The sequence below is a fragment of the Phodopus roborovskii genome, unplaced genomic scaffold (assembly GCF_943737965.1).
Source record: "Phodopus roborovskii unplaced genomic scaffold, PHOROB, whole genome shotgun sequence".
Lineage (NCBI taxonomy): Eukaryota > Metazoa > Chordata > Mammalia > Rodentia > Cricetidae > Phodopus > Phodopus roborovskii.
Genome location: NW_026126418.1, coordinates 9,170,940 through 10,324,372, shown reverse-complemented (window position 1 = coordinate 10,324,372; position 1,153,433 = coordinate 9,170,940). Strand labels below are relative to the sequence as shown.

At 35.8% G+C, this 1,153,433-nt stretch overlaps 1 protein-coding gene, 1 long non-coding RNA gene and 2 pseudogenes across 2 annotated transcripts; 3 read left to right on the top strand and 1 right to left on the bottom strand.

Annotated features, from left to right (window-relative positions):
* Positions 1-155,354: 155,354 nt before the first annotated feature.
* Lrrc4c (leucine rich repeat containing 4C) lies at positions 155,355-157,497 on the top strand. The gene has a single exon (XM_051184114.1). The coding sequence runs from the start codon at positions 155,411-155,413 to the stop codon at positions 157,331-157,333; it is 1,923 nt and encodes a 640-aa protein (XP_051040071.1). The 5' UTR covers positions 155,355-155,410; the 3' UTR covers positions 157,334-157,497.
* Positions 157,498-453,140: 295,643 nt separating this feature from the next.
* Positions 453,141-938,278, top strand: LOC127222204 (uncharacterized). Its single transcript, XR_007834530.1, has 3 exons — positions 453,141-453,194; positions 831,649-831,731; positions 938,242-938,278. It is a non-coding gene; the product is annotated as an uncharacterized LOC127222204 (long non-coding RNA).
* On the bottom strand, positions 673,305-673,970 carry LOC127222203 (40S ribosomal protein S8-like; annotated as a pseudogene).
* A 119,514-nt stretch (positions 938,279-1,057,792) lies between the features above and the next one.
* Positions 1,057,793-1,059,219, top strand: LOC127222202 (tubulin alpha chain-like; annotated as a pseudogene).
* The last annotated feature ends 94,214 nt before the right edge of the window (positions 1,059,220-1,153,433 follow it).

Here is a 1,153,433-nt window from a genome sequence, read left to right as displayed (position 1 = left end):
TTCCTGCTGGTAAGTGGCGCTGTCATGGGGAATTCGAAGAAGATTCAGAAATCCTGGCTGTAGTCTGTAAGGCTGCTTTGTCCAGCTGTTTTGAATGTAGGATCACCTTGTACTCTGTTTCAGGCAGTCTGGCTTGATAAAACCACATTAGTCTGGAAGGAATTCACATCTTTTCATTTTCTGTGGAAACAAAAATAGAAATCCTTTTCCCCAGTAATTTGTCCTTCAACTTAAATTTTGGAGTCAAAGCATTTTTTTTTAATTTAATTTATTATTTTACATGTCGATCGCAGTTCCCTCTCCCTCCCTCCCACCTTCCCTCCCATTTACCCTCTTTGCCCTCTCACATGCACTCTAAACACCCGCCCCTCCTATCCCCCACCCCAATTCCATATGTAGGGGAATGCCATCCAGTTGGGGTCATGTAGATCTGACAGGTCATGTGATGTAGGGACTAGGGCTTCTCTCCTGTCTCTAGATTAAGGCAGTTATCGCTCCATGGGGGATGTGTTCACAAAGTCCTTTTGTGCACCAGGGATACATTCTGGCTCCACTGTCTGAGGTCCCTTAGACTACTCAGTCCTTCTGGCTGAGACCTATATTCAGGGGGGCCTGAGTCAGTCCCATGCTGGCTTCCCAGCTATCAGTCTAGTGGCCGTTAGCTCCTCCTTGTTCAGGTAAGCTGTCTCTATGTGTTTCTGCCACCTGGTCTTGTCCTCTCTGTGAGTATCTTTAGGTTGATGATTTAGGTTTCTTCTGTAGATAATGAGGAGGATAGGCCAAGAACTTAAGTATGAATGATGCTTTTTCAAAATCTTTTTATTTAGCTAGCTACAAGACCTTCAAGTGTGTACCAGCCTAAGGATCAAACAGCCCATTGACATTCATAAGGCAGGCTCTTCTCTTTGCAGTGTAGGAGAGACTGGATTGATCAGAGAGGCCAAAGGGCTTGCACAAAGTTGCCTCATTAAGAGCATAAGATTGAACTATCTTCCTGTTTGTCTCAATACCCTTGTGACTGGTTATTATTATATAAGAAACAATAATTATCATATTTAAAAACTATCTTTCAGAAATCATATAGTTTCAGATGCATTTCACATATATCAAAGTGTTCAACATTGATGGGAGATGTCATTTTGTATAGGTTTCTCATACTGGTTAATGAATAAAGCACTTTTGGCCAATAGGAAAGGAAGATAGGAGGGGCTAGGAGACAAGAAGGAAATAGGAAGTAGGAAGGAGGAGTCAGGAGGGAGAGCCAAGATGAAGAGTCGGGAGAAAGCAGTATGCCGGCCGGCTCCCCTGTAAGAGAAATACATAGATCAGCAGAAATGGGTTAATACTTAAGACAGAGCTAGCTGATAAGAAACAAGTACCTGGCCAATAGCATTGTATCAAATACAGAGTCTCTGTATATTATTTGGGGCTGGCAGCTTGGCGGCAGGACAACACCTGGCGGCGAGCTGAAAAACCGTACTCCTTACACAACATTGTCCTTTTCTTTTGCTAAATTATTAGACACAGTGCAACCACTAGCAAATACCCAAAATTACAAGGGCATTTGGTAATAAAGTGTTGACTTCAAACTTGTGAGTCAAAATAAACCATTTTCTATGTAAGTTTATTATCTTTGGGATTTCACTACAGTAATAGAAAGCAACTAACACAAATACTAGTGAGTAACGAATGAAAAGATCCATCCAAATGTACTCATACACATAATATTAAACTTGTTTTGGTGGTGTGAAAAATAAATAGTTTTATAATCACAACTAAGAATAATATGTGATGACTGTGATACAATTTTTCAACAATCTATGAATTCATGTCTCTGTTGCCTGGACAATATAAAATATAGAGCAAGATCAAAGACACATGAAATTAAATAAGAATTGTTCAAGGTTTCCAGTTCTGTCTTTTCACTTTGTGCCTCCCATCCTATTGGCAAATTTTCAATGCTGTATTCAGACAGCAGTGCTTTATCACAAAGAACAAGAGATCATTTTTGTTATCGCTGTGGTGTGTATTGGGTTTCCTACCACTTCCATTGTATAGTCAAAGCCCAGAAACATATTATTTTGTGGGCCTTGTACTCTCTTGTCCAGTAACAGACTGGGATGTTTGAACACAGGAATAAAAGTATAAATTCTCTATGTTCTATCAAAGTCAGTTTTTAAACACACATTTACACATGATTAGTATTACTGCATTTCATCAACCATATCAACAGTTTATTGATAATAAAAATCTGAAAAATGGAGATTTTCTCTGGCACCAACTGGTATTTGTTGGCATTTCAATTTAGTACTGAAAACCCAACCAAGACCAAAGTGTCATGTGCAAAAATAGAATAAGGATCAGAACTCTCAGTGTCAGAATTTTGACATTGGCCTTCCTTTGTCATTGCTACAGGTATTTACAATGACACCAGGGAAACCAATGAAATGAGATCTGTTTTATTTATGCCATTGTTTGCACTCTCTTATAGTCATACTAGAGAATCTTAAACTCTTGGTCATGACTTTAATTTCTTTATACAGAAACAGCCTGGGATATATGAACACAGAAATAAATCAATAAATTGAAAACCTGTTTAAACCACAGTTTTGAAAACAAAAGTAGAAGATTTCTGCATCTAAGAGATCTAATTTGGAATTGCTCCCATCCATATAATTCATAACAGATTTATGTGAAATCTGTTGTTAATTTCAATGCTTTCCTCACCAGTATCATAGGTATAAGAAGCACTTCACTCGGGCATCATATGTATCTTCTCACATACTCCATTGATATGAGAGGAGAGTTTAAGGTTTACTTCTCAAAAAATAAGTATTGATGTTTTGTGTAGTTATATGGTTGCCACAAAATAGCTTTTGCAAAGCAAATTATTTAGAAGAATAAACATGATGTCAACATGTATTTTAATATGTGGATCACATTAACCTTTTGATTTCTTTGCTCTTCTCACATTTTCTGCATTGCAGTTCTATAGGATTTTTTCTCTTTTGGGTATTAAAGGTCAGAGAAACAAGTAAATCAATTTTAGGACTACATTCAAAAGCTGGGCCTTTATATCTTCGCCATCCTCTCTGTTTCTGTGCTCCACATAGAAACCCCAAATGAAAGCAAAATTTAACAAATATTCTTAGAAAGAGATTCTTATTGTTTGCCTTCTTTTGAAAACTAAAATCAATACTTGACCTTTCTATACTCCTTTCAAGACAAAATATATTCTGTCAGTGTTGACTCAGAGCTGTGGAATCTGTGTTAAGATTCACTTGTCTTGTGAACTCTCCCTTCTTTGGGGAACATATGTGAGTGTTAGGCATATATATGTATATATTTGTATATATATATATATATATATATATATATACATGTTTATTAGATGCACATGTGTACACAGAGAGGAATATTAGGTAAACATATATGTGTGTGCTATGTGAATATTATCTTGTTTATATGTATGTAAATGTTATAGTAGATGTATGTGTATAAATACATTTTTAAGTGTGTATATATTTATACACCTTGCATTAGGAATTGAGTTCATCTTGGTCAAAAGTATCACACTTCCATAAATATGAATACAGCTCCACAGTTTGTACAGTGCCTTCGTTTGTACCATGATGATATAAAATACATATTTAAGGATAGGTAAGTACTAAGAAAATAATCATAAATATTTCCTTAGAATTGAAAGAAAACAAATTTGTACAGTTAGTTTAGACATGGGCCCAGATTCCAAATGCCTCTTAACACAAAATTCTAAGGAGGAACTTCTGCAGTGTACAATTAAGGAGCAGATAATCAGTTGAACCTGGGTCTTTGCTGTGTTACAACACAATAACTACAGTGAACATAGCAGGAAATGACATGCTTGTCAGTGTACTCTAAGGAACACAATCCATATAAGGCTTGAAGTCAGTTCCCAAATTAGAGTAACTTTTTAGATCCAAGGAGTTTCTTTAATATAACATGAGGGGGGAAAGACACATTATTGGAAAATTAGAAGGTGAAAAAAAGTGTTTTTGGGCTCATTTCTTATCTTAGATATGTAGGTATCTTGACCTCTGAATTAACTATTACACAAAGTCAATTCCTTTTCAGATATTTTTATTTCCATTGGAACAAATCTCTGGGCTGTAGAGTTAGGAAAGGAAGATTGGGGCCTGTGGATGTTTGGAAATATCTCTGAAGCTTTTTATTTATTGTGCCTGGTGCATACAAGAGTGGGTGCAAAGGAATCAACTGTCTTTGGGACATCTTCAGTTAGTAACAGAGGATAATCAAGGTGTAAGGAATACGGTTTTTCCTCCCGCCGCCTGGTTGGGTCCTGCTGCCATGCCAGCCCCAATTAACATACAGAGACTCTGTATTTGATATAATCCTGTTGGCCAGTTACTAGTTTCTTATCGGCTAGCTCTGTCTTAATTATTAACCCATTTCTATGTATTTTCACATGTTCTTTCCTAGAGCGGAGGAATAGCAGTTCTCTTCTCTCCAGGCTCTCCATCCTGACTCCTCCTTACTACTTCCTCTTTCCTCTTTGTCTCCTAGTCCCTCCTATCTTGCTTTCCTATTGGCCAACAGTGCTTTATTCATTAATCAGTATGAGAAACATATATACATAATGACATCTCCCATCATCAAGGCTCAAATTTGCCTCATCTACTGAGCAGTTAAATGACAACATGCAATTTCTTAATTGTCTTCTTATTTAATCACTTCCTTGTTACAGGACAGACTACTATTTTGCTCATAGTATTATAATGAAAAGAATAGTCCATATGTCTAAAACTGAAATGATGTCACCAATAAAAAGTATGCATTGACATCATAGCCTTCTATAATTTTCAAGACCAGTGTCCATTTGGTTGTGAGTGACCTCCTTTCTGAGTGATTAGGAGGAGTTGATTTCATAGGAAAAAAGGACTTTTCATGGACTTAAAACTGCCTAAACATGAAAAGACAAATCTGAATTGCTTTTAGAAATTTAATTAAAGTTTCAACGTGGGAAATAAAGAAAAGCTTGCAGGACCAATTCAGTTCCAAGGTGAGAAAAAGTCTTTCATCCCAAGTTGGCATGAAGATCTCAGTGGTTCTAGTTTTCTTTTTTTTTTTTTTTTTTTTTTTTTTTTTTTTTGCGTATAGTATCCAAAGTTTCTTTGTGATTTCCATCTTTTTTTTTTTTTTTTTTTTTTTTTGCATATAGAGTATTTTTTATTTAATTTTATATAACAAAGTCCAATTAAATGAAAACAAACATTTATACACAATATTTGGGAATTTGGGCGTCGTTCTTTCCAAACTACTTCCTGCTGGTAAGGGGCGCTGTCTTGGGGGATTCGAAGAAGATTCAGATATCCTAGCTGTAGTCTGTAGGGCTGTTTTGTCCAGCTGTTTGGAATGTAGGATCAGCATGTACTCTGTTTCAGGCGGTCTGGTGTGATCAAACCACATTAGTCTGGAAGGAATCCACATCTTTTCATTTTCTGTGGAAACAAAAATAGAAATACTTTTCCCCAGTAACTTGTTCTTCAACTTAAATTTTGGAGTCAAAGCGTTTTTTTTTTTTTTTTTATTATTATTATTTTACATGTCGATCCCAGTTCCCTCTCCCTCCCTCCCTCCTTCCCTCCCTTTTGCCCTCTCTACCCTCTCCCATGCACTCTAAACACCCTCCCCTCCCAACCCCCCACCACAATACAATATGTAGGGGAATGCCATCCAGTTGGGGTCATGTAGATCTGACAGGTCCTGTGAAGTAGGGACTAGGGCTTCTCTCCTATCTCTAGAATAAGGCAGTTATCCCTCCATGGGGGATATGTTTGCAAAGTCCTTTTGTGCACCAGGGATACATCCTGGCTCCACTGTCTGAGGTCTCTTAGACTGCTCAGACCTTCTGGCTGAGACCCATATTCAGGGGGGTCCGAGTCAGACCGCTGTTGGCTTCCCAGCTATCAGTCTAGTGGCCCTTAGCTCCTCCTTGTTCAGGTAAGCTGTCTCTATGTACTTCTACCGCATGGTCTTGTCCTCTCCATCTGCTTCTGGGTTCTAGTTTGACTCAGTGTTTATGTATGGGTGTTTGCTCCTGTTTTCAACAGGCATTAGTTGAGGACTCCATGGAGAAGTTAGTTGTTGATCTCACTCTCCGGGAAGGGCATTTATGATAGCCTTTCCACGGAAGCTGAGATTGTTAGTTGGGAGCAGTCTTGTAGTTCCCTCGACCTTTCTTTGTGTTCAACTTTATCTTCAAACCAATATTGGCTCCCTCTTTTATGTTCTCTCTCTCTGTCTCTGTCTCTCTCTCTCTTTCCTATTTTCCATTCCTAACCAGGCTCAATCCTCCTAGTCACACATGCCTTCCTCTCCTCCCTCTCATTTTCTTCTACTTCTCTCTCCATTAGCTGTCCTCCCCCACTATACCTGAGGTCTGGGGGACTTGTCCCTTCCCAGTTCTGTGAGGGACTTTATATGAATCTCTTAGAATACAACTTGTATCCTATTTCCTCTGGTGATGTGAATTATAGGCTGGTGATCATTTGATCTAGGTCTAAAATCCATATATGAGTGAGTACATACTGTGTTCCTCTTTTTGTGACTGGGTTACCTCATTCAGGATGGTTTCTTCAAGTGCCATCCACTTGCCTGCGAATTTCAAGATACCATTATTTTTTTCTGCAGAGTAGTATTCCATTGTGTAGATGTGCCACATCTTCATTAACCATTCTTCAATTGAAGGGCATCTAGGTTGCTTCCAGGTTCTTGCTATTACAAATAGTGCTGCTATGAACATAGTTGAACAGATGTCTTTGTTGCATTGATGTGAATCCTTTGGGTATATGCCTAAGAGGGGGATTGCCGGGTCCTGTGGTAAACTAATTCCCATTTTCCTGAGGAACCGCCATACTGATCTCCAAAGTGGCTGTATGAGTTTGCACTCCCACCAGCAGTGGAGGAGTGTTCCACTTTCTCCACATCCTCTCCAACATAAGTCATCACTGGTGTTTCTAATTTTAGCCATTCTGGCAGGGGTAAGATGGTATCTCAAAGTTGTTTTGATTTGCATTTCCCTGATAGCTAAGGATGTGGAGCATTTTCTTAAGTGTCTTTCAGCCTTTTTTGATTTCCTCCATTGAGAATTCTTTCTTCAGTTCTGTACCCCATTTTTTAATAGGGTTATTTGGTGTTTTGTTGACTAGTTTCTTGAGTTCTTTGTATATTTTGGAGATCAGCCCTTTGTCGGATATAGGATTAGTGAAAATCTTTTCCCAGTCAGTGGGCTGCCGTTTGGTCTTGTCAACTGTGTCCTTTGCCTTACAGAAGCTTCTAAGTTTGAAGAGGTCCCATTTATTAATTGTTTCTTTCAGTGTCTGTGCCCCTGGAGTTATGTTCAAGAAGCGGTCTCCTATACCAATTTGTTCAAGGGTACCTCCTACTTTCTCTTCTAAGAGGTTCAATGTGGCTGGATTGATGTTGAGGTCTTTGATCCATTTGGACTTGAGTTTTGTGCATGGCGACAGACATGGGTCTATCTGCAGTCTTCTACACACCCTCATCCAATTGTGCCAGCACCATTTGTTGAAGATGCTGTCTTTGCCCCATTGTATCATTTTAGCTGTTTTGTCGAAAATCAGGTGTTCATAGGTGCATGGATTAATATCAGGATTTTCAATTCGATTCCATTGGTCTACCTGTCTATTTTTATGCCAATACCAGGCTGTTTTCAGAACTATAGCTCTGTAGTAGAGCTTAAAGTCAGGAATGGTGATGCCTCCTGATGTTCTTTTATTGTATAGGGTTGTTTTGGCTATCCTGGGTCTTTTGTTTTTCCATATAAAGTTAATTATTATCCTTTCAAGGTCGGTGAAGAATTGTGGTGGGATTTTAATGGGGATTGCATTGAATCTGTAGATTGCTTTTGGTAAGATTGCCATTTTTACTATGTTTATCCTACCTATCCAAGAGCATGGGAGGTCTTTCCATTTTCTGGTATCTTCTTTAATTTCTTTCTTTAGAGTCACAAAGTTCTTATTATATAGATCTTTTACTTGTTTGGTAAGCGTTACACCAAGATACTTTATGTTGCTTGTGGCTATTGTAAAGGGTGATGTTTCTCTGATTTCTTTCTCTGCCTCTTTGTCGTCTGAAAAAAATAGGGCTACTGATTTTTTTGAGTTTATCTTGTATCCTGCTAGTTTGCTGAAGGTGTTTATCAGCTGTAGGAGTTCCCTGGTAGAGTTTATTGGGTCGCTTATGTAAACTATCATATCATCTGCAAATAGAGACAGTTTGACTTCTTCCTTTCCAATTTGGATGCCCTTGATCTCCTTTTGTTGTCTTATAGCATTAGCTAGAACTTCTAGTACGATATTGAAGAGATATGGAGAGAGAGGACAGCCTTGTCTTGTTCCTGATTTTAGAGGAATTGGCTTAAGTTTCTCTCCATTCAGTTTGATGTTGGCAGTTGGTTTGCTGTATATTGCTCTTATTATGTTTAGGTATGTTCCTGTTATCCCTGACCTCTCTAATACCTTTATCATGAAAGGGTGTTGAATTTTATCGAAGGCTTTTTCTGCATCTAGGGAGATAATCATATGGTTTTTCTTTTTCAGTTTGTTTATATGGTGGATCACGTTGATAGATTTTCGTATGTTAAACCATCCCTGCAATCCAGGTATGAAGCCTACTTGATCATGGTGGATGATTTCTCTGATGTATTTTTGAATTCGGTTTGCCATTATTTTATTGAGTATTTTTGCATCGATGTTCATCAGGGATATTGGTCTGTAGTTTTCTTTCTTAGTTGTGTCTTTGTGAGGTTTGGGTACCAAAGTTATTGTGGCCTCATAAAAAGAGTTTGGCAATAAACCTTCTGTTTCTATCTTGTGGAACACTTTGAGGAGTAGTGGTATTAGTTCTTCCTTGAATGTCTGGTAGAATTCTGCACTGAATCCATCTGGCCCTGGACTTTTTTTCGTTGGAAGGCTTTCGATGACTGCTTCTATTTCATTTCGGGTTATAGGTCTATTTAAGTTGTTTGTCTGTTCTTGATTTAATTTTGGTAAGTGATAGTTATCCAGAAACTTGTCCATTTCCTTTGAATTTTCAATTTTTGTGGAATACAGATTTTCGAAGTATGACCTGAAAATTGTCTGGATTTCCTCTGTGTCTGTTGTTATGTTCCCCATTTCATTTCTGATTTTGTTAATTTGCATGTTCTGTCTCTGCTTTTTCGTTAATTTGGATAAAGGTTTATCAATCTTGTTGATTTTCTCAAAAAACCAACTCTTTGTTGCATTGATTTTTTGTATTGTTTTCCTGGTTTCTATTTTGTTGATTTCAGCCCTCAAGTTGATTATTTCCTGGCGTCTGCTCCTGCGGGGTGAATTCGCTTCTCTCTGTTCTAAGGTTTTCAGTTGCGCTGTTAATTCATTTATGTGACTATCCTCTGTTTTCTTCATATGGGCACTTAGTGCAATGAACTTCCCTCGTAGCACTGCTTTCAAGGTGTCCCATAAGTTCGGGTATGTTGTATCCTCATTCTCGTTGAATATTAGAAAGTCTTTAATTTCTTTCTTTATTTCTTCTTTGACCCAGGAGTGGTGCAATTGCACATTGTTCAGTTTCCATGAGTTTGCAGGTTTTCTGCTATTTGTATTGTTGTTGAATTCCAATTTTAAAGCATGGTGGTCCGATAAGATACAGGGGACTATTTCTATTCTCTTGTATCTGTTGAGGTTTGTTATGTCTCCTAGTATGTGGTCGATTTTAGAGAAGGTTCCATGTGGAGCAGAGAAGAAGGTATATTCTTTTGTCTTTGGATGGAATGTTCTATAGATGTCTGTTAGCCCCAGTTGAGACATAACTTCTGTTAATTCTTTTGTTTCTTTGTTGAGTTTCTGATTTGTGGTCCTGTCTAGTGTTGAGAGTGGTGTATTGAAGTCTCCCACTATAAGTGTGTGAGGTTTTATATGAGCTTTGAGTTTTAGTAGTGTTTCTTTTACGAATGTGGGTGGCTTTGTATTAGGGGCATAGATGTTCAGAATTGAGACTTTGTGTTGATGGATTTCTCCTGAGATGAATATGAAATGACCATCTTCATCTCTTTTGACTAGTTTTGGTTTGAAGTCTAGCTTGTTAGATATTAGGATAGCTACGCCTGCTTGCTTCTTATTTCCATTTGATTGGAAAATCTTTTCCCAACCCTTTACCCTGAGGTAATGTCTATCTTTGGAGCTAAGATGTGTTTCTTGTATGCAGCAGAAGGATGGATTCTGTCTTCGTATCCATTCTGTTAATCTGTGTCTTTTTATAGGTGAGTTAAGACCATTAATGTTGAGGGTGAGTAAGGACCATTGATTGTTGATGGTTGTTTGATTTAGGTTTGTTGTTGGCAGTGGTATTGTGAATATATTTGTTCTGCTTCACCCTAGGTTTCTGGTGTAGTTGGATTATCTGTTGCCTACATTTTTGTGGGCGTAGTTACCTTCCTTGGGTTGGAATTTTCCTTCCAATACTTTCTGTAGGGCTGGATTTGTAGATACATATTGGGAAAATCTGGTTTTGTCATTGAATATCTTGTTCTCTCCATCTATATTGACTGAGAGTTTTGCTGGATATAGTAGCCTAGGCTGGCATCCGTGTTCTCTTAATACTTTTAGAACATCTATCCAGGACCTTCTGGCCTTGAGGGTTTCCATGGAGAAGTCAGGTGTAATTTTGATAGGTCTGCCTTTATATGTTACCTGTCCTTTTTCCTTCGCTGCTCTTAATATTTTTTCTTTATTCTGTATGCTAGGTGTTTTGATTATTATATGTCGAGGGGTCTTTTTTCTTTGGTCCAGCCTATTTGGGGTTCGGTATGCTTCTTGTACTTTCATGGGCATGTCCTTCTTCAGATTTGGAAAGTTTTCCTCGATGATTTTGTTGAATATGTTTTCAGCACCTTTGAGCTGGGCTTCCTCACCTTCCTCTATGCCTATTATTCTTAGGTTTGGCCTTTTCATGGTGTCCCACATTTCCTGGATATTGTGTGTTAAGGATTTGTTGGATTTATGGTTTTCTTTGGTCGATGAATCTATTTCTTCTAGTTTATCTTCTGCGCCTGAGATTCTCTCTTCCATCTCTTGAATTCTATTGGTTATGCTTGTGTCCGTGGTTTCCGATTTTTTGCCCAGCTTTTCAATTTCCAGCTTTCCTTCCATTTGTGTTGCCTTTATTTTCTCAATTTCGGTTTTCAAATCTTGAACCGTTTCCTTCACCTGGTTAATTGTTTTTTCTTGGCTTTCTGTACTTTCCTTAAGGAATTTGTTCATTTCTTCCACTTTTTTGTTTGTTTTTTCCTCTATTTCTTTAAGGGATTTTCTCATATCTTCTTTGAGGGCCTCTATCATTTTTATGATGGTGATTTTTAAGTCATACCCTTCTGCTTCCTCTGCTTTGTTGTTGTGTTCCATTCTAGTTGGTGTAGATTCCCTAGATTCTGGTGGTGTCATGTTTGTCTTTCTGTTGTTAGGTGTTCTCTTGTATTGCCTTCTTCCCATAGTTTCTTCCTGTAGGTGTTGGTGGTGTCTCTTCCCTCTCTCTATGGTCCTTCCCAGATGGGCTTATGTGGATCAAAGATTCAATGTCTGTATCTCTGTGTGGTCCAAGCTCTCTAGGAGGCTTCTCTCTGGCCAATAGCCGGGAGAAGAGGACGAGGGCTGGACTGGAACTTGAGAAGGTTTTGCAGGGTAGTGGGATCTCACTGGAAACTGGCGCTCTCCAGCTGAGACCTCGTTCTTTGGCAGGGCCCGGATTTGGGGGTCAAGGATCTTGCCTGCAGGAACTCCAAGTGGACCTCTGGCCAATAGCCGGCAGAAGAGGACGAGGGCTGGGCTGGAACTTGAGAAGGTTTTGCAGGGTAGTGGGATCTCACTGGAAACTGGCGCTCTCCAGCTGAGACCTCGTTCTTTTGCAGGGGCCCGGATTTGGGGGTCCGGTTCTAGTTTTCAATCCAAATAAATGGTGAGCTGGTGTACAGAAGTCTGCAAGGTCAGACTACTTTAACTTCTTTGTGTGTGTGTATGGTTAATTTGAAAGAGATGAATAACTTGTCAGGAATAAAGAAAAAAAATACTTCCTGAGATTCTTTGTTTAATTAACTCCTTTGATTGTAAAAATCTCAAAGCAAGTATCATATTTTCTTAAATGGATCTTGAGGGAAACAAAGATATTCACAGAAATTTTTTTAAATGTCTTTATGAATGCAACTTATCATTTAAATGTTGTTGATTCTATATATGTGCATATTGATGTGACTCATATATATATATATATAGTTCATATGTACATATATAATTGTTTATGGTATTAGTGCAAATACAGTATACATACTATAACATATATGTACCAATATAGAAAAAACAATATTTGATTTCATTCATACTCAGTCATACTTTTTGAAACTCACTATGAAGCCATGCTGGTTTTGAATTTATGATCTTCACTCATTGGCCTTCTGAGTGCTGGAATTATCATCATGGACCACTACTGTTGGCTCATCCAACAATGTTTCTGGTCATTTTATTTGATTCTATGATACAATATAGCAGTTATCTGATTTTGTATTTCAGCGAAGAGTGGGGATGAGAGTAATTCAGCTTCAGTTTCAACTACTGCATTATTGAGCTTGATGGCACTAGGCTAATGGGATCATTGGTTGCATTATTGTCATCTTAAGCATAGGTTCTTAGCTGAGGGCAACTATAAACTCTCTATTCTGGGGACATTGTTACAGCTGAGAGATACATCCATTTCATAATCAAAAAGGAGTTGCCACTGTTGTTGGGTGGTGGGAAACCAGGACTCCTGCTAAACATCTTATGGTACAGGATACAACAGCAAAACAAACTTATCCCTAATCTATAGCCGTGAAAGTCATCAACGTAGAGTTTGAAAAGCCTAGTCTATGGAGTGAGAAATGTGTAATCTGCTGATATACATGGATGAAGTTAAAATGAGGGAATAAGTCAAAGAAGGACACACTTGGAGCTGAAAATGGTAATGTAAGCTGTGAGACAAAGCACACTTCAGCCTGCCCACAGTGAGCCGAGTTTATCAGACCAACTGCAAAGACATTGTGAATCTGAGCAGAGGTGCCAAATAATATTTAGGAAACCCACTGTGCCACAAAGCTTTCCCTGCAGTTGCCATGAATGTGAGCTTTAACTCAACCCTGATTAACATGATATACATGGAAGGCTTTCCTTAAGTGACTTTTACTTTACAGGTATAAAATCTCCTAAGATGGCAGACATGAATTCTTTTTGTTTGTCAACTAATGCATCATAGGTAGTGCCGGAGAAGCAAAATAATTAAGCAATCAACAGCAAACACTTCCTCTTGGATTAATTATATTCTTTACTGTTTTTCTCAAGATTTTCCACTCACCATAGTTGTTGTTTCTGGCATGTTTAGTTTGTGTGTTATATGTGTCTACGATGTCTGAATGTCCCTGATTTCATCCATAATAAATGGAATTGTTCTGTATTAGGAAACACAGAAGACATGCTAAGAGAAAGGACAAATTGATTGCAGAAATGTTTAATAGCCTTATAAGAGAAGAAACTTTATTGATAACTGACTCAGGATAAAAAACAACACTGCACACAGATGTTATTAACCTATATCCATTCTCTCAGTCAGTGTTCTGCTACTGTGAATGACATCACAAACACTGAAACGTTTTGAAATTATTTTTCAATTAAGTTAAAGTCAATCTTATTTTAAATACCAATCCCAGTTCCCTCTCCCTCCTCCCATTTGCCCTCATCCCTATCCACCCATCCCACTGCACCCTTATCCCCTTCTCAGGGAGGGTGAGTTATCAAAGTCTGTCACATCATAAGACAGAAGCAGGCTCCCTGGATATGGGTGTCAGTTGGGGGCTCGGGCAGTCTATAAGGCCTCTAGCAGTGGAACCAGTATTCATCTCTAGTGCACGAATGGGCTTTGAAACCCATTCCCTATATTAGAATGCTCTCTCAGCCTAGATACATAGGGGAGGATCTAGGTCCTGCCCATAGAAACTCGTATGAAGGAAAACATTTAATTGGGGGTTGCTTACAGTTCCAGAGGTTTAGTTCATATTCAGCATAGCAGGAAGCATGGTGGCACACAGGTAGACATGATGATGGAAAGGCAGCTGAGAGGTCTACATCTGGATTTGTAGGCAATAGGAAGAGTGAATCACTGGGCCTGGTCAGCATCTGAAACCCCCAGTGCCACAGTTCCTCCAACAAGGCCACACCTACTGTAACAAGGCCACAGGTCCTATTCCCTGTCAAATAGTGCCACTCCCCAATGACCCTCATTTACATATATAACCAATATCGTCCCTTCCTGTTTAAACTACCACATCCATATTGCTTTCAAATTTTATGACTGATATTAGTTTGAATGTTTCTGTCAACCTGTTGGTTGTTTGCTGTAAATTATTACCACAACACACTTGTGTGCACATATTATTTGGGGTCAGAGGCATGGAAAAAGCACACTATTTAATATTAAAAGTATGCATTAGCTTATGTTGTAAAAACTGGTTACATAGGAAATTTAAGACAAGTAAAATTGGTTCCATTGTTCTCTTAAAAGAAGGTTGAATTTAAACTTGCTGAGTAAACAGTAGGATGGTAGGTTACATACACAGCCTTAAAAGATCTCAAAGTGCATGATTAACTTTGCTGTGAGATCTGCCAAAGGTTCAGTCTTTCAGAAGTTAAGAAATATTTTCATAGAAATGTATTACTATAGCTTTCTTCTGGAAAGATGAAGCTTTCCTGGCTCTGTCTTCAGTTGCCTGATAGTTCTCTGTGATTTCAAGTCTCACATTCTTCCATTGTTTTCCAGAATCAAGGTATAGGAAAGGTCTTTAAACAGGTAGAACAATTACAAAATTTGTAAGACCTCAAACCTAGACATAGGATCAAAATATCAAGTGTGCAAAGGTTTCACTGATGAGAAAACAAAATCAAAAGCAAAGAGAGAGTATACATCAGCACCTCTGGAAATCCCACTGATGCACCTAAGAGGACTCAGTATGGTGCCTAGGAACCAAACATTGAGAGATACTCTTTATGTGGTTTTTAGAAAATGACAGATTGCTCTCATTTTACTTCTATATACTTTTTCACTGAATGAATATAATTATATACAAATCACTGAGTTCCCTGGCATATTTAACTTACAGACTGTCACATAGTAGGTACTCAGAATTAGTTCAATTTACAGTTCATCAAATATTGTAGTTGGTTGTTAGCATGAATGTTTGTTTTTCTTTGGCTGTATATTAGATACCTGCAATCTGTTTGCCTTCTTATTTATTTTAACTGGCATACAGTATGTTTATCTATGACATATAGTATTATAATTTGACATGTATATTCAAATGTATTGTAGGGATCAAATCAAGATGATATTAGATATTCCTGAATATTAACATTTCAGTGTGCTAAGAATCTTTCCACTAGCTTTCCACTAGTTCTTTTAAATTGAGTAAAAAAAAAAATATTGTTGGGACAGAATCTCTCTTTGTAGATCAACCTGGCCTAGAACTCACTATGTCACACAGGCTATCCTGGGACTCATGGAAATCCTCCTGTCTCATCCTTCACTTATCAGTGTTTCCCACCATGAGCCTGTAAATACCAAGGGCAAGGGGTGCATAGATCAGGCAACCAGTGCTTTTGTAGATACTGTGTAAAAATTCTGCCCTGCTATCTATCTGAGAAGACACTGAGAAGGATATTTCTATGACAGAAAATGCTGAGGTTGGTAGGTTGGAAACACAATAGTGTGGTAGACTTTCAAATGTGTAATGAGTGAGGTACATTTACAAGATATGCTAGAGAGATCTTTTGAAATGAGTATATAATGCCAGGGGTGCAATTTTAAAAGATCTATGTGTAATATGTAAATTAATTAAAGTGGGATAAGTAAGGACCTAGAAAATCAGAGTGCATAAGGTTGAAAGGAATCCATTTAGAATGGAGAAAAATTCAGCATCATGAATTTTTAAATGACTACCAAAAGCTCCACTGGCTACCAAAAGCTTCACCAGTGGAAAAAGATCTCTCCTCTCCCAATGAGCACTAGCCCTTACATCCCGCTGCTGTTATGTTTGAATAGGTTCAGATTTGTGAGAAATCACATCTAATCAGTAAAGACATTGTGATTTTTTGTGAGCATAATTTTTCTTTTATTTAAAAAATATTTTTTTTATTTTACATATCAATGCCAGTTCCCCTTCTGTTCCCTTGCCCCCACCTCCCACCCATCCTATGTCCCATCCACTCCTCAGAGAGGGTAAGTCCTCATACCATGTTAAGGCAGGACCAAGCCTCTCCCTGATATATCAAGTCTTATTAATGGATTCCACCATAGGAATGAGCTCCAAAAAGGCAGTTCATGTGAGAATAATTATTAAAGTTTCTATGAATCGGTATCTCACCCATGTTTACCTTCATTTCTAATGGTAATGCTTTAATTTATATTATATTGAGAAAGAAGTTTATCATATTGGTGCTACTTGCTTGAGGAGTGGATGGGAAGAGGGTGGGGATATGGTGGGAGGAGTAGGAGGAAGAGAGGGAGGGGGTATTGGAATTAGTATGTAAAACAAAATTGTTTTAAAAATAATAAAAATAAATACAAAACTGAAAAAAATAAAAATGTTAATTTTTACTTACAGATTTTTATGGAAACAATGATTTGAATTGTTAAAACAGAATTTTTTAAAAAGATTAGTAGATAAGTTTTGTTGTCATTTAGTGAAGGTATATTTCCTTGTAGCATAAGCAGTAAGGGTGAGGGAAAGCACATGCCTTGGTGGATTTTGTCAAACACAGAAGAAGGAATCTATCACACAGGTGGTCTCAATTTAAGCATCTAAATGAAACCCCAGTGCTACCCTGTTCCATACCCCTTGTTTACTACCAAAATGAAGTAGTAAGTCAAAAGTCAACAGAGTTAATTGAAAACAAAATAATTTTCATTATGTGAATATCTTGAAAAAGTAAAGATCAAAACTATTTTTTCCATGTACACTGATAAAAGTGAAAAGTATTTAATAATCCATGTTATATATACAAGAATGTGAGTTAGCATGTATTAGTAACTTTCAAATCTTAAAATTGAATTTTTAATACTGGCAGTAATTAATAAATAATACCAGTACACTCATTAATAAGGACAACCGGGCCTCGGCACATTGGTAATTGTAATATTTTATTGAGTATTAAAACAACCTTATGAAAGAGACTATTGTTTACATTCAATAGCTGAGGAAAATAATACTGACAATAATATTTTGGTTTAATGCATGCTATTGAAGATGGTGATGACATAAATTTTGCAGTTCTTCAAACTTACAAGTTTTTGAACTTGAACTATATTGACAGGGGATAGACAACAAGAGAAAATTATCACAGTGCACTGAGTTTTGTGATATTTGGTGGGTAAAGTGCTTCTTAATGGTAAAGGCACAAAAGTAGGTGAAGAGAAGAAAGCATAAAGAGAATAGATTTTGTTATTATTATTGTGGAAGATATACTACAAAACCTTTAAGTATGAGGAAAAGAAGACCTGCATAGATTTGTATCTCAGACCAGTATGGTGTCTCTGATGAATGGTATATTTTGATTTTGGTTATAAATAGTCTGTGGAATTTTAGGTATTTTGTTTTTTCATTCCTTTAATTTTTACTTTTTGTTTCTCCTAAAAGTTGAAGATCATGGGTTTCTAATATAGCTTAGACAAAGTATATTTGTGCATATATAACATGGTAACTTATGCAAATGATAGATTAGAAAACAAGGCATCCTCCACTTAAAATGTATAGTCACACTGTTCAGAGAAGGCAACTGAATTTGACGTGGGTAAGAATTAGGGAGAACTATAATAGAAGATACATGCCTTCAGTAGTTTTAGGATCTCCCAAGATTATTAAAGAGCTGATAAATTTTTATTCTCATATTGATGCAGTTGATGAATCAACATTGTTACAAAAATAGTTCATAAAGTAGATGCAAATGAAGAATGAACAGTTCAAATGCTGGGTGTCCATTTAGGAACCTATTGGCACTGCCATGCTACTTTTACTTTTATGTTCATTATCTAGTGGAGGGAAAATGTCTATGTATAGTACATTACCAATATAGGTACAGTGGAATGGGCCTATGTTTAGCACTATTTGCATACTAATAATGAATGCTTTGAATACTTTCCAGTCAAATTCTTCTTCATGGTCAGATATATAATGTCAGTACTAGAGCTTTCCCTTTTCAAGAACTTCATGCATTAATTGCTGCAATATGTTTAGCACTTAAATATTGTAATTGCTTTTAAAAACAAATTTCCATTTATGAGCCTCTGCAATATAATCCACTAACAAATTTCTAGCCACTCAACTTCTGTTAGTAAAATCCCCAGTTCTTTTCACATGATGTGTGCAAATTTAATAACTGGTTAATAGATAAAAGTTTTCTGTGTGTCTAGAAAATAATTAAATTAGCAGTTGTTAAATTTTCTTACTTTCCCATAGTGTTAATGATTAACACATTCTGCCAATTACGGTAGCTATTTATGTGCTTAGTACCTCCTCATATATATTTTTAAATCATTTATTGCAAATAGCAATATTACTTAAACAACTTAGAAAATGGTACCAAAGAACAGCATGTACTTAACAGATATTAAATGAATACTTGTCAAATGGAGATTTCATTAACCAGAAATGTGTACATACAATATGTGTATCATGAACACAATACAGAATGAGAAGTTGGAAACCATCCAGCTAAATGACCAGATGAGTCATGAAGTCCAAATTTTGTCCCTCTGTGACCAGCATGCTCAAATTCTTTTCTCCTTGAAGAAACTGGTTTTCTCAGAAATAATAGAAGCTGTTTCAAATTGAAGAATTTTTTTTTTTTGTTGTGGTTGTTATTTTCAAGTTCAAGGAGAGTTTTTGATGTGTGGCAAACCGAATGAAGTGTTTTCTTAGGCAATAATGGATATTTAAAGTGTGTTTGTTTAAGATGCTTTACAAAGAAGTGTCTTAGTACTAAAACAATTCAAAAATATTGATGTAGATACAGTGTTGAAGTTCATCTTTTAAACACATGCCACTTAGAAGTTCATCTTGCTGACTTTATATTACCTTGCAAGAAATAAGCAGTGTTCCATTGTTTCAAAACCTACATTCAACCAAATTGACATTATTTTCTTAAAAATGGGGAGGCAATGTTAACTAATTGTAAAGGCACAACACAGTGTGAAGGTTTGTAGACAAAATGAAATGTTTTCAATGGGCAGTTTCAAAAATTCTATTTTCACAATTTAATGATTCATTTTCCTGCTTTTCCATTCCATTTTGTTTTAAAGAGAACCATACTAAAAACAGTTTTCTTTTTTCTTTCTTTCTTTTTGGATCTGCAGAGGTCCCTTGACCCTTGACTCTTTATTTTATTTTATTTTGTTATTATTTTACATACCGATCCCAGTTCCCCCTCCCTTCCTCCCTCCTTCCCTCTCTCTTTCCCTCTCTCTCACCCTCCCATACCCTCTGGCCACCCTCCCCTCCCATCCCTCCCTCCAATCCACATGTAGGGTGATGCCCTCCAGGAGGGGTCATCTAAATTGGTCAAGTCATTTGGAGTAGGGACTAGAACTTCTCTCCTGTCTCTAGGTTAAGGGAGTATCCCTCCATGGGGATGTGCCCCCAAGGTCCTTTTGTGCACCAGGAATACAACCTGGTTCCACTGTCCAAAGTCCCTTAGACTGCTCAGGCCTTGTAGCTGAGACCCGTGCTCAGGAGGTCTGAGTCAGTTCCATGCTGGATTCCCAGCTACCAGTCTGGGGTCCCATTAGCTCCTCCTTGTTTAGGTTTAGGTTAGCTGTCTCTATGTCCAAAGTTTTCAATGTTTGATTGGATAATGTAGATTTGACTTATTTTGCCAGGTTTTTTGATAGACAAGATGTCAGAGAATTCGTTCTCGTTTTGATTTTTCTACTGGAATGAAAGTATTGCAATTGATTGGTACTTTTATTTTAATATTATATATCCTTTTAATCTTATGGTGTTTCTGTATTTTGAATAAATGTAAATGTATGCAATGTATGCAGGAAATAGTGGAAGTCAGTAGAGGAATGAGATGCCTTGGAACTAGAGGTACAAGCAGTTGATAGCCACCATGCAGACACTGGGAACTGAATATAGGTAATCTGCAAGAGTGGTTAGTAGTCCTAAACACCAAGCCATCTCTCCAGTACATGTTTATATGTCCTATTAGAAAAAAAAAATCTAATGTACTGTCTTACCACCTATAATGGTAATTTAGAAATAATTCAACACCAGTGGTAAGTCTTAGATGTCAAAATAATATTTGTTAAAAGCTCTAGTTAATTTTCTTTGTTACTTCCTGGTGCCAGGCACAGGGCTAAATCCTTTAAGTATAATATCCAACTCATTTTATATCAATGCAGTGTGTAAGGGGACCTTCATTGTAAGAGTGGAAGATAAACACTTTTCCCAAGGTTATTTTCATATGTTAAGGATTCTATGAACTGATAGTAAAATAAGAAAGAAAATCAAAGAAAGTCTTTTGGGATGGTGATTGCCACTTGTAATCCTAGCACTCACATGCAGAAGCAGTGGGATATCTGAGGTTTGAGCTGTGTCTACAAAACAATTGCTGTCTAAAACAATAGTAAGCTTAGGAAATTACATAGATTTCTTATATATTTGAAGTTAGCATGTGTTATAAAACACACACACACATACACACACACACACACATATAAAATGGTTTATTTACTTTCATTATCCACTCATTTATTTGTGCTACTATATATTTATTATCAATAGCATTCTCATTGTTCTAGAGTTTAAAGCTTAACAAGTTTTTAGATGTCCTCCAGTTTCCCATCAACTTCCAGTATTAATAACTTTCAGCCGCATCCTTAAAAACTGGCCACAGATCCATCTTAATAAGTCTTTAGCAGTGAGAAGTAGTCACTTCAGAGAGGGATCTCAGATGTTTAGTTCCTGTAGATGTTATTTAAGTATAACTCAGATTTCCCGTAATAAATTCCTGAAGCTGGTGATAGAATTACTTGCTCTTTTTTTTTTTTTTAAAGATAATGTTGTCATGAAGTTGAATACAACACCCCTCAAAAATTCTCCACAAAAAATAAAATGATGATAATAATAATAAGAAATGGCATATGTCAACTCTTTTTATAATAGTGATAACATAATTGTCTATATTAGTTTTCTATAGACATTTAACTACTAACCGAATGAAGAGTTTTAGCTTCCTTTGTGTATGTCATAAACTAAATCCAATAAGTTAAACATTGGTTTGATGATTGTCGTGATCAATGGAGACAGGGTAGCATCCAGATTTGCAAACATAAAGCCTGAGTTATTTTCTATTGAGTTGTTGTATTCCCCTCCCCCTGCAAAAAAAAAAAAAAAAAAGAAAGAAAAAAGGAAATGAAAAATGAAAAAAGAAAAGAAAAACTAAACCATTACTTGACTTTTTTGTTTCTTGATAGAAAATATTGATGGTAAAAGGTGGAACTTTTTTTTCTCCTGAAGTAGAAGACATTTTCAAGATTCTATATAATAGTAGAATAAGGATAAAAGATGTGTAAATGCATATAAAGCATAAAAATGGTAATGACAGAGTCTACAGGACTTAATTCATCATATCTGTATTATGCAAACTGACTCTTAGTTTATTAACATAATGAAATTGTAATACGAGAGAAAAGATTTCACAAAAGGCCAGCCAAAGCCAGACAGCTGATTAATACATGAAAACATGTACAGCTCCCTGGAGCCTAGAGTTCTTTTTAACTTAAATTTTGAGTGACTTGTCAAGGCAGGAAGTTTTCCAGAAGGAAATGATTGTTTGTCTGGGGTTAGGTTAAGGGTTAGACTCCCAGGGCTCCAGTGAACTTGAAGAAATCACTGAGGCAAAGCCCAGACAGGCACAGACACTAGATGCTGGTAAGGGTGAGATTTACCACCATTCTGCTCTGACTACAGAGTAGCTCCTCTTAGGCACTGTAGGCTGGCAGACATCTGTCTTAAATTTGTTTATCTTTTATAGCTATCTATAACCTCCATGATTCCAAAATATTAAACTTAGACTAAAGTGTCAAGAGCAAGATGATTTAAGTGTCACTTAACAGCTTTTCCTGTTTTTGTTTTTACTTATTTTTTTTTAAATGGGATAGGGACAATCTAGGTTGTGGTTTCTTATTGTTCACAATAATAGTCTTTGGAGGTATACAGGGAACTTACATCATCCAGACCAACAACCTCATTTTGCAGGTCTTTAAACTGAGACTGAAAGAGAAAGAAATTACCCAAGCTTACTCAGGTAGTGAGTGCTAGAACACATTGGAAACATTGAAAACTAAGTCCTAAGACCTCATGGCCTTTGTTTACGAATGGATGAAATAAAGATTGGTGATAGGTTTGAAAAACACTGCTACAAGTCATTTTTGTTCTAATATTCTTCTTTTGGGAAGTTCAAAATGTACACATTTATTCCTTGTACAGTGACAAAGTGTCTTAAAACAAAAATAACAACAAAAATAAATCATAGTTTTGCCCAAGCTGCAGTGGTGTACCAATCTGATGAGGACCAAATTTCTAAATGTCCAGCTTTCTTTTCAGTTATTTATTTCAAAATATGACTTTGGCCTGTATTAAACATTTGAAAATGCATTCGACTTTTGAGCATGGCTTACAGTTTACCACATGCCACCCTGACACTATAAATACCTTTGTACAATGTCACTGTGATTTTTAACATCAGTGCCTCTGTTGCTTTGTTCATACCTGAGAAAGTTCAGATCGCTTGAGTGAGTAGAGCCACCAAAGCATTTATGCTGTAAAGGATGGCAAACACCAGTGGAATCAAGTATGAATTTGATTTTCTTTCTTTCAATTTAATTTTTCCAGCACACACCATTTAAGCAAACTAATGGCAGTACTATATAATGGTGACTCTACCCACTGGTTCTTGTCCTTGAGGTAAGCTGGGTAATATGAGAAGATCCCACAAGAAGATAAAATGGGGATCTGAAGAGATAACTCAGTGGTTAAGTGCACTGACTGCTCTTCTAGAGTTCCTGAGTTCAATTCCCAGCAACCACATTAAGGCTAATAACAATCCATTATTGGACCTCCTGCCCTCTTTGTGCTTGCAGGCATACATGCAGACAGAACACTGTATACATAATAAGTAAATAAATAAACAAATAAATATTTAAAAGAAAAGACAATAATAAACTGATAAAAAACAGATACTATACTTGATCTTAGCCAAAAGAAGTAGACATATACAGCTAAGCACTGAGATGAACTCCTAGAATCCAGTTGTAGAGAAAGAGGAAGGATGAACAAAGGTGTCAAGAACATGTTGGAGAAACACATAGAAACAGCTGACTTGACCGAGGCCAAGCACATGTATAGTAGTCATAAAACTGGGGAACCATCATCAGACCGAACCAAGACTTCTGAATGCGGGTGTCTGTTAGGAGGCCTGGCCAGTCTATGGGGTCTCTGACAGTGGAACCAGTATTTATCTTTAGTATACAAATAGACTTTGAGAGCCAATTCCTCATGGAGGGCTACTCTTCCAGCCTAGATACATGGGCCTAGGCACTTCCCCAAATGATATGACAGACTTTGATGATCCCCCATAGAAAATCTCACCCTCCCTAGGAAGTATATGGGGGATAGGACCAGGGTGGGGGTTGGTGGGGGCATGGGAGGATGGGAAGGAGAGGGAACTGGGATTTATATGTAAAATAAGATTGTTTCTAAGTAATAATAATAATAAAAAGATAAAATGGGATTTTTTTAACTTATTGACCCCATATCTAAAATTCACTGACACTTAGGGTAGAACGTTGATTAATTGTTGGGAAAGCATTCTGTATATTCAAATTTTTGAATATCTGGGAGTCTCATTTATTTATTGCATACAATTACATCTATAAAATTTGCTCCAATTATATCCATAAGGATCTCAAAAATCCATGAAAACTACTGTTTTTTTAACTACATACTAAAACCTATATATTAGTTCATTAAAAAGATAAAGAAGGGCAGATAAGGAAGAAATTTCAGAAGGACATACTTAATTTTTTTCTAATAAAATTATGGCTGGGAGCAAAAAAGACTGCCAGGAAGCAAATGAAATATGGTGCTAGAATAACCAATGCCCATGCTTCTTAAAAGGCTATCTCCCTATGAGTTACTTGGGGATATTTTTAAAATGCAAATTCTAATTCAAGATGTTTTTATGAGTTCTGAGACTCTTTATTTCTTTTATAACTCATGGGTAATACAATGCTACTGGACTCTGGCACTTTGTGTAGCAAGGTAGTCTGCTTTCAGGCTAAGGTCTATTACCAAGGGTCAAATCTGTCTCTTCCCAAGAAAGAGTCATTTATTTGTCAGAGTTTATATATCACGTGAATGCCATCCAGCCTGGCTAACACACATGTTGCAATACCATTAAGGAACCTTCTACACTTTCTGCTTTTATTAGAAAGTGATGTGAAAGCAGTCTGCTTCTAATGCTCAGCTGGATTTTCTGGATGATAGATAGAGGGAAAGTAGGGTTTTATGTGCAATGGAATTAGGAATAAACAAGATCTACAGAGACTACACATTGCTAAGGCAGTTGAATTGCTTTTTGGTCCTTTACAAGGTCTTATCTAATGGGACATCTATTAGATAAGGCAATGAAAAAAGCTAAGTGCTACCTTAAGAAGTGTGAACTGTTGTTGGTAACCTAAATGCCTTCCTTTCCCTTGACATATTGCCCATTTATGTTAGGTTAGATCATTCACTTTGCTAAAATAAATATGAACAGGAAGGAAATGTTTGGAATTTCCACTGAATTTCAAACTTTAAATCAAATTTATCAAACATGTTTTGGTTACTAGGATACAAAGTATGGTACTTGGCATTGGGTGTGATATAATGACCCAAATAGTAAGTTCCAACCATTCTAAGTCTGCTTACTAAAGAAAACAGACAGGAAAACTACCACTAAACATAAGAAAGCTTGACATCTAAACTTGCTAGATTGAATGCTTATGTATCTGAAAGAAATTAGAATCAGTACTGCCAAGAATTTGAGAAAACTTTTTGAAGAAAGAATTTAAGCTGGGTATGGTGGTGCGTGTCTTTAATTCCAGCACTTGGGATGCAGAGGCAGGCCAATCTCTGTGAGTTCAAGGCTAACCTGGTGTACAGATTGTCAGGAGAGGCTTCAAAGTTATACAGAGAAACCCTGTCTCAAAAAACAACAGGAAAAGAAATTTGAACATGCACATTTTTTTCTTTACATTTTGTGTTAGTTCTTTGTTAATTTCTTCCCATGAGCTTTGATTATAATAACCACTCTTCCTCCCCTCTCAGGTTTATTTCCTCCTTCCCCACACAATAACTTTGTCTTCCCTGCCCCCAATTATCAAGTACAGTTTGTGCTGCCCATAAATTTTTCTTTCACTGGAGTGTAGTCAACTGGAGTGTAATCAATGGCTAATAAAGAGGGTTAACCATTATCAAATCCAAAGACAAGTTTGAGCCAAAAGCAGAAAATGAAAGAAATTCAAAATTTAAGAGGATTAAGGACTGGGAAGATGCTGGGAAAGAGTGGCTATAGCAGGGCCCAGGGTACATTATTTGTTCTTACCAAATAGTGAGAGTGATGACTTAGTTATGTTGGTAAACACAGAATGATCTGGAAGTGCAGCTTCACATCCTTTATCATACACCTTCTTGAATCACTTTCCTCAAGAATAAGGAAAAACACAAATTGTGTGCTGCTTTATAAATTTTGGATTCTGTTGAGTTCCACCGAGTCCAGCTCAATGTACTGTGTTACTAAATTTGTTTTCAATCCACCCAAATGAATTAAAATCAAGGGAAATAGTTTTGAGTCTGATTCTATTTCTTTTTCTTGGAGTCACCTGACTTGTGCCTATTCAAAGTTCACCTTGCCTCCTCTGAGCTTCTCTTGCCATTGCTGACATCTGTAATTGTTTTCCTTCTCACTTGGACTTCAGTTGTAAGAGATAGGGATTATTTTGACTTTTGTCAGATAATGGTATCAATCTCCAATGGCAGACAATAACCAATCTTAAAGGACATTGGTAGCCATAGTAATGATCATTTAGCATCTATTTCCTTTGTTTCCCAGTATAAACAACAAAAACAAAAAAAGAAAAACCATAAGCCATTCGAAATAAACATGGAAAAGTTACAAAAGAAAGGCATTAGGATAATAGAAAGGAAGTTAGGAAACAAAACCAGCATCATTTGAGTAGAACATTTGTCATATACCCAGTAGTTTACTATAATGTATGTATGTGTATATATATATATATATATGTATATATATATATATATATATATATATATGGCTACTTAATTTGTACAATGTCCTTATGTTAAGATTTACACTGACCCTTCATCATGTGTGGGACAGTAAGAGAGTTAAAAGTCAAAGACTTGAATCATACAGTCATACCTAGCAGAGTAGATGTAGGAATCTAGATCTTCATCTGCTTGCCCAACTACCAGCTGTTGTTGAAACACCATTCCTCCTTTTAACTTTGATGATGTTAAGATTATTAATTTACATAAAAAAAAGCTTAAGAAGAGTGGGCACTGAATGAAGATACTCCACTTCCAAACACACTACCCACTTTACTGTCTTTGTAACTAGTAAACATATCCTACTTTACAGGGCCATAATCCATTCCTGTGAATATAACCTGTCCATTTCTTAACCCATAATACGGAATTGTGCTGGGAACTTCCCCAAGCTGGTTAGTTGATTCATGTATAATCTATACATGCTTAATGTGCAGACTTTTCCTTTTTTCCCCCTCAATGCAGAATTTCTTTGTGCAGATCTGGCTACTGCTGGAATTTGCTCTGTAACCTAGGCTGGCCTTGAACTCACAGATATCTGCCCTGAGTGATGGGATTAAAGGACTGTGTAGTGTGCCACCACCACCTGGCTAACTTTCCTTTTTAAACCGTATCTAATATTACTAGCAAATGGTGTTTTGGGTTTTGGACAATTGCTTTTTAAACTGCATGATATGATGAAGCACTTACTAACTACATAAAACTCTAACTATATTAGGAATGTCAGAACTCTGTTGCCATGACAAATCAATCCTAAAATAATTCAAGCAACACAAGTTAAATTTTATACAAAAATTGAGTGACTTCTTACTCTCCAAGTCACAACCCTCTGGAGGCAATTGTCAGAGGCCAGTCACATATATGATCCATGTAGTTTCTAGATCCTTGTTATTCCATGAACAAAAGGAGCAGAGTCTGGAGGACTTTTCTCAATCACACTTTCCATGTTCCTCACTGATGTTCACCTTTCATTTCTCAGTGCATCTTTTCTGCTTTTCATTTTCAAGCAGTTTTTTAAAATTTATTTAACACATTTTTTAAACACTCATATAGTACCAAATTTGTGCCATGCACCACTCTTTTTTTAAATCTGTTTATTTCATTTTACATTTCAACCACAGTTCTCCCTCCTCCCACCCACCCCACTCTTCCACCCCCTATCTCTCCACCCCCCCACACCCATGCCACCTCCCAGAAAGCTTGAAGAGGAATTTGGAGAGGGAAGGTGCTGGCTGGGGAGTGTAGTTTCTGGGTCATGAAATAATTAACAGAGACTCTTGGATGCCACTGAAGAATCACATGTTCTTTGGAGAATAAAGATTAGGTTTTAAAAAGTTATCTCCTTCTATGGGAACGATTCAGTCATATGAGGAAAATAGTAATTACAGGGGAGTATTCAGGGCCATATTACAATTTGGCAAGACCTAGAGCTCCTGACTCCAGCAGCTGCTGTTCTCTTTGGAGAGTTCCGTTTTCATATAAAATAATTAACTTGAGATTTAAAAATGCCTATGTTCACTTATACTCATGTTGGCTGCTTTGTCTTTTTAAATAGAGGTCAAATGTGTTTTAAAAATCAAACCTAGGTCTTTGTTTTCTTAAAGACAGTGGCTTTGTGGCAGCTGTTTTGTTATAGAATGAAAAGAATTTTCCTTGACCACTGTGCCCATGAGGCATGAAGGGCAGAATGAAGCTGCACACTCTGGTAGCATCTTTTTCACTTGGTACTTGTTCTTTATGATGTTTCAACATTTCTGACTGGCATGGGGAAATATTGAGGCAGGGTTTTGGCCTGAGATATAGAAAAAAAAAAAGAAAAAGAAAAAAAGAAAGCACAAGCTATTGGAGAGATTTATATTTTGAGGACAAATAAGAATTAAAAATAATGAAACCATTCCTATTTATCCATTCTTCAGAGAATATACAGATACATAGAACATGTTTGAGATTACAAGCTGGCTAAAAGAAGTAAATGTGTTCTTCCCTTGTTTAAAACATGTGTTTCTGACAATAATTTTTACCAGAAAATAGTTGGCAAAGAGATACACAAATGATGAGACTCATGCCATCTTTTAAGGAATGGATAAACAAAAAGTAGTTTTAAAAGGGTTTTCTTGGGAAAATATTTCTTACCATGTTTTGTTTATAATGATAAGGTTTTCTATCCATAGACACAAATTGGGTGTTTCTTCTCAACAGCTTGTCACTGTGTGTTAATTTTCAACTTCCACTAAGCCTTAGGTTGTGTTCATATAATGGATTCATTAAGTATTTAGACATATGACACCGCTCAATGATACATCTTTAGTGAATCTGAAGAAGTGTGGCATCTTCTGGAAACTTACAAAGTGTACATGTAAAAGAGAAAATTATGCAAGTGTTCTTATCAATAATGATGCAATTGTGGACACTGCAACATAAGGTATTTTCATTTAGTAATTACCCTAAATGATGTTACAGGCACATTTCCTTGGATCTGGTGAAACTGACACATAAGACTTTGGTAAGTTAGTGTCTCCATTGTCTTAGAGATATGTGAAGCAAATTTCCTGTGTCATATGACTATCAGCTTTTTCTGACCCACTGAAATTTACCCAGCTCAGGATCTGCTACAAGATATTTCCATTATTTAGCCAGAATATGCAAGATCAAAGTACCACAAAATAAAACCATTCTGGTCTATACAGTGTAAGTGGAATAAAGGGAAACTGGGAGTGACCACTGAGTGTTCAGTTTGTGTGCAGACATACTCACTGTAAGAATCTACCACTAAAACTAATATTTGAAGACTTATATACAAGTATGCCTCTCTATCCAGAGGGTATTCAGGGCTACCATGGCTAAGAAGGGGGACATTAATGGCATCCTTTGTATATGGATGTATATAATGTTAAACATCTGATGTTGCACAAAGGCAACCCAAGGAGTGTGTATTCCCTGCAAATTCTCAATATTCTGTGATTCTGGTCTTATAAAAGATTGTCTGTTTCTGGACAGATGAACTCTTGTACAATTAAAAAACATGATTTTTTAATCTATGGATTAGGGGCTCATTCTTCTGATTCTAACCCTTGACTTTGCATGCTGACTTCTGTCTTCATTTTAACCAATTTAAATGGCAAATCATCTTAGAGTTTTGTTTTTCTTAACATGGATGCATGCAAAGCTACTATCACAGTCCCAGCATTCTTAGAAGAAAACTAATTTTTATCCAAAGGAAATGAAAAAAGTTTGGTTAAAACATGCTAACACAGGCTTGGGTAACTTCAAAGACAGTTCTTAGTAAGAGAATTAAAAAGAGCTATGGTGGGGGGTGGAGGTGGCCATGCACACCTTTAGTCCCAGTGCTCTGGAGACAGAGGTAAATGTTCTCCATGAGTTCAAAGCCAGCCTGGTCTACAGAGTGAGTTCTGATACAGTCATAGCTACATAGAGAGACCCTATCATGAAAAACAAACAAGCAAACAAACAAACAAATGAACAACAACAACATAAAGCTATTTTCTTTGCAAGCAGCATTGGTTTGTGGTAAGTGTGCTAGGGTTCTCTGTGCCTCCATTTCTTCATCTAACAGATGAAAGTAGTAAGCAGTAATTTCCAGAGATTTGTGAATATCAAATAGGAATAAAAGTAAAGACATTAGAACACTGTTAATCACTTAGAAGCAGATATGTGAGCCCTTGCTATTACTTAATGCAACGAGGTAGAGTATACCATGTAACATATTGTCTTCACTAATGAAGGTTATGCTTTGAATTCATCTTTAACTTAGTAATCATTTAATCAGAATGTCATTGTACAGAATAGTATATGAAAACATCTTCTATGTATTTTCTGAACTTCTTTTTTTACACTATTTTGAATTTACCTGACTTGTTTCCTGTGCAACAAAATCAGCTTCCTAGTAATTCCATTTGCCTTTTAAAAATATCTATATTTGATTAGGTAACCAACAATATTTAAATCAGTCACATTATATACTGGAATCTCTAAAGAATACTTGTAAATAAGATGAGATCACCATCTGTAGCATGAAAAATAAAAATCCCAAAGAAAGATATTAGGGTTCAATTTTCAAGCGGTAGATCAGAAAAGCAAGGAAGCCAAGCCACTAGCTCTTGCCTCTACATCAGGCTGGAAGGGCTGATCCCACCTCCACAAGGTCTAACAAAGCCTCAGCATGGCTAGAGAGAATCAATGCCTTCCTATTCTCAAAGTGGTTGGGGAATGAATGCCAGCTCTGAGACCCTGTTCCTGTTTTACATACCTATCCTGAGTCCTGTGATTATAGGTGTGAGCTCTATTACTCTTTTAGAGGGATTCAATCTCATTTAGCCTTAGCTGGCCTTGAACTCAGAGAGATATGTCTGCCTTTATCTCCCAGTCCTGGGATGTAAGTTGTGTACCACTACTACCTGACTTCTATGGCTGCTTTTCTATTTTGATCTTCAGTGACTTTAATAAATCATAAAGAACACATCACTATAATTCCCCCTTTTTTGTCTAATACAAAAAAAGAAAGCTACAACTAATGTAAGAAAAACTATATACAGTAATACATTAAGTATATACAATATATACAGGCAATAAGTACATTAACAATGCCTAGTCAATTTACATTTGGCAAAATCAGGGCAAATATCTAGTTCATTTACATTTGATGCAATATTTCATTAGTTACTTTATCTTGGTGAGTCCAAAGTCTTGGACCTTATTTACTTTGTATTCTAATTTGCATGATCAAATTATCTTTTAATATCTCTCACCCTTTTAACATTTTTTGTTTGTTTGTTTGTTTGTGGAGACAGGGTTTCTCTGTATTGCTTTGGAACCTTTCTGACCTGTTCTGGAACTTGCTCTGCAGACCAGGTTGGCCGCAAACTCACAGAGATCCACATGCCTCTGCCGCCCAAGTGCTGGGATAAAAGTCATGTTCCTCCAAGGCCCACTTTACATTCCTTTAGTGAGTTTATTTTCTGAGTTAGTAAGCATTAAAAACTATAACTGCACCACCTAGCCTTTAACGACCTCAGAGACCTGAGAAAGAATGAATATTAACTGAGAAAGCAGGATATGTAGACAAGTGACTTCTAAAAAATGTGAAAAATGACAGAAACAGTTGGTTGACTGAACAGTCACCTAAGGTTCCTCTGTGACATTGGGGCATCCATCTTTGGCCTATTTGCCTATCATCTCTGATAGACTTTTCTGTGAAATCAGATTTTCTAAAGGACTGTCCTACCTGGTTTTGGCAAGGTTTTGCATTCACTCTCTTTTGTATCCTGTTTGTCTAATTTTGATGGCATACTCTCAGCAGTCAAGACAAGAGCGCTTTCTTGCCAAGTGACTAACATTTGTCACAAAGAAAGTAAACACATGGGTTTCTTTGATGGCCATCATCTTCTCTGAAGTAGATTGGTGCTACCAGGAGCATGTCTCATTGTCATAAAAAAAATGTATGTTAGAAAAACCTCTTAAATTCCATATTCTATAGATCTCTGAAGTATTTGAAAATGACTTTTCTTTCTAAAATATATCTGTTTGACTTTGAAAACATAGCATATGTGACTACAGTTCAATAGTAATAGGTGACTAATTACCAACCTGCTTTTCCTTACTACCCTATATATTGGTGATAATAACTTTCAAGTAATAGAAATTTACATTGAATTGATAAAAATGAATAGGTGCAATACCTTGTATAATATTAGAAACAATATGTGTGATGTGTTTTAACAAATTACTTTCAAATTTGTATCAATATACAATATTTGTTTACACTATACAAAAATCCAATTCAATGTACTTCCTTTTTTAATGCTAGTTCAATAATCTTCCTTTTTGTCCTATCATATCTATATCATCCTGATTTTCAGAGTAGATTCAATAATGTACCCTTTTTATATCCTATCATATCTATATCCCTTTTTTCCTCAAGACAAAATCCTTGAATCTAATGTTCTTTCCTCAACTTTCTTCCTGACAACAATATTTTGTAACCAATCCTCCTAAACAATGACAAATATCCATAACCCAATGAGTGACCAAAAACTATCTACCACACCTCTTGGGAATGTGGGCATCATCATGTTGTTAAATTTATTTACTGATATCTGGGGGGGGGGTGACAACATTTTTAGGGAATCCTGATAAGAAAACTTGGGGGTTAACTGTCAAGATGTACTGTTTTTGTCTATTCTAAGAATAAGGTGAAAGTGCAGGGCTTGTCTCAAGTCCTGGCTAGACTACCTCATGAAGCTGGATCATCTCAGCTAGCCATATTGAAATTATTCTGAGCAATGTCTGTGAGGCTGGATCATCTCGAAATTTTTCTGAGAAGTTTGAAGTCCAAAGTCGATCTTTAGTTGGTATTGTTCAGCTTAATGATGTTATCATTGTCCTGGTGAAATTGTTGTTGTGGGGTTCCATTTTTCTGTTTGTTATTTTTGTTTTTTGATACAGAGTTTCTCTGTGTGAATAATACTGACTGTCTTGAAACTTAGTTTGTAGACCAGGCTGTCCACAAACTCAAAGATCCACCTGTCTCTGCCTCCCAAGTGATAAGATTAAAGGTGTGGGTGACTTCATTCCAGCTTGTATTCAGTCTACTTTTGGAGACTTCAGATATTGCAATAGGTTATTTATAAATTATCAGAGTATTGCTTTTCTTGGTAATTTTTCCAGGTAGTTGTACCTTCCTCTCCGGATGCTTACTTTTCAAAAGGTCTTTAAATTCCTCAAGATGTTTGTTTATATTTTCCTGAAAAAACAAAAACAAAACCCTTCCTGAATCCTAATTTAGAGGAGGTTACTAATCTAATTTTTATCAATTTGCATTTATGATTTCTTTTTAAATTTTTGTTTTATATGCTCAATCTCTTCTATATCACCACAATATATCACCAGAACCATTGCTTTGGGCATTCTTTTTATTTTTTCAGAAGTGAACAATGAAGATATAATGGCCAATAAGGTAGCATTTCATCAAATCCTTTTCTAATGTGGATTGTGAAATTGGACTTCCAAAGCAGAGAGCTTGTATAGCAACCTGAAAACTGAAAACAAAGGACAAATAGCTAACATTAGATGTAAATGTCCTGGTCTGGAAAAAGGAGGCATTCCTTAAACGGTTTCTTGAATGCGGTTTGTCTAAGCACCAAGAGAAAACGTCCACATTGATAATAGAAGAGACTGGGGAACTTGAGACTCAATCATTTAGTGTTTTCTACTTTATATAATATAACCCAGAATTTGTTCAAATGTTAATGGCAAGGCACGAGTTTAAACTTCTTAATGGTATACTAGATTCTCAGATAATGAATTTCCTAGAAATGGAGATATAGATATTGTTTAACTTCAACACTAATGAGACAAATTGGGAGGGAAGGAGGGAGAAAGAAAAATGTATTTAATTATATATTACATTTTTTAAAATCTATATTAGCACAATACCTAAACCTTAAATTTCTATCAATAAATCAAAACCCATACCAAAAAAAAAAAAAAAAAAAAAAAAAAAAAGGAATCAGTTGAAAGTGTACTTCTGACAGATGTAACCAGAGCCTGAGAAACAAAACCCACATTTCTTGTGAGAGCAAGATATTTAGTACATGAACAAGATGTGTACCAACTTTCTTGGCTTAAAAAAATACTAGTCTCCCATGTTCTTTCCCATATGCTTGTTTAATACAGTAGATGAGTAATAAACACTGAATGCAAAAGACTGAAATTATAAATATAGAGAAGAATTAAAATAAAATTTTACTTGAATTGTATATTAAAACAATAATTTCATTTCTAAACAGATAAATTTTTCCCACTGTATTTAGCATGAACATATTCCAAGTTGATAGTTCTTAAATTGCACATAGCATGAAATTTCTTCATCCACAAAGCTTGGTGCATATTAATTGGTTTTCTTGATACTTCCTACAGGGAAAGGTGAATTCAAGTAGAGATGATCATCCATTTCATTCTTTTTGTGTTATCAAAAAAAAAAAAAAAAAAAGAACAAATATATTGACACATCGGGACAATTTAAGCACTATTTTTTTTCTTAAATATGTAAATATGGGGGCTGGAGAGATGGTCCAGTTGCTAAGAAAGATTAGTATTCCTTGAGTTTAGTTCCCAGAAGCTATGGGTGGGGGGGGGGGGGTTAGGCAGCTCACAGATGCCTGTAACTGGAGTTCCAGGAAATCTTATGCCATCCTCTGTACCACATGGTTATCTGCACTCACCGGTACACACCCACACATAAACAATGCACATAATTAAAAACAATACAAATCTTAAAATCTGGAACAAGAAAGTTTATTTGTGAGAAATCTCCTACGTCTTTGCATCCATGTGTAAAATGAACTGTATAAAAACTAAACCTCTCTGTAAATATACCTGTAGCCAGGCTGTAATACACTAAATGTTACATTTAGGAAATAGAAGATTTCATTTTAAACAACCATATCTGTTTTATGAAACTATTTTAAAGTTTGTGATACCTAAACTATTTCTAAAGTTAGTATTAACTGATTTTATATAATGTTATTAATAATTAATAATTTGTTAAAGTACAAAGTTGATTTTAGAATTTGTCGTTTTAATCATTTAATAAATTGAAGTATGCATATATTATTTAGGTATAGTGTTCATATCTCATGTTACATACATTATTTATTTTAAACATTTAAAATATCTAAAGATATTAGATAGACAAATATCATTATGTGCACATTCATATGTACATGGTGTACTAACTTTTAATCATCCCAACAATCATGGCTTCTAGTGACTTCAATATGCTTTTGAATTGCTTGGGTTTGCATTTTATTTTTATCACTACTGTACCCAGAAACTGCTGGTGATCAGAAGGTGAATGCTAGATCTACAGATATGACTTGTGTGAGTTAATTCTTTCCTGATGTTCACATTCTGCCCCAACCATTGACTCCATCAAATCCTTTACTCGTCATTTAACAAGTATTTCTTCGATCTCTTTTTTTCTGCACCAGCTAGACACTATAGCCTGCTCTCCAGAACTTATCATTTGCTCAGGCAAACACATTAAGGTAAATCATTGCCATGAAAACCCATCAGCAGTGTGCAGGACAGGGTGGCCTTGGGAGTGAGCAGGTAGACAGTCTTTGGGATGACTTGCTGTTTGTCATTGATGTCATGTCTGTCTATTGTTAAATGAAACAGAGAACAGTAGGAATGCCAGAGATTAAATTCACAGTAGCATTTATTTCTGTTGATCTGTATCTCCTCTACATCCTTGTCTTCATCTACTACTTCCATGCTAGGGAAGACATTCAAAGGATTATGGATCATTGCTATTACCTCCTCTTATCCAAAATCCTATTTCCATCTGATATTTTATCAATCTGTATGTAGAGGTTTCATAGATATATCAGACTCATTTGGCTAAAATAACGTCATTGCCTACCTTCTTTCAAAAAACAAAAACAAAACAAAACAAAACAAAACAAAAAACAGTTTTTTCTATGCTCTTAATATTTGTCGAGTGTAAATTGCTGTAGCTAAAGTCTGGGGTCTTAAGCTACTCTTTGGGATCTGAACTCTAATGTAATTGGTCTTCAAATCCTTTTTATCTCCTTCCAATTTTGCCTTTCCCTCTCCTGGGTAACAGATTGACACACTATCTCTGTGCCCCACTTTTAGGAGGGTAAGAAATCAGTTTTCAAGTTGCTAGGCAGTAGCAGTTGAAAAGAAAGCCCAGAAAATTAAGTTTGTATCTTGTTTGGGAAACACTTTTGCTGTAATTTCTCCTTTTCAGTGAGTAAAGAATGTTTCTCTTAAACATAGAATAATCATTTAAAATTCTATTGATTTGTAAAATTCAAAAGCATCTCACATAGGACTCCCCAGTGATATATTTGCTGAATTTCCGTTTGCTACCACCGTTCATTGGTATTTATTCTTCTGGAGGGAATTCAAGCTATGAATATGAATTCTTTTCAAACATCTAACTGCTCAGAGTGCAGATGGGAGAGGATGTTGTGCCACATATGAGTGGAAAAGTACACAATTCATGAAAAGAAATCATCAACATAGCAGTCATGACAATATACATGTTGACCTCAATCATCTTTCTTGAAATATCCTTAATTCATAGTGTAGAAATATTTGAGCACAGTAATTCTTCAGGAAGTGCATATTTTGCCTCTGGGAGAACATAATATGTGCACGAGTGTGCCTGAGTGCATGTGTATGTGCGTAAGTGTGTGTGTGTGTGTGTGTGTGTGTGTGTGTGTGTGTGTGTGTGTGCATGTGTGTTAATTCTTTGGGGGGGATTACTGTAAAGCAGGCTATATTGTCTATGCGGCAAGAAATAACAGTCAATAAAAACTGAGTTTCATTCTAGCTGCACCAGTAGTGCATAACCAATCCTTTCCCACTACATTTGCATCAGGAATATATGAGTTATATGTATGTTTTCTTAACAGTGGCCATTGCTAGGATACATACAATAAAAATTAAATATTTCTTGCTCATTTTTAATTGATCTTTTAAGAACTTCCTATTCAATTAATTTACACATAGTTGATTTTATTGTTTGGCATCTAACCTGTGGAGTAATTTATATATGTAAAGGGTAATTCTTTATCAGATATATAATTGCCAAAAACCTGCAAAGATGTCTCCCATGCTGTCTGCTACCGTTTCAGTGATGGTGATTGCAGAGAAGCAACTTCTTCATTTATGAAAACCTGTTTGTCAATTTTCACAATTATTATCTGAGCTATTATGGTCCTTTTCAAAAATTCATGTTTATACTTATATCTTGACGTCCTTGCCTCTGTTTTTTTTTTTTTTTTTGGACTTCAGAACTTCAAGTTTTAGACTGACACCTTTGATACATTTCTACCTGTGTGTGTTTATATATGTAGTGAGAATTATGCTATGTAAAACACAGATTGTCTGAAGATCAAAGTGCAGAGCTAAGCCACTACTTAGCCATAGACACCAGGCAATGATGGCAACACCTTTAATTCTAGCACTGGGGAAACAGAAGTAGGATGATCTCTGTAAGTTCAAGGCCATCCAGGCCTGCATGGGGTAGATCCAGTCTAAAAGAGAAACAGTGTCAGGCAGTGGTGGCTCACATCTTTAATTCCAGTCCTTGAGAGTCACATGCTTTTAATTCCAGCAGTAGGGAGGTGGAGACAGGAGTAATATGGCTGGTTGGAGAGAGGATTATAAGGAGGGAAGGATGGATGCAGTCTGAGGAGCAGACAGTCTGAAGATGCAGTCAGAGGAGGCAGCCTGAGGGCAGGATCACCCCTTTGGTCTGAGCATTGGTAGAGGTAAGAACTTTGGTGGTTGGCTGCTCACCTCTCTGATTCCTCAGCTTTTGCCCCTTGACAGCTGATTCCTAGTTTTTATATGGCAAAAGGGAGTTCATTCTACATATGTGTGCCTGTGCAGGGTGATAAAGTTCTAGTTCAACTCTTATACACGTGAGAATCTTAAATACTGTGAAAATAACTTAATTTCCTAAAATATGTAGCTTGAATTCATTTTAGTGTAGGTTGAAAAGAAAGTGTGAATGTGTTTGGAATGTGGGAATTTAAAGGGATATAGGGCAATGGCTCTAGAAAAGGGCTGTAAGAAGAGGTGGCATAGATTAAGACAATTATTCTTTGAATATATAGGAAAAGTCAGTTAAATTTTCTTTTAACTTTATGCAAAGGGATTATGATGTTCTGTGCTTCCAAGTTACTTGTTTTCCCTTCCCCCCCCCTTTTTTTTAAATTAAAACTTCTTACATGTCTCAACATTTGATGATTTTTTTCGGGGGGGCCTGTACATCCTGAAATGGTCAAATACCATATTCCTGTTAACAAACAGAAGTGCCATCAAAATACGTGTACTTATTAGAGTTCAACTAAAATTAGATTTTCTGAGCAAATAGATATTGTGCAGCCATCCAAAACATATCACTTCCCAGAATGCTAAGGGCTAGTACTATTTTCTTGTTCCTTTATCAATAGGTTATCATATTTTCAAAATGAGAGCAGGAAGAACTGAGCCCATGGGAAATATTGAGATGTACAAACATAAACCCCTCAGAGTGCATACCAGAGCCCAGTGTCTGAGGGCAGGACTGATGAACACCATTACACAGCAAAGGACCATTGCTAGCCCCTACTTATAATTCATGGTGAGGCAGTTAGGAAAATATGACTGCTCGTTGTTATGCTGCATCTATTCTACTTTCTGTAAGCTGGATGAATGTGGGGTTGTTTGTATAGCATAATAGCTTTCAGTATAGAAGTACAGAGGAAGTTTACTACCTGTTTTTCCCTTCCCCTGGGAGGGATTTGTTTCACTTTGAAGTAGGATTCTTATAAAGAGCCCGCTAGTCTGTTCACCGTGCAGTTTCCTTGAAATGAAGTCTAAACTATAGTCTATTTTACTTTGCCAATTTATCTAAAAGCCACCGAAACATGGGCACAAATTGTTACCAGGAGCTTAGGTTTGTAAATCTGCCACCTCCTTTTTCTGTGTTTCAAAGGAATTAACAAGCAGGAATGGATATATTTATAGTCTAGTCCAACTGGGCATAAAAAGAAGCCTAAAATTCTTCCCAAAGTACCAGTGTACTGAGTATGTCTGACAGTTTACAGACAGCACAGAGACAGTGTAACAAGTATGGTTTTTCTGCCTGCCGCCGCCCGGTCTTGTCCTGCCACTGCGCCAGCCCCAAATAACACACAGAGACTCTGTATTTGATACAATGCTATTGGCCAGGTACTAGTTTCTTATTGGCTAGCTCTGCCTTAGTTATTAACCCATTTGTGTTAATCTATGTATGTCCACGCGTTCTTCTTACCGGGAGCCTGCAGCCGCATACTGCTCTCTCCAGACTCTCCATCTTGACTCCTCCTTACTACTTCCTATTTCCTCCTTGTCTCCTAGTCCCTCCTATCTTCCTTTCCTATTGGCCAACAGTGCTTTATTATTAACCAGTATGAGAAACATATACAGAATGACATCTCCCATCATCTCCTCTTTTCTGTCTAAAATAACATGAAGGGTTTTAACCTTAACATAGCAAAATATATCACATAACAGTTATCAAATAATCACAGTTAACACTATTTAGTCCATTAACATTTAGCAAGATTTGAAGAAAATATTCCATCATCTATCCTATCTTTGTGTGTCTAAAGTAACTTATCTTTAATACTAAGGAAAACTATAACTATAACTATCTGTCTTTAACTCCTTCAAAGACCACAGAAGGATAATATATAAGCTCTAGAAATGACAGAGACATCTTGCCTTTTCAGTCACCCGAAGTTCTTCTGTAATCTTCCATCTTCAGCCCATAGGCCATAGTATGTCTGACAGACTCTCCAGTAAAGCAGAAAACTTTAAACTGTCTTCTTTATTGGCAGTTTGTCAGTCACTTTTTTCCGTGTCCTGCATACTGTCTCGAAGACTCTTCCATGAAGCAGGATCTCTGTAGCAATGTCCATCTTGAATCAGGAGTCACTTTCCTGTGGGTCCTGCATGTCCAGTTTATACATCACAAAGTCAAACAGTCCAGACAAGAGCAGTATCTTGTCCAAATGGCTAGTCTTGCCATATTGGAAGCAAACGTCATAATGCATTTCTTCGATGTCCATCTTCCTTTCTGGTGCAGGTGGTATTGCCAAGAGCAATTATGTCTCTCTGTCACAAAAACCCTAAACCACTTTAAATGCCATATTCTGTAGGTCTTTGAAAGGTTTGAAGAATTCCTATCCATCTCAAATACATCTCTGTGTATCTTGAAAAACCTAACTAACTTAACTCTAAGCTTTGACTATCATAGGTAATTATCTATAATCTGTACTACATTATATTTCTATATAAACACAATACCTAAACAAGAGGAGAAATACACATCTCACAAAATTGACATTAAATTGTATCAATAAATGAAAATCGATTCCAAAACAAAGTAATCATATCAATACCATAATTCCCTTTTTACCTTTAAAAATAATTGGCTGTGATCATTACCCATTTATAACCAAGTCCATTTACATGAAAACAAACATTTATAAACAATGTTTGGGAATTTGGGTGTCGTTCTTTCCAAACTACTTCCTGCTGACACTGTTGTTGCTCCTGCTGGAGTTCAATCTCGCCTCAGCTAATGGCCTGTTGGGCATAGAATTGCCCCCACCTTGACCACTGATTTGGACATGCAGTCCTATGTGCTTGCAGGAGACAAATATAGAAGACTGCTTGACCTTGCCAAGTCAGGGTAAGACAGCCATTCTATTTCCCTGCTGTTGTTGTGGTCTGTCAAGTTCTCTTGGCCTTAGCCAAATCTGGGTGTACCAACGTCGCTGTGAGACCTAGGGTGACTGTTCAGGTGGCTTGCTGTTTCTGTCCTTGCTGCACCGTTTTGGAAGTTGTCCATCCGCATTTCCTGTCTACTCTAGTATTGTTATTTTCCTTCTCAGGTCTTGATGAGGTTGAAGATTAAACTATCACAACTATTATTCTCTCTTCCTAGTTAGATATATTAGGTACTAGACTTACGTTTTCCAGCTTAGGACAACTCTATTGTAAACTCCATTATGCCCTCACCCTAGGACTAGATATGTAGGTCATTTTGTTCTCGATTTTCCTTTTCTTAGAGCACACTTGTTATTCACTGTTTTGTATATAGTTTTGTATTAAGCCTAAATCTTTTCTTTAGACTAAAAGGGGAATTGTAGTGAGGTAGTCCTTCTGTAGCACTGACCACGCCCATTGGGGGGGTGGAGCGATGGGCGGAGGTGACCTGAGGAAGGAGGTCGGAGGGGGCCAGGAAGGCGCTCTCTTTCTGGCGTGACTCGGACAGGAGAGGATCGGGTTGAATTTCCTGGTGTTCATCTGTCTAGGTTGTAAGTTATTTCTCCCTGAATAAACATCTATTCGGCCTATTTGTTTATCCTGACCCTTATTTACCGCAATAAGACAGGCATGAGACTATAGGCAGATTTAGATCTAAGACGTTAACCTTTCTTGGGGACAAAGGAACCTGGTTCCAGCCTGCCTCTTTTTTGTTGCTCCAGTCTAGTCTGTCCTCACTGCACCATTTGGATGTTGCCCATCTGCACTTCCTGCCTACCCTAGTATTGTTTTTTCCTTCTCACATCTTTGATGAGATTGAAGATTAAACTATTCACAACTATTATTCTCTCTTTCTAGTTAGACATATTAGGTACTAAACCTGAGCTTTCCAGCTCAGGCAAATCTATTGTAAACCCTGTTATGCCTTCACCCTAGGACTAGACATGTAGGTCTTAAGTTTGTATGTTCTCGATTTTCCTTTTCTTAGAGCACACTTGTTATTCACTGTTTTGTATATAGTTTTGTATCAAGCCTAAATCTTTTCTTTAGATTAAAAGGGGAATTGTAATGAGATATTCACTTTGTCCATACCTGTGGCACAGACCACGCCAATTGGGGGTGGAGACAGGGACGGATGATAGCTGGGGGAACTAAGTCTGAGGAAAGGGCTCCAGGAAGTCTCTTGCTTGCAGCATGGGGACCCATCCGGAGGCATCCTTGAGACAAGGAAACTGCTGTTGTTCATCTGTTTATGTTGTAAGTTATTTCTCACTGAATAAACATCTATTCTGCCTGTTTCTCCTGATCCTTATTAAACCTCAATAATTTATCCCATTCTCAGTTTGATGTTTGGCAGAGTATTTTGTTCCTAAGTCCATTTCCCTAATAGGTGTAATATGGAAACTCACTGTATCTTTTCTTTGGTGGTGTCAGCTTCAGCTACAGACTTTTGTGAGCCTGTTAAACATTACTTTTCCAAGCATCATTAAAAGATTCTTTCCTGGCCTCATGTTGGTGGTGCAAACCTTTAATCCCATCACTTGGGAGGTGGCAGCAGGTGGATCTCTGTGAATTTCAGACAAGCCTGGTCTGAAGAGCTAATTCCAGGATAGGCTCCAAAACAAAACAGAGAAAACCTGTCTAAAACACACACACACACACACACACACACACACACACACACACACAACACACAAAGGTTCTTTCCTGGCAGCTGAAGGAGGATCACAAGTATCTCTCTGTAACATTTCCTCTCTTTCTAGAACATTAGCATGTGCTCATATTTACTACATGGGAATCAAATGCCAGTAGATTTAACCCCACTGGAAAACTATGGTAATTTAGAAGTAGAAAATGTTGAATGTCCTACAGAGACTTTCAGATAATGGTTCCTTGAAATTGGCTAGTAAGTCTGTATTTAGAAGTGATGATTTAGAGAGATGATGAAAGAATGTTGGAGTAGAAAGAAGGAGTCAGAAATTCCTAATTTGGGATTTCTAACTATTAGCTCATCACTTCTCCCAGATTGCTTTTCTTCTGTAAGACAGTAATCATATACCTAGCAATCAGACTACTATTAGATTGTGTTCGTTAACTCAGTGCTTGACCTATGGGAAGGAATGGGCCCCTGCTCAATAGTGGATCTAGTCCCTTTTGCAATAAATCTAAAAGACACATCATTTTTGAGCCACATTCTGTTTTAGGTATTGGTTTTTTTTTTTTAATTTTTAGGTAATGTTGATTAAGACTCTGGGGCATTCCATGGTGCTTTCTTTTTATTTTCTCCACGTATTCCTTCCATTTTTAATACCTACTGTTTCTGAATTTAAATAACCACACCTCCATGGTCTCCACAAGGGATAGTTAACTCAAGAATGTAGAAGAGTGTTCCTGAATTTAAATGAGAAACCTTTATCAAGGGAAGTCTACATCTTTCTTCTCCCTTTCATGCCTCTCCTTCAGAAAACAAGCAAGCACCCACTGTGGCTTTTAGATTTTTGAATAAGGTGGTTGCATTAATATGTTTTGCTGGTTGTCAGTAATCAATTTGATTTATTTCTAAATTTAAAAAGAAGCTGCCATTGAAAGAAGATGAAAGTGAGATGCACATAGAATGAAAGCTATCATCACTGTAATCTTAAACAGAGCATCACCTACTTATGTAGAAAGAGAGAAATAATTATAGGACAACGTTTACTCAGGGCTCACCAGCCTTGGGGAAGAACAAAACCTATCAATTCTTTAAAGTCTCATTCTTTTTCCACCACCACCTGTGTGTGTGTGTGTGTGTGTGTGTGTGTGTGTGTGTGTGTGTGTGTGTGTGGATGTGTCTGTGTCTGTGTCTGTGTCAGTATAGAGACTTGAATGCAGGTACCCATAGATGCCAGAGGCAATGGAAATTCTGGAGCTAGAGTTATAGGTATTTGTGAGTCATCTACCTGAAATGGGTTCTGAGAATAGAATTCAGTGTGTATTCTTGACTGCTGGGCCATCATACCAGTCTCACTTTTATCAATTGTTATATTACCTTCACATGCCAAAGGCTCCCAAGATAATATTTAAATACCACAACTGTCCCTTGTAATTTCCTGCTCAATTTATATGTTGAGTACCCTAAGCTAGATTCTGGGTGATTTATGCTCAAAAGTTCATATTATGTGACAATAATACACATACAAATGTTACAAATGACAGTAGGTAACAGCCATTGAACCTCACTTTTCAATGATGAGACTTAATAAATACAAGATTGTCATACAAACCGAGGACCACCACATCCCCAGATTTAAATAAATTACTCATCAGCTGAAGACATTCAATAATTACTTAAATGTAAAGTTCACATCTGTGCATATACATATGTAATTATTAATTGAATCCATTTCTAATCCTGGAAGGGAAATGAAATAATCCCTTCTATACTACTACCCCTTAAAAACAGTTTCAGAATGAAGTCTCTGAGAACATAGAGTTTATAAGATCTAGATGATAAACTACAATGAGGAATTTTTGTCAGACTACATGCTTTATGTACCATAAAAAGGGACTCCAGATAGAGTTTCTATGTGTAACCTATGGAAACTGAATTGGCACTCAGGGGAAGATGGTTTATAACTAAACTCAAAGTACTTTCATGATGAAGCAGTATTATTTCTGTTGCATTAAAGTTCATAAATAACTTTTATATCTTCAGATAAGGAGAAAATGTGGATGGTAATCAACTTATTCTAATGAATAGTTACTATTAATTACTAGAAGTACTCTACTTCAGTTGGTGAGGCACCCAACGCCTTCCAGTACTGGGTGGAGTTGGATGGCTAACATGGTGGTTGTCTGGAGTTATTGAAAACTGTAGAGAGAGTTTTTGATAGACAGCATGCCACAGAAAGAACCCAGGGAGAATTTGTTGGCTTGATGGTAATATAGTTTCAAACTGCTGTTGTTAGGCTAGGCTGGGTGCTTGAATTATAAGGGAATGTGGTCATGTGATCAACTCCGATGGCTAGAGCTTGAGGATGCCAGCTCCTTTCATTTGCTTGCTACATTATTTCCATCAAATCACTACTATTTTTGAATAGTTTTTGTATTCTTTTACACAGTTTAATAATCTTTACAACTGTGCATTGGGGGAGAATCATCTGTGATACTTTTGGAAGACATCAACTACCAATGGCTCATGTAGATGCTATAGTAAATTATTAGATCTATAAGTATAGCTTATATATGGCTAAGATTTTATCAAACAAAATACACATACATACAAAAAATCATCATTCATATAGAAATTATGAATTTAACCCTTTTATTGGGGTAGCTTCAATTGTCTGAGTAAGTCGTGCTTCTTTTTTTACACATGCAACTTATAAAGATTCTTTTTAACCATAATTTTTATTAGAGCTATTTATTTTACAGCATCTCTATTCTGAGTCAATAACAATGTCTTATGAAGCATGTTCTTGGGGCCATTGTGGTAACTATACTATTTTGAAGGATCTATTGGACCTCCAATGTCCCAGTGAGAGTCTTCTAACCGGAGAAAATGTTTTTTTGAAAAATAGTACTTAGATATTTCCATTTCCCAATTCTATGGGAGTAAAGATTGTGAATGAATAGGAATAAAAATTCTTATTTTGAAGTCCCTCACAGAAGGAGAAAGGGACAAGATCTCCTGAGCATATTGGGAGTGGGGGGGGGTCAGTAAATGGAGAGTGAGCTAGGAGAAAGAGAGGGGAGGAGAGGAAAGCACATGGGACTCGGAAGTTTGAGCCAGGGGAAGACTAGATGAGAGAGAGAGAGAGAGAAGAGACCATAAAAGAGGGAGCCATTATAAGTCTGAAGTGAAAACTGAATCTAGAGAAATATCCAGACACCTACGAGACTGACCCCAACTAACAATTTGAGCAACAGTGGAAAGGTTACCATAAATGCTCTTCCCTGATAATGAAATCAAGAACTAACTCATCCACCATCATAGAACCCTCATCTAGTAGCTGATGGAAACAGAAGCAGACACCCACAACTAAACACTGAGCTGAACTGGAATCCAGATGCAGAGAGGAAGGACAAGACCAGGCTACAGAAACCCACAGAGACAGCTGACCTGAACAAAGAGGAGCTAATGGGCCCCCAGACTGATAGCTGGGAATCCAGCATTGAACTCACTCATATCCCCCTGAACATGGGTCTCAGTTAGAAGGCCTGGGCAATCTAAGGGACCTGAGACAGTGGAACCAGAATGTATCCCTGGTGCACAAAAGGACTTTGGGAGCATATACTCCATGGAAGGATACCTCCTTAACCTAGAGACAGGTGGGAAGGCCTAGTCCTTACTCCAAATGACTTGACAGATTTAGATGACTCCTCCTGGAAGGCATCACCCTACATGTGGAGTGGCGAGGGAGGGGAGGGTGGTCAGGAGGCATGGGAGGGTAGGAGAGAGGGGGAAAGAAAAGAGGGAGGGAAGGAGAGAAGGAGAGAAGGAGGAAGAAAGGGAGGGAGGAAGAGTGGGAAAAAGGGAGGCAGAGGGAACTGAGATTGATATGTAAAATAAAAATACAAAATTAAAAAAGTCTTATTTTGTTAATTATAAACTTCATCCACAATACTTTGTTAATATGCTTAATGTGCAACATTTTTCATTTAAAATAATGATACAGAGTAGTTTTAAGGATGCTTTCCATATAACTCAGCTTCAAGGTTTTAGGATCACAGAACTGGAGAGTCAGTTATATTACTGAGCAGCACTAATGATTCTAAGCATGTAATAATGACCTTGTCATGTTCAAGTAACTGATTTGGGGTGGAGTCATTTCTTGGAATGTTTCCCAAAAGATATAATGCTAAAAGGTAGGATTAAAAGAGTGGGATTAGTCTCCAAAATATATATGTATGATGGATGGATAGATGGATGAATGGATGGGTGGATGGATGGGTGGGTGTTTCTAGCTGATGTTCTAGGACAATTTTATCTGCCACATCAGTGTTAGAAAACAATAAAGCATTAATTTCCTGGAAGTCCCTGAAATTACAGATGAGTGAACATAATAAAGAACAAAACAGACTATACACATTAGAATAAAGACTTAAGACAGTGAGAACCACTGTTGGTGAAGGAAGTTGTCTTGGGGATTAAAGCGACTACATGCAGGTAAAACACTTTTCACAAAAGTGTTTCTAGTTTAACCACATCCTGGGAATTATGAGGCCATGTTTATCATTTTAATTATGTGTAAGCTTTCAGAAAATTATAGATGCTTTTCTTCTCACACACAGCAATGGGAAGACTTGAATTAAGAACATTATTTTTCTCAAACAAAAAAGCACAGTTTTCGAGTGTCTTGTATTGTTTTTGTAGTATACAGCATCTATTCACTTGCATTTAGTATGAGAACTTTAAATTATGGAAGTATGTAAGCTGAAAAAATATGATAAATGGTGAAAGAACTGAATTTATGGATATACATAGATTCAAGGTTATTAAATGAAGTTCAAGTTTTGCTAGAAAGATTATGGAATAAGATGAAAGATATGAATATCAAATATAAATGCATAAATATCCATATCCATATATATATATATATACATATGTGAGTAATAAGTTTTTCAATATAAATATAGCATACATACATACCCACATCAAAAGAGGCATTCAGGTCTCACTCCTCTCTAGCTCTATATAGTAATATATAGTATGTATTTGTATGAAAATATTTAAAATATGTATGCTCTTAATAATAATAATAATAATAATAAATAATTATTATAATATATAATGTAATATAATAATATATTAATAAATAATAATAAATACAAAAAATGTACGTAGCATCTATATGTATATAAACACATATTGCTTCATTACATTATATAATGAACATGTTAATGCATGTGCAAGATATTGACTATTTCATATCCTATACTGAATGAAAAGCCATTTTATTTTTAAAGTCATCCCCTGGGAACTAGCAGAAGCTCAATTACTTGAGCAATATACAGCTAAATTAGATAAGAACATTTCTAACTTCACAATGATACCACTGTAAAAATTACATGTATAGACATACATATCACTCCGAGGAATTTTTTAATTCTTACAAAGTACATATCCCAATGTATTGAAACAAAAGTTTTCATCTAAGTAAAATACTTTGAAATAAAAGCCACCATAAAAATTAATCTGCTAGTAGGTGCTGAACTGCTATAGAATTTAATATAGAAACTGAAGACTATAGTAGGATGAGAAGCATGTAGTTATTTAAGAATAATTAGTTCAGCAAAGGTGTACATGAATGGAAGGTGATTGGAAGGAGGAAAAGAATTAATTTCCCAAAAGGCAATGCAGATAAAATTGTGGTTGGCATATTTTGTCCTGCAGACACACCTTGTCTGTTCCCTCGGGTTATAAATTTTGAATAAGCATGCACTTGAATGATTGTCCAGTGTCACAAACGACAAAGGCACCTTTCAGACACTCCACACTCTGCAAGTATTCTGAGCTCAGTCCTGGCTGGCTCCTTCTTATACAATTCTAAAAAGCAAGAGCAAGAAACATTTCACAGAATTCCAAAGAGAAGTTTTAGGTTATACAGGTGTCCTATCCAGTATCCCAGAAATCTTTTATGAGTCAATGGAAGAGATAGGCATGATGTGGGATAGGACCATCCAACCTACTTGATGCTTTTGTCATAGGCTTCTTGTTCTTTTCCCATACAGATTTATGTCAACTTTTTTCTTTTTCTCATTTATAAAGTTTATTTCCTTTCCTTTTGTTCAAACCAATTAAAGCCTCTTTAACTATTTTAATAACAAAAATGTGATTATACTTTCAATACATGAACCAAGGCTCACTGAAATCAATGAAACCATCATGACTTCTTGCTTGCAAGCATATTACAGTGTGGATTGGTTATGCTGACACTCAGGGTCTACTAGCCCTTCAGGGACCACATTTCAAAACTATTGGAATATTTCTTATTTCCTTCTCTGTATTTCCTACTTTTTACTATAAGTAAATATCTTTGTTCCAACCAGACTAGTGATGTCTAATGGCTCCTGAATCTCTATTTAAGCTTGGCTACATTAAAGCTGTGTTCAAAGTTTCTTCTACCTCCACAGCTATACCTCTTCTTGGCTGTTTATGTAATCAACCTACTAAAAATCTACCATTATCTTCTAAACTTAGATATTGGTCTGTGCCACTAAGTGAAATCATGTGTACTTTGAGCCTGCATATCAATTTTCCAGTATCTTCATTCAGACCCATTCTGCTACTCTGTGAATGCTCATTGATCTACTTGAAGATTATATGACAGATTTTAACATGAGTATATGGGTCAATTCTTATTGAATGTACAGAAATTTTGTTTCTTTGAAATCTATTTATTTTATTCTAGTGAAAACTATTTTCTGAAGCAATTAGAGTGGATGTAGACAAAAGAAAGTGAAAAATAAGCTTTGTACACCCATGTATGGATTGTGCTGTAGTCGTTATGTTTGTAATGTAGGCTCCGTGTCATGGAAATGTATGATATAAAGTAAATTCTTGACAACCAGTACCACCTCTTATTAAACATTTAATAATAGTATAGTAACAATAATTTAATATACACATTTGTCAAGGCATATACAATTGTCCTGTATTTTATTTAATACAGAAAAATGTGGACTGGACTATCAAGATCATGCCTTTTAAGTTAATTGATGAAATCCTGTCATTATGGTTGCTCAAATCTTGACACTAAACTTGGAGTCACTGCTTGTAAATCATTTTCCAATGTGGTATCAGTTTTACATCTTTTTATGACAAATAAATAAGTTATATAATATATTTACAGAACACCTGGAACATAAAATATTCTAGTCAAACTTAAATGTATAAGAAGCTAGCATCACACCTAGGTAAATAAGTATCTATGGATTGAATGGACTGAAAGTGGTGTCTGATTCCAAGACTAACTGGTGCTCTTAACAATTCTTTCTCGTAATGTGAAGTACTATATAAGTAACAATAAGCATGATACACAGGCTACAGGACCTCTATCTTGAAAGCTATCTAGTGTACTCTTCATTAAGATGAATTAGTTTTGATTCCCTGTATAATTAAAATTTGTCTGTTAGAAAAGTACAAATCAATTGGGTATGCTGGTGTGGGCATGGAATCCAGAACTTAGAAACCTGGGGCAGAAAAGTGAGAGTTTGTGTCTAACATGGACTTAATTACCAGTACAAGAAACAAAGAAAAACATAGATCAGTATGGGTCAAGAACCCTAGAAGAATATTTCAGATAAAGTAAAAATAATCATGTGAATGCCAGTCATTAATATATTAGTTAGGGCTAGAGTTAAAAGTGAGAAATGCAAAGGATATTAAGAGTGTTTGAAAAGTGGTGATGGCAGGCTAATAAAGAGTAAAATAATTGCCATTAAGAATAGGAAGGGTCCTGGCAGTACTCACAATGCCTTTAATCCCAGCATTCAGGAGGCCAGCCTGGTCTACAAAGTAAATTCTAGGACATATTCTAAAATTACATGGAGAAACACTCTTTCAAAAAAGCAGAAAACGAAAGAATGGAAGGAGCCTGGTAGTAGTCACACATGCCTTTAGTCACAACACTCAGGAGTCAGAGGCAGGTTGATCACTGTAAATTCAGGGATAGCCTTGTCTACCAAGCAAGTTACAGGACAGCCAATACTACACACAGAGAAGCTTTGTTTCAAAAAAGGAAAAAATAATACAAGGAAGGATGCAATCAGAAAGAGACATGATCTATATGATAGCCAAGAATCTACTTCAAAATATACTTAAAATCAAGATTAAACATTTCTAGAACATAAAGGTGTTCTGGCATTGAGACAAAGAATGCTTCATTTAAATCATTATTCATTCTGTGCACTTATTAAATTATGCTCTGACCCAATATGTACATAACCCTATGTCAGCAAAAATGTTTCTATTGACTTAAGTGTAACAATAGATTGGGAAGAACTCTCATATACACTACAGTTTTAGTAAACACCACACTTTGATAATGTTCACAAGGATCATCATATTTGATTATGTGCATGTGTAAACTTTTTCATGTCTGGAATTCTACATTGTTCATAGTAAAACAAAGTAATATTTAAGTAAACTTTCAAGCTTCAAACATTAAAAAAAATATAGTAGCTATGGATCTAATTTTTTTCTTGGAAACTGTTACTGTGAATCTTTTATCCATGTCAAATGACCCTGTGAAGTACTGGCAATTAGTTTGTATTTCAGGGGCAATCTGTAGCCCCTACAAAGTCACCTAGGGAAGATACTAATCACTCACATTTAGATCCATATCTTATTTTTTTAATTTAAATTAAAAGCAATCTTATTTTATATATCAATTCCAGTTACCTCTCCCTCCCATTCTCTCATGCCCCTCACTGACCCCCATCCCATCCCTCTTCTGCTCAAAAGAAATGGTGAGGCCTTCTTCCTGGAATCATCAAAGATTGTCACATCATTTGGGGCAGGGCTTAGGCTCTCCACTGTGTCTCAAGGCTGAGAGAGTATCTTCCTATGGGGAATGGGCTCCAAATGATCATTCATCCATTAGGTATAAATGCTGTTCCATTACCAGGGCCCCCATAGACTGCCCAGGCCTCCTAATAGACACCCACATGCAGGGTACCTAGTTCCATTCCATGCTGGTTTCTAAGCTGTCAGTCTGGGGTCCATGAGCTCCCCCTTGTTCAGGTCAGCTGTTAGTGTGGATTTCCCCAGCATGGTCTTGACCATGCTTTGCTTATCATTCTTCCACTCTGCAAGTGGATTCCAGGAGTTTAGCTCAGTGTTTAGCTGTGAATCTCTGCTTTGGTTTCCATCAGCTACTGGATAAAGGTGTGATATAAGGTAGCAATCAATTTCATTATACAGGAAGGACATTTAAGATAGCCTCTTCCCTATAGGTTAAATTCTTATGTGGGGTCATCCTAGCATATCTCTGTACATTTCCCTAGTATCAGATTTCTCTCTAAAGCTATAGTAGCTCCCTCTGTTAAGGTATCTCTTTTTTTTCCCTCAACTCAATCTTTCTGGTTCCTCATGTCTCCACCCTCCCCACACACACTTAATCCCCTTCTCTTTCTCCTAAGTCTCTCTCCCCTCCCCTAGTGGTCCCTGTTTGCTCAGGAGATCCTGTCCCTTTCCCCTTCTCAGAGAAACCATGTATGTCTCTCTTAGGGTCCTGCTTGTTTCCTATCTTCCCAAGAGGTATGGATTGTAGCCTGGTAATCCCTTGCTCTATGTGTAATATCTATATGTGAATGAATACATACCATGTTTGTCTTTTTGTGACTGGGTTAACTCACTCAGGATGATTTCTTCTAGTTCCACCTATTTGCTTGAAAATGTCAAGATCCCAGAATTATTTTCCACTAATACCCCATTGTGTAAATGTAAATTTTCTCCATCCTTTCATTCTTCAGTTGAGGGGCATCTAGGTTGCTTCCAGGTTCTGGCTATTACAAATAATGCTGCTATGAACATAGTTGAGTAGATGTCATTATATGAATGCGAATCTTTTGGGTATATATCTAAGAGTGGAATTGCTGGATGTTGTGGTAGACTGATTCTCACTTTCCTGAGGAACTGCCAATCAGATTTCCAAAGAGGCTGTATAAGCTTGCACTCCCACCAGCAGTGGAGGAGTGTTCCCCTCTCTCCACATCCTCTCCAGCATAAACTATTATTGTTGTTTTTGATTTTGGCCATTCTGACAGGTACAAGATGATATCTCGAGCTGTTTTGATTTGTATTTCCCAAATGGCTAAGGATGTTGTGTACTTTCTTAAGTGTCTTTCAGACATTTTGGATCCTCTATTGAAAATTCTCTAGTTAATTCTGTACCCCACTTTCTAATTGGATTGTTTGGTGTTTGTGTGATGACCTTCTTTACGTATTTTGGAAATCAGCCCTCTCTCAGATGTGGGGTTAGTGAAGATATTTTCCCATTCTGTAGGTTGCTGTTTTATTTTGTTTTGTTTTGTTGACTGTGTCCTTTGCCTTACAGAAACTCCCTGGTTTCAGGAGGTCCTATTTGTTAATTGTAAATCTCAGTGTCTGTGCTACTGATAGTATGTTAGGAAGCAGTCTCCTTTACCAATTCATTCCAGGGTACCTCCCACTTTCTCTTCTAAGAGGTTCAGTGTGGCTAGATTTATGTTGAGGTGTTTGATCCATTTGGACTTATGTTTTGTGCCTAGCAATAGATATGGATCTATCTGCCATCTTCCACATGTCTGCATCCAGTTACGCCAGCAATATTTGTTGAAGATGCTTTCTTTTTTTTCCATTGTATAATTTTAGCTTCTTTGTTAAAAATCAGGTGTTGTTAAGTGTGTGGGTTAATATCCGGGTTTTTATTTCAATTCAATTGATCTACCTGTCTATTTTTGTGCCAATATCAAGCAAGCTGTTTTCAGAACCATAACTCTATAATAGAGCTTGAAGCCAGGGATGGTGATGCCTTCAGCAGTTCCTTTATTGTACAAGAAGGTTTGGCTATACTGGATCTTTTGCTTTTCCATATAAAGTTAAGTTGAGTATTGTTCTTTCAAAGTCAATGAAGAAGTGTGCTGGGCTTTTGATGGGGATTGCATTGAATCTGTAGGTTTGCTTTTGGCAAGATGGCCATTTTTACTATGTTGATTCTACTTATACTAGAACATGGGAGATTTTTTTACTTTCTGGTAGGTACTTAATTTCTTTCTTTAAAGACTCAAAGTTCTTGTTATATAGGTCTTTCACTTGTTTGGTTAGCATTACCCTAAGATATTTTATGTTGTTTGTGGCTATTGTAAACAGTGATGTTTCTCTGGTTTCTTTCTCAGCCCCTTTGCTGTCTGTATACAGTAGGGCTACTGATTTTTCTTTTCTTTTTTTTTTTTTTTGAGTTAATCTTGTATCCTGCCACTTTGTTGAGGGTGTTTATCAGCTGTAGGAGTTCCCTGGTAGTTTTTTGGGTCACTTATGCAAACTATCATATTACCTGCAAATAGTGAAAGTTTGACTTTTCCTTCTTCTTCCTTTCCAATTTGTATTCCCTTGATCTCCTTTTTTTGTCTCATTGCTTTAGCTAGAAATTCAAGTACAATATTGAAAAGATATGGAGAGAGAGGGCAGCCTTGTCTTGTTCCTGATTTTAGAGGAATCGTGTTGAGTTTCTCTTCTTTTAGTTTGATGTTGGCTCTTGGCTTGCTGTCTAAATAAAATGATTAGGAATAAAAACAATCTTGAAATTGCAAGTACATATAAAATCTAAAAGTGAGAGTTGTTTATATGAATGTACAATTAGAGACATTACCTGGAGACTTTATCTAGCAGCCAACAATAATAGGCTGGGTTCAGACAGCCATCTATACAAATCTATAATAGTCTGGGTTCAGTAAACCAGTTCAATTCTGAAATCTTTGTGATAATTAAGTATTTCTGACAGGCATCAGAGTTGATAGTCTTCTCTTACTTGGACATTGAGACATTTCTGGTGGTCTCACTCAAACTAAGAGGATGAATAATTACAGAAAGAACAATTTTAAAAGTTTTCCTATCCTAAGGGATTTGACCAATTACAACCAACAAATAAACTTCTGTGGTGACTTTACATTTTGAAACTCACAGACTGGAGGAGTAGAGTGTGTGTGTGTGTGTGTGTGTGTGTGTGTGTGTGTATCTAAAGGAATAATAGTGTTAATATATATTCTCATTCATGGGGTCTTTATTGAATATATAATACATGTGTGGTCAAGAATTGCTATGAGTACTGGGAACAAGGAAAGAAGTAAAAGAGATAAAATCCCTTACCATTGCAGAGCTTACCATGTGGTATAGACATAAATGAGTTACTCAAAGACATCTGAAACATAACAAACAAATGAAAAATAAATAAATAAATAGAAATACTCCCCTGGATAAATATGTAAACCAGAAAACACACAAACAACATATAAGCTACAAGCACTTATGTCCCATTGAAATTCTTGTGGAGACAGAAACTTTCTTCATCTCTTATACACAAACCACTGATTATAGGTAGCTATAAAATATTAGATTTAAGCAAAGTAGGACTGAGAACTGAATTTCAGATATTTTATAATTTTAGTTAATATAAATTGCCACATGAGACCAATATATACCCTTTTGGAGAGTGAGCTATAAGTGTGCAAATATTCCCAGGGAAAAGTGACATACACCTCAAATATTAGTGCTTATGAGGTTGAGGGAGGAGAATCAGAAGTTTAGGACTTGCCTTGTGAGATCCTGGCCATCAAGCCTCTCCCAAAAAGAATGCAGACATCTATTTTCAGGAAAAATCAAGCAGGAGCACAGGAACAGTTACAGTTATAAGCAGATTATCAAACAAAGATATTGGCTCTGAAGAAAACTGGAATGGAGGCCAGTATAGATGCAATTGTGTGTGGATAAGATAGAGGAGGTCAAATCCATGGTGGGGAGTTTGCACTAAAATTTAAAATATTATATATTCATTCTCAACCTTAAGTTTTATTAACAATTCATTAGAGCCTCCCAGCTCCCTCAAGTCATTGTAGATGTATACTTTAGCTGGGGGGACTTCTTTTTTTTTATTTAAATTTGCAACAAGCTTGTTTTACATGTCAACCCCAGTTCCCTCACCCTCCCCTCCTATTCTGTTCCCCTACCAATATTCATCCCATCCCCTTCTGCTCCCCAGGGAGGGTGAGGCCTTCCATGGGGGGATCTTCAAAGGCTGTCATATTTTTTGAACCAGGGCCTGTGCCCTCCCCCATCTGTTTAGGCTGAGCTAGAGTATCCCTTTAATTTCATTTTATATTCTAACCAATAATCTTTCCTTGAACTCCTCCTCCCCTTACATCCCCAACACCCATCCCCCATCCATTCCTCCCAACAGGCCAATTTAATGTGCCAGACTTTGTCAACTGCCCATGGGTGTCTATACAATTTTAATTTTTACCCTATTCGAAATGTCTGTGACCCCATTCTGCTATAGGCCCATCCATACCATAGCAAAGTTGTTGTTTTCCTGTCTTGAGAGCGAGCTCATCTCTAAAATTGAAATGTCATGAAAACATGTTTAGAAGAAAGCCTATTTTCACAGTCTGACAATTCTGTAAAACTAATGAGAAGTATAGGTCATAGAGCAGAGGAGAAAGGAAGCTAAATACTTTCAATAAAACACATTAGTGTATAAGACTATACAAGGTGGTAATGAAATTTCAAGTATTCAGAGTTACCTTGAATTGTATTTCACTGAAACAATATTGTCAGCCTTTAAGACTTCTCAACATACATAGATATTTCCTTTTTATATTAGTGTATTAGTGTAGATTTTAAATCTATCTTTGCCTTACTTTATAAAAGGAATCAGATAGCTTTGTAAGAATAATTACAATGCCCTCCTTTCAAAGTTCATTTTTAATTAAGAAAATGTTAAAAGAAAAATAAAACAAAAGAAAAGAAAAGAAAAAGAAAAAGAAAAGTTTAAGCAAGGCTAGGTTAATTAATTTTTTTTTTTGTGACAATTGCCTACTCTTAATATGCTTTCTTTAGTTCCATAGTTGGGGCACTGGGGAATTGGGGAAATTCCTTTTGTAAAGAGCAGTGAAGAAATAAACAAGATGATCCTGACATCATTTGAAGGTCTGTGTACAGAATTCCAAAATGTGTGCAATTGCTTCTCTTTTATTGAGTAGCAATCTATAAATAAATGCATGAATAAACAAAACAGTAAAAACTGACTGCTAATATTATCACTCTCTGTCTATAATACATGCTATGCTTACATTGTTCTATTTAATTTAATTCACAAAGTACCTAGCAATATTCATTTTCAAGGTAAAGAAACTAACAAATGATGTAAATTTGCTCTAACAGATATACATACTTATAATACCAACAAGATTCAATTTACAGCCTTTTCAACTATAAAATTTGCTTCTCCTTCAGCACTGATGTGCCTTAATTTGGTACACCTTACAAGCATGAGAACATGAATTTGTTCCCCAGCATCAATGTAAAACCAACAGGTGTATTGGTGCAAAATTCTAATCCCATCACTGAGGATGGGGAAATAGGCTGATACCTGGAGCTCATTTTGAAGTCCCTCCTAATCTACAGTGTGATGTGTTGTTGGTCAAGGAGACACTGTATTTCATTAAAAAATATGGGTAGATATCAAGAAATGACAGGAGATGTGTATGCACACACATAAGCACACACACATTTCTTCTAATATATACCCTCTTTTTTAATTATAATATACTAATATCTGGAACATAGTAGTTTTATACCTTGGCTTTGCCATTTACAATTTTTATTTGTTATCTTGATGTTGAATTTCTTAATTATGCTGACACTTAGTTTTCTTGTGCATAACATTGATTTACTAATTATGTTGTCTATAAAATGTGGATGAAACTCATTGCACTACCGTTGTATTACTTGGAAAAGTCTCTATAAAATGTACAGGAAGGTAAGTGTCTAGGACAAAGTAGGCACTTAACATGTTTTGTCTATTAATATTTTATTCAACTTCCTTTACATGTATGGGTATAATGGAAATCTTTTGTTAATTTTTAAACTTGTTAAAGAATTTTTAAAGCTTTCTGCTTCTGTCTTTCCAACCACATATTCTTTAGTTTTCACCTTATAATTTACAGATTATATGCAACCAGATACAATTACTAATGAACTCATTGGAAAATTGATTAACATCCTAATGACTTCCTTCCCAAGAACTAAAGACTATCCTGGACTTGCTCACATTTTCTCTAGTTGTGGCTGTCTGCCCACAATCAGTGTTTTCCACAGAGATTGGCCCTGGCATCTCATGGGCTGCTATTCTTTGTGGGTTGGCATGTCTTCTTGTTTCTCTGTGACTTATCTGTGAACTCTATCCCTCATTATAAGCTGTCAAATATTGACAAATATGCTGATGATGGCATTTACATTTATTTTAACTTTTTGTTTAGTAACTAGAGAAATAAATGTGTTTTTGTTTGTTTGTTTGTTTTGTGCTTGGTTTTGCCTGCTTTCCCCGTTTCTGGAAATCTCTTGCATTTTTTTTTTCTTGCAGTGATCTGTACTTTCTGAGCTATTTTGTCCTTCATCATGTCATTTTAGAAAAGACCTAGCCTGCTCTGATAAAATGATTCATTTGGTTCCAAGAAAACCTTATCTGTCTCATATAAGAAACTGTCCTGTAAGAAAAAAAATTAAAATTCTAGATGGTACCACTGTGAGCCAACTGTGAGGTCAAGGCCTGATTCACCGAAGGAGGAAAATTAAGAAGACAGTAAAGGAGATTGATATTTAGGGGATGTTGGAATCTTTTTTGACTAGATGGCTAGAAGATAAACGAGGGACCACTTAAGTGCTGAGGAGACGAAGAACTGCCATAAACATAGCCAAATTCTATTTTGCATTTCCAATAACAGATAAAACAGTAAAATTAGCCTGGATTACAGGAGTATTTTCAGCATGTGATCCCATGTTTAAGTCATGCTACAAATCTGTAGCTTTAGGAGTTATGCAATCAAATAGAATAAAATAAAGCTGGTGATGTGCTCAGTGAAATGTCATTCTCCTAGAGTTTTTGAGGTCTGGGTTCTGTCTCTAACATTCAAGAATTTAATGAAGTAATTAATCAAGTAAATACACACATACACATGAAATAAGTGCAAGAAGAAAAGATAGGAGATGAGAAGTGCATCTGTTTGAAAGACATACATGGAATTTTACCCAATGTTCTGGGTCACAAGAAGGACACCCCTCGATGATACATACAATCCATGCTTGCATAGTAATCTTTTTAAATGGAGAAATTCCCTTTTCATTTTTCCTCTTTTGCTCCATGTGATCACAGAAACAAAAAAGAAAAGAGCAATCTCATTACCAGTTTTGAACAAAGAAAGCCATGTTTCTCAACTCAGATCTTTTTTTTTTTTCCCCTTGGTTTTCTTGAATACCCTGCAAATTTCTTTCCCAGCTCTTTGGCCTCTAGGCCTGCCAAAGTGCCCCTGTTTCTCTGGCTCTCTTTAGGCTTTTTGCCTTCCTAGCAGTCCTTAATTCTCCTCTTTGTTTCCCTGTCCAGCCAGTCCTGAAACTGGTCTTTCCCAGCCTGCCTTTGTGTTCTTATTCCAGGGGAAAAGTTCCATGGGCTCTCAAGTGTTTATGCAGTCACAGCCACAGCCACTGGCAAGGCTTTTATTTATTTCTTGGACCCAGCAGGCGTTTCCTGCTTCGTTTTATGTGTCAGAATCTGAGTTAATTGGACTAATCAATCTAGGAATTTTTCTGAAGTTGTTTGACTATCTTAGCTCCAAGAGCTAGTCATTGCAGCTAATTGGTGACACCCCCAGGGGTTGAAATTAGTTTCACTAAGCATGTTTTGTGAGGTCATTTCACTCACTGGGGGAAAAAAACACCAACCCTTCCATCTGCCATTTACAAGGTTTCTGGGAAATGTATTTTTAAAACTGCTAAGATAGTGGATGTGGAAAAGCTTGGTTTAGGAAGAGGGATACACGAGCAAGTTTGGAGATTATAAGGTAAAATTCACTGAAAAATGCACAGAGACTCCATTGTGTACAGAGTTGAGCACTCATTATCTCTACCTGAAGTTCTCTTTTCATCTGGAAAGCACAGGCAATACTTATGAACCATGGAAATAAAGAATTTTAATTAAAAATCGATTGTGAATGAGATTGTTTAATTATTCTCAAAATCGGGCTGCCGGTAAGAAGTTCACACAAAATGAGTAACAGAGGAAACATCACCAACACTAAATGGAGTATTTATAGAGGGAAATAAGTTAAGCATTTGACAGTGAGTGATGCATTGATCTTATGGGTTAATGTTAATTATGCAGTGTTACCCAGGGCCAAGAGTCATCCTACTGCAGAGTTTGTGCAGGAAATCTCTGTTCGGTACCCACAACAATGCAAATACAAAACATGGGCTGTCTAGCTTATCCACTACCTCTTCATTCATTTTATTTAATTCAGAAAAAAATAAAAGAGTTAAAAGGCTAGAATAAAAGCACCAGACTGAAGAATTTAAATAACAGAAAATTGTAATCTCAAAATCCTGCAAAAGAGAATTCTTCGATAAGGATGTGTCTAGTGGTCTGATTTGGGGAAGGCATCTTTCTGGCATGTACAGGACTGTCCTCTCATAGTGCCATCATAAATAGAATAAGTTCTCACATGACTCTCATAAGGCTCATCTTTCTTGGGTGACTTAACTTACCTCAGGGATTTTCATAAAGGCTTTCTCTTTCTCACAGACAGTCACGTTGTACTTTATGTCTTTGACATGAATTTTGTATGGAGACAATGTAGCCTCCAGCATGAGATAAGAGATGTCTGAATTTAAATATATTTCCACTTTTTCTTGTTTACTAACTGTAGGATTAAATTTCCTTGCTCACTATTTTCTGACATCTTTTGATTGAATAAATTGCTAAATGCTGTCTGAGCTCTTTCTCTCCAGTTTTCAATTTTCTATTCTATTGGTTACTATGTGGATAATAGCAATAACTATGAAACATGCAGTTTAGGACAGAATTTGGAAGGTATTGATATAAATCACCATAGGAATTAGTCAGAATGAAGGGAACACTACTAATATTTGCATTTCTGACTGTGGTATCTTGAGATGAGAAATACTAGTACAGCTCTTTGACTTGACATGACTTCTGATGAAAATAGACAGATGTTGTCAGTCATTGTATCCACATAAAGTCCCTTTACTTTGCTCACTAGGAAGTGGATTCTATAACTGGAGGAAATACGCATGTGATCATTTATATATATTACATAACAGAAGGATGATTCTTGGCTCCCTAACTCCATCTGCATTCTAGAGTCTAACAATTCCCAACCACATGTCACTATCACAATGATGACTCCTGTTTCTAGTAATTCCTAGTGCCCTTGAATTAACCAATATGTCATTCATTTTTGCCTTACTCAAGAAAGAAAAACTATAAAAAGGCATAATCTCAAATAATTTATAGTTATAAAAACAGATTTTTTGAAGCACTGTTGTTATAGAAACCTCCTTGCTATGCTCTTCTATGTGGTGGTTTATGCTACTGTTTAATGAGATCATGTAAAACAGTTGCTCTGATCTATATTTAGGTGTTAACCATTATCATCCATTCAGGTTCCATCAGTAGGGTTAATGCAAAATAATACAGGTGTATCCTGTTTCCTCGAGACTTAGCCTGTATACTAGTATTTCAATCCCAGATATTCTACACTTAGAAACATTTCTAGTTTTCTTTCTTGAGAAAAGTTCTATTTGGGTAGATCTTCCTACTGACTACTCCCCACATTATTTTTTTTTCTTCACAGCCATTTTGGAGCACCACAAAACACGATGGATGCCTCACTCAGTAAATGAAGTCTGAAACCTCCTTGCTTGATTTCCAATCATAATTCCTCCATCACTAACTGATCTTAGAGCTTTGAGAAATTTATTTAGTATTCCTGAACTTTAGTTTTTTCATTTGAAAAATGAACACACTATTAATATCCATCTCTTAGATTACATGCTATTAGATATATGAGGAGTTTTATAGAATGTTATTCCCAGAGATTATAGCTAGGGAAGTAGATTACCTACTTCTTACCTGTTTACTAATAAATATGAAATCTCTCATTTTTACAGATTGAGAGAGATATTCCAGTTCAATTATGATCCACAAGTATTTACATTTGAGGTAGGAGACTTAAAACACACACACATTGTTTTTCTGTAATTCATTTATTTTACTGTGTTCTTCCATTTACTATGCCTAGAACTTTAAAAGTTGTGTCCTTTTATAAACCATAAAAGGTTTGACAATAGCATGTCATTGCTTAGAGTGCTTTGCTCCTAAATCTACAACAGGAAACAACTAGTTGGCTTTCAGAGCTATTGTGCTTAATTAATATTTATGTAGGATTTAGTGAAATCATGAAAATTAGCAGATGTCTTTATCTAAAAAGGTGGTGCATATGTTAACTGTGGCATTAAAAACAGTAACACAGTAATAACACTTCTTTGTATCAGAGTCATTTCCAAGTCTAGTGAGTAATCAGGGTTTTCACATTTATGCCCAAGTCTTGGAGAGAAATAATTGGCAAATAAACTTGATTGTCAATGTATTATAAGATATTCATGTGAAATATGAACTTTAGTTTTATTTCAAGAACTAAAATATAATAACAGTAAGTGTCTTAGTTACTATTCTTTTGGTGTGATAAGACATCTTTATAAAGGAAACTTATAGAAGAGTTTATCAGGCCCTGTAGTTTCAGAGAGTGAGTCCATGGCCATCATGGTAGGGATCATGCACACCTCCTCCAACAAGGCCGCTTCTCAACAAGGCAACACCTCTCTATCCTTTGCAAATGGTTTTACCAAACTGGGGCTGCTACAAGCCACAACACCACACAGTAATTTTACAGCCTTCCTATCAAGAGACATCTCAGAAGAATTGAGAGTTCTTCTGGTAGACAAAACCAATACAAAAGTTTTCTTTGACATTATAGTTTTGCAATAGGTTGGCTCTTTCCTGTTGTAGATTCTTCCTGTAGCTTATTCATTTCCCAGATGTTCAAATAAATGAGGTTATGGAGGCCATTATTATTTAAACCATCACAGGGATAATGCCACAAAAGTTCTACCCTGTCCACAGGGAAACTCAGAACCATACAGCACTGACTGAATGGCTTTCTATAATTGCTGAGGATGCAGAGTTCTTGTTTTAACATTATAGCAGACAGCATTCACATCTTCCTTATTGAAATCCACAGTATAAAACTTTTAAAGCTGGGGGAAAAAAAAAGAAAAAAGAAAAACGAAATCCATAGTAGCTGAATCTCTGCCCATCTTGTCTATGTTCCAGGAAACAGTAAGTAAAATAGGGTCTAAAGAGATTTCCATCAGCACCTCTAATTTAAATTCACTTATTCTTTACTATTTCATTGCTGGATCTATATAGAACATTTTTTCATCTTATCTTTGGTCATATAACTTTACCTCCTGGGTGTAAGAATTCTTAAAATTTACTTTTTTTTTTCTTTTTTTCTTTTTTACTCAAGGCACATTCTATTCCCTAAACTAAAACTAAATGGCACATTCTATTCCCTAAACTAAAACTAAATAGTCAGTTAAAAAAGGAAAAACATTAATTTAAATAGATAAAACCACAAGTTTAAAATTGTTAATTTAGAAGCTGTTATGGTGATATTTTTTCTCGATATTAAATTGTTACATTTGTTTCCTGTGAAATACTTTTCCACATTCCTTAGAATCAGTATACAATTAGTGATGGGATGGGACTAAATATTAAAAAGAAATCATAAATATATAGACGAAAATCTTACTCTTTCTTCAGCTACTCAACATTTTAGGGCTTGTTTTCTATATACCAGATACTAATTCAAGTGTTTAAAATGAAGTGAAAAGGATTTGGGCCTTAGATATTTGATGGGACAAAAGAGATAATAAGTTTGTGGCATAATTCAGACTGAGGTAAATAAAGCACAATTAGATGCTGTGCTGGAAGGTGTGGAGTGATATTTATGCAAATGCCCGGAAGAATGTACATTAAGAGGCTTATGTTTTGTGGCTCAAGAGGGTCACCAAGGCAAAGGGAGCTGGAAGTGACTGATAGGTGAGATTTTTCAGGTGTCAGAGCCAAGTTTAGGGTGAGAGTGAGATGACTTCAACACTCCTTACACTGCAATTGCCCAAGCAGAGCAGAAAGCAAAGACTACTGATTTTTCCTTTTTTTCCTCATTAAAATTAATTTTTATGAATTAAATTTTATGAAATTGAAAATAGGATTTTTTTTGTCTTTTTTTCTTATTTTACACATGATGCTAGTTCCCTCTACCTCCCTCTCTCTGAGTTTACTTTTACTTCTGATTTTTCTCTTCTCCACTTCTGTTGTTGAGGCATTGCTTCTGTACAGCTGAGTTCATTAGGTCTAGAAAATAATATAGAAATATGGAATGTTTCCTGTGCTTGAAGTATTTACTCTCCATAAACATTGGGTCAACTCAGAGTCCTCAACTTTGTGCCTTTGTATTGAAGGAAACTTCATTTGTTTCTAAATGCATTTTCTTCTATATAATGGAATATTTTCATAAAAAAAATTAGCCTTAGAACTATAGCTGAACTGTTTTGTATATTTGCCTTCCTTCAATACGTTAAGAAAATTTAAGAATTCCCATTGCATCTTCAACCTCGTAATACATCTTCCTGATGTGGCCAATATATTTCTGTTTAGCACACCTCTCCTCTTCTGCCTGACAAAGTGATATTATTCCAGTATGGCATTTCCTTCATGAAGATTTCCCTAGCTTTTTCTCAGAGTTAATTACTTCTGTCCATGTTCAGCCTCTGTACTTTTGTCATCCCAGGCATCACTGTGTATTGTTAGGATTTTATGCTTCCACTTTTATTTCCCACTAGAATAGAAGTTCCATAGTTGTCAAAAGCAAAGCTTATTTGTTCTTGAAACTCTGGTTCCTAGCAAATGACCTGGCACACAGTCAGTTTGAAAATATTTTGTTTTTGATGAAAAAATACTCCATTAAAAACAAGGCTAATACTCACAGCATGAAGTAAATAGAAAATGCACAAATTGTGTTTTGATTATGTAATCTTCTCAAAATCGTTATTTAAAGGGACTTTTTTTTGTCTTTAACTCAAGTTATCATCAAATATATGTTTACATGGTCTAATTATATAACATGGTGTATGCTTCTTGTATTTTAAAATATTTTGCAGAGAACCTTATATTCCTGTGCCCTTCTTAAATTGAAATCATTTAGATTTTATTTATTTTCTAAAGGACAGTAGCACAAGCTGGCATAAAAACAGCTATCTTCAGCAAACTATAAGCCCTAGACTAACATTTCTTTATTAATAAGTATATGTATTTATTAAACCAAAAATCATCACTGGATTTTGGACTTCCTAGGGATATAGAATATAGCTTTGTCATCTTTGCATCTCCTGAGCAGACTGCTGGCACGAGGATTCACAATTCCTTTTCTGAAATCCTTAGGGATGGTGATGTGGTAATAAATGTTTAAAGGACTCTCTCTCTCTCTCTCTCTCTCTCTCTCTCTCTCTCTCTCTCTCTCGGTTCTCTCTCTCTCTCTCTCTCTCTCTTTCTCTCTCTCTCTCACACACACACAAATTGACAGTTACATTTAACTACCTCTCATGTGAATAACATTTTTATCTATTAAAGACATAAGCAAATGATGCCAAGCCATCATTATAGATCTTTCACAGAGTTCTAAAAGAGTGAAGACTTGATCTTGAGAAACCAAAGTTCCATATTAAGACCCACTTTCAGAAATGTCAGGTTTTCAACAAAAATGGACTTGCAGACATCAGCCCTAACTAAATGTCCAAATGCATCCTAATTATGCATGCATTCAATGATAAGGAGGTAAGTCCTATCTTAGTGTGCACTGAAAAGTCATTTAATCTCCCTGGAAAAAAAGCAATAAACATTAATTCCATCCTTGGTTTTATATGGCAGTGAGAATAATTTCTTAATTAATCTCTGCTTTATATGTTTGAACATATTTATTGAAATATACCATGATTTATTAAGAAAACAATAGCAAGGCATTATTCTGGGCATCATGGCCTAATTAGATAAATAGCTTTGCTGTTATAGAGAGGGCAGAAAGTGCAGTCATTACGTAGTAAAGATATTTTCAAGCCATATTTCTTAGGAACCATTTGAGTAAAATGGTACCAGGCATGGAATTAAAAGGATAGCAATCGAATGATTGACTCTAATGGGATATAGGAGAGAGAAGTATAGATGGTACACATAATGGAAATTTATTAAAAGGAAAAGGAACTTATGCTGTCATTTCTGTGACTTCATCCGTGTGTGTTTCTAAGTTCACTGTAATACACTTGTTATTGGTATTATTTTATGGTTGGAAATCTTATAAACCCTATTTAATTAAACAAATTATCTGATTACATGAGTAACTGGTGATTCCTCAGATAGAGAAACTTCTAGAACCTAAAATGAGGAAGTTTGAAGTAACAAGTGAAAGGAGGACAGTTTATAGTTTATTCAAGTGTCATGAACACACCACCAGCCACATAGGTAGATACATTTGCTTTGCTTGTTTTTTTCTTTCTTTTTTTTTTTTTTTTGGATAATGTCAGAATTTATTTTGTAAAAATACATTCACAAGGAAGGGCAACTTCAACAGCAGCATTTCTGAGTGTACCTGTAGGAAAATCTGTAGGGGCATAGTTTTGATTAATGAGTAATGTGGGAAGGACAACACACTGTGGGTACAGCGACTCATGGGAAAATGGTCCTGAGTAGCCTAAGAAAGCAGGCTAAAAAGCCATGAAGAGCAAACCTTCACGGTCTCTGCTTCAGCTCCTTCCTTTAGGTTCCTGCTTGATTGAACTCCTGTCTAGTTAATGACTGTGACCTGGGAATTATAAAATGGGAATCATAAAATGAATTAGAAAATTTCCCCCTTTACATTTTTGATCAATGTTTCATGACTGCAGTAGAAAGCCAACCAGGTCAGTAATCTTAGCCTAAAAAAAACATAGGTTCATTAAGACTATCCTAATCACAAACATTCACTCTCAAACCATGTATTATGCATTGCACAATAAATATATCCAAACATGCATTTATGTGTGTCAACTACAGAGCTGCTAAAAAGAACAAAAGGGCTAAATAATTTGAAAGGAGCCTGAGAAGCTAGCCTTGTGAAACCAATAGGGTTTCATAGAAGGTTCTACACTGATTTAAAAAAAAAAAACCCCTGACTACAGGGACCAAGCTACTGTTTTCAGTCAGGACTTTGTAAGGCACAGGTTTTACAAGAAACTGCTAGAGTTGAGTTCAACTGTGGAGGTGAAAAGTTGGACCAGATCCAGAGGAAGGAATGGACCAATGAAGTCTAGATAGGCCAATAGGAAGAAAAGCAGACCATAGTGGAGTAAATCACATTAGCAGTAATTTCTAAGCCCAGATGAAGCCTAGGAAACACTAAAGATGCCTGTGCCTATCAGTCCTTAGTGCATATACCACATGGTCAGATTATATATTGGTAGTAACTCCTCACCATGTTGGTGTCCACCTTTTTATGAGGAAGGGAATGACTCTCCTCCCTTAGCTTGTTGTTCCCCCACAGTCCTAGTACATCCCATAAATTATCAAAAACTTTAGTAGTTTAAATTCTAAAATTTTTGCTCAAGGATCAAAACAATGGAACTACAAGTAAGTGAAGGAACTTAAATGTGAGGAGAATAGGAATTGATTCACACGCAATTGTTCCTCTGCATGTTTTTCTCATTCTTTTTCTCTGTCTCTCTTGCTGTTCCCTGTTTCTCTTGTTCTCTGTTTCTGTCTCTGCCCACCTCTTGGGGTACAGGTATATATACATTTGCAACAGTAATTCTTTACAATATGAGGTTTGAGTTTCTCGGGGTCTGTCAGGTAGATAAGATTTACACACAGAGAAATAAACTAAAACTGCTAGGAGAAACTTTTAGCATCAATTTCTTAGGGCTGTAGGTCAAACAGAGGGACTAAGTTTAATTGCACAGGAAACAAAACCAGTTGTCTTCCAGTTCACTGGCTTCAGTGGCAGCACAGGACTTCAGGAAAATTTACTTCTCCACAAGGATGAGCACATTGGATGGTTACCTTAGTCTTTACCTTCTGGGGGGAAACAGGAGAGAACAGTAAATCTCTGAGCTAAACTCTTGAGTTAATACAACTAGAGTTTAGTGCATGGTTAGTTTAGAATATCACTTCTCTATCTGCCAGCTTTTGCCTAGGCCCTAAACACTGACCAAATGCTTGTCAATAAAGGTAACTGCAGTAAGGCAGATCTCTGCAATTACAATGGACAGGGATGTAATCAGTAAACTAGGACCTGTAAATTAAGAACAGGTACACACATAGCTAGGGAGTATAATCAGTAAAACTCCAAATACATGGAAAAAATTTGTTCCCAGTAAATGATCAGATAGTGTAAACAGTGGGAAGTAAATCCCAAGTTTGTTACAGAAAGGAGTAAGCTACAGGAAGAATCATCAGCAATAAAAAACCAAGTCATTCACAAGATTATAAAGCCAAGTATAGCTTTGTACTGGTTTCACCCATCAGGAGGATCCTTAATTCTTTTGAGTTAATTCATGATAGATGGCTGTATAAATACTGTGTGATCTTGCAGCTTGCAGCAATAAATTTGTAGGCTGGTACTCTTTCTACTCTTAGAAATACTTTGTCAATTTTGTCTGAACAGGTGGTACTGGCTAGATGTTACTGTGTATAGATCCATCTAAGTACACAATCATCCCCCATCCCCCAAATAGAGTGAAAAGGTGATCATGAAATGATTCCCCTAAGAAAAGGCACAGTGTGAAAAAGTTTTATACTATATGGAGTAACACAGAGCAGGACACAACTTGATCTCACATCACAATTTGATCACAGTCTAAAAAAGGATTTGGATTTGTCAGCTGCTGTCCTTTTCGCTCTGCCCTTAAATGAATGTATAGTATTTTTTTTTCCTTCATCAAAGAACTTTACTATCTTTGCCTTGGGCCATTGAAACTTCATGAACGATGCTTTTATGTATGAGGTTAAGAAAACATTACCGAAAGGTGATGGTATTTGCAATTCATTCTTGTGACTTCTGATCTGTGTGTGACATTTCGACTTGTCATGCCTTAACTTTTTATTTTCCTGATGTGGCAGAAAACCCCTTCAACTGCCTCTTCCAGCTCTGGAAGTAATTTATATTCAGCCACCTCTTTAGAAATTTCATTTTATAGACAACCTCAGCCTCACCTTAACTTGAACAGAAGTTCTCTTTGGATAGTTAAAGGAAGTATAAAGAACTAGACCTGGTCTATGTAGACTCAAATGGAATAAAAATGCTCACTGAAATTTTTCTGTCAGATTAAATTGGATTCCATGTGTTTGGAAGATTGGAATTGATTATGGATGCAGTGGTTATGTGACCAAGTGGATGTTGGCACCCATAATCCTCAGAGAGTTTCAAGCATCTGTGACAAGCATAAATCAAAGTAAAAATATTGCAGTAAACAGGCAAGGTATTTTTATTCAAGATTATTTCTGTAAGAAACAGAAGCTACCACTAAATCTAAAACTTCTTCCACAGAAGAAGCAAGAAGAGAGATTTTCTAAGGTTGGGATTAACTCATAAAACATTTGTGACAAATATTTTGAGGAAGACTTTGTCTGTTTTTACTACTTGCCTGTATCCCAAGGCAACTTTCTCCTACCATGAAGACAGATGACTGAATGATGTAGAGAAGGTTACTTGGGGGAAGTTCAGTTCCCACCGTTACACAGAAACTATGCAATATGGGGCTTTCCCTTGGCAGGGGTACATTTTAGAGAGAAGACTCCCGTGTCTTTTAAAAGTATTATGAAATTGGCAAGAGGGTTTTAAAAAGTTTCACATGCCAGAAGAGCAGATGAAGGATTTTTAATTAAGCAGTTTCTAAAATAAATATTTTAAGTAAAGGAAATTTAAGGAATCAGAAATAAGAGTCTTGTGTAAGTTGCAAATAAGCTGATGTACAGGGAAACATGCAGCCTTGATGACTAGCTCATGGTGCTGTCTCTAGAAACCACAGGTGAGAGGACTGGAGAGAAAAGTAGCAATTTGGCCCTTGTTCCAATCTGAGATTTTCTTTTTGAAAATAATCAAGTAGGAATTTAACTTGAGTAAAAATTAATATTCAGAATGTAGAGGTAGTTTACGAAGAATTCAGCCTACTTTGTTGAGTGACATCCTGTCACATTTCCACCGAATGTGGAATGAAATGCCATCATAAATTGTGTTGAAGCTTCTACTGAAGTCCAATTCAGCATGAGCAGAGTTCCCCTTCCTAACATGCTGGCTCATTATATTTCCCCCTTCATCATGACTTCCTTGTGGCTTTCCTCTAGGACTTTTTCTATTTTTTAATGTAAAATATTCCAATTTCATGTCTTTGCCATTCTGTTAATCAGCCATAGGTAGATATATCTGGCAATGTCATTAATAAAAGTAACCTTGTACTCTTTTTTTTTTACTTTTTTTATTTCATTTTACATTCCAACCATAGTTCTGTCTCCTACTCCTCACCCCCTCACCCTTCACTCTCCACGTCTCCTTCCTGCAGCCCACCCTGAGTTCACTCCTTAGGGGTAAGCAGGTCCCATGAAGAGTCAACATAATGTAGCACATTGGTAAACTTGTACATCTAATAACAAACTCTGTCATACTGGGAAAACCCAGGCATTATTGAGTTGTTTAATCTCCATAAATTATCTCACCTTTGCCTGAACATGAATAAAAGAAGGGAAAGTGCCCTACACTGTTAATAGTCTCCTTGGAAAGAGCATTAATGGAACATTTATTCCATTCTGAAAGCCCTTTTCAGATATTGTTTGGAGCTCTCATTTTTATTATATGGTGTGGTTTCTTATTCTATAATAATACTAATGGACTTTCCACTACAAAATTCATATACATACCATTTTAGAATGGGTGCATTTGAAAATGAGTTTACTCCAGTCTTTTAAGGGAGCTACAAATAATAATGTTCTGTGGCAGAGAGATGACAGAATTTGTCAATCGATGCTGTGTAAGGCTTCCTAATCCAGTTGGAAATTTCAAATATTACAGTGGCTAAGATTTCCCTAGAGCATTCACTAAGGAATCAGTGTATATAAATGGCATTATTTGTGAGAGCGATTTGTAAATAAAAAAGGACAAATTTAGATTTTATACGGTAAGTAACAAGTTATACAATAGGAATTTGTCTTTAAAAAAAAAAAAAAAAAAAAAGAGAGAGGTAACTGAGCTATCTCCCATGTTCTGCCTTAGGGGCTTCCAGGCTTCAGGAATAATCTAGAAAGGCAGTGAATTTCCCTATTCCCTTCCTCATTAAATGACCATACACTGACTATTGCCCTTAATGGAATCATCCCCTCTCCCCAGCTCCACAGCCCTGTTTGCTATGTTTACATTGCACTAATGCTGGTCCCATCCCTGGATATGAGACTTGATCATAATGCAAGAACTGGAATGATTCATCATAAACTGTTGCCACTGAAGCTTGAAGTGATCTCTTCCCTCTTGGAAAAATGGAACCCCTTTACTTTTAGAATTTTCTATGTCTACATTCTTTCCATTCTCACACATCTATTTTGACATAGTGAAATGAGACACAGGAAGGTTTTGTTACTTGTACAATGTAGGACAATTTGTTGGAAGAGAGTCATAACCCAGAAGTCTTCTCCCTGCCTAGCTTCCTGTTTAACTGGCTCCGTTTCATTGTATTCAAGCAGTGTTCTTAGGGTTAGGGGATAAGACATTGACTTGAGTGGTGGTACATATGAATCAGCTATCTTTGTACAAACTGCCTCCTTAGGAGCACTTCCCTGGGCCAGGCCACTCTGGAGACCACCCCTCATATTGTTTCCAGAGGAAGACAAGACAAGTATTACTTCTGTCTTTCATACACAGGACAACAGGAGTAGCAAAGCCTCCTGCTATTCATGTAGCTCTGAGTGTAAGAACTTGTATTTTTAGCAGAAGTCTTTCTGACTTGAACATCACATTCTTTAGCTAATAGTCTCTGCTTGCATGGCCTCATCTTCATTTGAACTTCTATTATATTCAAACGGAAGGGAGAGATGAAATGATGTAGAGACCTGAGGACTGTGTGAAGTTGCTTTTGATGCTGGGTGACTTTCTCTCCCTCTTTTTGCTCCCCCCACCCCCATCAATCTTTCTTCACTTCCTATACAACCATGCTGAACAAGCACCCATGTTACAACCATCACTTTCTATAGAGTTTCATTTCCTCCATCACTCATTATTAATGCATATTTCAGTTATCTTTCACCTGGACATTTAAGAGCTTTGTAGAGTTTTTTGGGTCTGTCTTATATTTGCAAGTCTATGAGCACAGGTGTTGTTGTTCAATAAGAGACCTGAGTTCATGGTTAACAAGCAACACAAAAATCCTCTAGAGCTTTGAAATAAAAACAACGGGAGTCCTCAGTTCTTCTGGTGGATAGAAAGATTTTCTTACTTTAATACTGGTACCCTGAAAAATATTGTAGTTCTGTTCTAATCCCACCTCCTCTTCTGCAAGAAAAAAAATAATAATACAGTCGCTCTAAAAAATATTGTGACAGAATCAGAATGAGAAAAATTGGAGTGACAAGCAGAATTCACACAATGGTATGTTGAAATAACTCTATTTGGGAAGTGGAAATATAAAGTATGATAAGCATTTCCTGGAGACATGTTAAAAGTCCAAGGTTGAGTCTAGAACTCTCTGTCTTTGCGTCTATCTCTGTCTCTGTCTTTCTTGCTCTCTCCACTCTTCATCTCTCTATTTCTATGCATACACATTAGATTTGAAAGGCAAAACTATGAAAATTTGGACAAAGAGGTCAAAAAGAAAATTCAACCATCAGCTAGGCAGATTCCAGGAATCTTAGGATATAGTTTCATGATTATCAATTTGTCAAAAACTGTTCTCAAATCTAAAATTTTAAGCTTGTAAATGATAAACATCCTAAACAGACAAAATAACAAGATATATCAAATATATGATTTAAGTAGTATTTTACATGACACAAGAATCTTCAAAAATGAAGGTCAAAGATCCAAGTTCAATTACATCTTATGCTTAACTTTGGGAAATATTTGACAATGAATGATATGTAATAATATGACTGTGATAAAGCAAATGTATAAATTCTAGTGCTAAAAAACGGGATAACTAATCAAAATCTATCTGCTGACATCATCTCAGCATCTCCATGTAACTTTCTTTTTTCCCAAGAGTGTGGTTGGATACCTATCACAGGAGGTAGAGAAGATGTGTAAAAAGTCTTCTTCTGTTCTTGGGTTGTGTGTTGGGTACTATGTTCTCTGCTTGAACAAGTTTATACTAGTTGTGATTGACACAATCCTCATAAACACTGGGTACTAAGTTCATGGATAGGTTTCATCATTATTAGGTGTGTGGCCTTGGGCCATTGGCTCTCCAGATTTTTTTTCCATATTTAATTAACATTATTTTACCTGGCCTCTAAGAGGTTTAAATTCTCTTAAACCTTTAAGAGTATATCTCTGGAGTCACCTGGAATATTTTGAGAGGCTGATTCTCATATTTTACAGGTTTCTTATGTTTTCTAAAAGAGACTTTCTCACAATGAAAATTGGTAACAGATTAGAAAACGCATCATATGTTCCAGCTGTCTTAAAAGGATTTTGCAAAATTAAATTCTAGAGACTTACAAGGATGACCCTACCTAAGAATCTGAGCAACAGTGGAAAGAGTACCTTAAATGCCGTTCTCTGATAATGAGATTGATGACTAACTTATATGCCATCCTAGAACCTTCACCTAGCAGCTTTTGGAAACAGAGGTAGACACCCACAGCTAAACACTGAACTGAACTCCTGGAAACCAGTTGGAGAGGGAAGAGTGATGAGCAAATGGGTCAAGACCAGGCTACAGAAATCCACAGAGACAGCCTACCTGAACAAGGGGGAGCTCATGGACCCCCAGACTGATAGCTGTGTAACCAGCATAGGACTGAAACAGATTCTCTGAATGTAGTGTTAGTTGGGAGGACTAGGAAGTATGTGGAGCCTCTGGTAGTGGATCAGTATTTATCCCTAGTATACAAAGGGACTTTGGGAGCCCATTCCACATAGAGGGACACTCCCTTAACTTAGAGACAAGAGGAAGGGCCTAGACCCTACTCCAAAAGTCTTGACAGATTTTGATGATTCCTCTTGGAAAGCATCACCCTTCCTGTGGAGTGGGTAAGGAATGGATAGGAGGGGTGGTCAGGGCCATGGGAGGATGGGAGGGAGTGGGAACTGGGATCAATATGTAAAATAATAATAATAATAATAATAATAATAAAAACATCAAATTTTATCTTACTAAGTAAAGTATTCACTTCATTGGATGTTTAAAAAAATCAAATTATTTTAAATTAAGGAAGAAAGGGAATATCCTTTGAATCTGAATCTTTGGTATTATTTCTCAGCTCAAAACTTTGTGAATAAGTTTTTCAAGAAGGCTAACATCTTTATTGTTAATAATGTTCAGCAGGCCTTGATATCTTCACAGTCATCTTTCCTCAATATTCACAGGAGAAATCATGCTTTCTGCTCAACTTATCTCTCTCCCTATGTTTCTGTCCTTCTAACATGCCAGCCACAAACCCATTCAGGGATCTCTGTACTTTACTTTCTATAGCTTATATAATCCCCCATCTCCTTGTAGGGACAATCTGTGAAGAAAGTAATGCTGTCTATTGTTTGGTTTTGTAATCCATGCTCTATGACTATGTCTGTGTCTGACTTTGTGCTCTAACTCTTAGATACCCATTAAGTGTAGTTTGACACTGTTTCCAAGCACCAACCAGCATCCATTTAGAAACTTTGCTGAATAAGCAGGTGGGAAGGATGTAAATACATGCAGAATTATTCAGATTTCAGATTCTGAAAGGCTTACAGCCATGCATGGGTGCCTATGCTAAATAAGAGATGGCATTAATCTTAGTCTATAATGGAAATTTAAAGCTGAGTTTTATTTGAGCTTCAAAATGAACTACCTTTAAGCTTCTCACAGAAATACATGAAAAAAAGTAAAAGTATTACATTGTATAGTGCATCTTCATATGTAGATTGCGGGTCTTTTGCATTGATGAAATACTTGTAGAGAGTATTTCTTATAAATTCTTAGTCAAGTAAAGAAAGTAATTGAGTAGTTGAGCTAAGAGATGCACTGATTCAAATATGGAGTGGAGTTGTGGTGTATCTATGCTTAAGAGATGCACTGATTCAAATATGGAATGGAGTTGTGGTGTATCTATGCCATAAATAGACGGGTATAAAATTATAAGACAGAATCTTGCTTGGCCCCTTTCCTGTACCCATGCATATAAGCCATATCTGTGTAATATTCATCTATGTATTTCTCAGCAACTGTTTCTCCATGTGTCCAAAAGGATACCGAATTTAGTGAAAAATCAATGCAAAATTTAGATATACACTCTTCTTCCCTCCCTGTCTTCTTCTTGTTCTGACTTATTTAAAAAAGTGACGATGTACAAAGTCCTTAATCAAATCCCATCTCTACTGTTGCTTGTCCTCTAACATAGAAACTTCTCAAGGCTACTCATTTATCCTACTTTATTCAGAGTGCTGTTAGATAATTGTATATTTTTCAATTAATGTGATTTCTATAAGAACAGTGATTATTCTAATCTAGCCAACTATTTTAATTTAAAATAATAATTCTATTTAGCATAAACGAGTTTGTTCATTCATGTTAGCTTAATGAAAAGAGAATTTATTGACTGGTAGGTATGAAGGAATAATTAGATGGATATGATGTACTATATAAGATACAGAAAAAGACACATTATCAAAAACAAGTATGGGCCTCCAGAAATTTATGATATGATTATGGAAATAAAATATTGTTTCTTAATATGTTCTAATGGTTCTAAGATTTCAAGATTCCATGAAGGGAAAGGATTAGTGGTGTTGGTAATGTTAGAAAGATGAAATGAGGTCAGATTTATAGGTTGTGTTGTTAAGAATACAAGACTTTCATAATTTGCTTAGAAAGGGGAGTGTGCCTGTATGTGAATATCAATGTAAATGTATGCATGAGTGAACATGAGCATGTGTGTGTGTGTGTGTGTGTGTGTGTGTGTGTGTGTGTGTGTGTGTGCTGAGTGAAGAATGTGATGCTCAGAATTGGCAGAGCAATATGATCATATAAAATCTTGGTGACCCCTAAATTATCAGTTCAAAGTAGATTCAGCTCATATAAAACACCAAGTTTAAAGTGAATTAGGGGCTCTCACCTCAGTAGTTACAAGAAAGCTTTAGTTATTTTTTAACAAAAGAGGAACACCCATGAATGTATGGTCACTGAGAAAAAGTAGCATCAACAATTAGCAAGCAAATGTTCTAGGTCTATCTATCTATATGTCTGTCTGTCTATTTATTTATTTTGCTAATTTGACTCAAGCTAGGGTCATCTGGGAAGAAGGAACTTTAGTTCAGAAAATGCTTATAACAGACTGGCCTACAAACAAGACTCTGGAGCATTTTCTTTGTTAGTGATTGAGACAGGAGATTCCAGCCCATTATGAGTTGCCTAGACTTTAGTTAATAATGTCTGAGAGATATAAGCTAAATAAACCACCACTCCTGGAAGTTTCTTTCATCATCATCTTCCAATAGCAAAACAAACTAGAATATCAAGTGAAGTACATATTTGAATTTACCTATGAATTTATGTGACAGTTATTACTCAGATTAATTCCAACTTTCCCACAAGTTATAGAAACTAATAAGTGAAGGAATTAATCTTTAGAGTACCATAATTTTCTGGTGGTCAATCTCAAATGTTAAAATTAAGAAAATTCAAAGAATTCCAGGATAAATTATCCTAATTTTTTCAACCAGAAACAAACAAGTACACTAACCCTAAGACTAGTGTTTCAAAGTGAGGCTAAATTTATAAAAGAATACCTGGTTCTGCATGGATTAGTTTAATTATTTATTGTTATGTTTATTTTTATCTTACTATTTGAGAGCAAAAAGGAGTATAATTTAAGCCTTTTATGCACTAGTAATTTGTAATTATTTTTTGTTCGTTTTAAATTTGAGATAAAGTCTCATGTATCGGTGGCTAGTCTTGAACTCACTATGTATTTAATACAACGTTATTGATGTTTAATAAGGATCAGGAGAAACAAATAGGCAAAATAGATGTTTATTCAGGGAGAAATAACTCACAATATAGACAGATAAACACCAGCAGGCATCCTGGTCCCAAGGATGCCTCCAGATGTGCTCCTGTCCCCTTACTGCAAGCAAGAAAGAGCCCCCCCTAGTCCCCTCCTCAGTCTTGGTTCCCCCAGGTCATGTCAGGCCCTGTCTTCACCCCCAATGGGCATGGTCTATGCCACAGGTGGGGACAAGGTGAATATCTCACTACACAACCTTTCACTTCTAATCATTCTGGTTCTACCTCTTAATTGCTGGGATTATAGGTATGTATCCACAGTACTAGTTGATCTGGGAAGGGAACCCATGCTATATGTGCACTCTGCCAACTGAGGTACATCACCAGACCTTTAACAATGTTTTACTCTTCTATGAGGATACAGTTTAATGCAAAGAAAATGACCCAAAGGACAGCCTAACAGTCCATTATTTGTCATCACAATGCTCTTCTCACTAGGGGTCCTGAGTAAATCATGGATTTAACTTATTTTGAGTAATTGATATTTCACATGTAATTAAAAGAATAATAATTAGGTTTATGTGAATATAGAAACAAAATGATTGACATTTTAATATGGTAGCAATAGTATTTACCACATCATGGCCAATTACTAGGCTTAGAGATCTAACTCATTATCTCAGTTAAGATACTTGAGTAGCATTTTAAATTTTCACATCCCTTTATTGTAAGTTTCCCACTCTGTGAAAATTGTGGGTGGTTTATTTCCTATCCATTGTGATTCCTTAGGTATCTGTGCATATTAACCTATATTTTAATGTGGTGTATGTGAGAGAACTTGTTTGTCTGTACACATACGTGTGTGTGTGTGTGTGTGTGTGTGTGTGTGTGTGTGTGTGTGTGATGTAGGAATGGGAAATTAATACCAGAAAACAAGTAGCTCATACTCCAGGAATAAAATCTTCACCAGACTTGTATAACACAATAAGTTTCTCTTCTTCTTCTTCTTCTCCTCCTCCTCCTCCTCCTTCTCCTTCTTCTCCTCCTCCTTCTCCTTCTCTTCCTTCTCCTTCTCCTCCCTCCTCCTCCTTCTCCTTCTTCTTGCTGCAAATGGTAAAATCTGGTATTCTCTCTTAGTTAATGTCCTTTGTGACAGGTTTAATAAACACTTCAGAATTAGTTTGTTTCCTGGGGAAATGTTTGTTGTTTTGTGTGCCTGGATTTTCATCTTATACTGTCATGTTTCTGTTCATCTTCTACTCAACTCCATTATTTCAATGACATAGCCTTTGTGACGTTTTCCTACCAATGTCTTAACTTCCTCACATGTTCCATCTTTATCCACAAGAAGATACAAGTGGCTGAGAGACACAATTTACTTTATAGTTCATGTTAAACTTACTGGATTCAAAGATAAATACATTGCCTTCTGAGAAGCTTTTCGATTCTTTCAGCTTTGGGAAACTCAGAAAAAGTGCCTTTAAAAACTAACATATAAATTCATCAGGGTATAGATTTCTGCTAAAGTGTATCTGGAATTCCATTAGTCGTGATTTTTGACAAACTGATTTATATCGCAAAGGCTTCCTGTTTCCTAATTGTCAGCCAGTTGTTTGTCTCTTACGCATATAGTAAGAAATAATACCTCTCTTTCTCTCTCTCTTTCTCTCTCTCACCATATGTGTGTGATACTCTTTGCTGGATGTCAAGAAAATCTTGTGTTGGAATTTCACATGGAATATGATATAGACATATATATATACATACATACATACATACATACATACATACATATATATATATATATATCTGACACCTTTCAGGTTAGACATCTCATGATCTCATGCCCCTATAATACTACTATAATCCTCATTCAAATATGAATGGTTTCATAGATTTATATAACTCAATTGAATTTTAGTACAAAAATATTTAATAACTTTGGGGAACATGCTATGATTGGCAAATGGGTTTCTTCCTGAATGACAGTTATGACTGACAAAATGCCATGATGTGAGGAACATTTTCACTTGTATCTGGATCACTGGAAAAGAATGATATACTCAATTAGTGATGGTTTTGATATGATAGGAAATGGAATTTGGGGAGTCCTACTTGAGATTATATATATGTATCTTATTAAGTAAAAGCAAGACAAACTGAGGATAGAGCATTGCAGTCGTCCTAGAGTGAGATGAACGTAAGCAAATGGAAATGTGAAAGAGCATATTTGTTTTGAAAGGTGGTTTGGGATGTGAGAGAGAAGAATGAAGGGAGGATATTGGTGTACTTCTATCAACCTGAGCCTGGTGTTGATGAGATGTAATCTGCACCTCCTCATGGTAACTGAAGTTCAAATTTAAGTTCCCATCATTCTAGGGCCATGTTCTCAACTATGTGTTGCCTCATCTGTGGTGTGTAGGAGGTACTCATAATTCTGGGTGTGCATGTATCATACTCAGCAGTAGTCGACAGTAGTAGTTGTTGCTATTTGCTGCTGGGTTTTTTTTTTCCATTTCAGCAAACAAAATGAGTGCATTCTGACAGAAAGAAAGAGCTTTTGAATCAGTAAACACAATAAGCTGCCTTTGATGTAAGCCTCCTGCTTGAGAAGCCTGAAGCTCTTGCAGGGTAGGGAAGGGGTTGGAAGTGGCTTTTGAATATGCTTTAGGAAAAATATGTGGCTTCACTATTCTTACCCTCATTTCCCCCTCCAATTCACCCATGTTCCCAGATTAAAGTCAGAGTGCTTACCTATTTGCATACTCAAGGAATTCTTATTTTCAAAACTGCATTTTCCAGGAAAAAGCTTTCATGTTTTAATGAATTCATTAGAATTTACCATTCTCCACCCTGACTCCAAAAATTGTCTTATATCAAAACTGATGTTCAAATATATCTAAGGGACAAGTTGACTTTTTGATTTCATGGTTTAATTGGTGAAACTGACAAATACATGTGTGTTGAATCAAAGAAATCTAGAATTCATAAGTGCACCTGTTTGACAGTGGAGCCCTGTGGCAGACTGGACTGCTGATGACATAAGAACATAATTTGTCCTTCAGTCTATGATCACCATATCTGGTAGATTCTCAACAGCTTCTGAACAAACACCAAAACCCAATGCAGTAATTTTTGTATGATACTTCTGGAACTGGCACCCCAAAATTCATTTGCCTTTTCTTTAAACTCCCAGGCTTGTCAATATTTTATTATTGCTTTGTCTTTCCTTTATTAAATGATTTTTTTGGCTCGCAAAACCCCAAAGCTGATTTTTCTTATGAAGATGATAGGTGAGCCTTTGGCTTGGCTTCATTGTTGATGGAAGTGAAGGTTCCATTTATAATAGCCTGCTCTTTGGAAATGTCACTGCTTCCCATTCTTTTCTTTGCAAAGTTTGTACTAGGAAACTGTCAGAAGCTCCCATATAAAACAATGGCCAGCTCTCATAAAATGACAATGTTAACAATGTAATGTATTTTAAACTGTGTTTCTGTTTTAAAGGTTAACCTATAATTGCTCAGTTTTGGGGCAATGTGCATTATTTGATTATAAAAGTATTTTTTGCTGTGCACATACTCCAAGTCCCATCACAGTCAAAGAGTCATGTCCCTCACACTGTTCAACTATCAGAAAGCATCCTGTGTAAATAAGATAAAACTTAAACAACAGATTCCCTTTGTTTTCCTCACCACTTGATGATGTTGTAACTTGGCCTTTGAGACAGCTTCTGTAGCTATTGTTTGAATCTGCCTCATAAGAAGGAGCTACTATGTGACTTGTAAAGTTCACTGCTAATTATGCTTCTACATCCTTTCACTTTTTTCACAGAAAGGTTTGAAAGTATGTTGTGCTATCTGTTTCTTACACTTGATAGAACGGGGACCCATTGGGATAGGAAGGTGTCAAACTGAATAGCACTTTGAATATAGGTCTCTGTGAGTGTAAAAACCATGCCGATATATTCTGCTTTCTGTTCCTAGGAATCTCTCTGAGGCAAAGAACCAAAGTGATACAATGCTATACATTAGTAGGCTAAATACCAGGATATTTCAATCAGTTGAATTATAAGAAGAAATGATCATGAAGAAATAACCTAATAAAAATAAAGACCTTTTAAAGACACCATGGATTAAAAGGAAGAGAAACAGATACTTTTAAAATGTTTTTTAATCTTTAGGAAATCACAACAGAAATGAAAAGAAACAAGATCATGAGTCAAGTTACATTTTCAGGTGACTGACCTAAATTTTAGACCTAGAGCAGGTTCATAAAGGCCTGGCCCAGATTCAAAAGGAAACAGCAGACAGCTCGCCTTCATTGACACTCAGTCATACCTGCCCATTACACAATAAATTTTCTGTGATGCAAGAGCATTTAAGAAATTGAGTGAAAGCCTTCATGACTGTTACACTAAATTTATTGCTGGAATTTGTTCCCTGGGGAATGTACCAATAAACTGAATATCAAAGTCTTGCCAAGTGCACATTCAAAAAGCTTCCATGCCAATTTGCATCCTTTTCATTCTTGTCATCAAGGTCTACTCTGAAACCCCTTCCCAGAAATCAGTATCACAATTTGCCCATGGCATTGGAGGTAGATGGGTTTCCCTGCCTATTTTTTGTAGCATGAGAAAGAAATACTACTTACTTCAGCACCAAATCAGTATAGAGCTAAACATGCTTTGCTATAAAGGTTATCTGTTGCTAGTGATTTTGCTTATATCTTTCTTTTAAAACCCTAAAAAATGATCCTCATATATGTTTTTATAAGTAGAAACATTTCATGCAGTAAAATGGTACACTTGGTACAGTAAGATACTTGTGAATCCAGTTTTTTTTAAAGTTTGCTTTGCTTTTTAAACTGCTTATTATATGAGCTCTCTGGACAAGTATTCTGAATTTTAATGAAAAATACCACTACTTTATAACAATATATGAGTAGTCACTGGAGTATGGAGAAAACTATAGAACAAATCTTTTGTAAACATAATTTAGAAAGATCTCTTAGGATCATAGGGGAACCCAACATCTCAATCTGTTCTTCCTAACTAAAGCCTTTGCATGTAGAAACAAATTGGAGGTAATGTTGAGGAAATGATATGGATTTTTTTCTGATAAGGCATACATCTTTATTATGAGTCATAGATCAAGTTGTCACGTTAAGCTTTATAATATGCCTTTTTGTGTCTTTGTTCAGTGTTATGAGCACTTTCCTGTCACAGCTGCATCAGCCCCAAATAACACACAAAGACATTATATTAGATATAATGCTATTGGCCTATTACAAGCATTTCTTATTGGCTAGCTCTGTTTTAAATATTAACCTATTTCTATTAATCTAAGTGTTTCCATGTGGTCTTACCTTAACAGAGAGAGGATTTGGACCTCCTCTCTCAAGTCCTTATATCTTGACTCTTCCTACTACATCTCCCAGAATCTGTCTTGTGTCTTACCTCTGTCTATCTTGCCTTCCTATTTGCCAACAGTGCTATATTTCATTAACAAATAAGAGGAACATATATACAGAATGACATGTCCCATCAGTTCAAGTCCCGCTCACTTCAAGAAGTTACTGAATTACTTATTTGATGTTAGGCAATAGACAACTCTGTGATCGAAATACCTGAAAGAAAGATCTCTGAATGTCACCCTTATCTGGCTCCACTCCTTCTTCCCAGGCTTGCCACCAATGATCTGTTTTGAATTCCCATCAATCCTCTTCAGTCCCCTCTGCCTTTCCCCACTAAGGGCTGATTTCCAGAATGAGACCATGAGTGCTGTGTCTTTACAGGGTATTGATTGTAAAAGTCCCTCATCTATGAAAGCCATTTAGACTCTACTCCACAGAGGGATGGAGGATATGATCTTCCACTTAGAAAGTGTCAATGTGATACAAGGCAGGCAAAGCAAGCATCCTCTGTACATATTAGAGAGAGCTGAGTGATTAATCTCTAGTCATATGTGGATGAACACCATTTGGTACCAGGGACTGGGACGTTCATTTTCAAGAGGAAAAACAGAGGCAGGCTGTGGACAAGGGATGATGGAGAGAAAAGCCAGCATTTCCTTTTTAGTGATAATTCAAATGATGGAACTAGCCTTATGAGTGCTATCAACCCAGACATTTGTAATGAGAGCAGATCCAATAGAAATGCATGAGTTAAAATTTGTATCTAAGTGCATTGATTCATTGCATTCATATATATATATATGTGTGTGTGTGTGTGTGTGTGTGTGTGTGTGTGTGTTCTCCTGAAAGGCATTGTACCTTGAAGTACTGTTGTCTTCAGCTGGGAGTGCCTCCATTGTCCTGGAGCACTGATAAGAGTTCAGATATAATTTTGCACTTGGCACAAAGACAGTCACCAAAAGCAAAAGAAAAGTCAGGGATCAGACTTCTTTAGGCATCACTCAGCACTGCTAAGTGGCTCCATTTTATTTTACTTTTTTTCCCCCCAGACAAAATGATATGATCTGTTTCAGTCCCAGGCACTCACAGCCCACTTTTCTTAGTTATTCTGCTTGGCAGGGGCCTGTTATGGCCTGACTGAAATGTGTCATGTGCAGTTACTATTTCAACCCACCCCCTGCCCCTGGCATAGCCCTGTCCAGCCACTGAGAGCATCACTCACAAAATGCTTCCTGACAGTGGGGCTCAACCACACAGACAGAGCAAGTGGAGTGGTACAAGGGGAAGATGATTTGCTTAGAGGGAAGATAAATGTATCCACCAGTAACTTTCTTTTATTGGACCTCAATCAGCAGAAATGAGACAGACATGGTATTTTAGGCAACCTACCTTTTACTGGCAACAATGTCTATCAGTGGTGTGCTCATTATATAATCTAGTATACACTTGATAGAATTTGAGGGACTTTTTATTCTTCACAGAACAAAAATTATATGGTTCATTTTTTTGCAAGATGAGAACTTGAAGATGAAAAAACTCAGAATTGGGCATCATGGCACCAATACAACCACAGTCAGTGTATTTCCAGTTCCAAACACCTCCAGCTACACAAGAGACTTTAAGATACAACTTTGTAGGTTTTTTTTCTTTTTTCTTTTTCTTTCTTTTTTTTTTTTTTCTTGGCTCAACAACACCATCCAATTCAGCGAGACTTAGTCAAAGAATATGGGAGGGGAAACAAATACCTTAATGATATCCAGATATCCAGTTTCCATTCATCCAGTACATGGGGGACAGCAGGCTTAAATTTGTAAAGGAAGACAAGAGAAATTCCTAGACTGTATGTGGGGAATATCCCACACTAGATACTCAGAAATAAACACAGGATTAAGCTTTTGACACAAATTAAGTCCCTCCTATGATAATAAATCCAGATTTTTGCCATTGTTTCTTAGTTGATTTATTTATACATTTATTCAAATATGTACTAGCTCATTCCATTAATTTTGATTGAACATACTATCTTGGCAAGAACTTAAGGTCAGTTGTGAGACTATATTACTAAACTTGAATCAGTCTGACATTGCCTTCCTTAAGATTCTTTATTATTATTGCTGTTGTTGTTATTATTTGAGAATTTCTTACAAGAATATGGTATTTTGATAAAAATCTACACCCATCCTCTCCTTTCCAGCTCTCACAGGAACCTCACTATCACTTTCCCCTCTTAATTGCCTGTGCTGTTTTTAAACGCTCTGAGTCTTTTTAGCACTGCCAGTTTTTACTTGGATGCATGGTCATTTACTGGAACATAGACAACCTATCAGGGGCCGCATCTGAAGAAAAATGACTTTTATCTCCCACAGCTGCCATCTGTTGCCAATAGCTCCTCAGCTCCAGGTGGGGACTTTTTGGTCTCCCCATCCATAGTGGTATTTTGTTTGGCTTGATCTTTTCAGTGAAGTTTTGGTTGCTATGAGTTAATGTTTGAATTGTCCCTGCAAAGCACTGCTGCACACAGTGTCTCTACTACCTCTTTTTAAGTTCTCTTCTTCTGTGATCCATGTACCTTTCTGAGGGCTATGCGTGTGATATAGATGTTCCTTTAGAGGTGAGACTCTATAGCATCGTATTGTGGGTCTCAGAAATATTTAAGCATTAAATGTTGCAAATACAAATTTTCAGGTGAAGAATAAGAGCTAAACTAATCATGGGTATGAAATAACCAAACACACGAATAATCCACTGGGTAAAATAGTGATCACAAGAAATAACCACAAAATGTAAGTATATTGAGATAGACACCATTTGGAAGTACTGAAAGAGAGGGTAGAAATACTTGCTGCTACAATGACAATAAAGGACTAAGTTGTGATAATGTGTGGGAGACTCTGAAAGTGTACAGACAGGGAAGCAAACCATAAAGAGATAAGAATGAAAACCCAATTCAGATTGACTTGTTTAACCCATATCAAGACTTCAGTAGGAAGTTTGATCTCAGGCAGTTTATTCCCAACAAATTTAAATACAGTATAATTTGGATACCTATTTAATACAAGTTATAGGGCACAAGGAAGTGTAATTACACTGAAATTTCACTCAGGATATAAGTAATTTCTCCCAAAATGGATAGGTTCTAGAGATAGATAGGCTGCATGTACTAGCTTAAGTGCCTACGGATAGCTATGGCCTAGTTTTAGTCATATAGATATAGTAGATGTCATATGGGTAATTAGCCACCTCTGGTCCTGGTTGTGAGGGCTTGGGGAGACCCTGGCTATAAAAGCATCCTTTAGAGTACTAGCCAATTCCTGTCCTCATTATAGAAACTTGATATGACCTGGCTCAACAGATAACATATCATCATGTTATTAATCACTTTCAATTTTCAGGTTTCTGAATGGAAGTACAGTTGTTTGTTTGTTTGTTTTTCAGCTTTCCCATTGGAAAGAAAATCCTGCATGCTTAACATTCCAGGTTTCTCAGAAGATCTGTGGGCCCAAGGACCATTGTGCTGTGCTTCCAACCAACCATAATGAGCTCTTGCAAGAAGTTGGAAGGAACAGGAGTGCTCTGGGCTATGGGATGTTGCTCAGAGATGTGATTCTACTGCTTCTCTTGCTGTGTTTATCTAGACTTAGGCTGTAGAGTTTGGTGTTAATTACCTTGTAAAGACAGTCACCAAGGCAAGTTTCACCTCTCCATGTTCCTTGCCTGTCTAAGAAGCAAGGAGAAAAAAGTCTGTAAGCTGTACCCTGACAATGATGTCAGTATGAAATGGAAGACTAGCTCTGTGTTTGCAAATTTGTAGAAAAACAACACATATTATTTTGCTTTCTTACACTGCTCACACTCAGTGGTTTCTTTCGTAACAGTCTACATTCCTAAATAAATTATAATGAGGAAAACTTTCTGGAGGTAGTAACATTGTTAGAAGAGGTCAAATTGTACACTGTTGATTGGTTCTCAGTAAAGGGTGCAGTTGGAAGTAGTAAGAGTGACAAGGGTTTTGTTTGCTTAAAGTTAGAATTGGTTAACATGAACCTAAGAATTTGGCTAACCTCTGGACATGGAACATTATGTTCTGTATTCCAGTCTTTCTCTGTGTTTGGGAGGGTAATAAGACCTAGGTTTTTCTCTCATACTTGTGGAGAGATCGTGTATTGGGACAGCACATTTCCCTAAGCATATCTTTAACTTCCTTCTTGAACTTCACTGATCACTTTGTCCCTCCCAAATATTTCTACACCAGTATCCTTGAATTTTTCATTATCAATATCAAGATGCAAACTGATAAGAAATCATGGCCCACTATCTTCTGGTAAGGTTTTACACATGTCATGAAACTTGCCTACATCTGATTTTTCATGCCTTATTTAAATGTTACTGTGTGAAATAGTCTCTCCTAGGATTTGTGATAGGGACAACTGTAGACTGGAACCCAGTCTGTGAGTACAACCTGTCTTAGCAGGTTTCCTGTGGAAATACCTGACTCATCTTGTCTCGAAGGGGGCTTCCCTTCCTTCTAATTGCAGACCCTTGAAAAAACAAAACAAAACAAAACAAAAACCCTCACATGTCTTCTCTTCTATTTCCAATACATAGAAGAAATAGGTCCAAGTGGTACAGGGGGGATGTTGTGAAACTCTGAAATCTGCCAAAATCAACTTCTTTAAAAGACTAGATTAAAATTTCATTAACTCCATTAAGTGTAACTGGAGAGCAAATTATACCCTTAGAATGCACATAAACGTATTAGTGTTTTTGTGACTCTTAGGTCTCTACAGACAGCTGTTGCTATTTAATCCTCTCTTTTTACCCTATTATCTATTGTTTCTTCCAAGTTGCAATACAGTTATTAATCACAAATTCTTCCTGATTCTGTTTTCTTCTTCCTCCCTCCTCAGAAGAGACAGCTCACTTTTGAAAATTATATTGTATAAATTTGTATAAATTATTTGTATAAAACTAGGCACAGTTAAATATCAATATTCTTTTCCTAAAGAGACATTCAAACATTTCACTAACTAGTCTCCAGCATCCTTCTTTATGTCTCTATCCAATTTGTATCCTCTCCACTCACATGTCACATTTCCCTACTGTGTTTATGTCAGTCATCTCCCACTGTCAGGATACTGTTTAATTGGATGACTGCCATGAACATGGGCTATGATATACTGTCATAAAAAAGAGAAAAAAATTCTAGATGTATAGCTTATAATCTGACTTTTCTCATCTCAACTTCCTACCCGTTTGTGAGTTATTATGTATAAGTGATTCCATTTCTATGGTAATGCTGGGGATAAACTTTATTTATAATCAAATACCAATATTTTTATATTGATAACTGGCATGACCAATTCTGGCTACATTTATTATGGTATGGACTCTCACGGAATAGGAGGACAGAAGATGAGGGTCTGTGTAGCATCTCCAAGTCAGGTTGGCTTTTGCTGAGATTCACTTTTCCAAATTGCAACTCAGGACATAGTACTTTAGTCTTAAAACAGATTTTTGTCTCTATTAATCTCAACCTTTCAATGAACAATAGCAACAACAAGCTGCATCAAGTTTCAGATAGGTTTTTTAATGAGATCATTATCCAGGCTTGATAGTGCTTAGAAGCCACTTTCCAGGCCATAAACTGCAGTGGAGAACTGAACATCTGCAGAGAACATACATGAATGGTGGTAATCATATAAAAAACTGACTGACACTATTCTCCTACCTCCCACACCAAGGGACAAGTCGTGTAAAGTGACAGAGTGCCAAAAACAGCATTTGTGTTTGTAAGCTCAGCTGTTTGGTGTACTTCTGAGGATGTGAGAAAAGAAAAATAAATAAAATAAGCATTTGAATTTTTCTCCAGACAGGACTCCATAATGATTTGAATATTGAAAATTATAAAATCATTAAAAGTACTAACATGCAAAAAATGTCTAATTTATCTTCTTATGGTAGGAAGCAAGTCAGATAGCTATTGCAATCTAACAAAATGTTGGTACATGGTAAATTTAAGAATCTTTGATTAAATTTATTCTGTTCTAGCCCTGGTGTGGATATTTTTGCTTTTACCAGTAACTAATTTACAAAGCACAATTGAAAAATCTTTTAATTGTAGCTTAGTATAAAGCTACCATTTTTATTATAACACAGACATTATGAGCTAAGGTACTGAACTCCAGCCCCTGACAATTCTCATCTGCTGAGCTATCTACTTGCTTAGCATTCTTCCTTACCTATCCATGACCCAGTTTTCTTCTTTTGTGAAATGAGAATAATAATAGTATCTCCTCCTACCACTGTTGCAAAATTAAAAGATCTGATATATATGTGTATATATATATATATATGATAGAAATCATATATATATATATTTATAAATTATATATATATACAATATATATATATATTGTATATATATATACAATATATATATATATATATTATATATATATATATATATATATATATTGTAGAAACGTGAAAGGCAAATTTGCAATACACCCATATCCGAACTCCTGGCCTCTTTTTGCAGTCTTCGGTAACCGGCATGTGGTCATGGGCAGAACCCTAAGTACCCAGGTGCTCACTGCAGAGACACCACTCCAAGCCCTGGCCTACTATGTAGGTGTCTGGCCCCCTGTGCCTGTGACTTCTCACCTGGACAGTTTCAGCCAGCAAGGTGCTCCACCCAAGGTTGCTTGAGTCACTTGAAGATGACCCAGGAAAGCCTACTTGGAGGCCAGTTGTGGGACTTGACCCCTCCTCAGGGCCATGAAGAACGGCCAAACTGTCGTATGGCACCCAGAACCTTTTTGGGTCTTCCATGAATAGAACTTTCAGCAGAAAGACACAGACAATTGGGTGAGGGCTGGATTGGGAAAAGGGAGGGAATCCTAGTCCCAGTTCCTCATCCAGCCACTTACTGTGTAGCATCAGTCACAACTTCTCTGGTCCCCATCCCTCCTGTGGAAAGTGTGAAGCTGAGAAAGTATGTCTCACTTGCAGCTCAAGAAAGGGGTGCTATGAAAACTCTGATAGACACTAAGTAATGGCCTCAGGCTCTGTTCCCTGTCTTAAGCCCCTTCCCATATCAGCGTACAGGGCGGGGCAAGTGGTGTGGCTCTGCCTCGGTGCTCATTCTCTCCTTATCTAGCTCAGGAGTTACTGGTCTGTGGCTGGCACCATGAGTGGCCCTCTGGCTATTCTCAGTGGCACTATAGTCCCCCACCCGAAGGCAGCTCTTCCTCTCCCCTCCATCACTTTTCATCCTGGGCTTCAGGCCTGAAGCAGTCCCCTGGCAGGGCTCAAGGCAGTAGACTGGGGTGAGTCCTGCAGAGCCCTGCTCTCTCCACAGTGTGCCAGGCCCGCCTGGGGAGGTGCACCAAAGACCTAGGACTTTCTTGGTATCCAGTTCCACCCCAATTATCTTTTTATCACTTCAGGCTGAGAAAGAGAAAATTTAGTTCTTTCCAGCGCTTGACCTACTCCAAAGTGTTTTGGGCACAAAGGACAGTATACTTAGCCCACAGAGCCCTGGTGTGTGGTGTCCTGAGTTTAGAGACCTCAACTCTTGTGGCAGTAATGATGGTTAAAAGTAGAAAGTGATAAATCTCAGTTGAGAATTGTGGCTGTAGATTTTTGTGTACTCAGAGCAAAAAATTTTTATTTCCTTCTTACTTCTGCATCTTTGCTCTCTTTCTCCAGTTCCTCTCTCCACCTCCTTTCCATTCTTCGTTGTTTCTTTCATTTTGGGCCCTTTCACAAACTTATTCCCTGTTCTATGAATCAAAAGATTAGGGAATTTGCTCTGGGCCTCCTTGCTCTTTTCTTGTCTCAGCTCTTCTCTACTTTGTTCCTTGGCGTGTGGATGTCTGTGCCCATATAGATGGCCTTACTGATGATAGCCATCTAGACATTACTATGGATGATAGACATGCAAATCAGACATTATTAACATCCCATTGAAGAGTGTATCATATAAGAAAACAATATAAGACATGTACATGCATCTGAAAGTTAAAAGTAGAAAGTGATAAATCTCAGTTGAGAATTGTGGCTGTAGATTTTTGTGTATTCAGAAAAAAAAAATTATTTCCTTCTTACTCCTTCTTACTACAAGTTACTCCAAAGAACTCTGATGAAAATGAAAAAAACAAAACAAAACAAAACAAAAACCATATTGCTATATTAGGAAAAGATTGAAAATATTCTTGTAATCATGCTATTTGTTCATTGTGATTTATGAATTTCCTATTCTGTGAAGTCACCACTAAACTAATTGGTGGTATTCTGTTGACTAATAGGGAACTCTTTTCTTTACTCACCTTCCCATCCCTCTTCCTCTTGCCTCTCTTCTGCAGTCTTTTCCTTGCTTCCTCTTTTCATCCTTCTGCAACATCTCACTGCTCTGCCTCATTGTTTCTTTGCTTTTCTTTTTTATCCTCTTTCTTCTTCATTCTGTTATCTTTTACACTCACATTGCCCTCAGCATACCAAATATCGCATCTTATTTGTTGTAATAATTGTTACCTTGCTGACTCTATTTTCAACAGAGGAAATGGTTAAGGGAAGTTTGATGACTTTCGTAAGGCTTCATGGGGATGATACCAAGAGCAGATCTCAAACTTTGACTCATCTATTAGATATCAGCTTCTGCATATGCACTCAGTTATATTTCCATCACCAGTAGGATTCTCAGTGAGCTTTCAGTGCTGTTTGTGGTCAGAATCATAGACAAATACTGCCTGTCTGATCCTGGTCCTAAAGGTCTAAAAGTATAATCAGTGGAGACTTTATGGTAAATCCAATAAAACATGGCAGATTTAATTTCTACTGAAAGTGTACAGAATTATGTGTACATATGCTAAAACAAACACAGGGACACACGGGCACACGTGTACTCTCTCTCTCTCTTTCTCTCTCTCTCTCTCTCTCTCTCTCTCTCACACACACACACACACACACACATACACACATCTTCAAATACTGCACTGCAGTCCTAAATTTCAGCAAGAAAAATCCATTGCAAAAGTACACATTTTGCTCATCAGAGGTGTAATGATAGACAGGGAAAGGGCTAGATATAGGTAAATATGAAAAGGAAAGCAACAGGGATGAGACAGAATCAAAGGCTGGCTTTAGTCCAACAGGAAATCATTCCAGAAATGTGCTCCATCATGTCATTCCCCAGGTCTACTGAACTGGCTTATGACACACACAAAAACAGACTTCTGATTATGCTTCCAGAATCCCTCCCACTCAACATATGCCCCTCTTACTACAGCCCAGTTGATCTCAAGAGGGAATAGATGTGTAGAAGGATTTGAAATTCTGCATGCATGCTTCCAAACTAAATGTGGAAATTACTTAGCCCATCCTCAATTGCTTTTTACTGACCTATTTTTTCAAATTAAAGGAAAACATATTTCTATCAATTTTGGATATTCATTTTGTAATAGATAACTTTTAATGGGAAAAATAGCAACATCAGAAATCATGTCTTAGTAGATTTCAAGCCAGATTTTAACTGTTGTGTTTTAAAAATAATGAGCTCCTTACTTTAATCAACTTTTAAATACTTTAAATTTTCCAGATTTTAGGTAATTGACAGTGGATGGGTACACTTATCTACTTAATTAGTTATGGTTCATTTCCGGGTGTCATGCCTAAAGAAAACATGTCACATTATTGAGCTGAGTGTGATCCACCCCTCCTCTGCACCGTGTGTCTCTCTGCCTGTGTACAAGTCCCTCCTCTTATCTGGAATTTATCTATACACACAGGCAGGCAGAGAAAGAGACAGATACAGACCAAGAGTTTCTCAACTCTGTTGCTAGCCAGATATGATTAAAAATATCAATGCAGTCTTCTCAATTCAACGCTGATCTCTAATTATAACATCTTCAAATTATGAGTTTTATGTTCTTGCTTCACCTAGGGATGACTTGTTTTAGAGTTCTGTCTGCTAAAGGTATAATATATTCTCTCCATGATCATTTAACTGACATTTTCAGGTCACCTGCTGGATGCTTAGGTCCTGATACGTGTGCCTGTGGCCCTGCCCTTGAGAACTCCTCAGTCTCTAGGGAGAGGTAGGCAAACAGGCCAGTGCTTAAGATGCACAGTGATGAGCTGCAAACAAAGGAGGCCAACATATTGTTAGAACATTTTCTTCCAGGTCACCCATGGCATTGGATATTTTATGAGAAACGTTCAAGTTAATAGATGCTAAGCCCTGTGTGGTGGTTATTATTAGTGTTGCTTTACTTATAGGAAAACTAAACCCTAATAAAATTGTTTTTGTTTTATTATTATTTCTTATTTTACATATCTAGCCCAGTTCCCTCTCCCTCCCTCTCATGCCCCCCCCCGGTATCCCTCCCATCCCACCCTCACCCTCCACTGCACAGGGAGGATGAGGCCTTCCTGGAGGGATCATCAAAATCTCTGGAGTCATTTGGAGTAGAGTCTAGAACCTCACCTCTGACTCTAGGCTAAGGGAGTATCCCTCCATGGGGAATGTGCTCCCAAAGTCCTTTCGTGCACCTGGGATACATCCTGGTTCCAGTGTCAGAGGTCACTTAGACTGCCCAGGCCTTCTAACTCTGGAACCTTACAATCTTACTTGGAATTTTCACTCTTAGAATCATAAATGGCTCATGTAGTTAAAAAACTAAGAGTTGCCCCCATATAACCTTTATTCAAGCAGGTTCACATTATAGTTGAACAAAGTTTTATAAAGCACCAACTGTGAATCAGGATCAATTTCAGATATGATATTTGGATGACAATGTACGGATTTCTATGCCTGTAAAGTCAGGGGAAACTGGCAGAGTGAAAGAGAGTAAGCAAAATTGCAAAGTAGAGTATGGTGAAAGAAGAAAGTGGAGATGGAAGGATGAACAGAAGTTTGGAGAAAAATCATGTGATATTTGAAATAATTTGTTTGGGGACAGACTCCTGAGAAAGAGACTTTTGAAAAAAAAAAAAAAAAGCCAGGGAGATAGGAGGATGTGAGGACCATAGATACCTGGAAGAAGATTATGTAGCAGAATAGTCAGAGCCATGTGATGATAATTCACCATACCAGGGCTTCCCTTGCAATTAAGACAGAAATAGTGAGGGAGATAAATCAGGAAAGTAAATGAAGGAAGCAGGAATTGAGGATGGATAAAGCATACCTGACCAGAGGAAGTACTGAAGGTTTTTATTTCAATGAGATGCACAGCCTTTAGGGCCTGGAAAAGATAAGACTCTCACTTGACTTATATTTTGTTATTCTTGTTGAGAAAAGGTTGTGGAAAGGGAGAATTCACCTCTTTAACCTGACTTCCTATCCCCTAACCCATTTAATCCTTCCTATGTCATTATTATTTTTACCCCCTTTATATCACTCTATTCTATGTCCCCTACCTTTAAGTATCTGCTACTTTCAAATAAGAAACTTATTTGATAACATGTTTTCCCAGCTTCCTCCAAAGGATGTTCTGATTGTGATGCCCACTGACCTGGGTTGAGGAATGCTTTATCTACATAGAAGGATTGAGCAACAACTGGCTAGATTTTCAGAGAAAAGTCACTCTGGTTTCTCCTATTTATCAGGAATTCTAGGAATTCAGATAAATATCACTGCCATGAAGAACAGCCTTCAGCCACTTAAGGATTGGGGGATCCATGGAGTCAGTTAACCAATCGCTTGACTTGATTTTTTTACATGTTTTTTACAGTAAAATTTTTTACAGTGAAAATTTACAGTAAATTTTTTACAGTAAAATTTAATTCTCTGGGGACAGTGTGGGGGCACAAACCTAAACTTAATGGGGCCAGTGAAAAAATAAAACAAATACACACACTTTAATGGTCTCTCCATCATATTCTCTCTCTTCTTTATTGCTTTTCTTACTTGGATCCATATGTATCCCTTCTGCCTTTCTTTTGATGTCTTCCTTCTAACTTTTTCCTGATGTCTTCCTTCTACATCTTTCCTTATATATCTTTCCTGATGTTTTCCTTTCCTTGTCTTTATTTTTTCTCTTACAGCTTACATAACCCAGCAAAATCATTCCAGCAATATAAAAATTACAATGAAGTTCCATTCTATTTTTCAAGTGAATGAATGATTACAATGAATACAGCATGTTTTTTTTCATATCCCTTCCATGATTAAATGGTTTAAATATTACAGGTAAAAACAAACAAACAAAAAACCATGTTGTCCCAAGAACCCATATACATTTATAACCAAGCAACTTGTTATAGACTAATAAAGTATAATAAAGCAAGGTATTTCTCTCAGCCACTTCATTTGTTGGCAGACTGCTTTTGGCATTTACAAAGGACCAGTCATTATATTATTAATCTTATAAGAAATCTTAGAAGAATCACAAATCTAAATTCTTACATAAAAAATAATCAGTCATTTCTACTTTAAATACTCAGGGTACATACCCATTTGTCAACAGTTTCTATACCAGGAAGCTAGGAGAGAAAGGGACACAGGCTTTAATTATTACCTTTGTTTGCTAACCCTATTTGAAACCCCATCCTCAGGGTGTTAAATGTGGCCCTCCCGGGAATTCACCTCAGTCCAGATTCTGCCCCTAAAAAGCCCAAGATTGGAGGCTCTACCCCTGGAGAGCATTGAAAGCCCCCACCTCTGGATTAATCTCATGGTTCCTGGTTATCTGTTCCCTTGAGGCCACCCAAGAATGCTTTGCTTAGATTAAATCTGAATTTATTAATTCAGTCTGAATGGCTTATTGCATCACCAGCAGTGGGTTTCCATTAACTGGGATTTTTAAACATAACATCTAGTGCTAAAACCTGGGACTCATCCTAACAAGAAAGACATGTCATCCAGCAGTGGTCATCTTACAGATGTTCTTGGTCCTTGACATCAATGAGTCTGGAGTCTCTAGCTCTGCTATTAAATGTTTGCCTTTAAATTTTTTTCCAAGATTTTTTTTTACTTCTAGTCCATTATCAAAAACATCTTAACCTAAACATAAATCATATTTAAAGCTTTTCTTTAGCTGTAATATACACTGAAACCTGTGAACATTGCTTCTACATTAAGATTAAAAGAACTTGATTTAATTTAGCTTCCAGGACACAACTTTTTGTTTGTTTTAATCTTGAACCTAACCCACAGTCTATATGGCTCATAAAGAGAAACTAGCTGCATGACATTTCCTTGTTTTTATTTTTTTATCCTCTGCAAACCCTGCTTTAACAGGGGAGGGACAACACCATGTCTTGCTTTTACATATATTGATTTTCCCACTAAGCTAACCTCTATCATAATCCCTCACTATAGTTACTAAAACCTTCAATCATTGAAATCCTATTTAAACTAACACTATTATTGTATAAAAACATTGCTTTAGGTAAACATTGAAATTTAGGAGGAAATCATTTTCCTAATAATTCACAAGTAAAAATGCCCAGTGGAAGGGATATTTTCATGAGACAACCACACTGCATTAAAAACAGTGAGAATCTCCTCACATCCATTCTCACCATGCCAGATGTCAGAGAAAAATAATAGGAGCAAACATGTAAAGGCAGAGCAGTAGCAAGAGACATTTGGGGGCAGAAGCCCTTGGAGCTTTGCCTATTGGAAATTTCCCCATCATAGCTTTGCTTCTTGGTGGGCCAATTTACTTAAGTACAAGGCCACCTGCAGGAAAGGAAGCAAAACGTCTAATTTGACTGCAGACTTTGAAATAACTTAGTTAATCTAGACAACTTTCTTTCCATTGGGCTTAAGTTGGGGTCACTAAGTCTCTTATGGAAAAGAAAATATCAGATAAGCCTAACACAAACCTGTTCTGCAATCACTACTGTGTGATATTTGGAAACTATTACATTGAAATTGCTTTGGTTAAAACTGGCAGAGCTAGATGTATTCATGCATATTTTTCCTGACCACAATCTTGATCATCAATCTGTCTGTCTTGTGTCCATGTAAATACTGCAGAAGGTTATAATGGAAGCAAAGGATATTTAAGTTTGAAAGGGGAAGATGTAGTAGCCACTGTATTACACAGTAAATCTGTGCCTTTAATTAAAACATTTGATCTCTCTACTTTGAAGTGGACATAATACCTATAATTATTTGACTTGTCCTCTGGGAGGAAACCGTGAGATAACAAGTAGGAAAAATTTTTTATAGACCTTAATGCAATAAAAGATTCTATCTGTGTTGCCTTGACTCTCCTGACTTATGTAGTTTCCTTTGCCTTTATATAATGAATTTCCACGTGCTTAAATTCTATTGTGATGCTATCGTTATAGTGTAAGAAGAAGATTTAAACACACACATAACATGTATGTATGTATGTGTGTGTGTCTACATGTCTGCTCTTGTAAGCAAATACAATTAGTGTTATAATATATATGTATATATGTCTTTTTTTGTGGATACTCCAATAATCCTGTTCCATGTAGAAAACACACACACACACACACACACACACACATATTTGCACACACACTTAGCATTAAGAGAATACTTCCTCAGATTCGTAGCCTTTCAATGTACTTCAGTGAAAAGTTTTTTAGTAGGAATCTCTCCTATAACATAAGGACTTTAAGATAAGTCAGTTTCATTGGAGTTCAACAGCTCAGTGGATGTGGCTTCTACTGTAAAATTGTCTCTATATCTTTATTTTCATTTACTTCAAAAAACTCCAGTTCAGGGCTCAGGGTCAACAAAAGAAAACTAAAACTATTTTACATTATATATCTGAATTATGTGTGAAGCAATTAATATAAAGTTTGCATCTCCTACATATCACCAGGTGTTAATCTTTTCAATAGATTTTTGTCTAAGTGTACTCTAAAATAATAGTAAGACAATGTAAGAACAAAAATATGCAATACTTCTTTCTTTCTTTTTCTTTTTGCCTACTTCCAGGAACAGGCTAACACCATGCAGGAAGCATCATTTAACAACCTCATAAAACTTTTAGGAGAGATGCTGTTTTTGTTGTTGTTGTTGTTTTGTTTTGTTTTTCCTACTTGAACAAAGGGAGGTTAAGGAACAAATATAAATGGTGAGTGGATGCAATGTTATACTTCCTGTCCCCTTCTTGTCTCCTAACTTAAGGTAGAAGTACATTTTCCTCACCCAGTAAAACAATGCATCTCCTCCAACCTTCCCATAAGACACTATTTGTGAATGGAGGCAGGAAACTTCTGACAATTACTTCCCACAAACCTCTTCTTACCACCAAAATAAATCACAAATTTCATCATGCCTTTAGAATGGACACATTCAGACCACAACATTGTAGATAAGAACACTTTCTCAAGGTGAAGTGTCTTAACTAGACACTACCAAATACCAGAGCTCCTGGGGCTAGTGGGGAAACAAACATTCAGGCCAATTCTGTGATATATGGTGGTATAGAAAATGACTGTGGTAAAATGGTGGAACTACTGGTGACCTAGGCTGATTTACATGGTGACAAATACTGAGATACTTCTGCTGATGAGATTCTATTAGATTAGACGGAGCATGATTGGATCCCAAGGTCATTTCATTGCAGCATATATTTCACTCATGTAAGAAACTGTCTCCTAGCTCTCATTTCAGTTCTAGGAAGTAAATTCCATGCTTGCAAATATCTCATTCTTTTGTGTTATGTACATGCTATGGAATCAATAGCATATGAATATTTTATGTTGCCAAGGCTTTGGCATTTAGTGTGTTAGACACAAGGGAAACCCTTTGCATGCCTTGCCTCATATAATTAGAAAGTCTTTCTCACAGCATTTTTCTATCTACACAAATCCCTACATGTTTCCAGTTATTCCCAGCACTTTGCATGTATTTAGAATTTGTGCTTCCTTCTTAAGCTGTAATAGCTTAACTGTTTTGAAACACAAATTTAATGCTGGCCTTCTAAGTGGTTTTCTTTCACATGTTATTAATATCAATATATAGAAAAGACAAGCATGAAAGCTATAGGAACCAGTTTGATTAAGTTTGATCATCTAGTAAACAGCATAAATATTAATTTTATATTAGTCTTTGGATGACTTTAGATGAGAATTTTAATGACTTAAAATATGCTATTCTCTTAAGTGTAATGTATCATTAGCTGATTTGAAGATTCTAAGTTTGATATTGTTTTAATTTAAATTTGAAACAAGCTTGTTTTAAATGTCAATCCCAGTTCCCACATACTCCTGTCCTCCCCTGTTCCCTCCACCAACCCCATCCCATCTCCTTTCTGCTCCCCAGGGAGCAGACTTCCATTGGGAGTCTTCAAAGTCTGTCATACCATTAGGAGCAGGGCCTAGACCCTCCCCCATGTGTCTAGGTTGAGGGAGTATCCCTCTATGTGGAATGGACTCCCAAAGTCCATTTCTATACTAGGGATAAATACTGATCCATTGCCAGAGGCCCCATAGACTGCCCAGTTCTCCTATCTAACACCCACATTCAGGGGGTCTGGGTCTGTCCTATGCTGGTTTCTCAGCGCCAGACTGGAGTCCATGAGCTCCTCCTTGTTCATGTCAGCATTTTCAGTGTGTTTCTCCAGCCTGGTCTTGACCCCTTTGCTCATCACTTCTCACTCTCTGAAACTGGATTCCAGGAGTTCCACTAAGAGTTTAGGTGTGCATGGGTGTCTGCTTCTGCTTCTGCTTCCATCAGTTACTAAATGAAGGCTCTAGGATGGCATATATGGTAGTCATCAATCTCATTAACAGGGAAGGGCATTTAAGTAGCATCACCACTATTGCTTAGATTGTTGGTTGGAGTCATCCTTGTAGATCTCTGGATATTTCCCTAGTGCCAGATCTCCAGTTAAACTTATAATGGCTCCCTATATTATGGTATCTTTTTTCTTGCTGATTTGAAGATTCTAAGGCACCCCTCTGTACACCATTTTGGAACCTATGAGTTTACCTCAACATACATTCTCTGGATAATATGAGCCTTGATTGATTATCTCATTGCCTATACAATATTTTGCCTCAAGCAGGAAAATGCACTCTATTAGCATCTGAACAGCACTGAGAAATCCTGCAAGAGTCCACATGGAAAGGCACAAGGTCCCCCTGCCCCTACTCCAAAGTGTGTCAACACAGTAATCTCTCCAGTTTATAAGTATTTCACACCAAGAAAATACTGCAACTACATTTGTTTTCATTATGTTGAATAATAAGGAGAAATCTCCAGAGGAAGACAGAGAACACTGTATTTGGTAGACAATTACTTTCTTTTCTCGTGCATTTCCAGTTGTTTATAACATCACCACAGACTGCTGTGGTTTCTCCCAGAACCTGTTAACCATTGGAAACCTTAATGTATGCCTTTGTTGGGCCCAAACACATTTGTAGCATATGTTCCCTGCTTTCACTTTTTCTCCTCTGCGCTTTTCATTTCCTCTCTGGCTATTTCTGTTTTTCTCCTCTTTTTCCTCTCTTAATCTAGCTTCATGATGAGACGCTAATTCACTGCAATGAGTAGCTTACTTTCCCTGAAGATGTAATTTAGAGGGCTTGATTTAAAATAGGCACTGCAGATGTTTTCACTGAGTGAGTTCTTTAAAGCATCTCCTTGGGTAAGCAAGGTCCTCTGCCTTTGTGTTTTCCATGGTCACATAGTTAGCATCCAAATTAATGTGCAGTGATGACTGCCCTGCAACAAAGCAGGGACTGTGGGATGACTCATTGCATAAAATGCTTTTACATTCCTCTTGCAATTTGTATGTGTGTACTGGGTTTCAAAAAGATATTCACAGATATTCATAGACTAAAGCCCACTCACACAAACAGCCCCTTATGCAGTACTCTTGCACTATTAATACCCACAGCCCAAATGGGACTCTGTGTTTAATGATTCTGCAAATTCAAGCTTTATTTTTAACTCTATGCATTGTATTTTAAAAAGCCATTACCATTGTTTTCTGTACACGAAAAATTAAACGTGTCTCATAACTAAAACTCTAACACTAGCTTGTGTCTGTTAAAGGGAAGGACAATTAGAAAGTGTCCAAATTAATATTGTGACAATTCAGAAGCAACTGATGCTTTTCCAGAGTTGGCTGCAAAGCAAATACCCTGTGTTTATCATCTGTACTTGGTGCTTGTTAGAAATGGTGTGATATGTGAAGTTTCTAAGTGATGCTGCATTTTATATCTTTTTTTTATATAAAAGTGGGTTATGAGATTTGATGAGAGGTTATAGTAGAGAATCCATGGTACATAACAGATTATAATTATTTGCAGGAGAAGCATAAAAGGACACAATCCGCAAACATATGCTATACTTTTCCAAACAGAAAAATAGCCTACTGAGCAGGCTGTAGAAAGCCAACTCACTATCATACTAACAGTACACATCAGTACGCTATCAGTACACATATACTGTTGAAATTTTTATGCATAATAGATTGTTATTCCTTAAAAATAGACATATATGTTAAGCTTGGTGGATAATTAACTTGTTTCAGTTTATCTCAATGCTTATAGACTTATTTTCTCACTAACGTCAGAATATTTTGCATAATTTTTGAGTGTTTGACTGTGTGTGTGTGTACATGCATGTATGAGTGTGTATTCATGTGAGTTGTGTTGTAGTTCAGAAAGCAGATGAATGTGTATTGTTGACAAGCATAATGTCATCTTAAAGACCCCATTGCCACAATGCCTATGGGAATGGCAAGATCCTAAGTAAAACTCAGGGAAATGACAAACCTTTGCCTTGTTCCAATTATGGATATTGAAGTTGTGTACAGAAATTATTAACCATAGCTTCTTCCACCAGATGATCCTAGCCTGACACTGTTCCTTTACAGACTCCCACTAACAGGGTTAGCTAGTCTGACTTCTTGATCAACTGAGTATTTTAATAAACTCATTTCCTCATTAAGCTTATACACTGAATATGCTACTTTTCCAGACTGCTGGCATCTCCACTAGAGTGCACAGACCACCAAATACCAGCCTCTTTACATGTGTCTGTACTTTGTTCATCTCCTGTCACATGAGTCAGGTCCATCCCAAAGTGATGCAGGTCTCAATCCTGGAATTGGAACACCATAAAGTCTGGCTAACACTAAGGAACTTCTTTACGATGGAGCTATATCCCTAGTACCTGAATAAATGTTTACTTTTGGTTACCCTCATGGCATAGTATTTCTTCTTAATAGGAAGGGTTGTTGATGCTGTGACTGGCAAGTGAATTAGTTTACAAGGTCTACAAATAATTTCAGTAGAGTCTGATGAGGAGATAACATGCCCTAAAAAAGAAAGTCTCAGTGTTATATTTTCTTAAAGCCTTGCTTGACTGTGTGTGTGTGTGTGTGTGTGTGTGTGTGTGTGTGCGTGTGTGCGTGTGTATATATATATATATATACATGTATGTATGTGTGTATGTATATATATATGTGTATGTGTATATGTATACATGAATGTATTTGAATTCATATAAGGTCACATTCCTGCTTCTTTATAGGTACTATGTATTAAATTGCTCAGTTATCGAGTTGTTGCATAAAAGTCAAGGTTAAAAATTTCTCATGCACTAATTGAAAGGGAAAACTAGAAGTTAAGAGTGAGACTCAGGGTGATCCTGCACATGCCCTTATAAGCAGTAATCTGAAGGAGGTGGGTTTTAATTAAAATGAAACCTCTGTGTCATAGCATCACTGATTTGATTTTGCCTACTCTCTCTGCTCAGAAATTATGGATTAGAAAGATGTAATTAACAGAATATTAAAGATTCTCCTTCATTCTTAGTTATGTAAAGGGTTCCCTCCTTCATTCTTTACCCAGAACTGACTTCTTGCTGATATGGATCCTTTTAAGTTGTGTTTTCACACCGCATGAGTCAGTGGCATTAATTAGTGAAGCAGGGCTATGATTATTAACTCTGATATGAGGTTTCCACCCAAACCTGACCTTTCTCAAAGCACAAGCTTCTGCCAGATTTGATGTCAAGGAGCTCCGGTGCTCTGTACCATCAGTTCTAACCAGCCTAAAGAAATATGCTTGCTAATGGACCGATGATAGTTTTGAGGAACGTACATTTTGTTGGTTGTGACCAATCCACACAGATGTGATGCGTGCTCATCAGCTTCAAGCATCAGGAGATGTAGATCCAAACTGGAGTGTCATTTTAGAAATAGCTTGAAGCTATGTCTAGTATTTCAGTTGATGTGCCTCTCATCTTGAAATCATTTCACTGTTTGGCAAATAAATCTAATTTAAGTTGAGCCTCAAAAAAAGTGCAGTTAGGAAAGGTCTGTAGTTGCAAGTCTGTAATCCAATGTACTCAGAAAAATGAGGCAAAAATCACATGTTCAAAGGCTGTCTGGACAAATTAGCAAGATTCTATCTAAAAAGACAGTAAACAAAAGGGCTGAAAAGTTTGTGCTCTAATGCTTGCATACTCTGCCTAGGACCCCAGGTTCAATACCTAGTGTTATAAAAAATGTTCATAGTCGTCCTCCAGTTATCTGCTTGTCAATATTACTATTGATTTTGTATGCCAGTTTCTGAAAATACAGCAAAAATATTGGCATCCTGGATCTTCTAAATTTGCTGAGTCTTACTATTTACTACTACATAAATACACACTTACATTTCTGTATACATGTAGCAGTAGATTAGGTAGGTCACAGAATACTTTTATCTGAGGTTTTTTTTCTTTATTATTATTTTTCTTATTTTACATATTGATCCCAGTTCCCTTTCCCTCCCATTCTTCCATGCCCCTGACCTCCCCTCCCATCCCATTCCCCACTCACTCCACAGGGAGGGATCATCAAAATCTGTCAAATCAAGTCATTTGTAGCAGGGCTCAGGCCCTCCCTCCTGTCTCTAGGCTAAGGGAGTATCCCTCCATGGGGAATGTGCTCCAAAAGTCCTTTCATGCACCAGAGATACATCCTGGTTCCACTGTTAGAGGTCCCTTAGACTGCCTAGGCCTTCTAATTAAGACCCATGTTCAAGGGTCCTGGGTCAGTCCAATGCTCATTTCCCAGCATTCAGTATGGGTGTCCACAAGCTCCCACTTGGTCAGCTGTCTCTGTGGGTTTCTGTAGTCTTGTCTTGACCCCCTTGCTTATCACTCTTCCCTTTCTGTTAATGGATTCCAGGAGTTGGGCTCAGAGTTTAGTTGTGGGTGTCTGCTTCTGTTTCCATCAGCTACTAGATGAAGCTCTAGGATGTCATATAAGTTAGTTTTCAATCTCATTATCAGGGAAGGACATTTAAGGTTTTTAATGGATTACTTATACTGCTTTATTTTCTTTTGCTATCAACACTATGTGAATTTCCCTTTATCCATATAATGGCCTAATTATTCAAGAACAAGGAAGACTAAAATCTTGGGATGAGTGATTATATATTATCATAATATAGAATCAAATAATTAGTACTGGAAGTTAGGAAGTATAGAGAGATTTGTGGTTGAGTAATAGCTACTGATATATATTATAGATATGAAAAGTAATTATGAGCATTCTATGGCACCATGAGTTTTACAACTTCCATGTTATTAATGAAGAGAACACCTTGAATGTTATCATCACAAAGAAATGATAGTGATGAAGATGAATAGATGAGGATGCCCATGATACTAATTTGGCCACTGTGTGTGTGCATGTGTGCATGTACATATGTGAGATATAGCATTATACATGTAAATAATGTGTATAAATATGCACAATATATACATTATATATACAAATTATTTACATATGTTATCTTATATGCCACAGACATGTGGAATAAATTTCAATTTAGTATTTTAATGTTTTGCAAATATTTCACCTTTCAAAACCCCCTCTTCAAGCACTGTGTGGTCCTGATATAATTTTTTCAAGGAACCCTGGAGTATCTTCTACTTGAAAGTGAAATATATTTCAACCACATATATTTTATTTTCGGTTTTGCTGTTGTTTGGTTTTGTTTACAATCTTATCTTTACCCCCTTTGGGAAAGTACGTTGAAAATGTGAGAGTTTGAAACTACACATCCAAACCTCAACAAAATATCTTTTTTTCCTATAGTGATATGACTTGGCTTGCCCTCAATGTGAAATATTAATCCATCCTCTAGTCACACCATTATCTCATCTACCCTGCTTTTTTCTACACATCTCTAGAGCTTTGTGTTATAAAATATCCTCAGTGATTTCCATAGGTAAAATTTCCAAACGTAGACAATTGAGAATTACCGTGTGCACTGGCTTTGGCTGGTGGCCTCTATTCTTCAGTTTCTGTACTAGTGACTAAGTTTTACATTGACATATTTACCCAAACATAAAATCACATGTTTGCAAACATCTAAGATGAAGTTAATTAAATCAAGGGGTATAAATATAGCTATTAATTATTATCTCCATTACATTATTTTGGGGATATACAAATGAACAATATTTTCCATTCCTTGTCTTTGCTGATACACAGTGTTACCACTTGCTACATCTGCTAGAATGTTTCTGAGCAAAACAGTTTAAAAAGAATCTTTACACTTGTAAAAATCTCTTTCCTGGAAGATTCTTGCTTTCCTCATTATGGAAACAATTTGGAGAATTCCAGGCCATATAATATATGGAGAGCCTTAGTTCTTCTGGAACATGACTCTTAGTGACCCATGTTTGGTATTACTCATGCATAAACACTAAGGATGCTTTATAGCAGTCTGGGATTTGTCAGTTGAAATGTTTGTTTGTTCACTTGTTTGTATCATTCAGCTAATAGTGGGATTAAGCCTGGTTGTTGGCTCAGAGTGGTAATTTAGGGACAGTCTTTAGAAATTATATCATGAGACCCATGTGCCCCTAATATTGATCTTTTCTATATATAATCTTTAATAAAATGCATTATATGTATTATATATGAAATCACACGATGGTATTTAGCATATAATGTACCTTGATATTTTCTATATTTTCATTTTAGTTAAGGAAGCAGATGATTTGTAAGTTGGATCATTAATTAAATAGCAGTTGTACTAATAATTTGAAAATAATTTTCTCACAGAGGCACAGTGCTAAAAGTTTTCTGTATCATGTTCATTTCCATTATCCTACATGATAATTTCAGCTGACTGCCACTATGCTTTAAAAACATAATTGCTATATGGTAACCTAAGAGGAAAAGCATGGTTTAAGTTTCTCTGATAAATCAGAAAATGAATACACAATTAACCACTATCTGCAGTGATATTCTCATGATTGCCAGGCATTTTAGAACACTCCTGTAATCCCAGCATTTAGGAAGCTGACGGAAAAGGATTTTGAGTTGAAGGCTGGTCTGGATAAGAGTCACAGACCCTTTTGCAAATTAAAACTAAAGACAGATTAATAAATTTATTTATGAAGATCCCCCCAAAAGAGAGAAACACACACACACACACACACACACAAAAAAAAAAAAACAAAAACAAAAACAAAAATAAATAAAACAAAATCTCAAACCAAGACATACAATTCTGCCAATTCTTTTTACTTTCAATGTTCTCTTCTGGTAACAGCTCATTTTCTACCCATTGTTTGATTTTGTTACTGTGGTAAAATACAATGACCAAAGGCAACTTAAGGAGGAGACTTTATTTTGGCTTACAGTTCTATACGATAAAATCCATAATGGCAGAGACAGCATGGCAACTGGCAGGAGCAGGAAGCTGGGTGATTATATATTTTCCTCACTCAGGAAGCAGAGTTAATGAGGAGGAAGAAGAAGCAGGGTGAGGCTCTAAATCCTCAAAGGCTGCTCCTGTGACATACCTCTCCACCAACATCCAACTACCTAAAGGTGTCATAACTTTCCCAAATATGACTACAAACTGGGGGGCCAAGTGTTCAAGTCCATGAGCCTAGGGAAGAGTTTTCTGATTCAAACCACCACACAAAAGTACAATGTCTTGACTTGTTAAGCCTGTAGAGGTCATCTTGTTTAGATTTGGGTTGCTTGTTTGACTTACAAAAATCATATGAAGCTGGCTTCTTTTGTTCACATTCTATTTGTGAAACTCATCCATATTGCCACAAGCCTGTAGGTAGATCATGTTCCTTGTCACATATCATTCTAGTATGTGTACGTACTGAAGTTCTTATGCTCAATTTCTTGAGACCTTGGAGTTCTAGTTGTGACCTAGTGTTTCATACTCAGACATAATATATTATTGTGGTGAGCATGTGTGCACAATTTTAGTGGCTGTAGATGACCAGGAATGCGATGGATGATTTCTGAGTAGGAGTGGGTTCAGCTTATTTAAAGAGATATAAACAGACTCATAAAATGGCATTATTTTTTAAATAGCCCATTAGCAATAGGATAGTTTTCATTCTTAAGGTATAATTCATTTTAATTCGGGAAAATCAATTCTTAGAACTGAATCATCCTAACAAATTCACAGAATTGAAACTGATATTAGATAGTAGAGACAAAAATCAAAGTTTTTACTTGTTTCTTTTCTTTCTATCTTTTGCCAATACTAATTAAAATATCTAAAGAAGTTTCTTTTTCATCTTCTATAGCTCTTCCATAGACACAGCCACATACATATAAATATCTTATGGCACAGAAACAATGTGTGTTTATTGCTACTATCATAGAACTGCATTTAAAATAAAAAAAAACACATATTCACTAATGCAACCAAATACAATGGGATAACTCCAGGTAAATACTCATATACTTACACATAGCAGAATAGATAGATAAATAGATAGAGAGATAGATAGAAGATACATAGATATATATGGATAGATGATAGATAAATAGATCCAGATCTGTAAGCACACTTTAGACACACACTCCACATATACACATACTATGCAACACACACATACACACACACACACTGCAGGCTTTGAGACACCCAAAGACAGAAAAGTACGTACACAGACAGACATATTTCAAGATAAACATGCCAGTACAGTGATATACTTAGATTATTTTCACAGTTTCTATACATTCTTTTGTACTTTCATCAAAATAATAAGTTTTTATTTATATATCTATATAAACCATGGTTTATCCATAATCACTCTGTAGTATCGTTTGCATGGGAATGTTTTTATTTTTATTATTTTAAGACTCCTGGGCTAGAGAGTTGTCTCAGTGGTTCAAAGCACTGCTGCTCTTCAAGAGTAACTAGGTTTGAGACCCAGCATCCACATGGTGCCCACAAATGTCATAATTCCAGTTTCAGGAATCAGATGCCATCTTCTGGCCTTCTGTGTACCAAAAATGCAAATGGTAAACAAGTACATGTGCAAACAAAACACTTAAATACATAAAATAAATAACAAATATATTCTTCCCCTAAAAGGTAATTATCTCCATTGTGAAAATGTGATATAAGTTTAATTACAAGACTGACATTAATGTGTAGATATTTAAGCAGCATCCATTGTTCATAGTGGGTCCACTCAGCTCAGGAAAATAAATGTTTTATTATATTTTTTCCAGTATCTCCTTCCTACTTAAGATCCTTTAATGTCAATGACCTATAAAATTATTGTGAAAAGATATTGTGTCACAAATTGAAATGCAGGCCATACTGTATTTTTACATAATGTTCTTTAGGTTTATTATTTATTTATTTATTTATTTATTTATTTATTTATTTATGTTGTGGTTTTGAGTGCTCAGCCCAGCATGACATGTATGCTAGACCCGTGCTTTACCTCTTACCTATACCAGCCTTTTTCCCCTTTCAAAATCAAGGCAGTATCTTATTAGCTTGAGCAAGCCAGCCTTGATTTCACTTTATAGGCCAGCCAGCCTTGATGTGATCCTCTTGCCTCAGTCTCCGGAGTAACTGGCATTACATGCCCAAGTCACCAGGCCCACCTTAATCTTTTTGTTCTTAGTTTTCTATTCTGCCTTACAAAGAAGTATATGATTATTAGACAAAGTTTAGCTAGCTAAGTGTTCTTAAGGTTTCAAAAGCCTGTAGTCATAGAGTGTACTGGATTTGAGGTAGATGTCCCATTCTTGGGTAAACCTGTTGGATATTGGCAGAATTGTTACTATGCCTGTGAGTGAAGTCCTAACATTCCTGTTGCTACTTAAGGACCCATATTATAAATTCCAGAGCTCACTTAAAGCTTCTTGTCTCATAAACTCCAAAAGCTTCCTTCAGGCAATCCAATTTGAGAATCATTTGGACGATTCATTTCATAAGGCCATGGATAAGGCATCCCACCATATGGAATGGGCTTCAAAAAGCCAGCTCATGCACTAGGGATAGATCCTGATCTTACTTCTAGGGGTCCCACAAACAGACCAGGTTACAAGACTTTTGCCTACATGCAGAGGGCCTCGTGTGGTCCCATACAGACTCCCCAGGTAATTGTAGTCCTTAGCTCCCACAAGTTCAGGTCAACTTAATGGTGGGGAAGGGTCTGGTCCTGCCTCAACTGAAAGTGCTAGGCTTTGTTGACTTCCCATGGGAGGCCTTACCTTTTCTGAGAAATGGATGGGGATGGGTTAGGGGGAGTTGGAAGGGAAGGGAGGGGAGGGAGGGAGACCTGTGCTTGGTGTGTTAAAATGAGTAAAATAAATAAAAACAAAAGGCCATCTATAGATTGCACTGTCTAGTAACAGAAGTAGCTGTGCCTGTAAACTCTCACCAACATAATGTCCAAACTTAGGTGATCAAGAATGACACCAACAAACATGCCATACTCGATGAGGTAAAGCTTACAAGGTTCCAACACTACACAAATAACTATAGGGAACTCAATTAATTTGAGAGTAAGAGAAATGGTCCTCCCCAGGGAAGAGCATGTCAATTGTCAGCCCCAAAATTATACACACAAGTAACATTATATGGCCTCAATAAATATATTAAGTATGTGTAGATTTATACAAATACACATCTGCATGCAGTAATAATTAATGAGAAGAAAGAGTCCAAGAATTTGGAGATGAGTGGGAAGGAATGAATATATCAGAGGGTGTGGAAGGGGAAAATGGAAAGGAAACACTGTAATGAAGCTACAATCTCAAATGTTAAAATGTAATTAAATTATAATCAGCAAAAATGATGATGTACAAAGTCATCTAATTGCAGGTGTGACCACCCATCATTTTTGTTATACAATATAGCTCAATTAAAGTAGGGAATAATCTACACCCTTGTCATGGGTTAAAAGCAATTCCTAAATTCTATTCATATTTTTGAGTAAAAAGGGAATATACTAGAATATGGCTTGGGTCGACTTCAATTTTTTTTCTTTTTTCTTTTTCTTTTGCATATTGATCCAAGTTCCCTCTCCCTCCCTCTTCCCCTCTCTCCCACCCTCCCATGGCCCCTCCCACCGTCCACTCCACATGTAGGGTGATGCCTTCCAGGAGGGGTCATCTAAATCTGTCAAGTCATTTGGAGTAGGGACTAGGCCTTCTCTCCTCTCTCTAGGTTAAGGAATTATCCCTCTTTCAGGAATGTATTCCCAAAGTCCTTTTGTGCACCAATGATATATTCTGGTTCCACGGTCTGAAGTCCCTTAGACTGCCCAGTCCTTCTAGCTGAGATGCATATTCAGGGGGTCTGAGTCAGTCACATGCTGGATTCCCAGCTATCAGGCAGGCAGGGGGTCCATTAGCTCCTCCTTGTTCAGGTCAGCTGTCTCAATGTGTTTCTGTAGCCTGGTCTTGTCCTCCATCTCTGTATCTGGATTCCAGTTCAGATCAGTGTTTAGTTGTGGGTGTCTGCTTCTGTTTCCATCAGCCACTAGATACAGGCTCTATGATGGTGGGTAAGTTAGTTGTCTATCACATTCTCAGGGAAGGGCATTTATGGTAGCCTTTCTACTGTTGCTCAAATTGTTAGTTGGGGTCAGGCTTGTAGGTCTCTGGACATTTCTCTAGATTCAGTTTTCTCTTCAAACCTATAATGGCTCCCTCTTTTATGCTCACTCTCTCTCTTACTATCACTCTCTCTCTCTTTTCTCCCCTCTATTCCTACCCTGACTCAATCTTCCTAGTCCTATGTGCTTTTCTTTCCTCCCCATCTCTTTCTCCTAGTTCCCTCTCCACTCACTGCCCCCCTACTCCCAATATGCTCCGAAGAACTTTTCCCTTTCCCCTTCTGTGAGGGACCTTATGAATCTCTTAGGATCCTCCTTGTATCCTAGTTTCTCTAGCAGTGTGAATTATAGGCTGGCAATCCTTTGTTCTATGTCTAAAATCCACATATCAGTGAGTACATACTATATTCCTCTTTTTGTGACTGGGTTACCTCATTCAGAGTTTCTTTTTACCATACTTTTCTTGTAATTACTTTTGTGTGGTACTAAGAAGTATAGTTCTTGAAAAATATTATGTTCAATTTCTGCTCACAGAATAGATTGATAAAAGTAGCTTACAGCCTTAACATATGTCACATTGCTTCAGAATATACATAGATTCATACATATGCACTTTTTAAAATTTCCTATCTTACTGGAGAACTGTTGTTAAGTACAGTACAATCTAAGAACTGGATAAATTTTCACTATAAAATATCTTTACAATGAAGATACTTTACAACCTAGGTTCCTTAAGATGTTGACTGTTGGCACACTCTTTCCACAAAAGGTTAAGATTGTGGTACCTTCCTTTGAAATAATGTGAACTTTTTCTAAGTCCTCTCAATGACACTCAATCCTCACTAAATTCAAAGCCTTCAAGAAAATGTGAAATGATTGTTTTCTCTGGGCTCTATTACAAAATTTTTTGGAAGGCCACTTGAAATTTTAATAGGCATAGACGTTTTTAGACATGTTGTGATGGGTAGTGTAAGAATAAGATTCACTGCTTTCTGGGTTAGATGGTAGCTTAAGGGGGCCACTATGAACTTTCTTTCCTTACCTTCATCTCTTTGCTTTCTTTTATTTACCTTCTTGTTTTTCTTTTGACTGCTTGACAAATGATACTCCATTCCTAATAAAGGTGAGGCATAATGTGGTCATTTCCCTTTAACAAAACTATGAAAGAAAACAAAAAAGCAAAAGGGAAAGTTAGTGGATGGGATGTGATTAGAGGAATAATGAAGGTTATAGATGAGGTGACATAGCAAAGGAGAGCATTGCAGATAGAAAGGCTAAGAGGACCTTGTGAGTCAATACTATGTCATGAAAATGTCCATAGTCTAAAGCTTCTCAAGACTTTCTTCCTGAAATTAGTACTTAGAAGCACAAGGTTTTTGAATATGGATGCCCTGAACAGAAAAGCTTTCTTTGGTATGTGCTAAGCATGCTGGCTCTAATGGAGTAACTTAATCTTGTTAAGTCACCATTCCCTTTGTACTAAAATGGATATATACAGCATACTTAAAGAGTTTGTTACAGTAATTGGTCCTATTGATAAATAAAAATGAAAAGTAAAAGTAGACAACCCTTGGGGGTTTTACATATTAAAACCTTAGAAGAAAAGGTATGTGACTGGCTCTTTGTGGCCTTCTTGTCCTAATGGAGCAAGGCAAATGTTACATAAACAAAATAACGACAGAGCAGTCTGCTAAACTCTAGGATCATTGCAAGAACACTCAGGATTCCAGGGAAGTCAGAGATAATCAAATAGTTGCTTGCTCTCTCCCTTACTCAGGGTCTAGAGAAAGACATATGTTTAATCTATTGAATCTCTGTTTCTTGTTCTAATTCTGCATCAGAAATAGTAGAATCCATTTTGCCTTAACCTTTCTACCAAAGGGAAATAATGGCCAAAGAAAAGGTGATCAGTTTATAGTTGTGGTGTTTTTAAATTAATGAAGCTCAAGCTGGCCAAGTCCCTGGAGAGAAGATAATAAAACCGGGACCAGAAACAATGTCTTATATTATTGCAATAGTCAGTCTTCAGCATTTTTTCCCTGGTATAAGTCTTCCAGGCAAAGAAAAAAGATGGTAACAAGGAGGAAGTTAACTCATCATAAAGATGTGTGCCATTCATTGCCATTTTTACACTCATTCATGAATATTTAATATATTTAGCTCTTGGCCAAACTGGAGTATTCTTGATCTCAAAGGACATGATAGGGTAAAGGAAAAATATCACATAATTTTCTGCTTCTGTTTTTCCATGATTTTAGGATTGAGCAACCATGACAAAGAAAGGGAGGAAACCCTACTATATCTTGATCACTTCTGTATTCTTTTGTACCTCTGGGCAGACTGTAGATTTTAAATATAAAGTAATATTTTAAATCAATTTCACTTGGAATATAGGATTTAGAACAGATTTAGGTCCTGATTTTTGTGGAAAACTTGAACAATTACTAATTGTATTTATTTATTGATGATGTTTCTAATTTAGGTTTCCTTATGCTCCCAGTTTTCACAGGTCACTTAGAGCCTATGCTGAAGACATTAAATTGAAATAGATAAACTGGCTGTTTTTCTTCTTTTCACTCACTCAGATCAGCTGACTATAATTTATCATGTAGAAAGGAAATTTCAGTTGAAAAAAATTCCTATGAAAACATTGAAGAAAGAAAAATCCAGGGCACAGAGGAAATACAACATCATATTGTCACTCTGTGGTAAAGCCATACCACATTCCTTTGTGCTTTACTATTTTATTAAAACTTTGCTGAATGCTATTAATGAGTTAAAGTGAGAAAAATGCTTTATATGTCTTGTTTTCCACCAAAAATACTAGTATTTTCTATTGTGTCTCTGCCTATTTGTGTATTATATGATGACAGGTACCATCAATCCGAATGTTGGAAACCAACACCTGACAATAGTAAGTGACTGAAACATAATGATAGAGGACTTATGAATAGGATTAGCACATTAACATCTGGAAGCAGCTGATTAGGGCACGTTCTGCCATTTCATTTTTGCTCAGTGCTGATACAGAACAGGTGCTGTTTCAAAACAAAAAACAGACCCTCACCAGACTGGATATATTGCCATGAACGTGGACTTCCTAGATTCAAGAACCATGGGAAACAAATGCCAAGGATTTCTAAATTACCCAATCTTAGGAATGTTTTTAGAGCAGAACAAAGTGACTAAGTTGTTCCTCTTTCAAATTCACACCCACACAGACATAACAGTTTTATCTTATTGTCCTAGATTCTTCGAATTGTTCAGCACAGAATTATATACTTTCTCAAAATTTATCATAGGATTTATTGCCTCTAATTTTCAAATAACTCCCCAATGTTTTCCTCTTTTATGGCCAGGAGCTCTTTCAGGAAAAACAAAGCAAGATACTTTAAAATATTTTAAATTGGGGGGTTATTTGTTGCTGAATATAAAATTTCTTATATGCTTCATTTTGAAAGCTCAGTTCTCAAGTTGATGCTTTAATTAACTGCCATGGCTCCCATCAGCCAGCTTTAATGAAATGTAGAATGTAGCCAGAGAAAAGTGAAATTATTTGAGATGGGATTCTTGTCTATATTTTAATTACTGTGTTGAAATATCAAAATCTGCTAATACTATTATAATAAGAAAATTGTACTTTTGTGTCCCACTTAATAATTTTTCTTAGGCCAAATTTTACTTCTTTTCTTATTTGAAAATTTCCTGTAAATATGCAATATGAAGCTATATATTCAAATTAGATTCAATTGAACACTTTTTAACTCACATTAATATTAAAATAAGTGTCTTCCCCAGTAAAGACCTAGGGGCTGATACTGGGTATGGCTGTATTTTGATTTTCTAGACACATCTATCCTATTCCTTTCATTGTCCATTCTTATTTATGACTCTCCTTTGATGGCTCATGCTGCAAGGACACAAGTGAGAGCTAAGAAGAACCATTTTTCCCTATTTCTGTCTTGAGTTGAGACCATTGTCACAATCTTGGTGACATGATTGTATTATGGTGACTTTCATGTGTTCACTGTTGACCTACCCCCCCCCCAAATTTGAATCTCACATGGATTACCCCTGAATGATAGTGACAGTCTCCTCCTCAACATGTTACAGATCTCTTCCTCAGTTTGCCAGAATATAAAACAATTTTCTGACTTCCTCTAGTGTGCTGTTTACTCCTGCAGTCAGCTTTTCTGTACAGGATCCATAGCGTCTTCCAGGTTTGCCTGGCTTTCTGGTATGTGTGATAAGCATTTGATATCTGTTCTTGAGCTCTTTCAGCAGAGAATTAAACAACCCTTTCCTGTGTCATCTCTCTCTTCTGAACCTTGCTTTTAGTCTTGAGAAGAAAGACAATATTTTCTTTACAGTAAGTAGCAACTCACACAAAAACCATTATTTAGCTATCTGACTATCTAATATATAAAGAGCACACTTGCACCATCACCTACATTTGTGGGTGGATTCCTTATATAACTGCCTATAATTCTATTAATCCCTCCTTGATACACCTATGTCTCTGTTGCATATAAAATCTCATGAGAAAGAACTTATGACTATCTGCATTATAAATGTGTAAACCCTCTAAAAAGTATGATTTACTAGATTTCATTTCCTTTGCTGAGATGCATTTTAACATTCTGATATTCATAAATGACAGACATATAGTTTGGGTAGCAATTTTAAGAATATATTTAGAATAGTTCTTACTTTTCACCATTGCATTGAGGAAATGTTTGACTAACAGATGTTAACCATTTTTTTCAAAGTTCAGGAAAGAAGACAGTGAAGAAGTTATACAATGGCCCTACATGTACAAAGCTTACTTACTCTGAAAGGAAAAGTAGAATATTCAAAAGAGGACAAAGATAAGCAATGTTATTTCAGAGAAAAAAATGTCAGAGTATACAAATGAGTTGGGAGAATGGTAAGGAATTTCTGAAGCTTTGTGAGAGCTGATATTTGTATGGAAGCAGTTCAGATTAAGAATGATTAAATCTACAATGTTGAATTATATGTATATATACACACACATACACACATTTTATTCTATATAAACACATCTGGAGAACTATCAAATTCTGCAATGAAAGTTTGTATATTTATATATTTGAGTCATCCTCTTCCTTTGGTAGTTAGGAAGAAACTACCCCCTCTTTTGGAGAAGGGTTCCTGCTCCCTTCCAGTAGGGTTCATTTTCACTGGGTTCCACACGGTTGGTCCATAATAGGCTATTTGTGACCTTGTAACAGGGTTCTTATTACATTTGTTGACTATTCTTAGTTTCTAGTAATGAGATCACTATGAGTTCGCTTTGAGTATCACATCTTAATCACTTGATTTCTGCAGACCTTTCCTTTCTCCAAATAAACTCTTCAAAATGCCTGTGATTTTGTGCTCATTGACCTGGAAATGGCTTCTCTGACTCCAGTCTGAAAATTCTCTCAATATCTGATACTGTGGTCCTGATCAGTATTACCAAAGCATTAATGACAAAGACTCTTAGACTTTTCCTGGTGTAAAAAAATAATAATAATCAGAAACCAAATTTGTGCCAGCACTAGGATTTTCTCCTTGGTGAAGAGGTATAGACTTTACTCTTTTACAGCTTATCACAACAAAGAACCATCAAAGCCCCACCGTCTGCTTACTGCTTTGGCATCATCAAATCTTTGTGTGTTCAAAAGGATGTAAGTAACAACTATGAATAAAATAGTCTAGTAAATTAAGAGATTGGTGTTCTTTTCTGGAGAAGTTTAAAGTTATCTTTTACTTTTACTCAGAATTGGCTCAGTATGGGTCTCATCATGAATATAAAAGTTCTCCTTTAAACAAATTTAAGTTTAAAACTAAATGCCAGTTTAAAACTTTACAAAATAGTGCTATGGTAAAGTACTTGGTAGACAACATTACCATCAGATTTCTGACTGAAGCACACATGTAAAACTGTAAACCCAGTGGTAAGGGGTAGAGAAATGGGGAGACAGGTAGGTCCTCTGTGCTGGCTGACCATTTCTAGCCAAAATAATAATGTCTGGGTCTCCAAAGTATAAAACAAAACTAGATAACAAAAATGAAACAACAACAACACCACACACACAGAGAGAGAGAGAGAGAGAGAGAGAGAGAGAGAGAGAGAGAGAGAGAGAGAGAAGGAGGGGGGAGAAAGAGAGAGAGCTTCCATTGAATATAATATAGGAAGGTACTTGAAGTCAACTTCTGTTCTCCATTACACAAACACATCAACTAATCCAACCCTATACCCTGTCCTCACATGTACACACATACATGCATAAACTGTGAGCATGTGTGCACAGACATAATTTGAAAGCAATATAATGTATTTGGATATACTCATGGATATTTGGTTTATTATATGTATATATAATATTTATATAGTCACCCATTGACAAACTGCATTAAAAATCATCTGTTTCCAAATATAATCCTGTGGCAGAAAGCACAGCCCTTTCCTTCCCCTTTTCATATTTTCTTCATTCTCAAGATCACATTTTATTGGTATATTAAAATTTATTTGCTTCTATGTGACAAAAGAACAGATGACTAACCAATTGACAAGCTGAACACATAGCTTTTGGCAAACATAATTTATGATGTTGAAATCATTCTGCAATATTGATCTTACTTCTGGTGAGTTTGACAGGCTTTTAGCAGCAAAAAACAAAATCTTTGTGATTCTCTGATATATCAGTAGATACAATGCATAGGGGAAGGAGTTAATGTGAGAAAATTATGGCAGCCATGTCCTGTTACTTTTTTTTTCTCCCCCCAAGTTTAATGATATACCATACTCTTCCAGCTGTAATTGGTCATAATAGGTGACTCAATAAGAAAATGTGTCTTCCATGAAGAGGACCTCACCACACATGAACCATCCCCACATTGTTGAGACTTATCTTCACCTTCAGTAAGCTACTTCAGAACACTTCAAGATTTATTTTTTCTATCAAAATTGAAAACTAACCATGGAGGAAAATTATACTTGACTGGAAATCATTTCACAAATACATATCTATGAGAAATGGTGTTATTTTGATTAGATAAATTACTTATCCAGAAGAGATCCTTAAAGTAGAAGCCAGTGAGAAGATAGTTCTTCAAAGGTTTAGTATGGGGTATACACCCACCTCTGGGTCAGTAATTGTTGAAAAATTAGTCTCTTAAAATGGTTAGCTCTGTTTCCAGAGGGATTTCAGTTGCTTTTTAGCAAAAAGAAGTGCAGAAATTGCTGACAGTGCAGAAGTATTAACCTGTGCTCATACTGAGATGCCTCAGAGATCTTCAATTAAAGGGGGAGGGGGATTGAACACACACACACACACACACACACACAAATATATATATATATATATATATATATATATGACATTGCATATATATATATATATATATATATATGACATTGCATAAGACAAACTTTTGGGGAAAAGTCAGACATGGCATAAGTAGCTGTAGGGATTAGGATAGGAGCCAAGACAAAACAGGATATTTTCAAAGGTTTGATAATGGCTAGGGAGGTAGAGGTAATCCCTTGATAAAAATAGTTTTGCAGATATGAGGGATAAGGCAGTGTTGGTTGGAGAGCAGATGATATTTAGACAGCTGCATTGATAAGTGACAGATGGCAATTTTTTTGGTTTCTCTTTTCACTACCCCCACATGTAATCCTTTAGCAAATCTTCTCAACTCTACCACCCAAAGAAAGTCTCAAATTTCTCCCTCTTTATACTCCTATCATTGCCACCAAAACATGCTGTCTTTACAATGGATTATTGATCATTTAATCTGTTCTTACATATTCTTCAAAGGTCTGAACAAAAGTCTATCGTTTTCTAATGTAAATTGCTCTAAAGTCTTCCCACTGCAATATAGAATGCAAATAAATTTTCTTTACTAGCCTCAAGACCTAGTTGTTTATCATGGGCCAAATGCTGACCTTGAGAATGTCCATGTTACTTGTAGTTTTAACCTTGTTTGAAAAAGAAAGCTTTTTTTTTAATGAAACATAACTCTACTATAGGTATATGGTTATTGTTGTTGCTGCAGGTAGTTCCTGGATAGGATGCAAAGTGTTATATGAGATACAGAGCAAAAGAAATTAAGGGGGATGGGCAGCTGGTAGCTGTCTTTATAAGCTGAGAAACAGTGGAAGCATCAAGAGTTCTATATTTGCTTAATACCTATTATACAAATGAAATTTATGTAATTTAATATCTCTCCATTCATCTATATATGTATTATAATTATGACATTTAAGGACAACACACTTATAGAATCTTTAATCCTACAAGTTAACTGTTCTGTCATCTTGGAATATCTTTCCCTCAGATCATTTGATGTCTGAATTTCTTCTGTCATTCTTGCAAGTAAGTCATCTGATCCCCTTTGTTGATCTCTCCAAATAAGTCAAATTAAAGTTTTCTTTTTGTTATTAACTCTTTCATCAATCTTTTATTTCCATATCAGTGTACTTGTCTCTGAGTGACATTATTGAATACTTCTGTTTACTGTTTGTCTAGTCTCCTTAAAAGTTAAGTTTCATGATGTGAGATGGCACTTCTATCAAAGTCACTGTAAAATTCCTAGTGCCTTGGGTGGCCTTTGGCTGTTAATCATGAAAATTAGGAAAGTAGTCAATATTTGACACTAGAACTAGAAATTTAAGGAGCAAAGGAGTACCTAGCTATTGAATGTTCAGAATAATAAGTACAACAACCATAATAAAGAATATCTAAACTGGTGGAGAAGGAACTAAAAAATCCTTTAATATATTATACATACACATGGAGATCTTGTCTTGAAATTAGATTGGACACTTTTACTAAAGTGTCTTGGTATATAGAACATAAACTTTTAGAATACAAGATTGACATTGAATCTGAAGCATTGATGAAGGGAACTGAAAAAGTGGGTGAGTTTAGACAAAGAGTAAGCATTTGTCTTGGCTTAGGAGGTGTCAGTCAGAATCTACCAGTAACATCTCTCACTTGAATTGGCAAAGAGAATACTTAGATTTCTGATAATTTAGACATAGCCATTTTCTAATATATTCTATCAAGGGGACTTAAACATTTTTAACTGGGTCAAGTTTGAGTAGCTTAAAGTTTGAAAATGGTCTCTAAAGTTAATCCTTTGTGCTCTCAGTAGCATTGTCTCTATGGAGTGCTACTCTGGCATGAAACATCCACCTCATATATAAGTCATATATAGCTTACATTCCCTAATGATGGTATTATGAAACATTGTGTTTTCTGTGCGTCTTATCAGATGCTTAAGAAATGTTATGACATTGTCCTAGTTTGGCTCAGATATTAAGGATTATGTACCATCTGAGGTGAAGAAATATTATCACAGAATAACATTATTCATGGGGGCAGTGGGTGAAAAACTAGAAGCCATCTGAGTTTGTTAGAACTAGAAATCTCTTGAATTTTCCACAGGTTAGAGAGGATTCCAGTGAAGCACTCCTGGGTACTCTTTGACTCTTTTATGACATTAGCTTAATGATAAAAGCCAGAGACACTGAGAAATATGATCGTGAGGCTCAAAGCCAGTTGAGAGTTCCCTAAGAGATGCTTTTCTGTTGTCCCCTTTTACAGGGCAACCTGTGTCAATGAAGAGGTTTTAATATTTTTCATCCCGGCTCACTTTCCCCTAGGTTCTCTGTTTTTATTGTTCAGTGATTTGAAAAGGAAACATTTTCAGGTCAGGAAAAAGGTTCACTGAGTGTTTGTGCCAGTGGACCTAAATGTGAAAATATTGCTTATAATTCACGGCAGCATACTTTATGTCATTTATCTTCACTTGTGTGAGGATCCAGATAAGTCACTCATGACTATGCTAGTTCTGATCCATCCTTCATCACTACACTCATGAAGATAAATGCCACAGCTCTCATGTGTCCTTTCAGAGTAGAAATTCCAATTAATTAAAGCAGAGATCAGACTGATGATATTATTTAAAAGTCAAGAACATTCTGTATGTACCACCTCCTATGCTAATATACCTTGGTCTGGTTCAGAATTATCTGCTATAAAAATTAATGTGTAGTATTGTTAATTCGTACACATATACATACCTCTTAAGTTCAACTGAAAATACCATTTTTCAAATAAATGCAAAGCACACAGTTATGCAGTATCAATGAATGTGTTAATTAATGGTAGATAGTCTTGCTTATCATGGTGACCAGAGGCAAAAGGAAAGGAATACAGAGGAAATAAATAATGAGCAAGTGTTTAAAAGTCTTTGTCTGAACAAGTCCCATGTGAAAGGATGAATGTCACATTTGAGGTGTGACATTAGAGAAACATTATGGATCACTTGTCTTTATGAAACAATTAGGTGTGGCACCAGTGGGTTGTAATGTTATTGTGAGGCAAATGGTTCTTTCTATGCTGTGCAATTGAGGACCAAACTTATAAGGCAACTAAGCAATAAGACATCTTTATCATTAAATTGATGAATTGATTGAGTCTAGAAAATACAAGATTTTCCCATGTTTATCAGCACATTGCTTGTTTATTACATTGGTTGCTACTCAGAAGTAACAAGAATATGAAAGTGTTTTCCACTAATCTGAATAAATATTGCTACTATAATAGTTTATCATTGAAATTTATGGTTGCATCATGATTAATAATAAAGAAGGCTATGAAGTTGAAAACAAGCAAAGAGGTAATATGTGGGAAGTTTTGGAGTCAAAAAAGTGAAAGGGATCAAAGATATAATGATATTGAATCTCAAGAATAATAATTACTTTGTAGTCAGTGATTTGTACAGCATATGGGATGAAATTAACTGCCTGTCATGAATGAGTGTATAGTTGGCCAAGGAAAAGAGATTTGGGAGCAGGCAATCAGTGGCTCTGTAAATGTAATTTTCACTTTTTTTTCTACACTGGAGATAATAGTACTTTGATTTTTAGAAGCACAAACGTATATGTACATAATCCTTATAGAAAATTGGGATGAAAATTGCAATGCATCCTTTTCTTTTTAAAACAGTTCAGGTTGAAATGCCATGTAAGAGTAAATAAGGGGGAGAGAATACAGAGACACAGTAATGGCTAGGTGCAAGACAGTATGGGTAGGGAAGAGAATGTGAGATTTAGCAGATCCTTGAATTTAAAGAGAACATTAGCTCAAGTGGTTGCACCAGTGACATAGAATTATTTCATTGTTACATAGTCTTATGAAGGAAAGTCAGGGAGAGAGAATGCTAATGTAAGACTACATGTGGCTGGGAAGGAAGAGGGTAGGAGGTAAGGAAAAAAGATATAGAGATAATGCAGAATACATGTAGTATTATTGGCCACTAGAAGGTTACTTATTTTACCTTGAATACCTAACACAATAAAAATACAATAAATATTAACTTTGATAGGATTATACCTCTGTTTGGAGAAAAAAAGGTGAAAGGGGTGAAGATAGGAACAAAGAGCAGGCTACAGAACATCACAGTTACTCAAAGGAATAAGAAATGGGTCTGCAGATAGCTATATAGAAGTGTTTAAAATCTTTATATGTAGGGATATCATCATATAGATGTTAGACATTAGATTAAAAATAAACATGACAAAAGCCAAAGGTAAGAAGTATGACACCCAGAAGAGGTTATAAGTGTGACTTTGGCCTAAGTTACTAAGATAATAAATGATTGCAATATAGTGCATTATGCATATTGTGTTACATAAATGAATGTTTTATTGCTACTATTAAAATATTTTCAAAGAGAAAATTGTGTAAGAATACAGTTTTACAGTTTGAACATTAATTGGGATATTTTGAAGTAATGGGCTTACAAAAGTGTTTATATATAAGTTTTTGAAAGCTAGTTAAAATTTTAGATTTTTAAGTGGATTGTAGATGCATTGAAAAGCTACTGTAGGATTGCTTAGTTTGTGAATATAGATCAAGAATAGGTCAGGTAGCCTAGCACTGAAACGCTCCAGTGTTCATTAGTCTATGGCATTTGTGGTAGTCATAGAGCAGAATGACCACCATGAGAGAAAGAAAAGGGAAAGAATGCCTTTCTGAGAGGCAAGTACATGTGATTTTTAAAAAGCACACAGTGGTATTTGTAATATCAAATGCTACTGGATTTTGATTAATATAAATTGAGAATTGGTTACTTGATTCAGCAATAAATATAGCCTCTAGCCTCTTCCCTTTCATCCTTTTGTATTACCTTCATACCATTCTTGCTATTTCCTGTGCTTTTACATAGATATGTATTATTAGTACCATGACCATCAACTGGTAGCTATTGCTTCATATGTCTTATGGATGTTTAGCCAATATTTTATACAATATCGAGATTTGATAGTAGTTTTTTATAAAGCTGAGTTTACATGTATTTAAGGTGAATAACACAAAATTCACATCCTAGCACTAAGATCTCTGTTATTTAAACTCTATTTACTGAATTATAATATTGATAAGTAGTAGTGTATTACTTTGTAAAAGGTGTTCACCTTTATTATCTTTTCTAAATGAAGCCATTACACACAATAAAATGTCTAGCTTTGAAACGTATTCCATGAGCTATCTGGTTATTTTGCCTATTAATGCTTCCTTCTCTGAACTAGCCAAAGTTGTTTTCTACTCATTGCTTGAATATTTAAATATACCATCCATGATTTTTCTATCTCATGCAGCTATCAATAAAATACTTGGTGATGTCAATATCCATTCCAGTACCTGATCTTGATTTCTAGTTGTGTGACTCCCCATCTACCATTGTTTGTGTTTCATGTCAGTACAATTTGCCTGTACCACATACATTTCTAAACTTGAGATAACTTACTTTAGTTGTTGGGATTAAAGAGTATTTATTTTATTTCAATGATATTCAGGAAATACAAATCCTGTTGTGTAGTGTCTCATTGTTCCACACACTGTGTGCATCTCAATCTTAGAGTTTAATTTCCAGCTTAGATCTATAATAGTTCTTTAAAGGAAAATACATGCAATTTTTTCTTAAGTTTTGGATATAGAACCAAAAAAAGTTTCCAAATGAAATATAGCAGATGCTTATGTCAAACTCTTAACATGCCATTTGGCATTAATAAATGAATGCTGTTTAACTGTAAACTGCCCATTTATTTTTAGGCATTGCCTGTTTTGATCTATGAGGTGGTTATGATTAGGACACTAGATGCAAAGGAACATGTGACTTGCCTAAATTCACAAATCTAATAAGTAAAAACCAAGTGTGGACTGTAGATCTGACTCTACATTCATGTTTTTATTTTCATTAAAAAGTGCATCTTTCTAAATGACCAGTGTTTAAAATAGCTGCCTTGGCTTTCTGCCCAGAGTTGTATAAAAATACAGTGGTGATTCAATAAATATTGTCACCAGTGGTATATATGTTGTTGGTCAAGGCAGAATAGGAAATGTGCTGTATTGTTCTTGTATTGTTCTAATGGATACGGTTTACTTTTTTGTTTGTTTGTTTGTTTGTTTTTTAGGTTGGCAAACACGTTGCCTATTGACGGCATAGAGACCTCAATGGAGAACAAGGTAGGTGATGATTCATGCTAAATGTTTCCCACAATTTGTTGAACACTGCAACAGCAGCTAACATGAAGGGGCTCATTATATGCTGTCAAATCTGATAACAGTAATGACAGACATTCCTTGCTAGAGCAATTTTAGGAAGTTTAGCCATTACAAAAGAGAACTGAATTTAAAAAAAAAAAAAAAAAGACACCACAAAAGCAGAAAAGACCTGTGTAGTGAGTCCTATTTGCTTATTCTATGAAGGCTTCCCTCTGTCAAGTTTAAACAGGCTTCATGGTACCCAATTCAACTCCAGAGGTAACTGACCTTAAGATTCAATTGTCCTATGAAGTCTTCTTCCTTCAGTATATTATACAGAATAAATAAATTATATAGGTCTTGGTTTCATGTTCACATTTGCTCATGTAGCTCCCCTCTAAGAACATCCTCGAACCCCACCTTACCTCCTCTGAACAGTCTGAAGAGCCCCCCTCTCTCACTCTCTCACCCCTTTCTCTCTCTCTCTCTCTCTCTCTCTCTCTCTCACACACACACACACACACACACACACACTCCTTTACACTCTTCCTTGACACAGCAGCCACAGTCAATAATTCTACTTATAGAGGCATGAGGAAGGGAGGCAGGAGGCAATACACTGCCTCTTTCTTTATGACTATGCATCCCTATGTCACACTAAATTGTAATCTCCTTGAAGGTGGGCACTTAGTTCAGTTCCCATACAGTTATGGAGGACTAGTCTAATAAGTGCATACTTGGGAATAGGCACACAATTAAAGCAGGGGAGAGCAAATAATATTCCTATCTTCTCTGTCCCTTAGCACAGGGACTGCACAGTGTAGGTAGAAAATGACATGTTTGCTTAGTGAAAGAAGGGAGATATGAATAAATCCATCAATCAGATGGTTCTCTCTGGCCAAATTAAAGACAAGACAGAAAGATCCTGATGACTTTCAATCATTTTTTCCCCTCAGGCCACCAAGCATAATGCCCTAAAAATGTTTGTTTATTTTGCAAGGCAAAAGCTGATCTGAAGCTATTTTATTTATTTTTATATTCAAATGCCTATAAAACAGAATGGCACTGGAGACCTATTCATAGCTCACAAATGATCTATGGGGTAATAATGTGCTGGCTTTCCCAGCTGTGCTGCACTTTGGTACTATCTTGGGTTTAATTGAAAATATGCTGTGACCTTGGCTTTGTTCACTGGGCATAGGGGGCTATAATTTGCACGAAGCCACTGTTTTCAAAGAATGTCATTTGGTTAATTTGGGGTTCGCCTGAGGGAAATAATGTGTGAAGTCCTATAAATATGAGGTGTCTTTTATTCACATAGCATTAACATGAACTTAACAATATTTTTAAAGTTTGAATTTTATTTTGCAAAATACCCATTTGTTGAATCCTAAATGTTATCAGTATGATAATAGCATTGTCCTTAATGGTCACATGTTTCATTATAATTAAATAAATAGCTTGTATATTGTATTTCAAAAATGTCTATACTATACTCCTAACTTACGGGGTTTCCATAGAAACTGTGGGCAGCAAATTTAACTGATATTTATTGGGCTTGGGTCAATATGGAACATTGAAATCTATGTTTTCCTCTTTGGTATTGTGTATGCAAGTCTTCTTTGCTTTATTAAACCCTTTTAAAACTTCATTTTCCCTGTCTACTTCTCCTTATCCTCCTGTCCCACACCCATCCTCTCCCACATCCTTCCTTTCCCCCCTTTTTCTGTTCTCCTCTACCACTTATTAGCATTGAGGAAGTAATTTTGTCCTGGTTAGATTTAACAAATGCAATAATACTAAAATGGACACTGATACTTAAGTGTAATTGTGTTATTAGCTGGAAATGCTTTTCTTCAAAACTAAAAAGAATTGAGGGTGAAGTTTACCAATGTAACACATGCTGGCAGGAAGGGACCTTTGACTGCTGATTGAAAGTTTGTGGTGGATGGGTCTTCTCCAGCACTGACTGTTCCATAATTTATTCAAGAAAGATGGAAATGTCTGCTTACCTTCAACTTTCAGAATGGAGCAGAAACACACGTTGCTCATATTCCAAGAGAGTAGAGTAGTTGATCTGGGAAAGAAAAGTAAAACAAAACAAACACCCAACTATTTTGGATATTTTTGTCTAAATTGTTTTATATGAAGCTTCAAACAGAGGCAATGAAGCTGTTGGCTCAAGTTTGAATCCCACTTAGACTGATTATAATGCCTTAGATAAATGTGAAAATATGCCAGCTTGTTTCACAGTAACAGCATGAACAAAACTAAACAGTAGGATTTTATTCAGGTTAAAGATGATAACACAGATATGACTTGTGACACTGGCCTGTCATTCTAGCTACTCAGGAGGCTAAGACGAGATGGTCTCAAGTTCAAGGTCTATATTATCTATATGTAGTGTGAGTTCAAGGCCAGTCTGGAAAACTCATTGACACCTTATCTCAAAACAAAAAGTATAAAAATAGGGAGTAAGGGGCGGCAATCTAATTAAATGGTAGGTTCCAGAGTCTGAATTAACTATCAGCTGAGAGAAAAGAAAAAAGAAGACCAGTGAACTCAGCAGTAAATCATTGTTGTGCTTCTCCTAGCTAAATAAACAAGTTGTAAACGGAGTAGTGTTTTATGGACAGTTTACATAGCAATTTGTATGCTCAGTACATAAACAGCACGTTACAGCAGTTCAGGGTGAAGATTTGGACAGACATGGGAGCAATCTCTACTTACTACTAGGGATCAATAACAGACTTGGGATATTTAATTTCATATCCATATGGAAGGATCATGACTCTTATTTATTGGAACTGTTTTCAGGAATAGGCAACTGTTTGTCTAAGCTGTTTCATTTCTATCACAGTGTGCACTATGAGCTTTAAGATCTATCACTCTCCCTTTCCCCATTTTCCTATTACCTTTCCCTTTTAATAAGGATGAAATCAAAGAAAAAGAAAAAGAAAAAAATCATTTTCCAAATTCAAGTTAATATTTATAGTTTAAAATAATCTCACAACTTACAATTAAATAAACATGAAAGCAATGGCAGAAAACAATAACAACAAAAAACTATTGAGTAGGCTACAAAATGAAGGTCCAGAGTTGAAAAAAATAATGTCCCAGTATCTGAAGTGAGAAAGCTGAATTTATCCTGTTCCATAAGGTCTATTTTAAAAGTAAGAGTCTCAAATTCATTATTCCTAATTTCTATCTTCTCTTCTAAGAAATTAGGATTAAACTCCTATGATAGGACTTAGAACTCATCTTTCTGGTGAAGGCAAAATGAAGAACCATTGTGGGACGGTTGGCAAAGAAGAAAGGAGAGGGAAAGTCTGTTTATCTATCTCTCAGAGCTGAGTCTAGATCCTTCTTTATAATCCAAGAAATGTACAAATGAAGCCACAGAGTGGACTGGCTGTTGATTCTGCATACCAATATTTGTGTCTCTGCTTGCTTAAGAACAGTGAGAAGGAAATATATTCTTCTTCCTTCTTCTTTTCTTTCTTTCTTCTTCTTTTTTTTTAAGAGGCAAGCAATTTAATTATCATCATACATGATTCTGGATAACTGGAGATTAGGAAGAACTGCTGTAATGAAAGAAAAATGAAATTTGTCTAGGATCAAGTTTGATGTGACATGACTTTTGGTAAGAATTGTTGCTTGTAGACTATCCCTCAAGACATTCATCCCTAGGTACACAGAAGTATATGAGACTAACCAGGACAAACAATGTCTTAAGATATCTTTTTTGTTGACCATTGGCATTCCTTTTACTGCTGTGTGCCTGAAACTTGCCTCATTAAGATACTCCTTCTGTATTATATTTAGGAGAATTGTCTTAAACCATAGTCTCCATATTCTGGATGATAGTTTAGTTAAAGACAGATACTCGGATACCTAAAACAACACATAGCCAGGAGTTCCACTCAATGCAATGTAAGCATTTTTCACCAGTAATAGTTTCCTGGTAGCCCCTCTTTCTTGGAACACTTTCAGTTAGGATTCTTTACGTGTATGAATTGACCCATGATTCTACTACAAGCATTATGAGGAAGGTTTAACTTCTTTTTTAATTATTAGGTAAAAACAATTATAACTATAAATTTACAATTTGTTATCCATGAGTTAAATGCAGTGATTTGATTGGCTCCATCTAGTTGATCAGTCCACACAGTTTTGGTTGTTTAAGTGTGAGAACCTCTTAAAACTGATCTCTCTAACTGCCTTGACTTGCAAGACTTCCACCTAGAATCCAAAGATCCAAAAAAGGTTATAGGGAGGGCAAGAGATGTTGGAATTGACCACAAGACAAAATTCTGATTAAGTGGCCAATTTTATTTTTCTACCCAGAGCTTATATAGTCATCAGAGCAAGGAAGTAGAAAGGGGGAACAGGGACATAAGAGAATGGATGGGGACCAGGTGTTCTTGCAGGCAGAATATAGAAAAATCACAAAGAATGGATGCTGGCAGGTTGGAAAGATCAGAAGTTATGAGAACAAGAAACATAATGCATAATGGGACTAGTGGTTATATGCTAGGCTGATCTTGCTAAATAGGGTTAGTTACTAAATCATTAAATCTTTGTGATATAACTGAAGGCTCTAAATGTACAGGCAAGAAAAACAGCCGTAGTTCAGCCAAGGTTTGATCCATAACAAATCATAGACCCAGCCTCAGTTCCCAACATCTAACTACACCAGATGACATGCACACATAGTTGGAGAAAACTTTAGAAGTACACACTGTAGATAAAGAAGTACAGTCAATGGCTGTTGAGGGAGGAAGAAACAATTATCCCCAGGGTCTCCAGGGACAAAGCATCTCATAGGTTATAGAGTTCCACGTGATGGAGTGATTAGACCTAAACACTTAAGCAGGTAGATAATACTTATTGGACTAAATAGGTTTATGTGTGTATGTGTGTGTGTGTGTGTGTGTGTGTGTGTGTGTGTGTGTGAAAATAATGATCACAGAAGAAAACATAGGGATTGATGGAGGAAATGGGAAGAATTGGAGGGCAGAAATACAGAGGTAAATAGAATCTAAATATACTTTATTCATGTATAAATTTCTCAAAAGTATGAAAAATTTAGGAACTACAGAAGAAACATGGAAAATACAGAAATAATTGTGGCAATGTTTTAATAGTATTTTACATAGAATTGCAAAAGGTGGGCCAAATTTTACACAAAAACAGTTATTTTCCAAGTATGACATTAGGATTTTGCATGTGTCTTCATGTCTGTTTTATTTCTGGTTCCATGGTATTTGCCTCTTTGAAAGTGGGAATATGGAATTCAGAACAAACAGCTACACCATCTTTACTTTCATTTTGTGGAGATTTTTACTTACTTTTCAGTAACCTTCATCTTTCTACTCTGCACTTTCTGAATGGTAGGTAAAGTATGAGTACATTATTTTCACCCAATATCTGCAAAATCCATAGTCATCTCTGCCTTGTGCTTTATAAGAGGTTTCTTTTCTTTTTCTGTTACTTGTGTATATGCAGTTTATTGTGAATACATTCTTGTCCTCCATTATTTTATTCTCCTCCCACTGCTTTTGACCCATTTATTCCTTCCAACCAGACAGTTCTACTTCTAACCCCTTCTCATTTTCTCTCTCTTATGTGTGTACATCCATGAGTATATAGACATGTTTATGTGCATATCTGAGTGTGTGTGTGCGTTTGTACTTTTCAAGTCCTGTGCTATTGTGCATCTATAATTGCTGTTGCTATGTCATATCTAAAGGATAGCATTTTATAATGATCCTTCCCACCCTCTGGCTCTTTTTAAAACTGAGTCATTCTTTCTAAAATGAATACTTCAGAGAACAAAGACAGATGGTGGGGAGAGAAACCAAGAAGGGATTTTATCTAAAGTAAGAAAAGTAGGTTAACTGCTGATGATTTAGAGAGTAGCATACTCTGGCCTCCTTATTCTTTCTTCTTTCTAGATGCCAAAGGGTACTTGGCTATTTAATGCTTTTCATGGACATGTCTAACAGTTTTTCATGGCATTTTTACTTCAAAATGTACATTAGAGGAACAATGAGTACAGGAAAAATACAGGGTGTTTTTACTTTACAAGGTACTGTGTTAACAGAAACTCATTAATAGTAGAAGTGACTCCTTAGCTTGCAAGGTTCCATGGTAACTTGAGAGCAAATACAAGGCTATGCAGAGGGGGAACTCAGCTACAATATGCACAACCTGAGGCTAATATGACACGGGGAGAAAGTAGGGCTGCCTGAAAAACAATAAATACAAATCCAGTTTTCAGATGCCTGAATTTGCTGAATGATTCCCTGTTTTGTGGTCATTAGAGTGAAACAAAGGCATCACTGATTCCAGTCATTTCCATTATCTGACTTGTCATCACCAAGGTTTCCTCATTATGCAATGTTAACAGGGTTGAGGTTAGTTGAAACCAGTTTCCAGTTCCAATTAGGAGGCCATCACTGCTATCTGCATTCTGATTAAATGTGTTGCCTAGAAATCACAGAAAGAGTCTATTCTATTTCCTCCCCTTGCTTAGAGCTCATAAACAGAGACTCAATTAAAGAGTTTCCTTATCAGGTTTCCATGGGACATTTTACTGAATTTATTAAAGTCCAAAGTCATTCTGAACTGGAAGACTTGTGTCTTACAAATTCACTAAGAGTCTGAACTAGATACCCTGGACTTTCTCCTCCTGTGTTTTAAACAATGAAGTACACAGATGTCAGAACATCAAATAACATGGAATCATGATTTCTTGAGAAATAGACAAATCAATCTACAAAGTGAAAGTTCCAAATTAGATATCAGAAAATCATAACATTATATCAGCTCTCTTTTAGGATCATGGAACCTAGACTAGACCCACTTTGTTTCCTATACCCAACACTTATGTTGCCTCCTTCCTTTGCCCTAAATATATTCTCCTCAGTTTCCTATCCTCTGACACAAAGACAAACATGTTCCTTTATTTCCATCTATATAGAAAATGCTACATTGTGTGTGCTTTTTCACCTTTTGGTATTATTTCACTCCCCTTATTTTATATCCCATCACATGTCACTAAATATTAATGACATCAGCTCACACCATATTCTGATTTATGTTCATATTTATTTTTATGCAGTCTCTGCTCAACTCTTATTTATTTTCAAACTTAAAATTTACTACAAATTTTTTTCCTTTCTTACTAGTAGTGCAGTGTAATGCTGTTCAAACTTTTCTAGAGTTTTAATTCCTTGGATAGTCACTTATCAATTGTAGTATGCTATAAAAACCTGGACAGGAGATATGTGTGCTTAAATGGCAGTAGGTGAGTACTTTGCCTGGCTCCCAGTAGGTGCTCAACTACATTACAGAAGGGCAATGTGCTTGTCTCTTCCTTGGAATGCTATGCTTTTTCTCATTAAAATCAAGATACACTACCATATCTCAAGTCTGCATGGCCTTCCTGACTTCACAATGATGCTAGTTTTCTCTTAATAATAGTTATCTACTGAGGATACACTGACTCATTGAGTATAGGACATAACATTGGTTTATAACTCAATATTTTATGCTAGGCTTGTTTTAGTATTCTGCTTCAAATGATCAATGAGGGAGACTTACGGAATTGCAGGAATTCCCTCTAGGTATTGTGTTGTTAAGCATGCTTAGACTTAATATGAACAGAGCTGAAGGGAAATTTCGAATTTTCCTTCCCAAAACACTACCATAAAATGAATTCTAGACATCTTTAATGATTTTTGCTAGGGGGTATATATTTGGATACTATCTAGGAAATTAAGCTGTGTACTCTTCAATAATGAACAAGGAAGTAAGCACTCAGTAAATGTTGAAAGGTGCTTTTACAATCTGAATGACTCTGTATGCTATTTATTCTGTTCAGATTGCCTCACATGGAAATTTAAATCGCATTACTCATTACAAAAATCCATATGCCTTTTGGGTGCTATTGTTAGTTTGTTTGTTTTTTAGCCTATGGAGGCAATGATGACCTTGGCACAAGGCATTTCCTAAGGATTAATGAGCAGTTGTGGGTTAATGACTATCAATTCCTCTCAGCTAGTCATCAATCCAAAGTAAGCATAGACAACAAAGCCATTAAATGAATCACCAACTTTCTCAAATCAGATTTTTCTCTGTCTGACTTGTTCCTAATGAACGTATTAGACTTTTCTAAGTGTGTTACTAACCTAGACAAGGATAGAAAAGTAATACACACACACACACACACACACACACACACACACACACACACACAGTGGGGAGGGAGGGAGGGAGGAAGAAAGAGAGAGAGAGAGAGAGAGAGAGATGTATAAATAAATCAGTCTCTTGGGTGAAAATATATATCATACATCAAAGTACATATACACATGCAAATACATGCTTGCACATAAAATAATGGCAACAAAAAATATAAGAATATTTAGTATCTGTAACATGAAAAAAAAAGACTCAGAGACAGATATTAAAGTTCAAACTTCAAGTTGAAAATTAGAAAAGCAAAGTAGCAGGCCACTAGCTTTTACCACTTACTCAGACTGAATGGGCTGATCCTGCTGCCTCTCCTCAGTGTGGCTGGAGAATACGGAGATTGAATTTCTTCCTATCCTTGGTGTGGCTGGATAGTGCATGCCTCCTATCCTCAATGTGGCTGGAGAATGAATACATTGATACTGAAACCTATCTCCTGTTTTATATACCTCCCTACTGCTGGGATTAAAGGCATGTGATCCCTGGTGCTGATATATTGTGTGAGTTGTTTCTCTTTAGAACTGGATCAGTCTTGTATAGATATTGGTAGCCTTGGACTCATAGAGATCTGTCTGCCTCTTAATCCTTACTGCTAGGGTTAAAGGAATATACCACCAACTCCTAGTTTCTGACTGCAGGGATTAAAGGTGTGTGCTTGGCCCTTATGGCTTGTGGCTGACTTTGCTTTCTGAATCCTCAGGCAAATTTTAATAAATCATAAATTATATATCACCACAGTGTCTCAGGGACAGCACGAGAGAATCACAAAGAGAAACATAACTATACTTTAGCAAGTGTGATATATGTTTACTCAGTTTGTCCTTTTTCTGTTATCATTAACTACCTTCAATTTAAAAGTGCAAAGGGATTCATTTCATGTTCAGGGAGAATAAAATCTGTGTCCATCATCTGAATTTCATCCTTTGTTCAACATCCTATTTGGGAGCATTTTTTTTTTTGATAGATAGAAACTGGGGTTTTAGTTACATAGGTTATGAAATACCACTTTTTAAATGATTCTTATCACATTATTTTTCTTCAGTGACATTAAGAACCCTAATATTTTCTTATTTGTCATCAGTTATGGTCATGACCAATAGCCATAAAGGTAAATAAATGTTAATCCAATTGTGAATGAAAATATTCCTTTAGTGCTAAACTATACTAATATGAAGGAAAGTTCTGGAAGAGATGCAGTTACATTTCTCCTTTGTTGAAGATTCTCCTCTATCTTATTTTGTCTTCCTGAAGTTTTATTCTTTTATGTCCTTAAAGGTGTGACACAGAATAACAAACTGGCTGGAGTATTGGTGTTTAATTTATAAGGCAAATATGTGTGACACTATGGCAGTCTACATCTCAAGACCTATTCTTAGAGGTATTTTTCCTGAAAAGGTGTTGAATAACTAGATTTAATCTTTTCCTCTCACTCACAGGAGTCTACAGCTCATCCCACAACAACAGTAAACATCTGTACAAACATATAAAATATCCCAACCTACTAAATTTATTGCTAGATCTTACATAGATCCTGTCATACTGCAGTCTAGGAGATTTATATGCATAGATCTCACTTATTTCTGAGCAATAGGGTTCTCTAATGATGCAATGATAAAATTGATAATTTCTTTGTGAAATACTCATATAATGGCATTTGAACAAAATGTCACATATAATTTCAAAAGGTTCACAAATGGTTTGGAACTTAGTAGTGAATTTCTTGGGAACTCATGGATTGTTCCATAGTTTTTCATTAAAAAAAAGAAAAACCCAAATACTCAATGCAGTTCACAAACAGAAATCATATTATGAGGACTCAATAGAATGGTTCACTTTAACATTAGATTAATAAATCAATAATCCAATAGGCTTCTATACAAAGATTTAAGCAATCAGAAATAAACCAAGAATTAAAACAATGAGAACAACAATTTTTTAATTACCTTTCTAATATTCCTCTGTATTAACTCATTTATCATCACAATAGTACAGGACAAAAATCAAGACAAACAAACATATGGGAGTTTCACAGATAGACATTGAACACATTTGCATCTCTGAATTATACATTTGTTTTCTATTTGTATTTCCTTAATTGTTTAAATAACTGAAAATTGATAACAACCAACTTTTATCTGAGATCATGTCTTCCTTTTTCATCCACTTCATACATGTACATTGTGTTGTGGTTTTGCTGTGGCAGTGGCTGTAAGGCATGAACTACAAGCTCAACAAAACCGGTAGTTTATTAGGGAGTTTATTAGGTCAAGGGCAGAGGTTGGAGGAAAACTGATTTTGTTCCATCTGGAGAAGTGAAGGGGCTGAAGTGGGGAGGGGTGGAGCTTGCTTAAAAGAGAAAGTTTGCTCATGTACACAGAGCCTTACCCATCCATGCACCCCACACAAAGCATATCAGTATAGTGACATGTAGCTGCAGGTCCCTTGAGCTGGCTAATTATCTGCCTGAAAGTCTATGGGCACATCCTGCTGTTTGACAGAGGATGGCATCCGCATAATGCCAGCATATTAACACATTGAATTTACATTATGGCTTCAGCTCACTAGGTAGAAAATTTAAGATACAGTGCATCTCAGGGTCTCAAGTGCATAGGTCTCAAGTTGAATCAGGTATTTTATTGGCCACTCCCATAGTTTTGCATCACTGTTATTACTCCAGCATATCTTTCAGGAAAACATATTTTAAGTCAAATGCTTTATGTCTAGGTTGATGTCCAAGCCCCAAAGCTAGGAGTGTTTTAAGTCTGGTTTAGAAAATGCCTGGCTCAGTCTATCTCACACCATTCTTGCCACCCAAAACATGATTTCTCCTGTTCTCCTTCCCATCTGATTCCAACCCACCCACAAAATTTATTCTGTCTCCCCTTCCACCTTAGAAAGGCTTTTAAATTTCATGAGTTTCCATTTTTAATTGTTGTTCTTTGTGCCTGTGTTATTGCTATTGGTGTCCTGTTCAGGAAGCTGTATCCTATGCCAACATGCTTAAGGCTCTTGTATCTGGACTTATGTTGAGGTCTTTGATCTACTTGAACTTAAGTTTTGTTCAGAGTCATAGCTATGGATTAATGTTCATTCTTCCACATGCTAACAACCAGTAAACCAGCAAAATTTGTTGAAGAGGCTTTCTTTTTTTCTGTTGTCTATTTCTGGCTTTATAAAAAATTACTTATACATAGGTTTGTAGTTTTACCTCTGTGTATTCTCTCTGGCTCTTAGGAACCTATTCTTTATGACGGGATGCCTTGTTCAACCTTGATACAGTGGAGAGCAGCTAGGTCCTAGCTCAACTTGATATACCATGGTATGTTGATTTCCATAGGAGACCTTACCCAATCTGAATGGAGATGGAGGAAGAGTGTATAGGGGTTAGAAAAGTTGGGGTAGGAGGAATAGAAGGAGAGCAGGTAGAGTAAACTGTAGTTGGGATGTAAAATAAATTAGAAAAATGATGAATATGTAAAAAAGAAAATACTAAAAATAATAAATAATATCTGTCTTTTATTAAAAAGGATAATTGACATTTTATCTTTGTAGAGTTTTTCTTTTATGGGTATGAAGTTTCCTCCCCTATTTCTTTGATAATTTCTGGGTTGAAGTTTATTTTGTGAGCATTGTTGGAATGGATGTACAAGCTTGTTTCTTAGGTCCCTTTGGTTGGAAAATGTTTTTATGCCCTTATACTCTGAGGCAATCTTGTCCATCTTTGTTGTTGAGGAGTGTTTCTTGTATATAGCAGAAAGGTCACATCCATTTTGTTAGTCTGAATCCTTTTATTGAGGAATTGAACTCATTGACATTGAGAGATATTAAAGACAGAAGATTGTTAATTCCTAGTTGTTGATGATGGTAGTCATTGTACTCTGTGTATGTGTGTGTGTGTGTGTGTGTGTGTGTGTGTGTGTGTGTGTTTGTCTATGCTTCCCTTATTTTGGTTTTGTTGATGTGAGATTATTCATGAGTATAGTTGAACTCCTCAGGTTGGAATTTTTCCTGCAAATAACTTCTGTACTTCTGAAGGACTGGATTTGTTATAGATATTGTTTAAATTTGACTTTATCATGGGATATCTTGTTTTGTTTATCTATGGTTATTGTACATTTTGCTAGGTCTGTGATGTCTTAGAGTCAACAGAACATCTTTCCAGACTTTTAGAGTGTACACAGAGAAGCTGGGTATAATTCTAGTAGCTATGCCTTTAAGTGTTACTTGGCCTGCTTTTTTTTTTTTTTTTTTTTTTTTTCAGCTTTTAATTTTCTTTCTTTGTTCTATGTGTTTAGTGTTTTGATTCTAATGTGGTGATGGGACTTTATTTTCTGACCCAATCTATTTTGTGTTCTGTTAGCTTCCTGAACCTTCATACACATGCCCTTTTTTAGGTAAGAAAAATTTTCTTTTATGATGTTGTTAAAAATATTTTCTGGGCGTTAGAGATTGGATTCTTCTGCTTTTCTATTCCTGTTATTCTTCAGTTTGATCTCTTCATAGCCTCCCAGATATCCTGGAAGTTTTTTGTCAGGAAATTTTTTTGACAATATTTTCTTTGATAGATGTATCTATTTTTTTGATTGTGTCTTCAATGCTGAAGATTCTCACTTCCATCTCTAGCATTCTGATGGTGATATTTGCATCAGTAGTTGGTGTTTGCTTACCTAGATTTTGCATTTCTACAATTCACTCAGTTTGTGTTTTCTTTATTATGTCTATTTCCATTTTCAGATATTGCACATTTTTTTTTGTTTGTTTCATTCAACTGTTTTCTTTTCCTTTTTTTCTTGGCTTTTCATGACAGTTTTAAGGGATTTATTAATATATTTCATTATTTTGATTGTCTTTCCTTGATTTTTGTCAGGGATTTATTAACTTTTTTTTCTTTACGAATCTCAATCATTTTTACAAAGTTTGTTTTAAGGTAGTTTTCTTGTGTTTCAGGTCTGTGAGAAAATTCAGATCTTGATGTAGTAGGATAACTCTGCTCTGGTGGTGATATATTGTCATGACTGTTGTTGAATTCTTACAATGGCATCTAGGCATCTGGATTTGGGATAAATTATACTTGTAGGTGCTCATGTCTGAGTTTGTCTCTGTTTGATGGGTATTTTTGCTAGCTTGTTTGTTTTTGTTTTGTTTTGTTTTTTCCTTGGTTTTTGTTCCTTTCTGGTCTTTTGGTAGAGTGGCCTGTGATTGCGTAGAAGTGCTCTACCTGACTTGGAGGCTGGAGTTCTGACTATTTACATGGCCTCTATTCCAGCCTGTGGTTCTCAGCCAGATTATGGGACAGGATAGGGTGATGGGGACAATTCTGGGGCAGGGCAGTATCCATGCAGTTCTGGTAGATGGCCTGCCCTCTATCCCAGTATTGTGCCTCCACTGATGTTGGGGGCTGGGATATGGTGACAAGGAAGGGAAGGACACTTGGGGATGGGCTGGGCAATTAACAAAGAGGGTATAGCATTTGGGCAACCAGCTTACCTGGAAATCTTAAGGACAGCATGGCCTCTCTTAGAGCAAAGGCATTTCACCATGAATATGGGCTTGGATATGGTAACTACTAGAAGGGCTTTAGCTGGTAGACTCAGAGGGCACTGAGGGAGTGTTCGTGGTCTGCTGGTGGGTGTCTCACCTAGGGTTCTCTTTGCCAGCTTGGCCTTGGCCTCTGGTGTAGTCAAGGTATATCGTTTACAATCACCCATGTAAATGTTTATTTTCTAATTCATTTCTTCATAGTCTTCATTTATGTTTTTTAGTTTCTCTTGGAGGAGTGGTAAGAAGTAATCATTCAGTCTATTCTTTGCCATTTTCACTAGTGAAAGAAATAGCGTGTACCATTTTGATACACATAAGTTTTCTTAATAGCCTTTATTAATCAATTATTATAAACACTCTATCCACAAGACTTCTAAAAAGTGTTAAAGTATGATACATACTCAATAATTCAATTTAAAAAATATTTACTGGATGCTTAGGTAGAATCCAGTTCTATTTTTTAAGAAGCCTGTGAATAAATAGGATAACCACCTTGAAAAACATAGGCATTAATAAATAGATTAAATAAGTTTAATCTTGGATTTACTGACAATTAAAGGAAAGGTAGATTAGTGAGACTAATGAGGGTATAGAAATAGTTATTGTAAATTGCTTCTGGTTAGGCATAATTTAATGGAATTATCAGAGTGAGGAATACAAAGCCAAAAGAAGAAAAAAAAGATCTGAAGAGAAAAAGTAGGAGGGTATGTTTAGAGTGAAAAAACATAGTGATACTGATATTGTGTTGTGTTTCTCACAGACAAATAAGGAACAATAACTTGATAAGCAGTATTGAGAGTGTTTAGCAATTATTGGGAGGCATTGTAGTTTTCACTACTGGGATTGCTACTGGCATCTACTGGGTTTGTGCAGTAAAGGACTAAGGAAATACTTCTCAGGTAGGCCTATCTGTACACTGGTTGCCCAGTTCCTCATCTGATGATTCTTTAGGTTACTTTGAGCAAAAACATTACTGTGGAGAAATATGAAACGAAAGACATAGAACAAAGGAGTACCACCCTATAATCTGCATAACCAGAGAAACTAGGAAACAACGAGGACCCTGGGAGTGATATACATGGTCCCAGAAGAAGGGGAAAGGGGAAGAACTTCTGAGCAAATTGGGAGCATAGGGAAGAAAGGGGAGGGTGGAAAAAGATAAGGGCAGAGGAGGAAGGGGGGAGAACAATAGGGATCAGAAATATTGAGCCAGGAGAAGAATAGAGGAGAGCAAGAACAGAAATACCATAATAGCGGGAGCCAGTATAGGTTCAAAGAGAAATCTGGCACTAGGGAAATGTCCAGAGATCCATACAGATGACCCCAACTAAGAAACTAGTCAGTAGTGGAGAAGCTACCTTTGGTGACCTTCCCTTGTAATGAGATTGATGACTACCTTAATTGCCATCCTAGAGCCTTTGTCCAGTCACTGATGAAAGCAGAAGAAGGCACCCACAGCTAAGAACTGAGACCTAAGCCTGGAATCCAGTTGTAGAGAAGGAGGAGGGATGAGCAAAGATGTGAAAACCATGCTGGAGAAACCCACAGAAATAGCTGAGCTGATGAGCTGACCTAATGAGAGCAAAAGGACCCCAGTCATAAAGCTGGGAAACCAGCATTGGACCAAAACAAGCCATGGGAATGTGGATGCCAGTTAGGAGGCCTGGGCAGTCTATGGGACTCTGACAGTGGAACCAGTATTTATCAGTATTTATTGCTAGTGCCCAAATGAACTTTGGTAGCTCATTTCCTATGGAGGGATACTATTTCAGCCCAGATACACAGAGGAGAGCCTAGGCCCTCCCCAAAATGATGTGACAGATTTTGATAACCCCCCATGGAAGGCCTTATTATCCTTGGGGAGTAGGTGGGGGTTAGGTTGGTGGGGTTTGGTGGTGGGCATGAGAGGATGAGAGGAAGAGGGAATGGGAGATTGATATGTAAAATAAGATTGTTTCTAAATTACAAAAGAAAAGAACATTTTTTTTGGGGGGGGAGGAGAAACATGCATTACTGATCTGGTGTCCTGTGAACCTGAAGAAAAACAGGAAGGATAGATAGAGTGAAGCCTTGAGGCCCAAATGTTGTTATAGTATAAACACAAAGGATGATGCTCACACATTATACCAAGCAGAACTGCGCTGAAAGCTAGAGTGTTCTGACTGCATAACCGAAAGAATTAAGCATGAAGAAGTATGTAGAATATGATGCACTAAGATGCCCCTCCTTGCTTTGGCTAAGCATTTTGCTAAACAAATAGTTGTTATAAAATACAAACAAACATCTTAAATCCTTCCCTATAATTTGAGAAATAATCCAGTCATCTATATTTTACATTTTCATAAATAATCAATCTCACAAAGTGGATATGGTCAAAAGGATTCACACACACCCAGAAACTTTGCGCCAGGTATATTTATTCTCATTGCATAATAGGAAAGTATGCAAACGGAAAGCAAAAACAAATTAATTTTGTGTTTAGCTTTGCTCAGAGGTGACTGATGTAGGTATGTTTTGAGATTGGGATGAATTTTGCTTTTTCTCACTAAGATAAAGTTGGAGATGTGACTGCCTTCTTAGCCTGTTCATCTATTCTAATGCTTTGGATTGTGATAGTAGCTCACAAAAATCATTCTCATTCATGGATTTTAAGAAAAACAGTCCTAAAGGCTTCATGAAGCACATTAGTTGATGATTAAACAGGGCATGTTCTTTGAAGGTCATTTGCAGAAGCCCGGACTTACTGGTTATATTTCTTATCCTTAGAAAAAAGTTTAAAACCAAAGAAAAGAACAATGGCTCGAGCTAGTGCAGTGAGTGTCACTCCCCAGTTCTGAAATGTAGGCAGCTGTCTTGTGAAGCAAACCACAGAAATGATCAGCTTAATATAAGTAGGAATTTTTGAGACAGCCATGTTATTTTAGGCACAAACAGCAGAGGGCATTGTTTGGTCAAACATCAAATAGGGCTGCTAAGGATAATAACAAATAAAAGGGGGAAAAGGAAATTTTTTACTTTCTCCACCCACAAAGCATGCAAGAAATAGCAAGAACACAGTGTATTTAAGACTCCTATGAAAGTAACTGAAAACCAGATAATCAACAAAGAAATGAATCAATTTTCTGCTGTAAGAATGGGACTTAACTGAGTGCTAAGAATCTGTCAGTAAGTTTCACATTACCAAGGTTTCCCAGATACAGTGGGTTTACAGTCTTAAGTGTCTTCAACTTGCCTCTGTCAGCTGACCCATTCATTCCTGCATATGTACCTGCTTTAACAAATATTAGATCAGTATAATTTCAGGGAAATATTACTGAGTTAAGTAATTATTATCTATTGTGAAAAATTAACATTTTACTGAGGTGTGACAGACAGTAAGAGAAAACACTTGTGTATTCAGGAACATAGCAAATAACGATACCGTGAGGAAATTGAATTATGTTAAGTTAATGTTTTTATGGTGGAGTGACTAAGCATCGTAACCTGGAAGGTCTTTCTGAGTAGGTAAAATTAAAAGTAAATCCTAGATGACACTATCAATATACAAATCAATGGTTGCATATTATGAGCAGAGGGAACCCTACTGCAAAGGTAAAGGAACACACCCAGTTGAACCATTTGAGCCAGAAGAAAGGTCAATGAAATTGAAGATATGTAGAGGATTCAGCTAAACCAAAAGGTTCAAAGAACATGAATTAGAAACTATGTCTGTTTGCATTGTTTTCCAAAAATACAGAGCCAAAATAAGAACTTCACCTGATAAATGAGACAGACATATTTATACCTCTAAATTCCACTAAATGTTTCATGATTAATTAGATATGATAGGACAGTTATGAAAAGGGAAACTGGATAAAATATTTTAAGAGGTCTAAGTTAGAATTTGAAAATACACAGATAAAAGAAATACTATGTTATGTTTAGGGGCACTATTGGGAAAACAGGGTCAGGTGGTGTGTAAATAAAGAAAAAGGATCAGTAAAGGAAAAGTATATTTTTGTCTTGAGTGACCAGCACTGATGGATAGGCATAGGCTGGTTTCTGTGTATGCTATGCAGTTTAATTCATATAATCCTCATATAGTCTAATCATTTGGTTTTGTCATGTCCACCTAGGAAAATGTAGCTCTCAGAAGGCCCTTTTAGTAAAGATTGAATGAATAACAGTGACCTAATCCTTCAACAGAAGTAATTTCACCCTATATCTAACTTTTGTAACACTGAATCCTACTGAGAGAAAATAGAACTTCTTCATATACTTTAATACTTCTCCAGGTTGCAAAAGAACAGAAGCTAAAAGCATGTTTACCTCTACTTTCACACAAATCCCATGTAAATGTGAACAGCAGAGATGATTTGTCTGTGACTTCAGGATGAAAATTTCTGCACTAGCACGGTCCTCCTTTCATGGAATTCATAATTCATGCCTTTGAGAGTTTTACTAGTGTGAGGTAATTTGAAACTTTAGAACTCAGTAGTCAGGTAACAAAATTGCACCTTAGCCCCATACAACTCTAAAGTATCATGTGGTGTATTGATTACTTTTTTTCATCAATCATTCTTTTCTCTTCAATTTCTTTTCACCACAAAGGCAGGAGATTTCTAAAGCGAGTTCTCATAATCTCCCTCCTCGCTTAAGAGTCTCAAGGTGTTTCTTAAATATATTTATTGAAGCTAATCTGAACAATTATGTCAACTGTGCAATAACCCTCAATGGACAAAGTTGCCCATTCAAATTTAACCCTGCAACACTGGACTCCTTCACTTTCACTGGAAGCTTTCTTACTTTTTATTTTCCATATTATGAGTAATCTCATTTTACCTTCTCCACCACTACACTGACTCAGTAGTAATCTCTATTTCCTTAAGGATTCAATTAAAAATTAAATCCTTTTTCTGAAAATTATATGATTTGTCATACCTACACCTACTTAAATATTTCCTACATCAAATTTCAATAATACACAGATTCATATGTGCCCAATTTTATGCTCTATATGTGAATTGATAATTTACATTGTAGCTGTAACAAAATGCAAAATCTCAGAAGGCCTGGCTGATTTAGAGATTCTAGGTTTTTTTTTTGTTTTTTGTTTTTTTTTTTTTTTTTTTTTTTTTTTAGTAATCATCATTTTATGCCATAGATCATAGCACTGTGCTGGATGCTATCATATGGATTTTCTTCTTTTTTAAAACACAGTATTTTCTTTATACTTCATTTAACCATATTCTAATGTCACTTCTAATAATTAGACATATATTCGAAAGTAGGGGATAGATATTTTTTCACAAAACATGCTTTCTAAAATCTAAAGATCATTTTAGAAACATTTGCAAAGACACTGTGCTTAACCAAGAAGCTATCTGTTAACAGGTCAAGTGCCTGGGTTGTAGCCATTTAAACAACATAGTGTTTGCATTACATTTACATATAGGGTCAACCTGGGGCATATTTTTATATAATAAGATTCTTGAAATTCTATAGGTCTGTGTACCTCTGCACACAGTAGAGGGGAAGCTCAACACCCTTACAAAGCTGGATTTAACATTAGTAGAAAAGGAGAATGATACTAGGAAATACAGATAAAACAAGTTTGTTTTGAAACTGTGAGCTCCTTTTGGTAAGAGTGTGATTTAATTTGTACATTTTTCTCTTCTAACATGTTTTCAATACAAAGAGAGATTGAGAAATGACTTTTCAGGAGAAACTCATCTTGTTATGGTGGAAATAAACTTAAGTAATTTTTTTTTACAACCGATTCAGGGTAACAGGTTACTTTTCTGAGGAAGATTCAAGATTATAATATTCTCAGAAATTTGATATTTTCAACTTCTTTAGTCTTTTCTTTGGTATTATACTTAGGTATGAGTTTCAGAGAGGAGTGGAAGTGGAGAGAGAGAGAGAGAGAGAGAGAGAGAGAGAGAGAGAGAGAGAGAGAGAGAGAGGAAAAAGATATATCAGAATAGATTAATAGATTTAGTTACACTTAACATGAAGCAGGGAACACTTAACTCAAAAAACAAACAAACAAACCAAAAAATGCTCCATAGTCAAGTATCCCTGATTTGATAATATTAAAATAATGTCCTCAGGAAGAATTGTTGTAACCTGATATTTTTCTCTAGCCAGCCAGTTCCTGAATAACCATATAAAGGCTTAATGTTAATTACAAACTGGCCTATTAGCTTAGGCTTAATATTAACTAGCTCTTACAATCAAATTAACACATTTCTATTAGTCTATATTGTACTATGAGGGGGCTGACTTGTTAACTCACATGCTGCTTCCCTGTGGGTTTCTGGCACCTGCACTGACTCCACCTTCTCTCCATATCTCTGCTTGGATTTCTCACTTGGTTTTATTTTGCGTGGCTCTTGGCCAAATCAGCTTCTTTATTAACATATTCATAGCATAAAGAAAAACATCTCACATCAAATATTTGCTATGTTAATTAATTCAGCAGTTTATTACAACATCAAGAAGTAAATTCTTGGCAATTTTTACGTCTTTTCATTTTTGGTATATCAGCTTCAAACTTCAGGCTGGCTTCCCTTATGAATAGGGTGGCTGCTGATCCAGGTGTCTTATCTTCTCAGAATATTCCATAAAAGAATATAGAATTAGATATCCCGCCCCATTCCCCCATTTTGGTTATTTATGAGAGGAAATATTTCATAATCTACTAAACTGACAATATCCTGAATCCCCCAGCTAAATATGGACCCATATCCAGAATTAATTAGTCTTTAAGAACAGAAGTCATTATGCCAATGTTTACTTAGTTAAGGAGCTAACAGTTTACTGTCTATATGTTGGCCTGCCATTTCTTTCCTGTGGGCACTGCAAGTTAGAAATATTTTGGAATTATTAACTGTTGTGTTGAGGCATGAGGAACACTATTTTGAAAGTTTTGACAATTACATTAAAAATCTCTTCCCATAAATAGTTAGACTGGAACACAATTATACACACTGGTTAACATGCAGTCCATGAGTGCTACAGTGGCAGATTTCAGTGGCTAAAATATTTCCTGTGTGGCCATTTTCAGAAAAGTTTGCATAGCCCAAGCTTAAACATTAATCCAATCACCTCTAAACACAGGATTATTCATTGTGGGGATTCTATACAATTCAATTACCCTTAAAAAAGAGTAAAGCATTAGAGTTCTGTGTAGAAAACATGTAGGTATAATGGCTTTTATTTAGTTGATGTTCAATTACAATGTTAAAAAAATGCATGCAATTTATATGGCAATAGTACTCTTAAAATAGCTCTGCTCAAACTACTAAAACATCTGAGTTCACTCCTTACTATGATGAAAGTGAAAAGCACCTCAAAACCATTGGACAATGTCAGTGAGTATAGTGATAAAGATGTGTTCATATTTTCATGTTTTGTTAAAATTGGAAAATAAACTTGAGGATGATTTTTTAGTGGGACCATAATTGGCACTAACACAAAGCAATAAAAGAGGAGGAGCATAACAAGGTGTTGTGACAAAGTATATTAATCTCAGAGTACAGACCTCTTTGGAAGCATTTTAGGAAAAAGTTAATGCATCTGGGCTAGGATAATACTCTATAGAGTATTTCCCTAGCATTCAAGAAGTCTTGAGTTCTGTCAGTGTCTCATAAACCTGGCATTTTGTGCTCACTTGCAATGTCAGGACTATAGAGGCAAAGGCAGGAGGATCAGAACTTGTAGGTACCAAGGTAGTTAAGAATTAGAGATTAAGAGAGGTAAAATTTAGAAAGGTAAGGATTAGAGAATTTTAAATCAGCCTGGGCTAAAAGAGATGGTCTCAACTAACCAATAAATGACAACAACAACAACAAAACAACAAAAACCCAAAACAAACAAACAAAAAAGAATTACTGGAATCTCTTATGAGACACAATGAATACATTTGTTCTGATAGGATAGTTCCAGAAGTGGAACAAGCTGCTAAGAAGACAGTGAATGAGCATTGAGAGATACACTCCTAGCTAGGTATACTGATAAATAATAAGCTGTTGGGCATTAGATTGTCCATTTTGTCTAATAATACAAGTAGATTCTGCCTAGCCTGTGAACTATCTAGCAACAGCTTTCAAGCCTTTATAACAGTATTGTATATTAGTTCTTTCTTGTGGAGGTTGGTTATTCCCATAACACTATTCCACCACTGAGTATACCTTTCTAGGGTAGTTGTTCCTGTGGCTCATAGGGTTCATAGCTTGTTGAGACTGATGATTACTTTTTTTTTTCCTTTGAATAACACCTGGCAACACTGAGAGCTATCAAGTAAGAATGAAGTTTCTAATTCAAGACCTGTTTAATTCCCCCATGTTTATGACTTAATTGTAAGATATCTTAAGGAGTACAGGGTTATCATAAATTTTCAGGACAGAAACAAAAGAAATGACAGAGAATTTAATGTTTGATGATCAATGGGACCCCATTGGCAAACAAATCCAAAGTAAATAACCCATTCCTGGTTCTAGAGTTTAGATTTGTCAATCTCTGCTGTCTGATAAGGGCATTCTGCTCTGTTAAATAGCAAGTCAATCTAATTTAAAATAATTTAAAAGTTTACTTTAAAAATACTTTAAAGTGTGGAAGTATATATCTGAGGAAGTTACTACACCAGAAGTTTCCATATGACCTTTTCAAGAAACTATAGTTCTACTTACCCATTGTTATACTCTACCCTATCCTCCCATCCCCACTCTTTTATTCTTCTTTATCATTATATCCTATAATTCTATCTCCCCTCTCTTGATGTACTCTATCTGTGACCTCTTAATAGTTTATTGATATAGATGAGTGTTCAAAATGAAATGTATATACCTAAAGATCCACAGCTAGCATCCAAAGATGAAAGAAATATCAGAATTTTACTTTCTGAGTCTGGGTTACCTCACATAATTTTTCCAAATATACTCATTACAGTGAATTTCATAATTTTATTTTTAACAACTCAATAATACTGCATATTTGAATGTAACATTTTCCAGCACCCATTCATAAGTTGATGGGCTTCCAAATTGTTTCCACTTCATAGTTATTGTAGTCACTGCAGCAATAAACATGAATGAATAAACAAGTATCTCAATAAGAAAATATAGATTTCTTTGGGTATATGTTCAAGCTGTACCTTTGGGTATAGCTTTGTCATGTGGAAGATCTATTCTATCTTTTGGTGAACCTACACACTCATTTCCAGAGTGGTTACACCAATTTACACTCCTGCAATCACTGAATAAACATTCTCTTTTCTCCAGATTCATGCCAGTATATGCTAACTTTAAAAAAAATACCTTATACATTCTGAATGGGTAAGGTAAAATCTCAAAGCAGTTTTGATTTTCATTCCCTTGATGGCTAAATAAGTTTGTTTTAAATATACATTTATTAGTAATTTTCATTTTATTTTTTGGAGAACTCTCTGTTTAGTTCCTTGCCCCAGTTTCTAATGGGCTTTTATTCTTGTGGTCAGTTTTTTTTTTTTTCATACTTTATACATTCTTGATACCACCATTCTTTTAGAAGTATAACTGGTGAATATTTTTCCCATAGTGTAGCCTTCCTCTTCATTCAAATGATGCTGTCCTTTGCTCTATAGAAGAATTTTAGTTTTTCATGGCCCCACATAGTATGTACGGTTCTTTATTGGAGCAGAACTTAAACAATTAATGTCTATATACCAAAAAAGGAGTTATTAGAGTCTCTTAAAGGTTGTGGCCCAGCTAGTCCAACAATGGCTGTCTATCCACAGAAAGTCCAATAAACCAGCAATTGTTTAGTCCATCGGTTGGATATCACAGCTGATCTTCAGTATATATCAGCAGAATCTTGAAGAAGTAAGTTCAAATGCCAGTTAAGGAATGGGTTTGCCAGTGAAAGTGAGGACAAGCAGGCAAAACTCAAATGCTTTTTTCGTTCAATTCTTTTATATAGGCTGCCAGCACAATGTATTACCCAGAGTAAAGGTGGGTTTCCCACCTCAAATGATTTAATTAAAAAAAATTTCACATGGATATACCTTGCCACTTAACTTGGATTTTAGTTAATTTAGTTAATATCATGTTGTAAATTTGACAATATATATAGCCATCACATCCCACTTTGCAATTATTGGTTTTAATCGATGTACTACCAAGATCTTATATAGAAAATCTTTTTACATGTCTATGAATTCAATCATAATTCCTGTTCTTTCCTCTATCATTCTGAAATCAAATAGTTTATTTTAGGTCCTTGATCCACCTGGAATTTAGTTTTGTACAGGATGAGAGGAACTTCTCTTAATATATAGCGATTAGCAATCTACACCAATTAAATGTCTAGAGAATATGAGATTATGGAGTGTTTAGCTCTAAATAAGACATCAACATCTCACCTACCTTTCCAAGGTTTAGACATCATCATGAAAGAGGGCCAGAAATACTGTTAGTGTAACAAGTGTTGGAAATAGGGTTTCCACTCTTTCTAATCATGTATACCATGAAATAGGGTTTCCCTGTCACAGCAATCCAGTTACACAGATGAGCTCACGGTAATTTTAAGAGCATGGAGAAGGCCTGCATATGCTCAGTCAGACAAAATTCTATCATGGATGAGAGAGATGAACAGGAAGTCTTAATCTTATCTGAGGAGTTCTAAGCAATTGATTGCTGTAATGAGACAGAATTAGCTTTCTTTAAAGGTGTGACTCCCATTTGTTTGACCATGAACTATGAAGTTCCCATACTCCAGAGAATTTGGGAAGCAAAATTTGGACAGAATGGGTTAAAAAAAAAGAAGTCACAATTTTAGGGGGTATATTAGGATTATCTACAGGAATACACACACACACACACACACACACACACATATTACCCAATAATCCAGTGTTTGTTCTGTCCTTAAGGTTAGATATCTTATTCTAGTCTTCAGTATAGGTAAGAATCCAGAAGAAGTTTTCTCTAAAGCCAGTGTTAAGGAATGGTCTTGCTAGGGAGAATGAGCAAGCAGGCAAAGAAAGAAAACTTTCTTCTTCCATGTCTTTTATATAGGCTATAAGGAAAGGTGTAGCCCAGATTAGACATGAATCCACCTCAAAATCTGGATTAGAAATGAGTCTTCTCCATCCACATGACTGAATTAAGAATGAAAAATTCCTCACATGTGTGGTTTAGTAAATTTTTGATGTAGTTAAATTGACAAAAATAGCCATCAACGGTTGGGGTGGAGGCAGGGAAGTGGGAGTTAATATGACAAAAAAATATTATATGAAATTCTCAATCAATTAAAATATAATTTGAAACACACAAAATAAACCAGATATGTCCTGTTGGTATAGAGTTTTTCTCTCTTCCCCTATGTGTTTTGTGTGTGTGTGTGTGTGTGTGTGTGTGTGTGTGTGTGCGCGCGCGCGCGCGCATGCGCGTGCACGCATATTGTGTGTGCCTTGGGGAGATGCAAGGGTTACTTTTGAGATTATCATGATCAAGATTCCTTTTGGGTAAGGAGTTTTGGTGCTCTGTGTTTGTTGAGAATCATCAAGGGTATATGTAGATAATTGGTATTTTTGAGGAACTGGATTCATTTATCTACCTCCACCTTTTAAATTCATTCCACTGTCTATCCTCAGCCTATGTGAACCTCACTAAGAGACTATGAAACAATGCATTCCCTTTTATCCCACTTTTCTAATTGCACTAGGTTATCAGAACATGAAATGCACAGGAAGGGAAAAAGGCTTATTAACAAAGTCAAGATATCCTTCAAGACATAACTAAAAGTAGTGTAGTTTAATTCAAAACCCCCAGAAATCCATTTGTAAGGAAGTGCTGTGAGATGGAATTGTAATGAATAGTGCATAGCTTAAATTGATTTCCCTTTGAAGTGATAAAATGATTTTTTAAAAGCGATGTTGAAGTTTTGCTTTTGATGCAAAATAAAATAACTCAGATTTTAAAGTAGAAAATGTTTTGTTGACAGTAGTTTATTTAATTCAATATTTTTTTCATTGGATTACAAGTTAGCTTTGAACAAGTATAATTCATAAATCATTACTAATGATTGATTCATCAGAAACTTTATTAATTGTAATAATATAATGACCTTGAAGAGAACCATGAATAGAAACTACAGTTCATCCTTGGAAAAGAGAAATAAGAGTGTTATATAACCTAGAATTAATAAAAGTATTCATATGCCCATGTTTTAATATATATTCATGATCCTGTCAGCTAATCTTTATGATAATACTGATCAGGAGATATTTAAACATATATTGAAAATTTGGAAAATAGATGGGTCTGATAATCATTGTGTTAAACAAAAAAGCTAGACAAGTGTCACATGTTTTCTTATATTTAAAAAAATCTAAATTGAAAAGAAGTTTCATGAAGACAAAAAGTGTATATTTAAGGAATAAACAGATCATCTTTACCACTTAATTTTTAAGATGTGTTGAAGGCATATTCTATATTACTTACCATGCAGTAGCATGTATTATATGACAGTCTTACCAAATAACTTTGGAGTAAACAGAAGTGCTACCTTTCACAAAAAGTACAAATAAAAAGTTGAAATAACTTTCTCAGTTTCAATGGCACAGAGATTCACATATGGCTATGAAATCTCTTCTCCATTGAGACTTACTGTATAGAAAATTTGATAATGACAGAATAAGGATTTACTGTCTTTACATCTGTAGCATTTACACTAACCTACACTTCTCCAGCACCTAGGATTTTGTAGGGAGTGTCATGGTATGTAGGATGGAAGAAAGGAGAGGGGGGAAATGCCTTGATACGCCAACCTTATAAAAATATTAATTAGTTTATAAATAAATGACTTTGCAATAAAACCATTTTTGCTCAATAACCTTAAAGAAGTGTACATTGTGGAAAAGGAATTAACTTATAAAACTGTCCATAGTCAAGATTGCTGCAAGTTACAATGCTTCCTACTGAGAATATAAATGAACAGGATTTACAATATTTATTTAAATCAGTTCTTCAAGAATTTCATATACCTCTTTCATCATATTTACTCTCCTTTCCCCAACTCTTCCCAGACCCAAATCCTCCTTTCTTCTTCACCTAATTTTGTGTCCTCTCCTATCAAGCAATTGTGTTATGGATGTGTGACCTTCCATTGGTATGCAGTAGAATTACCAGGGTCTAAACTCAGAGAAAACTCACTCTTCCTCTCCAGCAGGTGGGGGACTTCATGCTCAATTTCTTTCTTCAGGATTTGATTTTGTCTAACTTTGGCTTGCACAGTTCTTGTACATTCTGTCACAATCAACTTATATTCACGTGTGTAGCTACTTTTTGATGGTGAGAAGACACTGTTTCTATTTACTCATGCACTACCTATAGCTCTTACATTCTTTACTCCTTATGTTCAACAATGACCCCTGACCCCTTGCAAGGGAGATTCAGTGCAGATGTTCCATTTAGGCTGGGAATTCTCCAGTATCTTATTTTCTTTATCTTGTCCACTTCTGGATCTCTGTGTTGATCATCTACTGCAAACACAGCTTCTCTGATGAGAGGTGAGAGATGCCTTATTCTATGGCCAGTGTTAAGTCTGTAGTAGTTGGTTCAATATTATGTCAATTTAGCAGAATAAAAGGGGTAGGTTTTCTATCTATGGTATATGATCTGTCTAGCCATATATTCTTGTGCATTGTTGTGATATGTATGTTGTGGGACAGACTTATACTTAATTAGAAAGTGGTTACTCATTCCCATGGCCTTTATACCACAAGTCCACCAACTGGATTGTTCATGAGGAGGAAGGTACTTGAAGGCTTTGTTTAAATTTATAAAAAGAGATAAAGATAGCTTGACTGAGAGTGCTTCATGGTTTGTTTTTATGACAAATTCCTCTACAGAAGCTGTTTGGGGAGCAAAACTTGTTTTATCTCCCTCAATATGGAGGATACCCTTCTATAAACAACATTAGAAAAGATCTTGTCTATGTTTGCAAGAACCTAAGGACACTTTCTAAATTTCTGTGTCTGAGGCATGGTCTATTTTCTGCAGCAGACACCCACTTCCCAGGGTCCCATAACCTCTCCAAACAGTGACAATATATATAAGCCAAATATATGAGTCTGTGTTGAACATTTCCCATGGAGAGATTATCATCTTTATGTAACATCAGTAAGCACTTGTCTTCATATAGATGAGGCAATGAGAACCATCTTATCTATTCTCCAGCTTCACTAAGAAGTCAGACCCTGTTTGAATGGAAAGGTTTTTTGCTTGTTCTTGTAGAGGGCAACAGGTCAAGAGATGTATGCAAATAAAAAGGGAATTTTTACTTATGGTTTCTAAAGGAGAAGAAGGAATATTTCTAGGGACAACTGGAGTCTGTCATGAGACAGAAAGCATGAGTCAAAAATATGGGCATGGTTTAAAAGTAGATAATTTTAGTCTTTTGTGAAGATTATGTGTCAAGGGTTATCTTCTGATGCTTGTTACCAGCTCTTGAAGTGAGCAAGGCAAAAGTGTGGTGGTTTAAGTGTTCATAAGGGTCCTACCACCATACCTTAGTCAGTGTTTCATTAGTTTGTGATATACCCAAGAAAACATCTAATGGTGATAGATTGTTTTTTATTTTAAAAAATTATCTTTTATTTTCCATGCCACCCCCAGTACCCCATCCCTCCCATTCTCCTCTTTCCTTTGCCTCCCAGAATTCCCACCCCCATCCACTCCTCAGAGGGAGTACGGCCTTCCTTGGGAAGTCAACAAAGTTTGGCATAACAAGTTGAGGCAGGACCAAGTCCCTCCCTCCTGTATCAAGGCTGGGCAAGGTATTCCACCATAGAGAGTAGGCTCCATAATGACAGGTCATGCCCCTGAGATAGGTCCTGATGCCACCTCCAGTCCCTGTAACCAATAAAGTCGCATGACTGTTACCCATATGTAAAGGGTCTAGTTCAGGTCTAGATATGTTATTTTGAATTATCCTTTAGGTCATGGCTTTGGCTTCATTACTGTGATGCTGTGATGAGGCAGGACACCATGCCTGCTGGATTCTAAGGAGCTAAATTTTATCAAAGTCCCTGTGCATCAAACTATCAAGACAGAACAGAAAAAGGCACAATTACTATACTTGAATATATCACCAGATATATACAATGATCCCTAGTAAGATGTAACATATAGTCTAGACAGCATTGTATTTAGTGCTCAACTATGAAAGTCAATGTCAGCAATGTGCACACAGGAGGCTGTCAGATGTGACTCCTCTCCTTCCTGGGTCTACAAAGTTAAAACAACAGGAAACAAAAAAACAAACAAACTCAGAACAAGTATCTTGTCTCAGGTGGTATAAAAATTCAACTTAACTTCAGCTGTCCCAAGGAAGAAACTAAAGCAGTATACTTGAGTATTCTAGGAAATGAAACATGAACTCAGTACATTATGTTAAGTTTATCTGTCATGAAAGGGAGGGTAGACAAAACCACTACTTAAAATGAAAGTAGTCTAGACTTTTTGCCATGACAATTGTTGAGAGGAGGTCCCCTTTCAGCATGAGTGCTTAATGGGCTAATGACAGTTGTGGTTGTTAGGAGCACATTTGTAGTTGGAAAGGCCTTTTTTTCTGCCTTGTGTGTCCTATGATAACTTGGCTTGCAGCATATGCTAATTTACACAGTGTCATCTCACTGCCAAAGACAGTGGTGAAGTCAGCCTTTCTTCCCATCCTCCTATGGTGAGCAAGGACCTGACAGCTGGGAATCTGGACTTCCCTTTGGTCCTTCCTCATTTCCAAGGCTCAAATGGGGACAATATATTAACCAAATGGTTTTTCTGCTTTGACTTTCTTTTTTTTTAATTTTTAAAATTTTTTATTCTTTTATTATTTTTTCTTATTTTTACATATCTATTCCAGTTCCCTCTTCCTTCCTTCCTCTCTTGCCTGTCGAGCCCCTCTCATCCCATTTCCCACCAACTCCACAGGGATGGTAATGCCTTTCAGGAGTGATAATCAAACTCTGTCAAGTCATTTGGAGTAGGGTCTAGGTCCTCCCTCCTGCCTCTAGGCTAAGGGAGTATCCCTCCATGGGGAATGAGCTCCCAAAGTCTTTTCTTGCAGCAGAGATACATCCTGGTTCCACTGTCAGAGGACCTGTAGACTTCCAAGGCCTTTTAACTGAGACCTATTTTCAAGGGTTCTGAATTGGTTCAATGTCAGTTTCCCAGCTATCAGTCTGGGGTCCATTAACTCCCCCTTGTTCAAGTCAACTGTCTCTGTAGGTTTCTGTAGCCTGGTCTTGACCCCTTTTCTTAATCACTCTTCCCTCTCTGCAACTGGATTCCAGGAGTTCAGCTCAGTGTTTAGTTGTGGATGTCTGCTTCTGTTCCCATCAGCTACTACATGGAGGTTCTAGGATGTCATATAAGTTAGTTATCAATCTTATTGCAAATACTCTTAGAAGTTACAGCTTGGATTAACATAATGCAAAAAAGGAAACATACAAAATTATTTTATTTCTCTAAATGTACAAAAATCCATAAAAATAAAGACACAAGTAATAATCTTGTTACACCCATTTGGTTTTTTATTTTTATTTTTATCTTTATTTTACTGTAAATTAAACTTGGTATTTATGAAAGTGACTTAGCAGTGGACCATTTCACTGCAGGCATCAACAAACTACATTATACTGAGATACATATATGAATCTCTATGGAAACTCATGTTCATATATACATTTCCTAGTTAGTCCATCCTCATAGAATGCACAGATTAAGTTCTCATTGCTGATAGCTGAGGCTCCTTCCAGGGAAAGATATTTTAAGTAAATTATTTGTGAAACATATTTCGTGTGAACCTTTGTTCTTCACTAGTATGTTATAAGATGTTTCTGCTTTGGGACCGATCTGATAAACTCTGAGTTCTGATTGTGCACTTTGACCATATGAATGTGTTAAACATTTGAAAATATAATAGGGATTGCTATGGGCATGCACCATGTACACTTGTAAACCGGAGAACCTGCATTTCTATTTTTGATTAAGGACTACCTGTCACCAATTATGAAAATGAAAAGATGTGATTCCTTCCAGACTAATGTGGTTTGATCAAGCCAGACCACCTGAAACAGAGTACCAGCTGATCCTACATTCAAAACAGCTGGACAAAGCAGCCTATCAGACTACAGCCAGGATTTCTGAATCTTCTTCGAATCCCCCATGACAGCGCCCCTTATCAGCAGGAAGTAGTTTGGAAAGAACAATGCCCAAATTCACAAATATTGTCTATAAATGTTTGTTTTCATTTAAATGGACTTGGTTATATAAAATAAAAGAAACGAAAATTAAAAAAATTCTTAATAATTTTTAACAAGGCATCACACAACTTCGCTTTTTCTAGACACCTGAAATTAGTCTTTCCTGTATAACATTATTTATGAATTCTATAGCCCATGGTATGTTAGAGGAAGAATTTCATAAACATGCTTCTTCTTAATAATTTTGCATGGGAAGTTTAAGTTGACTGGGTATAGCGCCTGAATCTTATTTTCTGTATATTTCTCACCTGAGATGGCACTGAAGAAAAGGATGAAATCCATGACATACACCTTCATTCATTTGGCTTCTACCCAATTGGCAGTTGTTAAGCACTATATTGGGTCCCTTTGTCTCAATGTTCACTTTCTCTATGATTAAATATCTTATTGTATGCAAATGGTGAATAATGCTAATGTGGGCTTCATAAGTATTTTTCTGTGAATATTGGCAATGTAGCCTACCAAGAGCTATTAAATTTGTTTACCACAAAACTATTAAATTAATTAAAGAATTTAAAGATAAAGAACTTAAAACATGACCATGTTGTGAAAATTGAGTGTTATAAACATTGTTATTATCACTGTTTCTCTTTTTGCTGTTGCACAGTCAGACATGTTGCTTAGAATTGGAAATATAAAGATTAGGAATGCAAATAATTAAGCTTAATATTAATTTTACCACTAATGGACTTAACTCATACATATTTCAGTAGTAGTTCTCTGGGAAGATATGTGAAAAAGTAATACTTTTTTTGTTTCCATTGTTTTTCAGACTGTTTGAACTCCAGAAGGACCAACACCAGATAAATTATGAATGTTGAACAAGATGACCTTACATCCACAGCAGATAATGATAGGTCCTAGGTTTAACAGGGCCCTATTTGACCCCCTGCTTGTGGTGCTGTTGGCTCTTCAACTCCTTGTGGTGGCTGGTCTGGTTCGAGCTCAAACCTGCCCTTCGGTGTGCTCCTGCAGCAATCAGTTCAGCAAGGTGATTTGTGTTCGAAAAAACCTTCGTGAGGTCCCTGATGGCATCTCCACCAACACAAGGCTGCTGAACCTTCATGAGAACCAAATCCAGATCATCAAAGTGAACAGCTTCAAGCACTTAAGGCACTTGGAAATCCTCCAGTTGAGCAGGAATCACATTCGAACCATCGAAATTGGGGCGTTCAATGGTCTGGCGAACCTCAACACTCTGGAACTCTTTGACAATCGTCTTACCACCATCCCAAATGGAGCCTTTGTGTACTTGTCTAAACTGAAGGAGCTCTGGTTGCGCAACAACCCCATTGAAAGCATCCCTTCCTATGCTTTTAACAGAATCCCGTCTTTGCGTCGCCTAGACTTGGGGGAATTGAAAAGGCTTTCATACATCTCAGAAGGTGCCTTTGAAGGTCTGTCTAACTTGAGGTATTTGAACCTTGCCATGTGCAACCTCCGCGAAATCCCTAACCTCACGCCACTCATCAAACTGGACGAGCTGGATCTTTCTGGGAACCATTTATCTGCAATCAGGCCTGGCTCTTTTCAGGGGTTGATGCACCTTCAGAAACTGTGGATGATACAGTCTCAGATTCAAGTGATTGAACGCAATGCCTTTGATAACCTCCAGTCACTAGTGGAGATCAACCTGGCACACAACAATCTAACATTATTGCCTCATGATCTCTTCACACCCTTGCATCATCTAGAGAGGATACACCTTCACCACAACCCATGGAATTGTAACTGTGATATCCTGTGGCTCAGTTGGTGGATAAGAGACATGGCCCCCTCAAACACAGCTTGTTGTGCCAGGTGTAACACTCCCCCCAATCTGAAAGGGAGGTACATCGGAGAGCTGGACCAGAATTACTTCACATGCTATGCTCCAGTGATTGTGGAGCCCCCTGCAGACCTCAATGTCACTGAAGGCATGGCAGCTGAGCTGAAATGTCGGGCATCTACATCCCTGACTTCTGTGTCTTGGATTACTCCAAATGGAACAGTCATGACCCACGGGGCATACAAAGTGCGGATAGCTGTGCTCAGCGATGGCACGTTAAATTTCACAAATGTCACTGTGCAAGACACAGGCATGTATACATGTATGGTGAGTAATTCTGTTGGCAACACGACTGCTTCTGCCACCTTGAATGTTACTGCGGCAACCACTACTCCTTTCTCCTACTTTTCAACTGTAACAGTAGAGACTATGGAACCTTCTCAGGATGAGGCACGAACCACAGATAACAATGTGGGCCCAACCCCAGTGATCGACTGGGAGACCACCAATGTGACCACATCTCTTATGCCACAGAGCACAAGGTCGACAGAGAAAACATTCACCATCCCAGTAACTGACATTAACAGTGGAATCCCAGGAATTGATGAGGTCATGAAAACAACCAAAATCATTATTGGGTGTTTTGTGGCCATCACACTAATGGCTGCTGTGATGCTGGTCATTTTCTACAAGATGAGGAAACAGCACCATCGGCAAAACCACCATGCTCCAACAAGGACTGTTGAAATCATTAACGTGGATGATGAGCTCACTGGGGACACCCCCATGGAAAGCCACCTGCCCATGCCTGCCATTGAGCATGAGCACCTAAACCATTATAACTCTTACAAATCTCCCTTCAACCACACAACAACAGTAAACACAATAAATTCAATACACAGTTCAGTGCATGAACCGTTATTGATCCGAATGAACTCTAAAGACAATGTACAAGAGACTCAAATATAAAACATTTACAGTTACAGAAAACAATCAGAAAAAGACATTTTATTAAAACATGACACAAATGACTGGGCTAAATCTACTGTTTCAAAAAAGTGTCTTTACAAAAAAACAAAAAAGAAAAGAAATTTATTTATTAAAAATTCTATTGTGATCTAAAGCAGACAAAATTATGTGTATTCCTCAGAACCTGTTTTTGCTGCACTTACTATTTTCCCACAACTCCTCCCTCCCGTCCCTGATTGCCATATTTTTCATAGATCTCAATTCCCTAAAGAACTGGTCTAGGAAATTTTGTAAGAATTCTGTTACACTTTGAGATTTTTATGGTGAATTCTAGTGGTGAGATCCAGTCTATTTTGTCTCTTTCTCTCTCTAATTTTTCATTATTTTCTGTTTTTCTTCATGCCCTTCTGCAGTAGTCCATTGGGGAATGCAATATTAGAAATAGATTTTTAAGAAAGAATGAGGAAAATTGCAAGATCTTATATTTTTCATGTAATGACCTGTTCTGTATTTATGAGGAGGACATTCTGTGGAGAAAGAAAAAAAAAAAGTAAGCAACAACAGATTAATTTACATATGAACATCTACAAAACCCATGACTTAAAAAAAAAAAAAAAAAGAAAAGAAGAAAAAAACCTCTAGAACCAGAATTTGTAGTTCAAAAACTTAAAATAAGATTATAAATAAAATATTGTTGGTTTTTCTGTACCTGGACATAGCTCATTTGTAGTCTGGCTCAAATATGAGAAACTTGAAGGTAATGAGACTTCTTATTTTCTAAGACAGTTAATACTATAGTACTCTCTAGTTGAAGCATCATTTTCTACATGTCTCTGCTGCTTTAATTGTCTTAAGTTGCCTATCAGTATTCAAGGGAGCTATGATGCTATGTGGTTCTTTCCTTCTGAAAAGGATGGTCCCTTGTAAAATTTCAGATGAAAAGATATAAATTTATGAACAAAATTTATTTCAAGTAGGAAGAAAATGCTACTATGATATATTTGCTTCTTTTCTAATGAAAGTCCAATAGACCAGATGAAATATTACAAGTATTAAGCATACTAAATATCCCACTGTTGAAAAAATAATTTCAGGTTCTAAGTATTAGAAAATTTATTTCAACTCAATGAAAATTATCAAGAACTAAAATGGACTAAATGGTCACTTGGGAAATGTGAGTACACAAGACCTAGTTCCTGCCCTTGTATCATTTCCAAGGATTATTTTCAGTATATTATTATGCACTAGCATGAAATTTTGGTTTTTCAGTTGAAGACAGTGTCCTGGGATCACAAAAATCTCAAAATATCTAATTATTATTATTACAGAGACTTCTTGGATTCATGGTTTCTCATATTTTTATGGTAGAGATAACTTTTTCCTTTAGAATGCAGATTCCCAGGAACTAGGAGATATGAAAAGGGAATCTTGGGTATCCTGGAAACATGGGTTCATACAAAGGCTGAAGCAATGGTAATTTACTAAGACTTCACTTAAAGGAGCTGTGGAAATTTGGTTAAGAGACATACACTGACTTCCAAGAAGAAAAAGGAAAAAACCACTGGCTGTAAATGTCACCATGTTCTTGATATTTTAATGCACTATGTATACAACCATTATCTTTATGTCTGTGGAGCAATATAAAGATAGGCTGGCAGACAGAGAAACATACATGCATGTGCATGAGCTCACAAACACACACACACACATACACACACACACATACACACACACACACACACACACACACACACACACACAACTTTTTGTTACCTGCCTTGAATCTTGCCCTCTCCACCAAAGTGAGAAGACAAGGATTCACTAAATGGAAGAAAACACATCTCCTAATGGATGAACAACTTGAATACTCACATTTAGCTCTACAGTTCTATAGTCTGGAGCTCATGTCAGGTTTTATGGTCTCCAGGTGTGAAAAACCAATCATTTCTAGCAACATAGGTTAGAAAAATGGAGGAAGGAGTAACAAATGGATGCAAATACATAAAAGTCTTTCTTCTATTCTACAGTCACACACTCTTAGGACTTTTTCTTCTGTATCTCATTTCCCTTGGGTATAAACATCATTCACATTTGCATTAACTGTTCAGTAGACATAGGGAAAGGGAAAGTATGTATTCATTGTCATTTGTTCATTTACCATGTATTGAACATATTTAATACTTTATTTTCCAAGAGCAGATAAAAGTCTGTGGCATGACAAGTAGGAGCATATGCATACATACAGAGATGCACACTCACACACATACATACACATCTGGAGTGTCAAACTATGTCTGGTATGGAGAAGAGTGATACTAATGAGTAGGGAAATGGGTCTTGCCTTCACCACTTGACAACTATTCCTGGTTGATGCTTACAAACTTCTGTCTGCTGACCCATGTTCATTTTAAGCTTATGTATGTTATAAAGTTAGACCTAAAATGTTCTGACTGTATGGGGTGGTTAAATAGTTATATTATACTAAATACAATGAAATCCAGGTTTGCACTAACAAAAGCTTGAGAACAAAATGTAAGCTAGGTGATATACACAACCAGAGTATTACAGTAGCTGAGAATAACATGTTTCAGAAATAAAACATATTGGTTGAAGATTTAAATTAATGACATTAAGTTATATAGCAAATTCAAACTTGTTTCTCAACCAGTCCTTTCTAATGTGTATGTGTGTGAGTGTGTATTACATATATATATATATATATATATATATATATATATGCATATGTAGTATATGTATATATGAAACTGAAACTGAATCAAGATCTTTTCTGGAAAATTTTATGGATATTTGCTCATTATTTTACTAATGACTTGGTTTGTTAGAGACATATCCTGATTTACCTGAGGAGATAAATTCTTTATGATCATTTACATATCCTTGCAGCCAAATTCTATATATACTCATATTTGCATCCTACAAAAAGGCAACTAACTGAATCGCAGATTCTGAAATCATACGTACATACAAACACACACACACACACACACCACTTAGGAATACCCAAGTTAAGTAAACATGGCAATCTGTGTGTGTCTGTGTATGTTGTGGATGCATATCATGCACATACATTTCTGAAAAGATTATTAACTTTTTTTTCTACTTGTGAACCAAATATTCAAATTCTTCACCACTAGTGTAGATACACTTGCCTTGATAAAATGTTAGAAGAATTTGGATATTGCAAACACTTACACTGTGGTATAGCTTTAATAATTTTCACTAATGTCTGAAATATTCCAGAATAGCTATTATTTCTAATGCTTTACGTAGGTCAATGGATTTGGAAAGAGTTTGAGTAATTTTTAAGGAAGAAAAAAAAAGCTACTCCATGATAATTTTAATTCCTATGATCAGAGAATCAAAGATCTTGGTGGTATTTAATATCTGTAAACTATGATATTATGAATAAAGATATGCCAGGAAAGGACAAAGATGGGTTACTACATTGGTCAGTGAAAAGAAATAAAACATTTTAATAACATGACTTAATGAAATATGAGAGACACATTAAATGATGGCTTTAGAGTAAACAGCCATTCCAGAATATGTATTAACCAAAGTAGAAAAAACGTACACATTCTCTACCTTCTCTCAACATAATCTTCATGGTATTTAGATAAATGAAAGTCTTAGATTAATGTCTTCAAACACAGAACTCTAAAGCAGTGCAATTTTAAAAAAATGCATTTAGTTACAGCTCTCTTCATGCTACATTTTTTAAAAAAGGAACTTGAAGTTAATTCTCTAATTCAATATCACTAACAACATATGAATGCGTAAGATATGAATCATATTATTCTATTAAGCAATTGTTTCTCTTAAAATATAGTATCACAGAGTCTAATCTTGAAAAAAACACATCTTCCTCTCACGCAATATGCAATTCATTATTTTATTTCTGCAGAGCAGCTACTGTTGCCAAAAAATATTCAGAAAGCTTACCTTCTGAAAGCTGATCTTGATAAGGTAAAAACTAGGATTGCTTAAAGGTCTCTGTAGGATATGAAGCATTTGTGACACTGTTGTTTTCCAATATTCTACCAAGATAAAGATTGAGATACATCTAGCAGTAAGAGAGACAAAAGACATTTTCTAAAACTAATATAGCATCCTTGTCAATCAGGACCTAAATACAGATAATGATATGTGTGTGTGTGTGTGTGTGTGTGTGTGTGTGTGTGTGTGTGTGTGTGTATATATATATATATATATATATATATATATATTAGTTGTATAGTTAAATTTTGTAACAAGTGTTCAGCAATAGTAAATGACAGAACTGTTCAATTTTCTTTTGCATTAAGGAAATAAAAATGAGAATTTTTTTTTTTTTTTTTTTTTTGCCAGAGAGACTATAAGTGAAGCTATTATTTTTGTTTGTTTTTTTTTCAAGACAGCTTTGGAGGCTGTCTTGGAACTAGCTCTTGTTGACCAGGCTGGTCTTCAACTCACAGAGATCCACCTGCCTCTGCCTGCCAAGTGCTGGGATTAAAGCTGCCCAGCTTAAGTGAATCTATTTTGATGAAAGTTCATTTTATTGAAAAAAAATCCCATTGATAAAATTTATTGGCCACACTGTCCTCTATACAAAATATCATAGGCAAAACTTTGGAAATTTAGATTGCAAACATCTTCTTTATTGATATTTTCTCTAGTTTATTTTTTCCTGATAATTAATATTTCATTTGTAACCCATGTAAGAAAATTCAGAATTTTACCTTTGCAAATACTGTCAACTCTGACTTTAGTTGCACAAGTAATATGTTAATTTTCTTTGTACTTGGTAGAGGAATGTCATGTTATTTTTTTAAGAGAAGTCAGTCTCAGATGAGAAAGTGAAACTCATTCTGATGTATGACATTAAATACCAAAAATGTTCTAGAACATCCACTTAATACAACCTTACCTTAGTTATCATAATGGGAACTTGGGTATATACCAAAAAGAACTTAGAATTCTTAGTATATCTCCTTATTTAACTAGCCCTTGATAATCCACTTTTTAAAAACAGTTAAAACATCATCAAATGTTTTCCAAATATATCTGCCAGCTTTGTACTTGGATAGTGCTCAGTGAGAAATATAAATTAAGGGAGATAACAAAAACAACAACAACAAAAAAAGAGAGAAATATAGAAGAAATAAAAGCCTAGATGACACACATTAAAGTACACATAAAGTAATTACTATATACTTTTGGACTACAGTTGTAAAAATTTTTTAAATAAATAAATTTTAATGCTGGGGACATATGGGGATTTTTGGTAATGGAATCATTATGAAAATTTTATCTTAATGAAACTTGCAAAAAACCTTCATGGCAAATGTCGAAATGGACTTTCAGATACTATTGCTATTTCCAGTTTTAAAAAGTAAGCTCTACAAAAGAAGAAGGAAGGGAGTAATAAAATATCACATTCTGTAAGACGTCAAGGCTACTAACTCAAGTTTAAAATGCTTCTCAGTTTTAGTGGATTCTTCCAGAATGAACTTCAGTTAATCTGAGCCAAAACATATCAAGTCCCTATGCATTTGCATCTGAAAAATCCTAGTCTTGCAAACAAACCACTCTAAACAAATTAATGGCAGCATTTATATACTCCACTGCAATTTTGTTTTTCAATTCATAATCTTTCCAATTGGAACATACTTTTTATCCAAGGTTTTGATTTTCCAGCAGTATTTCTCATTTTCCAGACACAGTATCAAGTCAGAGCCATTTTCATTACTCAACATTTAATAACATGGTGTTCAATTCAATGCTAAAGAGCCCAGGGACGTGAGTATATTATTTGCCAGGGTTGGGTGGGTTTGTGTTCAGTACAAAGGATGATGTACAATAGCTGTTCTTTTGGTTTTAGTTTATTTTATTTTAAGTACATAGTAAATAAAAATAAAAGAATAAATAGCCAGTAATGGGTAGACAGTAGCAGATAGGTACCTCTAGTACATCCAACCAAATACTAAAAACATCAGACAGGTAGGTTCAGAATTCTCTATTGAAGTACCTGGATTCCAATCCAGAGAGTCTCAGAAACAGAAAAATAGAGTCGTGAATTTCCTCTGGTGATATCTCCAAGTAAAAAGTAAAATAACTACAGAAAGGTAACATCAAGGAATTAGTCACTTGAAGTGCACAGCGATCAGCAAGAATTCCTGATTTACAGGATATTCTTAAATCTTCCCAAGAATGAGCTTCCAGCTTCTCTTATCCAATATAGGCTGTTGCTGTTGTTTATTTTTGTGTTTAGTTGTCCTGAGGATAAACAATAGTGACCTCTTTTGATATGGTTCACCTTCTAATTCTTCTTGAGGACAAAGTGTTGTTAATACCCTTACATGCTTGATGTTTTGCTTTCTCCTTTTCAGAGTTAGGAGATGGGTTCAGGAAGAACTTTGACACAAACACATCTGAAGCTGGGCGACTACTGATGCCACTTTCCAAGTCAGATCTTGGTGATTTCAAATATCACATGACATATACATATTTCTACATTACAGAGATGACTGTACTAGAGCTACTTCCTCCTAATTGCTTCTCTTAATCTTCCTTTAATTATTTCTAGATAGAGAAAAATGCGTACCAAGATGGTTGGCTCAGGAAAGATAGAGCGTGTATAAAATTATACTTCAGGAACAAGCTTCATTTGGAGAGAGGATCCTGGACTATGGGAGGCATGATTGGGTGTAAAGTAGGAAAGGATTATTAAGGGACAATGCATTAAATCAGAAACAATATGGGATTGGGACACTAAAGGGAATGTGAAAGGCTTACCATTAAAAACTGGAGATGAATTTCATTAGAAATCTAGCAAGAGTGTGATTCCCACCATTGGCAGGATGATAAAAAGAAAAATATTATATCTAAGCAAAAGAAAAATATTATATCCTTTCAGGGGTTGTCATGAGATTTCACACTATGCCATTTACTCTGGGACAGCATAGGTGGCAAGAAACACAGAGGAGTCAGGTACTTGGTAGAATCAGATGCTGGAGGCTCTGAGGCCATGGTATATCACAGCCCCTTAACTCTTAGTGTCCCAGAGAGATGGGGGGGGGGTTGGGACATGATCGCTATATTGATGCTTGACCTAGTTCCTTTAGATGTGGGATCTTATAGTTTAGCATGATTGGTATCTTAAAAATGTGGCCCCATAATCTAAAAAAGAGCTAACATTGTTAACACTATTAAAGAGTACTTCCAAGAAGATAGGCAATTTTCATAATTTAAAAAAAAATCTTTACAAATTAAAGAGTAGAATATTTGAAGATTTAAAGTATTGCATATCTTACAAGAGACAGATGCTGATAATCCAAGATAATGAAGTAAAAGTCTTTTTTTTAATTTGCCTGCAGTTTTATTTTATTGACATTAGAACAAAACTACTACTAAATTCAACTACACATAACTTGTGAAACTAGTTTGTAATTATTTTAAACCTATTTTAGTAATCGCAGTAAGAAGTAATGATAGAGTTTAAAAAATAAAATATCAACAATTAGACCAATGTTAGAAATAATATAGGGTCTCAGAAATTAAAGTGGAAGAGAACCTATATTTTAATATCCTGCAGATATAGTTCAATCTGGAAAGTGTATAACAGCCTTCACCAATATAAAACAGGATGTGGTACTTACTGTCTTTACGACCAGTAATAGGATATAAAGGCAGAAGGAACATGAATATTATGTCATCCTTGGTTACACAGGAAGTATAGGCTGGCTGGGCCTATATAAGACACTGCCTCAAAATTAAAAAACAGTGAGTTTGTGTTTTATCGAATAGGAATTGCTTTCATTTTTTTATTCCTTTAAACTTGAAAAAGTGAGAGCCAAGCCTTTTAAATTTAACTGTCAACATTTTCCTCAGTACTACATTTCCTGGTATGAAACATTAGTGATGAATTGAAGTCATAAACATATAATATTGAAAGAATGACAGGTTGGTCCAATAGTACATGAATCTAGCACAAGCTATTTACAGATTAAAGTAGGAGGATTATGAGATCAAGTTCAGTTCTGTAATTTTTAGTGTGACCTTGTACTTAAATATAGAATAAGTACTATATAATCTGAATGTTATTTAAAAACAAAATGTGAAATAGAAAGAAAAGTACAAAAAAGGAAAGTTTTATTTATATTATAATAAATTCATTTATATACATATACTTGTGAATACAATACAATTACTGGTACAGTTAATTTAGTAACAGACATAATTTGAGGTCTTGATGGACACACAGAATCAAGAAGCAAGTTATGTCCTTGGCAGCAGGGTAACCAGGTAATATCAATAGACCTGTAGTTTTCTGGTTTTATCATTGAAAATTCTGCTCCCAGAATCTCTTCAGCACCTTCCTTTCGATAATGGTCACTGTAATACTCTAATTTGTATAATATGGTGACTCACTGATTATAGAGATGCAATAGAATATTAACCAATGGGTTCACACCAATTGTTTTTACTAAAATTCTTAATTTATTTTTAGTTAATGTGTGTGTGTGTGTGTGTTGTGTTGTGTTGTGTAGGGATAACTTTGTGTATTTGCTAGAGAGACAGTAGAGAGACATAAAGAGTGTCTGGTTGCTTGGAGTTGGGAATTATAGGTGGCTATGAGAAGGCCAACATGGGTAATGGGAAATGAACTAGTGTTGTGTAATAGCCAGCTGCAAGTGCTCTTTACTGCTGACCTACATCCAGCCTCAAACACTCATTTCTTTCTCGAGTTAAGTCTTGGCATGGCCAAAGGCTAGAAAGATCAAAATCTCTAGGGTTGTGTTTTGACACCACTATGTAGTTTGGTCAATGTATACTATTCACAGCATACCCTCCAGGAAGATATGAGGTCTAAGATTGCCAATAATCATATTATTATAGCCACATGTACTGACTGTAGTCTTGCAAGTCCTTTAAGGTAGATACTGTTACTTCCTGTTTAGAGAAGAGGGGTTAAAAGTGCTCTCCCAACAACCAAAATTAGAAAGAAAATCCAGGGCAAAAGGAAAGAACTAGAACTTCCAGATGGTGACTACAAGCCTTGTTTTAGAAATGGCATTTATTATTCAGAACAGAAAATTGTGAAAACTCTTCTCAGAATAATTCATCTCTTTGGTTCTATGAGATCATATTCTCCTGGGAAACAGGCATCCCTGTTGAGACGTATTTTTGATACTTTATGTTGGTTTAATTCTTGTTCATGTTTACTGCTGAAGTTGGTTAAGTCAAAACCTTTTGGTGGGTTAATGGGTGTTTGAAATTTTTTCACATAAAGTTTCATTGAATTTCACAAAATAACTTCAAATGCAAGACATTATAGTGTGACTACCATTCAGAGTTGAAAATAAATCAATCATCAACACTATTTTTGAAACAATTATTCAGTTTCAGGCACTTTATTTTTAGAGCTACATTGTGATTCACTTTTATATTCTAATCAAATGTCGTTGATGGATATCTATAAATAACACATTAGCAGAAAGATCATATTTCAGTGCCTTTTCTTAAAAAAAATTCTACCTTACAAACCTCGATAAATCTGGAACATTTTTAATATAAACTTTACATGATGTCAATAAAATTTTCAATCAATTCTTCTCAGAATACAACACACTACCCAAAGTGGTCTGAAGTATAAATCTTTACCCTTTAAGTTGTACAACTTGTAGTTGACTTGCCTAAACACATGCTTGTGGCATGTTCCTTTTAGCCAAAGGCTTAATTATATAATTCAGGGATTCATATAAACAATATTGAATACAAAATACTTAATTAACTGAAACAACTACTTTTGACTAGTCAAAGCCTTTATGTATCATTAGTAGTTGGTTTTTACATTAGTACATTTTACTTTGACAAATAATTTACATTTAAAATATTATGATAAAATAGTAAGTGTGAAAATTAGCTGATTACTATAAACTAGCATTGAAATACACATAAATACAAGAGTGATAGAATTGGAATACACCTAGTTACAGAATTTGTCATGTAGAACTCGTAGCTAATTTTAAATGTTTACACCAAGGGTGTATCTTTTCATTTAAAGTATATTTAGTCACCTACTTCTGAATCCCTGATTCACTGTTTCATTCCAACAATTAATAAAATACTTGAAAATAAAATCAATAAGGTTACAGTCTTTGCCTACAGAAAACTTACAAATGTTATTTGTTAAACTGAATGCAAGAGGCAGTTGTACATGCTATGTATAAAGAAAAGCTCAAAAACACTGGGCTGTGTAACTCATATAAAGAATAAGAGTTGATTCTAACATGAGAAGACAGCTGGTTTCTACCATCACAGGTGAAATGCAGTTAGCATGGTGTAGGGGTACATGAGCATGTTGTATACTCAAAAAGTACAGAAAAATTAGAGGGGGAAACAAATACAGTACCATATACATTATAACACAACAGAGGTCTTGACTTTGTTTTATTGTTTTTATCAAATCATGCAAATTGGAGATTGCTAAAGACAAGGCTAAGACAATTATTGCAATCCATGATTGTAGACTTTATGGACTCCAGTTTATAACTCACAGTAGTGGATTTGCGCTTAGACAGGGTACTTGCACCTAGAAAAAATACTTTTAAGCAGGAGTATATCATAAAGAAACTTATTTATCAGTGTTTCTGTATGATAGGAGCCAGTGGTAGAAATTTAGTTAGGATATGTTAAAGGTAGAAATCTAAACAATCAAAACAAAACAAAAAATATGAAAAGAAAGTACATTTTTATGATGCCACTAAAGCCTACACCAATTTAGTTACATAACAGTTAAGTTCACCCCAGGGGCCATGATCCCCTGACATGGCTTTTGAGCAGGGAACATTGTGGAAAGGGGCCAGAAAGACTGTGGGAGCTGGAAGATAGGTAGGAGGGCTGTGAAATTCCACCTTCTGGAAAATATAATGTTAATGCAATAATGAACTTGCAAGAAATGTAGATGACTATACTGAACAGAAAAGTATGAAAGAAGGCCTCACAATACACTTACTTACTGCTGAAATATTTCCTATGAAGAGATTCATAGAATTCTCCTATAAAGAAGGCATTTGCCAATGTCTTTAGTTGTGTAGGTACTGCTGAACACAGAAGAGTCCAAAGGATACTCACTATTGAGTGATCAGAGAGATGGTTCTAGTTAAGCCACACACATCATGAATCTTGAAAAGGGATGAAAATAGAAGGTGGATTGATATGTGAGAGACAAGGCAGGTAGGGAGAACAATATGAATGCATTATGTAAATGTATGCAACAGTCTAACTTAAAGTTAATAAATACTCAGAATGGTCTGAAAACAAGTTAGAACTCTATTGTGAAAACTGTAATCAAAACATTTAAAATAAGAAATACAATAAAGAAAAGAAATAGATGGAGCTAGGTTCTGTGCTTTCATTGCATGGACAATCAGAGCAGAGGGATTCCTGCTTCTCTTATTTACTACACAGAAGAGATACAGGACTCTTGCTGAGTGATAAGTTCTTCCAGGGAGAACCAAGAGTCGATGGTGACTTCTTCCCTGGATTATCCGTATATGGAGTTTGAACAGTGATAGGAAATCTCAGCAGAGCTGTCTGATAAGAAAATTTTCTGATCAAGAAGTGTTAATTTTCTAGCCCATATTGTAAAATTTGTAAAGGAAACTGGTAATTTGCTGAAGTACTAAGCATGCCATACAAGAATCCAGTAAAAAAAAAAAAAAAAAAAAAAGGCAGAACTGTGAGAAATAAAAACAGTTGGTAGATGTGAAGACAAAGAGAAAATCCATCGATGTTAATTGTATTAAAAACAGTTGTGTCTCCAAAGGAAGCACTGTTATGCACTGGATATATCATTTTATTGTAATTATTAATATAATTTTTAAAAGTCAGAGTTATATGGGGTTATAACTATAAAATGGTACAGGCTAAAATGGGGAAAGTCCGAGGACACAGTTAGTCTTTTAATCATGGCTATGATAATTACTTTAATATGAAATTGTAAAGTAGGTATTAGAGAATGCAATATAAGGGACTTGGTTCTAAATAGAGGTAGGTACTTTATTTCAGGGGAATTTGAGAGATTAGTACTAACTAATGCTCATTAGCCAAATAAATCAGAAGAACGGTCTTCTATAATACTATTTCTTAGGTTTCTTGAAGAAATATCTCACTTTAAATAGGAAGCCAACAAAGTAAATATACCAGCAATGTAAACTGAAGTTTTATTAGGGTTACTCAGAGAGGTGTAGGTTATGGATTACTTAGAAGAGACATGAGAGCTACAAACCTGGAACTCACTGAACAATTTGCAAGCAGCTAAACAGATTGGAGAGTATCTCTACCTTGTCTGAGCCACTGCTAGGAAGGTCATCTTGCTTAAGAGTATCCTTCAGCAGTCTTAACTACATGTATATGCTTGGCATGGGCAGGAGTTAGTGTTTCTGGTCAGTTTCAGTAGCTTACTGAAGAGTTTGAGTTGTTGGCTTTTTGGTTCTAATGAAATTCCCTGAATGATGGAATGATTCACCTCTTCTTAAAATACACTGCTTTCACTAGCTTCTCTCCCCCATCATAAAATACTTTCTCAGAGTAAATTGTAACACAAAAAGGTAGTGCTGTCAATCAAAAGAAGTTATGCTCTTTTTAAGCAAAATAAGCAGTTATGTAAAAAAGTCAACACATAGTAGCAAAAATTCACATGAAACCTATTACTCTTTTGTAGTAAAACGAAAATTAGTTACATTACCATGAATTCTAACGTAATTAGACTTGAAGATATAACAGAAATTATTTGGACTTTGAAGATAAAATCTAATCTATTTTAATAAAGTACATACAATATATATATAATTAATATACAATATAAAATATATACTAATTTTTATTATATCATACATATATGTTCAATGAGACATAAAGATATTTTTCTGAGGAGAGCTGGGTGTTCCCCATATCCTGACAAGTTTAGTAACCACAATGGTTTGAAAGAATGCATACCAAAAGTTTCCTAAATGGCTAATTAATTGTCTTCAGTATTTCATTCCTCCCTTGATATATAATATATTAAAATTTTCATTTGTTTGAAGAACAATAAAACAAGAAATTCAAAAAAACAAGAAGTCCATTACAGAACTGAAATTACATTATCATGACTTCAATAACTAATTAATCAATATCATATTGGCTTGGAAGAACGAGTCTAAGCACCTTTGCAAAGAAAACAAACAAGAAATACAATGAATGGGAAAAAAACTAAGATTTTCAACTTGTGATTAGAATGTAAAAGAATTTAGGGATCATACTACAGCATCAACACATAATGAGTAAAACATCTGGAAAATCAGAATACAGAAAACCATATTGCCCTGACTACCAACATGTAGACTAACATGGAAACTCTGTACCTCTATTTCATTATGTCATGACGACCTGCCACTTACTGCTTAGCTGTATCATACTCATTATAATTCAAAATCTAGTGGCCTTTTAACATATGTTGGAACTGTTTCTGAGAGAAACAATATTAAATTCTTAATTAAATGACAAAGATTCATAGCATATTTTTACACAAAATATTTTTAAATAATATCAGCTAATAATGATATAGAAATTACACTTATAACAAATAATGCATTATTATAATATCAATAACTGGTTGCTAACAGAGCCTTGCATATGCTATGTTTGAGTACAAGACTTAGCAGATATTTTTAAATCACACATACACATATGCATATTTTCACATATAACCTAGGAACTTCATAGTTTGGTTATCTCGTAAGAAAACATGCAACCATAAACTACTTCAAATCATCAAAACTTGGGAGTGAATAATTTCAATTTGACCAAGAAAATAAAGGTGAGAATTGACACAGTGTAAATAAAGAGAAAATGCCACACAATACATCTTTCAAAACAAAGCCTCTATTTCTTTTATTATTTTTAAATAATTTTTATATAAATGGAAAAAATCTAATTCTACATACCAATCCAAGTTCCCTCTCCCTCCTGTCCTCCAACTACTCCGAACAACCCCTGATCACACCACCCATTAAACCTGAGGGAAGGCGAGGCCTCCCTCCAAATTTGTCACATCATTTGGGCCAGGCCCTAGGCCCTCCCCTGTGTTTCTAGGCTGAGAGTGCATCCCTCCAAACAGAATGGGTTCCCAAAGACCATTTGTGCACTAGATATAAATACTGGTTCCATTTCCAAAGGCCCCATAGACTGTCCAAGCCTTCCAACTGATACCCACATTTAGGGGCCTGGTTCAGTCCTATGCTGGTTCCCCAGATGTCAGCCTAGAGTCCCTGAGCTCCCAGTTATTCAGGTCAACTGTTTCTGTTGGTTTTCCCAGCATGGTCTTGACCCCTTTGGTCATCACTCCTCCTTCTCTATAACTGGATTCCAGGAGTTTGGCTCAGTTCTTAGCTGTGAGTCTCTGCTTCTGTTTGTATTAGCTATTAGATGAAGACTCTATGATGGCATTTAAGGTAGTCATCAGTCTTATTATAGGGGAAGGGAATTTAAAGTAGACTCTCCACTATTGCTTAGATTCTTAGTTGGGGTCATTCTTGTGGATCCTGGGATATTTCCCTAGTACCAGATTTCTTTTTAAGGCCATAATGGCTCCCTTTATTATTGTATACTTTTTCCTTGCTGTCCTTCTCTGCTTCTCCTCCAACCTGACACTCTTAATCCCCCATATTCTCCTCTTCCCTCCTCCAGCCCCTCCTCATTTCCCTACCTCCCTATCCCCCCATGCTTCCAATTTACTCAGGAGGTCTTGTTGTTTTCCCTTTTTCCAGGGGACCATATATGTCTCTCTTCCATTCCTACTTGTTTCTTACTTCGAAATCCATTCCCTTTCTTCATTTTTAATTTGTCAACTCTTAACAAATATAAAATATTGAAACTGTAGCACTATAAGAGTTTAAAAATATAGTGTCTTCTAATACATTGTCTTTCCTTTTAACTTTCCCTGTGGAAAAGTTATTTACAAGTATGCTGTTTGTATGCTTACGGCAACAGTGAATGAGAGAATATTTGGATAGAGTTGGGGGCTAGAAATGAGGGACAGGAAAGTTAGAGGAGTAAAGTGGGCTACAGGAAAGAAACCAAAGGAAGTAGAATGGCATATGTGTACAGGAATGTCATAGTCCAATCTGTTAATTTTCATGCTAACTTAAAAAATTAAATCACACTGCCTTGGTCATTTGGTAAATCAATTTCTAAGCAAGCAATTTGACTTCAGTTGTATCTCCAGAACCTATGTAAAGCATTCCATGTATGATGGTGTGTGCTGATAATCCCAGATCTGGCAAAGCAGACAGACAGAATCCTGGGGAGTTGCAGGAAAAATACCATTGCTTCCTTCTTGAGTTTCAGGCTATCTAGAGATCCTCTCCTGGTGATGAGGTTATTGAAACCTAAAGATAAACACCTGAAATTTTCCTTTGTCCTTCATATGCAAACATATATAAAACTGTACCTAAACATGCATGTGAATCCCCATATACTGGAACAAACACACATAGACGCACACACACACACACACACACACACACACACACACACACTACATACATTTGTAAAAATTTGTGAAAATAAGCAAGAACTGAGGACATGACAATAATATTTTAAAATTATTTAATTGCACTCAATTCCATAAAAGATACATAGTTCACAAAATATTCTGACAATAAACTCCTTTTCTGTCTTAGAAAATGTATTTCAGAGTTATGAAGCCATATCAATAACCTAAAACAGAGACCTTGGGATAATAGCACTTGAGGAATCCATTAGGCATATAAAAGAATTAATCTGCAGGAAATAGAGCTGGTAACTCTTGGAAAGTTAAAGTCCAATTCTCTTCTCAGCTCCATGTTTCTAATCACTTACTAATCAGAGCTGATATCACATAGGTGCCTGAGACATCAGAACTTGGCTTCTATCATATTGCTGACAAGCAGTATGGATTTGTGGTGACTTTTGTTTTGTTTTGTTTTTGTTTTTCAAGATAGGGTTTCTTTGTATGGTTTTAAAATCTGTACTGGAACTAGCTCTGTAGACCAGGCTAGCCTTGAGCTCACAGAGATCCCACCTGCCTATGCCTTCCTAGTGCTGGGACTAAAGGCATGTGCCACCAATGTACGGCTTGCGGCAACTTTTGAAGTGTCAATTATTATGATGTAATCAGAATTCTATCTCTATTTTGGTTTCTTATACAGTGTGAGGGTCATGACGAGTGAAAAATTTGATTCAGCACACGCAAAATGAAATCACATATAAGAATACAAGGAGTTTATAGTAAAATATCTTATTACTTACCCAAAACATTGCAATAACACTAAAGAATATAAGAGAAAAATCTTGCAAAAATATATCTGTATTTGTTTCTTTTCCTTCAAACTCATGGAAGGTATTTCTCCTAGTTATATTCATCATTATCCTAGTTTTTTAAAAAAGTTAAAATTTCCCAAGAGCAGAATTCCAATTTTAAAATTTTCTATTGAATCAGAAATTTCAAAATTATAATGTACACCAACTGGTGATTTCTATGATGTATAGTTTGTAGTTACCTTGAATATTTTTTTTTCATTACATCAAGAAAATTAACTAGAATGTCATGAGAATGAAAATAGAATGCTTTCCCAATAAGACATTCTTTTGTAAGGAAAACAATAAAGATGATTTTCTTAAAAATGATCCCTCTCTCGAAACTCTCTTACCATCTTAAGGTACATATTTGTATCTATAATATACTTCAGGTAAATGCAATTTCCCAAAAAAAGATTTATGGTATTGCTGTGACTTTCTTTCAGTCCAAAGTATTAGGAAATATAGTCAGGCCTTTGGAAAATAAGACAGGTGTTCAACCAACCATGACAATCTGAATGGCTTGATTACTTCTCTGTGGTAGATCATTTGTTTTATTGTCTGTAATAACACAATTGCACTGTGTTCTACTTCCATCTATATTCACATCAAGGAAAAGATAAAAGAATAAATTAGGCCACTTTCAAGCACATTTTGATAATAGCACCAGAAGATTTGAAAGTTTGCTGCCCAGTTGAAATGTACTCAAAATTCACTGACTAATATTGAATATATTTCAGAGTCTGACTTGATGTACTTCTTATTTTCCATGTATATTCCAAGTGCTTTTTGAACAGGTTCCATGCCTCCATTTGGAAAAATGAGCATTAAGAAAAATTTTTGAATGCTTAATAACCTAAGATAAGAAAAGTCATTTTTCCATATAACTTTCTACCCCTTGACTTCTTTCTCATTTTAAAGCTCCAAATCAACCATTGCTTACACTAACTCTCAATTACAGGCAACAAGTGAGATTTCTCTAAACTAATGATATTCGAATTTTATATTTATTTCAGAGACTCTAGTTACTATGCCAACCTACACACACACACACACACACACACACACACACACACACACACATCCCAATATACTTATAATTTAATATACATTATAATGAAACTAATCCAGTATAAATACATTAATAAGTATATATGGGTCCTATTATGTTGAAATATTAACCCAATACTGTGTGAGTAGGAGGCAAGAATGAAGTTTCTGACAGAGGTCAAAGTGAATTTAACATAGAAAAGCAATGGGTGAAAACTTATGCTGCGTTTCTGCAAATGATTTGGGATATTCTTCCTTTACAAAGACAATATCTCTCTAAAATATAACTTTATAGTAATACAGGTAATCCATGTACAACTTGACATATGATTTCAAACTACAGATTCTTGTCAATAATTTAATAAATAAAATGGATATGGGCATAAAATACTAGTATGCAACATAGTGAATAATGACTAACTATGTGCCTCCATTGTACAAGTTAAGTGATTATCAAAATCTTTTGAGGCTAGAAGAAGTTAGCACATTTCAAACTTGGATATATGTGACTTATGATGCTGTAATAAAATTGTGAGTTTGCGTTAGTGTTATGCTTAATCAAGCAGTTATATGTCTTTTCAGGTATAAAGGATACATACTTCACTGAAGGCAGAGAATTGAATTTTGTGAATAGATAGTCAAAGACTACTCTTACTGTTTATCTTTTATGGGACAGAAGGAAATAAATAAAGTGTGACACAATAAGGAGTTTCAGCTCCAGATGTGACAATATGGTACAATCTTTGTAATTCAATTTTCAGATGTTTTTCAAAGTGAACATAGAACACAGTGTCCCTATAGTATCTGAAGCTGATCTCAGTCTAGAAGATGAAAACAAAAACTCCAAGACCTTCATTGTCTTACAGTTATAAAGGAATGGATTGCAAGACTTCAACACTTTGTTCTTTCTTTTTCCTTTGTTCAACTCAATCTTTATTTACTTTCAAAATATGTTTCCTCAAAATATATTCCTCAATTAATGTCGACATCTTTACCATAGTAGTTTTGTCTCTAATCTTTCTTACTTCATTACTTTCCATTTTTTTAAAAGAATCTTTCTTTCTTTCTTTTTTTTTTTTTTTTGCAATTCTTCTTTTATTAAATACTTCTTCACCACAGTTTCCCCCCAAGTCACTTTTCCCAGCATCTCCTCCTGCAACTTCTTTCTCCTCCAGATCCATTCTTCCTCTGTTTCCCTTTAGAAAAGAGTAGTCCTCCCAGTGATAGCCACCAAACTCAGCATAACAAGACACAATATTACTAGGCACATCCAAGATGGGAGAGGCAACCCAATAGGAAGAAAAGGATCCCAAGAATAGACAAGAGAGTCTGAAACAACCCTACTCCCACTGTTAGGAATCCCACAAAAAAACACCAACATATTTACAAAGGAGCTACCACAGACCCATGCAGCCACCATGATTACCACTTCAAAGCCCCAATGAGCCCTGCTTACTTGATTCTTGGGTGGTGTTCTTATGGTCTCCTTGAAGCCTCTGGCTCCTTCAATCCTTCCTGCTCCTCTTCTGTGGGGTTCCTTGAGCTCAAGGATGAGGTACCTGTGGTAGATCTACAATTTGGCCTCTCTCTGCTTAATTTTTGGCTATGGGTATCTACATCTGCTCCCATCAAAAGAAGTCAAAAGAATTCTCTAATTATGTTGGAGATAGGCATCAGTCTAGGAGTTTAGCAAAATATTATTAGGAATCATTTTATTGATTTCTTTCGAAGCCTAGTTCTGTAGACTATCCAGTTGTGGATTTTTCCTTTCTTTAAAAAAAATTAATTACATTTATTTATTTATTTTGTGCATGTATACACACAAAACACAGTGCATGTAGACATCAGCCCTTTTTTGTACCTATGAATTCAGATCATGAGACTTGGCAGTAGAATATCTAATACAACACAAATATATGTAAAAATTATTTTCCTCATTAAATATCTGCCCCAGCTATCTAACAATACTCTCCATATAACTAGTTGGCTAAAGTTGTGGCTAATATTATTTTTCATTTTTTGTTGAAGTAGTAGAAATTTCACAAAGTAATTAAACCACAGCACTGCAATGCGATGCTAAAAAGTCCCACCTGTGGACATGGGGTAGATGCTCAAGTCTTACCTCTGATATTAGGGAAGGAGCAGGTCAGACTCAGATAACCATTGTTTCTTCACTTACATTACAAACATAATAACCCAATCCATCATGGAATGTTTGAGGGGATTTGTGTGATATAATACACATGATGTATAGAGTTGTGATATGACAAAGTTACAAATAATTTATTTCTGATTAACTGTCAGTTTTAGAAAAGAGAAAATTCCCATGCTGCTTTCTCTCAATATGGACTTTTCCTCCATTATACTAAACTAAGAAAGCTTCTAGCAAAATCTCACAAAAGTCAAGTGGACAAAGCTCTTTGGAACTTATTTCAGGTGTTTTCTTGATGTAAGTTGAATGCCAATGGGTATGAAGTTATCTTCCTGTTTAAAATTACATTGAAACCAATAATAAAAATTTAGAAGTATGTGGCTGCAACATTGCAAAGTGATATTTTTCAGATTCAATTAACAAGGGAGGGCTTAGGTTAGAGCCCTCTCAAGGAGTAAGCGTGCAGATCTACCAACGAAACAATGAGCAGTTGAATTCCACATGCTCATGCTTGCCGAGAAAAGCAAGATATACAGTGCTAAAGTAATAGACTCTTCTGAATCTTACTATGAGAGTTTGTGCTTAACACAACCTTTGCACAGAGAGAATGTCTGTGCCTATTCCTGTTCCTCAAATGTCTGTCAGCATTCTTATCCTCAAATTATGACTTATACTCAATATTGTGCTGTGTGTGTTATTGACGTAATGCAATTGTGAAAATTCTTTCCCACATTATATTCATTATTAAATAAGTAATAGCTATGCAAATGAAATTAGATGATATGATGAGCTGACAGCTGAGTTTTAAATGGAGAGGCAATGCAGATTACAAAATGATGAATGCATGAATAAATGATTAAATGAATGGATAAAATAAGTATATCAGAAAGGTTCTGCTAACTCACTCCAAGCACTGAATATCTGACAAAAGATGACTATTTGCATACTTTATTAGTATCATTAAAAGAGAAACTTATGGTAAACCTATCCCCCCATCCCATATTTTGTTAATGCTCTCATAAATACAAAAAAATATATTTTTTCTTTCATGTTAGGTATGTATTTATATAAATCTCAATTATGCCTTTTTACTATTAAAGCCTTAAATACTTACTATATATAACTGTTTAAAAAGTATTTTTGAATTACCATTTTCATAATAACCACTAAGAAAGCTGGGCTAGGTGTGGTTCATGTGTTTTTATTTAGTCAGCACTCAGCTCTGTGCTTTGCTTAATCAGTTATTAATGACCTCATTATTAAAGAAGTAAATATATGAATATATCCCATACTCATTCCACATGTACCAATGTTTAGAAGAGAAAACATTTATTATTACACACTTATCTGTGTGGGCATAAGGATAATATTTAGAACGTACAAAGGAATTTTATTAGTTGAACAAAATGGTTGTAGTAGATTTTTTGCTAAAGTCGATGGTCTCATTGGCCATGAAAGTAGGATACCAGCAAAACAGTTTTTCTTTTCAAAAAATAAACAAAGAAAAACAGAAATAATCACAGAAGACTGTAACTGGGCATAATGCTCAGGTCAAAGAATCATGGGATGACCAGCCCAAATGAATATCTCAATATAATGGCTCCTGCTTGTATACCTCTAGGGGGATCTGAGAAGAGGGAACAGAAAGATTCTAAGGCCCAGAAGGCCAGGAAGTATGTTGTGAAGCAATCTTTCCTAGTATTAACTACATTAACAAGACTTGGACAATGGCAACCTCAATAGATCTGCTAATGTGGAAGAGGGTGGAAGGATTTCACAGAGTTCTTCCCCTAGACAAAAAACATCAGGGAGATGATGACTGATTGGAGAGGAAGAATTAGACTCTTCCAGGGATGTTGTTGCTTACTGGTTATCTACTAAAATTTTCAGCTCTGAAACCATAGGTAAACTCAGAGACAACAAAAATGGACTCTATAGGTTTTATGTATACATTTGTGCACTCTTATACATATATAAAAGGTACTAATCAAAGAGAATTCACAATTTATTTGTGAATGGTGCAGTTATGGAAACAGTTGGAGGGCAGAAACTGGGAAGGATTGGCGGGAGGAAAAGGAAGAAGAAAACTGATATACTTCTATTTAAATTAAAAATGCATAAGAGTTTAGAAATAATTAAAAATTTCTCAGTCACATTCTTAATTATATTAGCATCATGAATTAGTTTTAGTATGTGCATTTAAATATTTTTAATTGACTGAATTAGTTCTATGAAACTTCAGAAACACATAAGATATGAAACTATTTTTTCTATTGTTCCTAGAGGAATGATGTCCTCTATTTTGTGATGGATAAAATAACTGTATTAACTCTATAAGCCGGTGTCACATGAGTAATGGTGTTAAGGGTGTTGAGGCAAAGTTAATGCTTTACCTCAGAAGGAGTTTACCTGACAGTATTTGTGTTTTGCCAGTCCTTTCTTTTCCTCCTGAAAGATTTCAGGTGGGAAAATTGCATATCTAATTATGCTAATGAGCACACCAGGAGGTTTTTCCAGCTTAACTCTCTGTCTCGTCAATATGCACAGTGTGAGAAGATGGCTGCTTAATATGTTCTTGGATTAGAAATGCTTTATGACAATGTGAAGTACTTTCAAATTTTTTTGTATAAGTAGAACGGAGTCGATTTATTAACATGTGCATGCCCTTCATTTCTATTTATATCTATCAGCCTCTATTTGCATATTTCTTTCTCATTTTAATGAGCAAAAATTTCCTTTTACTTTCTTATCTTACTTCCTATATATTTTTAATGTGAATCATGTCAAGTCTTTTTTAAATTGGTAGATTCATCATAAATGATTATAATCTGTTTATGAATTTGATTTTGAGATAAAAATGCATTACACAATGATTATTCTTCCCTAATTCAATCAATATTTCTTCTTGTATAGATGCTTCCCTGACAATTTTCATGAGACTTGAGGCAAAAATACTAATGAAGGTCACAATGCCATGCATCTAACTAGTTCAAAGTTGGGAATTAGGCTAGCATAGCATATTAAAAAGCACATCTTACATTCCTACCTACATACACAGATATCCTTCACTTTCTAGCCAGGAATGTGGTTAAAATTGAATTTTCTCTGGTCCCCAGCAAGTGATTTCTCACCTTCTCCTTAACATTCCCTAATTACATGAGCTGTGTAAGTACCCACCAATAAAAACCGTACTCACTCTGCCTTGTTAACCTCGGGCAACCTACTTACAAGCCATAGTCTGGCTTAGATTGTTTCAAGGATGTTTAGATAGAAACAAACAAACAAAACAAAACAAAACAAAACAATCAAAAGAAACCCACCTAATTGGGCCATGGATAGACAGTAGTTGATGGAGTACTTGCCTCACAACCATACAGCCCTAGATTAGATTCCTAGCACTGCAATGAAGCAGGTGTCACATGTCTGTAATCCTATTGATCAGAGGTAGAATCAGAAGGATCAGGAGTCAAGACTATATAGATTAGAGTTGTAAAGAATTCCTCAAAAGGAACTGTGTCCATAAAAATTGATTTGAAGAGGTTAGAATTTTCTAAGTCTAGAGCCAGATGATCTTAGAGAGTCCTTTGAACCTTTGTCACTTATTGCTACTTGTATGTATTGGCTAATGTCCTGGTGACCACTTGGAAAATGCTTTTGGAACATGCAAACTCCTAGTTTACAACCAACCTAATGGATTGAAGAGGCTTTCAGATAGTGTTTGAAGCTTATAACAAAGTCTTCCCATTGTGCACATATTTTGCTGGCTCTGCCTACCTCCCAGTGTATTTGAAAAGTGTGTTATGTTGTGACTTTTTTTTTTTTTTTTTTGTCTTGTTACTATAAGTAGTGAATGAAATTGCTACCTCATTAGGAGATGGTATTTGGAAAAACCTAGAGCCATAATCTTCTGTACTCAGCTCTAGAATACATTATCTCTATTATTCTCTTGAGATGAAAGCTTTACTTTCAACAACATAGGTCAACATGGACACAAGACTATCTTAAAAAAAATAAAAATGAAAAGAAAATCTTAGTATTAGACCACATCTAAGCTGTGGCTACAGTTTCCAGTAAGCATGGCTTTAATACACTGTTAAATCACAATGTGGGAAGGGAAGATTAGAACACGGAGAAGGCTGAATCCTTACAACTGTGGCATATATACAGGGACAATAATGGAAGGGACATAGAAAGTGAAGTCAACAGAAGACTCAAAATCTCAAATTCTTATTAATCTGGAGACCCTGAAAAAATTACCTGAACTTCCTAATCTTTCATTCCTTTATCTGAGGACTCTCCTTTAAGATGTGGGACCTAAGTCAAATATTAACTGTAAACAATTAGTACAGTATTTGATATCCGTGCACAAACTTTGTAATGTTACATTTTGTTTTGCTCCCTTGTCTTAAATATTGACTATGTAATAATTACTAAACTACTTAAAAATGAACAAGATGGCACAAGGTATAAGGAAAATACACACAATCTTGTTTTCCTCTTTTTTTTTTTTTATTTAAATTTGAAGCAAGGCTGTTTTACTTGTCAATCCCAGTTCCCTCACCCTTCCATCCTTCCCTATGGCCTCCACCAAACCCCAGCCCATCCCATTTCTGCTGCCTAGGGAAGGTGAGGCCTTCCACAGCGAGTCTCCAAAGTCTGTCATAGGCCCTCCTTCATGCCTGCCTAGGACATTCCCCACGTATCTAGGTTGAGAAAGTGTCCTTCTTTGTGGGATGGACTCCCAAAGTCCATTTGTATAAAAGGGAATAAATATTGCTCCATTACTACAAGCCCCATAGATTTCCCAGTCCTCCTAACTAACAACCACATTCAGGGATGCTGGGTCATTAAAAAGTGGGGTACAGAACTAAATAGAGAATCTTCAATGGAGGAATCTAAAATAGCTGAAAGACACTTAAGAAAGTGCTCAACACCCTTAGCAATCTGGGAAATACAAATCAAAACCATTCTGAGTACTTGTCAGAATGGCTAAAATCAAAAACATCAAAGACAGTTTATTTTGTGGAGAAAGGGGCACACTCCTCCACTGCTGGTGGGAATGCAAACTTTTACAGCCACTTTGAAAATCAATATGGCAGTTCCTCAGGAAAATGGGAATTAGTCTACCTCAAGGTTTAGTAATTTAACTCTTAGGCATATACCCAAAAGATTCACATTCATACAACAAGGACTGTTCATCTATGTTCATAGCAGCATTATTTTTAATAGCCAGAACCTGGAAGCAACCTAGATGCCCCTCAACTGAAGAATGGATAAAGAAGATGTGCTACATTTACACAATGGAATCTTCAAATTCACAGGTAAATAGATGGAATTAAAAGAAACTATCCTGAGTGAGGTAACCTAGTCACAAAAAGACAAACATGGTATGCACTCACTCATATATGGTTTAAACATAGAACAAAGGATTACCAGGTTATAGTTCACACTGCCAGAAAAGCCAGGAAATATGGAGGACAACTAAAAGAGACACACATGGTCTCCCTGAGAAGGGCAAAGGGACAAGATCTCCTGAGAAAATTGGAAACATGGAGGGAGAGGAGAGGGAGTTAGGAGAAAGAGAAGGGGAGAAGAGGCGGGGAGAAGTGAGCATGAGGGAACAGGAAAATTGAGACATGGAAATAATAGAGGAGAACAAGAAAAGAAATACCACATTAGAGGGAGCCATTATAGATTTAAGGAGAAATCTGGCACTAGGAAAATGCCCAGAGATCTACAAGGATGAAACTAACTAATAATCTAAGCAATTGGAGAGGCTACCTTTAATACCCTTCCATGTTTATGAGATTTATGACAACCTTATATGCCATTCAAGAGCTTTCATCGGATAACTGATGGAAGCAGATACCCACAGCTAAACACTAGCCATACTCTTGGAATACAGTTACAGAGAGGGAGGAGTGATGAGCAAAGGTGTAAAGATCAAGCTGGAGAAACCCACAGAATCAGCTGACCTGTACAAGGGGGAGCTCATGTACCCCAGTCTTAAAAACACAGTGTAAATAATTTTTGAAAAATGTAAAAACATACAGGCAAGTGCTTGAAATATGCTGTGCTGAGTACTCCACACAAGTGACATTAAATTAATTCTACAAATTAATTGCATTTGTAGTCATATTTCAGCAAGTGAAGAAACTGTGGTGCATAGATAGCTATGTAAATCAAAGTAGTACATTTAAAAGGTGATCTGAGTACTAAATCCAAATTCTATGCTTCTAACCATCCATGACCTCCGAAAGTGTAACAAATCAGATTGTCATAAAAACAACTAGTAACAAATCATAGGAGAAGTAAATATTACATTTATTGTATGAAAACCTAGTTATCTATCCTTGTAATGATAATAGTTACATATTGAATGGATTTTGGAAACTTAAATTAATTCCTTTCTTAATTAAATTCCCTCCCTGATTCATATCATGGGTCAAAACTGTTAGGAATTACCACTACATAACTTTAACTTTGTAAGCAAAAATGATTCAATTATAAACAAAAAACTCATTAAGAGGTTAAATTGGGCACTAAAATTTCACAGTGAACTCTAATAATTGTACCTTAAGAGACACTTCTCAAAATTAAGGAATTAAGGTTTTCAGAATTCATGCTGAACAAAATTATTTTTTCTGTCTGCCTGGGCCAGGAATCTGAACTTGAACAAGTGTGTTCTTTTCTTTTTTTTTTTTTTTTTTTTTTTTTTTTTTTTTGCTTTGTTATTGTTGTTTTTTTTTTTTTTTTAACGTGTTCTTAAGTGTGGTTCTTGGGTGTGATTTAATAAACTCAGATAAGAAATGCTTGTTTTTAAATTGCTTCATATTTGGTAGCTAAGATTGAACACCTGGAAGGAAAAATGTTTATCATTTCAAAGAGAAGATCTTGGTGGATATGACTCTAAAACCAAAAAAGTTGCCTAGATACATTCAGCAATTCAGTATATCAAGGATTAATTCACAAGTTTATTGTATATCAGATACTCTGCTTAAAAGATGGATGGATGTGTCATGAAGCTCAAGAGAAGTACGGATGAAGAACTAAAGATTACAATTCAACTTAATAACATTCAATAGAACATGTTGCCTGAATGCACAGAAGGCTGTCCATATGTTTTACAAGAAGTCAGGGTATACTGTGTGACAAATGAAAAGCTCTAAGGAGAAGAATCTTAGTACAAAGAAATAGCAATGGCCACCTATATTTAGGAAATATTGCAGGTATATTTATTATAAGCTTTAATGACTTCGACTTAGCCTGGCTTTGGCTGGTACATACCTTCTTCTACCTGGCACAATATCCCCAGTCTGATTCAGTCTTGCTGAATCAGAAAGCTGCTTTAGTTATTAGGATGGTGTGACTGGAAAGTTCTTGATTTTTCTGATGTCCATGTGTATAAGCACTGGCATTTGACTGGCTTTATCTGCTTGCTTCCTCACTATTGGATCAGTTGATACCTACTTTAGATTGGTATCTAGCTGAGTTGGAGCATGTTTGATCTTGGGATAAGAATCCAATAATTAATAAATACCCCATGGAGACTTTTTAGTTTTTATCTAGGTGGAAAAAAATCTCTTTTATCATCAGAGTTATTTGATGTAGGTGACCCTCTATTCTTTTGATGTGCCAAATGCTTAGAATGGAAGACACTTTCAACAAACTAACAATTTCAGCATAAAGCCTTTGAGAATGAAAAGAAATAAATGAATTTTATCTGAGGGACAACTATACAGACATGTAAATTGATTCTCTAGTTCCTTCCAACTGTTATACTCTCACATTGCTTAATCAGCAAGAGTTGGCTAATGAAACATTGATTTGAGATGTATTTCCTTTAGTCATTTCCCTCCATTATCTTATGGCTCAATTCTACACCTTTTATGATGGCTAATAAAATGCTGATGGCCTTGACTCGTGATGGAATTATATATCAATAAATCTACCATACACTGAAAGTCTCCTTAATAGAAAATGCATTCAGTACTTCTATGCTATAAAATTCCATCGTTTAGTAACACAGTGTCTGGAAGTTGCAAGTTGTGGCTGCTATCTGGGATTACAAAGTACATCATATGCTTCGTTGATTAAAAGATGAAAATTCATAATTTTAAGTGTATTTTGTGTTGAAATTACAGCACTTTAACAGAGTCTTAAAGTAAAAAAGAAATGATCATTACCATCCCCACCAGTCAAATCCTGTAAACCATGGGCCAGTTAAAATCACCTTTTAATTTTATACCAATATTTTACAAATGTATTCACAAGGAAAAACACTAATAAGTATGTGATATGGAATAGAGACTACATATATGGAAATAATGCCAGTGGAAATAGGGACATATTCATGGTTCCATACTATAACCTGAATCAGCCCTAGGAATTACCTTCAATTTTTAGGATTCATGACTCATGCAAAACTAAAGCCTTAGCTTTAATATCAAACAAAAGAGCAGAGTAAACAGGTTCTGAAGTACAGCTGAAGTTTTTTTTCTTTTTTAAACATTATTATTTATTAATTTTTTGGAATTTTGCATCATGGACCCCTGTAAGAAGTATGGGTTTTTCCGCCTGCCGCCTGTCTTGTCCTGCCGCCGCGCCAGCCCCAAATAATGCACAGAGACTCTGTATTAAATATAATCCTGTTGGCCAGGTACTACTTTTTTATCGGCTAGCTCTATCTTAATTATTAACCCATTTGTGTTAATCTATGTATTTCCACGTGGCCTTCTTACCCGGAGCCGGCTGCTGCATACTGCTCTCTCCAGACTCTCCATCTTGACTCCTCCTTACTACTTCCTATTTCCTCCTTGTCTCCTAGTCCCTCCTATATTTCTTTTCTATTGGCCAACAGTGCTTTATTATTAACCAGTATGAGAAACATATATACATAATGGCATCTCCCATCATACCCCAATCCCACTCATCTCTCAGTCTTTCCATATCCACACTTCAGCCCTGCAGCAACACCCCTCAATGAACCTCCCTCCAAATTAATTAAAAACAAAACAAACAAAAAACATTTTGCTCTTCTGTCTTCTCTGCCTCTCTAGCAGAAGTGTATAACCCAATATATCATTTTTTTTCCAATCTGCCCTACATGCAAATGTTCATTGCAATGAGGCACTGGTCTGGTTCAAGGCCTCTGGTCTCTGCCACTCCATCATGACAGGTCCCTTTCAGGGACTTCTCTGGGATATCCTTATCTGAATCATGGAGATCCTGCATATATTATTTCTCAGGACCAGTTCCTTTACACAACAACAAGTCATAGATGGTGTACACATTTTGGTGGGCTAACCCAAGGTCCAAGATATGAGTCTGGGTGGCAGTTAAGCTGGTCAATTCCAGCTCCTTGGATACTTCTCTTCAGTCAACTCTTCTATGCCCATGCTATCTGGGCCAGTTCTCCCTGGGGTAGAGCTGTCTCTTCTTAGTAGGGGTAGGCATCCCATGAGAGGCAGGACCAGCTCTTCTGCTAAGGTGTCCAGCCAGGAGCAGGGCCAGCTATCCCATGCCTAGTGAAGGATGCAGCTGTTGGATTTCAACTGCCTTGCTTACAATAGACTTTTGTAGTAACAAGGGCCATGGACACCAACATAAATCCTAGCTATTTCAGGACCCAGACATGGCCTCAGCAAAACCTGTGGTTCATACATCACCATGGCCCCAGTGCAGCATAGGTTACCCAGATCAGTATGGCTCCAAAGTAGCATGGCCCTCAGATACCCACATGGCCTCAGGTGTTTGGCCAAACCCCAGGTATTTGCAAGGATATCAACACAGACACTGGCTGCCATAGGCTTATGGACTCAAGCATGTCTCTGTATCACAGTGTGGATTTGGATGTCACCACAGCTGGAGATTTTAAAGTGTGTGGAATATTCTTCTATATTGTATGAGTATATGTAGCTGTGACTGACTTGATAAAGAAGCTGACTGATCAATATCTGAAGAAGATAAGGATAGGAGGGAGAGCCAAACTGACCTGGAAGGAAGAAGGGCATAGTCTGGAGTCACAAACAGACACAGAGGGAAGCAAGATGGGCATGCCATACTGAGAAAAAATACCAGGCCACATGACAAAACAAACAAAAGAAATGTGTGTTAATTTAAAATGTAAGAGTTAGGTAGTAACATACCTGAGCTATTGTACAAACATTTGTAATTAAAAATTAAGTCTGTGTGTGAGTTATTTGAGAACAGGCAGGCAGGAAAGAATAGTATCCTACAGAGGTGTTACTAAAGATTATATGCACAAGATTTAAGAGCTTGTAGGTACTTATGAAGGAATAGGACACAACCCCAGTGCATGGATGAATATAGTCTTTCCTAAGATAGAATCTGACTTTGTTATATTTACAGGGGTCATATATAAGATTGTGGTGTGTTCAGAAGGTGTCATCATAAATGGTTGCAAAAAACATGAGATAAAGTGTTGTTTTTCAGATAAAAAAGGATTTTAATTAAGAAATTAAAGAGCTCAGTCGCAGACTGACCTTCAGTGGAGGGGCATCTAAGTTACTTCCAGGTTCTTGCTATAAAAATAATGCCACAATGAACATAATTGAGCACATGATTGTTGCATGGATGTGGATCATTTCGATATATGCCTAAGAGGGGGATTGCCAGGTCCTGTGGTAAACTGATTCCCATTTTCCTGAGGAAATGCCATACTGATCTCCAAAATGGCTGTATGAGTTTGCACTCCCACCAGCAGTGGAGGAGTGTTCTCCTTTTTCCATATCCTCTCCAGCATGAGTTGTCATTGGTATTTCTAATTTTAGCCATTCTGGCAGGAGTAAGATGGTATCTCAAAGAAGTTTTGATTTGCATTTCCCTGATAGGTTAGGGTGTTGAGCACTTTCTTAAGTGACTTTCAGCCTTTTTGAATTCCTCTACTGAGAATTCTTTCTTCAGGCCTGTACCCCATTTTTTAAATATGGTTATTTGGTGTTTTGTTGACAAGTTTCTTGAGTTCTTTGTATATTTTGGACATCAGCCCTTTGTCAGATATAGGATTGGTGAAAATCTTTTCCCAGTCTGTGGGCTGCTGTTTGGTCTTGTCAACTGTGTCCATTTCCTTACAGAAGCTTGTAAGTTTGAAGAGGTCCCATTTATTAATTGTTGCTCTCAGTGTCTGTGCCCCTGGAGTTATGTTGAAGAAGTGATCTCCTATACCAATTTGTTCAAGGGTACCTCCTACTTTCTCTTCTAAGATATTCAGTGTGGCTGGATTGATGGTAAGGTGTTTCATCTATTTGGACTTGAGTTTTGTGCATGGCAACAGACATGGTTCTATCTGTGGTCTTCTACACACCAACATCCAATTGTGCCAGCACCATTTGTTGAAGATGCTGTCCTCTCCCCATTGTATCCTTTGTCGAAAATCAGGTGTTAATAGAGGTGTAGTTTAATATCAGGATTTTCAATTCGATTCCATTGGTCTACCTGTCTATTTTTGTGCAAATACCAGGATGTTTTAGAACTATAGCTCTGTAGTAGAGCTTAAAGTCAAGGATGGTGATTCCTCCTGAAGTTCTTTTATTGTATATGGTTGTTTTGGCTATCCTGGGTCTTTTGTTTTTCCATACAAAGTTGATTATTATCCTTTCAAGGTCAGTGAAAAATTGTGGTGAGATTTTAATGGGGACTACATTGAATCTTCAGATTGCTTTTGGCAAGATTGCGATTTTTACTATGTTTATCCTACCTATACAAGAGCATGGAAGATCTTTCCATTTTCTGGTATCTTCTTTAATTTCTTTCTTTAGAGCCATAAAGTTCTTATTATATAGGTCTTTCACCTGTTTGGTAAGTGTTAGCCCATGATAGTTTATGTTGTTTGGGGCTATTGTAAAAGGGGATGTTTCTCTGATTGCTTTCTCAGCCTCTTTGTTGTCTGAATGAAGTAGGGCTACTGATTTTTTTTTTTTTTTGAGTTTACGTTGTATCCTGCTAGTTTGCTGAAGGTGTTTATCAGCTGTAGGAGTTCCCTAGTAGAATTTATTGGGTCGCTTATGTAAACTATCATATAATCTGCAAATAGAGACAGTTTGAATCCTTCCATTCCTAATTGGATCCCCTTGATCTCCTTTTGTTTTCTTTAGCTTTAACTAGAATTTCAAATACGATATTGAAAGATATGGAGAGAGAGGGCAGACTTTTCTTGTTCCTGATTTTAGAGGAATCGCCTTAAGTTTCTCTCTATTCAGTTTGATGTTGGCTATTGTTTTGCTGTGTATTGCTCTAATTATGTTTAGGTAAGTTCCTGTTATCCCTGATCTCTCTAAGACCTTTAGCATGAAAGGGTGTTGAATTTGTCAAAGGCTTTTTCAGCATATTTGGAGATGATTACATGATTTTTCTTTTTCAGTTTGTTTATATGGTGGATCACGTTGATAGATTTTCCTTTGTTAAACCATCCCTGCATTCCAGGGATGAAGCTGACCTGGGCATGGTGGATGATTTCTCTGATGTATTCTTGAATTTGGTTTGCCAGTATTTTATTGAATATTTTTGCATCAATGTTCAACAGGGATATTGGTCTATAGTTTTCTTTCTTAGTTGTGTTGTTGTGAGGCTTGGGTACCAAGGTTATTGTGGCCTCATAAAAAGAGTTTGGCAATGAGCCTTCTGTTTCTATTGTGTGGAAAAATTTGAGGAGTATTGGTATTAGTTCTTCCAAGAATGCTGGTAGATTTCTGCACTGACACCATTTGGCCCTGGGCTTTTTTTTGGTTGGAAGGCTTTCGATGACTGCTTCCATTTCATTGCAGGTTATAGGTCAATTTAAGTTGTTTATCTGTTCTTGATTTAATTTTGGTAAGTGATAGTTATCCAGAAATTTGTCCATTTCCTTTGAATTTTCAATTTCTGTGGAATAAATATTTTCTAGGTATGAATTGAAAATTATCTGTATTTCTTCTGTGTCCATTGTTATGTTCCCCTTTTTCTTTCAGATTTTGTTAATTTGCACGTTCTCTCTCTGCTATTTCAATAGTTCGGTTATAGGTTTGTCTACCTTGTTGATTTTCTCAAAAAAAAAAAAAAAACTCTTTGTTGTATTGACTTTTTGTATTGTTTTCCTGGTTCCTATTTTGTTGATTTCAGCCCTCAAGTTGATTATTTCCTGGTGTCTACTCCTCCGGGTTTAGTTTGCTTCTCTCTGTTCTAAGGCTTTCAGTTGTGTTGTTAAATCTGTTAAGTGACTATCCTCTGTTTTCTTCATATGGGCACTTAGTGCAATGAAAATCCCTTGTAACACTGCTTTCAAGGTGTCCCATTAGTTTGGGTATATTGTGTCCTCATTGTTGAATATTAGAAAGTCCTCAATTTCTTTCTTTGTTTCTTCTTTCACCCAGGTGTGGTGCAATTGCACATTGTTCAGTTACCATGAGTTTTCAGGTTTTCTGCGATTTGTTTTGTTGTTGAATTCCAATTTTAAAGCGTGGCGGTCTCAAAAGATATAGGGGCTTATTCCAATTCTGTTGTATCTGTTGATGTTTGTTATGCCACCTATTATGTGCTCAATTTTAGTGAAGATTCCATGTGGAGCAGAGAAGAAGGTATATTCTTTTGTGTTTGGATGGAATGTTCTATAGATGTCTGTTAAATCCAGTTGAGACTTAACTTCTGTTAGTTCTTTTTTCTTTTTTGAGTTTCTGGTTGGTGGTCATGTCTAGAGTGTTGTGTTGAAGTCTCCCACTGTAAGTGTGTGATGTTTTATGTGAGCTTTGAGTTTTAGTAGTATTTCTTTACGATTGTGGGTGCCTTTGTATTTGGGGCATAGATGTTCAGAACTAAGACTTTGTGTTCATGGTTTTCTCCTGCGATGCATACGAAATGACCGTCTTCATCTCTTTTGATTAATTTTGGTTTGAAATCTAAATTGTTAGATATTAGGATAGCCACACCTGCTTGCTTCTTGGTTCCATTTTATTGGTACTATGAATATATTTGCCCTGCTTTTCCCTTGGTTTCTGGTGTAGTTAGATTATCTGTTGCCTCTATTTTTGTGGGCATATTTCCTTGGGTTGGAGTTTTCCTTCTAATACTTTCTGTAGGGCTGGATTTGTATATATGTATTGGGAAAATATGGTTTTGTCATTAAATATCTTGTTTTCTCCATCTATAGTGATTGAGCATTTTGCTGGGTATAGTAGCCTGGACTTGCATCGTGGACTCTTAGTACTTGTAGAACATCTATTCAGGACCTTCTGGCCTTGAGGGTTTCCATGGAGAAGTCCAGTGTAATTTTGATAGGTCTGCCTTTATATGTTACCTTCCATTTTTCCTTCCCTGCTCTTAATATTCTGTCTTTATTATGTATACCAGGTGTTTTGATTATTATATGTTGAGGGGTCTTTTTTCTTTGGTCCAGCCTATTTGGTGTTCATTATGCTTCTTTTACTTTCATGGGCATGTCCTTCTTCAGATTTGGAAAGTTTTCCTCGCTGATTTTGTTGAATGTGTTTTCGGCACCTTTGAGCTGGGCTTCCTCACCTTCCTCTATGCCTATTATTCTTAGGTTTGGCCTTTTCATGGTGTCCCACATTTCCTGGATGTTTTGTGTTAAGGATTTGTTGGATTTATGATTTTTTTTTTTTTTTTTGGTTGATGAATCTATTTCCTCTAGTTTATCTTCCATGCCTGAGATTCTGTCTTCCATCTCTTTAATTCTGTTGTTTATGCTTGTGTCTGTAGTTCCCATCTTTTGCGCAGTTTTTCTCTTTCCACCATTTCTTTGGTTTGTGTTGCGTTATTTATTCTATTTCAGTTTTCAAGTCTTTAACCATTTCCTTCTCCTATCTAGTTTCCCCCCGCCCTTGGCTTTCTGTAATTTCTTTACTTTCCTTAAGAAAATTGTTTATTTCTTCCACTTTTTCATTTGTTTTTTTCTTCCATTTCTTTAAGGGATTTTCTCACATCTTCTTTGAGGGCCTCCATCATTTTTATGACTATAATTTTTAAGTCATTCCCTTCTGCTTCATCTGTTTTGTTGTTGTGTTCTGGTCTAGTTGGTGTAGATTCCCTAGATTCTTGTGGTGTCATGCTTGTGTTTCTGTTGTTAGGTGTTTTCCTGTTTTGCCGTCTTCCCATAGCTTCTTCCAGTAGGTGTTGGTGGGTTCTCTCCCTCTCTCTATGGAATGTCTCTGGTGTGCTTATGTGGCTCAGATGTTCGATATCTGTAGCTCTGTGTGGTCTAAGCTCTCTAGGAGGTCTCTCCACAGGCAGGAGCCCAGGGATGGTGGTCAATGATCTGGATCCAGCAGAAGACTGGCGATGGTGGTCAAAGATCCCGAAGGCTGGGTCTGTAGATGTTCCTTGTGCCTATAGTCAGATCTAGCTTGGGCCTGACACTGTCAAGATGAGGCCTCTTTATCAGAGGCCCTGCTATGGGTGTCAAGGATCTTGCTGGCAGGAACTCAGAATTGTTCAGCAGGGACAGGCAGATCTCTGGGAGGGCCCAGGTCTCCAGTAGAGGACCAAAGATCAGGGTAGAGACTAGGCAGGTAGAATTTTTTGGTGGTCCCCCTGGATAAGTAGGTCTCCTATGTTCAGAGGTGCTCCCAGAAGTTCCCTGAAGTTGTCTGGACTGTTGGCTCCACCCTCTGTGCTCAACCAGAGTGGTGGGACAGTGGGCAAGGTATGGCACAGGGTAGGGGGAGGGCAGGCTCTCAGTGGGGGATGGGTGGGGTGTATCAGAGCTCCAAGAGTGCTCTGGATGGGGAAAAGACACAGGAGCAGGGGGATCCTGGGCCAACCCAGGGAGTTCCCAGGGAGTGTGTAGGGGAGAGGCCCAGAATTGGTCCCAGACTCACTTGTAGCCAAGGCCTGGTGGTACAGGACAAAGGCTGGGGTGATTCTCAGCATGTTTCTGCACCCATAGGCCGATATCACTGGGACCTGGTACTCTCCATCTGAGGCCTCTTTAGCAAAGGCCCTGCTATGGGGGTCAAGGTTCCTGCTTGCAGGAACTCAGTGTGGTCTAGCAGAGATAGGCGAATCTCTGGGAGGTGCCCGGGACTCAAGCAGAGGATAAGCGGTGGGGGGGGGAGTAAGAGACCAAGCAGTGTGAAATTACAGGTGGCACCACATGGATAGCCAGGTGTCCTGCATTCTGAGCCACACCCAGAATGCCCCGAAGTACTATGGCAATAAGTTTTAAGTAGTTCCCTTCTCCTTCATCTGCTTTGTTGTGTTCCGGTCTAGTTGTTGTAGATTCCCTAGATTCTGGTAGTGTCATGCTTGTCTTTGTGATGTTAGCTGTTTTCTTGTATTGCCGTCTTCCCATAGCTTCTTCTAGTAGGTGTTGGTGTGGTCTCTCCCTCACTCTATGGTACTTCCCCAGTGGGCTTAGGTGAGTCAGAGGTTCAATGACTGTAGCTCTGAGTGGTCCAAGCTCTCTAGGAGGTCTCTCCACAGGTAGGGACTTGGCGATGGGGGTCAGCGATCTGGTTCCAGAGGAAGACTGGTGATAGGGGTCAAAGATCCCAAATGCTGGGGCTCAGGATGTTCCTTGTGCCTATAGGGGGAATCTAGCTGGGACCTGGCACTCTCAAGCTGAGGCCTCTTTAGCAGAGGCTATGTGATGGGGGTCAAGGATCCTGCTGGTAGGAGCTCAGAGTAGTTCAGCAGAGATAGGCAGATCTCTGGGAGGGGCCTGGGATTCCAGTAGAGGACCAGAGGTGGGGGTCAGAGACCAGGCAGGTGGAAATCACGGTTGGTCCCACGTGGATAGGGAGGTCTCATATATTCAGAGCCACTCTCGGAGGTTCCCCCCCCAAGGTGTCTCACATAGCTATCTTTTATATCAGAGAAAGAAAACTAGAAAGTAAGACAAATTAGGTGGAAGTCATAATCTTATATTTTCCTGGTTTGGCATGTAAGAATCATATTACCATTCTCTTTGTTAAATGTCAAGTTCACATTTAAAAAAAAATATTTTTTTCACATCATGATGTATAGTATCAGATTTTCTCAGAGGCCCCTACTGGAAAAGCTATATTTAAAAATAATTAAGTATGATTAAGAAACTTAAAAGTTGATGTACCTAGAATATAGATGGTAGGAAAGTGAAGACTGAAGGTGAGAATGTAGTGCAAATGGGTTTAGAAATGATTCAAACATGTCCATACAGAATCTCAAGAGTAAAAGTCTAAATGAGGAATGGCATTGTTGTATCTCGGTCTTAGTAAGGTCAATTATAATGTGCCTACAGGATGAGTTTTTTCAAGGCTGCTGTGATAATCAACAGAGATAGGATGATTATCTTTGGGAGCAACCAAGTGGAAATATGAAGAAATGGGTGGAAGGAATTCATTATTATATCATTTAAGTCAGTAAAGACAATACTGGAAATGTATGTTAGAAGTGATAGAAAATGAAAAATTAATGATGAAGCTTAAATGGTTACTTGGAGAGCTCACTGCAATATAGTTCTATCCACTGACTTGAAGAACAAAGAACTAAGTTTGGACATTAAAGAGGTTGTGATTCGTACAGAATCTTGAACCACAGAGACTTCAAACTAAAGTCAGCAGCTAAGCTTAGAAGGGAAAATGAGTGGCCCATCAAACTCTTAATCACAGTTTTAAGAAACAGAGCCACTCCTAGAAACAGTAGAGAAGGTGTCTCAAAAAATGAAAAAAATAAAAGTAAAATAGAGTAATAATAAAGCCACGTAAAGATGCTATTGTGTTATCTCTGCATTGTTTGACTGCTGAGAAAATAACAACTGATAAAGGAAATGCTGCTGCATTAATTCAATTTATATATTTTAAAAATGCTTTGACTCCAACATTTAAGTTCAAGGACAAGTTACTGGGGAAAAGGATTTCTATTTTTGTTTCCACAGAAAATGAAAAGCTGTGGATTCCTTTCAGACTAATGTGGTTTGATCAAGCCAGGCCCCCTGAAACAGAATCGCTGGTGATCTGACATTCAAAACAGCTTGGACAAAGCAGCCTTGCAGACTACAACCAGGATTTCTGCATCTTCTTAGGATTCCCCCATGACAGCGCCCTTTACCAGCAGTAAGTAGTTTGGAAAGAATGATGTCCAAATTCCCAAATATTGTTTAAAATGTTTGTTTTCATTTAAATGGACTTAGTTATAAGTGGTTAATGATCACAACCAATATCTTTTTAAAAGTAAAAAAGGGATTATGATATAGATGTGAATACTTTGTTTTGGAATGCATTTTCATTTATTGATACAATTTAAGGTCAATTTTATGATATGTATATTTCTCCTCTTGTTTAGGTATTGTGTTTATATAGCTCATTTACAAATGTAATGTATAATGTAGTACAGATTATAGATAATTACCGCTGATAGTCAAAGCTTAGAGTTAAGTAAGTTAGGTTTTTCAACATACACAGCGATGTATTTGAGATAGATAGGCATTCTTCAAACCTTTCAAAGACCTACAGAATATGGCATTTAAAATGGTTTAGGGTTTTCTTGACAGTGAGACATAATTGCTCCTGGCAACACCACCTGCGTCAGAAAGGAAGATGGACATTGAAGAAACTCGTTATGGAGTTTACTTCCAATATGGCAAGTCTAGCCATTTGGACAAGATACTGCTCTTGTCTGGACTGTTTGATTTTGACTATATAAACTAGACATGCAGGACCCACAGAAAAGTGATTGCTGATTCAAGATGGACATTGCTACAGAGTTCCTGCTTTATGGAAGAGTCTTCCAGACAGTCTGCAGGACACAGAGGAAAGTGACTGACAAACTGCCAATACAGGAAGACAGTTTAAAGTTTCCTGCTTTGCTGAAGAGTCTGCCAGACACACTATGGCCTATGGGCTGAAGATGGAAGATTACAAAAGAACTTCAGGTGACCAAGCAGTGAGTTGTCTCTGTCATTTCTAGAGTTTATATATTATCCTTCTATGGTCTTTGAAGGAGTTGAAGACAAATAGTTATGTTTATAATTTTCCTTAGTTAGGATTAAAGATAAGTTACTTAGACTTTAGACACACAAAGATAGAATAGATGTTGGAATATTTTCTTCAAATCTTGCTAAATGTTAATGGACTAAATATTGTTAACTGTGATTCTTACTTGATAACTGTTGTGTAATATATTTTGCTAAGTTAAGGTTAAAACCCTTCTTTTTATTTAGACAGAAAAGAGGAGATGATGGGAGATGCCATTATGTATATATGTTTCTCATACTGGTTAATGAATAAAGCACTGTTGGCCAATAGGAAAGCAAGATAGGAGGGACTAGGAGACAAGGAGGAAGAGGAAGTAGTAAGGAGGAGCCAAAATGGAGAGTCAGGAAAAAGCAGTATGCCTGCCGGCTCCCCGGTAAGAGAAATACATAGATCAGCAGAAATAGGTTAATAATTAAGGCAGAGCTAGCCGATAAGAAACAAGTAACTGGGCCAACAGGATTATATCAAATACAGAGTCTCTGTGCATTATTTGGGGCTGGCGCAGTGGTGGGACAAGACCAGCAGTGGCAGGTGGAAAAACCTGTCCTCGTTACACAGAGCCCCTAGAATAACGAGGTTCCAGGGAAACACAAACAGACTCATGTACAAATGGGGAGAACAATGATACATTGAAGCAAAGACTGAATTTGCTATCATTGTGTTTACTTATGTAGGCAGAATACAAATTGAAATATGTGTATCTATACTTATATATGGCATAGGAAAAGAGCAACAGAACTATGAGGGTAGAGGACAATAGATGGTAAGAACAGGGGAGAAAGAAAAAGAATCACTGGTTTCATTGCTGTGAGAAATCTAGATTTACACACACACACACACACACACACACACACACAGTTTCCTCCAAGATTAAAACAGTCTGTCCTGCAGGGAATCTCCTTGTGCTGTAAGGTAAACAACTTAAAAACTCAAAAAAAAAAATCCATGAAGTCCCTGAAATTGACCATATGCACTAGGCCACTAATTCACAGAGGAAGCAATAAAGTTGCTAAGAATCACTCTCAGACAAGCCCAGTTGTAAAAGAGACACTGAGACCAGAGCAGTTGCTTGGAAGAAGCAAAAATCAGCAGAGCTGCCCACAAAAGGCTCAGACCAACTGAGGACACAATCCAGCCTATTAAGCTTTCTGCAGACTGCTTCATGTGTTCCAGGTTTGCAGATTTTGTGAGCTGTGACTTCTGGTGGGGTGCCTGTGTTGATGCACCTGGCTTTGAGTCATTTCTGCTACTGTATGTAACTACTCTATATCCATAGTGCTGTAAATAACACCAATAAAACTCATTGGTTCATTAAGTTAGAGTTTTGTGGTATCCATAGTTTTGTTTGTTGTGGGCTCCCTATCTGGGATGGGTGGACATGTGTTTGTGCCTCCCCAGGAAAATTTTTGTCACACAAGAACACATGCAGAAAGCAGAAGCACAAACAGAAGCAGAAGGACAATTTGAAGGGAAGAACAAAACCAAAAGTTGAGAAGGTATGTGAGAGAACAATGAATGGGTGAATAAGAGAAAAAAATTATAATAAAACCCACTATTTTGTATGCTAACTAAAACAATTGAATAAAATGTTCTCAAAACAAATAAGCAGTAGAAATTGTATGAGCAGCATTAAGGAGGCCATGAAGTACCAGGTAATGGTATTCTTTCATATAAACTCCTTTATTTACAGTCTTTTTTAAGAATATAAGAAACATTTGTGAATGCATGTGCATATGTGTGTAAGTGTGATCTGCTTGTAGTGTCAGCTGTGATAATCTCTGTAATATTCACATAGAGAACTGGAAGTTAAACTTTCAATCAGGAATAAATATTAGACTCTACGTGATTACTGAACATGTAAACAAAAGACTGGACAAATCTGCTTTTACTTGACCTAGACTGAGCATTGTATATGATGATGCTTTTGTTGCTTTGGACAGACCAAGTCATCCTTCTCTTCTTTTGCTGTTTGAATTCTTTTCTTAAGTTGCTCATAGTAATTTGGAGGCTGTGGAATCTTTAGTAAGTAGGGCCAAGCTGATTGGAATAGATCTTTAGGTGACACTTGACCTGTACTGTTATAGCTATGCACACAAACAGTAAAACCTACTATTTGTTTCATTTATGTGATAAATGACAGCTGTAATAGCAGGACCTATTAATTGTCAAAAATGTAACAGATAACTATCTGATTATAGTAGCTACCAATACTTTAATATTATATATTCACCATTACTCCACACTTGAAGCTATTAATATGTATATAGTTATGTTACTAAATGTGTAAAAAAATAAACATACTTTTACATTACACATTTGCTTTTGATCTTTAACTAATTTCTAATACACTTGGCATCTTTTGTAACACTTAAATATTTTTAAAAGCATATGCATATAGAAACATTATGCAAGTTTCATATATTTCAAGGTGAGGTTGAAATAACAGAGAAAGCCTAAGTTTAAATAACTAGAAACCACCATGTATAGCAAAAGTTTAGTCATATCTTTGTTTTTAGTTCTGAAATTAGTTTATTTCTACATGCATATAATGAGTCTCTAATATCTATTGTATACTATGAATGATGCCAAAGAAGCATGCAAATCTGGGAAGGTCATAATATTTGTCCTAATGGGGAATAGAGTAGGAGTATGACATACTAACAAAGTATTAAGCACATTCTGCCTAAGCAGGATGCGATAAATATTTTAATGAAAATAGGAATATGTTAACATAAAGTCTATAGAGATTGATACCTTAGGTTTTCTTACGTAGGAAAGAGCACATTCCAAACAGAGGTGCTGTTAGGAAGAGCTAATGCAATTTGCCTAGTTAGATCTCTAGATTCAGTTATACATGGTAGATATAGGAAAGATAGTTCTTGGAGACCTTGAATGAAAAGACAAGAAATTAATCCTTAATCTGGTCTAAATTGAAGAACTGGGAAGTGTGTGAGCAGGTTATTGTCAGAGTTATAATTTAGGAAGATTAATCGGGTTGCAAAATGGTGCCTTGGAGAGAAGAAGGCAACAGAGCAGTGAAAGGCTATTACAATGACAAAGTAGAAATGCTCCAGAGGCTTCTATTAGGGTAATTCAAGCAAGAATGAGCAAAATAGAAGAGGGCTTAAGATGAAAAGTGAAGTTTGGATAAGACATTAAAAAAGAAAGGGGCACAGAGAGGAAATAAATTTGTGTGACTGGTGCCACTGGCAGACACCTTAAGGAAAGGGTGACAAGTTCTATTTCAGTATGATAGGTTTGTCCTATTGATGAACTTTAGCTGAGATCAGTAGCTACCTCTAACAGTCAGTGATTTGGTATGCAGAACTGTGTGTATGAAAAGCAAGTAAATTCAAGAATGAGAGATAGAAAGTCCTGCTGAGTGTGCATGGTATTAATATGTAGTCCCCTTTCAAATTATGTGTGATTCAGCATTTGAAATCAAATCAAACATTTTAGGTAATACAGATGCTTTCAATTTGCTAGGAGTTCTAGTTACAGCTTTGGGGGTAACTTCACAGCTTGGATTTGGTTTAATAAGTACCAAAGTTTCCTTATTTGAAAGTATTCTTAATGGAAAACTTGAAAGTTGGGCAATTTTCCAGTCCAATTTGCTAACCCAAAAGTTGTGATCTGCTTTCTAAATTTAGGTGCTCAACCTAGCAAACAGGAATAGATATACTGCCCGTTAATCTTCATACTCAACTCAGCTGTTCTTTCTTCCTTAGAGCAAAATGATTTAAGGAAGTAATATGAAGGAAATGAACTAACATGATATAAAAAATGGTGCATAACTTAGAACCTTAACTAAGTTCAGAGTTGCTGCTGATTACTTTCCTATCTCATTCTTTATTTGCAAATGCCACTGCCTCATGGCTACTGAGTTCTTATTATATTATTGCATCATTAATCATTATGGGAATCCCAGCAGAGCTCCAGGATAAATACAAGCATGCTTTATCTTTCACTAGTGTCTTGCAAAGTCTCTCCTTTCATTCATTATCATTTTGAAGCTTGCTTTAAATAGCACTCATTTATGAAGGATTTGCAAAATGCTTTATAGTCATTGGAGTGAAAATCTCTAGGAAAAAAATCAGAAATATTTAAAACTACATTGGAATGTAACATAAAATTTTATATATGTATACATTTATGTGTGTGCTATCTTACATTATATATATTTGAATGGGAAAACTGTAAGAGGTTAAATAAAATTACATATGTGCTTAACAAATCAGTAAAGTACAATATCCCATGGAGAAGTTAATATTAAATATTACTTATTTTTCATGTCTTATGAAATCAAGTCTCTATCATTTTGACCTGAATTAAAGTAAATGATGTGGAGCCATTTAGTTAAGAAATATTAACCAGATCATGCTATTTACTTAGCACAACATTATATAAAAATGATGTATTGACAAATGAATAGGCAGAGCCTATTTGCACCAAAAGATAATGAGTACTAAACTTAAGATGAAATAAATATGGCTGGGAGATATTTTAGTGCATAAAGTGTTTGCATAACAACATGAGGACATTAGGTCAATTCTCAACAACTACATAAAAAGCTAGATATCATGATGGTGCTAGTCACCACAGCACTAGTGAGGAGAAAAGAGAATCCACAGGATTTGCTAACCAGAGTCTATCCTGAGGTCCTTGTGAGAAATTCTCTTTCAAAAACTGTATAAATGTCTGTCCAGTACTGTGAAACAGCCTGAAATTGATCTCTGGCTTCCACACAAAAATCTGCATATGTGTGCAAACACACACATCACCAATTAATGTGTTTGCACATGTACACACATATACATACAGAAGAAATAACAGATAACAAGAGATTTTGATGCCAGAGTGGTAGTCAAAGTAGAGTGAGCTAAAAGATATCATTCATTTAGTGGACATGAAAAGGAAATCTTAGATGGATTAATGAGACTAAGTCTCACTGAGACCAGATTTTACAGGATAAGAAAACAATGTATTGGCTTCATAGATAAAGATGGTAAATGGAACAATACTAGGGAAAGTTTCAATTTGCCATAAATTATACCATCCATAGACAGTCTCTGTGCACACAAATTTATTTCCATTCACTTAAACATTTTGATTGAAGACTTTCTTTTATACTAGAAAAAGAATTAGTGAACTATATCCATTTTCTGTGTGGTAAGTGATACTTATCCAGGAATTTGTTCATTTCCTTTGAATTTTCAATTTTTGTGGAATACAGGCTTTTAAAGTATGACCTGAAAATTGTCTGGGATTTCCACTGTGTTCGTTATTATGTCCCCCTTTTCATTTCTGATTTTGTTGAATTGCATGTTCTTTCTCTGCTTTTTCATTAGTTTGGATAAAGGTTTGTCTATCTTGTTGATTTTCTCAAATAACCAACTCTTCGTTGCATTGAGTTTTTGATTGTTTTCCTGGTTTCTATTTTGTTGATTTCAGCCCTCAAGTTGATTATTTCCTGGCATCTACTCCTCCTGGGTGAGTTTGCTTCTCTTTGTTCTAAGGCTTTCAATTGTCCTGTTAATTCTCTTATGTGACTATCCTCTGTTTTCTTCATATGGGCACTTAGTGTAATGAATTTCCCTCTTAGTACTGCTTTCAAGGTGTCCCATGAGTTCAGGTATGTTGTGTTCTCATTGTCGTTGAATATTAGAAAGTCCTTAATTTCTTTCTTTGTTTCTTCTTTGACCCAGGAGTGGTGCACATTGTTCAGTTTCCATGTGTTTGCAGGTTTTCTACAATTTGTGTTGTTGTTGAATTCCAATTTTAAAGCGTGGTGGTCTGATAAGATAAGAGGACTATTCCAATTGTCTTGTATCTGTTGAGGTTTGTTATGCCACCTAGTTTGTGATGGATTTTAGAGAAGGTTCCATGTGGAGCAGAGAAGAAGGTATATTCTTTTGTGTTTGGATGGAATGTTCTATAGATGTCTGTTAAACCCAGTTGAGACATAACTTCTGTTCTTTTTTTCTTTGTTAAGTTTCTGGTTGGTGGTCATGTCTAGTGGTGAGAGTGTTGTGTTGAAGTCTCCCACTGTAAGTGTGTGATGTTTTATGTGAGCTTTGAGTTTTAGTAGTATTTCTTACGAATGTGGGTGCCTTTGTATTTGGGGCATAGATGTTCAGAACTGAGACTTCGTGTTCATGGATTTCTCCTGTGATGCATATGAAATGACTGTCTTCATCTCTTTTGATTAATCTTGGTTTGAAATCTAAATTGTTAGATATTAGGATAGCCACACCTGCTTGCTTCTTGGTTCCATTTCATTGGAAGATCTATTCCCAACCCAACCCTTTACCCTGAGGTAGTATCTGTCTTTGAAGCTTAGATGTGTTTCTTGTATGCACCAGAAGGATAGATTCTGTCTTTGTATCTATTCTGTTAGCCTGTGTCTTTTTATACATGAGTTAAAATCATTAATGTTGAGAGTGAGTAAGGACCATGAATTCTTCATGCTTGTTTGTTTTAGATTTGTTGTTGGCAGTGGTATTGTGAATATATTTGTCCTGCTTTTCCCTTGGTTTCTGGTGTAGTTATATTATCTGTTGCCTCCATTTTTGTGGGCATATTTAACTTCCTTGGGTTGGAGTTTTCCTTCTAATACTTTCTGTAGGGCTGGATTTGTATATACGTATTGGGAAAATATGGTTTTGTCATTAAATATCTTGTTTTCTCCATCTATAGTGATTGAGCATTTTGCTGGGTATAGTAGCCTGGGCTTGCATCGTGGACTCTTAGTACTTGTAGAACATCTATCCAGGACCTTCTGGCCTTGAGGGTTTCCATGGAGAAGTCCAGTGTAATTTTGATAGGTCTGCCTTTATATGTTACCTGTCATTTTTTCCTTCGCTGCTCTTAATATTCTGTCTTTATTCTGTATACCAGGTGTTTTGATTATTATATGTTGAGGGGTCTTTTTTCTTTGGTCCAGCCTATTTTGGGTTCGGTATGCTTCTTGTACTTTCATGGGTATGTCCTTCTTCAGATTTGGAAAATTTTCCTCGCTGATTTTGTTGAATGTGTTTTCGGCACCTTTGAGCTGGGCTTCCTCACCTTCCTCTATGCCTATTACTCTTAGTTTGGCCTTTTCATGGTGTCCCACATTTCCTGGATGTTTTGTGTTAAGGATTTGTTGGATTTATGATTTTTTTTTTTTTTTTTTTTTTTTTTTTTTTTTTTGGTTGATGAATCTATTTCCTCTAGTTTATCTTCCGTGCTTGAGATTCTGTCTTCCATCTCTTTAATTCTTTTGTTTATGCTTGTGTCTGTAGTTCCTGATCTTTTGCGCAGTTTTTCTCTTTCCACCATTCCTTCGGTTTGTTTCCCTTTATTTTCTCTATTTCAGTTTTGAACTGTTTACTTTTCCTGCTTAGTTTTTTTTTTTTTCTTGGCTTTCTGTAATTTCTTTACTTTCCTTAAGAAAATTGTTCATTTCTTCCACTTTTTTGTTTGTTTTTTCTTTCATTTCTTTAAGGAATTTTCTCACATCTTCTATAAGGGCCTCTATCATTTTTATTACGTTAATTTTTAAGTCATTCCCTTCTGCCTCACCTGCTCTGTTGTTCTGTTCTATTCTATTTGGTGTAGATTCCCTAGAATCTGGTAGTGTTATGCCTGGGTTTCTGTTATTAGGTGTTTTGCTGTATTGCCGTCTTCCCATAGCTTCTTCCAGTAGGTGTTGTTGGGGTCTCTCCCTCTCTCCATGGTATGTCTCCGGTGAGCTTATGTGGGTCAGAGGTTCGACACTTGTAGCTCTTTGTGTTCCAGAAGTCTCTCCAACCTGGGGATGGGGTCAGTGATCAGGCTCTAACAGTAGACTGGTGATGGGGGTCAAAGATCCCAAAGGCCGGGACTCTAGATGTTCCTTTTGCCTATAGACAGATCTAGCCTGGGCCTGGTATTCTCCAGATGAGTCTTCTTAAGCAGAGGCCCTGCTATGGGTGTCAAGGGAGGATGGTAGTGGGGGTCAGAGACCAAGCAGGTGGAAATTACAGGTGGTCCCACATGGATAGGTAGGTCTTCTGTGTTCAGAACTGCTCTGAGAAGTTGCCCAAGTTGTCTAGACTGTTGGCTCCATCCTCTGTCCCAGGGCTCAACCAGAGCAGTGGGGCAGTGTGTAGGGTAGGGCACAGAGTAGGGGGAGGACAGGCTCGTAGTGGGGGGGGTAGGTGGGAGCTAATCAGAGCTCTAAGAGTGCTCTGGATGGGGGATAGTACACAGGAGCAGGGGGATCGGGGGCCAACCCAGGGAGTTCCTGGGGGAGGGTGTAGGGGAGAGGCAGACCAAATTGGTCCTAGACTCAACTCTAGCCAAGGGCTGGGCTGATACTCAGGATGTTTCTGCACAGATAGGTGTATCTCACTTGGTCCTGGCACTCTCCAGCTGAGGCCTCTTTAGCAGAGGCCCTGCTTTGAGGGTCAAAGATACTGCAGACAGGACCTCAGAGTGGTCCAGTGGAGATAGGTGGATCTCTGGGAGGGGCCCGGGACTCCAGGAGAGGACCAGTGGGGTAGAGACCAGGCATGTGGAAATTACCAGTCTCTCGTGGATAGGCATGACTCCTGTGTTCAGAGCTGTTCCCAGAAGTTCCAGGAAGTTGTCTGGACTGTTGGCTCCACCCTCTGTTCCAGTGCTCAACCAGAGCTGTGGGACAGTGGGCAGGCTATGGCACAGGGTAAGGAGAGGGCAGGCTCGTGGTGGGGATGGATGGGAGCTTATTATAGCTGCAAAAGTGCTCTGGATTGGGATAGGACACAGGAGCAGGGGGATCCGGGGCCAACCCAGGGCATTCCAGGGGATGGTGTAGGGGAGAGACTGCTCGAATTGGGCCCAGACTCACCTCTCCAAGCGATACTCATAAGTTCATGTTCATTTTTAAATTTATCTGTTTTATATTTTAATCTTATCTATTAAGGCCAAATTAACATGGTATAATCTACTTTTTTGTGGTTTAGAGAGGAAAACAAAAGGGATGGCTTTCTAATCAGGTAATCTTTTACTATCTATGCATTCCTTGGCACTCAAATAAATCTTTAGCAGTGCTATAGGATATATTATTAGAAATAATTTGTAGTGACTGTATTTCATAAATTCTACCCAGAAATTAAGTAAGGGAGTTCAAATATTAGCCTCAAAGAAGAAGAAAAAGAAGTATGTCTAGTCTATTTTGAATGTTAACATTTACTTTGAAAAGAGTGAGCACTATTGATGATGACAGAGGATACAGTTTGCTCACCATCTCCATAGCCATGTTTTCCATGTTTCAGTTTAAACAAAAAAGATGTCCTATCCAAGTAAACAGCCCTATATGAAGTCCATATTAGGCATTATGCAATGTACTTAGATGCATTCATGTAACTATGGTCTGTCTCATTGAATGTAAACAAATATTCCAGGAGAAATTTTCAAGTCATATGCTTGACAAAAAATAATTACCGCCTCATGTTTTTGACTTTAGAACAAACTTCAAGTATTCGTAGAGAGAACTTTAATCCCACAATTTCCCCCCATGTTATATATCAACAGGGCAAGGCAGAATGATGAGATATGCATTAATATATCACATTTGAATGAGATATGTAGTATGAAAACACAGATCTCTGCTATATTTAGCATTGTGTATTGGGGTCTTTTGTTTCAGGATTCCAAACGATATGCTTTTACATCAGAGGCCAGTAAATCCCCACGGGGACTATTAGTTTTCTTGCAAGTGTTTTTCAATTTCATATTATATTCAGATACTTTACATCTGGAGAGAAGCCAGTCCGTGAATGAAAAACTGGGAAACAGAACAAAACAACAAAGAGCTCCTATCAAGTGTGAAGTTCTTCATTGATGAGTAGCTTTGTAGAAGCAGAGACCTTTGAAACACCTTTTATTTAAAAGCTTTGTGAATATTCCTCATTTTAAACAGTTTTCTGATTAGTTTCAAAATATATTTGTAATATAAAAGCTACTAATATGTTGGTGTCATAAACAGAACAGAAGAAAAAATTTTCGGTTTGGAGGATATTTGTATTCATTCCTCAACACAATCAAGAATGAATGGACAAGTGGATTGTAAATTACTGAACTCCACAGGAAAGGAATTACACAAAACAGTTTTTCTTTCTTCTTCCTTCCTCCCTCCCTCCCTCCACCTTCCTTCCTTTCATGCTTCCTTCCTCCTTTCTTCTTTCTTCTTCCTTCCTTTCATCCTTTAGTTTTTTAATTTGTTCTTTTTTCTTTTAAATAGTCACCATTGTTAAAATTACTACTGTGGTTTAAGAGAAAGAACCAGGTTTTGCTACAAGACTCATTTTATCACATTCTCATCTTTAGGGTGAGTGGTGTCACCCTGGTATCAATGTTTCCTGATTTCTGTAATTAGATTATGAAAAAGAGATTTCTGTTTATATTTGTGATAAGAATGTGTCATATACTACATATATTGAAGTTCTATATACACCACATACAGACAGAACAGAGTGGCTTCTATTAAATATGTTTACTTTTATATGATAAAAATAATAATGATATATTTTATTTTATGTTATATACATGCCTGCATATGAATATGTGCACTGTTTTTTCAGGAGCCTGCAGAGGCCAGAAAGGTGCATCAGACGGTAGTGGGTCACTAAGGAGGTGCTGGAAAGAGCTAAGGTATTAAGTACCTTTAACCACTGATCCTTCTTGCCAGCCTCTCATTTTCTTTTTAATAGTGAGGCTTTTCAGCACTAGACAGCTGGATGAAGAAGGATTGTGATTTGAAGGCTGTGTTGTGCTATACAATGACATCTGATTTCAACACAAATGGTATTTTTATGTGAATTTTTAAAAGTTCTTTAGTCACTAAAATCTGTTTGGCCATACATCTGATTTATTCAGATTATCGTAGAATAAATTCAGATTCCCAGGTCTCAACAACATAACTTTTGATTTAGTAGATTTGGCTTAGTTCTGATAAATTTATTATTTTTCCTTGTTCAAACTCTGAGTTTGCTGAGGTTAATACTCCATCTAGAATTAGGTGGCTCTTGTTTCATTAGTCATGTCAGAGTATAAAAATTTAGACAATATTCAATATACTAATTAAATTATAACAGTATTTTTTATTTTATAAATAAAAAGTTATTTTGTAATTGCATTTGTAATTTACAAATACCAAGATATAAAAATAATTTGTTCTTTATTTTACTTTTCTATCATTCATAGAAATCTAAGAGTTACCTATAGGCCTTCTTACATGGCCCACATATCATAGCCTGTGTACCCCATCATTTTTAAACTAGGTGTCTTGGAGAGTTGTATCACTTCACATAATTCATAGTAATAACTATACATACTGCTGATGTGGAATTATGCTTTTGTTCATTGTAAAGATTTGTCATTCATGTTGGTTTAATGAAACACTGATTGGCCATTAACCAGGCAGGAAATATAGGTGGGACTACAAGACCAAGACAATTCTGGGAAGAGGAAAGGTAGAGATGGGGGTCACCAGCCAGATGCAGAAGAAGTAAGATGAGAATGCCATACTGAGAAAAGTTACCATGCCAAATAGGTAACATAAATAAGAATTATGAATTAATTTATTTTATAAGATTTTGTTAGTAATAAGCCTGATAAATATACCAAACAGTTTGTAATTAATATAAGTATCTGTGTGTTTATTTGGGACTAAAGGATTATGGGACTGGGCAGGATAGAAACGTCTGCCAATATACTGAATGTTATAAAACACATTTTTTTTGGACTTTGATGATCACCATTTGAGGTGATTTATTCATTGGTGTAGCTTATAAGCTACAAGTCTTCAAGTGTATTGTGTTTTCAAATACATGTAGTATTAGATGTGGATATAAACAAACGAAAAGAAACAGGCCAATTTAAGAACTTTCAGTATCTTCCATTTTTCTAATACAAATACAAATACTAATACAAATCCTGGACTTTTAGGGAACTTACTTTGATATTTACCACTCTTAATAATAATAAAAAATCCATGTAGATTTATAATACTCAAGAAAAGCTTGTGTGACTTGGAAATATGAAGCACAGTGGGGATCTTTCTGTATCTACCCCATAAAGCTTTATAGGGTACCTATGCTGGCTATACCATAACACATCAATTTTAGGGTTTCTTTGGGATTTTCAGAGAAAGCCAATCTTTTGAAAGACTTACAAAACAGAAAAAAAAATGAAAACTTTGATACCATAAGCTGTTTTCTTTTTGCTTTGTGCCTAACACAAAGTGACTAAAGGAAGGAAACTTTATTTTGCTGGAGGATATACACCAGCATGGAAGAGAATGGTGGCTGGGGCATGAGGTAGCTTTCCACACTGCATCTACAGTTAGGAAGCAGAAAAAGATTGTTCTTATTTACAGTTCTTCATTTTAACAATTCAGACCTTTATCCCATGGTTTAGTGCTAGCTATATTGGGAGTATTCCTTCCCTGTCTAGATGTGCCCTGATGTCCATGGACATTCTAAATCTTGTCAAGTTGACAATATTAATCATGACAAGGGGCTAATTTAGAATATGAGATTGAATACAGGATGAGAGGCATCTTATTCTTCAGAAATTAAATGCAAAGGCAAGGATCACTGAAAGATTTGCCCTGCTACATGCAAAAATATAGACCTCATAGGAACACAGCTATTACATCTCAGTAAAACAGGCAATAAGAATCTAAATATTGCACTCTAAATTACTATGATATTTTATACTAACCTTATCTAAGGAGACAATTTAATTGATGGGAGATGTCCTCCTGAATGCTGTAAATATATGTTTCTTTTATTGGTTGATGAATAAAGCTTTTTCAGCCAATCAACAAGCAAGATGTAGCCAGGTAGGAAGGACAGGCAGGTTACCAGACTAGGACAATTATGGCAAGAGGTGGTGAGTCATGAGGGACACATGCCATGTAGCTGCAAGAAAGCAATATGCTTGGGCATCACTGGTAAGTAAAGACCAAGTGGAAATGCAGACATTAATAGAATTGGGTTAATAATTAAGAGAGAGGTAACCAATAAGAAGCCTGAACCATTGAACAAACAGCTTATAATTAATATAAGCCTCTGTGTGTTTATTTGGGATTTAATGACCATAGAATCAGGCAGGACAGAAATTTCTGTCTACATTTAGTTGGTAGTGTAGAACTTCCCAGGATTTGCCTATAGCTTTTCTTAATCAGCTGTAGCTAGAAAAAAAAATACAATACAAAGTATATAATGTTTAAGGAGTCTGAGATATCAAGGACTTTGGCAGCCTCTGTATCTTCCAATACACACTCTCCCCATGGTCCTTTACTCTACTACTTACTGTTTAAAGCAGTGTTGCCCTTGCCAACCAATCTGTGTCTGTAAGCTATGCTGACTTGCCTTTCAGTTTTTCATTCTGCAGCATCTTAGCCTAGCAGTCCTTGTCTGCACTTGTCAGTATGAATTCCTTTTTTCTCCTTGTCTATTAACTCCAAGTCATGTAACCCTTTTAAGAAGGTGTACCTACATAGAACATGAAGTTGATAGTCTTTTGCTCCATTTTGTAATTTACTTTCTTTTAATTAAATTTTGTTTTTAATTATTTGTACATGTGTGTATCTATGTGCAGATTTTCTCATGTGAGTACAGTGCTTTTGGGGGCCATAAAAGGGTGTTGGATCCCCTGAAGCTAGAGTTGTAGTAGATTGTGAGCTACGCAATGTGTGTGCTGGGAACCAAAGCTGGGTACTCTGCAAGATCAGACTGAGCTCTTAGTTATGGAGCCATCTCTCCAGCTCCTGTCCTGTATTTTAGAAGCAGTCTGAAGTTGAGGTCCTCATCAGCTTCCATTTTGTGCTTCTTTCTGCCATCTTTATTTTGATCAAATAGGTGCCATTTTTTTTGCCTTTTGTTTTGCTTGCTTTATTTAAGCTAAATGTAAGTATTTTTATGAAAAATATTAATGAATATATCTGCCTAAAGTAAAGTTTAAATCCAAATTTATCCTCTATATAACCTCTTCTCAAATACCCACATTGTAAGTATCTGTTTGAAGGTCATTTTATACTTATACTGAATTAAAATCGTGAAAAAAGTCATCACCACCTACTATAATAAGATAAAAAAGAAAATCCTCATTTTAATGAGTTCCCTGAGTCTAAAGAAATTTAGACTAACCTTAAAAAACAAATTTAGGAAGCATATCCATTATTGAGCTACTGGTAATATTTTTTATCTGGATATTACACACATCTAACCTACCTAACCCTAAATTTAATCTTTTTATCCTATGTAGTATAGGTATAATATGACACTAAATGAGCCCATGGATGAAATTAAATGGACCATAAAGAAGACCTATAAGTTCTATATTCTTCTTGTCTAATAGCTTGTAGTGTTGGATGAGTTCTATTAGTCATCTTCAATTATTCAATAAGTACACTGAAATATTTTATAGTGTGTATGTTTGTGTGTCCAGTTTTCAAGGTAAAAATAAATTGAATGATTGAATTGTAAATGAAAGACATTATGAAAAAATAATTAAAATATTCTGTGTAGAAATGTATTCCCAAATCACCTCTGGATAACACAACAGGTATTTCTACAACAAGTGTCTTTACAGTTTCAAACTCAGAACTAATATTTATAATAGCCTTTGTGACAGTTTGAGAAATGTAACCAATGGGCTTCATTATTTGAACATGTGACCCTCATCTGATGGCCATGTTTGGGGGAAAGTTATGGAACTTTCAGGGGTACATCATTTCTAGAGGAAGTAATTCACTGGGGTGAACATTGTTGGTTCACAGCCTTGAACTGAATCTTCCTCTTCTCCTCTGCCTCCTGTATTTGGATTAAAATGTAATCAGAAAGCTCCCTGCCCCTGTCACTGTGAATGTCTTGTCATGATGGGCTCCATTTCTCCAAAATAAACTATTTTTTTTCTGAGACAGGGTTTCTCTGTATTGTTTTGGGGCCTGTTCTGGAACTAGCTTTGTAGACCAGGGTGGCCTCGAACTCACTGAGATCCACCCACATTTGTCTCCCCAGTGCTGGGATTAAAGGCATGCACCATCAATGGCAGGACAAAATAAACTCTTTATTTCATATTTTTGTCAGAATGTTTAATCACAATAATGGATGGTGAAGGTGATGGGTGTTCCTTTCAGGCTATACCTCAGATACTCTAAGCAATCTTTCTTGTGCTTTCATAAAAATATGATCAGTCCCTTGTGTCAGCTTTACATACTCATCTGATCTGATATGCTGTGAGTCAGATTACAAACAGAGGGATCTTCTTTGGACAGATATCTATATAACCTTGAAATGTTTGCAGAATCAAGCTTATTCCCTCATGTAGATGAGATCATGGTGTGAAAACACTATCAGGACTTACAAAGAGAAAAAGGGAAATGTCCCTAGATCAATGTGTTTGTCTGAGTAAAAATGGACCCTGTAGACTCATAGTGTGTCATAATAGGAGGTGTGGCTTTTTTGGAGGAAATATGTCACTGCGGGTTGAGCTTTGAGCTTTAAGAAGTTCAAGACAGGCCTAGTGGCTTAGTGACTCTAACTGCTGCCTTTGTATTTGGATGTAGAACTCTCAGCTTACCCTCCATGATCATGCATGCCTGGAAAGCACCATATGTCCCACAATGTTGATTATGGACTAAAACCCTAACTGTAAGCCATCTCCAATTATATGTTTTCTGTTATAAGAGTCATGGTATCCACTAAGAACAATAAAAGCCTAAGTAAGACCAAAAAAAAAAAAAAAAGGTAAAAAACGTAACATCAGAAAGTCTGTCTAGCTACATTATGTTTTTTTCTTACTGTTTTATGTTATTTAGTATATTTTACCATTTTTAAAACTTATAAAAATATATCTCAACTAAAATTAAAACTTTCCCTTCCCTCCTCTTCTCTCAATACCCCACGTTCATACCCCTCTAAGACTCACTCCTTATTCATATCTCTTCATAAAAGCGCGAGGACTCCCAGAGATATCAACTAAACAAAGAATAACAATCTACACTAAGACTAGGAATAAACCCTCATATTAAGGCTGAAGAATGCAACCAAGTAGGAGGAAAATATAATGACAGCATGTAAAAGATTCAGAAAAATAACTCTGCACTCCCACTTTTATCAGTCCTACAAGGACACCAAGATAACAACCATAACATATATGCAGGGCACCTAGCAGAGACCTGTGCAACCTTCTTGAGCCCCTATGAGCCCCGCTTAATTGATTCTATTGGTCATGTAGTCCTAGAGCACATGACCCCTCTAGCACCTACAATCTTACCTCCTGTCTTAGTCAGGGTTTACTATTGCCGTGAAAATACACCGTGACCACATCAGCTCTCATAAAGAAAATACTTAATTGAGGGTGACTCATTACAGTTTCAGGGTTCAGTCCATTATGATAATGAAGAGGATCATAGCAGTGAAGAGGCAGATGTGACATTGGAGCTGAGAGTGCTGGATCTTGTAGGTAACAGGAAGTTGACTGACTCACACTGAGGGAAGCTTGAACAAAAGAGATCTCAAAGCCTACCCCCATAGTAACACACTTCCTCCTGCAAGGCCATGGCTCCTAATAGTGCCACTCTGTTGGGAGTAATTTTCTTCAAAGTACCACATTCCACTCATTGGTCCCAAGAGACTTATATCCATATTATAATGTAAAAAGTGAATTCAGTCTAACTTCAAAAATTCCGATCTTCTATCACAGTCAAAACAATTTTTAAAATTCCAAAGTTTCTTCTGAGGCACACAGAGATCTCTTAACTGCAATCCCCCATGTAAAAATTAAAATAAAAAAGTAAATCACATACTTCAAATATATAGTGGTACAGGAAATACATTACCATTCCAAAACACAGGCAAGGGGGCATAATGAGAAAATGATGTACCAAAGCTAGAAGGAAAACCAGCTGGGCAAATTTAAACTACTGTATCTCCATGTCTGGTGATTTTTTTTCCACATTACCAATTGAGCTTTGTTGACTACAACACACTTTCTTTTAATCTGGTTCCACTCCCTAGTAGCAGAACCCTTTGCCAGGTGTCCCACAACTCTGGTATCTCTACCATCTTTGGTTATCCGAGTAAATAAAGGCTGAAACTTCAGAACTTCACACAATGGGTTCTCTACTAAGCCTCCATTCAGGGACAACCCCGTAACATGCCTGATCTCAGTGCTTCTTCTTATGCATGGAAGCAGCTTCTATAACCTATATCTTCTATCACTAACTCTAAACGCAGAACCAAATGGCCAAGATGAGATGCTGAATTCTACTATTTCCTGGGGCTGGAACATGGGCCCTTGTTTAATTACACCACAACAAGCTTTGTTTTCCTTTACTGCCTAAGCTTGACTGTTATTGAACTTAAACTTGAAACCAGGCTGGCCTCAAACTCAGAGGTCTACCAGCTCTTCCTTCCCAGTGCTTTAAACTTTCCTTTAATTCCTTTACCCATCTTCAAAACTTAGATGGGTGGGATCTTGCCCTGAGGGAACCACTCCCTTTACCCCATTTCTTAATAGATTTGTCTCCTTGAACAAAGAATTTAGCTCTGTTCTGCTTTCTAGTCCTCTTTTTATCACCAAATCATATATCATTATTAGAGTTACCACTAATATCCACATGACAGAGTCTATGCTAAGCTATTTTTCAGATTTTTTTTCTGCCAACAAAATTAACTCAAAACTCTTTATTTTAGTCTCAGATAGACTCTTTAGACAAGGAAAAAAATGCAGCCACTTCCATCCTTCACCAAAATATCATAAGAATGATATCTAGGCAACATGCTAACATTCCTCTCTGAAACTTCTTGAGTGAGCTATGGACAGTTTAAATAACTATTAGCACCACTGTCTTCTACGTTCCTACTAATATGGCCCATGAAGAAGTACATAAAGTGTTCTGCTGCTTTCATAAGTCAAAGAACCAAAGTCCAAATTCCTCCAAACAAAAACATGGTCAGGCCTATCATAGGAATACCCCAATCCCTGGTATCAACTATTGTCTTAGAGCTTACTATTGCTGTGAAGAGACACCACAACCACAGAAACTCATAAAGAAAACTTTTAATTGAGGGTGTGTTGCTTACATTTTCAGAGGTTTAGTCCATTATGATAATGAAGGGGGTCATGACAGCTATCAGGCAGATATGGTGCTGGAGCTAAGAGTGGCACATCTTGAAGGCAACCCAAAGTTTGCTGTCACACTGAGAAATGCTTTCTACTTATAGATTACCTCACTTAAGATGACTTTTATTTGTAGTTCTATCCATTTGTTAAAAAATTTAATGATGTCATTTTTAAAAAAATTAACAGTGGAGTAATGCTCCATTGTGTAAATATATTGCATTTTCTTAATCTGTTCTTAACTTGAGGCCCATCTAGGTTGTTATTGCTTCTGAATAGTATGAATAAGGTGACTATAAATGTATTTGAGCAAGTGTCCTTTTGGTAAGATGGATCATCCTTTGGGTATATGCTCAAGAGAAGTGTAGTTGTGTTTTGAGTTAGATAAATCACCAATTTTCTGAGAAACCAATAGTGATTTCTAATGTGGCTATACAAGTTTGCACCTATACCAGCAACAAAGGAGTGTTCCCTTGCTCTTCATACTCCCCATCATGACCTATATCAATCACGTTATTGATCTTAGCCATTCTGAAAGATAAAAGATTGATTCACAAAGTCGTTTTGATTTCCATTTCCCTGAAGTTTATCTCACACATTTGAGACTCTGCTATTGAAAATTCTTAATTTAGAGTTGTACACAATTTTTAAATTAAATTACTTTGTTGATATTCTTAATATATTTGAGTTCTTCATATGTTTTAGATGTTAGGCATCTATTGGATGTGGACTTGTTGAAAATGGGGGCTTCCATTTTCTTCTACTCTCAGTGTCCTTTGCCTCAAAGAAGCTTGTAGTTTCATGATCTCCCATTTATTAATTTTTGATCTCAGTGCCTGAGCTACTGGTTTTCTTTACAGGAAGTTGTCTCCTGTGCCAATAATAGCCATTATGATATTCCAACCAAGCAAAGATTCAACAATGAAAGAGATTTACAGTCAAATTTCCCTTATGAACATAGACATAAAAATACTCAATAAAGTATTTGCAAACAACATCCTAGGAAATATGAAAAATATCATCCACCAATATCAAGTAGGCTTTCTCCCAGAGATTCAGGGATGGTTCAACATGTGAAAATCAGTCCATGTAATCACCATATAAAGAAACCAAAAGAAAGAAAAATATGATCCTTACATTAGATGCTTTCACAAAATCCAGTATCTCTTCATTATAAAAATTTTGGAAAGTTTAAGAATACAAGGGACATACCTAATGTAACAAATGCAATTTTAAATTTACAATAAGCCTATGATCAACATCGAATTATATGAAGAAAAACTCAAAGCCATTCCACTGAAGTCAGAAACAATAAAAAAGCTTCCCACTCACTCAAGAACTATTCAATATAGTACTAGAAATTGTAGCTGGAACAATAAGAAAACTGAAGGAGATTAAGGTGGTACAAATTAGAAAGGAATAATTCAAAGTACTATTATTTGCTGATGATATGATAGTATACTTCAGCTATCCCCAAAATTGACCACAGTTCTCCTACAGATTATAAACTCCTTTAGTGAAGTGGTTACATATAAGGGAAATAAAAACAAAAAAAAATTAGTATCCTCTATACAACAATGACAAATGGTCCAAGAAAAAAATCAGGAAAAAAAAACTCCTTCATAATAGCCACAAATAATATAAAATTTCTTGGGGTACCAGTAACCAAGCAAGTGAAAGATTTGTGTGACAAAAACTAAGTTTTTGAAGGAAGAAATTGAGGAAGATATCAGAAGATGGAAAGCTCTCACACTTTCATGAATTGGTAGAATAACACAGTAAAAATGGCCATCTTACCATGCAACATTCATCAAAATTACAACACAATCCTTTACAGATCTTGAAAGGACAGTATTCAACTTCATGTGAGAAAAACAAAAAACTCAGAATACTTAAAACTGCCAACTGCCCTGTATAATAAAAGAACCTCCAGAGGTATCATTATCCCTTATTTCAAGCTATACTACACAGAGCTGTAGTAATAAAAACCACATGATATTAGCAAAAAAAAAAAAAAAAAAAAAAAAAAAAAAGAACAGGTTGCTCAATGCAATATAAATTCTGATGAAATATCCAGAAATAAATAATAGGAAAAAAGCATCTTCAGCAAATGACGCTAGTCTAACTGTATGTCTGCATATAGAAAAATGCAAATTGAACCATATATATCACCCTGCATATAACTCAAGTTCAATTATATCAAAGACCTCAGCATAAAACCAGATATACTGAACTTGACAGAAGAGAAAATGAGAAATATCCTTGAATTCTAGTTTATTTAAAAGGCCCAGATTAATCCTCCACAAGGGTTCCAGGAGGATATGTGTGTGACGAAGAATAGAAATAAGCAGAAATAATCTTTAATTTTAAATATCTCCTCTCACATTATTCCTCTGTCTTTTTTGTTTGTTTTTTTTTTTTTGTTTTCATTTTTAAGTTAATTGATAGCTTTCTAGCTTAGTTGCTTGACTTTGTGATATCACCTGGGATGCAAAGATGCAACTAAACATTAGAAATGAGTGGTTTTATAAACATTGGAAATGGGGTTGAACAAAGCTGAGACTTTGAGACTTCAGAGAGTAAGAAAGAAACATTGGGAAAACAATTCCTTACAATTGTGTTTATGGATGTCATGTATTTGGAGGTACTCAGAGGATACATGCAATACAATGGTTTGGTATAAGAGAGCTACTAAAAGTAAAAACTAAATTTGTGAATTGTATGAAATATTTGTGTCAGGTATAGGTCTGGATTATTTGATTTTATTTTTAAATTTCAGCCATGTTTGAATATTTTTTTCTTACTAATAATTAATTTTGTTTGCTTGAGATGGACCTAGGTGAGATAAACATGTATTTTATTTTACATTTTGTTCAATTCATATTTATAAAAAAACTTTATTTTTAAGCTCAAGTAAGTAATGCTTTCTTTTTACCATCCAGAATGATACTATTTAATATATATCACATCAGTGACTAGAAAATATGTATGCTGTAGATAGCATGTTATATTTGTTAAAGAGAGGGAGTCTATCATATGTATTTATTTGTGTCACATTTTATAATGGTGATACTCAAAAGCGAAGGCAGTATATTGGGTCCTTGGTGCTTCATGAACATGGAGTGGATAAAAGTGCATGTAACTCACCATAGATCAGTCTCAAAATATAATAGCAATTTTCCTGGAATGATCTTCCCCATAATAGAATAAAACTTAAATTAATTTGTGATCTATGTTGATCTTTTTAAAGGTGACACACTGGAAGGTTATACATCTAATTCTTGGTTTTGGAAAAAATGATGTTTTCTTCAAAATATTGGAAAAGTAGTCAATCTATAAGAAATATTTCAGGAAATTTTGACAAGTATTTTCAAACTAGTACATGTTTGAGTGGGTTCCACATGGTACCCAGCAGCCAAGGCCTGTATTATTTTCACAATAACCATGAAACAAGTCTTCCTCAATATTTCCAAGAACATAGGCTATATATTCTAAACTATAAAGACTATAAATTCAAGGCCTAAAATTTCCAAAAATAACCCAAACTGTATATGTCAACAAATATTGATGCTAAAAGATTATGCACATTTTATTAATTATGTTCCATTAATTATGTAAATTGATATTAGTTTACATTGAAAACAGTGGACTTTCAGAAGAGTAAATATTTTGTGTTCCACTCTAATCTTTTTTTTGGTCAAGATGTTAGAATTTATAAGCTCTTCTAAGCCTGAATGAAAAGGTAAAAATGTTTCATTTTTCTGGCTACTATTCTTATAATTTCAATGACAAGAACATACTCCATAGACAACTTTTAGACTCTTAAAGTTGATTATTATGGTCTGTATACCATCATGCCATTTACAACTCAAGTAGAGCCAGTGACTTTGAAAGGTAGAATAAAGCATCTCACTGTTCTTTTTCATCTTACTCTCCTCTGAAACCTGAAAGAGTTTCTCGCCCTAAGATCCTCTCTAGAAACATTGAGCACAAAAGTACAGACTTTTTTCTTTTCCTAGTAAGGTTTGTATTGAATACGAAATATGGGTTTTGAATTCTAAATTCATTATGCCCAGCAACAACTATATAATACTCAGCTCCTGAATAAATTACATGTGGTTACAATACTGAGGCAAACGCTTTTGTGTGACAAATATGGAAGCCATGGTAAATACCCCAAGCATAATGACTCAAGCTTCCAATGAAATATTTAGCACCTTCTGTGCACAAACACCACATTGTGTTTAGTGCAGGTTGCCGAGTAAGCTTCATGAGGATCAGAAGTTGGACAGCATCAATCCACGTGAAGATTCACACAAGCTATTTGAGACTATAATCTGTTGTTTATCAGCAGGGAGGTAGTCAAGGTTGAGTTGGATGGATCTGAGACAGCTTGTGGAGGTGGTCTACTAGGGGAGCATATGCACAGACCCACTAAAACTGTGAGGGTTCTGCTTTTTATGATAGACTTCAAGATATTTACCAGAATAATTCATAGAAACTTTCTTTTCCTCACTTACTTCATTCAATCAAGATTATATCCTTTCAGTTTACTGTCATATATATATATATATTTGTAATTTATAATGTGAGCAAAGCATTGGCAGGCATGAAATTTAGGAGACACTTACAATGTTGTTTTTAATCTTTCCCTTTCATATACTTATAAATAGCATGGTAAACTGTGAACCCTTTTTTTATTCCTTTAAAAATGCTGATATCCCAAGGGCTTAATCAGTTTCAAAGCTTTTGCAGGGAGCTGCATTACTTGGGCTTTTTTCTTTCTTTCTTTCTTTTTTCTTTTTTTGAAATGAATACAGTTATTAAAATAGCAATGATTGTAGCTACTTGGTGGATTGGCTCTAAAATTGGTACAGCCTGGGAGCTTGTTTCTAAAATTCACATGTATATAAATGTGTCCAAAAAAAAAAAAAAAAAAAAAAAAAAAAAAGAAAGAAAGAAAAGAAAAAGATGTCAATACATTGCAGTTTGCTTGGAAAGCTGCCCACTTCATTCAGTCTTCAAGCTGCCTTGGCTTAGGTGGATCATTCTCAAACACACACATTACCAAACAAAAACAAAAATTTAATGGTTTGCTTTTGTGTAATGTCAGTAAAAATAATGAAATTCTCAAAAAGTAACATCATGTCTCAAGATTTAGGGGAGACAGTTCTAACATGATACTTCTTCGTGGCTCTAAACATGTGCCACTTTAGGAAGAATTTCAAGTTCTTTTGAGTAGAGATTGCTTTCTTGCACTGCAACTGCTGTTTTTCCCCCCACAGAAAGCCAAGGAATGGTATCTTAAGAATAGTTTTATTATTTCCAACACTTCCTACACACTAGGACAAAAATACGATTAGAAGAGTTCCAAACTCTAGTCTCATCCCTCTCCAATTGGCTAGAGCTACAGAAGCAAAAATGGGCACGTGGAAGAGTCTGCACAGCCTTTTCTGGTGGGTAAGCCTACCTCAAGCAGTCTGTCTTGGCAACAGGGGTCTTCATCTTAAGAGTGCACATCTCCACAGCTCCCTGCCTGTCCTCAGCACACAGAGTGAGGGCTTTACCTCTCATTCTGCTTAATCGTTTTGTTGTCATTTCCTTCTTGCTGTTTGTTCTTCCTCTCCCCATGTCTCAGTCTACATTTTTACTTTTGGTCACTGTTTATGCCTTATTGCTTCCAAAAGGCAGGTTCTCTCTTTTTTCAAATTTACTGAGCTCTTGGTTGTATTATCAATTTCTTCATTTTCTCCTAACCTGATTTATTAAGTCCATATTCTTATTTATTCATATTTATTCATATTATTCATATTTATTAAGTCCATAATCAAAATCATATTGGAAAACATATTATCTTCTTGGCTAACATATTCAAAACAGGAATGTATCTCTTCATGGTATGTGGTAATATACTGTACTTCCAATTCATTGTTTGCATTCAGTGGGCATTCATTAATACCACAAGCATGCCATTATAAGCAGATACTTGGTTTTGTGAAACAAATTACGGAGTATGCACCATGCACTCTTAACAGCTATCATTTTGTAATAATGCTTGCTTTCCACTTATGTATCCTTCTGGCTTATGACAAAGTTCCCTTTGACTTGCAGTATACTTTTAGTATTTGAAATTGGTAGTTATAATTCTTTTATGTGTATTTCAAAATTTATTTTATCTTGACAAATGCTTTTTAAATTTTATACATCACCTAATTAATCTGGTTATATTTCTAAAACAAAGTACATTCTTTTTTTTTGTGTGTGTATAAATGTTTGTTTTCATTTAATTGTACTTTGTTATATAAAATTAAATAAAATAATAATAAAAATAACATTGAAAAATAAAAAAATAAATAAAATGTTATTAAGTAATAAACTCATCAAAGAATCATGATACAATTAGGAAACATTAGAAAGGGTAATGGGGAAAAAATCATTTTCAGAGTCCAGTTTAGAGAACCTGAGTTAAGTGTCTGAGATTCATGGTGGAGGGAATAGGTCCTAAATGTTGTCTTCTGGTCTACAAATACACACACTCACACACACACAAACAAACACAAACACACCCTGTGGTGGTGTGAATATACCCAACAAACTGAAAAAGTTGAGTGTTGCTTAGTAAAATTTAATGCCACTGTGCACCAGAAATACTCCTTGTTGGTGAAAAGAATCAATAGTAGGAAAGAGAATATCCCATCCCAAAATTATGGTACATGACAGACAAAATGCAAACATGTTTTCCCTTTTCCCCTGGTAAATAATTCGAAAAGAATTCCCTTAGGGCAAGGTTTCAAGATTTGGAAGACAATTAGGACACATGGGGTATTTTTTTAAATCATTTTGAGGGATAAATAAAAACATATAACAAAGTACATTCTTGAGTTGCACCTTTGTATAGTGAGATTTTATGACTGGTATCATCTCTGAATTTAAGCTTTATATCAGTGATCAGTTATAAAAAATATTCTTTGTCTAAGATCTATTCTTAGAGCATATCTGAACAGACTGCAAACCAAACAGCACTACCTTTTATTGGACCAGGTTCTGGTTTTATGTGCGAGATGTGATACTGCATGTGTCAGTAATGAAGAAAGCATCCACGAGTTACTAATCATATACAACCCATATAAAGAATAAAGACTGCATAAACATTACTGATGGAAGATCAAGTCTACTTAGCATTCAGCCTATGACATGGGATTTCAAAACAGGCACTCACAAGAATAATACATGGGGAGGGAGTAAGATCTGATATTGGTAAAGCAAACGATCATCACTCCCCAGTTATTTTTTGGTTAAAACAGAACCATGCAGGGAAAAGACAGATCCATTTATATTTGCAATGCCTATGGAGGAGGGATCTTTAAGGAAGAAGTGACCGTTCACCAAACATTCATCATAGAATAAGAAGAGCTGAAATTTCCAATGCTTGGCTTATTGTCTTGAAAGTAACTGTTGGTTCCCTTTGTTAGAAAATGGATTGTAACAGAATAAGGCTTTGAAGCTGGAAAACATAAAATGAACATATAGTAATAATGTGATGAAAAATGTCTGATAAATACTCCATGCTGGTCATAATGTCCTTTTCCCTCTGATCTTGAGGTGACATCATTAAAACAGCAAAATTCCCTAAAATTTCTGGGAATATATTTATTAATGTTAGTATATATAAAAATAAAGGACTCAGAATTGGAAAGGTTAATTGTATTGAATGAAATAGGCAATGGTTGCTTTACTTTTATTTTATTTTTCTAACAAGAAACCCTAACTTCCAAGCCTAATCATTTCATGCCAAACCTTTTGGAGAATTTGATACATATAAAGTCAAGAGGATGGGCTCTGGCCTATATTCTTCATGTGTAAAACTGAAAGGCATCTGCATATGCTCAACAGAAAAAAAATCCATTATGTAGTGCTGATATTTTAATGCTTAGTCAAAAAAAAAAACATAAGAAAATAATGATAACACTCCTCAAACCTAATATCTTGTATTTTTACATGTGTATTACAAAGGAATACATGAATTGACCTGCTGGTACTATTTAGAGTAATAGTTTTTAGAAGAGATTATGAATCTTAGGCAGTGGAACACCTAACTAGTATCACCAAGATGGCACTGTTATTAAAATATTCCTTTAGTTTTTTCTAAATCTTACTCCATATTGCTAGTTTTCTCAGTGTTAAGACAATAGACTCACTCTCCTAGGAGAAAGAGAAGAGGAGGAGAGGAAAGCAAGTGGGACTAGGAAGATTGATTCAGGGCAGGAATAGACTACAGGAAAAAAAAAAAAGAGAGAGACAGAGAGAGATACCATAAAAGTTGGAGCCATTATAGGTTTCAAGAGAAAATTGACTCTAGAAAAATGTTGAGAAACCTACAAGACTGACTTCAACTAATAATCTGAGCAACCAACCGTGGAAAGGCTACAATAATGCCCTTCCCTGATAATGAGATCAATGACTAACTTATCCACCATCATAGAGCCCTCATCTAGTAGCTGATGGAAACAGAAGCAAACACCCACAGCTAAACACTGAGTTGAACTGGAATCCAAATGCGGAGAGGGAGGGCAAGACCAGGCTACAGAAACCCAGAGCCAGTTGACCTGAACAAGTAGGAACTAATGGACCTCCAGACTGATAGCTGGGAAACCAGCCTTGAGCCGATTCAGACCCCATGAACATGGGTCTCAGTTAGAAGGCCTGGGAAGTCTAAGGGACCTCGGACAGTGGAACCAGGATGTATCCCTTGAGTACAAAAGAACTTTGGGAGAACATGCCCCATGGAGGGATACTCCCTTAACCTTGAGGCAGGAGAGAGGGCCTAGTCCCTACTCCAAGTGACTTGACAGATTTAGATTACCCCTCCAGGAAGGCATCCCTCTTCAAGTGGAATTTGAATCTGGGGGGATGGGATGGGAAGGTGATCGGGAGGGGGTGCATGGGAGGGTGTAATAGAGGGAGGGAGGGACAGAGAAGAAACTGGGATCGATATGTAGAATAAGACTAAAAAAAAAAAAAAAAAAAAAAAACTAAAGGAACAAATTCACCTTTATATTTTACAAGCTAAATGTCAAATGCATTGAAAAAAAAAAAAATAGACTCAAGCTCTAAGAAATGGAATGTTTCTCTGAAGTTAGAAATCAGTGTGCTTTTGTTATTTTGTTCGAAGAGAGGCATTTCACAGATCATCCTATTGCTTTATTATTTTTCCTTTTTTGGAGAATTTAGTCAAAGGACTGGCTTTATTGACACCAACTTTACTTCAGAGTAAGACCACTGACAGTCTGTGGTAGGAGAAAAACAAGAACAGTGCATGAAAACTAAGGAATCAGTTCAGGCCTCAGGATAAGCAGAGCCATCCTGCCTGGCCTGAGTGACACAATAGAGTCATATGAATGCAGCACTTCTGTATGCATATTTTTCACTTTGGACGTGAACAGAAGGCCTGCTCAGGATGTGTTTGCATAGACGACTTGGAAAGTACCCTTCAGAGGGTCAAGATAATGTTTTATTGTCCCATAGACCATGAGCTTTGCACATGCTCTTTGTAGAAATGATTCTTTTTTATATTCACCTTTTACTCTACAACCCAGAAAATAGATAGATTATCATTTAATTCCAGAAATGTATGCTTGATAAGGAAATAATAACATTCTCAACCACTATGTCATCAGTGGTTTAGGGATCAGTAGCATGTGAGTAAGCTCTGACTCAACGCACAGAGAAAAGACTATAGAGGTAGACATCAATAGGAGAAATGAAATGACTGTAATATTGATAATCTGTGTTGTTTTAAAATATCATTATCTTATAATTAAGAGACTCAACAACAAAGCAAGCTGAAATACTGAGGAAGACAGATGAAAGACATTTGAACAAAGATAGCCTTTAATAATGCCATTGAGGTAATAGACTAGACCACACGAGGTCTAATTTGTCTTCCCATCCAGTGAAATAAAACATATCCATAGTGCTGAGACCATTCTGAATCAGGTTTTGATTTATGCTGTTGAATACAACCCTATTAAGGGAAGGTTTCAATAAGTTAACAATGGGATCCCCTGCAATAAGATATTTACACCCTTATGTCAGTGCCTGGGCATAATACAGTGTCTTCTCAGGGATGCATCCTTCTCTGTCTTGTGTGTGTGTGTGTGTGTGTGTGTGTGTGTGTGTGTGTGTGTGTGTGATTTATTTTCTACATATCTCATTCTAGGTTTCTTTGTAACATGAAGGCATTTGGAGTATTAGGTGAGACATTTTTAAGCATTATTCCTAAAGGATTTACTCGTTATATATTGCCCCAAATTCAGCCACTTATGACCAATATAATTATAAGAGTGGCAGAAAACAGGATTCTTCTGAATGTCCAGGCATAAAATGGATGAGCACATGCCCTTTGTTCTGGAATCCATAGATGGCAACCACAATGACTGATGTTGAATTCCACTCCTTTTCTCTTCAAGATTTCCCTGACCAATTGATACCACCCACATTAGAATTAGATAGTATGCTTGATTCAAGGTGCTAATATTAATGTTAGCACCACATAGAAGTTTCAAAACACCTTTACAGTGAATTTTAACTGCTATTGGACAAAGTATTTGGGGACCTTGTCTGAACCAAATAAGCCTAGAATATGAACATCACAAATGTTAATGCTTAAGACTGACTGAAAATGTGAAACATTTCAACCATCACAGTGTATAATAGCCATATGACCTTCCTACTGTCAGGTAGATATACCCTGTACTATAAGAGAGCTATGCTTTGATAATTTCAGGTCTATTCCTCAGCCAGGTCTGCAACTCCACAGATCTGGAAACTTAGCGTTTAGTTTTGTACCCCCCCTGCTGTGCTTGTGTGCTTGTGTGTGTGTGTGTGTGTGTGTGTGTGTGTGTGTGTGTGTGTGTGTGTATGTGGTGACAAGATAGAGAGGAAGAGGCAGAGGAAGAGGGAAAAGGAGAATGAGAATGGATGTGGTGTGTGTGTGTGTGTGTGTGTGTGTGTGTGTGTGTGTGTGTGTCTTCTTCAATTGAACTCCACCTCTGACACAGAATTACTCATTGTACTTGGCTGACAAGCTCCTGTAATCCTGCAGAGCCAGGGATGCTCCTGCCCCTACATCCCTAGTGTTGCTTTTACCGGTGACTGTCACTCTGCTGGGCTTTTCCATGGATGTTGGGGATTAAGCACTTCAAAAATCAGGGTATCTTCTCATGAGAACTTAGCAGGGGCATTTTAATAACCAAACATCTCTGCTAGGAGACTAATTAGACAAAACCAGGGAGACCTGCTTGCAAACTCCTCTTGCTTAATGAAAGTCAATGCCAGAGACTAAGAACAGATAGGAGACTCAGTCAAGGTAAAGGAGGTAAAGTAGACTGGAAAATTATCTTAGCCCCAGCAGCCAGGAATCTGTGTCCCACATCCCTTCACACCTGTTTTCAATGAGGCTCTGTGCCCATTCTCATATCTTCACCATTTCCTCTCTTTCATAATTCCCAGTGATTAAATACCAGTAGCTTTTCTTGGATCCTATCCTTATGTCAACTTTCCTAATTTCAAAACATTTTCACAGTACAATATGGTTTCCCAGTTTGTACCCTTAAATTCTTTTTCCTGTGTGGGTATTATAGAAATACACATATGCTGTAATTTTATGTAAAAGCTGCACATGATGAAGGAGCAATTGCTGTGCAGATATGGGGAAATTTAAAATAGATCATTTGAATGCATAAAAAATTTAAATGTTTACATATAATTATTATGCAAGGTCTGAAAATTTGCTTAGTCAATTTTTTTTCAATAAATGGTTTAGAAGACTTGGTTTATTTTTCTTATAAATATGCTCCCTGCTAAATATCAAGACTCAAGACACTTTTCATTTCATTAGTATTTCTTTTCTGTATTAAAAATTGTTCTGAAAGTTTAGAACAAAACACCCAAGAACATAAGGCATAATCAGTTTAATCTCAGCATTAAAAAAAAGTAAAATAAAAGGTACCATTGTCTAAGAGACTTGGAAAGAATTTAATTCTGGACAATTTCAGCTTTCTGTTGTTAAAACAGGCTAATTGTATATTTAGATAATAATTACAAGAAATAATTATATATTCTTTTGTATTTTGTTATGATACCTAATTATGGATATTGCCTGTGTTATCCCATGAACACTGTAACTCTTCAGTTTATAAGTCCATCAGTGATGCAATCATCTGGTATAGTCATCAGTTTTCAACATTAAACATGCAAATATTTTTTTAAATGTCAGTTGTAAGATACTAGTATTTTATTTTTCCTTTTATTGAAAATAGTTTTTCCTTATATACTATATCCTGATTATAGTTTCCCTTCCCTGTACTCCTTCTAGTTTCTCAAAAATATCCCCTCTCATTCAGATGTATAGATATATTCCCTTTCTATCTCCCATTAGAAAATAAATAGGGTTAGCTTGGAGTTTTTGAGGGACTTCCAACAATGGGAGTGTGAGTATTTCTGCCTCTTTTGCCAGCTCTTTTGCCTACTGGGTTGCCTTATCCAGCCTTGATATGGGGCTTGTCTAGTCTTAGTGTATCTTGTTATACCATATTTGGTTGATGTCCAATGGAGGCCTGTTCTCTTCTAAAGGGATAAAGAACAGTGGATATAGATATAGTGAGATGGTAGGTGGTAGGAGGTGTGCAGACTAGGAGGAGTAGAGAGGGAAGGGAAGCTGCAGTCAGGATGCATTTTATAAAATAAGAATAAATTAAAAAAATGAAAAGGGCAAAAACAGGGATTACTATGGAATACTAATAAGATAAAACAAAATAAAAATATAAAATATAAAAGTAATAAACTCTCACTCAGGAAATTCATAAAAACTTTAAACTGTAATCTATATTATATAAGAAGAGGACTGGTACAGATGCCTCCAGGCCCTGTCCATGCTACATCAGTCTATGGGGTTCACATGAGCTTTGACATGTTTAAAGAGGACTTTGTTCTCTTTGATCCCTCCCTCATCTCTGACTCTTATATTCCTTTTGCCTTGTCTTATTCAGAAATGCCTGATCCCTGAGGATTTATGTATCTGATAAGGACATCCCATTTGTGGCTCAGTGTCTCAAGGTATCTCATTCTGCATGACATCTTGTTGTGAGTCTCTGTATTTATTTCCATCTGCTTCATCATCTCTGATGATCGGTAGGCAAGGGGCTCTTCTGCTTCCTAGGGCTGAGTTGCTGAGGAGTCCCAGGGAATGCTTTCTGAAGTCTGGGTCTGAAATAAAGCAATAAACTGGGGGAGGGAGCTTAAAAGCAGAAGACCTTTGTTTTCTCTTGAGGATGGGGTAGGGGAGGGTCCTCAGGAAGTGTTCTGCTGCAGAGCTAGGACAGGGGATTGGAATTGAGGTTGAGAGGGAATAGGTGAGGATTGTATAAAATTTTCATACAAAAATATATTTTGTTTATATCTGATCTTTGATGGTATAGTGTCACATACTACAAATGATTTTAAGTCATTATTTCAGTTCAGTCCAACTGATTTCAACTAATGGTTTGGAAACTATATTGCTTTCAAAAGATGTTTATTGCAGTTAAATAAGGATCAGGATAAACAAATAGGCCAAACTGATGTTTATTCAGGGAGAAATAACTTACAAACTAGACAGATTAACACCAGCAGGCTTCACTGGATGCTCTCCTCTCTGCGACCCACCTTCTTCCACAGGTCACTTCCGCCCCTGGCTCCACCCCCAATGGGCGTGGCCAGTGCCACAGAAGGACACAATGTGAATATCCCACTACAGATGTTATGCTTTTGTTATTGGTGAATTGATTTCAGAAAGGCTCAGCTCTCAGTATCATCTTGGAAATCTAACTTTTCAATTATTTCATCAAGATATAGAGATACCACCCTCAATGTTGAGATTCTTAACAGAATGTGGAAGAAATGAAAGGATTTTTTTAAGGCTTGCTTGAGAGGTCCTGTTTACTGCTGCTGTCTCTCATAAAATGTTGTCCACACCCTCCCATGATAATAAACTTGGGCTTCATTGTAAGATGATAAGAAATTCAGTAAACACTCTCTTTACTTTTTTCAACAAATTGACTGTAGACTTCCACATTTCAACTTTATCCAACCCAGGAAATGGTCCATATGACATGTGGTTATAGACTCTTTTAAGAACTGCCCAGATAGACTACAGACTGAGCAAAACTAAATATTTCCTATTATAATCTACTGAACTTTCTGTGTCAACAGGATTGGTAAGATTACAGCAGCAATACATAGTATATGTAACTTCCTACCTACTCATGACTATCAGATATTTTAAATGGTAACTTCAGACAAAAAAAAATCTTATTTTCCAAAGTCCCAAATGCATAGTAGTCAAATTTATGCAAATCTGTGACTAATTATTTGAGGTATGGAGAAAAATATACCAGTGGGTTAAAGGGTATATAGTGAAAATTCTTTAATATAAAACCCTTAAAGACAAATCTTAGACAATACATAATCTACAAAGGAGAAATTACCTGTCACTGATCTACAAAGTATAAATACAATTCACCATATTAATACTTTGCTCACTTTTTAGTATGTTACATGGATAATATAGAGACATACATATGAAAATATATATACTCTATGTTACCTTTGCTAAAATTTCAGTTTATTGTCCTTTGGAGAATAACTTTGGTTTTGGAAAACATCCTGACACTTTCTCCAAAATTTCATTTGGAGAAAAGAGCCTTTGAAGACTATTTTCTTTGGATGTGGTTGGATAGTAGCAAACAGTATAAAGAGGAACTGAGACAAGTCTTTTCTTCTGAATTTTTGTATTGTAAGAATGCAGAATAATGTAGCACCAAATGTGAACACAAGATGTGTTAGTGTCTGTACTCAGGAATGTAACTAAAATAGTGTCTGCTGTTTATTAATAGCATGCCAGCTGTGCTTAAAACAGCAAGCTAGAGGTATCAGTGCATAATCTTGCTTTTGTCAGGATGTCTATTTATACCTATCTGTTGCTTTTGCACTAGGGAATAAAGATTACACCATGTCTAGCTACGTGAGGGAAGACTGTATATAGGTAAACTAATGAATAAATAAAATGGCTCAGAAAATGAAGCTCTGGACATTTGGCATTATAAACCAGAGAATGTTTAGTGACCCCAATATTCAGAAAAGAGTTCTAAAGGAATTATTAAGGAAAAAGTAGAATATGTGAGAAATTGGACTTTTAAAGCAATGTTCCTGAGAAATAAGACTTTTCTTTATGACTTAAATACACAATGAGAGGCTTTATCCTGTCGTGTGTGTGTGTGTGTGTGTATTTGACAACTATCCTTGTGTTCCTAGACTACTCATTATAGAACAGTGAGAGCACTTCACACTGGGCAATAAATAACTATTGTTTACAGTAGATGGTATATCTTCAGGGTGGGGAAACAATGAATTTATGAATTTCTTCAGTCTTGTACTGTATTGTCAATCCCTTATATAGACCTTGATTCACAAGGAGCTGTGCACACAATATGTTTTTTAATTAAAGGCAGGACTTTAAGTTCATAAATAGTAGTGAGCCTGAACCTGAAGATACAATGACACAATAAGGAGAAATGAAGATAAACTAATGGTTAATGAGTTTCTGGGAACTGAAGTTTAAGTAAGTTTGAAACCATGTTAATGAAGAATGAAAATATAAAGCAATAGCATTTAGGAAATACAGAGAGATGCTTTGATACAGTCAGTTACTGCAGTTAGACATGCATGATCCAAAGCTAAGATGTTGTTCAGAGAGAGAGAGAGAGAGAAACAAAACAAAACAAAACAAACAGACCTACTTATCTTCAAGACTGAAGATATTCCAGGAATCCCCCCAGTAGAAGGAGAGAAGTGGCTCCTGCACAGTGTTCTATCACACATATATTGTGGCATCTAGAGAACAACAAGCCTACTTACTTAAGTAAATAAATAAATAAATAAATAAATATTTGGCAACAGAAATGGTTACTGCTTCTAGCCATAACACATACTTCTAATTCTAATACTAAAGAGGTAAATGCAAAGGTGAGAGGTTCAAAGTTTTCCATCATTATACTGTTTGAGGGTGTCCTAGTCTACATACTGTGACAATTACACAAAGCAAAAACAGCAAGAGACAGAAAAGAAGGAAGGAGAGAAAGAAACAATAAAGGAAGTCAGAGGACTAACCATACAGAAATTAGAATATAGATGGCAAAAATGATTCACATAGTATACAGGTTAAGTAGAATACATTCATATAAATACATGTATTCACATCTTTATATCCAATTAAAGGTTTCTTCACATACTGTACAGGTTAAATAGAATTCATCCATTGCATTACATATATTTGCATCCATATATCCAATTAAACATTTCTTCACTTAATTTTAAGCAAAGTTACTTTAGTATCAGTCATTGACACCATATATTCTTGATCAGTATTTAAAGTAGGATGATCATTTCAGTTCCTTAGTTTTGTACAAGAGATTATGGAGTTAACTGATTTTAAGATATTTAAACTTTTTATTTTACTTATTTATTTATTTTTTACATATTGATCCCAGTTCCCTCTCCCTCCCTTCCTCCCTTTTCCAGTCCTTCTTTTCCTCTCTTCTCCCCTCACATACATCTAACCACCACCACCCCACACACACACATGTAGGGTGAAGCCATCCAGGAGGGATCATCTAAATCTGTCAAGTCATTTGAAGTAAGGACTATGACTTCTCTCCTGTCTCTATGTTAAGGGAGTATCCCTTCAAGATGATAATTATTCATTAGAAGCATAGCTACTTACATAGTCCTGAAATTTCTTCCAGTCATTCCAATGAAAATGATTCTTTTAAACAATATTCTTTTGGTTACCTGAGACACCAGTAATCTCACAACTAAAGATTATAATACAGACAAGGTATTGGTGGTGTGTACCTTTAATACCAGCACTTTGGAGGTAGAAGATTTTTGTGAGTTCAAGGGCTTCCTAGTCTAGAGCTAGTTTCAGAACAGCTAGGGCTGTTACACAGAGAAACTCTGTCTCAAAATACACACAAGCAAAAATAATATAGTACAGTAAGGTCATGAGTTCAATTCCAGTCAGGACTATATAAAAACAAACAAGCAAGATTCCATTTTTTTTTCAGCTGAGTACTCCACTGTGTAAATGTACCACATTTTCTCAATCCATTCTTCAGTTGAGTGGCATCTAGGTTGCATCCAGGTTCTGGATATCACAAATAATGCTGCCATGAACATAGTTGAACAGATGTCTTTGTGGTATGAATGTGCATCCTTTGGGTATAAGAATGGAATTTCTGGATCTTGAGATAGACTGGTTACCATTTTCCTGAGAAACTACCATACTGATTTCCAAAGTGGCTGTACAAGTCTGTACTCCCACCAGCAATGGAGGAGCTTTCTCCTTTCTCAAACAATCTCTTCAACATAAACTGTCTTTGGTGTTTTTCATTTTAGCCATTATGAGGGGTATAAAATGGTATCTTAAAGTTGTTCTAATTTCCATTTCCCTGATGGCTAAGGATGTGGACCACTTTCTTAAGTGTCTTTCAGTCATTTTAGATTCCTCTATTGAGAATTCTCTTTTCAGTACTGTAAACTACTTTTTTAATTGAATTGCTTGGTGTTTTGGTGACTAGCTTCTTGAGTTATTTGTATATTTTAGAAACCAACCCCCTGTCAGATATAGGGTAGGTGAAGAACTTTTCCCGTTCTGTGGGCTACTGTTTTGTCTTGTTGACTGTGTATTTTGCCTTACAGAAGCTTCTAAGTTTTAGGAAGTCCCATTTATTAATTGTTGATCTCAGTGTCTGTGCTACTGTTATTATTTTCAGGAATCAATTTGTGTCACAGACTGGGGTTTGTGGGGAAGCAATTGGAACCAGCCAATCAGCCCTGTGTTCATTACTGAGTCAGGGAGTGGGGATGAAGGAAAGGCTATTTATCAATAATGAAAGGAAGAGACATAAAATGATGTCAGAAGGGCAGATTCAGTCCTTACTGAATGGGCACAGTTTATTTCATACACCAACTTAAGTAATCAACCAAAGGCAGGGACAATGGCAGAAGACTTCTATTATTATGTAAAATGGGCAAATAGCAATTACTTCCACTATTCCTAAGGACACTCCATAAATGCAAGTATTCTCTGTCTTCAGGGTAAATGTAAACCAGTCTGGGCCCAATTCTATCCTTACTTAGATAGGAGACATTTACCATTAAGGCCAGACATCCTGTAGCCTTTAAGCTAATGTCTTAAGGACAATAGGAGTGATTTGAGCTCTCTGAACTCTTAGTGAGATGGAATGTATTCCCTTATACAGGTCCAGACAATTCCCCCTTCATATATATATATATATATATATATATATATATATATATATATAATTTTTTTTCTTATTTTACAAAACTTATCCCAGTTCCTTCTCCCTCCCATGCCCCCAGAACCCCACTCACCTTCCCCCATCACCACCCCCACTTATGCCTCCCCCACTCCACAGGGAAGTTGATGCCTTCCAGGAGGGACCATCAAAATCTGTCAAGTCATTTGGAGTAGGGTCTAGGCCCTCTCTCCTGCCTCTAGGCTAAGGGAGTATCCCTCCATGGGGAATGTGCTCCCAAAGGCCTGTCATGCACCAGGGATACATCCTGGTTTCACTATCAGAGGTCCCTTAGACTGCCAAGGCCTTCTACAATTCACCCTTCTTAACATTTGCTCTTGTTGCCTCACTGGCAATAGGACTTAAGTGTGTATGTTCTTACAGTTTTCTCCTAGAGCATACTTGATGTTTGCTATCTTTGTATATAGTCTTATATCAAGCCTAAATCTTTTCTGTAGACTAAAAAGGGGAATTGTAGTGAGATATCCACCCTGTTCACACCTGTTGCACTGATCAGGCCCACTAGGAGTGGGCACAGGTATGGACATGACAGGGAAGACTAGGTCTGGGGTCCTGGACCCAAGCTCTCTTTCTTGCTTCCTGTTCAGGTTGTGGGGAGCATCAAGGTGGTATCCATGGAGCAGGAACCTGTGGTGGTCATCTGTTTCATGTGTAAGTAAATTTTCCCCCAAATAAACCTCACAATCTATACTGAGCCCCAGTGAATCTTATTTCCCATACTTTAAATTCATTCAAGGGTACCTCCCACTTTCTCATCTAAGATGTTCAGTGTGGCTGGATTTATGTTGAAGTCCTTGATCTATTTGGACTTACGTTCTGTGCATGGTGATAAAGTTGGATCTATCTGCAATCTTCTACATACATGTCTGCATCCAGTTATGCCAGCAACATTTATTGAAGTTGTTTTCTTTTTTCCATTGTATAGTTATAACTTATTTGTCAAAAATCAGGTGTTCATAACAATGTGGATTAATATCACTGTCTTCAATTCAATTCCCTTTGTCTACCTGTCTGGTTTTGTGCCAGTACTAAGATGTTTTCATTACTATAGCTCTATAGTAGAACTTGAAGTCAGGGATGGTGAAGCTTCCAGAAGTTCCTTCATTGTAAAAGGTTGTTTTGGCTATCCTGGATTTCTGTTTTTCCATAAAATGTTAAGTATTGTCCTTTCAAGGTCTGTGAAGAATTGTGCTTGGATTTTATGGAATCTTGAAATATGCAGGCAAATGGATGGTACCCCAGTCACAGAAAGACAAAGATTGTATATGGACATTAGACATAGAGCAAAGGTTTACCAGACTATAATCTACACCTCTAGACAAGCTAGGATACAGGGAGAACTGTAAGACACTACATGGTCCCCCAGTGAAGGGAAAAGGGACAAGAGCCCCTGAGAAAATTAGAAGCATGTGGTGAGGGTGGATGGAGGGAGGAGAAAAAGGAGGAAAACATTTGGGATCAGGAAGATTGAATTGGCAGATGAATAGAGGATAGCAAAACAAGAGACCCATCAATATAGGGAGCCATTACAGGTTTAAAGAGAACTCTGGCACTAGGGAATTATACAGAGATCCACAAGGATGATCCAACTAGCAATCTGAGCAATAGTGGAGAGCCTACCTTAAGTGTTCTTCCCCTATAATGAGAATGATGACTACCTTAAATGCAATCCTAGAGCCTTTATCCAGTAGCTGATGGAAGCAGAAGCAGAGTCCCACATCTAAGCACTGAGCTGAACTCCTGGAACCCAATTGTAGAGAGAGAGAAGTGACAAAGGGGTCAAGACCATGCTGGGAAAGCCCATAGAAACAGCTGACCTGACACAGGTGGGAACTCATGGATCCCATTCTGACAGCTGGGGAACCATCATAGCACTAAACCAGGACACCTGAACATGAATGTCAGCTAGGAGGACAGAATAGCCTATGGGGCCTCTGGCAGGGAAACCAAAATGTATCCCTAGTGCAGGAACTGACTTAAGGAGCTCACTATCAATGGAAGGACAGCTTATAGGAACTTGCTAAGATTCTAACAGCAATCACAGGACCTAAATGGAGCTACATTTATAGTGCATTTATAGTATAACTTTCAGTTTATATTTTATGGGACACATGAATGTGTGAACAAGTGGGTTGTAATGAGAAAAGTAAAAAGAGCCCAACCAAGCAAAGAGATCCCTGACTCTAGGCCTCTAGGTTATGGGACAGGAAGTCACAAGCAGCTCCCACAAGAAGAGAAGAGTTTGAGGTCATCACCAACTGTGTAAACATCACTCCCCACCTCCCTGAACTGCTAGTCATAAATCCCCCAGATCCCAGGATATCCTTAAGAAACAGTGAACTAGATAACCTCTCCCAGACTCCAGGTTGTGTTAATCAACCCTGCCGGAACAGAGGACAGTTAAGGCACCTTGGTTAAATACCCTTTGTCTCTCAATTACCTTGTATGGAAACTTTGTAACCTTGTGCACTATGAAATCTCTGTAACCATGGAAACTCTGGGATTTGTGGCCTTCAACCTTCTGGTCTTTCCCTTTAAAAGCTTCACTTTATGGCTGGTTAGCATCTCATTCCTCTGCCATGGAGTGAGATCCAAGCTTGCCAGCTTGAGCAATAAAGAGAAACCTTTGCATTTGCATCTGAATTGTCTGGCTCCTTGGGTTGGTCTAGGGCTCTTGGAACCTGGCACATCAGGGATATCAGGCTCTTTTGACAGCTCTTGAAGTTTCTTATTTTTTTCTGTGTCTTGCCCAGCTTTATCCGATTATATTTTATTTCATTATGTTTTGTTGTTACATCTTTGAAGCCTGTTCTTTTCTAACAAGAAACAAAGGAATGGGAGAGGCGGTGGGGGTAACTGGGAGCAGTAGTAGAGGAAAGAGAAATGTACTCAGACTATATTGTATGAGAAAAGAATTTATGGTTAATGAATTATGGTTAATAAATAATGGTTTATTTAAAAGAGGATTTAAAAGAAAATAAGTGGATATCAATGTTAATGTAAGCAGTATTTACATTTTATAGCCTAAGTAACTAATGTAAGTATCTTGCAACACAAGAATATATAAATAAAATATGGTATGATTAACAAATGAATGTTTTTTCTTTCAGCCATAAAGAAAAGCAAAGTTGATACCTGGAGGAAAAGATGAATACAACTGGAGAAAATCATGGTAATTGAATTATACAGTCAAGGAAGGACAAGTCTTGTTTTTTTTCTTCTTCTCATTTGTGGCCCCTCTGTTTTATACAGATAATGTAATCATAGGTACTTATGTGATTCATAAGTAGAGTCTACACAATCTAGTGGAAGAATGAGGCCTAACTATAGGAAGAAGGGGATAAAGAAGTGGGTATTTGGTTATTATGGGAAACATGTTCAATGTAGCGCATATTCTTGTATGAGAATATCCTTACATAACATAGTAGAACAAACAATGACTATATGCTAAGAAATTTTAGAAGAATAACTATGGGTTAATTTCTGACAATTTTCTCTTTTCTATATTTATTTGCAATATAAGTTTTTCTAATTCCAGTTCAGATTCCCTCTCCTCCTCCTTCTCTCCCCAACTTCCCACACCCAACCCCCATCCAATCTTCTTAGAGGATAAGGTTTCCCATAAGGACTCAAGAAGTCAGGCACATCTCCTTGAGGCAGGACAAAGTCCCTCCCTCCTATATCTAGGCTAAGCAAGGCATCCCTCCAAAGAGGATGCGATTTAAAAGGCCAGTTCAAACACTAAAAGTGTAAGGGAGAAGTTAGGGCCTTGAAGCCTAGGGACAGTGTCACATATTGATCACTTCAGTGGTTTAGGAAAACATACAGTTCGCTATTGAATTGAAGGAAAGGAACAAACTTGACATATTCAAATTCCAAAACAATATAAAATCATATAATCAAGAGCTTTCCTGTAGTTGAATTGATTGGGGTAGATCTTACCAATGAGATTCCATCTTCTTTCAAAAAATGGGGGATGCATTTCAAAAGCACATATGTTAAGTAATTTCTAGTGACTCAGGCATTCCGATAACCAAAAAAAGAGATAAGTAACTGAAAAAATGTGAATTATTTGTACAAAATTTATACACATTAAATAAGTTAATATCTATATGAAATCCTTGGGACCTCCTAAAATTGAGAAGCTTCTGTTAGCAAAGGACACAGTCAAAAGGATCATCACTAAACCCACATCTGACTGAGTGGTAATTTCCAGAATATACAAAGTACTCAAGAAGCTAGTCTCCAAAATACCAAAAATTCTATTTAACCCATTAATTTAAACAAGTATTACTGAGAAAATAATCATATAAAGCTTCAGGAATGTTACAAGAATGTTTATATCAGTGTTAGAATAACAAATAATATGCTAAATGTTCACTAATAAGAAATTAGATGAACATATTAGCAGTGCACATCAATGACAATAAAGACCTTCCATGACTCTACACATATTAGCATTGAAGCATATGACTAATGCTTTGTTGAAAATAGGGTGCTTAGAAACTACTTTTTTATACATAGAATTAATAAAATAGGATGCCAAGAGAATGATAAAAAACAGTATGAAATAATCACTTTTTGGCTGTGCACCACAGTCTCCCTCTCTATGTGTTCTCCCTTCTAGTCATAATTATTCAGCTGGAATGAGTGATATTCAGTGATGTGATGTGATTGATTGATTTATGTATTTATTTCTTTTTGATTTTGTTTTAGAGCATGTCTCTGAATGTGGGTATATGCACATGAGTGGAAGTTCAGGAAAAGATGAGAGTAATGTGTCAAATCTCCTGGAGTTGGGGTTATAGTCTGTTGTGAACTCCATGATATGAGGGCTGTTTTCCAAATTCTGGTTCCCTGAAAATGTTGTTCATGTTCTTAACCTGTGAACCATTTCTCTAATCCCGGATGTTAAGATTTTCTTATCTGAAAAACGATATACAAAACTGATTATTTCAGATGTCCAACCAAAGCTCCTTTTAGATCAACAACAAATATGCCTCCTTGCGTATCATTAACTTGTGAAAGCAAGCAGTAGAGATCATGATTTTTGAGTAGTATAAAGTTGAATTAGGATATAAGCTTAAAATGTAATGCATTGTTGAGTGTAGAGAGGTATTTAATAGGAGGAGTCTGTCCTTCAAATGATTAATGAGAAGCCAGCTAGCAACTAAAACATAAAAACAGACTGGGACTCATGAATCAGCTCCCAAGAACTGTGAATCCATTGGCACAGACTTGCTTCTTTTATCCATTATCAGCTCAATACACTCTTAGGCCAATTTCACGGAGATAAAAGGCTGAATATCTTATTAGCAGCTCTCTTGAGCTTTGTGGCCAAATCTTTTTTGATTTGAGCTTAATTACCTTGAAAGAGGTGTATCAGTTTTATGAGGTTTCAAATAAAAAAGAAGATTTTGGTAGCCCCTTGTGTGAAATATTCTATAGATTAAATTCTAAACAATTGTCACTGCTCCAGCTTTTGTAGGAGACAAGTGGTTCATTATGTGGAAATAGTATTTCTAGGAACCAAATTAGTTACACATAATATTAAAGCAAAAATAAAGTCCTAATTAATGAAATACTAGAAGATATCTACCATGATATGTGACTCTTCCACTACTTAAATTTTTCTTATGTTAAAAAAAAAATCATTCTTTTTATTACAAACGTTCATGATTTTAACTAGTTCAGTGAACACCTTAAGGTTTAAAAACGTCAGAGCATCTTACTTCAATGTGATAATTGATCACAATATTTAAATATTTTTAGGACCCTGAGACCCTATTGTTTTTATAATCACTGATACCCACAGTTCATCAAATTATTTCTTTATTTATTATTTTACATGTCGATCCCAATTCCCTCTCCCTCCCTCCCTCCCTCCCTCTTACCCTCTCTGTCCCCTCACATGCACCCTGACCAACCTCCCCTCCCATCCCTCTACCCCAATTCCACATGTAGGGCAATGACATCCAGGTGGGATCATGTAGATCTGTCAAGTCATTTGAAGTAGGGACTAAGACTTCTCTCCTGTCTCTAGGTTAAGACAGTATCCCTCCATGGGGGGATGTGTCCGCAAGGTCCTTTTGCACACCAGGAATACATCCTGGTTCCACTGTATGAGGTCCCTTAGACAGATCAGTCCTTCTGGCTGAGACCCACATTCAGGGGGTCCTGAGTCAGTCCCATGCAAACGGTTCATCAAATTTAATAGCTAAAACATGTGTGGTATTTATTTGTGAGTTACTGTGGGGTGATGAGTATGCTGCCCATGGGAGATGTCAGGCTGGGTTACTGCTTCCTTAATGACACCTTGTCCTTCATAAAAAGCATTTTCATTTTCTGTCTATTCATTGTAGAAGTACCAACTAAATCTGATTGTTATGTTTATATAGATGTCTGTAAGATATTAAGCAGTTTCATTTCCTTAAAATCATAGAAGTGATTTGGCAGAGAGAATTGCACATTTATGATCCTAATCAAAAGAATATTTAGTAATACTGCCCAAACAGCATCTCTGTTGGCTTTCAGGATATACAAAACAGATCACCCAGACTCAAAACTGAGTCCTGGATTAAGCTTATAACGTGAAGCAAAAGTGAGCTCCTTTGCTTATGAAATCTTCAGTCAAGCCATTTTAGAAAATAAAGTGATCAATTTTAGCTCTGCTATATTGCTGGAGTCAAGACAGAGGCTATCTTGTTAAGAACCAATAGTGGGGAATTTTAATCTTCACTAACATCTTTGGTCTTAGTCTGTTTTGGTCCTTTGTAACCACTTTGTATTTTCTTGAGGTGACTTAAAAATTACGTGACCACATTATAAAATCTGGTACTTTGTGGTGTGTGTTTTTTGTCTATAGTACTTTAGAACATATATATATATATATATATATATATATATATACACATTACAAAGAAAACATTATATCTACTATCCTTAAAAATGAAAAGAATAATTAAAAAATACTGGACACCTATTTATAACCTAGGTTCAGTGAAATTGAGTTTACTTAAATGTTCTTCAAATCTGCATGGCTATGCATCAACACAAACATAGTACCTTACAATTTTGTCATGCTGTTATTTAACATAACTCCATCTAACAGCTTCTTCATAACTAAAATGAGGGATGCTGATTTTTAATTTTATATTCATTAAAGTAACATAGAAATGAATCATCAGTCTGTTCTTTTTAATAATGTTGAAAGTAAACTGTGGTTCTGAAAAACACTCAGGTATTCATACAATTTTCAAAATTCTATTTAAATTTTTAGGTGATATAAATACTTATTTAATAAATCCAGATAGAGTGCTGACTGCAGACAAAAGAGATAATCTACTGAATTCTGTCTTGGAAACCCAATGGGAAGATTGGAGTTACATGCAGGGCCAGGAATGATTCAAAATCACCTACTACACACACACACACACACACACACACACACACAGACACACACACACACACACACACACACACACACACACAAACACACACACAAAATGCCCTATCATTGTGGGTGTCTTAGTTACATGTCCAGAAGTAACTTGGAGAAGAAAGGGTTTACTTCATTCACATTTTTATTTAATAGTTTGTTGTCAAAAACAGTGAGACAGTGTCATAGTTAGGAATTGTGTTGCTGTGAAGAAACACCATGACCACAGCAACTGTCATAAATGAAAACATTTGATTGGGCTGATTCACAGTTTCCTTCCATTGTCATCATTGCAGAGAGCATAGCAGAATGCATACAATCATTATGCTGGAATACCAGCTGAGTCCTATATTTGCAGGTAACAGCAGGTTTACTGAGTGATTGGTTGGTATCCTGAGCATAGGAAACTTCAAAGCCTTCACCACACAGTAACACACTTCCTCCAACTAGACCACACCCACTCCAAGAAAGCCATACTTACTAATAGTGACACTCCATATGAGATTATTCATTAAAACTACCACAGGCAAGAACTCAAGAAGGGTGGGAACCTAGAAGCAGGAGCTAATGCAAAGACCATGGTGCTACATACTGGCTTGCTTTACATGGTGCATGCTCAGCTTGGTTTTTAAAGAATCAAAAAACACTAGTCCAGTGATAACACTACCCACAATGGGCTTGGCCCATCAATCACTAATAAAATTCCCTGAAGTCTTGCCTAGACCCAGATCTCTGTCTCTCTGTCTTTGTCTCTCTCCTTGTATGTATTTGTCTATATCTCTCTCTAATTAAATAATTAAATTTATTTGTTTTACATCCCAACTGAAAATTTCCCACCCTCCTTTCTTCTCATTTTCTCCTCCATCTCCTCTCTCCCCCACCCTCAATTCATTCCTCCCCAGTTTCAGTTCAGAAAAAGGACTGGCATCCCATGGTTATCAATAAAACATGTCATATCAAGATGCATTAGGACTAAATACTTTCCCTTCTATAAGATTCCAGCCACATCTTATGGAGGCATAATCCCAACTGAGACTCAGTCATCTCTAGCAGTTTAGCTTATGTCAAATTTATATAAAACTAGCCATCACAGTGGATATCTGTTTTTCACTAGAATTCTGGGCTCAACTTCAAGCAGCTCCAGTGAAGAGAATATCCTGGTTTGTAACCTTAGGGAAGGGTCCCTTTTATATTATAACTTTCTGAAATTCCCAGACAAGATTAGTAAAGTTGATTGACTTCTATAGTCAGATGAGTTTCCTTTCTCCTTCCAGGATAGAATGTTTCAATTTAGATGAAATATTTAAAGAACAGTAAACAGTGGTGTGAAAAGCTTGTGTGCAATATGTCTCTAACTACATAGGAATTAAGGAGAGATGTTGGAATGGAGTGAAGTATGTCTCAAATATAAAGCCTTCTTCAAGTTATCAAAATATTATTGCTGGAATACAAATTCTTAAAAGTTATTTTTATCATTCAAATAGCATTAACTTAGTAACAATTTAGGTGAGAAAAATACTCTATCAAGAAAAATAAACTTTACAGATACAGAAAAAACATGAAACATCTCAGAAACACCAAGACCAAGTATGACCCTATCAAAGCCACATTACAAAACTCTTTGCACAAGTAGGAAGTAGGGAGCTAATTAGAACTGAGGGTATAGACACTCTCATTCATAGTAAGTGGCTTTGAAAAAAATGTACATGATACAGGAATGAAAATGACAGAGAACACATGACATAAAAATCATCTAGGCATGTTTGAGGGATGCTTTGGACTGATTAAAGGATATGAAAGGCACAAAAATGACTTAGAGAATTAAGAAAGTTCATGTAAGCTTAGATTTTAAAATTTATGTAATAATTAAACTGGAGAGCTGATGAAGCTAATTTTCTGAGTTAATGATAAGAATCATATTCTAAAGATTCAGTCAATTTCTGTGTGGAATTGGTTCAAGAGAAAGACAAGAAGAGAGGCTACGGTTAAAAAGCTGCTAGTTAGAAGACTGATCTCACTAAGCAAATGTGTTGCTGATGCCCCGGATGTGATTCATCAAGAATAGCATTGTTTATGCTACAGCACCAACCCCCAATCCATATCAAGTATAAGAATATATGTAGCAAATGTATCACCTTAGTACCATCTTAGTTAAAATTCAAAGTCATTCTCATTTCTCATTGAAATCCTGGTCGCTGGTACCTTAGTGTCTTAGTGACCGTCTCAAACCATGCCTTGCTCTTGCACATAGCTCTGCACATACCAGTTAAAGTGCCTGGGAAACGTAACCCTAGCCAGGCTGCACTTCTTATTTCATGGAAAGCAAAGTTCAAATGCCTGTAAAAAATAGTCGGAGCATCACATGTATACAATAAAAGTAGTGCTCCCTTTCTTGTCGTGTAACTCCCTTTACTTCATAGTCTCCAACTATGCGTCCTTCCTGCTCATCCTCAGACAGAAGTGTTCCCACCTCAGTGTCTTTCTCTTAACTTGGATATTTCCCCAGTCTGGGTCTTTCGTCCCCTGATAAGGCTAGAACATTTAATCTCAGCTTGACTGATCCTACTTAAAATTGGAAGTAGTCCCGGTTTCCACTCCTCATTCAATGTAACTTCCTTAACATTTTTTTGTGCCAATAAATTCTGTTGTACATGTATGTTGTAGACAGATAGTGTACTCATTTTATACATCAGAACATTTTTTTTTTGCACACAGCAAGTATTTTATAAAAATAAGATAAATAAGTTGGGTGAAATGTAACTTCAATGCTCATAACATTAATGATGAAGCCATTCTTCTATTGTATACCTTTATGAAATATGAGATTTGAATGGTTCATATTTGCATTTTAATTTTAAATAAACTAACTTAGCATGCAAAATAATATGACATTTATATACCTATGTGTCACTGTGTTCTTTCACATGACCAATGCTTCCCTATGTCCTGTCCTCTTTCTTCGCTTAGGTAATCTCAATTTATTGTTTTCTATGACACTCACTTCCCCCATACCTTAAGATTTTTCCTTTTTCTATCATCATTCTTTCTAATTTCCTGATTTATACACACATACACAAAATATACATATACACATAATTTTAAAACTAGGTACATATGGGCATACAATATTCATGTTTGTGCACACATATACATACATACAAATCTATGTTCAAAAAATGATGTTTGTCTTATGAGTCTGATTAACCTCCTGATTTCCAGGTCCATGAATTTTTACATGAATTTCACAATTACCTTTTCTATCTCTCTGTATAAAATGACATCATTTACATGCATCATAATTTCTTATTTATTCTTTTGCTAATGAACAATGAGGCATGTATAACATACCAGTTATCATGGACTATAGCACAAAAGAAATGGTAGGACAAGTTTCTCTTTGGTGTGTTGACATAGAGCACATTCAGATATATACCCAAGAGTGGTGGAGTCATATAGTATTTCTATTTTCCTGTTTGAGATAAATTTGTGTTGATTTTTGCCCTGGCTAATTCAGCTTGTATCCTCCACTAGAAATGTATGAGGCAATCTCTTTTCCTATACCCTTGCTTGCATTTGTTGTCATTTGTTTTATTGATGGCAGCCATTCTGACTTGGAAATTTTTGAGATGAAATCTCAAAGCATATTTTTTTCTTTCTTTCTTTCTTCCTTTTGTCCTTCCTTCCTTTTTTCATCATTTCTCCCTTCCTTCCTTCTTACCTTTCTTTCTTTTTTTGATAGATAAGGATATTGAGCACTTTATTCAAGTATGTGCTGGCCATTTGCTTTTTTCTTTTAAGAATATTTAATTTAGTTAGTTACAACCAATTATTGATTAGATTACTTGTATTTTATCTGTTCAATTTTGATTAGTGTTTTTATTTTCTAATGATAATTTTGCCTGGCTTCTTTATTCTCATTTTTTCCTATTCTATATATTGCTTTATCATTCTGTATTATTTTCTTTGCTGTACAGAAGCTTTTTATAGTCATGTAGCCCAGTATTTTAATTCTTGGGACCATTGACTATACTGCTGAGTCTGTTTCAGAGATTCCCTTGCCTATTTTGAAGGTCCTAAGGTGTCAGAGGTCTTCGTTGGAGTATTTATAGTACTGACATATGGAATATTTGTCTTCTTCCTTTCTATTTATTTGTGCCCCTTTTGTCTCTTTCTCTTGTCTTATGGCTCTAGGTAAATCTTTGAGTAGTGCATGAAAAACACCAACTTCAACATAATGTAGTCTAGTTTTGCTATAGATTATTATCATAGAATATGCACATACCAATCTTACCTGTGATTTTATGTTAATGTTTTTATTTAGTTCTCTCTGTGTGTCTGTTCTTCTAAACATCTCTAAAAATGCTGCTGATTTCAATCAATTTGTAAAAGAACAGCAGGAACAAGACAGAGAATATGATGAATCAACTATTCTATGGATCACCTTTAAGACAATACCTCTCAGGAAATAAAGGCTTCCAGCCCAATTTCCTGTAATAGAAACCAGTTTTCCCCTGAATGAAATTCTCCTCATTTGAGAATGGGAGAAGACAGCCAATTTTAATAGATATTGTTCCTCCATGACTCTACAGTGTTTGCAGATTGCTTAGGAAATATGAATTTCAGGTTGAAGAAAGTCATTAGCAATAGAGGTATTTAGAAGACGTAAAAGGGTAAAATGTACATTTAGCATAAAAAGGCAATCTCTTTACTCATAGCTCTGGGGTTATCAGGATGTCATTAGCAGCTCTTCACTGCATAAATGTTTTCAAACAAAATAAGCTAAATGAGCAGCAAGGTGAATGCACTTCATTTCCAAACCCTTACTTAGTGTTGCTTGAAAATTGCAAGGGAAGAAATGGGCCCATTTCAATTCTTCCAAACATGGTAGACCCAAAATCTTCCATCTGCATCAAATCAAATTGTGTTCGTACACAATTTAGATTTCATAGTATTTGGATCAAATACTTTTTTTGTTTTTAGAATCCTGTAGTTTAACACATGTTGGCATATGTTTCTATTTTGCTTTTTTCCCTGGCACTGGCAACCTTGTGAATTTTAGTTTGGTGAATTTTAGTTCCCTGAAGAGATGAGCTGTTATTCCAGGAAGAAGACAGAGATTTGATAAGAAGTTATATAGGAAGCAAAAACTATTAACCTTCATTATGTCAAGGGAATGAGATGTTTCTCATAAAGCTATCACATCACAATGCCTATTTACTAAGAACCTATCAGATGCAGACTATCAGTGAGGTCTTAGAATATGGTTCAAATGCTGTATTTGTAATTTTCTTAATTTCTTGGAGAGAACTGCTCTTCACCTACAGCCTTGTCACTACTGACAAATAAATGAATAAACAAATGAATAATTTCTCTTTTACATATTATATTGAGTATATATACTTGAATATCTATTTCATAATATAGCCATTATTTTCTCTAAATGAAAATTTATAATGCATGCAAAGTATATTCTAGTTTATTTAGGTAATAACCAACTTGTGATTTCCAAAACACAAGTTGTAGAGCCTATATAAATATACATAATGTATTAAAGCATTTTTGTAGTGTTATTTAGTTTCATAATTTTGAAGTTTTGTTAATATAAAATATAATTCTGGAGCTGGGCATTGGTGGCCCATGCCTTTAGACCCAGAACTCAGGAGGCAAAAGCAGGCAGATCTGTATGAATTCCAGTTATAGGACAACCTACAACAATACCGAGAAACCCTGTCTTAAAACACCCTCACAAATATATATATATATATATATATATATATATATATATATTTCATATGCATACAGAGATATATGTGTATGTATATATGAATATATATATTATATATTTCTTGGTATAGCAATAAATATTGTTGCATTAAGTTTAATATTTTGCTGAGGATTTCAGATGTACAACATCTATAACAACTGTTAACATGATATTTTCCTTTTTTTGTTTTACATTTTTTTCTTAGTTTACTTATCAATTCCAGTTCCCTCTTGTCCTATCCTCTAATGTCCCCACTGCCTGTGCCATTCCCCATCCACTCCACAGGGAGGATGAGGCCCTCCAGGAGAGATCATCAAAATCTGGCAAGTCATTTGGGGTAGGGCCTAGGCCTTCACTCATATCCTAGAGCCCTCATCTAGTAGCTGGTGGAAACAGAAGCAGACAATTGTTAACATGTTTTACAGACTTATATTGACATGGAAACAACTTTTACTGCTACTGTTAATTTTAAATGTTTATCCTGACTTACTTTTAAAGAATTAATGGGTCTCAGTTAAAAGTCCTGGGAAGTCTAAGGAACCTCTGACAGTGGAACCAGGATGTATCCCTGGTGCAGCAAAGGAGTTTCAGAGAATATTCCCCAAGGAGGGATACTCCCTTAGCCTAGAGACAGGAGGGAGGACCTAGTCCCTACAACAAATGACTTGACATATTTAGATGACACTTCCTGGAAGGCATCACCCTACATGTGGAGTATGGGGAGATGGGAGTGCAAGGTGGTCAGGGGGCATGAGAGGGTGGGAGAGAGGGAAAGAGGGTGGGAGAGAGGGAAAGAGGGAGGAAGAAAGGGAGAGATGGAGGGAGAGGGAGAGAGGGAACTGGGATCAATATGTAAAATAAAAATAAAAAATATAAAACTAAAAAAAATTAATGTGGAAAAATAATTAACTTATTTATATTCTATGATATTTTATTCATGCTATTTTTTTCATTTTTATTTTCAACATGTAATCACAGAGGTTCATAAACAATACAAAGAATGCTTTGTGAGAGCACAGAGTACCACTTTGCCTGAGTCCACTGAGGCATTTTGGCTCTGTGTGTTTTATAATCTGAGTGGGTAGGGGGTGTGGGGTCAAGCTCATAATCACACCCTTACACAGATTTTTGAAGTAAGATTATGCAGATTCTGGTGGGTGCTTTGACTTTATCTTTTGAGACTTTTATAGGAGTCCAATCAAGACTATGTAAATTTATACTATACATGTTCAAGAAATCGTCAGTTATTCCTTGAATTAGTTATTTTAATAAATGTAAATACTTCATGTATCTTGCAGGATAGCTTTAGAGTCTTCACATCATTTTTATACTATTGTGAAATGTTTGTGTGATTAATTAGTGAGATTATCATATGATTTTTCTCTTTCAGTTTGTTTATATTGTGGATTACATTGATAGACTTTTGTATGTTGAACTATCCCTGCATCCCTGGGATGAAGCCTACTTGGTCTTGGTGGATGATTTCTCTGATGTTTTTCCGGATATAGTAGCCTGGGCTGGCATTGGTGGACCCTTAGTATTTGCAGAACATCTATACAGGACCTTCTGACTTTCAGAGTTTCTATGGAGAAATCAGGTGTAATTTTGATAGGCCTACCTTTATATGTCACTTGGCCTTTTTCCTTCATTGCTCTTAATATTCTTTCTTTATTCTGTATGTTCGGTGTTTCGATTATTATGTGGTGAGGGGACTTTTTTCCCCCAGTCTATTTGTTGTTCGGTATGCTTCTTTTACTTGCACAGGTATGCCCTTCTTCTGGTTGGGAAAGTTTTCTTCATTGATTTCGATGGATATGTTTTCTGCATCTTTGAGCTGGGCTTCTTTGCCTTCTTCTATGCCTATTATTCTTTGGTTTGGTCTTTTCACAGTGTCCCTCATTTCCTGGGTGTTTTGTGTTAAGGATTTGTTGGATTTAATAGTTTCTTTGGTCGATGAATCTATTTCCTCTAGTTTATCTTCAGTGCTTGAGATTCTCTTTTCGATATCTTGTATTCTGTTGATTATGCTTGCATCTGTAGTTTTTGATCATTTACCCATTTTTTTTTTTATTTCCAGCATTCCCTCAGTTTGTGTTTTCTTTATTCGCTCTATTTCAGTTTTCAGGTCTTTAACTGTTTGAATTGTTTCCTTCATTGTTTGATTGTTTATTCTTGGCCTCCCTTACCTTTTTAAAGAGATTTGTTCGTTTCTTGCATTTTTTGTTTGCCTTTTCCTCTATTTCTTTTCTTCTTCTTTCATTTCTTTAAAGGATTCTCTCATATCATCTTTGAGGGCCTCTATCATTTTCATGAACTTATTTTTTGCTCATTCTTTTCTGCTTCATCTGATTTGGTGTGTTCAGGTCTAGTGGGTGTAGAGTCCCTATCTAGACTCTGATGGTGTCATACTGGTCATTCTATTGTTATTTTCTTGTACTACTGTCTTTCTATTACTTCTTCCAGTGGGTACAGGTAGGGATCTCATTCTCTCTACCCTCCTCTCCTAGTGGGTGTAGGTTGGTCAGGACTTTGATGTTAGTAACCCTGGATGGTCCAAGCTCTCTTATAGGTTTCTTTAGCAGAGGCCACAGCAGAGCCAAGGATGTGGGGAAGTCTGGTTCTGGATGGTGTCAAGGAGAAGGCAGACAAAGGGGCCCAAAGATCAGATGAGGACAGGCTCTGGATGGTCCTGAGTGGAGGGGTGTGTCCAGTATGCCCAGAGCAGACCTAGGAATTCCCAAGTATATAGTGGGAGTGTTGGATCTGAACTCTGGCCAAACACTCCCCTGAAACAGTGGGCCCAGCAGGGCCAAGAATGAGGGAGGTCAGGCTCCAGATGGTGTACCATGCCAGTGTGAGACCACACAGGCCAATGGCATAGGGGGGGTCTAGATGCAGAGTCAACCAGGAAGTCTGAAGGTAAGGATGTGGTGAAGATTCAGCTTAGGCTATTCCCAGACTCACCTCAAACAGAAGGAAGGGGAGGAGGCCCAAGGATCGGGTGAGGGAAGGAATTTTTATTTTATTAAACGATTTTTGAATGTCATAAATTATCTTTTACATCCACAAGTCACTATTTGATTCTAGAGTATTATACATTTTGACAAATTATATAATGCATATTTTTCTTCTTTTTATTTTCTGCAATGGATATTGTAAGTTAGGCTTTAGGAGTATATATGAATTGTAATATAAAATGGGGAAATTTTCATCTCCTTTGTAGGTCATATGAATTATTTTTTTTCTTACCTGTTGGGGAAAATTTGACTTGCTTATAAAATCATTTGATTCCAAACTTTTTGGCAGTAATTCTTTAAAAACTTATTTATTATCTGTGAAGTTTGCTTGTTTACTTATAGCAAAAAGCCAGGATACAGGTGTACACAGCGTTATGTATGTATGTACATCTGAAAGACAGCAGATGGATGGTTCAGAAGGGGAGGTAAAGCTGGGATGATATTTTCATAACCAGGAGGACACAGATGGACAAAAAGACAAGGAAGACAATTTCATGAAAAGAGTTTAATGGATAGAACCTTGGGCATATATAGAAGCACATCGCTTATTGGCTCTTATCTACTTTGAATTTCCTTCCAAAGCTATCAGATGCATTTATTGTCCCACATAACATATGGGAAAAGGGTACTTCAAGACAGCGGGACTTCAGAACATCAATAGTATGTGAAAAAAAGAAAAGAAAGAAAAAACAAAAAGAAAAGAAAGGAAAGAAATATACGCTTCATTCTACCTATTTCCCAAATGACTGTGTTTTTCTAGTTTAATTAGTTGGTATTATAAACATGAAGTTTAAAAGAAAACAGCACATGGTCAAGAGAACTGAAAATGCAGCTTATTTTGTTGGTTCCTATCCTACTTCTTGTTGAAAATAATTTTGACTGGTATAGGTGTAAAAGCTCTCTTAATAACAATGCAGCAATTGTTAGAAATTCAGTAATACTTTCAATTCTCTACTCAAAATCTGTGTTCCAGCAACACCATTCTCAATATACACTTAAATATTCTAATGAACACATGGCCACAGCTTAATTATATTTTCTTTGTTGTTGGTTTCTTTGGTTGTTTTGTTTTTGTTTTTAGAGACAGGGGTTTTCTAGAATTCACTTTGTACAACAGGCTGATCTTGAACTCAGAGATCCAGTTTTCTCTGCCTCCCAAATGCTGGGATTAGAGTTGTGTTCCACCTACATTCAGCTAACTACATTTTCTTGTTCTGATGCTACTGGTCTCAGATTTCCTGGGGAATATACTTTAGACAAGTGTCAATTGTAAATTGTTTCTGACCTTGGAAAGTGTAAACTGTCAACCATTCTAGGCACCTTCCTCAGGACCTGGCATCTAGCTGTCAGTTTGAATTATGATAGATGGAAACATTGGTTCCTTTTTTTCACAATGAATAAGATCATAAATGCCTAACTTTGATACTGATCTTTGACAATTAGCTAACAAACTTTAACATATCACAGTAACTCTGGGTTACGTTTTTGATCACAAGTTTTTGCTTATTTCCATGATGCGTTTTTTGTTGAAGTGAGGACAATTTAATTCTGTGACTGAATTTTAGCACTTGTTTGAGAAGTTACATACAAAGAATATATCTTAGGCAAACCTGCAGCTGGTGAATCATATGAAATTGAAGCTAGTGCATCATATAAAACCCCATACCATGACCTTCAAGATCATTTAAATGAATCTTTAAGTTGGAAATTTATACCAAAATATTCCTCAAAGACAATTAAGTTCTTTGAGTCATTGGATTGAGTATCCTCTGAATATGGTGAAATCATAATGACTCTTCATTGCTAACCTATCTGTATAACTTATTGCTACTTTAAAAATGCTTTGAGAAAACCTTGCTACATACAACAAAGTGACCTTATTGATGTAAGTTTGTAGACATCAAGAAGTTAATTACAATTTTTATTGGTTGAAGTAAAACTGAAGTCATAATTCTAAGTAGCCATTCATATCTAACATAAAAAAGCATTGGGGAAAAAAAAGAGGCAGTACTATGGGTTGAATCTCAAGCTGTCCAGAATTAGGGAAATATCCTAACTTAACACTGTTAAAAAATACCTTAGACCACTGGGTTACAGGTTTAAAGACATATCTGTCATTAGGAAAATGTTCATGGATCCATAAGGATGACCCAAACTAAGAATCTAAACAACGGTGGAGAAGCTACCTTAAATACCCTTCCTTTATAATGAGTGTGATTAATACCTTAAATATCACCATAGAGCTTTCATCCAGTAGCTGATGGGAACAGAAGCAGAGATTCACAGCCAAGCACTGAGACAAACTCCTGGATCCAGTTGTAGAGAGGGAAGAGTGATAAACAAAGGGGTCAAGCCCATGCTGTGAAAACCCAAAGAAACAGCTGACTGGAGCAAATAGAAGTTCACAGAACCCAGTCTGACAGCTGGGAAACCAGCATAGGACTAGACCAGGCCCCCTGAATGTGTCAGTTGGGAGGCCTTGGATAATTGAACTAGTATTTATCCATACCTACTGAATGAATGGGCTTTGGAAGCCCATTCCTATGGAGGGGTTCTCTCTCAACCTAGATAAACTGGGAAGGACCTAGGTCCTTCCCCAAATGATATGTCAGACTTTATTGATACCTCATGGGAGGCCTCAACCTCCCTGGGGGGGTAGGAAAAGGGTTGGTAGGGGGCATGGGAGGATGTGAGGCAGAGGGAAACTGGATTAGTATGTAAAATGAGATTGTTTTTAATTTAAATAAAATTTTATTTTAAAAAAGAATATAAAAACACATGTTTAATGTGTAAAGACTTATTCATAAACAAATGATTAACACTTTTTCAACTAGCTAAAAATAAAAATGGTGCACTTACCAAATTAAAAGAAAATATGTGGGTAGAACTCATCCTATCAGATATGACAAATGTGTTTGTGTGTAGGCCATAGAATAATTTGGGTGTTGTTTGGGTGTCATCCACTTTGAACATAAATCAGGAGACACATAATGGTTTCTGCATATTTCCAGTTACAAATAGCATTATTTTTCTGATTCAAAATTTTTGTGTTTGTTCACAAAAAAAAAAAAAATCAAATTTAAAATACCCTCTGGTGTCCCTTTTTTTGTGGGTTTTGGATAGATAGCCAATTGTATTGCTGAGGTTTCAATGGCCATGATCTCCTCTGGGGATACTTGAACCTATAGAAAAGGGAGGGGTGTCAGTGCTCTCTTGGACTAGGGCTGTCTTGCTGGGGCCACAGCTAGGTGAATTTCCTGGACCTTCCCAACTGCCTTTGGGAACTAGAGTAGCTGCAGCTCAGCAGTAGCATTGTAGCCTTGGTCTTTACTGTGAGTGTGCTTTCTTGATTGACATCTTAATAAATCTGACTTAGTCACAGAGTTCCCTCTCTCATTATCCCTTTCCTTTTATCTTTGTGATATTTTAAAGAACTATTCCACCACTTCCAATAGTAAACAGTCATCTCATGTACTTCAGAAGAAGCTATTTCATGAGAACAATATGTCTTTCTGTCTTGCATTGCACACACAAGAGAAGAACATGAGATATTATTATTATTATTATTATTATTATTATTATTATTATTATTATTATTTTAGGAAACACCAAGTCTTTGGTTTCCTAAAATTACAAAACCAGGTAAATAAGTTTATGTCTTGCTTGAGTAAAGGCATGTCCTTAGTAATTTTTTCCTTTTCCTCTCAATCATGTTGTCATTTCTTTTTAAATGTAGTCTATGTTAGATTGTTTCTTCATACTAGTAGCTACAATTGGAAGTACATTCCCTGCCAATAAATATTCAGTTACATGTAACTGAGATGCTAATATGCATGCCCTAGTATACACCCAAAATCAGTGGTTATCAACCTTCATAATGCAAGGGCTCATTAGTACAGTTCCTCATGATGTGGTGACTCCACAAACATAAGGCTATTTTCATTGCTACTTTATAACTGTGATCTTGGATTTTGTGGTGAAAATAAATGTGTTCTATGATGGTTTTAGGTAATCACTGTGAAAGGGTTCTTTGACCCTGAAGGAGTCATGCCCCCAGGTTGAAAATCATTGCTCTAAATAGATTTCAATATGCAAATCTCATTTTATTCTGTTTCTATGTCCTTGCCTCAGGCCTTCACTCTGTCTCATGAAGTTCACTTGTTACTGTAATTAAGAGCAGGCAAATTGCTTGCACAGCTTAGTCTGATTTGGCATGAATTCTACCCTGGAAACTTGGAAGCTTCTGTTCCTTGTTGCTGTCACCATTTAAAGTAGTCATCTGGTCCATAGCAGCTGGGACATTGCTGGCTGCCATAAGCGTTTGAGTACCTGAGTTCCTGAAGTTGTTTTGTGTTTCATAGAATGTTTATTTTTCTAAAGGCAAGCTCCAGTCCAGGTAAACATAAATGATGTTTCTTTTGTTGGCCTACATAGTGCCTTGTTATCTGTCACTATGTGTTTTCTTTCAGTTCCTAACAATAGTTTAAAATTGAACAATAAATTTTGACTTGAGAACTCACATATTTAAAGCCCAATCCAGATAAGTCAGTTTAAAATTAGAGTTTAAAACATTGAGGAATTTGTTTAGGGATGCTGCAAGTACTATGTTCTATTGTAGAATGTCTGATGAAATTTCATTATAGTCACCAGAATATTTACTTATCCACGGTGAGGTCATTAAAGACATCATTATGTATTCTTGTTCTTTAATAGGTATAGTTTTAGGGATATTGATTATGGTTTGCGCTAATGTCCTTTGTCTGAATATTTTTTAAAACCTGAACTCAAAACAATGACAGGGGTGCAATATGGGAGAATTTTATGATCAACACCTGTCCCCATATTTCTATGATAAGTTCTCCTTCCCTTTATTAGATTATGACTGTATTTACATAGAATTCCTAAAGTGACACATCAAAATGATGTGTTATAATTTTAATTGGAAATCTTCCCATCAGGCTATTGTAGACAAGAATTGTTCACTAGTTGATGGCATTAATTTTAGCAATACCTTGGACTTCAACTTTTATTGGATGGAGTGTAGATAGTAGAAAAAGGTCACAGAGAGCATGTCATGTCCTTAGATGCCCCCTTGTCATGGCTGACCTCTTCTATTCCCCCTACCACTTTTTAGGTCACCAGGAAGTAAACAGTTGTCTGTAAGGAGTAAGGTTTTTCCGCCCGCTGCTGCTGGTCTTGTCCCCCCGCCGCGCCAGCCCCAAATAACGCACTGAGATTCTGGATTTGGTATAATTCTGTTAGCCAGGTATTGGTTTCTTATCAGCTAGCTCTATCTTAATTATTAACCCATTTCTATGTATTTCCACGTGGTCTTACCAAGAGCAGAGGAATGGTGGTTCTGTTCTCTACAGACTCTCCATCTTGACACTCCTTACTACTTTCTCTTTCCTCCGTGTCTCCTACTCCCTCCTATCTAGCTTTCCTATTGGCCAACAGTGCTTTATTCATTAACCAATATGAGAACCATAAACAGAATGACATCTCCCATCATCTCCTCTTTTCTTTCTAAATAAAAAGAAGGGTTTTATCTTAACATAGCAAAATATATAACACAACAGTTATCAAGTAAGTATCACAGTTAACAATATTAAGTCCATTAACATTTAGCATGATTTGAGAAAATATTCCATCATCTGTCCTATCTTTGTGAGTCTAAAGTCTTATATGTAACTTATCTTTAAGCCTAAGGAAAACTATAATCATAACTATCTGTCTTAAACTCCATCAAAGACCACAGAAGGATAATATATAAACTCTAGAAATGAGAGAGACATCTTGCCTTTTCAGTCACCTGAAGTTCTTCTGTAATCTTCCATCTTCATCCCATAGGCCATAGTGTGTCTGGCAGAATCCTCAGCAAAGCAGGAAACTTTAAACTGTCTTCTTGTATTGGCAGTTTGTCAGTCACTCTTCTCTGTGTCCTGCAGAATGTCTGGCAGACTATTCCATGAAGCAGGAACTCTGTAGCAATGTCCATCTTGAATCAGCAATCACTTTTCTGTGGGTCCTGCATGTCCAGTTCATACAGCATAAAATCAAACAGTCCAGACAAGAGCAGTATCTTGTCCAAATGGCTAGTCTTGCCATATTGGAAGCAAACTCTATAATGAGTTTCTTCAATATCCATCTTCCTTTCTGACGCAGGTGGTGTTGCCAGGAACAATTATCTCTCATTGTCAAGAAAAACCCTAAACCATTTTAAATGCCATATTCTGTAGGTCTTTGAAAGGTTTGAAAAATGCCTATCTATCTCAAATATATCTCTGTATATCTAGAAAACCTACCTCACCTAGCTATAAGTTTTGACTATTATAGGTAACTATCTAAAATCTGTACTAAATTATACATTACATTTCTAAATGAGCTATATAAACACAATACCTAAACAAGAGGAGAAATATACATATCACAAAATTGACCTTAAATTTTATCAATAAATGAAAATCCATTCCAAAACAAAGTATTCATATCTATCCCATAATTCCCTTTTTACCTTTAAAAAGAATTGGCTATGATCATTAACCATTTATAACCAAGTCCACTTAAATGAAAACAAACACTTATAGACAATATTTGGGAATTTGGGCATCGTTCTTTCCAAACTACTTCCTGCTGATAGTGGGCACTGTCATGTGGATCCTAAGAAGATGCAGAAATCCTAGCTGTAGTCTGCAAGGATGCTTTGTCCACCTTTTTTGAATGTAGGATCACCTGGTGCTCAAACCACATTAGTCTGGAAGGAATCCACAGCTTTTTATTTTCTGTGGAAACAAAAATAGAAACCCTTTTCCCCAACTTGTCCTTGAACTTAAATCTTGGAGTCAAAGCATTTTTAAAATATATAAATTGAATTAATTCAGCAGCATTTGTTTTAACAGTTGTTTCCTCAGCAGTCAAACAATACAAAGACAATATAATGCCATACAGTATACAGATTCTCTCTGAGCTTTTCATTTTTACAGGGCTTTCTTCTATTTTTTTCATTTTTTGAGACAGGGTTTCACTGTGTAACTCTTATCTGTCCTGGAATTCACTCTGCATACCAGGTTTGCTTGGAATCACAGAGATCTGCTTGCCTCTGTCTCCCGAGTGCTGGGATTAAAGGCGTGTGCTACCACACCCAGCTGTTCTCTGTCTTTTTAAAACGATTTTATTTTTTTTCTCTCCCAAGCCTACATATATTTTTTAAAACACACTGTAAACCTTTAGAGGTTTTTCTTAATATGAATCTGTCTTTACTGTAAATCTTTATCTTTTTCTGGCCACGAATCTTTTATCTGATAAACAACAACATTGCTAAAATGAAAGTCATAGTTGTTCCTGCCTGGTTTACCAAAGATGGTGGCGGCTATTTTACCGCCAGCAATGAGAGCTGTGGTTTACGGTCAGCAAGCAGCAGGTTGCCGGCTTGGATATGTGGTCACTGCCATTGCCAGCTCTGATACACACCAATAAATTGTTAGCAGTGCTTCTTAAAAGCCGAGCGGTTTTTTTGCCGCTTATGCTGAGTCAGGAAACCTCTCTTAAAGGAGCCGCGCAATCTGCTTGCAATCTGCTTGCAATCTCCTTGTCCCTCTCAAGTCAGAGTCCAACTGAGAAAAATGCTGTTACCAAGAAACCTTGCTTGTCTCTGTTCTTTTGTTTCTAAAACCCTTTTTTAAGCTTTTGTTAAATTTTAAGTGGAAGTTCTTATTAGCCACATGGGTGCCATTTGTAACGAGTAGGATTTTCCTCCCACAGCTTGGCCTGGTCCAGCCGCCGCACCAGCCCCAAATAACACACAGAGACTCTGTATATGATATAATTTTGTTAGCCAGGTACTAGTTTCTTATCAGCTAGCTCTATCTTAATTATTAACCCATTTCTATGTATTTCCACGTGGTTTTACTGAGAGCGGAGGAATGGTGGTTCTGTTCTCTCCAGACTCTCCATCTTGAACCTCCTTACTACTTCCTCTTTCCTCCTTATCTCCTAGTCCCTCCTATCTAGCTTTCCTATTGGCCAACAGTGCTTTAGTCATTAACCAATATGAGAAACATATACAGAATGACATCTCCCATCAGTTGTCTACCTCCTTCCTGCAACCATAATCTCATCTTGTGCCAGAGACTCAAAGTAGTGATCCATACTTAACTGAAATTGTAAAACTATGAGTTTAGATGATTTTTTTTTCTCTTCAAGTCACTTGGCTTTTGTGTCACAATAGCAAAATAACATTAATGGTAATATTTGAGGAGGTCATTAGAATAAGTTCCAATATAGTCCATTTGATTCTGTGAGTAGAGGGGATTAGGAAGTAGACACACAGAATGAAGACCATGAGTATAAACTGGGAATAAGCCTCTTGCAAACTAATGAGAGAAGCCCCAGAAGAAACAAACATTGCTGTCATATTGAACTTTGGTGTTCATACTCCAGTATAGTAAATGAATATTTTCTTTAGCTCCTTTTTATGACATCAATAGAACATGACTCTACACTTTTGTAGCTTATCTGTCTTTAGGATAATGTGTCTAAGCCTTCATCCTTAATGTCATTCCTGGGTAAAAATAAGAAAACTGTGTGTGTGTATGTACATTTTATAAGATTTTTAAGACATATACTGAAGGTATATTAAATTTTGTACTATTATTTGGTTAGATATTTTAATTTGGTTGCTTTGTGTCTGGAAGCTACAGTAAGTCTAAGCACAATACCTAAAGAGCAACAGCAGGGTCTTCAGCAGCACATGCCAGACACTTCCAGGTTTGAGATCCATACCTTCTGCTTCATCACTTTGAAGGTATAGTCTACTTAAGGCAAGGCTTTCTGATAGGTTCTGACACAAAACCAGATTGGTGTGCCTGATTACAATGGAGAATACATTTCAAAAGCTAAAATGTAACTTTGTAATACAGATGTAAAGTCTTAGTAAAGTGTCCTCCATGTCAAACTATCTCTCATCTCTGCTTGCTTTATATTTTAAATGCGTTTGTAGTTAGTTCAAAACAATTTAACATTTTATACTATTTGGGTTGATATTGCCCTTTATTTATTTACAAATTATTATTTCGACTTGTTTAAATTTTTGTTATGGTTTTCCTCTGACAACACCTTATTGAAAAATGTATGCTTTGTAATTGTTTTTTCATTGTAGGATGAAATATTAGAAATTGTTCTTTCATTCAAATTTGGCATGTCTGATTATTACAAATAATGCTGCTCTGAACATAGTTAAACAGATGTCTCTGAGATATGAATGTGCATCCTTTGGGTGTATGTGTCTAAAAATGGAATTGCTGGATCTTGGGGTAGACTGATTCCTATTTTCCTGAGTAACAACCATACTGATTTCCAAAGTGGCTGTATAAGTTTGCCATCAGTGGAGGAGTGTTAACCTTTCTCCACTCCTCTCCAGCATAGACTGTCATAGGTGTTTTTGATTTTAGCCATTCTGACAGGTGTAAGATGCTATCTCAGAGTTGTTTGGATTTTCATTTCCCTGTTGGCTAAGGATGTGAACCTGGAAACAACCTAGATGCAAATGTGGTGTATATATTCAATGTAGTACTACTCAGTGGAAAACAAAAACAAAAACAAAAAGAAAACAAAACAAAATACAATGAAATCTTGAAAATTGCAGGCAAGTGAATGGAAATAAAAGAAGTCATCCAGAGTGAGATAACCCAGATACAGAAAAACAAAACAAAGCATGGTGTGTACTCACTCATAAATGGATATTAGACATAGAATAAAGGATAACCAGTGGACAATCCACAACCCCAGAGAAGTTAGGAAAAGAGGAGGACATTAAGAGAGACATACATGGACCCTTGAGAAGGGGAAAAATTTAAGAGCTCCTAAGTAAATGAAAAGCAAGGGGGAAAGAGTAGAGAGGTAGGAGAAAGGGGGGTAGAAAGGGGGAGGGAGGAGAACATGAGACATCAGAAAGATGGAGTTGGGGGAAGAACAGAAAAGAGGAGCAATGAAAGAGAGGAAGCCATTATGGGTTTAACGAGAAATCTGGCACTAGAGAAATCTCCAGGGATCCATAAGGATGACCCCAACTAAGACTATAAACAATAGTGGAGAGGCTATCTTAAAAAAAACCCTTCACCTGTAATGAGATTGATGACTACCTTAAATGCCATCATAGAGCCTGCAAAAAGTAGCTGATTGAAGCAGAAGCACAGACTCACAGCTAAGCACTGAGTCATACTCATGGAATCCAGTTGTACAAAGGGAGGAGTGATGAGCAAAGGGGGGGGGAATACTATGCTGGGGAAACCCACAGAAACAACTGACCTAAGCAAGTAAGAGCTCAGTGACCCCAGTCTGACAGCAGGGTAACCAGCGTAAGATCAAACCTGAAAGTGGGTGTCAATTGGGGGTCCTGGGAATTCTATGGGGCCTCTGGCAGTGGTATAAGTATTTATTTATGCCCAGGGCATGAATGGGATTAGGGAGCCCTTTCCTTATGGAGGGATACTCTCTCAGCCTAGATACATGGGGCAGACCTAAGTCCTGCCCCAAATTATGTGACAGACATTGGTGATCACTTCCCTGAGGAGTGGATGGGAGCATGATGGGCAGTTTGTGAGGAGATGGGAGGACAGGAGGGAGAGGGAACTAGGATTAGTACGTAAAATAAGATTGCCTTTAATTTAAATAAAAATAATTTTAAAATATAAAAATTTGGTATTTTATTAACTGTAATTAATCTTTTTTAACATAATAATGTATTTACTTAGAAACAACCAAACAGCAAACAGCTGCATTTTTGTTGTTTTTTTGTTTTGTTTTGTTTTGTTTTGTTTTTGTTTTTGTTGTTTTGCAATTACAGAGGGGGATTCAGTTAACAAAACAGCAATTATCCTTCTATAAGCTTCATCAGAGACAATGGAAGATAAAACAAAACAGCAAAACAAAATAAAACTCAAATATATATATATATATATATATATATATATATATATATATAGAGAGAGAGAGAGAGAGAGAGAGAGAGAGAAAATTTCCATGCCAATTTTCAACCCCCAGACTCTAGCAGGCAAAGTTAATGGCTATTGATAACACCAGCAGGATAGAGCTATATGGAGATATATTCGATAATGTGCTAATTATAAAAAATATCACTGTACAATTTAAAAACATCTTACACAGCCTTATATTTCAAAACTTTCCTTTAAAATAGTGGGCTGTGTACAGGGACATTAAATGCTTTATAGAAAAAAAAAAACTGCACTAGAACCAACTTATTCCTCTTCATCTTCCTTTCCTTCCTTCATTTCCTCATCCCTCTCATCACCTTTCTCTTAATTCTTTTTCTTGCTCTTTTCAGGCTTCACACCTGCCTTGTTTGCTACATTGTGTTTCCCTCTAGCTCTGTGGGCAGCAATATTCTCTTTGTATTGTTCCTTCAGCTTGCTGGCCTTCTGTTCTCAGGGCTGCTTCCACATCCCTTCCAGTTTCTTTATAATGTCACCAACAGACAAGCCATGGGGTTCTACTATGATTTGGGGGAGATACTCAGGACAGAACAAGAAGGCTGAGCACAACCTCTCAGATGTATTGGGGTCCTTGAACGTTGTTTTATTATCTCCTTTGTGGGGGGTGTAAGTTTTCATTTCTCCTTCACAAAAAGCCTTGCCAGCTTTTGCCATGTCTTTAAATTTCCCCTTTTCTTTAGCAAACATGGCCTTCTTTCTACCTTTCTGAACATATCTTAAAGAACTCTGAGAAAGTTTGCACAAGAGTGCATGTGAGGAAATTTGGCCTCTCAGCTTCTATGGATCTCCTTTCCCATGTTTAGTTGATTTCCCTCTGTGAATCAGAGAGTCACCCAGTACCCCTCTGGCTCTAGCTTGCCCTACTGCTGTCTCTATGGGTGGAATTAATCACAATAGGTATAATTTAATATGGTCTGAAATACATTTGTTTATGTGTATCATTCAACAAGGCAATTCTGCTCTGATGCTATTAAATGGATTGAGACCTTTTTTAAAAAACTAATTAAAAACAATAATTAGTGAATTGTGTATACATCATCAATATCTTATATATTGTCTCAGTCCTACTAATAATTTCTTCACGATTTTGTAGGATATACTTATTTTAATTTGCATTCTGAAGGCTGACTTTTCTTCAGGAGATTGCCAGCATAAACAATCTCACATATTCTTGCATATAAGCATATATTCAAATAGCTTAAGCACAGGTTAAGTGAATTCCACATTTATATGCTCGCAGAAGCCTATTTAAAACCCTAAAGTTCTCATAGGTACAATTAACCCAATAGTCACTTTTGGGTTTGAAGGAAAGCCTATCTCAATTTTGTTTTTGACTCCTTATGTAGGGCAGTGTTTTCTATATACAGTGGACTTAAAAATGTCAGGCCAAGCCAATTGAATTAGTGATGTCTTTAATTAATACAGAAAAGGTCACATGGGAGCCCAGGAGTTGCCTATAGCAGATGCTTAAGCTAATCATTATTGGATTCAATCACTATTAATCACTGAGTTTTCAGTGGGGTTTTGTAAGTGTTGACAAGAAAGGAGAGGTTTCTGTATACAGTCCATTAAAGTCATTCATTCTTTCCATAACCTTGTATGAGATCATTGCTGCTAATGTTATCCCATGAGAACCATGTGTCTTTCTTTTAAGCTCGATGAACTTATAGAGTCTACATAACCTTGTTTCGGTTGCTGTCATATTCCTCCCTCTCACTGATGAAACATTACCATTTAGTACAAGAAAAAACTCATGACAATCCTACAACAGGATAGTTAGATATCCAGTTCAGTTTGAGTGAGCTGCCTACTTGTCTTTCCAGGATAATGGCTTCAAAATACTAACAAATTTGGATAAAGTCATGAGGAGTTTTCTCTCTTTCCCTTCTTTAGATTTGACAAAGGAGCTAGTTAAAATAATGGTAATGTATATATTAGATTGTTTCCATTAAATGTGTGTGAAAGAACCATCAAACAAAAATTGAAGAAGTGAGGCAACTTCCATTACTGGTCCAGGTCCAAAAATTGTGCATGATTGAAGAGAGGTAATATTTGAGTTTCAACTTGCATTAACTGGATTTTTGAATTAGGTGACTATTGACAAGCAAATTGCTGTCTCCACATGATGAATGCTTTTCACATGCAGCAAGGAGTTCGAAACTTGAGCAGAACACTTAAAAGCACTGTGATTTGTATCTCAGTTGCTTGACATTTTCTCATATATCTTTATTTTTAAACAATTAGAAGTCTCCTGTTAGAGTATATAAACTGCATTTTTGAAATTCAGTTAGAATATAAATCATAATATGTAATAGGTTACTGAATGAACATCAGGAAGATGGTCAAAGATTTTTGCTGTTGTTGTATGTTAGCCTTTTGTGAGGAGGTCTCACTGTGTTGCCTTGGATATCCTGGAACTCACTAGCTAGACCATTCTGGCCTTGAACACATAGAGATCTGCCTGCCTCTACCTCCTGAGTGCTAGAATTAAATATGTCTTCCACCATGCCATAACAAAACAATCTTAATAGTACCTTTAGTAATAAATAACACTTGAATTTTAGTACAGGAGACGTAATAATAGGAGCTATTGACATGGAACATTTCATTTACCTGAAACTATCTTTATATGAATTAAAAGTGTATGTCTAAATCAGTGGAAGAAATTTTTGGTCTGAAAAATATGTGTTAAAGACTACTTTCTCCCATCCAACAGAATGTTATGATTTTAGGAGTATAAAACAAAACCAACCAACCTACCAACCAACCAAACAAACAAACAAAACAAACAGAAACTCCCAGAAATCTATAAAGAATGACTGAACCTACTTGTAACATGAATACTAGAAGATCCAGAGATAGATAAGCCTGAAGATCAGATAAGCAAAGTTGCCAGCCACCAGCTCTTACCTCTGACTCAGTGCAAAATGGGTGATTTTTTTTAATTTTTTTATTATTTTTTAAATTGTTTTGTACTCTGACCACCCTCGCATCCCATCCCTCTACCACAATTCCACATGTAGGGCTATGCTATCCAGGTGGGGTCACGTAGATCTGTCAAGTCATTTGAAGTAGGGACTAGGACTTCTCTCCTCTCTCTAGGTTAAGGCAGTATCCCTCCATGGGGGATGTGTCCGCAAGGTCCTTTTGTGCACCAGGAATACATCCTGGTTCCACTGTCTGAGATCCCTTAGACTGTACAGTCCTTTTAGCTGAGACCCATATTCAGGGGGTCTGAGTCAGTTCCATGCTGGATTCCCAGCTATCAGTCTAGGGGTGCCCACTAGTTCCTCCTTGTTCAGGTCAGCTGTCTCTATGTATTTCTGCAACCTGGTCTTGTCTTCTCCCTCTGCATCTGGATTCTAGTTCAACTCAGTGTTTAGATATAGGTGTTTGCTTCTGTTTCCAACAGGTTCTAGATGAGGGCTCCATGATAGTGAATTAGTTTTTTGTTGATCTCACTATCAGGGAAGGGCATTTATGGTAGCCTTTACATGGTTGCTCAAATTGTTAGCTAGAATCCATCTTGTAGGTCCCTAGACATTTCTTTAGGTTCAGTTTTCTCTTCAAACCAATAATGGCTCCCTCTTTTAAGTTCTCTCTCTCTCTTTCCTGTCTTCTATTCCTACCCTGACTCAGTCTTCCTAATCACATGTACTTTCCTCTCTTTCTCCTAGTTCTTTCTCCATTCACTCCCCCCCCCCACTTCCTATGTGGTCTGGGGGACTTGTCCCTTCACTCTGCAAAATGGGTGATCTTGTCTCCAGGAAACTTCAGAGTACAATGCTCTCCCTGTCTGGAAACAAAATCTTACATGAGACCTTTTGCTTCTTTCTTTGGAATCTCTCTAGTGCTGGGATTAAAAGTGTGTGATTTGTTATTCTTTTTGGCTGATTTACACTCTGGTAACCATGGTTGGGGTTAAACTCACAGGGATCTATTGGCCTGTCTTCTGAGTCCTGGGGTTAAAGGTGTGTGTCACTATTGCCTGACTCTATGGCTGTGGCTTGCTTTGCATCATGATCCTCAATGGCTTTATTGGGTCATGGACAATATATCACCATACACACTCATCTGTAAATTTCAGGGAAGTAAGAAACTGATATTCAGAGAGTAAATTATGGCATCAACTTATGAGTGGAGATAACTGTCAGTGAAAAGGGGCCTTGTGAAACTGTAAAAGTTATTTATCCTCAACCACAGACATCCAGCCTAAAGTAAGCTTGGGGTAGTCAACAACTGCAAGGCATTGGGATTTAGTTGATCATTTTCTTAGTTTCTTTTCTGTTGTGATAATCTATTCTGACAGAAGCAACTTAAAGGAAAAAGAAATATCTTGGTACAAAATCAAGGTTCCCAAATCAAGGTTCCCATCTATCATGGTACGAAAGTGACAAGAGTAGGAATGTGTTGCCTAGAGCAGAGACCAGTGTAGTAATGAATTCTGGTGTGAAGCTCACTTTCTTCAGTCTTACATAACACTTGATTCTCTGCCTATAGATTGGTGCAACACACCATGTGTTAACTTTTTGATCTCAGTTAACATAATGGACATAAGTTCCCTCCCTGTTACGTGCACTTTCCCAACAGTCTGGTCCCAGAGCCGTGTCAGACTCAAAATAACACAGAGACTGTATTAATTATAAAGCTTCTGGGCATTGGCTAGAGCTTCTTATTGGATAGCTCTGTCTTAAATATTAACTCATTTCTATCGGTCTAAGTATCTTCATGTGGTCTCTTATCTTACCAAAGGGAGGCTCCATTAAGGACTCTTCTCTTGATTCCTACATCTTGACTCCCCTCTCCTACATCTCCCAGAACCTTTCTTATCTCCTAGTCCTGCCTATTTTACTTTCCTATTGGCCTACAGAGCTTTATTCATTATCCAATAAGAGAAAGATATATAGAATGACAACTCCCATCATCTCCTCTTTTCTGTCTAAAATAAAAAAAGAAGTGTTCTAACTTTAACATAGCAAAATATATAAGAAAACAATTACCAAATAAGAACTATAGTTAACAATATTTAATCTATTAACATTATCAGGAAATAAATAAAATAGTCTATCATCGATCCTATCTTTGTGAGTCTAAAGTCATATATGTATCATATCTTTAATACTAACTAAGGAAAACTACAACCATAACTATCTGTCTTCAACTCCATCAAAGACCACAGAAGGATAATATATAAACTCTAGAATTGACAGAGATAAATCACTGCTTACTTAGTCATCTGAAGTTCTGTGATGTTCCATCTTTGGCCCATAGTCCATAGTGTGTCTGGCAGAATCTCAGCAAAGCAGGGAATTTCAAATTATAAGACTTGTGTTGGCAGATTGTTAGTCACTTTTCTTTGTGTCCTGTAGAATGTCTGGCAGACTCTTCCAGGAAGCAGGAACCTTAAAGCACTGCCCATTTTGTTTTCTGTGGGTCCTGCATGTCCAGTTTATAGAACATAAAGTCAAACAGTTCAGACAAGTGTAGTATCTTGCCCAAATGGCTAGTATTGCCATATTGGAAGCAAACTCCATAATGAGTTTCTTCAATGTTCATCATCCTTTGTGACACAGGTGGTGTTGCCAGGAACAGTTATGTCTCACTGTCAAGAAAATCCTTAAACGATTTTTAAATGTCATATTCTGTAGGTCTTTGAAAGATTTGAAGAATGCCTATCCATTTGAAATATATTTCTACATATCTATAAGAACCTAACAACCTAAATATAAGTTTTGATTATTATAGGTAACTATCTAAAATTTGTACTTAATTATACATTATATGTTTAAATGAGCTATATAAACACAATACCTAAGAAGATGAGAAATATATCACAAAATTGATCTTAAATTTGTATCAATAAATGAACATCCATTTCAAAACTAAGTATTCATTTCTATACTGTAATCCCCCTTTTACCTTTAAAAAGAGATTGGTTGTGATCACTAACCATTTATAACCAATCCCATTGAAATGAAAACAAACATTATAGATAATATTTGGGTGTCATTCCTTCTAAACTGCTTCCTGCTCATTGGGGATGCTGTAATACCATGGGAATCCTAAGGAGTTTCAGAAATCCTGGCTCTAGTCTGCAAGACTGCCTCTTCCCAGCTGTTTTGAATGTTGGATTACCTGAGACACAGCTTCAGGGGGCATTGCTTGATCAAACCATGTTAGTCTAGAAGGAATCCACAGGTTTTAATTTTCTGTGGAAACAAATATAGAGATTCTTTTCCCCAGTAACCTATCCTTAGACTTGAATTTTGAATTCAAAACACATTTAAAATATATAAATTGGATTAATTTAACATCATTGATAATCAAGTGTATTTTAGCAGTTGTTCATCCTTAGCAATTGAGCAATTCAAAGACAACAAAATAGTATAAAATATCCAGACTCTCTGTTTATTTTCCATCTTTATGTGGCTTTTTTATTAGTCCATTTCTTTTACTTTTATAGGATCTCTTAAAAGAGTCCTGAAGTTCTTTTCTGCTTATGATGAGTCAGGAAACCTCCCTTAAAGGAGCAGCATGAGTCTCTGCTTGTCTCTAACTAAACAGAACCCATCTGAGCCCATCTGAGAAAACTGCTGGTACCAAGAAGCCTTACTTGCCTCTGTTGTTTTGTTTCTCAAATCCCTTTTGGAACTTTTGACAGATTTTAAGTGGAAGTGCTCAGTACACACATAGTAGGTGTCATTTTGTTATGAGTACTTTTCTACCAGCCTTGTCCCAGAGCTGTGTCAGTCCCAAAACAGCACACAGAGATTCTATTAGTTATAAAGCTGTTGGCCAATGGCTAGAGCTTCTTATTGGCTAGCTCTGTCTTAAATATTAACTAATTTATATCAACCTAAGTGTTTCCACATGGTCTTATCTTACCGGAGAGAGGGTCTGGACCTCCTCTCTCAATTCCCACCTCTTAACTCCCTACTACATCTCGCAGAATCCTCTTTGTTTCCTAGTCGTTAATCAATGAGAGAAACATATACAGAATGACAACTTCCATCACTACCTCTGCCCATGAAACATGCCTATATGCCAATCTGACCTAGTAATCCCTTACTGAGACTCCCTTTCAGGTGATTCCAGAATGTGGCAAGTTGATAATTAAAACTATACACCACAGAGGTAAAATAATTTAGCTTTTTTTTTCTTCAAAAGATTCAGGGGAAAGTTAGGAGGAACTCAATGACAGGTTTCTTTTGCTGTGCTTCTTATATGTAAATTTTAGTTATTATTGCCTGGGTTAGGAAATTCTTGTAAGTATTAGAGAGAATATAGCTTACTATTAAGGATATAAATAATTATTACCTGCTTTCCAGTAACCAAATTCACTTTTCATTGTATCTTTGGTTAGTAATCACTTCTTTTGCTCTTTTGGATTCTTCCTTTTTGTATCAAGGAACCAGCTCAGTAAGATGCTACTAAGCCTCATGGACTACCATGGTTCCATTGCTCCTATGTTAAAAGGAGACTTTGATTTGAGATACTGACTCTTCAGGAGGACACTGCTCACATGACCAATGTGTATATGTACAACTTTCAACAACTTCAATTTTAAGAGGTACTGGAATTCGTACTAATATTGAGTCTACTGACTTAAGCCTCTGGGTACTGTCATTGAAATTTTTTGCATATAAAAAAGTGAAGCATCATGCATTAAGTGATGCACATTGCAGAAATATTTCTTTCTATTTCCATGGAGTACTGTTTCTGAAGAGAGAAACCAGACGCTGGGTATCACATTTGAAGTCAAAAGGCATGGATCCTAAGCTCCTGCAACCCAGGCCTCAGGCACACTCCACTTAAAGAGATAATTATTTTCTTTGGAATTATAAATCTTTTGTTGTTATTTTTTCATTGATTATTTTTTTCAGCTGGGAGGTTCCTCACTCCATCATGGGAGCTGATGTTGAAACCCTTCACTAATGTCTTCTCAGAAATGACCAATTTGAATTTCAGCAAAATTCACAACCATATATTTCCTATGCTCCATAAGTAAAATACTCCTTTCTGCATTTGGAGACACATCTTTGTGATTTGTTTTTTCATAATTCTGAATATCTTGTGATCAAGGACTATCATTTATTGACAAATATTCATTAAGGATGTCTATATTACCTCTATAAATCTGCAAGAGAGAATATCTCTCTGTTCTTTTCCAAGTTCGAAAAGTTAACTAACTCCCTTGGCTGGTGGCCAATATTCTCCCACTTTTTGAGCCAGAAAAAAGAACATTTTCTGAGGTTCCATCATCCACATGCATGAATAATTCCCTTTTTTATGATTAGATCAAGCCCATCTAGTTAATCTATAGTAAGATCGCCATCTAAAATCTTCCAATGTATCTTATCTATAGAAGTTGTTTTGTCATATAATTATTTTACAATTTCTGGGAATACAGGAATAGGAATGGATAATTTTGAAGGGAAGTATTATTCATCGATGGGAACTCTGTGTGTGTGTGTGTGTGTGTGTGTGTGTGTGTGTGTGTGTGATGTACCTCCAGTGACAGTGGAACAACCCTTACTTCTGCTTGTTAAATGTCAGTCTGATGTTCAAGCAAATGCCCTTCCTGTTTTCCATATTTTCAATAGTGTTTTTTGCTGCCCATAGACTGGTGTATTTTCTTAGTCTCCAAGTTCCAGTATGCACCTATTGTGTGAATTTATGTGTCTTTACTTCCTACTATTGAGAATAAGCTTTTTTTTTCAATTTATATTATTCTTTTTTTTCTTTAGAAGCAATCTTATTTTACATATCTATCAATCCCCCCATTCCTTCTACATCCCATTCTCCCATGCTTCCCACCTATACCCCTAACCTACTGCCTACCCACTCCCCAAGAATAATGAGGCCTTCCAGGGGATTATCAAAATCTGTCACATCATTTGGGGAAGGGCCTAGTCCACTTCCATGTATCTGGGCTTAGCTAGTATGCCTCCACAGGGATTGGGCTCCCAAAATCCATTTGTACACTAGGGATAAATACTGGTTCCACTGTTAGATGTCCCATAGACTGCCAAGGTCTTCTAACTGGCACCCACATTCAGAGAACTTGGTTACGTCCGATGCTGGCTTCCCAGCTACAACCAGGGTCACTGTTTCTTCATTAAGTCAGATCAGTTGTTTCTGTAAGTTTATCCAGCACAGTCTTGACTTCTTCATCTCTCCTTCCTTTCTACTGGATTCTAGGTGTATGGCTCTGTGCTTAGCTGTGGGTACCTGCTTCTGCGTCCATCAACTTTTCAATGAATTAAGGCTCTAAGAAGGCTATTAAGATAGTCATTAATCTCATTTCAGGGGAAGGGACTGAAAGGCTGCCTTTTCATTACTGCCTAGATTCTTAGTTGGAACCATCTTTATGGCTCTCTGAACAGTTCCCTAGTGCCACATTTCTCTTTAAACCTATACTGGCTCCCTCTATTAAAGTATCTCTTTTCTTGCTCTCTCTTTTTCCTCTCCCAACTCTAACTTCCTGATCCCTCATGTTCTTTCTCCCCTGCTCCTATCCCCTTCTCTTTTACTTACCTCTTTCTCCTCTCTCCCCCTGCTTTCTATTGCTCAGAAATTCTTGTCTTTTTCCATTTCTTTGGGGGACCATGTATGTCTCTATGTATGTCTCTCTTAGGATCCTCCTTGTTCCTAGTTTCTCTGATGGCATGGACAATAAGGTGGTAGTTCTTTGCTCTATGTTTAATATCCATATATGAGTGAGTATAAATAACGCTTGTCTTTCTGTGACTGGGTTACCTCACACAGGATGGTTTCTTGCAGTTTCATCCATTTGCCTGCAATTTTCAAAATTTCATCATTTTTTTTTTCCTGCTGAGTAATACTCTATTGTGTAAATGTACCACATTTTCTTTATCCATTCTTCAATTGAGGGGCATCTAGGTTGTTTTCATGTTCTGGCTTTTACAACTAATGCTGTTCTGAACAGAGCTGAATATATGTCCTTGTTGCATGGATGTGCATCCTTTGGGTACATGCCAAAAAGTGGAATTTCTGGATCTTGAGGTAGACTGGTTCCCATTTTTCAGAGAAACTTCCATACTTATTTCCATAGCAGCCACACAAGTTTTCACTCCCACCAGCAATGGAGGAGTGTTCCCCTTTCTCTAAATCCTCTCCAGTGTAGACTGTCATTGGTGGCTTTGATTTTACCTATTCTGGCTGGTGTAAAGTGGCATCTCAGAGTTGTTTTGATTTGCATTTTCCTGATGGCTAAGGATGTTGAGCACTTCCTTAAATGTTTTCAGCCATTTTAGATTCTTCTATTGAGAATTGTCTATTTAGTTCTGTACCTTACTTTTTAACTGACTTGTTTGGTGTTTTTGTGACTGTTACTAGCCTCTTGAGTTTTTCATATATGTTGGAAATCAGCCCACTGTCAGATGTGGGGTTGGTGAAGAATTTTTCCCATTATTTGGGCTGCCATTTTGCCTTCCAGAAGCTTCTCAGTTTCAGGAGGTCCAGTTTATTAATTGTTGATCTCAGCATCTGTGCTACTGGAGTTATGTACAGGAAGTGATCACCTGTACAAATTTGTTCAAGGATACCTCCCACTTTCTCTTCTAAGTGGTTCAGTGTGACTGGATTTATGTTGAAGTCTTTGATCCATTTGGACTTAAGTTTTGGGTATGGAGATAGATAAGGATCTATCCTAGAGTCTTCTATATGTCAGCATCTACTTATGTGAGCACCATTTGTTGAAGATGCTTTCTTTTTTCAAATTTATAATTTTAGCTTCTTTTTCAAAAATCAGGTGTTCATGTATGTGGCTTAATATGTGGATTTTCTATTCAATTACATTGGTCTACTTGTCTATTTTTGTGGCAATACCAAGATGTTTTCAGGACTATAGTCCTATAATATAACTTGACATCAGGAGAATAAGTTTTAAATAATTATTTCACTTCTTTAGTCTAGCATTTTAATAAGTTTATATTTCCCATGAAGTATAAGAAGTCACATACTAAGCAAAATCTTCTATTCTAAAAGAAAAAATGTAACAAGAATATTTTTTGCAGTTATATTTTGCCAGTACATATATGTATTACATTTTTCCCATTTAAATGTTTGGCAATTTCATATAGTCCTATAATGAATATAATCAGTTAACTCCTGTCTCTTCTTAGGAGCTGCCTCCCTTTCTCACTTACATACTTCTTCTGAATGTGCTTTCCCTCCTGATTTCATGTCTCCTTCCTTTATGTGCCCCACACATTTTAACTAAAGCTTAATTGCTCAGGCATGGATTGGGGCTTATGTCTTTTAGTGCTTAATACCCCAACACTTTTCCAATGCCTTACATATCTAGAACTCATGTGTTGTTTGTTAGATTTTAATTTTCTGCCCTTTGGAAGTGGTTATGATATCAAATGCAGTAGGTATGTCTATAGCATCAGTGTTGCAGATATGATAGCCTATAATTGGTAAAGAAATCTCTGTAGCAAACTTGAGGAAAAACTTAAGTATTTAATCTATTTTAGTTCTCTTCTAGACATCATTCATCAACCACTTTCTTGTATTGTGTGGGATACTGCTTTACTGCCTTTTCAGACTTTCCTGAGGGTTGTATGAAGTATGGTGGTGAGATATCTTTAGATGATCCATTTTCATTGTCATCACCATATGGGGTTTGTCATCCAAGAGTGGGCTGGAAAGTATGGGAAGGGAAAAATAAATTCCTCTTTCAATTTAATTTGCAAAGTTACCAATAAAATGTCTTTTCCTTACTACTTTAATTTACCTGGCTTGTTTGAACACATGGTAAACTTGATTATATGAAGTTATAACAAGATAGCTAGTGGTGTGAAGAAAGAAAATGTGTCAAAAAGTTCACCTTCTACTTCTATTAATATTGGGTTTGCTTTAGTCAGAGATATGTAATAAGCAAGATAGAAGAACGAAAATATTCTTTGAACTAAACTGTAGTAAGATTTTCAAATTAAATTTCTTATTTTAGGAAAATGAAAATTTTAAACAAGTAACTGTTATATAAATGACTTCCCAAGATGAAAAAGAAAGAAACCTTTTCACCTACAACCTTTCAATAATAACAGTTCAAATGCATTTCAATTAGCAATGTAGGCATTCTAGCATTATCTATAAAGCATATTCAAATGAAAGAATAGTGATGAAAAAGTAGATCATAAAACTATCATTTTGACAAGTACATTTAATGTTACTGATATTTCAATTAACCAGTACTCCAGTATGAGGAGCTATCCTGCCAAGTACAGGGCTTCAGTAAAGTCTTTGCTCTATTCCAGCTAGATAAATGTAGGAATTTCTTCTTCCTATTGTGACTACTAAAAATACACTCAGATCAGACAGGATGAAATGTCATTTGCAGGATAAAATAGCATCCACTTGAACACAATTGTTTTAGAACTTAGTGATTTTCTGAATGATTTCTAAAGTCATATGAATCTTTAAACAAGTTAAAGCTTGTTACAAATGATGAATATTAATCACAGGAAAAAGTAACTTATTCAAATAACATTTACCTAGTTGTATAATTATAGCTGTGATAGCATTTTTATCTTTGAAATAGTTTCTCCTGTTTCTCACTAGTTTGCAAACTAGTGCATAAGATGTGCATAAGAAACAACATTATATATCACAAAACCCCAGGACTCATTCAAGTGTCCAATGCCAAAGGTCTAGATTAGAGCTCAGTGATATGGTTTTCTTAATAAGCTCCTTGGAGATAGTGTTGCCCCAGAGAAAACATATAATACATAAAAGTAGAGACAGATACTTTATATTATATTGTAAAGGGTGATGTTTCTTGGATTTCTTTCTCTGCCCCTTTACCGTCTGAATAAAGTAGAGCTATAGTCTGAAAACAGCCTGGTAGACAGGTAGACCAATGGAATCAAATTGAAAATCCTGATATTAACCCACACACCTATGAATACCTGATTTTTGACAAAACAGCTAAAAGTATACAATGGGAGGAGAAAAGCATATTCAACAAATGGTGCTGGCACAACTGGAAGATGATTCAGAGAAGAGGGACAAAACCAGGCTACAGAGTCACAGCAGACCTGAACAAGGAGGAGCTACTGGGCTCCAAGACTGATAGCTGGGAATCCAGCATGGGACTGACTCAGACTCCCTGCACTTGGATATCAGTTATAAGGCCTGAGCAGTCTAAGGGACATCGGACAATGGAACCAGCATGTGTATCTGGTACACAAAATGACTTTGGGAGCACAATCCCCATGGAGGCATACTCCCTTAACCTAGAGACAGGAGGCAAGGCCTAGTTCTACTCTAAATGATTTGACAGATTTCGATGACCCCTCCTGGAAGGCATCACCTTACATGTGGAATGAGAGGGGTTTAGGAGGGGATAATCGGGGGGTGGGGTGGGGCATGAGAGGGTGAGAGAGAGGAAAGGAGGGAGGGATGCAAGGAGGGAGAGGGAACTGTGATCAATATGTAAAATTAAAATAAATTATAAATAAATAAATTTAAAAATAAAGTAGATACAGAACCATATTTGGCTATCATTTAATATATGTATAATCTGTATAAAATAACACAACCTTTCCATGGTTCTGAATAAGTTCCAGAATTACAATTTCTTTTGCTACTCCAGTTACACAAAAAACAACTTTGTGATAAATAGTGCTGACAATGGGTCTATAAAATAAAATATGGAGATCTTCACTTCCTCAAGTAAACCATCAAAGTGCTCCTATGAAATATTTTTATAACCAGAAAAAAATTAAAATATATCTTAGGTAACTTGCACACATTCTATGTGTATGTTATGTCTCATTCATAGTATAAGGTTGGAATTTTAAATGACACATCTATGACATAGAGTACTTTTTAGGAGATGATCATCTCCTGTGGTATATGTTCTACTGTAACAGAAACATTTTAATATATTTAAATTAAGATGAAAATGGCACTAACATTTCTCATACTTTCTTCTCAGATGCCTGAGTAGAAAAGAATTAATGATCCATCAGTAAACTTCAGTTGCTTCTCCTAGGATTTCATTCCCTTGGGTTTTGCCTCATTGTCAAGTTGGGAAATTTAACTTCTCATCTTTTGTGGTATGATGCCACAATTCCTCATTCTTCATCAGTAGTAAGTTATATCAGATAGCATTTTAAAGTTTTTGATTTTGCATGTCATACCATAGCAGACTTCACCTATTTAACGATTGAAGAACTACCTAAAAATTTCCAAAATTTGATTATGTACTGCTTTGATAAAGATTAACAGATTTTTTTTCTTTCCTTAGCTGAAATAATGAATGAACATTTTAAGAAGCAGCTTCCTTCTTTGTCTGTATAAAAACATTATTCTTTCAATCCTTTCCCCTGAAGAACATTTCTTTTTTCACCTGTGTATAACATTAGAAACATTTTCTGTGGTTATGCAAATGTCCCACAGCTTTTGTGAGTCACTTTTCCATAGCAACAGTAGATCTCATCATTTAACAGATGAAGAGATTCTCATGGACTGATGTTTGCCCTTCTCTGTAACTCCTAATGTGTAATTTTTTCAAGCACATTCTGTGTATGAAAATGTAGTCCCAGAGTACTGAGGTGATGGAAATTGTGAGAAGACCATGGTATAATTTTCCAGAAAATTCCAGCAAATTTGTTTGCTACTTATCTAGTTTATTCTTTATCTCTCTAGTGTAGACTAGCCATAGTTAGTCACTGGGCACCTCAATTTCAGGAAGATACTACAAGGGAAATGGTAGATAACACAGGTGAGAAAACATAAAGCAATGGCAAAAATTTCTCATGTTCTGTACAATCATTGGGATTCAGTTCATTGAAAAACTCATGAAGGTACCATTAAGTTAAAAACAACATGGGCACTGTAAAGAACAGTAGGGTATGCCACTTACTATTAGGACAGGTAAGTCCGCAAAAATGTACTAGCATTACTACACATAGCTTGCCTGATCCAGAACAAACAATATATTTTTAATGTTCTCATTCAGAAACTGTAGACAAGAGATGTATTTGTACTTGCCTTTTAGCAAATGTGTTATGCATGAGGAAGTTTTAAATCAATGTATAGGACAATTCGGTTTCTTAATAAATATATGTTATCATTGTGTATGCAGCAATCTAAGACAGTTTGTCTTACCCTGCTCTACTTGCATAGGATTCATATGCAATCAATGGCATATGATATATTAATGGTGCCTCACATTTATCACCTTCCAGGTAGGGTTTTTGTTTTCTTGAATTTGAGCTATTTCAGTAAATCTATTTTTGGTTCTCTCTACATGCCTACCATAAAGCTGTATGTTTTAAGACAAAAGAAATGAATCTGTAGACTTGTGTAAAGCCCCCCCAAATAGGTAAATTTTTTCCAGGCTTAAAGTAATATTCTTATGCTTAATGTAGTAATTATGAAATCTACATTTTCTATTTTACAATGCAAGGCACTTAAACAAAGCTATGGCTTATTAATTCATTTAAGATAAATTTTCAATGTCTAAATATTGGATAAGGTTGTACTGTATAAATTGAAGTACAAAATTAAAAGATTAAATATAAAAGAATAGGAAGAAATATGTGCCTAATTTATCTCAGAGAAAATAGCACTGCAGATTTTTTATTCTGTTTTAGGCAGTATGTGGATGCTACTTGAAGTATATTCAATGTTGTCAAATGAATTTGCAACTTTGATTATTTTACAAGTGTTGTGCTGTCAGACATTATTGGTGATGGCTAGAAAGAGAGAATTCTGTTACAAGAATGTTTAACTGGGCTACAGAGGTGACTCTGGATAAAAGTGCATGCTTCTCTTTTGTTGGACCCATATTCTGTTCCCCAAATCCATATGTGACATTTCACAAAATCCATAATTTTGATTCCAAGCAATACAAATGCAACATTTTTTTGGGGGTCTGTAGGCACCAGACAAATATGTTATACACATATATGTGAGCATAATTGTGTGTATAATATTGAAGTAAAGAAATATTTATTCAAAGAATGTTTAACTGATTAGGTGGTATAGCTCAGACGTAGACTTTCCTCATTGTGTGACTGGTATTCCTTTTCTATCAAAGTCGTTAAGTATTCATTTGTCACTCCTGTACAGGAAAGACTGAGATGTAATAGTGTGTGAAAATAGAAATTAGAGAGGAAGAAAATTCTTTAGAAGTGATCACATTAAAAATATGTTTCCATTATTTGGGGTTGTTCAACAAAATGCTTTCAGTATACAACTGAACCCTGATTTGAAAGTTCATAAATATCAGGATTAAAAATTATACATGTATGTAGAATAGAAAAGTATGTATACAATGAAGAGCTATACAATAGGACACACAAGATCCTTTTAAATTACATACTCTTTTCATTACTAGAGGTTCAGAATTAAATATGAACTCTACAAATGTGCCATCTTCTGCAGAAGGGGAATGTGCAGTTTCATGTTCTAAGCTAAAAGTAATTAATAAGGATTAAGCAGAACCATACTCATATTTCAGTTTTGAGCCTAGCCTTTACCTGCTGAATGATGGTATATCCTCTTTTATATTGGATATTAGTTGTTAAGCATAATCATTATAAAATCTGCAGACCCAGAAAGGCTAAGTAAGATGAAGCACTCATAAGAGGGATATATGTATCTCCTGGAAAGGGAAAATAGAATAGATTGAACAGTTGGACTGCGGGATTGGAAAAGGAGAGGTCATGTAGGTAGAGGAGGAATGGAGACAGAGTTTGGAGAGAGACGACTGGGATTTGAGGGCTTTTGTAGGGAAACCTAGTGTAGTAGAATTTCCCAGCATTCTATGAGGATGAGCCTATCAAGAATTCCTCATGATGGAGTACACAGATCCTGAACCAGCCATCTTCTGTAACCAAGTAAGGCATTCAGGAATTGGACAAGTTCACCCATCTAACCATTAAACCTTCAACTTAAAATCTATTGTCCTGCAATATGATCTGAGGCAATGAAGGCACAGAACTTCTGGGAGTGGCTAACCAATGACTGGTATAATTTGAGATCTAAACCACAGAGAGAGTCAGTGCCTGACATTGCCTAGAAAATCAGGAACAAAGCTGGAGATCTCAGAGTCATAGAGGAGAAAAACAATCAATAAAGTGTTTCTTAATGACATTCTGCTATGCTCATGGATTGTTGAGTAGTCATCAGAGAGACTTCCCCCGATACGAGAGGGAAGCAGATTCAGAGACATCAGGCTGGGCTGCGAGGTAGCCCAAATTTGACACCTCCATCTGGTCCTTTCTATGTAGCTCAGGGAATGCCTTGGAAGAGGGAGGGGAAGAATTGTAGGAGTCAGAGGATTTGAGGAAATTAGCAGAATAAGGTCCATAGAATCAATTTAGCTGGGCTCACAGGTGTTCAGAGACTGAGCTGAAAATCATGGAGCCTGCGTGAGTCTATTCTAGGTCCTCTGCAAATATGCTATTGTTGTTTAGTTTGTGATTGTTGGACTCTTAACATAGGAGTGGGAGTAGCAATAATTCTTTGGGGCCCTTTTTCTCCTACTGGGTTGTATGGTTTATCGTTAGTACAAGGGGTTGTGCTTAGTTCTATTGTATCATATTATGCAGTGTTCAGCTGATATCCCTGGGAGGTCTCTTAAGCAAAATGGAGAAGGATTAGATCTGGGGGAGAAGGGAGGCGAAAGGGGGTACCGGGAGGGTGGAGAGAGGCAAAACTATAGTCTGGATGTCTTGAAAGGATAAAAACAAACAAAAATCTAACCATACTTGAGCAAGCATAGGATGCTTTTTCCGGGGCTGAGGAATACAAAAAGATAGGAATTTTTTTTTTTTTTTCCTTTTCATTGTTGTTTTGTTTCCTTTTGTTTTATTTCATTGTTGTTACTTTGTATTTTTCTACTGAAAATATCAATTAAAAACATGGTGAAGAAAGGTGACTGATGTGATTGTCTTTCAAGCTTCAGTCTAACTGGCTTGTTATTTTAAGTTCTCACCTTGTCAAAACCAGTAAGCTAAGTCAAATGGCAACTATTTCTTTATATATTAATAAGATCACCTTGAGCTAATTTTAGATTTGAATTTATTATTATTTTAGAGGAAAATAAATTCAATTTAGCATTTCTCACAAATACAATAAGGAAACAAACCAAACAAATACTGTAGCTAATAATAACTGTACATGTCTGCAATCCAAGCATAGCACTTGGCTTGAATTAGACAAGAGGTTAGACTGAACTATATAGTAAATTCCAAGCCAAGCAGAGCTACAAAACAAAAACCATATTATGATTTGATGGTTTTCAACCTAATTTTTCACTGTATGACATACTTTATTATGAAAATAACAAAGTAGTACCAATTTACTTAATAAAAACCTATTATAAAACTGGAGATTTACAAATGCTAACTCATTTCATTTTCCCCTCCCATTAATGCCAGAAATTCTTTCCCATGGATGACAAATAGAGAATGGAGTATTTGAAATGGATGTTAGAACCTACAATCATGAAACAGAACCAATATTCAAGTACAGGGGTGCCTCATTCTAAAATATGTTACATACTAGGATAATATGATACTCCAACAATCTTAGGGAAGCATGCTTTTTCTTGTCTACATGGCATATTTCTAAAAGATAGAGGAAATGTGCTCATATAAGGTTGATTTGAGCTTGGCTTTCAAGGTTAGTCATTGAATCTGTTAAGGAAAAAAAGAGGACTGTGGATTGGTTAAAAAATAAGAGAAAGTCAATTATAGTTATTTGTGTATTGAACCAAAATTGCTATAAAAAGTGGATTTAAACATATTGTTTTAATTCAATGCTTTGTTCATATAATGACCACACCTAGTACTTATAACAGTAATGAGTGGGCTATTTTGATGGAAGCTGAAGCAGGAAGGGATACCTATGAGCTTCTGTACCTCTTCCCTGCTTTCAATGTTGGACACTATCTATGCATGCCAGACAAGTATATCCCAGCACTGAAGTTCACTGACTGCCCTTGAAGCTTATGTCATGGTAGTTGGGCAATGGGGAGAAAACTCCCCTTTCAATTATTTTGGGATGATCTAGATAGTTTACATAACTACTTTTTCCACATTTTACCATGACTGTTTATGCTCATCAGTTACTATAAGCACACAGTATTTCCAAGTTGCCCGTATGAATAAACCACCATTTTGACACATTTCCCCCCTCTTTAATAGGTTCATTTTGAATTCTTGTTTTCACTGTCACTAGCCAAGATTCCAAAATGAAAATATTCAAGACCTATTTTAAGAAAAAAATTGCCAAAATAAGGTTGAATAATAGAAGGATTAACACAGGTAAGTTTATTTGTGATTGTAAGCAAGTGATGGTAATACATTTTATATATAAGCTGTGTGTGTGTGTGTGTGTGTGTGTATGTGTGTGTGTGTGTGTGTGAGTGTGTGCAGGACCCACAGAAAAGTGACTATTGATTCAAGATGGACATTGCTACAGAGTTCCTACTTCATGGAAGAGTCTGCCAGACAGTCTGCAGGACACAGAGAAAAATGACTGACAAACTGCCAATACAAGAAGACAGTTTACAAGGAGGAGCTAATGGCCACTAGAATGATAGCTGGGAAGCCCTGACTTAGGCCCCCCTGAATATGGGTCTCAGCCAGAAGGACTGAGCAGTCTAAGGGACCTCAGACAGTGGAGCCAGGATGTATCCCTGGTGCACAAAAGGACTTTGCGAACACACCCCCCCCATGGAGGGATAACTGCCTTAATGTAGAGACAGGAGAGAAGCCCTAGTCCCTACTTCACATGACCTGTCAGATCTACATGACCCCAACTGGATGGCATTCCCCTACATATGGAATTGGGGTGAGGGGATGGGAGAGGAGGGTGGTTAGAGTGAATGTGAGAGGGCAGAGAGGATAAAAGGGAGGGAAGGAGTGAGGGAGGGAGGGAAAGAGGGAGGGAGGGAGGTAGGGAGAGGGAACTGGGATCGATAAGTAAAATAATAAATTAAATTAAAAAAATGCTTTGACTCCAAAATTTAAGTTGAAGGACAAGTTATTGGGGAAAAGGATTTCTATTTTTGTTTCCACAGAAAATGAAAAGATAAAAAACAAAAACAAAACAAAACAAAACAAAACAAAAAAAAAAAGAAAAAAAAAACAGAAGACAGTTTAAAGTTTCCTACTTTGCTGAAGAGTCTGCTTGTCACACTATGACCTATGGGCTGAAGATGGAAGATTACAGAAGAACTTCTGGTGACTGACCAGGCAAGATGTCTCTGTCATTTCTAGAGTTTATATACTATCCTTCTGTAGTCTTTGAAGGAGTTGAAGACAGATAGTTATGGTTATAGTTTTCCTTAGTTAAGCTTAACGATAAGTTACATATAGGACATTAGACTCACAAATATAGGATAGATGATAGAATAGTTTCTTTTAATCTTGCAAAATGTTAATGGATTAAATAGTGTGTTAACCATGATTCTTATTTGATAACTGTTGTGTTATATATTTTGCTATGTTAAAGGTTAAAACCCTTCTTTTTATTTAGACAGAAAAGAGGAGATGATGGTAGATGCCATTATGTATATATGTTTCTCATACTGGTTAATGAATAAAGCACTGTTGGCCAATAGGAAAGGAAGATAGGAGGGACTAGGAGACAAGGAGGAAAGAGGAAGTAATAAGGGGTCAAGATGGAGAGACTGGAGAAAGCAGAATGACGGCCAGCTCCCCGGTAAGAGAAGACAATGTGGAATTACAAGATTAACAGAAATGGGTTAATAATAAGACAGAGCTAGCCGATAAGAAACTAATAACAGGCCAACAGAATTATATCAAATACAGAGTCTCAGTGTGTTAATTGGGGCTGGCGTGGCTGTGGGACCAGACCAGCGGCGGGAGGAAAAAGCTTACTCCTTACATGTGTGTACATTATTATAGCCTTGTGCATGAAATTGTGGCATTTGAATAATGCCTTCTATTTGTACACACAAATTCATCACAGGAGGTCCAACTTGCTTGTGTATATTTATAATTCTTGTACCTCTTAACATTTGGTTCTGAAATACTCAATACTTCTGAGTTGAACAATTAGCTAGTTTGTACTAAATTCCATATTTCCATTTTAACACATACAAACCTGGAAGCTAGTAACATCTTTTATTCTGGCTTTGTCTTTCTCATATATTAATTCACTATTTTGTACTATGTTAATTTTGAATGAATTAAAGTGTTCACTCACTCTCTGCATATGTATAAATTAAGACATGAGTTGACTTCAGTGCAGGGGAAAAGCAGGGCACTTACAGTGTGAGACTCACACAGATTTTTTTATGAGATAATAGTACTTTGGATAACTTTTGTGCAAATTTATGGCATTCTCATGATAGCGCTTAATGTGTGAGTTATAAAAGATGCTGAAATTATAGAGGCATCCTTCATTTTAGAAGAAGCAATATATAAACAGTCATTCATTTATTCATGGTGTTGGAGAATGATAACTATTCAGAATTTCAGCACTGATATTTAGAGAGAGGCATCTATACCTGAACATATGTCTCTGTGGTTGTGATGGGGTATTGGTGATATATGCTAGCTACTTTTTTTGTAAATAAATTAATTATTACATGCTATTTGGGAAGTCAAATTTAGTTCATCATAATATAAAAATATAGAGACTTAGAAGCAATTACAGTCTCAGCTTTAATGGACTGAATGAACAATGTATTTTAAGGGCGGCAATTGATAACAGCTATATTCAACTCTAAACATAAAAAAAAACTATGAAAATTTCATTTTTATCCCAGATGACCAGGTGATTAAATATTTTGATGGATTGTTCATGCAACATCAACATAATATTTAAAGGACATCTTGATTTAAAATTAAATGAATGACTTAATTTTACAAGTATTATATATCTTAGACTCATTCAATTCTGTGTAATGCTTTTCTTTGTATGGTGTTTTTAGGAAGATCTGCATAAAAATAATAAAATTATTATTGTTGCACACTACAAAACAAATCAGTTTTAGTTTTATTTCTTCCAGATATGCATTTGCTCATCAGCATAGCTAACAAACATTTCAGCATAGGAGACCATGTTATAATAACAAAATATGAAGGGGTAACCTCATCATAATGATGACATATATTTTCCTAATGCTGTCTTGTAAATAAACTAATTTCTTTTAAAATAGTTATATAAAGGCATATTGTTTAAACTGCCTTTTTCTTCTTTAGCTCATATGTCTGACACTCTTTCAAGGCTCAAATGGTGAGACAGAAATTTCTTTCATGAAATTTCTTATATTGTTATGGATCTATTATTTACATATATATATATATATATACATATATATATATTACCTATATATTTAGCTATATATATTTAAGCAACTCTACTCACAACCAAGATGGCAGGTAATGCAAAATCAAATATTTTATTAAATAGTGAAAGCACACAGCTCTTGTTTTATCCTTGGTTTGTTCATAACTATCTTTTACCTGTCCTAAAGTGGTTGGCAACAATTACCTTCACAAGTGAATGGGTTATTACTAGGAAATAAATGTAACATTTAGAAAAATAATAAAATTTAATATAGGCAGTAAGACTGTGTAGGTGATATATGCTAAACTATAAGGGCATTGTTTTTTATTTACTAAGAAATATATTTTTAATTGTCATAGAAAATATTAATTTATTTCTATAGTTTTATGAGTTATTTTTTTTTTGCACAAGTCCAGTTTGAAAGGGTATAACATAGAGAATAAGATCTAGTGTTTCCTCAAGGGTGTGAAAATAATAAAACTTTGTCTTCAATGTAAATATTTGTGATGTTCACTGAAACCAGAGAAATATATTCTAGATGTTCAATAACCAGTTTGAAATTCTACATTTCTAGTCACCTTGCTAATAAAGAGAGTTGTCAAAGTGATGTATAAATAATTTACACTGAACAAAATACTAAGATCTAAAAAGATTGGAATCATCCTGGTGATTAAATTATTCTCTCCTAGTAAACACAAGTCCTGTATCCTTTGTAAACTAACCTATCTAGAGGTAGAAAATGTGTTTTGTTGCCTCATAATTGTATTGAATTCAAAACAATAACAACAAAAGTGACGTGCTATTAGTGCTTGTTCATCAATTGACTAATGAGGTAAATCCCAGACTGTAAAACATACATAGAATTTTGCAAAGTAAACGTGTTATAAAATTGAGATGAAAAATCCAGAGAAAAGTATTTATTTTTCCCAAATAGTCAAAGATTGGCTGTTTTAATTAGTTATTTTTATGTGTTGGCAGTAGTCTTATGACTCCTGGAAGATGGAAGGACTCAGCATTGAACCAGTGAACTGTTGAACTATATGAAATTGGCACATACAGGGGCAGACTTATTTGGTATAAATGCTATGCTCACACACTTGGAAAATTTGAGCATTTCTTATTAATAAAATTCCTCCGTTAATTTTGCAGTTCTCTGCCCATAGTTGTGTTCCTAGAGTTCTAATTTTATCCCTTGAAACAATACCCCAGTGCTTAATCTCTAAGATGTGTATGCATGTGATGAATGATAAATGTGAGTCAGCAACCTATGTATATTGCCATTATATCATACTAAACGGGTTGATAAATGCCTTGTTATTCTGTTTAATAGACATCCAAATATGTAATAGAAATTCAGAAGCCAACTCTAAATGGTATTGGAATGGCTGAGAGATGTTATTTTCATTATATCAAAACCTGGCACAATATGTCTCTAAACTACGTTTTTAGGGTCAGTTAACTTGAGATAAATATTTAATGTCTTTGTTATTCTATTGTAATTTCAGTTAAAAATAGCTCAAGCAAGAAGTGAAGTTGTGTTTATTTTAAAGTTATTAAAAGTTTGCCTTTAGACTTCTAGTGGGGGAATTGGTAAATCAACCCAATCACATTTCTTTTGACCTACAATTTGCCCTTCCTACAAGATATGCTGGGGTGCAGGTGGTACAGAAACAATTGGAGTAGTCAATGTCAGGACCATGATAGAGACCCCAACACTTGCTTAGAGGATTAGGACCCAGAAGCTAAAAACCCCAAGACTTAGGATAAAACCAAGTATGACTGGCAAAAAGAGAAAAAGAAAAGAAAAAAAAGATATGATTCTTAATGATATTTGCTATAGTCATAGATCATTGCCTAACCCGATTACCATCAGAGACCTTTTACCTAGAAACTAATACAGGGATCCATAGCCAATTATTAGGTAGACACAAGGGAATCCTGTGGAAGAGTGGAAGGAAGGATTACAGAAGACAAAAGAGCTAAGGATACAAGAAAACCTACAGAATCTACTATCTTTGCCTCATAGGGGCTCACAGAGACTTAACCTCTAATCATAGAGCTTGCATGTAGATGTGTAGTTTGGTTTCCCTGTGGGACTCATAATAGTGGGAGCAGGGTCTGTCTCTGACTCTTTTACCTGATTTTGGAAGCCTTTCCTCATACTGGATTGCTTTATTGAGCCTTGCTATGACAGAAGGTACTTTTTTTTGTATTGTTTGATACCTTACTTGGTTGATTTATCAGGAAATTTCCTGGGAATGTTAGGATTGATGTCTTCTGAATTACAGAAAACTAGATGACTTTTTCCATAACATAGGACTGCATGTCCTGTGCAACGTTTCAGGACTGGAAACTCAGATTTCAGCACTGTCTTTGAACAAGTATGTGTGCAGTATCGATATCTTCAGCCTATCACCATTTTATTACAGTTTTGCTTTTTGGTGAATAATATAGTATATAGAAGGTAACATTCAAGAACAATATATGTCATTTTCCTACTTTGATATTGAATGGCCAAGGTGCTTAATCAGGGATGGGCAGATGGCTTATTTCTTGGAGTAATAAATAGCCTCAGTGTTTTTTTTTTTTGTTTGTTTGTTTGTTTTTTTCTTTTGTTTGTTTTTCATTTTATAGTCTTGCAAGTTCAACTTGCAACTTTCAGAGTCTCTCCGCTCACTTTCCTTTAGACACCTGGAAGGGTTTTAGTGGGCTAAAGGTGAAAAGGGTTTGTTTGACACTTCTTTACAGCCTACTGTATGGAATCCAGTTATGCAATTCAGTACATTGAATTGTGATCTGCTATCTATATATATGTATAATCCACACATCTATATTTTTTTCTCTAGTGTGTCCATTAGTTAGCTAGGATTCATTTGGAAAGTATGTGGTACATTTCTGGTATATTCTATTTGCTATGTGCTTTAATTAAGCACACATACACACACACACACACACACACACACACACACACACACACACACACACATTCTCTTTCTCAGATGACTAAGTTCCCTGACTATAAAATGCTCACTTGGGGAGACATTCAATTGTTTGTATCTAACTAAATGTTTTAATTAATAACTAATTATTGATAATGACTAAGTAACTATCCCAAGCTAATAGATAATTTATTAGACAGAACATAGTACAAGCTAAACCGATTTACTTTCATTGAATAGTTAAATCTCTCAAGGTAATAAACATTCAATTGTTTGTACCTAGCAAAAATGTTTTTTATTAATAACCAATTATTGTCAGTGACAATGTAACTATCCCATGGTAGTAGATGATACACTAGACAGAATATAGTATAAGCTAAACCGATTTACTTTTATTGAGTAAATAACTCTCTCAAGGTAATAGGAATGTATTTATTACACAGGGAAGATAGCATAGGCTAAAGTCTGACAGGTCTACCTTTACTATTTTATTAGATAAACTGTATAAACTAAGGGTTTTAGTGACTTTATTTCTGAAACAAAAAAAAGAGAAACAATTTTTGATGATGCCAATAGTAGTATTACCACTAGATTAAGTAGTGTTCATGTACATGCCTGTTGATTGAGCATCATGCTTTTGTTGATACACTCCACTTGTTGCTGCATACATGTTTGATTTAGCATGTCTGTATCTTATAAGCTTCTTATATTTCTTTGTTGTTCCCATTAAAACCTATACAGGCTCTTCCTTTCCTTCCCTTTTCATTTTGGTTAATGTCAACATTATCTGCTTTTCTATAGCTAGAAACAGCAATCTTCCCCGAATATTCCCATACTTTTTATTATAGAAGTGATTCATTACTAAATCTGATTTTCTCCTTAATATAACTTAAACACTTTCATGTATCTTGTGTTTACCATCATTAAAAGATGCTAATCACCTTCTTTTCATATTTGACTTATCCCTAGTTCATCTTTCATGTCTGGGAATAGAGATGAGACAGCATGTTGACTTGTTTTATCCTTTTCTCTGGATAAAAACACCACCAGAAAGCAACATTTCTGAACAACAAAATGCACAGGAAAAACATAACTAAGGTTGTTTTTTAAAATACAGTTAACCTTGAACTTTGTTGTGAGATCTCCACCCCATCACATCTGCACCTGTGACCTTGCCCAAATGGGCATAGTCAGGTGTGGGTGGGGCGGATATCTCACTACAGAACTTGTACCATTTTGCTGATCTTTGAAAACTTCTGAAGGCAAAAACAAATGTTGGAAAGAACTCAGACAACAACAGTCAATTCCAAATGTGTTAGTTGAATTTCCCATGTAGGAACATGCACATTCTAGTTAGCTAACCATTTCCAATTATCAGTAAGATTAAAACCAAATTCCTTCTTTTGAAGTCTGAACTGCTTTAAAACTTTGGCTCTAATTTACATTTATGTTCTCTTACTATCTCCTTTAAAATGCTGAGACCCATAAATTTTCATCATTTCTTAATAAAATACATTCATTTTTTCCCTGAATAATTTATTCTATTCTTTCTACCTAAAACACTCTTGTCATTTTGATATTATCATTGGAGTGAGTTAGTTCAAATGTAGTCATATATTCTAGGCATAGTTGTATGTACTTTCACTTGGGTTACACATCATCTAACTTATCTTTATAAGTCAAGAACTGGGTGCATTATCCTTTCATTCTCAATTGCTCAGTACATTGATTGACTTATAGTTGACATTTGATGAATATTTGCTAAATTAATGTTGAATGAGTAAGAGGTTACACTAATACAAACAACCCTGGAAGGGATATTTGGAGAAATAAATATCTGATGAATTTAGAAGGCATATTTTTAGGGATTCTTCAACGTTATTTCTTGCCAAAGTAATCAACCAGTTTGTGTATCTTAATTAACTGTTAGCTCCTCTGGCAGCGTCAGAAGCAAATAATTACTTTGGTAAATACCTTATTATAGATCACCCATGACTTCTTGGTTCAACTCCCAAGTTAAATTGTTTAGTCAAACATAAGCAAACATTCATCCTTTGGCAATGGTAGAAAATGTGCAATTTCTCAAGGGCATGTCCTGATTCTTTGCATTTTCATGCTATCAGATAATGAAGTCTAGTTAAACTTTCAACTACACATCACAAATATAAGCCAATAATCACTGGACACTTTTCTTACCCATTGTTTTAGTTTCCCCACTAGAACACTTGCATTCCTGAAGACAGGGCAATTATTAATCAGAAACGAACAGGAATATGAAGATTCCAGTGTCACTCACAAGTATTTACCATCGCAGGAAAGCCCCAAAGTCATCAAAGGTTAGAACTAAAGCTGACAGCTGTAAAAGATTATCCTTCCTGGAGAAGTAAAGGCACCAAGGTCATAAAGAATGAGAGTTGAAAATATTTTCATTTGACACAAAATAATAGAGCAGCAAATGTGGTGGAGAGGAAGGCTTTTTATTATTGTTTTTGGAGACTGCAGTAGACCTGTGTGAGATATTAACATCCCTCAACTGTAAAAGATTCTTGAGTAGCTCAGGGAATTGGGAAGTCTGCAATTTACAACTTCTTTCCACTGTTCTTATAAGCAATTTAACTGAGCTCCAGATAGCAAGAGACATTTAAGCAACAGAAATCCTGAAGGAGAATTTTAAGCCCATAGTAAAGACAATACAATCCTCATGCATAAAAACAAAATTATTATTAGTGCTTGGCTGCTGGTGGAGTTGCATTTCACAACTGATGTAACTTTCTGTATTAAATCAGCGCCACCAGCACTGGGAAGAACCAGTCTTTGGCATCATTTTTCATTAGACATTTTTGGCTCACCAAATATATAGCTAGCCACCAATTTGACCCTTAGAAGGGCTTGCCCCTCGGTGTGTATGTGAAGTATTTTGTATCTGTGGGCAGGCTGCTTTTTTCAGGATTCAAATTTATTTTCTTGACATGGTTCATGGTTCTAGGTGCTTGTCTTCTGAAGTGAGAGCCTGCTACTGCAATGTACCTTTCATAGCTGATCACATCTCTCTGGAAATTTGTAACACTGGACCATTTTCATTTCTTAACTCTCAGCTTAGAATCTATTTACCTTAATATTCAATAATCAAATTTGCTGTTGTATTTTCCTTTTGCTGAAACACTGAAGGATCTATGTAACGAAAAAATGATAGAGTGTTGGAGAGTTATTTACTGGTTGATGGATTTGGGTTTTGCTCTTTTGCTCACATATAGAACATAGAGTTTACTGAAGTATTTTGTGATCAAGGCAGTTTTCTCTTATAGGCAATGAATTCATAAAATATATAAGGTCAACTATTTTGACTGTATGTGCCAACTCAGATGTTTCAAATTCATTCTTTCCTTCCTCATGTTTATTGAGTGACCACTACCACTACATGTTCTGAGGTACTTATAGGGCATAGGATATAGAATAAACTATGTAGATCATTACAAATTAATATTATTTTAGACTTACTATAAAGGCAAATTGCAAAGAAAAAATTGTATATGAAAGCTAGCCTGATTGAAATCAATACAATTTAATGGACTTCTATACCATTAGAATAGAGTAGTAGATTTTTTTGTCTTGCAATTTCAAGATTTATTTCTGGAATATAACATAGAAATATGGCTTTGTCTAAACCTGTAAACTTTGAAGCCAATAATATCAACTTAAGTCTGTCTATGTCTGTGGTAGTTTGAATGTCATTGGCCCCCATAAACTCAAAGGGAGTGGCACTGTTAGGAGGTGAGGTTTTGTTGGAGTAGGTACAGCATTGCTGTAGGAAATGTGTCACTGTAAGAGTGGGCTTTGAGGACTCTTATATGCTCAATCCACACTGAGTGAGTCAGTCCATACCCATACCTATTGTCTTCTGCTAAACATGTAGCCAGCACCATGTCTGCCTCAATTATACCATGCTCCTTGCCATGATGATGTCTAGAGACCTACAAGACTGCTGCCAACTAACCATTTGAGCTTCCATGGAAAGGACACCTTCCTGGAGAGTGAGATCAACAACTAAATTATCCATGGAGCCCTCAACTAATGCCTGTTGGAAACAGGAGCAAACACCCATACATAAACACAGTCGAACTAGAACCTACATGCAGATGAAGAGGACAAGACCAGGCTGCAGAAACACATAGAGACAGCTTACCTGAACAAGGAGGAGCTAATGGACCCCCAGACTGACAGCTGGGAAGCCAGCATGGGACTGACTCAGGCCCCCCTGAATATGGGTCTCAGCCAGAAGGACTGAGCAGTCTAAGGGACCTCAGACAGTGGAGCCAGGATGTATCCCTGGCGCACAAAAGGACTTTGCGAACACACCCTCCATGGAGGGATAACTGCCTTAATGTAGAGACAGGAGAGAAGCCCTAGTCCCTACTTCACATGACCTGTCAGATCAACATGACCCCAACTGGATGGCATTGGCCTACATATGGAATTGGGGTGGAGGGATGGGAGGGGAGGGTGGTTCGAGTGCATGTGAGAGGACAGAGAGGGTAAAAGGGAGGGACGGAGGGAGGGAGCCTTACAGACTACAGCCAGGATTTCTTAGAATCCCCCATGACAGTGCTCCTTACCAGCAGGAAGTAGTTTGGAAAGAACGACACCCAAATTCCCAAATATTGTCTATAAATGTGTGTTTTCATTTAAATGGACTTGGTTATATAAAATAAATAATAAAAAAAATTTCAGCCTGCTAGGCTAGCATTAGACAAATAAAGAATTCCTTTCTGTAAAAAAAAAAATAACTTTTACACATAGACTTTAAAATTTTGGAGGTTGCTGAAATGGAAATTATAAGATTCAAAGTTTTCACTCCAAAAACTACTGTGTTGACAGTGGATAAAGATATTACCAGCTTTGCTTGGAATATCTGATACAGTTATTCCATGAACAACTGACATAATGACTTATCAACTGCCCCAATGGTTTTATTTTTCCTCAAACTGCAATTGTGGCAGAATTAAATTCTATTTCATTAAAAAAAATTTTGCAAGTCAAAACACTGCAGGTATGTGTTTTTCATTATATCAGTTGCCATGGTGTGGGCACCCATAATATAGCTGCATTCCATCTTTGTACAAGTGTCCTCAGCAAGTCATAAAACCTAAAGGTCAAAGGTGTGGGTACAGTAGGATGTTTGGCTATCTTAGTCTAAACAACAACAGACCTGAATCTGAGTTGTGGCTACTCCTGACTTCAAGGCCAGCAAATAAGAAGTTGGAGCTAAAGTCTGGTTACTGAACCCTTAGAATAAGTGAGAAAAAAGTCTGTTTGATCTATATACATGATACTGTGTTCGTTTTTTTGGATAAGGTATATAGGAGTGGTAAGTAATAAACTCATGGCATTTCATTATTGACTGATCTGTTCTCCTGATCTTCTGTGTCTCTGTCTTTTCTTTTTCACCTATAGCTAGCCTTTCCCTCATCCACACTTCCAAGTCATGTACAGACCTTTCTGTTATCCACACTCCCCCACTCAGGTACAGACTTTGAGCTGCTTGGCTGGGTCCAATTACAGCCCCACAAAGACCTCTCCTGACACCATGGTTATGATGTCTCTTCACAGCAATAGTAATCCTAATTAAGACAGTGTCTTTGTTACATATCTGTTGCTGTAATGAAATACCATGACCAAGGGAATTTTTTTTTTAAAGAAGGGAATATGTTTATTGTCTGCCATGTACAAGTCAGATGTGTAGCCATTTGTTTTATTAACTCTTTTTGTCTGTCTTCACACAATACATGACAGACACAGCACTGGCCTCCTTTTGTAGACTGGGCTGGAGTCAAGAAATGCAAAGTTCTTTAAATCATATCTTAGAAATTTCTGATTGAGAATAGGGTGAATGGTTATGTCTGAAAACACTGAGAGTACTTAAACTTTGCCCTGTATGACATATATGAATACAGGTGACTAAAATATTTAACTATGACAGACATTTCCACAAGGAACAATTCTTTGAAAGTTCCCAGTACAGAATGAATTCTGCGGATACTGAATGCAGAAGTACAGCGAGTTGAAGTAACTTTGTTGAACTGCTGCCACTAGAAGTCACTTGTAAAAAATTCAGCCATCTAGATATTCAGAGTTTGTGCAGAGCTTCTGAGACATGCTGGAGTTGGCATCACACAATCAGAAACAATGATATCTTATGGTGTGCCATAAGAGCTGTGTGCCAAAGAGAAATCTATGATGATATAAAAAGTGGTTATACCTGGAAGGTGAGTTTATCCATTGCAGTTTGCCGTGGATTTGACAGGGTTGTTATAGCACAGTTAAGAGAACTCTATAATTCTGCTTGGAGTAATACACAGTGTATTAACTATAGAGGAGTCAGATTTGAATCACTCTTCTTTTTCTACTTGACATTGTCTCCACACTGTCTTCCACCCAGCCTTGTATATCTCTATATCTCTCAGATCTTTAAGTCAAGAACTTAACTTATTAGTCAGAAGGGGGATGAAAAGGTCTGTTTCTCCTGTTCCATCTTATGAAAGCAGTATGTACAATGTGATTCTCTCTGCTTGTAACTAACCCATACAATCACACATGAATTGATTAGTGTGATTATATGTTTATTTCCTTGTCAGTGACCTCAGATCTGTGAATGAATTTCTCTGCTTTCTGACATACTCTCTAGTTAGCCACACTGCCAGAGTTTTGAACAATGATGCCTGTGTATTCCTTTCAGTAATACTCCCAAGAAATTACCAGAAGAGTAAATGGCTAAGAGGCAGATACAGCAACATATGTTGTCCTGCTAGCCTGCCAGAAAAGTTAATGTGCCCAATGGATACAGATACATTCCTAGTACTCTGATCCACAATCCCCCACCCAAAACCTGCCCTACCTCCACATGGTGCTCTACCTAGCCCACTACCCCACTGCTCTGGTTGAGCACTGGACTAGGTGGGAGATCCAACAATCCCACCACCTCCAGGGAACTTCCTGGATCTGCTCTGAGCACACTGGACCCACCTGCCTGATGTTTGACCCCCATCACCAGTCCCTTACCTGAGAGTTTGGACAACTCAGAGCTACAGACATCGAACTCCTGACCCACCTAAGTCCACCTGGGGAGTAGCATAGAGAGAGACCCACCTGCACCCACTGGTATAAGCAATGGGAAGATAGCAATACAAGAAAACACCTAAAAATAGAAAGACAAGCATGACACCACCAGAATCCAGGGACTCTACACCAATTACACCTGAACACACCAAAGCAGATGAAGCAGAATAGAACGACTTAAAAAATATCTGCATAAAAATGAAGGCCCTCAAAGATGATATGAGAAAATCCCTTAAAGAAATGGAAGAAAAAACAGACAGATCATATAAACTCTGCTGTTATCTCTGCCAGCAACTATGAATCAGGGAGAGTTTCATCATCATCAACTCCAGAATAATAACAGTTGTATTTACTTATAGCTAATATCTTAGTGCTTGATATATAAAAATTACCTTAATAGATGCTTTTGTGTTTGAGGAAATAAGAAATTTTAAAATAATTTGCATATTACTCAGTATACCAGAACAAAATTTAGCATGCCATTAATGACTATGATTTTCATATATGAAGGAAAAAGCAGATATCTGATTCAAAGTGAGTACTGATGTGAGGGGAATGGATAGATTTCTACTCAAGGGACTCTTTCTTCAGCTCAAAACCTCACTGGCATTTACAAATAAATGAAAGCAATTTTTACTTTGGCAATATATTTTATGGCTGGAGACAGATATCTTTCCTCTGAGAACACGAGGAAGACATCAGTGTATTTACATCAAATGTCAAACTCCATGAAGTTGCTTATCTTTTTATTTTAATTTCATGCTCTCACAGAGATGCACTCACAAGAAAACTAGTTTATTCCACTTATCAAAATGAGATGAATGGATGAGATTTAACAGTAACTTGGTGAATGAATATCTGTATGACATTAACATACTTAAAACTCACTATTTTTCCTCATGACCTTTCTTCTGATGATTTTTGCATATTACAAGCCATATTTAAGCCTTTAGTATGGTCATACAAATGCTAAATAAATTATGCTTAATGGGTAATCTGTATAATATTCAATAATTATACACAAAGAGAATATGAAAAGTGAGATGTATAGAAAGAAAATATCAAAATGGGAAACATGGAAATGATTGTCTTTTTTTCTGGAAAATTAATAGGAATTGTAGTAATTATTACAATCAAACATCACAATGTTAATGTAATAAGGGAAAGAAGAAAAAGTAAGCAGATCAGGAAGGAAGATGTATATTTCTTTAATTTCAGGCAACATGGTATTCTTTGTAGGAAATAAGAAGGAATTCATTCATATCACAGACACCAATATGTTTTCATTACAAACCCATTAGTACAACAATGTCCTAAATGATCAAATAATGTCCTAAAGAACAAAGTTTCTATACAACCAAGATATACATTCAAGGTTAAATTGAGAAGATCTTTCCATATCACAATAACATAAAAATATGACATTTCGAATATATTTAACTGAAGTTCAAGACATTCACTACTGTTTAAGAACACTACCAAGCAAGCTTCCTAGAATGTCTTATATGGGCAGACATTGCATAATGACAGCCCCACTTCCCTGATATAATTATCTCCCAACGGGCAAATCCATTTAAAAAGCTAATCCAATCACAGACATTATGATTTCAGTATGTTTAATGTGAAATATGTGTTTCTAGTCCTTTCCTGAACTGACAGTTTCCTAAAGAAGGCATCTAAATGGCCAGTAATCACAAAATACAACACATACCATTAACTATTAGTGAATGTCAACTGAGCTAAAATGATATAAATCTTTTTGCTCACTGCAGTGGATATAATAAAAATGGAGGCAATAGCAATTGTTAGTGGTATTGAGAACCAACTAAAATCTTCTTGCATTAAAAAAGGTCATACAAATTACCTAACCATGTGGTGCAGAAACTTGACAATTCTGTATAAAGTTTAAGAAATAAATTTATTACATGGTCTGTTAATTCTAATCCCAATAATTTATCCAAGAGAAATTAATCAACCAATTTACTGTATTTAAATGCAGAGTGGTAATTTTCATGATAGTCCTAAACTGGAAATAACCAAATTATCCATTAATTGGTGAGAGAAAAGGCAAGTGTGGTTAATTCTTATATCATATTGATCAGCATTTCAAATTGTATACATCAAGATAAATGACTCTCCAGCATGTGCTTCAGGGGCAAGGTCAGCCATAACCTGCTACATAGTTTATAATACCAATGCTATAAAATGCTGAGGAAACTATAGCTTATAAAGAAAGAAAGTAGGTTAGTGATTAACAATGTCATGCTGGGAGGAAAAACTAAATATTAAAGGACCCACAGAGCTTTCTAGATTAAGAAAATTATCCCAAATGATGTTTGTGATTATAGTGATACTGTTCTTTGTGTTCTAATATTCACAGAGTGTATTAAAAATAAACACCTATGCTAATCCTAAACAACTTCGAATTATTTTAATGAATCACCTGTCCAATTTTGAAAACAATTTTTAGATTTAGATAGCACATGCTATACTTTTAGCCATAGAGAGGAATGGAATGTTTTTATGGAGACTTATGCATTTTCCCTGTTTTGAAACTGTTTATCTTTAATTCTTGGAAGATACTTTGCATCATTCACAGCTGGCCACTTCTATCAGGCTTATCACTCTCCTGCTGCAAAAATTACTCAATTTTCTCTCTCTCTAATTCTATTTGACTTATATGCTTTCTGATGCACAATCTTTCTTTATTGTTGTTGTTGCCTTTATGATGAAATTGTCTGTTTTTAAATTATTTCTTAGTTTTATCCATATATATATATATATATATATATATATATATATGTATGTATGTATGTATATATTGGATTTTAGTCATCTCACTGTCTACCACCCAGTTTATCCCTACTTCTCACACTTTCCAAAACATATTTCCAAAAAACTCCTACTTTCATGGTGTGTGCGTGTGTGTGTGTGTGTGTGTGTGTGTGTGTTTGTGTGTAAATTTCATTAGCTCTAACTAGGGAGCCTGCCTAAGATGGGCGGAAGGTTGTTCACCAGAGCAAAGGAACTTATCATAGATTCTTCTCCTAAAGAAAGTTGTACCTATTTTCCAGTTATAATTAGCTATCTATAGTGCTTCAGGGACGGATGAGGCTTAGTCTGACCTTCTTTCGTGATGAAATGCTGATAGATTCAGGCATATGCAGGATTTCTGTAGATGACTATGACTGCAATGAGTTTTTTACTTTACTTTGCTTTACTTTACTTTAATACTCAACAACCTCTGGCGCTTAATTATGTTCTGTTGTTTCTCTTTCTTGATATTTCATGAACCTTGCTGGGAAGGATGTGGATGTCCCATATAGGACTCACTTCTTCACAATCGCTTATTCTGTGAGACTCTTTATTAGTCACTGTCCACTGAAAAGTAATTTTACTTTTTGATAAGAGATGGATCTATGCTAATAAATGGACATAAAAAGGTTATTAGACAGCTTTATATTGCAGCTATTTAACAAAATAATAGTAGGTTTTCCACTCAGACTTTTGATCTTTCTAACCATGTGTTCTTGGACAGGTGCATGAACTGTATGCATTAGTGAATAAGTTCAAGGTAAAAAATATTGTATTAGTATTACATTGGGGAAGTAATAAAAAAAACATTTTCCCTTTATGTTCTCCATGTCTTCTTTTACCCTGTTCATGATGCATGTGTTTGAATCTGTGCCTGCCTGAAGCCTGTCTCTGTCCCTGTGTATATGTCTGTTCTTCCTGTGTATGTCTATCCCCCACAAAGCATTTTCCCTTTCTTTATGAAACAGCACATAAAACATAACATGTTAAAAGAACAGGATAATGTATAGAAAGTTTAACAGTTTTACAAAGGATTATGTCACTGGATCCAACTGATGCCAATTGACACAAATAGCAATCAAGTTTATAAACCAATATCCTCAAATGTTGCTTTCAAACTTCGTGGTAGATGTTAGGAAATTACTTTATTATTTTTTATTTACTGTTTTCATCAAAGTATACATATTCATTGTTCTGTGTTGGGGCATGAAATAGTTGATCATTTAAGATTATAGCTACCTATTATCTTAGGTTATAAAGTTGGTTATGTGAGAAATCCAAGGCAATTAAGGTTGGTTGTTACATTGTTCTGTTAAACGCAGGTTAAACAGTTTGAGTACACAGTAGAAAAAAAGGCTTAAGTTTCAGTGATCTCAATATGTATTATTAACTCTGTCTATAAGGCAAAGTAAAAATTCTAGTCTCTTATGATGTAAAAGATATTTTCAGAATATTATATCACCACAACCAGGTTTATCATATATCATAACAGATATGAGTCTCTTTCTTTGAAAGGGACATAAAACCAAATCAAAAAGCAATCACTTGTCCCTAGAACATTCCCCATAATATTCATGACACTGTTGCACTAGTAGTCACATATGGTTATTTAGGTCATTATTGTACCTTTCAGAGTTCACACTTATGTGAGACTATTGAGGGATGTTGATTTCTTTCCTCTTCCAGAAACCTGCTTATTATATCTGGAAATCTAAAAGCTAGCCAAGTTAAAAAGATGTGCAGAACAACTATTTATTGCAGCAACCCTTTTCTTGGGTATATATTGAAAAGATTTATAATTGGTATATTCAAGAAATACCAGTATTCTTATATTTATTGAAACATTTTTAATAGCTGCTATATTAATATTATAGGATCTAATTAATTATCAAAATTACTCAGTCATTAAATAATAAAAATGGACAGATATCTTTCTTTATGTAATATTTATAGATAATTAATAGAGAAATACGATGGGAGATGTCATTCTGTGTATATGTTTCTCTTATTGGTTAATGAATAAAGCACTGTTGACCAATAGGAAAGGAAGATAGGAGGGACTAGGAGACAAGGAGGAAAGAGGAAGGAAGAAGGAGGAGTCAAGATGGAAGACAAAGAGAGCAGAAGGCTGGCGGGCTCTCTCTCTGGTAAGATAAGACCATGTGTAGATTAATGGAAATGGGTTAATACTAAAGACAGAGTTAGCCGATAAGAAACTAGTACCTGGCCAACAGCATTATATCTAATACAGAGTCTCGTTGTGTTAATTGGGGCTGGCATAGAGGCGAGACAAGACCAGCGGCTAGTGTCGGAAGAACTTACTCCTTACAGAAATATAGTCATATATATATATATATATATATATATGTTATGCACAAATATATTTATAATGGTAATTAGCCAAAAGGAAAGAAATAAAGTGAGAGAGACATTGAAAAAGAGAAGAATAAGCAAACAGTTACTTAGAAAGTTAATACGTTTTGTCACCTGTGGTATCATGATAATATTTGGAGGAAATTACTTTTAATGAAACAATTCAATCACAGGTAAATAAGGTTCATAATCTCAGTTAGTTGCAAAATGTGAAAATGTTGCTTTAGGTGAACTGGAGAACAGAACCATGATTAATTACTATTGGGTAGCTGGTGGCATGAGGTTAAGGCTTGGGTGATATTGGTCAAAGGATATACCATACAAACTAAATTAACACATATGAAAAAGTTCAGGAACTTCATGGGCAACCTGGAATATATAACTAGTAAACATATATTTGAAAACATTCTGAGAGTATTTTTCTTCTCTAAAATGATAACTATGGGAAGAAATGCATAATAACCTAACATATTCTAGAAACTATCTTGTATACAATGAACACAATTTTATCTGTCATTTAAAATGACAAGTTTATTTAAAAATTTAAAAAAACAGATAGATTTAAATGCTATAACTCTGACAGCACCAAAAAGTATTTGGCAAGGAAGATATTGAAGTTCCATTATCAAAGAATTAGGTCTTCATAATCAACAGGCAGTTCTAAGAGGATGATTCCAAACAGTGTTTCAATGTGTCACAAAAAAATTCTACTTGGATGACATTTATCCAGATATACAGCTCTAGTTTTGTAGAATAAACAAATTATAAGCTTATAGTATAGCCAATCTTTTTATGTCTAGTTTGTCAGCTCCCAAATAACTGCATGGTATTGGCAGCTGACTCTGGCCCATGTGCAGGAGCCTGTAGTTGCACCTCTCTTTGCAGCCAAATTTCTCGGTCCAGCCTGCAAGTTCCCACATAACCACATGGAGACTTTTTATTAATTATGAAAGCTAGTTCTTATAATATAAATTAACCATATATTTAAATCTATTTTTTTTTCTATGACTTGGTTGCCTTTACTCAATTTTCCACCTTGTCTTCTCTGCATCTCAATGGTCACTCTGCCTATCTTCCTTTCTGGATCCTCTCTGCCCCCCCATCATCCTGACTAATCTCCTTCTTCCTAGCTAATGGCCATTCAGCTCTATTAAGTCAACCACAGTGACAAATCTTCACACAGTATAAATATTCTACAACACTCAATTACAATAGTCTGTCTATAGTTCAAAACAATCTCTACAATTTAAAATTTGTTTGGAGGTCTAATTTTCTGCTACATATTTTTACCAAAAAATAAACTAATAAATATAAGAATCTGTTATTAAATTCCAATGGTTCCTATTTTTTTATGATTTAGGAAAACAAGAAAAGAGAATATTGTTTTTAGTACAAAGACTCTATTTCCTTTAGATCCTTGAGTAACTTCAGGGGTAACTAACTCAGTCTTTAAAGATGCCTATGGAGACATTGCTAATTACACATGAAGGGAAACAATTTTCCAGTGTCAAAATGTCACGTTTACACACTTCAGCTGATTGCTACATACCCTGGCAGGTCAGACTTCTAACTAAACTTAATTGAGCCACCCACTAGCAGAATTGTGTTTCTTTAGAATGTAGAAGTATTATTGAAGATTTTAAAACAGAAAATGTATTTGAAAAGAAAAGAAAGTCTGTCCATGAAAACGTGAAATAAAATTAGAGAAATTATGTTTGATGGAATCTTTTACACTAATAATACTCTTGAGATAATAGCAAACCTGACATGCTTTATTGAACCTAAATTGGTACCTTGATGCCATTGATATGTACCTATAGATTTTCTAGAATAGAACATTTTTTCACAATATATGACAGGTCTCAGTTCTCAACACAGACTATGAAATGCTCTTACAGTAAAATCTGAGAGAACTCTAGACATAGATAAAACCAGATGCAAATTATCTTTACATTTAATAGTTTTTCTTACTTTACATATCAATCCAAGTTCCAACTATCTCCCATCCTTCCATGCCATCCCCCAAACGAATCCCTTATCCCATCCCCCATCCACTCCCCAGGGAGGGTGAGGTCTTCAGTGAGATATCATGAAACTCAGTCCAATCATTTGGGGTAGGGCTTAGGCTCTCCCCTGTGTCTCTAGACTAAGAGAGTATCCTTCCATGGAGAATGGGTTCATGAAGTTCATTCCTGCACTAGGAATAAATCCACATTCAGGGTGTCTGGTTCAGTCCTATGCTGGTTTCCCAGCTATTTATCTGGGGTTCATGAACTCCCCCTTGTTCGGGTCAGCCTTTTCTGTGGGTTCCTCCAGCCTGCTCTTGATCCCTTTGCTCATCAAATCGCCCTCTCTGCAAGTTGAGTTTGGCTCAGTGTTCAGCTGTTGGTATCTACTTCTACTAATGGATGAGGGCTCTAGGATGGCATATAAGGTAGTCTTCAATCTCATTGTCAGAGAAGGGTATTTAAGGTAAGCTCATCACTACTGCTTAGATGGTTAGTTGGGGTCATCTTTGTAGGAACCTGGACATTTCCCTAATGTGAGATTTCTCTCTAAACCTATAATAGTCCCCTCTATTATGGTATCTCTCTCTCTCTCTCTCTCTCTCTCTCTCTCTCTCTCTCTTTCTATTCTTCCTCCAACTAAATTTTACTGTTCGCTCATGTTCTCCTCTCTCCCCTTCTCTTTCTCCTAACTTCTCCCCCCAACCCACCTGCTCCCAATTTGTTCAGGAGATCTTGTCCCTTTCCCCTTCTGTGTGGGACCATGTATGTCTCTCTTAGGGTCCTCCTTGTTTCCTCGCTTCTCTGGTGGAATGGGTTGTAAGCTGGTGATCCTTTGCTCTATGTGTAAAATCCATATACTATCTTTTTGTGACTGGGTTACCTCACTCAGGAATGTTTTTCCTAGTTCCCTTATTTTCCTATGAATTTCAAGATTCCATTTTGTAAATGTACCACATTTTCTTTATCCATTTTTTAGTTGAGGGACATCTAAGTCGCTTCTAGGTTCTGGCTGTTATAAATAATGCTGCTATGAACACAGCTAAACATATGTCTTTGTTGAGTGTACGTGCATCATTTGGGGATAACTATCACTTACCAAAATTAAATCAAGAACAGACAAACATGATAAAGGTCTTGGAGAGGTCAGGGATAACAGGAACATAACTAAACATAATAAGAGCAATATACAGCAAACCAACTGCCAACATCAAACTGAATGTAGAGAAACTTAAGCCAGTTCCTCTAAAATCAGGAACAAGACAAGGCTGCCCTCTCTCTCCATATCTCTTCAATATCTTACTAGAAGTTCTAGCTAATTCTACAAAACAACAAAAGGAGATCAAGGGGATCCAAATTGGAAAGGTATATGCCTAGGAGTGGAATTACTGGATCTTGTGGTAGACTCATTTCTGTTTTCCTGATAAACTGTCATACTGATTGTCAAAGTAGTTTTTACTCCTACTAGCCATGGCAGAATCTCAGGCACTGAAGATAAACTAGAGGAAATAGATTCATAGACCACAGAAAATCTTAAATCCAACAAATCTTTAATACAAAATATCCAGGACATGTGGGGCACAGTAAAAAGACCAAACCTAAATAAGGTATAGAATACAGAAAATTCTGGAAGGAAAACTCCAACCTCACAAAGTTAACTACACTCACAAAAACACAAATTGCAAATTATCTTAATGTTAATTACATTATTATTTTGAGCTCTTCTCTTAAATAATTATAGAGATATTGCCCCCAAGAAATAAATATCCATAAATTGTGCCAAATTTGGTTAATCAAAAAAATGTTACTCAAAGTGATTTTGTTTAACAACAGATAAGGAATTCTTTTGTGATTAAGGGTATCATCTATATGAGTTGGATAATTAATTCTTTTGTTTCAACTTGAGAAAATGCACCATAAACAAACTGAATATACTAACAGAACAAAAAGACAAATACACAAAACAAATAGGAAAGTAATCACATTATCTGCCAGTGAGGAGGCCTGGGCAGTCTATGGAACCTCTGACAGTAGAACCAGTATTTATCTCTAGTGCACAAAGAGACTTGGGAGCTCATTCCCCATGGAGGAATATTTTCTCAGCTCAGATACATAGAGGAGAGCCTAGACCCTCCCCAAAAATGATGTGACAGACTTCAATGATCCCCATTTAAGGCTTCATCATCCCTGGGGAGTAGATGGATAGTGAGATGAAGGGGTTGGTGTGGGGAACAGAGGATGATAGAGAAAGGAAAATGGGATTGATATATAGAATAAGATTGTTATATAGAATAAGATTGTTTATGAATTAATAAATAAATAGAAAGTTGTAAGTTGATATTGGACAAATTTATATCTAAATTTCCTGTTTGTTGATGAATATTTACTTAGTTCTCTTTACGTTATTTTTTTTTTGCTGATAAAAATAATTAATTATTCCTATGGCTAATTATTGTGAATAATAATAAATATATTTATACTTATATTTGTACATAAAATATGATTTGCAAAACATTAAAAACTCAAAATCTTAATATTTTAATATATAGGAAATTACAAATGTATAAGTGTTACCTTAGCAAACTCTATTTTCTTTCAATTAACTGGTCTCACTGGCTCTGTGTGGTTTGGTATCACTGTGTAGACTAGTCTGGCATCAAACTCACAGCATCCTCTTGACTTTGCATCTCTAGTGCTTAGATAAAGGTGTACACCACCACACAAAGTACTAACACCTTACCATTCCATTGTTGTAGTTAAAAGAAATACCTTTACAAGTCTTTGAGAGATTAGATAACTAGTCAATTTTCTCTGTAGATATTTTCTAAATGATGAGTTCATGTATTTATTCAAGAAACACTCTGCGATTTCCATGCATTAAAATTAAGGAACAAAGTCCTTACCTTGCCAGCTATTCACCAGCCTCATGTCTTAGCCCTCCTCCCAACCTCAGATGAATTCTGCCATGCAAGCCCAGGCCACATGAAAAAGAACTGGTAAATGACCAGGACAGCATCGGAATGACACTCCTTCTCCATTATGTTTGCTGTAATCCTTCCCTAGCCCAATTTCATTTCAGCCAATCTGCTATTCCTAGAATCCCACATCCAGTCCTAGTGGATTTATGCCACTGAGGCACAGAACCCACTAACCTGAGTGTGAGTGTCCTGTCTGGCAGCATCACTCTATCCCTACTTGGATTCTGTCCACTGCACTGCAACTCCTCCCTAGGCCAGTGTTCATCTCATTTTATTCCTACCTTACTGATGGCAGGAGATTCTGCCACTGAGACACAGACTGTAGCAGTCAGAAACCAACCCAGGCCAAACATATCATACAGAACTCCAGCAGATTCCATAGACCCCCACACAACCTATACCACTGGGAAAAACAGAAGCCATAGGCCTAGATACTGTCTATAAGAAATAAAAGAACAGCACCAACAACTGAACTATAGACCAGGCTATTTCTAGCTACTCCACAATAAGACTTGCACATTATTGAAGACTTTGCTGGATCTAGAGGTCAAAAAACACTCTGGCTTTACTGGAGTCTGGACCAGAACAAGGGGTCCAAGGACTCCAAAACCCCAGTAGAGACATACTACTGAAAATGAAGACTAGTCTCACCAGAACCCATAGTAACTTAGGTCACAAGAGTTGAAACAGAAATCAAGGAACCAAATAGCCATCCTACAAGTCAAACACAGGAGTTAACACGTAGACTCATAACTGTTCCAAATCCAGATGCCTAAATGCTAGTGTGAGAACACAATCAATAAGAGAAAGAGCAATTTATCTCCACCCAAATATCCTTTGACACAAAGACCTGAAAATTCCAATACAGTTGAAACACAAGAATACGACCTTAAGAATAACTTTCTGAAGATGATAAAGTTCTGTAGAGGAAGTGAAAAATAATCTCTAAAAGATATGGAGGGAAAGACAATCAAAACTAGGAAGCAATAAAAAAATCTCTTTATAAGTGCCAAGAAAACCAAGGAAAAAAAAATAAACATGAAATTCTGAAAATAGAAAACTTGAGAAAGTGAACATGAACTACAAAAGAAATTATCACCAGCAGACTATAATAGGTACAAGAGGGAATATCAGGCACTGAAGATAAAATAGAGGAACTAGATTCACAAGTCAAAGAAAACATTAAATCTTAAAAAAAAAAAAAATGGTAACAAAAAAAAAATTCCAGGAAACCATGAAAAGAACAAATATAAGACTAATTGAAACAAGAAGAATCCAAGCTTAATGGTCCAGAAAATATAAAATATATTCAACAAAATCATAGAAGAAAAATTTCTTGACCTAAAGTGAAAAACCAAAAAATAAAATGAAGGACAGCCTGACCTGGAAAGCTAACCAATATCTGTTCCTTGAAATTTGCTAACTTCCTCTCACAAGGCCCTGAGATAACAAGAATTCACACTGCCCCTCCTTTCTTTCCCTCATTTCCTGTGAGTCAACAGGTGGTGTTTCCTGAGGGTCCTCAGGAAACAAAGAGATAGCTGCAACTCCAGTATGCCCACACAAAATTAATTAGCACACCCTGAGGCCCTAAGGTCTGTTGACCCTAATAGCAGACCATCCGGCCTCCAAGGGTCATGTACTCAATGGTCAAAGGGTTCCACTCCCTCCCTAAGCTTGTGGGTTTGCCTTTAAAAATACCTGGGCCCAGGGGAGGGGGCTTCTCTCTAGCCTGCATGCTGGAGGAGCCCGTTTGCGCAAACGTTTCCTGTTCATTAAAGCCTCTTGTGTGTTGCAGCAACTGGACTGGACATTGAGTTCTTGGGGTACCGACCAAAACTGGAAGACTCCTCATTCTGAGTGTCTCACAAAAGAATGACAAAACCTTAAGATACCAGTAGCTTTCAGAAAACAAAATAGACTGGACCAGAATCCCATAGCCAATAGTAATCAAAACACTAAACATATAGAATAATGAAAAAATATATTTAAAATGCATGGGGAAAAGGTGAAGTAACATATAAAGGCAAACTTATGAAAGTTAATTTGATATTAAGTCTCTAAAATCTAGAAGAGCCTGGACAGAACTCTTACATACTCTAACAAACTGGATACCAGTCCAGAATTCTATACCCAGCAAAGTTTCTATCACCACTAATGGAGAAAACAAACTAATTCAAAGCAGTATCTTTTCACAAACACAGCTTTACAGAAAGTACTGAAATGAAAATGTCAACCCAAAGAAATTAGCTACATGAATGAAAACACAAGCAATAAACAACTCCACACAAGAGGAAAACACACACACACACACATATACACACCACCACCACCACCAACAACAACAACAACAAAAATAACAGTAATTAAAACTCACTGGCCATTAATATCTCTTAATATCACAGTATACAATTCAATAAAAGAGACACAGGCTAACAGAATGGATACAGAAACAGGATCCATCCTTCTTTTGAATAGAAGAAACAACTCTACAACAAAGACAAAAATTACCTCAGAGAAAAGGGTTGGAAGATTTTCCAATCGAGTAGAACTAAACAGTAAGCAGGAATAACAATCCTAATATCTAACAAGATAGATTTCAAACTTGAAATAATCAAAGGAGATGGAGAAGGAACATTTTATATTCATCAAATGGAAAATCCACCTATATGGGGTTCTGAACATCTATTTATTAAGTGCAAGGGCACCCATATTTGAAAAGCTAAAATCACACACTAAACCCAACATATTAATTGTGGGAGATTTTAATATTGCACTCTCATCAATGGACAGTTCATCCAGAATGAAACTGAATAGATAAATATCAGAACTAACAGATGTTATGACTCAAATATATCTGACAGGTATATGCAGAATGTATCACCGAATACCAAATAATATACCTTTTTTTTTGAGCAACTCATGGAACCTTCTCCCAAACTGACCATTCATTCCATCACAAAGTAAATCTTACCAGATATAAAATGGTTGGAATAACTCCTTGTATCTTATCAGATCGCCACAGATTAAAGTTGGAGTTCAACAAAAATACAAACTACAGAATGGCTACAAAGTCATGGAAACTGACCAAGTCTCAAATGAGTTAGTACTGGGTTGAGGAAGGAAGGAAGAAACCGAAGATTTCTTAGAGTTAAGTGAACATGATTACACAACAAACCCAAATTTAAGAGACACAATGAAAGCAGAAGTATGAGGAAAGTTCATAGGACTAAGTGCCTTCATAAAAATATTGAAGGTATTTCATAATAGTTACTTGACAGCACCCCTCAAAATCCAAGACCAAAAAAGAAGAAAACATACCCAAGAGCAGTAGACAGGAGGAAATCAATAAAATAGAAACAAAGGTTTAAATCAATAAAATATAAACAAAGATAACAATAAAAAGAATCATTCAGAGTTGCTTCTTGAGAAAATCCACAAGAGAGACAAATCTTTATTCAAACTAACCAAAAGGGAGAGAGAGAATACCCAAATTAACAAAATCAGAAATTAAAAGGAGGACCTAGAGGACTCTGATGAAATCCAGACAATCATTAGGCTGTAATTCAAAAACATGTACTTCACACAATTGGAAAAATCTAAAAGAAATGAGCAAATTTCTTGACAGATATGGCATTCCAAAATTAGAATAAGATTAGATAAATGATTTAAACAGGCCTATATAATCCCTCGAAATAGAAATATTCTATAAAAGTCTCCCAACAAATAAAAATCCAAAGCCAGATGATTTCAGTGAAGAATTCTACTAGGTTTTTAAAGAAGAGCTAATACCATTATTCCTCAAATTATTCCACAAAATAAAATTAGAGAGAACATTGCCACATTTTTATCATGAGGTTATAGTAATAATGATACCCAAACCACCAAAAACCCGATTTCCCTCATGAATATTGATGCAAAAATACTCAATAAAATACTGGCAAACATAATAAAAGAACACATCAAAATATCAATATCACCCACCATGATCTAGTGGGCTTCATCCCAGAGATAATAGGAATGGTTCAACACAGGAAAAGCCATCATACAAGCAAAGTGGAAAAAAAAAAAAGGAAAACACATATGATTAGGTTATCTCATTGAGATCTTAAAATAGCCTTTAACAAAATTCAACACTCTTTCATGATACAAGTCTTGGAATGAACAAGGACATAAGGAAAATACCTAAATACAATAAAAGAAATATAGAGCAAGTTGACATTCAGTATCAAAATAGTTGTAGAGAAATTAAAATTGATTCCACTAAGATCACTAACAAGACAAGGTTGTCCACTCTTCCCATATTCAATATAGCACTCCAACTTCTAGGTACAGCAGTAAGACAAAAGAAGAAGATCAAAGGAATATAAATTGAAAAACAAGATGTCAAATACTTCTTATTTTCAGATGACATGATAAATATACACTCCAACAATGTTCATCAAATAACTCCTGCAGCCAATAAATACCTTCAGTGACATACCTGGATACAATATCATCTCTCAAAACCATTACCTTTCTTACGTACAAATATAAAAGTAATGAGAAAAAAATCAGAGAAATAACAGCCTTCACAATAGCCACAAACAATATAAAATATCTGGAAATAACTTTAATCTTGCAAATGAAAGGCCTGTATGACAATAACTTTAAGTCTGTGAAAGAAATTGGAGTAGATATCAGAAGATGGAAATATATACCATATTCATGGATTGGTCATATTAACAACATAAAAATTGCCATCTTGCAAAAAGCATTCTACAGATTCAATGAAATCCTCATCAAAATCCCCATAAAGACCTATAAAAAAGAACATGGTATGCATTTATTTATAATTGAATACTAAGTGTAAAATAAATAATAACCATGATACAATCTACAGACCCAGATAAGCTAGGCAACAAGTGGGGTCAAAATGTGGGCACATGGGGAAGGGAAATAAAAGAGATCTTTTGCTTGGAATGGGAGCTGGTGGGCATAAGTACTTGAGTGATCAGGTTGGCAGGTGGTTAGAGGATGAAGTGCTGAGAAAGATGACTGGAAAGCCCTAGCTAAGACTCTTGGCATCAGTGGATACATAGTCTGAACAGACTATGAACAACACTGTGATAAGATTGGTGACTAGCCCCGTTTTCATTGGAAGGTCTTCGTCCAGTAAGAAGGCAGGCAAATCAAGAGACCCATGTCCAAACATTGGGCCATGCTCATGGAGTCCTGTTGAGGAGAGGGAAAAGGGATTGCAAGAAAATGGGGGCAGGGGGTCAGCAACATTACAGGAAAACCCAAAAAACCAACTAGCCTGGTTCTGGGGTCCAGCCTTGGATTTATTTCAGGTCCAGAGTTGGGGAAAGGCACTGGTACAAAAAAGAAATCTGAGCTCAAGTTGCCACATAGAGATCAACCTGTCTTTATTTTTACATTAACAGAGATTTTTTTTTGAGTTTATTTTTCTACCAGGCTTGTATGAACAGCTTTATTATTGACTAATATTTTTGTTTTTTTTTTAAATTGCATAATACTTTAAGAAATACTTAGTAATCATTTTAAAACTCACACCAGTCCCCATTATGCTTCTAAAAATAAGCATTCACAGTTAGTACTATGGGTATTCTTGAGGTTTTCCTCCTATTCTTTGTATGCATGACCTACTGTCCTTTCCAGGACTGTATGACATGGTTAGTATTCCAAGTGCTGTTTACTCATATGTACTTCACTGTCTCTATTGAGTCAGAAAAGTTCCCAGGATTAGGATTTGTAGTTAGTGATTCCAGTTAAGAGATTTGAAAAGCATTGTCACCCTGCTGAATATTAGGGGGAAATATTCAAGAAAGAATAGAATTTCCAGGGAAAATTACAAGGGTTGCATGTATGACCAACAAAATAAAAGTAAAAACTCAATGAATTTTGAAAATTCCTACACTGTTGCATGGTTTAGTGGTCCTTGCCAAGTAAGAACTCATTTTCAGGGGTGCCTTGTCCAAAGGCAACAAATTGGACAGATAGCCATATGCTAATCAAATACTAGGCTGCATGGATCCTGAGAACTGGCTCATGGGAACTCAGAGTCTGAATACACAACATTGGAGCATACATCGGGCCCTCTGCGTGTATGTGACTGTTGTGTATATTGGTCTATGTGTGGCATTCCCAGAAATTGGAGCAGGAACTATCTCTGGAACTTTATTGGTTCTTGAGAACTTCTTCTTCATTCTGGATTGCCTTGTCCAGCCTGTAAACAGGGAGAGGTGTTTGATCTTATATCAGACTGCTACTTGATATGGTATGCTTTGCTGCTGCCAATGGGGGCGTGTGCCTTTTCTGAGTGATTACTGAGGAGGGCTAAGCTTGGAGGGTGGTGGGTAAGAGTGCAGAGGTTATTGGAAGATATGAGGGAGGGAAGGCTGTGGTCAGATTGTAAAATAAATTAATTTTTTTAAAGGCACAAAGTTCATCACGTGACAAACCACACTGTTGAACTGCGGTCTTCTCACTCTCTTCTTCACTGTTAATTTCAGCAGTGGCTCCAAAAATTCACACATGGCACACATTTTACACTTTTACCCACATCCTAAAATATTTTTTTCTACTTCTGAATGCTGCTTGTCTTTCCAGCTTTTGTCTAATCCTGTGTACATTTCTTTTGACTCTTGAATTTATGCAATATATGAAAGGGACATGCTTTCTACTTATCTTTTATGCTAGCATAGTCTTCTTCATATGTCATTCCCATAATTCCTATGTCTGTACTACACTTAGAAAGAAAAATATCTTTATTTTGGAACTTTGAATCTTGGGGAACAGCATAGTCCAGCTCTACCAACTCCCTGACAAGGTTCATGTGAGTTGCCTTAACTAGCAAAGCACTTAGAAAATTTTCTATCTTAAAAAGTAACAGAATGAGCTCATAAACACGTTATGTTCTTTATTCTTCCTACTGCTTCAAAATTCCCATCTTATATGAAAAGGTTAGCACTTTCCCAAATCCACTCTGGATGAATTGGGGATGCCTGGTCTCCTCATCAAGAAGGACTACAAATCAAACAAACTCTGATACACCATATCCCTATCTTTGAAGATCCCAAATGTGAACCATAAGATAGACTCCTCTCCTGAGTAAATGTGCTGCCAAATAAAAGATAATTGCAGGAAGGTGGTTTCTAAGTATTATCTCGGGGAAGGAAGCAGAGATTAGTATCGCGGTTTAATAAGGATCAGAATAAACAAATAGGCTGAATAGATGTTTATTCAGGGAGAAATAACTTAAAATCTAGACAGATGAACACCAGCAGTTTCTACCGGACGCTCTCCTCTCTGTGTCCCACCAGCAAGAGAGCATTGCTTGGCTTCTCCTCAGACCTAGCTCCACAGGTCACTCTGTCCCTGGCTCAACCCCCCAATGTGTGTGGTCAGTGCCATAGAAGCAGTCAAAGTATAGGGAGAGAGAGGAAAGAGTAGGAAGGAGATCCAAGATGGAGGATGGAGAGCCCCTCTCTCCAGTAAGAAAGGCCACATGGAAGTACTTAGATTAATAGAAATGGGTAAATATTTAAGACAGAGCTAGCCAATAAGAAATGCTAGTAACAGGCCAATAGAATTATATCTAATACAGCATCTCTGTGTATTATTTGGGGCTGGCGGAGCAGAGGGACAAGACCAGCAGGAAAAACTACTCATTACAGATTTGACTTTCAGAAGCAATGCTTTTACTGTGTGACTAAATTTTCTCACTCCCATAGAATAGGGTGATGTCACCCAATTTTAGAGAAAAAAAAAAAAAACAAGATAGTCTCTTAAGTGTCAACAGTCCTTGTGGGACAAATAGATTCAGTTATGAAGCATGTATCAGTATATCTTCTATATATCTAAACTATATGGTCTTCCTGACTATCTACAGGTTTATGTGCCCATATGTTTGAGGTGCAATCATGAGATTATATATTTTCATCACATGAGATTACATGCTATCATGCAAGTATTGGGGAGACACCAAGCTGCTTTAGCAAAAATGAGCAAGTTTAGATAGTCAATGGACTTACAGACTTGTCTGGAGAGGTTTAACCTCCATCAGATAGTCATTCTTGTGGTGGGTTGATATCTGAACATTAGTTGTCACCTGTTGTAATTCTCATAGCCCCTGACTTGTACGTTTTCAGTATTTTTAAATGCTGACTCATTTAAGTCTCATTATAACTTATGAGTTAGTTGTTATAATTTTTCCAGTTTTTAAGATCTCCCTTTGAATCAGAATGTAATAAAGAACCCCCTTTAAGCTCATGGGCCTCAAATTTAATGTGTTAAGTGTTAAAGTTTATCTGTTGTTTATAGACTGCATGTGTTGAGTTTGGGTCATCCAAACATACTTTCTATCATTTGTCTCTATATCCATTAAATACCTAGCAACAAAACAATAAATCGCTATTAATCTTGTGGTGACTGTATTTTTTGAAGAAATCAGTCAATCAGACTCTTAGCACAGCAACTATACAACTAGGACATGCCTCATAAAGGAGAACACTTACATTGCCTTTCTAGAAAAAGGTGACTAACAACAACAGAAAATCCTTGTGTGTTCATGACAGTGTCATACTCAGGAATGGACAGTATGGACAAAGATGCAAACACTAGACCACAGTAATAATGTGGTGTAGGAAAGAGCCTTTTGTTTAACTTTACACACAATTGTTTAAAAATAATCTCTCATGCCTAGACAGTTGAGCACAGATGCATATTTAACATAATTAATCTCATGTATCTCATACCTCCCAGCATATCCATTATTAATGAACCAGTTTTGAAGGTGTCTGTTAAGTTAGGTTTTCACATCAGGAGAAAATGATACAAATGCAAAACACTTTGTCAGGACTGCACCACACTACAAATCAGAGTGCTGGAGAGATAGGTAACTATGTCCTTCCTATGTAAATCATGAAATAAAAATGCATTGAATTGTACCAGAGGCTTGGATGGACCATAACAAATCTCAGTGGCCAAAAGCTGATTCAAAATAAATGGATGTAATTAACAGATTGGAGATCTGCAAGCAGAAGTAATTGGATTATCAATGGATAATTTGTTTCCATGGAAGTTTTTGCTATCTGCACATCGGTAATATTTCATTCTTATCATTTTGTTTTGTAAAAGAATGTCCTCAAAACTCAGTTAATCCCCCATATGATCTTTATAATTAAGTTATTTTTGAAGAGATGGGTACTGCATTTTTATCCTGAAACAACATCCAAAGTCCTCATTTTAATTACAATTGGCACTTTATTTCCGCTGCATTTGTAATGACTCTTTCAGAAGACTATTGTTTTCTAGATCTCCAGGGAGCATAAACTCACATATAATAATGTTGGTATCTTCAAATATTGACCACTAATCTAGGTATTGCTATGATTCACAGCAATTAAACATTTACAATTTCAAGTATTCCTTCATTAGATTCTAACTTTTAATCATAATTCAAATCCAAATTAGGAAACTGATTCTTAAATTTATTTGCTCTCTGTAGTGCATGTTAAATTCTGTACACAGTCAATAGAAAGTGTAAAGAATATGTAAAAATGTAGTCAAATTAATTTATGAAAGCCACCTGTAATTCAATGAATTTTTAAATATTATGTTCTTACATTACTAGTACAGATAAGAAAGGGTTTTTAATTAAGTTTTGGAGTTTTAACGGAAAATATTTACATGTGAGACTAGTTAGAAGGATGGTATAGACCTGTCATCTCAGAAGTATATGGGCTGAGCAATAAGGATTACAAGTTCCATGGTATCCTGATCTATCTATACAGTGAGACACTTATTCAATTTCATTTATGGATCCAAGATTTTAAGAATTTTGTGAAATCATATAGGACATGATCTAGAAGAAATACTAAGGAAAAAATAGAAACAGCAGGTATAGAAGGAAAAGAGATGGAATTTGACCCAAGTATATGATATACTCATACAGAAAAAAATCTTTATAAAATTTATTGTTGTATACAATCCAACAACACATGATAGAGAGGCTAAAAGGACACACGCAAGCACACACACACATACACACACACACACAGTGATGAAGAGAAAGTCAGAGAGATAGAAGAAGTCAGAGAGAAAAACAAAGAGACAGAGACACAGAGACATATACACACAGAACTTGTCACTTCCCAAAGGACAATTGAGTTTTGTAATAACATGTCTCAGAAGTGGTTGTACTATACAAAAAGGTAACATACTACTAAATTATAGTAGGAAAATTATACAACTCCAGCTGGCTTTTGCCCAATGCATGAGAAATTCTAATATATTGTGGAAAAAATAGAAAATTTGAAGTAATTCATTTAGGCAGAATTTCCCTGTCCCAATTACTTGTTACCAAATAACCTGTAGCTGCTTCCCACATAATTGACACAGAGACTTAATAGAAATTATAAATGCTCAGCCTATAGCTCATTCTTGTTGCTACATAAATCTTATATTTAAATTAACCAAGTATTTCTTATGTATGCTTTACCATATGACTCATAGCTTGTTACCTAATTTGATATACATCTTGCTTCCTTGGTGGCTGGTTGGCATCTCCCCTGACTCCCTCACCACTCTCAATTTGGCTTTCTCACCTAACTTTATCCTGTTTGGTTACTGGCACCAGTTTGTTCATTTAACCAAACATAGAGACATATATGCATTCAGTGAGCGGAAGGATTATTCCGCAGTAGACGCAGAAGTGTTTGGTCATATACATACATACATACATACATACATACATACATGTATGTGTGTGTGTGTATGCATGTCTGTATATGTGTATATATATGAATATACATATATATATAATATTCATTGAAGGATAATATGTGTATTTTGATCAGATTTATGGATAATTAATTATGAAAATCAAATAATTTAGAATATCATCAGTGTTTCTAGCATTTTTTCTAACTATTGTTGTTGTAAATTATGCCAGGTTTTATTTCAGAGTCAGGTTACTGTATCTGTGAATTCTGAATGAGAGGGGAAAAATAATGCTTGGTTTTGGCAGTGTGTGTGTGTGTGTGTGTGTGTGTGTGTGTGTGTGTATGTGTGTGTGTGTGCATGGACATGGTGAGTTTGCAGAAGCCAAAGGTCAAAATATATGTCATTCTCAAGCACTATCCTCCTGACAATTTCTTTAGTTGACTCCTAAGTACATCCCAGTGATCTCTCCATCTCTGACTCCCTGACTAGTGAGGAATGTTTATCATATCTATACTTTTGTTGCATCCCATTATTTCTGGAGATCAAAATAAGGCCTTCTTGCCTGTAAAGCAAGTACTTTGCCAACTCGGACATTTCTCTAGCTCAGATGCCATTTTTGTTTTTGAAAGAAGGAATGATATTAATTACAGCAGGTGAGAGAATCTGGTTAGACAGTTTTAAGGATGGGAACTTTGAAAACAAGCAGTTCTGATTTGTGTTCATGGCCAGAAGCTGGGACTATCTTTTGTTCTTCTCTGGTTAGAGTCAAGAAATGTCAGAAAGCATTTGGTGATATGATTCACTGTTTTGTTAAAAGGCACCATCGTCTAAAAATGGTGCATAATGATATTTGATCACAGGGATCATAGGAGAACTCATTACCATATGCTCCCAGGTGTCTCGGTTTCCTAGATGAGGACTTCTACTGCTAACCTGTTGTTTTATAATCCTCCCCCTCCTTCTCTCCCTTCACTTTCACCTATGAACCTATACTAAACACACTTTGCCTTTTTCTGGGTACTTCATTCTCCAGTTTCCCAGAGGACCCAGAAGGCATTGACTCTCAGAGCACTCTAGTATCCACTGACTTTTTTCAGGCAGTTCCCCTCTACTGCCCACAGCTGTTATTGAAGTAGGGGATTTCTTCACTCAGGTGACTAATAATAGATGTGGGTAGTAGAGATTTATGTACTTGAGCAAAGAAACCTCCTATCACTTTCAAAGACCCCCAGACTTCACTCCTATCAGTACCAATATTTAGAGTATCTCTGGAACTGAGACAATTTATTTAATGTACATCTTATTTTCTATCCACACAATAATAATTGTGCACATTTTGGAACATAACATGATATTTTAACATGTGTATTGTTCAAATTGGGGTACTCAGCATTTCCTTCACCTTAAATGTTTTTTTCTTTTTCTTATTGTTTAAACATTAAAAGATTCTCCTCTAAAACAAGTGCTGTTTTTGTATTTGCAAATTTTCAGGCATGCCTGGAGTCTTTGTTCGGACAGAGAACCAGACATTCATGATTCCATATTAGGTTAAATCTCTACAGTGCTTTAAAGAAAATCATTACATTAAAATGAGGACATTTGGATGTTGTTAATTATTCTACCATTGTGTAGGAGTTTCCAATTTTTTTTTTTTGTTGTTTTGTTTTTCGTTTTTTTTCTTTTTTTTTTTTTTTATGTGTCATTTGTTAAACTGGAGCTGCAGAGACAGCAATTTAGAAGACTTGGTGCTCTTTCAGAGCCCCTGAGTCTTGCTTCCACCACCCACATAAAGGCTCTCAACCACCTGACATTCCAGTTCCAGGGAAGGTAATACCCTCTTCTATATCAGCCTATACTATGCATGCACTGAGTATGCTTACATATATGGAGGCATACAAATATACATAAAATAAAATAAATCATAAAGAATATGTTAACATTTTATGTTAATATTTTTCCTTAATATCTCCTTGTTTTCTAAATTTTAGTGAAATGAATATAAAGTTACAGCTTTCAGGAATTTTCACCTCAGGTGCAAATTTGCACCATTCCAAGTATTGGAATGGTGGATGGAACCAAGTATGAGTTTCCCTACATACTAAGAGAATAGTTTAAATGGAGTACTCCACAGACTAAGAGAATAGTTTGAATGGGGTACTCCAGAAATGATAAGGCTCTCATCTTAAGAAATGATCAAGAGAGCAGGCACTGTTCCTGCCATTTTCCTAAGTCCCAAGTATCCCTGATTTAATGATACAAAAGACTATTAAGAATATGGGATTGTGAGTAAGGTCGCAAATAGTCAGTCTAGGTGTATAAACCAGATCAGAGGCCAGGGTCTGTCTTTCTGATCATCGAGTAAGGACACAAGAACCAAAATCAAAAGTTGGATTTACTATCTGGAAAGATCCTTAAACAAAAACAAAAACAAACCAAAGATAAACCCTTTATGTGGCCTTTATAATTGAATTAATCATGGTAAAGCTATTCATAGAACCTTGAAATGTGTATTATTATGCTCTAGTTCTAGTCACTCATTTACATGAGATTTTTACTCCAATTTTTTCAATGTAATATATTATTTTAATTTAATTTTTGCTATGCAGTGTTAAATAGTATATGAACCTTTCTTAATCATTTACAGAAATATGTGAAATCAATGCCCAGGGCTAAAATTGCTTGCTTTCACAGAAAGAATAAATTTAATGTCAAGTCTAAGTTTTTCCCCTTAGGATTTGTTTTAATGACCCTATTTTTAGGTAATCCATGACTTTCAAATGCAAACTAAAGTAAACTGCTTTTCCCCAAACCATTGTAAGAATTCATTCATCCAAGAGAGGCCAGTGGGAAAATCCAGATTAACAATGGTTTCATTTAGCTGTGGGTGTCTGCTTCTCCTTCCATGAAGTCTCTAGGATAGCATATAAGGAAGTCATCAATCTCATTATCAGTGAAGGGCATTTAAGGTAGTATCTGCACTATTGCTTAGATTATTAGTTGGTGTCATCCTTGTACTTCTCTGGATATTTCCCTAGTGCTAGATTTTTCTTCAAACCTATAATGGCTTCACTTGTTATGCTATATCTTTTCTTGCTATCTTCTTTTCTTTCCTCGACTCATTTTCCAACTCCCTCATGCCTTCCTCTCCCCTCCTCTTCTCCTGTTCTCCTGTTCTCCTAACTCCCTATCCCTTCCCCCCATGCTTCCAATTTGCTCAGGATAACTTGTCCTTTTTTCCCTACCCTGTGTAACCATGTATGTCTCTCTTAGGGTCCTCGTTTCCTAGCTTTTCTGGTGGTGTAGATTGTAGGTTGGTGATCCTTTGCTCTATGTCTACAATCCATGTATGAGTGAGTACATACTATGTTTTTCTTTTTTGTGACTGGGTTAACTCACTTAGGATGGGTCCTACTAGTTTCATATATTTGCCTATAATTCAAGATTCTATCCCCCCCACCCCTGCTGAGTAGTACTTCATTGTGTAAATGTATCACATTTTCTCCATCCATTCTTCAGTTGAATCCAGTTGCAGAGAGGGAGAGTTATGAGTAAAGAGGTCAAAACCAGGCTGGATAGACCCACAGAAGCAGCTGACCTGAACAAGGAGGAACTCATGGACCCCAGTCTGATAGCTGGAAAAACAAAATAGGACTGACCCAGACATCCTGAATGTGGGTGTCAGATAGGATGACTGGGTAGTCTATGGGACCTCTGGTAGTGGATCATTATTTACAAGTAGTGTACAAGTGTACAAATTGACTTTGGGAGCCCATTCCTGTAGAGGTATACTCTCTCGGCCTAGACACATGGGGGAGGGCTTAGGCCCTGCCTCAAATGATATGACAGACTTTGAAGATCCCCAATGGAAGGCCTTACCCTACCTGGGGAGCAGTAAAGGAATGAGATGGGGCTGGGGGGGGTTGCAGGGGAGAAGAAGAAAGAGCATGAGGGAGTTGGGTTGACTCTAAAACAAGCTTGTTTCAAATTTAAATAAAAAATATTATGATAAAAATAATCATTGATTAATGAAAGAAAACCTTTTAAATATAAAACTAAAGATTGACTCTTAATACAATGATAGTAGGTGACTTTAATATCCCATCCTTACCACTTGACAAGTCATCCAGGCAGAAACAGATAAATGCAGTTAAATATCATAAATCAAATGGATCTACAAAACATACCCAAACACTAAATAATGTACTTTCTTCTTGTCAGCATATGGAACCTTCTCCAATATTGACAACATATTAGGATGCAAAGCAAGTACCAACAAAACCAGGAAAATTGAAATAACATCCTGTATCCTAACTGACCACTAGGGATATCAACAACAAAAATAGGAGACTCTACATAAACTCACAGAAGCTAAACATGCAGTGAATAAAAATTGAGGTAATAAGTAATAAGGAAGGAAATGTAAAATTTTCTAGAACTTAATGAAAATGAAAATACAACATATCAAAATTGATGAAATACACGGAAGGCAGCTCTAACAGGAAAGTTCATAACACTGAGTGCTTGTGTCAAAAAAAAAAAAAAAACTGCACCAAGGCTAGAGAGATAGCTCAGAAATTTTGAGTACTTAAAGCTCTCACAATGGACTCAGGCTTAATTCCTATGAGGTATGTTTCTTGAGGGAAACAAAAATATGGAACCTGTAAAAACTTCAGTCCAATAGTTTGCTTTCTGTTGGGGGTGTGGAGGACTTCCACTAATATCTGGAGTTATTATTAGACAGTGTTTGTGGCATTGTTTGGTGAAGAAATCTGATCTTAGCTATTACCCCAACTGACCAGGATGTGACCTTCCTAATAATGGCAGCCTATTTAGTCTTTGTGTCAACTTGTGCAGGCTATAGAGACCTGTAAACAGGGAACCTAAACTCAGAAAATGCTCCCACCAGATTGACTTGTAGGCAAACCGGTTTTAGGGTATTTTCTTGATTAATGATTTATGTGGGAAAGCCTCACTCACTGTAGGCAGTGCTGTCACTCAGCAGGTAATTGTGCTTGCCATAAGAAAGCAGGTTGAACAAACCATGAGGAATAAAGCCAGTAAGCACTGTTCCTCCATGGTTTCATCTTCAATTCTTACCTCCAAATTTTGGTCTTGAGTTCCTGCCCCAGTTTCTCTCAGAGCTAGAGGTTGACCTGAGGGTTGAAAGCTAAATGTCCCCCTGCAAAAAAGATCTTTATATTTATTGACAGCAAGTCTAAATTGCTGCATGGAAAGCACTACACCTTTTCAAATAGTTTTCCTACTGGCATTTATGAAGCAGTGAAGTTGCTTTTTCAATTTAATATTTGTGTCAGGGAAAGGGGAAGTAATACTTTCCTGCTTCTGTGTTTTCTTGGTACAAGTCATGTTAAATATAACCCATGCCTCTTTTGCCTCAACAAAATATGTATTTAAGTGCTTTTTAAACTAATTATTTACTCATATCTATTGCTCTTATGGAAAATTCTTCTCTTCCATGAGATTTCTGATAAGAACAGATTTAAGTAGGAGGTAGTGGTGCCTTCTCTTGCACTCAGAACTTTGGGGAGAACTTAGATATTTCAGGGAATTTCAAGCTTAAATTTTGTCAATGATATTGTAGCTTCCTGGAGACAGCTTTCACACAATGCAACTATGAACACAAAAAGGAATCTATAGACACACATTTGAGAGGGAGATAGGGAAGGCTCCTGTGATAACCCTTAATCTCCCCCACCAAACAAAGGGGTAACAGTCTATATAGAAACCCATAAAAGAGAAACCTTAGTAAGTGTGATAAATATGGCAAAATGGCTTCCCACAATTGATGACTTCTGGGATACAGAAGAGAAACAACTCAGTTCTACTTAAGGGGAGGCCAGTGAGAGTTTGACCAGGTTCTGGTGAGTATATAGGTAACATATATCATACTTGTCTTTATAATAATAATAATAATGATAATAATAATAATAATAATAATGATAATGATAATAATATTTAACTTTTGTGGGGATCACAAAGGAGGGGAACAGACATGGAATGAATAGGAAATGAGAGTGGTAGGAATGCAAGATGTGAAATTTCCAATGAATCACTAAAACTAAAAAACAACAACAACAAAAAAGATCCAGAGATATTATCAGATACAGAAGCAGTGGAAGAAGTTTAAAAATCTTGACAGAATGGCATTGTTTATAATTGCTGAACAGTACTTCATTGTGAAAATATACCTCATTTTCTTTAACCATTCTTCACTTGAGGAGTATCAAGGTTGTTTTCAAAATGGGGTTCAGCCTAGTTACAAGGTTGGGGGGGGGTGCAAGATGACTTGATCTTGCCTCAACAAGATGATGAGACAGAGTTAATAAATTTCCTCTGGGAGGCCTGAATCACTCTTAAGGAGTAGATGGGAGGTGGGTTTGAGGCTAGTCTGTGTTGTAGGAGGAGAGAAGGAAGGGGTAATGGGATTTTAATGCAAAAAAATAAATTAATACCTCATTCAGGATGGTTTCTTCAAGTGCCATCCACTTGCTGCAAATTTCAAGATTCCTTTTTTTTTTTTTTTTTTTTTTTTTTTTTTACTGCAGAGTAGTATTCCATTGTGTAGATGTGCCACATCTTCTTTATCCATTCTTCAGTTGAGGGGCATCTAGGTTGCTTCCAGGTTCTTGCTATTATAAATAGTACTGTGTAAAGAGTACTGTTTTTCCTCCAGCCGCCTGGTCTTGTCCCGGAATTTACTCTGCATAACAGGTTTACTTTGCAAATCACAGAGATCTGATTGCCTCTGTCTCCTGAGTGCTGGGATTAAATGCATGTGTCACCACAACCAGCTCCTTCCTGTATTTTTAAAACCATTTTATTTCTTTTCTCTCCCAAGCCTACATATATTTTAAAACATACTGTAATACTTTAGAGGTTTTTCTTAATATGAATCTGTCTTTACTGTAAATCTTTATCTTCGTCTGGCCACAAGTCTTTATCTGTTAAACAACATTACTAAAATGAAAATCATAGCTGTGTCAGCCACGATTTACCAAAGAAGGCGGCTGCGGGTACCTTTACTGCCAGCAATGAAAGCTGTGGTCACTGCCCTGGTCAATGCTGCCATCCAGCAGGCATGCTGCCGGCTTGGAGATTTGGTCACTGCCATCACCATCTCTCATACACACCAATAAATTTTTAGCAGTGTTTTTTTTTTTTTTTTTTTTTTTTTTTTTTAAGTCTTGCAGTTTTTTGCCACTTATGCTGAGTAAGGAAACTTTTCTTAAAGGAGCCGCGTGAATATCTGCTTGTCTCTTGCAAAGCAGAGTCCAACCGAAAAAAATGCTGCTACCAAGAAACCTTGCTTGTTTCTGTTCTTTTGTTTTTTAAAATCCTTTTTAAAGCTTTTGTTAAATTTTAAGTGAAAGTTCCTTTTAGCCATGTGGGCGCCATTTGTAAGGAGTACGGTTTTTCCGCCCGCCGCTAGTCTGGTCCTGCCGTGGCAACTCTGCATTAGTTGAACAGATGCCTTTGTTGCATGGATGTGGATCATTTAGGTATATGCCTAATAGGGGGATTGCCTTGTCCTGTGGTAAACTAACTCCCATTTTCCTGAGGAACTGCCATATGATCTCCAAAATGGCTGTATGAGTTTGCATGCCCACCAGCAGTGGAGGAGTGCTCCCATTTCTCCACATCCTCCCCAACATGAGTCATCATTGGTGTTGCTAATTTTAGTCATTCTGGCAGGAGTAAGATGGTATCTCAAAGTTGTTTTTATTTGCATTTCCCTGATAGCTAAGGATGTGGAGCACTTTCTTAAGTGTCTTTCAGCCTTTTTGATTTCCTCTATTGAGAATTCTTCAGTTCTGTACCCCATTTTTAAATAGGGTTATTTGGTGTTTTGTTGACAAGTTTCTTGAGTTCTTTGTATATTTTGGAGATCAGCCCTTTGTCGGATGTAGTATTGGTGAAAATATTTTCCCAGTCTGTGGGATGCTGATTGGTCTTGTCATCTGTGTCCTTTGCCTTACAGAAGCTTCTATGTTTGAAGAGGTCCCATTTATTAATTGTTACTCTCAGTGTCTGTGCTCCTGAAGTTATGTTCAGGAAGTGGTCTCCCATACTACTTTGTTCAAGGGTACCTCATACTTTCTCTTCTAAGAGGTTCAGTGTGGCTGGATTGATGTTGAGGTCTTTGATCCATTTGGACTTGAGTTTTGTGCATGGCAACAGACATGTGTCCATCTGAAGTCTTCTACACTCCATTATCCAATTTGGTATGTACTCGCTCATATATGGATTTTAGAACTAGAGCAAAGGATCACTAGCCTATAATTCACACCACGAGAGAAACCAGGAAACAAGGTGTATTCTAAGAGATTCATATAAACTCCCTCACAGAAGGGGAAAAGGACAAATCCCCCCAGAGCACAGGGATGTGGGGGGCAGTGAATGGAGAGTGAAGTAGAAGAGAGGGGGAGGAGAGAAAAGCACATGTGACTAGGAAGTTCGAGTCAGCGTAGGAATAGAAGTCAGAAGAGAGAGAGAGAGAGAACACGAAAGAGGGAGCCATTATTGGTTTGAAAAGAAAACTGAACATAAAGAAAGGTCTGGAGACCTACAAGACTGGTGCCAACTAACAATTTGAGCAACCATGGAAATGCTACAATAAATGCCCTTCCTGGATAGTGAGATCAACAACTAACTTATCCACCATCATGGAGCCCTCATCTAAGACTTGTTGGAAACAGAAGCAAACACCCATACCTAAACACTGAGTTGAACTAGAATCCCAATGAAGAGGGAGAGGACAAGACCAGGCAGGTTGCAGAAACACATAGCTGACCTGAACAAGGAAGAAGCTCCCAGACTGATAGCTTGGAATCAGGGCCCCCTGAATACGGGTATCAGCCAGATGGGCTGAGCAGTCTACGGGAATTCAGTGGAATCAGGGTGTATTCCTGGTGCACAAAAGGACCTTGAGCACACATCTCCCATGGAGGGATACTACTGTCTTAACCTAGAGACAGGAGAGAAATACTGGTCCCTACTTCATATGACTTAACAGATTTACATGACCCAACCTGGATGGCATTACCCTACATGTAGAATTGGGGTGGGGGGAACGGGAGGGGAGGGTTGTCAGGGTGCTTGTGAGGGGGCATAGAGGATAAGTGAGAGTGAGGGAGGGAGGGAGGAAGGGAGGGAGAAAGGTCGAGAGGGAGGGAGAGGGAATTGGGATCAACATGTAAAATAAAAGATAAATATATAAATTTAATAAAAAATAAATTAATAAAAAATGAAATAAAAATCTTAAGAGAGAACAGCCACTGACAATTATAACATGAATCAGTTGGTATACTCGGGATAATGATATAGTTTCTCCATTTGTTCCCTGGTAAGCTGAAACTGGGACAGGGTTGAGAGCAGAAGCAAAACTTACATGATTAAGGCTGACTAATTGATTCTGAGACTCAATAAAAAAGGCAGGAAAATCTTACAGATGTGAGATTAGAGACTACTCTGGAGTCACCAAAGAGATAAAAGAATTCCAGCACAATGAAATTTAACACTTCCCCGTGAGAACGTGGCATTTAGAGTAACCCATATATGTGTTTGCATACCATGGTCACTCAGCTCTTTCTTTTATGTGAGAATTGCATTTTGTCTCTGTACTCCCCTTCTTAGTCATGGTCATAGTTACACCTCGGGTTATTTAGCTCCAAGGCATGCTTGAGTCTCTTTCTATTGGAGGGACATTTGCCTCCCTACATCTTACATTGTACTCTGGCAGCTTTTTTTTTTTTTTTTTTTTTTTTTTTTTAATTGGACATCATTTTATTTCATAAGTCCTGTATGTCAAGCACACTAACCTCTTGGCACAATTCTCATCTTAGAGTTAATTTTTCCTGTATTTCCTTTGACATAAAGTTAACTATAAAATATTTTTATTTCTAAATATGTGCTATAGAGAAAATATTTGTTACTCTATTGAAAACTAAGCTTTTTTTGACTAAGAAGCAGAAATTGTAACAGTTGATAAAGCTTAGTAATGATTTGGGGTGATATGCAAATCAGTAAAGGGCTTGACATGCAAACTGAAGGTCCTATGTTGAATTCCATGAACTGTGAGCATGGTATTATGAACTCTTAACCTCATCATGGAGGAGACAAGGATAAAAGATGCTTGGGGGTTCTTGGGTAGCTAAGCCAGCATATATTTACAATACCAGACCAGTAAGAGATACTTTCTAGAAAAAAAAAAGGGGGGGCAGATGTGCCTTACTTGAAGAACAAGAACCATCATTATGTTCACATACCTGTATACACATCTCACACACACACACACACACACACACACACACACACAAACACACACACGAGGCTCAGTTAATGAAACTATATTAAAATATATTAATAGTATTTGAAGATCATAGCAGAATTGTCCTGATGTGTTAAGTGGTCCTTTATGAGCTGACAAAATATGCATTTATTATAGAGAAGAAAGCAGGTCTGAGATACCTGAATGTATACAACCAGTTATAACTGTTTAAATTCCAGTAAGGCAGTGAGGTTATGCAAATGCCTTGAATCTTAAATTGATTCAAGTTGTGTATATATATATATATATATATATATATATATATATATATCTCAAAGGCAATTGAAGCTTTATTGCAGCCATAATGACTTAAACACAGAGCCTAGAGTTGTCAAATTCAGTATTATTCTGAATTTTTTTTCCTTACAGACTTGGAAATTGTATTACTCAAAAAACCTGTGAACCACCCATTTCAATCATTCCCCTCACATAGGTAATACACATACTTTTAATTCATGTTTAATAAAGCAGTTGAACTTCTACCTGTCCTTCAGTGTGTCCATGTGTTTAAGACTTCATATTTAGCTATTTCTTGTTGACTCCTGGAGATTAAATATAGGATATGTTATGAATACATAGACAGATAGAACATTTGCCAATTTGAAGAAAATTGGTCATTGTAACACATAAACCTTTTGGTTAGGTGCTTTAAAGGAGCTTGTAAAATTGGGTTTGATCATTTATACATTCATGACAAAAGTAATTTAAAAATGTTGGCCTTTCTTTCTTCCTTCCTTCTTTCTTTCTTTCTTTCTTTCTTTCTTCCTTTCTTTCTTCCTTTCTTTCTTTCTGGCCTTGCTTTATTTAACGAACAAAGATAATGTAAAAGGGAGTTCTCTATTTCCTTCATGATATTACTGGTTACTGTTTTTCTACAAAAATCAATGGTATTCCAATTAAATAATCACATAAGGGACTAGCATTTATTCTCTCCCCCCTCTCTACCTCTGTCTCTGTCTCTGTCTCTGTCTCTGTCTCTGTCTCTCTCTCTCTCTGTGTTTGTACCAGAGTTTTCATTTATTTAGACCACTCACAGGGTTTAGAAAAGAACCATGTATCAGATGGTTTACACATACATTCAGAGTGATACTGCTAAGGGAGAAAACCTTTTCCATAACTAGTAAGCTGTGGACAATGTGAAAGCTTAGCATGTGGACACAAAGTTCTGTTTTAATGCTCACCCTCAAAAAACAGGAAGGATATAGGATTTGAGTAAGGTAGTGTTTTGAGAGAGGCTGTGACCACCTACTGGGTGTTTCTAGATTGTATTCTCTCTTGCCTGCCTTGTGGCACAAGATCTCCTAAACTTGTTGATAGTGTTCAGCTCCATTCCAAATCAAATTCATAAGAAGTTGATTGCAAAAGTGCTAGATAGTTCTCATACTGCCACATGGCCTATATCTTTCTTGTGGGAATCAAATTTTCAACTTGTAGACCTTCTGGGGACAAACCTAACCCAAACTACAGCAGACATTTGGACAGTTACCTAAATTCAAGCACACAGCTAGGACTATACTTCAACTTTGAACTATTAAGTTATTACAGGATTTGTAGGCACATAAATTACAACAGAGAAAAAACTGTTTCTCTCTACCTTATGAAGTTGTTTGTGTCAAAAAAGGGGGGAGGTAAATATATCTAAATGAATTGAAAATAGTTAATTACTATATGAGTACAAAGAAGAAATTTTTTTTTTCTGTGAAAGCCCTCTTGTGTTGCTAAGTCATTTTGTACTTGAAGTTTGAAAGATAGGTCTATTCTTATTGAGGTTTGAAGAGAATAAAAATAAAACTAAAACAGTAAAACAAATCCAACTTTTCAACATCTAAAGGAAACAGGTAGAATGCAATAATAAAAACATATTTGCATTAATTCTCAAATCAAGGAAAAATTTGAAAGTATTTCTCTCTCCAGAAAATTCAATCTTATAAACAGGTTGACAGAATCACTTAGTGTATTTACTCTGTATTTTTTTTTTAAGTGTAGAAAAAAATAATATCTTAGGAATCAAGGTCATCAAGTTTTGGCTTTTACAATATGTTTATTTGTCCATGTGTTTTTAACTCTAACTCATGGAAAAGCTATATAACTTTACTTCTCTCTGATAAACAGGTGCAAATCATTAGCCATGGATACTGCTGGATTTATTACTGAAGAAGGGCATTTTTCATCTTAATAAGTTGCCCTTATACATTCACCTACAGTAAGATATGCTTAACCACTTCTTTCCCACATACCCAGAGACAATTAATTCCTTTTCATAGTCTTTTAATAACACATACATGCATGCATATATGCACACACACATATTTGCTAAATAATAATTTTCATTAAATGAAAAAATACACAATTTATAATGGAATAAATTAAGTGATAAATTCAAATTATTAATAAAGGAATTGATAAGGTGTGGCGATTTGAGGGACTGGTTACTAGAGCATGCCCTTCCATGGGACTGGAAATTGGTTCTAAGCACTCACAACAAAGAGCTCTCAATGCCTGTAACTCTGGCTTCAGAAGATTTAATATATCTGGTCTCTGAGGGTGCTTGCATTCATATGAATTTTCTTACCTCCCTCATAGGCAAAATAATTATTTAAAAAATATATATTTTTTTCTTTAAACATTTTTATTTCATTTTTTTCCGGTTATTCAAACACAATGTCCTTGGAATTCTTGTTGGATGGAATTCTTCTTTTTAGTAATTTTGTTAATTTAAATTTGAAACAAGCTTGCCTTACATGTCAATCCTAGTTCCTTTACCTTCCACTCCTCCCTTGTCCTTCCCACCAACCCACATCTCATTTTCTTTTTGCTCCCCGGGGAGGGTGATGCAAAGTTTGTCATATCATTTTGAGCAGGGGCAAGGCAGTCCCCCATGTGTCTAGGCTAAGAGAGTATCCCTTTATGGGGAATAGGCTCCCAAAATCATTTGCTCTACTAGGGATAAATACTGATCCACTACCAGAAGCCCCATACACTGTTTAGTCCTCTTAACTAACACACACATTCAGGGGGGTCTGTGTTGGTACTATGCTGATTTCCCAGCTACCAGACTGGAGTCCATGAGCTCTGACTTGTTCAGGTCAGCAGTTTCTGTGGCTTTCTCCAGCAAGGTATTGACCCCTTTGCTCATCACTCTTACCTCTCTGCTACTGGATTCCACGAATTCAGTTCAATGTTTAGCTGTGGGTGTCTGCTTCTGTTTCCATCTGCTACTAGATGAAGGCTCTAGGATGGCATATAAGGTAGTCATCAATCTCATTATTGGAGAAGGGCATTTAAGGTAGCCTCTCCATGACTGCTTAGATTGTTAGTTGGGGACATTCTTGCAGATCTCTGGACATTTCCGTATTGCCAGATTTCTCTTTAAACCTATAATGGCTCCGTGCTCTCTATTCTTTTCTTGACTCAATCTTCCTAATCCTTCATGCTCACCCTTCCCCTCCTTTTCTTCCCAAACTCCATCTCCCTTTTCTTCTCAAACTCCCTCTCCCTTCCCTCCTGCTCCAAATTTTCTTGGGAGATCTTTTCCCTTTTCCCTTCTCCAGTGGACCATGTATGTCTCTCCTAGATTCCTCCTAGTCTCCTAGGTTTTCTAGTGGTGTGGCTTGTAGGCTGTTAATCATTTACTCTATGTCTAATATCCACTTAAGAGTGAGTATATATCATATTTGATTTTTGATACTGGGTTGCCTCACTCGGGATGGTTTCCTCTAGTTCTATCCATTTGCCTGCAGATTTCAAGATTCCATTGTTTATTTTTCCCCCACTGATTAGTACTCCATTGTGTAAATGTACCACATTTTGTTCATCTATTCTTCAGCTGAGGGGCCTTTAGCTTACTTTCAAGTTCTGGCTGTTACAAAAATTGCTGCTATGAACATAGTTGAACAGATGTTCTTGTTGTATGAATGTGCATCTTTTGGGTATATGCCTAAGAGAGGAATTACTGGATCTTGAGGTAGACTGATTCCCATTTTCCTGAGGAATCACTATGTTGATTTCCAAAATGGCTGTATGAATTTGCACTCCCACAAGCAGTGGAGGAATGTACACATTTCTCCACATCCTCTCCAGCATAAACTGTTTTTGGTGTTTTTGATTTTAGCCATTCTGACAGTAGTAAAATGGTATCTCAGAGTTGTTTTGATTTGAATTTCCCTGATGGCTAAGGATGTTGAATACTTTCTTAAGTGTCTTTCAGCCATTTTACATTCCTCTATTGAGAATTCTCTAATTTGTTCTGTACTCTACTTTTTAATTGGATTATTTGGTGTTTTGGTTACTAGCTTCTTGAATTCTTTGTATATTTTGGACGTCAGCCTTCTGTTAGATGTGGGGTTGGTGAGTATCTTTCCCCATTATGTGGGTGGCCGTTTTGCCTTGTTGACAGTGTCCTTTGCATTACAGAAGCTTTTCAATTTCAGGAGGTTGCATTTATTAATTGTTGATCTCAGTGTCATGCTATTGGTGTTTTGTTCAGGAAGCAGTCTCCTGTACCAATTTGATCAATGACACCAACCACTTTATCTTCTAAGAAGGTCAGTGTAGCTGGATTTATATGGAGGTCTTTGATGCATTTGGACATAAGTTTTGTGCATTGTGATATATATGAGTCTGTCTGTAGTCTTCTACACACTAACATCCAGTTATGCCAACACCATTTGTTGAAGATGCTTTCTTTTTTCCATTGTATAATTCTAGCTTGTTTGTGAGAAATCATATGTTCTTAGGTGTGTGAGTTAATATCAGGGTTTTCAATTGGATTTCATTAGTCTATCTGTCTGTTTTTGTGCTAATACCAAGCTGTTCTCAGGACTATAGCTCTATAATAGAGCTTGAAGTCAGGAGAATAACTTTTAAACATATTACAATTAGTCAAAAAGAGAATGCCAGCAGCAGATATGATTTAAATCAGAATTTTAAATCTTCATTATATTATTATTTGTTGGTGAATTGTTTGTTCAATTAACATTATATATATATATATATATAAATTTAAACTGTCTTTATAACCTGGTATTGGTATTGCTATGAATTCATTGAAGAAAAGTATGGATTTCATCCTTTCATTTTTATAAACACATTATGCATGTTAATATTAAATAGGCAAATATAATCAATGTGGCTTTTATCAAAAATGGAGACAACTTAATTGCACATGTGACAGAAATTTTTCTGGGTTCATGTAGCGTCACTTTGTATTTCATTAAGTAATCTTACCCTGAGGAGTCTTATTTCTCTTGTGAAGAATTTAATACTAATGAAAGTCTAGAATTGTGTAACTGCCAACATATTTATTAGAAATTAATAGGGGGGAGATGGGATGTGGGAGGTGGGAGGAGGGAACAAAAGGAAAGGAGGGAAGGAAAACAGTGGTCAGTGTAAAAGTAAATGAAAAAATAAGAAAGTAATGCTATTTTTCTAATGAAGAAACCCATTAATCCCTTACACTCTTTTTCACCTTTGTTGATTTTCCAGTAGTGCTTTTTGTTTTTTGTTTTTGTTTTTGTTTTAATTAAGATGGTCTTCTATACTTTCCAGAGCAAGAAAAAGGGATAATCACTGAAAGTTCTTTTTATCAGACTCAGGCCAGTGATGCTGCTGCCCAGGGCCCAAGTCTTAGTGCTGATTGTGAAAAGATCTTATGGTGATGTGGTTGGTGAATCTTGTATGATCTTAGAAAGTTTCTGTCAATTGTGATGCCCCGCCACCTTCTTGATTAGTAATGTTCTTCTGTGTCTCCATATTTTCTACAAGTTCTTATTCCAGTTGACAATTTGTGTTTTGTTCTCCTTGTATAAATTCTCCTTTTACATACATTCATTCACCTTTCCCTGGAGTCCCTTGTTGTCTCACATGTATTATTATAGCAAGAGACTCTGTAGTTTTGGAAACATTGTGTTTTTGTTATTATTGCTGTTTGATGCCTTTTTCCATCGTGATTATTTTCTGAGGATTTATATATACTTTCTGGTCTAGCCTACAAAATCAATAGAGAATTTTGTCTCTTCATCATGACAAATTAACTAATAGATGGAAGATGGTTACTTATTGGCTGTCTGAAAGAATGAGTTGGTCAGTATTGGGTGATATTGTTAAGCCTTAACAGTTGTTCTGCATGTGATCCAGTGTAAAGGAAAAGACACATACTTGAAAGTTAGAAAGGGTAGATTTTATTTGGCGGAAAACAACTTTATCTTTCCTGATGATGCTTTCAGCAGTGTTTCAGCTTCTGCCTCTAGTTTATGGCCTTACAGAAACTTATTTCTGTACAGATACATTTTTTTCCACCCAGAACAATATTTGAAAATTTCTGAACAACCTAGAAAAAGTGTATTTTCTTTCTGTGCTACTTTGGGACTATGTGCCTACAGGTAAATATGTTTAATTTTCTGACCTAATTATCTCATTCTTTAAGTTGAAATGGTATTATAATTAAAGATTGCTGTGAATATTATACAATACAATGAATATCTATATTTCAAGACCTATTAAAAATAGCTGTTCTCTTTCAGTTCCTTCCTTATTTTATGTTAAAGCAAAAATACAAGTATGACTCCTTAAATCATGTTGAATAGAATTTTAGGACTGAAAATAATCAGAATATTCATAAATGTGATTTATGATTTCTTTTTTAAAAGCTTAGAACATAGTATAAGACTAACACATAAGACAACTTTTAATTTGAAAAATTAAGAAATATATTTTAAGGTTAGCATAGCATGTGAAACATATACCCTGCAGTGTAAATATTTGAAAGGTCCCATCTATGAAACAGTTTTATTCATTTACATATACTAGAAAAGTACATGTCACTTTGTTCATTTACTCTGACCATTAATATCCAATTATTTTTTAAGTTCTATTGTTTTTCACCTGGGAATGTCAGAGGAAAGCATAAGGTCTCCTAGAGATGGAGGTGAGGATGGTTACAAGTCATACAACATGCTTAGTAGGAAGCAGGCTAGTAACATATGAGAAAGCAATGTGTGCTCTGAACTTCTGAGTTATATCACCATTCCATATCTACATAGTACTGACAATTGAACCTAGACTTCAGAAGTGGTAAAGTAAATGTTCAACCATGGAGGTTCATCCTTAAGAGCCAAATTTTAAGAAGAATTTCAGACATCTATTTCAGAAGGTAAATTTCCCACTATAGTCTTATTCCAAAAAAAAAAAAAAAAAAGAAAAAACAACTCAGTATTTAGCTAGAACCTACAAGTGTAGGTAGAGGTGGTCTCACATTTTCACATTTGTATATGAAAATATGAGCCAAAAATATATCTCATAAATTACATGGAAAATATCAACTTTCATGATTTATTTCATTTTTCACTTTCTCTCTTTCTTCCTTCCTTTCTTATTTCTATCTTTCTTTCATTTCTTTCTTTCTTCCTTTTTTTTTTTTTGAGGCGGTAGATATACTCCTGTATTATTTTTATCTTGACAATTTTAGTTTGGGATAGACCTGTCAGTTAAATTGAGGTGGTGAGAGGAGCATAATAGCTGCTGTCTGTAGTGCATTGGAAAACAGTGCTTAACAATGGATTTTCATTTTTTTGTTCATTGAAATTTTGTGGAAGTTCCATAATTGTATATTTTTTCCCTAAACATTTTATCTTTTGTTGGATGAAATGTGTTTTGAACACGTAAATGAATGTACTACGAACTTGTAAAATTTTGAGAAGCATTTTTTTTCACCATGATGTTTTCTCAGTATTGAATAATATCAAGAAGCAAAACCAACATTAGCCATAAATTCAATATTGAAATATCCATTGTTAGATTCAATATTTTAGTACCTATGTGGAGATTTTAAGAGGTTATGTGAGGTTATGACACATAGTGCTTCCATAGGCAGTTTATCAAGACATCAAAGTACTTGCATGTGAATGGTCACATGGAGATAAAAATAAGTAGAAGTGATTTAAATTTCTCTGTACTAATTCTAATCCTCCAGAAATCAGAGGCCAGAATCCAGCAACCTGTGTTCAGCACTTGGAAGCCTTTTGTAAAGGGGCTTAAATGAAATCTTGATGGCGGCTTACTCTTAACCAATATCTTAGATGATTTTGATTATGGACCAGTCATACACAGAGCAAATTCTTCTTCCTTATTGTATGAAGAAGTTTAACAATTTAGGGGGTCAGTGCAAAAGTCAGTCTCACATTATTCCTTTCCAGCATGGGACTGACTCAGGCCCCCCTGAATATGAGTTTCAGCCAGAAGGACTGAGCAGTCTAAGTTAGGACCTCAGACAGTGGAGCCAGGAGGATGTATCCCTGGTGCACAAAAGGACTTTGCGAACACATCCCCCATGGAGGGATAACTGCCTTAATCTAGAGACAGGAGAGAAGCCCTCGTCCCTACTTCACATGACCTGTCAGATCTACATGACCCCAACTGGATGGCATTCCCCTACATATGGAATTGGGGTGGGGGATGGGAGGGGAGGGTGGTTATAGTGCATGTGAGAGGGCAGAGAGGGTAAAAGGGAGAGAGGGAGGGAGATGGAACTGGGATCGACATGTAAAATAATAAATTAAATTTAAAAAAAATGCTTTGACTCCAAAATTTAAGTTCAAGGACAAGTTACTGGGGAAAAGGTTTCCTATTTTTGTTTCCACAGAAAATGAAAAAAATGTGGATTCCTTCCAGACTAATGTGGTTTGGTCAAGCCAGACAGTCTGAAACAGAATACCAAGTGATCCTACATTCAAAACAGCTGGACAAAGCAGTCTTACAGACTACAGCCAGGATTTTTGCATCTTCTTAGCATCCCCCATGACAGCGCCCCTTACCAGCAGGAAGTAGTTTGGAGAGAACTACGCCCAAATTCCCAAATATTGTCTATAAATGTTTGTTTTCATTTAAATCGACTTGGTTATATAAAATAAAATAAAAAAAAAAAAAAAAACTCAGAGACATACTGAGGTTCAAAGTGAAGGTCATAAAAGCAAAACAGCCACTAGCTTTTAACTCTAGCAATGCTCAGACAAAAGGGCAGATCCTCAGACTGCTCCCAACTTCATTGCTCCTCAAATTCACTCAGACTGCAATGATCTCCACCAAAATTCTCATGTCTCCGAGACTCTGGTGGTCCTCAGTGTTGCTGGAGACTAAATGTCCTTCTCTCCTCAACATGACTAGAAACTAATTGCCAGCTCTGAGATTCTTCTCTTCTATATTGCTAGGATGAAAATCATGGACTCTTAAATGGAGTCACCCTCATGTAGCCCTAGGTGGCCTTAAACTAACAGATATCCTTCTGGTTCTGTGTCTAATGTCCTGGGATTAAGGGTGAGTCCCACCAAGGGCTGGTTAAAAATAGCTCTAATATTCAATTAAGCTTAATTAGATAATAAGCAAATGTCACCACAAACAAGCATTGTTTTCTGTGGCCAAAACTTCCTTTACTAGAGCAACAAAATTTGAGCCTGTGTCCTGTCCCCATCAAGAGCACCTTTGGAGCTCTGATACACCCCCACCCATCCCCACCATAAGCCTGCCCCCCTACCCTGTGCCCTACCCTGCCCACTGTCTCACCACTCTGGTTGAGCACTGGGACAGAGGGTGGAGCCAACAGTCCACCCTACTTCGGGGACTTCCTGGAACAAACTGAACAAAGGAGACCTGCCTATCCAAGCGGGACCACACTAATTTCTACCTGCTTGGTCTCTGACCCCACCTCCAGTTCTCTGCTGGAGCCCTGGGCCCCTCCCAGAGACCTTCCTATCTTTGCTGGACCACTCTGAGTTTCTGCAGACATCTTCTACTGTACCCTCATCCCTGACCACATCCTTGGGTCCCTGTCTGTGGAGAGACCTCCTATAGAGCTTGGACCACCCAGAGCTACAGATATTTAATCTCTGTCCCACATAAGCCCACTGGGCAAGTACCATAGAGAGAGGGGGAGACCCCATCAACACCTACTGGAAGAAGCTATGGGAAAAAGTCAATACAAGAAAACACCTAACAACTGAAAGACAAGACAAGCGTGACACCACCAGAATCTAGGGAATCTACACCAACAAGAATGGAACACAACAACAAAGCAGAGGAAGCAGAAGGGAACGACTTAAAAATTACCATCCTAAAAATGATAGAGGCCATCAAAGAAGATATGAGAAAATCCATTAAAGAAATGGAGGAAAAAAACAAACAAAAAAAGTGGAAGAAATGAACAAATTCCTTAAGGAAAGTAAAGAAAGTACATAAAGCCAAGAAAAAACAAATAAGCAGGAGAAGGAAACGGTTCAAGACTTGAAAACTGAAATAGAGAAAATAAAGGTGACACAAACCGAAAGAATGCTGGAAATAGAAAAACTGGGCAAAAAATCGGGAACTACAGACACAAGCATAACCAACAGAATTCAAGAGATGGAAGAGAGAATCTCAGGTGCAGAAGGTTCATAGTTTTTCACTGACATTGGGCCACTAAATTTTTGCAACTTTAGTTTTCCTACATGCTGTATAAAGGTTCCAAGCTCAGTACAATGCTTAAGTGTTAATTGAGAATATACATCCACAATGATTCACATGTCTTTGAAGCTGATAAGAAATATGACCTCTACATAGCATGCATTCAATATTTTCTTACTAACACTTGATTACATGGTAAAGCATAGACAAACAACTGTGAAGATCATTAGCTGCAAAGAAGTTGCCCCAGTTAAGACTTATAATATAAAAATCTATCATATTTCACCAAATAATTCTATTAGCTATGACATAAAACTACCAGTTAACTTGAAAAAAAATAATGTATTTTAACTCATATTAGTGGTAATTAATGAATGAAAATGTTTTTATGTCATATTTATTTTAAACTTTATTAGAAGAAAATTTAAAATAAAACTAATCTCCCCTAAAATAATAAAAGATTTAATCCCAGATTGCTTATAAAGTAGAATGTCATATATGCAAGAAACTAATGCTTGGGTGCTAGTAGGTGTAATAATTACAGTTTTGTTCAGACAGTATTATGCTTCACGAAAAGGGTCCATATACAGAAATATAATTATACTTAGATTAGTGATGCTAATTTCCTTAAAACAATAATCTTATATCACAATATTTGACTGTTAAACTGTGGCTCCTTTGTCTTGTTTTATCAAGTTGAAGCAAATACATAACAAAAAGATAAGAATACAAATGCAAATTCTATTTTTTTTTCAATAAAACTAATACTTTTGCTTCAAAGGACTTGAGTTTATATGATTTGAATTCCTTGGGATTTAGGATGGTTTGGAGAAAAATAGAAAAATAGTTACTGTCAGCTAACATATGAAAACAAAACTAGGTCTTCTAATTGCCTTGGGGATAACTAACGAGTCATATATCAATGCTAAGGTCACTGAAAATAATTATATTCTTCTTTCAAATAAAGGCATGGTATGTAATAAAACCATTCTCAATGACGAAAATGAATTACAAATTCACAGAGTATGTATGGTCTCAAAGACATAAATAATGATAGTAAATGTGGATTGAAAATGTCAGATATTACTTTTAATTTTACACAAAGAACATAATATTACACACACACACACACACACACACACACACACATATATATATATATATATATATATATGACTCATACTCTTATATTTTACTTGAACCAGTGCATTTAGTAAAAGCAGTAGACTTCATAAAGGTGTAATTTTTTTGACACACATTTCATTTAATGTTGATTTTGGAGAATATTAGTGTATACTGAGGGAAACTGGATGTTTGTGGGTCAATCTGTTGGCCTCTTTTGTATCTTATTCTATCATTGCTAACACAAGTGGCTATTTGAAAACAAAATACAAATTTTGTTTGGTCTACGTGTCATGGATAAGAATAAGAGTAGTTCATATCTGTCGGTGTGTGTGACTAAGATCAGAAAGAATATTTTTGTAATAAGAGAAAAGAAATTATATTTATTATCATATTCAAAGTAAACTCTTTTTCTTATTTCAAAGTAATTTTTCCTCTCTTATTATAAAGGTATTTTCCTGGTCTTACTTTTTTATAGTGAATGACAAATATTTCTAGAAACAGAGAGTTGACAAAATAAGAGTTTAAATTCACAATTGTTAATGAACATTATATTTCTTTTAATTTTTCCTTACTGTACTAGCTTTTGGTGATGTCATTGGAATTGTTTACCAGTCTTCCTTAATTTCTGTCTTTTTAGATATTTATCTAGTGAGCCCATGGCCTTCATAAATACATATCCGACAGCATATTTCCATTAAAATAAAAATGATATTGTTTGTTACAAAGGTCACCATTTATTCAAGGAATAGCTTTTTTTAGGTGTTTGATATATAGAGTAAATATAAGAGATGCTGCTGTCCAAAGAATATATGGAATAGTTTTAAAGTTATACAAGCACAAATATATTCTAATACAGAGGGAAAGCAGTGTCCTGAATACAAAGAATGAGTACTACCGCTAAAACATGTAATTTGTGAACTACATCAATACAATGTCATATATTCATATATATGGACTGAAACTTCTGCTACCTAACCATTTATTTGTTGTATGGTCAGCACCAATGACTGAAGACTGTAGAGATAGGAAAATGGATTTACAAAAGTGTATATTTTTTTATATTTATAATATCATGTCAAAAGTTTTAGATTAAGGTATAACATTCATTGACACTACAAAGAAAGTAAAACCCATTTATTCCCTACAACACACCATCAACATTTATAGCAGAAGAATGAAAAGATCTAACTTCCTTCTTCTCGAAAGAAAAAGGTAGCTTCAATTCTGGACACATGGTCTTAAAAATGGTAATGAGCCAGAGAAGAGAGGTAGAGAGTGGGAGGAGGTTGAGGGGCAGAAAACTAGCCAGGATGTAATATTTGAGAATATTACTTAGAAATAACTTAGAAAATGGTAGTGATGAAATAGTATTTTCCAATATATAATAATTTGACTTTAAAATAGCAAATTTGATTAACTTTGACTAAATTCATTAATGAACCTTCAATATGGATTGAACATTGAAAACTGTTCTTTTCTTCATTCAAGGACAGAGAAGCAAAATTATACAACTGGCAAATCATGTATCTGTCACAGAGATGAGATGTCTTTCAAGAATCTAAAATTAGGAATGAAAATTAAAGGGTGGCTAGTTTCCCTAACTAATTAAAGACCAATGTCTTCTAATTATGTTGATAGTACAGCCTGACAATAGTAATGACTTAGAAATGCTTAGTGCAGTACCTTAATGAATCTTTCACTCAAACCATGCTGTTTAACTTTTGCATCCTGTTCATGAAAAATTTGTCATTGCCAAATGCTAAGGGGCTCATTTTGTTTGATATGGTAGAAGAAAATGGCTACTTTGAAAACAAAACAATTTCACAAAGTTCAATCGATCTTTGTAGGTATTTCTTACAAATGACTCCTAACTGTTCTTTGCTAGAAACTTAACATAAATATCAGGAAGCTATGAGAGTTGCTTTCCTGATGAACACTGTATAATGCATAAACTTGTTTGTTCATTGACAAGACATATGTCTGAAGTCTTAAAGGAGTGAAGAATTATTTGGGTTCTGAGTTTCATATATTAAACTGGGTGGTAAGCTGGCTCTCATTGTCTCTTGACCTTAAAGAAACAACATTGAAGTGTAAGCATGTGGACAGTAAGAGTCAGAAAGATAATAATGGAGAAGAAAGAGCAGAAAGTGCAGCAGGGGGGATGATTAAGCATCTCCCATATCTTGACAACATGGTTATCAAACACAAGCCCTATAGACAGTCACTATGTGAGACCAAAGTCTTAAGTACCTGAATATATAGAGAATATTTCTGATTCAAACCATAACAAATTGTAAAGAAAGTTAAATACATATTAAGAAGGGTTTTTAAATATTCAGTGAAACAAGTTATGAGCATTTACTGGAAAATTTCCAGGAGCTAAAACTGAAGATGGCAACAGAAGAAGATAGCTCTGCTGGGTATCAGAATTATGTGAAATTTATTCAGTAAGCTTTGTGAGCACTGTTGAATTATGATAATTAGCAGAGCCAACCATATGACTGAAACTATATGAAGTTCTGACAAATTCGGTCTGGCTATAGCAGTGGTATCTCTGTGACTGAATATTTTCATTCAGTTCTCCCAATTCTGAAACTGGATCACAATATACTATATTATGGTATTAAGAGTACTTTAGAAAGGGTAAAAAAATCCTGAATATTCTATTTTCATGAGTGGGATCTCAAGAACAATATATAAAAAGGCTAAGACAGCTCTTTTGCACAACCCATCACTTAAAGATACAGGAAGAAAGCAAAAAGCCATCATCAGACATGAATTTTATTGGTATCTGATCTTGGACCATTGACATAATATAATTAAAGCAATAATTTCTAGTGTTTATACACAATCTACCCTGAAGTATTTCACTGAAAAAGTCCAAACAGAGGAAGACAGATGCCTATGTGCTCACAAAGATACAGAAGTGAAAGTGTACATTTAGTTAGGAAAACACTCAAAGACAACGGACCCATCCAAAGTTTTAGCTATATTTCTGAACCATGTTATTTATTTATTTATTTATTTATTTATTTATTTATGGCTAAGAGAGGTCAGTTATTTCAAAAGTTCACCTATATGAACAAAATAATTCTGTTGTGAGAAAGAACTAATATCAATTTACATGACTTAATATGACATTCTCAGTACCTTATAGAGTTTTTCATTGCTATATCTGACTTCTTAACCTTCTATCTTGATATATGTGTGAGATGATGTCATTTTGCAGTACAGATTTTCCTACCATCATTTATTATGACACAATCCCCATACCATGAGCTTCATAAAATGCTCAACAAATGCCACTAAAACATTTTTTATTTATTGTAAGTACATATGTTTAATTTCCCAATATTTGGTTTCACTAATTTTTGATGACCTAATCCCCCAAACTTTCTTACTCTCTTCCTCAGTGACTTAACTAAAAAAATCAGGAAATTAAACTTGTCTCAATCTAGATTCCTCTCATGGAAACATATTATTTTCAGCACTCTGAACTCTGACTACAAGTTTCTCTCAAGTCCCTAGATTTTCTATCTTCACAATCCATTTCATGATTTCCAATTTCAAAAAATGTTTGTAAATTGCATGAACATTTTAAACCAAAAATTGCTATAGATCCTGGCATTCAAGATAACCAAGAAAATTAAAATAACAGAATCATTGAAGTATGAAGTTCTCTTTCTTAATAATCATAGACTGTACCAATATGGGATCTGTCATTACATAGAGAAAATATAATGTTTCATAACTCCCCAAATGAAAAGTAAACCCTTTCCTATACCTAGAAACATGTACACACTCTAAAAAATGTACTGCCTCAAGAGACCATTGCATCTTAATTTAGTTTTTAGAATAATAAAAACTGAAAATTATGAGAATTGTATTGTCTCTTGAAATTTACAGCCATATCTTCATTTTTATATACAAATGGAGTCATAAACAAAGAGTAAGCACATTTAAATATAATCATGAAATATTAAATTTATCTTACTTAGTTTAAAATTTTCACATAAACCTGTTTATAACAGATTTGCTTTTCTAATTATCTCTCAAATTCATATTTCTGTAGCCATTTAACTATTCCATGCAAATCTTCACAACAAAGAGATTATCCTAGGCTCCTACCTACTTGTACTTTCTACCCACTTCTAGTTGATCTATACAGAACTTCACATTACAAATGTTCTCATTTTATTTGGTTTACTGTCTACCCATTGTTCTTTATTACCCCTATATTTCTCACAAATTTGGACCTCATTTGTTTCTCATATTTATATACTAAAATCTTCCTCCTCTGAGACTTGCTATTGGAAAGCAAGGTCCCTGGTAGGAATTGTGGCCTTGACTAAAGTTATTAAGTGATGATTTATAGACAACAAAGATACCATAAGATCCACATCTTTTCCTGCATTGCCTTATTTGCTGGGTATGAGGTACACATTTTTATTCATGACAAATTCCAACACCAAGAAGAAGCCTTATCATAACTCCAAAACAATAACTCTCTCATCCTTTACTAAAATCCCAAAATGCTTGAAGGTAAGTAAATTTTTGGTCTTTATAAGGTATTTGTCTACAGCATTGTTGAAGTATCAGAATGATGATCTAAACACCATTTTTTTTTAATCTGTAGCATCTAAACACCATTTTCAAACAGCTCTCCCCAGACAAATTCAAGATCAAACTAATTATCTCATTCCATCTCATTTCCTCTTTTATTCCAGAAGAGCTAAGAACTGTAATAAATTCCTTATTGTGCTTCGTTTTTTTTTGTCAGTGCTTGGCAGATATACATGAAAAAAAATCATTAAATATTACTTAGTTAATGAAGAGAAAACTGAAAGACTTATGTTGGAATTTAGTTCTGGCATCAATTGATATATTTTAACATATAATTTCACTGTTCTAAGAAGAGGCTCTGCAAAGGCTATTCTTGACTGTCAAATGTGACCACTTCTGGAATTACCTAATACCAGAGGAGCTGAATACATCTCTGAAGGATTTTTTTTCTTTAAATTATTTGAAGTAGAAAAACCTTCCCTTAATACAGATTTTTTTTTTTTGTGAAGAGCAACCTTTACTCTGGGCCATACATTCTTCTTGTAGTTTATAAAATGGACATGCAAGAAAAAATTTTTTCTCCTTTATCTGATGGCTGTCTCTCTTGCTAGCATATTCATTCACTTATTTGCATTGAGGCTTACTTCTTCTAGATGCCAATAGTATACAGAAGGCCAACTGAGACATCAACTTTGTGTTTTAAACAATTTTGGGACTTTTGGACCTACCATGGTAGGTAGCCATTGTTTGGACTAGCTAGAACACATCCTGTAAACCATTATAATATACCCCACATATATGATTTATCATATTGTAACATAGATCATTTTCATACACATACATATATATGGAGAGAAAAAGAGTAGCTATTTTATAAGCTCTGTTCCTCTAGAAGACCATAATACACCCTCACAGACACATACATTTAAATTTCATAAATCAGGATTTATCCAAGGGTTCATAATTCTCACAGCATCACTCTCAACCAGATGGCTTTCATACTAGAGTTATCTACAATAATAAAAAATTCAGCATAAGTTGGGTTCATAGATAGCATAGAAATATAAGTATAATCACTTGCCTGTAATCCACTAAGTCATTGATAAACTAAGTCATTTGAGAAAGGAAGGTATGTTCTTGTCATGTCTTCAAATTTACTGTCAAGAGATTCTGTACTAAAAGTGACAATGTATGCTACTATGGCTAGAGCTGCAATGTAAGTGCTATTAGAGTGACCAGTTGAGTAATATCCTCATCAGTACTCTTCTTAGAACAAAGAAATACTATATGATAATAACTATGGACAATATTTCTTAAAAGTAAAAAGTGATTGAGACAAGTAAGACCTTAATCAGAGGGAAAATTCAAAGAAAATTGTGACAAGTTTCTCTGAATATACTTTTATTTGTATGTTCACATGTGATTTCTATATGGCATTGCAAAATTTCATAGTCAGATATAGAGTAAAATGTTGAGAGATCAGAGAGAAGGAACAAGACACAGCCACACCTTACCTTCTTAATGTCTCTGCAGACAAGAGAGTGAGTTCCTGTTTCTTCCTGCTTACATCCTTTATACACTCAGCCATTTCACTTCCTATCTGTGCCCAGCATCTCACTTCCTCTCTATCTGTAAGACCTCCAGACCTCTAGTGGTAAACTTCTTTCTCTTATCTTCAGACATGCTTAATTTGTAGAAGCAAGATATACCACATAGCATGGATTTTGGAAATAAGTATAGTTTTAAAAATTCTAGGCAATAAAGCAATGCATTATCATTTTATGGCAATCTTTATTCTTTCTTGAAAATTATAAAGTACCAATATGTTAAATAGAAGAGAAAACTGAAAAACATGTTATTGAATTTATTTCTGACATCAATTGATAAGTTCTAACAGATAATTCATTATTCTGAGGTGAGCTTCTGAAAAGGATATTCTGGCTTGTTAAGTGTGACTATGTCTGGAATTACATTAACATTATTTTTAATGAAATGTATAAAAAATCAAGACTTACAAACTGGAATCCAAATGCAGAGAGGGAGAACAAGACAAAGGTTACAAAAACCCACAGACACAGCTGACCTGAACAAGAGGGAGCTAATGGCCCCCACCCCAAGACTGATAGTTGGAAACCTAGCATTGGACTAACTCAGACCCCCTGAACATTGTTATGAGCAGACTGTCTGGCAGACTCTTCCATTAAGCAGGAACCCTGTAGCAATCTCCATCTTGTATCAGCAGTCACTTTCCTCTGGGTCCTGCATGTCCAGTTTATATAGAATTAACTCAAACAGTCCAGACAAGAGCAAATGTCCAAGTGGCTAGTCTTGCCTTATTAGAGGTGAACTCCATAATGTGCTTCCTTGATGTCCATCTTCCATTCTGATGCAGACTCTCTTTCCAGAAGCAGTTATACCTCACTGTCAAGAAAAACCCTAAACCATTTTAAATGCCATATTCTGTAGGACCTTGAAAGGTTTGAAGAATATTTATCCTTCTCAAATATATCTTTATATATCTAGAAAATTTAACTAACTCTATCAGTTTTGCCTACTATAGGTAACTATAATCTGTACTAAATTATATATTACATTTCTAAACGAGCTATGCAAACACAATATCTAAACAAGAGGAGAAATATACATATCACAAAATTGACCTTAAATCGCATCAATAAATGAAAATCCATCCCAAAACAATATATTTATATCTATACCATAATCTCATTTTTTTACCTTTAAAGAGATTGACTGTAGTTATTAACCATTTATAACCAAGTCCATTTAAATGAAAACAAACATTTATAAACATTATTTGGGAATTTAGGCATTGTTCTTTCCAAACTCTTCCTGCTGGTAGGGGGCACTGTCATGGGGATCCTAAGAAGATGCAGAAATCATGGCTGTTGTCTGCAAGGCTGCCTTGTCCTAGTTGTTTTCAATGTTGGATTGCCTGGGCACTGTTTCAGAGGGTGTTGCTTGCTCAAACCACATTAGTCGGGAAGTAATCCACAGCTTTTCATTTTTTGTGGAAACAAAAATAGAAATCCTTTTCCCAAGTAACCTGTCCTTGGACTTAAATTTTGGAGTCAAAGCATCTTTAAAATATATAAATTGAATTAATCCAGGAGCATTTCTTTTAACAGTTGTTATTTCCTCATCAGTCAAATGATATAAAGACAATATAATAATGTAAGTTATCCAGAATCTATCTGTGCTTTCCATCTTTATGTGGCTTTTTTATTACTCTATTTCTTCTACTTCTCTTTTTTTCATATTTTGAGACAGAGTTTCTCCATGTAACTTTTATCTGTCCCAGAATTAACTCTGTGTATCAGGTTTACTTTGAAATCACAGAGATCTGCTTGCCTCTGTCTCCCTAGTACTGGAATTTTAGGCAGGTGCCACCACACTCAGCTACTCTCTGTCTTCTTAAAACCATTTTATTCTTTTTCTCTCCTAAGCCTACATATATTTTAACACACTGTAAACGTTTAGAGTTTTTTTCCTTAATGTGAATCTATCGTTACTGTAAATCTGTATCTTTTCCTGGCCACGAGTCTTTATCTGGTAAACAACATCATTGCTAAAATGAAAGCCATGGCTGTATTAGCCACAGTCTATCAAAGATGGCAAAGGTACTTTTACTGCCAGAACTGAGAGCTGTGTTTGCTGCCTTGGTCTACACTACCAACCAGCAGCATGCTGTCGGCTTGGAGATGTGGTCAGTGCCATTGCCAGCTCTCATAGACCACAGTGAGTTGTTAATAGAGCTCTTTAAAAAACCTTTCAGTTTTTGCTGATAATGGCTGTGTCAGGAAACCTCACTTAAAGGAACCTCTCTGCTTGTTTCTAGCAAAACAGAACCAAACTGAGGAAAATGCTATTACCAAGAAGTCTTGCTTGTCTTTGTTCTTTTGTTTTGTTTCTAAAACCCTTTTTTAAGGTTTGTTAAGTTTTAAGTAGAAGTTCTTATTAGCTACATTGCTGGCGCCATTATGTTATAAGTAGTTTTTACCCCGCCGGTCTGGACCAACCATTATGTTATGAGTAGGTTTTTTCCACGGACCTGGTCACAGAACCACACCAGCTCCAAATAACACACAGAGTAAGGGAGAGAGGGACGGTCATTCTGCTCTCTGTGTCTTCGATCTTGACTCTCCTCCTTACTACTTCCTTTCTCCTCCTTGTCTTCCATTCCAAACTATCTTGCTTTTCTATTTGCCAACAATGTTTTATTCATTAACCAATAAAAGAAACATATTTACAGAATGACAGCCCCACTCTGAACATAGTTCTCAGTTAGAAGGCCTAGGCAGTTTGAAGTACCTCTGACAGTGGAAGCAGGATGTATCTCTGGTGCAAAATGGACTTTGGGAGCACATTCCCCATGGAGGGATACTCCCTTAACCTAGAAGCAGGAGGGAGACCCTAGTCCCTCCTCCAAATGACTTGACAGATTTTGTTGATCCCTCCTAGAAAGCATCATCCTCCCTGTGGAGTTGGGGGGAAATGGGATAGGAGGGTGGTCAGGGGTGACAATGGGAGAAAGGGAAAGAGAAAGGGAAGGAGGGAGAGAGGGAGGGAGAGGGAACTGAGATTGATATGTAAAAGAAGATAAATAAATAAATAAATCCAAGGCTTATATAATTATTTCATTGCATATATAAAAATAAAATAGAATCACATAAAGAAATAAGTCATTAGAAATCATATACTTTTTTTCCTGCATTACCACATATATGTATATGAGTTACTTGGCTCTTTTCAGAGACTAACTACAGAAGAATTGTATGATTCAATTTTTTTTTTTCCTTAACTTTGGACTCATGTTGGGAATCTCACTTTCTCTTATCCAAATATATATGAAAGAACAATGTTACAGTAATTTAAATTTACACGGCAACAGCTACATTCATGACTATGTGCCAAGTTGATAAGAAATTTCTGGAGTCTATTTTATCCTTTTTCTTCTTGATAATTTGCCTTCCTTCCATGTGTCTTGAGGCCTATGATTCATCAGAGAACTCTGGAAAATACAGAAAACAAAAATAATGCTTGTATCAGAAAATGTCCCGAATTTCTCCTGCCACTACCAAGATGATTAGGCTTGACCAAGGGTAGCATATTTTATTATTCATAGAAATAGTCTTTGAGCTTCTTTTCTCAAATAAGTGGAAGAACTAAGGGGAGATTTTTTCCAACGACTTAATGTATAGTCAGTTTTTGCCATTGACACAGACTCATAAAGCTAGCTGTGTGATAGTTGTTTAACAAGAATTCAGATTTATGCAGCCAAGATAAGAAATATTCAAGGGAATGAACTATATCTTTCCTAAACTCTGCTGGTGTCATATTGATATAAAACATGCATAATGTTGACAATCCTGATCCCTGGACAGCAGTCAGCACTTAAATATCTGCTAAAATGAAAACAGAAGGTACATTTGAAAGTATGACTTACAGTTTTAAAGTACAACCCATTAGCAGCAAATTGAGAGCTGAAAAAAAATAGTATCTTTGCTGGAGACCTTGAATCTTTTGCCAGATTTCTTTAATATCAATATTCTGTCTCATCCAAGCCTGACTTACTGAGTTTGACAGGAGAAAAATATCACTGTGTCAAGGAGCTAAGAAAGGCTGACTGTGACAGTTTCTATCAAGCAAGGGACTGCTGTTGACACAGCAGTGTATGATGAACTTGCTGCTTTGCTTTTTCCCTTTCTTTTTAGATTTTGATATCAAAAATATATTTTAAAATATTTGATTTCAATTTGCATTTATCTTTTCAATGAACCTTGACCTCCTGCTGCAAGTCACAGAATAAGAATTTAACAGACTTCTTCATTACTCTGATATTCACATGTACCAGAGCACTACTGCCTATTATAGAGAAGTGGTAAGTAGCCTCTATACTTGTGCTTTATCTTCTGATTCTGTAGGGACTCATGGAGAATTTTTTCAAGTCATATATACTTAGGAGAATAAAATTTCTCTAGGAATCTAAGGGGAAGTTAACACATAGCACATGTGCTAGCATGGCTGCCGTGCCAAGTTCAACCACAACACTAAACATACACATAAACTAAAATGTGGTTGCCTTCTTCTTGCATTCAATAACACATGAGATTCCTGATGACTATTTTCTTTTATTGCAAAGCAGAAGAAAAGATCAATTTAAATTGGTATCAAGTAAATGTTACTAATGTATTTTTCAAGGAGAAAGACTATAAGTCCATTTTCTCTCAGGCTAGAGTCAAGTATTATTTTGAAAGGTGAGTACTGAAACAAGTCATTGTCAATGGACCAGACAACAAGTTTTATTAATATGTGAAAATATTTTCATTGCCTAATTCATGAATGATTACTGGAATGCTTTATAAAATTTAGCTCATGCAGCAAATATTTACTGTAAGACAGTATTTGTGGAGTGAAATATTGGATTTTTCCTGCTACTAAATTCATTAGTTATTAAGTGAACAAAATATTTTCCTCTTTAGTGTTCAATCCTTCATCCATTGGCTATAATTCTGTCAGTCTGAATCCATCTTTCCCTAGGAGTACTTGTGTTTGAGAAAAACTAATTCATCATTGGTTTAGTGTTGAACAGATGGATAACATCTAAGCTAAACACAGAAGCAATAGTTCTAAATAGCATTAGCTATATGTTATTAAATGAACAGTGACCCTCCTGAACTGTTGGAGGCCATTCTCAAGCAACTTTTTCTTTCTTTCTTTTTTTTTTTTTTTTTTTTTTTTTTTTTTTTTTTTAAGGTTAGGAGGGCAGATCAGTCAATACTGAAATGTCACTAGTTTATTTTTTGCCACTCTTATATACCATAACCAAAAAGGGAACAGGGGAACACAGTATCATGTAAATGAAACAAATAGACTTTTCTTCCTCACTTATTTTAAGGGTTCAGTAACCATACCTTAGCTCTATCTTCTTGTTCCTAGCCTAGAGGTCAGGAGTAGCCATACCTCAGATTCAAGTTCTCCTTCTCTAGCCTTGAGGTCAGGAGTAGCCATACCTCAGATTCGGGTCTGTTGTTATTTAGACTAAGGTGGCAGAAACAACCTTGTGTAGCCACACCTTTGACCTTTAGGTCTTGTGACTTGCTGACAGCTTTGAACTCTATCCTTCACAAGCAACTTTTATTGGATAATTTTTAGAGGGAATCTGAGAGGAAGGAATTTTTCTTAGAGGGATAAAAAAAGGCCACTTAAGGGTTTATTGACTTTTACCTTGCAACTTCAAGAAATGGTTTCTCTAAGTGTCTTTGTTTTCCTATATGGCAAAGCAATAAAGTCAAGCAACTGAAAATGGAATACAGAGTTTCCAAATCAATCAAGTCTTGACAGCAAATCTGGCCACTACAGTAATCAGGAATATTTTGTTAAGAGGGATCTTGTTTGGGTTTTGTTATATACATTATAAAGCCTGGAATGCTGTGCTATATATTTAAAATGTGACAAAAATAAGGAAATACAGATTAATATAAAACATCTTTTCAAAGGTATTACTGTTCTTTACCCATGAATTTAGGAACTGTAGTGTAAATATTATTCTATTTATGTCTTATAATTCATATATCTCTGCAGACAAAACAAAAACACTATAATTTCTTAACATCAACAAATATGTCAATCAGAATCTAATCTTGGCAGGACAGAATGAATATCTGATACATTCTGTGATATCATGGGGAAGAATATTCAAATACATGTTTATCCTTAAATATAAATGTAAGACATCTAAAACACAGTTTAAAGACTTTATTGAGTGGAGAACTGCTTCCATGCATTTTAAACTTTAGGAAATTTTTGATAACTCTTAGGGGCTTTTTGTTTGTTTGTTTTTGGGAGCCTGCCTTCACCAATGGTGTTTTCTTCATTGATAAATAACTTGACATTATCATTGCTTGGTCTATTAAACATGACTCAGCCTCAGCCCCACTTTCTAATGCATTACGATTTTTCTCATATATAGTGTTAGTCATCCACATCCCACCAATCCCCTAATTATGACATGTTCATGAGTATTTATTACTTGAAATCTTCCTGAATAGTGCCACCAACTGGGGACCAATTGTGAAATACATAAGCTATTACTAGCACTAACATTTTTTTTTGTTTATCTGTTTGCTTTTCTTTGTATTAATAATTACATGACATCTTCTCTTTTGTTCCCCATTAATAAATGTTGTGGTCTATTTCAATTGTATTCCTTCAGCTTTCTTCTCTATTACTCCCAATTTTATATATATATATATATATATATATATATATATATATATATAATATTTTATAAAAAAAATCTGTGGTTATTCTGGGTTGTCAACTTGAACACATAGAGAGATCAATGGAATGATCTGAAGACCCAATCTTAATTTCACATAACTATGGAGACTTTAATTTTGATAAAGAAGCAAGATATACACATATATGCACTGGAATAAAAGAACATCTTCAATAAATGCTTCTAGTAAAACCAGATAGCTATGTGTTAAAGACTGAAAATATATTCATATATATTGCACTGCACAAAACTCAACTCTAAAGAGTCAAGGAACAACTTAAGGCCACATACACTGAATCTGACAAAAGAAAAAGTATGGAATAGTCTTGAACAAATTGGCACAGAAAAAATATTCTTGAACAGGACAAGTATAGCAAAGGCACTAATAACTACAATGAAAAAAGAAAGCATCTTCAACAAATGGTGCTGGCATAGCTGTATGCTTGTGTATAGAAGTTTTGAGATAGATCCATATCTATCACCATGCACAAAACTTAAGTTCAAATCGATGCAAGACCTCAACACAAATCCAGTCATACTGAACCTTTTAGAAGAGGAAGTGAAATAGTAGAGGAGACTGCTTCCTGAACATAACACCAGTAGCACAAGCACTGAGATCAACAATTAATAAATGGAGCCTCCTGAAATTGAAATGCTTCTGTAAAGCAAAGGAAACAGTCAACAAGACACAATGGCAGCCCACCGATTGGGAAAAGATCTTTCTTCACCGACCCCACATCGGATAGAGGACTGATCTCCAAAATATACAAACAACTCAAGATCTACTTACAAAAACACCAAATAATCCAACTAAAAGGTAGAGTACACAACTAAATAGAGAATTCTCAATAGAGGAATCTAAAATGACTGAAAGACACTTAAAAAGTGCTCAACATCCTTAGCCATTAGGAAAATTCAAATCAAAACAACTCTGAGATACCATCTTACTCCTGACAGAATGGCTAAAATCAGAAACAGCAAAGACAGTATATGCTGGAGAGGATGTAGAGAAAGGTAAACACTCCTCCACTGCTGGTGGGAGTGCAAACTTGTACAGCCACTTTGGAAATAAGCATAGTGGTTCCTCGGGAAAATAGGAATCAGTCTACGACAAGATCTAATAATTCCACTCTTAGGCATATACCCAAAATTGTGCATTCATACAGCAAGGATGTCTATTTAACTATGTTCCTAGCAGCATTACTTGTAATATCAAGAACTTGGAAGCAACCTAGATGCTCCTCAACTGAAGAATGGATGGGGAAAATATGGTCATTGTTTTGGTTTACACTTACCATACCTGTTGAACCTTGCATGGCACCTTATAGTACTATGAAAGCTAATCTTCAGTAATGAGGCATTCAGGTCAACTCAGGGACCCCTTGGCCATGTTTCTGAAATCCATTCTGTACTCATTATTAGTAGCTTACCTTTCACCTCTTGGGGTAACTGAAGGAACTTGCCATAGCCTCTGAGCTTTGGGAGTCTCAGTCAAACCTGGCAACCTGGCAAACAACGCAAAAGGGGGATTAAGGGCATTCATGTTCCAATTATAGAGGTTTTTTTGGGGGGGGTTGCTTTTGACTCTTGGAGAGAATTTTGGCAGCACAGATAAGAAAATTTTATTTAACCAATGTGTGTTTATTCAAGGCTCCCACACATTGTAGCTTTCTATTTTAATAGTTATAATTTGCGTTCTTATGATTTTTAAGCCATCATTACTATTATTTTAACCTACTATCTCCTTCTCAATTTATCTTCCACATTTTGTAATTAGTTATCTGCCTTTCCCCCAATCTTCACTCAGATTACCTACACTTTGTTGTTCTCTTCTCTATTGCTTTCCCACCTCTCTATCCTGGCAATCATGTTGTTTACTTTCCTGATTTCTGAAGTTATTCTAGAGTGTAGTGCTGGGTCCATGCACTACACTACACATAAAAGTTGGAAGTAACTTTTATGAAATGAAGTCAAGAGGACAGGGAGGGATGGACTATGCAGTATGTAGTTTCTGGTACAATCCTGTATTGTGTGGGAATCCTGTATTATGCCTGATTGGAAATCTTGGATGAGGTTGGGATCAGTGAGTTCTGATACAGGGGGGTTAAGTTAAGGAAGAATCACAGAGATTGGTTGCAGAAGGTTAAGCAGGTTAGACTGTCTTATACTGGAAAACTTTGTGTAGGGCCTAGGTTAGAACTGTAAAGTTGGGGAAGGTACATGGATAAGTAGTGTCTAGGACACTCACTGGGATAGACCCTGAAAAATGAAGTTAGAGGTCTAGCTCAGTAGATTAATTGGTTGCAGCACAAAAGCAACTTTTCCAGTGGTGGTTGGTAGAGTGAGTCCATACTGGACCCTAGCAAAGCATGTTGGATGGACAGGTTAGATGCAGCTCAGAGGTAACCTGTGTTTCATAGCAAGTAGGATGGATCCTGGCAGTTACTTAGAGGTAGGTTGCATCTCTGTTTTGGGATGTTAGTCATGGAGTGACCAACATAGGCTGTGAAATCTGATATTGGATGAAAGTTATGTCTGAAAAGTTCAGGAGAAGGCCTAAATGGGATACATCAGGGAGACTCAGTAGCTTAGACACTGGAAAAGGAAGCAGAAATTCTGGATGGATGAAAACGTTTGTCACAATACAGAAAGAATTGGGATAGGGGGTCAGTCAACACTAACTTTCTATTTGACATTTGACAATTAAATTTAAAGTAAAATAGATCTGATCAATTTTATTATTTATTTTTAAAATTACATTTTATTTGTTTGGAACAGATGTGTGTATTCATATTGGTACATTTGTGCCAGGGTAGACATGTGGAAGTATAAAAACAATATAGAATTCTTCTATCATGTGAATCCTGAAAATAGAACTCAGGCTGTCAGGATCAAGAGAAGGAAACCATGCTTGCTGAATCAATCATCTCACCAGCTCTGATTTTTTGTATCATTAATTTCCTCTCATCATTTCTCTGTAATGTATATTTTCAAGAAAAGTATTCTTAGGGTGTAACACAAATGATAAAACCTAGAGACAGATACAAGGGTTCAATCCAAAGACCAGAAAAGCCAAGCAGCCAGGTACTATAGAGTTCTCATTCTAACAATACTCAACCTAAGGGACTATCCACTGAATCTCAGGTTGCATTTCCAGACTGCAATGCTCTACACCAAGCCTAAGAATCCTAGATTGCCTCTGACACTGCACTGAGCTCCTTATATATTATCTAGTGCCTGTAATAAAGGTGTGAGCTGTTAATTCTTTTAGACTGATTCCATCTTGTGTAGTCCAGAGTGGTTTTTCACTCACAAAGATCCATCTGCCTCTGACACCTGAGGCCTGTGATTAAAGTTGTGTGCCACCACTGCCCAGCTTCTCTAGCTAAGTAGTGTGGTTGGTTTTGCATTCTGATCTCCAGTGTCTTTATTAGATGGTAAACAATATATTACCACATTGGGGCTCAAACTTAACATTACTAGCAATTATTTTGTAATGACCCAAAGCATGGTTATGCAATTACCAGATTGTAGTTTAATTAATGGTTTGTGCATAAACATAGGCAACTAGATGTAGCATGGACTTGTGTATGGCAAATACTAAGGAAGTTCCTAAAACCTGATACTGAATAGTTAGTTAAGTAAAATTTAGACTCAGACAAACTTTCAAAGAAATCTAACTTCCTGTTACTTATGTGACTTAAGTGATTAACTGACTATAGTTTTCCTCATGTGTAAATCAGAGCTATTGGTAAATGTTTGCATAGTTGTACGTTCAGTGCGAATATTCCTCTCTGGCTCAAGTATTTGAACACTTGATCTTTTCTGTTGGTAGTTTTGTGCAATGTAATGAAACCTCTAAGAAACAGAGCAATACTGGAGAAAGAACATCCTATCATTGGGTATCAACTGTGAGGATTAATAACATGATGATGCTGATTTCTGCTTTCTCTATCTGCTTTCTATGTGCTGATAAGATGTTGCTGTCCAGTTACCTGATAATGTTTCCTTGCCTCTTCTACCATAATGTACCGAATCTCTCTAGACTTATACGCCAAAATAAAATCTTCCTTAGCTGTCATTCGGTCATGATACTTTAAAACAGCAACAAAAGCAACCAGTATAGTCAGTATCTTATGTACTCTTCTAGGAAATTTGAAGTAAGTGTGATGAAAATTGAATAATTTTGAAACACTTGTATGCACATCTGAACTATATCATTTTAATTTAAAACCTAAGGAATAGCTTTGATAGTTGTGTTGATAAGAGTTTCTGTTACTATGAAGAGACACCAAATCCATGGCAATTCTTGTAAAGGAAACCTTTAATTGAACATGGATTACAGCTTTAGAGGTTTAGTCCTTTATCATTATGGTGGGAGGCATATCAGCATACTTGAGAAGGAAGTGAGACTTCTACCTCTGGATCCACAGGTAGCAGAATGAGTGACATCTGGCCTACCTTGAGCATTTGTAACCTCAAAGTCCAGTCCTCTAACAAGGACATACCTCCCTATAGGCCTTTGCTGGCAATTTTTATTCAAACCATCACAATAGTCATTTATTAAATGACAATAGTCATTTATTAAAAAAAAAGAAAGACATTTATTTGTATAATAGATTTGTTATGTTTGCTTAAAATTTAACTTTGGTAATTAGTGATTTTCAGAAGGCATTAAAAATACTCATATGGTGTTGAAAATTTTAAAATTTATGTAAATTGATGCTCTCCAGGTAAACATTTAAATGAAAGTTTTTAGATGTGTAGCATGAAAGAAAAATATCTTTCTTTATACACAAAATGTATAAATTATGGGTGATTATTGAATACTTGTTTAGTACTGTCTGATTATAACAAAGGTCATCTCTCACAAGTTTGAGAAGAAATAAAAAGCAATTAAAAATATTATAGGTGCTATTCTGAAGGAACCAAGGGGTTGTATGTAAGCTTTTAGTTAGTTTGTTTGTTTGTTTATGTTTTATTTATTTATTTATTCATTGCCTTCTAATCCATGTTTCAGAACATGATATTATTGTCCATGTCAAAATGGGTGATTTTCTTTTGCTATCTTTGTTGTTAAACAAAACTAAATATTAAACATAGTGTATGGCAATACCATACTTGTATTTTTTTCTTTTCTCTTCATGTTTAGGCTTTGATTTAGGTCATACAAAAGAAAATAAGATTGGAAAATCATTTGGGATGGATTGTCTTGTCTAGTGAAAAATCTAATCACAGTTTCCTGCCTCACAGGATAGGCTTCATTATTCATTTCCACAGTTAACAGATGTGAGGTTTGGTCCTCAGTTCAATACAGGTGGGAATGTTGGTCCTACGTCTATTCCTTAGATGCCGTATGTTTGCAGGTAAAATTATGTCTTTGGCATCACTCCATCTTGGTGCAGAAAAAATTAGGTCAGTAAAGTCAGCCATCTCTGGTTTATTGTTTCTTTCCATTGTCAGTAAGTCAGAAGGAAATAGATATTTCACGATTTAGAGTGTGTGGCTATAAGTCTACCTCTGTTCAGAATCAAAAACCATAAATTAGATTGTCTACAGAAATGTGAATTACCATATTGAGAACAATTTCCTTCCTTCCTTCCTTCCTTCCTTCCTTCCTTCCTTCCTTCTTTCCTTCTTTTCGTTCTTTCTTTCTTTTTCTCCCTTCCTTTTTTTTTTTCTTTTCTTTTTCTTTTTGGTTTTTGAGACAGGGTTTCTCTGTGTTTTTGTAGGCTGTCCTGGAACTATCTCTTCTGGCCCAGGCTTGTCTCAAACTCACAAGGATCTGCCTGCCTCTGCCTTCCCAGTGCTGCCCTCCAGTGCTGGGATTAAAGGCATACACCACCGGCCAGATTTTTTTTTTGTTTGTTTGTTTGTTTTGTTTTGTTTTGTTTCCAGAAATTATTTGGTAACCCACAGTGTAATATTAAAAGAATAAAGTTTCAAAGAATAAAACTTATACTGTGTGAAATATAATGAATTGGAAAGGATGTGTCTTTCCTTGAAATATTGACTTTGTTTAAACATTAAGAGAGTGATACTGCTCTATTAGTCTGTTCACATAACACACAAGCTTACTAACATTTGATAATAGAAAATGCCAGAATTTGCCTCCAAGAGGTTCAGCAGAGGGATGCAAATGAAATGATGTTCGTTTTTCAGAGCTCTTCATGTCAATTCCTTTCAATACCAAGGGCATCTTTCAAAGTGTTTTGTTCACCTTTCAAATAAGAGAGCACATTAATTATCAAGATCACACTGTTTCTAGGTATGACTGCAGGGAGTTGATGCTCATAGCTGTGTACAGTAAAAGTCTGGACTAAGGTTTAGCTGAGCTCCCAAATCCAACTTTATTTCTGTTACAGTGGAATAGTGTTTTATCTTTATGTGAGAAAAAGTCTATTATTTTTTAGTCGCCCTACATCTCAGTTTGAAGAAATTTATTTTGAGGAATGAGCAACACAGAATTTCATGAAGAGTCAAGGAGATTTTCTTAGTAGTAAAAGAAATGTCTGCACTGGAAAGATCAAGCAGAAAAGTCACAAGTAGCCTTTCCATATGCAGTCATCCATTATGATTCTTTATTTTCTACCTTATTTATTTTATTTTACATTTATTTCTTTTTGAGTTTTCTTGCTGTACAAGAATGAAAAACAGAAAAACAACCAAATTCATCTGATCCCACAAATTAATACTAAGTTACAAGTGATACCCAGAATATTCTACACATTTTAAAAGAGATAGCACAAGTATACAAAATATATATTCTGAAGAATATTTTGCCATATCCATGTTGTTGAGTGATACAATATATATTGATTGTGGACAACGCTTTTGAAGTACATTTTTTTCACTTTGGAATTCTGTATTTCCTGTTTAAAAATTGGACTCATTATCTAAAAATTAACAGCTAATGTCTATATATAAGTGAACATATATCATGCTTGACCTTCTGGGTGTGAGTTCCCAGACTGTGCATGATTCTTTTTTTTCTTGCTGTGTCCCTTTACCTATGAATTTTATGGTTTCAAAGATCTGTTTAATAGCAGCTTCCTCCTGCACTAGAAACAAAAACAAGAGACCCACAGACAAAACACACACAGGGAGAGATCTCAGAATATTCTATTCTAAATGGGATGTCTCTGTTGAATCTGATCTCCAGAGGATTAGGAAACACTGCAGAATTAAAGCAGGAAATATTGTGAGAGCCAGAGGGGAAGGAGGACACCAATAAAACCAACCAAGCCTTCAATACTGAGCAGGATCAACAAGCTTTAGAATTCACAGAACCTGTGTCAACATATCCAGGGCCTGGGTATTTCTGTGCCACATAGCGTCCCAGGGCTGAGAGGAGAAGTGAACATAAGGCCCCATCCCTAACCTAGAAGTTATATTCACCTGATAACCACTCACAATTGAAAGCTTAGTCCTCTCCAGTGGAGTCTCACTGGTGATACAAACCAAGCAGTCCTCAGGACAATCAATAAATAGAAAACACAACACAACAAACTCAGTGGAATCTTTGGAGACTTGGAGCTTCTTCCACTTACAATGTTTTGTTGGGGGCCTCTCTGTTCTTCTCTCTCTCTCTCTCTCTCTCTCTCTCTCTTGCCTTAAATGTCCTTTGTGTATATATTATTTCTTCCAGGTTTTTTGTTTATATGAGATTCCTTTGTATTTGAACATGTGTATGTGCATCTAAAAATGGTCCTCGCGCATTTTTCTTTCTTTCTTTTTTTCTTTTCTTTTTTTTTTACTTTTGTTCTTTCACTTGTTTTGTCCTGTTCTGGTTTCTTTTTATTTAATATCATTATTATTCCTTAGATGTCTGTGTGTTTTCAGCAAGTGACAGAAATGGTGTAGATTAAAGTGACATGGGACACAGGATAGACAGACAGTTTGCAGGAAGGGAGCAGTAATCACAATAGATTGTATGGAAAAAGAACAAATTTCTATTTCATTTAGAAGAATTAATTTTCATTTTACATGCTAAACCCAGTTTCCCCTCCTTTCCTTTCTCCCATTCCCATGCCTCCCCTTCAATAAAAAGTTAAAAAAATCAACTGGTTAATGTATGTGTAATCCATTTGTTCCATGTGTTTAGTAATTTACAATATGGTGCAGGCAAGTTTTGAATAATTAGAAGAGAAATAATCTCCACCTTGAAACCATATATACAAGCAACAAAAACAGACTCCACAGTATTCTCTCTCTCTCTCTCTCTCTCTCTCTCTGTCTATATATATATATACATAATACATGTATGTAGTATATGTGTGTGCTTCTGCATGTGTGTGTGAGCATCTATGTTGTACACACATATGCTAGCTACTGTAGTAATCTTCATATATCTTGTGCATAAAGCTGAATATTTAAAATTATAATATTCATAATAACTCACTGTCCTAACCATAGGTTAACTTTTTTTTAAATGAACAAAGGAAGGTATCAAAATGGGGAGGTGCTGGTTGTGACCAGTCAAAGGAAGTTTAAAATCCAATATATATATTTCAGTAGACACTATAAGTTAGAAAAAACTCAAATCGACTCAAATAAATATTACTGAATTTCCTGTGATAGCATTTTTAAATATGAATTTATTATATTCCTTGTAAGGTATGGTTATGGATTACAAAAACTGGCCCCAACATTCATTCTGAATAATTTCTTGTTTATTTTTTTTCTTTGGAGTCATGGAAATTATAGCATTCTGATCAATAAGGGTATAAATAAGAACAGAAACAGTGATTTCTGCCTTTCCCAGGCTTTTCAGAATTTTATAAACAAGAGTAGTTTGCAGCAATCATTTTCCTTTGAAGATCTGTTTTCTAAAGCCTTTTCAAATGAAAACACTGAATGAGTTTTGCTTTGTTTTGTTTACTTCCCTTATACCCCATTGGGCTGTCTGCTAGACATTACCAGTGCTTACTACTCAGATGTTTTAATGTCCACTTTCATTCTTTGTGACATAATTTAAAAATAAGATGTAAACATGCCCATAGTTACAAATACTCAGGAAACCCATTGGATTAATAGTGCTACTTGAAGTCCAGAAAAGCTCTTAAAAGCAGTAGAACTATGATGTAGCTCTAGACTAGCAAACAGATTTCAGGAGACCATTCCCCGTGGAGGCACACTCCTTTAGCCTAAAGACACAGCGAAGATGACCTCATCCTCACTGGGGAGTAGATGGGAGTGCTGGTGGTAGACACAGGAGGATAGGAGGGAGAGGAAACCAGGATTGATATGTAAAATAAAAAATAAATAAATAAATAAAAGGACTTGTTTTCAGACTGGAGTCCATGAACTCCCACTTGCAATTGCTCAGTTCATCTCTTTCTGTAGGTTTTCCCAGCATGGTATTGACCCCTTTGCTCATTACTCCTCCCTCTCTACAACAGAAAAGGACAAAACCAAGCCCCCTGAACATGGGGTTCAGCTAGGAGGCCTGGACAGTCTATGAGGACCCTGGCAGTGGAACCAGTATTTATTCCTAGTGCATGAATGGGAATTGGGAGTCTATTCCCTATGGAGGGATAGCCTTTCAACTTAGATACACGGGGGTGGGGTGGTAGGGGTGATGGGGGTGGGGGTGGGGTGGTAGGGGTGATGGGGGTGGGGGTGGGGTGGTAGGGGTGATGGGGGTGGGGGTGGGGTGGTAGGGGTGATGGGGGTGGGGGTGGGGTGGTAGGGGTGATGGGGGTGGGGGTGGGGTGGATGTCTAGGTCCTTCCCCAAAGGATGTGACAGACTTTGAAGATCCTGTCCCTACTGGGAAGTCCATTCCTCCCTAGTGGATGGGGGTGGGATGGGGAGTTGGTGTGGAGAATGGGAGGATATGGGGAAGAGGGAACTGAGATAGATGTGTAAAAAAAGATGGTTTCTAATGTAAACAAAAACTAATATCAAAAAGAAAAAAACAGTAAGCATTATTCAGACGATGGGGCTTTGTTTTAGTTTCTTCCTTCTGATATTCCAAGTTGATGTTTAATTAGTTTGCATATTAGAAGAAGGGCCTGCTTCCCAAGTGGGTCTCCTCACCCCCTGTAAAGTTAGGAGTCCCCTTGACTCATAATAAAGCAGCATTTCAGGGGTAAACCCTGATTAACAGTCTTGACTTTGTTGCAGCTGGGATGCTATTCAGTTCTCACATCTTGTGGTTGTCAGTTCCTGAGGTTTGAAGCCACCAAGCACCTTTTCTGATTGACAGAATTTAGATAACCAGTGAGCAGTTACACAGAAGCTACAAGTGCTAGGCATATTCCTAAATTTTCCGGGGCAAAAATGTATGCAGTTCCTATGGACTGTGGGATAATGGGATAGTGGATGGAAGCAACCATGCAATAGTTGTCGAGTAATTCAAATCCTTTCTGAATTACTGCATTCAATACTCCCTCTGTTCTAGATGTTATTTTTATCATACTTTAAGGCAAAGATGGAGGATCTGATCTCTAGAAAATTATGCCTCTGAGGAGGAGGGGGAGTTTATTCTGGAGAGAGGAACTAAAGAGGTGGGCTGAAAGGAGTAGAAGGAAGGGAAACTGTGGTCCAGAAATATTGTTTGAAATAGAATCTACTTTCAGTAAAAGAAAAGAAATGAACGTGTGAATTATACCCTACACTCTTGCCAGTGTCTACTTCTTGTATTATTTTAACTTTCAGATGATCATATGTACATCTCTAACATTACCCAATGATTTCTCATGCATGGTTTTGAATTATAAAGTTCTGTTTTAGGATCATGTTTCTAACACAATTAAGAAATGAGAAAACATAGAGGGAATAAATTTAGATCATATGTAGAGTATCCTGAGGGATCAATCTCACAATAATAAGCAAAGGATTAATTAAATTTGAATGAGATGTTTAAAGTTTTTTTTATATAAATACAATGCTGTAAAGAGTTACAAGAAAGCCTCAGAACAGGATTAACGATGATAAAAATTCATTTATTATAATGTGGTATTTTTCAGTAGCTCCTATTTTGTATAAAAGTATCAGTGAAGGAAACAGTTTTTACCCAGTTAAACAAATATGAAAAATGTTGAATTCTAAAAATGAAGATGACTCAAAAAAGTAGATTCTTCTAGAAACTGGAGTTAACTTTGTGAAGTAATGGAGCTTTAATATATTTTTCTAGGTCATAATTTCAAACTAATACTTTAGAATATATTATTTTGTATTTCATGAAATTTCAAGGATTATACTTACTGAGAAGTTAATGCTATATGGTAAATATATATTTCCTTTGTAAATAATGTATAAGCATGTTAATTAATAATATATTAAATACTATTTTTGAAGACCATATGTACAATCTTTCTTTATATTCATTATACTGAATTGAAAGACATAAGACAATTTAGTCTTTCAATACTTCATATTTCACTTTTCTACACTGTAAATCAAATTCTTCACTTTTGCTTAGCCTATATGAATTCATGGCCCCTCGTTGGTGTGGAAGAGATTAAGGGCATTAGAAATGGCTAATACAAAGAAAATGATCATTTATCATTTATTACTAGGTAAATATCAGATATGTCTGTGGATTCTTCTTTTGTCACTCCATGGTAACTCTAATATGTCCAAGTTATAGTTTCAATATTGGCTGACATAGCATATTTAGTAATGCATGCTTCTTTGTGTGTTGGTCCATTCATGGATGTTTTGAGATGGAAGAAATAGCTGAAAAATTGTATCCTGTTGTTTCCAAATACCACAAAAAGTCAAGTGGAATACTTTGGAATAAAACAAATGGAGATTTATATAATATCAAAAAGCAGGAAGGAAATTGGTCAACAACCGATTGAGTGTGCCGGGTGAAAAGAGTGGCTTCTGAAATACACTGCTAAGTAGTACATGATGTGAAAAAGGACAATGGAGGATTTAAATACTTAAAAAAGATTTTTTATGCATATCTTTTTTAATTTTATGTTTTCACTTCTTAGTTTTGTAAGGAAGCTTCTATTTTTTGTTTCCTGAAAAATCTTGTACTTGTGTAGTTCATGAAACATTTTCTAGTTGGGAGAAACGTTTGATTGTTTTTTACATTTTTTTTAGAGATTTGTACATGTATTATTTGTGTTTTATTTATTTTTAAAGTAAAATTTTATTTAAATTAAAAACATTCTTATTTTACATACCAATCCCAGTTCTCTCTCCTTTCTGTCCTCCCAAACCCATGCTAACCCCCATCCCACTCCCATTCATTCCTGGAGGGTGAGGCACACTATGGATTATCATCAAAGTTAGTTTCTATTTCTATTCATAGTCCTTATACATTATTTCAAGTATACTATTACCTTTTGGCCGTTGCAAAATTATGTTCTAACAGGATTATTGAAATGACCTCCTGAATGTTCTACCTCTTCTCATTGCAGTCCTCATTAATCTATTCCAGTTCACACACTCAGACTATGAGATAGAAGTCAGGTCATGTTTTACCTGAATAGAAAACCAGCATGTGATGTCTGAACTCAGAAACCCTCTGTGGCACATGGACTTATCAGCCCATTCTTGAATGCTATATCCATTTACTAGACAAAGCTGCAGTCATTAGCAATCCTTGTGAATAATAATAATTTCCAATGTGTTCTTTTGTTTCCTTCTCAAGATTTTGAACCCAATTTATTTGTATTGTAAGTAGTTCACATTTTTTTAACCTCAATATTCCTTTAACAAGATAACTTAATAATGAAAGGAAGTTTTCCTTGACACTCTTTATTAACACATCAATGTTTCTTTATATATCCTTTCTGCTGTACTTTTTCTTATTAATTACTAAATTTCCATTTTAAAAAGTCATTTGACTTCCCTTCACTTTTTTCCTCTCTATTTAAACTGCACAACCATCAAAACCTATGTGTCTTCTTGTTTATACAAATAATCCCAGGACTAAGGACAGCTTCAGAACATGGTGGGATTAGAAGAATATTTATTTAATTAATGCTGATTATGCATTTTTTATACATGTACTATGCATGACTGCTTGATGGGAGATGTCATTCTGTAAATATGTTTCTCATACTGGTTAATGAATAAAGCACTGTTGGCCAATAGGAAAGGAAGATAGGAGGGAATAGGAGACAAGGAGGAAAGAGGAAGAAGTAGGGAGGGGTCAGCATGGGAAGATTAGAGAGAGCAGAACATCAGCCTGCTCTCCAGTAAGATGAGATCACGTGGAAAACTTAGATTAATCAAAATGGGTTAATAATTAAGACAGAGCTAGCTGATAAGAAACCAGTAATTTGGAAACAGCATTATATCTAATAGAGTCTCTGTGTGTTATTTGGGTCTGGTGTCAGGGCAAAACCTACTTCTAACATATGGTGCCGCAACGTGGCTAATAAGAACTTCCACTTAAAATTTATCAAAAGCTTTAAAAAGGGTTTTAGATACAAAAGAACAAAGACAAGCATGGCTTCTTGCTATCAGCATTCTTTTGGGTTGGACTCTGTTTTGTGAGAGAGAAGCAAAGATTTGCGCGGCTCCTTTAAGGGAGGTTTCCTGACTCAGCATAAGCGGCAAAAAAAATGTACGGCTTTTAAATAGCACTGCTAACAATTTATTGGTGTGTAAGAGACCTGGCAATGGGAGTGATGACATCTCCAAGCTGGCAGCATGCTGCTGTATGGCAGCATAGGCCAAGGCAGTGAGTACAGCTCTGAGTTCTGGCAGTAAAATAGCTGCTGCCATCTTGGATAAACCATGGCTAACACAGCTATGACGTTCATTTTACCAATGTTGTTGTTTACCAGATAAAGACTCATATCCAGAAAAAGATAAAGATTTATAGTAAAGACAGATTCACATTAAGAAAAACCACTAAAATTTTCAGAGTGTTTTAACAACTGATAAAAGAAATGCTTCTGTATTAATACAATTTATATATTTTTAAAAATGCTTTGACTTCAAAATTTAAGTCTAAGGACAAGTTACTGGGGGAAAGTATTTCTATTTTTGTTTCCACAGAAAATAAAAAGCTGTGGATTCCTCCCAGACTAACATGGTTTGATCAAGCCAGATCCCCTAAAACAGCATTCCTGGTGATCCAACATTCAAAACAGCTTGAAAAAGGCAGCCTTGCAGACTACAGCCAGGATTTCTGCATCTTCTTAGGATCCCCATGACAGCGCGCCCTACCAGCAGGAAGCACTTTGGAATACAGCATCTCTCTTTGTATTATTGGGGCTGGTGCTGGGGTGGGTCCAGGCGGCAGGGGGGTGGGGGGAGGTCCTACTCGTAACAACAGCTAAAGTTGTAAATTACGTTCAATGTACATTATATTGAAGAAGGTTGTCTGATTTTATGGTATGCATGGGTTTGTTTCCTACTTAAAGTGCTAGCCACGATATACATTGGAAATTTGTGGTGAATAATTTTATTAGATGCCAAAAAAAAAAAAAAAATAAGGTAATCATCATTTAGTAAAATCATTCATTCAAAGACAGATACTTTATCCATGAGAGGAACGAGCTGTTACTTCTAGGGAATTGTGAAAATGATAATATCAAATGTTTCAGATGAATCTCTCTCATATTTGAAATTTCTAAAAACAACACATAAATAAATTAATGTCATATGTGAGAGAAATCCATGTATTCTTGTTCTTGTTGTTGTTATTCCTAGATGGTTGTTCTCTGGCTATGTTGTCCAAAAACAGAACCTGAAAAAAGGTTTATGTGCAAATGTTTTATTTAGTGAAATAATATACAGGGGAAAAAATGAGGAACTGGGTAGAGAAATAGAACCTGAATAAGTAGTATAAATGAATAGTATTGATAACAGTTAACCATGTTGTATATAGGATGTTTTAAAAAGTTTGTTTAAGACAGATCCTAGACTTTACACCCATGTGAGACACATTAATCCTAATTCCTGCAATCTACAATCCTAATATCTACAAGATAATCCTGAGAGTAATAATTTCTTTTCAGTAAGTTAAGTTCTTAGCACATGAGGAAAGAACCGAGTAATGGCTCCCACAAGCTGCCACTCTGAGAGGCTGGCTATAGCGCCTCTCAGAGTGAAGTGGTGTTCCAGACCACTTCAGAGAAAAAGGCACTGAGGTAGAGCAACAGCATCTTGGTGCTCTGGGATACAGGTTTACTTTGCCTCACAATGAATTGCTTCCATTAACATGATGCCATTTCCCAAAGATTATTTTCTCGATGGGATATTCAGGATAGTCACCTGAAAGTGCATTACTCATATTTACTTCTATTTTGTCAACATAAAAACAAACTTTATCAAAGTCTGCTAAAGAAAGAACATATATATTGAAGAAGTGATGATCATAAAATAATGATGAGAGCCAGCTTTCAATATTAGGAGCCAAAGAAACTTGATTAACTTAACTACTGTATTATAAATGATTTTATACTTGTATTTAATGTTAAATGCTGTAAGTTCCATGTTTTATTTTAATACATATAGCAAGTAAAATTATTAGCTGCATTTATGTACAAACTATAAAAATATAATGTAAAATCAGACGTTATTTAATTGAAGGGTAGTTGCATTAAAAAGTAGAGTAGAAATCCAATATTGTACATTGTAAAACCACTAGCCACTTTTGAAGAGTCACTCAATGGTTCTAGAGTCATATATAGTATTCAAAATATTATTGAAAACCAATAGTAAAATGTTCTCTTAAAAAATGCCAAGTATTAATTATACAGATAAATAAGTATCAAGGTCAAGTGCTATTGTAGTTTAATGTATTAGGAGTTATTAACAAATTGAATCAAGCCATAGCCCATTCTTTCTGTTGCAAATGAAGGGTAGACATATGAAGGAAGGATATTTTTTGTTTTCAAATTAATGCTTAGAGATTCTATGATAGTAATCAAACACTATGAATTGTGTTGAAAACTCATACCTTTACATGGAAGATTGTTCTGATGGCACAGCTACAATAACATGAAATTTTAAGTAATAAATTCAGAAGTTTTTCATTAAAGTAATTCAATACATTTTTTTCTTCAGAAAGAAACTTTAGTAATAGAAATGAAAACTGATCTAACCACTGCATCTAATTGATGTAGTAAAGTGAATGAAGTATATACAACCTAATATGTTAAACATAGACTATAATGTGATAGGCTTGAATTTTATATTTCACAAAAAGAATATTCAAATTAGAAAAATCATGAATCAGTTGTTCATATCGGTCAGGAAATGAGTTTAAACTACTTCAGTATAGGATAAATTGTTGGAATTGGATACTTATGAGTCTTTGAAGTTAAATTATGAAAATATTATTTCTCTCAATTCCACTTAGAAAAATAAAATATTATCCATTGACAAAATTGCTTTAAAATATTGTCTTCTCATTCCTATCACTACTTCTTTATTCAGTTTCTACACTAAAAGCATTATTGAAATAAACTCAGCAGCAACTGACTTGCACACTATAGCATATAAGTAGTTTATTAATATGTGAAATGAGATTGAGAATAGTGGGTTAATTATATCAATTTCTTTTACTCTTTAAGTCGCTTTTGGGCTATTTTCGAATTCTGTATGCATTCGACCCTCTCACATATGTTAGTTGTTTTCTATACAATATACAAATAATATATGATACACACAAAAATAAAGTCCCAGTTTATCCACTAGATTTCATGATCTTTATAGACATTTAATTATTATTTTATCAATATTCTAGGTGAGTGAGTTGATACAAAAATAATTTAGGGGAGATCATATAGTTCCTCCAGTGCAAAGTTCATATGCTTCTAAACACAACACAACTGTTTAATTACCTTATTTCATGTATTTAGTATTCCAATCCTGCTTTTTAAAAAACTTACTTTCCCAAGCAGCACATAACATTCTGGTGAATTAAACACTATAAATTTCTCTACCTAGAGAATCCACTTTAGTCTTTTTATGTAGCAGGAGGACTAATGCTACTCTAGAGAATAATGTGTCTAACAAATTCACAAGCAGACTTTAATATTACACTCCTGATTTTGCCTCCTCTGTCACCAGTTACGGAAGTCTACTGTTCCCCACATTCTTCAGACTTCTAGGTCAATTCAGTTATTATCAGGTGACTCTTCACTTTTCTGTCTATATTGAGTTTTTTTTTTTTTTCTGCTTCTCACTTACATTGGTCATCAATAGCCATCTTTATTTACATTTATGTATTTTCCTGCTATTTCATTCTGAACCAGGTCCTCTGTGTATATGTTATAGCAATTATCTCAGTATTATCATGAGATGTGACAGTGAGAATGAGTGAATCCCTGCTCTTAAGACACTCTTTTTCCTGTTGGGTTGCCATGTCCAACTTCAATATGATAGTTTTCATTCTCTGCAAATGTAATGGAAATGGAAACTTTTTTGGGACACTCCATCCTTTGTAAAGCAGCTAAGCACAATGCAAAGGACAGTGCTTTGGAAATATCTCAGTACCAACAGGAGATTGTATTCTTCACAGACTAGGAAAGTTTTCTTCTTGATGAATGCCAGTTCATCATAAATTAACTTTCTTACTTGTGGTCTGCAATTAACACAAATATATATGCATAGTGTTACTTGATTTTCACCTTATTCATAAATTTTTATTCTTTAATTCTCCATGCATTAGCTCAAAACCAGGCAATGAATTTACAATGATTGCTTTTCATCAAAAATATTCACTTAGATTTATAATAAAATTGCCATAGTCTTACACTAAATGTAAGCCCTCCATGGGGGAAAAAAAAAACCCTACAGATCTGTAGTATATCCCTCTTTTTGAGGCAAAGGTAAGGAGTGGAATAATTTCTTTTATTTATTTATTTATTATTTTACATGTCGATGCCAGTTCCCTCTCCCTCCCTCCCTCCTTCCCTCTCTTCTTCCCTCTCTCCCTCACTTTTGCCCTCTCTGCCCTCTCACATGCACTTGAACCACCCTCGCCTCCCATCCCCCCACCCCAATTCCATATGTAGGGGAATGCCATCCAGTTGGGGTCATGTAGATCTGACAGGTCATGTGAAGTAGGGACTAGGGCTTCTCTCCTGTCTCTAGATTATGGCAGTTACCCCTCCATGGGGGATGTGTTCTCAAGGTCCTTTTGTGCACCAGGGATACATCCTGGCTCCGTTGTCTGAGGTCCCTTAGACTGCTCAGTCCTTCTGGCTGAGACTCATATTCAGGGGCGGCTGAGTCAGTCTCATGCTGGCTTCCCAGCTGTCAGTCTGGGGGTCCATTAGCTCCTCCTTGTTCAGGTAAGCTGTCTCTATGTGTTTCTGCAGCCTGGTCTTGTCCTCTCCATCTGCATCTGGGTTCTACTTTGACTCAGTGTTTATGTATGGGTGTTTGCTCCTGTTTCCAACAGGCATTAGTTGAGGGCTCCATGGATAAGTTAGTTGTTGATCTCACTATCTGAAAAAGGCATTTATGGTAGCCTTTCCACAGATGCTCAAATTGTTAGTTGGCGGCAGTCTTGTAGTTTTCTAGACCTTTCTTTGGGTTCAATTTTCTCTTCAAACCAATATTGGCTCCCTCTTTTATGTTCTCTCTCTTTCTCTCTCTCTCTCTCTCTCTCTTGTCCCCAGTATAATTGAGGATGAATGACTGAGGTATGGGAAACAAAAGGCAAAATAACATACTTCCTCTTATGCAATCCTTGCTAGCTGCACACTTACATCATTAAATAAAAGAGCTCTTGGCTTTATAAAACAAGGTAGATTTTGACAATGTAAAATGCATAGACAGAAGAATATTGAAATGCACACTATAGTTCAAAAAATATGGCTTTTATTTAGAGTATTGAAATATATTCAATCCCTCAACTTGGTAAACTCTGTTTATGAAAATTTTATCACAATGTCCACATAATTATAAGAAAGCATTCATTCACCTAACTAAAACCTCATAAAGTATTCAAAAAAACAAGCAATAAACTGGGTCATCTTAGAAAGTCAATTGTTGAGTCATATGCAATTGAGAATTTCATACTATCATGATCATGAACTAAGTAAAATACACCAATTATTCCTGCAATAAAATACTCAAGGGCAAAAGAAGAGGGATGAATGAAGAACATATCTTTGAGTTTTGGATTGTTGTTGCTTTTGAATGAAATATCAACATATTTTGAATGTGTCTTGATCTTACAAAGTAAAGTAAAATGACAACAGAAAACCTGTCAGTTATATATATGTGAAGTATTTTCTAAAATCTTTATGTAGTAAAACAATTAAACACAAGTAATTTCATAGGAAGAAAGATAACTACAAGTTTACCTTTCAGAATTATATCATGGCCATAGTCATTCATGAAATGTCCCTTAAAATTCAAGAACATTAGAAAAGGCAGCACTATAGTACAGGCAGCATAATGAGGTCCTGAAGGGAAAGATTTTGGTCCTGGAAAACTAGGGCACCTTTGACATCTTATAGGTTTTAAAGAAAATGAGTGCCCCAGACCGTATGACCTAGTCTGGCCACTAGGTAAGATTGTAAAGTATTACTGTAGCTACAAAAAGGAGGGCTTCATGGCTACTACATGGATTCTTGTCAATCTGTGTCTCAGACACAATTCCTAAATGTGTAGCCTATACCTAGTGCTGTTCTACAGTTCATTTTTAGGCCAGGACCCTGATTTATAAATTGCTAGAACTGATTAATGTGTAAATAGTGTGCCTTTGCTTTATTATTAGCCTATCAATTCTTTACATTACTGTGGGACTTTTGTGGCTTCATGTGATTTCTTAAACTCATTTTATGGGGATTTTAATGAATATAAAAGTTACTTTGAGTACTATAAATATTTTAACAAAATCTGTGATCATAGGAAGTCTTCATTTTTCTTTACCCACTATAATTTAATTCATTCCTCAAGCATAACTTTAATTGTGTTATTTCCCACACATTCAATTCAATAATTCCAAAGTATTATAATTTTTGTGTGTTTTGTAAATGTTATTGCTGTATAAATTACCTTTTAAACCAGTTTGGGGTTATACTTTTTATATATTGATGCTGAAACCTATAATTTTGCTGACTGTATTTATCTGTTCTAACTTGTTTTTTCATGTATGTATCTTTTTATGCATTGAGAATATTAATCAGAAAATGAGTCTTCTTTTATTAGAACTTTGTCAGTCACTTTTGTTTGTGTCCTGCAGACTGTCTGGCAGACTCTTCTATAAAGCAGGAACTCTGTAACAATGTCCATCTTGAATAAGCAGTCACTTTTTTATGGGTCATGCATGTCTAGTTTATACAGCATAAAGTCTAACAGTCCAGACAAGAGCAGTATTTTGTCCAAATGGCTAGTCTTGCTATATTGAAAGCAAACTTCATAACGTGTTTCTTCGATGTCCATCTTCCATCATCCTTTCTGGTACAGGTGGTATTGCCAGGAGCATTTATGTCTCACTGTCAAGAAAAACCCTAAACCATTTTAATTGCCATATTCTGTAGGTCTTTGAAAGGTTTGAAGAATGCCTATCTATCTCAAATATATCTCTGTGTAACTTGAAAAACTTAACTAACTTAAATCTAAGCTTTGACTATCATAGATAATTATCTATAATCAGTACTATATTGTACATTACATTTCTAAATGAGCTATATAAACACAATACCTAAACAAGAGGAGAAATATACATATCACAAAATTTACCTTAAATTGTATCAATAAATGAAAATCCATTCCAAAACAAAGTATTCATATCTATGCCATAATCCTCTTTTTATCTTTAAAAAGAATTGGCTGTGATCATTAACCATTTATGACCAAGTCCATTTAAATGAAAACAAACATTTATAAAATTGCAGAAATCCAGCTCTACCTCCCCATATTAAGTGAGTTGGTTGGGTGGTGTCATCAATAAGAGCTTGCTTTGGGTTTATGGGGAGATTCCTATTGGGTGTGTTGAGGGTTTCCATGGAACCCCTTTGGCCAACACCGCATTTAGATATAACATGGTCCTGGTACTTAAAACTTTGTTTGGTGGTAAGAAATGACCATTTGGAAATCCTTCACCCTGATTATTTGGAGACTACATTAAGATTACCTTCACATATTTTCAAAAATTTCCACAGCACTAGGTTTCCATAGAAACCCTTAAATGCCTCTCAATTCCAGCTATCTCTTCCAGCATTCCCTCCCTCAACCCCATCTTCTTTCCCCTTCCCCATTTGATCCTTCCTTACCAACACCTGGGCTAAAATCCACTCATAAAATAGATTTTATTGACCTCTTAATGAGATACATGTGTTCCTCCTAGTCCTTCCTTCTATACATAACCTTTCTGGGTCTACAGATTGTACTTGATTATCACTTATCTACCAGCTAATATCCACATATAAGTGAATGCATACCATATCATATTCATCATCCTAGGACTGGCTTATCTCATAATTACTTTTTTTCTAGTTCCATGTATTTGCCAGCAAATGTCATGATGACATTCTTTTAAACTCTGTTGTAAAAATATACCATATTTTCTTTGTCCATCCTTCTGTTGAATGGCATCTAGGTTGCTTCCAGTTTATAGATGTTATAAAGAGCAGCAATGAATATAGTTGAATTAGTGTTCTTGTGGTAGATTGGAGTATCTTTTGGATATATGCTGAAGAGTGGTTTAGCTGGATCTTGAGGGAGATCCCTTCCCTCCTTTTTGAGAAAGTGCAGTACTGATTTCCCTAGTGGATATACATGTTTTCACTCTTATAAGCAATGGAGGAGTGTTCCCCTTGGCCCATATCCTCACAAGCATGAGCTATTATTTAGCCATTCTGATAGGTGTAACATGTAATAGGTGTAATATGATGGGAGATGTCATTCTGTAAATATGTTTCTCATACTGGTCAATGAATTAAGCACTGTTGGCCAATAGAAAAGCAAGATAGAAGGAACTAGGATACAAGGAGGAAAGAGGAAGTAGTAAGGAGGAGTCAGCATGGAGAGACTGGAGAGACCACATGCCTGCCCCACTCCCCGGTAAGGAGACCACATGAAAATACATAGATCAACAGAAATGGGTTAATACTTAAGACAGAGCTAGCCAATAAGAAACAAGTACCTGGCCAACAGCATTAAATCAATACAGCATCTTTGTGTGTTAATTGGGGCTGGCGTGGCGGCGGGACAAGACCAGCAGCGGCAGGAGAAAAACCTTACTTCATACATATATATATTCATGATATATATGATATAAGTCCTCTATTGGATGTAGATTGGATGTAGAGCTTGTAAAAATCTCCCATTCCACAGGCTGCCACTTTGTAGATATATTTTAGGTCCATTTGAGTCATAACATCTGTTAGTTCCCTTAATTCTCTCTTTAAATTTTTTTCTGGATGAGCTGTGCATTGATGAGTGTAGAGGGTTGGGGTCTCCCTCTATTAATGTGTGGGATTTGATGTATGATTTTAAGAAAAGACTTAGGCTAACAAATGGATATGAAAACAAGATTCATCATTCTACTGAACACAGGAGACACACCTCAACATCAAGGATAAACATTATCTTAGACCAACCATTGGAAAAGATTTTACAATCAAATGGACCTAACGAGCAAGCTGACATAGCTATGCTATTATCTAGAAAAATAGATTTCAAACCAAAATTAATCAAAAGAGATAGAGGGGAATTTTTCAGTTCTTAAAGGAAAAATCTATCAAGATGAACATCTCAATTCTTAACATTTCTGTCCAAATGCAAGAGCACCTTCATTTGTAAAACAGGATTTTCAGTTTCATGATGTTCCACTTATTGATTGCTGATCTTGATGCCTTTCCTAACAGTTTTTGCTCAAAAAACCTCACCCAGTTCAGAAGTGATAAGACTTGAACCAACAACATATTATCCAGTGTCTGTTTCATAAAGGATCAGTTTCCTGTATGGTCAACATAGATGTGAGCTTGACATTTCAAATTGATGATTTGAACCTTCTCTGACCCAGATAAGGTTTCTTTAGCACCAGTAGCATTCTTATACCTAGTCAAACATGTTAAATTTAAGGCAGTAATGAAAGGTGGAGTGTCAGGGTCTTTCAATCCTGCCAAGTTTTCTAAAAGTAAAAACAATTAACAATTATATTTACATCAAAGATCTAAATTATACTTTTTTATTCTATCAATAATTTTTTGTGTCCTGAGATGTGATGCCTGATGATAGTTTTTGTTGCCTTTCTGCAAAAGGATTTCATATCATGCCACCTTGTTTGGATGAGTTACAGTTAATTGAGAGAATTAAATGTAACTTTTGTTGAAATGTAGAAAAAAAAAAAACATTCTGATGCATACACTTCCATATCTCTATAATCAAATACTTGGTTGTTAGGTTTTTCCACCCACCACTGGTCTTGTCCTGCTGCTGCCAGTTACTAGTTTCTTATCGGCTAGCTGTCTCTTAAATATTAACCCATTTCTATTATATCCATGTGGTCTTATCTTACTGGGGAGTGGGACTGGTGCCTGGTCTCCCCAGCCTCTCCATGCTGACTCCCCCCTACTACTTCCTCTTTCCTCCTTGTCTCCTAGTCCCTCCTATCTTCCTTTCCTATTAGCCAACAATATTTTATTCATTAACCAATTAGAGAAACACAGAAGAATGTTCTTTTCCACCTTTCATGATTTTAATTGTTTTTTTTATAATGTGTTTATTTTTGATACAATGATTCATTATGTAGCCCAGATTGGCTTGAATATTCAGGGCTGGGATTGCATATATAAATCACCATGCTGCCCTATAAGTTCAATGCTTTATTTTGTATTTGATCTTTTTTTGCTTCTGTTGTGGTATTGAGAATTCCCAGTGTCAGGTAAGCAGTGAACCACATGGTAACATCGCCAGAGTTTTTATCACAGCGGTTTTATCATAACTTATGAAATAAAATCATCTTAACACATATCATTTTTGACCTTGGATGCAAACATTAATGTGTAAAACAATGAATTAATTTATCAAATATTTATTTAATAGTAACTATTTTTTAAGTAAAGGGAAATTACTTAAAAAGTGATATAATTACATATATTGCTACAAAATGTACATAGATGCAGCAAACTTCCTGTTTTCAAACTCTCAACAGTATTAATTACTTTATTTTAGAGTAATCTCTTTCAGTTTGAAAAATTTATTATATGGGGCAAGGGAGGTGTCACAAAAACCAAGAGCACTGACTATTCTTTTTGAGGACTTATGTTTAATTTCCAGTACCTATATAGTGGCTTCATATCAGTTAATATTGCCTGTACTAAAAATTCTGCCCCTTCTTCTGGTCTCTGTCATTGCACTATCTGATGCTCAAGAGTTCATGAAGGCAAACTTACAATTAAAATAAATAAATCTTTTTTTAAATTATAGCCAATCATATTTAGAATAAAAAAGATTCATCTAATATAAAGTTCTAACTATGTTGTTACCAGCAGTTTCCCGCCAGCTTGCCTACAGTTAGGTGCAACATATCATGGGTAAACTTTCTCAGTTAACATGATGGATATAAATGCCTTGCTCCTGTTACTCCCCCTGTTACCTGCACTTTCTCGCCAGCCTGGTCCAAAGCCAAGTCAGTCCCAAAATAACACAGGGAGTTTATTAGTTATAAAGCAGTTTGCCAATAGCTAGATCTTCTTATTGGCTAGCTCTGTCTTAAATATTAATTCATTGCTATCAATGTATTTCCACATGGTCTTATCTTACTGGAAAGAGAATCAGGACCTCTTACTCCTCTTGGTCCTACATTTTGACTCCTCTCTACTACATCGTCCAGAATCCTCATTGTCTGCTAGCTCCACCTATCTTGCTTTCCTATTGGCCACCATAGAATTATTCATTAACCAATAAGAGAAATATATATCCAGAATGGCATCTCCCATCACCACACATTTGTGAAAAATAGCAATTTCACTTGCCACTTCTCAATCATATAAAATTTTGTCACTATGGATTTAGGTAAGTAATATCTTTTTATAATAAAGTTATTTTTTTTCCATACAAAAAATGTATTGCAAATGCTGAATCAGCAAATCTATGCTGTATATGTGTTTTTTATGCAAACAAAACAAAGAAAAATAAATCAAATAACATTTTAATTATGTAAATACAAGTCCTACAGCCACTTGTATTATAAATATGAAATTATATACAATATAATTTGAAATTTAATGATATCTGTGATGAAAATTGTACTAATATATATATTATTATAAATTCTATTTGCATCTCACCAAGGATAGTTAGAAATATTTAAAATTTATATGGCCCTTATATGTATCTGTGAAAAATCAAAAATAATTCAGGTAATTAATTAAAAGTTAGAACTTATTTTATACCTGTTAGAGCCATAAAGATATTTCAGGCTTACAATGAAATTTTAGCTTAAGGAAATTATCTTTAATTCCACTTCCCAGCCATCAAATTAAAATATATAAGAAATTTAGAAAGAAATTCATTTTCCAAACATATATTTTTTGTGTGTGTATGTAATTCTTGTATACTCATAAATAAATGAGTACCCTAATACTCATATTATGAGTACACTAATAATGAGTACACTAATACACTAATATTCTGAAAATAGTTTCAGAAACTAAAAATAAAATTAAATAATTTGTAGTCTTCCCTGCTGTAATCAAATAAAAGAGAACTATTACCTATGTTTAAATCACAAAATGACATATTCAACTTTTAGTCCTACCAAAATAGAAAAAGCTATTTTTAAGTTATTCCTATTCTCCAATAAAATTGCTGAGAACTCAAAATTGACAATGGTCTTGGATGTAGGATTGGGCAAGTTAAATTATTCTAAAGATGGAATGAGTAAAAGAAGTTTGTAGTACTTACTAAATAGATAATCATCCAGTACATCAGTTATACTGGGAGTCACAATAGTAGAGTTTTAGCAACATAAGACAAAATGAACTAGCACATACACAGGTCAGTCCCTAGCAATATAAAGGAATAATTAAATTGTTTTTACACACATGCATACATCACTATACAGGAAAAAGTAGTCTCTGGTAGAAAGTGAAGTACAAATATTGGTTTCTATGACATAGAACCTGCCATTCAGGCTCATTCAAACAAAGTTAGAAGGGCATTTGAATGCATCTTAGAAACACAAACTTAAAATTCAACATAGAACAAACACCAAATCCTATGGGTGAGTAATGAGATATTTACTATACCATATGGAAAATTCAAGATGGATATCTGGGGTAGAAGGTAGCCCAAATACAAGAGAGAACATGCTTAAAAATACATCATCTGTACACTGTATTGCAAATGACCACCCTAAGAGCTGGCAGTACGAGAAATACAGAGGATGGGCTTCTTGAGAAACAGAGATGAGGATTTTTAAGACTATCTATAGATCTGTCAGCCTGCAGCCACAATGCCAACATGCAGAAAAACCTTGACCAAGGAGAAAGATTATGGATGAGGGAATGAGGTACCACAAACACAAGAGCCTCAGAAAATAATGTTTACATATATCCACAATGGAAACAAGAACGTGAGAAAGGTGTGAACAATAAGATTACCCAGGGAATAAATTCCATGAAAAACATGAGCTGAAAAGGATCGCAAATCTGTAGGATTGTGAATGACATCACCTTAGAGAAAAACTAACAATTTATAAAACCTGTCATTACTAAACTGAGATTCTCTTCATAGAGTCTGTTGTTATATAAGCAGGTTAGAACAGAAGCATCCTATATGATTTAGGTTGTAAATAAATATATAAATATATTTTTCTAAAAGGAGATACATAGATTGGCCTCTGAAGCCAGAATTGATGAACAACATATAAATGCTCTGATACAGAGAATGGAGCTATGTTAATGTAACACGAGTCAATAATTTTTTGGGATTTGTAAGTAGGAGAGTGGAGGGTAGCTCAAAATTTTGAATGAGGGGATTTTTGAATGAAGAGAACTAGTCTTAAAACAACCTTTCTCAGAGAAATGTAAACATTTTCTTCTTTTTTCCTTTCATATTAATACCTTTTTATAATGTAAGACAATCACTATGCAGCACACATTTTTATGTTTTCTCCTCCTATGATGTACTAACTACCTAATTAAGTTTTATACACTTGCACATTTTCTAGATAGTGCAGTGCAAAGTGACACTTTTAAGGCAGTAATGTGAAGTTTGTTCTACTCTATAGAATTATATTCAATAGAAGTGTTCAAAAGATCTCTATTCCATTGAGAAAAAGCAAAACACCATTCCAGACAGCTCTGATTCTACAATAGGTCATCACCCAGACCTCAGGATCACTAGGTAAAAAGGAGAACACATGACACATATAATTTTTCTTAATTTTATGGTATAAGATTGGCTCCCAAAGGAAGGTAGTAAATTCATGCACATATATATCAGCAATGAGGACCCTGAACTTTATTGTGTAGAAAGACTGGTTGTTGACAGCAATGTGTGGCACAACCTGATGTCTTTCAAATTCAGGTGCAATGTATTAGTCATCATAATAGTGTTCTTGGAAGGAACTTGAGGATTTAGGGCCCAGATAAATTTCATTTAATAAATGCATAGGACACCAAGCTCTTTTTACAGTGGAGAACAAAAATAACAAGAAACTCTCAGTACAGAGTTAGCCGGTATTCCAGGTCCACACAACTAACTACTATGAGCCCTAACTCCTCCATGGAATGCTTATTTTATGAGACTGAGCTGAATGCTACCTACTGTGCTAATGAGGCACCTGGAATACTTATTTTAATACACCACTAGAATATGGTTGTGAGATATAATAGTAAGTCTAAACTACCAATGATATAAATGTCCCATAATGTAATTAATATAACCACAATGTAAGAGAAACAATTGGTGTTTGAAAACTTTTTTAAATATACATATTCTTTTTTCCCACATTTCTTTTAACTTATATGAATCCATACATAATCCATCACATAAACTTATGCCTGTCCTCTAAAAATTTCCTAATTATTTGTAACTATTCCCCCTCCCTAGCATTTACAGAATCTGCCATAATATAAATGTATCATTAATTAAATGAATAAACTATTAATGACTGAATTACTTGTCATTCTTGTTTTTCTCAGTGCTTTGTGTCATCCTTAGAAGACTAATAACTGGCCTTTGTCCCAAAGGACTATAATTTTGTTTTAATTACACAGTAGCTTAATTAATATATTCTAATCTTCTAGCTCAGCATTTTTTTTAAGTTAGGATATTCATCTGAAAGGAGCAGACACTAATTTATCCAAAGTAAATTATCCCTTTGAATGACATGCTGTGACTGTGCTCTACACTCTTTGTGGCATAATCTTACATGTTTTTTTTTTTTTCTGTTACCAGGGATAGTTGCCCAATTTTTACAAGTATTTGGGTCTACATAGACAGGAGTCACTACCCCCCAAATATTACCACCATAAGCTGATTAATTTTCCTAGACATTTTGGTAATGGCTCAGTTGAAACTGGGATTGTGGTTTTGAGGCCTGTGACTAGCATTTCTTATTGGCTAGCTCTGTCTTAAATATTAACTCTTTTCTATTAATCTAAATGTTACCATGTGGTCTTGGCTTATCAGAGAGGGCCTGACATTCTGCTCTCTTGCCTACATGTTGAATCTCCTCCTACTCTTCCCAAAACCTCCTTCTCTCCTAATCCTACATATCTTGCTTTCCTATTGGTCAACAGTATTTTATTCATTACCAATAGGAGAAACATATTTACAGAATGACATTTCCCATCATTAAAGTTCTTGCATAACTGTGCCCAACATATTTTAAAGGTAAGTATATTCCTAAATATTCTAATAAGCAATTTCAATAAAAACGTGACAACATATTCCTTTAAAAACATCAAGAGAACAAGATTCCTGGGAGTAGAAGTTCACACTGTGAAATCATGAAATATTTTTTATGGATCAGAAGACAGTATCATTAAGATAGACATATTTCAATACAATCCCAAAGGCAACCTGGCTTGAAACTTATGAGTTGATCTAAAAATAATTTGGATTCTGTAGGTAATAAGACAACCAGAAAGAAAAGAATACAGTTGTATCAATGAGATATACCGCTTTCTAGTTTTAACATAAAAATAAAATTAGGACATTGTCACTCTGGTATAGAAGATTGAAGATGAGGATGTAATTATTTCATGAAACACAAGATAAATGATAAATTACACAGAATAATTACACGGAAAAATACAAAGAACCACAGAAGCATTTGTTTTCCCTTTCTACTGGATTGTGTGATCCACCAGGAAAACTGTGCCAAGTAAAGCCACACCTCAAGTTTCTCTCTTTCTGCTCTGTCTACCTGAGACCATGTCCAAGGGGGTATAGCCACCATTACAAGTTCACTGCAAGACCACTACAGTTCCCCTGTTAGTGTAAAGAAGACTTTAAACCTGATGCAAAAACTATATACAAAGATAACAAATATCAAGTATTGGGATCAATATGTAAAATAAGAAAAAAATGTGTGTGTGTGTGTGTGTGTGTGTGTGTGTGTGTGTGTATCAAATATCAAGTGCATTCCAGGAAAAGGAAAGGTAAACATACACAAATTAAAACCTACTGTAAGGCATATGGGTTTTTCTGTCCGTCGCCTCTGGTCTTGTCCTGCCGCCGCACCAGCCCCAATTAACACTGTATTTGATATAATCCTGTTGGCCTGTTACTAGTTTCTTATCGGCTAGCTCTGTCTTAATTATTAACCCATTTCTATGTATTTCCACATGGTCTTACCAGCGAGAGGCGGCTGGCGGTTCTGTTCTCTCCAGGCTCTCCATCTTGACTCTTCCTATCTACTTCCTCTTTCCTCCTTGTCTCCTAGTCCCTCCTATCTTGCTTTCCTATTGGCCAACAGTGCTTTATTCATTAACCAATATAAGAAACAATATATACAGAATGACATCTCCCATCATCTCCTCTTTTCTGTCTAAAATAAAAAGAAGGGCTTCAACCTTAATATAGGAAAATATATCACATAACACTTATCAAATAAGAATCACAGTTAACACTATTTAGTTCATTAAAATTTAGCAAGATTTGAAGAAACTATTTTATCATCTATTTTATTTTTGTGAGTTAAAGTCCTATATGTAACTTATTTTTAAGCTTAACTAAGGAAAACTATAACCATAACTATCTGTCTTCAACTCCATCAAAGACCACAGAAGGATAGTACATAAACTCTAGAAATGACAGAGACATCTCGCCTTGTCAGTCATCTGAAGTTCTTTTGTAATCTTCCATCTTGATCCCGTAGGCCATAGTGTGTCTGGCACACTCTTCAGCAAAGCAGGAAACTTTAAACTGTCTTCTTGTATTGGCAGTTTTTCAGTCACTTTTCTCTGTGTCTTGCAGACTGTCTGGCAGACTCTTCCATGAAGCAGGAATGCTGTAGCAATGTCCATCTATCAGCAAGAGCAACATTGATCAATAGATATATAGTACATGTCCAGTATCAGGGAAAAGGCATGACAGATATTACTGTGATAGCAGTCCTAATCTGGAGGTCTAAATTTTGTCTATCTAAGATAAAAAAGATATTGCTATGAATGTCTAGTCTTCAACCTCATCAAAGACCTGAGAAATAAAATAACAATACTAGGGTAGTCTGGAAGTGCAACCATACCACTTCCAAGGGTGCAAGGGAAACAGAAACAGCAGGCTACCAGGACAGTCACCCAAGGTCTCACAGCAAAGTTGGGGCAACCAACTTTGGCCAAGTCCTAAAGTATCAGATGAACTATCTCAGTAGCAGGAAAATTGAAACACTGTCTTACCCTGACTTCTTTAAGTTATTCTCTTGCAAGCTCAATTAGGACAGCATTTCTAAGATCAGCAGTCAAGGTGAGGGGCAGTTTATTGCCCAAGAGGCCAGTAGCTGAGGTGAGAATGAATTCCAGATGGAGTTCATCAGTGCTCAACATACTCTCTGGAATATGTTAGTGCTGTCAGGAGACTTTGCATCTCATTTCAAAGGAGTACAAATATAAAATTATTTAAATGCCATATTCTGCAGGTCTTTGAAGTGTTTGAAGATCAAATATCTATTTTACTAATCTCATAGGTAGGAGAAGCATAGGCAACTATAATTTGTAATTCTTAGAAACATAATTGCTTAGTGGCTGAAGCTTCCCAAAATAATTAAGCAAGGACAATGACTGAATGTCTCAACCATGGAGATAGATCTGAAATATCTTGACTAGAGGAAGAACTGTAACGTGCAATATGATAACATATTCTATATTATATCAATATACAAATTATAAACATAAAGAAAGTTTTATATTTATATGCAAAGCATCATAAACAAGACACTACTCAGTCAACATACAAGAATCTAACCATGTAAGTTATCTATAGTTAATAGTTGCTAAATTAGTTTACAAGAAGATATGTTTATCTATCCATATCCCATCCTAACCATAGCCTCCCCATCCATACCCTTAAACCTTTCTTAAAAAGATACCTGAGTCTGACTGTTACCTTCCACAGCCAACACTACACAACTTAAAACCAACATTAAGCAGGTGATAATTATCCCTTTTTCAGTGACAAGAGAAAGAAAACCAAAATGCGCTTACTGCCAACTGTAGGGGAAGAGGGCATTGCTTTTCTTAGAGTTACTTCCTGCTGAAATGGGGCAATGGTGACCCTATAGGATTCTGTGAGAAAATAAATAAATAAATAAATAAATAAATAAATAAATAAATAAAGCAACAGGAATTGGAAAGGACTAGCTGTAACATTTGCAGCTAGTCTCTGAATGGCATGGCAGGAGATGCTTGACTTCTTATCTGAAGCCAGAGTTATAAGATGGTGCACCACATCAGCTAGCTAGTCTGGAACTGTCTAGAGTAGTATTAGTCCTAAACCAGTCTTGAAGGGGTGTTTACTAATTCAATGACATCTAGATAAATTATATAGAATTGATGAAGTGGGGCCTCATCTTCTTTCTGGAAATTTCAATGATTGATGTTAGAAAATTTTATTGATGATTGCAGAAGACTTAAGCATTTGTATCAACACAGAATGTTTAACTTTTATAGGTATGCATACTGGGAAAGGTAATAATAAGATTGAAAATATGTATGAGGGAAATAAGTATTTTAGAGAGATAACAGAATTTTGATAAATAATAATCACCAGATTTTTTTTCTTCTAACACCAATTTGCTTTTTATTTCTATTTTCAACAGAATATTTTTTTTCCTTTTTTCCCTTTTTTATTTAAATTTGAAACAATGTTGCTTGACATGTTAATCTCAGTTCCCTCACCTTCCCATCCTCCCCTATCAAAATGTGCTTTTTTTTAAATATATGAAACAGAAACTCTGAATTTTACTTTAGCAACATGCTTGAATTTAGAAATAGAAAGCCAAATTCAACTCCAAAGACAACATTGGTTTTACATGAATTGGGTGTATCAGAGTACTGGGAAGTAAGGAGATACAGATATCTTTTCTTCCTTAGGTATCTATACTTCCGATGTCTTTTAGCTTCTTTAAGGTGAGTGTTTTCTGTTTTCTTGTAAAGACAAAACACTCCCCATACCTTTGTGATGTCACCATACAATTAGTTGGATATACCTTCGTGGATGACCTATTATTTCTCCTCAAGAGGTTTCTATATTTAAAATCATATATTGATCAACTTTCATGGTATCCAAGGGTTTTCTTCTCCTGTAGAAACAAAGGTGAAATCGTTACCTCAGAAGTTTTTTTAGTTCTTTTGGTTTTTTTTTTTTTGTTTGTTTGTTTTTGTTTTTGTTTTCTATTGTCCAATGATTTTCTGCAACTGTTTTTCCTTTGTCATTAGCACTGAGAAAGATTAAGGTTAGCAAAGCATTATATAATCTGTGTTGGGGGATATTGCTGTTTAACAACATTCTATTTAAAGTAAAATTAGATCTTTTAACAACTGCTTGTCCTATAGGTTTTGTGATATACCAGTAACATAAATTATGTTATAATATTTTTAAAAACTGTTTCAATTTACTGGGGACATGTGCTAGAACACTGTGAGTTTTTATTTGTACAGTATACTTATAATAGCCATTGCCTCTGATAGTTGTGTAATAACAGAATCAGTCCTTTCACAGCTCAGAGTACTTGCCTATTGAAATCCTAAAAATGTGTCTATGTGTCTATGGTATGGTGCACATATTTTAATTTTCCAAATTCTGCTACATGAAACATATCCATTTGTTAAATTTCATTTCTGTGTATACTTTTAGGGATACTACCTGCTGGCAGAGGAGTTTGGTTATAGAAGGAACAAGTAGAACATTTTTTTTATTTTTACTATTTCCTTAGCTTGTTGCCAAATGACGGAAAAATCCTTTTGTAAACCTTTGGTATTCACACAGTGTTTTTTATTTAAATGAAATTCTGAGGCCCACAGCACACATCATATGAATAAACAATCAATTTTTTCATTGCCATGTGCTAGAGAACCTGGCAGATTTTCTCTCTCTCTCTCTCTCTCTCTCATATATATATATATATGTATATATATATATATATATATACATATATATATATATAAACTATATATGTGTGTGTGTAAGTGGGTGTATGTATGATGAGTCCTATTCCTGTTTATTTCTTGTAATTATAAAAATAATGAAGTTAATTCTGTATGATCAGGAATAAATTCAGCAGTTTCAATGTATAAAATGATTCTCTCAGTGTATTGAGAATCAGTAACTATATTGATAGGTTCTACAAAATCTATAAATACCATGAGAATGGCATACAATTCTGCCTTTTGTACAGAATTAGAAGGGCTTTGAACCACTTTACTTATATTTTCTGATTTATATCCTGCCTTACCTGATTTGTTTGCATCAGTGTAGAATGTAGGGAATCTTAATATCGGTGTTTTCCTTACAAAGTGTGGAAGGAGCCAAATGGTTTTTCTTTATGAATTTTATTCTCTCACTTTTAGAATAATTGTGCTAATTATTCCCCAAAAGTTACTCCAAACTCTTTGCCAATATTCATTATCTTTCCATAAGGAGGAAAATTCCTCATTAGTTAAAGTTACTGCCAGTTGACGAAGTCTTAATTTTCCTTTTTAAAAAAATCAAATCAGAAATCTTTTCTATATGTTTTAAACTTTTAATTCTATTTATGATGTAGAAATATCAATTCTAATGTGATATCTTCCCTCTAAATCAAAATCCCTGAAGGGTATTCCCTAGATGGTAATATAACCAGAATGCAGTTGAGTTTTAGATCCACATGGTCCACATATGCCTGTAGTATTTTTTTTCCCATTCGAATTCTTTTTCAGCTTCAGGTGATAATATTCTTGAATTATTTAAGTTCTTGTTCCTTTTTCAATTTTTTTAGAGCATGTCCTTCTATTCCAATAATTGTCGGTAGCTGGGAAATCTCTCCTAGCAATTTTTGAAGATCATTAAGAGTATGATACAGGTCCCTCCTGATCTGTACTTTGTGTGGTCTAATTTTCTGTAGGACTATTTATATCCTAAGTAACTGATAGAATCTCCTCTTTATATTTTTTGGGGAGTAATTTGAAATCTCCAGTGAGGTGAAACTTACTTTACTTCCTCAAACATTTTTTCTAACATCCCTCTGCCTTAGAATCAATCAACAATCATCCATATAATGGTAATTATAGATTATGGAAGCTGTTTCTGAATTATTTCCAATAGCTTATGCACCAAATATTGGCACAAGGTGGGACTACTTAACAATGGAAGGCAAGACCTTCCATTGATATCTCTTGAGTGGCTGAGAATTATTGTAATTAGGCAAATCTTTTTCTTAGTCTTTTCTTGTAAAGGTATAGTAAAAGAACAATCTTTTAAATCAATAACTACAATAGACCATTCTTTAGGTACTGAGGATGCAAGGGCATTGCAGATTGTAGAGAGCCCATTGGCTGAATTTCTTTATTGATGACTCTCAGGCCTAAAAGCATTCTCCATTTTCCAGATTTATTTTTAATAACCAATGCAGAAGAATTCCAAAGTCTGATAGCTTCAATATGCCCAGCATTTAGCTGTTCCTGTACCAGCTTTTCTAGAACCTCTAGCTTCTCAGAGATGTTAGGCCATTGATCCACCCAGGCAGGTTAATCAGTTAATCACTTTCAGGTAGGACTTTTGGTTCCTCTGTTAATTTGGCGCTTGTATTCTCTTTTTTGTATAGTTGGCATCTGTTTTATATAGTGTATTACAATATTTTTTCACAAACAAAGGTTTATCTTTCATATCTTATACTGGAGGAATGTTAATCTGGGTATTCCATTGCTGCAATAGATCAGGACCCCATAGATTTACTGCTATATCAGCCACATTAGGTCTCATCCTTCCTCTTTATCCTTCTAGAACTGTACATTCAACCCATCTTGTGCTATATTTTAACTGAGATAGGGTTTCAATCCCCAATAATTCAACGTTTAGCTCCTGCAGAGGCCAACTTGGCTGGCCAAATTTTTGATGTATAATGATAAAGTCTACCCCCATGTCAAGAAGCTCAAAAAGCTTTCTGCTATTTATGTGTACTTTTAATTTTAGTCTTTGATCATTTATAGAAGTCTGACAAAATATATGTTTTTTTTTCTTCCATGTATGTTTCATTCATCCTCCAGAACTAATCTACCATCCAAAGTGATGTGATTTTTTTTTACAATAGGCAATTTATAAGGACAATTAAAAAAAATCATGTTAAGTGAACTTTACAATTATCACATACAAACTGACCAAAGTTCTTTATTGTGTTTCATGTCTTCATACATTCAGGCTTCTGCGAATGCATTAGAATAAATGCTGTTTTAAGGTCGTATTGGATCCTGCATCTCTTTCTTTTGTTGAGTTTTGCGAACCTAGATGTAGAAGTTCATAAACACAAGGCCCACAAGGTATAGATATGAGAGGAAATACAGTATTTATATCAGAGTCCTGATACTACATTTTAGTTTTGACTTGGGAGTGAAAAAGGAGGAGTGATTAGATGACACTAAACACAAATTTATCATGTTTTTAAATGTTATTGAATGTTTACTGCCATAATTTTTAATAAGTAACATTTAGTTACATATCATTTGTTTACAGCAATAACATTTTAGATGGTTGCAGATCCAGGAGATAAAATATATTCTAGTTGTGTTTGATTTTAAGAGTTTAACCATCAATATCCCCTGAAAATTCTTACTGCTTGAGAAACTGATTGGTCAATTAGAAAGACATAGAAAGACAAGACTCTTGAATTGTGAGAAATTCAAAGGCATACAATTTGTGGCTTATAATTGGGAGATAGTTCTCTATAATATAGTGCGTGCAATGACTTTTAAACCTCATACTTTTTCTAGTCTGTGTCTTAATTCTTACCTATAGTTTCCAAAGATGTATAAAGACTACTGAAACCTAAAAGAGGGAACAGGTATGAAATATTGGATGTAAAATATTAAACATTTAATCATTTAAAAGGGTTATGTGCTTCCTAAGGAATGTCAGTGGAAAAGAACATAAGTTCCTCTTTCTTCCCTCTTATATGCTCTCTCTGCCCAGCCACTTAACTTCCTGTCTCTGCCTAGCCATCTCACTTTCTGTTTCTGCCCAGCCATCTCACATCACTTCTGTCTGTACAGACTTCCTGATCTCTATGGTTAATCAGTGGTAAGCTACATTCTCTGATCTTTAGACAAGTTTTATTTTTCAAAGCAAGATACCAGCACAGGTTATTTGTTTTCAAAGAAATATCAGACAATGACATGTTACAAAAGGTATTAAGGAATAATAATAATCTTACTCCTTAAAGAGTATATTCTTTTTAAACAAATGATTGGTAAATCGTGAATTTTTTCAGATAATAATTTACTTAGCAAGAGAAAAATGATTTAGTATTTATCATATATAATGGCCATTATCCTGCTATCTATTCATATATCACTGCATTTTTAAATGATACTCACTTGAGCATAATGTTGCACCAAATACTTCACAAGCTAAAATATGTTTGATTAATCGTATTCTGTAAAATATAAGCAGCAAACATTCCTCACTTCTTGATAGATGTTCATTTTCCCCTTTATAGTTATTACTTAATATATTTCTCTTCACCAAGTTACTGTTATATGCCTTTTCCTCACAATGGTATATAGACTGGTTCAGATACAAAATAAGAATGTATTTTATTATCTTATCAATGATAAGATTTCCAAGATAATTCCCAGATATTTAGCATAATTCAATGCTCTTTTAAAAAATTAGCATTGGTTAATGTTTAGTTAATACAAAATAAATAACAGAATTAGATTTAAAGCTAAATGATTCTTTAAGATATATAACGAATACATATTTCAATATTATTGCTGTTCAACTCCATTTCTACATTTTCCTCATGAAAAAAACTGTCATTTTTATAATAATTTAATTAGATTTTATGTGAATATTTTTGTAATTATTTTAGGGTCTCAAAACTGATTTATTGTTTACTTAAACACATTAGTCACAATATTTAATTTTTTCCCTTGTAATGTTTCATCATTTTATAGCTTGCTTATATAATTTGTATGCTTTAAGACTATTAACTTTTAACTTAATTTACATTTTGAGAGAAGTGTAGTTGAGTTAGTAAAAGAAAAAAAATTGGTATCGGATTTTTTGTTTTCGGTCATTTTAAAAAGAACTACATCTTAACAGAATATATTTCCTTTATTTGCAATGCTGCAATTTTGTCTAACAATTTCCTTAAAATTAAAACATTCCATACTGTAGTGAATCTCTTTAAAACTCAGGTAATAGCAGAAGAAGGAACCTGAAGATTCAGGACGTTTGGGGCTGGAGAGATGGCTCAAAGTTTAAAATCACTTGCTACTTTTGAAGAGGACACACCCAGATTTCATTCACAGGACATATATGGTAGCTCAAAACTTTCTGTCCCATAGTTAGTGGTAACCTTATTCCCTCCACTGGCCAGAATGGCATGAGCATGGTGCACAACCATATAAAAAATGTTTATTATACATTAAATTCTAAGTGCTGGAAATCAAATGCTTGCTCTCACACACTCTAGAAAAAATGATACACCACTGAGCTGTTGGTCTAGCTTTGTGTTTAATTCTTGCTTATAAGAACAACACTACAATTTTGATTTTCTTTGGTTGAAAAACGAGTAGATCTTCCACTCTGAGCACTGAAGTCATGCTGAGGTGGTAAAAAAAGAGCAGTAAATATGCACAAGGGTTTAGTGTGTCAAACTGTCACATCTTGTGAAGAGAATTCTAAAGTCACCAGTGCTTCTGTAGGCTTCTTGTATTATGAGAATTGCTTGAAAATCAGAAGTGGCTTTTCAGATGAGGGAAGTCACAGCGGCATATTCTATTATGGACAGTTATATTCTGAGTATAATCTTGCAAAACCAAATATAGTCACGATGAAAGTCTAAGTTGATTTGCATGAAAGCATGTGAAAATTGCTTTCTGTCATTTCTAAAATATAACATCTTTCAGATAACTATCTTTAGGAAAATTCATCCATTATTAAAACGAAAACAGACATCAAATCTGAAGCAATGACTTCATAAATATATAGTATGTATGTGTGAGAAAGAGAGTGGTGTGTGTGTGTGTGTGTGTGTGTGTGTGTGTGTTTGTGTTTGTGTTTATTTTTCTTCCTGAAAATCACTGGTTAAGCCAGTGAATAATATTATCATTATAACCTTAAATAGGAAATGGACGTTAGAATCTGGGAGACGTAGCTCAATCTCAGTTAACTATTTGGGATTAATCTTCAGTCTCCATATTTCAAGACATATGTTAATGAAGACTGGATATTGCAGTTTTCAGAATGTATTGAAAGGAATAGTACATGTTGAAGATCTCAATTTTCTCATTTTGTTCAGGTATACCTTATTTACAAAAAAGTAAAATTATAATAGCACAACTTCTTCAGTTTCACAAAAGAGACATGCTTAATCAGCACATAGAATAAGAACATAATATCACAAGCTTTCCCAAATATATCAAGATCATGCATCCATTTCTCTTCAAGTGTAGCTATTATCCATATTGGTAAAGATTTAAATTTTGGTTTCTTACACACATCACATAGAGACATTTGTAATCTAAGACTTCTATGTATTGCAGAGGGCTGTAAGTCATGCCATTTTTTACTCATATCTCATTGTGTTAAATACATTTCATTTGATATTTATTATTTCAAGACTTGGAAAGAATAGAGACAAGAGTACTATAAATGAGCATCAGTATTGACCTATCCACTCTTCATTCCTGGTTGCTCACATCCATTGCCCATATACACTCTGCTATCATTAATGCAAAGTCTTTTAGTGAACATGAATGTATGTCTCTGTCAGCCATATTTCTCTATGTGACATGAATGGGTGGTGCATTACTATAAGCTTAGGCCTATACTTACCAATACTTTTCAAAGATAGTTTTAACAATTAATATATATATATATATATATATATATATATATATATATATATAAAGAATGCATGATGAAAATTCTTCTCATTCAAGAATCTTGATATTTGTTGAAATGTGCAAACTTTTAGAATTAGCTTTTGTATGTATTGAGATTTGTTATATTTAAAATGTACATTATCTTGAAATTAAGTGAATAGGAACATTATGTAATATAAATATGAACATTTGTGTGTTTTTAAGAAATTCTTTATTATTCAAATTTATATTGTTGCTGTGCTCTCAAACACATTGCTGAAGGTGTTCAAATAGTTTTAGTAGTATATCTTTTAAAAATATGCATGTAGGAAATGCCCTAATCCCATTCTGCAAATTGTCTTTTTATTGATTAAGGTTCTTTAGTTCTTAACTTTTTACAAAATATTTTTTAATCAGAAAAAAATTAGAAAACATATACACACATATTTCCCTCTTTTTCTTTTTTTTCCCAATTTTAGACTATTGTTTTATTTATTTTATATAACCAAGTCCATTTAATTGAAAACAAACATTTATAGACAATATTTGGGAATTTGGTCGTTGTTCTTTCCAAACTACTTCCTGCTGGTAAGGGGCGCTGTCATGGGGGATTCGAAGAAGATTCAGAAATCCTGGCTGTAGTTTGTAAGGCTGCTTTGTCCAGCTGATTTGAATGTATAGTTCCCTCTTTTTCAACATAAATTTCTGATATGTGGACACCAGAAGATAATGTTGACCCACACAGAGCTGTAGCTGTGAGCCACCTAAAGTGGTTGTTGGGGTCAAACCTGCCTCGGCAAGAGGAGGAAGCACTGAAATCTGATTCTTCAGTCCCTATGTCAGCCTGTGAAAGTAGACTGAGAGGAACGTCTGATGAAAGACTTGCCTGTAATATTTGTAAACAAATCTTTTCCATTTTATTCACTCCCTCCCTTCTCCCGTCCTTCCTACATTTCTTTCTTTGGTGTTAGGCATTAAACTCAGGTTATTATTCAGGAGGGATGTATTTTTACATCAGGAGGGATTATTATTTTAATATAATCTGGGGTGAAATTGGGGAAAATACTGTGAATAGGTTTCCCACTGATTTTAAAGCTACAAAATAATAACAATTTTCTGTTTCAGAAATTAATATAAGACCAGGTAGAGCATCTGAGAGAAAACACCAGCTTTTAGATCTATAGATATACTCGATTAATGTCATATATATTGGCTAGATGATCTAATACTTATTAGTGATGAACATTCTCATTGTAGAGCCTTTCATATGGGTTACTATATGATTTCTTCTTACAAGCTTGGCTTTAGCCTAAAGCAATCAAAACCACCTCTAAATATATTTATTCCTGGAAAGGAATCACCTCTACAGACCAACTTCATTTCTTCTTATGTCAATTACTGTTTTACTTGCTAACACTGTGACAAAGAAAAAAAGCAAGGGAACACAGAACTTTCACTCTTATATTCTCTTTGGCACTGAAGTGCTCTGCAGATGAAAGAAAGAGAACTCTCAACACCTACCCAGTCACAAAACCCTATAATCTGTTTTGTCTTCAGATGTGCTTGGGCAATGGTGGAGCAGAACTTGTGGGAGTGGCCAACAATACTGAAGAGGGATACAGAGATTTACAGTCAGACATTATGTGGAAAGGGAGTTGAAGGGGAAGATTATAGGAGTAAGAGGGGATGCAGGACGCTGGGAGAATCAACTAAGGGATCATATGGGATCACAGAGAATGAAATGGCAAGCAAGGGGACTGAGTGAGTCCACAAGAAATACATAGTATATACCTTATGGCTGTTAGTGTGGTGTGTCTTTGGGACTCCTAACAGTGAAAATGGGTGTTTCTCTGATTCTTTTTTTTTTTTTTTTTTTTTTTTTTTTTTTTTTCCTGCTCTTGAGATTTGTTGTGTTTGTTTGTTTGTTTTTGGGTTTTGGGACAGGGTTACTCCATGTAGCTTTGGAGCCTTTCTTGGAATTTGCTTGATAGACCAGGACTGCCTCAAGCTCACAGAAATCTGCCAGTCTCTGCATCTCTGCTTCCTTAAATGCTGGGATTAAAACATTGTGCCACCAACCTGCTAGACTCTTTCCCTCCTATTGGGTTGCCTCATCCAGCCTCAGCAGGAGGGCTGGTGACTTGTCATATTTTATCTTGATTTGTCCTGATTGCCTGTTGTCTCTTGGAGGCCTGTTGTTTTCTGAAAAGGAAACAGAAAGGAGTGAATATAGGGGAAAGCAGAAGGAAGAGGGTAGAGGGGGAACTGTGAGGAGTGGGGGGAGGGGAACTTGTATTTGGGAAGTATTGTATAAGAGAATAATCTATTTTCAAAACAAAACAAAACAAAACAAATAAATAAAAATTTAAAAACTGGCAAAAGCATCTTAAAGGAGAAAGATTTATTCAGCTTGCAATTCATGGTTGCAGTCATGGATGGAACTAGAAAAAAAAAGTCATCCTGAGTGAGGTAACCCAGTTCCTGAAAGACAAACATGGTATGTACTCACTCATAAGTGGATATTATCTGTAAAATAAAGGACAACTATTTTACAATCCACAAAGAGAAAGACTAGGTAACAAGGACGATTCAAGGAGGGCAACCCAGATCTCCCTGGGAAGGGAAAATAGAGATTTCACAAGTGGAGTGCTATGAAGTGGAGATAGGGAAATGAGTAATCATGTTGGGGTAGAGGGACTGAGGGGGAAGTTACTGAAAGAAATCCTGGAATGGTAAGGGGGGCATATCAGGGTCAAGGAAAAAAAAAAAAAAAAAAAAAAAAAAAAAAAAAACTGGTGTAAAGTAATCTCCCAGGAATCAACAAAAATTACCCCAACTAAGAGTCCTAGTACTAGGTGATATACAGTCTGAACTGGCCATTTCCAGTGGCCAGGCAAGATTTCAAGTGGAGAGAGTGGGAAACCAACCCAGCCACAAAACTAAGCTTGGACCTATAGTCTGTCCTATGGAATGTGCTGAGGTAAGGGTAGCCTAGAGATTGTGGGAGTGGCCAACCAATCTCTGGTTTAGCCTAAAACCCATGCTAGGAGAGTAAGCCTATCTAGGACCTACAGGCTAGATGACCCAGAGACGTAGGAAAGAAACAAACAGGACTTGAAGAAAAAAAAAAAAAAAGTCAATGTCCAGCAACTGATGAGAAAAGAAGCAAAACCACAACAAAACATTAGGTGGAGCTTGGGAATCCTGCAGAAGAGTGGAAGGATTGTAGGAGCCTGACAAGTCAGGGGCACCACAAGTCAACAAACCTGGACCCATAGGTACTTAGAGAAACTGTACCAACAGTCAGGAAGCCTGCATGAGACTGGCTTAGGCACTCTGTATATATGTTACAGTTGTGTAGATTTGTTTTCATGTTTAACTCTTAACGGCTGGAATCTCTGACTCCTTTACTAACTTTTGGGACCCTAGTCCTTATAGTGGGTCACGTTGCCTAGCACTAATACTGCAACTTTATATGCCTTCTTTTGGTGAGTCCATTGAACACAGGTCCTTTCCTGAACAGACAAGGAGACAGAGTGAATGGGGGGTTGAGAACAGCGTGGGGTGGGGATGGGAGACTGGGAGAAGGGGAGGTAGGTAAAACTGCAGCTGGAATGTAAAATAAATAAATTTTAAAAATTGAGAGAGAGAGAGAGAGAGAGAGAAAGAGAGAGAGAGAGAGATGAAATAAGGCATTTATACCCTGCTGGTGGGGGCCATGCCTTTAATCTCAGCACTTGGGAGGCTGAGATAGGTGGATCCGTATGAGTTCAAGTCCAGCATGATCTACAGAGATAGTCCTAAGACAGGAAAGACTACATAAAGAAACCCTGTCTCAAAAACATAATAATAATAATAATAATAATAATAATAATAATAATAATAATGTGTTCATGTAAGTGCTTATTCCCTTCATCACTTTTGTATGTAGTTTTGGAAAAAATCGCTTCAACTTCAGAGTTGCTCTTCCTTCCTCAGATAAGACAAATAAAGAAATCCCTCATAAGCATGACTAAAGGTCTCTGTCATTTAAATAATTCCTCACTGTGAATCCTTTCAACCTTAGACTGTGTCAAGTGACAATAGTATTAACAAACTATGGCATTAACATTTTTATTGCCTGCACTTCTCCAATCATGTGAAATCTAGACAAATAAATTACAATGTCTTTTATTTCTTTATTAGGTTTTAGCTAGTTGTGCATTTGTATCTTGGGATAAAAATCTTTAAAAGTGTAGTTCTAATACATTTTGTATCCTTACATAATCTGTAAGTAGTTGATAGAAATTGGGCACATTTGTATTGCTCTTAGATTTAAGTTTTCTCCTTAAATGGTGTTCACCATATTATTCATCTCTTCAAAATGTTCATGAACTGTTGTTGGTGTTTTGCCATATTAATTTAATGTAGCTTATCTGAGTTTAATATTTCTAATAGTTCTGAAAGGAAAAGTATCATTAAATCAGCTTTGCAGTATAACCCATAAGATCCTAATTTTTAGGAAAGTATAATTTTCAACATCCTAGTTTTTTAAGTGAGTATATACATGGTTTAGATAACACACACACACATCCACACACACACACAAACACACACACGTAAAAAGCATTGTATTAATTTAAAATTATCAATCATAATAAATCACTTAAGCGTTGGAAATAAGGTAAAATGTAAAACCCATGCCCTTTTTACTGTTTAAACCACACACATATTTTAGGAGGATATATGCCTTTATTAAATTTTGTACAAATAAAGACATAGACTAATGAATTCATATGTCAATTTGGACACCTGTGTAACTGAAACAGAAACAATTGATTTCAATAGAAAAACAGCTCAAACGATGATAATTTACTACCCTTGCTGTATGTTAATGAGCTTGCTTTTGATTCAGTACATGTATTTCAGATTTCCTAAACAAGTAGATTATAATTAATGTTCCCAAAAATGTCCTTCAATGAACATTAATTTTCAAAGGTTTGACATATATTTAATCACATTTTAAAGTTTGCAAATTGTATTTTGACAGTTTTGGGGAGTATAAGAGCAGTTTAACGAGCTCATTTGCTGGATATAATTAAAAAGCACATTCAGTGGCATGTACCCATGAGCTGTATAAGCTTGGGAAAAATTCATATGGTCTGGGCTGGCTAGTCTTATGTCAGCTTGAAACAAGCCAGTTATCTATATGAAGGGATCCTCATTTGAGAAAATTCCACTACAACAGAAACCAAGAGTAAAGCAAGAAAAATATATTCACAGTACCACTGCCAACAACAAATCTACAACAAACAAGCATTAACAATCAATGGTCGTTACTCACCCTCAACATTAATGGTCTTAACTCACCTATAAAAAGACACAGGCTAACAGAATGGATATGAAGACAGAATCCATCCTTCTGCTGCACACAAGAAACACATTTGGCTTCAAAGATAGACATTACCTCATGGTAAAGGGTTGGGAAAAGATCTTCCCATCCTATGGACCTAAGAAGCAAGAAGGTGTGGCTATCCTAATATCTAACAAGTTAGACTTCAAACCAAAATTAACCAAAAGAGATGAAGACAGTCATTTCATATTCATCACAGGAGAAATGTGTCATCAATACATCAATACAAAGTCTCAATTCTGATTATCTATGCCCCAAATATAAAGGCACCCACATCCATAAAAGAAGTGCTATTAAACTCAAAGCTCACATCAAACTTCACAGATTTATAGTGGCAGACTTCAACATATCACTCTCACCATTAGATAGGACCACCAATCAGAAACTCAACAAAGAAACAAAGGAACTAAGAGAAGTTATGTCTCAACTGGGTTTAACAGACATCTATAGAATATTCCATCTAAACACAAAAGAATATACCTTCTTCTCTGCTCCACATGGAACCTTCTCTAAAATTGATCACATACTAGGTGGCATAACAAACCTCAACAGATACAAGAGAATTGGAATAGTCCCATGTATCTTATCAAACACCATGCTTTAAAATTGGAATTCAACAACAACACGAATTGCAGAAAACCTGCAAACACATGGAAACTGAACAATGCGCAATTGCACCACACCCGGGTCAAAGAAGAAATAAAGAAAGATATCAAGGACTTCCTAAAATTCAACGAGAATGAGGACACAACATACCTGAACTTATGCAACACCTTGAAAGCAGTGCTACTAGGGAAGTTCAATGAACTAAGTGCCCATGTGAAGAAAACAGAGGATAGTCACATTAGAGAATTAACAGCACAAGTGAAAGCCTTAGAACAAAAAGAGGCAAACTCACCCCCTGTAGGAGTAGACACCAGGAAATAATCAACTTGAGGGCTGAAATCAACAAAATAGAAACCAGGAAAACAATACAAAAAAAAAAAAAAAAATCAATGCAACAAAGAGTTGTTTTTTTGAGAAAATCAATAAGATAGACAAACCTGTATCCAAACTAATGAAAAAGTAAAGAGAGAACATGCAAATTAAAAAAATCAGAAATGAAAAGGGGAACCGAACAATGAAGAGGAAATCCAGACAATCTTCAGGTCATACCTTGAAAAGCTGTAATCCACAAAAATTGAAAACTCAAAGGAAATGGACAAATTTCTGGATAACTATCACTTACCAAATTAAATCAAGAACAGACAAACAACTTCAATAGATCTTTAACCTGCAATGAAATAGAGGCAGTCATAGAAAGCCTTCCAATTGAGGAAATGCCTCTTTAAGATCCATAAATATGACATTTTCTAAAATAGACAATGATAAGAGAGGTGTCAGCCCCTTGTGGCTGGTACCATCATTGGGCCTGTGGTCCTGGGTTCTAAAAGAAAGCAGATTAAACAAGCCTTGTGGAACAAGACAGTAAGCACTACTTCTTCATTGCATCTGAGGTAGTTCCTTGCTTAAAGTTCCTATCTGGTTTGAGTTCCTGTTCTGCCTTCCTTAGATGATGAAGGGTAATATGAAAGTATAAGCTGAAGAAACCCTTTCCTCCTCAATTTGTTTGTTTTTTTTTCATGGTGTTTAATTGAAACAACAGAAACTTAATATTCTCTCTAATAGACTTCTCACTTTCAATTGGAATTTTCCATTTGCTGACATTATACTTTTTTTATTAATTTATTTTATTTTATATAACAAAGTCCAATTAAATGAAAACAAACATTTATACACAATATTTGGGAATTTGGGCGTTGTTCTTTCCAAACTACTTCCTGCTGGTAAGGGGCGCTGTCATGGGGGATTCGAGGAATAATCAGAAATCCTGGCTGTAGTCTGTCAGGCTGCTTCGACCAGCTGTTTTGAATGCAGGATCAACTTGTACTCTGTTTCAGGCTATCTGGCGTAATCAAACCACATTAGTCTGGAAGGAATCCACATCTTTTCATTTCATTTTCTGTGGAAACAAAAATAGAAATCCTTTTCCCCAGTAACTTGTCCTTCAACTTAAATTTTGGAGAAAAGCATTTTTTTTTTAAATTTAATTTATTATTTTACATGTCAATCCCAGTTCCCTCTCCCTCCCTTCCTCCTTCCCTCCCTTTTATCCTCTCTGCCCTCTCACATGCATTCTAACCACCTTTGCCTCCCATCACCCCCACCCCAATTCCATATGTAGGGCAATGCCATCCAGTTGGGGTCATGTAGATCTGACAGGTCATGTGAAGTAGGGACTAGGGCTTCTCTCCTGTCTCTAGATTAAGGCAGTAATCCCTCCATGGGGGATATGATCACAAAGTCCTTTTGTGCACCAGGGATACATCCTGGCTCCATTGTCTGAGGTCTCTTAGACTGCTCAGTCCTTCTGGCTGAGACCCATATCCAGGGGGGGGGCCTGAGTCAGTCCCATGCTGGCTTCCCAGCTATCAGTCTAGTGGCCTTTAGCTACTCCTTGTTCAGGTAAGCTGTCTGTATGTGTTTCTGCCGCATGGTCTTGTCCTCTCCATCTGCATCTGGGTTCTAGTTCAATTCAGTGTTTATGTATGGGCATTAGATCCTGTTTTCAACACGCATTAATTGAGGGCTCCATAGAGAAGTAAGTTGTTGATCTCACTCTCCGGGAAGGGCATTTATGATAGGCTTTCCACAGAAGCGCAAATTGTTAGTTGGGAGCAGTCTTGTAGTTCTCTAGACCTTTCTTTCTGTTCAATTTTATCTTCAAACCAATATTGGCTCCCTCTTTTATATTCTCTTTTTCTGTCTCTGTCTCTCTTTCCTATCTTCTATTCCTAACCAGGCTCAATCTTCCTGGTCGCACATGCCTTCCTCTCCTCCCCCTCATTTTCTCCTACTTCTCTCTCCATTCGCTTCCCCCCCCCCACTTCACCTGAGCTCTAGGGGACTTGTCGTTTTCTAGTTCTGTGAGGGACTTTATATGAATCTCTTAGAATACAACTTGTATCCTAGTTCCTCTGGTGATGTGAATTATAGGCTGGTGATCCTTTGCTCTAGGTCTAAAATCCATATATGAGTGAGTACACACTGTGTCCCTCTTTTTGTTACTGGGTTAAGTCATTCAGGATGGTTTCTTCAAGTGCCATCCACTTGCCTGCGAATTTCAAGATACCATTATTTTTTTCTGCAGAGTAGTATTCCATTGTGTAGATGTGTCACATCTTCATTAACCATTCTTTAATTGAGGGGCATCTAGGTTGCTTCCAGGTTCTTGCTATTAAAAATAGTGCTGCTATGAACATAGTTGAAAAGATGTCTTTCTGCATGGATGTGAATCCTTTGGGTATATACCTAAGAGGGAATTGCCGGGTCCTGTGGTAAACTAATTCCCATTTTCCTGAGGAACCACCATACTGATCTCCAAAATGGCTGTATGAGTTTGCACTCCCACCAGCAGTGGAGGAGTGTTCCACTTTCTCCACATCCCTCTCCAACATAAGTCATCACTGGTGTTTCTAATTTTAGCCATTCTGGCAGGGGTAAGATGGTATCTCCAAGTTGTTTTGATTTGCATTTCCCTGATAGCTAAGGATGTGGAGCATTTTCTTAAGTGTCTTTCAGCCTTTTTGATTTCCTCTATTGAGAATTCTTTCTTCAGTTCTGTACCCCATTTTTTAATACGGTTATTTGGTGTTTTCTTGACTAGTTTCTTGAGTTCTTTGTATATTTTGGAGGCCAGCCCTTTGTCAGATATAAGATTGGTGAAAATCTTTTCCCAGTCTGTGGGCTGCCGTTTGATCTTGTCTACTGTATCCTTTTCTTACAGAAGCTTCTAAGTTTGAAGAGTCCCATTTATTAATTGTTTCTTTCAGTGTCTGTGCCCCTGGAGTTATGTTTAAGAAGCAGTCTCCTATACCAATTTGTTCAAGGGTACCTCCTACTTTCTCTTCTAAGAGGTTCAATGTGGCTGGATTGATGTTGAGGTCTTTGATCCATTTGGACCTGAGTTTTGTGCATGGCGACAGACATGGGTCTATCTGCAGTCTTCTACACACCCTCATCCAATTGTGCCAGCACCATTTGTTGAAGATGCTGTCCTCACCCCATTGTATAATTTTAGGTGTTTTGTCAAAAATCAGGTGTTCGTAGGTGTGTGGATTAATATCAGGATTTTCAATTCGATTCCATTGGTCTACCTGTCTATTTTTATGCCAATACCAGGCTGTTTTCAGAACTATAGCTCTGTAGTAGAGCTTAAAGTCAGGAATGGTGATGCCTCCTGATGTTCTTTTATTGTATAGGGTTGTTTTGGCTATCCTGGATCTTTTGATTTTCCATAAAATTTGATTATTATCCTTTCAAGGTCGGTGAAGAATTGTGGTGGGATATTAATGGGGATTGCATTGAATCTGTAGATTGCTTTTGGTAAGATTGCCATTTTTACTATGTTTATCCTACCTATCCAAGAGCATGGGAGAGCTTTCCATTTTCTGGTATCTTCTTTAAATTCTTTCTTTAGAGCCACAAAGTTCTTATTATATCTTTTACTTGTTTGGTAAGCGTTACACCAAGATACTTTATGTTGCTTGTGGCTATTGTAAAGGGTGATGTTTCTCTGATTTCTTTCTATGTCTCTTTGTCATCTGAAAAATGTAGGGCTACTGACTTTTTTGAGTTTATCTTGTATCCTGCTAGTTTGCTGAATGTGTTTATCAGCTGTAGGAGTTCCCTGGTAGAGTTTATTGGGTCGCTTATGTAAACTATCATATCATCTGCAAATAGAGACAGTTTGACTTCTTCCTTTCCAATTTGAATCCCCTTGATCTCCTTTTGTTGTCTTATAGCATTAGCTAGAACTTCTAGTACGATATTGAAGAGACATGGAGAGAGAGGACAGCCTTGTCTTGTTCCTGATTTTAGAGGGATTGGCTTAAGTTTCTCTCCATTCAGTTTGATGTTGGCAGTTGGTTTGCTGTATATTGCTCTTATTATGGTTAGGTATGTTCCTGTTATCCCTGACCTCTCGAAGACCTTTATTATGAAAGGGTGTTGAATTTTGTCAAAGGCTTTTTCCGCATCTAGGGAGTTAATCATATGGTTTTTCTTTTTCTGTTTGTTTATATGGTGGATTACGTTGATAGATTTTCATATGTGAAACCATCCCTGCATTCCAGTTATGAAGCCTACTTAGTCATGGTGGATGATTTTTCTGATGTATTCTTGTATTCGGTTTGCCAGTATTTTATTGTGTATTTTTCATCGATGTTCATCAGGGATATTGGTCTCTATTTTTCTTTCTTAGTTGTGTCTTTGTGAGTTTGGGTACCAAAGTTCTTGTGGCCTCATAAAAAGAGTTTGGCAATGAACCTTCTGTTTCTATCTTGTGGAACAGTTTGAGGAGTAGTGGTATTAGTTATTCCTTTAATGTCTGGTAGAATTCTGCGCTGAATCCATCTGGCCCAGGACTTTTTTTGTTTGGAAGGCTTTCGATGACTGCTTCTATTTCATTGTGGGTTATAGGTCTATTTAAGTTGTTTGTCTCTTCTTGATCTAATTTTGGTAAGTGATAGTTATCCAGAAATTTGTCCATTTCTTTTGAATTTTCAATTATTGTGGAATACAGATTTTCAAAGTATGACCTGAAACTTGTCTTGATTTCCTCTGTGTCTGTTGTTAATGTTCCCCGTTTTGTTTCTGATTTTGTTAATTTGCATGTTCTTTCTCTGATTTTTCATTTATTTGGATAGAGGTTTGTCTTTCTTGTTGATTTTCCAAAAAACCAACTCTTCGTTGCATTGATTTTTTTGTATTGTTTTCCTGGTTTCTATTTTGTTGATTTCAGCCCTCAAGTTGATTATTTCCTGGTGTCTATCCTGAGGGGTGAATTCGCTTCTCTCTGTTCCAAGGTTTTCAGTTGAGCTGTTAATTCTCTTATGCGAGTATCCTCTGTTTTCTTCATATTGACACTTAGTGCAATGAACTTTTGTAGTGAGATAATTTTGTGGCACTGACCATGCCCATTGGGGGGTGGAGCCATGGGTGGAGTGACCTGTGGAAGGAGGTCAGAGGGGGCCAGGAGAGGCGCTCTCTTTCTGGCGAGACTCAGACAGGAGAGGATCGGGTTGAATTTCCTGGTGTTCATCTGTCTAGGTTGTAAGTTATTTCTCCCTGAATAAACATCTATTCGGCCTATTTGTTTATCCTGATCCTTAGTTAACCACGTTATCTGGTGTCAGAAGTGGGATTTACCTGAGGTTTGCCCAGGCAGCAGAAGCTGCCTCCCTCCCCCCCCCACCTTCCCCAACAGGCAGGGTTTAACCAGGTGGACTCACCACAGCTTTGGGACATTTGCCTCTTCCTTACTGCAAAGGAGATCTTTGCCTCTAAAGCAGACCTGAGAAGGCACTTACAGCTTAACATTTTTTGCCCATTTCTGCATGGGACTTTGCATCTGCGCAGAGCCACTGGGCGGCACACGCCCTGCTTGTTCCTTTAGTCTTTTGTTCCCATTTCTTATATGCAATTTTCTCTCTGAAATCCTAATTTTCTCACATACTTTTAATGCTAATTGTTGTCTTTCCCTATTGCATACCTTAAAACTTTAAAATTTTTCTTTAATATTGATGTGTAACTTTTCCACAAGGAATAATAACGATTCCTAACAGCAGTCTTTGAACTCTCTGGAAAGAAGATGGGGCCGCACATCATCGTTTCCACTTGACTCAACCTGATACATCTGAACTACAAACATCACCCTAAAACTGGTTTGAGACTGTTTTGCTTGAGACAACTCATGACTAGCTAGCTGTAATGGTGCACCTTTTCATTACACCCTGGCCACAGTTTCATATAGAACAACAGTCAAGAATTTTCTGCCACACAGTGACTAGCTACATATGTCACAACCAGTTCTGTTGAGAAATTTGTTTGCTAAAAATTTTCTTCCTACAGGATCCATTGGAGCAATCATCGTCCCATTTCAGCAGTAAGTAATCTTAAAATAACGACGCCCCCTTTCCCTACCCTTGGAATTTTGGGATAATAGTCATCGTCTTTGGATTGGTTTTAGTTATCTGGGATTGGGTGATGCTTACACTCGTGTTTATCTTTTAGACAGGAATAGGGAAAGTTTGGAAAAAGTATGGTTTAGATGGGATATAGGTAGATTAGCCTATTTTCTTGAGAATTTGAGTAAGAATGAGATAGTATTTTACAGCTTACATTGTTGTGTATTCTTATGTGGTAAGCTATGTAAAATTAAGTTTATATTTTGGTATATTGTGTTAAATCTTTCCACTTACAATGTTTTATGCACATTATTTTTTACCATATTCTATGTATGTATACTTTTCTTGTATTCAAGACATTTTGTATAATGATACAATTTGGGATATTTATCTTGCTGCCCTTTATAGTTCTACCTCTTGTTTTGACACTTATACTCTACCTCTATTTTAGGGATTCACATGTATGTATATGTAAATAGTTATATTGTTTACGTATTTGTTCCTGCTTTACTCAGGGAAGTTTTAATCAGTCTTTTTAGCTAAGTTCCCGAGTATTACAGATTATCTTCACTCACATTTCCTGTACCTATGAGATTAGTCAGATATAGATGCTTAATCTTCAATCACTTCATAGACATGCAGAATATGGCATTTAAATGTTTTAATATTAGTACTCCATTGACATGAGACACTGTTGCTCCTGACAGCACCGTACACTTTCCCAAAAATATGTTGGACACTGTTGTTGCTCCTGCTGGAGTTCAATCTCGCCTCAGCTAATAGCCTGTTGGGCATAGACTTGCCCCCACCTTGACCACTGATTTGGACATGCAGTCCTATGTGCTTGCAGGAGACAAATATAGAAGACTGCTTGACCTTGCCAAGTCAGGGTAAGACAGCCATTCTACCTCCCTGCTGTTGTTGTGGTCTGTCAAGTTCTCTTGGCCTTAGCCAAATCTGGGTGTACCAACGTGGCTGTGAGATCTAGGGTGACTCTTCAGGAGGCTTGCTGTTTCTGTCCTTGCTGCACCTTTTGGAAGTTGTCCATCCGCGTTTCCTGTCTATTCTAGTATTGTTAATTTCCTTCTCAGGTCTTGATGAGGTTGAAGATTAAACTATCACAACTATTATTCTCTCTTCCTAGTTAAATATATTAGGTACTGCACTTACGTTTTCCAGCTTAGGACAACTCTATTGTAAACTCCATCATGCCCTCACCTTAGGACTAGATAGGTAGGTCATTTTGTTCTCAGTTTTCCTTTTCTTAGAGCACACTTGTTATTCACTGTTTTGTATATAGTTTTGTATTAAGCCTCAATCTGTTCTTTAGCCTAAAAGGGGAATTGTGGTGAATTAGCTCTGTGGCACTGACCACGCCCATTGGGGGTGGAGACATGGGCGGAGTGACCAGTGGAAGGAGGTCAGAGGGGGCCAGGAGAGGCTCTCTCTTTCTGGCCTGACTCTGACAGGAGAGGATCGGGTTGAATTTCCTGGTGTTCATCTGTCTAGGTTGTAAGTTATTTCTCCCTGAATAAACATCTTTTTGGCATATTTGTTTATCCTGATCCTTATTTAACCGCGTTAAACTTCCCTCATAGCACTGCTTTCAAGGTGTCCCATAATTTCGGATGTGTTGTATCCTCATTCTTGTTGAATATTAGAAAGTCTTTAATTTCTTTCTTTATTTCTTCTTTGACCCAGGAGTGGTGCAATTGCACATTGTTCAGTTTCCATGAGTCTGCATGTTTTCTGCTATTTGTGTTGTTGAAATCCAATTTTAAAGCATGGTGGTCCGATAAGATACAGGGTACTAGTCCTATTCTCATGTATCTGTTGAGGTTTGTTATGTAATCTAGTATGTGGTCTATTTTAGAGATGGTTCCATGTGCAGCAGAGAAGAAGGTATATTCTTTTGTCTTTGGATGGAATGTTCTATAGATGTCTGTTAACCCAGTTGAGACATAACTTCTGTTATTTCTTTTGTTTCTTTGTTGAGTTTTTTATTTGTGGTCCTTTCTAGTGTTGAGAGTGGTGTATTGAAGTCTCCCACTATAAATAAGTATGTGAGGTTTTATATGAGCTTTGAGTTTTAGTAGTGTTTTTTTTTTTTTTTTTTTTTTTTTTTTTACGAATGTGGGTGACTTTGTATTAGGGGCATAGATGTTCAGAACTGAGATTTGTGTTAATGGATTTCTAATGTGGTGAATATGAAAGGACCATCTTCATCTCTTTTGACTAATTTTGGTTTGAAGTCTAACTTGTTAGATATTAGGATAGCTATGCCTGCTTGCTTCTTATTTCCATTTGATTGGAAAATCTTTTCCCAACCCTTTACCCTGAGGTAATGTCTATCTTTGAAGCTTAGATGTGTTTCTTGTATGCAGCAGAAGGATGGATTCTGTCTTTATATCTATTCTGTTAGCATGTGTCTTTTTATAGGTGAGTTAAAACCATTAATGTTGACAGTAAGGACCATTGATTGTTGATGCTTGTTTGATTTAGGTTTGTTGTTGGCAGTGGTATTGTGATATATTAGTTCTGCTTCACCCTTGGTTTCTTGTGTAGTTGGATTAGATGCTGCCTACATTTTTGTGGGCGTAGTTACCTTCCTTGGGTTGGAGTTTTCCTTCCAATACTTTCTGTAGGGCTGGATTTGTAGATACGTATTGGGAAAATCTGGTTTTGTCATTAAATATCTTGTCTCCCCATCTATACTGATTGAGAGTTTTGCTGGATATAGTACCCTAGGCTGGTATCCGTGTTCTCTTAATACTTTTAGAACATCTATCCAGGACCTTCTGGCCTTGAGGGTTTCCATGGAGAAGTCAGGTGTAATTTTGATAGGTCTGCCTTTATATGTTACCTGTCCTTTTTCCTTTGTTGCTCTTAATATTCTTTCTTTATTCTGTATGCTAGGTGTTTTGATTATTATATGTCGAGGGGTCTTTTTTTCTTTGGTCCAGCCTATTTGGGTTTTGGTATGCTTCTTGTACTTTTATGGGCATGTCCTTCTTCAGATTTGGAAAGTTTTCCTCTATGATTTTGTTGAATGTGTTTTCGGCACCTTTGAACTGGGCTTCCTCACCTTCGTCTATGCCTATTATTCTTAGTTTTGGCCTTTTCATGGTGTCCCACATTTCCTGGATGTTTTGTGTTAAGGATTTATTGGATTTATGATTTTCTTTGGTCGATGAATCTATTTCTTCTAGTTTATCTTCTGTGCCTTAGATTCTCTCTTCCATCTCTTGAATTCTGTTGGTTATGCTTGTGTCTGCAGTTCCCGATTTTTTGCCCAGCTTTTCACTTTCCAGCATTTGTTCCGTTTGTGTTGCCTTTATTCTCTCTATTTCCTTTTTCAAGTCTTGAACTGTTTCCCTCACCTGCTTAATTGTTTTTTCTTGGCTTTCTGTACTTTCCTTAGGGATTTTTTTTTTTCATTTCTTCCACTTTTTTGTTTGTTTTTTCCTCCATTTCTTTAAGGGATTTACTCACATCTTCTTTGAGGGCCTCTATCATTTTTATGATGGTAATTTTTAAGTCATACTCTTCTGCTTCCTCTGATTTGTTGTTGTGTTCCATTCTAGTTGGTGTAGATTCCCTAGATTCTGGTGGTGTCATGCTTGTCTTTCTGTTGTTAGGTGTTCTCTTGTATTGCCTTCTTCCCATAGCTTCTTCCAGTAGGTGTTGGTCGGGTTTCCCCCTCTCTCTATGGTAATTCCCCGTTGGGCTTATGTGGGTCTGAGATTCAATATCTGTAGCTCTGTGGGGTCCAAGCTCTCTAGGAGGTTTCTCTGCAGACAGGGATCCAGGGATGGGGTCAAGGATGAGGATCCAGAAGAAGATGCCAGCAGGTACTCACAGTGGTCCTCTGGCCAATAGCTCTGGCCAATAGCTAGCAGAAGAGGGCAAGGGCTGAGCTGGAACTTGAGAAGTTTTTGCAGGATTTTCGGATCTCACTGGAAACTGGGGCTCTCTAGCTGAGACCTCTTTCTTTGGCAGAGGCCCGGATTTGGGGGTCATGGATCTTGCCAGCAGGAACTCAGGGTGGACCACAGAAATAGGTGGATCTCTGGGAGGGGCCCGGGACTCCAGCAGAGGACTGGAGGCAGGGTCAGAGACCAAGCTGGTGAAAATTATGGTTGGTCCCGCATGGATAGTCAGGTCTCCTTTGTTCAGAGTTGCTCAGAGAAGTCTCTGAAGTAGAGTGGACTGTTGGCTTCACCCTCTGTCCCAGTGCTCAACCAGAGCGGCAGGACCGTGGGTGGGGTAGGGCACAGGGTAGGGGGGGTAGGCTGGCGGTGGGTATGGGTGGGGCTGTATCAGAGCTCCGAGGGTGCTCTCGATGGAGACCAGAGACAGGAGCAGCAGGATCAGGAGCCAACCCAGGGAGTTTGGGCCGGGGAGGGGGGAAAAGAATTTGTAGGGGACAGGCAGCCCCGATTGGGCCCAGACTCACCTCTGGCCAATAGCTGGAGGAAGAGGACAAGGGCTGAGCTGGAACTTGAGAAGGTTTTGCAGGATAGTCGGATCTCACTGGAAACTGGCACTCTCCAACTGAGACCTCTTTCTTTGGCAGAGGCCAGGATTTGGGGGTCAAGGATCTTGCCCGCAGGAACTCAAGTCCGACATTATACTTGTTTTGTATATATTTTTGCCTCTAAATTTTTTTTTTTGATACTATATATATTCTTGGTCAATGGTGAACTGTACTGGAAATAGTTTGAAGAGATTCCACAAAGTTGAAAATCATCGTAAAGGAAATTTAATGGAGAGATTGCTTTTTACAAAGTTACCTTCAGGATTTGAAGTGGGTGAGAAGGCTGAGAGCATTATGTAACATACTTTCTGTACAAGCCTGATGACTCGAGTTCAATTCCTATAACCCATGTATAAGTAGGAGAACACTTCCCAAAATTTTCATCCCACCTTCAAACAGGCCCAGTAGAGTATACATGCAACACCCACCTATGCACAAATCATATATAATAATAATAAACAAATCTAATTATTTTTAAATGGAAGGGAAATTTATTAATATTTTGCCATTCACAGTGATTTCATTGTATAACATTGTAAACAATATCATATGATCAAAAATGCTGACCTAGTCAAAACTGTTTGGAGCAGCTATGTTAATGATCAATCAAAACAGATAACAGCTCTCTCACATTTATAGTCAGAGAACACCTGGGGGTGGCTATTTCATATTAAATGGTTGCATTCTTTAAGAAAAAAAATATTTATAGCTTAATTAAAATAACAGTGTTGGTGGTATAATCTTCAACATGTATACTGAAACCATTGCACCTGTTGCCACATAAAAGTTCTTGCATTTATTAGTAACTTTAGAATAAAACATTTACTAGTTTTACTAACATCTTTATTTATGGGAGATGTTATTCTCTAATATGCATTGGTTAATGAATAAAGCATTATTGGCCAATAGGAAAGCAAGATATGTGGGACTAGGAGACTAGGAGAAAAGAGGAAGTAGTTGGGAGGAGATTTAAGATGGTGGACTGACAGAGAGAATGCCAGCCCCTCTTTCTGTTAAGATGAGGCCAAGTGGAAGTACTTAGAGTAATAGAAATGGGTTAATACCTAAGACAGAGCAAGGCAACAAGAAACTACTAACAGGCCAACCTCATTTATATCTAATATGGTGGTTCTGTGTGTTATTTGGCACTGGCACAACATTGGGCCCAGGCTGGCAAAGAAAAACTACTCATAACACTTTATTAATTGAAAATTAAATTCAATTGTTCTAGAACATTATTTTAAGATGTGTTTCATTTGTTTGTGGTGTGGACTAGTTGTTTCAAGATGAAAAAGGTGCTAGATTTGTTTAACTCTATGAAGCTGTTACTTTTCCTGTCTAAAATACTGGATTGGTCTAATAAAGAGAGGAAGGCTAATATCTGGAAAGAAGCAGATAGGTGGGGCTTGCAGGAAAAGAGACGAAATAGGAGGAGAAATCTGGAAAGATGAAGGAATGAAAAAAGAAGGAGCCAGCCACCAGTCACACAATCAGGCATGAGTAAGACAGAAAGAAAAGATGTACAGAAAAAGACAAAGATAAAAGCCCAGAGGCAAAAGGTAGATGGCATAGTTTAAGAAAAGCTGGCAAGGAAAAGAAACAAGCCAAGCTAAAGCTAGTCCTTTATAGGTAATAATAAATATATGTGTATATTTATTTTGGAGGTGGCTGTCAGGTCCCCAAAGAGCCAAAAGAGTGAAAAAAAAATCTAGACTCAATTGTCATTTATTGTGTACAGGTTACAAATGATCTTTGTATCTAGATCAGTGAGGCATGATTGTATATCTCTCAAATGAATTTTGAGCTTTCTCTTCTTCTCATTTGAATCAAGTTTATTATCTGATCACATTTTTAAGAAATATAAATCTCCACCATGTGTCCATTCTATATTTTCAGAAAAACGTGGTTATATCTTGAAAACAAGCCAATAATTTTCTAGATTTGCGTTTATCTATTCCCTTTCTTTAAAAAAGAGATTTAATTGCTTTATCACCCACGTTCACTGAAGCCAGCACGGAATTACCTCGAGTGGAAGGATGTTGATATTCATTTCATATTCATATCTTTCTGTCTTGACAGTAGCCAGAAAGAGGCCAGGGTAGAAATATTTTCTCTATAAAATTTGGAGCAAAACTACAAATAATTTTAAAAATCAAGAAACCCTACAGGAATATAATTTTGTGTATCTAATTAAATTATGCCTGCTTAATTTTGGTAGTTCTTGAACATATTTTTTTCATCCTTCACTAAACATTGTTTTCCCGGTTATCAATATGATGTCTATGGCTACTTCATGCTTTAGTGTTTTTACATTTTTTACAATGATGTATTTCATAAAATACCTATTTATCCATTTATTACTAGTAAGCTCTGGTTATTTCAATTTTCTGTTGTAAGCTTTATTTTTCTACCTATGAAATACAGACAAATTTTTTTTAAACAAATAAATATTTAAAGTTTATCCATTTTGAAGATTGCTTTCATTGTAATTGTCTTTTGGGATACCCTCATATATGTACATTTTAGTGGAAGTAGAAACATAAATAAGGATTTTTATCTATATTTACAGTAAATAAACTTTAATTTGAGATTTAAATTGTGTATTTATTTTCTTATTTGCATGGTTCATATTAAAATCCAGCATTTGACTGGGGTGCATGTGTACCTGGGATTGACATATAAAACAACTTTGTTTCTCATTTAAATAAAAAAGGAAACAAAATTGAACATTTGAATTTCTCACTGTTATTCATAGAAATAACATAAGAATGAAAAAGTAACTATTGTAACTCAATTATTCTTAGATAAAGTTAATAAAACTACCAAGGATGTTAAAAATAAGAAATACAAATCACATTATAAATCAGATAGAATACAAATTAAATAAGCATAATATCAGCCTCCAAAATTTCTATTTGTATTTCAGTACAAGTGAATCAAGATAAAATTTGGATTGAATGTAGAATTTAAATTATTGTTTTACAGATAATAAATTTAACAAATTAATCTTTTAGTTTATAAATTATACATATCTACATGATATCTTATATATTATATTTTTTCTAACTATATATTTTGTATTACTACAACTGAAATGCAATTTTCATTTTTTGCTTATTTACTTGTTATTATATAAAATTATGTTATATATTCTATTTTTTCATCCTATCCCAAAACCAAAGGAAATACATAGAATGATATTGTTTGTTTGCTTTTTTTAGAGAAAAGTACATACTATTGGTAAACAAAACAGACTTCTAAAATAACACTTAAAATTGTATTTAGTTTCTAAATGTGAAATAATCAAATATTAGAATATTTTTGAATAAATGGTGTGAAAATTTTCACAAAATAAACTGTCATGTGATATGCAGAATATTTTCTTTAATCATTCATTTATGCATAAAATGTTAAAGATTATCATGAAAGTGTTTTCAATGACATTTCAGTTCCTTAGACACACATCAGTTTGGAGATGATGCAGATTTGGTGTGTTTCAAAGCCTTAATACACACCCTTAATAGTGTACTCTAATGGTTTACCAATAGTGTTAATTAATTTTAATGCCATATATGTTGATTTTGTTATAGATAATGCAGATTAGCAGGATAATATTGATTTTTTTTTTCTTTCAAGACAGAACTTTGTTTGCGAGGTTTCCCTTAAACATAATAACATAGGCCAGGCTGATCTGTGATTCACAGTAGTGCTTCTCCCTCAGCCTCCTAATTTCTAGTGTCCATCAGCAAGAAGAGCTTAGAACTTGACTTCCATTAGTGGGATAGGGTAAAGTGAGTCTTAATAGTAAATAAATAAATATGCAGCTGAGAGAAATAGCTCAGTGGGTTATTTACCTGCTTTGCAAGTACATGCAGCTTTGTAGGTTCCTGGAAAGAGCTTACCACTACATCATAGCAATCATAATGTACATAGAAATCCATATTGCAACATCTTATTTGTGCTTGCGACTGACTTAATATTTTACCTAGAACATCTCTGATAATTTGATAACAGACTTTAGACATCATCTATACTAGATAAAAGACAACAAAGGTATATCAAATTTACTTGCCCAAGTTATCAGATCTAGAATTTAAACATTAAAAGAACATTTGGTCATCCTCATCATCCATTATGACATGGGAACTCTTGAAAAGTAACACTTATCTGTAAGTCAAGTCCTACAGTAATATCAAGGCAGATAAAGAATATCTAATTTTTTCAGACACAAAGACTTCCATACACAGTGGTCCTCCATGCTATGCCCCTCATTCACACATGAACACATACATCACATGAATATCATGTACATAAATACTTCATAAGAATAAATTTTTCACTAGTGTGTAATTAAATCTACAAGGGCAAATGTTTGTGCTTTATTTGTTCTCCTGAAAAAAATGAAGACAAAATAATTTACATGATGAAATTTTATTGATTCCTAAAATAATAGTAATTACTAATTTTTAGTATAAATTGTATTTACAGGATAATTTAGGAATTCTGAAAAATATTTATCACTCTTCTGTATTTGTATATTGTACATATCTGCAAGTGCACATCCATGTGCATATGTATGTGTAAATGTATGTGTGAGTTTGTGTGTGTATGTGTTTCTGTGTAGATCCTCCTTTCTATTCAGATAAATAAGATTTTATTGTCAAAAAGAATGATAGGCATTTCATTGTCAAAATAATCTTGTGTAAAAACAGGATTAAATCGTTATTTTTACTGAAGACAGTATTTTAGATAGTTTTATATACAAAAATCTATATAGAACATAACAATGTTCCTATGTTCATATTTGTGTCAATTCCTATAATTTAACAATTATAAAACATGAGATCATTTATTATTGAAATACATTTACAAATCAACTCAAAGCTGAATACATTCACATTTTCAAAATACAGCTTTGAGCATAAATTTATACTCATTTGGCAGTTAGTGCAAATAGTAGAATTAATTCCAAAGAACTGCTGATATATAAATTATATGATTTAGTTTAATATTGGCATGAAAAACCTTGCTTATATGAAATATTAGTACAATAACAATTTTCACCATAGGATACACTAAATTTTAGTGATTAGCAGTTTTGTGTGAGGTTTCTCTGGGGACATTAAGTCATAACAAATGACAATAACAACAGTGTATAAATACCAGCATTATGGAATCTGAATCCTTTTCAACTTAAGCAAGAATGGCTTTTCCTCTTTGTGATCCAGGTACTCTTCTTCCAAACATTCCATTTTGTAAAATGCAAGGATATTTTCAAACATCAAACCATGACCTTTTGTTATTGTTTTCTTTTGGTAACAAACAGATTTTTTTTTTCAAATTTTACCTTAATTATGAAACAGCATCTAACACAAAGTTCTATTTAACTTTGCCCAACTGACTCAGTTTATTATGTATTTGATTTGTTTAAACTAATATCTACATAACCTCTAGCTATGTACTATATTTGATAATTGCACTTCATTCTCTTTTATTGTACTGCATAATTTTACTCATCCACATTTTGTGGGGGGAATTTGGTGGGGGGGTGATATTGTGTGTATGAGTGTGTGTGTGTGTGTGTGTGTGTGTGTGTTGTAATATTTGTGTGTATTCTAGTACTAAAAGATTGATCCTGGAGACCTGGTTCATGAGATATAGCTGTTCTCTACCAATTGAACTCTACTCTTAAAGCTCTCCATATTGTATTTTTACCTTATTCAAAGAAGAATAAAATTTAATAGTTCATTAATTTTCTGATAACCTGTATTAGAATGAGAAATTTAGATAAAGACTTGATATTGTTGAGATTAGAGTGATTTTTACATGATTATGTGCATTAACTTTACTGCATGAAACTGCATATCCTTATGTATGATGTTGAAATTTAATTGGTTTCATCAGCACCAATATTAACATGACATTTCTTTCAGGAAATTCTAGATCTGATAACTTGGGCAAGAAATCTCAATATATATTTGGAGTCTTTTCTCTAGTATAGAACATATCTAAAATAAATCTCTTACCAACTTATCAAATTCTATCAAAGTATTAAGACAGTGATGAACACAAATAAGATGTTGTAATACGGGTTTCTAGGTAAGTTGTGCTTGCTACGATGTAGTGGGAAGTTGTTTCTATATACTCACACTTATTCTCATCCAACTGATTCTTGACCACTACATTATTAAGCTGTATTATGGTTAAATTAGACAAAATATCCTTGAAGATGTAAGAATTTTGAAGAACTATTTTAATTAATATTCTGAGATGAGTGACAACCGTAATAGACAATCACACAGACAGATAAAATGAAGAAAAAGTAGAAACAGGAAGAAGATATTGGAAAGTAATATAATATATCAAAATTTTTAAAATCAAAATAAATTCTTGAACCCATTATACTTCTCATCTCATATAGAATTAAAATTTGGATTTTTATGATTTATTTTTAAATTGAAAATTGCTACACTGCTCCATTCATAACCCAGAGCCTGCTTCCCTTTCACCCTTTTTCCTGCTAGGCCTGCTGCTCGGGGTGAGCATTCAGCCAGAGTGGGGGTCCACAACCTCCACCGTCTCCTTGGAAGTTCCTGGGTCTGAAATGAGCACACTGGACCCGACTATCCATGCAGGACAACCTTGAGGCCGCACTAATCTGATATTTGTGGCCTCCAGGAAATGTGGAACACTATGGAAATGCCAAACCTAAGACTAATAGGCATAGATGAAGGATCCGAAGCCCAGCTCATAGGTACAGAAAACATATTCAATAAAATCATTCAAGAAAACTTTTCTAATATGAAGAAGGGCATGCCTATGAAACTACAAAAAGGTTACCACACACCAAATAGACTGGACCAAAAAAAAAAAAAAAATGTGGCAGTGACCATGCCCATTGTGGGTAGAGACAGGGGCAGTAGAAGTGAGCTGGGGAACTAGGTCTGAGGAGGAACCTGGGATCACTCTCCTGCTGGTAGGGACCGCTATCATGGGGATCCTAAGAAGATGCAGAAATCCTGGCTGTAGTCTGCAAGGCTGAATTGTCCCAGTTGTTTTGAATGTTCGATCACCTGGGATGCTGTTTCAGGGGGTCTTGCTTGATCAAACCATGTTAGTCTGGAAGGTATCCACCACAGAGTTTCATTTTCTGTGGAAACAAAAATAGAAATCCTTTTCCCCTGTAACCAATTCTTAGACTTAAATTTTGAAGTCAAAGCATATTTTAAAATATATAAATTGGAATAATCTCGTAGTATTTGTTTTAACAGTTGTTGCCATTTCTTCAGCAGTCAAACAATTTAAAGACAATATAATATCATACAGTATCCAGGCTCTCTCTGTACTTTCCATCATTTTTATTACTCTCTGTCTTCGACTTCTATTTTTTCATTTTTTAAGACAGAGTTTCTCTTTGTAACTTTTATATGTCCTGGAATTCACTCTGTATACCAGCTTTACTTTGAAATCACAGAGATCTTCTTGCCTCTGTCTCCCAAGTGCTGGAATTAAAGGCATGTGCCACCACACCTAGCTACTTTCTGTCTTTTTATTATTCTTTTTTAAACCATTGTGTCCTGTTTCTTTTTCTCTCCCAAGCCTACATATATTTTAAAACACCGTGTAAAGTTTTAGAAGTTTTTCTTAAACGGAATCTGTATTTACTTTAAATCTTTATCTTTTTTCTGTGTTAGCTGTGGTCTATCAAAGATGATGGCAGGTAATTTTACCACCAGAACTGAGAGGTGTGCTTACTGCCTTGATCTACACTGCCATCCAGCAGCATGTTGCCAGCTTGGAGATGAGATCACTGCCATTGTCAGCTTTCATACACACCATTCAGTTGTTAGCAGAGCTCTTTAAAAGCCTTCTGTGTTTTTGCTGCTTATGCAGAGTCAGAAAACCTCCCTTAAAGGAGCCACAAAGTCTCTGCTTGTCTCTAGCAAAACAGAATCCAACTGAGAAAAATGTTTTACCAAGAAGCCTTGATTGTCTCTGTTCTTTTGTTTCTAAAATCCTTTTGTAAGCTTTTGTTAAGTTTGAAGTGGAAGTTATCAGGTCCACGTTCAGCATCATTTTATCACTACAAAAAAAAAAAAAAAAAAAAAAAAAAAAGTCCCCTCTCCACATATTAATCAAAACACCTAACATACAGAATATAGAAAGAACATTAAAGGTAGAGGACAAAGGCCAGTTAACAGCTCTTCCTTTAGGAAGAGCTATCAAAATTACTCCTGACTTCTCCATGGAAACTCTCAAGGCCAGAAGGTTCTGGATTGATGTCCTATAAATAGTAAGGGTCCAGGGATGCCAGCACAGACTCTCAAACTCTCAAACACTATATATAGAGAAAACAAGTTATTCAATTACAAAACCATATTTTCACAATCCAGAACCACATATCCACAAATCCAGAACTACGGAAAGTTCTGGAAGGAAAACTCCAATGGAAGAAAGTTAACTACAGCCACACCACAAAGACATAGGCAATAGATAATCCCACTTCACCAGAACCTAATAGGAAAAGCAGGGCAAATATATTCACAATACCACCACCAACAACAAATCTAAAACGAAAAAGTATTAACAAGCAATGTTCCTTACATTCCCTCAACATTATTGGTCTTAAGTGGCCTATAAAAAGACACAGGTTAACAGAATGTATATAAAGACAGAACCATTCCTTTTTTTTTTTTGCATACAAGAAACACATCGAAGCTTCAGAGACAGATATTACTACAGAATAAATGGTTGGGAAAAGATCGTCCATTCAAATGGATCCAAGAATCAAGCAGGCATAGCTCACTTAATATGTAACAAGTTAGACTTCAAACAAAAATCTTTCAAAAGAGATGAAGTAGGGCATGTCATATTCATGACAGGAAAAATTGATCAGTAAAAAGTCTCAATTCTGAACATCTATGCCCCAACACAAAGGCACCCACATTCATAAATGAAACACTACTAAAACTCAAACCTCATATAAAACCACATACATACATAGTAGGAGACTTCAACACCACACTCTCACCACTAGACAGTACCACCAGACAGAAACTTAACAAAGAAAAAAAGAACTAACAGAAGTTATGTCCCAACTGGATTTAGCAGAAGTCTATAGAACATTTGTTCCAAACACAAAAGAATACAACTTCCTCTCAGCACCATATGAAACCTTCTCTAAAATTGCTCAAATACTAGGCAACTTAAACCTCAGCAGATACAAAAAAATTGGAATAGTCCCTGTATCTTATCAGACCACCATGCTTTAAATCTGGAATTAAATACCAACACAAATTGCAGAAACTTGATAAACTCATGGAAACTGAAAAATGAACAATTGCACCATTCCTGGGTGAAGGAAGAAATAAAGAAAGAAACTAAAGATTTTCTAGAATTCAACAAGAATGAAGACACAACATACCTGGAATTATAGTACATTTTGAAAGAAGTGCCACTATGAAAGTTCATTTCACTAAGTGCCCATAAGAAGAAAACAGCATATTCATATTAGAGAATCAACAACACAACTAAAAGCCTTAGAACAAAAAGAAGCAAATGCACCCTGGATGCATTTGATGTGAGGATGCAGTAGATGTGAGGATGCAGTAGATGTGAGGAAATGATCAATTTGAGGAGCTGAAATCAACAAAATAGAAACCAGGAAAACAATACAAAAAAAAAAAAAAAATCAATGCAACAAAGAGTTGGGTTTTTGAGAAAATCAACTAGATAGACAAACCTTTATCCAAACTAATGGAAAAGCAGAGAGAGAACATGCAAATTAGAAAATTCAGAAATGATAAAGGGGACATAACAACTGTTACTGAGGAAATTCAGAGAAGTTTCAGGTCATATTTTTAAAACTTGTATTCAACAAAATTTGAAAATCGATAAATTTCTCGATAGCTATCACTTATCAAAATTAAATCAAGAACAGATAAGCAACTTAAATAAACCTATAACCCCTGCTGAAAGAGAAGCAGTCATCAAAAGCTGCCTAACCAAATAAAGCCCAGGGCCAGATGGTTTCAGTGCCGAGTTTTACCAGAAACTAAAAGGAGAGCTAATACCAATACTCCTCAAATTGTTCTGCACAATAGAAGAAGAAAGTTCACTACTAAAATCTTTTTACTAGGCTATAAAAACCTTTCTACCTAAGGTACACAAAGACACATCTAAGAAAGAGAACTAAAGACCAATATCCCTCATGGACATTGATGCTAAACTACTTAAAATAATTGAATCCAAGAACATATCAGAGAATCATATGACATGTCCAAGAAGGCTTCATCCCAGGGATACAGGGATGGTTTAACATATGAAAATCTATCAACGTGATGCACCATATAAACAAACTGAAAAATAAATACTATATGATCATCTCCCTAGATGCTAAAAAAGCCTTAAACGTAATTCAATACCCTTTCATTATAAAGGTCTTGGATACATCAGGAATAACAGGAACATACCCAAACAAAATAACAGAAATTTACAGTAAAACAACAGCCAACATCACACTGAATGGAAAGAATCTTTAGGTGATTCCTCTAAACTTAGGGACAAGAAAAGGCTGTCCACTCTCTCCATATCTCCACAAAATTGTACTTGAAGTTCTAGCTAAAGCTATAAGACAACAAAAGGAGATCAAGTGGATACAAATTGGAAAGGAAGAAGTCATTATATGAGGATGATGTGATAGTTTACATAAATGCCCCAAAATCTCTACCAGGGAATTCTTCAGCTAATAAACACATTCAGCAAATTAGCAGGATACAAGACAAATGCAAAAAATCAGTAGTCCTATTGTATACATACAATAAAGGGGCTGAAAAAGAAATCGGAGACATTTCACCCTTTACAATAGCCACAAACAGCACAAAGTATCTTGGGGTAATGCTTACCAAACAAGTGAAAGGCCTATATAGCAAGAAATTTGTCTCTTTAAAAAAATTAAAGAAGATACCAGAAAATGGAAAGATCTCCCATGCTCTTGGATAGGTAGGATAAACATAGTAAAAATGGCAATCTTGCCAGAAGCAATCTACAGATTCAATGCAATCCCTATGAAAACCCCAGCACAATTCTTCACTGACTTTGAAAGGGTAACACTAAACTTTATATGGAAAAGTAAAAGACCCAGGATAGCCAAAACAATCCTGTATAGTAAAGGAACTTCAGGATGCATCACCATTCCTGGCTTCAAGCTCTTTATAGAGCTTGGAATTGGTGCAAAAATAGACAGGTAGACAAGAATGAAGCTGAAAATTCTGATATTAACCTACACACCTAGGAACACCTGTTTTTTGACAAAATAGCTAAAAATATACAATATAAAGTGGAAAGCATCTTCAAATAATGATGCTGGCACAACTGGATGATGCTTGTCGAAGACTGAAGATAGACCCATGTCTATCACCATGAACAAAACATAAGTCCTTATGGATCAAAGACTTCAACATAAATTCAGCCTCACTTATCCTCTTAGATGAGAAAGTAGGAGGTACCCTTGAACTAAGCTGTATAAGAAACCTCTTCCTGTATATAATACTAGTAGCACAGACACTGAGAATGACAATTCATAAATATGGCCTCCCCAAATTGAGAAGCTTCTGTAAGGCAAAGGACACAGTTGACAAGATCAAATGGCATCCCATATTTGTCAGAGGGGTGATCTCCAAAATATACAAAGAACTTAAGAAACTAGTCACCAAAACATCAAATAATCCAGTTAAAAGTGAGATACAGAGCTGCTTAGAGAATTCTCAATATAGAAACCCAAAATGGCTAAAAGACACTTAAGAAAATGCTCAACATCCTTATCAGGGGAAGGCAAATCAAAACAAGTCTGACCATCCTGTGTGAGGTAACCCAGTTCCAAAAAGAGCAACATGGTATGTACTCACTCATGTATGAATGTTAGACATGAAGCAAAGTATCACCAGTCTATAATTCACACCACCAGAGAAACTAGGATAGAAGGAGGAACCTAAGAGATTCATACAAGATCATTCAAAGAAGCTAAAAGGAACAACATCTGCTGAGCATATTGGGAGGGTTGGGTTGGGGGCAGTGAGTGGAAAGGGAGTTAGGAGAAAGAGAAGGGGAGCAGAGGAGATCATGTGTCACCAGGACAATTGAGTCTGTGTCGAACAGACAAGAGCAAAAGAACAAAAAACAAAACAAAACAAACAAACAAGAAAAACAAAAACAAAGAGAGAGAGAGAGAGAGATGCAATAGAGGGAGGGAGCTATTATAGGTTTGAAGAGAAAACTGACACTAGAGAAATGTCCAGAGACCTACAAGAATGACCCCAACTAACAATCTGAACAACAGTAGAAAGGCTACCTTAGATTAAATGCCCTTTCCTGAGAATAAGATTGATAAGTAACTTTTATACCATCATAGGGCCCTCATCTATTAGCTGATAGAAACAGAAGCAGACACTCACAGTTGAACTGTAAGCTGAACTCCTGGAATCCTGTTGCAGAGAGCAAGGAGTGATAAGAAAAGTGGTCAAGACCAGGCTACAGAAACTCACAAAGACAGCTGACCAGGACAATGGGGAGATTATGGACCCCTAGACTGATAGCTGGGAAATCAGCATTGTACCAACTCAGACTCCCTGAAGGTGGGTCTCAGTCAGAAGGCCAGGACAACCTAAGGGACGCTAACATTTTAGCCTGGATGTATCCCTGTTGCAAGAAAGGACTTTGGGAGCACATTCCTCATGGAGGGACACTCCCTTAGCCTAGAGGCAGGAGGGAGGCCCTAGACCTACACCAAATGACTTGCCAGATTTTGATGAACCCTCTTGGAAGGTATCTCTCTCTCTGTGGAGTGGTAGGGGGCAATGGGATTGGAGGGGTACCGGGGGGCATGGGAGGGAGAGAGAGGGAACTGGATCAATATGTAAAATAAGAAAAAATAATAAATATAAAAAAATGAAATTCAAGACAGACCTAACATCCAGCATGGAAAGGAAATTCCACAACAGGCCCACCCCACATAAATTGATATGATATTTTCATTCAGTGCAACTAATTGCAAGACTTCACATTTAAAAAGATTAATAGTTACATATATTGGATTCAAACTGTACAGGTAATCTGATTAAAATTATTTTAGGTGACTAATATAATCACCTATATATTGTATGTATAGTACATACAATAACACACACATACATACACACAACACACACACATTATGCAGTAAGAAGATGAGATATAATATTGTGTGCTAGAGATTTACCATGACAGTATGTTTTAATCTTTAGTTTAAAATGTGTCTCTGTTCTGTTAATTTGTAATTAAAATCTTTAAATTTTAAATTTGATATAAAAAGATTAAATTTAAAAGCTTTTAAGATTATAACCTTTCTTTACACAAATTCCAGATTCCATTTCTAGAGCATTTGCTGGTGGTTTCATTGCATCGCTGCTAATTTTGAAAATGACAGGTAAATTCTTAAGAAACAGAAAGTAACCATAATGTAATTTTTAAAATATGTATAAAAAGTGTCAAAATGTCTGCTAAATAACATCTACTTTAAAATTACTGTATGAAAATAACTATCAAGACAAACATGTATATGTACATTTACGTGTTTGTTCATGTTTGAAAGCACATTATCATGAATCTCAGGCTAGTCTCAAACTCACTATGTACCAACAGTTCACCTGGAACTTCTGTTTCCTCCGATTCCCCCTCTGAGTGCTGGAATCATACTCATGGAAAGCAACATTAATCTGATGTGATTTTTATGGGTCAATGTTTCTTTTTCTAGGAAGACAACTACTCTAACAATTGAGTATCTTCCCAAGTCATACATAAATTTGTGAAAGCAGTGGTGACTCCCAAGGATTCTTGGATGTATGGTTTCCCACTGATGTGTGACTGACTCACCAGGTGCCATCTTTGTCAATAGCTCCATGACCTGGGTAGTTTTGAAAAATTATTAAAAAAAAAAAAACTATAGAACACAAAATGAGTATAAAGAGAAGGCAAATGGATCTGGAGGACTTGGGTGGGAATGGATGTGACCAAATAAAGTTGTATGATGTTTTGAAGGACTAAGAAAAATAATAAAATTGTACTGCTGACTCTATAAATTTGCTACACCAATTTTCTAATTCTTTTGTCTTGATTTTATAGTATGTGTTCCTACATAAGAAGAATGTGCTCCAGAACCTACTTTCCTCTTAGAACTTCCAACACACATTCGTCTTTTCTGTGTTTAACTCTTTCATACCCAATGGAATATGTATCAGGACCAATGGAACTTAAGAAATTCATAAAATATATGTATTTTCTGGCTTAGTAAAAGAAGGTAGGATAAACTAGAATTCAATAATAATTAGTAAAGCATTAAAAAATCTCTCATTGTACCTTGTTTTATTTCACAGTTTCAAATTATGTTATAACTGTCAAGTAGAGTTTATACCACAATTGTCTGGTTATGTGTTTCATATTGAATTTGTAAAATAATAGGCTAGCAATATATGGACTTTGCTACACAAATATAGTATCAATGGTATTGTGGGATATTTTACAAAGTATGGTATGCATAATATATAACACATATGCATATGTCTATTACAGTGTCCTTCTCCAGAAAAGATTTATGTTGGTTCATAAGCACCAGCATTTACATGTATGCATTCCTATGCTTACTTCAAATTAAGTGACAACTTTCTGGTAATGTATGTATGCCCATTTTCTCCTGACAAGTAAAGAAATAGCATGCTCTGTTTAGTTGAGAAATTCCTAAAATATAAACCATGTTTATTAAATCTCACATTGCCTTACAATAGCATTTATATGTGGGAAATAAAGTCTATTTCCTAATAGTTGGTACAGTGACTTGAGCTTAGAATGTTGTTTAACAAATGTCTCTGCATTAAACAAATTCACATAGGTGACAGTCACTTACAATGCATGCAGAGAAGAAAATCCAGACAATCCAGGATGGTGCTGTGAGCTCAGTCAGCTCACTCTATAGCAGTAAGACTTCATAACACCTTAGAAATTGGTGATATTGATACTGTTACAATGATGGAAGAATAGTAGAACAAAACCATTGTTTTTTCGAGTTCTCAAAGACAAAATTACAATATTGAATATAGATATTTCCAACTTGAACACTGATGCTCATTTCAATAATTTATCATATTATGGATGAACCTTTGTATCTAAACACATGTTCCTATATGTGTGTGCATGTGAGTGCCTGTGTGCGTATGTTTGTGCATGTTGAATTCATTTTCTAAAACTGTGATAAATACCTGGAGTTAGATATTAATTTTGTCTGCACGTGTGGCACTGACCATCCCATTGGGGGTGGGTACAGGGATGAATGTTAGCTGGGGGAACTAGGTATGAGGAAGGGGTCCCAGAGCACTCTCTTGCTTGCATGATGGGGACAAAAGAGCACCTGGAGGCATCCTTTGGACCAGGAACCTGCTGGTGTTCATCTGTTTCCATTGTAAGCTATTTCTCCTGAATAAACATCTATTTAGCCAATTTTTTTTGATCCTTATTAAACCATGACAAATACCTATACCAATTTACACTTTGAGGACTATCTATGCAGATAGTGATAGATGGACTGCTGATTAGTCCTCGATACCTTGAGTTTTAAAAAGCTTGAAGAGACAAGATATGTATAGCTATTCCTACCTGATAATAGCTTATTACATGCTTCATCAAACAAGTTTATTTCTGACATACTGTTTCTGTAAAGTTTTATTTAAAATGTCCATATATATAGATATATTTTAGGCTCATGTGAGTCATGACATCTGTTAGTTTCCAGACTTTTCTGTTTAGATTTTTTCTGGATGACCCATTCATTGGTGAGTGTGTGAAGTTAAAATCTGCCAATATTAATATCCAGTGTTTCATGGATTAAAGTTTCTTTTACAAATGGGGATACCCTTGCATAGATATGAGATGGGCATCCAGGTGGATTTTTCCTTTAATGAGTATGAAATTTCTTCCTGCATAATTTTTGATTTATTTTGGTTTGAAGTCTATTTTTCTAGATATACAGATAGCTACACCAGATTGCTTGTCAGGTGCATTTGATTGGAAAATTCCAACCCTTTGCTCCGACATTTATATATAATGTTGAGGTGTTTCTCTTGTATGCAGCAGAAGGACGGCTTTTGTTTTCGTATCCGTTTTGATAGCCTGCGTCTTTTTACTACTGAATTAAGTCCATTGATATTGATAGGTATATGCTACCAACCATTCCCACCAAACACAAAATAATATAATTATTTCCCAGCACCTCATGGAACTGTCTTGAAAATTGACCATATATTCAGTTACAATGCATGTCTCAACAGTTGAAGAAAACTGAAATAACCCCCTGTATCCTATCAGATTTATGGAAATCAAACAACTCTGAGCTGAAAAGAAATTAAAAGATTTCCTAGAATTCAAAGAAAACGAATGCACAACATATCCAAACTTATGGGAAACGGGGAAAACAGTGTTAGGAGGAAAGTTCATAACACCAAGTGCCTGCATAAAGAAATTATAGAATTCTCATACCAGTTACTTAACAGCATACATAAAAGCTCTGGAGCAAAAGGAAACAGACACATTGAAGAACAGATGACAGGAAATAATCAAGCATGGGGCTGACATCAATGAAATAGAAATGAAGAGAACAATGCAAAGAATCAATGAAAAAAGGAAGGAGTTCTTTTTTCAGAAGACAAACAAAATGGACAAATCCTTATCCAAACTAACTAAAAGGCAGAGGGAGAATATCCAAATTACCAAAATCAGAAATGAAAAGTACTACATAACATACATTTAAAGAATTGTTAAGTCATACATCAAAAACTGTGCTTCAGAAAATTGGAAAATCTAAAAGAAATTAGCACTTATATTGGTAGATTCCACTTAACCAAATTAAATCATGATTACATAAAAATGTAAATACACTCACATCTTCCAAGGAAAAAGAAGTAGTCTCTAAAATCACTCCCATTGAGCCATGAGCTCAAGTCTGCATGTCCCTCAGTCTAACAGCCGAGAAACCATCATAGGACTGACCCAGTCCCTTTGAATATGGGTGTTAGTTAGGAGGACTGGGCAGTCTATTGGGCCTCTACTAATAGATAATATTTAATCCCTAGTATACTTTCTCAACCTAGACACATGGGGGAGGGCATAGGCCCTGCCACAAATGAAATGACAGACTTTCAAGACACCCCATGGAAGGCTTCACCTTCCTTGGGGAGCAGGAAGAGGATGGGTTGGGTTTTGGTGAAGGTGATAAAGGAGGATGGGAGGGTGAGGGAACTAGGATTGACATATTAAACAACCTTGTTTCAAATTTAAATTTAAAAAGGAAAAGAATATCTCTCTCTTCAAAAAAAAAATGTCAGAATTCTAGCAGATCTTCACAAAAGAGCTAATATCTATACTCCTCAAATTATTGCATATAGAAACAGAAGGAACATTTCCAAATTTAATTTTTGAGGCTACACTCACCTTGATAGCCAAACCACACAAAAATTCAATGAAGAGAATTATATACCAATTTCCCTCATGGGCATAGATAGATACAAAAGTGCTCAGTAAAATATTCTCAAAAAGAACCCAAAATGTGGGTGTTGTTGGCACACGCCTTTAATTCCACCACTTGGGATGCGGGTGGATCTTTGTGAGTTTGAGGTCAGCCTGGTCTACAGAGCTAGTTCCAGGACAGGCACCAAAGCAATACAAAGGAAAACCTGTGTCAAAAACAAAACAAAAGAACACAAGAGTACATAAAAAGATAATCTGTGAGGAAAAAGTGGGCTTTACCCCCGAGATGCAGGGATGATGGATTATATGAAAATCTGTAAATGCAGTCCATCATGTAACATCATATTAACAAACTGAAATAAAATGCACATTATCAGCTCATTAGATGCTGAAAAACCTTTTACAAGGTCCAACACTCCTTCATGTTAAATCTTAGAAAGATCAGAGATAGAAGGAACATGTGTAAACACAAGCATTATAGCAAGCCATTAGCCAACTTGAAATTAAATGGAGAGAATATCAAAGCAATTCCACTAATATTAGAAACAAGACAAGCTGTCCACACTCTCCATGTATATTAAATATAGTATTCCAAGTTCTAGCAAGAGCAATAAGATAACAAAAGGAGATCAAGGGGATTCATACTTTAAAGAAGGATATCAAACTTTCACTATTAGCAGGTAATATATACTGTGTATGAGTTACCCTAAAAATTATACCAGGGAACTCCTACAGCTGATTAATACTTTCAGCTAATTGGCCAAATACAAAGTTAACTAAAAAGGTAAAATAGGAACCCTGCTATATACAAACAATAAACTGACTAAGAAAGAAATCAGGAACAAACACCTTTCCCAACAGCCAAAATAATATGAAATATCTTAGTATAACTCTAACAAAACAGGTGAAAGAACTGTGGGGCAATAATTTTGAGTCTCTGAAGAAAGAAATTGAGGGTTATATCAGAAGATGGAAAGCTCTCCCATGTTCATGAATTGGTAGGATTAGCATATCTAAAATGACCATCTTACCAAAAGCAATCTATAGATGTAAGGCAACCACCATTAAGATTCCCAGACAATTTTTTACAGACCTTGAAAAAACAATTCTCAGCTTAATATGTGAAAACAAAAATCCCATGTTAGCTAAACCAATCCTGTATAATAAAATAAATCACCATCCCTGATTTAAAGTAGTACCACACAGCAATAGAAAGAAATAAAGAGCTCATATTATTGGCATAAGAATAGATAGGATTATCAATGTAACTGAGAACTACTTTGGAAGTTTTAGCAGGGTAACACAGCTACTCATAGACCCTTGACTAAAGATCTTTCCTCCTCTATACTGGGAATGTCATCCTCTTTGCCCTAGCAAACAGCTTCAGGAGGGATGCCCATAGACTGGTGAAGGAAGAAGTTGAAACTAGCCTAACCAGACAGACCAGCCGAATCAACCCTGGTGCCGACAGCTAGATCACCCTCACATCTGATTAAAGGAATTGATGGAGGATTAAGAAGTAAATCTACAGACCTATGGACACTTTATTTTTGACAAAGAAATCAAAATTATACAGAATAAAGAAAGCTGCTTCAGCAAATAGTGCTGGCCCAACTGGATGTTGCCATGTAGGAAAGTGAAAATAGGTCCATATCTATTACCATGTACAGAACACTAATCTAAATGGATTAAAGGCCTTAACAATAAATCCAGATACACTGAACCTGATAGGAGATAAAGTGGAAAATAGCATTGAATGCTTTGGAACAGGAGCCAGCTTCTAAACAGAATGCTAATCCTATAGGTACTAAGTTACAAAAGCTTCTGTTAAGGCAAAGAACACTATCAAAAGACTAAATGGCAGCCCACTGAATGGCAAAGTCTTCACCAAACCCACAGCTGACATAGGGCTAAAACACAAAATATGTAAAGAACTCAAGAAACTAGTCATCAACAAGTCAAATAATCCAATTCAAAATTTGGATACCAATTTAAACAGAGAATTCTCAACAGAGGAATCTCAAATGTTTAATACCCCTAGTCACCAGGAAAATATAAATCAAAGCAACCCTGAGCATCTATCTTAACACCTGTCAGAATGGCTAAGATAAAAAACACAAGTGACAGTTCATGCTGGAGAGGATGTGGAGCACAGGACTACTACTCTGCTGTTGGGAGTGGAAATTTGTGCAGCCACTTTGGAAGTGAATATGTTGGTGTTTGGGAAAATTGGCAACCCAGCTATACTACTCTTGGGCAGATAATCAAATGACCTTACATTGTACCACTAGGACACTTGATCAACGGTGTTCATATAAGCTTTACTATTAAAAGCCAGAAACTGGAAACAAATTAAGTGCTCCTCAACTAAAGAATGGATAAAGAAAATTAAGCACATATACACAATGGAGTATGATACAGCTTTTCAAAACAATGATATCATGAAATTTGCTGTAAAAATTGATGGAACTAAAAAAGATCCTGTGTGATGTAATGGAAAACCAGAAATACAAAGATGGTATGTATTTCATCCTAAGTTGGTATTAGCCATAAGTAAAGGAGAACCATGCTATATTCCACAGATCCAGTCAAGCTAAGTAACAAGGCCAGCTCAAGATGGGCATGCATAAATCTCACTGTGAAGAGTAAATACAATGGACATTGCCAATTGAGAGGTAGAAAGAATTGGAAGGGGTTATGGGAATGGAAACAACAAAGATAAGGTTGGGAGAGGATGGAGGCAGAACGTAGTGAGAGAGAGCTGGAATATGGGGGTATCTCTGGGAAAAGCTTGTAACCTACACAAATGGAAACTCATAGTATTCTATGAGGGTTACCTTAGCTAAAGCCCCCTAGGAATAGGGATGTAAGCCTATATAGTGTATATGAAGCCTGCGCTGGCTATCTCTGCAACCAGGCATGACTTCCAATGGAGGGACTGGGACACCAATCCTGAAACAAACACTTTCTCTAACAATTCTTCTGGTTTACAAGATGTCCAAGGGAAAAGGTGGAGATTAATTTTTAGGTTGAACAACTAATGAGTGGCCCAGCTGTAGATCCATAACCCATAACCCGAAAGGAAAAGGAAATTTCCCCTGAAGGCCAGGTCAAAGAAAATGGGATACCCTACCTAGAGACCTAGGATAAAACTAAGCAGTACTCAAAAAAAAGTCAATGAAATGATTCCTAATGATAGATATTCTTCTTTACCCATAGATTTATTTCTAGCCCCACTGACAGCAGAGAGGCTCCATATAGAAATTTTTTGAAACAGATGCAGTTGCAGAGACCCACAGCCAAACATTAGGCATAGCTCAAGGAATCCTGTAGAAGTGAGTAAGAAAGATTGGAGGAACAAGTGGGGTCAAGGGCACCCTAAGAAATCCTTAAAACAAACTCACCTGGGATCATATATATGTTCTCAGAGACTGAACTATGGAGCCTGCATGACTTACCTAGTCTATGTGTGTGTGTGTGTGTGTGTGTGTGTGTGTGTGTGTGTGTGTGTGTATGTGTGTGCGTGTGTGTATATAATATTATAAGTGTGTAATTTGTTAGTCTTGTGGAACTGCTCATAGTGGGAACAGAGTTGACTCTGCTGTATGCTTTGGGACCTATTTCTCCTACTAGATTGCCTCATCCAGCCTTAATAGAAGAAGAGGTACCTAGTTTTGCAGGTACCAGCTTTGTATACAATAGCTTGCTGATATCCATAAGAAGATTGGCTATATCTGAAGAGAAACAGGAAGAGGAGTAGATGATGGGATGAGGGACAGGTGAAAATGGGGCAGAGGAACTTGGAGAAGAGGAAGGAGGGAAACTGATTGGGATGTAAAAACAAAAAGGTAAACACAATAAAAGAAAAAAAGATACAGGCATGTTAAAAAGATTCATGTTTCACTCAATACTATTAAAAAAGGGAGTCATATTGTGTTTAGCAAGTTTGTACCCATTAACAATCTCTGGAATTAAAGAACTGTAAAGATCTACTGTTGCTGGGGATCCGGTTTGCCTTGTGCCTTCCTGGATTCTCCCTGCAATCTGTCTTATCGTCCTTCCACTCATTGTCAGTCTCTTGCTTCTGTCCATTCCCTTGTACTTTTTTTTACTTATGCTGCCATTCATTCCTCCCTCATCTTACCTTTCTCTGCTCCCTTCTTCCTCTCTAACTCCAGTTTAAAGCAAGCAAGCAAACAAACAAAATTCCAAAATCTCTCATTTTTGTTGATTTTATTGATCATATCCTTTGTACTTCTCAAACTGTGTGTTCTTTAGTTGCTCCTATTTCTTGCTTAGGACAATTTGAAATGGCCCTGATGTGGCTGGTAAAAACAGCTGCTATGTTCAAAAGAAAACTTCACAAAGAAAGGGACTGCATAAACTTTATAGCAATTACTTTCTCAGCTCTGGTTAAGCCAAACTGTGTTTTGTGATGCTGATTGTTCTGTAGTAGAAACTGCCATCAACTAACAATACTTTCCAATCTTAGCACATTTAGAAATTATGTAAATTGAGAGAGAAGACAAGAATACTCTAATGTGCTTGGGCATATCTCAGTGTAATGACCACTCTTGTCCTATTTACCTTTTCAAACTGTCAGTATCAGAGGTTTCCAATGGAGGGCCCAGATTAATAAAAGGCAATTAATGATGAATACGCTTGCTCATCCTCTCTGCATATGACTGTCTAGCTCTTTGCTGTAGCTGTATCTAAAATATACATGTCTGGTAAAAGTTAATGTGAGACTTGGAAGAGATAATGAGAATGAAATGTATCCTCTTATAATGACATAAAAGGCTTTAAGTATTGTGGCTTTTAAATTGCATTTGGGATCTGACTTACAAAATTATCTGTATTTGGACTTAGACTTTTCAAAAGGTCCATAAGAATGGCACAGAAAAAGAATGCCTTGAAATAGATGTACATTCTTCATGTCACAAGTAAGTATTTCTTTTGTTACAATCAATTTCTATCCACTATAAATAAGAAAAGCAAACAATTTTGATACATCAATCTTACAAAATATGGTAAGAGACCATACATGGATCTATTGTGACTGATTGCACACGTGCTATCTATGCTATGATATTTCCTTGACATTTTCTTTTTTTGAATTATGTATATCTGTCCCCAAATATCTTGCAGCTCTTCCAATCATGTGGACAGTTATCAGTGACATACAGTGTGGTTTGTTAAAAAGAATTAAAGCTCCAGGAACCTGGATAAGCATCCAAGTTAACTTTACAGTTGTCCAAATCTGAGTATTAGGTAGGCAAAGTCCCACTGTAGGAATTTGTATTTAAGGTGATGACTTAGCTGATTTATTTTATGTTATAGTCATATGATTTATACACACATAGATTTCAAAATTTTGTGAGTACTAATGTGTATATAAGCAGGTGTGTGAAACCATATGCAGATGAACAGAGCCCAGAAAGGGTTCTGTGATATCATCCTCTACTGTTCTCTGCCATTTTGTCTTTATTTAGAGTATCTCACTGAAATGGAACTTTTCAGTTTTCTAGCTAGACTGGTGGCCAAAAGTCCTGGGGAATCTTCCTGTCTCTGCCAAGACATTTCATGAAAAGTACAATTTGTATTTATTACAAATTCAGGAACATAAGTAGCGCATTTTTCTAAATTATTAGAAATATCCAGATTTTGAACTGAAAAGATTTAATTGTAAGTAGCTAAAATGATAAGGTAGATATTAACAACTTATTGGACCCACAGAATCCATGTTTGGGAGGTAAATGAAAATGGGCAAAGGCAGAAAGACCACAGTGCTGCAAAACATAGATAATCATTAGTATCCTAGATGCTTGAATTTCCTTAAGCATAATTAGTCAGATACACAGAATGGCTGAAGTTAATTGTAGTTCCATCTTAACCTCATTTAGAGTTTTAAGTCTTTCATACACTCTGTACTCTATTCACTCAACCAATATTTACATTTCTAATCACCCACTACCACATACATAAATAAAGGCATTCATAATAGCTATGGTTAAAGAGTAAGAGACTAGAGATAAGGCTGGCTAGATGCATATGTATGATTAATGTTTTTTACTTGATGTAATAATATGGGAACACCCACCATTATTGCAAGTGGCCACATATCTTGAGCTGGAGCCTGGGCTTATGAAAAGGAGAGAGGTAGCTAAGTAATCAAGTATACATTTGGTACTCTCTGTATATGATTATGGTTTTGAAATACTTACTTCCTCAGCTTCTCTAATAGTAGAATCTCCTGCTATATGAGACTGCAACAAGGAACAGAGACTCAAAATTCCCTCTTCCCTAAATTGCTCTTCTTAGGGCATTTTGATGTACCAAGCAGAAACAAAACTAGGTTGGAAATCAGCAGAGAGAACTAGAGACATTTCTGGGTGGCTTTTAAGCCATTGTAACTTCTTGGGAGGATACAGAAGTGTTTTGTTTTGTTTGTTTCTAGTTAGGAAACTATTGAATGCTAGAAATTTTGATGGAATGTTCTAATTGGAGCTTGGAAGACAGAAATGCTTAGTGAAATGTGGACAGGGAAAGCATGCTGAATGAGGTTTCCTAGCAGGAACTTGGATAGGTATCTTTCATTTGATATTTTGACAAGAAAGCAAAAAAGAAAGAAAGGAAGAAAGAAAGAAAAAGGAAAGAAGAATGGCTTCATTCTCCATGCCCAAAACCCCTGGAAATGATTCATTTGGCAGAAGAAACATCAGGCAGTGTGGCATTCAGGCTGGTAACAAGGAAGCAGCAGTAATTATTGAAGAGATTGACTTTATTATGAAGAAACCTCATTACAAGCCTTTAATCCCAGAACTTGGGAGGCAGAGGCTGGACTGATCTCTGTGAGTTTGAGGCCAGCCTATTACATAGAGTTAGTGCCAGGATAGGTAGCAAAGCTACACAAAGAAACCCTGTTTCATAAAACAAACCAACAAATGAACAAACAAACAAAAAACTTCCTAACTTCCTGCACTACACTGGCAGAACAGGAAATTTATCCTGATGGCAATATCTTAGCATTGGCTGAGGTTCCATCTTGTAAGAATTCAAATTTTTTTTGAAGGGAGAGAGCATAAACAGAAAAGGTTCCTTGCTGACTCAGCTTTGGTTTTTCTTTCCCTCAGGAGACACCAAGATCAGAGCAACTATTATAAAGGAAGACGTTTATTTAGGGTGGCATACAGTTTCAATGGTTTAGTCCACTATCATTATGGCAAGAAACATGTAGTTATGCATGCAGACATGTTGCTTGTGAAGGAAGTGATAGTTCTACAACTGTATCCACCAGCAGCAAAAGGAGAGACTGAATAGCAGGTGTATCTTGAACATATATGAGTCTTCAAAGCCCACCCCACAGTGACATACTGCATGCAACAAGGTTACACCTACTCCACCAAGATCACATCTCCATATACTGTCATTTCCTATAGGCCAAACATTCAAATTTGTGTTTCTATTGTTCCATAAATGTTCAAAGCACCACACCTGATCCTTAAAAGAAATTATCTAAGAATGATTTCCCCAGTCTGAGGACACAGGAGTAGAAGAAAATGTTATGACTCCACCTGGCCTGAAAAATTGGCACTAGTTGAAGTAGCTTTACTGTAGCTATGGCTTTGAAATGAGGAAACCTGTGAGATTGTGGTATCATGACAAATAATGGTGTGAGGCATTACAGAGAAATTTTGGAACCTACATAAAGAAGCCCCAAAAGGTTTTACAATGAGTGTTTACAATTGGAAATGGCAGGGAAAGGGCACTGTGACTTTGGTCAAGACGAATTTTAAGTGTGGAGTGGAGAAGGTTGAAAGGACAATTTATGTATTGTAGAACTGGATGGGTGGGAGCATCTACGCTACATGAAAATGTGACTAATGTTAGATTATTCCCATTCCATCCACATACATATGATTTCTTCTAGAATTGGTAGTAGAGAATTCCTGGCTTTAAATTTGAACAAAAGACAGGAAAACCAGAAATAAGAGGGCTAAGACTACCATGATCATCCCTTGAACAAAGCAAAGAAGATAGAGATAACAAGAGACAAAGGGTCCTACAAACTATGTTTATAGAAACAAAACTGCAGATGGCATCAATAAATGACACCACAATACATTCACGGTAGGGTAGTCAAACATTATGAGTTATGGTTCCATGAAACTATGAAACATCCTACAGCCAGTTTATGCCCATCTTCATTTGAGTGTAAGTCTTTAATAAGCCCCAGAATACAAGTATATCTTTCATTCAAGTAAAAATTGGGTAAATATTTTGGACAGAAAGACTGTGTATGCATGTACATGTATCTATGTCTCTCTATATGTGTATGTTCATATATGTATCATAACACTAATCTAAGACATCACATTATTAAATTGATTTAAACATAGGTATACCCCTCCAACTTAACTGTTATTTCCTTTCTTATTCCCATGATAAAATAAGGTATAAATGCTACTGGTGTGTAGTATATTATTTATAATAAAATTGTTATTTCTTTGAAAATGGTAGCATATTATTCATAACCATATAATTCTATAGTGACTAGATATTTTGTACAGTGCTGCATTTTCTATAAGTACTATGAAATACAGGCAAGTTTAAATTTGTTGCTGCTAGACTATACATTCATTTCATTCTTGGTTCTGTCATTTCATTGATTAGACATTGATCTGACTTGATTGGGTCTAGATAGATGATATCAGGTCTAATATTGAGGAAGTAGACAATGCAAAGTAATTATTCACAAAGCTCTTTTGTAAGCCTCCCATATAATCAACTCTGGACAAATTAGCCCATAAACATAATATCTTCCATTTTAATTTGATTTCTGAGCTCCCAAATTAGGAAGGCCATCAGTTAAGATCCGGCATTGTTTTGCCCAATATAATTAGAGGGTCAGCAATTTGATCTTGCCTTGATGACAAAACTGTTATCTAAGGCATCTTCTTTCCCATTTAGGAAAAATAAAATCCTATGCTTACTTGAGTTTCTTTTCTAATTAAGTAGAGCTAGTCCTGGTTTCACAGAGATGAAAAGAGCCAGTGGAAATGTCAGACAGCTGCATTGTGTGACTATGAAGAATATCCCAGGGAGTAGGGATCATTTCCATTGCATCCATGACCTCTCTGCTCATACAGTGCTGTGGCCTTTTTGGATCTCTCTGGAAGCTGCCAGGCTTTTCTTTACCTCCAGCTGCTGCTTGCTTTCCCTTCTTGCCTGTTTATACTCTGAACTCTCCAGTTAGCCTGGAGTGTGTCCTGTCATTTCACAACTTCCCCTTCCTCAAGTTGTGAGACTTGGGAGTATGCCAAGGGGATTTCTGTAGAAAAGACAAAGAAAATAAAGTGCTAAAGCAAAACTTTGTTAAGTATATTAAAATGTGGAATTTTATATACAGTGCAGAATTCTTAAGATAGCTCTACATTCTGCTTCGATTGTATGACTCTCTTAGTATTTAAGTCATTTATTTTCATTGTAATCTTGCTTTAACCTGTCTTAATGACAGGGATACCTTTCCACATTGGTCAAATCAAGTCAACCTATATATTTTAAAAGAAATGTGTTTTTGTTTTGTTTTGTTTTTATACTTAATGTCTTATTGGGTAGCCCTAGCTTCCTGATTTTGTAGGACTGTGACTGATTTTGTAGATTAGTCTGGCATCAGATTCACAGCTGTCTGACATTGACTACAGAGTGCTGGTTTAAAATACAGCTGCCACCATACCCAGAGAAGTTTACTTTTTCTTGAAAAGAACAAGTTTTTAGAATCACTGTTCTTAGTGTCAGTAAAATAAAAATGCAGACATCTTTCTTCTTTAGTAAATTTAGCTATGTGTCTTAGCAAATGTCTTGACATTAGTAATTTTGTTTTTCTATATTATGACACAGCAATTTTATACAACATTTATGATTTTTTAAAAAATAAAAATAAAGGCTAACCATTATTATGTCTAATAAATAAACTAAAGCACAGATAAAAACTGTGCTCTTTATTTCTGGAACTGTATCTGATATCGTACAATGAAATTCTCCTTGCTATAATTTTTTATATAATGCACCTGGTGTATATTGCCAATCAATGAGTCAGCTTCTGAGTTTTTCTTTTAGATAAGAGTTACATTTAATGGTCCCTTTTATGTGGCCTTCTTTGTCTATATGCTACCCAGAAAGGCTCATAGGTGTTCTTGGATAAGCAGTCCATCTCTTCTGTATACATAACATTGAAAATCCTACAAATGGATTTCCAGCCCACCTTCTGGTGCCTTTCTCAGAGCCTTCTGAAGCCAGGGGACTGCACAGGAGAGAACCTGTCCTGGCAGACCAGCCCATCAGGAGTCTGCCAGTGTCAGAGTACTACTCTGGCTTCCACCGACAGCAAGAGGAGAGCCATAGTAGTATTGGACCTGCTTGTACCCACCAGAAGAGAACCTTGGTCCTATATCTGCCAGAAGAGAGACCCCACTAGTACCCACTGGAAAAAGGGATGGGAAGATAAAAGTATAAGAACACATTCAACAACAGAAAAATCATTGTGATGCCACCAGATTAGGAACTCCACAGCAGCAAGAAATGAATATCCCAACACAGATGCAGCAGACTGAAACAACCCTAAAAATATCATTATGAAGATGATAGAGATCCTCAAAGAGGTAATGAGAAAATACATTAAAGAAATGGAAGAAAAGGTAAACAGAAAAATTCAGGAAATGGAGGAAAAGACAAACCAAAAAATGCAAGAATCAATTGAAACAGTGCACAGTTTGAAAGCAGTTCCTCTTTTAGGAATATACCCAAAGAATACACATTCATACAGCAAGGACATTTGTTCATAGCAGAATTATTTATATTAGCTAGAACCTGGAAACACCCTACATGTCCTCAACTGAAGAATGGATAAAGAAAATGTGAGACATTTATACAATGTAGTACTCCTCAGTGGGCAAAACAAAACAAGACAAAAAAAAAATAAAAAACAAAAGAATCTTGAAATTTAATTTGCAAGCTAATGGATAAAACTAGAAGAAACATCCTGAGTCAGGTAATAAAGTCACAAAACGAAAAACATGGTATGTATTCACTCATGTATGGATTTTAAACATAGAGGAAATGATTACCCACTTACAATCCACTCACAGAGAAGCTAGGAAACAAGGAGTACCCTAAAAGATACATTTATGGTTCCCTGGAGAAGGGGAAAGGGACGAGATCTCCTGAGCAAATTGGAAGCATGGGGGGAGGTAGAGAGGAAGGGTGTTAAGAAAATCAGAAGGGGTTAAGAGGGGGATGTGAAGTACATGAGGAAGTAGGAATATTGAGTTGAGGGAAGAATAGAGGAGAGCAAGAAAAGAGATATAATAATAGAGGGAGCCATCATAGGTTTAAAGAGAAATCTGGCACTAGGGAAATGTCCAGAGTTCTACAAGGATGACTCCAAGTAAAAATATCTAAGCAATAATGGAGATGCTACCTTAAATGCCTTCCCCAATAATGAGATTGATGACTACTTATATGCCATCCTAGAGCCTTCATCCAGTAGCTGATGGAAGCAGAAGCAGACATTCACAGCTAAACACTGAGCTCACTCCTGAAATCCAATTGCAGAGAAAGAGGAATGATGAATAAAGGGGTAATGACTCACAGAAACAGCTGACCTGATCAAGGGGGAGCTGCTTGACCCATATTGAAAGCTGCAAAGCAAGCATAGGTCCCACCCTGACCTCCGTAAGTACAGTTTCATTTACGAGGCCTGGGCAATCTATGGGGCCTCTGGTAGTGGATCAGTATTTATTCCTAGTATGAAAAAGAACTTTGGGGGCCCAATCTACATAGAAGGATACTCTCTCAGCCTAGACAAATGGGGGAGGGCCTATGTCCTGCTCCAAATGATATAACAGACTTTGACGACTCCCCATGCAAGACCTCACCCTCCCTGGGGAGTACAAAGGGGATGGGATAGGGGTCTTGGTGGTGGGAAGGGGTGTAGGGGATGGAGAGGGAACTGGGATTGACATGTAAAACATGCTTGTTTCTAATTTAAATAAAAATGAAAATCCTAAAAATTATTCTTTTGATGTTTCAGAGTACTGTAGAAGTGATGAAACAGTTCAATAACCATTGGGTTTTGAACTCCTGAATCTTTTGAAGATGAATTCAACAATTATTTGATGTTCCTCCAGAAGAAGGATTACAAGTTCACTGGAGTTTCAAACAGTACAGTACAGCAACACAGACTCTGACTACTATGGTTACCACCCAGATAGTCATTTAGTATCTGATAAACCACATAGTTCTTTAGATAATGAGGCAAACACTCACTGGTCCATAAACAGGCTTTAGGAAATAACTTGAGTGCAGGATTCTAATCTAAAGGGAGAACAGAATATTGGTAATGATATTGAAAATGAAAACAAAACATATTTAAGAAAAATAGCTCAACAGTAGTTTGCGTCGGAAGTGCCTCACAGAATAGTGTTTGAATGTTCCATTTGTAGTCTTCGGTGCTGTTTGAGGCAACACTGAAATTTTTGGAGATGAGATCTAGAAGCAGATTAATAGATATGGATATTTGGGTTATATAATGTCTTCTTATCTTGAGCTTTGCTTTCTGCTTCATAAGATGCTTTCTATATCACAAGACCTTGCTGCTATGAAATAGACTGAGAATTATGATTTTTCATTAAAATAGTCTGAAAACCTTAGTTAAAGATGTGCTACTTTCATTTATCCTGTGGAATATTTGTTTAGTGATGCAAGGATGTGCTACTGAATACTTTTATGTTTCATTTGTTTAACTTTGTAAAACTGTTACTTTGCCTGCTTAAAACACCTGAATGGTCTAATACATAGAACTGCAATGTCAATAGCTAGGCAAGACAAAGTTTAGGCAGGGCTGACTGTCAGAGAGAATAAATAGGAGGAGAAATCTAGAGACAGGAGTTGAGCAAGAAAAGGAGAAGGGGAGGCGAACTCAGGGACCATACAGTGAGTCACACAATCAGTCAAGGAGTAAGAATGAAATAAAGATATATAGGATAAAGAAAGGTAAAAATCCCAGCGGCAAAATGCAGTAAAAGAGAAAAGTTATAATTCAAATTAGAAAACAAGCCAAATGAGAAACAAGCCAAGCTAAGGCCAGGCATTCATAAGAACTGTGAATGTCTGTGTATTTTTTGGGAGCTAGGTGGCTCTCCCCCAAAAGAGTGAAAATGATACTAACCAACCAAAAAACAAAAACCATACATACAACAATCCTCATTTTGTGGCAGCATTTAGTGTTTGATGAGTTTAAGTGTTGGAGCCCTGACAGAAAGTTATCCTGGTTGTGGGGAACCAAAGAATACCATAAAATTGCTGTAAGCATTGGAGCTCTACTCCAGGGAAAGGTTTTGCCAATGCAATGTAACAACTCTGCTCTGGCAGGAGCAAGTTTTCCCCAGTGAAAATGTTAAAGCTCTGCTTAGGTCTAGAAGTGTTACAGCTCTGCTCTGCTAGGGGGGAGTTCCCCTAGCAAAAGTGTTACATCTCTGCTCTTCTCCTGAAAAGTGTGACAGCTGAGCTCCAGTTCAGTGAAAGTGTCACACACTACAACAAGACTTACTCATGAGATTCTCTGGGGTAGAAATATTCAGTAGGGTGGCTGCCTCTGCAGGGGTGAGAAGTAGTAGCAGATTGAAGAGAAGACAGAGTTTAAATAGGGGTTTCTTAGGGGAAAGGGACAGAGATTTTGAGGATGGAGATTTCCAGGGGGTGAATTGGAGGGATTTTGAGTACAGCTTGGGGAAAATTCAAAGATTGGTGGGATGTCAAGTCCTGACTTAGGTTTGACTATGGGACAGGCTCAGACAAGGTTGGGTTTGTATTCGGGGATTGGTTGTATTTGTTGCATGATTTTGGAGCAAATTCAGGTATTTGCAGGATTTCAAGCCCTAGTCCTTGGGTCAAGTTAGGGGAAGGATGCTCTTTCCATGTTCCTTTAACCTTACTATGGGCACCCTATATCTGCTATGAAAGAGGTCCCTTATTTCTGGAGCAGATGAAGAATGGACAGTCACATATTGAAAAGACCAAAAACAGAAAGGCTAAGCTGTCTCAGGAGCTGCAATTGTATATTCATGACTATGGCTTCTGCCTCCTGCTTCAATAGGGACACATTGTTAACAGAGATTTTAAATGGGACATGCTCAAATGATAATGTGTTCACATGGCATATATTTTTAATTCTGGAGGTAATGCCAGTGAGGTTGTTCAATTGCTTGAACAGTGAATTTGACTTGCATAGATATATCTTATTTTTATTTCTGAAATGTTATTATGAATATTAAATTCCCCAAATAAATTTTCTTTTTTTATAATTTTTCAATTTAATTTTATATAACAAAGTCAAATTAAATGAAAACAAACATTTATACACAATATTTGGGAATTTGGGCATCGTTATTTCCAAACTACTTCCTGCTGGTAAGGGGCGCTGTCTTGGGGGATTTGAAGAAGATTCAGATATCCTAGCTGTAGTCTGTAGGGCTATTTTGTCCAGCTGTTTTGAATGTAGGATCAGCTTGTACTCTGTTTCAGGCGGTCTGGCGTGAACAAACCACATTAGTCTGGAAGGAATCCATATCTTTGCATTTTCTGTGGAAAAAAAAAATAGAAATCCCTTTCCCCAGTAACTTGTTCTTCAAGTTAAATTTTGGAGTCAAAGCATTTTTTTTAAATTTATTATTTTACATGTCGATCCCAGTTCCTTTCCCTCCCTACCTCCCTCCCTCCCTCCCTCCCTCCCTCCCCTCCAGCCCTCCCTCCCTCCTTCCCTCCCTTTTACCCTCTCTGCCCTCTCAAATGCACTCTAAACACCCTCCGCTCCCATCCCCCACCCCAATTCCATGTGTAGGGGAATGCCATCCAGTTGGGATCATGTAAATCTGACAGGTCCTGTGAAGTAGGGGCTAGGGCTTCTCTCCTATCTCTAGAATAAGGCAGTTATCCCTCCATGGGGGATATGTTTGCAAAGTCCTTTTGTGCACCAGGGATACATCCTGGCTCCACTGTCTGAGGTCTCTCAGAATGCTCAGAACTTCTGGCTGAGACCCATATTTAGGGGGGCCCTAGTCAGTCCCCTGCTGGCTTCCCAGCTATCAGTCTAGTGGCCCTTAGCTCCTCCTTGTTCAGGTTAGCTGTCTCTATGTACTTCTACCTCATGGTCTTGTCCTCTCCATCTGCTTCTGGGTTCTAGTTCGACTCAGTGTTTATGTATGGGTGTTTGCTCCTATTTTCAACAGGCATTAGTTGAGGGCTCCATGGGTAAGTTAGTTGTTGATCTCACTCTCCGGGAAGGGTATTTATGATAGCCTTTCCACGGAAGCTGAGATTGTTACTTGGGAGCAGTCTTGTAGTTCTCTCGACCTTTCTTTGTGTTTAACTTTATATTAAAACCAATATTGGCTCCCTCTTTTATGTTCTCTCTCTCGGTCTCTGTCTCTGTCTCTTTCTCTCTTTCCTATCTTCCATTCCTAACCAGGCTCAATGCTCCTGTTCGCACATGCCTTCCTCTCCTCCCTCTCATTTTCTCCTACTTCTCTCTCCATTAGATGTCCTCCCCCACTTCACCTGAGCTCTGGGGGACTTGTCCCTTCCCAGTTCTGTGAGAGACTTTATATGAATCTCTTAGAATACACCTTGTATCCTAGTTCCTCTGGTGATGTGAATTATAGGCTGGTGATCATTTGATCTAGTTCTAAAATCCATATATGAGTGAGTACATACTGTGTTCCTCTTTTTGTGACTGGGTTACCTCATTCAGGATGGTTTCTTCAAGTGCCATCCACTTGCCTGCGAATTTCAAGATACCATTATTTTTTTCTGCAGAGTAGTATTCCATTGTGTAGATGTGTCACATCTTCATTAACTATTCTTTAATTGAGGGGCATCTAGGTTGCTTCCAGGTTCTTGCCATTATAAATAGTGCTGCTATGAACATAGTTGAAAAGATGTCTTTCTGCATGGATGTGAATCCTTTAGGAAATTGCCTATGAGGGGTATTGCCAGGTCCGGTGGTAAACTAATTCCCATTTTCCTGAAGAACCACCATATTGATCTCCAAAATGGCTGTATGAGTTTGCACTCCCACCAGCAGTGGAGGAGTGTTCCACTTTCTCCACATCCTCTCCAACATAAGTCATCACTGGTGTTTCTAATTTTAGCCATTCTGGCAGGGGTAAGATGGTATCTCAAAGTTGTTTTGATTTGCATTTCCCTGATAGCTAAGGATGTGGAGCATTTTCTTAAGTGTCTTTCAGCCTTTTTGATTTCCTACATTGAGAATTCTTTCTTCAGTTCTGTACCCCATTTTTTAATAGGGTTATTTGGTGTTTTGTTGACTAGTTTCCCGAGTTCTTTGTGTATTTTGGAGATCAGCCCTTTGTCGGATATTGGTTTAGTGAAAATCTTTTCCCAGTCAGTGGGCTGCCTTTGGTCTTGTCAACTGTGTCCTTTGTCTTACAGAAGCTTCTAAGTTTGAAGAGGTCCCATTTATTAATTGTTTCTTTCAGTGTCTGTGCCCCTGGAGTTAAGTTCAAGAACGGTCTCCTATACTAATTTGTTCAAGGGTACCTCCTACTTTCTCTTCTAAGAGGTTCAATGTGGCTGGATTGATGTTGAGGTCTTTGATCCATTTGGACTTGAGTTTTGTGCATGGCGATAGACATGGGTCTATCTGCAGTCTTCTACACACCCTCATCCAGTTGTGCCAGCACCATTTGTTGAAGAGGCTGTCTTTGCCCCATTGTATAATTTTAGGTGTTTTGTCAAAAATCAGGTGTTCATAGGTGCGTGCATTAGTATCAGGATTTTCAATTCGATTCCATTGGTCTACCTGTCTATTTTTATGCCAATACCAGGCTGTTTTCAGAACTATAGCTCTATAGTAGAGCATAAAGTCAGGAATGGTGATGCCTCCTGACGTTCTTTTATTGTATAGGGTTGTTTTGGCTATCCTGGGTCTTTTGTTTTTCCATATAAAGTTGATTATTATCCTTTCAAGGTCGGTAAAGAATTGTGGTGGGATTTTAATGGGGATTGCATTGAATCTGTAGATTGCTTTTGGTAAGATTTCCATTATTACTATGTTTATCCTACCTAACCAAGAGCATGGGAGATCTTTCCATTTTCTGGTATCTTCTTTAATTTCTTTCTTTAGAGTCACAAAGTTCTTATTATATAGGTCTTTTACTTGTTTGGTAAGTGCTACACCAAGTTACTTTATGTTGCTTGTGGCTATTGTAAAGGGTGATGTTTCTCTGATTTCTTTCTCTGCCTCTTTGTTGTCTGAAAAAAATAGGGCTACTGATTTTTTTTGAGTTTATCTTGAATCCTGTTAGATTGCTGAAGGTGTTTATCAGCTTTAGGAGTTCCCTGGTAGAGTTTATTGGGTCGCTTATGTAAACTATCATATCATCTGCAAATAGAGACAGTTTGACTTCTTCCTTTCCAATTTGGATGCCCTTGATCTCCTTTTGTTGTCTTATAGCATTAGCTAGAACTTCTAGTACGATATTGAAGAGATATGTAGAGAGAGGACAGCCTTGTCTTGTTCCTGATTTTAGAAGAATTGGCTTAAGTTTCTCTCCATTCAGTTTGATGTTGGCAGTTGGTTTGCTGTATATTGCTCTTATTATGTTTAGGTATGTTCCCGTTTTCCCTGACCTCTCTAAAACCTTTATCATAAAAGGGTGTTGAATTTTGTCGAAGGCTTTTTCCGCATATAGGGAGATAATCATATGGATTTTCTTTTTCAGTTTTTTTATATGGTGGATCATGTTGATAGATTTTCGTATGTTAAACCATCCCTGCAATCCAGGGATGAAGCCTACTTGATCATGGTGGATGATTTCTCTGATGTATTCTTGAATTCGCTTTGCCAGTATTTTATTGAGTATTTTTGCATCGATGTTCATCAGGGATATTGGTCTGTAGTATTCTTTCTTAGTTGTGTCTTTGTGAGGTTTGGGTACCAAAGTTCTTGTGGCCTCATAAAAAGAGTTTGGCAATAAACCTTCTGTTTCTATCTTGTGGAACAGTTTGAGGAGTAGTGGTATTAGTTCTTCCTTGAATGTCTGGTAGAATTCTGCACTGAATCCATCTGGCCCTGGACTTTTTTTCGTTGGAAGGCTTTTGATGACTGCTTCTATTTCATTGCGGGTTATAGGTCTATTTAAGTTGTTTGTCTGGTCTTGATTTAATTTTGGTAAGTGATAGTTATCCAGAAACTTGTCCATTTCCTTTGAATTTTCAATTTTTGTGGAATACAGATTTTCAAAGTATGACCTGAAAATTGTCTGGATTACCTCTCTGTCTGTTGTTATGTTCCCCATTTCATTTCTGATTTTGTTAATTTGCATGTTCTGTCTGTGCTTTTTCGTTAATTTGGATAAAGGATTTTCTATCTTGTTGATTTTCTCAAAAAACCAACTCTTTGTTGCATTGATTTTTTTGTATTGTTTTCCTGGTTTCTATTTTGTTGATTTCAGCCCTCAAGTTGATTATTTCCTGGCGTCTACTCCTGTGGGATGAATTCACTTTCTCTCTGTTCTAAGGTTTTCAGTTGGGCTGTTAATTCTTTTATGTGACTAGCTTCTGTTTTCTTCATATGGGCACTTAGTGCAATGAACTTCCCTCGTAGCACTGCTTTCAAGGTGTCCCATAAGTTCGGGTATGTTGTATCCTCATTCTCGTTGAATATTAGAAAGTCTTTAATTTCTTTCTTTATTTCTTCTTTGACCCAGGAGTGGTGCAATTGCACATTGTTAAGTGTCCATGAGTTTGCAGGTTTTCTGCTGTTTGTGTTGTTGTTGAATTCCAATTTTAAGGCATGGTGGTCCGATAAGATACAGAGGACTATTCCTATTCTCTTGTATCTGTTGAGGTTTGTTATGTTTCCTAGTATGTGGTCGATTTTAGAGAAGGTTCCTTGTGGAGTAGAGAAGAAGGTATATTCTTTTGTCTTTGGATGGAATGTTCTATAGATGTCTGTTAACCCCAGTTGAGACATAACTTCTGTTAATTCTTTTGTTTCTTTGTTGAGTTTCTGATTTGTGGTCCTGTCTAGTGTTGAGAGTGGTGTATAGTCTCCCTCTATAAGTGTGTGAGGTTTTATATGTGCTTTGAGTTTTAGTAGTGCTTCTTTTACGAAAGTGGGTGACTTTGTATTAGGGGCTTAGATGTTCAGAATTGAGACTTTGTGTTGATGGATTTCTCCTGAGATGAATATGAAATGACCGTCTTCATCACTTTTGACTAATTTTGGTTTAAAGTCTAACTTGGTAGATATTAGGATAGATAAGCCTGCTTGCTTCTTATTTCCATTTGATTGGAAAATCTTTTCCCAACCCTTTACCCTGAGGTAATGTCTATCTTTGGAGCTAAGATGTGTTTCTTGTATGCAGCAGAAGGATGGATTCTGTCTTCGTATCCATTCTGTTAGCCTGTGTCTTTTTATAGGTGAGTTAAGACCATTAGTGTTGAGGGTGAGTAAGGTCCATTGATTGTTGATGCTTGTTTGATTTAGGTTTGTTGTTGGCAGTGGTATTGTGAATATATTTGTTCTGTTTCACCCTAGGTTTCTGGTGTAGTTGGATTATCTGTTGCCTACATTTTTGTGGGCGTAGTTTCCTTCCTTGGGTTGGAGTTTTCCTTCCAATACTTTCTGTAGGGCTGGATTTGTATATACATATTGGGAAAATCTGGTTTTGTCTTTAAATATCTTGTTCTCTCCATCTATATTGATTGAGAGTTTTGCTGGATATAGTAGCCTAGGCTGGCATCCGTGTTCTCTTAATACTTTTAGAACATCTATCCAGGACCTTCTGGCCTTGAGGGTTTCCATGGAGAAGTCAGGTGTAATTTGGATAGGTCTGCCTTTATATGTTACCTGTCCTTTTTCCTTCACTGCTCTTAATATTCTTTCTTTATTCTGTATGTTTTGATCATTATATGTCGAGGGGTCTTTTTTCTTTGGTCCAGCCTATTTGGGGTTCGGTATGCTTCTTGTACTTTCATGGGCATGTCCTTCTTCAGATTTGGAAAGTTTACCTCGATGATTTTGTTGAAAATGTTTTCAGCACCATTGAGCTGGGCTTCCTCACCTTTGTCTATGCCTATTATTCTTAGGTTTGGCCTTTTCATGGTGTCCCACATTTCCTGGATGTATTTTCTTAAGGATTTATTGGATTTATGATTTTCTTTGGTCGATGAATCTATTTCTTCTAGTTTATCTTCTGCGCCTGAGATTCTCTCTTCCATCTCTTGAATTCTATTGTCTATGCTTGTGTCCGTGGTTTCCGATTTTTTGCCCAGCTTTTCAATTTCCAGTCTTCCTTCCGTTTGTGTTGCCTTTATTTTCTCTATTTGAGTTTTCAAGTCTTGAACCCTTTCCTTCACCTGGTTAATTGTTTTTTCTTTGCTTTCTGTACTTTTCTTAAGGAATTTGTTCATTTCTTCCACTTTTTTGTTTGTTTTCTCCTTCATTTCTTTAAGGGATTTTCTCACATCTTCTTTGAGGGCCTCTATCATTTTTATGATGGTGATTTTTAAGTCATACCCTTCTGCTTCCTCAGCTTTGTCATTGTGTTACATTCTAGTTGGTGTAGATTCCCTAGATTCTGGTGGTGTCATGTTTGTCTTTCTGTTGTTAGGTGTTCTCTTGTATTGCCTTCTTCCCATAGTTTCTTCCAGTAGGTGTTGGTGGTGTCTCTTCTGTCTCTCTATGGTACTTCCCCGTTGGGCTTATGTGGATCTGAGATTCAATATCTGTAGCTCTGTGTGGTCCAAGCTCTCTAGGAGGTTTCTCCGCAGACAGGGATCCAGGGATGGGGTCAAGGATGAGGATCCAGAAGAAGTTGCCAGCCGGTACTCACAGTGGTCCTCTGGCCAATAGCTCTGGCCAATAGCTCTGGCCAATAGCTGGCAGAAGAGGATGAGGGCCGAGCTGGAACTTGAGAAGGTTTTGCAGGGTAGTGGGATCTCACTGGAAACTGGCGCTATCCCGCTGAGACCTCGTTCTTTGGCAGGGGCCCGGTTTTGGGGGTCAAGGATCTTGCCAGCAGGATCTCCACTCTGAGTGGACCTGCAGAGATAGGTGGATCTCTGGGAGGGGCCCGGGACTCCAGAGGACTTGAGGCGGGGTCATAGACCAAGCTGGTGGAAATTATAGGTGGTCCCACGTGGATAGTCAGTTCTCCTTTGTTAGGAGTTGCTCAGAGAAGTCTCTGAAGTAGGGTGGACTGTTGGCTCCACCCTCTGTTCCAGTGCTCAACCAGAGAGGCAGGACCGTAAGTGGGGTAGGGCACAGAGTAGGGGGTTAGGCTGTAGGTGGGGATGGGTGGGGGTGTATCAGAACTCCAAGGGTGCTCTTGATGGGGACCAGAGACAGGAGCAGCAGGATCAGGGACCAATCCAGGGAGTTCAGGCGGGGGAGGGGGGCAAAGAGGTTGTAGGGACCGGCAGCCCCAATTGGGCCCAGACTCACCTCTGGCCAATAGCTGGTGGAAGAGGACTTGGGCTGGGCTGGAACTTGAGAAGGTTTTGCATGGAGTGGGATCTCACTGGAAACTGGCACTCTCCTACTGAGACCTCGTTCTTTTGCAGGAGCCCAGATTTGGGGGTCAAGGATCTTGCCCGCAGGAACTCCGAGTGGACCTGCAGAGATAGGTGGATCTCTGGCCCCAAATATATTTTCTAATGCTATCATATTCTCTTCTTTTATAAACTAGTCTTTTATCTGTAAAGTTTTTTTTTTCTTTTCTGTTACACTGTATCATTCTTTCCCAGTCTTCACTACTACAAGCCTTGTAGATTGGGATATTATTTATGTTTAAAGTGCTTTGATCATGTCTAACATTATTAATTACTCATTCAAAGGATAAAATGGCTCTGTATTTGGTTCATGGAAATTCCATGATGTTATTTTCTATATTTTCTTAGCCTCAGTCATTTTCAGCTCACTTTACATTTTCATTATCAAAGTCCAGACACTTCCAGTTACTCAAATAATCTATTGAAAGAAAAACAATTAATTGCAAGTAGAAAGTATACCTTGATAATTAGAAGTGTGAATTGACACTGATGTAACATTGACTCTGAGCCATTTTGTACAAATACCTTGAAAGACCATTTTCATAAAACATTGGACAGTTCAATCTGAATCAAAACTGATACATACTTCCTTGGTTTTCATATTCCATGTATTATATTTAATTTTTATTTAGAACTTTTGAAATTTAAGACTATTAGAATGTGTACAAGTTCAATTTTTTTCTGTAATACATGAAAACGTTTTTTACTTAAGTCACTAATACTGTTAGTGAAGCTAAAATTAAGATTCCTTTGAAACTCATTCTTACCTTAGAATAAATTTATTGGCATGTAAGCCAACTGAAAGTCATATAAAGAATATTTCATTTGCTCTTAGTGATTTACAGTGTTTTAAATAACTGAGATTATTTATTTATTTTGTAGTGGTGGAATTCAAGCTGATGACCTCACTTGTGGAAGGCAAGCACTAAATCAATTAAGCTATAGATCCCCAGCACTTTGAATTTTCAATATTATGTAAAATGATGTGTTATAGTTTAGCATCAAATTTATAATTTTTATTTTTATTCAATAATTTTTATGAAATATTGAAATATGAATTGGTAACAAGTAACTGGATTATAATTTAAATATTAAAAACACTTATTTCTTTCCTTCCTATTTGTTCACTTGCAGTATTGAAGTAACATATTTTTTGTGTCTGTCTTTTCTATCTTTTTTCTCACAAGTTATGAGGCATTCATAACATAGTCTAATTTCTTCTTTGATGGCACATATTGCCACCTACTTGTACATTCATCTATTTGTTCTTTTGTTTCTATAATTACAATCTATGATGAGAAGTACTAAGGCTATCATGTTAATTAATTTTTGTTGCCTCTTAATGGGCCATGAAAATGTTCTAATGTGGTCCAAAATACCTTTTCAAGTAGCTTGTTCATATATTTTTTGATACTTATGAAACTGAATCTTTATCATAACGTCTCATAGACACATCACTCTTATAGCTTTTCTAGTATTCAGTGCTCTAAAGGTGAATCCATTTGTAGTTTTTTGAGAAATTCATTGCCTTCTCAGTGATAAATGACCATTTTGTTATAAGTCTTTCAAGAATTTTGCTTAAGAAATTTACTATTCTTTTACAATTATTTCCAAGATTTTGTTGAGGTATAAAAAGACATGTCAGTGGATGTTTTATTTCCCCTTTTTCTGTGAGTAAATTTGACTGTTTCTGATATGTTTACAATAATATTTTTGTTTTCATTTTCCACAAACTCTAAATCCCTGGTAAAACTTTTAGACTTTTATGCACCTTTTACCTTTTTATTAATCATATTTTCTATTATACAAAAATTACAATGTATAATACAAAATATGATTATATTTAATGTAAGCATTTTACACAATTATATTACAAAATTAAAACAGAGTAAACAAGAGTTTATTAAACTATATTCCAAATTCAAATTATTTCAAATTCTTTACTATCATTACATAGGAAACCTGTGAAGTTTTTTGGTTTTTTTTTTTTTTTTTTTTTTTTTTTTTTTTTTTATTTTTTTTTTTTTCTGGTGTACTACATGGATCTTTTATAGTGGCTAATAAAAGTATTTTCTATAGTGATATTTATGATTTATTAAAGCGTAACTGAGGAGGGTTCAGCAAGCAAAGTCAGTCACAACCCTTAGAAGCCAGGCACAAATCTTTAATCTCAGCAACCAGAAACGAGGAGGTGGGGAAATACACATTTATTCCTAAGACTCAGAATTAAGAGGTAGATGGAACTCTGTGAATTCAAGGATACCAAAACCTGAACAAGAGTGAAATCAGTTTGAAACAGAATTATAGCTCACACCTTTAATCCAAATATAACACAGAAGGAAGGCCTAGAGAGGCAATTACTCACCAGCCACACTAAGGAGAGGTTACAGGATGAGGCTTGGTAAGACTCATGGACATTGGATTAACCCATTCAGCCTGAGGTAGAGGTAAGTATCTAGTGGCCAGCTGTTTGCTTTTCTGATATTTAGCTTGAAGTCTCAACTCCAATATTTGTCTCTGGTTCTTTTATTTATTCATATTACAATCTTCCATTTTACATGCTGTTTATATGCTGAGGAGGCAGACTTTTTCCTGGATATATATTGCCAAGATGTTCTTTCAATTTGCCAAGTGTCTCTGTAACATTTCTCTGGAACATATTTCTTTTGTTTAAGGAAATGGTTTTGTTACGTTTGACAATTTCCCTGTTAGTTAAGGTCTCTTAATTTTCTAATATGACACTCTCATATCTCTCATATTTTCCTTCATAACATTTATTAGCATTAGAACTTTTATATATTTATTCTTTTCTTTCCACATAGCAAACAGACTATGCTCATTCACCTCCATCCAGCCATGTGTCTCCTAAATTTTGTTTTATTGTTATTATATGTATTATACTGAAATTGTGTTGTAGAAAACAGAAACACTTGGAATCATACAATTATAGTTCAGATAAAAATTTAAATGGCACATGATGGATATTTTCAAATATTTAAATAGTAATGATGTGTGAAAATTATAAATCCAAATATTAATAAACATAGCCAAATTCAGCGTCTTTTATTCTTATTATTAACTTTTTTGATGTTGTTTTTTGTTGTTGCTGTTGCTTCTGCTACTTGCTTTTTCTCTATGTAACTGTTTTGGCTGTATTAGAAGTCCCTCTATATTCCAGTCTGTCCTCTAACTCATGGAGATGTGACTCTCTTTTCTTCCCAAGTGGTGGAGTTAAATTCATGGGCCACCACGAACTATCTTATTATCAATTTTTAAAATGTATATTCTAAAATCACAGAGTATATTTTGCCTAACTTTGGACATATTATCTAAAGCATGGAACATTTTCTAATAAAAATGGATTTCAGTTTGACCGGGAGTATGGGAGAAAGGTCTGTATATGAAATTAGTTTCATTAAATTCATTTTACTAAAAGTATTTCCAGAGGTGGAATTGTGTAAAGCCATAACACACACACACACACACACACACACACACACACACACACCAAATAATACAAAGCAAACAACAGCAAATGTGCCACTAGAAGTGAAAGATTTATAACTATTCTTTTAGTTTAATATTGCATAAATGTTACTTCTATATTCAAAGTTATAATAATTTAATAACTAAGTAGGAGGCATGCTTTGGTTAGGAATTTTTTTATTTAAAATAATTCTGTATTTGTAACCATTTTTCTTGCTTATATGACTCTTGATTTGCTCTGACACACTTACTGGACACAGACCAAAATATATATATATATATATTTACTGATCTTTAAAAAAGATCATGGAAACATTAAGAATATTACATTTGAACTGGGGATTTTAGATTTGTGCCTGAGTTAATGACAGAAAGCTAAAACCTGTGTCCTTATGCACAAAGTAGGTGCATATATAAACAGAAAACTTATCCAAGTACATAGTATGGTTTTTTCACCCGCCGCCTGGTCTTGTCCCGCTGCTGCGCCAGCCCCAATTAACACACAGAGACTCTGTATTTGATATAATTCTGTTGGCCAGGTACTAGTTTCTTATCGTCTAGCTCTGTCTTAAGTATTAACCCATTTCTATGTATTTCCACATGGTCTTACCAGTGAGAGGCAGCTGGCGGTTCTATTCTCTCCAGACTCTCCATCTTTCCTCTCCTTCCTCTTTCCTCTTTCCTCCTAGTCCCGCCTATCTAGCTTTCCTATTGGCCAACAGTGCTTTTTTCATTAACCAGTATGAGAAACATATACAGAATGACATCTCCCATCATCTACTCTTTTCTGTCTAAAATAAAAAGAAGGGTTTTAACTTTAACATAGCAAAATATATCACATAACAGTTATCAAATGAGAATCACAGTTAACACTATTTAGTTCATTAACATTTAACAAGAATTGAATTAAATATTCCATCATCTATTTTATCTTTGTGAGTTAAAGTCCTATATGTAACTTATCTTTAAGCTTAACTAAGGAAAACTATAACCATAACTATCTGTCTTCAACTCCATCAAAGACCACAGAAGGATAGTATATAAACCCTAGAAATGACAGAGATAACTCACTGCCTGGCAAGTCACTGGAAGTTCTATAATCTTCCATCTTCTGGAATAAAGAAAGCCATGCTGTCATAAAAACAATCAAAACAAAACAAGTATTATTGTAATGTGCAATCTGAGGATTCAGTGACAGACTTTTGTGCAGTCATCATGCCTTTGTAATCACAAAATTCTAATTATAGGAGTGGTTCCACCCATGCATTGACCTGTCATTAACTCATTTTATACATAAATCATGGGACATTCACTAATTATATCTAATTAAATACTTATAGGACATCTGCAGATGAATTCTAATTTTCTTTTTTTCCCCTTTTTTATATTTGAAGAAAGGTAGTTTTACATCTCAATACCAGTTCCCTCACCCTCCCATACTCCCCTGTCACCCCCACAAAACTCCAAACCATCCCCTTTCTGCTCCCCAGGGAGGATGAGCCCTTCCATGGGGAGTCTTCAAAGTCTATTATATCATTTGGGGCAGGGCCTAGGAACTCCCCCATGTGCCTGGAATCCAATTACAGGGAGAGATAGGATTGATGAGCAAAGGGATCAAAACCAGGCTGGAGAAACCCACAGAATCAGCTGACCAGGACAAGGGGGAGTCACATACCCCAATCTGATGGGGGAAACCAGCATAGGACTGACCAGACCCCCTGAAAGTGGGTGTTGGTGAGGAGGACTGGGCAGTCTGTGGGGCCTCTAGTAATATATCAGTAATCATCCCTAGTATATGAATGGACTTTGGGAGCCCATTCCTCATAGAGGAATACTTTCTTAGCCTAGACACATGGGGAAGAGCCTAGGTCCTGCCCCAAATGATATCATAGACACTGAAGACTCCCCATGGAAGGCCTCACTCTCCCAAGGATTCTAATTTTTAAGAATAGTAAATAGGGAATAGAACTGATAGGGAATAGAAATAAATTATTATATGGCTAAATATTAACTCTATGTACACAGGTTTTTTATTGTGGTTTAAATATGAAATGCCCCTAATGCTTTGAAAGTTTGTCCTGATCTGCACCCACTTCTGCGCTGAAAACATGGAACATTTAGGATGTGGGGTCTATGATGTAATTGGGTAACTCTAAAGGGAGTTGATAATTTCATTCCCCTGCTGTACTTCCTGGTCACTGTGATATGAAACGCCAAGGCCACAGGCTCCCACTGTCTGCAAATTTATCATATGTCTCCCATGATGTTGAACTTCTAATACCACAAGCCAAAACGAATCTTTCTTCCATTACGTTGTTTTGTCAGGTGTTTTGGTCAGACTGACACAAAACTAATGAACACAATTGGCTGCTGGATGACCCAGATGTATTCCAGATTTTTTCTGTTTGTTTAGGGAAGATATTGTTCGAACCTCCAAAGAAATTCTACAGTTCCATAATCACCTCTATATTTTCTTGGTGTCCATTGAGTTTACAGCAGAGAGTGAGTTTTCACATGCACCTGCACTGCCTGATGTTTATAAAATTGGCAATTATGATGATGTACCATTGAAATAAAACTTTTGCTGGGTGGAAATTAAAGAGTGAAAACAATGATCTGTTGAAAACTATTATTATGTTGGGCATTTCATTCATCAAAATTGCAATTAATTTTTCTTCTCCATCATCATTGTGGCAGAAACAAAGACCAGTAATCACATCTGGTTACAGATTTAAAAAGCAGACCTGTCCTGCTTTTACAAAGCTCTGGAAGTGTTTGTTTAAACTGTTAGATGAGATAGTTAATATCCTCTGGTGTTTAATATTTTATATTTATTATGATTTAGTCTCTGGAGAATTTGTATCTCATGTATGGAAGCAGGGTTAGAATAACAGTGACTACCCTGAAAACAGCCTCTCTTGTTTCCAGTTGGTATAAGATGCCTGTGATCAGTCCCATGCATTGTTAGCTTTCAGTTCACATTTGACATAAAGCAGTAACTTCAGTAAATCCTGCCTTGCACAGGAGCACTCATCCTCCTTTGCTTTAGCGTGTGCCGCTGAAGGAAGAATTTCCTTTATTTTCCTTGTCTTACCATGCTTTGCACATTTTTCTTTCATTTTCTGTCTCATTTTTCCAACTGTGTTGGCTATCACTAGTGTCACCATACAAAGTAAATGTCAGTCTATATGGCTCTTCACCAAATTTTAGTTTTCCTTTGAGTCCATAATGGTTCTTTGACTCAGTTTCTTCCTTCCAATTGTTATTAAGACAACAATTTTCATACTCTACGGATCACTAAAAGAACAGAAAAGGTTTTCTTGTGGTGTTCTTAAACTCTCTGACTGTTACACTCCTTCACCTGTCTCTTCAGAAGGATTCTCTGAGCTTGGCATAGTGTTTTACTATGGTTCTCTGCATCATTTTCCACAAGGTACTGGATGAAACCCCTTTATTTGGGCTAGAAACAAATCTGAGTATAGTACAATATGGTAGGCATCATTACAGTTAAATTGTGTTTACTCTAATTGTGACTAGTTATAACTTTGCTTAATGCAAGGCAAGATGCTCAACAACTTGATATGCCATGTTCTATTGATATCTGTGGAGGCCCACTCTTTCCTTGATAGAAACAGAAGAATGTATGGGGGTGGAGCAGAATGGAGATATAGAAGGGACTGGACATAGAGGAAGGAAGGGAAACTTCAGTCAGGATGTAAAATGCATAATTTGTGTTTTAAAGAGGAGAAATGTGTTTTCTTACATCCAGAGCTAGAGAAAAAAGAGATGGACATGAATGCAGGTTGCTTTCTCCTGAGACATTTCTGTTTGTGACTCAGAGATGACTGATTTCTCTCTGTCTTCTTGTGATCTTCCCCACTTACCTATTCAATTTCCTTCTCTTATAAGAAATACTTGACCTTAAAGAATTGTGGGCCAAACTACTCCCCTTTAACTTCATATTTACTTTAGAGCTTTTCAGTGCAAATATGGTGTGATTTGGAAGAACTCGAAGTTATGACTTAAAATGGTGAATTTTATAGGGGCAAATCTGATTAGAAAATTACTATACAATGATCACAGGAATACTTTTCAAAGTTCACATCTTGATGTTCCTTCTTTTAACTCCCCACTGAGAATCATTTCATACCTTACCTTATTTTTTTAATAAATTCTTCAATGAAATTCACATATAATACACAGTTAACAGAGCCTATTTTGTGTGGGTACTAGCACAAATAAAACTCAAAGCACATAGTATTGATTGTTATGTCCATCAAGTACTTAATAAATTTATCCTTTCTCTCAAGGTATATTTTCAATAATGAGGATATGGTAACAAACAAAATTGAGTTCCTACTGAGAATAATTTATGATCACTTGAAGAAGAGACAGAAAAATAATGGACTACTAAAGTATAAAAACATATGTAGGAAATAGAGGATTATATATAAATAGAACTTGGGTGGGGAAGAGGATGTAAAAGAATTTTAAATAACCTCCCAGAGAAGCATTTCTGAAAAGTGACATTTGAGCTAAAATCTGACATGAAAAGGAGCTAAGTATGCAAAACATTGTGAATGAAATTCACATGAATATAGAATAGCAAGCTGATAGGATCAGAGGCACCAGAGACTAGTGGGATAGTCACATTGTATCCTTCTGTGGCACTGACCAAGCCCATTTTGGGGGGGGTGGAGCCAGGGGCAGAAGTGGCCTGTGGAACCAGGTCTGAGGAGGAGCCGGGGAATGCCCTTCTGCTGGTGGGACACGGAGAGGAGAGCATCAGGTGGAACCTGCTGGTGTTTATCTGTCTAGGTTGTAAGTTATTTCTCCCTAAATAAACATCTATTTGGCCTGTTTCTCCTGATCCTTATTAAACCATGATATCTGGTGTCAGAAGCAGGACCAGGATTTTCACAGGACCTGGGATTCACCCAGGTGGCAAATGCCTTTCCCTTCCCCCACCATCACTGAACAGGGATATCTTGCCTAACCAGGCAGACACACCACAGCTTGTAAGACATTTGTGTCTGCCCTAATTCCTTTTATATCCACTATGGCTCTGAGACCACTGCTCATCTCCTGCCCATTCCCTCACATTGTATTTGCACAGAGCACTGCTGCACCTGTCCCCACTCCTGTGTTGCTGTGCAATGCCCTGTTTGTGTGCTTTCGGCCTGGCGGCACCAGTTGCAGGCAGCACCTGTTAGCCCTGGGGTCCCAGCAATGTGTAAAACATCACTACTTTATTTAACAAAATTTTGCTTGCGTTAGTTTGTTAAGAACTATTCTACAGGGACTGGGATCAGAAGGATCATCTGCTCCCAGAAGCTATTTGGTAGTACACTTTCACACTATTTTGTGGTTCACTTTTGGATAGAACCAGGATCGGAAGGATCCTTTGCTGCTGGATGATATTTGGTGGTACACCTCCAGGCATAACTACCACAAATTGAGATCTACAACTAAAAACATCAAATGTCCAGAACAGCAGAATTACACCTAAGGTAATTGTAACATCCTTTGCAATTTAAGCTGATATAATATCTGAGATCAATTGTTCCATACCTATGGCAGATAATTTTACAATGCAGGAATTTAGGAATTCTTTTACTTCATATTGAAGGAATTTTAGCAGAAGAACATTATGAATGGACCAATATATACATTTTTTTTGTAATAGCAATGGGTTTCATCATTAGTATGATATTCTTGAAGAATTGGTTTGAGATTTGAGCAAAAAATAAAGAACCTGTACATACCATAGGAAACTTAGTAACAAGGATTCAAAACATTGAAAATAACAGAATGCAAAACATAGAGTACTTAGGAAAAAAGGTTCAGAATATGGAAGATGGCAATAGAGAGCTGACAGATAGAATACAAAACATTGAACAGAAAAATGACCAGTTAGAAAACAGAATTTGTTCCATGTAAATAACTAAAACAGAAACAATGCAATGCATTAACACTCTAGCAGAAATGGCGCGTTCCTGGTCGGATGAAACTACAAGTTTAAAAAACTGGAACATCCGATAGAAAGACTAGATGATAGAATCTCTTCCATGTCTGAGGATAATGGCAAGCTAGCAGATAGAACATTGTTTCTGGAAGGCAGTTTACATGCCATTCAGATAATAACTAAGAATGAGAATATTAAAAACATAGAATCATTCATAGTTGGAGAAAGTAAGAAACTGACTAATGCAAGGAAATCTCTAGAAAGTTATTTGACTCAAGAAGTTCAGACACTCAAAGAAGCAATGGTGAATAGATTTCAGGCCTTAGAAGACCTTTAATCTTATACATCAGAAGAAGAACTGCAGGTAACAGGGCATGAAAAGACTTAATATTCTCTACACAGTGTCAGGGAGCTTTCTCTATATCTATAATGAAAAACCATCAACGAAAAAACACCCAAAAGGTGTCATTGCATACCAGTGGGAACCAATATCTATGAAAGATTTAAAAAGTATAAAGGAAACAATAGTCTCTTATGGCATGCACTCACCATATGTGAATCAATTAACAGAATCATGGGCAAGGAATAATAAGGTAACCCCTAAGGATTGGGATCAATTAATATCAACTGTCCTTGAAAACAGCTCTCAATTACAATGGAGGGCTTTATGGAGAGAGGAAGCAAAGTTCTTGTACTTCAGGACTTAAAGAAATGTTATAAAGCTCCCCAAGATAAAATTCTTGGTGAGGGTCTTTATGCTGACCCAGAAACCCAAGCTGCATGTGATGAACATATCTTGTCTCTATGCAGTACAGCTGCTCTGAATGCTTGGGATAAGGTTCATGAATTAGGGGAGAGGATAGACTCCTATACCAAGATAAGGCAAGGACCTAGAGAACACTTTATTGTGTTTCTGGAAAGATTATCTAGGGCAGTACAATTAGAGGTAGCCGACATAGATTCTAGGTGAATACTCATAGAATCATTAGACTATGAGAATGTGGATTCACAGTGCAAAAAGGACTTTGGCCTTTAAAAATTTGATCAGCACCCTTGGATGAATCTGTCGTATATAAAGCCAACATTGAGTATAATGACAATAACACGGAAGCTTGGGTAGAAGAAGCCAAATCTATAGGTCTGAAAAGACGTCATGATAACAGAGGTCTTAACTATGGCAACATAGAAGCTTGGGTAGGAGAAGCCATCTCCAAAGGGTTGAAAAGATATGAAAATGCCAGATGTTATAACTGTGATAAGATAGGACATCTAAAAAGAAATTATAGGCAAAGCATCTCTAGAAATAACTGTCCAAGGAATGAATTGAACGGAAGGCCTCAGCCTTCTGGGTTATATAGAAGGTATGGCAAAGGCTGACACTGGACTAATGAGTGTATATCAACCAGAGATAAGCAAGGAAACCCTTTACTATTGGAAACCTCCTTGGGGGTCCTCTTGAAGGCCCCCATGTCAAAGGTGGTCCAAACATTCCCAGTAACTGTGGAGGACAATCTCCTACAGGACAATTAGAAACTCCTGTGCCTATTGTAAAAACTCATACCGATCTGGATGACAAACTAGTGATGAGAGTTGAATCAAACATCAAAGAAGGAAACAATAAACGTATATTTTGGCAAGCCTCTATAAACAGTCAAAGGCCTAAATTGATAGTTAAGATGAATAACAGACTGTTTGAAAGGATTGTTGACACAGAGGCTGACATATCTATCTTAACTAATAAATCTTGGCCTTGAAATGGCCCCTGCAAGAGGTAAATGTTCAATTCCAGAAGGAACAGCAGTGTCCAACATATTTTCGGGAAAGTGCATGGTGCTGTCAGGAGCAACACTGTCTCATGCCAATGGAGTACTAACATTAAAGCATTTAAATGCCATGTTCTGCATGTCCATAAAGTGATTGAAGATTGAGCATCTATGTCTGACTAATATCATAGGTGAATGAAACATGGGCGAATATAATCTGTAAAACTCAGGAATTTAGCTAAAAAATGGATTGAAATTTCCTTGAGTAAATTAGGGACAAATACCTAAACAATATAACTATGTATGTATATATACATGCAAATCCCTAAAATAGAGTTAGAGTAGAAATGTCTAGTAGAAATGTCTAGACAAGAGGTAGAACTATAAAGGGCAGCATGATAAAAATATCCCAAATTGTATCAATATACAAAATGTCTTGAACATAAGTAAAAGAATACAATGTGCATAAAACATCATAATTGGAAAGATTTTACACAATATGACAAAATGTACAATTCTTCTGGGAAGGGAATATGAACTTAATTTTACATAGATTACCACAAATAAGAATATATAACAATGTAAGCTATATATTACTAATATCTCATTCTACTAAATAATTCACAAGAAGATAGGCTAATCTACCTATATCCATTCTAAACCTTACTTTTCCCAGCAATTACCTATTCCTGTCTAAAAGACATAAACCTGAGTCTGAGCATGACCTTCCATACCCAACTCTAAGTAGCTAAAACCAACCCTAAGAAGATGAATATTATCCCTAAATTCCAAGAAAAGGGAAAGGAGGTGTCATCATTTTAAGATTACTTCCTGCTGAAATGGGGTGATGATTGCTCCATGGTATCCTGTAGGAAGAAAAATTTAAGCAACCAAATTTCTCAACAAAACTGGATTTGACATATGTAGATAGTTACTGTGTGGCAGGAAATGCTTGACTGGAGTTCTATTTGAAATTTTCCAGGGTGAAATAAGAAGCTGCACCATTACAGGTAGCTAGCCATGAGTTGTCTAGAGCAAAAAAGTCTCAAACGAGATGTAGGGGTAAGTTTGTAGTCCACATGCATCAGGTTGAGTCAAGTGGAACTGTCAAATTGGGGCCCCATTTTCTTTCCAGAGAATTAAAATATTGCTGTTAGGAATTTTTATTATTCCTTGTGGAAAATGTAAACATCAATATCAAAGTAAAATTTTCAAGTTTTAAGGTATGCATATAGGGAAAGGCAACAATAAGCATTAAAATGTACATGAGAAAATTAGGATTTCAGAGAGAAAATTGTGTATAAGAAAATGAGTCCCCAGATTTTATTTTCTTCTGACTTACACCAATTGGATCCTTGATATAAGACAGAAACTGTAAATTTAATATCAACAACATGCTTGAATTTAGAGAAGGAAGGCCAAATCCAACTCCAAAGCCAGAAATGGTTTACATGAATTGGGACTACAGGAATATTAGATAGTAAAGAGAAATAGGTTTCTGTATAGAAGTAGTTTACTAGAATTAAATATTTTTACCATAAATCAGATTCATCTTCATTAAGTGGGTCTTTCTGGAGAGCTGTCTTCATTTCTGTAGGTACCTACATGTTAAGTGTCTTTTGGCTGTTTGAAGATAGGTTTTCTCTGTTTTCCTGTAAGAACAAGAACAGAACACTTCCCCTACCTTTGAGAGGTCTCCGTACATCTCATGGGACCTAATTTGTTGGATGATTTGTCATTTTTCTTCATTAAGATGTTTATCTTGTTCAACTCAGATCTTGATCAACTTAGATGGTATCCATAGTTTTTCTTCTCCTGTAGATGCAAATGTGAAACCCCTACCCCAACATAACCATATCCTGGTTTCCCTTCTGAGGTCAATACATCTGTGAGATACACTGGCTAATTTAGTTCATATGTTTTTTTCTATTGCCTGGTGTCTTTCTGCAGCTCTTTTTCCTTTTTCATCAGCAATAAGAAAGTTTAATGTTAATAAAGCATTATGTAATCTGTGTTTGGTTGTCTTGGTTCGCCCTGCCTGTTTATGGAGCATTTCTTTTAAAGTACGGTTGGATCTCTCAACTACTGCTTGTCCTGTAGGATTGTGTGGTATACCAGTTATGTGTTTTATGTTATAATACTCAAAAAACTGTTTCAATTTGCTAGAAACACATGCTGGAGAATTGTCAGTTTTTATTTGTACAGGTATGTCCATAATTGCCATTACCTCTAATAGGTGTGTAATAACAGAATCAGCTTTTTCAGAGCTCATGGCAGTGGCCAATTGAACCCATGAAAAATGTATCTATAGTGTGATATACATATTTTAATTTTCCAAATTCTTCAAAATGAAACACATCCATTGGCCATACTTTATTCCTATTTACACCTTTAGGGTTACTGCCTGGTGGTAAAGGAGTTTGCTTATAGAATGAACAAGTAAGACATTTCCTTACTATTTCCTTGGTTTCTTGCCAAGTGATAGAAAAATCCTTTTTTAAACCTTTGCTGTTGATGTGGTGTTTCTTATGAAACTCTGAGGCTTCTATCCTCATCATTGCCTTGTGCAAGAGAGCCTGGTATGAGATATGGGATCTGATGTCTGATGTGTCAGGGGAGGAGCGGAGGGTGAGGGAACAAGCTTGTTGTAAATTCAAATAAAATTTATTTGTTCATTTATTTTTAGAAATGAATCATTGAAAAGCATTTCACCTCAAAAAATCCCTAGATATGCTAATAAATTTCTCCTTCTTGCTGACATAAATGTTTTCAAGTCAGTTACTATCATTGTCATCTAGTGTACTATTTAGCTTTATTTATCCATGTAAACTATAATACCCTTTGCAATTCTCTGCATGGTGCTGCTTTTGCATAATTATCAGAAACTAGTTATAAATGAATTGATTAATGTCATCTTTCCTAATTTCTGACAGGATGCCTGATACACTTCTATAATGTACAAATCCAGAGTTGAATATGAGGTGATTTTTTTCGAGTAGTGTGCAATAGAAAATGGACAATAAAGATGATGGAAGATGTCATTCTGTAAATATGTTTCTTTAATTGGTTAATGAATAAAGCATTGTTGGCCTAAAGGAAAGCAAAACTTGCAGGACTAGGAGACAAGGATGATTCTGGGAGATGTAGTAGAGTGTTGTCAAGATGTAGGACATGAGAGAAGAGGTTCAGACCCTCTCTCTGGTAAGTAAACACTGCATGGAAATACTTAGATTAATAGAAATGAGTTAATATTTAAGACATAGGTAGCCAATAAAAAAATGTGGTAACAGTTTCATCATTAATACAGCATCACTGTGTGTCATTTTGGGGCTGATGTGATTATGGACAGGCTGGGGTGAAACTGTTCATAACACAATCACACATTGAAAAACAAATAAATTGACTTTGAAGTGATGAATGCTATTATCCAAGATTCTTTCACCATTGAGGAATAATATATGCAAATGAGTTATACTCTTAATTAAAGAAAGGATGTCAAGATCTACACATTTTAAAATAGAATTACTATTTTTACTATAACCAGTTTTTAGTTGTTTATAGAATTAGGAGAAAGACTATTTGTAGGGATAGCAATTGGCTACCTCATATATCTGATTTATCATTTAGTTTAAAGTTTTATCAAACTGTCACTTTTGAGGTATCTGATTTTGTTTAGTGTACCAGTTTTCAGAGAAGGTCTATCTCAATGTTTCAAATAATCCCTACAAAATTCTTCATAGTATACTGGAATATATCCCCAAAGGTAGTTTTACTAGTTTCTTTCTGTAGCTTGATCTCTTTAACAAGACGCAAGCTAGAAATGGAATAAGTAGATATAAGATATGTTTATTGGAAGTAACACTGCTTCCTAAAACCATTCATTTTGCCCATTTTGTGGTACAAGAATGTAGGGAAATGGGGATCTACCTAACCAGAACAAGCTCATCTTCATGGTCCAACATGGCTTGCTCCTATTTTAAAATATAACAAGCAGTATATGAAAAGGTGATGTAGTAAATTTGCCTTTTCTCCTTCAGTGCAACTATCTGGAATTATGATGCTCACTTCCACTCATTTCACTTATCAAATATTAGTTACTTGAGTACCAGTTACAAGTGCCATGGGTACTTTAGTCAGATTGGCCTAAGGCTGAATCAAGTGGTCATGGATGGATAATGGAAATAAGCAAAGCACACTGCACTGCAGCAGAATATGAGTGAGTCATAGACAAGCCTGGATTTTACAATTTTATGACTGCGACAAATTACTTTCAATTTTGTAACTTTGATATTATCTCTCAATTTAAAAAGAATGAATTTGTTTGCTTATTTTACATCTTATGATTGTCCAAGACCTGGGACACATAGCAGATAGCCTCTCCCTATGTCCTTAGTACATCTTATCTACTCACAGCTGCATAAACTCCCATTATGACAATATCTATGCATTCTGGGTCATGTTATCCATTGTGCTAGCTCCCACAGTTGCTCTTTCTCTATTTGGATAGTTACTTTTTTTCCCTTAGCATTGTAATTTTTCTTCTGTAAACTACTAGTAATACGTTGAATACCTCATTGGAAGTTAAGTTATAATGGTAGTAAATCTTCTGTGGCTAATACCATTTATTTATATGATAATGCACTCTGATATTAATATTTGAACAAACTTGATATGTTGGAGATAGAGCAAGCTATATTGCCTTCATAACCTATACAAGTTTCTACAGCAAACTAACCTAACCATTTTGTGCCTTACTGTGTCTGTCATGGGGTAAATACACAGTTCTATAAGCTTGTAAAATAAATAACTATGTTTCAGAGCAGGGAAAAAGAACACATAGGGGCTTAAGCATGTTGATCTTAATACTTCAGAGACATTGATTATCATCTTGAGGAATTGTTTAAATTATTTTTATTGTCTTGAGTTTTACTCTGGTTTTGAGACAAGGTTTCACTATACTGGGAAGGATTGCTGCAAGCATGTCAGTTATCCTGCCTACTTCTCCTAACTGCTGGGATGATTGACATATCCTATGTCTTAGTTTCTCTGACTGCAATATAGATATACAAATGTTGTCTATATTAATTTGAAATGTAGGGAATACAATATATATGTGAGTGGCTCTAAATTGTGAAAGCCTGATTAAAATAGCGGAGATGGGTGTAATTTGGCTGAAGTGTTGGTAGCCTCAAGGCCTGGGCTGATGAGAAGACATTCATTTGGCCCACCCAGACCTAGTGATTCAGAGTATATGGGTCCCATTATGTGGAGGAGCAATGGCAACAAAGAGAAGAAGAATTGTTTCTGTGTTATTTAGAGAGGCAGGATGGAAGAAATGAAGGAGGTGAGGATTAGGCTGATGTAGGATGCCTGCTTGCCACCCTGGGCCATGGTGATTTCAGGAACAACCTGTTTCCAAGAGCCTTATCTGGGTCCATGGCCCTATAGCAGTAAGCATCTGACTCTATGACTGTGGTCCCTTCTATAATTGAGAGCTGGGTGGTTTCCTGTGGTCTGATCAGCTACCTGGGATCATGTTGGTGCCCAAGGGCCATGCTGTAGCCAGGGCTGTAGAGGAGTGAATAGCATTTACTACTACCCTCTACCAAGGTGACACCTGCACATGGACTGCATCTGGGAGTCATGTCTGGGTTTGTGGCTTTATTGCAGCCAGGGTCTTTATTGGGCTTTATTGCAGTTCAGGGCTCCTGTTGGCATCAAGGGTCATACAAATGTCCTAGGTCTGGGGCCATGTTAGTTTCAGAGGTCCATGTTGCCTCTGGAACCATGCTGATCTTAGTAGCATGTGCTACCACCTGGAGTAATGGAGATATCAAGACATATTGGGTCCATGGTCCTACTGCAGCTGGGACTGAGTTGAAGTCTAAGGACTTTATTACTATGAAAGGTCACACTGAAGCCTGGTGTTGGGGCCATAACTTGTGGCCTTGTTGGTGTTCAGAGACTGTGCTGCCACCAGAGCCAACTTGCTATGAGTAGCCTGTGCTTCCACCCAGAGACAGTACGTTACCTGGTCCTTAGCTGTTGCTGAGGTCCATGTATGGGTCCATTTTCCTGCTGCACCTGGAAAAGGTTGCTGTTTGTACCTGTGTCACCTAAAAGGGACATAGGGACAATGCATCATGAAATCAGAGGGCTATGCTGCATCTGCCTGCACTTCACAGGCCCTAGAAAATGGGTCCTGGCCTTCACTGGGCATTACAGAAAGAGAGATGTTCCTGACCCTAATGGGAGAGAGTTGGCTCCCACAATGGGGAGGGATAAACTCACCCCTTACCACAGGTATCTGAGAACTGCCCCAGATGTCATGAGCTCTATTCCTCACTTGACGGGTCAGCACCAGTGGTTTAGACTTATCTGGCACACAGCCAGGGATTGGATTGGTCCACACTAACATCTACTCCATCTGAAGCTCATGAAGGTACTGGTACTATAGAATGATACCTGTAGGATCTCCATGACTCAGGGGGACCTGTTGAAGGATATCCAGAAGGAGTTTTCATGAGGATCCAGGAATGATGGTGTACCCAAAGCCAGATGCTTACAACCAGAACAATGATACATTACAATGAACATTTGCTATAAATCTGTTTGGATAAAAGTATATACTATACACACTGTGGCTTTCAATTCTACCATGGTGAATGGAGCAGTGTTGGAAGGGTGAACAAATTAGAGAACTAAAGAGGATTTTGTTGTTGTTGTTTGTTTTTATTTTTTTATTTTTTTTTATTTTTTTGGTATTTTAAAATTTTTCTTATGGGCCTTATAGGATATGGGGTACTGGAAGGTGAGGAGAATTAGGGTGCTAAGGTGAAATTCTCAAAGAACAGTAGAGGGATTATGTTAAACTTAAATAATAGGTAGACAAATAAATAGGAAATGCAATATATTACATGCCTTAATAATTTGCTTTAGACTACAAGTCAGAATCAAGACCATGAATTGATTGCCATTTCTTTTTTATTTCTTCTTAGGAAGGCATAGCACTGTAGTCATACTAGTGTTCATGGTTCTTCACATTTCCTTTGGTTTTATATATATAGTCTCTTTTAAGTTCTGTGCTTCGAGAACAAGTAAAAAAAAAGCCCATAAGTATGCAATAATCAAGGCTTTACTCAAGAACAATGAAGATGTAGCAGAAAGAGGAATTTAATGGATATTATAATTTGGAATCAGTGTGCCACCTTTGGATATGAAGTTACTTTGCTTCCAGAATATAAATCTGTCATGGACCTCATAGAGGCCTAAATCTACTCAAAAGATTAAATCAGTTTTCACAGATGATCAGTTTTCCACTGTGTTTGCCTCCATAGCTGCAAGCATCAACTATCAACACAAAATTCTCAGCCAAACTCTTCTACTTTTGAAGGTGGTTACAATGAGTGAAACTTAACCAACCATAGTTAATGTAATCATCATGTTTTTAAGCATATGATATCTAAATATGAACATTTGGAATAAAATTTATTTATACTACTTACTGTTTTTTGCAATTTTTAGTTATTTCTATATACATTTTAAGGGCTTATCAATTAAGCCAATGCTCTCAGAAATCCAAACATAAGTAGTATATTTTATTTATAGATAATAGGAATTCACTTGAAATTCCATGTTTGGTAGGATGGAGAAAAGACTTTGACAAGCATTTATTTAGATGCTTATGAAGTAGTGTTTCCCAAAGGAGAAAGGCTTTGTACATCAGCTGTGGCATTTTAACTTCTCACTCTGACTGCAGAAGACATATGCACACACCTGTGATTATACTTCTCTAAGGTTCATTATGTCTTTCTTAATGCTCAGGAGTTATGAATAGAATATCTATCTATTGGTACTTAATGAGTGATTTTTCATGGTTTACCTATTTCTGTTGCACTCTTTATAAGGAGAAAGAGTATATTCAGAGATATGCATGTAGTGATTCTCCATTAGAAAAGATTGGCAATGTGAAGTACTGTAGTTTGAGAGTATTATGCCTCTCAGCCAAAGGGCACCACTCAAGCTAATGGAGTCTTCATTTCCTGTAATCACTCTTCCACCCTTTGCATATAAGCAAAGGACAAAATACAAGAACTACTTTAGAAAAGAATTTGGCAAAGAAAGAAAAGACAATATTTGTCACAATTTCTCAGTATCAAAGAATTCTGTCTCTCTCTCTCTCTCTCTCTCTCTCTCTCTCTCTCTCTCTCTCTCTCTCTCTCTGTGTGTGTGTGTGTAGCTTATTATGCACATGTTCATGTTGGTATGTTTCACATGTTTGTGTGTTCACATGTTTGTCTTTGTACATTAAAACCAGGGGTCAACATTAGGATTGATCCTTAGGAAGTACAAAAGTTATTTGTTTTATTCTTTTAAGACATAGTTTCTAATTGAACTGGAGATCACAAAGTAGTATAGATGGGCTAACCAACAAGTCCCAAAGTTCCACTATATAAAGCTTCTGCTATTCCTTCATAGTTTTCCCAGTATTACCCATTTGCTGCTGAACATTGGTATGCTTATTTATGATATTTCAGTTTAGAATTATAATTTGTTTTATTTTAATATACCATTTAAGCACTTGGGTGAAGTTAATTTTGAATAGAACTGCATGGTTGTTTTCTTCTCTTTGAATGCCAGAAAGACATACCATATTAAAATAAATTTGAAGACAAGAAAAAAAAACATACTTATTTTGTCTGAGAAAAGCCCAGTTTGAATGGTTATAAAGCTGTCAGTCAAGCCATGTTCAGAAGCCAAAATTTTGCCTGGGAATGCACAGCGAACTGTTTCATATCTACTTGTATGATTAGTTTTTGTGTCAGAGTAACATACATAAAGAATTTACAAACAGTTTGAATTTATATTTATTTCAGTTCACAACTGATAAAACTAAGGTTTAGAAAAATGGATTTAAAAGTATATATTCTCAGGTCTTGGCTGGAATATAGGGCTCAAAGAATTTTTCCCTTTCAGCATATTATAAACACAATACAGTTAAAACATTTTTAAATGCTGAAAATTATTCATTTTCAATGCACCACATGAATGGACAACTTGGATATTTTTTATAGAAAGCCTCTTTACTAAAATATGTTTAATTAAAACTATTAAAATAATGTAGGGCTATGTTTCTCTTAAACAGTTTCAAAAGTTGAGTATTGAGAAAAAAATTACACAAATAAGTATTCATCTCATTAGATGCAGAAAAGTCCTTTGACAAAATCCAACATTTCCTCATTAAAACGTTCTGGTGAGATTAGGGACACAAGGAGTATAGGTAAACTTGATAAAGGCAATATAAAGCAAGTTTATAGTCACCATCAATGTAAATGGAGAGAAATTCAAAGCAATTCCACTGAAATCAGGAATGAGTCAATGTTGTTCCTTCTTTCCATACCTATTCCACATAGTTCATGAAATTATAACTAGAGCAGTAAGACAACCCAAGTTCATGGTACATAAATTAGAAAAGAAGCTGAAGATTTTTATTTGCAGATGATATGATAGTTTACACAAGTGACCAGATTAACTCTCCCAGGAAGCTCCTGCTACTAAAAAATACATTAATTCAAGTAACTGGATACAATAGTAATTCCAAAAAGCAGCCCTCGTGTATACAAATGACAAATGAGCAGCAAAAGAAATCAGGCAACTTTTCAGAATAGCTACAAAAAATATAAAATAATGTGGCACAATACTAATCAATTGAGATAAAGACTTATATGGCAAAAATTTATAATTTTTGAAGAATAAAATTGGAGAAGACTTCAGAAATTGGAAAGATCTCCCATGCTCATGGATTAGTAGGACTAACATACTTAAAATGGACATCTTACCAAAAGCAATGTACAGATTCACTGCAATTCCCATCAAAGTTCCAACATAATTCTTTATAGACCTTGAGAAGACAATTTTCAACTTCATATGTAAAAGCAAAAAACCCAGGATAACTAAAACAATACTGAACAATAAAAGTACAGCTAGAGGTATCACCATCACTTACATCAAAGTATACTACAGAGTAGGAAAAGTTCTATAATATTGGCAAGAATGCAGACATTTTCATTGACGGAATCAAATTGAAAATCCATACATAAAATCACAGACCTATTGACTTCTGATTTTGATTTTAAAAGGTCAGAAATATACAATGGAAAATAGAGAACATCCCAACAAATGGTGCTGGTCTAACTTCATGTCGGCATGTAGAATAATGCAAATAGAATAATATCTGATACCCTTTTTAACACTCCGATCCAACTGGATCAAAGACCTTAGCATAAAATCTGATACACTGAGCCTAATAGAGGAGAAAGTGGGAGAGTATTACTAAGCTTTTAAAAAAAATAACATCATGAATGTGGAAGGCAAACTGTTGAAACTAGAAAACAATTCATCCTGAGTGAGACAACCTAAACCCAGAAAGAAAAATATGGTATGTACTCATTTGTAAGTGAATATCATCTATTAAGTAAATGATAATCAAGCTATAATCCATAGTCACAGAGTGGTTAGGTAAACAGGTGGACTCTAGGGGAGAAGGGTACATTTTGTTGATAAAGAGAAATAGAATAGATTCTATAGGTAGAGTAGGGTCAAGTGAAGATGGCAATAGAGATCAGGGTATGGGGATTCCTTGAAGAGACAGAATGCTTGGGGGAGGGGCTGGAGCTGGGTGGCATTTGGGGCACACTGTATAACCTACTTGCAGTGATAACTTCCTGGAATCGATGAGAGTAATTCTATTGAAGACTTGTGCTAATGGGGGATATGGAGTCTTGACTGGCCGTCTCCTAGCTAGATAAAGCTCCCAGTGACAGGATTGGGTTGGTTTTGGCTCTGTTTTGACAGAGTGTGTCCTGTGAATTTACCTAGACAACCCAATACTGATGTTAGGACAGAGAGATCCTCTATGCAAATGGGCAGTGGGACCCCATTGCCAAGGACAACATAGTTTATGGAAGATGGAGAGGTTAGCTCTTGCCTGGATGGAGCATTCTTCACTATGTTATGGTCTCTTTGCTGATAGAAGGTGCTCTACAAGCTACTGAAAGAAAAATGTGGATACTAACCCAGCCACACAAATTTTGACCTATAATCTGTCTTTCCTGCAGGATATGCTGGGGCAATGGTGGCTCATAACTTGTGAGAGTGGCCAAGGAGGCCTGATTTAACATGAGACTACTCCAGGAGAGGGACTCCAACACTGATATGATGGCCAGTCACCCGAGACTGTATAGTCTAGCAAGCTAAGGTAGAACAAAATGAGAGTGTTCTAAAAATATCAATGAAATGATTACTAATAATATTCTGTTACAGCCTGGTTAGTGACTTGTCTAGTCTTTTCCAGGGAGTCTTCCCCCAAGTAGCGGATAAGAAAGGATGTAGAGACCCACAGGTAGACATTATGGAGAGACACATCAGGTCTCTTCCCTGGAGTTCCAGGAATCCCAAGAAAGAGTGGAAGGAAAGATTGTAGAAGTCAGAGGGGATGGAAGATACCAGAAGAAGATTGCCTACTAAACCACAAAAGCAGGATTCATACGAGCTCCCAGACTGAATTGGCAATCATGGGTTTTGCAATTTTCTGCACCAGTTTTTGCCTATATGTGGGGGTGTTGTTTGATATTTGTGGTACTTCTAACTGTGGGAGGAGGTGTGTCTTTAATTCTAATGCCACTTCATGGGGGCTCTTTTCTTCCTGTTTGGTTGCTTTTTCCAACTTCAATGTGAGGGCTTTTGCTTGGCTGATTTGTATTTTGTTTTCTTACGATTGTTTGTAATTTCTTGGGGTCCTGCTCTTTTCCAAAAGGAGAAGGGGAAATGGATCCAGGGATGCTGTGTGTGTGTGTGTGTGTGTGTGTTTATGTGTTAGGAGGGGTGCTGGGAGTAGTAGAGGGAGGGAAGGATGAGGCCAGATGTATTGTATGAGAAAGAATACATTTCCAAAAATGTAAGGTTTTAACACTGAACTAATGGTTTTGTATAAGTGCCTACTAATAGTAAATTTTCCCATGGATTTAACAGAAAAAAATGTTAATTTTTAATATTAAGAAAATAGATATTAGATACAACTCTTTCACAGAGGACTTTAATGTTTTTTTTCTCATTTTCTTCCTTTCATTCTTTTCCTTCCTTCCTTTCTTTTGTTCTTTCTCATTTATATCAGGGTACAAAAATATTAAGAAATTAAAAAACTTAAGAAAGACAATTAGAAGAAAGTATCTCAAACAACAATGAATTGTGAAGTCTGAAAATGAATAGATGAAGCAAAATCCATAAAGTTTGGGTAAAACCCAAGAACTAAAACTAGAGATTTTGAATTCCTTCCTTAGTTTTCCAATGATTGGAGACTTTCAATTGTGACATCAGTATTCTCATTCTTCCTAGGCTACTCATGTTTTCATGAGAAGTTTCACTTTTCAGATAAGTAGCTGCAAGTGTACATAAGTCAATTGTGGGCTATCAGCCCAGCTCTAGGTACACAGTTGTAGTCATGCGACACATGCACATATCATGAGCACACAGAAGGAGAGGAATGAGGAACATGAGGAGAAGAGGGACAGTACAGGATCAATTATGTGAAAATGGTTTCCGTAAAACATACTTGTTTACCAGCAAAATTATACAAAATGATACATTTTGCTGGGACATTCTCATAGACCATATAATGAATTCATGGGCTATTTGCTTCTTCTCCTTCCCTATTATTCCTTCTTCCATTTTCTCGCTCTTTTTTCTTTTTTGCTACTGAAACTTCACATGAACAAAAAAGGAGACATACTATATTTCTTTCAAATAACTTTATCAATGGAGGAAATTTGAAACACTTAATACTACTTATTAAATGCCAATATTCCTTGAAGAAAATTAAAGGCTCACCAAACTACACAGAAAATGTTGTCAGGTCTTTTATGAAAGAGTTTTTACTTTACATAAGTGACATACATAAAGATAAATTTACTCTACAATCTCTCAAAACTTTTAAGGGTGTTGCTCCTCTCCAAGCATTGCCAGAATTCATAACTTTGGCTAAATAGAATTTATGATGTTATTTCTTGGTTTGAGTAGAGCTATTTGGTGTAATTATTTAAGACATCAGTTGGATTTAAGCATGTTATATTTTGTAGTAATGTGGTCAATGCCTAACTGATGAATTGTTTCACATGGTACCTTAGTTCAAAGAGAAAAGCAGTATTAGACAGATGATTTACTCTTTTGGAAAGAATGCTGTAGAATGAACTTAAAGTCTTATATATGCTTAGTACATGTTTTATCACAGAGCCACAAACACCTATCCAGTTACCATAGACTGACTTTAAAGGGAAAATTCAAGTGATTTTCCACTTGAAAATATCTGGGGATTCATTTAGGCTGTATTTATCATTTTAGTTTCCTCATCTGCCAGTGTGAATATGGTTTCTTCATTCTTTTCAATTATTTATTGAGATATAATATAGTAAGTATTTGTTCTGAACATTTTCATATAGAATAAAATACTATTTTCCTTTTGTTTCCCTTTATTTCTACAATCTTTTCTTTAGATACTACAATTATTTGTTTTCATAATCTGAATCTTATTTATATTTGGTGATACTCTATTCTAATGGGTGTGAATTACAGATTCATGCATTCAAGATCACAATCTGTTTTTATAATTTTGAATAATGCATATGATGATTGGCTACTCTTTGATACCAAGTGGGAGCCAAGGCAATGATCATCATCTGACAGAAAAAAATTATCTGAATTTAAATTTTGATTGAAATATTAAAAAGGAAACAAGAATATAACATGGAAATAAATTTGTATCAAAGCACTAGTATTACAATATGAATATTCAGATATTACCACACCATTTTATCAGAATTTTGAGGCAGATTTCTCCTACTTGTACAGTTCTATATGCACAGCAGGCACCACATCATTTATTCACTATTCTACTATTCAATACCAAATGTCGGCTTAATTAACCAGTTAGAAAATTGTACACAGAGAAGTATTATTGGACCATACATAATAAGCATGCAAATAAACATTATGAAAACTAATGATTCATTAGATGGGTATATCAGGGTGCTCTCTGATCCATCCTATTTTTCCAATTATATTTCTAGGAAGATGATGCATCTTCAATATTTAGTGTCTTCTCTTCTTCATTATGATGTTCTTGATGGTAGAGTCATTTTTTCCACCCAAACATCTTATTATTTCCACATTTTCAATACCAGTATATCACTAATTCAAGGTTCTTCACTAATTGTAAAATGAACAGATATTTCATGCATATGAACTACATTATCATTGAGTTTAGATTAAATTATTTATGGAGATTTAAAGGTTATTTTGTAGCCATCCACCACAGCACTATTCAAAATAGGAGTTTTCAGTATTAAATGTGTTTGTGTTGTGGGTATAATGGAAACACCCTACAACAGTAAGTTCCCTACTCCAATTTGAGTAAGAAAGGAGGGAATGAAGGAAGACATGGGGAGGGGAGGGAGAAAAGAGGGAAGGGGATGAGAGATGGAAGAAGAGATAGGGGAGAGGGAAAGAGAGAGAGGAAGGAAGGAAGGAAAGAAAGAAGGAATGAAGAGACAAAGAAAAAAGTAGCAATGAATAAGGGGTATGGGAGGGAGGGAAGGAAGGGAATTTGTATTAGTAAACTGAGAGCACTTCACCATTTGAGCTTCTTTGGGCTCTAATTTGAAAGCCTCGTACTCAGTCAATGAAATTAATGATGAGGAAATCGAGAATCAATAGAATGAAATATGTTCTTTGCTTTGTGTACTTGTAGTCAGGCACCAGAATTCGCTAGAGCAGATGAGATCAAGTCAAATAAAGTGGTTAGATATGAAAACAGAAAGGATAGCTTTATCTTCATCCATTGGACTCACAGTTATTGCTCTATTGATCAAACAGTGGGAAATTCATCTTTTGCTTCTAGGCATATTGATATGTTGACTGTCTGAAGAAATGTATGTGAGGTATCTTGATCTTCTGTGGGATTTATGTTTCAGTGTGAAAACAAGCAAGTCATGGTGTGTGGAATTGATTGAACATTTCCAGAAAACATAGATAACTTGTGTGTCAAAGGGAATGATGCAAATCTCAGATGTGCTACAACATGAGTAGGTAAGCCATTATTAAAGTAAAACTGAAGTGAAATGTAACCTAAAATTAATTCCCTTGTGCAAAAATAAGACTGGAAATATAGAAAAAGAAAGATACATTTTTTGACTAATGATTTCTTGCTAGACACAGTTCAAATGTTTCCACCTACATAGTTTAATGATTTCAGGGACACAAGAAAGTGAGATACTAACCGAAAACAGGCAATTAAAGGTCAGTATTACATGTATTGTTACATAATTTCATATTCAAAACAATGAATGAGAAAGGTTTCATAATTTTATTAAAACTAACTGAGAAGAGATGACACATCAAGCCCCTGGCCTTTTAACATCATGTTTTAGACTCTCAAAACCATTTTCAAAATCAAAAGCTGAAGCTCATAATAGATAAACAATTTCATTGTGGCATTACTGTAAAAAGAAAGGGCAGAGAATTTTATGAATCTCTGGGGCATGCTTTACAGAGCAAAATGACTTTTGCCTTCTTATCTTCTATTAAGAAGCTGCCCTAGGCCATTACTTTACCATGAAGAGATTTAATTTGAGCATTTCAAGTGTGTGCTTAATAGAAAGGCTTTCTTTGCAAAAGGAAATAGCTACTTGAGAGTAAAATTTAATTTAAATATTATCTTGCAAACATTCTAATATTATTTGGTGTTGAGTACAATTCCATAAGAAGACACATTTGTATCACCCTGCAGGGTTCATTCTAGTGTGTCAAGCTGTGTTCAAAACAGCCCAAGATTCAGGAAATAGATTCTCTAAAGAACTGCTGAAATACTGTGTACCAGAAAAATCACATTATTGAAAAAATACACTTAAAGGGAATAATCAGTAATGTACCTTACTAATTTCAAGTGTAATTAGGTTGGGGGGAAGCTAATGAAATTCTAAAGAAAATGTCTGTTATGGACAATTGTGTAGAATTAATGGTTTAAAATTATGAGGAAAACTATTAAGAAGGTGTATATTAAACAGCAACATTTAAAAAAATCTTAGCTGTATAGAACATATTTAAATGCTAGATCAGCAAGAGAGAGAAAAAAGAGTCTAATTCAAGTCCTGATATATTTTGCAGATGGTTGAAAAGCAGAGATTGTAATGAAACATGTGTGTAAAATTGCACAGATGTAGTCTAGTGTAGATTTTAAAAAATGTCAAAGAAAATGTGAGGGGTAATATGGAAATGATTTCTCAAGCAATTTGTTTTTCATCTGGGGTTTGATAGGCAAACTGAGTATGTGTGAGACAATGGGCCATATGTTCCATGCAGAGAAAAACAGATCCAAAGATAATAAAAGACAAAGGACTAATGGCTGGTCAGAGAGGTGTAAAGCCCAGTCTACTGTGGCCACAGCATCTCCTGTGTCTCACTCTTGTAAAATTAAGTGTTTTCTTCTTCCTTATGTCATCTTAATATCAAAGATTACCCTTAGTTCTAAAGCATCTGCATTGTCTTTCTGATAATTTCTAAAGCAGTCTATTTGGCACTAAGTGTTTTAACATTTTGGTACTCAGCTACTGTGTATAGTCTCATGGATGCTGCACAAAATTTGATATTCAATTTTCTCCTATCAAAGAACTTGGCTACTGAAAGTATGTGTTATCAAGAAATTCATGTGCTAAAAGTTCACAACATGGAACTAACCAGTGATGGAAAAAGAGAGGGGCTCCAAGTGATTATTCTCATGCAGATAAATATTGAGGAAGAAGGGCAGGGACGTACATTGAATACTTTAATTCCTTTCTAAACTAATATAGAAAAATGCCATTCTACAATTTTGCAACACAATTTGAAGCTTTCCTGCCTGAAATAGATTGGAATTCATGAAATAAGCAAAGATCAGAAAGCATGTAGTAATCATTTCCACAAATCATCATCAGGACCAGCAGTTTTAATTTGCAGTGTCTAATGTCTGATTTTGTATCCTAACTCTGAAAATTGAGGAATATAAAGAAAAAAAAAGGAAGGTGACAATGTACTAGCTATTAAATATATACTCTGGATGATATACATTATACCTATTTTAAAATCTTAATCATAGAATTTAGACCCAGCTCAAACCACAATGTTTCCAACAGATGCCCCACTGTCTCTTCCTACAGGCACTGACAGGCATCCTGCTGAGACATTGTCTATGAGTTCCAAGTTAGCCAACTTAGTCATGCCACGACATATCATATGGGAAGTAAGTCTATATCAGATTGTCACGTCCTGTTCTTCATCGTGTTCTCTTCTTAGTGGCTGGGAATGTGAGAACTTTGATGTAGACTCTTGGTATGAACCATTTCTATCTTCCAAAAGCATAAGAAGATATTTCCTATTCTACCACATAATTTTCAAAAGAATGATGTCTCTGCTGCAGGGACCTGAAAACTCTTTGTAGCTCCAGAAATGTTGTCTCCCCTTTGTCTGTCTATCCATTGCTTTCAACAAATCTAATCTTCCAATTTTCTCTTTAACCCCCAATAATCCATCTTAGTATCCTCTTAAATTACCCATCCCATTGGAAACCTAGAATCTATATCACAAAATGGATAGATGTATTATCTGTGACATTAATAGGTTTATGTAGCTAAAGAGATAAATATATGTATAAATCATTTAATTTTACAGTGAAGTGATTATATACTTGAACTTCAGGGTTTTATAATTGTTTGTATGTCTATATTCAATTGAGAAAATATGTCAGGGAGGAGGTAAACCTTTAGATAATTTGATTAAAAAGCTCAAAATGAGTTGAAAGGGCATCAAGGCAAAAGATGATACAAAAGTACACTGGCAAAACAAGGCCTTGATGTTCTTGTGTTTATAGAGAAATAACCAATTACAAAAGCCTTGTGACTGGGAGAATGAGTTTACATTAATTAGTGCTCCTTGCAAGCTGCAGTTCTCCTCTAGGTAATGAAGTGCAAAATGAGACTTTTGTCTGTGCCAGTAAGCTGTTCAGCTGGAAGATACTGCATAATTGGTTTGTTGTGCTTTACTCACTTGTTTCATGTCTCACAGTCTAGAGTGATAAGGGATGACAAATCTATAGGGCTCTGATACAGACAGGAAAACATGAATTTCTACAAGTCATGCAATGTGACACAGGTTACTTAAATTTAAGTTCATCATTTTACTAAATTGAAAATCCCAAGCTGGGAGTATAGCCCAAGTCATCCTCAATCCATGAGCTGTGAATTTTATGACATGTGCCCATTTGATCATCCTTGATTTCTTTTCCTTGAGTTTTTCATATATCCCATCGTTTTCTCATGTCACACTTCTTAATTTGTGTCTATGGATTTATTGGATAATTTAATTTTATTGGACAAATTAGAAGAAAAAGATGACATATTAGCCTTTGAAGCTTAAATTGTTATACTATAAGGAAAGCATTGTTCAATATTCTGTTGAAAACAGAGGAGTCATAACCATATTAGAATAAAATGAAGTGTAAATTTTTATTTCTTTGCTTTTAAGATGGAGCTAAGGTGTGGCTTGGAAGTTCCTTCTATGTAAGCATAATGATATGAATTTGAATCCCTAATATAAGAGACAGATGTGAGGTATTTATAACACTAGCATGGATGCAGCACAGAGGAAACGAAGGAGGGTTCCTGGTATTTAACACCCTGCCAGTTTAGCCACAGAGAATCTGTGTCAAGAGAAAATTCTAGAGTTATTCAGGAAATACATTCTCATTAAATTATGGTTATACATAGTATGCAGACATGGTCATACACATATATGCATAAACACACACACACACACACACACACAGAGAGAGAAAGAGAATAGGAGGGGAAAGATGGAAAGAGAGAGAGAGACAAAGATAGGGACACACACACAGAATTATCTTAGAATTCAAAATATTTTAAGGTAAGAAGCACACTAAAATAATCTTTTCATTTTTTCTTTCTTTCCTTTTGTTTTTGTTTAACATGACAGGGTTTCCCAGTGTAACCCTCTCTGTCCTGAACCAGCTCTGTAGACCAGGCTGGCCTAGTACTCAGAGATCCATCTGTTTCTGACTCCTGAGTTCTGGGATTAAAAGCAAGCAGTACCGCTGCCTGGTAAGAAATTTTAACCAAATTATCTTTACACATGAGCTATTGTGGTCTTTATAAAAGTGAAATAATTTCTATAGAGAAATTATAGAAAGTTAGTTACCTCACATTGCTTTCATTCACGTTATTCCTTTTTTTGCCCAAGCATTTGCATGTGTCTAATAATCCATGCATAGAGATTATACATCATAACCTGGTAGATGTGTAGGGTATGCAGATTCAAAAATGACAAGACAAAATATCTGATGTTTTGAAGACTACATTATCATCATTGAAAATGCTGAAGTATCTGGAATTGGATTCTTATAACAAGAGAAAAATAAAATGGTAAAAAGGAAAGACTAGATTAAAACCTGGAGATACTAATCCTCTGGCTGTTGTTTGCTCCAGTATACTTAGTATGGTTTCATACTGTTCTTGCAGCACTCAACCTGACCTTCATTCAGAAAGAGTATTTCCTAATCCTGGGGAATAGCAGAGCATTGACATAGAATGTGTCAGTCTCTCAGTATTCCACAATTGTGATTATATTTATGTGTGTTCCTAAACACTTGTTCAACACATTTTCTTTTAATGATATTTTAATTTTTATATTTTACCATTATGAAGCCAAACTATATGGGGCATCCTAAGTGTCAAACAAAACTAAACACACATGTTGTCTCTCTCTCTCTCTCTCTCTCTCTCTCTCTCTCTCTCTCTCTCATTCATACACACACAGAGGGTCTTATACATCCCAACTTACTTCAAAATTATTACATAGTCAGGGAGGGATGGCCTTCCTCTTCTAATTCTAGCATCCCTGTCTCCTCAATTACAGTTGTGAACATCATGCATGCTTTATTCAGTTCTGGAGAGCAACCAGGGTTTCCTTCAGGTCACTCAAATACTCTACCAGATGAACTATATGCTCAGCCCTAAATAGACTTTCAAATAACTCTTGAAAAAGCAGCTTTAACAACTTATGTTCTCAATGTCAAATTAGACATGTCCAATAACTTATTTTATTCATAATTTAATTATTACCCACTTCATATATGAAGACTTTCTTATTATTTTAAAATAAATATGTATAATTCCAATTATTTTAGCTTTTGATCAAATATGTTTTCTGTTTTGATTTTTCCTTTGTTTCCTTGAACTATTAGTAATGTTGATACTTGACTATCCCCAAATTTTGGATATACCTTTTTACTTATTATCTTTTATTGTCATTCTAGAAAAATCATCTGTATTTTCATATGTATTACTGTAATCTCTAGTTGTTGTACCTGTGTTCATCTTATCTATTATAATCAACTTAGGCAATATAAATAGAGGAAGCCTTCTCTAAGTTTATATCTGACTATTATACTTGTTCCTGAGCTTTTAAGAAAAAGAAAAATCATCATAAACATGAATCACAGACACAGGATGAAGTTTTAAAGGAGGATACATCACTGGCTGACCCTGGATGACACAGTATTTCTGTTTTCTGATTGCTGAATCTTAGAATAATTATGGACTATAACAATGTAATATCAAGAACAGTGTACATTGTGGCAGTGTTATTCCCGGGACAGACTTCCCTACAACATTTTGTGCTTGGGTACCTAGTTCTTCCTGGAGTAAGAAGATCAGAACAGGTGGCATTTAGGGTTACTTGAGTAAACAATAACACAGAGAATATATATCCAGAACTTCATTTACTCTGGCCAATGCTCTCATGTTTACAATGCCATTAAATGAATATTAACATGATGTTACTTGATTTCCTGCTGAAATGTTCTTCATCAGTGGGCTATAGTTAGAGATGTAAGTGGAAGAACTGTTTAATGTGTAACAGTCAACTTTGAGTGTATAAATTAGACAAGAGCCTTCACAACTTTTATTTACTTAGCTTTTCATTCATTCTGATTTCCTCCCTTAAATTCTGTAATGTATTAAATATCTGAAGACCACAGTGCATTGTGTCTTTTTAATTTAGAATTTCAAGATACATTTTATTCTTTGAAAATTTAATTTATTTACCTAATGTTTTTGGTCATATCCATCTATATTTACCTGTAATGTAGTTAATAGGAGAGTAACTACCCTCCTAGTGCCCCTTTCCCCTAGTGCTTGTCATTTCAGATACATCTTGTCAAGGATGTAACATCATTCAAAGCTAAGTTTGGTTAAATATAGGAAAAACTATTTTCTTGTCTCTCCAGCTAAGTAACAAAATCTGTTTTAAATTCCTTTGAGGTACCTTTTTAAATTAACATATCTATTTTTATTTCTCTTTGGAAGACAAGAGAGATAGGAGTAATACCTGTTTTTGTTCCCAGTGAATATTTTTGGCTGACATTTGTAACTGATAACATAAATTTTCTGTTCAATGGCAGGCTGGGAGCCAAAGGGCAGGATGAGGAGGATTAGTTGGAGGAGAGAGATGTGGTCCAGGATGGAAGAAATTTGAGGAGAGACAATTGAGGGACATATGAAAGGTAGTTTGGAATTCTAGCACAGTGGTAACTTCCAACAATATATGAAGGTAAGCCTAATGAAGTCTTCAAATAATAGGGAACACAGAGTCTCTAATTGCTATCTACTTTTACCAAATGAAGCTTGTATTAGAATTTGGTTTCATCTAAATAATTTGTTGGCCAAAGGGGTACCATGAAAATTCTCAAGCAACCCAGGCTGTTGCCAAGACAATAAATAGATTGTTCTCCATAAACTGAGGTTGAGCTTTGGCCTACATAGAACTTCCCCCCTATATTATAGTATCTTTGATATGGGAAGGTACTATATAAGCAACCAAGAATAAAAGCATGAAATCCAACCCAGCTACAAAAGCTTCGATCTATCATCTATTCTGTCTGCAAAATATGCTAGGGCAATGGTGCCATAAATCTTGTGCGAGTAACCCACCAATATCTGATGAAACCTAAGGCCAACTCCATTAGAAGAAAACCAAACCTAACATTGCTTGGATGACCAACAACCATAAAGTAGATAGCCTAGGGACCTAGGTTTTTCCACATGCAAGAACATTCCAACTGATTATCTAGTACCAGTGGTGATCCCTAAAATCCCATATATACAGGGATTATTATAAGGACAAACCAAGCATCTTGTGTGTGTGTGTGTGTGTGTGTGTGTGTGTGTGTGTGTGTGTGTGTGTGTGTGCATGTGTGTGTGTGTAGGAAGGATTAGGGGAGAAAAGATATAATTATATTTTAATTTCAAAGGAAAGTTAAAGATAAAAGCAAAAAACCCCCTTCTACTAATATTTAAGTGTATTTTAGTGTTGCTTGAGATATAATTCTTTCATTGAGCATAACTTCAGTCTCCCTTAGACAGTGTTTCACTTTAGGAAGCCACAGATGAATCTTAGTATGTAAAAACAACAACAACAACAACAACAACAAAAAAATGAAACAAAACTACAAGGATCACAAAGATGAATAAACCACATTAATTTGTTATTGATATTTAAATTGTACATATAAGTATACATCTATAAATATACACATACATATATATGAATTAGATAATTATACATGGTTATGGAGCTTCATGTGTTTTGTCAATATGTGTGTAAATTGTAGATGTTTAAATTAGCCTAAACATAAGTGTAACATAAATACTTATTATTTGTTTTAAAACACAAAAGTTTTATTCAAACTTGTCAAACTATGTAGTATTAATAATTATCTACATGTACCCAGTTAAGGATGCATACTGGAATTTTTAGCTACTACCTAATTCTAACTTAATATGCATTTTAAAATAACCCACCCACCTGTACCTGTTACTCCACCCAGCTTCTGGTTACCACCATTCTAATCTCCTTCTTCAATAATATATATATTCATTTTATGGAACACCCATGTGTCAAGACGTCTTTGCCTTTCTATGCCTGACATATCATCTTTAACACAGTTACCCCTCTATTTCCTCCCCTACTGTCATAGTTGACAGGATTTCTTAATAGTTATATATTATTCCATTATCAATATGGACTACATTTGCTTTTTTAAATCTTTCATCAATTCATGCTTATTTTTTCTTTTAATTTATTGTCTCAATTGTTTATATGCCCAAGAGTGGTAATGCTGGGTTTGAGGTAGATTGATTCCCAGTTTTCTTCAAAATTGCCATCATGTTTTCTAAAGTGGTTATACACGTTTATAAGCACGCGAGCACTGCAGGAGTGCTCCCATTAGTCCCTTAGTCCACATCCTCTCCATCATAAACTGTGAAGAGTAATTTTTCATATTAGTTATTCTGACATTCTGACAGGTGTAAGATGTTATGTCAAAGTGTTTTTTTTTTTGTTTTTTGTTTTTTTTTGGGTTTTTTTTTTTTTTTTTGCATTTCATAGACGACTAGTTCTTTAATGTCTTTTGGCTATTTGGAAATCTTCTGTTTAAAATTGTCTGTTTAGATCAATACCCCATTTTTCATAGTATTTTATTTTGATGTATAGTCTATTTAGTTCTTGATATAAGCTTTTTTAGTTTCAGGAGGTCCCATTTATGGATTGTTGCTCTTAGTGTCTGTGCTACTGGTGTCATATTTAGGAAGTGGAGGGTTAAAATAAACACAAATATGCAATGCCTGTTTGGCATACCCTTTTTGCTTTTAAAAATGTTAGTAAGGATCTTTGAGGAGTTGGATTATAATGAAATTACAGTACAAGGAATGGTCTATTTCCCTATGAATTATTGATCAGTGGAACCCCCAGATGTCTTCAAAACAATTATTATTGTCATTGCCCTTGGTTATTCATTATAACAGGGTCTATGCAGTAAGACCCCATTGCTGGGAGTACTATGCTCCTTGGTTGCAGGACGTAAAGAAATCATTTTCAAATCAACCTGGAAATGTCCTCCTCATATGTTGGTATTCATAGTGCGAGATAGTGCTTTACAAGGTAGGGTTGGGTGGGTCATCTATCATCTTACCAATGCTGGATTCTATATACTGCAGGACATATCAACAAGTCAAGATGTGCCCGCTGGTATAATAATGACATGTATTTTGAAGTAACAGAATTCTCATTAATTTGAAATGAGACCTGTTCTATATCATTCTAGCCCTGATTAAAAATTCATGGTTGAAAGGTCAAATTTCTTTCTTAAATTTTATGTTTATATTTTTAGACCTGGGACACTATTGACATTCCTTAGAGAAATCTTTGTTTGTACAAGAGCATAGCAGTCTATTCTGTGATGTACATATAACTGGTAAAAATCTGAATGTTAGCTCAATCAGTGTTTAGAAAACACTGAAAGAGGGTTTAGAAAGAATGTCAGATAAAACTGATGGAGAAGAGTGCTATGGCATGTAAATTTTTGGATTTAACACGTCATCATATTCAAACTCCCCAGCTCCAATTATCAGGTAAAGATTTGCCCGTAGTAAATTTAGTCATACATCTGGTAATTGTTAAAAACACTACCTTGACTGTCCTTTATTGAAGAATTTTGGATGTTGATTGCTGTTTCTGAAAATACAAGATTAAATCATTCTGCTTCTGTCTCTGAGTCTCTCTCTGTCTCTCTCTCTCTGTCTCTCTCTCTCTCTCTCTCTCTCTCTCTCTCTCTCTCTCTCTCTGTGTGTGTGTGTGTGTGTGTGTGTGTGTGTATGTTCATGCCTGTGAGTGTGTGTGATTGTATGTCCTCTGTATATTCCCCTTTCTTCTGAGATAGTCCCAACAAACATACCCATATAAACAAAGTTATTTGGAATAAAGGATTAGAAAAAAGTAGTGGACAACTTAACAAAAAACAGTTTTCTCTTGGTCATAGTAATATAGTTGCACATATGATCTCATAGAAATTGTAATAAGATTTCCCCTTGCTCAAGAAAGACAAAATCCCAACATGAAAGGAGTAAATTGGGCAGAAAATCCCAGCACTAACTGACAACCTGTTGACATTTGATAGCTTCTGGGGAAAGGAGAGTTAGTTTCTTTAATATCATCATTCCTGGTAAGGCCACATTTCAGGGTGGGCTCCACTCCCCAGCGTAATTGGGAAATATGAACCTAACACAATGGAATAAGAAAAATGAAACCTCAGTGCTGTAGAGATGGGTCAGAGGTCAAGAGCACTGGCTACTCTTCCAGAGGCCCTGAGTTCAATTCCCAGCAACTAGTGGTGGCTCACAATCACCTATAATGAGATCTGGTGCCTTCTTCTGGCATGCAGGCATATGTGCAGATAGAATGCTGTATATATAATAAATCAATAAATTAAAACATAAAAAGAAAAATGAAACCTCAATGTTGGGTTATATTGTGAGTGAAAGGGAGGAGTTTGAGTAGGAAATTCATCCTATGAAACTCTGAAAGAATTAATAAAATTATAATTTAAAACAATAGTTCTCAATCCTCATTGCTAGTTGAGCCTTTTGATCTTGCTAAAGTTTACACTCACAGGAAAAGCTGCTAAAACCCACTAACAATATTTGATTTGACCAGCTGCTTTTACGTCTGGGTGTTGAATGCAAATACAGAAACAAAAAGGTTTTAATGGTTTGTTTAAAATGATAAAATTAGTTTTGAATTAATCTTATTGAATTATATTCAATAAATCACTAAACTGGCATTCATTGCACATTATTAAATCCCAAGAAAAATGAGTATCATTAGGACTAAATTAAATTAATTTCATTCACTTATTAAATTAAAGCAAAAGGATGTTTTAATTATTTAAATGTTTTTATTATCAAATATACTCTTAATAATAATATTGTAATCTATTCTTAATGATAATATTGTAAAAACTGATTTGATTTTTTATTGAATTCAAAAAGCAAGGTGTTCCTTCATATGTCATCCAATGAGAGTTATTCTCTGAGCAAACACATGCTATTCCATCACCATGATGATATATTTGATGGCTATTAGGTGAAGGGAATAGATAACATGTGTTTAGAGTTAACCAAAGAGAATTTGAAGATATTCTATTTTATAGGGCACCACATTATTTTAGCACTTGTATCTCGATTCATATGACAATAAGACTTACGTGGCAGAAGTGCCATTTGGATGACAGAAATTATGATACAGTTGTTTAGTTAAAATAAGATGGGTTGAAGGTATATTTTAATTTTCTGTTTCAATATTCTTATTAATTCAGAAAGATTAAGCAATATACCACCAGTGATGTTCAGTCACGTTAGCAAGTCTGTTTAGCTTGGCTGTGTAATGCCCTTCGGTAAGAACTTCTGGGGTGCTGTTCTCATTGTTCATCATCTTCCTAAGTAAAGAAATAGCATACACAGTTTTTTCTAATAAATTTGTTGTTAAAGCTGAAAACTGTCAGTCCTGAAAACAGTGACAAAAGTAATGTTATACACTGAATAGGTTACATTCATGTATTTAGGAACACACATGCATGCACACACACACACACAGCAAGCGAGCAAGAGCGAGAGAGAGAGAAAGGGAGAGAATAATTTTTTTTAAAGGAAGGTAAGAATTTGAAGAAAAGCAAGAGGATGGACATGGGATGGTTTGGATTCCATAGAGGAAAAAGGCAAATTATGTAATTATTATCTCAAAAAATACAATAAATTAAAACATTATTAAAACATAAACATCAGATTTTCAGGACATAAAGACATGTGACTCATTAAAGAGTCCACCTATTCGAGAATCTTGCTTTAAATCTTCTATGATACTAACTAGAAGTTTCATATGTAGGTATATGCTTCATATACTGAGACACAATTTTAAAAGTATTTTCGACATAACCTCATAAAATAGATATGTAACTATGGATTTTAAGCCAGCTTTCTAGGAAGCTATGTTCTGTATTTCAAGAAGGACAGAAAATGTATAACCAATGCTATTGTTATGGTTAGTATATATTGCTCCTGTGATATTTTTAGAATTATTATCAGTATTGTTTTAATGTTCCTGTTGATATTGTGATGTGAAATAAACCCAAAACTTGTTCTTATATTTAGGTTCCTTGTAATAATTAATTTTATTAATGGAAATTATTTGTCAATAATATTTTGAGTGGATAGTTTAACCATCACCTTAGCGATTTTTTACTTCTATAAAATGACTTAAATACATGTTCTTTAAAGGGTAAAAACAGTGCTTTTAAATTTATTGTTATTCAGAATAGGAGAGAAGATCCCTTAGAACAGGAGCTACAGATGGTTATTAGCTGTCATGTGGGTTCTGAAAATTGAGCATAAGTCCTCTGGAAGAGAAACCAGTTTACTCAATTCTAAGTCAACTCTCCAGCCTCCATCATAATACTTTATAATATACAATACAATGATAAATATGAAAAAAATATTATCTTGAACATCAGTGAACATTTCCTTTTTTTTCTTCTTCATGATTTTATGTGGTATGTGTAATGCACATGCAGGACAAACTTTGGTCTTCTCTTTTTTTGATAATTGTTTTCTGATAGTTTCTCATCATATCCAGAAGTCACAGATTCACCTAGACTGGCTGTCAGTAAGCTTCTGGCATCCACACACCTTACCATATTTTTGCAGAGTGTTAAGACATGCAGCTGCAAATGATAAAACCTGAATTCTAGACTTCAAGTTTACACAGCCAATTCATTATCCACTGTGCCAAATTCCCAAGTCTCTGCTTTAAATTTTAAAATTACATTCTCATGGAAGGAAATTAAAAACATTTTTATTCATTAGTTAAGTGTTTTATTCTAAAGGATGTTTTAATTTTAACATTCTTTAATGTAATCTTTCTGGCCCAGTAGGCCCCACCAGCCCCAAATGGACACATGGGCACTATATTAGTTATAAAGCTGTAGGCCATTGGCTACGATTTCTTATTGGCTAGCTCTGTTTTAATTATTAACCTATTTCTATTAATTCATGTATTGTCATGAGGCTGTGGCTTACCTGGTTATGCCCAACATGGTGTTACTCCTTCAGCAGACAACATAGTGACTGCACAGCATCTTGCAGAGAAGAGGACTATTTCCTGTTTTTCCCTGCTTATATTCTGATTCTGCTCAGCCACATCACTTCCTGAGATCATGTGATAATTCTTCTCTGCCTACACTTCCTAGAATCCTCCTTGTCTCCTATTCCTACCTATCATCTTGCCTGGTCAATTAGTGTTTTATTCATCAACCAATAAGACAAACAAATATACAGAAGATTCTTTTTTCCCATATCCATCCCCCCATTCTCTCTCCCTCCCATTATACCATGCCCCCTCTGACTCATCCAACCCACCCTGTACTGACTCCCTAAAGAAAGTAAGACCCTCCATGGGGGACCATCAAAGTCTGCCACATCATTTGTGGGAGGGCCTAGGCCTTCCTCCATTTATTTGGGCTGAAATAGTATCCTTCCATAGGGAATGGGCTCCCAGAGTCCATTTGTGCACTAGGAATAAGTACTGGTTCCACTGTTTAGAGGTCCCATAGACGGCCCAGTCTAGGTATCCCAGCACCCATATTCAGAGGGCTTGTTTCTGTCCAATGCTGGTTTCCCAGCTTAACAACTGGGGCCCGTGTGCTCTCACCTGGTCAGGTCAAATGTTTCTGTAGCTTTCTCCAGCAAGATCTTGATGGCTTTGCTCATCACCCCACCCTCTCAACAACTGGATTTCAGGAGTATGACTCAATCAATGCTTATCTGTAGGTGTTTGTTTCTGCTTCCATTAGCTACTGGATGGAGGCTCTAGGATGACATTAAGGTAGTCATCATGCTAATTATAGGGAAAGAACATCAAAGGAAGCCTCTCCACTACTGCCTACATTTTTAGCTGTCATTGTATTTGTGGATCTCTGAACATTTCCCTAGTGCCAGATTTCTCTTTAAACCTACAATGGCTCCCTCTATTAAGGTATCTCTTTTCTTGTGCTCCTCTATTTCTCCCCGGATTCAGTTTTCCTGATACCCTTTCTCCTCCCTACTCCTCCCCTTCTTGTTGTCCTACCTCCCTCCCCTCTCCTCCTTTGCTCCCAATTAGCTTAGGGGTTCTTATCCATTTCCCCTTCTTCGGAGAGTCATATTTGTTTCCTAATATCTGCAGAGGTATGGATTGTAGGCAGGTAGTCCTTTTCTCTATGTCTTATATCCATATATGTGTGAGTATATACCATGCTTTTTTTTTGGTGGCGGGGTTACCTCACTCAAAGTGGTTTCTTCCAGTTCTATCTATTTGTCTTCAAATTTCAAGATTTTATTGTTTTATTTTTTTCCCCCATGAGTACTAATTCATTGTGTAAATGTACCACGTTTTCTCCATCCATTCTTCAATTGAGGGGTATCTAGGTTGCTTCCTGGTTCTGGGTATTACAAAAGATGCTGATATGAACATATGTAATTGTTTTATGAATATGCATACTTTGGCTATATGCCTACCAGTTGAATTGCTGGATCTTGAGGTAGACTGGTTCCCCTTCTCCTGAGAATCTCCCATACTGATTTCCAAAGTGGTTGCACAAGTTTGCATTCTCACTAGCAGTGGAGGAGTGTTGCCCTTTCTCATTTCCCTGATGGCTAAGGATATTGAGCACTTTCCTAAGTGTCTTTCAGCCATTTTAGATTCCTCTATTGAGAATTTTCTTTCTACTCTTGTCTCCTGGTGTGTGTAGGTAGGCCAAGATTTCTATATCAACAACTCTGGATGGTCTGACCTCTCTTAGAGTTTTCAAGCAGAGGTTGTAGGAGGACCAAGACTCAAGAAGAGTGTGTGTGGGGGGATAAACTGTAATAAAGGCAGGCTCCAGATGGTCTGAAGTGCCAGGGTGGGTCCAATACACATGAATCTGACCCAGGAAATTCCAAGGAGAGCATGGGGTGGGAGGGTTGGGTTTAAGCAGGCCCCACCATTACTTCAAGTAGAGAGTATTGGGGGAACAAAACTGAAACGTGGGCAGTTTCTGGATAGTCAACACTGTCTGGGCGGGTCCACTACCTGCAGAGCCAAACCAGGAATTTCCAAGGTGTGAAGTTGGGCCTGAGTGGGACCCACAACCTTCTCAAGGAGAGTGTGTGGAGGGGCAAGAATGTGCTATGGGCAGGCTCTGGATGGTCAGGCATGCCTGTGTAGGTTCACTACATGCAAAGCCCACCCAGAAAGTCAATTTGAACATTTTTATACAGTAACTTTTCTATACTATTATATGATTGTAAAACCAATATTATTTGTTCCCCAAGCTTTAAATGAAATTTCTCATTAACATTATACTGTGTAATAAAGTCGTAATTACTTATATTTTAGCATTTTTCTTTCAGTTGTTGTTTATATCCATTTTTTGTTATACTAAATTATTTATTTAATATAGTATATATGATATAATAAAAATAAGACTTGAAATTTCTACATCTTACCAAATGGATCATGTGTCATATAGACACTAAAAATAGCAGGGACATTATCAAAGGTAGAGAAGATGAGAAGACTGCAATCTCAAATAAACACATTCATGGTTTCATTGGACCTGCTAAGCCCCAGCTGATCATGTCCTACTGTTGTTCTTTTGCTACAATTTTTGAATAAAGTTGGAAGGGTGTCCTGAGAAGGGGACCATAGTGGATTCCATGGCAGGAAAGAGTGACCAAGGCAGGGGGCAAACACAGTAGGCAGACAAAGCTTTAGTGAGAAGTTCTATTAGAAAGGGGAGGTAGGGGAGAATGAAGTGAAAAGAGGTAAAGTGACATAGAGACAAAGATAGGACAGTAGAGAAATGGGAGAAAGGAGCAGAAAGAGAGGAGAGTAGAGAGACCACAAAGGTCAGTAAGAGCAGATAAGAACAGTTGGAGCAGAAAGAGCAAAGAGAGCATGAGTGGAAAGAGGGCTGTCTTTTAAAGGGGTCTTTTACACCTGCCTGCAGACTAGGACTAATGGAACCCTGGACTGACCAGAGAACTGCCTGAGTGCATTCTGCCAGGTGTCAGGAGCAGGCCAGCGCAATGCCTCAATCTTTATATGGACATGCTCACCAACATAGGGCACAGAGTAGTAGCAATTGCTTGTAGACAAAATAAATACTTACATCTTACTTAATGTGATTTTTGACCATGAAAACCAATATTTATAACATCGATATAAATGATAACCATTTCACAGTATTTTAAGTTTGCCATTTTGAAAGCTGAAGTCTTCTAGTCTGGTAAATCTGAAATTTCCTTCTGAGATATCCATTTTAGCAAGCAGCTTGATAGGAGTTTGGCTGTATGAAATTTCCTGTGTCCATATATATTTTCTCTGCCCTTTCATTTACCCTCAACTTGTACATTTTTAGCAGTCTTCATTGATTTTTATCTTGCCCTTAATTTCAAAATCCATTGCCTTCTATTCACGAGCAGAAAACCACTCAGTTTATTATGTAGTCATTTGGTCCTTTCATGCTTTTAAACTGTGCTTGGGATTTTCTTCCTTCTTACTACATCCCCCTTCAAGAACTGCCCCTTCTTTTGACACCACTTTCATCTCTCTCAAATGCAAATTTTCTTGTGGAACATTCACTTGTATCCCTTCATTATATTTCTGGAAAGAGCTGACACTTCTTTGATGGTACAAAGTCCTTTAGGTAGTGGCTCTCATCATTTTATTACATACACTCAGAGCAATTTTAGCAGTCATGTTTGCATGCTATTGAACATGTGCCCTCAGCTTCTGACATGGTTTTTCAGCTGTCATCTACAAAGTTGTCTCTGATCTTTCAAGACATCACTCAAACCTTGGAATCACTAAAAGGAATTTTGCAATTTGTATGTCTAATAAGGTTCTTACCACACCTTTATGAAATTTATTCACCATCTTTACAAATATTTGCTTTTTTACTTCATACCTAAACCCTGATGTCAAATAACATGTATATTATTGTACATAATATGATCATGTACACAAACACGAGAAGAAATTAACTTTTATTACTTCTCTTAAAGAATTTATTTGGGATATTATCAGATATCACAATGAATATTTAAGACTGATAATCTAACATAATAATAAATACAGTAAAAATGGTAACTTCATTAAAATGTCTGCTTTAAATTTACTAGTTCATAATTGACATATTAAACATATTTAATTGAAAAACAATTATTTTTGCTTTATTTGAAATGAGGTCAGATCTAGTCTATGCTGGTCTTGAAGCTGAGGATGACCTTGATATCTTTGATCTCCCTGCCTCTTCATCCTAACTGCTGTGATTAAAAGTAAGTGCAACTATATAATGTCCTGTTTATGAATTTCTAAGTATTGAACCCAGGGCATTATGCATGCCAAGTAAACACTGTATAATTAATCAAAAGTAGGACTTCAAGTTTTCCTAACTTAAGATGTCGGACAGAAATTTGCTTAAAATGAAGACTAGAAAGTTATTCCCTCTAAAGTAGGAAACATTTTAATAAATTAAATAAATTAAATTGTTTTAATGGAGTTTTAATACATGTAAAAAAAGATCTGGCACTCACAAATTATTTTTATTAACCTATATAAGCACTGCACATTTGCATGTAATAAAATATTCATCTGTGATGCATTTTTCAAAAGCTAGGTGTGTGAAGCATCAAAATGTTTCTTAGGCTCCAAGTATTGTGATTTGCTCCTTGCATGCTGCTTTTTCCTTTATTTTTCCTACACTTTCTTTCATTATTCAGTTTTCTATTCATTTCTTTTCTTGTGTGTGTGTGTGTGTGTGTGTGTGTGTGTGTGTGTGTGCTTGTCTGTTTGGATATGTGTCAAATGCAAATACATGCAAGAAACTGTGAAGGGCAGAAGAAGCTTGACCCCCTCCCCTGTGATCTAGAGTCACAGGTAGTTGTGAGCAACTGACTTGAGTGATGTGACCCAAACCTGGATCTTCTGCAAGAGCAGCAACAACTCTTAACCCCTGAGGTTAGCTCTACCTTCTTGCTTATATCTTTCTTTGAAATTGTATATGGATTTCAGACCAATCTAGGAACAAGAGATAATAATGTCCAGGTGACTTCTCACTGTAAAACTCTAACATTTAGCAAAGCTTGTAAATGGCACTATGTGTATAGGGACAATATTTATTTTTGCTACTACAGTTCACCCCCCTCCACATTGTTTTTTGTGGTTCTTAATATGACATGATATTTTGACTTTTTTTTTTCATTTGCTTTTATTTTGCTTTCTAAAGCAACAAAGGAAACTTTGAGGATATATTTGGAAATTGTTTAAAAATAGACAATTATTTGAAATTTGTAAATCTTCTGTTATATCTGATCAGGGTATGAATCATAAACACTTTTTAAGAAACTTTACCCTGGGTTCTGTCTTTTATTAGTTACACTCTGCATGTTCTTTGATCACTCATTCATTCATTCAGCAGGTACTTAAATGGACATGAATATCAGGAGACTTGACTAGGTGACCATAAGATTACTAAAATAAAAAAGTTATGTAACTAGGTTTGAGTTGGAATATTAGTTTATGTTTTTATTTACAAAAGATGTGCCATGGGAAGATTATCACAATTTGTAATTAGTGTTTTTCAATGAAAAACAAGAAAAAAGGAAACACAATTACAGCAATAATAAGACACTGAAAGCAACAAGCCTGTCTTCTGAAATTATGCCTCATTATATTCTTCAGATTATGAGGAGGTGGAGGAACAAAGCTGATCCTTCTTAGCACTTCAGCATTTTGTTGACTTGGCTTCTGCTACCTCAGTTCCCTTTGTAATGGCTTGTATTTCTCAGGAGCTTCTCAGTAAAAAATGCTTCTCCCCTCCCCAAGAAATGCTCTATCCTTAATTAATTGACAACACAAATAATGCTTGCAGAGCAACAGCTATTGTCTACAATTCAAATGTGAGGAACAAAAGAAATATCAAATGACAATGAGAATAACTGAGTTTAGCATTTTAAGTGAAATTGTAATTAATGAGGTAAATTGACTCCATTCTACTCTGTTCTCAGCCCTTAGCTGTATCATGATGATCATGTGCCCACAAATGAATCAAAATAGGGTTTTCAAAGAAGTCGGAAGTTTCTATGTTTCAATTTGTAGTAAAGAGAAACAAAATAGCCTTTGCAGAAATTAAGGATGTCTTGATTTTATATTATTTTATATCAATAGGAATAAGGTCTATTAAATCTCTGTTGTGTGTTTTCTGAGGAGAAAGGGAAAAGTCTCCATGACTATCTATAAAAGCAAAAATCAGATTCACTTTAAAGGAGGATGATAGTTTGACTTAATAGGAAAAAATGTTTGCAGTAAAGGATTTTTCTAGTTTAGCTCTAGAATCTTTTTTTAAAGAGAGAGAGAGACATGGTCAAGGAAACAAAGGTCTTCAGGAAGAGAGGTACAGGATGAATGAGAAACATTAAGAGACTGAGACAGAGCTAGAGGAAGTTGCCCAGATAAAAAGAATATATGATGATCTAGGTTTGTATGTATGCTAAGGTACACAGACAAAAAAGAAAGCCAGGTTAAAGGTGCTTATCAGCTAAACTTCTACAGCAGGAGTGATTATGGCTTTAATCCCACTTGATCTTTATGAAGATCACCAAAGTAGATGTTGGAATATGTCCTTTGCAGAATGAATTGTGTGTGAAGAAAACTGTATGTTTAAACAGGTTATTTAAATTGCTGACCCAGTACTTTCAATATTGGTTACCTTATAGAGTCACAAATCACATGAATTTGGAGAACTGGAGTTTACCATGCAATAGGGAATCACACAGCATTAATCCAAGTACCGTTAGGAAGAGCACAATCAATGGATTTTTCCTCTTTCTTTTCAAGTTGTGGCTAGACCTTCATGAACACGAACTAAGAAAAATGATAAGGAAAGACATTAGATAGGTGGATTAAAAATGAAGAAGTAGATAATAGCATACAATGCTAGAAGTAGTAGTAGTAGACTGAGCATAAAGAGACACCTAAAACACATGGAGAAATAGAATATTTTTTGATGGCTAGTGGTCCCTTGATCAAGTATAGCGTATTTAAAAACTAAATAATTTGTTCTATTTTAACGGCAGACTTAACATTGTAGAAATTCACCTTTGTTAATTTTGTGATTCAAAAAACAAGTATTTCTTTTTAGCCAAAATTTATACATATTTAATTAAATTATTAATTAACTTTCCACCTTTTTTTTCCTTTATCCCCTTGCAAGTACCCTTCCTATAACTGCATTCACATCCCTTTTCACTCTCAAATTGATATCCCTTTTCTTTACACACACATTGTTACATGCACACACCACACTCCCACTACAAACCCTGCTACACACAATTACATAAATAAAACCTGTTCATTTTGTGTTGTTTGTGTGTGTATAGTTTAATGTCTGACTTCTTTGAATAGGATAAGCAATTAAGTGTTTCTTCGCTGAGAGAGGCTAATTGTATCTCTCTCTCAGCAGTCACTCAATGTCTGTAATTCTTTGTCTGGGGGTGGCAGTTTGTGAGTTTATCCTCTTCTAAACTAGTTTATCTATTGTTAATTCCCTTAGTCTGCTCTTGCAGTATCAATAACTGATAGCAATTAGAATTACAGCCCAACATACAGTAGTACCAAGAAAATATTTCCCCAAATTGTTCTTTCATGTTTCTTATAGTCATTAAAATAGGTAGTCATTTCATCACATAGAAAATTACCCCATACATTGTACATTCAAGGGTATAACTGTAACCCCTTCCATGATGAAGTTATGTGCTGCCTTGTCAAGGAGAAATTGTTTCACACCATTCTTCTTGGTATATTGGCTTTTACAATATTTTCATTTCCTCTTCCATGGTGTTCCCTGAGCTAGAGCTACAGGAGCCTGTGAGGTCATAGATCTCAGAAAAGCATACACTATTTTCAATTTCTAGGTGAAAATAATTCCTTACTACATTCTAAATCTTATCTGTATACCAACAGATAAATTTGGTGCTACCTTTCATCAAACAAGCTTTTCTTTAACAACACAGACCATCACAGAAAAGCACAGCTGGACATATGTAGAAATTAAAGGATCTTGAGAAGCCAGTCTCAATGAATACATCCATGTCACATCCCCATAATACTAAGAATAACTTCTGTGAAACAGTCGCTACCCGAAATAGCTATAAATATTAATTTTAAAGTAGGAGGTATGCAGTACTTGTCATGACATATAATACCGGCTATTTTTTTTACTGTGTGTTTGTGTGAGCTGAAATGATTGACCAGTACAGAAATAAATGACAGTTAGTAGTCATTTCTTAGGACTGCTATGTTTTTGGTTGTTATTCCAAATACAATAAATTACTTGTATTTATGTTTTAACTACCAGTTCCACAAATTAACAGATTTAAACAGGTATTTCTAGAGAACTATAAATATGTAATTGGAGCGTAGCATAGTGGATTAAAATGGAGGATTGTTGATTATTCTTACATATTTTTGAATTTAGGTTTTAATTATAGAGAAAACCATTTCCTCTGTTATATCAATTTGTATTTCCAACATTTGGATATCATACCTTATAGTAAAAATCCAAAAAAAAATGTTAATTAAGATTTTAAATTAGCACAGATGATAGAGAGAGCAAATTCTGGGTTATTTTCCAGCCATGCTGGAATCTAATGAAAGCTATGAACACACACTGAGAATTTTGCAAATATATTTTTATAAAGTTTATGGGATTTGTGAACTCTCTGAAGCCTTTTCCTGGGACCTCCAAATATAACCCTTGTGGGGTAGGTAGAAACAGAAATGGATACTCAACAAGATATAATCTGTGAGCCTCAAGACTGCTTTAAGTTTAATATTTTTAATTAAAGCAAAGATACATTCTGCTAATGCTTTCTTCCTACTGCTATGGAAAATATTAAAAGTACTGCTACATGAAAGTAACAGTGAACATGAATGGAAAAATCATACAGAGACAACCCAGAGGTCTTAGAAAAATATCATTTTAAACATGGCATTTAATTGATTTTTTTTTTTACCAGATTGGCTAAAGCAGTTTTGTCTTCTGTTAGCTAAATTGATGGAAATAAGAACAAGCAAATATCAATATTTCTTTCCCTTCCCTTATTTTTGAAAGGAAATTCTACTTTTTTTTAAAGTTGATGTTGTGGATGTAAAATCCTCTTAGCAAGTCGGAACACGCACACACACACACACACACACACACACACACACACACACACACACACACACACTCATAGTTATCATCATTTTCCTCTTGAGTCAAATCTCTTCAGTTGCAACTGAACTCTTTTTCATGTTTACCATTGTTGATATTTTGTGCTGAGAATCCACCACATTCAGATTGACAAATAAATTTGTCAGATGCATTGCTGAAGTTACTTTGATTTGCTGTAAACTATGGCAAGACAGCTACCTGCCAATGTCCCAAAATTAAATATACAGACTTTTCAGTATACACTTATATTTGCTACCATGTTATGGGTCTTAAAACAACCCACTGTGGTACTTATTTTATCCTGTGACCTACAGCACGGCACAAAAGCCCCTTCAGTTTTAGCACTGTCATCTGAAAATAGAGGGCAAGCGCACCTCAGTGAGCTATTGGAACAGTTATAGTAAATTTCTTGCTGACTAACAGATGCATTGTCTGTTATTGCCCTTTGTGATCAACGTGCAGACAGTACACAGAAAAAATTGAAACTCTGGTGTCAAAGTCAGACAAAGCTCTGTAAAAAGCAATCTGAAATTTCTCTAGGAAATAATAATGATGGTCTGAGTTTGGGACGACAACAAAAGCAGGATACAGAGAATTCAAAACAGGGCATTTCACATGGTCCAATAGTAACTGTTGAAAAAATTACCAGAGTGATAGTTATTCAAAAAACATTGCTCAGTGCTGAAGATCCTAGTGATGGAAGCCATTTTAAGCATCATAACAGAAGCTCAGTGCAAGAGTAGTGGCTCCAGATAACAAAAATAACATTCAGCAAGTGACTACTTAAAGTGTGTATGCAAGAACAGTTGTGCAATATTTGAGCATTGTTTCTAAATACATCTTAAGTGAATCACTAATTGTTTTCAATTGCATCATTATAATAGAGTGCCTTATCATTTATTTTCTAATTGGTCACCAATACTAGGTGACTGTGGCACAAAGAAAAAGTGATATATAGCATGTCTTCAAATATGTGTAGCCTACACAATAAACAAAAGATCAAGATCCTGGGATATAATCATCCTGAAAATATTTGACTATTTAAAATTTATAAATGGCAGAGTTATGAATCCAAATTCCAAATACTTTTATTTCCAAGTTTCTATTCAGAGATTGTACACAAAAGATACCTAAGGTAAAAAAAATATAAGTATGTAAACAAACAAGATGAGAAAGCAATATGATTAGATCAATTTGGGTATCATGAATACAAAATGCTTCATTCAAAGAATGAAGTAACTTTATGTAGTTCTATGTTTTAAAGGTGGGGTGAACCAGAGAACTAGGACAGAACCAAACATGACTGGAGGGGGAAAATGTCAATGTAATGATGCCTAACATTATTCTGCTATATACATAGATTGGTACCTAATCCAATTGTCATCAGAGAGGCTTCATGGAGTAACTGATGGGAACAGATGCAGACCCAAAGCTAATCACTAGGTGGAGTTCAGGGAATCCTGCAGAAGAGTGGAAAAAGAATGGAAGGAATCATGGGGGTCAAGGACACCACATGAAATCTTCACAGAATCAACCATCCTGGGCACATAAGGGTTCACAGAGACTGAACTGGTTACCAGGAGTCTTCATAGGACTGAACTAGGCACTCTGTATATGTTACAGTTGTTATATCTTGGTTCTTTTGTGGGACTCATAAGGGTGAGAACAGAGGCTTTCTCTGACCCTTTTACTGGCTTTTGAGACCCTCCTCCTCATACTATGCAGCCCTACCTAGCCTTAATACATAGGGAGATGCTTGGTCTTACTGGAACTTTATATGCAACAGAACAATATGACCAAAGATCAATTTGGGAAGGGAAGGGTTTATTTGGTTTACATGTCTCCTTTGCTTTGCATCACTGAAGCAGTTCAGGACAGGAACACAGGATAGGATCCCAGAAGATGGAACTGATGCACAGTCTATGGAGACATAGTGCTTACTGAATTTCTTCCTCTGGATTGTTCAGCCCACCTTCCTATATAGCATAGGACTAACAACCCATGGATGGCACCACCTACAGTAGTCTGAGTGCTCCGCCACTGATCATTAATGAAAAAAATGACTTAGAGCTGGATCTCAAGGAGTCATTTCTTCAGCTGAGGCTCCTTTTTATGATGACTCTAGCTTGTGTCAAGTTAACAGGCAAAACCAGACAATACAGTATGCCATATTTTGTTAACACTCATGGGAGACCTGTCTTTTCCTAAACAGAAATACAGGAAAGGTGTATTGGGTGATGCAAAGAGAGGGTGACTGGAGCAATAGAAAATTATGTAACATAAATAAATTATGTAACATAAGTAAAATACAAAAAAAAAAAAAACAAACAAAGAAGAAACCCAAATAATCTCTAAGTGACTTTTCACCGGAGAGGTACATTCAAAGTTGTGTGTTTCTCAGTGGCCTGGGACTGACTTAAAATGGATTTTAGAATAAAAACAGACAGTTCTGATGACAATAAAGTCTCACATCTTAAGGTTACACTGTTAAAAAATCTTATATCTTTTCTCTATTACATAGATTTCATTTTCAAAATCAATCAGCTATCTCTCAGTATCTCCTTCATCATTCTTAAATAAAAGGTTATCAGATTTTGACTGCTAAGGAAATTCACACAAAAAATAACACAACCACTAAATAAACCCTTTTAACTTTCTGTCTTGCTTTATCCATTGTGTCTGAGGATATGTGATTTTTGTTTTCCATTCACTTGCATGTGTTACATGGTATGTTAGTAGTTGTTCACATGTGTGTATAGGCAGACATGAATGTAGCTATGGAGCCAAACAGTTGATTTGGAGAACAATCCTCCAGTGCATTTCCAAAACATTACTTATTGGAGTAAAGTCTTTCAATGAAACATAGATCTCACCCACATGGTTCAGTTAATCCCTGGGGATTCCCTCTATTTGCCATCTGACATAGGCATTATAGGTGAATTATCAAAACAGCTAATGTTTGTTTAAATGGGTTCTTGGGAACTTCATACTTGTAGGGCAACCATTGAGAACTCTAAGATCCCTGTTGTTTTTCAAAATGAAGAAACTTATGTCTTAGTTTTTTTGGTTTTGTTTTTGTTTTTTGTTTGTTTCACACAACATGTCACATAGCTTAGGCTTCCCTCAAACATGATGTACTTAGTAAAGGATGTCCAAGATTCTATCTCCTTCATCTACCACCAAAGTGCTGGGTTTACAAGAATATGACACCATGATTAGTTTATGTGGGCTTGTTTAAGGAACTTGGATTTTTTTTTTCCAACTGAACTACATCATAACCCAGCGTCTAATACCTTCCAATCATTCCCACATAATCTTATCATAGCTTTTGTTCCAGCACATCATTTTTTAAGTATTGTATGTCAGACACTATTTTGAGGATGAAATAGTGAGAGATAAACCATTTATGTCTAAAATAGTTTTTTTTAAAGAAGGCATTGCTCCTTGAAAGTATATAATATAACCCTACGAACAGAACTCATTGATTGTTTGAGATATTGATTTCACTATATGACATAACACTAAAAAATTATCTACAAAGCTTACTCATGTCCCGTCTTTTTATTTTTTAATTATTTTTTGATTTAAATTAAAAACAATCATATTTTACATTCTAATTCTAGTTCCATATCCCTCCCAACCTGCCACTCCCCCCACCATCTCCCCATCCACTCCTCAGAGGGTGATGACTCCCATGGGGGAAATCATCAAAATCTGTCACTTCTTTTGGAACAGGACGCTTCTCCTCCCCTCTAGGCTGAGAGAGTATCGCTCTGTAGGGAATAGGATCCATGCAAAAAGAACAAAAGTACTGGTTCCACTGTCAGTGGCCCCAAACTCTTGAATGAGGTCTCATAACCTTTCTTAATTTAAAGTTAGCTTCCATTTCTAAATAAAAATTAATTATACTAAGAGTCATCAAAACTAAATTTAAAGTTTATGTATTATCAAAGAAATATGTTGGTGTGGAAGAAATTGTCTGAAATTACACCATTGCTATATCATCTTTGTTTCATCACAAAGTGTGTCAGAAATCACTCTGACAGAGTATCTAAACCCTGTGTTCTAGCAAGCACTACAAGGTGATTATACAATCAAACAAGGTATACTTAAATTATGAAAGTGTACATATTTCACAATCCTAGGACTATAAGTTACTTCTTAAGGAGGGCTAATGAGCCATGTTGTTGGATTCTACTATCTCTGTAGTCTCTACTTCTAGCCTGATCTTCTGTTATATTTCTTTTCTTTTGTATTGACAAATTTTCTTCTCTATTTAATGGTATATTTAACACTGATATCTGAGGATACTACAGTTAGAGATCTGCCTACAGTAGTTTGAATTTTAGAAACATTTGGACCAGAAGAATTTATCTGCTTTGACCAACTACTTTTGTTATCGTACATATAATAAAAACCCAAAGAAAAATATTGGGGATCAAGCAGAGGATTAGAGAAACAAAGCAGACAATCCACTAGAGAACTCTTACCTCTACTAAGACTTAACCTCTTATCTCTAACAAGAATTAACCCTTCTGTCCTTCATCTCTTCCTCCCTCTCTCCTTCCTTCCCTCCCTCCCTCCCTTTCTCACTTCTTCCCTTCCTCCTTTCCTACCTAGGTTTTTGTCAGGAATTTTTGTCATAGTAAGGAGATAATAGAAAACTAATTAAGCAATCCAAAATTTTAGGTTTACCAGGTACACCCAACAAAGAAACTGGATGGAGGCTAATTCCCATAGGTATTCACTGTTGTAAACACCACTTTTAAGGTAATTGGTGGGTTGTATGTTCAAACAATTTTCAGGATCATTAAATATGAAATTAATGTTGTTGCCAATGGTGGGAATGACTGATTATTCAGTAGGTGTTTCAGTCCAAGAGACTTGAAAATAAACTAACAAAAACTATTGGCAATCAATTAGTGGTTCTTTGCACTGTGGATGGATTTTGTTTCTCCAGAGAATACTTTAAACTTTTATTATGCTTAGTTGAACTTTGTGTTTTGTATCACTCTATTATTCATATTACTTGGCTTCTTGACTAATGAAGAAAGCAAGGTATAAAAGAAGTTTCACACCATGTGACTTTCAAGTGAGAAAGTTAGGATAGGCTAGGTGCCTTTCTTCTAGTAAAAGGGGGTCTTATAAATGCTTCCTGGGTTTTTCCTGTGTCAGCCTGTTCCAGAGAATCTTTCAGTGTTATAAGATGAAACCTGGGGTATTATGCTTTTCAGTTTCTTGGGCTTCACAATTATTTGAAAAATACCGCTAAATGACACATGGCAAACTTGGAATCATTATACATCAATATTGAAAACTTGGTTAATTGTATTATTTCAAATGGAGTTTATATGTGAAATTGCCTTTTTCAGCACCACAAATTTTGGTAGCAGTGGTGTTCCATTTATGCAATAAAATGGGGAATTTTAGAAAATTCTAAAGAACTAATGTTAAGGTCTGGCCCATCTATCCAGATATTAAGTGGTGAAAATGCAAACTGCATATAATACATATTTTCTGTAATTTGGAATTCCAATCAGAGTTTAGGCAAATAATCAGGTATTATAAATCAGAGAAATTATCCAGTTTCCTGATGTGCATATTGTAGCTCACACAGAGACCCTTAAGAAATGGTGTTTTAGTATGCCTATTATTTTAACTATTTGAGATTGCAAGACCACTTGAGGGCTCAAGAACCAAGCTCTTTCAAAGCTTCTGTTGTCCTCTTGTCATCATTCAGAAAGCTAGTCAAGAAAATCAGGATTCCTATCCCTAAGGCTGCTCATAAAATCTGGAACTATCATTACCACAGAAAAATGGAAAGCCTTAGACATTACTCTGATTTCCTCAGATTTCCATGTAAGTGTTGAGCCTAAAGGTATTCTGTGATGTAACTTTTCTGACAGTAGATAAATAGAAATTCATTGTACATAGGATCCTACCTTGTATTTACAGAGAAGCCAAGATGAATATGAAATCAAAACCTCCTGAATGCTCTTTCTATAGGTCATTTAGAGTCACATCTTTTATACAGTCCTATTTCTACATTGTTTTTTGATCTTTATCAAACCTAAGGAGAATCATAAATATTTTCCCCCTTGATCCTTGAGTTTGCACTTTTTAAGTCTCTTGATTTAGGTTATAGTGCAATTAATTCAATTTGGTCTAATTTCTCCAGGCTGTCTGTCTTTGACAGCTTTGTTTCAGACTAGACCAGAAACCTCAAGAAGATTAAAGAAAACATATTCTTCCCTGTGTGATTGTTAAAACATCTATCTCTCTCTTGCTATCTCTCTCTCTCCCCCTCTCTCCATTTCCCTCCCTCACTGTCCCCATCACCTCTCTTTTTCTATACCCTTTAACCTTTCTAAACCACAAGCAAGAAGAAAATGGGAAGAATTTAAAACATGAGAAGGTGAAGAAATACCTACTTTAAGTAAAGATGCTCAGATGACTGTGAAGAAATGTTTGAAAAAATCAAGAAATAGAATTTCTGCTGAGGAGTTGAGAAGGCAATTGGGGTATTGTGAGCTTGTAATTTTCACTGCCCATTTAAATTACAGTAGCAGAAATTTTCTAAGTATTCTACTAAATAGTATTTATAATCACAGTGACTTTAAAGAAAATGAATAAATAGAAAGGTGAATTTATTGCTTGCCTTAGTAGTTTGCTTACCAAGCCTTGTTGGGGTCTTAGGTTATATATAGTGGTTTAGTTGAATTTCTAAGGTACAGTATATAGAATGATTTGTATATTGGAGTAGAGATGAACTATAGACATGATACATGGGTGTTTATAAAGAAATAAGATAGCTCTACAAAAAAATGAGATACTGATATGTGAAAGGGTTCAAAATATTTCTAAGAATTTGAACATGTGATTGGAGAGTTCTCATCTTGTTTCATTTGAAGACTAAATTATGGTGGATATTGAAACCACATTAGCATCTGGGCATAAGAGAAGTTTATCAGAATATTGGGTGTTTTTCTATTGCTTTCTGCTTTCTGGCTAGGTCATCAGCACCAAATGTGCAACAATTATGCCAGCCAGCCTCAATTTAAAAGAGAACAAAACAGATATTTTAATGAATTACCCTTTGGTTAGGAATAAGTTTGAGTCTGTGATTGAATCACTTAAGAATTCTCTTTAACCAGTGATGTAACATAAATATTTCTGAATAAAGGATAATCAAGTTGAGAATATAGGGACAAAGGAAGAGTACAAAAGAGTCAGACTAGGACTACAGGTGAAAATGTAGCATTACACCTAAATAGGATCACCTTTCAGTGGTGTTCTGTGATGACTTGTTAAACTCACTCCTTTCATTGCTTTTTCTTTTCACCTCTTCCCCTTTTTCCATCCTTTTCTTCCTTCTCACCTCCACACATACTTCTTTATCTTCTTTTATGTTTGTCAGTCTTCTTTTTCATCTGTTCTGCTTTTTTTCCCAATCATATTTACCCAGCTTCTGGTTTTCCTTTGTTTCTCTCTTTCTAATTAATTTCCCCCTTTCATTATTTCACATAAATATTTGTTGCCCACACATGCTATACTCTCTTTTAGTTACTTATTAATAAAATAATAAATTATTTCAGAAAACAAGTAGTTCTACTCCATTTGTGAAGTTTACAATAAGCTCAAAGTTTAAGTCAATAAATAAGCTTACAACTAACTGCATAAAATAATTTCAAATAGTGATAAATTTAATGTAGAAACAAAAACACGATGTGATAAATTAGATGTAGACATGAGGGTTGGAAGAGTCCTAGGATTTGAAATAATGATTGAAATATTCTTGAAAAAATACATTAGATGTTACTGAATCTCAGATAGACAACTTTATCAACAAATCAACTCCTCAAAAACATGAAGATCAAATTATTTAGTTTTCTGCTCTTAGCACCTGCATTCAATTATGTAAATTGAATCACACACACACACACACACAAACACACACACAAAAATCCATTTTCTACTTAGTTATAGCTATACATAAATAATAAACATATTTATATATTAGATTATAGCTGGACTAAACCTATACCTACACTACACACTTTGTTACACATCTAAACATTGTGTTATAAAATTTTAAAAAACACTTGAAATTGTATTAATGTTCATACAGAAATTACTTATAGTATATAGGTAGATGCAGTAAACAGTGTGCAAATACTGTCCCAATTTATGTAAGTAAACTGAGGAACCTCAGATATGGGAGCCCATGAATTCACAGAACCAAAATCCATATTGGTCCTTACAGGCAGCTATATCTTCTTATAGTCTATGAATTATCTGTTTAATATGTGCCTTATTTTTTTCATTTACTGGGTGTCAACACATGCTAATAATGCTACAATTGAACATATTTTATAATATTTCAAGAGCTTTTGAAATCAAACAAATTTAAAACAGTTCTAGACCTTTAGACAAATATTTTTCTCAACCCTCAACAAAGGACCTACTTTTGAGAAAAATGGAGATAACTAGAGCAAGATACAGTTAGTCAAAGTATAGAAAACAGGTCCAGTGAATGCTCTTCACTGAAGACTTGGGGAACAACATGGAATAGGGAATGGAAAGATTATGAGAGACAAGGACCAAAGCATCTGCTGTGAAACAGTGTCTCATGTGACAGGGAAGGCAGATTCATGAAATCTGAAGAATATGGTTGCCTACCTGAAAAGGGGCAATAACAATCGGCAGGCAAATGTGAATGGGATAAAAGGCCAGAAAGCTCCACCTCCAGATGAAGATCTATAAAATATTACTAACTGTTGTAAGAGGAAAAATCAGTCTTATCTAAGGACTATGCCCTCCATAGATACTCAAATCCCATAGGGTCAGCCCTAAACATGTATATGAGAAACACTGAGTGAATGCTGTGTGTTGAAATTATACTTTACGTGTATACTTTATGTTAAGTAAAGCATAAAAGATGATAATTTTAGAAGGATATGGGACACATGGGAAGAGTTGGAGAAAGAAGAGCTAGGGAGAAAATGTTGTAAATATAGTACTCACATATGGAGTTCTTAAATAAATACATACATATACTAAAAATATAGCTGCAAAATGGTTGTTGTTTACATATAACAGTTTTTACCCAGCATTGTTTATAAATAGTCACTTATTCTGAGTCATAAACAAAGATGTTTTATATCTGATGTTCATATGTTTACATGTCATTATTTCACTGATTAAGTTTTGTCTTTTCCAGTGCTGCCTCTGTCAAGTCCTGGATTGATCTGGACGATTATAGGTTCAGTTATATTGAAGAATTGTATGATTTTACTTGATTGAGCTGATCATGTGTAGTACATGGAATACTAACTTGCAAATAAGCCTAGAGTTTTCTCAGTGAAATCAATGAATATGATATCTCATGTGTGAAAGTAAAATTTGCAAATGTAGTTAAGGATCTCAAGATGACAGCTTCCCTTGGGTATTCTATGTGAGTAGGTATGAACACTATAGTTATTAGAAAGAAGAAAGCAAACTCCATTGATAAAAGGAAATTTGACCAGGGAAGAATATTTACAGATGGGCAGATAGCTGCAAACTAAGGAATGAAGATTTCCTATGACAACTGAAAACTATGGGGCACACCTTTAATTCCATTATTTGGGGGACAGAGGCAGATATATCCTTGTAAGTTTGAGGAGTTCCAGGAAAGTTGGGGCTACACAAGGAAACCCTGCATAAAAATATAGATGAATGTAAAGAAAGAAATGTATTCTCAATGAGTGTCCATAAGAAATTCAAATAGGACTTTAATTCTAGCCATAATAGACTCATTTCAGATATCTGCATCATGGCACTAAGATTGCAAAGCTAATCATGTAGCTTTGAACAATTACATTCTTAAAGCAACAGAGGAAATTGGAAAGCAATACAGGACATTGCTATGTTTTATAATGGGAAATTATATGATTATGCTTATGTTTTAATAATAGTAATTCTTAAGGGACACGGGGCAATAATTTGGTGACTGTTGTCATAACAGAAACTACTGTGTTCAAGGCAAATATGGAACCTTGACATTTGAGTGCAGAACAGAAGCAAATATGTGCTTTAAACTTCTGCTTCCATACTTTCAGAAGAAAGGAAACCTCTGCTTTTCCTATGACATAAGGTCTCATTCAACAGAGGTATTCTCTACACAGGGTGTTGGGGTGGGGACTAAAACGGAATGCCAAAGGAGTAGCCTCTCCAGGCTACTCCCCGTCCCCGGGAACTCCCTGTGTTGGCCCCAGATCCCACTGCTCCTGTGTCCTGTCCACATCGAGAGCACTCTTGGAGCTCTGATAAGATCCCGCCCACCGCCCCACCCACTGCAATCCTGCCCTCCCCCTACCCTGTTCCCTACCCTGCACACTGTACCACTGCTCTGGCTGAGCACTGGGACAGAGGGTGAAGCCAATCCACACAACTTGGGGAACTTCTCGGAGAGGTTCAGAACACAGGAGACCTGCCTATCCTTGAGGGACCACCATAATTTCCACCTGCTAGGTCTCTGACCCCCACTGCTGGTTCTCTACTGGAGTCCCGTGTCCCTCCCAGAGAACTGCCTAACTCTGCAGGATCACTCTGAGTTCCTGCTAGCAGGATCCTTGACCACTCATAGCAGGGCCTCTGCTAAAGAAGACTCAGCTGTAAAGTAACAGGCTAAATCTGCCTATAGGCCCAAGGAACATCCGAAGTCCCAGCCTTCGGGATCTTTGACCCCCATCGCTAGTCTACTGGAGCCTGATCACTGACCCTATCCCTGGGCCCCTGCCTGTGGAGAGATATCCTAGAGAGCTTGGATCACCCAGAGCTACAGATATGGAATCTCTGACCCACATAAGCCCACCAGGAAAGTACCATAGAGAGAGAGAAAGAAAGACCCCACCAACATCTACTGGAAGAAGCTAAGGGAAGACAGCAATACAAGAGAAAACGCCTAACAACAGAAAGACAAGCATGACACCACCAGAATCTAGGGAATCTAAAACAACTAGAATGGAACACAACAGCAAGCATATGAAGCAGAAGGGAATGACTTAAAAATGACCATCATAAAAATGATAGAGGCCCTCAAAGAAGATGTGAGAAAATCCCTTAAAGAAATGGAAGATAAAACAAACAAAAAAGTGGAAGAAATGAACAAATATCTTAAGGAAAGTAAAAAAAAGTACAGAAAGCCAAGAAAAAACAGTTAAGCAGATGAAGGAAATGGTTTGAGACTTGAAAACTGAAATAGAGAAAATAAAGACAACACAAACCAAAGGAATGCTGGAAATAGAAAACCTGGGCAAAAGGTCGGGAACTACAGACACACGCATAAAGAACAGAATTCAAGAGATGGAAGAGAGAATCTCAGGTGTGGAAGATAAACTAGAGGAAATAGATTCATCGGAAAAAAAAAATTGTAACTCCAACAAATCCTTAGCACAAACCATCCAGGAAAAGTGGAGAAAGGGGGACACTTCTCCACTGCTGGTGGGAGTGCAAAGTCCTACAGCCATTTTGGAGATCAGTATGGCAGTCCCTCAGGAAAATGGGAATTAGTTTACCACAGGACCCAGCAATCCCCTTCTTAGGCATATCACCAAATGGCCCATATACATGCAACAAAGACATCTGTTCAACTATGTTAGTAGCAACATTATTTGTAATAGGAAGAACCTGGAAGCAACCTAGATGCCCCTCAATTGAAGAATGGATAAAGAAGATGTGGCAAATCTACACAATGGAATACTACTCAGCAGAAAAAAATAATGGAATCTTGAAATTCACAGGCAAGTGGATGGCACTTGAAGTAACTATCCTGAATGAGGCAACCCTATCACCAAAAGAGAAACCTGCCACTCATATATGGACTTTAGACCTATATCAAAGGATCACCAGCCTATAATTCACACCACCGGAGGAACTAGGATACAAGGTGTATTCTAAGAGATTCACATAAAGTCCCTCAAAGAAGGGGGAAGGGACAAGTACCCCAGAGCACAGGGGAAGTGGGGGTGGCAGTGAATGGAGAGAGAAGTAGGAGAAAGGGGGGTGAGGAAATCACGTGCCACTAGGAAGATTGAGTCAGGGTAGGAATAGATGACAGGAGACAGAGAGAGAGAGAGAGAGAGAGAGAGAGAGAGAGAGAGAGAGAGAGAGAGAGAATATAAAAGATGGAGCCAATATTGGTTTGAAGAGAAAACTGCACCCAAAGAAAGGTCTAGACTGCTGCCAACTAACAATTTGACCATCCGTGGAAAGGCTACCATAAATGCCCTTCCCGGATAATGAGATCAACAACTAACTTATCCATGGGACCCTCATCTAATAACTGTTGGAAACTGAAGCAAATACCCATACCTAAACACTGACTTGAACTAGAACCTAGATGCAGATTGAGAGGACAAGACCAGGTTGCAGAAACACATAGAGACCGCTGACCTGAACAAGGAGGAGCTAACGGCCCCCAGACTAACAGATGGTAATCCAGCATGAGACTGACTCAGGTCGCCTTGAATGTGGGTCTCATCCAGAAGGACTGAGAAGTCTAAGGGACCTCAGACAGTAGAACCAGGATGTATCCCTGGTGCACAAAAGGACCTTGGGAACACATCCCCCATGGAGGGATACTCCCTTAATCTAGAGACAGGAGAGAAGTCCTAGTCCCTACTTCAAATGACCTTTCAGATCTACATGAACCCACAGGATGGCATTGCCATACATGTAGAATTGGGGTGGGGGGATGGGAGGGGAGGGAGGTCAGGGTGCTTGTGAGGGGAGGGAGGTTAGGAGTGAGAGGGAACTGTGATCAGCATGTAAAATAATAATTTAAATAAAAAAGAAAAAAGAAACATAATGGACCATGTGGACCATGTGTTGCTAAATTCCCCTTGGTTTTTTGTTCTTAGAGTCTAAACCTGCTATTATCTCCACAACTGTCCATGCTTCATCAAAATATATAGTAGTAGACAGTGTTCCCTTTGAAGGCCTTCATTTTTGCAGCCTCTTGTCCTAGGAAAAGTTATAAAAGCTAAACATGAATGTCTTCCTTCTGTTAATTGCCTTTTTTAAATGTATATCTCAGTCATGGATTTTGCTCTAGATAATAAAAAGGATTTTATTTTCTTCCTTATACAATAAAACAGAGATTATAGTTTAAATGGTACCATAACATGGTAGAGGTAGACAGGTAGTAAATGACTAGGTGGTAAATATCTGGGAAGTAGTAATTTTTCAGTGCTGGATAAGTAGGAAGTGGACTTTAGCAGAGACACAGATGAATATCCAACACTATTAACAGACAAACAACTGAGGGAATAGTGATACAAGCAACAAGTTAATTTGAAAAAAATCAAGTGCTCATTATACTAGACTGCCCCTCTGCTTATTTGTCTCTGTCTCTCTCTCTTTGTCTGTCTATCTCTGTTTTTATCTATTTCTTGCTGTCTTTCACTTTCTCTCTCCAGTAATATTTATAATTTCAGTCATCCATCTCTTTATCAATTTAAAAGTAATATCACAACTTACTGTATATACTGAAAAATATTTACTAATTAGAATTTTACTTTTTTTAAATGTATTTGATGCTGAAATAAAGAGAGAAGTCCCATGAAGATGGTATTACAGGTGTCTAAAAGCCCCCATTTTGGGTACCCAGAACTGAATTTCAGTCATCTAGAAGAGAAGAAATCACTCTTAACTACCAAGCAATAATTACAACCTTGACGATAAGTCCCTTAAAATTCATTATTAAAAATGATTATACCCTATCCTTAAGTGGGAAATGATTTTCTAGCTTGAAGAAGCAAGAATTTGTAATAGTATGTGGATGGCAGTAAGTAATTAAGTGGCCCATCTCAAAAAGTCATCCCTTTCCACTCACATGATGTTCAAATTTGAATAAACGATGCAGTTCTCAATGTATACTCCATTTTTTCTGTTGTTTATGCAATAAAACTTTTTCTCAGCCTTTGTGAGTGAGAAGTGAGCCATTGCTTTTATCATTGCAATTGAGCACATCATGAATGTGAAAAACACATGTTGAACTGCCATAAAATAACTAAAGCCATTTTCTAAGTGAACAGACTAAACAAATTTATTTTTTAAGGAAGCAGGGGACTTTTTTGAAAAGTAGCTTTGATGAAGAAGAAAAAAGAATAGATATTTGAAGGAAACTAGGTAACAGAGAGGTAAAATTAAGAATTCTATGACTTCATAGCTGAAAAGAAAGAGTGAATAAGAACCTAAAGAAAAACCACTTTGTGGTAAGTAGATGCTTGGTGAGAGGGAAGCTGTCATGAATGGGTCCATTTTTCCTTCAAAAAAATATTTGTGATATACAATTATCTCTCTGTGACTGTGTCTGTGCCTTTGTCTTTGTCTGACTCCCTTTCTCCCTCCGTCTCTCTCTCTTCCACTTTAAAATAAAAGTTAAGTCATAGACTGATAGAAAAGACATCTGTGTTGAAGATCTAACCTAATTTAATTCAATCTTCCAGCTAAAATTTTCCTATACAGGCTATCAAAGCAACACAGAAATCAAGCAGTAAAACATTAGTATAAGGATAAGTCATCAAAGAAAACAATGCAGACAAACATACAGCCCCAAAATAACTTTCCTTTATCTAACATTAACTAATATCTATTTTGCTACAATGTTAAAAAAATACTCTATTAACTTTGCAAGTCCAATTTCTGGATCAATAATGCATATGTTTCAGTATTGTAATATAATAAACTTCTGAGATTTTCAAATATGTCCAAGCTGATCAATTTTGCTGAGTCACCAATGAACCGTGGCTCTTTGTTGTAGGTGACTCAGAGACAAATTCTGTTCCCACTGACTCACATTGGCCATCAGTGTTTTATCACACAGTACTGACACTGTTTCTTTCTGATCATTTGTGCTCAGAGAGGAAACCAGAAAGTCAAAGTAGGAGTTTTAAAGTTGGAAGTCTCATTGCTTGAATTTACTTTAATAGTTCTAGTAACTTTACTACCAGAAATAATAAGAGAAATATTGGTGTCTAGAAGCAATTTTTCTACCAACTACTCCCGTATAAGGGAACATAGCACTATGATTTGTCATTTATTCACTCAGTGAAGCTTGTGGGTATGCGACCTTCCTAATAATGCTTGAACCAAAGAGATCATAAAAGAGAATACCTTTTGCCTCTAAAATAGAATATTGCAAGGAAAATAATAAAAAAAGAGAAAATCAAAATGACTTTTAGACATCCCAACCAAGGATGTTATAGAAATACTACTGTGGTGAGTTTACTTTCACTGAGGGCGTTTAGTAATACTTCCTTTAAGGAGTATATTTCTGTGAAATTTAGTGAGACAGGAACAACAGCTTAAAAGGGAAGGATGGCTGCCAGATCTGAGGAGTGAATAAAGCCTATTCTTTCTCCATTAGATCATCTAGAAGTTTGCATTAATTAAGACATAAAACAACTATTTGTGATAAGGCATGAAGCAAAAACCAAATCAGAAAGCATGTTCTATTTCCTCAGAATTTATGTTTTGTGTAACTGCAAAACAAATATTCATTAATACTGCCCCCTTTATGAAAGTGAGATGATGGTAATGCTATAAATGTCACTATTATTCATCAAGGTGTGAAACATTCAAGGAACCCCTTTAATGGAAAATATGGTGGCACTCTGGGTCAGCAGAATTCTGACTATGGTTCAGTTTTCCACATCTGTTTCAGGAAGAATTCAAAACAGGACATGTCAGCTAGATGATGCTGAAAACTTTGTTGATTAGGAAGTGATTATTATTCTTTTTTTATATTGCCATGTGCTGTGTCTCTCTCCTTATGTATATTTCAGTTGAATAATTTGTGATAGTGAATAAAAGTATTCTGCTGCCTAAGTCAAAGGAAAATTTAAGGTTTCTCATTAGAGTTTAAAATTGAGATTATGTGAGATTATGATTAAAGAAAATATATGATTACTTATTTAACACAAATTCAGTTGTTATTCTTTGTCTAAGTTTGAACCCATCATCTTGAGTCATCTTTATGTCTTTTATAAAAAAAGTAAAAATAAAGGAAAACTAAAGTTTTATTCTTTCCCAACAAAACACACTTTGAAAAACTGCAGTGACAATGACTGCCTATTGAAAAATAAGGCTTCCAGGTGTCCTACTGGACAGAAACAATTGGACTCACACAAATACACCCACATACATGCACATAATTGACTTTTCCATGCATACAATCTCTCTCTCATTCCTCATTTTCCCCACAAATAAATACATACATAAATGAAAAATAAATACATTTAAATGCATTACTTATCCTGAGATCAAAGATTGCAGAAAATTATGAACAAGTATTTTATTCCTCACTTTTCATTATTCCTTAACTTTCATATGTCTTTTCATCCTAACAACTGCTTCATCCTGAGTTTAGTAGTTGATCATATCCTCCTTACAAAACTTGAGATCACAATATAAAGCCCAAATATTTGTAAACTGTTAGTATAATTTTAATATTTTGAAACATTAATCCTTTTTTACATTCTTGATTATGTAAGGGCTCCAATACTCAAGGGACAGAAGTAATCATTCATACTATTTAACCTTTTTACCTCCTTCAAACTCTTCCAACTGCTGATTCTGACTTCTTCCTACTCTATGTACTTGTGACAGAAAATTACATTTAGCTCAATAATAGTTTGAGGTATCTCTTTCTGATAATGGTTATTAGTTATGTCATAATCCAATCCTACTCCTTTAGTGTCACTGCCAATTTATATCAAGCTATTTATTAAGATCCTTGTGGTGATATCAGTATTATTTTGAATGATATTTATATACAGATTATTTCATAAAAATACATGGAAAAGTTTTGTTGTTAACCTATCAGCTATCATATATTTATCATCCATTTCTCAATTTCTCTTTCTCATCTATCATCTATATATCATCTATCTATCTATCTATTTATCTATCCATCTATCATTCTTCTGGATTTTGTATCTATCATCTGTATGGTTATACAAAAATAAACTAAATTGTACAATATTAATCAAATAGTAACAGATTTAATGAATATTAAAAACAAAGTGTTTATTTAATGCTCTAAAGAGTAATGATCAAGGTTTGTGCACAAATACATTTGCATGCAAAATGATATTTCTTCACTTCTCTACTCATAATGGCAAAAAGAAAGAACTTCAGTACCAAAACTCCTTTATTATATATTCTATGGAGATGGTTATGGAATAAAGTACTTAATAACATCTACTGCCATTAAAGCAGATGAGAGCATAAAGGTCTCTACTACTGCTGGGGACATCTTATCTAGTTAAAATAGCAATCACCTTCCCCTATACCAAGGCTGTAGCTCTTACATTTTAAGTGACTCCCTGTTCCTTATTTACACTCTGCTATGTGGCAGTACTTTTAATAATTGATTATTTGAAAACAAGGCACAAAAACTGGGAACACACAGTGCTTCTTTGTGGGAAAAACAAAAGATACTGTCACTCTACCATAAGCAGTCTAGAAGTCAAGATCCAAATAAATGTGTTATTTCCCTCCTGGAACACCTGATCACATACACAAGGAACTCTCTGTTATAGGGTAGAAGAGCTAGACATTGAACTCAGAAGCTATCCACAAGTCTTGATTCAAAAGTGAGGAACTAAATCTAATACACACACACACACACACACACACACACGTGTGTGTGTGTGTGTGTGTGTGTGTATATATATATATGTATATATATATATATATATATATATATATATATGGATGCTTATAATATGAAAATATGAAGTTTGGTTGAAAATGCATTAAAAATAAATGGCATTCTTATTTTCTTTAAAAAACAATAACAAACCATTTTCATCTCCTGCTCCCTCTGCACCTTGGTGGAAAGCCCATACTTTGCCTTTCTTGACCACAGCATTCACCTAGTCTGGCTCTCCTGACTAAACTTATCCTCTTAAGCTATTGGCTTGTCAGATTCCTTATGAAACCAACCACTGCAACATATATTCACAGAGTATAAAGTAATATTCCACAGTAGGCTGGGTCACACTAAGGTTATGGCAATCATATATATCAATGGTCAAATAAAATTGCTTATTTCTCAAAGAAACATCAACTTTATTTTATTTATTTATTTATTTATATAACCAAGTCCATTTAAATGAAAACAAACATTTATAGACAATATTTCGGAATTTGGGCATCGTTCTTTCCAAACTACTTCCTGCTGGTAGGGGTGCTGTCATGGGGGATTCTAAGAAGATTCAGAAATCCTGGCTGCAGTCTGTAAAGCTGCTTTGTCTAGCTGTTTTGAATGTAGGATCACCTGGTACTCTGTTTCAGGTGGTCTGGCTTGATCAAACCACATTAGTCTGGAAGGAATCCACATCTTTTCATTTTCTGTGGAAATAAAAGTAGATAGAAATCCTTTTCCCCAGTAACTTGTCCTTGAACTAAAATTTTGGAGTCAAAGCATTTTTTTAATTTAATTTATTATTTTACATGTCAATCCCAGTTCCCTCTCCCTCCCTCCCTCCCTCCCTCCTTCCTTCTCTTTTACCAAAACAACAACAAAAAAGAAACATCAACTTTAATATTGAACACTTCAGCCTAAATTATTCATACTATTAGAAATGAAAATATGATGGTGTGAATTATAGGCTGGAGATCCTTTGTTCTATGTCTAAAATCCATATATGAGTGAGTATATACCCTGTTCCTCTTTTTGTGACAGGGTTACCTCATTCAGTATGGTTTCTTTAAGTTCCATCCACTTGACTATGAATTTCAAGATTCCATTGCTCCACCACCACAGAGTTTATTCCATTGTGTAAATGATCCACATCTTCTTTATCCATTCTTCAGTTGAAGGGCATCTAGGTTACTTTCATGTTCTTGCTATTACATATAATGCTGTTACAAACATAGTTGAACACATGTCTTTATTGCATGGATGTGGATCATTTGAGTATATGCATAAGAGGGGGATTGCTGGGTACTGTGGTAGGAGTCTAAGGATTCACACAAGGTCCCTCAGAGAAGGGGAAATGCTGAAGATCTCCTGAGCATATTTGGATTTTGGAGGGGCAGTGAGTGGAGAGGGGGCTATGAGAAAGAGAAGGCAAGGAGAGGAAAGCACATGCGACTAGGAAGGTTGAGTCAGGGGAGGAATAGACGAGAGAAAACAGAGAGAGAGAGAGAGAGAGAAAGAGAGAGAGAAATAAAAGAGGGAGCCATTATGAAAACTGACACTCTAGAGAATTGTGCAGAGACCTACAAGACTGACCCCAACTAACAATTTGAGAAACAGTACAAAGGCTACCATAAATGTGCTTCCCTGATAATGAGATTGATGACTAACTTATCCACATAGAGCCGTTGTCTAGTATCTGATGGAAACATAAGCAAACACCCACAACTAAACACTAAGCTGAACTGGAACCCAGATGCAAAGAGGGAGGACAAGACCAGGAAACATAAACCCACACAGAAACAGCTGTCCTGAACAAGGAGGAGTGAATGGGCCCCCATCTGATACCTGGGAATTGAGCATTGAACAGATTCAGAACCCCTGAACATGGGTCTCAGTTGGAAAGGCAGTCTAAGGGACCTATTACAGTGGAGTCAGCATTTATCCCTGGTACACAAAAGGACATTCCCCATGGAGGGATACTCCCGGGTCTAGGCCCTACTCCAAATGACTTGACACATTTAGATGACCCCTTCTGGAAGGCATCACCCTACATGTGGAGTGTGGTGGGGGGGTGGGTATTGAAGTTTAATAAGGATGAGGAGTAAAAAAAATAGGGCAAATAGATATTTATTCAGGGAAAAATAACTGACAACATAGACAGATGAACACCAGCAGGTTCCTGGTCCCACAGATGTCTCCAGATGTACTCCTGTCCCTGTGCTGCAAGCAAGAGCTCCCCAAGGCCCCTCCTCAGACTTATGTCCCCCAGTAACATCTGGCCCTGTCTCCACTCCCCAATAGCGGTGGTCTATGCCACAGGTGTGGGCAAGGTGAATATCTCACTACAGATGGGAGGGGAGGGTGGTCAGGGGTGGGCATGGGAGGGAGGGAGATGGAACTGGGATTCATATGTAAAATAAGAAAAATAAATAAGAAAAGAAAAAATGTGCTTTAGCATATGAAGCAAATTATTATTTACTAGGTGCTATATCATTTTTCAACCTTGTCCCAATAAATGAATTGCTTATTTTTATAAGAATGTGTAACACACACACACATACACACACGCGCGCGCACACACACACATGAAGTTAGAGAATGAAAGTTTTCCAACAATTACAGAAAAGTCAAGAATATCATTTTATACTTACTGCTATGAGACTAATAGAACTTTTTTGTGAAGGGATTGCAGAAACTGACCAACATTCAAATGTACTTGTCCTTCATAGGAATTGATTTTCCTGCAGTGAATTGTGCTCTAAAATTGTTACCCAGCTCATTTAGAAACAACAAAAAAAATCACTAAAATTATTTGTAATTGCCAGTACCTGGAAGCAACCTAGATGCCCAACTGAAGAATGGACAAAGAAAATGTGGTACATTTACACAATGGAGTACTACTCAGTGGAAAGAATTAAAAATGATATCTTGAAATTTTCAGGAAAATGAATGGAACTAGATGAAGCTATCCTGAGTGAGGTTAACAGCAGACAGAAAAAAAACATGGTATGCATTCACTCATAACTGCATATTAGACATAGAGCAAAGGATAAACATCCTACAATCCACAACCCCAGAGAAGCTAGAAAATAAGGGGTGACCTGGAAGGAAGCATGCATGGACTCCCCAAGAAGGGGAAAGAGACAAGATCTTCTGAGTAAAAATAGAGTATAAGGGATGGAGAGAGTTGTAGAAGAAAGAGGAGGGGAGAAGGAGTGGGGGGAGCAGAAAGTCGAGTTGGAGTAAGAACTGAAGAGAGCAAAGAAAGAAATACCTTAATAGAGCGAAACTTTGGGCTTGACAAAAACCTGGCATGGAAATTACCAGTAATTCACAAAGATGATACAAAGTAAGAATCCAAGCAACAGTGGAAAGGCTACCATAAATGCCCTTCCCCTATAATGTGACTGATGACTACCTTAATTTGCCATCATAGAGCCTTCATGTAGTAGCTGATGGAAGCATAAGCAGAAATTCACAGCTAAGAACTCAGCTGAATTCCAGGAATTCAGTTGTACAGAGGGAGGAGTGATTAGCAAAGGGGTCAGGACCATGCTGGGAAAACACATATAAACAGCTGACCTGAGAAAGTATGCATTCATGAACTCCAGACTGACAGCTGGAGAACCAGCATAAGACTGAAACTGATCCCCTAAATGTGGGTGTCAGTTGGGGGCTTGGGCAGTCTGTGGGGCCTCTGGCAGTGGAACCAGTACTTGTCCCTAGTGCATAAATGGACTTTGAAAGCCCATTCTCTCTTGCGGGGATATTCTCTCAGCCTAGATACATGGGGAAGAGCCTTTGTCCTATTCCAAATAATGTGACAGGCATTGATGATCCCTCATGTGAAGCCTCACCATACCTGAGGGATAGATGGAAGGTGAGTGGGGCAGATGATGGGTTTAATGGGCAGATGGGAGGGAGCGTGAACTGGGATTGGTATGTAAAATAAGATCGTTTTTAATTGAAATAAAAATTAATAAAAAAGAAAATCACTATTAAAATACATTTAATTTTATATACTAAGGTATAAGTATAATATATTTCTTTATATTTGAATTTTATTCAATTATTAGCCATTTTGGTATTGATCAGAGTATATTTTATAAATTTAATTTCATCATATATGTGCATAATCTTTATGTCGTTCATAATTATGAAGAAATATATAAGAATGTGTATATATGCACACATACAAATTTTCTGTACAATACACATAATTTTAAACAAGATGAGGCAAATCCATAAGTTACACTTCATAAGGACAGCTGAAAACCAATATCTATCATTTCTCTAAACTTGAAATTATAATCATATTAATTAATGCTAAGTTGTGATGTTTAATCCCAGAAATAATCATGAATCTGGAAATACTTAAGAATATTTTCTGATGAAACATAGAAAATGCCTTACAGAATATGATATAATATAAACCAAAGAAATTTTTCTTCAGGATGATTATTGAAGCAATTCTACTTGCAAATTGATTATATTGGAAAGATCAGACAAATATGAAAAAGTTTCATATAAAGAACATCCTTTAAGGAGAAAAAAATCATTTATAATAATAAAAATGCTAACATAAATGAAAAGAAAAAAGAAAAAGAAATCTAAATGAGATTCAATAATCACTAGTCATGGAATATGATAGTGTATAATATTCAATCTTATGGATTAGCTTGATGGCAATCACATGAAGTTTCATATTTTTCTTTTTTATTATGTAGGTAATTATTTATCTTCTTATTTTATGTATTGGTCCCAGTTCCATCTCCCTCCCTCCCTCCTTCCCACTCTTCCATCCTCCCTCCCATGACCCTAACCACCCTTCCATCCCATCCCCCCGCCACTCCACATGTAGGGTGATACCTTCCAGAAGGGGTCATCTAAATCAGTCAAGTCATTTGGAGTAGGAACTAGGCCCTCCCTCCTGCCTCTAGGTTAAGGGAGTATCCCTCCATGGGGAATGTGCTCCCAAAGTCCTTTTGTGAACTAGGGATACATCCTGGTTCCACTGTCTGAAGTCCCTTAGACTTCCCAGACCTTCTAACCTCATGTTCAGGGGGTCGGAGTCGGTCCAATGCTAGAAGATTCATATAACTTAGCAATGGAACTTGATAAACACCAGGACCATAACAACTTACTAATAAAAGGTTTGTTTCAACTTTTGCTTAGAGATCACATTTCATCTTTGAAAGCAATCAGGATATTAACTAATGGCAAGAACCTGGAGCTAAGAACTGCAGTAGAGAACATAGAGTAATTTTCCTGTATTAGCCATATATATATATATATATATATATATATATATATATATATATATTAGATAAAAGGAATTGATTAGATTGGCTTATAGGCTGCAGTCTACCTAAGGCAAAACAGAGGTTTTACCATCAGAAGGTACATGAATCAAATAGTTGTTCAGTCCATGAGGCTGGATGTCTCAGCTAGTCTTTCTGTATTCACCATAATCTTAATGAAGTAGACTCTAATGCCAGTGAGGGGTTGGATTTGTCAGTGAGAACAAGAACAAGCATGCAAAGAGTGCAAGCTTCTTTCTTCTATAGCCTTTATATTGGCTGCCAATAGATAGCCAATGGATAGTGACAAAAAAGGTGTATCTTTTGCTTCACAGAAGATACATATTAAAAGTGTGTTTTTTTCCCTCACTTCAAATGATGCAATTAAGACAATTACATCATAAGTATACCCAACTGTGTGAGGTTTAGGTAATTCCAGGTGTGGTCAACTTGAAAACTAAGAATATCTTGACAAAAATTAAAATCTCTTTGAAATGCTTAATTTCCAAATGAAAACAACACTGATTATGCTTAATGTGATATAATTATATCTTAAATAATCACAAATATATTATAAGTTGAATAGTGATGGCACTGTCCCCTGAGGAACATTTCTATAGTATAGCAAATAAATTTTATAACTACTGGTATTCATTTAATTGATGTTATATTTCATAAAACTGAATTTAAGGAATACAAACACAGAATCTCTCTGAACACATTCTTAAGAAATAGTAGCAAGATTTGTGTTGTTTATGAATTTCAACTTTAAAGCATGGTGGTCTGCTAAGATACTGCCAGAATGGCTAAAATTAGAAACACCAATGACAACTTATGCTGGAGAGGATGTGGAGAAAGGGGAACACTCCTACACTGCTAGCGAGAGTACAAACTTGTACAGCTATTTTGGAGATCTCTATGGTGGTTCCTCAGGAAAATGGAAATCAGTCTACCTCAGGACCTGGCAATCCCACTCTTAGGCATATACCCAAATAATCCACATCCATGCAACAAAGACATGTGCTTAAGTACATTTATAGCAGCATTGTTTGTAATAGCAAGAACCGGGAAGCAACCTAGATGCCTCTCAACTGAAGAATGGATAGAGATGTGGCACATTTAAACAATGGAATACTACTCCGAGGGGGGTGGCAATGGAATCTTGAAATTCACAGGCAAATGGATGGAACTTGAAGACCGTCCATCCTCAATGATGTAACTAAGTCACAAAAAGTGGAACAGGGTATGTACTCACTCATGAATGGATTTTAAACACAGAGCAAAGAATCACTAGCCTTTGATGCACACTGCCAGTGAAGCTAGGATACAAGAAGAATTCTAAGATATTCATACAAGGTCCCTCACAGAAGAGGAAAGGCACAATATCTCCTGAGCATACTGGGAGTGGGGAGGGGCAATGAGTGCAGAGGGGATATGAGAAAGATAAGGTGAGACTAGGAAGATTGAGTCAGGGGAGGAATAGATTAGATGAGTGAGAGAGAGAGAGAGAGAGAGAGAGAGAGAGAGAGAGAGAGAGAGAGAGAGAGAGAGAAATAAAAGAGGGAGCCATTATAGGTTTGAAGGGAAAGCTGACTCTCTAGAGAAATGTTCAGAGACCTACAAGACTGACCCCAACTAACAATTTGAGCAACAGTAGAAAGGATACCATAAATTTGCTTCCCTGAAATTGATGATTAACTTATCCACCATCATAGAGCCCTTGTCTAGTATCTGATGGAAACAAGCAGACACCCACAATTAACACTGAGCTGAACTGGAATCCAAATGCAAAGAGGGAAGACAAGAGCAGGCTATAGAATCCCACACAGAAACAGCTGACCTGAACAATGATGAGCAAACAGGCACCCGTTTGATAGCTGGGAATTGAGCATTGGACAGATTCAGACCCCCTGAACATCGGTCTCAGTTAGAAGGCCTTGGGAGTCTAAGGGACCTCTGACAGTGGAACCAGCATGTATCTCTAGTACAGAAAAGGACTTTGGGAGCACATTCTCCCTTAACCTAGAGATAGGAGGGAGGGCCTAGTCCCTATTCCAAATGAGCTGACTGATTTAGATGACCTGTCCTGGAAGGCATCAACCTACATGGGGAGTGTGGGGGAATGGGAGGGGAGGGTGGTCTGGAAGTATGGGAGGTTTGGAGGGAGGGAGGGAGAGGCACCTGGGATCAATATGTAAAATAAGAAATATAAATAAAAATATAGAAACTTTAATTTCAATTATAATCTTTACTTCTTCTACTTGTTATATGACCCAAACTGGTCTCCATAACTGCCTCCTTCCCTTACCCCTTCTATATTTACAACACCCTCCTAGAGCACCTCCACAGGTCTTGGTGACTTTACTAAAAAAAAGTAAATAAGTCTTTACTCATGAAGAGTCTGTACCCTTTGTTAATCCTTCCTGGATTAAGCTTCTGTAGGTTTCCTTTGACTTAATAACATGACATACTAATAGCAAAAGATGCCCCAAAGTGTAGTGAGAAAGTCCTTCTGTGGCACTGACCACGCCCATTGGGGGGTGGAGCCATGGGCAGAAGTGACTTGTTGAAGGAGGTCAGAGGAAGAGCCGGGAAAAGCTCTCTTCTTGGCATGACTCGGATAGGAGAGCATCGGGTTGAATTTCCTGGTGTTAATCCGTCTAGGTTGTAAGTTATTTCTCCCTGAATAAACATCTTTTTGGCCTATTTGTTTATCCTGATCCTTATGTTACCGCGATACTAAAGGATGTCCTATATTCTATGTCCAATCTTTTCTATCTCCATTGAAGAGAAGCACTGTAATTTCTTCTCCCTAATATTGATCAATCGTCATGTCCTTCCTAACATTGTTATTCCTTTATTAGCCACATGATTTAAAGGCCAAAGTTATTAGAGTGAAGTCTAAGATTGTATTTCAATGGAATATTTGCTGTGTCCCCTGGCAGGACTAGTCACCACCCTGGAACCAAAATCACTAGGATAGCAGAATTTAAGGTTATGGGAATAGAAAATAAATTTCCGAATATCTCAAGTGGGTTTATAGTAGGTGTGGAACTATTCTCTTTTCTACCCATTAATTACTGAACCTATGAATCTTGGATATGTGAGAAAACATAGCACATATGGAACACTAATTCAAAGGCTATACTACCTTTTCCAGAACACTGTTCCAGCCCTCCTTGGGGGAGCCATCTAACTGGAGATAAAATCTTGTCTTCAAAAGTCAATTACGCCTTTGTATTAGTTTAGGTCTTCAAAATTATAAGAAACATGTTATTAAAAGAGATTCAGTGATTGTGTGCACATTGTCACACTTCTCTGGCTGTGAAGTGTATTCCACTTTCCGAAGAAATACTGTGTGGGGTGTCATGACAGTAGATAAGGCATTCTGTAAATCATGTATGGTGCTTTTAGCAGAAGAATTACATTCATAAAACTCAAATTCATAATGAGAAAATTGTATCTACTCCAGTAATTACAAAGTGTCACACTTTACACAGAAGAAGTGAACCAATGTAGTCACCCTACCACCAGGTTGCTGTCTGACCACCCCAGTAAATGTGACAAATCTAGGTATTGGTGTTTGTTCCTGCTGTTAAAGGATCTGACATAAATTAGCATATATATGTAACAGTCGATATTGGTAGTTGGAATTCCATCTCTTTGAGCACAGTGTACTTGATATAAGCTAGAGTCATCAGGGAAAAAGTACTCTCAGCTGAGGAAATTCATTCATGAGATCCAGGTATAAGACATGTTGTCAATTAGTGAGCAAGGGAGGAGGGCCCAGTCCATTGTGGGTGGTGTCATCCATGGGCTGACAGTCCTGAGTCTTATAAATAAGCAGGATGAGCAAGCCAGGGGAAGCAAGCCAGTAAGCAGCTCTACTCCATGGCCTCTTCATCAGTTACTTCCTCCAGAATCTTTCCCTATTTCAGTTTCTCTCCTGATGTGTTTCATCACATCAATAGAAACCCTAACTAAGACAACCTTCATCTCTGCCATCATGGCCACTTTGTTCATGGTTTTATTAGACAATGACAGGGATGGTGAGGGTAAAAGGCTGACTGTCCACAGAAGGGTTAATTCTCTTTATTCTCTTTACTTGATTATTGAATTCTTTTCTTCTCAGAGGATGTCACCTTCTGAGGGGCCTTTATATAAGATGCAAGTGTCATCACACCCTTTGCCCATTTGGAGATATCTATCTACATAATTATTCATAGATACCTTTCTTACAAATTTTCCATTCCATTGACTACAGCCCATGAATCAGAGACTACTGCACATCTGGCAAACAAAATGCATCAGCATGTAGATTTTCTTAAGTTCTATACACTAAGGTAAGATTTACCTTAGCTTGTATTTTTCAGGGTTATCCTAGAAAGAGGTTGTAATCATACAGCTGTCCATTTCTGGGAAGTGCCTGCATCACATGCATATCCATAAATAAACCACAGCCTAGTCTTCTCTTCCTTAGTCACTCAATCATAGGTCACATCACATAATGCACATTGGCAGCAGAAGGCATTGTAATGGGAGTTGAAACAACTGCCAATTTTGCAACTTCCTTATATAACTTGCTTTTGCCTTCAGGATCCACTCAATCCCATTCATGTATACATCACTTTCATTTTGTAAGTTGTTGCTGCTGCACTGTCTTATTTTATGACTTCATAGTTTAGAAAAATGAAACAGCACATGGTGGGCAGCCCAGGTTCCATATTATTTGATGGGCCTTTGTCAATAATTCAGTTTCCAAAAGGCACAATAGCAAGACAAAATCTGTCCTTTGAAGGGATAATAATTGTCTGCACATATGGGAGAGCATTGCTCTCAAATTCCAAAGGCCTCTTGTGATTTGTCTGGAGGAACTTGCCAAAGGCACCTAGCAGCAAGGCTAAGTGCTATTGATGCCTAAAGTATCATTGCATCTTCTGGATCATTTGGGTCAATTGATAGTGTAGCCTACACAGCAGCCTCAATCTGACCTATAAGAGGAACATATATACAGAATGACAATCCCCATCAAGTGGCCAGGTGCAATAACTTATATTTTCTCTATAAGCCATATCATATAATGCCTGCATACCACTGGACTGCTAAGAATTTCAAGGTAGTAGAAAGCACTTGAATTTTGGCTGGATTTGTTTCCTATCCTATGTTGTTAAAATGTTTAACAACAAGGCCTAAGTGGTTGCAACCTCCTTCTTACTAGTACAATCACATAATGTCATCAATGTAATGAATCAAAGTGATATTTTGTGGAAGAGATGGGTGATAAAGGTACCTTAGAATTAAGTTATGCCATGGGACTGGAGAGTTGAATTATCACTGAGATAAAATTAAAAATATACTTTTACCTTTTTGCAGCTGAGAGAAAATTGTTTCTGGTAGCTTATGAACAGGAATCAAGAAAACTCATTTGTTAGATCAATAGTTGCATACAATGTACCAGGGGATGTGTACATGGCTCAAGTAAGGACAGACACATTTGTACAGAAGCTGCAACAGAGTCACTACTCGAGTGAGTGTTTGATATTCAACTTCCATTATCTACAGCCACACATCTTCTACAATGACCAGATAGGAAAGTTAAAGGCAGATGTGATAGAAACCACCATCACTGCATTTTACAAAGTCCTGATGGTGGCACAGATTTATGCAATTCCTCCAAGGAGTGGATACTGTTACTGATCCCCTGTTTTGTCTTGAAGAATCATCTCTAAAGGCTTCAATTTGCCCTTTTTAATCACAGAAGCCATCACTTGGAAAGTTTGGAAGGTTGGAAGTTCATGTTAACAATGTAAATCTTGTGTCATATATATATATATATATATATATATGCATATATATATACATATATATATGCATATATATATATATCCAAATTATACTTTTAGGAATGGGAAAATAAGTATATAATGAGTTCAGAGACTGATTATACCTACTGTTATAGCACTGTAGTCAACATTCAATTATTCCCCTTACCCCCATAAGTCCCTGCAATATTTCCTGGAATCATAATCAATTTAGAATCAATATCCAATACATCCCAGAGACCCTGATAGTTAATTTTCCTCCACTGTACAGTGCCTTTGTAAAAAGTAATAGGCCTATCTGGAAAATAAGTGGAGAGTGGTTAATAGGAAATATTTGTATTTTATCAAGTTTCTTCCTCAGGGGGACTTGGCCATCTCTTCAATCAATAGTTTCTGGGTCTGGAAACTAGCTCAAGTCTGAAAATTGGTTCATAGGTCAAGAGCTAATTTTGCCATGATCCAATGGAGTGTTTTATTCTTGTGAGAATTTTCTCCTCATATAGATCAAAGAAAAAAGCAGTAGGCTTCTTAAATATTTCATGGATTGTACACTATGGTAGGTTATCCAGTACCAAAGAGTAATGCCACCACAACAATAATTTTTCTGTGTTGTCCATTATAGGTTAGACCATTAACATTGCTTTATCTACTTTTCCCATTACAATATCCCAAATCACCTTGCCTTTGGAGATTCTATGCTTCCTTCTGACCCCTGATACTTAGGGATCAAATTATACTCATTTCATAATTCATCCAATGAGCAGAATAATCCCACATATTCCCATCCTAAGATATAGGATAATATTCTTTACCAGCTAACACACTTACATTAACCACCAATGCCATCCAAGGCTGGGGCTTGTGTTTTTGCTGTCATTCGGACCACTTATAATGAGAGGGTTGGGGTGATTTTCTGAAACTTGAGCTCTGTGTCTGTTGGAGATGATTCTCTTCAAAGTCAAACTTAGATACCCTCATACTTTTTATGCCCATCTTGAGTAAGTCAGTTTTATCACTGAGTTCATTCCTGTCCTCTGTATTCTGAGATGCTATTTTTTTTTGTACTTTTATCATGGGGCTCATTCATTTATTTTGTTAATTAAACTATAGCTGCTAATAGCAATGAACCACTATTAGCATTTTGCTTATTTTCCATGAGTAGTCAAGTTTTAAATACAGTCACCAAACATTGTCTCTTAAAATTAGTGAATCACAATACTAAATTGCATTTGCTTCCTTAAGTTGGTAAAATAGTCCCCACCATCAGCTTTCCCTACTCTGTGAGCTCTCAGTAAAGAGTTAATAACTGTAGATGTTGGCAAATTGGAAAGAAGCTTATTCCAGATACTTAAAATATTTATCCTTATATTTATCTTGTTTGAGAATAACTTCTGGTAGCAAAATATGTATTAATCAGGGTTCTCTAGAAGAAAAGAACTGATAGAATGAATAATATGAACATATACATATATATGTATATATAATTATTATAATCATTTAAAGGTTGTGGGCTAGCCAGTCCAAGCAGTTGAAAATGTCTGTGGACCAATAAAAAGTACTATAATTCAGTAGTTGTTCAGTCTATGCAGCAGAATGTCTCAGCTTGTCTTCCATACATATCAGAACTTAATAAGTAGGCTCTGATTCCAGGGAAGAAGTGGATTTTCCAGCTAGGGCAAGTAGTATAAGAGATCAAGCTTCTTTCTTCCACGTCCTTTGTAGAGACTGCTAACCACAAAATATCTAGGTTGAAAGTGGGTCTTCCCATTTGAGTCCTTTAATTAAGAAAAAAATGACTCACAGGTTTTTCCAGCTCCGTGGGTTTTATTTAGATCAGATGTGTTCAAGTTGGCCACCCAGCAATTGCTATCAATGTTACTTAATATCTTGTGCTTATACTCATTTTGTTTTTGGTTTAGTTTTGTGTAGTCCAAATGTCCAGGCATGGCACTTCATCACAGAGGGTTGGAGTGTCCCACATCAATATGCAATCAAGAAAATGCTACAGAGACATTTCAATAGACATATCTCATAGAACCACTTCTTCAGTTGGATTTTCCTCTTTCCATGATTATTAAGTTCCTAAAAATATTAACCATCACACATTACATTATTATTATATAAAACTTAATAATATATAAACCTTTATCCCTCAAAAATTTAACAACAAACATGAGCAAAATAAAAGGAGAATATTTCAATTTTGAAAAATATATTCATAAACATACTTCTTACACTCCACCTATAAAACATGTCCTAAAATTAATGTAATTTAAAGAAAGTACTAATAACAGACACTGTCAATAATTATGGAGGCATAAAAATGTTGCATTGAAAAAAACATGACAATAATGTTTTTATCACACTCATATTCCAGCCTTCCAAGAAATGTATCATTTATTTATCTTGAATATTTGTATAGCTGTGGAATCAACCCAACACCCTAATCAGTAATGTGAACATGCTCATGATTAAATCAAAGAATACACTCTGGGGGCCTCCGTGTATTGGGCCCTCTTCTTATTTAACTAACCCTGTGTGATTTTTCACTCAAAACAAATTATTCCTCATGTATTCAGAGGGCAATGAGCAATTAGAACATAATTGATCCAACTGAGCATCAGACTTCAACCTTGTGCTCAGAAAATTGTTTTGAAATAATGTCTTATCCATTAGCAATTTTATCTAATTCAGAAGATATTTTCCTGAATGGAGAGTGCCAATGACTTGGATGGCAGTTAACTATCATCACCAACACTATATATCTCAGAGCCTCTCAGAAAGCTTAAACACAATCTTGCTAATTAAACTCTGGATGTCTGCAAATTAACAAATGAAGTATTTTCTCCATATTTTTCTACATTTCAAACTGTATTACCCCCCCCCTTTTTAGAGACAGTATTTCTCTTTGTATCCTTACCTGTCCTGGAATTCACTCTGTAGAACAGGCTGGAATTGGACTCAGTGCTTGCTGGTGATTTCTGAGTGGTGGGATTAAAGTTATGTGCCACCACTGCCCAGCTAATACTTGTTACTTTTTTTTAAAATCACATAATACATCATAATAGTTTGGAATTGAAAGTGTTAAAGGCTAACACATACTCAATTCCTTGGAAATTCACTTAATCATTCTGATAAATTTGATAAATTTTGAAAATATGATGATTATTAAGACAAGTATCCAGGGAGTATATTAGAAGAGAGGGAAGAGGGATTGTATGAGCAACAGGGTAAGATGATTATGATATGGAAACCAGCAGAGCCAGCTGGCATGTGCCTTCATGGGGCTTATCAAGGCCCTTTGACTGTGGGTAACAGTTTTGTGTCTTGTTCTGTTTGTGGAACCCCTGGCAGTGGGTCCAGCAGCTATCTCTGGTGTGTGAGCTTCCGTTTTTGAGCCCTTCCCTATAGTGGGATATCTTGCTCTATCAGGATTCAGGAGATAGGGCTTGGTCCTGCCTCAATTTGATGTACCAGATGTTGTTGACTCCCATGAGTGACATTGCCTTATTGGGGGTGTGAATATCTGGTATAGATAGAGGGAAGGGGGGACCTAGTGGGAGAAGGGGAGGGCAGAGGAACCCTGGTTGGTATGTAAAATAAAAAGTAAATTTAAGAAGGCAAAACAAGTTTAATACTAACTAGATGTAATTAATTTGAGATAAGTAGAAATGGCAATAGATAGTAAATAGTTAAAAAATAATGTGAATGGGCAACAACTTAAAAAGGAAACTTTATTAATGAAAACCAATTTTACTTCTCTTTCTTAGTTTTGTCTTTGTGTTTCTTGGGTACCAAGATAATTGTGGCCTCATAAAAAGAGTTTGGTAATGAACCGTCTCCTTCTATTGTGTGGAAATTTTTGAGGAGTATTGGTATTATCTCTTCTTTGAATTTCTGGTAGAATTCTGTACTGAAGTCATCTGGCTTTGGGCTTTTTTTGGTTGGGAGGTTTTTGATGACTACTTTTCTTTCATTAGGAAATATACGTCTATTTAGGTTGCTTATCTGTTCTTGATTTAATTTTGGTAAATGATAGTAATCCAGAATTTGTCCATTTCCTTTGAATCTTCATATTTTATGGAGTACAGGTTTTCAAAGTATGACCTGATAACAAATTATCACTTTTTGAGTTTATTTCAAGTGAGATATATATTATATAAACATTTCTTCAGTTAATTAGTAGAATTACGTTGATTTGTTCCCAAGGAAATTAAGGTTCATGGAAGTTAAGAAACTTGTTACAAGCATAACGATTTTCAGCTAAAATCTAGAATTTGCACTCAGAATTTTCTATACAGAATGCCATTTTTTCTCAATCTCCCTCCTTATATGGCAATTTCATTTTCTAAGACAGAGGGGATAAAGTGAATTGTTTGAAGAGAATATAATGAACAGAATGCATCAATATGTCATTAAAGTACAGACTTACAATAAAATTAGGTTGGCCATATGTTCAGAAACTCTTGTCCCCATAGTTGCTTTAGGTCAGATTCTGTTACTCTTGTAAAGAGTAACAGAAGGCATAAACATTCATGACTTTAAGCTCAACTACAGAGCTATAGTTCTGAAAACAGCCTGGTATTGGCACAAAAATAGACAGGTACACAAATGGAATTTAATTGAAAATCCTGATATTAACCCACACACCTATGAACAACTGATTTTTGACAAAACAGCTAAAGGAATACAATGGGGCCAGGACATCATCTTCAACAAATGGTGCTAGCACAATTGGAAGAGGGTTTGTAGAACACTGCAGATAGACCCATGTCTGTCGCCATGCACAAAACTCAAGTCCAACTGGATCAAAGACCTCAACATCAATCCAGCCACATTGAACCTCTTAGAAGAGAAAGAAGGAAGTACCCTTGAACAAATTGTTATAGGAGACTGCTTCCAGAACATAACTCCAGGATCACAGACAATGAGAGCTTCTGTAAGACAAAGGACACAGTCGACACCAACAAACGGCATCCCACAGACTGGGAAAAGATTTTTACCAATCATATATCTGACAAAGGGCTGATCTCCAAAATATAAAAAGAACTCAAGAAACTAGTCAACAAAACACCAAATAACCCTATTAAAAAATGGGGTACAGAACTGAAGAAAGAATTCTCAATAGAGGAAATCAAAAAGGAAGAAAGACACTGAAGAAAGTGCTCAACATCCTTAGCTTTCAGGGAAATGCAAATCAAAACAACTTTGAGATACCATCTTACTCCTGCCAAAATGGCTAAAATTAGAAACACCAATGGCAACTCATGCTGGAAAGGATGTGGATAAAGGGGGACACTACTCAACTGCTGATGGGAGTACAAACTGGTACAGCCATTTTGGAGATCAGTATGGCAGTTTCTCAGGAAAATGAGAATTAGTTTACCACAGGACCCGGCAATCCCTCTGTGAGGCATATAGCCAAATGATCCACATCCATGCAACAAAGACATCTGTTCAACTATGTTCATAGCAGCACTATTTGTAATAGCAAGAACCTGGAAGCAACCTAGATGCCCCTCAATTGAAGAATGGATAATGAATCTGTGGCACATCTACACCATTGAATACTACGCTGCAGAAAAAATAATGGTATCTGGAAATTTACAGGCAAATGGATGGCACTTGAAGTAACCATCTTGAGTGAGGTAACCCAGTCACGAAAAGAGGAACATAGCATGTACTCACTCATATATGGATTTTAGACCTAGATCAAAGGATCACCAGCCTATAATTCACACCACCAGAGGAACTAGGATACAAGGTGTATTCTAAAAGATCCATTTAAAGTCCCTCACAGAAGCCCAGATCCCCCAAAGCACAGGGGAAGTGAGGGGGCATTGAATGGAGGGAGAAGTAGGAGAAAGAGAGGGGATGGAGTGGAAAGCATATGTGTAGGAAGATTGAGTCCGGGTAGGAAGTGAAGACAGGAGAGAGAGAGAGAGAGAGAGAGAGAGAGAGAGAGAGAGAGAGAGAGAGAACATAAAAGAGGGAGCCATTATTGGTCTGAAGAGAAAACAGAACCTAAAGAAATGTCTAGAGTCCTACAAGACTCTTACCAACTAACCATTTGAGCAATAGTGGAAAGGCTACCATAAATGCCCTTCCCGGGTAGTTAGATCAACAACTAACTTATCCATGGAGCCCTCATCTAATACCTGTTGGAAACAGAAGCAAACCTATACATAAACACTGAGTCAAACTAGAACCCAGATGCAGATGGAGAGGACAAAACCTGGTTGCAGAAAACAGAGATATAGCTGACCTGAACAAGCAGGAGATAACTGGTCCTCAGACTGATAGCTGGGAATCCAGCATGGGACTGACTCAGACCCCTCTGAATTGGGTCTCAGCCAGAAGGACTGAGCAGTCTAAGGTACCTCAGACAGTGGAGCCAGGATGTATCCCTCGTACACAAAATACCTTGCAAAAACATCCCCCATGGAGGGATATTGCCTTAACCTAGAGACAGGAGAGATGCAGCTAGTCCCTACTTCAAATTACCTGTCAGATCTACATGACTCCACCTGGATGGCATTGGCCTACTTATGGAATTGGGGTGGCAGGATGGGAGGGGAGGGTGGTTAGGGTGCATGTGAGAGGGCAGAGAGGGTAAAAGTGAGGAAAGGAGGGAGAGAGCGAGGGAGAGGGAACTGGGATCTACATGTAAAATAATAAATTAAATAAATAAAAAAGAAAAAAGAGTAACAGGAAGGATGCTAAGTCATTGTATCTTACACTACATAAGAAAAATATAAAGAAAACAATTAATGCTAATTGGCTTGACATTTCTAAGTCTGCAATTAAGAACATTAGAATTGATTTAAGAAGGATATAACTATAATTTATATTGATACTTGAAAGTTGACAAGTTAGAAGAATTTCTGGCAGTTTTTGATAATCTACTATTAAGAGAGGTTACAAAGTGCACAGGGGATGAATCAGAAGGAATAAGCTACTATTTAAAAAGACCACATAGAATAAAAGAAATTCATCAGAAATGATAAAAGTACAAGTGGGGAAAGTGGAAGGTGAGATCTAAAATGAGCAAAGAGTGAATGAAAACAAGTAGTCTGAAATTACTGTTGTACTGATGCCAACTCATTGTTAAGTGTCATTTAGACACAGGCATATTGAGAAATATCTTTCATGCCTTTAATTTAAATACACTTTCACCATCTCTACCATAAAACGAAATAGTAAACCTTTCTTTGTAAACAGAAAATAAAGAGTAAGGGTTGTAACTTACTGAAAGTTTTGATGTTATGACAGAGACTTATAAACCAGTGAATCACAGATGATATGGCCTCTACATTCTATAGACTAGTCTTACACCTTGTTTGCTTTCTAACTCTGAGTTCTATGTAACTAACCATTCCCAACTCAGGATATTAGCTCTTTACCTTCATAGTAAAAAGTATCTTTGATTTGTAAGAAAAAATAAACTCTTCTCCCCTATAGTTGCTTCTTGTCAGATATTTGGTTATTCCCTTGTAAAGAACAAAAGACAGGAAGCTAAATTATTGTTTGCTTTGTATAGCACTTATTGACAGGCTGACATAGGAGAATTAAAAGTTGGATGTCCATTACTGGAACTATTTAGAATGGCTTCTCTTAATTAACATTATAGCGAAGCACTCTGGAGAGATGATTCCTGCCTTAGCCACACACAATAAAAATGGTAGGGGTAAGATCTCACAGTACAATATATTGTGATTGGGTGGTAGAAGAGGATACACAGCTGGTAAAACACAAGTGACCTGTGAGATTTCTAGTTCATTTAAATTTGGTGCTTTCAGGACAGAGAAATGACTATAATTAACTTCTCTCAGAATTTTAAGTGTTTATTTTACAAAAAGCTCTTTTAATGTAGCAGAAAAAAACTGAATGTCCCAACTGCTCTCTTAGCTTAAAATATCCATTTAATTCTTGGTGTATTTTTAGTATACAGGTCAAATTTAACCAAAGAATTTTCACTAAAATGTATTAACTTCCATAATTCAGCTTCAACTATAAAATGCTGTTCTGTTGGTGAATGATTATTTCAGAAATGATTGATTTTAGGCCTGGGATAAGATTGAATCTTTTTCAAAGTTTTTGTTTAATGTTTGTTTATTTATTTATTTTTGCAAGTCTTGTTAAATATATTGATAGAATCACCTGGCGTACTGTAGGCAGAATAAAAAGCTCCTTCTTAAAACATCTTGAAAAGTTTAACACCAGATTAATGTGATAAAATAATGAACAATAAGACATTCACAAAACAATTCCCTTGCTTCATCAGAATCACAACTTGGCACAGAAAAGACTAACTCTGGCTGTAATTCCAGCATTCAGTTGACAAAAGTGAGATGGCTAAGAGTACACAGCCAGTGTGGGATATGGAGTCAGACTGTGGGAAGTTGGACATGGAGAGTTGTTAATAATTTTCTGACAGCATCAAACTATCAGTGACACAACAGATGAAAATCATGACTGAATATTCCACATAAAAAGGGAATAAAACATATCATTACTAAGTGCATTAACCTATCTAAAACTACTCAATCATAAATAAATGATTACAAAGAAATATCAATGATTTGTTGGGAAAAATTGGGTGACAGTAGTTTACAAACTTACAACATATACATTCAAATGAGTTGGTAATTATTTTATAGAATAATAATAATAGTAATAATAATGAAATGCCTATTTTAAAGAAATATATAAAGTATTTAGAAGATAAGATATGCTCCAAAGCTCAGAAAATCAAACAAAATGAGCAATATGATAATAATAAATAAAATGACTAAATATTTATCTACTGGTCATTGGTTTATGAAAGTAAGGGGCCTGCAGTTATTTATTTTATGACTACTTGTTTTATTTATATGGTTTGCATATTGTATATTTATAGCTACTCCATATTTTAAGAATAAAATACTTTCTTCTAAGCAATGTTTAAAACTAATAGCTGGGGAAGAATAAATACAGAAATGGACAATAATTTGGACCTACGTTCTCACTACATACCTCAAAAGAGATGAATACTCTTTGCAACCCAAGGTGGTCTCAAACCTGTGTTCTTGCTCCTTCAGTCTGATAAAGCTACAATTACAAGCATATGCCAGCAATCTTGATTCAAAGTAAAAATATAAACTAATCTATGCATAATCCAAGTAGTAGGTGTGAAGATATTAATGCATGTAAGATATGAATCTCAGATACAGCTATTTGTACTTATATCTGAAGATCAAGCATTTATTAATACTTCACTTAATACTCACATATTCATGCAATTGTTCATATCCTTTACCCTTTCTGTCTCCAAATATCTTCCACCATTTCTCATCATATTTCAATCCCAATTTAATGTATCCTCTTCAAGTACCTACTGATTCATTTTAGAATTGTCTGTATGTGAATGCCTCTCAGTAGCTATACTTATGAAGAAAATTGACTTTTCCTCCCACAATACTTAATAATTGCCAATAGTTCCTCAAATAATTGTGGGATAGATAGATATCCATCCAATAAATTTGGCTATGTTCTTTATCCCTTAACATCTGCTCAAACTATCTCTGATCTTTTTCAAATTAAATGTCTCTATCTAAAATCACACACACACACACACACACACACACACACACACACACACACACAAATTGTACTACTCTTTTTTATGTGTCCTGTGGATTAGTTCAAGAATAAGAGAGCCTAAAGGAATGTCAATGTTTTTTTAAAGGTGTTATAACAGTGGTTTGTCAAAAGTGACTTAGTAAGTAGATGAACCTAAAATCCTCAGCCATTTGGATCACATTACTCTAAATATAGGATTTTTTTTGGATGGGAATAGTAGAGACAGGGTTTTTCTATGTAGCTTTGCTCCCTGTCCTTGAAATCTTGTGTAGACCAGGATGGTCTTGAACTAACATAGATCCCCTGCTTCTGTCTCCCAAGTGCTGGGCTTAAAGTTTTGCATAACCACAGCCTGGAAAATATAGGCTTTCTTATCCATATATATATATATATATATATATATATATATATATATATATCCAGTGACCAGGGTCTATTCAAAGTGACGATAGGTGGAAAATTTTTCATTTATCTTTTGTTACACATTGTCCATATTGTTTTGTGGCTCAATATTTCAGCCACCTGGGTCAAAGAAGAAATAAAGAAAGAAATTAAGGACTTATTAATATTCAACGAAAATGAGGACAAAACACCCGAACTTATGGGACACCTTGAAAGCAGTGCTACAAGGGAAGTTCATTGCACTAAGTGCCCATATGAATAAAACAGAGGATAGTCACATAAGAGAAATAACAGCACAACTGAAAGCCTTAGAACATAGAGAAGCGAACCCAAACCTTAGGAGTAGATGCCAGGAAATAATCCACTTGAAGGCTGAAATCAACAAAATAGAAACCAGGAAAACAATACAAAAAAATCAATGCAATGAAGAGTTGGTTTTATGAGAAAATCAACAAGATAGACAAACATTTATCCAAATTAACAAAAAAGCAGAGAGAGAACATGCAAATTAACAAAATCAGAAACGAAACGGGGAACATAACAACAGACACAGAGGAAATCCAGACAATTTTCAGGTCATACTTTGAAAATCTGTACTCCACAAAAATTGAAAATTTAAAGGAAATGGACAAATTTCTGGATAACTATCACTTTCCAAAATTAAATCAAGAAGAGACAAACAACTTAAATAGTCCTATAACCCGCAATGATATAGAAGCAGTCATCGAAAGCCTTCCAAAAAAAAAAGTCCAGGGCCAGATGGATTCAGTGCAGAATTCTACCAGACATTCAAGGAAGAACTAATACCACTACTCCTCAAACTGTTCCACGAAATAGAAACAGAATGTTCCTTGCCAAACTCTTTTTTGAGGCCACAATAACCTTGATACCCAAACCTGAAAAAGACACAACTAAGAAAGAAAACTACAGACCAATATCCCTGATGAACATCATTGTAAAAATACTCAATAAAATACTGGCAAACCGAATTCAAGAATACATCACAGAAATCATCCACCATGATCAAGTAGGCGTAATCCCTGAAACACAGGGATGGATTAACATACGAAAATTTATCAATGTGACCCACCATATAAACAAACTGAAAAAGATTAACCATATGATCATCTTCCTAGATGCTAAAAAGCCTTCAACAAAATTCAACACCCTTTCCAATATAAAGGTCTTGGTGGGGTCAGGGATAACAGGAACATACCTAAACATAATAAGAGCAATATACAGCAAACCAACTGCCAACTTCAAACTGAATGGAGAGAAACATAAGCCAATTCCTCTAAAAACAGGAACAAGACAAGGCTGCCCTCTCTCTCCATATCTCTTCAATATCGTACTAGAAGTTCTAGCTAAGGCTATACGACAACAAAAAGAGATCAAGGGGATCCAAATTGGAAAAGAAGAAGTCAAACTGTTTCTATTCGCAGATGATATGATACTTTACATAAGTGACCTAATAAACTCTACCAGGGAACTCCTACAGCTGATAAACACCTTCAGCAAACTAGCAGGATACAAGATAAACTCAAAAAAAAAAAAAATCAGTATCCCTACTTTTTTCAGACGAAAAAGAGGCAGAGAAAGAAATCAGAGTAACATCACCCTTTACAGTAGCCACAATGAAAATAAAGTATCATGGTGTAACGCTTACCAAACAAGTTAAAGACATATATAATAAGAACTTTCTGGCTCTAAAGAAAGAAATTAAAGAAGATCCCAGGCTCTTGGATGGGTAGGATAAACATAGTAAAAATGGCAATCTTGCCAAAAGCAATCTAAAGATTCAATGCAAACCCCATTAAAATCCCAGCACAATTCTTCACTGACTCTGAAAGATAATAATCAACTTTATATGAAAAACAAAAGACCCAGGATATCCAAAACAACCCTATACAATAAAAGAACTTCAGGTGGCATCGCCATTCCAGACTTTAAGCTCTACTACAGAGATATAGTTCTCAAAACAGCCTAATCTTGGCAAAATAAATAATACACAGGTAGACCAATGGAATCGATTTGAAAATCCTTACATTAACCCACACACCTATTTACACCTGATTATTGACAAAACAGCTAAAATTATTCAATGGGGCAAGGACAACATCTTCAGTAAATGGTGCTGACACAATTGGATGAGGCTGTGTAGAAGACTGCAGATAGACACATGGTCTGTCACCATGCACAAAACTCAAGTCCAAATAGATCAAAGACCTCAACATCAATCCAGCCACATTGAACCTCTTAGCAGACAAAGTAGGAGGTACCCTTGAACAAATTGGTATAGGAGACCGGTTCCTGAACATCACTCCAGGGGCAGAGAAACTGGGAGAAACAATTAGTAAGTGGGACCTCTTCAAGCTTAGAAGCTTCTGTAAGGCAAATGACACAGTCAACAAACCAAATGGCAGCCCAGAGACTGGGAAAAGATTTTCACTAATCCTATATCCGACAAAGGGCTGATCTCCAAAATATAAAAAGAACTCAAGAAACTAGTCAGCAAAACACCAAATAACCCTATTAACAATAAGGTACAGAACTGAAGAAAAAATTCTCAATAGAGGAAACCAAAAAGGCTGAAAGACACTTAAGAAAGTGCTCCACATCCTTAGCTATCAGGGAAATGCAAATCAAAACAACATTGAGATACCATCTTACTCTTGCCAGAATGGCTAAAATTAGAAACACCAATGATGACTCATGTTGGAGAGGATGTGGAGAAATGGGAACACTCCTCCACTGCTGGTGGGAGTGCAAACTCATACAGCCATTTTGGAGATCAGTATGGCAGTTCCTCAGGAAAATGGGAATTAGTTTACCACAGGACCCGGCAATCCCCCTCTTAGGCATATACCCAAAGGATTCACATCCATGCAGAAAGACATCTTTTCAACTATGTTCATAGCAGCACTATTTATAATAGCAACGTGGAAGCAACCTAGATGCCCCTCAAATGAAGAATGGTTAATGAAGATGTGGCACATCTACACAATGGCATACTACTCTGTAGAAAAAAATAATGGTATCTTGAAGTTCGTAGGCAAGTGGATGGCACTTGAAGAAACCATCCTGAAAGAGGTAACCCAGTCACAAAAATAGGAGCACAGTAAGTACTCACTCATATATGGATTTTAGACAAAGAGCAAAGGGTCACCAACTTATAATTCACTTCACCAGAGGAACTAGGATACAGGATGTATTCCAAGAGATTCATATAAAGTCCTTCACAGAACTGGGAATGGACAAGTCCCCCAGAGCACAGAGGAAGTGGGCAGGGGGCAGCGAATGGAGACAGAAGTAGGAGAAAACGAGGAGAAGGAAAGGAAAACACATGCAACCATGAAGATTTAGCCTGGTTAGGAATAGAAGACAGGAGAAAGAGAGAGAGAGTGAGAGATAGAAAGAGAGAACATAAAAAAAAAGGAGCCAATATTTGAAGATAAAATTGAACACAAAGAAAAGACTAGAGAACTACAAGACTGCTGCCAACTAACAATTTGAACTTCTGTGGAAAAGCTACCATAAATGCCCTTCCCGGAGAGTGAGACCAACAACTAAATTATCCATGGAGCCCTCAACTAATGTCTGTTGGATACAGGAGCAAACACCCATACATAAACACTGAGTCCAAAGTAGGACCCAGATGAAGATAGAGGACCAGGCGGCAGAAACACATAGAGACAGCTTACCTGAACAAGGAGGAGCTAACGGGCCACCAGACTGATAGCTGGGAAGCCAGCATGGGACTAACTCAGGCCCCCCCTGAATATAGGTCTCAGCCAGAAGGACTGTGCAGTCTAAGGGACCTCAGACAATGGAGCCAGGATGTATCCCTGGTGCACAAAAGTTCCTTGAGAACACATCCCCCATGGAGGTATAACTGCCATAATCTAGAGACAGGAAAGAAGCCCTCATCCCTCCTTCACATGACCTGTCAGATCTACATGATCCCAACTGGATGGCATTCCCCTACATATGGAATTGGGGTTGGGGAATGAGAGTGGAAGGTGGTAGAGTGCAGGTGAGAGGGCAGAGAGGGTAAATGGGAGCGAAGGAGGGAAGGAGGGAAGCAGGGAAGGAGGGAAGCAGGGAAGGAGGGAAGGAGGTAGGGAGGGAGGTTGGGAGGGAGAGGGAATTGGGATCGACATGTAAAATTTTGACTCCAAAATTTAAGTTCAAGGACAAGTTACTGGGGAAAAGGATTTCTATTTTTGTTTCCACAGAAAATGAAAAGCTGTGGATTCCTTCCAGACTAATGTGATTTGATCAAGCCAGACCGCCTGAAACAGTGTACCAGGTGATTTTACATTCAAAACAGGTGGACAAAGCAGCCTTACAGACTACAGCCAGGATTTCTGCATCTTCTTAGAATCCCCCATGTCAGTGCCCCTTACCAGCAGGAACTAGTGTGGAAAGAACGACGACCAAATTCCCAAATATTGTCTATAAATGTTTGTTTTCATTTAAATAGACTTGGTTATATTATATATATATATATATATATATATATATATATGTGTGTGTGTGTGTGTGTGTGTGTGTGTGTGTGTGTGTGTAAGTAATTTAGATTTTCCTAACAGTATTTTCTGTTAGAAGTTAGTGCATCCAAAATACCACAATATTCAATGTTATCCTCCTTGGTACCTGTGTCCACATATCAAACAATTAAGTTTTTAACACAAAATTAAAATTGTATTATTTATTACCAATAATAAAAAAAAAAGAAGTGAATGTGTCAAGGATGGAAGCTTCTGGCATCCGGTTAATCAGAAAGAATGGACTGAGGAAAATTATGCCACTCACAGCCATGCCCTGAAACCTACTTCCTTAACCAAATTAAACTGACCTTCAGCATCTCTAATGCGGCCCAGGCCTTTAACAGATACATCTCGAGGTGGTTTTAGACATACCATATATATATATATATATATATGTATGTATGTATGTATGTATGTATGTATGTATATATATGTGTGTGTGTGTGTGTATTTGCATATCTTTGCATAAACAGAAGTTGATATTGAGAGTATTCATTAATTTTTGGTATTATCCAGTTAATGAAATTACAATTTACTATACACACAGATAATTTGGGAATATCTGAAATGTGGTAACTGACTCATTAGTCATAGTCAGTATATTTGTTGTTGTATAACAAGTGTAAAGAATCCCCTGGAAATGTTCAATGTCACCCAATTCTGTACATTGATAACATAGATTAAATTATCCTATAATCAAAGTTGTATGATCTCAAATAGTACTGAACATTATTGAAATATTCATCACAGTGTAAACTGCTCAGTATTTCTGCCCAATACTAGGAAATTAATCCATTCAAATAACCTTGAATTCTAAATTTACAACATGTGTTTCCATTGCAATAGGTTTACTCTTTATCACAATTAAACTTTAATGTAAAAACCTTAAAATTCTTTAGTAGCCCATGAAAATAGAGATTGTTGATGAAGCATAAAGTCTCCTATAATTATTTTAAATTATTTTATAGGTTCAACTCTGATTACATATTTTAACATAATTGATTTTTAAGCATCATTTTCTGTTTTTACAAAGTGTACACAGCTTAGTTGGAGATAAAATTTATTTTTTTCTTGACTATACATTTATTAATTGATCCATATAAGAATATATCTAAGCACCTACTGTGTGCTCTGTATGTTGTCACAGTGAACCAATGATTCATGCTTATGCACTATATTTATAATAAGTTTCAAATTCATTTGTAAGTACTATGAAAATCATGAACTGCCCTATTAGTAAATAGATCATAATAAATAATGGGAGATATTTTTAAATCTTGTTAAATTTTGTATTTCAATATTAAATATAGTATCCTTGCATCATCTTACATATTTAATAAATTTACTATGTTCAGCCTTAATGCAGGGATGTAGTGTCTTGGTCCTGCCCCAACTTAATGTACCAGATTTCGTTGACTCTTCATGAGGCCTTACCCCTTGGGAGGAGTGGATGGTGAGTGGGCTGTGGGTAGGAGAGAGCGAGGTGAGAGGAGGGGTGTTAGAGAGAACTGTGGTTGGAATGTGAAATGAAATTTTAAATATTAGAATTTTCATTTTAATGAAAGCTCTTCCTATTTCATGAACAATGTGGGAGCACTCTCATTAATAACATATAATAACTTTAAAATTGCCCTCCATACAGATTAATCAATCTAGAAAACCATGTTATAATGCAATGTAGCATTAACTTGACTTTGTACACTGAGAAAAATTGGAATGAAGGTTGTTGTCAGTTCACCGTAGACATGTTTATTGTTGTTTTAACAGGTTCACACTGACTTTAGGGGATAAAGAAAGCATGGCAGCATGATCATCTTTTAAAAGGCAAACACTGCTCTTTTGAGGAACACCATCTCACTATATCACTTCAAAGCCAACCGATACAATGGCCTAGCCGATTTTAGAGAAGGTAGTTTTCATAGGTCTCTTATTTTAAAGAATGTATAGCTTTGTTGATATAGGAAAAAGATATAGGACTTAGTCTGAGAGTTTTGCAACAAAAGTCACTTGTACTAAGTGGTTATGCGTGTCAGCATCATGGAATCTCTCATCCAGGGAGCCAACAGTAAGTCTGTGAAAAGCATCTGGGAAAGGTGTTTTCCTTTATATTAATGCATCTTGGGAAATCTTCAGTTAGTGGTGTAAGGCAATTCTCTTCTAAACAATATGCTTAATCTGCTCAGAACAAGAATGTGCTCATGACAAGTTTGCAAGAAAAAAAGTTACGAGATTTGGGATAATGATGAAAAAAATGTAATTAGTTGAATCAGAAATGTCACCATAGGCTCATGTATTTGAATACTTGGTCCGAGCTTTTGTCTATGCTTGGGAAAGTTATGAAACTGGGGGTTTGTTAGAGAAACTACATTACAGGATGTTGGCTTGAGTGTTCTCTCTCTCTCTCTGCATATCCTTCTTGATTCTCTAAACATCTCATCTTTCCTCCTTTCTTCATACATCTTCCATGTTCTCTGTACAGCCTTCATGTTTTCTTCCCGTGATTCTGAGATGTGATCTCTCAGCTTCCTATTCCAGCTGCTTGATGTCATAAGTTTTCTACCATTATGAACTCCCTTTTGAACCACTACCCCAAATAATCTCATTTAATGACTTCTGTTTGTTGTATTTTTAAACAGCAAAATAATTGTGACTAATATAAATTGCATTTCAAGCTTTCCAAATCACCAGTACATACTTAGTCAAAATTCACACCTTGGTTGTTGGTTTTGCAGCACCTTCAGATTTCTGTACCTGGCTACTTCCATTTTAGCTTTTCATTTTCTGCCATTGAACCTGCAGGACCCTGTCCATTTTGAGGCTCAGGTTTTGGAGAAGGTTGAAAAGACAACCATTTATACCTTTTCCGTGGCTCATCCTTTACCTTGATTTTAACTGTTTTAGACTCTCTCTCTCTCTGTCTCTCTCTCTGTCTCTCTCTCTGTATGTGTGTGTGTGCGTGTATGAGGGAAATGTTCCCAGGATTTCAGTGCTTAACACAGGAATAAACATATATGCTTGTAATATTCCCAGGGTCCTTTTTGCTACTTTTTCACAATGTGATTTCATATTCTGTCATATGAATAAAAAGGCACTGATTTATGTTTCAAAGAACAATAGATTGTGAGTTGAAAAAAATTAGTTTTGCTCCTGCTTATAAAACTTTGTCCCAATTAAACAAAAAATACATACCAGCCCCCAACATTCTCCTTTTTTTGCAAGATGACATGCACTTTTTAAGTTCGTACAGCTTCTCTGCAACTCCTGCATCATCTCAGTTTTATCTGTCTCCACCCTATGTAGAGCCTTCTTGTTGCACCCTTCCTACAAACCAGTTCTCTTTCTGAGCCTACAAAGAGTGATATGTTTTGAAGTGTGATCAGAGTATAAAAGTACATGTTTGTGCTGTTTGTTTTTCCATCACTCTCATAAGAAGTTTGGTCCTTGTGACTTGGAAATGTTTTAGTGGTCTGTTTCCCACACTGTAGTTCAGTGTAGATAAACAAGAAAAGCTAAGGATAAACAAAACTGAAGCAAGAAAAATAGCCTGAATATCTGAAGCCCATTTTGAGATTCAATACTGTAGTATTGAATACAGTAGTTTTACTGTAGTAAAACATTTTATTCTTTCAATGGTCATGGCATTTAAGAGTGATCCCTTTTACAGATATGTTCTTGAAATGATGTTCAATGGTTCTTCTCAAATGCTTGGGAAATGTTTTTCTTTGCATTTGTTTGCATGGTCAACACCTCTCTTCAAGAAGAAAGCCAGGGGAAGGATACCTCAGAGTTCATAGACATCTAAAGTTTCATGACTATTTTATTTTAGAACAGTTTTTTTTCCAGAATGAATGAGGTGGTTTTGGAGATTTGTTCTTTAGGCAAAATTAGTCTTAGAAGACAGTCTATTTCAAGTCATGGCATTTTTGCCATGTTGCAGTGGTATTTTTGTAGAACATAAATGTCTATTTCAGTGCTATGAGCATAACTTTATATAGAATGCAAAAGTATGGAACAAGGGAAGGAAATGCTTACTGATTTTGTAAGACAGTGGTAGCACACTCTGAATATTATGCCTGTCCTCATAAACTAGAGGTGAAAATAGCATCCTATGTGCTGAGGAGGAAATAGCATTGCCAGTGTCTTCAGGCAAGTTGGAGAATGCAAGCAGGTACGTTTTCCACCTGTTGTATCATTTACATCTCCTTCCCACTAGGAGAAGTTTAGGAAGGATCATTAGTACTTCCTGGCTTGAATTCTTCTCATGCTGCATAAAGAAATGTTCCTAAAATCAATCAAAGATAAAAGAGAAGGAGCATTTCTAATCTTCGTACATTGCACAACCATGGGCTGGTATTGAGTACAAAGCATACTCAGCTCTCCATCCTTGCTCTACACCTAGCTTTCTGAATCTGAGCTAGTTTGTTAATCAGATTCAGGACATCAGTGACCTACTTAGTATTATAGGTCATACTCTTATTGCTTGTATCTGAATTCCTATAAATGCCCATGCTTCCTAAACACTGGTTTTATTGAGAAGCAGCTGAGCCTTAAGAGCTTTGGCACTAGCCTTTCAATAGACTGTGGGATCCTGGTATCTTCCTTTTTTTTTAATTCTGACAATCAGCTAAATATTTCCGCTCCATCATGTATTTTCTCAGAAATGTGTTGCTCTATCACACACCTCAAAACAGGACAAAGAATCATGAATCAAATCCCTCAAAAAATTGACCTCAAATAAACACCTTTTCATGAATCCAGATCACAGGTACTGGTGTTAGAAAGTAGATTGGCACAAATGCCAATATCTGCAAGACTGGATACAAACCTAGAACAACAATAAGCAAAAAGATCCTCTAATGAACTGATTCTTACAATGTTTATTAATCAGAAGCTTATCAGTTTAGTTCAGTCTTCCCATCACAGGGTCGCATAAAAGGTACACTGCATATCAGATATTTATAGTACAGTCAAAAACAATGGTAAAGTTATAGTTATTAAGTAGCAGTAATAGAATTTTATGGTTGGAGATTACCACAACATGAAGGAGTATATTAAAGAGGCACAGTATTAGGAAGCTTGATAACCACTGATTTAGTTAGTATTCAGTCTTTGACATAATTCCCTATTTCCACAGAGGATAGATGAGCTGTTATGCTAAATTACTAAGTCCTTGAAAATAAAGACACTATGTTTTCTTCATGTAGGGTGATTAAGTCAGAATATATCTTGTAGTATTCATAGTCCTAATCATTGCTCTTATGCATGGATACTGACAAATATTAACTGGTATTTAATTTTGTAGTCTTTAACATTCTTTTTTATATTTTTCCTTTTTTATTTAAATTTGAAACAAGGTTGTTTTACGTGTCAATCCAAGTTCCCTCACCCTTCCATCCTCCCTTATTACTCCTACCAAACCCCAGCCTATTTCCTTTCTGCTCCCTAGGGAGGGTGAGCATGGGGAGTCTTCATAATCTGTCATGTCATTTGTGGCATGGCCTAGGCCTCCCCCATGAGTCTAGGCTGTGAAAGTATCCCTCTATGTGGGATGGGCTCCCAAAGTCAATTTGTATATTAGGGATCAATACTGATCTACTACCAGATGCCCCATAGACTGCCCAGTCCTCCTACACATTCAGGGGGTCTGATTTAGTCCTATGCTGTTTTCCCAGGTATTAGGCTGGGGTACATGAGCTCACCCTTGTTCAGGTCACCTGATTCTGTGGGTTTGTCCAGCCTGGTCTTGACCCCTTTGTTTATCATTCCTCCTTCTCTATAACTGGATTCCAGGAGTTTGGATAGTGTTTAGCTATTCGTGTCCATCAGTTTCTAGTTAAAGGTTCTAGGATGTCCTATAAGGTAGTCATCAATCTCATTATCATGGAAGGGAATTAAAGGTAGTCTCTCCACTATTGCTTAGATTGTTGGGTTCATCCTTGTAGATCTCTGGACATTTCCCCAGTGTCAGATTTCTCCTTAAATCTATACTAGCTCCCTGTATTATGGTATCTCATTTCTTGTTCTCCTCTTTCCCCATCTCAATCTTCCTGTTCCTTCATGTCCAACTCTCTCCTCCTCTTCTCCTCTTCTCTTTCTCCTAAATTGTTTTCCCCTCCTTTTATTCTCCCAATTTGCTCAGAAGATCTTTTACGTTTCTCCTTCTCCAGGGACCATGTATTTTTCCCTTAGGGTCTTTCTTGTTTCCTAGCTTTTCTGGTGATATGAATTGTAGGCTGGTAATCCTTTGCTCTATATCTAAAATCCATATATGAGTGAGTACACACCATGTTCCTCTTTTAGAGCCTGGGTCACCTCATTCAGAATGGTTTCTTGTAGTTCTACCCATTTCCCTGCGAATGTTAGGATTCCATTGTGTTTTTCCTTTGAGTAGTACTCCATTGTGTCTAGGTACCACAGGTTCTCCATCCATTCCTCAGTTGGGCAGCATCTAGGTTTCTTCCAGCTTTGATGGCTGAAATCAGTAAGGTAGAAACTAGGAAGAGAATACAAACAATCACTGTAACAAAGAGTTGGTTCTTTCAGAAAATCAACAAGATAGACAAACCTTTATCCAAACTAACCAAAAGAAAGAGAGAGCACATGCAAATTAACAAAGTCAGAAATGAAAAGTGAGATATAACAAGGGACATAGAGGAAATACAGAGAATCTTTAGGTCATACTTTGAAAAGTAATACTATACAAAATTAAAAAAAATAATGGAAATGGACAATTTTCTGAATAGGTATCACTTACTAAAATTAAATCAAGACCAAATAAGCCATTTAAATAGACCTATAACTCCTAATGAAATTGAAGTACTAATCAAAAGCCTCCCAACCAAAAAACGCCTGGGGCCAGATTGCTTCAGTGCAGGATTCTACCAGAAATTTAAAGAACAGCTATTACCAGTATTCCTCAAATTGTTCCATAGAATAGAAGCAGAAGGGTCATTGTTAAATTCTTTGTACAAGGCTACAATTACCCTGGTACTGAAGCCACACAAAGACACAAATAAGAATGACCAATATCCCTCATGAACATTGATGCAAAAATACTCAATGAAGTATGGACAAATGGAATCCAAGAACACATTAGAGATACCATCCATCATGATCAAGTAGGATTCATCCCCCAGATTCAAGAATAGTTCAACATAGGATGTTCTTAACTATATACCAACTCTTTATTAGAAAGATCAATAGTCTTTCTAATAAATTATAGGTTAAACAACAGTCATACTTTTAGTGTAGCCCTGAATTGAAAAAAAATAATAGGCTGAAGCATAATGATATGATAACAATTTTTTTTTCATATTTCAAACTGGAAAGCCTATTTTTAACAAGCTTATTTCCATTTTAGTTACAAGGTAGTACATGACATTTTAAAGGGTTTGAAATTTTTTTTCATTTTATCAGTATTTTATTATATAATAGGATACACTTTAGTATAATTTTTCTGTTATGGTAGTACATGACATTTTAAAGGGTTTGAAATTTTTTTTCATTTTATCAGTATTTTATTATATAATAGGATACACTTTAGTATAATATTTCTGTTATCTGTAATAAACATTTTCTATGTTTCCAGTATTTTTTTTGGGGGGGTGAATATTTACAATCATCTTCCTAGATTTCTAAACATGAGTTTAGGGGAAAAAAGTGAGTGAATATTTGTAATTTTAAGGTAAATTGATATGGAGGAAAAAAATATTAGCTTAAAACATTTATTGAATAAACATGAAAAAGTAAGCCTCTGCTAGTTATATGGGATTCAGACTATATATTCTGTTAGAGAAGAGCTTATGCTTGAGTACTTATGTTATTTAAATGTTAGGCTCGAACCATAGACTGAATTTTAATCACTTACTTGGGGTTTTGTTTGTTTAATTTTGAGACAAGCTCTCATTGACTGACATGGAACTCACTATATGGCCCAGGCTGGCCTCATAGTCACTTGCTAAGAATTTGGATTGAAGAAATGTGTCACCATACAAAGTTGTTTTGTGAAGAAATAGTAATACATTAGGAATTAATTAAATTTGGTATTGAAGAAGATGTGGCTTTTTTGTTCAATTAAAGGTTATATACAAAAACAATTATTTTCAAAATGGTCTACATTGAACTGCTAATCCATAATTTTGAAGTCTTGGTTTAATCATGTTTCATGACATCGTTTTCACTAAATCTGGCCACTGTCAGCAAGTACAGGCCATTCTGTAGATTATCAGACTGCAAGAGATGTAGGGAAGGATGGGTAGAAATGAACTATCCTTCTGGGCAAAGATGATGACAGAGTTTCTACTGACATTTAATAACAGCCATAACTGACAAAATACATATACATTCAATTCTATGAATGACATGTTAATCTAGGAAATCATCAATAACTTTATCTAGAATCATGCCCTACTCATTCTTGTTTCTAATCATGTATTAGAAACACAGAAGGGCATTATTCATGTTAATATTTCACTTGCTTCCTGAAAATGTTGTGATCCAAATTCAGGAGTTAAAACAATTTTGTGCAGCTAAGCATGCTAAGTAACAAAATGGGCAATATAATTATCAGGTAACAGGCCAGAAGAAGTGACATGAAATGACAGTCAGGGCAAGAAATGATCAAGATTTTACCTACTCCTCCCCTTCCTTTTTCATACTTTTGAATAAACATTCACTTCCCAAAGAATGACAGTAGTTTTTGTAACTCTATATGAAGATACTTGATTTTCAGAATTAAGAATAAAGGGATGAGAGTAAGGATAAACACATATCTAATTTGAACAGCTCCTCCATGAACCTATAAAATACCTTACATGTTTAGAGACCTGTTATCATACTACAAACTAAAATTTGTTGGTACTTGTATACACAGTGATTCACACAAACAAATTGTCATCTGATCTCTGAAAATGAACTCTACCTTAGACCTAGAATTTCTTGTGCACAGTTGCTGAAGATGTTCAAAAATATAAGTTTTACTGATAAAGCAATCTCAGCCAATGGGAAAGTTTGTCTCAATGTTTGGCTTGACCTAACAGAGTTACTCTTGGGTTTATATCCTCAACAGAACCCTAGAAACTTGGGTTAAAGAAAATGGCCTTTGGGTTTGAAAATTTTAACTTTGTATAATTATGTTGAAATCATGATAAACATTTGCACTCTATAGAAAAGAGATGAAATATATTTCCCATTGTTTTTAATGGAGAAAAAATTGTTCGGCTGTTGTTTGTTTTGTGTGTTCTTCCTCCTATATTTATGAAAAAATGAACAAATTTTCGCAAAAGGAAAATGGGGGGGAAGAAAAAAGGAAGGCAGAAAGATAGGAAGAAGAGATATGAGAAAAATTCTAATGTTAAACTTATATTAGTTTGCTAGAAAAATGACAGCAAAGAACCCAAAACTGTACTTTGAAATACATAAAAATATATTTTCTACAGTTTTCAAGTAAAAATTCTGAAAACATAGGTGTGGGCAGGTATCAGATCTATCACAAACCTCCCGATGAAATTATTTTCTGTCTTTTTCTTTTTTTCTTTTTTTCTTTTTTCTTTTTTTTTTTTTTTTTTTTTTTTTTTTTTGTCAATTGCCTTTAGTTCAGACATTTCTGCTATTGTAAATGCATTTCTGAAGTCTCCCAGTTTCTGCCTCAGTCTTTGCATTTTTTTTTTTTGATTTTCTTGGTTTATTACAAGGATTTAGGTACTTTTTCTTGAATTTATCCTAAAATATTTTTCTTGAACCTATCTCAAAATGTAGCCACATTTTGAATTAATAGGGGTTATGAATTTAGAATAAATTTTGGTGAGAGAAATCAACGTTTATGACTAGTAATTGTTTCTGAAGAATTAATGTAGACTCTATGAAGAAGACTTAAATCTAGCACAGTTGCTAGATAACTGTAACAGATATTGAGGGTTTGCTTTTTACAGAAGCCATAATATGACACAAAATAAATTAAGTTAGTCATACCCCAAGACTTCTCAATGCACTGAATATGGAAGTACCATATAGAAGAATTTTGTTTGAAATGATGTTTGTATTCATTAAAACCCATATATCCCAAGGCAGAACAATGATTTGAACAATTTGTTTCTTTGTATCTTTAAAGTAAAATTAACTTATAAGCCTTTTCCTAGAGGCAGCTTTTGAGAACCGAATGGTGAGTTTAAAACAGATCTTTCTGATAACAGACTCAGATAGAAACACAGACACCATAAAAAAATGGAACACTAGCAGAGGAAGGAAGAAAATTTTCCCACTTGGATACAATACACCTCTGCAGGTAAATACATTATAAATATATTGTCTTTTTAATATTTTCTGTCCAATTTTGATGACAAGAGAATTGCAATATCCAAAAGTACATGAATATGGTATTTTCTTCAGTAAAAATAAGACTAGAAGAAAAATGAAATAACACAAATTATTGTACTGATTTTGTGCTGACAATTTTTCATTTTTATCTTTGTTTCTTAGATAGCATTAGGAATAAATGACGACCAAAGCATCTGTATGCAATTTGAGGACACTGTGAAGAGCTTTGAATAAAAAAAAAAAAAAAAAAAGATAGACCTTACTTGTATGAAACTAAGCAATGCAGAAACCATTGTATGGATAAAATGAGCCCACAGAGACTTCACTGCATCTCTGCAGCTATCAGAGTCAGGAATGTTTGTCTAACACATAAACATGCATCCATGAGCTATAAATCCCTGGCATTTTCATAATGTCCTTTAGTTTTTCTCTGTACATAAACCAGTACTAGGTATTCCTCTAGTGGCCCCTGCCTCTGCACTCATCCCTTTTGTATATCCTTTGAGGAATGAAATGGCTAGAAGAGAAATGCACATTTTTTAAATCGAGCAAAATATTCACCATTCTCCAAAATTTTTATTTCTGGTGCCTTGTTTCTCAAATTTTTTCTGAAGATCTCATGTCATTAAAAATGACATTTGTTCTTGGCACATAATTGGTATTATTTAAACACAAATATATCATGATGACATCAAATCAAAAATAAAGTTGTGTCTTTTAGAATAGTTCTCAGGAATTTACTTTACAGTTGTCTTTTCCTGAACCACTATTGGGTCATGTACTAAATTCTGTAGCAGTATTGTTACAGTATCACTTGGTTTTTGTTATCATTATCTTCTTAAAGATATAAATACAACATAAAATAAATACAAAAATACTATGTATTTTTGCTGCAAATCTTATCTCTCACAAAAATAATTCACTCATATAATGGCAAATGTATTGAATTTCAGCAATAAATGAAGTGTGATGTGATAAACAATGGATAGATTTAACAATATGAAAGTCTTGTTATCAAGTAGGACCAGATTTGCCTTCTGTCACATATGGTCAATTCTTCAATATTTAAATGCTTCTTCCATGTGTTTGCACCCCAAATATTTCTTGAGAATCTACTTTGTCAAATGACCATAGTAAATATTTTACCAATATAAAACATAAAGTATTTGGCCTCAAATTTTCAAAAAGCTTTTATGCCTAAAGGTTATGCTTATTTACAGATTTTTCCATTCTTTAACCAGACAAAATACAAGGCTACTACAAGAGAAGAGAAAGCATACTAGCCATCGTTACAGACTATAAATATTATCTATCTGGATGTGAGACTAACACCCAATGGCTGATAGCAATCAGCAAGCTCCTAGATTCAAAACCATATTTGTTATTAGCTAATTGCTTTTAACCTTCCCACCTGTGCATGCCTGTTTCTTAATCGCTCTTTGATTTATATTGTAAGGTAATGATCCTTTGTAGTAAGGTGCATATGTTGGAGGAAATATGGTGCAACTTCAATCCTTAGGTCATGTAAAATTAAACATTGCATTTTCAGAAGCTGTTTTCCTAAGAACAGTTCAAAAATGAATAAAAGAAAGGAGGAAGGAAGGAAGAAAGGAAGGAAAGAAGGAAAAAGAAGGAAGGAAGGAAAGAAGGAAGGGAGGAAGGAAGGAAGGAAGGAAGAAATGAACTCAGAAATATCTGTAGCTTCTTACTCAGACAGGTATCTTTGAATACCTGAGAGTGATTCTTTTTTTTTTTAATACAGTTTTTTTAAATTTAAATTAGAAACTATCTTGTTTCATATATCAATCACAGTTCCCATTCCCTCCCTTCCTCTCCACCCACTCCCTATTTCATCCCTTTTCTGCTTGCTTGGGAAGGTGAGGTCTTCCATGGGGAGTCTTCAAAGTGTGTCACACCATTTAAAGCAGAGCCTAGGCCCTCCCCCATGTGTCTAGGCTGAGAGAGCACACCTCTATGTGGAATGGGCTTCCAAAGTATATTTCTACACTAGGAATACACACTGATCCATTACCAGAGACTGCCCAGGCCCCCTAACTGACACCCAAGTTCACCCAAGTTCAGGGTGTCTAGGTCAGTCCTATGCTGGTTTCCCAGCTATCAGGCTGGGGTCCATGAGCTCCCCCTTGTTCAGGTCAGCTGTTTCTGTGGGATTCTCCAGTCTGGTCTTTACCCCTTTGCTCATTACTCCTCAGTCTCTGCAACTGGATTCCAGGGGTTCAGCTCAGTGTTTACCTATGGGTGTCTGCTTCTTCCATCAGATACTGTGTGAAGTATCTATGATGGCATAAAAAGTAGTCATCAATCTCACTGCCAGGAATGACATTTAAGGTAGCCTCTCCACTAATGCTTTGATTCTTAGTTGGGGTCATCCTTGTAGATCTCTGGACATTTTCCTAGTGCCAGATTGCTCTTTAGACCTGTAGTGGCTCCCTCTATTATGGTAGCTTTTCCTTGCTCTCCTATATTTTTCCCCTGACTCAACTTCCAGCTCACCCATGTCCTCCTCTAACCTCTTCTTCTCTTCTACTTTGTTTCTAATTCTCTCTCCCCTCCCACCCTTGCTTCCAATTTTCTCAGGAGATCTTGTTCCTTTATCCTTCTCTGGAGGACCATGTATGCCTCTCTGAGGGTCCTCCTTGCTTCTTAGCTTCTTTGATTGTCTGGTAATTCTTTACTCTTTGTCTAATGTCAATATATGAGTGAGTATATGCTATGTTTGTCCTTTTGTGACTGGGTTCTTGTAGTTCCATCCATTTGCCTGCAAATTTCAATATTCCAGTTTTTTTTTCCCACTATGTAGTACTATTCCATTGTGTAAATGTATAACATTTTCTTTATCCATTCTTCAGCTGAGTGGCATCTAGGAAGACTACAGGTTCTGGCTATTATAAATAATGCTGCTATGAACAGAGTTGAACAGATTTGCTTTTTGTATGAGTGTGCATTTTTTGGGTATATGCCTAAGAGTGGAATTGATTTCCAAAGTGGCTGTATTAATTTACACTCCAACCATCAGTGGGGGAGTGTTCCCCTTTTTTCACATCCTCTTTAGCATAAACTGTCATTGGTGTTTTTGATTTTAGCTATTCTGACCGGAAAAAAGATGGTATCTCAGAGTTGTTTTGGTTTGCATTTCCCTCATGGCTAAGGATGTTGAGCACTTTAAGTATTTTCCAACCATTTTAGATTCCTCAATTGAGGAATCTAAAAGTTATGTGCCCCAATTTTTAATTGGAGTAGTTGGTGTTTTGGTGACTATCCTCTTGAGTTCTTTGTATATTTTGGAAATAAACTCTCTGTCAGATGTGGGATTGGTGAATATCTTTTCATATTCTGTGGGCTGCTGTTTCACCTTGTTGACTGTGTCCTTTGCCTTATATAAGCTCCTCAGTTCCATGAGATCCCAGTTATTAATTGGCGATCTCGGTGTCTGTGCTACTGGTGTTATGTTCAGTAAGCAGTCTCCTATTCCAGTTTGTTCAAGAGTGCCTCCCACTTTCTTTTCTAAGAGGTTCAGTGTGGCTGGGTTTATGTTGAGGTGTTTGATCCATCTGGACTTGAGTTTTGTTCAAGGGATTGACATGAATCTATCTGCAGTGTTCTACATGCCAGCATCCAATTATGGAAGCATCATTTGTTGAAGATGATTTCATTTTTCATTGTTTAATTTTAGCTTCTTTGTCAAAAGTCTACTGTTCTTAGGTGTGTACATTAATATCAAGGTTTTCAATTTGATTCCTTTAGTTTACCTGTCTATTTTTGCATGAATTTCAAGCTGTTTTCAGGACTGTAGCTCTATAATAGTGCTTGGATTCATGCATGATGATGCCCCTGGATATTCCTTTATTGTACAGGAGTGTTTTGGATATCCTGGGTCTTTTGTTTTTCCATATAAAGTTGATTATTATCTTGTAAGGTCAGTGAAGAATTGCTGGTATTTTGATGGGGATTGCATTGAATCTGTAGATTGCTTTTGGCAAGATGACCATTTTTACTATGTTGACCCTACCTATCCAAGAGCATGGGAAACCTTTTCATTTTCTGGTATCTTCTTCAATTTCTTCCTTTAAGAATCAAAGTTCTTGTTATATAGGTCTTTTACTTGTTTAGTTATACTTACCCCCAAGATATTTCATGTTGTTTGTGGCTATTGTAAAAACTGATGTTTCTCTGATTTCATTCTCAGCCTCTTTATCATCTGTATATAGTAGGGCTACTGATATTTAATTTTGTTAGTTAGCATTGTATCCTGCCATTTTTACTGAAGGTGTTTTTTAGCTGCAGGAGTTCCCTGGTAGAGTTTTTCAGGTCACTATGTAAACTATCATATCATCTGAAAATAGTGAAATTTTGATTTCTTCCTTTCCATTGTGTATCCCCTTGGACTTCTTTTTCAGTCTTATTGCTCTAGGTAGAACTTTAAGTACAATATAAAAGAGATATGGAGAGATTGGACAGTCTTGTCTTGTTCCCGATTTTAGAGTAATTGTGTTAAGTTTTTCTCTATTTAGTTTGATGTTGGCTGTTGTTTTACTGTATATTCCTTTAATTATGTGTAGGTATGTTCCTGTTATCCCTAATCTCTCCAATACCTTTATCATGAAGGTGTGTTAGATTTGTCAAAAGTTTTTTCTGCATCTAGTGAGATCACCATATGGTATTTCTTTTTCAGTTTGTTTAAATGGTGAATTACATTGGTTCGTTTTCATATGTTGAAGCATACCTGGGATGAATCCTACTTGATCATGGTGGATGTTTTCCCTCGTGTATTCTTGGATATGATATGTCAGTATTTTATTGAATATTTCAGCATCAATGTTTGAGAGTAATTCTTCATACATTGAAATGGATTCTCCATTCCTGTATTCTAACAAGATATGTCCTGAGAACACACCTGACACTATTTTAGTGAGAAAAGAAATAGTACAGGAAAATCAGACTTCATTTGTCTATGTGACTTTTGTCCTTTCTCCCGTATAGAAAAATTAGAGTTAAGATATAATTTGTAACAACTCTATTCAACAACTCTGCACTGATGAAAACACACGTCATGAAAGGATTCAAGCATTTTCCTTTATTTTTGTCACAGATAACAGAACAATCTCTATTATTTGTAATATTTTGTAAATTAAATGCATCCTTTCACACAGCGTTAGGTGAAGTGGACTTGACCAGTTGCCAAAAAAAAAAAAAGATAATAACATTTTTAAATTTCTGACATCCATGACCATTTTTCTTCAAAGTAGATGTGTTTTGAATATTCCATTCTGGTTTATGAATACAGCTCAGGTGATTATATACTTAGCATACACAAGCCCCAGAATGCAGTCTCTAGCACTAAAATAACCCAGATAGACAGGTACCTAATTAGTCAATTCTATTTGTGAGTAATCAGCAATTTTTCTGTTTTCTAGCCAATTTCTTATTTCCCTAATTCCCACAACTGCCTAACTTTCTTGTGGTATATATTTCACAATTGACATCCAGAATAGTGAGTAAAATACTCTCTAGGAAAATACTATCAAGATTGACATGCTGAGAAAATGTTGCAGAAACTTTATCTAAATGATACAAATTTTCTCACTTTGACAGCATCTCACATAATAATCTTGCCTGAGAAAATCAGTTAAGAGGAGGGTTTGTAAATATTAAGGATTCTTATATGGCAACTGAAAATGAGCATATACATGTATAGAGAACAGAAAGTGAGAAGGGCATATGTATATTTCTTTCTTTACTATATTAATTCAAGTCAATTGGAAGTCCTTTTGTTTAACAATTTTAAAATTAAGTGTTTATTTTAATTATATATACTGTGCATTTTGTTTAACCATAGTTCCATCTCCTAATAAAATAATAGTTATTGTAAATTTTTAAGTAAGGATATCAGAAAAGAGTTTATCTTCATTAAACAAGACACAAGTGCAGGTCTATTATTAAAGAAATGGTTCATTATCATGGAGCCCCCATCTAGTATCTAACTTTGGAAGCACATCCCACATGGAGGGATACTCCCTTAAACTAGAGACAAGAGAGAATGTCTAGTCCCTACTCCAAATGACTTTACAGATTTAGATGACCCGTCCTGGAGGTCATCACCTTACAAGTAGAGTGGGGCGAGGATGGGAAGGGAGGGTGGTCAGGGGGCATGAGAGGGTGGGTGAGAGGGGAAGAGTTAGGGAGGAAGGGAAAGGGAACTGGGGTCGATATGTAAAATAAAAATAAAAACATAAATTAAAAAAAGAAAAAGAAAAGGTTCCTCAATTTGTTAAAGATATATTAGAACTCTCATATTATAAAAAATGGATATATATATATATATATATATATATATATATATATAGTTAACTCATGAAGCAGACATAACATAGCTCAGAATTATAGAGTTCTTCTTTTCAGGTTGAACATCAGGTGGGGATAGATACCTGTGAAAGGATCTAATTTTTATGTGCTTTCAAGATGCCACCTAGTACCAAAACCTTATATATATATATAAAAGTATATTAACAAATGACACTACATTTCAAATGAATTTGAGGGTATTTTGTAACCAAAATAGTTTCTCCTTTGCACATATGCTTTTGGGTTTGTTAAGAAATATTACATTGTGAAAAAGAGACATTCTCTCTGCGCCAAGAAGATGGCAGCTGCTGTGATACTTAAGTAGGAGTTAAATTTACATTTTGGAACTCGGTTCTTAAATTATAAAGTAGATTATAAGCATGCCACAGAGCCTTCTTCTTTTATTACAGTATCCTTACATAGAAGCCATCGTGATTCTGATGGCAGAGATTAGCTTGAGTAGGTGGCTCTGAGTTAATTCACATAGCCGTTGCCCTGGGATACCTAAATTTAAGCTGCCTATTCTTTCTTGGAGCAAGAAATAAAAATAAAGCATGCCATTTTCTTGATGCTGGGTATTTCAATACCTAGGCTTTGTCTGTTTCTTCCATTTATTCACATTCTTCTCTGTGAAAGAAGTTTCCTAGTACTAACTGTATTGGAGAATCATGGCAGTTGGAGGGTTTGTTGAACACAGTTTTGGAGTTAAAGCACTGACTGAGTATATTCTTGAATGTGATGTGTGGTGACTTATAGTTCATTCATTCAGTTCAAATCATTCAGAGTCATAGCACTCAGAAATTACCAGAAGCATACAGATTTGCACTCCCTACTAAGGCTCTGAGGATAGGTATTGGATCTGTGTATGAGTAACCTGCCCTGAGACATGTTTATAGAGAGATTTTTCCCATGCTGTTTCCCAGGGAAGCAAAGACAAATATCAGTGATATGTCTTGTTTTGGCTTCTATTATGTTGTTACCAAATATAAAATTTGATATTTCTGAAGAAAAAATGTCTAGATAAATATAAAGATAATTTCTCCCTCAGAGATTTGCTTAATTTAAAATATTAAGTAGTATTTTTCCAGTGAATTCATGTTTATAGATCAAGTTAATCACAAATACAAAATATTTATTAGCTAACACCTTCCCAGCATCCTTGATTTAGTGCCAATAACAAATACAAAAGATGGTGACCACTTGTATTTTGCCATTTACCAATTCAAACAGGAAAAACTGTAACTTACCAATATTATGTTGGATTTAAATCAATATGCATGTTTCACTTAAAGTATTTTCTGCAAAGAAGCTATCCATAGGAAATTCTCTTGTGTTCTCTGACAACATGTTATTAAGTAAAAGGAAAACACAGAAAACATCATCTGAAGCTGCCTGGCCTTTTGTGCAGAGCTGTTGTCAGTACTGTTAACCATTTTGTACGTGTATGATCAGCAATGGCAGCTGTGCTGAATAAAGTAGTTTCAAATGACAGATGTGTATGTAAAACAGAACTCCATTGTCTCTTCCTGTGCCCTCCTCTTAAAGCTCTCTCCCAGGGCTTGCTGTCTCCACAGTAACAGCATCACTGTGATAATGCTCAAGTGTGTTTTGAAAGCTGCTTCTACCTGAGAAGGTTGCACATGACAGAACAGCCAGCAGTGCTGCTTATGCCAGAAAATTTTCCAAAGAAAATTACATCTTGCTTATTATTGATTAAAAACATGTATTCTTTCTTTAATTTTTTTACTCCATCATCCCGCTCCAAGGCTGGATACAGAGTATGAACATTTGAATGGGGGAAAAAGTGTACCTTCTCTGTTGATGTAATTTCAGATGTCATATGTTATTATGTTTACTTTCATCTATTAGGGAAGACAAGCATAAGTTATGGTCAAAAGAAATCTAAAAAGAAGCTCGTGGCTCTCTTTCTTGTAAGTGCTATCATATGGATGTAAAACATGAGAAAATTTTATAGCTTTCCATTAGGAAATACAATGTGTCAGAGAATATAAATGTCTGTTTTTCCACAATTAACTGTGTATGTGGGTTACTTCCTTCTTTGTTGTTATAATACTATTTACTTATTTCTAGTATCTCTAGTATGTTCCCATTCTGTTGAGAATACTTATCATACAAGCTTAGATGCTAAGTCATGAAAAAAAAAAAGAAAGAAAAACAAATAGTGCAAAGAAACAGAGTGGGGAACTGAAACATGCCAGCTCTGAATTTAGGGTTCAGAATCCAGTCTTGCCTTTATTTTTATGATTATAACACAAAAAATCCAACACTTCCCTGTCCAGTGAGGTATATGCTTGAATCCAACAGTTCCATGCCCAATGATCAAGATACTAGAATGTTGAGTGATTGCATATTTGCTACTCATTGATTCTTTCAAATTTTAAGAAAAGAAGAAATTTAAAATGAATATTTTGGTTTTAAATCTTAATCCATATGTAAAATTAAATTACATTAGAGATTGAAATTTTATGTGATTGTATTTTTTACTTTAAAAGACATCTTATATTTGTGTTAGATATTGACAATTGAGATAAGCAAGATTTTAACATATTTATTTATTATGAACAAAATAATCTTAAGCAAATGAAAACTTGATTTATGTTTTTATTTGTTGTCTCTTTCTTTTTTGATTTATTTCTTTTTTATTTTACATGTCAATCCCAGTTCCCTCTCCCCCCTCCCTCCCTCTTATGCTCTCTGACCCCTCACATACACCCTAACAACAATCCCCTCCCATCCCCCCATCCCGATTTCCACATGTAGGGCAATGCCATCTATGTGGGGTCATGTAGATCTGTCAAGTCATTTGAAGTAGGGACTAGGACTTCTCTCCTGTCTCTTGGTTAAGGCAGTATCCCGCCACAGGGAATGTGTCCCAAAGGTCTTTTTTTGTGTACCAGGAATATACTGGTTCCCCTGTCTAAGGTCCCTTAGACTTCTCAGTCCTTCTGGATGAGACTCACATTAAGGGGGGCCTGAATCAGTTCAATGCTGTATTCCCAGTATCAGTCTCTGGGACTGATAACTCCTCCATGTTCAGGTTGGCTGTATTATATGTGTTTCTGCAACCTGGTCTTGTCCTTTCCCTCTGCATCTGGATTCTAGTTCGACTCAATGTTTAGGTATGGGTGTTAGCTTCTGTTCCCAATAGGTATTAGATGAGGTCTCCATGATGGTGGATAAGTTAGTTGTTGATCTCATTATCCCAGAAGGACATTTATGGTAGCCTTTCCACGGTTGCACAAATTGTTGTTTGGCAGCAGTCTTGTAGGTCTCTAGAACTTTCTTTACATTCACTTTTCTCTTCAAACCAATAATGGCTCCCTCTTTAATGCTCTCTCTCTCTCTCTCTCTCTCTCTCTCTCTCTCTCTCTCTCTTCTGTCTTCTATTCATACCCTGACTCAATCTTCTTAGTCGCACATGCTTTCCTCTCCTCCCTTTCAATTTCTCCTACTTCTCTCTCCATTCACTGCCCCACCCAATTCCCATGTGCTATTGGGGACTTGTCCTTTCCCCTTCTGTGAGGGACTTTATATGAATCTCTTAGAATACACCTTGCATCCTAGTTCCTCTGGTGGAGTGAATTATAGGCTGGTAATCTTTGCTCTAGGTCTAAAATACATATATGAGCGAGAACATACCAGGTTCCTCTTTTTGTGAGTGGGTTACCTCATTCAGGATGGTTTCTTCAAGTGCCATCCACTTATCTGCAAATTTCAACATTCCATTACTTGTTTCTCTGCACAATAGTATTCCATTGTGTAGATGGCCACATCTTTATCCATTCTACAGATGAGGGGCATCTAGGTTGCTTCCAGGTTGTTTCTATTACAAATAATGATGCTATGAACATACTTGAGCACATGCCTTTGTTGCATGGATGTGGATCATTTGGGTATATGCCTAAGAGAGGGATTGCCAGGTCCTGAGGTAAACTTATTCCCATTTCCCTGAGGAATCTCCATACTGATCTCCAAAATGGTTGTACAAGTTTGCACTCCCACCTGCAGTGGAAGAGTGTTCCCCTTTCTCCACATCCTCTCCAGCATAAGTTACCAGTGGTGTTTCTAATTTTAGCCATTCTGGCTGGAGTAAGATAGTATCTCAAAGTTGTTTTGATTTGCATTTCCCTGATAGCTAAGGATGTGGAGCATTTTCTTAAGTATCTTTCAGCCTTTTTGATTTCCTCTATTGAGAATTCTTTCTTCAGTTCTGTACCGCATTTTTTTTTAATAGGGTTATTTAGTGTTTTATTGACTAGTTTCTTGAGTTCTTTTTATATTTTGGAGATCAGCCCTTTGTTGGCTGTATGAATGCTGAAAATCTTTTCCCAGTCTGTGGCCTGCCGTTTGGTCTTGTCAACTGTGTCTTTTGCCTTATAGAAGCTTCTAAGGTCCCATTTGTTAAATGTTGATCTCAGTGTCTGTGCTCCTGGAGTTATGTTCAGGAAGCAGTCATCTATACAATTTTGTTCAAAAGTTCCTCCTACTTTTCTTCTAAGAGGTTCAATGTGGCTGGATTGATGTTGAGGTCTTTGATCCATTTGGACTTGAGTTTTGTGCATGGCAACAGATATGTGTCTATCTGCAGTTTTCTACACACCATCATCCAGTTGTTCCAGGACCATTGTTGAATTTGCTTTCCTCTCCCCATTGTATTCTCTTAGCTGTTTTGTCAAAAATGAGGTGTTTATAGGTGTGTGGGTTTATATCAGGATTTTCACTTTGATTTCATTGGTCTACGTGTCTACTTTTGTGCTAATATCAGGCTGTTTTTAGAATTATAGCTCTGTAGTAGTGCTTTATGCCGGGGATGGTGATGCCTCCTAAAGTTCTTTTATTGTACAAAGTTGTTTTGGCTATCCTGGATCTTTTGTTTTTCCATATAAAGTTGATTATTATTCTTTCAAGGTCAGTGAAGAATTGTGCTGGGATTTTAATGAGGATTGCATTGAATCTTTAGATTGCTTTTGGCAAGATTGCTATTTTTACTATGTTTATCCTACTTATCCAAGAACATAGGAGATCTTTCCATTTTTTGGTATCTTCTTTAATAATTTCTGTTTTTTTTTTTTTGAGCCAACACTTTCTTATTATATAGGTATTTCACCTTTTACCAAGATGTTTTATGTTGTTTGTGGCTATTGTAAAGTGTGGTGTTTCTCTAAAGTTTCTTTGTTGTCTAAATAAAGTAGAGATACTGATTTTTTTTTTGAGTTTATCTTGTATCCTGCTAGTTTACTGAAGGTGTTTTTCAGCAGTAGGAATTCGCTGGTTGAGATTATTGGGTCTCTTATGTAAACTATCTTATCATCTGAAAATATAGACAGTTTGATTTCTTCCTTTCCAATTTGAATCCCCTTGATCTCCTTTTGTTGTCTTATAGCTTTAGCTAGAACTTGAAGTACAATATAGCAGAGATACAGCGAGAGATGGTAGCCTTGTCTTGTTCCTGATTTTAGAGAAATTGCGTTAAGCTTCCCTCCATTCAGTTTGATGTTGGCTTGGGTACCAAGGTTATTGTGGCCTCATAGAAAGGGTTTGGCAAAGAACCTTCTGTTTCTATTGTGTGTAACAATTTGAGGAGTATTGGTAATAGTTCTTCCTTGAATGTCTGGTAGAATTCTGCACTGGAGCCATCTGGCCCTGGGCTTTTTTTGATTGGAAGGCTTTGGATAACTCCTTCTATTTCATTGCGGGTAATAGATCTATTTAAGTTGTTTGTCGGTTCTTGATTAAATTGGTGATAGTTATCCAAAATTTGTCCATTTCTGTTGAATTTTCAATTTCTGTGAAATACAGATTTTCAAAGTATGACCTGAAAATTGTCTGGATTTCCTCTGTGACCATTGTTATGTCCCCCTATTCGTTTCTGATTTTTTTTAATTTTCATGATCTCTCTGTTTTTTTGTTAGTTTGGATAAAGCTTTGTCTATCTTGTTGATTTTCTCAAAAAACAACTCTTTGTTCCATTGATTTTTTTGCATTGTTTTCCTGATTTCTATTTTGTTGATTTCAGCCCTCAAATTGATTATTTCCTGGTGTCTACAACTGGGGCGAGTTTGCTTCTTTATGTTCTAAGGCTTTCACTTGTGCTGTTCATTCTCTTATGTGACTATCCTCTGTTTACTTCATATGAGCACTTAGTGCAATGAACTTCCCTTGTAACATTGCTTTCAAAGTGTCCCATAAGTTCGGCTTTGTTGTACCCTCATTCTCATTGAATTTAGAAAGTCCATAATTTAATTCTTTATTTCTTCTTTGACCCAGGTGTGGTGCAATTGTACATTGTTCAGTTTCCATGAGTTTGTAGGTTTTCTGCGATTTGTATTGTTGTTGATTTCCAACTTTAGAACATGCTGGTCTGATAAGATATGGTACTATTCCAATTCTCTTTATCTGTTGAGGTTTGTTATGCCACCTAGTATGTGGTCGATTTTAGAGAAGGTTCCATGTGGGTCAGAGGAGAAGGTATATTCTTTTTGTTTGGATGGAATGTTCTATAGATGTTTGTTAAACCCAGTTGAGACAAAACTTCTGTGAGTTCTTTTATTTCCTTGTTAAGTTTCAGATTTGTGGTCCTGTCTAGTGTTGAGAGTGGTGTATTAAATTCTTCTAATATTAGTGTGTGAGGATTTATGTGAGATTTGAGTTTTAGTAGTGTTTCTTTTATAAATGTTGGTGCATTTGTATTTGGGGCATAGATGTTCAGAATTGAGACTTTGTGTTGATGGATTTCTCCTGCGATGAATATAAAATGACCGTTTTAATCTCTTTGATTAATTTTGGTTTGATGTCTAACTTGTTAGATATTAGGATAGCCACACTTGCTTGCTTCTTGAGTCCATTTGATTGGAAGGTCATTTCCCAACCCTTTACCCTGAGGTATTGTCTATCTCTGAAGCTTAGGTGCATTTCTTGTATGCATCAGAAGGGTGGATTCTGTCTTCATATCCATTCTGTTAGCCTGTGTCTTTTATAGATGAATTTTGTTCGTTATGCTTGTGTCTGTAGTTCCAGATCATTTGCCCAGTTTTTCTATTTCCAGCATTCCTTAGGTTTTGTTGTCTTTATTTTCTCTATTTCAGTTTTCAAGTCTTGAACTGTTTCCTTCACTAGTTAATTGTTTTTTTCTTGGCTTTCTGTACTTTCCTTGCTTTCCTTAAGAAATTTGTTCATTTCTTCCACTTTCTTTAAGGGACTCTATCATTTTTAAGACAATAATTTTTAAGTTGTTCCCTTGTGCTTCATATGCTTTATTGTGTTCTGATCTAGTTGGTGAAGCTTTTCTAGATTCTGGTGGTGCCATGCCTTTCTTTCTGTTGTTAGGTGTTTTCTTGTATTGCTGTCTTCCCATAGCATCTTCCAGTAGGTGTTGGTGGCATCTCTCCCTCTCTCTTATGGTACTTCCCCAGTAGTCATAGGTGGGTCAGAGTTTCGATGTCTGTAGTTCTGGGTATGCCATGCTCTCTAGGAGGTCTCTCCACAGGCAGGGGCCCAGGGATGGTGTCAGCGATCAGGCTCCAGTAGAAAATGCATATCAATGCTTACTCCCTATATTTCACTCAATGTATATATTTTGAAGAAAAAAAAACTAGAATATTTTCCAATAAGCATTAGAAAATACAAGAGCCACAAAGATAAGTATGTAGTAATGTGGCTTTCTACCTATTTGTGACTAGTAACTATCAGTGTTTTCTGACACATTCCATACTGGAATCCATTATGTCTCCTAAATAAAGGCTCAGTGCTCTACGTTTGGCTCAGAATAACTCAAGATTAAGCAACCACTGATTCTGCCATCAAATATGATGATTGTACAACATGAAACATAGAAAGTCCTTGGTGATACCATATTTGTACTGTTTGCAAAATCAAAAACTAAAACAAGTTGATAGTTATGGGGACTGTACTTCTGTGTTATGGTTTTGTCTTATTGGTTCATAAATAACACTTATTGGCCAGGCAGGATGATAGGTAGGACTAGGATGCAAGGATTCTGGGAAGTGTAGGCAGAGATGAGTCATCATGTGATCCCAGGAAGTGATGTACCTGGACAGAAACTGCCACTGCCACAAGCTAACCATAGAGGTCTGGAAGTATCTACAGATAGGCAGGAAGTGACATGGCTGGGCCAAATCAGAATATAAGCAGGGACAAACAACAAATCATTCTCTTCTCTTTCAGAGATGCTGAACAGTCATCATGTAGGCTGCCAGAGGAGTAAAAACATGCTGAAAATAATTAGATAAGCTACAGCATTGTGGCCATACATAGATTAATAGAAATGGGTTAATAATTAAGACAGAGCTAGCCAATAAGAAACCTTAGCCAACAGCCAACAGCCAACAGTTTTAAAACTAGTACAGTATCTGTTTTTTGTTTGTTTGTTTGTTTGTTTTGGTTTTTTGGTGGAGTGGGGGAGGGGGCTCAGAAGGACACCAAGACCTGCTGGGCCAGAAAGCTCACATAAAAATACTTTTGTGAAGTGACAAGCCTGGAACAAACCTCCTTTTTGTTACTACTCAAAAGGGAAAATGGGGTGTAAGAGAACTATACCCAACTGAGAGGCATATATAAAATCTCACTCTTATCCATCCTAAACTCTAAAACTCCATCGAATTTAAAGGTTGTCTTTCATATTTTAACATCTGTAAACCATGTACCAACTAGTCATACTACTAGGAATATACCCTAAAGAAAATATATGTTCATACAAAACTATACCCGAAATGAACAGAGAAACTCATATCTTTCAAAAAGAAATAATAAACAATCCAGGCAGTAGTGGTGCATTCCTTTAATCTCAGCTCATGGGAAGAAGAAGCAAATGTGTCTCTGTGAGTTTGAGGCCCGCCTAGTCTACAGATTGAGTTCTAAGACAGTCAAGGCTACACAGAGAAACCTTGTCTTGAAAACAAACAAAAAATAATCAAAAGGAAATCATAAATAAACCAAAAACTCCAATTTGCAATTCATTCAACTGACAGAATAGATAAATGTGAGAGCTGAGGGCTGTAGCAAGGGATTTAAGTGAGTAATACAGGTAAGTAAACTATTGATGAATACAACTTGGCAGAATCTCAATGGCAGTAATATGTATGAGAAAACCTAATGTCAATGTCGACATAGCATATCAAGGCATATTTGTAAAAGTCATGAGAGACAAACACATCATGAAAAAGAATATAGCAGCAATCACACTGGTTACGAAGAGAAATTTTGACTTCAGAATGATAACAGGAAGACATTTTTAACCTGATTACTTACAGTGGTATTTTCGTAAACCTGTATGATATATGTTAAACGTTATACCAATTTAACAGTTATATTAATTGTAATCATGATAAAATTAAGGATAGTTTTTCTTGTCATCATTTACTAAATAGCATGATGTCATAACTACCTGCATTGAATATTTGTTATGTTGTTATAAGCGAAGTAGAGGTAATATCAAGTATGCCACACACACACACACACACACACATACACACACACAGAGTACTATCTGTTCCATGAATCAGGCAAGGGCCTAGATATTGAATTAAAGAGACAAGACAGTGGGTCATTCATTCAATGGCAATGTCAGAATGCTGAATGCCAAATGCCAAATGATGAATATTGTACTTTTTTGTAATTAATAAAATCTGCTTGTTTTAATGAACTTTATTTCATTTATTTTCTTATTTTACATATCAATCCCAGTTCCCTCTCAATCCCTCCCACACTCCCTGCCCTCCCCTCTCATCCACCCCCCCACTCCACATGTAGGATGATGTCTTACAGGAGGGGTCATCTAAATGTGTTAAGTCATTTGGAGTAGGGCCTAGGCCCTCCCTCCTGCCTCTAAGTTAAGGGAGTATCCTCCATGGGGAATGTGCTCCCAAAGTCCTTTTGTGCACCAGGAATACATCCTGGTTTCACTGTCAGAGGTCCCTTAAACTGCCTAGGCCTATGAGTCAGTACAATGCGGGATTCACAGCTATCAGTCTGGAACCCATTAACTCCTCCGTGTTCAGGTCAGCTGTCTCTGTGTGTTTCTGTAGCCTGGTTTTGTCCTCCCTCTCTGCATCTGGATTCCAGTTTGCTCAGTGTTTAGCTATGGATGTCTGATTCTGCTTCCATAAGCTACTAGATGAGGGTTCTATGATGGATAAGTTAGTCATTAATCTCATTATCAGGAAAGGACATTTATGGTAGCCTTTCCACTGTTGCTCAAATTGTTAGTTGGGATCAGTCTTATAGGTCTCTGGACATTTCTGTAATGTCAGTGTTCTCTTGAAACCTATAACCGAATACTGAGGAGATGGAATGGGCTTAAATACAGACTTACAGCACAGTGGAAAATAACAGGATTTTTAGGATTAGCTCATCCCCACGAGGTGTGTGTTATCAATAACAGATTTGGGGCAAAGAGTTCTGGCCAACAACTTCTGGTTTGCTCAAGGTGCCTCGGGGGTTCATGCAGGGTTCTACAGGTCCCCCTTTCTTTTAATAAAAACTAACCCCTCTCTTGGGTGGCAGAGGACATCAGTATAATTCCTTACCTATTATTGGAGTGGTCACCCATGCCTATAACCCTCCTGTCTTAGGTTGGATATTTGCCCCCTTCTCCCTTACCTTTCTCTGGTGAATAGTTTGTCTATTAGCCACACACATGGGCAGAGGTGTTTTCTCTTGAGCCAAAGACAGAAGAATCTGTCTCATTTGAAATCTGGCCTGGGCCTGTCTAATGCTGTGGCAAAGTAGCACCATGTGTGATGGCTAGGAACCCTAGCGAGAAAGCTTTCCCATTCTCTAAAGAATCTGCCTGCAAGTTGAAGTACTTGTAAAAGGTCTTCTGCATTGGCAGGGGGTACTCAGGTTTCATTGATGTTAATGATCTTCATGGCCAAAGCATGTGTATAATTTAAAAACTGATACATTAACACAGATATGTGTGAAAGAGAGAGAACAAGAAGCCATGTGAGCCTCTCACTAAAAATCCAAGTGTTCGTATAGGAGGCTAGTTTGTCGATTTAGTTTAAACATGCCAACTTGTACTAGATAATCAAGTGTGTTTTGGGTGGCTAAGGCTTCAGCCAATCACCTGATAGTTGATCTACTGTGCTTACAGTATCTACAGATTGGGAGAGTGCTATTGTAGAATCTGTTGCTTCAGTAGCAGAGGCAGCACTGGCTATGAACTGAAATCTCCTTCTTGCTGCACAAATTGGTCATCTATAGAGGTCTCTGGCATGGGTATCACCTGGAATACATGGCTCAGGACAGCTATTACTTCAGGACAGCAGCTAACCAGTCAGCAGACCTTCTGAGAACAATTGATGCTTCCTCCAAAATTAGTATCATTAGTTACAAAAAACAAAACAAAAACCAAAAAAGAAGGGAACCAGAACACAAGTGCCTGAAAAGAAGGTGAAATTCTTATCCTTTGGAGAAAAGTGTAAATTTATAGCTGCTTAACACAAACTATAATTAGTGGTCATGAAAAAATTCCACACTGGGCTACTCAAACCCACAGGCATCAGAATGAGAGGATCCTTGAATGAAGGCTCATGTGACCATCTCTCTGGCTGCTACAATCATGGTCCCTCCCCATATGGTGAACCATATTTTCAGACACTCAAAAGGGTTATCTGCATCTTGGGGAAAGACACAAACCAACCCTCGGGCCCATACTAGAACTGGATCGGGGCTGCACCATTGTCCATTAGTAAGATTCTTCCATATAATTGAGCCATAGTCAAATTGCCAAGGGTGCCAATACCTATCAGCTGCAGATCCAGCAACACCATCAATAGTTAAAAAATTAAAATATAAAGGACAAAAGAAAGGTGATTATGAGGAGACCCTGGAAATTCCCCCTATTTGTTTTATGAAGATAGACTTTAATTGTGGGATGTGTGAGCTCCAGCATGGCTTGACTTTGGGTTTTATAAGGGATGCCTGACTTTTGTGAGATAAGAAAAAAAAATTTGCAAAAGGAGTTGATACCCTGACCAATATAAGCAGGGGCATACTATATCTAACCCAATTTATATCTCCTAAAATTTTTGAAAATCATTAAGTATGGTCAGTCTATGCAGCCTTAAAGTAATCTTTTGAGGACAGACACCAGAATATAACAATTGATGACCCAGGCATTGATAGGGAAATTTTTGTTGTACCTTTTCTAGAGCTATTCTTAAGCCAGCTAGTTGAAGATTATGTTGCAATTCCCCAAAAACCTCATTTACTTCCTTAGGATCTGGGCCAGCTAAAAAATATATAATCCATATAATATACAAGGATTGAAATTTCTCCCTAATGGGGAGATACATACATTTGACAAATAGTTGGACTAATGGCCATTCCTTGAGGCAACACCACCCATTGATATCTCTTATGGGTCTCTTTAAAATTAATAGAAGGAGTACGAAATGCAAATCACTCTATCCTGAGGATGCAAGGGAATGGTAAAAAAAAAAAAAAAAAAAAAAAAAACTTTTAGGTCTATAACTAATAAATGATAATAAATGATAGCCTTGAATAATAACTACAGGGGAAGGTAAGCCAGGTTGTGTGGCTCCCATAATTTGCATACAATCATTAACAGCTTGGATATCTTGTAAGAGCCTCCATTTTCCAGATTTATTTTTTCTTTACAACAAATGGCATATTCCATGGAGAAGTGGAAGGAACAATATGCCCTGCCTCTAATTGTTCCTGTACAAGTTGATGTGCAGCCTGTATTTCTCAATATATAAAGGCCATTGTTTCACCCATACTTGGTTATCAGTTTTCCAGATAATAGGAATGGGAACAGGCTGCACAGCAATAGCACTCTAAGGAAAATTTCCCTACCTAGAGTGATCTCCAGCTCCTTTGACAATTAAAGTTTTGGATGCAACAGACTGAGGGTCACCTTGGAGAAATTTACCCAGTCCTCTTCCTTGTATATAACCTTGGTCAGCTACCATATTTTTCACAGTAGAAAGGACTGCTCCAATGGCCTGAAGCACATCTCTTCCCCAAACATTAACAGGGATATGACTTAACACAAAATGTTGAAAAAGGCTTGTATGTCCTTCAACATCTGACCATTTAGGAAGCTGACTACTATATTGTGGATCCACAACAGTAACCACTCCTCTACCAAAGGCTATGGAATCATCCATACAGATTCCTTTGGCTCTTAGGCCATGCTGGCTTTGGTCATTACCTGATGAACCACTCTGGAGTACAAATTGTGGGTGGTGCAAATTGCCAACCTTTCCAATTAAGACACTTTCCTGATGTATTTTTTTACTATATCTCAAACAATTCAAATAGTACCTTTTGTTAGGTATCACACACTCATAATCACACTTCATACAAGCATTTGTGTGGGCACACCATACATATAGAACATATTGCATACATACATACATACAAGATGGCATTTGTGCTCATAAGCTTCAGAAAATTTTTGTTTTAATTGTTCAAATTCTGCTTCCAAATTATCTTTTTCATCATTAGTTACAGTAGGACTACCATCTCCTTTTTGAGATCCCTCCTGTTCTAATAGATTTCATAGATTCTAAATCTTGTTCTTCCCTAAAAGTCCTATCATCTCTGCCATATTTTTTTTCTTTTACTTTATGGCAAAAAATTCTTTAGCTCTCTTGTTTTAATCCCAGTGTCCTGTCTTTTCAATAGGATCACTAATTGCCCACTGAGAATTTCCTTAGAGTTACTGGCACCCATCCTTCAATATACCCTCATACACTTAGTTTGCCGGCCGGCCTCTGAGGATGATCTTTTATGTGATCCTTTCTTCCTGATATCAGTGGGACCTCCACTTGTAGTGCCCATATTACAATCTTTTCCACAAATCGGGTGAAGGCCTAGAGATTGAAATAAAGAGACAAGACAGCGGGTCATTCATTCAATGGCAATGTCAGAATGCCAAACACCGAATGCAGGTTTCTTGAGGGGATGGAAAGGGCTTAAATATTGACAGCACAGTGGAAAATAATAGGATTTTTAGGCTTAGCTCCTCCCCATGAGGTGTGTGTTATCACAAGATGTGTGTTATCAAAGCAGGAAGAGAACCTATAACAGCTTTGGGGCAAGGAGTTCAGGCCAACAGCTTCAGGCATGCTCAAGGTGCCTCAGGAGTCCTTTTTCTGACTCTAACATTAGCCTATTATATGTTTATAAACAAAGGTAACAAATTCTCTTATCTTTTACTTATATAAAGAAATATTATTGTAAATATTACCTACTACTAAATTTCACAGTTATACCATTGTTTTTAATTGTCTGTGTTCTGTAACAGCTGGAAGTATATTGAATTTTAAACTCTCAATACATTTCAGCTCCAAAATAAACATTTTACTAAATATGTGTTTAAGAACATTAATCAAAACAATATAATATTAAAATATTCAGAAATACATTAATATAAAATCAACATTATAGAAATATATTGGCTAGTATTTGAGAGACAGTTTTAATTTGTTGATAATTACAAAGAGACAATACTGTATTTTGTATCAAAGGAGACATGTTTATTTAGATTATTTTAATATTCATTCCCAGATTATCATACTAAATTTGAGCTTTATTTTCACCTTTTATTATTACTGAAATTTTGTTTTCCAAAATTAATATTGACAATTTCCACATTAAAAAATAAATTTTTCTTATCTAAGTGAATTTTTTATTTCTTATCCATACAATAATGAAGCTATAGGAGAGTTAAGACAGATACATAGCTGCCTTCTGCCTGTCTAGAACATACTGCTGAAGTTCCAGTACTTGGGCCACCACTTTCTTTAAATTGAGCTTTACTCTTTAATTATATTTCTTCCTTATGCTTCTGAGTCCTGGTATTACAGATATGTAATGCAGCATTGTCCAGCTGGGGCTGTAAAGTTTTTCTTAGTGTTTGCTTGCATGCATATTAATTTCTATTTCTTTTGTAAGAAAGTATCACAAATTCTTGCCTTAAAAAAATACACATTTGTGTATTTAATTTCTACAAGAAACACAGTTGCAATGAATAGCCCAAAGGCTGTGTGTGAGTGATGGGATAGTTTCACAAGGTCAAATGATAATGGATAACCTATTTAGGTCTCTCATCTAGAGAATATGCTTCTCAGCTGATTTATCATTCTGCAAATCCTAAATCCCTTTCTCTCATCACTGTCTTTTTATGAACCTCCTCAACATTAAATGAATGAAGACAGATGAACTCTGTTTGACTATATGTGGATGACAACTTGACTTTCAGATCTGAATCCCTTTTGCTTTTGTATTTAGAAGGTGGCTCACTCTAGAGGAACTGAACAGGGACCAGACTGAATGCATTCTTCCAGACTATTTCTTATGTAGAAAAAGGCCTCAGTCAGCTGGAAACTCTGCAGTTACTCAGTTGTGCTTAAAGTTATGCAGAATATTGCCAATCCACATTGTAGAATTATAAGCCCACTGAGCTGCTGATCTATAGCTATGTACTTTGAAATGGTATCCCTGGTATTACATGACAGATCATTTGACCTTTATATGTCCATTTAGCTACAGTCTTAACTAGTATTGTTCTCAGAGCAGTTCCAGTTGCTCTAACTTTGCAATTGCTCCAAACATGGTGTTTGGAAACTATTTAGCATTGCCTGAATCCTGAGATGCAATTTTTTATTCAACCAGGGAAAATAAAATTAGTTATGTAAGAAAAGGCCCAAATCTGGATTTAATGCAATGTGTGATTTTTATGAACCATCTGTCTCAAGTATCCTAGCACCAAAGAGGGAACTATATGAGTGGTGTAATAATATTTTTTGATAACTAGTTCCTCTCTTTCAATAAAGCAATCAGTATTCTTAAGGGATTTAATTGAAAAATTAAGGACAATTCTATGGAGATTATTTTAGTTGACTTAGTATCATTTCATTTACAGTTTAGGTCCAGAGAAGTTTCATTTGACACCTTGTTTGTTTGTTTAATTTGTGAACTTAGATAGACTTAATTCCTGAGTCTTAAATAATTTTTTATCAGAACTAGAATGATAATGCTGCTAAGAATGTTGTTCAGGATATAAAGTGAGGTTTTCCATATGTCAGCATCCAACCCAATATGTACAAAATAGCATTTTAGTAGTGAAACACAGAATATAAATGTTGGAATATATTTATAAATATTCTGATACAAATAGATATGAAGATTTGATTCTTGTTCTGTTCTATCTTTTGGCCTTTAGTAATTTGTCTTTTACAATTGGGTACTGTGGTATAGTAGTATTAATTATCAACTTGACTGTTTAGATCATTCAGTGAGAGATTTAGATTGTTTAGATAAGTTGAACTTTCAATAATATTTGTGAGTAGTACTCCATTGTGTAAAAGCATCACATTTTCTTTTTCCATTGTTCATTTGAGGGGCAGTTAGGTTGCTTCCAGGTTCTGACTATTACAAATTAAGTTATGGATGGAACAAAGACTTCAACATAAATCCAGCCACACTGAACCTCTTAGAAGAGAAAGTGTGAGGTACCCTTGAATGAATTGTTAGAGGAGACTGCTTCCTGTACATAAAAGCAGTATCACAGACATTGAAATCAACAACTAATAAATGGGACCTTCTGAATTTGAAAAGCTTCTGTAAGGCAAAGGACACAGTCAACAAGTTAAAATTGAAGCCCACAGACTGGGAAAAGATCTTCACCCATCCATTTCTGACATAGGGCTGTTTTCCAAAATATACTAAGAACTCAAGAAGCTAGTTACCAAAATACCAAATTTTCCACTTAAAAAGTGGGGTGGAGAACTAAAAGGAGAATTCTCAAAAAGGAATCTAAAAGTCTGAAAGACACTTAAAAAGTGCTCAATATCCTTAACCATCAGGAAAATGGAAATAAAAATAACTCCTGTCAGTGTGGCTAAAGCAAAAACACAAGACAGTTTATCCTGGAGAGGATGTGGAGAAAAGGCAACTCTCCTCCATTGCTGGTTGGAGTGCAAACTTGTACAGCCACTTTGGATATCAGTATGGTGGTTTCTTTGAAAAATGAGAATAAGTCTATCTCAAGACCCAACAATTCCACTCTAAGGTCTACACTCAAAAGATGAACATTCATAAAAGGATATCTGTTCAACTAGGTTCATAGCAGCATTATTTGTAGTAGTCAAGTCCCATGTTATATTCATTACTAGTTTCCTTCTAATGCACAGATAAATTGTCTGATGCTATCAGTCTGGGATCATAAGCTCAGATTCCTACAAGGATTGAAATGTAATTAAAAGAAAATAAACTAAAACATAGGTAAAAGAACACAATGGTAGTTGACATAGTAACATTGTGTCAGAAAGAAAAAAATATTTTAAACAATGCTATCTTCAGTACATACAGTGCTCTGTCTAGTAAGGAAACCCTGTCAGCTCAACTTTACCTGATAATTGAAGATCATCATTGTGTACTGTTTCAAGATAAACTGTAATATGTTTTCTCACTATGGTGTCTCTATGATATTTGTGAATTGTGTGAACTAGTTTAAACCTTAACACTTCATAACCAAATGCTGGCTTCTCTGGGTAGAAAAGATGTTAGTGACCTATGCCCGCTGAATCAAGGATGGAAGACCAGATTCAGTTTTGTGTGCATTATCCAGATGAGTTCCTTTAATCTCTGAAGGACAACAACTCAGGAAAAACTCCAGCTTTTGCTTTAGCACAGAACACATATTGAAGGTAAGCCACTATGAGTTGAAGTTGGTGCTTTCTAAGATAATTATTTACACAAATACTACCCACAGGGATTAAGAGAGAAAGAGAGAGGGAGACAGAGAGATGGAGAGAGAGAGAGAGATGTTAAAGAAGAAATTAAGGCTTAACCAAAAGTTTTTCTTGGAACATGTTAGAGGAAATGTTCACTTGATTGTATTTGTATTACATTCATACACTATTTTAGTGCATTTTGAGTTATTTCTCCAAGCATTACCAAGAACAACCCTTCCCCCTCAATAGTAATAAAGAATATAACACTGGAGATGGTTTGGTGGTTTTTACAATCATTTAAGTGAAATCTGGAGGTCATTAGGTTTGCAAGATAAGTTAGGACATGTCCACTGAAAATACTTGGTGCTTCTGTGGAAAGTCCTATAAATTCAAAGTTTCCAGCAGGAAAAAGATCAAGGCCTCAAACAAATGTCAATCTTGCTAGAAGTTCTTTTCAGCTGTCAGGAGGTCTTACCTTGATTATAGGTTGAGGGCCTTCTTTCCTCCCCATCTATCCATAATTTTCTCTGTATTTCTATTGTGTTCCAATGGAGACACGAGATTTGCCTCTGGTTTAGACAAGCCATCACATATATCTGACCTATTGTTATATAGGTTTTTACATAATGATACGAATTTCAAAAACTGTTTGAATAAAATAGATCTGTTGTTTTGCTGCCCTGGCAGTATAGGGTAGGTGATTGTTTTAATTACCACTTGAATTTCCCTCACAAGTCAACTTCATTTTCTCATTGTTCACTTTTGTCAAGTTCCAAATTACTATAAAGAAGTAAGAAGTTTATCCTGTCCAAAATATCACAAAGATGTTCTCAAAGGTGCTTGGGAGACAGGCATAGATGGGAATCTAAGAATCATTGTGGGTATACAATGGCTGAAACCTATTTTTACATTCTAAGGGACAGCTCCTCTGAAAGTATTTAAATATAATTTGTCTCATAGCCCTGCCACATAGATGGCTGTCAGCTAAGTACCTTACATGAACACCTTTGGAACCTCCTTACAATGGAGAATTTGGAACAGGTATCAGACGTCTAGGTGATAGTGAATACTAATGTTTTTATCAAACAGAGCCACTGTTTGCATATGATTTCATACAATTCTGGTTGTTATTACTTCTAAGAGCTTTCAAATAAAGGTTGATATCAGGGAAATAATGCTAATAAATTGTGTTTCAAGGACTTTTCCCACTCTTTGCCATGGTTTTTCTTCTAGCTCCACTTCTCAAAAGTGCACTTTTCTCATTCTATATTTGCAAGTTGCCTGAAGTCACAACTCATAAGAACAGATATATATTTGGGAAGACATATGCAACTTCCTTAGCAGGCAGAAAAGTAAAGAATTCACATCATAATAGTGATTTGTCAAGGTTTGTAGTAAGTTATTTTCTCAAATTTTTCTATACCATGTACTTAAAAAAATAAATATTGGAGAACAATGTAGGAAAGTGTTTTTTCATGTACTTGTCTCAGTAAATTAAATTTAAAAGTATAGTTTAAAATTATATTCATAGAAAATAATTGTTCTATGAAGGGATATTTAACATAGTGTTTGTATACATTGAATGATTTGAAGTAATTTCACTTTTAAGAGAAGATTTATGGAATAATAAGCACAAAACATACTATATATTATTATATAAAGATTAAAATCTACACTCTGTGAGTTTATAGTTACCCAGAAATCATAATCTGTATAAGGTTAAAAACAAGGAAACAAGAAGATTATAGACAAGGAGATTGGCATAATATCAGTTTTTACTTAAAATGTGGTTTTGGAGGGGAAACATTCAAATAATCTAGTTTATATTACTGACTCCTAAGATGATAACTTACAAATAATGAGAAGAAATTATTTTTAGTTTTCTGCCCTTCTTAACTATTCTACATTAAAAGGAATGTAGCCTTTGGAATCCAAGTTTTATAACAAGTTTTTATATAAAAGTGATTAAGTCACTATAAATGACTCACAACATGAAAAAAAATACTGTTTCATTTTGCAGGATATTAATTAGTGATGACCCATTTAGACTGTAGAAGTATTTCTGCTTGTGAAATAGTCAAGTAGTGTCTTTCAGAAATCAAGACTAAAGAATGTTCATCTTACCTTTGAGATATATATTAATGTGCCATGTTAACAAATATAGCATAACAAAAAGGTGGGTGCTGCTGATTACTACAGACCTGACTGCTTAGTAACGAGAAGCATACATACAGGGACTTTTTTTCAGCTACAGCAAAATGATTTCCCAAAAAAACAATTTTCCCACATAAAGCAACTTTTCAATGAAGTTTGAGAACTTGAATGTCAAGGGAAAATTTGTCACTAAAAGAAAGTGGTATGCCTCAAATGGCTTTCAAAAATGTCACATTTGTTCAATATCCATGGATCCCTTTTTCTATTTGACATCTACAAATATCAGACCTCATGATTGATTCAGTCAGCTGGAATATGCATTTAATAGCTGTTTTAATTGAATTCTAAATAAAGTGAGATTTTAGTCTGAAGTAGGAAAATGTCTAAATTTGGAGATTTCTGTGTGTTACCAGAATATATTTTTAAATAATAATTGTAAATGTCCTATTCAGATCTGACTGTCAACCACCACTATTACATAAAATGAGATAGTGGGTAATTGGAAATAATTGATACAGAAAAAAACAAAACACACCGACTTTTAAAATTGAAATTCGTGCTGAATTCATCTCTCCTGAATTTCACAAAGTATCATAATAGTGTAGTTTATTTTGGGGGGTAGAAGGTGGTGAAGAATATATTAATTGTGCATTACAGAATTCTATGATATGTGAGGTTGGAAATAAAAAATAAAAACACATGTTTAAATTACACATGATTTTATATTTATCATTTGTCTCCAATTATGTAGATCACAGGAAATAAAATCCTTTACACTTTATAATTGAATATGTGTAAAATTGTGATCTACAATTATCCAGAATGAATGCAAGGAGAATTCCCGTGTGACAAAAATCAAGATGGGCAAATTATCATTTCAAAATATAAAATATAAACATAAATGATTTTGTGAAACCATGTTAAAACTCGTGTTTTAATAAAAACAAACAAACAAAATAACAACAATAAAATACTATCTTTGTTATATTTTTTATGAGAATGATCAGGTCTGATATCAGGATATAGCCACAAAATACAAAAGAGTTGTAAGAAGGTGATTTTATATATATATATATACATATATATGTATATATGTATATATGTGTGTGTGTGTGTGTGTATGTATGTATGTTCTGATTTAAAGTTCTTGAACTTTCTTTTTTATAACTTTTTTTATAAAATTATTCTTATTTTACACATTGATTCAAGCTGCCTCTCTGTCCCTCCCTCCCTCCCTCCAATTCCTCTGTTTCATTCTCCCAGGCCCCCGACCACTTTCAAATCACACACCCCACCACTACACAGGTAGTGTGATGCCATACTGGGGGGGGTCATCAAAATCTGTCAAGTCATTTGGTGTATGGACTAGGCCCTCCCTCCTGTCCCTAAGTTAAGGGAGCATACCTCCTTGGAGAACATGCTCCAAAAATCCTTTTGTGCACCTGGGATATATCCTGGTTCTACTTTCAGAGATCCCTTAGACTGCCCAGGACTTGTAACTGAGACCCATGTTCATGGGGTCTGAATCACTCCAATGCTGAATCACTCCACAGCTATCAATCAGTCTTTGGCACATAAGTTCCTCCTTGTCCAGTTCAGCTGTCTCTGTGGGTTTCTGTAGCCTCATCTCGTCATCCCTTTCTGCATCTGGATTCCAGTTCAACTCAGTATCTGCTTCCTTCTGTTTCGATCAACTACTAGATGAGTGCTCAATGATGGTAGATAAGTTAGTCATTAAAATCATTATCTGTGAAGGGCATTTATGGTATCCTTTCCACTGTTGCTCAAATTGTTAGTTGGGGTCAGTCTTCTAGGTCTGGAAATTTCTGTAGTGTGAGTTGTCTCTTGAAACCTATAATGGTATCTCTCTCTCTCTCTCTCTCTCTCTCTCTCTCTCTCTCTCTCTCTCTCTCTCTCTCTCTCTCTTTCTCCATTTCTCACTCTCCTATTTCCTCCTGACTAAATATTCCTAGTCCCACATGCTTTCCTCTCCTCTCCTCTTTCTCTTAGTCCCCTCTCCACTTACTGCCACCCCTGACTCCCAATATGATCAGAAGATCTTCTGAGAAAGACCCTGCATGAAACTGTTAGACTCCTACTTGTATCCTGTTTTCTCTGACAGAGTGAATTGAATTGGAAGGTGTTGCTCTATCTCTAAAATCCATATATAAGTGAGTACATGCGATGTTCCTCTTTTTGTGACTGGGTTACCTCATTCAGAATGGTTTCTTCAATTGCCATCCACTTACTTAACTGCGAATTTCAAGATTCCATTTTTTTTTTTCTGCAGAGTAATATTCCATTATGTATGTGTGCCACATCTTCTTTATCCATTCTTCAATTGAGGGACATATAGGTTGCTTCCAGGTTCTTGCTATTACAAATAATGCTGCTATGAATATAATTAAAAACATGTCTTCGTTGCATGGATGTGGATCATTTGGGTATATGCCTATGAGTGGGATTGCCTGATTCACTTTTTCCTGAGGAACTGCCACACTGATCTCTGAAATGGCTGTATAAGTTTGCACTCACACCAGCAGTGGAGGAGCGTTCCCCTTTCTCCACATCCTCTCCAACATGAGTCATCATTGGTGTTTCTAATTTAAGCCATTCTAAGCACGAGTAAGATGGTATCTCAAAGTTGTTTTGATTTGAATTTCCCTGATAGCTAAGGATATGGAGCTCTTTCTTAAGTGTCTTTTAGCCTTTATGATTTCCTCTATTGAGAATTCTTTCTGCAGTTCTGTACCCCATTTTTAATAGGGTTATTTGGTGTTTTGCTGACTAGTTTCTTGTGTTCTTTGTATATTTTGGAGATCAGCCCTTTGTCCAATATAGGATTAGTGAAAATCTTTTCGCAGACTGTGGGCTGCTGTTTGTAGTTGTCGTCTGTGTCCTTTGCCTTACAGAGCTTCTAAGTTTGAAGAGGTCCCATTTATTAATTGTTGCTCTCAGGGTCTATGCCCCTGGAGTTATGTTCAGGAAGCAGTCTTCTATACCAATTTATTCAAGGGTACCTCCTACTTTCTCTTCTAAGAGGTTCAATATGGCTGGATTGATGTTGAGGTCTTTGATCCATTTGGACTTGAGATTTGTGCATGGTAACAGACATGGGTCTATCTGCAGTCTTCTACACACCCTCATCTAATTGTGCCAGCACCATTTGTTGAAGATGCTGTCTTCACCCAAATGTATAATTTTAGCTGTTTTGTCGAAACTCAGGTGTTCATAGGTGTGTGGTTTAAAATCAGGATTTTCAATTTCTATTCCATTCGTCTACCTGTCTATTTTTATGCCAATATCAGGCTGTTTTCAGAACTATGTCTCTGTAGAAGAGATTAAAGTCAGGAATGGTGATGCCTCCTGAAGTTCTTTTATTGTATAGGCTTGTTTTGGCTATCCTGGGCCTTTTGTTTTTCCATATAAAGTTGATTATTTTCCTTTCAAGGTCAGTGGAGAACAGTGGTGGGATTTTAATGGGGATTGCATTGAATCTGTAGATTGCTTTTGGCAAGATTGCCATTTTTTACTATGTTTCTCCTACATATCCAAGAGCATGGGAGATCTTTCCATTTTCTTTACTTTCTTTCTTTAGAGCCGCAAAGTTCTTATTATATATGTCTTTTACTTGTTTGGTAAGCATTACACCAAGATACTTTATGTTGCTTGTGACTATTGTAAAGGGTGACATTTCTCTGATTTCTTTCTCTGTCTCTTTGTCATCTGAAATAAGTAGGACTACTGACTTTTTTGAGTTTATCTTTTATTCTGCTAGTTTGCTGAAGATGTTTATCAGCTGTAGGAGTTGCCTGGTAGAGTTTATTGGGTCGCGTATGTAAACTATCATATCATCTGCAAATAGAGACAGTTTGATTACTTCCTTTCTAATTTGGATCCCCTTGATCTCCTTTTGTTGTCTTATAGCACTATCTAGAACTTCTAGTACAATATTGAAGAGATATGGAGAGAGAGGGCAGCCTTGTCTTGTTCCTGATTTTAGAGGAATTGGCTTAAGTTTCTCTCCATTCAATATGATGTTGGCAGTTGGTTTGCTGTATATTGCTCTTATTATGTTTAGGTATGTTCCTGTTATCCCTGACCTCTCCAAGACCTTTATCATGAAAGAGTGATGAATTTTTCAAAGGTTCTTTTCAGCAACTGGGGAGATAATCATATGGGTATTCTTTTTCAGTTTGTTTATATGGTAGATCACATTGATAGATTTTCGTATGTTAAACCATCCCTGCATTCCAGGGATGAAGCCTACTTGGTCATGGTGGATGATTTCTCTGATGTATTCTTGAATTCGGTTTGCCAGTATTTTCTTGAGTATTTTTGCATCGATGTTCATCAGAGATATTGGTCTGTAGTTTTCTTTCTTAGTTGTGTCTTTGTGAGGCTTGGGTACCAAGGTTATTGTGGCCTCCTAAAAAGAGTTTGGCAATGAACCTTCTATTTCTATTTTGTTGAAGAGTTTGAGGAGTAGTGGTATTAGTTCTTCCTTGAATGTCTGGTAGAATTCTGCACTGAATCCATCTGGCCCTGGACTTTTTTTCATTGGAAGGCTTTCGATGACTGCTTCTATTTCATTGCGGGTTATAGGTCTATTTAAGTTGTTTGTCTGTTCTTGATTTAATTTTGGGGATAGTTATCCAGAAATTTGTCCATTTCCTTTGAATTTTCAATTTTTGTGGAATACAGATTTTTAAAGTATGACCTGAAAATTGTCTGGATTTCCTCTGTGACCATTGTTATGGACCCCTTTTCATTTCTGATTTTGTTAATTTGCATGTTCTCTCTCTGCTTTTTCATTAATTTTGATAAAGGTTTGTCTATCTTGTTGATTTTCTCAAAAAAAACAAGTCTTCGTTGCAATGATTTTTTTTTTTTTGTATTGTTTTCCTGGTTTCTATTTTGTTGATTTCAGCCTTCAAGTTGATTATTTCCTGGCATTTACTCCTAAGGTGTGAGTTCGATTCTCTCTGTTCTAAGGATTTCAGTTGTCTATCTTTGAAGCTTCGATGTGTTTCTTGTATGAAGAAGAAGGATGGATTCTGTCTTCGTATCCATTCTGTTAGCCCGTGTCTTTTTATAAGTGAGTTAAGACCATTAATGTTGAGGGTGAGTAAGTATCATTGATTGTTGATGCTTGCTTGATTTAGGTTTGTTGTTGGCAGTGGTATTGCGAATATATTAGTTCTGCTTTACCCTTAGTTTCTGGTGTAGTTGGATTGTCTGTTGCCTACATTTTTGTGGGCATAGTTACCTTCCTTGGGTTGGAGTTTTCCTTCCAATACTTTCTGTAGGGCTGGATTTGTAGATACATATTTGGAAAATCTGGTTTTGTCATTAAATATCTTGTTTTCTCCATTTATAGTGATTGAGAGTTTTGCTGGGTATAGTAGCCTAGGCTGGCATCCGTGTTCTCTTTATACTTGTTAAACTTCTATCCAGGACCTTCTGGCCTTGTGGGTTTCCATGGAGAAGTCAGGTGTAATTTTGATAGGTCTGCCTTTATATGTTACTTGTCCTTTTTCCTTCACTGCTCTTAATATTCTTTCTTTATTCTGTATGCTAGGTGTTTTGATTATTATATGTCGAGGGGTCTTTTTTCTTTGGTCCAGCCTATTTGGGGTTCGGTATGCTTCTTGTACTTTCAGGGGCATATCCTTCTTCAGATTTGGAAAGTTTTCCTCGATGATTTTGTTTGAATATATTTTCGGCAACTTTGAGCTGGGCCTCCTCTATGCCTATCATTCTTAGGTTTGGCCTTTTCATGGTGTCCCACATTTCCTGGATGTGTTGTGTTAAGGATTTGTTGGATTTATGATTTTCTTGTTCGATGAATCTATTTCTTCTAGTTTATCTTCTGCGCCTGAGATTCTCTCTTCCATCTCTTGAATTCTGTTGGTTATGATTACATCTGTAGTTCCTGATTTTTTGCCCAGTTTTTCTATTTCCAGTATTTCTTCGGTTTGTGTTGCCTTTATTTTTCTCTATTTCAGTTTTCAAGTCTTGAACCATTTCCTTCACCTGCTTACTTGTTTTTCCTTGGCTTTCTGTACTTTTTTTGCTTTCCTTAAGAAATTTGTTCATTTCTTCCACTTTTTTGTTTATTTTTTCCTCCATTTCTTTAAGGGATTTTCTCATATCTTCTTTGAAGGCCTCTATCATTTTTATGATTGTAATTTTTAAGTCGTTCCCTTCTGCTTCCTCTTCTTTGTTGTTGTGTTCCATTCTAGTTGGTGTAGATTCCCTAGATTCTGGTGGTGTCATGCTTGTCTTTCTGTCATTAGGTGTTTTCTTGTATTGCCATCTTCCCATAGCTTCTTGCAGTAAGTGTGAGCGTATGTGGGTCAGAGATTCATTATGTGTAGCTCTGTGTGGTTCAAGCTCTATAGGAGGTCTCTGCACAGACAGGGACCCCGGGAAGGTGTCAGGGCTGAGGATCCAGTAGAAGATACCACTAGCTAATGGCTCTAGCCAATGGATGGTGTAAGAGGACAAAGGCTGAGCTGAAACTTGAAAGTTTCTGCAGGATAGTCTGATATCACTGGAAACTGGCACTCACCTGCTGAGGCCTCTTTCTTTATCAGAGCTCTGCCTTGGGTGTCAAGGATCTTGCATGTAGGAACTTAGAGTGGACCCACAGAGATAGGTGGATCTCTGGGAGTGGCCCATGACTCCAGCAGAGGACTGGAGGTGGGGTGAGAGACCAAGCAGGTAGAAATTACATGTGACCCTGCTTGGATAGGCAGCTTTCCTTTGTTCAGAGTTGCTCTGAGAAGTCCCTGAAATAGGGTTGATTGTTATCTCCACCCTCTCACCCAGTGCTCAACCAGAGTGGCAGGACAGTGGGTGGGGTAGGGCACAGGGTAGGGGGGGCAGGCTTATGGTAGGGATGGGTGGGGGTGTATCAGATCTCCAAGGGTGCTATAGATGTGGACTAGACACAGGAGCAGCTGGATCAGGGGGCCTACCCAGGGAGTCTTTGTTCTGCTTTTCATTTGCGATTTTGTTATTTGCATGTTCTCTCTCAGTTGTTTGGATAAAGATGTGTCTATTTTGTTGATTTCTTCAAAAAAACAACTGTTGGTTGCATTGATTTTTTTTTATTGTTGTTTTTTCTGGTTTCTACTTTATTGTTTTTAGCCACAAATTGATTATTTCATGTCATGTACTCCTCCTCAGTGAGTTTGCTTCCTTTTGTTTTAAGGCTTTCATTTGTGCTGGTAATATTCTAATGTGATTATCCTCTGTTTTCTTCATATGGGCACTTAGTGCAAAGAACTTCCCTCATATCACTGCTTTCAAGGTGTCCTATAAGTTCGGGTATGTCGTGTTCTCATTCTCTTTGAATTCTAAGAAGTCCTTAATGTCTTTCTTGATTTCTTTGACCCATGTGGAGGAGATGAGAAGGTATATTCTTTTGTGTTTGGTTGGAATGTTCTATAGATGTCTGATAAACCCAATTAGGACATAATTTCTATTAGTTCCTTTGTTAAATTTCTTTCTGGTGGTCCTTCCTGTCTAGTTTTGAGAGTGGCGTGTTGAAGTCTCCCACTATGAGTGTGTGAGGTTTTATGTGAGCTTTGAGTTTTAGTACCATTTCTGTTACAAATATTTGTGCCTTTGTATTTGGGGCATAGATGTTCTGAATTCAGCCTTTGTGCTCATGGATTTCTTCTGTGATGAAAAGGGAAAGGCTGCCTTCATCTCTTTTTATTGATTTTGGTTTGAAGTCTAACTTGTTAGATATTCGGGTAGGCATACCTGCTTGTTTCTTGGGTCCATTTGATTGGAAGATCTTTTCCCAGCCCTTTACCATGATGTAATGTCTGTCTTTAAAGCTTAGATGTGTTTCTTGTATACAGTAGAAGTATGGAGTCTGTCTTCCTCTCCATTCTGTTTGCCTGTGTCTTTTTATAGGCAAGTTAATACAATTAATGTTGGGGGAAAGTAAGGACCATTGATTGTTCATACTTGTTTGTTTTAGATTTGTTGGAGGTGGTGGTACTGTTAATATATTTGCCCTGTTCTAGTCCATCTGGTGTTTGGAAATGTGTCTCATATTCCCTGGATGTTTTTTGTTAAGGGTTTGTTGGATTTATGGTTTCTTTAGTCATTGAATCCATTTCCTCTAATATATCTCCAGTGCCTGAGATTGTTCTTCCATCTCTTGTATTCTGTTGATTATGCTTGTGTCTGTTCTTCCTGATCATTTGTCCAGTTTTTCTACTTCCAGCATTCCTTCAATTTGTGTTTTCTTTATTGTCTCTATTTCAGTTTTCAGGTCTTGAACTGTTTCCTTCACCTATTTAATTGTTCTTTCTTGGTTTTCCTTACTTTCTTTAAGAGATTTGTTCATTTCTTCCATTTTTTTTCTTCCATTTCTTTAAGGGATTTCTCACATTGTCTTTGATGGTCTCTATCAATTTTATGAAGATATATATTTTTTAAGTGTTTCTCTTGTGCTTTATCTGGTTTGGTGTGTTCAGGTCTATTTGTTGTAATGTCCCTGGATTCTGATGTTGTCAGTTGTCATTCTTGTCTTTCCATTCCTAGGTGTTTTCTAGTATTGTCATCTTCTCATTGCCTCTTCCAGTGGGTGCAGGTGTGGTCTCTCTCTCTCTCTCTCTCTCTCTCTCTCTCTCTCTCTCTCTCTCTCTCTCTCGGCTACTCTCCAAGAGGGCTTGGTTGGGTCAGGAATTCAATGTCTTCAGCTCTCGGTGGTCCTAACTCTCTAGGAAGTCTCTCCTCAGTCAGGTGTGAGAGATCAGGCAGGTGGGATTCAGGATGATCCTATGTGGATAGGCAGGTCTAGAGTGCTAGGAGCAGATCGAGGAATTACCCTGGAGGTGGCAAGTTTGTTGGACCTACCTTCTAGTCCAGTGCTCAAATAGAGCAGTGGGTCAGTGGGCTAGGTGGGGCACAGGGTGGGGGAAGGGCAGGTTCTGGGTGGGGAGGATTGTGGATCAGAGTACTAGAAATGTTCTCACTGAGAACAGGATAGAGGGGCAGTAAGATTAGGAGCTAACCCAGGGAGTTCCCAGGGAAGGGTGTGGAGGGGATTCGACCTTAACTGGTCCCAGACTCACCTCTGGCAGAGGCCGGTAATGGGAGTCAAAGATCAGGCAGTAGGGAACTCAGGGTGGTCGGGTGGGTATAGGTGGATCTCTGGCAGACACCCAGTGCTCTGGCAGAGGCCTGGTGATTGGGATCTCTGCAGTACCTGTATATTCAAATGAACTTTTTCTCCTTTCCAAAAATTATATAGATATGTGTTCCTACATTATATTGTTTATGTATTATTATAACATATTATATGATGTATATCATGCATGCTTATATGTGTGTGGCAGCAATTTTAATGAAAAAGGGTCATTGATTTGAATGAGAGCAAGGACGAATATGTTGTATGGTCTGAAGAAAGAAAAGGAAGGGGGTTTGAAATGATGAGATTATATTATAATCTGAAAATAAAAAGCCAAGCTATAGAAAAAGAAATAAGGATTCCTTCCATTTCTTCTCTGATTTGGAAATAAAACACATTTTGTTTGATCAAAAGTAAAGGAAAGATCAATTTGAAATCTCTCAATGTGGGAAGACACAGCATAAAAGATATGAGCAAAGAAAGAAAACAATAATGAATAGGTGTAACCTAGTTTATCAATCTTTTAAAAATAACAACAAAAAAATAGATACCTGATTTCACCTATATCTTAACATTCTTTTCTGAACAAGCCATGCCATTGGTACATTATGATTTTTGGCAGTACATTTTATAGGAACCTACATTTTCAGGCTTATGTTTTTGGTCTGAATTGTGATAATAAGGCCCCCCCAAAAATTTTCAGTTCCAAATATAATTATGTATGACAGGGTGGAGTTCAGCATGAATACTCAATTCCTTATAGGGTTTTCATACATGTATATACATATGTACACACATGTATCTTTGTTTATGATATAATTTTTCTCATACTTTGTGTTGGGAAACAGCAGTCTTCTGACTCCACCCTCTGATGATGGGCAGGATGTTCATGGCCTTGTCTTATTTACATCATGACTTACCTGACTGCTCAAGCTTTACCTGGCTGCCAGGGGACTCAATTATGCATGCACAAGTTTACCTATTAAAGCAAGCATACCAAGTGAGCCTCTCTCTCTTGTTCTCCTTTCCTCTTGCTTTCTTGCTCTCTCTCTCATACTCTTTCTCTCTTGCTCTTTCTCTCTCTTCCTTGCTCTATTTTCCCCTTATCTCTTTCTCTCTTCTCTCCCCTCTCTCTTCCCCCATTTCTCACCCCTCTATCAATAAACTCCACATGGGCACTGAGTCTCATGTTTGTATTTCATAGGCAATAGCTGCAGCAAAAGAACAACACTTGGAAATAAAGTAGAAAGCCAGCATGCAAGAAAAAATTCAAGGAATATCCTTTCCTATTTTCATTATTCCACTACCATCATTTCCTAAAGTACTTGCTCCATTTTCTTCTGATTCAGTCTGGTGCTCAAATTTAAACAATAATGATCCCAATGTAAGAGAAGAGTGTATTTATTTTCACTATTGTTTAGATGGAAAAATATTTGTAACTCTCTCTCTCTCTCTCTCTCTCTCTCTCTCTCTGTGTGTGTGTGTGTGTTGTAATTCTCTCTCTCTCTCTCTCTCTCTCTCTCTCTCTCTGTGTGTGTGTGTGTGTGTGTGTGTGTGTGTGTGTGTTTGTGTGTATGTGCACCTTTAATTCCAGGACTCAGCAGACAGAGGCAGATGAATCTCTGTGAGTTCAAGACCACTCTGGGCAACACAAGAGTGAATCACTCTAAAAGAGTAACAAAACTCATGCCTTTATTCCCAGCAAAAGAGAGTATATAAGGAGCTCATTGAAGTCTCAGGCAGTAGTCTGAGATTTGGTGAGGAGTAGTACAGTCTGGAGGTGCAATCCTAGATTGTGAGGATTACCTCATTGGCCAAAGCATAGATAGAGGTAAGAACTCTCTGGGGGCTTAGCTGCTTTGCTTTTTGGAATTTCAGCTTGAAAACAAATATCTGTCTCTTAGTTTTTAATATTCATGTTAAATTATTTTTGTTATTACTTAGAAACTGTAATTTTGCTACTATCATGAATTATAATACAATATCTGATATGAAGACCCTTCTGAAAATGTCATTTCCCCCCAAAATGATCACAATACACAGGTTGAAAATTGCTATTTTACTGAACTTGTGGTTAATATCTATTTCCAGCTAATTTTCTGTGGCTTGGTAACCCTACCAGGTATAGCTTCTTATCCAGTGTAAATTATCCATTGCTTATAATCCTGAATATTCTATTAGCTTGGCCACTAGTCTGAAATTCTATTCCCTATTAAGAGAAGGTGACAAAGTTCAGCAATTCCCTAACTTTAAATGCAACCTTATTAATATACTAAATGTATATAGATAGTTACCCTTCAGTAACTCCTCAACATCTTCTCAGAGAATAAGAACCAGCAGCTCAAATTTGATTACCTGTTCTTATGCTTTTCTCATTTCTTTTCCAGGATATTAGAAATAAAAGAAAAGCAAATTGGAGTGTTCTCTTTTTCTTTATGTCTTAATTTTTTTCTATTGCTGTAAGAAAATATTTTGGCAAAAGCAACTTAAGGATAAAGTTATTTAACTTGCAGACATAATATAGAAAACAAAACAAAACAAACAAACAAAGAAAAAAAACTCAGAAAACAAAAACCAACATTTCAGCAGGGTAGTGGCTCTATCAATAGTTATAAAAAATGAGAGCTTGTGAGGTTTGACAGCTTTTTATTTAATAATTTATTCATAGTTTGCATAATAGCTCATATTACTGTAATTAACCTTAATTTACCACATTCAGTGTGCTCTTAACAATGTATTTTATCTATGATATTTAAAAGTCTCTTGAAAGAGTTTGTTGTCTTAGGTATGGGGAAAACACATTAAAATTTTCCCCCTAGCATTTTCAAATACCTAATTTAGATCCCAACATATATTAAGTGTAGAGGAACATATTGGTGGTCCTAGCACATATGATGTAGAAGAAAGTAGAACAATAGTTCAAAGTCATCTTCTCCATCTTCATATCAACTTAGAGGCCATCCTGGAATACATAGGCTAACAAACAAAAAATACACAATGGACAAACATAAAAAGTATATAGCCCGATAAAGGGATTCCATCATGTAAATAAATAGTATAATAAAACATTATAGCTAATAACAGAACCATACATGAGAATCATTAAAATATTATTGGCCATAATTTGATTACCCTATTTTAAAAAAATGATTGTATTTTTTACCTGTGTGTATATTTATCTGGGAAAAAAAAAAAAAAAAAAAAAACAGGCAGAGAAAATAGGCTGTGAGCTGTGAGGAAATTAGGGAAGTGAGGAAATTAGGTTAATGTGATTACAAAGTGTGTTCTACCTTTATGAACAGCTTAGTGTTTTAAAAAGGATAGAAATACCTGATCTTTTATTACTTTGCTCTTTTACTCTTCTGCCCCATGAAGAAACCTGAGGACCTCAGTGCAAGCTTAAGTTGTTAGTCCTTTGATCTTGGACTTTGAAATCTCACTGTGCAAAAAAAGGAAGTTCAACTGTTTTCTTTTTTAGTCTTCTGAACTACTAACAGCAGCCTTCTGTTTTGCTCACATATTACTTTCCTTTATTATTAACTGAATAATTCTTACTTGGAAGTTCTATGTCCACGAATATTTTAGCCAGCCCATAAAACCTCCAATAAATATCTGGCCTTCTAAAAGGGACATTTTTTAATTCCATGATCCTATTTTTTAAAAGTATTTAAAACTACCCATTTCTTTCAAATGATAAATAGCATTTAAACTTAGTTTAAACATCTTCACCTTTCCAAACTGTTTTCTGCCTTCATCTTCCCCTGCTCTTCTCAATTTACATTCACTGTAGGTTATTGTATGGCAAGTACTATTGTAAGCACTATAACTTTATTAAATTTTTATAATAATGACACTGTAAGGTAACACAATTTCTAAAATCATTTCACAGAACAAATAATTAAGGCACAGGTCTACACTAAAGAAATGGCAAATCTAGAGTTCATACTCAGGCATAGCTAGCTGCTGATAATATTTTCATTGCTATAACTATTGAAATAAATTATCAAATTTTCATCATAAGTTACTGTAACTACTTATATCTGAGCTTCTGTTACTGATCTTCTCTGTACTACTTCTCTTATTTTACTATTTCATTTTTTACTACTTTTCTGCAGTTCCTGTTTTTATGAGGGGCTTCTGTGATATACACTTATATATCCTACTTGAGGAAATTAGTGCATTGATTTTGTTTTCATTCTGATATTCATTATCCATCATTCAGTCTTTGTATAATCTTCCTGATGGTAATACCCATCTAATCAGCTGTGATGTCTCTTAAGTCTGTCAGAGTTTTTGAATTACATCATTATTATTAACACCACTAGTTCTATTCACTTCTGAATACAACAGAAAAGGCTGCCTTTCTATGCTTTCTCAAATTTATCACCAGTTCATCTTGAAGTCTTTCTAGTCATGCTTCAATATATACATTTTAATCTCTTTTTACCTCCTTCTCTTTATAAAGTTTGTAATAGTAGTCACAGAATTAAATTTATTGATGAATTCTCCATCCTATTCTACTTGAACTGATGGAATCATTTAAAATATCAATCATTGCATGAGGACCCTGTCTTCAATGGACTTCAGTGATTTTGCCTTTAGTAGTCCTACTTAATATTTTCTGGTTATGATAATTGTTTATTCATAATCAACATTTGTATTGCTATGTGCATCAACCTTTAATAATTTTCCTTTCAATTTAAATGAAAATTCATTTCCATGACAGTCTCATAGTTTTATAATCCATTAAAATACCAACAAACAAAAAATTACGTATTAAGTTCTAAGTAATCCTTTAAGTGCAAATTTGTACACTATAATGCCCCATTTTCTATAGACATTATTGGTCACCTCATATTTCAATCACCCAGATTTTAGTGACCAATCTCTCTACTCTAAACTTTTCCACTTATCATTCTATCTATCTCATTCAATTGCAAATAATGTCTACTACACTTTCTCAGATCCACGATCCCACTCTTTGTGTAGTTGGCTCACATATTTTTATGAACCAAAATTATACTCTCTTTCTTTAAAGCAAAATTGAGATTCTAAAACCTTTTGTTACAAACTTTACCATTAATATCATGGGTCATGCTTCATTTATTTTCATAGAATTTAGTTGTTTAAAAAATGAACTATAGGCTGGTAATCCTTAGCTCTAGGTCTAAAATCAATATATGAGTAAGTACATACCATGTTTCTCTTTTTGTGGCTGGGTTACCTTAGGATGGTTTCTTCAAGTTTCATCCATTTGCCTGTGAATTTCAAGATTCCATTGAACATGGGTCTCAGTTAGAAGGCCTAGGAAGTCTAAGGGACCTCTGACAATGGAAACAGGATGTGTTCCTGGTATATGAAAGGATTTGGGAGCACATTCCCCATGGAGGGATACTCCCTTAACCTACAGGCAGGAGGGCCTAGCCCCTACACCAAATGACTTGACAGATTTTGATAATCACTCCTGAAAGCCATCACCTTCTTTGTGGAGTGGGTGGTGAATGGGATGGGAGGGGATTCAGGGGGACTGAGAGGGAGGGAGTGAGAGGGAACTGGACTTTTATGTAAAATAAGAAATATATATATATATATATATATATATATATATATGTATACTGCCAAATAGACCCCCCAAAAAAATATATCAGGTAACATCGTTTTATCAACGCTTCCTATTACCTGTGCACATCACTCCCAATAAACTTGAGTGGGTGGTTCAGGACAAATCATTCACTCCTATACTTCATTCTAATTCATTTATCTTCTATTCTCCTGATTTTCTATTCTATTCTTATCTCCATATTTTCTAGTCTACTTCAAAATGGTCTGTATTCTTTCTACTCAAAGGTTTTGCATTTGCCACTCAAGAGTTTTACATTTGCTGTTTTTTTCACTTGGGAAATTACTCTCCTTTGTATTTGAAAAATGTTCAAAATTCCCATTCACAAAATCAAGCAGTCTCAACCAATATTCTATAGGACTCTGCACCAACCATTTTCTTATTCCTGTCCCTACTTTTTACCCACCATATTATTGTGAACATCAGTTATTCATAATCGTCTAGCATGAATTTCATTTGCCTGTTTATTATATGTTTTTGTTTACCTGATAGGTTTAGAAAGGCAAAACTTTTTCTGTAGTTTTTATTACCACTTAGAATTTTGGATAAGGGAAATTGGTATAACTTGAAAAGAAACAATATATTTCCCATAGTATAAATTCTCTAAGCCAAGTATATAGATATGATTTTTCAATAGTATTTATGATTATGGGTCAGACATTTCACCCTGATACATAATCTAAATATGTGAGATCAAACTTATAAAAATTCTCAGGACTGTTATAGATACAAATAAACAAATTGGTAAAAATATGACTGGTTAATCAGTAATACACAGATAGCAGGTCAGTAATGGTACTATTAAATAACATTAGTCAAAATTTCTGCTTGTACTTCTTGTAATACCCAGCAATGAATAATTGAAAATATACTGAATCTAATTATTACGTTGAATTTTGAAATAACGAATAATGACAAATCTTCTAATATTATTCATTTCTTAAAATTAATTAATTTTAGTAAACTTTTTGAGAACTTCATGCAACATATTTTGTTCACTCCAAACTCCTCTAAATACCCACCTTCTCTTTAATCACATGCCTACCCACTTACTTTTGAATTTGTTATTTTCTGACCTTTCCTTCTTTGAACATAATTTTTGTTGTTCATCTACTCTTGGTACTGGGGTATGACCTGGCATGCTGTCATATCCAATGGATTCCAGTGGAATCTACCAGGGACATGTCATCAAAGAAAACTGATTTGCATGCTCCCACATGCCAATTAATCCTCAGCTAATGGAAAAATTCTGTGTCAACATCCTCTTTTGTCCTTGGGATATTGTCTGACATGTGTTATGGAATAATCATTTTTGTACACCTGTGCTAGGGTGCCTTCTGATTTGATTAATAAATAGGTGACTAGCTTATGGCACAGTAAAAAGTGGTTAGCCAATTTGAGAGAACCCTTAGAAGAAGAAAAAGAAGAAGGAGAAGGAGAAGGAGAAGGAGAAGGAGAAGGAAGTGTAGTGATTTCTATTTTTGTTTCCACAGAAAATAAAAAACTGTGGATTCCTTCCAGACTTATATGGTTTGATCAAGCCAGACCCCCTCAAACAGAGGACCAGGTGATCCTACATTCAAAACAGCTGAACAAAGCAGCCTTACAGACTACAGCCAGGTTTTCTACGTCTACTTAGGATCCCCCCATGACAGCGCCCTTTACCAGCAGGAAGTAGTTTGGAAAGAATGACGCCCAAATTCCCAAATATTGTTTATAAATGTTTGTTTTCATTTAAATGGACTTGGTTATAAATGGTTAATGATCACAGCCAGTTCTTTTTAAAGGTAAAAAGGGGATTATGGTATAGATATGAATACTTTGTTTTGGAATGGATTTTCATTTATTGATACAATTTAAGGTCAATGTTGTGATATGTATATTTCTCTTCTTGTTTATGTATTGTGTTTATATAGCTCATTTAGAAATGTAATGTATAATGTAGTACAGATGATAGATAATTATCTATGATAGTCAAAGTTTAGAGTTAAGTTAGTTAGGTTTTTCAAGATACACAGAGATATATTTGAGATAGATAGGAATTCTTCAAAACTTTCAAAGACCTACAGAATATGGCATTTAAAATGGTTTAGGGTTTTTCTTGACAATGAGGCACAATTGCTCCTGGCAACAACACCTACATCAAAAAGGAAGATGAAGATGGACATTGAAGAAACTCGTGATGGAGTTTACTTCCAATATGGCAAGACTAGCCATTTGGACAAGATACTGCTCTTATCTGGACTGTTTGACTTTATGCTGTATAAACTGGACATGCAGGACTTACAGAAAAGTGACTGCTGATTCAAGATGGACATTGCTACAGAGTTCCTGCTTCATGGAAGAGTCTGCCAGACAGTTTGCAGGACACAGAGAAAAGTGACTGATAAACTGCCAATACAAGAAGACAGTTTAAAGTTTCCCGCTTTGCTGAAGAAGTCCAGACACACTATGGCCTATGGTCTGAAGATGGAAGATTACAAAAGAACTTCGGGTGACCAGGCAGTGAGTTGTCTCCGTCATTTCTAGAGTTTATATACTATCCTTCTGTGGTCTTTGAAGGAGTTGAAGACAGGTAGTTATGGTTATAGTTTTCATTAGTTAGGATTAAAGATAAGTTACTTATACCTTAGACACACAAAGATAAAATAGATGATGGAATATTTTCTTCAAATCTTGCTAAATGTTAATGGACTAAATATTGTTAACTGTGATTCTTATTTGATAACTGTTATGTGAAATATTTTGGTATATTAAGGTTAAAACCCTTCTTTTTATTTAGACAGAAAAGAGGAGATGATGGGAGATGCCATTATGTATGTATGTTTCCCATACTGGTTAATAAATAAAGCACTGTTGGCCAATAGGAAAGCAAGATAGGAGGGACTAGGAGACAAGGAGGAAATAGGAAGTAGGGAGGAGGGGTCAAGATGGAGAGTCTGGAGAGAGCTGGACGTCACCCGCCTCCCCGGTAAGAGAAGGCCATGTGAAAATACATAGATCAGCAGAAATGGGTTAATAATTAAAGGCAGAGCTAGCCGATAAGAAACAAGTAACTGGGCCAACAGTAGAGAAGGAGAAGGAAGAGGAGAAGAAGAGCTATGTCACAGGAATCACCATGGTATATAGAGAAAGGAAATGCTGGAAAAAAAATGTACTACCATGTGGCAGAATGTAGATAAAAAATATGAATTACTTTAAGTTGCAAGAGCTAGTTAGTAACAAACCTAAGCTATTGGTTGAGAATTTATAATTAGTAAATATCTGTGCTTATTTGGGAACTGCCTCGCAGGACAGAGTTTCCTGGCAGTCCCAATGAAAAATTTTACCTACAGACTTGAGCTTGTGCATGTTTTCTAAAAGCTGTCATGACAGCTGTAATTTCATAGATTAATTGGTTGTATTATTATTTGAAAAGTGTGCTTTCTTGATTCATCCTTCATCTGGTTCTTGTAATATTTCTACAGATTCTTTAGCCATGGCTTCTATGGTTAATTACAAAGGAGTATGTTTGAATGGCTCATGTAGGGGTGAGTGCACCACAGTTTCTCATTTTGTGTGTGTTGATTAACTGAGGGCCTCTATGATGATATCTACTGAAAGAAAGACCATTTAAGACCCTTTCAATAAAAAAAAAAGACTTGAGAGATGCACTTGTCTATGAATATAGCAATAAGTCAGAAGACATTATAATAACATTTTTATATATTAATTGCAATTCCCTCTCCCTCCTGTCCTCCAATTCTACCCCATCCCATCCTGCCATCCCATCAGGCCATCCCATCCCACCTTCCCATTCCTTATCCACTCCCCAGGGAGGGTGAATCCTTTCATGAGGCATCATCAAAATCTTTCAAATCATTTGGGGCAGAGTCTAGGTCCTTCCTCATGTCTCTAGGCTAAGAGAGTATCCTTACATGGGAAATAGGCTCCTGAAGTCTGTTTATGCACTAGGTATACATCCTGGTTCCACTGCCAGAGGCCCCACAGACTGTAGAATCCTCTTAGCTGACACTCATGTTCAAGAGGACTGGTTTGGTCCTATGTTGGTTCCCCAGCTGACAGACTGGGGTCCATGACTTCCCACTTGTTAACATCAATAAATAATATTAGGTTCTCCCCTAGTGTTTACAACCTATCTAATCCTCTTGTCTATAACATATCTTTGCCAGTAGGTAGTACAAAGAAAAATATGCATCTCATCTAGAAGGCCTGAGATCCAATTAAAAAGAAATCGTTTACTTCTAGAATATTTGTGGCACTATTGTACCTGTTTGTACATCTTGGACAATTAGTTGGTATTATATATTTTCATGTTAACATCTGGGTAAGAATAATGGATGTTTTTCTCCTTTGGTGGCATGAATAGCACCTTTCATCTATCTAACTTGGATAAAGTTTAAATTAAGTAACAACTGTTTTGTGAATCTAGCATTGACTTCCTGATTTTTTTATTTTTATAGGTAATGCACATTTTAACCCTACGGTTTGGAATGTAATAGATGCACTTAATTCATTATAGATTGTTTTAGTCTTCTGTTATACTAAATCAACTTAAATATTGTAGACATTCAATATATATTAGTAAGTGTAAGTGAAATAAATGAAGTTATTCGAATATTGTTTCTTCATTATATCTTTACTAAATATTTTCCATATTTCTGCAATTGAATTTTAGATTAATCAGTCTATAATATCACAGTTTTAGAATAGTTTTAGAATATTCCAAATGATTAATTTCTGCTACAATGATGGTCATTTTTTTTGCTTATAGTCTGTCATATAACAGTACAGATATATTGAAGCAAGTGTTTTGAATTTATTTTTGAAATAAAAGTCATTTAATGAAATTTTCAAATAAATGCATAAGTATCTTTACTATTTGATGTAGCTTCACTATTTCCATGTAAATATTCCTATTCATGATATACTTCAAAACTCAATGTTGTTTCCAGTAGAAACAGGAAAATTTGAATAAATTAAGTCTGTCAATATGATGAACACCTGTGTAAACTACTTTTGCTGGATGGGTTATTGCTAAATTCTGGTCAAGGCTCTCTCCCATCATGGTAAGAAGTCTATGGCAGAGGAATGGATCATATATATCAATAAAGAAGTAGGTGAATTCTGGCAGAAATCATAAAAAGCCCATTGGTGATTACCAGGGTGTTAAATTAGAATTAATCCAATCCCGTCAAAGGATAGAAATTCTTGTGATATCAGAATATGCCACTGGGTCTAATTCTGAAATATTCCATCAGTATCCATATCAACATACACACACATACACACACACACACACACACACACACACACACACACACAAACACACACTAAGTACCCAATACATAGATTTATGAAAATAAACTACAGGAATATAAATTGGGCTATGTATTTTGTTGTTATTGTAAATCTAGTACAGATGTTTTAATTTTCATACAATTCACATGTTTTAACATATATTTAAAATCTTACACTGTAATTTCAATGTATTTCCAAGGCAACTATCTTCATGAGTATCCATCTATCCATTTTCCTCTTTTTTTTTCTCCCCATAGATTTCTGTATCACTTAATCCTTAATGATACTTTATAAGATATCTGTCAAGCTCATAGAAGTTTTAGGCTTTAATTTACTTAACAAATTGTGTATGACCACAGGGAAACTTTTAGATCAATATACAATACTACTAATTACATAATGAACCACTAAAATACCATGTTTGTTACCAATAGTATATCTTCACTTTCTACCACTCAGTAAGTATAAAAAGATTCCATTATTAGGATACTGACTTTTTTTCTCAATATTTTCCATCCGTTGAACCAAATAAATAAAGAGGAAAATGAAATAATCAGCAATTGGTGGTTCATTCCTTTAATTCGAGTGCTCAGGAGGCAGAGGCAGGCAGATCTCTTTAAGTTCAAGGCTGACCTAGTTTACAAAGCTACACAAAGAAACCCTGTCTTTAAAACTCCACACATATACAAATAAATTATAGAATAATGAATTTAGTGAATAGTTCATTCTCCTAAATTAGAGTGAAAAAATATCCATCAGTATATACGAGATAAAGTTACCATAGTAACCACAGACATTGCTTATATTTCTGTTATTATCCTGCTGATGATGATTATGCAGAGAAGAATGAATAATTTGATTTAGAATAACAATTTAATGGCAATAGTGAATCATTTTTCTTAAATATCTGTGAATTTTTTGATTTGACAAGTACCTATCTTGTTTACAGATCAATAAAAGAAAGAAGAATTAGTTTTAGTGTGTTCTTATAGTCACCAGAGATTCAAACTTTTAATTTCAGTAACTTATATAACGCATGCAAGTATATATACATATATGTGGAGATATATATATATATATCTATGTGTATGTGCATAAAAAATCTTTTCTTATGTCATATTCAATGTAATATTTAATTTTATGATTTAAGTTAAAATCAGTTCCTCTTCACTCAGTCTTTTATTCAGTTACTACCTGGAAACAGAAATTATCACACTATCATCAAATTTCAAACATTCCAAGTTGCTTACCTCTGTTGCTCTCAAAGTTACTATTAGGTGGTTTTCTTTTGTAATGTTATGATTTGATCAAGTAGAAGAGTCTATTTACATAGAAAACTTAAAATTTCAGTTTAATATTTGTTTAGTTTTCAATTAAAATCTCTAGTTTAATCAAATACAGGAAAATACCTTGATTTTGTAGTGTGTGTGTGTGTGAGTGTGTGTGTATGTGTATGTGTATTAAGATAAAATAGTCGAACCTTTACTGTTCAGGCACTTTAACCTTTAAATTAATTTGTTTTCCCTATCACCATATATTTTATGTTCTTAGATATTAAATTAATATCATTAATATTGACTTAGCTATATAGAGTATTTTGAATTAAAATAGCCCCATAGACTCCTGGGGAATGACATTATTGGGAGGTATGGCCTACTTGGAATAGATGTGGCTTTGTTAGAAGAAGTGTGTTACTAGGTGTGGGTTTTGGAGTCTCAAATACTCGAGTCAGGCCTAGTGTATCTCATTTTCTTTTTGCTGCCTGTGTATCTAGATATAGAATACTCAGCTACCTCTTTAGCACCATGTTTGCCTCAATGACACCATGAGTTCCACCATGACAATAATGGACTAAACCTCATAACTGTAAGCCAAGCCCAATTAAGTATTTCCCTTTACCTTGGTGGCAGGAGGGAGGGCCTAGTCCCTACTCTAAATGACTTGAGAGATTTGTTTATCTCTCCTGGAAGGCATCACCCTCCTTGTGGAGTAGGGGGTGGGTGGGATGGGAGGGTGGTTTTGGGGGGCTGAGAGGAAAGGGGGACACAGAGGGAACTGGGATAAATATGTAAAATAAGAAAAAAAAACAAGAAAACTTATTTGCTATATAATGGAATATTACCTTCAGTAAAAATTTGTAATCTCATAAACTGGAGAGTTATAATAAATAAGAAAATCGTTCAATATTAAAATAAATAAATAATAAATAAATAAATAAATAAATCCCCTTACAATTGTTTCTGTGGTCCTGGTGTCTCCTCACAGCAACAAAACCCTAACTAAGGAAGAAGTTGGTACCAGGGACTGGGGGATTGCTGTGCTAGGCCTATGTTTTTGTTTGTTGGAATGTGGTCTTTGCAACTTTGGATTAGAAAAGCATTTGATTCCAGTTCGGCTCAGTGTTTAGGTGTGGGTGTGTGCTTCTGTTTCCATCAACTACTAGATGAAGTCTCTATGATGTTGGATAAGCTAGTTGTTGATCTCATTATCAGACAGGCATTTATGGTAGCCTTTCCACTGTTTCTCAAATTGTTAAATGGAGTCAGTCTTGTAGGTCTCTGGACATTTCTCTAGGTTCAGTTTTCTCTTCAAACCTATAATGGCTCCCTCTTTTGTAGTCTTTTTCTCTCTCTCTTTTCTCTTGTCTATTCCTCCTCTGACTCAATCTTCCTAGTCTTACATGATTTCCTCTCACCCCTTTCTCTTTATCCTAGTTCTCTCTCCACTCACTGATCCCCTACTCCCCCATATACTCAGTAGATCTTGTCCCTTTCACATTTTGTGAAGGACCTTATATTAGTCTCTTAGAATCCTCCTTGTATCCTAGTTTCTCTTGTGGTGTGAATTATAGGCTGGTGATCCTTTGCTCTATGTCTAAAATCTATATATGAGTGAGTACATACCATATTTGTTTTTTATGACTGTGTTATCTCATTCAGGGTGGTTTCTTCAAGTTCCATCCACTTGTCTGCAAATTTCAAGATTCCATTTTTTTTAATCTGTTGAGTAATATTCCATTGTATAAATGTGCCACATCTTCTTTATCAATTCTTCAGTTGAGGGGCATCTAGAGTGCTTCCAGGTTCTTGCTATTACAAATAATGATGCTATAAGCATTGTTGAGCAAGCACATTTCTTTATTGCATGGATGTGGATCATTTAGGTCTATGCTTAAGAGGGGGATTGCTGGGTCCTGTGGTAGACTGATTCCTATTTTCCTGAAAACTGCCATACTGATCTCCAAAATGGCTGTACAAGTTTGCACTCCCACCAGCAGTGTAGGAGTGTTCCCCTTTTTCTACATCCTTTCCAGTGACTGTCAGTGGTGTTTCTAATTTTAGCCATCTTGGCAGGAGTAATATGGTACACTATGGAGTGTAGAGCTGTCTAGCTGTTTTCAGTTTTGGTTTGGTTCAGCATTTCCTCATTATGCTTGCTTTTCTCCATTTTCGAACAGTAATGTATTACCTATGCCATTGTATGGTGAAAGTATGTGATTTGCTTTTTTCATTCTGATTTTACACATGATTAAATTTAAGAGATTTTTATCAGTCTCAAAAGAGATTTTCAACTGTGGACCTCTTTAATGATGTGGAGACTGTGATAGACTATGAGAATTTTTGATGGTGGAATAAATGCACTTTGTATTATGATATAGTTATAATCTTATGTGGGCCAGTAAGTGGAATATGGTAGTTTGAATGAATAATATTTTATATGACCATAGATACTGAGACAATTGATAGATATGGCCTTGTTCTATTAAATGTGGCTTTGATGGAGGAAATGTGTCACTTTGTGCTATCATTCATGTTTTAGATGCTCAAGTCAGGGTTTAGTGTGTCTCAGTCTCCTGCTGTCTGTAGATCTGGATTTAGAACTCTCAGCTGACTCTCTAGTGACATGTCTTGCTTCATGCTAAGATATTTCCATCATGACAATAATGGACTTAACCTCTGAACCATGAGCCAGCGCCAATTAATTTTTTTTTTCCTTTATAAGAGTTTCAGTGGCCATGATGTCTCTTCACAGCAATAGGATACTAACCAAAACACTATTTAAACGTATCTTCTTAGCATAGTGGTTATATTTTGTACTACCAGCTTTAGTGGAAAAGATAAGTTGAAATGGAATATTCTCATAAGGAGTTGTTAAGTTAAATTTAGGGTTTTAAAACTGGTTAAAACTATTAGAAGAATGAAGGCAAGGCATATTTACTTTCAGGCTTTGATGATATTTTGAACAATATATAAATCTTAAATACTCTTGAGTGAGCATGATTTTTCCCATAAATCAAAAATACTTTTCACTTGCTCTGATGCTGTTTGTGACAGTATATCATTTAGTATGCAGTGACTTTTCAAGGGATTTGCTAGAATTGTTCAGTTTACATGCAGCTAGCTACTGGAGATCTTTGTCTCAGCCCATTGACTAATAAAATTACAGTGTTAAGAAATGTTAAAGAAAAAAATTATTAACTGATAATACAACCCTGAAGTGGTGCTTTTTCCACTGCTTATAAATTTATGCCTGACTGCAGCTTTCCAAAAGTCATCTTTTCTGCTCTGTGCTTCATTTTATTTATTTATTTTTGTCTTGTTCATTCTTCAATGCATAGTTAGTTCTTTAGTCACAAATATGCATGTCCAACATTAAGGGCTGTTTTCTGTCTCTTATTTCTTCATATTGTAGTGGCTTTCAAACATTTCTGAGCTTCAAGCTAGACAACAAGATCAGAGTAACTGAAAGGGCCTACTATCTTTCTATTGGCTTTTAGATAGTCAAGAAATATAGTTTCTCACTGAGAATAAAGACTCCATGATGTATAAGAAAATAATTAGTTATGAGTTTGTTTAATTCTGAATACAGGAAGTACTTAAGAACATTAATATTTCCATTTGTGGTATAGGATAAAAACAGAGCTACCACAGCTTTATCACAGACTAGTGATAGCACTATGCTCATAGAGTGCTTGCCCAGTTTTCACACTGCTGTAGAATCCATCCTTTGTTCTATATAAAGGCAACAATGGCAATAATGGCAAATGACTTTACTCATATCACTCCAAAGGAGAATCATAAATTCAAGTTCATATTTGGTTATATGTTAAAGGTAAGCCTGATATAAAATATCTCATAATATTTTATAAGACATCTTTACTTGTTTCCAATCATATCTTCACATGTTGTGATAGAAATAACTATTGATAAAATTTGAGGTAGAGGATGGTTCAAAGATTAAGAATGCCTACTGTTTTGACATAGACCTCAAATTCCCTTCTAATTTCTCATGCTGAGTTGTTTGCAATTGCCTGTAACTTCAGCTTCAAGAGACCCATTGCTCCTTATATTCTAAGGCACTGATACATAAGGAATGCAATGAGAGGATCCCACCTTCTGTCTCTTATTTCTCCGCCTTCACTCATACAGAATTATATTTAAGACAGTAACACAGAGAGACTCTTTCAAGACTTGAAGTTAGATATCTGCTCTCAAAATTCCTCTTCTGCCTTAGATTCTTCTTTGAATCTCCTGTAACTCCAACCCTTGAGTTAAGAATGGACTTAATCAGGGACATGTTTTATAGAATTATATCAGAATACATTTGATGAATTCTATGTGAGTTTTATTAACAGAACAATTCCTATATTTTTCCTAATATCATATGTCCACTTTAGCTACTCTATTTTGACTCTTCATAGTACATTTAAAATAACATTGATTTAAAAATAAATGTACCACACTTTCTCCAACTGTTCTTGAGTTAATGGGCATTTACTTTGTTTCCCAGTTATGACTATTATGCTATGAACATAGTTGAACAGATGCCCTTGTATGAATATACATCTTTTGGGTATATGCCTAAGAGTGGAAATACTGGATCTTGAGGTAGACTGATTCCCATTTCCTGAGGAACTACCATACTGATTTCCAAAGTTTCTATACAAGTTGGCATTCCCAACAGATGTGGAGGAATGTACTATTTTCTCCACATCATCTCCAGCATAAACTACTTTTGGTGTTTTTGATTTTAGCCATTTGGACAGGAGTAGGATGGTGTCTAAGAGTTGTTTTGATTTGCATTTCCCAGATGTCCAAGGATGTTGAGCACGTTTTAAAGTGTCTTTTAACCATTTCAGATTTCTCTACAGAGAACTCTCTGTTAAATTCTGTACCCAACTTTTCAATTTGATTATTTGGTGTTTGGTGAGTAGCTTCTTGAGTTTTTTGAATATATTGGAAATCAGTCCTCTGTCAGATGTGGGACTGGCGAATATCTTTTTTCAATCTGTGATCTGCTGTTTTGTCTTTTTGACTGTGGTCTTTGCCTTACAGAAGCTTTTCAATTTCAGGAGGTCCCATTTATTAATCATTGATCCCACTGTCTGTGAAACTGGTGTTTTGTTCAGAAAGCAGTGTCTTATACCAATTAGTTCAAGGGTACATCCAGCTTTTTCTTCTAAGAGGTTCAGTGTGGCTGGATTCATGTTGAGATTTTTTATCTATTTGGACTTAAGTTTTGTGCAAGGCAATGCACATTTTGTGCATGGTAATGATCTATCTGTAGTCTTCTACAGGGCAGCATCCAGTTATGCCAGCACCATTTGTTGAATTTGCTTTCTTTTTCCATTGTATAATTTTAGCTTCTTTGTGAAAGATCAGATACGTTTAGGTGTGTGGGTTAAATTTAGGGGTTTCAATTAGATTCCATTGGTCTACCTGTCTAATACTTAGCTGATTTCAGGACTATAGCTCTATAATAGAGCTTGAAGTCAGGGATGGTAATGCCTCCTGAAGATCCTTTATTGTACATGGTTGCTTTGGTTATCCTGCATATTTTGCTTTTCCATATGAAGTTGAGAATGTGAGGAGTGATGAGCAAAGGGGGTCAAGACCAGGCTGGGGAAACAATAGAACCTGATGACCTGAACAATGGGGAGCTCATGGGTTCCAGTGTGATAGCTCAGAAACCAGCATAGGGCCAACCCAGACCTCCTGAATATGGGTGTTATTTAGGAGGACTAGGCAGTCTATCAGGCTTCTGGTAATGGATCAATATTTATCCCTAGTATAAGAATGGACTTTGGAAGCCCATTCCACATAGAGGGATACTCTGTCAGCCTAGACACATGGGGGAGGGCCTATTCCCTGCTTCAAATGATATGACAGACTTTGAAGACTCCCCACCATGCAAGGCCTCACTCTCTCTTGGTAGCAGAATGGGATGGGATGGTGGTTTGTTAGGGGGAATACAGGAGGGTGGGGGAGTGTGGGAAGTGGGATTGACATAAAACCAGCTTTTTCCTAATTTAAATAAAAATTATTTAAAAACATATTACTTGGAAATTCCTAGAAACAATCCATGCATTTCAAATGTCATTTATTGTATTAATATCTTATAAATCTGTTTTATTAATAGCTTTATTGTCAATATTATCCCATGCCTAGTTTTAGGCTTCATTGTAAGTATGAGTGTATAGGAGGAAAGAGTGTGTGAATGATTTGGTTCTAGGTGAGGTGTCAGGGATTGGCTTACTATCCCAGGACAGATTACTCTATTCTATTGTTTCTTCACCAGACAGGCATACTTCCAAATTGTCAACCACTTCTTTTCAATTTATTAGGGGTTGGATTTGTCCATGTGTTTTTGTATAAAAGCTTTCAGTATCAAATGATGTCTGTCTTTCTCTCTCCCAGACTTTTTGCTTGTGATAGTTAAGTAGTCACATATTATTTATAAACTAGAATAATTGAACTTGATGGCTCCTGTCATTCCAGCAGCCTCTAATATGCTTTATTCTTTGTCCACAGGTTAGGTATGATTGTTTTGAATTTTTCATTTTGAAGAAATAGAAGGTGAAATATTTGCATGGATGATTAACTTTTCCAATTTGTTATCCAGTCACCAGTTTTTGTACATAATTAAAGAAATAATTTTTAAAAGAAAAAAAATTAATGGCAAGGATAATACTAAGAACAGTAAGAAAAAAAACTATCATGTGCCCTAAGTCTTTCAATAGAGGCAGTCTGAGATTGGGCAGGGATGGTAGAAAATCCCAAGTAATCTTGAAGTCTACAATAGGCCAGTGGAATAATCCAGCAAGACAGACAGATGCAGAAAGTACTATATGCACACCATGAGATTCAGCAACACATGAAGAAAGAAGGTCAAGGCAGAAACAAAATCACAGAATGAGGCCCTCTTTGAAGTCACTTCAACTCCAATAGATATGGTCACATTTGTGTTTACTCAATGTTCAGGGAAAGCATACTATTTCTGAGAAGCCAGGACTTCCTCCTGATCCTACAGCAAGGACATTAACCATTAATGAAACTTAGGTTGCCCCATATATTTATATAGATGGACATAATTTTTACCTAATACTTCTGGTTATCTCTACCCAACGTCATAGGAATCTAATAATCCAAATGGTGTCAGATGTAAATTTTGGCCATTTATTTAATTAAACTTAAGTTTTCAAACCCTGTCAGAAACTGCAAAGTCAAGTATAGGTTAAAATCATGTTATTTACCCACCTATGTTTTGTTATTCAGTTTTACACTTTGTACAGTATTAGAAAAATGCAGTTTTTGGAAAAATATCATTTAGAGAAGCCTGTCTTTCAACTGCTGGAGATGTTTCTTCCATTGCAAAGGTTTGTGAATTATATGCTGTTCTTACAATAAGTTGAAGATTCACAGGGCAGGAAATAAAAAAAAAATCTAAGTTTCTTCTATTTATTTTTTGGACTACACTGTACTGCATATCATAACTATCATTTACTTATGAGGTGACTGAATGTCTAAAACTCCATTCCTTTTGATTGACTTTGCTGACTGTATTTCATATACTCTTCACATGGCAAGCTTTAATTTGCTGACCACCATTAACCCTGAATTTCTTTCTTTGCTTCCTCCTTATTTCTCTTTTTTCCAGTTCACATAGTTTTCAATCTATTAAACTAAAAGTGTTGATGAAAGAGTTTTAAACTGAGATAGAGTCATTGTTCCAAAACATCTTCCTTGAATATCAGTGTTTGGGAAATAAGCACTTAGGTTTTATTCTGAATTGTAGAGAAAAACATTACTCAGAATTGTAAAGACTACAACAAACATACACAATTGAGGCTTAAAAGGAAAAAGTTTATAACAATAATCAATATTAACTCAAGAGACTTCTTAAACATTCAGAAAGTGACTTAATATGTTTATTATATGTTAAAAGTTCAAAAGTATATTGCAAATATGCATATGCATAAAAGTATCTCAGGAAGTTAAAAATCTATGGGATCATTCTAGAGTGTTATTCAAGGGTGACAGTCAAGATGCTCAAGAAATTTATGAAAACAGGACATGTGCATCTCTTGACTCATGTTTGACAATACCTATGATAAATAACTGTTACTATCTTTGCTTCAGTTAATTTTCATTTTTAGATGATTTAATTTTTGTAAATGAATGTGATATTCAGAAGGCAATGAAAAATCATCATGTTTTAGAAAAGTACTGATAATAGCTTCCTCACTGTAGTCTATTGTTCACTTATAATTGATCTTCTGGCCAGACTTATAAAAAGTATGAGTTCTCTCCTGTAAAATAAACTTCAAATTCAACAAAGCATTAGTTGATCAACCCATAAGAGTTTGCCACTACAGGTATATCTTATATAACAGGGCATTATTAAAATTACCAGAATTTAAAGCTAAGTAAAATTAATCATATTTGTAATGTCCATATGTCTGTATATCATTCCCTGGCACTAATATGTTTTTAATTACATAATGGTAAATTAGGAAAAAAATGGCATACATTGGCAGATTCTTAAACCAAGAAGTTTAACGATGATTTTTAAAATATTTGCCATGCTTAATGAACCTGTTAACTTACAACCATAACATTGCAGTGTGTTTTGCATTCCATGACTTTTTGTTCTATAACCAAAATTTAAAGAACTAGAGATTAAAAATATTTCAAAGAAATTATAACCATTTTCGAAACAAACATTTTCTCTAATCAGGATTCTCCTTTTAAATGGTGAAGTTCTCATTGTAAATGGTGAAGTGAAACAAGTATTTTAAATAGAATACACACACACACACACACACACACACACACACACACACACACACACACACACATACACACTTGTTTTGAGGTTTACTTACTATGTCTAGCTGAGAGAGATTTTTGGTTTAGTTTCTAGGGGTTTAAATGCACAATTGAGATATAAGCATTTCCAAAACGTTATGACCATTTCCTTCCTATGGTTGAGACAGAGGATTGAACTTTCATCTGAGAGCACCCACTCCTCAGAAGCAATCCTCTTTGCCAGAGAAAAACTTAACAGCTGCCATCTTAAATGAAGTGCCTTTTCATTCTCTGAAACACATTGTCTGAATAAAGCAATAGCAATCAAAATGCCTGTTTCCAGGGAGTCTCAGTGACCTGCCTGTGGATATTTTCTTTGAAAATTAAATTGAATGTATGTGATATCAGAAAAGTGAGGCTACAGGACAAAAGAGAAAAACCATTAATATTGAAGGCAGCTTATATTGATGTTGCCCTCAGGTATTTATTGAGAGCTAAATGTAAATTTCATACTGTTTGTATACTTAGCAAGTATAAATATGGTTTTTCTTCCTTCATATTACTTTTTTCTCTGTGCCCTTCAGGGAAGAAAAGAATTATAAGGCTTATTAATTAATGTGCAAATTTATGCTCAATTTTCATGAAATGATTAACACTTCAATTAAATTATCCCTTTAAACATTGCCTCCAAGGCTCACCTCTCATCACTTCTATGGTCAGATCTTCGACCATTTTATTTTTTCTCTTAAACATATACTTTTTCTGAACTCCTTTCTATTTCAAGACCATGCCAAGTCTATTTCTCATACCACATTTTAAGCTTCCTATTCTTCCTGCCTGGAATTCATGTCCCTTGGAACCTAGCATATTGTTCATGTGTCTCTCCCATTTTAATGATGTCTGAAAATTCTTTTTCAATACACAGGTTTAGTGGTTTATAGATCCTTTTTTTCTAAATATAGCTAATTTGCTTTTTGTTTTTCTTCTTTTCTTTGATGATATAATATTAAAACCGTAATTGTGTCTTCCTTGTTAATTATGGCTACTTACAGGGAATATGGTTAGAATGTCAGGAATTTGCTAAATAAAAAAATGTACAGCATGAACTATTGATTCACTGTGATATAAATGAAAGAAAGTATGTTTCATAGACCACAGTAGAGAGTAGAGGAAGAAACAGGAAGCTAGTCAAGTGGGGCCACAAAAGTAAAGAATAACTAAAATGGTTGGTTATTTTGAACTATCAACTCAACATGATGTGGATCATCTGTAAAAGTTTAAATGATGATTTTTTTCTACATTGTGTTGAACTTTGCTAATTGTTTGAATTCAGTTAGTTGCTGGTGTTGACCCACTGTGGGTGACACCATTCATTAGGGAAAAAAACCCATATTATTACATAAGAATGGAGATATTGAGTATTCTCTAATCAAAATATGCACATCTATGCAACAAAGACATATATTCAACTGTGTTCATAGCAGCATTATTTGTAATAGCTGGAACCTGGAAACAACCTAGATGACCCATAACTGAAGGATTGATAAAGAAAGAGTGGTACATTTACACAATGGAGTACTACTCAGCTGAAAAAAAAATGGAATCTTGAAAATAGGAGGGAAACATACTGAAGAAGAAGAAACCATCCTGAGTGAGGCAACCCAGTCACAAAACACGAATATTTACCCACTAGCTGATGGAAACAGAAACAGACACCCACTGCTAAACACTGAACTGAGCTCCTGGTATCCAGTTGCAGAGAGAAAGTGATGAGGAACGGGTCAAGACCACTTTGGGGAAACCCAGAGAGACAGATGACCAGAACAGGGGAGGCTCATGGACCCCAGACTGATAGCTGGGAAGCCAGCATAGGGTCGACCCACAATCCCTGAATGTGGATCTCAGTTAGAAGGCCTGGGCAGTCTAAGGGACCTCTGACAGTGGAAACAGGATGTATCCCTGGTACACAAAAGGACTTCGGGAGCACATTCCGTATGGAGGAATACTACCTTAGCCTACAGAGAGAAGGGAGGGCCTTGGTCCTACTCCAAATGACTTGACAGATTTTCATGGAACCCCTGGGGAGTGGATGGGAAATGGGACAGGGGGGCAGGGGGCAGGATGGTAGGTTGGGGCATAGGAGGATGGGAGGGTAAGGAAACTTCAATTAAAATGTAAAATAGATTTTAAATAAAATAAAAGAATGGCGATATTGAACTTAGCACAAAGAAGCAAGGACATGGACATGCATGTATTGGTTTCATTCTCCCCTTATGTGTGATCTAATCAGCTGTTTTAAGTTGATACTGCCTTGAATTTCCTTTGATGGACTATAACATGGAAGTGCAAGCCAAAGGACACCCTCTCTCTCATACATTCCTTTTTGTTACATTATTTCATCACAGGAAAAGCAATAAAATGAAAATAATATTTGATAGGAAATAGAGTTGAAACCCTACTGAGTAAATTATTTTCATTAAGGATACCAATTTGTAGACTGTAAGCCACTAAATCTTCCTGTGCTAAATAATGTCAGAGATACAAATCCTCAGAGTATGACAACTAAAATATTAGATATGACTTTCTGTTTCAGGGTTTCTGTTTCAGATTCTGCTTGAGGATCAGGATCCTTGAAAAAGAATCAATATGGATATACTTCTGTATTCTGAGTTGGTTTTACATTTTGCATCCTTTTTTATTGAGTAGAAATTCACATAATATTCACTATTTTATTATACCATAGAATGGTCTATGTCATATTAAAATCTTCTTTTGTACTTACACCTGCCTTTCTGAAAAACACTTGTGAACAGAAACTAAAAATGCATGTATATGCAGCTATTACACATTCTTCTTTTTCCTGCAATTATCAGTTCATTTCTTTTATTTTTCTGGATTTTCTCATGATGAACATTTGAGTCTCCCAAAACCTGTATCTAATCCTCTCCTGTGAGGGTAGTTAATGTAGGACCTTTTGAAAGTATTTAGCACGTAAGACTGCAGCTCTTTAGACAGAATTTTTACCCTTTTGAAACACCCAAGAGAAATAATTTATTCTTTCTGCTGTATGAGGATAATATAAAAAGGTACTATTGATGAAACAAGGAAAAACAAACAAACAAACAAAACAAACCCTCTTCAGATCCCCTATTTCTGTTAAATAAGGATCAGGATAAACAAATAGGCCTAATAGATGTTTATTCAGGGAGAAATAACTTACAACCTAGACAGATGAACACCAGCAAGTTCCACCGGATGCTCTCCTGTCTGAGTCTCGCCAGCAAGAGAGCTTTTCCCGGCTCTTCCTCCGACCACCTTCCACAGGTCACTTCAGCCCATGGCTCCATCCCCCAATGGGCGTGGTCAGTGCCACAGAAGGACTATCTCACTACAATCCCCTAATTAACAAATTATTTAACTTGAACATCCTAGACCCAGAGAAGTTTTGTAACAAATAATTTCCATTTTCCATGTTTCTATGATCCAGTTAATCCAGTATTTTATATATTTTGTTTTAGCAACCCTCACAATTTAAGAATATTAGAGACTCAGTCACAGTGTGCTTGTATCATCCTTTGGTACACATTCAGATTACTTTCATATTATACATAGTGTAAATAATTTAGTTATGATTATGATATACTTTTTATTTTAATTAATAAATTATTTTTCCAGGCCAATCATTCTTTTCCCTACCACCCATCTCTCCTCCCAGTCCCTACCCAATCTCTCCCCTACCACTCCTCCTTCTCTCTCTTCAGAAAATGGCAGGCCTCCCATGTACATTAGCTAGACTTGACATATCCAACTGCAGTAAGACTAGGCACCTCCTCTCATATTAAGGTTGAACAAAGCAAACAAATACAAAGGAAGGTAATGGGAGATGTCATTCTGTATATGTTTCTCATACTGGTTAATAATAAAGACTGTTGGCCAATAGGAAAGGAAGATAGGAGGGGCTAGGAGACAAGGAGGAAAGAGGAAGTAGTAAGGAGGAGTCAAGATGGAGAGCCCGGAGAGAGCAGTATACGACAGCCGGCTCTGGGTAAGAAGACCACATGGAAATACATAGATTAACACAAATGGGTTAATACTTAAGACAGAGCTAGCCAATAAGAAAGTAGTAACTGGCCAACAGTATAATATCTAATACAGAGTCTCTGTGTGTTATTTGGGGCTGGCGCGGCGGCGGGACCAGACCAGGCGGCGGGAGACACCTTACAAATGGCGCCCACGTGGCTAATAAGAACTTCCACTTAAAATTTAACAAAAGCTTAAGAAAGTGTTTTAGAAACAAAAAAACAGAGACAAGCAAGGTTTCTTGGTAGCAACATTTTTCTCGGTTGGACTCTGCTTTGCAAGAGACAAGCAGATATTTGCGCGGCTCCTTTAAGGGAAGGTTCCTGACTGGCATAGGGGCAAAAAAACGCATGGCATTTAAAAAGCACAGCTAACAATTTATTGGTGTGTATCAGAGTTGGCAATGACAGTGACCACATCTCCAAGCTGGCAGCATGCTTGCTAGACGGCAGCACAGACAAAGGCAGTGAGCACACCTTTCAGTGCTGGCGGTAAAATAGCCGCCGCCATCTTTTATAAACTGCCGCAGAAACAACAAAGACTTTCATTTTAGCAATGTTATTGTTTACCAGATAAATGACTTGTGGCCAGACAAAGATAAAGATTTACAGTAAAGACAGGTTCATATTAAGAAAAACCTCTAAAGGTTTACAGGGTGTTTTAAAATATACGTAGACATGGAAAAATAAAATAAAATGGTTTTAAAAAGAGCTGGGTGTGGTGGCACATGCCTTTAATCCCAACACTCAAGAGACAGAGGCAAGCAGATCTCTGTGATTTACAAAGTAAACCTGGTATGCAGAGTAAATTCCAGGACAGATAAGAGTTACACAATGAAATCCTGTGTCAAAAAATAAAAAAAAATAAAAGTAAAATAAACAGAATAATAATAAAGCCACGTAAAGATAAAAAGCTCAGAGAGAATCTGGTTACTGTATGCTATTGTGTTGTCTCTGCATTGTTTGACTGCTGAGAAAATAACAATAACTGATAAAGGAAATGTTGCTGGATTAATTCAATTTATATATTTTAAAAATGCTTTGACTCAAAAATTTAAGTTCAAGGACAAGTTACTGGGGAAAAGGATTTCTATTTTTGTTTCTACAGAAAATAAAAAGCTGTGGATTCCTTCCAGACTAATGTGGTTTGATCAAGCCAGGCCCCCTAAAACAGAGTCGCTGGTGATCCAACATTCAAAACAGCTTGGACAAAGCAGCCTTACAGACTACAACCAGGATTTCTGCATCTTCTTAGGATCCCCATGACAGCGCCCCCTATCAGCAGGAAGTAATTTGGAAAGAATGACGCCCAAATTCCCAAATATTGTTTATAAATGTTTGGTTTCCTTTAAATGGACTTGGTTATAAATGGGTAATGATCACAGCCAATTATTTTTAAAGGTAAAAAGGGAATTATGGTATTGATATGATTACTTTGTTTTGGAATGGATTTTCATTTATTGATACAATTTAAGGTCAATTTTGTGATGTTTATATTTCTCCCTTTGCTTAGGTATTGTTTATATAGCTCAGTTAGAAATGTAGTGTATAACTTAGTACAGATTATAGATAATTACCTATGATAGTCAAAGCTTAGAGTTAAGTTAGTTAGGTTTTTCAAGATACACAGAGATGTATTTGAGATAGATAGGCATTCTTCAAACCTTTCAAAGACCTACAGAATATGGCATTTAAAATGGTTTAGGGTTTTACTTGACAATGAGACATAAATGCTCCTGGTAACACCACCTGCGTCAAAAAGGAAGATGAACATTAAAGAAACACGTTATGGAGTTTACTTCCAATATGGCAAGACTAGCCATTTGGACAAGATACTGCTCTTGTATGGACTGTTTGACTTTATGCTGTATAAACTGGACATGCAGGACCCAACGAAAAGTGACTGCTGATTCAAGATGGACATTGCTACAGAGATCCTGCTTCATGGAAGAGTCTGTGAGACAGTCTGCAAAACACAGAGAAAAGTGACTGATAAACTGCCAATGCAAGAAGACAGTTTAAAGTTTCCTGCATTGCTGAAGAGTCTGCTAGACACACTATGGCCTATGGTCTGAAGATGGAAGATTACAAAAGAACTTCGGGTGACCAGGCAGTGAGTTGTCTCTGTCATTTCTAGAGCTTATATATTATCCTTCTGTGGTCTTTGAAGGAGTTGAAGACAGGTAGTTATGGTTATAGTTTTCATTAGTTAAGATTAAAGATAAGTTACTTAGACTTTAGACACACAAAGATAGAATAGATGATGAAATATTTTCTTCAAATCTTGCTAAATGTTAATGGACTAAATATTGTTAACTGTGATTCTTACTTGATAACTGTTGTATAATATATTTTGCTATGTTAAGGTTAAAACCCTTCTTTTTATTTAGACAGAAAAGAGGAGATGATGGGAGATGCCATTATGTATGTATGTTTCCCATACTGGTTAATAAATAAAGCACTGTTGGCCAATAGGAAAGCAAGATAGGAGGGACTAGGAGACAAGGAGGAAATAGGAAGTAGGGAGGAGGGGTCAAGATGGAGAGTCTGGAGAGAGCTGGACGTCACCCGCCTCCCCGGTAAGAGAAGGCCATGTGAAAATACATAGATCAGCAGAAATGGGTTAATAATTAAAGGCAGAGCTAGCCGATAAGAAACAAGTAACTGGGCCAATAGTAGAGAAGGAGAAGGAAGAGGAGAAGAAGAGCTATGTCACAGGAATCACCATGGTATATAGAGAAAGGAAATGCTGAAAAAAAATGTACTACCTTGTGGCAGAATGTAGATAAAAAATATGAATTACTTTAAGTTGCAAGAGCTAGACAGAAAAGAAGAGATTATGGGAGATGTCATTCTGTATATGTTTCTCATACTGGTTAATAATAAAGCACTGTTGGCCAATAGGAAAGGAAGATAGGAGGGAACTAGGAGACAAGGAGGAAATAGGAAGTAGGAAGGAGGAGTCAAGATGGAGAGTCTGGAGAAAGCAGTATGCTGCCGGCTCCCCGGTAAGAGAAATACATAGATCAGCAGAAATGGGTTAATAATTAAGGCAGAGCTAGCCGATAAGATCCAAGTAACTGGGCCAACAGCATTGTATCAAATACAGAGTCTCTGTGTATTATTTGGGGCTAGCGCTGTGGCAGGACAAGAACGGGCGGTGGCAGGCGGAAAAACCATACTCGTTACAGGAAGATTTCAAAATCAGGTAACAGAGTAAGAGACAACACCTGCTCCCATTGCTACAAGCCCCACAATAAACCCAACTAAACAACTATAACATATGTACAGAGGACCTATGTCATTCCCATACAATGATTATGTATGCTTAAGATATAATTCATCTGTTTTACTAATTGTGGATAAATACCTACATACATAATACACATAGATAGATGATAGATAGATGATAGGTAGCTAGATAATTTCTTTGTGTTTTCATTGTAAACAAAATTGAATTTTATGTAGAATTGCTGCTAAAGGATTAGTGCCCAGTGTTGATATAGAGAAGGAAAATAAATTACCAGGAAGAGAATGACTTTAGCACCAAGAAGTTCATCCATCATTTTTTATTGTATATAGAAACCAATTTAATATTTATTGTCTGAGACAAGAAACAGTTTCAGATGGGTAAGAATATTAAACATTTATTTGGTTCTCAGCCATTTGGCATTTCTGTACTGAAAATTCTGTTTAGATATATGCTACATTTAGATTGAATTATTTGACTTTTTGATATGTAACTCCTTGGGTTCATTATGTATTTTAGATATTACACCTTTATCATATATCGTTTTGGGAAAACTCCATTCCTATTATGTAATGTGCCTTTTTATCAGTAGATAGTGTCCCTAGCTTTACAGAAGCTATCAAGTTTCATGGGTGTTACACTTTTTATTTTGTAATCCTAGTGCCTGCACTATTGGTGTTGTACAGAAAGTGTCTCCTGTGCCAATGCATTCCAGGCAGGAAATATTGTAGAAGTCAAAATAAATGGAGGACACCAGGAGAACATGGCCTGTTGAAGCAAATGATTATGGCTCAAATGTACTTACTGAGACGAAACAGACAGCTTGGGGCTTGCATAGGTCTACCAAGTCCTCAGATGTTAACTTAGTGATTTTTGTGAGATTACTAAGAGTGAGAGTTGTTATCTCTGTGTCTTTTGCCTCATGTTGTGACTCTTTTCCTCCTATTGGATTGCATTATATAGCTCCAATATGAGGGCAGTTGCCTTGTCTCATTATATTTGTTTTGTGTTGTTTGCTTGTTGTCCCTTGGGGGCCTGATCTTTTCTGAAGAGAAAATGAAAAGAGAATGGACAGGGAGAAAATTGGAGGTTGGGCCAGGGAGGACTGGAGAAAAGGGAAACTGAGGTTGGGATATGTTGTATGAAATACCTGTTTTCAGTAAAAGTAAAACAAAAGAAAGTAATGTATTGCTTTATTTGGTTGATAAATGTAGCTGCTTTGACCTATGGCAGGGCAGAATGTGGCTAGGTGAGAAAATACAGGTGAAGATGAGGGCAGTTCAAAGACTACAGTTAAGAAGACATATAGAAAATGGGGTAACTCCACAGCTATGTGGTAAAATATAGAATAATAGAAATGGAATAATTTAAATGTAATAGCTAGCCAGTAATAAGGCTGAGCCATCAGCCAAACTATTATAATTAATATTATGCCTCTGAATGATTTATTTCATAAGCAGCTGCAGGCACTGGCAGATGGGAAAGAAATTGGTCCTGCAGTACAGGGAAGGACACAGAAAGGCTTATAGCTACAAAGGAAGGAAGAATAACAAGTTTTCCATTTTCTACTTTGCATTTACCTCTGAGCTTCAACCTAGGTCATGTTAGTTGATTTATGTGATTTGTATAAATAACTGCATATTAGAATTAATAACTAAGTAAGGAGAAATTTTGGTAGGACCAGGAGTCTTAATAATAAATAAATTTGTGGAATTTTCAAGGAAAACAAAACATCCTTAAGGATCTATAAGCATGTATTGAACAATTTTCCAAAATAATTAACATGCTATACTAAAGTACTATTACAGGAAAAATATGGCTGAATTTAACAAAGGTAAAAGGATGAGCAGAATTAGAAGATTGATGTGTGGTCATATTAAAAGAACCATGTTATTGAAGATTCTGTTCATACTCCTGTCCTCTAAGTTGTCAATTGTATATAGCACAATTCCTATCTTCCTCAAAAATGATGATATGCACTGAAAATTGTTTACATTATCAGTATGAAGCATATGCCATGGCCCAAATCATTTGGCATACAAAGAAAATCTAATTACTCACAATATTACAGGTCTCAGGGTTGATCTTCCAATATATAGTTAAGAGTTTCTCTGGATCATCAAAGTCTGTCATATCATTTGTGGCAGGACCAAGACTTAGGCCCTACCCCTGTATCTAGGCTGAGAGTGTTCATTTAAATAATAATAATAATTAATAATAATAATAATAATAATAATTAAAAGCAGAAAAAAGGAGTTGTTCTGGGGGTTTATGAGAATGTTCTGGGTGCCTTAGGATGACTAGTTAATCCTGTGATGAACCATCATGTTGTCAGTTAGGCAGGAACATGGAATCTTCATCAGGAAGGGCATTTAATAACAAATCTCTGGGTTTATAGCAAATACTCAGTTTCAGCTCACTGTGTAGGAGTGCCTTAGGATTCATCTTAACAGAGTATGTTATGTTCTAGTACATGTGTGCATTAATTTTAGAAGCATCACAACACACCATGTTTTTATACTCACTTAGTGAATTCTGCAATCCTCTGGCCATTAATTTATTGTCCTATAACGAATGAGATCACTTGGGTTTATAGGTTTAGAATGGCCAGACTGCTTCCACTTCAGCTGCCATGTTGGCGGCTTTCCTCTTGCCTCTTATTTCTGATCACTGAGCATCTCTCTTCAGTCTTAATAACTTGTTAGGACAGCTCAAAGAGGGTCAGATGTCATTACTTTTTAACTTGAGAGCAGTTTGACTTGAAACAATAAAGGGTTCTCAGGAGCAGGCATGTGGAGGAAAATGTGTGTTTGCATGTTTATAGACATATGTGAGTATTTGTATATGTGTGTGCATGTGTGCATATTTATGCACATGTATGCTAATTTGTGTGTTTGTGCATATATGTATATAATACTTATATGTACATACATGTACATATATTTATTCTTATTAACCACAATATCAAACTCAAAAGCCCTTACATAATCATTATATGTCATTCTTTAATCTATGTAGGACATTAGATTGTAGTGTACATATTTGTCAAAGATAGGGAGAGAGTTAACTTTAGAATGGTCATAGTGTCTCCTATGTCCCAGACCTTTAGGAGGCACAGAGCTTTACTTCTGATTAGAAACCAGAAAGAATGACCTGTTTTTGAAATCAAGAAAGAAACTTCAATTTGAGCAAAGCTAATGAAGTTGTCATGCCCTAAAAGCCACAGATGACCCTGGAGACCAACATAATATTATGGATATTAATGTATCTTTATTACAAAAGAAAGATTTAACTCTTCAAAAAGGAATATGGACTACAATTTAAAAAGATTCCAGTATAAAATGACCCAGGTCCTTCTCACATTCACTCACACAAAAATTCACCTATAATGGAACCTTAATGGCTACACCCTAATTTCAGTAGAAGAAAAAGTGAAGTCTTAGCAGTAGGTTGTGATTCTCATTATCATGCAAAATGAAATGCTTGTTTCACGTTAAGACTGAAAACAAGACAGAGAAGATGCCTCATGCAATCAGTACCCTCATTCCTAAGAATGCTCTTGGTCTAAGCAAATTACTACTAGATTGAAAAAATAATTTGGTTTTAAATTACTGGTAGCACAGTACTGAGAAAGGGCCCACTGGCCTCTGTGCGTAGACTTAAATACAACTACTGGCTTTTGTAGACAAAACTCTTGTTTAGTTGGTCAACAGCCAATGAGGGTTGAGGTATTATTCAATTCTGTCTTGGTTGCTCACTTGGTATCAGGGAATCTTCAATGGGATGATTGCTGTTTTTGTAAGTACCAAATTTTTCTTTCATGTTTTTGTTTCTTATAGATATTTGTGAAGAATAAGATTTAAACCCTAGAAACTTATCTTTGAAGCAACCCTTAAGAAATCCTTCCTGGTGATAGGAATCTCTGTGATTGTGTTTCAAGTTTATAAGGAACTCCATAAGTTTTCACCAAATCTCTGTCATTGAATAGCAACTGCTTCCTTTTTTCTTTCATTTTTCCCACATTTACTCATTACACAATTTCATTACCCTTCAATCCTATATCTAATTCTGGACCCATGTATCCTAATACCAAAAATACAAATATACTACAAAGATTTTTAGGACTCTCACCCTCAATTGATTACCTCTTCAATTGATCACCTCACATCTGTGAAAATGGCATTGAATTTTGGGATTAGATCTTCCTATGAAACACAGGTTAGCCTTGAACTCACAATCTTCTTCATCCTCCTTTCCTGAGATTACTGTTTAAGTTGCCATGCTCATCTTAACCTTGGCATCTCTTCTAAAGATTCTTAATTAATTTGCAATCCATTAATTAATTAATTAATTAATTGCCGCATTTGTCAATTAGGCACAGAATGGATCAGACAGCTTTGTCAGTAAATTTGTGTTTGAAAGGCAGGGACACACTTCCATGCTGCTCCCAATCAGGTGCCCTTTATTAGATGCTTAGCTAATTAGTATTCCTTTTCAAGTGAAATGTATTATGTTTTCAATGAGCTCTCATTCCTTCCTGGTCCAAAAGTCAGACTCACACATATAGTTTCCACCTTCATCATGTGTTGAAGGCATTAGAAAATGATCTTCCATTCTGTGAAGCTTTTGCAGAGTAGACCTACACAGATTTTTATGTCTAAAATGTCTTGACTTACAAGATTAATTAGCAATGCCATTGTCTCTGTGTGTGTGTGTGTGCGCGCGCACGTGTGCATGCAGGAATTAGCATATCTGTTATTTTATTAACTGGTTTGAATATCAATGTTCTCCCAAGACATATGACAAGTCTCTGAAGTATTGTTCTGACATTTCAGGTTGAGTCTGACAGGCAAGCTGACTTAATCTGTCAAGTTTTACATGGTCAAACATAAAATTTGGCTCATTAAATGTTTGACTTGGTTAAAGTAACTGATTTCTTTTTGAGGAGTATTTTACCTGTTTGCAATTATTAGCTCACATTTAATTGCATAGAACAAATATTGTCTCTCAAGGTGCAGTCAAGTTACATGAAATATCTTCATGGAGATGTTAAGTTTTAGAGGTCCCATGGCACATGAGCAAATTTATTCTAGTTTTCCTCATTATGTCCTTTTTAGAAAATAAACTTGCTTTTGACAGAGAATATTATGAGAAAACACAGATATAGCTGAGTCTTTAAAAGGGGACTGAATAATGAAAAACTGAGAAAATGTCATTGGAGTGTTCTTAGTGACATGGATAATCAAGTTTACTTTACTAGATAACCTGAGTCAGATCTAAATAATATTTTTCTTTCATATGTAGAACCTAGATCAGGTCTATGGGGTTGGACCTTTTTTCCTCATTTATCTTCGTAGCTTCCATCATTTGTTAGTCAAAACCTTTTGATCTGGGGTATAATATGGCTTAGGTTCAGAAAGGAATTTATTAATATTATGCTATTGTTGGCAGATCTTTACAAGATCTGTATTAATAGTTTTCTGCCACCTACTTGTTAGTTATTATTAATGCAATAAAGTGTAACAGTTACTAATGCCTTAAGAGAATCTCTTCATTAAACATAACCAAAGCAGAAAAATAGAGTGCAGAAAAGGTTAGGATATACTTTTCATTACAGGATATTGTTATAATTATTCTATTCTATCAGTGGTATTGCTGTTTGCAACTTATTATTATTAATTATTAATTAAACTCTATCATTGGTGTGCACATATGAAAATCTACATGGTGTATTGATTTTACTGACACTTGTATTTTTAAGCATCCATTGGGGATCTTAGCACACACAACTTTCAGAGCTCAAGAGAAGGTGATAGACAACTTTCTGGGGTCACTAATTTAGGAAGTTTTTAGCACTTTAGAACTTTAAAACTAGGGAAACCCTAATATTTAACTTCTTGGGAAATGTACGTTTAAAGAAATTGGTTTTGATATCAAAAAACTCTTAGTTGATATTAACACACTAACTCTAACACATATAAAATTATATTGGATTTATGGGGAGGTGGTTCAGAGTAGCCTTCCACTACCAATCTCTTTTACACATCTGTAATGTTACAACCTCTGTCACAACTAGCCACTTTAAACTATGTGTACTGAGTAGTTGGCTGACCAGGATAATGCTATCCAGTGCATATTTTTAGTCTCCTAATATCAAAATCATTTACATAACATCCACACAAAGATGAAATCATATTTTTTTCATTTTAATGTTGAAAAATTATAGAGGAATAAATGTACAGATTTGTAGAGAAAATTCCATAGGGATAGCCCAATGGAAAGCCATGAGTGATTGATTCCTTTGGCTCTGCAGATTTTGCAGGCTTTTCTGTCTTAAACTTCAGCCTGGTAACCACCATACAATTCTAGGCCTCAAATGTACAGAATATATTTCTGCAATATAGCATCAAGTTTTCCCTCAGTAATGTTACCAAGGATTCTTTCTTTCTGAAGGATTTCCTTTTTTTTTAATTTTTTAAAATATTTTTTCTTATTTTACATATTGATCCCAGTTCCCTCTCCCTCCCATACTCCCATGTCCACTAATAGAGTACCTCATCCCATTCTCCATCTAATCCCCAAGGAGAGTGAGTCCTTCAAGAAGGGCTCATCAAAATCTGCTAAGTCATTTCTGGTAAGGCCTAGGCCCTCACCGATGTATCTAGGAAAAGGGATTATCCCTCCATGGGGGATGAGCTCCTGAAGTCTGCATACAAGGTATACATCCAGGTTCCACTGTCAGAGGTCCCATAGCCTGCCCAGTCCTCCTAACTGAGACCTACGTTCATGGGTTATGGGTCGGTTCTGTGCTTGTTTCCCAGCTATCAGTCTGGGGTACAGAAGCTCCCCTTTGTTCAGGTCAGTTGTTTATGTGAGTTTCTCCAGCCTGTTCTTGATCCCTTTGCTCATCACTTCTTCCTTTCTGCAACTGTATTTCAGGAGTTCAGCTTAGGGTTTTAGCTGTGGGTATCTGTTTATGAAGGCTGTAGGATGGCATGTAAGGTAGTCATCAGTCTTATTATCAGAAGTCTCTGCTTGTCTCTAGGAAAACAGAGCCCACAAGAAAAATTGCTACTACCAAGAAGCCTTCCTTGTCTAATTTCTTTTGTTTGTAAAATCCCTTTTTAAGATTTTGTCAAGTTTTAAGTTGAAATATTTAATACCCACATTGTAGGTGCCATTTTTTTATGAGCACTTTCCGGCCAGAGTGGTCCCGCTGCTGTGTCAGCACCAAATAATACACACACACTCTATTAGTTATAAAGCTGTTGGCCAATGGCTAGAGCTTTTTATTTGCTAGCTCTGTCTTATATATTCATCCATAATTACTAATATATGTATTTCTACATGGTCTTATCATACCTAGAATGCCAGATTCACATCCTTTCCTCCTGAGATCAAATCTCGACTCTCCTCCATTTCCCAGAATCTTCTACCACTTATCTTGCTTTCCTATTGGCCAACAGTGCTTTATTAATTAACCAATAAGACAAACATATTTACAGAATGACATCTGCCATCACTATATTCTTTCACTGACTCAATCTTCTTTCTCCCTCATGTTATTTTGAGGCTTTTCTAATACTTCATAGTTTTGTGCTAACTTCTGCCTCCCAATTCCACATTTATAGACACTATAATCAGGTTGAACTCACCAGACAATATTTTACATTGAGCTTTGTGTTAAACTCAGTTGTTTAGCAACTGTACATCTATTTTCTACCTTTTATTTGTTATGCAATAAAATATATGTCATAGTAAATAGATTTGTAACTAGATATTTTTGAAAGCATTATTTTATCTATACCAAATTAATATTCTAAATTAACTTCACATATTTGTTAATAAATATCATCCACCTGTATTATTTTTGGAAATGATAGAAATACCAGTGTCAAAATTAACAAATTACATATTTGATGTAAGGGACTTAAGTTAGTATTTAAATATTATGTTGTAGTGAATTTTCAGGACTTATGCAATATGTAAAAACACAAAATATGGTAGAAAATTATCAATCACAGAATGACAAACAAAAATAAAATTTTTGATTTTTAAATACAGACATACACATATGAATTACATGAAATTTTTGAGAATATTCCTATAAGAGAAAGGGTTAGTATACAAAATTGGAAACATTAGCAAAATGTTTACATGTCTAAAATAATTTTCACAATATATGTCTAATTTTACTCTGAGAAATGGAGTATAAGAAGGTAGATAGTGTTTATGGGAAAAATATAGAGTCAAAGAGATTTCCTCTATTTGAATTTCCTTGTGTCCTTTCTTAATTTACTCTACTCAATTATATATACCAGCAGTTTTTAAGTATATATTTCCAATTGAAACCTAATCCCAAATAACCACTAATTATTATTGTTTCTGCTCTTGTTGACAGCTCTCCTTAGATATGTCTTACATATGCATACAGTTAATCATTATTATTTTATTGAGTAAAGCACTTGATTGTTCCCAGTTAATATGTTCTCATATAAAGACAGCTACAATCCCTCTTACATTTTTTACTGCCACAAACAACATTATAGAATATTTAAAATTCCTTTCAAAACAAAAAATCTTTGATTTAGATTTTAAAAATTCTATTATGCTTTTCTAATGTTTAATAGAGTATATATTTTATAATTAAAGTAAACTTGGCCATTTCCAAGAATAGACACCAGACAATGTATTTAGTGCTAAACCAAGAAAAATTATTAATCTGCTAGGCCATTAACTTATTAAATTGTCAAAGTAGTGCTCACTGCCTTTAAGTTCTATTAAGATAGCCTTTTATTAATGAATATAAGTAGAAGTTACATAAACATAAGGATTTGTAAATTACATAAAAATGTGCCTTGTAGTTTTTGAGCACAAATTGAAAATAAGCAGAATGCTAGAGAATGAGATAACATAGTCTCCCTTCTATTTCTTTCCATGAAATATCCAACATTTGAAAGTAGCAAATAAAGTTGTCATCTACAATGTTCATGGTTGAGAAATACACAATAAGCTTTAAAGATAATACACACACACACACACACACACACACACACACACACACATACACGTGTGTATATATACTGCTTTAAATAAAGTTGTGACTTTGTGTTGGGACACATTTTTAGCTATCCTTGGCCACTATTGGACTCTACACTACAGGCTGATCATTCAGACACCCCTAGGTATTAGAAAATTGTGTTGTTTTTTTTTTTTTTTCATCTTATTCTTTAGCTATTAATTTACCAAATTGTTAGTTAACCTATGAAAAATAAGGGAATAATTATCACTATTTACACTGTTTCATTTACTGAATTGTTCAACTAAATATTAGTAAGGGATTTGAATAGAAGCTAAGCCATCAACTTACAGTCCTGATCTAATAGCATTATAATGTTCTACCAATATTACTTGTATGAAAACCTTCCAGAATCAACTTACTTAATGCCTAGAACTATCAGTTGTTCCTTATTACAGGAAAATATTAGTGCTTACTCAAGGTGAGATTATTGAGTGTCTGTTTTGTCTTCAAGACTCAATCTTGATCTAGACTTATACATACTTCTACTGTTTTATTATTATTTTTATCCACTGTTTTGCACAATACTATTCAATATTCAAGCTTAATAATCACTCAAAGTCCTACTTCAGTTTTGCCTTGATTCATCCAAGTAACTACTAAAATTTTGTCAATGTAAGATTTCACCTACTATTCTCAATAATATATTTTTGTAACTATTCCTCATAGAAAAATCATGAAAACTAAAAAGATTGTATTATTATTTATGATATAGCAATGACAGTAAACTATTTTCCTAATTAAACGATAAATGTTATTTTATTGTAATAAATTTAATTCTTGTGTTTTAATTATTCTAAAGAAACAGCTATTTTAGTTTAATTAATAATTAAATAATATATATATATATATATATATATATATATATAGAGAGAGAGAGAGAATTAGGAGAAACAAATAGATTACCATTGTCCTTCTATGGATATTGTATTTATTTTTTAAAATTCTCTTAAGCTTCCAAACATCAATTCAGAATGTATCAAAAATTCAAAAATATTAAACCACAGAATACCTATAAGAAAGTGGAAGACAGGAATTCTTTTACTGAGGTATCTCAATGGCTTTTTTATCTGAAAACTATCACACAGGAGAACAAGCTAGCAATAATAAGTGATGTAACTACTAAAACTTTCAGTACAGCAAATGGGACAATCAGCATAATGGAAAGGTTAATGCAATCTTAAATCTCTTCATGCTGATGCACTCCGATTTCAGATATGTTAAAATGTAAATAATATGCCTCTTGGATTTTCAGAAAACCATCCCTGAATCTCACAGGTGCAAGTCTGTCTCTGTGATAAGGGGTCTGTGAATCCTCCAAGAGCTGCAAAGTGTGATCTAGCTTGGCTTCAGTCAGCAAGATTCATGCAAATCCACAGAGTCAACTGTGTATTATATGGCCACTTTGGATTAATTTCTGGCAGTGGAAACCTTCTTCTCCAAAGTCTTTCAGAGATAAATGTAACTTACTGATTTATCAGTATCTTGGGGCTTGCAATCATGAGATATTTCTCTGCTTATGTCAATGTCATGGACAAGAAACAATAGTAGTATACTTTAACTACTATAATTCTATTAAAAATAAAGAACTAAGAGAAGTGGTAAGCAGGCATAATTTGTTTATTTAAATGATTTATTAATATAAAATATTCTTTTCTTTATTACACTCACTAATGAAATTATCTTTACACATGTATGTGGGTATGTACTAGCATGAACAAGCATGTAGAGATTAGAGAACAATTTCTAGGAGTTTTGGTTTCTTTCCACTAGTTGGGTCTCAAGGATCACAGTCAGATCATCTTGTTTCTTTAACCACTAATAGAGCCCATCAGACCTTTATTAAGTTGCTAACTGATAACATGAGAATAGGTAGCCAAATGATACAGATATATCAATCAGGTAATTTGAGATAATTCTTTATAAGACTGTTCCTATTTTTAAAAATAATGTTCTTTTTATGATGCATATAATCAGATTATTGAAGTTTAGAATCACATTATGTGAATAAACATTTATAGCCCTAGTATTGTATGTGAGCCATAGCTCCTACTAAACCTCTGCTGGGGAAGCAGTATGACATGTTGGATGTAAATGGCAAGTGCACTGTAAAGAAAATAATTGTCTTATAAGGCCGAGGGAATTATAAACTTTGAACTTTATGAAAAAGGTCAAAAGTGTGAGTTTCTGAAGGCTGAAAATTAATTGAAAGACTACAATCTTTGGTTTATGACTTTATAGTTGGAAATGCGTGCCTGCTACGTTTTGACCATATGTTTTAAGTGAAATAATATTAGAACCTGTCTTAATCGGTATGCACAAGCATAGGTACCCATGTCCATCTGCTGTGTTCATCATCTTTCATAGGAAGAATGCAGCAGCATATTGAGGAAAACAATAGACATGAATTCATTGTGTATTTAACAAAAATGTCAGGTTTTTTTCTTAGGAATTTAACGTTTAACAAGTTCCTATTCAGAGCATACAAACATAAAGAAAATAGAAAGAAAGTTGTATTTTCTCAGGCAGAAATGACTTAGTTTTTAATTAAGTATGGAAATTTACTTTACCTGGAGGAGTTTCCCTAGGACATAGGATTTAAGGTTCAAATAATTATATATATATATATGTGTGTGTGTGTGTGTGTGTGTGTGTGTGTGTCTAGAGAGAATAACTCAGTGATCCAATGAAATAAATGACTAAGAAACCATAGGATATGTTTAAGAACCTATCTTAGGAAGTAAATAGGCCACAAATGATAGAGAAAATGCCAATAGTCAAGTAGAGAGAAATAAGAAACAAAATAATTTTATTATATGGAGAAGAATAATATATGTTTATGCATGGAGGTGGTTATTTCAGAAGACAATATTAAGAGAAAAAGATGAGTCAAATACACTATTACTTATTGCCAGAACTACAAAGGCACATTACTGTGTAAAGTAAATAGAATTCATACATATTATAGACATGCTGTCCTGTCATCATAGAAATGTTAAACAAGTCATTGACCATATCTACGAAGATATGATTGCTCAATTTATGTCATGTTCCAGTATTATTTTTTCTTATTATATCATCTTTCTGTGTTCTCTTTGTTGTATATATTCTTCATTTGTCATTTAAATTTTTGAAATCTCCGGGACTCGATAGTAATCACTTTTCTCTACATAATTTCCTCTTCCACTCCTGTTTCATAATTTAAAATATTATTTATTGTTGACCCTTAAATCTGTGTCAGCATTCCTGTGATTTCTCTAATGCAACATTTAACCCCTCTTTAAATATAATACTATAAATAAAGTATGTCATTCTTTTAACACATTATTCCTCCCTAAAGTAAACTATTTAAAGCAAAGCAGCATGGACCTTCCAAGAAAATAATGGATAAATATAGTAAATTGTACAAGAATGATTAGGGCTTCTCTACCACTGGGCCATGTTGCTCCCACAAATTACAAACCAATGATAGGAAATTGCTGTACTTGGCAGCCATCTTCTTCCATGTACAGACATTCCATCTACCTAGATATGTACTCTTTAACAGAAATACTACGAATACTAAGTGAAAACTCCCAACCCCTGAACACCTCCTTACTCTAAAGGTACTTCTAACAACAACTGATATTATGGTATGGCCACTTCAACCACCCCCTCAGTACTATTGTCCCTACCAGTAAATTCACATAAGAACAATCCTGATTATTTTTGAGAATAACGCCAGGTTGATGGGAAGCAAAAAGTGAACAGACCCAAGCAAAGTAAAAATGAGAGTGCATGCATGAAGATTAAATAGGATGTCTGTACAGGAGATGCCAGCCAGAACAAACAATACCCTTTTCTAGATACTGTGTACGTACATGTGCACTATGCATTTTACAGAGCTCTTGATGTAGAGACTATCACTGTGCTAACACACAAGATTATTCAGGTCATCAGCCCTCCATATGTTTTCAGTGCCTGAATCATAGAAATCCCTGTCTGTAAAATTAAGATTTCTCACTTATTAAGGAGAAGATTTTGTAGGCAAAAGTGTGTGGGGGCAGCATGGAGGAAGTATGGTGCAGTACAATACGGCAAGAGGTTGTGGTGAAAAACAATATATATATATATATTTTGACTTAAATTGTTCAAATTTTGTTCTCCCCACACTGTGGATACTGACATAAATGGAAATCTGGGAAACGATGGAGTGAGAAACCATATTGTGCTAGGTAATTTTTGTCTACTTGAAACAAGATAAAATCACTTGGGAGAAGAGAATCTCAATTGAGGAACTGACCCAATCATAATGATATATGTGCACTGCTGTGGTGGCCCTTTTTGGCTGATGATTGATGTAGAAATGTGCATTCAGCTGCAGATGATCACGTCTTGACTTGTGTGCCTGGCATGTATAACAAGGCAAGATAAGCAAACTATGGAGGGCAGTCCAGTAAGCAGTGTTTATCAAAGATTCCTTTTTCTTCTCCTATGGAAGCTGTTGGTATGACATCCTTCAATGATGTGTTTCGATTTGGAAATGTATGTAAAACAAATGAGCTGAGTTGTGGTTGATCATTATGTTTATCCAAGCCTAAGACACTGAACTAATACACTTCCCAATGCTATACATGTTGGAGAGAGGTTGGACTTATTGTTACTACTTTTCATTTTAAATTTTCATTTCTTAATTCAGTAATTATTTGTTCATTTTAAAATACTATGTTTAATCTTCTTTGTGCAGTTAACTGTCTTGACTGCCATTTACATTTATGGAAACACAGGCGATATTTGAAATGTATAATTGTTCTATTCAGAATGGGTAATATAGGACTGCTGGTAAATTAATAGGAGATACAACTGCTGTCTCAACCATGAATGGGAGCAAGGAATGACATTAATAGTGAAAATAATCTCCCCCAGAGGACTCTAAAAAAAAAGTTAAACAATTGTACTGGGGGTAGAAGGAAGGACAAAACTCATGAGAAGTCTAATACATGCAAATATTAAAAAAAAAATAAACACTACTAGTGCACAACCAAAAATTACATATTTTCAACCTGACAACTACAGAGTAATGGAAATTAAATCACCAATGTAGTTGAAATGAAGAAGAATTAAAAATTCTTCTCTATAAAAGAATCAGAAACCACATATAAGACTCGCATAAGGAGATGGATGACCTTAGAAAACTAACTCAGAATTTAGACACGATAGTCACTAAAACTAAGCTGACAAATTCAAAACCATACTAGGAAAAAATTCATCTAAAAACTAAAACACAGAAAAAAGGAAATTCTGAAATTCATGGAAATAATCAAACCAAAACACATTAAAAAATTAATAAATAAAAATAAGCAGAAAAGTAAATTTTAGAAAAATCAGAAATGCTATAAAAACAAATTGATAAATGCCTAAAGTAAATATTTAATGAACATAACAAATGGATGAAGCAATCACTGGATGCGGTTAAGACATAAAAGTAAAATCTATGGAAGAGATGATGAAGATTTCATCTCATTTAATATTTCTGTTGCTCTGAGGAGACACATGGATCATGGCAACTCTTATTAAGGGAAACAATTAATTGATCTGGTGGCTTACAGTACAGAAGTTCAGTCCATTGTTATTATGATGGAACAAGGCAGAATGCAGGTAGACAATGCTGGAGAAGTAGCTGAGCATACTACATACATGCAACTTAAAATGGACTCTCTGTCACAGTGACTAAAACTTGAACAAAACAGACTTCAAAGCTCACCCTTGGAGTGACACACTTCCCTAAACAAGGCTATGCCTCCATCAATAAGGTCACACTTTTTAACAGAGCCACTCTCTATGAGCTTATGAGGGTTAATTACATTTTACCTACAACATTCCACTCCCTGGCACCAAAAAGCTTATAACAACCTCATAAAGCAAAATGCATGTGATCTAATTTCAAAAGGCTCAATAGTCAGTCACATTCTCTACAATGTTAACATGGTCAAATTCCAAAATCTCTACAGAGATGCATGGCAATCTGTTCATTTTAATCTCCTGTATAACCAAAATATAAAAAGCAGATCACAATAAACCTATACTGGCTCCCTCTCTTCAGGTATCTCTTTTCTTTATCTATTTTCCCCTTAACTTTATCTTCATGGTTCCTCATGTCCTCCTCTGTCCCTTACCTTCCTCCTAACTCCCTCTTATCTCCTTGTTCCATTCTTCCAATTTGCTCAGGTCTTGTCTCTTTCCTTTGTTGCAGGTGTTGATGTATTTCTCTTTTAGGGTCCTCCTTGCTTCCAAACTCCTCTGAAGATGTAAATTGTAGGCTGGTTATCCTTTATTCTGTGTCTAATATCTACTTAGGAATGAGCATTAGGAAAATGTTCAGGAATCATCACAGATGACCCAAACTAAGAATCTAGACAGTGATAGTGATTATTAAGCCCATCCTCTATAATAAGATTGATGACTTCCTTAAATGACATCCTAGAGCCTTAATACAGTAACTGACTGAAGAAGAAACAGAGATCAACATCAAAACACTGAGCTGAACTCCTGGAATCCAATTATACAGAGGGAGGAGTGATAAGCAAATGGGTCAATATCATGCTGGGGAAACCCACAGAAACACCTGATCTGAGTAAGTGGGAGCACATAAACCCTAGTCTGACAGCTGGAGCTGGAGAACCAGCATAGGTTCAAACCAGGCCCTTGAACTTGGGTATCATTTGGGAGACCAGGTCAGTCTATGGGACCTCTGGCAGTGGATCCAGTATTTATCCCTAGTGCACAGATTTTGAGAGCCCATTCCCTATGGAGGGATATTTCCTCAACCTAGATACATGGGGGAGTGACAAGGCCCTCCCTCAAATGATGTGAACAGGCATTGATGATGTCCCTTGGCCAGTGGGTGGAGAGTGGGATGAGGGGTTGTTTAGGATCATGGAAAGATGGGAGGGAGAGGGAACTTGGATCTGCTTATAAAATATGATTGTTTTTAAATTTAGCATAAGTCACACACTTCAAATATGTAAAGGCACAAGGTTTACATTAGCATTTAAAAATGTAGGGGAAGAAGCTTAATGAGAAAACACTGGATCTTAAACCATCTGGGCAAACTCCAAAATCGCTTACTCCATGTCTAATGTCAAAATGCTTTTCTGATCTACATCATCATTCAGCTGGGTTGACTACAGCACTTCTTTCTTTTTGGCTTGTTTCATTCCTTTTAAAAGCTCTCCTCATCAAGTATCCAACAACATTGCCAAGCTTCACTTGGTTCATCTACATTTCTGTAAGTTACCTCTGACCTATAGTCTTATAAGTAACCCCAGCAAACTCTCTGGATTGCCAAGATGGACTTTGGTGCTATTGTTACTTGGTATGTTATTTGGTTCCTCTTTCAAAGGTGAGTAAACATTTGCCCTCATGTCCCTTATAAAAGGGACAGAGAGTATGAATGCACATGTTGGCATGGGTGATCGTTACATGAACTATGTCTTTTACACTGGTTTCATGTCCATGGAATCCACCTCCATCTGCCTAATTGCCTTGGGTTTAACAAACCTTCCGTCATTATGACCTGCTTTGCAAACACCTTGCATCTGAGCCACTCCTCATTAAATGCTTTGTACATCTTTATAGAATATTTCAGAATGTGCTCTTACTGACACACATTATTTTAGATGTCTGTTCCAGGGTGTATCCACTATTAATGTGATCCCCCTTCAAAACTTTACAACTTATATTTCCAAGTTTTTTTTGCTTGTCTCTAAAATTTGAATTTCTTCTATAAAAAGTTAAGACTTTGATATTTAAGTCATTTTCAAAGGAGTCTGAATTACTACTAAGAGAAGGAAATCAGAGAAGTGATATAAAAATAAGAAGTATGAATATTTCAAACTCTATTGTTAAACTACCCAATGCTTGTTATCTGTTAAGCAAGGAAAAAATAAATGGGAAGGGATACCAAAATGATCTTCAGCCACACTTCCTATAGTAATGTATCATATAATACATATAATATTTATATTACCTATACATATAGTATATTAATATAATTTTGTTTTATAGAACACATAAATAGTAATAAAAGTATTAACCTGATGCACTTACATATTTACTGTTTTTAAATTGACCTGAGTGACAAGTAATGGAATTAAGTCTCATTTAATGGCCATATACACACAAACTACACCTGTAAAAAGGTATCTCTGTGGAGACTTTGGAAATGTCCTGAACTTTTATGGGAATCTCTGAATATTGACCCTCATCTCTTACATTCATGACCACATGCTTCATGTTTCCCCTCTTATCCTAATATTATTGAGGTTTAAAGCATCCCACACTGACAGTGCACTTCATGGCAAAGTTTATACATCATAGCTGGATTAGTTACTGGAACTGTTCCTGTATCTTTCAGTAAAACACAATTCAGACGTCAGCATGTCTGCTGGGATGCTGATGAGATCTTTGCAGAGTTGGCTTTTTTTCTATAGGTTTTATTGGGAAATTTATGCATGTTCAATGTCAGTGGTACTTTCTGTAAATGTCATCTTGATAACAGAAGTAATGGATGCTACTATTTTGACTGTGAATATAATAGAGTTGTTTAATACATTTCCTTTTCTCCAAAAGAAATCTGGGTATTCTTTAGTTTGCTTCTTTAATAACCCCAATCATAGGGAGTCAACCAAAAATACTATATTTTAATGATAAAATGAATTGTTGAATATTTACTTTTGAATTTTATTTATTACCATTACTGTCCCTGTGTGTGACAGAGAGAGAGAGAGAGAGAGAGAGAGAGAGAGAGAGAGAGAGAGAGGTAATTTGCCATATGCTCAAGATGCAAGGATTGGTTCTCTCCTTCCATTATATATATTTCAGGAATCAAACTCAGTTTTTGGACTTGGGTTACAAGTTTTGTTGTTGTTTTTTCTAGATGCACTATCTCACTAGTACATAAGAAAATATATACATATATATATATACATATATATATGTAGATATTAAATGCTTTTTTGTAAGAGTTGTCTTGGTTATCATTTCTCTTCACAGCATTAGAACAACAACTAAAACATCATTGTTTCACAATGAAAAAAAGGCAAAATTTTAAAGGAAGAATACTTTATAATCTGTTTATAATTTTCATCACCACCAAGATTTAGAACATGCTATTCAGTTCAAAGACCTATGTATCAAGAAGCAGAGTCAAATTTAAAAATGATCCAGTGTATATATCATCACTACCCATGTAACCAAGGAGCAGTGTTCATCCTGCCTTCTATCTGTTGTACAAGACCTGCACCACATACTATTTGAGGCCAGGGTTATGTGGCCTAAAGATATCTGAAATCATTTTTAACTGCAATGTATCTTCAAAAGAGAAATCTGATATTTGGTTGAAAATGATCTGAATGGACTTTGAATTTCCTTGTCTCTAAAATCATGTTCATATCAATGATGCATATTAGGATAATGATACAAATCAACACATTTAGTACAAATTACAAAATATTATTTTCTGGAATGTGCACCACTTGACAGGAAAAAGAAAAAGTGAGAGTTTTAAAGCATTATAACAGTTGTTTCTGTATAAAATATGTGGAAAACATAAATTGGTAAAAACTATGAGAGAGTTTGGTTTCTTTAGTATGCAGATTTTCCTTTAACACAAAGAAAGCTGCAAAGCCTAAAGGATTTGGTTATCAGAGTCTAATGTGTTAACTTTGAAGAACTTGTTTCATGTTATTATTTTTCTTTCTAAGAAAACTTGGGTATTCCCTTCTTACTTCACCAAATGCACAGGAAATGTCTTAAGAACATATGATGATCATTAGAAAAAGTGATAATACTGTTGCACACAGAGATTTTCCTTGCTTGTTAACTGCAAGCTATATAACTTTGGGGCAGAGGAAGGAATTCAGATTGTTTGTCTCAAAGCATATATTTATGTTGTCATGACTTGATGCTGTAGCCATTTCTTCTGCTCATTTGTGATCTTGAGTACAAATAAATGTCACCTAGTCCTGAAATATTGTAAAAAGCTATTCAATGTTTCTTTAAATATGGCAGGCAGGAAATGTGAATGCATTCTCTAAAAATTCTCAAAATTTAATCATTTCAACTATAATATATTCCCATTTATTAAAATTGCACTGGGGAAGGGAAAGCATGTAACAAGATAGTCAAGATATTTTATGGATTATATATATGATTGAGAATGTACAGATTAAATTTTAAAAATATGTAGCTCAGATCCCTACTTCTGTATAGTGATGTTGGAGAATGTATTGTTTTCAAAGATCTGTATTTCATATACATTCTCTTTCTTCCTCTATATCGAAACATTATATTAGCACTTTGCTAGCATATGTTCCATATCACAGAATAATTAATCAGCTCTGAATCTACTAAGTGACATCTTGATATGAGGATACAGATGTCGTGAGTAAGAAAACTGGAGCTCACATTTGTTTTATGTTGTGCTTGACATATTTTAAAAAAAAATTCTTTCTTCAGTTTTATACTCCATGTTTTAATAGGGTTTTTTTTTTTTTTTTTTTTTTTTGGTGTTTTGTTGACTAATTTCTTGAGTTTTTTTTTTTTGTGTATTTTGGGGATTAGCCCTCTGTCAGATATAGGATTGTTGAAAATCATTTCCCAGTCTGTGAACTGCTGTTTGGTATTGTCCACTGTGTCCTTTGCCTTATGAAAGCATCTAAGTTTGATGAGGTCTCATTTATTAATTAATGATCATAGTGTCTGTCGGTGATCCTGGAGTTATGTTCAGGAAGTGGTCTCCTATACCAATTTGTTCAAGGGTACCTCCTACTTTCTCTTCTAAGAGGTTCAGGGTGGCTGGGTTGATGTTGAGGTCTTTGATCCATTTTGACTTGAGTTTTGTGCATGGCAACAGACATGGTTCTATCTGCAATCTTCTACACACTATCATCCAATTGGGCCAGCACTATATGGTGAAAATGCTTTCCTCCCCCCATCTTATTCTTTTAGCTGTTTTATCAAAAATCAGGTGTTTGTAGGTGTGTGGGTTTATATTAGGATTTTCAATTTGATTCCATTGGTCTACCAGTCTATTTTGTGCCAATGCCAAGCTGTTTTCAGAACTATAGCTCTGTAGTACAGCTTAAAGTCAGGAATGATGATGCCTCCTTAACTTCTTTTATTGTACAAGGTTGTTTGGGCTATCCTGGGTCTTTTGTTTTTCCATATAAAGTTGATTATTATCCTTTCAAGGTTAGTGAACATTGAGGTGGGATTTTAAAGGGGATTGCATTGAGTCTGTAGATTGTTTTTGGCAAGATGGCCATTTTTACTATATTTATTCTATGTATCCAAGAACATGGGGGATCTTTCTATTTTCTGGTATCTTCTTTAATTTCTTTCTTTAAGCCACAAAGTTCTTATTATATAGGTCTTTCACTTGGGGTGTTACCCCATAATACTTTATGTTGTTTGTGGCTATTGTAAAGGATGAACTGAAGTAACAATTCTCAATAGAGGAAATCAAAAAGAGTGAAAAACACTTAAGAAAATGCTCCACATCCTTAGCTATCAGGGAAATGCAAATCAAAACAACTTTGAGATACCATCTTACTCCTGCCAGAATGGCTAAAGTTAGAGACACCAATGACAACTTATGCTGGAGAGGATTTGCAGAAAAGGGAACACACCTTCACTGCTGGTGGGAGTGCAAACTGGTACAGCCATTTTGGAGATCAGTATGGAGGTTCCTCAGGAAAATGGGAATTAGTTTACCATAGGACCCGGCAATCCCACTCTTAGGCATAAACCCAAATGATCCACATCCATGCAACAAAGGCATGTGCTCAACTATTTTCATAGCAGCATTATTTGTAATAGCAAGAAACAGGAAGCAACCTAGATGTCCCTCAAATGAAGAATGCATAAAGAAGATGGGGGCACATCTACACAGTGGAATACTACTCTGCAGAAAAAAAAGAATGGAATGTTGAAATTCACAGGCAAGTGGATGGCACTTGAAGAAGCCATCCTGAATGATGTAACCCAGCCACAAAAAGAGACACATGGTATGTATTCGCTCATGTATGGATTTTAGACCTAGAAAAAAGGATTACCAGTCTATAATTGACACCACCAGAAGATCTAGGATACAGCATGTATTCTAAGAGATTCATATAAAGTCCCTCACAGAAGGGGGAAGGGACAAGTCCCCCAGAGCACATGGGAAGTAGGGTGGCCAGTGAATGGAGAGAGAAGTAGGAAAAAAGAAGGGGAGGAGAGGAAATCATGTGCAACTAGGACGATTGAATCAGGGTAGGAATAGAAGATAGAAGAGAGAGAGGAAAGGAGAGAGAGAGAGTAAGAGAGAATGAAATTAAAAGAGGGAACCATTATTGGTTTGAAGAGAAAACTGAACCTAAAGAAATGTCTAGAGACCTACAAGACTGCTGCCAACTAACAATTTGAGCAAACGTGGAAAGGCTACCATAAATGCCATTCCCTGATAGTGAGATCAACAACTAACTTATCCACCTCATGGAGCCCTCATCTAGTACCTGTTGGAAACAGAAGCAAACACCCATACCTAAACACTGAGTCAAACTACAATCCAGATTCAGAGGGAGAGGACAAGACCAGGTTGCAGAAATAAATAGAAACAGCTGACCTGAACAAGGAGGAACTAACAGGCCACCAGACTGATAGCTGGGAATCCAGCATGGGACTGACTCAAACACCCTGAATATGGGTCTCAGCTAGAAGGCTTGAGCAGTCTAAGGGACCTTAGACATAGGAACCAGGATGTATTCCTGGTGCACAAAAGGAGCTTGTGGACACATCTCCCATTGAGGGATACTGCCTTAAAATAGAGACAGGAGAGAAGCCCCAGTCATTACTTCGAATGACTTGACATATTTACATGACCCCACCTTGATGGCATTGCCCTACATGTGGAATTAGGGTGGAAGGATGGGAGGTGAGGGTGGTCACAGTGTGATGGGAAAAAGAGCATAAGAGGGAGAGATGGAGGGAGAGGGGACTGGGATTTACATGTAAAAAAAAAAGAAATAAAAAAAAGAAAAAGAAATATTTGATACAGTACAGCAGAGTGAAATGATTAGAAGTTTTACTCTAAACAATAAATTAAATAAAACATGCTTGTAATTGCCAAAAAAAAAAAAAAAAAAAAAAAAAAAAAGAAAGAAAGAAAGGAAGGAAGGAAGGAAAGAATAAAAGAAGAAAGAAAGGAAAGAGGTAGAGTTACTAGGTGTGGTTGCACAAGCCTTTAATTCCATTACTTGGGAGACAGAGCCAAGCAGATCTCTGTGATTGCAAAGTAAACCTGGTATACAGAGTTAATTCCAGGACAGACAAAAGTTACACAGAGAAATCCTGTCTCAAAAAAATGAAATAATAGAAGTAGATGAAATAGAGTAATAAAAAAGCCACATAAAGATGTAAAGCACATAGGAACTTCGGATATTACATGCTGTTCTGTTAATTTTAAATTGTTTGACTGCTGGATTAATCCAATTTATATATTTAAAAAATCTGGTTCATACCAGTTCTGTCTAGTTCAGGCCAATTCTATCAGGTTCAAACCAGGTTAGACCGCTCAGTCTTGTTCAAACTAGTTCAGGACAGATTATACAGGTTCGATCTGGATACTGGTATAGACCTGTATTATCTGGCTCAATCACGTTCAGACCAGTTCTGTCTAGTTCAGACTGGTTTAGACCGATTCTATCTGGTTCAGACTGGGTTGATGCTGTTTAAGCCGGTTTGGACCGGTTCAATCTGCTTCATAGTGGGTTGATCCTGTTTAGACAGGTTCTGTCTGGTTCAAACAGGTTCATACCGATTCGATCCTGTTCAGACTGGTACAGACCTGTTTTATCCAGCTCTATCAAGTTCAGACTGGTTCTATCCAGTCAGACCAGTTTAGATGGAATCAAACTGTGTCTATCGTGTTTAGACCAGTTTAGACAGGTTCGATCCGGTTCATACTGGGGGTGGGGGGGATGGAGGGGTAGGTGGTGTGTGATCTCTTTTGACCGGCTCAGACTGGTTCGATCCGGTTCAGACCAGGTTGATACTGTTTGGACAAGTTCAGACCAGTTCAAAACAGTTCAGACCGGTTTGATCTGGTTCAGACCGGTACAGACCTGTTTTATCTAGCTCTATTTGGTTGAAACTGGTTCTATCCAGTTCAAACTGTTTAGACCAGATCAAACTGTGCCTATCTGGTTGAGACCAGTTTAGATAGGTCCAATCGAGTTCAGACCCTTTCCATCCTGTTCAGACCAGTTAAGTCCGGTTCAAACTGGTTGTTACTGTTTCTATCCAGTTCATACCTGTTCAGACCGGTTAAATGTGGTTGAGACCAGTTCAAACCGCTTCGATCCAGTGCATACCATTTTTGGTACGGATCAAACTGGGTCTATCAGTTCAGACCAGTTTAGACAGGTTTGGTCTGCTTCTTTCTGCGGGGGGGGGGGGGTCCTGTTAGACTGGCTCAGACCAGTTGAATCCGGTTCAGACCATTTCGATCCATTTTAGACTGGTACATACCTGTTTTATCCGGCTCTATCTGGTTCAGACTTGTTCTATCAGGTTCAGACCAGTTTAGACCAGATCAAACTCGGTCTATCCAGTTCAGACTGGTTGATAGACAGGTTCGATCCAGTTCAGACCGATACAGACCTGTTTGATCCAGTTCAGATCAGTTGGATCTGGTTCATATTGGTTCAGACTGGTTTAAAACAGTTCAATCCGGTTCAGAGTGGTTTGATCAGTTTGAGACTGATCCATACTGGCTTAATCCAGTTCTATCAAGTTCAGACCGGTTTTATCCTCTTCAAGCCAGTTGAATCAGGTTCAGACCGATTTAATAACTATAGATTTGATTTCTTTTGAATTTATTTGGACAGATAAATTGACATATTTCAAATTTTATGACACAATAGTTCATTTTACAAATCAACAAATTTCACCAGAGAAATAAATTATATACTGAGGCTCACATACCAATCACTAAAGCACTGAAATACCAATTAAATATGTTATTCCATATGTCAGCATCAACAGGTTAAAATACCAAAATCTATTAAATTAATAAGCTCCCTTTTCATTCTAATCTATTAATGTACAATAGTCTTAACTCCTTTTAGGGGTAAGGTACAATAGACATAGATAAAAATCAATGCAATTAAAAGTAGACAATATTTGAATATTAGTCTACAGGTCTTTAGTCTAGAAGTCAGTGTCTCATATAGAGCAGCCTGGGAAGAATAGTTTCACCCACAGCAAGTGGACACCAGTGTCACAGTGAGTCATGCAATGCCTAGTACTTTTGGGGACCATCACCATTGTCACAACCTTGAGGTTCAGCAGAACATTCCAAGGTACAGGCTTGAGGTCTCACAGCCAGTTAAAGGATAGTTCAAGGCTCTCTCTCTCCTGCTACAGTTTAACAGCCAGCTAAAGAGTAGCTAACCAGCTCAGGGCTAACTCTCTGCTGCAATTTACAGCCAATTACAGGTTAGCTAAACAATTCAGGGCATTCCTTCTACTGACATTCTCACTCTGCCTATGTGTCAGTGCCCATGCCCTGGCTACACTCAAACCCTGCTCACAACCTGCCCATGATCCTATATAAGCCCCCCCCCCCCCCGAGAAAGTAAAATTTATCATCTTGAAAAAAATGCTTTGAATTCAAATTTATGTCTAAGACCAAGTTACTGGGGAAAAGAATTTACAATTTTGTTTCCACAGAAAATGAAAAGTTGAGGATTCCTTAAAAGACTAATGTGGTTTGATCAAGCAAGACCCCCTGAAACAGAGTTCCAGATGATCCAACATTCAAAAAGTTGGGAGAAGGCAACCTTACAGATTACAGCCAGGATTTCTGCATCTCCTTCAAATCCCTCATAACAACACCCCCTACCAGCAGGAAGCAGTTTGGAAAGAACAATGCCCAAACTCCCAAATATTGTTTATAAATGTTTGCTGTCATTTAAAAACCAAACCAAAACAAAACAACAACAAAAATCCCAAAAGAACAAAAATCAAGAAACCAGTATAAAACCATGTGATAGAGTTAGACAAATTAAGTTGATGTTGCAAAGATAAAAAACTGGAAAAAAAAATCACTCTTAGAAGTTTCTAAGAACATAACTCATGATAACAATAACATATTACAAATCAAATCACTTCGATGTTTTGTTGAAAACTCAATGAAAAAATAAAATCAAACAAAATTTATTTTCTTTCTGTGCTGTGTATTGTATGATTATATATTGCAGCACTGAATAAATTGTGAAGGCATACTCATGAAATGTCCTCATACTAATTTTCAATTATCTAATTGTTTACTTTTCTTAAAACTACATCAGGTTTTGTAGCCAGGAGGTTTCCTGTGCTCCACCTGATCATGCAGCCACTGATAAAATAATCAACCAGATGCTTAATATTAACTAAAATTGTTTGGTGGATAGCTCATGATTATAACTGGATAGCCTATACATTTAAATTAAATTAACCCATTTCTCTTAGTTTATACTTTATTTTGAGGCTCTTGGTTTGTTATATCATATATTACTTCTTGGGCAGCAACTGGCATCTCCCAATCTCTGCCTTTTTCTCCTGTATCTCTGCTTGGATTTCCTGCCTGACACTATTTTGTTCTGCCTGGCTATTGACCAAGTCAGCTTCTTTATTAATCTAATGTAATAAAACATAATTACAGCATACAGAGGGACAACCCACATCAAACTGTCATCATAAAAATATTAGGTTTAATAGTAGAAGATAGAAGTAACACCCAGAATGCCCACATATCTGTGAAGTATAAAACCTGTTGGATACAAAGTGACCAAAGTAATCAATGCAAAGTGGATCTTATGACTAGTTTTACCCTTAAAGTTACAGATGAAAAGTACATTGCTTTAGTTTGTGAATTTAAATAGTTTCCTTTTGTTGAGAATGGATCTCTTTTTTCTTACCTAGTATGTCCTAATTCCCTCTTCCTTTATCTCTACTCCTCCCAGTTCCTCTGAAAATCCTTCTTATCCTGGTTAATTCCCTTTTTGTTTGTCATTAAAAAATAGATTGGCTTCTAAGGGAATATAATTTATTTATTATATGATATGACATGATGTGATAAATACTAGTAAAATATAGTAAGTCAAAAGAAGCAACAGAAGGAAAAGTGCCCAAAAGAAGGCACAAGGATCAGAGACCCATTTGTTTGCATATTGAGGAATTATATAAAGACACTAAACTGGAAGGCATTATATATATCCAAAACACATGTGTGGTTAAGAAGAGAACAGATATTTCATAATTGCTACTGAATCCATTTGCTGTTGGCTATCTATTGCTAGGCATAGAGTCTACCCTTAGGAGCAATTTCATTACTTAGAGATGCTCCCTTGGAGAAAAAGAAATTTTCTTTTGGAAGAGGTTATCAAAAGGAGATAATTTTGACTCAGGGGTATGGACATGTTTCTATTTGTCCTTCCTTTCCCCATCTGGTACAGACCCATGCAGGTCCGGTGTATGCTGCCTCAATTGCTGTTGGTTTAGTCTGTGTGTCAATTTTGTTGATTTTATAGTTTTTGTTTTCCTGGTGTTCTCTGTCCTTTCTGGTTCTTATATTCTTTCTACTTTCTTTTCTGGGAAATTTCCTGAGTGCCAAGAGGAAAGACTTGATGGGTACATCTCTTTTATGGCTATTTTTTTTCCATATGGTCTCTCACACTATGCTTAATTTCTATTCCTGTGCCTGCGTATTTTGCCCCATCTACTGCATGAAGAAATTTCTTTGATGGTGATTGATGAAGGCACTGATGTATAAATATGGTAGAATGTTTCTATGAGTTATTTTATGGCTACATACCTTTAATAAAATTAGTAATGATTTTACCCAACATACCAAGGCTACCAGACTTCAACTTCTTGTTCACTCAAGCAATATTTGGTGTGAATTTTATTTATCTCATGGAATGTGATGTAACTCAAATCAGGTCTTCTTGGATATTCCCATAAATTTTATGCCACAATTCCACTAGTATATCTTGCGTGCAGGACACAACTATAGAGCAAAGGCTTTGCGGCTGGGTTGGTATTTATGTTCCTCCTTTGATAGCATTCAGAATAACTTCATTTACAAAACATACACACACATAAGTGTGAAGATTCTATGTTGGCACCAACTCTACATCTCCATGTTCAATGAAATGTGTAGGTGTTCCCTTAAAAAATGAGGCCTTGCCATCAGTTAATAAAAAGAAACCTATATTCTTGGCAATTAGCCAAGATTCATATGGAATCTGTTTGTCTAATAATTCAAATAGATGAAGCCCAATTCCACTATTTGAAACATATTTGGTGACAAGAGATGGCAAGTTTAGGCTAGTCTCTCTCAGTATTTGATGACTTTAACAAGATCAATTTCATATATCTGTGCATTTTAGAAAGCCTGTCCTGTATTAGGTTTCAATACTACTTCTCTTAGTTTTCATTGTCTGTTAAATCGAACTTATTGTTAACTGTCTCCCCTATAATCCTTCTTTTTGCCTATATTATCCCATACTCTCTACTTGATCCTTCCTTGCCTACCTCCCCATCCATCCATAAGTGTCTATTCTGATTTCCTTTCTTTATAATATCTATCCATCACCCCAGTAATCCCTTAATTATACCTAACCTGTATGATTCTCCAGATTATTGTTGGTTATCATTGACTTAAGAATGAGGACAGCAAGTGAGCACATGGTCTGCTCATGATCTGGGGATAAGAAGACTGGGACACTTGAGATTAAAGAGAGAATAGGCCTGCTTTCCTGGCCTTCTTGCTTACCAGTCATTCTTATCTTTCAGGTCCCTAGGGAATATCTACCCAATTTGAGGATTGGATAACTGGATGGATGAGGAGGAAGGTTGGAAGACATGATCTATGTAATCTGCTGTAATTGGGGACAAAGGGGAAGGGAAAGCCAAAGAAGAAAAGAAGGTATACTATAGAGTTCAGGTGAGAAAGGATGATTGGATTTAGAGAAGAGGGAGTGGTGAAGATGTTAAATAAGGAAGGCTATCTGCTTCCATGTCATGAGTAGGAAAGATTTGTATATGAATGAAGAATTGGATAAATACAGTATTTCTAGTGAATTAAGAATCCAGAAATTCCTATTAAGAGATTTGAAATGACAGTAATCAGTTTAAAGTTTAATTGATTGTGTCTGATACATGTGAATTCAAAAAAATATTGTTGTAAACAAATTTGCATCAAGTAAATTTATGAATATATTTTTTAATAGATTAAAACATATGTTTTTTAATTTCACAACAATTTTAGACATTGTCCAAATCGAATCCTAACTTGTTCAAGTTAAAACAAATAACGAAATGTTTTCTATAATGGTATTATCAGTAAGTGTGAAAATCTATTTTAGTTATTACCTCAAATTTTTCAATTAAATTTCTCTTTATAATTATGAAATCAACCCTTATCTGAAGTTTTTAAGTCTTTGCAAAGTGACACATTTCGTTCTAATATAAATGTATATGTAATTACTGGAAGGAATATGGTCATTAGATGGATTCACTCCTATAACAGTCAAACTACCATACTTGAATTATTAGGATTGTTAGCTAAAACGTGAAAGAATAGTTAAATATGCTGCTAAGTAATTACTGAAACTATTCAGAATTTCTTTCATTCTAAATGTTTAAAATTTGCCTTCTAGTCAGTGATTATAAACTATATTGTCATTGTCAAGCAGTGTCCACTATATACTATTTTTGTGGGTGTGCATGCCTGTGTGAGAGTGATTATATTTGTAAAGAAGTGTTTGTGCCTGTCTTAAGAAACTACAAGAGATTATCAAATCACTTATTGTTAGAGTTATGAAACTCTTGATCTTAAGTGCAAGGATTTGACCTCAGATCCTCATGTGTGATTAACAGATGCTCTTAACTGCTGAGTCATCTGTTTGCTAAAAATGACTAAGTAATTCCTGGATTATATTTGAATTATATTTTAGTTTCTAAAAATAAATTATCTAATTTATTTACAGTTGCTTCAACTTTACTTATATCTTTTGTCTGCTATTTTGCTTACTGATTATCTGTCTATGTAGAATGAAATACCAAAACTGCATAAGTATAAATTGATGGGTTCCAATGTGAATTTACTATTGATTGTTCAAAAGCATGTTATTTGCAAATATTGTCAAGAAGTGGGAAGGAATGCCATAAGCTGTGTAGTAAAGCAGTTTTCATAGGCATTTATTTGTGTTTTAGGAATGTATAGCTTTGAAGTGGGCATTTTTAAACACATATATAATCCTTGCATTTGGGAGAAAGAACAAGGAGAATTACTATGATTTCAAGTAAATTCTGTCTAAAATCAAGTCTACATTTTTTAGAACAAAGTCTGCAATAATTTCTGCTTTATAAATTAAAACAATAAATAAAGTGGTGGAAAGTAAGATGCAAGTATTTTCTTTTAGCTTGATAATAACAAGCATTTCAAATTGTTCTTGCAATTCAATAGTTAATTTTACTTTTTATTTTTTGGGGGGGGATTTTTTTAAATTTAAATTTGAAACCAGCTTGTTTTATGTATCTAACCAAGTTACTGCACCCTCCATTACTTCCCTGTTCCCCCTACCAACAACCATCCCATCCCCTTTCTGCTCCCCAGGGAGGGTGAGGCCTTCCATGGAGAGTCTTAAAAGTCGGTCATATCATTTGGAGCAGGTCCCAGTCTCTCCCTCATGTGTCAAGGCTGAGTGAGTATCACTCTATGTGGAATGGGCTCCCAAAATCCATCCATATACTAAGGGTAAATATTGATCCATTACCAGAGGCCCCATAACTGTCCAGTCCTACCAAATAACACCACACTCAGGGAATCTGGATGGGTTCTTTACTGGTTTCCCAGGTATCAGACTGGAATCCATGAGCTCCACTTTTATCAGGACACCAGTTTCTATGGGTTTCTTTAGTTTGGCCTTGACCCCTTTGCTTATCAGTCCTCGCCCTGTGTAACTGGATTCCCAGGAGTTTGGCTCAGTGTTTAGCTGTGGTTGTCTGCTGCTTCCATAAGCTACTAGAAGAACACTCTAGGATGGCATATAAGGTAGTCATCAATCTCAAGATCAGGGAAAGACATTTAAGGTAGACTCTCTACTATTAATTAGATTGATAGTTGGGGTCATCCTTGTGGATCTGGACATTTCCTTAGTGCCAGATTTCTCTTAAAAGTGACAATGGCCCCATCTTTTATGGTAACTCTTTTCTTGTTATTTTATTCTTTTCTTGACTCAATCTTCCTGTTCCATCATGCCAACCTCTCCCCTTCTCTTCCCTATAACATCCTGTCATCTCTCCCCATGCTCCCCATACTCCCAATTTGCTAGGGATATCTTTCCCTTTCCCCTTCTCCAGGATACCATGTATGTCTCTCCTAGGATCCTCCTCTGTTACAAACAGTTTCCCCATCTGCCTGCCTGGTCCCACTGCCACTCCAGCCCCAAATATCACACAGAGCCTATGCATTATATATAATGCTGTTAGCCTGTTACTCTCATTTCTTATTGGCTAACTCTGTCTTAAATATTAACCCATTTCTATCAATCTAAGTATTTCTACGTGGTCTTATCTTACTGAAGAGAGGATGTGGACCTCTGTTCTCTTGGTCCTACATTTTGAATATCCTCCTCCATCTTCCTGAATTATTTTCTCCTTGTCCTGCCTATCTTGCTTTCCTCTTGGCCAACAGGTCTTTATTCATTAACCAATAAGAGAAACATATTTACAGAAAGACATCTCCCATCATCTCCTCTTTTCTGTCTAAAATAAAAAGGAAGGTTTTAAACTTAACAAAGCTAAATAGATAACAGTTATCAAACAAGAACCATAGCAAACAATATTTAGTCCAGTAACATTAGCAAGATTTAAAGAAAATATTCCATCATCTATCCTATCTTTGTGAATCTGAAGTCATATATGTAACTTATCTTTAATCCTAACTAAGGAAAACTATAATCATAACTGTCTTCAAGTCCTTCAAAGACCACAGAAGGATAATATATAAATCTAGAAATGATAGAGATAACCCACTACTTAGTCAGTCACCCGAAGTTTTTCTGTAAAGTTCCTTCTTCAGCCTATAGGCCATAGTGTGTCTGGCAGACTTCTCAGCAGAACAGGAAACTTTAAACTGTCCACCAGTATTGGCAGTTTGTCAGTCACTTTTCTCTGTGTCCTGTAGACTGTTTGGCAGGCTCAACCATGAAGCAGGAACCCTGTATCAATGTCCATCTTGAATCACCAGTCAATTTTCTGTGGGTTCTGCATGTCTAGTTTGTATAGAATAAAGTTAAACAGTCTAGACAAGAGAAGTACCTTACACAAATGGCTAGTCTGGCCATATTTGAAGTACACTCCATAATGAGTTTCTTCGATGTACATCTTTTTGACACAGGTGGTGTTGCCAGTCTCACTGTCAAAAAAAAAAAAAAAAAAAAAAAAAAAAAAAAAACCTGAATTATTTTAAATGCCATATTCTCTATATCTGTGAAAGAATTTAAGAATGCCTATTTATTTTAAATACATCTCTGTATATCTAGAAAAACTACCTAACTGTAAGTTTTGATTATTATAGGTAACTACCTATAATCTGTACTAAATAATACATTACATTTTTTAATGCACCATATAAACACAATACCTAAATAAGAGGAGAAATAGACATATCAAAAATTTTACCTAAAATTGGGTCAATAAATGAAAATACACTTCAAAACAAAGTATTCATATCTATACCATAATTATCTTTTTACCTTTAAAGAGATTGGCTTTGTTCATTAACCATTTATAACCAATTAAATGTAAACAACATTTATAGACAATATTTGGGCATTTTGGCATCATTCTTTCCAAAGTGCTTCCTGTTGGTAAGGGGTGCTGTCACGGGGATCCTAAAAAGATATAGAAATCCTGGCTGTAGTGATCTGCAAGCCTGCCTTGTCCCAGCTGTTTTGAATCACCTGGGACACTGTTTCGGGGGGTCTTGCTTGATCAAACCATGTTAGTCTGGAGGGAATCACAGCTTTTCATTTTTGTGGAAACAAAAATAGACATTCTTTCACCAAGTAACCTGTCCTTAGACTTAACTTTTGAAGTCAAACAATTTTAAAATATGTAAATTGGATTAATTTAGCAGCATTGATAATCAAGGGCATTGTAGCAATTGCTCATTCCTCAACAATTAAGCAATTTAAAGACAACACAATATTATATATCCACATTCTCTGTGTATTTTCCATTTTCATGTAGCTTTTTATTACTTTATTTTTTATTTCTATTTTTTATTATTATTTTTTGAGACAGGGTTGCTCTATATAACTTTGGCTGCCCTGGAATTCACTCCATACACCAACTTTACTTCGAAATCACAGAGATCTGCTTGCCTCTGCCACCCATGTGCTGGAATTAGAGGCATATGCCACCATATCCAGCTACTCTCTCCAGCTGCTCATACACACCATTGAGTTGTTAGCAGTGCTTCTTAAATGCCATGTGGTTTTATGCATCTTATGGTGAGTCAGGAAACTTCCCTTAAAGGAGCCACACAAATTTCTGCTTGTCTCTTGCAAAACAGAACCCAACTTAGAAAAATGTTGCTACGAAGAAGCCTTGCGTGTCTCTGTTCATTTGTTTCTAAAACCCCTTCTTAAGCTTTTGTTAATGTTTAAGTGGAAGTTCTTAGTAGCCATGTTGCCGCCAGGAGGAGAGAGAAGGAGATTCAAAACGTAGGACCAAGAGAGAACGCAGAATGCCGGGCTCTCACTCTGGTAAGATGAGACCAAGTAGAAATATTTAGATTAATAGAAATGGGTTAATATTTAAGACAGAGCTAGCCGATAAGAAACTCATACCTGTCCAACAGCATTATATCTAATGTAGCAGCTCTCTTTGTTATTTGTGGATGGTGCAGCTGTGAGACCAGTGTAGTGAAAAAACTGCTGTTAACACGCCTTTATTTCTAGCTTTTCTGGAAGTGTGGGCTAATTTTAAATTTAGTCAAAATTCTAACTAAAATTCTTATACATAGCATGTGATGTGCTTTATGTATGAAATTTTCTTTGTCTTCTTGTAAGCATCAGAGGACTATTACAAATATTTGCTGTTCAGAAGTCCAAATTTGAGCCCCACTTCCACACTAAAAACAACCTGAATGCAAACCATGTATTCCTTTCTCAATAGATAAAACCACATGTTTTCCCTCAAAATTTTGGATTCTGGCTTAGAAAAAAACTGATCATCTACATTCAGCCAACATTTTGTTATTTTATTGATGACATTTGACAACTTAAAGTATATGATCATAATCTTTGGAAATGTACCTTAGCAAAACAACAGCAGATTAGACCTGACTATGGAAATTAATAGAGACAGCAAACTATATGTTTATGTATTACTTTGTTAATATATAGCCATTTATTCTCAGTAAATTTAATGGTCTAAAAACTAGTAAAATTTATTCATCATGACATTTTACACTTTTATAATTTATTTTCTATACAGTCAATGCTCTGTCGTCTGCAGTGAGGAGCTATGTCTGGGTCATGCTCACCACCTGGTGCCTGCTGCTTGGGAACTGAGAATTACAATAGATGAACAAACAATGGATGAAATGTTGTCTTGACATTGATAACTTAGTGATAAAAAAATATTAACATTTTAACTAACTGGAATTTCTGTAGTTGTTTTCTTAAGGGATACCACACCGTAAACATCTTTTACACTCACAAAACCTAACCTGAGTAAGATTTGAACCTAGTAATGGGTTATGCATGTTTGTAAAATCCCTGTCGATCTGATTTTCCAGAAAGATAAAAAAAAAAAAAAAATAAGTATTATCCAGTGAGATAAACTCTCAACAGGGTAAAATTTTAAGTTGGTTGCCATGGCAATTCCATTCCTGTATGTGATTCCCACTCAACTTAGCTTGATGGCATTTGGGCTGAGTAATGAAATGTAAGGAAAGATTAATGATTCTTCCAGGTTTAAAAATACCTCCAATTAAATCTGGACATTATTGTTCCTGTTTCTCTCTGCTCCTTTTTCTTTCTTTATCACAAACGCTGATACTTTTTGTTTTTTATAGCAATTAGGAGGACAAAATATAAATCTAGCAGAGACTACTGTCATAGTCAATATCTGAACAGTGATCATCAGAATTACATTTTTAAGGTATGCAACAACTTTATGCTTTATATTACAATATAAAAGATTCATTTAATATCAAAATTAAAATATAATTCTGAGCTTCTCAAGTTTAGTGCCCTTTTGAATGTTAGAACAATATGCAATATAACTAGTCATGATGACTGTATGATGTATGAAAAACAATATTTTCCTACATGCTATTGATTCATGGTTCCCAGAAATAAGATACATGTATACTACAAGAAATATAGCACAGATGGTTATGGCATAAATGAAATTATAGAAAACATTCAGACTCAAAAAGCCCACTCATTAAAATATTGTTCATTATCTTTGTAAAAGGTTAGAGTAAACTTTCCCCCTTTAAAATAGATTTTATTCCCCTAAAATGTATGTAAAATTCCACACACAGTATGTGATGGTAGTACAAGGAAGGGTTGAAGTATGTCTATAATAGAAAAAAATGTAACTAACAAAGGACATTTTCTAATATTTATAGATAAATGAAAAACTATGCTCAGTTTTGTATTTTGCTACTCCCTAAGTTTAAATCTCTCTGTGCAAGAATCTTCATGTTTTAGAGAAAGTAGATGAGGCAGAATGATTTTATATTTGCAGTGCATAAACATTGTGTTCTCAGGGGATACATGATGTCACTGCTAAAATTTCCAATTGGATTCCCCATTTTATTATATTTCATTGACCACTGTTCCTAAGTTAGCAATTTTTGTATAGAAGACAACTAAAGGCTGGCTGGTGGTTATTAAATCTTTACCATAGAGACACTATTACACATACATAATTCTATAAAGGATTCTAAATACATTTCACAAATAATAAACAGTATTTTTTCATTTTTTTAAAATAAATAGTGGTTCTTTTGACTTGAATGACCAACTGATGATATAATCAATGTATTAAAGTAAGCTTTCGTGTTATTGTTATATATTTTTGATTCTTTAAATTGTGTGTGATATTGTTCTTGTTCCATATGAATTAACAATGTAATAGAATGTTTCATTTATCTCCTTTTTGTGGATATATCTAACAAATATACTTATTTTGAATTTTCAACAAGATCTTATTTAGGATGAACTATAGAATAATTAGTCATATTCTCCAAGAATTATAAGGGAACTTTTCTCTCTATTAAGGTTCTGTGGTTCATCTTTATAGCACTCACATATTCTGTGAGAAAATAGGGTGCTCTATAACCTGTACCCAGAATAACTAAAGTGGACATTTATAAAAAAAAAAAAAAAAAACAGCACTGTATTACATAGAATTTGATGCAAAATTAACAGAGCCACTATTGAAATGATGACATGAAGAGCCAATGATAAGTACAGAAGCTGTAGGAATTTATTTATTCCAGATTACCTAAACTTAGACATTAAAAGGCAGAGCTTTAAAAAGCATGTTGTCTACAAATGATTGTTGATTTCAGTTTTTGAATTCTTTATTTCTGCTCAAGTGAAAGTCTACTTAGATGCATCCACAAGAATGCTATACTTATTTTGGAGATCAGCCCTTTGTCAGATATAGGATTGGTGAAAATCTTTTCCCAGTCTGTGGGCTGCCGTTTGGTCTTGTACACTGTGTCCTTTGCCTTACAGAAGCTTCTAAGTTTGAAGAGGTCCCATTTATTAATTGTTTCTCGAAGTGTCTGTGCCCCTGGAGTTATGTTAAGGAAGTGGTCTCCTATACCAATTTATTCAAAGGTACCTCCTACTTTCTCTTGTAAGAGGTTCAATGTGGCTGGATTGATGTTGAGGTCTTTGATCCATTTGGACTTGAGTTTTATGCATGGTGACAGACATGGGTCTATCTGCAGTCTTCTACACACCCTCATCCAATTGTGCCAGCACCATTTGTTGAAGATGCTGGCCTCCCCCCATTGTATAATTTTAGCTGTTTTGTCGAAAATCAGGTGTTCATAGGTGTGTGGGTTAATATCAGGATTTTCAGTTCGATTCCATTGGTCAATTTTTATGCCAATACCAGGCTGTTTTCAGAACTATAGCTCTGTAGTAGAGCTTAAAGTCAGGAATTGTGATGCCTCCTGAAGTTCTTTTATTGAATACGGTTGTTTTGGCTATCCTGGGTCTTTGGTTTTTCCATATAAAGTTGATTATTATCCTTTCAAGGTGGGTGAATAATTGTGGTGAACAACAAAACACCAAATAACCCTATTAAAAATGGGGTACAGAACTGAAGAAAGAATTCTCAATAGAGGAAATCAAAAAGGCTGAAAGACACTTAAGAAATGCTCCTATCAGGGAAATGCAAATCAAAAAACTTTGAGATACCATTTTACTCATGCCAGAATGGCTAAAATTAGAAACACCAATGATGACTCATGTTGGAGAGGATGTGGAGAAATGGCAACACTCCTCCACTGCTGGTTGGAGTAAAAACTCATACAGGCATTTTGGAGATCATTATGGTGGTTCCTCAGGAGAATGGGAATTAGTTTACTACAGGACCCGGCAATCTCCCTCTTAGGCATATACCCAAAGGATTCACATCCATGAAACAAAGACAACTGTTCAACTATGTTCATAGCAGCATTATTTGTAATAGCAAGCACCTGGAAGCAACCTAGATGCCCCTCAATTGAAGAATGCTTAATGAAGATGTGGCACATCTACACAATGGAATACTACTCTGCAGAAGAAAATGATGGTATCTTGAAATTTGCAGGCAGTGAATGACACTTGAAGAAACCATCCTGAATGAGGTAACCCAGTCACAAAAAGAGAAACACAGTATGTACACAGAAAACGAGGGGGAGGAAAGGAAAACATGTGTGACCAGGAAAATTGAGCCTGGTTAGGAATAGAAGACAGGAAAGAGAGAAAGACAGAGAGAGAGAGAACAAAAAAAGATGGAACCAATACTGGTTTGAAGATAAAATTGAATACAAAGAAAGGTCTTGAGAACTACAAGACGGCTGCCAACTAACAAGTTGAGCTTCTGTGGAAAGGCTACCATAAATGCCCTGCCCGGAGAGTGAGATCAACAACTAACTAATCCATGGAGCCATCAACTAATTCCTGTTGGAAACAGGAGTAAACACCCATATATAAACACTGAGTCGAAGTAGAATCCAGATGCAGATAGAGAGGACAAGACCACGTGGCAGAAACACATAGAGATAGCTTACCTGAACAAGAAAGAGCTAACAGGTCACCAGACTGATAGCTGGAAAGCCAGCATGGGACTGACTCAGGCCCCCCTGTATATGGGTCTCAGCCAGAAGGACTGAGCAGTCTAAGGGACCTCTGACAGTGGAGCCAGGATGCACAAAAGGACTTGGCAAACACATCCCCCATGGAGGGATAACTGCCTTAATGTAGAGACAGGAGAGAAGCCCTAGTCGCTACTTCACATGACCTGTCAGATCTACATAACCCCAACTGGATGGCATTCCTGTACATATGAAGTTGGGGTGGGGTATGGGAGGAGGTGGTGGTTAGAGTGCATGTGAGAGGGCAGAGAGGGTAAAAGGGAGCAAAGGAGGGAGAGAGGGAGGGAGGGATTGAGGGAGGAAGGGATGGAGCATGAGGTAACTGGGATTGACATGTAAAATAATAAATTAAAAAAAATGCTTTGACTCCAAAATTTAAGTTCAAGGACAAGTTACTGGGGAAAACATTTCTCTTTTTGTTTCCAAAGAAAATGAAAAGCTGTGGATTCCTTCCAGACTAATGTGGTTTGATCAAGCCAGACCACCTGAAACAGAGTACCAGGTGTTCCTACTTTCAAAACAGCTGGAAAAAGCAGTCTTATAGACTACAGCCAGGATTTCTGAATCTTCTTTGAATCCCCCATGACAGCGCCCCTTACCAGCAGGAAATAGTTTGGAAAGAATGATGCCCAGATTCCCAAATATTGTCTATAAATGTTTGTTTTCATTTAAATGGACTTTGTTATATAAAATAAATAAATAAAAAAAGAAAAGAAAAATAAAATAGCAATTTTGGAAAATAAAGACCTCATAGAGTTCATTCCCCGCCCCCCAACACACACACACACACACACACAAACACACACACACACACACACAAACACACATACACACATATACTTAAAATATTATAAAATGTTCCTTGGATGGTATACATATAATTAATAGGTCTGATCACACTGCTGAGCCTTCTGCTAGTTGAGATAACTTCATATTGACAGAGTGTTTGTGTGAGTGAGAGTATATACCTCAATATGTATATCAGTTACATATACTGAACCGAGAAAAATCTCAATGTGATTACAAAGCTCATTGTGTTTATTGGCATTAGATGGTGAAATCATCAAAAGTTTCTCTAAGGAAATATCTGCTAAAATAACTCTAGTAAATAACTGACGATATTATATTCCTTATTTTTTTAAATAAAAAATGATTTTGAAGAGAAAAATAGATGACAATAAATATAAATCTGAAATAAAGAAATAAGACCAATTTACCAGGTAATAATAAATATCACATGTGTTAGCAGAAAAAACTGTCACCCTTCAATCAGCTGTCTATGCATTTATGTATGTTTACATATGTGTATGCATGTATGAATTTATTTATCTAATTATGCATGCATTCATTGAACTCAGATAAAGTTATTCATATAATTAATTGAATTAAACTGGTTGTATTACTCTCCTGCTCTATTAAACTTGCTAGTTGATCGCTGGTGATGAAGGAGGTTGAGGTAGTGTGTGTGTGTTTGTGTGTGTGTGTATGCTTGCATATTTTCTTCTCTTTACCTTTAATATTTACAACTCAAAGAGATTCCAAATCTATCAAAGCTCTCAGTTGGTATTCGACACACATCAAATAATAATGAAAGAAAGATAGAAGGTGACACCCTTCTATTTCAGTTTACATGGACAAGTTTGTTCTTGAAAGAACACAAGATGAAACTTTAATAATTTAATAACTTTGTAAAAGAAAAGATTTGACTGTCTCTAGAGTCTTGTCTTTTTCTTTTTCTGATATCTCCAAGGAGATTTTTCAGAGAATATAGATTTCTTTTAAATGTAAAATGTGTTCTGAGATGTTGAACCCAGGGAGGAAAATAAGAGTTTGTTGTGCTTCTCAGCAGTGAGATAATTTCCAAGCATATCATGGATTGCAGGGCTCAGGGTGGCCTGTTTTCTCTCAGAAACATTTATATATATATAACATGCTACTCTTAAGGTCAGGACAAAACTTCATCAAAATGATTAACTACTATTATCACTAAGAAGATAAAAGGAGAGTGGAATTGCTGCTAAACTTTGCTACAGGGAAGCATATTTTGTCACAATATTTTAATCACTAGAATTTATGGGTCCTGGTAATCTCAGTACTAAAAACCATATATATACATAAATGTATATATAGACATATATTTATATATATGCTACTAGGGATGATTGTTTGGCACTGGGCAACTAGTTTGTGTGATACTCTAAAAGGACAGTATATTCCTGGTACATAGTATTACTTGAGTGAATAGAATGTTGAAATGACCACTTGAAATTTGATTACTAATTTAGGGGATGATTAGTCATTCCTACAGAGAGACTATGATTCTTACTCTCATATTTTCTTAATTATTTTTATTTCTTTGTCTTGGATGTTTTACCTACTCAACCAACTCTTAAACATGATATCTTAATGTTTAATTACTTGTTTATTTGTTTATTATTCATTCTAAATTAATTTTATCATTGGAGATGAATTCAGAGCTCTGCATATTCTAGCCTTTTCTCTATCTCTAGGCTATCATTCATTGGTTTCTTTAATGGTTATGAAAATTTGAGAATGATCCTCATTAAATTATTTAACTGGCCTTGAAATTACTGAAAAACACAGTTGAGCCCAGACTTTATAACCCTCCTGTTATAGTCTCCCGAAGGCCTGGGATTATAAGACTCTGCCAAAAGGCATACCCCTAACATTTAGCACTTGCACAGAAGGACTCAACCTAGTTTTGAACAAAACCACACATTAACCTGTATGTTTATGATCTTTTGAGAAGTTTCTTTTGAGAAGTTTCTTATTTTAGAAAGTTGGAAGAGAAGCATTGTATCCTTGAAAATTGCAAAGAAAAATTACCTGTGAATTAAGGAAGCTTGAGAATGTATTTGGTCTCATTTGAGAAGGCTCGACAAGAGTTTGTAATTGATTGCACTTTTAGAAAAGTGATTGAATCTGTCACTATTATATCTTGAATTTCTAAGGTTAAAAGATCTTAAATTATGTTTGATCACATAGCAATTTGTCACTTGTTCACCTCCATGTGGTGCTGCTAATGCAGGGTGACCATCTGTTTCTTATTTTCAGTGCCAGTAACCTGACACTTGACAGGGCAAACAACATGAGCTTTTTAGCTATACTTAAAGGAAAAGTGGCCATTTCCTTCTCAGTTTGAAGCTATGAATTATACTGTTTAGCTGTAGGACTCAGGCTGGCAAATAAATGTTTTATCTCTTTGTGTCAACTTGATGTTTCAACTTAAAGTTTTAAGGCACTTAACAGTTGTATACAGAAATACAAGTTGATCGTAAGCTTACATTTTGTCATTTCTCCCTAAAAGTTTTAAAATCAGTTTTGTGAAAATTGCATGTGCATGATACCAATTCCAATTTGAGTGAAAATTAAAATGAGCCCTATTTTATCTAAAAGTATTACCTTAGTTTTATTTTTTATTGAGGTCTCACTGTAACAAAATATTGCAGAAGAACACTACATATGTGACAACTGTTATAAGATCCAAAAGTATGAATTATGTGCTAGTAATTCTGTGGACCATTTGGTGACAAAGCAACCCATTCTATGATAAAGCAACTTCTGGTTAAGGAAGTCATGGCCACTGTATTGTATTAACCCAATAACATAGTGAGTGGAAAGGAGATTAGATCATCTCCTAAAACATTGGGGATGACTTTCATTTTCTAGACTTGACTTTCCTCTGTTCTTTAAGAAGAACGTAGATCCATTCATATTCTTCTACACCATCTTCATGTAGAATCTTCACATCACTCTGCAGGGTCAGTGAAGTAAAATATGAAGAAATTTGGCATTTTTCTTTCGGTCTGTCCTCAGTTGTCTTCTATTTCAGTTATCTTCTATCATCTCATCTAAGCATCTATGTTCAGACTAATCTCACATGCCATAAAGCAACATGGGGACAAGACCAGCCTACAGAAACCCACAGAGAAAGCTGACCTGAGCAAGGGGGAGCTAATGGACCCCCAGACTGATATCTGGGAAACCAGCATTGGACTGACTCAGATCCTCTGAACACAGGTCTCAGTTAGAAGGCCTGGGCAGTCTATTTGACCTCTGACAATGGAACCAGGATGTATCCTTGTTTCACAAAAGGACTTTGGGAGTACTTTCCCCATGGAGGGATACTCCCTTAACCTAGAGGCAGAAGGGAGGGCCTAGTCCCTACTCCAAATGACTTGACAGAATTTGTTGACTCCTACTGGAAGGCACCACACTCCCTGTGGAGTATGGGGGGATAGTGGGATGGGAGGATAGTTGGGGGGCATGGGAAGGTGGAAGGGAGGGAGAAAAGGATGGAAGGAGAGAGGGAAGGAGGGTGACAGGGAGGGAGGGAGGGAGTTAAGAAGGGAGGGAGGAAGGCAAAGGGAACTGGGATCAATAGGTAAAATAAGAAGAAAAAATTGCAACAAGTTTTAACTATATCCATGTCCAAAATTCAGTTTCCTCATCACATGCACTTTCTTCATTTCTAAACTTTATTTTCCGCATAGTATTCACTTTTCTATGCTTGTTTCAAACACTTCACTTTATTAATTTTGCCATGAGTTTGAATCAGGACCCACTTCAGTCTGGGAATATAAGAACCATCCACCACAATCTGTCTGTTTTCTTTTCTTTTTCTTTTTTTTTTTTTTTTTTCAGTTTTTCAAGACACCTTTTCTCTGTGGCTTTGGAAGTTGTCCAGGAACTAACTCTTGTAGACTAGGCTAGCCTGGAACTCATAGAGTTCTGCCTGCCTCTGCCTCCCAAGTCCTTGGATTAAAAGTGTGTACTGCCACAGCCTGGCAATCCACAGAAATATTGAAGGAACAATAAAAATAAAAATTGTTTTCTTATTTTCCCAGGGGAAAAAATTCACTCAAAAATGTTTTACATACTTCTTCAGAACTAACTCATAAATCTGTCCAATTCCATCCATCAATCATTTGTAAAACTGACAGCCTCCCACTTTAATAACTCAGTATTAAGTACTGTTAAATGAAGTGTATGCATTAATCAGCATCTGATAGGAATAACATCTGGCATGGGTTCATGAGTGATTCAATTTTACTGTTCAAGTTCAACACTCTAGAGACTTACTCAATTAAAAATTACCTTTGTAAACACTTTACTGGTTGATAGGCAGTAACATAACATTTCCAGGCAAGAGCTGCTATCAATGAAATGTACAAGCCTGAATATATATGTTCTCCCCTATTCCACATAGCAGTGTTAGGGTGGTGTGCACCTGTGTAGGGACTATGTTAAATAGAACTTCTGCTTTGTTATTCTAAAAATTGAAAAGTTCAAAATTATGATTCTACCTCTCTCTCTTTCTCTCTCACCTGGTGTGTGTGTGTGTGTGTGTTTGGTAACTGTGCAAATGGTATACACACACATGAGTATTCAGGTACCCATGCTTGTTCAATCATACAGCATATCCAGACTAGGATATTGGATGTTTTTCTTTGCTGTTCTCCACTTTATTTTCTGAAGTTAGTCTCTGACTGAAGCAGAAGTATGAAGGTCAGTGTTTGACCAGCTGGTCATCTACTCCTCGGGGTTCATGTGTTAAAACCTCTACAGGGCTGGGGTTATAGGCACACTTATTATTGTGCTGAAACTTCTAGGTCTGTGAAGGTGATTGTAACTCAGATTCTTGCTACTGTGCCATCTCCTTAGTCACTCCTTTGTTTATTGATGGACTCAGTAATTACTCATTCAATAGCAGAAATGATTGGTACTATAAAAGCTAATTATTGGCAACTTAATTGCCAATGTGCATTGCCATGCACATTGATCCCACTCACTGGACTAAAAGTTTATTGCATTGTGAATCATTTTTTTGCTGCATTCAGTTTCTTATGACAGGGATGAAAGTATTTATCACAGTTTAAGGGGATATGCACAAATATCCTTGAAGTAATATATTAGAAAATTAAAAATAAAAAGTTTTGAATAAGAAGTGGAACAGTTCTAATTTTAAATATCTTAATTTATAATATTTGAAGAAAAACTTTTTAACAGAGAATACAGATCTCAGAAACAAAAAATATCAGATAAATTACAATATTGTGTCTGGGTTGCCTCAGTCATCATGACTTTTTCTCAACCTCTAAACATTTGCCTACTATTTAATGATATCTTTGTTTTTAACAGCTGAGAAACACTCCATTGTATAAATGCTCCACATTTTCTTTCTGTATTCTTAAGTCAAGGGACACCTTGGTTGTTTTCAGATCCTGGATATTATTTAAAAAAAGGTATAGCTATGAATATGATTGAGCAAGTTTCCTTGTGGTAGTATGGAGTATCCTTTAAGTATATACCCAGGAATGGTCTAGCTTTGTCTTGTAGTCCTAATTTTCTGAGGAACAATGTATTGATTTCAAAAGTGTCTATACAAATCTGTTTTCCAACCAGAAATGTAGAACTGTTCCTCTTCTCCACATTCTCACCAGCATTAGCTGAATCATTTTTGTGGGTGAAATGGGGACAAGTGGAAGAGGAAACTAGAGAGTAAGAGGGGGAATTTATTGACAGACTACTGGAAGAGACAACTGGATTTGGGACAATATGAAAAGCTAGAATAGTTGAAATTCTCTGGAATATAAGAGTGCTAAAAGCGAAGACTCCTAGTAAATGGGGAATATGGAACTTGAACTTGTTATCTCCTATGATCAGCAAGACATCCAGCAGTGAGATTGGGACACCAACCCAGACTCAAAAACTTGAACTTATGATCTGTTCTGCCTGAAAGTGTACTGGAGTATTGCTGGAATAGAACTTGTTGGAGTGTACAGCCAATGACTTGTTCAACTTGAAGACTATGCATGAGAAAGAGCCCATGATTAACACTGTCTAGATAACCAAGCACGACAGACAGGACAGTAAAGAGACTGAGGAAAGAATCAAAATTAATGAGTAAAAAACAATCAATGCAATGATTATTAATGGTATTCTGCTGTATTCATATATTGGTATCTAGCCCTATTATCATCAGAGATGATGTATCTGATAACTTATGATAGCGTATTCAGAGACACACAGCCAAAACCTTGGTGGAGCCAGGTGAGTCCTTCAGAAAAAGGGGGAAGGATATTGGGAGCCAAAGGGGTCAAGGACACCATGAGAACCTGGCCCACAGAATCAACTAAGCAGGGCTTTTAAGGGATTGCAGAGAAAGAAGCAATAATCACAGACACTATATGTGTCTGAGCTAGGTCTTCTTCATATATATTGTGGCTGTTTAACTTAGTGCTCTTATGGAAGTGTTGTGGGAGTCTTCAGAGTTGCAGTTGGGTATCTCTGACTATTTTGTCTCCTCTTGTGATCCACTTTCCTCCTTCCGGGTTGGCTCATCCAGCTTTGACCCTGATCTTATTGTAACATCTTATGCTATGTTCAATTGATGTCCCTGGCAGAACTGCTCTTTTATTTGAAAGGAAATTGAGGAGAAATGTATCTGGGAAAGAGGAAATTGAGGAGGAATGTATGTGGAGAGCTGCAAGGAGTGGAGGGAGAAAAACTGCTATTGAGATATATGTATAAGAGAAGAATAAAAAACATAGAAATCAACAAGGGATATTACAGCATTTAGTTATATTCACAAGTATAATATATTGTTCACTCAAAACTCAGAGTATTGTATTTCAAGAAAATAACTTATCTTTACATAGTAATAAAAAGTATTTCTGTTATTCTTTACAATTGCATCTTAAATAAATAAAAAAAAATCATGGCAATACCAAAGTCGTATAACATTTAACAAAAGAATAAATAAATAAATACAAGAAAAATAAAAATATGTGTTTATGTGAAAAGGCCTATGAAGGAGAGTAACCATTACAAGCAAAGATACTGATTTCAACATGAAGAATTAAATCAAGGCAAATTAAGTCCTCTGTTCTGTCTACAAATCCTATAAAACAATGAATTTTGAACATGAGTCAAAAGAGTCCCAAGGGACTTTACTTTCTATCTGCTCTAAAGCCATTCTATCTATGAGTAGTGATAGAATTACAAAATTTACTCATTGCCTAATGAATACTATGAAATTGAAGACTTAAGAATGAAGATGTGTGAATAGAGATCAATAATCAGACACTTGTCTAGCATGAGAAAGCCTTTGAGTGATCTCAATGTCCACTACAGGGGTGCACACACATGTATACCAATCCCACACATATACTTATCCTATAACATGAAGAAACCTCTTTATGAGTTTTAAAAAGACACATGAAATAAATTATAAATAATTAATCATATTGACATTATAGCTTCTTGTGGCTTTTATGCTATATCATAGCTGCTTCATTATAAAAAGATCAATTCAGTTGGTTAAAAATAAATCAGAATTTATAATATTAGTGTCTTGACTGTGTAGTTCTTTGCAATGGTCAAATACTCATTGCAATGATCAAATCATTATAAAAAATCCCACTGGTTAATTCAGACATAATCAACTAATACTTTCCTCCTAACATAAATTACTTATGTTAGCCCCATGTAAAGATAGATTTTGTATTAATGCAATGTATTCTATTAGTGAAAACATTTGGATGGCATATAGTCTATTAAAAAGTTATCACAACACAGAAAGAAATATTCAAGGAATTTAAAACTGAAAATCTTTGCTACATAAATGAGAAATATGCACATTAAGAAATTATAGTATTATTCATCTCTGATCATTAAGAAAACAATATTACGAATTAGTATTATGCCTCTACTTCTAGCAGTGCTGCCTGAAGATTATAAAATATTTTAAAAGATCCTTTGTATTTTACTTTGCCCTGAGAAATTTTGTGTTGGACACGTTTATTAATGCATAAAAGATAAAATTTGTAAATAGCCATAGGTACCATAGAACATTTTAATATCTGCATACATTACACAGTATTAATTATTTTATTTTGTTTCAGGGAGAGGATATATGTAGCTATAGATAGCTTGTAATTTTTTTTATGTAGAACACACTGGTGTTAAATTCTCAGAGATTATCCTGTCTCTGTCTCATCAGCACTGGAATTAAAGGCATGTACCACCACAATATATAAAATAGTTAAGCTTATGTTGAGGTCATTGATCCACTGGGATTTGAGGTTTATGAATGGAGATAGATATTGATCTATTTGCAGTTCTCTACATGTTGACATCCAGTTATATCAGCACCATTTGTTAAAGATATTTTCCTTTTTCCATTGTACCATTTTGTTTTTTTAGTCAAAATTTAGGTGTGAATAGGTGTTTGGATTAATGTCAGGGTCTTTGATTATATTCCAGTGATCCACTGTCTGTTTTTATGCTAATACAAAACTGTTTTTCTACTATAGCTCTATGGTAGAGTTCGAAGTCAGGGATGGTAATGTCTCTGAAAGTTCTTTTATAGTATAGAATTGTTTTAGCTATACTAGGTTTTTATATGTTATTAGGAAGAAACCTGGTGCTAGGGTAATTCCCAGGATTCACAAGGATGACCCAGTAAAGACTCCTAGCAATAGTAGAGAGGATGTTTCAATTAGGCTATTCCTGTATTCAGATTGGTGAATATCCCAACTGTCATCATAGAGTCTTCATATAATAACTGATGGAAGTAGAAACAGAGATCAACAACCAAGAACCACACAATCCTGGAAATTCAGATGAACAGAAAGAGTGGAGGAAATATATGAACAAGGCAGGTACAGATTATGATAGACAAATCTACAGATACAGCTGAAGCAATATAATAGAAACTCATGAACGCTAGACCAAAAGTTGTGTAGTCTTAATGGGATTGAACTAGGCCCTCTGCATATGGGAGACAGTTATGACACTTGGTCTATCTGAGGGCCCCTGGAAGTAGGACCAGGATCTATTCCTGGTGCATGAGCTAGCTTTTTCAAGCCCATTAACTATGGTTGGATGTCATACTCAGTCTTAATTCATGGGAGAGGGTCTTGCCTCTCTGCCCCAATCTACTATGCCATACTTTGTTGACTCCTCATGGTATCCCTTACTTGTGAGGAAGAATGGACTGGGGATTGTCTTCAGGAGAAGTGGGGGGTGAGGGGGAAAGAGGAGTGATAGGGAGAACTGTAATTGGGATGCAAAATGAAATTTAAAAGAATATTAGAAAGGGAGGGCAATTTGAACTTACTCCTGTCTTCAAAGTTTCATCTTTTCTTACTGGGGAAAATTTACAGAATTCTTTGGAAAGAGTGTAATTTTCTTGAGGAACATTTGTATAGTCATGACCTTAATTAATTTTCCCAAGTGAGTTTTCTCTTCAGCATTTGCCACCTTTAATTTTTTTTTTTTTTTGTTTGTTTAACAGCAAACATTCTTACTAGGTAATATGATACCTCAGTGTTTTCTGATTAGCAGTTAGTTACCTGAAGTTAAGTGCTAGCACTTTTTCATGTAACAAGTACGATGGGAGAGGTCATTCTGTATGTTTCTCATACTGGTTAATAATAAAGCACTGTTGGCCAATAGGAAAGGAAGATAGGAGGGACTAGGAGACAAGGAGCAAATAGGAAGTAGTAAGGAGGAGTCAAGATGGAGAGTCTGGAGAAAGCAGTATGCTGCCGGCTCCCCGGTAAGAGAAATACATAGATCAACAGAAATGGGTTAATAATTAAGGCAGAGCTAGCCGATAAAAAACAAGTAACAGGGCCAACAGCATTGTAACAAATACAGAGTCTCTATGTGTTAATTGGGGCTGGCGCGGCAACAGGACAAGACCGGGAGGCGGCAGGCGGAAAAACCGTACTCGTTACATTTTCATGTACCTGTTGTGTGTTGGTGTGTTTCTCTTTTGAAATATTTGTGTAGACCTTTCCTCATTGTGTAATTGGATTTAACTGTTTTCCTAATTGTGTTGATAATTAATGTTTGGAGTCCTTAAAATTTTAGCATATAAATTTCATGTCAGATACATAATCTGAAATATTTTCTCCCAGTATGTATATTTTCTCTATACTCTGCTCTTTACCAATTTTCTCCTAACCTATCTCATGTTCCAGAAAAGTTCCTTAAAACACAAAGTAAATAACTCAAAAAAGCTTCAGGAAATATTGAAAGTGACCAGATTACCTAGATTCCTCCATCCAGGGGTAAGAAATAAAGACTGTTCAGAGTCACTTTCAGACAAGCCAAGCTGCAAAGATTGCTTTCAAACAAGCAGAGACCTGCAGAGCTACCCTGAAGGAGTCAGATCAACTGAAACTTCTAGTAAGGATTTTATCCATCCATGTTGAGCTGACTGTAGGCTCCACAGTGTGCTCCATCTTCCCAAATTTTGGGAGTTGCCATCCATGCATTGGTGATGTAATTGTCATTTAGTCATTTCTGTACCTGTAAGTAACCTGTGACTCATATTCTTGTAAGTGACCACAATAGAAAATATTGGTTGCCAAGTTGTAATTTGGTAGTATCTGTACTTTGGCTTGTCCTGGGCTCCCCATCTTTAGTGATTTGATGTCTGTGATGCATCTCCTCAGAAAAGGTCTGTCACACAACATTCTGCTGATTATTTAATTTTCTGTGAAGAACAAATTATACTTAGCTGGTCGTAGCCATGTCAAAGTTAAAGGTACTGCTGTGACTTGTCACAGTTACTGTATTTATTTTTAGCTGCACCTGATTAGGGAGAAGAGGTACAAAGCAGAATACATTGATCAAATGTGGGAAAAAAAGCAAGTTATTATTTTCCATTTTATTAAAATATATATTGTAGAACTGATTGTAGAGTTACATTTATTTAATATAACACAGGAGAAGGAGGGCCACAAGGGTGATGCCAGCCTGGGTTGTACAAATAAAAAACATTAAAAAATTCAACAGTAATATTAAGTATAGTCCTGAAGGTGGACTGTAGCATAGACCCTACTAGGATTTGTATTGATGCTCTAAGATCTGAAAGCTAAAGTACTTTAAGATATTTTATAAAACACAAAAGTCTACAGTATGGTAACTAAAACATTAAGGTTACTCATTACAAAGCAACTGGGGACTGCAGATAATAATTATAAGTAAAGGAATACTTGCTGTTTTTGATATCAAGTCTTTGGAATATCAGTATGAAAGGTAGGGTTTTTTTGTTGTTGTTGTTGTTCATTTGCTTTTGTTTTTCTTTCCTTTTCTTAATCAGTATATATGTATATTTCAGTATTTAAATGTGTGAGTATATTTTGAGTATATTATAAATATGTGGAAGTCAGAAGAAAATCTTGATTTTCCATCCCCTGCCTTCCATCTTGTTTAAATCAGGCATCTCTTGTTCTTCTCTTCATACTCCAGACTAGCTATTCCTGTCAGTACCTCCAGGGTTGTCATGGGAATGCCAGGATTGCACAATAAACACACTAAATATCCCCCCTAAATTTATATTCTAAATGTCCAGTAATGTCATGAATTTGCATGGTTTTCCCCTTAAACCCTTTCTCTGGTTCAAGAGTCACAGTTTTTAATAGTTACTTTTATGCCACTCTGAATACAACACTTGATAGAAACAATTTGGAAGATGTATTTTGGCTTACAACTTTCAAGGTTTAAAGTCCATCTTGCTGTGGCAAGCATGGCAAAACATCTCCATTCATAACATGTGTTAGAGATTGATTAGATTATTGAAGATCAAGACAGAGAGAATGAGGCTGGAGTATGTTCTGAGTAACCTCAAATGCATGGCTCTATGGACCTGCTTCTTTTACTGATGTCATATTACAAATGCGTCATGTTAATCTAAACAGAGCCCCAAATCAAGAACAATCATTTAATACCTGAGCCTCTAGGGTACAATTCATACACAAACCATGAGTATCTGTTTAGTGCACACAAGCTGTTTTAAGAAATTGTATCAGGTAGACCTTGAGTGAATCACAATTTGTGTAAGGCAGAATTTGTCTTACTCACTGGTACAATCAGGGTAGCACCATCTGGGATAATGTTATAAATGGTCACATAAAAATATTTTTGCCCCTAGATCTATGAATATATTCTTCACTTTCAGTGGTAAACATTCCTAGAAATTGCATGATTAGGTCAAAATTTAGATAAACTATTTCACTTTTAACATGATGATTTTTCTTGTTTGTGTCAGATATGTAGGATATCCAGTGTGACATGACTTGAGAGGAAAGTGGTATTTAACTCAGATTTGAGAAGAAAAAGTTAGTCTTTTACATTTCATAAATGTCAACAAAAGCTAAGACCTTTGCTTCAGAAAATCATGGCCTTTATAACTCCAGTTGAAGCCAGCAATCTGCTGAGGATACATGGATGAGCTAAGGGGATATTGCACATGTATTGTGTTTTTGCCACAGCTAATGAACCCTCGGTCCAGAGGATATCTGGAAAGCTTACCCAGCATTTGAATTAGAAAAAAAAATGTATCTGATACAGGATGGAGTCTTTCATTTGTTCAAAAGATGGATTTTATCTCTCGCACTAATTTCATGTGTGTGTTTTAATTTTAGGAAGAGGGGTTAGTGTGTGCAGCCTCTGCAGTTTCTACATTTTCCAGCTATTCTTTCTCCCCTGCCATACTTGGAATTACTGTTTTATAATACTCATCTCCTCCTGTCATTGAGTGACATTTTCATATTCTGTCGTCACATAATATACTCACAAGGACAGTATTCATGGTGGAATTGTGTTATTTGTCTTTTGCTGTTTTAATTCACAGTCTTGTGATATTTCAGGTAGTCTGATAGGCTATCTTTGAATTAATGGCTATCTACATTGTGTCATGACAGGTACTTGCAGAATGAATTTGAAATACCATCTCATAATTGTAGTGAGATAGTCCTTCTGTGGCACTGACCAAGCCCATTTGGGGGTGGAGCCATGGGCGGAAGTGACCTGTGGAAGGAAGTTGGAGGGAGAGCCAGGAAAAGCTTTCTTGTTGGTGTGACTCAGACAGGAGAGGATCGGGTGGAATTTCCTGGTGTTCATCTGTCTAGGTTGTAAGTCTATTTGTTTATCCTGATCCTTATTTAACCAGGATATCAGGTGTCAGAAGTAGGATTAGGATTTTCACTGGACCTGGGTTTCACCCAGGTGGCAGACGCCGCTCCCCTCCCCCACCTTCCCCAAGGGGCAGGGTTTAACCAGATGGACTCACCACAGCTTTGGGACATTTGCCTCTTCCTTATGGCAAAGCATATCTTTGCCACCAAAGCAGACCTGAGAAGGCACTCACCGCTTTGCATTCACGCAGAGCCACTCAGCACCCGCCTTGCTTGTGCGTTTTCCTGCCCTTAATCTTGTATTCCAGCAATTCTAAAAGTCTCCTTTTAACAAAATTTCGCTTGCCATAGTTTGTTAAGAGCTATTCTATAGGGACCGGAATCAGAAGGATCGTCTGCTGCCAGACGATGTTTGGCGGTACTCTTCTAGGCAGAACCAGGATCAGACGGGCCTCGGTGGCTAGGCGCTATTTGGTGGCACACACCAGGCGTAACTACCACAAGCTGAGATCTACAACTAAAAGTATCAAAGGTCCAGGATAGCAGAATTACACCTAAGGTAATTGTAACATCCTTTGCAATTTAAGCTGATATAAAATCTGAGACCAATTGTTCCATAACTATAGCAGACAATTTTACAATGCAGAACTTTAGGAATTAATTTACTTCACATATAGAAGGGATTTTAGAACAAACTTATGACTGGACCAATATGTACTTTTATTTTGTAATAGCAATGGGTTTCATCATTAACATGATATTCTTAAAGAAATGGTTTGAGGTTACAGCAAACAATAAGAAACTTGTACAAACCATAGGAGACTTAGTAACAAGGATTCAAAACATTGAAAATTATAAAATTCAAAGCATAAAAAGTATAAAAAGAAAGGTTCAAAATATTAAAGATGGCATTGGAGAGCTGACAGGTAGAATTTGTTTCATGTCAGATACTTCAATAACCAGAACAGAAACAATGCAATGCTTTAATACACTAGCAGAAACAGCTCGTTCCTGGTTGGAAGAAGCTACTAATAAGTTTAAAAAACTGGAACATCAGATAGAAAGACTAGATGATAGAATCACTTCCATGTCTGAGGATAATGACAAGCTAGCAGATAGAACATTCTTTCTGGAAGACAGTTTACATGCCATTCAGATAATATCTAAGGATGAGAAGGTTAAAAACATGGAATCATTTGTAGTTGGAGAAAGTAAGAAACTGACTGATACAATGAAATCTCTAGAAAGTTATTTGATTCAAGAAGTTTAGACACTCAAAGAAACAATGGTGAATAGATTTCAGGCTTTAGAAGACCTTCAGACTGATACATCAGAAGAGGAACTACAGGTAACAGGGCATGAAAAAGACTTAAAATTTTCCACACCATTTAGGATCAGGGGAGCTTTCCCTGTATCTGTTAATAAAAAACCAGCAACGAGAAAACACCCAAAAGGTGTCGTTGCATATCAGTGGGAACAAATACATATGAAAGATTTAAAAGGTATAAAGGAAGCAATAGTCTCTTATGGCATACACTCACCTTATGTGAAGCAATTAGTAAAATCATGGACAAGAAATAACAAGGTAACTCCTAAGGATTGGGATCAATTAATATCAGCTGTCCTTAAAAACTCCTCTCAATTAGAATAGAGGGATTTATGGAGAGAGAAAACAAAAGCTCTTAAACTTCAGGGCTTAAAGAATGGTTATAAAGCTCCCCAAGATAAAATTCTTGGTGAGGGTCTCTATGCTGACCCAAAAACCCAAGCTGCCTATGATGAGCATATCTTGTCTCTATGCAATACAACAGCTTTAAATGCTTGGGATAAGGTTCATGAATTATTCATACCAAAATAAGACAAGGACCTAGAGAACGCGTTAGTGTCTTTCTAAAAAGATTATCTAGGGCAGTACAATTAGAGGTAGCAGACATAGATGCTAGGCGAATACTCATAGAATCTTTAGCTTATGAGAATGTGAATCCTCAATGCAAACAGGTGCTTTGGCCTTTAAAAATGCGATCAGCACCCTTGGATGAATGGGTCCTATATACAGACAACATTTAGTATAATGACAATAAGACTGAAACATGGGTAGGAGAAGCCATATCTAAAGTTCAGAGAAGACATCAAGAAAACAGAGTTCCTTACTATGGTGGCTTCGAAGCTTGGGTAGGAGAAGCCATCTCCAAAGGTTTGAAGAGATATCAATATGTCAGATGTTATAACTATGGTAAGATAAGACATCTAAAAAGAAATTGTAGACAAAGCTTCCCTAGAAATAACACTCCCAGGAATGAATCAAACAGAAGGCCTCAGCCTCCTGAATTATGTAGAAGGTTTGGCAAAGGCAGACACTGGACAAATGAATGTAGATTGACCAGAGACAAGCAAAGAAACCCTTTACCATTGGGAAACTCCTTGGGGGGCCTCTCGAAGGCCCCCACGTCACAGGTGGTCCGAACATTCCCAGTCACAGTGGAAGACAATCTCCCACAGGACAATTAGAAAATTCTGTGCCTATTATAAAAACTCATACTGCTCTGGATGACAAACTAGTGACAGAAGTTGAATCAAAGACGACAGAAAAAAAAATAAAAAACGTATATTTTGGCAAACCGCTAAAAATAGTCATAGGCCTAGATTGATAGTTAAGATAAATAATAGACTGTTTGACGGTCTCCTGGACACAGGGGTGGATGTAACTATCATATCTAATAAATCTTGGCCTCGAAGATGGCCATTTAAAGTTTGAGAATAGGTTGAGATCATTTCGGCCCCAAGACCTCTAATCATTCATGAGTGTCGTCATCAGGCACCTTAACCTGCGTTTGGTTCATCCTGCGGCGCCAGTTCTGTTGAGAATTTTGGTTGCTAAAAATTTTTCTTCCTACAGGATCCGTTGGAGCAATCATCGTCCCATTTCAAAAGGAAATAATCTTAAGATAACGACGCCCCCTTTCCCTATCCTTGGAATTTTGGATAATAGTCATCGTCTTTGGGTTGGTTTTAGTTATTTAGGGTTGGGTATGGAAGGTGATGCTTACACTCGGGTTTATCTTTTAGACAGGAATAGGGAATGGTTGGGAAAGGTATGGTTTTTATGGGATATAGGTAGATTAGCCTATTTTCTTGAGAATTTGAGTAAGAATGAGATAGTATTTTACAGCTTACATTGTTATGTATTCTTATGTGGTAAGCTATGTAAAATTAAGTTTATATTTTGTTATATTGTGTTAAATCTTTCCACTTACAATGTTTTATGCACATTATTTTTACCATATTCTATGTATGTATACTTTTCTTGTATTCAAGACATTTTGTATATTGATACAATTTGGGATATTTATCTTTCTGCCCTTTATAGTTCTACCTCTTGTCTTGACACTTATACTCTACCTCTATTTTAGGGATTTACATGTATGTATATGTAAATAGTTATATTGTTTAAGTATTTGTTCCTACTTTACTCAGAAAAGTTTTAATCAGTCTTTTAGCTAAATTCCTGAGTATTACAGATTATCTTCACTCATGTTTCCTGTACCTATGAGAGTCAGATATAGATGCTTAATCTTCAATCGCTTCATAGACATGCAGAACATGGCATTTAAATGTTTTAATATTAGTACTCCATTGACATGAGACACTGTTGCTCCTGACAGCACCGTACACTTTCCCAAAAAATATGTTGGACACTCTTGTTGCTCCTGCTGGAGTTCATTCTCACCTCAGCTAATGGCCTGTTGGGCAAAGAATTGCCCCCACCTTGAACACTGATTTGGACATGCAGTCCTATATGCTTGCAGGAGACAAATAGAGAAGACAGCTTGACCTTGCCAAGTCAGGGTAAGACAGCCATTCTACCTCCCTGCTTTTGTTGTGGTCTGTCAAGTTCTCTTGGCCTTAGCCAAAACTGGGTGTACCAACGTTGCTGTGAGACCTAGGGTGACTGTTCAGGTGGCTTGCTGTTTCTGTCCTTGCTGCACCTTTTGAAAGTTGTCCATCCACACTTCCTGTCTACTCTAGTATTGTTATTTTCCTTCTCAGGTCTTGATGAGGTTGAAGATTAAACTATCACAACTATTATTCTCTCTTCCTAGTTAGATATATTAGATACTAGACTTATGTTTTCCAGCTTAGGACAACTCTATTGTAAACTCCATTATGCCTTCACCCTAGGACTAGATAGATAGGTCATTTTGTTCTCGATTTTCCTTTTCTTAGATCACACTTGTTATTCACTGTTTTATATATAGTTTTGTATTAAGCCTAAATCTTTTCTTTAGACTAAAAGGGGAATTGTAGTGAGATAGTCCTTTTTTTGGCACTGACTATGCCCATTGGGGGGGTGGAGCCATGGGCGGAAGTGACCTGTGGAAGGAAGTCGGAGGGAAAGCCAGGAAAAGCTCTATTGCTAGTGTGACTCAGACAGGAGAGGATCGGGTTGAATTTCCTGGTGTTCATCTGTCTAGGTTGTAAGTTATTTCTCCCTGAATAAACATCTATTCGGCCTATTTGTTTATCCTGATCCTTATTTAACCGCGATACATAATATAATATATATTGATACCAACACTAGTCATTTATTTTTAGTAATTCTAGAGGCTGGAATAGAGAGAATGCAGATGTAATCCAAGGCATAACTGATGAATATTGAAGTTTCTTTATCTTTTCCTGGTTTCTATCAGTCTACTCATAGGATGAAGATTAAATATTCCCTCTCATGTCCCTTGTTATAAGGACACTAATCACTTGTACAAAAGCACCATTATTAGGGCACAATTACCACCCAAAGGCACTTTTTTCCAATGGTCATTACATTGAGAATTAGAATTTTATTGCTTAAGATTTTTATTGTCCATTCATTCTATAACAAAAGCTTGCCCCACTTACGGCTTTAATGTAATTACATTTGTAAGAACCCTATTCCCAGTCAAGTAACATGAGGTGTAAAAAAGTAGCACATCATTATTTTCTCCTGTAGAGCATAATTTTCTCTATAGTAACCACAAATCAAATATGAGAATCAAGAGATAATATCAGTCTTTACTATTTTGCTATGTATTATATTTCCTATGCCTCTTCAACCTTCAAAAACAATTCTTAGGTTGGAATAAAAAATAAACCCCAATCATTGTCATGATCCTTTTGTTCTATATACATATGTTGAATACATTGATTAGTGTTTATATATAATGTCAAATAGTGTTGTATTCATTTATTGATATTACTTAAACTACTAAAAGCAAACACAGTATATCCAAGTTTCATGTCTCATTTTATGCAACTCAATTTTGAGACATGTCATGAATGCCCTAGTATCCTTGTCTTTTGAAAATTTCTCTCTGTGTGTCTTTTTCTGTCTCTGTATATGTTTGTTTCTCTCTTTTCCCCTTTACTCACTCCCATACCCATTCCCACTCACCATATTTCTGTATCATCAGATTCAATTCATAGTAGACCAAAAATATTTTAGAAAGATCCTTTAATATGTAACATAAACATACTGGTATGTTCCCTTGGCATTATTCCATGAAGTCTAGAGAATAATTATGTCCATATTATTGTTGTTGCATTATATGCTGTAAGTAACAATATAGGTTAAAGTGTATGAGAGGGTATGTATAAATAATATATACAACTACTAAATATTTTATATTACATACATCAGTATGCATACATTTTTTATTATCTGTAAGAAATGGTGGACCCAGGCCTGCATAACCCTAAGGAATAAGGGGTGCACTAAGATGAAGGGCATTCATCTACCCTAAAAACACTCAAAAATATATTTAAATCGAACTTTAATGTACTTTTATCTGCATTCTTAGACAGAAGATATTGTAACAACAATACTTTTAACATAAAATTTTCTCCTTAAATTACATATATTATGGATACATTCTTATTCCTTAGTAAAGTCCTTTGTGATTAATAAAAGACAGGAGAAATTCTTCTAATTTCCTCTATTCTTTGTCACGTATATTTTATTTGTATCATTTGATGATTACTGAGAACTTCAGGATACCCCTAAGTATTAAAGAAGTTATTATTGAGAACAAAATGCTTGTAAACATGCTTTCATGAAGTTTGTGATCATTGTGTAAACTTAAAGAGAAGTGTGCTCTTTTCCATGGGTCCAAGTAAGTTCTCACCATTGAATAAGAGATTCTGGTTCTTATGGTGACTTTAGTTGTTCAACTTTGATCTGGAATACAAAAAAAGCAGCCAAAGATGAACAAACATTTAAAAATAGTATCTAAAATAAGTATATAAACTGAACTTTCTTGACAAAGATATTGTGATCCTACACCCTCAGTAGGTGATGGTTTCTATAAGGAGGTTATGATACAAGGCAAATTGCTCATACTTTGAAGTGACTAATATATATTCAAAAATATGTTCTAGTAAAGATTACTGTAGAGTTGTGATTGTAGAGGCACATAAAGATGACACCTAGTTTCATACTGCCCCCCAAAAAAGGAGTCTGGTATTATTAAGTCAGGGTAAGGTCATAGAGCAGAGCAGAGCATATCTTAAATTATTCCTGTTACAAATGCTACCAATTATTAGTACACACATTTTACCAAACTAAATAATTACATTACCAGGAAATCATAATCTTGTCTAGTTAAATAATTTAAAAGTTACTAGAAATAATAAAGAACATATGTATCTAATGTAGTTTTATGAAATTAAAATTTATTTACTCTCAATTTGTCATATTTTTAGTAAAATTTTATTTTCTCCATAATTTGCTTAATTTATTTTTATTTTACATATCAACCCCAGTTCCAACTCCCTCCCTCCATCCCTCCCAGTCTTCCTCTCTCCCCCATCACATGCAACCCGAAGATCCCAAGATTCGCCCCACCACTACACATGTAGGGTGATGCCATCCAGGAGGAGTCATCTAATTCTGTCAAGTCATTTGAAGTATGGACTAAGGCTTCTCTCCTGGCTCTAGGTTAAGAGAGTATCCCTCCATGGGGCAAGTCCTTTTTTTAACCAGGAATAAATCCTGTTTCTACTGTCTGAGGTCCATTAGACTGCTCAGGCCCTCTAGCTGAGACCCATGTTCAGGGGATCTGAAATAGTCCCATGCTGGGTTCCCAGCTATCAGTCTGGGGGCCCGTTAACTCCTCTTTGTTCAGGTCAGCTGCCTCTATGTGTGTCTACAATCTGGTTTTGTCCTCTCTCTCTGCATCTGGATTATAGTTGAACTCAGTGTTTAGTTGTGGGTGTTTGCTTCTGTTTCCAACAAGTACTAGATGAGGGCTCCATTATGGTGGATACGTTAATCATTGATCTCACTATCCAGGAATGGCATTTATGGTACCTTTCAACTGCTGCTCAAATTGTTAGTTGGGGTCAGTCTTGTAGTTCTCTGGACATTTCTCTAGAGTCAGTTTTCTCTTCAAGCCTATAATGACTTCTTCTTTTATGCTCTCTCTCTCTCTCCCTCCCTCTCTCTCTTTCTGTCTCTCTCTTTTTATTTTTCTCTCATCTATTCCTCCCCTAACACAATCTTCCTAGTCCCCATGCTTTCCTCTCCTCCCATTCATTTTCTCCTAGTTCCCTCTCCAATCACTGTCACTCCCCCCCCCCACTTCCCATGTGCTTTGTAGAACTTGTCCCTTCCCCCTTCTGTGAGGGACCTTATATGAATCTCTTATATTCACATTGTATCCTAGATCTTCTGGTGGTATGAAGTATAGGCTGGTGATCCTTTGCTCTATTTCTAAAATTAATATGTGAATGAGCACATACCAGTTCCTCTTTTTGTGACTGGGTTACCTCATTCAAGATGGTTTCTTCAAGTGCCATCCACTTGCCTGTGAATTTCAAGATCCCATTGTTGTTTTCTGCATAGTAGTATTCCATTACGTAGATGTGCCACATCTTCTTTATCCATTTTTCAGGTGAGGGGCATATAGGTTGCTTCTGGGTTCTTGCTATTACAAATAATGCTGCTATGAATATAATTGAGCACATGTCTTTGTTGCATGGATATGGATAATTTGGGTATATGCCTAACAGGGGGATTGCCGGGTCCTGTGGTAAACTAATTCCCATTTTCCTGAGGAACCACCATACTGACCTCCAAAATGGCTGTACATATTTGACAAGGAGGAGTGTTCCCCTTTCTCCACATCCTCTCCAGCATAAGTTGTCATTGGTGTTTCTAATTTTAGCCATTCTGGCAGGAATAAGATGGTATCTCAACGTTGTTTTGATTTGCATTTCCCAGACTGCTAAGGATGTTGAGCACTTTCTTTTTATTTATTTATTTATATTTTTTATATAACCAAGTCCATTTAAATGAAAACAAACATTCATAGACAATATTTGGGAATTTGGGTATCGTTCTTTCCAAACTAGTTCCTGCTGGTAAAGGGCACTGGCATGGGGGATTCTAAGAATATGCAGAAATCCTGGCTGTAGTCTGTAATGCTGCTTTGTCCAGCTGTTTTGATTGTAGGATCACCTGGTACTTTGTTTTAGGCAGTCTGGATTGATCAAACCACATTAGTCTGGAAGGAATCCAAAGCTTTTCATTTTCTATGGAAACAAAAATAGAAATCCTTTTCCCCAGTAACTTGTCCTTCAACTTAAATTTTGGAGTCAAAGCATTTTTTTAATTTAATTTATTAATTTACAGGTCCATCCCAGTTCCCTCTCCCTCCCTTTCTCCTTTGCTCCCTCCCTCCCTTTTACCCTCTCTGCCCTCTCACATGCACCCTAACCACCCACCCCTCCCATCTACCCACCCCAATTCCATATGTAGTGGAATGCCATCCAGTTGGAGTCATGTAGATCTGACAGTTCATGTGAAGTAGGGACTAGGGCTTCTTGCAGAATTATTTGTAATAGCAAGAACCTGGAAGCAACCTAGATGCCCCTCAGTTGAAGAATGAATAATGAAGATGTGGCACATCTACACAATGGAATACTACACTGCAGAAAAAAATAATGGTATCTTGAAATTCGCAGGCAAGTGGATGGCACTTGAAGAAACCATCCTGAATGAGGCAACCCAGTCACAAAAAGATGAAAATAGTATGTACTCAGTCATATATGGATTTTAGACCTAGATCAAAGGATCACCAGCATATAATTCACACCAGCAGAGGAACTAGGATACAATGTGTATTCTAAGCGATTCATATAAATTCCCTCACAGAACAGGGAAGGGACAAGTCCCCCAGACCGCAGTGGAAGGCGGGGGGCAGCAAATGGAGAGAGAAGTAGGAGAAAATGAGGGGAGGAAAGGAAAACAAGTGCGACCAGGAAAGAAAGAGAAAGAGAGGGAGGGAAAGAGAGAGAGAGAGAGAGAGAGAGAGAGAGAGAGAGAGAGAAAGAACATAAAAGAGCGAGCCAATATTGGTTTGAAGATAAAATTGAACACTAAGAAAGGTCTAGAGAACTACAAGCCTGCTGCCAACTAACAATCTGGGCTTCTGTGGAAAGGCTACCATAAATGCCCTTCCAGGATAGTGAGATCATCAACTAACTTAACCATGGAACCCTCAACTACTGCCTGTTGGAAACAGAAGCAAACACCCATACATAATCACTGAGTTGAAGTAGAATCCAGATGCAGATGGAGAGGACAAGACCAGGCAGCAGAAATACATAAAGATAGCTTACCTGAACAAGGAGGAGCTAACTGGCCACCAGACTGATAGATGGGAAGCCAGCATGGGACTGACTGTGTATGGGTCTCAGCCAGAAGGACTGAGCAGTCTAAAGGACCTCAGACAGTGGAGCCAGGATGTATCTCTGGTGCACAAAAGGACCTTGCGAACACATCCCCCATGGAGGAATAACTGCCTTAACCTGTTGAGCACTTTCTTAAGTGTCTTTCAGCCTTTTTGATTTCCTCTATTGAAAATTCTGTCCTAGTTCTGTACCCTATTTATTAATAGGATTTTTTTTGGTGTTTTGTTGAATAGTTTCTTGAGTTCTTTTTATATTTTGATTATCAGCCCTTTGCTGGATGTAGGATTGGTGAAAATCTTTTCCCAGTCTGTGGGCTGTCATTTGTTCTTGTCCACTGTGTCCTTTGCCTTACAGAAGCTTCTAAGTTTGAGGAAGTCCCATATATTAATTTTTGATTTCTGTGTCTGTGCTACTGGAGTTAGGTTCAGGAAGTGGTCTCCTATACCAATTTGCTCAAGGATACGTTCCCCCTTTCTCTTATAAGAGGTCCAGTGTAGCTGGATTTATGTTGAGGTCCTTGATCTATTTGGACTGGAGTTTTGTGCATGGCAATAGATATGGGTCTATCTGCAGTCTTCTACACACCATCATCCAATTTTCCAGCACCATTTGTTGAAGATGCTTTCCTCACCCATTGTATACTTTTAGCTGTTTTGTCAAAAATCAGTTATTCTTAGGTGTGTAGTTAATATTAGGATTTTCAATTCGATTTCTATGGTCTCCTTGTTTATTTTCTGCCGATACCAGATTGTTTTCAGAACTATTCCTCTTTAATTGTGCTTTATGTTGGGGATGGTGATGCCTCCTGAAGTCCTTTTATTGTTGTTTTGGCTATGCTGGCTCTTTTGTTTTTGTATATAAATTTGATTATTATACTTTCAAGGTCAGTGTAGAATTGTGCTGTGATTTTATTGGGGATTGCATGGAATCTGTAGATTGCTTTTTACAAGTTCACTAGAGTCTTTTCGTTTTCTGGTGTCTTCTCCTTAATTTCTTTCTTTAAAGACACAAAGTTCTTATTATACAGGTCTTTCACTTGTTTGGTAAGAATTACCCCAAGATAATTTATGTTGTTTGTGGCTATTGTAAATGGTGATGTTTCTCTGATATCTTTCTCAGCCACTTTGTCGTCTATATAAAGTATGGCTACTGATTTTTTTTTTTTTTTTTTTTTTTTTTTTTTAGTTTATCTTGTATCCTGTTAGTTTGCTGAAAGTGTTTATCCACTGTAGAGTTCCCTAGTAGAATTTTTTGATTCGCTTATGTAAATTACATATCATCTGAAAATAGAGACTGTTTGACTTCTTCCTTTCCAATTTGGATCCCCTTGATCTCCTTTTGTTGTCTTATAGCTTTATCTAGAACTTCAAGTATAATATTGAAGAGATATGGAGAGAGAGGAACCCTTGTCTTGTTCCTCATATTAGAGGGATTCCTTGATTTCCTTAAGCTATTCTCCATTCAGTTTGATGTTGGCTGTTGGTTTACTCTATATTGCTCTTATTATGTTTATGTATGTTTCTGTTATCCCTGATCTCTCCTACACCTTTATCAGGAAATGGTGTTGAATTTTGTTAAAGGCTTATCAGCATCTAGGGAGCTGATCATATAGTTTTACTTTTCCAGGTTGTTTATTTGGTGGATCATGTTGATAGATTTTTATATGTTAAACAATCCCTGCAACCGAGGGAGGGATGAAGCCTACTTTGTCATGGTGGATGATTTATTTTATATGTTCTTGGATTGGTTTGCAGTGATAGGCAGATCTAGCCTGGGCCTGGCTCTCTCCATCTGAGGCCTCTTTATCAGAGGCCCAGTGATGGGGGCCTCGTCTATGGCCATACACCACCCTGACCACGCCTGATCTCATCTGAAATATGTATTTCTTCTAATTGGTGTACAAAGTGCAATTTTAAATCCCATTTCACATTTTCAAAGTTTGTACTTTATTTTGAAGTTACCATGTTGATGATAATGTAGTTTTTCAACATTAATAACTTGAAGCTTCTTTCAAGCAGTATTAGCTATATTTATTTCTCATGTGTTGTTCTGGTTAAGATTTCATATGATACTTGCCAAGAGAAAACATTTGAATCTCTAATTCTCCCTCATTATCAAAATAATATTTTTAACTTGCAATTTTTATTTTTATTTTGAGGCAAGGACTCATGTTTCCCAGTATAGCCTAACCCACTAAATAGCCAAGGATGAGGGTTTCAGTCTTCAAGGTGAGCTGCACAGGCTACAACTCACAATTTTTGACATTAGTGGCATTTCACTGCACCTTCTATTCATGTGGTGTCAGGACTTGAACCTAGAGCTTCATGCTTTCTATGCAAGCACTTTACCAACTCAGTTACATCCCCAACCTGATATATTCAGCCTGTCTTTATTCCCCATCCTGCAGTACTATGGATTCACCCCAGAGCCATGTACTAATGGAATATTTTGTACTCTAGTCAGTCAGCTACAGCAAACAAGGCATATGCTACTTAAACTTTGTCTCTTATATAGCAATGAACAGAAAATGCCTCATGACTAATGTGTCAGAGACATCAGGCCTCTCAGAACCCTAATTATTTCATTATATCATTATTTTATCTTTTATTTTTCATAAAATGTTTTGTGAATCTCCAAATACTACTATGAAAATCTCACTTTTATTTGTTCCATCCTCTTACCTCATTTTGCAAAGGCATTTGTTTAGGTACTTGCCAATTATAATCAACCATTTTTATCCTACTCTAATCATGAAAGTGATTATTCTAATATGTCACAAGTAATACATTGGTTAGAAGTCTTATTTTGATGTTAATTCAATCTTAACATCTTTGGAAAATATAGATACTTTTTCTATTCAATTAAATAACTAAACTTGTTTTTTTTTTAATAGAACAATAAACACCTTTATTACATGAGCTATAAATGATGGTTTATTTGCCTTTCCGGGCTTTGATCTTCCTCAGATAGAACTCCAGCTCCTTGCTTTCTAGCACATAGCCATCTGCTCTACCACACAGGCCTGGTGTTGAGGCAATACAGGCAAGAAGCTTGCCCTGCTGTAACTGCTCCTCCAGAAGACTGCTGATTTTGGCGTTCTTTTTCCTTTCATCGTATTTCTTTTGAATTTTCTTGTATCGTTTTTGTTTAGTATTTATTCCTCCTCAGGAGTCAGCTTAGCCCCTTCTTGCGGCCCAGGGGCAGTGCATAGTGGGACTAGTACCACTGTCTGTATGGTATGCTGTCGATGAGCACAATGCAGTTCTTCACTAGGGTCTTGGTGCGGACCAGCTCTTTATTGGATGCATTATAGACAACATCAATGATTCTTGTTTTTCGAGTACAGCACTCAGAGCCCCCCCCCACATCCAAAATTAGGTCACGGTACTTCTTATTGCCTCCTTGAACTCGGACTCTGTGTTTACGACGAGGGCCAATCTTTGTGTTGGCAGCAAGCCGTCCCAATTCATACTTCTGCTTCTTGTGGTAGGGCTTTTCTTATCCCCGTCTTGTGGAGCTTGTCCCAGTTGTCCCAAGAGATGCCCATTGCTCAGCGCTGGCTGGAAAGAGCACTATACTTGTTTTGTGTCGATGACTCTATTAACATGATTTGCACTTATTTTGCTTTGTTTACCTATTTTAGGAGGAAGAAAGAGCACGTCATAGAGTTTGTAAATAATTATTTTTGCTTTTACTGGAATTACTAAGACTTTAACTACCAAATTACTAATTTAAGATTTTGTGGATTTAAAATCTTTAATTGTTAAAACAAGGTTAATCCACAAGAATTATGTTTACACATTATTTTCAAGCAAATACTATTGTCTTTTATAAGAAAGAAAGGTAAAAGTTACTATAAGTAGATGATAAGATCCTAAACTACAGAAACTATTGCAATGTAGCATAATCAAATACATAATTTAAAAAGCAGAATTCTATGGCAGAAATTATATTTGAGTATATGATAAATACAAATTCAACATCTGTCCCTACTTTGCTTCATCTATCACAAGTACTAAAAGCCTATGCTTTGCTTCCACTGGCACATTTTGTAACTATTACCAGTTTTTGAACAGATAGGAAGCAATATATTCACAGCCCAAGCCTTTGCACTAGAATTCTTCCTGACATATCTACTTTAGGTTTCTGGCTTACAAGAACAGGTTGCATCTAAAGTGGGTACTGCCTGTGAGTGAATTTGAGAAAACAAAAATGCACGAAGATGGAGACTGTCTCAAAATAAACCATGCTGGTTAAAATAGTAACTAAGGCAACAGCAGCAAAAGGATAACAGCTCAGTATAATCTGCAGATGGTTGTCTTGAATACACATTCCAGTTGTCTGCTTCAGATTTGGCTGAAGGACCTCCATAGGGAATGAACTGATTGATAACAAGCTATCCTACTAACTGTTACTGCCAGGCAGTGCTACATTGCTTTGGTTGATATCAACTCAGATTTAAAAACTCTCCTCATCATTTCTATGTGTCACTCTGAAAGCATTCATTGTATATGGAGATGTTTAATGAAAATCCCTGTGAATGTTCTCTCCATCTGGAGTTCAATGTCTGTTAAGGCAGAGAGAATACATAATTACACATGACATGAAAGCAGATAGTGATATTTAATAGTAGCAAGATCATTAAAATGAAAGCAAAGAAACTGGGACTGTTTGTGATTTTCTATTTGACTGTAATGTATCCCATCTAAATGGTGTGAACATAGATGTCACCATTTTCTCCTTGGATTTCAAAATGAAATAAAAAGTATGAACATTTCTATGAATCTTTTAACTATGTTTATAAGAAACATTATATAATTTTAGTATGGGGGACCATGTACCTTGATTGCAATTAAATACAAACTTTACATGCAATTTCAAATATGCAAAAAATGATTGTATACTTTTCATTAATGATAAGATAATGTTACATTGGAGAGACAATGTGATATAAAGATTTAAAAAATAATATTAACAATCCTCAAGAGTAAGGGAGATTCTTTCAATGCTTTCTTCTGACTAGTTTTCATAAATTTGTAAAGAACATTTTCCTAAATTTTTCTTCTCTGAGTGGATAAAATGATACTTATTTCATAATATTATTATGAAAAATAAGAAAATCAATTAAGAACTTCATGTAGGTCAGGTACTTGGAGTGTTCTAATAAAGCACTGCTTTAATTTACGATGCATTAACTTGTAGTGTAACAAAAATGACTGAACAAACAAAAAGTATATACACACACACACGAAGAAGATAAATGAAAATAAACAAACAAAACTGTTGAAGTCCATTTTGAATTGGCCAACTACTCCTGAGCCTGAATTCTGTCCTGGGCACTCCATTGTAGAAAATAAATTCTCCCTTTCTCAGACATTATCAATTGCAGGTATTTTCTTGGTAAAGAGTAGGATTTGTGCCTACATCTTCTCTCTGTGCTGTTATTGTGTCTGAATTGAACCTATATTGGTCGTGTGCATGTAGTCAAGGACTCGGTGGTTTCATATGATTATACATCTTGATTTGTCTGAAAAACACTGTTTTGGGTGCTTCACTACTTCTGGCAAATTTGCTCTTTGGTTCCTCTTCTAAATAGAGACTTGAGCCTTGAGGGCTGAGTTTTTCAAAGTCTCCCACTCCTTTCAAATTGCCAGTTATACACATTTTTATTAATAGAATCTGTTAGTATCCATACACACCAGGCTACCCCTCTGAGACCTGTCAGATTGTGTTACCCTTTTGAACTTGAAATTGCCAGCACTCAGGCAGTACTCTGAAATGTTCAGGATGCTGACAGAGTGTTCAGCTAAGTCACTATTCCCTTAAAAAGGCAGACCCCACATATTCTCTCTTCCTCTCCCTGTTGTACCTCTCTCTCTCTTTCCATCCCTCCCTCCCTTTTCCCATGCTGTGAGCTCCAATCACCCCTTTCCCATAAATTCTTCACTGGAGAATCCTCTACATCATGACAGGTCTGACTCTCTCCGGCTTTGGGGCTCCTTGAACCCAAACTGCCAATATTCCCTATGACACCATATCATAATACTATCTACTTCAAAAGATACTCCTCTGATGAAAGTTGAATGATGCTCTGCCCTATTGGCATAGCAACATACTTTTATATTGCTTTGTGCCTTTCACAAAATAATAGGTTTTCCCCAAGACCTATGATGTATTTAATTTCAGGTTTTATGTTATTTAGTGCCATGTGTGTTTTTCTTTTGTTGTTTCATTTTCACCTTCTTTATTTAGTTTTTGTTTTTAAGAAAGGGAAAAAGGAAGGAAGGAAGGAAGAGAGTAATAATATTTATTTGAATAGCTATGGAGCTGGGAGAGATCCATGAGGAGCAGAAGTAGGGTAGAATATCAAAATATATTTTATGAAAAATATACAAGATTTCATTTCCAAAAAAATAATAAAAAATAAAAGGTTAGCAATTCATGGAAATGGAAATGATTTTGTAGGCTTGCTAGTATGTCTTTACTTATCACAATGACATAAAGAGCTATTTCTCTACATTGATATCAACATGCTTTCCAGAAATGATTTACTAAGAAAAAAAAAATTGATTATGTTGGGACAAAACATCTAATAGTAGTGAGGGGATAGCTTTAAAATCTTGTATTTCTGGTGTATGGATTTGTCAAATAATAATCTAAGCTTTACATTAAACAAATCTACTCATTTAGTAGTTTGCACTAAAGTTATTAATACATAGTATACAAAATTTTCTTTTTTAATAAATATATCTCTTTTTCCTGTCTGTAGTTTTCCTTCCTCCTCTCCCCTCCTCACCACTGGAAATCCACCCCCTAATCCACTCCCCTTCTCTGTTTAGGGAAATGGTGATTTGCCAGGAGTATCAACAAAATATGACCTGTCAAGTTGCAGTAATACTTATCACCTCTGCATGTATTAAGGCTGGATAAGGAAACCCAGTATGAGGAGTAGGTTCCCAAAAGCCAGTAAAAGAGTCTGAGCCAGTCTCTGTTGCTGCTGTTAGCAGCCCCATGGGAGGAGGAAGCTACACAACTGTAACAAATATGCAGAGTGCTTAGGTCATTCCCTTGCAGGCTCCCTGGTTATTGGCTCAGTCTCTGGGAGCCCCTATGAGCCAAGATTGGTTGATTTTGTTGGTTTTCTTGTGGTATTCTTGACCACTAAAATCTTTTGTCTCCCACTTCTGCAGAATTCCCTGAACTCCACCTTATGTTAGCTGTGACTCTGCATCTGTTCCTATGGGTCTCAGCCAGAAGGACTGAGCAGTCTAAGGGACCTCAGACAGTGGAACCAGGATGTATTCCTGGTACACAAATGGACCTTACAGACACATCCCCCATGGAGAGATAACTGCCTTAACCTAGAGACAGGAGAGAAGCCCTAGTCCCTACGTGAAATGACTTGACATATTTACATGACCCCACCTGGATGACATTGCCCTACATGTGGAATTGGGGTGGGGGATGGGAGGGGAGGGTGGTCAGGGTGCATGTGAAGGGGCAGAAAGTGTAAGAGGGTGGTATGGAGGGAGAGGGAACTGGGATCGACATGTAAAATTAAAAAATAAATAAATAAATAAGAAATTTGCTTACTTTGTTTTGTGGGTGGTGAACTCAACAGAGATGAAAGGGGGCAAATGGGGTCCTGGAATGTGAACAGAATTGTGGTACATGACATGAATCTTCCAAATATTCAATAAAGAAATTTAAAAGCAAGTTTGATTCTTGATTTCAACTGAGTCCCTTCTGCTTTTCTGCATAAATAAGGTAAGGCTAGGCTTGGGATTCATGGGCTTTAGGGAACATCCTAATCATCAAATGTTTTCTGTTCCTTTTGAAGTCAACAGTAATTAACTAGACCTGAGCTTCTCCTACACTCTATACTCTGGAATCCTTCTTTTCTTTCTTCATAAGCATTAATTTACCCCCATATTTAATATGTTTGATTCTGCTATTCAATATGTTATTCCTCTGTTCTTACACACACACACACACTCACTCACTCACTCAGTGGAATTGCAAAACTATGTAGTACATCTAAGTTTTGTTATATTTTTATATTTAAAACAATTTTCATCTTTAAATATGTTTTGGTCATATATTTTCTCTTCTCCAAGACCTTCCAGATTCTTTCTGTGTCTTTATCCACCCAACCTCATTTTTTTTTTCAATAAAATAGACAAAAGCCAAGCAGTTCAAACATCCCCCAAAATAGGAATACAAAATAAAATAATATCCCCCAAAACAAAACTAAGCAAATCCCAAAAAATTGTAGCCAACTAAAAGCACAAGCATGTACACATATACACACAAAGAAAACAAACAAAACAACTGTGGTTGTTCAACCACTGATGACCATGAGGTCTATCCTAGAGTGGTTTATATACCCATTCTTATATCACTTGAGAAAAGCTTTTTCCCCTCTCTTGTTGCATATTAGTTCCAGTTCAGTTGCTAACTTTTACCCTAGTGGCTAGGTTTCATTCATTCATCCACTCATTCCTTCATTTTTAAAAATGTAACACAAGATAAAACAAATACTATCCCACCAAAGTTGGACAAAATAAACTAACAGAAGGGAAAAAAAAGCACAAGAGAAGGAATAAGAATCAGACCTACACATTGATAAACTCTGGAAATCCTATGAAAATACTAAACTGAAATCCACAGTATTTATTCAGTGCAGACCCATGCAATCCCTGTGCATACTGCTTCATTGTCTGTGAGTTCAGATGAGTTTTTCTCTTGTTAATTTTGGGGTAATAATTTTCTGTGTGTCCTACATTGCCCCTAGCTCTTCCAATTTTTCTATATCTGTTTCTATGGAATTCCTTGAGTTTGAAAGGAGGGATTTCATAGATATATAGCATTTAGGACTGAGTGTTACAACGGAATTCATTGAGTCTGAAAGGAGGGATTTCATGGATATATAGCATTTAGGACTGTTACAATGTCTCTTAATTAATGCATAGTGCCTGACCTGTGGAACACTGTATTTGTGACTGGCTTAGTATGTGCATTTTTTTAAACTTAGTGAGGAAGGGGAAACAACACAGAAGTTCCTTAACAGTACGATAAATAAAGAAAATATGATACACATTGGGGTATTTACACATTTGGAGTATTATGCAACTTAAAAAACAATGATGCCATTATATTGCATGCAAACAGATTGAACCAGAAAAAAAAAATTACCCAGAGGAAGACATTTCTACTTTTAATTTGAGAGGACTCACAAAAAGTCTTTCATGTGTATCACTGTCAGTAGAAAGTTCCTTGACCCTTCGAAACTATAATGGCTCTCTCTTTTATGGTATCTCTCTTACAGTCTTTTGTCTCTCAACTATTCCTCCCCTTACTCAATCGTCCTAGTCCCCACATGCCTTCCTCTCCTCCCATTCTCTTTCTCCTAGCTCCCTCTCCACTCACTGCCCTTCATTCCCATATGCTTTGGAGATCTTATTTCTTCCCGCTTCTGAGGGACCTTATATGAATCTCTTAGGTTCCTCCTTGTATCTTAGTTTCTCTGGTGGTGTAAATTATAGGCTGGTGATCCTTTGCTCTATGTCTAAAATCCATATATGAGTACATACCATGTTCCTCTTTTTGTGACTGGGTTCTAGCTAAAGCAATAAGACAACAAAAGGAGATCAAGGGGAGACAAATTGGAAAGAAGCATATTGGGAGGGAGACATTATAGGTTTGAAGAGAAAACTAAATTTAGAGAAATGTTCAAGGACCTACAAGGATGACCCCCAACTAACAATTTGAATAACAGTAGAAAGTCTACCTTAAATGCCCTTCCCTGATACTGAGATTGATGAATAACTTATCTAGCATCATAGGGCCCTCATGTGTTAGCTGACATCCATAGCTAAACACTGAGCCAAATGTGATGGGAGATTTCATTCTACAAATATGTTTCTCTTATTGGTTAATGAATAAAACACTGTTGCCCAATGGGAAAGCAAGATAGGCAGGACTAAAGACAAGGAAGAGATAGAAAGTAGCAGGGAGGAAATTCAAGATGGAGGATAAAGAGAGAAGAACGCTGGCCCTGCTCTTGGGTAAGATGATACCACCTGGAAATACTTAGATTAATAGAAACGGGTTAATATTTACAACAGCTAGCCAATAAGAAACTAGTAACTGGCCAACAAAATTATATCTAATACAGCATCTCTGTATGTTATTTGTGGCTGGTACAGCTCTGGCAGCAGACTGGTGGGAAAACCACCCCACAACAGAACTGGAATCCAGATGCAGAGAGGGAGGAGTGATAAGAAAATGGGGACGAGACCATGCTACACAAACCCACAGAATCAGCTGACCTGAACAAGGGGGAGCTAATGGACCCTCAGACTGATAGCTGGGAAACCAGCATTGAACCGACTGAGACCCTCTGAACATGGGTCTCAGTTAGAAGGCATGGGCAGTCTAAGGGATCTCTGACAGTGGAACCAGGATATATGCCAAGTGCACAAAGGACTTTGGGAGCATATTCCCCAAGGATGGCTACTCCTTTAGCCTGGAGGCAGGAGGGAGGTGCCTAGTCCCTATTCCAAATAACTTGACAGAATTTGTTGATCCCTCCTGGAAGGCATCATCCTCCCTGTGGAGTGTGGGGGGGATGGGATGGGAAGGTGGTCTGGGGTTATGGGAGGGAGGTTTGGAGTGAGAGAGGGAGGAATGGGGAGGGAGAGGGAACTGGGACAGATATGTAAAATAAAAAAAATACAAACAAACAAAAAACCAAAATAAAACAGAAAAAAAACAATTAAAAATCAGAAGAGAACCAGATTGTGGTGGTGCATGCCTTTAATACTAGCACTCTGGTGGCAAAGGCAGGCACATTTCTATGAGTTGGAGGCCATCTTGGTCTAAAGAACAAGTTCCAGGACAGTCAAGGATACACAGAGAGACACTGTCCCAAAAATAAAAAAATAAAAAACAAGCTGGGCAGTGGTGGCACACATCTTTATTCCCAGCACTCAGGAGGCAAAAAGAAAGAAAAAGCTGGACAGGCCATGAGACAGACATGGAAAAAGAAGCAGGAGACAGGGAGGTGAGGCTGCTTCCAGCTGCCTTAGTGGAAAAGCCTGCCTAAGTCCTTCTTTCTCTTCCCACCTGAAGGCTCTGGAATGTTGCAGAACTTGATGACCATCATCAGGTGCCCTTAAATGTAGACTCCTAGCCTAGAATGAGCGGCAACTCCCAGAACAGAGGCTTAATTTAACCCAGGTTGTACTTCCTCAACGGTCCGGGCATGGAAAGCTCCATGGATGCCAAGGTCCCCATTGCTTTGGAGACACCAGAAAGCAGACATTTCTAGAGGCTATCTCCAAGGTGAGCAACGGTGGGATGGAGAAAAGGCATAGAAGTTTAGGCAGTGGATCCAGCTGTATGCATACGAGTATATCCCAATGCTAGGGCTGAGTGTTGGGTACCCCATAGCTGGGGATACTATCTAACTTGTAATTTTGTCACCTAAAGAACATGAATTACAACCCAGCATTGGTGGTGTCACCCTTTGATCCAAGCACTTGGGAGGCACAGGCAGGTGGATCTTTGTGACTTCCAGTACAGCCTAGTCATTTCAGGAGGAGAGCTTCCAAAATCACAGAAAAACCTTGTCTCAAAAATCAAAAAGATGAAGAAGAAAGAAAAGAAAAAAAAAAAAAAAAAGAACATAAATTGCGGGGAATATGTTGTGTTGGGAGGGCCTCATTCTTTCCCTGTGTTTTTATTGTTGGTTGAGGTTGGCTCTCATGTAACCCAGTGAAGCTTACAATTCACTGTCTCTGTGCTAGAATTAAAAGAATCCCCAAGAACTCTGGTTTTGGCTTTGTTTGGTGTTGACACAAGGTCTCACTAAGTAGCCTTGGCTGGTCCAGAACTCACTATGTAGCCAAGGCTGGCCTGAAAAAAAAAAGTTGCTTCACTCTAAATATTTAGAAAGTGTGTGTGTGTGTGTGTGTGTGTGAGAGAGAGAGAGAGAGAGAGAGAGAGAGAGAGAGAGAGAGAGAGAGGAGAGAGAGAGAAACAGTAACCTTCTTATTAGGTGGAATATGACTTATTGAAGGAGTCCTTGATTCATTTTACCTGAGGAATGAGGACTTGAACAAGTTTTCCTGTATTTGCAGTCAGGTTTTGTTTCTGTTTTTATTTTGGATAAATACTTAAATGAAATTGGGTTGCTTATTTGTTACTAAATTGTAGGTTTGGGGTTGTTTTGTTAAAATAATGGCCTCACATAGATGTTTTGCACATACATTCTCCTATTCTGTAGGTTGTCTTTTTACTTTATTGATTTTTCACTTTTGTGTGAAGAAGCTTTAGAGTTGGATGTAGTTCTGCTTGTCTATATTTGGTTTCATTGCCTGAGATCTTGATGTCAAATCCAAGAAATCTTTGCCAAACCAATGTCAGGAATCTTTTCCATTTATAAAAAAGCACTTGAAATAAACAAATTCATAGAGACTAGAAAAGGATGCCAAGATCTAGGAATAGAAAGTGGGAAAATGTTGTTTAATGGATATTAAGGCATTTTTAAAGCATGAATAAATCTGAAATTTGATGTAGAGCATAATACTTATTTTAGAAATGTGTTGTAGAGCATAGTACTTAACTTATTTTTAAAATGTAACTGTATAAGTTAAAGTATGATGAGGAGCTTGATATCATTTTAAGTGACCCTACTTCAGTTGGAAGTATCAATAACCAACACAAAAGGAAATATGTAAACAACAGATTGGATTCAAACTTTGAGCATGGTGAAACTATCGCAATATGTGCAAAGTTTAACCATAAAAATTGCTCATAATTCAAGTTGAGTGCTATGAACTCAAAAATTAAAGTATCATGTGAAGTTTTTAAAAAATCTTTCTCTCTAAAACTGATAGTCTTTCCTAAAGAAAAAAAAGTAAAAACTAAAAATCCAATAAACCAAATGGATATCTGATCTCAGAAGCATCTATTTATGCAGATACCTCTATATAAGATTATATCTCATAAATGCAGAAGAGTTATAGCCAGGAGCCAGGTATGGCTCAGGTTTATTTTTGACTTGTCTGATTGGAGTGAGTAACTTGTGAACACCAATGATTGCTTCAAAGGCAAGAGCTGTTCCTGAACACTTTTTAGGTAGAATTAGATCTTTTCAGTGTTTGCTTGCTGCCTACTTATTTCCTAAAAATACACTTCTGATTGTTCTAGCTTCAGAGGAAATCAATTTCCATAAAGCACCCATTATAGTGTGTCAATGAATGTGGTAACATGCATAATTTACCTCAGAAAAGCATGTAATTAGAAAATTAACCTTTTACTTTTCCCTTGTTAATCAGTTATAGGAAAGGATAGAAGAATAACACATTAGCAACAGTTTCTACTGTGCTATTGTGTCTTTCTATCTCTAAGTTAGTAGATAATGACACAATTTTCAAAGATAAGGAGCAGAACATGTTAGATAAAGTGTCATTTTGCCTGTATAGTATGACCTATTTCCAGTGTGTTTCAATACTATAAAAAAATAGCTACTCAGAGCTTGAAGTTTTCTTTAATCAGGTAGGAAGTAAAGGATTCTAATTTTGACATCCAAGTTTATAACTCTACATTTCATAAGATAAGATATTAATGTTATTTATGTGTTTTAATAATTATATCACAAGAATGAGAAGGAGAAATGTTATTTTCTAAGAACCTGAGATACATCAGAATCTATTACCCATTTTTGTCTCCCCTAGAAACTCGCAGTAGTCTTCACAAGCTCCCCATCATCAAATCCTTTATTACTCTAGACATTTAGATGTCAAAATCATCCTTGTAGTAATAGAGTGGACACTTTCAATCACTGCTCTACAACTGGTCAAAATCCCAGGTTATTGTGTAAAGACTCAGAGTTTCACAGATGTGGCATAAAGCAATCTAAGCAGCTGGCATTTCTGTTTCCAGGAATATGTATACTTACGTTATTTAACAGCAGCAAATTAAAAGAAATATAGGCCATGGATTTGAAGGAGGATAAGGAAGAATATGCGGGAGAGTTTGGAAGAAGGAAAAGGAGGGGAAAATGATATAATTATATAATAATCTCAAATCATAAAATAACTATTTTCTCAGAGAGAGAGAGAGAGAATGAGAGAGAGACAGAGAGAGAGAGAGAGAGAGAGAGAGAGAGAGAGATCTACTGTGGGACCTCTGGCAGTAGAATTATTTATCCATAGTGCACGTGGGAATATACCCTATGGAGTGATACTCTCTCAGCCTAGATACATGGAGGAGCACCACAGCCCAGGAGGGAGAAGGAACTGGGATTAATATGTAAAGTGGGATTGTTTTTTAATTTAAATTAAGGTAAAAAGATGTTCACAGGAATTTCCCCATCCATTTTGACATGGCCATTAAATTCTTGTTCGTTTCACAATCGAGAAATTATGTTGATGAGCTTTTATGGGAGTTGCTTATGTATTAAGAGATAGACCCACAGAAATCACTTGGATCATATGCCTCTTGTACTTTTTCAGTCCTTTCTTCTGCAATGTGGCCTGAGACCTACGTGCTGAAGTGCTATGTAGGTGTATCTACTGAAAAGCAAGCCTGTAGTAACTAGTCAGTAAGCAGCATGCCATTCATGGTCTCTGCTTCAATCGCTGCCTCTGTCTATTATCTGTTAGTATATGATCACACTGGATTTTGTGTGATACAGATGAGGGATTGGTAAGTAATGGTGAGATTGAACAGTTGTGCTATATTTCCAAGCTGCATTCATACAGTCTGTGAATATGTAGATTCCACATGATATTTGACATAGAAGTGGAAATGGCCATGTGACGACTGAGAGGAGTGATATCACACTTACAAATAAGAAGGAAGGAGGGGCAAGCATCTTTGTGTTAGAGTTTCCAAGCTCTCACAAATTGGCCTCCACCCTGTGAAACCAATTTCATTTCTTACCTCTAGAACATCGAGAGATGAAATGTGGACTGCTTAAATTCAAATGAGTATCCGACCCAGTATCAAATACTAGGGAAATAATAGACTTCTTCTACCATCACCCCTAAAAATAAAAAACAAATAGTTGGAATCATTTTTCTATGACCCATATCTGTATCCTACACCTCTGCTTTACTACACCTTCTAGTACCAAAATAGTCATTCGGAAACAGGAAAGCCAGTTTTAATTTCTCAATATAAACCTATGTCCTATAATACATATTATTTGCATACCAAGCTGTATTTTATGTCAATTATGATCTAATTGTCCCTTTGTTCCATAAACTATTTCTGATACAAATGGAAAATATTAAGATGATAAAGACTATTAGAGTTAAGTGATTTGTAAAGTATGAATGGGGTCTCTCAAGGAGAATTTGTGAGGCTAATTATTCTTTAATGATATTTAACGATATGGTGATAAATTTGGTTAAGCTTAAAATTTTAAAATATCTATCTGTTTATATATCATATATTTACTATCTATCTATTCACATGATTTAATCTATTTGTGTATTAAGGGTTTATGTGTTATTGGTCACATGTAGAAGTCAGAGGACAATCGGTGGGAATTTTATATATCTCTCTTTCCACTATGTGGCTTAGCTCATAAGCCTTGGCAGCAAGCACTATTGCCCAATGAACCATTTCATCAATGTCTCATTTTTCTGAACTTGCATGTATATTTGTGAGAGTGTGAATTATGGCACTTAAATAGAGGTCAGAAGAAATTTTACGGAAATCAGTTTTTTCCTTTTACCATGCAGGTACCAGGGATTGAACTCACAAACTAAGACAGTAGGCAACTTAATCTACTGAGCCATCTCACTGGACAAGAATTGTTTTTGTAAAATGTGCATGACAAGATGAAAGGTTTAACACATTTTGTTCTTTTAAAAGTTCTTTCCATTGAAATAGTAAGACCCTATTTCTTCTGGAGACTAGACTAAAACAATTAAACAGGAGGGATCTTTAAATATTGCCCTAGTAAAAGAAATAAAAATAAGATACAAATTATTTATCACATATATAAAATATATAATCAATAATTAATTACTGTGTGTAATTAATAGAATTTTTTTTGGTTCTGGATAGTTTTACTTGTAATCCTGACAAAGCCCACAGACTTCTGAATGGAGAGCCAAAATTAAGAAATTGCTTAAACCACCTGGCCAATGAACATGTTTGTGACTGGTTTCTTTGATTTTTGATTGATGTAGGATGATCCAACCCATTGTGAGTGGTATCATCCCTGGGGAGATAGATTTGTGTTATATAAGTAAGCTGAGTATAAGCCTACCTGCATGTCAGCTGGAAGTCAGTATTGTCAATGAGACCTGTTATACCCCAATATCTATGAGACAAGTTTCTTTTATTTATTTATTTATTTATTTTACATGTCGATCCCAGTTCCCCCTCCCTCCCTCCTTCTTACCTTATCTCTTGGTTCACATGCACCCTGACCACCCTCCCCTCCCATCCCCGACCCCATTTCCACATATAGGACAATGCCATTCAGGTGGGGTCATGTAAATCTGTCAAGTCATTTGAAGTAGGGACTAGGACTTCTCTTCTGTCTCTAGGTTAAGTAAGGGAGTATCCCTCCATGGTGGATGGGTCCACAAGATCCTTTTGTGTGCCAGGAATACATCCTGGTTCCACTGTCTGAGGTCCCTTAGACTGCTCAGTCCTTATAGCTGAGACCCATATTCAGGGGGTCTAAGTCAGACCCATGCTGGATTCCCAGCTATCAGTCTGGGGGCCCGTTAGCTCCTCCTTATTCAGGTCAGCTGTCTCTATGTGTTTCTGCAACCTGGTCTTGTCCTCTTCCTCTGCATCTGGATTCTAGTTTGACTCAGTGTTTAGTTATGGGTGTTTGCTTCTGTTTCCAGCAGGTACTAGATGAGGGCTCCATGTTGGTGGATAAGTTAGTTGTTGATCTCACTATCTGGAAAGGGCATTTTTAGTAGCCTTTCCACGGCTGAGGTAACCCAGTCACAAAAAGAGGAACATAGTATGTACTAGTTCATATATGGATTTTAGACCTAGAGCAAAGAATCACCAGCCTATAATTCACACCACCAGAGGAACTAGGATACAGGGTGTATTCTAAGAGATTCATATAAAACTCTTTACAGAAGGGGGAAGGGACAAGTCCCCCAGAACACATGGGAAGTGGGGGGGGGCAGTGAATGGAGAGAGAAGTAGGAGAAAGAGAAGGGGAGGAGAGGAAAGCATTTGTGACTAGGGAGATTGAGCCAGGGTAGGAATAGGAGAGAGAGAGAGAGAGAGAGAGAGAGAGAGAGAGAGAGAGAGAGAGAGAGAGAGAGAGAACAAACATAAAAGAGGGAGCCATTATTGGTTTGAAGAGAAAACTGAGCCTATAGAAAGGTCTAGAGACTGACAAGAATGCCACCAACTAACAATACGAGGCAAGTTTTTACACAGAGCTTATATTATATTAAATAGAGGGCAGACTTGCCTTCAAGTTCCTGCCTTTAGTGCCTCCTTGGAGTTCTTTCCCTCAATAGACTGTGATCTGGAATTGCAGGCTTTTTCTTTTGAATTGTTCTTTGTCGGGGATTTCATCATAGCCAGGGGAGTAAAGTTAGAATATATGTTATCCAAATTAATTAGTTTTGCTTCACTGGCTAAGCCATTTTTACCTATATAGACTTACATGCTGCTTGTTTTACTACTCTATGTAGTTAGCCAACCATAACAAGTTCTTATGAGAGGATTTACTCAGTTTGAGATGAAAAATCTTAGACAAAAGGGGGTAAAAGAAGGCAGATATAGAATTAAAGAGCTATATCCTAGAGACTTCAAGAAAGTGAGAAATATTTATAATTGAGAGTGAATGACCTCATGGATATCTGAATACCTCCTCCAATAACTCAAATAGCATTTTTATGTTGATCCATGTTATTTTAATTGCTTTTATTTCAGTTTTAAATAAAGTAAGATACTTGGGGCTACTCTTACTGAAGCTTCTATACATGTTTGTTTGAAAATATGCACTTTCCAAGTGCAATTCTTAGGGTGTGCACATTCACATTCCTATTTTCAAGCTTCTGCTAACAGTATTCATCCTGTTGTATGATATAACATCAGAATTTATACTTTTACCTATTAGAGAATATAACTGTTAATCAGCCCCTCCTTTCCCTTTTCTTCTAAACTTTTCTTCACTTACAAACAAAAATAATGGATTATAGATGTAAATGTACACTCTTCTTTTATGAAATTAACAGAAGAAAACATAAAAGAAACATCTTAATTGGCAGATGATTATGCTGTTTATCTGTCTTATATTATTATAATGTTTATATGTATCAAATTTTAAAATCTGTTCAACTATTACTAGACAATGAGGATGATTTAATAGTCTGGCTATGCTGATAAGTGCTATAAAAATGTATGCCAATTTTCTTGGGGAATTAAATGACTGACTGATCTATAAAGACAGTTTAAGTTATGTGAGAGACTACACTATTTACTTCCAAAAACCCATAGTGCTCTATATTTATAGTGGAAGTCTCTAAGAGTGTTCTTTCTTTGTATTCCTGCCAGAATGTGTTTGGTATCCTCTGATAAAAGTCAACACTGTGAAGAAACATCTTACAGAGCTTTTGTTTTTCAGAATGTTTGGGACAATTTTAAATCAGATTGCATGTTTACTTACTACTGAGTTATTTATGTCTTTATACATTTTGACAATGTTTTGTGAAAGGATAGTTTTCAAATATTTCTCCAAATTCTGCTCATTTCCCTTAGCTCTGTTAAGTGTATTCTTTGCTATATAGAGGCTTAAATACTTTGACACCAAAACATTTTTCTCATTTGTTGGTTTGATTCTTGTCTTTGTGCTTCTAAGATACTACCCAATCCTCCCCCCTCCTCAAGGAAAATAAATGTCTCCAAGTGTTTCTTATGTTTTCTTCCAGTAGTTTTATAATGTGGGGCTGCATATTCAAGTCTTTGACTCATTTTGAGTTGATGTTTGTAAGTATGAGAAATTTAGATGTAGCTTCATCTACACGTAGACATCCTGTTTCTTTATCACTACTAAAGAAACTTATTTTTTTTTTCTCCACTATGTTTTTCTGGTCCTTTTTTATTTTATTTTATTTTTAGAGCAAATTTTAGGGCAATCTCTGGGATTGTTATTATTTTGCTTATAATTTTTTGTCACTACCATGATATTTTAGTTATAAAAGTTATGTAGTGGCCTGGTCTGGTGCTGCCCAACTTTACTTCCAGTATTCGGGAGGCATAAGCAGGCGGATCTAAGTTGGAGGCCATCCTTCTCTACAGAGTGAGTGCCAGGATAGGCTCCAAAGCTATGCAGAAAAACCCTGTCTCAAAAAATGAAAAAATAAAAACTAAAAAAAAGTTATGTATTATATTTTGAACTCAGAAAATGTGGTCTTTTTTGGGTTTTTATGAGTCCTGTGGAAACTAAGGAAATTTTGTGGTTGAAAATATATTTCTTAATTGCTTTTCTTATTTTGGTACTGTTTAATATTTTTATTCCTAACTTATAAATAGTAAAGTAGTTTGATTTTTCCTATAATTTTGTATGTTTATGTGATATGAGTCTGTTCTACCTCATTTTTGCAAAAATGTATAGATAATTTGTTGTTTCAATAAGATTTATGCACATTTATAACTTATTTATGCTCATGAAAATCTGGCAATCTGAAAAAATCATTCATCATGATTAAATAAGCTATAATTATTAAGTATGAGTTCAGCTGTATTCCTGTGACTTGAAAACAAACTTTATGTGTAAATTTCTTGAGTTAGGAATTCCTAGTTCTTCAGTTTAATAATATGGAAAGATGTACAAAATTATACAAGACTTTCTTGAAATGATTATTCAAATTTGTATCAGAAATCCTTTTTTGTTACATTTATTTTTTCACTGCTAATTTTTATATATTTATTATTTGTCTTTATATATATATATATATATATATATATATATATATATATATATCCCAGTTCTTTCTCTCCCTCTCCCATGCACCCCTGACCCTCCTCCCATCCCATTCTGCACCGCCTCACTCCACAGGGAGGGTGATGCCTTCCAGGAGGGATCAACAACATCTGTAATTTGGAGTAGGGCCTAAGCCTCTCCCTCTAGTCTAAGGGAGTATCCCACCATGGGGAATGTGCTCCCAAAGCCCTTTTGTGCACCAGGGATACATACTGATCCTATTGTCAGAGGTCCCTTTGACTGCCCAGGCCTTCTAATTGAGATCCACATTCAGCGGGTCTGAGTCTGTACAATTCTGGTTTCCCAGCTATCTGTCTGGGGGTCCATGAGCTCCCCATTGTTCGGGTCAGCTGTCTCTGTGGGTTTTTGTAGACTGATCTTGACACCATTTTCTTATCACTCCCCACTCTCTGCAACTGGATTCCAGGAGTTAGGCACAGTGTTTAGCTGTGGGTGTGTACTTCTGTTTCAATCAGCTACTAGCTGAGGGCTCTATGATGGCATATGTGTTAGATATCAATCTCATTATCAGGGAAGGATATTTAAGGCAGACTTTCCACTGTTGCTCAGATTGTTACTTGGTATCACCCCTGTATGTCTCTGGACATTTCTCTGGAGTGAATTTTCTCTTCAAACCAATAGTGGCTCCCTCTATTATCTTTGTTTTTCTCTCTCATCTATTCATCCCCCCACTCAAACTTCCTAGTCCCACATGATATCCTCTCCTCACCTTTTCTTTCTTTTATCACCACCCCGTACTCCCAATATCTTCAAGAGATCTTGTTCCTTTCCCCATCTGTGAGGGACCATTCATAAATATATTAGGTTCCTCCTTGTATGCTAGTCTTTCTGGCAGTGTGAAGTATAGGCTAGTGATCCTTTGCTCTATATCTAAAATCCATATATAAATGAGTAGATACCATGTTCCCTTGTTTTGTAACTGGGTTACATCATTCAGTATGTACATACTGAATGTTACATCCATTTGCAAGCAAATTTCAAAAATTTTACTACTGTTACTCACATTGATATGGAGAAATACATAAATCTCCAAATTAGAAAATTAGGTGGTTAGGAAAACCTGTACATTAAAGTATCACAGGATAAATGTAAGAATGAGAGTAAGTTTTCATTTATATAGATGATAATAACATTGTCATGAGAAAACAGAATAATAATCATTGATGATCAAAACGGCAGGGGAGAATAGGCAGACCTTTCATAAAATGAGAGCACATTCACTCAAGGATCAGTGCTGGCTTGACTGATTAGAAGAAACTCCTCTCTGACCTCTTCTCTCATACTTTCACTCTTCCTACAGAGATTATTTATGTATGTATAAGGTCATTTTTAGTATTTTTATAGGTAAAATAATAAAGCCATTATCTCAAAGAAATTAATCCATAAGTAAATTTTATTCATACTCAAGTTTTCTTTTTATATATGGATGTGATATTATGTTCTAATATATGATGAGTATTGTGTGATATCTCCCTAAACTATTATTCAGCAGTCAGTCCTTTACTTAGCAAAAGGAAACAAAAAGATGATTTCTCAAGATTGGTTTTGACTTACCCTAGTAAATAAAAGAAGACAGCTTCAAAAAACAAAATGAAGGATTTCAACAATCTATAAGGAAAAAACTATAGCATAGATACAGCATAGTAAGCTTATGTAAAACAAATAACACCTCAAAACACTACCAGTTCTAGGGAGCTACATTTGCAATCTCTGAAATTTTGAAGGCTGAAGCACCCGGCTTTCCCTTACTTTGAGGTCAGTTTAGATTATAGATTATGACTCTGTTAAAAAAAATCAAAACAACAATAAAAACTGTATAAGAAAAAGAAAGGAGAATGACTAAAAAGATGAAGAAGGGTAGAAAGAATATACTTTTCTTTAAAATACAATAATGAAAAGTGTTCTTCAAAGATAAATAAGGACACATGTAAAGGTGATTTAGATACATTAGCAGATTAGACTATTAACAAACAATGACACAATTGTGAAGGCAGAAACAAAACATTGGGATTTTTTAAAAGAAGAAAAAAATCAGAGGATGTTTATGAAGTTAATCTAAATAATCAGAATAATTTAAATCATTATTTGTGATATACTAGAAATATTGTAATATTTAAAATAGCAGACAGTGATCATATTTTTGAAATTCATTGGGTACAATCAAGAAGCTGACTTACACACAGCTATTGAATTACTGCAGATGAAACATATATATTTTGTTCTGAACTTGAGGTTGTGAAATGGATATAAAAGGATTAAAATCGAGAGCAACTTCATCATATGCTTTCTGTTTTTATCTTTTTAGTACTAATGAATAGACCCCTTATCCTGTACATGGTATATAAATTTTCTAAATGTGTGCAACATCTGTAGCCCTCAGGATTCTTCTGTTTCTGTCTCCCTAATGCTAATATTCTAGTCTAATGCATCATCTAATAGTTTCCTAAAAGTACTGATATTGCTTTATACATTAACTAAGAAAGATATGGAAACTCTCTGGCATATCAGTCTGAATCTAAGGTTGAAAGAGTCAAGAGATGATGAAACTGATACTAACATATAATATTTGAACTTTACCTTGAGCTTAGTTTTGGGAAAATGAAGACAATGTTTGTTTTATTTTTGCCTTTGAAAACTCAAGCAAGGATGAGTAATAAGCAAGTTAAAACACAGAGATTATTTACTGAACATCATAACATCAGCACAATGATTGATATGACTTTGAGAACAGGTAAAATGTAAAAGGAGAAGTGAACATAGGTTTAAATCAAAAGGAACTTTGACAAGAGAAGTGATAGAGGAAAAAAATAAAGCAATACAAAAATAAAGGAAAACAAGGAATGGGAGAGAAAACATGCCTCTCTCTGAAAAGAGTTAGTGAGTCTTTTGAATGCTGCACTGATTTGAATAAATTTGGGCTTTCAAAAATTTTATTTGCATATAAAAATCACATCACTTGGCAGGCAGAAGAAGGCAGATCTCTGTGAGTTAGAGGCCACCCTGGTCTACAGAGCTACTTCCTAGACAGCCAGAGCTTTTACACAGAAAATCTCTGTCTCAAAAAAATCAAACACACACACACACACACACACACACACACACACACACACACACACAAACACTCACACGTACCCGCACACACATATGTACACTCACATGCACATGCACATTCACACACACCTACACATTCTATAGACAATGTAAATTCAAAGAATATGGCTATCAACTTAGTTAAACACTAAAGCCAACATTCAATGTCCCAGAAACTGAACAAACTTGAGTTGAGACTCTCTGGGACCACCCTAACGCTGAACCCGCCCAATAAGAACCCTCAAAACAAAAGACAAGCCAAGGCCTCCTTCACGAAATCAAACATCAAATGTCCTCAAACCAAGATCCCCAAAGAAAAAATACAAACCTAGGGGCTGAAGATCAATCATTCACCAAATAGGTCTTCCAGGCCCAGAAATCAGTTCTGGCTACAAAAGTAAAATTATCTACTGGAAGTTAGCAGCACCGAACTGAGCAAACTCCCGGGAAACTCCCTGGGTGAAATGTTGTTGGCAGTTCCTTAAGTTATCCACAGACAAAGCAACTGTCTGGATTTGTCTAGTGGCTAGGTCACCAAATTATCACTGAACCAGGCCTGTTTGGTCCACCATGCGCTGTTACAAATGATATAATGAGTTGTCTTGTAAAAGAAAGCAAGAAACTCAAGTTTCAAATCCACTCCCTTGAGAAGGCTAGAGGAAATTCAGGTGGGGCGATGAGACCAGAGAGCTGAGTAAGGCATGAAGAGCAGTTGAGGTGTTTAGAGGGTTCCTTCTGTTTTACCTCCATTCTGATAGTGTATGTGTTACTCAGTGGAAGCTGTGCTAAGCAGACTGTCCTAATACCTCATGCTTTCAAAAGCTTATCTTCAAAACCAACATCCACAAGTTCTCTCATGCTGCAGCCAGGCACAAAGACACACATGCAGCAGCATGTTTGTGTCCGGTGATGTTCTTGCAGGGAGTATGGACTTTGAACTGGGGAACAGCAAAGTGAACATTTGTCAGTGGCCAGCTGTAATTAATGAAGTTGTGATGGGAGAAAGCACGAGACTACAAAGGATCTTCTAGTTTCAGAAAAGACAGGGAGAAGCTTCTCTGTTTTCTTTCCTATCATAAAAGGAAAAGAAAATGTTAAAAAAATAACAATAAGCATAATGAACACACCATTCCCTAATGCTTGTAGATGAATAGACAGAAATATATATAGAAACAATTGAAGTAAACATGAGGTCATAGGTCCTCTGTGAGGATGGACTGAATTGAGACTGAAGCTGTGTACAGAAGCCTGATTATCAATCACTCTTGTGATGCACATGAGAAGAGGAGTCAAGGGTATATTAGGAAACTCCTGGTGAAACAGACTAAGGAATTAGAGGAGTCAGAAAAAAATTATAAAAGTCTGTAATAAGTCATGGGCTGTGTGTGACTAAGCAAATTAACACAAAGAAATACAGAATTACAATGTCTCCTTGACATTGCTGTATGCTTGTTAATCATAAATCTAAAGTGAAACCAATCTGTAGTTTTGTGTGACTTTCTACAATGGAATATAGTTACTTTGATTGTGAATATGATAGATTAAAGATGGGATAGATATGTAGTCTGCAGTAAAGGGACATGAAGGACAAAAAGGGAGAGAGTTATGGTAAGCTATACTATTGAGAAGTATAAAACTGAAAGTTTGGACTGTGGAATTTCTTTTGAATAAGTAAAGGAATTATGTTACACATAAGTGCAGTTCTATTTTTTTCTACTAGGATGCAAGCAAATTTTATGAAGATGTGAATAGTATATTCAGGAATAGGGTGAGGCTCTCTTGGTAGAGTACTTGCCTAGCATGCATGAAGCTTTTGATTTTATTCCCAGAAATGCACATATCCATGAATATTGAGGTATGCCTCTAATCCTAACTCTCTGATAGCAGAATCATGGAGATTAGTTCATAAAATTATCAGCTAGGAGTGGAATCAGTATAAATCTGTGTCACATATCACTCTGTCTCATAGCCAAAGGACATTTTCAAATAGGTACATGTGTTTCACAGTTTAAAAAAAAAAGTGTAATGAAAATTAAAGCAGAGGTCATCTATCTGTTTTGCTGTAGGACCTACACAAAACTACTTTCAAAGTTGCAGTGAGAAATTGTAATCACTCCCCCATATAATACAGTGAGACATTCATAATTTTGAAGAATGTATTATTCAGAGTCAATTGAGATCTTGAGTTGCCTAGCTCATTTCTGTTAGATTAAAGAAAAATATTACAAACACCAATACAAATTTAAAATGAAGTGACTTATATCAATACTGTCAACATGCATGAAAAGGGTGACTGCAATCCAGAGCAGTGAAACAGTTAGAAGATTAGTAATTATGATAACACTTATCAAAACTCAAATGAACCTTAGTCTGGGACAATAGCCCCAACTTAATTATTAGGACAGACTGTGCCACATGTTGATAATTTGGGATCACAGTAAGATTCAATCAAAGTAATTTCACAGAATTAAGTTATATTACAAGTGTTATGTCTTTGCATATGAGGGTAGTTATTTGGCGAAACTGAAGAACACACATATTTGTGTATATGTGCGTGTCTGTGTGTGTGTGTGTGTGTGTGTGTGTGTGTGTGTGTATGTGTGGTGTATACATACATAATGTGAGTAAATATTTCCACTCAGTGTGTTCCTTTCTTTTTCTCCTCTTCATTAAATCTTCAGATACATCTTTTATGGAATCCACAGCTCACTGATTTACTGGAGCTGGCTGCATGAACTCCAGGGATCCTTCAGTTTCTAGAGCCTCACACTGGGGATCAGAAAAGCCACCTACAGCAGGGCTTTTTACATGGATGCTGGGAATGTGATCCTAGGCTCTCACATATAAGTGGCAAGCAATTTTTACATGAAGCCATTTCTCTATCTTCTGTGTTCTCTTCTAATCCATTCTGTAACTGACATTTTTTGTGGCATATTCAATTATAACTTTTAAAGAAAGCAAACAGACATTACCAATTATGATATCAATAATTTAGTTTTTCCTCCTAATATTATATTGAATTGATCTGAGAGAAATTACTCGGTAGATACATCTAGAATTTTCACATCTGCCATAAATAAATCCTGATGATGAAAAAAATTCAACACTAGCAATTTTCATCCACTTAGAAATACTTTTTAATCTTTGGCTTAATATTTTAGGAGCAATTGCTTTACAATGAGGATGGTTTATATAAGTTTAGAACAAACACAAACTAGTAATTAAACAAGACATATTAAATTAGAGAAAGAATAAAAGTGTCTATTTTCATTCCAAAATGCTGTCTAATGTGTCATTATGTAAAAGTTTTTTGCTTATAAGCTTGATCATATTTCATATTTCTTATCAATAATATTCAGGATATGTGATTACTTTTTGTAACTTTTATCAGTGTCCCTCATAAACACATGTCTCTCTCATGGATCTTCTTCACAGCTTAACTGTGTTGCATGGACATGCCTGTACTGATCTTTCTCAGCTCCCCTTCCTTAGTCATCCCTTTTCTAAGTGGATAAATCCTTTAGAAATACAAACATTATTTTTGTTAAGTTCTAACTACTTACCAAATATCAACTGTTTTAATCCAAAGCAACTTTTTATTATTTATAATTTTTATACATATGTACTACATATGCATATAATTGCATATATTATACACACATACATATATATTTATGTGCATATTATTGTTGTGGATATTTGAAAACCCAAGGGTTGACAGAATGTTTCACTCTTAAATTTTTATACGTTTTGTATCTTTGTATGAGAATAGTTGAGTGACCTAATGTTCTCACATAGCTTTGTCATTTCAGTTATTTCTCTGATTATACTTATTTATTCTGTTGCATTTTTCATATTGCAAGATTTAATTCTTGTTAACTTTTTAAACAACATCTATATTCTACGCAAATAGTTTCCTAAATATAGTAATTATATTGTCAATTATTTTTTTCTGAGAAGTACTAAGAAGTCTTTCACTTTAGTATGGTAATTTGAAAGGTATTTATAAAGTTTACTTTGCAGAACATTACTTTTATTAAATAATGATTTGCTACTTTTGTTTATGCTCCATTCATTTATTGTTCTAAAGATGTTTTGCTTTGCCTGACTAAGACACCTGTGTAGTCTAATAAAAAGGTGAATGATCAATAGCTATTCAGTAGAGTGATAAGTGGGACTGGCTGGCAGAGAGAATAAGGAGGAGGAATCAAGGCTTGAGAGTGAGAAGTGAATGAGGAGAATGTGGTAGAGAAAGGGAGAGAGAAGGAAGAGAGGGGGGGGAGAGAGAGAGAGAGAGAGCAAGAAGCACTTGGGGCTTTCCAAACAGCCACCAGCCAACCAAACATAGGGTAGGGCACAAAGATTGATAGAAAGTTAAAAAGCCACAGAGAAAAATGTAGGAGAAACAGATTAAGTTATAAAAGATAGCCAGAAATAAGCATGAGGTAAAGCTGCACATTCATAATTATCAATAAGTCTCTGTGTCATGTTTTGGGAGATGTTTGATGGTCCAAAAGAAAGCCCACTACTTTTTTTTTTCTTTTACTTATTTTATATAAGCAAGTCCACTTAAATGAAAACAAACATTTATAGACAATATTTGGGAATTTGGGCGTCGTTCTTTTCAAACTACTTCCTGCTGGTAAGGGGTGCTGTCATGGGGGATTCTAAGAAGATGCAGACATCCTGGCTCTAGTCTGTAAGGCTGCTTTGGTTTTTACAAGCAATTTAATATTCAACCATGTGTATAAATATCCAGTTTTAGGTCCTATATTAATTAATGAAAAATGTTATAGTACTTAGTATTTTTAGTATTTGTTGAGAAAGTAGCAGGAACAATCAGTATGGTGGGGCAATTATTGTGTACTCATGAGTGGAAAAGGATGCTCTTTTGCACAAATATGTAGTAGGATAATGCCCATTCAGAAGGAAGTTTGTAAAGAAATATTTGAGTACAAAGTGGACTTCTGGGAGAAAACAGTTAAAGGAGTAGGAGGAGGGGAAGCATGCCTTACAAGGACACTAGTAGCCAGAATGTTCAAGAACACACAAGGACAAGAAGTTTGCAGAATATAAGATTCATATTTTTATTAATAACCTGAAACTTAGTTGGGAAAGAAATTCACAAACAAAGCAAATACAAACATATTGAAATAAATCTTATAAAGACACAAATATGAATAAAAGAAAATGCAGGGTCCTTTTCCATTTACTTTTTTTTTTTTTTTCAATTTCATCATATACTTGCCCGTTTCTCAAGTCTTTTCAGGTCTGTATCCACACAACTTCATGAGAAGCCAGCATCTTGATGTCTAAACAAATATGAAAAATATGTAAAATTGATCCCAAGAAGCAATGCAATAAAAGTGTCACTGCTACTGAATAAAGAATAGCCATTCCATTGTTTAGTAGCATGAGAGAAACAAGGGGAAATATTTATTTAAATCATGAGAAAATGTAATTTGATAAATAAATAATTTAATAAATACAAAAAAATGTTAGACACACCAACCTATGAAGGTGATAAGGAGGCATTGACTAAATAAAAAAACAAAAATTAGCCTAACAAAGATATTCTACATGATTATCCATCAATACAAAACACAAAACATAAAAATTAATTAGATGCCTTAAATATATGGTTTCTTTATATAGAAAAACTGAAATACATTAATTTCTGAAGTTTCCTGAACATATTGAAAAGAAACTGTTTAGATAAATTTATAGAAAAACAGAAAGATGTAGTCCCATTGACCTGGGAAGGTATTTGTAACACCACCATTCAATATAAATACTTTGGCAATTTGTTTAAAAGAAACAAAATAACAAAAAAAACCCAAACAAACAATACAACTAAGTAATATTACAGGGTAAATATTAAGATAAACCATGTAAGAACAATTCATTTTTATTTTCACAGAAAAGTACAGTAACATCAACAGGAAGAGATAAACTTATAACTAATAGAGAACACATATTTTAGGCAAGACAGAATTCGTGCTATCACCAAATATGAAGACCACTGATAAATATGATGATATTTAAGTTAATATTTTTCTATGTTCAAGAACAACAGGATAAAGAAACAAATAAAATGACATGAGAATAGGAAGTTTATTTCTTTTATAACCAACTTAAGCATACCTTATGTATATTTTAGTCTCTGATATACTAACAAGGACCATTGGGAGGAAAGGAAGATAGCCATATATAAAATGAGAACCATATTGAGAAGCTTTTCTTTGTTTATTTTAATCAGCAGTTTAAAATATTAAAATACTGGCCAGGCCTGTTGGCAAATATTTCTACTCTGAGAATCACAATTTTAAGGCCTGCAAGCTTCAAGGTAGCACATACCAGAGAGGTCCCTCTCTAACAGGCAGGCAGGCAGACAGACAGACAGACAGACAGACAAAATGGATGGGTTAAAGATTGATATCTAAATTAGTATATATATATGTTGATATTTAGAAGATGACTTATGACATTAGGTAAATCAAGTACAATTAACATTTATTGCTTTCTTTTACAAATATTACAGCAATAAAAATAGATAGAAAACCAACTAAACAAATAGCCCTTGTGTGATAGTCAAATATCTCATAAGATAAAGGTACTTGAGATAAAGTATGATGACATGAGTTTAATGCATGGGACTCAAGTAGTAGCATGAGGGAGAACTGACCCTGCAAGTGTCCCTTTCCACATATGTATACATGATAAACCAATGATTGTTCTTTTAAAAAGTATAAAATATATATTTAATAAATATTTTTATATGCTTGGAGATAAGTTTAAGAAAATAATTTCTTTTTCCTATTACTTTAAAAAGAAATTATAAAATATTAGACATTTCCTTTCCCATGCTTTTGCAACTTATTTCAATTCCAACAGAAACATACACAATACTTTGTGCTTAATATGCACGCTGGAGTTCTTAACCCAAGGGGAACTTGAAAATTATAGAAATAGATATGAAAGATAATGTTCAGACTTCTGTTATTTGTTAGAGAAAATATTGTGTATATCCTTGCCAACACTAGAATATAAGTTATAACCTAAATTTCTATCTTGCAACACAATGAACACTCAGTTTAAATAAAATTGATATTTAATGCCTAGATATTCTTCCATGAAACACAAAGGGATTTTTCTCATCTCTCTTCTATCAAATTTTTCTTAAATATCTATAAGGGATTTTTAGGTAGCATATGAGTCAATTTGATTGGACTTGAGAACATGTAGGAAGTGAAGAAAGTATACATCTGAGTGAGAAGTTGTGATTATTAGCATGTGGTACAGCAGCTCAAGGTACAACACCCACACCCTATGTGGATGGTCTTGTTCAATACCCTGGGTTCCAGGTTTGCACAAATTTAAGCAGCAGACTATCAGTCATGCTTCCCATCTCTCACTTTATCTGCTTCCTGCCATTCTAAGGTGAGTAAGTCCTCTCTGCCTCAGTCTCCTGTTAAAAAAAAAAAAGGCCCTGTGACAGCACTACTACTTAAAAGTAGAAGGCATCAACCATCAGCTGCAGTGTCTTAAACTGAGGCTAAATGAATTCTTATTTCTTTAAAGGATTCCATTTACATGCTCACAGTGTTGAAGAGAGCAACATACCAACATCATAACACTACCAAGTCAACCAGAAATAGTGGACTTATATTTTTGTCAATCCTACTGAAGGTTATTCTTACTGCTTTCATCACCAAAAACATGTCAAAATAATGAACTACGATCTTTTCTTCATTTTTTACATGATCACTTATGCATTGTAAATTTCAGTAAATATTTGTGGATTAGTTGCATCTCTTAACATTTATTTGACCTGACATTGTATTAGTGATTAAAATCGGCTTTGCCTAGGATATTTTCCCCACTTGTAATTTTCATATTTTGTGTGTTATCAATTAATGTATATATCTTCAAACTCATATATAAATGTGTTACTTTTTTATTGGTTCAGTCTTAGCTGTTATATTAACTTTAATGTTTACTTATATCAATATATGTGAAAAATCTATGGAATTAGGTGATATATGCTATGAAATTTGTATCAATAAATGTAAATCCATTCTAATACAAAGTATTCATTTCTATACCATGATCCCCCCTTTATCTTTAAAAAGAGATTGGTTGTGATCATTGAACATTTATAACCAACCCCATTTCAGTGAAAAAAACATTTATAGACAGCATTTGGGAATTTGGGTGGTGTTCTTTCCAAACTGCTTCCTGCCATTTGGGAACACTGTTTATACCACAGGGATCATAACAAAATAAGAGATATGACCAAATTCTTGGTTTGATAATCTGAGGCTGCATTGTCTCAGCAGTTTTAGATTCTGGATCACCTGGGACACTGCTTCAGGGGGTCTTGCTTGGTCAAACTATGAGTCTGGAAGGAGTCCACAGCTTTTCATTATCTGTGAAAACAAAAGTAAAAATCTTTTCCCCATAACCCATACTTAGACTTAAATTTCGAAGTGAAAGCATTATTTTTGTTTTTTTATTTTAATTGACACATTATCTATGCATATTAATGAAGTATAATTTGATGTTTAAATTCAATGTGAATATAATATAACGATTGATCACAGCAACAATAATGACATCACCTTACATTGATGAACATATACAAAGTCTTCTCTTCCCCAGACAAACATCTTCCCATGTCCTTTGCCTGGTAACCACAGACTGATGAAAGTGGTGAAAGCATTTGTAAAATATATAAAGAAAACACAAACTGGAGGAATGCTGGAAATAGAAAAACTGGGCAAATGATCTGGAACTACAGATACAAGCATACCCAACAGATTACAAGAGATGGAAGAGAGAAGATAAACTAGAGGAAATAGATTCATCAACCAAAGAAAATCATAAATCCCTCAAATCCTTAACACAAAACATCCAGGAAATGTGGGACACCATGAAAAGGCCAAACCTAAGAGTCTCTGCTTGTCTCTAGCAAAACAGGACCCACCCAAGAAAGATGCTGCTACAAACAAGCCTTGCTTGTCTCTGTCCTTTGGTTTCTAAAATCCTTTTGCAAGCTTTGTCAAGTTTTAAGTTGAAGTTCTTAGGCACCATATTGTTAAAAGCACTTTCCTGCCAGCGTGGTCTCAGACTCATTGTAGAGACAGCTCTAATTAACACATAATTGAATCTTGATCATGTGTTATATGATAATGTTGATATATGAATATTTTATTGAACATGTAGAACTTGCAATAATTAGTAGTGGGTATTATGTAATCTGTGAGCTTCAAATAGTACAAGCTGACTCATTTCTCAGAAAAACTAAACATAATATTCTTCAAAATTTGTCTATTCATGGACATAAGTAGTTGTAATTATAAAATATACTGCATACAGTACTCCATTGTAATGAAAATAAAACTCAAAATTAAGTTATTGTATCATCTTCAAAAGCATGGATCCCATCATACCCACATTGTCATGCAGAGTTAAAGTGATGTTTCTCTAGCTTTCAAGAATACATTTCTGATAATCTTTAGATTATAAAAGTAACATGTCCCTTTTATGATTTGTTTAATTTTTGCAGCAGTATATATCTGTTTAATTGAGCAGTTGAATACATTACATTAGCATATCAGTTATCATGTGATAGCAACTTTTCCCCAGAAATTGGCAATATTATTATGTAAAGGCACAGTGAAAATTATACATTCGTCAAGCTTTGTGTTGAGAAAGCATTAGCTTTTTCCTTACTTTTAAACTGTAAGCCCCTCAGAATGAGGAGTCTTCAAGTTTTGGTCGGTACCCCAAGAACTCAATGTCCAGTCCAGTTGCTGCAAAACTCAAGAGGCTTTAATGAACAGGAAATGTTTGCTCAAACGGGCTCCTCCAGCATGCAGGCTAGAGAGAAGCCCCCTCCCCTGGGCCCAGGTGTTTTTAAAGGCAAACCCACAAGCTTAGGGAGGGGGTGGGACCCTCTGTCCATTGAGTACATGACCCTTGGAGGCCTGATGGTCTGCTATTAGGGTCAACAGACCTTAGGGCCTCAGGGTGTGCTAATTAATTTTGTCTGGGCATACTGGAATTGCAGCTATCTCTTTGTTTCCTAAGGACCCTATTCACCACCTGTTGACTCACAGGAAAGGAAGGGCAGAAAGGAGGGGCAGTGTGAATTTTTGTTATCTCAGGGCCTTGTGAGAGGAAGTTAGCAAATTCCAAGAAACAGATATTGGTTTCCAGGTCAGTCCTTCATTAACTTTTCTCTTTTGTCCTTCAAAACTTTATAAGCATGAAATCACTGGTGCCTAAAATCAAAGTGAATCAACTTCCACTATCATATGTTCTAATTTCAATGATAGTTTTACAGACCAAAATTCTGTATTCATGGATCATGTTCCATGTTTTGATTGACAGAATTATAGAAAGGAATGACAATGAGAAATGTGTTAGGGTTATAACACAAATCACTAATAAAGCTGATTAAGCATTATCAGCTAAAATCATGAAAAAACTGTATTCTCATGAAGTTTTATGGCTTCATTACCAAGGAAGATATTCACCATGATAAAATCTTTGGTAACATAATAAATGTTGAATATGCCTTGAAAAATAAATTAAGAAACTAAAACATTATTATTTTGGAAAATACTGCTTAATTTGCCATATCAAAAGGGATGAATTTAAATTGTTTATTGTTTTAACAAATATTTTAAAGTACTAGTGAACTTTTCAGATTTAATATGAAATATATTAATCCTCTATTTCTTCATTGGTTAAAAAAATAACAAACACCATTTGATTAATGTCACAGTTGATATTTAAGCCTCTATAAGTCCCTTCTATAATTTTGCTGTTATGGTCTTAGAAGTTGCAATACTAAGTTATCTGAATACTAATCCAGAAACAGAAAAAAAAGAAAAAGAAAAAAGAAAAAACTTTTTTTTTCTGTTTTTCTTCTTTTTCTGTCTTTCCTTTCTTGGTTTTATAGCTCTTATGATTCATGATATATGAAAATAAAATCCATTCCTGTTACATGAGATAATAATGGTTTCTCATAAAAATCAAGTCCTAAGAGAATTATTTTACTTTATCTTGATGAATAAAACTTTCTCAGGCAACTGTGACTCCTGGTTCAAGGAAGTTTAGGAGTACATTACTATTGCGGTTAAATAAGGATCTTGATAAACAAATAGGCCAAATAGATGTTTATTCAGGGAGAAATAACTAACAATCTAGACAGATGAACACCAGCAAGTTCTACTGGATGCTCTCCTGTCAGCCAGAGCTTTTCCCGGCTCTTCCTCCGACCTCCTTCCACAAGTCACTTATGCCCATTTTTTTTTTTTTTTATTTAGTTTGCAAAATTATCTTCAGATTTTATTTAGTTGATATACAGGATAGTGACAAAGAATATCACATTTTGTGATTTCTTCTGCCACCTTTCAAAAGAAGAATGAATTACTCTTCACTTATGACTTTGGTGTGAACTTCCCGGCTCTTCACCCGCAGCTTGTTGCCCTGGGAATTGACAATGTGAGCCGGCTCCTCAGCCTCCTCCAGCTCATGCTGGATCTTGCGGAACTTGGCAAGGTTGACATTGGATTGTTCCTCAGTTTCCTCTGCTTGTCTCTTGTAGGCTTTCATTTTAGTCTATAATTTGTCCACTAAGTCCTGCAGCCTGAGCACATTCTTTCCGTCCTCCTCGGTGTGGTAAGTGAGTTCTTTCACTCTTCTCTGGTTTTTTGCGAATACCCTTGACAGCTTCGATGTTGGGCTTCTGTTCATTTTCAACCTCATTTTCAAGTTCCCTCACCCTGGCCTCCAGTTTCTGGATCTGCTTCTTGCCACCCTTCAAGGCCAGCTGTTCAGCCTCGTCTAGACGGTGTTGCAGGTCCTTCACTGTCTGCTCCATGTTCTTCATCCTCTTCAGATGGGCGCTGGTGTCCTGCTCTTTCTTGAGCTCCTCTGCCATCATGCCGGCTCTTCCTCCGACCTCCTTCCACACATTAGCAGTGCTGCTCATAGCATAAGAGGCAAAACCCCAAACACAAGGTTTTCCAAATGTAATGAGTGAGACATGAGCCACAAATTAAAGACAGTTATGTTTTAAGAATTGCTAATTTCTTTGCTGTCAGATACTAAAGCATAGTATTGATAATTGCTTCTGGACATAAGACTTTATGACACACCTTTGCGTTCTCTTATACTAGTAAGAAAATATTATCTTCAGCTTTATTTATTTATTTATTTAGTTATTCCACACCTATTACTTCTCCCCTTTGCCCGCAAAAAAAAAAAAAAAAAAAAAAAAAAGTCTAAACTTACCTTCCTCAAATGTTTCTAATCAGTACAGATATATACAGTGACTAGAAAATTATTCAAAAAAACAACAGAATTTGGGTTCTCAAGATGGCTGCCAGCTATGAAGACTGATGACCTAAACTTGTTTGAACTAAGAGAACCCATATCATAGAAAGAGAGAATAGACAACCAACTTCTAAGGTTTCTAGTGGTGGTTTGAATGATAATAACCTACACTAACTAGTACATCTGAATGCCTAGTATCCTGTTGGTGAATGCTCCTCATGATTAAAAGGTGTGGCCTTGTTGGTGTGTCACTGAAGGTGTGTCATTGGAGGTGGGTCTTATAGTTTCAAAGGCCCACAAGAAGGGTTTATCTGTCCATGCCTGCTGCCTATGGATCAAAATGGATACTCTAACATTCTTTTCCATTACCATTCTTCCTCTTCCCTCCATGAAGATGATGGACTAAACCTCTGTCACTGTATTAGCGCATAACTAAATGCTTTCATTTATAAGATATTCCTCAATGTGGATATCTGTTCACAGCAATGAAATAGTAAGTAAGTTTGTTTCTAACCTCTATTAATCTCCATGTCACATATGCATGTATGTGCACACAGGCCTATACATGAAAAAAACTCAAAACTCAAAGTAAATAAAATAATGAGGGAGAATAAAATTCTGTCTGTGATATTCATTAGCAATTAATCTGAATTCATATCATAGCATTGTCTTACTTGCGTAATAGTCAAAAGAAATAAGAAAAATGAGCAATATATTACAGGAAATAAATGGAAGATGAAAGATATGACCATGAAGTAGTCATTCAGATATTAAAATATATATTATCTGACTAATAGTTAATACATATTCAATACATTTTGCTGAATTAATAAATGAGTTTTAAAAGCAGTGTGACTATGAGCAATTTAATGAAGTGAAATAACCTTATTAAGAAATTAGCTGCCTCATTTCTTTCCTTTAGGCATCTCATAAATAATAAAGCTTATGTTGCCTCTACAGTCAGGGAGTGTATATAAAACTGAGTCCTTGGATTTCCTTTCAGACTGAATAACTTTTGATTCTTAGCAGTCTCAGAACTGATGAGTTATAATTCCTCCAATGCAATATTTAAGGCAAATTCATAGAGAATAAAATACCTGAACTTGTAATTAAAACTTTACTGAACGTAATTGCAATAAATGAAGAAATAAGGCTAAATTTATTTTTTATAAAGTAATATATACTTAATGCATATATTTGCATGCCTTTATTAAAATATGCTCAATTGAAATGACAGCTTAAATGTGCATTTTATTGGCCATAAGGGGAATACTGGAAGTGTTGTCCTTAGAAATAGAATAGCTTCTAAAAAAACAAAGAATATATAAACAAGTCTTTTATTGATCACGGTGAATGAAAATTTAACACATAAGATAGCTCTGCTTATAATAAAACTTTAAAGATTATGTTTGCCTTAATAGTAAAATTCAGCTTAAGTGGGATGACAAAATGAAGATATAACATCTTTAACACTATCCCATAAAAAATCTTTCATTATATGTAACTATTAGGTACTTTGTAAATTAGCTAGTATGATCCAGTTTTACTAAGAGTCATTATGATATTTATCAATGTGCTTAAATATTACCAAGGTATGTCATCCTCACAAATCAATACTTGCTGAGGTGCACACACATGAAGACATATAGTTATGCAAGTTGAGATTATTGGATGATAGTAGTTGCTTGGAGACAAGGGTAAAGGGGATAAAATATATGACTAACAAATAAATAAAGGCATATCATCCCAGTTTGCCTGGAGTGCATGTGAATATCAAAAACTAAACTTACAGGTGTAATGTTTGGAGATTACATTAGCAAGTTGGACATCAAATGATTGATGGGTGACCCTAGAGACATTTGTTTTGGAGAAGACATTGTATGCCTGAGTACAGATTCTGAAAGTAATTGTTATGAAGAACAGAGACCAGTACAGAGAATTTCAACTTACATTGATTTGCTAAGAAAATAGATTAACCCTATGCTTTAAAGTTTACCAGAGAGAGAGAGAGAGAGAGAGAGAGAGAGAGAGAGAGAGAGGAGAGAGACTCTTTGGTAGAAACATTATGTTGTACAAATGCATCATTATGGCTACTAACACTAGAACTATGTCACAGTAAAATATTTTAAAAAGCAAATTCCTAAGGGTAACTTTCAAAATACCATTGAGAGGAAAGAGTATAATTTTTATGCCTGAGTATATAGGATAGGGAATAAGTAACAACAATAACAACAAAATTCGAATGTAGAGGCTGGGAAAAGAAACAAAACCAAAACAAAATAGGTAAGAAATATAATAACCCACAGATAAGTGTAGCTACTATCCTTCATCAAATTATCAAAGATATCATAATTACAGCAAATGGAGACAATCACAAAAATCCAAAGCTGTACACAATATGGAAAGCTAAATACCAAATCCAATGGATACATGTGCATTATAGCTCTTGCATCTATGAGTAAGGGAACATCCCAAGAAGAGGGACCAAAAGACTATAAGTGCCAGATTATAGGTAAGTCTTTTTGAGTCAGCCTTTCTTAGAATGGCTGCATAAACAAGATTGGAATAATGGTACATCAGTCATGTGTAACAAGAAAGGTAATAAATTTCATAGGATTCCATCAGTAAATGAAGAACTACAGGAAATTAAGGGCTGCTGGGAGAATTAAGCTCTTTAAGGGTTGAGCCCCTTCTTGGTTATTCAGTGCAGGGATTTTAATCTTGAACAATATTGACAAGAACAATAAAAGCACTCAGTAGGTTGTTTTCATAAATATTTGTGAATATTCATTGTATAATTATACATTTATGCAGGCACAAACAACTACATGAGCACACAAGTGCATGCACAGCACACACACACACAAGATTTAACAATAAAGATCAAAGAAAACAATGCTATCAAATTGAGAGTGTGGGGGCATGACAGGATTCATGAAAAGAGCTAAAGGGGAAAAGCAACATAATTCTATTCCAATTAAAATTGTACTATAAAATAAAATAGAACCTGTAGACCATAACAATAACACAAACGCCAAGTCAAGTTAAATCATAGAAAATTTAGAATATGCTCATTTTTGATAGTAGATTGTTGCCACAGTAAAATTCTTGCCACATTCTTTCAAAACTCCAATTGAAAATGATGCAAGGGATAGGTGGTTATGGTGATAATACTTGCGTAACATCCAAGAACTCAGGATGAACAGACAAATGGATCAGGATATGGTTAGCTATTGACAAGATACCACCCCACTGGGACTTTGAGGCCAGTGTGAACTACATAGCAATTTTCAAGAAAGTATGGTCCAATTGGGGAAAGCAGATCCTAGAATATAAATAAATAAACAATACTGAGAAGAATGCGTTTGCTGCTTTCAACTGTAAACAATAATAATAGCATTATTGAAATATACTACTTGAAAAACTTAAAAGTTAAAGGAAATTTTTATCGTATGTTTTTTAATTTTTTGAGGTAGTTGTATAATTACATCCTTCCCTCCCTCTTTTTCCTCTACATCAAAGCCTCCCATGTATTTTCCATCTTGCTCTCTTTCAAATTCATTCTTATGATAAATAAATCCTATTTGGTCATTCTTATATTATTTATCTTTTAGATACTTATATTCCATATTTTGTTATCCATATTTAAGTTAAATCTTATACTAATACAAATTTATAATTTAATGAGAAATTAGAATTGCTTCTGAATGTATCATGAAATACCTGCAATTTCAATAAAATACATAAATATTATAGTGTGCAGAAATACATAAAGTACCACATACATCTTATTTGAAAATTGCAGTGTGCTGTTCTTACACTTTGGCTAATAATGACAAATTGTGATCAGATGATTCAAAAGAATTATACGACCCTTTGCATCAAATGAAAAACTACAAGTAGTCTTAGGGTGATGTTTATTTTAAGCTTTATTAATATAATCAGATTCCACGATATAACAGAGGGTGTAATTTTTATTTCAGTGCATAATCAAATATGATTTTCTTTTTATTTTCTTATTTTACATATTGACCCAGTTCCCTCTCCCTCCCACTCTCCTTGTCTCCTATCCTCCCATGCCCCCCAACCAAACTCTCCTACCTTTGACCCCCCACTCCACATGTAGGATAATGTCTTACAGGAGGGTGTTCTAAATCTGTCAAGTCAATTGGAGTAGGGACTAGACTCTCCCTCCTGCCTCTACATTAAGGGAGTATCCTTCCATTGGGAATGTGCAGCCAAAGTCCTTTTGTGCACCAGAGATACATCCTGGCTCCACTGTCAGAGAGCCCTTACACTGTTCAAGCCTTTTAACAGAGACCCATGTTCAAGGGGTCTGAGTTGGTCCAATGCTGGATTCCTACCTATAAGTCTGGGAGCAAATTAGCTCCTCCTTGTTCAGGTCAACTGTCTCTGTGGGTTTCTGTAGCCTAGTCTTGTCCTCCCTCTATGCATTTGGATTCCAGTTCAGCTCAGTGTTTAGTTGTGTGTGTCTGCTTCTGTTTCTATCAGCTACTAGATGGGGGCTCTGTGATCGTGAATAACTTTGAGATACAATCTTACTCCAGCCAGAATAGCTAAAATTAGAAACACCAGTGACAACTTATGCTGGTGAGGATGTGGAGAAAGGGGAATACTCCTACACTGCTGGTGGGATTGCAAACTTGCACAGCCATTTTGGAGATCAGTATAGAGGTTCCTCAAGAAAATGGAAATCAGTCTTCCACAGGACCTGGCAATCCCACTCTTAGGCATATTCCCAAATGACCCACATCCATGAGACAAAGACATCTGTTCAACTGTGTTCATAGCATTATTTGTAATGACAAGAACTTGGAATCAACCTAGATGCCCCTCAACTAAAGAATGGATAAAGATGTGGCACATTTACATAATGGAATACTACACTGTGGAAAAACAAAACAAAACTGACAAAAAAAAAAAATGGAATCCTGAAATTTGCAGGCAAATGGATGAAACTTGAAGAAACCATCCTGAATGAGATAACCCAGTCACAAAAAGAGGAACATGGTATGTACACACTGATATATGGTTTTAGAGCAAAGATCATCAGACTATAATTCACAGCACCGGAGAAACTGGGTTACAATGAGAAATCTAAGAGTTTCATACAAGGTCCCTCACACAAGAGGAAAAGAACAAGACCTCAGGAGCATATTGGAAATGGGGGGGGGCAGTGAGTAGAGAAGAATCTAGGAGAAAGAGAAAGGGAGGAGGAGAAAGCATGTGGGACTAGGAAGATTGATTCAGGGGAGGAATAGATGAGAGAGAGAGAGAGAGAGAGAGAGAGAGAGAGAGAGAGAGAGAGAGAGAGAGCGCACATAAAAGAGCATTGTAGGTTTGAAGAGAAAACTGACTCTAGAGAAATTTCCAGATAACTGTAAGACTTTCTCCAACCAACAATTTGAGCAACAGTGGAAAGGCTACCATAAATGACCTTCCCTGATAATGAGATTGATGAGTATCTTATCCACCAAATGATTTTCTTGGCATTACATGAACATGCACGTGTACGTGCGCGCACACACACACACACACACACACACACACACACACACACAGAGAGAGAGAGAGAGAGAGAGAGAGAGAGAGAGAGAGAGAGGAAGAGAGACAGAGAGAGACTAAAAGGAAAGCACAGAGAAAGAAATAGGTAGAAAAATACCATTTTACTTTAACTCAGGACCCGAGAGAACATATCAGTTTACAAGCAATCCTAAAAAGCACTCTTAAAAACATTTAAAAACTAGAAAATTTTATCAATAAGTATCCTTTTCAAAGTAAAGTATACTTTACCAGCATTCATAAAACATAAATGCAAGCATATATTATGCATATGTGTTTATGACAAGCTGTGTAAGTCATATCCTATCTTCTCATTGACTACAAAATAAATTCCAAGAGGTTGTAAAAGCACATGGAACTTATTTTAGAAGGCTGCAAACCTTAAGATTTATTTTTAAGTCCTTAAATACTAGGCAGAAGTCTAGATCACAAACATAAAAAACAATTCTAACTTATACAAACATGAAAGTAGTTTATAAAAAGAATGTTGGTTAGTTCCAGGAAAAGTCAAGGTGTGAGTAACAAGCTCAGAATATGAGAAAGAATGATAAAGGCCACAAAGCAGTGAGGCACATAGGTGCTCTTAGAGCCCAGACTGATATGTCAAGGGCGTTCTTGCCACATCTTGTCCAATACACTGAATGTGTCAGCTATGTTCCTAACAATATCTGAAGTTCAGATTCAATGACTTCTTAATCAGTTTGAGGGCACAACAAAAAGTCAAATACATACTTTCTAGTACTACAACTTCCCAACACAACTAACACAAATGAAACATCTGATACTCATGACTTTTATATTGGAAGACTATTCTGTGCCTAGGAAGATTCCCGAAAGCAAATGATGCCAGTAGTTAGTCAGTTTATCTCCTGGCAGTCAAAGGATGACAACTGTCATACTTTTCTTTTCTGATCATATGAGGAAAGCAAGAATCAACTTTATATTAACTCATTTTCCAATAAAGTAATAAACATAAACCTTATTATTGTTCTTTTTTATTCATTATTTGTCCTTAGTTTACATATCAATCACAGTTCCCTCTCCCTCCCATGCCCCCAGTCCCCCTACCTGTTCCAATCCCCACCCACTATACAGGGAGGGTTATGATTCCCAGGAATGATCATCAAAATTCAGAGTAGGTTCTAGGACCTCCCTCCTGTCTCTAGGATAAGGGAGTATCTCTTTATGGGGAATGTGCTCCCAAAGTCCTTTCCTGTACCAGATATACATCCTGGCTCTGCTGTCTGTCAGAGGTCACTTAGATTGCTGACACCTTCTAATTAAGACCCAAGTTCAGAGGGTCTGAGTCAGTCCAATGCTGGTTTCCCAGCTATTGGTCTAGAGGCCCATTAGCTCCTTCTTGGTCAGGACAGCTGTCTCTGTAGGTTTCTGTAGTCTGGTCTTGACCACTTTCTTATCATTCCTCTGTCTCTGCAACTGGATTCCAGGAATTCAGCTCAGTGTTAGCTGTGGGTATCTTCTTCTGTTACCAACAGCTACTACATGATGTTTCTAAGATGGCATTTAAATAAGTTATTAATCTCATTATCAAGGAAGGGCATTTCAGGTGGCCCCTCCATTGTTGCTCAGACTGTTAGTTGGGGTCATCCTTGTAGATCTCTGGACATTTCTCTAGAGTCAGTTTTCTCTTGAAACCTATAATGGCTACCTCTGTTTTAAGTATCTCTTTTTTTGCTCTCATCTGTTCGTCCCCCTACTCAGTCTTCATTGTCCCACATGTTCTCCTCTCCTCCTCTTTCTCCTAACTCCTTTTCCACTCACTGATCCCTCCCCCATATGCTCAGGTGATCTTGTTCCTTTCACCTTCTGTGAGGGACCTTGTATGAATCTCTTAGGTTTCTTCTTGTATCCTAGTTTTTCTAGCAGTGTGAGTTGTGGACTGGGGATGCTTTTGCTTCATGTCTAATATCCATATATGAGTGAGTACATACTACATTCCTATTTTTATGACAGGCTTACCTCACCAAGGATGGTTTCTTCAAGTTCCATCCATGTGTTTGCAAATTTCAAGATTGCATTACTTTTTTTTTCCTCTGCAGAGTAGAATTCCTTTGTGTAAATGTACCACATATTCTTTATTCATTCTTCAGTTGAAGGGCATGTAGATTGCTTCCAGGTTCTTGCTATTACAAATAATGCTATGAGCATTGTTGAGCAGATGTCTTTGTTGCATAGATGTGGATCTTTTGGTTGTAAGCCTAAGAGTGGAATTGCTGGGTCTGTGGTAGACTGATTCCCATTTTCCTGAGGAACCACCATACTGACTTCTAAAATGGCTGTACAAGTTTGTACTCCCATCAGCAGTGTAGGAGTGTTCTCCTTTCTCCACCTCCTCTCCATCAAAAGCTCTCATTGGTGTTTCTGACTTTAGACATCCTGATGGGAGTAAGATGGTATCTCAGGTTTGCTTTGATTTGCATTTCCCTGATGGCTAAGGATGTTGAGCAGTTTCTTAAGTGTCTTTCAGCCATTTTGGATTTCTCTATCGACAATTCTCTATTCAGTTCTGTACCCCATTTTTAATAGGGTTATTTGGTATTTTGGTCACTAGTTTCTTGAGTTCTTTGTGTATTTTGGAGATCAGTCATCTGTCAGATATAAGGTTGGTGAAGATCTTTTCCCAGTCTGTGGGCTTCCATTTGGTCTTGTTGATTATGTCCTTTTCATTAGAGAATCTTCTCTATTTGAAGCAGACCCATTTCTTAATTGTCGATCTCAGTGTCTGTGCTACTGGTATTATGTACAGGAAGCTACTTTCTCTACCAATTTGTTCAAGGTACCTCCTGCCATTATTTTATAAGATGTTCAGTGTGGCTGGATTTGTGTTGAGACCTTTGATCCATTTGGACTTAAGTTTTGTGTATGATGATAAACATGGTTCTATGTGCAGTCTTCTACACACCATCATCCAGTTGTGCCAGCACCATTTGTTAAAGATGCTTTCTTCTGTCCATTGTATAATTTTATCTGTTTTATCAAAAGTCAGCTGTCTGAAAGTGTTAGGTTAATATCAATATTTTCTATTGATATTGATACCAACTTGTTTTCAGGACAATAGCTCTATACTAGAGCTTGAAGTCAGGGATGCTGATTCCTCCTGAAGTTTTTGTTCTTGATACATGTGCAAAGTCTTGGCTTCCATTCATTCATCTTTCAATTCTTCAGGCATTTATTATCTACTTACTTACTGACAAAAGCTAGTTAAACAGACTCATTTCATAAGACCTCTTTTCTATCAGCACAAATAGGAAATAAAAGCCACCATAGGACTATCATTACCAGGGTTTCTCTTCCATTATCTTGTATCCTGCATCTTGTCAATTTATATGAAATGGAATGCAATAGTAGCATAAACTGGATTTTCTCCTCAGATACAGTCAGAATTAGTACAGGGTAGAATAAGGTTGGATGGTATCTTAATCAATAGGCTTCTTTTCTTACCCTGGTTCATATATTGCCCATTCTTTTTTTTTTTTTTTTACTGAAATTCTAAATAGACTTCCAGTAAATTGTCTCAGTTGACTAAACAAAGTCTATTACTTTTCAGTCACTTGTAACTTATATCATTGTTTTTCTCCAACAAAATTTCAGTTCAAATCCCCTACTCTCCTAATACTTGGCAATCATATTCTCTATTCCCCAAGTATGAGCATAGTGAAAGACATTCTTGCAGGCATGTCTCTACTAAACTATCTAAGGAAAAGATATAGAGACAAAATAGGACAAATTGAGAAATCAGTTTAATGTTATATTGTATAATTTTGTTTCTTTATTTTTTAAAGAATAAGAATTTTCATTCTCTTGGGGCAAGTGTTCTAAACCTAGAATAGAACAGGAGGTATGATCATAGTTCCAGTAAGCCCAGAGGTAAAGCAACTTTTGCTGCTATAATAATAGAGTTTATGCTCTTGGCTGAGTTAGGGTTCATGGAGTCATTATTTTTTCATTCAACCATATTACAGGTAGGCCAAAAATTACTATTGAAAATGGTTAAAGAAAATGTAATCGATTGCCCTACATTCTTCTTTAATCAAGTCTTGTAAAGGAATCCTTTGCATGTGAATACTTTAAAACCCAATGTTAAAAATTGTATCCAGTCCCTAATAGACAACCTGAATCTTATCTATAAATGTGAAGACATAGGCCAAATTGAGTTAGGAGAGAGGTTTATTTTTTTTCAGTATAACACCTTGAATGGATCATGTTATCAGCTTCATATGCACTTATCATATTTGACATTATGTTATTTGATATTTATGTTTTCTTCTTTTCCTTTGGACATTATATATTTCCTAATTTCCCATACTTGTATGTAAAAAACAAATATTATTATGTTCTCAGTCATTAGAGATTTAGCAGGTGTTTTCTGAACAGCAAGTGCAATGTCAGATCATTTGCATGACATTCAGAAACATATAGGAGATAGAACAAGATACCCAGTCCATAGTATCTGTAGGAGAATAGCTTACAAATTCATCAAGGATTTGTCTTGAAATTTAATTTTTCTTAAAATCTTTTATTTATGCCAGACAACAATAAGACTATGAAAATAAAATTTCCATTGGTTATATTTATCATGAATACGTTTTTGATCTAAATACTTTACAATGTGTGAAGATGAAAGGAGATGATAGTGGTAACAGTTTGAAGTACAGAAAATACTACAAAATATGAGATACTGTTGACATTTTTCACCCATTATAATCAAGGATAAATTATAGTTTGGAAAATAAAAATATCTCAGTTCAGTTCAAATTTCTAACACTTAAAAAAGAGGTGACATGCTTGACCACTTTGAAGTCTGGTCATGTGACAGTTTGGATAAGTAGGTAAATGGATCTAATGGTAAGTGTATTTTCAGACACATTTATATCTTAAACATGAAGACAAAATTACATAGTGCAAAAATTATAAAAAATGTATTTTATGAAAATCATGAATCTTAAATGTGTATCTTGTCTTAAAGGTTGCTTGAATATTGACTATGAAATATGAAGGGAAACCTCTTTTTTTTTGAGAAATCTTCTTCAATATTCTCAAACTTCCACATCAGTCTTCCTCCTTTAACTTTGGCACTGGATGTTATAATTTTGTATTTGCCTATCTTTCTGTCCAAGCAAGATTTATTTGATACACACACACACACACACACACACACACACACACACACACACACATATATATATATATATATATATATATATATGCACAATTTTAAGATGGAAACTGACCTATTAAAGATACAAAGTACAACAATTAGCAGAACAAATGGGATACCAAATGATAAGATACTGACAATGTTAAATTTCGCTTTAGGCAGTTCTGGAAAATAGGAAACAATTCAAAACTATTCCCACACTTTTGAGTTCTCAATGTAGACCACTGCAAGGAACCATCCTTTTTAACAGACATATAATTTTCCTGAATGTTTTCTGTGTTAACCTATGAATCAGCACACCCCCCCCCCAAATTACATTCCTTGTAAGTATTAGTGGAAAGCACTCAATTAACTCAGTAGCTCAGTAGCCAAACAAAGTACTTTGTACCCTGAGTTGTCCAAAAGTTATCTGAGATGCCCTCCTCCTCCTCTATCCCTATCCTCTATCCACTATTGGCCAAAGTGAACTTTGTTGAGAATAGACTAATGTTAGTATAAAAAAGTTGATCATGTATAGTCTTGAGAGATATCCTGTTTGCACAATTATATGTAGTAAATCTTTTTTTGAGTCTGCTTCTCATTGTGTGTATCTGGTTCTCGGATGAATGTTGTGGTTCTTGTTCACTGTAAAGATTTGTCACTCTTACTAGTTTCATGAAAACCTGTTTGGTCAGTAGCTAGGCGGGAAGTATAGGCAGGGCTACCAGACAAGGTGAATTCTGGGAAGAGGAGTAGCAGAGGCAGTTTTTGTAGCCAGACACAGAGGAAGCAAGGTAAGAATGCCTTACTAAGAAAAGTTACCAAGCCACATGGATAAACACTGATAGGAATTATGGGTTAAGTTGTAAGAGCTTCTTAGTAATAAGCCTATGCTATAGGCCAAACAGTTTATAATTAATATAACCCAATGTATGTTTATTTGAGACTGAATTGCAGGACAGAAACTTCTGTCTATAGATGAATGTGGTTCTCTTGTTTTGAGTACATTCTATGAAATCATCCTTCCCTCAGATTCTAGAATCTATTCCTCCTTTTGAAATGTTATTTGTAAGTCTCTAGTAACATCTCCCTGGACAGGGTTCATTAAATAGCACTTACAAACGAAAAAAAAAAATGTTTGGTTGAACAAGATGAGTATGTAATACTTTAAACAGAGAACACCATGTTCCTCAGAAAATGAAAGTTAATTATTGTAATGTTAGATTATTATGTGTGACCATTGATTATTTGGGCTAAATGAAAAGATTTATCTCATGGGCAACATGTATCAGATTGTACTGTCTATAAGACACCAGTATTTGGAATTACAGTACCTGAATCATTTTCAGTAGGGCAAACTTGTGTGTGTCTGTGTGTGCGTGTGTGTGTGTGTGTGTGTGTGTGTGTGAGAGAGAGAGAGAGAGAGAGAGAGGGTGAGAGAGAGAGAGAGAGAGAGAGAGAGAGAGAGAGAGAGAGATTAACCTGTATGTCTTTATATGAAAAAAATGTGTCATTGTTTCTAAGATTGAATCCTGCTGTGCCCGGAGACCTTTCCAAGGTTCCCTCACATTGGCATCTCATTTTTTGGTCACATTTTGTAGTAGCATATCTCTTCTTTAAGTTGCCTGCAGGATTTTCTACAATGTTTCTTCATTTTACTAAAATGCATGTATTTTATTTCATTCTCTCCTTATCTCTTAAATACACACACACACACACACACTGGATAAATTCAATTATTAACAAAGACTAAGAATCCAGATAACTTGGAAGAGATGATATTGTGTACACCTGTGTGTGTGTGTGTGTGTGTGTGTGTGTGTGTTTGCTTATATAAGAAATGTTGGTTACTTTCTCATGAAAAAAAAAATGCCTAACTAAGAAAATCAAATCACTTTTTCTTAACAAAACCATGTTTCTTTCTAATCAATTTGCACAATGATTTTCATTGTTATTAAATCTAACAACTTGGTTTTCCTTTAAAAACAGAGTTGTAGAAGCACTTGTTAAGTTAAGGCTTTACTAGGAATTTATTTACAAGTTCTGTGTTTGAGCAGGATTTTATAAAAGTTAAAACATGGGACTTCATGTGGTATAAATAAAGTCCATAGCTTTGAGTTAAGAAAGGGAGTTAAAAATTAGGATTGACTTATTTATCCTTTTCAAAAGAAAGTGAACTATTTAAACATCATGTTTGCAAAAATAGATCTGTTTCATATTCATCTGTGTGCCTGCTTGGAATAAAAAAGCTACAATAAGCTAAGTACAGACTAAATGAATCATAGGTGAGAACTACTACCTCAGTCACCATTCCCTTTACAAAGACATGTGGATTGATATTCTGTCATTTTTCAGTGCAGTTCACACATGTTCCCTGGACCCCTCTCTTCCACTGAATCTCACCTTCTGTCAATATGAAAAATGAAATGACAGCAATAGTACTTGTATTTTTTTTCTTTTTTAGATTTGCAAAGCATGTGAGAATAGGGAACCATCTGCTATGATCATGTAATCAGGCTGAAAGGACTGGGCAGAGGAGATAGTGTCTGGCATTGCAAACATATCAGTTGGCTCTGATCTCCACCAGGCTATAGCCCCAGAAGTGTGGGGGACCTGGGTACACCAGTTCTGGCAAGCATTTTGTAGGCATGAGGTTGTTCCATAGAACAAGAAGGAACAGCTGCAGAGAGCAGGGGTGGTAAAGCAGGTTGTGAAATGAGATATGGGCTTATGTCAGAGTCATTAGGCTTTTCTGATAAATGGGATGCAAATTAATTGCTAGTTTCACTAATTAATTTATTTGAGATGCTGAAATCCTCAGACCTGGCTGTGGCTGGTAATAGCACACAGTGATACTTCAACACAGAGATGTTTTGGTCTTAATTTTTTTCCCTCCAAATAGGGAATTTAACTCAGAGTTATTTATGAGGCTCTTTAAAACAGATCAGCAACAATACTATTAAACTATTCAAACACACATGTAATACACATTAATTCTAGAATAGTGATATTGAGAATAAGAACATTAGTAACATTGACAATCTGTTTTTAACTTAAATCTGAAACAAGCTTGTTTCACATGTCAATCCCAGTTCCTTCACCCCCTTTTCTCCCCTGTTCCCCCAAACAACCCTCATCCCATCCAATTTCTACTCCCCAGGGAGGGTGAGGCCTTCCAAGGAGAGTCTTCTAAATATGTCACATCATTTGGAGCAGGGCCCAGGTCCTCTTGCATGTGACTATGCTGAGGGAATATCCCTCTATGTAGAATATGCTCCCAAAGTCCATCCAAATACTAGAGATAAATACTGATCCACTACCAGAGGCCTCATAGGCTAGACAGTTCTCCCAACTAACACCATATTCCGGGAACCTGGGTTGGTCCCATGCTGGTTTTCCAGTTATCAGACTGAAGTCTATGAGCTCTCCCTTGTTCAGGTCAACCAATCTTCTTAATTTGTATTCGATGACATGGGAAACTGCCCAAAGTGCTAATGATTGACCTTCGTGGAAAAGTGATATCTAAGTACTAAGTGTTTTTCTCTAATCTAGTGGAAAAACTGAGCATCTCATTGTGAGAGAATATAGAAAAATGTGTTCATCTGCATCTGAAATGAACCCTAATGTGTGAATACAAACATCTAAATATATACTTATGCAAATGCATAAGACATACATGATGCCTATGCATATATACAGATATATATTCTTTCTTTTCTTGAATAAAAATATCATCCAGTTCAAAATGTCTCAGTAACTATTAATTATCTGAAGTAGAATAGTAGAGTATAGCTTTTATAAGGATAATCTAAAATCCCCTTTGTAAGGAGTAATTTTTTTCTCCCACAGCTGGTCTTGTCTCGCTGCCGCCAGCCCCAATTAACACACTGAGACTTTGTATTAGATATAGTGGTGTTGGGCAGGTACTTGTTTCTTATTGGCTAGCTCTGTCTTAAGTATTAACCCATTTCTATGTATTTCCATGTGGTCTTACCGGAGAGCAGAGGCTGCCAGTTCTGTTCTCTCCCTTCTCTCCATCCTGACACCTCCTTACTACTTCTTCAAATGCTCCTTGTTTCCTACTCCCATCTATCTTGCTTTCCTATTGGCCAACAGTGCTTTATTCATTAACCAGTATGAGAAACATATTTACAGAATGACATCTCACATCATCTCCTGTTTTCTCTCCTTAACATAGCAAAATATATCACACAACAGTTATCAAATAAGAATCACAGTTAACAATATATAGTCTATTAACATTTAGCAAGATTAAAAGAAACTATTCTATCATCTATCCTATATTTGTGAATCTGAAGTCCTATATGTAACATATCTTTAATCCTAACTAAGGAAAACTATAACCATAACTATCTGTCTTCAACTCCTTCAAAGACACAGAAGGATAATATATAAACTCTAGAAATGAGAGAGACAACTCACTGCCTGGCCAATCACCTGAAGTTCTTTTGTAATCTTCCATCTTCTCCCCATAGGCCATAGTGTGTCTGGTGGACTCTTTAGCAAAGCAGGAAACTTTAAACTGTCTTCTTGTATTAGAAGTTTGTCAGTCACTTTTTTCTGTGTCCTGCAGAATGTCTGGCAGACTCTTCCATGAAGCAGGAACTCTGTGGCAATGTCCATCTTGAATCAGCAGTCACTTTTCTGTGGGTCCTGCATGTCCAGTTTATACAGCATAAAGTCAAACAGTCCAGACAAGAGCAGTATCTTGTCCAAATGGCTAGTCTTGTCATATTGGAAATAAACTTTATAACGTGTTTCTTCGATGTCCATCTTCCTTTCTGGTGCAGGTGGTGTTGTCAGGGGCAATTGTGCCTCATTGTCAAGAAAATCCCTAAACCATTTTAAATGCCATACTCTGTAGGTCTTTGAAAGTTTGAAGAATGCCTATTTATCTCAAATACATGTCTGTATATCTAGAAATCTTAACTAACTTAACTATAAGATCTATCATAGGTATCTATCTATGATAATTATCTATAGGTAATAATCTATCATAAGTAATTATATATAATCTGTACTACATTATACATTACATTTCTAAATGAGCTATAAAAACAATGTACCTAAACGAGGAGAAATATACATATCCCAAAACTGACTTTAAATTGTATAAATAAATGAAAATCCATTCCAAAACAAAGTAATCATATCTATACCATAATTCCCTTTTTGCCTTGAAAAGAATTGGCTGTGATCATTAACTATTTATAACCAACCCCATTTAAACGAAAATAAACATTTATAGACAATATTTGGGAATTTGGACGTTGTTCTTTCCAAACTACTTCCAGCTGGTAAAGGGCGCTGTTTAGGGGATACTAAGAGGATGCAGAAATCCTGTCTATAGTCTGCAAGACTGCCTTGTTCAAGCTGTTTTGAATGTTGGGTCACCAGGAATGCTGTTTCAGGCAGCCTGGCTTGCTCAAACCACATTAGTCTGGAAGGAATCACAGCTTTTTATTTTCTGTGGAAACAAAAATAGAAATCCTTTTCCCCAGTAACTTGTCCTTAGACTTAAATTTTGAAGTCAAAGCATTTTTAAAATATATAAATTGAATTAATCTAGCAGTATTTCCTTTAACAGTTGTTTCCTCAGCAGTCAAACGATATAAAGACAACAGAATAGCACATAGCATCCATAATTTTTTGTGCTTTCATCTTTATTTGGCTTTTTTATTACTCTGTTTTTTTTATTTTTATTTTTTCATTTTTTTTCAGACAGGGTTTCTTTGTGTAACTTTTATCTGTCCTGGAATTTATTCTGCATACCAGGTTGACTTTGCAATGACAGAGATCTGCTTGCTTGTCTTTGGAGTGCTAGGATTAAAGGTGTGTGCCACAACACCCAGTTCCTCTTTGTATTTTTAAAACCATTTTATTCTTTTTTTTCTCCCATGTCTATGTATATTTAAAAACACACTGTAAACCTTTAGTTCTTTTTCTTTTTTTTTAATGTGAATCCATCTTTAATGTAAATCTTTTTTTTTTTTTTTTTTTTTTTTTTTATTCTGGCCACAAGTCTTTTATCTGGTAAACATCAACACTGCTAAAATGAAAGTCATAGTGGTTTCTGCCACTGTTTATCAGAGATGGTGGCGGCTCTTTTACCACCAGCACTGAGAGCTGTGCTCACTGTCATGATCTATGCTGCCATCTAGCAGCATGTTGGCAGCTTGGAGATGTGGTCACTGCCATTGCCAGCTCTTGTACACACCAATAAATTGTTAGCAGAGCTCTTTAAAAGCCTTGCAGTTTTTTGCTGCTTATGCTGAGTCAGGAAACCTCCCTTAAGGAGACTCCCAGAGTCCAACCCAGAAAAATGCTGCTACAAAGAAACCTTGCTTGTTTCTGTTCTTTTGTTTGTAAAACCCTTTTTAAAGCTTTTGTTAAATTTTAAGTGGAAGTTCTTAATTAGCCATGTGGGTGCCATATGTAAGGAGTAGGGTGTTTCCTCCCACCACTGATCTTGTCCCGCTGCCGCCAGCTCCAATTAACACACTGAGACTCTGTATTAGATATAATGGTTTTGGGCAGGTACTTGTTTCTTATTGGCTAGCTCTGTCTTAAGTATTAACCCATTTCTATGTATTTCCACGTGGTCTTACCAGAGAACGGGGACCGCCGGTTCTGTTCTCTCCCTTCTCTCCATCCTCACTCTTCCTTACTACCTCGTCGAATCCTCCTTGTTTCTTAGTCCTGCCTATCTTGCTTTCCTGTTGGCTTTATTCATTAACCAGTATGAGAAACATATTTACAGAATGACATCTCCCATCACCCTTTATCTGAGTTTGCATTTTGTTGCTGTGATAAACACTATAACCAAAAGAATCTGTAAGAGGAAAGTGTTTATTTGGCTTCATATAATAATCCATCATGAGAGAAAACAATGCAAGTACACAAGTCTGGAAGCTAGAACTCAAAAAGGCCCTGGAGACAAAGTACATATTGACTTGTATAGGAACCTTCCTAATATTTCTCAGTCTTATGTACCTGGAGTGGAACCAAACTCAGTTTATGGTCCCTCCCCCATTTATCAGAAATCAAGAAAATGCCCCACAGACAACCCTAACAAAAAAATTCCTCAACAGGAATTTCTTATTTTCAAGTTTGTTTGCTTTTGTGCCATTTGACAAAAATTAAGTATGACATTCTTTAATATGTAATACTAAAACACTATAATTATATAATTTAGAGTATATTATCTATATTATTCTGTAAATCTGTAATAGCTAGAGTTGAAAATGATATTCTCTTAAAACATGTAGTAAAAAAAAGAATAAATATTGAAATAAGACTCAACTTGTTCAGATGGATAACCGTAAGTTAACATATTTCCATGAATGTGAAGTATTCATATAGATATATGAACAGATATTTGTGTTTATGAATATACCTACTAGGAATATGTATATTGTCATATGATATGTGTTATGATTTTTGTCAGCAAATATCATTTCTTATAACAGCTGATTTTGTGTTTTCCTTTCCTGTGAATCATCTGAACATGTTTCACTTTAAACATAACAAGAAATTCAAACACTTAAATAGAAAGTTTCAGCTATTTTAGTTTTTCATAGATTGTTTTAATACATGAACATAAATCATATGTAGTTCAGTTTGCTAGTTATTTTTGTGTCAACTTAATAAAAGTAAGAGTTATTGGTGAGGGGAACTCCAAATTGAATTTAAAAATATGCCTCCATAAGATTGAAGGGAATGCAAACATGTTTATTACTTTTGTGATTAATTAAGGAATCACCTTAATTAATTAAGGCATCACCTAACATTTTGCAAGCCTTAGGTTGGGGATCCTGAGTTGTACAAGAAAGCAAACTGACCTGATCATGGGGACCAAGCCTATAAGTTTCACTGCTTCATGTCTTCTACTAAAGCTTCTGCCTCCAGGTTCCAGCACTGAATTTCTGCTCTGATTTCTTCAACTGATGGCCTGTGATGTGAACTGACACAAACATTTCCTTCCTGTTTTAGGATTTCTATTGCTGTACCATACATAACTAAGGTAATTTTTATAAAAGAAAGCATTTAATTGTGACTAGCTTATCAGTTATGGGAGTTGGTCCATTATCATCATAGAAGGATTCATGGCAGCATGAAGGCAGACATGCTGTTATACTGAGAGTTCTACCTCTAGATCTGCAGACTGCAGTAAGAAAAACAAAACAAAACAAAACACCTGGGCCTGGCTTGAGCATTTGAATCTTCAATACCCAAAAGTCCTCCAAAAAAGTCACCCTCCTAATAGGTGCCACCCATTGTGAGCCTTTGGGGGCAATTTTAATACAAATTTCCACACTTCCCTCCTCATGGTATTTCTTTGGATCAGTTAGTTTTATCAGAGAATTAGAAACCATAAGACACTCAGTATTAGTGCTTAGTACCCAGAAGGTCCTAAAACATATCCTTAGCAACAACAGGAATATAAAACAAAACCAATTGTGTGTATGTGTGTAAGACAATTTCTTTTCAATAAACTGTTACCATTAGAATGATCCTCTTAAGTTACGTAGTGTTTTAATATGAAGCTTAAGTATGAACATTTTTGTTTTTTTTTTTACTTTAAAAATGTAGTGTGTTAAACAGAAGAAATTAATATAGCAGATCATATATTATATTGATACTCATCTCTCTCATCTATATTTTAACATTAATATTTTATTATGATCTAATTATAATCAACCCTCCTTGACAACCAGCTCTCCTTAAGGAAATATGTCAATATATTTTGCTTTAAATAATCTAGAATAAAATGGACATCATTACTTGAATGCAATTATGTCAAATAGACAAACCAAATTACTAGTATGATTCTTCAATGACTATGAGATACACAAACATGGGTATTGGGAAAATTATTATAAATTTTCAAAGCCTGTGTTGTTGACTACTCTTCAATTAATTTGACAAGAAATAAGTGATTTTAAGAAAATTGTGACCCTATTAAACTCTGATCTCTAACTAGAACTGTCATATTTTGGATAGCAGTACGCCATTCTGTATGCTCCAATCTATAGTAAAATAATACAATTCATGAATATTTTCACTAATTTAAAGTTGGCCTATACAATTTTTTGTAATTGTACTCAAGGACTGTACATCAAGACTTTGTTTAATGCATTTATTTGCTCTAGGTAGAGTCCATTTTTCTTTCCAGCATATCTATGTTCTTTACCCTTCTCTTTGATTTCCGTAAATATTTACTGGACAGTAGCTGCCAATACTAAAATTTAATAATTATTCATAAGTCAGGAGCAATGAATGTTTTTTGGATAGTTTGCAAGTTGACTATTTTATTCCCTAATCAAAGACAGCTGAGTAAGGTTATCCTAGGAGACATTAAATCATAAGTTTTCCAAGGAAGACTTAGCCAATTAGCCCCTACATTTTTCAAATAGTGCATTGTTTTGAGTCTCATCCATAATTTTAATTATCTTAAGTCTATGCCTTTGGGTTTGAAGTTGATGAATGTGACAAAGTATTTGAAATAATTTTTTATTTACAAGTTATGGACACACTAGCATATGACTTCCAAAAATGTAAATATCTTCCCAGTTGCTGGAGTTACATCACTAAATGACTTATGCAGCATGTCTGTCTCTTCCATTGTATACTCAAAACGACTTTCATGTTATATAAAGTAATAGAGCATAGTTCACAATATTAAGACAGACTCTGATTTAAACTTTCTAAATGAATACTTATACAACACTGAATGAGATATCCTGATTTGTGTGTGCTTTAGTTTTTCTATTTATGAGACATTGTTCTTGGTCTTATGAAATATTCTCAAGGAAAGGGATGTTTCTGCTTTTTTGTTTGTATTTGTTATTTAAATCATGTGGATAATCTTTGTACTTTGGGAACAGAGTTTAAACAAATTTGTTTAAGGTAATTTGTTAGATGTAGGTTTTTCCCTGTAGCTGGTCTGGTCCCACTGACATGCCAGCTCCAAATAATACACACAGGGACAATGTATTAGATATAAAGCTGATGTCCTGTTTCTAATGTTTCCTATTGGCTGGCTGTGTCTTAATGATTAAGCCATTTGTATTATTCTAAGTATTTCCATGTGGTCTCATCTTGCTGGAGAGAGGGGCTGGCATTCTGCTCTCTTTCTTCCATCTTGAATCTTCCTACCACTTCCTCTCTCCACTTAGTCTCCTTGTCCTGCCTATCTTGCTTTCCTATTGGCCAACAATGTTTTATTCACTAAACAATAAGAGAAACATATTTACAGAATGACATCTCCCATCAGTAATTTATCCCATTCTATTATGAACAGCATTAAGTTTCATTTGTAAGTTAATTTATTTGATGACTACATAATATGTTCTCCTATGAATGGTTTTGTTTATAGTATATATCAAAGTGTTCAGTGTTAGTGTAGTAACATAATTTAAATATGAAAACTACTCAAACCAATGTTGCATTCTTCTGTGGGTTGTCTTATAAAATGTGTATTGCTAGTGTTGCTCACTTCCTATAATTTCTCTGCAGATGATTAGAAAATCCAAGTCATGTACTTCACAATTTCATAAGCAATCTTTATTTTGTGTTTGTCAAGTGTCTTGATATTTTTTACTGCTACTATTTCAATCTGCCAGAATAGCAAACCAAAGATCGTAGTTTCTTTATTTCCCCATGTACATAATTTGTAGGTGAAATAGTCACTGTTTAACTGCAGGAGACTCCTCTTTCCCATGTACAACCTCAACCAGCATGTTTAATCTCCTAAACAATATGACAAAATTAGGGGAAATTATATTTTTTTACCTTAAGTCTTGCATAAATTATTGTAGGAAGGACACCTGAGTCTACTCATTTGTGTTAAACACGTAAAATTGTATTAACTATTTAATTCAGAGGCAGGCTAAGCAATTAAATGCACTAAATTATATTGTCTTATCAGAACATTAACAATTATTTTTAAGAAATGTGTGGGATAAGATTATAGTTCATCATGTTTTAAAGCCACAGTGTTTCCTAAAATTTTACCCATGAAACACACACACTATTCAAGAACATGGTTACTGTTCTGGGATCAACTACCTGGATACTCTATCTTGTGAGTGAATTCTGTAATGTAAAAACAAAATAAAAAAGAAACACTTATTTTTTTTGTTTTAATTTTTATTATATACCAACCATAGTTTCCTTTTCTCTCCCATTCCTGCTTCCCACCACTTTTCTAACCCTCCTCCCTTTCCTCATAAAAGGTAAGGCATTCCAATGGGGAGTGAGCAAAGTTTGGCAGAACCAAGCTCCTTCTCACTGCATCAAAGTTGAGCAAGAAATCCCACCATAGGGAATGGGTTACAAATAGACAATTCAAGTGGCAGGAACAAATCCTACTCCCACTGCTACTGTCCCCACAAACAGACCAAATTACACAACTGTTACCCACATGTAGATGGGACCAACAGTAAAAAAAAAAAAAAAAAAAAAAAAAAACTTCTATTAAACAGTATTCTGAATCCCCTCTTCCTAAACAATGTATCTGGGGGAAATGGCAATACACAAAATTCTACATTTCAAAGGGAGAATTGTGATCTATGTATACTTTTGATATGTTAAACTTCCCAGCTTAGCTCACATTTTCTGACCAATGTATAACTTGTAGCTGTGGGTACAATAAGGAGCCTTGTGATCCATATACATAAGATATCATTTACTGATGGTTATGGTTCAGCAGGGGCATAAACACACTGACACTGTTCAAACATAGTAGTCACAGCATCACTTTAAGACATCATATTGCACACTTAAAAACTGACAGAGGGACATTCATGGAAAAAGGTGTTGAGACTGAAAGCATAGTAACATTATGTCTGATATTCAATGAGTTCAAATGCAATCATGGGGGGAAAGTGATGAACATATATTGCTTTTCTAAACAAACAAAAGTGTTGTCACTTCTCAAAAATATGACAGTGTTTTCTGGAAAATAGTGATCAGAAAAGGACTTGTGCAAGTAAAAAGTTCAAATAATACATTTTTAGTGATAGAATGGAAGGAAGACAATGCTATAAACCTCATACAGCTCTGTCTTCATATTCACTCAATGTGGGACAACCAATTTATGTTAAAGTTCTGCCTGTCTGTGGGGTTTCAGCTACTGTCAGTAAGCCTGGTAGAAAAATTTAATTTTTTGCTTTTAGATATTTGTCCTTTGTCAAATATTTTGTTAGGAATATTTTTAGGGTTAATATTTTTGTAAAAACCCATAAATCTGTCACATATATTTTCATATTCAATAAAATTGCCCTAATATTTGGTAGAACTGGATTTCTATTTTTTGGAATCCAATCTCTGATTAAAAGGGAATTAGATATTTTTACTTATTTAAATTACTCTTTCCCCCAATAATATACTACTTGCAATAGTATCTCTGCTATTTCCCATACCTGTCTCCTCCTCCTCCACTATACTCACTCTGCCAATTCCTTCCCATTCACAATATCATTATTCCCTTTGAAAAAGGTAGTGTGAAAATATTAGTCATTAGTATTATAGAATGTCCATCTCACCCATTTAGTAAGTAGAAATATTAACACCCACATCTCTTTTAAAATTTATTTTACTTTTAAAACAATCATTTTACATATCAATCATAGTTCTCTCTCCCTTCTATTCTCCCACTCACCTCTATCTTCTCTCCATCCCACTTCCCATCTACTCCTCAGGATGATAAGTCCTCCCATGGGAAATCATCAAAGTCTTTCACATCATTTGGGGCAAGTCCAAGGCCCTCCTTCCCCCTCTACCTAGGCAGAGCAAGGTATCTCTCAATGGGAAATGGGCTTCAAAAAGCCAGGTCATACACAAGTGATAAATATTGGTTCCACTGCTAGCAGCCCTAGACTGGCCAAGCTCCTTAACTGATACCCATGTTTAGGGGGCTTGGTTTGATCTTATGCAGGTTCCTCAGTCTGGAGTCTCTGAGCTCCCACTTGCTCAGATCACCTGTTTCTGTAGGTTTTCCCCACATGGTCTTGATGCCTTTACTCATTGCTATCTCTCTACAATTGGACTCCAGGAGTTCAACCTAGTGCATAGCTTTGGATCTCTGTTTCAATTTCCAGCAGGTACTGGATGAAGCCTATTCATGATCAACAAGGTCATCAATCTGTTTACAGGGAAAGGGGATTTAAGGTAGCCTCTCAACTATTCCATTGATTCTTAGTTGGGGTCATCCTTGTGAATTCCTGGAAATTTACCTAGTAGCAGGTTTCTTGTTAAACTTATCATGGCTCCCTCTATGAAAGTATCTCTTTCCTTGTCTCACTTCTTTTAAATAGGTTCAGTCAACATAATGGTATCCCATAGACTTTATAAGCTTAGTCTCTAGTTTATATTAGTCCAAGTCCCAGTGTCATTTGAATGTATTGTTTCTTTGTGTGTAACTTAATTTACTTTTTAAATTTATCTTATTTTATTTTTTTTTATTTTATATTCAATCTCATCTCCCTTCTCTCCCTCTCTCCCTCTCTCCCTCCTTCCCTCCTACCCTCTCTACCCATTTCACATGCACCCTGACCTCCCTCCCCTCCCAACCCACCACCACACCACATGTAGGGTGATGCCCTCCAAGAAAAGTCATCTAAATCTGTAAAGTCATTTGAAGTAGGGACTAGGATTTCTTTCCTGTCTCTAGGTTAAGGGAGTATCCCTCCTTGGGGATGTGCCCGCAAGGTCCTTTTGTGAACCAGGAATACATCGTGGTTCCACTGTCTGAGGGCTTTTAAACAGCTCAGCCCTTCTAGCTGAGACACATGTTCAGGGGGCCTGAATCAGACCCATGCTGGATTCCCAGCTATCAGCTTGTTCAGGCCTGCTCTCTCTATGTGGTTCCGCAGTGTGGTCTTGTCCTTCCTCTCTGCATCAGAATTCTAGTTCAGCTCAGTGTTTAGTTGTGGGTGTTTCCTTCTATTTCCAACAGGTACTAGATGAGGACTCCATGACGGTGGACATGTTAATCATTGAACTCATTATCAGGGAAGGGCATTTATTGTAGCCTTTCCACTGTTACCCAAATTGTTAGCTGGAGTCAGTCTTGTAGGTCTCTGGACATTCCTTTAGATTCAGTTTTCTCTTCATTTCTATAATGGTTACCTCTTTTATGTTCTCTTTCTATCTCTCTCTCTATTTCTCTCTCTCTCTCTCCTTTCCTCTATTCCTCCCCTGACTCAATCTACCTATTCCCATTTGCTTTCCTCTTCTCTCCTTCTCTTATTCTTAGTTCCCTCTCCACTCACTGTCCCCCCCAATTCCCCATGTGCTCTGGAGAACTTGCCTTTTTCCCCTTCTGTGAGGGACCTTATATGAATCTGTTAGAATCCACCTTGCATCCTAGTTTCCCTGGCAGTGCGAATTATAGGTTGGTGATCCTTTGCTCTAGGTCTAAAATCCATATATGAGTGAGTATATACCAGGTTTCTCTTTTGTGACTGGGTTACCTCATTCAGGATGGTTTCTTCAAGTGCCATCCACTGGCCTGTGAGTTTCAAGATTACATTTTTTTTTTTGCATAGTAGTATTCCATTGTGTATATGTGCCACATCTTCCTTATCCTATCTTCAGTAGAGGGGCATCTAGGCTGCTTCCAGGTTCTTGCTATTACAAATAATGCTGCCATGAACATAGTTGAGCACGTCTTTGTTGCATGGAGGTGTATCATTTGGGAATATGCCTAAGAGGGGGATTGATGGGTCTTGTGATAAACTAATTCCCATTTTCTTGAGGAACCACCATATTGATCTCCAAAATGGCTGTATGAGTTTGTATTCCCACCAGCAGTGTATGAGTGTTCCCCTTTATCCACATCCTCTCCAGCAAAATTTGTCTTTAGTGTTTCTAATTTTAGCAATTCTGGCAGGAGTAAGATGCTATCTCAAAGTTGTTTTGATTTACATTTTTCTGAAAGCTAAGGATGATGAGCACTTTAAGTGTCTTTCAGCCTTTCTGATTTCCTCTATTGAGAATTCTCTATTTAGTTGTGTACCCCATTTTTAATAGGGTTATTTATTTTTTGGGAGACTAATTTCTTGAGTTCTTTTTATATTTTGGTGATCAGCTCTTTGTCAGATATAGGATTGGTGAAAATATTTTCCAAGTCTGTGGGCTGCCAAGTCAACTCTGTCCTTTGCCTTACAGAAGCTTCTCAGTTTGAGGAGGTCCCTTTTATTAATTGTCTGTGCTACTGCAGTTATGTTCAGGAAGTGGTCTCCAATACCAATTTGTCCAAGTCCAATGGAACCTCCCACTTTCTCTTCTAAAAGGTTCAGTGTGCCTAGATTTATGTTCATGGCTTTGATCGATTTGGACTTGAATTTTGTGTGTGGTGATAGACATGGGTCTGTCTGCAGTCTTCTACACACTATCACCCAATTATGCCAGCACCATTTGTTGAAGATGTATATTTTATTGTATATTTTTATAGCTGTTTTTTTATCATGTCTCATTTTTGAAAGATCATTTTATATTTTACATACCAAACCAAGTTCCTACTCCCACCCCTCCTCCTGCTCTCCTCTTCCCCTGACCTCACCCCTACCAACATTTCAGAGAGGGTATGGCCTCCCATGGGGATGCCAGGAAGTCTAGCACATCTCTTTGAGGCAGGACCAAGGCCCTCCCTCCTATATATGGGCTGAGCAAAGTGTCCCTCTAAAAAGAATGGTCTCCAAAAAGCCAGTTCAAGTACTAGCAATAAACTTGTATCCACTGTAAGTTCCCCTACAAAATTCCACCACCAAACTGTCTCCCATTGTCATACCAAAGTAGGCCTTGCAAATTTTTAATTAGCTTTCAACATTCCTCTAATCTACCTAGACTATGAGAATAACACTCTATGAACAACACATATTACTTGAGTTTATGATGATTTCCATTTTTAGTAATGGATTTACAATCACATCAATATGTTCTCTAAGTACTACAGAAGCACTCAGTTCTCTATGCATATGTTAACTAGTAGGACATCAGCTTCTATATAAATGGGTTTACAAAATAGCTACAGTTTTTATATGCATTCTTTAGGTTAGGAAAACACTGGAACCCATCACATAGATATCTTGATATTTTAAGCCCTGCCATTATCTTTTGTAAAAAACAGGGTTAACATGAATTACTTACTCCATAACTCATGTTTCTATTTTTTGATTAATTTGATTCTAATAATCAGAGAAACTTTATTTTGTCAGGGATTGCTCTTTTAGTTTGAATGCATATGTCATCTCTAGTTGAGTTCCAGTTGGGAGATGGCTTGGCTAATAAAGCATCTACAACATAATCATGAGGATTTTGATTTATATCCCTGGAACAAACATGGCAGCAGAAGACTATAACCCAATATTGGGATGAAACCAGAAATAGGTAGCTCCTTAAGGCTTCCTAGACAGCAAAATCAATGTATTTGTGCTGTTGTAAGATCACAAGGCCAATGCCATGTATTTATTATTAATTTTAGTTGCAATAAAACAAGTAACTTTTAAGTAGAGCCTTCATCTAGTAGCTGATGGGAGCAGATGCACACATGCAGCTAAACATTGAGCCAACCTATTGGAACTCTCTTGCAGACATAGAGGAGTGATGAGCAAAGGGGTCAAGACCAGATTGGAGAAACCCACAGAAACTGCTGACCTAAACAAGGGGGAACTAATAGATTCCAATCTGATAGCTGGGAAACCAGCATAATACCAACCCAGATTCCCTGAATGTGGTGTTAGTTAAGAGAAATGGACAATGTATGGGGCTTCTGGTAATGATTCAGTATTTATCCCTAGTGTATGAATGGAATTTGGGAGCATATTCCACATAGAGGGATACTCCCTCAGACTAGCTATATGGGGGAGGACCTGGGCCTTGCTCCAAATGATATGCCAGACTTTAAAGACTCCCCATGGAAGTCCTCACATCCCCCCAAGTTGCAGAAAGGGGATGTGATGGGGGTTGGTGAAGGGAACAGGAGAGGATGAGACTGTGAGAGAGTTGGGACTGATATGTAAAACAAGCTTATTTCAAATTTAAATAAAAAAGTTATATAGTAAAAAAATTAATGAAATATCTCACATTTTCTCAACCATTAAAATTTAGATTGTTAGTATGTTGTCAGGTTAAAATGACAGGAGACTAAGTATCTTTAATATGGAATTCATTATTATCATAGCACATAGTATCTGACATCTTCTAATTTTGCTCATCTATTATTTCTACTTGGTTTCCCTTCATTCTTTTTCACCTTGAAAATTGATAAAACATTCTTTTAACAATTTCTAACTCTGGCCCTTTTATATGCCATTACATTCCCCTTTTAATTTAATTTTTCTTATATTACTTATCTTCTTTTGAGCTCAATTTTGGGACTGTTTGAGGTTAAGTAAAATATATTACTTTAAGGCCTTTGTGATATGGCATACTCTGAGTGATATCTTTTATTCTCTTTTGTTTGAAATGTGTTCTGTAGGACAGTTGTAATTTTATGCCCGATTTATTCTCATTAAGCACTGTAACACTACTATGGAAAGCATAAGAAAAATAAAATATAGCCTCATGTTTGTCTGGGAAGTCAAGCCCTCTTAATTCCAACTATTCTGCCTGTAAGATTAAATACTAAAGTCCAAATTATATTCTATTCAACAATTATTGCCTTTACAACTTTATTGAATAACAACATTGCTCTCACTGTTCTTTAATGGCTCTTATGCTTTCTGTATTTGAATAAGGCATAGCTCGTGAGGCAAACTGATCCTCTGAGCTCCCTGGTCTTTTCCTTTTTTGATTATATTCCTATTTGCTGCTTTCATTCCTTAACCTTGCCCCTTTACTTCCTCAGTTATGTTTACTTTTTCATCAAAGCTCAGTTGATTTGGTTTCAATCAAGTTATTGTTACAATCTAGAAGAGTACTTTTCTCTATATATTTTTAGTACATTGTTTTACAGCTTCAAGATTATGGTGAAATGTCTGTCAGTAGCTTTATTCTTCAATTTTCTGAAGAGCCTTCATGATCTTCAATACCTTAGGGGATTCTATTTATGTTATTATCCCTCAGTTTGGGCTAGATAAACGTGAGCTATATCAAGAAATGAAATCATCCACCCAAATACTTCACATATATGCAGAATTATGAAGCAATATTTTACTCTGTAAATACCTGACTTTGGTATTACTGTGTGGGTGCTTCACGGTCAGACACAATGAGTCATTACAAGAATGTCCTGATAAACTCAATCTTGGGTAGAATGCAAGAGAAGATAATTCCAAAATAATTTCTTGGATAATTTCTTGTTCTTATTACCACCAATGAATAGGGTTGTGGTTTTCTAACCCTAACCAATTCCTTACATATAAAACCTCTTATTTAGCCCAAAGGCAAGTTCTCAGCCAACTCTTCCTCACCTTCTTTGGAAGCATTCATAAAGTTTGTAAGAGATGTGGTACCCAATAGTTCAGAATGCTATGCTATTAATTATTGAATTTTAATGAATTGAATATAGTGTTTCTAGTTTTATAATGTTTATCAAGTAAGATTTCAACGTTTTCAGATTATAGAATGCTAAAACTGTAAAGGTGATAAAAATTCCTAGTATAAAGTATACCCGTGATTTTTAAATTTGTAAGCAAATTACAGACTTTAGTCTTATATAATCACAATTATTTGTTAGAAAGAACTCCAATAATGGCTATAAATTAATAGAAGATAGGTGAAATTTAATAGTTACAGACTATTTATCAGTTGACTCTGTTCTAAACACAAGATATCTTTTAGTGTTCGTTTCGTAAGGCTTCAGCTTATTTAAAGCAATCTTGTAAATCACTTCATAGCCTTTTCCAGTAGTAGTTCCAATTGGGGTTAAATGGTTAATATGCATTTAAAATGTAATCAAGCCCAACACTGATTCATTATCTGGCTCAGTGGTTCTTTGGTTGCTTCAATCATTACCCAGCAGAAAGCATCATCACAAATTCAGGCTTGTTTGTCATAGGAACAAACCACTAAACAAAGAGAAACACATGTATGTCATGTGGCTTTAAACCTGCGTTATTCAAGCCCTTTAATAGGCAGCCATATATTTTTTTCTGTGTGGACTTGCTTGTATCATTTTATCCCTAAGTATATTAGTCTGGATATATCTCTCAATTATGATTAATATATATAATATAATAGAAAACTACAGAGAATGCTATTGTTTCTGAAGGAGATTGGAAAATCCATGAAAGTGATAGGCTTTAATAGTTCTACACATAAAAATGAAACTAATTTTCTCACATAGTTACATTTTATCTTATATCTTCTTTTCAAACATGATATTTCTATTATTTCAGAATTTCACATAATGTACCATGTATACACTCACTTCCCAGTCCTCTCAGGTCCATTTCCCACTGTTTTGATCAACCCCCTGCAAATAAAAAAAAAAAAAAAAAAAAAAAAAAAGAAGATGAAGAAAGGAAAAGATCAAAGATCCACTAAATTCTAATTGCGTTGTATTTGTACTCACTGAAACTTGGTCAAAATCCCAGTGGTCAGGTCCTTAAAGATTTTGTGGGGGTGGGGAGACTAATGGCTGCCTAGGAAGCCTTCCATGATTCTCTTTCTCAACTGTAAATCTGAAGTCCTTCACAAACATGGCTTATGGACTTTTACCTGGTTTTTGGTGATAGGGATGACCCCTGACATCTGCATGGTCTCCATTTGCTTCTCCACCTTTAAATTTAAATGTGGCAGCTCATGCTTGATTTATTTCCTGTATGCTTTTTCTGTACAGACTATCGCAGAAATCTAGTGACTCAGTTCTGCCTAGTCTATGTGACTTGTTTAGTTTCCCAGTTTTGCCATATAATAGATTAGGATATCAAACCTGGTGATGCGATTGAGACATAATATGTGACATTATGGTGTACATTTTCACTTCATTTCTCAGCATCCTAGTAGGTAAAACTCATCCAATCCTTTAATACTTTCACATATAATATGATGTTCGTACTAATAAATAAAGCAGTTTTTTGCTTTGTGTGTGTTTGTCCCTGGCAAGGTCTCTGATCAGTTACAGACAAATGATTCAAAGAGGTTGGGTATTTAAAAGAGATGTATTATTCTAATGTGGTAGTCCCAAACCCTGGTAAAAAACCACACTCTCAAAGTATTATTGTTCTTTTCTTCATCAAATAGAGAGTGGTTCTTATTTTTTTTAAATGATATTATGTTTATTTAAATTTGAAACAAGTTTGTTTTACATGTCAATCCTAGTTCCCTCAACCTCCCTTACTCCCCTGTTCTCTCCCAAGCCCCATCCTATCCCATTTCTGTTCCCCAGGGAGGGTGTAAAGCTTTCAAAGGGAGAACTTCAGAGTCTGCCATTTCATTTGGAACAAGGCCTAGGCAATCCCCCGTGTGTCTATGCTGAGAGAATATCCCTCTATGTGGAATGGACTGATTCTTATTGATCCCTTTCCCCATGATACTTATATTAAGAACATTTCCACTAGGGTTTGAGTGGAATTTCGTTACAGACCAAAATGTTAAACTTACTTACAAATGCCAACATAATACAAAGAAATATAAGCAGAATGTCACTCAGGTTCTAATGCTTTATAAAATTTCTTTAATTGGCCTGTCCTAACAATATATTCAAAGCCATCTTGCATGTCCTTCTATTTTTCACCTAAATTACTATATGTGGTTCACTCCGTCATATTTTATAAATCATGAATCAGAATCCCTAGATAACACTTGACTTCTACAAATTCAAGAAGAAAACATAACAGTGATTTGATTTGGGTTTATAGACATCCAGGTATTACTAAAGCCCCAAAGGCATTGTTAAAATATGAAATGTTAGTGTTCAAGTTCAACATTGGTATGCATGCCCAGCTTTTTACTCAATATGCTTGGAAATGTGATGCCTAAAGTTTTCAAATAAAACCACTTATGAATTCATCTGACATTGCTAAACATCTCACAAAACAAGATCGGAAAATCATTAATATGCTCACTATATTCACTTTTTGCTTTTAAGGAATTCAGTCTATATTTAAAGGCTGAATAATTTTTTTATAGGTTTCCTGTTTGGAATCAGAAAGTTAAAAAATAAATCAGACACATTAGCTGCTCTTAGTTAGCTGTGGCAATATTCAGGAATGGAGTGAACTTTTCACAATTAAGTATTCCCTGGGTGGCAGACCACAGGATTATCTAGTGTTGATTAAACAAAATTTGCATTTAGGTGAACACCAAGTGTTTGGGTAATAGTTTGAAAATGCATATGTGTTCCTTGAGTAGTTTTCTGAAAGGCAGATAAATAACAAGATTTTCCCCTCTAGGAAAATATTATTCAATTTTTTTCAATTAAATGGTGTTTAGAAGCCTGAGACAAAACAAAATCTGTTCTCTTTTGTTTAAATCATCTCACCCTTCCACAAAGGAATGCACAGGATCTACACATGTAAATCTTGGGGTAATTTAAGTGCTAATTGTGTGCAGTGGGAGGGAAATAAAGCATAATAAAGATTAAGAAATATCCTTGCTTTAAATTACAGAACAGCCTAGCTTTCAGTCACACCCATGGCATCAATTGTTTATTTATTCTCAATGCCAAGAGGAATGTGGGTAGAGTAACTTCCTCAAACTACTGTGTTCCTTATTGACAGGCAATATTTACTCTAATTCTGGCTATGTAGTCAGCTAACTGCTTTTTGTATAATGTGATTTCTCAAGTCATGCTAAAAAGGAAAAAGAAGTTCAAGGTTCCCTATAACTAGATTTATACAGAGTAAAAAGTAAACTTCTTAAATACCTCTACTTACAAGACTGAAATTATAATCGCATGAGCACTTTAGAAGGTCAAACACTGCTGCCAAGTAAAATAAAAATGTCTGGCATTTTCCATTTGATTTCCTATATATCACTTTTAAGTATTGTAGTATTAGCTTATAGGCTTATAGCATACCCTAATGACAGTAATTCCACCAGTGAGGATATTATGACTTCCCACAATACTGTACTTTCTAACATTATCTTCTTGGGGAATTTCCAAGTCATAAGCATTGGTTTCTATTGCTATGGTCAAACACCATGACCAAAGAAACTTGGAGAGGAAAGGGTTTATCTGACTTGCATTTCCACAGCACTGTTCATCAACATAGGAAGTCAGGACAGGCACTCAAACAGGCCAGGAACCCAGTGGCAGAGCTGATGCAGAGGCCATGGAGGGCTACTGCTTACTGACTTGCTCCACATAGTTTTCTCAGCCTGCTTTCTTACAGAACCTAAGACCACCAGCAAAGGGATGATACCACCCACATGGGCTGGGCCCTCTTCATCACTAACTAGGAAAATGCCCAACAGGCTTGTACACAGCCTGATCTTATAGATTCATTTTTTTAAAATTATTTTTTATATTTATATTATTTTTTTCTTATTTTAACTATCAATCCCTGTTCCCTCTCCCATCCTCTAGTCCCCCCTTCTATCCCATCCCTTACCCACTCCACAGGAACTAAAGATGGACCCATGCTTATCACCATGCAGAAAACTTAAGTCCAAATGGATCAAAGGCCACAACATAAATCCAGTCACACTGAACCTCTAAGACAGGTAGACTAATGGAATTGAATCAAAAATCCTAATATTAACCCACACACCTACAAACACCTGATTTTTGACAAAACAGCTAAAAGTATGCAAAGGAAGCAGGAAAGAATCTTCAACAAATGGTGCTGGCACAAGACGATGGTGTATAGAAGGCTGCAGATAAACCAATGTCTATCACCATGCACCAAACTCAAGTCCAAATGGATCAAAGACCACAACAAAAATTGAGTCACAATGAACCTCTTAGAAGAGAAAGTGGGAGGTACTCTTGAACAAATTGCTTTAGGATACTCTTCCTCAACATAACACTAGTACACCAGTATCACAAACACTGAGATGGACGATTCCTAAATGGGACCACTTCAAACTGAGAAGCTTCTGTAAGGCAAAGGACTCAGTCAACAAGACAAAACAGCAGTCCACAAAGTAGGAAAAGATCTTCACCAACCCCCCACTAACAGAGGGATGATCTCCAAAGTATACAAAGAACTCAAGAAACTAGTCACCAAAACACCAAATAATCCAATTAAAAAGTGGGGTACAGAACTCAATAGAGAATTCTCAATAGAGGAGTCCAAAATGGCTGAAAAGACACATTGCTCAACATCCTTAGCAATCAGGGAAATGAAAATCAAGGGAACTCTGAGATACCATCTTACTCCTGTCAGAATGGCAAAAACCCAAAAAAAAAAAAAAAAAAAAAAAAAACCCAAAACTAAAAACAAAACACCAATAACAACTTATGCTGGAGAGGATGTGCATAGAGGGGCACACTCCTCCACTGCTGGTGGGAGTGCAAAATTGTACTCCCATTTTGGAGATCAGTATGAAAATTCCTCAGGAAAATGGGAACCAGTCTACCACAGCACCCAGAAATTCCACTCTTAGGTATATACATAAATCATCCACATCCATGCAACAAAGACATGTGCTCAACTATTTTCGTAGCAGCATTACTTATAATAGCAAGAACCTGGAAGCAACCTAGAATGAAAAAAGCACTGAAGAATGAATAAAGAAGATGTGGCACATTTACACACTGGAATAATACTCAGTGGAAAAAAACAATGGAATTTTGAAATTTTCAGACAAATGGATGGAATGTGAAGAAACCATCCTGAGTAAGGTAATCTAGTCACAAAAAGAGGAACATAGTATGTACTCACTATATATGGATTTTAGACATAGTGCAAAGATCACTAGCATACAATTCACACCTACAGAGGAGCTAGGATACAAGGAGGAGCCTAAGAGAGTCATACAATGTCCCCTATAAATAGAAAAGGGACAAGAACACCTGAACATATTGGCAGTGGGGGTTAGTGAGTGGAGAAGGAGTTAGGAGAAAGAGAAGATGAGAAGAGGAGGGGAGAGGCAAACATGAGTGACCAGGAAGATTGATTTCAGGGATGAATATACAAGAGCAAGAAAAGAGATACAATAGAAGGAGCCATTATAACTTGGAAGAGAATACTGACACTAGAGAAATGTCCATATATATATTTATATATATATGACCCCAACTAACAACAATCTGAACAACAGTGGAGAGACTACCTTTAATGTCATTCCCTGGTAATGAGATTGAAAACTAACTTATATGCCATCCTAGAACCCTCATCTAGTAGCTGATGGAATGATGGAAATAGAAGCACACACCCACAGCTAAACACTGAGCTGAACTCCTGGAATCCAGTTGCAGAAAGGAGGGAATAATGAGCAAAGCGGTCAAGACCAGGCTACAGAAACCCACAGAGACAGCTGACCTGGACAAGGGGCAGCTTCTGGACCCCAGATTTATGGCTGGGAAGCCAGCGTTGGACTGACCCAGAAGCCTGAATGTGGGTCTTAGGAGACCTGGGAAGTCTACAGTACCTCTAACAGTGGAAACAGGATGAATCCCTGATGCATGTAAGGATTTTGGGAGCACATTCTCCATGAAGGTATACTCCCTTAACCTAGAGAGCCAAGGGCAGGTCTAGGCTCTAATCCAAATGACTTTACTAATTTTGATAATCCCACCTGGAAGACTTTTTTTATTATTATTTTATTAAGCAGTTTCAATGAAAGCTGTATATGTGTTGCCCCTATTCTTGCATCTTAGCTGTTTCTTTCTTGTATTTGCCCTTCTCCTTTCCTACCTATCAAAGACAACAGCACTGAAACTTGGAGCAGGAGCAACTCTCTAATTGGTATCATAGTTCTCCCTGAAAACACCAACAATGATTATCTGAAACTGAATCAAGATCATGATCATGATCAATAATTATGCATTGATTACATTTCTTTTGCTGTTATAAAATACCATGACCAAAAGCAAATATAGGGATATATGCGTTTAATCTGGCTTAGGGTTCCAGTGCAACAGAAGCTATCATGATGAGAAAGGCAGGGCAAAAATACAGGGACACCATACTGGTAGAAGCATGAAGGTAGGTAAACACACTTCCATCTTCACAGAACGAAAAAGAAAAAAGGTACCGATAGACAGAGGTAGAGAAATAGTAACAGACATACTGACATTGACCCAGAGACACAGAAAAACAGAGATTCAGACATGGAAATCTCAGACATACTGGACTGGGACATACACACACACACACACACACACACACACACACACGGGGAGGCAGAAACTAGAACAAGGTGATAAAACTTCAAAGCCACACTTTTTGCATCAAGGATCCACCTGATAATAGTTGGAGTTACTACTGCTCTGATGAAACATCATACAAAATCAAAAGAAATTTGTGGAAGCAAATGTTTATTTCACTTAATCTTCGATGTAACAGTCCATTGCTAAGGGAATAATGGCCTAGGTTGTTATTAGTAAACTCTTTCTTTGGAGATTTTTAGCAGAGCAAAGCAACAGTTTATATATGGGAGGTTCATCCATGAAGGACAGAGGCCAAGTTGACTGCCAAGTTGCAACAACAGAATAAAGGTATGAACCAAAGCAAGATAATCTCCATGCCTGTTTCAATTCCCAAATGTATTTTTTAACACTCAAAACTTATCTAACAAAAACTCAGGAAAGCATTGCTTAATAAATCACCTCTATTCCACGTAACTGAGATCTGAGCAAGAAGGCTAATCTCCAATGAAGATTCACCTAGAATTCCTCCAAGCCATCTTTCCAGTGTAGCAGTGTTAAAGAGCTGGTCAGCAACTGTGTGGAAGCTGCAGATTTTTAATATCCTGGTCCTTTAGGGCACATTTCATAGCATTCATGCTAGTATAAACTGACTGGTTCAAGGAAATTCTCACCAGAAATCAGGGAGGTGAAATGCAGCTTTGTAAATGGAATTCTTAACTGATCTAAGTAATAAAAACCAGGTGTCAGATACAGAGAAAAATCCTGAGAGATCAGAGAGGAGCAAGCCAAAGCCACCTTTACATCATTTCTTACCAGCAAAAAAGGGAGTAAGTTCCTGCTTCTCCCTGCCTAATCCTCTGTCAGCCCAGCCATATCACTTCCTGCTGGTCTGTACAGACATCTATGGCTAATTATTGGAAAATTCTATTCCCTGATCTTCAGAAAAGTTTTATTTTTATAAGAAAGATATCACCCCATAGCTCTGTCTATAGGTGAATATCTATGAAATTACCACTATACTTAAACATATTACTATGTTGAACAAACAAAGATGTATACTGGATCACAAAGCATGGTCCCAAAGGTCAGAGACTATAAAGAGAACACAATGAGCACTATTATTCATGCTTGTTTGATGGCTGCACTGAAACCTTTGAAAATTGCTACCCAGTGTTGCCATGGGGTGTACCACTCTTTCTTCTGTGGTTACCATATTAGGTACTCTTTGTAAGAGCTTTGGAGACAAACATTTTAAATCTTGCCCTTGGCAATGTATTCAAATTATTCTGAGACTTTATCTTCTCATATTATAAAAAGAACAAAATAAATTCGCCCTTAATGTGTTGAGTAGTCTAAAATAGTTTAGACATATAAGATTTAGCACTTTACTGGATGCATAATATGCCTAAAATAAAAGTGGATTTCCTTGTTGAATATGTATTCTAGTTTGTCTTTGTAGTGGCAACCCACCAAATGGACATAGGCTTGGAAATAATACAAGATAATGTCTTTCAGAAGACAGAGATAGCAAATAGTTTCTTGAGGGGGGATAAAGAATATCATTTAATGATTTTCATTTCCTTTGGTTAATACAAATTTCCTGGAAAAGCTATAAAAGTACATATGCATAAACTACAATCTAGACTTCTGACTTCTTTTGCACCTCTTAGTCTATTAGTGAGATATCCATAACTCTGTTTTTTAATTAATTCCTCAGCTGATTCTCATACAGCCAGGCTGGCTGGCAGCAGTCTGAGGGTCAGCAACAAATATATTAAATTATATTGTAAATATTCATCTAGACTCCAGTTATACATGCATATTTTGATCCAGGAATTTTCTTTGTAAGCAAAGGTAATTGTATAGTAACAATATAGATGGCCTTCAGCATCTTACAAATTATGAATGATGACTGTCATCATCATTTGACTTTGGCTTAAGTCATCAAAAAATATAAAATGACATTTATTTATATGTGATCAGCATCTCAGCAAATCACCTTGGCAAATTCAATATTAAATTATGATCAGAGAGAAGTGTAACATTATTAGGTCATATTATGGAAGTTGTGTAGTTTAAAATGTGTTCATAAAACTATTCAGTGATGAACATAATGTGGTTAACATTATTTGATTCTTTTCTTAGTTGTCAAAAGTCTAGCCCATTATATTTTTAAGCATAACATTACTTCTCAAAGGTATTTGATTTACAGAATACATGTTCAATTGGGGTCTCTTTAAAGAGTCTCAATATCTTCCCCTCAAATTTTGACAATACTAAAAATTATGCCCCATTTCTATCAAATGAACACAACATGAGAAAGTGAGAGAGAGAGAGAGAAACAATAGATCTCAAAAAAGCACCTCCAATTGCCTTATATCTTTGGCCCTTATTTGGAAATAACCTTTGCTATTTTTACTTTATTATCCAGGCAACAGAAGCAGATTCTCAGAAGTGTTTGTGTGATGCAATTACAAGGATTGTATTTATGATTAGTAACCTAACAATATTTCCTAACCTATTAGTAACCTAATAACATTTCCAAGAACTATAAATACCTGAATTCCTGCCTATCTAATGTAAACCTTTCATATTTCCCTTCTGAGCAGTAAATTATCATTTTTTGATATTAGGGAGGATGACTTTTAACTTTGGAATCAAATGACCTCTTGTGTATTTAAAATAAGGTTAAAAATGTCCCTTCTATATCCCATACTCTCCATTCAGTCTCTAAGAGGCTTTCAGCACTCTGTTAATATAATCCTGTTATCTGAAACACTGTCAAATGCGAGTTGTCCTTTTATCCATAAAGCTAAAGAAACTTCTATTATAGCAGCACTATTTGTAATAGCAAGAACCTGGAAGCAACCTAGATGCCCTTCAATTGAAGAATGGTTAATGAAGATGTGGCACATCTACACAATGGAATACTACTCTGCAGAAAAAAATAATGGTATCTTGAAATTCGCAGGCAAGTGGATGGCACTTGAAGAAACCATCCTGAATGAGGTAACCCAGTCACAAAAAGAGGAACACAGTATGTACTCACTCATATATGGATTTTAGACCTAGATCAAATGATCACCAGCCTATAATTCACATCACCAGAGGAACTAGGATACAAGTTGTATTCTAAGAGATTCATATAAAGTCCCTCACAGAACTGGGAAGGGACAATTCCCCCAGACCTCAGGTATAGTGGGGGAGGACAGCTAATGGAGAGAGAAGTAGGAGAAAATGAGAGGGAGGAGAGGAAGGCATGTGCGACCAGGAGGATTGAGCCTGGTTAGGAATGGAAAATAGGAAAGAGAGAGAGAGACAGAGACAGAGAGAGAGAACATAAAAGAGGGAGCCAATATTGGTTTGAAGATAAAGTTGAACACAAAGAAAGGTCGAGGGAACTACAAGACTGCTCCCAACTAACAATCTCAGCTTCCGTGGAAAGGCTATCATAAATGCCCTTCCCGGGGAGTGAGATCAACAACTAACTTCTCCATGGAGTCCTCAACTAATGCCTGTTGAAAACAGGAGCAAACACCCATACATAAACACTGAGTCAAACTAGAACCCAGAAGCAGATGGAGAGGACAAGACCATGCGGTAGAAGTACATAGAGACAGCTTACCTGAACAAGGAGGAGCTAAGGGCCACTAGACTGATAGCTGGGAAGCCAACAGGGGTCTGACTCGGACCCCCCTGAATATGGGTCTCAGCCAGAAGGTCTGAGCAGTCTAAGAGACCTCAGACAGTGGAGCCAGGATGTATCCCTGGTGCACAAAAGGACTTTGCAAACATATCCCCCATGGAGGGATAACTGCCTTATTCTAGAGATAGGAGAGAAGCCCTAGTCCCTACTTCACAGGACCTGTCAGATCTACATGACCCCAACTGGATGGCATTCCCCTACATATTGTATTGTGGTGGGGGGTTGGGAGGGGAGGGTGTTTAGAGTGCATGGGAGAGGGTAGAGAGGGCAAAAGGGAGGGAAGGAGGGAAGGGAGGGTTTGGGGGGAGGGAGGGAGGGAGGGAGAGGGAACTGGGATCGACATGTAAAATAATAATAAAAAAAAAAAAAAAAAAAAAAAAAAAACGCTTTGACTCCAAAATTTAAGTTGAAGGACAAGTTACTGGGGAAAAGTATTTCTATTTTTGTTTCCACAGAAAATGAAAAGATGTGGATTCCTTCCAGACTAATGTGGTTTGATCACACCAGACCGCCTGAAACAGAGTACAAGCTGATCCTACATTCCAAACAGCTGGACAAAACAGCCCTACAGACTACAGCTAGGATATCTGAATCTTCTTCGAATCCCCCAAGACAGTGCCCCTTACCAGCAGGAAATAGTTTGGAAAGAACGACGCCCAAATTCCCAAATATTGTGTATAAATGTTTGTTTTCATTTAATTGGACTTTGTTATATAAAATTAAATAAAAAATACTCTATATGCATAAAAAAAAAAAAAAAAGAAACAAGTGGAACAAGAGTAGCCATATAAATTGGAAAGGTAGACCATTGACATTAAGAAGGCATTTGCTCACAAAATAATTCACAATATGTGACATGGTCTCAGTGTTTCAGTCACCTACAGCAGCCATGTGATTAAATACAATCCCCAAGATAATAGTCCTAAACTATAGAGACTATCAAAGGAGTCAGATGATAAGTTTGGAACCCACATAACTGGGATTATTTCTTTATGTATGATGCCCCACTAAGGTATCTCATCTTTACCAGTATGTTTTGAAAGAGTGATAGGCCATAGTGTATTTGTTAACTGCTGGCATTTTGATGATGGGAATGTATTAGAGTCTCCTCCAAAGAGTCAGCTAGGGTACATGAAATGGGTTGCTAGAAGTCAGAAATGTGACATAAAAGAAAGGGAGGAAAGGAGGGAGGGAGGGAGAGTTAACTGGGATCGACATGTAAAATAATAAATTAAATTAAAAAAAAATGATTTGACTCCAAAATTTAAGTTGAAGGACAAGTTACTGGGGAAAAGGATTTCTATTTTTGTTTACACAGAAAATGAAAAGATGTGGATTCCTTCCAGACTAATGTGGTTTGATCATGCCAGACCACCTGAAACAGAGTACAAGGTGATCCTACATTCAATACAGCTGGACAAAGCAGCCTTACAGACTACAGCCAGGATTTCTGAATCTTCTTCGAGTCCCCCATGACAGCGCCCCGTACCAGCAGGAAGTAGTTTGGAAAGAAGGATGCCCAAATTCCCAAATATTGTGTATAAATGTTTGTTTTCATTTAATTGGACTTTGTTATATAAAATAAAATAATAAAATAAAAAAAGAAAATACAAAAAAAATATATTGAGTAAAAACACCCCCAAAATTAAAATAAAACAAAAACAAAAAACAAACAAACAAAAAGAAACAGACACAGAAATAAGGGATAGAATTGGGAGGACTGCCTGGTCAATGCCAAAAAGACCCTGCTTATAAACAGACTAAAGGTAAAGAGCATAACAAAGAACCATGTAATCAGTTAAACAGCTCCCTGCACTGTCATTGAGTTGAGGAGCAGCCAGGCTCACTATTTATCATGTGAATCCTCCTAGCAGAAAGCAGTTAGTTAATTAGTATGCTCTTTCCCATGGGCTTAATCAGAACATTCTTCAGGCTCTTAAAGGGACTGGAGCAAGCAAGCTGGAACTCTTAAAGAAGAGACTTTAGTTGGAAACTAAATCTCTTGTGGGCTCCCAGAGGAATCCAGCCTCTAGAACAACAGACACACACACACAATACACACACACACACACACACACACACACACACACACACAGAGAGAGAGAGAGAGAGAGAGAGAGAGAGAGAGAGAGAGAGAGAGAGAAGAGGAGAGTTTTAGAATATTTAGTTGTTGTTGTTATAGTCACCTTAACAGACTAAGACAATTATTCTGCCTCATCAAGATATATAAATAATATTAGTCTGGAAGTTTTGATAAAGGAGTAATTTAAAGTAACATTTCTTTCCATGAACCTAAAACTGGGATGAAAAACTATGCAAGGAGCCGTATTTTCTAATGTAAGTCATTTCTACTGCAATTTCAAAAATCTGATTTCCAGAAAGAGAAAGGGAATAATGGAATATGGATGGTTAAGTAGGATGCAAGATGATGGGAGGACAGAATAGATGAAGAAGTGTAAAGAGTGATAAGTAACCCCAAAAGCCTTTGAAGAGCAGTGTGGAAGCCTACCGCTGCAGAAATTTCTTAAATATATTAAAATCCTTATATAAAAGGAGTTTAAGTGGAGTGACTATATAAAAGCAGTATAGGGGAGGATGGTACACTTCCTAGAGGACAAAAAAAATATCAAATAAATAATCCTGTGTATATGTTAACTCTTTGAAGCTCTTGAAATTATTTTTCTATGGAATTCCATAGACCCTATTTCAAACATTACAGACTATTGCCTCTGATAGCCTCTCTAGAACTTGAGGCCTAGTCCATATTGCTTAAATTTTTACATGCTTGACCAAGGAATGTGGAGAAATTAAGTTGTTACCAACATGGAAGTTTCATACTGAGTAGCTTTCAAGGTTTAGGAAGATTCTATGTACGGTTATGTGTGTGTGTGTGTGGGTGGGGGTGGTTATCAAAAGTCTTACGTATCTGGGAAGCCTGTGAATTACAGTCACAATTGACTTCATAACAGTATGCTTACTGGTACAAATGTTATGGGAATAATGAAAGACTTTCTGACAGTATTAAAGGTCTGCTCTCCAAAGTAAAAGTGATGATTGCTTTCACTAATTCAGATAAAACTCCTGGCTGGCTACATCATAAGCCCTAGGTAAGAATCTAATAGCAATTGTTTAGTTTCATTGATAATTATAATGAAATTCTCCCATTGTTTGTATCTTTATATACATTGATTAATGTAGTACATCTCTCAGACTTCATTAGAGAATGTTGACTTGCAATAGATACTAGTTGATACAGATGTCCACTATTGATCAGGGCCTTGATTCAGGGAATAAAAATAAGAATTTTTAATTTTAAATGGGATACCTATATGATACTTTTCCCCAAGTAATTTGCAACATCTAAGAGGTGGCAAAAATATTGTAAAGGCAAGAGTTAGTGGCAAGATAAAGTTTTCCATACAAGATAAAGCTATTTCCCACATTAGTTGACAGAGTCTACAACTGCATGCAAAACACCTGCACAACACCAACATAGACAAAGTCCTAACATGGACTGTGGAATGGTTCATGAATTCATACCTACAGCCAAACTGATGGTTACTGAGGAAAGAAAGTTTTCTTCTGGATGCAGTCTTTACAATGATACCCCTGCTCCAGTAGTTGGTACATCCTCACACTTATAGTCAGCACTAAGTGCATGCTGTGTTTTTCTTTCTTTTTCTTTTTGTTACATTTTTAAGACCACATAAACTTGGGAGGAAAAAGTGGTGGAGATTAGTGGGAGAATTAGGAGAGAGGGAATAGTGGTGGATTACATCAAAACACATTTTATGTAGGTTTGAATATCTCAAATGAAAAACATAATTAAGTGAAAAATAGTGAATGTACAAAGAAATAAAATATTGTTGATTCTCATAGGCTTACATTCAGAAAAAATAACCATTACTTTTCAGATAAAAGAAAATTTAGAATACTTAATAACTAAGTTATTTCAGAAGTACTGAATGTAAAGATATTGAACAGAAAAAAAAGCATGCCTTCTATTGAACTGTTAAAAAGTAGGCTTTATAGTGGCATTTAATACCATACATTAATAAGAACAATAATATAGGTGGTGATTGATAGTATATGAATCCAGTAAAACAAGTAAATGACTAGTTAAACATACAATCATGAATGGCATAGAATTCCAAATGATTTTGTAATTACCATTTGCAACTCTATTAACATAAAGAAAAACAACAGTATGTAATGCCTCCATATCCAATCAATCCTTTAAGATTTCTTGCTTAGTGGTCTCCACTGTTTTTTTTTTTCTAATTATTTTTATTATATTCTACAGATTTTAGATGCAATTGTTTTTAATTTTTTTATTTTCCTTTTACATATCTATCCCAGTTCCCTCTACCACCCTCCCTCTCTCCCTGTTTCACTCTCTATATCCCACTCATTCCCCTGACCACCCTCCCCTCCCATCATCCCACCCCAATTCATATGTAAGGTGATGATTTCCAGGAGGGGTCACCTAAATCTGTCAAGTCATTTGGAGTAGGGACTAGGCCTTCTCTCCTTTCTCTAGGTTAAGGAGGTATCCCTCCATGGTGCATGTGCTCCCAAAGTGCTTTTGTGTACCAGGGATACACCCTGGTTCCAATGTCCCAGGTTCCTCAGACTGCCCAGGCCTTCTACCTGAGATCCATGTTCAGGGGATCTGAGTCAATTCCATGCTGCATTCCTAGCTATCAGTCTTGGGGCCCATTGTTCAGGTCAGCTGTATCTGTCTGTTTCTGTAGCCTGGTCTTGTCCTCTCTCTCTCCATTTGGATTCCACTTTGGTTCAGTGTTTAGTTGTGGGTATGTGCTTCTGTTTCCATTAGCTACTGGATGAGGGCTCTATGATGGTGTATAACAAAGTCCTCGATTTCAGTATCAGGGAAGTGCATTATGGTAGCGTTTCCACTGTTGCTCAAATTGTTAGTTGGGGTCAATCTTATAGGTCTCTGGACATTTCTCTAGGTTCAGTTTCCTCTTCAATACTATAATGGCTCTCTCTTTTATGATTTCTCTCTCTCTTTCTCCCTTTCTCTCTTCTATTCCTCCCCTACCTCAATCTTCCTAGTCCCACCTGCGTTCCTCTACTCCCCTTCTATTTATGCTCTCAACTCATCACCCTGCCCCCGACACCCCATATGCTCAGGAGATATTTTTACTTTCCCCTTCTGTAAAAGACCTTATACAAATCTCTTAGAATGCTCTCTGTATCCTAGTTATTTTGGCGGTGTGAATAATAGGCTGGTCAGCCTTTGTTCTATGTCTAAAATCCATATATGTGCAAGAACATACTATGCTTATGTCTTTCTGACTGGGTTACCTCTTTCAGGATGATTTCTTCAAGTTCCACCCACTTGCAAATTTCAGGATCCCATTGGTTTTTTTTTCCCCCCACAGAGTAGTATTCCCCTGTATAAATGTACCACATCTTCTTTATCCATTATTCAGTAGAGGGGCATCCAGATTGCTTCCAGGTTCTTGCTATTACAAATAATGCTTCCTTGGTCTATGGTATCATCCATCAGCATGTTCCTAGTTTGTAGATGTGGTCACTGCCATTGCCAGTTTTCATACTCATTGAGTTGTGAGCAGAACTCTACAAAAGCCTTGTGGTTTGTGCTGAGTCAGGAAACCTCCCTTAAAGGAGACACACAAGTCTCTACTTGTCTCTAGCAAAACAGCCCAACTGAGAAAAGTGGTGTTACCAAGAAGCCTTACTCATCCTTCTTCTTTTGTTTCTAAAACCCTTTCTTAAGCTTTTGTTAACTTTTAAGTGAAAGTCCTGGGTCCATGTTGGAAGCCATTTTGTTATGAGCAGTTCTTTCCTTGCTGGTCTGGACCTGCTGCACCAGCCCAAAATAACACACAGTGATGCTGTATTAGATATAAAGCTGTTGTCCAGTTACTAGTATTTTATCAACTAGCTCTGTCTCAAATATTATCCCATTTCCATTAATCTAAATATATCCATGTGGTCTCATCTTACTGGAGGGCCCAGTATTGTACTCTCTACATCCTCCATGTTGAATATCCTCCCTACTTCTTCCTCTCTCCTCCTTCTGTCCAACTCCCACCTATCTTGATTTCCTATTGGCCAACAGGGCTTTATTTATTAAGGAATATGAGAAACATATTTATAGAATAACATCTTCCATCAGGCCAAAGGAGAATTTTGTCATTAAGGTATTTCATGAGTTGGTGAGATAGATCAGTTTGTGAAAGCATGTGATGGCAAGCCTGAAGACCTAAGCTTCCCCCCTCCCGACCCTAACCAGAACACAAATAATAGATGAACATAATTAATCCTTACTGAATATATACACAAGTACACAACACACACACACACTCTCCTCTCTCTCACACACACATACAAGTTCACACATTAAGAAATTTTAAAGAGAATTTGTATTTCTTTATGTTAGTTAAGTTTAGTTTTAAATTGATTTCTTTTAAAGTTTGTCTTTCATTTTACAGATGCTCTCAATTTTATAGATAGTTTTAAATTAGTTTTTGGCAGATGATACCTATGCATACTTTTGTTTATCTTCTGGAAGTATGGCAAACAGATACTTCTGTGTTTGGAATTAAATCATTAATTTACAAATATTTCATAAGCACTTGCTTTATTAATTGGTTACTATAAACATGAGATTTTTTTTCCCAAGCATGTTTGAGCAAATGGTCTTCAAACTTAAAATTTAAAGAAAAATACTTTAAGATTGAGTTATCTTTCTTTGTCTTATTTAAAAAAAAATAGTATTTTAACATAGTCAAATTTTTTCCCAAAGTGTTGGAATCACTTTCTAAGCTTCATTTTCAATGCTGGCTACCTACCATTGGTAACCCTGTGAAGCACAGTCTGCATCATTCAGGATTCTGACATTAGCAGTTAAATGAACAACCTGTTTCTGTAATTTTAAACCACTGGTTCTCAAATTTCCCAATTCTTCTAGCATTTAATACAGTTTCTCATGTTGTGGTGACTCTAAAATACAAAAAGTATTTCCATTGTTATTTCATAACTATAATTTTGGTACTATTGCAAAACATAATGTAAATATCTGTATTTTCAAATTATCTTAGATGAACCCGGAGAAAAGATCATTGGACCACAGGGTCACAACCCACAGGTAGAGAACCTCTGGTATAAAGCATAAAATAACAATCTGAAATGTCTTTCAAATTCAAAGTTCCCCTCTCATCCTTTCCTTTTGTATGAAGTCATAAAAAGGATCATACAACAAAACTTTAAACTTTGTTTTAAAACATAACTGAAAGAGCTTTCTGAAAATGTGCAATAATTTCCATTAATGTTCCATGATAAGCAAGTAAGGGGTTACTCAGTAAAATTAGAGAGGGAGAATTCTATGCACTATTTCTAAATTTTCAATATTATTTTATAGTATTTTATAGTTTGTTACACAAGTACTTGTATGAAGACCATTTTACTAACTAATTGAGTACTTAATGAAATGTATTTTGATTATATTCAGTCCTTTCCCAAAGCTCCCCTCATAGCCACATTCTCTGCTTACTTTGCTCTCACTCAACTTGAGGTTTTGTTTTATTTCTCTTTTTAAACACATTGAGCTTAGTTTGTGTTTTTTAATGACTCTTGGGTGTTGGTCCTGTTGTGGACTGTGGTTGACTTTCCAAGTGTCACATTGTAAAGAAAGTAGACTTGTTGGAGCCTATTTCTTAAGGTAGGATGCCATTCTCAATCTTAAGGTATGGGAGTGGGACCAGAACCTGCCTCAACCTATTGTTCCAGAATATGATGACTCCTCATGGGAGCCCTTATACATGGGGAGGAGTAGACTAGGCATGGCATGGACTATGTGGGAAGTGAGTAGGGTGGAAGCAGGCAAAATGATGAGAGATAGAGGGGAGTAGTAGAAGGGAGAACTGTGTTTGGAATGTTAAATGAAAAAATAAAATAAATTATAAAAGGAAAAGGAGTAATTTTCTATATTTTAACAGGAAAGTTTTACTCTGCTTCATGGATTTTTGTTTCAATGTATTACAATAGTATTACAATGTATTACAATAGTAATAACTTAATCAAATATTATCTGTGTTTTTATTATTTCCTATGTTGGGTAACAAACTGTTATTTAAAATATTATAAACACAATTCTGTAGGTAGCATTAACTTAGTTTACAAAAAATAATTTACAGAATTGAATTTTTTTCAAAACAAGGTGTGTGTTTTCTTTTTAAAAAAATAAAACATACCTGACTCTTTAAATGTTGAGAGACTGTGTGAACTTTTATACCCTCTTCTCTCTCTCTCTCTCTCTCTCTCTCTCTCTCTCTCTCTCTCTCACTCTGTCTCTCTCTCTTTGTGGGAGGGGTTTGGATTTTTGAATCAGTGCTTCTTGTTCTTGTATTGCTTTGGAGCCTGTCCTGGAATTAGCTCTGTAAACTAGGCTGGCCTTGAACTCACATAGATATACCTGCCACTGCCTCCCGATGGCTGGAACTAAAGGCATGCAGCACCAACGCCCAGCGTATTCTCTTTTCTTAATTTGTATGAAATATGTGCAATTTTTATCATAGATCATTTTATTTATTTTAAATTTTCCCTGATTATCAAATTAGTTAATATTTTACATTTTATTTTGAACCTGAGGAAATACTCTTTCTTGTGTCTATAATGATTTTATATGTTGGCTTACTTTAAGTTTCATTCTTGCTATTACTCAAGACTAAATATATTTTCACAGTAAAAATCAAAATAAAGTTTTGTGGGTGTGCACTTGTGTTTTTAAAGCAAAAAAATTACTGCCTTTTACAGTACTGATTTTTTTATCAGAATTTGTTTTGCATAACATAGTGATGCTTACTCATTCTTTTTACAAAATAGCAACCCTCTATGTAAAAACCATATTCCAGCACACATGGCTGTTATTTCCTGAGACCCATTAAGCAAAAAGACATTAAGATCTGAATAGAATTCTTCCAAATGGATGCAATTTGCAAATACAGAGAAAACCAGAAGACATTCTTAACTGAAGGGAAATCATTCACTAATGGGTTTAAAGACAGTACTGAGCATATTATATTGGGTCATAGTTTTCTGAGGTTGAATAGGTAGTGAAGAGGAGACCACTGGTCTGTCATGGAATTTAGAGGAATGCTCAGTGATAATAATACTGAAGGGATAAAGTGAAGCCAGGACCCTGAGAACTTGAAAAGCTTTTTAGCAAATTTTTTATTTCCATTTTCATTTAAGATGCTGGTACTTCTTAAAAACAAGGTAAATCTGAATATGAGAGTTCTGAAAATAGTACAGGGCCAGACTTGATAAACACAAACTAATCACCTCAAAATGTTGCTCTAGGGAAAGAAAGACACTTAAGGTAATGATGTGGTTTTAAGAGGAAAAATGAAGCAGAAGCAGAATGACAGAATCTTCAACAGAGTGTTTACAGGAAAAAAATTATGCAAAGAAGTGTGAAATGTTTTTTTTTTCAGAATTGCTTTACAAAACTCATGACTTAAGGACTGTGTTTGTGTGTGTGTGTGTGTGTGTGTGTGTGTGTGATGGACAAGAAAGTAAATGCAATTTCCACAATACTGACATTGCATCCTATGCACTGATTTCATCAGGACTGACAAATATACTTTGCTTTCAGTCTTAGTGATTAACAAAGACACCCCAAAATTGTTGCCTCCCAGGTCTAGATCGCATTTCATACTTGAACATGACAGTTCTACACCTAACTTCTTTCTTCCATATCCGAAATGAATTCCATTAAGGCTTTGGGTCAGAAGAGAAAGATGAACTATCAACTGTACACAGGCAAGGATGACAACTTTTCCATTTTTATATGAATTACTTTCTTTTTTTACATTTTTTAATTTAAATTTGAAACAGGCTTGTTTTACATATCAGTTCCAGTTCCCACACACTCCTATCACTGTTCCCTGCAGCAAGCCCATTCCATCATCCCCTTTCTACTCAGCTGGGAGTAGACTTCCTTGAGGAGTTTTCAAAGTCTGTCATATCATTTGGTGCAGGGCTTAGTCCTCCCACATGTGTCTAGTCTGAGGGACTATCCCTCTGTGTGAAATGGGTTCCCAAAACCCATTCTTATACTGGCATGTAGACAAACACTGACCCACACTACTAGAAGCCCCATAAACTGCCCAGTCTGACCAACTATCACTACATTCAGGGAAACTGGGTGAGTCCTATACTGGCTTCCCAGCTATCAGACTGGAGTCCATGAGCTCCCACTTGTTCGGGTCAGCAGGTTTTATGGGTTTCTCCAGCCTAGTCTTGACCCCTTTGCTCAGCACTCCCCCCCTGTCTGCAACTGGATTCCAAGAGGTCAGCTCAGGGTTTTAGCTCAGGGTGTCTGCTTCTGCTTCCATCAGTCACTAGATGAAGGCTCTATGATGGCATAAAAGATAGTCATCAATCTCATTATCAAGGAAGAATATTTAAGGAAGCCTCTTTACTGTTGCTTAGATTGTTAGTTGAGGTCATCACTGTAGATCTCTGGATATTTCTCTAGGACCATATTTCTGTTAACATCTATAATGACTCCATCTATTATGATATCTCTTTTCTTGTTCTCCTCTATTCTTTTCCTGACTCAATCTTCCTGCTCCCTGATGCCCACCTCTCACTTCCTCTTCCTTATATAATTCCTTCTCCTGACTTCAAGCTATATTATAGAATTATATTCCTGAAAACATCTTGGTATTGGCACAAATATAGACAGAAAGACCAATGGAAACCAATTGAAAACCCTAATACTAACCAGACACATACAAACACCTGATTTTTGACAAAGAATCTAAAATTATACAATGGAAAAAAGAAAGCATCTTCAACAAGTGGTTCTGACATAAATGGATGCTGGCATGTAGAAAACTGCAGATAGATCCATATCTATCGCCAGTAACAAAATTGTAAATCCAAATGGATCAAAGACCTCAACATCAATTCAGCTACACTGAAACTCTTAGAAGAGAAAGTGGGAGGTACCCTTGAGCTAAATGGTACAGGAGACCACTTCCTGAATATAAGACCAGTATCTGAGACACTGATATCAATAATTAAGTGATGGGACCTCCTTAAATTGAAAAGCTTCTGTAAGGAAAACACCACTGTCCAAAAGACAAAATGATAGCCAACAGAATGGGGAAAGGCATTCATCATTCCCACATTGACAGTGGGCTGATTTACAAAATATACAAAGGACTCAAGAAGCTAGTCATCCAAACCCCAAATAATCCAATTAAAAAGTGAGCTATTAAACTGAACAGATAATTCTCAATAGAGGAATATGAAATGGCTGAAAGACTATTAAGAAAGTGCTCAACATCCATAGCCATTAGGGTAATACAAAGCAAAATACTTCTGTTAGAATGCCTAATATGAAAAAAACACCAAAAACAGTTTATGCTGGAGAGAATGTGGAGAAAGTGGTAGGAGTGCAAACTCACATACAGCCACTTTATAAATCAGTATGGTGGTTTCCCTGGAAAATGTGAATCAGTTTCCATCAAGATTCCAGTAATTACACTCAGGCATATACCTGTAAGATGCATATTCATACAACAAAAACATCTGTTCAACTATGTTCATAGCAGCATTATTTATAATGCTGGAATAAACCTAAATTCTCCTCAGCTGAAGGATAGATGTAGAACATATTGTATATTAACACAAAGGAATACTACTTAATGGAATAAAACAATGGAATCATGAAATTCACAGGCAAATGGATGGAACTAGAAGAAACCACTGAGTGAGGTAACCTAGTAACAAAAGGACAAACACGATATGTACTCATCCATATATAGTTTTTAGACATAAAGCAAAGGATTACCAGCCTACAATCCACACCAGAGAAGCTAGGAAACAAGGAGGGCCCTATGAGAGATATTCATGGTCCTCTGGAGATGGGGAAAGGGGCAAGATCTCCCAAACAAATTGGGGCAATGTGGGGAGGGTAAAAGGAGTTTTTTTTTTTTTTTACTGTTCTTGGTTTTTAAGGCAAAAATTTGAATAGTTTGAAAAGCCCATGAAGCAGTCTTAAGTCTATTTAGAAAATTTCAATCTGTCAGAAAAAACTATGTTGTCTTCTAAATTGTTTCTTTCTGTGCTTTTCATTATTATATTTTTTTTTATGTTTTCTGTAGATCTGCCTATTGGAACTATTTCCCTAGTCTGTATATATTCTTGAACATGATACCATTTTATAAACTAATATTACCAAAATAAATATCCACAAGTGGATTTCTCTTGGATCTATATATTTCAAGAATCTATTTCACTGTAATTCTGTAACATTAATTAAAGTACTCCCGAATTCTATTCTAATATTTAGGTGTTTTGTTTACCTTACACAAATTGGCATTGCCAGACATCTAAGCATGATAATTGCCATTAAATGTTGTGATAAATATAGTCTTTTAGAAACATATAATTTAACATATTTGATGTATTCTGCAAGTTAAAAGTAATTATTTCAATAAGACTATATAGCAAGGGCTGTAGAATTATGTCAACTATTTTTCAATAGTATTTACTAATTCACCATATGACTCATACCTCTTAATATAGGGGCCCTGTCACCCTCTGCTCACCTTCCAATGTATCTACACATAAGTGCCTACATCGATGTATACACAGACACATGAACAAAAGAAATAAATATTTTTTTTTTTGGTTTTTTTTTTTAGGTATATGAAAATAGGAGTCACAATTAAGAGAAAATGTAACCAATGTTTTCATGAGTATTGGTTATCTCATAGATTATAATTTTTAGTTCCATCCATTTACTTCTAGATTTCCTGATTTCATGTTCCTTACTTAAGTGGAATAATTTTACATATATGTGCACAATTTTTATTATCCTAGAGGGATCAAGCTTGAAATGGCCAGGAAGACTCCTCCCTTAAGACCAGTTGACATAGTCCAAAGGAGCCATGCAACTAGCTTGGAAAAAAACAATCAATAGTCCTACTTAGGAGAAAGGGGAACACTCTTCCACTGCTGGTGGGCGTGCAAACTTGTACAGCCATTTTGGAGACTTGTATGGTGGTTCCTCAGGAAAATGGGAGTCTACCACAGGACCCTGCCATTCCACTCTTAGGCACATTTCCAAATGACCCATATCCATGTAACAAAGACACCTGTTCAACTATTTCCATAGCAGTATTTTTGGAATAACAAAAACCTGGAAGTAAGCTAGATGCCTGTCAGCTGCAGAATAGATAAAAAAGATTTGGTACACTTACACAATGGGATACTACTCAGTTGGGGAAAAATGGAATCCAGTAATTTGCAAGCAAATGGAATGGAACTTGAAGAAACCATCCGAGTGAGGTAACCCAGTCATAAAAAGAGGAACATGGTATGTGCTCACTCATACAGGGATTTTACACATACAGCAAAGGATCACCAGCTGATAATTCACACCACCAAAGAAAACTGGATACAAGGATGAACCAAAGAGATTCATACAAGGTACCTCAAAGAAGGGGAAAGGAACAAGGTCTGAGCGTATTGGGCGTGGGAGTGGGGGTCAGTGAGTGCAGAGGGAGTTAAGAGAACAAACAGAGGAGGAGTGGAGAACATATGGGACCAGGAAGATTGAGTCAGGGGATGAATAGACGAGAGAGAAAAGAGAGACCATAATAAATGGAGCCATTATAAAGAAAATTTACTCTAGAGAAAAATCCAGAGACCTACAAGAATGACTCCAACTAACAATTTGAACAACAGTGGAAAGGTAACCTTAAATGCCCTTTCCTGATAATGAGATTGATAATGAACTTATATGCTATCATAGAACCCTCATCTAGTAACTGGTGGAAACAGAAGCAGACACCCACAGCTAAACACTGAATTGATCTCCTAGAATTCAGTTGCAAAGAGGGAGCAATGATACTCAAAGGGGTCATGACACGGCTACAGAAACACATAGAGACAGCTGACCCGAACAAGGGGGAGCTCATGGACTCCCAGACCGATAGCTAGGAAACCAGCATTGGACCAACTCAGAACCCCTGAACATGGGTCTCAGATAGAAGGCCTGGGCAGTCAAAAGGATCTCTGACAGTGAAACCTTGTGTACGAAAGGACTTTGGGGGCACATTCCCCATGGAGGGATACTCCCTTAGCCTAGAGGCAGGGCGATGGTCTAGTCCATACTCCAAATGACTTTACAGATTTTGATGGTCCATCCTGGAAGGCATCATCCTCCCTGTGGAGTGATGGGGGGATGGAATGGGAGGGGAGGTCGGCGGTAATGGGAGGCAGAGAGAACTGGGATCAATATGTAAAATAAGAAAAATTAATAAGTATAAAAAATAGTAGTCCTACTTAGGCTGGGAAGTGGTGTCCACCACAAAGAAAATCATTACAAGATATATTCAAATGTCAATTATATCTTTGGGATAACAAATAACCATGTAATTGGACTTTGGTCCTAATTTGAAGGAGGGAAATTATTCCTGGTAGTAGAAACATAGCCAATCTCTTATAGTTGGTGAAGTCATGGATTGTTCAGAAGAACGTAATATTGCCGATGTCATAAACAAGTATAAATTTCACATGGATTCTCAGTATTTGACCTTATAGCTACAGATAACTGTAGACTCATTACTCATAAAAGAACTTTCTTTTGTAGCATATAGAAACCAGTATATAAATTTTGAGCTGTTCAAATGCAGAGGGCAATTGACCATGTTTTCTCTATACCAGTATTGGTACATCTACAATGCAATCACTACAGGAACATCATAGAAGTGGGGAAGAAAAATAGAGACCTAGAGACCAGATACCTTCTTCAACCTAGTGATATATACATGTATCTATATAATGAGGGAACACACAAAAATCAAATCTTGAAAATATTGTTGCTTAAGTAAAACCTGCAGAATAACAATATGAGTTTTTATTCAAGCATGGATAGAGAAAACCTCAAAAATATCCTCCAAAACTGAAAGAGCTACAAGCAAATAGTTTATATAAGAGAAAACTGCTTCACATATATGATATATGCCTATAACCAACAATAATACACTTATATATATTCAAATATGAATTTTAATGTTTTTGCACATACACACACAGTATATGTTTATGTATACACACACACATATATATATTATATATATGTACATATATATATATCCACAATTGAAGAAGATGTGATAATATATTTAGGAAGAAATGAGGCACAAAGGGGTTGGAGATTGTAAAACCAGGTTTAAATGATGTAAAAACGGTACTAATGAATGAAATTATGAAATATTATAAAATTAATATATGAAGATAACATATTGTGTTTTTTTTGGTAAGTCAAGAATATTACTAGTCATTTCAAAATCATGTCTTCTGTGAATGTAGATGGTATCACAACAACCAAAATGAGTGATATACAAATGCTGTCAATAAATAATGCATCAAATTTTAACTCATAAATCACTGTCAAACTTTGTAGGAAGGATTATGACAATCATTTGATATGTCTTTCATATTGAAGCTAATTTTTGAGATCTAAACACTTTTTATTTCTTGGATCATTTTCATAAGTTACTTTCTAATTAAAATTGATAGAAGATCTGTCTCATATACCTACAGACAACAAAATGTCTTAAATGTCTTCCAGAGCCCAAACTGATGCACAGGTAACTATCTCTTACATACAACACTATCACAATTTGTGCATTGAGATGCACAATTTCCTCTCATGTGGCAGGACTGTAGACATTTAATTTTTCTGATATAAATTCTTGAAGAATGCAGAATTCATACTTTTGTGGCTCTGAGGAGCCTCTACCATTGCTCTCTGGAAAATTGACTGCCTGTGGTTGCTTAATTTCCATAGACTGAAGAAGATAAGGAAAAATTATTCAAAATAAAACTAGCTTGTAAAATCTGGAAGACACCAAAAAGCATTGAATATTTAAATGGAATGCATTTTTGGTAAAAAAAAAATAATAAGAGAAATGGTAAGATCATAAGTAGCTGTGGTCCAAAGAAAGACAATATTTTAGAAAATTTTTATATGTGTTCCAAATATTAGGACATTAAATAATTATTTGTATGCTGTATACCATGTGCCAAATTTTTGACTAATATAAAAATATAGATCCATTATTAGAGTAAAAAATATACAATAATTTCAACTTTCCTAAAAAGAAGAGGAATTTCTCCCTACAATTTCTGTGCATATGACTTGGAGAATTAGTAAACAGTAAACACAGGTAACAAGAGAATGTATGTTCATTTACTTCCAGAAACATTCCAATAGGAGTAGGATTCTGGTCACATAATGGACATCACATTTCTGGTTTTCCTCTAAGTCTATTGAGGAATTTTTTTTCTCAACATTATGCTCTGTGACTTTTTCTTGAGGTTTGGTTAATCATTCACTAACATAATCAAATAAATGGCTTTGACCCAGTAAGCTCCCCTCTATAAGGTTATAAGTCACCTCAATAGCCCTATTTCTGACATTTTCTCCAAAGTACCAAAGCATGGAGATTCAGAATTTAACTTTATTTGACTACTTGCATTTGCCACATGATATCAACCTGTTATAGAGGTAGATCATTGGTGGTCACATCATCAACATGGTTATTTACAACATTGAGTTTTCTTATTTCCTTTCTATTCGTTTTGTAAGTTGCTGTTTATTAGACTTTAGAGTCCATAACATTAGGTTTATATGGAGCCATGATCCAAACAATTATCAAAGGCCAAACTATTAGTATGGCTTGTAAACTAGTGCTTTCATGAAGAAAACATTCAACTGAAGATCACCATAGAGACAGATTTGTAACATTATATTTAAACATATCCTTGAATTCCTCTGAGTATAGTTTATGGATATATTCTTCAAACACACATTGTTAGAGGCATGATTCTAAATTTTTGGGATTTACTGATAACACAGCCATTCTTTCAATACTATTCTTGCTAAAGAGTTAACATTTAATGTATGATAGATGAACAGAGGAAAATAGTCAAATCCCTCAATCATCTTATTGTGGAGCTTGGGCATTCACATTATAGTTTTTTTTTTTTTTGGTTTGGTAAATATGTATTAATCTGTCATTAATCTTTCTATGCTTTTTGATTCTCTCTCTCTCTGTTTTTCTCTCTCTCTGCATGTTTCTCTCTGTGTGTGTGTGGGTGTGTGTGTGTTGTATGTGTGTACGTGTGCTCTTCTGTGGAGGTCAGAGCACAACTTTAAGAACTTCATTCTCTCTTTTTAAAAATAGATTCTTGGCCACTAATTCAGATTTTCAAGTTTATAAAGCAAGTACTTTAACCATCTGAGTTATGTGGCTGATGTCAGTAGCCTAGGTGATGAGTTTTTCCCCCTAAATCTCCTTCTAATTAATATGTTACTAAAATCTAAGTTGTGCAATAATAGGTTACTCAGAGACAAAACAAGACACAGAAATTAGTGTGAGGAAATAGATTCATTGAAGACCAACAAGGAGAAAAATAGGGGAGACATTTCTGTCCAAATCAGTGTCTTTAAAAATATCAAAATTGCCAAGTCCAATATGGGCTACAATGATTTAAATTTTGGTTGAAACTTGGGCAATGGTGGCACATGCGTTTAAACCCAGCATTCAGGTTGTGGAGACAAAAAGATCTCTGTGAATCTGAAGCCAGCCTTGTCTACAGTGTTCCAGGTCAGGCTCCAAGGCAACAGATAAATACTGTCTTGAAAAATACAGGAAAAATATTTATTGAAATAAGTCAAAATATGTTTGCAGTGTGTGTGTGTGTGTGTGTGTGTGTGTGTGTGTGTGTGTGTGTGTGAATATGTGTGTTTTAATATGCATGAGGTAGCAGAGGGCATGTGAAACCTTTCACTTCATCCTTAGGAAGATGGCTCATCTTACTTAATCCAGGCTCTATCAATATCCTGAAGTTTACAATTTAGAATAGATTAGATGGTTAGTGATCTCCAGAGAAATTCCTAGATGCCCCATATGTTCAAAATGGGATAACAGGGATATATGTTCATGTCCTAAATTTTACGTATGTTCCGTGGACCAAATTTAGGGCCTCATACTACAAGGAAAGCAATTACTGACTTCCTATCCAGTTTTCTTTAAACTGCTTTGAATATAAGTGCAAATTGAAAATGTCTTTGTCATAGTTTCATTAAAATATATGTAACACCTCCTAAAAAATAAAACTTAAGCATAAACTGCCTCTACTTCTGTACTTATATATGTTCTTGAAAAATGGATTCACTTTTTAATATATAGACACAATGAGATTGTGGCTAAAAGGGCAAATAAGCCTTACTGTGGCTTTTGTGTCAGGTTCTATACTTTGAAAAACTCAGTCAAATTTTTCTCATAGGAATTCAATGACATGAGATATGCTGATCTCAGTAGATATCATAAGATTTTTAAAAATTGGAAATTTGATTTGAACTCAGACATTTAATCTGCAGATTACATCCAGATTCTAAAATTTGGTATTCACAAGTCAAGCCACTAAATCACAACATTTAAAATACTTTTTAGTTCTTCCAATTTCAAGAGGCATTATTATCCTAGTGGAAGAATGTTCAATTTCTACAGTATCATAGGAAAGAGAGGGTCATGAACATAATGTCAGGCACTGAGATCAACAGTTAATAAATGGGACCTCATGAAATGGAGAAGCTTATGTAAGGTTAAAGAAACAGTCAACAAGACAAAATGGTAGCCCACAGAATGGGAAAAGATGTTACCAACGCCGCACTTGACAGAGGGATGATCTCTAAAATATACAAGGAAGTCAGAAAGATAGGCACCAAAACACCAAGTAATTAAATTAAAAATGGGGTACAGAATTAAATAGAGAATGTTGAATAGAAGAATCTAAAATGGCTGGAATATATTTAAGAAATTTCTCAATATCATTAGCCATCAGGAAAATGAAAATCAAAACAACTCTGAGATAACATCATACAATTGGAAGGATTGCTAAAATGAAAAACACCTAAGAAAGTTTATGCTGGAGAAGATTTGCTGAAAGGTGGATGCTCCTCCACTGATGGTGGGAATGCAAATTTGTATAGATACTTTGGACAACAGTATGGTGGTTCCTCTGGAAACTGGGAATCAGTCTACTTCAAGAATCAACAATCTACTCTTATGCATATACCCAAAGGATGCACATTCTTACAATGAGACATCTGCTCAACTATGTTCATAGCAGCATTATTTGTAATAACCAGAACCAGGAAGCAACCTAGATGCTCTTCAGCTGAAGAATTGATGGAGAAAATGTGGTACATTTACTCAATAAAGTACTACTAGGCAGGAAAAACAAAAACCCAACAGAAACCAAACCAAAAAAAAAAAAAACAACAATGGAATCTTGAAATTATCAGGCAAATGGATGAAATTACAAGAAACCATCCTAAGTGAGGTAACCCAGTCACAGAAAAATAAACATGGTATGTACTCACTCATATATAGATATTAGACAGAGAACAAAGATTTAACAGAATACAATTGACACCTCCATAGAAATAGAGACAATCCCCCCCACCCTGGTGAAGGGTAAAGTGACAAGGCACTTTAAAAAATTGGTAGCATGGAGAGGGGATACGGGAGGGAGATAGGAAAAAGAGGAGGGGAGAAGATCAGGGAGAGGAGAACCTCAGGGATCAGGAAGACTAAATGGGAGATGAATAGAGGTGAGTAATAAAAGAGACATCAATAGAGGGAGCCATTATAGGTTTAAAGAGTAATCTGGCAGTAGGGAATTAGACAGAGAATCACAAGGATGACCCTACTTAGGAATCTGAGCAATAGTGGAGAGGCTACTTTAAATGCCCTTCACCTATTATCAGAATGATGGCTACCTTCAGTGCCATCCTAGAGGCTTCATACAGTAGCTGATGGAAACAGAAGCAGAGGTCCACAGTTAAGCACTGAGCCAAACTACTGGAATCCAATTTCACAGAGGGAGGAGTGATGAACAATGCGGTCAAGACCATGCAGGAAAGACCCATACAAACAGCTGACCTGAGCAAGTGGGGACTCATGGACCCCAGTCAGACAGCTAGGAAACCAACATAGAACCAAATCAGGCCCCCTGAAATTGAGTGTCAGAAAGGACTAGGAAGTATATGGGACCTCTGGCAGTGGAACAAGGATGTAGCCCTAGTACACAAATGGACTTCAGGAGCCCATTTCTCATGGGGCCATACTCCCTTAGCATAGAGACACAGGGGAAAGGCCTAAGCCCTAACCCAAATGATTTGATAGATTTTGATGATCTCTCATGGAAAGCCTCACCCTCCCTGGGGAGTCGATGCCAGTTCTGGTTGGGGACATGGGAGGATGAGAGGGAGAGGGAACTGGGATTGATATGTAAATAAGAAAATATTAAATAGAGTCCACCCTACTTTGGAGACTTTTCTGAGCAACACTGAACAAAGGAGACCTGGCTATCCACGCGGGACCACCCGTAATTTCCACCCTCTTGATCTCTGACCCCGCCTCCAGTCCTCTGCTGGAGTCCCGGGCCCCTCCCAGTGATCTGCCTATCTCTGTGGGTCCACTCTGAGTTCCTGCGGGCAAGATCCTTGACCCCCAAATCCTGGCCTCTGCCAAAGAAGGAGGTCTCAGCTGGAGAGCTCCAGTTTCCAGTGAGATCCCACTATCCTGCAAAACCTTCTCACGTTCCAGCTCAGCCCTTGTCCTCTTCTGGCAGCTATTGGCCAGAGGTGAGTCTGGGCCCAATTGGGGCTGCCTGTCCCCTACAACCACTTTTCCCCCCTCCCGCACCCGAACTCCCAGGGTTGACCCTGATCATGTTGCTCCTGTCTCCGGTCCCCATCGAGAGCACACTTGGAGCTCTGATACACCCCCACCCATCCCCACCACCAGCCTACCCACCTGCCCTGTGCCCTACCCCACCCATGGCCTGGTGCTCAGGTTTAGCACTGGAACAGAGTGTGGAGCCAACAGTCCACCCTATTTCAGAGAGTTCTCTGAGCAACTCTGAACAAAGGAGACATGACTATCCACGCAGGACCACCCGTAATTTCCACCTGCTTGGTCTCTGACCCCGCCTCCAGTCCTTTGCTGGAGTCCCAGGCCCCTCCCAGAGATCCACCTATCTCTGTGGGTCCATTGTGAGTTCCTGTGGGCAAGATCCTTGACCCCCAAATCCGGATCTCTGCCAAAGAAAGAGGTCTCAGCTGGAGAGCTTCAGTTTCAGTGAGATCCGACTATCCTGCAAAACCTTCTCAAGTTCCAGCTCAGCCTTGGCCCTCTTCTACCAGCTATTGGCCAGAACTATTGGCCAGAGCTATTGGCCAGAGGACCACTGTGAGTACCTGCTGGCCTCTTCTTCTGGATCCTCATCCTTGACCCCATCCCTGGATCCCTGTCTGAGGAGAAACCTCCTAGAGAGCTTGGACCACACAGAGCTACAGATATTGAATCTCAGACCCACATAAGCACATCGGGAAAGTAGCATAGAGAGAGGGGGGGAGACCCCACCAACACCTACTGGAAGAAGCTATGGGAAGAAGGCAATACAAGAGAACACCTAACAACAGAAAGACAAACATGACACCACCAGAATCTAGGAAATCTACACCAACTAGAATGGAACACAACAACAAAGCAGAGGAAGCAGAAGGGTACGACTTAAAAATTATGATCATAAAAATGATAGAGGGCCTCAAAGAAGATGTGAGAAAATCCCTTAAAGAAATGGAGGAAAAAACAAACAAAAAAGTGGAAGAAATGAACAAATTCCTTAAGAAAAGTACAGAAAGCCAAGAAAAAAACAATTAAGCAGGTGAAAGAAAGAGTTCAAGACTTAAAAACTGAAATAGAGACAATAAAGGCAACACAAAGGAAAGAAATGCTGGAAATTGAAAAGCTGGGCAAAAAATCGGCAACTACGGACACAAGCATAACCAATAGAATTCAAGAGATGGAAGAGAGAATGTCAGGTGCAGCAGATAAACTACAAGATATAGATTCATCGACCAAAGAAAATCATAAATCCGACAAATCCTTAACACAAAACATCCAGGAAATGTGGGACACCATGAAAAGGCCAAACCTAAGAAAAATAGGCATAGAGGAAGGTGAGGAAGCCCAGCTCAAAGGTGCCGAAACATATTCAACAATATCATCGAGGAAAACTTTCCAAATCTGAAGAAGGACATGCCCATGAAAGTACAAGAAGCATACCGAACCCCAAATAGGCTGGACCAAAGGAAAAAAAACCCTCAGCATATAATAATCAAGACACCTAGCATACAGAATAAAGAAAGAATATTAAGAGCAGCTACAGAAAAAGGACAGGTAACACATAAAGCAGACCTATCAAAATTATACCTGAATTCTCCATGGAAACCCTCAAGGCCAGAAAGTCCTGGATAGATGTTCTAAAAGTATTAAGAGAACACGGATGCCAGCCTAGGCTACTATAACAAGCAAAACTCTCAATCACTATAGATGGAGAGAACAAGATATTTAATGACAAAACCAGATTTTCCCAATACGTATCTACAAATCCACTCGTACAGAAAGTATTGGAAGGAAAACTCCAACCCAAGGAAGGAAGGTAACTATGCCCACAAAAATGTAGGCAAAAGAAATCCAATGACACCAGAAACCAAGGGTGAAGCAGAACTAATATATTCACAATACCACTGCCAACAACAAGTCTCAGTTCTGAACATATTTGCCCCTAATACAAAGTCACCCACATACGTAAAAGAAACACTTCTAAAACTCAAAGCTCATATAAAACCTCACACACTTATAGTGGGAGACTTCAATACACCACTCTCAACACTAGACGGGACCACAAATCAGAAACTCAACAAAGAAACAAAAGAATCAACAGAAGTTATGTCTCAACTGGGGTTAACAGACATCTATAGAACATTCCATCCGAAGACAAAAGAATATACCTTCTTCTCTGCTCTACATGGAACCTTCTCTAAAATCGACCACATACTAGGTGACATAACAAACCTCAACAGATGCAAGAGAATAGGCATAGTCCCCTTTATCTTATCGGACCATCATGCTTTAAAATTGGAATTCAACAATAACATGAACAGCAGAAAACCTACAAACTCATGGAAACTGAACAATGTGCAATTGCACCACTCCTAGGTCAAAGAAGAAATAAAGAAAGAAATTAAAGACTTTCTAATATTCAACGAGAATGAGGGCACAACATACCCGAACTTATGGGACACCTTGAAAGCAGTGCTACGAAGGAAGTTCATTGCTTTAAGTGCCCATATGAAGAAAACAGAGGATAGTCACATAAGAGAATTAACAGCCCAACTGAAAACCTTAGAACAGAGAGAAGCGAATTCACCCCGCAGGAGTAGACAGCAGGAAATAATCAACTTGAGGGCTGAAATCAACAAAATAGAAACCAGGAAAACAGTACAAAAAAACCAATGCAACAAAGAGTTGGTTTTTTGAGAAAATCAACAAGATAGACAAACATTTATCCAAATTAATGAAAAAGCAGAGAAAGTACATACAAATTAACAAAACAGAAATGAAAAGGGGAACATAACAATGGTCACAGAGGAAATGCCGACAATTTTCAGGTCATACTTTGAAAATCTGTATTCCACAAAAATTGAAAATTCAAAGGAAATGGACAAGTTTCTGGATAACTATCACTTACTAAAATTAAATCAAGAACAGACAAACAACTTTAATAGACCTATAACCTGCAATGAAATAGAAGCAGTCATCGAAAGCCTTCCAACCAAAAAAAGTCCAGGTCCAGATGGATTAGAGCAGAATTCTACCAGACATTCAAGGAATAACTAATACCACTACTCCTCAAACTGTTCCACAAGATAGAAACAGAAGGTTCATTGCCAAACTCTTTTTATGAGGCCACAATAACTTTGGTACCCAAACCTCACAAATACACAACTAAGAAAGAAAACTACAGACCAATATCCCTGATGAACATCGATGCAAAAATACTCAAGTTCTAGATAAAGCTATAAGACAACCAAACGAGATCCAAATTAAAAAGGAAGAGGGAAAAATGTCTCACTTGGCAGGAGATATGATAGTTTACATAAGAGATCCAATAAACTATACCAGGGAATTCCTACCTCTGATCAACACCTTCAGCAATCTACCAGGATAAAAGATAAACTTAAAAAAAAAATCAGTAGCACTACTTTTTTCAGAAGACAGAGACAGGAAAAGAAATCAGGAAACATCACCCTTTACAATAGCCACAAGCAACATAAAGTATCTTGGTGTAATGCTTACCAAACAAGTAAAAGACCTATTTAATAAGAAGTTTGTGACTCTAAAGAAAGAAATTAAAGAAGATACCAGAAAATGGAAAGATCTCCCATGCTCTTGGATAGGTAGGAAAAACAGTAAAAATGGTAATCTTACCAAAAGCAATCTACAGATTCAATGCAATCCCCATTAAAATCCCACCACAATTCTTCACCTACCTTGAAAGGATAATAATCAACTTTATATGGAAAAACAAAAGATCCAGGATAGCCAAAATAACCCTATGCAATAAAAGAGCTGCAGGATGAATCACCATTTCTGACTTTAAACTCTACTACAGAGCTATAATTCTGAAAACAGCCTGGTATTGGCATAAAAATTGACAGGTAGACCAATGGAATCAAATTGAAAATCCTGATATAAATCCACGTACCTATGAACACCTGATTTTCGACAAAACAGCTAAAATTATACAATGGGGCGAGGACCGCCTCTTCAACAAATGGTGCTGGAACAATTGGATGAGGGTGTGTAGAAGACTGCAGATAGACCCATGTCTGTCGCCATGCACAAAACTCAAGTCCAAATGGATTAAGACCTCAACATCAATCCAGCCACATTGAACCTCTTAGAAGAGAAATGGCTAAAATTAGAAACACCAGTGATGACTTATATTGGAGAGGATGTGGAGAAAGTGGAACACTCCTCCACTGCTGGTGGGAGTGCAAACTCATACAGCCATTTTGGAGATCAGTATGACATTTCCTCAGGAAAATGGGAATTAATTTACCACAGGACCCGGCAATCCCTCTGTGAGGCATATACCCAAATGATCCACATCCATGCAACAAAGACATCTGTTCAACTATGTTCATAGCAGCACTGTGTGTAATATCAAGAACCTGGAAACAACCTAGATGCCCCTCAATTGAAGAATGGATAAAGAAGATGTGGCACATCTACACAATGGAATACTACTCCACATCCACAGAAAAAAATAATGGTATCTTGAAATTCGCAGGCAAGTGGATGGCACTTGAAGAAACCATCCTGAATGAGGTAACCCAGTCACAAAAAGAGGAACACAGTATGTACTCACTCATATATGGATTTTAGACCTAGAGCAAAGGATCACCAGCCTATAATTCACATCACCAGAGGAACTAGAATACAAGGTGTATTCTAAGAGATTCATATAAAGTCCCTCACAGAACTGGGAAGGGACAAGTCCCCCATAGCTCAGGTGAAGTGGGTGGAACAGTGAATGGAGAGAGAAGTAGGAGAAAATGAGGGTGAGGAAAGGAAAACTTGTGTGACCAGGAATATTGAGCCTGGTTAGGAATATTAGATAGGAAGGAGAGAGAGAGAGAGAGACAGAGACAGAGAGAGATAACATAAAAGAGTGAGCCAATATTGGTTTGAAGATAAAATTGAACACAAAAAAAGGTCTAGAGAACTACAAGACTGCTCCCAACTAACAATTTGAGCTTCCGTGGAAAGGCTACTGTAAATGCCCTTCCCGGAGAGTGAGATCAATAACTAATTTCTCCATGGAGCCCTCAACTAATGCCTGCTGAAAACAGGACCAAACATGCATACATAAACACTGAGTTGAACTAGAACCCAGATGCAGATGGAGAGGACAATACCAGACTGCAGAAACACATAGAGACAGCTGACTTGAACAAGGTGGAGCTAACGGCCAATAGACTGATAGCTGGGAAGCCAGCTTGGGACTGACTCAGGCCCCCCTGAATATGACTCTCAGCCAGAAGGACTGAGCAGTCTAAGAGACCTCAGAGAGTAGAGCCAGGATGTATCACTGGTGCATAAAAGGACTTTGGGAACATATCCCCCATGGATGGATAACTGCCTTAATCTAGAGACAGGAGAGAAGCCCTAGTCCCTACTTCACATGACCTGTCAGATCTACATGACCCCAACTGGATGGCATTTCCCTACATGTGGAATTGGGGTGGGGGGATGGGAGGGGAGGTTGGTTGGAGTGCATGTGAGGGGGCAGAGAGTGTAAAAGGGAGGGAAGGAGAAAGGAATGGAGGGAGGGAGGGAGAGGGAACTGGGATCGACATGTAAAATAATAAATTAAATTAAAAAAAATGCTTTGACTCCAAAATTTAAGTTGAAGGACAAGTTACTGGGGAAAAGTATTTCTATTTTTGTTTCCACAGAAAATGAAAAGATGTGGATTCCTTCCAGACTAATGTGGTTTGATCATGCCAGACCGCCTGAAACAGAGTACAAAACAGCTGGACAAAGCAGTCCTACAGACTACAGCCAGGATTCCTGAATCTTCTTCGAATCCCCCATGACAGCGCCTCTTACCAGCAGGAAGTAGTTTGGAAAGAAGGATGCCCAAATTCCCAAATATTGTGTATAAAAAAAAGAAAAGAAAAGAAAAAATATTAAATAATAAAAAAGAAACAAATTAAAAGAGTCAAAAATATGAAGGCTTATTATTAATATTTTAATACATGTGGCAATAAAATGGATAATGTAAAAAAAACTGGGGAAATTATTGTTGATGAAGCTAAGACATCATTCAAAAATAACACATACCAGGGCACAACTTGAAAAATTATTTACTCACTTGTACTTACACAAAACAGAAATAAAAATATTCTCTTATATCATTTTCAAATCTTTTTCTTAGTACATAACTATTTTAGTTCAGTAAGTTATTTATTTTATATCTTTTATTGAAAGCCAAGTAAAATTATTTAGTGATGTTGGATAGAATTCACTTTCAAATTATCCAAAATACTTAGGGGATGAGAAATATTTAACTGTTTGCTGGCCTTTTGTCTAATAACAAGAGGAGAATATGGTTGGATGAGGCATAAGAAAAACATTCTATTTGTTTCTTCTAACATTTAGTTATAATGAAGTATTTCTTCAAGAAAGAAATAGAAATACTATGTAGGGAACAGTAACATTATTAATTTGTGGCAGATAGCAGGTGGCATAAGAATAAAGCCCAGTAATACTAGCCAATATTATCAAGTTCTCTTCCAAGTACAAGGCTATCCATAGTCCTCAAGTGCCAATTAAAAATGTATTCATTTTTACCTCACTGTGAAAACTGAATGTTGAAAATGCAAGTACCATTGTGATCTAGAAATTAGGTTATACCCTCTGCTATCTGAAGAATAGAGAAAGGGGACTATATGCCACCACAGATTCAAGAACAACAACAACAAAAACAGAATGACAAGAGACTTTCTTCCTTTAAAAGTCTCCAAGGATCCCAACAAACTGCAGTATGATTTTGGATTTACTAACTCCAGAACTTGAAGAAAATACATTGCTGTTATTGTAATATTCCTAGGGTAGTGCTTTACCTTATTTTCAGAAACTAATGAAGGTATAGCTCCCAACTTAGACAAGACACCATGGGAACAGCCCCCACATGTCATAATATATAATTCTACTCACATCACTACTATTATTTTTTGTCAGCAGATAGTGACAGAGATATGGCTCACAGGGTAGAGGCCTTTGAGGGCCAAATATGAGGATTTAAGTTGTGTCACTGAATCCTGCTTAGTAGGAGAAGAAAACTAGTTCTTACAAACTGTGCTCCAATTTCCATACTTGTGCCATGATAGTCGTATGTGTGCCTGCATGCATACAATAAAAAATGTGTACATCTGTAAAGGAAAAGACAAAGATACAAAATAAATAAATTCTGATAGTAGATACAAAATAAGTCCAAATTTTAATTAAGGATTGTTATAAGATTGGACTATGCACTTTTGCAGTAAAAAAAACATACTTACATGAGAAGCAAAACCTTATTTTATTTTATCTGGCACAAATTGGCCCATAATATTTGCAATATTGTCATGTGGAGAAGATATTTCACAAAAAATTGTCATGTCAAATTGTCTCATTTATGACTATTCTAAACTAAAGTATCTATTCAAGGAAAGGAAATATTTATGCTATGTGGAAGTTCTGCCTATTCTTGGTGTTAACATAGAGTTTACTGCACTGGGAAGTGCTGGCAACAAGCACACAAACTGAATGTTTTCTCTCTATTATTTCTGATTCTTACTCTTCAGGTTATTTTCAGGTTATTGTATGAGCCATAAAAAGCTAGAGCATTCTCTCTCTCTCTCTCTCTCTCTCTCTCTCTCTCTCTCTGTGTGTGTGTGTGTGTGTGTGTGTGTGTGTGTGTGTGTGTGTGTCTTCCTTCCTATTCCATCCACTTTTCCCCTTTTGTCCTCTCTCACTGAAACATATGTGCAAGGAAACTGCTGCCTTGAGAATTTATCTTCAGACTCTGGTTCAACTGTCCTCCTCTCATTTCATATTGTCTGTATGTACATAAATTATTGTTTAGATTATAATATCATTACATCATTTAGTCTACCCACTTGTTGCCTTCAAACTTTTCCTTATATAGTTCCTCATTTTTTTCAAATTCATGGCTCCGTTTTTCTTTAATTATATATATATATATATACATATATGTATATATATATAATTATACATAGAGATATATAGATGCAGTGATGTGTTCATGAGATTATTTCTAAATACATAACTACAACTTTCTCAGTTTCTGTTATGTCACTTATATGTAAGATTTGAATGGTTTCAGAACTGACTATTTGGTATATGGTCTCAGCTTGTGTGCTCTTTCATGAAAAAGACTATTTCTTCTTTCTCAGCATACTTCCATTGCCTGCACTCCTCCCACATTGTGAATTGTCTATTGTTTTTGTTCAGATCATATTTAGGCAGTTCAGTGGCATCATTCTGGAATGGGGACAGAAAGATCATAAAGGCCAAAGGAACAGAGAATCAGCTGTGTGTACATGTTGCCTAGGAATGTCACAAGCTATTCTCTTACATTCTCATGGTGTGTCCTATTTAAAAACTTCTAATCCTTTTTTCTTTTGTCAATTCTGAGGTCCTCATAATTTTCAAAGTTTGGTCAACTTGACCAAACATGAAGGTCCTTATCAATTTCTTTGAACTGTATTAGTAAGAGGATTCCTGTGTCCCTATGAGATGGGTGTGTCCTGCAGGGTCCTGTTTCATATGCATGCTTCTCTTCCACATAGTGGGAGGTGATACTACCTCTGTAATAGGAAAAGCTGATAAGCAAACACCAACCCTTTAAGCTTCCCTCACAGAGAAGACATTTAAAAGCCATTGAAAATTTGAAGTGCATTGAAAATAAATTAAATTTTGCACGTTTTCATTAGATTTAAATAAAATGTCCCTGCCCTGTTTAACCTCATTTTTGGTTTACTAGTTGTATTGACATAAACAAAGTATACCAAGTGTCGCTGTTTTTTTCTTACTTAAGTAAAATCTTTCTATATAAGAAGGAAAGATAATGAGAACTGGAAGCCCTTATTGTGTTTGTCATTTTTTATTTAACCTGTTGTGGACTGGTTTATAGCAGTCACTCACGGTTCTGTTCCTATATTGGCTCCTGAAAGAATTTTTTAACTATGTCTTTATTTTGGTGGTGGAAGAATCATTTGAACCTCATTAATAATTTGTTATTTTTAATATGCATAGTAAAACTGACTTTTTCATTTTTTAAATAATGTCAATGCTTCCCTTATCAATGACCAATGTGGTTGGTAAGGCACAAATTAAATTTACAAATTGCGAGAAGTTAACTTATTTTCTTACAAAGTTAACATTGACAAATATTTTAATGTCACATAAAATAATATAAGAAGCTTTTATATTTTTGTGGGCAGTATAGTTTTATATATATATATACATATATATGTATATATACATGTATATATATATATATATATCCACCCTAGTTTACCTATATTATTATTGTTCTTTTGAAAGTTTAATTAAATTAAAGATAAAGGCAAATGTGTTGGCAGAAATCTATAGTATTAGAGATTCTTTACAATGTTTTTGTGATTTTTATAGAGCTCAGGTCATGATATCCTGTAGTCCTCTGCCTGAGTTTGAAGAACTTTTAATTCTGCCTCTATCTCCATTTCATCTTAGTTTTAATCTCTCTTTGCCATCTCATTACATCAATACCTTTCAATCCTCTTTTGGGTTGATTCTGATATATTTATGATATTTTGACATGTAGGCGGTGACAGCTGAATACAGTCTGTGAGTGTGACCATTGTTTCATTGTCCTGTGCTACTGAAAAGTACAGAGTTTTGGAAGGAAGTGATGCTGCAATTCAACTCAGAGGCAGCTACACTTCCATCTCTATGCAATTTGTCATCAAATTTTGCTTTTGGTTAAATACAATCAGATAATTGCATGAAAGCTCCAAATAGAACACAGCTTAACCTTGGGGCTTGGATTTCCAGATAGGCCATGCCAACTTCTTACAGCAAGAAATCCTAAAAATGAGTATTTCCCCTTCACTGTGGAATCTAATCTATAAGAAATGTCACTGACACTTTTACTTTTAAAATATGGCAGTCAATGTTCATGAGGGTTTTTGGTTGGTAGTTTTCTTTCTTAATTGGGGGCAGTGAGTAGAGAGTGAACTAGGAGAAAGAGAAGGGGAGAAGAGGAAACAATGTGGGAAAAGGAAGACTGAGTCAGGAGGAATAGATGAGAGAAAAATTAGACACGGAGAGGGAGAGGGAGAGGGAGGACAACAGAGAGAGAGAGAGAGAGATAGAGAGAGAGAGAGAGAGAGAGAAAGAGAGAGAGAGAGACCATAAAAGAGGGAGCCGTTATAGGTTTGAAGAGAAAACTACATCTAGAGAAATCTCCAAAGACCTACAAGACTGACCCCAACTAACAATTTGAGCAACGGTGCTAAGACTACCATAAATGCCCTTCCTTGATAATGAGATTGATGACTAACTTATCCACTATCATAGAGCCCTCATCTAGTAGCTGATGAAAACAGAAGCAGACATCTACAACTAAACACTGCACTGAACTGGAATCCAGATGCAGAGAGGGAGGGCAAGACTAGGCTACAAAAACACAGAGAGACAGCTGATCTAAAAAAAGGAGGAGCTAAGGGGCCCCCATATTGATAACTGGGTATCCAGCATGGGACTAACTCAGAACTCCTGAACGTGGGTCTCAGCTATAAGGCCTCGGTAGTCTACGAGACCTCTGAATGGAACCAGGATGTTTCCATGGTGCACAAAAGGACTTTGGGAGCACATCCTCCATAGAAGGATGCTCCCTTAACCTAGAGACAGCAAGGAAGGCATAGTCCCTACTCCAAGTGATTTGACAGATTTTGTTGACCTCTTCTGGAAGGCATCACCCTACATGTGAAGGGGGGGTGGGAGGGGAGGGTTGTCAGGGGACATGGGAGGATGGGAAACAGGGAAAGAGGGAGGGAGCAAGGGAGAGGGAACTGGAATCGATATGTAAGTAAAATAAAAGAAGAAAGTAAACAAAAAACAAAACAAACAAACAAAAAACCCAAAACAAGCTGAACCCTCTCTTAAAGATCCAGGCAAGCATCTTAGGAAAAGCCCTGAGGTTGGTTACTGGATCATGGGAGCAGAAGACAGCAACCCACTATATACTCACTTCCAGAAAAGCCCATGTCCAGCTCTCACAACCTTGGGCAGGAAGAGATGACCACGTAAGCATTGTTATCATGAAGGTTAGATTGTAGATGCTGCTGTCATGGGAGGCAATAGTGAAGTACTTCTCACCCAGGAATTCAGTGATGAACCTATGCTTTGGCCCTGAGGGACAAAATGATCCACGTTGTCCTCATATCACTTGCTCAAAGCTCTGGGAAAAGAAGAATATTAAAATATATATATATATATATATATATATATATATATATATATATATATCACTCAAAATATCAGTCATGATTAATCATTATGATTGTGATTACCATTGCCAAACTATGATTCTGTTTCCACTGTTCTGAGTCTTTCTGTAGAGAGTATATGCATAGATTTAATTCTGGAAAAAGGTTTAATATATATTATATATGCAAATAAAATGACAAATGTTGGACTTTTCTTACAAACTTAAGAATTATAGCTTTATATATGGTCCCTGATATTTCCAACCTCACTTTCTCATTTGTAAAATGAAGATAATAAGAAAAACCAACAACCAACAAATTGTTGAAGCATAAGTTAAAAATATATATCTGAAAATAATCAAATGATATAGGTAGAACTATTTGAATTTCACACTGAATGTAGTACAAGGATATATTATAAATAAAATAGATAGTTCATGAATCATAAAGATAGAGAACTTAGTAGCATGAAGTATTTATTTGACAATTGTAATAGGTTAATACTTTTATGTCAATATTGATAGCCTTCTTTATCCTCTTTAGAGTAAGATATTTACTTCAATATGAGTTATATGTTCCAGAACCAGTGAGAAAAATTTATTAAGATATATTTTTGGACTACATGGTTCTGATAATACTTAGTACAAAATTAGATCCATTAGTTTATTGCATGATTCTATGTATGTTCTTGTATTGTAAAACATTAGGCTAAAGTGTAACATTAATTTATTACAACTTCTGCAATCTGATCATTTATTAAAAGTTCAATTGGAATGCTTTTTCAATCACTGTTGTAAATTTCTGAGTTCATTTGAAACATATATTGGTGATTTTTTATATACTATATTCTGATCTCCATTTGAATTTTTTCTGTGACAAAGTCTCTTTATTTATATACTACTGTCATTACTACTACTCATTTCCAACTTAAGAATCATAATCAGAGGAAGCATTTATTTCTCCACTGCATTATGGTAGCTGATGAATGTTTTGTAAAAGTTGAGCGACCAGCATGGCACTAATACATCTGTATGCAAAAATAATAAAAGAATCACTGCAATTCAGAATTAGAAATATATAATTAAGATATTTTTGTTAAATAAAAGATATACATAGTTTAACATGTTAATTCTTCTCACACAAAAGTGCAGTTTAAAGGCCATTCACTTCCTCCATCATATTGTCTGCTCCATTCAGTACTCTGTGCTGTTTCCTGTGTCATTACACTACTCAAGTTCATAAGACATTCACCACAGACCCGAGAGAGCCTCCTAATTTTAGCCAGGGCAGAGTATTGAAACTTTGAAATGACTGTCAAGGAAACATTTAAATAACCAATGGGGAGTCACAGGTTGAACTTCTTTCTATGCTACTCGAATTAACCAATGAAATTGTTTTCTTCTCAAGCAGTGGAAAAGTCTTTAAAATACTGAAGTCCAAAATTTAACAATTGTTCTGTGAATGTAAAGTGATCCTGTTCATGAGTATGTTAAGATGCCCATGTGTGCTTGCAGTGATTAGATTCTCTTCTGCAGACCAAGAGACAGGTGATTATTTTTTTAACTCTTGATCAAGCACATGTAACTGAGGCCATTAAATTGTTTTCTTTAATTACTAGCTATTTTATGCTTGATTTAATCTTGACAATCTCCACTAGACATCTAGATGAGAGCAGAATCCTATACTCCTTTGCACCATGTACCTTCTCATCTGTGGTAGCATTTGTTCTTGTTTCTGTTTGTGAGACTTGGGTGAGTAGATCAAAGTCTGCACAATGATCACCTATATTTAAGTGGGATTTGAAGGATGAGGACACTGTTAGGTTTATGCCCCAGTGAAATGAATGATTAGAAACATATTGTAGGGAGAGACACTGCCTATGTAATATGGAAATTTAATTAAATGACCACTGTTTTGGGGTTGCAAATAGAAAGTAGTTGACAGTGAAAATAGATGATGTTTAGATCAGATGCTGAGACAATGAACATAAACTGCAGCATTTATAGATAATTTATAAGTATTAAGTACCCTGGTTATTGAAGATTTAGTTTTCTTAAAGGAGGGATGAGAAAAGTATCAGAATATTTTGTAGGTTTTAGATACTATTAAAGATAACTCATTAAATCTTTCTAAAATTGAAAGGATGTAGCCATAATTCTTTCTCACTGATAGATTAGGAATCATTCAGTAGACACTGAAGACATTCATGTTCTGAAGAGAAAAATTATCCATGAAGTGGGAAATGAGAAGATTAACCGTTTGCATTCTAAAGATTCTATTCTCCAGATAGGTAGACTACCTTGACTGTTATAAGAAGCCTAAAACAAAACTCACAGCTCAAACTTCTGAGTTAATAGCACTATAAAATGAATCAACCTATACTAAAAATTCTAAAAGCAATATATGATTATATTTGCTTCATCTAACAATAAATGGCATATATTTTTCTTATTTATGATTCTACTTATAATTGTTATATAGAAAAGTACTACTGTTACATTTACCTTGTCTACTGTATTGGTAATGCAACAATGTAGATCATGTTGAAAGTTCTTAGTGTTTAAGAACAGAGATCCAGATCCCATCTCCAGTAAGATAGACCATGTGGAAATATTTCGATTGATAGAAATGGGTTTATATTTAAGAGAGATCTAGCCAGTAATGTTAGTAACAGGATATATATATATATATATATATATATATATATATATATATATATATATTAAAAAATGAAAATAAAAGTACATAGAATGGATTTAAACCTTCGTAAAATGGTCAGAACTAAGGGTGTGCAAGGGTAGTATTGTCAGTGAACATCCTAAAAGAAGTGACCAAATTAGACTGACCATAGTTTTGTCTATGCCTTAGACTTTTAGTCTGGTATTTCAGACTAAATAGGCTCTGTTTCCAAAGGATAAGGTTGTAAGTCATACTGATTACCATATCATTCTTTGTTTATGATTGTTCCCCTGGTGTGTTTTCCAACCATCTATTCTTAGACTATTGCCATTAAATACTGACAGAAATGAACACAGCAATAAATATAGTCAGATGTTGAAAATGATTAATATCTATCAAAGATATCAGTTCTAAGTTGATATTCCTCATATACTATTCTCTTTTATTGAGGACAGAGAAAGTATATACTCTTGGACTAGAACTGATAATGTGCTTGGCACAGTTTCTTCAATATCTTATTCTCTACCATATTAAGTGTAAGATGATACTATGGGCAGTTATAATTTCTTAAATATATTTTCTTAATTTACCTATCAATTACAGTTCCGCTCCCTCCCATCCCCCCATGCCCCGACTGAACCCCCATTCCATCCCCCATCGACTCACCAAGGAGGGTGAGGCTTTCTATGAGGGAACATCAAAATCTGTCAAGTGTTTTGGGGTAGAGCCATGTCTCTAGGCTAAGGGATTATTCCTACATGGGAAATGGGCTCCCGAAGTCCATTCCTGCACTAGAGATAAATCCTGATATAGGCCTCCTAACTGAGATCCACATTCAGTGAACTCCTGAAGAAGGTCTGGATTGGTGTTATGCTGGTTTCCCAGCCATCAATCTGGGGTCCATAACCTCCCCCTTATTCATGTCAGCTGTCTCTGTGGGTTTCTCCTGCCTGTTCTTGAACACATTTTTCATCACTTCTCCCTGTCTGCAACTGGATTCCAGGAGTTCTGCTCAGTGTGTAGTTTGGATGTCTGCTTCTGCTTACATTAGCTACTGGATGAAGTTTCTAGGATGGCATATAAGGTAGTCATCAATCTCATTATCAAGAAAGGGCATTTAAGGCATAGTTTCTTTTATGACCTCTCAGAAATATCTCATATGGGAAATAAATATGATAAGAAAAATACATGCACTTTACACTTTTTTCAAGACAAATTAAAGACAAATTAAAGACAAATTAAAAATTAGTGCTCTGGATTTATAGATAAGAATACATGATAGAAAATTCTTGTATGTGTTAGATGAGCTGAAAGATATGAATGTCAGTTGTGCTTATAGACTAAAAATGTCTGGAGATTTCTGAATGTATGATATACATATTTGTTCATATGTTTCATATGCAATTATATGTTTTAATATGTTTATTTGTATAACAATATGAAACATATGTTTCAGGAGATTGGCAGGGTTCTGCTTCTGAAAACATAGATTCATTAGACTTAGAATGATATAAACATTTCTGCTGATATTTATCTACTCTGACCTAGGATTTTTTTTCAGCCTTGACTTTTATTTTACATCACCTATCATGCTCTATTTCCAAATATACAATACCAAACTGTAAGGAGTAAAGATTTTACCCCCCACCATTGGTCTTGTTCCACTGCTGTGCCAGGCCCAAATAATACACAGAGACCCTGTATTAGGGATAAATGCTGTTGACCAGTTGCTAGTTTCTTATTGGTAAGCTCTGTCTTAAGTATTAACCCATTTCTGTTAATCTACGTATTTCCACATGCTTTCATCTTACTGGGGAATCGGGCCTGCATCTGGTCTCCCCAGTCTCTTGATGCTGACTCCTCCTTCCTACTTCCTCGAATTCTCCTTGTTTCCTAGTCCCTCCTCTCTTGCTTTCCTATTGGCCAACAGTGCTTTATTCATTAACCAGAATGAGAAATACATTTACAAAATGACATCTCCCATCATCTCCTCTTTTTTGTCTAAAATAAAAAAGGGTTTTAACCTAAACATAGCAAAAATACAACAGATAAGAATCACAGTTAATAATATTTAGTCCATTAACATTTAGCAAGATTAAAAGAAACTATTCTATCATCTATTCTATCTTTGTGAGTCTAAAGTTCTATATGTAAATTATCTTTAATCCTAACTAAGGAAAACTATAACCATAACTATCTGTCTTCAATTCCTTCAAAGACCACAGAAGGACAATATATAAACTCTAGAAATGACAGAGACAACTCACTGCCTGGACAGTACCCGAAGTTCTTCTGCAATCTTCCATCTTCAGCCCATAGGGCATAGTGTGTCTGGCAGACTCTTCAGTAAAGCAAGAAACTTTAAAATGTCAACCTCTATTGGCAGTTTGTCAGTCACTTTTCCCTGTGTCTTGCAGAATGTCTGGCAGACTCTTCCATGAAGCAGGAACTCTGTGGCAATGTCCATCTTGAATCAGAAGTCACTTTCTGTGGGTCCTGCCAATGTCTAGTTTATACAGCATAAAGTCAAACAGTCCAGACAAGAGCAGTATCTTGTCCAAATGGCTAGTCTTGCCATATTGGAAGTAAACTTCATAATGCTTTTCTTTGATGGACATCTTCCTTTCTGACGTAGGTGGTGTTTCCAGGAGCATTTATGTCTCACTATCAAGAAAAACCCTAAACTATTTTAAATGCCGTATTCTGATACATCTGGACTACAAATATTACCATAAAACTAGTTTGAGACTGTTTTGCTTGAGACAACTCATGACTAGCTAGCTGTAATGGTGCACATTCTTATTACACCATGGCCAGAGTTTCAAATAGAACTATAGTCAAGCATTTTCGGGCACACAATGACTAGTACATATGTCACAGACAGTTCTGTCGATAAATCTGTTTTCTAAAAATTTTCTTCCTACAGCATTCCATGGAGATAATATTGAGATAATGATGCCCCCTTTCCCTACTCTTGGAATTTGGAGATGATATTCATCTTTTTGGGTTGGTTTTAGTTACTTAGGGTTGGGTATGGAAAGTGATGCTTAGACTCAGGTTTATCTTTTAGACAGGAATAGTGTATGGTTGGGAAAGATATGGTTTAGATGGAATATAGGTAGATTAGCCTATTTTCTTTTGAATTATTGAGTAAGAGTGAGATAATAGTACTTTGCAGCTTACATTGTTATATATTCTTATTTGTGGTAAGCTATGTAAAATTAAGTTTATATTCCCTCCCCTGAAGAATTGTATATTATATTTTGGCATATTGTGTGAAACTTTCCTCTTATGATGTTTTATGCACATTATTCTTACCATATTCTATGAATGTATACTTTTATTTATATTCAGGATATTTCATATATTGATATAATTTATGCACATTTATTCTTGCCATATTCTATGCATGTATATTTTTTCTTGTATTCAAGATATTTTGTATATTGATACAATTTGGGATATTTATCATGCTGCACTTTATAGTTCTACCTCTTGTCTAGATATTTCTACTCTATCTCTATTTTAGTGATTTATATGTACGTATATGGTCATAGTTATATTGTTTAGATATTTGTTCCTGCTTTACTCAGGGAAGTTTCAATCAGTTTTTTTAGCTAAATTCCTGAGTATTACAGATTATCTTCACCCATGTTTCTTTACCTATGAGATTAGTCAGACATAGATGCTTAATCTTCAATCACTTTATAGACATGTAGAACATGGCATTTAAATGTTTTATTATTAGTACTCCATTGACATGAGACACTGTTGCTCCTGACAGCACTATGCACTCTCCTGAAAATTTGTTGGACACTGGTGTTGCTCCTGCTGGAGTCCATTATCGCCTCAGCTAATGGCCTCTTGGGCAAACAACTACCTTCACCTTGAACACTGATTTGGACATGCAGTCCTATGTGCTTGCAGAAAACAAATATAGAAGACTGCTGAAACTTGACAAGTCATGGTAAGACAGCCTTTTTACCTCCCAGCTGTTACTGTGGTCAGTCAAGTACTCGTGGCTTTAGCCAAAAGTGAGTATACCAACATTGCTATGAGACCTAGCGTGACTGTCCAGGTAGCTTGCTGTTTCTGTCCTTGCTGTACCTTTAGGATGTTGCCCATCTGTACTTCCAGTCTACCCTACTATTGTTATTTTCCTTCTCAGGTTTTGATGAGGTTAAACTATCACAACTATAATTCTCTCTTCCTACTTAGATAAATTAGGTACTAGAGTTAAGTTTTCCAGCATAGGACAACTCTATTGTAAACTCCGTTATGCCTTCAACCTAGAACTAGATATGTAGGTCATTTTGTTCTCAATTTTCCTTTTCTTAGAGCACACTTGTTATTCACTGTTTTGTATATAGGTTTGTATCAAGCCTAAATCTTTTCTTTAGACTAAAAGGGGAATTGTAGTGGGATATTCACTTTGTCTCCTTCTGTGGCACTGACCACGCCTATTGGTGGGTGGAGCCAGGGGCGGAAGTGACCTGTGGAAGGAGGTCTGAGGAGGAGCCGGGGGAGAGAGCATCCCGTGGAACTTGCTGGTGTTCATCTGTCTAGGTTGTAAGTTATTACTCCCTGAATAAACATCTATTCGGCCTATTTGTTTATCCTGATCCTTATTTAACCACAATACCAGACAAACAATCAATATAATCCTGCCAATTTGTTTATTTACAAGTAAAAATGGATTAAGTGCCATTATAGGTGACACCAATCTTTGGATAGATTAGTTAATGGGAATAATATGCCAGAGTTGAATATAAATCAAAATAAAACAAAATCTGACAAACTCCCAATACTAGATTCTCAATCACTGGAGACAGTGAATTAGAATCCATGGACTCTTGAGGCATTTAGACCAGAGTTTATTTAGGGCTATGTCATTTTGACCACAACAAAGTGATCAGAAAAATAAAAAATGCATTAAACCAGTGGGATCCCCACAGCTAAACAATGTTCTAAGTAGTTTTACCAGTGGTTTGAAATGGGTAGAGACTTTATATCCTGAATATACCCATATTCAGTGATCTAATTGGGCTTCAGAATTTAAGTGAAGAAAATGTGTTTGTTTGGATTAACTTTATAGGACTTATAATCTTCATTTTGTAGATAAGAGATAGTTGTCATCCATCACTCCCTTACTCATAAGAACAAATAAAATAAAACCTCAGAGAACAATTTTTCCCTCATATTTCTCTTTATAAAAAATCTTTACTATGATATCACTTGACATAGATGAACTAATATATTCTGATTTTACTAAGATACAAGTGATAGGGATTCTTTTTTCAACTCAATGATACTTCTCCAACACACCTGTCATGAATCATATGTTAAAAGTCTTATATAGTTAATAAATATACTTTTATGAATTATATTCCAAACAAAAACATACATGAGAACATCTCTTTCTGAGCCAATATGTTAACATTGATGAGTTCTTGGAGTAAGGCCAAACTGGCTATTATTAGCAAGAATGCCATGGGCAGGTAAACTTTGTGTCATTATTCCAGGCTAGATGTGGGAAAATTAATTATATAGCTATATGTTACCCTCTAGGGAGGATCTAAATTCTCTTAGAAAAAGATACAATGTTGAGTCAATAATGTAATGCTCTTACTGATTCCCTGATTTGAGCAGCCTCATTTGTCTTCTGGGAACATATTTTGCACATTGTACCTCTCATCCCCCACTATTGACCCTAATGGATTGGTACTCTTTTGTAACATTGCCATGGGGCAACATCTTATAGTTATTTAATGATCTTAAATACTATTTTCTTTGAATTTGATTTCCATCATAAGCTAACATTTTTGCAAAGTTATCTTGATGTTATATTCATAGTTAAATACATTTCTGCTATGTGATAATTATGTTGATTATTATGTGACATATTTTTATTTTTCACCAATGATTATAGATGAATTAAAATATAGCAGTGTTCCTTCCAGAAAGACAACTAAAAGTTCAATATATGTAATTTTCAAGAAACAGGTAAATTTAGAGATGCTTGAAGTATGAATAAGCCAATAATAACTCTTATTGTAGTGCTAGGATTTTTAGCAATTGAGATTGCTAACTACACAGATCAAAATAATCAGCCACTCTATGTAACTCAAACTTGCAGTTTGAAGAGTTTAGAAATGAGTTTTGTGAGTCAAGAGCATACAGTGTATAAAGGGATAACATAATTAGGGAAGGGAATTAGTAGAGAATAAGTGTAGACAGGAGTGCATTCTGACAAAACACAAAGGAATTTAAATTATATGTAACCTTATTGGAAAAGGTATTTTTTTTTCAGAACTTTGATTCAATTCACATTTCCATTTATTTCCACATAGCATACTCTGTGGCTGGTAAATGGCCATAATACAGTAACAATAAATACTTTCAGTGACATCACAAATACAAAGATTTTCTCACTCCATCAATCAGGTTGTTAAAGAGATGTCTTCCCTTGGTGACTCATCATTGATGTGAGATACACTTTGTCTTATCACATTGCTTTAAGTGTATAGAGAAAAATAACACAGACTAAAAAATCATAACTATGAGCTTATGTGAAGTATGTGTTCTAGAATACTGTGTTACTATATAGCACTCAGGAACATGACAGAAAAGCTAATGATACCAGAACACCAAAGGAACAAAGGAATGTAGAACAACAAATCAAAGACATATTTAAAGAAGCTACAATTCACCAAGTGTATGTAAGAACATAAATACATTGTGGACATGCTATATACAAATCAGTGTTTTGATAGTAGTACAGAACAACAAAGTTTAGATTTTTATAGAAAGAATGATTGCCAATACCACGTAAGCAAAATTAAAATGAGAAGTTATATGTATGTGTATGTATGTATGCATGTTTTGAAATTTTTCCATTTAAGAAAAAGTCATAAGAATACTAACTAATCATTATGTCTCCTTTTATTTATACTTTGAAATTAGCTTGTAAACAATGATTTCACTTTTTCTTTTTTAACTGGCTGAATTTTTATTTGTAAATAAGATAAAATACTTACCTCTATTATCTATTTTGGATATTCTGTTTACTTTATGATCTTGATATCTATCTATTTCCTTCACTTTATGCTAATAAAGTGGTGTTGTATTATACAAGTAGTTTAACACTTCTTTTCTCCTCTATTTGTTTTATTTCCTTCCTCCTTCTTGGCTTAATGACTCACTTCCCACCCTTTCGTCTTTTGACTGTCCTTTCCCCATTTCCCTCTTTCATTTTTGTTTCACTTTTGCTTCTATTTCTGCCTTCCCTTTTCCTTCTTCCTTTATTTAATAAATGCATATTATACATTTATATAGCACAAGAAGCTATAGACTGAATGTCAGAAGATCTCATTCTACATTCATTTATACAAAGGTATTCTAGGCAGGTATGTTGGTATACATCTTTAATCATACATAGTACTTGGGATACAGAGGCAAGTGGATATGTGCTCTTTCTAAGCCAGTCTGATCTACATAGCAGGATCAAGGACATCTCAGGATTATGTAATAGAAAGACACTGTTTCCAATATAAACAAAAATAAGAATTCTAGTAATTGGGTGTCCATGTATCTGTGGGTCTAGCAGGGCATGGGTCACAATAAAATATAATTAAACTTCTTATGCTTGAATACCATGGGAAGGGAATGAAATCGAGACAACAATGAAATAATGTCATTGGGTTAATGAAGACATATGACTTAAATGATAGAGAGATGGCTCAGAAGTTAAGAACACTAGTCAGGTAGAGGAACCAGGTTCTACAGCTTGAACCTACATAGAAGCTAACTGTCTTTAACTCTACATTCATAGGTACAACAGAATCTTCTGACCTCCATAGACTCCAGGAACTCATTTGGTCCTCATACATATATGTAGACAAAACAAACATGTAAATATATAGTGAAAAATTATCTTTAAAAAGACACACATGGGAAAGGTTTGGGAATTTCAAAATTATTTGTGTACAAAGAAGTTTTCTGTTGTTTCTTTTTTAGAGTGATGTTTAGTGTAATTTCTCTATGTATTAATGTGAGGTTATATTTTTAAGTATGTTCAATTGCTGAATCAGCTAATAGTGAACTCTTTCTTCCAGGGGTCATTCAGCCAATACTGAGATACTAACTTACTTTGCGTAACTGTAGAATGGCCTCACATTTGAACTAAGATAACTGCCACCCCATATCAGTAGAACATTGAACCAAGAGGCACATTCTCTCCATATCAGTAACTTAACCATCAGATTCTGAGACTATTCACTATGAGACTGACATGACTTTTTTCTGAGCCTCTTCTTGTATAAATCTAAATATAGGATTTGTAAATTCTTAGAACTATGTGTGTGCGACAAAGTATAGACACTAGGAGTTAAAAATAAAGGGTGATTTTCACAAAGAGGTCACCAAGAAACAGCAGGGGCAGAGATATCATTGGTATATTTATGTTTCAGTCTTGGAAGTGGTTATGTAAATAATTTGAGATTTATAAAATTCAGTGAGAACTGAGGCTCAAGCTAGATAAAAAAAAAACATGGAAATAAGATATACATGAATAATAAGCCAAATGTAATGTGGCTAACTGGTGTGTGTGTGTGTGTGTGTGTGTGTGTGTGTGTGTGTGCGTGTTTGAGTGTGTTATTTACATTTGGCCTGTACATAACGTATACCTTTTTTGAAATAAATAATGAAAAATTAGTTTATTCCTATTTTTCACCAGGTTGAATCATTTTAATAAATATAAATCAGCTTCTCGTACAACACCAAAAATATTTTCTATAGAAAGGGTGTACATCTGTTACTATAGGATTAATTTTAGCTTGGTAAATATATTTATAGGAGCTATTTGACCGTTTAGGTGATATGTAGTTTGAAAATTTTCATCATACAATTTTTGTTTATAGAAGTTGGTCCTATTCATATCACAGATATATACTGTATTATTAAGGACTTATTAAGTAAAATATCTTTCACTTTTGAAAACGTTTAAGCATAAATGTTCTTTTCATTCTAATTATAAAAGTAGTTTTGATTATGTTAATTATAAAACAATTTGAATAACAGAAGAAAAATCTTTAAACAAGTACTCATAATTACAGTATTATCCCAGTTTCAAAGAATATGAGACACAATGAAATGCAAAGAGTACAGTTTCATTTCATATTGTATTTTATTGTTATACTTTGGTAAAATGGATAATCTATTTTGAAAATCTGATAATTAAAAACCAATGGTTACAATTTTATGTAAGAATAATTTGTCAATTCATTTGAAACAAAAACAATAAGGACAAAAATCCCTATAGACAAAAAGATTTTTCCTATGTATGTTGCTATTGAGATGGTCAGATAATTAAAATAAATGATGTTCCCTATATTCTTACATCAGATACTGCTATAGTGTCAGCTCTTGAGAACTAATATTGAGTTCTCAGTAATACCACTTAAAATTAAATACAAGAATTAAAACAAGTTTAGTATTGGATTACCAATTAGTGCACTCATCCTAGTGGAAGGAATTTTCTGACATTCTTAAGATTCTTCAGTTTTCTATAATTCTGTCTCCATGGTTAAGACACTCTGAACTTCCATCTACATATGCATACTTGTATTTTGGTGGAGAAACTTTTCAGCTCATATTTAGGCACATTATTGAGTCTTTATGGGAGTAGCTTCTGACATTAAGTAGGATATAATTTCTCACATAGAAACATTCATCTACTTGCATTATCATCTGATGATTTTCTCCCAATAAATATATTGAAATCACAGATTGCTGATTCAAAACATATACATATATAATTATTTTATTACTGTTTAACCTACTCTCTTCATAAAATTTGCTTATTTATAGTCAGACATAGAAATTATTGGGTACTCATTTTTATAGTAATTTTGATTCCTATGATTTTATCTAATATGTGTTTGTGTGTGTGTGTGTGTGTGGGTGGGTGGGTGTGTGTGTATGTGTTCGGAACCACAAAACATGTGTTTTAAATGCCATTTCTGTTTCTTTCTTTTTTTTTTTTCATTTAGAGGCACCCATCTGCATCTACATCTGTAATCTACATTTACCCCATTAATGTATTTATTCATTTATTTTATTAACCATTCACTTTCAAAATTCATATAATATGTAAACCCATATTAAATTATTAAAACAGTCATAAGATTCTATTGTCAATACTTTTAAATATATTACCAATGAAATCATCTTCAAAATCAAAATAATGACATGAGTATCAACTAAATTTGCATACAATAATTTTTTTTTCTTTTCCTATGAGAATCATTGCCTATTCAGCACCATTCAGCCTCAGATTAGTTGATTGTAATATTTTATTTCTCATAATGAATGATTAAATTTGACAAGATTTCAGTGAGTCTATGAATATTTCTAAATAAAATCAAATCTTAATATAGTTTTGGAGACCCTGTAATTCCTTAGTTCATCTTAAAACTGAGAGAGGTTCTGAGGAGTGTATACTATGGAATTCTTTTAGGATTTATGACAATTGTTTTTTCTTGTCATTTGATGGCTCAATGGGTAAAGCACATTCCACAAAGTATGGCAATCTGTGTTTGGATTTCCAGAATTCCTGTAAAATTTGGCGGTTGTGGCAGTCTGACTGTAACATGAAACCTTACAAAGTAGAAACAGGGAATTCTATGTGCAAACTGCCATGCTAGATTAATCCAACATGTGGGGGTCAGTAAGAGGACTTACCTATGTAAACAAAGTGCAGAGTGATGGATGAAAACAACAGATTTAAAGCTCTAGCTTTAACAGGCACATATATACTATTGTATGTGCATGGAGACACAGTGAATCCACTCAATAGAAAGATGGAAACATGTCCGTGTTCCAATCACATCTACCAAAAGAAAAACAAGTTCTTACATGAGACAGTCATAAAATTTCGCTAAGCCTTTGGAGTTTACCATTTCAACCTAGATCCTAGTTTATTTTATATCATTCAGCCTTTTAAAATTCAATACATCTATAAGGATATAAGGATGTAATTAAGACCTGACCATAGCATCTTATATGCAATAGGTATATTTATTATTCATAATATGATTCATAAAATCAAAACCTATGCCATAAAATACTAATAGAATAATCACTGAAAGTTCCTTGTATTGTAATAAATATCTTCATTTATATTCACACAAACCACACCTATATCTCTGTGTGAATTTTATGTAGTTTTGTGATGTATTGTATATGTGTGTGTGTGTGTGTTATCTTTCAAAATTCTATTGAATTTCATTGTGTTCTAATGAAGGGCTGTATTATTTTTAAGGTAAATATAGCTATGTTATTAACATATTTGTAGTCCACACATTACCTACTGATATTAATTTGAAAATATCTTTCAATTGTAAGATTTATATTACATTGATGGCTACATGTGTTTTAAAATACATAGAAATTGTTATATGTTGTCCTTCTAAACAGCACTCTGAGAAAAATGACAGCTTATATTATTTAAACTTTCTACTATAATGACTATAGCAATCCAAATGTATTTATACTTTTCAAGAGTAATTAACATAATCCTTCATAAATACATCATTGTTGACTAGTTAGTAAATGGTTCCCACTTATAGTCTATTCATTTTAGAAAAGAAATTTGGAAAGCAGAAAACTATGTATTGCACTTTAGATTCATACTTCATTAAATTATCATATCACAAGAATCATAGAATAACTTATCTTTAAGTTTTAAATTATTAAAATGAAAATTACTATTAATACTTAAATTACTTATATTTGACTCTTATAACTGAGGTAATGTGTTATTCAATAGAATTTAATATGACAGGCATACTTGGGAGGTGTTAACATGACAACCGTGTGGCTGGTTGAGAGCTATTCTATGGAAGTAGAGGAATGTTAGAATCTTAGTAATGTTTCAGTGAGTAATACGTATTTGCTTTGACCATGACACAAACAAAGCTCTCAACAGCAGAGAGAATGAAGGAAACAAAGGGAACATAACTGCTTTCCATTGTCAACACTTGGAATCTGTCAATCCATGCAACAGAGCAAGCTTAACCTCATTTTTTCTTTTATTTTTCATAGTAGAAGTCACTTCTTTGGACATTGGTGTCATCTCTATTATAGTTGATGTTAGCACAATTGAAGCCATCTTCTGCATTAACTACAACATCACTTCTTGTATTTGTGATTCCCAAGTATTAATCAAATGCCAGCAGATACAACATTATTTAGTTCAAATATTTTGATCATCTGATCCTCCATTGCCCTCTTTCACTTGAGGGTTGTCATAGTCTATTTTCTTTTTACATGCTTTCTAGTCTACAAAAAGCTAATATGAGGAGACATATAGTAAACAGAATAATATGTTTGGTAGAGGGATAGCATAGTCTCCATGTATTTGATTATACAAAATGTTTGAGAAATAAAAAAGTTCTCAAATATGCTTACATGGCTGTAATGGTTTTCTGTCTCTACAATATGTTTCATGAGAGATGAGTATTGGAATAAAATTTTAGACCTTTCCTTGAATTTAATCTTCTACCTTATTGAAAATTATCTATAATATTATAATTTGAATATCTTAAATTCATTTTAAGATTAGACACTGGAGTTGAATATTAGTGGGAGGCTACATGTTTAACATGCACAAAGCTGTGAATGAACTAAAACTCCAATAACAAATAAAAAAATAATACTTTGTGTATATGCATGAGTACAAGCATATTCACACACAGAGCAAATAGAATTTAAAATCCTCATGCTGCTTATAATTAAATAGAAATGATACTTCAAAATAACCTGTTAGAGAGTTCCTCTTTTTTGTGACCTTTAGAATCAAAATGCCTAGTGAGAAAAAAATTAAAGAAAATTGAATGCAATGAATGTAAATAGATTTTCTATGGGCATTATTACATAATGACAGGTATACAGGAGGTTAATAAATAACACAAAGCAATTTTGCTTTTTTTTTTCCTTTTGAATTAAAAAAATCTAAAATATATTCTCTTTGGTAATATGAGAGAGCTATTAAAGTTATCTTATTCAATGATTGGGGGAGCTCTGAGGATCATGGAATAAACTGAGGTTCTTAAACAATAGGGGTGTTGAAAAAGAAAGAAGAGTGAAAATGAAATGAAGAGATGTAACAAGGAACAAAAAATTAAACAAGGATAATGTGAATTAAAATAGTACTTAGCTTGAATTTCTTCAAACTTTTGAAAATATTAAATATTAATTTAGAATTTTTAAGTAAGTCAGTCTCCATGACATTGCTTTTTCTAAATGACAGAGAACACAATCTTATAACAACACTTCTGTCAATTTTTCAAAGGATAAAAATATACAGTCAATAAATTTCAGATATCACTATAATGTTCCTCAATATGGGATTAGTAAGATTTTGGTTTTGATGCCACACTGTGTGTACTGTTTATAATTGACAGGGAAGTCCTTCTAAAGTTTGTGAATATATGTTTATCTTATTTATTAGTGAATGAATACTGCTTGCACATTAGTTAGGCATGAAATATATGCAGGGGTACCAGACTAGAAGAAGGATGGAAAGAGAATCAGAGTGATTGACCAGGGGAGACACCATGTACCCACTAAAGGAATAACATGCTGGAGCATTATGGGTAAGCCACAGCTTCATGACAGTACATAGTTTAATGAAATCGGTTAATAATTAAGAGAGAGCTAGCCAATAACTGGCATGAGCCATCAGCCATACAGTTTATAATTAATGTAAGTCTCAGTGTGTTTATTTGGGACTATGGTTGGATGGAACTGGCAGGCAGAAACTCAATATACAAGTAACTATGGACCTTTGTGAAAGAAATAAAAAAAAAAAAAAAAAAAAAAAAAAAAAAAAACCTGAGGGAATGCTGGAAGTAGAAAAACTTGGTAAATGATCAGGAACTATAGATGCAAGCATAACCAAGAAAACACAAGAAATCCAAGAGAAAAATCTATGGTGCTGAAGATAAACTAGAGGATAAAGATTCATTGACCTAAGACCTCAAAATAAAGCTAGCCACACTGAACGTCTTAGAAGAGAAAGGGGGAGGTACCCTTGAACAAATTAGTACAGGAGACCACTTCCTGAACATTATTCCAATAACAGAGACACTGAGATCAATAATTCATAAATGGGACCTCCTCAAACTGAGAAGCTTCTATAGGGCAAAGGACACAGTTGACAGGACCAAATGGCAGCCCTCAGAATGGGAAAATATCTTCAACTATACTACATCTGACAGAGGGATGATCTGGAATATATACAAGTAACTCAAAAAACTAGTCTCCAAACAACCTTATTAAAAAATGTGGTACAGAATTAAAGAGAGAATTTTCAATAGAGAAAATCAAAAAGGCTAAAAGACACTTAGGAAAGTACTCAAAATCCTTAGCTATCAGGGAAATGCAAATCAAAACAACTCTGAGATGCCATCTTACTCCTGCCAGAATGGCTAAAATTAGAAACACCAATGTCAACTTATGCTGGAGGGTATTTGAAGAAAGGGGAATACTCCCCAACTGCTGATGAGAATGCAAACTTGTAAAGCCCCTTTGAAGACCAATGTGGCAGTTCCTTAGGAAAATGGGAATCAGTCTACCCCAGTACCCGACAATTCCACTCTTAGGCATATACACAAATGATCCACAGAATGCAACAGAGACATCTGTTCAACTATGTTCACATTAGCATTATTTGTAATAACAAGAACCTGGAAGTAACCTAAGAGTGGATAAAGAAGATGTGGCATATTTACACAATGGAATACTACTTGGCAGAAAAATCAATGGATTCTTGAAATTCATAGGCAAATGGATAAAAGTTGAGGAACAATCCTGAATGAGGTAAACTGTCAGTCCCAGTTCTGGAAAGCTGTTGGGTGTTATGAGTAGTTTTTTTCCAGCTGGTTGGTTCCAGAGCCACGACAGCCCCAAATAGCACACAGAGACACTTTATTAGATATAATTCTGTTGGCCTGTTCTAGCATTTCTTCTGGCTAGCTCTGTCTTAAATATTAAGTCATTTCTATTAATCTAAGTATTTCTATGTAGTCTTATCCTTCCAGAGAGAAGCCCTAGCATACTTCTCTCTCTGTCTTCCATCTTGAAACATCTCCCTACTCCTTCCTCTGTCCTCCTTGTCTCCTAGTTCTGCCTACTTGCTTTCCTATTGGTCAACAGGCCTTTATTCATTAACTAATAAGAGAAACATATTTACAGAATGTCATCTCTCATCATCTCCTCTTTTCTGTCAAAAATAAAAAGACAGGTTTTAATGTTATCATAGTAAACTATATCACACAACAGTTATCAAATAAGAATCACAGTTAACAATTTTTAGTCCATTAACATTTGGTAAGATATAAAGAAAATATTCTATCATCTATCCCATCTTTGTGTGTCTAAAGTCTTATATGTAACTTATCTTTAATCCTTTAATCATAACTAAGAAAATTGTAACCATATCTATCTGTCTTCAACTCCACCAAAGACAGCAAAAGGATAATATATAAATGGTAGAGACAACTCACTACCTGGTCAGTCATCAGAAGTTATTTTACAAAGGTCCATCCATGTTGGACACCATTTTGTTATGAGTAGTTTCCCTGAAGCCTGGTTAATCTGCTAAACTAGCCCCAAATAACGCACTGAGAAGCTGTATTAGATATAATTCTGTTGGCCTATTACTAGCATTTCTTATCGGCTAGCTCTGTCTTAAATATTAACCCATGTCTATTAATCTCAGTATTTCCAAGTGGTCTCATCTTACCAGAGAGAGACACTGGCATTCTTCTTTCTCAATCCTCCATCATGAAAGTTCTGCCTATACCTACCTCTTTCATCCTAGTCTCCTAGTCCTGCCTATCTTGCTTTTTTATTGGCAAACAGGAATTTTTTCATTAACTAATAAGAGAAACATATTTACAGAATGACATCTCTCATCAGTAACCCAGTCTCAAAAAGAGGATCATGATATGTACTCACTCACATATGGATTATACACAGAGCAAAGGATCACCAGCCTATCATTCGCACTGCCAGAGAAACTAGGTTATAAGGAGGAATCTAAGAAACTCATACAAGGTCCCTCACAGAAGTGGAAAATTAGAAGAACTCCAGAGCACATTGGGATGTGGAGCAGTGAGTGGAGAGGGAGCTAGGAGAAAAAGAACGGGAGGAGGGAAAAGCATGTGGGACTAAGAAGATTGTATCATAGGAGGAATAGATGAGAGAAAAAGAAAGAGAGAGAGAGCATAAAAAACATAGGCATTATAGGTTTGAAGAGAAAACTGACTCTAAAAAAATGTTCGAAGTCCTACAAGACTCATCCCAACTAAAAATTTGAGCAACAATGAAAAGGCTAACATAAATGCCCTTCATAATAATGAGATTGATGACTACTTATCCACCATCATAGATCCCGCATCTATTAGCTGATAGAAACAGATGCAGACACCCACAGCTAAACACTGAGCCAAACTGGAATCCAGATGCAGAGAGGGAAGACTAGACTAGGCTACAGAAATCCCCAGAGACAGCTGACATGTACAAGCAGGAGCCAATGGGCCCCCAGACTGATATCTTGGAAACCAGCATTGGACTGACTCAGACCCCTTGAACATGGCTCCCAGTTTAGAAGGTCTTGGCAGTCTAAGGGACCTCTGACAGTACAACCAGGATGTATCCCTGGTGCACAAACAGACCCCATGGAAGGATAATCCCTTACCCTAGAGGAAAGAGGGATGGCCTAAACCCTATTCCAAATAACTTGATAGATTTTGTTGATCCCTCCTTGAAATCATCATCCTCCCTATGGAGTGGGAGAGGGAATGGGATGGGAGAGTGGTTAGGGAGCATGGGAGAGAGGTTAGAGGGAGGGAGAGGGAACTGGGATCAATATGTAAAATAAGAAAAAAATAAATTAAATAAGAAGATACCAAACAAAAGGGGAATAGTGGGTTTTGTGCTATAGACCTCTATAGCTTCTATGAACATTTTAGGGTGACTGTTATATTTCTGCAGATGAATTTTTTTTACTTCTTCCAAAATAATGTTGGATAAGATCATCATTTAATGTTATTACTTCATTGATCCTGTATAAAATCTTAATCTCCATAGCAGAGAGGGACATGTTTGCAAATAACAGTACAAATAATATTACAATAAGATGTTCATAGGGCACAGTTCATCTTCCCATACCTTTTTGAACTGGCTAATACTTGATGCTGTAAGAATCTCCTAATAGTTTCAGACATTATCCTTATGATTAGAGAAGTGAATAAGATGTTATAACCCAGTTTCTCAGTGTGTGTTTATTAAATGCTTCCTGTCTTCTGACAACCTTCTCTTATCCATTACTCAGCTCTACCTTTTGTCTAATATTTCACAACAAATCAAATTATCAGTGGGTTATACTGTATGCCTCCACACGCTTTCATTATTACCTTCATTCATAAAGTTAAATTGTTCCACTAATGTTCTCATGGTAGTTCTCCCATTAACTGTTAATTATAAGAAACTTTTAATTCATAAATGGTCTGCAAGTTAATATTTTATAATATTGTCTCCTTCTTTCAATATCTGTCTCTTTGTTCTTCTAGCTCTGCCTCCCTTCTGTCCTTTTCTCTCTCTTTCTCTCTCTATTTTCCTCTTTGTGTCTCTTTTTCTCTTCTCTGTGTGTGTTTCAAATAACAAGGAGGGTAAAAAAGAGACGAACTTTTGCAACACAATTTGTTTTAAAATGCTATGCAAATATTGCTTTCCTCCTTGATTCATACTAACTAAATTATGCAATTACTCCAGACTTAATTTCACTTAGTTATTGTAAGGTAAATATTATAACTTAAAGTTTGGTCATAAAACAACAGAAGTGTTAATTATGTTATGTGGGTCGTTCTTGGTTTTCATTTGCTTGTAGGTTGCTTTTGTTTACAAAGCAATCAAGCTGATACATCAGGTAAATTTTGAATTTGGATGGAACTGAATAAGGAAATGTCTTAATTTCAATATCTTTCCTTATTTTTTAGTTGAAAATACATTTTTTCCATAGAGTATATTCTCCCACAAATTTTAGGCATATCTACCACTCCTCCCTACCAACCCAAATCCACACACTTTCTTGCTATCTCACTAAAAAAAATACATAATCATATAAAAGATATGGAGAGAAATAGTAAAATAAGGTAAAAACAAATATTACAAAAATAAAAGAAACAAACAAACAGCCAAAGATAAAGCACATACCTACAGACAATGAGAAACATATATTGGCAAGCACAGAAGTTCCATAAAAACACAAATCAGAAAAATTACAACTAAATACTTGTAGCTACAGAAATAAATGTAAAAAAAAAATACAGAAAGCATTATAGCACAAAATAAAACAAACTGTTACTTTGTGTTATTTCAGCCATCTACTCCTGAGAATGGGCCCTTGAATAATAGTGATTTGTATGACCAGTTTGATTCAAATGAAGGAAACTTTTTTACAACTGGTTAAAAAATTGAGATAGCTTCTGGGTTTGCTATGTGTGTGTGTCTTACTGTTAGCACTGTAACCCCCTCATGCGCTGTGTGTGCTACCACAGTCTCTATGTTTTTGTGTTTGCTTGGTTCTGCAATGATTAGAAAGCCTTGCTTTCATGGTGTTCTGTATCAGTTCTTGCTCTTATAATACAGCTGTCTCCCTTTCAGAAGAAATTTCTGAGCCCTGAAGGGAGGGAATTGATGGAGATATTCAATTTATAGCAGAATGTTCCTCTTTCTCTGCAGATGTCCAGGTGTGGGTCTCTGTATTTACTCTTACTCTGTTCTATTGCAGAAGGAAGTTTCTCTGGTGACAGATGAACAATATACTGATCTATGAGTATAGCAGAATATGATTAGGAATAATATTGATGCTTTTTTCTTTTAGCAAACAGTAGTATTTGTTTTTATCCTAGGTCCCTGGCCTATCTATTCTCATGTTCATGGCCACTTAGACAGTGCTAAGGAAGGATTCCAATATTGCTCTAGCACATTGTGTATAAAGTTCACAAGTGTAAATGCAGAGATTTGTAGCTGATTGGTGTTTACTTTTGCTCTTTTGTAGCATGCAGAATACCTTCCAGTACCATAAAGATTTTTCAATATGAGTGAAGGTTCTAGATAGGCACCAACTCAATGTTTTCATGTTCAACAAGTTGTTTAGGTATAGTTTTCAGCAATAGGATTTTACCTTCATTTTCTGAAGACAGGAAATACCTATGGCAACAGGCTTGGCTGTTTGGGGAAATTCCATGGAACTTCTTTGGCCAATTCAATAAGATGTAAGCAATTTCCAGAATGGGGGTCTTCTTCTGGTGCCATAAGATGTTATTTGGTGGTTCCATTTAGACCATCTTCAAATACATATATAAATTTTATGAAGTTTCTACTGTGAGGTTTCTATACAACACTTAAAGGGCCCTAAGTTTGTATGTCCTATCCTGTATTCACCCCCTCTCTACCTTTTCCTCCTCATATCCATTACAGTCTCTCATTTCACTACCTCCTCTCATTCATTCATAACTATCTATTCTCTTTCAACTTCCTACGGGTTATTCAATACTCCCTTCTAACATTTTTAGCTAGATTGGGCTTCTGTGGCCCATACCCTGTTTATGGAAGACTTAAAAGCTAATATACATCTATATGTCACTACACACCATAGTATGTGTTTGTGTGTGTGTGTGTATGTGTGTGTGTGTGTGTGTGTGTGTGTGTGTGTGTGTGTGTGTGTGTTTGGAGTACCTATTCAAGATGTTTATTTCTAGTTCAAATTACCTGCAACATTCATGGTTTCATTCTTCTATAACATCTGAGTAATTTCATAGTATAAGTATACAAGATATTATTTATCCATTTATTTGTTACAGATCCATGAAATTTAAATTTCTGCTTATTATGAACAATAATAATGAATATGGTTGAATATATGCCTTCTTAGAGGTATATAGAGTTCTATAATTGTCTGCCCAAGAGTAGCAGAGTTGGGTTATGTGGAGGTCCATTTGCAACTTCCTGAGCAACCAGCACACTGATACTATAGTAATTGAACAAGTTTACAGGCACATCAGCAATAAATGAATAGTTATTTGTTTCCAAATCTGCCATGATAAAATGCATTTTGTTTTATTGAATTTGATAATTTTGACAGGGGTTAATTGGTACCTCGAATTAGTTTTGGCTTTCATTGTTTTGGTGATGAAAGTTGTTAAAAATTTCTTTAAATACATATCAGCCATGTGGGTTTCTTCTGATAATACTATGTATAGATATGAACACCACATTTTTATTTGTTTTTTTTATTTTATTGATGTTTAGCTTTTTTATTTACTTTTTATTTTACATGTTGATCCCATGTCCATCTCCCTCCCTCCTTCTCTACCTCTTACCCCCACACATGCACCCTGACCAGCCTCCGCTCCCATTCCCTCACCCCAATTCCACATGTAGGGCAATGCCATTGAGGTGTGGTCATGTAAATAAAGTCATTTGAGGTAAGTACTAGGCCTTCTCTCCTGTCTCTAGGTTAAGGCAGTATGACACCATGGGGGATGTGCCCGCAAGGTCCTTTTGTGCACCAAGGATACATCCAGGTTCCACTCTCTGAGGTCCCTCAGACTGCTCAGTCCTTCTGGCTGAGAACCGTATTCAGGACGGCCTAAGTCAATCCCATGCTGGATTCCCAGCTATCAGTCTGGGGGCCCTTTAGTCCTCCTTGTTCAGGTCAGATGTCTCTGTGTGTTTCTGAAACCTGTTCTCCCTCTGCATCTGGATTCTAGTTTGACTCAGTGTTTACTTATGGGTGTTTGCTTCTGTTTCCAACAGGTACTAGATGGGGGCTCCATGATGGTGGATAACTTAGTTGTTGATCTCACTATCCGGGAAGGGCATTTATGGTGGACTTTCCAAGGTTGATCAAATTGTTATTTGGCAGCATCTTGTAGGTTTTTAGACCTTTCTTTAGGTTCACTTTTCTCTTCAAACCAATAATTGCTCCATCTTTTATGTTTGTTCTCTCTCTCTCTCTCTCTCTCTCTCTCTCTCTCTCTCTCTCTCTCTCTCTCTCTCTCTCTGCCTTCTATTCCTACCCTGACTCAATCTTCCTTGTCCCCTTCTCTTTCTCAAACTTCTGTCTCCATTCTCTGCTCCCCCACTTCCCCTGTCTCTGGGGGAATTTTCCCTTCTCCCTTCTATGAGGGACTTTATATGAATCTCTTAGAATACACCTTGTATTCTAGCTCCTCTGGTGGTAGGAATTATAGGTTGGTGATCCTTTGCTGTAGGTCTAAAATCCATATATGAGTGAGTACATACCAGGTTCCTCTTTTTGTGACTAAATTACCTCATTCAGGATGGCTTCTTCAAGTGCCATCCACTTGCCTGTGAATTTCAAGGTTCCATTATTTTTTTTTTTTCTGCAGAGTGGATGTGCCACATCTTCTTTATCCATTCTTCAGTTAAGGGGCATCTAGGTTGGTTCCAGGTTCTTGCTATTACAAATAATGCTGCTATGAACATAGTTGAGCAGATGTCTTTGTTGCATGGATGTTTATCTTTTCACTATATGCCTAAGAGGGAGATTGCCAGGTCCTGTGGTAAACTAATTCCCATTTTCCTGAGGAACCCGCATACTGATCTCCAAAATGGCTATACAAGTTTGCACTCCTACCAGCAGTGGAGGAGTGTTCCCATTTCTCCACATCCTCTCCAGCATAAATCGTCATTGATGTTTCTAATTTTAGCCATTCTGGCCAGATAAGATGGTATTTCAAAGTTGTTTTGATTTGCATTTCCCTGATAGCTAAAGGTGTTGACCACTTTCTTAAGTGTCTTTCAGCATTTTTTATTTTATCTATGGAGAATAATGTCTTCAGTTCTGCACCCCATTTTTTAATAGCATTATTTGGTGTTTTGAAACTAGTTTCTTGAGTTTTTTGTATAATTTGAACATCGGCCCTCTACCAGATGAAGGTTGATGAACATCTTTTCCCAGTCAATGTGCTGCTGTTTGGTCTTGTCCACTGTGTCCCTTGCCTTACAGAAGCTTCTAAGTTTGAAAATGTTCCATTTATTAATTATTGATCAGTGTCTGTGCTCCTGGAGTTATGTTCAGGAAGCAGTGTCTTATACCAATTTGTTCAAGAGTACCTCTTGCTTTCTTTCTAAGAGGTTCAATGTGGCTGGATTGATGTTGAGGTCTTTGTTCCATTTGGACTTGAGTTTTGTGCATGCCAACAGACAGGGGTCTATCTGCAGTCTTCTACATACCATCATCCTGTGCGCCATCACCATTTTTTGAAGATGGTTTCCTTGCCCCATTGTATTCTCTGAGCTGTTTTGTCAAAAATCAGTTGTTCACAGGTGTGTGGGTTTATATCAGGATTTTCAATTTGATTCTGTTGGTCTACCTGTCTATTTTTGTGCCAATACCAGGCTGTTTTCAGAACTATAGCTATGTAGTAACGCTTAAAGTCCTCAATGATGATGCCTCCTGAAATTTTGTTATTGGTCAGGATTGCTTTAGCTATGCTGGGTCTTTTGTTTTTCCATATAAAGTTGATTATTATCCTTTCAAGGTCAATGAAGAATTGTGCTGGGATTTTAATTGGGATTGCATTGAATCTGTAGATAGCTTTTGGTAAGTTTGCCTTTTTTACTAAATGTATCATACTTATCCAATAACATGAGAGTTCTTTCCATTTTCTGGTATCTTCTTCAATTTCTCTCTTTAGAGCCACATAGTTCTTATTTTATATAGGTATTTCACTTATTTGGTAAGCATTGCCCCAGAAAACTTATGCTGTTTGTAGCTATTGTAAAGGGTGATGTTTCTCTGATTTCTTTCTTTGTCTCTTTGTCTTCTGAAAAAAGTAGTGCTACTGATTTTTTATTTTTTTTTTTTTTGAGTTTATCTTTTATCCTGGTAGATTGCTGAAGGTGTTGATCTGTGGTAGGAGTTCCCTGGTATAGTTTATTGGATCTCTTATGTAAACTATCATATCTCCTGCAAAGTGAGACATTTTGCCCTCTTCCTTTATAATTTGGATCTCCTTTGGTTGTCTTATAGCTTTATCTAGAACTTGAAGTACAATATTGAAGAAATATGGAGAGAGAGGGCAGCCATTTCTTTTTCTTCATATCAGAGAAATTGCCTTAAATTTCTCTCTATTCAGTTTGATGTTGGCTGTTGGTTTGCTGTATATTGCTCTAATTATGTTTAGGTATGTTCCTGTTATCCTTGATCTCTCCAAGACATTTATCATGAAAGGATGTTGTATTTTGTCGAATGCATTTTCATATGTAAAAACCATCACTGCAATCTAGGATTGAAGCCTACTTGGTCATGGTGGATGATATCTCTGATGTATTCTTGAATTTGGTTTGCCAGTATTTTATTGAGTATTTTTGCATGGATGTTTATCATAGATATTGTTCTGTAGTTTTCTACTGGGTTTATCAGTTACCTATAGAATAAAAGGTTATAACTTCTTCTCTGCTCCACATGGAACCTTCTCTAAATTCAACCACACACTAGGTGCATAACAATCCTCATGAAATACAAGAGAATTTGTATAGTCTCCTGTATCTCAACAGACCACCATGCTTTAAAATTTGAATTCAACAACAACGCATTGCAGAATACGTACAAACTCATGGAAACTGAACAATGTGCAAATGCACCATACCAGATTCAATGAAGAAATAAAGAAAGAAATTAAGGAAATTCTAAAATTCAAGGACAATGAGGACACAACATATCTGAACTTATGGGACACCTTGAAAGCAGTGTTATGATGGAAGTTCATGTCACTAAGTGCCCATATGAAAAAAATATAGGATAGTCACATTAGAGAATTAACAGCACAACCAAAAGCCTTGGAACAAAAAGAAGTAAATTCACCCTGTAGGAGTAGAGGCCAGGGCATAATCAATTTTAAGGCTCAAATAAAAGAAAACAAAAAACAAAAAACAAAACAAAAACAAAAACAAAAAACCCGCAGGAAAATAATACAAAATATCAATGCAACAAAGAGTTGTTTTCTTTGAGAAAATCAGCAAGATAGCCAAACTTTATCCAACCTAATGAAAAAGCAGAGAGAAAACATGCAAATTAACAAAATCAGAAAGGAAAAGGGGAACATAGCAAGGGACACAGAGGAAATACAGACAATTTTCAGATCATACTTGAAAACCTGTATTCCACAAAAATTGAAAATTCAAAGGAAATGGACAAATTTCTGGATAACTATCACTTACCAAATTTAAATCAAGAGGAGACAAACAACTTAAATAGACCTATAACCATCAATGAAATAGAAGGAATCATCGAAAGCCTTCCAACCAAAAAAAAAAAAAAAAAAAAAAAGCCCAGGGCCAGATGGCTTCAGTGCAGAATTCTACCAGATATTCAAGGAAGAACTAATACCAATACTACTCAAATTGTTCCACACAATAGAAACAGAAGATTCATTGCCAAGCTCTTTCTACAAGGCCACAATAACCTTGATGTCTAGCTTTTTATATTATTTGTTTTAGATAATTGTCTTCTTTTGGGATGTGTAGTTGATAAAAATTTCCTCCAATTCTATAGGTTAAAACTTTGTTGAAATTATGGTGTCCTTGTCATACTTAAGTTTTTCAGTGCCATGGGGTCCTATCCATTAATTGTTCCTTATGTCTGTGCTATAAGTTCTCTTCAGGAAGTTTTTTACTATGATTGTGAATTCAAGGCTATCCCCTGTTTTCTCTTCTACTATTTTCAGTTTGTGTTATCTTATGTTGAGATCTTTGAACCATTTGGAGTTTACTTTTGTACAGATTGATAACTATGGATCTAATTACTTGTTCAACAAGTAACCATCAATTTTTACCAAAAAAAAAATGTTGAAGATATTTTCCTTTTTTGCTAGTGTGCATATTTGAATTGTCTATCAAAATGTGGGTATCATAAAGTACTTGAACTTATTTTTGTTTTTAAATTTAATTTATTGTGCAACCAGTGTTATTTGATGCCAATACCATCTTTCATACTAACTTTACTACTATAGCTATATATTGCAATGGGAGAATAACATTGGTGATACATCCAGCAGATGTTTTGTTTATTTTTTTTTAATTCATTTTGCTTTATCTATCTTGAGTTACTTGTTTGTTTTGGTGTGTTTGTTTGTTTGTGTGTGTGTGTTTGTGTTCAACATGAATCTGAAAATTACATTTAAATTTCTGTGAAGTGTTTTGTTGGAATTTTGATGTGGTTATATTGAATCTAAAGATTGCTTTTTGTAAGAAGGCCAATTTTTGTGTATTAATTTTAATGGATCTAAGAAAATAGGAGATATTTTCATCTTTTCCTACTTCTTTCTGTTTCTTAATTTTATTTTGTACAAGTCTTTCCTTTGCTTTATTAAAGTTATTACCAAGAAGCTTTGTGATTTTTTAAGGCTACTGTGAAAGGTTTCCCTAATTTTGTTTTCAGTCCTAAACATCTATATAATTCTCTCTTTATTATCTATATAATATTCCTTATTCTACAATGCCTATGTATTAAGGAATGAATGATACAACTAAGTGGTGATATCCATAAGTCTATTCACAAGAAAGAACAGCCATATATATAGCAGACATTCAAAGCAAGCCTTCAATGCAGGAAAGTAAACAGCTAATAATTCATGGGGCAATGAATATATGGTGTAATTTTTGAAATAGTTATGAAAGACCAAAAAAGTAATGTTAATGATGGACTGACCTGGAAACCAATATCTGTTCCTTGGAATTTGCTAACTTCCTCTCACAAGGCCCTGAGATAAAAATTCACACTGCCCCTCCTTTCCTGTGAGTCAACAGGTGGTAAATAGGGTCCTTAGGAAACTAAGAGATAGCTGTAACTCTGGTTTGCCCAGACAAGATTAATTAGCACACCTGAGGCCCTAAGGTCTGTTGACCTAATAGCAGACCATCCGGCCTCCAAGGGTCACTGTACTCAATGGACAGAGGGTCCCACCCCCTCCCTAAGCTTGTGGGTTTGCCTTTAAAAACACCTGGGCCCAGGGGAGGGGGCTTCTCTCTAGCCTGAGTGCTGGAGGAGCCCATTTGCACAAACGTTTCCTGTTCATTAAAGCCTCTTGCGTTTTTTGCAGCAACTGGACTGGACTTTGAGTTCTTGGGGTATCGACCGAACCTGGAAGACCCCTCATTCTGAGGGTCTTACAGTTAGACAATTTGTCTTGGGATTTTCCAAAAATTACACATTTTAACCATAAGGTGGGGTTTTTCTTGAATATCCAATTAACTTTGAATGCATTCTTCTCATTAGTAACAAAGCTTTAAAACCTTAAGTCTCAAATATATCCAACTCATATTATAGAATTAAAGAATTTTCAGTTTCCCAGTCAAAGATGATATTTAACTTACAGTGCTGATATCTACATGTGGATGTGGGTTTTAAAACAAAATCCTCTCAAACCTTTGTAACTCAAAGATTGTTCATGGCAGTTTTGTTCAGTAGAGTTGGTTATAATGATAGAACATGGAAAATACAAAGACATTAATTGTTTTCCCTGTAGCCTGTCTTGTGCTCCATAATCAAATAAACCAGTTGTTTCGATTCAATTTAACTGCAGTGGAGTCTGTTTAATTCCATCAAACTTGATGTGTTCAAGAAATATTACTTAGGACTAGGTAAATTGCTCATTCAATAAAGTTTTGGATGTTCAATCAATAGAACCTCAGTTAGATCCACAAAACCTACATAAAACAGACTTGTGAGTTATTAAAGTTTTGTAACTCCTGTGATAGTGAGAAAAAAATGAAGGTAACCTACAGCTTTCTGATAATGCCACTATAAATATAATACTAAAGAAGCTACATATCAGTGAATGAGCTTGGCTCAAATACAAAGGGGACAGCACCAGAAAATGACATTAAGTTAAACCCATGGCCTTTGCATGTGTATAATATACTTACACATGAACAATGTATAACTGCAAACCCAAAACATGAACATATGTATACACAAAAATACATTTTCACACAGAATCACACAAGTATTTCTCTTTTCCAATTTTTAATTTTTTTTATTTCATTATATATTCCAATCACAGTTCTCCCTGCTACCCTTCCTCTCATCCCTCACTTTCCTCCTCCTACCCCACTGACTCCTGCCAAACACTCCCCCAGTCCACTCCTACTCACAGGTAAGGGTTTACATGAGGAGTAAATGTAGTTATCATAGCTCTTAAATAGCTCTTCCATTGCATCCCTCCACACCTCCACCATCTTTTTCCCTCTTGTTCTCATATCCACTTCCCTCACCCTTATCAACACCCCCTGCTCACAGTTTGCCCTATATCTTATCTAATTTCTCTTCCCATGGTGATCCATATGTCCCTTTTAAGAATCTCCTTGTTACCTAGTTTCTCTAGAACTATGGATTTTAGTCTAGTCATCCTTTGGTTTACATCTACTATCTACTTATTATTGACTACATACGATATTTGTCTTTCTGAATCTGGGTTACCACACTCAGGGTGATTTTTTCTAGTTCCAAACACTTGCCTGAAAATTTCATGAGGTTATCATTTTTCACATCTGAGTGTATGCCAATGTATAAAAATACTATGTTGTCCTTAACCTTCTTCAGGGGAGGGACATCTACGTTGTTTCTAGGCAGTATTATGAATCATATTGCTATGAATATTGTTAAGCAAATGTGCTTGTGATATAACTGAGTATTATTTGTGTAAATCCCTAGTAGTAGCCTTGTTGGGTCATGAAGTAGATTGACTCTCAATTTTCTTAGAGTCTGTCATACTGATTTCCAAAATGGCAGTACAAGTTTGCATTCCCAGCAGCAGTTGGGAAGTGTTCCAGAGTCCATATCCTCTCTAACATAAGCTGTCCTTAGTATTTTTAATCATTCTGACAGGTATAAAATGGTATCTCAGAGTTGTTTTGATTTTCATTTCCTAGATGATTAGGATTGTGGAGAGTGCTCTTAACTGCAATTTAGCCATTTGGGATTTTTCTGGCAATAATTCTTTGTTTAGCTCTGTACCCCATTTTTTTTAAATTGGGTTATTTTGTATTTTGATGTCTATTTTCTTAAATTCTTTATAAATTTTTGATATTAGCTCTCTGCCTGATGTGAGGTTGGTGAAGTTTTTTTTTTCCCCATTCTGTAGGCTGTCACTGTATCTTACTGACAGTGTCTGATGGGAGATGTCATTCTGTAAATATGTTTCTCATACTGGTTAATGAATAAAGCACTGTTGGCCAATAGGAAAGCAAGATGGGAAGGACTAGGAGACAAGGAGGATTTGAGGAAGTAATAAGCAGTCAGCATGTAGAGACTGGAAAGAACAGAACACCAGCCCCAGTCTCCGGTAAGATGAGACCACGTGGAAATACTTAGATTAATAGAAACTGGTTAATCATTAAGACAGAGCTAACCGATAAGAAACAAGTAAATGGCCAACAGCATTAATCAAATACAGAATCTCTGTGTGTTAATTGGGGCTGGAGTGGTGGTGAGACCAGACTGCCAGAAAAAAATCTTACTCCTAACAAGTGTCCTTTGCCTAACAGAAGCTCTACAGTTTCAGAAAGTCCGGTTTTTTGATTGTTGTTTTCAGTGTCTAAGCTACTGGTGTTATATTTAGGAAATGGTTTCATGTGCCAATGAATTCCCAGCTACTTTCCACTTTCTCTTCTATCAGGTTCGGTGAAGCTGAACTTGTATTTAGGTCTTTGATCCATTTGGATTAGAGTTTTGTCCACAGTCATATATAAGGATCTATCTGCAATCTTCTACATGTTAACATCCTGTTATGCCAGCACACTTCGTTGAGGAGGTGCTCCTTTGTCAATGTATCATTTTGGCTTCTTTGTTAAAACTCAGGTGTTCATAGTTGGGTGGATTGATATCAGGATCTTCATTTGATTTTTTTTTGACCACATGTCATATTTTATGTCAGTAAAAAAACTGTTTTTATTACTATAGCTCCATAGTAGAGTTTAAATTTAGGGATGATTATTTCTCTGGAAATCCGTTTATTGTACATTTTTCTTTTGTGTGTGTTTATATATGTTCCTTAATCACTGATCTCTCAAAGACATTTATTTATTTTGAAGGGGTGTTGGATTTTATCAAAGGCTTTTTCAGCATCTAGTGAGATGATCATGTGGTATTCCTTTTTCAGTTTGTTTATATGGTGAATTACATTGAAACAACCATACATCTCTTGGATAAGACCTAGTTTGTCATGGTAGATGATTTTTTTTAAGTGTTCTTGAATTGGTTTGCCAGTTTGTTTTTGTTTGTTTGTTTTGTTTCTGAATATTTTGCATTAACATTCATGAGAGAGATTAAGCCATACTTCTCTTTCTTTGTTACATCTATGTGTTGTTTGGGAATCAAGGGTTTCTGAATCTCATAGAAGAAATTTGACAAATTTCCTTGTGTTTTTACTGTGGAAAAATCTGAGGAGTATTGAAGTTAGTTTTACTTTGAAATTATGATAGATTTCTGTTCTGAAGCTATCAGTTCTCAGCTTTTATTCATTTGCTTATTTATTTAATTAGGATACTTTTAATGAATGCTTCTGTTTTCCTTAGGGGTTTTAATTCTACTTAAGTTCTTTATCTGGTCTTGATTTAAGTTTTGTACGTAGAATATATGCAGAAAACTGTCCATTACTTTAAAACTTTTCAATTTTGTCAAGTATCGATTTTTGAGAAATTATCTCCATAATTATCTGGATTTCCTCATTGTCTGTTGTTATGTACCTTTTTCATTTCCGATTTGTTAATTTGGATTTATTCTGTGTCTGCCTATGGTTAGTTTGGAAAAAGGTTTGACAAGCCTGTTGATTTTCTCAAAGAGTCAACTCTTTTTTTTTTTTTTTTTTTTTTATTGATTCCTTATGTTGTTCCCTTTGCTTCTACTTTATTGATTTTAGTCATGTGATCTACTCCTCCTGGGTGAGTTTGCTTATTTTTGCTGTAGAGCTATCAGGTGTTTGTTACAGGTCTGTAACTTCTTTATGTAGATTCTTTGTGCTATGAACATTACTCTTAGCACTGCTTTCATGTTTTCATTGAATTCTAGGAAAACTTTAATTTCTCCTTAATTCTTCCTTGACTATGGGGTGATTAAGTTGGGTATTATTCAATTTCTATGAGATTGTAGGCTTAATAGAATTTGTGTTTTTATTGAATTCTAATATGGAGCAAAAGTGATCCAATAAGATACATGGGGTTATTCCAACTTTTTTATACGTTGAGATTTGGTTTATAAAAGATTACATTGGGGTGCTGAGAAGAAGCAAGATTCTTTGTATTTTGGTTGGAATGTCTATAGATGTCCTTTAAGCCCATTGAGTCATAATATCTGTTTATCCCTTAAATCTCTCTTAATTTTCTATCTGGCAGATATGATCACTGGTGACAATGGGTTTTTTAACTCTCCTACTTTTGGTACTAGGTGTTTGATATGCAATTTATTCTTTTTTTTCTTTATTTCTCTTATTTTACATATCTATCCCAATCCCTTATCCATCCCTCCTTCTCAACCTCCCATGCAATCTGACCACCTCCTATCCCATCACCCCTCCCCACAATCCAAAGTGAGTGTGAAGACTTCCAGGAGGTATCATCTAAATCTGTCTGGAGTAGAGAATAGGCCTTCACTCCTGCCTCTAGGTTAACAGAGTTTCCCTCCATGGGGAATGTGCTCCCAGTGCACTTTTGTGCACCAGGGATACATCCTGGTTCCACTGTCAGAGGTCTCTTAGACTGCCCAGACCTTCTAACTGAGACCCATGCAAGAGTCAGTTCAATGCTGGTCTCCCAGCTATTAGTCTGGGGATTCATTAGCTCCTCCATGTTCAGGTCAGCTTCTTCTATGGGATTGAATAGTCTGGTCTTGTGCTCCCTCTTTACACTTGGATTTAGTTCAGCTCAGTTTTTAGCTGTGTGTGTCTGCCTCTGTTTCCATCAGCTAATATATGAGGGCTCTATGATAGTGGATAAGTTAGTAATCAATCCCATTATCAGGGAAGGGCTTTTATGGTAGCCTTTTCACTGATGACAAAATTGTTAGTTGGGGTCAGGCTTGTAGGTCCCTGGAAATTTCTGTAGAGTCAGATTTCTCTTCAAATGTATAATGGTTCACTCTTTTATGGTATCTCTCTCTCCCTCTCTGACTCTCTATTTTTCTCTCATCTATTCCTCCCATGACACAATCTTCCTAGTCACACATACTTTCCTCCCATTCCCTTCTCTTTCTCCCAGCTCCCTCTTCAATCAATGACCCACTCCCTCCACTCCCAATATGCTCAGGAGATCTTGTTTCTTTTCCCATCTATGGGGGACCTTATATGAATATCTTAGATTCCTCCTTGCATCCTAGTTCCTCTGCTGGTGTGAATTATAGGCTGGTGATCCTTTGCTCTAGATCCAAAACCCATATATGAATAAGTACATACCATGTTCCTCTTTTTGTGACTGAGTTACCTCATTCAGGATGGTATCTCCAAGTTCTATCCAATTTCCTGGGAATTTCAAGATTCCATTGATTTTTATTTTCTGCAGAGTAGTATTGATTGTGTAGCTGTGCCACATATTCTTTATCCTTCCTTCAATTGAGGGGCATCTAGGTTGCTTCCAGGTTCTTGCTATTACAAATAATGCTGCTATGAACATAGTTGAGCAGATGTCTTTGTTGCATGGATGTGGATCATTTCAGTATACACCTAAGAGGGGGATTGCCAGTCCTGTGGTAAACTATTTCCCATTTTCCTGAGGAACCTCCATACTGACGTCCAAAATGGCTATCCGAGTTTGCACTCCCACCAGCAGTGGAGGAGTGTTCCCCTTTCTCCACATCCTCTCCAGCATGAGTTGTCATTGGTGTTTCTAATTTTAGCCATTCTGGTTGGAGTAAGATGGTATCTATGAGTTGTTGTGATTTGTATTTCCTTGATAGCTATGGATGCTGAGCACTTTCTCAAGTGTCTTTCAGCCTTTTTTGATTTCCTCTATTGAGAATTCTCACTACTGTTATATACCCCAATTTCTAATAGTATTAATTGTTGTTTTTATGACAAGTTTTTATTTCTTTATATATTTTGGAGATCAACCCTTTGCTGGATGTAGGATTGGTGAAGATCTTTTCCCAGTCTGTGGGCTTCTGTTTGGTCTTGTCTACTGTGTCCTTTGCCTTACAGAAGCTTCTAAGTTTGAGGACATCCCATTTGTTAATTTTCCCATGATTTTGTTTAATATGTTTTCTTCACCTTTGAGCTGGGCTTCTTCGACTTCTTCTATGTCTATTATTCTTACGTTTGGCCTTTTCACAGTGTCCTATATGTCCTGGGTGGGTTGTGTTAAGAATTTGTTGGATTTAAGATTTTCTGTGCGAAAAGAATGTATTTCCTCTACTTTATGTTCACTGCCTGATATTTTCCCATCCATCTCTTATATTCTGTTGGTTATGCTTATGTCTGTAGTTCCTGATTGTTTGCCCAGGTTTTCTATTTGCAAAAATCCCTCAATGTGTGTTTTCTTTATTGTGTCTATTTCAGTTAACATGTCTTGAACTGTTTCCTTCACCTGTTTGATTTTTTTTTCTTGGTTCTCCTTACTTTCTTTAAGAGATTTTTTTTCATTTCTTGCATATTTTGGCTTTTTCTTTTCCTCTATTTCTTCCATATTTTTGTTTGTTTTTTCTCCCATTTCTTTAAGGGATTTTCTCATATCGTTTTGATGGCCTTTATTTTTGTGAAGATATTTTTGAGTGGTTCTCTTCTGTTTCATCTGCTTTGGTGTCTTTAGGTCTAGTTGGTGTAGAATCTGGTGGTGTCATGGTTGTCTTTCTATTGCTAGGTGTTTTCTTGTATTGCCATCTTCCCATAGCTTCTTCCAATAGGTGCAGGTGGGGTGTTTCTCTCTCTCTCTCTCTGTCTCTCTCTCTCTCTCTCTCTCTCTCTCTCTCTCTCTCTCTTTCTCTGATACTCCCCTGTGTGATGTCTGTAAGTTTGGGTCATCCAATTTCTCTAGGAGGTCTCTCCTCTTCAGGGGACCAGTGATGGGATTCAAAGATCAGGCAGGGAAGGACTCAGGGTGGACAGGTGGATCTCCAGCAGAGGCTTGGTGATGGGGGTCAAAGATCAAACAGACGGGGTCTTAGGGTGTTCCCCCATGGGTAGGTGTCTCTGGTGTTCTGAGAGCAGATTCAGGAAGTTACCTGGAGTTGGTGGGATTGTTGGACCCACATTTTGGTCTAATGTTCAACCAGAGCAGTAGTGCAATGGGCTAGGTATGGCTCAGGGTGTGGGGAGGGCAGGTTCTGGTGGGGTGTTGTGGATAAGATTACTAGGAGTGTTCTTTTTGGGGGACAGGATATAGGAGGAGTGAGATTCAGGGCTAATCTATTGAATATCCAGGGAAGGGTGTTGTGAGGATTCGACCTGAACTGGTACCAGACTCACCTCAAGCAAAGGCCGGGTAATGAGGCTACAGTATATGTTAATCTCAAATTTATATCAATAAACATTATTTGTACAATATACAAAAGTCCAATCCATTGTTAAATATTTAAAATTAGTAGTTGGTTTTAAGAGTATATTCAATTGCCTTCATTTTTGTCATATCATATCTATATCCTTCATTTTTTATTTTCAGAGTATTTTCAATGATCTACCCTTTATCCTGTCATATCTGTATTTGCCTTTATTTCTGAATAAGAACTCTGAATCTAGTCTTCTTTGTTTAGCTTATTTCCTGAACACTACCAGTAAAAACTAGTATCCAAACCCCATAAACAAAGACAAGTATTCATAACTGATTGAATGACCAAATTATAACTGATTGAACTCTTGCAAATGTGGGCATTATGTTGGGAAAACAGCATCTTTAGGGAATTCTGAATTGAAATTTTTGGGTTAATTGTCAATGTGCATAATTTGATGTTCAGTCTGTGTGTAATGGGATAATGCAGGACTTGTCTCAAGTCCTGGCTAGTTTAGTCTGGGATCACCTTAGCTAGCCACCTGAAAATTACTTTGAGCAGTTCTGTGAGGCTTATTAATCTCAGGTGGCCCCCTTGAAATTGCTCAAGGAAGTTTGTAGCCCAAAGCTGATCTTAAGTTAGATTTGTTAAGCTTAATGATATTGGCATAATCCCAATGAAATTGTCATTATGGGTATCCATTAACAATTTGGAGACTTCAAAGGTCACAGTTAGGTGATAGAGACTCAAGTCCAAAGTGATGTTCAGGAAGGTAGATGAAATATTTTTCTAGCATTAGTAGTCTATATAAACAGTGATATCATGACAAACCTTTAAAATACATAATTTAATATTTTTCTTAGTATAGCTGTACTGAATATTTGTCCTTTTCCTTCAGGTATCCCCTTTGCCCAGTTGTCCCTAGATTCCTTAGCTAGAATCCTTTATTTTCCTGAAAAGACCCTAAACATGAGGAACTTCTCTTTTCACAAGTAGTATTTTATTAAATGAAAAGCATTTGTTAGCTTTATAGGTTAGTTTAAATTAATGGTCATGGTGCTTGATGAACGTTCATCTCTTCTAATTAAGAGATGTTTTCTTCAAATGGAATTCTTGCCAATAATTATGTTTCCATAGATTTTCCTTATCAATGGAAACAAAAGAAAAATCTTTACCCAAAATTTACACGTCCTGTTTTCCATTCAGGCATCAACACATGTTTGAGGTGTACTGGATGATTTAATACTGTAGCTTTATTTTTTTTTTCTCTTAACCAATATCTCTGTGCAACTGTTGTTCCTTTCTAATTACCATTCAGAATATTCAAAGTTAAGAAAGCATTAGGCAATATATTTCTGGGGCTATTTATCATACTTTCTGTTTATTTAGCATATCCTTTAGAGATTGTAGAATTAAGTAGTATACTTATGATATGTTTTATGTTATAATAAGAAAAAATGGTTTAATTTACTTAGAGACATAGGCTGGCATTTTGTCTTCATTTGTGAAGGTATAATCATAATGGACAAAACTTCTAGTATATGTGTGATACTGAATCACCCTGTTTTGAACTCAAAGCAGGTATCAATCATGTAGTGGAAATATTCTAATTTTCCAAATTTTATTCCTTTGAGTACCCTTTTGGTAACTATTTTCAGTTATTGGAGTTTGGTTATATAAAGAACAAGTAGGGCATGTACTTATAATATTCTTTGTTGCCAAGTGATAGAAAAGTCCATTTTTAAATATTTGCTATGTGGGACTGGGAAGATTGAGTCAGGGGAGGAACAGATGACAGAAAAGAGAGAGAGGGGGGAGAGAGAAAGAGAGAGAAAAATATCAGAAAATAGGGAACCATTATATATTTGAAGAGAAAACTGAATCTAGAAAAAATGTCAGAGACCTAAAAGACTGACCCCAACTAACAATTTGATCAACAGTGGATAGGACACCATAAATGCCCTTCCCTGATAATGAGATTGATAACTAACTCATCCACTATCATAGAGCCTTCATCTTGTAGCTGATGGAAACAGAAGCAGACAACCACAGCTAAACACTAAGAAGAACTGGAATCCAGATGCAGAGAGGGAACACAAGACCAGACTACAGAAACCTACAAAGACAGCAGACCTGAACAAGGAGGAGCTAATGGAACCACAGACTAATAGCTGAGAAACCAGCATTGGACCGACTCAGGCTCCCTGACATGGGTCTCAGTTAGAATGCCTGGGCCGCCAAAGGGACCTCTGTCAGTGGAACCAGCATGTATCCCTGGTGCACAAAAGGACTTTGGCAACACATTCCCCATGGAGGGATACTCTTTTAACTTAGAGGCAGAAGGGAGGGATTAGTCCCTACTCCAAATGACTTGATAGATTTTGTTGATCCCTCCTGGAAGGCATCACACTCCCTATGGAGTATGTTTGGTTGGGGGTGATGGGATGGGAGGGTGGTAGAGGGACATGGGGGAGAAAGGAAGGGAGGAAGAGGGAACTGGAATCAAAATGTAAAATATGTAAATAAATAAATAAATATTTGCTTTTTATATTTTTTTAAATAAACTTCTGACTCCTTTAGCTCATTTCCTGTTAATACTAAATCAATTTCAGCATTACATCATGTTTTTGGGCCTGGCAGACCCATATATGATCAGGTGTGTTTTATATATTTGGAAGATTTCTGTTTCTGATTATGCCTTGTAAATGAATGAATGATAAAATCAATTAGATATTATTTGGTACAAATTCAGCATTTTCAATTGGCAAACTAATCTTTCTGCATATTGCAAACCAGGAATTTGTTTTGAGGTTAATTATTGTGCATTGACATCATGAGAATCCCAGGTTTGAACAGAATTAAAAGGGCTTGATGCATTTTACTTACATTTTCCAATTTATTTATTTATTTATTTTATATAACCAAATCCATTTAAATGAAAACAAACATTTTAGAAAATATGTGGGAATTTGGGCGTAGTTCTTTCCAAACTACTTCCTGCTGGTAAGGGGCACTGTCATGGGTCTGTAAGGCTGCTTTGTCCAGATGTTTTGAATGTAGGATCACCTGGTACTCTGTTTCATGTGGTCTGCCTGATCAACCACATTAGTCTGGAAGGAATGCACATCTTTTCATTTTCTGTGGAAACAAAAATAGAAACCCTTTTCCACAGTAACTTGTCCTTCAACTTAAATTTTGGAGTCAAAGCATTTTTTTAAATTTAATTTATTATTTTACATGTTGATCCCAGTTCCCTCTCCCTCCTTCCCTCCCTCCCTCTCTCCTTCCCTTTCTTCCTCCTTCCTTCCCTCCCTTTTACCCTCTCTGCCCTCTCACATGCACTCTAACCAACCTCCCCTCCCATCCCCCCACCCCAATTCTATATGTAGGGGAATGCCATCCAGTTGGGGTCCTGTAGATCTGACAGGTCATGTGAAGTAGGGACTAGGGCTTCTCTCCTTTCTCTAGATTGAGGCAGGTATCCATCCATGGGGGATATGTTCGCAAAGTTATTTTGTGCACCAGGGATGCATCCTGGCTCCACTGTCTGAGGTCTGCTCAGTCCTTCTGGCTGAGACCCATATTCAGGGGGTCCCATACTGGCTTCCCAGCTATCAGTCTGGTGGCCCATTAGTTTCTCCTTATTCAGGTAAGCTGTCTCTATGTGTTTCTGCAGTCTGGTATTGTCCTCTCCATCTGCATCTGGGTTCTACTTCAACTCAGTGTTTATGTATGGGTGTTTGCTCCTGTTTCCAACAGGCATCAGTTGAGGGCTCCATGAATTTCCCTGATATCTAAGGATATGGAGCACTTTCTTAATTGTCTTTTAGCCTTCATGATTTCCTCTATTGAGAATTCTTTCTTCAGTTCTGTACCTCATTTTTTTAATAGGGCTATTTGGTGTTTTGTTGACTAGTTTCCCGAGTTCTTTGTGTATTTTGGAAATCAGCCCTTTGTCAGATATAGGATTGGTGAAAACCTTTTCCCAGTCTGTGGGCTGCCATTTGGTCTTGTCGACTGTGTCCTTTGCCTTACAGAAGCTTCTAAGTTTGAAGAGGTCCCATTTATTAATTGTTTCTCTAAGTGTCTGTGCCCCCCAGAGTTCAGTTCATGAAGTGGTCTCTTATACCAATTTGTTCAAGGGTACCTCCTACTTTCTCTTCTAAGAGGTTCAATGTGGCTGGATTGATGTTGAGGTCTTTGGTCCATTTGGACTTGAGTTTTGTGCATGGCGACAGACATGGGTCTGTCTGCAGTCTTCTACACACCCTCATCCAATTGTGCCAGCATCATTTGTTGAAGATGCTGTCTTCACCCCTTTGTTTAATTTTAGTTGTTTTGTCAAAAATCAGGTTTCCTAGGTGTGTGGGTTAATATCAGGATTTTCAATTCGATTCCATTGGTCTACCTGTCTATTTTTATGCCAATACCAGGCTGTTTTCAGAACTATAGCTCTGTAGTTGAGCTTAAAGTCAGGAATGCAATCCCCATTAAAATCCTGCCACAATTCTTCACTGACTTTGAAAGGATAATCATCAAATTTATATGAAAAAACAAAAGACCCAGGATAGCCAAAACATCCCTATACAATAGTAGAACTTCAGTAGGCATCACCATTCCTGACTATCATCCATTTTAAAGATAGAAGTGTTGATGCCTTTGGAAGATTAGCAGGTAATTGTATCAACCTAAATGGTCAGTGATTGTTCTTTATAATACTGTCTTATAAATACTTAAATTTTAAGAACCACATGGTAATTTATGATTTGTTTTTAGGATTGGATGAATAATTTATGAGTAGTCCATTGATGTAGCAAATCCTATCCCCATAAATTTACTGCAATTTTAAAAAAATATTGTTTAATAATTTTCTCTGTCCTTCTTGCCCTAAATATTCCAGCCATGTCACAGTCTGTTTTACCTGAGAAAAAGTTCCAGTCCCTAAAAATTTACATTTACCACCAGAAGAAATTAATTTGAATGACAAGATTTTTCTGATCTAATTGGTATAGCCACACCCTTGTCTACTAGACATTCAATGATAATGTCATTTATTCATTAATTTTGGTTTCTGCTCTTTTATGAAAGTTTGTCAATATACTTGCTTTGTGGTTTTTTTCTGACCTTATTTCTCTCTTTTATAGTCCTTGTATCATACAGAACAGTATGATTTCTTACAAAAGTATTATGCTCTTTAATTGCCCTGAGAAGGATTTTCCACAGTGACAAGAAAGGACTGATTTGGACTTGGTATAGCATCCTACAAGAGGCCTCTCTGGGAGTTTCCCACTGGCAACTTATTAACTTGAATGTCATTTGCTGACCTATCATCATTATTCCAATACCTATCTTTGCACACCTTATTCATAATCCATAAGGGAAGGGTGTTCTGTTTATAGTATGCTTACAAAAAACATTGTTTCTTGGAACTTCATGTTTATAATCACTTTTGTAGTGACCTTGTTTGTTACAATTAAAACATTTGATTTTTGCTTTTCTTATAACATATTGAAATCACCTGTCATATCCATGTACATCATCATGGTCAGGAGCTTTGGTAATAATTTTATGTCAGATCCAATCTTTCAAAAGTGATTAATTATCCTTTTATATTGAGAATTTGCAATTTCAATAACCATTGTTTCAATTATTTTTTTAGCTTCTGAATCTGATATTCTATTTACTGCTGAGTTTAGTCTATGTAAGAAATCCACAAGGGCTTCTTTTTGACCCTTTAAAACTTTTGTAAATGATTCAGTTTTATTTCTTTCTTCTGCAATTCCATCTGAAGCATTTAAAGATCTGCATAGCATAAACTCAAGAGGTGATAATCATGCAGTCATTGCCTTCCTAAAGTAGCATAATCATCTCTAAGAACTTGATCTTTGGAGATATCTGTACATGCAGTTTTAGCCTATTGTTCAATATTCTTAGCCTGTTTTATGAACCAGGATGCCCATTCTATGTGGACCAGGCTCTATAACAACTTTATTCAAGTATATCTAGTCTATAGGTATAATTCTATTACAAATTGACCACATATTTATCATCTGCTTCACAAATAGGGAATGCATGCCAAATGAAACTACAGCTTCCTTGAATTTCCCTAAATCTAACATTGTCATAGACTTCAAATAACTCTTACAGAGCCACTATCATTTGCCAATTTACTGTATAGGTTGTGGTTTTTCTCTTAAGACCTTGAAATACTTTAAGCTTTAAATGCAATGCTGAATCTGATTACCAATTAAATTCCTCTCTCTATGTCTGAATATATATATATATATATATATATATATATATATATATATGACCTATTTTAATAAGTTCTACTAAGGCCTGCACCTCAGCACTCATATCAAGCAACTTGTATAGAGATAAACCAATAATTAACACAATAATAATTAACAGTATGACAGCCTTTTTGAGTTGATTATCCCTTCATTAATTGTTTTATTTTCATATCATACATTGAATAATCATACAGAGTCCTAAGTCTCTCCATTGTAATTATGCTTCCCATTGTTTATGTGAGAAAAATACCTCCTTTAAACTAATTCCTTCCTATAAGAATTCCCAATAGACTTATCAAATTTACAGATAATTTCAGGGAGCTGTGAGGCATAGCACATCTGTTCTGTGACCTAGCATATGGATGTGAGCTGAGAGTAGCAGCTCAAGGAGAAGGGCTCTAGGAGAGGGGCGGGGGAAGGAGGAGGAAGGAAGATAGAGAGGGGGAAGATGTTTGAAAAGTACACATGGATTTTTTTAAAAGAAACATATGTGGCAACTACAGTCTGAGGGCAAAGCCTATTGAGTTTGGGTGGCAGATAAACATAGTTCAGAAAAGCTACAAATGAAAACTCCTATATTCACTTTAAGATTTGGGGGAATAAAAGAAAAAGAAAAAAATGTAGCCAGCAGTGCAGAGACTCACCTGGGCCTGGGCTGGTGGCCTCAAAGTGTCATCTTTGTGAATTCATACTTTAATATTGGGTGCCAATATTAAACATGAGTTCTGATATGTATTACAAATAAAAGCCCAGAGTAAAATATAGGGGAATATATCGAGAGATCAGAAAGAAGTAGGAATAAGCCAAAGTTGAAAAGTGACTAATTTCCTGTTTCCTTCTGCCTACACCTCAAGCCTCCTACCAAGCCATCTCAATTTCAGTATGTTTATACAGACCTCTGGATCTCTGTGGTTTACAAGTGGCAAGTTCTACCCTCTTATCTTTAGAAAAGTTTTATTGAAAAACTAGTGATCACCACACATGGGTATGATAACTTTGAATTATATGTGTGTCTTCTTGACTAGTGATCACAAAAAATTTGTCTTTCTTGTATCCCACCCAAACATTGCTTTTTCTTTTCCTCATGTTATAGTAGTAAAGCAAACAAAATTCAATAAGCCACTGTTTGAAGATTTTATTTAAATGTTTAAGTGAATTCTTACTTCTTTGTTTTATTTTCCAAAAGTAATACTGCATATCTAAATTCTATCACCAATTTATGTTTAATATTAACAAAGAAGTTTCAGCATAAGTACCTGTAACTAAGAATTGAGTTCGTGTCTATAAAAGATCTCATTATTCTAAGAATTCAGACAAATGATTTTATTGTAATATTTTAAAATTGAAAAAAGAGATATTTACTCAAATGAACTCTCATGAATAAATCACTGTAAACGGCAAATGTTGTCAGTTTCGATTTATTTAGTTTACATACTTTAGCTAGGAAAAGATAGTGAAGAATACAATAACAATCAACTTCTCAACTGAGCGAATGATTAGATCTTCTAGAATTTTTAAGAGTTCATCTAATTGAAACACGTACACAAAGACACAGTAATAAAGGATGAAAATCAAGCATTTATGGAATTCTGTGCAAATGCCAATGTGTCTGTCTGAGTGTGTGTGTGTTTAATGTATTTTTGCTTACTTGAAAATAGGAAAAGAACATCAAGTGCCTGACTGGATACTTTGTAGAGTAGAATCAATTTTAATATCTCATGTTTATTTATTTTTTTATTTCTTTCTAGTGGTAAATATGTATTTACTCCCTTTAAAGCCTTCTTTCTATTTATTTATTTATTTATTTATTTTTCTTATTTTACATATCCATATCAATTCCCTCTCACTCCCTCTCTTATACTCTTCCATACCCCCCAGCCTCCCATCCCAGCCCCCCCCCCACTCCACAGGGAGGGTGACGACTTCCAGGAGGGGTCAACAAAATTTGTCAAGTCATTTGAAGAAGGAATCCAGTTGCAGAGTGGGAGGACAAGACCAGGCTACAGAAACCCACAGAAACAGCTGAACTGAACAAGAAGGAGCTAATGGACACCCATACTGATAGCTTGGAATCCAGCATTGGACCGACTCAGACTTCCCCTGAACATGGGCCTCAATTAGAAGGCCTGTGCAGTCTAAAGGACCTCTGACAGTGGAACCAGGATGTATCCCTGGTGTATAAAAGGTCTTTGGGAGCACATTCCATATGGAGGGATATTTCCTTAACCTAAAGCTTTTTTTTTTTTTTTTTAATTAATGAGCTTACTGCAAAAGTTTAATTGAGATTTGTCAATTGTTTATTTTATAATTTGCCAATATTGTCTAGTCCCCAATACAGTTAAACAGCGATATAACTTTCTATATCACCAAACAGATTGGTAATTTGTAGATGTGTCAAAGGATCTCATGAAGTTAATGGGATTATACTACTTACTCTTTTCTATCTACTTTTACTTATTTTGCATTATAAGACACAACTGTATACTACTTCATATTTTCAAAGTCAACCAAATGTTATCATTGGTAACAATCATCACTATAAAACATGTACAGATATAATTCTTCTAACCTAACTCAATATTAGTAATTTAGTGGGAACAGACTAAGATTGTCCCAATTGAACTTCCTAATTAATTGTGATACTATTGATCTGAAAGCACACACTGAGAACCATTACTTTAAGCCAGCAGGATCAACTCAGCAAAACTACTATAGAATAAAGAAAGTACATTTACTATGTAACTTTGAATTTTGTAATATACAGGGCAAGTATGTCATTCTGAAATTTTGTAGGAAAAAAAAATGCTGAAAATGGTCTTGTATGGTCTTGTATAAACAGTTATCGTGTACCATGCAATAAACTTATTCACATGGAAAAACATGAAGAAATATTAAGCTCTAACAAATGAATTACCACATTTCTAAGTTTCATAGCTCCTATGTTGACAACTTATTTGATAACGCTTATTAATTCAATCTTAAATATTCATGAAATCCAAACCTTTCCAGGGAGAAATGGTGATTTTTATTCATGGGCATCTTGCAATGAATAATATTGTGTAGAAACCAATTTATAATAAATCAAATAATGTTGGCCATTTATTAGAGGGCATAGATTCTGTGTCTGTTGAAATATCTTACCTAATTAACATTTTTCTCAGTGAGGAATTTGACAAATCCTGGAGTGCATAATTGAAGATTGAGATATGTGAAGGATTTGAAGAACTGATTTCCTACAATGATGATTAAAGTTAAAATGCTTTATTTAAAAACAAAAAATATATTTTTCTAAACTCACAAAATTCAAGGATGGGTGAACACCTTTAAGCAACATTTGGATGTCTTAGGCAAGAACTGCAGTGAGTTCCAGGCCTCCCAGTGTCATATAGTAACCACCAGGCCAGTTTAAGCTACCTAGTAAGATACTTTCTTAGAAGATAGTATAAAATTCAGAAATATTGAGATAAGAAAAATCCATGAATTTACCTAGATGCTATTATGCTTTATTGGGGGGACAAATGAGTGAAAATATTCTTTCCATTACTGGTAGTAAATGTGCACCTATATTCCTATGACAGATCTAATCACCCCAGTTCATAACACTCAGTGACTTACTTTTCCTAAATTATCAAGAGATAACTTTTCAATTCTTGATCTATTTCTTCTGATAGCTTGGTCTTAGCAGAGATTTAATAAATACTTATTAAATTCTAAACCAGAAAGTTCATTAAAATTGCATAAATGAACCTTAAAAGACAGGAATTTAATTTTCATCTCTATCAGTTAATTCAAACTGTGACAATGTGCTGATACCATAAAAACAAATAACCTATGCCATAAAGCTCTCATTTCTTCCCTACTCTCTGCATGCTGATATCATTTGGATTCTCTAGCTGTATATTTTTACACATAGATTTGCGTTAGGAATACATTGGTTAAATAAAACTTTTCAGCTGTGCAAGTTATATGAGTTATATGAGCTTAGGTCATATTTAGCAAGCATTAATTATTTTCTAATTGTTGAGGATTAATACCTAGGTAGCTGAGCTGAGACATAGCGTGCTGACTGAGAGCAAGCCTCTGAAATAAGCTGTCAGTGGGATTGCCTGACATGTTGCACAACTGCATCACCCACCATAATCACATTACACAAATAATTTTAAGATGCCATACTTTAAGTAGGGAAATAGAACAGCACACAGATGTTTCTGCAAATTGCTATCTTCTTAATCAATAGAAATTATAATTCATTAGAGTCTTTTATCTCTGGAAGTAAATATGCTGCTGAATATTTTATTTCTCTGGAATACAATCAGGAAATATTCTTTATATCTTATTGACAGATTGGCCAAAACCAAGTCAGATATATGAGGAGCAGCTATCCTTCCCAGAGAACAATGTGACGCCATCCATGTGTGTCCTCTTTATGACATTTCCTTTAGGCTTCATCTAGTCCAGGTCTTCATAAATGTCTAAAATAGCTTTATTAGATACTTGTTTATTTCTCTGATCACACATTTTACTGAGCCATTTCCTGGTTGTGCTTTGCAAGGTATATTGTACTTTGTTGTTCTTTAAAATATGCATTGTATTCCACCCCGCCACCCCCCCAGCAAACACACACACACACACACACACACACACACACACACACAAACAAACACACACATACATTAGTTATGCTGATAATGTCTTTCTGGAGATTTCCTAAATCTATGTGTGGAAATCATACTCTTGTCAGAACACATATGTTCTCTGCTTTATATATCTAGCATCCTTGCTTATTTTCAATGTATTATTATTATCATTTAATCTACTCATGTATAGCAATCTTCCAAATATGTAGGTAAAGAAACCAGTAGGTTTCCCTTACTGCCCACACATCGTGTGAGTTCAACAAGTATTTCTCATTTAGATGAAGCAGATCCAGTTGATTTTGGCTGTTATATCCTGTCTCCATTGGTGTTTTAGCTAAAATTTTTTGGTTTGTCTGTGATGATAGCCCATGGCTATTTAGCTGAGTTTTGAATGTCTTTCTAATTATCCAACAAAGTAGCTGAAGCTACTTCCAAAAAAGCTCATGGGAATCCATGAATGCATATAAAACTAAGCATTTAATGTCTTTAAATGTGTGATTTCTGTCACATTGTCATGGGAAAACAAATGCCAAAGGCAGCTAAAAGCAAAAGGTCAGGAAATAAACCACTCCTAAAAGTGGAAGGAATTGCAGAAGGTAATTGCAAGGAGTTGTGACACAGGAGAATTATAAAGAATACTTACTAATGTTTTTTAATATTTACCACTTTCCATTGTATATTTTTTTGTATTTCTGTTACCTGTTTGAAGAGAAGTACATTTAGGTTTTATAATCTATGGTTTCTTGGGTTCTTACATGTTGTTTGATAGATATTTAAGTAATTTTTTTACAAAATAGATGAAATAGCACATTATTGTGTTTCTATATCTGTATTGGTATCTAAGGATTAGACCAATAGATAAAATAACAACGATTTTCATCTGAAAAATAATAAAATAATGATAAATACATAGAAAATGACAATCCAAAATAAATTGGGTGCATAGTAGAAACTTACACAAGTAACTAGAGATGGAAATATGACCATGTTTCCCATTACTATGTGAAGCTGATAATGTTTGGCCCTGATCCCTCGTTTTTTTATGTTATAGAATGAACTTTAGTTCTTATATTCTATATATTAATCATATTGATTGATATTTATTTTCATTATGAATGAGGTATTTTAGATTCATATTGGAAAAAATACCTGGTGTGTCTTTGAACTTTTTAAAGAAGCTGTAACTGACCACCTTGAATGCAGGCAGCACAATCTCTTGAGCTGAACACCAGCATGCCTTCCTCTCTGCTTGACTACAGAGGGAATGTAGTGGGACATTCCACACTTCAGTCACCATGCCTTTCTTACCAAAATTGACTAACCCTGGGTAGAGTAAATTCACTAAAACAAACAAACTCTTACTCTCTTTTGTGCATCTTGGCAGACAGTTGGTCAGAGCAATAAGAAAATAGTTAATCCATTGTAATTTTATGCAAATTGAAATAGTTAGAAAACTCACTGTGAATGAAGAATTCTTTAGTTAATAGACAACCACATAAAATAGAAACATGTATATCAGAAAATTCTGAAGCTTCAAAACCTTTTCTACCAAGGCAACAGTTTCCAATTCTAAGCTAGCAATGGAAGAAGTTTGGGTATATTAGCTGTTATTTTAGATCAGTATGAACAAGAAAGTAGCATTCTTTCATTTGAGAGCCATCTGACTCTGAAGCGTTTTTCTCTGTGAATTACATACTTACATTTCTTCCTCAGAACAAATACATTATTATTCCAATTTTGAAGATTAAACTAAGCAGTGCTGAGTAATTGTTAAAATACTTTGTATTTTTAATTCCAGTGTCTCTTTTTAAAAACAAATTCAAGGAATTATCAAAGAAAACATAAGACAATAAAATATATAAACATATTTAGTCAAATATTCATGAAAAACCCTTGGTTTAATTATCCAGAAATGTCAGTGACAAAGATAAACAGGGGTCCTAAGGTACACAAAATAAATTGAATTAGGAAAGTGTGATGTGCTTAAATTGATAGAAACTGAATAATATAAGTAATCATTGATGGAATTTAATAAGTTATCACCTCCTCTTAAGACAGGTTATCTGATACCTTACTTTGAATTAGATGCCAATGGCTAATACTGTCTGTCTCTGGGGTGATCAGAATGTGGTAAACAAATAATATGGGAGAATGAGCCACTTTGATATTACAGTCTAAGAAACAAAGAGAAGAAGATAGAATATATTGTAATTATAATGTGGGACAGTAAAAAAAGAAAGAAATTTTTCTATAGTGGAATAGTATAACATTGGAGCAGTTCTGTAAGGTTCAATGTGTGCACAAATTACATTAGATGGTGATAAGATCAGACTTCTCATTCTGTACTAAATTTTGTAGATTTGTATTGAAATTTGTAGATTTAGGAAAGAAGGAAAAAAACCCACATTCCCTCATTCCTAGGAAGTCCATGTGACATATTGCTGCTGCTCCAAGAACTTACTTATGAGGCCATCAAGAAGTTATTGTCAATGAAAGCATTTCAACATTGCCAGAAGATAGCTAACAAACAAACAAAAACAAAAACAGAGGAACAAAAAAGTTCATGCTTGAAGGACACACACACACACACACACACACACACACTTCCTCATGGTTAAAGGATTCAATCCATATTGGCATCTTGGTGGAGGAGGCAAAATGGTAGGAGCATTGTATCTGTGCTCAGAAAACAGAGAGCAGGAATACTGGGGCTTTATTTACTTTCTCTGATATGATTCAATTGTGACCCTATCCAATATCTTCCTGTGTATATTTTATTAAGTTAACTCTCTTACAAAACACTCTAATAGGTATGCTTAAAGGTGTATTTCATAAGTAACTGTGTATCAATATTAACAAACACAGCATTTACTTATATGTATGATTCATATCAAGTTATTTACCAAGACATGCAGTAGAAACAGGAAAAAAATTTAGTTATTATTAAGAATTTCTAAACAACTAAAATTGGTAAGTTAAATGAGAATAAGAGCTGAGCTCTGAAAAATATGCTGGCTACATTTTTAACTCACATTACATATAGCAGCACCTATTTGTGTCTTGAATTTTCTCACAACATATCTTTGCTTTTGGATTTACAATCTCAAATTTAAAACTTGACATAAATTAGAATATGTGCATGTGTGTGTAGTGTGTGTTTTATGTTGCACACATGTGAACTAATATATAAGTGGTTTCCTCAATGAAGACCTCAATTGTGGCATACAAGATATCAAATATAAGGACAATTTTTTACAGACGCTTCTCTCATATTTACTAGTTAGTGATACCTAAATATGCATATATGTGTATATATGAATGTATTAAGTTGTGTGCATATGTACACATGTACACATATGTACTGAAGCAAACTATGCATGCCATTCATCAGAAACCTTTCATCTAATTTTCTTAGATATGAAAGCTCATTGAACTATGACTCATTAAGTAGGTTATGTTGATTTTCCAGTCTAGGGATTAGCTGTCTCTCTCTCCCCTCCTGAACACTGATATTACTAATGCACCATACTATGCTCTGTTTGTTTGTTTGTTTATTCATTCATTCATTTATTCATTTATATGTTAATTCCAGGGATCAAATTTGGTTCCTAAAATATTGCATCACAAACACCATACTTACTGAGTGGTCTCATTACTTTCTATATATGTTACATATACATTTCTTCCTCTGTTTTAGATGTAGAAATAATAGAGTTGAGAATAACTGAGAGAAATTAAAGCTGACTTACAGGATAATAACATGTCTACAAAGCTTGGAAATTAATTATACTGATTCTGTCCCACCAAAACATTGGTTCAGGTCTTGAGACAGGGATGAAGAGATGGCACAAAAAAAAAAAAATTGTCCAACCATCAGTGAATTTCATAGAAGTGACTTGCCCCATACTCCAGCTATATTTATTTATACATCAAAAACAAGCATGATTTTACATCCTGATGAACAAGTTTTTACCATCCTCCAACATTAACCTCTGGCAAAAAAAATGTCAAATGTGTTTTGTTTTTCTCCACAACTTTCATATCAAAACCAAAAGCAACCCTTAGCATTTTGCTAGCTTGGCCAAATATTGAGCTAGGAATAACCTGTCTTTAGAAATATAAAAGGTAATTGACATAGGCACACATTTTCAAGAACAATATCATTCAGATCATACTGATAAAAATAGGGGTGATCTGCCTACAATCGTGTTCACACTGAATCAGAATAACTCCTGGGGTCTGAAATGACAGGTGGCATGTCCAGACAAGAAACCTGAGAAGCATCACCTCCCAAAGAATTTTAAGAGAAAATATTCATGGAAAATAGGGTTTCAAAGACTGATCACATCTGTCCCATGCATGGTACAAAATAGCAAATAAACCAAGAGAATCATCAATATTACAAAAGAGAAAAAAATCATGTAGGCCACACATTCCTAGCTGTAATCTGTGCTGTTTTAAGACTTTTCCAAGTGAGACTGTTTCATGTTTCTGCCCTACTTCAAGACCCGTTGAAAAAACACTCATACACTGATTGGTGACTAGATCACACAGCTCCCAATATTATATATATATTCAAAACATCTTCTTTTCCTGCCTCAACCTAATAGTGATATAACTCCTATCCAGTACATATTGAATGAAAGACATGAGGCACACTTTCTACTTCTAAAGAAAGAACAAAATTAAATAAATTTTATGATTAAAGGATTAATTTAGAATTAATAACAGAAATATTTAAGCCCAGGAATACCTCATAGCCATGAAGAATTTGTGCATTAAGATTATACTTTTCTTTCATTTTATAGGAGATATTGATGACTCAAACATACCCTGGTTGAATCTGAATATTGTGTTTTCCAAATTCAAGAAGACACATGGAAAATGGAAATTACTGAAAGCTAACAACATGAACACAAAATTCAGGTGTGACTTATGAGGGTTGGTGTAGCACTAACACTCAAGCAAAAGGATAATTTTCTGTCATCATAAAAGCAGGCTTCCTCTGTTTTTACCTTCTACTGTGGTAAAGTCTTCCTATGCAGATTTGGAAAGTGCTCTTTGGGACATAGCAAGCTCAGATTTTGTTGGAGATGATACCATCTTGCCAATAACAAACAATGACTCAGTGTAACTATAATAGGGGATTTGAATTCTCCCAAAAAGATGTGTAACCAAACCAGTAGAGTTTACTATATTGTTAAATGTGATGTTGTGGTGGCATTGGGCATTTTTTTAAATCTACATCTATTACTAAATTGTCCTATATTTTCAAATTTACATCTCAATCATACCATAAATGCAGAAGTATATATGAATCAAAATAAAAAAAAAAGAGAGAGAGGTCTATTGTATAAAATAACAATGAACACTGGATACATTTGTTACATTCAGTTGAAAACTCTAACTTAGACTTTAAGTATGTGTGTTTCCAGTGATTCAGTGGTGCTAGCCACGTGTTATCCCTGTGGTCGCAGCATTTCTACAAGGCTCCTTTTACTCATTTGTTTAACAAAATTTCACTTGCCATAGTTTGTTAAGAGCTATTCTAAAAGGATCAAGATCAGAAGGATTATCTGCTGCCAGAAGCTATTTGGTGGGACTCCTTCAGGTGTAACTCCCACAACTAAAAAAGTTCCAGGACAGCAGAATTACACGTAAGGTAATTACAACATTCTTCACACTTTAAGTTTATATAATATGTGAGATCAATTGTCCCATAATTATAGCAGATAATCTTACAATACAGGACTTTAGGAATTCTTTTACTTCTTGTATAGAAGGAATATTAACAGAAGAAAATCATGACTTAACCAATATATACAATAGCAATGCATTTCATCATTATTATGATATTTTTTAAAGAAATAGTTTGAGATTAGAGTAAACAATAAGGAACTTGTACAAAGCATAAGAGAGTTAGTAATAAGTATTCAAAATATGGAAAATGACAATGAAGAGCTTAAATTTAGAACACAAAGCATAGAATGTTTAGAAAAAAAGAGTTCAGAATATTGAAAATGAAAAGGGAAAGCTGAAAATTAGAATGCAAAATATAAAATACTTAGATAAAAGGGTTCAGAATACTAAAAATGACAATAGAGAGCTGAAAAACAGAATGCAACACATAGAATCCTTAGAATAAAAGTTCAAAATATTGAAAACAATAATGGAGAGCTTAAAATTAGAATACAAAACATGAAATGCTTAGAGGAAAAGGTTCAGAATATTGAAGATGGCAATAGAGAGCTGACAGGTAGAATGTAAGACATGGAACATAAAAATGACCAACTAGAAAACAGAATGTGTTCATATCTGATGCCTCAATAATGGAAATGGAAACAATGCAATGCATTAACATGCTAGCAGAAGCAGCTCATTCCTCGTGGGATGAATCTACTAATAAGGCTAAAAAACTGGAACATCAGATGGAAAGACTAGCAGATAAAATCTGTTCCTTATGTGAGGATAATGGCAAGCTTGCAGATAGAACATTGTTTTTGGAAGGCAGTTTACATGCCATTCAGATATTACCTAAGGATGAGAATGTTAAAAATATGGAATCATAAGTAGTTGGAGAAATTAAGAGACTGGCTGATTCAATGAAGTCGCTACAAAGTTATATGGTTCAAGAAATCCAGACACGCAAAGAAACAATGGTGAATAGATTTCAGGCCTTAGAAGACCTTCAAACGGATACATCAGAAGAAGAACTACAGGGAAAGGGCATGAAAGAGACTTAAAATTTTCTAAATCATTTAGGGTCAGGGGAGTTTGCCCTGTATATATTAGTGAAAAACCAGCAATGAAAAAACACCCAAAGGTGGCATTGCATATCAGTGGGAACCAATATGTATGAAAGATTTAAAAGGTATAAAGGAAGCAGTAGTCTCTTATGGCATGCACTCACCATATGTGAAGCAATTAGTAGAATCATGGGCAAGGAATAACAAGGTAACCCCTAAGGATTGGGATCATTTAATATCAGCTGTCCTTGAAAACTCCTCTCCATTAGAATGGAGGGCTTTATGGAGAGAGGAAGCAAAAGTTCTTGAAATACAGGGCTTAAAGAAAGGTTATAAAGCTCCCTAAGATAAAATTATTTGTGAGGGTCTTTATACTGACCCCAAAACTCAAGCTGCCTTTGATGAACATATGTTGTCTCTATGCAGTACAGCAGCTCTGAATGATTGGGATAAGGTTCATGAATTAGGGGAGAGGATAGAATCCTATACTAAGATAAGGCAAGGACCAAGAGAAGATATAGAAAGATTGTCTAGGGCAATATAATTAGAGGTAACAGACACAAATTCTAGGCGAATACTCATAGAATCATTAGCTTATGAGAATGCAAATCCACAGTGAAAAGAGGTGCTTTGGCCTTTAAAAGTCAAATCAGCACCTTTAGATGAATGGGTCCTATATACAGCCAACATTGAGTATAATGACAATAACACTGAGCATGGGTAGGAGAAGCCATATCTAAACATCTGAGAAGACATCAAATTAGCAGCGGAATTAACCATGGTGACATAGAAGCTAGGGCAGGAGAAGCCATATGTAAAGGTTTGAAAAGATATGAAAATGTCAGATATTTTCATTGTGGTAAGATAGGACATCTAGAAAGAAATTGTAGGCAAATTATTTCTAGAAATATCATTCCCAGGGAAGAATTGAACATAAGGGATAAGGTGTGGTAAAGGCCTACACTGGACGAATGAATGTAGGTCGACCAAAGACAAGCAAGGAAACCCTTTTACCATCGGAAAACTCCTTAGGGGGGCCTCTCAAAGGCCCCCACATCAAAGATGGTTTGAACATTCCCAGTCACAGTGGAGGACAATCTCCCAAAGGACATTTAGAAAATTCTGTCCCTATTGTAAAAACTCATACCACTCTGGATGACAAACTCGTGAAGTTGAATGAAACATGAAAGAAGGAAACAAAAAACGTATATTTTGGCAAACCTCTATAAATAGTCATAGGCCTAGATTAATACTTAAAATGAATAACAGACTGTTTAGAGGAAGAGTGGACATGGGGGCAGATGTGACTATCATAACTAATAATTCTTGGAATCCAAGATGACACCTGCGGGATGTAAATGTTCAATTGGAATCCTGTCTCAGGTAAAACAGAGAACAAGATGGATTGGCTGTATAGGACCGGAAGGACAGAGAGGAAGGTTGAGACTATATGTGGCTGATATAGCAATAAACCTATGGGGTCATGATCTATTATAGCAATGGAATGCACAGGTTAACATTCCTCCAGTATTAGAAATGAACCATAAACAACCTCATGAATGTGGAAAAAAATATTATAAAGTGCTATACAAGACAGACACTACATACACAGGCTGTAAAAAAACAGAATACAAGTACTGAACAAACAGAAGAACCAAACGCCCTACCCTTAAAATGGCTAAAACAGGGACCTGTCTGAGTAGCGTAGTGACCTATGACCTCTGAGAAGTTAGAGGCTTTAGAAAACCTGGTTCAGGAACAACTGAATGCTGGACATATGGAGGGATCAACCAGCCCTTGGAATTCTCCTGTATTTGTTATCAAATGAAATATGGTCAAAGGAGAATGCTTACAGACCAGAGAACAATCAATAAAGTTATCCAGCCAATGGGCTCTCTATAGCCTGGAATGCACTTACCTTCTTTGATACCTAAAGAATGGTCTATTATAGTTATTGATTTAAAGGATTGCTTCTTCACTATACCTTTACAAGAAGAAGATAAAGAGAAATTTGCTGTCACAGTACCGAATTACAATAATTCTCAATTGGTGAAGAGATATCAATGGACGGTTTTGCAACAGGGAATCCTAAATAGCCCCACCATGTGTCAATATTTTGTACAAAAACCACTAGAAATAATTTGCAAACAGAATCCATAATCCATAATCTATCATTACATGGATGATATATTCTTAGCTGACTCTAAAGGAGAAATATTCCTCAAACAATGTTTGAGGAATTAAAGGAAGTTTTACCTTGCTGGGGATTACCATGCCATGAAAAAAATACAAAAAGGGGAGTCTATCACTACTTAGGATATAAAATAGGTCTACAGAAAATAAGTTCACAAAATGTACAGATCAGGAGAGATTGCTACCAGACACTCAATGATCTTCAAAAATTACTTGGAGAGATTGCTCAATTGCAAACCATTCTTGGAGTAGAAGTTTTAAAAACTTGAAAATGGCCCTAAAAGGGAACAAAGACTTGAATAGTCCATGACTACTAACATCTGAACCTGAAAAGGAATTATAATGGGTAGAAAAGAGGACACTAGAAGCACATGTGGACCATGTGGATCCGAACCTAGACTGTATTCTGGTTATATTACCATCTAGAGTATATCCTTCAGGGATTTTGATGCAGAGATAAGATAACATATTAGAATGAATATTCCTACAACATAAACACAATAAAAAAACTAAAAACATATATAGAAAATATCTCTGACTTGATTATGAGAGGTAAATTAAGACATTGTCAGCTAACAGGAAGGGACTCAGCAGAAAATATAGTACCTATAACTAATGAGGAAATTTCCTTCTTATGGAAAGATAATGAATATTGGCAGAGAACATGCACAATTTTTTGGGAATGATTAGCAACAATTATCCGAAAAGTGAAAGAATCAAATTTATAAAGAAAACCATGTGGGTCTTTCCATGCATTGTAAAATAAACACATATTTCTGGAGTTCCTACATTCTACAGTGATACAAACAAACCAGGTAAGGCAGGATATAAATCAGAAAAAATAAGTAAAGTGAATCAAAGCCCTTATAATTTTGTACAAAAGGCTGAATTGCATGCCATTCTCACGGTACTTATAGATTTTATGGAACCCCTCAATATAGTTACTGACTCTCAATATGCAGGGAGTGTCGTTTTACACATTGAGACTGCAGAATTTATTCCTGACAATACAGAATTAACTTCATTGTTTATACAGCTACAAGATACTATCAGAAAGAGGACTCATCTATATATATATCTATATATATATATATCTATATATCTATATCTATATCTATATCTATATATATATATATATATATATATATATATATATATCACACATCAGATTCCATACGGGTCTGCCAGGTCCTCTAGCACAAGGCAATGATGAAATTAATCAGTTAATAATAGTAAGTTATTTTATAAGTTTTATAAGAAATAACATGTGAACAGCAAAGGTTTAAAAAAGGATTTTTATATCACTTGGCAACAAGCTAAGGAAATAGTAAAGAAATGTTCTACTTACTCATTCTATTACCAAACTCCTTTATCAAAAGGCAGTAACCCTAGAGGTATAAATGAAATATATATAGAAATGAAATATCAAAAATGGATGTGTATCACTTTGAAGAATTTGGAAAATTAAAATATGTGCATCATTCTATAGATACATATTCAGGGTTCAATGGGTTACTGCTCTGAGATTCTGTTATCACACACCTATTAGCAGGAATGACATTTATGGGCACATCTGCACAAATAAAAACTGACAATGCTCCAACATATACAGCATATGTATCCAGCAAATTGAAACAGTTTTTTGAGTATTACATCATAAAACACATAACTGGTATACCACACAATTCTATAGCACAAGGAATAGTTGAGAGATCCAATCATACTTTAAAAGAAGTGTGCCATAAACAGGCAGGAGGAAACAAGACACCCAAACACAGATTACATAAAGCTTTATTAATATTAAACTTTTTAATTGATGAAGAAAAATAAAAAACAGTTGCAGAAAGACACTGGATAATATTAAAAAAAAAAAAAAAAAAAAAAAACTTCTGAACTAAATCAGCCAGTGTACTTCAAGGATGTGTTGACCTCAGAATGGAAACCAGGATTTTTTTACGTTGGGGTAGTGGTTTCACATTTATATCTACAGGAGAAGAAAAACTATGGATACCATCTAAGTTAATCAAGATCCAAGTTGAACAAGAGAAACACCTTAATGAAGAGAAATGACAAGTCATCCAACAATTAGGTCCCATGAGATGTGCAGAGACCTCTCAATGTTAGGGGAAGTGTTCTGTTCTTGTTCTTACAGGAAAACAAAGAAAACCTATCTTCAAACAGTCAAAAGACACTGAACATGTAAGTACTTACAGAAGAGAAGACAGCTATCCAGAAACAATCACTTAATGAAGAGTAATCTGACATATGGTAAAAATATTTAATTCTAGTAAACTATTTCTATACAGAAATCTAGTTCTCTTTACTATCTAGTATTCCTGTAGTCTCAATTCATATAAACCAATGCTGGCTTTCCTTCTCTAAATTCAAGCATGCTGTTAAGATTAAATTTATGGTTTCTACTTTAAATCAAGAAGCTAATTGATGTAAGGCTGAAGAAAAAAAAAATCTGGGGACTCATTTGCTTATATGCAATTTTCTCTCTGAAGTCCTATATCCAACAAAGGGCTGATCTCCAAAATATACAAAGAACTCAAGAAACTAGTCAACAAAACACCAAATAACCCTATTTAAAAATGGCGTACAGAACTGAAGAAAGAATTCTCAATAGAGGAAATCAAAAAGGCTGAAAGACGCTTAAGAAAATGCTCCACATCCTTAGCCATCAGGGAAATGCAAATCAAAACAACTTTGACATACCTTCTTACCCCTGCCAGAATGGCTAAAATTAGAAACACCAATGACAACACATGTTGGAGAGGATGTGGAGAAATGGGAACACTCCTCCACTGATGGTGGGAGTGCAAACTCATACAGCCATTTTGGAGATCACTATGGCGGTTCCTCAGGAAAATGGGAATTAGTTTACCACAGGACCCAGCAATCCCCCTCTTAGGCATATACCCAAAGGATCCACATCCATGCAACAAAGACATCTGTTCACTATGTTTATAGCAGCACTATTTGTAAAAGCAAGAACCTGGAAGCAACCTAGATGCCCCCAATTGAAGAAGAGTTAATGCAGATGTGGCACAACTACACAATGGAATACTACTCTGAAGAAAAAATAATGGTATCTTGAAATTCACAGGCAAGTGGATGGCACTTGAAGGAACCACCCTGAATGAGGTAACCCAGTCACAAAAAGAGGAACACAGTATGTACTCACTCATACATGGATTTTAAACCTAGATGAAAGGATCACCAGCCTATAATTCATACCAGCAAAGGAACTAGGATGAAAGGTGTATTCTAAGTGATTCATATAAAGCCCCTCACAGAACTAGGAATGGACAAGTCCCCCAGAGCTCAGAGGAAGTGGGGGGGGGCAGCAAATGGAGAGAGAAGTAGGAGAAAATGAGGGGGGAGGAAAGGAAAACATATGCGACCAGGAGAAGATTGAGCCTGGTTAGGAATAGAAGACAGGAGGGAGAGAGAGAGAGAGACAGAGAGAGAACATAAAAGAAGGAGACAATATTGGTTTGAAGATAAAATTGAACACAAAGAAAGATCTATAGAACTACAAGACTGCTGCCAACTAATAATTTGAGCTTCTGTGGAACGAATACCATAAATGTCCTTCCCAGAGAGTGAGATCAACAATTAACTTATCCATGGAGCCCTCAACTAATGCCTGTTGGAAACAGGAGCAAACACACATACATAAACATTGAGTCTAAGGAGAACCCACATGCAGATGGAGAGGACAAGACCAGGTGGCAGAAACACATAGAGACACCTTACCTGAAAAAGGAGGAGCTAATGGCCACCAGACTGATAGCTGAGAATCCAGCTTGGGACTGATCAGGCCCCACTGAATATGGGTCTCAGCCAGAAGGACTGAGCAGTCTAAGAAACCTCAGACAGTGGAGCCAGGATGTATCCCTGGTGTACAAAAGGACTTTGCGAACACATCCCCCGTGGAGGGATACCTTCCTTAATGTAGAGACAGGAGAGAAGCCCTAGTACCTACTTTACATGACCTGTCAGATCTACATGACCCCAACTGGATGGCATTCCCCTAGATATGGAATTGGGGTGGGGGGATGGGAGAGGAGGGTGGTTAGAGTGTGTGAGAGGAAAGAGAGGGTAAGAGGGAAGGAGGGAGGGAGGAGGGAAGGAGGGAGGGAGGGAGAGAGGTTGGTTGGAGTGCATGTGAGGGGGCAGAGAGGGTAAAAGGGAGGGAAGGAGAAAGGAATGATGGGAGGGAGGGAGAGGGAACTGGGATCGACATGTAAAATAATAAATTAAATTAAAAATATGCTTTGACTCCAAAATTTTAGTTCAAGGAGAAGTTACTGGGGAAAAGGATTTCTATTTTTGTTTCCACAGAAAATGAAAAGATGTGGATTCCTTCCAGACTAATGTGGTTTAATCAAGCCAGATCACGTGAAAAAGATGTGAGCCTACATTCAAAATAGCTGGACAAATCATCCTTACAGATTACAGCCAGGATTTCTGAATCTTCTTCGAATCCCCAATGACAGCGCCCCTTACCAGCAGGAAGAGGTTTGGAAAGAACGACGCCCAAATTCCCAAATATTGTCTATAAATGTTTGTTTTCATTTAAATGGACTTGGTTATATAAAATAAAAAAAAAAGCTCTAAAAAATTTCTGACATCCCTTAAATACTCCACATTTTGTTTGCTATGTACTGTCACATAATCTCTGTAGAAATTGAACTTCAATGTTATTTTCAATAATTTTTTTTAGTGTCCTAAAATATAATAGTCTGCTAAATCAAGGCTAGAGGTCTTAAGAAGTAAGTTACTTGAGCATCAGTATCACATGAAATTACTGACACAAATGTAGTATATTCATGTATTTGCTACTATTGGGATTGTGATTATTCAAGGAGGAACCATTTCAATATGTTTACAGGATTTCTTTATTGATTTAGAGATTATGGTTCCAAATTATAATTTTACTGTCCTCTGTTTGATTTTTTTTTTGTTTGTTTTTTCACTAGTCATATGGCCTTATGCAAATTGTTTGAATTTTCTAATTCTGCTTTTTCTTTCTTATTAATAGAAAATGGAAGTATAAATGGTGTGTCATTCAAAGAATCACTTCAAATATTAAATATGCCAATTCATAAAATACAGCACTAATCATATGTCTGTCTCAATGAAAATGAGTTATTTGCAACTGGTATTTTTGCCATCTATTTAAACTTAAAGGTGTTAATTTTGAATTATTTTATTCATTTTCAAAGCATGTCATTCCAGAGTTTAAATATGAAGTTTAAATATGCTTTGTCATTTCTCTTTTCTTTTAAGGAAGAAAATTATGGAAAAATTAATTTAGTCTCTTTTGGCACCAAGGAGACTGATACTTATTATATGTCTCTTTATCAAAGACAAAATTGTTCTTGATGAGTTTATCTCAGATCATCTTTCCTACAAATTTAATACTGTATCTTTCCTTCTGTTTGTCTCCCCTCATATGCCAGAAAACTGATTGAATATTATGTTTCTTTTCATCTTAATCATATATTTTAGTGAAGAGTAAATTTTATATTATATGTATAATAGGGTTGAATTGATACTTTTAGAAACAATCATCACTTTAAGGACATAAAAATATAAAGCAAATTTATTGAAAGAGAAATAAAAAGACCATGAAGTCTGCAGATTTCCCCTTTGAAATTTATCTGCACAAAAAAGAAAAAAAATTGATCTGTTATAAACTTGTTTGTGAAATAAGTGACTCCAAGTCAAAGTTATCTTTAGTTAGTTAGTACTGAATGTAATTAATTCTACTTAGAAATAGGCCATATTTTGCAAGCTTGAAGTTGAATTTGTCTAGAATGTTAGTAAAACCCCTTGGTCATTGTTTAGCTTCTCATAATTTCAGCTTTATATTCACATGAATTGCTAAAGTTATCATTAATATAAATTAAATGACCTAAATTTCTGATAGGTGGAATGACCTGGGATGCTCAAAGAGTACTTAAAATTTTAATGAAGTAAACTATTACTTCCCTCGAGATCCTTGTATAATGGCCAATAGTGCAAGTATATGTTGTGTAAATTAATGTGTACTTGTTCAAATAAAGGAGCACTTTTAAATAATCAAATAGCATATATTGTAATTTAAAAATAAAACATTTTACATACAGTTGCAAAAATCAATAAGAATGTTAGACCTAAGTCCAATCCCATTTTTTAAAATACCAATAAAAATGAAGTGGCCCAAAGGTACCAGAATTTAGATTCAGTTTACTGTCCTTCCATCTATATGTAACACTTTATTACCATTGTAATTGCTGCTATCTGATTTTGGATGCTATGATTTTACTTTCATTTCAGTTCAGTGTTTTCCCTAAAGCTGTTCCCCAAAATAATTAAAAAAATTAACCAAATACAAACTCTCCTGGTAAAATAGCTTGTGACAAGCATAAGACAAATGGGAGAAATAACCTGAGATTGGTTGACAATCTTCCCTCAGCAATCTGTACAATTTTTGAAGGTTAAACATTCTCTACTTGCTTATTTGTTTTTCTCCTCAAGATGAAGTTATGGGTCATACTTGGGAGATATATTGTAAAGAAAGAAATGTGAGTATAATGTATAGGTATACCAGGTGATAATAAATAGGCATATAGTTAACTGCCATACAATTTTCATTATCCTGTTTAACTCATGTGATGACACATTCTAGATAATAGTCTTGAGAGATGGTAGTAGTAGTTAATCATACTGATTAATTAATAACAGTTTAAACAAATAATATAAATTGTGGAGATCAGTCTTCCAGCTTACTCAGCTAACTGGTATAGGAATTAGAGGATAGAGTAGTCAAACAGTCATTGAAATACTTAAAGCTTATTTATCTGGGTATCTAAGGGATTGTTTAACCTACACCTTGTTTGTGAATCTGAGAGCGCTCTCCATCACCTCCTTTGACTTAGTTCCCCAGGTCACTTCCACCCCTGGCTCCACCCCCCCCAATGGGTGTGGTCAATGCCACAGAAGGAGACAAAGTGAATATCCCACTACAATGAAGTCTGAAATTTCTAAACTACTTCTGAGCAAGAGACACTGACGAACAAATATCTCCACCCTGGTATGAAACAGAAGCATTTATATCTTGAAAAATGAGATTTCACCTTGTTAGTATTTCTTGCATTCTGTGATAACAGTGGGCATGTCTTTTTCTGGGCAAATATGATACAATCTCTTGGAAATTGCTTTAAAGGCTTCATGCTTGTCAGCTCTACACAGATACAACTGAGGACAGGAACTCCACAATGTCCTCTCAATACAAATCACAACTCAATGGAGCATAATTACTGAAATACCAAGTAGAATTTCAAGTATTTTGGGTTTCTTGATGTTTATCAATAAAAGGTTTATAAGTGTAGCCAGACAGCTTGCTGTTTACAATAATGACTAGACATTCTTTGCATTTTTGCATATAGATTAGGTCATTTACTTATTTCCTTCCTTTCCATCTTTCTTTCTTTACTGTTAGAGTATACAAAATATCAAATATATCCAAAGGCGATTGGGATTGCAGGTCAGAGTTTGAATGTATCCTAATAAGAAGCATTTAACACAGTCATATGTTTTTGTGTTCTACCTAAACACAATCATGACTTGATAACTTTAAGAGAACATTTATATGGGAAGACAGGGATTAATTCTGGGAAATTCCCATGCTAACTTTTTTTTTGATAAGGGATTCTTATTACTTTTAAAAGCTGCATAATTTACTAAGGTAATAGGATCTAAGTGCTTTATACTATCACATATAACTAAAAAGTGGTTTTGGGACATTGTCACAATTATTAAATTATTTTCCATTATCATTTGTAGATTGAGTGCTATATGACTATGATGCTCTTGAAAACCTGAAAAAAATCAAAGGTATCAGGTACTTGCTATGCCATATAACCATTACTATGTCTCTAACACTATTATCTGAAAGAAATGTAAAATTTACAACACGACTCTCCACTTATCATAAACAGTATGGTATGTTAGTTCATGTTAGATGTGCCATATCACTTTTAGAGATTTTCACTCTCATAGAATAAATTAAGCAAGACTGATAATTATTGAACATCATCCACGTGTAATTTGAGTCGAATTCTGTGAGAAAATTTGAGATTAGTAATTGATACTACCTAAGGGAGCTCATTATTTTCTAGAAGATATTTATGAAAAATATAAAGCATCAAAAGACCAAGTTCTTAGGAAATAAACATCTCCAAAAAGCTCTGGTGTATTGTGAAATTTTATTTGCTAATAAATTTTAGCATCTACTTCAGTCAGTTACATGATGGGGTTGGTAGTTACAAATTCTATTTTTTCTTATTTCTGATGAATTTATTATTTAAATATGAAATTCTTGCTTTACAGGTCAATCCCAATTCCTGCACCCTCCCATACTCTCCTGTTCCCCCCCACCAATCCCCATCCTCTCCCCGTTCAGCTCCCTAGTTAGGGTAAGGCCTTCCATGGTGAGTCTTCCAAGTTTGTCATATCATATGGAGCAGAGCCTAGGTCCTCCCACATGTGTCTAGGCTGAGGGAGTATCCCCCTATATGGAATGGGTATACTAAGGATAAATACTGATCCATTACTAGAGTCCCCATAGACTGCCTAGTTCTCCTAACTAACAACCACATTCTCAGAGTCTAGGTTGGTCCTATGCTTGTTTCCCAGCTATCAGACAGGAGTCCATGAGCTCCCCCTTGTTCAGGTCAGCAATTTCTATGGGTTTCTCCAGCCTGGTCTTGACCTCCTTGCTCATTACTCCTTCTCTGCAACTGGATACCAGGAGTTCATTGTTTAGCTGTGAATGTCTGCTTCTGCTTCCATAAGTCACTTGATGAAGGCTCTGGGATGGCATATATCTTTGGGTATGAGGTTACTTTTGAAAAGGCGTTTAGGAACTAGTTTGTTCTGATAAAGTAGCAATGGTAGATTTTGGTCTATAACCAGTGACTTCACTACCTCTGAATAATTGGCTAGATGTCCTATAACAAATATTATTTTCCCTCTTATCGAAAGCACTGTTAGTCGAAGGAGGTAGTTTTGTTTTCAGGTGATGAATACAAATATTGCGCTTTTAGTGGTACCTAGCCAAGTTGGCTGTTTTTTTTTTGTTTGTTTGTTTGTTTTTGTAAACAATAGGTATCATAGATGGGAAGGATTATTAGCTATATGTCTCTTTTAGAAGCTTGTATAATACCATTTTGTAGTATGAAAGGTAGACTGCAGGAAAGAGACTTCTCAATATAGATTCACATGTTATCTTCTGAATCTTCAATCTGAACTACATGCTGTTTCAGTGATTCAGACTTATCTTCAACTTCTAAGTGACAAGTCATGGTGAAACAATAGTTTATATAGTGTTGGGAGATAGTTATCATTTAAAGCAAGAAATATTTGATTTTCTATAATTTTAAATTAAACATCATTTTTTCACATAAGACGCTTGTATCAAGTTCTCCACAAATTCTTCCAGATCATCCTCTGTTTAACATTCACCCAAGTCCACACTCTTTATTTCTCTCTCTGTAGAATACATACAGACATGTAAAATAATAATAATTAATAATAATAATAATAAAATAATAATTGTAGTAGCACAGACAAACAGAAATTAGATATATCAAAGGAAGAAACAAAGGTAAGAAAAAGGACCAAAGGAAAAAACTCAATAAATACATACAGGTGCTGTGATGCACATACACACAAATAAATCCTAAGGACAAAGCTGAAAAACACAATATATTTGCAAATGATTTCTTATACCAAGTGATACCAAATAAACAATTTAACACTGATAATCCTAATGAGGCTAATCTTTAAAATGGGTACAAGCATAATATTACCACTATCAACTACAGAAATGTGAAAAATGTTAGATGTGTTCCCATGTTGCACTTAGCAGCAAGCATAACATGAAAAATCAAGTGAAAACAATGGTACCAATGAGATGGAAAAATTGGAGATTTTTGTGCAGTAAGTAGGAATGTACAATAACAATATAATAGTTTTTCAAACAATTGACCTAATTGAGATTAAAAATCTTAAATATTCCATTTTGAGTACAACTACAAATGAATTCAAAGTGAGGTCTCAAAAATGCATGTGCAATCATGCTTAGGGAAATTTTATATGCACATTAGGGAGAAACTCAGTGTACATCTATCAAGGAATAGACAAAAACATATGTGTTTATATTGTCATAGTATTATTCCTTGAAAAAGGTTAAGTCTTGCCTAAGCTACCACCTTGATGACAGCATTATGCTGATTGATAGGACAAGATGCTAGTTATTCATAGGACTGTAGTTTTGGTTACATTTATCATTTATATTCAGTTTAAAGTAGTATAAATTATAGAATAAGATGTTATTTGGAGGTGGTTGTAATGTTATTACATAATGAGCATCAATTCTGTCTTACAAGATGAAATGAGAGTTCTATGGAAATAGATGGTGCTAAGGACATAATAACAGTATTATTCAGCACCAACAGGTCTTTTTGCATTAACTTGATTAAAGTAAATGCATTATATATATATATATATATATATATATATATATATATATATTTTTTTTTTTTTTTCTACAAATAGTGAGAAGAGTGTCTGAATTATTCACTGATTCATGCACCGGACCATATTTTGTGGATCATTTAAGTGGTATATAAGCATATTTTATAAACTAAAATTCTACATAAAAAGAAGGGAGTCTAACTTTTTGTTAGGATTGTATTTGGAGAAACAAATTGAAAACATTAAACATTCTTCTCCAATAGAAGAATGGATAAAGAATATGTAATACATTCACACCATTGATTATTACTCATTAATATAAAGAATTAAACCATGACATTTGCAGATAAAATCCTCTGTGAGATATCCCACACCCAGAAAGGCAAAGGTTGTATACATCCACATTTGTGTGGATATTAGCTGATAATTCAATGGTAACTGTGCTACAACCCATAGAAGCACAAAGGGTGGATATAGAATAAGGACACAGATGGAACCTGCAGGGAAAGGGAAAATATAGTTATGGATCAATGGAGGAACTGCAAACGTAAAATCTAGTTGGAAGGGAGAAGAAAGAAGGGCTTAAGGGAAAGAAACAGATGATACCACTAAAATTAAAGAACATTTGAGGGGTAGAAAGGAAAACCAATCCAAGAGAAGCTTCCTAAATATAGACATAGGGAGGAACTCTCTAGGTCAGCTCAAAACATCCTCAGACCAATTTCACAGCACAAATAAGACTTATTTACCACAGAGGAACAGAAGGCAGATATAACAAAGACAGAAGAGGTAGGATGAAAAGCATAAGATAAGTAGGAAGAGAGCAGTAAAGGGGGAAAGGAAATGTGGGGAGATGTATTTGTCCCAGGCAAAAAGGGACTGCATCTTAACATGGGTTTGTGACTCCAGCTCTGTAAGGCTACCTCCAGACTTTGAGGAAAAAAGTCAAAATTGACTTAAGAGCTTTTTTTTGGTTTTGTTTTTGTTTAGTTTGTTTTTTCTTTACCTGAATATAAGAATAAACTGACACACTCACTGTTCTTGTCATGTTCTTTATTGTTCTCTCTATTTTGCTGTCCTTGGATTGAGTAATGAAGAATCCAAGACTAGATAACCCAGGGTTAGCTAAAACGAAGTAAAACATGAAAGAATAAAATGAGCCCTCATCTAGGTATATAATTTGGCTTCTAGGTTTGTGTCTTCATGGGATTTCTGAGTGTGCAAATGAGTGTGTCTCTGACTCTTTTGCCTTTCAGGGATTGCTTGTTTTCCTCTCTTTGTCTTGACCAACTTTGACTTGACAACTTTTATTTTGTTATATTTCATTTTAATTTTCTCTTAGAAACCTGTTCTTTTTGTTTTGTGGTTTTGAATGTATTTTTAATACAGGGTTTCTCTATACATTCCTGTGTATTGATATCTTGTTTATACTCTAGTAAATAAAGCTTGCCTGAAGATATTGACGATCAAAGTGAAGAGTTAGCCACCAGTTAACCATAGAGGTCTAAAAGTCTGGACATAAAGGAAGAGATATTGCTGAGCAAAGACAGGGAATTATAAGTTTCTGAGGTTCTGCTCAGAACCTGATGGGAACTAAGCAAGGCAAGGTATGTCTGCTGCTTGTTTTGCTTGCTCCTTTGTCTTTCTGAACTTTCAGATTTTTCCCTTATAACTGACTCCGGGCATTTATTATTAAGACCTATTGAAATTCAAGGTCAGGTTTTCAATGAAGTAAAGGAATTGCCCTCAACTTCAAACTTACCACAAGTAAATGGGAATTTATAGCCAATGATGTGGGGCTAGAAATTATTAGGAGAAAATATTATGGATACAGGGGATTCTTGATGGAGATAGGCAGAGGGAATAGATAGTATTTAGGGATCTATTGATATTTAGAGTGATGAGATATTAATGAGGGTGGTAAGTGAGCTTACATTATTGGAGAGACGGGGGTGCTATTTCTTCTTTTCTAGGACAACAAGGAAATTTGACAATTTTTTTTTAAATCAAATTTTACTTAGGCTATTAAAATTTCTACTCCACCCGTGCTCTTGCTTGTAAAATAAAGTTTATCAAGGAGTTCTGCTCAGGCAATTTTATGAATCCATATACCCTCAATATCTGATCCCTTGATATCAGAGCAGATACCCAACCCTCTATCATCCCCCAGAGTGATGAATGATCACTCTTGCCTGTCTTCAGGAAGAATCCTGATAGAAACTGTTGTCAAAAGTCCCCCTATTCTGAATGTCTCTGCTTCATAATTTGTACCCACAAACCTTAGTCTTGATCCTTTACTATAAATTTTCATGAACTATGCTGTATTTGAAATTGAGCCAAGTTCTATGTTACAGTCTTTCTTCTATTATTAGTTTTGAACTAAGCATGATGTTTCTGTTTTAACAATTATCTAGCTCTGGATTTTCATCAAGAACATCATAGAAAAAAACAAAAATGTTTTATGGGGGTGTGCCTTAGTCAGTTTAGGCTACTGTAACAAAGTACCAAGGGCTGGGTAACTATGACCACAAAAAAATTGTTCCACATTGTTCTTAACAATAGAACTTTGGGATTTGGGTAAAACATGGCTGTGCAATGACAAGGGTCCTCTTGTGGCTTGGAGACATCCTACTCTTGGGTCATTATCACAGGACACAAATGAAAGTGACTGGATGCCCTGGCTTCTTTTATTAGGGCACTAGTCCAATTTATGAGGACATCACATTCATGACTGAATATCTCAAACACTCCATCTCCTAAGGTGATCACACTGTGACTAGGAGCTCAGTATGTAAGTTTTGGAATAGCACAGGAACCAGGATTTCTGGCAATAAATTCTCTTTGTGAATTATTGGGGGAGGTGTAGTTCTCCTGACTTAGTTTCAGCCTCACTGTACATATTATATGGCTTTCCCCTTTTCCCCACCCCCCTAATATATGTTCCTCTTCTCAGGACTCAGTCCTAAGAAAGAAAAGCATATTAACTCTTAACTTACCTGGTGTTACTATAAAAAGTGAAGTACAGTCTATTCTGTTCTTACTAAAACAAAGCTTCAAATGTCTAGTAACAGTTTCATCAATTCTGAATATAAGTACTAATATTCTATACAAATTGCATCTCTATGTCACAAAAAAATTCAAGCTGCAGTGCTATATATCCTGGAACTCATTCTCTACATCATGCTGGCCTCAAATTCAGATTTACCTGCCTCTACCTCTTAATATCAGGATTAAAGACATCTGCTAACATCACCCTGGCCTATTTTTTTCTAATGAAAGACAGAAAAGAAGTGGATCTGGATTGGAAGGGATGTGAACAGGAATTGGGAGACTAGAAGGAAGGCAAACTTTATTCAGGATATAATATCTTAGAAAATAATCCTTTCTGCTCTAGCTGGATCTTCAAGTACAATATTGAAGAAATATGGAGAGAGTGGTTTTTCTTTTTCTATTAGTTTATATGGTGGATTACACTGATGGATTTTCATATGTTGAACCATCCCTGCATTGCAGGGATTAAGACTACTTGGTCATGGTGGATGATTTCTCTGATGTATTCTTGGATTCAATTTGCCAGTATTTTATTGAGTATTTTGCATCATGAGGGATATTGGTCTGTACTTCTCTTTCTTACTTGTGTTTTTCTGTGGCTTGGGTAGTAAGGTAATAATAGCCTTATTAAAAGCATGTAGTAATGACCGTCCTACTTCTATTGTGTGAAACATTTTGAGTAATATAGGTATTAGCTGTTCTTTGAATTTCTTGTGAAATTCAGTACTGAACCCATCTGACTCTGGATATTTTTGTTGGGAGATTTTGATGAATGCTTCTATTTCATTAGGGGTAATAGGTTTATTTAAATTGCTTATCTGTTCTTGATTTAATTTTGGTAAGTAATAGCTATCAAGAAATTTGTTCATTTCCTTTGAATTTTTAATTTTGTGGAGTATAGGTTTTCAATGTATGACCTGAAAATTCTCTGGATTTCCTCAGTATCTGTCAGTATATCCCACTTTTCATTTCTGACATTGTTAATTTGCATGTTCTCTCTCTGCATTTTGGGTAATTTGGACAAAGGTTTATCTATCTTGATTTTTCCTGAAGAACCAACTCTTATTACATTCATTCTTTGTATTGTTTTCCTAGTTTCTACTTTATTGATTTCAGCAATCAATTTGAACATTTCCTAGTATCTACTCCTCTGGGATGAGTATGCTTCCTTTCTTTCTAGAGCATTGAGTTGTGTGCAGTTAATTCTCAAATGTGGTTATTCTCCAGTTTCTTCATATAGGCACTTAGTTATATGAACTTTCCTCTTAGTATTTCTTTCCAAGGGTTACAAAAGTTTGGATATGTTGTGTTTCCTTCTCATTGAATTCTAGGAAGTCTGTAATTTATTTATTATTTCTTCCTTGATCCAGGAATGGAGCAATTGTGCATTGTTCAGTTTCTGTGGGTTTTTAGCATTTCTGGAATTTGTGTTGTTGTTGAATTCTAAATTTGACCATGGTCATCTGATAAGATATAGGAGGTTATTCCAATTTTTTTAACCTATTTAAGTTTACTTTATTCCAGACTATATGGTCAATTTTAGGGAAGATTCCATGTGACCCTGGGAAGGTATATTCATTTGTGTTTGGAAGGAATTTTCTATAAACGTCTGTTACATTCAGTTGGGTCATAAGTTCTGTTAGTTCATATTGCAATTAAATAAGGATCAGGATAAACAAATAGGCCAAATAGATGTTTATTCAGGGAGAAATAACTTACAATCTAGACAGATGAATACCAGCAAGTTTCACTGGATGCTCTCCTGTCCGAGTCCTGCCAGCAAGATAGCATTACCTGACTCTTCCTCAGACCTCCTTCCACAAGTCACTTCCACCCCTGGCTCCACCCCCAATGGACATGGTCAGTGCCACAGAAGGAGACAAAGTAAATATCTCACTACAATTCCCCTTTTAGTCTAAAGAAAAGACTTAGGCTTGATACAAAACTATATACAAAACAGTGAATAACAAGTGTGCTCTAAGAAAAGGAAAATCGAGAACAAAATGACCTACATATCTAGTTTTAGGGTAAAGGCATAATGGAGGATACAATAGAGTTGTCCTAAGCTGGAAAACATGAGTCTAGTACCTAATATATCTAATTAGGAAGAGAGAATAATAGTTGTGATAATTTAATCTTCAACCTCATCAAGACCTGAGAAGGAAAATAATGATAGTAGGGAATACAGGAAGTGTGGATGGGATGGGCAACTTCCAAAAGGTGCAGCAAGGACTGAAACAGCAAGCTACCTAGGTCTCACAGCAACGTTGGTACACCCAGTTTTGGCTAAGGCCAAGAGCACTTGAAGACCACAACAGCAGCAAGGAGGTAGAAAGACTATCTTACCCTGACTTGGCAAGGTCTTCTATATTTGTCTCCTGCAAACACATAGGCCTGCATGTTCAAATCAGTGGTCAAGTTGGGGGCAGTTTTTTGCCCAACTGGCCATTAGCTGAGGTGAGAATGAACTCCAGGAGCAACAACAGTGTCCAATATATTTCCGGGAAAGTGCAGGGTGCTGTCAGGAGCAACAGTGTCTCATGTCAATGGAGTACTAATATTAAAACCTTTAAATGCCATGTTCTGCATGTCTATGAAGTGATTGAAGATTAAGCATCTATATATGACTAATCTCATAGGTACAGGAAACATGAGTGAAGATAATCTGTAATATTCAGCAACTTAGCTAAAAAACTGATTAAAACATCCCCGAGGAAAGCAGGAACAAATACCTAAACAATATAACTATGTACATATACATACATATAAATCCCTAAAATAAAGGTAAAGTAGAAATGTCAAGAAAAGAGGTAGAACTATAAAGGGCAGCATGAAAAATATCCCAAATTGTATCAATATACAAAATGTCTTGAATACAAGAAAAGTATACATACATAGAATATGGCAAGAATAAATGTACATAGATTGTATCAATATATGATATGTCTTGAACATAAGTAGAGGTATACATACATATAATATGGTAAAAATAATGTGCATAAAAATATTGTGCCACATCGTAAATGGAGAGATTTCACACAATATCACAAAATATAAACTTAATTTTACATAGCTTACCACATATAAGAATATATAACAATGTAAGCTGTAAAATACTAATATCTCACTTTTACTCAAATTCACAAAAAAAATAGGCTAATCTACATATATCCCATCTTAACCATACCTTTCCCAAATATACCCTATTCCTGTCTAAAAGATAAACCTGAGTGTAAGCATCACCTTCCATACCCAACCTTAAATAACTAAAACCAACACAAAGAAGATGACTATTATCCCAAAATTCCAAGGGGAGGGAAAAGGGGGATGTCATTATCTTAAGGTTACTTCCTGCTGAAATGGGATGATGATTGCTCAATGTGATCCTGTAGGAAGAAAATTTTTAGCAACCATATTTCTCAACAGAACTGGCTGTAACATATGTAGCTAGTCACTGTGTAACAGAAAATGCTTGACTGTAGTTCTATTTGAAACTCTGGCCAGGGTGTAATAAGAATGTGCACCATTGCAGCTAACTAGTCATGAGTTGTCTTGATCTTACTAAATGTTAATGGACTAAATATTGTTAACTGTTATTCTTACTTGATAACTGTTGTGTTATATATTTTGCTATGTTAAGGTTAAAACCCTTCCTTTTATTTAGACAGAAAAGAGGAGATGATGGGAGATGCCATTATGTATATATGTTTCTCATACTGGTTAATAAATAAAGCACTGTTGACCAATAGGAAAGGAAGATAGGAGGGGCTAGGAGACAAAGAGGAAAGAGGAAGTAGGAAGGAGGAGTCAAGACGAGATGCCTGTCCCACTCCCTGGTAGGTGAAACTATGTGGAAATACATAGAAATGAGTTAATACTTAAGACAGAGCTAGCCGATAAGAAAATAGTACCTGGCTAACAGCATTATATCAAATACAGAGTCTCAGTGTGTTATTTGGGGCTGGCGTGGATGTGGGACAAAACCATTGGCCCTTACTCCTTACAAGTTCATGTGTTTCTTTGTTAACTTTCTGTGTGTTGGGCCTTCCTAGTGTTGAAAGTGGGAGTTGAAATTTCCCACTATAAGTGTATGAGGTTTTATGTGCAATTTGAGGTTTTAGTGCTGTTTCTTTTACAAATGTGGCCTTTGTATTTGGGGCATAAATGCTCAGAACTGAGACTTCATCTTGATGGAATTCTCCTGTGATGAATAAAAAATGCCCTTATTCATCTCTTTTGATTGATTTGTGTTTAAAGTCTAATTTGTTAGATTTTCAGATCCCTATACCTGCTTATGTCTTGGGTACATTTGATTGGAAAATCTTTTCCCAACCATTAACCCTGAGGTGACAACTGTCTTTGAAGTTGAGGTATGCTTCTCGTATTCAGCAGAAGATGCATAATGTCTTCTTATCCATTCCTTTGTCCTCTGCCTTTTTATAGGGGAGTTAAGAACATTAATATTGAGGGACATTAATGATTCTTAATTTTGTTTGTATGGAATTTGGTGGTGGTGGTGTTATTATGTGTAGATTTTCCCCCATTTTTCTTATGGCTGTTAGTAAAGTGGGATTATCTATTGCCTATATTTTTTGTCGGTGTAGTTGACTTCCTTGGGTTGAAGTTTTCCTTCCAAAACTTTCTGTAGGCCTGAGTTACTTGATAAGAATTGGTAAATATGATTTTGATGTGGAATATCTTGGTTTCTCCATCTATAGTGATTGAAAGCTTTGCTGGGTATAGTAGTATGGGTACCAATCCCTGGTCTCAGTGTTGGTAGAACATCTGTGCAAGACCTTCTGGCCTTCAGAATTTCCATGCAGAATCCCGTTGTAATTGTGATAGGTTTTCATTTATAAAGTACATGGCCTTTTCTCAATATTCAAAAGGAGATCAAGGGGATACAAATTGGAAAAGAAGAAGGTAAATTCTCACAATTTGCAGGAGAGAAGATACTTTAAATAAGTGATCAGAAAAAGTCTACCAGGGAAATCCTACAGCTGATAAACACTTTCATCAAACATCCAGGATACAAGATTAACTCAAAAAATCAGTAGCCCTATTTTATATAGAATGAAATCAGAGAAACATCACCTTTTATAATAGCCAAAAACAACATAAAGTAATTTGGGGTAATGCTACACAAACAAATGAAAGGTCTATATAGTAAGAACTTTAAACAAAGTCTTTAAACAAAGAAATTAAAGATACCAGAAAATGGAAAGATCTCCCATGCTCTTGGATAGGTAGGATCAACATAGTAAAAATGGCAATCTTGCCAAAAGCAATCAACAGATTCAATGAAGTCCCCATCAAATTCCCAGAACAATTCTTCACAGATCATGAAAGAATAATACTCATGATATATGGGAAAAACAAAAGACCTTGGATAGACAACACAATCATGTACAATAAAGGAACTTCCAGGGGAATCACCATCCCTGACTTCAAGCTTTATTATAGAACTATAGCCTGGAAAACAGCTTGGTATTGGCACAAAATAGACAGGCAGGCCAATGGAATCAAACTACAAACTCTGAAATAACCCATACACCTACAAACACCTCAGTGTTGAAAAAAATAAAATAAAATTATATTATATTATGGAAAAAAGACAGCATCTTTAATAATGGTTCTGTCATAACTGGATGCTGACCTGTAGAACTTCAGATACATCTGTATCAACCACCATGCCCAAAACTTAAGTCCTAATAGATCAAAGACCTCAAATAAATCCAGCAACACTGAACATTTAGTAGAATTAGTACAGTAGAATGAACATTTAGAAAGAAATAGTACAGGAGAGTGAGTGCTTCCTGAACATAACACCAGTAGCACAGACACTGAGATCAACATTTAATAAATGGAAACTCCTGAAATTGAAAAGCTTCTGTCAAGCAAAGGATACAGTCAACATGGCAAAATGGCAGCCCATAGAAAATATATTTGCCGACCCCACATCTGGCAGAAGGCTGATTTCCAAAATATATAAGGAACTCAAAAACCTAGTTACAAAACACCAACTAATCCAATTAAAAAGTGGGGTACAAATCTAGACATAGACTTCTCTATAAAGGAACATAAAATGGATGAAAGGCACTTAAGAAAAATCTCAAAATCCTTAGCCATCAAGTAAATGCAAAGCAAAACAATTCTGAGATACCATCCTACTCCCATCAGTATAGCAAAAAAAAAAAAAAAAACCAAAACACCAAAGACAGTTTTGCTGGACAGGATGGGGAGAAAGGGGTGCACTCCTGCACTTCCGGTGGGAATACAAACTCATATAGCAATGTTGGAAATCAGTATGGCTGTTCCTCAGGTAAATTGGATAAGAGTAATTCACAAAGATGTACATTCATACAAGGACAGTTGTTTAACTATGTTCATAGCAGCATTATTTGTAATATCCAGAACCTGGAAGCAATCTAAATGAACCTCAATGAAGAATGGATGGAGACAATATGGTCCATATACAAAATGGAATACTACTCAGTAGAAAAGAATGAAATCTTAAAATTCACAGGAAAAATAGATGGAACTAGAAGAAATCATTCTAAGTGAGATAACCCAGTCACCAAAAGATAAACACAGTACGTACTCAATCATATGTGGTTTTTGGACATACAACATAGGATTACCAGCCTACAATTTATACTGCCAGAAATCTAGGAATGATGGAGTATGATAAAAGAGGCATGCATTGTCTCCTGGAGAAATGGAAAGGGACAAGATCTCCCAAGGAAATTGGGAGCATGGGGGGGATGGGAAAGGGAATTTGGAGATATTAGCAAGGGAGCTATAGGCATGAGGGACCATGAAGACTGAATTATAGAAAGAATATAGGAAAGTGAGAAAAATATTACAATACTAGAGGGAGCCATTATACCTTTTTTTTTTTTTTTATTTAGTTTATATAACCAAGTCCATTTAAATGAAAACAAACATTTATAGACAATATTTGGGAATTTGGACTATGTTCTTTCCAAACTACTTCCTGCTGGTAAGGGGCGCTGTCATGGGCGATTCGAAGAAGATTCAGAAATCCTGGCTGTAGTGTGTAAGGCTGCTTTGTCCAGCTGTATTGAATGTAGGATCATCTAGTACTCTGATTCAGGTGGTCTGGCTTGATCAAACCACTTTAGTCTAGAAGGAATCAACAACTTGTCATTTTCTGATAAGTTTTAAGATAAAAATGACACTAGGGAAATTTCCAGAGATCTACAAGTATGACCCCAACCAACAATCTAAGCAAAGGTAAAGAGGCTACCTTAAATACCCCTCCTTCATAATGATATTGATGACTACTGTAAGGAGTATAGTTTTTCTGCCTGCTGCCTAGTCTTGTCCCACCGCCACGCTAGCCACAATTAACACACAGAGACTCTGTATTTGCTATAATTCTGTTGGCCCATTACTAGTTTCTTATCGGCTAGCTCTGTCTTAATTATTAACCCATTTCTATGTATTTCCACGTGGTTTCACCTACTGGGGAGTGGGGCAGGCATCTGGTCTCCCAGGTCTCTCCATGCTGACCCCTCCTTCTTACCAATTCCTCTTTCTTTCTTGTCTCCTAGTCCCACCTAGCTTGCTTTCCTATTAGCCAACAATGCTTTATTCATTAACAAGTATGAGAAACATATACATAATGGCATCTCCCATCATCTCCTCTTTTCTTTCTAAAATAAAAAGAAGGGTTTTAACCTTAACATGGCAAAATATATCACACAAGTTATCAAATAAGAATCACAGTTAACAATATTTAGTCCATTAACATTTAGCAAGATTAAAAGAAACTATTCTATCATCTATCCTATCTTTGTGTGTCTAAAGTCCTACATGTAACTTATCTGTAATCCTAACTAAGAAAAACTATAACCATAATTATCTGTCTTCAACTCCTTCAAAGACCACAGAAGGATAGTATATAAACTCTAGAAATGACAGAGACATCTCGCCTTGTCAGCCACCTGAAGTTCTTCTGTAATCTTCCACCTTCAGCCCATAGGCCATAGTGTGTCTGGCAGGCTCTTCAGCATAGCAGGAAACTTTCAACTGTCTTCTTTTGTTGGCAGTTTGTCACTTTTCCCTGTGTCTTGCATGCAGTCTGGCAGACTCTTCCATGAAGCAGAAACTCTGTATCAATGTCCACATTTATTAGGAGTTACTTTGCTGTGGGTCCTGCATGTCCAGTTTACAGCACAAAGTCAAACAGTCCAGACAAGAGCAGTATCTTGTCCAAATGGCTAGTCTTGCTATATTGAAAGCAAACTTCATTACACGCTTCTTCTATGTCCATCTTCCATCTTCCTTTCTGGTGCAGGTGGTATTGCCAAGAACAATTATGTCTCACTGTCAAGTAAAACCCTAAGCCATTTTAAATGCTATATTCCGTAGGTCTTTGAAAGGTTTGAAGAATTCCTATCTATCTAAAATACATCGCTGTGTATCTTGAAAAACCTAACTAACTTAACTCTGTTTTTACTATCATAGGTAATTATCTATAATATGTACTACATTATACATTACATTTCTAAATGAGCTATACAAACACAATACCTAAACAAGAGGAGAAATATACATATGACAAAATTGAACTTAAATTTGTATCAATAAATGAAAATCTATTCCAAAACAAAGTATTCATATCTATATCATAATTCCCTTTTTACCTTTAAAAAGATATTGGTTGTGATCATTAACCATTTATAACCATGCCCACCTAATTGAAAACAAACATTTATAAACAATATTTGGAATTTGGGCATCGTTCTTTCCAAACTACTTCCTGCTGATGGGGGCACTGCCATGGGGATCCTAAGAAGACGCAGAAATCCTGGCTATAGTCTATAAGGCTGCTTTGTCCAGTTGTTTTGAATGTAGGATCAACTGGTACTCTGTTTCAGGGTGTCTGGCTTGCTCAACCCACATTAGTCTGGAAGGAATCCACAGCTTTTCATTTTCTGTGGAAATAAAAATAGAAATCCTTTTCCCCAGTAACTTGTCCTTAGACTTAAATTTTGGAGTCTAAGCATTTTTAAAATATATAAATTGGATTGATCCAGCTGCATTTGTTTTAACAGTTGTTGTTATTTCCTCAGCAGTCAAAAGATATAAAGACAATATAACAACATACAGTAACCAGATTCTCTCTGAGCTTTTCATCTTTATGGCTTTATTATTACTCTGTTTCTTTTACTTTTTATTTTTTATTTTTTTGAGACAGGGTTTTTCTGTGTAACACTTATCTGTCCTGGAATTTACTCTTCAACCCAGGTTTACTTTGAAACCACAAGTGATCTGCTTGCCTCTGTCTCTCAAGTTCTGGGATTAAAGGTGTGTGCCACCACACCCAGTTCCTCTTTGTCTTTTTAAAACCATTTATTTATTTTTCATGTGTACATATATTTTAAAACACAATGTAAACCTTTAGAGGTATTTCTTAATATGAGTCTGTCTTTCCTGTAAATGTTTATATTTTTCTGGCCATGAGTCTTTTATCTGGTAAAAACAAACATTGCTGAAATGAAATTCATAGTTGTTTCTGCAGTGGTTTATCAAACATGGTGGTGGCTATATTACTGCCAGCACTGATGGCTGTGGTCACCACCTTGGTCTGCTTGCTGCCATCCAGCAAGGATGGTGCTGGCTTGGAGATGTGGTCACTGCCTTTGCCATTTCTCATACATACCAATAAATTGTTAGCAGTGCTTCTTAAAAGCCGTGCGGTTTTTTTGTCACTTATGCTGAGTCAGGAACCTTCCCTTAAAGGAGCCGCACAAATATCTGCTTGTGTCTCACAAAGAAGAATTCAACAGAGAAAAATGCTGCTACCAAGAAACCTCGCTTGTCTCTGTTCTTTTGTTTCTAAAACACTTTTTAAGCTTTTGTTAAATTTTAAGTGGAAGTTCTTATTAGACATGTGGGCGCCATATGTAAGGAGTTAGGTTTTTCCACCCACTGCCATTGGTCTTGTCCTGCTGCTGCACAAGCCCCAATTAACAGACTGAGACACTGTATTTGATATAATTCTGTTGGCCCACTACTAGTTTCTTACTTGCTCTGTATTAATTATTAACCAATTTCTATGTATTTTCATGTGGTTTCACCTACCAGGGAGTGGGGCAGGCTTCTGGTCTCCCCTTCTCTCCATACTAACCCCTCCTTCTTACCACTTCCTCTTTCTTCATTGTCTCCTTGTCTCACCTATCTTGCTTTCCTATTGGCCAACAGTGCTTTATTCATTAACCAGTATGAGAAACATATATACATAATGGCATCTCCAATTAGACTACCTTATATACCATCTTAGAGACTTCATCTGGTAGGTAATTGAAGCAGAATCAGACAATCACAGCTAAAGCCTTATGAAAACTCTTGGAATCCAGTTGCAGACAGGAAGGAGTAGCAAGCAAAGGGGTAATGAGAAGGGTGGGGAATCCCATAGATACTTCTGACCTGAACAAAGGTGAGCTCTTGGACTCCAGTCTGATAGTTGGGAAACCAGTATAGGACCTGCGTAGACTCCCTGAATGTGGTGTTAGTTGTGAGGACTAGGCAGTCTATGGGGCCTCTGGTAGAGGATCAGTATTTATCCCTGGTATGTGAATGGTCTTTGGGAGCCCATTCCACATAAAGGGATACTCCCTCAGCCTAGACACATGGGGAGGGGTGTGGACCATTCTCCAAATGATATGACAGGCTTTGAAGTTTCCCCATGTAAGGCCTCACCCTCCTTGTGGAGCTGAAGTGGGATGAGATGGGGGTTAGTGGGGTGAACGGGGAGGACATGAGGGTGTAGATACTGTGATTGATATGTAAAACAAGCTTGTTTCAAATGTAAAGAAAAATTGTAAAAATAAAAGAATCATTTTAATAAAGGTGACAAATTAAAATAAAATGGGAAAGAACACTCAAAAAATATATTAACTAAAAAATAGTACAAAGCAAGTATCTTTTTCCTTATTGGAACAGATGTATTAAATGATAGACATATGTTAGAATTAAATGGCATCTATCAATTCAGAAGAAACTGTAACATTTAATACCATATGACAAATATTTTGCTAAAAAATAGTATTAATTTTCTTATGGAAAAAATATTTTTTTTTAGTGAAGCACATTGGTAATAAAGTGATCTAGTACTAAGTTAATATTGTTGTAGACCTGCAAAAGCCAGGTGTGGGAGAACAATATATAAATATCAGCAATGACAACACAGTTCTGGGGTGAGAAATATTTGAGAACAAATGTAAACCACTGAGGAATAAGGCCGAGAAACACAACAGGGAATTTTTAGCTTAACATTCACATAGAGATATAAGAGTTGACATGTTGGGCTGTAAGGCATAACTGTTCCAATCTCCATATACTCAAACATTCAGGGAAAAACAGAGAGCCATAAACAAACAGTGTGAAGAAAGGAAGGGGAAAGTCTAATTTCCCTATATGAGATCATATAACTTAATAAAGAGACATAGCCTTTCCCTTACTAAAATTACCCAACTCACCAGAAATTTTGAGTCTTTCATTTCAAGAATAGTAAATAATAGATGACATTATTTAATAGTTAAATATATATTTTCTGAATTAACAAATGGATTACATCATAGGCATCGATGACTATGAGAAAGTAAGTCCTTAGGGGTCCATGGAAAACTTTTCAGGGATAGTCATAATGTTATAAAGGTGTGACATAAGGTTTCAACCAATATTATTACAATTAACTCCATTGCTATATCCTGTCAACATTTTTCAGCTACATGAATATTATATTAATATTGAAGAGTATATAAATTAAATTTCAAAAATAAACAGTACTATCATTTTTATTTGTCCCCTTAAAAATAGGTCAGGATAAAGGTGATTTGAATCTTTTAGCCATACATACCAAAAAATTGTGGTTCACACAAATGATTATGGGATGCCTTTGTGAAGAACATGAAGTATGTTTGCATGATACTATCCTTATTATAAATAATTTATATTCTTTACAAAATGTTTCTATGTCTTGGAATTCTTCCAGCATTCCCCTCTTTTTCTTTTTTATTTCTGTTTGGGTATCTGTCCTTCTCTACCATTTCCCCCTTCACCATAACCATTTAATCCATCTTGTTTATTACATTTCCTCCTTCAAAGTAAGTACATTCATCACCTTTTCTTGAAATACCATCACTTACTAACTTTCTGACTTCCATAGGCATTCCAACTTAGACACTTATAAAGAGTCAAAGCTAGAATTCACATATGAAACTCAGTATGTGATGCTTGTCTTACTTCACTTCAATGACTATATCTAACATCATCCATTTCTCTGAGACTTTCAATTCTTTTTTATTTACTGCTGAGTAATAATTCATCTTGTATATGCATTACATTTACATTAGTCATCCATCAGTTGATAAATATCTAGGCATTTTCAATTTTGTGATTATTATGAATATAGCAACAGTGAACAAAGATGAGAAACTCTATCAGTAGTAGAATGCTAATAGTCCTCTAGGGATATGACCGGGGTTGGCATTGTTAGACCATATGTTTGATTCAATGCTAACATTTATAGACTCTTCACTTAAATTTTAATAGTGTCTACACCAGTTTTTAACCTTGCCCCATATCATACAAGTATTATTAAATATGTGGCCATAGTCTATTGATACTTACGTTAATTTTAATGTGTTTTAGTTGACTGTTTCCATGTAGGCATATGTCATCAGTTGGACTAATAACATAACAAAATTCACATAAGAGCTCTCGAGTATTAAAATAGTTAAGTATATAAAATGAACTCAAAGAAGAAAAGTTCCATTGCATTTACCTTGAATTTTTACATAATTTCTTATAGATGAAATTATATTTTCATTTTAAGTGTTATAGTAAATTACATAAACAATTCTCAGAAAATGTTACTTATATAAATTGCTATGAACAATATATTAAAAAACTGGTGCTTTCAGCTTTCCAAAAATTGATTCTCAATGTTTTAATGTTTATAATATATAACAAAATTTAAGAATTTTAAAGTTATTTGATAGAATCAAGTGTCTGGACATCTGTATGTGGAGTTATAGTAAAATTTAAGACTATTTGGAGTATAATAAATAAATATTAATCAATGATTTTTACAACAAATAAGGGAACTTTTAAATTTATTTTATATTTTTAGACCTACTGTAATTAATAGGTCTAAATCATCATTTTAAATCCTCTAATAAAGATGAAAATTATCAGATGAAAATTTAGTCAAATAGCTAAGAAGTTTTAGTCATCATTATGATGTCAAATTTGAAATGTGTTTCATCATCAGAGTTTACCTTTAAGGGCATTGTAGAATGTTTTGGGCAAATCTTTGTTCCAAAAAATACCATAAGTCTTTTGCATGATTGAGATTCTGTCACCCAATAAGATCTCCAAATGTGGTCATTCAATTGCCAGTGAGTGCTTCTGGATTTTACCAAAATTCTGTCTTGCATCTAATTTATCAACTCATTTTTAGTTATTGTCAGCAAATTTATTTATATATATTTATTGAACACTGTGTACATTTTCAGTTTTAGTTAAAGCAAATTAAGTAATTGAGCAAAATTATTCTAATAGCCAAAAGAATTTCCTTGTAAACAAACACACCAAATAGCTCACATATGTTATGTCTGAATAAAATTATTTATACACCTAACTGTAGGGGTATAAATTGTTATTCAAAACTCTATATATTTTTTGAGGTATACATGTGAGGATGGTATTAATTTTTATACAACATTATACAAAGAAATTTAAACACCAAAAAGCAATAAAGGGTAAATTTTCACCTATGGTATGAAAGTTTACTTAATTTTATGTGCTCTATGGCATTTCTAAGGTTTCTAAAGCTATTAATGCAATGATGTTTTACTTGATCTTACATCATTCATGAACAGGTTTCTGAAGAATAGAATAATTAATGACATATTTTCTATGGATAATTAGTAATCCTGTGAAGTATTGCTCTATATTAAGATTCAAACATGTTGGAATGTTCCAACCAGGCTAGGGCTCTCTATTATTTTCAAGTCCAAAATATTTACCATTCTTCACAATTGTAATATTAAGACAGTTTCAAACTAATATCCTATAATTATTCTACTTGTTCCTCACTGTAATTACTTAAGTTAGCAAAACAATAATGTTTAACTTGAACAAAATAGTTTTAAAGTAATAAGTGATTTGTCTGTAACCACATGACTAGAAAATGATGAGACTTCAATTATACATGAAACAATTAATATGAAGAATAACAAATACATTTATTGAAGTTCATTGTATTTGTGCTATGGATAACTAAGTTAGGAAAATGAAGAAATGATGAAGACAGTTGACACTTTTTAATGTTGTACACTCACTTGTATTTCTATCAATACTATATGTGAGATATGTATAAAAATTTGGTGATCCAGTATAAGCAAATACACTATATGAGAAAATGAGGAGTGCAAAGATAAGTCTATCTTTACGTTCAGATTAGATAAATTATTTATTTTATGCTATAAGCTAGAAAAAGCTATGGAGAGTTTTGATGTAAAGATAAGAGTTTGACACATGATAAGAAAAAACATGACTGTTTCATAAAGATATGCACAAAACCTTTAAAATTTTCAATTATCTCAGTGTATTATTTTTCATTTTTACACCACATTAATCTTATGTCCTATGATAAAATAAGGAAGGAAAATAGAGTAAGGAGTCTCAAAATTTGAGAAATCTTTGCAATTGTTTATTTAAGTGACTCATGTGCATTTATTAGTATGCAATTGTGATATGATTGTTTTTGTTTTATTTTTTAAAAAGAGCACCAGAACATTTCTTTGTAAAAGAGTTAAGCTAAGTGAGAATAAATTATTATTTATATAAAGACAACTTTTAAAGAAAACTCAGCAGAAATCCATTTCCTAATATTAAACTCTAGATATATTACCCCCATGATAGTTATACCTTGAGGCAGCTCTTGACATATAGAATAAAATAATCTTCAATTAATAACAAAATTCCAGAAGTTGCCTAAGTACTAATTAAACTCATGTGAAATTAATAAATTAAATTTTACATTCTTAAAATCAAATTATATCTCATTTTCAGTGTTTCTCTAAAAATACAATTGGGTAAGGTGGTATTTTCTTACATACCTCTACAATATTGAAATTTGTTTAAATATATCTGGCTTAGGGACAAATTATCTTCTATTCTAATAACAACAGCAAAAACACAGACATGAAAGGAATATACAGAAAATGTGGGACACCATTAAGAAAATGACAAATCTTTGAATTATAAGAAGAGATGAGGGAGGAAATTACAAGTCAATGATATGAACCAGATTTTCAAAAATATGAGAGAAAAATATATATAAAAATGTCACACCCACACAGATACAGCAAGCCCTCATAGGAGACAAAATCCTCCCCAGGTGGCAAAGGGCCAACAACTAAATATATTAAGAATTCCAAAACAAAGAATCAAAGATCAAACAAAACAAACATAACCAATGATCTTTTCAAAGATAGGCCTGGGACTATCTCAAAAATATAAAAATGAAAAACTATGGAAATATTTCAAAACAGGTTTATCTTCCTTAGTAATAGGGAAAATACAAACAAACATTACTCTGAGATTTCATCTTATTTTACTTAGAATGACAAAGAACAACAAATCCTGGAAAGGATGTGGGGAAATGGTACCTACATGTGCTCTTCAGGAGACTGCATCCTATTGTAGTCAATATGAACATCACCGTGGAGTATTCTCAAAGAGCATAAATCAATGTAACTTATGACACATCTATATGTGCTAAGGACTTGAAATCCTATTTCAATTATTTGCTCAGTTCATTGCTGCTCTATTTACAATAGCTCTAGAATCAAAACTACCCAAGGAGCCTTCATGTGATGAAAGGGTAAAAAAAATATCATATATGTGCATTTTGGAACACTATCAAACTACAAAGAAAAATGAGTATTTTATGTAAATGAATGGAACTAAAAAAGTTCACGCTGATGAAGTTTATCTAGCACAAAAAGACAAATGTTGCATGCTCTCTCATCAGAGGTGCCTTGCTCCAAATTTTCTATATGGGTGCATATCCTGAAGTAATTGTAGAACCAAGAAAGAAAAAGTAACTGTTTCCAGCATATAGAAGTTGGTAAGAAATAGAAAGAAGACTCCAAAAGTTCAAATTATTTAATTGTGGAAATGGAAATAAAAAAGAGTTGGCTTTAATGTGACAGAAAGTAGAGAAAATTCAGTAGAAATGGGGAAGAATATGAAATAATGTCTGAAAAAGTCATAAGGAATAACAATATTAACTAGCCAAAAAGTCTATAATAAATACATGTCTACTAAAATGCACTTAGAGTTTCAATGAAATTTTCTCAGCTAGGATGACCATGATCCCTCAAAAGGACAAAAAATAAAATAATAAAAACAAAACAAAACCTAGCACATGAATCACTACTGTAGTTGTTGGCCAAGGTTGTCAAAAAGCTCCCAGTATATTACAGACTATTACTATTACCCCGGATTATCTCTTCAAAAGGTGAATGGCATGTCACTATTACTGAGGACACCATGTTGTTTAAATAAAAATTGGCAAAATCTAAAATAATGCATTTTAAATATTTTGATACAGGAAAAAATAATTACTATATATCTGTCAATGAAAATCATGTTACTTCAATATGTATGTTTACTTGTGTTCTTCCATTCCCTATGGAAATTTGTTGTCTGCTTAAAAAAATGATATACTCATTCAGGTGTTCAAAAGATAATGCTTCTTTAAAATGGATTAATATATTCATCTTTGAGAATATTCTCTAGTATGCAAGGGATATACCTGTATGTGTGGATATGTATGTGTGTGTGTGTTTGTATATATATATATCTATATGGAAACAGAAGTACTTATGCACCTAGATTTTATAAGCCTCAATGAAGCAAACGTTGCATGTAATTTTTCCACTATTACTTTCATCACTTTTTCTTATTATTATGCTGATATTAATTTTGTGAATTATTTTTACTGCAAGACTGTGTTTTGCAAGATATATAAGATATCAGATTTTTAAAAAATGGACAAACTTAATTTTTTCAACAATATATAATCATAATTATTGCGATTGCCTTGAGGACATTCTGTCAAATACTTGCTACCTCACTTTGTATATGAAATGCTACTTCTTTTAGGAAATCAGGTTATATGTGAGTTGTTCTCTCTGTATCTATATCACCAAATATAATAAATATTGTGTTGTAATGCATACAAGCTTTTGTTATTTCAACGGTAGAATGTGTATCTCTCTGTCAAAAAAAAAAAAAAAAAAAAAAAAAAAAAAAAAGGAACATCTATCTCCAGCCATAGTTAATATAACTAAGACAATTTCTATCTATGGCCACATATAATTTTATCATTCAAATATAATATAAGTAAATTGATGCAACCAGCAGGAAGATATTCAGGGACTGATCTGTGCCAAACACTAACATAGGCAGTGAATGATAAATTAAATGAAACAACCTTTGTTTGGTGTTCCTCTGATTCTGCCTGTTGCATAGATAACAAAGCTAAGCACACAGTGTATTCTTTATCATTTTCTAGGAATATTGGCAACACAGTCATCTTGGATATTCTGAGCATGTGTTCTTATCTATGTAACATATTGCTATTATGACTAGAGCAGAGTAGAAAAAGAAAAATGATCTCTTTATTCATTTTTTCCTATGTTCCTGGAATTCTTTAGTTCCCCAATATTCCATGATTTTACTGAGAGCTGCACTTAGACCTCTGTCACTTACTTTTCCCTTCTATTTACTGGAATACTTCAAAAGGCTTCTATCTTTTCCTTCTTCTTTCCTAGAAATGACACCTCTCTGTATCCCAGTTACCTTATTTTTGTTCCCACTTCAGGATGTATATATGGTACAGAGAACATCTGAAGAACCAGGGATGAATTTGTTTTAATTTGATCTGGATTTGTCTATGTAAATTGAAGGCATTGTCCCAGTTGCACTCTTACTACAAATGTCCCTATTGCTTTATCATTGGTCTGAATCACCACTCTGCTTGTTTTGAGTTGACCTTAATACTTTTGCATTCATAGTATTCTACTTATAGTACAATTAAGACTTTTAGAGTATTTGATAGGCATATGAAGATGCTTTAACTCAGACAAGTATAATATCCTATGAAAAATGACATCACACTAACACCAAAGAAATTTTCACCATAGTGTTACTTTAGGCTTTAAGTCAAAATTCTTGTTTTAGAAAATAGACTGTACATATTTATTTTTATGTTTTTTATTAATTTTATGTACAGTCAGTTGACACTGAAATGTACTTTTGGCTAAGATAGGACTGAAAATTTCCTGAAAAAGATAACAGTAGACCACTCTTACTTTCATGTAATAAGTACAGGACAGTCCATTTCTGAATCGGGGTAATAACTGCATAGCTTATTTTAATGACTAGCTTAATGAACTACATAATATATAGGCTTCTGAATTTGAATATGGGGTCTTGGATCTTGTACTAGTTACTGGGTATGCTTTTTCTTTATTTTGATGGAAAGTGCTAATCTTCCTTATAATACACAATACCCATGCTCACTCCTTTTACTAGGGGGAAATAGTAACTTACGCCATTACATAGTCATGCACTATATAAAAATACCTGGACAAAACAGTGTAGAAAAAAACAGAAAGCAATTATCCTATTTCACTGGAAAGGCATGCAGAAATGCAAGAACATGAGTATCTACTCTGACATTATAGCAAAGTACCAGTGTTTTTCTCTATGTTCTTCTCTAACACAATACATCACGATGGCAGCTTCTCCTCACTCCTCCACTCCTCTCAGCTCTCACACACACACCTCCTTTCTTCCCAGAAATAAACTACTTTTAATGTGTTTGTCTCTACCAAAATCAGATTTTATTTATATTACTTATATTACTTGTGCTCTTTATATTTCTGTGCTCTTTATGAATATATCATTTATTATCTCACATAATATCTTTTTTTCTAAATCAATATTTAAAGAATATACCTTATAAAGATTGAGCTTTACAGTTGTATTTTTCTTACTGTTAATGGTACTTTATCCACATACCACATTTCTATTCAGATAATGTATCTTTTTTGCCAAGTTAACATGTGTTTGTATGTTTGATTGTTTTTAGAGACAGGGTTTAATTGTGTAGCCTTGCCTGCCCTGAAACTTACTCTGTAGAGCAAGCTGGCCTCCCAAGAACTGGGATTAATCTCCACAGCCTTGCTGATTTTATTTATGTATTTACCTATGTGTTTATTTCAGATAAGACCCAGCTATGTAGCACAAACTGACTTTGAACTGCAGACTCTCCTGCCTTGCATAGTCTTTGCTTCCAGCTTCTGTGCCTGTGTATGTGGCCTCTATTGCTTCCCTGGATTTCTGTTCTGATATTTTTCACATAGTTTTTTTCACCCAGCATCTCAACCAGGATTTTTCAGATAATGGTTCTTTATTGAAGAGAGATACAACATTTGACATAATATTTTTTTTTCCACTTGGAATCCCAATATCATGATCATTATCTTTGGTGTTAATAGGAAACCAAAGAAGTGGTTTTTGTTATTGTTGTGGTTGGTTTGTTTGTTTGTTTTTCTATTTTTTTTTACAGAGTCAATAATGGTAGCTACTCAAGGAATAAACAGTTTACTATGTGTGAATATGAAGCCATTCTTGAAACTATTTTCTTTTCCTGAAAATGGGAGTTATGACTGTACAGACAATAGAAAATTGTGCAGTCATTATTGTATGTATTCATCATTCATTTCATAAAAATATACACTTAACTTGGAATATATTTTCTTTTTTCTAAAATCTGTGGACAAATAGTTACATTGAAGATGCCATTGTGAACAACAAATACATTACACTTGTATGCTCACGGTATTATTTTTTTAATAAATGTGTACCTTGAAGCAAAGTACAAGGCAAGATTTGTGCACATTTTAAAATGAAGAGGATATTTTGGAGTTTCCTACTAGAGTAAAGGATTATTTCCCTTCATAAATGTTAGTTCAAATATTTTAATTAAATAATTCACTTCATTATATTTACTCTAAATAATAGTTTACAAATATTTAAGTTATTGCAATATTTTCTTATTTTCTTCCAGTATTAGTCAACTGAAATTTAGGAAAACATTAATAAAGAGAGCCAGAATTTTATTGTTCACAGTATCTGAAATAAGCATCTATTCTTATGTTGATATGTTCATAACACAAGGATGAAGGTGTAGATTTGAATGATAAAGATCATGAACTTCAGATTGCAAGAATGGTTAAACACATTCAAACATTTTGCAAGCTAGGCTAGTGATCTGATATCAGTTTCCCCATATCCATGGTAAAGATAGGTGTAGTACCATGCTCCTGTAAACTCAGCACCCTACTATGAGCAGTGACAAAGAAACAGTGGTTGTCTCAAGATACCTAGACTGACTTTGCAACAAAGTAGAACTGTTAGGGACCTTGTCTCAACTAGAGAGAAGGCAAGAACCTACTAGAGAGCTCTCCTAGGACTTCTTTACAATTGCTTATATTTTCTCACCAACACACAAACACATGCACACACACACACACACACACACACACACACACACACCACAACCACATCATCATCATAACAGCAATATAAATTATTTTTATTTATTTATTGTGATTTTGCCTATCAATTCTAGTTCCCTCTCTCTCCCTCAATCCCTCCCATGCCTCCTGACCCTCCTCCCTTTCACCCTCCTACCCTATACCACAGGGAGGGTGATACTTTCAAGGAGGGGTAAACAAAATCTGTCATGTCATTTGAGGTAGGGACTAGGCCCTCCTTTTTGCCTCCAGGTTAGGGGAGTATCCCTCCTTGGGGAATGTGCTCCCAAAGTCCTTTTGTGCACCAGGGATACATCCTGGTTCCACTGTCATAAGTTCGTTAGACTGCCTAGTCTTTCTAACGGAGACCCATGTAAAAATTCTAATAAAATATATTTCTTCTAGGTCTGTTTTCAAATATAAAGGACTACATTCAGAAAGCTAATGATACCAGTGTGAAGCAATATGATCTTTTACTGTCTAATATTATGTATGACTTTGCCAAGGCCCTGACAAGCCTAGATGTAGGCAAACTCTATTTTAGAGTCTATGGGTTTGTACTGAAGTGAAATTTACATTTAAATAGACAAGGTAAGTAGATCTGATTGAGCTTTCTAGCAGTAGGGGGCCTCATCCAATTAGCTGAAGTTTGGAATAGAATGAGAAATGATTGTTATTTTCCTGTCTTTATGTGCAACATTAGCTGTGCCTGCATTTTGACCCTACTGTCATATTGAGAATTATATTCTCCTCTGCTATTGTGGACATCAGCATTGACCACTATATATGAAAACTTTAGATTTGCCTACTAATGTGTTCACCCTAGTGTTCTAGAAATAATTTATTATTAAGAGTTTGTTTCATGAATTGCAAATAGATATTTGTGACTATTATAGGAGCATATTATATAATTTTATATGTTTCAAACTAATTTTATGTTTTCTCAATTGTGGTTCCTCACAAGCAGACTATAATAGAGTATTATAATACTAATAGGGAGCATACAATAGAGGCCATTACATAAAGAATTATAGAATCAATAGATTATAATATTTTATATAAATCTAAAAAGAGTCTGTTTCTTCTGTCACATATAATGACACCATTTTCCATCCGAACTTGGTATGATGTGCTGCCAGCCATGTGGTTGAATACTATTTCAGAACTTATAGAAATACTACATTCACTCTTTCCACATGACCCCCCAAGCTTCCTTCCAATACCAGTCTTGTTTCCTCTTTCCTAGTAATTTCTCCCTCTATACCTGCCCAGGCCATTGCCACTACCACAGACACCCAAGAGTCTACCATCAAAATCTGTTATATGTCTGCTTCTAAGGGAGAAGTGCACATCCTTCTTTGAGCCCTTCTTGGCACTTAACCTCTCTGACTCTGTGGATTAGAGCATGACTGTCATTTATTTGAGAGATTATGTCTACTTAAAAGTGAAAACCATCTTTTTCTTTTAGCATCTGGGATAGTTTGCTTAAGATTACTTTCCTATTCCCTATCATTTACCTGCAAATTTATGACTTTTTTTTAATAGCTAGGAAATACTCCATTGTAAAAATTAACCACATATTGTGTATCCTGTAAGGGGTAGGGCTTTTCTGCCAGCCCGCTGATCTTGTCCTGCCGCTGCACCAGCCCCAAATAACACACAGAGACTCTGTATTAGATAAAATGTTGTTGGCCAGGTACTAGTTTCTTATCGACTAGCACTGTCTTAAGTATTAACCTATTGCTGTTAATCTACGTATTTCCATGTGCACTTACCAGAGAGCCCGCTAATGCTAGCGTCTTGTCACCCCAGTTTCTCCAGTGCTGACTCCTCCTTACTACTTCATATTTCCTCTTTGTCTCCTAGTCCCTCCTGTCTTCCTTTCCTATTGGCCAACAGTGCTTTATTCATTAATCAGTATGAGAAACATATACAGAATGACATCTCCCATCATCTCCTCTTTTCTGTCTAAATAAAAAGAAGGGTTTTAACCTTAACAAAGCAAAATATATCACAACAGTTATCAAATAAGAATCACAATTAACAATATTTAGTCCATTAACATTTATCAAGATTTGAACAAAATATTCTATCATCTGTCCTATCTTTGTGAGTCTAAAGTCCTATATGTAACTTTTCTTTAAGCCTAACTAAGGAAAACTATAACCATAACTATCTGTCTTCAGCTCTCTCAAAGACCACAGAAGGATAATATATAAACTGTAGAAATGACAGAGATATCTTTTCTTGACAGTCTCCTGAAGATCTTCTGTAATCTTCCATCTTCAGCCCATAGGCCATAGTGTGTCTGGCAGACTCTGCAGCAAAGCAGGAAACTTTAAACTGTGTTCTTATATTGGCAGTTTGTCAGTCACTTTTCTCTGTGTCCTGCAGACTGGCTGAATCTTCCATGAAGCAGGAACTCTGTAGCAATGTCCATCTTGAATGAGCAGTTACTTTACTGTGGGTGCAGCATGTCCAGTTTATATAGCATAAATTCAAACAGTCTAGACAAGAGCAGTATCTTGTCCAAATGGCTAGTCTTGCAATATTGGAAGTAAACTTCATAACAAGTTGTTTAAATGTCCATCTTCCTTTCTGACACAGGTGGTGTTGCCAGGAGTATTTATGTCTCACAGTCAAGAAAAACCCTAAACCATTTTATATGCCATATTCTATAGGTCTTTCAAAGGTTTGATGAATGCCTATCTATCTCAAATACATCTCTGCATATCTAGAAAATCTAACTCACCTAGCTATAACTTTTGACTATTATAGGTAACTATATAAAATCTGTGATAAATTATACATTAAATTTTTAAATGATCTATGTAAACAAAATACCTAAACAAAAGGAGAATTGTACATATCACAAAATTGATCTTAAATTGTATCAATAAATGAAAATCCATTCCAAAACAAAGTAATCATATCTATACCATAATCCCCTTTTTACCTTTAAAATGAGATTGGTTGTGGTCATTAACCATTATAACCAACCCCATTTAAATGAAACAAACATTTATAGACAATATTTGGGAATTTGGGTGCTGTTCTTTCCAAACTACTTCCTCTGATAGGGGGCGCTGTCATGGGAATCCTAAGAAAACGCAGAAATCCTGGCTGTGGTCTGCAAGGCTGCTTTGTCCAAGCTGTTTTGAACATTGGAACACAAGCAATTCTGTTTCAGGGGGTCTGGATTGATCAAACCACATTAGTCTGGAATGAATCCACAGCTTTTCATTTTTTGTGGAAATAAACGTAGAAATCCTTTTCCCCAGTTACTTGTCCTTAGACTTAAATTTTGGAGTAAAAGCATTTTTAAAATATATAAATTGAATTAATCCAGCAGCATTTTCTTTAACAATTGTTGTTTCCTCAGCAGTCAAACAATACAAAGACAATATAATACCGTACAGTGTCCAGATTTTTTCCATTTGTGGCTTTTTTATTATTTTGTTTCTTTTCTACTTTATTTATTATTTATTTATTTATTTATTTATTTATTTATTTATTTATTTATTTGAGACAGGGTTTCTCTCTGTAACCCTGGAATTTACTCTGCATACCAGGTTTACTTTGAAATCACAAGAGATCTGCTTGCCTCTGTTTCCCGAGTGCTGGGGTTAAAGGCATGTGCCACTACACCCAGTTCCTCCCTGTATTTTTAAAATCATTTTTTTCATGTCTATGTACATTTTAAAACACACTGTAGACCTTTAGAGGTTTTTATTAATGTGAATCGGTCTTTAATGTAAATATTTTTTTTTTTCAGGCCATGAGTGGTTATCTGTTAAACAACAACATTGCTAAAATGAAAGTCACAGTTGTGTCAGCCGCGGTTTTCAAAGATGGTGGTGGGTACATTTACTGCCAGCCCTGAAAGCAGTTCTCACTGCCTTGGTCTGCGCTTCCATCCAGCAAGCATGCCACAGTCTTGGAGATGTGGTACTGCCATTGCCATCTCTCAAACACACCAATAAATTTTTAGCAGAGTTATTTAAAAGCCTTGCAATTTTTTTTTGCCACTTATGCTCAGTCAGGAAATTTCCCTTAAAGGAGTGATGAAATTATCTGCTTGTCTCTAGCAAAGTAGAATCCAACCGAGAAAAATACTGCTATCAAGAAACCATGCTTGTCTCTGTTCTTTTGTTTGTAAAACTCTTTTTAAAGATTTTGTTAAAATTTTAAGTGGAGGTTCTTATTAGCCATGCAGGCGCCATGTAAGAATAAGGATTTTCCCCCCTGCCACTGGTCTTGTCCTGCTGCCATACCAGCCTCAATTAACACATGGAGACTCTGTATTAGATATAATGCTTTTGGCCTGTTACTTGTTTTTTATCGGCTAGCTCTGTCTTAAGTATTAACCCATTTCTATTAATCTCCACATGGTCCTATCTTACCAGGGAGTAGACCCTGGTAAATAGTGGGGCCATTTAGCATTCCCTGTGGCAAAACCTTCCATTGATATCTCTTCACCGGTTGAGAATTATTGTAATTGGGTACCATGAAGGCAAATTTCTCTTTATCTTGTTCTTTTAAAGGTATAGTGAAGAAGCAATCCTTTAAATCAATAACTATAATAGGCCATTCTTTGGGTATCAAAAAAGACAAGAGCATTCCATGCTGTAGAAAGCCCATTGGCTGGATAACTATTGATGGCTCTCAGGTCTGTCAGCATTCTCCATTTACCAGATTTATTTTTGATCACTAATACAGGAGAATTCCAAGGGCTGTTTGATTCCTCTATATGTCTAGCAATTAGCTATTCCTGAACCAGGCTTTCTAAAGCTTCTAACTTCTCAGAGTTCATAGGCCATTGTCCTACCCAGACAGGTTCCTCTGTTACGCATTTTAAAGTTAGGGCTTTTGGTTCCTCTGTTTGTTCAGCACTTGTAATCTGTTTTTGTACAGCCTGGATATTTGGTATCTGTCTTGTATAGTACTTTATAATATTTTTCCACAATCATGAGGTCGTTTATGGTTCCTATCTAATACTGGAGGAATGTTAAATGTGTATTCCATTGCTGTAATAGATCATGACTCCATAAATTTATCACTACATCAGCCACATATGGTCTCAACCTTCCTCTCTGTCCTTCTGGTCCTATACATTCAATCCATCTCGTGCTCCGTTTTAACTGAGACAGGGTTCCAATCCCTAGGAATTGAATATTTACCTCATACAGGGGCCATCTTCGAGGCCAAGATTTATTAGATATGACAGTTACATCCGTCCCTGTGTCCAGGAAACCGTCAAAATGTCTATTATCCATCTTAAGTATCAATCTAGGCCCATGACTATTTATAGCAGTCTGCCAAAATATATGTTTTTTATTTCCTTCTGTCATGTTTGATTCAACTTCCATCACTAGTTTGTCATCTAGAGTGGTATGAGTTTTTATAATAGGCACAGAATTTTCTAATTGTCTTGTGGGATATTGTCTCCCACTGTGACTGGGAATGTTTGGACCACCTGTGACATGGGGGCCTTCGAGAGCCCCCCCAAGAAGTTTCCACATGGTAAAGGGTTTCCTTGCTTATCTCTGGTCGATCTACAGTCATTTGTCCAGTTTCTGCCTTTGCCACACCTTCTACATAACCCCTTCGGCTGAGGCCTTCTGTTTGATTCATTCCTGGGAGTGTTATTTCTAGGGAAACTTTGCCTACAATTTCTTCTTAGATGTCCTATCTTACCACAGTTATAACATCTGACATGTTGTTATCTCTTCAAACCTTTGGTGATGGTTTCTCCTACCCAAGCTTCTATGTCACCATAGAAAGGAACTCTTATCTTGATGTCTTCTTTGACCTTTAGATATGGCTTCTCCTACTGATGCTTCAGTCTTATTGTCGTTATACTCAATGTTGGTTCTATATAGGACCCATTCATCCAAGGGTGCTGATCACATTTTCAAAGGCCAAAGCACCTGTTTGCATTGAGGATTCACATTCTCATAAGCTAAAAATTCTATGAGTATTCTCCTAGAATCTATTAGAGGTCTGCTACCTCTAATTGTACTGCCCTAGATAATCTTCCTAGAAAGACAGTAAATCGTTTTCTAGGTCCTTGCCTTATCTTGGTATAGGGTTCTATCCTCTCTCATAATTCATGAATCTTATCCCAAGCATTCAGAGCTGCTGTACTGCACAGAAACAAGATATGTTCATCATAGTCAGTTTGGGTTTCTGGGTCAGCATAAAGACCCTCACCAAGAATTTTATCTTGGGGAGCTTTATAACCTTTCCTTAAGCCCTGAAGTTCAAGAGATTTTGCTTCCTCTTTCCATAAAGCCCTCCATTCTAATTGAGAGGAGATTTCAAGGACAGCTGATATTAATTGATCCTAATCTTTAGGGGTTATCTTGTTATTCCTTGCGCATGATTCTACTAATTGCTTCACATATGGTGAGTGCATGCCATAAAAGACTACTTCTTCCTATATACCTTTTAAATCTTTCATATGTATTGGTTCCCACTGATATGCAATGACACCTTTTGGGTGTTTTTTTCCTTTCTGGTTTTTCATTAATAGATACAGGGAAAGCTCCCCTGACCCTAAATGGTATGGAAAATTTTAAGTCTTTTTCATGCCCTGTTACCTGTAGTTCTTCTTCTGGTGTATCAGACTGAAGGTCTTCTAAAGCCTAAAATCTATTCACCATTGTTTCTTTGAGTGTCTGAACGTCTTGAATCAAATAACTTTCTAGAGAATTCATTGCATCAGTCAGTTACTTACTTTCTCCAACTACAAATGATTCCATGTTGTTAATCTTCCCATCCTTAGATACTATCTGAATGGCATCTAAACCGCCTTCCAGAAACAATGTTCTATCTGCTAGCTTGCCATTATCCTCAGACATGGAAGAGTTTCTATCATCTAGTCTTTCTATCTGATGTTTCAGTTTTTTAAACTTGTTAGTAGCTTCCTCTGACCAGGAACGTGCTGTTTCTGCTAGTGTGATAATGCATTGCATTGTTTCTGTTCTGGTTATTGAGGTATCTGACATGAAACAAATTCTGTTTTTTACTTGGTCATATTCATGTTCCACAGTTTGTATTCTACCTGTCAGCTCTCCAATGCCATCTTCAATATTCTGAACCTTTCTTTCTATACTTTCTATGCTTTGAGTTCTATCATTTTCAATGTTTTGAATCCTTGTTACTGAGTCTCCTATGGTTTGTACAAGTTCCTTATTGTTTGAGGTAATCTCAAACCATTTCTTTAAGAATATCATGTTAATGATGAAACCCATTGCTATTACAAAATAAAAGTACATATTGGTCCATTCATAAGTTTTTTCCTGCTAAAATCCCTTCTATATATGAAGTAAAATAATTCCTAAGGTCCTGCATTGTAAAATTATCTGCCATAGTTATGGAAAAATTGATCTCAGATATTATATCAGCTTAAAATGCAAAGTATGTTACAATTACCTTAGGTGTAATTCTGCTGTCCTGGAACTTTGATGCTTTTAGTTGTAGATCTCAGCTTGTGGTAGTTAAGCCTGGAGGTGTACCACCAAATAGCGTCCAGCCGCAGAGGACCCCTCTGATCCCGGTTTGGCCAGGAAGTGTACCACGAAATATTGTCCAGCAGCAGACGATGCTTCTGATCCTGGTCCCTGTAGAATAGCTCTTAACAAACTATGGCAGGGAAGTTTTGTTAGACAAATGAGTAAAAGCAGTCTTGTGGAATTGCTGGGACAGCAGGGCTAACTGTGGGAAAATGCACAAGCAGGGTGGGTGCCAAGTGGCTCTGCGTGAATGCAAAGTGTGGAAATGGGGAAAAAAATGAGAAGCAGTGAGTGTCTTCTCAGGCCCGCTTTGGTGGCAAAGATCTCCTTTGCCGTAAGGAAGAGACAAATGTCCCAAAGCTGTGGTGAGTCCACCTGGTTAGGCAAGGGACCCTGCCCATTGGGGATGGTAGGGGAGGGGAGCAGCGTCTGCCACCTGGGTGAAACCCAGGCTCCCTGAAAATCCTATTCCTGCTTCTGTCACCAGATATTGTGGTTAAATAAGGATCAGGATAAATAAATTGGTCGAATAGATGTTTATTTAGGGAGAAATAACTTACAACCTAGACAGTCTAGTTTAACTTAATAAAATGATACAAATTAGAGTTACAGATAGGAGGGAACGTCAGATGAGAAAATGTCTCTGTAAGAACTAGCTGTAGGCAAGCATTTAAAACATTTTCTTAATTTTTATTTAATTGGGGAGTGTTTTGTGATATTTAATCAAATTGTGTGAAGGTGTGTTGGTGTTTTACCTGACCTGCCTAAGGCACCTTCTGTTCAGTATAATAAAATGCTGAATAGCCAATAGCTAGGAAGGCAATGATAGGTGGATCTTCAGAGCAGAAATAGTAACTCTGGATGAATTTGAGAGGAAGAAGAGGGCATTTTCACACACCATACACAAATGACTTGGACAAACAGTATGGAGGAGAGGTAATGAGACACATTGCAGAACATAGATAATATAAATGGTATAATTTAAGTTTTAAGAGCTAGTTAGAAACAAACCTAATCTAAGGTCAAGGTTTCATAACTAATAAGAAGTCTCTCTATCATTATTTGAAGTTGGTGAGCCAAAGAAAAAGGAGAGCCCAGATGATTGCAGCTGGTGCCATGCTTATGGTGATGGCCCTGCATTCTTTAATAAAGCAGGTTGAGCAACCATGCTGAGCAAATCAGTAACAGCACCGGTCCATGTCCTCTGCCTGAGCTCCTGCCTCTAGGTTCCTTCTCTCACTTCTTGCTCTCACTGCTTTTTAAGATTAACTATTATTTGCATCTGTTAGTGAAATAATCTCTGTCCTCTCCAAATTGTTTTTGATTATGGTGTCCTATCACAATAATAATAACAATAAATAAGATGTTAATCTCATTGTTACAAAATAGCAAAACATTTTATATTCTTACCAACATATTTGGGAGCATCCTGCAAGTCCTACATAAATAACAAATCACATCACTATGTAGAGTTATTATTCCTTTAAAACAAAATATCATTCTAATTGTGGAAGATTATGTTAATTTGAGATTATTAATGTTTTTGGAATCTCCAGCTCTGAGAAATATTCCTTTTTAATTTTCACATTAAATATTTTGCTATAGTACTATTAGGTTTGAAAATCACATGCAAGAAAATTGGAATAATACAACACATATTTTGTCAGAATATATAAATGGTTTATTTCTTTCACCCTTTATATTTTTTTGCCTTTATATTTTCTTTTTTCTAGTATGAATATAATTTTAGAGAACTAAAACTCATTTTTAGCAATTTATTTTTTTATCATTTATTGCCTGATTTTGTACATCAAACAGTTATTGGCTTATTCTAAGGTCACAATGTCCTTTTTACATTCTTCTAAAATTTACAGAGTATTATCTTTTTTGTTTATATCTCATCTACTTCAAATAAATATTTATGTATACTATGAATAATGGATCAAAACATTTTATAAATGTTTACCCTGTTATTTCAGTATCATTACCTAAGATAACATTTTTCTCCTTGAGTGTTTTCCACATAACTTTTTTTAAATATGTAATTTATTTCTGGACTGTATTATATTTTATATCTACTCTGATACAAGCTTAATATTAAGTATCACAATTTCACAAATTTACTTGAGTCAAAAAATTCTATTAAGTATATTTAAGGTTCTTTCAATTCTCAATATAGGATATCATCAAAAACTTTAGAATTAACTTAATATTATTCATAAGACTACTATAAAATATTTATAAGGTTTCCACTGACATTCTTTATTTCAGAATGATTAATGTCTTAGATGCACTGGGGTTTTCAATGTATAAGCATTATCTCTCATAAGCCTATGCTCATTAATTTCATTAAGCAACTTTATGATTTCCAATGCACAATTCTTATACATTTTTTAAAACACCCATAGAGTGTTATCAGTTGTTATGACAATTTACATGCAATTTTATGAAATTTTATTCTGTCTTAGGTTACAAATTATATCTTTGTTACATGAGCCATGATATAATATTTTTTGTTTTATTACAGTGCTATACAGATGGACTATTTGATCTGTATGACTATGACAGCTAAAATAATGTAAAACTAATATGAATAAAGAAAACTAAAAATAAATTAGGATTTATTTTCTTCTGTAAAATTTACATATATTCCATACTTTTCTGAATTAGTCAGAAAATAATCTTCACCACTTGATAGAATGAAAAAAAGGAATGCTTGCCTTGTTTGAAGTCATAACAGCTTAACAATTCTCTATTAAGCATTCAGATACATTGTATCCAACAGATGTTCCCTTCTCCTTTATTAACTTGTTAATAATTTCTGTCAATAATTACCTATTCTGATGAATAAGATCTCTTTATCATTTTTATGTATTTATTAAAATGAATTCTTCCTGAATACAATATATCCTAACCACAGTATCCCCTCCCTCTACTCTTCCCAGTTCTCTCCACCTCCACTCTCCCCCAGATCCACCCCCTGTTTTCTCTTCAGAAAAGCACAGCCTTTTTTTTTATGTTAGTTAAGTTTCCTAGATATACAGTGATATATTTCAAAGGGATAAGTATTCTTCAAATGTTTTCAAAGGCCTATACAATATGGCATTTAAAATGGTTTATTAGTTTTTTTTCATGACAAAGAGACACAACTGCTCATGACAACACCAATTACATAAGAAAGGAAGATGGACATCAAAGAAACTCTATATAGAGTTTGCTTTCAATATGGTGAGACTTGTCTGGACTGTTTGACTGTATGCTATATAGATTGTACATGCAGATCCCACAGTAAAGTGACTGCTGAACTTGCTAAAAACAAAATGGATGAAACCTTCAGAGTTTCTGCTTCATGGAAGAGTCTGCCAGGGATTCTGCAGGAAACAGAAAACTGACAAACTCCCAATACTGGTAGGATAGTTTTAAATATCCTGCATTGCCAAGAAGTCTGCCCAACATTATAGACTTATAGGCTGTATATGTTCCAAAGTTACAGAGAAACTTTGGATCACTGTCCAGGTAGTGAGATGTCTCTGTCATTTCCAGAGTCTAAAGTCTTTGATGAGATGCAGACAGATAGTTATGGCTATGGTTTTTCTTAGTTATGATAAAAGATACATTATATATAAAATTTAGACTCATAAATATGTGGCAGATAATGGGATGCTTTCTTTAAATTTTGCCAAATATTAATGGACTAAATACTGTTGGCTATTGTTCTTGCTTGGTAACTGTTTTGTTATATTTAATTTTATATGCTAAAGTTAAAACCTTAGACAGTGAAGAGGAGATGGTGGGAGATGTTCTTCTATGTGCTATGAATATATTTCTCTTATTGGTTGATGAATAAATTTTGATTGGCTATTAGCCAGGCAGGAAATATAGGCAGAGAAAAAAAAAGAATTCTGGTAAGAGGAATGGCAGGGAGGACTTGCAGGGCAGACACCATGTAGCTCCTGGGAAGGTAGGACTCCTGGGCATTCTCCAGTAAGATAAGGTCATTTGGATATACATAGATTAATAGTTATGGGTTGATAATTAAGAGGGAACTAGTCAGTAAAAAGCCTAATCCATCAACATTTATAATTAATATAGCCTGTCTGTTTATTTGGGATTAAACAGCTAAGGGACAATACAGAATGGAAACTTTAGTCTATGCAATTCAGTCTCTATAAGCCCATATGAGCCCTGATTAGTTTATTAGGTGAGCCTTGTTCTCTTGGTCTCCTAGATTCCCTCTAACAATATATATATTTTTTTCTCCCCATCTTCCATGGGATTCCTGAGCTCTGAGGTGATTGATCTGATGGAGACCTTCAATTTTTACTCTGTTTATGATAATATCTGGCTATGGGTCTCTGTACTCACTCTCATCTGCTTTTTGGAGAAAGCATCTCTGGTGATCACTGGACAAAATATTGGTCTCTAAGTATGTGGAGGATACAGAGCCTGATCTCACCATTTTTGTAGCCAGACAAGGCTTCCAGTATTGGGACTGGGTTGCATTCAATTTAGTTCTTGATCAAGAAGGTCCTGTGGAGATCCTTAATCAACCCAGAAGGTTGGACTCTGAAAAATGATAGTGGGATGCCTTTGCCAAAGACTACACCTGCACTTCTCAGGTTGATCTGGTCCTCCAGAGTCTTCACACCTAGGTCATAGTCTCATTGATAAGTCACAGTAAGAGTAACCTAGACAGCAACCCGGTCACAGAACCTTGACACAAGTCAGAATGGTGAATTAAGATATGAAGTATGGAATTAGAAAAATAAAAAAATAAAAACCTTCCCTATACTTCCACTGGGAAGAATTCAATAATAAATATGTGGCACTATGACTAGCTTCAGTGGCTAACTTTCAGAAGAGAGATAAGTATAGAGAGAGGATTGGAGGAGTAGTGGAAGGGAGAAAAAGAAACAGAGAAAAAAGAGTGAGATAATTCCTAAATCATGATATATCCCCATTAATATGCAGTCATATTTTAATTGTCTTCAATGGGTATTGCATGGAATGAATGAAGTAATGCTCTCACTGTCCGCAAATCTCCTGTCAATTTAAAAATTTTCAATTAATGTGAAAAGATGCTATCAAACAAATAGACCAAGATGAGTTACCTGTGTTTCTTACTTATCAACAGATAAAATCATTACTTCAAAACAATAATTTTAAAACATCAAAGTCTTGGGGTCAAAATATATACCAGATGACATGGATTTCATCCATTATAAAAGCACAGTAAGTGACTCAGTAGACAGAGAGGACATTATGCTCTCACTGTATGACAGCATTTGGTAGTTATCAAGCAAATTTTGAAGCTTGCAGTTTAATCTTTCACAAAACTGATATATGTTCATTTCATAAAAAGCTGAAAGTGGCATTAGAGAATTAGATGACTGTGGCAGTTAGACAATTGTCAGTTCCTACACCATGACCAAAAAGGATGGAAGCTTAAAACTCAGAATGAGACTTGTTATGGCATACAGTTAATTAGCACTCAACTAGGCGGCAAGTGCAGATAGAAGCTGTGGAAAGAGTGGCAATTAAAATCAGCTGTATGGTACCCACCCACCTTCATTGGAAAAAGATTTAAGAAACGATTTTCTTTGGATTCTAGTTACAATATTTTTTCTACAAACTATCACCTAATGAGTGAGTACCAGTGCTTAGCAAGTCATTAAATTTCAGGTTAGTTCACAAAACTACTAGAGTCAGAGATTGTATTTACAATTTTCAATACAAAAAAAATGAGTAGCCAGAGAGTTTGATGATATTCTGGATATTTCAGAATCATTGCATGACAGAGGCAGTCTGGAGCTATGTTTTGTTTTGTTTTGTTTTGTTTTGTTTTAAGACAGGGTTTATCTCTGTACCTTTTGGAGCTTGCTCTTCTCTGTAGACCAGGCAGGCCTCAAACTCACAGTGCCTCTGCATCTATTTTATTTATTTTTATTTATTTATTTATTTATTTATTTATTTATTTATTTATTTTTGTCGTTCTGGGTTACCTCATTCAGAATGATTGTTTTTTTCTTTTCTTTTTTTTAATGTAATTTATTATTTTACATGTCGATCCCAGTTCCCTCTCCTTCCCTCCCTCTCTTCCTCCCTCACTCACTTTTACCCTCTCTGCCCTCTCACATGCACCCTAAACACCCTCCTCTCCCATCTCCCCACTCCAATTCCATATGTAGGGGAATGCCATCCAGTTGGGGTCATGTAGATCTGACAGGTCATGTGAAGTAAGAACTAGGTCTTCTCTCCTGTCTCTAGGTTAAAGCAGTTATCCCTTCATGGAGGATGGGTTTGCAAGGTCCTTTTGTGCACCAGTGATACATCCTGGCTCCACTGTCTGAGGTCCCTTAGACTGCTCAGTCCTTCTGGCTGAGACCCATATTCAGGGGGGCCTGAGTCAGTCCCATGCTGACTTCCCATTTTTCAGTCTGGGGGGCCATTAGCTCCTCCTTGTTCAGGTCAGCTGTCCTTATGTATTTCTGCAGCCTGGTCTTGTCCTCTCCATCTGCATCTGGGTTCTAGTTCGACTCAGTGTTTATGTATGGGTGTTTGCTCCTGTTTCCAACAGGTATTAGATGAGGGATCCATGGATAAGTTAGTTGTTGATCTCACTATCTGGGAAGGGCATTTATGGTAGCCTTTCCACAGATGCTCAAATTGTTAGTTGATGGCAGCCTCTGACTCTTAAATAATGGGATTAAAGGCGTGCAAATAAAAATAAAAACTGCCTGGCCAAGTCTGAAATATTCTTGCCAGCATAGTTTGTTTGCATTTTCTGGACCTGACTGAAAAAAAAAAATCAACAAACCCCAGTAGAAAGTTTTTAATTTGTCTTCTCTATATCAGCTTTTCAAAAATGTGTACCAAAACCTTAATGCTCCATTTTATCTCTCCCCAATGTCCATGCGCTGAAGACATAGTCCTTAATGGAGAGGAAGAGTGGATCATTTTGTGAGTTAAACAATGGTTTAACCCACTGATGGATTCATACTCTGATAGACAATCTGAACATGGTGATGAAAACTGTATCAGAAGGAGCACAGCTGGTAGCAGTGGCCACCATTGATGTGTCCTTGAAAGATGTCTTAATTACTTGGATAATTCCTCTCTGATTTGATATCAAGAAGCCAAAATATTTTGAATGCCTTTGCTATCATATGAATCCTTTTGTGATGTACATGGCTACAAACCTAGAACCAGCTGAACACAGACTGAAATATCTGAAACCATAAGCCAAAGCTAATATTTACCCTTGAAAGCTGTTTATTCCAGAAATTTTGTCAAAGTTTCCAGTGTTAGCAAAAATACTAAAAGAACTAACTAGTGACAGTTTTCAGAGACAGAGATGCTGTGTAATAGATTCCTCAATAGAGTCTATGTGGCAAAAAGAGCTATTTGCAAGCTATTACCCTGGGATATTCATGTCATGTTAATGCTGAGCAAGTTAACATAATAACTAAAACAATAGGATAGTAGGCACTAAGTTATAGTAAGGAAGGCTTTTGTCAACTGTATTTATGGAGTGTTAACTTGGTGGAGGATTTTCAAACATCCTTTATGGTGTTCCAAAGAGGAAATACAAACTGTCTAAATATTTACAGAAATTTAAAAAAAACTGCCTCTTTTGAAATTTCATTAAGCAAACAATTTTAAACTTTAGTGATCTAAAGTAAAACATCTAGATTCACAATTTGCATTTTGTACTTAAGATTTCCCATATTTAAAAAAAAATTATAAGTGACCATAAACTTCAAAAAGAAAGTTTGGAGTGAGTACATACCATGTTTGTCTTTATGTGACTGGGTTACCTCACTCAGGATGTTTTCTTCAAGTTCCATCAATTGCATTGTGATTTCAAGACTTCATTGTTTTTTCCACTAAGTAGCACTCCATTGTGTAAATGTACCACATTTTCTCCATCCATTCTTCAGTTGAGGGGCATTTAGGTTACTTCAAGGTTCTGGCTACTGTAAATTTTGCGTCTATGAACATAGTTGAACAGATGTCCTTGTTGCATAAATGTGCATCTTTTAAATATATGCCTAAACCCGTAGAATTACTGGATCTCTAGGCAGACTCCCATTTGTCAGACCTGAGATTGATATGAAAATCAAACTTGTTTCAAAATTAAATTATATGAAAGTTATGGTTTGTTTATCTCAGAAAGATGTGCAATTCTGTCATTTTTATTAAAAAAAAATTAAACAACAACAACAAAAATCCCTCCTCTTGCAACAAGCTTTTGTTCCTTTTTCAAAATTTTATTGAGCATTTCTTTTCATCGATCTACTTCTAGGCTCCCATTCTCTCCTTCTGTTGTGTGTGTCTACCAACCTCTTTTCCTGTGGCTACATAGTATACCTTAGCATTGGGAAAAATGATTTTGAATATTTGATATTTAAAAATTATTTTGGCTACTAATGACTCACATTTTTTGTCAATAGAGACTTCATGAAAAAGTCTATAGTTCAAAAGTTTTTGCTAAGATTTGATAAAAGTTTTATTAAACTATGGCTGGTTCAGTGATAAATAATCCTACCTGTGTTGTATCTTCAAATCTAAAAGCAAAGCGTGTCTTTCTAAGTATTAAATTCTCTTTGACTTCATCAAGAGTTATTTCATAATTTTTTCATGTAGTTGTAGGAAACTTAGTTTACAAGTTACACAATGTCTTTGTTAGTTTCAAATTGATTATAAATTCTTCATTGCTTGCCTTTACTCATTATAACTATATCTGCTGTTATGCCCACTGAACCACGACCTTCAATTCTCTGACCATAGGCTAAAGATATAGGTATAATCTAACTTAGATGAATGTTTGTTCTCCGGTCTTATGGAGCTTAAAGTTGGTCACATACCCTCTAGTTGTTCACAACAGACAAGTCTACAGTCATGGTTAAGGGTGCATCACACATTAAAGAAGAGGCAAAAATTCTCCATCCATAAAGAGTGAGGGAATTGAAACAACAGATATTCTTACAACATGATTTAGAAAAATTAATTAGAAATCTATTTCTTAGAATAACAATCTTGTAGATACCCATATTTTTTTATCCATTCATTGATACTGTCTCTCTCACTCTATTTGAAATTGTTTTTATTTTTACTAGCTTAGTAACTCTTCCTCTAGTTCTTCATAGTGAACTTTAGCAACATGTATTTCCTTTGTTTAAACATTACTGCTTCAGATATGAGACTAAATTTCTTCTTTAGTAAGCAGTTAAAAAATAATCTGACATCAATTATGAACTATTTTGTAACTTTTTTTAACTTCTTCCTTGAATTATATCACTGAAATACAGAGAGGGAAGGATTATAACTATGCAATTATAGAAAAAATACCCAATAGTTTTGTCTAGAAATAAATTGCTTTTTTCTGATAGGATTTTCATACACACATACAAATATATACACATACATACATACATACATATAGATAGATAGATATATCCAATGTTAGTATTCTGAGAATTATCAATGGGTAATTAATTGTGTGCCACATTTTATTCTCTTATATGTTTTACTTTAAAATAATGTGGTTTTCAATTACTTGCTAAAGAAAGGTTTTAAAACATATGCATGGAAAAATCATCATTGTTATATTTTCCTGAATATCATAAATTTATTGTCTAACAGATTTTGAAGATTATTTTTGCACATCTTGCATTTTAGTTTAATCCAGAACACTTATAATGTTGCAGCGTATTTTTAATCTACCTTCTCGGGTCTTTGATGATGTTGAAAATTAGACTATCACAGTTATTCTTTCTCTTTTTAGATAGAAATATGAGATACAAGATTTAAACATTGCAATATAGCACAACTTCTTAGTGATCTCTGTTATGCCAATTATTCTTTGTTGTTTCATGGCAGTAGGCCTTACGTTGTATGTTCTTTTTGTTTTATTTTTGTTTTTGGTTTTACCTTTTTGACATTTGCTATCATTGTATATAGTTTTGTGTCACCCTAAACCTTTTCCTTTAGACTAAAATGGGAATAAGATTCACCACAACTTTCCCCCTAACACCTTTCTCCTTTCTGTCTCCAATCCACATGTACAGTTAAAATTTCACTTATTCCTTATTTTCTGTACATAAATATTTTTCTTCTGTAATTTTGCATGTGTGCATGCGTGCGTGCGTGCGTGCGTGCGTGCGTGCGTGTGTGTGTGTGTGTGTGTGTGTGTTTTACATGCATACTTGTTGCTTATGCAGGACAGAAGTAGAAATCACATCCCCTGGAACAAGAGTCACAAATTATTTTGAGCCATCATGGGGATGTTTAGAATTTATTACAATTCCTCTGCAAGAGCAGCAAGTGTTTTCAAACACTGAGCCAACTTTCCAGCCCCTACTTCATGTGTTTTTAATTAAAATCATTTAATAACCCAGCAACTCCTACTTGTATTGGCCATATTTTTCTGGAATAAATGAAGGCTACATAATTTTCTAAGAAAATGCAAATTAGGCAATTATTTTAACTACATAATCATACACCTAAATGGTAGAATATAGTTATGCAAAATTTATAGAGTAATGTATGACCTCTCTTGTACATTTATTTAACACTGATTTTTAATATCTTTGTTTGCTTGTTATAAGGAAATTGGATTAAGAGTGTGTGTATATATATATATATATACATATATATATATATATGTATATATATATATCTTCTGTGTTCTGTGTTATTTTACCATGCAACATGATATATTTTCTCTGGCTTAAGACCACACACCTTTATTATTTTGTTTCCATAGTCTGTAGGTGCAAAACAGCCTTATCTGTGACAGCTGCTATTGCACAAACCTAGCATCTCATGTGAAACTGGAGTGATCATTGCAAGCTGTCAGGACTCAGTTTCTTCCATTTGTAAGAGTGAGATATTCAACCTCTGGAAATACCCCTTCACAGCTTTCCATGTGAACCTCTGTATAACAATACAGCTCACTTCCCAAGGGCAGCAAGAGTGCATAACTGTGGTAGATTATGCCCACACAGAATAATCTTAACATTGACTAAATCACTGTTAACTGAGTTCAGTCTCCATAAATTGCAAAATCAATTCCTTTCTGATATAATAGAATCCAATAATCCAATCATATCTTCGCCCTTTCAAACGTTCAAAAGAGTGTGAAAATAGTGTGAGTTATGGTAAAATGTAAAACTATGCATACCAATTACTCCAAAGTTTAATGTGCAGATTCTCAAAAGTGAGCTAGCAAAATTTTCAAACTAATAATGTTTTTATAACATTTTAATGAGAACAAAAATCAGAGCTGCAAACCTGTTATCAATAAATGGATGTTGCTGATATAACAATAAGAATAATTAATATAATTAATATTATAGTTATTGATAATGAAGTTTTTAAAATGAATATAAACTAGCATTCTAAAATGTTGAGTGCTGTGATGAGTTGAAGTGAGATTTTAGATAATTATTCTAATTATTTATAATATTAGTGTATTATCATTTCACATGTTATGCAATAATTACTGATATTTGCATAGCATTTTTCATGTGTCAGGGTACTGTTATAAAATACAATCATAATCTAGCTCTTTTAAGTCTAACACAATTTTGTAAATTATATTATTAACACCCTATATCATAATTGAAGGGACTGAGGTAAGAGATATTAAATGAGATACTCAAGGTCAGCTGGGCTTTAAGTGCCTTAGTGAATGGAATCATTTGTAAAAATTAGGTTTTCTACTACTGTGGTTTGTTTTTTCTGAATATGAATTATTGTTTGAGGGATAGGGAAAGTAGTCAAAGTAATTTTGTTTATTAAAAGGGAAAGCCTTGGGAAAACAGGGGCAGTTCATTTTATTAGGAACAGTAAAGAGAAAGCTCATTTTGGAGTTTCCGCAATTTCCCTCCACTTCCTCATTCTTCTCCTCCCTCTTCTTCTCCTTCACTCCCCACACAGAGCTTCAGCTATTGATCCACTGCACTGAAGTGAATGGCCTCTGGAGACTAAGTGCAGTGTAGATGTGGAGAAGGGAAAGACAGAAAACAGACAATCTACACTTGCCCTCAGATGAGTTCTTCAGGGAAAAAAAGAAAGTCATATCTTATTTTGAGCACTTTACAACTCCTTCCTCCCAAAAGGAGTCTTTTTCTATCTTTTTTAAAAATATCATTTGAATAGAACTCTCAAATAGGAGAAATAAAAACAAACAAACAAACAAACAAACAAACAAAAAACCCAAAGCCCAAGCTTGTTCTCATTAGTGAACGGTTCCCACTCAATCAAGCATACTAGCCATACCACATCTTCAAACATTAGTACCTCTTAGTGATTTTCAGAGGTTGGCCCTGACATCACCTAATGGCTTCTGAAAAGAAGAAGGAATACCTTCTATTCTTGCTATTTCTGTTCCCTATATTCTGCTTCAGGGTAGCTTTGTAAGTCCTGATCTTTCAAAGTGGCTTAGATGAATCAGCTTGACAATAGCTGCTAACATGTTTGTCCTTAGTCACTACTCTGAAAAAAAAATATGATATCCACTGTAATTATAGATTTTTTTCAACTACTTCCTTCATTCTTTGTTTCTGACCTTTCTTTTGTCTTTTGCAAGTACACATATTAAAATGAAAATGCCAAGACCATGTGCTGCATGCATTCTCATACTGGCACAAGAGGCAAACAAGCTCTGATGCATATTTCTTTTCAAATTGGTAAACTGTGTTTTTGAATGATGGGAGTCAGAGGAAGAAACAAAAGGAATAGGAAAGAAATAGACATGGGTTTATCTTTTTGCTGTTACATCATTGCCCTCACGTTATGTTGTAATATCCTCACTAAAACATTGTGGAGTGTCTATTACCTTGTTTATTCCTTCACCTGTTCCTCAAATATTCAGTGCCCAGAGCAGTGGAGCCATAAAAAGGAGCAAATAATTGAAAACATATAAGAGCACCAGAGTTATAGTCAGCATTGACAGTCTGTGATGTTTACATTCAGTGTAAAAATTGTCAATTTTGAACATTCCTCTAATCTTTGCATGATTTGTCACAAGCTAGGTGCTGTGATAAAATCTGAACAATTCAAAAACAGTACCCATCATCAAGGAAATTGTGGGACAAGAAGCTATTTCACCTTTCTAGGCTTTACTTAGTAAGTTCAATTTGAGCTTAGATCTTTTCTTCCTGGCTCTTCATTAGAGTGATTTCTATTTAGGGCTGTATTCATCTGCAAATATGCACATCTCAGCTTCTCTCTAAATAACCATATGCAGTGAAAGCTCACACTTTTCTTACTAATTACTCCTTCCTATCGAAGCCTAAGCTCAAAAGGCAAGAAGGGTTCAAAATAAGATATTCTGGTTCTTGGTAGAATGGAATGTGCAATACCAATTATTATTAATCATGCTTTTAGTTAAAAGAAGTACATATTATAAAAGCAGTTTAGTTTGATGTTCTTTGAAAATACATTCAGAAAATATATGTGCATCGTGGATGTAGACTATAGACTTTTAACTATATACTATAGTGTTGCAATATAGAATCTTTGAAATAAGAATTCACATTAAAGAATCATTGTGAATTAACAAACAAACAAACAAAAGAACAAAACAAAAGAAAAGTGAGTCTCAGCCATTGTGCCTGCACAAGAACAAGTTGTATGAGTGGAGCATAGCCATTTCATGAGAATTCAAGACTATAGTTAAGAATTTGCATGAATACAAATGAATTTTATTCTGATACCAAAAATGAAATTATGTCTCTTTAAGCAATCAAGTGAAACTTGAAAATATTATGTTAAGTGAAAGGTATACAGAGTCTGCATACTCTATTTTTTATGTTGTCTTTTAACTTTTTGATTGTCCAGTAGCCAGGCAGAAAGTATAGGCAGGGCTACCAGATGAGGACAAGTCTAGGGAGAGGATGCAGAGTGGAACTGCCAGATGAGAGCTAACCAGTAAGTACCCTAAACCATCTTCCAACAGTTTCTAATTAATATAAGCCTCTGTGAGTTTATTTGGGGCTAAATGGCTATGGGACAGGGTGTGACAGAAACTCCATCTACCTGCATTTGGTGAGGTGATGGTGAATTTCTATATGCAGAAGTTCAGAAAAGACATATAAGAAAAACTACAAATTTTCATAATCTATAGCCACACTCTGTGCTTATGGATCAAATGGTTGAATTTTTGAAACATAATTAAACAGAAGACTTAAGGGAAAACAAAACTAAACAGAGACAAACAAAACAAAACAAACAGACAAAAAAGGCAAAAACCAAAAATTTAGAATCATAAGTTTCATCTAGTTAGAAGTAGATAGAAATTGAAAAGAAAATTGAAAAATATGACTGACAAGTCACACATCTAAAGTAATAATTATATTTGGAGAACTTGGAAACAAAAGACAAGAAGAAGGAAGAAATCACATTCTAGGAAACAATGAATGAAATGCATAAATCTCAGTATGTACAGGAGCATAAAAATTCATGAAGTCCAAAAGACCAAATACAAAGAAAAAAGTCAATAGTAAGACATACAACAAAATTACCAAAAGTCAAACACAGGGATAGAATTTTTAATACCCTCAGAGAAAAAGATCCGTGAACATAACATTATCAATGTATTTTGTGTAAATCCTTGTGATGCAGAATGGAGTGGATTAATATAATTGTCAGTGTGTTGAATGAAAAATAAAATGTCAACCAGAGCTACTAATTTCAGGGTCCATTGTTCTCAAATTGTTAAAGATGAAATACGTTGAAGACAAACAAAAGTGGAGGGAGATAATCACTACCAGGCTATTCTTTAAGACATGTTGCTTTTTCTTTGAGTTGAAACAAAATGTTTTTAAACTACATAACAGCATAAAAAAGTTTTGAGAAGTTTGGTACATAACATAAATGAATGCAGTTCTGTGCTCTTCTGATGCCAATTAGTAACTCACTTTTAATGGTAAAATAAACAGAAAACACAGAACAATTGAAATGTTTGTACTTGAATCAGTTAAAGACCTATACAAAAAATAGACATTAAATGTTACAGGAATAAAATAAGATGCTATACATAAATGCAGGGCATCTGGATACTTGAATATCTAAAGAACAAAATATAAAGAGAGATATAGAAAGCAATGAAACAATAGAGACCTTTATCAATAGAGAGGACATTGAAAATTAAATAATAACTACTACTAATAACATTGAGGACTGAATAACAACAGATTAGAGTTATAATGGTTGAATGTAAATATATTCCAGAGGAGCACATTCTTTAGGAGTACGTAGAATGATTGTTCTCTATGTGTACAGCTCTCAGAAGCGTGCCATCTAATGAGAGCAATGTGTTCTATCTTGTTTCTCCTCCTCCTCTCCTCCTTCTCCTTCTTCTCCTCCCCCTCCTCCTCATCCCTTCTCATCCCCTCCTTATCCCTCCTCTCCACTTTTCTTCTTATCCCCCCTCTTCCTTCTCCTTCTTTTTCATTGTGGTATTCACCTTTATGGAAAGAGCTGCTTGAACATGCACTGATCTGTCCTCTGTTCAGGACCAATTAAAGTATAAAGTGAATGATCTTCAGCTGGGACTAGTCTCAGGCCATTTAAAAATTCTGGCAAATAATATGCAGTAATCCACACTGGGGTAAAACACTCCTGTACTACTACTGACCCTCCCGCTGTCAGACTTTCAAGAGAGCCTCCCTTATAGAGATACTTGCTTTTCCATGTTCATTGTTAGTCTTATACTTGCCAAAACGATCATCTGGAAACTACTAACACTACAGTCCTCACCACTCTCATCTGCCTCCCTGGTTGGAGTTCACCAGATCTTTCATTTCTATCAAGAAGTTAGCCATAGGTAGTTGTACATATTCTCCCTTCCTTCTACTTTTCACAGCATTCTTACTATCAATTGCCAACACTACAGTCATTAACACTTTCACCTCCTGCCTAGGATGGCTATTCTTCAGCTCTTTTAGGCTTGAGCTCTAAGATGCAGCAACAGATGGCTATTGGCCAGAGGTGAGTCTGGGCCCAATTGGGGCTGCCTGTCCCCTTCAAACTCTTTTCCCCCCTCCCCCGCCTGAACTCCCTGGATTGGCCCCTGATCCTGCTGCTCCTGTCTCCGGTCCCCTTTGAGAGCACCCTTGGAGCTCTGATACACCCCCACCCATCCCAACCTACAGCCTACCCCCCCCACCCTGTACCCTACGCCACCTACGGTCCTGCCACTCTGGTTGAGCACTGGGACAGAGGGTGGAGCCAACAGTCCACCCTACTTCGGAGACCTCTCGGAGCAACTCCGAACAAAGGAGACCTGACTATCCACGTGGGACCACCTGTAATTTCCACCGGCTTGGTCCCTGACCCCGCCTCCAGTCCTCTGCTGGAGTCCCAGGCCCCTCCCAGAGATCCGCCTATCTCTGCAGGTCCACTTTGAGTTCCTGCCAGCAAGATCCTGACCCCCAAATCCGGGCCTCTACTAAAGAAAGAGACCTCTGTCGGAGAGTTCCAGTTTCCAGTGAGATCCGAATATCCTGCAAAACCTTCCCAAGTTTCAGCTCAGGCTTTGTCTTCTTCTGCCAGCCATTGGATAGAGCCATTGGCTAGTGGCATGTTCTACTGGATCTTCAGCCCTGACCACATCCCTGGGCTCCTGTCTGCAGAGAGACCTCCTTTAGAGCTTGGACCACCCAGAGCTAAAGATATTGAACATCTGGCCCACATAAGCCCACCAGGAAAGTACCATAGAGAGAAGGGGAGACCCCACCTACACCTACTGGAAGAAGCTATGGGAAGACGGCAATACAAGAAAACACCCACAAATCCGGGCCCCTGCCAAAGAACGAGGTCTCAGCTGGAGAGCGCCAGTTTCCAGTGAGATCCCACTACCTTGCAAAATCTTCTCAAGTTCCAGTCCAGCCCTCGTCCTCTTCTGCCGGCTATTGGCCAGAGAGAAGCCTCCTAGAGAGCTTGGACCACACAGAGATACAGACATTGAATCTTTGATCCACATAAGCCCATCTGGGAAGGACCATAGAGAGAGGGAAGAGACACCACCAACACCTACAGGAAGAAACTATGGGAAGAAGGCAATACAAGAGAACACCTAACAACAGAAAGACAAACATGACACCACCAGAATCTAGGGAATCTACACCAACTAGAATGGAACACAACAACAAAGCAGAGGAAGCAGAAGGGTACGACTTAAAAATCACCATCATAAAAATGATAGAGGCCCTCAAAGAAGATATGAGAAAATCCCTTAAAGAAATAGAGGAAAAACAAACAAAAAAGTGGAAGAAATGAACAAATTCCTTAAGGAAAGTACAGAAAGCCAAGAAAAAACAATTAACCAGGTGAAGGAAACGGTTCAAGATTTGAAAACCGAAATTGAGAAAATAAAGGCAACACAAATGGAAGGAAAGCTGGAAATTGAAAAGCTGGGCAAAAAATCGGAAACCACGGACACAAGCATAACCAATTGAATTCAAGAGATGGAAGAGAGAATCTCAGGCACAGAAGATAAACTAGAAGAAATAGATTCATCGACCAAAGAAAACCATAAATCCAACAAATCCTTAACACACAATATCCAGGAAATGTGGGACACCATGAAAAGGCCAAACCTAAGAATAATAGGCATAGAGGAAGGTGAGGAAGCCCAGCTCAAAGGTGCTGAAAACATATTCAACAAAATCATCGAGGAAAACTTTCCAAATCTGAAGAAGGACATGCCCATGAAAGTACAAGAAGCATACCGAACGCCAAATAGGCTGGACCAAAGAAAAAAGACCCCTCGACATATAATAATCAAAACACCTAGCATACAGAATAAAGAAAGAATATTAAGAGCAGCGAAGGAAAAAGGACAGGTAACATATAAAGGCAGACCTATCAAAATTACACCTGACTTCTCCATGGAAACCCTCAAGGCCAGAAGGTCCTGGATAGATGTTCTAAAAGTATTAAGAGAACACGGATGCCAGCCTAGGCTACTATATCCAGCAAAACTCTCAGTCAATATAGATGGAGAGAACAAGATATTCTATGACAAAACCAGATTTTCCCGATATGTATCTACAAATCCAGCCCTACAGAAAGTATTGGAAGGAAAATTCCAACCCAAGGAAGGTAACTACGCCCACAAAAATGTAGGCAACAGATAATCCAACTACACCAGAAACCTGGGGTGAAGCAGAACAAATATATTCACAATACCACTGCCAACAACAAACCTAAATCAAACAACCATCAACAATCAATGGTCCTTACTCACCCTCAACATTAATGGTCTTAACTCACCTATAAAAAGACACAGATTAACAGAATGGATACGAAAACAGAATCCATCCTTCTGCTGCATACAAGAAAAACATCTTAGCTCCAAAGATAGACATTACCTCAGGGTAAAAGGTTGGGAAAAGATTTTCCAATCAAATGGAAATAAGAAGCAAGCAGGCGTATCCTAATATCTAACAAGCTAGACTTCAAACCAAAACTAGTCAAAAGAGATGAAGACAGTCATTTCATATTCATCTCAGGAGAAATCCATCAACACAAAGTCTCAATTCTGAACATCTATGCCCCTAATACAAAGCCACCCACATTCGTAAAAGAAACACTACTAAAACTCAAAGCTCATATAAAACCTCACACACTTATAGTGGGAGACTTCAATACACCACTCTCAACACTAGACAGGACCACAAATCAGAAACTCAACAAAGAAACAAAAGAATTAACAGAAGTTATGTCTCAACTGGGGCTAACAGACATCTATAGAACATTCCATCCAAAGACAAAAGAATATACCTTCTTCTCTGCTCCACATGGAACCTTCTCTAAAATCGACCACATACTAGGAGACATAACAAACCTCAACAGATACAAGAGAATAGAAATAGTCCCCTGTATCTTATCGGACCACCATGCTTTAAAATTGGAATTCAACAACAATACAAATAGCAGAAAACCTGCAAACACATGGAAACTTAACAATGTGCAATTGCACCACTCCTGGGTCAAAGAAGAAATAAAGAAAGAAATTAAAGACTTTCTAATATTCAACGAGAATGAGGATACAACATACCCGAACTTATGGGACACTTTGAAAGCAGTGCTACGAGGGAAGTTCATTGCACTAAGTGCCCATATGAAGAAAACAGAGGATAGTCACATAAATGAATTAACAGCGCAACTGAAAACCTTAGAACAGAGAGAAGCGAATGCACCCCGCAGGAGCAGACGCCAGGAAATAATCAACTTGAGGGCTGAAATCAATAAAATAGAAACCAGGAAAACAATACAAAAAATCAATGCAACAAAGAGTTGGTTTTTTGAGAAAATCAACAAGATTGATAAACCTTTATCCAAATTAACGAAAAAGCAGAGACAGAACATGCAAATTAACAAAATCAGAAACGAAATGGGGAACATAACAACAGACACAGAGGAAATCCAGACAATTTTCAGGTCATACTTCGAAAATCTGTATTCCACAAAAATTGAAAATTCAAAGGAAATGGACAAGTTTCTGGATAACTATCACTTACCAAAATTAAATCAAGAACAGACAAACAACTTAAATAGACCTATAACCCGAAATGAAATAGAAGCAGTCATCGAAAGCCTTCCAACGAAAAAAAGTCCAGGGCCAGATGGATTCAGTGCAGAATTCTACCAGACATTCAAGGAAGAACTAATACCACTACTCCTCAAACTGTTCCACAAGATAGAAACAGAAGGTTTATTGCCAATCTCTTTTTATGAGGCCACAATAACTTTGGTACCCAAACCTCACAAAGACACAACTAAGAAAGAAAACTACAGACCAATATCCCTGATGATCATCGATGCAAAAATACTCAATAAAATAATGGCAAACCGAATTCAAAAATACATCAGAGAAATCATCCACCATGATCAAGTAGGCTTCATACCTGGATTGCAGGGATGGTTTAACATACGAAAATCTATCAACGTGTTCCACCATATAAACAAACTGAAAAAGAAAAACCATATGATTATCTCCCTAGATGCAGAAAAAGCCTTCGATAAAATTCAACACCCTTTCATGATAAAGGTATTAGAGAGGTCAGGGATAACAGGAACATACCTAAACATAATAAGAGCAATATACAGCAAACCAACTGCCAACATCAAACTGAATGGAGAGAAACTTAAGCCAATTCCTCTAAAATCAGGAACAAGACAAGGCTGTCCTCTCTCTCCATATCTCTTCAATATCGTACTAGAAGTTCTAGCTAATGCTATAAGACAACAAAAGGAGATCAAGGGCATCCAAATTGGAAAGGAAGAAGTCAAACTGTCTCTATTTGCAGATGATATGATAGTTTACATAAGTGACCCAATAAACTCTACCAGGGAACTCCTACAGCTGATAAACACCTTCAGCAAACTAGCAGGATACAAGATAAACTCAAAAAAATCAGTAGCCCTATTTTTTTCAGACGACAAAGAGGCAGAGAAAGAAATCAGAGAAACATCACCCTTTACAATAGCCACAAGCAACATAAAGTATCTTGGTGTAATGCTTACCAAACAAGTAAAAGATCTATATAATAAGAACTTTGTGACTCTAAAGAAAGAAATTAAAGAAGATACCAGAAAATGGAAAGACCTCCCATGCTCTTGGATAGATAGGATAAACATAGTAAAAATGGCAATCTTACCAAAAGCAATCTACAGATTCAATGCAATCCCCATTAAAATCCCACCACAATTCTTCACCGACCTTGAAAGGATAATAATCAACTTTATATGGAAAAACAAAAGACCCAGGATAGCCAAAACAACCCTATACAATAAAAGAACATCAGGAGGCATCACCATTCCTGACTTTAAGCTCTACTACAGAGCTATAGTTCTGAAAACAGCCTGGTATTGGCATAAAAATAGGCAGGTAGACCAATGGAATCGAATTGAAAATCCTGATATTAATCCACGCACCTATGAACACCTGATTTTCGACAAAACAGCTAAAATTATACAATGGGGCAAAGACAGCATCTTCAACAAATGGTGCTGGCACAATTGGATGAGGGTGTGTAGAAGACTGCAGATTGACCCATGTCTGTCGCCATGCACAAAATCAAGTCCAAATGGATCAAAGACCTCAACATCAATCCAGCCACATTGAACCTCTTAGAAGAGAAAGTAGGACGTACCCTTGAACAAATTGGTATAGGAGACCGCTTCTTGAACATAACTCCAGGGGCACAGACACTGAAAGAAACAATTAATAAATGGGACCTCTTCAAACTTAGAAGCTTCTGTAAGGCAAAGGACACAGTTGACAAGACCAAACGGCAGCCCACTGACTGGGAAAAGATTTTCACTAATCCTATATCCGACAAAGGGCTGATCTCCAAAATATACAAAGAACTCAAGAAACTAGTCAACAAAACACCAAATAACCCTATTAAAAAATGGGGTACAAAACTGAAGAAAGAATTCTCAATGGAGGAAATAAAAAAGGCTGAAAGACACTTAAGAAAATGCTCCACATCCTTAGCTATCAGGGAAATGCAAATCAAAACAACTTTGAGATACCATCTTACCCCTGCCAGAATGGCTAAAATTAGAAACACCAGTGATGACTTATGTTGGAGAGGATGTGTAGAAAGTGGAACACTCCTCCACTGTTGGTGGGAGTGCAAACTCATACAGCCACTTTGGAGATCAGTATGGCGGTTCCTCAGGAAAATGGGAATTAGTTTACCACAGGACCCGGCAATCCCCCTCTTTGACATATACCCAAAGGATTCACATCAATGCAACAAAGACATCTGTTCAACTATGTTCATAGCAGCACTATTTGTAATAGCAAGAACCTGGAAGCAACCTAGATGCCCTTCAATTGAAGAATGGTTAATGAAGATGTGGCACATCTACACAATGGAATACTACTCTGCAGAAAAAAATAATGGTATCTTGAAATTCGCAGGCAAGTGGATGGCACTTGAAGAAACCATCCTGAATGAGGTAACCCAGTCACAAAAAGAGGAACACAGTATGTACTCACTCATATATGGATTTTAGACCTAGATCAAATGATCACCAGCCTATAATTCACATCACCAGAGGAAACAGGATACAAGTTGTATTCTAAGAGATTCATATAAAGTCCCTCACAGAACTGGGAAGGGACAAGTCCCCCAGACCTCAGGTATAGTGGGGGAGGACAGCTAATGGAGAGAGAAGTAGGAGAAAATGAGAGGGAGGAGAGGAAGGCATGTGCGACCAGGAGGATTGAGCCTGGTTAGGAATGGAAAATAGGAAAGAGAGAGAGAGAGACAGAGACAGAGAGAGAGAACATAAAAGAGGGAGCCAATATTGGTTTGAAGATAAAGTTGAACACAAAGAAAGGTCGTGGGAACTACAAGACTGCTCCCAACTAACAATCTCAGCTTCCGTGGAAAGGCTATCATAAATGCCCTTCCCGGAGAGTGAGATCAACAACTAACTTCTCCATGGAGTCCTCAACTAATGCCTGTTGAAAACAGGAGCAAACACCCATACATAAACACTGAGTCAAACTAGAACCCAGAAGCAGATGGAGAGGACAAGACCATGCGGTAGAAGTACATAGAGACAGCTTACCTGAACAAGGAGGAGCTAAGGGCCACTAGACTGATAGCTGGGAAGCCAACAGGGGTCTGACTCGGACCCCCCTGAATATGGGTCTCAGCCAGAAGGTCTGAGCAGCCTAAGAGACCTCAGACAGTGGAGCCAGGATGTATCCCTGGTGCACAAAAGGACTTTGCAAACATATCCCCCATGGAGGGATAACTGCCTTATTCTAGAGATAGGAGAGAAGCCCTAGTCCCTACTTCACAGGACCTGTCAGATCTACATGACCCCAACTGGATGGCATTCCCCTACATATTGTATTGTGGTGGGGGGTTGGGAGGGGAGGGTATTTAGAGTGCATGGGAGAGGGTAGAGAGGGCAAAAGGGAAGGAAGGAGGGAGGGATGGCTTGGGGGGAGGGAGGGAGGGAGGGAGAGGTAACTGGGATCGACATGTAAAATAAAAAAAAAAAAAAAAAAAAAAAAACGCTTTGACTCCAAAATTTAAGTTGAAGAACAAGTTACTGGGGAAAAGTATTTCTATTTTTGTTTCCACAGAAAATGAAAAGATGTGGATTCCTTCCAGACTAATGTGGTTTGGTCACACCAGACCGCCTGAAACAGAGTACAAGCTGATCCTACATTCCAAACAGCTGGACAAAACAGCCCTACAGACTACAGCTAGGATATCTGAATCTTCTTCGAATCCCCCAAGACAGCGCCCCTTACCAGCAGGAAGTAGTTTGGAAAGAACGACCAAATTCCCAAATATTGTGTATAAATGTTTGTTTTCATTTAAAAAAATAAATAAATAAATACTTTCTCTTGGTAATTGTGATAGTGAGGAAAATGTGATTAACACATCCTTTTTTCTATTAGCATTCAACAGCATTAGAATTTATACTTAAAGCAATTAAAAAAGAAAAAAAACATTGGAAACTGAGAAATAATATCATGGCACAGGTTTATATGAAGAAAATCCTGAAATTTTCAGAAACTTTTATCAGAACTCAATGAATGCAGTCAGTAATGAAATATAAAATCAGTATTAAAAAATGTTGTATGTCTAAACATTATCAATGAACTGACCAAAAAATAAAATCAAAGAAACAATTCCATTTCCAATATCACAGATGAAAAATAAAGGTTAATAAAAGATATGAAAGATTTGCATATTAAAATATTGCATATTAAAACATTTGCATATTAAAACATCAAGACACAATGGAAAAGCATCTTCACAAAAAGATTACCATAGCCACATTGTCTAAAACAGTCTGTAGACTCAATATATCACATGAAAATTGAAAAGACATCAACTACAGAAGTAAAAGACAAACCTTCTGAAATTCCTAAATACTAAAGTTATGATATTTATCTGTTTAAAATTATGTAAGTAGTGTATAATGGATATATTAATTTTCCAGCAGATTTGTTGGAATTTTAAATGTTGCATTTGTTACGGAAAAATATAAATTTTATTCAAAATATTTTAACAAATACGGAAAGTACCAGTAGAAAGAATAGCATATTAATGATGCAGAACTCTGGCATAAATGTTATGGAATATTAGTTGTCTTTAAAAAAATTTTGGGACAGCAAGATATTTCCAAGAACAAGAAGGCAACCAAGCCTTACAACTGAAGCTTTATCCCCTAATAGCAGTAGAAAACCAATTCTCATAAATTTGTTTCTCCATTTTGTCAGCAATCACTGACATTTACCCAACCATTTTCAGACAAATAAATATAATTTAACATTTTACTTTTAAAGCTTTAAATCTTTCACTCTATATACACATGGATAAATCGATGGTGCATTGTGATCAAGGAAATAATAGATTTCACAAGAAAAGCAGTGAAAAAGTCCATCTATTACAATTATTTAAAATATATAATCATAGAGACACAGTGGGATGAGTAAGGGTCAGGGGAAATGGAAATTTCTGTCCATTGAGTGTGAAGTGCACATGATTATGTTCAGTGAGTTCTGCAGGTCATCTGGAAAACAAGTGAATTGTAATTAACCAGTCTGCACTTTTGCCTGGAATGTGACTTCAATGCAACTTTGATGTTTCAAGATGGCCATTGAATTTGAGTTCATAGGTTTCTTTTCAGATCAGCATGGAAAAGACTGAGGTAACTAAAGGTTTTCAAAACTCTATCTTGAGTTGACTATGACCTCCAATTCAAATTTATACCATGTCTGCATGGATTCAAAGGAATGGACCACTGAGCTCCACAGAGTTCACGTACCTCCAGTCTCCCAATATAAGAGATTGTTACGAAGAAATGGTGATCTCTATGTCTATATAACTTACACATAATTTCTCCGGTCTAAACCTTCTAGAAAAGCATATGGCAATATTCAGTGAATTATTGAAGTCATGTGTAAAAATCTTCAGGTACTTATAATGGTTTCTAAATATAATTTCACACCAAGAAACCTATTATTTTGCTTCAGCCACTCCTTTAGGATGGATTGTAAGAAAAAGTTTAAGAAAAAGTATGAAATGGAATAAAAAGAAAAACCCAAGCAAATAGCTTATCCCTAAACAGTGCTATATTTTCTCTTTCTTATAAAATAAATGAGTTTATTTGTGAGAGAAGATAACCAAGTGTTGCTATAGTGTAAAAATGATTACATATCTTTTGCCATCTTATAATTTAATTGAAAGAAGCTTGTCAAGTAATACCTGGCAAATTTTAGCTTAGAGAACTCAAGTCCCCATAGACCCAATGTCATTCTTGTCTTACTAAATTACATTAGAATTAGTCAGTAAAGATTTATATACATGTCCCTAAGCTTTGAAATTTTCTTTTCTTTTCTTTCTTTTCTTTTTTTTTTCTTTTTCTTTCTTTCTTTTTTTTTTTTTTTTTGCTAGCTTTCTTTCTAGGATACAGATTGCTTTGTTGATTTATTCAATAAAGAGGAAGCTATACATAATGATCAGTAACTATGAACATAACTAGAATCAGTGCTGAAAAAAATCAAAATAAAACAAGAACAATAACAAAAATGTATGTTTGTCTAAATGTATGAATATACATTTAGACAAACAAACTTATTTGTAATTTTATTTATAAGAAGTACAGTTGACAAGCCAAACTCCTGGAATCCAATTGCAGAGAGGGAGAAGTGATGAGCAAAGGGGTCAAGACCAGTCTGGAGAAACCCACAGAAACATCTAACCTAAACAAGGGGGAGCTCATGGACCCCATACTTATAGCTAGAAAACCAGCAGAAGACCGACCCACACCCCCTGAACATGGGTCTCAGTTAGGAGGCCTGGGAAGTCTATAGTACTGCTGACAATGGAACCAGGATATATCCCTATTGCAGGAACAGACTTCAGGAGTCCAATCCCCATGGAGGGATACTCCCTTAGCCTAGAGACACAGGGATGGCCTAGGCCCTACCCCAAATCATTTGACAGACTTTGAAGATTCCCTCATTGAAGGCCTCATTCTCCCTGGGGAGTGGGAAGTGGATGGGATTTGAGGGGGTCCATGGGGATCATGGGAGGACAGGAGAGAGAGGAAACTTGGATTGATATGTAAAATAAGATTGTTTCTTATTTAAATAAAACTTATAAAAAATGAAGTACAGTTGAGTCTAGTGAAGCTTAATAAGGGAAGAGGTATCAATACTAGAGAGCATAACAACAAGGATCAGGGAATTCACTAGAATGTGTACCAAGAAACTCTACTTTGGTCTAAAAACACATGTTAGAAAAAAGTGGTAGTGATTGCCATGTACATATGTTTGTCTTACATAATCTGATCTGACATGCCTGAGAAACTCCAAATCTTGGCTCTGTCCCTCCTAAATCATCTGTAACCTTTGATTTCATGTATTCAAAGGGTGGCCTCTTTGTCTTGAAGTCCTTTTTGTACAGCCAGGTGAGATTCTGCAATGTGTCTTGTGTTTTCACAAAGGAAACATTATTTCTATTTCATTCAGGCTGATGGTTTACAACTTTTCAGGAATGAGCTCAATCTAATTTAAAAAGGAAGACATCATGCTGAATCAAGTGGTGCATGACCATGATTTTCCACTGAGGTAATTGAAAATAGTTTACCATGATTAAATGTTACTTAAATAAACTAGAACCAAAAATAGTCTTCAGAACATAAGCTTCCTTCCTCATTATGACTTACCTGATTCAATCTAATAAACCTGGAATGTGATTCTCCATCTCAAACATTGATTTTCATGTTGAGCCTACTATCATTTTATATTTCATTTGTCATTCAGCTGAACTTTCATAACAACAAGGAAGATAGCTACTATATTCTGAGCGTGGAAGCTGTAGAACCTTCATATTAGACGGGAAATAAAGACTGTTTGAGTACATTGGACTCAACATGGGAAGTCAAGGCCATCTTTGCTCAAACACCATGGTGCTGTAATTCTGATCCCTTTCCACAAAATAAGGTAATTGATTCTAGTGCCAGGCAGGGAAGTATATTTGGGATTCTCCCTCCATTGCTTACTCCCTACATAGGTAATCAGATATATAGAAAGTGACCATAGCAATGTCAGCTCTGGGTGACATAGAAGGTCCTAATATGTATTCATTATCAAATTAACAGAGTATAGAAACACCTAAAAAGCAAAATAAAACTTAGAAAAGCAAGTCCATTGTGATAATATCTTTAACCTACTGGTCTGCAGACATGCCTACAAGAAATAGGTTTGACTATCTGTTGATGTGGAGAGAGGCCTCAGTTCACTGTGGTTGATAACATTCCTGGGCAGATATCCCTGAGCATAAAAGAAAACTAGCTGAGCATGATCCTGAGTGAGCGAGTGAGACATCAATCCGCATTTCATCATATTTTTTTTGCTTTCAATGATGTTCTTTCTCTGATTCTCCTTTATCATGATGATAAACTCCTGGATGTGTAAACCTATGAACTTACCCTCAAGTAAGTTTCAACATAAACAGAGTGCAAGAAAATAGAGGAGGATGGTTTGTTCTATAAGAGTAATGCCAAAAGAACATAACTCCAATTCAAACAACTCCATAAGCAAAAGCTGAGGGCACAGCATACTTTACAACCCGAAACATGGGCAGCCCTCATATTGGCTGGAGCTGATGAGAAATAAGCCAATGATAAGCCAGATTAGCTGCTAGTAGTAGCACTACCAATAGCTTCTTACGAATATGATGTCAAAGTCGGCGAGAGTGTTCCAGGAGTTTCCTATGCTTCTGACTTGTGATTGTTTTGGGAGAGAGTGGGGCTTAAATCAGCCAAAAAGTTGGGATCTGTGAATATTAAAGACCTTGGGTTGAGCTAACAATCTGTTGATCCCTCACCAATATACAACAAGTGATGCCCATGAGAGGCAATAGCTCTGACAACAGTTTAGATCATGGGAAACCTGATAATATTCTTAGGTGGTCATCACTGTCTATAGATGGCTATGGTGGCAGCATGTTCAAACTTAAAGATATTCTATTTGTCTTACACCTATTTCCAACCATACACACTATATAATCCCGAGCAATTGAGTTTTCATTTATAAGTGAATATTTTCCAATAGCACAAAGTCTTCTAGAAAAAGACATTAGTGAATATATGGGTATAGTCATTTTATAGTGTTTTCTTTCTATAAAGAACAGGGATTTCTTGTGATTATATGTAGCTCAATTTAGTATTTTAATGCTTAAAGAAATCATACAAGTTTCAGACTTAAAGTAATGAATGACAGTGTTTGTTTATTGCCTCTTAGTGGTTTTAAATATTTTTAATAATCATCCATACTGAAACACAAGTGAAAAATATATTTATATTAGATGAAAGTGTTGTGAGAGTATTTCTGTGATGGAACTGCTAATTTATCTCCTGCTTTGATTTAAGTTACCTCTAGTGGTTGAACAAATACATAAACTTTAATCATACTCATTTGGTTTTTTAAATCAAGTGTTGTATTCACTATGGTATACTTTCCTTTAAAACTACCATTTTTGGCTGAATGCTGCTAGTAAAATGTCATGGTGTCATCATTTAGTTAAAATTTTACGGAACTGGTAGAGTCTCTGTTGTTATGTGGCTGTTTGCTTTTTGGAGTATACCAGAGGGTAAAAAGGAAAATAATTTACTTCCCTTTCTGCAGGACAAGAGCTAATGCCATACTGCTTCATGGACCAAAGCAAGACAAGACAGTTTAAGGAAGCTGTTAGCCATTGCTCCTGATTTCTGACTACTTGTCTAACAACAATTTTCCATCTCCTTCCTTAAAATTATTAAGCATCAGGAATTAATTAAAAGTATGTATTGAGACTGTTTTTTACATATATTAATATCATAAGGACAAAATTTTATGACTTCACTAGCATAAAAATAATTCTGGGAAGTATGGTAACTTATAATACATGAATTAATTTTAGAACTGTACCACAACAATACAATTAGATGACCATAGAGATAAATTTTAGACGGAAATTTATAAAATTATTTGAAAAATATTTTTAGTAATGTAGTAATTTTAATACATCTTTTCAGTAATTAAAAAAGCTGAGGAATCCTGGAAAATAGTCTCCACATTTTTAAAAATGTGTGGAGATGAATAGTGCATTTTAAAGGACAAATAAAATCTGTAATATCAATGATTTATGAACAACACATTTCAATCTAGCATTTAGGTTCACTTTCTTCATTAAACCACAAAGCCTCTAATTATTGTTATACCTATGAGTATGACTTTGTGAAAGGACATGTTTGGAATTATTAGTCATTAATAAATTCTTTATATAACTGAAAGAAATTGAACCATAACATTATAGGTATTATATATAGTCAAAAAATTGTACATTCTAATAAGGTATACTCTAATAATTATATACATGTAGTCATAATATGAAGTTTTGAAGTTTTCTGGGTTAATTATATTAATGTAAACTTTTCAACAATGCTAAAATTACCACTATTGTATGTTTTTATATGTACTAGCTTTGTTTCCTGGCAATCATAAAAGAATACATTAATTTTTAATAAATATGAGTTTTCTTTTTATGTATTGCATTTTTTCAGTATTAAATTTTAGCTTTTAGGAAGATATTTTAAAAATAATATTTCCTTGTTTTCTTTGTATAAAACATGAGTAGCACTATGTCTTAGCATTTTTCTTGCTGTGAAGAAACATCATTAACAAAGTAACTTGTAGATAAAATTCTTGGCTTAATTTTTCACATCACTGTTATTGAGGAAAGAAGATAGAAACTCAAACATGATGGGAACTTGGAGTCAGGAGCTCATATAGAGGCCTTAAAAGAATGCTTCTTACTGGATTATTCCACATGGCTTGCTCAGTTTGCTTTCTTATAGAACCTAGGGCCATGAGCCCTGAGATGATCCTACAGAATAGGATGGACATCCTGGCATAAATAACTACTTAATGAAATCCTCCACATGCTTACATACAGAGCAGTCATATGGAATACATTTTTCAGTTGAGATTCCCTTGCTTCAGATGACTCTAGACTGTGTCCAGTTGACATAAAATTAACCAATATATACTGTAACTGATTATAACAACACACTATATTAACATGTTCTAGTGAGCTGAACAGTTTGATTTTTGTGTTATGTGCTATAACAAAGAGCAATATTTATAAAAATTACTGCATGTAATGAAGGAAGACATGTAGGCTATAAGGGGACCATAATGTTGAAGAGAGGGAGGAAGTTGAACTTAAATTGGGGCATATTTTGAAGAAATATGACATCATGAAAATGTTTAAATAATTCAGGGAAACTAGTACTTTTGATATGCTGAAAAGAACAACAAAAAGAAATTAGTGATTAAGACTTGAGGATTAGGTAAACCACGTTTTCATTAAGAATCACACAGGTTACTTAAAAACCTACAAATTATATTGAATCAGGAAGAACCAAACTTTACTTGTGAACTATGTTGTTTGACATCTTGCCCTAATAATCCTATTAACCTAGATTTATTTACTGATCACTTACAATTTCAATTTGATTTTGGAGATAACATTACTTTGCATTGAAGATATATTGTCTTTTCTTTATTACCATCTCACAAAGCCCAATATACTGTCATTACTCAGTAGAAACTGGTATCTTCTTTTACAATGTTTGCAATGTAGGATGACCCTAATTAGACATTCCTTTTTCTCTATCTTTTTTTTTTTTTTTTTTTTTTTTGTATCTTTCTTAATTTGGTTTTTCCTTCTTTCTTTATTTATTTTATATAACCAAGTCCATTTAAATGAAGACAAACTTTTATAGACAATATTTGGGAATTTGGGTGTCGTTCTTTCCAAACTACTTCCTGCTGGTAAGGGACACTGTCATGGGGGATTCGAAGAAGATGCAGAAATTCTAGCTGTAGTCTGTAAGGCTGCTTTGTCCAGTTGTTTTGAATGTAGGATCACCTGGTACTTTGTTTCAGGTGGTCTGGCTTGATCAATCCACACTAGTCTGGAAGGAATCCACAGCTTTTCATTTTCTGTGGAAACAAAAATAGAAATCCTTTTCCCCAATTGTCCTTGAACTTAAATTTTGGAGTCAAAGCATTTTTTTTTATTTAATTTATTATTTTACATGTCGATCCCAGTTCCCTCTCCCTCCCACTCTCCATCCCTCCTTCCCTCCTTTTTACACTCTCTGCCCTCTAACATGCACCCTAAACACCCTCCCCACCCATACCACCCCAATTCCATATGTAGGGGAATGTCATCCAGATGGGGTCATGTAGATCTGACAGGTCATGTGAAGTAGGGAATAGGGCTTCTCTCCTGTCTCTAGGTTAAGGCAGTTATCCCTCCATGGGGTATGTGTTCAAAAGGTCCTTTTGTGCACCAGGGATAAATCCTGGTTCCACTGTCTGAGGTCCCATAGATTGCTCAGTCCTTCTGGCTGAGACCCATATTCAGTGGGGCCTGAGTGAGTCCCATGCTGACTTCCCAGCTTTCAGTCTGGTGGCCCATTAGCTCCTCCTTGTTCAGGTCAGCTGTCTCTATGTGTTTCTGCAGCCTATCCATCTGCATCTGGGTTCTAGTTTGACTCAGTGTTTATGTATGGGTCTTTGCTCCTGTTTCCAACAGGTATTAGATGAAGGCTCCATGGATATGTTAGTTGTTGATCTCACTATCCGGGAAGAACATTTATGGTAGCCTTTCCATGGATGCTCAAATTGTTAGTTGGCGGCAGTCCTGTAGTTCTCTAGACCTTTAATTGTGTTCAATTTTATCTTCAATCCAATATTGGCTCCCTCTTTTTTGTTCTCTCTCTCTCTTTCTCTCTCTCTCCCTGCCTCTCTCTCTCCTGTCTTCTATTCCTAACCGGGCTCAATCTTCCTAGTTTCATGTGTTTTCCTTTCCTACCCTTCGTTTTCTCCTACTTCTCATTCCATTCACTGCCCCCCCACACTTCCCCTGTGCTCTGGGGGACTTGTCTCTTCCCGGTTCTGTGAGGAACTTTATATGAATCTCTGAGAATACAACTTGTGGTGGTGTGAATTATAGGCTGGTGATCCTTTGCGCTAGGTCTAAAATCCACATATGAGTGACTACATACTATGTTCCTCTTTTTGTGACTGGGTTACCTCATTCAGGATGAATTTTTCAAGTGCCATTCACTTGCCTGGAGATTTCAAGATATCATTATTTTTTTTTCTGCAGAGTACTATTCCTTTGTATAGATGTGCCACATCTTCATTATCCTTTCTTCAATTAAGGGGCATATAGGTTGCTTCCAGGTTCGTGCTATTACAAATAATGCTGCTATGTATATAGTTGAACAGATGTCTTTTTTTGCATGGATGTGGATCATTTCAGTATAATTCTAAGAAGGGGATTGCCTGGTCCTATGGTAAACTAATTCCCATTTTCCTGAGGTACTTTCATACTGATCTCCATAATGGCTGTATGAGTTTGCACTCCCCCCAGCAGTGGAGGAGTGTTCCCCTTTCTCCACATCCTCCCCAGCATGAGTCATTGGTGTTTCTAAGTTTACCCATTCTGCCAGGAGTAAGATGGTATCTCAAAGTTGTTTTCATTTGCATTTCCCTGATAGCTAAGGATGTGGAACATTTTCTTAAGATTCTTTCAGCCTTTTTGATTTCTTCTATTGAGAATTCTTTCTTCAGTTATTTACCCCATTTTTCAATAGGGTTATTTGGTATTTTGTTGACTAGTTTCTTGAGTTCTTTGTATATTTTGGAGATCAGCCCTTTGTCAGATATATAATTCGTGAAAATCTTTTCCCAGTCTGTGGGCTGCCGTTTGTCCTTGTCCACTGTGTTCTTTGCCTTACAGAAGCTTCTAAGTTTGAAGAGGTCCCATTTATTAATTGTTTCTCTCAGTGTCTGTGCCCCTGGAGTTATGTTCAGAAAGTGGTCTCCTATACCAATTTGTTCATGGGTACCTCTTACTTTCTCTTCTAAGAGGTTCAATGTGGCTGGATTGATGTTGAGGTCTTTGATCCATTTGGACTTGAGTTTTGTGCATGGCGACAGACATGGGTCAATCTGCAGTCTTCTACACACCCTCATCCAATTGTGCCAGCACCATTTGTTGAAGATGCTGCCCTCGCCCCATTGTATAATTTTAGCTTTCATGCAAAGCTTTTTTGGTGTGTAAATAAAGTTTATGTAGTTTCAGGTTTTTGTTTGTTTTTTGTTTTAGTTTTTTCTTTTTTGTTGTTTTAGTTTTATTAACAATATACTCCTTACCTTTTCAAAGGTTCAAATGGGATCTCTCAGGAAGAAGATGTCCTGAGCAAATTGTTAACAGGGGCAAAGGGGGTTGTAGAAGGAAGGCTAGAGTTAGGATAACATGAGGAATCAGCAAGATCAAGTCCAGGGAAGAATATGAGCGACAGCAAGAAAATATAGGGAGCCATTATAAGTTTAGAGAGAAATCTGCCACTAGGGAAATGTCCAGGGATACACAGGTATGACCCCAACTAAGAATCTAAGCAACAATGGAGAGGCTACCTTAAATGCACTTCATCTATAATGAGAGTGATGACTCCCTTAAATGCCATTCTGCATCCTTCATCCAGTAGTAGCTGATGGAAGCAGAAGCAGAGATCTACAGGTAAACACTGAGCTGAACTCGTGAAACCTACTTGTAGAGAGGGTGGAACAATGAGCAGAGGGGTCAAGACTATGTTTGGGAAACCCAAAGAAACTGCTGACCTGAACAAGGGGGAGCTCATGGACCCCAGTCTGACAGCAGGAGAACCAGCATGACACTGAAACAGGCCCTCTGAACATGGTTGTCTATTAGGAGGCCTAGGTAATCTACAGGACATCTGACAGTGGAACCAGTATTTACTCCTAGTGCAGGAAAGGACTTTGGGAGCCCAATCCCTATGAAGGGATACTTTCTTAGCATACATACATGGGAGAGGGCCTAGGCCCTACCCCAAATGATGCCACATACTTTGATGATAATCCCCCATGGGAGGCCTCACCTTTCTTGGAGAGTGGAAGAGGGTGAGATTGGGGTTGGTGAGGGGCATGGAAGGATGGGAGGGAGGTGGAACTGGGATTCATATGGAAAATAAGATTTTTTTAAAAAAAATTGAACTACAAATAAAAAGGGGGGCAAATCTGGGCCTCTGCTAAAGAAAGAGGCCTCAGCTGGGGAGTTCAAGTTTCCAGTGAGATCCAACTATCCTGCAAAACCTTCAAAATGTTCAGGTCAGCCTTTGTCCTCTTCTGCCAGCTATTGGCCAGAGGTGAGTCTGGGCCCAATTGGGGCTGCCTCTACCCTACAACCTCTCCCCCCAACCATGAACTCCCTGGGTTGGCCCCTGATCCTGCTGCTCCTGTGACCTGTCCCCATCGAGAACACCCTTGGAGCTCTGATACACCCCCAACAATCCCCACCGCAAGCCTGACTCCCCCACCCTGTGCCCTATCCTGCCCACTGTACTGCTGCTCTGGTTGAGCACTGGGACAGAGGGTGGAGCCAACAGTACACCCTACTTCAGAGACTCCTCGGAGCAACTCTGAGCAAGGAGACCAGCCTATCCACACAGAACCAACCATACTTTCCACCTGCTTGGTCTCTGACCCCTCCTCCAGTCCTCTGCTGGAGGTCTGGGCCCCTCCCAGAGATCCGCCTATCTCTGCAGGTCCACTTTGAGTTCCTGCCAGCAAGATCCTGACCCCCAAATCCGGGCCTCTACTAAAGAAAGAGACCTCTGTCGGAGAGTTCCAGTTTCCAGTGAGATCCGAATATCCTGCAAAACCTTCCCAAGTTTCAGCTCAGGCTTTGTCTTCTTCTGCCAGCCATTGGATAGAGCCATTGGCTAGTGGCATGTTCTACTGGATCTTCAGTCCTGACCACATCCCTGGGTTCCTGTCTGCAGAGAGACCTCCTTTAGAGCTTGGACCACCCAGAGCTAAAGATATTGAACCTCTGGCCCACATAAGCCCACCAGGAAAGTACCATAGAGAGAAGGGGAGACCCCACCTACACCTACTGGAAGAAGCTATGGGAAGACGGCAATACAAGAAAACACCCAACAATAGAAAGACAAGCATGACACCACCAGAATCTAGGGAATCTACACCAACTAGAACAGAACACAACAACAAAGCAGAGGATGCAGAAGGGAACGATTTAAAAATTACCATCATAAAAATGATAGAGGCCCTCAAAGAAAATGTGAGAAAATCCCTTAAAGAAATGGAGGAAAAAAACAAACGAAAAAGTGGAAGAAAAGAACAAATTCCTTAAGGAAAATACAGAAAGCCAAGAAAAAAAAAATAATTAAGCAGGTGAAGGAAACAGTTCAAGACTTGAAAACTGAAATAGAGAAAATAAAGGCAATACAAATAGAAGGAATGCTGGAAATAGAAAAACTGGGCAAAAAATCAGGAACTACAGATGCAAGCATAACCAACAGAATTCAAGAGATGGAAGAGAGAATCTCAGGCACAGAAGATAAACTAGAAGAAATAGATTCATCGACCAAAGAAAATCATAAATCCAACAAAACCTTAACTCAAAACATCCAGGAAATGTGGGACACTATGAAAAGGCCAAACCTAAGAATAATAGGCATAGAGGAAGGTGAGCAAGCCCAGCTCAAAGGTGCCGACAACATATTCAACGAAATCATTCAGGAAAACTTTCCACATCTGAAGAAGGATATGCCCATGAAAGTACAAGAAGCAAACCAAACCCCAAATAGGATAGACCAAAGAAAAAAGACCCCCTCGACACATAATAATCAAAATACCTAGCATACAGAATAAAGAATATTAAGAGCAGCGAAGGAAAAAGACAGGTAACATATAAAGGCAGATCTATCAAAATTACACCTGACTTCTCCATGAAAACCCTCAATGCCAGAAGGTCCTGGATAGAAATTCTAAAAGTATTAAGAGAACACAGATGCCAGCCTAGGCTACTATATACAGCAAAACTCTCAATCACTATAAATGGAGAAAACAAGATATTTAATGACAAAACCAGATTTTACCAATATGTATCTACAAATCCAGCCCTACATTTGTTTGGAAAACTTCAACCCAAGGAAGGTAACTATGCCCACAAAAATGTAGGCCACAGATAATCCAACTACACCAGAAACCATGGGTAAAGCAGAACTAATATTTTCACAATACCACTGCCAACAACAAACCTAAATCAAACAAGCCTCAACAATCAATGGTCCTTACTCACCCTCAATATTAATGGTCTTAATTCACCTATAAAAACACACAGGCTAACAGAAAGGATGTGAAGACAGAATCTATCCTTCTGCTGCATACAAGAAACAAATCTAAGCTTCAAAGATAGACATTACCTCAGGGTAAAGGGTTGGGAAAAGATTTTCCAATCAAATCGAAATAAGAAGCAAGCAGGCGTAGCTATCCTAATATCTAACAAGTTAGACTTCAAACCAAAATTAGTCAAAAGAGATGAAGATGGTCATTTCATACTTATCGCAGGAGAAATCCATCAACACAAATTCTCAGTTCTGAACACCTATGCCCCCATTACAAAGTTACCCACATTCGTAAGAGAAACACTACTAAAACTCAAAGCTCATATAAAACCTCACACACTTATAGTGGGAGACTTCAATACTCCACTCTCATCACTAGACAGGACCACAAATCAGAAACTCAACAAAGAAACAAAAGAACTAACAGAAGTTAAGTCTCAACTGGGGTTAACAGACATCTATAAAACATTCCATCCAAGGACAAAAGAATATAACTACTTCTCTGCTCCACATGGAACCTTCTCTAAAATCGACCACTTACTAGGTGGCATAACAAACCTCAACAAATACAAGATACAAGAGAGTAGGAATAGTCCCCTGTATCTTATCGGACTACCATGCTTTAAAATTGGAATTCAACAACAACACAAATAGCAGAAAACCTGCAAACTCATGGAAACTGAGCAAAGTGCATTTGCACCAACCTGGGTCAAAGAAGAAATAAAGAAAGAAATTAAGGACTTTCTAATATTTAACGAGAATGAGGACACAACATACACAAACTTATGGGACACCGAGAAAGCAGTGCTACAAGGGAAGTTCATTGTACAAAGTGCCCATATGAAGAAGACAGAGGAAAGTCACATAAGAGAATTAACAGCACAACTGAAAGCCTTAGAACAGAGAGAGGCGAACTCACCCTGTAGGAGTAGACACCAGAAAATAATCAACTTGAGGGCTGAAATCAACAAAATAGAAACCAGGAAAACAATACAAAAAATCAATGCCTCAAGCTTAAAAGAGTATCCAACCATGGGAAATGTGCTCACAAAGACCTTTTGTGCACCAGGGATACATCCTGGTTCCACTGTCAGTGGTCTCTTAGACTGCCTGGGCCTTCTAGCTGAGACCCAGATAGAGTCTGAGTCAATACAATGCTGGTTATCCAGCTATCAGTCTGGGTGCCCATTAGCTCTTCCTTATTCTGGTCAGCTGTCTCTGTGGGTCTTGTTCTCCCTCTCTATATCTGGATTCCAGTTTGGCTCAGGCTTATTTGAGGGTGTCTGGTTCTGTTTCTATCAGCTACTACATTAGGGCTCTATGATGATGAATAAGGTAGAAATCAATCTCATTATCAGGGAAGGGCATTTATGGTAGCATTTCCACTGTTGCTCAAATTGTTAGTTGGGGTCAGTCTTGTAGGTCTCTGGACATTTCTCTAGAGTAAGTTTTATGTTCAAACCTATAATGGCTCCTTCTTTTATAGTGTCTCTACCTCTCTCTCTCTCTCTCTCTCTCTCTCTCTCTCTCTCTCTCTCTCTCTGTGTGTGTGTGTGTGTGTGTGTGTGTGTGTGTCCTTCCCTATATATTCCTCACCTGAATGCTCAATCTTCCTTGTCCCAAGTGCTTTCCTCTCCTCTCTAGTTCCTTCTCCACTCACTATCCCCTCACTCCCAATATGCTCAGGAGATCTTGTTTCTTACCCTTCTGTGAGGGACCTTATATGAGTCCATTAGATTCCTCGTTGTACCCTAGTTTCTTTGTTGGATTGAATTATAAGCTGGTGATCATTTGCTCTATGTCTAAAATCCATATATGACTGAGTACATATCATGTTATTCTTTTTTTGAGTGGATTACCTCACTCAGGATTGTTTCTTCAAGTGCCCTCCATTTGCCTGCAAATTTCACGATTTCATTTTTTTTCCCCCACAGAGTAGTATTCTATTGTGTAAATGTGCCATTCCTTCTTTATCCATTCTTAAGTTGAGGGATATCTAGGTTGCTTCCAGGTTCTTGGTATTACAAATAATGCTGCTACACAGTTGAACAACTGTCTTTGTTGCATAGATGTAGATCATTTGGATATATGCGTAAGAGTGGGATTGCCAGGTCCTGTGGTAGACTGGTTCCCATTTTCCTAAGGACCAGCTATAGTGATCTCAAAAAGGGATTTAAAAGATTTCACTACCACCAGTAGGGTAAAAGTTTTCCCCTGTCTCCACATCCTCTCCAGCATAAGTTGTCATTGGTGTTTCTAATTTTAGCCATTCTGGCAGAAGTAAGATGGTATCTCAGAGTTGTTTTGATTCGCATTTCCCTGATAGGTAAGGATGTTGAGCACGTTCTTAAGTGTCTTTCAGCCTTTTTTATTTCCTCTATTGAGAATTCTCTCTTCAGTTCTGTACCCCATTTTAAAATTTATTTATTTATTTTTTTCTTATTTTACATATCAATCCCAGATCCCTTTCCGGCCTCACTCCCTCTCTTCCAACCTCCCATGTTCCTGGAACAACCTCCTATCCCATTTCCATCCACACTGCACATGTAGGGTTATGCCTTTCTGGAGGGGTCATCTAAAGCTGTGATGTCATTTAAGGTGGCGACTAGGCCCTTCCTCCTGCCTCTCATTTAAGAGAGTATCGCTCCATGAGGAATGTGCTCCCAAAGACGTTTTGTGTACCAGGGATCTTGGTTCCACAGAGGTCCCTTAGACTGCCCAAGCATTCTAACAGGTGTTCTGAGTAGGTCCAATGCTGGATTACAATCTATCAGTCTGGGGGTCCATTAGTTCCTCTGTATTCAGGTCAGCTGTCTCTGGGTTTCTGTAGCCTGGTATTGCCTTCCCTCTCTTCATCTGCTGAATCTATAGAAATGTCCACAGACCTACAAGATTGATGCCAACTAACATTTTGATCAACAGTGAAAAGGCTACCATAAATGCCCTTCCCTGACAATGAGATTGATGACTAACTTATCCACCATCATAGAGCCCTCACTTAGTAGCTAATGGAAACAGAATCAGATATACCCCATTTTTTAATGTGTTATTTGGTATTTTGGTGACTAGTTTTTGAGTTCTTTTTATATTTTGGAGATCAGCACTCTGTCAGATATAGGGTTGGTGAAGTTATTTTCTGAGTCTGTGGGCTGCCCTTTAGTCTTGTCAACTGTGTTCTTCGCCTTACACAGAAACTTCTCAGTTTGAGGAGGCCCCATTTATGAATTGTTGATCTCAGTGTCTATGCTACTGGTGTGGTTTGGGAAGCAGTCACCTGTACCAATTTGTTGAAGGGTACCTCACACTTTCTCTTCTAAGAGGTTTAGCATGGCTGGATTTATTTAGGTCTTTGATCCATTTGGATTTGTGTTTTGTACATTTTGATAGACATGGGTCTATCTGCAATTTTCTCCACACCATCATCTATTTGTGCCCACAAAATTTGTTAAAGATGTTTTCCTCCTTCTAAAACTTTTAGCTGTTTTGTCAAAAATCAGGTGTTCATAGGTGTGTGGGTTAATTATGGATTTTCTATTTGATTCTATTGGTCTACCTGTCTATTTTTGTGCCATTACTGAGCTGTTTTCAGGACTGAAGCTCTATAGTAGAGTTTGAAGTAGAGGATGGTTATGCCTCTTGAAATTTCTTTATTGTACAGGGTTGTTTTGGCTATCCTGGTTTTTGTTTTTCCATATAAAGTTGATTACTATCCTTTCAAGGTCAGTGAAGAATTTTCCTGGGGTTTTGAGTTCTTGTTATATTGGTCTTTCACTTGTTTGGTGTTACTTCAAGATACTTTTTGTTGTTTGTGGCTTTGTAAAGGGTGATGTTTCTCTGATTTCTTTCTAAGTCCATTTGTTGTCTGTATATAGTAAGTAGGGCTACTGATATTTTGAGTTAATCTGGTATCCTCTTAGTTTTTGAAGTTATTCTGCAGTTTCATTTAAGTAGTGAAAATGAAGTGTTCAATAGGAAATAAAATTTTCCAACATATCATGTGTGTTGGTAACTCAGAATGGCTCACACCCCAGAAAAGTGACATACAACTATTATAAAGATTAAAGGGCAATATAAAGGAATAGAATGCAAATTCACTTTCTCCTCAAACAAAGTTCCAATAATCATCTTGTATGTAATAGTTAATCAATGTTGACTGTTTAATCAGATCTGAGGAAAGTGAAAAATAATGCCCAGTAGAATAATGGGGAATTCATTTTGTTAAGAGTTTGTAGGGCATTTTGTCTCCTTTAAAACCATTAGATATTTGTTATGAGAAAAGTAAAGTTGATTCACTTCCACACAAATGATTTATTTGGAGGTGATTTATTCTATTTCATAGAAATCTCAAATACTGATTGTTATACTTTGTCTGTTTGTAAACAACTAGAAATCTTAAAGTAATTTGATGAATGCATTCTACCATTTTATTCCCACTGCTGTTTGAGAAGACCCTGAGTTCTTACTATTAGCTTTCACTTTCAGTGGCCTTCCCTGGAAAAGCATGCTTCTCCCTCAGAAGATTATCAGCATAAGAATGTCAAAGCATCATTGTGTTTCCACTGCTGGAAATTGTTTTGTCCCTGCCTGTTTCTGATGTCACCTTCCTGCTTCACCAGTTTGTAATATTTTGCTAAGCAATGACTAGGGTTAATAATTAAATATATTTTTCTTTTCAATGAATCCAACTGATATCAATAGCAAATACATTCTAAATAGGAACTGTTTATTAAATTATTTTAAAATACATACTTACTTTTTTTTTTACAAACTCATAACCAAACAGAAGAAAATAAGCAGAGGCAGTATATATAAAACCAAAAGAGCAATAGAAAAAAATAAGAGAGCTCATATTAATTCATGATACAAGAAAATATGATTGGAATACAGAGAAGAGCCTGTGAGAAAAAATAAAACCATGCAATTTAAATACAAGCATTGAAGAAAGGCAAAATACATAAAAACACCAAAACGTTTTCCTTCAACTTTTTAATTTATTGTCTTTTAGGCAGAAGAGATTTTAGAATTAGTACTGTCTTAAATGTATGATCAAAGTATATGAGATTCTTAAAATTTGTCATATAATGCTTCTGCAAGGACTTTGTATATAGTATCATAAGAGTTATTTTAATAAAATGAGTAAGAAAGTGATGTGTTCTGCTTTAAGATCCTTGATCATAATTATAAAATTGGTCAATCAAAAGAACATATTACCGTTCATAACATAAATTCTCCTCTAAGTTCATTGAGAGGTGACTTCTTGATAGGCATTTTGTGAATATTATAAACTGAAAGTGCAACCTATATTATCTGTACATTTCTGTCTTTAGCCACACCCCCTAAATACATTCTTCCTTGTGTATTATGGAGGAAAAGTGTAGGCAGGGTCATCATTAAACAGTGATAAAGCTTAAAGATTATGAATCTAAACTTTTCAACAAGATAATGAGTGGATATAATAGACAGAAAAAAATATTTAGCATTAAAACTAAGTGGTTGTTCCTTATAATTGAGTCCAACATGCTATTATTTCCTAAACTTTGTTTTAGTCCAGTTCTCAATGAATTATTTGGCTGTTTTCTGTAGGAAGTGAACCCTTTAAAACATGAGTTCAATGAGGGCAAACTAAGAAAGTTTGATGCTGGGAACCAAACATTCAGGTTTACATTCCTAAAAGGAGATCAAGGTACTCATAAAACCGGAAGAATAAATAGAACTAGGGCCACCAAAAATGAATTTATTGATATCTAAAATATGACTAAATAATGTATACTTTTTAAAAACATAATAAATATATAATATTTAGTGTGTCTTTGTTACTGATTATACTTTGTGATCTCTTTGAAAAGAAAAAGTAACTTAAAAATTTAGCATAGTCTTTGCAAAATAAGTACTCACCAAGCAACACATTTCAAATTGGCTAAGCAGTGACAGGAATGGGAGGACTAAACAGACAAGAATTTAATGATTCCCAGCACCTGTAACACATGCTTGGGACATTGACAAAATGTTAATTACAAGCAGTTTTGAAGTAGCAAACTGGAGTTTGAAATATGATTTTGATCCAATTTTTTCCTCTACATGATATTGCTTAAACAATTGTTTGTTTTACTTTCAAGTTTTTGTTCCTATAATATTTATTTGAATCACATAACTTCTAGCAGTTACATAAAAAGTGAAAACCAAAGTCTTTGCCTTCTTTCATATCAAATATGTTTACGAAGCATGTATATGTTTAAACTGAAAATTTCCATGACAACATGGAGCTCATATTTAACACTCCTTTGAAACTTTGCTCAAACATAATTATTAAAAAAAAATTGCTTCTCTTCTTTTTTATATCAGCATGGGGAGAAAGAAAATGAATTGTGATTAAGTGTGGTAACTTCTAAATTGTCAAAACATACTATAAGAATGGAGGCATGTAAGATTTCTGAGTGCTTATGAGAAAACTCCAAGAAACCAAGGAGTCTTGTGACATCAGTTTCTTGAACAACATGTAATTGTTCTTTGATTATGCTTTCATGTTCCTCCAAGGTATATCAAATAGGAGTAGGTTTGCTGCTTATTATTCAGTACAAATGGCCTTTGCTACCTTTTATATGCTTCTATATAAACACCATGGATTTATTTTGTTGCTGTTTGCTTGGTTTTTATTTTTATTATTTTTTCTTTCTTTATTTTTTTTGACCCATGAACCTTGCCCACCACATGACACTTGCCCTTGTAGGCTTTTATTTTACTCACAATGACTCCTTGTAACCCTTAGGCAATAACATGTCTAATGCTCTAAATAAAGATGGCTATTACATGGGTCTTTAGTGTACCTCAATTACAAATCCCATTCTCCTATTTCCCACCACCTCAAGAGTACAAACATTGAATATCTCATGAAATAAATGAATATATCATGTAAGTAGACCATAGAAGATACTATACCTCCCACTTATTCCTCTTTGTATAGAATAAACCAAGAGATGCTCTCAGAGAAGTGAGTGTCACAAAAATTCAATAGATCTCAGTCACCATTGAGTCAGGTTTCTAGTTTCTGATGTTTAGGGAATGACAACCTACAATACCTGACAAGATATTTCCAGAATAAGTGAGATAGTAAGTCTTTATATAACTCTTTTCACAGAGGACAATAGAACTTAGAGTCAGCATGAGAAGCTCTATATGTTGTTGATACAAGAGTAGAAAACCATCTCACAAAGAAGCCAACTCTTGAAGATGCTCTATTTATAAGACCCCAAATCTTGCCAAATATTGCTTTGCCTTAAGTACACCCTTTGGTTGGTCTTACATAGTGTTGATTTACACTTTAATTTTGTGTCTTATTTCTTCAATGTCTTATATTCTTCAGAAGTTAGAGTATTGACTATCTATCAACACATTAACTCTCTGTAATATAAATACAATTTTAGAAAAACTGAAAATGTGTGTGTGTGTGTGTGTGTGTGTGTGTGTGTGTGTGTGTATGTTTCATGATCATATGTATGGAACTGAGCCTATACCATATAAGAAGCATTTGTATTTCTGTGCATAAGAAGAACATATATGCACTATTGATATTATGGTCATTTACTTTCTAGGGAATTTTCGTAAAACTGTGGAACTGTTATATCATTCAGGCTGTGATCTGCACATTTGCAAACTGCCTTTGATGGTATGTGTACCTATTTCTATCCCTGTTTTAACACAGTATCAGAATAACATGTTTTCTATTTCATCTTAGCCACCTTGTACTTCATACCTTTTTTGAGTATTAGAACTAAATTGTAACAAGGCAGAATTATATTTACACTCAAATTAGAAAATTTTTGATGGTATGACTTCTCAAAAATGAAATATTTTATATTACTTTAGGATGATAGTCAATAGTCTCATGTATTTTATAAAAAGAAAAAAATCATTTATCAATAGAATATGTGTTTAATCTGAAATACCCACTAACTCTAGACACTAATTTCATATAACACAGTACTTAAACTTAGAATATCCATTTGTAATCTGTGTATTAAAGGGTAAATTTTCATTCATTGCTAATTCATTATGATTTGAGTGATCTTCCTTGGGCTTTCTAAAATTGGTTTTAGTTTCACAGACTGGACACTGATGGGTGATGTCTATCTGTAAATATGTTTCTCTTATTGGTTAATGAATAAAACCCTGTTGGCTAATAGGCAAGATAGTTGGGACTAGGAGACAAGGAGGATTCTGGGTGATGTAGTAGAGAGGAGTCAAGATGTAGGACATGAGAAAAGAGGTCATGACCCTCTCTCTGGTAAGATAAGACCACATGGAAATACTTAGCTTGGTAAAAATGGATTAATATTAAAGACAGCGTTAGACAATAAGAAGCTCTAGCCATTGGGCAACAGCTTTATATTTAATACAGTGTCTCTGTGTTATTTGGGACTGGCAAGTCTCTGGGACCAGTCTGGTCAGAAAGTGCTTCTAACAGGATACATAGTCCTCTTATGAAGGTCTTTGTATTCCACCTGAAAGTTTAAAATATGGAAGACAGCCTGGGAAATCATAAATAAGGAATGGGCTGCTAGTTTCTAAAGTAGCATCCTGAAAATTGACATCTCTGTAGTAGAAGCACTCAAACATAATGTGTTAAAAGTTATGAAATTACTTCTGTTTTTTTCTTGGCATACTTTCTCATCTCCAGTCTTAAGTGTACATACCTCAGATGTGTTAGACAAATATTTATTACAAGATGCTATTAGTTCTAAAATTAAAGAAAAGTCTATGTCTGATGACTTACATTGTCAAAATCAAGGATAAACTTTAAGAACAAGGCTTTGAGACACTGACAGCATGCATTATCAGGAGCTTCGTCTCCCCCACTTTATAGATGGATGCCACAATGCTGGCTAGTGAAATGGTAAATAAAGACAACCCCATATATTTTAACACATTACTTTAGCATACTTGGTTCCTAAACTCCTCAGGACTGGAGTTTTTCTAGAAATGGCCTATGTATCCAGGCACTTCAGATTGGCAACAAATCATGGAGAATCATAACATTGTAAACTTGATGGATTGTAAAATCTAAGCTGCCAGAGCTTGTACCCTTGTTTGGTCAAATCATTTCACTGAATCAAGAGATATCAAAAATTACAAAACTAAGACTCATAAAAATGAAGAAACACAAACATTTGTTTCATTTTTAGTCATTTTGTTTATTGTTTTTCTTTACTAGAAACAAATAATATTTTCTATGTTATTACTGCTTTTGAAAAATATAAAACCACAACTTCTACTTTATTCACAGAGAATACACTTTATAAACAGCCTCGATTTTCTTTGCTTCCATTGCTCCCAGGAAATACTGTTTAAATCCACCCTAGAAAATAGTTAAAAGAAATTAAAGGAAGATACAGATATGACCTTTATTGCATTTTGTTATGAAGTCCTGAAACTTACAGATAACGTGGACTTTGGAAACTTGGGATGAAGGATTTTTGTCAAATCAATGACCTAATATCTGTTGAGAAATGGTACTTTCTATTGCCATTTACCAAGGCAGACTCCCACAAAGAGACCTTGATGAGGGTGACTTGTCTCTCATTCCAAAATCTCACAGTAAATTCTGCTAACATTAAATTTGTTGTGTCCTAGCTTTGGAGAGTGTTTATAACCAAAGACCTGGAACCTCCATGTGAATAGCCATATCTCTGGCACCTTCCTGTGAACAGCCTTTATTTGCAGTATAATATAATATTACTGTATATAACAGAGTATGGAATTCAGGCTTTATTTCTAGGCATAGTGTATCAATCACATTTTAATAGCACAGTTGACATTGTCCTGTTGTGGTTTTCCTACCATTGACTACCTGGACCTCAAAAGATTTTGCTTTATAGCAGAAAACAATTTATTCAGTAATGTTTCAGCAACCTCTCTTTGAGAGAGAGTGGAATTGAAATGGCTTATAGGAGTCTCAATTTTACAGTGCCAGTGATCTTGATAGACACTCTCAGAGGTCTCTTCTTTGCCTCCTTCTGTGGCATTTCCGTGCCCATAAGGGGATGGAGCAAGGGGCAGACATGACCTGTGGAGCTAGATCTGAGGAGGAGCCCAGGAATGCGGTCTTGCAGGTGGGAACCAGAGAGGAAAGCATCCGGTGGAACTTGCTGGTGTTCATCTGTCTAGGTTGTAAGTTATTTCTCCCTGCATAAACTTCTATTCAGCCTACTTGTTTATCCTGATACTTATTAAACCACAATACAGAGGCAAATTAAAAACAATCTACTTTCATACATTAAAGATGCTTGCCTCTTGATAATGCTTCTGTGATGATAGAAAAAGTCATTTTTCCTCTACAGGAATGAATTTGGATAACATAGTTACCAACTAAGTCTTGTATTTCTCCAAGAATAGACATTTTAGACATTCAGAGAGAAAGCCAGTATGTCAATGCCAATCCATCCTCTCTGTATATGTCAATACAGGTTGTTAATTTGATGCCACCTGTTTTGTATCCTTTGTGATTTTTTTTCTTTTCTTACCTTTTTTTCTTTAGTATCCATGAAAACCATTTCTATAGCTAATTGAATTTAGCAGTAGTTTTTCTTATAATTGGCATTTTTTTTTCTTCATTCTGTTTTATAACACCAAGAAATTGAAATTTAGAACCAGACACTTTTTTCACAACACATCAGGTTCATCAGAAACCTAAAGATAGTTGTTGTAGCCTTAACCTCAGCATTTAATTGTGCTTTTTGATTGTACATAATCAATAACTATATATATTCGGCAGCTCAGGGTCTTTACCATAGTTATGGGCAACACTTGAAATGTATTGATAACTGATAACATGGTCATATATGAGATTACACCTGCAAGTGAACTTTGTCTGGCCTCCTGGAACACTGCACTGGGAGAATGAATGATCTTGTGATTTACATAATTATCAGTGCAGAATGATAGTGTTCAGATCAGTAATACATTGGGAAGACACTCAATAAGGTGAACAGAATAAAGGGTAAATTACTTTGGCAGAACAAGGGGGAATGGCCTGACCACTGAAATGAATTCCTCCATCATGTTTTGCTCATCATGCCATCCTTGCTGGTCTTGGGTCAAGTGAAACACCCTTCTAATTCTGACTCAAGAAGGACCTCTTCCTCCTCTTCTGCTGCCTCCTTGTCTTTTATCAATGTTAGTATTAAGTAAACCTGGGGCTGGCCACCCTCTGGCAGTCCAAAGTCTCATCGAACTATCTTGTGAACTGCGCCAGCAACAATCTGGTCTATGAGGGCCTGATTCAGAACGTCTTTATCAATTGCTCCTTTCTGTACTAATTTCGGTAATAAAAGCTTCAACCTTAGAACAGATGCAGACAGCTTTTCCCCATTCTTCCTGTAAGTAGAAAAGTATTTGACCTGCAATGCCCTAGGAAATCAATAATTCCAAACGTTGTCTCAAGGGTCTTTAGGCTTTCTGCAACAGTAATGAAAGGATAGTTTATCTTGAAGACAAGAATAATTTCAAATGCTTGGCCTCTAAGGCTCTCTATCAACTGTCTTCATTTCTCGACACCCGACACATGCCATCTTTTTGTTACCTGAAAAGTATGAAACATTCAAGATTCATATCTTATTTCCTTGGTCCCAGAGGATCCTGCCTCAGAATACACTCAGCTTTTTGTATTTCAGATACTAGAAGATAGGCTTAAGAGCCTCATCTAATGCCTGTGCCAACATGGGAGCTCGTATTCCAGGGATTATGCCCTGGTCTAAGCTGAAAGGGTCATTTCTGTTCTCAAGAACCTTGGTCATTTCACCCATTGCCATGTCCTCCTCCATTAAAAACTCATTCAGTTTGCGCAAAAACTCATTATAAGCATCAGGAGCCTTAAAGGTCACTCTCCAGACACCCCCTTTTCCAAGTATCTCCGTGGGAACCAGAGCACTGCAAGTCTTCACTGTAAGCCCCATCAAGGCTACATTCTCGTTCCTATCCCTCCTGAACAACCTCCCAAGCATTCTCTGCTCCCCCAAGAAAGCCCGGCCAGCCTGCAGGGCCTCCTGCATATATGCCACTCCACAATTCAGAAGGATGCCAGCAACCAACAGTGCTTTAATTTCATGTCGATCCATCTGTGCCAGTCTTCCAAGAGCCTGGGCGTCATGGTGCCAGAGTATTTCATTCCTAATTCACCCTGACTCCACTGCCACCATGACCTCCACTCACAGTGTATTCACTTGTCTCTTCAACTCGCTGAGGTCCAGGAGCCATCTATAGTATCCTCCTGAACTGTTGTCCTGCCTGGAGAGTTCTGTTCCACAAGGGACCCAAAGACGCGGGCTACATTCGCTGACAGGCTCTGGAGAGGGACCATGTTGCCCAATGGCTCACAGAACACTTTCAGACACAGGGGTTCACTGTCAAACACATCTTCCTGGCACTTAAGTTCCATGGTGACCACTTAGCTTCAACAGTGCACCTCAGAGCACCCGAATTTTAGAAGTTTTATCTAAAGTGAAGAAAACACAATCAAACACTGTGAAGAACAAGAATGAAGACACAACATACATGAACTTACAGGACACTTAGAAGCCATGCTATGAGGAAAGTTCATTGAAAAAAGTGCCCATATGTAGAAAACACAGGATAGTCACATAAGGGAAAGCCTTAGAACAAAAGCAAGCAAAGTAACCCTGGAGGAGTAGAGGCCAGGAAATAGTCAATTTGAGGACATAAATCAATAAAGTATAAACTACCAAAAATACACCAAAAAAATCAATGTAAAAAAGAACTGGTTATTACAGAAAAACAACATAATAGACAAACATTTATCCAAACTCCCCAAAACGAAAAGAGACAACAAGCAAATCAACAAAATCATAACTGAGAAGGGGTACACACCAACACACACTGAGGAAATCCAGTTACCAAAAGCCTCCTGACCACAAAATAAGGGCCAGATGGTTTCAGTTCAGAAATCTACCAGAAATTCAAAGAACAGCTAATACCAATATTCTTCAAATTGCTCCGCACAATAGAATCAGAAGGTTCATTACCAAACTCTTTTTATGGGGTTACAATGACCTTGGTACACAATCCACACAAATACACAACTAAGAAAGAGAACTACAGATCAATATTCCTCATGGACATTGATGCAAAAATACTCAATAAAATACTGGCAAAACAAATCTAAGAAAACATCAGAGAAATCATCCACCATGACCAAATAGGCTTCATCCAAGGAATGCAAGGATAGTTCAACATCGAAAATGGTGCTGGCACAACTGGATGATGGTATATAAAAGACTGCACAAAACTTAAGTCCGAGTGGATCAAAGGCCTCAACATCAATCCAGCCACATTGATACTATCAGAAGAGAAAGTAGGAGGTACACTTGAGCAAATTGATACAAGAGATGACTTCCTGTTCATAACACCAGAATCCCAGACACTGAGATCGACAATTAATAATCGTACCTGCTCAAATGGAGAAGCTTCTGTGAGGCAAAGGACACAGTCAACTAGACAAATAGCAGCCCACAGACTTGGAAAAGATCTTCACCAAATGCACATTTGACAGAGGGCTGATCTCTATAAAGTATACAAAGAACTCAAGTAACTATTCACTAAAACACCAAATATCCCTATTAAAAAGTAGGGTACAGAACTGAATAGAGAATTCTCAATAGAGGAATCCTAAATGGCTGAAAGACACTTAAGAAAGTGCTCAATATCCTTAGCCCAGGGAAATGCCAATCAAAACAACTCTGAGATATAATCTTATTCCTGTGAGAATGGCCAAAATTAGAAACATGAATGACAGCTTATGCTGGAGAGGATGTAGAGAAAGGGGAAGAATACTCCTCCAGTGCTGGTAAAAGTGCAAACTTGTATAGCATTTTAGAGATCAGTATGGTTCCTCAGGAAAATGGGAATCAGTCTACCATAGGACTTGGCCATTCTACTCTTAGACTTATCCCCAAATGATCCACATCAATGCACAAAGACATCTGCTCAATTATGTACATAACAGCACTATTTGTAATATCAAGAACCTGAAAGCAACCTAGATGCCCCTCAAATGAAGGATGGATAAATAAGATGTACATTTACAGAATAGAATACTACTCAGTGGGAAAAATGCAATTTTGAAATTTACAGGCAAATAGATTGAACTTGAAAAAACCATTGTGAGTGAGGTAATCCACTCACAAATGAGGAACATGGTATGTATTCACTCATAGATGGATTTTAGACAAAGAACAAATGATTGCTAGCATATAATTCACACCACCAGAGAAACTAGGATACAAGGAGGAACCTAAGAGATCCATGCAAGGTCCCTCACAGATGGGGAAAGGAACAAGATCTCCTGAGCATATTGGGAATGTAGGGGGGCAGTGAATGGAGAGGGTGTTAGGAGAAAGAGAAGAGGAGGAGAGGAGGAAATGGGGGACCAGGAAGATTGAGTCAAGGGAGGAATAGAAAAGAGAAAGAGAGAGAGAGAGATACTACAATAGAGGGAGCCATTATAGGTTTGAAGAGAAAACTGAGTCTAGAGAAATGTCCAGGGACCTACAAGGATGAATCCACTTAATAATCTGAGCGATAGTGGAAAGGCTACCTTAAATGCACTTTCCTGATAGTAAGATTGATATATGCCATCATAGAGACCTTATCTAGTAGCTGATGGAAACAGAAGCAGACCCCCACAGTTAAACACTGAGCCCAACTCCTGGAATCCAGTTGCAGAGAGAGAGAGTGAAGAGTCATAAGAAAAAGGGGTCAAGACCAGGCTACAGAAACCCACAAAGACTGCTGACATGAATTAGGGGGAGCTCATGCCCCCCCCAGACTGATAGCTGGGAAACTAGCATTGAACGGAGTCAGACCCAGTGAACGTGGGCCTTGGTTAGAAGCCCAAGGCAGTCTAAGGGGCCTCTAACAGTGCAATCAGAATCTATTCTTGGTGGGTGAAAGGACTTTGGGAGCAAATTCCCCATTAACGGATACTGCCTTACCCTAGAGGTAGGAGTGGTAGGGAGCTAGACCCTACTTCAAAAGACTTGACAGATTTACATGATTTTTCCTGGAAGGCTTCACCCTCCTTGTGGAGTGCGGGGTGGATGGGAATGGGAGGGGGTTTAGGGAGCAATAGAGGGAGGGATGGAGCGGGTACTGGGATCTATGTGTAAAATAAGAAAAATATATAAAATATAAAAATATTGTGGAACATTCCTTTACACTTAAGAAGCTGCTTAACTTTGATTTGTTGAATGGAAATTAACCAATCTGGAATATGTTAGGTGGGACTTCTTGCTAGAGAGGACTGAGAGCAGAAATAAGCCAGAGTCAGTAGCCAGATGTAAAAGAAACAGGATGAACAGTACAGATTAAAGATAAGCAAGCCATATATAAGAGCATGTATTTAAAAGTATGGTTAATTTAAGTTGTAAGAACTAATTAAGAACAAGCCTAAGTTAAGGTCAAGCTTTCCTAATTAATAAATTGTCTCCCTGCCATTATTTGTTTGATGGCATTCATTTTACTGAATTACTCCAGTACTTATTGTTAATAATATCACTTGATTAAGCATGCCTATAACTAAAAATTTTACTGGTAATATTTATGGAAGAGGGATTATTGCTAAGCATAGAAAATCTTTAAATAGTATTTGGAACTACTATTGGTGAAATTATCTTTGTTTAAAATTCACAGCCAAATACAATGTGAGTCTATTCATCATAATTTTTTCTTTTTATATACCTAAATATCGTACAACTTTCTAAAACATATTCTCTTTATCTGTTTTACAAGCCAAGTGTTTAATTTTCATTAACTATATAAACAATCAATGTTTTACAGAAATAAAAGCCCTTACAATCAAAATATTTCCAGACTGATAGATTATAACTGGAATATTTAAAAAGATAGCTGTAGTACAGGAAAAATATAAATCTGAGCATAAGGAAACTAGCACTCTCTCTAAATAATTCTTATTTTTTACTTATTTCATCTATCACTATTTAAGCAAATGATAATGTTCCTTGTGATTGAAAATAATCACTTTATTGATACTTCATAATTTTGAAGATATCTCCACAGAATTAATATAGATATTTCGTTTCTGATCTACACAGCACCACCTGAAGTGCTTAGTTTTGAGCTTTCACCTCTGGTGGCTGCTTAGTCCATGTGTGCATAGTTTTCCTATTAGATTCTTCCTTCCTCAGTGAGACAATTCCCTCTCAAAGCATAACAAGCTGGCATAATTGCATCTTACACTACCAGAGTTGCACATATAAAGTTGCACATCTTTCAAGGTAACCACATTTCTTTGAAGATGTTCCAAAGACACTAAGTAGAAGTGAAAAAAGCATTATGCTCACATGTGAATCATATAACTTCATTATATTCCATGTGTCAAAACAGAGAAAAGCCGTGCAATGATTAGAGAATAGCAAATTATATATCACTTCTCAAGGGCACAGATGAGAAAAATCTGGACTGTTGTACATCTTAAACAGCAACAGGTTTTCTGTTCAGCTCCTAAGCACTGTATAGATTAGAGAATATCTGGAAAGTTGTAGCAACACAATGATTCATGCCTTCTGATTTGATTTCATATGTTGAGGCTATTCGTCACAATGGGTCCAAGGCTCAAAATAAAAATTATTAGCCAACTCTATGGCAATATACTGCTATGGTTACCTGTAAAGCAGTATGATCTATATTATATTCTAGCTGAATTTTTTCCTACTTAAATATTTCAGAGTATATATTTTACGTGTAATGTAAGTATAGCCACATTTACCATGAAGCCATTATAAAATACCAATTTTACTTATTACTTATGTTAAGGTATTTCCAAAGTTGTTATTTGATAATTAACTTGGGTAAAAACAGTACCATGGCTGAAAGTTCCTCATAAAATAAATAGAGCTACATTGATAAATATCACATACAAAACATTATTAGGTTACTCAATGTATACTTTCAGAGCAAATGCAAAAAAAAAATTAGAATTGACATTTTTTTTCTTTTTTAAACATACATTTTAAAATCAACTATGAGATAAATACTGCATTAGATTATTGGCCAATAATTAATGTCTTTGTTAATGTTCAAATTTAGTGCACAGTAAATTAATATTCAAATTTCAGTATGGTAAAGAAAAGACAGTGTGTACAATAAACAAAGTGGTTAAAATCTCAAGGTGGCCTTTGTGTAAGCAGACAATACTGAATTTGAGAAGGTATAGACAAACAAGGCAATATTTAAATTAATGACTACATCACAAAGAAGGGCACAGACAACCTATCTTACCTGATCTGGGATATGATATATTAGAGAGATAAATGGTATTGACAATGAGCAGAGGATTCTGAAAAAGACAAACAAGGTTAGGTTATAGCAAGAAACTTACCTTAATTTTTAATCAGGACAAGTGTACAACATTGTTCATGTTTGTTAAAGATTATGTTACTTGACATTAAGGATAACTTTGAAAAGAGTAAGAATGGCAACGAAGAGACATGTTAATATGAGAGAAGAATGCAGATGATGAGGATTCACAACCTCAGTACAGTGACAAGATGAGGCTCTGTTAGAAAAGCAGGCACCCTGAGAGTTGCAGTGCGGTTAGCAAAATCTCTGGAGCATCACCATTAGATTCACGTTACAGATCCAAGAGTCATAACAATGAAAAATGACTACAGACAAGGTCAGAAGCCTGTAGGAATAAAATTATCTCAAGACAAACTGACTGTTGGGAAACAATCCATGCATACAGAAGGAGTCTAGGAGATGTGACACACATCATATATTTAATAATTTACAACTATTTCATGAAATGACATGTAATAGCAGAAACAAATATGTAGAATTAGAAAATTTGAATAAATTATATTTAATGAGACAGTAAAAATAATGGAAGAATAAATTGTTGGAGAAATTATTGAGTTCAAGTGTGTTTTTAAATCCCCTGTGTCTACCAAATGTATTAGGTGATATATAAATTAAGGTGGTATAAATATAATCAGTGATAAACCTTATTGGGTAAAATAGTTTTAGATAATCAGGAAGCTAGTATCCAACCTACTTTTATAAAATATTTAAGATTTGATTTTTTTTTGTATTTTGTTCCTTAGTTTTAGTATATATAAAGTAATCAAAACATATTTAATAGTGAAAGTTGTTTTTGTAATACTATCAATGTTGCAGTAAAATTTAAAATAAATATAAAGTTAAGTTTATTAACATTTGTTTTTAGTAATTATAATTTAATGTGAATTAAAACAATATACAGCATAGTAAATAAATACAAAATAAATATTTACTTCTTACTCATCAAGTGTTACATAGAATTTTAAATTAAACATATTGTGTTAATTGCAAAATATTTCCTAAGTCTACATAAAAATATTGTTTATGTCCCTAGGAGGTCCTCATTACACACTCAGATCTCATTATGAGTAGGACAAGATATTTTGGTTTAGTCCTTTTTTACTGCCTCTTCTTTTTTGAAATTTCCATAATAAAAGTAACACATAAGGGTTTAAAGTTGAAATTTTCATTAGAAAATTAATCATATCTACTAGGTTATAATATATTTTGATGTGTTATTAAAGTCATGATTTACAGAATAATGAATAAAATTGGAAGTAATTCAGGAATTTGGGGATAAAAGTAAATAATGAAATGGACAAGTGTAAAGCCTTATATGTTCAAATGTTTACTTATAAATTCTTTAATGGAGAGTGAGGACAGGGAATTGTGTTGAAAGAGCTGAATATGTGCACACAAGGACTCAATGTGCGTTTGTATATTTGTGTATATTTGTATGTTTGTATATTTGTGTTCATACACACACACACACACACACACACACACACACACACACACACATATATATATATATGAAATGTTTCCTTATTTTTTTTTTTTGAGAGGATTTTCTACTGTATCTGTAGCCTGGTAATTTGGTAACACTGGCTTACAAAAAAATCCTCCACCTATGTTCATTATTCAGCCTTAAGATTACAGGTATAGGTAAGTTACCACTCCTGACTTTTAGCATAAGCATTAGAGATCTGAACTCAGTTCCTCCTAATATTAAAACAAAGACTTGCTAATTAGGCTATCTTTCCAGCCCTTAGATAGAATTTAATGATGCTAAATGGCCAAAAGTACTCTTAAGTTGTGGAAAATATGTCATTATGAGGGAAATAAAGAAGATAGGTCATTGATGGTTTATGATAATTAAATTATATTTAATAAATAAATTAAAACCTTTGTATTTGTCTGATAAACTACATAGACATTTATAGCTTCAGAAATAATTTTTTGTTTGTTTGGTTTTCCAAGATAGGGTTTCTGTATGAAACAGTCATAGATCTCTTTGTACTAACTATAAGCCTGGAATCCACAGAGATCCACTTGCTTCTGCATCCTGAGTAATAGAATTAAAGACATGAACGACTAACACCAGACCAGAATGATTTACTAAAATACACAGAAAAACATGAATCAGGATGACAAAAATTTTCATTGTATCCAGAATATTATTCATAAACATTAAGGTTCAAAAAAGACAGGGCATCGATGGTGAAGAAGCAAACATTGTATGCTTGCAAACATTAAGGAAGGACATCTGTTTGAAGAAGTTAGAAGGCTAGTTTTCTGAACTATAACTATTCAATAGGAAATACAAGTGACTTATGAATTAATGAGAAATATATAACCACCTATGGTGAAACAACCAATATGTCACATCATTTAGGGCAGTACCAAGGCCTTTCCGCACATACCTATGCTCAGCCAGCTATTTCTCTGTAAGGAATGAGGTCCAGAAGGCCAATTCGTGCATTAGAGATAAATACTGGTTCCAATGCCAGTGGCCTCATAGTCTGTTGAAGCCCCCAACTGACACCTATATTCACGGGTCCTTGTTTGGTATTATGCAGGTTCCCCAGCTGTCAATCAGGAGTAAGTGAGCTCTCACTTAATCAGTGCAGCTGTTCCTGTGGGTTTCCCCAGCATGGTCTTGACCACTTTGTGTATATTATCACTCCCCCTTCTCTAAAATTGGACACCAGTGATTAGTTACAGATCTCCGCATCTGCTTCTATCAGATATTGGGTGAAGGCTCTTTGATGGCAATGAAGTTAATTACCAATCTGATTATAGACGAAGGACAGTTAAGATACCCTCTCCATTACTGCTTAATTTCAATACACATTATTAGATAAATGAAAATTTATAATGTACATAAACTGTGCATTTTCAGATTTATGAACTCACAATTGACAGTTTTTGAAACATTTATTTCAACATGACACATATTGTATAGTTCCTATAAAGAAGTGATAAAAGTAATTTTTGAAATACTAAATTTTACATTTATGCTAATAATACTGAGTTGAATATCATTGCTTTTAAAGATAAATACTATAAAATAAATATTGTAAAAGATATTATTTATTCTAAGATTCAGAAAAGAAAATCCAGTTCCACAATTTCGAGCCAAATTAGAGGCAAATTTTCATTAAATACTGGCCAGGAAGACGAAGTCTGGATAAGACCATCCAAGGGTTCCCAGGAAATGACCACTAATCATGCTTTTCAGAGTCTAAAACCGACAAAGTGACCCAGCCACCATATTACTTATCAGGTCTAATCAGAGGCCAGCATATATCTTTAAGTATTTCTTGCCTATTTACCTCCCAACTAAATCTAAACAAATATAATTGTTGTAGTTGGGTCAATCTTGTTCCAAGTAAGGAAAACATAAATAGCCCCCAGAATATATCATTGCTTCTCACAGTGCCCCCTTAAATAGTATTGTGGTTAAAATCCTTGATTCTGTAATGGGTACTTGTTGATATTGTGGTATAATAATCATCATTTTAATGGTACCCAGACAGGAATTATCTAGTTAAGTCTTTAATGGTACAAAAACCAACAGTTATTAGCAGAAACAGAAGGGCTATAAGCCCTACAATGGTTGACATCAGAGTTACTGCCTAGTACAATCCTGGAATTGGAAAATGGGGACCAGTAATAAATTTCATCTCAAGCACCCTTATTGGCAATGTTAATTGTCAGATAATCCTACTGTCTTGCTTGATGAATTCTCTTGGTCTGATATCATCACCAGTGCCTGAATCTCTGTTGTGGTGTGGCAGGACATGAGATGATGGGCCTATTCCTGGCATAGCAGTAGTAGCCAAAATGATGATATCAGCTGAAAAGATGGCTGCAGCAGGGGCAACACCTTCATAGCTGAGAGAGAGATGTTCTTCTGTGTTCTGGGTCGTCATCCTTTTGCGAGGTCTCAGACGGGGCCGACCTCCTTGTGCCACTACATCTTCTCATCGTAGATCACATCCGATGTGAAGATGTGGAAGAAGAGCAGGTAGAAAACACCCAGACCACCATGCCGGCCTTAATGAAGTCCTTGTACTTCTCGGAGGGCATCATGCAATCTCCTGGACTCAATCATCCAGCATCCCTAGTACTCTGGGAGATGCATAGATCATTCAGAAAATGTTCTACCCAGGTCTACAATTCCTAACCTTGTCCCTGACAGATATTTGCACCCTAATCATAATCGATGATGGCATTGTCTGTCATTTAAATAATTTAAAGAATTAAATAAGTCAGTAATAGCTAACTGTCACAATAAAGAGGTGATGTAGCATTTAACTGGAAGGATGTCATCATCATCAATTGAAACAATGAATCATAAAATGTGATGATATTGCACATTAACGACACAAGAGGGAGCTTCACAGGTCTCTTCAGGGAATGGAGGATTTTTGGTTTACCTAACTATACATATGTTTACATTATCTTGGGTATTAACACGAATCGTCAATTTAAATACTTGAATCATGTAATGAGATGACCTGTGGCACCAAATTCCAGGTGACATGGATGATATAATCATTGTGATGGCTCAGCAGTTAAAGGCTAGGCTCACAACCAAAAACACAAGGCTTGGTTTTTACATAAGAAATGAACTAACAGCAGGTGGGATCCAGCCTTGTATGAAGGATCTGGTTGCCTACTGGAGCTAAGCTACCAATGCTGTCATTGCCATCAGACATCAGAAAAGGATAAAATATAATGAAGGTATAATCCAAATGACCTATACTTCAAGAAAAATCATAAAGATAAGTCTGTTACACTAATGCTCATCCCAGGATCCTATGCCTTCATGGATTCATTTTGGGACAGATATATAAGGGTAGCATCAATTTTCAGCTGCCAGGATTAGAAGAGGAGAGAGAGGTTTTCCTGTCTAGGGTTATGTCTTAGTTGTAGGTGAGGCATTGGAGCAGGCCAGCCAAGTGGTTAGTTAGTATTACTACACTCCAGATGGAGTCATTTCTGTGCTTCATCACCTTCTTGAAAACATTGGGGTCACTGCTTAGAGCTGGGGATCCCTGTTAGTCATGGTAAGCTTTTTTTCATCAAACATTTTAGATGCCTATTCAGCAGATCTCTGACAATTTTGAAGACCATCATCTATTAAGTATATCTTAGCCAAATAAACTTTGCTTGTGTTTAATTACTCGTGTTAGGTTTAAATGTGAAAACATATATAGTAGGTCAAACAAGATTTACTTCTGTACAAATTGCATTTATACTTAGCATGACTACAAATATATTTCCAAATATATTAAGGCTCTGTCATCTCCAACAGTTTACAGTAAAAATAACAATTTCTGAAATGAAGCAATTTTAGTATCAAGATAAAATTTGTAAAACATGAGTAAATATAGTTCACAGAGAAACTGGAAACTTTACTTTCCTGGTCATTATTTAGAGAAACATTTTAGAATATCAAATTTTCTTATTGACTTAGTTTATCGAAATGACTAAAACTTAATCAGTTTATTAAGGATAAGGAGATTAGCCATTCATTCTAAAATCAGTCTCTTAGCCTGAGTAGACCTTAGCAAAAGAGAGACCCTTTTATAGAATTAGGTCATTGTCTTGCTCCATCACAAAATACGAGCTTCCCAGTCTCTAGTATTTAGCATTTGGTGCTCATAGCTGTGGCCTCCTATAGTTTTAGCCTTTTATTTATTTATCAATAATAAAGACTACCTTATAAATTTAAAATGTCTCAGAGACTTATGATTCTAAATATTTTTAAATGTTGTTCCTTAAAAATATCCAATTATTTTTAATTTAAAAGTTATGTAAAACTTTATATTTTATCTTAAAGCTAAAAATCTCTCAACTTGTGCACCTGCCATATCAATAAAAGAAAATAAAGTGCCATTTTATTTCAAGAGTACAAATGCAGGGCATAACCATAATCTTCATAAAGTAAAACCAAGTTCCAACAGTGCAAACAATTCTGTCCTTAGTGTCTGGAATACTTGTGGGGCTTGGGTCACCTCTCTGGCGCCACCCTAAGCAGCACATATAGCCTGCCTTCTAGATTCCAACCAGCTCCACAACGTCTTTTATGTCTTTAAAACCAATATCACCTGGGAGACTTTTATGTTAGAAAGTCTTGCTGTCAGCATAAGTATGTCTTTATATATGAATGTTTGGTACTACTTTAATACCATATTAAACATGCATTGTTTTTAAATCCAATACTTTATAACCTTATTTTCAGGGCAAAAATCACTGTATAAAAATCTATCATAATCTAAAGTATCTTGGTGAGATTACAGCATGTAGTTATCTTTAAGTGAGATGGTAGTTAAGTTATATGACATGCATCTCTTCCAACCCTAATGATAATTGCTGCTAGTCTCATGGATGCCTACAGATGGCAGCAGGCCACATGTTGCTTATATCCCCAAATGAAACATTTCATATGATTCCTTTAAGATTACATATTTATCCGTTTTAAACTATCAATCCTGTGCTATGAGTTTAAGTCTTTGTGTTACAGCATCACATTTTAAAATTTTGATTTATTTATTTATTTTACTTCCTGACTTAATTTTTTCTTGCCTCCTCTCCTCCATATCAGAAAACACAGGACTATCCAGGCAAAACAGATTAGACAAAATTTTCCCAACCTTCTTTAGTGTTGTAATCAAAAGGGAGAGACACCCTGGAAGCTGCTTTAGCAATGCCTTATAGGGAATGGTGCTGAAGCTGAAGCTCCAAACTCACAACAGTGACAGAGATATGTGTTCTCAGCAGGGTAGCCCCAGCAGCATCTGTCCTCCGGCTTCAACATGGGTCCAGGGGCTTTTCTCCTTATCTTCCCATCAAACCCAAAGCATGGTTATGGGCATTGCATTCTGTCTGCTCCATGCATAGACTTGCCACATACTTCCTTCAATCCTCATTTACAGAGTGACCTTTGGAGTAGCACTCCAGCTTATTCATCTTGTCTTTTGTCCATTCAGTGGTCAAGAGTCAGCAAGACAGAAGCAAGACAAGGACAGAGCCAAAATGACAACATAAAACACAAGAGTATGGCATCAACAATCAGAATCATTCAGAGAAGTTCTCCAGTCTAAGATAAATTCTCTTAATAAATAAGAGGCGCTCTTTTCTCCTCAATAGCCTCTCCACACAACCAGATGCCAGGAACTCAGGCCACTCTTAGTTTTCCTTCTTAGCTCCCTGAATGACTGCCATCCCACCTGGGGCCTGTCTGAGCTCTTGGATTGGCCTACACTGTCCTGGGTAGCCTTTACAGTTCCTGAGCTTTTCTGTACACTCTAGGTGTTGGAACTCTGCTGATAAGCATCAAGGTGCTGGACCTCTGCTAGTTCTTTTCAGTCCCCAGTTACCAATACACCCCTGGGGTACCAAAGCAAGTGAAAAGAGTGGTGGCTCTGACTGAGTTCCCAATTAACCAAAAACAACCAGTGGGCTATGGGAATTTTCTCTTTGTCCTAGACCAAGGATTGGTAGTCTTCATCAGGACCCTTATGTCCCCATATAGGGATCAATCAATCTGCCATACATAGAATTCAGAAATCTCCATAGGAGATAAAAATACAATTATGCTTGCTACTTTTCTTCAAGTATAGCCTTTTATCTTGGGAGTCAGCAGGGTGGAAAGTGTGGTCCCCGAATGCATAGCCCAGTTTCACCAGAATTTGAGTGGAGTGATTTTTCTTCTTGTTGGAGGACCTCCAAATCTTGATCCTGAGTTTGTTGAGGAAAGAAAAAAGTTCAATAATTTTTAGCCAAATTTGAAGCAATCTTTAATTAAATACTTGCCAGAAGGATGGACTATAGCCAGTTCCACTCCTGCATTCCTAGGAAATGTCCACAATTCATGTTTTCAGAAGCGTACTGTAGTGAGGTAGTCCTTCTGTAGCACTGACCACGCCCATTGGGGGGTGGAGCGATGGGCGGAGGTGACCTGAGGAAGGAGGTCGGAGGGGGCCAGGAAGGCGCTCTCTTTCTGGCGTGACTCGGACAGGAGAGGATCGGGTTGAATTTCCTGGTGTTCATCTGTCTAGGTTGTAAGTTATTTCTCCCTGAATAAACATCTATTCGGCCTATTTGTTTATCCTGACCCTTATTTACCACAATAGATAGAATTCAAAGCATAGAGACAAAGATTCGAAACATTGAAAATGATAGAATTCAAAGCATAGAGACAAGGATTCAAAACATTGAAAATGATGGAATTCAAAGCATAGAGACAAAGATTCGAAACATTGAAAATGATAGAATTCAAAGCATAGAGACAAGGATTCAAAACATTGAAAATGATGGAATTCAAAGCATAGAGACAAAGATTCGAAACATTGAAAATGATAGAATTCAAAGCATAGAAAATATAGAAAGAAAGATTCAGAATATTGAAGATGGCGTTGGCGAGCTGAAAGGTATAATTTGTTTAATGTCAGATACTTCAATAACCAGAACAGAAACAATGCAATGCATTAACAAACTAGCAGAAACAGCCCACTCCTGGTCGGAGGAAGCTACTAATAAGTTTAAAAAACTGGAACATCAGATAGAAAGACTAGATGACAGAATCTCTTCCATGTCTGAGGATAATGGCAAGCTAGCAGATAGAACATTGTTTCTGGAAGGCAGTTTACACGCCATTCAGATAATATCTAAGGATGATAAGATTAAAAACATGGAATCATTTGTAGTTGGAGAAAGTAAGAAACTGACTGATACAATGAAGTCTCTAGAAAGTTATTTGATTCAAGAAGTTCAGACACTCAAAGAAACAATGGTGAATAGATTTCAGGCTTTAGAAGACCTTCAGTCTGATACATCAGAAGAAGAACTACAGGTAATAGGGCATGAAAAAGATTTAAAATTTTCCACACCATTTAGGGTCAGGGGAGCTTTCCCTGTATCTATTCATGAAAAGCCAGCAACGAAGAAACATCCAAAAGGTGTCGTTGCATATCAGTGGGAACCAATACGTATGAAAGATTTAAAAGGTATAAAGGAAGCAGTAGTCTCTTATGGCATGCATTCACCTTATGTGAAGCAATTAGTAGAATCATGGGCATGGAATAACAAGGTAACCCCTAAGGATTGGGATCAATTAATATCAGCTGTCCTTGAAAGCGCCTCTCAAATAGAATGGAGGGCTTTATGGAGAGAGGAAGCAAAAGCTCTTGAACTTCAGGGCTTAAAGAAAGGGTATAAAGCTCCCCAAGATAAAATTCTTGGTGAGGGTCTTTATGCTGACCCAGAAACCCAAGCTGCCTATGATGAACACATCTTGTCTCTATGCAGTACAGCAGCTTTGAATGCTTGGGATAAGGTTCATGAATTAGGAGAGAGGATAGAACCTTATACCAAGATAAAGCAAGGACCTAGAGAACGTTTTAGTATCTTTTTAGAAAGATTATCTAGGGCAGTACAATTAGAGATAGCAGACATAGATGCTAGGCGAATACTCATAGAATCTTTAGCTTATACGAATGCGAATCCTCAATGCAAACAGGTGCTTTGGCCTTTAAAAATGCGATCAGCACCCTTGGATGAATGGGTCCTATATACAGGCAACATTGAGTATAATGACAATAAGACTGAAGCATGGATAGGAGAAGCCATATCTAAAGGAAAGAGAAGATATCAAGATAACAGAGTTCCTTACTATGGTGACTTAGAAGCTTGGGTAGGAGAAGCCATCCCCAAAGGTTTGAAAAGATATCATAATGTCAGATGTTATAACTGTGGTAAGATAGGACATCTAAAAAGAAATTGTAGGCAAAGCTTCCCTAGAAGTAACACCCCCAGGAATGAATCAAACAGAAGGCCTCAGCCTTCTGGGTTATGTAGAAGGTGTGGCAAAGGCAGACACTGGACAAATGAGTGTAGATCGACCAGAGACAAGCAAGGAAACCCTTTACCATCGGGAAACTCCTTGGGGGGCCTCTCGAAGGCCCCCACATCACAGGTGGTTCGAACATTCCCAGTCACAGTGGAAGACAATCTCCCACAGGACAATTAGAAAATTCTGTGCCTATTATAAAAACTCATACTGCTCTGGATGACGAACTAGTGACGGAAGTTGAATCAAACATGACAGAAGGAAATGAAAAACGTATATTTTGGCAAACTGCTATAAATAGTCATAGGCCTAGATTGATAGTTAAGATGAATAATAGACTGTTTGAGGGTCTGGTGGACACTGGAGCTGATGTAACTATCATATCTAATAAATCTTGGCCTCAAAGATGGCCCCTGCATGAGGTAAATGTTCAATTCTTAGGGATTGGAACCCTGGCTCAGGTAAAACAAAGCACGAGATGGATTGACTGTATAGGACCAGAAGGACAGAGAGGGAGGTTGAGACCATATGTGGCTGATGTAGTGATAAATTTATGGGGTCGTGATCTATTACAGCAATGGAATACACAGATTAACATTCCTCCTGTATTAGATAGGAACCATAGACGACCTCATGATTGTGGAAAGAATACTGTTAAGTACTATACAAGACAGAGACCAAATATCCAGGCAGTACAAAAACAAAATACAAATGCTGAACAAACAGAGGAACCAAAAGCCCTACCTTTAAAATGGCTAACAGAGGAACCTGTCTGGGTAGGACAATGGCCTATGACCTCTGAGAAGTTAGAAGCTTTAGAAAGCCTGGTTCAGGAACAGCTAAATGCTGGACATATTGAGGAATCAACCAGCCCTTGGAATTCTCCTGTATTTGTGATCAAAAAGAAATCTGGTAAATGGAGAATGCTTACAGACCTGAGAGCCATCAATAAAGTTATCCAGCCAATGGGCTCTCTACAGCCTGGAATGCCCTTGCCTTCTTTGATATCCAAAGAATGGCCTATTATAGTTATTGATTTAAAGGATTGCTTCTTCACTATACCTTTACAAGAACAAGACAAAGAGAAATTTGCCTTCACGGTACCTAATTATAACAATTCTCAACCGGTGAAGAGATATCAATGGAAGGTTTTGCCACAGGGAATGCTAAATAGCCCCACCCTGTGCCAATATTTCGTACAAAAGCCGTTAGAAATAATTCGTAAACAGTTTCCACAATCCATAATCTATCATTACATGGATGATATATTGTTAGCTGACTCTAAAGGAGAAATATTAGAAAAAATGTTTGAGAAAGTAAAGGAAGTTTTACCTCGCTGGGGATTACAAATTGCACCTGAAAAAATACAAAAAGGAGAGTCTATCAACTACTTAGGATATAAAATAGGTCTACAGAAAATTAGACCACAAAAAGTACAGATCAGAAGAGATCGCTACCAGACTCTTAATGATCTTCAAAAATTACTAGGAGAGATTTCTCAACTGCAAACCATAATTGGAGTAGAAGGGCATGATTTGAAAAACTTGAAAATGGCCCTAAAAGGAGATAAGGACTTGAATAGTCCACGAATACTATCAGCTGAAGCTGAGAAGGAATTAGAATGGGTAGAAAAGAGGATACTAGAAGCACATGTGGACCGTGTGGATCCAAACCTAGACTGTATTCTGGTTATATTACCATCTAGAGAATATCCTTCAGGGATTTTGATGCAGAGAGAAGATATCATATTAGAATGGATATTCCTACCACATAAACAGAATAAAAAACTGAAAATATATATAGAAAAGATCTCTGACTTGATTATAAAAGGTAAATTAAGACTTCGTCAGCTAATAGGAAGGGACCCAGCAGAAATTATAGTACCTTTAACTAATGAGGAAATTTCTTCCTTATGGAAAGATAACGAATATTGGCAGAGAGCTTGCAGTAACTTTTTGGGAACAATTAGCAACAACTATCCCAAAACTGAGAGAATCAAATTCATAAAGAAAACGATTTGGATTCTTCCACGCATTGTAAGAAAAACACCTATTTCTGGAGTTCATACATTCTACACTGATGCAAATAAATCAGGTAAGGCAGGATATAAATCAGGAAATATTAGTAAAGTGGTTCAAAGCCCTTACAATTCTGTACAAAAGGCAGAATTGTATGCCATTCTCATGGTACTTATGGATTTTAAAGAACCCCTCAATATAGTTACTGACTCTCAATACGCAGAGAGAGTCGTTTTACACATTGAGACTGCAGAATTTATTCCTGACAATACAGAATTAACTTCATTGTTTATACAGTTACAAGATACTATCAGAAAGAGGACTCATCCTATATATATAACACACATCAGATCCCATACGGGTCTGCCAGGTCCTCTAGCACAAGGCAATGATGAAATTGATCGTTTATTGATAGGAAGTGTGCTAGAAGCCTCAGAGTTTCATAAGAAACACCACGTGAACAGCAAAGGTTTAAAAAAGGATTTTTCTATCACTTGGGAACAAGCCAAGGAAATAGTAAGGAAATGTCCTACTTGCTCATTCTATAACCAAACTCCTTTACCACCAGGCAGTAACCCTAAAGGTATAAATAGGAATGAAATATGGCAAATGGATGTGTTTCATTTTGCAGAATTTGGAAAATTAAAATATGTACATCACACTATAGATACATTTTCAGGGTTTCAGTGGGCTACTGCTCTGAGCTCTGAAAAGGCTGATTCTGTTATAACGCACCTTTTAGAGGTAATGGCCATTATGGGCATACCTGCACAAATAAAAACTGACAATGCTCCAGCATATGTCTCCAGCAAATTGAAACAGTTTTTTGAGTATTACAAGATAAAGCACATAACTGGTATACCACACAATCCTACAGGACAAGCAGTGGTTGAGAGATCCAATCGTACTTTAAAAGAAATGCTCCATAAACAGGCAGGAGGAACCAAAACACCCAAACACAGATTACATAATGCTTTATTAACATTAAACTTTCTTAATGCTGATGAAAAAGGAAAAACAGCTGCAGAAAGACACTGGACAATAGAAAAAACTTCTGAACTAAATCAGCCAGTGTATTTCAAGGATGTACTGACCTCAGAATGGAAAGCAGGATATGTGTTACGTTGGGGTAGGGGTTTTGCATTTGTATCTACAGGAGAAGAAAAACTATGGATACCATCTAAGTTAATCAAGATCCGAGTTGAACAAGAGAAGCATCTTAATGAAGAGAAATGACAAGTCATCCAACAAACTAGGTCCTATGAGGTGTGCGGAGGCCTCTCAAAGGTAGGGGAAGTGTTCTGTTCTTGTTTTTACAGGAAAACAGAGAAAACCTATCATCAAACAGCCAAAAGACACTGAACATGTAGGTGCCTACAGAAGAGAAGACGGCTTTTCAGAAACAATCACTTAAGGAAGCAGAATCTGATATATGGTAAAAAAAAAAAAAAAAAAAAATTTAATTGTAGTAAACTATTTCTATATAGAAATCTATTTCTCTCTATTATCTAGTATTCCTGAAGTCCCAAATTTTGTAAACCAATGCTGGCTTTGGAGTTGGATTTGGCTTTCCTTCTCTAAATTCAAGCATGTTGTTAAGATTAAATTCATGGTTTCTGCCTTAAATCAAGAAGCCAATTGGTGTAAGGCAGAAGAAACAAAATCTGGGGACTCATATCTTATGCAATTTTCTCTCTGAAATCCTAATTTTCTCACATACTTTTAATGCTTATTGTTGTCTTTCCCTAATGCATACCTTAAAACTTGAAAATTTTACTTTAATATTGATGTGTAACTTTTCCACAAGGAATAATAACGATTCCTAACAGCAGTCTTTGAACTTTCCGGAAAGAAGATGGGGCCCCACATCATCATTTCCACTTGACTCAACCTGATGCATCGGAACTACAAACATCACCCTAAAACCGGTTTGAGACTGTTTTGCTCGAGACAACTCATGACTAGCTAGCTGTAATGGTGCACCTTTTTATTACACCCTGGCCAGTTTCAAATAGAACTACAGTCAAGAATTTTCTGCCACACAGTGACTAACTACATATGTCACAGCCAGTTCTGTTGAGAAATTTGGTTGCTAAAAATTTTCTTCCTACAGGATCCATTGGAGCAATCATCGTCCCATTTCAGCAGGAAGTAATCTTAATATGACTACGCCCCCTTTCCCTACCCTTGGAAATTTGGGATAATAGTCATCGTCTTTGGGTTGGTTTTAGTTATTTGGGATTGGGTGATGCTTACACTCGGGTTTATCTTTTAGACAGGAATAGGGAATGGTGGGTAAAGGTATGGTTTAGATGGGATATAAGTAGATTAGCCTATTTCCTTGAGAATTTGAGTTTGAATGAGATAGTATTTTACAGCTTACATTGTTATGCATTCCTATGTGGTAAGCTATGTAAAATTAAGTTTATATTTTGTTATATTGTGTTAAATGTTTCCACTTATAATATTTATGCACATTATTTTTTACCATATTCTATGTATGTATACTTTTCCTGTGTTCAAGACATTTTGTATATTGATACAATTTGGGATATTTATCTTGCTGCCCTTTATAGTTCTACCTCTTGTCTTGACACTTATACTCTACCTCTATTTTAGGGATTTACATGTAGGTATATGTAAATAGTTATATTGTTTAAGTATTTGTTCCTGCTTTACTCAGGAAAGTTTTAATCAGTCTTTTTAGCTAAGTTCCCGAGTATTATAGATTATCTTCACTCACATTTCCTGTACCTATGAGATTAGTCAGATATAGATGCTTAATCTTCAATCCTTCATAGACATGCAGAACATGGCATTTAAATGTTTTAATATTAGTACTCCTTTGACATGAGACACTGTTGCTCCTGACAGCACCGTGCATTTTCCCGAAAATATGTTGGACACTGTTGTTGCTCCTGCTGGAGTTCAATCTCGCCTCAGCTAATGGCCTGTTGGGCATAGAATTGCCCCCACCTTGACCACTGATTTGGACATGCAGTCCTATGTGCTTGCAGGAGACAAATATAGAAGACTGCTTGACCTTGCCAAGTCAGGGTAAGACAGCCATTCTATTTCCCTGCTGTTGTTGTGGTCTGTCAAGTTCTCTTGGCCTTAGCCAAATCTGGGTGTACCAACGTCGCTGTGAGACCTAGGGTGACTGTTCAGGTGGCTTGCTGTTTCTGTCCTTGCTGCACCGTTTTGGAAGTTGTCCATCCGCATTTCCTGTCTACTCTAGTATTGTTATTTTCCTTCTCAGGTCTTGATGAGGTTGAAGATTAAACTATCACAACTATTATTCTCTCTTCCTAGTTAGATATATTAGGTACTAGACTTACGTTTTCCAGCTTAGGACAACTCTATTGTAAACTCCATTATGCCCTCACCCTAGGACTAGATATGTAGGTCATTTTGTTCTCGATTTTCCTTTTCTTAGAGCACACTTGTTATTCACTGTTTTGTATATAGTTTTGTATTAAGCCTAAATCTTTTCTTTAGACTAAAAGGGGAATTGTAGTGAGGTAGTCCTTCTGTAGCACTGACCACGCCCATTGGGGGGTGGAGCGATGGGCGGAGGTGACCTGAGGAAGGAGGTCGGAGGGGGCCAGGAAGGCGCTCTCTTTCTGGCGTGACTCGGACAGGAGAGGATCGGGTTGAATTTCCTGGTGTTCATCTGTCTAGGTTGTAAGTTATTTCTCCCTGAATAAACATCTATTCGGCCTATTTGTTTATCCTGACCCTTATTTACCACAATAGCGTACAAAGGCAAAGCAATCTGGCCACCATATTTCTAATCAGGTTCACTCAGGGACAAGCATACATCCTGACTTATTTCCTGCCTACTACCTTCTACCTATATCCAATTAAACACAACCATTTAGGTAAGTGAAAAGGTAAACAATACCTTCTAGCATTTAACTTTAGGTATTATAATATATGTGGTCAATTATATCTTCCTTCAAGAAATCATAATGTAAACTTAGAGCCACCGGAGACAACTTTTCACAATCCATGTATTTTGAACTGCATTGCTATCAAAGATCAATTGTCCATTTGTATTTTCTGCAAGTGTAAGTGACATACCTAGAATTTCCTTCAGTAATTCATTTCTTCCTTATTAAGTAATTTGATTTTTCCCTGTTTCTCTCTCCAAAGAGCCATGCCTGTTCATACAATGAAAAATATTCACCTTTCATATGATAATTTGAGATTTGTGCTAAAAATATGCACCACATGTTTGCATGTGAAAACGTATTAAGACAAATTTATGATAAAAATGCCAGCCAAATTCTGATACTTTTCTATCAAAGGATAATTTGTAGTAGTTGCATTTTTTTGGCATAACAAATTTCCCCTTCCAGGAGACCCATGATAGTTCAAACTGTACTGATGTCTAAGTGGAATACAACATCTTTAACAAGAACAGAAATGCTTTCTAACACATCTAACACTTCATTTGTTAGATACAGGATGGAGAAACCCAGGAGTCTAATGCTAAAAACCCTGCTGTGGTTACCCTCCAGTGTAATTCAAAGAAATATTTTAAGAAGCCTCCTGGGTCATTGCTCTGTTTTAAGCTACTTTCCAGGACAACTTTTTTCCTATGGCAGAAGAAAATATTCTTTACTATGAAAAAATCTAGTGTGGGAAGGTATAACCCTTTAAAGGAAATGATCGAACTGTGACAAAAGAATATTAAAAGATTAATCCCTAAAGGCATGCCATTTGCGGTCTTAGAAACAGCTAGGATTTCTTATATCCTAAGCTTCTGCAGGCTGGGCTTGCACTCAAGAAACTTCATAAAAAGCCAAAAATACTTCCCCTGATGCCTTGTGAGGAATACAAGTCCCAGCATGTTTGCACTCAAGGTCGAAGAGTCAGCTGCTCAATACGCCTCTATTAACCTGGCATTAGACAGGTTTAAGTCTATTTTCCCAATACAGAAATAATGAGGCTAGTGACATTCAGTATAGTATATTTTTGCGTGCTGTAGACAACTGAATGGATTTTGATTAATAAGGCCAAATTATTTTCTTCATGAAATGCTAAGAAAAAAAATCTCATAAATTACAATTTTCTGTGAAAATCATAAAATAAATTAGATAGATACATGCTCATTTTTATATATCAATTCATTTTTGTAATCCATGTGAGGAACCTTCGACCCACTAAGCATGCAATTCTTATGAATTTCAGAATTTGAATGTATATATGTATATTAAAACAAAAAATGTATAAAGAGAGAATAAATTTGACAAAACAGGAGCGTTACATGGGAGTGTTTGAAGATAAGAAAGGAGAGACTGATATAATTATGATACAATTCTAAAAAGAGATAAATAATTTAAAGCATACTACAAAGAGGGATTTCTTTTAACATGTAGAAGACAATTTTAAAAATAACACATGAAAATATAATAATGCCACTGACTGATGAGGTCTGCTGACAGTTTCAACACTCATACATATCAAATGACTCTATACAGCTAACTATATCTCTCTCTTCTCACATTCATGTGATTTGATGCTAAAATGATAACATTTGTTCTACTAGTTTTACTAAATGTTCACATTTTTATCACTACAAATATTAACCCCTTACTGCATAAACAAATTACACTTCTTGCCTCTCTGTAATTAAATCTTAGTATCTTTTGATAGCTCTTCCCAGAATTGTTCTTAATTAAAAATATCATATCAAAAGTAACTACAATTAAAGACTTTCTCATCAAGATAATTTTGCTCAAAAAACAAACTATGAGATTAAGATACCCTACTGAAAGAGTTAATTTGCCATGTGTCCTAACAATATTTTTTTAATGTTTAAATCCTTACTCTGTCATTAATATCAGGTGCTAGACCTTTTGTGAAATGGTTTTTTTCAAGAGAACTGTAGTGATATGTTATTTATGATTTAGTAAAGCTTATTTCAGAATTCGGAAAGCAAAGTCAGCCACAAACCATAGAAGCCAGGCACATACATTTAATCTCAGCAGCCAAAACCTAGGAGGTGGTGGCACACACCTTTAATCCTAGGACTCAGGATTAACAGGTAGACAGATATCTGTGAGTACAAGGCCACCCAGATCTACAAAACATTGAATTTGTCTAAAAGAGAATTATAGTGCATACCTTAATAACAACATTAGGGAAGTATATAACACAGAAGAAGCAAAGACTCAGAGAGGCATTCATTTTCCATTCAACTGAGGAAAGGCTACAGCAAGATGCTTGGTGAGAATCCCTGGAGATAGGATCAGGCCATGCTGTCTGAAGTAGAGGTAAGAAGCCAGTGGCAAGCTGTTTACTTTTCTGATATTCAGCTTGAAATTTGGGCCCTAATGATAATCTCTGGGTCTTTTTCTAATTTGTGTTATAAGAACAAAGTTCTCATGATCACAATTGTTGCTCTACAGAAGCATTCAAAAAGAACCATGGGAGTTTACAAGATAAAGGTTGGATAGCATAAAAGAGCCAGCCAAAGGAACCAAGCCTAGCTCTGAAACCAGAGCTACTGAAAAAATAATAATAATAAATGAAAACAAACAATCAAACAACAACAACCAAAAACGTGCTGGCTCTGAAACCCTGAAACCGTAGCCTGTAATAGAAACACTTTATTTCTCAACCCAGAACCTAAGAAATGCATGGTGACTCTGAAACCAGAACCAAAGAAACACACTTTAAATGCTTATAAGAAGTGGTCCATCACCCTGAGACTGATAGCTGGGAATCCAGCATTGACTGACTCAGACCCCTTGAACATGGGTCTTAGTTAGAAGGCCTGGGCAGTCTAAAGGATCTCTGACAGTGGAACCAGGATATATCCCTGGTGCAGGATAGGACTTTGGGAGAACATTTATCATGGAGGGATACTCCCTTAATGTAGAGACAGGAGGGAGGGCCTAGTCCCTATTTCAAATGACTTGACAGATTTTGTTTACCCCTCCTGGAAGGCATCACCCTCCCTGTGGAGTAGAGTGGGGAGTGGGATGGGACGATGGTCAGGGGTGGGGCATGGGAGGGTTGGATAGAGGGAGGGAAGAAAGGAAGGAGAGGGAACTGGGATCAATATGTAAAATAAGAAAAGTAAATGAATAAATAAGAGAAGTGGTCCATCACCAAATATTAATGTACTAGTGTTTGATCAAACCACCTGGTACATGGACAAAATTATTTCTTTTCTTTATAAGTGAATCAGTCAATGCTACCTCCTGATGCCAACTCAAAGGGATGATGATATCAGCTATAGATACCAGATGCTAAAAATGGAGCCAACACTGTAAATATGTTTATAGGGACATAACTAAAGAGTAGAAATATATCATCAATTTTTCAAATAAATAGGTTTAATAAGTAATAAAGGATTTCCATTTCATTATTTAAAATGGGAGGCTTTCCATAAGGGAACTTAAAAAAAATAAAATATTTGTTAATTTATGTTCAATGTTTTTCCCTTTCCAATGTCTAGTTGTATGTTTCTTTGCTTTGGAGTAGGATATTGAATTGCAGAAAGAATGGAAACAGGAAATACAAACCAATCAATCAGTTAAGATCATGGAGTTCAAAAGATTCTTGTTCTTGGCCAGAAATTGGAAAACCCTTTGATGTTGTCTTGACCAGAGTTAAAGGGTGCCAGAAGGGATGTTTTGCTTCTCATTATTTCTATTACCATAAATGAGCAGTCCCACATGGCATATATAAGGGAGATTGTGACTAAAACAAGGAGAAGGAAAATAAAACTTCATGTTGAGCAAACTGAACAGACCAACTCTTCCTCCTCCCTGCTCCTCGCTCCACTTGGTATTGTCAGTTTTATCAAAAGTTCTGAACTCACAGTTTAATATGATACCAATCCTGGGGTCAGTTTCTGCAATGAAGGACTTTGCTATCTTCCTTTGAAGCTCCCACTTATGAACCTATAATAAAAATTCATTTCTAATTTCATCTTCTCTTATCTATGAATTTCATTCTTCCAATTCCTGAAATAATAACTAAATGTTTAGGAGATTTGGGGACTGAACATAAAATTTCTGAGCCAAGCCTAAAAGACAACCTGAGCTTGAAAATGCACATAAGCCAGCAAGTCTACCTGAATAAAAGCCCACCTGAGATGAGATCAGAGTCCTCTTGAATTAAGAGAGAACCCACATTTAGTTTCCAGTGTCAACAAGACAGATCCTAAACAACAATTGAACATGATTGGCAGTTGTGTTAAAACCAATATAATCGTAGTCTCTATTGTGAAATGTGGAAAGATTCCATTTGAAATTAAAGAAAAACTATAGGGTTTTTTTGTAACATATCTTTCACTTAACAACCAGTTAAGGCTTTTGTAATCCCTGTCATGGAAGAGTTGCATGGAAGTCATTTGTGAATAACTGCATTTATGGTGCCTGTGTACATCAATAATCATGGATGGTAGAAAGAAAAATAACAGTTTTTTTTGGTAGAAATAGAAGCAGTTTATTAAGAAAGAGAACACTCAAGTATAGAAGCAGGATAAAGAGCTGGGGAGGGTTCTGTATTCAAAGGCCCTGGGCCAATGATTCATGACCCTTTATGCCACATTCCCCTCTCCAACATTTCTGCATTACATACTTTTCTGGCACAGGAGTCAACCCTTACATGTGAGGCTGCTGCTGAGGGGCTTCCAGTTGTTATGGACATCCTAGAAGTAAAATTGTCTTTTTCTTTTTCTTTTTTTTCTTATTTTCCATGATGACCCTGTTCCCTCTCTCTCTCTCCTTCCCTCTTTTTCTCCCTCCTTCCCATGCCCCACAACCACCCTCCCATCCCACTTCCACCCACTCCATAGGGATGTTTTATCTTGAAATTTACATCTTAACAGTATTATCAGAAGGATGGATAGGAAACACTGTACAATTGTTGTCAAACCCTAAGATTTGTGATTCTATGATAGCTGCCTTTGTAAAATAAATCAATAAAAGTCCTGATAATTTGAATTCCCTTATTGGTTTTGTTTGGGCTAACTTTAATATCAACTAATATATCTCAATTGTATTTATTCTCCAGAGTGCCAGGGATACTTCTAATGTTTTTGGATATAAATGGAATGATTACTTTACTTAAAATATTATTTTCTGTTTGTCTGTTTTTCAAAATATTTTATCATCTTTACTTACATTGAAATAAAAAAGTGATTCATTTCATTTTAATTTGTTACATCTAATATTTGGATTAAAACCAAAAAGAATTTGTAATTGGGCTTTCTTGATGAAAACTTGTTTATCATAACATACATTTTTTCCATAAAAAGTGTTTAATGTTTTGAAAATGATCATATATATATATAAAGTATTTACACATTAGCTTCCTGGAGCAATTGTTCTGTTATTAAATGAAACTAAGGAATTCTATATGAGGGTGGAAACTGATTGATCTGAGATGCTATAGAGAAGTGACCAGTGACCTCCTCCTTTCTCTTTCCTACCTTTATCCAAAAAAGGCTCACAATTTTTTTTTCTTTTTCTTTTTTTTTCCTACAAATCTTTTTAAGCTCCTCCCTATTATTTCTTGTGTTTTGCTGTATGTCCTTGGCACTCTCAAATCAACATTGTTCATTCTGGTTAGCTAATAATTGTTCTACTCTCTGATTCAAGGTAAACTTTATTGGCAATCTCAGAAATGTCACAGTGGAATCAAAATATCTGACAACATTTTCCAGTTTTTGTCTAAATAAAAAGGGAAAATATTAACTCTAACACACTAAAACAATAAAATAATTATCTGGTCAGAATTATATGTAAAATTCTTCAGTCCATTTTCATTTGCAAATACAGAGAAAATACTTCATATCTCCCATCTTGGTGAGTCTAAACTTTTGTGCCTAATTGACTTTCTATGGTAACATGTATTAGCAACTCGCAACTATCATTTTAAACCTCAAAAAATTTTCTCAGATGAAAAATTTAAGCTTTTTTGTCTCTCAAACTTACATAGTTCACACCTCTTTTGTGAATTTCTGTTTTGAATTTGATAACAAAGGAACAAATAAATATAACTATCTTGTCTTCAACCTGATCAGAGATCCAAAAAGGATATAATATTATCTGAGTAAACATGATGTGAAGAACAAGCAACTTTGAAAACTACAGAGATGGCAGACACATTGGGCTGTCTGTATAGTCATCCATGGTTCCTCTGCAAAATTGGAACATCTATCTTTGACCTACTGGCCTATAATATCTGACAACTTTTCCATAAAGCAGGCATTTTGCAGGTCTCTACTATTTTTTTTCCTCTTAAAATTTGTCAGTTTCCTTCTTTTGTGTCCTGCTTGTCCAATTTGACAACCTACTCTTAGCAGCTGAACCAAGGGTGTACATGACCATTGGCTAGCTTTGTCACATTGAATTCAAACTTGATATTGAGTTTCTTTGATGGTCATTCTCCTTTTCTAAACTAAATTTATGTGTCAAAGAACAGACAGACATATCTTGCTAGTATGAAAAACCTTATTATTAAAACATCTTAAATACTATATTCTGTATGACTCTGAAATATTTGATGTTTATCTATATATCTGTCCAAAACAAAATTTTGACCTGGAAAACATACCTCACATGGCCACAAATGCCTGTAATTATTTTATGTCAAAAGTCATTGTTCTACCTAGACAGGGTTGTCAGTTAACCATTTTAAAGGTAGGGCTGCTAGTACCATTAAATTATAAACAGCTGTTTGCGCCTAGTTTATGAACAACCTGAACAGCCTAAGGAAAACAAACAAAAAATAATAATACTTTTTTCTAAGAATTCCATGCCTACAATCTCCTATCAGATGACTTTTTTCACCACAGTTAAAAGTATCTGATCTTGTGATTCTTCTTAAAATTTTAGAAATCACTTCTCCTTTCCAAGGATCATAAGTGGGAAATCTATCATTAGCTGTGTTTTAGATTCATTTATCTATAGGTGCTGATCCTAGCTTTAAATGTCTCATCACCCTTTTGCATTCTCAATTAGTAATTTCAAAAGCCAAAGATTCAATTAATATTTCAATTGATTCTGGGTCTGATATTATTACATTTACAGCTGAAGTCAATCTTTGTTAAAAATAAAATCAGTGAAGGCTTCTTTTGGGCCTTGTATAATTTTAGTAAATGACTCAGTCATCTTTCTTGATTTTTCAATGCTGTACAAAACATGCAAAGTTTCTCTTTGGCAATGGCCCAAGATATAATTATCATATCTATACTGTATTTGCAAATCAGCATACTGACCTTTACTGAAAGGCTGATCTTGGCAAATTTCCGTACCTCTATTCCTACTTAATTGTTCTATGACCCTCATTTTTCCTCTTCAGTTTCATTTCCATGAAAATTGAGAAGCAGCTTCCAATATTGCTATAGCTAAATAGTTCTGGTCTTGTGGAATAATTCTATTTGGGGATGCCCAAGAATTTTGCATCTTATTCACATATGAAATGTAACATCTGCTTCCATAAATCTCTTCAAATCTAACATTTCCATAGGAACCTAGTTAACTTTTTCTTGGCCTTGGGGTGCCTATCATCTTGTATTTGTTCTTGTATGATACATGGATACATTACTTGGGCAGCTATTATTCAATTTCATAATAGAGTGGTGTGGTAGGTTCTTTTCTAAATTCCTTTGTGTGTGAATATTATTCTTAGTTTCATTAGTAGGTTCTTCTAAGGATTGTATATTATGAGACATGTTTTCATATTTGGTACCAATATCAAGCCACTTTTGAAAAGCAAAGCATGATTTACAAACTTATAGTAATTATAATCATCATTATATTAATCCCAGCTAAGTTGATTATCCTTTCATTTATTTTTTTTTTCATTTTCAAACCATCCCTTTTGGAACCAAACAGAGACATAACTCCCTGCATTGTAATAATGTTTCCCACTCTTAACATGGGGAAATGGGAAAAATTTTCACTTTAACTTCTTAATTTTTTTTTTGGTTACTTTTTTTATTTTTTTTCCTTATTTTACATATTGATCCCAGTTCCCTCTTCCTGCCTCCCTCCATCCCTCACTCCCTCCATCTCTCCTTCCCTACCTCCTATCAATGCCCCCCGACCTCCTTGCCATCCCACCCCCCCCCCACTGCACAGGAAGGGTAATGCAGTACAGGAGGGATCAACAAAATCGGTCAAGTCATTTGGAGTAGGAACTGGGCCCTCCCTCATGTCTCTAGGTTAAGGGAGTATCCCTCCATAGGCAATGTGCTCATAGAGCCCTCATCTAGTAGCTGATGGAACCAGAAGCAGACACCCACAGGTAAACACTGAGCCGAACTGGAATCCAGATGAGAGAGGGAGGAGTGATAAGAATATGGGGGCAAGACCAGGCTACATAAACCCACAGATAGCTGACCTGAACAAGGGAAATCTAATGGACCCCCATACTGATAGCTGGGATACCAGCATTGGGCTGACTCAGATCCCTTGGACACGGGTCTCATTTAGAAGGCCTGGGCAATATAAGGGACCTCTGACAGTGGAACCAGGATGTATCCCTGGTGCACAAAACGACATAGGGGGGCACTTCTTAATGTTTTTTAAAACCTAATTCCCCTGTTAAGATTCCCAGGTATCACCCCAGAACTACTGGCGACAACAGCAAAGGCAAAGCTGTGTGAAGGCAAATAGCCAGCTGCAATAAAGGTTCTTGGGGGCAGTGCCAAGTAGACAGGCAGGTTAGCAGGGACTGGGGTTGCAGTGGACTGACACTGTGCTCCACAGGCTGAGATGAGGATATCTACAGTTGCTTGCTTGTAACCAGTGCCTGATCCTGCATGACAGTGGAAGCAGCAATAGAAGATTTGAGCAGGTACAAGCAGGTGTTGAGACAGCCAGGTTGATGCTGCAGCAGCTTGGGGAAGCATCCAGGGAAAGCCCAAAACCATAGAAGAAATGTTGCAATGAACATGAAAACTGGAGTCAAAAGAATGGTGGAAGTGAAACCTGCTATACAGAAAGCAATTGCAAGGGCCACCTGAATGACAGAGTCAATAGTTAACACCATCTCCGATGACTTCAATGACAGAATCTTGATGCTGCCTGGTGAAATCATGTCATGCATTTAATGCCAGATGAAAACTACTTACATTGTTCTATCATTAAATAAAACTTGGGGTCAAGTATCAGTGTAAAATCCTAATTGATCAGATTGATCTCCTTCCTCAATCTGAAAAGTGTTGTAAATCTAAGTCCTCCCTACTATTCGCTGTGTCTCTCTGTATGTTCTTGCTCCTCCAAAGTTTCTATGTTTAATTTTGATTAACTAGTAGTTAGCTCCCCTCTCTGAGTCAAGATAAACTTTATTACCAGTATCGGGAGAGTCAGACTATGATCAAAACTTCTCAAACTGCTACAAAATAATGAGAGTGCAATAATAATTTACTTTTTTAATGAATCTTACATGATACCTAAATGATTTAATTTCTTCATCATTAAAATTGAAAGATATACTAAAAATAGACAATAAATAAATATATCAAATATTGGTATATTTCAAATAAAGCATATAAAAATTTTTATTTTGCAATTTTTATGGTCATTATACACACTGTATAACAGAAAACTATGGAACTTAACAAATTAATGTGAATGTTAATACACTCACATTCTCAATATATTAACTCCACAACTCCGGCCCAGGCTTTCTGACCCTGAGCACATTATTTATTTTTTCTGCCTTCACCTCACTTTATATGTTTACCATGGCCATTATGAAAGAATTCTTGTTAATTAAATATTTTCAATTTATATGCATGAAGACAAGAAGTGGGAAGATTAGAAAGCAGTGGAAGTTAGCAAAAAATGGAACTAAATGGTAAAGTTACATATGTTCCAGAGAACATAATATTTTATTTTTAAATTTCAGAAAATAACTTATTTTAAATAATTAAAATATTTTAGCTAGGTATAAGATTGAATGAAGTAACATAGATGTTTTTCCATGTAAAATCATGTTTTACAATGATTTATCAGAATCATATTTAAATATTTTACTCATTCCATTGTGTTTACTTCTTTAGTACTGTAGTATTGCTCAATCATGCACTCTCGGAAAATTTCTCAATTCAAAATTATCACTTTAGATTTGAACAATATGAGCAGTTTCAACTGCTATTTATTGTAAATGATATGGATTTTACAGAGAAACATCTACACTTCTAGCTGAAAGTAAGCTGCTGCTTTGAAATGTCAAGTTACTAAGAATAACTTGTAAGAGTTATATTTTCACATTATATGGGTTTACTGAGTGGGAATGTATATTTTCATGAGTACAACTAAAGTAGAAGGTAAAATATTTGGAAAAGATATTCTAAAATCTATCTTAGTGATAAATTTGTCTCCCAGAGGAAAGCAAAAATCTTAGAAATCATTGTATATAAGGTCAACATAATGCTTTATAAACTGAATTATCAAATGTTATTTGATAAAATTGGTAAAAGCAGAGAGATGAAAATGTACAAAAAGTGTATCTTCATTTACGTGATGTAATGCTTCTCAGAGTATGTAAGTGAGTTGTAATTATGCATTTGCTAATTTTTTTCTTTCATTTATTCACAGAATTTAGGTGTCAGTGAGAGAGAAAAGTAGGGCAGCTCAGCAAATGAGCACCAGACTAGCTAGCTGACAGTGACAGTGTCTCTTTACACTTGCTTCTATAAAACCTTACTCTGTATTTAAAAACCAATATTGGACCTTGCTTTGGAGATACAGTTACAAATATAAGAGCAGTAGTTTAGAGAAGAATGAAGAGAATTGAAGATGAAATGAAACTAATTATCATGGCTGAATGTGTTATCCTAGAGTAGAGAGGTTTTTTTTTTTTTTTTCGTTTTGTTTTGCTTTTATTTTTGTGTTGTATAGAATGCTTTATGTGTTTATACTTTGAGAACTTTGTCAAGTAAGATTTATATACCTACAGCTAAGTTTAGGTGGGCATGGGTTGTTGAATATTCTGATATGTCTAGTGTGTTTCATGTGAGTTTTGCCATGATAATTCTAAACTTCTGATTCTATAAACTGAGACCTGTTATGAGTATGTTTTTCCCTGGCCAGTCTGGTTTGGTTCCAACACTGTGCAGCTCAAATAATACACAGAGACTCTGTATTAGATATGAATGCTGTTGGCCAGTAATTTGTTTTTTATTGGCTAGCTCTGTCTTAAATATTAACCCATTTCTATTAATCTAAGTACTTCCAAGTGGTCTTATCTTACCAGAGAGAGGGGCTGGCATTCTACCCAAGTCCTTTGTCTTGTATCTCCTCCCTACTACTTCTTCTCTCCTCCTTGTCTTCTAGCTCCGCCTATCTTGCTTTCCTATTGGCCAGCAGTGCTTTATTCATTAACCAATACAAGAAACATATTTACAGAATGACATCTCCCATCATCTCCTCATTTCTGTCTAAAATAAAAAGAAGGGTGTTAACATTAGCATAGCAAAATATATTACACAATAGTTATCAAATAAGAATCAAGTTAACAATATTGAGTCCATTAACATTCAGTAAGATTTAAAGGAATATTCTATCATCTATCCTATATTTGTGAGTCTAAAGTCTTATATGTATTTTATCTTTTATCCTAACTAAGGAAAACTATAACCATAACTATGTGTCTTCAACTTTTCAAAGACCAAAGAAAGATAATATATACACTCTAGAAATGACAGAGACAACTTGCCTGGTTAGTCATGCGAAATTCTCCTGTAATGTTCCATCTTCAGCCTATAGGCCATAATGTGTCTGGCAGACTCCTTAGCAAAGCAGGGAACTTTAAACTGTCCACCTGTACTGGCTGTTTGTCAGTCACTGTCTGGCAGACTCTTCCATGAAGCAAGATTTCTGTAGCAACGTCCAAATTTTATCACTGGTCATTTTCCTGGGGTCCTGCATTTCAATTTTATACAGCATGGAGTCAAAAAGTCTGGGCAAGAGCAGTATCTTGCTCAAATGGCTAGTCTTGCCATATTGAAAGCAAACTGCATAATGTGTTTCTTCAAGGTCCATCTTCCTTTCTGAAGCAGGTGGTGTTGCCAGGAGCAGTTGTGCCTGACTGTTAAGAAAAATCCTAAAGCATTTTAAATGACATATTCTGTAGGTCTTTGAAAGGTTTGAAGAATGCCTATTCATCTTAAATATATCTCTATATATCTAGAAATCCTAACTAACTTAACTATAGGTTCTGACTATCATAGGCAACTATCTATAATCTATATTTAATTATACATTAAATTTCTAAATGAGCTATATAAACACAATACCTAAATAAGAGGAGAAATATACATGTCACAAAATTGACATTAAATTTGTATCAATAAATGAAAATCCATTCCAAAACAAAATATTCATATCTATACATAATCCCCTTTTTACCTTTAAAAAGATTGGTTGTGATCATTAACTATTCATTCCCACCTCATTAAAATGGAAACAAACATTTATAAAAAATATTTTGGAATTTGGGCGTCATTTTTCCAAACTGCTTCCTGCTGGTAGGAGCACTGTCATGGGGAATCCTAAGAAGACACAGAAATCTTGGTTGTAGCCTGCAAGGCTGCATTTTCCCATGGACATTGCTTCAGGGGGTCTTGGTTGATCAAACCATGTTAGTCTGGAAGGAATCCACAGCTTATCATTTTCTGTGGAAACAAAAATAGAAATTCTTTTCCCCAGCAACCTGTCCTTGAACTTAAATTTTGGAGACAAAGCATTTTTAAAATATATAAATTGAGTTCATCTAGCCACATTTCTTTTAACAGTTGTTGTTATGTTCTCAGAAGTTAAATGATACAATGACAATATCATACCATACAGTATCCAAATTCTCTCTGTGCTTTCCTTCCTTTCCTGGCTTTTTTATTACTCTATTTCTTCTACTTCTATTTTTTTTTCATTTTTTGGGATAGGGTTTCTCTGTGTAATTTTTATCTGTCCTGGAATTAACTCTTTACACCAGGTTTACTTTGAAATAACAGAGAACCGCTTGCCTCTGTCTCCCGAATACTGGAATTAAGGAATGTGCCACCACACCCAGTTACTCTACTTTTTTTCTTTTCTAAACCATTTTATCCTGTTTCTCTTTCTCTCCCAAGCCTATGTATATTTTAAAACACCCTGTAAACCTTTAGAGGTTTTTCTTAATCTAAATCTATCTTTACTGTAAATCTTTATCTTTTTGTGGCCACAAGTCTTTTATCTGCTAAACAATCCTACAATGAAAGTCAGGGATATATTAGCTGTGATCTATCCAAGATGGCTTTGGGTACTTTTACTGCTAGATCTGAGAGCTGTTTTCACTATCAAGCAGCTTGTTGTCAGCTTGGAGATGTGGTCACTGCGATTGCCAGCTCTTGTACACTCTAGTAAGTTGTTAGCAGAGCTCTTGAAAAGCCTTGTGTTGAAGGGCCAAAATAAAGAGTGTTTAACTGTAAGTTATAAACAAGAAACAGAAGCAGACACCCACAACTAAACACTGTACCCAACTGGGAATCCACATGCAGAGGGGGAGGCCAAGACCAGGCTACAGAAACCCACAGAGGCAGCTGACCTGAAAAAAGAGGAGCTAATGGGCCCACAGCCTGATAGCTTGGAAACCAGCACTTGACCGACTCAGAACCCATGAACATGGGTCTCAGTTAGAAGGTCTGGACCTTGGACAATGGAAACAGGATATATCTATCCATGGTGCACAAAAGGACTTTGTGAGCACATTCCCCATGGAGGGATACTCCCTTAACCTAGAGGCAGGAGGGAGACACTAGTCCCTACTCCAACTGACTACTTGACAGATTTAGATGACCACTCTGGGAAGACATCATCCTACATGTGGAGTGAGGACGGATGGGAGGGTAGGGTGGCTGGGGGTCATGAGAGGGTGGGGGAGAGGGAGGAAGGGAGGGAGGAAGAGGGACCTGGGATCAATATGTAAAATAAGGAAAAATTTTAAAAATCTTTAAAAAAACAAGCAAAGAAAAAGATTTAGACACTGAATTTTGCTAATAAAACACTGTAACTGTGTACTAATTCATGGTTGCATGGCAATACAACTAAAATGAGCATATGTCTGAAACAAGCAAGAAAGCAGAGTAGACAAAACTTGTAAACTTACTAGCTGGTCTTGGGAAATTCATTAATTCACAAATGTGATTTTAAAAATGTTTGAATGACTGTTGAGAAAAGTACTCATTGGAAGGTTGAAGCTAGTGTTCCATAACATGTGTTATCTGTTTTTTGTTGTTTGTTTGTTTATTTATGGAATTTAGAAACAAACTCTGGTAATTCAGATCATATGGAGTGTGTATCAATTAGAAAGAAGGCCCTTTCTGCAATTCCATGGAAGAGAATATTTATTTTAAAATGCTACTGAATTGTCTGTAAATTGACCTTTTCAATTCTTGCTTTCCACAAGATTAGAAAAATACATCTTTTTGTTTGTTTTTGTTCTTTTGTTGTTGTTTTTTGGTTTTGTTTTGTTTTGTTTGTTTTTTTGAGGCAGTGTTTCTTTTTGTCTTTTGAGGCTGTCCTGAAACTAGTTCTTGTTGACTCGAATGGTCTCAAACTCACAGAGATCTGCCTGCCTCTGCCTCCTAGCTGCTGGGATTAAAGGCATTTGCCACCACCTCCCAACCAGAAAAATGCATTACATTGAGCTCATACAGAATAAATAACTATCTAAGTATAAGCCATCTTTGAACTGTATTAACTTGCCATGATTTTTTCTATAAAAGTCTTTACTTTTTATTTGCTTGTAAATAATTAATTGGTTTTCATCATATATTTTAGCATTCTGAAATTACTACTATATGTTCAGAGTAAGGTTTTTCCTCTTGCCGCTGGTCTTGTCCTGCCGCACCAGCCCCAAATAATACATAGAGACTCTGTATTTGATATAACACTGTTGGCCAGTTACTTGTTTCCTATTGGCTAGTTCTGTCTTAAGTATTAACCCATTTCTGTTAATCTATGTATTTCCATGTGGTCTTATCTTACCAGAGAGATAGGCCACCAGCATTCTGCTCTCTCCAGACTCTCCATCTTGACCCTTCCGTACTCCTTCCTCTTTCCTCCTTGTCTCCTAGTTCTGCCTATTTTGCTTTCCTACTGGCCAACAGTGTTTTATTCATTAACCAGTATGAGAAACATAGTTACAGAACTACATCTCCCATCAACTATAACACAAGGAAAGTGTATTTCTTCTTAGTTTCATCTTTTCCACTCCATTTTCAAAATTCTTTAAAGAAACAAGACTTGAAGAAGCTCATACTGATTAATAGTTCACAAGCAAATGTCTGCACCTGTGTCTTTGAAATATATATTTAAAATCTGAATGATGCATCTGAAAATAACAGTCATTAAAATACCTGCATAATCCTTAACTTTATAGGCATTGCATCATCAATGCATGGCAAAAACAACTTAAATTTCACGAGTGCCATTAAGAAATACTTTATTTGCATAAAGACTATTTCATGTCCTCGATGAATCTGTTAAAATTCAAGAAAGAATTTCTATTGGTTATGAAAAGAAATCTACAAATTATGTTTAGAAATCTTGGTAATGCTAGTTAGGAAGATATACTTTAAGAAAATATAGTGTTGTGGCAGGAAAACTTTTATTAATTTTCAATCTTAGGCATTATGTCAATATTTGTCATACACATCTTAGAGGATGGAATTCCATTGTAACTTCAGTCAAATTCTGGCTAGCATACATGGAAACTCACTGTAGTGTACTTCTTGTATTGTTTTAAATTTAAGAATAGGGTGAGGAGATCACTCAATGGGAGAAGAGCATTACTAATCTACCACTACTTGAATTGCATTCCTTGGAGATATACATACATACATACATACATGCATACATACATACACACACAACACATACACACACACACACACAAACACTCTCACACACCAACACACAGAAAGTTTTAATCTGATTGTACAAATATTAAATAGTAGGAAATGTGGATGGTAACTTTTCAGGTTTTTGACTCCATGCAGCAGTACCATGAATATTTTTGATTATAGTGATCACCATCTCTGTGAGTACTATTTAGTTACATGGAATGTAAGTTTTAAACCTATTAATCTTTCTGAGACTCCCTGTCTGGATATTAAATAGAAGTAATACCTTACTTCTTTGAAGGCCATTGGCTGTCTCTTGATGGATGGTAGTTCGGCATCTACTTTATCCAATAGTAACCTGATAGAGAGATGATTAAACTTGACATCATTAAATAATGCAGCTTGCAAGAATTCTACCCTTAATGATTTTATAATGCCAATGATTTGTGTTTTATTTTAACTGATATTTTTATTAATATATCAATATCAGGGATATAATGGAAAGGTATGTAAATCAAAAGTAGAGTGAGTCTCAATTAACAACATTTTCCTGTATATCATTTATTAGATTTTACATACTATTTTGCCATCTTTTGGTTCTCACATTATGATTATTGATCACATGCTCTTCTGTATATTTTATGCAATTGGCACTGTCCCTAGGAAGCAAAACAAGTCCAGTTAAAACTTATTACATAAGTCATTTTTTTAATGAAAAATTGTAAAAATCTTGAATGCTAATCCTTACCTTCTCATTGATAAAATATATTGGTTTTCCTATCAAAAAGTGATTTTTAACAGAAATAACAATAATTGTCTAATTCTAAGGAACTTATAAAGTGCACAGTACTGTATTTTGACTGCATAAATTAGTTAAGTAAATAAGAACTTCAAAATTTTTCTACAATTTAAAAGTAAATAATTCGGTAGTCCAGACTGGCTTTGAACTCACAGAGATCAGCCTGGCTACATAGCCTGAGCTGTTAATCTCCTGTGATCAGGCAAAACTTCCAGTGGAGGGATTCAGACACCCACCCAGCCACAAAACTTCTACCTATAGTCTGTCTTGTCTGTGGGAAGTAATGGCATAATGGTGGCACAGAGACTGTGTGGCTGTCCAACCAGTGATTAGTCCAGCTTAAGACTGATGCAATGAGAGTGAGCTCACACCTAACACTGCCTGGAGTGCTAGGATTCAGAGGCTGTTTTATGAAGAGACCTAGGATAGAACCAGACATAACTGGAGAAAAATATGATGCCTAATGATATTCTACTATATTCATACACCGGTACCAAAACCAATTTCATCAGTGAGGCTGAATACAACAACTGATCAAAACAGATGAGGAAGCCCATAGGCAAATACTATGTGGAGTTAAGGAATCCTGCTGAAGACAGGGAGGAAAGATTTTAACAGCCAAAGGGGAGGGTCAAGAACATCACAAGAAAACCTACAGAATCCACTACTTTGGGCTCATAGAAGCTCAAAGAGAGTGACCCAAAAATCAGGGAGCCTGCATGAGATTGACCTTGACCCTCTGCATATATGTGACAGTTGTGTAGCTTGGACTTCTTATGGGATTGTGGTAACAGGAGTGTCTCTCACTCTTTTGTTGTGTTTTGGGACCCTATTCTGCGTACTGGGTCTCCATGTTCAGCCTTGATAAAAGGGAATGTGCTTAGTCTTACTGCAACTTATTATGCCATGTTATGTTGCTATCCATGAAAGGCCTGTCTTTCTTTTCCTTTTTCTTTCTTCCTTTCTTTTCTTTCTTTCTTTCTTTCTTTCTTTCTTTCTTTCATTTTTTTTTTGCTTTTGTTTTTTGAAGAGAAACAAAGGAGTGTATAGGGGAGGTAGAAGAGAGATGGGGCAGGGAGGGGACTAGAAGGAGAGGATGGAGGGAAACTGCATTTGGGTATAAAATAAATAGTAAAATTACATTCAATTCATTAAAAGAGGACTTGCACATCTTGCAATATAATATGCTTCACTTTTGTTTGTAATGTCAAAAAAGTAAATAATTTCCAAAATCAATAATTTTATATTATCTTTTTCATGTTTCTTCTTTTCCATTTCATTGAAGTTGGACTTCAGATTTATTTTTATCTAATTTCCGTCATGTAAATTTGTGTTTATGTGTGTATATACATGTGAGTCCAAGTACATATGGAGGCCAGAATATCAGATTCCCTGGAGCTAGAGTTGCAGAAATGTAAAGCACCTAGCATGAAAACTAGAAAATTAATGTATATTTCTGAGATTCTAATATAATTAAAATATACCTCCCTTACCAATTCTCTCTCCAAACTCATCCATATACCCATCCCTACTCTCCTTCAAAAACAGTGCCTTATTTAATTGTTATTGCAATTATATATATATATATATATATATATATATATATTAGATGTGCATATATATATATATATATATCCAGAAATTGAAATGTACACATTAGTAATATGACTGATATAATTTGCATGATATTACATATATCTATAATTTCTTAGATGAATATTTGGAACTAGATGGTTGTTATCTGTCTCCAGGACTCAAGACGCCACAGGTCTGTGGTCTTACGACTCCAAGGAAAACAGAGATAGGATGTCAGATGGCCATGAGTACATGAGAAAAAAGAAGTACTAGGAATTCTGTGTCCAGGACAGCTTGTTTACTCTGGGTAACATGTATGCACAACACACACATACACACACACACACACACACACACACACACACACATACATACCACTCTCTACCAGGAAATCAAAAGCTATTATATATTATATAATATATGATATTATATATTATATGATCCAAAAAGGGCTACAGAAATCAAATAATGAAATATCCATCAATCAACAACTACAAAAGATCAGAAATTAACACCTAGAATCACAATCATTCCAAACCTAGAGCCTAGACACTAGAGTAAAAGTAAAATCACTAATAGGAAAGGCAATATACCTCCACCATAACACAACACCTCCATAACAGTATGCACCGAGAAATGCAATGTATATAAAGCAAAAGATAAGAACATCAATATAGCTTTTAGTAATATCTTATATGTAATTCAGTCTCCCATGTCTATCTATCCTTCGGTCCTGGCTTAATGTTTTTTACCATAGCCTATTTTTTGTCTTAACAATAGCTATCTTTGCTATCTGTATATTCCCCAACTATGGCCAACTTACTTTATTTTAAACACATGTTTTTACTACAATATGACTTCCTGGCTCTATTCTGATTTTGATGTTAATTATAAAATTGAATTAATTTCTAAATAAATCAATAACTGGATAAATTACAATTATTTTGGTTTCTAATCATTGTCTTCACATCTTATGTTTTATCTACAAGGTTTCTAGGTCTGAACCATGGGGCTAGCAGAAATTAAATGATGATGATAGATCATACAACATTAAACAAAGCATGCATCATTATTAAAATCAGCTTCTCATTATTTCATGCACCAAATAATATTATATTGTTAATCAATTTGAAAATATTCTTCTTTCCTATTCAATAATTCACTGTTATTTATCTTTGAGAAAGAAGAAAATTCAGTTTCTGAAAAATTTCCTCGTGTAATTGGTGATTTTTGTCAGGGGTAATGATGCCATAAGGTGTGCAGCATTTGACTTTTAGGCAGTGAAGTAGAAATAAGTACTCTGAAGTGTGTCTGTGTGTGTATGTGTTATAGATTATCTCTGTGTGGATTTACTTTACAACTAGCATAATGGTAGAATATTAAACTTCCCAAAAATTAATGATAGTGACTAAAGGCCTTCCTTTGTATCTGAGCTGTGGTAAATTTGTTTTGAGATTATGGATTGCAGTGAGATAAGATGAAACTTATTGCTAATTCAGGAGACTTAGAAAAAAGTGTTGCTGAGAATTTAAGTGTAGCCTATGTTAGATACATCATGAGACTCTATCTCAAAAGAAGGCATCAATAAAACAAAAAGGATTGTGAAGCATCTGAGGCAGAGAAGAAATGACAAGCAAGTTGCTTTCACAAGACTTTGAGAAATTTTCACACAAGTAGCTCCAGATAGAACCACCAATTATAGCTACACAGAATTTCAAGTGACTTTAATGTAGTGAAACAACAGGCCTCTTAGCTGACATCAACCAGTTGTTGTTTGAATGATGTGCTAATGTTTCACATGCCCTATCTTCTTTCATTTAACTCTCAAAGATGAATCAATGATTCATATCTATTCTTATATCACAACATACTGCTTTGATTTTGGATTTCCTGTCACAAATTCATTGCTTCAATAAGCCATTGACCCTAGAAATATCAGATTATACATAGTAATACCAGTATTTCAAATCCTGTATTCCTAACATCAAAATGTAGTTCTTTTACCAAAAATGCCAGTTCTTTCATTTATAACTCTTTAGCTTTGTGAGTCCACATTCATAATGTAATAGAATGCTACTCCCTCATAAATGCATTTATTAGTGTAATTTTAGATTACATTATTCACACATGTTGGTATAATGAAGAAAACCCCTTACTTCTTAGCATATAAAGTTAATCTTTAGGGTTAGAAAAGAGTAGAGAATATGATGTGCCCCCAAATACACTGAATTGTCAATAAAACATATAGTAAGTGTAGTGCTATGCAATTTTCAAGTTATTAATTTTTGTGACTGAACAGACAACTGAAAATTCTCACATTTCTGTTGTTTGCATGCATGTAAGGAGTTTCCTAATTTGTGTAAGATAGTGTTATAGCCAATTTTATTCGTAAGCTATGGAGTTAAAACATTTGACAAATCAGAATAATATATTGATTTTAATAATAGCAAATTGTAGTAGACCTGTATCACTCATGTCAATTGGAAATATACTTAAGTAAAGTATTCAATATTTAAATATGAATAAATATTTGTCAACAATTGTAAAAGCTAAGGGCTCAGGTTTCAGCTCTGTTTCCTAACTACTCACATACACTGTTATAGGTAAACTAGTCATCTCTGATACATCATTATTTAGGCATCCTAAATATGATAGAATAATAAACACAATATGAAAAGTGTTTTCAAAGGAATGCAAGTTTACTCAAAGCTGTATTACTACACTTTTCTTATATTATTCCCCATTCTTCTTAAAATTCCCCTACTTTTTCATTACTATATCTGATTCTAACTGGATGCAATTTAATCTGTTGACTTCTATTTTTGGTATATTTTATCCTACGATACACACAATTATTTGTGTCTCAAAATACTTTTTAGTTTTTATATACTTCAAAGAACATTTATAGACAAACTACTTCCTGCTGTCATGGGGGATTCTAAGAAGATGCAGAAATCCTGGCTGTAGTCTGCAAGACTGCTTTGTTCAGCTGGAAAACCAAGGAAACTTAAAGTAAATGTCTATGAAAACAAAAATATCAACCTATTGAATGTATCATCTATAATAATTATAAAAATGTATTGTGCAGAAATGAGCTTATATCAATTAAAAGAAAGAAACTTATTTAAACCTATATATTTTATCATCTGAAACTAGAAATTGTTTTCTAAAGAAATACAAAAGGAAACTTTAGAGATTTTCTAATATATAGACCAGAAGATGATAAATATAAATAAAACATATATAACAGACCTTTTAAGGAATAAATGAAATTATATACTCAATGTTATTTTTACCAACTCCACATCAGGTAGTGGATTGATATACAAAATATAAAAAAGCCTCCATGAATCAGACATCAAAAATATCTAATAATCCAGTTTATTAATATATGAAACATAGCTAAACACAAAAGTGTCAATAGGGGAACCTCAAAAGGATGAGAAACACTTGAAATGTTCCACATCCTTAGTTATCAGTGTATTGAGAATCTACAGTAATTTGAGATTCCATCTTATACTTGTAAGAATGGCTAACTTAAATACTACAAGTGACAGCTCATCCTGACAAGGATGCGGATTAAAGACAGCACTCCTCCATTTCTGGTGAGAGTTCAAACATGTACGGTCACTATGAAAATCTTAGTGGTGATTCCTTGGAAAGTTAGGAATTGATCTACCTCAAGATCTAGCTATACCATTCTTAACCATATATCCAAAAGATCATCCATTCTACTGCAATGTCACATGTACAAACACATTCACTGCTGATGTATCTATAATAGCCAGAACCTGAAAATACCAAATGCCTATCAACACAAGAACAAATAAAAAAAAATGCTGTGTATTTCCACAAAGGAGTATTACTCACCTGAAAAAAAGCATGATAATTACAGGCAAAGCCCTGAGTGATGTAACCCATTGCCAGAAAATTAAATATGCTAATGATTCACTTGTGTGTGAATATAATCTATTAATTGAATGATAGCCAAGCTACAGTTTGCATACCCAGGTAGGTTAGTTATAGAGGGAGGGACTAGGTAGAATATATGTGCATCCCAAAAAGAGGGGGATATAATAGATTTTATTTAGGGGGGATATTGGTAGAGGTGGTTGGGGTCGAAAATGAGAGCATCATGTGGGGTAGGGGGAAGATACTGTAGAGTCAGAGAGTTCTGCTCTAATTGTAGAACAGTCACATATTTAATCATCTTCAGAGTATATTCCGATGGTAGAAGATTGGAACAGAGTTAGAGACACACAACCAGATATTACATTGAAAAGGAATCTAAATGTGATTCACCAGCAAATCCCTTCCTTTAGAGTTCAAGCAAAACCATGGGTTAGTACAATGAAAGACTGTAAGAGTCAGATTGTATAGAAGACACCAGGAAACTAAAACCCTTTAAATCAATGAAGGAACTCAATTATGAACTCAGAGACTGTAGCAGAAAGCACAGAGCCAGAAGGGTCTGCAGCAAGTTCACTGCATGTGTATTTCAGCTTAATATTCTGATGGAACTCCTAGGGGTCATAACAAGTTGGTCTCTTATTTTGTGACTACTATTCTTTGCATTAATATTCTTCTGTTAGCATATCTTTTCCAAACTCAATATGATAGATTTTTCTTTATCATATTATATTTGATTCATAATGTGACTGTTAGCACTTAGAAGGCTACTATTTTCTAGTACAAGAGAGCAATAGAGTGGTTCCAGAGGAGACAGTATATTGGGAAGATGTGGGAGGAGTAGAGGGAAGAGAAACTATAACCAGGATATATTGTTTGAAGAAATAATCTTTGAAAGCAATAAAAATGAAAAAAAGATTTGACAACTCCAAATGAGTAGATCTACAAGCAGACATTGTAACTGATAGAACCTTTTCCTGGAATGCAGAAAGAATTGATTTCAAAAGAGAGAGAGAGAGAGAGAGAGAGAGAGAGAGAGAGAGAGAGAGAGAGAGAGAGAGAGATCAATTAATGAATTTTGGTGGTACAATCTGGAGTTTTGTTGCATCATTAATTGCATATTGCATAATGGTAACACTAGCATTGTTATAGATAGCTACTTATTTTGTTCTAAGAGCTTTGTTCTTTGAGCTCTTTGGAATCTTATTCCCCACACATAGTAGAATTTTATGCTTTCACCAACTTCTTATTTCTTCCCAACTGAGGTCACTCTTCCATCTATTTCCATAAAAATAACTTTGCCTGCATTTGTCTTTATATTTCCAGATTTTTTTTTACTTAATATTCTATATACTTATTGTCGCATTCTGACACATCAAGGCTTAATCTAAAATTACTAAAATTTATATCTGAAATAAGAAAAATGGGTAGGGTTCTCCCTACCCATTTATCACCTCAGCAATATGTGTTCATTCCATACTGAGCATTGTTGAGTGGAGAAGCAGTACACACCATAACAAAGTTATGTGTTTGAAAAAGCAATTTACTTTCTGAAAACAATCAATAATGTGGATGGAGAGTAACATTATAGTTTTAATTGTTTGATAAATAGTAATAATGTTTTTCATATTCAATATTCTCGTGTACATACCAAGTGAACATATAGATTCTTTTCATCTACAGAATGCTGGAAATTACTCTTCAAAACTTGTAATTTTATAAGTCGAAGGAATCACCACATTCCTTTAATTTCACCACAGAGAAGAGAGGCTCAGAGTGATTTCTTGAGTTCTTTCCTTCTCAAAAGAAGGAAAGAAGATGAAAAAGAAGGAGGAGAAGGAGGAAAGGAAAAGGAAAGTATAAAAATAAAACTATTGGAGAAAAGAAGAAGAATGAGAAGAGGAGAAAAATGAAGAGAGAGGGGAAGAGGAGGAAGAGGAGGAGGAGGAAATACCAAGGAAACAGAAAAACTTATCTGTTTAAGGCTGGATATCACATTATTTAACAGTGTCATGAATAAAAAAAATGGTAAATTTGGTTAAATCTTGCTCACAATTTAGTTAGCAATATTTAATAAGTATTGATTTCTTAGTTTTATTTGAAAATTATATCTATTCTACCTGACATGTTTTTGAAATTATATTGAATGTGTGTGTGTGTGTGTTATCACCTTATGATATATATGTATATATTATTGAAAAATATAGTTTTTAATTCCAATGGAACAGTTGTAGTATCTGCATAAACAAAAGGATCTCCTGCTTTCCTCTGATTGGAGGATTTCCAGAAATGCTGTTTTCTGAACTTTGTTTTTAAGTATTGTATCCTTTGCTTGTATTTTGTATTTTAAAAAAGTAAGGAAAAGAACCCCTTATTATTGAGTACATTAGCATTGTCCCCGTCACTTTTTACTTTTTTATTTTTAGGAACATATGAAGCAAATTATTATGTTCTGTATCTTTTTCTTTTCTTTTGTAAATGTGCTTTTGTAACCCCCCCCAAATACAATGAAGTTACCTAGAATTTCTTTACAATATCAACACAAAAGTAGTGAAAACCAAAATTATCAGAATATAGAAATCTTAAAGTAACCATCCCATCCCAAGTCTATGCAGCTGATTCTTTGCTGCACAGTGCTAGATAAGAACTGATGATCCAAGTTCAATTACTAGCATCCATATTAAAAAGACAGGTGTGTATTGTGGTTTAATAAGGATCAGGATAAACAATTAGGCCGAACAGATGTTTATTTAGAGAGAAATAACTCACAACATAGACAGGTGAACACCAACAGGTTCCTGCTTCCAAGAATTCCTCTGGATGTCCTCCTGTCCCCATCGGTTGGCAAGAGTCCGGTGCCTCCTCCCACCTAGTTCCCTAGGTCACTTCTGCCCCTGGCTCCACCCCAATGGATATGGTCAGTGCCACAGAAGGAGACAAAGTGAATATCCCACTACAGGTGTGGAAATGTATGATTTCAACTTTAATGTTGGGAGGACAAGGACCATAAAACTGTTTAGGGCTTATATCTCCCAGACATATCAGAACACGTTAATATAATTTTCATTGAAAGACCATAACTCAAAAATGGACGGACACTACAGTATGTATGATTTTGTGCTGAACAAATACTTGAATGGCTTCATACAACCAGTCATTTGATGCTTTTATTTGTGAGTTAATTAGAACAAATTCAATCTATAATGAAAAAATTTTAATATTTCCTCTCCTTTTTAAAGAAAAAAGATAAAAAGGGGAGTGATCTGTTGTTGACCTCTGGCATGCACATATACAATGGCATAAATATATTTGCTCCTGAAGAGACACATACTGCTCCCGTGCGCGCGCGCACACACACACACACACACACGCACACACACACACACACAGTTATGTACATACACAGAGCCCTGATTTGAATCCCTTAAAAAAAGTCAAGATGAAAAAAAAATGATTAAAAAAAAATACACTCATTCATGCCATCATCTGATTTTAGAAACAAAACTGAGAGAAAATACAGGAAAGTTTTCATCACTAAAACTTATTGTTATAGAACAAATCAAAATCTATAACAAAAATAATGTATAATCAGAAAACAAAATATATACCTAAAAAGTGTTACATGAGATGGTAAAGAAGTCAACACTGCTGTCCACTGTTTAAATCAATATAATGGTAAAAATAGAGTTTTATGTTTTCTCTTTGTTCACTTAGATGAGTTTATCTTTTCTCCATGCTGCAATATAACCTTTACATCTAGAGTTTTCTATTGACCAGAAGAGGCCCATTTTCTTTCATTGATTTTATTAGCAGAGAAAAAGTGGTTATGGTTATTTTAACTTACAAAGTAAATGTTTTAGTGAAAACAAATGGGAAAAATATAGCACTATCCAACTAGCTTTTGTATTGAAAATAATCTCCAATTCATCACACAATTTGTGTAGCTTACAAATGCCTGTAACTCCAATAGCTTTTTCAGACCCATGTGGGTACTTTTTTACACGAACAATGGTAGGCAAGCATACATAACATAAATAAAAATTAATAAATGTTAATATGTATACATATATGTGAGTATCTGCATTTCCTCACATATAACCTAAAATATGATACATTATTCATATTATACTGAAAAGGGACATGTATAAAGATATTCAGGCAATGGTAAAAATTAATTTGAAAAATGATAGTTTTTGAGAGGTATTAGCTGAAAGTAATAATCACAGACACAAGACTACCATCATGTTTGGAATGAATGAGACTTTTTTTAGGATTACATCATTTAAAAAAAACTATAAATTTTATACAGAGAGTCACATAACTATAAAACTGAATCTTTCTGAAAATATTTTAAGAATCAAAGTTCATGATTCTAGGTAATGTAAGATTGTTATCAAGTTACTACTCAAACAATCTACTTTGCACATAGCACTTTCCACCTTTTTCTTGTCAGCTGTTCTTTAAGATCTTTTATAAAACCTTTATTTACAAGTAACACGAATATTGAAGGAGCTAATTTTTGAGCTAAAGAACAAAGGTAAATCTATTAGGAGATTATGCAAGCACAAATGTCATATTTAAGTGACTGAGAATCACTCAAGCAAAATGTCAGCAGAATTCACATTACCTTTGCCAGCAAACTAGTTGCATGAAATAAAAATATATACCCCTGGACTCATATACCATCAAAATGTAAATTGACAGACATCCCAATATGTTTCTTCCAAACATTTTCATAAAAATTGAGCTATACTTTATGACACCCTAAGCACGATGCTACAGCTAAAATTGTCTTGCTGAACATCTGCATTGTGATTACTTGAGGCTTTAGCATTTGATGCCAGAAGAGATGTAACTCTTATACAGGGACCCATCTGGAGGAAAGTGATGGTGAGTTTTAATCTTCAAGCTATGCTGCATCAAGGATTACTGAATCAGATTCTGAACTTCACAATGTGTACATTCATTCAGACCAAGTTAGAAAAACTAAAAATAAAAGAGAGCATCATTAAGTCACATGCAATTCTGTAGAGTAGGCAACTGTCTCATATTCTAAAGTTTCTATGTGATAGACATTTCATCATAATGAACAGAAGTTCTCTTCTACTGAGGTATCATCAATCTTTTTGAGTGTAGCAAAATATGGTAGTTTCTAAAAGCAAGCAGTTTTCAATGTGTTATGAGATCAAATCTGCGTTGATTAACCCACAAGCTCCATGAGTGTCAAGACTCAAGCTTTGTAACTCTTCAAATGGCACTTTCTCCCTTTGAAATCAAATGTAACAAATACAGCCCTCTTGTGACAGGTTTTAGATATAAGAAATAATATGAAAAATTATGTATAATATCGTGGACATATCAAAAAGTCAATGATGCCCCTGATTTTTGTTTTCAATAAAGTCACAATTATTTCAAATTTGACATAAAATATAAATAATGATAGAAATGCATTTCAAATGTGCATTACTAATGATTTTGCTAGTATTAAAATTTGTAGGAAGTACTGACTTTTTGAATCTTTTGGTGGATATCACCACTCATTTCTTTGAGTTCATCTGGCTGCTTTGTTTCATTTTCTGAATGAATTTCTTCATTTGGTGACAGATGTGGTACCATGAAGATTTACAGAATTGTCACCATATTTCTACAATTGAAATGCAATTATCAATCATGGAATTCATCTTAAGTACTCCTTTTTACATTAATTATATTATTTATGGGATTTTCACTAACTTAAATTTCCTCATATCTTTCAAAGCATTTAACTAATATTTCAGGAAAATCTATTTTATAGGGTACTCTAGAGGACATATTTCCATTTTATTTCTTGGGCAATTATTTTCTCCCCTTTCTACCTAGCATCATCTCATTTCATTTCTTCCATTTCCTTTCTGCCCCTTTTGTTCCATTCATATTCTTTTATATAGTACATCATCACACCTCTTATCCTATCTTTTACCAGCTTATTTTAATTAATTAGGCACTTTTCTTTTTTTTTTTTTTTTTTTCCTTTTTTTTTTTTTTTTTTTTGTCTGTAAGATTTATCCTAACATAATTACATTTCATATTGGGAAACGCTAGACTACACATTTAAGTTGAGGGTATACTTGAGCAGAAAGTTATTTTCATATTCTGTAAATAGTCACTCTCTTCCTCCTTGAGTTGGGATCTATGCTGAATTTAACTTTAAACTTCAGTAATGGTTTTAATGAACTGTTCCACAAAAGTATATATTCAAACACTGACAAAAAGACTAGTTAATTGATGGTTTACCTATAATTAAATGTATGATTTCAGTTGCTAATTCCTTTACAAGTTAATCAGAACTTTATTTTGTTAACATTGATATATAGCGGAAGAATAACAAAAAATTACATAAAATTATGAATTTAAGGAAATTAAGACAAATGGCACAGCATTGAGATATTATATTAACTATTTGCAATTATTCCTATTTATCCCTTAGGCCAATGACTCATAATGGATGAATTACTGAAATATATTTTTTGGTTACTTCTTTTCTCATAAAATGATCATTAAAAAATATGCCTTTTTTCATTTAGCTAATTTAGACATGAACCAAAGGTTTTTATAATAGTCACTTAAATAAATATTTTATTATATATACAATTAAAAATGGATATTTTGATATTGAAAAATATTTTTCAAATTGTTAGAAATCATTTATTCTAAAATTATAAATATAAATTCTATATTTACACCATTAGCAACAATTGGTTTCTCACTGATTAGCTATGTCTGGGGCAGACTATTGTAAAGGATACCAAACACCACGAGAAACACTGCATATTATAAAGTGTAACAGAGGATTGGCAAGTACTATCATGAGTATGAGCACAACTGCAACACAGGTGAGAAGAGGTTAGCAACACTGGAGTCAATACTTACTCTTCTTTTGTACAGTTTGATATTCACGAGAGCATACATCCCTTCTGTGATGAAATCATTGTTGTAATTGGATACAAACTTCATATAACACTATAGCAAACTATAGAATATTATAGAGTTTCTGTAGTGTCTCTATCATGATTATTCAATATAGTCAGTTAAAACTTGAATAAGACAGTTTCTCTCCTGGTTCAGTTCAGTTGTATCATTAAGTAAAACTTACATTGCTTACTGGAAGCTGTGATAACCTGAATGTATTATGAAAAGGCTATTTTATGTTGAATAATTTCTGCCAAAAATGGTGGTTTTTGAAGGTCTAATAAAACACATATTTTGTCATGTAGTACCTGAAACATGAGTGGGTTAATGTAGTTACCGTGGAAACAGATATTTAATAAACATGATGTGTGTTGTACACTCAAATAATCTCTTTCTCACCATGTTCTATAATAGAATAGTGAATCAAGACAGAAATATTATCACATGATCATATTTTCTTGAATATAGACAAAAAGTAACAAAGATATTTATTGATGTTACATATATAAATTATTCTTTCTAAAAAGGCACAGATTATATTCTGATTGAAATTAAGATGAACTAAAAATATTTCTTCATCGAGAAATTATCTCAGACCAGTCAGTGGTGGAGCACACATCTAATCATAGCACTAGTAGAGAGGCAGAGGCAGGCAGATTTCTATGAGTTTAAGACCAGGCTGGTCTACAGAGCAAATGCCCAGTCAGGCTCCAAAGAAACCTTGTCTCGAAAATCAAAACAAACAAAAAACAAAAACAAAGAAATGAAATTATATCAGACACACACAAATTAAAGAAAGTATTTTGAGAAATAATATTAAAATATATTATTCTTATTATTCTTCTTTGAAAGTATATTCTCTTAGATGTATTCTTGTATCTGGTTTGTCAGTATTTTATTGAGTAATTTACATCGATGTTCATCAGGAATATTGGTCTGAAGTTTCATTTCTTAGTTGTGTCGTTGTGAGGGTTGGGTACCAAGGTTATTGTGGCCTCGTAGAAAGAGTTTGGCAATGAACCTTCTGTTTCTATTGTGTGGAACAATTTGAGGAGTATTGATATTAGTTCTTCCTGGAATTTCTGGTAGAATTCTGCACTGAAGCCATCTGGCCCTGGGCATTTTTTGGTTGGAAGGCTTTTGATGCCTGCTTCTATTTTGTTGGGATTAAGTTGTTTATTTATTCTTGATTTAATTTTGGTAAGTGATAGTTATCCAGAAATTTGTCCATTTCCTTTGAATTTTCAATTTCTGTGGAATACATATTTTCAAAGTATGACCTGAAAATTGCCTGTATATCCTCTGTGTCTATTGTTATATTCCCCTTATTGTTTCTGATTTTGTTAATTTGCATGTTCTATCTCTGCTTTTTCATTAGTTTGGATAAAGGTTTGTTTATCCTGTTGATTTTCTCAAAAACAAACACTTTGATTTTTTTTTTTTTTCGTATTGTTCTGATTTCTATTTTGTTGATTTTAGCCCTCAAATTGATTATTTCCTCGAGTCTACTCTTCTGTGGTGAGTTTGCTTCTTTTTGTTCTAAGGCTTTCAGTTGTGCTGTTAATTCTCTAATGTGACTATCCTCCACTTTCTTCATATGGGTACTTAGTGCAATGAACTTCCCACGAAACACTGTTTTCAAGGTGTCCCATAAGTTCGGGTATGTTATGCCCTCATTCTCATTGAATTTTATGAATTCCTTAATTTCATTTTTATTTCGTCTTTGACCCAGGTGTGGTGCAATTGCTTTGTTAACTTTCCATGAGTTTGTAGGTTTTCTTCAATTTGTGTTATTGTTGAATCTCAATTTTAAAGAATTTTGGTCTGATAAGATATAGGGGACTATGCCAATTCTCTTTATCTGTTAAGATTTGTTATGCTACCTAGTATGTGGTCGATTTTAGAGAAGGGTCCATGTGTAGCAGAGAAGAAGACATATTCTTTTGTGTTTAGATGGAAAGTTCTATAGAATTCATCCACAATGACCAAGTAAGCTTCATCTCTGGATTGCAAGGATGGTTTAACATATCAAAATCAATCTACCTTATCCTCTATATAAACAAACTGAAAAAGAAAAACCATGTGATCATTTCACTAGATGGGGAAAAAACCTTTGATAAAATTCAACAACCTTTCATGATAGAGGTCTTGAAGAGATCAGGGATAACAGAGTCATAACTAAACATAATAATAGCAATATAATGAAAACCAACAGCCAACATCAAACTGAATGGAGAGAAGCTTAAGACGATTCTTCTAAAATCAGGAACAAGACAAGGCTTCCCTCTCTCTCCATATCTCTTCAACATAGTTCTTGAAGGTCTAGCTAAAGCTATAAGAAAACAAAAGGAGATGAAGAGGATCCAAATGGAAAGAAAGAAGTCAAACTGTCTCTATTTGCAGATGATATGATAGTTTACATAAGCGATCCCCCAAAAAAATCTATCAGAGAACTCTTACAGCTAATAATCACCTTCAATAAACTAGCAGGGTACAAAATTAACTCAAAAAAAAATCAGTAGCCCTACTTTATTCAGACAACAAAGAGGCTGAGAAAAAAATTAGAGAAACATCAACCTTTAAAATAGCCAGTAATAACATAAAATATATTGGGGTAACACTTACCAAATAAGTGAAAGACCTATATAATAAGAACTTTGTGGCCCTAAAGAAAGAATTTAAAGAAGATACCTGAAAATGGAAAGATCACCCATGTACTTGGATAGGTAGGATAAAGATAGTAAATATGTATATCTTGCCAAAAGCAATCTACAAATTCCCACCACAATTCTTCACTGACCTTGAAAGCATAATAAAAACTTTATATGGAAAAATAGACCCAGGATAGCCAAAACAACCCTATACAATAAAAGAACTTCAGGAGGCATCACCATCCCTGATTTTATGCTCTACTACAGAGCTATAGTTCTGAAAACAGCCTGGTATTGGCATAAAAATAGACAGGTAGACCAATGGAATTGAATTGAAAATCATGATATTAATCCACGCACCTATGAACACCTGATTTTCGACAAAACAGCTAAAATTACACAATGGGACAAGGACAGCATCTTCAACAAATGTTGCTGGCACAATTGGGTGAGGGGTGTAGAAGACTGCAGGTAGACCCATGTCTGTTGCCATGCACAAAACTCAAGCCCAAATGGGTCAAAGACCATCAATCCAGCCACACTGAAACTCTTAGAATAGTAAGTAGGAGGTACCCTTGAACTGAAATCCAGGAGCATAGATATGGAAAATTAATAAATGGGACCTCTTCAAACTTTGAAGCTTTTGTAATGCAAAGGACACCATGGACAAGGCCAATTGGCAGCCCACAGACTGGGAAAAGATTTTTACTAATCCTACATCTGACAAAGGGATGATCTCCAAAATATACAAAGAACTCAAGAACCTAGTCAATGAAACACCAAATACCCCTATTAAAAATGGGGTACAGACTTGAAGAAATATTTCTCAGTAGAAGAAATCAAAGTCTGAAAAACACTTAAGAAAGTGCTCAACATCCTTAGCTATCAGGGAAATGCAAATCAAAACAACTTGAGGTACCATCTTACTCCTGCGTGGGTGGCTAAAATTAGAAACATCAATGAAAACTAATGCTGGAGAGGATGTGGAGAAATGGGCACACTCCCCCACTGCTGGTGGGAATGCATAACTCATACAGCCATTTTGGAGATCAGTATGGCTGTTCCTCAGGAAAATGGGAATTAGTTTACCACAGGACCCGGCAATCCCCCTATTTGGCATATACCCAAATGATCCACATTCATGCAACAAGGACATGTGTTCAACTATGTTCATAGAAGAATTTGTAATAGCAATAACGTGGAACCAACCTAGATGCTCCTCAACTGAAGATGGATTAAGAAGTTGTGGCACATCTACACAAAGGAATACTAGTCCACAGAAAAAGAAATAATGGTATCTTGAAATTCGCAGGCAAGTGGATAGCACTTGAAGAAGCATTCCTAAATGAGATAATGCAGTCACAAAAAGAGGAACATGGTATGTACTCACTCATATATGGATTTTAGACCTAGAGCAAAAAGTCACCATCCTATAATTCATACCACCAGAGGAAATAGGATATAAGGCATATTCTAAGAGAGTCATATAAAGTCCCTCACAGAAGGGGGAAGGGACAAGTCCCCAAGAGCAAATGGGAAGTGGGGGAGGGGCAGTGAATGGAGAGAGAAGTAGGAGAATGAGAAGGGTGGGATAGGAAGGTATGTGCGACTAGGAAGATTAAGTCAGTGTAGGGATAGAAGGAAGAAGAGAGAGAGAGAGTGAGAGAAAGAGAGAACATGAAACAGTGTTTAGTTATGGGTGTTTGCTTCTGTTTCCAACAGGTACTAGATGAGGGCTCCATGATGGTGGATAAGTTAGTTATTGATCTCACTATCTGGAAAGGGCATTTTCAGTAGCCTTTCCACGGTTGAGGTAACCCAGTCACAAAAAGAGGAACATAGTATGTACTAGTTCATATATGGATTTTAGACCTAGAGCAAAGAATCACCAGCCTATAATTCACACCACCAGAGGAACTAGGATACAGGGTATATTCTAAGAGATTCATATAAAAGTCCTCACAGAAAGGGGAAGGGACAAGTCCCCCAGAACACATGGGAAGTGGGGGAGGCAGTGAATGGATGAATGGAGAGAGAAGAAGGAGAAAGAGAAGAGGAGGAGAGGAAGCATGTGTGACTAGGGAGATTGAGCCAGGGTAGGAATAGAAGACAGAGAGAGAGAGAGAGAGAGAGAGAGAGAGAGAGAGAGAGAGAGAGAGAGAGAGAGAGAACAAACATAAAAGAGGGAGCCATTATTGGTTTGAAGAGAAACCTGAACCTAAAGAAAGGTCTAGATACCTACAAGACTGCTGCCAATTAACAATTTGAACAACTGTGGAAAGGCTACAATAAATTCCCTACCCAGATATTGACATCAACAACTAACTTATCAATCATCATGGAGTCCTCATCTACTACCTGCTGGAAATAGAAACAAATACCCATAACTAAACACTTAGTTGAACTAAAATTCAGATGCAGAGCAAGAGACAAGACCAGGTTGCAGAAACACATAGAGACAGTTAACCTGAACAAAAAGGAGATAATGAGCTCCCAGACTGATATCTGTGAATCCAGCATCAGACTGATTCAGGCCCCCTTAATGTGGGGCTCAACTAGAAGGACTGAGCAGTCTAGGGGACCTCAGACAGTAGAAGCAGGATGTATTTCTGGTGCTAAAATAGACGTTGTGGACACATCCCCCATGCAGAGATACTCCCTTAACCTAGAGACAGGTGAGAAGTCCTAGTCCCTACTTCAAATGACTTGGCAGATTTACATGACACCACCTGGATGGCATTGCACTACATGTGGAATTGGGTGAGGAGATGGAGGGGAAGGTGGTCAGTTGCATGTGAGGGGGCAGAGAGAATAAGAGGGAGGGAGGCAGGGAGGGAGGGAAGGACAGTGAACTGGGATCGACATGTAAACCAAAAAATAAAAAAATAAACCAACAAAATAGAAAAATATGTAAGTATATTCTCATTTATATTTAGCAAAGGAAAGTTCCTGAATATACAATAAGATATAAATCTGTTCATTTTCCCAACTTTAAATACCATTTTTTATTTAGATTTGCAAATGATAAAGCAGTAATTGAGAGGAATAGAAAAAAGGTATATGGGTAAGTGTGGTTTATTAATAATACATGCCAAAATTCTAAAAACTTATAGTAAGTCTTTGGTTTAGAATTCTGGGTCGTGTAATTGAAATAATATTAATCACATTAGCATTTTTACATATTGAAAAAAAGAAAAAAATATTACATTATCCAAAAGGGCTGAGTAATTATAGTAATTATTCATTTTGATGAGTGATACTTTCAAGAAATAATATAAGTTTTCAAATAGATTGAAATTTAGCTTTATGTAAGAAGATTTACAAGGAAATGTACATACACACATGGAAAAAGTCAGAATATAGGTATCCTAGGTTTATTATACTGGAATAATGTATGAGATATATGGAGGATATTGCTGAGGATTGATCAATTAGTAAAATAATCTAGAAGCCATTAAATAGTTTTATTACTCAGGTTATTTATTTATTTATTTATTTATTTATTTATTTTGGGGAAATTAAAGGGGGTCTCCTTTATTATTATTATTACACATAGAACAGTTGTAGACAGGAGGTTTCAATTAACACAAAATTAATGTCATTGCTAGTTGGAATACTAGTACAGTGTCTACATCTTAGAATACTCTTGGATTCATAAAATATTCTAGATGGTTTGGTGTTCTTGTTGGCTGTAGATTTATTTATGTGTATGTTATTCTTACTTTTTTCATGAACAAATCATGATATATATATATATATTGTTTAGAACTTTTTTATTTAGATAAATATGGAAGTATAGTGGATATTGGCCATGCCTATGATGTTGGGCTATCTGGCCCAATAGAGGCAGAACTTCATTTCTGCTGATGTAACTTCTTTAGGAGGAAGAGATTGATAGGTACTCTCCCTCTTGTACACTGTTCTGAGATCCTATTGCTGCTTCCATTCATGTCAAGACATAAGAGAAGACTGTAATGGCTCTCATCCTGTTCCTCTTGTTTCCTAATAAATATTTGATTTTTTTTAAATTTGAGCTCTCATTAACTCACATATTCTCAACTACAGTAGAGGGTCTGTGTTTTCAGTTTCTGCCTCTGAGGGCCCCTGTGAGCATCTACATAGTTCATTCTGTTGCCACTGTTCTTCTGGTAATCTCTAGTCCTCTGGCTCCTACAATATTTCCTCCCCATCTTCTATGAGATACCAGTGGTTTCTCCTGGTGTTTGACATAGATTGTTTGCATCTGCTCTCATCAATTGCTTGTTGACACCCTTTTGACGACAATTGAGCTAAGTGCCAATCTCTGATTATAACATAAAATCATTTGGAATGATTTCATTGACAGTATTTATTTATTTATTTATTTATTTATTTTTGTCATTTGTGTTTGGTCTTATCCTGGGTGTCTGGGCAATCTTGCCACTGGTTTCGGCCATCAAGGCAGTGTCAGGCAAGGGCTTTCTCTTGTAAGTGGGCCTCAAATTGGATCATTCATTCATTGATCACTCCCTCAAATTCTGCACCATTACCCCAGTACATTTTTCAGGCAAGACAGATCATAAGTTGAAGGTTTTGTGGCTGGGTTGATGTCCCAATCACACTTCTAGGAGCCTTACCTGGTTACAGAAGATGTCCAGTTTGGGCTCCGCATCTTTATTACTAGCTGACCTCACTAAGCTCATTTATAGAGTCCAGGAAGTTTCCACTGCACTAAGTGACTGCACTGCCCCTTGTGTGCCCTATGATTCATATTGTTTCTCCCAATATACTCTACTTTTGTTCCTCCTATTCTCAGTCGATCCTGTTTGGTTCTATTATCATATTCCCCACTCTACTTGCAAAATCCTTCTATTTCCCTTTCCCAGACTGATGAAGTGTTCCCCTTTAAAGTTTGCTTATACAAATAAAACAAATAAAAACAAAAAAACAAAAACATTCATTTGTGCTGTTAATTCTCTAACGTGAGTGTTTCTTCATGTGGACAAACACTTCTATGAATTTACCTCATAGAAATGCTTTCATAGTGTTCCATAAGTTTCTGTATGTTATGTCTTCCTTCTCATTGGATTTTTGGAACTTTTACTTGACTCAGGAATGATGTAATTGTGCATTGTTCATTTCCATGAGTTGTAGGGTTTTTGCAATTTGTGTTGTTGTTGAATTCTTACCTTAAAGCATAGTGATCTCATAAGATACAAGGGGTTTTCCAATTTTTTGCACCCATTGTGGTTTGCTATATTACTGAGTTATGTGGTCAGTTTTAGAAAAGGTTCCATCTGGTTATATTCTTTTGTGTTTGTATGGAATGTTCTATAAATGTTTGTTAAACTCAATCAGGACACAACGTCTGTTAGTTCCATTGTTTCTTTTTTAAGTTTCTTTCTGGTGGACCTGTCTAGAGTTGAGAGTGGGGTGTCGAAATCTCCCAGTATTAATGTGTCAGATTTTATGTACAATTTAAGTTTTAGTAATGTTTCCTTTATGAATGTTGTTCCCTTTGTTTTTAGGGAATAGATGTTCAAAATTGGGACTTCATCTAGATGAATTTCTCCTGTGAAGAAAAAGAAATGACATTCTTCATCTCTTTTGATTAATTTTAACTAAATGTCTAATTTGTTAGATATTAGGATTGCTGGTATACATGCTTGTTCCTAGGGTCCATTTGATTGAAAAACATTTTCCCAACACCCTTAACTCTGAGGTAACTTCTGTCTTTGAAATTGAGGCATGTTTCCTGTGTGCAGAAGAATGATACATTCTGTCTTCTTGTCCATTCTGTTAGCCTGTGCTTTTTTATAGGTGAGTGAAGACCAATAATATTTAGGGATATTAATGACCATTATTTATTCTTGTTTGTTTTTAGATTTTTTTTTTGGTGGTGGTATTATGTGTGAATTTCCCCTCATTTTCTTTTGGCTGTTGGTAAAGTGGGATTATCTATTGCCTTGAGTTTGTGGGTATGGTTGACTTGCTTTGGTAGGAGTTTCATTTAAAGAAGTTTCTGTAGGGCTGGATTAGTTGATAAGTATTGTTTAAACCTTCAAGTCATATTTTGAAAACCTGCACTCCACAAAATTCAAAAAAAATCAATGGAAATGGACAATTTTCTGGATATATATCACTTATAAAATTAAATCAAGCACAGATAAGCAATTAAAATAAACCTATGACCCCTAATGAAACAGGGTCATCAAAAGTCTCCCATTCATAAAACATTCATGGTCAGATGGCTTCAGAAAATAATTCTACCAGAAATTTAGAGAACAACTAATACCAATACCCCATAAAAAGTTCCACACAGTAGATGCAGAAGTGTAATTGCCCAACTCTTTTTATGATTCTACAATTACCTTAGTACTGAAGCCACACAACAACTCATCTAAGAAAGGGAACTGCAAACCAATATCCCTCATGAACTTTCACACAAAAGTACTGAAAAAAATACTGTCAAATGGAATCCAAGAACACATCAGATAAATCATCCAGCAAGACTAAATAGGCTTTGTCCTGTGAATGCAGGGATGGTTCAATATGCAAAAATTCATCAATGTAATCCATGATATAAAAAAAATGAAAAAGAAAAACTACATGGTTATTTCAGTAGATGCTGAAAAATCCTTTGACAGAAGACAACACCTCTTCATGATTAAGGTGTAGGAGATATCAGGGATAGCAGGCACATACCTAAATATAATAAAAACAATATACAGCAAACCAACAGCCAATATCAAACTATATGGAGAGAAACTCTGTGAAATTCCTCTCAAATCAGGAAAAAAATTAAAGTTGTCCTCTTTCCCCATATCTATACAATACTGTACCCGATGTTCTAGCCAGAGCAAAAAGAAAACAAAAGGAGGTCAATGGGATACAAATTGGAAAGGAAGAACTCAAAATCTCACTATTTGCAAATTATGGATCACATGAGTGATCCATAAAACTATACCAGGGAAATACTACATCTAAGAAACACATTCAGCAAGCTCTCCCATTACTAGCACAGATACTCTTTCAAAAGGAAAACCACATGCACATGAAAAAGTTAGTTTTCTCCAAGGTAGTCTTATTGCAGAAACAATCTATTAAGAATAAGCTATATTCCAAGAAATAGAAGACCAATAAAAAAGATGTCAATTTTATCTTTAAAGATTTCTTGTCTCACAATATTGTGTTAGGGCTTTTGAATTTTTGATAATTACACTTTTAGTTTTAGGTTCTATTTGTTTATTTTTTCATTTAATTTATTTAACACTACAGGTTTGAATATATATTACAGCTTCCACTTTTGTGTTTTCATGTGATGACTGAGTGTCTGATCAAAGATGCTTCTGTGCATATATGTGTTTCTTATGCTATCTCCTGGAATTGTGCTCTTATGTGTTTTATTTTTTTTGGTCCTATTTCAATTTAGATATTATCTTATTATATTTCATTTAATTTTTTCATTATCATTTTGTTTTTCAATTAGACACAGAAATGGATTGGAATGAACTGGATGGAGTAGAGGAAGGGGAAACTATAAACAAGATATGTCAAGTCAGAAGAGAAACAATGATCAATATGTTAAAAATAGGAATACATATAAGTTTATATGTTACCTTTTATTTATGGTCAGTACAACTTATATGTTGGAGTTTGGAGTGGTGTTATTATTGTATAGAATAACTTTAATTTTATTGAGCACAATGCAAATGAATAATCTTGGAAGAAGCAATAATTAAAGATTAGATACATGGCACTGCAGTATTGTTTCTATGTTTCATTTTATTTATTTATTTTTTCTGAGACATGGATTCTTTGTGTAGCCCTTTATGTTCTAGAACTCACTTTGAAACCATGCTGGCCTTGAACACAGAGATCCCCCACGTTTGCCTCCTAAGTGTTATAACTAAAGGCAATCCAAGGCATTTGAATATTGATTTAAGATTTTCACACTGATGGTTTGAATACTGTAAAGATTAAGTAGTATTTTGATGATGATGGTTCCTTAGCTCATTTTATTGGTTAATGCTTATGAGGTTGTTCTCTTTTGTGGAAAATTTAGAATTGGAGAATAAGGTTTCCCGAAGTTGAATTAAAATGCATTTATCATATTATGTAAATTCTTCCAGATGGCAAAAAAGAGGATTTGGGGAGAATAGAGACTTCATGTATCTAGAATTCTGAAAAATTGATACAGACTTAGATGGTACTGGTATCTCAATGACAAAATTACAGAATGGAAATCATCATGTTCGAATATATAGAAGCTGGAAAGAAAGTTTCTAGGCTTACATCCCTAGACTTTTGAGATTTGATCTATATACAAGAAGGAATGGCAACAAAATTAGCCACCATTAAGTTAGGAGGTAAATAGGATGATGCTTATTTAAGGAGACTCTGAAACTATTGTGTCATGGTAGGTCCCAGAAGAAAACTTCTCCATTTAAATAAGACATGCCGAAGAAAGTACAAGAAGCATACGTAACACTAAATATACTAAACCAAAAAGTTCCCTCACCAACATAATAAAACTCTAAACATGCAGAATAAAGAAAGAATGTTAAAAGTTGCAAAGGAAAAAGGCCAAGTAACATATAAAGGCAGACCTACAGAATTCCACCTGACTTCTCAATGGAAACTTTGAAAGCCAGAATATCCTGTATACCTAACAAAACTTTCAATCACCATATAAGGAGAAAACAAGAAACCATATTTAAACATTTCATATCCACAAATCCAGCCATGTTGAAGGTACTGGAAGGAAAACTTCAACCCAAAGAAATCAGTATGGTAATTTCTCAAAAAATTGGAAATCAATCTACCTCAAGACTCAGCAATACCACTCCTGGGCATATATAAAAAAAATCATACAAACACCATGACATTTGTTCAAATATGTTCATAGCAGCATCATTTGTAATAGCAGGAAACTGGAAACAACATAGTTGTACATAGTTGTACCTCAAACAAAAAATGGATAAAGAATATGTACACATACACAATGTAGTACTAATCAGCAGTAAGAAAAAAAAATGCCATCTTGAAATTCATGGGCAAATGGATGGAACTAGAAGAAACCATCCTGTGTGAGGTAACCCAGACACAAAAGACCAACACAGTGTGTAGTCACTCATAAGTGTACATTAGATTTAAAGCAAAGGATAACCAGCCTACAGTCCATGATCCAAGAAAAGCCAGGAAACATTTAGGATCCTAAGAGAGACATACATGGACCTCCCTCCCCCCCAAGAGAAGGGTAAATGTAACCTTCTGAGTAAACCTTCTGAGTAAATTTGGAAGAATTGGGGGAAGGAGAGGGAGAGAAATAGTAAGGGGAGGAGAGAAAATGGAGAACCTGAGGGATCAGGAAGGGCAAGTTGTGGGAAAGACAGCGAGGGAGAACAAGGTAAGGGATACCTTGATGGAGGGAGCCATTATGGTGTTAATGAGTAACCAAGCCCTAGGGAATTTTGCAGGAATCCATGAGGATGACCTCAACTAAGAATCAAAGCAATAGTAGAGACTGTACCTTAAATGCCCTTCCCCCAATAATACTGAGACTGATGATTACCTTAAATGTCACCATAGAGACTTCATTTAGTAGCTGACAGAAGCAGAAACAGAAATCCACAGCTAAGCCTTAGGCCAAACTGCTGGAGTCCAGTTGTACAGAGGGAGGAATGATATTATGAACAAATGTGTCAGATCATGTGGGAAAACCCACAGGAAAAGTTGACCTGAGCAAGTGGAAGCCCCCTGAATTCAGACTGATACCTGGAAAACTTGTTTAAAACTGCTAGGCTCCCTGAATGTGAGTGACTGTTTAGGTCTTTTGAAGTCTATGGGGACACTGACAATGTTTATCTACTACATGAACTGCCTTTCTGTGGCTAATTCCCTATGAATGGATATCTTGTTTAACCTCAAAAGGAGGCAGTTTTGCTCCTTCTCCAAATGACGCCACCAACACTGATAATCCCCATAGTAGGACTCACCATCTCTGAGGAGTCAATGTGGGTGGTGTGGAGAGATAATAGGAGAATGGAAAGATAGGTGGGAGATAGAAGTGGGATTTTATGAAAATGAGATTGTTTAAAAATACAAAAAGAAATCTGAATACATCAATCTGCTTCATCGAAGAAGGACAGTTTTTCTTACTTTAAAAAGTTAGAAAAGGTATTCTAACTTGACTGAATCGACAAGTAAAAAGACTTAGGAAATTTAGTATTTTAATAACTTCAAACCTAAACTAATCAGAAGAGATGGGAATGAAACTACCAACTCATTAAAGGGAAATAAAACAAACACATGTAGAATTCTGTATATTTATATATCAAACAGAAGTACAACAAATGGAACCAGGATGTATCCCTGGGACAAAAAAGGACTTTGAGAACACATTCCCCATGGAGGGATACTCCCTTAATCTAGAGGCAGGAGGGAGGACCTGGTCCCTACTCCAAGTGACTTGACAGATTTTGTTGACCTCTCCAGGAAGGCATCACCCTTCCTGTGGAGTGTGGAGAGGAATGGTATGGGAGGGTGATGGGAGGCAGGGGAGGGAATGAGAAAGGTAGGGAGTGAGGGCGAGGGAGTTGGGATCTATATGTAAAATAAAAATATTACTAAAGTTCTTATATGTAAAAATTATATATTGACATCAATAAAGTGATAATAAGGTTTTTGTTTTGTCCTTTTTTAAAATTTAAACTAGAAACAATCATGTTTTACATATTAATCCCTCTTCCCTCTTCCTCCAATTTTCCCATGTCCTCCACCAACCCCCCCCCATCTATCCTTCTTCTGCTCCCCAGGAAGGATGAGACATTCCATGGGGGATCATCAAAGTCTCTGCCCCATGTGTCTAGGCTGAGAAATTATCCCTTTATGGAGAATGGGTTCCCAAATCCATTTGTACACTAGGAATAAATACTGATCCACAACCAGAGGCCCCATAGACTGCCCATGCCTCCGAACTGACACATTCAGGGGGTCTGGTTCAAACTTATGGACCCTAGACTGACAGCTGGGAAACCAGGATAATGGGTAAATTTAAACCCCCTCTCAGCAGTAGACAGGTCATCTAGACAAAAACTAAACAAGGTAAAGCAAGAGTTAAAGAATACAAAATGAATCAATCTGACAGAAAAGCCATTGGAACATTAAGGGATTTCATTTGAAATCATACTTAATTTCAAATACTAACTATAGGAGGATCATGTGACTTCATGTACTTCACTTCCTTTAAAGATTGGAGGTGCAGAAATCAACCTATTTTAAATTTTCTTCTGCCTATTAAAGGCAAAAAGGCATCCATGTCTCAGCCTTAGAAACTTAAATAAAAGCTATGACATCTGAAGGGTAGCTGTGAAAAGAATTACATAAGACATTTCAGAAATCATATTAGACAATACCATTTAAATTTTCAGGTAACAATTCAAAGGAAATTCAAATCAGCAATTTAGTCAAGATTGGCTAAGTTCTTTAATTAGAAAGCTGCTCTATTCTGCATGAGAAAAATGAGTGGAAACAAAATTGAAAACTTTCAAAGTGGAAGACAATGGGATTTTTTTTTTGACATGTATTTGATGTCTTACTGTTCAAGTATTGAAATGTATTCCAGGTACATAGTCAGTTGTAGAACATGGAATGATTTTTATTCTAATTCTCACCAAGTTAAAATTATATAAGCTTGGAAAAAGGAATTAATTTCTTCTTAAAATAATAGAGACTATATAAGGCACTCAAGGTATTCCCCTTAACAGTAAAATCAGCATGAGTGAAAATCTGTATATGACTGGTGGCACAAATGACTAAAACAAAGCAGGATATATGTTGAGCTTATTAATATAAAATTCAGTTTTTTAGGGCTTGTCAGTCTGAGGGTTTCTTTCTTTCTTCCTCTTTCTTTTTGTCTTGCCTTCATGTTCAAGTTACTACCATCTGTTCATCTGCAATGAAGTTCCTAGTTACTAGCATCTCTATGCTGAATAGAAAGAAACTTGAATTTCAAGGATTTCAATTAATCCCCACATAAGATGAAAGTAAGTGGAAAGGGTAAAGCCATAGTGCTTAATTAGTGATTCATGAACTACCTTCCTAAGAATAAAATAATTTGAAGCATGTTCTCTGTAGAAACTGGGTGCATTTAAGTTGACATATTGTCACTTAAAAATAACAAAACAAAATGCACAAAATGAAATATAAGCTCTAGTGAATGCATTTTGTTTAGAGTCATTATTACTTAACAATGTATTTTTGATGAGATTGTCATTGTCATGGACAACAGAGATGATAATAAAAAGCCTCTTCAATTTTTAAAAGGGAAATATTTAATAATATTTTATATGTATATATTTACATGTCTGAGAATATAAATATGTAACACATGTGTGGTATGCAGAAGACATCATCTAATCCTCTAAAAATGGAATTAGAGATGTATTTCAATTACTTGTTGTGAGTTGTAGGAACAAAACTGGGGTCACTGGCGTCCTTTCCAAGAACAGTAAGTCTTCTTCACTAAAGAACAATATCTCTAGTTCACACGCCTGTTTTAGAAGGTCTCAACTAAAGTTTTCCTTCTTGATGATTGCTCATGTTCTTTTGGCAATTTTCTCAGTTGTAGTTTTGTGCTAAATAATACGCACACACACACACACACACGCACACACATAGATAAAGATATTGAGAATATTTTCATTTCTATTTAGGTTACATAACATCACTTGTACAATATTAGTATTACTGATAGAAAAGCAATAACAGTCCTGTGAAATTGCAATATAAAGGAAATATTATTTGTTAAAATACACATCTTGTGTAAATGGTATCTAATTGATCTGTCAGGCAATGTGTAATGGCTATAATATACTTTTCATTTTTTTCATGATTTCAAACTCCTAGTTTTGATAAAATATTGTTGCCTTTATCTTATATAAAACAATAAGCATTTGAAACAATTTAGAAGCCTTCTTAACAAACAATAATCAGATATTAAGACTCAGCAGAAATTATAAGTGGCATGTGTATAAAATTATCAAAGGAGAAAATCTGTGTTCTAGGATTTCCAGAGTAACTTATTAACACATGTATCAATAATTGTTTGAAGTTAACTTGGGATGCTAATTTTGAATTTATTTATGTTCTGGTGATAATAGTTATCCCTTACCTTGGACTGTTTTAGGACTCCCAATGATATTAAAGGCTATAGATATCCAAACCACTTACATAAAATTAAAACATAAATGAATAACACAGTTACATGTTCCTTAACATATTTACTCCCATATACATTGCTTAGCATAAATAATATGTTATGAATAGTATCTGTAAACAGGTTTATACTGTATTTTATAGAGCACTACAGATGAAAATTTAAAGTCTATACAAGATCAATACTGACAAAATTACCAAAGAATGTTTTGCTTGCATCCCTTTGAATACACAAAGGTAGAATTAAAAGGTCTACAATATCCACTATACATTATCTCTTTTTCAAATTAAACAAGCCAGATTTCAATAAAAACCGGAATTATTTAAATTGAGTAAATCTTTAATGAGCAATTAATTTGTGTAAATTATAAACAAAGCTAATTTCTCTAAAAGAATTTTGTTCACATGGACTTTACATTTTAATGAAGGAAGCATATGTCAATGACAGTGACAAGGCTTGGAATAGTAGATCTTCACAGTACAAGTAAATTGAAAATTCAAAAAGAATGTTACAAATGAGAGGGTGGTTAATAACAATGACTATGGACAAGTGTGTGGTTTTATTTTTATTATTTAGTAATCATCAGTCAGTAACAAGATACTAATTCCAATCACATTGGTGAGTACTTTTTCACTAATATATCATTTAGGTAGACACCTACAAACTTGAAATATAAAAATTTGTGAAGAACTTCAGAGTTTTTTTGTTTTTTTTCCATGCAACTTTAAAAATCTTTACTAAAGTTTAGACCTGAATTTCAGAACAAATGAATTTCTGTTTTCTGTTTTTTTTTTTTTTTAATAGGAGTATTCTTTGTCATTGTAGGTAAACATTTTGGGGGTACTAGAAATAGTTTTAAACAAAAATATAAATTTAACATTGCTGACAACTGAAAACAGGTATTGTGTTAAGAGCCCCACCCCCTTTGATTCTTATTAAACTTTGAGATTATAGTATAATTACTTTTCTCATTTCCCTTTCATCCTTCAAATCATATTAGATACCATCCTTGTTTTTCAGACAATATAGTTTGGTCATTTTCCTTTCTGCAAATTTCTTATACTCTTATAATTTTTAAGATTTATTTTTATTTGATTGTGTGCATGTTTATTATGTGCATGTATGTGTCAGAGGCAGCTAGAAGAGATTGAATCCCCTAAAGCTAAAGTTATAGATAATTGATGAGCAGGTATGAGTGCTAGGAATCAAACCAGGGTCCACAGAAAGAAAAGCCAGTGTTCTTAGATACTAAACAATTTCTCCAGACTCTTAAGTGAGTATTTTGCACCATCTTAAACACTTGTATACCTAAAATTTTAAACTACTTAAAATTTCAATAAATTTGTATCAAATTATACTGAGATCTCTCCTTTATATATTTCCCTTATCAATTCTGTTGGATATTGGCATCTAGGCATCTAGGCTAATTCTATAATGTGAAGAGAATCATGGTAAACATGAGCATTTAGATATTTCTATCCTATCCTGTCCTAGGATAGAAATGTTACTTCATCCACATTTAACATGATTATTTCAACTTGAATAAGTGAAGCTAAGACCCTCACAAAACAAACCTTAGGAATATCACTTCAAGCAGGAAAGTGAGAGGACCAGAATTCACTGAGTTATGAGATCCTTCCAAATTCTCCAAGTCTATTGTAGCTGGGTTTATACTTCTCATAGCTGCTCACAAATATCTTGGTGACTTCCTGGTGAAGCAGTTGCCTCATAACAACCACGATCCTGCAAGTACAACTGATAAACCTATTCATTCACTGAACTGTACTTATTATTAATTACAATTTCCCAGAATATTCGCACAATACTTACTGACCTTAATAGGTACATCTATAATAAGAGTGACATGTGTAGATCATATGTTAGAAAGTGTGGTATTTGGGCACTGTAGAATACAGTCCATCCACAAGGAATAAAAAAAACTATACCATTTGAAGGAAATTAGAAGCAGTGATATGAACTAGTTATCAGGAAAAAATAAAATAAAATTTTCTTTCATATTCAGACTGTAGATTTAAAAGTAAAATACATGAAAAAAGAATATTTGGAAAAATTAAAGTGATTAAAATGAATTAATTGATAAAACAGACAGTAGAAAAGAGATAACAATGATTAGTTACAGTTACATCATATTGATACCTGAAAATGCAACGGCATAATTACTCTGTGCTGATAGAGTGTAAAGGAAAAACATCCATGTATGGACAAAATTATATCTTATGTAAGGGCTGTGAATATAATACTCATTTTTCTTGTTAGTGCAATAAAGGCTCATAAAAGTTAGCTTAAGAAGTTTTAGGCTTTTTAATTGATTGTAATAGTTTGTATGTATAGGTTTCCCCTATTTAACTAATTTATTCATGAGAAAATTCATTGTCCCCCTGAATTCTTTACTTGCTGATAAAAACTATAGATGTTAGAAAGGAATGAGGGCTCCAAACTTTAGTCCATGTATTCAAGGCCAGAGGCTCTCAGATTTCTATGAGTTTGAGGTGAGCCTGATCTACATAACTTGTAGATCAGGTTCCAAGTATGACAAGGCTACATTATAAGACAATGTCTTAAAAATAATGAGCAAACACTTCACAGGACCTATCAGATCTACATGACCCCAACTGGATGGCATTCCCCTACATATGGAATTGGGGTGGGGGGGATGGGAGGGGAGGGTGTTTAGAGTGCATGTGAGAGGGCAGAGAGGGTAAAAAGGAGGAAAGGAGGGAGGGAGGGATGGGGGAGGGAGGGAGGGAGGGAGAGAGGGAGGGAGAGAGAACTGGGATCGACATGTAAAATAATAAATTAAAAAAATGCTTTGACTCCAAAATTTAAGTTGAAGGACATGTTACTGGGGAAAAGGATTTCTATTTTTGTTTCCACAGAAAAATGAAAAGATGTGGATTCCTTCCAGACTAATGTGGTTTGATCACACCAGCCCGCCTGAAACAGAGTACAAGCTGATCCTACATTCAAAACAGCTGGACAAAACAGCCCTATAGACTACAGCTAGGATATCTGAATCTTCTTCGAATCCCCCAAGACAGCACCCCTTACCAGCAGGAAGTAGTTTGGAAGGAACGACGCCCAAATTCCCAAATATTGTGTATAAATGTTTGTTTTCATTTAATTGGACTTTGTTATATAAAATTAAATTAAAAAAATAAACCTAAAATAAATAAATAAATAAATAAATATCCACTGGGGGGGGGAATAATGAGCAAACGAAATTTTGGTAACCCATTAATTTAAAATGCAAGTCACTAATATGTAGGAAAGCAGGGTTATTTTAATTTGTTCTAATTAAAAAGAATTATTTTGTCTAGTACTTTGTTATTTTAAGTACAATATATATTGATCATTTATATTTTTAGTTAATGGCTGTACTTTTTCCAAAATGAATATTCTAGTATTTTGTTTGTTTAAGTATTATCTTTATTGCTAGAAAGTTGGTAATGCACATAAAAATATGTGGTTTTAAAATCTCTAATATGATAATGTTAAGAACTGAGATTATTGACAAGTGAGATATAGTCTTGGCTTGTCCTTCAAGCCTGTAAAAGAGCATTAAGTATCCTGTCATGTTTACAAGCAACTTTCAGTCTTTTCATCTGTCCCTCCATGGTCATTGCTGAGCTATACTGGTGAATTAATATACATGTTCAATTTATGGCTAAACCCTCTACAGATACAAATTGCTACTGATATCCACTGCACAATGAAATTACTTAGATGAGGTCAGAGAAATGCAGTAATCTATAAGTACAAAAACACGAGTGTAAAGGATAGTTTGATTCTCTTCGTATTTAGTAAAGTATTAGGTTCATCACTGAAGTCTATGAGCTCCCTCATGGTTGGACTTTGCCTAGTCTTTGAGAATTAGAAATGAGTTTTTTCCTGAAGAGTGGACCTTTAAATTCAATCAAAAAGCAGATAATCACCTCAAAATATGCATGACACTATTGTGTCCATGGTACTTACTTGCCACTCTCATTATTACTAAAATTTACAGTATTCATAGTTTGGTAAGATCTTTGATACCCTTCTCCCAATAGCCTATAAAGTTCTTCCTGGTATGGTGCAAGCTACCCAGTGAGTAAAACGCTTCTTTGTCAGTACTAAATTAATGTTTTCATGAACTATGACCAAAGTGCATGGTGTTTTCAGCAATAGAGACCTCCTGTGGGCAATTTAGACAAATTGTAGTGTCTTATGCTCCTCCTTGTTACCTAGCTTCTCTGGGGTTGTAGACTGTAGGATGGTTATGTTTTGCTTTATGTCTAATATCCACTTATGAGTGACTACACACCACATTGCATTAACTGGCTTTTTGGAGCTCATTCCTTATTGAGAAATGACTTATTCTAGATACAGAGGGTCATACCTCAACATGGTGTGACAGATTTTGTTTACTCTCCATGGGAGGCCTCATCCTCTATAAGGAGTGGATGGAGTTGGGGGTAGTGGGAGTAGGAGAAGCAAGGGTAACTGGGTTTGGTATGTAAAGTTTAAAAAAAAAAAAGATTGTTTAAAAAATATAGTAGGCAAAATAAAGTAGTAACCTGTATTATTTGGAGGATATGTGGGACATCTTTAGCTAAGTACTGGATAAGGGGGTTTTATTTGGTAACCTATAAATTCTGGGAGAAGAATTATTCTCTATGTAGAGTAACATCAATTAAATCCATTTATATCTATCAAAATGAATAAGAGTATAGATTGGGATATGACATTTAGTTCTCCAGACATTTTGTTTTGAAGCTCCATTGAATAGACAGGGTTAATCATAATCATAAATTAATAATACTGACATCATGTAAAAACTCATTAAACTTCCATCATTACACATTAATTTACATATATAATGACTACTTTAAAATGTAAGCTGAATATAAGAACTTGAATCTAGAAAATAATTTTACCTATGGGAAATTATTCATTAGCTCCCTGAAGAAGAGTTCTAACTGTCACTTTTGAAATTTCTTTCATTCCTTGTTTCCACATTTCCAAATGAACTATGGTTTAAGCAGGAAAAAATATACATGTCAAGTTTTCAAGGACTCCTCCAGTGAGCAGCAGGAGGTATTACATCTTGAATGATTTTAAAATTATTGAGGCAAAAAAAAAAAATAGTTTTGCCTCACTCTTCTCCTTGGGGTCCTTCGAAATCCTGATGGCTCAGAGTTAGAAGCCAAGGATCTTGGCAAAGGGTGAATGCCAGCACGTAGAGAATCAGGTGAAGCATTTAGTGATTTCATGAAAACAGCAAGAAAGGAGAATTAAATTTAAAATAAAAAAAATTAGAAATTAAATTTTGAGATTGTCTTCCTACAGAGACATAATTTGAGTATCTCAGTTGTGAGAGAGAAGACATGTGTGGAATTTGACTGAAACACACTATCTGGATTTTCCCTCAATTTCTTTCCCAAATCAACTAAAATTGTGTAGTGTAATGAATGAGAAAAATCTTAATGAAAACAGACAAAATAATTAATCAACATTTTGATAGTCTGGAAAGAACTTAATGGGTTTGAGAAATAGTCGTTTAGAAGCAATACTATTAATATAAAGCAGAGCACAAAAATACCTAGAACTGTAAAAGCAGATTCTAGCCAGGTTATTTCATGTTAGATTATAGTAGTTTTTGCTAGATCTAGGAGTTTTCCAAAACAATATGGAGAGATTATCAGGAAGAAATAATATTATATAAGCTACTGCTGTGGCACATGGCTTAGTTTTAACTTAGTAGTAATTAATACTATGCGTTTTAAATGAAGAATAAATAAAGGTACTATTTTTTTTTAATTACTTTGTTGTTTGAGATTGGGTCTCGCATAGCTCAGGTTTTACCTTGAACTCACTGGTCTTCCTTTGCCTTTTACCTCTTAGCATTATAGTGTGTGCCACCTAATTAAGCTTCAGAAACTGTTTTGAAGTAATGCCAAGATTAAAAATTTCACATGTGCTTTTTAATATCAAAGTACTAGTAAATCAAGAAGTCCTGTAAGATAGAGAAATTCAAAATTTGAATATGAATCAAAATAAAAGAAATAGACATATTTGGTAAATTTGTTTATTAAGAAAACATACAAAACTAGATTGGTGGATGAATAGCTATATTGATTATAGCTAAGAGAGCACATAAACATGCAAAATATGAAATAAAAATGAACTCATGCTAAACTAAAGCAAATAAATATACATTAAATATCAGTAAATTTTCATTTTAAATTTTAAATTTTGGGAGTAAGGTAAAATAAATAAATATATATATATATATATATATATATATATATATATATATTAGTACGTTTTATATGGAAAGAGGATATATTAATTAGAAAGACAAACACTGAAAAAAGGTATATGATTAAATGGGCAATGTGATTTTGACGAAAATCAGAAGGAGCATAAATGTAAGAAAAAAAATGGAAGATTTTTACTATTTCTTTATTGAAATATATATTAATACTGCATAAAACATAAAATGTAGATGCTAAAGAAGGAAAAGACAACTAAAATACTATGCAGTTATCAACACAGTATTGTATATACAAATGCAAAGATGCATTAAAAATATGAAATCTTAAAGTATTTTTACTGTTATTTACTTCAATGATTAAAAAAATTGGTCATTGACATTATTTGCTGCATTATCTTCAGTGTCATGTACTAAATAGAAACTAATCAAACCTGGTATGTAGAAATATGTGGTTATACATTGTTTATAATTTTTTAAAGCCAGTGGAGATCAAAATACCAATGCAGCCATACTAGGTAGCCATAGGAGCCAGGCACATATCTTTAATGCCAGGACTCAGAATTAAAAGATAGATGGATCTCTGTTAGTTCAAGGCCACCTTGACTGCACAAAATTGCTCCAATCCTGAAAAATCAGATAGATGATCACAATGCCTTTATACCCAGCACTAGGGAGGTAAATACAAGAGGATATGGCTGGGTGGATGAATGGAATTTTGGAGCCCATCCCATATAGAGGTAATACTTTCACAGAGGGATTTTTTTTCTCAGCCTAGATACATGTGGGAGGGCCTAGGATCTGCCCCAAATGATATGACAGAGTTTGAAGACTCCCCACAGAAGGCCTTACCCTCTCTTGGGAGCAGAAAGAGGATAGGCTGGGTTTGGTGGTGGTAATAGGGGAAGATGAGAGTGTGAGGGAACTGGGATTGATATGTAAAACAACCTTGTTTCAAATTTAAATAAAAAGAGGATCAAAAGAAATGTAAGGGGAGGAGACAGGAATTCAGAGCCTTTTGTCTCCAAATATTTGTGAAGACAGGCCATTTCATTTGGGTAGAAGTAATGTCTAATGGATTGGATCTTACCTCTTTTTCTTCTCTGGATTTCAGCTTAAACCTTTAGACCTGACAACTGTCTCTGGGTCTTTTATTTTACATGCTACAGGGATAATGTGTAGGTGTCCTTCCTTAGTTGCCTTAAATACATTTGTCTATAGTATATACAAGTGGAAAACAGCCGCAAGCCACATAAAACAAAACGAAATTAAAGAACTTTGCACTTTAAAGTACTTCTCTGTATCTCTAATCCATCTTTCTAATGTGTGGTAAATTCAGTAAGGAGGATTCCATGAATGTATGGAGAATGATAGTAGAGGCTACTTTCCTACTTTATTTCTAAAGGTTCACTAACAAGTTATGGATTGCTACAAGCAGCAAGGTCAAAGTATATATACAGCCATCATATCATGTGATTAATGCAGATGAATTAAGGATTCTTCTGATAAATAACTCAATACAAAACCTGTATTGGTTGTTTTATTCTTGTGAATTTTTCTTGCTGTAGATACATTCTGTAACTTATTCCTTTCTTTAACAAACTCCAGGTTTACTTCCCACAGTTTAGCATCATCTGATCATCACCTGGGAACAAATTTCTTCAATGTATTTGGACTTTACTGATTATACTCCCTAGTTATATATAAAACCTGTTACCGATTAGCAGGTCCTACTTTACTAATGACATATTTTAGCTATGTGTGATATATGTTTCCCACGATCAGCCCCTTTTTCCCCTTTCCATAGTAATTGCAGAGATCTGCCTTCCTAAAGTTATCTTTATTGAAAGGCATTCTGTCAGTGTTTAGGGCTGGGCAAAAGCATTCCATCTAAGATATTCCGAGATATCCAAGGATGTCCTAAGTTGTTGATTCATCGCTGCCTAAATGGATAGAAAAAATAAGCATGGCCTAGTTTTACCTCACTGGAAGATAGAAAAGTGATAACCTACACTAAACCTGTACTAAAAGATCCTCAAAATTATTTTATTAACCAAAGATTTTAGGTCAGAGATTCACTGTTCATTCCTGTTTTCTCTAAGAAGATAAAGGTAATCAGCCCATTTGCTCATCTTCTGGGAAAAGTAAACTTTCCTGGAAGCCTGTGCCACCACTAAGGCTAGAGCACTGGAAGACACCAGGTTTTATTTCTTGTTCAAATTAAACTTTCACCCTTTTTTGACTAACAGCCACATGCAATTGATGCTAAAAGTTAGTTTCTCCTAGCAGTGTTAGTGTATTTCTCTGTGTATAAATCTTATCTGCCTTTCTGACCTTGAAAAACACAAGTCTCATATTGTATTGTACAAAGAATTATTGTTGTGTAACACCCTCAGAATGAGGAGTCTTCCAGTTTCGGTAGGCACCCCAAGAACTCAATGTCCAGTCCAGTTGCTGCAACACGTAAGAGGCTTTAATGAACAGGAAACATTTGCACAAACAGGCTCCTCCAGCATGCAGGCTAGAGAGAAGCCCCCTCCCCTGGGCCCATGTGATTTTAAAGGCAAACCCACAAGTTTAGGGAGTGGGTGGGACCCATTGTCCATTGAGTATATGACCTTTGGAGGCTGGTTGGTCTGCTATTAAGGTCAACAGACCTTAGGGCCTCAGGGTGTGCTAATTAATTTTGTCTGGGCAAACCGGGGTTGCAGCTATCTCTTTGTTTCCTAAGGACCCTATTTACCACCTGTTGACGCACAGGAAAGGAGGGGCAGTGTGAATTCTTGTTATCTCAGGGCCTTGTGAATGGAAGTTAGCAAATTCCAAGGAACAGATATTGGTTAGCTTTCCAGATCAGACCGTCCTTTATTAACTTCACTTTTTGGTCTTTCATTTGCAAATGTATATATACTGATACCCCTGAAAGACCCACAGAGCATGGAACCTCACACCCCGACTCAGGAAAGGCGCCCCCCCAAATCACTCATGAGAAGCGGTCTTGATATAAAAGCATGAGGTCTTTTATATTCCAAGTGCACTGGGGTCCACAGTCATGCACCATGCAGGAACAGAGTCTGGAATTTGAGATTTAAACTTCTAGCTTTCTGGGGTCATTGGAGAGTTAGGCTGTATTTTCTCATTCTTACACCCCCAGGAACAGGGGGTACAACTTTTGTATTGGTTTATCCATCTGAAGAATACTTAATTTATCTGAGTTAACTCATGATACCATATCTATATAATTACTGTGTGATCTTGTGGCTTGTAGCAATGGATGGGTGGCTCCTGGTCTAGAAACCCATCTTGGCTAAGTAATAGAATATTTGGGATATTTTTCATGGTCTATCCCCAGTGCTTTTTCTTTTTGGAGAATACCTGGATTTCCAAAGTAGGAGCTCCACAGTAATTCTGGTGCCAGCTTCTAAGGCAACATCTTAGGCTTCTGAATAAATAAATAATGCAATTCTCCTATATGAAGTTAGTAATCCTTAGACATTTATAGGAGCAAATAGTGAAAATGACTTAAACAATGAAGTGTTTGCCATTCAAACAGTGAAATTTGAGTTTAGAGCACCAATGTTTGTAGAAAACGCATTCCAATAACATACTCCTATAATCCCAGTCCTAGGGAGGGACATGAGTATCCCTGGGGATTCAGGATTAGCCATAGTAGCTGAACCTGAAATTTCCAGTTTCAATGAGATACTGAATTTCAAAAAAGAAGTTAAGGAAAAACAAGACTTTTTAATACATAACATGTAAGCATGAAGCCAGGAATTTGAATCCCCCAAATCCACAAACAAAACAAAGCCAAACAAATAAGAAAACAAGTAAACAAACAAGAAGCCTGGGGTAGTCTATTTATGCATCTAACACTATCAATAATGGCAGACATGGAGTGACACTAGGAGGTTGCTGATCATCTGCCGAAGCCAATACATGGTTTCAGGTACATTGACAGATTCTGCCCAGAGTCAGTAAAGTGGAAAATGAAAATGGAAAACATCTATCATCTTATCATGGCTTTTACATGGCATATACTACAAACAAACATAAATACGCATACACATATACACCCATCTCAATAACCGAGTAATAAAAAAGTTGGACAGCAGTTGATGAATATATCTGGTGTTGACCTTTGAGTTACACATGCACCCATACACATACACACACAAAGAAAAAAAAGGCATGTATTCAAACTTATCCTCTGTACATTGAAACCAAGAATTTCCATCCATCAACCTTAGCATTCTGACTGGTATGAGCATTGTAGGCAATCATATTATTGACATTTAATTAGTACAGCATATCTGTCATGTGTAAAAGCCATTTGTCTTACATTAATTTAATCCTCATCTTTTTCCAGGATCTGAAACTTAAATTTTTTGTAATATTAACACTGTAAATAAAAGTAAATAAAACGTGCCATTTCAGTTCTGCTTCCTCTTTTCTCATGCACAAGGAACAAGCCCATTGACACATTTTTCAATCTCAGTCTCTAAGCACATATAGTTATGGGCATCAATAATTAGGCTCAGTCAGTTACATATGTAAATGTGTACATAGACGTGTGTGTGTGTGTGTGTGTGTGTGTGTGTGTGTAACAAAGTAATTATAGAAGGGGCTATGGATGCATGGGTATGGGGAAGGAGTAAAATAATATATACATAACATACTTAGCTATTTGTGTACAAAATAAAGATATTGAGAACAAAAGACAATAAAAGTATCCAATCTGTAATAAAAGTAATACAAATTCAGACCTCTGTATCTAAGTTCTTTCTCTATCCCTATTATTAGCAGACTGCTACAATTTATTTTACCAAGGAAAAAATTGGAGACAGAATGGTAATCATATCAAGTTAATATCAATGCTCTTGCTCAGAAATTATTACTTTGTAAACTGAAATTTAATGTAAATCCTGGTATTTTTATGTTTGACTCTGTAGTGCTATTATGAATTGAAGTTTCACTGTCAGATTATTTTTTTTATTGCCCGGAATTTAACTAAAGTCATTATACAACATCATAAGAAGCATCCAACTTCCTTTAACACTGCAGGTTATTTTAATCTATCTCATATCCATTGTAAGAAAGACTCAAGAAATGTTAGTATTTCTTTGATATTAGATTTATTTTTGTAATGAAGGTGACCTTTAAGTGTCTCGTTGGTTAGGCAAACAGCATTATTTGAAATTAGTCACAGATTTCGTGTTTTATGCAAGCCAAGCTTGATTACAAACCTTTCTCTAAGGCTTTTATTCAGTAAATAATTCATACTCCTCTGCTTATAAGCTTCAGAATTCTAGAGGAGCCATTTGCCTATAAATCTCTTCCCCTGCTGCCTTTTATTTTAATGCACAGCAAACGAACACTAACATAATTGGTGCAATCTGTTATTTACAGATATGCACTGAGACGCAGGTGGCAAAGTCTTTTTTAGTGTTGTAAGGTAAAGCAAGACCTTCCTCACATTTTGAGGTATATGAATAAAAATTGTTGCTAAGCTAGGAGACAGCCATTGTCACTATGGGGGTTCTCCACTTCTATAGTAAATCTTTTCCATATGGAATCTTATTTCAACTTCACTCTGTGTAGAGAGCCACCGGTGCCATTCCCGAAGATGGTGTCGGTTTCCTGTCCATAAGCCAGCAAGGCAGGGATGCACGCTCCACCTCATGGGGTGACCGTTACGAGCATTGCGGGCTGCACCTGTCAGTAATGGACACGACTCCTCTGAGCATATATAACCAGAGCCCTTTTTCCTCCTCGGGGTCTTCCCTCAACTTGCTGTGATGAGCCTTGCAATAAACATAGCTGCAGAAGAATCCTGTTGTTGAGCGTCGTTCTTGCAGGCACTCGACAAGTGGTACCGAGACCCGGGAACCTGACACAAGGGGGACCCTTCAGTCAGCTTGAGAGGATTCAGAACTCTGGCAGACAGGTAACAAAATAAGGTAAGTTCTGATAGACATGCTATCAGGAAAGCATGTCAGAAGCAGAACGTGACTAAAAGTTGGGTGCGCGCAAAAAGAAAAGGCTAGCAAAGAGAAAGTTAAAGAGCCCCGAGAGACTGATCAAAAATAAATAAATAAATAAATAAATAAATAAATAAATAAATAAATAGAAAAGAAACAGAATAATAAAAAAGCCACAGATGGAGAGAATCTGGATACTATACGGTATTATATTGTCTTTGTATTGTTTACTGTGGAGTAAACAACTGTTAAAGGAAATGTTGCTGGATTAATTCAATTTATATATTTTAAAAATGCTTTGACTCCAAAATTTAAGTTCAAGGAGAAGTTACTGGGGAAAAGGATTTCTATTTTTGTTTCAACAGGGCAGTTAACTCAGATGTTTCCTGTTTTTGAGGAGGATGGAAATCGTACTTATCAACCTTTGGAACATAAGCAGGTTAAGGAATTGGCTGAATCTGTCCATGCTTATGGCATTAATGCTAACTACACCTCCTCACAAGTAGAGAGACTATCTGCTATGGCCCCTGCAGACTGGATGTTTGTCACAAAAGTATGCCTCACTATGGGGCAATATTTGAAATGGAAATCCATATGGCATGATCTTAGGCAATCACAGGCCTCCATTGATTCACAATTAAAAGGAGGATTGATTGTAGTCAATCAAAGAATTGATTTGGTGCAGGAACAATTTGACACACTCTGGCAGCTAGCCCAACTGGGCTGTCAATGGAAATATTCCAGTTTATGTGTCACCAGTGTACAATATGAAAATTATACAAGAGCTGCAAACCTTTCTAAACAACTTTTTCAGTGTCTTTTAGGTGAATGGACAGGAGAATTTGATAGCCTGAAGAACCAACTCTGAATGGCCATTGTCCATGTGAATTCCATCCGTGTGGATGCCTCTCTATCAGAAGGATCGTTCTCCTGGATCTCCACCGCCTTTTCCCACTTTAAGGAGTGGGCGGGTGTAATGGGGTTTGGCCTGCTGTCATGTGGTGGGGTGGTGCTCCTGCTCTGGTTGGTGTGTAAGCTACATGCTCAACAGACACATGACAAAGTGGTTATTGCTCAAGCCCTAGCTTCTATGGAGCTAGGCTTCTCTCCCACTGTGTGGCTAAGCATGTTAAAAAATGGACATTAATTGTCCAATAGGACAGCCCTTGCACCCTGAATCTTCTATAACATTGCACCAGGTTATGGTGTTCATTTTTTTTTTTTTTTAACCAGAAACAGCCCTAATGCTCTGCGGGGTTTTTTTTCCATTGCACGCAGACAGGTGCTTCTTTAGTTTAGCCTACTGTAATAAATTCTTCACGCTCAGGTTGTTTGGCTTAGCACTGCACTCCGGGTTGACTCTTGCCATGAGCAGCTCCGAGAGTGGCAAGTCTGGTTACATGTGGGTTGGTGTCCAAGGCCCCACCTCCAGGGAAAAGATGCTGGATGGGTATGGCACTGACTTGTCTGACTACCAGGATTCAGGGTCATTACAATGTCCATCTCATTACTGGAGATCAGACCACTACCCTTGCCTGTTGCATTTATAAAACAAAAAAAGGGGAGAAGTAGAGAGCCACTGGTGCCATTCCCGAAGATGGTGCTGGTTTCCTGTCCATAAGCCAGCAAGGTGAGGATGCACTATCCACGTCATGGGGTGACCGTTATGAGCATTGCGGGCTGCACCTGTCAGTAATGGACACGACTCCTCTGAGCATATATAAGCAGAGCCCTTTTTCCTCCTCGGGGTCTTCCCTCAACTTGCTGTTATGAGCCTTGCAATAAACATAGCTGCAGAAGAATCCTGTTGTTGAGCATCGTTCTTGCAGGCAAGGCAATAGCGCTCGACAACTCTGCACTAACATAACATATTTTGTGGTAGGAGCAATTATTCTTAAAACAAAACCAAAAACAACAACAAAAAAAAAAAAAACCCAAAAAGCAACAACAATATCAAAAACCAAAATACAACCAAACAAAAAACCTTTAAGCCCAGTGCTTGGGAGGCAGAGGCAGACAGAACTCTCCTCTAGCCCAATATACAGAGTGAATTCCAGGAGAGACAACACAATACAGAGAATACCTGTCTCTAAATAAATGTGTTTTCATAAAAGCACATTGTTGGATTTTATAGGTATAATCCCTTAAATAATATACAGAGTAAATTGACTTAGAATTTTGTTCTAAACAAAATATCTAGAAATGCTTTTTGAATTTTAAAATATACACAATACTTCTCATACATATTCATTATATTTAGATTTTAATTTCCAAAGTTGACGCTAAAATCATTGTTTTCTGTGCCTCACAAAGTTTTGAGACATTTTCACAGATTTTGAAAATATATGTAATTTAAACATTTTTTTAATGGAACAACTCAGTAACAAATGAACTTAGTCAAAGCCTACATAGTATAAGACTGCAATTAAGTTTACTAGATTCCTTGTTGCCAGGTATGTTTGGACAAAAGAAATTCTCTATTTTAGAAATGTAAGTATATGACCACAGACAAGTATCCTACAGTAGATGTTTCCCTGGTACTTTCTTACCATGGAATAAGAGTTAGTCAAAGAACCCCATTTTGGTTTTATTAGTTAGCACTAGTATCCTATTTATTAGCTAGCAATAGTAGTCTATTTTTTTTTTTTGATATTTTGTGTTTGGAAATGACAGTGAATGATGCATTCAATAAGGTGAATGACTTGTGAAATGCTTCACACTCCAAAAATATATGGTACCTTTATTGTTTCTATGAAGATTCCATCTCTCTCTAAAAGAAATAAACATAAAATACCCCAAATTACTTATTGCACAAGTGGTTTGAATATAAATGCTGACAAATTTTTTATTTCATTTAACTACCACTTACTGAATGGAAATCATTACCAGATATGTGTAAAATTAATGACATATATTAAAACTAAAAATAAAAACTATTAAAACATGAAATTTAGTACTTACTACAACTTATATTGGGCCTATACTTCCCATATTATTTCAGACAATCCTCCAAACAAGTTTGAGATGTAATATTTATTTGTGAGACTGAGAATTCTAAAGGGTAGAAGATTTACCAAAGATCTAATATGTACTAGAAACAGGATCAGGTTTGAACACAGGGCAATTGACTTTGGAACCTCTACATTTGGAGTCTACGGACAGCAAACACAAAGTTTAAAAGTTGATAATAAATTTTAGTGTGTACCAACACACTAAGATAAGAGAACAAGGAGTTGAAAACACCAGAGGAATCAGAAGTATCTGTAACCCTAACTTCACGGCATTCCTTCCAAGACTTTTGAACACATGTGATAAATGGCCATACACAAAAAATAAATATAAATAAAGTCTACATGGAACAAATATTTCTGTCCCAAATGTGGTGAGTAGAGTCACTGAGAAATGAAAGTCAGCTTCATTGGAAAAAAGGAAATTATTCTTGGTGGACAAGGAAGCAAATAAAGAGGTTAAGTTAAAATGATGACAGAAATTGTGCTAATAAGGTTCAGTGTAAAATTCCTAATGATTTTACCATTTGCAGAGGAGAAAGAAAATCCTGTTTGGGGCACTAAAGCACAAAAATACAAAAAAATACAATGCTGGAGTACATTTCCTCACCTTAAGCCACTTTCAGCTTATAGTTTCATTCCTAAAAGGTACTACTTTTTGAATCTTTTTTATCACTTTGTCATTGGTTCTGCTCTGAAGGCATCTCAGCTTCAATGCATAGTTGATTACCTGCTACCAACAACAATGTACCAAGTCCAATGCTCCATCCATAGTGTTCCTTTTGAACAATCAATAGAATATGATATATTTGAAGACATCTTTATTGCAATTATTTTATACTTAAAAAAATAATCATTGATGGATTTTCTTTCTTACCTTATTTTTTTCTTTCCTTATTTATTTATTATTTATTTATTTATTATTTATTCCTTTTTGCTAGAGTAATTTCTAATTCCTATGTTCACTTTTCCTCTTTTTCTTTCCCTTCCCTCCCAGTCCTTCTTTCACCTGCTGTATTCTTCTCTTCTCTTCTCTTCTCTCTCTCTCTCTCTCTCTCTCTCTCAGATCTGCCCCTTGAGAGCATCTTAACATTCTCAGAAATAAAGGTGATTTGCATAATTTATTTTTACATCTATCATATTAATGGCATGGAAAAACATTATATGTTGGAGGAATTTTCTAGAACACTCCTCTTATTTGGGATAAGTTGTTTATATAAAATTATTTTATGGTAATGTTGATTAATATGTGCATATCGTTAGCATTAGTATTGTTTAGTATTTCTGTTATTATCAATGCACATGAAATTAGAGTTGCATGACTTAATGGAAATAGTTTTATTGTGTGTCGCAAAATATTGAATACAGTTTATTTTTATTGATTTATTTGTTACTTTGTAAGTTTCTACACTTAGCATTTATTAGTTATTTGAGAAGCACTTACCTTGTGTTTTGATTATAATCAGTCCTCAACTCTTCATGATTTATGCCCACATTTTCTATACACAAAAGTTTATGCTTTTTTGTTTTGTTTACATTTGCCTTTCCCTTCAAGAACAATTGCTGCTGCCAAATTCCTCTTGGAAATATGGTCTTCCAATATAAAATGCCTCATTCACAGCAACACTCTTTGATCAAATTGTATTCCTTCCCTCCACAGAGGCAATAACATGAAGTTCAGCATCTGAGTCAGGGATGCCATGTCCTTCCGCCCCTTCTATACTAATATTAGCTCTGGTTTGGATTTGAACACATTTTGTACATGCTGGCACAAATTCTGTGAATATGTGTGTGCAATTCTCCTCTATCCAAAATTTAACATTTCTTTGTGTCACCTACCAATACAGGTTGTTTTACTATTCCTACCTCTTCTTCTACAGTGATTAATTTGCATTGGAGGAAGGTCTTACAGGATATTGTACAATTTCAGTACATCAAAATGTTAAAGAAGTTTCAGGTAAATAGAGTAAGTTTCTTTTCAGTTTTCTAGTCTGAAATATCCTTTTCAAAAATAGACAGACAGTATTGATAAAACCAATACTAATAACCAGTGGTACAAGAATATAAACAATGTTAAGATAAAAGATATGCCAATGTACAATATAATAGATGTACATTTGACACAGGGAGAGATTTTACTGGATAGGTAGGATATAAATACTGTTTTAAAAAATGCAAAGTCAAGGCATAATTTATATTTAATGTTGAATATTCATAGAACAACCTCTCAGTTTCTATGTGACATCATTTTTAAAAGTTTGATGTAATTTTATATTATTAAACAAAGCAGAACAATTTCATTATGATGAAACATTATTTTTAGGCCCCATGTGAAACCCTTTAGGACTGAAAACAGAAAATATCTAGAACTATTAATTTTGAACAGGTATTTTTATTGTCTATGGTCTGGAAGGAATAACCAAAGCCCTAATGGTAGAACAGTAAACATTATTCTCAATTGAAAAATTCATGTAAATCAATTCTCTATTGCTGTTTAAATGTTATTTAAATGTTATTTATCATTCTATTGTAGAATAGTCATGACTAGACACAAAAATGATTTTACAATCATAAACTTTTATTTTGCTACACATTTCTCAAAAGAATCATATGCATATTTTTAGTTAGTAGCTAAATCCAGCAAGTTTTTTTTATATTTACTATTTTGTTACATTATGTCATAGAACTTTATATCTCTAACACAATTCTGTAATGAGCTATTTCATATAAATATACCAGAGACCTCCAATCTTTATTTTAATTTTTTAAATAAATTGGTTGAATATGTCTCCCAAGGGCAGTTTTCTCTTTCATCTTACATATTGAACAAAAATCAAATGTAGATATGTTCTCAATAATGAAACTATTTGTAAGATAATATTTTCAATTATTTATTCATCAGTAATGGAATACCACAAGTTCAGAAAAGTGCATTGGTGGTCCAAGTCCTGCCTCCTCCTGATGGAACACACATTCTGGTTCCCTACTCAGAATCTCCTGAAGACAGGGGACTGTATGCTGTGGAACCCTTCCCCATGGACTGGTCTTTCCAGAGTCTTTCAGCACCTTGGTTCCACCTCCAATTACAGTAGGAGATAAGCTTGGGCCAGTTTTTGGCATGCTTTCTGAGGCAATGCTCAGAACCTCCTAGGTCTGGCCCTGAGCTCACACAGGAGAAACCGTACAGACAGACCAGCCTGTCCAGAGACTTCCAGCATCCTTGTCCTGCCTCCACACATGGAAGGAGCCTGATTTCTGGTGCCCTGCTGGGAGCCTCCTGAGAAATTGGGACTGTGCACAGGGTAACCCATCCCAGTAGACCAGCCCTCCACAGTCTGCAGGTGCCCCAGTCCCACCTCTACCCACTGAAAGAGGTGAGTCATTGAAGTATGGGACCTGCTTGTACCCACCAGAAAAGAACCTTGGTCCAGTACTCACCAGGAGAGGGAGAGACCCAACTGGTACACACTGGAATTAGGAATGAGTAGACAATAGCATAAGAACACAGCCAACAACAGAAAGATCAACGTGAAGCTCACAGATCATAAGGACTCCACACCAGCACTATTTGAACATCCAAACACAGATGAAGAAGAACAGAATTACCCTATATACAACCTCATGAAGATGAGAGAGACCCTAAAAGATGAAATGAAAAAATCCTTTAAAGAAATTAAAGAGAAAACAAACCAAAAATTGCAAGAAATCAACAAATCTCTTAAAGTAAGCAAGCAAAAACAATCAAACAGATGAGGGAAACAATTTAACAGTCCATGACCTGAAAACTGAAATAGAGACAATAAAAAAACACAAACTGAGGGAATGCTGGAAATAAAAAAGCTGGCTAAATGATCAGGGACTACATATGTAAGCATAACCAACAGGATACAATAGATGAAAGAGAGAATGTCAGTCATTGTAGATACACTAGGATAAATAGATTCATTGACCAAAGAAAATATTATGTTCAACAAATCCTTAACACAAAATATCCAGGAAATATGGGATATGGGGAAAAGGCTCAACCCAAGAATAGTAGGTATAGAAGAAGTTGAGAAAACCAAACTCAAAGATTCAGAAATTATTGTCAACAATCTCATAGAAGAAAAGTTTTCCAAAATAAAGACAATCCAATGAATGTATAAAATTCTTACAGAACACCAAATAGAGGGGACTACAGAAAAGTTCCCTTGCTACATAATACTCAAAACATCACACATACAGAATAAATAAAGAATATTAAGAAGTAAAGAAAGAAAGCCAAGTAACATATAAAGGCAAACCTATAAGAATTATACCTGACTTCTCCATGGAAAATTTGAAGGTCAGAAGGGCCTGGATAGATATTCTACCTACACTAAGAGACTACAGATTCCAGCACAGAATACTATATCCAGCAAAGCTTTTAATCACTATATATGGAAAACAAAGCTATTCCCTGAAAAAGAAAAATTTAAACAATACTTATGAAGTATTCTAGCCATACAGAAAGTTCTGGAAGGAAAACTCCAGCCCAAGAAAGTTAACTATACCCACAAAACAAACAATACGTAATAGCACTATGCCAACAGCCAAAAAAAAAAAAAAAAAAAAAATATGGAGGGAAATCCACACATAATAACACCACCAACAACAAATCCAAAACAAACAAGAATTAACAATCAATGGTTATTAATATCCCTCAATATTAATGGTCTTAGCTCACCTATGAAAAGACACAGAAAACAGAATGGATATAGAGAAAGAATGCATCCTTCTTCTGCATAAAGGAAACACACCTTAACTTCAAAGATAGATGTTAACCTCAGAGTTAAGGGTTTAGAAAAGAATTCCCAACCAAATGGACCCAAGAAAGTAGCAGAAGTAGCAGCAATCCTAACATCTAACAAAAGAGACTTTAAACTAAAATTAATCAAAAGACATAAAGAACATCATTTCTTATTCATCACAGGAGAAATTGATCAAAATGAAGTCTCAGTTCTGAACACCTATGGCCCAAATACAAAGGCACCCACATTCGTAAAAGAAAAGTTACTAAAACTCAAATTGCACTTAGACACTCACACACTTGTATTTGGAGATTTCAGCACTGCACTCTCAACAATATACATGTCTACCAGAGAGAAACTCAACAAAGAAACAAATGAACTAACAGAAGTTATGGTCCAACAGGGTTTAAGAGACATTTTTAGAACATTCCATCTAAACACAAAAGAATATACATTCTCACTGCCACAGGGAACCTTATGTAAAATTGACCATGTACTTGGCAACAGAGCAAACCACAATAGGTACAAAAAAAAAAAAAAAAAAAAAAAAAGTTGGAATAAGCCCTTGTATCTCATCAGACCACCGTGCTTTAAAGTTAGAATTCAACCACAAAACAAATTGAAGAAACCCTACAAACTCATGGAAATTAAACATTGCATAATTGTACTATTCCAGGGCCAAGGAAGAAATAAATAAAAAAATTAAAAACTTCCTAGAATTCAATGATAATGAAGACACGACATACCCAAAAGTATGTGAAACTTTCAAAGTAGACCTAAGAGGAAAGTTCATAGAACTACATGCCCACATGAAGAAACTGGAGAATCGTCACATTAGAGAATTAACAGCACAACAGAAAGCTCTAGAACAAAAAGAAGAAAACTTACCCCTGAGGAGTAGATGCCAGGAAATCAAATTGAGGGCTGAAATAAATAAAGAAGAAAACAATACAAAGAATCAATGTAAGAAAATGCTGGACCCTTGGGGAAATCAACAAGAGAGGTAAAACTTTATCCAAACTAACCAAAAGGCAGAGAGAGAACATGCAAATTAACAAGATCAGAAATGAAAAGGGGGACATAAAACTGGATACTCTGGAAAACTTTAGGAACAGAGAATCTTCAGGTCATACTGTGAAAACCTGTACTCCACAAAATTCAATAATTTAACAGAAATAGAAAACTTTCTGGATAGATATCACTTAGCAAAATTAAATCAATAACAGATAAAAAATTTAAATAGTCCTATAACCCCTAATGAAATATAAGCAGTCATTAAAAGTCTCCAAACAAGAAAAAAGCCCAGGGACACATGGTTTCAGTGAAAATTCTACCAGAAATTCAAAGAACAGCTAATACCATACCAATACTCTGCAAAGTATTCCACATAATAGAAGCAGATGTTTCACTGCCAACCTCTTTTTTTGTGTGAGGCTACAATTACCTTTGTACCTATGCCACACAAAGATACAACTAAGAAAAAGAAGTACATACTAATATCCCTTATGAAAGTTGATGCAAAAATACTTAAATACTGGCAAATACATGAACCATCAGAGAAATCATCTAACATAACCAAGTAGGCTTCATCCCAGGGATGCAAGGATGGTTCAACATTCTAAAATCCATCAATATAATATACTATATAAACAAAATGAGAAAGAAGAGGTACATTATCATTTCACTAGATGCTCAACAATGTTTTGACAAAATGCAACGCCCCATCGTGATTAAGGTACTGGAGAGATTAGGGATAACAGAAACATACCTAAACATAACAAAAGCAATACAGAGCAAACTAAGAGCCAACATCAAACTGAATGGAGAAAAATTCAATGTGATTCCTCTAAAATCAGGAAGAAGAAAAAGCTATTCAATCATATCCCTTCAACATTGTACTTGAAATTCTAGCTAGCAAAATAAGACAACAAAAGGAGATCAAGGGGATACAAACTGGAGAGAAAGAAACCAGATTCTCAATATTTTCATATGAAAAGAAAGTTTACATGAATGACCCCCCCCCAAATAAACTCTACCAGGCATCTCCTACAGGGGATAAACACCTTCAGCAAAGTGGTAGGATACAAAACTAACTCAAAAAATAAATAGCTCTACTACACACATATTATAAAGAAACTGAGATAGAATTCAGAGAAACATCACATTTTGCAATAAAAAAACCCCAAAATATCTAGGTTGTAATAATAAACAAACAGGTGAAAAATCAGGTAAATGGATGGAACTCGAAGAAAATATCTTGAATGAGGTAACCCAGTCACAAAAAGAGGAACATGGTATGTACTAATTCATATATGGATTTAGACTTAGAGCAAAAGATCACTTGCCTATAATTCACACTGTCAGAGAAACTAGGATACAAGCAGGAATCTAAGAGTTTCATACAATGTCCCTCACAGAAGGGGAAAAGAACAGGATCTCTTGAGCATATTGGAAATGGGGGAACAGTGAGTGAAGAGGGAGCTAGGAGAAAGAGAATGGGAGGAGAGGAAAGGAAGTGGAACTAGAAAGATTGAGTCAGGGGAGGAATAGATGTGTGTGTGTGTGTGTGTGTGTGTGTGTGTGTGTGTGTGTGTGAGAGAGAGAGAGAGAGAGAGAGAGAGAGAGAGAGAGAGAAGTACCATAAAAGAGGGAGAATTATGAGGGAGACATTATAGGTTTGAAGAGAAAACTAACTCTAGAGAAATGTCCAGAGTCCTACAGGACTGACTCCAACTAACAATTTGAGCAACAGTAGAAAGGCTACCACAAGTGCCCTTCCCTGATAATGAGATTGATGACTAACTTACTCACCATCATAGAGCCCTCATCTAGTAGCTGATGGAAACAAAATCAGACACCCACAGCTAAACACTGAGCCTAACTGGAATCCATATGCCTAGAGGGAGGAAAGACCAGGCTACATATACCCACAGAGACAGCTTACCTGAACAAGGAGAAGTTAATGGTCCCCCAGGCTGATATCTGGGAAACCGGCATTGGACCGACCCATAGTCCCTGAAAAAGGGTCTTAGTTAGAAGGCCTGAGCAGTCAAAGGGACCTCAGACAGTGGAACCAGGATGTATTCCTGGTGCACAAAAGAATTTTGGGAGCACATTCACCATGGAGGGATACTCTCTTAATGTAGAGACAGGAAGGAGGGTATAGTCTCTACTCCAAATGGCTTGACAGATTTTGTTGATTCCTCCTGGAAGGCATCACCTTACCTGTGGATTGGGGGAAGTGATGGGAGGGTTTTCATGGGGCAAAGGAGGTGGTAGAGATTGAAGGAAGGAGGGAATAAGGGAGAGGGAACTGGGATCAGAATGTAAAATAAGATAAATAAATAAATAAATAAATAAAACAAGAACTTCGAGTCTTTAAAGAAAGAAACTAGAAGATACCAGAAAAAGAAAATATCTCCCATGCTCTTGGACAGGGAGAATTAACATTGTTAACATGGCAATATTGCTGAAAGCAATTTACAGATTTAATGCAATCCCCATCTAAATCCCAGAACAATTCTTCACAGACCTTGAAAGGATAATAATCACCTTTATATGGAAAACAAATGACCTGGGATAGACAATAAAGAAACTTCTGGAGGCATCACCATCCCTGACTTCAATCTCTATTAAAGAGCTACAGGGATGAAAACAGCTTAGTATTAGTGAAAAAAAATAGACAGGGAGACCAATAGAATCTAATTGAAAACCTTGATGTTAATCCCCATACCTATGAACACCTGATTTTTGATGAAGAAGCTAAAATTTTACAGTGGAAAAAACAAAGCATCATCAACAAATTGTGCTGGTATATCTGGATGCTGACCTGTAGAAGGCTGCAGATAGATCCACATCTATCGCCATGTACAAAACTTAAGTCCAAATTGATTAAAGATCTCAACATAAATCCAGCCACATTGAAACTCTTAGAAAACTACGTGGGAAGTACCCTTGAATGAATTGGTACAGGAGACCACTTCCTGAATTAATACCAGTAGCACAGACACTTCGATAAATAATCAATAATTGGGGCCTGCTGAAATTGAAAAACATCTCTAAGGCAAAGGACAAAATCAACAAGACAAGTTTACAGCCCACAGAATGGGAAAAGATATTTATCAACCCCTTCATTTGGGAGATGGCTTATTTCCAAAATATACAAAGAACTCAAGAAGCAGCTAGTTACTAAAACACAAAGTAACCCAATTAAAAAGTGCAGTACAGAACTAAATTCAGAATTCTTAATAGAGGAATTTACAATGGCTGAAAAACACTTAAGAGTGCTCAACATCCTTAACCATCAGGGAAATGCAAATTAAAACAACTCTGAGATACCATCTTATACCTGTCAGAATGACTAAAATCAAAAACAGCTTATGATGAAGAGGATGTGGAGAAAAGGGACACTCATACAGCCCTTTTGGAAATTTTCCTCATGAATATTTTCCTCAGGAAAATGGGAATAGGTCTACTTCAAGTTCCAGTAAGTCCACTCTTAGGCATATATCCAAAAGATGCACATTCATAAGCAAAGACATCTGTTCAAGTATTTCCATAGCAGCATTATTTGTAATCACCAGGACCTGTAACCTAAATGTCCCTCAACTGGAGAATGGATGGAGGAAAGGTGGTACATTTACAAAATGGAGAACTACTCAGCAAAAAACAAATAACAGAATCTTGAAATTTTCAGGAAAATGGATGGAACATGAAGAAACCATCCTGAGTGAGGAAATTCAGTCACAAAGAAAGAAAAAACAAACAAACAAAACAAAACAAACAATGTATGTACTCACTCATTTATGGATTTTAGACATAGAACAAAGAAGCATGATCCTATAATCCACACTGCCATTAAAAGCTATAAAACAAGAAGAGAATCCTAAGAGAGTCATACATGGTCCCCTGTTGAAGGCAAAAGGAATAAGATCTACCAAGGAAATTTGGAGCATGTGGGGAGGAGAGAGGAATTTAGGGGGAGGAGGAGGGGACTGATGGGCATAATGGAGCAAGAGGATTGAGTCAGAGAAAGAATAGAGGGGAGAAAAAAAAGAGAGAGATGGAGCAATTTCAGTTTTTAAGAGAAACCTAGGTGCTAGGGAAACATCCAGAGATCTACAAGGATGACCCAACCTAACAATCCAAGCAATAGTGAGAGACTTACTTTAATGTTTTTCCCCAATAATGAGATTGATGACTACCTTATATGCCATCCTAGAGACTTCATCTAATAGCTTATGGGAGCAGAAAAACACATCCATATCTAAACAATGAGCAAAACTCCTGGGATCCAGTTGCACACATGGAAGAGTGATGAGTAAAGGTGTGAATACCAGGCTAGAGTAACCCACAGAAAATGCTGACCTGAACAAGAGGAGGGAGGTGTTCATGGACTCCAGTCTGATAGCTGGAAAATCAGCATTATACCGACCAAGATCCCCTGAATGTGATAATAGTTGGGAGGACTGGGCAGTCTGTGTGGCCTCTGGTAGTGGATCAGTATTTATCCCTATTATACAAATGGACTTTGGGAGCCCATTCCACATAGAGGGATACTCCTTCAGCCTAGACATGGGGAAGAACCTGGGCCTTGCTCCTAATGATGTGACAGACTTTCAAGAATCCCCATGGAAGGCTTCACCCTTGCTGGGCAACAGAACGAGAATTGGATGGAGGTTGCTGGGGGGGGGATGAAGTAACAGGGTTTGGCATGTAAAACAAGTGTGTTACAAATTAAAAAAATATATAAAAATAAGATAAAACTTCCATAAAGGCTTTCAACTTTCCAGGTGTTGATAAGCTCTATTTTCCTATTGCCCCCGAGTAGAAATGATACTTCCCTATGAATAACAAATCCATTGTGGTTTTCTTGTATGTGCAATTTATATGTTGTAGTTTAAAAATCAATGTATCTGCAGAAATATATATCACTCTTAATTCCACAAAAAAAAAAAAATTCATTGGTTATTTCCTTTATCATTTAGTATTTTCACAATATATAAAGTACTGATTTGTGTACTTTTCAGATCAAATGAATAACTATAATTTTTCATATATAATATAAGTAAAATAAATTAATATAAAAATTCAAACATATTGACATATAAACAAGATTATCAAAATAAACAGCCATGTTTAACTCTTACTCCATTCGTTTTTATTCATTAACATTAACTTCTTTTAGAAATGTAAATAATACTACCATATTATATTGAAATGGTCAGCATTTGATTGCCTGTTCTGGTATCTTCTCATAAGAAAAAAACATACATATATGTATACAAATTGACAGGATATTTTTACCCCCTGGCCATAGTGTCTTGATCCTCTAGAAAGGAAAAGTAAAATTAAAACAAAATTATGCCATACAGGAAAGTTAATTGAAAAAATATTAAAACATAACGAGCAAAAGTAAATTATTTAATAATTGTTAGAAAATATGTTTTATTGCCTGATACCGCTGCTCCTGTGTACTGTCCCCATCGAGAGCACCATTGGAGCTCTGATACATCCCCACCCATCTCCACAGCGAGGTTGCCCCCCTACCCTGTGCCCTACCCAGCCCACTGTCCCGCCTCTCTGGCTGAGCACTGGGACAGAGGGTCGAGCAACAGTCCACCCTACTTCGGAGAACTCTCAGAACAATTCTGAACAAAGGAGACCTGCCTATCCATGTGGGACCACCCATAATTTCCAACTGCTTGGTCTCTGACCCCACCTGCAATCCTCAGCTAGAGTCCCAGGCCCCTCCCAGAGATCTGCCTATCTCTGAGGGTCCACTCTGAGTTCCTGACAGAAAAATCCTTGACCCCCAAAGCAGAGCCTCTGCTAAAGAAAGAGGCCTCAGCTGGGAAGTGCCAGTTTCAAGTGAGATCAGATTATCATGCAGAAACTTCCCAAGTTTCAGATCAGACTCTGACCTCTTCTGCCAGCCATTGGCTAGAGCCATTGACTAGAGGCATCTTCTACTGGACCCTCATCCCTGACCCCATCTCTGGGTCCCTGTCTGCAGAAAGACCTCCTATAGAACTTGGACCACCCAGAGCTACAGATATTGAATCTCTGACCCACATAAACCCACCAGAAAAGTACCACAGAGAAGGAGACCCCACCAACACCTACTGGAAGAAGCTATGGGAAGATAGCAATACAAGAAAACCTCTAACAACAGAAAGACAAACATGATATCACCAGAATCTAGGGAATCTACACCAACTAGAACAGAACACAACAACAAAGCAGAGGAAGCAGAAGGGAAGGACTTAAAAATTACCGTCATAAAAAACAATAGAGGCCATCAAAGAAGATGTGAGAAAATCCCTTAAGGAAATAGAGGAAAAAACAAACAAAAACGTGGAAGAAATGAACAAATTCCTTAAAGAAAGCAAAGAAAGTACAGAGAGCCAAGAAAAAAACAATTAAGCAGGTGAAGAAAATGGTTCAAGACTTGAAAACTGAACTAGAGAAAGTAAAGGCAACACAAACTGAAGGAATGCCAAAAATAGAAAAACTGGGCAAAAAAAAAAATCAGGAACTACAGACACAAGTATAACCAACCGTATTCTAGAGATCGAAGAGAGAATCTCAGGCACAGAAGATAAACTAGAAGAAATAGATTCATCCACCAAAGAAAATCATAAATCCAACTAATCTTTAACACAAAATATCCAGGAAATGTGGGACACTGTGAAAAGGCCAAATCTAAGTGTAATAGGTATAGAGGAAGGTGAGAAAGCCCACTCAAAGGTGCCAAAAACATATTCAACAAAATCATTGAGGAAAACTTTCCACATCTGAAGAAGGACATGCCCATGAAAGTACAAGAAGCATACCAAACTCTAAATAGGCTGGACCAAAGAAAAAAGACTCCACGACATATAATAATCAAAACATGTGTGACCAGGAAGATTGAGCCCGGTTAGGAATAGAAGACAGAAAAGAGAGAGAGAGAGAGAGAGAGAGAGAGAGAGAGAGAGAGAGAGAGAGAGAGAGAGAGTCGAAGTAGAACACAGATGCAGATGGATAGGACAAGCCAGGCTGAAGAAACAAACACATAGAGACAGCTTACCTGAGCAAGGAGGAGATAACAGGCCACCAGATTGATAGCAGGGAAGACAGCATGGGAATGACTCAGACCCCTCTGAATATGGGTCTCAGCCAGAAGGACTGAGCAGTCTAAAGGACCTCAGACAGTGGAGCTATGTATCCCTGGTGAACAAAAGGATCTTGCAAACACATCCCCCATGGAGGGATACCTGCCTTAATCTAGAGACAGGAGAGAAGCCCTAGTCCCTACTTTATGTGACTTGTCAGATCTACATGACCCCAACTGGATGGAATTCCCCTACATATGGAATTGGGGTGGGGGGTGGAAGGGGAGGATGGTTTGGGTGCATGTGAGAGGGCAGATAGGGTAAAAGGGAGGGAGGGAGGGAACGAGGTAGGGAGGAAGGAAAGGAGGAAGGGAAGGAGGTAGGGAGGAAGGGAGGGAAGGAGAGGAAACTGGGATTGATATATAAAATAATAAATTAAATAAAAAAATGCTTTGACTCCAAAATTTAAGTTCAAGGACAAGTTACCTGGGAAAAGGATTTCTATTTTTGTTTCCACAGAAAATGAAAAGATGTGGATTCCTTCCAGACTAATGTTCGATCAAGCCAGACTGCCTGAAATAGAGTACCAGGTGATCCTACATTCAAAACAGCTGGACAAAGCAGCCTTACAGACTACATCCAGGCTTTTTGAATCTTCTTCGAATCCCCCATGACAGCGCCCCTTACGAGCAGGAAGTAGATTGGAAAGAATGATGCCAAATTCCCAAATATTGTCTATGTTTGTTTTCATTTAAATGGACTTGGTTATATAAAATAAATAACTAAATAAATAAATAAGAAAATATGTTTTTTCCTAGTAATTGTCTTATGTATAGTTTCCTTCTGAATAAGATGGTTTACATCTCTTATTTCTTTCCTTTATTGATAGTGAATTCGTGTCTGTGTTTTAATGACATTTATACTCATATATTCATTTTATATCTTCCAAACACTTATTAAGTTCTAGCTTCTAGATACTGAAACATCAGACATGTGTATGTATGAACTCACTGTGAAGTCATTTCTGGGCATGTCTGAAAAACTGATAACATAAATTTAGTTTTTGTCACTTTGATAAGCAATAAATCTTTCCAATGAAAAATCATGTGGAAACCTCCTGGGATAGGTGTTTATTCATGCTACCTTGATTTGAATGTGACACACTGATAGAAAGAAAATGGTAATTTGGAGGTGATAGTAGCAAATGGGACATTTTTCTGAGGGTATAATTAGTGGTAAATAGAATGAATAAATAAAGAGATTTAACATAAAAAAAGCATGACTCTGGAGATGCTCATGTGAAATAATAGATTTTAGCTGCACTTTTCACAAAGGCAACAACAAAGGGATATAGGAGGTAATGAATATTTTAATTTGAATCTCTGAGGAACCATTTTGCTCTCCTTAGGTATATCAAAAATTATCATGTTGTATATTTTAAATATAAGCAATAAAATGGATCATATAAAGGATTATGAGCTTTTCGTGATTCATGGTGTCTTAATCTTGTATCCCTCAACAAAGAGTATCCTATTAAAATAGTATAATTGGTACCCACATTGTATATAGGCTTTTCTAATAGCATTAATGAAATGTAATCAATATAACAAGCAACCAATTTCAGTCAGTAACCAAAACAAACATATGTCTAGCATGGATTTGCACAAATATTTTGGTTCAGTATCAATAATAAACTTCTAATCATTTGAATGAGAGGGCTGCATGTTTAAGATCAATGATTTTGTTTTTGTTTTTGTTTTTTGTTTTATGTAAATACCATAATTCTGGAGTCAAAGAGGCAGTTCTCTCATGTATTGGGTAGACTGTAAATCAGATGGATATTCTAGTTTACCACACAATTTTATACAACAAAAAACATGAGCTACATTATAAATTATCATGAATCACTATATACCCTGGCCCTAAAAGAAGCCTGTGGATGCAGGGCCTGGCATATGGGTACAGAGCCAGGGCAAAGTAACTACAATATTGTTATCAAATAGCATCGGCATCAGTAGGACCACACTGCCATGTCATAGATACAATATTGATTATGGAAAGAGAATCAAAGCCAAATCTCTCTCTCTCTCCCTCTCTCTCTCTCTCTCTCTCTCTCTCTCTCTCTCTTTCACACACACACACACACACACACACACACACACACACATACACACACTCACAAACCCCCTCAAAATAACCCAAAGTAAACAAAAGAAGGCCTCGTGATAACTCTAATGAACCAGCACTGTTAATGAGCTTCAGTGCAACATCCTGCAGGATTCTCAGCACTCATTGAATTATTTTAGCAGGCAGAATAAAAACTTTTGAATATCGCTACAATTTTTTTATGATACTGAATATATATTTCATATCCTTGCAAAATCTCAAATTTCACAAAGTCATACAGTATCTCTGCCCTAAAACAAATGAACAAAAAATCAATGTTAAGTTAGAAACATACTTGAAAGTTTACCAGAACCGTGGGTTTATTGTATATCTGAAGGTGAGATATAAAATAATACAGAAGTATATGGTTGATCCCTGTGCTCAGTAATTCACATTGATCCACAATATCTTTCTAGAAGGTTCATTTATTTACTATTTACTATGAATAGTATTGGAGTTTTTATGTTGCATTTAATTAAGTGTATGCTTTATTTCAAAAGAGCATATCCCTTCTATATTTTACCTATATATTTCCATTTTCTTTCCTAGTACCTGTGTTTTGTGAAGTATCAAATATCACTGATATTTTAAAGATTGACTCCACAGTTCGAGAAAATTATTGTTATCCTCACGATTTTTTGTTATTTTATTCATATACAGCTTTATTTCTTGTGCTTCTTACTGTGGTCAGAAAAAATTGTGAAGATTTCTGATAATAAAGCAGGAGATTGATCCACCAGAATGAATATGCTCTGATGGAGATAAACCCAGTCACAAGATGCTGGGCAAAGCACCTTTTGTATAACAATAAACCTCTTCTGACGCAATAAACACTCTATTTTTTGTGTAAGATACAGTAGTATATGGATTATTGGATACAATTTCCCATATACTTGTATATTAGACCACTTCACTCCACACTGTGGGTCCTCTAGTGAGATATTTAGTCACACAGTCAATAATAACCTTGGTTCCCACAGTCTAATCTCTGTTTTGTTGTTGTTGTTGTTGTTTGTTTGTTTTTGTTTTTTCCCCCTGGGATAGACTTAGAAGCCAGCTCTCTGAAATTATCTTCTATTTGATAGGACACATCGTCAGAATAGTAGCCTGTCATATGGATTACATTCCTTACCTTCAAAATAGGGGTGTCTTTCCTGATTGTAGGAGAAACTGTGGCCAGCCTATGCCAGTCTCAGTTGCCCTACCCCAGGTGCCCCGGCCAGCCCACATGAGAATGGGTATGCACAGCAGACACTTAGTCTCTGCACAAAGCTTCCAAGCCTGCCTCAACACCCAGAGACTGCCGAGGAAGAAACTCGTGACCCAGAAATACCTATGAGGAATACACAATGTAGCAGAGTCAGCCATCGGAACCAATAGGACCTTGAGAGGGGTTATAGAGGCAGGCCTACAAACCAACATAGAATGTCAATTAGGAGGTCTGGGTAGTCTATGAGGCCTCTGGTAGTGGAACAGTATTTATCTCTAGTGTACGAACGGATATTGGAAGCCCATTCCCCATAGAGTTATACTCTCTCAGCATACACACATGGCCTAGGCCCTTCCCCAAATAATGTAACAGACTTCGAAGATCCAGAAAAGGGATGGGATGAGGTTGCTGGAGGTGCATGCGAGGATAAGAGGGAGAGGGAACAGGGATTGATATGTAAAATAGAATTGGTTCTAATTTAAATAAAATTATATATATATATATGTATATATATATATATACATATATATATATATGGGCAACCCTAACTTCCTTAATAATGGTGTCTGTAGCATACTCTTGCTACTCACTGACTCCCAGTGTCAGAGTTGTAGGTGCTGGGTCTTCTCACTTCTTCCTCCAAGGGGCATCTGAGTAGGGTAACCTGCAAAACCTGACCAACCAGTAGAAAGGGTATTTCTCAAAACACTACCTAATATTTTAGGTTTATGTTAGTCAATGATCTCTCTGCATAGTATTGTCAGCCTAAAAACAAAACTTATTTTTACAGTATATCAATAAACATATATGTAAGTGTATTGTGTGTTTTTTGGCAGATATGAAATAATAAAATTTCTTAAGGTTTTATCAAGCAACCTTGGTGTTATATGTCTTTTCTTCCTATTCCTCTTTCCCTAATAACATCCCACCATATTCCTCAGTTGGAGCTCTCTCCCAGTATTTCATTTAATGCTTCAGATCATCTGCATCTGTCTTTCTTCTCTTAAGTCCCGATCCATTGGTCCCTTTACAATTTCCTGTATTTGTGATTACTTCACATTGTATACTTACATCTGAAAATTGGAGAAATGAGCCACAGGTAAGAGAGAACACTCAGTATTTTTTTCTGGGTCTTGGTTACCTCATTTGGAAAAATATTTTTCAGATTCATATATTTACCTAAAATTATATGATTTAACTTTTCTTTACAACTGTATAGTGCTTCATTGTGTATGTTTACCATTTGCATTATCCTGTCATCTGTTGAAGGTCTTTTAAGGTATTTTCATCTCTTATCTCTTGCAAACAATAAAAGATTCTGGGCAAGTATCTCTAATTTGTTAATCAAAACTAAGAAATACATTTGGAAAGCATATACACACAAATAACAAATATCAATTCTGCCAGCTGTGTTTTATTACACATACATGTGATAAATTGATATAAAATGGGATTATTACTATGAGAGTTAAGGTGGAATATAGTTGAGGAGCTGAACAAGGAAAAAAACAAAGGTGCAAAATGAGGAAACTAAATAATAAAAGTAAATATTAGAAAGGAGACCACTATGGGGGAGGAAGAGGTCCTAAGGGTGTGAAATATAGTGGACTTGTGACATGATGTTTAGATCAGTCATCTATTGCTGTGTGGAGACACTAAGACTACATACATTAACTCTTATAAAGGAAAACATTTGATTGGGAATCCTTATACTTTCAGAGGTTTAGTCCTTTGTCAGCATAACATAGAGTATGTAAGTTGAAATATTGCTGGAAAAGCAGCTTAGAGTTCTATATCCAGACTTAAATATTTCTGGAAATAAGTCACACTGGGCTTGGAATGGGCTTTTAGAAACCCCACTGCCAACCTCCAGTAACACACTTCTTCCAGCAAGACCACATTTCCTAATTACTTCAATTAGTGTCAGTCACTGGTGACCATGTATTCAAATCTATTAGACTATGGGGGATATTCTTATTCTATTCCTGCTATCACATTCCACACTCAGAACCAGACAGCCTTGCAACAATGTTATAATTGATGATACATTGACCAATATACCAATCTATCAGAATCTTAAAACAGTTTGCAAGTACAAAGTTTAATGTCTCTTCTGAGACTCAAGGCCATCCCTTAACTGTAAACCTTGCAAAATCAAAACAAAAAAAGTAGATGACCATATTTCTAACATATAATGCCACAAACTATATATCACCTTTCCAAGAAGGTAGAAAGGGAACATAGTAAAAAAAAAATACTTGACCAAAGGAAGACTAAACTCTGAATCCCTGTGTCTGATATCAAAGTCTCTTCAGATCTTTAACTCCTACTAGTATTGTTGACTAAAGCAAAATTCTCTCTCTTTGGCTGGTCCCACACCCTGTGGGCATTAGACTTGGTCTCATAAAATGAGTTATCATTTATCTTCAGTGTAATAGAGAGGTTTGAGAAAGACAGTTCAAACATGTTCTGTAGAAGATTGAAAATCATGCACCTGTGAGGATGTAGTACCCTAGGCTTTCTTTATTTGGTGGTTCTCATGATTACTTCATTCTTATTGCAGGTAATTTATCATAATCATTCAGGTTTTTTTCATAATTCAGTAATGGTACTCTAAATATTTCATTATTTTTTTTAATTTACTTAATTTTTTGTGTATAATTGTAACATCATACCCTTTGTATTTCTGTGATATCAATTGCAAAATATGCTCTTTCATTTAACTGTGTAAATGTTTAATTACATTATTTTGCTTCTTTCTAATCCGCCTATGATTTGTTAACTTTTACTTCTTTCAAACTAGGATTGAAAAACATTTTCTTTAATTATAAAAATAATATCTATTATTTTTTATTAATTTTTTCTGCTATGTTTATTTTGTCTACTGTTGGCTGGTTTTTTGCATTTATGTTTAAGTTCTATGAAAATTTTCTGAATTTATTCAGTGTCCATTGTTATGTCCCCCTTTTTGTTTCTGATTTTGTTAAATTGCATGTACTCTCTCTACTTTTTGGTTAACTTGTATAAAGGATTGTCTATCTTGTTGATTTTCTTGAAAAACCAACTCTTTATTGCATCGGTTTTTTTGTTGTTTTCCTGGTTTCTACTTTTCTGATTTCAGCCCTCAAATTGATTATTTCCTGTTGTCTACTCCTCCAGGGGGAGTTTGCTTCTTTTTGTTCTAAGGCTTTCAGTTGTGCTGTTAATTCTCTAAGTGACTGTCCTTTGTTTTCTTCAAATGGGCACTTAGTGCAATTATGTTTGCTCCTGGCAATGCTTTCAAATGGTCCCATTTGTTTGGTATGTTATGTCTTCCTTTTCTTTGAATTATAAGCAGTCCTTAATTTCTTTCTTTCTTTCTGTATGGTGCAATTTCACATTGTTCAGTTTCCATGAGTTTGTAGGTTTTCTGTGATTTGTGTTGTTGTTTAATTCCATCTTTACAGCATGGTGGTCTAATAAGATACAGGAGTTTATTCCAATTTTAGTATCTGTTGAGTTTTATTATGCTGCCTAGTATGTGGTTGATTTTAGAGAAAGTTTATTGGTGTTCTGTTGTTCTGTTTCACTGCTTACCTACATTGTTTGGCTTCAGCTGTCCCTTGGTATACTCTCATGGGAATTTTCTCTAAGGATAAAAACTTTTACTCATTTTATTGTTGAGTCTTGTTAGTTTTTCTATTTTGGCTTGTTTTTTTTTTTTTTTGCTTTTTATTTTATTCTGTTTGATTTAATAACTCTTTCCTTTTGTTAACTTAGACCATAATATTTACTTTAATGATCTTTGCTTTGAATTTTCTAGGTCATTTAAGCTTCACACTATGGATGAGTATGATCATTTCAAAATATTTGATGTTTGTTGACCTTTAAATTTATGTTTATGCTCCTTTATATCTCTCTGCTACATTCTGATTCTAGTAAATATATGCATTGACCTGATGCCTCAGAATAGTCCCTGCATTCATTCTTATACTTCTATTGACATATTTGATTAATTTTAAATTATCAAAGTTGTTGATTATTTCATTTATACATCTACTGTTAAAGTAGACTTTTGAATTTCTCAGTTGTGTTAAGTGTTTATTCTAATTTCTATAGAGTTTATTTCTGTAGGTTCTATGTGGTAGATGTTTCATTTTTCTATCTTAATTCATTTTGTATCCCCTGAGAGGTTTTTTTTTTCCCCAAGTGAAATTGAAATTCTTCAAAATGATTATTTTCAATTATTTGAATCCAGTTTGCTAATAGAATTGTGTTGATTCCCTATGGTGCCTAATTCTTTAGAATTCATATAAATTTATGTTTGAATCTATGTTTTTGCAGACTTTCTTTTCCTACTAATAGTTATTGTACAAGATTTTCTCCAGGATTTCCATTTAGCACAACTGAATGGGGCTTTCTTGCTCAATGAAGGCTCAACAAATATACAATGTCATACTAGTTACCAACTGCTTAGGAACTTGCATGACAGACCTCTGAATAAACTGGTCTATTTTATGACCATGATCGATATGTCTGGAGAAGAGAAAATGTATCTATTTTTAAAGTTTCACTGAATCTAAAGCTGGGCAAACTTATAGCAAGGTAATTTCTTGAACATAACTTGTTGGATATTTCTAGGTAACCAAATGCTACAATCCAGAAACCAAGAGAAGCTATGTAATAATGCAGGCATAAGGGTGATAATTGGATCTCCCTGGAAAAGGCAAATAGAAGAGATTTCCTGGTTGGATTGTGGATAGATGGTGATAGGAATATGAGGTGGTATGGGAGAAGTATGAAAATAGGTGACTAGAAAGGGTGTCACTTCTGGGTCAAGTAGAATCCTGGAGTAAGGGAAACTCCAACAGAATCTACAAGGATGACCCCCAGCTAGGACTCCTAGCAATTTAGTATATGTAGTCTCAACTGGTGATCTCCTGTAATCAGGCAAGTTTTCAAATGTAGGGATTGAGACTCCAACCCAATCACAGTAATTCCAATCTGTACTCTCTTCTACCTTTGGAATATGATGGGGTAATTGTAACACAGTGGTTGTGAGAATGGCCAACCAGTGGGTCCAGTCTGAGACACATGCTGTGAAAGAGAGACAACTCCAGACATTTCATGGAACAATAGGACCCAGAAGTTGGATGGCCCAGATATGTAGGATAGAACCCAACATAACTGGAAGACATAAAAAGTAAAGTTAATGATTCTTAACAATATTTTCCTATAATCATAGATTGGTGCCTAGACCAATAGTCATCAGAAAGGTTTCATCCTTGAACTGATAGAAACAATTGTAGACACAGGACCAAACATTAGGAAGAACTCAAGGAATTCTGGTTTGGATGAAGGGGAGGATTGAAGGGGACAGATTCATCAAGGACATCACAAGAAACCTATAGAATCAACTAACCTCTACTCATAGCACCTCACAGAGCCTGAACTGACAACCAGGGAGCCTGAATGGGACTAAGGAGGCCCTCTCCATATATGTTGTATTAGTGTAGCTTGGTCTTCTTTTATTTCTGCTAATAGTGGGAGCAGGTACCATCTCTGACTCTTTTTTTAACAGCTCGGGGATTCTATTCTATTACTTATACTGGTCCCCTTGCCCAGACTGTATTCTAGGTGAGGTGCTTAGTCTTTCTACAACTTGATATGCCATGCTTTATAGATGAACACTGGAGGCATGCAAGTTTCTGAATATAAACAGAATAGGAATGGAGGTTTGTTGAGGCAGAAGGGAAATTTGTGGGAGGGAATGAGTGGAGGGAGTTGAAACTGGTTCAGATGTAAAATAAACATATAATAAAAAGTTCTATTGCAAAAGGGATATTCATAAGTGTATATGTACAGATAACAATGATTGGATTTTTCTCCAATCTTATGAAAATATAAGAAATATGGGCACAGATTAAAAGTAAATCAGAGATCCACTCATTGTTCTACTCATCAGTCTCCTAAAATATAGGCAACATCATGAACTCTCCATGTTACTCTTCAAATTATAAGGTCATTTTTTTTTAATTTTGTAGAGAGAAACCTACTGTATTAGCACCAGCCTGGATTGTTTATGGATTTTCATGGGACTCACCTTGCCAACAACTCAATTCAAAGTAATCCATTCACAATACTGAAAGCATTTTTTGGTGCCTACACTTATTGGACAAAGGTCACTTGGTATAGCTACAAGGAAAGAAATCAAACCAAGTTGATGGGGGTAAAGAACAACTGGGGCTGGACAATTTTGAGAGCAACCAGACTTTTCAAACCTTTATCTGAAACAGAAAACAATGGCAATTGCCATGGCCAACCCAGTTGAAGTTGTCAGGATGCAGTGATGTTTGTAAACTATACAAGGGAACAGAACATTGATGCCTAGAAACAGTTTTTCTGTCAAGTTCCCATGCTTCTTGTATTGCTAAGGGAACTTATAGAGAATCACAAAGCAGCCTAAATGCTACATTGCCTATGTAAGCATATTATTCTCTCAGAATGTGGAAAATTGTTTGTGTCCTGTAAAATCTATAAGACATGACTCTCAAGGCAGCAAGCCCAAGCCAACTCCATGCTTTCCTTCAGGTAACAAATGTTTGCCCAATAATAGAAGACTTCATTATGAGTGCCTTCATATATTTTAAGAAGTTTCCACTGTACAATGTTTCCATATCACCCTCAAAATGCTCCAGTAAATTCTCTAAATTTTCCTTACCTGAAATGTATCTCTTGTTTCACTCTCCACCGAATCCTCTCTTTCCTTTTTCTACCTTCCCACAGCTCACCTGTAAAGTTTAACCTATATCCCCCTCCCATGGAGATGCACATGTTCTGCTAGTCCCTTCCTCTGTATATAATCTCCTTGGATCTATGAATTGTAGCTTCATTATCATTTATTTAAAGCCCAATACATATTAGTGAATACCTACCATATTTAACTTTCTGGGTTTGAGTTACCACACTCACAATAAAATATTTTTTCTGGTTTAGTATATTTACCTGAAATTTCATGATGTCATTTTTTAAACAGCTGAGTAATATTCCATTGTGTAAATGCACTTGTACCATGTGTTTCTTTTGTCAATATAATATTTTGTTGATTATTTGAGAATTTCACTTAATGCATCCTGAACCACACACTTCCAGTCATGCCAAGTTCATCCCCCACCTATGAGGGGCACCAATACCCCGGAAAAGAAGGAGGAGGAGGAGAAGGAGAAGAAGGAGGAGAAGGAGGAGGAGGAGAAGAAAAAGAAAGGAAAAAAGAAAGAAGTTGAAAGTAATGGAGAAGGAGAAACACACAGAAAGAAAACACAAGTCCAATATGTCTTATCTATATACTAAATGTACTAACTGGAGCATGGGCAAACACCCAGTAACCATCCTCTAAAAGAAAACCGAGTTGTTTCTCACCCATACTACCACAAGAACCCTTCAATTATAAACACAAACACATCAGGATTCTTTATAACAAATTTAAAGGATTCTAATCTAGTAAAATTTTGGAAGGTGAAGTGGGGTGACCATACAGGTTATCACAGAAGGCTTCTATATCCCTCTTTCACAATGATGAGTCTATAGTGATAGATACCATAGGAAAAAAGTAGCACCTTTATAGACATCAGGAGCAGGGACCATAGACTTCCACATTGTTTCTGGTGACCTCAGTATGATCTCTGGTGGCAGTACATATCATGGACACCAAACCATTCCTCTCAGTTCCTCCCTCATCTTTTTCATCCACCAAAAACAGAAGAAGAAAAAGAAAAAAAAAAGTTCATGTACTCAATGGAGCATGGTCAAACTCCCAATGGCTATTGCCTTAAAGGAAACTTTGTACTTATTCACTCACAAAGACCCCCAAAGCCATCACTTGTAAAGATCTACATTCAACATCCTTATCAGAGTTTTTGAGCCCTCTTCATTACTTACTGTCTAAGCTGTTTATATTTTGGAAGGTACGTTGATATCACTGTTCTTTATCCATTCTTCTGTTGAAAGACAACTAAGTTGTTTTTACTTCTTGTCCACTATGAATATAACAACAGTGAACATTGTGGAGCAAATGTCCTTATGGAAGGGTGGTGCATCCTTTGTGAATATGCCCAAGAGTAGTATAGGTGGATTGTGTGGTAGATAAATTCCCAATATTTTCAGGAACTATGATATTAATTTCCATAGTAACTATACATGTTTACACTCCCACTATTAATGTGTGAGTAATCCCTTACTTCCAAATTCTCACTATCATGTGATATTACTTGTGTTATTGACATTAGTCATTCAGATAGGCATATATATATATATATAAATGTATATTACATATACATATATATATATATATACGTGGGGGTATGTATATGTGTGTGTGTGCGTGCATGCATGAGGGTGTATACATATATCTGTGGATATGTATATGTACATACATATGAGTTTTTATGATATTAATACCGTATCAGATGTGGATTTGGTAAAAATCTCATTGCTATAAAATTTGATGGTTTTCTTTAAGTGGTCCATGTTACATATCTTTTATTTATGATTACCATTTTAAGATCTCCTGGGACTACACCTTAAAAGAGGCTCCAGGTTTTTAGTTATAAACTTTAGAAAATACTTTCTATGTTTAGAAGATACAATGTTAAATGGGTTTTCTTAAATGTTTTCTTAAGCTTATTTTAATTGATTTTATGTTCATTTCTGGAGTATGTATTGTAAATACATTCAAAAATTTAATATTTTTGTTTCATTTGATAAAGTTTTTAAGTTTCCTCTCTTTTATACATATATTTATTAATTACAGAATTAATTCTGAATGTATCATGAAGCACATTCAGAAGCAAGAAAACAACATCTGGAGGTCAGTTCTATCTTTCCCATACGACTTCCAAAGATCAAACTGAAGCTATCAGTCTGGCAGCATGTACTGAGTCAAACTATCATATGTGCTTTGGAAATTTTTCCATTAATTTCCTCAAACTATTTGAATTTCCTAGTATGAAAACAATAATATTTTGAAAAATTACATTTTGGTTGCTTCTTTTTATTCTTATTTCCTTCTGTTTTTTTTGTACCAAATTGTTACTATATTGTATTGTTCTATGGTATAAAATGTTGCAAATTCAAAACTAAGCTAGTACCTTGATAATATATGTTATTTTGCCCTATTGAAAACAAAACAAAACAAAATTACTGTTAGGATATAGAAGTACAACTGGTTGCATATCTTAAAGAAAACCCAATCAAGCATTAGTTTCTAGAAAAAATAAATTTGTTTCTGAGGAGCAGTATGTGTCCATAATAATAAATAAAAAAATTATGTCTCACATGTTAGCAGAGTTATAGGCAAGATGCATAGATGAGCTTGTTAAAAAGTGCCAAGGCAAATCTCTGGGAACACAGCTCCATCAGTAAGTCCCCCAAAGTCACACACATAAGGCATTGTCATCATTCTGAGCATCTATTCACACTACACTTCAGTTTCCACCCTCTTTCCCATAAAAGCAGAGAGAAATATACACAGTCAATATAAAGGGTTTCCTTTATAAAGCAGCGAAAATATACAATCTCAGACTGTGACTATAATTAATGAAAATCTTGATTTTGTTCAATGATACTAAGTCATCAAATGATGCTTGTTTTAGAAATGTTGCCCCAATTTAAGATGTATGACACTACGTTGTTGACAAAATGCTAACTAATGTTCATAGTATTTGGATGAAAATTGAAAACTGCTACCCTTGATTACTAGTCATAAGCAAATTTGTTTGTTGCTTTTGCGTGACAGTTCCAGTTACACTTTTTCATATTCTCCTGCTATATTTGGTCTCCAGCTTTCAGTGTTTAGATTCGGTGCATCTTTTGCAATCAGATGTAATATTGTTGCCTTCATAGGAACTTGAAATCAAGCAGCACTGTTAAAAGCAAGAAAAGGCTTGGGCCAACCATGTCACATCTGTGAAAACATTGCATTACTGATATTACAACTTTCTCATTAGACTGATCTAATGAGTTACCAGATTTTCCACACAAAATGATGCATATGAAATGAAATCACACTGTTGCAAGATCATGGACTTGCAGTAAACAAAGACCGATTAGTTCAAAGCTCTCAGATCGGAGATTTGGAAATTCTCCCCTAACGCAAGAAAATTAACATCATTTGCCCAAAGATTAACAATGGCATATACAGGCATGCCAATCACCCAACAATATCAATTTTCTGATTCTAGTATGACATGTCTTATCCAACAGAGTTTGGATATTTAGGAAGATAGACAATGTATATTTAAAACACACCCAATTTTGATGCAAAAGTGAACTGATTTTCCATATTAAAATTTGCCAAGTTAATATTCATGAATGTCAGTTTTTATTTATTCCTGAGGAAAATAATAAAAGTATCATTTATGAACAAACATTTAATCTACTGCAACTCTTTTAGAAATATCTGAGCAATGTATAAATGTAAACAGAAGTAGCCTGATAATAGTATGCAAAACATAGTTACATACAAAATATGAAATGAACTGCCCACTATTTTAAGCAGATGTATAATTTGTAGGCATTTAACTGAAATTGTCAGCAAGAATGATGACAATTCTTTTATAAGTAGGTCCTGATAATATAAGAAGAAAATAATAATGAAATTATGGATACACAATCCATAATAATGGTATAACTTTTACTTACTCATTCAGTGACTTGTTAAAAACATGTCAAATTACTCATAATCTTTATTATATATTATTTGTAACATTTTCTTTATTGCTCCCCACTGCTGGTGTTCGGCCAGTGCTCCTGGCCCCTGCCAGAGATTCACCTATTCCCATGGGACCAACCTGAGTCCTTGACTGCTGGGTCTTTGACCCCCATCCCCGGGCCTCTGCAGGAGTTATGGACCACTGCCAGAGACCTGCCTATTCACACAGGACCACACTGAGTCTCTGCCTGTCTGATCTCTGATACCCATCGCCTGGCCTCTGCAAGAGGGAACTTCTTAGATCCCTCTCAGAACACTAGACCCGGCTAGCCACACAGCATCACCCTGTTTCCCTGCCTGCCTGGTCTTCGATCCCATTGCCCGGCCTCTGATGGCCGACAACACAGAATCCACGCCTGCCTGATCTTTGACCCTGCCTGGGGAAAGCTTGGACCACCCAGAGTTACAAATATCAGACATCTGACCCACCTAAGACCACTGGGGGAGTAGCAGAGAGAGAGAGAGAGAGAGAGAGAGAGAGAGAGAGAGAGAGAGAGAGAGAGAGAGAGAGACTCTACCTACACCCACTGGAAGAAGTGATGGGAAGACAGCAATAAAAGAAAACACCTAATAATAGAAGGACAAGCATGACACCACTAAAATCTAGGGATTCTAATCCAACTAGACCTGAACACCCCAAAGAAAATGAAGCAGAAAAAGAACGACTTAAAAAATATCATCATAAAAATGATAGAGGTCTTTAAAGACAAAGTGAGAAAATAATGTAAAGAAATTGAAGAAAGACTAAACCAAAAATTGGAAGAAATAGAGGAAAAGACCCCGCCCCCCCCAAAAATGCAAGAAATGAACAAATCTCTTAAAGGAAGTAAGGAAAGCCAAGAAAAACAAAACAAAACAAAACAAAACAAAAAAAAAAACAAACAAACAAGTAAAGGAAACAGTTCAACACTTGAAAACTGAAATAGAGACAATAAAGAAAACACCAACTGAGGGAATGCTGCAAATAGAAAAAGTGGGCAAATGACCAGGAACTATAGATACAAGCATAACCAACAGAATACAAGAGATGGGAGCTAAACTCTGAGGCACTGAAGATAAACAAGTGGAAATAGATTCATCGACAACAGAAAATCATAAGTCTGACATATCCTTAACACAAAATATCCAGGAAATGTGGGACACTGTGAAAAGGCCAAACCTAATATTAATGGGCATAGAAGAAGACAAAGAAGCCCAGCTCAAATGTGCATAAAATATATTCAACAAAATCATTAAAGAAAACTTTCCCAATCTAAAGAAGGACAAATCCATGAAACTACAAAAAGCATACCAAATACCAAATACACTGGACAAAAGAAGAAAGACCCCTCAACACATAATAATCAAAACACCTAACACACAGAATAAAGAATGAATATTAAGAGCAGCAAAAGAAAGAAGCCAGATAACATATAAAGGCAGACCTATCAAAATGACACCTGATTTCAGCATGCAAACTCTCAAGGCCAGAAGGTCCAGTATAGATGTTCTATAAGTAGTAAGAGTCCAAGGATGCCAGCCCAGGCTACTATAACCAGCAAAACTCTCAATCACTATAGATGGAGAAAACAATATATTTAATGACAAAGCCAGATTTTCTCAATACATATTTATAAATCCAGCCCTATGGAAAGTTTTAAAAGGAAAACCCCAACCCAAGGAAATTAACTATGCTCGCATAGACAAACACCATAGATAAACCCACTTCACCAAAAACCAAGGGTAAAGTAGGGCAAATATATTCACAATACCACCACCACCAACAAATTTAAAACAAACAAGCATTAACAATCAATGACCCTACCTTCCCTCAACATTAATGGTCTTAACAGACCTAAAAAAGATACAGGCTAACAGAATGGATACAAAGACAAAATCCATCTGCTGCATACAAGAAACACATCTAAGCTTCAAAGATAAACATAATCTATGGTTTGGGAAAACATCTTCCAATCAAATGGACCCAAGAAGCAAGCAGGTATAGCTATTCTAATATCTAAAAACTTAGAGAAGGATATTTCATATTCATCATAGAAGAAATCCATCAATTATGAACATATATGCCCCAACTACAAAGGAACCCACATTTAGAAAAGAAATGTTACTAAAACTCAAAGCTCACATAAAACCTCATTCACTCATAGTTGGAGATTTCAACACCCAGTCTCACCACTAGACAGAACCAACAGTCAGAAACTTAACAAAGAAACAAAAGAACTAACAAAAGATATGTCTCAGTTGGGTTTAACAGACATCTATAGGACATTCAATCCAAACACAAAAGAATATATACCTTTTTCTTTGATGCTCCACATGGAAACTTCTCCAAAATTGCCCACATACTAAGCAACATAACCAACCTCCCCCCTAAAAAAAATATCGGAATTGTCCCCTGTATCTTATCAGACCACCGTGTTTTAATGTTGGAATTCAACAACACAAATCACAGAAACCCTACAAACTCATGGAAACTAAAAAATGTGCAATTGCACCATACCTGAGTCAAAAAAGCAATAATGAAAGAAATTAAGGAAATCATAAAATTCAACAAGAATGAGGACACAACATACCTGAACTTTTGGAACACCTTGAAAGCAGTGCTACCAGGGAAGTTGATTATAATAAATCCTATAAGACAAATCTGGAGGATAGTCACACTAGAGATTTAACAACACAACTGAACGCCTTAGAAGAAAAAGAAGCAAACTCACCCTGAGGGGATAGACACAAGGAAATAATCAATTTGAGGGCTGGAAACAATAAAGTAGAAACCAGGAAAACAATACAAAAAAGTCAATGCAACAAAGAGTTGGTTTTTAAAAAAATCAACAAGATACACGATATTTTATCCAAGCTAACAAAAAAGCATAGAGAGAATATGCGAATTAACAAAATCAGAAACAAAAAGGGAAATATAACATGGACACTGAAGAAAACCAGAAAATTTTCAGGTCATACTTTGAAAACATGTACTCCACAAAATTTGAAAATTATAATGCCCAGTGAAATAGAAGCAGTCATCAAAAGCAACCAAAAAAAAAAAAAAAAAAAAAAAAAGACAAGGGACAGATATCTTCCATGTAGAATTATACCAGAAATTCAAGAAAGATCTAATACCAATCCTCAAATTGTTCCACACAATAGAAACAGAACATTCATTTCCAAACCCTTTTTTTTATGAGGCCACAATCACCTTAGTACCCAAGCCATACAATGACACAACTTAGAGAGTAAACTACAGACCAATGTCATTCATGAACATTGATGAAAAATACTTAATAAAATACTGGCAAACAAAATCAAAAAATACATCAGAGAAATCATCCCACCATGACCAACTAGGCTTAATCCATGGTTTGCAGAAATGGTTCAACATATGAAAATCTATCAATGTGATCCACCATATAAACAAGCTGAAAAAGAAAAACCACACGATATTCTCATCAGATGCTGAAAAAGCCTTCAATAAAATTCATCAGCCTTTCATGATAAAGGTATTGGAGAGATCATGGATAACAGGAATATACCTAAACATAATAAAACAATATAGAGTAAACCAACAGCCAACATCAAACTGTATGGAGAGGAGCTTAAGGTGATTCCTCTAAAATCAGGAACAAGACAAGGCTGTCCTCTCTCTTCATATCTCTCCAATATTGTACTTGAAGTTCTAGCTAAAGCAATAAGACAAAAAAGGGAGATCAAGTGGATACAAATTGGAAAGGAAGATGTCAAACTTTCACTATTTGCAGATGATAGTTTGCATAAGCGACCCACAAAACTCTACCAGGCAAGTCCTACAGCTGACAAACACTTCATAAAACTAGCAGGATACAATATAAACTAAAAAATAAAAATAAATAAAAAGTCAGTAGCCCTACTTTATTCAGACAACAAAGGGGCTGAGAAAGGAATTAGAGAACATCATGTTTTACAAGAGCCACAAACAACATAAAGAACCTTGGGGTCATGCTTACCAAATAAATGATAGGCCTATATAACAAGAAGTTTGTGTCTTTAAAGAAAGAAATTAAAGATGATACCAGAAAATAGAAAGATTCCCCATGCTCTTGGATAGATAGTATGAGCATAGTAGAAATGGAAACCTTACCAAAAAGCAATCTACAGATCCAATGAAATCCCCATTAAAATATTAAAATCCCACCACAATTGTTCACTGAACTTGAAAGGATAATAATCAACTTTATATGAAGAAAAAAAAAAAAAAGACCAAGGATAGCCAAAACAACCCTATACAATAACAAGGATAGCCAAAACAACCCTATACAATAAAGGAACTTCCGGAGGCATCACCATCACTGACTTTACTACAGAGCTATAGTTCTGAAAACAGCCTGGTATTGGCACAAAAACAGACAGGTAGACCAATGGAATCGAATAAAAATCCTGACATTAACCCACACACCTATGAACACCTGATTTTTGACAATGCACCTAAAAGTATACAATGGAAGGAGAAAAGCATCTTCAACAAATGGTTCTTGCACAACTAGATGATGTTGGTGTGTAGAAAACTGCATATAGACCCATGTCTATCGCCATGAACAAAACTTAAGTCCAAATGGATCAAAGACCTCAATATAAATCCAGTCACACTGAACCTATTAGAATAGAAAGTGGGAGGTATCCTTGAACAAATTGATATAGGAAATTGCTTCCTGAACATAACTCCAGTAGCACAGACACTGCAATTGACAATGATTAAATGGGACCGCCTCAAACTGAAGAGTTTCTGTAAGGCAAAGGACACAGTTGACAAATCTAAATATCAGCCCACAGACTGTGAAAAGACCTTTACCAACCCTATATCTGACAGATGGCTGATCTCCAAAATATACAAAGAACTCAAGAAACTAGTCACAAAATGTCCAAATAACCCTATTAAAAATGGGGTACATATCTGAAGATGGAATTCTCAATAGAGCAAGTCAAAAATGCAGAAAGACACTTAAGAAAGTGCTCAACATCCTTACCTATCAGGGGAATGCAAATCAAAATAACTGTGAGGTACTATATTACTCCTTCCAGGATGGGTAAAATTAGAAACACCAATGACAACTTATGCTGGAGGGGATGTGAAGAAAGGGGAGCACTCCTCCACTGCTTGTACAGCCAATTTGGTGATCAGTATGGTGGTTCCTCAGGAAAATGGGAATCAATCTACCACAGGACCCAGGAATCCCCCTCTTAGGCATATACCCAAATGACCCTCATCCAGCAACAAAGACATGTGTTCAACTATTTTCATAGTAGCATTATTTGTAATAGCAAGAACCTGAAAGCAACCTAGATGCTTCTCAACTGAAGAATGGATAAAGAAGATGTGGCACATCTATACAATGGAATACTACTCTGCAGGGGGAAAAAACAAAAACAAAAACAATGGTATCTTGAAATTCACAGGCAAATGCATGGGACTTGAAGAAACCATCCTTCATTAGGTAACTGAGTCACAAAAAAAGGAACATGGTATGTACTCGCTCATATAAGGATTTTAGACCTAGAGCAAAGGATCATCAGCCTATAATTCACACCACCATAGAAACTAGAACACACGGAGGATTGTAAGAGATTCATATGATGTCCCTCACAGAAGAAGAAAGCAACATGATCTCCAAAGCATATGGGAAGCAGGGTGGGAAGAGCAGTGAGTGGAGAAGTAACTAGGAGAAAGAGAAGGGGAGAAGACAGCATATGAAACTAGGAAAATTGAGTCAGGAGAGGAATAGAGGAGAGGGGAGAGAGAAAGACAGAGACAGAGAGAGACCATAAAATAGGGAGCCATTATAGGTTTGAAGAGAAAACTGACTCTAGAGAAATGTCCACAGTCCTACAAGATTGACCCCAACTAACAATTTGACCAACAGTTGACAGGCTACCATAAATGCCCTTCCCTGATAATGAGATTAATGACCAGCTTATCCACTATCTTAGAACCCTCATCTAGTAGCTAATGGAAACAGAAGCAGTCACTGAAAAGTAAACACTGAACTGTTCTGGAATATAGATGCAGAGAGGGTGGACAATACTAAGCTACAGAAACTCACAGAGACAGCTGACTGAACAAGGGGGAGGGGAAGGGAAGGGAGAGTATTTTGGGGACATGAGAGGATGGGTGAGTTGGAAAGAGGGAGGGGGAGGGAGAGTAAATGGGATTGTTATATAAAATAAAAATCAAAAATCAAAAAAAGAAGCAATAACTCTCAGTGATTAAGCTGTTATTAATTTTTCATGTTTATAGCTTTTTAATACTATGATAATAGTTAATACAGGCAGGAACTGAAGGAGTGAAGTAGTGGTGAAACACTGTGGTTTCTATTATTAAATGAGGTAAACACACACACACAAACAAACATTTTATTTATTTATTTATTTATTTATTTATTCTTATTTTGAAATTTTAGTTTACAAAACCTAAATACTTTCTGTAGACAGTCAAGTCACAATATCCAGGAAAGAATTTGGCTAATTTATCTTTGTCAACTATATGTTGTTTGCTCTCAAACTTTGTTAAAGTATTAGCCTATTTTCATAACTTTCTGTAGAATATTACATTCTCTGCAAATTAATCCTGGAAACCTCTGAAACTCTTGATGTTAGGAATTTAACTCTCAGTGAAATTCAAGTTCAAAATAATCTGACTTTGCACATTATGCTTTTGTGTATAATGTCATATTTTTTTCTCAAAATACACTGTGGAAAATCATGAGTGAAAAAAGTGAAGTGATTGTGAGGTTATATGTAGATTCTCTGTTTTCTCAATCAGATATTTTGCAAATATAATCCAGGCATCTTCCTTCATAAAAGACATATCAAATATGCCTGAAGGAGAATAAAATTCTCACGTGTCATGGTACTATACCCTATGCACTCATTTAAATTAAGAACAAATTCTGAGAAAGTAAAAATATGGTTGTTAAATAGAACATCAATGTCCACCCTTCATTTAGTCTGAAACAAATCAATCAGGAGCAGTGGACGAAAAGGCCTAACATCCACAGACTTACATGCAGAAGGAACGTACTTCTTTCCTTCCTTTCCCAAGTTGCTCTAGTACCTCCCTGTCATTCACATATATGACCCTGCTTTCAGCCTTGGATTTGTGCTTCAAATAAAAAATGCTGTGGTGTGAAATTTTTAATGTCTGCTTGTCTGTATTCAGTCTTCAACCTTACCAAACCACTTGCTCTCTCCTTATTTACTTACTGATGGAAAACCATTGTGACAACTGAGACCTAGGGTATCAGAATTTCTTTCTGGTCCTGGAAGGTATTTTGTCCCAGCCTATTTGAGAAAGGTAACATCACATTTATCCTGTGATAATCATGCATCCAGCTGAGGAAACAAGAGCACATAGAACACAATCATTTTACAAGAAGGAATCACAGACAAATAATTGCATAAAAACTCAAAAACTCTTCAGGATATTTTCTGCAATATTCAAGGACGTCAAGATGGCAGGCTACCTGATTATTTCAGACTTACAAAATGTATAGGAGTTTTCAAATCTATAGCCCTCGTTATGCTTTATTCTTCATTTGATTTCATCCATTTTGTAAACTTTCTTCCATTTCTGTATTAATTTATGCAATGGTGGTATAGAACTATAACCAGTGTATTTATCAGTTTTTGACATTGCTTGAAGTAATCTGAATGATAAGCATGTATGATTTTCTCTCCCCATTTTATCAGCAATAGGAGATTTGACACAGAATCTTGGTAATGCAGTGTGCCATTGTGCGTACTAAGTTACATCTCCACACTAGTACTTCACTAACCTTGAACTGTGATTTTCAACGCTGGATATTTAAGAATTGTAGAGACATTGCTCTGTGTCAGCCAGCCGAAAAACTGTTTAAGGAAGTTTGTTATCACATTACATTTTATTTTTCTCTGCCTTTGTATTTCTCTGATGTATTTTCTCCATAAGAAAAGCCTCTAAAATGTTTTATAATATTATCTAATGAATTATTAAAGGAACTTAGGTATCTTAGTCAGTGTTGTATTGTGAGAAAAGACACCATGACCTGTGAAACTCTTTTTAAAAAAAATTGAATTGGGGTTCCTTAGAGTGTCAGAGGTTTAGTTCCATAACATCATGGCAGGAGTGTGACTTTATGCAGGTGGATATGGAGCTGGAGAAGAAGCTTACATTTCTACATCTTATTGTAGATACTACCATCAGAACATTCTGCATAGCTCATGTAGAACAGGAAAAATCAAATAAGGTAAGAATTTAAAGTACATCATTGAAAATCAAAGGCATCTATTGCTGAAGTATCAAAAGTAAGTTCTTAGCTTTAATATTCACTTATGAAATAAGGGTATTGCACAGGGTGCTAATAAGCTGCATGTAAGTCTGAAGTGACTTCACTTATATGCCAAGGTGTGTTTGAAAATGTTAGTAAATCTGAAATTCACTTACTGTTCTGATATCTCATTCAGTAACTTAACTAGTAAGTTTCACTTAGAGATCATTGTGCACCATGTGAAATGGAAAATAAATTCATGTATATACTTTCAATGAAAAAGATTAATTTTCATTGCATAGTTTCATCTTTTATTTCAAAGCAAACTACCTCCATCTTTCATTCACAAGTGATCTTTTCAGTCTCTTAGGAGTCTATAATGTTAAATCTTGTAAATAATTTGTTTAATCAATGCATATATTACAGAATTAATGACTGGAAGGCTCAATATTTGGCTTCTTATTTTGTCAACTTGGCACAAGTCAGAGTCACAGGAGAAGAGCGACTTGAAATGAGGAATTGTCTTTACCACACTGTTCTGTGCTCATATCCATGTTGATATTTTATTAAATAATTATGTTCATAGGAGGACCAGGTAACTGTGGATGGTACCACTGAAGGGCATAAATAAGTATGCTAACAATCCAAAGAAGACAAATGAGTAAGCAACACTCTCATGCTCTGTCCTTCACTTCTTGCCTCTAGGTTCCTACTTGAGCTCTTGTCATGATTTCTCTTAGTGATGAAGTCTAAGGTATAAGATATAGTAAATCCCCCTTTCCTTCAAAAAAATCTAAATTCATTCAATCAGCATGTAATTTAATCTTAAATATATCTTAATAAATCCTTGATAAATTAATGTAATTATGTTCAAATAGACATTGTATAGTGTTTTTTTTTAAAGAAAGCCAGAGATCAACTAGATAAACATCAAGGCAAAGCAAAACAAACCAAAAACATTCAAAACCTTCACTCTTAATGGGAGTATTTGTGGAGCATATGTCATATTTGAAAGTTTCCCAAACATTATTAAGGTTTTGCACACAAGCCTATATTCACCGAGATACAGTGTTGTTATGTGGAATAAGAAGACTATAATTTTTGGTTTTCCACTTTAATTAATAAGACTTCAACATACTTTAATCACTTCTTTTAAAAGACAAATACAATTTGACAAAATATGAATAACCATATCACTGAAGAAAAATTTTTGAGTTTTGAGAAAAATGCCAATATTACTATCAATTCAATAAAACAAGTCCAAATCTAAATTGTTAAGTATATGTGGGATGTAGTAGATACAATTAATCAATTCAATATTGTTGCAGTTCTCTTGCTGAATAATGTATTCCTCAGGACTTGATAACTTTACATAAAATTACAACTAGACCCTCTATGAAGAAGGCAGTTTTGAAGCTTGGACCAGCTGAGGGGTTCCTTGTAGGGGGCCAGGATATTAAACTGGTACATGAGCTAGCTTCTTGGAGCTCTGTCCACATGGTGGGATGCCATGCTCAGTCTTAATGCATGGGATAGGGGCCTGGTCCTGCCCGAACCTCTTGTGCCAGACTATGTTGACTCATCATGGTAGCCCTAACCCATGAGGAGGAATGGACAGGAGGTAGACTGGGGGAAAGTCAAGGGGGTGGGGAAAGGCAAGTGGGAGAGTTGAGGGGTGGGAGGAGAAACGTGGTTAGAATGTAAAATAAAAAATTGAAAAATGGGAAAAAATAAATAAGTTTAACTTTCACTTTTTTCTTTTTTCTTTCGGTATTATCTGGAATCATGTTGAAAGACATAGGAACTACTACCTCAGGAACATTTAGAAAATAAAATGTAGCCCGTTCTTAATCAGGATTGTCAGCTTGACTAGTCTAGAATCTCTGGAGAGACAAGCCTCTCCTAGATCTGTGAAGGTATTTCCAAGAAGAGTAACCAGAAGTAAAGGTTTTCCCTGGAACAGACTGTACCTTCAGGGCAAAGTGAGATTAATGAGACAGTAGGAATCAACAATGTTACTTACTTGTCCTTTGTTGTCCTTGCTGTGTAGTATACCCACCCTATTGTTGCTACTAAAATTGCCATCCTTCCTGGCATCAGCACTTAACTTTCCCAGGCTTCAAGTACTGACTGAAGACCATTGCTCCCTGAGAATCCTCTACAATTTTAGTATCACTTTGGAATTGATTCTGTACTGAAAAGTTCTGAGGTTTTCAACATCTCCAGAGTAGAAGCAGCCAGTTTTCCACTACCCAGCCATTATTACTTAAGCTAACTTAAGGAATTAGTGAATTTTCTTTTGCACGCCCATTTACATGTTTCATTGTTCTGAAAGTATTATCTTACCATGTATTTGTTAAAATTGAACTGTAGTAATCTACCTACAGGACTTCTGAGAACAGCAAGGGGTACATTTTATGGAGATTTCATTTACATTATGATAAAAATAAAACAAAATATAAACAGGATGAAAATGCCCCAATTGTTGTAGCTAATATTTATGTAGAATGATTTAGAACAACCAATTAAAATGCAAATTATCTCCATTAAAAAGGAGCCACCAGGCCCACTCAGGTCTAGATCTGTAAGGAAAAAGAAGTTCCCAACACTTTCAGGTCTGTGAGTTGGGGGTGAGGGGAACACATTTCATCAGGCACTGTCAGACAAACCCAGGACTGAATTGGTGATGATCATAACACAGCCTAGCAGGATCAGGGAATTTATCCCTGGTCTACAGTGGAACTCCTTGCAAGCCCCCACCCCATGCTATGTGGCCATGGTGGAAAGCAGCCAAAAGCACCAACCAGAAACTCACCCTCCTTTTGGTCAATATATGAATCTCCTTGAGAAGAGGAAACTTAGCCTAGCCTGGTGTCATGATGGCATGAGTGAGACAGGTAAACCCACAAGCAGGTCTGAGGATGCCCGTTCCAGGCTCTGAAGAAAAAACAACCAGCCCACACCCTGAAACACAAGCCAGATTGCTACTATTAGAGTAAGTAAAGATATGGTATATTGTTTTATGGGAGAGAGATGGAGATAGAGAGAGGGAAGAAAGAAGAGAAGGGGGAAAGAGGGACAAGAGGAGACAGAGAGAGAGACAGAAATAGTGAGATGGGGGAATGATTCATGTCCATTGGAAAGGGGCAAATAGGAAGAAATGAGAGTGGAAGGAAGAGAGCAAGCTGAGTTGGTGAGGGCACTTAACTGCTTGAACAGTGGAAACACTAGGGAAAAGTGAGCTCTGCGATTTATCTGGACAGCACAGCAGAGAAGACACTGTTGAAGAGAACACAGGTGAGTCAACTTTGAAGACTGGTGTGTGGGAGAACTATGTTCACCCCTCATCTGCCAAATAATGACACGGGCTGCAGAGAGATGCCCTCCCACTCCCACACAACCTTTCCTATCAACGCTTGGGGAAGGAGGGAGAGCTGGCCTTGTGGGCATAAAATCAGGAGAATTGCTCATGACACCACTAGCTTTAACACTCCAGAAAGCAAAACTTGCAACTCACCAGGGCAGTACACTAGAACCAATCCTGTTAGCAAAGGTGCAGTGAGGGAGCTCTGAAGATGTGAGCATGGAAGAACTGCCTCCACTTCTCATTTGTCTTGTGGTGGCATCGGAAGAGGGAGAAGCCCTTTCTCATGCCCATCAACACCTGGGCCAGGTGGGAGACCTTACTCTGTGATCATAAGAGTAGGAGAGGCTATCCTGATCGCCAACAGCTGTAACACTAGAAGAAAGCAGGTCATGAACCTCCACAAGGCAACATAATGGAATCAACATGGTTAGCACAGGTGTATTTAAATCCAGCTCCAAAACTGTGACCATGACAGAGCTGTCCCCATTTCCCATCTGCCAGGAAAACTCTATAGCTGCCCAGACCTAGACCCAGGATTATGACTTTGCCTGTCCCAACATTCACCCTATCTATGATCTGCTAGGGCACATGAAGTGACCTGACTAGTAGATCCAAAGCTAGGATCTCCACAACACAGGGCAACAGCAAGGTATCCAGGAGGAGCTCTGATGTATAGTAGATATCAGCAGCCTTGAACAAGACAAAGGACTCATTACAGTGAACATTTGGAAATAGAGATATATGGACAAAAGTGTATAGGGCATGACTTGCTGGGTGGCTGTGCAGCTTTGGGACGAGATTTTTAATTCATTCCTTTTTAAATTTTTCTCATTTTATTTTCCTCAATTTTTCTTTGAATTTCATTTGTGGTTGTAGGGGGAAGGTGAATTCCAAGGAACAGGAATGAATGGGATCAAGATACAGAATGAACACCTAATAGCTAAGTAGGAAAGGAGAATGGATAGTAAAGGAGAGAGGAAGATGCCAGAATCCAGCCACCCAGCTACATAAACAGACAAGGACTAAGATAGAATATATATAAATATATATGTATATTTATATGAGAAAGGTAAAGCCCAGAAGTAGATAGTATATTTTAAGTTAGAAATGCTGGCTAGCAATAAGCCCAGTTAAAGCTAGGCATGCATAAATGATAAGACTCCATGTATTTACTTGGGAGCTGTGTGGTGGTCCACAAAAACCAAGAGTTGAAAAAATACTACTATAGTACAATGCCATACAGATAGTCCTGTTAACATATATACATGAAACATTATATGAATTCCATAGGTTATATTAGGGAATGTATATGTAAATATATATGCCTGAAATATCAATTGGTAATAAATAATAAAGAGGGCAAAAATTTGAAAGAGAGCAGGAAGAGATAGATATCAAGGTTTAGAAGGAGGAAAGAAAAAGAATAAATGTTTAATTGAAATACAATCTCAAAAATAACAAAAAAGAAAGAAAAGAGCATTGTGTAACATTTCAGCAATTAGTAATATGTTAGAGGGTATAGAGCTGTGGTTTGCTTTGGCAGATGGGTGACTACAGAAAACAATGACATATTAGACACATCATTTCTTTATGGTTGAAATTTCAACATCATGTCTTCTACATTCTCATTATTTATTATGTTCTTGTTATAAGTTTTCTGTTAAATATAAGCCTTACTACCTGTGTAGTTCCATCCAGCCTAATTATTTTTTATTTTCTTCATATGTAGAATGTGAGTATGGTATATGTGTGTGCTGATGTGTTCATGTTCACACATGTGGTGTGTGTATGCAAGTGTATGTAAGTCTGAGGTTGATCTTGGGAAATTTCTTTGGTTAGCTATTGTAAACAATTTATTGATGCAATATCTCTCAATTAAGCTCAGAGCTCCTAAATGTAGCTTGTCTTCTCAGCCAGCTTGCTAAAGGAATCCCTTGCCTAGGCTTTCTGGAGCTCTATTTATAGGTGGGCCACTAATCTTACCTTTATTAGTGTTTCTGATAAAATATGAGCTTGGTCTTAAAGGATGAATGCCAAGCATTTTAGTGGCTGAGACATCTTCCCAGCCCACATCTGTCCCTGTATTCTTTACAATTAAGTTTACTGATTTTTAGTTATGAATTCAAATGGCAAACACCACAAGCTCCCTTTTACCATTAACTCTTAGAGACCGAGATCATGATGTTAGTTTGCATCTTTGGGTCCAAACAAGCATTTTTTGTGGTGGAGGGGAACCTAAAAAATATATATATATATATATATATATATATATATATATATATATTTATTTATTTCTCTTAATTTATGTATCGATCACAGTTCCCTCTCCCACACTCTCCCCCTCACCCTCCCTTGCCCCCTGACTACCATCCCAATACCATCCCCCCACTCCACAGTTAGGGTTATGCCTTCTAGGAGGTGTCAGCAAAATCATGTTCATTTTTATATGAACCTGTTTGTTATTTTCATAGTAAATTAAGAGTATAATTCTCCAAGGTGAAAGTTCTAGTTAAAACCTTGAGGGTAAGACAGAAGCAATGAAATATAGACCATTGCTAAAAATTAAAATTCACATTTATGTGTCCAGTTTTATGTGCCATAGCATGCGTGTTAAGAAGGCAGAAGACAACTTGTTGGATTGACTTTACTTCATTTACTATGTGGATAAAACACTAGTCACAAGCACCTTTGTCTTATATATCTTTCTTACACAAGAAGAATTTTTGAAGGTGAAAATTTCACTATATGATACAAAATGTTTATGAGAAGGTAGCACTTGCAAAAGAACTTTCAGGCTTTTATAAACATATTGAACATAATGGAAAAGTATAAATAGTGATAGTCAAGGGGCTACAAAATAAAAGAACATAAAAAATATCCAAATACACATAGTGTCAAAAATACGCCCAGGTTTATTTGTATTTGTTAGATTTTTTGATGCAGTTACAAAGTACCACAAGAAAAATAAAAACAAAAACAAAAAACAAAAACAAAAAAAAGCATGCACTAAGGAAATAAAGTATATTTACAGTCATTAGGTGTTAGAGGTCTTTTTGGTAGGAAATGCATAACTTGCAGGCAGGAACAAGATGCTGGCTGGTAGACATTTCATCTACACTCTGGAAGTAGATAGAGCAAATAGGCAGTCTTGGTTCAGAAAGCATAAAAGCCAACTCTAAATTAGTTACTTTTGTAACAAGGCTATGACTCCTAAAGATCCTGTAATTTTTCCCCAAACAATACTACCAAATGGGGGAACATTGTTCAAATGTGTAAACCTATGGTGGCCATTTCTCTTTCAAAATATCACACTGTTTATAGTTCAAATTTCAAACAAGTTGCTAAGAACAACAAAACTGTGTACAGTAAATAAAGTTTGAAGTAATAACAAATTGGTAGACCTACATCAATGTGCTAATATGAAAAGATAACACTTGCTCTATTTACTGATGTGCTTAATTTTTACTTATAAAAACACTTTCTAAAGTTATATGATTAAATAAAAAAAAAAACAGGGAAAGCAATTATATTTATAGGATTTATAAACTTGGAGACAACCCGATATGAGATTGACAAAGGAAGGTGAATTTTTCATTTCGATTTAATAAAAATTGATGTTGTTCAGTATAGTTTCAACATCAACCTAGTTTAGGGGTTGAGAAGGCTCTTCTTGCTAAATAGTTTGAAGCCATTTACAGCCTTCACAGCTACATTAGCTTGAAATTCATCATCATTTCCCCCTTCATTCCTAAATGAGTAATTTCACTGGAAATTTGGTGAAATTCCTTTCTTCATTTTTGGAGTTGCTGAAGCAAAAAAAATTTAAATATTTTCACCTGCATGTGTTTCAGGTACAATTTGCACTTTATTCTGGTGAAGGTCATTAACAAAGACTCAGAAAGAAGCAATTTAGTCTCTAACATATACCTATATATCTGTATAGATTTAAAACTTTGGAAATATTTTTTAATTGTATAGTCACAACTGAATAAATACATCTAAAACTTCCCCAATTTCTATTCATTCTTATTGACTTGGTTCTCATTGTTGTCTTTATTTCTATTTACTTTTTAAAATATTGTTACCTTTAAGTATTTGGATGTATATTTGTTTATGTGTGGGAGTGTGAGCATTTACATGCCATACTGTTGAGGACAGAGAACAAATGATACCATTAGTTCACTCCTTCATCATGTGGTTCTCAGCAATCACTGGTTTTCATGGCAGAACCTATTGTGTCATCTCTTTAGCCCCATGTCACTTCTTTTAAGGATACTAACATTGAACTCATGAAAACATCTATTTAGCATTCAAATTACTAAATTGGCTTTTTAGTGTTTGCCGCTCAAGTTCAAATGGATAACTGTTAGGATTCTGTATCAGTAAATGTGATACCTAAAGTTGTTATTTCTTGATATTTGGTATTAAAATATAAATGAATAACTTCTCTAAGATTTGATATTTAATTTAATCTATTGTAAAAAATACAATAAGAAAATTTCTTATTACTCAGAGCTATTCTTAGATCTATCAGTTTAAAGATGAAAATCAAGAAAATAAATGTTTCAAGTTACAAATATTTAGTTTTCAAGTAAGTATGGCAACTAATACATTTTACATAATGGAATGATTCTAAATAAAAGCTACATCATCCTCCAAAGAAGGAATATCTATTGCGGTTAAATAAGGATCAGGATAAACAAATAGGCCCAATAGATGTTTATTCAGGGAGAAATAACTTACAACCTAGACAGATGAACACCAGGAAATTTCTCCTGATGCTCTGCTCTCCTCTCCGAGTCCTGCCAGCAAGAGAGCTTTTCCCGGCTCTTCCTCCGACCTCCTTCCAGAGGTCACTTCCGCCCATGGCTCCACCCCCCCCCATGGGCGTGATCAGTGCCACAGAAGGACTGTCTCACTACAAACATCACTAATTGCTGATTTTTCAAAACTTCATAATTGAAACGTCAGGATGAGTGTTTCTTTTATGAAAATTTTGGAAGTTGGGTGTCATAATAATTCCTCTGTATCTTCATGCATTTCTCTCTTTCTTCTGTTCTTCTTTTTTTCTTTTATTTTTAAATATCTCCTTTATAAGAACAAGTATTAGCATAGGAAAGAATCTGGATTCAAATATGGAAAAATTGGCAGAAGGACTTCTACATAAAATATTCAACAAAATTGCCAGGAAATAAAATAGTTGTGTGAAAACATTTCAGCTGTCTTTGAAATATAACTATTATGAGTGAATTATGAATCCATGTTTGATAATAGATAAATATTAGTGGTTGTGTATATCTACCGCTTTATAATACAAAAGGAAGTTAAAAAGCTCACAGAGTTGATAAATTATGTATTCAGCAATACAAGAAACACCTGGAGACTCTCTTCCATCTTTGAGAATGTGGCAGTTCTGTATTTATGCATTAACATGTTATGGCCCAGAAAACTCACTTATTTTATTATGTAAACATCATTTTTCATGATTAATGAAACTAGTACCTAGTAACCTTTTATATCAAAGGGATTACGTTGTTTATCAGAATAAATCTTGAGTCCTGAATATGTTTCCTTTGATTGGGTTTGTTTGATTTGCTCTATTATGTTGCAGTAGAAGGGGGAAAGCAATAACATTTTCTGATCAACTCATCAGTCCTTAATGTATAAAAAAGTGTGTGGAAAGGTGTGGGGGGGGTGTTATCTCAAACAATTTTTTTAGGCAACAGCTAAAAATATATGTTATTATTTTCTGTAAATAATAATGTCTTTAGTATTATCATTTTACCTTCTATTACACTCTACTTATTCCATAGATATCACATTTCCTCTTAAATTCTCAAAAGAGAATGAATCACAATTGCAAATGTTAGTAGTAAACTCTAACCAAATGAGATAGTCAGGTTGTATATGGTGTTTACACATGATTAAATACCAGTACTTAGCATCAGTGATAGGTGGATCTCATTAATTTGGAGGCCAACAAGGTCTTCAAAGTGAATTCTTGGATAGCCAAAGCTGCAGAGACAAACCATGTCTCAAAAATAAAGAAAAAAGTAACCAAATATGGTGTTTGCTCTTTGAACCTTCTTGTCTTAAAACTTGGTATGACACAACCATTTTATGTTCAGGTTTATGAAAATGCAAAAAAAATAACAACACGATGACATAATTTAAAATAAAAATAACAATTTTCTTTCTTTTTTAATTTTTCTTTCTTTTTTTATTATGGTCTAAAATAAATCAATATTTAGTAGACATCCATTCTAATATTGATATTTTCCTGAGATTATGATTTTGTACAAAATAGACTCTTCACATTTTTGGCTGAAGCATGGTTATTTTCTGTGCTGGCTCATATTCTCAAGAGAGATAAGTGATACCCTACATAGCACTGATATTTTACATAAGCGGATGTACCAACTTCAGTTCATTGAGTCTCCCAATTTCAATGACTGATGAATTTATCCATGCAGAGGCACACTGAATATCAATGGATTCAATATACTATTAAATTTTCCATAGAATTTGATAATCTTCTTATAGCTATTGATTACACTATTTTGATTGTTTTCCTCCATTTTCTCATAAGAATTAGAGTAAGACACATGCTGAAAACACTGATAGTATTTTTCAATACTAATTTTTAATTATATACAACTGAAAATGAAAATAAGTTCTTCTTAAGGGAGACAAGTACAATTTTCCATTTTGAATATTTGCATTTTGTATTATGTTTAATAGATTCTTAATTTTGTGACTATTTTTAAAGAATATTATCTAAATCATAGAGACAGCATTAGTCAGAAACAAATGTGTAATAATTTTTACTGGAAAGGACTGAATAAATGGATGCCAATGTTTCTAACCTTGATTATAATGATAGTTATAAATAATCACAGTAAAATATTAGCAGAAGGAGTAGCATATTGTATGCACCCAATCCATATGCCATTAGCTAAAGTTGTTTGCCCAAATAATAAACTTTGAATATCAGGTCCTTAAATTATAAGATATCATTCAGCTTTCTATAACGTGAACATGTGATAATTTTCTCAGTGTTAAACCAAGTCTTCCGCTCATGGAACTCAAATATAGTTTAGAGATTGAAAGTGAAAAGTAAATAATGGCTTAAAAATGTTACACAAAACTCAAATAAGGCTTTGATGTTTTTTCACCCATAATATCTTGAAAACACAGACAAGTTGGAAATATGACTAAGCAGTTAAGTGTGCTTGGTGCTTTATCAGGAGACAAGAGTTGAGTTCTCAGCACCCACATAGAGTAGGTTACAATCATCTCTACATCTAGCTACAGAGGGTCTTATGATTTTCACTGTACTGGCATTTTTGGGCAACTATATCCATATGCAATAACAGTTAAATACACAAAAAAGTATGTACACACTTATATCCACACATAAACCATAAGAAAGCAAATAAATTTTAATTTATTTAATTCAAAAAAACTCAAATTTTACTTATCAATCCAAGTTCCCTTTTGCTCTCATCCTCTCAATTCCCCCACTGATCTTCCCATTCCAAATCCCATCCACTCTCCAGGGAAGGTGATTTTATGAAAGAGAAACAAAAACCTAGGCTGGATTTCTCATAATGTCACCTTTCACAAAATACTAGTATTAAAATTTTGGTGAAATTCCATTTTTTAAAATTTATCATACTTAACATAATTTTATTTTATTTTTATTTTACATGGCGATCCCAGTTCCCTCTCGCTCTGTCCCTCCATTCCTATTTCCCTCCCTCCCTCTTATCCCCTCTGCACCCTCACATGCACCTTGATCACCCTCCCCTCCCATTCCCAAACACCAATTCCACATGCCATTCAGGTGGGGTCTTGTGAATATGCCAAGTCATTTGAAGTAGGGACTAGGACTTCTCTCCTGTCTCTAGGTTAGGGCAGTATCCCTCCATGAGGGATGTGTCTGTACAGTTCTTTTGGGCAATAGGACTCCTTCCTGGTTCAATGGTCTGAGGTCCCTTAGACTGCTCAGTCCTTCTAGCTGAGTCCCATATTCAGGGGTTCCTGAGTCAGTCCCATGCTGGATTCCCAGCTATCAGTCTGGGGCCTGTAATCTCCTCCTTGTTCATGTCAGCTGTCTCTATGTGTTTCTGCAACCTGGTCTTGTCTTTCCCTCTGCATCTGGAATCTAGTTAGACTCAGTGTTTAGTTATGGGTGTTTGCATCTGTTTCCAGCAGGTACTAGAAGAGGGCTCCATGATGGCGGATAAGTTAGTTGTTGATCTCACTATCTGGAAAGGGCATTTATAGTAACCTTACCACGGTTGCTTATATTGTTAGGTGACTGCATTCTTGTAGGTCTCCAGACCTTTCTTTAGGTTCAGTTTTCTCTTCAAACCAGTAACAGCTCCTTCTTTTATGTTCATTATCTCTCCTCTCTCTCACTATCTCTCCTCTCTCCTCTCTCTCTCTCTCTTTCTCTCTCTCTCTCTTCTGTCTTCTGTTCCTACCCTTCCTAGCCACATGTGCTTTACTTTCCTCTCTTTCTCTTTCTCCTACTATTTCTCTCCATTCACTACCCCCCAGTTCCCATGTGCTCTGGGAGACTTGTCCCTTCCCCCTTCCTTGAGGGACTTTATATGAATCTGTTAGAATATACCTTGTATCCCAGTTCCTCTGGTGGTGAGAAGTATAGGCTAGTGATCCTTTGTTCTAGGTCTAAAAGCCATATATGAGCAAGTACATACCATGTTCCTCTTTTATTGTGACTGGGTTACCTCACTCAGCATGGTTACTTCTAGTGCCATATTCTTGCCTGTGAATTTCAAGATTCCATTATTTTTTTCTGCAGAGTAGTATTACATTGTGTAGATGTTCCATATCTTCCTTATCAATTCTTCAGTTGAGGGGCATTTAGGTTGCTTAAAGGTTCTTGTTATTAAAAATAATGCTGCTATGAGCATAGTTGAGCACATGTCTTTGTTGCATGGATGTGGATCGTTTGGGTATATGCGTGAGAGGGGGATTGCTGGGTCCTGTGGTAAACTAATTCACATTTTCCTGAGGAACTGACATAATGATATCCAAAATGGCTGTATGAGTTTGCCATCCCACCAGCAGTGAAGGAGTGTTCCCCTTCTCCACACATCCTCTCCATCAAAAATTGTCATTGGTGCTTTGAATTTTAGCCATTCTGGCAGGAGTAAGATGGTATCTCAAAGTTGTTTTCATTTGCATTTCACTGATAGCTAAGGATGTTCAGCACTTTCTGAAGTGTATTTCAGGCTTTATGATTTCCTCTTTTGAGAATTCTTTTTTCAGTTCTGTACACATTTTTCTGTACACCCCTTTTTCGGATGTGGGATTGGTGAAAATCTTTCACAGTCTGTGGGCTGCCATTTGGTCTTTTCCACTGTGTCCTTTGCCTTACAGAAGCCTCTATGTTTGAAGAGGTCCCATTTATTAATTGCTGATCTCAGTGTCTGTGCTCCTGGATTTATGTTCAGGAAGTGGTCTCCTATACCAATTTGTTCAAGGGTATGTCGTACTTTCTCTTCTAAGAGCTTCAGTGTGGTTGGATTGATGTTTTGGTCTTTGATTCCTTTGGACTTGAGTTTTGTGCATGGCAGCAGACTTAGGTCTATCTGCAGTCTTCTACACACACTCATCCAATTGTGCCAGCACCATTTGTTGAAGATGCTTTCTTTGCCCCACTGTATTCTTTTAGCTGTTTTGTCGAAAATCAGGTGTTCATAGGTGTGTGGGTTTATACAGGATTTTCAATTCAATTCCTTTGGTCTACCTACCTATTTTTGTGCAATACCAGGCTGTTTTCAGAACTATAGCTGTGTAGTAGACCTTAAAGTAAGGAATGGTGATGCCTCCTGATGTTCATTTAGTGTACAAGGCTATTTTTGGGTACCCTGGGTCTTTTGTTTTTCCATATAAAGTTGATTATTATTCTTTCAAGGTCAGTGAAGAATTGTGGTGGGATTTTAATGGGGACTGTATTGAATCTGTAGATTGCTTTGGGTAAGGTAGCCATTTTTAGTGTGTTTAGCCTACCTATCCAAGAACATGGGAGATCTTTCCATTTTCTGGTTTCTTCTTTAATTTATTTCTTTAGAGCCAAAATTTATTGTTATATAGGTCTTTCCCTTTTTTTGGTAAGCATTACACCAAGATACTTTATGTTGTTTGTGGCTATTGTACAGGGTTAAGTTTCTCTGATTTCTTTCTCATACTCTTTGTCCTCTGAAAAAAGTAGGGATACTGATTTCTTTGAGTTTATCTTGTATCCTGCTATTTGGCTGAAGGTGTTTATCACCTATAGGAGTTCCCTGGTAGAATTTATTTGGTTGCTTATGTAAACTATTAGATCACCTGCAAATTGAGACAGTTTGACTTCTTCCTTTTGAATTTGGATCCCCTTGACATCCTGTTGTTGTCTTATAGCTTTAGCTAGAAATTCAAGTAATATTGAAAAGATATGGAATGAGTGGGCACCTTACCTTGTTCCTGATTTTAGAGGAATTTCCTTAAGATTCTCTCTGTTCAGTTTGATGTTGACTATTGGTTTGCTGTATATTGCTCTTATCATGTTTAGGCATGTTCCTGTTATCCCTGATCACTCCAAGACCTTTATCATGAAAAGGTGTTGAATTTTGTTGAAGGCTTTTTCAGCATCTAGAAAATGATCATATCATTTTTCTTTTTCATTTTTTTATATGGTAGATAACATTGATAGATTTTCATATTATAAACCATCCCTGCAGTCCAGAGATGAAACCTACTTGGTCATAGTAGATGATTTCTCTGATGTATTCTTTCATCCTGTTTGACAGTATTTTATTGAATATTTTTGCATCAATGTTCATCATGAATATTAGTCTGCAGTTTTCTTTCTTAGTTGTGTCTTTTGAGGATTTGATAACAAGGTTATTGTGGCCTCGTAGAAGGAGTTTGGCAATGAACCTTCTGTTTCTATTGTGTGGAACAAATTAAGGAGTATTGGTATTAGATCTTTGAATTTCTGTTAGAATTCTGCACTGAAGCCATCTGGCCCTGGGCTATTCTTGGTTTGAATGCTTTTTATGTCTTCTTCTATTTTATTGCTGTTTATACATTTATTTATGTTGTTTGTCTGTTCTTGATTTAATTGTGGTGATAGTTATCCAGAAATTTGCCCATTTCCTTTGAATTTTCAATTTTTGTGGAGTACATGTTTTCAAAGTATGTCCTGGAAATTGTCTGGAGTTCCTCTGTGTCCATTGTTATGTTCCCCTTTTCATTTCTGATTTTGTAAATTTTTATGTTCTCTCTTCGCTTTCTCGTTTATTTGGATAAAGATTTGTCTATCTTGTTGATTTTCTCAAAAAAAAAAACAACTCATTGTTGCAATATTTTTTGTATTGTTTTTCTTGTTTCTATTTTGTTGATTTCAGCCCAAAAATTGATTATTTCCTGGCATTTACTCCTCTGTGGTGAGTTTGCTTATTTTTGTTCTAAGGCTTTCAGTTGTGATGTTAATTCTCTTATGTGACTATCCTCTTAGTGCAATGAACTTCCCTGGTAACACTGCTTTCAATGTGTTGCCTAAGTTCAGGTATGTTGTGTCCTCATTCTCATTGCATTTTAGGAAGTCCTTAATTTCTTTATTTATTTGTTTGTTGACCCAGGTGTGGTGCTATTGCACATTGTTCTGTTCCCATGAGTCTGTAGGTTTTCTGTGATTTCATTAGTTTATATATACAATTCTGTATTAAACTGTATTTCTATTATAGGTAATGTGATTCCTTCAAAATTATGTTTTATTTCTTGGATAATGTGATGGTTATTTGTGAAACTAGATATATAACTAGAATCACCTCAGAAAATCTCAAAGATGACTTTGTACATTACATTAGCTAGCATGGACACTTGTGAAGGAATTTCTTTATTGTATTTACTGAGCTAGGAAGACCTATCATGTTTTTGCGTGGCACTGTCTCATGAGCTGTAATCTGTTCTGCATGTAAGAGTGAGTTGAGGTGAGTACTAACATGCTTGCAATAAATAATAACCTTCCCATTTTGATTATTTATATGGTATGATCAACTTGGCAGTAAACACCTTTCCCAACTGAGATATCCCACTGACCCTTTAATTTAAATTTCATAAGTCATTACATTGTTCATTTAATTAATGTGGCAGAAATTCAAAAGTGAATTACAAATATATCAACATCAATAACAAATTTGTCATATGGGTTGAAAAAAGAATGTGGTATTAATTATGAAGCAATAGGATTAAGATTTGTCCAATGTTATTATAAATACTATAATCATGCAATATAAGTGCCATAAGCATAAAATTGATGAAGAGAGAATAAATCTCAATATAATATACATTCACATTGTTGAAATAAGGTAATACCTGTAGTACATTTCATATATGATAAAATTAAGTATTGTACATGATAGTTCAATGTTCAAACATCTCATCACAGATAATTTCTTCATATTAAAAATAGGTAAAAATAATAAAGTCTTTGGAATGTAGATTGAGTTATATGATATCTGCAGAAATATCAAGTGTAGTTTTATAATTAAAAATAGAAATAATTATGGGAAAATTCATATATATCAAATGTGACAAATAACTTTTGATAAAAGCTCTGTGTGTGTGTGTGTGTGCCTGTGTATGTGTATTGGTATTCAGATCTTGCATATTCATAAACATATACATACACACATATGCACACATATACACATATCATGCATATACATGTGTACGTACATACAACTATGCACATGTGTACATACATACAACTATATGCAATCACACATGTATAAATACATATGCTCATACACATATATGCATATATGTATACATATATATGCATTCATACATTAATATACACATATACATGAAAAACATATTCATCTATACAAAAGTGTACACACACATATACACATAATAGCAAAATAAAATATTCAGTAGGAATGTGTTGTACATGTACAACTTGTGCCACCTGGAATCACTCCTTTCTTCTTTGAGAGTACCTAATATACCAACCCACATTTCTGCCCTTTGTCTACTTTGAGACATGCTATCGTGCAGTGATGATGTCTTGCTTCCAGGTTCTAGACAGTAATAGACATGTTCATCTGTCCCAGTGAAGACACTATATTTAGCAAGTATTTGTTCACAGTATCCTTTAAACAAATTCAACTAAAATAATTTTAATAGATTTAAATGTGTTATACAAAGCAATATATAATATATATTTTCATTTTGCTAATTAAAATAGATATGTTAGGTTTATAAATTAGTAATAAAATAATAGCCAATATGAAATTATCAGCATAGCCAAGAGTTCTGGTAACTATTTTATCAATTTGACACCAACATGGCTCATCTAGGAAGAGAAAAACTCAACTGATAAAATACCTGCATACAATTGTCCTGAAGGAAATATATGGGCATATTCTTTACTAGTGATTGATGTGGGCAGGAAAAGCCCATTGCCATTGGCTACTCTGGGGAAGTAGTCCTTAGCTGTACAAAATTCAATTGGTCATGCTATGTGTCACAAACCAGCAAGCAGAGTTCTTTCATGGTCTATCAGTTAGCACTTTCTGTTTCTTTTATGAGGGAACATGTTGTTTTAGTGATGATTGCGGCTGTACTTTGTACCAGTAAATCAATAGATTGCTAAGAAATTAATGAGATGGTGGAGGAACCGAAAAGACAAGATGTTGAGAATAAAGCAGACAATGGAAATCTGGCTTGTGATGTCTCAAAGACATTTGAGATTCCTTCAAACTGTCACAATCCTTTGCAGTTGATATTCTTGAATCAAGAATTTTCTGTTTTTAACAAGAGATCAGTACCACTAAAATGAAATGATCACTCTACTGGGAAAATTGACTCTGTTGAGCTGGGGCTGGGAAATAAAGTTTGATGAAGAAGAAGAAGCATCGACCTCATTGTGTTACTTACCTCGACTCTTAGCTGTCGGGAACGGTAACCATGACCTGGTGTCTGCTTTTGTCACCCTTGCCTTCTAACCCGTAGCTACCATGTGTGAGTGCATCTCCATCCACGTTGGCCAGGCTGGTGTCCAGATCGTCAACGCCTGCTGGGAGCTCTACTGCCTGAAACATGGCATCCAGCCTGATGGCCAGATGCCAAGTGACTAGACCATTGGAGGAGGAGATGACTCCTTCAACACCTTCTTCAGTAAGACAGGCGCTGGCAAGCATGTGCCCCGGGCAGTGTTCGTAGACCTGGAACACACAGTTATCGATGAAGTCTGCACTAGCACCTACCGCCACCTCTTCCACCCTGAGCAGCTCACCACAGGCAAGGAAGATGCTGCCAATAACTATGCCCGTGGCCACTACACTATTGACAAGGAGATCATTGATTTTGTCTTGGACAGAATTCGCAAGCTGGCTGATTAGTGCACAGGCCTTCAAGGCTTCTTGGTTTTCCACAGCTTTGGTGTGGGAACCGGCTCTGGGTTCACCTCCCTGCTCTCTGTTGAGTATGGAAAGAAGTCCAAGCTGGAGTTCTCCATCTACCTAGCCCCCCAGGTTTCCACTGCTGTGATTGAGCCCTACAATTCCATCCTTACCACCCACACCACCCTGGAGTACTTTGTGCCTCCTGGTAGACAACGAGGCCATCTATGACATCTGTCGTAGAAACCTTGACATTGAGCACCTCACCTACACTAACCTTAACTGCCTTATTAGCCAGATTGTGTCTTCCATCACTGCTTCCCTCAGATTTGATGGGGCCCTGAATGTTGACCTGAAAGAATTCCAGACCAACCTGGTACCCTACCCTCGCATTCATTTCCCTCTGGCCACATATGCCCCTGTCATCTCCGCTGAGAAAGCCTACCATGAGCAGCTTTCTGTAGAAGAGATCACCAATGCCTGCTTTGAGCCAGCCAAACAGATGGTGAAATGTGACCCTCGCCATGGTAAATACATGGCTTGCTGCCTGCTGTACCGTGGGGATGTGGTTCCCAAAGATGTTAATGCTGCCATTGCCACCATCAAAACCAAGAGCAGCATCTAGGTTGTGGACTGGTGCCCCACTGGCTTCAAGGTTGGCATAAATTACCAGCCTCCCACTTTGGTACCTGGAGATCTGGCCAAGGTCCAGAGAGCTGTGTGCATGCTGAACAACACCACAGCTATCGCTGAGGCCTGAGCTCGCCTAGATCACAAGTTTGATCTGATGTATGCCAAGCGTGCCTTTGTGCACTGGTATGTGGCTGAGAGTATGGAGGAGGGTGAGTTCTCTGAGGCTCGTGAAGACATGGCTGCTGTAGAGAAGGATTATGAGGATGGTGTGGATTCTGTTGAAGGAGAGGGTGAGGAAGAAGGGGAGGAATACTAATTCACTCTTAGAGCCCCTGCATCATGTCAGACTCCTAGAACTTCAGCTTCAACATTAGCTGACAGGCATTGATTCCTCTAATTGTGTTCTCTTCATTCTGTGATCATGTCTTGTCCCTGTATGGTATTTTCATGATGTCTCAAAGTAAAAGCTAAAAAAAAAAAAAAAAAAAAAAAAAAAGGAGACACATCGTTGAAGTGAGGTGAAATCTGCTGAAAAGTATTTCTTTAGATTCAGCACACAGAAGCTGTGGTCCAGTGGGGGATGAAATTTTTACCTCAATATTAAACCAAATTGTTGATATGTAAATTATTCCCAATGTACTGTTACTGTCTTCAAGGGGTCATTGGCAGAAGCTTGATACTATGGGCCAGATTTGGTGTCCTTGTAGAGAAGCCAGCATGCTGGCTGGCCATTGGTAAAGATGCAGCCTCTACTGTAATGCTGACTCAGGATGGAAATTATCAGGAAGAGAAGATAAGATTCGGTACCATGAGGCAGGGTAAGAATCAGTGGAGAGAGCCAGAAGAAACTATTGTTGAGAATACAGCTTCAGTTACAGTGAAGACCTCAGAGTTGAAGGGGTGGGGGGTTCGAAGAAGTGTCTTGACACTATTAAAGGCCATTAGAGGCTATTGTTGTAGAATCAGTATCATTTACACTCTGCAGCCTATCATATTGGACATGACAGGGTGATAGTATGCCCAAAGCAATAGGAAAGCAAATCATGAAAAAGTTTATAAATAAATTTTATCTGAAATGTCTTATTTACAAGACTAATAATTTATATATCTGCTACATTATTTCAGTTATGTATTGAATGATATAAACAAGAAAGATATGTGTTTAGGCAAACATGTTAAATATCTGAGACACTTCAATTGTAACAGCAACAAAATATAATTGTAACAAGTCTCACACTGATTGCAAAAAGGGATGTTTTTCCACCTCATTTTTCAGTAAATATGAGCTAGACTAGAATATCAACTTTTCAATTGAGATGTCACCCAGAGACAAAATGAAGCTAATTGCCACAGCTGGCTTCATTTCAACTGACAATGTGTGCTATCAACAAGGGACAGCAAAGCAAAACCTGTGACAACAGAATATTAAAGCATTTCAAGTAATGATTAAATTAATGACAGTTATTTTTAACTTTAACATAATGCTACCTATCACCCTAAGTAAATCAGACACAGTACTGTGAGTATTGCTTCGAGTTAAGTTACTAATTTATAATTAAAATTATGCATTTTTAACAATATTCTTCCTAGAAGTTAATACTGAAGAAACCTTAACAATAGTCAATAGAATATAAAAAGAAAGTGGAAAAGGTGAAGGGGAAAAGGGGGATAAAGCATTCCACAATTCCTTTTTGCATCATTGTTTAAAGAAGATCAACATCTCTGCAATTCTATCCCAACACTGACAGATACTGTTGATGCTCACAATTCAATTACAATCACTCACACTTTTTTATTTTAATTAGCTTAATTCCTACATGGATTTCAAATTCTGAGAGCCTGATACTCCTGTATTATTAGATGCATTGCTGTAGGAATTACTGATTGTGTAAAACCAAATCCATTTGCTTTTATTTTCAGGTCTCCCTGAAATTAACCTGGAGGGGAAAATATCATGTTAGTACAGGGAACTCATACATTTTTAAGAAAAACAGCACAAAAATGTATAGCTTCTAATCAAATATTCTATGTATAGTTTGAAAATGTAAAAGTGGTTGTTCTCAAGCATGTAACCATGATTTTAATTCCCTGGACTTCCATAGTCAAAAGGCCTCTGAACATTTTCCATGTTATGGGTGTAAATACATACAAACACACAAATATATACACATATGCATGCACAGAAAATCAACTCTGTAATAATTATTTGAAAGACTGAAACATGACTATCTTACAAAAACACACACATGAATAATATTCATAAACTAAACAGAAGAAAACATAACAAGGTAATCTCATGTTAATTTATGGAATTACCGAAGACCATTCTAAGGTCATAACTTTTACTGTCACATTTTATTCTGTAGCCTCCAGTTAGTAGTCTTGTAACCTAGTTTCAACTGTTTATAAATCCATACTTGGACAATTTACTAGGTAAGGATTATTCTGAAAGGCAGGAAAATAGCATTAGCAAAACTCCAGCTGGCAGATGAGATATAAGAGCAAAAAAAAAGAGAAAAGACAGGTGATGCAGACTGATGGTCAAACCAGGAGACAGAAAAGATATTAATAAGATTGTGTCAGATGCAGAAATTCTGTAGTGTATGGTCAGGTCTTGCAAGTCAAGTATGGAAGGTATTAAAATCATTACAATGAAATAAAGATTATGGTACAGTGTAAATGTCAGAGAGAAAAAAAGCAAGTATATATTCATAAATATGTGGAAGAGAGATAAAAGTATCATGAAAAGAAAACTGGGTCAGAAAGAAAAAGAAAATAGAGTAATGCACATTTTATGTATTCTTTTTGGAAGGCCATTTATAAAATAGTATAAATAAAATCTGATGCGTGGAGATGTCCTGTATGTGATGTCATTTAGACAGATAGCTATGCCCATTTAGATAAGCCTCCATATGTTCCAGAACTTTAAAAAGGAGCTGAGATCAAATCAGTTTTAAACACACAAAGGGAGATTTCTTTCCTGCAGAAACTCACCAAGGTTTTCAGTGTGATCCTCTCATGTCAAAAAACAACTTGATCATAGCATTGGATATGATGTCCTTCAAAAAACAAGAAACTGACCATTCAACAGATGTAAAATATTGATATATTTGTTATTCATCTGATATGTATTAGGATAAAATTAGAATAATGTATTAGAAACATTTTTATCTTATTTAAAAGCTATAATTTAGTGAGACCAAGAAATTAAATGAACAAGTCTACAAGTTAGCATGATTTATGAACTCTATCATTGATTAAAATCAACCAAGCTTAATTCAAAGAACCATGTAAAAATAAAGATGAGGATAATGCAAATGCTTCTGGAAAATAAATGTTTGATTCAAGGCCCTAAGTAGACCATATCTTTATAGGAATAAGCTAAGTAAAAGGTGTTGTGTTGGTTACAGTGAAAGCAAAGTTTGATTTAAGGTCCTAAAGCAAACACATGACATTGAGGCACATCTAGCAAAGACAAGTCTTGTATTCCTGTGGGAAATACAGAATAGAATGATTTCCTGCCAGTTCAGTGAAATCTCCATGTATGTATATGTTAATGAAATGGAGACTAAGAGAGCAAAGAGGTGTTTTCATTGGGGAAGTAAGATGGAAAAAACAGGTGTGTAGAGGAGAATTATACAAATGAAATATGCTCTCTCTGAAAAGGCATGGGGATGAAACTGAGTCACATGAGCCAGGAGCCTGATCTCAGGAAATTGTGATCATGGATCTACACTGCTCCCAGTTACTTTTGAAAATCACCAGTGACTGGGACAAACAACTAAGGTCATTGTGTTTTGCCATTTGACAGATTCAGAATGTTGAAGTAACTCTAGTCAGTTGAAATTCATCTCATAGTTTCTTAGAAACTGCTCTAAGCTTGATATATATTTCATACCAAATAAATACACACAATAGAAAGGTAGAAATAGACAGTATGATTATTAATATATTATTATACAACCCCTACTCTGCCCCTGAAATTTTCCCTAGATAACACCTACAACACATCACTCATCCAGCTCCATGTTCTTTCTTTATATATATATGTATATATATATATATGTATATATATATATATATACATACATACATACATACAGCTCACTGAGTACAATTAGCACTGTCTATGATAACATAGATGTGAGAGCACGCACTGAGGTAGAAAACATGTAAGTGTCCACAACTACAAAGGCAAATGACTCTATGGCCCCAACAGGCAGGAACTGGCAACAGCTTCTATCCTGGCTCTGATGGGTTTGTAGAGAATGCCTCATTCAACCATACTAGAATTTTAACTGCCTTGATGTTGTGCATGTCTTCACATATCTTCTGCGGTAACCACAGCTGATGTGAGTTCATGAGTGCAGCATCTATATATCATGTTCAAGGTACAACATTACACAAAAACCCATTCGTCCACTGTTACTTTTTTTCCTGTTCTCCTTATTCTATGATATTCCCTGAACCTTGAGAGAGTGAGATGTATCCTTAGGGTCCTTTTAGGGCTGATAACTCAATGACAACTTTCTCCTTGTTTTGACTGGTTAAGCATCTCAGTTAACTGTTATCTACAGAAAGAAGAATCTTTTCTGAACAAAGTTAGGTCAAATCTTTTATTATAAGAAGCAACATATGCAAAATAGTATGTCAAATACTATGATGTATTGAAACAAATGATTAAAAAGAGGATGCTTCTTTCAGAGCAGAGAAAAAGGCACAGCAGCTTCAAGAAGCTCCTTCTCAGTAGCCTCATCTTCCATAGCTTGTTTAACAGAGATTCTCTGTAAGTTTCACTGATTTTTGCCAACTAGCTGTTAAAGTTTTGATTTCACTCTTCCTTCTCTTTAAAACCTGTGAAAGTAATGGTGGTAACCACCATGAATTCTTTTGGAAATTTGAATCATTTAACGATTCCTACTAATATGTTCATATTTGTAGCTGCTCATTTTTAAATTTGTATGCATTTGTGTTCAGCAAAATTTAGTCTTCATTTCAGGGTTGTTTCTACTAGACAAAGTATAATTTCTACTTTTTTGTGTCTAATTACACAAAATTTCATTTATTCCATCAAGTAGATATTTTGTTATAGTGAAAATATTATATATATATATATATATATATATATATATATATATATATATATAATTAGAGAAGATCAATGTTTTCCAATAATAATTCAGATCATTGTCCACATTATATTAGGGTTCCTGTTGCTATATGTTACAGATAGCCCTTGGCATTACCACTTTTTATGAGTAGGATGATGTGAGAATATAATGGCTTATCAGTGTGATATTAGTGGAATAATACAAAAGTAAAATATTTTTCTGTGAGTTTTCTACTACAAATAATTCATGACACTAGTGTTCATTATTACATTATAATTGATAATATTAATGTGAAATTGTAGCAATGTTATGCTATTATTTTATAAATTATAATTTGGTGATTTGTTTTATTTCATTTTAATTTTGTATAATTGTGCTTTTTCTTTGACAAACTTCATATATGTATCCAATATATATATATTGTGATGACTTTATCCTACACTATTTCAAATCTTCCCTAACCAATTCTGACTAGATAACAATCTCTTCCTCTTTTATCATTTTTTGGTCATGCTTACAATTATTAAATAATAATGTGGAGCTTAGAAAAGAGTGATCATCATTTCATTTGACTTCAAATAATGTAGCTCATTAATTTTTAGCATGAAATATTTCTATAAACCTATAGTGCTGAATATTTCTCCTCTGATTTTCTTAGTTTTGGCATATGGTAGAATTTTTATTATTATTCTGTTTGAAATATTTCTAATTTTTATTTTGATATTGCACTTGAATATAGTGCTATTTATATGCAAATTACTTGTTTTTCAAACTTGGAAATACATTGCTACATTTTTCTTATAGCTATTATTTAATTTCTGTTTTGTCATAGTATTCCGCACATTATATCTATTCTTGAAATTATCAGCATCCTACTATAAGCCCCAGTCTCCAGTACATTCTTAGCATATACTATAAAATTATATTTCATGTATGTTTTGCATTTTTGTAGTACAGAGAATGAATAATGATAAATAATTTTTGCGCAGTTTCTTAAAAACATTTTACAAAGTAATTTTTCTCCTTCATTCACATATTTTAATGTAGTAAATTTTTGAAAAATATAATTACAACAAATGTCTGAATATCATATAACAAAATTTTACAAATGTTCTGGTCCTAAGTTCCCCTAGTCTGAACATTTATGTCATTCTTGATGTCATTCTTGATATTGTGTTATTTTTCTTAAATTTTATTTACATGTAGTAGAATTTGAAAGGAGATATCCAGTCTTGTTCAATAGTTGTGCACTACATACAGCCTTTTAAAGTTCACATGTAGAGCTTTTTAATTCCTGTGTGACTGAAATTTCAGTTCTGCTGTAAATTTTCTCCTCTCTTGTCATTGGTTTTATGGAGTGCTGTCCTTTGAACATGGCAACTATCACCATCTTCTACAAGAAGTACTTATTATCTTAAGCATAATCTCAAAAATCATACATTTGCAACATTTTGCATAATTTCTTTCTTTTTAACTGCTGTATAACACTCCACTGTCTGCCTTTACTTGTTATATTTGACACAGTCCATCTGTTGGCAGTTGTTTCCACATCTGAACTATTTTAAATAGTGATGCAATGGTCAAAGGAATGTAATTGTAACTACAAATACCTGAAGTAAAATTCTAGAATAAATATCCAGAAGTAGAGGTGCTAGCCCACAAGCCATTTATACTCTTATCATTTAACTGACCTGTTTCATTTTTCATGGTTAGTCTATTTGACATTCCAGCAACAATGCAAAATTACTCCAACCCCACCCAGATCTTGTCCTCTCCTTGGATTTCATGATGATAGTGAATTGTGATATGTGGGGTTACATATTGTTGCAAATTTGATTTATAATTTCCCAATAGCCTCTTTTTTTACAGCTTTAAGTTTTTATTTCATATTACTGTAATGTGTTCTGTTTTGTTTTATTATAATCCAATAGATGCCAGTTTGTTTTTTAATGAGAACCAACAATGGAATGAATGCATAGAAATGAAGGGGGTGAGATGGGAATGAATTGAGTGGAGTAGAGACAGAGAGGAAACCATAACTTTGATATATTATTGGAGAAAAAAAATATCTATTTTGAGAACGCCAATAGGGAGGTATGTAGGGTAATTGCAAAAATTCACCTCTCTTTCCTCCCGTCCATAACTAGGCACAAAGTCTAATGCCAGGCCCTGCAGCTGAAGACTCCCTGCATTCTTCTTCTCACAAGGTGATATCCTCTGGATCACATAAATTACCCACCTTGCTTTCCTTTCCCCACTCGTTTATTTGTCTAAAGCCTAAAATCCAGCAGGCATTCTTTAGCAATTGTCAGACTACTCCAGCCAAAGAAGCAGGATGTTTAATAGCCAATTTTCATCTCTCCCTCTTCTCTGAAATCCATACCCCAGCCTCATCCTCTGCTTTGCAGCTGAATACCTGCTGCAGTCTTACTCTGCTTCTCCCTTCTCTAGTGAATCAAAGAGATCTTTCCCTCCTCATCTGCATACCCTACTCCTTTCATTACATCAGTGCTCAAATCCACCAGGCATTCATCAGCATTCCATAGGCTACTCTGATTAGGAAATCAAATAAGCTAACTGAAGATAATAATGTCTCTCTTCATTCCTCCAAGTTCACAATGTTATTGTCTCACCCCACTCTGAAACACACATTCTGCTATGGACTTTTCTCACTCTCTACCCAGTTTACAGGGAACTAAACAGATCATGATGAAACAGCCTGCTCTCCTCCTTCCTGTCAACTCTTTCAGCTCATCCCAATTCCTAAGCGTTATCTATCAAAACCTACTAACTCATTTTTATCTAAAAACCCCAAAGCCATACCTGCCAGTACCAAAGATTTTTTTTTTCTTTTTACAAGAAACATACAGACAGCTCATTCTGATAAGAACCAGTGAAGAAATATAAAGCAAGAGAAAAAATGCACACCAAATTCAAGACAAGATATCAGCTCCCAGAATTATAGTCTTGACAATCCTAGATGCCTAGCTGTCTAGGTAAAAATACCATCGGTAACAGTCAGGACATTATGTTCCCACTAGAGTACAGCAACCTTACCATAGCATGCCCTAAATATTCAAAATAGCACAGTCACAAATAAAGACTTTAAAACAGCTTTTATGTATACAATATGGTTATTATAGAGGATGATTAAATCTCCTAAGTAAATTCATGCAAATACAACAAGTACTGGATAGAAATGAATAAAACTGATCAATTCTTGAAAGCAGAAATTTAAGAGCTCAAACTAGAAACACAGGTAAGTTTCACCAGCAAGATACAAGAGAGATAACAGAGAATCTTAGGCATTGGCAAAATAGATACCTTGGTCAAAGATAATGTTAAATCTAATAAACTTCTGGAACAAAAGATCCAGGAAATTTGGACACTAAGAAAAGACTGAATCTAAGAAAATGTAGGAATAAGGGAATGAGAAGAAACTCTTGGAAAAGGCATAGAAATTATTTACAAAAATGCACAGAGGAAAAGTTCCTTAAACTAAAGATATATCTATCAAGGTACAAAAAGCATAGAGAACATCAAATAGACTAGACCAAAAAAATAAAATCATGTCAGCATAAAATAATCAAAAGTCTAAATTACAGGATAAATAAATAATATTAAAACTGAAAGGGAAAAATATCAAGTAACATATAGGTCTATTAGAATTATACCTGACTTATCAAGGAAGATTCTAAGAGCCATAATAGCTTAGGCAGATGTGGATCAGTCTCTAAGAAAGCACAGATGACTGACCATACTCCTATGCCAATCATAACTTCCTAGGACAAAAGATGGTGAAAAGTAAAGCACTCTATGGTAAAACCAGATTTAGGCAATATCCTCCCACAAATCCAGCCCTAGAGAAGGTAGTAGGAAGAAAACTCCAACCTGTAGAGTTAACTATACCCATGAAAGCACAGAGAATGTATAATTCCAAACCAGTAAATCAAAAGATGAGAAACACACAACACCAGCAGCACTAACAACATCCACAAAATAACAGGAATCAAGAAACAGTGTTCTTTTTGTGACTGGGTTACAGATTTTGTTGATTCCTCCTAGAAGGCATCACCCTCCTACTGAGTGGGGGGGATGGGATGGGAGGATGGGTGGCATGGGAGGGAGGGAGGGAGGAAAGAAGTGTGGGAGGGACGGAGAGAAACCTAGGAATGATATGTAAAATAACAAAAAATTAAAAAACAGATTGGGAAAAAATAAACAGTGTTCATTGATATCTCTAAAAATAAATGGTCCCAATTCCCCATTAAAAGACACACTGACCGAATGGATGTGAAAACAGTATCTATTCTTCTGCTGTATCTAAGGAACACACCATAAAATCAAGGATAAATGTCACCTAATGGTAAAAGTTTTGTAAAAATTTTGCCAGACAGATGGATATATGTATTAAAGTGGTCTAGATATTTAATATCTAACAAAATAGATTTCAAACCAAAGCTAATCAGAAAGATAGATAAGGACACTACAAACTCAACAAGAAAGAAAAATCAATAAGACATTGCAATTCTTAATATTTATGTATTATACACAAGCTCACCTGATTTTATAAAAGAAATAGCACTATAGCTTAAATCACCAATTGACACATTGACAGTGAGCAAATTTAATATTCTACTGTCAACAATAAAGAAGTCTCTGAGGTAAAAATTAAACAAAAAAATCTTGGAGCTAACACATGCTATAAACCAAGTGGCATTAACAGATATTTACAGAACATGTCACCTAAATACAAAAGAATATATATTCTTCTCAGAACCTCATTGAACTTTCTGAAAAAATTGATTGCATACTCAGACAAAAAGCAAGCCTAACCAGATATCAGAAAAGTGCAGTAATGCTCTAAATTTTATCTTACCATCACTGAATAAAGCCTGATATTAATCATAAGAGAAAAAAATAGAAGTCATACAAACTGATGGAAACTGAAAAACTCACTACTGATTTAAAACTGTCAATATCAAATTAAGAATGAAGTTAAAGATTTCCTAGAATTGAATGAAAAAAAAACTATGAATAAATACTCAAACTGATGGGACACAAAGAGAAAGTTCTATGAGGCAAGTTCATAACACTAAGTGTCTACATGTAAAAATAATAAAATGGACAGAACTCATACTAGAAACTTAACAATACATCTGATAGTTCCAGAGCAAAATAAGTAACCAAAAAGTAGATGATAAGAAATGATCAAATATAATTCTGAAATCATTAAAGTAGAAATAAACAAAAATTAAATACAATGAAATAATGAATTGTTTCTCAAGAAAACAGATAATACAGACAAACCTTTATTCAAACTAGCTAAAAGTGCGAGAGAGAGTATAATCAATAACAATGTTAGGAATGAACACAAAATCATACCAAAAGAAATTCGTGAGTTTTAAATCATAATTTAAAATCTTTACCTCACAAAATTGGAAAATCTAAGAGAAATGAATAATTTTGTCAAGACAAACTGTAAGAAGTACGGTTTTTCTGCCCGCTTCCTGGTCTGATCCTGCCTCAGCAACAGCCACAATTAATACACAGAGACTTGGTATTTGATATTATACTCTTGGCCAGTTACTACTTTCTTATCAGCTAGCTCTGTCTTAAGTATTAACCCATTTGTGTTAATTTATGTATTTCCACGTGGTCTCCTTACCCGGAGCTGGCTGCCACATACTGCTTTCTCCAGACTCTCTATCTTGACCCCACCTTACTACTTCCTCTTCCTCCTTGTCTCCTAGTCCCTCCTATCTTCCTTTCCTATTGGCCAACAGTGCTTTATTTATTAACCAGAATGGCATCTCCCATCATCTCCTCTTTTCTGTCTAAATAAAAAGAAGGGTTTTAACCTTAACATAGCAAAATATATAACACGACAGTTACCAAATAAGAATCACAGTTAACAATATTTAGTCCATTAACATTTAGCAAGATTTAAGAAAATATCCCATTATCTATTCTATCTTTGTGTGTCTAAAGTCTATATAACTTATCTTTAATCCTAAGGAAAACTATAAACATTACTATCTGTCTTTAACTCCTTCAAAGACCATAGAAGGATAGTATATAAACTCTAGAAATGGCAGAGACAACACACTGTCTGGCCAGTCACCTGAAGTTCTTCTGTAATCTTCCATCTTCAGCCCATAGGCCATAGTGTGTCTGGCAGACTCTTCAGCAAAGCAGGAAACTTTAAACTGTCTTCTTGTATAGGCAGTTTGTCATGGAGGAATCCTAAGAAGATGCAGAAATCCTAGTTGTAGTCTGCGAGGCTGCTTTGTTCAAGCTGTTTTGATTGTTGGATCACCAGGGGGCCTGGCTCGATCAAACCACATTAGTCTGGAAGGAATCCACAGCTTTTTATTTTCTGTGGAAACAAAAATAGAAATCCTTTTCCCAAGTAACTTGTCCTTAGACTTAAATTTTGGAGTCAAAGCATTTTTAAAATATATAAATTGAATTAATTCAGCAGCATTTCCTTTACCAGTTGTTGTTATTTTCTCAGCAGTCAAACAAAGCAGAGACAACACAATAGTATACAGTAACCAGATTCAGTTACGTGGAAGGTCCTTTTATAGAATAATGTATGTTGCTTCAAATTCTTTTCTTTCTGTCTGCCTGCTTCCTTCTCATTTTATGTCTTTACTGATTATCAGTCTCAGTGTCTAGAATTTATTCATATGCATTTTATTATTTTTAATTGTATACAGTTAAGCCTATCAGTACATAATAATTATATAAACAACTAGTTTTGTGATATTCTTGCATACTTGCAAAATGTAATTCATTCACAACTAAGTCTTTCCCCCATTAATAAGACTGATTGCAACTTCCCAACTACTCCTCATCTGCAGACTCTCCTTTAAGTTGAAGAGTTTCATCAGGACTGCTTATAAGAGGACAGATGAGGGTTTGTCTGCAGGAACATAGGCATTTTATCTGTGCTGACACTACTGAAGAAAATACCTTCCCTTCCTCTACCTATGAATAAGTCTGTCTACCATTTCTTCACTGCTTGAGTATATCAGCAATCTCATGCTTGGAAGTCAGTTTCACACACTGTTCTACCTGCTTTCTCCAACTCTGGATTCTTTACAACACTTTTCAAATATGCTTCTATGATCTATAGATCATATGTATCATATATAGCATATGCATACCTGACCGTTTCTTAATTTCATAAAGCATCATTTATAAGCAGCTTTGTTTATTGAGAAAGTCTTGTATTAAAATAATTAATTATTTTCACTAAAATGTAGATTATTTTTACCAAGAATATTTTGTCTTTTCTGTTGCTGGTATCATCTGATTTTTTACCAATATCCATTCATTCCCTTCACCTGACAAACCACAGAACTACTATGTACCAAGGACTTCAAAGCTCTAAAATTTATTGCATCCAAAAGGGTAAAATAACCAAAGAACCAAATACTCATCCAACAACAACAATGAAAGGACAGATAACAACACCAAGAAACATCTTAAATATCATAAGTTCTAATGTTTAGAACCCAGAAAAACACACACACACACACACACACACACACACACACACACAAGAAGCCAGTAACCATAATGTAGCAAGTACTGAGAATTACAATAGAGGTAAAGAAAATTAATATCTCAGTCAAAGAAAATGTTAAATGTACATAAATTTAGGCAAAAATATGTATGAAACCTCAAACACTGAAAGATAAAATCTGTAAATAATAGGAAAAGACCAAAAAGAAGTTCAAGTTAAAGACACAGAAAAAGTTTTCTCCAAAACCATAAAAGAAAATTATCCCCACCTGCAGATGTAGGTACTTATAACACTATAAAATGCATGTCAATCTCAAACATCCTGTTCTCTGATGTTCTCCTTTCTCCCTTCCTTTCTGTACCCCTTGTTCCTCTGATTCTCCCATTTTTCTCAGGAGAACATGTCTGTTTCTGCTTCCCAGAGGGATCCATTTATGTCTGACTTAGGTTTCTCCTTGTTACATAGCTTCTCTGGGGTCATGGACTATAGGGTGGTTTCACTTTGATTTATATCTAATATCCACTTATGTGTGAGCACATAATGTACCTGTCTTTCTGCACCTGATTTACCTCACTTTCTATATCCATCAATTTTCCTGAAAATTTCAAGATGCCATTGATTTTACTGCCCAGTAGTACTCCGTTGTGTAAATGTACTACACTTCCCTGATCCATTCTTTGGTTGAGGGGCATCTAGGTTAATTCCAATTTCTGACAATTACATATCATGCTACTGAGAACACAGTGGAACAAATATTCTTGTAGCTTGAGTGTGCATTTTTTGGTTATTTGTCTAAGAAGGGTATTGCTGGTTCTTGAGGTAGATTAAGTCCCAGTTTTCTGATAAACAGCCATACTGATTTTGAAAGTAAGTAAAAGTTTGTACTCCCACCAGCAATGGAGGAATGTTCAATATTCCCCTTCTCCACATCCTCTCCATCATAAGCTATTTTTTAATCTTAGGCAGTCTGACTAGTATAATGGCATATCCTTAAGTGTCTTTTGAGCATTTAAGATTCACTATTGAAAATACTCAGATTAGAGCTGTACCAAATATTTAATTGGGTTATTTAGTATTTTGACATCTAGTTTCTTGAAGGACAGAGAGGGAGATCAAGGAAAGAGAAATCTTGATTTAGGAAATGATTATGGGGCTAGGGAGAAACCTGGCACGAGGGAAATTCCCAGGAATCTACAAGGATGACCCCAACTAAGAAGCTAAGCATCAGGGGAGAAGGAACCTTCACTGGATTTTCCCTGCAATAAGACTGATAACTACCTCTGTCATCATCATAGAATTTTCATCCAGTAACTGATGGAAACACATGCAAAGGTCCACAGCTAAGGATAGGGCTGAAGGATAGGGTTGAAGAGAGGGAGGAGAGATAACATGAACAATGGGGTCAAAACCAGTTTGGGGGTACCTAGTGAAAAAACCTACTTGATTTAATGGGAGCTCACTGACAACTGCCTTAAAGTAACAAGCCAGAGTTCATTGACTCCCCATAGGAAGCCTTACCCCCTCTAATGGGTGGATGGAGGTGGGGGGGAGCAGGTAACAGGAGAAAGGGGAAGAGGGAACTGGGGTTGGTATCTAAAATGAGAAGAGACTGTTTTTTGTTTGTTTGTTAAAAAAATAAGAAAGAAACATTCCAAGCAACAAATATATAAGAGATAAAAAGAAAAGTAATTTTCTATGGTTCATAATAATCAAAAGAGTAAATGTTCAAGGGTACTTCCCACTTTCACTTCTAAGAAGATCAGTGTAACTGGATTTTACATTGAGTTCTCTGTTCCATGTGGAATCCAATTGTAGAGAGGGAGGAGTGATCAGCAAAGAGGTCAAGACCATGCTGGGGAACCCCACAGAAAAGCTTATCTGAGCAAGTGGGAGCTCACTGACCTCAGTCTGACATCTGGGGAATCAGCATAAGACCAAACCAGGGACTCAGAATTCCAGTGTCAGTTGGATGGCTTAGGTAGTATATAGATCAGTGGATACAGTATATATTATGAGTACATGAATGGGATTTTGGAGCCAATTGCCTATGGGGTGTACTCTCTTAGCCTAGATACATAGAGAAGGTTTTAGGTCCTGTCCCAAATGATGTGACAAACACTGATGATTCTCTGTGGGAGAACTCACCCTCCCTAGGGAGTGGATGGGGGGGTGGGATGGGGAGGTTGTGGGGAAATGAGAGCTCTAAAGCTGAGGGACCTGGGATTAGTATATAAAATAAGATTGTTTTAATTTAAATAAGAATCAACAAAAAAATGTTTAGTCGACATATCTAGTGACATATAGTGACTATAAAAACAACTACCAAATAGCATGTTTGGAGGATTCTTGTCATTTTTTAAAATCTTTTTCATTTTTATTTTTAATTTTTAAAAGTTTTATATGTATTTATTATTTTTTTCTTATTTTACATCATATTGATCCCAGTTCCCTCTCCCTTCCCTGCACCCCAGGCCCACTCCTGTCCCATTCTCCCCCACTCCACAGGGAAGATGATACGTTCAAGAAGGGTTCATCAAAATCTGGCAAGTCATTTAGAGTAGGGTCTAGGCCCTCCCTCCTTCCTCTAGGCTAAGGGAGTGTCCCTTCATGGGGAATATGCTCTCAAAGTCCTTTCCTGCACCAGGGATACATCCTGATTTCACTGTCAGAGGTCCCTTATACTGCCCATGCCTTCTAACAGAGATCCAGGTTCAGGGGTTCTGAGTCGGTAAAATGCTGGTTTCACAGCTATTAGTCTAGGAGTCCATGAGCTCCCTCTTGTTCAGGTCAGCTATCTGTAGGATTCTGTAGCCTGGCCTTAACTCCTTTCTTATCACTCCTCTGTCTCTAAAACTTGATTCCAGGAGTTTGGCTGAGTGTTTAGGTGTGGGTATCTGCTTCTGTTTCTATCAGCTATTAGATGAGGGCTCTATGATGGCAGATAAGTTAGTCATCAATCTCATTATCAGAGAAGGGCATGTAATGTAGCCATTCCACTGTTGCTCAGATTGTTAGTTGGGGTCATCCTTATAGGTCTCTGGACATTTCTCTAGACTTAGTTTTCTCTTGTCTCTTCAAACCTATACTGTTTCCCTCTATTATGGTACTATTTTTGGCCTCTCTCTCCTCTGACTCAATCTTCCTTGTCCCACGTGTTCTCCTCTCCTCCCCTTTTCTTTCTTCTAACTCCCTCTCCACTCACTCCCACTAATCCCAATATGCTCAGGAGATCATGTTCCTTTTCCCTTCTGTGAGGGACTTTGTATGAAGCTCTTAGGTTGCTCCTTGTGTCCTAGTTTCTCTGGCAGTGTGAATTATAGACTGGTGATCCTTTGTTCTATGTCTAAAATCTATGAGTGAGTACATACCATGTGCCTTATTTTGTGACTGGATTGCCTCATTCAGGATGGTTTCTTCAATCAAATTCCATCCATTTGCCTGCAAATTGTAAGATTCCATTCATTGTTTTTCCGCTGATATATTCCATTGTGTAACTGTACCACATCTTCTTCATCCATTCTTAAGTTGAGGGGTATCTAGGTTGCTTCCAGGTTTTTGCTATTACCAATAATGCTTCTATGAAAGTAGTTGAATGGATGTCTTTGTTTCATGGATGTGGATCATTTGGGTATATGCCCAAGAGCTGAATTGTTGGGTCCTGTGGGAGACTGATTCCCATTTTCTCAAGGAACCACCATACTAATCTCCAAAATGGCTATACAAGTTTGAACTCCCACCAGCAGTGGAGGAGTGTTCTCCTCTCCAGCATAAGTTGTCCCTGGTGTTTCTTATTTTAGCCATTCTGACTGGAGTAAGATGGTATCTATGAGTTGTTTTGGTTTGCATTTCCCTGATGGTTAAAGATTTTGAGCACTTTCTTAAGTGTCTTTCAGCCATTTTGAATTCCTCTATTGAGATCTGTATTCAGTTCTGTACCCCATTTTTTAATAGGGTTATTTGGTATTTTGTTGACTAGTTTATTGAGTTCTTTGTATATTTTGGAGATTATCCCTTTGTCAGATGTGGGGTTGGTATAGATCTTTTCTCAGTCTGTGGGCTACTATTTTATCTTGTCGACTGTGATTTTTCCTTACAGAACCTTCTTAGTTTGAGGAGGTCGCATTTATTAATTGTTGATCTGAGAGTCTGTGCTACTAGTGTTATGTTCAGGAAGCAGTCTCCTGTACCAATTCATTCAAGGGTACCTTGATGGGAGATGCCATTTTGTATATGTTTCTCATACTGGTTAATGAATAAAGCACTGTTGGCCAATAGGAAAGGAAGATAGGAGGGACTAGGAGACAAGGAGGAAATAGGAAGTAGTAAAGGGGTCAAGATGGAGAGTCTGGAGAGAACAGAACTGCCATTCCTCCGCTCTCAGTAAGACCACATGGAAATACATAGAAATGGGTTAATAATTAAGACAGAGCTAGCTAATAAGAAGCTAGTAACAGGCCAACAGGATTATATCAAACACAGAGTCTCTGTGTGTTAATTGGGAGACAAGACTAGTGGAGGGAGGAAAAACCATACTCCTTACAGTACCTCCCACTTTCTCTTCTAAGAGGTTCAGTGTGGCTAGGTTTATGTTGATATCTTTTTTTCCATTTGGATTTAAATTTTGTCCATGGCTATATACACTATCATCCAATTGTGCCAGCAACATTTGTTGAAGGTTCTTTTCTCCTTCTCTTGTATAATTTGAGCTGTTTTGTCAAATATTAGGTGTTTGTAGCTGTTGGGTTTAGTAATTTTTGTAATCACTAATTCAGTTCATATAAGAAAAGTTCATAGCTTGTGAGCTGCATACTGATTTCCTATTTTCCCATAGTAATTTGTAAATAGAATTTGAGAATCCATAGAGTTCTGTGGTTCTCTTAAAAACTGTTAGTTCAGTGTAATATAACACAGCAAGGATCAATTACACATAATTGTTGACATTGGGTTTTCCCCTGGTTTACTAATTGAGCAAAAAGAGTTAGCAAAGATGTATTTTCTGACCCATATGTAGTAAATAAATTCATTCCAAAGGTTTAATCTCTTGTGCTGTAGTACCTGTAGGAGACAATTTAGTGGGGGAAAGTAACCAATTTAAAGGAAATGAAAGAACCATGCAGTACACAAATACTTCTTTTTTGTCTAGTTTCAAATAATTGTAGTTTTTTTTTTTCCTCAAGAAAATGCAAAGACTATCCAAAGCTGAATCTCATGGCTAGTGTTCTAAATGGATTAGTTAATGCACTGGAAATATCAGTCCCAGGCAATGTGATCAGGAAGGAACTGGTAAGTGAATTCCTTTTTCCTGCCTTTCCCTAGCTTCCATAGGTCATAAACTTAGCTTTTTACAGTTTTTTCTAAGTCCTTATCAAAAGTGGTGAAAATAAGTTAGATTGATTATCAAATTCCACTTCTCATTCTTCAGCATCATGTTTAGGTAAAGGAGAATATGTATTTAAAGACGGCCCCAATAAGGGAACTAACACTAATAGTACTCTGCCTTGTTTTTACTTTCAATTTTGCTGAAGGAAGGATGGGTTCTTGGAAAAGTAGTTCTCCTTATGTGATCCATGCCCCTCATAAGTCCATCAGACAAAACATATTTATAATAATTTATGGTTCCAGAAAAATTACAGTTATTAAGTAACAATGAAAATAATTTTATGGTTTGGGGTCACCACTACATTAGGAACTGTATTAAAGAGTCACTGCCCAAGTTAATTTACTAACTTCTAATCAAGCAAAAATAATTTCTTTTGACTGTTCCTTCCATTTCTATATTACATTTTAGATATAGGTAAGTAGACAACCACTGACAGCCATCATATTCTCTACTTGCCCCTTTGACATACAATCATATCTCATATTATCATTAATTGATACATGAAATCAACAACCATTTCTTAATCATCCCTGAATATAACTATCTCATGAATAATTGGCAAAGCATTTTGTATTTAACCAGGTCATAATTATACCTAACATGATACCGTTAGCTCTCATCTAGTCACAAATATTTTATAAACTTAGAATAGGTAGCAATATCCCTTTGGGGACATTCTTTTAGTTAGTCAAACTAAAATATGATAACCATTGATATTCCCTTAATTGATATTCCAAAACACGATTAAGAAATTCTAAGACAAAACAAATATCTCTACAAATGCTTTGTCAACAAAACACAACAGAAGCATTCCTGCCAACTATAATCCTTTGTATGTGTATGTGTGTGACTAGTTTTGGATCTTAGCTTATACTTATAACTACCTACCTCTACTATACATTCTGTATTTTCTCCACCCTTGGGTAAGAACCATGGCATGCCTTTGGATATTTTGCTATGCAATTGACCCATTCCTTCATCCCTGATTAGTCTGTGCTCTTTGTCATCATGTCCAGATTAGATGTTTTAAGTTCCCATTGTCTTTAATCAGGGGATATGGTAACATCAAAAGATGCACTAAAGGATATCCTCCAATTCAGACGTATTTTTTACCTCCATTTTGGAGAAGCAATTCAATTTCCCCATTGTAATCTTGATCAATCACAACTACGAACACTGTTATTCCTTTTTAAGCCCATTGATTTAAGTTTATTAGCATTCCAAAGAGGCTAGGGGGAAGCCTGAGCTTCCAGTTCAATGGAATATTTGTTTTGGTTTCTGGCATGAGTGCTTGTCCTCTGGAATGAAAATTTATAAGCCTGACCATCAGGTCCTGGGAACTGAAAGCAAGTGTTTTCCTGGTGGCTGTCTAGGGCTGATAGTGAATGAAACAATTCCCTTTCCCACACCTTGATTTGGGACCTGTGGATCCTGGCTAAGTGATAAACTGTACCATATATGGGATGCTGATTCAATAATATACTGTCTACTTTAGAACCCTGTCCAAGACCTATATGTTGCTTTCCTCTAACTCTCACTGCAACATCATCTTTAAATGGTCATTCTATCCTTCTATAGGCCAGATCCTCCAGGATGATGGAGAACATGGTAGGAACAGTGGGTTCTGTGAGAGTGGACACAGTGTTGCACTTCTCTGGCTTTGAATTGAGTTACTTGCTCAGAAACAATAGTGTGAGGAGTACTATGAAGGTTGATAAGGCATTCTGTAAATCTGTGGATGGTGGTTTTGGCAGAACCATTACAACAGAGAATACAAGCCCATAACCACAATACGTATCTACTCCAGTAAAGACAAAATAGTATCCTTTTCTAGGGAGAAGATGGTCCAACTTAATCAACTTTGTACCAAGGCACTAGCTGGTCACACTGGGGAATGGTCTCATATCTGGGCCTCATTGGTGATATCTGCTACTGACAGATCTGGTACTCAGCAGCAACTGTAGTTGGGTCAGATGTGATGAGGGAAAGTCCATGTTGTCAAACACTACTCCTATCTCTGACATGATGGCCATTTTTTTAATGGGCCTAATATGCAGTGACTGCAATTGCTGATGGAAGAGACTGACTTTCAATAGAACAGGTTATTCTATCTAGCTTCTTATTGAAGTCACTTTTTGATAAGCATTTTTATGAGATGCATGTGTCTTCACAACTTTAGTAAATTTTAAGAGTCCTATTTCCATATTTCTTTCCTAGATGTCCTTTTAACAAATTTCCAATCATGCACCCTTATCATTCATCCAATTCATGGGCTACAGCCCATGAACAGGTGAACAATCATATATATGGTTGAAGTATTGCCTAATTAATCTTAGCAATGAAAAATCTGTAGTAAAATATCAAGTAAAAAAAAAAACTGAATGATCAGAGAATTAGTAGAACAGCCACAGTTGCCTCCTGCCTCTTCTCTTCCTGTGTTCAAAAGTGCCTGGGTCCTCTCTCTGCTCTTCCATATCACTTCCTGTGTCCTCTCTGTATAGACTTTCAGACTTCTATGGGAAACAAGTGACTAACTCTGCCCTCTGACTCAGAGCAAGCTTTATTTGTTAGGATACAAACAAAATATCATACAACATTTGGCCATTTCTCATTCAAAACCAAATGTATGATCATATTTTTCCCACTGTGAATACTTCCCTTAGCTATTGTCTTCCAGGGTTGTCCCAGAAAGTGGTTTCTGTCTACTTCTGTCTGGGTTGTTCATGCATAAAATGCATAACCACTAGTAAACTAGGCCATAGTATTCTCTTCCTTAGTCAGCTGATCATGGATATACCCCATGTGGCTATAGGTATGTACTTTACATCAGATGACATTGTGATGGGAGTAGAAATCATAGGCATTGGGCAACTGCTTCACTTAACTTGTTTGTGCATCCAAGAACTGCTCAGGCCTGACCATGTATATACAACTTTTGTTTGATAATTTTTGGATCCTGGGATCATCCCATGATAGGATTTGGTGGGTCAGATAATACTCAGTTCATGATGGGCACTTCAGCTCAATGATAACTCATCATCCAATGTTCAGTGTGTACTAAGACCCAGTAGCAGCACAAGAGCCATATTTCAAAAGGAGAATAGCACAGACTTTCCTAAAAGAATTTTCTGTGATTTACATACAGTGGCCTACTAAATACTCTAAACAACATCATACTCATACCTCTAGTACCAGTGTGTTTGGTTAATCATATGGACCAAAGAGTAGAATAGCCTTCACAGCAGCCTGGACCTATTAGTGAACCTTCTCTTGTTCCAAGTCTCAAAATATGCTAGGAAATTTCCAACTTGCTTGAAATATAAGACTTAGTAACGTACCCAAATGAGTAATGTGTTGTATTAGAATCCAAAAAGATGCACCGAACATTGTTCTTTCTTGCTAGTGTGAGAGGGCAGCTGCAATAACGTATCCTTTGTCTTCGAAGGAATATCTGTCTAGCTCCCATATCACTGGACTCCTAAGAATTTCAATGAATTAATAGGCGTTAGAATTTTTGGTGCATTTATTTCCCATTCTCTAATACACATATGTGTTAGCAGTGAGTTTAAAGTGTGTGTACTACCTCCTGCTCCCTTGGTCCAATCAAAATAATATCATCAATATAATACATTAAGTTGTTATTTTGTGGATGAGTCACAAAATACACATCCCTTTTAGTAAATTATGGCTCAGGGTAGGAGAGTAAATGTATCATTGTGGTAAAACTAAAAGGTATAATGCTGAACTTATCAACTGAAATCATATTGCATATGGTGCTCCCTAATGAGAGGTACCCAAAGAAAGTATTTGATAGATCATGGCTTCAAACCATGTATCAGGGGATGTGCTAATTTGCTTAAATAAGGATGCTACATCTGGTACAGCAGCTGCAATTGAGACCTGGTTAATTGTTCAATAGTCAACTGTCATTCTCCACAATCCATCTGTGTTCTGGACTGGAAAGATAGGACAGTTAAAGCAGGATGGTATAGAAACCCTTCATCTATCCCTACTTCTTTCACTTTTCCCCCCTTTTTAAATTTTAATTTGAAACAAGGGATTTTACATGTCAATTGAAGTTTCCTCACCTTCCCATCCTCCCTATCACCCCCACCAAACCCAAGCTCATCCCCTTTCTGATTCCCAGGGATGGTGAGGTCCTCCATTGTGAATCTTAAAAGTCTGTCATATCATTTGTGGCAGGATGTAGGCCCTCCCCCATGTGTCTAGGCTAAAAGTATCCCTCTATATTGAATGGACTCCCAAAGTCCATTTGTATAATAGGGATAAACATTGATCCATAGACTACCCATTCCTCCTAACTAACACCCACATTCAGGGGGTCTGAGTCAGTCCTATCTGTTTTCCCAGATATCAGACTGGGGTGCATGAGCTCTCCGTTGTTCAGGTCAGTTGATTCTGTGGTTTCTCTGGCCTGGTTTTGACCCCTTTGCTCATCACTCCTCCATCTCTGTAGCTGGATTCCAGGATTTTGGCTATTGTTTAGCTGTACGTGTCTGCTTCTGCTTCCCTCACCTGATAAGTGAAGGCTGTAGAATGGCATATAAGGTAGTCATCAATCTCATTAATGTGAAATGGCATTAGAGGTAAAGATTGCATTTTGGGTCATCCATGTAGATCTATGGGCATTTCCCTAGTGCTAGATTTCTCCTTAAATATATAGTGGCTCCTTTTATTATGGGATCTCTTTCCTTGTTTCCCTGTCTGAGCTTACTGATCCTTCATGTCCACCCTTCCCCGCCTCTTCTCCCCTTCTCCTAACTCTTTTTCCCCTCTCTCTAGCTCCCACTATGCTTGGGAGAACTTGTCCTTTTCTCATTATCCATGGGGCCATGCATGTCTCTCTTAGGGTAGTCCTTGTTTTCTAGCTTTTGTAGTGGTGTGAATTGTTGGATGGCAATCCTTTGCTTGGCAAATCCTCCATGGATGCATTACTGATTGTTTTCATGAGAGACAATGCAAAAGGATTCCATTTAGCCTTTCTGATCATAATAGCCCTCACTCTACAGATCAGAGAAACTGAGGTAATTCTTCCAACTTCTAAGTACATCTATGCAAATGATATATTCAGAAATGGGAAAATAACCACAGGATGACTTCAGTGTCCTTCTGGACGAACTGAGTCAGACTTCATTCACAACTCTTGTAGTCACTCAACCATCATACTTTACATTAAAGGCAGAAATATTTCTTTGGATCTCCAGTAATCAGTGTCAGTTCAGATCCAGTGTTCAATAGACCCAGGAAAATATGGTTGTTTCCTTTCTCCTATAATGCAATCCTCTTTGTGAAAATCTGGATGTTCCTCTGGGGAAGGGCTAGAGAAAGACTAATAAATATTAGGTATCTTGTCAAGGTCCCATCTCAGGAAAAGCTAGCCATTCCTTTATAGAAATATTATGGGTCTAAAATCTGACTGAAGACTGGAAATTGATTCATCAGTGATATCACCTTTTGTCACAATCAGATGTAGGCTGTCTATCATGTGATTGAAAAATTTTCTGCTCATACAGATAAAATAAAAATAATGGAGACATCTTATTTATTTTGTGCATGTAAACACTATGATTAGTTATCCAATATTGAAGTCCATATCATTCATGGCATTACAAAATTCACTGTTGTAGTGCTGCCCATTATGGGTAAGCCTATTATGAATACAGTGTTGCCTATGTTGACCATTTGTGATAAATTGGATCACCTTGCCTTTGGTGATTTATTGCTACCACCTGTCTCCTGATATCTTGGGGTCCAATTACACATGCAGAATTTAATTTAACTCATCCTGTTGAGCAGCAGCAAGTACAACCCTAAGGTCTGCCCCAAGGAAAAGGATGACAACAAAATCCTTCAAAGGCACTGATCACTCATCAAATTGAAGTCTTATAGAATTAGTTATTGGCATGTCTTGAGGGCCTTCCAATTATGGAGGATTATGTATTATACAGTGTACTCACATAACGTAATTTCTCTGAGCCAAAAAATCCTTTCATTGACCATAAGCCAAAACATATCAGGCGTCTCCAATTCTTTTTCAGTAGGCCATCTGTTGACAATTGCTCCAGTCAAACATGCAAAGTTGTGATACCTTTTTTAAAAATTGTACAGGCTTCACTTGGAGATCCCATATCAATAAACTCAGCCTAATGTGGTTTTATATTCCTTCCAAACCTTTATCCCACACTCTTAAAATCTATTAACACATATATTCCCAAGACTTCCCCATGAATGAATTAATAAACTCAAGAATCTCTGTAGAAGCCCATGTTCTCATGGACAGCACTTTCTACCTCCCATCTAGAAGCCTGCTTTGCCTTAAGTCTGGTTATATTTCTAGAAGCAACTATTCTTAGGCCCTGAGGGATATCTGTATTATCTTGCCTGGCATTTCCTTCAGAGAAAGTCACTGCTGGTTTTGCAGACAATAAAGGATTACTTTCTTCTGTTAAAGGTGAACAAGGCAATATTTCAAGGGATGGGGCTGAGAGTGCAACTTCCTCAGATGAGATAAACCTTTGAGAATATGAGGTTTCAAAATTCTCAGCTTCAGTAGAATCCTAACAAATATCCAATTCCAAGGCATAGAGTCACATTCTTTATCAAATAATGTCATATTTTAAGCACCAGCATCCACTGAAGTTGTGACTTGAATTTTCATTGTAATTCAGGCAATCTTATAAAGAGGACTTTGGGTTTACTTTCCTCAGCTTGAGTTCAGTGGCTGCTAGAAAGAAGAGTTTCTTCCAGGGCATACTCAGAAACATTTACACTGTTTACACACATCTCAATCTGGTCAGTTTTGTAATTAAGCTCTTTCTTTTCTTTCACCATATTCTGAGATGCTAGTTGGTTTATTTTATCACAGAGCTTATCCCTTTCTTTTATCAATTTATCTAGAGATGTTAAGAACAATTAACCAGCATCATCATTCTTATTTTCCCACAACCTGGCACAAATTTCATGTAGACAGTTGACTGATCCACTGCCACTCACAATTGGTGAATCATGTATTTGTCTTCTTAAGTTCAATTCAAACCATGGAATTTCAGATAATGGCTTACTGTAAACAGAAGTCCAAAAATCTTCTAGTTGTTAAGTCCACAATGCTGGATGCCTTAGCAGTTCTTTAGTCTATGCTAGAATCCTAAAGAAGTAGCCTCTAATACCACTGAAGGAATTTATAAGCTATCAAGGCAAGGGCAAGAGAAGAACAATGACTTCTTCCTTCTTGTCTGCTCTTATATAGACTTCCAGAAGAAGTTATGGCCTCACAAAAAATTATGGCTCCCATGCGACATACGAAAAGATCTGGATCAAAGCAATGTATCTTTATACCTCAAAGATCTGGAATAGAAGTGTATTCACACATTTTAAATCAATTAACATATCTACCATGTGTATTGATCTCCATTGTTGAATTATAGTTCAATCCTGTAATGAAATTGACAACCAATAACAGCTGTCACACGGGAAAATCTCTCTCTTTTTTTTTTTTTTTTTTTTTTTTTTTTTTTTTTGCCTCTTAAAAAATTTAAGGATTGATTATCCAGTTTATATTTTTTCTTATAGTTGATATCCTTGGTATCTTCCTTAAATATTTTGATCACAGTCTGAATTAATGTTAAGAACCAAAAATTTGACAAGGATCCCCCATTTTATATTTTTTTCATATTCTTTTGAGCTCTATTCCATACTTCTTCATCTCCAATCTCTTCTTCTGGAAATAAGGGATTATAATTATAAACAACTTTCAAGTTATCTAATAGTTGTGATTTTGAAACTTGTGCTCCTTCTTTCTTTGGAAAATGATGCGCAGATTTTACATAAGGTAATGTATTCCCTGATTTCTGCCCTATTATTTTTACATAATTACTTCTGTTAGGGTAACATGAGTAACTTATAAAATCAGAAGGAAGAGCTGTACATAACAGATAGACTACAAGTTCAACAAAAAAAAAAAAAAAAAAAAAAAAAAAAAAAAGAAAGAAAGAAAGAAAGAAAGAAACATGTTTTTCCATAGAGCCATAGATTAGAATATCTGGTTGTAATGAATAAAGACAAGTTTCAGGGATATTAAGAAAATGACAATATATAGGGTACAAAGATTCTTGTAATTCAAGTGTACACAGACAACAAGCTTGCAAAAGTAAGATAATGTTTGGATTGCTCAACTCAGAAAACATCAGGTAAACTTGATGTGAAAATTATTAATATTTCCAGTCTTATTCATGGGAAGTTTATAAATAAAACTACATATTGTTGCCATCATACTCTCTTAAAGATATCAGAAGAATAAAATATAAAAAACTATTAATATCATGGAAACTCATTGTTGAATCTCTTTTAAACCATTACTTGGGATATAAAGGACAATATCTTTGAGAAAAATTACAATGAAACCTTGTGACTGAGAACTCCAAATTCATTTATATAATGAAGAGAAATGAAAACATGAGCCCACACCAAAAGACTTAAACACAATTGTTTTAAAATGCAAAACACTGATAGAATCCTACTGTTTATCAATAAGTAATAAAAAAATTATAGTGCATTGATAGTAAGGTACATTAGTCACTATTTTTAAGGCTTTGAATATTGAAAGATGCAACCAAATAGAAGAATTTAAAAACCACTTATGCATGTAAATGAAAGAAACTGGATAATAAGTTCATACATTTTGTCAATTTTGTAAACTAGAGAATTCAAATAAAATCTATGTACTTAAAATAATAATTACATTTAATGGCTCTACCTATATATGACTAGGAAGAAAATGACTAGCAAAGAATATCAAAGGATATTTCTGGGACATGATGATATTTTATAATTTTACAAAATTTTCAGTTATATGACTATAGGTATCCATCTAAATTAAACAAATATCATTATGTCTGTAGTTTCAATATTAAAAAGTTTCAATTGTGCATGGAATTGATAGAATTCTTCAGTTTTGAAAATTTGGCCTTAAAATATCTTCTAGTTAGTTACTTTTTATTTTAGTTATGTGAATGTGTGTGTGTGTGTGTGTGTGTGTGTGTGTGTGTGTGTGTGTGTTGTTAAGTGTATATGAGTAGTTATCCCTGTAGTCACAGGTGTCAGATGTTCCTGTAGTTCCAGACAGTTATGAGCTACTTGAAGTGGGTGTTGGGAACTGCACACATTTTCTCTTCCAGAGCTCTTGTCACTGTTAACAGGTGAACAATCCAGCTATCACCTGCTGGTTTTTATTTCCAGTTTGATAAAACAATGAGGTTTTGGAAGGGGGGAATATGGGGTATATTTATCGCTATTAGAATATAATGTTGCCATGTCTGTGAGGAATTACTTTAATTGAAATTGACATGAATGCCTAGCCCATTGTGAGAGTTACTATAACTATACAGATGGGTCTGTGATGTATAAGAAGACTGGCTGAGCATGAGCCAGAGAATGAAGCAGTGGTTAGTGTTTCTCTGTAGGTTATACTTCAGTATCTCTCGAGTTTCTTCTCTGACTACCCTCAATAACTGACTGTGACTTAAAAATAGAAACACTGATATCCACATTTTAGGTTGCTTTTGATGATACTCAGAAGAATTTTAGGTGTAACACTGACCTATTTCATAAATACTGTAGTAGTGATCATGCAGGAAGAATAAGATGTTCAAAGGCATGGATGTCAATGTGACATGACAGTGTAGTACTTTAACTCCAACCACAAATCATGGAAGACTGTGAAATATTGATAACCATCCTAGGAAGGCCATGTCTAGGATATAGTCTAACCATTAGAATGGCTTTTATTTAAGTTCTAATTTCCTTACTAGTCTGAACAAAAGACACTTTATTATAATTGACAAAAATCAAAACACGAAATAGTTCTTTTATTTTGCTCCCAAACTCTGTAGGCAGATGTTCAGGTGCCATATATATGTTTTGAAAACAGATATTATACCATATTTGGAAATACTGTTATATCCCAAGAAAATCATTAACATTAAAACAATTTCTCATCAAGCTCAGAATAAAGTTAAGCTATCTATCTTGGAATTCCATCCAGTAGATGTGATGGAACTTTTATATTTCTGATCCAGTCCCAGAAGCTGTTTCAGAGAGTATGATTGCACTATACATGATTTTGTTAATGGCAAACTTCTTACCAGGACTTCTCTCAAGGTTGGCTGATACCTATTATTGATCTGCATTTCAACCTTAGAGTCTCTTTGCCAGTTTCTGTTTTATTTAATTTTGTTTTCCAATTCCAGATTTGTACAAAAGTCTAGAGAATTTCCTTGCATAAGAGTCACACCAAAGTCCAGTTTTTCACATGTTGCAGTCCCCTGAAGCATGTGCACTTCTAACACTACCCCAGTTCCCCCATTTATTACAAGTTATACATACTTATATAATTATAAGTAATATAAGATAATTATAAAAATATAGATATGGCTCTTCAATCAGATCCATTCATACTAGAAATTACTCATAAAATAATAATGTGGATAAATTTGTAGTGGATAAATAAATCAGCAAAAAGGAATGTGTATTATGTTCTTTTAATTATACTAATCTCTGTATAGCCAAAGAATATACAGGAAGACTGTCCAAAAATGTCTGTATAAGCAAATACAGAGTGGACATTTACTAGAAATCTTCTTTAGAACCTTTCTCATTAGCTGTGGATATGCTCTGTATTGATTGAGTAGTACAGTTTGCATCTTTTTAGAATAATCATATAAAGTGACTGACTTAAGGCAAATGTAATATAACAAATATGGTAATTTTCTAAAAATACACATAAAGACAATTTATAATTCATATAATGAAAAGAATATGTTAATATATGCTTACACACACATATACACACACTTATAAATATCTGCATTGTACAAAAGTCAATAACTGTGCATTAAAATATACAGTTGGACATGTAAATTCAATTAAAGAATCATAAAGACATGTTTTCTCTCGGCAATGAACCACACATGAGAAAATAAACTGATATGGAAAAGAGGTAAAGTTTTCCTTCTCAGAGTAGTTCAGTATAAATTCAAAGATTAAGAACTTGAGATAATTTAAGAATGAAATTTTAAAACACATTAAAGAATTTGAGAAAGGATGTCTGAAGAACAGTAAGCAATACATGTGAGTCTACAGAACAGCCACATAATTGTAATACATACAGAGCAGACAACAGGTATGTGTTATTGTAACGGCAAGAGAGAAAGGGGAGAAAAATTATACCAGAGAGTCTGTCACAGTCAGGATGACATCTGTGACCACTGACTGTGTGCAGGACTTTAAATCACACATTTAACATCCATTGTATATAAGACTAGAATCTGCTGTGCATGAAACTGCAGAAAATTACTATAAATACTTTTATTTTCTCTTCCATAATTTCCCCACCAGACACTCCCAGAGGTTTTCATTTTTGTTTCCCATATAGAGATAAGTATAAGTATGTTACTAAATTGAGAAAGTATATCCTGGGCCCTAGGCAGATGGTTTAATGGTCAAGAAGACTCAAATTTAATAATTAGTACTCTCAGAAATCTGATAAACTCTTTTGTCCTCTATGGGCATCTGTGATTATGTGCACATACCTCTAGTTATTAATATACTCATACACTTCATTAAAAATAATTTACAAACCACATATAACAGATAAGTTGTTTAAGTTTAATACATACCAGGTTGAATGACTGGTTGTAGATATTTTCTTTACATTATCACCTTAACATAGACATTAAATAGATAATATTACCCACCATTTTCAAATGAATAGTTATAAAGTCAAAGAGTTTAAGGTCCAAGATCTGTCAAAAATAGAGGATTTGTTCAAATAAAATATGGATTTATTACAATAGTACATTTTTGGTTGAAACAGTTTTTCCCTACCACTTTCTCATTATAAATTTTGCTTTACAAAATTGGTTATTTGGTAAGCAGTTTTTATTTTTCTTTTTGCTTTTTTGAGACAGGGTTCTCTGTGGGTTTGGAGGCTGTCCTGTAACTAGCTCTTGAAGGCTAGGTTGGTCTCAAACTCACAAAGATTTGACTGCCTCTGCCTCCCAAGTTCTGGGATTAAGCATTTAGTAAACATTTTAATAACTACTGGGATGATTTCGAGTTAATCCTCAGAGATGTGTTGATTTGACAATGCATTTTAGCTAAAGGGTCACTACCACACCATCACTCACACAGCTATTGCAGGGATTGAAATTCTTAAAGTCTTCTAAGTCCAAAAATTTATTTCCTTTCTAAAGTGGGTGATTTGATAAATTATAAAATGTATAAGAGGAAGCAATTTATATTTTAATTTTATTTTTTATTGTCCTTTCTTTTCTTCACCTGTAAAAATCATCATTACCACCTTTGTTTTGGGACTAAGTGTCACAACAAGGTTGAAATATTTGCTTCAACACACGTATATTAAATCCTTGGCCAAATATATCTATGAATTTAAATATTTCTAGACACTTAGTTAAAAGGTACTCAACATCATATTTGTATTTTTCATCACATGATGTGTATATACCACCAGACTGCTAAAAATAACAGGTATGTGAGAATAAGATGCAGAAGATAAACAGAACTTTGTTTACCTATCCAATTTTAGGGGTAAATACTCAGCAGAGGTTCCTGAAATATTATTTTTATTGTTTATTTGTTTATTTGTTTGTTACTTTTCTCTCAAAAGATTTAACGTGACCTCTGTTCACCTCCTTCCACTCCTCTCAGATCCTCTCCAAGAAACATTCTGCTATTGGTCCCCTACAGAAAGTAGTGGACCTCTCAGTGATATCAACTAAAAATAAAATAATAAAAAAATAAAATAAAATAAAAAAATAAAATAAAATAAAAAGAAGTTACAGTAAGACTGGAAAAAAACTTGCAGCTATAAATTTTTCATTATTTTCTTTTCTTTACTGGTATAAGACATAAAGCATCATTGAACATTGCTAGTGAACATCTGGAAGAGAAAATCAGTCAAACTGTGCAAAGAATCCCTACTGATCACTACAGAAGAATCTTGCTGCATTCACATCTCAGCTTGTAGAGAATCATAAGCTACCACATCCATTGATGGACACATCCAAATAGCCAATATTTCTGATGGGCGTTACAGCAGCCTTTACACACTGGGGTTTATTGATTTCTCCCAGAATGATGGATATCGGAATCTTCATTAATTCTTGAGAGGATGGGAAAATGTGTTATTGCTTTTAGGAATAGGGGAGGTAAAAATGCTTTGACACCAATGAGCTGTAGAATATATATCAAGAAAAAAAATCAATGCCATTGAAGTTAATTTTCATTGTACTCTTAGAGTACTGTGAGGTTTCCTAATTCTGTCCCCAAACACTGCAATTTGAATAGGACTGAGCCTTTTAATGGAGTCAGTTCTACAAGATATGAGTTATAGAATATTACTGAACTCTGAGTTGAAGGAAAGAAAATTGATTATATGGCTGTTTAATCATGAATGATTTCACTGAATACAAACACACACACACACACACACACACACGTGTGTGTGTGTGTAATTTGTAGCTAATGTAAAGGTAGACTAAGTTCATTTGAACATGTATTTTAATAGCAGAAATGATGTATAGGTGGAAATATTGAGACAAATTATATACATTTAAACAAAAAGATAGAAGCAGTTTTTTGTATACAGTAGTAAATCTGACTAACCTACTTCTAAGACATATGTTTTCGCATGATCAGGCATAAACCAGAGAATATGGGCTACTGCTCATTCATATTCCTTATCCAACTTATGTTTTAGATGGATGGGGGTATTTAGATAACTGTTGAGCATAATTATTCTACATTTCAAAGAATAATCCATTACTAGAAATAACAGTATTAAGTTACATATGCAACACTTGTATGTGTTAATTAAATTGAAATGAAACTGAATTGATATAACTGCATTGGTTATTTTAATATAAAGAATAATTTAATTTGTACATATAGAAGAAATCTTTATTTTATTTTTAATTCATGACCTGTAGAAAATAAACTTGAGGATAGTAATAACACAACACCAAACAAACAAATAGAGGATTAACACTGATGTAGTCTAACTAACAATGTCTATAATGTAGTCAGAAATGGCTATAATTTCATTGGTCTCATTGCATGAATCTACTACAAACCAGATTTATTTAATTTTCTGCAGGAAAACCAAGAAATTTTAATATAATACAAACTACTGATCTAGGTAAAATCATAACTGATATTAGAAGAAATATTTTTTTCTTCTGTAGAAAAAAACATATGTTTTACAAATGAAGTCATGTTTAAGGAATTTGCTCAGACAAATTTTCCTCGAACTATGCTATACCATAATGTTTGCTTAACACCTTGAAGTACATGTACCATGTAACTCCATTCTAATAAAATTAACTAATTTACTCTACTTGTGAAAATTAAGGAATACAGATTATATTTATTTCCCAATGGTAAAATAGTAATCTAATGAAGTTTCAAAAAACATTATTCAATTTCAAATATAAGTGATTTCCTCACCAGAGCTCTTCTTTACAAAGGCTGTCCTGGGCTCTGAAGATTCAAATGACTACAAAGTGTGGCAATGCTATAAAAGAATAAGGAGAAGACTCAAGGATAAAATTTTAACCTCTGGTTCTATCCTAAACTAACAAGCTGTAGAGTAGTGATAATGAACTATGTCTTTTGCTATGTCTGTTTTTTTTTCAATAAGTTCATGATGATGATCACATCTTATATCTAGCACTGGAATCATGAGTGTAAACAATGATGTTCTGTAGTGTTGATAAACTGTGATATGTGGAATATTAGGTTCATTAAATATATGCTAACCAGCATTTTTATAGTGTTATGGGCTTAACAGGATTTAACAGTATAGTAATTTGAAAAGAGAAAGGAAGAAAGGAAGAAAGAAATAGAGAGAGAGAGAGAGAAGAAATGTAAGAGTAACAGAAAAATCAAATTAAATTCTGTGGCTGATTCTTTATTTGCTGAAATAACATATGTTGAGTGTTTTTACATCAATTTAGAAAAGTAATTATTACAGAAAAATTAGTTATAAATGAAAACCACAGCTAAAACTGTCTTCTAAGTTTAATGAAAATGGAGTATTTGGCTATGCACACAAACAAATTACTAGAACAAGAGTAATGATGATAGAGAATGAGATCATGTGTATGACAGACATTTTTATCTTTTAAAAATATAAAAATTTTTATAATTTCTATGAGTCTTATGCTATCCATTAAGTAGAAGCATGTGTGACAATATTATACATTTTATATTGCAGATTTTGGAACTGGACCTTCAGAATATTTTATAGATATTAAACTGCATAATATATTCATTTCAAGGTTAAACTTAGCTCTTTTTCTCAGAAATTTAACAGTTATCATGAAACTGTTTATCACTACACCAGTGACATAGATAAAAATCTATTGTACCAATGGTCTAACTTTGGATTCATATAACCTATGAGAATCCTTTTGTTAGTTTTCAAGGCTATGTTTTCCATTGTCTCTCATTTAGGTGTTATTGAGTGCATCATTTATTTAAGATATAGCACATTTTCTGGCAGCTTAATTAGAGGCTGAAATTCTGAAAGCAGCACCTGTGTCTAAATTAATACCTTGCATTAGGTAAATTGAAGATACACATTTTTCCAAATTTATCTTCTTTATTATTTTTTGTTTGTTTGTTTGTTTTGAAACAGGGTTTTTTTGTTTTATTTTGGAGACTGTCCTACAACTAGCTCTGTAGACTATGCTGACCTCAAACTCACAGAGATCCACCTGCGTCTGCCTCCAGAGTGCTGGGACTAAAGGCGTGCACCACCAACATTCCAAATTTATTTAGTAAAACTAAACCATAAACTCTAGATAAGTAGTTTGAAAATAGTTGTGGTAATTTGAACATAATTGACCAACCATAAACTCATAAGGAATGGCACTATTAGGAGGTGTGGGTTTCTATGTGTAGGCATGACTTTGTTAGAAGAAGTATGTCACAGTGAGGGTGAGTTTTGAGGACTCATATATGCCCAAGTTATGACCAGTGTTAGTCTATTTCCTGTTGCCTTCTGATCAAGATATAGCTAGTACTATGTCTCCCTCCAAGCTGTCATGCTTCCAACCGTGGTAATAATGGACTGAACCTCTGAACTGTAAGCTCCCACCTCAGCTAAATGTTTTCATTTATAAGCTTTTCTATGGTCATAGTTTCTCTTCACAGCAATAGAAATCCTAACTACAACACTGACTATAACTACACCTGTTAAATAAAAGAAGATAAAAGAAGTGAAGGGAGAAAACACTTTATAAGTGACCCAGTAAGAGCTAAAGAATTACTAGTTTAGATACTAAAATACTTCTTTGAATAGTTTTATGTACTATTGAATCAGCCAATTAAATTGTCATTGTCTTATTATTTGTTATTGTGGGTACTCATATGTACTATGCAATTTGAAATAAAATATAAACAAGTTCCTTGGATGGCTTGAAGTAAGTTTTGTCTAGATGTAGTTATAGGAAAGAAATATGTACTAATTTTAATCCAGATACACATTTTTGTTCATTTGCTGAAAAACTATTTTTCATTTTACATGAATGTATCATTTTATTCTGTATGTATTTGAAAGTGGTTTAGTCCCAACTATTTGTGGGACTCCTGACAATGGGGCCATGGCTGTCCCTTGTGCTTTGGCTCTTGTGAATATGTTCTAAAATGGGATTGCCTTGCCCACCCTGAATGCAGGGGGAAGTGCTTGACCTTTTGTCAGCTTGATATGCCATGCTTTGCTGATGCCCATGTTGGCCTACTCCTATCTAGAAAATAAAGAAGGGTGGATTGAGGCTGTGGTGAAGGGTAGCTGGAGAGAGGGAGTGAGAGAAAGGAGGGAAGCAAGATTGCTGTCAGGATAGAAAACAAATTTATAATAAAAAAAAAAAAGAAAAATTAGGAATCCCTCAAAGGAAAAGTACTCAGAATTTACAAATAATATTCTTGGCCATATTTCAAGTATTACTCCATTTTTAAAAAACTTTTTCAGCATATTGACTTCCAATAATTTAAGTTAACAAACACACTATTTTAATATATATATATATATATATATATGTATATATATATATATATATCCTAATATATTTCTTTTCACAGTGGTACATATTGTTCGTTATTAAACAAAAACAAATAAATCATAGTAAAACCAAAACAAATTGGAGTGATGAGACTGGATCTAAAATACCTAAGGTTTTTCTTGACTCTACAGTACCCCTGTTCATGAGGTGTCATCATTCCCCACTGGGGCTGTGTCACTAGCTTTCCATGTGGTGTTCTCTCCTTGATATTCTATGATCCCTTTTCTGTGTCTTGGCTCTGAGTACTCCACTCATACTGTGTTTGTGTCACTAAAATAATCAAAGCTCCACATGAATGGGCAGGGGAGCAATGGATGGTGGCACCTGATGCTTAACTGCTTTGATGGACTGCTGACACATGTCACATGCTTTGCTTCTTGGCAGGCCCACGGTACTTCTTGAGGCTTCTCATACCATGTCATTATAATTAACCAAAAGCACCCACCCAGGTCTCTCTACCCTGGCAGGAAGAAGAAAACTCTAAAAAGCCAGACCCTTGGTCATGAGACAGGAAAAGCTGGCACTATCCCTCACTGCCTTCCACACAGAGTAGAACAGGTTCTGCCCCTTACCTAGGCAGTACATTAGAGCTGACCCTGCTGGTTAGGGCAGGTCTGGGTGAGCCAGCCATGAAGGTATGAGAGCAGGAGAACTAGCCCCAACCCCCTCATCTGTAGTGTGGTAAGAGGACAGGAGAATTATGCATTTTCCCTTACCCTTTGCACCTGTGGCAGATGAGATAGCTAACTGTGCCCCTAACCAGTGGCAGCAATCAGGAAACTGGACCCTGAATCTCACCTAGGCATCACAGTAGTGCTAACACTGTAGAAAGGGGTGTGGATGAGTTATCACAACACAGTGAGTGTGAAAGAAATGGCCCCACCCCTCATCTGTTCTGTTGTGGAATGGGCCTTACCAACCCTTGCCACATGTTACAAGTAGGAGAGCTGGTTCCCACAGTCACAAGAGTTAGAGAGCTGACCCTGTCTTTTATCAGCTGCAACTCTCAGAAGTGTCCTCTGAACCTTACCTGGAGAATACAGTAAAGCTAGCCCTGGTGGTACAGGTGGGGGTAAGCCGTCCCTGACGACATAAGAGGAAGAGGAATATTCCACCCCTTGCTGTTTATGGCAATTTGAGCTAGCCAGGGTAGTTGCAGAAAGCCATCCTGGTGGTGAGGATGAGGGAAAACTTTCAGACCCAGAACTAGTCTGAGTTGACTCTTCCCAGTATTCACACCATCTATGATTTGATGGGGGATGTCATTCTGTATGTTTCTCATACTGGTTAATAATAAAGCACTGTTGGCCAATAGGAAAGGAAGATAGGAGGGACTAGGAGACAAGGAGGAAATAGGAAGTAGTAAGGAGGAGTCAAGATGGAGGGTCTGGAGAGAGCTGGATGCTAGCCGCCTCCCGGGTAAGAGAAGGCCATGTGAAAATACATAGATCAGCAGAAATGGGTTAATAATTAAAGGCAGAGCTAGCCGATAAGAAACAAGTAACCGGGCCAACAGTATTGTATCAAATACAGAGTCTCTGTGTATTATTTGGGGCTGGTGCGGCGGCAGGACAAGACCAGGCAGCGGCAGGCGGAAAAACCGTACTCGTTACAATGATTGCCTGGAATATCCTGCAAATCAAGGATACAGGGCAAAAGCAAGATGTACAAGAGAAGTTCCAGTATCAGAAAATAGAGGCATGGAACCAGACCAATGAGAATTGTAGTGAACACTTACAAGAAAGGATGTTTAGCCTAAAGGGTACACTACATGGATCACCATGTCAAACTGCAGCTTCTGCAAAGTTTTTAATCTACTTTTTTCTTCTCTTTAAACTTTGTTTAATGTTGGGGGAGTTGTAACGAAAGAAGGCTGATGCTAAGGGAGGGGGGATTGAGTGGAATAGAGATTTATGATTTGCAATCAACAAAGATAAGTTAGTCATCAATCTCATTATTAGGGAAGGGCATTTAAGGTAGCTTTTCCACTGTTGCTCAAATAGTTAGTTGTGGTCACCCTTCTAGGACACTGTACATTTCTCTAGGTTCAGTTTTCTCTTCAGATCTATAATGGCTCCCTCTTTTATGGTATCAGTATTTTTTTGTTTACTCATCAATTCCCACACTGACTTAATCTTCCTAGTCCCAAATGCTCTCGTCTCTTTCCCTTCTCTTTCTCCTAGGTCTCTCTCCACTCACTGCCCCCCACACCCCCAACATGCTCAGGAGATCATGTTCCTTTCCCTTTCTGTGAGGAAACTTGTATGAATCTTTTACGTTCCTCCTTGTCTTAGTTCCACTGGAAGTGTGACTTATAGTCCAGTGATATTTTGCTTTATGTCTAAAATCCATATATGAGTGAGTACATGTCATGTTCCTCTTTTTGTGACTGGCTTACCTCACTCAGGATGGTTTTTTCAAATTCCATCCATTTGCCTACATATTTCAAGATTCCATTGTGGGTTTTTTTTTTTTGTTTGTTTGTTTTGTTTTGTTTTGTTTTGTTTTTCCCCACTGACTAGTATTCCATTGTGTAGATGTGCCACATCTTCTTTACCCATTCTTCAGATGAGGGGAATCTAGTTTGCTCCCAGGTTCTTCCTAGAACAAATAATGCTGCTATGAACATAGTTGAGCAGATTATCTTTGTTGCATTGATGTGGATAATTTGGGTATATGCCTAAGTATGGGATTGTCCGATCCTGTGGTAGACTGATTCCCATTTTACTAAGGAACTGCCATATTGATATACAAAATGACTGTACAAGTTTGCACTCCCACCAGCAGTGGAGGAGTGTTCCCCAATTCCACATCCTATCCAGCATAAGTTGTCATTGGAATTCCTAACTTTAGCCACTTTGGCTAACTTGGGTCTTTTGATTTTCCATATAAAGTTCATTATTATTCTTTCAGGGTCAGTGAAGAATTGTGCTGGGATTTTATGGGGATTGCATTGAATCTGTAGATTGCTCTTGGCAAGTTTGTCATTTTTACTGTTTTTCCTTCCTATCCAAGAGCATGGGAGATCTTTTCATTTTCTGGTATCTTCTTTAATTTCTTTCTTAAAGACACAAAGTTCTTGCTATATAGCACTTTCACTTGTTTAGTAAGCAATACCCCAAGATATCTAATGTTGTTTGTGGCTATTGCAGAGTGTGATGTTTCTCTGATTGATTTCTTTCTCAACCCCTTTGTTATCTGTATTATCCGTATATAGTTGGGCTATTGATTTTTTTTCTTAGTTTGTCTTGTGTCCTACTAATTTGCTGAAGATTTTCATTAGCTATAGGAGTTCCCTGATATAGTTTGTTGAGTCATTTAAATTATCATCTGCAAATAATGACAATTTGACTTCTTCCTTTCCAATTTATATCCCCTTGATCAACTTTTATTGTCTTATTGCTTTAGGTAGAACTTCAACTACAATATTGAAGAGATATAGAGAGAGTGGGCAGCTTAGTCTTGTTCCTGATTTAGGGGAATCACCTTAAGGTTCTATCCATTCAGTTTGATGTTAGTTGTTAGTTTACTGTATATTGTTTTTATAATATGTAGGTATGTTCCTGTTATCCTTGGTCTTTCCAAGACCTTTATCATGAAAGGGTGTTAAATTTTGTCAAAGATTTTTCAGCATCTAGTGAAATGATAATGTGGTTTTTCTCTTTCACTTTGTTTATATTGTGGATCACATTGATAGATCTTCATGTGTTGAACCATCCCTGCAAACCAGGGATGAGGCATACTCTGTTGGTGGATGATATCTCTGATGTGCTCTTGGATTCGATTTGACAGTATTTTATTGAGTATTTTTGCATCAATATTCATGAAGGATATTGGTCTGTAGTTCTCTTTCTTAGCTGTATCTTTGTGTGGTTTGGGTACCAAGGTAATTGTAGCCTCTTAAAAAGAGTTTGGTAATGAACATTCTGCTTCTATTGTGTGGAACAATTTGAGAAGTATTGCTATTAGCTAGTCTATACCTGGTAGAATTCTGCACTGAAGTCATCTTACCCGGGGCTTTTTGGTTGGAAGACTTTTAATGTCTGCTTCTATTTCATTTGGGATTATAGGTCTATTTAAGTTTCTTATCTGATGGGAGATGCCATTATCTATATATGTTTCTCATACTGGTTAATGAATAAAGCACTGTCGGCCAATAGGAAAGGAAAATAGGAGGGACTAGGAGACAAGGAGGAAATAGGAAGGAGGAGTCAGCATGGAGAGATCAGGGAGACCAGAGACCTGCCGCACTCCATGGTAAGGAGAACACATGGAAATATATAGAAATGGGTTAATACTTAAGAAAGAGCTAGCCTTAGTACCTGGCCAAAAGAATTATATCAAATACAGAGTCTCTGTGTGTAAATTGGGGCTGGCGCGGCGGCGTGACAAGACCAGGCGGCGGGCTGAAAAACCATATGCCTTACAAATGGAGCCCACATGGCTAGTAAGAACTTCCACATAAAATTTAACAAAAGCTTAAAAAAGGGGTTTTAGAAAGAAAAGAACAAAGACAAGCAAGGCTTCTTACTAACATCATTTTTCTGGGTTGGACTCTGCTTTGCGACAAGCAGATATTTGTGCGGCTCCTTTAAGGGAAGGTACCTGACTCAGCATAAGAGGCAAAAAACAGCACAGCTTTTAAAAAGCACTGCTAGCAATTTATTAGTGTGTAGGAGAAATGGCGATGGCAGTGACCACATCTCCAAGCCGGCAGCATGCTTGCTGGATGGCAGCACAGAACAAGGTGGTAGGCACAGCTTTCAGTGCTGGTGGTAAAAGTACCTGCTGCCATCTTTGGTAAACCACAGCAGGGACAAATATGACTTTCATTTCAGCAAGTTGTTGTTTACCAGATAAAAGACTTGTGGCCAGAAAAATATAAACATTTACAGTAAAGACAGACTCATATTAAGAAAAACCTCTAAAGGTTTACATTGTGTTTTAAAATATACGTAGACATGGAGGGGGAATGAAATGGTTTTAAAAAGACAGAGAACAGCTAGGTGTGGTGGCACACAACTTTAATCCCATCACTCAGGAGACAGAGGCAAGCAGATCTCTGTGATTTGCAAAGTAAACCTAGTATGCTAAACGAATTCCAGGACAGATAAAATTACACAGAGAAACCCTGTCTCAAAAAATAAAAAGTAAAAAATAGAAAAGAAATAGAATAATAAAAAAGCCACAGATGGAGAGAATATCGATACTGTACGGTATTATATTGTCTTTATATTGTTTGACTGCTGAGAAAACAACTGTTAAAGGAAATGTTGCTGCATTAATTCAATTTATATATTTTAAAAATGCTTTGACTCCAAAATTTAAGTCTAAGGACAAGTTACTGGAGAAAAGGATTTCTATTTTTGTTTCCACGGAAAATAAAATGCAGTGGATTCCTTCCAGACTAATGTGGTTTGATCAACCCCCTGTAACAGCGTTCCTGGGGATCTAACATTCAAAACAGCTTGAACAAGGCAGCCTTACAGACTACATCCAGGATATCTGTGTCTTAGGATTCCCCATAACAGCGCCCCCTATCAGCAGGAAGTAGTTTGGAAAGAACGACGCCCAAATTCCCAAATATTGTTTATAAATGTTTGTTTTCATTTAAATGGACTTGGTTATAAATGGTTAATGATCACAACCAATATCCTTTTAAAGGTAAAAAGGGAATTATGGTATAGATATGAATACTTTGTTTTGGAATGTATTTTCATTTATTGATACAATTTAAGGTCAATGTTGTGATATGTATATTTCTCTTCTTGTTTATGTTTGTGTTTATATAGCTCATTTAAATATGTAATGTATAATTTAGTACATATTTTACATAGTTACTCAAAACTTATAGCTAGGTGAGTTAGGTTTTCTAGATATGCAGAGATGTATTTGAGATAGAGAGGCATTCTTCAAACCTTTCAAAGACCTACAGAATATGGCATTTAAAATGGTTTAGGGTTTTCCTTGACAATGAGGTACAATTGCTTCTGGCAACACCACCTGCATCACAAAGGAAGATGAAGATGAACATTGAAGAAACTCATTACGGAGTTTACTTCTAATATGGCAAGACTAGCCATTTGGACAAGATACTGCTCTTGTCTGGACTGTTTGACTTTATGCTGTATAAACTGGACATGCAGGACCCACAGAAAAGCGACTGCTGATTCAAGATGGTCATTATACAGAGTTCTTGCTTCATGGAAGAGTCTGCCAGACAGTTTGCAGGACACAGAGAAAAGTGACTGACAAACTGCCAATACAAGAAGACAGTTAAACGTTTCCTGCTTTGCTGAAGAGTCTGCCAGACACACTATGGCCTATGGGCTGAAGATGGAAGATTAAAAAAGAACTTCGGGTGACCAGGCAGTGAGTTGTCTCTGTCATTTCTAGAGTTTATACATTATTCTTCTGTGGTCTTTGATGGAGTTGAAGACAGATAGTTATGGTTATAGTTTTCCTTAGTTAAGCTTAAAGATAAGTTAGATATATGACTTTAGACTCACAAATATAGGATAAATGATAGAATAGTTTCTTTTATTCTTGCTAAATGTTAATGGATTAAATATTGTTAACTGTGATTCTTATTTGATAACTGTTGTGTTATATATTTTGCTATGTTAAGGTTAAAACCCTTCTTTTTATTTAGACAGAAAAGAGGAGATGATGGGAGATGTCATTCTGTATATGTTTCTCATACTGGTTAGTGAATAAAGCACTGTTGGCCAATAGGAAAGGGAGATAGGAGGGACTAGGAGACAAGGAGGAAAGAGGAAGTAGTAAGCAGGGGTCAAGATGGAGAGTCTGGAGAGACTAGAACCACCAGCCGCCTCTCGCTGGTAAAACCACGTGGAAATACATAGAAATGGGTTAATAATTAACACAGAGCTAGCCGATAAGAAACTCGTAATTGCTCAGCAGAATTATATCATATACAGAGTCTCTGTGTGTTATTTGGGGCTGGCACGGCGGCGGGACAATACTAGGCAGCGGGAGGAAAAACCGTACTCCTTACACTTATCTGTTCTTGATTTAATCTTGGTAAGTGATAGTTATCTAGATAGTTATCCATTTCCTTTGAATTTTCAACTTTTGTGGAGTACAAGTTCTCAAAGTATGACCTGAAAATTGTCTGGATTTCCTCTGTGTCCATTGTTATGTCCCACTTCATTTCTGATTTTGTTAATTTTCATGTTCTCTCTCTGAGTTTTGGTTAGTTTTGATAAAGATTTGTTTTATCTTATTGATTTTCTCGAAAAACCAACTCTTGATGCATTGATTTGTTTTGTATTGTTTTCTTGGTTTCTACTTTATTGATCTCATCCCTCAAATTGATTATTTCCTGGCATCTACTCTTCCAGGGTGTGTTACTCCTTCTAAGGCTTTCAGTTGTGCTGTTAATTCTCTAATGTGACTATCCAACAATTTTCTTCATATGGGCAGTTAGTGCAATGTACTTTCCTCATAGCACTGCTTTCAAAATGTCTCATAAATTTGGGTATGCCATGTCTTCATTATTGTTTAATTCTAGGAAATCTTCTGTTTCTTTCTTTATTTCTTCCCTGACCCAGTCATGGTGCAATTGTGCATTGTTCAATTTCCTTGTATTTGTAGGGTTTCTGTAACTTGTGTTCCTGAATTTCCACTTTAAAGCATGGTGCTCAGATAAGATACAAGTGACTATTCCTATTTTTTTTTTTTTTTTGGTTATGTTGCGTAGTATGTGGTTGATTTTAATGAAGGATCCCATCTACCATCATAGAGCCCTCATCTAGTAGCTGTTGGGAACAGAAGCAGACACTCACAGCTAAACACTGAGCTTAACTGGAATCCTGATGCTGACAGGGAGGAGTAATAAGAAAATGAGAAGACCAGGCAAAACCCACAGAGACAGCTGACTTGAACAAGTGGGAGTTAATGGACCCCCAGAATGATAGCTGGGAAACCAGCATTGGACCCACTCAGACCCCAAGAACATGGGTCTCAGTTAGAAGGCCTGGGCAGTCTAAGGGACCTCTGACAGTGGAACCAGGATGTATCCCTTGTGCAAAAAAAAGAATTTCTGAGCACATTCCCTATGGAGTGATAGTCCCTTAATCTGGAGTCATGAGGGAGTGCCTAGTCCATACTCCAAATGACTTGACAGATTTTTTTTATCCCATCTGGAAGGCATCACCTTCCTTATAGAGTGGGTGGGAGTGGGATGGGAGGGCCATTGGGGGACATGGGAGGCAGTGAGAGAGGGAGGTATGGAAGAAGAGAGGGAGGGAGAGGGACTTGAGATCGAAATGTAAAATAAGAAAAAGAATAAAAAACCCAAATATTAAAAAAAAAGATAACTTTATGGTTAAAGTTTGGCAATATGTTTATACTCACCTACACCACCAATAGTGTGATACATTTTATCACACAAAAGTCGGTAGTCTTTAGTAATTGTTAAATAGTAAATAGGTAGTTATGGTATAAATAAAGGAAAAACCGTTGTAAGATAGGAATGTTGACCTCAAATTTTATAATAAATTTCACATTGAAATAAATAACTAAAAAAAGGAGAGATTTTAGAAGTGAATTAGCTTAAAGCCATTCAGGTTGTATTTTCCAGAAACTTTCTAGCTATATTTCACAGAATTTAAAATTTAAATGAGATTGTTTCAAAACTAATAATCTGCTCTGTTTAGTATAATACATGTCAAAAAAGAATAGCAATTAGGTGTTCCATGGTTACTGCTCTCTTTTTTACTTAGGTTTACTTATGACAGTGGAGGAAAATGAAGCAGAGAGATGTGAAAATGCATGATTTGATGAGGAAAGTGAAAAGACCAAATTTAAAGAATTTCAGAAGTATTGTGAATAAGGTAAATATGAACAAAAAAAATTGGAAACTTGCAGAATAGCATAGTTGGTACTCAAGAGTAGTAAACATACCTTGAAGACAATCTCCACTTACCAAATTCTTCATCTGTAACACTGCAAATTCAATAGAGAAGAGATACTGGAAAGAAGAGTGCTTGAAAAATCATAGGATATATGGGATGCCCTCCTCCAATAGAACTGTTTAAGGAAAATGGTTCCAAGTTTAAGTGTCCAGGTCCTCTGAAGCTACAGTTGCCACGGTCCAAGAAAACAAAAATCGACATTGTGATTACAATTTCAATCCAAGTTTGAGTTGAAGACAGTCTAGAATTGCAAGTCTCCAGTTTTTTTCCTTATGAAATGTGCATAACTATACGCTATAACTGTAAGTTATAGTAGGTAGGAGTATGTAAGCAATGTGTATGGTTTTCTATATTCTTCAATTAGCTCATAATTTTAAAACCTTTGTGTTGAAATATTTCAATAACTGTGACTTCTTGACATAAAAGATATGCAAATTGTAATGTCAATTACATTTATAATTAAGAGCTACAAATTCAATCATTGTGGGGATGCCTAGAACCATGAAAATACCATCACTGCACAATCTCATCATATATTCTTCTTAATTTCAGTAGTACCTCATGTTTAATTTTTACATAGTCTGTGGAGCTTCTGAAATATGCACTTTGCATTTGCTATGCTTTCTCTCAACATGAGCTCATTAATTTGCTAGCTTTCCAAACAAATCGCAGAAACCTAAGTCTATTCCCAGTACAAACATCCACAGCATAAACTTCACATTAGGTTATTTGTAACTGCAAGCCTGGAAATTACTGACAAATAATGTTACAGATGGCAATACTGGGAAGCTGGCTCACACCATTTGTTCCACTTCTCACCCTAAACTAACATGCAAGGAAAATGATCATAAGTTTAGTTCTGTGGCAAAGTTTCTATAATGATTTCTCCCTAGACAGCTGAATGGGTTGCTTACAAAATGTTCTGAGAGCAATGAGATCTACTCCACAGAATGATCAGCAGCTTCCCACCTCTCCTATTATTTTTATTTATTTTTCTCATTTTCCTAGCTTTTATTTTCCTTTTGGTAGATTTTGGACACCCATCTTCTGAGGAACATTAAAGAACAAAACTTGTGATTGACCATTAAACAATTCTGACAGCCTGCAAGTAATTTAATCTTCTGTGCTGTGGATACTCACCCACAAGATAGACATATTATTATGCTGACAAAGTCTAACAAAGAAAAAAAGTGGATTGATCAGTTAGTATTGTTATCATGTTCATGGGATTATGAAATGTATGCATCTAATTTTGGTAGGAAAAATAATGATTTTGAGGCATAAAAATAACTACAAATATTTTTAGTCATGTAATGTACCCAGTAAACATAACAATTACAGACTTAATGTATGGTACAATCAAGAAAACAGAAATAATTATCTTTAATTCATCCTAAATATGTTTTCTTCATGTAGTTTCTATTTGATTGTTTGTGAAGCTCTACACATTAAGCTCCCAAGCATATCTAATTTATTGTTTATTTCATGTATTTTTAAATTATTTTATTTGCTCTTTAAAATGCAATTATATTTGAAGATAACCTTGTACATTTCACCATCTTTTTGTAAATCATATGTTTCATTATTATTGTATTTTGTATGTTCACTATGGAAATACATGTCATAATGAACATTATATAGGTTTTGCGATTAATTTCAGGTCATCAGGTTTAAAAGATACATTTACCAACAGAGAAATATTGCAACTTACAATCTGGCATATTTTCCACTTTATTCAGTTATATTAAGATTCTTATTCAATATTATTAACTAAGTCCATTTTGAGTTTGGGTAAAAGTTACCAAAACTTATCTTTTTTTCCTGCCATTTGTACTAGCTTGATTTCTTTCCTTTCTTATTTTCTTCCCTTTATCTTCTTCTATGTTACCTTTTCTCCTTTATTTTTTCTTACCCTTTTTTTCCTTTATTATCACTTCTGTCCTCTTTCCTCCCTGTTTGACTTCTTTCCTTCCTTCCTTTCTCCTCCCTCCCTCCTTCCATTACTTCCTTCATTTCTACCTCCCTACTTTCCTTCCTTTTTTCCTTCATTCTTGCCTGCCTGCATTCCTTCTTTGTTACCTTCTCTGTACTCTCCATTCTCTTCTCTTTTCTTAATTTCATGTTTTCATTCATCTCTCCTTTTTTCCTCTTATTCTACTGTTTCCTTTTCTATTTTCAGTTTTTTTTTCCTTCCTTCTTTCTCCCCTGATCCTTTCTATTCCTCTTCTTTCTCTTTTCTTTCTCTCTCTCTTATGCTTGTCTGTCTTCCTCCATTACTTCCTTCCTCTTTCATTCTTTACTCCTCTTTTTATTCCTTTTTCCTTCCTTCTTTTTTGGTGTGTGTGTGTGTGTGTGTGTGTGTGTGTGTGTGTGTGTGTGTGTGTGCATGTTCATATTTGTACATGTATGTACATGATAATGTTTAAATAAAGGCCTTGAACATGGTTTGCATGTGTTGTGCCAACCACTGAAACTTTTCTCCAGCCTGTAAAACTTTATGGACTTTTTTCTTAAGTGTAAGATAATTATGTACTCAAGTTTGGTCGAGAATCACTATACAACCCATCCTAAACTCAAATTTGTTGTACTCTCTTAGCCTCAGATTTCCAGAATGGGATAATTAGATCCATGAGCCACAATACTCACATTATAGATACTTTTGTTTCTCTCCTGAAAATTCTTTCCTCTAGAAAGAGTTTTAAATCCTCCATACCTCTGCTATTTTCAAGAGCTCTCCATATTTGCACTTTGGCATCTAAATCCTGTGTTTTGAAGTTTAGGAAAGTGAATGTCTAGAACTTTGTCATTGTAGTACTGTTTCTCTGTTCCACCAGCTAGGTCCCACATTGTGATATAGATACTTCTGATTAATTATGAAAGCTTGGCAGGTAGCATAGATTTGTGTCTACCTTATAACTTAAATTAACACATTTCTATTAATCAACTTTTTGTCTCATGCTTTATTACCTTTACTCTGTACTGCCCATGCTGCTTCCTCTCTGTCTGTCAACTCATCACTTCTTCTCTGTAGTGTTCTGAGTGCCTGAAAATCTTACCTCACTATTGGCCATTAAACTTTTTATTAAACCAATAAGAATGGCAGTTTTTTACAGTGCACAAAAGATTATTCCATAACAGATCAACTTTTCAACCTCTTGTCCAAGGGTAGCCACAGAAACATGAGGTTCCACGTTACATTTTATATATTTCCATCTACATCACCATTCTTCAGACTTTGCTAGTCAGAAAACTTCAGAATCCTTAAAACAGTTGTTTACATTATTGTCATTTATCTCATGAGGCATCATGCACTCAACATACTGTCAAGTAGCAATAATTGATACACAATTATACCTAACATTTGTAAGAATTTTATTTTTACTTGTTAACTAAAACTTAATTAAACCAATTTTTACTAAAGATATATTAGTATTCTAACATGTATAAAGAATGACTGCATCTGTATCTAAATGGATGATTTTGAAAATCTAAGAGAACCATGGATTAAAGACAGTGGGAGATTTAGACTTCTTTTAGTTGTAAAACATTAATTTTACTTATGACAAACTAATACATGAACTATAAACACTTATTTTAATTATGCCAACTCCTTAACCTCTGGCAGTCCTTTTGGGAGAAAATATACCTTTTGACTTCAAATCTGTTTGTGAATAATTATCACAAGCTATATTTTGATAACTGAAATATTTTGCAGAGAGAAATCATTTTTCAGTGAAATAATTGTTCATGGAACTGGTTCATGAAGCAAACTGCACTAAAGTGTATAGTGACTTCATACATATCTACAATAGACTTTTATTTGATATTAAAATGGGGTGTTCCCAGTATTGAAAAGATAGAGTTAAATTCAGAGACTTCAAATTGGGCAACAATGGGTTTCATACATGTTAGGTTGTTATTCATTATGTAAACCTAAACTGTTACTTAGAGTGATGGACAAAGTTGAATGTGTGTTTCAATTTGAAGAGTGTTGGTACTAGAAAGATCTTTGAGTGAGTGATGAGATCTGTATAGAATTAGGTGAAAGGAAAGAACCTGTGAGATATTTCAATAATCTTTGTTAATACATATAACATTTCTAATAGTCCCACCCTCTTTTTGTCTGGATAGGATTGGGCAATTGGGTACATTTTAAGGCACAAACACACCTCTAAAGTTAGTGGGTTTTTTAGGGTTTTTTGTTTGTTTGTTTGTTTTATTGACTGTAGTTTTAGTAGATAGCTTTTCCTGTAAGGAAAGAAATGGGATAAACAGAAGGCAAGTGCATTAGATCAGCAGGGCTCTTTTTATATGGGCTTTAGTTCAAAAACTTTAGAAATAAATTAACAAGCCCATTTCCTAAGGAGGGATAATCTCTCAGCCTAGGTACAGGGGAGAGCCTAGATCGTGCCCTGCTCTAAATGATGTGACAGACTTTGATGATTCCCCTTGGGAGTCCTCACCCTTCTGGAGGAGTACATAGGGGTGGGATGGGCAGTTGTTGAGGGGAATGGGAGGATAGAAGGGAGAGGGAAATGTGAATGGTATGTAAAATCATATTTTTTTAAATTTAAATAAAATTAATTTTAAAAATGAAATGTATTAACAATGTAAATAGAACATTAAATTGTTGTTGTTTTTAGATGAGAGTATTCTATGCATTTGTACCAAAACTAGAGAAACATTTTAGAAGGAAGCAATATTTGAAGTAAAGAGTGCAGTTGTTGGTTGTGTCCATATCCTGGAAATGAGAGAGAGTCTGCATAGAAATCGATGTTTTATAAAATTGATAGTGTTAGGAAAAGGAACTGATGGTGTTTTTTGGACTATGTTGCAAAATGGACAAGAGGATAACTTTTGTTACAGTACTAAAATTCACAGTTTCTTTTTGTTTTTGATGCTGCTGTTTTGAAAGCCAGAAATTTGGTAGTTAAATCACAATTTTATCTTCTGTTAGTTTTAGTTCTGGGAAAAATTCAGAGATTGATACCAATGTATGGTATAAAGGAGGGAAAACATCATAGTTCAGTAGATTTCTCAGTTGCCTATATATAAACAAATATGTCCAAAATATATCTGAATACTAATAATAGGTCTGCATCGCTGCTTGTTAAAATCATAATTTTTTTCAGACAAGAAATACAGATGTGATCAGCTGTGTTTTAATTGCATTAAAGAGTTAATTATGATTATTGACTAATATATATATATTATACATATATAGTATATATATATGTAGCATATATAATCTTCATATATAGTACATTAGAGATATCAATGTTGTATGTCTCTAAGAGGAGTGGTAGAGTAAATGAAAACAATACGAAGTAAAATTTAAATAAATTATTCTAAGTTGAGTGTGAAGTACACAACTGTAATCCAGGATTTGTGATAATAAGTCTGATGGATGGGATTTTGGAATGCAGGTTTAGTTATCTGGTGAGTTTGAGGATGGCCTGGAGTCTGTCTCATAAGAAAAAAAAAGAGTGTACTTTAATAACAATTTTTCAGATTAGAGATAGTAAGAAAAACAACATATATGTGTGTGTGTGATACTATAAGTGTGTTTGTGTGTGTGTGTTTATCCACCTGAATGTCATAATGAGTAAGACTGAGTTCTAAGCAATAGAGTTTAGAAGAAGGCTTGTTCAGAATGCAGTGTATAATTGTAATGTTTTCATATTGTAAAGTTTGCTGTTATATATTAATGACTTACATTTTAATAGAGCAAGTAATTGTAAATATAAACATATATATATATATATATATATATATATATATATGCTTGTTTAATTTTTTGATGCCAGATTTTTAGTGTTTGTAATACTACATGAGAAATTTTCCATTAAATTCATATAGTTATAAAATCAAAGCATGCAGAAAAATTGGAGTCATAGCACACAAAGTTCAGCAGAATCTTATATAATCAAAATATCTGCAAGTCCATAAATTTTCTTTAGTTAAAAATTCATGTCGAATTTCTTTTTTTTTTCAGCAAGAAAAAAAATTTATTATTAACACATACAATATTTTTATGAAGATGAAAGGCTGTGTGTATATCATATCTCATAGGCTGCTGCTTTTCTTTATTCCAATCCTCTACTTTTTTTGTGGATTAACTAAATAAATATAAAATGACACAAAAATTCATAGAGTCTTTTTCCTGTTTTTTGTTTCATTATTGTGTTCCATTGTCCTTCTGAATTCAAAACAATATAGCTCAACTAATGTTTATATAGAATGAAGAGTACAAAGTGATTCAAATAGGCTAACAGCTTTGCATGAAATATACCTTTGAGTCTCATGGTAACTCTTAGATGTACTTATGTATCTTTATTCTGTAAGGAGGTCACTGATCTCCCAAAGTTAATTAAGTTGTTCAGTGTCAACCAGGCTTATGGCAGACCAAGAAATTAAACAAATGTTTGATTAGAAACCCTCATTTTACTGTATGAGACAACTTTACCTAGAACAAGGTGATGCATGAAAGTCCATATTCTCAAAAGAATTGCATTATTTAATCAATTCAGTAACTGTGAAATTATATTGATGAGCTTTATTTTCATACAACTAGACAGTGTACAGAGATATTAAATAAAATGTTGTTTTAGATTACCTAGATTTCAAGGCTCCATGGTTTACTAATGATAGCTTTCCAGTGAAAGGGAGATCTATGGAGGAATATTCTGACTTGTTTGTTTGGTTGGTTTTAAACCAGGATTTAATGTTAAGAAGATGGACTTAGGTCCCCTAAGAGACTTTGGAATTTTGAATATTCATGGAAATGTATCCTAACTAAGAAGTTTGCATTTTTACATTTTAATTAATAGTTGTCTTTATCTACACTAACACACAAACACACATCATCTTGATTAAGTAAGGGTAATTAATAAATTGATTATGTCACATACCTTAGAATTTTGTGGAGTAAGAACACTAAAAATATATTACAATTTTACCCTTACAGGATATCTTCATAAATAAATTGAATAAATAGATATCTATTCTACATTCAGTGTTTTTCATAAAGTGAAACCAATATGCCCAATAATATAGAAACACCTATGAAGCTAAAATTGTATTTATAAAACCTCCTTAATATTAGAGCATTGAAAAAGTAAGTGTCGGGGTGTGTGTGTGTGTGTGTATGTGTGTGTGTGTGTGTGTGTGTGTATGTGTGAAGAGGGTAGATGTACTGAGTTAGGCTCAAGGTTGAGTGTTAATTAATTATTTAACAAACAACAGTTTTTCCTCTTGATATTTGCAGATTTAATTAAAAGTAAAGTTTCTTTCAAACAATGGAAACCAGATAGTTTTACTAAGTTTTAGCAATAATCGTCTAGAATTTTTCTGAGAATTTCATGATAAGATTCTTACAAAATTCATTGGATTAATTAAAAATCAGTAAGCTTAACATAAGTCTTTGTACATCTAGACTCAAATTGTCTAGACAGTTGAGTACATTGGAGAGTTTACATTTAACTTTTATATTTTCCTTACAGGTTTCAAAGTACACCCCTAAGTTTCTATGTGCCTTGATTGTTACAATCTTTGGAACAAAAGTTAACTCCTAAATTAGCTTTCATAAATGGAGTCAGGCTTAATAAAAATGCATAACTTTTCTATATATCGCCTAAGCTCTTTGTTTAAATTATGTATAAAGGGTATTTAGAACATCAGAATAATTAATCATCATGGTTACACAGAAGATGTGTGGATATATGCATATACAAACATGTTTATGATTGGAATTTAGCAGAATAAAGCCCTGAAGTTTAAAATATCATGAATGTGGATTTATCAGCACAATTTTATTATAAGTAGGAAAATAATGATGTTATTCTGTTTATCTTCTCAGAGACAGAGTATCTTTGTTTAATATCTTTAAAAAAACATTTTTTTTTCTGACACAGATCTCTATGAAGCTAATCTCAATCTAAATTTCCTTCCTTAATCCCCATGTTCATGAAGACAGGCACAAGTAACCATAACTGACTGGGTTTATGTCTTTGCTTTAACACTGCATTATTGATTGATGCTTGTTGTGTTTTATATTCATTAGTTATTTCATCTTTTCAGAATGTTTAAGAAGAGAACATTACTATGACATAAAGTGACTTTCTTAAGATTATATATATATAAATCTATAAACATATTTATAATACAAAATATACATATTAATAATATTTCCCTTGATTCCTTTGACAGTTAAAAATGTATCTTAATAGGCTCTATAAACACTCCTATTATTTGAAGTTACAAATTTTCTATTTACTGTAAAATTTAGTCACATTTCCCTTCCAAACAATATTAAAATCACAAAGGCACATAAAATTAATGATTAGCATATATATTTAATGGATTAATGGTTTTCTTTTCAGAAACATATTTCATAGACTTGAATATGAATTAACTTGATATTTTTGAGAGATATTACAATCATACCATTTTTAATATTTTGTAGTATCACTACCTTTTCAAATAATAGTATATAATAATTTATCATATGAACAGACCATTATTTGATCAATAATTAAAATAAGACATTAGTGTGTGATCAATATGTATGACCATTTTACCTCTTCCACTGAATTCAGATCGTTAAGCCAAGAATAGCCTAAATTAATCATGTTACCTCAAGTAAATATACTTTTTAAAATAACTTTATTTTTATATGAAAAGAAAAATAAAACACACAAAACAATGATTTCATTTTCTGTGTAGTGGGCAGTACAGAAATCACAACATTGAATTAGTCTATAATAAAATAATTTTGTGGGAGTGCAGTAGTTTAAATAAGAAAGGCCTTCATAGGTTCATACATTTGAATGCTTGGTTACCAGAGAGTGAAACTGACTGATAGTAATAGAAGGATTAAGAGGTATGGCCTTGTAAGAGAATGTGTGTGTTAGATATTAGCTTTCAGATTTCAAGATCTCATGCCAAGGCACATCTTTCTCCCTGATACTCATTTATCAGGATGTAAAGCTTTCAGCTTCAGGGCCAGCCTGGCTGGGTGCCACCATGTTCCCTACTATGTTGATTGACTAAACATCTAAAACTGTAAGCAAGCACCCAATTAAATGTTCTATTTTATAAGATTCCCCAGTGCTCAAGGTGTACCTTTACGTAGTCAGAGGGCAGTTTTTATACCAACTATACAGATATCGGAACTAGGGTTCCGATTACTATGTAATCTTCATGTGCAATTGTTGTGGTATACATGTTTGAAAATGTGTGTCTTATAACTGAATAATTCATCACTTTTACTCCCTGTAATACATCGATTTCTGGTACCAGAAAATATCTTGGTAATTCCATTATTACATGATGAATTTTGAAATTTTATTGGAATCTCACATTAAGAACTAACTTAAAGAGGAGTAATAATATAGAGGACTGAAGATAAGTTCAGACTCTCTCATTTCTCAAAAGTACAATGAATAGTTTCAGAGCATATGTAGATATTTTTTTGAGGCAAGTTCTCATAGAACCCAGATTTATCTCTAATTGAATAGTTATTTGAAGATGACCCTGAACATTTCTCCTTCTTTCCTTCACATATCAAAGGTTGTGTTTACAGGTTTGTGTCCTCGTGAAATAAGAAAAGCAATCAATTATCTGAGATACAATCACAGATATGAATTATTATGTTACATTATTTTTTTTATGTTACATTGGTCTTTTTTTTTCTTTTTTTTATGCATATAGAGTATTTTTTATAAATGTTTGTTTTCATTTAATTGGACTTTGTTATATAAAATTAAATAAAAAAATACTCTATGTTACATTATTTTACTTTCAGGATTGCATATGAATAACTCAGATGTCAAGCCACCAAGAAGAAGAGCAAAATTTACACAATGAAATCTATCCTCAGGGATGAAAAATTTCTCTGTGCTAAACTGCTTGCTGAAGGACTTGATTACCTAGGATGTATGGTTAATCCTGATAGTCAAGTTCACAGGCCCTAAAATAACTTAGAGTAAACCTTCCTGATATACCTCTGAAAAATAATGTAGAATGGATAATTTGAAGTCAGAAGAGTTATATAAATTGTAGATAGCAACATTCCATAGATTAGAGTCCTAGATTGAATTCAAAAGCAAAAAGTGACTTGAAAATCATGGTTCATCACTTTGCACTGACTGTAGATGCATAGTGCTTAACTACATCAAGCTCCTACTATCATGACATCATGATATGCAACTGAATGCACTCTAGAACTGTGAGCCTAAATAAAGCATTTTTTCCTTAAGTCTCTTTTGACATATTGTTTGATACAAAAGCAAGATTGGAAATTGATACAGTTGTAATACCACTAGGCATTTAGAAACAATAAGCCAAAGTACACTGTCAATGTGGAAACAAGAAAACCCAAGTTCAGTGGTATCTCCTGCCTCCACAAGAACAAAAAAGTAAAATGGAAAGAAATTTTGGGAAAAGTCAACATGCATGTAATAATCTGAGGATGTTCATCCATACACACATGCAAATATATGAATACATATACCCACTCGTACCCCACATAGATAATTATACTACTATATAAAATTAAATATAATAAAAAGGAAATTGATGATGATTTTTCAAAAACATAATATATAAGTTGTTAGCATTTCATTTTTGTTCCCCTTTTTACTACTTTAGACTTGTTGCTTTACTTGTATTCTATATGTGGAATTATTTCATTCAATATGTGCAAGAGAATATATAATTGGGTAGATCAAGATTCATTGAAATGTCATTAACTTTTGGTGCAATTCTGATGCTTGTAATTTATACCATTTTAAACAATTTTATGTGGGACCAAGCAGAGGTTTTATGCTCAAACACTTCCAGCAGAATCTTAGTAACTGAAAACATTTTGTTCAATTAAATTTAAAATCTAGGATTTCGACAAAATCAATCCAGTTATAATTATAGTAATCAAGTTTTAGATACTATGTTTAAGTAATAATAAAACCAAACTTGTTGTCCATAAATCAGACTGATTTGTAAAGTACATAGATTTTTTAAAAACATTTATCAAAACATGTAATGTATTGTGTGTTAGATATTGATATGCACATGATGAACACATTAGAATTTGCCGAGTCAGTTTTGTTTGGTGTGGTATTAGTTTCCTTCTAAAATTAATACACTAAACTTTAGTATCTGGCCTGTATCGGTGTTATACTGCTTGTAAATGTGAATATGTAAGATGAAATAATGCTGGATTAATGCATTTTGAATTTGATAAGGAAGGTAAAATTTTTTAATAAATGGGAAATTTTTATGAACACAGTAAATGACACATTTGAATAATATGGCCTATTGAAGAAAGAATCAAAGATAAGAGAGCATTGAAGCCCAGGTCCATTTAAATGAAAGTAAAAACAGTAAGGAATGAAAGGGATATAGATTTATCATACAAATAATTCCAATAATTCAAAATCATATTTTCCATCTTATTTATCATAATGGCTATTGGGATCACTATAAACTAAAAAAGATTTTAGTTCCAGAAGTTGCAAGTTCAAATATTAAAGATTCTGTCTAATATGTAAGTAGTCTTATCATTCAATCCAACGTTCAGAAATAGAAATAATTGTGTGGTTTGAAATTGAACCAAAGCTTATTATTTTTTAGGTGATTATTGATTGCTCAATTGTTAATGACAGTTTTGTGAGGGGTAAAATCAATTTCAAAAGTTGAGTATGTTATCATGCTTAGATAATGCCTATATCATCAACATCATATATGTGGTGTGTTCATGTGTATGTAACAACATTAATAGTACACCCAGCTTATTGAATGAGGGAACTCATTTCAGGATATTATTAAGTTCTTTAGTGATTGTGTCTTTTACATGGGAGATAAAAATGAATGTGCTATACAAATTTTAAAGTAAGAGAAATTTGTTTCTTGAATTAAAGAAACAAGAATTTGTTCTGTCAAAGCCTACTACTTTTTAACATGAACTTTTAATTGCCTTTTCAAATGTTATAATTTTAAATTATAACATTTTGAATGAATAAATATACTTATTTTTAAAAGATTTTAAAACCTCTTATGAATTTATTCAGAGATGATAATCATAAAAATTCTGCATTTTGAAACATTTAAGCACCTATAAAATCAACTCAAATAGTATATTATTCCTATTACTCTCAAATACTTTCTCATATCTATTTATAATTCCTTATTTACCCTGTACCCAATTGCAAGGCATCATAAATTCTCTTTATATTAGTGAGATTATCTTTCATTTTGTATAAATATTTGTTCACTCTCCTGAATTTTATTTTTATGTTTTTCATGTAGCTAGATTGTTCATTCCCTAATCTACCTAAATTGTCCTAATATAAAACAGCTTATTTTTCTGGTTTCTTAGTAATAATCTATTGTATGGATATAACCTATTAATTATTCTCACTTTATAAGCACTTGGCTTCCATGATTGATAACGAAAATGGAATTATTGTAGAATTTTATGTTCAGACATATATATGAGTGCTCATAATATATACATTGATGTCTAGTAGTCAATGAAAGACAGATATTTTATACATATAATTACAGGAAAGACAAAAAGTTCTGAAAAATCTGACCATCTATAAGCCAATAAAATATCCTCCAAAGAACTTTATTTTAAAAACAATAAAATCTTAGACTTCTAGCATCATATATTTTTCAAATAATAAGTATGTTTAGATACACTTCTTATTTTGTGCTAGTGTACCTAGCCAATAAATATGGAAAGAATGTTTTAGTTTCCCTTATTATTAGGTGTGCATGGAGTCCCTGTAATTAACCTACATCTTTTTTGTATATTCTCATTGTGGAAACTTTGAAGGATTCCTTAGAGTCATCACATCTCAGCCATGCCTCACATTGGGAATGTGATTGGGAAAGGCTTAAAATCCTGTGTTTCAGTGTCAGCATTATAAAGTAGACAACCCACTGTTTCTCTCTCCAATTTTATATATGCATCTTAAATGAATAACATGTATACATTAATAATACCATCATAAATGTTCAAACTACACAATATTAAGACACTATACTAATTACATGGTGTTCAAGTAAGCATTATATATATCCTATATATGACAAACTATTATAAAATTATATTTGTGAAAGGCCGAATGAAATTCCCACTGTTTGTAGTAAATATGTATATAGTAGAATTGATCCACTACATTGTTCATGATCCATTAAATCTATGATAGGAAGAATATTGATAGATATTTATATTTTAAGACTGTTTTATTCCAGTGTTTCAGGGACTATGAGACCAATTAAAGTCCTTGGTGTTTACTGTCTTAAATTTTAAATAATTAGACATGGATGGCAGTCAAGAAGAATACAGACAGATAAATAGATGATAGTGATGATATATAGGCAGATGTTAATCAGGAAATAGAACAAACAAAACAAATGAAACAAAACTAAATTAAATTTCTTGATTAGTAAAAGAGTACCAATTGAGTTTCTTGATTAATATTCTCTTTTAAAAGTCAGCCACTACACAGAATACTAAAGGGTGCAAATACACACTAAAATAAATGGTGGTTGCTTAATGGCAAATTTAATAAGAAAGTAGTTTTAACTTTATAGTAATGAATTTCATGTGATGATCATGGTACAAATGAACATTCTAGTTCCATTGTAGATGAAGGCATTGAAAAGCAGAGAGCACTTTATTTATAAAAAGTATTTCAGATGGAAATGTCTAATATCCTTTTCACATAGGTTAATTTTAATTACACAGAGTTTTGTAAAAATGTACTTTGTCACTTTTTAATTAATAGAACATAGAAAAAAATAGTTTTATTGAAGTAGATGAGAATTTTCAGTGTTGTATTGTGTTATTAAGGACCCAGATTTGGCTATTCATAGTATTTTTAATTTTGTCTTGGCTTAGTTTTGGTATTGTAGGAAACATACCAGAATACATATTTATTTAAAAGGTAAGTTTCAGTATTAGCATTTATTCAGCCTACCAAATGCTGGGTTTTCCTTGGCCAAGTAGCCAAATTTATTTTGTAAAATTCAATAAGATATTTTAGATATGTAATATCTCAAATTTGTACCTCCAGATTTTCATGAATGTAATACCAAAATCTACAGTATATAGTGATTATAGCAAAAAAAAAAAAAAACATATACACTTCATGATAGCTGGAGTATGAAAACAAAAGAATAAGAATCAAAAGCGAAGCATCTTTTATTGGTAGAACCTGCCTAGATAATGTTGAGTATCTCTGTTCCAGGCACAAGCTAAAGAAATTCATTTAAATGGATGGGATGATGAATATCAGATTCATGCCTTCTATGAGAAGTCCGTGGTCATAAGCACCTCCCAGTTCTCTGAGGTGCAGAAATCAGTGGTAGGAATGACAAAGTGTTTTCATAAAAAATGTGTCTTGACCCATGCCAGAGCATAATTAATGCTGTGTCAGAGATATTCTTTCATAGACCAAGGAGAATGAGAGAGTGGAAGTCCAAGTCTGTTCGCAAATGCAGAGTTTTCTCAAATTGGTTATTGGATAAAAAGGAGAAGGTATTTTCTTAATTGACAAACAAATACTATCGAGTGCCAGCAACTGTGGACCCAAAGATCTATGAGAATCCAAAATCTTTTCATGCCCTCTACAGAACATGATGTCCACCAATATGTTTGAGCCCGAGAGAGAGAGAGAGAGAGAGAGAGAGAGAGAGAGAGAGAGAGAGAGAGAGAGAAGCAGAAGGAGCAGCAGCAGCAGAAGCAGAAGAAAAAGAAGAGAAGAAGAAAAAGAATAAGAAGAACAAGAATAAGAAGAACATGAAGAAGAACAAGAACAAGACAAAAAAAAAAAAAAAACAAAACAAAAAACAAAAAAACAAAACAGAACAAAATACCCTCAAGTTTCAACATTCTTTTGCTCCGTGTGTTCTGCAGTACAAATTTTGACCTGTTACTCTTAAGAAACAACCCACAAAATAAAATAAAATAAAATAAAATAAAGATGAAACTGCAGCCTGTGCTAAACTTTTCACCCATAGAATGACAAAGCCTAGGAAAAATACAAGGTCCACCAGATGTACTTGTTACTTGCTGAGAGCATGCATTTCAAGTCTAAATTCAGTCAAATTTCAGTTTTCATGAGTAACATAGAAATTGAAAATAATTTTTATGAAGCAACAACAGCTAAGACCAACAGCTGTTTCCTTGTAGTTTTCACACTTATCTACATTATCTACATTAAGGAATTGCAGTAAACATATTCAATGTCAAATCAACAATAGTTAAATTATAATTATATTTAAAAGAATCATACAGGCACAGTCACTAAAAATCAATATCCCAACTAAAGTAGTATAGAATAGTGACAGGACCAACTCAGACCCTGAACATGGGTCTCAGTTAGAAGGTCTGGCAGTGGAACCAGGATATTTCCCTGGTGCACAATAGGACATTGGAAGCACATTCCCCATGGAGAGATATTCCCATAACCTAGAGGCAAGAGGGAGGGCCTAGTCCCTACTCCAAATGACTTGACAGATTTTGTTGCCCCCTTCTGGAAGGCATCACCCTCCCTATGGAGTGAGGGGAGAATGGAATGGGAGTGTGGTTGGGGGACATGGGAGGGAAGAATGGGAGGAGGGAGGGAAAGGAAACAGGTATCGATATGTAAAATAATAAATAAATAAATATACAAAATCCAAGCTGTCTGTCCAACTTAGAACAAGCTACTAAGGAACAACACTGACGCTCTATTATGAGCACCACTTTGCCTTAATCCATTTTCTGTAGTATCATTTAATCAAGGGCTATTGATTCTTCCATCAACTTGATTGTCTAATCACAGCTTTCCCATTTTCTTGACTAAGAATTAGCTTTCTCATTACTTCAAACATGACTAACTAATAAGATAAAATTGTATAACAGAGAGCATGAATGAAACTTTAACCAGAGTTCTGATTGCAACTACATCACTAACTGCTTTATTGCATCCAAACTATAATTTGCTTATACAAAATTGGGATGAATTATTTATTTTTCCCTGAACAGACTAGATGTCAAAGCAGTAAGACAAATGCAGATAAATATGATCAAAGGAAGGAAGTATATGTAAAAGCTGGTGCTATTAGAATACTTTTTCTGATTTATAAGTCAAGCACAGGGTTCATACAGACAGGCAGGGGAGATTATAATTTTATCTTGTGGGGAATGTTTTAGATAATGTGTAAGGCTATGATATTTATGTTCTTTCAGGAATTTTCCACTCCCTCATCAAATACCTTCAACTATGACAGGAAATGTGAATGAGTATTATCATGATAAATCAGAAGGACATGATGTAGCTATAAGAGTAGTGTTTAAAGTTTTAACTATTTTGGTTAAGTTAAGGAATGTACAGATATTAGCTACTTTGAATATTAAAATAAAACGTGAAAATTATGATTTTTTTGTTGTATAGATAACTAGGGTTTTATGAACAAAACTTAATGAAAAGTTTGTGTATATATAGTGTTGGTGTGTGCAATAATATGCATACATATGTATAACTAAAGATATTTATTGTTAAAAAATTGGCTTATAAAACAAATTATGATGGAAGTTTCAAGAATTTTAGTATATGAGGTAGTGTTACCAATTTGGTAAAATTCCACTCAGGATACAAAGGCCTACTAAGTTGAAAAGCCAATGGTAAGGTAAGGATTTCTTTTAAATGTGTGTGTGTGTGTGTGTGTGTGTGTGTGTGTGTGTGTGTGTGTTTCTCTTTTTTATAATAACTTTTATTTAAATTACAAACAATCTTATTTTACATACCAATGCCAATTCCATCCCAATCTCCCAGGCCCCCCACTGATACCCCATCCCATCCCCCATTCAAAATTCTGGCTTTAAATCAAGGAATGAGACTGCTGTATTTCAGGTCTGAGAAGGTCAAACGTACAGATAATTTTCTCTTATACCACACATTTTCCAGAGAATTTTAGCATAATTGATATATTTAATGACTCTCTTTCTTTAAACAAATATTCACTAAGAAAAAATCTTACTGATAATTATGCTACTTTTGTTTTCTGCATCATGTTTATAGGTATTTTCATTCATACTATCTTTGCATGTCAATTGCCTTGAGCAAAATTCTGAGTCATGGTTCTTGGGTGTGATGTAATCTTTCCCTGTATCACTGACATTTTCAATGGCTCTAAATTATATGGTGTGATAATACAACAGGGCAATAGGAAAGATCTCCTGGTTTGTAGACATATTTGTTTATTTTTCTGTCAAGTTACAGACTATCTTCCCATAATGGGGAGGATTATTACCTCCAACCAGCACAGGATTTGATTTTTTTCTCTATTTATTCAGGAGTAGGAGGAATGCAGAATGGCCACTCTTCAATTTTAGTACTCTGTTGTCTCATGGAATCATCCCTTCTCAAGAAATTAAATATTTAAGATATCAGTACTTAATATAATGGAAAAGGAAATACAAAGTCTGCTAATGTACTGGTGTAGCTATTGATGAATGGTGCAAGGCCACTTCTTCCTCTTGTTTTCTGCAATTATGTATTGATTGAATGAGAAATACCCCCCAGAAGCTCCTATACTTCAACTGATATTTTCTGTTTGTTTTTTAAATTTTTTTCTCATTTTACATATCGATCCCAGTTCCCTTTCCTCCCTCCCTCCATCCCTCCCTCACATGCCTCACCCACGACAACCCTCCCATCCACCACCCCTCCCACTACACAGGGAGGGTCAAGTCATTTGGAGTAGAAACTAGGCCCTCCCTCCTGCCTCTAGGTTAAGGGACTATCCCACCATGGGGAATGTGCTCCCAAAGTCTCTTTGTGGACCAGGGATAAGCTTCCTGTATCCATTGCCAGAGGTCCCTTAGACTGCCCAGGCCTTCTATATGAGATCCAGATTCAGGGGGTCTGAGTCTATCCAATGATGGTTTTGCAGCTATCTGGGGGCCCATTAGCTCCCCCTTGTTCAGGTCAGCTGTCTCTGAGGGTTTCTATAGTCTGGTCTTGTCCCATTTTCATATTACTCTGCCCTCTCTGTTTAGCTGTGGGTGTCTACTTTTGTTTCTATCAGCTACTAGATGAGTGCTCTATGATGGTAGATAAGTTAGTCATCAATTTCATTATCAGGGATGGGTATTTAAGGTAGCCTTTCCACTTTCCTAGTTTCACTGGTAGTGTGAATTATAGGCTGGTGATATTTTTCTCTATGTCTAAAATACATATATGAGTGAGACATACCATGTTCCTCTTTTTGTGACTGGGTTACCTCACTCAGGATGGATTCTTCAAGTTCCATCCATTTGCCTGCAAATTTCACAAGACCATTTTTTTTCCCCAACTGAATAGTATTCCATTGTGTAAATGTACCACATCTTCTTTATGCATTCTTCAATTGAGGGGCATCTAGGTTTCATCCAAGTTCTTGCTATTACAACTAATGATGCTATGAACAAAGTTGAACAGATGTCCTTGTTGCATGGAAGTGGATCATTTCAGTATACACCTAAGAGCAGAATTGCTGGACACTGAAGTCGACAATTAATGTGATGGGCGAGTGGTCAGGAGGCATGGGAGGGAGAGAGAGAGAGAGGTAAGAAGGGAGGGAGAGGGAACTGGGATCCATATATAAAATAAGAAATTTTTTTTAAAAATGAGGTAATATAAATAGATGTTATAAATCCATTAACAAAATCCAACATCCCTTTATGGTAAGGGTCTTTGAGAGATCATGGATATGAGAAACATACGTAAACAAATTAAAAGCTCCTGTATACAATGGAAGGAGAACAGATTCTTCAATAAATGTTCTGGCACAACTGGATGATGTTGTGTCAAAGACTGCAGAGAGACCCAAGTTTATCACCATGCACAAAACTCAAGTTCAAATGTATCAAATATCTAAACATAAATCCAGCCACACTGAAATTCTTAGAAGAGAAAGTGGGAGGTACTCTTGAACAGATTGGTACAGGAGACTGCTTCCTAAACATAACTCCAGACACTGAAGTCAACAATTAATAAATGGGACCTCCTTAAACTGAGAAGGTTCTGTAACACAAAGGACAGAGCTGACAAGACCAAATTAGCAGTCTACAGACTGGGAATATATCTTACCAACCCTACATCTGACAAAGGGCTGATCTCAAAAATATGCAAAGAACTCAAGAAACTACTCAACAAAACACCAACTAACCCTATTAAAAAATGGAGTACAGAACTGAAGAGAGAATTCTCAATAGAGGTTATTAAAAAAGGCTGAAAGACACTTAAGAAAGTGCTCAACATACTTAGCTATGAGGGAAATGTAAATCAAAACAACTCTGAGATACCATATTACACCTGCCAGAATGGCTAATATTAGAAACTCCAATAACAACTTATGTTGGGCAGTGTGGGGAGAAAGGGGAACATTCCTAGACAGCTGATGGGAGTGTGAACTTGTACAGCAATTTTGGAGATCAATATGGTGGTTCCTCAGGAAAATAGGAATCAGTCTCCCACAAGAAAATGGAATTTAGAATCCAGTATGATTAGTATATGATGACTATAGCCATGATATATACGTCATCAAGAATTCCTGAACCAACAAGGTTAACTATTCATTAAATTATGTCAATTTAGAACACATTTTATGAGAAAAATTTTCAGAAAATTTTCATATCACAACTCTGTTTCTTTTCAAGTTGAAGAAATTAAGATACTATGTTGAGATTAAAAACAACAAATATGTTATAATTTCATTTATATGAAATTTCCAGAGGGAATCTGTTGAGTCAAAAAGACAACTACACAACAGATGAAAACATAAGAATAGGTATGTCAGATCAATTGTGTAGGAATTATTTCTGGATTTGTAAAATTGTTATAGTGTGAAGTATTGTGTGTGTGGTTGCATTACTCGAAGTACCATGCACTGATGGATTTCATAATTTTAAAGGATGAAATTTTGGCTTCTGAATGAAATCTTAATAAAATTATTTAAATTAAATAGATATTAGGAGAGCTGTATGTTCATTTAAAGCTCATATGAGCTCATAGTAAATGATTAAGTGCCACAGCAAGTTGTCTTTGAACATCATTGAATATTTTATCAAAGGTTTTACAATACTATCTATTCATTTTCTTTAAAAAATTCATACATTATATTTTATCTGTAATGACTGCCATTCCCCAATTGTCCCCAGCTCCCATTCCTTCCTTCCCAACTTTTGAAATTTCTTCTTCTCTCTCTCTCTATCTTAATCTCTATTTCTCTCTCAATGTCTCTTCCTCTCCTCATCTATCATCTATCTATCTCTGATGCATATTTAGTTCAGTATATTCTACGCACTAGTCTTGATAGTAAGATTGTACATTTAGTATGGTGCACCTACCATGGTTTGGGCAAGAGCAGGCTAGAGACATGCTCAGAAACTGCTGACCTGAAAAGGGGGTAGCTCATGGACTCTAGTCTGATAGTTTGGAAACCAGCATAGGACAGACCCAGACCCTTTGAATGTGGGCATTAGTTAGGTGGACTAGCCTGTCTATGTGGCCTCTGGTAGTGGATCAGTATTTATTCCTAGTACATGAATGGACTTTGGGACTCCATCTCACATAGAGGGATACTCTTTCAGCAGAGACACATGGGGGAGGGCTTAGGCCTTGCTCCAAATGATGTGACATACTTTGAAGACTCCCCATGGAAGAAAGACTCACCTTCCCTGTAGAGCAGAAAGGAGATGGGGTGTGGGTTGGTGGGGAGACAGGAAGGGAAGGGAAGGTGCAGGAACTGGGAGTGGCATGTAAAACAAGCTTGCTTCAATTTTTAATTAAAAAATTATCAAAGAAAATAAAGAGAAAAAGAAAAATTATATCTCCCAGTAACTAACAAATGCCAATATCTTCTGAGTTATTGACAGGGGATTACTTCAATTTTCCCTACTCTGTTCAGCAAATTGTCTGCCTTTTGCTTGTGCAAGACTTTTACTAGCACTAAAAATTACTCTATATTCATATGTCAACTGCATTTGGGTTAGTAAACACTGTTTCCTTTATGATTTTTGGCTCTTAAACTCCCCCACTCCATTTTTTTAAATATCCCTCAGACTTTGGAGCAGGAGAAATGATCTATGAGTTCCAGTGAAAATTCAACACTTTACAGTATTATGCTCAGCCCACTGGGTATTTGAATGCCTTTTTGTTATTTAATATTTTTTGAAAAGTCATTTCCAATAAGTATTGAAAGATGCTCTGATCTGTGGATATAGCACTAGCTATGATGAGTCATTTTATTACTACATCCATTTAGTGGAAAACTTGTTTTGAGTTTCTTGTTAGGGCCCTTCTTAGGGGTTTATTTATGTGAAGATACACCATGATCATGGCAATTTTTATGAATGAAAACTTTAACTGAGGAGGGCCCCTTGCAGTTTAGAGTGTAAGTATAATATCATCATGTTGGGTAACATGGGGCCATGCAGGTAGATGTGGTGTTGGAAGACTAAGAATTATATATTTTCCACGCAGCAGGAAGTTAACTCTTGGGTGGTATGCTGAGCATAGGAAACCTCAAAGCCTGCCTCCATAGTGACATACTTCTTCCAGAAGGACCATAACCACTCCAACAGGTCTATGCCTTCTAATATTGCTACTCCTTATGAGATCATGGGGGGCAAATTACAGTCAAAGTATCACATTCAACTCTATGACCCCTACAAGCTTATAATGATATCATAATGCAGAATTCATTTAGTTCAACTTCAAATGTCCATAGTCTATCTATCATAGTCTCAACAATATTTTAAAGTACAAACATAAAGTTTCCTGAAAGTTAGAAAACCTCTTAACTGCAATCACCTAAAAAATAAAAATAAAAATGCAGATTACACAGTTCCAAAATATAATGGCACAGGACATACGTTACCATTCCATAAACAGGGTTAGGCAACATAGTGAAGAAACACTGGATGAAAGCAAGATTGAAAACAAGATAGACAAACTCCAAACTTTGCATGATGTCAAAACACTTTATAGATCCAAAATCCATTCATCTTTGTTGAATGCAAAAGACTCTTTTTCTGTTGTTCTCATTCCACTTCCTGTTATCAGTTCTGAAATCTCTAACATCTTGGGTTCTCCAAGATAACCCAGGCTTGAATTTCCTACCTTCACAAAATGACCTCTCAAGTATACCTCTATTCAGGGACACCCCTTACATGGCCTCAGCAACTTTCTTTAGGTGCCGAGGTGAGTTGCATAAACTGATCCTTCTATCCCTAATTCTAAAGTCGGAACTATATGTCCAAAGCTGTCAAATTGTCCTGTTTACTGGGACTAGAATGCCCCATCGTTCAGTTACTTGTTTGCCAGCTCTCTGTTCTTCACTGCCTAAGTGTGGCTGTCTGGAAAGTAGATCTCTAGATTGAGCTGGCTTCAAACTCAGAGATCTATCAGCCTCTGCCTCCCATTGCTGGCTAGAATTAAAGGTATATCTCAATACACTGAGCTGTAAACTTTTCTTTAGATTTTATAAAATGAGAACAAATCTTTACCAGATATCCTTCTAATATGAGGTTAGTGTCTAGAAAAAACAAACAAACAAACAAACCAAAAAATCAATAAACTAAAAATCAAGAAATCAAACAATTCAGTTTGCAAAAAAAGCAAGGATCTAAACAGATTTCAAAAGTTTGAGTTCAAAAGACAGAAAAATGTTTTTAAACTGTACATCAACTTTAGCCATAAAGAAATGATGAATTAAAAAAATACAAAGAAAAACATACTCCATGGATAATATGATCAACCAAGCAAGAGAAATTATAAGGATAATTTAATTCACCTGTTTTGCAATGAACTGATGATAGAGCAGTAATTGAAGTTTGATTGTTGCTAGTGATTGTTTTTTTGTAGAGGTGGGAATAATGTTTCAAACTTAGTGATTTGCCATGGGGGATGAGAAGATAAAACGAATATCATGTCATACAATGTAATTTCAAACTAACTCACCTTGTATATGACATGAGAATTTGGTAAGGAAACAAACCTTCCATGGCTTCACTTCACCGACTTTTCTATACCAATGACTTATTTTCTTGTTCCTTATCACCATAATACATATTTATTAATGCCATGTCTTACCTTTGAATTGCAGTCGAAACTGTCTATGACATTTTACTTGCCAAATGTAACATCCCAAAAAATGAAGAGTACTCTGTTCTCATTGATCTTAATGTGTGTCTTACTGGCCTTGAAACCAAACAAGGCTATGTTCATTGGGGCATAGCAAAGTGGGGCTGAGACTATAAAAAAAATTAAGGCCCAGAAGCCAATTATACAGCTGTTGCTATTCATGGATCTGAGTTTGGGAAGGTTCCTTGTTATGAGACAGAATTGTGTAGCATAACTTGTTTCATTGTTTCAGGTATGTTTTTATCTTTTGTGTATACTCATACATTTTTAGTAATACAAAAGACTAATTTGCCATTTTACTTAGATTGTCATCGTTTCCTTGAAAGTGAATTCTCTAAATATTAAAAAGAGATCCATGAGATACCACATAAAGCATATAATTTGGATTATATTTCCTGCAAACAATTTTGTGAATTAAATTTGAATCAAATTACTTACCAATTCTTCAAGAAAATCTCATGGTGTCCAAAACCTGAAAAACATTGATCATTCTTTAAGGCATGTTTATATTTCTTTATAATAATTACAAGACTGAAAGGTAGTACATGGCAGTTTAGTAAATTTTATCTTCTAGTATGATCATAAGAAACAATAAAATATGCCATTGTCAGAGAATATTCAGATTAGTAAAGCCATGATTATTTATTTCCTTTACTCACTTCTATGATTACTGTATAAAGATAATAAATGGGAGGAGATGATTTCATTGAAGAAACTAATAGGTGAATCACATGTAGTATTTGCGTGATAGAAGCTATTTAATTGCCTTGTTTAAAGATAAGTATTTAAGAAATCATCAAAATTTCAAACTAACTTACTATTTTAATTCAAGTAACCTAAAATTTGTGATTTGGGGTTTTATTTTTGCTTTTTGTTGCCATAACTATATTTATTGTACACTTCATTCTATTTTTTATTTTCAAGACAAGGTTGCAGACCAGGCTGGTCTCAAACTCATAGATATCCTGCTATTTCTGCCTTGGCAGTGCTAGAATTAATGACATGCACCACCTCTGTATGGCTTCATGCTGTTTTCTTAAAACTATGGTGTTCTGTGTGCACTTTCAAAAAAAAAAAAAAATGATAGTCTTGCCTGCCTTTGAACTCACTGTGTAGCCAAGGATTACTTTGAATGTCTATTACTCTGGCTTAACCTCATTAGTGCTGAGAATACAGGTGTATAACAACATGCCCTGTCTTGTGTGATATGGGGGGGACAAAAAATCCAGATCCCAGTATCACTTCGCCAACATAGTCATAGTGTGATTTACCAGAAATAAAGTAAGATGCTATTTTTTGCTTTTCTCCATTTTGGAGGGGAAATTTGTCACAAGAAACTTAATTTTATGGTGAAGAATGAAGAGGTAGGAGGCTATATAAGAAATATGCTTCTTGTTGGAAGAGTCCATATTTAATAGGAACTGCTGGAATGAAAGTAGAAAGAAAATTACTTTAGCCAAATTACCAGGAGAGTACGACTCTAGCACTTTTACTAGAACAAATCTTGCTTTGCTCATGGGAAAATTTATATGCCAGAGTACACATGAAAGCATAATTAAAATAAAACTAAAGCAACATATGCAATTTTAAAGTAGTATTAATTTTGTTATATAGTAGTCTCTATTCGTTAACTTATATTACTAGTCAATGCAATTTTACAGTAGATATTAGGAAGAAATTCTCATAGCTGTTTATAGGTATAATTACATGTTTGAACATTGCATTTGAACATTAACTCATAATTACCTTTACAGAAAATTTAGGCACACTTTCATTAAAGATTCTGTGTGTTTAATATAAACTCTCTCATATTATATCTTAAAAGAAATAATACTTTACCCAAGACCATTCCTATGAAAAGAAAATCAAGTACTTTCAAAGTGGAGGCTCTTTTATTTATGTTGCTGTATTGAAATCTCTTACATCAATTTAAAGTGGACTAGGTGGTAGCAGACTAAATTGGGAGATTTCCCCACTTCTTCGTTGGTAATTAGGATATAAAACCTGTCCCTAGAAAGGAGAATATATTCACATTTCCATTAGCATATCTAATTCGAGAAAATAGCTTTATTTTCCCCTTGTGTTATTTCATTTTTTATTATTTTTTACTTATTTTTCTTATTTTACATATCAATCCCAGTTCCCTCTTCCTTCCTCCGTTCCTCCCTCCTTCCCTTTCTACCTCCCACCCTCCAATACCCCCCCACCACCCTGCCCTCCAACACCCCTCACTCCACTTCTAGGGTGATGCCTTGCAGGAGGGGTCATTTAATCTCTCAAGTCATTTGGAATACGGACTAGGCCTTCCCTCCTGCCTCTAGGTTAAGGAAGTGTCCCCATGGGGAATGTACTCCCAAAGTTCTTTTGTACACTAGGGATACATCCTGGTTGCACTGTCAGAGGTCCCTTAGACTGCCCAGGCCTTCTAACTGAAACACATGTTAGGGGAGTCTGAGTCAGTCCAATGCTGGATTCCCAGTTATCATTCTTGGGTCCTATTAGCTCCTCCTTGTCTGGTCTTATCCTCTCTCTCTGCATCTGGATTCCAGATTGTCGCAGTGTTTAGTTGTGTGGTGTCTGCTTCTGTTTACATCAGCTACCAGATAAGAGCTCTATGATGGTGGATAAGTTAGTCATCAATCTCATCTTTAATATGTTCCCAAATTCACCATACAAACTCTTGATGTAATTAATAACATCACTTGAAAGAACAGAAATTCTTACACCAGGGTAAAATGTCATCTATATTATTTTAAATACTGTCTTATGTAATTGTTTATCTTTTCTGATTTTGACTACTTTTTGAAATAGAGCCGAATACTACTTTAAGGATCAACTGGAAAAAATGCAGTAAGAGTAATACAATGATTGAACATTTTCAGAAAATAGAAAGCATATTCTGTGTAACTAATCCAAACTTCTTGTATTAGATCATGTGTGCTGCAATTTTGATATACTCAAGTGTGTATGTGTGTGTGGGGGGGTAAAAGATGTAAATCAAAACAGAATTGTCAAATGTTAACAGGCAAGTTTAAATATTAATATAGATACTCATAATTTTTTTAGTAAGATAAAGTGATAGAAGGTTTAGTCTTTTAATTAACTGAGCAGTTTCGTTCCCCCTGGTTTTAGTTTTTGATGAGCTGGGAAGAACTTTGTTAGTTCTGTTAATGAATTAGTAATTTACATTGATTAATGTCAATTCACATCGAATAGAGGAAATGGGGCTATTAGTTTATTGTTTACAGATTCCACAGGAGCTGCACCAGGGCAGCCCTTAGAGATTAGTAGCTTGAGGGCCATACTGCCTAATAAAGTCACTGTTCAGTGACTTTAAAAAAAAATCTTGGGCATAATTTACTTACACATTTGTCTGTTTTCAATCTTTAACAACTTTTGGCAGAATTAATAGTGAGTATGATAATGGTGAAACTGTTATTTTGCCCTTCATAATTTGAATTAAGTTTTTTACCATCTATTTACTGTAAGATTAAGTTTGTGGTGAATTATATAGACATTTCCTTTGATTTTATTTCCTTGACCAGCTACTAGTACTTGGCCTCAAGAAAATTCACAAATATTCTGCCTTGATTTTGGCATACTTGTTTCATCCTGGACTCTCCGGCACATGTCAATTCATTGACTCCTCTTCAAACAACTTTCATTGGATCTATTTAAATATTTACTATATCATTTTTCATTGCTAAATCAAGAAAACTGAAAGCTTATTATTGGACTTCCTGTCATTCAGTATATTGTACCACAAACACACATACAGGAACAGTTTTTATTACTCTTTTGTGATCAGTTCTCCTATTTTTCTCTATTTTTATCAATTATATATTCTTCTTTATAAAGTTAATATTTCTTTTTTTGAGCCCTAGGTTACCAGTCAAAAAATAAAATGTACATTTTCAAAATAATTATCTCTGCAAAAAGTGGGCATGGCACTTGCTTCTATCTGTCATGTACAAATTTTGGTTGATGTGAGACAAGAATCAGTGTAATATACTGATTTTTGTCATGCATTTGATATTTATTACAGTTGAATATGATTTTCCAAAACCATATTTATGGAATTTTAATGGATACTTTATATGTGACACTTCCATTATATAATGTGTTTTCCTTCATATGATACTGGAATGAAGATTGATTTTATTTAGTTGTTTTCTTCCTTTTATTTTCCTTTTGCAGGCATGTTGTCTATTAACTTAAAATTATTCACATTTTGAAGTAATTTTGTCTTCACTCTTTCTGCTATATCTGTCATGCAATTACCACCACTTATGTTCTTGATTCATACTTTAAATTAAAGCAGTGATTATTAAGGTTGCATTTGTAAGTAATAAAACCAGAACACACAAGAGGATATGTCTCTAAACTAACTGAATCATGGTTTTATGTGATTAAGTTGGTAAATAGAATGCAACATAGGTGGTACTAAGGCAGAGGCAGGTGAATCTCTGTGGGTTCGATTCTAGCTTGGTCCCAAAGATTTGTCAGCCCCCAAATAACACACAGAGACTCTCTTCATTATAAAGCTGTTCGCCAATGGCTAAAGATTCTTATTGGCTAGCTCTGTCTTAAATGTTAATTCATTTTTATTAAACTAGGTATTTCCACATGGTCTTATCTTACTGGAAAAAGGGTCTGGACCTCTTACTCCACTTGGTCCTAAATTTAGACTCCTCTCTAACCATCTCCTAGAATCCTCCTTGTCTATTTGTTCCACCTATCTTGCCTTCTTATTTAGTAACAGTGTTTTATTCATTATTCAATGAACATATTTACAGACATGTAAACATATTTACAGAATGACATCTCCCATCAACTTCATCCATTCAACAAATATTTTTTGGCTAACTAAATAGTTGATCTGAACTATAAAGTAGGAGTTTTTTTAGGGCATTTTTTCAACTGTATTTTTCTTACTGACTCTTCTCCACTGTTCCATCCCCTGACAAGGTGCTTTCCTGAAATTATCTCATCACATTTCATGTGACATGCATTCCATTTTAATTTTTATGCCACTCTATTGAAATTGTATCATCCCTTGTTAAGGTCTGCTTTCTTATTTCATTACCTTCATTATAGCTCCTATCACATCTAAACACACACACACACAGGCACACAAACACACCTAAACTTAAAATCTAGGATCTAAAAATTAGTATACAAATTCTATTTCTATTACTGATTTATTTTGCTTCACATAACCATTTCAGTTCTATCCATTTAATTCGAAGTGTCATGGTGTCATATTTCCTTGAGATTCCATAAAATTCCATTTTCCACACGCATACCAGATTCTGTTTATTACTTTAGATAAAACATTTCAGTTTGTCCACATTTAGTTTAATGCTGCCTATAGGTTTGCTGTGTTACATTGAGATATGTATTTTTTTCTATTCCATGCTTAATCAGTAATGTGGAATCTTATCAAATTCCTTTCTTGTGAAAAATGGGATGATTTTTGGATTAGTGTCCCTACATTTTCTCTCTATATTGTTTGCATTCAGTTATTTGCCTATTTTAAATTATCCGTGGTCAATTGGATGCAACTTCTTTTCTCTATATGATTTTGTTAAAGTGTTCTTGAATTTGGTTAACATGTATTTGTTTAGAATAGTTTATCTATCAAAGACTTTTTATAACCTTTGTAATTTTTTCAGTAATAACTTTTGCAAGACAGTTTCTCTGTTTAATGGTCCTAGATGGATGGAACTCACTCTGGAGACCAGACTGACTGGCCTCAAAGTCATAGAAATTTACCTACTTCACCTTCTCAGTGCTAGGATGAAAGGCATGCCCCACCATGTCTGGCTTCTATATGTATTTTTATCTTGTAGTTTTATGATACTACTGGCTTTATACTATGTTTAGTAGTGTCATTTCACTCTCTATTTTATGGAATAATTTTGGAAGTATTGATGTTATTTCTTTCTTATGTTTGGTAGATCTCAAAAGTAGTTATCCAGTATTGGGCCTTTCTATGTGAAAGATTTTTTAATTACATTTTAAATACAACTCTAGTCTCCTTACTTTATATTGATCTAGTTAAGTGTTCATTGCATCTATCTTTTTTAATTTTTGTGAGGCACAAGCAAGCAGATTTCTGTGTGTTTCAGGGCAGCAATGGTAATCTAATAAGAGACAGACAGTCAGACAGACAAACACACACACACATATGTATATATATTATAATAAATGCAAATATATGAACATATATACATATATTCATATCTCTAATTCTTTCTATCATTTGCCTGTGACTATCAATCTAATTTAAATAGTATTGCTTTAGTCAATTATAGCTACTAAAACAACACATCATAACCTGAATTATTTTGTGTGACGTTAATGTATTTGTTTCAGTTGTTGATACAAGAAATTAAATGTCAAACTGATTTGAAATCTGATAAGGATAGTATTACTCTTAGTTTTTGTGTTATCAATACACATATATTAAAAAATAAGACAGCTCACTGGGATGTTTTTTGCAAGTGTGCTAATATTTTAGACAATGGCTCTATCCTTTAATGATAAATTCTCAAATGTTCCAGATATTAAAAGCATACTCAATATTTCATTTTTTGTAATTATTTAATAAAATACTAATATTAAAATACTAACAGTTATATATATGTATATATAAATCAAATATATATATGTATATATATCATTATTCTACTAAAGAACACAATAAAATAATTCATTTCAAGACATGCAAAGATAAAATGCAAAATAACAATGAAATTGGAAAAAGTATTACCAGATTCTGTAACTTATCATGAGATGATAACTGTAAATCAGTTCCTCTCTGCATTATTTTTTTATTACTATTATACCTGTTTCTTTATATACAACATAAGTGGGATGAAATTATGAAAAATGGGTCAGTTTATTACATAATTAATACAGAAAAAATGTTGTTTTGAATATGTGTTCTATGAAGGAAGTTAAAATGCATTGATATACAACTCTTATTTTAAAAAATGGAAACCTAGAGTTCACTGATACTAAACAAAGAGCCTCCAAGTACGAAAAACATTATTATCAGTAGTAATGACACAGATGGGCCTTTTAACCTTTCAGACACATTTTAAATTTAGTTTAACAAAATAAAGTAGGAAAGAATATTGAGCAATGAAATAAAAAAAGATTATCAGCCTAAACACATGGTGGAGGTCCTGGGCCCTGCTCCAAATGATATTTCAGACTTTAAAGACTCTCATGGAAGGCCTCATCCTCCTTAGGGAGCATAAGTGGGATGGGCTGGGGACTGGGGTTGGAGGAACAGCTGAGGGTTGGAGGGTGAGGGAACTGGGATTGATATGTAAAACAAGTTTGCTTCAAAGTTAAATAAAAAATTAAATAAAAAAGACTGTGTAAAGTATGATAAATTAATGATGAGCAAAGCCACATAGAAATACAAAGTAAAATGAAAGGACTCTATCTAGGACAATTACTTCCAGTACAAGAATAAAGAACCATTATTCAGTCTTGTGCAATGTGTATTATTATGATCATATAGAAAGCATTTATCACCTCTAATGAGAATTTTTTAAACCACCAATCAAAATACATTTGTTCCTTTTATAGTTAGATTAATGTGTTAGTATTACAAATGTTAGCATTCCTTCTTAGTTTGTGTAAGGCCCATTTCAGTTCTCAGAAACTATGTAGCAAGTCTATGTTTAGAGAAAATACAGATTTTGAAGTCTAAGGAAAAGGATGCTCCCAAAGAACAACTGTAAACCCATTATGACCTCAATTCCAATGGCTTCAATAATATTGCTACTAACAGCAAAGAAATTTCATTTTCACTGTGTGCCCTGGAGACAAACATTCCAATCAAAATTGATTGCTTTCTCATAGTATAGATCATGCAGAATTTTTAACAGGAAATGTACAATTAATTCATTCCCTTGACCTAATTTTTGGCAATTCCATTACATTGAACTTAATTTTAAAGTAAATAACACATTAAAAATTAATCAAAAGAAGAAGTGTTGTATATTTAGAGGTAAAATAAAAGTAAAGTGTTCAACCTAACTGAGAAGAAACTCTGTCATGGCATGCAATCAATTGTCAGGCTCTGGAGAAAGGAACAATTAAGAAAGATCTGCTTAAGACACTTCAAGTTCCTAAGATGATGCTCTCTCACGGTGATTTCTTGGGAAACAGTTCAGTGTCCTCAGCAGATTCACACCAAATTCTCCAAGATGTCTAACTCTATTTGTAGGATGACATGAAACAAATATGAGTGTCACCTATGTTCCTGTCTGTGTGTAATCAAAATATTAATTAAATATATTGCTTAATTTACTCTCTCAACCTCTTCAACAATATTAATGTCTGCATAGGAGTTAGCCAAGATCAGTTGAAGAAACTTATCTATGATGTGTAATATTGTAGGAGTTGGTATTTTTATCTCCCAAGTGTTCTATGCCCACTGCTAAACATAAAGTTATATAGGTGAATAGGTGATGATCTAAGAATACTCAAAGATAGATTTCTAATCTATTGTATCAATATGTTCTTCATTTACTGAAGTTTTGACAGTTATCTTTCTGCTTTAACTATGCCCTTTCTCAATGATGATGACACTAAGTTTATAATCATCAATGTTCCCATATATATCTCACCACTCTTGTCTTAGTTATGTTTTTATTGCTGTGATAAAACAGGATGATTATACTGAAGCTTGGGAGTAAAGAATTTATTTAACTTACACATCCAGGTCACAGTACCTCATAAGGGAAGCCAAGATAGAAACTCATGTCAAGAACCATGAGGAGTGAGGCGATCTGAGGAAGACCTGAGTGAATGTTTGAAAGACAGGATGGAGTGGTGAGTCAACAAGGATTAATGACAAGGAAAATATCACAGACCCATTGGAATGGCTGAGGTTTTATTCTGACTAAGGCTCAGGGAATTTGGAAAGATTGCCTGGGGTGTTCATGCACGGATGACAAAGGTGTAGGCAAAAAATAGAAATGGAAGCTTCCTTCTTTAGAAGAATTTCAACCTGAGATAATTCCTCAACTCCATCTTCTTATTTTCAGACTATTCTTGCTTTCTTCAGTTTGACTAAAAATAAAAATCTAACCAGCACAATCCCATAGCTGTATCATAAATTATAAAGAGAAAACAGTATTGAACACTACATATAACACTTAATTTAGAGCCTATAAAATGGCAGTCTACAAAATGGGAAAAGATATTTACTAACCCCACATCTAACAGAGGGCTGATTTCCAAATATACAAAGACCACAAGAAGCTAGTTACCAAAACACCAAAAAAACCCAATTAATAGGTGGATACAGAAAAAAATAGAGAATTCTCAATTGAGGAATCTAAAATGGCTGAAAGACACTTAAGAGAGTATTCAACATCCTTATCCAGCAGAGAAATGCAAATCAAAACAATTCTGAGATACCATCCTACTGCTTTCAGAATGGCTAAAATAAAAAATAACAAAGATAGTTTATGCTGGAGAGGATGTGGAGAAAGTGGTATACTCCTCCACTGTTGATGGTGCAAACTCATACAGCCACTTTGAAAATAATTATGATGGTTTCTCAAGAAAATGGGAATCAATCTACCTCAAGATATAGTAATTCTCCTTTTAGGAATATACCCAAAAGATTCACATTCATACAAGGACATCTGTTCAAATATGTTCATAGCAGCATTATTTGTAATAGTCAGCACCTAGAAGCAACCTAAATGGATGGAGAAAATATGGTACATTTATACAATGGAGTACCACTCAGTGGGAATAAAAAAAAAAAAAAAAAAAAAAAAAAAAAAAAAACCAATGGAATCTTGAAAATCACAGGGAAATGGATAGAACTAGAAGAAAACATCCTGAGTGAGGTAACCAGTCACAGAAAGACAAACACAGTGGGTGCTCACTTTAGACATAGAGCAAAGGATTACCAGCCTACAATCCACACCACCAGAAAAGCTAGACAAAAGGAGGACCCTAAGAGAGACATACATGTTCCCATAGAGGAGAAAGGGATAAAATCTCCAAACCAGGAGCATGGGGGAAGAGGAGAGGGAGGAAGAAGTAAGAGGAAGGGAGAGGTGGGCATGGCAGAACAGGACAATTGAGTCAGGGAAAGAATAAAGGAGAGAAATAAAAGAGATGCCATAATAGAGGGAGCCATTATAGGTTTTAAGAGAAAACTTACACAAGGGAAATGCTCAAAAATCTACAAGGATGATCACAACTAACAATCTAATCAATAGTGGAGAGGTTATCTTAAATGCCCTTTTCCCTGATAATGACATTGATGACTTCTTTATATGCCATCCTAGGGCCTTCACCTAGTAGATGATGGACACAGAAGCAGAAAACCAAATTTAAACACTGAGCTTAACTTTTGGAATACAATTGCAGACAGGGAGGAGTGATGAGCAAAGGTGTCAAGACCAGGCTGCAATTAGATGATTTCTTATGAATCAATAATGAAAATTAAGTGCCTATGTCAACAAATATCAACTTGTTAAAATTCCAAGATATATGTAGAAGTTTTTGTAATAAAAAATAAATAATAATAAAGAGAAGTTTATCTACTAAGTTACAATATGAGAAGAAGGTAGTTGAAAATACACTCTCTCCAACATGTGCTTAGCATAAGAACATGGGAATTTGAATTTGAAATTACTTCATGTTCAGTATTACATGAAAAGTACAGAAAGCATGAATTACCAAAGCACTATCACTCTGAAGACTTTAGGCATTTATTGAAATAGTCAAGAATTATGGTTGATATTGACACTGGTGTCTTTGCTAATTGATTGAAACATACTTCATACTTCATACATCAGAACTGATAATAAAGTATGAATATAATATGAGAGAAAGAGAGAGTAGGTAAACCAACTGGACCAGGAACACTGAGTCAGCGGAAGAACACAGGAGAGCAAGAAAAGATATACCATAATAGAGGGAGTCATTATTAGTTCAAAGAGAAATCAGGTTTTAGGGAAATATCCAAAGATCCACAAGGATGACACAACAATAGTTGTGAGGCTACCTTAAATGCCCTTCCTCTATAATGAGATTGATGATATGAGATTGATGATTACCTTAAAAGCCATCCTAGAGCCTTCATAAAGTAGATGATGGAAGAAGATGCGGACATTCACAGTTACTCACTGAGTCAAACTCCTGAATCCAGATGTAGAGACAAGCAAATGGGTCAAGAACTTGCTGGACAAACACATAGAAATTGATGACCTGACCAGGTAGGAGTCTACAGAAACCAGCTATGAAACTGGGAACCAGCATTGGACTGAACTAAGATTTTTGTATGTAGGTAACAGTTAAGGTGCCTGAGTAGACTATGGGACCTCTGACAGTGGAACAAGTATGTATTCCTAGTGCATAAATGGACTATGGGATCCCATTCCCCTATTGCAGTAAAATAAGGATCCTATTTGTTTAAATAGGCCAAATAGATGTTTAGCAGGGAGAAATAACTTACACCCTAGACAGATATTTTTACCATATATCAGATTCTGCTTCATTAAGTGATTGTTGCTGGAGAGTTGTCTTCTCTTCTGTAGGTACCTACATGTTCAGTGTTTTCTGACTGTTTGAAGATAGGTTTTCTGTGTTTTCCTTTAAGAACAACAGAACACTTCCCCTACCTTTGAGAGGTCTCCGCACATCTCCTGGGACCTAATTTGTTGGATGACTTGTCATTTCTCTTCATTAAGATGTTTCTCTTGTTCACCTCGGATCTTGATTAACTTAGATGGTATCCATAGTTTTTCTTTTCCTGTAGATACAAATACAAAACCCCTTCCCCAACGTAACACATATCCTGCTTTCCATTCTGAGGTCAATACATCCTTGAAGTACACTGGATGATTTAGTTTAGAAGTTTTTTCTATTGTCCAGTGTCTTTCTGAAACTGTTTTTCCTTTTTCATCATCATTAAGAAAGTTTAATGTTAATAAAGCATTATGTAATCTGTGTTTGGGTGTCTTGGTTCGCCCTGCCTGTTTTAGAGCATTTCTTTTAAAGGACAATTGGATCTCTAAACCACTGCTTGTCCTGTAGGTTTGTGTGGTATACCAGTTATGTGCTTTATGTTATACTCAAAAAACTGTTTCAATTTGCTGGAGACATATGCTGGAGCATTGTCAATTTTTGTTTGTGCAGGTATGCCCATAATGGCCATTACCTCTAATAGGTGTGTGATAACAGAATCAGCCTTTTCAGATCTCAGAGCAGTGGCCCATTGAAACCCTGAAAATGTATCTATAGTGTGATGTACATATTTTAATTTTCCAAATACCGCAAAATGAAAAACATCCATTTGCCATATTTCATTCCTATTTATACCTTTAGGGTTACTGCCTGGTTGTAAAGGAGTTTGGTTATAGAATGAGCAAATGGGACATTTTCTTACTATTTCCTTGGCTTGTTGACATGTAATAGAAAATCATTTTTTTAAAGCTTTGATTTTCACGTGGTGTTTCTTATGAAACTATGTGGCTTCTAGCACACTTCCTATCAATAAACGATCAATTTCATCATTGCCTTTTGCTAGAGGACCTGGCAGACCCGTATGGAATCTGATGTGTGTTTTATATAAATAGTATGAGTCCTTTTTCTGATAGTATCTTGTAACTGCATAAACAATGAAGTTAATTCTGTATTGTCAGAAATAAATTCTGCAGTCTCAATGTGTAAAATGACTCTCTCTGTGTATTGAGAGTCGGTAACTATATTGAGAGGTTCTGTAAAATCCATAAGTACCATGAGAATGGCATAAAATTCTGCCTTTTGTACAGAATTGTAAGGGCTTGGAACCACTTTGATAATTTTTCCTGGTTTATATCCTGCTTTACCTGATTTGTTTGCATCAGTGTAGAATGAATGAATTCCAGAATTAGGTGTTTTACTTACAATGCATGGAAGGATCCAAAGCGTATTCTTTATGAATTTGATTTTCTCAGTTTTGGGATAATTGTTGCTAATCATTCCCTAAAAATTACTGCATGCATTCTGCCAATATTCATTATCTTTCCATCAGGAGGAAATTTCATTAGTTAAAGGTAGTATAATTTCTGCTGGGCCCCTTTCTGTTAGCTGACAAAGTCTTACTTCACCTTTTATAATCAAGTCAGAGATCATATATATATATATATATATATATATATATATATATATATATATATTTAGTTTTCTATTCTGTTTATGAGATAGGAATATCCTTTCTAATATGATATTTTCTCTCTGTATCAAAATCCCTGCAGGATATTCTCTAGATGGTAATATAACCAGAATATAGTCTAGATTTGGATCCACACAGTTCACATGTGCTTCTAGTATCCTCTTTTCTACCCATTCAAATTCCTTTTCAGCTTCAGCTGATAGTATTCGTGGACTATTTAAGTCCTTTTCTCCTTTGAGGGCCATTTTCAAGTTTTTCAAATCATACCCTTCTACTTCAATAATGGTTTGCAGTTGAGAAATCTCTCCTAGTAGAGCTGGTAGCTATCTCTTCTGATCTGTACTTTTTGTGGTCTAATTTTCTGTAGTCCTATTTTATATCCATAGTAGTTGATAGACTCTCCTTCTTGTATTTTTTTCAGGTGCAATTTGTAATCCCCAGCCAGGTAAAACTTCCTTTACTTTCTCAAACATTTTTTCTAATATTTCTCCTTTAGAATCAGCTAAAAATAAATCATCCATATAATGATAGATTATGGATTGTGGAAACTGTTTATGAATTATTTTTAGCAGTTTTTTGGTACAAAATATTGACACAGGGTGGGGCTATTTAGCATTCCCTGTGGCAAAACCTTCCATTGATATCTCTTCACTGGTTGAGAATTACTGTAATTAGGTACCGTGAAGGCAAATTTCACTTTATCTTGTTCTTGTAAAGGTATAGTGAAGAAGCAATCCTTTAAATCAATAACTATAATAGGCCATTCTTTGGGTATCAAAGAAGGCAAGGACATTCCAGGCTGTAGATAGCCCATTGGCTGGATAACTTTATTGATGGCTTTCAGGTCTATAAGCATTCTCCATTTACCATATTCCTTTTTGATAACAAATACAGCAGAATTCCATGGGCTGGTTGATTACTTGATATGTCCAGCATTTAGCTGTTCCTTAACCAGGCTTTCTAAAGCTTCTAACTTCTCAGAGGTCATAGGCCATTGTCCTACCCAGACAGCTTCCTCTATTAGCCATTTTAAAGTTAGGGCTTTTGGTTCCTCTGTTTGTTTAGCACTTGTAATCTGTTTTTGTATAGCCTGGATATTTGGTATCTGCCTTGTATAGTACTTTATTATATTTTTTCCACAATCATGAGGTCGTTTATGGTTTCTACCTAATACTGGAGGAATGTTAATCTGTGTATTCCATTGCTGTAATAGATCACAACCCCATAAATGTATCACTAAATCAGCCACGTATGGTCTCAACCTTCCTCTCTGTCCTTCTGGTCTTATACAATCAATCCATTCCATCTCATGCTATGTTTTACCTGAGACTGGTTTCCAGTCCCTAAGAATTCAACATTTACCTCATGCAGGGGCCATCTTCGAGGCCAAGATTTATTAGCTTTGATAGTTACCCTTTTTCATGTAACCCATCAAACAGTCTATTATTCATCTTAACTATCAATCTAGGCCTTTGACTATTTATAGAGGTTTGCGAAAATATACATTTTTTTTTATTTCCTTCTGTCATGTTAATTCAACTTCTGTCTCTAGTTTGTCATATAGAGCAGTATGAGTTTATATAATAGTCACATAAATTTCTAATTGTCCTGTGGGAGATTGTATTCCACTGTGAATGGGAATGTTTGGACCATCTGTGATGTGGGGGCCTTCGATAGCCCCCCAAGGAGTTTCCAAATGGTAAAGCGTTTCCTTGCTTGTCTCTGGTCGATCTACACTCATTTTCCAGTGTCTGCCTTTGCCACACCTTCTACATAACCCATGAGGCTGAGGACTTCTGTTTGATTCATTCCTTGAAGTGCTATTTATAGGGAAGCTTTGCCTAAAATTTCTTTTTAGATGTCCTATCTTACCACAGTTATAACATCTGACATGTTGATATCTCTTCAAACCTTTGGAGATGGCTTCTCCTACCCAAGATTCTAAGTCAACATAGTAAGGAACTCTGTTATCTTGATGTCTTCTCAGACCTTTAGATATGGCTTCTCCTACACCTGCTTCAGTCTTATTGTCATTATACTCAATGTTGTCTGTATATAGGACCCATTCATCCATGGGAGTTGATCACATTTTTAAAGGCCAAAGCACCTGTTTGCATTGAGGATTCGCATTCTCATAAGCCAAAGATTCTATGAGTATTCACCTAGAATCTATGTCTGCTACCTCTAATTGTACTGCCCTAGATAATCTTTCTAGGAACACACTGAAGTGTTCTATCCTCTCTCCTAATTCATGAACCTTATCCCAAGCATTCAGAGCTGCTGTACTGCATAGAGATAAGATATGTTCATCATAGGAAGCTTGGGTTTCTGGGTCAGCATGAAGACCCTCACCAAGAATTTTATCTTGGGGAGCGTTATAACCTTTCTTTAAGCCCTGGAATTCAAGAGCTTTTTCTTCTTCTCTCCATAAATCCCTCCATTCTATTTGAGAGGAATTTTCAAGGACAGCTGATATTAATTGATCCCAGTCCTTAGGGGTTGCCTTGTTATTCCTTGCCCATGATTATACTAATTGCTTAACATATGGTGAGTGCATGCCATAAGAGACTACTGCTTTCGTTATACCTTTTAAATCTTTCATATGTATTGGTTACCACTGATATACAATGACTCCTTTTGGGTGTTTTTTCGTTGCTGGTTTTTCATTAATAGATACAGGAAAGCTCCCATGACCCTAAATGGTGTGGAAAATTTTAATTCTTTTTTTTTTTAGAGTATTTTTTATTTAATTTTATATAACAAAGTCCAATTAAATGAAAACAAACATTTATACACAATATTTGGGAATTTGGGCGTCGTTCTTTCCAAACTACTTCCTGCTGGTGAGGGGCGCTGTCTTGGGGGATTCGAAGAAGATTCAGATATCCTAGCTGTAGTCTGTAGGGCTGTTTTGTCCAGCTGTTTGGAATGTAGGATCAGCTTGTACTCTGTTTCAGGCGGTCTGGTGTGATCAAACCACATTAGTCTGGAAGGAATCCACATCTTTTCATTTTCTGTGGAAACAAAAATAGAAATACTTTTCCCCAGTAACTTGTTCTTCAATTTAAATTTTGGAGTCAAAGCGTTTTTTTTTTATTATTATTATTTTACATGTCGATCCCAGTTCCCTCTCCCTCCCTCCCTCCCTCCCTCCAAGCCCTCCCTCCCTCCTTCCCTCCCTTTTGCCCTCTCTACCCTCTCCCATGCACTCTAAACACCCTCCCCTCCCAACCCCCCACCACAATACAATATGTAGGGGAATGCCATCCAGTTGGGGTCATGTAGATCTGACAGGTCCTGTGAAGTAGGGACTAGGGCTTCTCTCCTGTCTCTAGAATAAGGCAGTTATCCCTCCATGGGGGATATGTTTGCAAAGTCCTTTTGTGCACCAGGGATACATCCTGGCTCCACTGTCTGAGGTCTCTTAGGCTGCTCAGACCTTCTGGCTGAGACCCATGTTCAGGGGGGTTCCGAGTCAGACCCCTGTTGGCTTCCCAGCTATCAGTCTAGTGGCCCTTAGCTCCTCCTTGTTCAGGTAAGCTGTCTCTATGTATTTCTACCGCATGGTATTGTCCTCTCCATCTGCTTCTGGGTTCTAGTTTGACTCAGTGTTTATGTATGGGTGTTTGCTCCTGTTTTCAACAGGCATTAGTTGAGGACTCCATGGAGAAGTTAGTTGTTGATCTCACTCTCCGGGAAGGGCATTTATGATAGCCTTTCCACGGAAGCTGAGATTGTTAGTTGGGAGCAGTCTTGTAGTTCCCTCGACCTTTCTTTGTGTTCAACTTTATCTTCAAACCAATATTGGCTCCCTCTTTTATGTTCTCTCTCTCTGTCTCTGTCTTTCTCTCTCTTTCCTATTTTCCATTCCTAACCAGGCTCAATCCTCCTGGTCTCACATGCCTTCCTCTCCTCCCTCTCATTTTCTCCTACTTCTCTCTCCATTAGCTGTCCTCCCCCACTATACCTGAGGTCTGGGGGACTTGTCCCTTCCCAGTTCTGTGAGGGACTTTATATGAACCTCTTAGAATACAACTTGTATCCTAGTTCCTCTGGTGATGTGAATTATATGCTGGTGATCATTTGATCTAGGTCTAAAATCCATATATGAGTGAGTACATACTGTGTTCCTCTTTTTGTGACTGGGTTACCTCATTCAGGATGGTTTCTTCAAGTGGCATCCACTTGCCTGCGAATTTCAAGATACCATTATTTTTTTCTGCAGAGTAGTATTCCATTGTGTAGATGTGCCACATCATCATTAACCATTCTTCAATTGAAGGGCATCTAGGTTGCTTCCAGGTTCTTGCTATTACAAATAGTGCTGCTATGAACATAGTTGAACAGATGTCTTTGTTGCATTGATGTGAATCCTTTGGGTATATGCCTAAGAGGGGGATTGCCGGGTCCTGTGGTAAACTAATTCCCATTTTCCTGAGGAACCGCCATACTGATCTCCAAAGTGGCTGTATGAGTTTGCATTCCCACCAGCAGTGGAGGAGTGTTCCACTTTCTCCACATCGTCTCCAACATAAGTCATCACTGGTGTTTCTAATTTTAGCCATTCTGGCAGGGGTAAGATGGTATCTCAAAGTTGTTTTGATTTGCATTTCCCTGATAGCTAAGGATGTGGAGCATTTTCTTAAGTGTCTTTCAGCCTTTTTGATTTCCTCCATTGAGAATTCTTTCTTCAGTTCTGTACCCCATTTTTTAATAGGGTTATTTGGTGTTTTGTTGACTAGTTTCTTGAGTTCTTTGTATATTTTGGAGATCAGCCCTTTGTCGGATATAGGATTAGTGAAAATCTTTTCCCAGTCAGTGGGCTGCCGTTTGGTCTTGTCAACTGTGTCCTTTGCCTTACAGAAGCTTCTAAGTTTGAAGAGGTCCCATTTATTAATTGTTTCTTTCAGTGTCTGTGCCCCTGGAGTTATGTTCAAGAAGCGGTCTCCTATACCAATTTGTTCAAGGGTACCTCCTACTTTCTCTTCTAAGAGGTTCAATGTGGCTGGATTGATGTTGAGGTCTTTGATCCATTTGGACTTGAGTTTTGTGCATGGCAACAGACATGGGTCTATCTGCAGTCTTCTACACACCCTCATCCAATTGTGCCAGCACCATTTATTGAAGATGCTGTCTTTGCCCCATTGTATAATTTTAGCTGTGTTGTCGAAAATCAGGTGTTCATAGGTGCGTGGATTAATATCAGGATTTTCAATTTGATTTCATTGGTCTACCTGTCTATTTTTATGCCAATACCAGGCTGTTTTCAGAACTATAGCTCTGTAGTAGAGCTTAAAGTCAGGAATGGTGATGCCTCCTGATGTTCTTTTATTGTATAGGGTTGTTTTGGCTATCCTGGGTCTTTTGTTTTTCCATATAAAGTTGATTATTATCCTTTCAAGGTCGGTGAAGAATTGTGGTGGGATTTTAATGGGGATTGCATTGAATCTGTAGATTGCTTTTGGTAAGATTGCCATTTTTACTATGTTTATCCTACCTATCCAAGAGCATGGGAGGTCTTTCCATTTTCTGGTATCTTCTTTAATTTCTTTCTTTAGAGTCACAAAGTTCTTATTATATAGATCTTTTACTTGTTTGGTAAGCATTACACCAAGATACTTTATGTTGCTTGTGGCTATTGTAAAGGGTGATGTTTCTCTGATTTCTTTCTCTGCCTCTTTGTCGTCTGAAAAAAATAGGGCTACTGATTTTTTTGAGTTTATCTTGTATCCTGCTAGTTTGCTGAAGGTGTTTATCAGCTGTAGGAGTTCCCTGGTAGAGTTTATTGGGTCGCTTATGTAAACTATCATATCATCTGCAAATAGAGACAGTTTGACTTCTTCCTTTCCAATTTGGATGCCCTTGATCTCCTTTTGTTGTCTTATAGCATTAGCTAGAACTTCTAGTACGATATTGAAGAGATATGGAGAGAGAGGAAAGCCTTGTCTTGTTCCTGATTTTAGAGGAATTGGCTTAAGTTTCTCTCCATTCAGTTTGATGTTGGCAGTTGGTTTGCTGTATGTTGCTTTTATTATGTTTAGGTATGTTCCTGTTATCCCTGACCTCTCTAATACCTTTATCATGAAAGGGTGTTGAATTTTATTGAAGGCTTTTTCTGCATCTAGGGAGATAATCATATGGTTTTTCTTTTTCCGTTTGTTTATATGGTGGATCACGTTGATAGATTTTCATATGTTAAACCATCCCTGCAATCCAGGTATGAAGCCTACTTGATCATGGTGGATGATTTCTCTGATGTATTTTTGAATTCAGTTTGCCATTATTTTATTGAGTATTTTTGCATCGATGTTCATCAGGGATATTGGTCTGTAGTTTTCTTTCTTAGTTGTGTCTTTGTGAGGTTTGGGTACCAAAGTTATTGTGGCCTCATAAAAAGAGATTGGCAATAAACCTTCTGTTTCTATCTTGTGGAACAGTTTGAGGAGTAGTGGTATTAGTTCTTCCTTGAATGTCTGGTAGAATTCTGCACTGAATCCATCTGGCCCTGGACTTTTTTTCGTTGGAAGGCTTTCGATGACTGCTTCTATTTCATTTCGGGTTATAGGTCTATTTAAGTTGTTTGTCTGTTCTTGATTTAATTTTGGTAAGTGATAGTTATCCAGAAACTTGTCCATTTCCTTTGAATTTTCAATTTTTGTGGAATACAGATTTTCGAAGTATGACCTGAAAATTGTCTGGATTTCCTCTGTGTCTGTTGTTATGTTCCCCATTTCGTTTCTGATTTTGTTAATTTACATGTTCTGTCTCTGCTTTTTCGTTAATTTGGATAAAGGTTTATCAATCTTGTTGATTTTCTCAAAAAACCAACTCTTTGTTGCATTGATTTTTTGTATTGTTTTCCTGGTTTCTATTTTGTTGATTTCAGCCCTCAAGTTGATTATTTCCTGGCGTCTGCTCCTGCGGGGTGAATTCACTTCTCTCTGTTCTAAGGTTTTCAGTAGCGCTGTTAATTCATTTATGTGACTATCCTCTGTTTTCTTCATATGGGCACTTAGTGCAATGAACTTCCCTCGTAGCACTGCTTTCAAGGTGTCCCATAAGTTCGGGTATGTTGTATCCTCATTCTCGTTGAATATTAGAAAGTCTTTAATTTCTTTCTTTATTTCTTCTTTGACCCAGGAGTGGTGCAATTGCACATTGTTAAGTTTCCATGAGTTTGCAGGTTTTCTGCTATTTGTATTGTTGTTGAATTCCAATTTTAAAGCATGGTGGTCCGATAAGATACAGGGGACTATTTCTATTCTCTTGTATCTGTTGAGGTTTGTTATGTCTCCTAGTATGTGGTCGATTTTAGAGAAGGTTCCATGTGGAGCAGAGAAGAAGGTATATTCTTTTGTGTTTGGATGGAATGTTCTATAGATGTCTGTTAGCCCCAGTTGAGACATAACTTCTGTTAATTCTTTTGTTTCTTTGTTGAGTTTCTGATTTGTGGTCCTGTCTAGTGTTGAGAGTGGTGTATTGAAGTCTCCCACTATAAGTGTGTGAGGTTTTATATGAGCTTTGAGTTTTAGTAGTGTTTCTTTTACGAATGTGGGTGGCTTTGTATTAGGGGCATAGATGTTCAGAATTGAGACTTTGTGTTGATGGATTTCTCCTGAGATGAATATGAAATGACCGTCTTCATCTCTTTTGACTAGTTTTGGTTTGAAGTCTAGCTTGTTAGATATTAGGATAGCTACGCCTGCTTGCTTCTTATTTCCATTTGATTGGAAAATCTTTTCCCAACCCTTTACCGTGAGGTAATGTCTATCTTTGGAGCTAAGATGTGTTTCTTGTATGCAGCAGAAGGATGGATTCTGTTTTCGTATCCATTCTGTTAATCTGTGTCTTTTTATAGGTGAGTTAAGACCATTAATGTTGAGTGTGAGTAAGGACCATTGATTGTTGATGGTTGTTTGATTTAGGTTTGTTGTTGGCAGTGGTATTGTGAATATATTTGTTCTGCTTCACCCTAGGTTTCTGGTGTAGTTGGATTGTCTGTTGCCTACATTTTTGTGGGCGTAGTTACCTTCCTTGGGTTGGAATTTTCCTTCCAATAATTTCTGTAGGGCTGGATTTGTAGATACATATTGGGAAAATCTGGTTTTGTCATTGAATATCTTGTTCTCTCCATCTATATTGACTGAGAGTTTTGCTGGATATAGTAGCCTAGGCTGGCATCCGTGTTCTCTTAATACTTTTAGAACATCTATCCAGGACCTTCTGGCCTTGAGGGTTTCCATGGAGAAGTCAGGTGTAATTTTGATAGGTCTGCCTTTATATGTTACCTGTCCTTTTTCCTTCGCTGCTCTTAATATTCTTTCTTTATTCTGTATGCTAGGTGTTTTGATTATTATATGTCGAGGGGTCTTTTTCTTTTGGTCCAGCCTATTTGGGGTTCGGTATGCTTCTTGTACTTTCATGGGCATGTCCTTCTTCAGATTTGGAAAGTTTTCCTCGATGATTTTGTTGAATATGTTTTCAGCACCTTTGAGCTGGGCTTCCTCACCTTCCTCTATGCCTATTATTCTTAGGTTTGGCCTTTTCATGGTGTCCCACATTTCCTGGATATTGTGTGTTAAGGATTTGTTGGATTTATGGTTTTCTTTGGTCGATGAATCTATTTCTTCTAGTTTATCTTCTGCGCCTGAGATTCTCTCTTCCATCTCTTGAATTCTATTGGTTATGCTTGTGTCCGTGGTTTCCGATTTTTTGCCCAGCTTTTCAATTTCCAGCTTTCCTTCTATTTGTGTTGCCTTTATTTTCTCAATTTCGGTTTTCAAATCTTGAACCGTTTCCTTCACCTGGTTAATTGTTTTTTCTTGGCTTTCTGTACTTTCCTTAAGGAATTTGTTCATTTCTTCCACTTTTTTGTTTGTTTTTTCCTCTATTTCTTTAAGGGATTTTCTCATATCTTCTTTGAGGGCCTCTATCATTTTTATGATGGTGATTTTTATGTCGTACCCTTCTGCTTCCTCTGCTTTGTTGTTGTGTTCCATTCTAGTTGGTGTAGATTCCCTAGATTCTGGTGGTGTCATGTTTGTCTTTCTATTGTTAGGTGTTCTCTTGTATTGCCTTCTTCCCATAGTTTCTTCCTGTAGGTGTTGGTGGTGTCTCTTCCCTCTCTCTATGGTCCTTCCCAGATGGGCTTATGTGGATCAAAGATTCAATGTCTGTATCTCTGTGTGGTCCAAGCTCTCTAGGAGGCTTCTCTCTGGCCAATAGCCGGCAGAAGAGGACGAGGGCTGGACTGGAACTTGAGAAGGTTTTGCAGGGTAGTGGGATCTCACTGGAAACTGGCGCTCTCCCCCTGAGACCTCGTTCTTTGGCAGGGGCCCGGATTTGTGGGTCAAGGATCTTGCCTGCAGGAACTCCAAGTGGACCTGCAGAGATAGGCAGATCTCTGGGAGGGGCCTGGGACTCCAGCAGAGGACTGGAGGCGGGGTCAGGGACCAAGCCGGTGGAAATTACAGGTGTCCCACGTGGATAGTCAGGTCTCCTTTGTTCGGAGTTGCTCCGAGAGTTCTCCGAAGTAGGGTGGACTGTTGGCTCCACCCTCTGTCCCAGTGCTCAACCAGCGCGGCAGGACTGTAGGTGGGGTAGGGCACAGGGTGGGGGGGTAGGCTGGAGGTTGGGATGGGTGGGGGTGTATCAGAGCTCCAAGGGTGCTCTCAAAGGGGACCGGAGACAGGAGCAGCAGGATCAGGGGCCAATCCAGGGAGTTCAGGCGGGGGAGGGGGGACAAGAGGTTGAAGGGGACAGGCAGCCCCAATTGGGCCCAGACTCACCTCTGGCCAATAGCTGGCAGAAGAGGACGAGGGCTGGGCTGGAACTTGAGAAGGTTTTGCAGGGTAGTGGGATCTCACTGGAAACTGGCGCTCTCCAGCTGAGACCTCGTTCTTTGGCAGGGGCCCGGATTTGGGGGTCAAGGATCTTGCCTGCAGGAACTCCAAATTTTAATTCTTTTTCATGCCCTGTTATCTATAGTTCTTCTTCTGATGTATCAGACTGAAGGTCTTCTAAAGCCTGAAATCTATTCACCATTGTTTCTTTGAGTTTCTGAACTTGTTCAATCAAATAACTTTCTAGAGTCATCATTGCATTAGTCAGTTTCTTACTTTCTCCAACTACAAATGATTACATGTTTTTAATATTCTCATCCTTAGATATTATCTGAATGGAATGTAAACTGCCATCCAGAAACAATGTTCTATCTGTGAGCTTGCCATTATACTCAGACATGGAAGAGATTCTTTCATCTAGTCTTTCTATCTGATGTTCCAGTTTTTTAAACTTATTAGTAGCTTCCTCTGTCCAGGAATGAGTGGTTTCTTCTAGTGTGTTAATGCATTTCATTGTTTCTGTTCTGGTTATTGAGGCATCTGACATGGAACAAATTCTGTTTTCTACTTGGTCATTTTTATGTTCCACTGTTTGTATTCTACTTGTCAGCTCTCCAATGCCATCTTCAGTATTCTGAACCTTTTTTCTAAGCATTCAATGCTTTGAATTCTATTATTTTCAATGTTTCAAATCCTTGTTTCTAAGTCTTCTATGGTTTGTACAAGTTCCTTTTTGTTTGTTGTAATCTCAAACCATTTCTTTAAGAATATCATGTTAATGATGAAACCCATTGCTATTACAAAATAAATGTACATATTGGTCCAGTCATAATTTTCTTCTGCTAAAATTTCTTCTATATATGAAGTAAAATAATTCCTAAAGTCCTGCAGTGTAAAATTATCTGCCGTAGGTATGGAACAATTGATCTCAGATATTATATCAGCTTAAATTGCAAAGGATGTTACAATTACCTCAGGGGTAATTCTGCTGTCTTGGAACTTTGATGATTTTTGTTATAGATCTCAACTTGTGGTAGTTAGCCTGGAGGTGTACCACCAAATAGTGTCTGCAAGTGTACCACCAATTATCGTCTGGCAGCATACGATCCTTCTGATCCCAGTCCTTGTAGAATAGCTCTTAACTAACTATGGCCAGCTAAATTTTGTTAGACAAATGAGTAAAAGGAGCCTTGTGGAATTGCTGGGACCACTGGGCTAACCATCGGAAACACACAAGCAGGGCAGGAACCAAGCGGCTCTGTGTGAATGCCAAGTGTGGAAAGGGGCAAAACTTGAGAAGCAGTGAGTGCCTTCTCAGGCCCGCTGTGGAGGCAAAGGAGTTGTAGGGCAGAAGCAAATGTCCCAAAGCTGTGGTGAGTCTACCTGGTTAGGCAAAGGACCCTGCCCATTGGGGATGGTGGGGGAGGAGAGCAGCGTTTTCCCAGGTCCTGTGAAAATCCTAATCCAGCTTCTGACACCAGATCCTGTGGTTAAATAAGTATCAGGATAAACAAATAGGCCAAATAGATGTTTATTCAGGGAGAAATAACTTACAACCTAGAATGATGAACACCAGCAAGTTCCACTGGATGCTTTATTGTCCAAGTCCCACCAGCTCTTCCTCAGACCTCCTTCCACAGGTCACTTCTGCCCATGGCTCCATCCCCCAATGGGGGTAGTCAGTGCCAAAGAAGGAGGCAAATTGAATATTTCACTACATTCCCCATGTAGGGCTACTTTCTCAGGCTAGGCCTTCCAACAAATGATATGTCAGACTTTCATGATCTTTCATGGAAGGCCTCATCCTCCCTTGGGACTGGATGAGGGTAGGATGGGGGTTTGATGGGGGCATGAGAGGATGGGAGGGAGAGGAAACTGGGATTGATATGTAAAACAATGATTGTTTGTAAATTTAAAAAAGAAGAGAAAAAATTCAATATATCTGAAGAAAATCTAGCTAGGAAAAATAATAAAATGAAAACTTGTGCTACTGTTTATGTAAGTCTGTAATGTTTCTTAGAAAAATGCCTCATTGCTTATATTTGATACCGCATATTTCTTGGACACCCCATAGTCTGGGAATTATGATTTATGTGCAATAAATACTTACTCATTAATTGAGTTTGGAGAAATTGCAATGGCCAGGAAACTGCTTCATCAGATTCAATATATTATGTTCCATAGAAAGACAGGTTGCTGGAAAAGAAAAATTCTTACCACACATAAGTATATATATTTAAGATTCTAGCAATGCATTATCTACTACTGCAATATTGTGAGAAATTTGTATTCTGCGATGATGGGAAACATCATTCTGTAAATGTGTTTGTCATATTGGTTAACGAATAAAGCACTATTGGCAAATAAGAAGGCAAAATAGATAGGACGAGGAGACAAGGAGGATTCTGGTAGATGTAGTGGAGGAGAGTCAAGATGTAGAGACTTGAGAGAGAAGAGGTCTGGACCCTCTCTCCAGTAAGATAAGACCATGTGAAAACACTTAGATTAATAGAAATGGGTTAATACTTAAGATAGAGTTAGCCAACAAGAATCACTAGTATCAGGCTAACAGTTTTATATCTAATACAGAGTCTTTGTGTGTTATTAGATGCTGACATGGTGCTGGGACCAGTCTGGCTGGAAAACAGCTTATAACAATTTAGATATCCTTCAACGGAAGGATGGACAAAGAAAATGTGGTACATTCACACAAATTGATATTACTAAAATAGTAACAAATGTAAATCTTAAAATTCTCAGGTAAATAAATATAAAACAAATAAACAACAAATCAGACTGAGTAAGGAAGCCCAGAAAAAGTAAGACAAATAAGGCATGTATTGACTTATATGTAGCCATTAAGACAATGATAACAAGCTACAGTTTGCACAACCATAAATTTTATGTAAAAAGTAAGAGATTACAGATAGGCAGATTGATATTCCCAGAAAAGGGAAATACAATCTATGGGGATGGACTGGAAAGGAAGAATCAGCTGAGGAGGATCAAGAAATAAGAGGAGCAGAGAGGAAATACACGGAGATAAAGGCCATTTATGGAATAGTATCAGCATGAAATACTATATATATATGTTTACATACGTGTGTGTGTGTGTGTGTGTATGTGTGTGTGTGTGTGTATTCTAATGAATTTGCTGAATAATGGGGAGAGGTAGAGACCTAAGTGGACATCTCTTTTCACAAAATGAAGCGTCTACTCTTGTTTACCAAATGAATTTTCCAGTACTTGGATTTGACAACATATAATACAGTGGTACAAAAAGGGTCCTATTGGAACCCACAGCAAACCAGGCTATTGAATATCACAACCAAGTATATGGCAGTTTGTGTTTTGTCTCCACAAACTAATAACAAAAGCCCATTGCTGACGATGACACCTAACGAACTAATTGAAAATGAAGACAATGAGTTTGTGCCTACTTAGAACTTCATTCATACACATTGGAATCTTTGGAACAGATATTCTTAATTTTGCCAAAGGAGAAACATAAACATGATCCTAGCCACAAACCTTTTTCTCTTCAATGGAATCCTGACAGTTAAATATGCTAGTGTAATTATCACATGTTTGCTGAGTAACCAATATCTGATTTGACTTACAGCCTCCTCAGTGATATGGAACCCATATTCAACACTGTTTACATTGCTTAGATGATCAAGAAACTAAGACTAGATAGCTCAGGTAGAAAGGGCAAAGCCAAATACTACAATTTTGAAAAAAAAAATGCATAGGCTCACAACAGCATACTTAAAATTGACTCCTAATGACAATATGATATACTCAGCCATAATCAGAAATGTTTTCTCCTGTAGCAGACTGGAACAAATACGGAGGTCCACAGTAAAATTTTATGCATTCACAGTGAGGTGTTGGAACACTTGGTCCTTAATGGGATGTCTCCATCATATCTCTCAAGGCAAAGGGAAGTAGAGAAAGAGGAGGAAGAAAGAACATAAGATCTAGAGGAGATGGAGGTAACCAAGAAATTAGTGTCCTGGACATGAACAATACAGATGCATATGTTAACTAAAAAGTGTGACACAGCTTGAACTGGATCTTCAAGGTCTGCACCTAATGAAGTACTACATGTAAGAGAAGAATTGAAACTATATTTCCCTTAAAAATCAAGAAGTAATCTCCAACTGATGAGCACT

Bases quoted from the DNA above. Each gene is read 5' to 3' on its own strand.
- Lrrc4c (XM_051184114.1), top strand. From the start codon at position 155,411: ATGTTGAACAAGATGACCTTACATCCACAGCAGATAATGATAGGTCCT.